The 1153433-nt window shown below is 36.3% G+C and overlaps 5 protein-coding genes and 1 pseudogene across 20 annotated transcripts; 4 read left to right on the forward strand and 2 right to left on the reverse strand.

Annotated features, from left to right (window-relative positions):
- The first annotated feature begins 140443 nt into the window (after nt 1-140443).
- On the forward strand, nt 140444-650187 carry GRIA4 (glutamate ionotropic receptor AMPA type subunit 4). The gene is made up of 17 exons (XM_060157932.1): nt 140444-140586; nt 141038-141211; nt 142399-142557; nt 309453-309692; nt 466273-466457; nt 511488-511541; nt 562840-562998; nt 567411-567578; nt 576114-576218; nt 581574-581684; nt 589505-589711; nt 593947-594317; nt 600281-600479; nt 606213-606460; nt 636630-636744; nt 645338-645472; nt 649847-650187. The coding sequence occupies exons 2-17, from the start codon at nt 141124-141126 to the stop codon at nt 650009-650011; spliced, it is 2709 nt and encodes a 902-aa protein (XP_060013915.1). The 5' UTR covers nt 140444-140586; nt 141038-141123; the 3' UTR covers nt 650012-650187.
- Nucleotides 252056-253246, forward strand: LOC132525920 (60 kDa heat shock protein, mitochondrial-like; annotated as a pseudogene).
- A 17275-nt stretch (nt 650188-667462) lies between the features above and the next one.
- Nucleotides 667463-707454, reverse strand: MSANTD4 (Myb/SANT DNA binding domain containing 4 with coiled-coils). 10 transcript variants are annotated; one of them, XM_060160308.1, is made up of 7 exons: nt 706967-707369; nt 696513-697130; nt 695228-696158; nt 693618-693672; nt 692560-692706; nt 689927-690039; nt 667463-668598 (listed from the first exon to the last, which is right to left on the reverse strand). In XM_060160308.1, exons 2-3 carry the CDS (start codon nt 696972-696974, stop codon nt 695583-695585), a joined length of 1038 nt encoding a protein of 345 aa, XP_060016291.1. In that variant the 5' UTR covers nt 696975-697130; nt 706967-707369; the 3' UTR covers nt 667463-668598; nt 689927-690039; nt 692560-692706; nt 693618-693672; nt 695228-695582. The 10 variants fall into 10 exon arrangements, 6 of the variants coding, with proteins under 6 accessions (XP_060016291.1, XP_060016290.1, XP_060016287.1 ...); XM_060160309.1 differs by lacking the exon at nt 667463-668598 and adding an exon at nt 688468-688734 and having other exon boundaries at nt 689925-690039; XM_060160307.1 differs by lacking the exons at nt 689927-690039; nt 706967-707369 and adding an exon at nt 707376-707454.
- Nucleotides 707455-784300: 76846 nt separating this feature from the next.
- Nucleotides 784301-834398, reverse strand: KBTBD3 (kelch repeat and BTB domain containing 3). 2 transcript variants are annotated; one of them, XM_060160312.1, is made up of 4 exons: nt 833789-834398; nt 793697-793841; nt 790051-790295; nt 784301-785903 (listed from the first exon to the last, which is right to left on the reverse strand). In XM_060160312.1, exons 3-4 carry the CDS (start codon nt 790281-790283, stop codon nt 784301-784303), a joined length of 1836 nt encoding a protein of 611 aa, XP_060016295.1. In that variant the 5' UTR covers nt 790284-790295; nt 793697-793841; nt 833789-834398. The 2 variants fall into 2 exon arrangements, with proteins under 2 accessions (XP_060016295.1, XP_060016294.1); XM_060160311.1 differs by lacking the exon at nt 793697-793841.
- Nucleotides 834029-868300, forward strand: AASDHPPT (aminoadipate-semialdehyde dehydrogenase-phosphopantetheinyl transferase). Of its 4 annotated transcripts, none has more exons than XM_060160316.1 (7): nt 834029-834054; nt 836346-836571; nt 848037-848158; nt 848779-848940; nt 861931-862002; nt 863840-863990; nt 868067-868300. In XM_060160316.1, the coding sequence occupies exons 2-7, from the start codon at nt 836358-836360 to the stop codon at nt 868189-868191; spliced, it is 846 nt and encodes a 281-aa protein (XP_060016299.1). In that variant the 5' UTR covers nt 834029-834054; nt 836346-836357; the 3' UTR covers nt 868192-868300. The 4 variants fall into 4 exon arrangements, with proteins under 4 accessions (XP_060016299.1, XP_060016297.1, XP_060016296.1 ...); XM_060160313.1 differs by lacking the exon at nt 834029-834054 and adding an exon at nt 834112-834363; XM_060160315.1 differs by lacking the exon at nt 834029-834054 and adding an exon at nt 834359-834489.
- Nucleotides 868301-952723: 84423 nt separating this feature from the next.
- On the forward strand, nt 952724-1146230 carry CWF19L2 (CWF19 like cell cycle control factor 2). 3 transcript variants are annotated; one of them, XM_060160317.1, is made up of 19 exons: nt 952724-952839; nt 954383-954493; nt 955235-955357; nt 982498-982608; nt 983366-983485; nt 1003989-1004082; nt 1018550-1018659; nt 1019381-1019419; nt 1024874-1025532; nt 1030168-1030264; nt 1031864-1031956; nt 1060150-1060266; nt 1062044-1062181; nt 1102274-1102486; nt 1115567-1115683; nt 1120655-1120810; nt 1122762-1122842; nt 1143225-1143326; nt 1146081-1146230. In XM_060160317.1, the coding sequence occupies exons 1-19, from the start codon at nt 952747-952749 to the stop codon at nt 1146222-1146224; spliced, it is 2718 nt and encodes a 905-aa protein (XP_060016300.1). In that variant the 5' UTR covers nt 952724-952746; the 3' UTR covers nt 1146225-1146230. The 3 variants fall into 3 exon arrangements, with proteins under 3 accessions (XP_060016300.1, XP_060016302.1, XP_060016303.1); XM_060160319.1 differs by lacking the exon at nt 1019381-1019419; XM_060160320.1 differs by lacking the exon at nt 982498-982608.
- The last annotated feature ends 7203 nt before the right edge of the window (nt 1146231-1153433 follow it).

Below are 1153433 nucleotides of genomic sequence, written 5' to 3' on the forward strand. Positions count from 1 at the left end.
ATAGTACTACCATATGAGCCAGCAATCCCACTACTGGGCATATACCCTGAGAAAACCATATTTCAAAAAGTGCCATGTACCACAATGTTCACTGCAGCTCTATTTACATTAGCCAGGACATGGAAGCAAACGAAGTGTCCACTGACAGATGAATAGATAAAGAAGATGTGGCACATATATACAATGGAATATTACTCAGCCATAAAAAGAAACGAAATTGAGTTATTTGTAGTGCAGTTGATGGACCTAGAGACTATCATACAGAGTGAAGTAAGTCAGAAAGAGAAAAACATCTACCATATGCTAACACACATACATGGAATCTTAAAAAAAAATGGTTCTGAAAACCTACGGGCAGGACAGGAATAAAGATGCAGACGTATTGAATGGACTTGAGGACATGGGAAGGGGGAAGGGTAAGCTGGGATGAAGTGAGAGAGTGGCATGTACATATATACACTACCAAATGTAAAAGATAGCTAGTGGGAAGCTGCCACATAGCACAGGGAGATCACCTCGGTGCTTTGTGACCACCTAGAGGGGTGGGATAGGCAGGGTTGGAGTGAGACGCAAGAGGTAGGAGATATGGGGATATATGTATATGTATAGCTGATTTACTTTGTTATACAGCAAAAACTAACACACCATTGTAAAGCAATTATACTCTAATAAACATGTTAAAAAAGAAAGTACTTTTTAACATTTTTAAATGATATATTTATTGCACATTATATGGTATGAAACAACTTCAGCAATATGTGTTTTTTTGGACCTGAAATTATTAAAGAGAATTACATCCAACAAAATGCAAAAGACCACATGAAAATGAAAGAAAAATATTAAGTATTATCTTCCACTTTTCAGGGAATTTGTGTGGCAAAACAGACTTTCAGGTGTTACCTCAGGATAAGAAATTTAGTCCTGGCTGTGGCCTAAGACTCTGAAATTCATTGTTATAGAGATAATGAATGAGGCTATTGCTCAATTAAGTAATTTAATAACTTTAATGGGAATGTGGAGATAGGATTGATTAGAAATGGACAGGGGGAAAGGAAAGGAGTTTCACCAAATTCTTTACAAGTGAGAGAAATTTTTAAGACTTCATGAAATGAGAATTTTCTAAAATACCCAAAAAATGGAAGAATGACCTTTTTTGCATATCATGTTAAAATTATATTTTTTAATTTATCTCTGTTCCTATAAATATGCCATTTTAGATTTAACTCTACTGTCTCAGAGAATACAGATTACTAGTATACTATAATTTGTGCCTTGTTAAATAAATGTAATTTAGCTTCTTGAGCAAAACTAAATTAATATAATCCCTTAAAGGTAAGAATCATCTGAACTATGAAGTCAGCTTGACTTTATAAATTCTAAGACAGGTTAAGAAAATATTGACTTTACAATGTTTGTCAGAATTATTCCTTTAATATAGCATAGTAAAAAAAAAGAATAATGTATTAGAATACAGTTGTCCACTTGAGAAGTATATAAAATGATTTTTTTTTTTTTGCCACACCACATGGCTTGTAGGATCTTAGCTTCCTGATGAGGGATTGAACCCTGGTCTTGGCAGTGAAATTGTGGTGTCCTAACCACTAGACCACCAAGGAATTCCCCCAAAATTCTATTATCCCCTGGAATTCATAGGCTACCCACTTGACTCTAGAGAGGGTTATTTTTTTCAGCAGCCTATCACATTGCTCATGATCTCTGGGAAACATGCTGCCTTACAATGGGCAATTATGACTGTCATTTTTCTCCCCACAAGAATAACTCTGGAATAGCCAGGGAAGACAAGAATTCAAGGAAAGAGTAGAATTCCATGAGCAGCTTGATGATTTTATTACCTATTAGTCCCCCAGGATTTAATTTTCAGCTCAGGAGAGTATTCTCAGATTTTTTCATTGAATTGTCACCTGAAGATTTTGTTTCAGGAAACAGTTCACAAAAGCAAACTAAAAATTGAGTTTCTTTTTGGATCATCTGAAAAGCACATTTCTAAATGATGAAAAGCAGTTGTGGCTTTATGATGACATCTTCCCCAAACTCATGATCTCTGTAAGATATTTCATATATATAAGTAACAAAGTATTAGAGAAAATAATAGCATGTATTTTAAATTCTGATATTTTTTCATTAGGAAGCTTTTTGATAATTCATTATATTACCCATTTCTGTTGATTTATTAACTTTTTTTCCCTCTCACTCTAAAAGTAATCTATACTTAATAAATGTGTTTTGGAAATTCAAAAAGTCACTCACACAAATAACTTGGCATTTTGGTCGATTTTTTTTAGGTTCTTTCTCTTTCTCTCTGTATAAGCACACACACAGAGACATACATTTATATCTATATCTTGGTAAATACCTATTGACATAAATAAGAGCACATATTTTTCATTGACATAACATTGGTTTACAACATTATATAAGTTTTGTGTATACACATTATATTTTGACTTCTGTATACTCTATGGCATGCTCTCATTACCAAAATTTTAGTTTCCATCTGTCACCATAAACTTGATTCCCTTTACCCACTACTCTCATAACCTCTACTGTGTTCTCTGTATCTATGTGTTTTTTTGTTTGTTTTGTTTTGCTTTTTTTGTTTGTTTTGCTTCTTTGCTTCTTTATTTATTTTTATATTCCACAAATGAGTGAAATCATACACTATTTGTTTTTCTCTGTCTGACTTATTTTACTGATCATGATACCCTCAAGTTTCATCCATGTTGTTGCAAATGGCAATATTTCATCACTTTTTTTCATGGCGGGGTAGAGTTCCATTGCGTATATATACTGCATCTTCTTTATCCATCCATCCATCAATGGGCACTTAGGTTGCTTCCATATCTTGACTACTGTAAATAATTCTGTGATGAACATAACTGCATATATCTTTGTGAATTAGTGTTTTCATATCCTTTGAATAAATAACAAGTGGAATAGATGGATCTTATGGTAGTTCTATTCTTAATTTTTAAAGTAATTTTCATACTGCTTTTCATAGTGGTTGTACCAATTTACATTCCCACTAACAGTGTATGAGGATTCTGTTTTCTCCATATTCTAACACTTGTTATTTCTTGTCTTTTTTTTTATAATAGCCATTCTAATTGGAATGTGGTGATATCTCATTGTGGCTTTGATTTTTTTTAATATATATGTCTGTTAACCATCTGTATGCCTTCTTTGGAAAAATGTCTATTCAGCTTTTCTGTCCTTATATGAATTGGGATTTTTTGTTGTTGTTGAGTTGAATGAGTTCTTTATATATTTTGGATATTAACCCTTTATCAAATATATAATTTGAAAATATTTTCTCCCATTTATTAGGCTGTCTTTTCTTTTTGTTCATGGTTTCTGTTGCTGTGCAGAAACGTTTTAGTTCAATGAAGTCCCATTTGTTTATTTTTGCTTTTGCTTCCCTTTCCTGAGGAGACATATCCAGAAAGATACTGCTAAGACCAATGTCAGAGAGTGCACTGTTTCTGTTTTCTTCTAGGAGTTTATGCTTTCAGATTGTACATTCAAGTCTTTAATCTATTTTTAGTTGATTTTTTGTATATGGTGTGAGATAGTGGTCTAGTGTCATTCTTTTGAATGTAGCTGTCTAGTTTTCCCAACACTATTGAAGAGACTATACTTTCTCCATTGTATGTTCTTTGCTCTTCTGTCATAAATTAATTGTCCATGTATGTGTTGGTTTATTTCTGCACTCTCGTTTTTGTTTCATTAATCTACATGTCTGTTTTTCTGCCTGTAGCATGAAATTTTGATTACTATAGCTTTGTAATATAGTTTCATATCAGGGACTGCAATATATCCAACTTTCTCAGGATTGTTTTGGCTATACAGTGCCTTTTGTGATTCCTTGTAAAGTTTAGGATGTTTGTTCTATATCTGTGAAAAATGTTGTGGGGATTTCAATAGGGATGGCATTGAATCTGTAGATTGCTATTTGGACATTTTAGCAATGTTAATGCTTCCAATCCATGAGCACAAAATATCTTTCCATTTCTTTGTGTCTTCAATTTCCTTCAACAGTTTTATAGTTTTCTGAGTATAGGTCTTTTACTTCCTTGGTTAGATTTATTTCTAGGTATTTTATTCTTCTTTTTTATTGCAATTTAAAATGGGATTATTTTCTTAATTTCCCTTTCTGCTATTTCATTGTTAGTGTGTAAAAACACAATGAATTTTGTATATTGATTTTGTACCTTGCAACTTTATTGCATTAGTTTATTATTTTTGATAGTTTTTGGTAGAGTCTTTACAATATTATATATATATATATATATATATATATATATATATATATACAATCATGTTAACTGCAAATAGTGACAGTTTTAATTTTCCAATTTGGATGCCTTTTATTCCTCTTTCTTGTCTAATTGCTCTTGCTAAGACTGTATTGAATAGGAATGTTGAGAGCGGGTTCCTTGTCTTGAAGACCATAACATTTTTGTACTAAATGTACAATATTATGTCCTGTACTTTCCATTTAATATTATATCAACATACCTTCTACATTATTATATACAAAGAATGAAATATCTAATATTCCTCTGAGTAGGTACATTTTAGATTTCTTAGCATTCCACCAAAAAATTGGAAAGAGATTATTTTCAGTTTTTCATGATGTTCATAATGTTCTATTCCTAATGTTTTTTTATGGACTATTACTATGAGTGAAAATCTGTGTATCAATATCTGATATTAGATTTATAATCTTATGAGCAATACATGAGAATATCTTTTTTATTTCATTTTTTGCAGCATTTACTGTCTTAAAAATATTCCTTAATTTAAATGGTGAAAAAATACATACATTAATATCTTAAATTTGTAATTCTGGTAATACAAAAGGAAATTAATATTTTTCTATAATTTTAAGTCTATTTTATTTATCCTTTTGTGAATTTTGCATTTATTCCTGTTATCCATTTATATATTGGAATTTGAGTCTGTTTGGGTTTTTTTACAATTCAAATGTTCTCTCTGTTCCTCTTTTTATAGATAATAATATTATCATTTAGTTCTTTGAAATAAACCTATAAAAAATTTTAGCAGCTAATTGTACCTTTTGCTTTTTTCATTTATTTCAGATATATTCTTACTTTGTTTTTGCTCATTACAGCACCATTTTAATCAAACATTGTAAAGAATTTCAGTTTTTTATGAGAGTGAAATATGTTTATCTCATCCTTCATAATATTCCTTTACTCCTAAACTTAGGAATCTTTCTCTTTTTCAAAGGCTTGATCACTATTCATATATATGTGTAGATATCACTTATATATTTATGGTTTGATTTTCATAGAATTTAACTTTTAAATCCATTTGAGATATATTTTAGCCTTTAGAGTAAAAAATATTTAAAAGTATTTTCCACTCAGTTTGACTAATTGTCTTAACAATATGGGAGATTCATTTAAAGTTAACAGTTATATAGAGTGCGTGTGTGTAGTGTATTTTGTTTTTAAATAAATTGCTTTAGAGAGCAGCCTCTGATGAAGAATTGAATGGGTTCCATCTCTTCCCCATCACTCTCTAGTTTGGAAATAGTTGTTTCATAAGCTCTTTTCTCAAATTTCTCATCTATGAAAAAAGGGGAGGATAATAATAGCTCCTCTGACAAATTGTTGTATAAAGGATTGAGTTAAAATTCATGTTTAACAATTACCCATGACCAGACAGTTCTTGTTATTATTTACTCTGCTTTGATGAAATGTTTTACTAGTTTTTATGGTCAGTGTAATTATAAGGATTTTTATAGTTGTATAATGTCTTTTCTAAGACATTATATTTGGTTAAAATAACTTTGAAAATATTTGTAAAATGTCTGAACTAAACCTTATCCAGCTAAATATTTTGATTGCACAGTACTAGCTATAAAACACATGCTCAAGGACGAGGGGAAGATGGTGGAAGAGTAAGACGCAGAGATCACCTTCCTCCCCACAGATACACCAGAAATACATCTACACGTGGAACAACTCCTACAGAACACCTACTGAACACTGGAAGAAGACCTCAGACCTCCCAAAAGGCAAGAAACTCCCCACGTACATGGGTAGGGCAAAAGAAAAAAGAATAAACAGAGACAAAAGAATAGGGACAGGACCTGCATCTCTGGGAGGGAGCTGTGAAGGAGGAAAAGTTTCCACACACTAGGAAACCCCTTCACTGGTGGAGATGGGGGGTGGACAGGGGAGAAGCTTTGGAGCCATGGAGTAGAGAGCAGCAACAGGGGTGCAGAGGGCAAAGCAGAGAGATTCCCAAACAGAGGATCAGTGCCAATCAGCACTCACAAGCCTGAGAGGCTTGTCTGCTCACCCGCCAGTGTAGGTAGGGGCTGGGAGCTGAGGCTCAGGCTTTGGAGGTCAGATCCCAGGGAGAGAACTGGGTTTGGCTGCATGAACACAGCCTGAAGGGGGATAGTGCACCACAGCTAGCTGACAGGGAGTTGAGGGAAAAGACTGGAACTGCCTAAGAGTCAAGAGACCATTGTTTCAGGGTGCGGGAGGAGAGGGGATTCAGAGCACCGACTAAACAAGCTCCAGAGACTGGCGTGAGCCACGGCTATCAGTGCGGATACCAGAGACGAGCATGAAATGCTAAGACTGCTGCTACAGACACCAAGAAGGCTGTGTACAAGCACAAGTCACTATCCACACCACACTTCCCAGGAGCCTCTGCAGCCTGACACTGCCAGGGTCTCGTGATCCAGGGACAACTTCCCCAGGAGAGCACATGGTGCACCTCAAGCTGTTGCAAAATCACACCAGCTCTGCCGCTGCAGGCTCACCCTGCATACAGTACCCCTCCCTCCCTACCCACCCCCGGCCTGAGTGAGCCAGAGCTGCCTAATCAGCTGCTACTTTAACCTCATCATGTCTGGTTGGGGAACAGAGGCCCTCAGGCGACCTACACGCAGAAGCAGGGTCAAATCCAAAGCTGAAGCCCAGGACCTATGTGAGCAAAGAAGAGAAAGGGAAATTTCTCCCAGCAGCCTAGGGCCAGAGGATTAAACCTCCACGATCAATTTGATGTACCCTGTATCTGTGGAACACCTGAATAGACAATGAATAATCCCAAAATTGAGGTGGTGGACTTTGGGAGCAACTGTACACTTGGGGTTTTCTTTCTGCATCTAATTTTTTCTGGTTTTGTTTATTTAGTTTAGCATTTAGAGCTTATTATCATTGGTAGATTTGTTTAATAATTTGGTTACTCTACTCCTTTTTTTAATATATATATATATATTTTTCCTTTTTCTTTTTTTGGGAGGGTGTATGTGTATGCTTCTTTGTGTGATTTTTTCTGTATAGCTTTGCTTTTACCATTTTTCCTAGGGTTCTGGGGTTTTTTTGTGTGTAGTTTTTAGCTATTGTTATCATTGGTTGATTTGGTTTTTGGTTTAGTTGCTCTCTTCTTTCTTTCTTGTTTTCTTAAGTACTGTTGTATTTTTTTAATTTTAATATATTTTTTTAATTTTTTATTTTAATAACTTCATTTTATTTGATTTATTTTTCTTTCTTTTTTTTTTTTTGACAGTTAAACATTTATTGGGTTTCTATTTTGTGCTTGGTATCATGCTGGAGGTTGACAGTATGTATTTACATTTTAGACAATTCCAAAAAATGCCTGAGAGAGATAAGAGTGGAGCTCAAGTATAACATTTCCTCACAGTATCAGTCATAGAGATCTGTACCTGTTAGAACAACTATGAATCCTGCCACAAGTGGAACAGCAAAGAACAGCATGTCCTACAGTAAGTCTGAGGGTATAATAACATACTAAATTCCATTGTTATTTATAATAACAAATGTTTTTTGTTAGTTTTACTTTTTAGTTTCTAATTTTTTTAATATCTTTATTGGAGTATAATTGCTTTACAATGGTGAGTTAGTTTCTGCTTTATAACAAAGTGAATCAGTTATACATATGATATAATGTTAGATATGAAGAGATATGTTCCCATATCTCTTCCCTCTTGCATATACCTCCCTCCCACCCTCCCTATCCCACCGCTCTAGGTGGTCACAAACCACCTACCTGATCTCCCTGTGCTATGCAGCTACTTACACCGAGCTATCTATTTTATGTTTGGTAGTATATATATGTCCATGCAATTCTCTCACTTTGTCACAGCATACCCTTCCGCCTCCCCATATCCTCAAGTCCATGCTCTAGTACGTCTGTATCTTTATTCCCACTTACCCCTAGGTAATTCATGACCATTTTATTTCTTAGATTCCATATATATGTGTTAGCATACGGTATTTGTTTTTCTCTTTCTGACTTACTTCACTCTGTATGACAGACTCTAGGTCCATCCACCTCACTACAACTAACTCAATTTCGTTTTTTTTTATGTTTCTTTTTTATATTCCATTATGTTTCTTTTTTATATTCCATTACATTTCTTTTTTATATTCCATTGTATATATGTACCACATCTTCTTATCCATTCAACTGTTGATGGAAACTTAGGTTGCTTCCATGTCCCGGCTATTGTAAATAGACTTGCAATGAACATTTTGGGACCTGACTCTTTTTGAACTATGGTTTTCTCAGTGTATATGCCCAGTAGTGGGATTGCTGGGTCGTATGCGAGTTCTATTTTTAGTTTTTTAAGGAACTTCCATATTGTTCTCCATAGTGGCTGTATCAATTTACATTCCCACCAACAGTGCAAGAGTGTTCCCTTTCTTCCACACCCTCTCCAGCATTTATTGTTTCTAGATTTTTTGATGATGGCCATTCTGACTGGTGTGAGATGATATCTCATTGTAATTTTGATTTGCATTTCTCTAATGATTAATGATGTTGAGCATTCTTTCATGTGTTTGTTGGCAGTCTGTATATCTTCTTTGGAGAAATGTCTATTTAGGGCTTCTTCCCATTTTTGGATTGGGTTGTTTGTTTTTTTGTTATTGAGCTGCATGAGCTGCTTATAAATTTTGGAGATTAATCCTTTGACAGTTGCTTCATTTGCAAATATTTTCTCCCATTCTGAGGGTTGTCTTTTGGTCTTGTTTATGGTTTCCTTTGCTGTGCAAAATCTTTTAAGTTTCATTAGGTCCCATTTGTTTATTTTGTTTTTTATTCCATTTCTCTAGAAGGTGGTCCAAAAAAAGTTCTTGCTGTGATTTATGTCATAGAGTGTTCTACCTATATTTTCCTCTAAGAGTTTGATAGTGTCTGGCCTTACATTAAGGTCTTTAATCCATTTTGAGCTTATTTTTGTGTATGGTGTTAGGGAGTGATCTAATTTCATACTTTTACATGTACATGTCCAGTTTTCCCAGAACCACTTATTGAAGAGGCTGTCTTTTCTCCACTGTGTATTCTTGATTCCTTTATCAAAGATAAGGTGACCATATGTGCGTGGGTTTACCTCTGGGCTTTCTATCCTGTTCCATTGATCTATGTTTTTGTGCCACTATCATACTGTCTTGAATACTGTAGCTTTGTAGTATAGTCTGAAGTCAGGGAGCTTGATTCCTCCAGCTCCATTTTTCATTCTCAGATTGCTTTGGCTATTTGGGATTTTTGTGTTTCCATACACATTGTGAATTTTTTTGTTCTAGTTCTGTGAAAAATGCCAGTGGTAGTTTGATAGGGATTGCATTGAATCTGTAGATTGCTTTGGGTATTAGAGTCATTTTCACAATGTTGAGTCTTCTAATGCAAAAACATGGTATATCTCTCCATCTATTTGTATCATCATTAATTTTTTTCATCAGTGTCTTATAATTTTCTGCATAGAAGTCTTTTGCTTCCTTAGGTAGGTTTATTCCTAGATACTTTATTCTTCTTGTTGCAATGGTAAATGGGAGTGTTTTTTAATTTCACTTTCAGATTTTTCTTCACTAGTCTATAAGAATGCCAGAGATTTCAGTGCATTAATTTTGTATCCTGCCACTTTACCAAATTCATTGATTAGCTCTAGTAGTTTTCTGGTAGCATCTTTAGGATTCTCTATGTATAGTATCATGTCATCTGCAAACAGTGACAGCTTTACTTCTTCTTTTCTGATTTGGATTCCTTTTATTTCTTTTTCTTCTCTGATTGCTGTGGATACAACTTCCAAAACTATGTTGAATAATAGTGGTGAGAGTGGGCAACCTTGTCTTGTTCCTGATCATAGTGGGAATGGTTTCAGTTTTCACAATTGAGGACGATGTTGGCTGTGGATTTGTCATATATGACCTATATTATATTGAGGCAAGTTTCCTCTATGCCTACATTCTGCAGGGTTTTTATCATAAATGGGTATTGAATTTTGTCAAAAGCTTTCTCTGCATCTATTGAGATGATCATATGTTTTTTCTCCTTCAATTTGTTAATATGGTGTATCACATTGATTGATTTGCATACATTGAGGAATCCTTGCATTCCTGGAATAAACCCCACTTGATCATGGTGTATGATCCTTTTAATGTGCTGTTGGATTCTGTTTGCTAGTATTTTGTTGAAGATTTTTGCATTTATGTTCATCAGTGATATTGGCCTGTAGTTTTCTTTCATTGTGACACCTTGTCTGGTTTTGGCATCAGGGTGATGGTGGCCTCATAGAATGTCTTTGGGACTGTTCCTCCCTCTGCAAAAATTTGGAAGAGTTTCAGAAGTATAGGTGTTAGCTCTTCCCTAAATGTTTGATAGAATTTGCCCGTGAAGCCACCTGGTCCTGGGTTTTTGTTTGTTGGAAGATTTTTAATCACAGTTTCAATTTCAGTGCTTGTGATTGATCTGTTCATGTTTTCTATTTCTTCCTGATTCAGTCTTGGCAGCTTGTGCGTTTCTAAGAATTTGACCATTTCTTCCAGGTTGTCCATTTTATTGGCATAGAGTTGCTTGTAGTAATCTCTCATGATCTTTTGTATTTCTGCAATTTCAGTTGTTACTTCTCCTTTTTCATTTCTAATTCTATTGATTTGAATCTTCTCCCTTTTTTTCTTTATGAGTCTGGCTAATGGTTTATCAATTTTGTTTATCTTCTCAAAGAACCAGATCTTAGTTATATTGATCTTTGCTATTGTTTCCTTCATTTCTTTTTCATTTATTTCTGTTCTGATCTTTTTAATTTCTTTCCTTCTGGTAACTTTGGGATTTTTTTGTCCTTCTTTCTCTAATTGTTTTAGGTGCAAGGTTAGGTAGTTTATTTGAGACAGTTCCTGTTTCTTAAGGTAGGATTGTATTGCTATAAATTTCCCACTTAGAACTGCTTTTGCTGCATTCCATAGGTTTTGGGTCGTCGTGTCTGCATTGTCATTTGTTTCTAGGTACTCTTTGATTTCCTCTTTGATTTCTTCAGTGATCACTTCGTTACTAAGTAGTGTATTTTTTAGCCTACATGTGTTTGTATTTTTTACAAGTCTTTTCCTGAAATTGATATCTAATCTCATAGCACTGTAGTTGGAAATCATACTTGATCTGATTTCAATTTTCTTAAATTTACCAAGGCTAGATTTGTGACCCAAGATATGATCTATCCTGGAAACTGTTCCTTGAGCACTTGAGAAAAATGTGTATTCTTTTGTTTTTGGATGGAATGTGCTATAAATATCAATTAAGTCCATCTTTTTTAACGTATCATTTAAATCTTGTGTTTCCTTTTTTTTTCATTTTGGATGATCTGTCCATTGGTGAAAGTGGGGTGTTAAAGTCCCCTACTATGAATGTGTTCCTGTCGATTTCCCCTTTAATGGCTGTTAGTATTTGCCTTATGTATTGAGGTGCTCCTATGTTGGGTACATAATTATTTACAATTGTTATATCATCTTCTTGGATCGATCCTTTGATCCTCAGGTAGTGTCCTTCTTTGTCTCTTGTAATAATCTGTATTTTAAAGTCTATTTTTTCTGATATGAGAATTGCTACTCCAGCTTTCTTCTGATTTCCATTTGCATGGACTATCTTTTTCCATCCCCTAACTTTCAGTCTGTATGTGTCCTTAGGTCTGAAGTGTGTGTCTTGTAAACAGTATATATATGGGTCTTGTTTTTGTATCCATTCAACCAGTCTGTGTCTTATGGTGGGAGCATTTAATCCATTTACTTTTAAGCTAATTATCAATTGTATGTTCCTATTCCCATTTTTAATTGTTTGGGGTTCGTTATTGTAGGTCTTTTCCTTCTCTTGTGTTTCTTGCCTAGAGAAGTTCCTTTAGTATTTGTTGTAAAGCAGGTTTGGTGGTGCTGAACTCTCTCAGCTTTTGCTTGTCTGTAAAGGTTTTAATTTCTCCATCAAATCTGAATGAGATCCTTGCTGCGTAGAGTAATCTTGGTTGTAGATTTTTCTCCTTCATGACTTTAAAATGTGCTGCCAGTCCCTTCTGGCTTGCAGAGTTTCTGCTGAAAAATCACCTGTTAATCTTATGGGATTCCCTTGTGTGTTATTTGTTGTTTTTCCCTTGCTGCTTTAATATGTTTTCTTTGCATTCAATTTTTGATAGTTTGATTAATATGTGTCTTGGCATTTTCTCCTTGGATTTATCCTGTATGGGACTCTCTGTGCTTCCTGGATTTGATTAACTATTTCCTTTCACATATTAAGGAAGTTTTCAACTATAATCTCTTCAAATTTTTCTCAGTCTCTTTCTTTTACTCTTCGTCTTCTGGGACCCATATAATTCGAATGTTGTTGCATTTAATGTTGTCCCAGAGGTCTCTGAGACTGTCCTCAGTTCTTTTCATTCTTTTTTCTTTATTCTGCTCTGCAGTACTTATTTCCCCAATTTTATCTTCCAGGTCACTTATCCATTCTTCTGCCTCAGTTATTCTGCTATTGATCCCTTCTAGAGAATTTTTAATTTCATTTCTTGTGTTGTTCATTATTTCTTGTTTCCTCTTTAGTTCTTCTAGGTCCTTGTTAAATGTTGCATTTTCTCTATTCTATTTCCAAGATTTTGGATCATCTTTACTATCATTATTCTGAATTATTTTTCAGGTAGTCTGCTTATTTCCTTATTTGTTATGTCTGTTGGGTTTGTACTTTGCTCCTTCATCTGCTGTGTGTTTTTCTGTCTTTTCATTTTGCTTAGATTACTGTGTTTGGGGTCTCCTTTTCACAGGCTGCAGGTTCATTATTCCCATTGTTTATGGTACTGTCCCCTGTGGCTAAGGTTGGTCAGTGGGTTGTGTAGGTTATCTGGTGGAGAGGGCTAGTGCCTGTGTTCTGTTGGATGAGGCTGGATCTTGTCTTTATCATGGGCAAGTCCACATCTAAGGGTGTGTTTTGGGGTGTGTGTTGCCTTATTATGATTTTAGGCAGCCTCTCTGCTAATGGATGGGGCTGTGTTCCTCTCTTGCTAGTTGTTTGGCATAGGGTGTCCAGCACTGTAGCTTGGTGGTCGTTGAGTGAAACTGTGTTTTTGTGTTGAGATGGAGATCTATGGGATATTTTTGTCATTTGATATTATGTGGAGCTGGGAGGTCTCTTGTGGACCAGTGTCCTGAAGTTGGCTCTCCTACCTCAGTGGCACAGCCCTGACGCCTGGCTGGAGCACCAAGAGACTGTCCTCCAAACGGCTCAGAATAAAGGGGAGAAAAAATACAGAGAAAGAAAGAGGAAAAAAATAAAATAAAGTAAGATAAAATAAAGTTATTACAGTAAAAAATAATTATTAAGAAAAATTCTTTTAAAGTAAAAAACAAACAAGCAAACAAAAAAACACAGACAGACAGAATCCTAGGACAAATGGTGAAAGCAAATCTATACAGACGAAATGTCACACAAAAGCATACACGTACACACTCACAAAAAGAGGAAAAGGTGAAAAAATAATCTATCTTGCTCCCAAAGTCCACCACCTCAATTTGGGATGATTTGTTGTCTATTCAGGTATTCCACAGATGTAGGGTACATTAAGTTCATTGTGGAGCTTTAATGCACTGCTTCTGAGGCTGCTGGGAGAAATTTCCCTTTCTCTTCTTTGTTCCCACAGCTACCGGAGTTCTGCTTTGGATTTGGTCCCGCCTCTGTGTGTAGGTCGCCTTAGGGCGTCTCTTCTTCTCTCAGACAGGATGGGGTTAAAGGAGCCACTGATTCAGAGGCTCTGGCTCACTCAGGCCAGGGGGAGGAAGGGGTACAGAGTGCGGGGCAAGTCTGTGGCATCAGAGGCCAGCGTAATGTTGCACCAGCCTGAGGCATGCCATGTGTTCTCCCGGGGAAGTTGTCCCTGGTTCACGGGACCCTGGCAGTGGCAGGCTGCACAGGCTCCAGGGAAGAGAGGAGGGGATAGTGAACTGTGCTCGCACACAGGCTTCTTGGTGCCTGCAGCTGCAGCCTTAGCATCTCATGCCCGTCTCTGGGGTCTACGCTGATAGTCGCAGCTCACACTCAACTCTGGAGCTCTTTTAAGCAACACTGTTAATCCCCTCTCCTCATGCTCCAGGCAGCAAGGAGCAAGAAAAAATCTCTTGTCTCTTCGGCAGCTCCAGACTTTTCCCGGACTCCCTCCCGGCTAGCCGTGGTGCACTAACCCCTTCAGGCTCTGTTCATGCCACCAATGCCAGTCTTCTCCCTGGGATCTACACTCCGAAGCCCAAGGCTCACCTCCCAGCCCCCACCCGTCCTTGTCGGTGTGCAGACAAGCCTCTCAGGCTGGTGAGTTCTGGTCGGCACTGTTTCTCTGTGCAGGAATCTCTCCACTTTGTGCTCTACACCCCTGTTACTGTGCTCTCTTCTATGGCTCTGAAGCTTCCCCCCATCCGCCACCCACAGTCTCCTCCCACGAAGGGGCTTCTACTGTGTGGAAACCTTTCATCCTTCACAGCTCTCTACCACTGGTGAAGGTCCCATCCCTATTCTTTTGTCTCTGATTTTTCTTTTGCCCTACCCATGTATGTGGGGAGTTTCTTGCCTTTTGGGAGGTCTGAGGTCTTCTGCCAGCATTACGTGTGTGTTCTATATGAGCAGTTTCACGTGTAGATGTATTTCTCATATATCTGTGGAGAAGAAGGTGATCTCCGCACCCTACTCTTCTGCCATCTTCTCCTGTCTCCTATTTTTCTTTCTTTCTTTTTCTCCCTTTTCTTCTAAGCTGTGTCGATGACAGGGACTTGTTGCTCCAGCTGGGTGTCAGGCTTGAGCCTCTGAGTTGGAGAGCTGAGTTCAAGACTTTGGTCCACCAGAGGCCTCCCAGGTCCACATAATATCCAATGGTGAAAGTTCTCCCAGAGATCTCCACCTCAACACTAAGACCCAGCTCCACTCAAACACCAGCAAGCTACACTGCTGAACACCGTATGCAAAACAACTAGCAATACAGGAACACAATGCCACCCATTAGAAGAAAGTCTGCCTAAAATCATAATAAGGTCACAGACACATCAAAACACACCACTGGACACAGTCCGGCCCACCAGAAAGACAAGACCCTGCTACATTCACCAGAAAACAGGCACCAGTACCTTCCACCAGAAAGCCTATACAACCCACTGAGCCAACCTTACCCACTGGGGGCAGACACCAAAAACAACAGGAACTATGAACATGCAGCCAGCAAAAGGAGGCCCCAAACACAGTAAATTAAGCAAAATGAGAAGACAGAAAAACACACAGCAGATGAAGGAGCAAGGTAAAAATGCACCAGATGAAACAAATGAAGAGGAAACAGGTAGTCTACTTGAAAATCAATTCATAGTAATGATAGTAAAGATGATCCAAAACCTTGGAAATAGAATGGAGAAAATACAAAAAATTTTTAACAAGGACCTAGAAGAACTAAAGAACAAGCAAACAAAGAAGAACAACACAATATTAAAAATTCTCTAGAAGGATTCAATAGCAGAATAACTCAGGCAGAAGGACGGATAAGTGACCTGGAAGATAAAATAGTGGGAATGACTACCACAGAGAAGAATAAAGAAAAAAGAATGAAAAGAATTGAGGACAGTCTCAGAGACCTCTGGGAAAACATTAAATGTGCCAACATTCAAATTATAGTGGTTACAGAAGAAAAAGAGAAAAAGAAATGGACTGAGAAAATATTTGAAGAGATTATAGTTGAAAACTCCCCTAATATGGGAAAGGAAATAGTCAGTAAAGTCCTGGAAGTCCAGAGAGTCCCATACAGGATAAATCCAAGGAGAAACATGGCAAGACACATAATAATCACACTATCAGAAATAAAAAACAAAGAAACAAATATTAAAAGCAGCAAGAGAAATATACCAAATAACATACAATGGAATCTCCAAAAGGTTAACAGCTGATCTTTCAGCATAAACTCTGCAAGCCAGATGGGAGTGGCAGGACATATTTAAAGTGATGAAAGAGAAAAACCTACAACCAAGATTACTCTACCTAACAAGGATCTCATTCAGATTCGACAGAGAACTTAAAACATTTACAAACAAGAAAAGCTAAGAGGAATCAGCACCACCAAACCAGCATTACAACAAATGCTAAAGGAATTTCTCTAGGCAGGAAACACAAGAAAAGGAAAAGACCTACAATAACAAACCCAAAACAATTAAGAAAATTGGAATAGGAACATATGTATTGACAACTATCATAAATGTAAATGGATTAAATGCTCCAACAAAAAGATGTGGACTGTGAATGGATACAAAAACAAGACCCATATATATGCTATCTACAAATGATGCACTTCAGACCTAGGGACACATACAGACAGAAAGTGAGGGGACAGAAAAAGTTATTCCATGCACATGGAAATCAAAAGAAAGCTGGATAAGCAATTCTCCTATCAGACAAAATAGACATTATAATAAAGACTATTATAATAGACAAAGAAGGACACTACATAATGATCAAGTGATCAATCCAAGAAGAGGATATAAAAATTGTAAATAGTTTTTCACACAATATAGCAGGACCTCAATACATAAGGCAAATATTAATTGCCGTAAAAGGGGAAACTGACAGTAACACAATCATAGTAAGGGACTTTAACACCCCACTTATACCAAAGGACAGATCACTCAAAATGAAAATAAATAAATAAACAGAATCTTTAAATGGCACATTAAACAATGTGGACTTAAATGATATTTATAGGACATTCCTTCCAAAAACAACAGAATACGCTTCTCAAGTGCTCATGGAATATTCTCCAAGATAGATCATATCGTGGGTCACAAATCAAGCCTTGGTAAATTTTTAAAAAATTGAAATTGTATCAAGTAGCTTTTCCGACCAGAACACTATGAGACTAGTTATAAATTACAGGAAATAAATTGCAAAAATGCAAACACTTGGAGGCTAAAAAATACACCACTAAAAAACCAAGAGATCACTGAAGAAATCAAAGAGGAAATAAAAAAATATATAGAAACAAATGACAATGAAAACACAACAAAACAAAACCTATGGGATGCAGTAAAAGCAATTCTAAGAGGGAAGTTTGTAGCAATACAATCCTACCTCAAGAAACATCTCAAATAAACAACCTAACTGTAGACCTAAAGCAATTAAAGAAAGAAGAACAAAAATAAACCTAAATTTAGGAAGGAAATAAACCATAAAGATCAAATCAGAAATAAATGAAAAATAAATGAAGGAAATGATAGCAAAGAACAATAAAGTTAAAAGCTGGTTCATTGAGAAGATAAACAAAATTAATAAACCATTAGACAGACAAGTGAAGGAAAAAAGGGAGAAGACTCAAATCAATAGAATTAGAAATGAAAAAGGAGAAGTAACAGCTGACACTGCAGGAATGAAAAGGATCATGAGAGATTACTACAAACAATTACATGCCAACAAAATGGACAACCTGGAAGAAATGGGCAAACTCTCAGAAAAGCACAACCTTCAGAGACTGAACCAGGAAGAAATAGAAAATATAAACAGCCCAATCACAAGCACTGAAATTAAAACTGTGATAAAAAAAATCTTCCAACAAGCAAAAGCCCAGGACCAGGTGGTTTCACAGGTGAATTCTATTAAACATTTAAAGAAGAGCTAACAGCTATCCTCAAAGTCTTCCAAACGACAACAGAGGGGAACACTCCCAAACACATTCTATGAGGCTACCATCACCTTGAGACCAAAACCAAACAATGATGTCACACAAAAAAAGAAAACTACAGGCCAATATGACTGATGAACATAGATGCAAAAATCCTCAACAAAATACTAACAAACAGAATCCAACAGCACATTAGACGGATCATATATCATGATCAAGTGGGGTTTATCCCAGGAATGCAAGGATTCTTCAATATATGCAAAACAATCAATGTGATAAACTATATAACAAATTGAAAGAGAACAACCATATGATCATCTCAATAGATACAGAAAAAGCTTTCGACAAAATTCAAAACCCATTTATGATAAAAACCCTCCAGAAAGAAGGCAGAGAGGGAATTTACCTCTACATAATAGAGGCCATATATGACAACTCATGGTCAACATCATTCTCAATGGTGAATAACTGAAACCGTTTCCACTAAAATCCGGAACACGACAATGTTGCCCACTTCTACCACTATTATTCAACATAGTTTTGGTAGGTTTAGACACTGGAATCAGAAAATGAAAATAAATAAAAGGAATACAAATCAGAAAAGAAGAAGTAAAGCTGTCACTGTTTGCAGATGCCATGATACTATACATAAAGAATCCTAAGGATACTACTAGAAAGCTACTAAAGCTAATCAAAGAATTTGGTAAAGTAGCAGAATACAAAATTAATGCACAGAAGTCTCTTGCATTCCTATACAATAAAGATGAAAAGTCTGAAAGGGAAATTAAGGAAACTCTCCCATTTACCACTGCAACATAAAGAATAAAATACCTAGGAATAAACCAACCTAAGGAGACAAAAGACCTGTATGCAGAAAACTATAAGACTCTGATGAAAGAAATTAAATATGAAACAAACAGATGGAGAGATATACCATGTTGTTGGATAGGAAAAATCAACATTGTGAAAATGACTTTACTACCAAAAACCATCTACATATTCAATGCAATCCCTATCAAACTACCAATGGCATTTTTCACCACACTAGAACAAAAAGTTTCACAGTTTGTATTGAAACAAAAGACCCTGAATAACCAAAGCAATCTTGAGAAAGAAAAATGGAGCTGGAGTAATCAGGATCCCTGACTTCAGACTATACTACAAAGCTTCAGTATTGAAGACAGTATGGTACTGGCACAAAAACCGAAATGTAGATCAATGGAACAGGATAGAAAGCCCAGAGGTAAACCCACGCACATATGTTCACCTTATCTTTGATAAAGTAGACAGGGATATACAATGGAGAATAGACAGCCTCTTCAATAAGTGGTGCTGGGAAAACTGCACAGCTACATGTAAAAGAATGAAATTAGAACACTCCCTAACACCATACACTAAAATAAACTCAAAATGTATTAAAGACCTAAATGTAAGGCCATACACTGTAAAACTCTTAGAGGAAAACCTAGGCAGAACACTCTATGACATAAATCACAGCAGGAATCTTTCTGACCCCCCTCATAGAGAAATGTAAATAAAAACAGAAATAAACAAATGGGAACTAATGAAACTTAAAATCTTTTTCACAGCAAAGGAAACCATAAACAAGACAAAAAGGCAACCCTCAGAATGGGAGAAAATATTTGCAAATGAAGCAACTGTCAAAGGATTAATCTCCAAACTTTACAAAGAGCTCATGCAGCTCAATGTCAATAAAAAACAAGCAACCTAGTCCAAAAATTGGCAGAAGATCTAAATAGGCATTTTTCCAAAGAAGATATACATATTGCCAACAAACACATGAAAGGATGCTCAACATCACTAATCATTAGAGAAATGCAAATCAAAACTACAACGAGGTATCACCTCACACTGGTCAGAATGGCCATCATCAAAAAATCTACAAGCAATAATTGCTGGAGAGGGTGTTGAGAAAAGGGAACCCTCTTGCACTGTTGGTGGGAATGTAATTTGATACAGTCATCTGGAGAACATTATGGATGTTCCTTAAAAAACTAAAAGTAAAAATACCATATGACTCAGCAATCCCACTACTGGACATGTACTCTGAGAAAACAATAGCTGAAAAACTGTCATGTACCACAATGTTCATTGCAGCTCTATTTATGATAGCCAGGACATGGAAATAACCTGTGTCCATCGATAGGTGAATGGATAAAGAAGATGTGGCCATATATACAATGGAATATTACTCCGATATAAAAAGAAACAAAATTCAGTTATTTGTAGTGAGGTGGATGGACCTAGAGACTGTCATAGAGTGAAGTAAGTCAGAAAGAGTAAAACATATACTGTATGCTAACACATATATAAGGAATCTAAAAAAAAAAAAAAAAAAAAAAACATGGTTTTGAAGAAGCTAGGGGCAGGACAGGAATAAAGACACAGATGTAAAGAATGCAATATAGACATGGGGAGGGGAAAGAGTAAACTGGGATGAAGTGAGAGAGTGGCATGGACATATGCACATTAGCAAATGTAAAATAGATAGCTATTAGGAAGCAGCCACATAGCACAGGGAGAACAGCTCAATGCTCTGTGTCCACCTAGCAGGGTGGGATAAGGAGGGTGAGAGAGAAACACAAGAGGGAGGGGATATGGGAAAATATGTATATATATAGCTGCTTCACTTTGTTTTAATGCAGAAACTAACACGCTATTGTAAAGCAATTATACTCCAATAAAGTTGTTAAAAGAAAAAAAAAACAGCATTCTCAAGATACAGGAAGAGTCAATATTTCAGTTCAAGTCTGAAGGCAGGAAAAAAAAAAAGCAAAAACAAAACCAATGTTCCAGCTCAAAGCAGCCAGGCAAAGTGAAATTTCCCTTTACTCACAGGAGGGTCAGCCTTTTTGTTCTATTTACACCTTTAGCTGATTGGGTGAGGCTCACCTACACTGGGAAGTGTAACCTACTTTGCTCAGTCAACCATTCCAAATGTTACTCTTATCCAGAAGCACCCCAAGACACACCTAGAAAAATAGTTGACTAAATATCTGGGCACCCATGGCCCAATCAAGTTGATACATAAAATTAACCATCACAGGTTCATTTTTCATTTATTTAGGTTTGTGTTTTTTAATCATAGTTATGCAAGCCACCTTAATAGATCAAAGTAATTTTTTCCCTCTTCAACCTTATTTTATTTGTTTCTAATTTTCTTTATCAGCTCCTCTGCTTCTGCTTGTGGTGTAAATCAGGGTTCTTCCTGGACATTCTTTCCCAGGTAAACTCATTTTTCACATGGCTTCAACTTCTGTTCACTGATGTTTTAGTCATAACAAAATACAATAGATTTGGAAGAGTTCAACAATAGAAATGCATTTTCTCACAGTCAGTCTTGGAGACTGGAAGTCTGAGATCAATGGACAAACAAGGTCAGTTCCTGGAGAGACCTCTCTTCCTGGCTTGCTGATGACTGTATTCTTGCTGTGTCCTCACTTGGCAAAGAGAGCAAGTGAGCAGCCTATTTGGTGTGTCTTCTTATATGAGCATTAATTCTTGAGGGACACATCTTGATGATCTTATCTAAACCTAATTACCTTCCAAAGGCCCCACCTCCAAATACCGTCGACTGGGAAGTAGGATTTCATTATACAAATTTTGGGTAGGATGCGTTCAACCCATAGCAATTGGTAGCATCCAAGTCTATATTTTGGCCAGAATGACTATTATGATCTGAATTGTATTCCCCCCTTTAATTTGTATTTTGAAGCACTAACTTGTATTTGGAGATAGGGCCTTTAAAGTGGTTAAGATTTTAAGCTAAATTTAAAATAAGGCTGTTAGGGTGGGTACTAATGTAATCTAAACAGAAGAATTTCTTTGAAGGAGAGGTTATTTGAACACACAAAGAAATACCAAGGGCTCATGTTCACAGAGGGACATTTATGTGAGGACACAGCAAAAAGGTGACCATTGGCAAGACAAAGAAAGAGGACTCAGAAGAAGAAAGCCTGCTGGCATCTTGATCTTGGATTTCCAACTTCCAGAACTGTGAGAAAATGAATTTATGTTGTTTCAGCCACCCAGTCTGTGGTGTTTTGTTATGGCAGTACTGGCAACATGGTACACTGGTTTTCTAAAAACTTGTACCTGTATTTTAACTGACTATGGAATGTTATTGCTTAGATATTCTACCAGCAATTTTAAGTAAACCTGTCTCAAAATGAACTCATATTACTTCTTGTCTGCATCCAACTTTCAGCACACCACCTTCCCAGTAGACAGGGTATAAGGAAGCATGCCTTGGGCCTTGTGCTTTAAAGTTCTCCTCTCTTGTTACTCTCCAGCTGAACGGTTCTACTCAGGTTAAGAGATTGGCAGGACTAATGATGTACCCGCTTGTGGCTTGATCCTTACTTCTGCACCACACTTCTTGTTCCAGGACCTCTCAATTCCCTCTCTTGAGCCTGCATGGATTTCTTCCCAGGGGTTGTTCCCTTGAAAGCAGACCTCACCTACAGGTATGCTGACCCTTGCACCTGAGGGGTGGGTGTTCAATGGATGTCTGTTTCCAAGGGATTTGGACATGCAGGCTGGGGTCTTCACATAAAGAACATAGGGTCATGGGTGGGAAGAGAGGAGAGGTGGGGACCAGCTATCTCTCTGTCACCATGTCCTAGTACAAAACTTTGGGAAGTTCAAGAGTTCTAAACCTAAAACTGGCCTTCCAGGTTATGTAGGTGAGGGAGTAGAATACCTTTACTAAAGCATTTGTTGCTTGCTTCAGAACTTTCATATATGCAGACATATGTAAGAAGGGTTTATTTACACTTTTGTACTGGGTCCCACCCATGTTAAGGACAGGACAGCTCTTCACACATGGCTACCAAATCTTTTTCCTCTTATGTTCTATTCTCAGTGAATGCGACTAGCAGACACCTGCTTTAAGCTTATCATCATTTTTTTGGTGGGGGGGTATGTGGGCCTCTCACTGTTGTGACCTCTCTCATTGTGGCGCACAGGCTCCGGACACGTAGGCTCAGCGGCCATGGCTCACGGGCCTAGCCGCTCGGCGGCACGTGGGATCTTCCCGGACCGGAGCACGAACCCGTGTCCCCTGCATCAGCAGGCGGACTCTCAACCACTGTGCCACCAGGGAAGCCCTAAGCTTATCATCTTTGATTCCTTCTTTCTCCCATTCCTTATACTACATGAATCAGCTGCCTTGTCAATTATACCTTCCAGATACCCCTTACAACTTTCCACTTCTCTTTATCTTTACAAATACCACTGTAGTCCCAACGTACTCTCTTGCCTAGATCCCTATATTCAATCTTGTATCAATCTATTCATTTTCCCGTATTGACGCTAAAGCAACATCACTAATTATTAGAGAAATGTAAATCAAAACTACAATGAGGTATTACCTCACACCGGTCAGAATGGCCATTATCAAAAAATCTAGAAACAAGAAATTCTGGAAAGGGTGTGGTGAAAAAGGAACCCTCCTGCACTATTGGTGGGAATGTAAACTGATAAAACCACTATGGAGAACAGTACAGAGGTTCCTTAAAAAACTAAAAATAGAACTACCATATGACCCAGCAATCTCACTACTTGGCATATACCCTGAGAAAACCATAATTCAAAAGGACACATGTACCACAATGTTCATTGCAGCTCTATTTACAATAGCCAGGACATGGAAGCAACATAAGTGTCCATCGACAGATGAATGGATAAAGAAGATGTAGCACATATATACAATGTAATATTACTCAGCCATAAAAGTAACAAAATTGAGTTATTTGTAGTGAGGTGGATGGGCCTAGAGTCTGTCATACAGAGTGAAGTAAGCCAGAAAGAGAAAAACAAATACCGTATGCTAACACATATATATGGAATCTAAAAAAAAAAAAAAAAAAAAAGGTACTGATGAACCTAATGGCACAGCAGGAATAAATATGTAGACATAGAAAATGGACTTGAGGACAGAGTGGTGGAGGGAGAAGCTGGGGTGAAGTGAGAGTAGCATTGACGTATATACACTACCGAATGTAAAATAGTTAGCTAGTGGGAAGGAGCAGCATGGCACAGGGAGATCAGCTTGGTGCTTTGCAATGACCTAGAGACTTGGGATGGGGAGGGTGGGAGGGATACACAAGAGGGAGGGGAAATGAGGATATATGTATGCATATGGCTGATTCACTTTGTTGTACAACAGAAACTAACAGTATTGTGAAGCAATTATATTCCAGTAAAGATCTATTAGAAAAAGAACAGAAGCTAAAGCAAACTTTAAAAACAAACAAATGAGCAAACAAATCTAATCTGATCTTGTATATGTCTATTAAAACTGTTCAATGGTTTGTTATTTTTTTCAGGCTCAAGTCTACACTGTTATCTTGTTACACAAGGACCCTCATGGTCCAAGCTTACTTTTCTGGGTTTAGCTCTGACACTCATATACTTACCCAAATTATATAGAATCATGAGTTTCTTTTAGTTCCTGGAATTTGTCTTATTCTCTCTAACTTTATAGTTTTCACAGGTTCCATTTGTCTGGCTAATTTCTATTTATTCTGCAGATCCCAACTTAAAATCACATCTCCAGAAACATTTCCCTAAACTGTCAAACTTGCATCCATTGCCTCATAGGGGCCTACATCTTATAATGTTTATTTTACACTAATTATCTATTTACCCCCAAGGCTGTTGAGGTTGTGACTGTCTTGTTCAATTTTATATCCACAGTGATTAACAGAGTGCACATAGCAGAAGCAATAGAAATAACAATTTATGAAACTGAAAACAGAATTTATATACATTTTGACATTGCTAAAGCTATGAAACATTGACATCATATAAAATTCACATGTATTCTATGTTTAAAATATACTTGAAATACTATTTTGACATTTCCGTTTTCTGTTCATACTCAGTATAAATAATGTATAGTATTGAAGTGTTTATTGAAAAAGGTGTGCTTGTTTCCTTTGTGGAAAGCAGTATTGTCCTTAAAAATCCTGGCAGGAGAGGCCCCCACCAGTGGACCTCAACCCATGGCTAGGAGTTTATAGGGTCAACAGGTGGAAGCATATGGATTCTGAATTTCCCTTTGGCACAACATTCTGGGTAATTGGAATGCTTGTTTGAATGGCCCTAAGCTCCATCTTGAATCTGTTTGGAACACTTCCTGGTTTGTCTTCCTAAGAGTAGACTGCATAACCACTGTACCCAAGCCTAAACTTACAGGAGGAGGGGACCAAGTGGTGACTCTTTAAGGAAACTGGTGGAACTGATTCATCTGTGCACACATGTGGATTTAAGACCTCTTGTAGTGAAAGATAAAGTCAGGGATAGGAAAAGAATTGAGGGGGTAGCAGAATCAGGGCCCTGGGGGCTGATTGAGCTAGTTCTCCCTGAATCAACATGTTGAAGATCATAACAAATTTATGTTTGTCAGGGCAGGAGTTTAAAGCATACTTTATATAATTATTTTTTTAAGATATTTTAGCAATTTGAAAAATTAATTTATAAATTTTAAATATTTTGACATATGGTTTGTGGACTCCATTTGTATTACTGTCACAGTCTCTGTACTCATTAGAGGTGATTCTAACAGAAAGTGACCAGACTTGTATGCATGCATATGTATGGTTTAGCATAATTTTTCTCTAATATCTGATGAGATCTCCAGGAAAGATCTCTAGAGCTAAGTTAATTTCATACCTTTACTTCATTTACCTGAATGTAACTATTTACTCTCTTCCAAAGTTATGCTATTCTTTAAAATGCATTTCACACTTCTTTGGGGCTTATGCTACTTTTACAGTTTTAGAATGTCAGAGGTATTTGTACATTTAGCCTTAGTATCATCTTAGTTATAAATTTATTTTATCATCTCAAGATCACTTTCTTTAATTAACAGAAGATAAAATGTCCCTCTCAAGAAAGAAGATTTACTCCTTTGAAATACATTTTTCTTGAGCTTGGCAAGCCAGAACTATTGCTCTATATTCTATATCTTAAATGATATCTTCAGCTATGTAAGCCTGTGTGTTGAAGAAAAAATGTAATAGATTAAACTTTCTGATAACAACAGCTAACACTAAAGCAAAATCTTGCAGTTATTCATGTCTTAGTTACACACACTAAAAAAATATCTCTCAGAAAAGTTAATATATGTAATGACTTATGTTTATAAAATATATAATAAGATCCTTCTCCATGCACAAAGCTGCCAAGAATTTACCAACATACTCTGTAGAATCAATTTTTCAAATATTTTACCTCATAATTTAAAGACAAAATATAGTAAGAATAAGAGTTCATGTAAATATATATGCTTAGGTTCAACATACATCTTTAATATTCATGAAAGCCATCTCTTTTAAATTAACCTAAACAGTAAAATATTTAAAGGAAAGAGGTATCCTGAAATGGTAAAGTCCTTTTGCAGAGCCCAAATGTAGATGAAACACAGTAATTTGAGTACTTGCTTTGTCTTTACATTTTTCACATTTTTTCAAAATGCACATGTCCTATGAAGAGCACTTCTTCTCTATTGTCACCTCAATGTAAAACTTCATTCATTTCACTACTTTACTCCGTTAATAAATATAGGAGTTTGAATAATTTTTAATAGCTTAGAAATAAAGGGATTGAAGATGAAATAATATGTTACTAAACAAGCAATGGATCACTGAAGAAGTCAAAGAGGAAATTAAAAAGTACCTAGAGGGCTTCCCTGGTGGCGCAGTGGTTGAGAATCTGCCTGCCAATGCAGGGGACACGGGTTCAAGCCCTGGTCTGGGAAGATCCCACATGCCACGGAGCAACTGGGCCCGTGAGCCACAATTACTGAGCCTGCGTGTCTGGAGCCTATGCTCCGCAACAAGAGAGGCCACGATAGTGAGAAGCCCGTGCACCGCGATGAAGAGTGGCCCCCGCTTGCCACAACTAGAGAAAGCCCTCGCACGGAAATGAAGACCCAACACAGCCATAAATAAATAAATAAAGCAAACTGTCCACAAGTAAAAAAAAAAAAAAAAAGTACCTAGAGACAAATAATAATGAAAACATGATGATCCAAAACCTGTGGGATGCAACAAAAGCAGTTCTAAGAAGGGAGTTTATACCAATACAATCTTACCACATGAAAGAAGAAAAAATTCAAATAAACAACCAAACCTTACATTTAAAGCAACTAGAAAAGAAGAACAAACAAAACCTAAAGTAAAGAAATCATAAAGATCAGGGCAGAAATAAAAGAAATAGAGACAAAGAAAACAATAGCAAAGATCAATGAAACTAAAAGCTGGTTCTTTTCAAATATAAACAAAATTGATAAAACTTTAGCCAGACACATCAAGAAAAAAAGAGAGAAGAATTAAATCAATAAAATTGGAAATGGAAAAGGAGAAGTTACAACTGACACCACAGAAATACAAAGGATCATAAGAGACTACTACAAGCAACTTATATGCCAATAAAATGGACAACCTGGAAGAAATGGACAAATTCTTAGAAATGCACAAGCTGCCGAGACTGAACCAGGAAGAAATAGAAAACAGAAGTGGAAAATATGAACAGAACAATCACAAATACTGAAATTGAAACTGTGAAAAAAAAACTTCCAACAAACAAAAGTTGAGGACTGGATGGGGAATTCTACTGGGGAATTCTACTAAATGCAAAGAATTTATACCAATCCTTCTCAAACTCTTCCAAAAGATTGAAGAGGAAGGAAAACTCACAAATGCATTCTACGAAGCCACCAACAACCTGATACCAAAACCAAAGATACCACAAAAGAAAGAAAATCACAGGCCAATATCACTGATGAATATAGACACAAAATACTCAAAAAAATGCTAGCAAACTGAAGTCCAACAACACATTAAAAGCATCACACACCATGATCAAGTGGGATTTATGCCAGGGATGAAAGGATTCTTACACACAAATCAATCAATGGGATACACCACATTATTAACCTGATGAATTAAAACCATATGATCATCTCAATAGATGCAGGAAAATTTTCTGACAAAATTCAACATCAATTTATGATAAAAACTCTCCAGAAAGTGAGCATAGAGGGAACCGACCTAGACATAATAATGGCCATATACAACAAACCCACAGCAAACATCATTCTCAATGGTGAAAACCTGAAAGCATTTTCTCTAAGATCAGGAACATGACAAGGATGTCCACTCTCACTAATTTTATTCAACATAGTTTTGGAAGTCCTAGCCACAACAATCAGAGAACAAAAAGAAATAAAATTAACCCAAATTGGAAAAGAAGTAAATCTGTCACTCTGCAGATGACATGATAATATACATAGAAAATTCTAAAGATGCTACCAGAAAACTCCTAGAGCTCATCAATGAATTTGGTAAAGTTGCAGGATACAAAATTAATATGCAGAAATCTCTTGCACTTCCTATACACTAACAATGAAACATCAGAAAGAGAAATTAAGGAACAATACCATTTACCATTTCATTGAAAAGAATAAAATATCTAGGAATAATCCTATTTAAGAGACAAAAGACCAATACTCAGAAAACTATAAAATACTAATAAAAGAAATCAAAGATGACACAAACAGATGGAGAGTTACACTGTGTTCTTGGATTGGAAGAATCAGTATTGGCAAATGACTATAATATCCAAAGTAATCTACAGGTTCAATGCAATCCCTAACTAAATACATTTTTGACTGAATTAGAAGAAAACATTTTACAATTCGTATGTGAACACAAAAGCCCCTGAATAGCCAAAGCAATTTGAGAAAGAAAAATGGAGCTGGAGGAATCAGGTTCCCTGACTTCAGACTATACTACAAAACTACAGTAACCAAAAGAGTATGGTACTGGCACAAAAACAGAAATATAGATCAATGTAACAGGATAGAAAGTCCAGAGATAAATGCAAGCACATATGGTTACCTAATCTATGACAATGGAGGCAAGAATACACAATGGAGAAAAGACAGTCTCTTCATTAAGTGGTGCTGGGAAAACTGGACAGCTACATGTAAAAGAATGAAACTAGAACACTACCTAACATGATACACAAAAATACAGTCAAAATGGATTAAATATCTAAATATAAGGCTGGATACTATTAAAGTTTTAGAGAAAACCATAAGTAGAACCCTCTATGACATAAGCAGAACCCTCTATGACATAAATTGCAGCAAGATTTTTTTGATCAACATCCTAGAGTAATGAAAATAAAAATTTAAAAATGGGGTAAACTTAAAAGATCTTGAACAGCAGAGGAAACCACAAACAAAACAAAAAACAGCCCACAGAAAGGGAGAAAATATTTGCAAATTAAGTGACTGACAAGGGATTAAGTGACTGACAAGGGATTAATCTCCAAAATATACAAACAGCACATACAGCTCAATATCAAAAAAACAAACAAACAATGCAATCAAAAAATGGGCAGAAGATCTAAATAGACATTTCTCCAAAGAACACATACAGATGAACAAAAAGCACATGAAAAGATGTTAAACATCACTAATTATTAGAGAAATACAAGCCAAAACTACAATGACTATCAACTCACAAAAGTCATAATGGCCATCATCAAAAAATCTACAAACAATAAATGCTGGAGATGGTGTGGAGAAAAGGGAACTATTCTCACAGTGTTGTGGGAATGTAAATTGGTACAGCCACTATGGAGAACAGTATGGAAGTTCCTTAAAAAATGAAAAATAATGTTGTCACATGACTGAGAAATTCTACTCCTAGACATATGTCCAGACAAAAACACGGTTCAAAAGGATACAGGCACCCCAATGTTCATTGCAGCACTGTTTACAGTAGCCAAGACATGGAAGCAATCTAAATGTTCACCAGCAGAGGAATGGATAAGGAAGATGTGGTACATATATATAATGGACTATTATTCTACCTTAAAAAGAATGAAATAATGCCATTTACAGCAACATGGATGGACCTAGAGTTTGTCATACAGAGTGAAGTTAAGTCAGACAAAGAAAGATAAATATCACATGACATCATTTATAGGTGGAATCTAAAAAAAATGGCACAGAGGGGAGACCTTCAAGATGACAGAAGAGTAAGACTTGGAGATCACCTTCCTCTCCACAAATACATCAACAACACATCGACACATGGAACAACTCTTACAGAACACCTACTGAATGCTGGCAGAAGACCTGACTTCACAAAAGGCAAGAAATTCCCCATGTGCCTGGGTAGGGCAAAAGAAAAAACAGAGACAAAAGAACAAGGATGGGACCGGCACCTCTGGGAGGGAGCTGTGAAGGAGGAAATGTTTCCACACACTAGGAAGCCCTTTACTAGCAGAGTTGGGTGGGAGGGGTGGTGGTGGAGGGGAAGCTTTGGAGCCACAGAGGAGAGCACAGCAATAGGAGTGCTGAGAGCAATGTGGAGAGACTCCCACACAGAGGATTGGTGACAACCAGCACTCACAAGCCCGAGAGGCTTGTCTGCTCACCCTCCACCTGGGACGGGTGGGGCCTTGAAGGTGAGTCTCTGGATTCACAGTACAGACCCAGGAAAAGGGATGGGGTTGGCTGCATGAACACAACCTGAAGAGGGCTAGTGTGTCACAGCTAGCCAGGAAGGAGTCCAGGAAAAAGTCTGAAACTGCCTAAGACGCAAGAGAACAATGTTTCAGGGTGTGCAAGGAGAAGGGATGCAGAGCACCACCTAAAAGAGCTACTGAGATGGGCATCAGCCATGGCTACCAGCGTGGACCACAGAGATGGGCATGAAAAGCTAAGGCTGCTGCTGCAGCCACCAAGAAGCCTATGTGCAAATACAGGTCACTATCCACATATCACCTCCTGGGAGCCAGTGCAGCCCACCACAGCCAGGGTCCCATGATCCAGGGATAATTTCTCCAGGAGAACACATGTCATGCCTCAGGCTGTTGCAACATCATGCTGGCCTCTGCCACCACAGGCATTCCATACCCCTCCCTCCCCACAGCCTGAGTGAGCCAGAGCCCCCTAATCGGCTGCTACTTTAATCCCCTTCTGTCTGAGAAAAGAAAAGACATCCTCAGGCGACCTACACACAGAGGCAGGGCCAAATCCAAAGCTGAACCACAGGAGTTGTGCAAACAAAGAAGAGAAAGGGAAATATCATCCAGCAGCCACAGGAGCAGTGGATTAAATCTCCAGAGTCAACTTGCTGTACGCTGCATCTGTGGAATACCTGAATAGACAATGAATGGAGGAGGTGGACTTTGGGAGCAATTATATATATATATATTTTTTTTTCCCTTTTTCTCTTTTTGTGAGTGTGTAGTATATGCTTCTGTGTGTGCTTTTGTCTGTATATCTTTGCTTTTACCATTTGTCCTAGGGTTCTGTCTTTCCTTTTCTTTTTTTTTTTCTTAATTATAGATTTTAGCATGTTATCATTGGTGGATTGGATTTTTGGTTTGTTTGTTCTCTTCTTTTTTCTTTCCTTTTTTTAATTTTTAAATTATTTTTTAATATTTTTTTTATTTTAATAATTTTATTTTACCTTTCTTTCTTTCTTTTCTTCTCCCTTTTATTCTGAGACATGTAGTTGACAGACTATTGGTGTTCCAACAAGGCCCCAGGGCTCTGCTTCAGAGGTGGGAGAGCCAAGTTCAGGGCACTGGTACACCACAGACCTCCCAGCTCCACATAATATCACATGGCAAAAATCTCCCAGAGATATCCATTGCAATGTCAAGACCCAGCTCCATTCAACGACCAGAAAGCTACAGTGCTGGACACCCTATGTCAAACAACTAGCAAGACAGGGAGATAACTCCACCCATTAGCAGAGAGGCTGCCTAAAATCTTAATAAGGTACAAGATGCCCCAAAACACACCACCAGATGTGGACCTGACCACCAGAAAGACAAGATCCAGTCTCAGCCACCAGAACAGAGGCAGTAATCCCCTCCACCAGGAAGCCTACACAACCCACTGAAACAACTGTAGCCAGTGGGGTCAGAAACAAAAAACAACAGGAACTACAAACCTGAAGCCTGCAAAAAGGAGACCCCAAACCCAGTAAAATAAGCAAAATGAAAAGACAGAAAAACACACAAAAGATGAAGGAACAAGGTAAAAACCCAGCAGACTTAACAAATGAAGAGGAAATAGGCAGTCTACCTGAAAAAGAATTCAGAATAATGATACTAAAGATGATAAAAAATCTTGGAAATAAAATGGAGAAAATACAAGAAACAAGGACCTAAACAATGTTTAACAAGGACCTAGAAGAACTAAAGAGCAAACAAACAAACAGTGATGAACAACACAATAAATGAATTTAAAAATTCTCTAGAAGGGATCAAGAGCAGAATAACTGAGGCAGAAGAACAGATAAGTGACCAGGAAGATAAAATAGTGGAAATAACTACTGCAGAGCAGAATAAAGTAAAAAGAATGAAAAGATTTAAAGACAGTCTCAGAGACCACTGGAACAACATTACATGCACCAACATTAGAATTATAGGGCTGCAGAAGAAGAAGAGGAAAAGAAAAGGACTGAGAGAATATTTGAAGAGATTATTGTTGAAAACTTCCCTAATATGGGAAAGGAAATAGTTAATCAATGCGAGGAAGCACAGAGAGCCCCATACAGGATTAATCCAAGGAGAAACACACAAAGGCACACGTTAATCAAACTATCAAATATTAAATACAAAGAAAAAATATTAAAAGCAGCAAGGGAAAAACAACAAACAACACACATGGGAATCTCCATAATGTTAACAGCTGATCTTTCAGCAGAAACTCTGCAAGCCAGAAGGGAGTGGCAGGACATATTTAAGGTGTTGAAGGAGAAAAGCCTACAACCAAGATTACTCTACCCAGCAAGGATCTCATTCAGATTTGATGAAGAAATTAAAACTTTTACAGACAAGGAAAAGCTAAGAGAATTCACCACCACCAAACCAGCTTTATAACACATGCTAAAGGAACTTCTCTAGGCAAGAAACACAAGAGAAGGAAAAGACCTACAAAAACAAACCCAAAACAATTAAGAAAATGGTAATAGGAACATACATATTGATAATTACCTTAAATGTACATGGATTAAATGCTCCAACCAAAAGACGTAGACTGGCTGAATGGTTACAAAAACAAGACCCATATATATGCTGTCTACAAGAGACCCACTTCAGGCCTAGGGACACATACAGACTGAAAGTAAGGGGATGGAAAAAGATATAACATGTAAATGGAAATCAAAAGAAAGCTGGAGTAGCAATTCTCATATCAGACAAAATAGACTTTAAAACAAAGACTATTACAAGAGAAACAGAAAGGCACAACATAATGATCAACAGACCAATCCAAGAAGAAGATATAACAGTTGTAAATATTTATGCACCCAACATAGGAGCACCTCAATACATAAGGCAAATACTAACAGTCAAAAAGGGAAATTGACAGTAACACATTCTTAGTAGGGGACTTTATCACCCCAATTTCATGAATGGACAGATCATCCAAAATGAAAATAAATAAGGAAACACAAGCTTTAAATGATACATTAAACAAGATGGACTTAATTGATATTTATAAAACATTCCATCCATAAACAACAGAATACACTTCTAAAATGTGCATGAACATTCTCCAAGATAGATCATATCTTGGGTCACAAATCAAGCCTTGATAAATTTAAGAAAATTGAAATCTTATCAAATATCTTTACTGAACACAATGCTATGACACTAGATATCAATTTCAGGAAAAAATCTGGAAAAATACAAACACATACAAGCTAAACAATACACTACTTAATAACCAAGAGATCACTGAATAAATCAAAGAGGAAATAAAAAAATACCTAGAAACAAATGACAATGAAAACCTATAGGATGCAGCAAAAGCTGTTCTAACAGGGAAGTTTATAGGAATACAATCCTACCTTAAGAAAGAAGAAACATCTCAAATAAACAACCTAACCTTACACCTTAAATAATTATAGAAGGAAGAACAAAAAACCCCCAAAATTAGCAAAAGGAAAGAAATCATAAAGATCAGATCAGAAATAAATGAAAAAGAAATGAAGGAAACAATAGCAAAGATCAATAAAACTAAAAGCTGGTTCTTTGAGAAGATAAACAAAATTGATAAACCATTAGCCACATTTATCAGAAAAAAAGGGACAGGACTCAAATCAATAGAATTAGAAATGAAAAAGAAGAAGTAACAATAGACACTGCAGAAGTACAAAGGATCATGAGAGATTACTCCAAGCAACTCTATGCCAATAAAAAGGACAACCTGGAAGAAATGGACAAATTCTAAGCAATGCACAACCTTCCTAGACTGAACCAGGGAGAAATAGAAAATATGAACAGACCAATCATAAGCAATGAAATTGAAACTGTGATTAAAAATCTTCCAAAAAACAGAAGCCCAGGACCAGATGGCTTCACAGGCGAATTCTATCAGACATTTAGAGAAGAGCTAACACCTATCCTTCTCAAACTCTTCCAAAATATAACAGAGGGAGGAACACTCCCAAACTCATTCTACGAGGCCACCATCACCGTGATACCAAAAGCAAAGATGTCACAAAGAAAGAAAACTACAAGCCAATATCACTGATTAATATAGATGCAAAAATCCTCAACAAAATACTAGCAAACAGAATCCAACAGCACATGAAAAGGATCATACACCATGATCAAGTGGGGTTTATCTCAGGAATGCAAGGACTCTTCAATATATGCAAATCAATCAATGTGATACACTATATTAACAAATTGAAGGAGGAAAAGCATATGATCATCTCAATAGATGCAGAGAAAGTTTTTGACAAATTTCAACATCCATTTTTGATGAAAATCCTCCAGAAAGTAGGCATAGAGGGAACTTACCTCAACATAATAAAAGCCATATATGACAAACCCACAGCTAACATAATAAAGGTCATATATGACAAACCCACAGCCAACATCATCCTCAATGGAGAAAAACATTAACCATTTCCACTAAAATCAGGAACAAGACAAGGTTGTCCACTCTCACCACTATTATTTACATAGTCTTTGAAGGTTCAGCCATAGCAATCAGAAAAGAGAAATAAATAAAAGGAATACAAATCAGAAAAGAAGAAGTAAAGCTGTCATTGTTTGCAGATGACATGATACCGTACATAGAAAATCCTAAAGATGCTACCAGAAAGCTTCTAGAGCTAATTAATGAATGTGGTAAAGTAGCAGGATACAAAATTAATGCACAGAAATCTCTTGCATTCCTATACACTAATGATGAAAAATCTGAAAGAGAAATTAAGGAAACACTCCCATTTACCATTGCAACAAAAAGAATAAAATGCCTAGGAATAAACCTACCTAAGGAGAAAAAAGACCTGTATGCAGAAAATTATCAGACACTGATGAAAGAAATTAAAGTGGATCCAAAGAGATGGAGAAATATACCATGTGGGTGGATTGGAAGAATCAACATTGTAAAAATGACTATGCTACCCAAAGTAATCTACAAATTCAATGCAATCCCTATGAAACTACCAATGGCATTTTTCTGAGAACTAGAACAAAACATTTCACAATTTGTATGGAAACACAAAAGACCCCGAATAGCCAAAGCTATGTTGAGAAAGAAAAACGGAGCTGGAGGAATCAGGCTCCCAGACTTCAGACTATACTAGAAATCTGCAGTAATCAAGATAGTATGGTACTGGCATAAAAACAGAAATATAGATCAATGGAAGAGGACAGAAAACCCAGAGATAAACCCACGCACATATGGTCACCTTATCTTTGATAAAGGAGACAAGAATATACAATGGAAAAAAGACAGCCTCTTTTATAAGTGGTGCCTGGAAAACTGGACAGCTACGTGTAAAAGAATTAAATTAGAACATTCTCTATCACCATACACAAAAATAAACTCAAATTGTATTAAAGACCTAAATGTAAGTCCAGACACTAGAAAACTCTTACAGGAAAACTTAGGCAGAACACTCTATGACATATATCACAGGAAGATCCTTTTTGACCCACCTCCTACAGAAATGGAAATAAAACCAAAAATAAACAAATGGGACCTAATGAAACTTAAAAGCTTTTGCACAGCTAAGGAAACCATAAACAAGACCAAAAGACAACCTCAGAATGGGAGAAAATATTTGCCAACGAAGCAACTGACAAAGGATTAATCTCCAAAATTTACTAGAAGCTCAATATCAAAGAAACAAACAACCCAATCCAAAAATGAGCAGAAGACCTAAATAGACATTTCTTCAAAGAAGATATACAGATTGCCAGCAAATACATGAAAGAATGCTCAACATCATTAATCATTAGAGAAATGCAAATCAAAACTACAGAGATATCTTTCAGTGGTCAGAATGGCCATCATCAAAAAATCTACAAACATTAAATTCTGGAGGGGGTGTGGAGAAAAGGGAACCCTCCTGCACTGTTGGTGGGAATGTAAATTGATACAGTCCCTATGGAGAACAGTATGGAGGTTCCTTAAAATACTAAAAATAACACTACCATATGACCCAGCAATCTCACTTCTGTACATATACACTGAGAAATCCATTATTCAAAAGGAGTCATGTACCACAGTGTTCACTGCAGCTCTATTTACAAGAGCCAGGACATGGAAGCAAGCTAAGTGTCCATCAGAGATGAATGGATAAAGAAGATGTGAGATTATATATATATATATATATACACACACACACACAATGGAATATTACTCAGCCATAAAAAGAAATGAAATTGAGTTATTTGTAGTGAGGTGGATGGACCAATTTTCTGTCATACAGAGTGAAGTAAGTCAGAAAGAGAAAAACAAATATAGTATGCTAACACATATATATGGAATCTAAAAAAAAAAAAAAAGATCATGGAGAACCTAGGGGCAAGAGGGAATAAAGTCACAGACATACTAGAGAATTGACTTGAGGATATAAGGTGGGCAAAGGGTAAGCTGTGACAAAGTGAGAGAGTGGCATGGACATATATATACACTACCAAACTTAAAATGGATAGCTAGTGGGAAGCAGCCGCATAGCACAGGGAGATCAGCTCTGTGCTTTGTGACCACCTAGAGGGGTGGGATAGGGAGAGTGGGAGCGAGGGAGATGCAAGAGGGAAGAAATATGGGGCCATATGTATAACTGATTCACTATTTTATAAAGCAGAAACTAACACACCATGGTAAAGCAATTATACTCCAATAAAGATGTTTAAAAAAAGATAAGATTTTGATCTCTTATCCAACTTTGTATGTGTCTGTTATCTAAACATTTTCATTATCTTCAAATAAACAATATTTATAACTTAATAAACCTAATATACATTAGTTCTTCTTAGCCTAATAGCAAAATCCAGATAACTCAGAAATAGAAGCTTTTTTAAGTTGTAGAATTCTATAAGCTTTACAGGTAAAGTTCTATATAACGAACAGTATGAAACGAACCACCACAGAACTTCTGAGAAATAGAAGTAATACTATTCCTTCTAAATAATTGTAAGAATTATTGTAATCTAAGAAAGTTAAATGACTTTTCCATTTCTGGGAAACAAAACTGTCAGATAATATGCAAAACATTTTTTCCAGGAAATGTGATAACACATTTAAAGGTAATTTATTAACATAATTAAAGAATCCATTTCCAAAAGATATTCTAGGCAGGGTGAGTGGCAGTAGCAAAATCACTGAAATAGAAAAGTTTGGGCTTCAGAAATACTTGATCACTATCTTAGAGAACCTGTATGAAAGTAGTGGGTTTGGGGCTGATAGAAAATTAAAAGACCTTGATCTGGGGTAATGTATTGTTATCACTCATTAGATAATGAGTACCAATGAAGTTCTCAAACAAGAGAGTTCTTGAAAAAAATAATTTGGCAAAGAACTGTTGGGAAAAATTGAAGTTAGAAAAAAAAAAAGTGCGGGAATGCCATCAAGAAATATGCTAAGTGAAATCAGCCAAACACAAAAAGAAAAAAAAAGAAACTGTATGATATATCTTATATTTTGTATCTAAAAATTTGAATACCTAGAAGCAGAGAGTAGACTGGTGGTTACCAGGGGTGGGGAGGTGGGAAAAATTCGGTGATGTTTGTCAAAGTGTGTAAAGTTGAAGTTATGTAAGACGAATAAGTCTATAGGTTCAATGTACAGCATGATAACTCTAGTTAAAAATATTGCATAGCATACTGGAAATTAGCTAATAGGGTAGATTTCATATGCTTTTATCACACATACAAAAAATGTTAACTATGTGAGGGCATGATATTTTAGCTTGAGTATGGTATTCATTTCACTAAGTATGTGCATCATCATGTTCACCTTACATATAATTTTTATTATCAAAAGGAAGTATACATCTAGTTATGTAATTTTGTTAATTAAAACTTTACACTGCCTTTCCATTGCTCTTACGTACAAAATTTATTCATCTATCCATCTGTCCATCCATCCATTTATCTATACACTCAATTATTCAACAAGTATTTTAAAAGCAGAAGAAAGATGGATAGAAAGACAATACAATAAAAAGTATGTGGTCAGAGACATAAAGAGACCAGAGATTGGGTGCAATAAAATCCTGGAGCAGAGAGAGTCTGGCTGAGGTTCTAATGAAAATTATTGCAGAGAGTTAGAGGAAATTGAGATAAAGAATGGAGCTTCCAATTTGGAGATTTTAAAGTCACATGAAGGCAGCCTTCAAATGATCACTGTTGTGAGAATGTAAGTGTAAAGTATAAAGCCAGAAAAAAAGTGAGTAAAGTATCAGTAGGTGGTAAGAAAATGGAAAAAGTGAGTATACAGTACTATTTTAAGAAATGAACTTTTAAATGGTTATAACACAGCTATGATCACTTTTATTGATCTTATACAGGTTCCTCAATGTTCTCCATCCCACTTCATAATCAATTATTGATTTATTTGCTTTAAAAATTTCCAGCTTTATTGAGGTATATTTGACATATAGATTTATATATGTTTAAGGTGTACAGCCTTATGTTTTGATTTATGTACATATTGTGAATTGATTACCACTATAATGTTAGTTAACACATCTGTTACCTCACATAGTTAACATTTGTGTGTGTGTGTGTGTATGTGAACACTTAACAACTTTCAAGTATATCATACAGTATTTTTTACTATAGTCACCATGGTGTACATTAGCTCCCCAGAATTTATTCATCTTGTAACTAGAAATGTGTACCCTCTGATCAGCATCTGCTCATTTCCTCTACTTCATAACCCTTGGCAAGCACCATTCTACACTCTGTTTTTATGAGTTAGATTTTTTTTTAAGATTCCACATATGATGAGATCATGCAGTATTTTTCTTTCTCTATCTGATTTATTTCACTTAGCATATTACCCCCAAGGTCCATTCATGTTGTTACAATAGCAGGATTTTATTTTTATGGCTAGATGGTATTCCACTGTAAATGTATACCACATTTTAAAAATGTATTCATCCTTCAGTGGATTCTTAGGCTGTTTCTACGTCTGGCTATTGTGAATATTACGGTAAACATGGGGGTGCACTATCTTTGGGATAGTTATTTTAATTCCTTCAGTTATATACATAGAAGTTGGATTACTAGACCATATGGTAGTTCTATTTCTTTATGTTTTGAGGAACCTCCATACTCTTTTCCATAGTGACTGTACCAATCACAATCAACTCTTTGAAAGAGTGGGTCTAAAACAAGACTAATGCACAAGGTTTGCATGGAAGCCTTATGATCAGAAGCATTGTTATAGATTTGTTCTGTTCCTTGAAAATGAATATGTTGAGGTACCTCCCAGTACCTCAGATTGTGGCCTTATTGGAACTAGAGTTATTGCAGTAGATTAGTTAAGATGAGGTCATACTGAAGTGGGCTAGACCCATAATCCAATAGGACTGGAGTCTTTATAAAAAGGTGAAATTTGGAAACAGATACACAGAAGAACTCCATGTAAACATGAATCACAAATTGTTACATCTACAGTTCAAGTAGTGCCAAAGACTGCTAAGAGAAAGGCATGGAACTGATTCTCTCTTACAACTTTCAGAAGGAACCAACTCTGCCAACACCTTACCTTGATCTCAAACTTCTAGCCTCCAGAAATGTGAGACAATAAATTTCTATTGTTTAAGCCACTCAATTTTGTGATACTTTGTTATGGTAGTCTTAGCAAACTGCTATAGCAATCAAGGACTAAATCTATGGAAGCTGGATTCTATTTTCAAATATGACACCAAAATTGAATCAAAGTTAGAAGATCTAGAGACCATGAAGTCAGTGAAACACATTGAGAAAAGGAGTACAGATATTAAAATTGAATATTTCATTGATTTCTGAAAAAATGGAGCTGTAGGTCACATGTGTGCCTGTGTGCCTGCTGGCTGTTTAAAGAAAGAGCTTGGCTAGACAGTTTCTTTGGGATTTCTGACTTTTCCTTTACCTATAACTATTTCCCATAGTTATTTATGAGTCATGGGCTCCTGTGCTTGACAAAATATATTAAAATAATCAAAGCAAAGATAATCTAGACCTAGAGTCAGTCACACTTGGGATTTTAGTTTGCTAAAATTTTACATCTACAGACATCTTCCTGCCTTGACCATTTCTGCCTTCTCTTGCTATATTCCTACTTTTTGTGTTTTCAGCTTTCTCCAATTTAGTCAGAACTGAAATTGTGTAAGCTTCATTTCAAGAACTTGAGGTCCAGATCTCTGGCTGTTTATGACTTGCAGAAGTCCTTAACCCTTAGCCGGTTCATCTCAGCCTGAGCTACTGCCCAGTTTGACTGCTGACCAGCTTTATTCATCTGCTCTTCAAGTCTAGAATATAAAAGTGAGATTGGATTTTTATGCTTACATCAAACAATAGAAAAGTCTCCTGCTACTTCTGAATTCAGGTGAAGAATTTTTGAAGTCATTTCTTCTTGTAGTGCACAACTTGATATGTAGCACAGCTGGAGTAGCATAGATTTTGTTTATTGTCTGATGGCTGAGTCTACAAAGGTAAGTATGTTTTATAGTCAGTAAGCAAATTTATTTTTTACATAAAGTGTATACAAAGGAGCATAAATTTTCACGATTCCTTAAAATCATATTTTGTAAGAAATGTGTAGGTGATGAGATGTTATTTTAAAGTAGGTTAAATTTTTTCTTGATATTTTAAGATTGCTCTGAGTTTTTAAATGATTTATTATCATTTGAAATCTTTGCTAATAAAATGTTACAAAGCTACAAGTTTTCTATGTCTAATGCTTTATACTATTTGAAGATACTCTGTATTAAAAATGAAGAACTACATTTATGAAATATCCCATTATAGTTAAGCATAAAAAATCCTCATTACCCTTGACCATACATTTTTTATATTCCTGGCTGTAACACCAAGACAGGTGTTTAGGGACAAGATCTTTCTCTCAGTGTTTACTCAGCATTTGTTTGCCCAGTAACCTCTCTGTGGCTCTTCATATACTTCTGCCCTCCATGACAATTCAGTTCATGTTAACATTTAATGAAACCTCTTTGCTTTCACTAAACTATAGGTGATTTTGCTTTCTTCCAATTTTGTTTTGATTGAGACATTTGTGTTGGGGATTTCCCATTCTTTCAAGTACCCTAATGTATTTCTGTACAGAGCAGATTTATTTTTGAATAGTTATTTAATAATACCATTTATATTGTAAAACTAAGAAAACATGAAATGAAAAAGATGGGAAAGAAAACTAAGAAAAGAGTAAAGGAGCAAAAAAGGAAGAATTAATCTGTAACAATATATAGCTATCTATTAGGACAGAAAACCAGTGTGGGAGACCAAAAAATAATGGTGTTGGAGAGTGATGCTTAGTTCCAACCCCTTGGCCTCTCATGAGGAAGGACTCTCTAGTGTAATCCTGACCTGTCTCCCTATGCCTTTTTGTCTCTACTCCCTGGGATAGAGGTATATTTAGGTGACTGATGAATTTGAGAAAATGAATTGTTTATTCTTGCCCATTGCCAACTGCATTTGCTTTGCGTCTACATGACATTAGTTTTAGAGGCACAGCCCTTTTGGAGAAACTCTGGAGTATTTCAGCATGGTTAATGACTAGATGGATAAACTTAATTCTGGAGTACAGCATTAAGAAGCCACTGTTGCCATAGAACTAAGCCAAGCTCTTCAAACAGTCTTACCTGTTATGAAGCTGGCATTTTGATTTCCATTTGTGTGATTCCTGCTTCTCTCTCTCCATTATTTCTATATTTGCCAAGAAAATAGGGAAGTTACTTATTGATTATAGAACTCCAAAAGTAAACAGTGGAGTGTATTATGGGGAGTTTTTGACTTCCATCTAAACTTTCTTAGTTGGATGGTAGAGCCTGTCAATGGGAACTGCCCAGTCCCACCGCTCCCCCCCCCCAACAAACACCCTGTAAGTGAACTGTTCCATTCGGCCTTGTTGGAGAGACAGTGATTCCTATGCCATGTTTTGTATCACATTGTATAACCCCTTGACAACACACAACTAGACTGGTTTGGCTTTAATCTTGAAGCCAGGTTTGGGAATCTGCCCTGACATAAGCAATAGTCAACTATGAGAGGATATCTTTAAGAAGTTCTCTACTTTATAATAAACTAATATAGAACTAAAATAAAGTTCTAAATCCCAATTTTCATATTTATTATTTGCTCATTATACAACAGGTTTTACAAAATATATAATCCTCTAGAAATTACAAAGTTTATATAGGTTAAAAACACTGGCCTTCAAGATTTATAGAAATTCTTATAAGTTATATTAACAACTAATAAATATTGTTAATATTAGGCACTCATGATGTTTTATGAAAGAAACATTGCTCTTTAAAATATTGTTTTCTTTGTTTTTTTAAAGAGATGATGTTATGAATTTATACTTTTGTCCTCTTTGATCCAATCACACCATATGCCACAGTTTCATTTTATAAGCTCCTAGAATTTTGGATGTATTTCCAATAGAAAAATGGAATTTGGGATTAACTTCTGTTGCTACTGAGCACTGCTAATCTATCTAGAGTAAAGATGTTCAATTTTCATATGTAATAAAACAGATTGAAACTGTAGGAAAAAGAATGTTAGGAGACACAATTCATAATTTTAAGAATGAAGCATTAATGTAAAAGAAAAATAGCTATTGATTGACCCATTCACCAAATATTTATAAAGCAACTTTTACATGACAGTGTTAAGCCATCTGCTAGGCATAGAGCCATGAACATGATAGAAAAGGATGCTCTTCCTATTCCACTTTAGTGGCAAGATATAAAAGATGGATAAATACCTAACAATATTTTTTTAAAAATACCATCCAATAATATATACATATGGACACTCAGGTATGGAAATTAACTTGGTGACTACAGAGTCTTAAGGATAATTAATTCAAGAGAATACTTATTTGGCCTTAAAGTTTCAACTATTTGTCTTTAAAGCTGAAACCCAATGTTTAGATAGAAACCCTGAGACAGAGTTATGTCTATTAGAAGAATCAAGTACCATCTGGCTTTCTTTTAGGAGGGCCTCATCTTCTGCTACCCCATTTACCTTTCTGGTTATTGGTTTAGTCATTCAGCCTATACTTTGCCATCTTACCCATTGGACTTTCTGTCCTTTGTGTAATATCTGCTGTTTAACTCTGGTTTTGACCCTGGACTCTGCCGTGGCCATGTCTGTATTTATTTGCTGCTGACTCAGTGCTGGTCTCCTGTGCCCTTGACTTCTGCCTTTCTGTGTTCACCTTCGAGCTTTTAAGTAATAATTACTATGGATAAGTTTTGGATATAACCACTATACCATCTTAATTTCAGCTCACTTCACCTGTGTCTTATCCCTTTAACAATAAATAAAGAAACTGTCACTTGTTTAGAACAAGACCTGAAAGCTATTAAATTGTTTAATGTTAGCTTATTGATATTGTAATTATGTGTAAATTTTAGGGAAATAATCTTTTGTGTTTGAGCTGCAATAGACTTTTGTTAACACAAAGCTCTCTTGACAACTTGAAGTTAAGAGTTTAAAGCAATGGATATTTGAGTTTGTTTGTTTGTTTTTTGAAAAATGACTTAAGTGAGATCAAAAGCCAGCTTCACTAAATACCCATAGATTATACCATATATATTTTAGAATATTTGGTTTGAGAAGTAGATATTGAAATTGAATGATTTGCTGACTTAGCCCTACCTGCACTCCCGTTTGGATCATTTAGGATTTTCAGGGGGTTTTGTTTTGTTTTTTGTTGTTAGCTTTTTCAATTAAATTCCACAGCTATTCTTTCCAAAAAGAAATGTTGTAAATGTAAGGACTAAAGGAAAAAGAATATATTTTTTTCCAAGAAGATGGTTTTTACAAAACTTGACATCCTGAAAAACAGACTTTTATGTGTTGTTTATAAGATGTTGTTCTTTGGGCCAAAAAGTCAGATGCTAATAAATGAGCCAGATTGTCCCCAGTGCCCGAGTCACTCTGAAAACTCAGCATAGCCAGCTGGGTTCAGCCAGCCTTGATGAACACAGGAGGAGTCCCCTGTGGTGAAAGGGAGCAGGGAATTGAGAACAAAGAAGTGAAAGGTTGGTTTTCAGTCTTATGAGTCAAATCTCCTTGATACACTGGTGTCACTGAAGAGAAAAAATATGAATGAATAATATAATTGCTCTTAACCAGTTATACTAATATCAGGACCACAGTAAACAAACAAAAAAGTGGATGCCTAAATTAGACAAGCAAATACAGTTTAAACAGAATTTAGAATTTGAAAGGAGGAAAAGAAAATGACAATAAAAAACTAAAACAAAGGGTAAAATGAAAGCTTTCCAACCTTCATATTTAATTCTTAAGGCAAGAGTTAACAAATCTAAATTGAACAAAGAAACATAAATATATTAACACCATGTCAAAACTAGGACTATTCTAACCTTTTATTTTTCTACAAGAATGCAAATGGGAGATAAGTTTAATCTTCCTTATTTTGGTAAACAAATCTGGGGAGAAAATAGATTAACTGAGAAAGTAAATGTTTGTGAACTTATGCATCCATTAAAGTATATATAATGGGTAATTAGCACCCCTGAAGTGTTCTAAATGCCACTTATTTAGTGACTATTCTCTGACAAGATGAAATTCACACGGAAATGCTTTCTTCCTGTTGGAAAATAAAAAATGTAATCCATGCTCTTAACGGCCAGGCTAGGAATGGGGGCAGTGCTGAGTAGCAGAACCAGATTGAAAAACCTTGGATATTTCAAAGTAAAGCTAATGAAACACAATTCTGAGCTAAGCACACCTACAGGCTTGAATTTATAGCTTTGCACAAAAAGTGAATCTTTGTGAAGAAGCTAGCAACAATAAACTTACTTGCATTTTTTTTTCTCATGTTGGTCACAAAGTGATGACTGTAGCTGTTTGTTTGACAAGACTAATTAGTGCCTTTGATTCCACAGTTTGCCTGAAGTTTTGCTCCTAGTAGCTTTCCCTTTCATTTGACCCTGCTGTGATGGTAACATAGCAACTGTTAATTTTAAATATATTGCTCTCTATCAATGGATAGCACACTACATTTTCTTAAGTCTATTTCCAGCCTGACCATCCCCCTTACCTGTACACCACAGGCCACATCAGGGAAGTTCTGCAAAATTAAATTTCATACACAGAACTACATAGATGTAGCATAAATAAAATACTTAATAGAAAATAAAGTGATCAAATATCTAACAGACAGTGTTTTTATATGTTCTTTCCTGGTTTAAATCAGCAATTTTTATTATGTATCCACTGATGTAGAGGACTTTATGGGTTAGAGATCTCTTTAGAGATGAGAACTTTGTAATAAAGTAAAAGACATTTTACACCCTCAGAGAGTTTATTTTCTAACATGGCAATAGAATAATGATATTAACAGGAACTACAGAACATTTTCTCCTTGTGGGTATTTGGTATCTAAGTCCTTTCCCAGCCAACAGATTAATTGCTCTTCTTCAAGAAGGGAAAAAATGAGAATGATTAAATGTACAAGTAAATATGAGGGGCCGCATTAATGAAATGTTTCAGAGTAACTGCAGCCGAGTTGCTAATTTTCCCTTATCTTGGAAATAATGTGACAGCAAAATGACATTGATGACTACTGAAAAAAAGTCAGCTTAATATCAATATTATAGTTGTTCCATTATTGCAACAGCAAAGTCATGAGCTTTTTTCTCTATATCTCTGAACTTATAAAAATAATACCCTGGGGCTTCCTTGGTGGTGCAGTGGTTGAGGGTCCGCCTGCCGATGCAGGGGACACGGGTTTGTGCCCTGGTCCGGGAAGATCCCACATGCCGCGGAGAGGCTGGACCCATGAGCCATGGCACTGAGCCTGCTCATCCAGAGCCTGTGCTCTGCAATGAGAGAGGCCACAACAATGAGAGGCCCACATAACACAAAAAATAAATAAATAATAATACCCTTTCAGAGGAGCTAAGATGGCAGAAGAGTAAGGCACAGAGATCACCTTCCTCCCCACAAATACATCAGAAATACATCTACATGTGGAACAACTCCTACAGAAAAACCTACTGAATGCTGGCAGAAGACCTCAGACCTCCCAAAAGGCAAGAAACTCCCCACATAGGGCAAATAATAATAATAATAAACAGAGACAAAAGAATAAGGATGGGAACTGCACCAGTGGGAGGGAGCCATGAAGCAGGAAAGGTTTCCACACACTAGGAAGCCCCTTCACGGGCAGAGACTGTGGGTGGCGGGGGGGGGGAAGCTTTGGTGCCACGGAGGAGAGCACAGCAACAGGGGTGTGGAGGGCAAAGCGGAGAGATTCCTGCACAGAGGACCAGTGCCGACCAGCACTCACCAGCCTAGAGGCTTGGCTGCTCACCTGCCTGGGCGGGCAGGGCAGGGAGCTGAGGCTCAGGCTTCAGTCAGATCGCAGGAAGAGGACTGGGGTTGGCTATGTGAACACAGCCTGAAGGGGGTTAGTGTGCCACAGCTGGCCAAGAGGGAGTCCAGGAAAGTCTGGAGCTGCTGAAGAGACAAGAGACTTTTTCTTGGCTCTTTGTTTCCTGGTGCACGAGGAGAGGGGATTCAGAGTGCCACTTAAAGGAGCTCCAGAGATGGGCGAAAGCCACAGCTATCAGCGCGGAACACAGAGATGGGCATGAGATGCTAAGGCTACTGCTGCCGCCACCAAGAAACCTGTGTGCCAGCACAGGTCACTCTCCACACATCCCACCACTGCCAGGGTCCCATGATCCAGGGACAACTACCACGGGAGAATGCACGGTGCACCTCAGGCTGGTGCAACGTCACGCTGGCCTCTGCCACCGCAGGCTAGCTCTGCATCCGTACCCCCCTTCCACCCAGCCTGAGTGAGCCAGAGCCCCCAAATCAGTTGCTCCTTTAACCCTGTCCTGTCTGAGCAATGAATAAATGCCCTCAGGCGACCTACACGCAGAGGCGGAGCCAAATGCAAAGCTGAAGCCTGGGAGCTCTGTGAACAAAGAGAAAGGGAACTTTCTCCCAGTAGCCTCAGGATCAGAGGATTAAATCATCACAATCAACTTGATATACGCTGCACCTGTGGAATACTTGAATAGACAACAAATCATCCCAAATTGTAGAAGTGGACTTTGGGAGTAACGATATATATATTTTTTTTTCCCCCTTTTTCTCTTTCTGTTAGTGTGTATGTGTATGCTTCTGTGTGTGATATTGTCTGTAAAGCTTTGCTTTTACCATTTGTCCTAGGGTTCATTTTGTCCACTTTTTTTTTTTACTAAAATATTATTTTTCTTAATAATTATTTTTTATCTTAATAACTTTATTTTATTTTATCTTCTTCTTCCTTTCTTTCTTTTTTCTCCCTTTTATTCTGAGCTGCATGGAGGACAGGCTCTTGGTGCTACAGCCAGGCATCAGGGCTGTGCCACTGAGGAGGGAGAGCCAAGCTCAGGACACTGGTCCACAAGAGGCCTCCCAGCTCCATGTAATATCAAATGGAGAAAATCTCCCAGAGAACTCTTTCTCAACGCCTAGACCCAACTCAACTCAATGACCAGCAAGCTCGAGTGCTGGACACCCTATGCCAAACAGCTAGCAAAACAGGAACACAACCCCATCCACTAGCACAGAGGCTGCCTAAAATCATAATAAGGCCACAGACACCACAAAACACACCATCAGACTTGGACTTGCCCAAAGAAAGACAAGTTCCAGGCTCATCCACCAGAACACAGGCACTAGACCCCTCCACAAGGAAGCTTACACAACCCACTGAACCAAACTTAGCCACTGGGGACAAACGCCAAAAACAATGGAACCTATGAACATGCAGCCTGAAAAAAGGAAATCAAAACACAGTAAGTTAAAAAAAATGCAAAGACAAACAAACACACAAAAGATTAAGGAGCAAGGTAAAAACCCACCAGACCTAACAAATGAAGAGGAAATAGGCAGTCTATCTGAAAAAGAATTCAGAATAATGATACTAAAGATGATAAAAAATATTGGAAATAGAATGGAGAAAATACAAGAAACAAGGACTTAAACAATGTTTAACAAGGACCTAGAAGAATTAAAGAGCAAACAAACAAACAGTGATGAACAACACAATAAATGAATTAAAAAATTCTCTAGAAGGGATCAAGAGCAGAATAACTGAGGCAGAAGAACGGATAAGTGACCTGGAAGATAAAACAGTGGAAATAACTACTGCAGAGCAGAATAAAGAGAAAAGAAAGAAAAGAATTGAGGACAGTCTCAGAGACCACTGGGACAACATTATTCACATTATAGGGGTCCCAGAAGAAGAGAAAAAGAAAGGGACTGAGAAAATATTTGAAGAGATTATAGTTGAAAACTTCCCTAATACGGGAAAGGAAATAGTTAACCAATTCCAGGCAGCACAGAGAGTCCCATACAGGATAAATCCAAGGAGAAACACACCAAGACACATATTAATCAAGCTATCAAAAATTAAATACAAATAACTAATATTAAAAGCAGCAAGGGAAAATAACACATAAGGGAATACCCATAAGATTAACAACTGATCTTTCAGCAGAAACTCTGCAAGCCAGAAGGGAGTGGCAGGACATACTTAAGGTGATGAAGGAGAAAAACCAACAACCAAGATTACTCTACTCAACAAGGATCTCATTCAGATTTGATGGAGAAATTAAAAGTTTACAGGCAAGCAAAAGCTAAGAGAATTCAGCAACACCAAACCAGCTTTACAACACATGCTAAAGGAACTTCTCTAGGTAAGAAACACAAGAGAAGGAAAAGACCTACAATAATGAACCCAAAACAATTAAGAAAATGGTAAAAGGAGCATACATATCGATAATTACCTTAAATGTAAATGAATTAAATGCTCCAACCAAAAGACATAGATTGGCTGAATGGATACAAAAACCAGACCCATATATATGCTGTCTACAAGAGACCCACTTCAGACCTAGGGACACATACAGACTGAAAGTGAAAAGATGGAAAAAGATGTCCCATGCAAATGAAAATCACAAGAAAGCTGGAGTAGCAATTCTCATATCAGACAAAATAGAGTTTAAAACAAAGACAGTTACAAGAGACAAAGAGGGACACTACATAATGATCAAGGGAAAAATCCAAGAAGAAGATATAACAATTGTAAATATTTATGCACCAAACATAGGAGGACCTCAATACATAAGGAAAATACTAACAGCCATAAAAAAGGAAATCAACAGTAACACAATCATAGTAGGGGACTTTAACACTCCACTTCCACGAATGGACAGATCATCCAAAATGAAAATAAATAAGGAAACACAAACTTTAAATGATACATTAAACATGATGGGCTTAATTGATATTTATAGGACATTCCATCCAAAACAACAGAATACACATTCTTCTCAAGTGGTCATGGAACCTTCTCCAGGATAGATCATATCTTGGGTCACAAATCAAGTCTTGATAAATTTAAGAAAATTGAAATCGTATCAAGTATCTTTTCTGACAACAATGCTATGAGACTAGACATCAATTACAGGAAAAAACCTGTAACAAATACAAACACATGGAGGCTAAACAACACATTACTTAATAACCAAGAGATCACTGAAGAAATCAAAAAGGAGTTCAAAAAATACCTAGAAACAAATGACAATGAAAACACAACAACACAAACACTATGGGATGTAACAAAAGCAGTTCTAAGAGGGAAGTACATAGCATTACAATCCTACCTTAAGAAACAAGGAACATCTCAAATAAACAACCAAACCTTACACCTTAAGCAATTAGAGAAAGAAGAACAAAAGAACCCCAAATTTAGCAAAGGAAAGAAATAATAAAGATCAGATCAGAAATAAATGAAAAAGAAATGAAGGAAACGATAGCAAAGATCAATAAAACTAAAAGCTAGTTCTTTGAGAAGATAAACAAAATTAATAAACCATTAGCCAGACTCATCAAGAATAAAAGAGAGAAGACTCAAATCAATAGAATTAGAAATGAAAAAGAAGTAACAACTGACACTGCAGAAATACAAAGGCTCATGAGAGATTACTACAAGCAACTCTATGCCAATAAAATGGACAACCTGGTAGAAATGGACAAATTCTTAGAAATGCACAACATTCTGAGACTGAACCAGGGAGAAATAGAAAATATGAAAAGATCAGTAACAAGCACTGAAATTGAAACTGTGATTAAAAATCTTCCAACAAAAAAAAGTCCAGGACCAGATGGCTTCACAGGCAAATTCTATCAAGCATTTAGGAAAGAGCTAACACCTATCCTTCTCAAACTCTTCCAAAATTAGTAGAGGGAGGAACACTCCCAAACTCATTCTACAAGGCTGCCATCACTCTGATACCAAAACCAGACAAACACACCACAAAGGAAGAAAACTACAGGCCAATATCACTGATGAACATAGAAGCATAAATCCTCAAGAAAATACTAGCAAACAGAAACCAACAGCACATTAAAAGGATCACACACTATGATCAAGTGGGGTTTATCCCAGGAATGAAAGGATTCTTCAATATACACAAATTAATCGATGTGATACACCATATTAACCAACTGAAGGAGAAAAACCTTATGATCATCTCAATAGATGCAGAGAAAGCTTTTGACAAAATTCAACACCCATTTATGATAAAAACCCTCCAGAAGGTAGGCATAGAGGGAACTTTCCTCAACATAAAAAAGGCTATATATGACAAACCCTCAGCCAACATCATCCTCAATGGTGAAAAACTGAAACTATTTCCACTAAGATCAGGAACAAGACAAGGTTGCCCACTCTCACCACTCTTATTCAACATAGTTTTGGAAGTTTTACCCACAGCAGTTAGACAAGAAAAAGAAATAAAAGTAATCCAAATAGGAAAAGGAGAAGTAAAGCTGTCACTGTTTGCAAATCAGATGATGCTATACATAGAGAATCCTAAAGATGCTACCAGAAAACTACTAGAGATAATCAATGAATCTGGTAAAGTAAGAGGACACAAAATTAATGCACAGAAATCTCTTGCATTCCTATACAGTATTGATGAAAAATCTGAAAGTGAAATTAAGGAAACACTCCCATTTACCATTGCAACAAAAACAATAAAATATCTAGGAATAAACCTACCTAAGGAGGCAAAAGACATGTATGCAGAAAATTATAAGACACTGGTGAAATAAATTAAAGATTAAACAAATAGATGGAGAGATATACCATATTATTGGATTAAAAGACTCAACATTTTGAAAATGACTATACTACCCAAAGCAATCTACAAATTCAATGCAATCCCTATGAAACTACCAATGGCAGTTTTCTAAGAACTAAAACAAAATATTTCACAATTTGTGTGGCAACACAAAAGACCCCGAATAGCCAAAGCAATCTTGAGAAAGAAAAACGGAGCTGGAGGAATCAGGCTCCATGACTTCAGACTATACTAAAAAGCTACAGTAATCAAGAGAGTATGGTACTGGCACAAAAACAGAAAGATAGATCAATTGGACAGGATAGAAAGCCCAGAGACAAACCCACACAGAGATGGTCACCTTATCTTTGATAAAGGAGGTCAGAATAAACAATGGAGAAAAGACAGTCTCTTCAATAAGTGTTGCTGGGAAAACTGGACAGCTACGTGTAAAAGAATGAAATTAGGGTCTTCCCTGGTGGCGCAGTGGTTGAGAGTCTGCCTGCTGATGCAGGGGACATGGGTTCATGCCCAGTCCGGGAAGATCCCACATGCCATGGAGTTCCTGCACCCATGAGCCATGACCGCTGAGCCTGTGTGTCTGGAGCCTGTGCTCCACAACAGGAGAGGCCACAACAGTGAGAGGCCAGCATACTGCAAAAAAAAAAAAAAAAAATGAAATTAGGATGCTCTCTAACACCATACACAAAAATAAACTCAAAATGGATTAAAGATCTAAATGTAAGGTCAGACACCATCAAACTCTTAGAGGAAAACATAGTCAGAACACTCTATGTCATAAATTCCAGCAAGTTTCTTTTTGAACCACCTCTTAGAGAAATGGAAATAAAAACAAAAATAAACAAATGATACCTAATGAAACATAAAAGTGTTTGCACATCAAAGGAACCATAAAGAAGATGAAAAGATACCCTCAGAATGGGAGAAAATATTTGCAGATGAAGCTACTGACAAAGGATTAATCTCCCAAACTACAAGCAACTCATGCAGCTCAATATCAAAAAAACAAAAACCCAATCCAAAAATGGTCAGAAAACCTAAATAGACATTTATCCAAAGAAGATATACAGATTGCCAACAAACACATGAAAGAATGCTCAACATCATTAATCATTAGAGAAATGCAAATCTAAACTACAATGAGATATCATCTCACACCGGTCAGAATGGCCATCATCAGAAAATCTGCAAACAATAAATTCTGGAGAGGGTGTGGAGAAAATGGAACCCTCTTGCACTGTTAGTGGGGATGTAGATACAGCCACTAAGGAGAACAATATGGAGGTTCCTTAAAAAACTAAAAATAGAACTACCATACGACCCAGCAATCCCACTTCTGGGCATATACCCTCAGAAAACCATAATTCAACAAGAGTCATGTACCAAAATGTTCATTGCAGCTCTATTTACAGTAGCCAGTACATGGAATCAACCTAAGTGTCCATTAACAGATGAATGGATAAAGAAGATGTGGCATATATATATATATAGTGGAATATTACCCAGCCATAAACAGGAACGAAACTGAGTTATTTGTAGTGAGGTGTATGGACCTAGAGACTGTCATACAGAGTGAAGTAAGTCAGAAGGAGAAAAACAAATACAGTATGCCAACACATATATATGGAATCTAAAAAACAGATAAAAAATGGTCAGAAAAACCTAGGGGCAAGACAGGAATAAAGATGTAGACCTACTAGAGAATGGACTTGAGGATACGGGGAGGGGGAAGGGTAACCTGGGACAAAGTGAGAGAGTGGCATGGACATATATACACGCTTAAACGTAAAATAGATAGCTGGTGGGAAGTAGTGAATAGCAGCGGAAGATCAGCTCGGTGCTTTTTGACCATGTAGAGGGGTGGGAGGGAGGGAGATGCAAGAAGGAAGAGATATGGAGACATATGTATATGTATAACTGATTCACTTTGTTATAAAGCAGAAACTCACACACCATTGTGAAGCAATTATACTCTAATAAAGATGTAAAAAATAATAATAATACCCTTTCCTTCAATTAAATTTTAAAGTATCCTTTCAATCCATGGTGATTATAAACAATGAACATGTAATATTATTTTTGAAGATAACTCTGGCACATAGTAATTACTAGAACATTTATTTTTTAAAATAGAATTCACATTTAAAATATTACACAGGTAGGGACCTTGAAGATGGCGGAAGAGTAAGATGCGGAGATCATCTAGCTCCCCACAGATACACCAGAAATACATCTACACGTGGAACAACTCCTACAGAACACCTACTGAAGGCTGGCAGAAGACCTCAGACCTCCCAAAAGGCAAGAAACTCCCCACGTACCTGGGTAGGGCAAAAGAAAAAAAAAAAGAAAAAAGAAAAAACAGAGACAAAAGAATAGGGACGGCACCTGCACCAGTGAGAGGGAGCTGTGAAGGAGGAAAAGTTTCCACACACTAGGAAGCCCCTTCACGGGCGGAGACTGCGGGAGGCGGAGGGGGGAGCTTCGAAGCTGCGGAGGAGTGCACAGCAACGGGTGCGGAGAGCAAAGCGGGGAGATTCCCGCACAGAGGATTGGTGCCGACTGGCACTCACCAGCCCAAGAGGCTTGTCTGCTCACCCGCCGGGGCGGGCGGGGCTGTGAGCTGAGGCTCTAAGGCTTGGGTTTCGGTTTCGGACGGAGTGCAGGGAGAAGCCTGGGGTTGGTGGCTTGAACATAGCCTGAAGGGGTTAGTGCACCACGGCTAGCCGGGAGGGAGTCCGGGGAGAAGTCTGCACCTGCCGAAGAGGCAAGAGACTTTTTCTTCCCTCTTTGTTTCCTAGTGCGTGAGGAGAGGGGTTTAAGAACGCTGCTTAAAGGAACTCCAGAGACGGGCACGAGCCGCGGCTAAAAGCGCGGACCCCAGAGACGGGCGGGAGACGTTAAGGCTGCTGCTGCCGCCACCAAGGGGCCTGTGGGCGAGCACAGGTGACTCTCCACACCCCTCTTCCGCGGAGCCTGTGCAGCCCGCCACTGTCAGGTTCCCGGGATCCAGGGACAACTTCCCCGGGAGAACGCACAGCGGGCCTCAGGCTGGAGCAAGGTCACGCCGGCCCCTGCCGCCGCAGGCCCGCCCCGCACGTCCCTCCCTCCCCCCACCCCCCGGCCTGAGTGCGCCAGAGCCCCCGAATCAGCGGCTCCTTTAACCCCGTCCTGTGTGAGCAAAAAACAGACGCCCTCCAGCGACCTACACGCAGAGGCAGGGCCAAATCCAAAGCTGAGCCCCTGGGAGCTGTGAGAACAAAGAAGAGAAAGGGAAATCTCTCCCAGCAGCCTCAGAAGCAGCGGATTAAAGCTCCACAATCAACTTGATATACCCTGCATCTGTGGAATACCTGAATAGACAACCAATCATCCCAACTTAAGGAAGTGGACTTTGGGAGCAAGATCTATGAATTTTTTCCCTTTTCCTCTTTTTGTGAATGTGTATATGTATGCTTCTGTGTGAGATCTTGTCTGTATAGTCTTGCTTCCACCATTTGTCCTAGGGTTCTATCCGTCCATGGTTTTCTTTTTTAAATTTTTTTCTTAATAATCAATTTTAATAACGTTATTATACTTTACCTTCGTTCGTTCTTTCTTTCTTTCCTTCTTTCCTTCCCACCTTTAGACAACGAATCATCCCAAATTGAGGAGGTGGTCTCTGACAGCAAGACTTATGATTTTTCCCCCTTTACCTCTTTTAGTGAGGGTGTATGTGTATGCTTCTGTGTAAGATTTTGTCTGTATAGCTTTGCTTCCAACATTTGTCCTAAGGTTCTATCCGTCCCTTTTTTTTTCTAAATAAAAATTTTTTAATTCAATAACTTTATTATACTTTATTTTATTTTTACTGTATCTTCTTTCTTTCTGTCTTTTTTCCTTCTTTCCCTCCTTCCTTCCTCCCTCCCTCCCTCCCTCCCTCATTTCTTTCCTTCTTGCCTTCTTTCCTTCTTTGCTTCTTTCTTTCTTTCTTTCTTCCATCCTTCCTTCCTTCCTTCCCTCCTTTCCTTCTTTCTTTCCTCATACTTCTACTAATTCCCTCTACTTTTTCTCCCTTTTATTCTGAGCCGTGTGGATGAAAGGCTCTTTGTGCTCCAGCCAGGAGTCAGGGCTCTGCCTTTGACGTAGGAGAGCCAACTTCAGGACACTGGTCCACAAGAGACCTCCTAGCTACACATAATATCAAATGGCGAAAATCTCCCAGAGACCTCCATCTTAACACCAGCACCCAGCTTCACTCAACAACCAGCAAGCCACAGTGCTGGACAACCTATGCCAAACAACTAGCAAAAAAGGAACACAACCCCACCCATTAGCAGAGAGGCTGCCTAAAATCATAATAAGGCCACAGACACCCCAAAACACACCACCAGACGTGAACCTGCCCACTAGAGAGACAAGATCCAGCCTCATCCACCACAACACAGACACTAGTCCCCTCCACCAGGAAGCCTACACAACCCACTGAACCAACCTTAGCCACTGGAGACAGACATCAAAAACAGCGGGAACTACGAACCTGCAGTCTGCAAAAAGGAGACCCCAAACACAGTAAGATAAGCAAAATGAGAAGACAGAAAAACACACAGCAGATAAAGGAGCAAGATAAAAATGCACCAGACCTAACAAATGAAGAGGAAATAAGCAGTCTACCTGAAAAAGAATTCAGAATAATGATAGTAAGGATGATCCGAAATCTTGGAAATAGAATGGACAAAATGCAAGAAACAGTTAACAAGGACCTAGAAGAAATAAAGATGAAACAAGCAACGATGAACAACACAATAAATGAAATTAAAAGTACTCTAGATGGGATCAATAGCAGAATAACTGAGACAGAAGAACGGATAAGTACCTGGAAGATAAAATAGTGGAAATAACTACTGCAGAGCAGAATAAAGAAAAAAGAATGAAAAGAACTGAGGACAGTCTCAGAGACCTCTGGGACAACATTAAACACACCAACATTCGAATTATAGGGGTTCCAGAAGAAGAAGAGAAAAAGAAAGGGACTGAGAAAATATTTGAAGAGATTATAGTTGAAAACTTCCCTAATATGGGAAAGGAAATAGTTAATCAAGTCCAGGAAGCACAGAGAGTCCCATACAGGATAAATCCAAGGAGAAATATGCCAAGACACATATTAACTAAACTGTTAATAATTAAATACAAACAAAGCTAATTAGAAAGCAGTAAGGGAAAACAAAACAAATAACACACAAGGGAATCCTCATAAGGTTAATAGCTGATCTCTCAGCAGAAACTCTACAAGCCAGAAGGGAGTGGCAGGACATACTGAAAGTGATGAAGGAGAAAAACCTGCAGCCAAGACTACTCTACCCAGCAAGGATCTCATTCAGATTTGATGGAGAAATTAAAACCTTTACAGACAAGCAAAAGCTGAAAGAGTTCAGCACCACCAAACCAGCTTTACAACAAATGCTAAAGGATCTTCTCTAGGCAAGAAACACAAGAGAAGGAAAAGACCTATAATAACAAACCCAAAGCAATTTAGAAAATGGGAATAGGAAAATACATATTGATAATCACCTAAATGTAAAAGATTAAATGCTCCCCCCAAAAGACACAGATGACCTGAATGGATACAAAAACAAGACCCTTATATATGCTGTCTACAAGAGACCCACTTCAGACCTAGAGACACATACAGACTGAAAGTAAGGGGATGGAAAAAGATATTCCATGCAAATGGAAATCAAAAGAAAGCTGGAGTAGCAATTCTCATATCAGAAAAAATAGACTTTAAAATAAGGACTATTAAAAGAGACAAAGAAGGACACTACATAATGATCAAGGGATCGAACCAAGAAGAAGATATAACAATTGTTAATATTTATGCACCCAACATAGGAGCACCTCAATACATAAGGCAAATACTAACAGCCATAAAAGGGGAAATCGACAGTAACACATTCATAGTAGGGGACTTAAACACCCCACTTTCACCCATGGACAGATCATCCAAAATGAAAATAAATAAGGAAACACAAGCTTTAAATGATACATTAAACAAGATGGACTTAATTGATATATATAGGACACTCCATCCAAAAACAACAGAATACACATTTTTCTCTAGTGCTTATGGAACCTTCTCCAAGATAGATGATATCTTGGGTCACAAATCAAGCCTTGGTCAATTTAAGAAAATTGAAATTGTATCAAGTATCTTTTCCGAACACAACGCCATGAGACTAGATATCAATTACAGGAAAAGATCTGTAAAAAATACAAACACATGGAGGCTAAACAATACACTACTTAATAATGAAGTGATCACTGAAGAAATCAAAGAGGAAATCAAAAGTACCTAGAAACAAATGATAATGGAGACACAACGACCCAAAACCTATGGGACGCAGCAAAAGCAGTTTTAAGGGGGAAGTTTATAGCAATACAAGCCCACCTTAAGAAGCAGGAAACATCTAGAATAAACAACCTAACCTTGCACCTAAAGCAATTAGAGAAAGAAGAACAAAAAAACACCAAAGCTAGCAGAAGGAAATAAATCATAAAAATCAGATCAGAAATAAATGAAAAAGAAATGAAGGAAACAATAGCAAAGATCAATAAAACTAAAAGCTGGTTCTTTGAGAAGATAAACAAAATAGATAAACCACTAGCCAGACTCATCAAGAAAAAAAGGGAGAAGACTCAAATCAATAGAATTAGAAATGAAAAAGGAGAGGTAACAACTGACACTGCAGAAATAAAAAAGATCATGAGAGATTACTACAAGCAACTCTATGCCAATAAAATGGACAACCTGGAAGAAATGGACAAATTCTTAGAAATGCACAACCTGCCAAGACTGATCAGGAAGAAATAGAAAATATGAACAGACCAATCACAAGCACTGAAATTGAAACTGTGATTAAAAATCTTCCAACAAACAAGAGCCCAGGACCGGATGGCATCAAAGGCGAATTCTATCAAACATTTAGAGAAGAGCTAACACCTATCCTTCTCAAACTCTTCCAAAATATAGCAGAGGGAGGAACACTCCCAAACTCCTTCTACGAGGCCACCATCACCTTGATACCAAAACCAGACAAGGATGTCACAAAGAAAGAAAACTACAGGCCAATATCACTGATGAACATAGATGCAAAAATCCTCAACAAAATACTAGCAAACAGAATCCAACAGCACATTAAAAGGATCATACACCATGATCAAGTAGGGTTTATTCTAGGAATGCAAGGATTCTTCAATATACGCAAATCTATCAATGTGATAAACCATATTAACAAATTGAAGGAGAAAAACCATATGATCATCTCAATAGATGCAGAGAAAGCCTTTGACAAAATTCAACACCCATTTATGATAAAAACCCTGCAGCTAGTAGGCATAGAGGGAACTTTCCTCAACATAATAAAGGCCATATATGACAAGCTCACAGCAAACATCATCCTCAATGGTGAAAAACTGAAAGCATTTCCACTACGATCAGGAACAAGACAAGGTTGCCCACTCTCACCACTCTTATTCAACATAATTTTGGAAGTTTTAGCCACAGCAATCAGAGAAGAAAAGGAAATAAAAGGAATCCAAATCGGAAAAGAAGAAGTAAAGCTGTCACCGTTTGCAGATGACATGATCCTATACATAGAGAATCCTAAAGATGCTACCAGAAAACTACTAGAGCTAATCAATGAATTTGGTAAAGTGGCAGGATACAAAATTAATGCACAGAAATCTCTGGCATTCCTATATACTAATGATGAAAAATCTGAAAGTGAAATCAAGAAAACACTCCCATTTACCATTGCAACAAAAAGAATAAAATATCTAGGAATAAACCTACCTAAGGAGACAAAAGACCTGTATGCAGAAAATTATAAGACACTGATGAAAGAAATTAAAGATGATACAAATAGATGGAGAGATATACCATGTTCTTGGATTGGAAGAATCAACATTGTGAAAATGACTCTTCTACCCAAAGCAATCTATAGATTCAATGCAATCCCTATCAAACTACCACTGGCATTTTTCACAGAACTAGAACAAAAAATTTTGCAATTTGTATGAAAACACAGAAGACCCTGATTAGCCAAAGCAATCTTGAGAACGAAAAAAGGAACTGGAGGAATCAGGCTCCCTGACTTCAGACTATACTACAAAGCTACAGTTATCAAGACGGTATGGTACTGGCACAAAAACAGAAAGATAGATCAGTGGAACAGGAGAGAAAGCCCAGAGATAAACCCACGCACATATAGACACCTTATCTTTGATAAAGGTGGCAGGAATGTACAGTGGAGAAAGGATAGCCTCTTCAATAAGTGGTGCTTGGAAAACTGGACACGTACATGTAAAATTATGAGATTGGATCACTCCCTAACACCATACACAAAAATAAGCTCAAAATGGATTAAAGACCTAAATGTAAGGCCAGAAACTATCAAATTCTTAGAGGAAAACATAGGCAGAACACTCTATGTCATAAATTCCAGCAAGTTTCTTTTTGAACCACCTCTTAGAGAAATGGAAATAAAAACAAAAATAAACAAATGATACCTAATGAAACTTCAAAGCTTTTGCACAGCAAAGGAAACCATAAACAAGACCAAAAGACAACCCTCAGAATGGGAGAAAATATTTGCAAATGAAGCAACCGACAAAGGATTAATCTCCAAAATTTACAAGCAGCTCATGCAGCTCAACAACAAAAAAACAAACAACCCAATCTAAAAATGGGCAGAAGACCTAAATAGACATTTCTCCAAAGAAGATATACAGACTGCCAACAAACACATGAAAGAATGCTCAACGTCATTAATCATTAGAGAAATGCAAATCAAAACTACAATGAGATATCATCTCACACCAGTCAGAATGGCCATCATCAAAAAATCTAGAAACAATAAATGCTGGAGAGGGTGTGGAGAAAAGGAAACAGTCTTGCACTGCTGGTGGGAATGTGAATTGGTACAGCCACTATGGAGAACAGTATGGAGGTTCCTTAAAAAACTACAAATAGAACTACCATATGACCCAGCAATCCCACCACTGGGCATATACCCTGAGAAAACCAAAATTCAAAAAGAGTTATGTATCAAAATGTTCATTGCATCTCTATTTACAATAGCCCGGAGATGGAAACAACCTAAGTGCCCATCATCGGATGAATGGATAAAGAAGATGTGGCACATATATACAATGGAATATTACTCAGCCATAAAAAGAAACGAAATTGAGCTATTTGTAATGAGGTGGATAGACCTAGAGTCTGTCATACAGAGTGAAGTAAGTCAGAAAGAAAAAGACAAATACCGTATGCTAACACATATATATGGAATTTAAGAAAAAAAATGTCATGAAGAACCTAGGGGTAAGGCAGGAATAAAGATGCAGACCTCCTAGAGAACGGACTTGAGGTTATGGGAAGGGGGAAGTGTGAGCTGTGACAGGGCGCGAGAGAGTCATGGACATATACACACTAACAAACGTAGTAAGGTAGATAGCTAGTTGGAAGCAGCCGCATGGCACAGGGATATTGGCTCGGTGCTTTGTGACAGCCTGGAGGGGTGGGATAAGGAGGGTGGGAGGGAGGGAGACACAAGAGGGAAGACATATGGGAACATATGTTTATGTATGACTGATTCACTTTGTTATAAAGCAGAAACTAACACACCATTGTAAAGCAATTATACCCCAATAAAGATGTTAAAAAAATAAATAAAAAATAAATTAAAAAAAAATAAAATATTACACAAGTACTTATTTTTTCCCAGTATTTCTAAGGTCACAGAATTAATAATTTAAGAGCTACTTTTGTTTTGAACTCCTGATACATATCAAATGTTTCACATTTAAAAAAAATTGTAACCCTCCACAGTAGTTCTTCAAGTCAATCTTATCCTTACTTTTCCCATGGATAAACTGAAGCCCCAAACTTGTTAAATAATTAGCCCAAGGTCAACAGCTATTAAGTGACAAAATAATATTTTGACTCAAGAGCTCAAATTCTTGCCACTGCAGCATATTCCTTTCAGAGTTGTAGAATATGATATGTATTTGGAATTTAATTTGAACTTAATCTAAGTGCTACAAAACTTGTATTAGACATAATTATTTCACGGAGCTGCCCCTTCCATTGACCTAGGCTTTCTTCTGTTTTAATTCTATAGTTTCTTCCTAGGCTAATTTAAGTAAAAATCCTCAATCATTTTTTTATTTTAAGTTTTCTTTTTTTTTTTTAACATCTTTATTGGGGTATAATTGCTTAACAATGGTGTGTTAGTTTCTGTTTTATAACAAAGTGAATAAGTTATACATATACATATGTTCCCATATTTCTTCCCTCTTGCGTCTCCCTCCCTCCCACCCTCTTTATCCCACACATGTAAGTGGTCACAACAGCGAGCTGATATCCCTGTGACATGCAACTGCTTCCTACTAGCTATCTGTTTTACGTTTGGTGGTGTATATATGTCCATGCCACTCTCTCACTTTGTCACAGCTTATGCTTCCCCCTACCCATATCGTCAAGTCCATTCTCTAATAGGTCTGTGTCTTTATTCATGTCTTACCCCTAGATTCTTCATGACATTTTTTCCCTTAAATTCCATACATATGTGTTAGCATATGGTATTTGTCTTTTTCTTTCTGACTTACTTCACTCTGTATGAAAGACTCTAGTTCCATCCTCCTCATTACAAATAGCTAAATTTCGTTTCCTTTTAAGGCTGAGTAATATTCCATTGTATATATGTGCCACATCTTCTTTATCCATTCATCCAATCATGGACACTTAGGTTGTATTCATCACCGGGCTATTGTAAATAGAGCTCCAATGAACATTTTGGTACATGGCTCTTTTTGAATTATGGTTTTCTCAGGGTATATGCCCAGTAGTGGGATTGCTGGGTCATACGGTAGTTCTATTTGTAGATTTTTAAGGAACCTCCATACTGTTCTCCATAGTGGCTGTACCAATTCACATTCCCACCAGCAGTGCAAGACTGTTTCCTTTTCTCCACACCCTCTCCAGCATTTATTGTTTCTAGATTTTTTGATGATGGTCATTCTGACTGGTGTGAGATGATATCTCATTGTAATTTTGATTTGCCTTTCTCTAATGATTAATGTTGTTGAACATTCTTCATGGGTTTGTTGGCAGTCTATATATCTTCTTTGGAGAAATGTCTATTTAGGTCTTCTGCCCATTTTTGGATTGGGTTGTTTGTTTTTTTGTTATTGAGCTGCATGAGCTGCTTGCAAATTCTGGAGATTAATCCTTTGTCATTTGCTTCATTTGCAAATATTTTTTCCCTTTCTGAGAGTTTTCTTTGGTCTTGTTTATGGTTTCCTTTGCTGTGCAAAAGCTTTTAAGTTTCAATAGGTCCCATTTGTTTATTTTTGTTTTTACTTCCATTTCTCTAGTAGGTGGATCAAAAAGGATATTGCTGTGATTTATGTCATAGAGTGTTCTGCCTATGTTTTTATTTTATATGTGTTTCATTAATTTCCATTTCAGATTTTTCATCATTAGTGTATAGGAATGCAAGAGATTTCAGTGTATTAATTTTTTTATTCTGCTACTTTACCAAATTCTTTGATTAGCTTTAGTAGCTCTCTGGTAGCATCCTTAGGATTCTTTATGTATAGTATCATGGCATCTGCAAACAGTGACAGCTTTACTTCTTCTTTTCCGATTTGGATTCCTTTATTTCCTTTTCTTCTCTGATTGCTGTGGCTAAGACTTCCAAAACTATGTTGAATAAGAATGGTGAGAGTAGGCAACCTTGTCTTGTTCCTGATCTTAGTGGAAATGTTTTCAGTTTTTCACCATTGAGGATCATGTTGGCTGTGGGTTTGTTATATATGGCCTTTATCATGTTGAGGAAAGTTCACTCTATGCCTACTTTCTATAGGGTTTTTATCATAAATGGGTATTGAATTCTGTTGAAAGCTGTCTCTGCATCTATTGTGAAGATCATATGTTTTTTCTCCTTTAATTGGTTAATATGGTGTATTACGTTGATTGATTTGCGTATATTGAAGAATCCTTGCATTCCTGGAATAAACCCCACTTGATCATGGCGTATGATCCTTTTAATGTGCTGTTGGATTCTGTTTGCCAGTATTCTGTTGAGCATTTTTGCATCTATGTTCATCAGTGATATTGGCCTGTAGTTTTCTTTCTTTGTGACATCCTTGTCCAGTTTGGATATCAGGGTGATGGTGGCCTCATAGAACGAGTTTGTGGGTGTTCCTCCCTCTGCTATATTTTGGAAGTGTTTGAGAAGGATAGGTGTTAACTCTTCTCTAAATGTTTGATAGAATTCGCCTGTGAGGCCACCTGGTCCTGGGCTTTTGTTTGTTGGAAGATTTTTAATCACAGTTTCAATTTCAGTGCTTGTGATTGGTCTGTTCATATTTTCTATTTCTTCCTGTTTCAGTCTTGGCAGGTTGTGCATTTCTAAGAATTTGTCCATTTCTTCCAGGTTGTCCATTTTATTGGCATAGAGTTGCTTATAGTAATCTCTCATGATCTTTTTTATTTCTGCAGTGTCAGTTGTTACCTCTCCTTTTTCATTTCTAATTCTATTGATTTGAGTCTTCTCCCTTTTTTTCTTGATGAGTCTGGCTAGTGGTTTATCTATTTTGTTTATCTTCTCAAAGAACCAGCTTTTAGTTTTATTGATCTTTGCTATTGTTTCCTTCATTTCTTTTTCATTTATTTCTGATCTGATTTTTATGATTTCTTTCCTTCTGCTAGCTTTGGTGTTTTTTTGTTCTTCTTTCTCTAATTGCTTTAGGTGCAAGGTTAGGTTGTTTATTCTAGATGTTTCCTGCTTCTTAAGGTGGGCTTGTATTGCTATATACTTCCCCCTTAAAACTGCTTTTGCTGCATCCCATAGGTTTTGGGTCGTTGTGTCTCCATTATCATTTGTTTCTAGGTACTTTTGATTTCCTCTTTGATTTCCTCAGTGATCACTTCATTATTAAGTAGTGTATTGTTTAGCCTCCATGTGTTTGTATTTTTTACAGATCTTTTCCTGTAATTGATATCTAGTCTCATGGCGTTGTGTTCGGAAAAGATACTTGATACAATTTCAATTTTCTTAAATTCACCAAGGCTTGATTTGTGACCCAAGATATGATCTATCATGAAGAATGTTCCATGAGCACTTGAGAAAGGTGTGTATTCTTTTTTTTTTTTGTATGGAATGTTCAAATATAGGACATTTGGAATGTCCTATATATATCAATTAAGTTCATCTTGTTTAATGTATCATTTAAAGCTTGTTTCCTTATTTATTTTCATTTTGGATGATCTGTCCATTGGTGAAAGTGGAGTGTTAGGTCCCCTACTATGAATGTGTTACTGTTGATTTCCCCTTTTAAAACTGTTAGTATTTGCTTTTTGTATTGAGGTGCTTCTATGTTCAGTGCATAAATATTTACAATTGTTATATCTTCTTCTTGGATCGATCCCTTGATCATTGTGTACTGTCCTTCTTGTCCATTGTAATAGTCTTTATTTTAAAGTGTATTGTGTCTGATATGAGAATTGCTACTCCAGCTTTCTTTTGATTTCCATTTGCCTGGTCTATCTTTTTCCATCCCCTCACTTTCAGTCTGTAAGTGTCCTTAGGTCTGAAGTGGGTCTCTTGTAAACAGCATATATATGGGTCTTGTTTTTGTATCCATTCAGCTCATCTGTGTCTTTTGGTGGGAGCATTTAATCTTTTACATTCAAGGTGATTATCGATATGTATATTCCTATTATCATTTTCTTAATTGTTTTGGGTTCATTATTGTAGGTCTTTTCCTTCTCTTGTTTTTCTTGCAAGAGAAGTTTCTTTAGCATTTGTTGTAAAGCTGGTTTGGTGGTGCTGAACTCTTTCAGCTTTTGCTTGTCTGTAAATGTTTTAATTTCTCCATCAAATCTGAATGAGATCTTTGCCGGGTAGTGTAATCGTGGTCGTAGGTTTTTCTCCTTCATCACTTTCAGTATATCCTGCCACTCCCTTCTGGCTTGCAGAGTTTCTGCTGAAAGGTCAGCTCTTAACCTTATGGGGATTCCCTTGTGTGTTATTTGTTGTTTTTCCCTTGCTGCTTTTAATATGTTTTCTTTGTATTTAATTTTTGACATTTTGATTAATATATGTCTTGGCATACTTCTCCTTGGATTTATCCTGTATGGGACTCTCTGTGCTTCCTGGACTTGATTAACTATTTCCTTTCCCATATTAGGGAAGTTTTCAACTATAATCTCTTCAAATATTTTCTCAGTCCCTTTCTTTTTCTCTTCTTCTTCTGGAACCCCTATAATTCGAATGTTGGTGTGTTTAACATTGTCCCAGTGGTCTTTGAAACTGTCCTCAGTTCTTTTCATTCTTTTTTCTTTATTCTGCTCTGCAGTACTTATTTCCACTATTTTATCTTCCAGGTCACTTTTCCATTCTTCTGCCTCAGTTATTCTGCTATTGATCCCATCTAGAGTATTTTTAATTTCATTTATTGTGTTGTTCATCGTTGTTTGTTTCATCTTTAGTTCTTCTAGGTCCTTGTTAAATGTTTCTTGTATTTTCTCTATTGTATTTCCAAGATTTTGGATCATCTTTACTATCATTATTCTGAATTCTTTTTCAGGTAGACTGCCTATTTCCTCTTCATTTGTTAGGTCTGTTGGGTTTTTATCTTGCTCCTTCATCTGCTGTGTGCTTTTCTGTCTTCTCATTTTGCTTATATTACTGTGTTTGGGGTCTCCTTTTTGCAGGCTGCAGGTTGGTAGTTCCCGTTTTTTTTAGTGTCTGTCCCCATTGGCTAAGGTTGGTTCAGTGTGTTGTGTAGGCTTCCTGGTGGAGGGGACTAGTGCTTGTGTTCTGGTGGATGAGGCTGCATCTTGTCTTTCTGGTGGGCAGGTGCACATCTTGTGGTGTGTTTTGAGGTGTCTGTGGACTTATTATTATTTTAGTCAGCCTCTCTGCTAATGGGTGGGGTTATGTTCATGTCTTGCTAGTTGTTTGGCATAGGTTGTCCAGCACTGTGGCTTGCTGGTCGTTGAGTGAAGCTGGGTGCTGGTGTTGAGATGGAGATCTCTGGGAAATTTTCAACATTTGATATTACATGGTGCTGGGAGGTCTCTTGTGGACCAGTGTCCTGAAGTTGACTCTCCCACCTCAGAGGCACAGCACTGACTCCTGGCTGCCGCACCAAAAGCCTTTCATCCTCACAGCTCAGAATAAAAGGTAGAAAATGTAGAAAGAAAGAAAGAAAGAAAGAAAGAAAGAAAGAAAGAAAGAAAGAAAGAAAGAAAGAAAGAACGGAGGGAGGGAGGAAGGAAGGAAGGAAGGAAGGAGGGTAGGAAGGAATGAAAGAAAGAAAGAAAGAAAGAAAGAAAGAAAGAAAGAAAGAAAGAAAGTAAGAAAGAAAGAAAAGAGAAAAGAAAGAAAGAAGATAAAATAAGTTAGATAAAATAAAGTTATTATAATAAAAAATAATTATTAAGAATTTTTTTTTAAAGAGAAAAAGAAAACAAAAAATAGACCGATAGATCCTTAGGACAAATGGTGGAAGCAAAGCTATACAGACAAAATCTCACACAGAAGCATACACATACACTCTCACAAAAAGAGGAAAAGGGGAAAAAATAATAAATCTTGCTTTCAAAGTCCATCTCCTCAATTTGGGATGATCCTTTGTCTATTCATGTATTCCACAGATGCAGGGTACATCAAGTTGATTGTGGAGCTTTAATCCACTGATTCTGAGGCTGCTAGGAGAGACTTCTCTTTCTGTTTATTTGCACAGCTCCCAGGGCTCAGCTTTGGATTTGGCCCTTCTTCTGCGTGTAGGTTGCCGTAGGGCGTCTGTTTTTCGCTCAGACTGGACGGGGTTAAAAGTTCAGCTGCTTCGGGGACACTGGCTCATTCAGGCTGGGGGGAGGGAGGGGTACGGATGCGGGGTGAGCCTGTGGCAGCAGAGGCATGTGGGACATTGCACCAGCCTGAGGTGCACCGTGCGTTCTCCCAGGGAAGTTGTCCCTGGACCCCGGGACCCTGGCCGTGGCGGCCTGCACAGGCTCCCCAGAAGAGGGGTGTGGATTGTGACCTGTGCTCGCACACAGGCTTCTTGGTGGCGGTGGCAGCAGCCTTAGCATCTCATGCATATCTCTGGGGTCTGCGCTGTTAGCTACGGCTCGCGCCCGTCTCTGGAACTCCTTTAAGCAGCACTCTTAATCCCCTCTCCTCGCGCACCAGGAAACAAAGAGGGAAGAAAAAGTCTCTTGCCTCTTCGGCAGGTCCAGACTTTTCCCCAGACTCCCTCCTGGCTAGCCGTGGTGCATTAACCCCCTGCAGGCTGTGTTCATGCTGCCAACCCCAATCCTCTCTCTGCGCTCTGATGGAAGCCCGAGCCTCAGCTCCCAGCCCCGCCCACCCCGGTGGGTGAGCAGACAAGCCTCTTGGGCTGCTTATTGCCGGTCTGCACCAATCCTCTGTGCCGGAATCTCTCTGCTTTTCCCTCCACACCCCTGTTGCTGCGCTCTCCTCCATGGCCCCAAAGCTTCACCCCTCTGCCACCCGCAGTCTCTGCCCGCGAAGGGGCTTCTAGTGTGTGGAAACTTTTCTTCCTTCACAGATCCCTCCCACTGGTGCAGGTCCCATCCCTATTCTTTTGTCTCTGTTTATTCTTTTTTCTTTTGCCCTACCCAGGTACATGGGGACTTTCTTGCCTTTTGGGTGATCTGAGGTCTTCTGCCAGCATTCAGTAGGTGTTCTATAGGAGTTGTTCCACGTGTAGATGTATTTCTGGTGTATCTGTGGGGAGGAAGGTGATCTCCGCATCTTACTCTTCTGCCATCTTCCCGATCGCCCTCAATCATTTTTTATATCTTACTTATTCCTAGATGTATATTTAAGGATGATATTTCTTCTGAATTTAAGACGTTAGATGTCTCCAGGTGACTGTAAACACCTCTTATCCAACTGGTTCAATTTCAATCTATTTCTTCCAAACCTGGTTAGTTTTTAGTTGCTTACTCAGCAAATAACACCATCATCCAACTACATTTTTAGGTCAAAATTTTAAAAGACCCTCTTGCTATCCCCCTTCTTTCACCTACTATTTCTAATGCATCACCAATTTCAGTTTACTTTACATTTTAAATATTTCTCATACTGATCCATGCTTCTAAATCTCCTCTGCCACAAGCCTACTACGAGCTATCATCTTCTCTTATCTTGATTGCTGTAGAACCTAATTTACTGCCTATTTTTCACTTGGATCCACTTCCAATCCACTCATACTACATACAGCTAGAGAGGCATTCTCAAGACCCGCATCAGGTCATGTCATGTAAGCTAAAATCCTTCAATGGCTGACCATTGTTTTTAAGTTAAATTCACTGAGTCAGCCTATGAATCCCTGCATGATTTGCCTCCCAAGCCTCATTAAATACCCACTCCCTCACCCAGGAAATGTATCCAGCTCATAGCCCAGGAGGGATTTGCGGGTGCTGTACAATCCTCTTCATCAGATATGACATCCTACTCTAACAATCAGTGGACAAAAGACAGGTGATCTGCCCTGCCCTGAAGCAGGGATGGGCTGCAAACTTCAATGAAAGTCTCATTTGGGGAAGGGAAGGATGGGAAAGTGATAGTAATGACAAAATCCTATGGGACTGACTTTGTAACAACTCTCTGTCCTGGTAATAGAGAAAGTTACTTAAGTAGACTTTCTTCTCTGGGAACAAATCTTTTGTCCACTTCTTTTTTCTGTGGTCTATGGCAACATTTGTAATGGGCATTAGGGAGTATTCCTCCTTGGAGAATTCATATTCTGTAGCCAAATCCTGCAAGTACAAGTATTTTTAGGCCAAGCTTATGGTTTATTTGGCAATAAGTTCTTGAATAAATTAACCTTATCACCTCAGTCAGTACCACATATCTGTAACTATACTCAAGTTCTCTGCTAGATGTAATTATCTAGCATGATTTATTTATTTGAGTCTTACCTCCTTGATTTTCTTTCTTTCCCTCTGAAATTAATGACATATGATTTGAACCCTGTTAATCAGTCCTCCCCATTCTTAAACCTCTGCGTACGGCTAAGTCCTTTGTTCAACTAAAATATCTTTATCGGCCTTTCCCAGTTGGGGATGTAGAAGCAGTTGACTTTTTCAATCTGCAAGTCTCAGATTTTTTATTTCTTCTGGTTTGAATTCGTTTCTGCTCTCAAACTAACCAATTCTTCCTGAGGCTCATCTCTTTTTTGTTGTAATGCTTTGCTCTAAGAATCACTTTAAAAACATACTGATACTCAGCACACATAACTGATACTCTGCTGTGTAGCCCTTTTCCTCTGCAGCGATCCAGATTTTCAAAGGAAACAATTTTACAAAATATTTATCTTTCACCATAATATGCATTGGCAACTTTCCAGTGTTTGATAACAGCTTCCTCACTGACTGCCACCTGCTAACTAAGCTAAATGAGGTATGTTAATTTTTTATTTATTTTATGATGTATAATTTCCATGTAGAGAAATGCATAGATCATCCTTAATAATTTAGTATATTTTGAAAAATACATAAACTTGTGTAACAAATACTGCAATCAAGATTTAGAACTTTTTCACCATCCCAGAAAATGTCTTCATATCCCTTTCCAGTCAATGCCCCTATAGCAAGAGGCATCAGATTTGATTTTTATTATCACAAATTTGTTTTGTCTTTTCTTGGAGTTTAAATAAATCAAATCATATGATGTATTCTTTTGTATAAAGCTTCTTTTGTTTTAGGTACTGTTTTTATTTAATCCATTTTGTTGAATATATCAGTTGCTAACTAATTTTAATTGCAGAGTAGTGTTACATTGTATAAATATACATTTTAAATTACTCATCTATTTATAGACAACTGGAATGTTTCCAGTTTTTTGGAAATATTTGGGTCTTTGAACATTCTTGTACTAATTTTTTGTGGATATATGTTTCCATTTCTCTTGTAAAAAGAAATAGGAAATGGAATTATTAAGTCATAGGAAGGTGATACTGAACTTTATAAGAAACTATCAAATGATTTTCTAACTTGGTTCCATTTCATATTTCCATTGTCAGTGAATGAAAGTTCTGACTGCCTCATATCCTCACTAATATTCATGTTTTCATTTCTTCTTTATATTTTTACTAAGTTAGTAGAGTGGTATCAAATAATTTTCTTTCTCTAATGACAGTTGGAGCACATTTTAATTTGCTTACTGTACACTTGTATATCCTCCTTTGTGAAATGTCCAAGTCTTTTGTTCACTATTTAATTGGGTTATTTGATTTTTAATATTGGGTTTAGGAGCTTTTCACATCTTCATATGTGTCTTGTTAAACATTTGTATTGTGAATATTTTAACCTATGCTATAGCTTGTCTATTTTTTAATGATGACTTTTGACGAGCAGAAATTTTTCATTTTGAAAGAGACCAGCTTATTAATTTTCAATGGTTATACACTTGTGTGTGTGTGTGTGTGTGTGTTTGTGTTTGTGTTACTGTCAAAGATACCTTAGCAAACCACAAGGTTATAAAGATATTCCTTTATATGTTCTTTAAAAAAAAAACAGCTTTATTGAGATATAATTTATATGCCAAAAGTTTACCTGTTCAGAGTGTAAAATGTATTAGTTTTTAGTATAAGTACCAATTTGTATAACCATTATCATAGAACATGTTCATCAACCCCAAAAGAACCCCACATCCATTAAGGGTCAATTCTTATTCTCCCTCTCTCCAATACCAGCTCTTGCTGATAGGAATCAAAAGCAAAAGGGGGAAATTTGAACTATAGAAGTGATAACAGAGGTTTTCTGGGAAAGTCATACTATCTAACCAATGGACAACAAAGATATGGTAATGAATTTATGTAGTTCTATACTTTTAGTAAACTAATAAGCATGATCATCACCATAAGAAAGGGAATGAAAGGGGAAGAAGGGAGTGCTAGAGTTTTAATGAGAGTAGAAGAAAGTATAAAATCATTGCCTAGAAAAGCAGATGTGACTGAATTAAGCAAATGTAGCATGATTGTTGGTTAACATGAAGGGCCCATTTGAGGTTAGTGATTGTAAATTTCAATTTTGACCAAAAACATTGTTGAAGTATTTTTCCAATGATGTTCTGGATGGCGATGTATGAAGTAGTCAGAGAACTGGAACTAAATGTGGTTGGGATTTTACCAGATGAGAATAGCAAAGCAAAAAATGATATGAAAGTTAGGGACTTTACTTACATAAGAAAGTGAAGATTATGATGGATCAAGGAATTTAAGCTGGATAAGGTGGGAACTGAGGACATGAGCAGTGAAAATATGGTAGGGTCAATGGATTATAACTACACGTGTTGTTGAATAATTGTTGCAGTGAAGGCATCAGAACATATCATAAACATTCATAAACATTTAGTCTCAATCCTGCAAGTGCCATGTTATACCAAATACAACTATTAATGGAGTCCATTATTTTCCAGTTCAACTATATCACACTCATATTGGTCTAGGTTTTAAAATTCTCTCTTTCTCCTTTTTACCATTACCAAACACACTAACTATTGAGGTAGTAGAATGTTTGAAAATAAATAGTGCTGATATTTCTAACTAGATTTCTTCCCAGTACATGGTTTTATTCCTGGTTGCAAGAACAGAAATCCACTCAATCTAACTCAAATATATTTAGAAAATGGGAATTGTAATAATAATAAAACTTAGAAATAGTATAATAAATGAAGTAAAATTTAAAATGAAGTAAAGCCAGGTATCATGAAAACAGTGTTTAGGAAGACAGGAACTAAAGTCATATCCCCCATCTTTAAGGGTTGCCTAATCTCTCTCATCTATGCCTTTCTGTGACTCTTTCTTCTCTTGCCTGGGCTATACTGAATACTCTTGCAACTCTATGACTTCTAACTCTAGAATACTATGCTTGTTGTAAAACCCCTGACCATCTGACTAGCTTATGTGCATGGTATTTAAATGTGTTTAGGCTTACCCTTTGGATTGGGTCAAGTGTGCACTACTAGTCTATTCAACTTTTTCCAGGGCAGGGAAGTGGAGATATGTGGCCATCCTTTCAGCAATTCAATTAAATTATGTCAGTTGAGCAAATAACCTCCAATTATTTGGCCATTCAACTTGCATCCATCAATATCTAAAACTGGATTAGCTAGTATTTTCTCCAAATCAGTTTCCTATAGTTTTGTTACATGTACATCATTTCTTAGTTACCCAAAATAAAACCTTCCAAGTTATCCTTGAGTGCTCCATCACCTTTGCTTCTATTATCTAATTAGTTGTTTTCCCTCATAGTTGATCCTTTATATTCTGTTTCCATTACTTCCAGCTTAATTTAGGCCCTGTAATGGTTAGTTTTATTTTTTAAACAAGTCTATACTATAGTAGCCATCTCTGCAATCAAACGCTAACCTAGGCATTACGTAGATATTTTGTAGATGGTGCTTAATATCTGCAATCAGTTGATATTTAGTAAATGAAGGATTAACCAGTCAGTTGAAAGGCCTTTAACAGCAAAACAGGTTTCAATGAGGAAAAAGAAATTCTGCTGGTAGGTGGACTGAAGCATCAGCTTCTACCCTAGAGTTCATATTCCTGCCCGCCAAATACTTTTCTGTCTTATATATCATGATGATTATACATATACTACTGGTTCTGTTTGGTGGAACTCTAACTGATACAAATCCTTATCACCTTTTGCCAGAATTTAACTGGAGTAATATTTTGTTAAATATTGCTTTAATTTCTTGTTTATATTTCTCTATGCAAGACTTTATCTATAACTAGCTTGAGTTATCTGCATAAGTGAATAGATCAAAATGTTTATTAATTGGGATCATTTCAAAATTAATAAAGTCAGATAAAGTTAACAGTAAGCACTTGACAATTAACATAAGGTTATGTGTCAAAATACCAAGCTTTATCATTAGATTTGGAAAAGAAACAAAAGAATTTTCCAAAATCCTTTAAAATAATAATAACCAAGTCTAAAATCTTAGGTTACAGAATTTCTTCTATAAGTGTAGAGAAGAAATTCTTTCTGCCAATAGTAGTTATGAAGTTTTCTATTTAAGAGTAGTAACAATATATGGTAAAGGAAGAAAGATGCTTATGCACACCTTTTCATGTTTGGACCTCAAGTTCTCTACTTGGGAAATTACCAATGTTTTATAAATATTCAGTGAGGGATGGGTAGCTCAAGAATGTATGGAACTTGTCTCATGCTTCTCTCGGGACACTAGAAAGAGTCTGTAAGTTTCTGGGGATATCCCTAAAAGCATAACATTTTAAGATGGTACAGACTCATTGATAGGAGGTATCCAAACAGGTGGTCCTAGAACAGAGGTCCTGGTTGTCCAAAGTTATTCCTGTCTGCCTTGAGAACAGAGGTATAAAGGCAGGAATATAGATTGGGATGAGAAGCTGTTGACGGTTTGGGCTTGAGGACCAGGAATAAATGATCAGGACCATGGCAGTGGGTAGTAGCCATAATATTTAATTTCCCAAAGGAGCCAGGTAGAACCATTTGCAGCTCATCAGTCACTGATTCAGTTTTCACCCAGACAAACTACTCAAATATTGTAACCTGTGTGGTTCCTGAAGAGCCCTGTGACTATGAGCATCATTTTTCCTGTAAATCCCCAAAGTTATTTCAACCCATACTTCCTCCACCATATAGTCAGTTACCATTTTATAAAGGAGCAGGAGGAGGGAGGGGAAATCTAAGAGAATATCTTTCCCAGACACGAAAATATAAATAACAACCATATAATAGTTATTTTTATAACCCCTGAATTATCCATCACAAAGTTTGACAGATAGCCATTGCTTAATTTGAATTGATGTTTAAGGGCAAAATTGGTCAGTGATACAACACAATAGCTCATCTTGGGTATGGCTCCTAATGTCAGGATTAGGGACTGTCCATGCTACGTGTAGGTGTTAAGTATCCTGGGATTGCCAGTTAAGGGCAAATTAAAATGAGATGACCCCAAGAGGGAATCAGATTTATTTTATTATGTAATGATATTGAAGCATAGGACTGGATGTTCTACAAAAATCTCTAAATTTTAATGCTGTCCTTCAAAGTCTAGCTAAAGTGCTTTGAAGCTTCACTGGACAACATATACCTTATTTTCACTATTAATTTAACAGTTGTATAATATCTAATTACACATTTTGAACCAGTATTGCATTCCAATTTAACTCATTATTATTAATTGATTTTTCATTTGATGGAGCATTTCCTTCCAACCTAAATTATAAACTCCTTGAGGACCAAAAGTTGGCATCTCTTTGTATCCCTCTAAGGTCTTCTTAAAGTAGAAATTTCAAAATATTAGTTGGTTAATAAATAGCTTAATTTATGTTCCAGTGTCAGAGATATATCTAACTTCACAATTATTCTGAAACAATGCCCTAGAAAAAAGCAGGTCTTAATTTTATTTTGAAATTTATGAAAAGAAACAACCAGGAATTGCCTGAAATTTAGCAAATTACAAGAGAAAAAAAATTTTTAATGAAAGAACACAGCACAAATGCAGTTTGATATATGAAAAACATAAAAATATTGTAATTTCAGTATTTCTGAAGAATATCGTTTTGTGATTAATCCACATATTTAGAATTTCAGTGAAGGGATGCCAACATAATACCCTATTACAGATTACAAAAAATCAATGTTAATGACATGTTCTATCTTTGAAATTTCAGCCAAATCCATCATCTTCTGACTGGAATATAGAAATAGACAGAAGCTGAGTTAATTAGGAGACTCAGTTCAGTGCCAACACAACTCATGAGTCTTGTTGTGTAGAGAGAACAGAGGAGACACACAGAGAAATTAAGACTATGATTTAGATAAAAGGGAATAAGAAAATAGAACCTTTCACCTAAATCGCCAGTTTATAATGTCACTGAGAAAATCTGAAGATCAAGGACTTGCTTTGAATTCAGCTTGAGTTCTAAACTTGACAGCATACTAATAACTTCTAAATGGCTGAGGAAACAATCACCTGATGTGATTTTTGTTGACATTTTATGGATTAGTTCAGTAATTATTGAGATGGCATGGTGAAATTACTAATTGAATATGACATTACTTATAAAATGCTATTAAAAATATTGCAGTGCCTACTGCCAGGTGAGTTGATGTGTCTTTTCTGCTATGTTAAATGATAAATTTAAAGGTAATACAAAATAACTTTGCCAATGAATTCAAAATTTTCAGGGTGGGATCATTTCACTGACAAAGAAAAATAAAAAAGGCATTATAATTTACTCATTTGGGTGTTCTCTATACTTTTAAATACAAATCAGTACTGAAAATATGCATTATAATAAAAAACTTCCTGTGAATAAATATGCCAGAAAATGTGTTTAATTTGAGAGAGAGCAAGTGTCTCCCTGTGTAAAAGGATCTCTTTATTACCTGCTAATTTGCTTAAATTGCATTATTAGAGCCATTCGTTTGGATTGGGATATGGGTTCCAGAAGATTGCAGTGAAAAGACAACTATGTTTTCTTAAACTATGTGTCCTGTGCTCTTACATAAGCATGAAAAAAAAATTTTTGTTGAAGTATAATCGATTTACCATATTATGTTAGTTTTAGATGTACAACATAGTAATTCAATATTTTTATAAATTATTCTCCATTTAAAGTTATTACAAAATAGGTGAGGGATCAAGGTGGTGGCAGAGTAGGAAACAGAGTTCAACTCCCTCCACAGAAACATTGAAAATACATCTACAAGTGGAACGATTTACACAGAACAGCTACTGAGCACTGACATAAGACCTCAGGTGTCCAAAAAGATTAAAAAACCTCCATGGGTAGGACAAAAGGAAAAGGAATCAGGATGGGGCTTATGCCCCAAAGAGGGAGCTGTGAAGGAGGAAAGGTTCCCTGCACCTTGGGAAGACTCCTCACCAGTGGAGAAATTAGACTGGACAGAGGGGAGAGTTTTGGAGCATAAAAGGGGAGAGCAGCAACCAGTTTGTGGAAGGCAAAAATGGAGAGTAACCTGCACAGCGGGTTGGAACCTTTACCCTGCTCTCCCCAACCTGAGATATTCCCCTGTTGGTGAAGGTAGGGTTTGGGTGCTGAAGCCCAGACACTGAAGCTCAGTCCCAGGGAGAGGACAAGGGTTTTGTGCAGAAGCAGCCTGAAGAGATCAGGCTGTGCCAACTGAGGGTGTACTAAGAAGAATTCTGGGACCACCAGAGAGATAAGGCACCATTATTAGGAGAGGCACCAGGAGAGGAACAGGACCACCATAAAAGCTTCTTTCCCTGTGAGCACCCCCAGGCAACAGGACTCTGCCTACAGGAGCTCAGTGGATGGACACCAAGTGCTGCTACCATCTTGGGCTCCAGAAATGGTCACTGCCTGCCCCTTCCATGCCTATGGGCAGACTCCAGACCCTGCCCCTGCTAACCTGGAAGGGTGCTGACAGCTCCTGAAATTATAAATTCCACCAGTGGGTAACAGGACCCACCCCTGCTGACCCAGAGGGGCTTAGAAGGATTCAACCACTGGGAATTCTGACAGTGGTCCCCAGGACCTGCTCTTGCTGTCCTAAAGGGTGCAGATAGCTTCTATGACTGAGAAATCTGTCAGTGGGTGCTGGAACTCACCCTTCTGTCACATTGAAAGCTCTTGCTACTGGGAAATCTGCCAGTGGGTGACAGGCTCTGCTCTGATGTTCTGGGAGGATGCAGATAACTCTCCCCACTAGGAAATCTGTCAGCAGGTGCCAGGAGCTGCCCTGGTGTCCCAGGAGGGTGCAGATACCTCCTCCCCACTAGTAAATTTACCCAGAGGAGGGGCTGAAACCACAGCTGAGCCACGGGGTCTATGTGACTAAGGAAGAAGAGCTGAAATGTTTCCTCATGGCTGCATGAACTGAGGAGTTACACCTTGGCTGACAGCTTCCTAAGTTCAGTGCCTGTGAAATATCTGAAAAGACCCAAGTGCTTTTGCAGCTGGGATGGGTCTGACTTTAGCAGCTGTGGGCTCTCCGGGCATGTACTGTAGGGGTAGGGGTGTATCACAGTTTGAGCTGCCTCCATAGCTCCCACAGCAGGTTCAGGTGCACAACTACTGCAGTCCTGGGACCTGACCTCAGTGGACCTGTACCAGTGGCCAGGTGAAAACAATACTTGAGTGTCACCAGGACCAGTTTCTGGCATACTCACAGTTAAGGTGGGACCAAGAGCAGGACCAACGACAGTATACTTTGTGAGATGGTACAAAGGTGAAAGGAAACATGACAGAGCACATTCACAGATGAACAGCTAAAGAGGAGGAATACTCAGTGGCTTCTCTCCCCATGGGAATGCTCCAATTCCACCTACCTCACACTGCAGATCAGAATCACAGCTAAGAATCAGATCTGGGAGTCTCTACTCCAACAACTAGGGAACAGAACCTCCTCCTGACAGGGCAGTGAAAACCACAGAGCAAAGGGGAAGCACCACTCAATACCTAGGGCAGGCGCAGATCACCAATTAAACCCCCTATCAAGATGATAATGGCATAAGCCTCTGGACCAACCTTACCCACCAGGGGACAGACACCAGAAGCAAGAGGATCTACAATCCTGCAGTCTGCAAAAAGGAGACCACAAACACAGTAAGTTTGACACAATGAGAAGATAAAGAAATTTGTTACAGAAGAAGGAGGAAGGTAAAATCTCACAAGAACTAAATGAAGAGGAGATAGGCAATCTACATGAAAAAGAATTCAGAGTAATGATAGTAAAGATGATCCAAGATCTCAGAAAAAGAATGGAGGCACAGATCAAGGAGATACAAGAAAAGTTTAACAAAGACCTAGAAGAACTAAAGAACAAACAGAGATGAACAAGGCAATAACTGAAAGGAAAAATACACTAGAAGGAATCAATAGCAAAAATACTGAGGCAGAAGAAAGGATAAGTGACCTGGAAGACAGAATGGTGGAAATATTTACTGCAGAATAGAATAAAGAAAAAAGAATGAAAAGAAATGAGGACAGTATCAGAGACCTCTGGAACAATGTTAGACACACCAATATTTGAATTATAGGGTTCCAGAAGAAGAAGAAAAAGAGAAAGGGCCTGAGAAAATATTTGAAGAGATCATAGTAGAAAACTTCCCTAACATGGGAAAGGAAATAGTCACCCATGTCCAGGAAGCACTGAGTCCCATTAAGAATAAACAAAGCAGGAAGATGCTGAGACACATATTAATTAAACTAACAAAAATTAAGTACAAGGAAAAAATATTAAAAGCAACAAGGGAAAAGCAACAAATGACATAAAAGGTAATCCCCATAAGGCTATCAGCTGATTTTTCAGCAGAGACTCTGAAGGCCAGAAGGGAGTGATAGGATATATTTAAAGTGATGAAAGGGAAAAACCTACAATCAAGAATACTCTACCCATCAAGGCTCTCACTGAGATTTGACAGAGAAGGAAAAGCTTAAGAGACAAGAAAAAGCTGAGAGAATTCACCACCACCAAACCAGCTTTACAACAAATGCTAAAAGAACTTATCTAGGCAAAAAAGACGACAGAAGAGAACAAAAGAGGAAGGGAAGAAAAAAGACCAACAAAAACAAACTGAAAACAATTAAGAAAATGGCAATAGAAACATACATGTAGATAACTAGCTTAAATGTAAATGGATTAAATACTCCAACCAAAAGGCAGAAACTGGCTGAACGGATACAAAACCAAAACCCATATATAATATATGCTGCCTACAAGAGACCCACTTCAAACCTAGGGACACATTCAGATTGAAAGTGAGGGAATGGAAAAAGATATTCCCTGCAAATTGAAATCAAGCTAAAGCAGGGGTAGCAATAGTCATATCAGACAAAATAGACTCTAAAACGAAGACTGTTACAAGAGACAAGGAAGGAGAATACATAATGATGAAGGGATCAATCCAAGAAGAAGATATAATGAATATAAATATATATGCACCCAACATAGGAGCACCTCAATATTTAAGAGAAATGCTAATAGCCATAAAAAGGGAAATCAAGAGTAACACATTAATACTGGAGGACTTTAACATCCCACTTACAACAGACAGAAAATTAATAAGGAAACACAAGCCTTAAATGACACATTAGACCAGAAAGATTAATTACTCTTTATACGAGAGTCCATCTGAAAGCAGCAGAATACACTTTCTTCTCAAGTGCACATGGGATATTCTCCAAGATAGATCACATCTTGGGTCACAAATCAAGCCTCAGTAAATTTAAGAAAATTTAAATCATATCAAGCTTCTTATCCAACAACAATGCTATGATATTAGAAATCAATTACAGGAAAAAATGTAAAAAAACACAAACACCTGGAGGCTAAACAATATGTTACTAAATAACCAATGGACCACTAAAGAAATCAAAGAGGAAATCAAAAAATACCTAGAAACAAATGACAACAAAAACATGACAATCCAAAACCTATGGGATGCAGCAAATGCAGTTCTAAGAGGGAAGATTATAGCAATACAATCTTAACTCAAGAAAAGGGAAAAATCTCAAATAAACAACATAACCTTACACCTAAAGCAACTAGAGAAACAAGAATAAACAAAAGCCAAAATTAGTAGAAGGAAAGAAATCATAAAGATCAGAGCAGAAATGAGTGAAATTAAGAAAAGAATAGCAAAGATTAATGAAAATAAAAGTCAGTTCTTTGAAAAGATAAACAAAATTGATAAACCTTTAACCAGACTTATCAAGAAAAAAAAGGAGAGGACTCAAATCAATAAAATTAGAAATGAAAAAGAAGTTATGGCTCACACCACAGAAATACAAAGGAGCATGAGAAACTAGTACAAGAAACTATATGCCAAAAAAATGGACAACCTGGAAGAAATGGACGAATTCTTAGAAAGGTACAATCTTCCAAGACTGAACCAGGAAGAAACAGAAAATATAAACAGACCAATCACAAGTAATGGAATTGAAACTGTGATTTATAAACTTCCAACAAACAAAAGTCAAGGACCAGATGGCTTCACCAGTGAATTCTAGCAAACATTTAGAGAAGACCTAACCCCTATCCTTCTGAAAGTCTTCCAAAAAATTGCAGAGGAAGGAACACTCCAATGCTCATTCTACAAGGCCACTATCACCCTGATACCAAAACCAGACAAAGATATCCCAAAAAAGAAACCTACAGGCCACTCTCACCTTGATACCAAAATCAGACAAAGATATCCCAAAAAAGAAAACTACAGGACAATATCACCAATGAACATAGATGCAAAAATCCTCAGGAGAATACCAGTAAACAAATCCAATAACTCATTAAAAGGATCATACACAATGATCAAGTGATATTTATCCCAGGGATGCAAGAAGTTTTCTTTATATACAAATCAATCAATGGAATACACCATATTAACAAATTGAAGTATAAAAACAATATGATCATCTCAATTGATGCAGAAAATGCTTTTGACAAAATTCAACACCCATTTATGATAAAAACTCCAGAAAGTGGGCATTGAGGAAACTTAGCTTAAGATAATAAAGGCCATGATATGACAAACCCACAGCAAACATCATTCTTAATGGTGAAAAACAAAGAATTTTCTCTAAGATCAGGGACAAAACAAGGATGTCCACTCTCACCACTACTATTCAACATAATTTTGGAAGACCTAGCCACAGCAATCTGAAAAGAAAAAGAATAAAAGGAATCCAAACTGGAAAAGAAGAATTAAAACAGTCACTGTTTGCAGATCACATGACGCTATGCGTAGAAAATCCTGTAGATGCTACCAGAAAACTACTAAGACTCCTCAATGAATTTGGTAAAGTTTCAGGATACAAAATTAATACACAGAAATCTCTTGCATTCCTATGCACCAATAATGAAAGATCAGAAAGAGAAATTAAGACAACAATCCCACTTCCCATATCAACAAAAAGAATAAAATACTTAGGAATGAACCTATTTAAGGAGGCAAAAACCTGTATTCTGAAAACTATAAGGTACTGATGAAAGAATTCAAAGATAAAAAAAACAGATGGAGAGATATATCATGTTCTTGGATTGGAAGAATCAATATTGTGAAAATGAGTATACTACTCAAAGCAACCTACAAATTCAATGCAATCCCTATCAAATTATCAATGGCATTTTTCACAGAATTAAAACAAAAATTTTACAATTTGTATGGAAACACAAAACACCCCAAATAGCCAAAGCAATCTTGAGAAAGAAAAACGGAGCTAGAGGAATCAGGAATCAGGAATCCTGACTTCAAACTATACTACAAAGCTACAGTAATGAAAACAGTATTGTACTGGGACAAAAACAAATGTGCATCAGTGGGACAGGATAGAAAGCCCAGAGATAAACCCACACAACTATGATCATCTTATCTATGACAAAAGAGGCAAGAATACACAATGAAGAAAAGACAGTCTCTTCAATAAATGGTGCTGGGTAAACTGGACAGCTACATGTAAAAAAAAAAATGAAATTAGAACACTCCCTAATATGATGCACAAAAATCAACTCAAAATGGATTAAAGACCTAAATATAACCCCAGACACTATAAAACTCTTAGAGGAAAACATAGGCAGAACACTCTTTGACATAAATCACAGCAAGATCTTTTTGATCCACCTTCTAGAGTAATGAAAATAAAAACAAAAATAAGCAAATGGAATATAATTAAACTTAAAAGTTTTTGCACAGTAAAGGAAACCATAAACAAAAGAAAAGACAACCCTCAGAATGGGAGAAAATACTTACAAACAATGAAATGGACAAGGGATTAATGTCCAAAATATACAAACAGCTCATGCAGCTCAATATCAAAAAAACAAGTAACCTAATCAAAAATAGGCAGAAGGTCTACATAGAAATTTCTCCAAAGAAAACATACAGATGGCTAAAAAGCACATGAAAAGATGCTCAACCTCACTAATTATTAGAGAAATGAAAATCAAACTACAATAAGGCATCACCTCATACTGGTCAGAATAGCCATCATCAAAGAATCTAAAATCAGTCAGTACTGGAGAAGGTGTGGAGAAAATGGAACCCTCCTACACTGTTGGTGGGAATGTAAATTGGTACAGCCACTATGGAAAACAGTGTGGATGTTCCTTAAGAAACTAAAAACAGGAATACCATGTTATCCAGCAATACTACTCCTGGGCATATATCTGGAGAAAACCATAATTTGAAAAGATACATGCACCTCAGTGTTCATTGCAGCACTATTTAAAAAAGCCAGGACATGGAAGCAACATAAATGTCCATCAATAGAGGAATGGATAAAGAAATTGTGGTATATACCTACAATGTAATATTAGCCATACAAAAGAACAAAATAATGTCACTTGCAGCAATATGGATGGTCCTACAGGTTGTAAAACTGAGTGGACTAAGTCAGACACAGAGAAATAAATATCATATGACATTTCTTACATGTAGAATCTAAAAAAAAAGGTATAAATGAACTTATTTACAAAACAGAAGTAGAGTTACGATGTAGAAAGCCAACTTATAGTTATGAAGGAATAAGGGAGAGAGGGATAAATTGGGAGATTGGGAATGACATATACACACTAGTATATATAAAATAGATAACTAATATGAATCTGCTGTATTGCACAGGTAACTCTATTCAATACTCTGTAACGGACTGTATAGGAAAAGAATCTAAAAAAAAAGAAAGAAATGAGTGGATACTTGTATATGTATAACTGAATCACTGCTGTACACCTGAAACTAATACAACATTGTAAGTCAACTATACTCCAATAACAGGTTTTTTTAAAAAGTAAATTCATTGTAATTCTGGAGTTTTATTAGGAATCTCTTTGAGGTATCATTACAGGGAGTTTCAGAAAAGTTTTAAAATTTGTGGGAAATTATCATAAACTCCCCTGATATATGGCATATTCATTTAAATCAACTCAAATTATGGTTCATAATTTATATTTAACAGCTGTGGTTTTTTTTCAAGAAAGATAAAAGGAAATTTTGTGGGAAATTACTGCATTTATTCCAAAAATGGGTAATAAAATTGAGAGAAAATTACTTTTAAAAAAAGTATGTGGCTTCCCTCATCATGCAGTGGTTATGAATCTGCCTGCCAAAGCAGGGGATATGGGTTCGAACCCTGGTCTGGGAAGATTCCACATGCCATGGAGCAACTAAGCCCATGCACCACAACTAGTGAGCCTGTGCTCTAGAGCTCACGAACCACCACCACTGAGCCTGCGTGTCACAACTACTGAAGCCTGCCCACCTAGAGCCCATGCTCTGCAGCAAGAGAAGCAACTGCAATGAGAAGCCTACACACCACAACGAAGAGGAGCCCCTGCTTGCCACAACTAGAGAAAGTCCATGCACAGCAAAGAAGACCCAACACAGCCAAAAATAAATAAATTAAATAAAATTTTAAAAATAGTCTACCATTAAGAAAAGTATGAAATACTGAATATTTCTGATCAAAATCCTGTTGTTTCTATTTTTAATTAGAATATTCTTGGACACAGTATTATAAACTCACATGACATTTCATCTCCTCTCATATTGTCCATAACATTAAAATATCCATGTTGTCTAATCAAGTAAATGAAAAAAAAATAATTATTTTGACCTACTTACCAAAAGTGTCACTTTCAGAGAGACAGAAAACCAAATTATCTTTTGAGTTTGTATTTGATCTGTATTTCTGCACATTTGATAAGATTAATATTGGCTACCCAGTCAACCTTGTATTACTTGATATTACTCATTGTTTTTTAAATTACCAGTAGGGATATGTATAGAATAACTCCATCTAGGATGATTCTCTTTCTTTCAGCTTTGAAAGTTCTGCATATTATACATGTCTACAAACATCAGCTTTATTGGCAGAGAATGCCACTGACATCACCCATCCTCTGATAAACTTTCACTTTTCTTTTAAAATTCAACTTAGAAAATCTCTCTTCTGGAAAATTCCCTTGTAATGTAATGTCCTCTCAACACATTTTATCACTTTACAGTCCTTGTATTACACATGAATCCAATGTTGTAGTCATCATATTGTGTTATATTTTATAACTTTATACATCTGTATCTTGCCTAAGAACACTGTAAGGAAAAGTACTATGTCATTTTTCCCTATGTATCTCAGGTTTAACATATATTTTAGAAGAATACTGGGCCTCACATTTTTCCACTAAGTAAGGGATCTCAGGGTAAGAAATTGTAGATCAAAAGGTTCTTTGCTGATAAAAACAGAAAAGCTGGAGTCTCCTCAAGACAGACGTTTCTGTCATCCACAATCATCCAAGCTGGTCATCCAAAATCAGGCAATTTCTTTCTGAAGAGAGTTGAATAAACTGAGAAAATTACTCTATCTGGAAGGTCGTGATTTTCAAGACTTTTAGCAGATCCCCCCTCAAATCTAACAAATTATTATCTCTAGAATATATTTACAAGTTAACTTATGCATTTGTAGAGGTTCATTTTCATGTTTCATTCTTTTTCTTTACATATAGCCATTGTATTAGTTTGAGAAATTCTGCTATCTAGATTAAACTAAGAAATACTTCAGTTTTCAGACTGAATTGCAAAATCATCTTTTTCTTAATGGAAGCTTGTTATCAAGTATAAACCTGGTATAAACTATCTGTTTATACTGTGACTTTTCCCCCTGATTGGTAGAGTAATGTTCACCTTAGGATGTTGCAAATGTCATAAAAATTTAAAGACTCAGAAAAAAATAAACACCTGTGGTCTCATCACTTGGACCAACTCTTTTGGCAATTTGACAATCTCTAATTCCTGTCTCTTTTTTCTTATGCACCTTATTTTTATTTGTGACCTATCAAATTATTCTTTTTTAAAAAATTAACATTATATCATAAACACTTTTTCATCATTAATGACTTTCATAAATATAATTTCAAAGACTTCATAATATTGACTTGAATTGATATATAATAATTTATGTATCCATTAAACATTTGGATGATTTTTTCCAATATTTTTTATCACTGATAAAACAGAAAAGCATTTCTGCACATAAGTTATATTGACTTCCAATTCTTTATCTACTATAAAAGAGAATGGGGGGCTTCCCTGGTGACGCAGTGGTTGGGAGTCCGCCTGCCGATGCAGGGGATACGGGTTCGTGCCCCGGTCCGGGAGGATCCCGCGTGCCGCGGAGCGGCTGGGTCCGTGGGCCATGGCCGCTGGGCCTGCGCGGCCAGAGCCTGTTCTCCGCAACGGGAGAGGCCGCAGCAGTCAGAGGCCTGTGTACCGCAAAAAAAAAAAAAAAAAAAAAGAGAATGGGGATCATGAAAGGATAATAAATAATTGAATAATTAAGAAACCTATACTGGTTATATTCTCTCTTGTGATATATTTTTCTCATCATAAAATCACCAGTATTGAATATTAAATTTAAAAGATGTGCCAATTTTATGAGTATGAAAGCAACTTTATCAGTTTTATTTACATTTTTATCACTAGTGAAGTGAAACACTTTTATGTATGTATTTTATATACTCTTGTATTAATTATGTATATGTGCTATTGGGGTAATATGGTTTTCTTATATATAAGTTCTCTATATATTTCAGTTTCCTGTCCTAGAGCTTACAAATAGTTACCCCAAAGAAACTAGTTCTTAAAATAATTGCTCTATACATGATTAATTGATCTCATCTATATTATGCTCCTGATGAGGAAGAGGTTGATCTTCCAAAATTCATGCAACAATATTTCCTGAACATGTTTCCAAAATGAAATACCATTGTCAGGAAATGGATTATAGTATTCTAAGAACTAATTATAATAGACTCAATAAATATTTTGATTGATTTATTGAAACATGTAAATGATTCTCTTCACAATTTAAAGAAATTATATGCCTTCATCACAATCAGACTCTAAAACTGTCTTACATATATGGCATAAAAAAGTACCAAATTACTGCAGTATAGTTTCTTACAAACAACCTAAGTTTATAAATTACATTTTCCAATAAATTGAATTAGTCTAATGCCTATAAAGTAAGACATGAATAATAGGAGCAAGGTATTAGAATGACATAAATATAGTTTAGTTTACTATTAGTTTACTATTAGTGGGTCATAATTTTATTTTTTTATTTTACTTTTTATTGAGTAGAGTTGATGTACAATATTATCTCAGTTTCAGGTACAATAGAGCGATTAAATATTTTATAGATTACACTCCATTTAAAGTTATTACAAAACAATGGCTACATTTCCCTGTTCTGTACAATATATCCTTGTAGTTTATCTATTTTATACAGGGTAGTTTGTACCTCTTAATCCCATACCTCTATTTCTTGCCCCTCCCCTATTTCCTCTCCCCACTGGTAACCACTAGTTTGTTCTCTATATCTGTGAGTCTCTTTTTGTATTGTTTTATATCTGGGCCTTCTGTTCTGTTCCATTGATTTATGTGGCTGTTTTTGTACAAGTACCATGCTGTTTTTATTACTATAGATTTGTAATATACTCTGAAGTCAGGAAGCAGAATACCTCCAGCTTGGTTATTGTTTTTTTCTCAAAATTGCTTTAGCAATTCAGATCCTTTTGAGGTTCCATATACATTTTAAGGTTGTTTGTTCTCGTTATGTGAAAAATGTCATGGTATTTTTGAGGCACTGCATTATACCTGTAGATTTCTTTGGGTAGTATGGAAGTCTTAACAATATAATTCTTCTAATCCAAGAACATGGGATATCTTTTCAATTCTTCATATCATTTTCAAATTTCTTCATCAATGTTTTATAGTTTTCAGAGTAGCATATGACAACTTTAGCACATAGCCCATGCATACAAAATGTATAGACTATGCTTTTTCTAACCCTATACATAAATAGATTTTTAAATAATCAGTTTAGAAGTATTGGAGTTTGGAGTTTGGAGTTCTTCAATTATTTGAAAGAGATTGAGGATAATTGATATTAATTCTTCTTTAAAATTTTGATAGAATTTACCTATACAATCATCTTGTCCTGGACTTTTTTGGGGGGAAGTTTTTGATTACTGATTTAATCTCCTTGCTCATTTTTGGTCTGTTTAAATTTCCTATTACTTCTTGATTCAGTCTTGGTGAGTTGTGTGTTTTTAGGAATTTATTTCTTCTAAGTTATCTAATTTGTTGGCATATAATTGATCATAACAGTCTTCCATGATCCTTGGTATTTCTGTGGCATCAGTAATGTCTCCTCACATGTTTATAATTGTATTAATTTGAGAAATCTCCCTTTTTCTTAATTTAGCTAAAAGTTTGTCAGTTTTATTTATCTTTTTAAAAAACCAACTCAGTTTTGTTGATCTTTTCTATTGTCTTTCTTTGTTTCTATTTCTCTTACTTCAGCACTAATATTTATTATTTTCTTCCTTCTGCAAAATTTAGGCTTAGTTTGTTCTTCATTTTCTAGTTTCTTGAGGTGTAAAGACAGATTGTTTGAGATCTTTCTTTTTTCTTAATAAAGGCATTTATAAATTTCCTCCTACTTAGAACTGCTTTTGCTGAGTCCCATAAGTTTTGGTATGCTGTGTTTCCATTTCTGTACAACTGAAGATTTTAAAATTTTCCTTTGTTTCCTTTTGGTGACACATTGCTTGTTCAGAAGTGTACTGTTTAATTTTCACATTATTTGTTAATTTGCCAGCTTTCTTCCCATTATCAATTTCTATTACATATCATTATGGTTGGAAAATCATATGCTTAATTTGATCATATCAATCATATGCTTGATACTATTTCAATCATCTTAAATTTGTTAATACTTGTTTTGTGATCTAGATCTATCCTGGAGAACATGCACTTGAAAAAAATGTGTATTCTGTTATTGCTGGATGGAATATTCTGTATATGTCAGTTAAACACAATTGGTCTAAAGTGTAGTTCTGGTCAATTATTTCCTATTGATTTTCTGTCTGAATGATCTATCTGTTGTTGAGAGTGGAGTATTGAAACCCCTTACTATTATTTCATTGTTGTCTATTTTTGCCTTCTGATATAGCTCATTTTACAAGACCAACATTATCCTGATAGTGAAACCAGGTAAGGATAACACAAGAAAAGAAAATTACAGGCCAATATCCCTGATGAACATATATGCAAATATCCTTAATAAAATACTAGCAAACTGAATTTAGAAGCACATTAAGGGCTTCCCTGGTGGCACAGTGGTTGAGAGTCTGCCTGCTGATGCAGGGGACACGGGTTCATGTCCCGGTCTGGGAAGATCCCACATGCCACGGAGCGGCTGGGCCCGTGAGCCATGGCTGCTGAGCCTGCACGTCCAGAGCTTGTGCTCTGCAATGGGAGAGGCCACAACAGTGAGAGGCCCGTGTACCACACACACACACACAAAAGCACATTAAAAGGATTATACACCATAGTGAAGTGGGATTTATCTCTGTGATGCAAGGATGGGTTAATATATGCAAATCAACCAATGTGATACACCACATTAACAAAATAAAGGATAAAAGTTATATGATCATCACAATAGATACAGAAAAAGCATTTGACAAAATACAGCACTGTTTCATGATTAAACACCCTCAACAAATTGGGTATAGAAAAAATGTACCTCAATATAATAAAGGTCATATATGACAAGTTCACAGCTAATATCAAACTCAGCAGTGAAAAGTTAAAAGCTTTTCCTCTAAGATCAGGAACAAGACAAGGATGTCCACCCTCACCATTTCTATTGAACATAGTACTGGAAGTCGGGGCCATAGCAGTCAGGCAAGAAAAAAAGGCATCCATCTTGGAAAGGAAGAAGTAAAATTATCTCTGTTTGCAGATTACAGATCTTATATACCGGAAATCCTAAAGAATGCACACACAAAAAAATAAAACAAAATAAACAAACAAAAAAAACTGTTGAACCTACTAAATAAATTCAGTAATGTTGTAGGTTACAAAATCAACATACAAATCTCAGTTGTTCCTATATATTAACATTGAGCTATCTGGAAGAGAAATTAAGAAGGCAACAATCAAAGTGATGAAAGACCTGTACACTGAAAACCATAAGATATTGATCAAAGAAATTAAAGAAAATACACATAGCAGAGGAGAAATGGTGGAAGAGTAAGATGCGGAGATCACCTTCCTCCCCGCAGATACATCAGAAATACATCTACACGTGGAGCAACTCCTATAGAACACCTACTGAATACTGGCAGAAGACCTCAGACCTCCCAAAAGGCAAGAAACTCCCCACGTACCTGGGTAGGGCAAAAGAAAAAAAGAAAAAACAGAGACAAAAGAATAGGGATGGCACCTGCACCAGTGGGAGGGAGCTGTGAAGGAGGAAAGGTTTCCACACACTAGAAAGCCCCTTTGCAGGCAGAGACAGTGGGAAGCGGAGGAGGGAGCTTCGGAGCCGCGGAGGAGAGCACAGCAACAGGGGTGCAGAGGGCAAAGCAGAGAGATTCCCGTACAGATGATCGGTGCCGACAGGCACTCACCAGCCCGAGAGGCTTGTCTGCTCACCCGCTGGGGCAGGAGGGGCTGTGAGCTGAGGCTCGGGCTTTGGTTGGAGCAGAGGGAGAGGACTGGGTTTGGCTTTGTGAACAAAGCCTGAAGGGATTAGTGACCACGGCTAGCTGAGAGGGAGTCCGGGGAAAAGTCTGGACCTGCGGAAGAGTCAAGAGACTTTTTCTTCCCTCTTTGTTTCCTGGTGCGCGAGGAGAGGGTTTTAAGAGCGCTGCTTAAAGGAACTCCAGAGACGGGCGTAAGCCATGGCTAAAAAAGTGGACCCCAGAGACGGGCACGAGCCACGGCTAAAAGTGCAAACCCCAGAGACGGGCAGGAGACGCTAAGGCTGCTGCTGCCGCCACCAAGGGGCTTGTGTGTCCTCTTCCGGGGAGCCTGTGCAGCCCGCCACTGCCAGGTTCCGGAGATCCAGGGACAACTTCCCTGGGAGAACGCACAGCAGGCCTCAGGCTGGTGCAATGTCACACTGGCATCTGCCGCCGCAGGCTCGCCCCACACACTGTGCCCCTCCCTCCCCCCCCCCACCCCCGGCCTGAGTGCACTAGAGCTCCCGAATCAGCGGCTCCTTTAACCCCGTCCTGTCTGAGCAAAAAACAGACGCCCTCCAGCGACCTACATGCAGAGACAGGGCCAAATCCAAAGCTGAGCCCCTGTGAGCTGTGAGAACAAAGAAGAGAAAGGGAAATCTCTCCTAGCAGTCTCAGAAGCAGCTGATTAAAGCTCCACAATCAACTTGATGTACCCTGCATCTGTGGAATACGTGAATAGACAATGAATCAGCCCAAATTGAGGAGGTGGACTTCAAGAGCAAGACCTATGATTTTTTCCCCTGTTCCTCTTTTTGTGAGTATGTGTATGCTTCTGTGTGAGATTTTGTCTGTATAGCTTTGCTTCCACCATTTGTCCCAGGGTTTTATCCATCTGCTTTTTTCTAATTTTTTCTTAATAATTAATTTTAATTTGAATAACTATTATTCTTTCTTTCTTTCTTTCTTTCTTTCTTTCTTTCTTTCTTTCTTTCTTTCTTTCTTTCTTTCTTTCTTTCTTTCTTTCCTTCTTTCTTTCTTTCTTTCCTTCCCTCCTTCCTTCCTTCCCTCCTTAAGACAACAAATCATCCCAAATTGAGGAGGTGGACTTTGAGAGCAAGATTTATGATTTTTTTCCCCTTTACCTCTTTTTGTGAGGGTGTATGTGTATGCTTCTGTGTAAGGTTTTGTCTGTATAGCTTTGCTTCCACCATTTGTCCTAACGTTCTCTCTGTCCGATTTTTTTTTTCTAAATAAATATTTTTCAATCTAATAACTTTATTATACTTTATTTTATTTTACTGTATCTTCTTTCTTTCTTTCTTTTGTCCTTCCTTCTCTCCTTCCTTCCTTCTTTTCTCCCTCCCTCCCTCCCTCCCTCCTTTCTTTCCTTCTTTTCTTCTTTCTTTCCTTCTTACTTCCTTCCTTTCTTCCTTCCCTCTTTTCTTTCTTTCTTTCTTTCTCTTTTCTTTCTTTCTTTCTTTCTTTCTTTCTTTCTTTCTTTCTTTCTTTCTTTCTTTCTTTCTTTCTTTCTTTCTTCATACTTCTACTAATTCTTTCTCTCTACTTTTTCTCATTTTTATTCTGAGCCGTGTGGATGAAAGGCTCTTGGTGCTGCAGCCAGGAGTCAGTGCTGTGCCTCTGAGGTAGGAGAGCCAACTTCAGGACACTGGTCCACAAGAGACCTCCCAGCTCCACATAATATGAAATAGCAAAAATCTCCCAGAGATCTCCATCTCAACACCAGCACCCAGCTTCACTCAATGACCAGCAAACTACAGTGCTAGACAACCTATGTCAAAAAAACTAGCAAAACAAGAACACAACCCCACCCATTAGCAGAGAGGCTGCCTAAAATAATAATAAGTCCACAGACACCCCAAAACACACCACCAGACATGGACCTGCCCACTAGAGAGACAAGATCCAGCCTCATCCACCAGAACACAAGCACTAGTCCCCTCCACCAGGAAGCCTACACAACCCATTGAATCACCTTAGCCACTGGGGACAGACATTAAAAACAACGGGAACTACCAATCTGCAGCCTGCAAAAAGGAGACCCCAAACACAGTAAGATAAGCAAAATGAGAAGACAGAAACACACAGCAGATGAAGGAGAAAGATAAAATGCACCAGACCTAACAAATGAAGAGGAAATAGGCAGTCTACCTGAAAATGAACTCAGAATAATGAAAGTAAAGAGGATCCAATATCTTGGAAATAGAATGGAAAAAATGCAAGAAACATTTAACAAGGCCCTAGAAGAACTAAAGATGAAGCAAACAAGGATGAACAACACAATAAATGAAATGAAAAAGACTCTAGATGGGACCAATAGCAGAATAACTGAGACAGAAGAACGGATAAGTGACCTGGAAGATAAAATAGTGGAAATAACTACTACAGAGCAGAATAAAGAAAAAAGAATGAAAAGAACTGAGGACAGTCTCAGAGACCTCTGGGACAACATTAAATGCACCAACATTCAAATTATAGGGGTTCCAGAAGAAAAAAAGAAAAAGAAAGGGACTAGGAAAATATTTGAAGAGATTATAGTTGAAAACTTCCCTAATATGGGAAAGGAAATAGTTAATCAAGTCCAGGAAGCACAGAGAGTCCCATACAGGATAAATCCAAGGAGAAATATGCCAAGACACATATTAACTAAACTGTCAATAATTAAATACAAACAAAGCTAATTAGAAAGCAGTAAGGGAAAACAAAACAAATAACACACAAGGGAATCCCCATAAGGTTAACAGCTGATCTCTCAGCAGAAACTCTGCAAGCCAGAAGGGAGTGGCAGGACATACTGAAACTGATGAAGAAGAAAAACCTGCAACCAAGATTACTCTACCCAGCAAGGGTCTCATTTAGATTTGATGGAGAAATTAAAACCTTTACAGACAAGCAAAAGCTGAGAGAGTTCAGCACCACCATACCAGCTTTACAACAAATCGTAAAGGAACTTCTTTAGCCAGAAACAGAAGAGAAGAAAAAGACCTATAATAATGAACCCAAAACAATTTAGAAAATGGGAATAGGAATATACATATTGATAATTACCTTAAATGAAAATGGACTAAATGCTCCCACCGAAAGACACAGATTGGCTGAGTGGATACAAAAACAAGACCCATATATATGCTGTCTACAAGAGACCCACTTCAGACCTAGAGAAACATACCGACTGAAAGTAAGGTTATGGAAAAAGATATTCCATGCAAATGGAAACCAAAAGAAAGCTGGAGCAGCAATTCTCATATCAGACAAAATAGACTTTAAAATAAAGACTATTAGAAGAGACAAAGAAGGACACTACATAATGATCAAGGGATCGATCCAAGAAGATGTAACAATTGTAAATATTTATGCACCCAACATAGGAGCACCTCAATACATAAGGTAAATACTAACAGCCATAAAAGGGGAAACTGACAGTAACACATTCATAGTAGGGGACTTTAACACCCCACTTTCACCAATGCACAGATCATCCAAAATGAAAATAAATAAGGACACACAAGCTTTAAATGATATATTAAACATGATGGGCTTAATTCATATTTATAGGGTATTCCATCCAAAACAACAGAATACACATTCTTCTCAAGTGGTCACGGAACCTCTTTAATAAGTGGTGCTTGGAAAACTGGACACGTACATATAAAAGTATGAGATTAGATCACTCCCTAACACCATACACAAAAATAAGCTCAAAATTGATTAAAGACCTAAATGTAAGGCCAGAAACTATCAAACTCTTAGAGGAAAACATAGGCAGAACACTCTATGACATAAATCACAGCAAGATCCTTTTTGACCCATCTCCTAGAGAAATGGAAGTAAAAGCAAAATAAACAAATGATACCTAATGAAACTTCAAAGCTTTTGCACAGCAAAGGAAACCATAAACAAGACCAAAAGACAACCCTCAGAATGCGAGAAAATATTTGCAAATGAAGCAACTGACAAAGGATTAATTTCCAAAATTTACAAGCAGCCCATGCAGCTCAACAAGAAAAAAACAAACAACCCAGTCCAAAAATGGGCAGAAGACCTAAATAGACATTTCTCCAAAGAAGATATACAGACTGCCAACAAACACATGAAAGAATGCACAACATCATTAATCATTAGAGAAATGCAAATCAAAATTACAATGAGATATCATCTCACACCAGTCAGAATGGCCATCATTAAAAATCTAGAAACAATAAATACTAGAGAGGGTGTGGAGAAAAGGGAACACTCTTGCACTGATGGTGGGAATGTGAATTGGTTCAGCCACTATAGAGAACAGTATGGAGGTTCCTTAAAATACTACAAATAGAACTACCCTATGACCCAGCAATCCCACTACTGGGCATATACCCTGAGAAAACCATAATTCAAAAAGAGTCATGTATCAAAATATTCATTGAAGCTCTATTTTCAATAGCCCAGAGATGGAAACAACCTAAGTGCCCATTATCGGATGAATGGATAAAGAAGACGTGGCACATATATACAATGAAATATTACTCAGCCATAAAAAGAAACGAAATTGAGCTATTTGTAATGAGGTGGATAGACCTAGAGTCTGTCATACAGAGTGAAGTAAGTCAGAAATAGAAAGGCAAATACCATATGCTAACACTTATATATGGAATTTAAGAAAAAAAATATCATGAAGAACCTAGGGGTAAGACTGGAATAAAGACACAGACCTACTGGAGAACAGACTTGAGGATATGGGGCGGGGGAATGGTGAGCTGTGACAGGGCAAGAGCCAGGTATGGACATATATACACTACCAAACGTAAGGTTGATAGCTAGTGGGAAGCAGCCTCATGGCACAGGGATATCGGCTCAGTGCTTTGTGACCGCCTGGAGGGGTGGGATAGAGAGGGTCGGAGGGAGGGAGAGGCAAGAGGGAAATGATATGGGAACATATGTATATGTATAAACAATTCACTTTGTTGTAAAGCAGAAACTAACACACCATTGTAAAGCAATTATACCCCAATAAAGATGTTAAAAATAAATAAATAAATAAACAAAAAACAAACAAACAAAAAAAGGAAATACACATAAATTGAAAGATGTCCCATTTTCTTATATTGGAAGAATTAGTATTGTGAAAATGTATATAGAACCCAAAGTGATCTACAAATTCAATGCAATCCTTATTTAAAATTCCAATGGCCTTTTTCCCAGAAATAGAAAAAAAAAACTATCCTAAAATGTGTATGGAAACACAAAAGACCCCAAATAGGCAAAGCAATCTTCAGAAAAAAATAACAAAGCTAGAGGCATCATACTTCCTGATTTTAAGATATATTACAAAGTTATAGTAATTGAAACAGTGTGTTATTGGCATAAAAATAGAAACATAGACCAGTGGAGCAGAAGAGAGCCTAGATATAAACTAATGTGTATACAGTCAATCTAATTTTGACAAGAATGCTAAGAACACACTATAGGAAAAGAATAATCTCTTCAATATATGGTGCTGGGAAAACTGGTGATTTACATAGAAAATAATAAAATTAAACCCCTATCTTACACTACTCACAAAAATTAACTTGAAGTGGATTAAGACTGAAATGTAAGAAGCCATAAAACTCCTAGAAGAGAACTTTGGGAAATAGCTCCATGACTTCGGTCTTGGCAAAGATTTCTTGGATAAGACACAAAAAGTACAGGCAACAAAAGCTAAAGTAAACAAGTGGGACTACATCAAACTAAAAAGCTTCTGTACAACAAAGGGAACAGTCAATAAATTGAAAAGGCAACCTATAGAATGGGAGAAAATATATGCAAACCATATGTCTTGATAAGGGGTTAAAATACTAAATAGATAAGGAACTTATATAAGTCAATAGCAAAAATGCAAATAATCCAATTAAAAGATGAATAAAGTACCAAAATACACATTTTCCCAAAGAAGACATGCAGTTAGCCAATAGGTATATGAAAAAGTGCTCAACATTATTAATCAGAAGGGAAATGCAAACCAAAACCACAATAAAATGTCATATCTCACCTGTTAGGATGGCTATTATCAAAAAGACAGAGATAACTAATGTTGGCAAGGACGTGGAGAAAGGGAATCCTTATACACTGTTTGTGGAATGTATATTGGTACAGCCATAAGGGAAAACAGTATAGCAGATCCTCAAAAATTTAAAAATAGAAATACCATATGACCCAGCAATCCCAATCCCGGGTACATATCTGAAGAAAATAAAATCATGATCTCAAGATATCTGCACACCCATATTCACTGCAGCATTATGCACAGTAGCCAAGATATGGACTTAATTGTCTTTCAGTGGATGAATTCATAAAGAAAATGTGTTATATTTTTCAGCCATAAAATAGAAGGATATTCTGCCACTTGTGACAACGTGGATGAACTTGAAGGGTGTTATGCCAAGTGAAATAACACAAGTAGAGAAAGAAAAATACTGCATTGTAATCATTTACATGGAAAAAAGCTGGCTTTGTAGAAACATAGTATGCTGGTTTCCAGGAGCTGGGTAAAAGGGAAAATGAGGAGATACAGGTCAAAAGGTACAAAGTTTCAATTACAAGAAAAATAAACTTAGAGGATCTAATAGACAAATACACAGCATGGAGATTATTGTTAATAACACGGTGTTGTATACTTAAGGGCTTCCCTGGTGACCCAGTGGTTGAGAGTCCGCCTGCCGATACAGGGCACACGGGTTCGTGCCCCGAACCGGGAAGATCCCACATGCTGCGGAGCGGCTGGGACCTTGAGCCATGGACGCTGAGCCTGCGCGTCCGGAGCCTGTGCTCCGCAAGGGGAAAGGCCACAACAATGAGAGACACGTGTACGGCAAATAAATAAATAAATAAATAAATAAATAAATAAATAAATAAATAACATGGTATTTTATACTTAAAAGCTGCTGAGAGTAGATCTTAAGCATTCTCACCAAAAAAAGAAAAATATAGTTAACTAAAGTGATAGATATGTTATCTTAATCTTGGTAATCATACATATTTATATATGAAAGGGAATATCTATATAATATCTATCTATTTAAATATAGATAAATGGTGAAATCATATGCATTAAAAGTATAAAATTGTATTTGTCAATTATTCCTTGATAAAGTTGGGAAAATAAAGTATACCATAAATAATAAATGCTTATATATGAACATTTAAAGTAATTATCTTAGGACTGGTTAAGTGGCTTATATTAGTGAGATAATCTCTCATGTTCATTCACTGAATCTCTTAGAACTTTAAAAGTATTAATCTTTATCATCAGCAGCTTCATTTCAGATGTCTTATTAAGCAGGGAAACATGAACTGGAGAAAATTGACATTCTAAACATTAATCTATTTCTACATCCAATTATACAAATATTTATTTCATTGAATCACTTTGTTTCAAAATGTCTGAAAATGAAATTCTAATCAAGAAGGTTGCCACTATCAACTTTTTTTTTAACATCTTTATTGGGGTATAATTGCTTTACAATGGTGTGTTAGTCACTATCAACTTTTGAGTAACTAGATTGAAAGAAAGAATTTCACATTTCATGGGGAATCTGATCCTAATCATTCTTTAAAAATTTTTGAAATAAATCTTCTTTTGAAATAGTTTAATAACCTTCATGAAATGACCTTAACATTAATGAAACTTTTCAACTTGGATCAATTCTCAGTATTTGTTTTATTTTATTTACAAATTAAAACTTCACCTCAATTTACTTGCAAATGAGTTTTTAAATGAAATATGCATATATAGATATACCTAGCACTATAATGCATCCTGTATAGGTATAAAATTTTAATTATGAATATAATAATTGTCCTCAAAAATCTTAAAATTTTAATGAGTAGATAGCTCAGAGAAAATTTCAAAGATATTAATAAAGATAAAGCCAGCATCAGGAAACCAAACTTCAAAATATGGGAACTTTCCTCCAATATTTTAATTCTACTAAATCATTCTGACAAAATAATTATCCAGCCTATTTTCAAATATCTCAAATTACTGGAAGGACAATACTTTTCAAGATAGGACATTTTTTCTTCGGATGGCTCTGCATATAGAAATGAAGATTTCTGTATTCAGTGACCTTGTCTTCCTGAAGCATCTGACACACTGATGTTTTCCTAGAACATAGTGGGGACATTCAATAAAATGTATCTTCCTCATGACAGCCCATCCAAATCATTTGCTGCTTCTCTTCAACAGTAATCACTTTTCTCAACTAAACTTCACTTAGTCTGCATCTGTTCCACTTTTGTTCCAATTTCTATCCTAATCACCATCTCAGTTGCTCTCTTATTAACACAGCAAGCTTATCTACATATTTCTTAAAGTGTGGGGTCCAAAACTGGAAACAATATTTTCTGTAACACAACCACATAAGCTTTTACAGACCTCAGGCAAAATACTTGTTATGGACTGAATGTTTATATCCCTACCCCAAATTCATATGTTGAAGCCCAACCCCCAATGTGACTCTATTTGGAGATAGGGTCTTTATGGAGGCAATTAAGGTTAAATGAGGTCATAAGGATGAGACACCAATCCACTAGGATTAGTATCCTTGTGAGACCAAACAGGAGAAAGCTCTCTCTCTTGCTCTCCTCCATGTGAGGACACAGCAAAGAAGCATATACCTGGAACCAAAATGACCTTGGCCAACACCTTGATCTTGGACTTTCCAATCTCCAGAACTGTGAAAAAAATAAATTTCTGTTGTTTAAGCCACCCTGTCTATGATGTTTTTTATAGCAGTCCGAGCAGATTAAAACAATACTCTATCTTGTATTTCACCTTAAGGTAGCCAAAGAATACACCAAATTTTTGGTAATCATATCATATAGTTATTTCTATCAAATTAACTACCACATAAAACCTTCAAGCCTGTTCCACACATACTACTACTAAACTGTGTATGCTCTATTCTAGATTGATATTTATTTATTTTCTATGGAAACATTTGTGAGTACTGACCTATCATCCTGCATTTTTCTATATTTCCTAGCTACATGTTTTCCACTGCTAAAGAGCATTCTTATGTTTCTTCATCCAAAACATTGGTAATAAACTTGAGAACAGAGCTTTCTAGAATACCAGTAAAAAGTTCCCATCAGGTAGGCATCAATTGATTAACCAACTTTTAAATTATAAGTATCAAGAAGATTTTCGTGGTCTACAGGACTTCAAAATTCTGCTTATTTTTAGCCAATTTTAATAGTGTCTTACCAGCGTACGTCATGGTAGGAAGTTGTTGTCACTGCTGCTACTATGGTAATTATTATCACTAATTTTAGAATGTCCTCCTAAAATTTCTCTATGGGTGTTAAAATATCTAAATAATAAGACCATAATCTGTTAATTTCTAAATTTCCAGTGTCCAGAAAGTCCATGGCATGTAATGTATAATCATTAACTATTTCTTAAACTAAAATATATGTTGGAATGTCCTAATGGTACTGCTATAGCAATCTAATTACAAGAGTCAGGATTTATTAGTAATAGGAATATGGTGGGGAGAGTAGTGGAAGTGTCAATCATTTGATAAGTATTTTGAATTACTACCTTTATTTTCCAGTTTAACTAACTAATATTTTAATAAGTATTCTATTTTACCTGCTACAATTTTATTGGAAATTCAATTAATTCATTAAAATTTTTAAATGTAATTTGTATCTCTTAGTTTTGCCATATATTATTTAAAAAATGATTAAGGTGGCTTACAAGAATTCAAAGAACTCAGGAAACCATAATGTATGTTTAATATAAGTTAGAATAATGCTGCAAAGAAAAAATTTGCAAAAGCAAATGGAGAAAGTAATGAGGTCAGTACAAAAAATTCATGCCTTCAAGTCTTATGCACTTTTTGGAGCTGGGCCACAATTTGCCTTTAATATTGGAGCAATCAACAGAAACAGAAAAACGTGATTCACAGTAGTTTCTAACACTGAGACTTAAATGATGCATAGGACAAAACTTGCATAGGAATTACCTATGTTACCTCTGGTGCAGTCTCCATATCCAATCCATCACTCTGTCAGTGATTTTTACCTCCTAAATAATGTTTTATGAGGTAGTACCCTCTCCTAAAAAATTACTTTTCACAAATGCAATAGCCTTACAACTGGTGTCCCCACACCCATGTTGATTCCCCAACTCTAACACATTTTTCACATTGCAACCACAGTGATTTTGTAAAATGCAAATAGGATTCTATGAAGTCTTTTCATAATGCCTTTTAGAAACCCTGTATTTCGCTGAGGATAAAGGCTCAGTATGGCATATAAAGTCTTATGTGATATGCCTTCCCAATACACAAGCCCAAATAATTTAACTACATTTTGTGTGGGTTTAGCTAAATGGGCTTTAGTTTAGTTCCACAAAGTTACCCTGATTCCTCCGAACTCAGGCCCTTTGCATTTGCTGTTCCCTCTGCTAGACTGTTTGTGTTTATTTTTTTATTGTACAAATTTTATACATTCAGTGTTGTCCAAAAACATTTCATGTAAGTAGATATCAGAACATTCCTCTGCAAATATACATTCAACTGAATATATGCTATATAACATATGTATCATATATAAAAACTTTTTAAATATATAGGATAGTTCTAATAAATATTGTATGAAAATGACTATATTGACTACATTGGTTAAATAGTGCTAACTTCTCAGGATTGTTAGATTAACTCTATACCATCAACTCAAAAATTTCTTTTTCCTTAGAGTAAACAAAATGAGTATTCTGCATTTAATATTATTTACTTAGCTCAATAAAAATGTTATGGTTATGTTTCACAAATATAAAATGTTGAACACTTAAAATAGTGTAGACTTTAAAAATACTAAGGATCAAAAAGTTGATCTGGAATATGAAGAAAACAAATCTGACATCCTATAAAAATAAAATTTATTTAACAATCAGCTTTCTACTGCTTATTCTATAGAGCTATAATTTAAATTTCCTATTTCACCTCTTCTTCTCATCTTTATGAAGTAATCATCCAAACATGCTTGTAGGGAGACAGACTACAAAATCTTTGAGCTTCCCATCAAATGATCCTATAAAACCCAGGATAAATCTATTTCTAGTCACTGTGTTGAAAAGATGTATATGATACAAGGGTATTAATAACACATTTTGTTCTGTAGATAACATTGTGTTAATAATAATCATCCTTCTAAAATTATACTCCTTAAATTACTTTATAAAAATGTCATAGGAATAAACTATAATTTTTGTTACTCTTTCAGCAATTAAATAAAATGTTATGACAATATAACATGTTAAAGGCACACTGAAAGTAAGGAGGAAATGCCAACTTTGGAAACATTTTTTTCAAGAATAGAAAGATAATGACACTTAAATAAAAATCAAGTGTTAATACAGTGATTTTTTCTGGATTTAGCGGAGTTTTATTATGATATTTTATTCAAGAAGAGACTTTTCTTGAAAATTATATCCCTGTTGGATTTATGCAGTCTAAGTAATGTTAGATTGCATAAATCCACCAGAGCTATATTAAACAATACCAATTAAATTTACACTAGAAAATTATCGAAAGCATGAATAACTGTTGGAATTTGAAAGGTATGATTGTTGTATAAAAAGAATGAAGGAAAGTAAGAGAGGGAAATTAGCTACAGCTATCAATGCTCAAAGAAAGCACTTTTATATGGTCTAAACACCACATCAAAGGCAATTACTTGATTGTGCTTATTGTGGTTATTGATACTGATGTGTGATAAATTTTCTGTATACGATCAGGAGTCACTATTGATCAAAATAAGAACACAGGCATTCATCTAATAGTAGAAATTGTATTTGCTTTTGGAAGTAATGGGTAAACATGGTAAGAACTAGAGTTATACACACACACAAACACACATGTATTCTTCCACTATCTCTACAAGCTCCTCCAAGTTTAGAGATCTCTAAAGTTACCACTTAAGATTTTTATTCATATGTTTTAATGAATCTTTATTGTATTTATTCTGTTACATTTTATTCTGTTTAGTTTCACTTCATCATCTCACTGATATTCGTTTTTTAGTATTGGTTGGAGAAAAACAATGCAAAAAAAGAGAGAAATTGCTCAGGATGGATATGTGAGTATTGATCACATACTCAATTGGAAGGAAATAGTTTCCTAAGCCATTTCATTAGACAGAAAATGGTCCCTTTCATGTAAATCAGAGTTTGAGAATAGAATTGAATAAGAAGCTCTGGCCAGGCATACAATGCTGGCTTTCTGCTCTTATTTTTTAAAAAGCAGAAGTTCTTCTCTTTAGGATTCCATTATTTTGACCATGTTCAGTATGTATAACCAATACCAACCCAAAAAGAACTCCAGTAGAAACTCAAAATAATCATAGCAGAATATTTAAAAGTGACAACCATTACAATGATTGTAGTTACACAAACATATAGAGAAAAATTGAGTAGTATTTCTACATCACGATAGTAATATATGGGTGGCTCTTTTCCATTTCCAGAACAAAATATGATTACATCACAGTTTCACCATACATAAACAAAATAACTATACTAACCCATCTTTGTTCAGGTATTTATAAGGTTTTACAGGTTTACAGTATTTAGCTTAGACATCTCTGGCATCAAGGAATCAATAAGTATTGAATACTCAGCATCAGTATTTGGTGACTTCAAAGTTTAAAAATAGGAATTAGTAGATCACATATAAAAAGATAACCAAGCTGGGATAAAATGGAGAGGTTTTTAGTGCTTGGCATTTATTAACTCCTTGTCATTTTTATCCTTGATGCTTAGTGTTCTTTATTTTATGCTTTAAATCTATCTATTTCTTAATTATTAACTGCTTCACAGGGTCTCCAGTGAATCCTTGAATAATTGAAAATATTTATCTCCCCACTGGTTGAGCTTTGGTCACTCTGGGACTGCAAGAGCTCAGTAAACTGATCATTGTGTTCATGTAAAGATATCAGATTTTAAGATGGAATGATATAGCTTCAACTCTGTGGCCTCTTTTCATTTAGTTAATTACATCAAATCATTTTTATACTGCAGTGTTTCATATTCAAGTGCTAGTTATGATAGCACGGACATTAAAGTCTAATATGGATCTGACCTGGTGTCGTAGTTATAATTCTTTCTACCTCCTCAAATATAGAAAAACCATCATTTTAACCCTTTAAATAATATTATGCAATTAAAAAGGTGGAATATTTTGAAATATATTGTTGCCAATGATATGATCATGGAACAAAATTTTAAAGGAAACAGATGAAAAAGAAATATCAGTAAACAGAATCATAAGTCTAGTGATGGCATCTATATGTTAGGATTAAACACTACAACAGGAAAAAGTAGAGACTAGAACAAGACAAAAATAACGATTCATATTTTCATGTGCCCTTCTATTCTCAAAGCTAATGTTTTTGAGACTATAACAGAACTCTAAAATATTAGTTTACCTTATTTTCTCTATAAAATAAAGATTTATAAAATCGAAATATACTGTAAAATACAGAGTTGATTTGCTAATGGTAATGTACTTAAGCTATGTGGAATTATCTTACCTGTTTTAAAACTAAGCCAGAAAATATATATCACAATGCTACAATATCACCGAATGAACAGATGAATCCAAATAGAAGGTAAGTAGAAAGATTTAATTTAAAAAAATTTTAATCATAAAATATCTATTACAATAAAACATTAGCCATATAATCTAAAAGTTAAAAATATTGTCCATGATAATCAAAGAAATCAAATTATAATCCAAAATTTAATGGTATGCACTACAAATGGATTATAGTTTATATAGCTCATTATCTTTATGTTTAAAATTATATTTTAAAATTTATAAAGGAATTTTTGTAAAGAATTTACATAATAAAAGATATAAGAAAAAAGTTTAAAATCACCTAACATTAGGCTATTACTGACATAATAATCAACACTTTGGTGAACATCCTTTCATAAACATCTTTATGAATTATACATATGAATTATATATAAACCCATACTTTTAAGTAACTATATATCATATGTACTGTTTTTATCATAGACAATTATATTTTATCCCCTTCCTCCCTCTTTCCCACATCCCCTACTTCCAACTTTCTACCCCAAGATAACAATGGTCAATAATCTGGTGTAAACCCTTCTATCTTCTCTCTAAATATGCACTCAATCATATATACATATGTGTGTATGTGCATGCACAGTATATAATATATACATACATATAAATGTATATAAGTGTACATGTCTATATATACATGTATAGCACATATACACATGTAGGCCATTTTCAGAGTTTGTAATGCATAAATAGGATAATTATCTATAAATGCCTGTGAATCTTGCTTTTCTCACTTTACAAAACAGACTAGAAACCCCTCCACACCTTTCTTTCTTTCTAGTAATTACATGAAATTCCATGGTAGGGATATATCATAATTTATGAAACCATTCATTTTCTCCCTTCCTCTCTCCCTCCCTTCCTTCCTTCCTTCTTCCTCATTTTTTCCTTCTTTCCTTCCTTTCTTCCTCCCTTTTGTTACTACTAAAACTGCCACAATTGATATCTTCCTATATATAATCTTATGTATTGATGCACTTTTTCCTATGAGGTACATCCATAGGACTTGGACCGTTGCATCAAATTATACATAAACTTTTCACCATAATAGATGTGGCCAGATTGCTGTTGAAAATGGTTGTAGCAATACTTAATTTCACAATTAATATATAAGTGCCATATTTTTGTCAGTACAGTGTTAGTACTGTTTAGCTTTTGTAGTACAAAATGTTAGTATTCTTTAACTTTTGTGTTAATTTGCAAACTTGGAAGCTTCCTGGTGAAATCAGAAAGTGATCCCTGTACACCAAGGTCAAGGAAAGACCAAAGAGGCAGACCGCTCTAGATCGGTACACGGCAGATTTAATAAACAAGGGAATGTACTTACAAGCCTTATCTTGGGTGGCTGCATCTGAATCTGAAAAGTTTATATAGAGGCCTTAACTGGGTTCAGTCACATATTTAGTCCAGGTGGTCTCTACAACACATTGCTCTCGGAAGTTTGTGTCCTTGAATATGGCTCCATCTGTGGGAACAGTGGGCAGAACTTACATTTCAAGGTCAGGGGAAGGTGTGAGAAGCCTCTAATTGCCTGGGTCCATCTCGCTTGTCAACCACCGGTCATGTCCTCTCTATTACATTCTCCAACATTTTGTCAAACTACTAAGTGTAAATGTTATACTTTAATTGTCCTTGCTCTTCATTACTTTCATTTGTATTCCCTACAGAAGTGGAGCACCACACGATATTTCTTGGGCCATTTTGTTTACTCTTCTGTGTTGTCTATTCTTATCATTTCCTTGTTGCTCCATTAGAATTATCAGTTATAAGAACTTTCAAAATATTATGGCTATTAATCCTTTAAGTAACACAATAATTTTTCTCAAACTTATATAGTTTCACTTTGTTTATAGTATTTTGCTATCATAAACATTTAATGTATGTATAAACATACCCATCTTTTAAATATTAGCTTTAGCTCCATTGAAAGTTCTTTACAAACTATAGGTGGTAAAATAGATTATCATAAACTTCATTGTAATTTATCTGAATGCACTGATTATAGATGGAGAGTGTCAGAATAGATGTTTTTATAAAACACCCAACCACATGTTGTGTTGTCTATAAGAACCCACTTTAACTATAAAGACACTGATAAGTTAAAAGTGAAGGGATGGAGAGATATACCATGCTAATGCTGATAAAAAGAAAGCAGGGGTTGATATACTAATACCTGACAAATTTGACTTCAGAACAAGGAAGGTTATTGGGGTAATGAGGGACACAAAGTAATGATAAAGTGGGCAATTCTCCAAAAGACATAAAAGTTCTATCTGTGTAGGCACTTAACAGAGCATGAAAGTACATGAGGCAAAAATTTATAGAACTGCAAGAAGAAATAGACATTCACTATTATAGTTGGAGCCTTCAATACCTCTGTCAGTAACTGATAAATCCAGCAGGAAGACAATTAGGATAAAGTTGATCATGCACTATGGATCAATTGACCTAACTAGTATTTATAAAATACCCTATCCATCACAGCAGAATGCACATTCTTCACAGAATCACATGGAACATAAACCAGGACAGACAAAAATGTACCATATTAGTGAAAGATGTTAATAGTAGAGAACTGGGTGTGGGAGTTATGGGAATTGTCTATACTATGTTTGTAATTTTCCTATTAATATAAAACTACTCTAAAGTAAAAATTATATTAAAAATATAGATATGTATTTAAAAAGTATATTTAGAGTTTTTAATATAATATTTAGATACATATGCATTGAAAAATCATAACTGCATTTAAAATTTCTAAAAAAATGTGCAAAACATTAAGTTAAAATTTTTAATTTGTTACATATTTAGGAAGAACTGTAATTAAATTTTAAGATATTAAAATTATTTTTCATATTAGCAAATTTGTATATGTTTAACTAGCAAAGCTCATGGTTTTGATTACATCATGTTGTTTACTCATATGAAATATATTTCAACATTTAATCTATTATTTATAAATGAAATAACTAATCTGAGAAAATATTTTTGTTTCATTTTTTAATTTTCTTTTGATGCTTTCCTGAACAGAAGGTTTTAAAGATTGATATCAGCATTCATTAATAGTAACAGTCAGTTTCATGAGTATCAAATGCTACTACAAAGCATTATGAAGCATTTAACATTAACTATTAAAATGTATTCAACAAGAAAAAAATCATTGCATAAAATATCACCTAACATTTCAATTTTTTTGCAAGCCATTAAGAAGCTAGTCAATAAACTATTTAATATAATGGTAATATAATTATTTCATGACAAAAGTCAGTGGTCTCCTGCTGACAACTGATAATATCATTGCAGCAAATCCTTAGAGCTACGTTCTAGGGAGTAAGGTGCACAGTCTTTCATGCAGAGAACATAAGTTAGGATTACGCTTCCATGAAAATAATTTAACACTTAATAATTTGGGACATTATTTTATCTTCTAGTACATGTATCTTCCTAGAATACTTTGAGTATGTGAGTTATTAAAGAATCTCAATCTTTGCCTGCTCTTACAATCCGCTGCAAGAATTAAGAATTCTTTCATAGATCAGACTCATCTCATATTATTGTTATTCAAGGAGTATTACCAAATTAGTGAATATAATCAAAAGTTTTCCTGAATCAGAAAGAAATACAAATTATATTTTTATTTTTCAGGCATTGCTTTACTGTCATTTATCTTTTATAAACAAAAATGTTAGATTTTTGAAAATTTGCAAATTGCTTTGATATTGCTATGTAAAAGATGAAGAAACTGCCAAGTTTTAAAGACTTATGAGCTTATTACATATTTGAAATGATTTAACTCCTGCGGATATAGAATAATCACTCTCAATCAGTGCATTCTCACAGTGTTGTGTTCTTACCCTTATTGGGTTTACTGTACTCCATTTTGTACTACAGTTACTTGAGATATGTATGTCTCCAAGCAGAGCATTCTTATATATTTTGGAATCCTTCTTCAAAACATGGCATCTTGATGTTAAAGGTGGTTAATAATGATACAAACTTTTGTACCTCTCAACTATGTTTGACAGTGGCTATCACTCTTTATTCTTTAGGTTCTATTCTCTATAGAGAAGCTCCTGAATTCTGTAATGGACAGTGTGTGTTCTTAGAGCTGACTGCTATTTCCTTTCCATCTCTTTCCTTTCATTCTATGGATAAAACATTTTGCTATATGCTGTAGAGCAGAGCTTTCCAATAGCTCAATGGTGCACTGTAGAAGGCTTATAGGTATGTCATAAGATACTGACTTCAGTCCTTGGGATGAACAGTTGGAACTTAGAGCTTCCAGACTCTTTTGCTGGTCACCTCCAAATTAAAGTGGACTTTTCCCTGGCTTTTGTGGGAGAGGTCTGGGTGAAATGGAGTCAATCCCTTCTATCTTGCAGGCATTGAGCATATTACAGATAATGAGCACTCACTGCTCCTATACCAGGTACAGAGGACAACCACAAAGGTGTTCGACCACATGAGGGTCTACCTCAGCAGCTAGCTACAGAACAGCTACTGTCTATTACAGAGGGGTGGGATTTTTGGAGGAATTCCTTTTCCCAGTGTCCATTTAGCTTTTCACTCAGCCCAAAGTACTGCCAATTGGGGCCTAGGGAACAAAAAAGTTGAACGAGGTTCCTGACAGATGACTATTCAGGTAGCCACTCCCAAATTTTGTCTTCACATATGCTGAATATTTCTGTCCCTTTGCAGCTGATGTTCATTGCACTGGCTTTACATTGGATGCCCAAGAATGTATGTGAATTCTATAAATCAAAGATAATTATTTTGAAATACTTAATATGAAAACTTTGATTATATCCATACCTATTGTTTCAAGAAAGTTCAATATAAAGTTATCAATTAAAGAAGATTTAAATTATTTAATCATTTTAACTCAGGAAAAGTGTTAAATTATTATTAAATAAAGGGTTAATATTTTTATCACCAAACTCTGAACAAAGTTTCTCATAGATGAAAACTCACAAACACATGAATAGATCACAACTAAAAAGTTATGAATTCACTTATCCATTCAAAGCATAAAACCTGATTTTAAAAGAAATTAATCTTCACAGGAAGCTCAAGTTTCTCCTTAGAAAGTGGAAAACATTACTTTGAAGTTGGATACGAATTCATAATTTAGTATTTTCCTTTTTACTTTGCAGTTAATTACTCATTATAATTATTCAATATATTGAAGAGTTAATTAGCCTTTTCACCAAGCCCCATAGAGATGCCTTCAAAAGGTGGGAGATCCTGCCTCAATGAAACAGGATCAGTCATAGATGCACCACTAGCTCTGAGGACCTTCACCTCTCACAAGTTACATGAACGTGAACTGAAATGTCTGCAATAAAGTATGACGCTAGTAGTACCTGGTGCTGTAGAAACGCAAACAATTGAGCAATTGTATTTAGCTGGAAAATCAGGAAAAGAATGAGGATTGGGGGAAAGAAATTAAGGAAAAACAAAGATACAAATGTAAAGGAAAAAGCTTGCTTTAGATAAAAAAAAAATGGTTTGCTCAAAAACACAGAAGCGGTTGTCAACTTAGTTAATTTCCACTGATGTTCTTGCTGTCATTTCCTATTTTCCCTCAACCCGCTAAAACTGGGCTCTTTCACTGACTCATAAACTGAAATTGCTTTTGGACTTCTATCATCAGTTTTTCATTTCTAATGACCAATTTTCAGATTACAGTTTGTCTGCACATTATAGCATGTGGCACAGTTATTATTCTCTCTTTTCACTTGAAATCTATGACACCATTTTTTCCTTGCAGTGTTCTTAGTATCACTTGTCTTCATCTTTCATGAAATTCTTTCCTTTGCCCACTCCATTTCTACAGGTTTCCTAGCTCCTCTTCTCTTCTCTCTATACACCATCTCCCTTAGTTTCCTTGTCACATCCAAGGTGTGACCTATCACATGTTTGATTCAGATCTCAGCTGAGCCTTGGATCCATATATTGTATTGCCAAGTAGAGGTCTCCATTATGTATCTTGAGGTAATCAACAAGCCACAAATACACTACATGTCTTACCTCAAATCTTTTCATTTTTTAATTCCTATATTGCATAACATAATCATCAACCCATTTACTCAAGCTGGAAATCAGCAACCATCTTTCTTTTTCTTGATCTCTAAATTCTATTCCCTTAGTCCAGCCTATCTTGCAGTCCTATTAATGCTCTCTTGGAAATCTGTATGTTTCTTTATGCCACTTCTCTATCTAAAAATGAGAAAAATACATTATATGAAGGGTTAATATATGGATTTACATAAGAGGGTAAGAACCCACCAGAGGGCCCAGGACCCAGCCCCACAGTCCAGTGCACAGACACTACTCCTGGGAGGCACCAGGGTTCCATAGCCAGCCATCCAGACCCAGGCCCACATAACAGCTGGCCATATCAACTCTGGGAATCCTAGGCCTTGTAACCAGAGACACCAGGATCCAACCCACCCATCAACAGGCTGGCACCAGCCCCAGGACTCCCTGGACCCTGGTCCTGCCCACCACCAAGCCAACACCAGCTCTGGGACAACTTGGAACTCTCAGCTAACTTCCCTGGGATACAACCCCACAACTAGTGTGCTGACACCAGTTCTGGGGCCAGCCAAGCCTACCAGACCACCTACAATAGTCAGCCCACCACAGCAGCTACATAGAAGGAACACTTAGAGCATATAGCTCTGGTGACCAGAGGGAAGTATGTTGCAGGGCCCCATAGGACATCTCCTATATAAAGCCACTTCTTCAAGTTTGGGGAAAGTAAGCAGCCTACCATATATAGAGAAATAAAAACAGAGAATTAGGCAAAATGAGACAACAAAGGGATCTATTCCAAATGAAGAAATGACATAAAACTCAAGAGGAAGAACTAAGTGAAGTGCAGATAAGAAATCTACTTGAAGAAGAGTTAAAGGTAATGATTGTAAAGATGATCAAGAGTTTGAGATAAGAGGAATGCAATGAGAAGTCAGACATTTCTAACAAAGAGTTAGAAAATCTAAAGAAGAATCACATAGATATGAAGAATAAAATAACTAAAAGAAAAAATACACTAGAAGGAATCAACAAAAGATTAGACGATACAGAGGAATGAATCAGCAAACTGGAAGACAGAGTAGTGAAAATCGCTGAAGCTGAATAGAAAAAAAGATTTTAAAAATGACAACAGTGCAAGAGACCTCTGAGACAACAACAAGAGTACTAACATTCACATTATAGTGGTCCCAGGAGAAAAGAGAAAGAAGCAGAGAACACAGTTGAAGACATAAGACTGAAAATTTCCCTAACCTGAGAAAGAAAACATACATTCAGGTCAAGGAAGCACAGAGAGTCCCAAACAGGATCAAGCCAAATAGAACATACCAGATACATTGTAACTGAAATGCAAAAATTAAAGATAAACAGAATGTTAAAAGCACCCTGGGAAGAACAACAAGTTACAAGGGAACTCCCAAAAGGTTATCAGCTGCTATTTCAGCAGAATCTCTGAAAGCCAGAAGCGAGTGGCATGGTATATTTAAAGTGATGAAAGAGAAAAACCTACAACAAAGAATATTCTACCTGACAAGGCTTTCATTCAAATTTGATGAAGAGATCAAAGGTTTACAGGCAAGAAAAATCTAAGAGTTCAGCATCACCAATCCATCTTTACAAGAAATGTTAAAGGAACTTCCCTAAAAGAAAAAGAAAGGGCAACAAATAGAAATATTATAATTATAAAAAGAAAAGTCTCATTGGTAAAGGCAAATATATGATAAAGGTAGTAAATCAACAATTATAAAGCTAGTATGAAGGTTAAAAGACAAAAGCAATAAATCACCTATATCCACAATAAGTAGTTAAGGGATATGCAAAACAAAAAGATATAAAACATGATGTCAAAAAGAGTAATCATTGCAGAAGTGTAGTAAAAATGCAGGGCTCTTAAAATGCATCTGAAATTAAGAGATCAGCAAATTAAAATAATTACATTTATATAGATTGCTGTATATAAATTTCATAGTAACTACAAATCAATAATCTATAATAGATACACAAACACAAAAAGACATGAATCTGACATAACACTAAAGTTAGTCATCAAATCACAAAGGAAAATAGCAAAAGAAGAAATGAACAAGTGAGATTTACCCCAGGGATGCAAGAATAGTTCAGTATTCCCAAATCAATCAACTTTATACACTACAATAACAAAACAAATATATAAAAATCATACAATCAGGAGCGGTCAAGAGGTGGAATTTACCTCTTCCCACAGGGGCATCAAGAATACATCTACAGTAGGACCTTGTTGTTTATCCATCCTATATATAATAGTTCCATAATGGAAAAGAATATTAAAAAAAGAATGTCTATATGTGTATAACTGAGTCACTTTGCTGTACAGCAGAGGTGGGCACACCATTGTAAATAAACTATACTTCAATAAGAAAAAAAGAATACATCTACAAATGGAACAATTCTCACAGAGCACCTGCTGAACACTAGCAGGGGACCTCAGACACCTAAATGGACAAGGAAAGATCCCCATGTAACAAGGTAGGATGAAAGAGAGAAAAGGAAAAAAACGAAAAGTGGAAGTTGGACAGGACCTGTGCTCCTGATGGGGAGCCAAAGGAGAGGAGAGGTTCCCACATGCAAGAAGTCCCCTCACTAGCAGGGAGATCAGCAAAGACAGAAGGGGAGATTCAGGGTCCAGAGGAGAGCGCAGCAACCAGTCTGTGGCAGGCAGGACAGAAAGAGGCCGACACAGATGGTCCATGCCACAGCCCTGCATTCCCAGCCTGAAACATGTGTCCACTGGTGCTGATGGGAACTGGATGCTAGACTGTGGGGTTTGGAGAGGAACCTGGGGAGAGGACGGCTGTTGGCTGTGTGGAGACAGACTGAGGGGACAGGAGTGAGGAGCTCCACAAATGTGAATGCTCCTGGGGGAAGTCATTGAAGCACCACTGTTGAGTGATGCATGCAGGGCAGGGCTGCCATTACAGCCTCTCTCTCCATGCATCAGCCCCCACCCCCAGAAGGCATTAGGGGCTCCTTCTGGAGTGGGTTTGCACACTTCAGTCAGTGGCTGCCTCCTTCTCCACTCCTGGCAATCACGTGCACCCTTGTCAGTCACCACCTCCACCCCATCTCACCTGGGCAAGGAGCAGGTGACTGTGGGTGGCCCACATGCAGATGTGGGGCTGAAACCCAGGGGCTGTGGAACTCAGGAAGAAGAGGTGAAAGCAGAAAGCTGAAGAAAGCAGCTCCTTGCAGCTGCACAAACCATAGATTAAACCCCATGACACGCTTGATAAACTCAGCACCTGCAGGACATCTGAATGGACAATGAGTGCTCCCACCACTGAGATGGGTCTAGCTTTAGCCACTCTGGACTTTGTGGGCAGGTACACATGGGGGTTGAACCAGGTCAGAGTCTGAGCTGCCCCCATGGTGCCCACAGTGGACACAGGTCCAGGATTACTGCAATCCTGGGACCTCACTTCAGTGGATCTACACTGGTGGCCTGGTGAAAACAATTCTTGAGAGACACCAGGGCCAATTGTCTGCATACTAACAGTTAAGGTGGGGCTGAGAGCAGTGCCAATAAGAGAGTAACTTGTGAGCTTTCACAATGGGTGAACAGTGACACAACAGAGCTCATTCACAGGCTAACAGCTCTGGAGGAGGAATACTCAGTGGTTACTCTCCCTGTGGGAATGCTCCAATCCCAGCTACCTCGCATTGCAGATCAGAAGCACAGCTACTAAACAGATATGGAGGTATCTATTCCAACAAGTAGGGAGCTGGCCCTGCCCCAGAAAGGGGCAACCACAGACAACCTCAAAGCACAGGGCAGGCTCCACTCAATATCCAGAGCAAGCTCTGGTCACTACAACAGCAGTCAAACCCCCTATCAAGGGGATAATGGACCAAGCCTCTGGACCAAACTCACCCACCTGGTGGCAGACCCCAGAAGCAAGAAGAACTACAATCCTGCAGCCTGTGGAAAGGAGACTAGAAACACTGTAAGTCAGACAAAATGAGACAACAGAGAAATTTGTTGCAAATGAAGGAGCAAGATAAAAACCTACAAGAACAATTAAATGAAGAGGAGATAAGCAATTTATCTGAAAAATAATTCAGAGTAATGATAGTAAAGATGATTCAAGATCTCAGTAAAAGAATGGAGGCATGTATCAAGAAGATACAAGAAAAGTTTAACAAAGGTCTAGAAGAACTATAGAAGAAACAGATGAATAGAGATATTATTGCCTTAATAACTGAAATGAAAAATACACTAGAAGGAATCAATAGTAGAATAACTGAAGCAGAAGAACAAATAAGTGACCTGGAAGACAGAATGGTGGAAATATCTTCTGAAAACAGAATAAAGAAAAAAGAATGAAAAGAAATGAGGACAGTCTCAGAGACCTCTAGGACAATATTACATGCACCAACATTTGAATTACAGGGGTCCCAGAAGAAGAAGATAAAAAGAATGGACCTGAGAAAATAGTTGAAGAAGTTATAGACAAAAATTTCCCTAACCTTGGAAAAGAAATATTCAACTAAGTCCAGGAAATGCAGAAAGTCCCACGCAGGATAAACCCAGGGAGGAACACACCGAGACACACAGTAATCAAATACACAAAAATTAAAGATAAACAAAAATATTAAAATCAACAAGGGAAAAATAACAAATAATGTACAAGGGAATACCCATAAGGTTATCAGCTAATTTCTCAACAGCAATTCTGAAAGCCAGAAGGGAATGGCACAATATATTTAAAGTAATGAAAGCGAAGAACCTACAACCAAAAATACTCTACCCAGGAAGGCTCTCACTCAGATTTGATGGAGAAATTTAAAGCTTTACAGACAAGCAAAAACTAAGAGACTTCAGCACCACCAAACCAGCTTTACAAGAAATGTTAAAATAAATTCTCTAGGCAGGGGGAAAAAAAGAGGCCACAACTAGAAACAAGAAAAACACAAATGGGAAAGCTCACTGGTAAAAACAAAAATACAGTAAAAGCAGGAAATCATCCACACACAAATATAATATCAAAACCAGCAGCCATGAGAAGAGGAGAGTACAAATGCAGGAAATGGGGATTGCATTTGAAATTAAGAGATCAGCAAATAACCACAAACTTGTGTGTGTATAAATATATATATATATGTATATATATATATATATTTATATAGACTGTTATATCAAAATCTCATGAGAAACACAAACAAAAAAATTACAATACATACACACACAACAAAGGAAAAGCAACCCAAATACAACACTAAAGATGGTCACTAAACCACAAGAGAAGAGTACAGAAGAAGAAGGGAAGAAAAAAGACCTACAAAAACAAACCCAAAACAATTAAGAAAATGGCAAAAGGAACATACATATTGATAATTACCTTAAATATAAATGGATTAACCAAAGACATAGACTGGTTGAATGGATACAAAAACAAGACCCGTATATATGCTATCTATAAGAGATACATGTCAGACCTAGGGACACATACAGACTGAAAGTGAGGGGATGGGTAAAGATATTTGATGCAAATGGAAATAAAAAGAAAGGTGGAGTAGCAATACTCATCAGAAAAAATAGACTTTAAAATAAAGACTGTTACAAGAGACAAGGAAGAGCACTACATAATGATCAAGGAATCAATGCATGAAGAAGAAATAACAATTGTAAATATATATGCACACAACATAGGAGCACCTCAACATACAAGGCAAATGCTAACCACCAAAAAGAGGAAATTTACAGTAACACAATAATAGTGGGGGACTTTAATATCCCACTGACACCAATGGACACATCATCCAGACAGAAAATCAATGAGAAAACACAAGCTTTAAATGACAAAATAGACCAAATAGACTTAATTGATACTTATAAGTCAAAAAATGGGCAAAAGATCTAAATAGACATTTCTCCAAAAAAGACATACAGATGGCCAAGAGGCATATGAAAAGATGCTTAACATCACGAATTATTAGAGAAATGCAAATCAAAACTACAAAGAGGTATCACCTCACACTGGTCAGAATGGCCATCATGGAAAAATCTACAAACAATAAATAAATTTTGGAGAGGATGTGAAGAAAATGGAACCCTCTTGCACTGTTGGTGGGGATGTAAATCGCCACTATGGAGAACAGGATGGAGGTTCCTTAAAAAACTAAAAATAAACTACCATATGACCAAGCAATACCACTACTGGGCATATATACAGAGAAAACTATAATTCAAGATGATGCATACACCCCAGTTGTCATTGCAGCACTATTTACAATAGCCAGGACATGGAAGCAACCTAAATGTCCATCAACAGATGAGTGGATAAAGAAGATGTGATACATACATATAATGGAATATTACTCAGCAATAAAAAAGAATGAAATAATGTCTTTTGCAGCAACATAGATGGACCTAGAGATTGTCATACTGAGTATAGTAAGTCTGACAAAGAAAAAAAATATCATATGACATTGCTTATATGTGGAAACTTTAAAAATGGTACAAATTAACTTATTTAAAAAACAGAGCTATAGAAAACAAACTTATGGTTACCAGAGGGAAAAGTGGGGGTGGGTAGGGAGGGATAAATTGGGTGATTGGGATAGACATATACACACTACTATATATAAAATAGATAACTAATAAGGACCTACTGTTTAGCACATGGAACTCTTCTCAGTACTCTGTAATGCCATACATGGGCAAAGAATTGAAAATAGAGTGGATATATGTATACGTATGCCTAATTCACTTTGCTGTACAGCAGAAACTAACTACATTCTTAATTAACTATACTCTAGTAATTTTTTTTAAAAGACAAATCTTATGATAATCTCAAACTGGTGCCAAAAACAGCTTTTGACAAAATTCAGCATCCATTTCTGATAAAAACTCAACAAAGTGAGTACAGAGGGAACATACCTCAACATAATAAAGGCCATATATGACACACACAGCTATCATATTTGACAGTGAAAAGCTGAAAACATTTCCTCTTAGATCAGGAGTAAAACAAGGATGCCTACTCTTGCCACATTTATTCAACATAGTTTTGAAAGTCCTAGCCCTAGCAATCAGAAAAGAGAAAGAAATAAAAACACTGTAAATTGGAAAGGAAGGAGTAGAACTATAACTTTTTGCACATGACATAATACTATACATAGGAAATCCCAAAGACATCACCCCAAAAGTTCCTAGGACTTATCAATGAATTTAGTAAAGCTTTAGTATTCAAAATTAATATATCTGCTGCATTTCTATACCCTAACAACACAGTAGCAGAAATAGAAATTAAGAGAAAAATCTCATTTACAATCATATCAAAAAGAATAAAATAACTGGGAATAAATCTCACTTAGAAGGTAAAAGACGTACACTCAGAAAACTTTGACATTGACAAAAGAAATTGAAAATGACAGAAACAGATGGAAAGATATACTGTGCTCCTGGATTGGAACAATCAGTATTTTAAAAAATCACCATACTTCCCAAGGTAATCTACAAATTTAATGCAGTCCATATCAAAATACCAATTACATTTTTCACAGAACTAGAACAAATAGTTCTAAAGTTTGTATGGAAACACAAAAGACCCTGAATAACCAAAACAATCTTGAGAACAAAGAACAATGTTGGAGATATCATGCTCCCTGATTTCAAACTATACTACAAAGCTGCAATAATAAAAATAATATGATACTTGCACAAAAACAGGCCCATAGATCAATGGAACAGGAGCCCAGAAATGAACCCACACTTGTGTGGGCAATTAATCTATGTCAAAGGAGGCAAGAATACACAACAGGGAAAGACAGTCTCTTCAATAAATATTTCTGGAAAAAACTGGACAACTACATGCAAAACAATCTAAGTGGAGCACTCTCTGACACTATGCACACAAGTCAATTCAAAATGGATTAAAGACTTAAATGTAAGACCTGAAAACATAAAACTTCTAGAAGAAAACATAGGCAGTACACTTCTTTATAGTGGTCTTATTAATATTTTTGGTTGTGTCTCTCCAGGCAATGGAAACAAAACAAAAATAAATAAATGGGACTACATCAATTTAAAAAGGTTTTGTACAGTGAAAAAACTGTCAACAGAAAGGAAAGGCCACCTACTGAATGGGAAAAGATATTTGCAAACAATATATCCCATGAGGGGTTAATATCCAAACTATACAAAGCACTCATACAACACAACATGGAAAAAAATCCTATTAAAAAATGGGCAGAAGACATTAACAGACATTTTTCAAAATAAGACATACAGATGGCAAAGAGGCATATGAAAAGACAGTCAACATCACTAATCATAAGGGAAATGCAAGTCAAAACCACAATGAGATATATCACCTCACACCTGGCAGAACTTCTATTATCAAAAAGACCACAAACAACTGGTGTCAGCAAGGATGTGGAGAAAATGCTACCCTAGTGCACTGTTGGTAGGAATGTATATTGGTGCAGCCACTGTGGAAAATATGGATGGAGATTATGCAAAAAGTTAAAAATAAAACTACCGTAAGATCCAGCAATTCTACTCCTTGGTATTTATCCAAAGAAAATGAAAACACTAGTTCAAAAAGATACATTAACCCTTAGGTTCATTGCAACATTATTTACAATAGCCAAGATACAGAGGCAACCTAAGTGCCCATCAATAGATGAATAGGTAAATAAGATGTTATATATATATATGATGTTATATATGTATAAGATTTTATACACACACACACACACACAAACACACACACAATGGAATACTACTTAGCCATAAAAAATAATGAAATCTTGACATTTTCAACAACATGGATGGTCCCAGAGGGTATTATGTTTAGTGAAATAATTCAGACAGAGAAAGACAAGCACTAAATGATTTCACTTATATGTGAAATCTAGAAAGCAATACTATGGAAAAAATGTAACAAAACAGACAGACTCATAGATACATAGAACAAACAGATGGTAACCAAAAGGGAGGGGAAAGGGGAGAGGAAATAAATAGATGAGGAAGTTTAAGAGGTACAAACTTTCAATTGCAAAATAGATGAGTCATGGTTATGAAATGTACAGCATGAAGAATACAGTCAATAATCATGTAATATCTTTGTATGGTGACAGTTCATTACTAGGCTTATCATAACTAGATGGCCATTTTGAAATGTATAGAAATATCAAGTCACTATATTATGTACCAGGAACTGACATAGTTTTGTAGGTCAATTATACTGCAAAAACAAACAAACAAACAAACTCATAGAATAAGATAGATTTGTGGTTACCAGGGAGGAGGGGGTTAAGGGGAGGGGGAGCTGAATGAAGGCAATAAAAAGTACAAGCGTCCAGTTTCAAGATAAATAAGTGCTAGGAATATAATGTACAACATGATAAGTATAATTAACACTGCTCTATGTTGTATGTCAAAGTTGCTAAAAGGATAAATCCTAAGAGTTCTCATCAAAAAAAAAATAATAATAATTGAATACAAGGTTTCAACACATAGAGTTTGAATGATTAGTGGGTTGGATTGAAAAATAAATATGGTGACTGGATAGCGCAATACAGTAAACCTGTTCCATTTGAACCTGTATATCTTTATGGCACATTTTCAACTTTGATAGCCATTAAAACCAGTACTAAAACAAACCAAAATTATAACCAGATCTTCAAATGTCTGTATCATAAAGAATTAAAGCAAAGCTAATGAAGCACATTTGATCACACTTCTCTCTCACAAACTATTAATAAATAAAAACATACTGTAAAACAAAGAACATGATGTTATTAGATTTTATTAACAAATTATAAAAACAATATTTTAGGGAAAAATCAAAAGATTTTCCACTTATGGGAATAAAATGAAATTGAAATATTCTTTATTTCTACCTTTTAATGTCCGTATTTTCATGGTTTACCTAAGAATGAACATAAGTCTGCCATTAGAAAACATATAATCACTCTTCAACACATTTTTATAGCCTGACTGTTACTCAAATTTCTCTACCCATTTGATATGTTCCTTCTCTGTCTTACCAGGGATTTCACTTATTTGATATGGATTCTACTCCAACCAAGATATTATACATGCTTTTATTCTTGTTCTAGAAGTATTTGGTTCATTTCATTATATACATTTTATTTCTTCCAGTTACAAAGGAAGCACAGCCACTTTTCTCTACCAATTGATTAATGTCCAAATATAAACTAATAATATATTAAATTAATGTTCAAATATATGTTAGGGTGATAATAAATGCAAATTATTTATAAATACCACTAAAGATACATTACAATTATTTATTGATAGAAGGATGCAGAAAAATTTGGATACCACTATCATCTGTACACAATATTAAAAGCCTTTCATAACATAGCTGTTGATGCCATGTGGCTCCTTTGCCTACCATCTATCTTACCTATGTTCTAGCTTTCTTTATGCATATAGAATAAACAGTCTAAGAATGGATACAAAATATACAGAAATCTGTTGCATTTCTACACAGCAAAATATCAAAAATAGAATGCAATCCCATTTATAATTACATTAAAAGAATAAAATATCTAGGAATTAATCTAAGGAGGTAGAAGAACTTTACTCAGAACACTATAGGACACTGATAAAAGAAATTGAAGATGACACAAACAGATGGAAAGATACAGCATGTTCATGGATTGGAAGAATTAATATTGTTAAAATGACCATACTACCCAAGGCAATCTACAAATCAATGCAATCCCTATCAAAATACCAATGACATTTTTCACAGAACTAGAACAAGTAAATCTAAAATTTGTATGGGAACACAAAAGACCCTGCATAACCAAAGCAATCTTTAGAAAGAACAGAGCTGTAGGTATCATGCTCTCTGACTTCAGACTATACTACAAAGCTACAGTAATCAAAACAACATGGTACTGGCAAAAAAAAAAAAAAACAGACATGTAGATCAATAACACAGAATAGAGAGTCCAGAAATAAACTCATGCACCTGCACTTGCAGTCAATTAATCTATGACAAAGGAGGCAAGAATACACAATGGGGGATAGTCTCTTCAATAAGTGCTGCTGGGAAAACTGGACAGCTACACATAAAAGAAGGGAATTAGAACATTTTCTTGTACCATATACAAAAATAAACTCACAATGGATAAAAGACCTAAATGTAAGACCAGAAACCTTAAAACTCATGGAAGTAAAGATAGGCAGGACACTCTCTGACATAAATCATAGCAATATTTTTTGGATCTGTGTCCTAAGGCAAAAGAAACAAAAGCAAAATGAAAAATGGGACCTAATTTAACTTTAAAACTTTTGCACATCAAAGGAAACCATCAAAAACACATAAAGACAAACTACTGAGTGGAAGGAAATATTTTCAAATATTATTACCGGCAAGGGGTTATAATCCAAAATATATAAACAGTTCATATAACTCAAAATCAATAAAACAAACAACCCGATTAAAAAATGGAGGGAAGATCCCAATAGATATTTTTCCAAAGAAGACATGGAGACAGCCAACAGACATATGAAAATACACTCATCATCACTATTCATAAGGGAACTGCAAATCAAAAACACAATGAGATATCACCTCACACCAGTCAGAATGGCTATTACCTAGAATACCACAAATAACAAATGTTGGCGAGTATGTGGAGAAAAGGGAATCCTGTACACTATTGGTGGGAATATTAACTGGTATAGCCACTGTGGAAAACAGTGTACAAGATTCTCAAAAAAAACTAAAAATAAAACTACTATATAATTCAGCAATTCTACTCCTGGGTATATATCCAAATAAAATGAAACTCAGTGGAAAATATACATGCACCCCAAAATCCATTAGCAGCATTATTTCTATAAGCCAAGATATGGAAGTAACTTAAGTGTCCATCAACAAGTGATGGATAAAGAAGATGTGGTGGCTAACCTGGTGGCGCAGTGGTTGAGAGTCTGCCTGCCGATGCAGGGGACACGGATTCGTGCCCCAGTCTGGGAAGATCCCACATGCCGTGGAGTGGCTAAGCCCATGAGCCAGGGTCACTGAGCCTGCGTGTCCGGAGCCTGTGCTCTGCAAAGGGAGAGGCCACAACAGTGAGAGGCCATGTACCGCAAAATAAAGAAAGAAAGAAAAGAAAAGAAGATGTGGTGTGTGTGTATATATATATATATGCAATAGACTATTACTCAGCTTTAAAAAAGAATGAAAATTTGCCATTTGAAGCAACATGGATGGACCTAGAAGGTATTAAGCTGAGTGAAATAAGTCAGACAGAGAAAGACAAATACTGTATGTTATGACTTATATGTTGAATCTAAAACATAAAATAAACAAATGAATTTAACAAAAGAGAAAAAGACTCACAGATATAGAGAAAAATCTAGTGGTTACCAGTGGGAAGTGGGAAGAGGGAAGGGTGGAGGGGGCAAGATATGGGTAGAGACTTAAGAGGTACTAACTACAAGGTATAAAATAAATAAGGAACAAGGATATATTGTACAACACTGGGAATCTAATCAATATTTTATAAAATTTTAAATGGAGTAAAATCTTCAAAAATATTGAATCACCATGTTGTATAACTGAAACTGATATAATATTGAAAATCAACTACACCTCAATAAATAAATAAAAATAAATGCAGGGCTTCCCTGGTGGCACAGTGGTTGAGAGTCCGCCTGCCAATGCAAGGGACGCGGGTTCGTGCCCCGGTCCAGGAAGATCCCACATGCTGCGGAGTGGCTGGGCCTGTGAGCCATGGCCACAGAGCTTTCGTGTCTGGAGCCTGTGCTCTGCAGCGGGAGAGGCCACAGCAGTGAGAAGCCTGCGTACTGCAAAATAATAATAATAATAATAAATAAATAAATGCAATAAAGACCAATTTAGAAAATTTTGAAAGTACGTAAAATATGTAAAAGAAAATTAAAATACATATGATCCCACATTCTCCAAATAACCACTAATAATATTTTCTTTGATGCACATCTGATTTACATGCAATATTCTATTACATATAATTATGTATAATTTATAAAAATATATTTTTGTATTCTTCTAATAAAGATATTGAAATAATCAGATTTTAAGAGTTTATCTGGGAAGGACGGAGGGGAAGATGGCAGAAGAGTAAGATGCAGAAATCACCTTCCTCCCCACAGATACAACAGAAATACATCTACACGTGGAACAACTCCTATAGAACACCTACTGAACGCTGGCAGAAGACCTCAGACCTCCCAAAAGGCAAGAAACTCCCCACGTACCTGGGTAGGGCAAAAGAAAAAAGAATAAACAGAGACAAAAGGATAGGGACGGGACCTGCGCCAGTGGGAGGGAGCTGTGAAGGAGGAAAGGTTTCCACACATTAGGAAGCTCCTTCGCAGGCAGAGACTGTGGGTGACGGAAGGGGAAAGCTTCAGAGCTGCGGAGGAGGGCGCAGCCACCACACTGAGGAGGGCAAAGCGGAGAGATTGCCACACAGAGGATCGGTGCCGACTGGCACTCAGCAGCCTGACAGGCTTGTCTGCTCACCCGCTGGGGCGGGCGGGGCTGGGAGCTGAGGCTCAGGCTTCAGTCGGAGCATAGGGAGAAGACTGGGGTTGGCAGCATGAACACAGCCTGCAGGGGGTTAGTGCACCACAGCTAGCCGGGAGGGAGTCCGGGGAAAAGCCTGGACCTGCTGAAGAAGCAAGAGACTTTTTCTTCCCTCTTTGTTTCCTGGTGTGCCAGGGGAGGGGATTAAGAGCGCTGCTTAAAGGAGCTCCAGAGACAGGCGCGAGCTGCGGCTAAAAGCGTGGACCCCAGAGACGGGCATAAGAAGCTAAGGCTGCTGCTGCCGCCACCAAGAAGCATGTATGTGAGCACAGGTCACTATCCACACACCCCTTCCGGGGAGACTGTGCAGCCTGCCACTGCCAGGGTCCCGGGATCCAGGAACAACTTCCCCAGGAGAACGCACAGCACACCTCAGGCTGGTGCAACGTCACGCCGGTCTCTGCCGCCGCAGGCTCGCCCCGCAATCCGTACCCCTCCCTCCCTGTGGCATGAGTGAGCCAGAGTCCCCGAAGCAACTGCTCCTATAACCCTGTCCTGTCTGAGTGAAGAACAGATGCTCACCAGCGACCTACACGCAGAGGCAGGGCCAAATCAAAAGCTGAGCCCCAGGAGTTGTGAGAACAAAGAAGAGAAAGGGAAATCTCTCCCAGAAGCCTCAGAAGCAGCGGATTAAAACTCCACAATCAACTTGATGTACCATTCATCTGTGGAATACATGAATAGACAACAAATCATCCCAAATTGAGGAGGTGGACTTTGAGAGCAAGATTTATGATTTTTTCCCCTTATCCTCTTTTTATGAGTGTGTATGTTTCTGTGTGAGATTTTGCCTGTATAGTTTTGATTCCACCATTTGTCCTAGGGTTCTATCCACCTGCTTTTTTTTTGTTGTTGTTTTTTTCTTAATAATTATTTTTCACTTTAATAACTTTGTTTTATTTTATCGTATTTTATTTTAGTTTACTTTATCTTCTTTCTTTCTTCCCTTCCTTCCCTCCTTTAGATAACGAATCATCGCAAATTGAGGAGGTGGACTTTGAGAGCAAGATTTCTGATTTTTTCCCTTTTTCCTCTTTTTGTGAGCGTGTATGTTTATGCTTCTGTGTGAGATTTTGTCTGTATAGCTTTGCTTCCACCATTGTCTTAGGGTTCTATCTGTCCATTTTTTAAATTTTTTTTTATATTTGTTAATAATTATTTTTTATTTTAATAACTTTATTTTATTTTACTTTATCTTATTTTTCTTTCCTTTTTCCTTTCTTCTCTCCTTCCTTCCTTCCTTCCTCCCTCCCTCCCTTGCTCTCTCACTCCCCTTTTCTTTTTTCTTTCTTTCTTTCTTTCTTTCTTTCTTTCATTCTTTCTTTCATCTTTCTTTCTTGTTTGCTTGCTTGCTTTCTACTTCTACTAATTCTTTCTTTCTACTTTTTTCTCCCTTTAATTCTGAACCGTGTGGATGAAAAGTTCTTGGTGCTGCAGCCAGGAGTAAGGGCTGTGCCTCTGAGGTGGGAGAGCCAACTTCAGGACACTGGTCCACAAGAGAACTCCAAGCTCCACGTAATATCAAATGATGAAAATCTCCACAGATCTCCATCTCAATGTCAGCATGCAGCTTCACTCAATGACCAGCAAACTACAGTGCTGGACAACGTATGCCAAACAACTAGCAAGACAGAAACACAACCACATCCATTAGCAGAGAGACTGCCTAAAATCATAATAAGTCCACAGACACCCCAAAACACACCAACAGACGTGGACCTGCCCACCAGAAAGACAAGATCCAGTCTCATCCACCAGAACACAGGCACTTGTCCCCTCCACCAGGAAGCCGACACAACCAACTGAACCAACTTTAGCCACTGGGGACAGACGTCAAAAACAACGGGAACTAGGAACCTGCAGCCTGCAAAAAGGAGACCCCAAACACAGTAAGATAAGCAAAATCAGAAGACAGAAAAACACACAACAGATGAAGGAACAAGATAAAAATGCACCAGACCTAACAAATGAAGAGGAAATAGGCAGTCTACCTGAAAAAGAATTCAGAATAATGATAGTAAAGGTGATCCAAAATTTTGGAAATAGAAGAGACAAAATGCAAGAAACATTTAACAAGGACTTAGAAGAACTAAAGATGAAACAAGCAATGATGAACAACACAATAAATGAAATTAAAAATACTCTAGAAAGGATCAATAGCAGAATAACTGAGGCAGAAGAAGAGATAAGTGTCCTGGAAGATAAAATAGTGGAAATAACTACTGAATAGCAGAATAAAGAAAAAACAATGAAAAGAATTGAGGACAGTCTCAGAGACCACTGGGACAACATTAAACGCACCAACATTCGAATTATAGGGGTTCTGGAAGAAGAAGAGAAAAAGAAAGGGACTGAGAAAATATTTGAAGAGATTATAGTTGAAAACTTCCCTAATATGGGAAAGGAAATAGTTAATCAAGTCCAGGAAGCACAGAGAGTTCCATATAGGGTAAATCCAAGGAGAAATACGCCAAGACACATATTAATCCAACTGTCAAAAATTAAATACAAAGAAAACATATTAAAAGCAGCAAGGGAAAAACAACAAATAACACACAAGGGAATCCCCATAAGGTTAACAGCTGACCTTTCAGCTAAACTCTGCAAGCCAGAAGGGACTGGCAGGACATATTTAAGGTGATGAAAGAGAAATACCTGCAACCATGATTACTCTACCTAGCAAGGATCTCATTGAGATTTGATGGAGAAATTAAAACTTTAACAGACAAGCAAAAGCTGAGAGATTTCATCATCACCAAACCAGCTTTACAACAAATGCTAAAGGAACTTCTCTAGGCAAGAAACACAAGAGAAGGAAACGACCTACAATAATGAACCCAAAACAATTAAGAAAATGGGAATAGGAATGTACATATCGATAATTAGCTTAAATGTAAATGGACTAAATGCTCCCACCAAAAGACACAGATTGGCTGAATGGATATAAAAACAAGACCCATATATATGCTGTCTACAAGAGACCCACTTCAGACCTAGAGAAACATACAGACTGAAAGTAAGTGGATGGAAAAATATTTTCCATGCAAATGGAAACCAAAAGAAAGCTGGGGTAGCAATTCTCATGTCATATCTTTAAAATAAAGACTATTACAAGGGACAAAGAAGGACACTACATAATGATCAAGGGATCAATCCAAGAAGAAGATATAACAATTGTAAATATTTATGTACCCAACATAGGAGCACCTCAATACATAAGGCAAACACTAACAACCATAAAAGGGGAAATCGACAGTAACACATTCATAGTAGGGGACTTGAACACCCCACTTTCACCAATGCACAGATCATCCAAAATGAAAATAAATAAGGATACACAAGCTTTAAATGATACATTAACAAAGATGGACTTAATTGATATTTATAGGACATTCCATCGAAAAACAGCAGAATACACATTCTTCTCAAGTGCTCATGGAACATTCTCCAGGATAGATCATATCTTGGGTCACAAATCAAGCCTTGGTACATTAAAGAAAATTGAAATTGTATCAAGTATCTTTTCCGACCACAATGCTATAAGACTGGATATCAATTACAGGAGAAGATATGTAAAAAACACAAACACAAGGAGGCTAAACAATACATTACTTAGTAACGAAGTGATCACTGAAGAAATCAAAGAGGAAATAAAAAAATACCTAGAAACAAATGACAATGGGGACACGATGACCCAAAACCTATGGGATGCAGCAAAAGCAGTTCTAAGAGGGAAGTTTATAGCAATACAATCCTACCTTAAGAAACAGGAAACATCTCGAATAAACAACCTAACCTTGCACCTCAAGCAATTAGAGAAAGAAGAACAAAAAAACCCCAAAGTTAGCAGAAGGAAAGAAATCATAAAAATCAGATCAGAAATAAATGAAAAATAAATGAAGGAAATGATAGCAAAGACCAATAAAATGATAGCAAACACTAATAAAACTAAAAGCTGGTTCTTTGAGAAGATAAACAAAATTGATAAACCTCATTGATAAATTGATAGACTCATCAAGAAAAAAAGGGAAAAGACTCAAATCAATAGAATTAGAAATGAAAAGGAGAAGTAACAACTCACACTGCAGAAATACAAAAGATCATGAAAGATTTCTACAAGCAACTCTATGTCAATAAAATGGACAAAATGGAAGAAATGGACAAATTCTTAGAAATGCACAACATGCCAAGACTGATTCAGGATGAAATAGAAAATATGAACAGACAAATCACAAGCACTGAAATTGAAACTGTGATTAAAAATCTTCCAACAAACAAAAGCCCAGGACCAGATGGCTTCACAGGCGAATTCTATCAAACATTTAGAGAAGAGCTAACACCTATCCTTCTCAACCTCTTCCAAAATATAGCAGAGGGAGGAACACTCACAAACTCATTTTATGAGGCCATGAACACCTTGATACCAAAACCAGACAAGGATGTCACAAAGAAAGAAAACTACAGACCAATATCACTGATGATCATAGATGCAAAATCCTCAACGACACATTAAAAGGATCATACACCATGATCAAGTGGGGTTTATTCCAGGAATACAAGGATTCTTCAATATACGTAAATCAATCAACGTGATACACCATATTAACAAATTGAAGGAGACAAACCATATGATCATCACAATAGATGCAGAGACAACTTTTGACAAAATTCAATACCCATTTATGATAAAAACCCTGTAGAAAGTAGGCATAGAGGGAACTTTCCTCAACATTATAAAGGCCATAAATGACAAACCCACAGCAAACATCGTCCTCAAGTGGTGAAAAACTGAAAGCTTTTCCATTAAGATCAGGAAGAAGACAAGGTTGCCCACTCTCACCACTCTTATTCAACATAGTTTTGGAAGTTTTAGCCACAGCAATCAGAGAAGAAAAGGAAATAAAAGTAATCCAAATCGGAAAAGAAGAAGTAAAGCTGTCACTGTTTGCAGATGACATGATACTATACATAGAGAATCCTAAAGATGCTACCAGAAAACTACTAGAGCTAATCAATGAATTTGGTAAAGTAGCAGGATACAAAATTAATGCACAGAAATCTCTGGCATTCCTATACACTAATGATGAAAAATGTGAAAGTGAAATCAAGAAAACACTCCCATTTACCACTGTAACCAAAATAATAAAATATCTAGGAATAAACCTACCTAAGGAGACAAAATACCTGTATGCAGAAAATTATAAGACACTGATGAAAGAAATTAAAGATCATACAAATAGATGGAGAGATATACCATGTTCTTGGATTGGAAGAATCAACATAGTGAAAATGACTCTACTACCCAAAGTAATCTACGGATTCATTGCAGTCCTTATCAAACTACCACTGGCAGTTTTCACAGCACTAGAACAAAATATTTCACAATTTTTATGGAAACACAAAAGGCCCCGAATAGCCAAAGCAATCTTGAAAATGAAAAATGGAGCTGGAGAAATCAGGCTCCCTGAAGTCAGACTATACTACAAAGCTAGAGTAATCAAGACAGTATGGTAGTGGCACAGAAACATAGATCAATGGAATAGGATAGAAAGCCCAGAGGTAAATCTACGCATATATGGTCACCTTATCTTTGAAAAAGGAGGCAGGAATGTACAGTGGAGAAAGGACAGCCTCTTTAATAAGTGGTGCTTGGAAAACTGGACATGTACATGTAAAATTATGAGATTAGATCACTCCCTAACACCATACACAAAAATAAGCTCAAAATGGATTAAAGACCTAAATGTAAGGCCAGAAACTATCAAACTCTTAGAGGAAAACATAGGCAGAACACTCTATGACATAAATCACAGCAAGATCCTTTTTGACCCACCTCCTCGAGAAATGGAAGTAAAAGCAAAAATAAACAAATGGGACCTAATGAAACTTCAAAGCTTTTGCACAGCAAAGGAAACCATAAACAAGACCAAAAGACAACCCTCAGAATGAGAGAAAATATTTGCAAATGAAGCAACTGTCAAAGGATTAATCTCCAAAATTTATAAGCAGCTCATGCAGCTCAATAACAAAAAAACAAACAACCCAATCCAAAAATGGGCAGAAGACCTAAATAGACATTTCTCCAAAGAAGATATACAGACTGCCAACAAACACATGAAAGAATGCTCAACATCATTAATCATTAGAGAAATGCAAATCAAAACTACAATGAGATATCATCTCACACCAGTCAGAATGGCCATCATCCAAAAATCTAGAAACAATAAATGCTGTGGAGAAAAAGGAACCCTCTTGCACTGCTGTGGAGAAAAAGGAACCCTCTTGCACTGCTGGTGGGAATGTGAATTGGTACAGCCACTATGGAGAACAGTATGGAGTTTCCTTAAAAAGCTACAAATAGAACTACCATATGACCCAGCAGTCCCACTACTGGGCATATACCCTGAGAAATCCATAATTCAAAAAGAATCATGTACCAAAATGTTCATTGCAGCTCTATTTACAGTAGCCTGGAGATGGAAACAACCTAAGTGTCCGTCATCGGATGAATGGATAAAAATGGTGTGGCACATATATACAATGGAATATTACTCAGCCATAAAAAGAAATGAAATTGAGGTATTTGTAATGAGGTGGATAGACCTAGAGTCTGTCATACAGAGTGCAGTAAGTCAGAAAGAGAAAGACAAATACCGTATGCTAACACATATATATGGAATTTAAGAAGAAAAATGTCATGAAGAACCTAAGGGTAAGACAGGAATAAAGACACAGACCTACTAGGGAATGGACTTAAGGATATGGGGAGGGAGAAGGTTAAGCTGTGACAAAGCGAGAGAGAGGCATGGACATATATACACTACCAAACGTAAGGTGGATAGCCAGTGGGAAGCAGCTGCATAGCACAGGGAGATCAGCTCGGTACTTTGTGACCGCCTGGAGGGGTTGGATAGGGAGGGTGGAGGGAGGGAGACACAAGAGGGAAGAGATATGGGAACATATGTATATGTATAACTGATTCACTTTCTTATAAAGTAGAAGCTAACACACCAAAAACAATAATAAATAAATAAATAAAGTTATGACAAATAAATAAATAAATAGATCAATAGATATATAAATTAATAATAAAGTTACCACCATAAAAATAAATAAATAAAAAGAGTTTATCTGGGGATAGCAGTAATTGATCACTTTCATAAATAGCTTATCCATAATCTCTCCATTGGACTAAGAAGTATGTTGGCTGACAAACATTTTGCACAAGACTGTTTTGAACATTCAGGAAACCAGACAAGTTTGTGAGTAGAATTATCTTAGAAGTGAAGTCAGTATGGCTCCATGTTATTTTTGTTAAAAATGCTATGCAAAATGTATTCAGTCACAGCCAAGGATATTTTCAAGGGAAAGAAGTTGGATATGGTGTGACTAAATACATACAACTCAAATTTTCTTAGGTGATAAAAAAAGGAGGAAAAAAATGGAATCAGAAAAATGTTTAGAACTTAAATGTAATAAACTGGGATGTATATGATTTATAATAGGGAGAGGTAACTCTATTATAGATCAACCATTTGAGTTGTTTCAAGTATCAGATGGTTATATAACTAGAGTGAGTATGCTTATTTCCCTTTCTTTAGATTTTTTCCTTCCTAACCAATCAAATATTTATATTTGTTAAACTGGAAGAAATAATTATTATTGATCTAACTTTGCTACCATGGCATTTGTGTTAAATGACTTAGTACTTATATTTCTACAATATTAGAAAGTACATAATTTTTCTTTCATTAATGATGCATAAGCTTCAGCTTAAATCAGAGCCATGACAATTGATGCAAACAAAACACTTGGCTTTTCTTATAAATATATGTGGTATTTATGGAACTGAATATTTCTTTGAATCCTGCTGTATCATTACTAGCTATGTGACATTGGGCTTGTTACTTAAACACTCTATGCTTTAATCTTCTCATCTTTAAAAACAAGCCTAGTAGTAACTAAATTGAAAGATTGTTTCAAGAACTAAAAATTACATTCTTAAATCATTGTAGTTGCCTAATAAAGAACAATTATAGTCATCGCAATTAAACTGTCCAAAGTCAAATTAAATTTTAAAATACTAAACACATAATTTGTGAATGTGTTCAGTGTGGTTGTTTAAACTGGAAAACACAATATAATATTCACTTTTTAAATCTGAAATATCATTTTGGAGGACTTTGATTATCAAAGTAATTTCATCAATGCTCCATCAACTGCCTGTATATGAATCAAGTTAAACAAACAATCCGTGACTCCATTATTAAAAGAAATACAATAGTATTTGTTAATAAACAAGGTAAAGGGGAAATGTATGTCTCAACACCCCATTTTGTAACATTTTCCAATTTGTTTACAAAATATTTATTTCATGTCTACATTTGCCAAGCTCTTCAGAATCTGGCTTTTATTAAACTCCTGAGTCCTACTGGCTACTAATCCCCATCATGATTCCCATCTCTGGGCTACTCATTGCTCCTAGTGAGCACCCACTTCTTTCTTCTGTCTGAAATGCTCCTCCATTTCTCAACAAATGATAACCTTCCAGTTTTTTATAATCATGCTCAAATACTAACTTTCCCACGATACTTTACTTAGCTATTCCTATCCTTGAATAGGTATTAAGATGAGGAGCTAGTGCTGCTGTAGGGGTAGATTCATGTTTAATACAACATAATTCCCGCCTTGAAGGAGATCAATCACATCAGGTTTCTACCACTAATGTAAGGTTTACAACATATTTTTTTGTACTCACTTGGATATGTGTGTTTATGTATATGTGTCTGTATTTGGGATCTTTTAATTTTAAGGAACAAATGCCATAAAGGCTAAAAAACTTTTTCATTCCTTCATGATACCATGATCCATAGTAAATGTTCTATAAATAAATTGTGAATGAATGAGTGAATTAGTCTTACTTGGTGACCCCTTTCAATTGCAGTGACTCCAGAGAGGAATGAGGAACATAAAACAAGGAAAGTAATTTTTTTTGGTGTAATAAGGATTCTGTGGTTTTGAAAGAGAGATAACTTATCAGCATTTAAATCATGCACAATGTCAATCAGTTTCATGGAGAGACCATGTGAGGTAGATAGATTGGAAAAAGATTAATCAAGCAACTGCTATAGGGCAAGATTAGTGTGCTGATTTCAAGCACGTTTAACAGATAGATAAAAAGGTACAGCAATGCACTCTATGAGGCACTAGGGTATTGTTCCTATTGCTGGAAAGTGATTGCATCAAACTATATGAAAATCAAAAAGTATCAGTTTAGTTGGGGAAAAATACATACATATTGAAAAATCTAGGCCCTGTCAAGAAATGATTTAGCTAATAAATACATAAATAAATTTATTTATTAAATTGTTGGTATTAGTCTGGATAATGCACCTGCCTCTTATAGGACAGAATGTCATAAACAATGTCATCCATTTATATTAATGTCTATAGAATTCAGTGTGTTCCAGGCATGCAGATAATCAACAATAGTATATATGGGTTTTCAGTAATCACCAGTGGATTAAAAAAATATGGTATAAAAATTAAATTGTTTTGTAAAACTTAAATTTAGGTTTATATCATAAGTAAATGTATCTTACTTGATTGTTGGAACCAGGTTTCTCATAGTTGGAGAGAAATTATGAGTTGCTTTCCTAACATTATATAAAGGAGATTGATGAGACTGTTGTCTTTTTAAACTCATCATTATAATGTCATAGATTTAATATTGATATGTTATAATATATGGAAGATATCATTTCTTTTGATATCTAAGCAAGATAAGGAAGAATGGAAGCTAGAACAAACTCGGCAGTGCTGCATTTGAAGTGGAGAAATCAGTATGAACTCATATTTAGCTTAATACATATATAGATGGATAGCTAGAGAAATAATTTTTGATATGTATGTATACATAGGTTAGTATACAAGCTCTATCCTACATGGAAACCTGGAAACAATGACAACCCAGTAACAATGAGCAAACCCACTGTCCAGATTTTGCTTTTTACGTATCATCTTCTAATAAGAGCAAGCAGGAGTCCTTGAAGAAATGTACTATACTAAGGCTACAACAGAAAATATACAAGATGATCCTGGATTATCTTGTAATTACAATAAGCATGGAAGTGTTCAAAAAACAAAAGGATGGGGGAATAATTGTAGCTCCAAATGTCCAAAGCTGGAGTAAGTTAAGCAACAAAAATAATTAGTAAATACTTTAACATTGGATTATAACCCAAAGTATAAAATAAATATAAATCCATACTGATATAAACAAATGATTAAATTAAAAAATGAGGGAAGAAGAGACAGATCTTCCTTACAAAATTCCAAGTAATATATGTACATATTCTCTCACCCTAGAGAGTGAGCCATACTTCTTGACTCACTTCTATGGAATAGATTATGGAATGGAAAAATTGTAACTTTACAGTGGAGAAACCTTGAAAATACACTTTTACCAGTTGATGAAGGTTATCACTAAGTGATGTCAATGGGAATATCATGGAAAGCCTGGCATGATGTGATACTCTATGGTATTCTTACCAAAAGTCCAAAACCTCAATTAGCATGAGAAAAGCATCAGACAAATCCAAACTGGGGGACTTTCTACAAAACTTCTGATTAGTACTCATCCAACTGTCAAGGTCATGAAAAACAAAGATGACAAAACTGTTGCAGAATAGAAGAGACCCAAACAGATATGACAACTAAATGCAATGAAGTATTCTGAATTGGGTTCTGGAACAGAATAAAACACTAATGGAAAAACTGATAAAATCCAAATAAAATCTGGAGTTTAGTTAACAGTAACATGCTACTGTCGGTTTCTTAATTTTGGTAAATGTGCCAGAATAATGTAAGGTAACACTAAAGAAAAATGAAACTAGGTGAGGGGTATAGGGAAACTCTCTGTAATATCTCTCCAACTATTCTGTAAATCAAATATGCCAAAATGAAAAGTTTATGTTAAAATATTTATGAGTTGGTTTCCTAACTAACATAAAGGAGATTGATGAGGCTTCTATCTCTTTTCAAAATTATCACTATGATGCTGTGGATTTAACAGTGATGTGTTATAATATGTTGCAAGCATTATTCCTTTTGATATCTTCAGTCAATGGAAAGATCTTCCAGTTGGCTGCTGAAAACTCTTGACATGAACTCAGTAATTATAATAGCTTCATATCTTTTTGTTATGACACAATGTTCCAAGTGCATTTTGTATAGTTCCTTCCATAGACCTGGAATGAGTCCTTTCCCTAGACTTGGAATGTCTTTTAGTAGGGTATAGTATTTGATACCACAAAATGAGTACAAGAAGTGTTGATTTTTAATAGGTTGGTCATTATTTCTATGCCAGTAGTGTATAGAACTAGAAAATACATATTTCATTGAAAATATAAAATAAATCATTAATCCATACTGAAACTTCCAATTCAAATTCAAAACTACCAGGTTTTTTACTTACCCTCTTTGATCTTAAACATGTATCACCTTTCTCTGATGCTTTTACCAACAACACCAGCATAATAATTCATTGGTTTATGCAACAATATATACAAAACATTCTCAGAACAGCAATATCAATACTAGCATCAACAATATGATTAGTGAAAACAGTGTAAGTTGCTTTTTGCAATTATTTTTGTCTTTAGGAGATATCCCACTACAGAAGATGCCAGAATTATCTGCTTTTAAATAAATTAAGATAATGTAACTCTGAGTATCTATGGAAGGTTTATTGCTTCTTTCTCTTTACTCTGATTTTCTGTCCCTAGAGAAAATACTCCTTCTTTTAGATAAATGCTAGTGTGCACGTACTTGTCTCTACCTTCGTTTTTCTCACATAACATTTCCTTGAGATCACTCCACAGTGGTATATAGAGGCAATTCTATTTCACTGAATAATCCCAATGTTTAGATATACAATAGCTTGTAAGGTAGTCTCCTCTCAAAGAACATATGGGTTGTTTGGGGTTTTGCTGTGGTAAATAGTACTGTTATACATAGTTTTGTACATGGAACTTTTATAATTCTGCTAGTGTATAGAAACCTAAAAGTACAACTTCAAGTAAATTCGACTGTTATTAGCTTTGTTCACACAATCATTTTACACCTAGACTATTTCTACAGCTTTCAAATTTCTCCTGCCTCCAGCCTCACTGTGTAGCATTTACTACACATTTCAAGATTTTGGATCTAAAATGAAAATCTTATCTTTTTACCCCTTTGCTGATAATGTTTTTTCTCTATGTCTATGAGATTCAGACATGAAATGTTCATATGAACTGAATGAAACAGTTCATAACCGTCCCTTGCTTTGCTTTCCAACCTTACTTCCAGCACTCCCCCTAATACAACATTAAGTCCAGTTTTACCAAACTTCTAGTAGCTTACAGAAAGGCATATGCCCACTGATGTAATGCACATAATTTTTTCTCTTTACCTAATCCAAAAAACACACCCATAAAAATTCAGTTCAAATTCTCTTTGTGAGTTCTTCCTGGGTTCCCTCAAAATCAGAATTAGACTTCCTATTTTGCTCACGTGGTACCCTGTGCCTCCCTCTATTGGAACCTTGATCACATTTTTGGCAACTCTTTATTAATAAGAACTGCCTATGATGTGCCAGAACTGTGCTGAAAATTTACATATGTTCTACCAGAATAGAAAGGTTAAGTAATGTATCCATGCTAATGTAACCAAGGCACTAGGGGTCTATAATCTGAACTCACTTATTTTACTGTAAAAACCTGAGGTCTTCGAAGACCATACTACTTTTCTAAATATTGTGGATTCTTCCAGTTTACTTTTTAATCTTCCAGACCCCTCTTTGCACCTTGAGCTCATTAACTCAGCAGGCTTTAATGAGGACAGCATGGTCTCTGAAATCAGACAGACCTGAGTTTTATCCCTAGCTCTTGGTTTTATCAGTTACTAAGAATATAAATTTATGTAAGAATTTTAACCTTTAGATGGGTTTCCTAATCAATTTAATGATATCTAAATTTTTCTGTAGATCAAATGATATATGAAAGGCCTTAGAAAAATAGTGAAGGTTCACAGATATTAGGAATCTTCCAGTAATAGCCAGAATTTTGTTTTGTTCACCACTATATCTCAAGCACTTAGACATGGTAGGTGCTCAAAATATAACTATCTGAGTGTGAATAATTTGATGAAAAGCCTATTTCCCAGCAAACTTGCCCTTTCTCCTAAATTTCTTTTCCCAATTGAAGATATCACCAACCTGCTGATTACCACAGCTTCTTTTTAGAACACTCAGGTTTCAAACTTGAGGTTACCTTTGATCCTAACTCTTAAATATATGGCACACCCATGATTCCCCACCAGGTGATGAGTGTGCCCTGTCAGTTTTATCTCAGCAATAACTTTCCTATTTCCCTTATCCTGTTGCTTTTCTATGGTTCTACTCCAGATCTTTGTCCCACCTCACATGATTTTCTGAAAGGCAGTCTATAAACTAGTCTCAGCTCCTGCCTTTCCTGGTCTACATCACCAAACCACCTCACTATCACCAATGTTCCCTTTCTCTGTATACACATACCAGATACCTCCTCACAGAATAAGGTTCAGTATCCCAAGCACTTCATTCAGTATGCTCCATTGACAGTCTAGCCTAACTTTCTGTTCTTATCATCCTCTATGACCCCAAGTTTATACCCCAAAACAGCTCGGCAGCATGTGCTTTATATCATCAGGCCCTTGGACACCATTTTTCTACTTAGAGAGCTATACCTATCTATCAATATCTATCTCTTCTCACAGAAAATTCTCCACAAAGCCTTCCCTGCCACACCATGTGAATGTTTTGTGTATGAGGCTGTGGCATTTTCATCTGTGGATTGCCCACAGCATCGGGCCTTTCCCATAGCAGAACTGCCCAAATGCTGGCTGAATTTACTTCATAGGATCAGAGATTTGGGTAACTATAAGAAAGTTTAGAAACCTTCTAGTATGATACCTTCTTTTAATATATTAGTAAGTTGAATTTCAGAAAACTGTGAAAATATTTACTTAGAATAACACAAAAGCAATAAGATCAAACATATGTATCTTTGGTTTTCTCAGCTGGTAATAATCCTTCAAATTTTTTGCAGAGATATAGCAGGATCTTACCTCTGCCTTTACAAGTGCTCCAAAGAGAGTCTCAAGTAATTGTTTTCTATATGTAAATTCATACTTAGGATAATAAGAAGTGTATCATGAGTCATATTTATACATATGACTGGAGGATCAGAAACTCAAGATTAAAAGTGCAGGTGTTAGCTGTACCATTACTAGCTACATTTTTATTCTTCACTGTTTTGTCTTCAGTGTTGTTGATTATAATTTCTATTATATATGAATGCACAACGTCTGCCACAGCCTCCACTTGCCTTCCTTCCGAGTCAACTCTAAAACTTGTTCCATTTTGGTACATCTTAAAGACAAGCATGACATGAGGATATATCTATAAGTATATCCCTGTAGATATAGATATATAGAGAGATAAATAGAGATATCCTACAGAGAAAGATAATTTAGATGCATAAAGTAAAATGGAGGTTTTAATTAACTGGAAAAATAGAAATTAAAAAAAAACAGATTACTATTTTGGAATACTATAGTTGTGTCATCTGTGGTCGTATTAGTCAAGGTGTCTTTATCGTGGTTAGATGAAAAATAAAATGACCGTACTACATGTAGAAATTTAGATGAACAAGATAAGAATTGGTTAACCTTGATTAATACTCTATATGAAAGTAATGCCATTCCATTTAAATAAAAATTAGATTCTGTTAAAAAATAAAAACATAAAACTTGTCCTGCACCTATAGTGATGGTGGCATTACATTATTTGAAACCTCAAATCTTTTGATTTTGAGAAGAACAAAAGTTAATTATTGCCTCTGTGCATTAGGGAGAGCTAGACTAGTTGCCCAACTAGGTTATGAATTTAATGATTTGGTGGGTTTTGAAATTTTAATTTCAGTTAAATTCAACTTGAATTTTATGTGGCTTATTTTATTATCTTCTTATAAGAGAAACAGAATAATATTATTACAGCTTGGTTTTTACGTTGACAGAAAAGACAAAAAGGAAAACATTTCAAATCCCACTTGACTTGTAAGACTAAAGCCTTATAAACTGAAATGACAAATGTATGATTTGTGGTATCCAATTACTCACAATTAAGATGTTTTTTGTCATAACAATCTGTTGTGAAATGTAACAGAAAAGTGGATAAATAACAGCAACAACAAAAAGATGTGACTTTAAAAGCAAAATTCAGAACTTAGAGAAGCACTCTGAAGAAAAGCACTCTGAAGATTTAACAGAGGATTAATTGAGGATTATTAAATGTCATCCTCAAATTCCAACTGTAGGCAATTAGTGATATCTAATGAAAGGAGACTTGAAGGAGTAAAGGCAGTACATATTTCAAGAAGTCTTTACCGGGTGGGCCACACTGATCAATTCTTTCTCCTCTTTTCCCAAATGTTACATCAGATAAGCATAGGCAATTACTATATTCTTTTGTAAAATGTAATGGAAGACAGTACTTTAGGTGTAGAAGACACTAATATGAAGGTATGATACCAGAAGATTTCTAAAATTTCTTACAGTTAACCTTTAAGGAGAATCCCTCCCTCTAATAATTCGTCAAAAGCTTGGCTTTAGCTGATGTGACCCAGCCTTCCAGGCTCTAAAATAATATGATTCAACCAATGGCACCCAAAGAACTGTAAAGATTTAAAACACATTTCCTCTTACATTTTAATGGAATTAGGGGATTAGATATACTGTCTAGGTCAGAAGACCTCAAACCATAAAGAGGAAATCAGAAACCTTTCATTCACTGCTACTGCAGTCACTCTCTCTGGGTGTGGTACAGACTCCATCCAATACAGCCAAGTGAAATGAAGTCTTAAAGGTGACCCTTGGAGAGGCAATGACACCATAGCTCTAAAACTTTCTAGAATAATAAATTTCTTCTACCCATTTAAAACAACTATTGACATCATCAAGGCAGTGCTTAAGTATTCTTGGAGTGACATGGAGTAGAGTGAGTATTCTGGAGCTCCAGCTAAGAAACTATGTGCATGTAAAATATCCCATCTTTCTATCAGGCACAAATACCAACTTGTGCCCACTACTCCAAGCACTGCCCTTCCCATTCTTCTTCATCAGCCCCTGAACTATGTTCTTGCTACTCCTGAAGTGTGTCTAGCACAGAGGCAGTGTCTCTTGAAAAGGTGACTGGAGAGAAAGAACTCTTTAATTACCTTTCCTACTCCTAGTTCCAAGCCTTTCAAAGAACAAGTAGACCCCCTATTCAGTTTTCACCTCTCAGTCTCTTCCCCACCCCGTTCATCACCCTATTTTGTTATTTAAATTAACTTTTTCTTCCTTCCTCTCTTTCCTAAAATGGTTTGACCTCTCTGTGTCTCTTCTCCAGCCTGAACTCCATCAATTCTTTCCTCCTTGGTTCCAGCTTCTTAAACCTGCCTGAGGCTGCCCTTTGCCCCCTTTTCTCATCCTCCTCTCTCTCTCTCTTGAGCCCCTTCATCTCGTCCATTCCCGTCTCAGGCTCTCCAGATTCCCGGGCTGTTTGCTGGTGAGAAATCTTTGCTGCAGCGAGGACCGGAGTCCCCCGCGCGCAGCCCAGTGGCAGAAGAGGGCGAGGCTGAGAGAAAGGCTGAGCTGAAGGAGAGGGAGGCAGCCGGTCCTCCCCGAGAGGCTGCAAGAATGCGGCAGGGGGCCGGGGGCATGGGGAAGTACTAACCCCCCGAGGCCCTGTTCGGGGCTTGAGGACCTGGCCCGCGGGTGAATTTCCTGCCAAGTGCAGCCGCGAAGCAGAGGCGCCTGGAAAGCAGAGAGGGACGCTGGGGGTGCCCATCCCCAGAGTAGGACCCACTGCGAACGCGGGAAGAAGAGAGGCGGGAGTCGTGAAAAGGAAAAACCTGTCTCCAGATTGGCTCTGGAGCGTCGAAGAGACTGAGGCGCTCGGGTGAGCACCCAAGGGATGAAGCCTGCCGAGTAGTGGGCGAGGGGCTTGCGGAGGGAGTGCTGCGCGCTCGCGGAGGGGGCGCGAGGCTCCGGGCTGGTGTAGGCTTTAGGTGGCTGTTGGCTGAAAGGAGCAGCAGAGCGCGTGCGGCGGCCGCGGCGCTAGTGTGTGTGTGTAGGTGAGAAAGCGAGGGCCGAGAGCTAGTGCGAGCTAGGCACAGAGAGAGCGCATGTCTCATCTCTGCGAGCAGCCAGTAGCCGCTCCACCACCATCTTTTGCATGTGTAACATTTGCAGCCGGACAGAAAACCTCTCCCAGGGCTATGGAGACTGCGGGAAAAAACTGGCAGCTCGGGATGGATTGCTAAAGGGAAATAGTCATAACCCCAAACCACCCAAACCTCTCTCCTCTGTTTTTTTTTTTTTTCTTCTTTTTTGGTTGTTTTTAATTTTAGCGCCATAGTCCTCAATGTCTCTCTGAACAGCCTTTAGGAAGAGTGCGAGAGAAAGAGAGAGCGCGCCAGGGAGAGGAGAAAAGAAGATGAGGATTATTTGCAGACAGATAGTCTTGTTATTTTCTGGATTTTGGGGACTCGCCATGGGAGCCTTTCCGAGCAGCGTGCAAATAGGTAAGCTTTGCTCCGGTGGGGTATGCGTGTGGGTGGCTGTAGCAGATATCCGAAAGTGAGTCAAATGAGTTACTGATAAGCAATTTAGGGGAACCTTCGGCGGCTCCTTTCCCCTCTGCTTCCCTCTTCCTTTCTCCCCTTTATAAAAAGACTGCCTCTTTGGTGCAGGTTCAGTTAGAACAGCACAGAGCTGCCCACCCGTCCATCCTCAGTCTATACTCCTGTTTCCACCTTTGGATCATGTCGCTTAAGTAGGATTGCAATAAGTTGGGGGAAAAAAACCTCCGTGGGGTTTGGTAGCATTTTATCCGATATTTCTTTTCATTTCTTTCTCTAAAGCATGAAGGGATGTAGAGTTTGTTTAAACAAAACAAAACAAAACACCCCCCCCTTCTTCCCGTGCTGTACGCAGCAGCTTTCTCTATTACAGAAAGACACTGTGCAAAAAAGCATTTACACCCACACCTCCTTGTCTTTGCTTGCTACCAGTTAACGGATTCCAAAGTTAGATCCCTTTCCCGGAACCTTTTCTTCTTTTGTTTTCCTCTTGAATCTTTTGCCCTTAATCCTCCCTCTCGACTCTATTTCCAGGGACCCTATTCGTCCTTCGCTTTTCTTGCTATTCTCTCCTGTCTTTTAATGGGACGCAGCAATTGAATTTCTTCCAGCTAAGCCCAGCCTCAGACTGCATCATTTCTCGTAGACAGTGCACAAAACGGTGCTAATTAGGCTGAGTCCAAGAGCTGCATAAAGACAAAGTTCATGTCTCCTTTCTGATTTCCCTCTAACCTGCACTTCACCACATCCCTTGATTTCTGTATTTTAATGCAAATTATCTTTTCTTCCCATCTGCATGCATCTTAGAAATGCCCTGGAGCTGGCTTCTGTAGCAGTGTGCTGAGAATCATGGGGAGTGCAAGAGAGAGAAAGGAAAGCACACTAAATGATCTGTCTCAGAGGTCACGGTGATCATGACAAATTGGGACAGGAAAAGGCTGAGCTGCCTTAAAGACTAAAATATTAAGCATACACCTTAGGGACAAAGGGCAGTCTCCCAAGATGTGGCAGGAATAGCTCCTTAATTGTATGTGTTGGTGAATGGCAGTGAATTTGACAGTTCTTGGGGTGGGTATAGTAACATTTACAAGAGGAGACACTGAATGTGCTTTTTCTGCTGTTTTTAATAGGTGGTCTCTTCATCCGAAACACAGATCAGGAATACACTGCTTTTCGATTAGCAATTTTTCTTCATAACACCAGCCCCAATGCGTCAGAAGCTCCCTTTAATTTGGTACCTCATGTGGACAACATTGAGACAGCCAACAGTTTCGCTGTAACAAATGCTTGTAAGTAAAACATAAGTTGTAGGTAAATGAGAAGAGAATTAAAATGGGGCAATAGAGTCCCCTTCCTCTATATTATTATTATTATTATTATTATTATTATTATTATTATTATTATTATATTTTTAAGAAAGACATTCAAGACCTCCACAGTTTGCTGGTTACAGAGCAAATCAGTTAAAAGTAAGATTTAGTCTCAGGGATATTTAGCTGGTCTTTCTTTCTCTTCCTTCCTTCCTCCCTCCCTCCCTCTTTCTTTTCCGCCTCCCTCACTCCCTTCTTCCGTCTTTCTTTTTTCTTGAAATTAATTGAAGTTACTTTCTCCTTTAACATTTCAGTATTATTTCTACAACCTGAATATCAAGTTAGTGAAAATTGTACTCAATCTAGTTTTTGATTTCTGTTCCTTGGTTTTTATTTGCTTTTCACTTGAGTAAGCATATGTCTTGCTTTTAAAGAAGACACATGCTCTCTTACACTGGTAAAGGCAATGGAAGGTTTGCTAACAGTTAGAAAGAGGGGAGCGGTGGTGTGGAGAATATATATTTGAGTCGGTTGGCTGACGCTGCAGATGATCTGGTGATGTCACTTGAGACTGCCCTGCTCTCATATTCTGGGTTGTGAATGTCTCCTGCTATCAGGTAATGCATATATCCTGTGAATATAACTCCATGAATCCTTACCTTGGTGGCAAATCATGTTAGTCTCCAATCCACTGAATTTACAAACCAACCCAGCTGGATCTGTTATTTTATGCAATAAGATTGAGATTTGGTGATCTTACCTAACACTATAATTAAACAGTTGTACAGAGCTCCCCTGCCAAAATACTGTATAACAAAGTAAAAATATAATCAACTGTGTATTAATTTAAAAATCACTAAAATATGATCAGTCAATAGAACATTTAGATTGCATTTTCACTCTTGAGAGAAACATGTTTCACATACCTCCTTATTTTTACATGCTAATTTACTACTGCTCAAAATTTACATGTTAAGATAATGGTTATAGATTATGTAAGACATATAGGAATAGTTTCTATATAAAATTTTGCACGGCAGTAATAAAATATTCAATCTGCTTTGTATGATATTTTTATTATATCAAGTTGAGTATATTTTAATTTTGAAAGTCCTCTTTCTGAGTACAAGTGTATACTGAACAAACTACTGAAATTGAAAACAAGGAGTTTTTGTGTTAGGAGGATATCTGTTTCATTAATTATTTTAATTCATATATATTTGCCATTAATTCATCTAACAAGTGACATGATTACGTTTCCTTTTTTTTGGCATCTAATTACTTTACTTTAGAACTTGATTTCATAAGGAGGTTAAAGATCTGACTTTTTTTTTAACTGCTACAATTGTATTAATTTTCAGGAATTCTCTAGCTCCTTTGGGTACTATTTAATTAAAAAAATCATTTGTTGTATTTAGTAATAAAGTCAATATTCATTATAATGATAATTATATGGGAGTTATTTTTAAGCAGAAATGAACATAAATTAGAGCTAAGTTTGTGGATAGTCATTTTTGAAAATGTCTTAAGTTATTAATTTTTGTTCCAAGTTTTGATAGAGATGTTAACATTTCAAACAGTTCTAGGTATAAAATATTCTTAGTGTGTGATTATTATCTGTTGATTTAAATATTTTTCTTGTGTCTCTCTTGAGATTCTGTCAACAAAACCATTTCTAAGTTTACAGATAATTCATGATTCAGATATATTTGAAGGTACTTTGTCTACAGTAAATTGCTATATAAGTATTCATTTTTATTATTTAGTTAATGAAAGACTGTCTTAAAAGTGGAGCTATATTAGTTTTATATTTTCTAACTAAGTGCTTCAGTATTTTAAAGTTTATGTTATGGTTTCCAGCTATATAAACTATAAAGTGATAGTTCTTTCTTCTTCCATATCATATGTTAATCTCATTCAGGAAAATTTTAATTAGTATTATATTATTTATGTAATAAAAATATTGTATAAAATAAAGTGTACTGGTAAAGAACCTGTAAACATAAGAAATTGCTAAGAATCTGTACACAGAATGAAAAAGTTTAAAAAAAGGTATAAAATATAGGTAATATGCTATTCTTTAACATGTTAGAATTGAGAAAATTAAAGCTAAGTAAACTAAGTCTGCTTATTTTGATTCCAAGTGTAAGGCAATGTTAGTGGTGTTATGTTTTTCATAATCACATATAATTGACTTTGCATACATGCTTAAAATATTTTTAAAAAACATAAATTGTAAATAAGGAAAAAACCCATTTTCTAGTGAAGAAAAGGAAAAAATTTTGACAAATGAGTATGCCAAATGTCCTTAAGGCAAATCTAAGCAGAATTTGGGAAAAATCAATGGTCAGAGAGTGTGGGTCAGGTGATTGGTGTTTGTTAAATGGACTGACCTAGAGCATGTAGATGCGTGATTTTCCAGTCTAATTAAAGGTGACACGTAAGCAATAAGTATGAGGCAAACTCATATATCAAGCTGTATGCCTTTGGGTACAAAAGGATAAAAATAGTGTTCTGTAGAATTAACATGGAACTTATTCCTCACAGGCTAGATTTAAAAATTTTTCATATTGGATTAAATATACATATATTTTTTAAATATAAAAAAATACATGTGTCTGGCTAGGTTTATCTTAAATACGATTTTCCTGCAGTGTGCCCTTGTAAAACTTCATAATCTAGTGTCTTTGTGAATAAGGGCCACTAAACAGGATATGTTTAGTTTACGGAATGTATACTTAAAGACAAAAAAGACAGATTAAAGAATAAAGAGTATTATTGGTCATCTATTGGACAGATGTAATTTAACGTTGGTTCTTCTGCCTCAAAATTAATTTAGCATTCTAAGAATACTTCAGACAATCTAAACATTCTGTGTATAGAGTTTACATACTGCATAAGTATAAATCCAATTAACTCAAATTTTTCACGTTTGGTATAAATCCCAAGTTGCTGAGAGAGGGTGGGGATAATTTTGGCTTATAGTTTCATTTTATTTTTTTTACAATATTTGTGTAAGATTAAATTAAAATATTGTTCTCATTTTAAACTATTCACATGGTTGAAAAATCACACTTTGCTAAGTATAAAACTGAAATTATAAGAAATACAGATAATATAGAATTATGACATATTTCAATAACAAAGTATAGGTGTAATAAATAGCCCAAGTAGTCAAATTTCAAAATGTAATTAAAGGTATACATTTCTTTGTTGTAATCTATTCAAAGTATGGTGTATGGCAAAATAAATTTATTTAAAAAATAAATTCAATACGGACTGTCCTTTAATAAATTAATTTAATAAAATATTAAATATTCAATATGGAATGTCCTCTAATAAAATATTATACAGTTGACCCAAAATAGCTATCCTTGCAAACAAACATGCTAGTTAAATTGAATATGTTCTTTACAAAACATTTGAGACAACCTGAAAAAGCAGGCTATGTTCTTATATTTTTCTAATAGTTAATTAATAAAGATATTTTGGTTTGGAGGATGATGTATCTTAAATTTTGCCAAAGAAGTAATAACCAAAATACTAAAATAATCTATCCCAAGCTTTCTAAAAGATAAAAAGATGAGACATTGCAATTATTAATTTAGTCCAGTTACGTTAGCTATCCTGTAAAAGAATCAGTCTTTAATAAGTAAGGCAGTCCCTTTACAATATAATCCACAGATGTTCAGTTTCTCAAATGATTCTTTTAATTTCATATGGGTAGTAGGAAAAACATAGTGAAATAGATCAAGTACTCATGTATTGTCCCTTAGGTGAAATAATAAGAGAATTTTGTGGAATATTCCCAACTTTTTAAACTTGGATAGGAAAGACCAACTGGTTAATATTTTTGTTTTATTTTTTACAAATAATGTGTTTATCTTACTCTCCTTTTCTGTCTAAAATCTGTCTATTCAGTAGTTTACAACATGATGGATAGGAAAGTTGTAAGTCAAAAATAGAATGCATATTATACCCTAGTAATGATGAGAAAGTTGTTCTTTTTAAGTTAAATATTAGTTCTATTTGTGATGGGTTTAGTTATCAACTCTAAATACCCAGTTGTGTGCCACTTGTAAAAGTAGGTTGGTATGTAAAATATACTTGTTTAGTTAATCTAAATACATTGAAAATGTGACATTATATCCAGTAGGCTCTGCAGGCAGAGCTTATATAATAGGGACTTAATTCAAACTTGTTTAAGGGTACTAAATAATACAAACTTTTGGCTTTAATTCAACAATGTTTAAGTTTTGTACATTTTCCTTCTCAAGGACATGTAGTCCTAAAAAGACATTCTAAGAGTTTATATTGGACTGATATAATAATCTTAAAAATGCTAAAAATAAGTTCTGATGGTTTGACCTGCAAAGTTGTTCGCAGAAATACATTAAATACTATTTGACTTTTGATTATTTTTAGGAAAATGAGTGACTGTCATTAGATTTCCTTATTTTGAATTGATAGCAAGATTCTATGTTGATTTGAAATAATTCTTTAGTTTTATAATATTCTTTCCCTCTTTTTCTTAATTTTCCCCATGAGATTGATGACAAAGATGAGTCACATTTCTATGGCTTGTCCCTTTCTTAAATGATGCACAATTTGCATTGATGTATTTCAGAATTGTCACAGTACTAAGCTTTCTTAAAGCCATTTGAAAAACTCTCTAAACTGTTTTTTTTCTTGTGGATTCTCCCAAGGGTTTTTTATTTCTCAAAGAGGAAAAAAATTTTACTTTCTGACATTGGGAAATATGTATATGTCTTATTTACAGAATTTTACTATAGTTCAGGAATTTAAAATGAAGAATAAATACCATACACCTTACATTTTACTACAACACATAGTTTTTAAACTGCTTTTATGTACATGATTTTATTTGACCTCAAGCTAGTCTTTGAGTGAGACTGTCTAAGAAGATAGTCATTATTTTTTAGTTAAGCCAGCTTTGACTCAAAGAAGTTACTTGACTTGCCAAAGACCATGTAGCTAATAAGTTGCAGAGCCTGAGTTTGAACTCAGGTCTTCTAATTACTATCCTAGTACTTTAACCAGGAGACTGTAGGATGTGAAAACTACATCTGTATTGAGATTACTTGAACCAAGAAAGAAAAGAATTGTCATTTTTTTTCTAATTTAATTGTAACATTTTGAAGAAAATAGGGCAAGACATTTCTGGCAACTTATTCATTAATCAGATGGCAGTGAGTGATATAACAAAGACTGAAGCCATATTGTGTAGTGAATTTGTCCATTCATTCAGTAGATTAGATAATAAACATATCCATTTATTCATGAAACATACTTATCAAGGGTAACTGTATTTAAGGCACTATACTAGAAATGAGCATACAGAAACTTATAAGAGTAGTTGTTGCCCTCAAGAAGCTAATAGTCTAGGGGGAAAGATGTACAAGCCAGTTATCACAGTACAGTAAGACAAAGTATTATGACAGAGAAACAGTGCTGTGACAGACATTAACACAGGAAGGAACATCAAACTTGGCATGGTATCCTAGGGGAAATGTTATCTGATCTGGGTGTTAAGACTCTAGTTGAGTTATTTGAAAAATAGAGAGGAAGGAAGGCACGCCTGGCCAAAGGAGCAGAACATGACAAGGCACCAAGGTGTGGCAGGGCCAGGTGTGATTAAGCCACTGGATATGGTTTAGTCTGGCTGTAGAGTATTGATTGTACTGGGAAGGAGAGGTGTGCTAAGGGGCAGGGCTTTGTAGATCCACACAGGATCTTGTAGCTCTTGTAAGGAGACTCTTCTGAATAAAAAGGGGGACCCATAAATGATTTAAAAACAACAGTGACATGATGAGATTTATGTTTTACAAAAGAACAGGATGATTTCAAGAAAGAGAATGTATTAGAAGGGGGCAAAATGGGAAGAAAAAAACAGTTGAGTCTTGAAGTAATGCAATTTAGGATGATTAAGTGTTTGAATAAAAGTAGAAACACTAAGGAGAGAGAAAAGTACATAGATCTAAGAATACAGAACTGTTGACAGAACTTAGTGATAGATTAGATGTCTGTGTGGGAGAATGGAAAGGAAGTATGGTAAGAATTAAAGATGATTTCTTCAATTTTTGGTCTGGAAAAATGATTAGATAGCAGTACCATCAACTAGGAAGGGACACACAGGAGCAGATTTGAATGGGGAAGATGAGTATGGTGTGGATGTACTGATTTTGAGGAGTTTAAGAGACATCCAAATGCAGTAGAGAGTTGGACATGTGTATCTGGGGCTCTTGGGCTCAGTTTGAACTAAAGAGAGACATTTGATAATGGCTGAAACCATGGATGTGGGCAAAATCATACAGAGAGAGCAAAAACATTGAACAGAATGTTGAGGACATAAATCCAGGAAATACAGTACTTGAGGGACAGAGAGAGAAAAAGAGACTGAAGGAAATGGGTCAGTGAGTTCAGATGAAAATGAGGCAAGAGTAATTTCACGGGAGCCAAGAAATGGGAAGAATTTCAAGTAAATAGTCATCAACCTTGTCACTGGCTGCAGAATTTTAATAATGAGTTGCATGGATAATTGATCTTTAACAAGTCTTTTCTTCTTTATTCTTTAGTGTTCTTTTGTATTTTGACCAGAAAAAACACAACCTTTATTAATCCCACATAAATTCTATTAATATATACTCTTTCATGTATGTTGGCCTAGAATAGTCTTATGTTTTATTTAGAGGTAGGGAGAGTCTTTTCTGGACTTTTGAGCCAGATAGGCTTCAATTTACAACCTGATAGTGGGTAAGTTACTTAACACTTTTGAGCCACAGTTTCTTCATTCATTAACATACAAAACACATGAATTTTATGAATATTAGAAAAGTGTTTGGAAAATATTTAGCCTATAACTCAATTAAATTTAGTCGTATTACATTCTTTGTCATATAGAACATTTATTTCAAAACCAATGCTAAAACTTCGAGTTTATTTATATTTTCTGTTTATATTTTGAAAAAGCAATTTATGTTTTGAATAAATATATTTTGTTGATATTTCATAGGAATGTTTTTGACCTCTAACTGAATTGTTAATTTTAGTTTATATACACAAATCTAAATGCATATTTTTTTAAATTATTTCTAAGTCCTATGAGAGGGTAACTTTGTCTGGGATCTATGGACCATTTGGAGAGAAAACTGGTTCATGGATGGATTAAAGAGATTGATGAATTCTCGTAATTGCATGCAAAATTATGTGTTCATGAGCACGGTGTGTGTGTGTGTGTTTACAGAGAGACAGTCTAAACTTTTGAACAGCTTCTCAATGAATTCCAGTTACAAGAAAAAGAAAAAAAAAAGCCCACAGCCCTAAAGGAGCTACACATATATTAGATAAATGCACAGTACTTCATTCTCTACCTTCTTCATTTCAAAAAAAAAAAAGAAGAAAGCCAGTTGGATTTTATCTTTGAAACTAACCTGGAATTTTCCCATAAACTCCATCTCCAGTAGCTTCTTCCTTGTCATAGAAAATAATCAGTGTGTCCTAGCTGGAAAAATGCTTGACTTGGTCCTCTGCCTCTTAAACTGTCATCATATTATTTTTATTCCTTCTCTTACTATCAAAAGTTCTACATATTCCACATCAGCTCCTTCTATTTTTATCACAATTTACCTTCTCCCTTAACCATCACCACTCCTGCAACAGTGTTCTTGAAGGTCATCAGTGACTTACAGAATAGTAAATCCCATTTTTCCTTAGTCATTGTCTTTTAATATTGTAGTTTGCAGGATTTGACATAGCTGATAACTCCCTGTTCTTTGAAACTCATTTCTCCTCGATAATAATAGCTACTGATTATGTGCCAAGTCTCTGTGTTAGTTACCTCAATTCTTACACAACTCTAGAAGCAGGCATCATTATTATTTTAATTATTTATGTGGAGAAACTGAAGATCTGTTGTTAAGAAAATTTGCCTAATGACAGGTATCCAGGGCATCAGATCTTGAAGTCAGTTTTGCCTGCCATTCACACTATAGTATCTTGGTTAGTACAGTATTCACAAGATAGCCATCACTCTGTGACAGTAGCTAGATAACTCCTAATTTAAATAGAAAGATGTTTTCTTCAAAGTTAGTTCTTTAACAATTTTCATTTACTCCAGTGAATATGTCCATTTTACACTGGACATCGAGTTTTCTATGTGATTTGTAATGCAGCACAGAAATTTGAGTATTCTAAATGATAATGCTCTCATTACTTTATATTTCCAAATTCATGTTATAAATACCACCAGGTGTAAAAATTAATAAGTGGGTCTTTATATGTTACACAAACAGTGTTGGATACTTCATTAGTTGGCCAACCTACAGAAGTTTTATAGGAATGTTATTTGATTTCAGAATAACTACAACTATTCGAATCGAAACATATTTTCCCCAGTGCTTTAAAGATTTGCTTAGCTGTCAGGGATTTCATTTCAGTTTTCCTTTACACGTTTTTGGATTCCAATAAACATAGTGAGGATTGTCTTAAAGATCATCACCCTAAGTCAAATTTTCTGCAGTCTTCATAGCATCATCACTTGTCTCCAACTTAATAAAACTACTAGTGTCATAAATAAAAAGTTCAACATTATCTCAAAAATAAAGGGTAAAAAAATTGAGATGTAGTATTTTCTTTGAATAAGCCATTGTATTTCTCCAGTTACAGCAAAAATTACACCATAAGCTGTAATCATTGTTTGCTTACTTTTGTTGCTTATCTGCTTTTTCTAAAATAGGCAGTTTCTCATCAGTAACTTTAAATATATTATACCCTGTGATCTTTCCATTTTTCATATTTTATCTTTTTAAACTGACACAAAAATTTCAAATAATTTAGAAGTCTTAAATAGGCAAAATATTTTTGCAGTCTCACCACATAGAGATAATCACAGTAAATAGGGTTTATAGATCTTTCCAGACTTCTTTTCTTATCTGTATAGACCTAGGTAGAAAGATAAAGAGTATTATAAACATAAGGTACTAATATATATCTATTGAATAAATGAAACTTTTTAATAAAAATGATATTAATTTATACCTATATTTTATTATTTTATTTCATTTATCATAAAATGTTTTCTGTCAGTTATATACTATACTTATATAGAGCTATCTTATTTTCTTTTACTGCTACATAATGTCATTGTGCAAAGTTACTATGATAAATGTACACTCTGGATCAACATTTAGGTTGTTTCCACATTTTTTATATTACAAACAGAATAACAGTAAAACTACTTGAGTACCTGTGTGAATATTCCTGTAGGATTAATTCCTGGAGATGAAATTACTATATCAAATAATGTGGATTATTGCTTTTAGTACATATTGTCAGTGTCTTCTCCTCAAAAACAAAGTATTATTTAAATTTACAGCCACCTAAATGTGAGAATAATTGTTTTTCTATGACCTGCTAACACTAGTCATTATCAGTCTCTTGAATCTTCACTTGTCCTGATGGATAAAAATGACATCTAATTGCTACTTTAATTTGCATGTTTTTGATTAATAGTGTGGCTGAGAATATTTTCCTATATTTATAAGACCATGTATATCTTTCTGTGTGAACTGTTGTTCTTTTACTTTGCCAGTGTTTTCTATTTGAGGGAGTGTTTTACATGCTAAGAAATGAACCCTTTGTCATGTATGTTGCAAATTATTTTTCTACTGTGCCTTTGGCTTCCACCTTCATTTATGATGCCTTTTACTGTACAGACATTTTAAATTTTTATGTACTCAAATCTGTGAGTCATTTTCTTTATGGCTTCTAGGTTTCATGCTTTGCTTATAAAGGTATTCCTGTCCTTAAAACTATATAATATTATTCCACATTTTTCTAGTATACTTTATGGTTTAAAATTTTATATTTATAATGCTAACTCTTTTGGAATTTATTTTCTTATGTGTGTTAGGAATTGATCTTTATTTTTTTCTGCTCTATTTATTTGAATAAGCTATTCTTTTACAACTTCTTTGAACTGATATATTTGTGCAGATCTCCGTTATCATGACTGAATTTGAGCTTGAGCAGAAGTTCTGCATATTACCTCTTCTCAAGTTCTCCTATTTGCTTTTCTTCATCTACCTTTCCTGACAGTCCCTAGTGGTCATATTTCTAGTTTTGATATTTTTCTCATCTGCTTTCTTGCTCCATCTATTACTTTCCTAGGTTTTTTCCTGTTGTCATTTAACATCTGACCAGGTCCTCTTGCTCCTATCTCCAAAGTACATTACAAGTATTTCCACCTTTCTCCATTTCTATCCCACAGTTCTAGTCCAAGTTAATGGTACTTTTCTAATAATTTCATAGTTAATCTGCTTCTACCTTACCTCTCCCATCCACTTTACATACAGGAGCCAGTGGTTCCCTTCAGAATTGAAAGAAGAGACATTTTTCATTACTTAAAACCCTCCAATGGCTTTTCAGTCTCTTAGAGTAAAATTGCAACTCTTTAACAGGCTCTGATTATAAGCATGATCTGACTCCTGCCCATCTTTTTGCCTTGTTCTCCATGCTGAAGTTTTCTCATTCTTCTTTTTGTTTCCTGAACATCCTTTAACCCTTTCATTCTTTTTTCTATACCTTTGTACTTTCCATTACCTTTTTTTGGAGAGGGGCTGTTCCTCCAATCCAGTTATTGCTTGACTAGCTTTTTCTGAATCTTCAGGACTCAGGTCAAAGTCATCACCTAAAAGAAACCTTCCTTGCCAGCCTCTCTAGAGTAAGCTTTCCCACTCCCAAACTCCAATTACTTTATATTGCATTACCAACCATATGATAATCTTTGCATTTATTACAATCTGTAATTATTATTTTCATTTGTTTACATATTTATCATCTATAATTCCCCACTAGGAAATAAACTCCCAGAACCAAGGCCTTTATCTGCCTTGTTAAACAATATATCCTCATAGCCTTGCACAATACCTGGTACAAAGCAAGGATCAGTAAATATCTTTGAATATAAGAATGAACAATATGTGATGAGTTTTCTCTCCACTCATCCTTGGGGCATCCTTAAGATAGCTAAGACTTTTCATGTGTTATCTTAGAAAAAAATGAACAGAAGTAGTGGATCCAAAATGAACAATGAGGTAGTGGATCCAAAATAAATGTTATGTGTCTTCCTTATCTTAAGCATGTTTTTTTCTCATTTGTTTTCATTAGAGTCAATTGATGGGATGGGTTAAAAAAGGAGGAAAGTAAGTCCTATAAAGAACAAAGTGGGACAGTTAATGCAAATTGACGTACATTGTGCTGGCCAGAGAGCACTTTGATAAATTTAAATCTGGTAGAAGAGAACTTCTAGGTACTTATAACATGTGGTGTCTGCTGACAAAAGAACTAGAAAATGCTGATACAATCTGCTTTCAGAATAGGAGAAAGCCCATGTGGGAAGCCCAGGTGTACCAGTAAGCATACCAGGTGTACTAGTAAGCATACTCAGGAGAACCATCTGTTCAGACATTGACTGCTTCCTTAGCACTTCTTAAAGTTCATGAAACTAGAAGATGTGAAAGAAGGCATCTGGAGTCAAACATACGATGAAAACCTGTCAATTCTTGATTATCCACATTGCATTTTCTATAGTAAATTTCACAATTTGCTTGTTTCTATAGCCCTTATCCCTCCCTCTTTTGAAATTAGTTTACCCTGTGTAAATTACTTAAATTTTAAACTATGTATATAATCTTACCTTGGCAAGTTTGAAAGATATTTCACTACTTCTCTGCTCCAAAGACTTAGAATCAAGATAAATATTTTTTTTCTGAAAAACATATGCATGCTTTCTTTTTTCTTAATGGAACACTTGTAAGTCCAAATGTTTCCCTTTTTCCTCTGATAACCACGGAGCTCAATTTCACATTTACTGAGCAATAACAACATTGATCCCATTAAAAATTAGCTTTGTTTTTATATTTGGATTTTTCTTAAATAATATATGTCAATAATATATGAGTACGATATAAACATTATGTTTATAAATATACCTTAAAAGACTATGCACATCATTTTAAGAAGGAAACACAAAGGTACAGCAGCTATAAATTAAAAGTATAAATGATATCCCTTTTAACAAAGATGTTGATCAGCTTTTGCTTGAATAGTTAACTTTCCTGTATAGTACTTTCTGTATATTGTGTATACCTTGGAAGATGATAGATAGATAGATAGATAATCTGTCAAATCCATTAGACTGCGAGTTCCTTGAGGACAAGGATGATACCTTATTAGTACCTCTATTTTGAGGGTCTTTCACTGTGCCAGGAACAATTATGTTCCATACTTAATAAATGTCTGCTGACTGATTATGAGAGGAGGAAAAGGAGGAAAGGAATCCATTTCTTGGTTGGGTATTATAACAACTAATTCTTAGCCAGAATTGAATAACATAACATAAATCAACTTCTTCTCTATATGACTCAAACACTTCACATTTTTGAAAACAGATAACACAAGTCCCCTTTGTACTTCCCCAAGCTAAATAACATTTCCTTGTATAACATAGTTTCTAAAACCGTTAACATCCTAGTTCTGGCATTCTGAATATCCCATGGATTTATCATAATTTTATTAAAATATATTGACCTGAATTAACCCAATTCTCCTGTCATGATCTGTCTAGAATTAAACCACATTTTTGACACTCATGATTATGATCTGACATGATCTGTCCAGGTGAGAATGTTAATTCCGATTATTTAGGCATTTTACATATAAAGTGTAGACCAAGATTATTTGAGTTTTAATTAGTTTGTTACATCACTCTGTTCTTGTTAAATTCATAGTCAATTAAAACTTAACACTTTGCCCTTTTTTCCACATGAATTGCTACAAATCAACTTCTCCATAGGCATTTTTTAAAATTCAAAATGAAAGATTTTACATGTACACTCTTAAATTTCAACTTGTTTGGAAACATCAAGACCATCTTGAGTCATAATTAAGTTAGCTATAAACTATTTTAAATTCCATGTGACTCTTCACTATATGATTATCCTTATTGATGATTAAAATTAAAAACAGGCTGTGATACCAGGTCATGAACCAATACTCTTTAGGTATGTGTGGTAGTTAAATGTGAATTATCCTATAATAATTGATCAAATTTTTCCATGTTGTTTATAAAGATTGTCATTTCATTGCACTTGTATTTTTTAAACATTAAAACAAACACAAAAGCCATCAAATTTAATTGAAAAAGAAAATTTCAAATTACTCAAGATGGCTGGGGCATTTAAAATTGATACAATGCTTTTGAAAATCAATTTGTCACAATGTATCAAAAACATTACAAATTGTGAATCATTTGAACTCAGGAATACAGGAAAATCTCTAGCCATGAAAATGCTCATTAAAGCATTACTTGGCAGTATTTAGTTGGAGGAATGGTTAAATTAATTAAAGTCTAGCCAGACTGTTTAAGGAAGAATGTCAGTCATGACAGTCCTCTATCTGACTTGTCCCAGCAGTTGAGTTCAGGAATTTGAGTTCAGCTTACTATCTCAACCATGTATCTTCAGACTGCAAACCAGGCCATTTATGATAATAGGCAGGTTGGAAAAGAGTTGGTATCTGTGGGAGTTGGTATCTGTTGGGATCTGTGGGAGGGAAAAAAATGAACAAACAGGCATTATTAATAATGTGTTTAAAGGCAATTAAGTCTCCTTACAGATTGGTATAGATGGTTATAGAACACAGCATATACATTCCAGATTAAATTTCAGACTATTCTCCCTTTTTTTTAGTTATCGACCTTCGTAGAAGTGTATAATTTAATTTATTTGGCACAGATGAGCATCTGTACTAAAATTGTGATTTGTCACTCAATCACATATAGAGTATTAAGAATGGGTTTTAAAAAAGTAAGCTGAGCCTGGAGGGGTGGGATAGGGAGGGTGGGAGGGAGGGAGATGCAAGAGGGAAGAGATATGGGAACATATGTATATGTATAACTGATTCACTTTGTTATAAAGCAGAAATTAACACACCATTGTGAAGCAATTATACCCCAATAAAGATGTTAAAAAAAAAGTAAGCTGAATAATTGTAAGACGAGAATAATAATTAGTACAGTTACAAATAACTTTGTAAGTAATTTTATATTGTTATGCATAGATATAAAAATATATAGCATATACATCACAATGTATTGTGTACATATATAATATATACATGCCTTTAGCATTTAATTCTTGTTATTTTCACAAAATTTGGTAATGACTGTATGTTATGAAACCATAAGTGGCTGTGAAAATAAGCCTCATTTTACAGAAGTGATAAAATCTCAGATTAGAAACCAAGTGTGAATATTTTATTGAGAAGGAAATCTTGTTAAAATTTAAAAAAAATAGCAATGTCTTTACCTCCTCTACACTTTATTTTATTTCAAAGGGTAATTTTGCATTTAGTGATAGTAATACTCTAGTGCTTTTAAATCAATAGACTGCAGCCAATGTGCCCTCTACTTGGCAGAATAGTATAACTGTTAATAATTTAGAGACACTTAATATATGGGAAATATAAAAGCTATAATGTCAGTGAAAAAATATAGACTGTCTTTTGATTCCAATTTCATAAGAACCATAATATATACAAGAGATTGAAAACTGCCATACCAAAATTTGGTAGTGACTATTTTTCTTTAATGTTACTATGCAGAATTTTTATTTACATATTTCTGAGTTTTTTATATGTTTACAAAAAAGCATACATTTATAGTTTTCTGATTAACAATATTTAAATAAAGGAAAATGTTTTGATCTTACCAGTAAGTATTGTGTTTGTCTTGCTCTGTTCAAATGGGACAGATAACCTAAGGAGCTCTTTAGACATTTAAGCCAATATAGGTCTTGTTGTCAGAATATCATGTCCACTTAGCAGTTGCCATGTTTGATCTCTTTGTTTACACACGTTCATTATTTTAAAATGAAAAGATCAGCTTGAATTAATTAAAAGTATTAAATTAAGTCATTATGTTTACTTTAAAAGAGCCAAGAGAACTGTTGGTGATTACAAGCATTTTTCATTGCCAATTGAAATATATAACTTACTGAGTCTAACTGCATATATTATTTTCACTTCTGTAGAAAGCACAGTAGCTGCATGAGTGAGTTGATGGCTCTTGGATAACTGGTCACTGTCTCTGGGTAGTCTTTTCTGATCACCCTAGGCTGGTTTAGCTCCACTTTGCTATGATCCTTGTGGCATCCTGAGCTTCCCTTTTTACACTGTATTATTATTTAGCTGTACATTCTCCCCCTGGAATGTGAACTTCTGGATGACTGGGATGCCGTTGTATTTGTGAATGAATCCCTAGTGCTTGGCTCATGGCACAATGCCTGGCACATAACACTAAATTACTACCCATTGAGATTATGGATATGAGAATGGAGAGATTTGGGAGTTGATGGTTAGATACTAGTGTTTTAAATCAATTTTTTGAGCATCCAGTTCAGAATTGTGGCAGATTCTGTGTTAGTGACTGTTGAGACTATAACAACATGAAAAACAATTCTTTATTGACATCCCCATATGAATAGATGACTGGTGAAGGATTTTAAATATTATTACAATGATTATAATTGTATAAACACATTGCCTTCAGAATTTAGAGGCAAAGAGTTCTATAATTAGAGTCTCCATGTAAGAAGGGACAGTCTTACAAGTTGCCCTCCCTCTGTGTTCCTATGTCTCATGAGGATTGTTTCACCTGAATTATTGATACTGCCAGGATGCCTGCCCATGGACAGGGATGTCTCAGCTCTCCATTTAAAATTCTGATCCAAGCATCAATGGTTCATTCTCATTTCTACCCCAGACTTTTTTACACAGCATCCATAAAAATTTAGACTCCAAAAGATTCTCACATTTCTACCTGGTTTCCAAGACAACTTCCCATTGCGGAGCACAGGCTCCAGACGTGCAGACTTAGCGGCCATGGCTCACAGGCCCAGCCGCTCCGCGGCATGTGGGATCTTCCCGGACCGGGGCACGAACCCGTGTCCCCTGCATCGGCAGGCGGACTCTCAACCACTGCGCCACCAGGGAAGCCCCCAAGACAACTTTTTGTGTGTCTAGTGTGCCAAACCATATTCCATTCTGGGGACACAGGCTCTTTGCTCCTAAGCAGCACACAATTTAGTGATGACTACTGAAAGTCTCAATGCAATGTGACAAATACTCTGATTACATTAGAAAGGAGGCAGCTAGCTCTGCCTGCCTTAGTGTTTTTATAATGTACTTTAAAAGCCATTTTCTCTTTTTTCTCCTCAAGGGGAGAAGGACAGTTTGACTGTTTCTTATAGAGCCAAGATAATAGACTCAAGAAAAGGATTCTACATTATAAACACTAATTTGATTAATGAAGTAAGATTGGATTGATTTACTTAGATGCCAGAATTTATATGGAAAGAATAAAACCAAATTCTTTGTCAGCTCCAGATTTGACTCAACACCTATGAATCTGAACCACCCTATTGTCTCAGAGACATCAAGTTGCTTATCACTTCTATATTCTATATTCCTTAAGCATCTGTATGTGTTTGCTATTATGCCCCTGTTATATTATTATGCCCCTGTTAATATGCAGCTTTTTAAGTGTTCAGTTGTCACTTTAGTTAATTGAATATTCATTTGGCAACTGTCTTGCTTCCTTCATTGTACCACACATTTTATTGAAAAGAAATACTAGATGTGATATTTTACCATAAAAGGCTTATAATCTGCTGGAAAAGTAGAAATAACTTAATGTGAAATAAGGGAATAAGAAGGTGTTAAATTAGAATACTGTTGTCTAATAATCACCAAAAAAGGAATATCAGAAGAAGCAAGACTTTATCAACATAAACCTTAATAAAGTGTAATTTAATCTTGTCATGAAAGTAACGGGAAGGGAAGGGAGACGCATAAAAGAGGGCTGAACAGAGTAAGCAAGCACGCTGACCTTGAAAAGGTGGTAGGACAGCCCAGGAAAATGTCTTGTTGGATCCAAGTAGAGGTACAGTGAAGGGAGTGAGATGGTGGAGCCCATTGTAAATTCAGGACTTTCTAAAGGTTTGGGCAGGGGACTGGCATTATGAAAAGTGGAATTCAGGGACCATTGTTCTGGCATGATATGCAGTATCAACCAGAGAGAAAAGAGGATAGATGCAAGAACATAAAATGAACCAGGGCAAAGTCTCACTCATCTCTATCACCCTTCATTGTTCTGGGTTCCCTTCAATCTATAGGTTAAACTGACTTCTTCTCTCCTCATAAGGATCTACTCTAGACACGTCTGTTTACTTGTACTTCTCAATTTCTAGCCTCTGCTCTCACTTCTACCCAGCTTCAAAGACAATAAATAGCACTGCCTTAAATGTATTTCCACTTTTGTTGCATATGTAGAAACATTTCCATCCTTCCAATCCCCGTGAAGGGAGAAAGCATAGGCTCTGGAGGCAAACATGGTTTCAGTTCCCATCTTTGTTACTCACTAGCTGTGTGACTTTTTTTTTGAAAGAATTTAATATTTCTGAAAGTATCAAAGTCGTCATCAGCACATTGATGGACTTTGCCACATGTATTTTATTTATTGATTGATTGATTTTTAAAATATTTATTTATTTGGCTGTGCCGGGTCTTTGTTGTGGCATGCAGGATCTTTGTTGCGCTGCTCATTGCAGCGCATGGGCTTCTCTCTAGTTGCAGTGTGAGGGTTTTCTCTTCTCTAGTTGTGGCACGTGAGCTCCAGAGCGCATGGGCTCTGTAGATGAGGCGCACAAGCTTAGTAGTTGTGACGCATGGGCTTGGTTGGCCTGCAACATGTGTGATCTTATTTCCCCGACCAGGGATCGAACCTGCGTCCCTTGCATTGGAAGGCAGATTCTTTACCACTGAACCACCAGGGAAACTGTGTGAATTTTTGACAGGTTAATCAACTTCTTTGAGTTTCAGGAATATAAATTATAAATTAAGGGAAATATTACTTTGTTTTTAATTGGAAACATAAAACAATGTGTATTAAAATATGTCACATGAAGTGTTAGGTATTGTCCTCTGAGGATTAGTGTACCTGCTGTAATCATTGAAATAATAATATGTATCACTCACTCAGCCTCATGTGAACAAAATAAAATGCAGACTTCAATGGCTGATGGAGGTGAAGGGGAAGGTGTCTCTAGGATCACGACTTAAAAGATAGTGGAGGGTATTGTTAAGTAGGATATGGAATGAAGTTAGAATAAAAAGGTCCTAAAGCAATTTATGCTTTCATTTTGGAGCTAATCCAATTAGGGATTTCTGTCTGCTTGAGGAGCTCTGAGGCAGTTGAGTATTCAAGTAGCTGTAGAAAGATCTGGGATGAAGATACGGGTTTTAGAATACTCTGCAGGTAGGTGACAGTTAAAACCATGAACAAGAAGCAGATTGCTGGAATATATCTAGTTAGCATTATAACAAAAAGGATCCTGGGGAAGAGCAACATCATGAGAAAGAAGATAGCAAACTGTCTTGTTTGGTTCACAAGAATTTAAAAATTTAATTTGTTGCAAACCTAAAAATCAGTGGATTGTACATAAAATTTTGGATTTCTGACTTCTCTGGAAAATTACAAAATCCTCATTACAATGTATCAGAATTTCCTAATGGCAACAATGATCTGGAGCTTAGTGAGTGGCCCCCATTTTAAAAAGGTCTGTTCTCTCTAGTTGGGTCTTAGAAACCCAGAGGGCCTACTTCCCATCTAGGCTTTATAGGCATTTGACTTTATGACCCCTGAGATAAAGAACAAATAAGCGAGAACAGTTTCTCAGAAGCCACAGAGAATTACAACCCTGGCATATGCCTTAGATAGGCATGAGAAGTAAAACTGAAATATCTGTGATTAGGAGAGACTTCTCTGCTTTAAGATCATTTAAGAAGGCAACCTCCCCAATACCTTGCAGTATTTAGAACAAATCAGAATATAAACATAGAAGCTCCTTAAAGGTAGTTACCCCATGGTGTTCTATGTTGTATTTTATATATTATCGGAAATATTAGTTCTGTAGGTGCTCAGTAATTCCTAAATGACCTTAACAAAATGTACAATTTAAATAGATGAACTTTATTCTTCCACATATGTGGATTTCTGTTTGAAAATTACCTTAAAGTCAAGGTTGATTTTTTTTTGTCAGGAGTGGTTTTCACAACTGACAATATTGCCATTTCTTAGAAGATTTTTATATATGTCTATCTAAAGTATTTATTTTTCTGGTTGTCAGATTCAAAGAAACTGATTCCAAAGTACAAATTTACAAATTATGCACAAGTTGTAAATCTGATCAGTAGAGTAAGCTCCTCAGGGACAGAGTCTCCAGCTATGTTTCTGTTTTATCCCCTGAACTTAGAACATAGCACAGTGTATAAATTGTAATAAACTCTCAGGAATTATTTTTTAATGTAAATTTGCATTATTTTTCAAGCTGTTCAAGCTGTAAGTCCACAAATCAAGTGTAATTGCACTGGAGTTTTGAAGCCAAGTTTGGAAATCTCTTGCACCACAGAAATCCAGACTATATAGGTCAAAGGGCTGTATTCCAGACCTAGTTCAATAACAAAATCAGAATCCAAGACCTGGAAGATATCTTTTGAAATCACGTAAATAACAACTACATCATTTACAAAACCTTTCATACAGCTTATGTCATTTGGTTTTCAATACAACCCCGAGAAATAACTAGAAATATTAGTCTGGAACCTGAGACTCCTAGCACTAGCCTGGTGCTTAGTGCTCTTAGGTTGCAAATGGTTTCTGCCACTTCCTAGACATCATGACCTTAAGCAGATTATTGAAACTTTTTGAGTCTCAGTTTCCTGATGTGCAGAACAGGGAAAATAGTAGTAACTATTGATGGAGTAACTATTTGAGGGAGATTTTGCTTGTAAAGTGCCTAGCACAGTGCCTGCCACATGGATCAGTCCAACTGTGACTATGACTACTTTGCTACTTGCCCAAGGTCCCTCAGCCAGTAAGTGGACTCCAAACTGAAAGCTTTTGACTCCAGATTCCAGGCTGTGTTTCCTATTCCACAAAAGGCTACACAGGCTTGAAAGTTGCCACTCTTTAATATCTCAGACTCTGGCAGTCCCTGGATTTCCTAGGTTGCCTGTGTGAACTTATTATGTAATACAGTATATAGAAAATAATCTTCTGGACTGGCTGACTGATTGTGAAAATAAAACATTGTCGGATATTCTAGGTATACGTGAATGTTGGAAAAGTTTTCATAAATTCCATTGTAAAAAGTGCGCACTCTGTAGTCCATGCACCAATATTTTTATTAAATGATTTTAGGGTGTGTACTTTTGGGCTGAGACTTGAAGAATATGAATACTTTTGTATAGCTGTGATAATAATACCTCACACATGTATAGTATTCACAGTGTTTCAAAAATAAGGTATTTAGAAATTAGAGGATATACAGAATTTCTGACAACAGTATTGTCAGTTAAAACTACAACTTGTGTCTTTTTCTTAAATATCTACAATCAAATACAGGAATCATATTTAAATATTCTCTAAAATAACACTATCAGAGACTTCAGAAATAATTTATCTCTAAGTTTCTTTGGAACACAAAATAGAACCAGGGAATTAACCTCTTTGTAGGAAATTAACTGCTGAAAGTAAAATAAAATGTCATTATTTGAATTATGGCCATACTAAGAAATATATAATTTGTGACTTAGGAGCCAAACCAGTATTTTAAGGGGAAAGACAATATAAAGAAGATTTGTGATAGTGCTGATAAATGATGGTTCCACAGTAAATGTCAAGCATAATAATATACGTTATAAATTTCTTTGGTTTTACTTTAGGAGAAGTGGCTAAGTAAAATTGAAATATGAATTGTGGAAATTATATTTTTGGCAAAGGAAAAACTTGAAGGACATTTTGTAACTTCTGTGGGACTCACAGAGGTGAGTCTTGTCCTGGATTCATGCCATTTCACAGGTCATAAGAGACATGAGAAGAGGCTGCTCTTTCTTGCCTGGCTGGGCTGTGACAGCATTCCACACAGAGCGTCCCAGCCAAACAATCTCCTCGAGTGACCTTCACCATCATTGCACTTGAAACTGTGTTAGTGGCTAACGGCCTTGAATACAGACCAATATGAACTATTTCTTACATTTTTAATGTACAATTTCAATATCACAGTAAACTCTAACCTTATTTATTTCAACTATTCACCATAAACTCAAATCCTAAAAAAAAAGCATATATACATTATTGTATATACTCAAGATGGTTTAGAAACAGGAAGGTATAGAAGATGATCTCTGTAGTCTGACATGGAATGCTACTGGAAGACCTGAGAGCTGAGTATTCCACATCAACCCAGAGACATCTCTGCCTCACATCTCTGTTACCATCCGTGTGTGTAATGCTAAACACTGACTCTTAATTATCGAGTATATTTGGAATCCGTTAAATGTGAAGCAGACAGTTTTGGAATACAAACTGAGCAGCTTCCAATACAGAGAAAGTAAAAGACAAATGCCTTCTTGCTTTCCATCATTTGTTTTTATTAGATGATTCCCCACATGGAATGTCTAACAGTATAAAATTTTCATGTTTATTAAAAGTAGATAATGTTCATGAAATATATATTTTAAGGCAATGGTGAACAAAATTTGCAGAAGTGTAAATAGTATAATTTTCTATGTTTTTTTCTAATATCCTGCTCTCTTCATTTTATCCCTCAAGAATACTTTGCCATTTTTCATTTTTAAATTTCAAAGTGACTTTTTATTCAGAATCTTATTTACTTTCCTTACCCCGCCTGACCCACTTACCAAATCAGAACATCATATATTTTCATCCTTTTCCTTTCTTTATAGGTACAATAAGTAGCCTATACATTATCAAGGCTAACATGGAAAAGAGTGCCCCCTCCATTTTCCCTAGTGTTCCCAGGTTTTGGAAGTCCATGGTCTAAAGTCTACCCTCACTTAATGCACACTATATGGTAATGCTTCCCCACTGTTGTGACAATGTCATTGTAAACATATGCTTTGGAAAAAGGATGCTTATTTAATCCATGAACTCTTTGTAAAGAAAAATCCTAAAATGATGACATGGGATGACAGTATCTCTCAACAATGAATCATTTCAAATAAATCACAGAGGCAGAGGTGCTCAGTTCTAACTGCACTTGGCTAGAATTGAATCAGTGCATTATCTGTCATGACCATCAAATCAACCAGGTCCCCTCAGTCTGATGTGTTTGAATCTTACCACATGATTGTTCAGTTTCTTGACTTTTCAGTTGGTATTAATAAAAAAATGACCTCAGCATGTACCAATACAAAACAATGGTGGGACTTTTTTTTGGCATCTAAAATATTAACTATAGAGACAGAAGAATTTGAACATTTATAAGATTAAAACTCTATGTAATGCTGTTTAACTTTGATATTTGTACTCCACGTTATTGTTGAGAATAATCAATCATTTGAAAATATTTCCCCGTGAAGTTAGATAATCTTAATGGTGTGAGGTTTGAATAGAAACTTTGTTGCCTTTAACACTAGAAATGGAAATATATAATTAAATTAATGCATTTCATGATATTAACAATAGAATTCTATGAGTTCTACGCCTGTCACATTTAAAAAATCCTTTTGCTTACAACAGCATTATATAAAATCTTATTCTAATATCATTGCCATTTTAAAAGTAATACTTTTAATTAGACTGAATATCTCTGGGGAATAGAATCTCTGGATTTTGTGCATACTATGTGATATGAATCATCTCAGATAAAACACTTACATTTGTTAAAACAAGTATTTATAAATATTTACTGAGTGTTTACCCAGTGCATCATACCCTACTAGACACTAGAGGATTCAAAGAAAAGCTTGACCTCCTGATGTTTAAAGTCTAAAAGGAGAAATAAGACATGTAAATAGATGACCATCATACAAACTAGATAGTGGTAAATACCACAGTGTACTCTGCAGGTTCTAAGGAAGGACAGAAAAATTTTTAGCCAGGAAAATATGGCATTGTGTCTTAAAGCTAGGCGTATTATGGGTAACTCATATTTTAGAGTCATTATACCATACTGTTATTTTAGAAGCTAGGTAAAATAAAATGCATTTGAACATGAAAGTTTTTAAAAGCCAACCCAAGTGAGAATGATCATGAAAGAAGAAAATGATTCACCAATGGAGTTCTAGTTCCAATTAACATGGATATTTGAGATCCTGAATTCTTATAAAGGTATATTTTTGTTACCAGTACATCATATAACATTGAACTAATTTCACTGTCACGTGATAGATGATATAGGTTGCTTTTTCTGAAAGAAGTAGAGTAGCTCTTATGCCGAGTTCTTATGCAAGAGTGGAATTGTGAAGTACTTCTCCCAAGGAAATCCTGAAGTTGAAACACTAATTGAAACACTAATGGAAGCTGTGCAATATTGATGGTGATTGTTGTGAAACCAGAGCATCAGACAGATCATGCTGATATGAACAGGGAGGGATGTGGTGGAAGAGACGGTTCAGAAACATTGTGTTAACAGAGGCTATCAAGGCCTGGGGCATCCACAAACAATACCCAATAAGCAGAGTATAAATGCAGCTGCCTTGAATCTGCTGAACACCTGTTGCTCTAAATCTTATTATTTTATTCCATAAATAATATATAAATTCATTTTTAAACAAATGCCATAAGTACAAAGTGGTGATATTATCAAATAGTTTTTCTCTTCAGGAATCTGCACCTTAGGGGGTACTTTTTTTTCTCCATACTCATATAGAGAAAAAATATGATTACTCAGTAATCATACATATGATTAATTCATATTATTTGTACCCCTTTTTAAATAGTCTTCTATTATTCAGACTTTCTTTTTAGTAAAAACTCATTTACTCTAATATTTCAAAGTCTCTTCATGGACCTTAGGTTTTCACACTTTAGCCTCCATTAGAAAACTTACTGTGAGCTACCATTTTCACTTTATCTCTCCTCCTTGAGGGAAGTGCTTTCTTTCTTTAGTCATCTTTCTTTGAATTATTTGAACTCACTTTCTCTAACTTTTTCAGGATAACATTCATTCTTCGTTTTTCTTCTCCATCATCTTTTACCTTTTTTATTAGTGAAGTTGTCCACATATCCTTTCCTAATATGTATTCTCAGTTCTCAAATTAGGGTAGTACACATAATAGATAGTTAGAAAATATTTGCATAAACACTCAATATTTCACTAACATGCCTTCATTTTCCCTTAAAACAATAAAGCAACAAAGAAAGAAAACAAATCATCATAAATAAAGCAGCAAATACACCTTATCTCACACTTACTTGGAAAGGGAATATTTACTTAATCATATTAATTTTTAAGTTCACTGATTCACTTTTTTCCTTTATTAAAGTATTATTTACCTACAACACTGTGTTAGTGCCAGATGCACAACATAGTGATTCGATATTTCTATACATTACAAAATAATCACCATAAGTCTAGTTACCATTTGTCATCACACAAGGATATTACAATATTGTTGACTATATTCCCCATGCTGCACATTTCATCCCTGTTACTCATTTATTTTGTAACTGAAAGTTTGTATCTCTTAATCTTCCTCACCTATTTCATTCACCCCTGCTCCGACCTCCCACCCCTTGCCCCTCTGGCAGCCACTTGTTTGTTCTGTGTATCTATGAGTCTTCTTCTGTTTTATGTTTGTTCCATTGTTTTATATTTGAGGTTCCACATATAAGTGAAATCTTATGGTATTTGTCTTTCTCTGTCTTACTTATTTCACTTGATATGATACCGTCTAGGTCCATCCATGTTGTCACAAATGGCAAGATTTCAAACATTTTTTATGGCTGAGTAGTATTCCATTGAATAGATATATATCCTTTGTCATAGATTAATTGACCATAAGTGTGTGGGTTTACTTCTGGGCTCTCTATTGTGTTTCATTGATCTATGTATCTTTTTGGTACCAGTACCATACTGTTTGATGACTGTAGCTTTGTACTATAGTATGATGTCAAGGCATATGATACCTCCAGCTTCTTTTTTCTCAAGATTACTTTGGCTATTTTGTGTCTTTTGTGGTTCAATATAAGTTTTCAGATTATTTGTTCTAGTTCTGTGCAAAATGTCATGGTATTTTGATAGGAATTGCATTAAATCTGTAGATTGGTCACTTTAACAATATTAATCCTTCCAACCATGAACTTGGGATATCTTTCCATTTCTTTGTATCATCTTTAAATTTCTTCATTATTATTTCACAGATTTCAGAGTATAGGTCTTTCACCTCCTTGGTTAAGTTTATTTCTATGTATTTTATTATTTCTGATGTAATTTTGAACAAGATTGTTTTCTTGCTTTCTCTTTCTGATAATTCATTATTAGTGTATAGAAAGTAACAGATTTCTGTATATTTATCTTGGATCCTGCAACTTTACCTAATTCATTTATGAGTTCTAATAGTTTTTTGGTGGAGACTTTAGGGTTTTCTACATGTAATAACATGTCATCTGCAAATAGTGGCAGTTTTACTTCTTCCCTTCCAATTTGAATGCCTTTTATTTCTTTTTATTTTCTGAATGCTGTGGCTAGGACTTCCAATACTATGTTATAAAGAAGTGGCAAGAGTGGGCATCCTTGTCTTGTCCTAATTTTAGAGGAAGAATTTTTCACTTTTCAACATTAAGTGTGATGTTAGCTGTGGGTTTTTCATAAGCCGCCTTTATTACGTTAAGATATTTTCCCTTTATAATAACTTTGATGAGAGTTTTTATAATGATCAGATGTTGAGTTTTGTCAAATGCTTTTCTGCATCAACTGAGATGATTTTTGTCCTTCTCTTTGTTAATGTGGTGTATCACATTGATTTGCAGATAGTGAACCATCATTTTATCCCTGGAATAAATCCCATTTGATCACCTTGTATGATCCTTTTTATATATTGTTGGACTCTGTTAATATTTTGCTGAGTATTTTTTGCATCTATATTTGTCAAAATATTGGCCTGTAATTTTCTTTTATTGTAGTGTCTTTGGTTTTGATATCAGGGTAATCATGGTCACATAGAATGAATTTGGGAGTGATGCTTTTCTTCAGATTTTTGGAATAGTTTGAGAAGATAAGTAATAGCTGTTCTTTATATATTTGGTAAAATTCCTCTGTGAAGCCATCTGGTCCTGGACTTTTGTTTGCTGGGAGTTTTTTGATTACTCTTTCAATTTCACTACTAGTGATAGGTCTGTTCAGATTGTATGTTTCTTCCTGAATCAGTCTTGGAAGGTTGCATGTTTCTAGAAATTTACCCATTTCTTCTAGGTTGTCCAGTTTGTTGGCATATAACTGTTCATAGTATTCTCCTATGACTTTTTGTATCTCTGTGATTGTATCTCAGTTGTAATTTTGTATCTTTTTGTATCTCAGCTTTAATACCTCCTCTTTCATTTTTTTTGATTGTGTCTTTTCTCTCTCTCTTATTTTTTTTTTTTTTGTGTTGATGAGCCAGCCTAGACACTTGTCAGTTTTGTTTATTATTTTAGAAAGATAGCTCTTGGTTTCACTGATTTTTTCTATTGATTTTGGGTCTCATTTATTTCCTTTCTGATCCTTAATATTTCCTTCTTTCTGCTGATTTGGGCTTTGTTCTTCTTTTTCTAATTCCTGGTGGTCAGGTTGTTTATTTGAGACTTTTCTTATTTCTTGAGGTAGATTTGTATTGCTATAAACTTCCCTCTTAGAACTGCTTTTCCTGCATCCCATAGATTTTGGAAAGTTTTGTTTTTATTTTCATTTTTGTCAAGGTATTTTTTAATTTCCTCTGTGATTTTTTCATTGATGCATTAGTTTTATAGTAGCTTGTTGTTTTGTCTCAATGTCTTTGTGTTTTTGGCATTTTTATTCCTGTAATTGACTTCTACTTTCATACTGTTGTGTTTGGAAAAAATGCTTGATATAATTACTATCCTTTCAAATTTGTTGAGACTTGTTTTGTGGCATAGCATGTGATCTATCTTGGAGAACATTCCATGTGCACCTGAAAAGAATGTGTATTTAGATGTTTTTGGATGGAAAGTCCTAGAGATATCTACTAGGTCCAAGTGGTCTCATGTGCCATTTAAGGTTAGTGTTTCCTTATGGATTTTCTGTCTCGATTATCAGTCCATTGATGTTAAATGGTGTGTTTAGGTCCCTTACTATTATTGTATTATTGTCAATTTTTCCCTTTATGTCTGTTAATATTTGCTTTATATATTTATGTGTCCCTATATTAGATGCATATAGGTTAAGGAATATTGTATCCTCTTCTTGTATTGATACTTTTATCATTATATAATGCCCTTCTTTGTCTTTAGTTATATAGATTTTGTTTTAAAGTCCATTTTGTCTGATATGTGAATTTCTACCCCAGCTTTCTTTTTTTTTTTTTTTTTGCAGTATACTGGCCTCTCACTGTTGTGGCCTCTCCTGTTAAGGAGTACAGGCTCCGGACACACAGGCTCAGTGACCATGGCTCATGGGCCCAGCCACTCCACGGCATGTGGGATCTTCCCGGACTGGGGCACGAACCCACATCCCCTGCATCAGCAGGCGGACTCTCAACCACTGTGCCACCAGGGAAGCCACCCCCCTCCCCAGCTTTTTTTATTCCCGTTGGTGTGGAATATCTTTTTTCATCCCCTATTTTCAGTTCATGTGTGTCTTTAGCTCTAAAATGAGTCTTTTTTAGGCAGCATATTGATGGCTTTTGTTTTTTTACCCAATTAGCCATCCTATGTCTTTTGACTGGTCCATTGACATATAAAGTGATTATTGATAGGTATATGCTTATGGCCATTTTGTTACTTATATATATATTTTTTCTGGTATTTCTTCTCCATTCTTTTCTTCTTCTTTTGCCTTCTCCCCTTGTAATTTGAGTGTTTTCTTTAGTGTTTTTCTTGTGTTCCTTTCTGTCTTGTTTTTGTGTATCTATTGCATGTTTTTGATTTGTCAGAATACCCCAGGGGAAGACATCACTCATGCTCACTTCAGATCCAGATCTGAATGTGTATGTTGACAAACAACTATATGGTGATCTATAAATATACCTACTTGTTACATTGACTTATAACTATGTGTTGGTCTATATTTACTTGTTTTAAATTGATAGTCATATAAGTTCAAACACATTCTAAAAGTTATATATTTTTTGCTCTCCTTCCCCACATTTTGTGTTTTTGACATTATATTTTACATCTTCATGTCTAACTCTTAACTATTTATTGCATTTACAGGTTATTTCACATTTTTTGTCTTTTAATCATCATAGTAGCTGACTTAAGTGGTTGATCCACAGGCTTTATGATATATTTTTCTTTACTAGTGGGATTTTTCCTTTTCTGTAAATTCTTCTTGTTATAACCTTTTCTTTTCCACTTAAAGAAGACCCTTTAATACTTCCTGTAGGGTCAGTTTAGTATTGATGAAATCTTTCAGTTTTTGCTTGTCTGATAAGTTCTTTATCTCTCCTCCAACTCTGAATGATAATCTTGGTGAGTAGAGTACTCTAGGTTACAGGTTTTTCCTCTCAGAACTTTGAATATATCATGCCACTCCCTTCTGACCTGCATAGTCTCTGTAGAAAAATCAGCTAATAGCCTTATGGGGGTCTTCTTGTATATGACTCTTTGTTTTCTCTTGCTGCCTTTAAAATTTTCCCTTTATCTTTAGATTTTGCCATTTTATTTATATGTCTTGGTATGGGTCACTTTGGGTTTGCCTTGTTTGGGACTCTCTTTGCTTCCTATACCTGGAAATTTGTTTCCTTCTGCAGCTTTGGGAAATTTCAGCCATAATTTCATAAAATACATTTTTGACCCTTTCCTCTCTTTCTTCTTGGACCCCTATAATGAGAATGTTTGTATGTTTGATGTTGTCCAAACCATCCCTAAAATATACTCATTTTTTAAAATGTATTTTTCTTTTTCTGTTCTGATTGGGTGACTTCTATTATTTTCTAGTTCTTTTATGCATTCTTTGGTATCACCTTCTCTTCTGTTAACTCCTTCTAGTGTATTTTTCATTTCAGTTATTGTATTCTTCAGCTCTGATTGATTCTTTTTTATATTTCCTAGTTCCTTGTTAAAATTCTAACTGTGTTAGCATTCTTATTACTAAGTGCTTTGAACTCTTTATCTGGTAAATTATTATCCTTTTTCATTAGGGTTTTTTTCAGGGATTTTTCTTCTTCTTTCATTTGAACTGTATTTTCTGTCTTCTCATTTTTTAACTTTCCCTGTTTATGAAATAAGGTAAAACAGTTACCTATCTTGATCTTGTAGGGATATCCTTTTGTGTGGAGGCTCCTTCTCTGTCTGCATGTGCCCAGTGGCTGCGGTGGGAGATCTGGATCTGAAGTGAGGACAGGTCACATCTTCCCCCAGAGTGTTCTGACAACTACCACTTTGTTGGGAGGCAGGGATGGAGAAGGAGGAGCTAGAGCCAGAGCAAGGTTTGAGCCAGGGCTTTTCCTATGCTCAGTAGCAATCACTGCCTTATCAGGGGAGGTGGCAGCACCCAAGTTGCTGGAGTAGAAACCCTGAAAGTCATGTCTGAGCTGGTTCTGTTTCCTCTAAATTGTGCACTCTCCTTGCTAATGGCAGCCTTCTCCTTAGTGGAGAGCTGTGCCTGAACAAGAGGGACTGGAGTGGATGCCCTATGCACACTGGGGTACAAGCTGTGATGGTCCTGGCAAGCCATTCAGAGTCCCAGGCAATTTCCAATCTACTGCCTCTATGCAAGCACTGCCAATGGCTGTGTTTGCCATATTCAGAGGCATGGTGTGGTCCAAGCCAGCTCCGTTCCTTCTAATTGTGAATTCTCCCATTGTCAATGGCAACTCTGCCCTAGTTGAGAGCAGTGCTGAAGCAAGAGGGGCTGGAGCATGTGCCTGGTGTGGGCTAAGGTTTGGGCTGGAATGGTCCTGGCAAGCTGGTCAGAGCCCAGGCAGTTTTCAATCTACTGCCTCTACATTATTCCCAGGAATGAGCAAGTATGTGCACGTGCAAGAGTATAGCCTTGGTTTCTTACAGCCCCTGGCCAGTTGTCACTTATTTTCAAACCAGTTAAGGAGAATCATTTTCCCTGTGTCAGACCCCAGGTCTGGGGTGCCCAATACGTGGTTTGAACCACTCACTCCCTGAGCACATCATATGCCCCTCCTCTTCTGTATCCCTTTCTAGGGGCATGGGTCCCAAGCTGATTGCTTCTCCTCCCTTCCAACCTGGTTTCGTGTGGCTCTTTCTTTACAGCCTTTGTTGTAGAAGAGCTTTTCTTATAGTCCCTAGGTTGTTTTCAGAGTTGCTCCACATGTAGATGTATTTTTGATGTGTTCATTGGGTGAGGTGAGCTCAGCATCCTCCTACTCCTCCATCTTGATCTCCTTTCCAATTGACAGATATTTTAAATTACAAAAGTAATGTGTCTGTTAGGCAATTTGAAAAATACAGTTATAACAACTAAACCAATTAAAATCACAGTAATTAGACTACCTAATAATAAATCTATGGATACTAGTTTTACTGTTTTAAAAACACTTATCTGTAAACTATGTTGTGCTTCTTTGAATTAACATTTTATTTTAGGCATTTTCTCAATAAATATTCAAAGATACTGTTTTAATGACCAACTAATAGTTTAGTCTATGGAAGTTAATAATGTACTTAACTAATGTTTTATTTTTAAATGTTTTTATTTTTTCCAGTATTAACGAATATAAATAACAATTTGACCATATTTCTACTTATTTCCATTGGATATATTTCTAGAAAAACTACTGGATGAAGGAGCATACACATTTATAGGCTCTTGATACATACTGTGAAATTGCTTTCCAAATAGACAAACATGACCATCAACAGTGTATGATGATACCCTTTTCATCATAATGCATATTAATTTTTATTCATTTTTTAATTAGATGGATGACTGGTCATAGCTAATTATTTTTATTTTGTTTTGCTTTGTTTGTAATGTATTTTTAATTACATTTATTTTGCTTAATTTTTCCTTTCATATAACATGTAAAAATAAATGTTTTTAAACCTCAAACAGAACATATTTTCTAGCATTGTTCTTATCCTAATTATCATTTTTATTGTAAATTACTATGTTTAAAATTATGCAACTTTGCTTTGTAAGTGCAATGAGCACTTACAAACGTTTATGTGTGTTTACTTATCCAGTATTTGTCATGATAATATTGAAGAAACTAAAAGTAAAATAAAATAGAACTTTGATTTATCATTTAAATCTAAAACTTTATTAGCATTTAATGAGTAAGTAACATAAAATAATTATTACTTCTTTTTTAATACAATTCTGAAATTAGTAACTATATTAATTTTTAATCAGAATTTAATTTTTATGGAATTTAGATCTAGTGGTCATTTAACCTAAATTGCTGTATTACATTAGGCTTTTGCTCTCTACTCACCCTAGCCGTTATTGTCTCTTCTGAATTTGTTTCCCAGTTCAATCTGGTCACTAATGTTTATTTTAGCAGTTAAATGAGCAGAAAATTGAGAGGAATTTTTCTGCTTAATGGTTTAGCTGAGACTAGTAATGAGAGCAATTAAATGGCAACACACATGGCAGGTAAGAATCTCTGATATGGGAGGTTTTTTTTTTTAATCTCCAAAGAATCCTTGAATACAACAAGAGAGAACATATATTAACAAACATATGGGCCAGCATATGACATCATTCTATGTCCACATGATTTTGATCATGTGGATCCTATGGGCCCTGTTGTGATGTCATTCACCAATTTCACTTCCAGTCCATAGAAAGTTAGCCACCTCTCTATCCTTCTGTACCTTATAGTAGGAAAAATGTTCTCCAGTGTGTGTTGTGTTACTGGTCCACAAAGCAGTGTTACCTGTATCCTATTTCTTGCAAGATACAAAATTGCCCTTTCCAACCCTTCTTTCACAGGAATCCACATTTGAGGGAGGAGGAGTGGGCAGCAGACAAGAACACACATTGCATCAAACAAAGTCATCCATCCATCCTGATGGAAACCAATTATTCATGAAACGAAATTGCACACTTTGACTGTGTTAACTATTATGGTGAAATTCTGTCCCTGCAGTTGGGTCACATCCAACAATCCTTGGAAAATTAAGGGGTGATCCTTGTTCCTAAGTAGGGCCCTCAACCTTGACAGTCATAAAAAAGCCTCAAAGGTATTAACCAGACTATATCATCAATATTCTCAATTTTTCTGCAAATACATAACTGGCAGCAGAAGTCCTTCCCACCTACTTTACCAGTTCCTAAAAAGTTCTGGAAAAGAACAGATGTGTCTAAATTGATCTAGACCACATGTCCTAGATCCTAGGTTTAGGTTATCAGACTTCTATTAATTCCAGATAAGTTTGTATTACATTGTTGAATCAGACATATCTAGCTTAAAATATTGTCTATTTTAATTCTGATGCAAAGTCACATCCTTCATATTCTATAAATATTTAGGTAATTTATTTAAATTAAAGTACAGCATTTTATATTTCTTCCTATGATTTTTGTTTTGAATACAGATCATAGTTCAATACAATATGTTTGATATATTTACCATTTTATCTGCTTCTTGCTTTCTGAAAATATTGTGATAAATATTCAAGGGAATGATAGTAATATCAATGTAGTATAGGAACATGAAAAAGATAAGATACTGTAAAATTTCTTTAAAAATTCTTCCCTTTAGGAAATGTTGATGTCTACCAATTGTCAACAGTCATTTAACCAGTTACAAAGCCCCTGTCTTTTCTATTGTGATCCCATGTTTCCTTATGATTTACTTAGAGATTTTAAAGAGATTCTACAATAAGCTCTGCTGAGGTACCAATAAACTAGGTGTACCTTGTTTCCCTGGTCTCCTTCAGTGGAACTGGTGGAGATCATCCTTACTGTAGTAACATAGGTAATACTAGTAGTTATAGAATTAGAAGTAAGACTATTTCTAATATTGTGTTGCACACAGTTATTCCTGCTGCAGTTTAACTGAGTTACAAATATGATTGATGTCAGATATAAAAGTAAGTATGAGAAGAGTTCTGCTTATAAAGATTTTCAAAGGAAATTACTGAAAACCTTATTGCTTGTGCCAAAGCTGAAGAATGACAAAATCCAGATATGCTCCTTGGCAGGGAGTCAACTGATTTGGAAAGAAAGTGGGAAGAAATAACAAATGCAGAATGCAGCTATCCATTGCCTCAGGCCCTGTTTACACCCTCTTTCAAGCAAGTGAATAACTAAAGCACCCAGTTCAAAGAATAAGGAGAAGATTCCAATAGCATCTGTTTAAACAGGGAAGGGAAATAAAAGACACTATTTGGGGGCAGTCAGCACTATTTTGGACAGTTAACAGGAATGGATGGAACTTCTCGAAGTCAGAAATAAAGTGTATGAAAACAACAAAAGCAACAAAGAATATCATGGTAACTCTAAAATTTCTGTTACATTGACAAAAGAGAATATAGCATGCAAAGGAAAAATGAGGAGTATTCAATTAAATGTATATCCTAAGAAATTAGAAGAAAATTAAAAAGCAGGTGTTTGAACGTTTAAGAAAATTTAAGAGACCATGAGATCTAAGAAAAGAATTATGAGTAAAGAAGGAATATACCTCAAGAGATGAAAGGGAGCTGGCAAAATTAAGTAAAGCATTTGATTAGAAAAGTAAAATCATCTCAAAACTTAAACCTACTTTAGCAACATCAATAAGTAGAATTAGCAATTTTAAAATAAGAAGGATACAGTGGAGAAAATATCACACACTGTAGAGCTACAGAACCAGAACCCAAGTAATGATAGATTACTAAGTAATGATAGATTAGCTATTGTAGCTATGGAAGATAATGTTGATCAAATATATAAATAATTGGAATTTTTGAAGACGGGGAAAAAAATCCAAGAAGGAGTACAAGGAAGTTCCAGATAATGCAACAACGTTCATCTGAAGTTCTGTGTAGAAAGAGCTTGTTATATCCTGTGAGATAAAGCTCACATTTTATGGTAAGACAAAAAATATTTAAACATAAAAAATTTTCTCAGGGGCTTCCCTGGTGGCGCAGTGGCTGAGGGTCTGCCTGCCGATGCAGGGGACGCAGGTTCGTGCCCCAGTCTGGGAGGATCCTACATGCCGTGGAGTGGCTGGGCCCGTGGGCCATGGCCGCTGGGCCTGCGCATCCAGAGCCTGTGCTCCACAATGGGAGAGGCCACAGCAGTGAGAGGCCCGCAAGCCACAAAAAAAAAAAAAAAATTTCTCTGCCCTTTGGCCTCCTCTCTCCCTCCTAATGTGAATTGTGTATCTTCTTATGCATTGACCAAATCTCTCCCATCAGCAGAAACACCTGCTCAACCATAAAGAGCAACATTCTCCTAGCATCAAAGGGCAACTCCTTAAAAGACAACATACATTCTTGATCTTGTAAGGGGCCACGATGATATTTAGATGTGGATCGTATCAACTGTCAATAATATTATATCCCATTTAGTATACAGCCCTCTGATATTGACAAATTGAAGGATAAAAACCATATGATAATCTCAATAGATGCAGAAAAAGATTTTGACAAAATTCAACATCGATTTATGATAAAAACCCTCCAGAAAGCAGGCATAGAGGAACTTACCTCAACATAATAAAGGCCATATATGACAAACCTACAGCCAACATAATCTTCAATGGTGAAAAACTGACACCCTTTCCACTAAGATCAGGAAAAAGACAAGGTTGCACACTCTCGCCACTATTATTCAACATAGTTTTGGAAGTTTTAGCCACAGCAATCAGAGAAGAAAAAGAAATTAAAGGAATTGAAATTGGAAAAGAAGAAGTAAAGCTGTCACTGTTTGCAGATGACATGATACTATACATAGAGAATCCAAAAGATGCTACCAGAAAACTACTAGAGCTAATCAATGAATTTGGTAAAGTAGCAAGGTACAAAATTAATGCACAGAAATCTTTTGCATTCCTATACACTAATGATGAAAAATCTGAAAGAGAAACTAAGGAAACACTCCAATTTACCATTGCAACCAAAAGAATAAAATACCTAGGAATAAACCTACCTAAGGAGACAAAAGACCTGTATGCAGAAAACTATGTGACACTGATGAAAGAAATTAAAGATGATACAAACAGATGGAGAGATACACCATGTTCTTGGACTGGAAGAATCAACATTGTGAAAGTGACTATACTACCCAAAGCAACCTACAGATTCAATGCAATCCTTATCAAACTACCAGTGGCATTTTTCACAGAACTAGAACAAAAAATTTCACAATTTGTATGGAAACACAAAACCCCGAATAACCAAAGCAATCTTGAGAAAGATAAACAGAGCTGGAGGAATCAGGCTCCCTGACTTCAGCCTATACTGCAAAGCTACAGTAATCAAGACAGCATGGTACTGGATCAAATACAGAAATATAGATCAATGGAACAGGATAGAAAGCCCAGAGATAGAGCCATACACATATGGTCCTTTGATAAAGGAGGCAAGAATATACAATGGAGAAGAGACAGCCTGTTCAATAAATGGTGCTGAAAAACTGGACAGCTACCTGTAAAAGAATGAAATTAGATCACTCCCTAACACCATACACAAAAATAAACTCAAAATTGATTAAAGACCTAAATGTAAGGCCAGACACTATCAAACTCTTAGAGGAAAACATAGGAAGAACACTCTATGACATAAATTACAGCATAATCTTTTTTGACCCACCTCCTAGAGAAATGGAAATAAAATCAAAAATAAACAAATGGGACCTGATGAAATTTAAAAGCTTTTGCACAGCAAAGGAAACCCTAAACAAGACGAAAAGACAACCCTCAGAATGGGAGAAAATATTTGCAAATGAATCAACTGACAAAGGTTTAATCTCCAAAATTTACAAGCAGCTCATGCAGCTCAATATCAAAAAACAAACGAGCCATTCTAAAAATGGGCAGAAGACCTAAATACACATTTCCCCAAAGAAGATATACAGATTACCAGCAAACACATGAAAGGATGCTCAATGTCACTAATCATTAGAGAAATGGAAATCAAAACTACAATGAGGTATCACCTCACTCCGGTCAGAATGGCCATTATCAAAAAATCTACAAATTTACAATAGCCAGGACCTGGAAGCACTCTAAGAGTGCATTGACAGATGAATGGATAAAGAAGATGTGGCACATATATACAATGGAGTATTACTTGGCCATAAAAAGAAATGAAATTGAGTTATTTGTAGTGAGGTGGATGGACCTAGATTCTGTCATACAGAGTGAAGTTAGTCAGAAAGAGAGAAACAAATACTGTATGCTAACACATATATATGGAGTCTAAAAAAAAAAAAAGGTTCTGGAGAACCTAGGGGCAGGACAAGAATAAAGATGCAGATGTAGAGAATGGACTTGAGGACAAGGGGAGGGGGGTAAACTGGGATGAAGTAAGAGAGTGGCACTGTGGCACTGACATATATACAGTACCAAATGAAAAATAGATAGCTAGTGGGAAGCAGCTGCATAACACAGGGAGATCAACTTGGTGCTTTGTGTCCAACTAGAGGGGTAGGATAGGGAGGATGGGTGAGAGGCATGAGGGAGGGGATATGGGGATATATGTATACCTATAGCTGATTCACTTTGTTATACAGCAGAAACTAACACAACATTGTAAAGCAATTATACTCCAATAAAGATGTTAAAAATATATATATACAACTCTCTGTCTCAAAAAACTTACATAATTGTGCTTTGACTTCTAACTGGTGGAACAGTTCTTGGAGCTTTCTGAGGTGCTATTCCCAGGTTATAATCCTCAATTTGGCTTGAATTAAATTTTCTGTTTCTTTCTTAGATGGATTATTTTTTTTTGTTGACAATTCTAAGGAAAATTATCAAAGATTGGCTGAGACATAGTCTGGTGTACTGTTTGAAATTAGGGTAAGGAAAGATTCCTACAAGGACTTCCCTGGTGGTTCAGTGGTTAAGAATCGTTCTTGCAATGCAGGGAACCCTGGTTCGATCCCTGATCAGGGAACTAAGATCCCACATGCCGTGGGGCAACTAAGCCCGCACACTGCAACTACAGAGCCGACAAACTCTGGAGCCCGTGTGCTCTGGAGCCCACGCTCCACAACTAGAGAGACGCCCAGGCACTGCAACTAAGAGCCCACGGGCCACAACGAAAGATCCCACATGCAGCAACTAAGATTGACGCAGCCAAACAATAAAGAAATTTAAAAACAAACAAACAAAAAACTAACACGATAAAAAAAGAAAGAAAGAAAGAAAGAAAGATTCCCACAAGCCATGAGGGGAAAAGAGGAAGATCACCTACAAGGTAAAAAAAAAAAAATCAGGCTGTTCTCAGACATCTTCTCACCATCATTAGCTGAGAGATGGCAATGTGATGTTATCTACAGGTATTGAGGGGAAAACTGTTAGTTAAGCATGTGTTACCAATTATATGGTTACTCAAATATAAAAGCAATATCAAAAATGCAATAAATCAGGACGTAAACCACCAATTTGCTCTTTCTAAAAATAATATTAGAGAATGTATTTCAATAAACAGAAAGTTTTATCAAATACTTAAACTTAGTAGGAAATTTATGGCGTTGTAGATCTGGAGGTAAGTATAATTATTTAAATAGTAATTAGTCATAAAACTCTAATAATTATTGTTGAAAACTGGAAACAGGTTTAATTCTTAAAACAAAGTATAAAAATAATGTTAAATTAAATATAATTCATTGTTACCAGAAAACGATATTTTTCAAAAGTGGACACTAGAAAGTAAATTTCAGAGTGAAGTGAGATATGATAACATACACTGTTAACAGTTAAAGTAAATACATTAGGAAATAAGCATATTATTTAGAATTATAAAGGTAACTACCAGTTACCCTCCAAAATAGATTAGGAAGAAAATATAAATACAATATTAATAATAGAGCATAATAGATCAGAGAGATAAGAAATAGAGCTATAATGGATTGAAAATATAATTAATTCTCCAATTTACCTCAGCAAAATATCTCTGAGAATGTTTCAGCATTTTTACTTATAAGGTCTTTGAATACTTCAGTATAGGACTTAAATTCATTTAGAAAATAATGTTATTAAATTATTTCATCCATTCTTGGCCTTTAATTATATCTTTAAAATGTTGTTTATTATTGTATTGCTCTGACAGTTCTATCTGACAGACAAGATTTAAGGTAGAAAAATCAAGAACTTCGGCTTTTTTTTGTTATGTATTAGCATTGGCTTGTAAATGTGACCTTTTTCCTTGTCATATAAACTAAAAATCACCTATGCAAAAACAGCATGCCAATTCATAACAAATTAGAGAAATTCAAAGAAGGATAAAAGTTAAACTGTGTGAGATTTCATACATGGGGTTTATCATATACTTCTAGTGAAAGTTTAAATTGGTTTACTTATTCTTTTTTTTAAGATTTGTTTTCTGATGTAGACCGTTTTTAAAGTCTTTATTGAATTTGTTACAATATTGCTTCTGTTTTATGTTTTGATTTTTTGGCCCCAAGTCATGTGGGATCTTAGCTCCCCCACAAGGGATAGAACCTGCTCCACCTGCACTGGAAGGTGAAGTCTTAACCACAGAACCACCAGGGAAGTCCCTGATTTACTTATTCTGAAAAGCAATTTTATTATTATTTTTATTATTTAACAAGAACTTTTAAATACTCATAACTGTTGACCTGTAAATTAATAAATATTTCAGCAACACAGAAGTAGATTTCAGCATTATATATAATATTGAAAATTCAAATACAAACTAAATGTACAAATACAAGGTAATGATTACTGAAATAATGTCACCTACACAGTCAACTCATATGAAGACATTAAAAGGATAATGCCAATAATTTTGAACTATCTGAGAAAATAGCTATGAAAGAAGATAATATAAAACGTAGAACCTCAAAGACATGTATACTATATGATCTCAACGGTCCCCACTTACAATGGTTCGACTTAAGAGTTTTCCACTTTATGATGGTTCAAAAACCATACACACTCAGTAGAAACGGTACTTCAAATTTTAAATTTTGATCTTTTCCTGAGCTAGCGATATGCTGTATGGTGCTCTCTTGTGATGCTGGGCAGAAGCAGTCAGCCACAGCTCCCAGTCAACCATGTCATCATGAGGATAAACAACCAAGATAATATAACCCTCTTGTACCCACACAACCATTCTGTTTTTTACTTTCAGCACAGTATTCAACAAATTACATGAGATATTTGATGCTTTGCTATAAAATAGGCTTTGTGGTAGATGACTTTGTCCTACTGTAGGCTAATGAAATTGTTCCAAGCATGTTTAAGGTATGCTAAGCTAAGCTATGGTGTTTGGTATGTTAGATGTATTAAATACATTTTTCTTATGATATTTTCAACTAGCGATGGGTTGGGTTTATCTGGGTGTAACCCTATTGCAAGTGGAAGAAGATCTGTGTATAAAGAGAAGACATTTAGAAAAAAAAAAAGAAAAAAGAAAAAAAAGTACCAAAATATTCACTGAGTCTTTCTGAGTGTTGGGAGAATAAATAAATGATGATTCATTAAACTGTTCTGCATTTACAAATGTTCCAAATTATAATTTGAAAATGGTGGGAATACTTCCTTTTATTTGTTTTGCAAGTCTCACCTATTTGGGGACTTTTCCATTCATCATCTTCATAAGGGAAGCCTTGGAGTGTACAAATCTCTCAAAGAGTATTTTCTCAGAAGAGAGGGACTGCCAGATAAATAAAAGTTTGTCCTGTTTCCATGTAGTGGTAATCCCTAGCATTTACACAGCCCTTCAGGCTTCCTTATACTTAAAGCAGCTTCCTGAGAATGGAAAATAGGATACCAGTTATAATTACTTATAAGATTTAAATATTTTATTGTATAACAACTAAAGAGTATGAAAGAATGTTTCCATTATTGAAAAAGACTACACCAACATGAAACTTTTAAACATCCAGACAAAGAAAAACTTTAGAATCTCTGAGTGGGGTGGAAAGGCACTTAAGAAAAAAAAAGAATTCCTAGACTTAGCCTCTCAAATTTTGATTCAGTTGATCTAGAGTAGGGCACAGGAACTAGAATTTTTTTAATAATTTTTTTGATGTAGACCATTTTTAAAATCTTTATTGAATTTGTCACAATATTGCTTCTGGTTTTTTGGGGTTTTTTTTTATGTTTTTGTTTTTTGGCCCTGAGGCATGTGGGATCTTAGCTCCCCAACCAGGGATCACACCCACACCCACTGCATTGGAAGGTGAAATCTTAACCACTGGACTGCCAGGGAAGTCCCAGGAACTAAAATTTTTTATGAGGGTTCTCAGACTATTTATTCAGAAGGTCCATGAAGCACATTCATTTTATACATTTATTTATTTATTTATTTATGTCTGTGTTGGGTCTTCGTTGCTGTGCATAGGCTTTTTCTAGCTGGGGCAAGCGGGGGCTACTCTTCGTTGTGGTGCATGGGCTTCTTATTGCAGTGGCTTCTCTTGCTGCAGAGCACGGGCTGTAGGCGCACGGGCTTCAGTAGTTGTGGCGTGCGGGCTCAGTAGTTGTGGCTTACGGGTTCTAGAGCACAGCCTCAGTAGTTGTGGTGCCCGGGCTTAGTTGTTCCACGGCATGTGGGATCTTCCTGGACCAGGGCTCGAACCCGAGTCCCCTGCATTGGCAGGCGGATTCTTAAACACTGTGCCACCAGGGAATCCCAGCACATTCATTTTAGACTTTCAAATGACAAGCTGGCTTTTCCTGTAGAAATCTCAGAAAGGAAGATTGTATATAAATATTCTCACTAAAAATTAGCAGTGTTTAAATAATATACAAATTATCTTCAATAGGTCCCTGTTATAGCAAAATCAGATCAGTCAGTAGGGTAGATCCAATCTTAAAGTAGTGGCTATTTGAGCAAACATTTTGCAGTGTAATCAGTTGAAATTGGACATTTATAAGGAAACCAAGTTTTGTAAATTCATGTTAAAAAATGAAATTTCAGGCAGATCAGTATTTCAGCATGGATTTTTCTTATGAATTTTCAAGCAATTGATTAAACAAGAAAAAATAATTCCACCTAACTTAGGTAAACATAAAAACTCACAAAATATGCATTTTCATGCCTAATTTATAGTTCATGAAAATACTATTCTGAAATGACAATCAGTATAAATATTATATTTCAAATGCTATTTTCCTCAAATAATGTTACAGTTTCATTTGGCATGCAGCGTCTTTGCAACATACAGCTACACTGAGTGAACTGAAGCAAACCTGCATCACAATTACCTGAGGTATTTATGAAAATGCACAGATATTCGTTAGACTCAAAAATTTTCCATATCACTGCAGTGTTTTCCTCTGCACACTTCCGTTTGGGGTTACATTAATTTGGCTCAATAGATAGTAACAATTATAATAGTCTGTTGTCATTTATCATTCCCACATCAGCTTTGCTGTAGTAGGAATTGCTTCAGTGCCAGAAGAATGAGTAATGCTCATCCCTGAGCTAATTAATGGAACTCTGTCACTTCACATCCAAGGTAGTAATTAAGTATTGCTGATGAAACAGGTTTAAATTTCACACACAAAGTAAGCCATTTTACATTCATTTTACATTTAACATATTTTGGAGCTTCCAGCAGTTAACTCCAGAATAAACAAATCTGTGCTAAGGAAATAATTATTGTTAACTGATGTAAGCTCAAGCTTTTCCCACCTTTTTTATGGGCAACAATCAAGCTTTTCAAAAGTTACTCATAGTATTCAAAAATATTTTACAAATATTGGAATAAATTTTTCTTTTCCTTAGTTAACAAAGGAAATAGCATGATTCTTAGATGTGTTATTCGTCTTCCATTGATTTACCCTTAGTATTATTGGTTGAGAACTGCTAACCTAATATTAAAAGTGATACCAAAATCTGAAGAATAGGTGCAGGGGCTGGTTTATAACCAGCTTAGTCATCTCTAAGCCTCTATAAGTTACTACAAAACTGTCTTTCCAGATCCCTTGGAAAATCTGCTCCAATGTGTCTCAGAGTATTCTGAATGCTGTAATACCTTTTAGGTTCAGGTTCATAATCAGCTACCTACTGATGGCATCCAGCAATGTTTCCAATTTTCATCTGCTCATGGTAGTATACTCAACTGTCAAGTTGCCTGAGACATAAACTACATGATTGTACACTGCTCATAAATTTGTCAAGTGGACACAGCAACCTGAAGTCAAATCAAAGGAACAGCACAAGGCTTTTTATTTGTAATGTAGCACTTTGAATTTAAAGGCCACTATAGTTAAAAAAAACTGAACTAAACTTAAAAAAAACAGAAGAGTGTTGTGCAAATAAATAGCAATAAATAGACTCATACTTTAAGGATGAAAACTTAAAAATGGATTCTGTTACCTAGGACATATCCAGTACATTTTCACTGTGGCTTTATTGGTATTGTCAATCAATTGACGTGACATATTTATTGTGAACTTGTAAGAGTCAACAGTCTTCACCCTTGACCTTGTCAATTTGCCTGACTAGGATGATACTTCAGAGTAAGTAGAATTGCATTCCATTGTTCCCTTCCACTTTCAAATATTGTTCATCTTCATAAGGATCTATTTGATACAACTTTGATATATTTTTGAGACTTTCTACTAAATAGTAATTCAGATTCTCAGAAAATTGGTTCATCTATTCTACTGAACAAGAGACTTAATTTTCATTGGAACAGTGGATGTTGTCACTCATGTAGCTCAATGGCTATGTGAACTGAGAACTGGAATTAAAAATGTATCTCATGTTCAGTACTGAGAAGACAGCTCTCTTCTTCAGGAAAGATAAAATTTTCCTTTGAATATATGTGCCCTTTTCAACACTCAGCAAGTTTCTTCTGGATTTATATCTGTATTTGGAGAGCAAAATATTTCCTTTATTTAGAGTTAGTAAATACTGATATCTCATCAATAGAGTTACTTTATAGTCATTCAGTTTTGTAAAATCTATGTTTAGAAGGTATGGAAAATTCTTGAAGAGTTTGCATCATAAACATAACACTTCAGTGTGTCTTGGACAGCCACAAAGTAAAGACAAGTGACAAGCAAGAAGCAGTGGATTACAGGACATAGAGAAAATGTGGACTCTATTCTTAGAAATATTAGAATCTGTTTATTATTTGCTGCTATAAAACTCTTCCTCTATATGGAAATTTCACCTTCAAAGGTTGTAACTTAAAGCAATGATTATGGGGTTAATGGTTTAAATAGTGACATGTATATTATGTGATAAGTGAACAACATATACAAAAATATACAACTGTGTATTGGACTTTCTGATTGAAGTTTGGCATGAATCTTGTATTTTATTTAGTAAGTACATTAATTTAAGAGTCTAAATCAAAGTTGTCTATTTGAAAGGAATGTGTTTTGTTGTTTATGCAAAATTAGATTAACTTAAATATGAAAAGGAAAAATAAGATTTATATATTTAAAGAAAGTACAGATGGAAGGCATTTTCTCTGTCATCAAAAATAACTTTAGATTTTTATTATATCTTTTAATTTAAATATTTGTGTTTACAATTATTTTATCATTAAATGCCTCATTTTAAATTTTATTTTAGAGAAACTATTAACTAGCATATTTCATAAATATAGGAAAATTTAAAAGCTGAAGACTATTCATATAAATGTCATACTTACAAAATGTTTGTGTGTCTGGTCTTTCTTAGTTTCCAAGTAATCAGCAGTATTACTTAAGTATGTATAGAAATTGACTATATATATATATTTCAACATTCAAGTTATGTGATGGACATTATCACCATGTACCTGAAAAGATTAAATTTATTAAACAATTTATATACTTATATACTTAAATTTTCAACTTAGTATTTACAGAGAGAAATAGTGATGAAAACATCCTTTACCTGTTTGAAGAAAATGGCAAAACTAATGTTATAAAGTACAAAGTGAGTTTCCTAATTTAAAAAGAGGTTGAACTTATTATTTATTTTTAGTGTTTACTTATGGGTATAGAAATGTTATACTTTCTGCTGTGAATGTATCTAGAAACCTGAAGCATTTATGCAGAGGTAAGATGCTGAGCTTGGACTAAATTGTCCTTTATCAAAAAGCATCATGATTTTTCATACAGGAGTACCATTAATGCAGTAGATATTATAATAAATTACAAATATTTGGGCTGAATAAATATTTAAGTGCATCTCTTTTAGGTTTAAGTTGTCTCTAGATGAATATGCTACATGCCATGAGTTTATAGGATAAAGAATGAAAGAACTGAATTTTCATTTTTTATACTGAATAGATTTCTTCTTTTAAAACCTGTAGTCTACATTGTAAAAATAAGGCTCAGAAAAATAAGTAACTGATCTTTAAACAGAGTGTTTTAAATGGCCTGGAATTCATAAAATGATCTATTGTATTACAAAGGAAAATCTGAAGTGTGTCTAGAAAAAGAAAAGAGAAAGTTCACTATTTTAGATAAAAAGATGTGGGATTAAGAGGGGTGATTTCTGTGGGAACAAACTGGTGGAGGTCTATGAATTCAATATGCGTAAATTAATGCAGAAAGAAATAAGGGTCTGAAGGGAAAATTATTGACAAATAAAACAACAGGTAGTAGAAATTATTTGGGCTGTGATATTTCATATTGTCAAGAAAAAATTTAGAAAGATATAGGATTCAAGTATGAAATGAACAACGACTTCCACAAATCTTTGTTGAATTTTTGAAGGAAGTTTCTAAGAGATGTTGTCTATGGAAAAGTAGCAGAATGTAATAAACTCATAATTTCCTCCTTAATTGTGACTTGAAAAGTAGGTTGATAATTAAAAATTTAAAAAATTTGAATTTTAAACTTTCAGGTCAATATGATAGACTGAATTCGCACATTAATCTCTTCTTCCAAAACCCTAAAAATGATATTCAAATAATTAAAAGATATAAATCCACATTGATGGAGGTAGTGGGGAAAGGCCATCAGTAGATCCCCAAATGTTCACAGAAACAAAGCCAAAAAGGAACCAATGAATTTAGCCAAACTCCAAGGAGATTCATGAAACAAAAATACCTGGAAGTTCCATAATATTAGTTCGTTCCTCACCCCCATGTGACAGCTGCTTGGGTTATTAACCCAAATGTCACCTATGTCAACCCCCACAATTTCCCTTACTGGAAGAGATGGCTGTCACCATCAAAGGTAAAAGTGCCAAATACCCACTTTTGAAGAATCCCTTATATCTTGGTCACGAGCATTTGACCCAGCCCTGATAAGTTGGATGGGAGGAAGATTTGAGAGACTTCTGGGGAAGGTTTTTCTCACTAAAGTAAAGAGTGTTAGGAGAAAACATCTTTCTTCTTTATCATATTTGTCATGTCTACCTAGGATACCTGGAATTGCCACAGCCTTTTGGGACTAAGGGCTAAGCCTATGACCTCTTCCCTAAATAGCATCAATGAACTTATGAATTAACCCTGAAATAACCTACCTTCATATTTCTAGTTGTTCCACACTGTTTAAGGCATTTTATTTAATTATTGTGTTACTTCAGGCCAAAATTCTCCCAACATACAGCCTCAAATAAAACCTGTAATTGACAAACTCCTACCATGTCCAGAGTCCCAGTCAATTTTTTATTGCTTTATTCTAAAATATGAACAAATAGGCACCAGACTTTTGAGGAAAGCCTGTAACATAATATTAAAAGAATATTAAAAAATATTATAAAATATTATATTTTATTATATTAAATATAATATATAATTTATAATTTATAATAATAAATTTATAAAAAATAAAAAAATATTAAAAAAATAAAAAATATAAAAAATAAAAAAAATTAAAAAATAAAAAATAAAAAAAATAAATAATAATAATAAATAATAAAAATAAAATAAATAATAATAATAAATAAATAAAATAATTATTTAATAATTTTTATTTAATTTAATAATTTTTATTTTAATTTAATAATTTTTATTTTATTTAATAATTATTAAATAAAATAATAATAATAAATAATAAAAATAAAAAATAAAAAAAATAAAAAAATATAAAAAAATAAATTTATAATAATAAATATTATAAAAAATAATATTAAAAAATATTTAAAAAATACCACAAGAAAAAAAGATAATTCAGTGAAAAGAACATAAATTTAAGACTAAAACCACTAATTATATCATCAGAACATTCCTTGTCCCTAGTAACTTCTGAAGTCACAAAAAAACTATATGTAATATGTAATATATGTATCCTGTTTAGATTCTGATTCAAACAGCCTTTTTAGGGAAAAAATCATTTTGAGATAAATAGGAAAATAAGAATATGGGCTGGATATTAGATGAAATCAAGGAATTAACTGTGGAGGTAAGATAAGGGCATCATATTAGATGGTGAAAATTTATGTACTTTTAAAGAAATTGATCCTTAATTCCTTGTACAGACTGATGTATAAAAATGATGAGATAACATTTTGTCTGGGCTTTGCTTTTAAATATAATCCAGCTGAGACAGGAGGAGCAAAAGAAGGGGAATATATAAGTAGTATGGTAAATTCTTGATGATTATGAAATTTGGGTGACAGGATATGGGGGTTAAGTAATATTTTTTGCAAGCATAGTTGCCCCTAGAGAAGACTTGGTTAAGGAAAGATGAGACAAGAGATTTTCTTGTCATTATAGGACTTTCTATACCACTTGATTTTTCTGAAAATCATACTCATATATTTCAATAATAAAAAAAACTTAATGAATTTATTCTAATAGAACCATTAAGGAACTGTAAATTTGAGGTGATAAGACTTTTAACTATGCAAAGTGTGTGTGCCTGTATGTGTGTGTGTGCACACCAAATGTATTTAAAAATATGAACTCAATAGTATTTGACAAGGTTAAAAGAATGTGATGTGGCAAATCAGGCAAGACTTAACAAAGCAGATGAGATTTTATTTGTCATAGAGTAATAATGGGTCATGTACATTTAAGCTACTCTATACACAATTAGAAATTTGGCAGTCCACCATATCATCTTATATAACCCTTATAAAATATCCATTTCATAGGGTGGATAGGATGGGAATTGAGAATGCTAATAGACCAAAGTGAGGAAGTTAAGTTATGAAGGAAAGGGGGATCAGTCAGATCAATAGGACTAAACCATAGTAAACAAGTCCATAGTAAAGTGAAAGTATTGAATTTTTAGAGAGAAAAATTTTACTCTATACTTATTCTGAAGTAGAATTTTGAGAAAGATGGAAAATACTACATGGCAAAGCAAATTCTACATAATAAAAAAGGGATTCATAGAAAGGTGAAAGTAAATGATGTAGGAAAAAGTTGAACATTTCAGAAAAGATAATGGTTGAAGTCAGAAAAAAAGAAGTTACAGGCTGAGGCTGAGATTTCCTCAGAGTCAGTGAAAAGAATGATGGAGGGACATATCTATGTTCTTTAAACTACAGATGGAGGTATCATTGTAGTGGCACTCACACTCTCTCTCACACTAAATCCTCTGCTGTTTACAGCTATGACACAGAAGGCAAAATACTACATAATAAAATAGTTTCTAGAAATTAGTGAACAAAAGCAATTTTGTCAAAAATGTTTACATAGCAGATAATACAAAGTGTCCTTATACCTTTATGAAGAAACATTGTTATCGAATACCAGTAATTATTATAAACATGTCTCTGAGAATGAAAAATCTTTAAAAGAATAATTGTCTTGAAAACCATAAATCCTTTATATCAAGTACATCAACTTACTCAACCAATTTTCAATATGGAGAAGTTTATATATCTTAAGTGCATAAGATTTCTGATTCAAAAGTTACTTGGCTAAGAAAATTCATTATATTATAAAGCTCTCTTCAATACATAAATTCAACAAAAAGATCTCATTTTAGTAATTGTCTAAATTCATCTATTTCTTCAACAAATATTCATTGCAAATCTATGTTCCAGGCATAAGAGTTATATAGATAAATAAGGCACAGTCATTACTCCCAAGGAACTCATAGTCACATGTGGAAAATCAACATGTAAATATGTTTTTTTAAATAAATTTATTTACTTAATTAATTTATTTATTTTGGCTGTGCTGGGTCTTCATTGCTATGCACAGGCTTTCCCTAGTTGTAGCGAGCAGGGGTTACTCTTTGTTGCAGTGCACAGGCTTCTCATTGCGGTGGCTTCTCTTTGTTGCAGAGCACGGGCTCTAGGCACATGGGCTTCAGTAGTTGTGGGACATGAGCTCAGTAGTTGTGGCTCATGGGCTCTAGACCACAGGCTCGGTAGTTGTGGTGCACGGGTTTCGTTGCTCCATGGCATGTGGGATCTTCCCGGACCAGGGCTCAAACCCCAGTCCTCTGCATTGGCAGGAGGATTCTTAACCACTGCACCACGAGGGAAGTCCCTGTAAATATGCTTTAAAGTGACAATTGCTTCAATAGACATCTGTATAATATGACATGAAAGTGGAGATGATAATAGTACTCACAGTGTTCAAGTTTTCATTCATCTTTGCTAGTAGGTTAGTGAAAAAATAAGAGTTCTGGAGCCAGACACACCAGATGGTGAATCTGGGCCCTTACTAGTTATAAATCATAATAATAATATTTACCTGGTAGGGTTGTTAGGAAGACTGAATGAAATGCTGCATGTATCACTAGCAGCACAGAGACTATCACATAGTAAGTGATTATTTCACTACTCAACAAATAATGTATTGAGTGTCTAGTGTACAGAGTGAACTAATCAAGATGTTGGGGATACCTTAGAGAAAAGGTAGCCAAGGTGTTGCTTCCATGGCTTGTAGATTCTAGTGATGGGAGTGGTTAGGAGAGGTCTCTCATTTGAAGTCCATTTTTAACAAAGATGTGAATGACTTAGAGTCAGACAAGTGAAGATTAGGAAAAAGAAAGTCCAAACTAGGGGCCCTGTGATAAAAATGAGCTTGTTGGTTTTGAAACAGAAGGAAAACCAGTGTTTCCAGCATGAAGACAGGGTGGCAAGTAAGAAAGAAAATGGAACAGATGAGATCCAAGAGCTATGAGCATGTAAGGACTTTGAAAACCAGAATAAGGAGCTTTGATTTTTATCTCAAGTTGGAGTAAAGCAGGAAAGCAACATAATCTGATGTATACATTAAAATGATAACTCTAGCTATATTATATGTATTTTGTAGCTTTGATGCACATTGCCACAAATATTATCTGGCACTTCTGTGGCAGAACCAGTCGTCTTTTCTCTCTGTAAAATAACTTGCTAAAATAACCAATTAAAACCTTATTTTGTTAAACTAGTGTGATTTCATTACCCCTCTGTACAAGGCAGCAATATTCTGGTCTGTCTTCAGAGGATAAATCTTTGTGTGACCAAGTGGTTAAATCAGATAAGATGTCAAAGGGGACTCCAATCAAGATGGTGGAATAAGAGGGCATGGAGCTCACCTCCTCCCACAAATACATCAAAAATACATCTACATGTGGAACAGTTCTCACAGAATGCCTACTGAACACTGGCAGAAGATCTCAGACAGCCAAAGTTGCAAGAAAGATCTCCACCTAACTAGGTAGGATGAAAGACAAGGAATAAAAAGAGGAATCTGGATGGGACCTGCACCCCTGGGAGAGAGCTATGAAAGATGAAAGGTTCCCACATCCAGGGAAGCCCCTTCACCAGTGGGGAGGTGAGCTGGGACAAAAACGTAACTTCAGAGACTCAGAGGAGAGTGCAGAAGCCAGTTTGCAGCAGGCAGTACCACACAGAAGGTCCCTGCTACCTCCCTGCACTCCCCAGTCCAAGACGTGCATCTGCTAGTGTGGGCAAAGGCTCAGTGCTGAAACTTGGGTTTCAGAGGACAGACCTAGGGAAAGGATTGGGATTGACTGTGTGGAGACAGCCTGAAGTGGCTGCAGTGTGATACAGGCTGCATCTAGGGGTGTACATGGAAAAAGACCAGGCCCATCAAGGAAGGGAAGCACCATTGTTAACAGGCGCATGAAGGGAAGGAAAGAGCCCCCCATAGTAGCCTTTTTCTCAGCACATTCTCAGCCAGCACAGCACCACCTATACAAGCTCTGGAATCCTGCACATGCCAGTGGGTTGCCCACATGCAGAGGCAGGGCTGAAATCTGAGCTGATTTCCAGGGACCATGTGACTTAGGAAGCAGGGATGAAATCTGAGCCCTCTCCCTGCAGGTGTGTGATCCACAGGTTTACAGCCTCTGGGGCTTTCTGCTGGACATCCCAGTGGTCTACAGGTACTCCTGTGGCTGAGGCAAGTCTAGCATTAGCAACCGTAGACTGAGTGGGCACGAATATGTGGAGGTCATGCCAGGGTCTGTGCTGCTTCCATAGCTCCCAAGCCAGGTCCAGGTGCATGACTGCTGTCGTGGTACCTGACTTCAGTGGAAATACACCTACAATCTCTGGTGGATTTGTAAACACAGCACCTGAGGGACACCAGGGCCGATTGCCTGCATTCCTATGGTTGAGGCAGGGCCAAGGGCAGTGCCAACAACAGTGCACTTTGTGAACCTGTGCAATGGGTGACAGGCAACACCACAGAATGCAGTCCTCTGTGGAGAGCAGAGGATTACTCAGTGGCTCCTCTCACAAGAGGAGTGCTCCAATCCCACCTACGTCACACTGCAGCTCAGAAATGGATCTGGGGGCTTCTACTCCAACAACTAAGGAGCAGACCCTGCCTCTGGCAGGGCTGTGACAACAACAGAGCAAAGAGGAGACTCCATTTAGTATCCAGTACAGGCTTTGGTAACAACACCACCAGTCACACCCACGATCAAGGAGATAAAGGCCAGCATACACTGAGGAAAGATGCAGCAGGCATCCATACTAAAAACAGCCCTCACACCAAAAATATTAAAGCCACTCATGCTACACAGGGATGCTTGCACATAAAAGCAGCCCTCCAAGACCACAATGGATAACTGTTTCCCCCAAACTCATAGACTCAGTGAAATATAAGTAAAATGAAGAAGCAGAGGAAACACTCCCAATTAAAATATCAAGAAAATTCCCCTGAAAGAACAAACAATGAAAGAGACCTTTTCAGTCTAATAGATACCAAGTTCAAAAAGGAGGAAATGAAAATACTGAAGGAATTAAGAAAGGCTATTGATAGAAAAGCAGATTACTATAAAAAGGAATGAGAAACTATAAAGAGGAACCAAGAAAACTTAGGCAACTCATTTGCCAAGACAAAAGCCAAGCAAGGGCAATAAATAGCAAATTGAATAATGCAGAAGAATGATAAGTGATCTGGAAGATAGAATAATGGAAATCATCCAATCAGAACAGCAGACAGAAAGACAAATGAAAGAAAAACAATACAAGAGAACTATGGGATAATATAACACTTGCCAATCTACACATAATAGGGATCCCAGAAGGAGAAGAAAGAGAAAGGGATATCAAAAATGTATTTGAAGAAATTATGACTGAAAACTTCCCAAATTGGAAGAAGAAAACAGATATCTGTGTATGGGAAGTACAGAGGGTCCTCCAAAAGATGAACCCAAACAGACCTATAACAAGACATATTGTAATTAAAATGGCAAAAGTTAAAGAGAGGATTTTAAAGGCAGCAAGAGAAAAAATAATAATTTCAAAGGAACCCCCAAAAGGCTATCAGCTGATTTCTCTACAGACACAATGCAGGCCAGAAGAGAGTGCAAGATATATTCAAAGGCCTGAAAGGGAAAAACCTGCAACCTAGGATTCTCTACCCAGCAAGATTATCACTTAGAATAGAAGGATAGAAAAAGAATTTCTCAGACAAGCAAAAACTAAAAGAATACAGAAATACTAAACTTATTCTAAAAGAAACACTAAAAGGTCTTCTCTAAATGGAAAAGAAGCAAAAATCTGTAGGAAAGAGAAAATCCCAAATGTAATGTAAATCACTTAAATAAGCCAGAACAAAGATTTTTTTAAAAAAATCAAAACATTTTTGTGAAAGAAATAACCACAATGAACAGCAAAAAAGATAAACATAAAGATGTAAAAGTGGACATCAAAAAATCATAAAATGTGGAGGGTAGATTTTTTTAAAATGTGTTTGAGCCTATATGACTATCAGTCTAAAGCAAGTAGATATAGGAAGGGTTTAACATACTTGAAAAACAGGGTAATGTGTTTTTATGTTACCCAATTCAAAAACACAATAATTTCACAAAAACACAAACATAATACAAAAGAAAACCATCAAACCACAAAATGAAAAAGAAAGGAACATAGAAAAAGAAATACAACTGGAAAACAAGGTTTAAAATGGCAATAAATATGTATCTATCAATAACTACCTTAAAAGTCAATAGACTAAATGTTCCGATCAAAAGACATAGAGTGGCAGATTGGATAATAAAATAAGAGTCTACAATATGCTGCCTACAAGAGACTCACTTTAGGATGAGGACACATATAGATTGAAAGTGAAAGAATGGAAAAAGATATTTCATGCAAGCAGAAATGTCAAAAAACTGGCGGTAGCAACACTCATATCAGACAAAACAGACTTTAAAACACAGGCCATAAAGATAAAGAAAGACACTATATAATGATAAAAGTATCAATAAAAGAGGATATTACACTCGTTAATATATATGCACCAAATATAGAAGTACCCAAATATATAAAACAAATACTAACTGACATAAAGGGAGAAATTGTTGGGAATACAATCATAGTAGGAGATTTTAACACCCAACTCATATCAATGGACAGATACTCTAGACAGAAAATCAATAGAGATAACAGGACTTGCCTTTTAAGAGGAAACAGAGACCCTAAGTGATACAATAGAACAGTTAGACTTCATTGATATTTTCAGGATATTACATCCAATAAAACCAGAGTACACATTCTTTTCAGGTGCACATGGAAGATTCTCTAGGATTGACCACATGTTAGGAAACAAAATAAGCCTCAACAAATTTAAGAAGATAGAAATTATTTCAAGCATCTTTTCTGACCACAACAGCATGAAACTAGAAATCAACCACAGAAAAAGATATGAGAAAATTAAAAAAAAGAAACAGTTACATGGAGACTAAACAATATGCTACTGAAAAACCAGTGGGTTAGCAATGCAATCAAAGAGGAAATTAAAAAATACTTTGAGACAAATGACAATGAAAACACAATGATACAAAATCTATGGGATACAGGATAAGCAGTTCTTAGTGGGAAGTTCATAGTGATGCAGGCCTTCCTCAAAAAACAAAAAATCTCCAATAAACAACCTAAGCTACCACCTAAAGGAATTAGAAAAAAAAGAACAATCAAAAACTAAAGTCATCAGAAGGAAGGAAATAATAATCAGAGAGGTAATAAATAAAATAGAGATTAAAAAACAATAGAAAAAAGTCAATAAAACCAAGAGCTGGTTCTTTGGAAGAGTAAACAAAATTAACAAAGAATATGATGAGCAATTATATGACAACAAATTGGACAACCTAGAAGAAATGGACAAGTTTCTAGAAATATACAGTTCACCAAAACTGAATCAAGAAGGAACAGATAATTTGAACAGATTGATCACTAGAAGTGAAATAGAATCTATTACATTATTACACTGTTTATTACATTATTAACACTCCCTACAAACAAAAGTCCAGGACCAGGTGGCTTCACTGGGGAATTCTACTAAATATACAAAGAAGAACTTACACCAATCCTTCTCAAACTCTTCCAAAAGATTGAAAAGGAAGGAACACTCCCAAAGTCATTCTGTGAAGCTGTCATCACCCTGATACCACAATCAGACAAAGACACTTACCAAGAAAGAAAATTACAGGCCAATATCTTTGATGAATATAGATGCAAAAATTCTCAACAAAATATTAGCAAAACAAATCCAACAACACATAAAAAAGATCATACACCATGACCAAGTTTGATTCATCCCAGGGTCAAGGATAGTTCAACATATGCATATCAATCAATGTGATAAACCACATCAAGAAAAGAAAAGGTGAAAACCACATGATCATCTCAATAGATGCAAAAAAAAAAAACGTGATAAAATTCAACATCCATTCATGATAAAAACTCTTACCAAAGTGGGTACAGAGGGACCGTATCTCAACATAATCAAAGCTGTTCATGACAAACTCACAGCCAGCATAATACTCACTGATGGAAAGCTGAAAGCCTTCTTGCTAAAATCTGGAACAAGACAAGAATGCCCACTCTCACCACTTCTATTCAACATAGAATTGGAAGTCCTAGCCACAGCAATCAGACAAATAAAAGAAGTAAAAAGTACCCAAATTGGAAGGAAAGAGGTAAAATTGTCATTATATGCAGATGACATGATATTCTATATAGAAAACCCTAAAGAATCCACACAAAAACTGCTAGAACTGAAAAATGAATTCAGAAAGGTAGCAGGATACAAGATTAACATACAGAAATCAGTTGCATTTCTTTACATTAACAATGATATATCAGAAAGGGAAAGTTAAAAAAAAATCCTTTTTAAAGTTGCATCCAAAAAAAATATTTAGGAATAAACCTGACCGAGTAGGTGAAAGACTTATATGCTGAGAACTGTAAAACATTGATACTGGAAACTGAAGATGATTCAAAGAAATGGAAATATATCCCATGCTCTCAGATTGGAAGAATTAATATTGTCAAAATGGCCCTACTACCCAAAGCAGTCTACCTATTTAATGTGATCCCTATCAAATTACCCTTGAGGTTTTTCACAGAACTAGAAAAAATAATCCTAAAATTTATATGGAAACATAAAAGACCCAGAATTGCCCAAGCAATCCTGAGGAAAAAGAACAAAGCAGGAGGCATAACCTTCCCCATCTTCAGACAATACTACAAAGCCACAGTAATCAAAACAGCATGGTATTGGCACAAAGACATATGGATCAATGGAACAGAATAGAGAGCCCATAAATAAACCCACACTCCTATGGTCAATTAATCTATGACAAAGGAGGCTATAATATACAGTGGAGAAAAGACAGTCTCTTCAGCACGTGGTGTTGGGAAAGCTGGACAGCCACATGTGAATCAGTGAAGTTAGAATACTCCCTCACACCACACACATAAATAAATTCAAAATGTCTTAAAGACTTAAATATAAGACATGACACCATAAAACTCCTAGAAGAGAACATAGGCAAAACATTCTCTGACATAAATTGTGACAATGTTTTCTTAGGTCAGTCTACCAATGCAATAGAAATAAAAGTAATAATAAACAAAGGGACCTAATCAAACTTACAAGTTTTGCATAGCAAAAGAAACTATAAACAAAACAAAAAGGCAACTCCATTTATTTGGACCTACCCATGCTGACTCTCACTTCAGGTTTTTAACCATTACTCTTTATTGTTGTAGCACTGTCCATGGAGAAAGGCATTGGCACAAGACCAGGTGGGATGCTGCAAGGAACTAGGGCATAATACAAGGTACTGGGAACTGGAAATGAAAGGAGGTCAGAAAGTAGGAAGCACAAGTGTGAAGTGATTTATCTGACTGTAGCATATAAACCAAGTTATTAATTAATTCTTGTTTTTTACAGAGCCAAAATAAAATATATAAAGCACTGCTAATTTCTCAACTCTTACTTGAATTCAAAAACTCTCCTTTGGGGAACAATTTATGTCAAAATGACTTCATAAGTATTCAGATGAAATTAGGAATATGTTAATACAGCACATCTATTTGTGAGACACTTCCTACAATGAATTTAATGCTGATAAAGTATTTTCACAGAAAAATAGTACACAAAGTTTGGTCTCCATGCCATTTTTTGAAGAACGTTTATGCTTACTTGCATGCAGGTATGTGATAGATGGATGCTTTTGGCCAAGAAGGATCCTAGTCATAGTTTTCACCTGAACATGGAATAACAACTAGGAATAATCAAGTGAAATTCAGTTATTTATCAAAACAAAGGGTCTTTCCACCTTTTTAAAAAACAATTTGCGTTATTTTAATGTTTTTCTGTTTAGAGGCAAAGTGAGGGCTGTGAATAGGTGAGACTCTGTACTTAAATACTTTAAACCACAACCTGAGAGTTCTTAAAATGCAGTTATTAATGACAGTGTGTTAATAACCATTGTTTTGCTCTCTCAAGGGACAAAAAATGAAAGAAACCATTTTATTTTATGTAAATCTCAAAGAACAACTTATTTTAATTTCTTTGTACCCTGTTTTTCACTGATCCATTCAAACAATATTTATTGAATATCTATTATGTGCTGTGTACTATGTTAGTGCTAATATATATTTCCATAAATGTTTATGATGTCCTTCCTAACTCTCTATGGAAAACTATGGGGGAAAGATGACAAGAAATAACCTATATTTTATCAAAGATTCATTCATGTAGATATTAACATGAAAGTACTCCTTCATGACTTCTGAATTAACTGGTTTAAGCAGATATTCTGGAAAACTTAATCTCTTTTTTAAAATATGAGATAATGATTATACCTAATTGAGTCAGTGTTTGGCATAGATGCTTATTGTTATTTTTGTTGGTATTATTCAAATTGTATGATTAAGTTACTGAAGAGAATCTTTAGTATCTGGTATGTGTTACTTTGATCATTTTTGAATTAGTTATTCATAAAAGAAAAGCTAAGTAGATGTTGTGGTTACCTTACCTAAATTATACTGGCTTTCTTTCTGTTTGGTTTTAACTTCTTAACCCGATCAGCATCTGCCTTATATGAAACATTATTTAATTTCTTCCTTTGTTTGCTTTTGCTTCTGAACACCCCTTTTGACTTAAAAAAAAAAAGTCATGCTTCTTTTTGGTTAAGCTTAAACTGTCAATTTCTTAAGCATCTTCCTGAATTGATTATCTACTCTCTCCACTGAGTATTGAAACACATGGTCTCAAGATTGCTCAGTCTCTTCAGTTGTTCAAGTGGAGCATGAAACAAAAGGCATTAAATACTTCCTACAAACAGGCCTCTCTAGCTATAGTGAAAATACTTTCAAAGCCACACAACGTAACTACCCATATTCAGAGCCATTTATGCACATATTGCAGGCAGGGTAATTCAACTTTCATACTTCTTTTTTTTTAATTAAGCAAAGGCCAAGTAGCTATGTACCTTGTGCTGGATTCTGTTTGCTTCCACCAAATAAAGCAGATTTGATGGCAAAGTACCTTGTATGAAAATACCCTACATTTATCTTCTCTGGATTTAATGTTTATTAGAGATTATGATATAAACTACTATGGTGATAAACATAGAGAATTGATAACTGCAAAAGGCAGTCAATGCCTAGAAATCAAAGTGGTGTAGAATGGAAATGAAAATGAGGGTGTCAAGGACTGGCATAACCCATATCATTAGACTGTTTTGAAAAATATCTCAGAAATAAATGACCTCTTGTTTTATTTGTTTGATTTTTACTATTTTTAATTGCACAAGTAATCCTTTGCCACACAGTAGAGATTATCATACTAAGTGAAGTAAGTCAAAGACAAATATCATATGATATCACTTATATGTGGAATCTAAAAAAAAAATTATACAAATGAACTTACCTACAAAACAGAAATAGACTCACAGAGATAAAAAACAAACTGATTATTACCAAAAGGGATAGTGGTAAAACAACAAGGACCTACTGTATAGCACAGGGAACTATATTAATATCTTGTAATAACCTATAATGAGAAAGAATCTGAAAAAGAATGTGTGTGTGTATATATATATATATATATATATATATGTCTGTATATATATGTATAACTGAATCACTTGCTGTACACTTGAAACTAATACAACATTGTGAATTAACTATACTTCAATTTGAAAAATCTGAAAATATTAAAGAACTAATAGTCTCCTTTGAGCTTGGTTTAAAAAGTGAATAAAGGGAATTCCCTGGTGGTCCTGTGGTTAGGACTCAGAACTTTCACTGCTGTGGCCCAGGTTCAATCCCTGGTCAGGGAACTAAAATCCCACAAGCCACACAGCATGGCCAAAAAAAAAATTAAGTGAATAAAACCTGAATTCTTAATCCCAGTATCTTTCCTGAGCTTTGTTCATCTGTTTCTAACCTTCTTCTGCTGGACATTGCCAATTAGATGCCCCTGGCACAATGTCCAAGAAAAATTTACTCCTCCATCATTTGCTGCTTTTTTTAGAGTACATATATTTCAGTCACATATGCCAGAAAACTGGGAGTCATTTTTATGTCTCCCACACTTCCTACACATTAATCACCAAACCCATGATACCCCCAGAATTTCTCTTATTCTGTCTTTTCTTCCACTTTTATAGCCTCTGTTCTACTTTTGTCTTCTCGCTGAATTATTACAATAACCTTTTTCACATGTACCACCTTTACACTAATCTCTTTGGACTTCAGTCATTTTCCATACCAGAATAAAAACATCTAATTTTATATGTATAATATATATATATATAGCCATATACATATATATGTTGTTTATTCGTTTGTTTAAAACAAAAAACAATATCTTTGCCTTATGATCACCTTCAAAATTCTTTCCTTATTACCTTCAAATTCAGTTATACAGGATGTGCAGTCACTGTGCTTTTATTCATGCTGCTCTTTCTGACTGGGAATACTTTAACCAAACCCTTATACAAACAAATAAAATCTCACAATCTCTCACACAAGCCCAGCTTCACTTTTTCACCCAGAATGTAAAATGCTATGATTTATTTTCTCACAGATCTATTTGGATCCTTTATCACAGGATAATCACAATGCATTGCACTTCATGATTAACTTGTTGGTCTCCCCAACCCTATTCCTTTATCAAACTTAGAAATCAGAGACTTTAAATATATGTGTATATTTTCCTGTATATCAGGTACCCAGCAGAGTGTCTGCTGACATTAAGGAGGTTTGTGAGTGAGTGAACATCATGTGTTTCATATCCACATGATCTTATATTGTCAGTCTTTAGTCCTTCCCAAAGAACTCCCTTAAGTCCCCCTTAAGTGGGACCAAAGATGTACATTTTCCAGAATTGTTTCTACAGGCTGCTGATCCTATATGAGTACATCTGTTTTACATATTTTAAATAGATATCTGTGTTTCTAACCCAGTGAAAGAATTGTTCAGAAAACACTTTATGGACTCCCAAGCCACCACTTCTTCGCTTTAGATTCGATGGGCATAGTAAATACGAGGCATTATAAAAATTTAAGACAACCTCCAGAAAAAATGAGTTACTAAAAGTATCATTTATTTAGTAAATTTACTTCTAGATTCTAGGAGCAACCAAGAACCTTAAGATCTATTGTGCCTATGTATTCAAGTATAGGACGCACAGAAAATCCTTCTGTTGTTTCCTTTTACATTGATTTATTTTGAGGTAATTTAATTCCCATGGATATTTTACTATAATATTTTCAAATATATTTTCAGGACATTTTAAAGTTCATCAGTTGGCTTTTTCGTAATTGCAAACAGAGACCCTAAGGATGATGGCCAGGCATTATCATATGGATTTTCCAGATAAAGAATGATGTACACAGAAAGGGGGACTGTTTGTCTAAGACAACCAGAGCTAAGAAGTGGTAAATGATCTAGATCAAATTTAAGATTATTTCTATTAATCTATTTCAGCATTTCAGCAGTTAAAAGTGTATGCAACAAAGATATTTTTGGTGATAGCCTTCAGTTCTAAATACCTTTGTGTGTTACATGCAATTGTGTATTTTGTAAACCTCTAACAACTTTAGCTAAAATTTGAAAACTAAATTGATAATAACTAGAATATCTTTTTCTCATGACAGATACCAGTCATACAGGTACTTGTATCCTAAATAAATAAACATAGCCAATGCCTTCTATATTCTATTTCTGCCAAAATAAATTACCATAAATTCAGTGGCTTAAAACAGCAATCTTTTTTTCTTATAATTCTGGAGATCAGAAGCCTGGTAGGCCTCTCACTTGGCTAAAAATAAATGTCAGGAGGGCTTCATCCTTTTCCAGCAGCCCAGGTCTGTTTTATTAGTTTCCTTGCCTTTTCCAGCTTCTAGAGGCCATCTGCATTCCTTGGCTCCTGGTCCCTTTCTTTCAGCTTAAAAAATAACAACAATGTATCTCTTTTTTCGAGGTGATTTTTTTTTAATTGAAGTATAGTTGAATTACAATTTTGTGTTAATTACTGCTGTATAGCAAAGTGACTCAGTTTTACATATATATGTATATATATATATGTGTGTATATATATATATATACATTCTTTTTAATATTCTTTTCCATTATGGTTTATCACAGGCTATTGGATATAGTTCATCACTAATTATTAGAGAAATGCAAATCAAAACTACAATGAGGTACCACTTCACACCAGTCAGAATGGCTGTGATAAAGTCTACAAATAACAAATGCTGGAGAAGGTGTGGAGAAAAGGGAACCCTCCTACACTGTTGGTGGTAATGTAAGTTGGTACAGTAACTATGGAAAACAGTATGGAGTTTCCTTAGAAAACTACAAATAGAATTACCATATGATCCAACAATCCCACTCCTGGGTATACATCCAGACAAAACTGTAATTCAAAAAGATACATACACCCCTATTTTCATAGCAGCACTATTCATAATAGCCAAGACGTGGAAACAACCTAAATGTCCATCAACAGATGAATGGAGAAAGAAGATGTGGTACATGTATACAATGGAATACTACTCAGCCATAAAAAAGAACGAAATAAAGCCATTTGCAACATGCAGATGCATCCTTATGCCTTTCTTCCATAGATACTTCTCCCTCTCTGACCACTTCTGGTAAAGCTCCTTTGCTTTCATTTGTTCATGTGATTAGATTAGGCCTACTTGGATAATACAAGATAATCTCATCTCAAAGTCTTTAACATTAATCATTTCTGCAAGGTCCCTTTAGTTCTGTAACCTGTATTCACAGGTTCCAGGGATCAAAACATGGATGTCTTTGTGGAACCATTTTTCTACCTACCATACCTTCTTTTCAAAATAGAGAATGGCTTGAGGAAGTATGAGAGGGAGTTAAAAGGACCATACAGAGGAGGTGTTTAACAGAAGTTTCATTTCTGATGTAGATAATAAATCAAATGAAGTTCAAAATAAGAATTTAAGTACTTATGGAATTAATTGTATGGTCAATATCATATTAGGGGAAGAAAAGTTAGATAATTATTATAATATCACCTACTCTTAAGGAAATATCTATTAATACTGGTAAAGTTCTATTCCATTATTACAACTGATATTTATAGATTCTGTTAAAATGTACATCACAGACTCCACCCACCACAGATACTGACTCAGGAGGCCTTTGCTGAGGTGCAGAATTTTGCTTTTTAACAAGCATATCAGGTGATTTCTGATGACTGTGTCCATTTACTACCATCTTTCAATAAATGATGCTGTAGTATTTATTTCTTTACCACTGGAGCTAGAACAGCTTAATTGCTCTAACTGGAATTTTGAACTGCTGACTCTGGAGAACATATATTATTCAAAAGTGACATTTAGTATGAAATAGAATAGCACAGTAAAGAATTTTAAGTTAATGGAAAAAGAATGATTGGGGCTTATGAAAAATACAGCTTTTTAATCAGTTACTACAATTCTTTTATCATTTAAGGATTGTGTACAATTAAAATGAGTTGAATATCAAAATAAATTCATTGATTGGCCACTCTACACATAAATCTGGGCCAACTGCTCTGTGAGGATCAAAGGAGTATTCTCTGTAGTCACAACTTTAGAAAGCATATTTGATCTTACCCATTCTGCTTTAAAGCTAAAGAGAAAATAATTTCTCTAATGGAATGTTAATGGAAAAATAGAGTTACTGTAGCTCATAAATTACCAAAGAAAATATTAGTTTTACTATAACTGTATTTAGTTTACTATAAATATAATACAAATTGAAGGACACTTTCTAATACTAAAGCCCAACTATGGAACTTTCCCAGAAAGAGAAGTACAGTGGTCCAGCAGAAATAGATTGACATTTTAACATAAAATTGAGAACGACTTTCTGATGCAGAGCTTAATATTGCTTTGTAGTGACAATGATAATGGTATCCTCAGAGCCAAATAATTGGGTATAATTTTATTTTACTGAATTACCACCTGTTATTTAACCCAGAGATGCAGTCATCTCCATGAGTTAGTTAACCTATGAGTACTATAAGAAAAAATATACGTTAATTAAAGGATTATTAGAAAAATTTATTTTTCTAATTTCTGATTATTTTTACCAATCTAAAACTTGTTTTCTACTTTTATAGTTTTGTTATCAATTTTCATACATATTACAGATATTTATTAAATACCAGCATTCATTTAACAATTTATTTTTAGATTAGGTAGGTCACATGTTTCCTTGTAGCTGAATTGAACTTTCCTAATTGAAAATCAGATTGGATAGTTCACTTAACTTTTCTAATTAACCTATTCTAATCTATTCCCTTTGCTCTTAGAATAACTCTAACCACCTGAAGGGGGCTGAAAAGGTCAACACCATCTGACTCCTACTCCCCTCTCCAGCCTAAAACTAGGTTCCTGGCTCCAAGTAGCTCACAAAATAATGGAAAAAAAAAACGAAGTCACCTTGAAAACACAGATTAAAGTGTTATATGGCAAGTGACATTAACATAGAACTATTCATATGTAAAATAGGGTGTACAAATCCAAATAAGTTTCCTGACCTTTGCACTGGAGTTGGCAAAATGTAAAAGTAGAAGGGATTGATAAATTGATACAAATAAAATAAATTGATACAAATTTATTTGTAAATTGATACAAATAAAATAAATGTTTTCTTCTATATGAAAAAGAAGCAGTTTTACTCTTTACTCCCCCTTTTGTTAGGACTTGGAAAGGGCTTTTATCCATTTGCTATGAATTTTATGAGCATGACAAGATGTCAGCTCACAATTTACCACTCTCATTTTTTCCACAATCATCGCTCATGAAATAACTCTATTGTATTTATTAGTCTTACTTAAAAATAAATATTGGACTATTAATTAACATTGGTTTAATTAAAGACAAGAAAGTACTCAAAACAGGTGCATGAGTTATTTATTATTACATTCAGAAACTTTATGACTGATAAAACTATTTCTTAAAGTTATCTACATCGAATTATGAGATCAATTGAATATAGTTTTAAAGGCAAAAATTTTAAATAGCAGGGTATATCTAATGTTTTTTAAATGTAAGTGGATTTTCATGTGTTCCTAGATTTTTTTTTAATGTAGTGAGATTCAAGGAAAGGACTATTTAGCAACCACCTGCATATGTAATCCATTTAAAGTTACCTCTATATTTGAAGTATAATCTGTTACTTACCTGAATTACATATGAAGAATGAAGAATGTGAAAATATATGTGGAAATGGAGAAATAGTACTTGAAATATCTATTTCTTCTATGTAATAGTGAAATATTCTACCAATTTCTTGCAATCATGTTTATGTATGTATTTTGATAACCTGTATGTTCCATGGTGTATTAGCATTTTACCATGCAAGTAAATCAGTTTTATAATTAATTTTAGCAATGTTGGATTAAGATGAGTTTAGCAAAGTAGACAATGTGTGTGAGTGTGTGGCAAGAGAATTGGGTAATCTTTAAATTTATTCAAAGAAGCCAAGTCCACATCTCTATAATTTGATACCTACTAGATGATTTAGAAACCCATTTGCCTAGGATGATTTTTGTTGAAAGAAAAAGGATGGAGTAGACTTCTGAAGATAGTAGTAACACTGTGGCCAAATACAGGCTACATTACAATTCAGTCATGGACAAAAATTATGAATTTCTATCTGGTGGACAACATGGCTTCAGTATGTCAGCAATTCTGAAATTGTCTGCATAAGTAGTGAACCCAGCTATTCCAGCATTTCCATTAAGATATGTATACTGCCTCTGAAGCCTATATATATATTGTATTATCGCATTTATTACTACTGGGAATTAAAAGTATGCATCAAAAGGAAAGCCTAGTTTCCAAGTTTAAAAAAGGAGTATTGAAAGAAGAAAATGGAGGGTTACTTTAGTATCCCTATCTGTAAATATGAAACAAATCTTCTATGCCATGAAAAATAAAACAAATGCTGATTCAGGTGAGAAGCTCAGTTATAAAATCAAAACCTCAGTAGCACTAGGCCATCATCTCAGATGAAAGTATTATCCTTCTCTTAATCTTCAGGGACTTGTAGAGAATTAAAGATATAAGTGCCTATGTAAAAAAGGAAATCTCTGCATGGAGAACATTTTTAAAGTACTAAATGGGCTCCTTGGGGATATGTTCTTACAGTAGCTGACAGGCAGAGAGTTATGTTCTTTTCAAGATTTTCACTATAGCTGAAACTCAGGAAAGCTAGTCAATTAATGGCACAGACTTTGAGTTGATTTCTGTTTTCAGGTAATTAGGTATGAATTGATGTCAACATATAAAAATTTCTATGGATAATTGCTTCCCCCTTGTGCTGATGCTCTCTTTGTAAATAGCTATCTGCCACTTATTTGTATGAAACTTTTTAAAAAATGCATGATATTTGTGACCCAGGGTAACTCTTAACTGAAATCTTCTGCACATTTTGAATTCCATAAGAATATAATTACTTGAGTCATCTGCTTATTGACATAATCAAAGAACAATAGTTTAATATTTAGGAGTCAAAGCACAGTCTATTGACCAGTAGATTTAATTAATGTTTAGAATTCCTCTCTTGCTTAATTTTTAATAGAAAACACTGAGGAATTTAAAGAAAGCATAACCTGACACTTAAAAACTCTATCTCAGGTGTCATACCCTTCCCCAATTGGAATTCAGTTTTAATTTTTGTTTTTGTTTTGCGGTACGCGGGCCTCTCACTGTTGTGGCCTCTCCCGTTGCAGAGCACAGGCTCCAGACGCGCAGGCTCAGCGGCCATGGTTCATGGGCCCAGCCGCTCCGTGGCATGTAGGATCTTCCCAGATCGGGGCACGAACCCGTGTCCCCTGCATCGGCAGGCGGACTCTCAACCACTGAGCCACCAGGGAAGCCCCAGTTTTAATTTTTGAACTGTTTTCTTAAGAACGAGGTCTATAAGGATCGTCAAACATTAGAGTTATTATCCAATTAATTTCAGTGTTTTTTATAATCTTGGACTCAGAAAATCTACTTCTCTGTAATATTTGATTTCCTATAATAGTGCTGTCTTATTTTCAGGATCCAAAAATCATTTTTTTAATTATGGAATCACAGGTTTTTGGCAAATGTGAGTATTTATATGTTCTGATATTTATACTATTTCAATTATCCAATTTAAAAAATATGATACGTATCTATATTCCAGATATATTTAGTCGTTTTATTAATATTTGTTCCTAGACTAACTGTAGTGATTCTAAGAATACATGAAAGACATTATCAGTATGCCTTGATCCTTTCACAGTAGTCTTCTCACATTTATAAATGTATTAATTTATTCAACAAGTATTTAATAAACACCCAATAACCAAAATATGTTAGGCACAGGGCATATGTTAATTAATAAAATAGAGAATGTTCTTTTTAAAATGTAGTATATAATAAGGATGTTAAGTATTGGAAAGAATAAGAGGAAGTAGGTGAGCACTTACACTACTGATAGATAAAAAATTGTTATAGCCACTGTGTAAGGAAATTTTGTAGTAAATAGCATTATTAAAAATAGGTGCATATTCTTTTGGAACCAGCTTTTGGTATCTGCTCTAGAAAAATACCTGCACAAGTATACAGAAGGCCATTTCATTATTTTACAGCAGAATTGTTTGCATTAGATAAACTAGAGAAACAAACCAATGTTCTTCCATCAGTAATAGCTAAATAAACTACATTGTAATACTATGCAAGAATTTGAGTGAATAGGACAAAAGTTTCTTTGGGTTTGTAGAACATATTCACTAGATATCTTATATTTTAAAATATCTATAAAAACAAATCAAGATATTTACAGGGGTATGTGTGTGTGTATAAATTCATAGTAAGAAGTCAGAAATGTATACATGAACTGATAATAGTAGCTCCTTGTGGGGAAAGAACTAGGTACGTGAGTGATGGTAAAAGTTAACTTCAGCATTATTTCTCATATCATAATATAACATTTGTAAAATTAAAAATAAATACCAAAAATAAAGTTTAGTGTGATGCATGCTGTAGAGACATGCAGGAGTGAAGAACAGTAAGTGACTAATTTTAGGTGGCTCTAGAGCAGGGAAATAGTTCACATTACTGAGTTCAACAGACATTCACTGTATGTGTTACATTCCAAAGTGCATTTTACCAATTTATATCTTAAAGATTTCATGGAGGTATGATATAGGGTTTGTGCAGCTTTTCCCATGGCAAAACTTCCTACAGTGGCATTGGATATTGTTTACCCCAAAGTCTCACACTTAGGGCAGCTACTCCTCACCCTCTCCACTGCCCACTCTGCACCCTATGCTGTTTCCTCTTTGGTGTTCTCCTTCCTGGTCCTATGAATCTCAGCAGCCCTCTCTTACCAAAATCTTCTAGATGTCACACATGACCCTCCCACCTCAGTGTACCTGTGGAATTAAAGTATCCTATTCTCTAGTCTGTTGCTTTTCTCATGAGGAAAAGCTCTCTCTGGAATTCTGGCTGCTGAAATGTTTCACCTTGTTATGAAGTGTATCTGCTAAACATTGCAGTGGGTGCTGTGCCTACCAAATGAGTTGGGTAAAATCTCATCTTCAAGAAGCTTCATTTCTAAGAGGGGAAAAAAAGACAGGTTGACCAAGAAGTGTGCTAACGTTGTGTAAATGTAGAGATAGAAGTATGTAAAGAGGACATTGATCATAAACGGTTAAATTTAAATGGAAAGGATGGAAAAAAGTTTCACAGAGAAGGTGAAAATTTAAGTGAACATTGAAAGAGCAAATGTTGCATTTTCTGGACCCTGAAGGATGAGCTTAATGATTCAGTTTAAGATAATATATTTTAATAACCACTGAAATGTTAAAATACTTTAGTATTGCTAGAGAAAAGAAGTCTTGGGGAGCAGAAATAGAGGGAGGTGAACAGTTCCCTTTGCACACCTGCTATTGAATACTTGGTAATTACATATGAATATAAGTATATTACATAGGTCACACGCTTTTAATAAGAAAAATGAGCAATTTTAAAAATTCAGTTATACTAAGTACAGAATTTGTAAAGCACAGAAGTAGCCCTATATAATGTTATTGTTAAATAAGTACATATATGTGAAAAGATCAGACTTAAAGATAAAATTATTATCTTCAGTATTTCCAGATTAGTGACAAACAAGTGATTCAATCTCTAATTTTTATTTATCTTTAGAATGAATAAATAAATAAAGATAATCATTAAGCTATAAAACCTTAAATATAAACTGCCTTTGAGCAATCATTGTAACTTTCTGGTGTGTCCTCTGGTGAAGTTAAGAGAAGGACAAAGTGATAACCACAGTTAAGCAACGCACTCTTGATGCATGTAATGTTAACTGAAGAAGAAGTTAACTGGGCAAAAATAAGTTGAGGTAGCTTTCTTCTGTTTTACTCAGCAGGAAACATTCCTAATGAACTGCATGATCAGTTAATAAAGTATCAACAAATTAAGAAGATGCCAAAAAACGGGAAATGGCCATGCAATACAGCTAGCAATTTTTTTGAAAAGGAATTTACAAATTCAAACAAAGAGTTTACCCCCCCTAAACAAAACAAAGCAAAACTTCAGTTCAGATCTTCAGAAAGTGCTGTATATTGTAACTATCTTTTTAATGTGTTTTAGACCACCACATCTCAGATTCCTTCTTGTCTTTCATACCTAGTATTCCCTAGTAGTCACTTAAAAAATAGCATAGCCGCACAACAATTTCAGTCTAGAAAGAAGATAATATTTGAGTTGAGACCTGAATGAGGGAACTAGCCAAGCAAATATCTACAAAAAGAATTGTAGGTTCAGGAAACAGCCATTGCAAAAGCCAATCTGGCTTGTGTGCATGAACAATGGAGGTATTCCTAAAAGGTGAGGTCACAGAGGCAGATAGACTAAATAAATATTTGTAAATTATGATAAGGAATCTGGATGTGTTGCACTGTAATCATCTATTTGTCTGCATCTTCCATAAGCCTGTTCAGAGACTAACTCCATCTCATCTCCCAGTGTATCACTGAGGTTCATACTGTGCCTGGCACTAAGTAGACAATATGTAGATATTTTTTGGATGAAATGATAGATGAACAACCTATTTTATTGGAATTTCATACTTCCGTATATAACTTCTATTCAAGTATGTACTTTAAAAAATATTATAATTTATGTATTTGAAAGCCTGGGAGCAAGCTATATTTAAGCCAGGATTTGGGTCACTAACAATAATAAGAAAATTCTCTATGAGTAAATGTAAAGGTCATGTGGGGTCTCAATTATGTAGATGCTTTAAGCTAAATCTAGTTCAGCATTGATTATGATGTTTCCTTTCTCACGTAGAACTCTAATGAGCTTTACCCATTATCTTGATCATTAGTGAGCAAGCATGTCAGAAGATTAAAGACAGTGGTCAGAGCTGAAAATGGTTCTCACTTGTCTTATTCACTTTAATTCTATATTTAATTGGGGAAACTAATGCTTTTCTATTTCAGTTTTCTATTCATAATTGTTGCCTCATGAATGCAGTACGGCTTTTGACATTTCATGTAAGCCACACAGAATTTGTATTCTACGTTTATTTAAGCAACTCTAATAACCTGTTGCTTCATGAATAAGCTCTATGTTTAGCATCCAAAATACACCTCTGAATTTCAGCTTTTGAAATTAATTTCTGAGTGTTTATTCACAGAAGCTTCTCACTGAAATTGCCATTCAGACTGATGTCAGTGAAGCACATCAAGATATTATGAGATGAGACTCTGAATAAGTCATTCTAGATAATTTTTAAAATATATTTAAGCTAAAAGCATATTTAAAAAGCATAGTATTTGCAGAAGTAAATAAAATGAAGTGATATTTAATCATAGAGGGTGGGATGTGAGGTTTTTTGGGGGTAAAGGGGTAAGTTAGGAGAGAACTGTAGTTAATTTTCCCACTTGAAGAGATTTCAACCTTGAATTGTCAGAATGTCTTCGAGAATATTGTTTAATGAAAAGAAAAAGACAAGATTTGGAGATTCCACCAAGGAAATTGTGGTTTAGTGAATGATTAGTCAGGGTTCTCTAGAGAAATAGAACTGATAGAATGTGTATTTATATATGGAGAGTCAGAGAGATTTATTTTAAGGAATTGGCTCACATGATAATAATGGAGGCTGGCAAATCCAAAATCTGCAGGGTGTTTTGGCAGGCTGGAGACCCAGGGAAGAGCCATGGTGCAGTTCAAGTTCAAAGGCCCTCTCCTGGCAGAATTCCTTCTTGATTCGGGAAGGTCAGTTTTTGTTCTATTAAGGCCTCAACTGATTAGATGAGGCCCACTCACACACAGCAGAGGCCATATGCTTTACTCAAAGTCTACCAATTTAAAGGTTAACCTCATTCAAAAAACACTGTCACAGAAATATCCAGAGTAATGTTTGACCCAATATCTGGGCAATTAGCTCAGCCAAGTTGACACATAAAATTAACCATTACAAACCTACCCTTTGTCACCTTGTCACCTATATGCATCTCCTAAATTATACTTAATCTCTCAATAAGGGCAATAATAAGGTCATAATTCTGCCTAATATGATACAACTAGCCTGCATACAACTGAAAATGGCTAACCCTTTTTCAAGTAAAGGATGCAAAGTCCTTGTGTGATGCTTACTCTTCTCCTTGACATCCTGTAACTTAAATATTATGATGTAAAGTTAACAATACTTGAATACTATAATACAAAGTAAATGCATCTTCTGTTACATGATAAGAGGATAAGAGAGGACAGAAAACACATTTGTTTCAAATGTGTTTTCATATGTGAAAACACATTTGTAATAAAATAAAGAAAATATTCATGACAATTATAGTTCTGATTTCTATATGGTCATGTGGTCAGAGCAAGCATGTCAGCTGGTCATGGTTCATTACTTGGTGGGGAGACCCAAACCTTCATTCCTGAGACATAGATATTTGGATGTTGTATTATACAACCATTCAGGTTTTCTAGGAGCTTCTAACTGAAGACAAATTTATTTTTGACTTTCTTAAGTACTGTTTCCAAAATATTAAAAGGGAAATACCATTAATGGTGAAACAGTAAATATACTGAACCATTTCATCCCCCAACTCTCTTCAGGTTGGAATCCCTCAGTGGCCAAAGACAAGACATTTCTTTGAAATTTGTAATTTTAGCAACAAAGTGCATACAAAACTACTATTTAACTCCATCAACTTTTATTTGCTTTACAAACTAGTGCTTTTCAATGACTTTCTATCAAGTGAAATGAGCACTTCAAGAGTCGTACACTACTCTTTTCATTGGAGACCAGTATAAGCAATGTGTTCAGAAGATATACTTAGGGTCTGTCTACTTAACAGTGGGATTTTAAACAGATAGCAAATAATGCACTTCTTGACTAGAGATGTGGTCAGACCTACTCTTACTTACAGTTCCAGCCATGGGCATTACTTAACCCTGTGTACCAAAAGCAGTCATGATCAGATTTGTGCTGTTTCACACTGTTATTTTAACCCAGCGCTGCAGTTGGCTCAGATGATTAATTAAGCAACACTACAATTTAAAGAAGAGCAGAGTTTGGAACCCCAACACTAATCTCTAGGAAATGACAGTCACTTTCACAGTAATAAATGATTGGACAGCGACTATAGTTGTCTTTAGCAAAAACTGTATGCTTGAACTGATGATGCATATTCCTGGTGTGAAGAATGACAAAACCTTCACCCATCATATAAAAATATCCCATAATCTATCCCTTATTTTTGATAGGTCAAGTCCTCCCAGAGGGGAAAAAAATCTATCCTCTAATATTAATCGTACCTTTGAAATACATAACCTATTTATAATAATGGTAGGTCTTCGAGTTTTCTAGTCTTAGAACTCTAAGGAAATAAATTGACAAACTAAGGTTAAAACACTTAAGATAGAGTGGATGTATAAGAAATTTAAAAATCTATGTTTTTTCTCTGTATATTAAACATAATATATTATTTTTTCAGGCATTTCATTCAATGATATTTAATGTTATATTTTAAGTTTGTATTGCACTTGATATTTTGCAAATGAATCATTGTATATGATGGCCCCTAAAATAATATGTCATTAACCAATATTAATTAGTTGTTTTTTATTTGCTCATACCCAGAATCAATCTGAAGCAGCAAATAACTAGTATCTTTGACACTTTTAAAAATCTACAGTTTGATTGGAAAATGTGTGATAACAGACAATATTTACTTAACTTGGAACTAAGCTTAAAACCAAGGCTTCTGAAGGCCAAAGGAATGTTTTTTTCCAGTATAAAATAATATATAACCAACTTTTTAGAAACTTCCTTAGATTTTAATTTATGACTCATTTATGCAATATTTCATCAAAGAGTATTTATATATAAAATATTTCACTTCATTTGTTACTCATGGAAATATTTGCTACTACTTTCTAACTCTTGTCTGGTATGAATAATAACATATAAAAAACCCCATCATCTTTATCAAATAATACACAATACATTGATTTGACTATTTGATCATAATATTTAGATAGTGCAGTGTTGTTCAGTATCATACAATTATGAAAAGAAGCAAGGAGGAGAAAAATGAAAGTCTTAAGAACCTAATGGAAAGAGTGAAAATGGGGAAAGCGGAAGATATAGAGGAAATGGAAATAAATGCATATTATTGGAGTGGGGGTGTGCCACACAGACTGTTTCAAGGGAACCTTAGTGTCAGTATGATAGATTTTGCGTCATCAGGATATTCTGAGCTTAAGAATTTCATGGATGACATTATACAAATAGGGAACACAGAGGTTGCATGATTTGTTCATCATTATACCATGTATCTGTTACAACTGTATGTAATCCTAATGCTCTGTGTCTCAGTCATTTGTTTGGATGAATGAGTTGCTTTTGTTTCAATAGCTAAAATAAAAATATATGAAGATTTTGTTGGCTTAGACTGACCACACTAAAACAAAAGAAAATAAAACAACCTTAGGTGATTTTCTTTTCTGAGGAAATATAGGGTAAATAATGTAACCTAAGGGGAAAAAAAATCAGTCCTGCTTAATCTTACTTCAGCAGAGAAGGAAAAGAATTTGGCTTACTTAAACTCTGTCTATTCTAAAGATGGACACTTTAGAAATAGTATTAACTTTACAAGAATTGTTAATATTGCTTAAGTTGATGCATCAGTATTTCTTAATACACTAGAAAATAGTAGACTAATGTTCTCATAAAGAAAGTATATTTTTTAAAAAATCCTTTATCTTAATTTCATTATAAAGATTACTCAGTATTTGGTGTATGCCTTGTTTCCCATAAGTCATGTAAAGATTTGGAAACTTGAATAACTATTTGCACTGATTTTTCTTGTGAATAAAAACAATATGACTAATCTCCTGGCTAAAAAAGAATATTCTTCATATGGGTTATAACATTTATTATTAGGTAACACATCTATTTATCGATTATTTGTCACCTGAATTCCTTTGAGTCTGTGGTTTTGTCACCAAAATCCTAGCTACAAAAACAGAGAGAGAGAGAGAAGGAAGGAAGGAGGGAAGGAAGGAAGGAAGGAAAGAAGGAAAGAAGGAAAAAGTGAGAGAAAGAGATAAAGAAAGAAAGGAAGGAAGGAAGGAAGGAAGGAAGGAAGAAAAGAAGGAAGGAATGAGAGAGGCCAGGAGGGACGGAGGGAAAGAGAAAGGAAGAAAGAAAGAAAGGAAGAAAGAAAAATTCTTCACACACCTATAAAACTGAAATACGCCCACTGGCTGTAGCCTATCTTCAGAAATGGATGTCACTTCATAAAAATGAGATTCTCAGCCAAAGCTCTAATTTTAAAATAAAACATGAGCTTTAAAAAATTTTGTGTTCAAACTTACTGGACTTGGCCCCTGGTTTGAAATCACTGCCAAATTGGCTCTGTGACAGCATGAAAATATAATGTTAAATCCTATGGATTTGCCATTTTAAATGTCAAAACTGACAAGTGTCAGCACTTTGATATAATTCAACCTAATAGAAGAGTAATAGTCACTACAGGGTATGAGGAGACAATATATGTTTGTCTGCTAATAGTTCTTAATTACATAAGAGAAAGAAGTCAAGTATGAAAATTATGTTTTATATATGATCAGAAAAGTTTTAAAGTGGATTAGATTGGATTGAGAATGGAAGTAGGATGGAAGACATTCTAAGAGAAAAGAGAAATACCAACAAATATATGAAGGTAGGAAAATGTAGACTGTATTGGGAGAGTTATAACATAAAAAGTAGACTTCTATTGGATGCATGTGAAAGAATAGAGAGAGCCAAGAATCTAAGGGCCAACAGTGGCCAGATTTTAAAGATCTTTGACAGTTACATGAAAAATATATGAATCTAGTATATAATAGAAAAAGTAATAAAGGCTTTTCATTCAGAAAAGTCACATGAGCTGTCCTGAACTGTTTTAAGATGGGTAAGGCAATGGTGTGTATATTGGACAAAAGGTGTGTGAGCAGACCCTCAAAGCTGAGAAATAAAATTAAAACTATTTTAGCAATAATAATCTGGCAATAACGTTAGAACAAAATTGGCAGAAGAAATGGAAAACAAAAGAGGGACTTGAGAAGCACTGTGAGGAGTTAATCTACATTCGTTACTCTCTTCTATGGACATGGTTAAATGCTATGAAATATCTAGATTGGTCTCCAAGGATCTTAGAGTGTAGTAAACAGTATAACAGATGCAATTCAGTGTCTATTATTAGTATTATTAAATTTTGTGGCCCTTCTACATGCGAGACTACTAACAGGTAGAAGGCAGAAAGTGATATTACTGGAGAGACAGTGCTAGGGAGTTCCTTCTGGGGAAGAGACAAGAAACGCATTGTGAAGAAGGGGAAATAGTATTTACATCTTCAAATATTTGTAGACTTTGGACACATCAAGATGACTTGGCAATTAATTCAACATGGGGGAGTTAGCAATTAAAAAAGAAGAATCAATGATAACTAGGTTTCCAAATCTGAATGACAGTGCTCTCTAGGGAAATAAAGATATTTTGATTGAAGGATGAGATAGTTCTCAGAGGAATGATGATGACTTCGTTTATAGCCAGGCTGAAGGTGAGAGATGCCAGTGCAAGTGCAAGGTTGTGAGTATTGAGAGAGCTGAGTTAGGCAGGAGACACTTGAAATACTAAGACCTTCTCAAAACTCCAGACACTCAATATCACTATATCATTTTCCCCTTAAAATGCAATAATGTATGGCTGATCCTTAATGTTTCTACATATGTTTATAAAATCAGTTTTTTAGTTCTCTGCATTTTTCTTCATTTTAATCATCAGCACCAACAGCTGCATTTGTTTATAAGAAATGAACTTCTTAATCACCATCAAAGAATGGTTTGATATGCAGCACTAAGCAGAGAGCAAGAAACTGGCCTTATGAAGAAATTAGGTTTACTTCCATCCAAAATCAGTCTCAGTCTGTGACTGTATGTCTCTGTCTCTGTCTCTGCCTTTCTCTCTTCTCTCCCTCTCTCTCTGTCTTTCTCAAATATCTGGTAACTGACACATTTCAGGGTCTTGGAAAATAGAAATGAGAAAAATATGATGAAAATAAGGTGGAATAGGAAACAAATCCATACTCTCAACAATATATATTAGCTACCAATATGCAACAGGATTGCATAGTGCTAGAGATACAATGTTTAATGGAATAGAGGGTCACGTTTTTATGGTACTTACAATCTATTCACCATGCCTTCAACACAGTTGCATTTCACACATCTGCTATGAGAAAGAAATTTTGGTAGCAGAGAGGTAGACAGTAATATACAGCTAATACACCATTAACAAAGATGGCTGTGCTAGAAAGAAAAAGTCTCAGATGCTATTTATATCAGGAGGATCTGACCTAGCCTAGTTGATCAGGGAAGGTATTTCCGATGAGGGGACATATAAAACAACAACTGAAGAGTGACTTATCCAGTATATTAATTGTGACAAACATATTCTAGACAGATGAATAGCAAGTGTGAGAGAGTGGTTTAGGTAAGGTAAGAGAGGATATATGTTTAGATTTTCTTTTATAAAAGAAATTAAACAAAATATAAGATTATTTGCTTTTTAAATCAATACATGTATTTTTATGATGAAGAGGTTTAATTATTCACGGCCATGGTTATTTGGAGGGGACACAAAGGAGAGGTGGTATTTGGTTAAATTGGAGACATTGTAAGTGGGCAAAAGGAATAATGTATTAGATTCGGAGACAAAACTTTTGCTATCATTTAAGAAACAATGAAGGCTTCCCTGGTGGTGCAGTGGTTGAGAGTCCGCCTGCCAATGCAGGGGACATGGGTTCGTGCCCCAGTCTGGGAAGATGCCACATGCTGCAGAGCGGCTGGGCCCGTAAGCCATTGCCGCTGAGCCTGCGCGTCTGGAGCCTGTGCTCCGCAACGGAAGAGGGCACAACAGTGAGAGGGCCACATACCACAAAAAAAAAAAAAAAAAAGGAAACAATGAAAGGCTCAATTGGCTTTCTCCAAACCCTTGCCTGCTCTTCAATGCCAAAATTTAAGGTATTGTGTTTGACTGAAAAGCACACTGTGAGTTGTATGCATCCTTCCTGATCCCTTTTATGACCCAGAACTTGTATTTCAGTTCTATTGTAAAACCAGACAACTGTGAATTAAACTGAATTTTGGGTAAATTAAACCTGGTCATATACTTCTCCTTCTGTAAACAGGCCTCTAAAATTCACAGAGTATTTAATCCATTTTGAGTTTATTTTTTGTGTGGTGTTAGAGAATGTTCTAATTTCATTCTTTTACATGTATCTGTCCTGTTTTCCCAGCACCACTTATTGAAGAGACTGTCTTTTCTACAGTGTATATTCCTGCCTCCTTTGTCATAGATTAATTGACCATAAGTGCATGGGTTTATTTCTGGGCTTTCTATCCTGTTCCACTGATCTATGAGTCTGTTTTTGTGCCAGTACCATACTGTTTTGATTACTGTAGTTTTGTAGTATAATCTGAAGTCAGGGAGTATGATTCCTTCAGCTCTATTTTTCTTTCTCAAGATTGCTTTGGCTATTTTTTTTTCTCAAGATTGCTTTTGTGTTTCCATACAAATTTAAAGATTATTTGTCCTAGTTCTGTGAAAAATTCCATTAATATTTTAATAGAGATTGCATTGAATCTGTAGATTACCTTGAGTAGTATGGTCATTTTAATAATATTGATTCTTCCAATCCAAGAACATGGTATATCTTTCCATCTGTTTGTGTCGTCTTCAATTTCTTTCATCCATGTCTTATAGTTTTCAGAGTACAGGTCTTTTGCCTCTTTAGGTAGGTTAATTCCTAGGTATTGTATTATTTTAATGTGTTGGTAAATGGGATGGTTTCCTTAGTTTCTCTTTCTGAGAGTTCATTGTTAGTGTATAGAAATACAACAGATTTCTGTATATTAATTTTGTAGCCTGCAACTTTACCAAATTCGCTGTTGAACTCTAGTAGTTTTCCAATGGCATCTTTGGGATTTTCTATGTATAGTATCATGTCATCAGCAAACAGTGACAGTTTTACTTCTTCCTTTCCAATTTGGATTCCTTTGATTAAAGACCTAAATGTAAGACTGGATATTATAAAACTCCTTGGGGAAAACAGACAGAACACTATTTGACCTAACTTGCAACAATAGTTGTTTGGATCCATCCCCTAAAGTAAAGGAAATAAAAGCAAAAATAAACAAATGGGACCTAATTTAACTTAAAAGCTTTTACACAGCAAAGAAAACCATTGACAAAATGAAAAGACAACCTACTGAATGGGAGAAAATAGTTGCAAATGATATGACCGTAAGAGATTAAAATCCAACATATATAAACAGCTCATAAAATTCAATATCAAAAACATACAAACAAACAACCCCATTAAAATATGAGCAAAAGAACTGAATAGACATCTTTCCAAAGAGGAAAGGCAGATGGCCAGCAGGCACATGAAAAGTTGCTCAGCACCACTAATCATCAGGGAAATGCAAATTGAAACCACAGTGAAATACCACCTCAAACCTCTAAGAATGGCTATCATCAAAAATAACAAGGGCGGGCTTCCCTGGTGGCGCAGTGGTTGAGAGTCTGCTTGCCAATGCAGGGGACGCGGGTTCGTGCCCCAGTCCGGGAAGATCCCACATGCCGCGGAGCGGCTGGGCCCGTGAGCCATGGCCGCTGAGCCTGCGCGTCCGGAGCCTGTGCTCCGCAACGGGAGAGGCCACAACAGTGAGAGGCCTGCGCACCGCGCAAAAAAAAAAAAAAAAAAAAAAAAAAATAACAAGGGCCTCCCTGGTGGCGCAGTGGTTGAGGGTTCGCCTGCCGATGCAGGGGACACGGGTTCGTGCCCCGGTCCGGGAGGATCCCACATGCCGTGGAGCGGCTGGGCCCATGAGCCATGGCCACTGGGCCTGTGCGTCCGGAGCCTGTGCTCCACAACGGGAGAGGCCATAACAGTGAGAGGCCCACGTACCGCAAAAAAAAAAAAAAAAAAAAAAAAAAAAAAACAAATGTTGGCAAGCATGTGGAGAAAAGCGAACAATTTTACACAGTTAGTGGGAATGTAAATCGGTGCAGCCACTGTGGAAAACAGTATGGAGGTTTCTCAAAAAACTAAAAATAGAACTACCATGTGACCCAGCAATTCCACTCCTGGGAAAAACACTAATTGGACCCCAGTGTTCACAGCAGCATTATTTACAATAGCGGAGATATGGAAACAACCTAAGTGTCCATCAACAGATGAATAGATATAGAAGATGTGATATATATATATATATATATATATATATATATATATATATATGCCTCACATATATATAATGGAATGTTACCCAGCCATAAAACAGAATGAAATTTTGCCATTTGCAGCTACATGGATGGACATGGAGGGTATTATGCTAAGTGAAATAAGGCAGGAAGAGAAAGACAAATACTCTATGATACCACTTATATATGGAGTCTAAAAATATAACAAAAAAGAAGAAGACTCACCAATATAGATAACAAACTAGTGGTTACCAGTGGAGGGAGGCAATACAGGGGTGGGGGAGTGGGAGATATAAACTATCAGGTGTAAGATAGGCTCAAAGATGTATTTTACAACATGGGGAATATAGCCAATATTTTGTAATAATTGTGAATGGAAAGTAACCTTTCAAAATTGTATTAAAATTTTTTTCAATTAAAAAAATAAAATTATCAGAGTCATAATTATTTTCTTAAGCAGATTTAAAATTGTATTGCCAAAATATTGCCCTATAATTTACAGAAGTAAATCATAATTGATACCAAAAGAGTACCACCTTCAAGAGAAGGCTTTTCAAAACTTCAAGCAGAATACTTCATTTCTAATCAGTCTAGTTCACCTTTATTACAATTTTATTCTCTCTCTTTTACTTCAGTGTCAACAAGTCATGTGATAGAATCCCTCTCATGCAGTCAGCCCAGAACTTTGTGCTTCAAATTCCAATCTCTCTAGCAACTAGCTTTTTTGAAGTAGGACCTCAGGAGGTTGCAACAGAAGCACAATTATTTCTTAACTTTGAAACTTAGTCCATCTTTGCAGAAAAGCCTTCAAGTTCCTGCCAGCAGCTTCTGGTCTAATCCTTACACCTTAGCTATCCTTAATTAGTGCTTACACCTTAGGTAACCCCCTTCCTAGAGCAGCCTTCTGCTACCCATGGCAGAAAAATCGTTTTACTTGCATTTTTCCCTGACACCTATCCTTATATTTTTTTTCTTCAAAATTAGAGAGTGGAAGTATGAGAGAGAAAAGAAATGCAGTGTTTCCATCCTTCTTGATCTAATGATTTTTCTGCCCTTTCAGAAAAGGAGTATAACTTGATTTCCATGGCAAACCCACTGCTCCGGCCTTTAGCAAGTTTATACTTAATTTTTCCTTATATTTAATAGAACTGACATTATTTTTCTTAACTGAGCTCATGTTCATTTGCTGACAGAAGCTGCTTTTTTTTAAAAGGATCTGACATTGTCATACTGAGTGAAGTAAATCAGACAGAGAAAGACATATCATGATATCATTTATATGTGGAATCTAAAAAAAAGGTACAAATGAACTTACCTACAAAACAGAAATAGAGTTACATATGTAGAAAATAAACACATGGTTACCAGGGGGTAGGGTGAGGGAGGGATAAATTGGAAGTTTGGGTTTGACATATGCACACTACTATATATAAAATAGATAACTAATAAGGACCTACGGTATAGCACAGGAAACTCTACTCAGTACTCTGTACTGGCCTATATGGGAAAAGAATCTAAGAAAGAATGGATACATGTATATGTATAACAGATTCACTTTGCTGTATACCTGAAACTTACACAACATTATAGATCAACTATACCCCAATAAAAATTTTTAAAATAAATAAATAATAAACAAATAAAAGGATCTTACAGTTTGGGGGCAACTTTAACATTTGAACATTCTGCAATACATATGTGGATAAATTTGCTCTGTGTAGGTTAATCAGTCACTTTTACCTTAGTGGACCTCAACAAATTCTGATAGGTTTACTCTTAACAGAGTTAGGGGAGAGTAGGGTCTAAATAGGGCTGTTAACATAGAAAGGACATTCTTAAAATAAGGATTCGAAATGAAAGGATTGGGAATTAACATAAAGTTTATTTCACAACTTCTGTGGTCAAGTTGTTTAAATAACAGAAATATGTATGTATTTTAAATAAAAAGATGTATGCATGCTCTATCTCAAAATTTTGAGAATATTCACCCACCCACCATGGTTAGTCATTTTCTTGCCAAGGCTGGAGATCCATCTAAGTGACCTTTTCTAGAGACTTTTTAAAAATCACATCTCAGATTCCACTCATATTTAATAAAGGCAAAGTTACTAAAGAATTACAATAATTTCAAGATTAAATATTTAAACTATGTGGATTAATTAATTTGTCCATGTCTTTTCTTTCTCTTTCTCTGTGTGTCTTTTATATTCAGTTTTTATTTCCTCATCTTTAAAATAAGAAGGTTGAACTTGTCATAAGAACCTGAGGTTTACATGGAGATTAGTTAGAACTGGGCTTTTATGATGCTCTGTGTGGTGTGTATGTGTGTGGGCTGTGTGTGTTTGTGTGTGCTTGCGTATGTGTGCACACATGTGGGGAAGGAATCCTTGTTACCATTCTCTTATATACAAATAAATGATTGTATCAGTTTTCTTTACTATTAAGGACTTTTAAAAATCTTGAAATAGAATATAGATGGGTACTTTTCTTGGGCGAAGCATGTCTTCCCCTTATGTTAGTACTTCATTTTAACAGCCAAGGGCAGAGAGTGGAAATCAAGAAGTGCGGTGATAGAACCCTGAGGTGAATAAGCAAGATCAGATGCTTCCTGAATAGTTTGTACTGACTCAGAAGAAAATAATCACGGTGCTAAGACAAAGATGAGAGGAAAAATCACCTACTCCTTGTTAAGGGTTTTTATTTTTCTTGTTACTCAGTAGGTTAGTTAATTGGCTAGTTAATGAGTTAGTTCTTTAGCTTAAGACTAGCATGCTGAAAAGTGCATGCAGGTATGATTCCTTGGTACAGATTTTTGTAAGTAAGTTACAGCAGCCAAGTTAGACAGACTGACTGATGTGTGTCTGCTGAAGATGACAAGATTGAGCAATCAAAAGGAAATGTAAGCTTCCAGATTGTGTTGTTTAAATATAGAAAATAAAAGTGAGGAAATACAAACAATACAGAATAAGAAATTTCTTAGAAAGAAATACAGTCTATTTCCTTTGTAGAATTTAGCCAGAAGGAGAAGTTAAATTTTCTTATGAAAATCAAACATGCACTCTATAAGAGTCTGAATAATACTTTGCTTAGCTTAATTAAAATTTAGTTTTAAACAACTGAGCCTCAGTTTCCACATCTATAAAATGAATATAATGATAGTAGTTACATCATAGGACTGTTTTGATGATTAAATGAATAATTTTATTGAAGAGTATTTTTAAATGCTATCACATAATATTAAATAATAGCTATAGAAATAATTGCTAGGTTCTAAAACCATACACCTAAGAGAATATCTAAAATCAACAAAAACTAAGTTACAAGTTAACCCCACGGTGCTGACCTATTTGAAAGATACGTGATCCCTAAGATGTACAGAATGCAGGGATTGTATAAATTTTATGGTATTGTGATGTTGATGATGACAAAGACGATGATGATGGTGAGAAAAAGAGTAATAATCACCATTTATTTTTTTAATAAATTTATTTATTTATTCATTTTTTGGCTGCATTGGGTCCTCGTTGCTGCGCTCGGGCTTTCTCTAGTTGCGGCGAGCGGGGGCTACTGTTTGTTTTGGTTCACTGAATTCTCGTTGCGGTGGCTTCTCTTGTGGAGCACGGGCTCTAAGCGCGCGGGCTTCAGTAGTTGTGGCTCACGGGCTCTACAGCACAGGCTCAGTCAGTAGCTGTGACACACGGGCTTAGCTTCTCTGCAGCGTGTGGGGTCTTTCCCGACCAGGGCTTGAAGCCGTGTCCCTTGCATTGGCAGGCGGATTCCTAACCAATATGCCACCAGAGAAGACCTCACCATTTATTTAAGTACCTTCCATGGGTTAGATCTGTACTGGAAACATCGTATATGTAATTACTTATTTTTTTTAAGTTGGCATTTACTGAGTGATTTTTAGGACTAAAGCACCATAATAAACATTATTGGGAACACAAAGACTCCAATGGTGCCTCTGATCTCAAAGCACCCAGTGCTATTGGAGAGATATGATATGAACTAGGACAAATTAAATATCAGTGAAATATTTGCAATTGCTCCAAACTTCCATAGCTTCATTCCTTTGATTGGAAAGTAGTACTGTATTCAGTACTACTCAAATGTAAATAACTCATAAAATCAACTAGGGAAAAAAATTCATCTTAACATGTTCCCTTGAAATCCAAATCAAAAGGATAGACTATCATACCCATTTCACTGCTAAACTCAAAAGAGCTACTTGTCTAACTATGCTTTTACATAACTTTCTGGTAAGTTATTTCAGCTTTAAGTATGGAAGATATTTGAACTATCATAGAGAGATATAGAATTCTGAATTGTAATCATCGAAAACTACAATGATCTTATCTGTAACGTATCAATTGGGTAACTTTTCCTTTGGGGTTAATGCAGATAATTTAATATAAATTACTAAACTAATTTATAGTATTCTTTATTTCAGCTAAATGATGCAGATTTGAGCATTGCAAAATATAAATGGATATGAAATATGTAAAAGCAAATTACAGCACTTTTGGCATATATTGATTGTGCTTTTTGGAAAAAAAAATATGCTAGACTCTAGAGCCATAGTATTTTGCTGTTAAGTCACTTGGTCATCATCTGCCAGAGACTTCACTGAAGGCAGGGAGTTGAAAGCTTCAGCTATACCAATACGACTTTATGTTATTAATATTAATAGATTGTATTTTTAATATTTTCAATCACCCAAGATAAAAAGTCATAACTAAATAAAATAATGAGTCAAATCAAATCAAAGTTCAGAAAAAAGGAGTGAAAATATAACTAATAATAATGTCTGCTGTTTAGTCTCTTGCAAACTGAAATATTTGTGCATGTTATGAAAATAATTGTTATATATGACTCCATTCTTGCACCTGATAAATATGCAGTTTATCAGCAAACTGGCAAATGGCAACTGGTCAAGGGAAAAGGAAAAAATTGTTGGGGTTTAGGATTTCTAAAATTAGTTATTAAAAAAATCTCAATTGGTGTTTTTGATTTTTAAAAAAATAACTTTAAAAAATATTTGATTGTAGAGCAGTCTATATTTTTTTAAACTCTAGGATTTAAAAATGAGAGGATGTAAATATTCCTAGAGACGTGCTGCACCTAATGGCCAGAGGGAGAAATTGGCATTTCTTCCTGTGTGTTCACACAGTGCAGTACTCTTTTTAGCGTGTTATTACACTCTTCTTTTTTATTATTTTTAGCTTACCTGTTTATTCATTGTAAACCCTTAAACTGTGCATAGTATTGATTTCGGACGCAGGTGGCAGTAAGCGGCAGGTGGCAGTAAGCGTCAGGTGGCAGTAAGCGGCAGCTTGCAGCAAGCAGCAGCAAGCAGTAGCTGGAAGCAAAATCTCAGTTCCCTGACGGGGAATCAAACCCAGGTTGCCTGGATAGAAACCAGGATCTTAACCACTAGACCACAGGGTCAGCAGCCAGAACCTAAATCCCCAGTGCTTTGTATACCTTGAAATGAAGAATCTGACAAGGTGTTGGAAGGTATAGAAGAAAGTAAAGTATTTATTAGAAAAGCAGAGTATATGCGAAAAGATGCACAGGCAAACTCAGCGGGAGACTCGTGAGAGTTGTGCCTTTGGGAAGTTTATATCCTTTTTAAGGGGGCAGTCTTCTGGGTCTTTGTCTTCTTCTGGGCCAATCTTATTGTTTTGACCCCATGGCGAATTTGCCTCTGGACCCTCCCCTGGGTATGCACGCACTCCTCAGTCAAGATGGATTTCATCGCAAAGGCCTCTGGGAGGGAGATAGCAGGACTTACTATGGTCTGGCATCCCCTTCCTTTTTGACCCTGTGAACGTTTTTGCCCATGCGTAGTGTCTCCCTTGCCCGAAGGATGGGAAATGTATGACCTCTTGATCTTTTAACAGGGTTTAGGTCCTCTCTGTCCCTGCCATAAAAGTGTCCAAAGTCTGGTTATCTACCCTATTCCTATTGCTGTTTCTTATATTGAGGTGCACATCTCGAAATATAGAAAGGAGTCTGGTCATAAATATGTAGTCCTGGAGCCCGTTTGTTTCTTGCCTAGGGAAATGTAAACAGGGGGCTGGTAATGAATGTCCGGCCTGGAGTCCATCTTCTTCTCACCCCAGGAGGTGTGAACAGGAGGCCAGTTGTAAATGCTTAGCCTGGAGCCCATCTATCTCCTACCTCATTATTTTATATTTATTTTCTTATTTTCTTCCTTCCTTCCCTCCTCCTTTCCCTTCCTCTCTCCAAAAGTATGTTCTTACAGTCTACCTAGTCCAAACCTCTAATCTCTTGTTTCTGTGTGCTGTGTATACTCTGTGTTGTGCCTTCACTATTGTTAACCATCCGTTCCTGTGAGACTCCCAGTTTGCCTCTAACTCTAGGCTATTTCAATGTGTGAATGTAGTATCCTACAATATAAGAATCTAACTAAAATTTTACTGCCTGTGGAAATAACTTTCTTCAAAATATATTTATTTAAGGACAACTATGTGCCAGGTATTCTTTGAGGTACTAAAGATACAGCAATGAACAAAACAGAATCCTTGTCTCCTAAAGTTTATATTTTGCATAGAGGAGTCAAACTCTGAGTGAACTCTTGTTTGTATTGCCTGTGCTGTTTATTTCTGAATTCAATTTAGAACACTTTTTAAAATTATAAAGCATTTTTAAGTTCTAGCACCCATTTACTTTGGAAACTTCTTTTATCTTTCTGTGTCATCAACTAAATTAATAAAACTGAGGAATTATATTAACCATGCCCTAAAGACACTATGTGTGTGTGTATGTTCAGTATATATATGTATATTTGTGTACGCATGTATACATTTCTCTCAGGAATTTTTTTTTTTTACTTCTAAGTAGGTAAGGTTAGGTGAATTTTTTAACCTTTACTAAGTTTTTCTTATTTTGAAAATGTAGATAATAGGGTCTATTTGACAGTGCTATTGTGATTATTAGAAATATTGTATGAAAATGGTCAATGAAGGGCCTCTTACTATGTCACAAAATCCTAAACAGATGTGGAATCTAGGGGTTAAAGTTAACAAAGTAATTTGCCCAAGGGTGTAACTTGCCCAAGTAAGTAGCAGGTCTGAACTCAAGATCTTGCCTCATTATCTTTTCTCCAACTTCATACTCAGAAAACTAGTTTATCTTTTACATGCTAAAGCATTGTCTACATGCTTGTTTAATTTGAACTAAAAATCTTTAGGAAAAATATTAACTACACGTTTCCCACTTGTGTATTAGCCTTGCAGAGCACTACATTTCTCATCTCAGGCTTTTTGGTTTTATTTTGTTTTGTTTTTGAAAAGCTCAGTCATATCTGCCATCTATTCCCAAGTGATTTTCTTCTCTGCTGTGACGGTGTCTGTCAGTCACTGTCAGTCTTTCTCAATCCATGGAATGGCTCCATAGTCAGTGTCACTGCTTCTCAGCGGCATTGCCTTCTTTCCTCTTATTTCCTCTTCTTCTTATGTTTTCATCCTGGGGAGAGGAGGAAGTGATGGGGGGAGAGGTCTTTTCTTGGTTCTCCCTTTTTTCTTACTTTAACTTGAAAAGAGTGGCCTTTCCTAAAAACACCAGTTAATCAGTGTTTCTTCCCTAACCTGTGTTTGTAGCACAGACTTAAAGTCCTTTATTCTTTATAGTCACATGTATTTGGTTTTGTCTGCTAAATAGCTATTTCTTTAACAGGAAATGAGAATTTAGTTTAGGTTTTTTTTCACTTATTTATTGACTAGGAGCCATTCCTTAATCTGAAGATTATGGAAAACAAATTCTAGAGGCCTGAAGTATTCAAACTAATTTTGCTCAGCTATTAACTTCTAAACGCTTTAAATGTTGAATAGCATTGCATTCTTGTCTCCAATTTGCATCTCCTTTTTTTCTTTTATAAGTCTTTAGTGGATCCCCATTGCCCTCTGAATAAGAGGCAAGCAAACTCTTTTAATAAAAGACAGAAACCTTTGGCATTTCAGTTCTCCTGAAAAAATCTTTAGTTCTCTGAAGGTGGCAACCTCCCTGGCAGTCTGGACTTTTTATGTTGGCTGCCCCTACTGCTGGTTCATTGATCTCACACCACCTCCTCCCCATCCCATCTCCCTTGGGAGATACTGGTCAAGACAGGAGTTACTTCCTCTTTGAAGCTTCCCCTAAGCTCCAAAGACTTGTTAGGCATTTGACCTTGGTTCTTATAGGGTCCTGGGTATGCCTTCAGAATAAGGCTTCTGCTACACTATAACCCCGAAGACAAGAGAGTGGTGTCTTATTCTCATTGTACTTCTAGTCTAGCATATACCATAGAGACCAACATAAAAGCAGGACCTCAGTAAGTATGTACTGAGTCAATTGAACTATCTTTAATGTGCAAATGAATTGCTGTTGTATACAGTCATTATATTATACTTGTGGGCTTCCTAAATGCATTCAGAATGTATTGAAATTAAGTGTTTATTAAAGGTGTTTAAAATTTAATAATAATAATTACTCAATAGTTTGTAAGATACTACTTCTTACTAAAATTTAATTAAATGTTTGTACCTGATAAGGATTTTTAAAGTGTATTTTATTCTGCATAAAATGCAGTTCCAAGAAATATAAGAATAGCATTTTCCTGATAACATATTTTATATTCTAAACTAACTATAGTTCATATTTTCTAGCATACTTATTACTTTATTACTTTCTGGAAAATATTATTTTCTGGAAACAAGCACTTAGAACCCAGTGAGAGACATTTTGTTGATGTGTAAAGTCATTTAAGGGTAGTTCTTGTATTGGAACACAACATCCTTTTGAAGACTGATAAAAGCTATAGGCTCTCTCTTTCTCTCCAGAACAATGCCCAAATGCACATATCCTCAACAATTTTGCCTACAATTTTAAGATTCTTGTGTTTCATTCAAGAAAAATAGGTTAAGAAATCCCAGACTAAAATCAACCTGAAAAGAACATGGACTCAGCCAAGAGGTGGGACAAAGGTGGAAGGACAAGAGTGTTAAAATGGTCAAGAAGTATGTGCTTCAGAAAAGACTGCACAATGGTGTATAAATCTGAAATACTTCCTAACTTGAATGCTACCTAAAAAGATGATTTCAATTGTTTGTAATCAAAAAAAACTTGTACTCATTCACGCATCCACCCATTCAATTGGCCGCTGTGCTAGGAACTGAGAGAGTGAAGGGGAAGTGCAACTGTGGAAGAATAGTTATTATTTTAAACTAGGCAATTTCTCTGTGTTTCTCACATAAACTAGCATATCATGCTAGAGATAAGGAAAATGAATCCATTTGTTTGGAAGTTTCTGCTTACTATGGCACTGATTTTATACCCAGTAGCCATTTTTCATTCCTAATTGATGTTACGTGCAAATAAATGAAAATTTTAATGAATTCTAGAATCACAAAATATGATTTAATTATATTAATATTAAATGACTAGAATGAAAAGTATTAATGTGACATATAATCAATGCAGTAATATTGTAAGGTTATCGTTTTAAGCATCATAACAGTGCCCAAAATAGGATGAATATTTTTATAGAAATTTAATGGAAAACATGGCATCTTTTGATTACCCTGAAATTATTTACATGCAAAGGGATATCTCAAATTAACATAACAGTTTTTGTGGCTTCAGTCAAATTCAGGTGGGGTTAGAGGTAATTTTAATTCTCTGTGACATTCATTGAGACTCAGGCTTGGGTCTGTTTTCCTAGTAACATGGAACTGCTTTGCAATGAGACACCAAGGGAAACTTTGATCAAATCATTGAAGTAATTGTGGCCTCAAGTAAATTGCAGTGGAACCAAAGAAAACTTTTTGTATATAATCTGTCAGAAAACCAGAGAGAATGTGGGTAAACAATCACCTTGGAAAGGAGGGCATAGCACTACGTGTATATGATATTGTTATCCACCATACTTGATGACATATTATGATCCATGTGCGGGTGTGACTGAAAGACCTATTTGTGAACAATGGGCCTTTTCATGCTGCACATGCTAGGATGATTCTCTGGTTTTGCAGCTGCAGCTGCTATTTGCAAAGCATGCTGCTGTTTAAAGGGCATCCATTTAAATGTGAAGCCAATCCCAACTCTGCACAAAAGAGCCACCCAATTCCTGAATATACCATGACAGTTTGATCTGTCTGTGCTGAGTTACCTAACTTTCTACAGCTCCATCATATTGCTTTCCCCAAATACTCCTGTACTCTTTACTAATGCTGAAACTGACAAGAATTATGTTTTCATGAATATCATTTAAACTCTGGGCATTTGTTTTCTCTTCACTCATTTATCCATTCATTCAGAAAAGATTCTTGAAGACCTATCATGTCCCTATCTCCTTCCATGTGCTCTATGTGAAGAATAGAGCAGGAAGAAGACAAATACTTTCCCTGAACACTGTTTTTGGCTGTTCCAAACCTGCTACTTGATTTTTTTTTTTTTTTTGGTACGCGGGCCTCTCACTGTTGTGGCCTCTCCCGTTGCGGAGCACAGGCTCTGGACGCGCAGGCTCAGCGGCCATGACTCACGGGCCCAGCCGCTCTGCGGCATGTGGGATCTTCCTGGACTGGGGCACGAACCCGTGTCCCCTGCATTGGCAGACGGACTGTCAACCACTGTGCCACCAGGAAAGCCCCTGCTACTTAATTTTAAAGATGGCTTACAAATAAGGTTTATAGAATTACTCAAGAAACAAGTAGCCCTCTCTGGAACAAAATCATGTCACATGACTACTGAAATTTGAACAGACCCATAACTTCAGGTATTGTTAACCTTCTGTGATGTTTGGATATGGATACAATGATACAAATGATGCAAATACATTTATGTCATTTGTTACTCCAGTTTTTAATCAGTGTTTTGTTTCCCAATCCATTCTGCCAGAAATAATACCATAACGTTTTCTTTATATTGACACCTTCTACTTTGTACTTTTTATCTTCTGCATTAAAGTATATGTTCCTTGGGGGCAAGGGCTTCTTTATCTTTGTTTCCTTTGTTAAACCTTGCATATAACCTGGCATATATATAGTTGGTGCACAATGAAACTTCTTATTGTTCCTTGACTACAGGAATATGTTCCTGCTTTGATTTTGCACAGCCTCTGCACTTACTATTCCCTCTGCCTGAAATACTCATCTCATGGATACCCACATGGTTCACTCCCTCAACCCTTCACTCTGTTTGAACATGATCTCATCAGAGAGGCTCACCATAACCAACCTACTTAAATTAGAAACTTCACAACCTCCTATTCCACCACTGCTCACACTTCCTATCCTATTCTCCTTACTCTGATTTATTGTTCTTCATAGCATTTATCACTATCTGTCACATTTGTTTATCATCTGTTTTCAACTACCAAAAGCTCTGTGAAGGTAGGAACTTTGTTCTATTCACTATTTTATTCCCAAGGCCTGGAACAATGCCTAGAACCTAATGTAATACTCAATAAACATTTGTTGAATAAATGAATGAATGAATGAATGATATAAATCCATGCATATCATATACTGCCTAACAAAGCATAGAGATATGATGGTTTATTGTATGACACTGGTAGTATGTGAAGAGTTCAGGTAGATGCTTCTGTAAAAGTTCCTCTGGGATGATGACATAACTCCCAGTAGCAAAAACCTTTTTGACAACGATTGACTTGATGTGATACAATAATTGCATAATTGCAGAAAGAGAAGAATGAGTCTGCTCATTTCTGGTATAACACTTGAACCATAGATAGGTGAATACATTTCCAGAATTCTACCATATCATCTTCCTCTTATTTAATTAGTGAAATGATTGCTTTGACAATTGCAAGCTTATGCCAGGCACATTTTGCTAAACTAGAGTAGATCATTTCTATTGGTAGTTTCAGTCCCATGTGGTCCTGTTACTTTCCCCCATATTTATGCCTCACTGTGAACAGAAGTGCTCAAATCCCATGTGATAATTAGTTAGATGCTGGCAAATTTTCAATGAATCTGTCTAATCTTGCACTGAATGTCTCTTTCCCTTTTCCGTTATTTGTCAGAAGATATCTATACACTAATGGTAGCTTACATTTACCCATATGCCCAGGCCAGAAGCTGGAGTAGCATCCTTGATCCCTCTTTCTTCTTCAGCCCCAAATCCAAGCATTAAAAATAGTAAGTCAGCTCTGTCTTGAAACTGACCTCTTTTAATTCCCACTGACATTAAATTAGTGTAAGAAAACATCACCTCTTGGGAAGACTAATGCATTACCTTCTCCCTGGGTTTCCTGCCTCTCGTCTAGTTTCTCTCCAATGCATTCTCCTAACAGAATACAAGATAGTTTTTCAAAAATGCAAATCTATATTGGCTTCTCTTAATCTTCAGAATAAAGGCAAAATCTTCAGCTTGGCATGAAAGATAATTTATGAATAGACACCTGCCTCATTTTCCAGCTTCCCAACTACTCCTAATCCCTTTGAGCTCCAGTCCTTCTGAGTTATCTGCAAAATCTCTGAAAAAGTCATGTTTTTTCTTGACTCTGGACTTTGTACACATTATTCCTTATACTTGGTAAAACTTCTCTCCCATTTTTAGTGGGGTTTATTCCCCCTTCCTGATTTCAGTTTGGAGACTATCATATTCAGAGTTTTCTTGATCCCCTGAGACTGAGTTAGGTGTCTTTTATCTGTGCTTATTTGTCACTCTGTGATCACCCCTATCAAGATTGAAAACAAATGGTGCTGAAATTGCTTATTTACTTTCTTCCTTACCCACTAGCCTACAGGTATATCTTCTGTGTTCAGCACAGTGCTTGACACACAGTAAATGTTCAGCATTATTTGTTGAATAAGTTCTTAACTGCAGTGAAAGTGTATTTATATTCATTGAGATGGTATGTTTCCATATTACGTCTACGTAGAAGTCACTTTTGGAAGTTCACAGATCCTTCAAGACAATCAGAGGCTTTAGAATATATACAAATGTGATTTTAAATTAAAGCTTTTCTTTATTTCAAAGCAGAATGTATCCATTACATGTTGATCAAAAATTCACTTCGATTATTGGAGAGAGTACGTGTGTTCATATGAATATGAAACAAGGTTTATTTAAAGTATTGGCTAACACTTTCAGCAAGTGTAAGGCAAACATAATTTTTAACCTCCTTGAATGCAATTAAACAGTGTGGAAAAATCATTGATTAAGATTACACTTTATTTAGCCTCTTCTACCTGAAAAGTGTTAATTATTGGATTTGTGACAACACCAGAAAATGAGTAAGAGTAAATTAATAAGCATAATACACATTCAAACCTGATACTATCAAACTTTTTTTTTTTTTTTTTTTTTTTTTTTTTTTCAGTACGCGGGCCTTTCACTGTTGTGGCCTCTCCCGTTGTGGAGCACAGGCTACGGACGCACAGGCTCAGCGGCCATGGCTCACGGGCCATGGCTCCACAGCATGTGGGATCTTCCCGGACCGGGGCATGAACCCACGTCCCCTGCATCGGCAGGTGGAATCTCAAGCACTGCGCCACCAGGGAAGCCCTAATACTATCAAACTTTAAAGTGACTTCCCCTAAAGTTAGGTGTGTGACTTAAAACTGTAAATTTTTTTATTTCTACTTTGTGCTGTAGAAGAAATATTTGACCACAATAATATATATTAATTTTTTCTCAAGGCACTTTTATTCTTACACACTTTTTTCTAGTCATTGAAGAAAAGTTAGCTTATAGCTATCTACAGCTTCAAAGACAAAGCACAATAAGTTCAAATTAAATAAAAATAAAATAAAACAATTGAAAACAAAATTTAATATACAGATCATTCAGAAGATTCTGAAGTAATACAGGAAAATACAAAGGTAAACTGATGAATATAATTGTAAGATATTTAACCACATACACACACACACACACACACACACACACGCGTATATATATATAAAACTAAAAAAACAAATAAAATAAAAATAATAATAATAAAGATAATAGGAAAACCAAAGAATGGGAAACATATAACTAATGGCTGATGGAAACAGGAATAGAAAGAAATTCATATAATAAAAATATTTTTTAAAGTATTAACAAATCACAGTAATGATACTAACATGTATAGTTTCTTAAAATTTTTTATTGATATATCATTAACATATAGCATTATGTAAGTTTAAGGTGTACAATGTAATTTAATATATTTATATATTACAATATGATCACCACCATAGAATTAGCTAAAACCTGTATCATGTCTCATAATTATAATTTCTTTTTTGTAGTGGGAACAACTAAGATATAGTCTCTTAGCAACTCTGAAATTTATAATACAGTATTGTCTGTAATCACTATTCTGTGCATTACAGCTCCAGAACTTAATTATCTACTAGTTGCTAGTTTGTACCCTTAAATAACATCTTCCTAATTCTACCACCCTCCATCCTTTGTAACCATCATTCTACTCTCTGTTTTTATGAATTTAGTTTCTTAGATTCCTCATATAAGTGATATCATACAGTATTGTTTTTCTTTGTCTGACATCTCACTTAATGTAATGCCCTCAAGGTCCAACCATATTGTTGTGCAACTTGCAGGATTTCTTTCTTTTTCATGGCTGAATAATATTCCTCTGTGTGTGTGTGTGTGTGTGTGTGTGTGTGTAATACTAGCATATCTCATTTTATTGCTCTTCACTTAATTGCGCTTCATTGATATTGCATTTTTTTTTACAAATTGAATGTTTGTGGCAACCTTGTATAGAACAAGTCTGTTAGCACCATTTTTTCAACATTTGCTCACTTTCTGTCTCCATGGTAAATCTCTCAATATTTCAAAATTCCGTTATATTGTATTTGTTAAGGGCATCTGTGATCATTGATCTTTGATGTTATAATTGCTTTGGGGCACCGTGAACCATGCCCATATAAGACAATGAATTTAATTGATAAACGTTGTGTGTGTTCTGACTTTTCCACTGACTGACTGGCCATTGCTCCATCTCTCTTCCTCTCCTCAGACCTCCATATTCTCTGTGACACAACAATGTTGGAATAAGTCAATTAATAACCCTACAATGGCCTCTAAGTGTTCAAGTGAAAGGAAGAGTCACATGCCTCTCACTTTAAATAAAAGGCTAAAAATGATTAAGCTTAGTGAAGAAGGCATGTTGAAAGTCTAAATAGGCAGAAAGCTAGGCCCCTTGCACCAAACAGGTAGCCAAGCCATGAATGCAAAGAAAAAGTTCTTGAAGGAAATTAAAAGTGCTACTCCAGTGAACACAGAAATGGTAAGAAAACAAAACAGCCTTATGTTTAATACAGAGAAAGTTTTACTGGTGTGTATAGACGATCAAACCAGCCACAATATTCCCTTGAGCCAAAGCCTAATCCAGAAAAAGGTCCTAACTCTCTTCAATCCTATGAAGACTGAGAGAGATGAGGAAGCTACAGAAGAAAAATTTGAAGCTTAGCAGAGGTTGGTTCTTGAGGTTTAAGGAGATAAGCCATCTCCATAACATAAAAGTACAAGGTGAAGCAGCAAGTTCTAATGTGGAAGCTGCCACAAGTTATCCAGAAAATCTAGCTAAAATAACTAATAAAGATAGCCACACTAAACAACAAATTTTCAATGTAGATGAAACAGCCTTATATTGGAAGGAGATGGCTTCTAAGACTTTCAAAGCTAGAGAAGCCTTTAAAGCTTTAAAGGACAGACTGATTCTCTTGTTAGAGGCTAACTTCAACTTTAAGTTGAAGCCAGTGCTCATTTATCATTTCCAAAATCCTAGGCCCCTTAAGAATTATGCTGAATCTACTCTGCCTATGCTCTATAAATGGAACAACAGAGCCTGGATGACAGCACATCAGTTTACAGCATGGTTTACTGAATAGTTTAAGCCCACTCTTGAGACCTACTGCCCAGGAAAATAATTCCTTTCAAAATATTACTGCTCATTGACAATGCATCTTGCCACCCAAAAGCTCTGATGGAGAGGTACAGTGAGATTCATGTTGTTTTCATGCCTGCTAACATAGCATCTGTTCTGCAGCCCATGGATCAAGGCGTAATTTTGCCTTTCAAGTATTATTATCGATAGTGATTCCTCTTATGGATCTGGGCAAAGTAAAGGAAAGGATTCACCATTTTAGATGCCATTAAGAACATTAATATTCATGGGAAGAGGTCAAAATATTAACATATATAGGAGTTTGGAAGAAGTTGATTCTAACCCTCATGGATGGCTTTGAGGGATTCAAGACTTCAGTGGAGGAAGTAACTGCATATGTGGTGGAAATAGCAAGACAGCTAGAATTAGAAGTGGAGCCTGAAGACGTGACAGAAAGAATTGCTGCAATCTCATGATAAAACTTTAACAGATGAAGAGTTGCTTTTTATGGATGAGCAAAGAAAGTGATTTATTGAGATGGAATCTACTTTTGGTGAAGACACTGTGAAGATTGTTGAAATGATAACAAAGGGTTTAGAATATTACATAAACTTAGCTGATGAAATAGCAGGAGGATTTGAGAGGATTGACTCTAATTTTGAAAGTTCTATTGTGGGTAAAATGCTAACAAACAGCATTGCATGCTACAGAGAAATTGTTTGTGAAAGGAATAGTCAATTGATACAGCAAACTTCAGTGTTGTTTTATTTTAAGGAAGTACCACAGCCACCCCAACCTTCAGCAACCACCACTGATCAGTTAGCAGCCATCAACATCAAGGCAAGATCCTCCACCAGCAAAAACATTAGCACTCGCTGGAGGCTCAGGTGATGGTTAGCACTTCTTAGCATTAAACCATTTTACATTGAGGTATGTGCATTGTTTTTTAGATATAATGCTGTTGCTCACTTAATAAACTACAGTATAGTGTAAAGATAACTTTTATCTGCACTCAGAAACCAAAAAATTTGCATGACTTTCTTTGTTGTGATATTCACTTTATTGCAGGGGTCTGGAACCGAACCAGAAATATCTCCAAGGTTTGCCTGTATATCCAGAAGTTGAATTGCTGGATCAAATGGTAGTTCTATTTTTAATTTCTTGAGGAACCTTCATACTGCTTTCCATAGTGGCTATACAAGTTACATTCCCACCAATAGTAAATATCTCCACATCCTCACCAACACTTGTTATCTCTTGTCTACTTGATGATAGCCATTTTAACAGATGTGCAGTGATACCTCATTGATTTTTTATTTGTATTCACCTGATGACTAGTGATGTCAAGTATCTTCTTATGTACATGTTGGCTATTTGGATGTCTTTTTTGGAGAATGTCGAGTTCCTCTGCTCATTTTTTAAACAGATTTTTTCATCAAATTATATGAGTTCATTATATATTTTTGGATGTTAACCCTAATCCAATATGGTTTGCAAATATTTTCTCCCATTCCACAGGTTTCTTTTTCATTTTGTTAATTGTTTCTTTTGCTGTGCAGAATCTTTTTAGTTTGATGTAGTCCCACTTGTTGATTTTTGGTTTTGTGCTTCCAGTGTCTCATCTAAAAAATCTTTGCCAAGACCAATGTCAAGGAACTGTTCCCTATGTTTTCTTCTAGGAGTTTTATCATATTAGGTCTTATGTTTAAGTCTTTAATCCACTTTGAGTAAATTTTTCAGAGTGAGGTAAGAGAGGGGTCCAATTTCTTCTTCATGTGGTTATCAAGTTTTTACACCATTTGTTGGAGACTATTCTTTCCTCATTGAGTGTTCTTGGCTCCCTTGTCAAATATTAGTTGACTGAAAATGTGGGAGTTTGTTTCTGTGCTCTTGATTCTATTCCATTGGTCTATGTGTCTATTTTTATGGCAGTACCATACTGTTCTAATTTATTACTATAGGTGTGTAATACAGTATGAAATCAGAAAATGTGATGTCTCCAGCTTTGTTTTTCTTTTTCAAGATTGCTTTGGCTATTTGGAGTCTTTTGTGAATACATACAAATTTTAGGACAGTTCTTTTTCTATTTCTGTGAAAAATGTCACTGGAATTTTGACAGGGATTGCATTGAATCTATAGATGGCTTTGGGTAGTATGTACATTTTAATAATATTAATTCTTCAGATCCATGAACCCAGCCATCTTTCCATTTATGTGTGTCTTCTTCAGTTTCTTTCATCAAAGTCTTGTAGTTTTCATTGTACAAATCTTATACATCCTTAGTCAAATTTATTCCTATTTTATTGTTTTTGATGCTACTATGAATGTGATAGTTTTCTTTATTTACTTTTCAGCTGTTTTGTTGTTTGTGTATGGTTGTTAGTGCAACTGATTTCTGTATGTTGATTTTATACATGGTACTGATACATTTATACATTTATACTGATAGCCTAATGGAGGTTTCTTTGTAGGTTACAATCAATCCCCGGCTGCTTTTAGAATTTTTCTTTATCTTTGATTTTTGACAGTTTCCTTACAATGTGTCTTGGAGAAGGTCTTTTTGCATTGAAATAATAGGGTGAGCTATCAGCTTCATGAACTTGGATGTCCAATTCTCTCCCAGGTTTGGGAAGTTCTCAGCTATTATTTCTTTAAATAAACTTTCTATCCCCTTTGCCCTCTCTTCTCCTTCTGGACTCTGATTATTCTTTGTGCTTTTTATGGAATCCCATAGATCACATAGACTTTCTGTGTTCTTTTTCATTCTTTTTTCTCTTCTAAGTGAGTTATTTCAACATCTATGTCCTCTAACTCATTTATTACGTCTTCATTTGTCCTGCTCTACTGCAGATGCTCTTTATTGTATATTTTACTTCATTCATTGATTTTTTAAGCTTCAGAATTTCTGTTTAGTTCTTTTCATAAATATCTCAATTTGATCATGTATTTTTTTCATGATTTCATTGAAATGTCTTTCTGAGTTTTCTTGTAGCTTGTTGAGTTTCTTTAAAAACAGCTATTTTTAGTTATTTATGTATTAGATCATGAACCTCCATGACCTTGAGCTCAGTATTGGAGAATTATTTTTATCTTTTGATAATAACATTCCCTTGATTTTTTTTTTTTTTTTGGTACACGGGCCTCTCACTGCTGTGGCCTCTCCCGTCGCAGAGCACAAACTCCAGACGCGCAGGCTCAGCGGTCACGGCTCACGGGCCCAGCCGCTCCGTGGCACGTGGAATCCTCCCAGACCAGGGCATGAACCCGTGTCCCCTGCATCGGGAGGCGGACTCTCAACCACTGTGCCACCAGGGAAGTCCCCATTCCCTTGATTTTTTTGATGTTCTTTGTAGTTTTACATTGCTGCTTTCATATTTGACATAGCAGACACCTTAAATCTTTGCTAGTTTCCTTCAGCTAGGTTATTCTATTCATTGCTGCTGTATCTTTTCCAATATGAGACCCCAAGAAAAAAAAAATCTGCGTTTTTCTCTGCCTTTGTATAGGTACATTCTACTCTTCTTGCTCCCTCTTGTGGCAGAATTCTTAAGCTTTGATGTCTTATCTGGTTCTTACAACTCACCAGACTGCTACTGGAAGCCTTTGTTTTGTTTTTCAAAAGGTGGCACCATAGCTGAAATTTGTGGTTTCTCCCTTGCCCACAGACCCTGGTCTGTTTTCTGAGTGTATTTCCTGTCTGCTGTAGCTCAATCTTCCCTCTGCACTTTGGAACATGCACAAGAAGCTGCCTCAGTGTGGTGGGTGGTGTGTGTTTACCACTTGTGGCATTGGGGGTGCCTACAGACCTAGTAGGGAGATACTCAGGTAAGGTACTCCCAAAAACTCACAGGTGGGCTTCCTGATGAAGTCTGCAGTGCAGTCTGCAGGAACTGCATCCCTTTAATCCCTTTGATATCGTTATCTTCCTTTTTCTTGATCAGCTCCCTCTTCCCAGTCATGGAGATCTTGCCTCAGTACTCTGGGTGCTGCTGGAGAGAAATGGGTTTACTGCTGTCCTTTTCCTTTGCAAGAAAGGAGGCCACTGCTTGATAGGTCATCCCCATGTGGTGTTGCATGGGATGAGGGGGTGGGAGTGGTGACAGCACTGTTAAAATTCTTACCATCTTCACTGCATTCTATAACTCATATACATTTTTTTCTCCAACGGTGTGCTAGAATTTCCCCTTAAGAGGCTGGACTTCTACAGTTTCTCTCTCATTTGTGGGTATCTTACCAGGTCAGCACTCTCCAGGTTCTTTTCCTGACCTTGGCAACAGGGGTTGAGACAGGTTGGCTACTTTGCCAGTTCCACAGCCTGAACAGTCTGTCTGCCTGGTTTGGATGCACAAATGGGCAAGACTTCTCCTAGGTTCCTTGTCATGTAATGTTGGATCCCACAACTCCCAGAAAATGTGCTTTTGTTCATGGAAGGGTGTCTAATTCTTGGTTGAAAAGGGGACAAAAAGTAGAAACATCTCACGTCACCATGATGCTGATATCACTCATACATAGTGTTTGAGGTATGCCAGCCATTGTTCTAAACTTTTTGCATATATTAATGCATTTAGTCCTATAAGATATGTGATATTATCGCCATTTAAAGTTAAGGAAACTGAAGAACAGATAGGATAAATGACTTGCCCGGTGTTGGCAGGGATTCTTATCCACATCTAATCATGTATTTAAAATAAGGACAATCAAATTACACATGTGAAGATGCAATAGAACAGAGAGACTTATGAATAAATATCAATTAAATAGTAATTTGTTATTGTTCTCTTGGAGAAGAATTTAATATTAAAACGAAATGATTTTATTCAACCTTCTGATTCATAATGCCATTTCTTATAATTTATTCCAAAGAAATAATTCAAAACTTAAGTAATTAAAAAGTTCTGTACAAAGACATTACAACATGTTTGCACAGGGAGCTGAGTAGGCAGGGCTATGTAGTTGCAGTAATTCCTAAAAAAAAAAAAAAACCTCAAAAATTGATAAATTGTTAAAGAGATTGGAGATGTCATTGTAATGAAACTTATATCTCCATTAAAATGATATGTTTCAGGGACTTCCCTGGAAGTCCAGTTGTAAAGGATCTGCCTTACAATGCAGGAGTTGCAGGTTTGATCCCTGGTCAGGAGCTAAGATCCCTCACGCCGCAGGGCAACTAAGCCTGCGTGCCACAACTACTGAGCCCGTGTGCCTCAACTAGAGCCTGTGTGCCACAAACTACAAAGGCCATGTGCTCTGGAGCCTGCATGCCACAACTATAGAGCCCACGCACCCTTGAGCCCATGCACCACAACTAGAGAGAAGCCTGTGCACTACAACGAAGAGCCCACGTGCCACAACGAAAGATCCCACATGCGTCAAAGAAGATCCCGCGTGCCGCAGCTAAGACCCGATTCAGAGAAAAATAAAAATAAAATAAATAAATAATAAAGACAATTTAAAAATGATAGGTTTCAAAAATATAAAGCAGTACTGAGAAGTATTTGTGAAATAACATTAAGTGAAAGGACGAAATAGAATTTTTTTTGGAGTATAGTTGATTCATAATGTTGTGTTAGTTTCAGGTGTACAGCAAAGTGAATCTGTAATACATATACATATCCATTCTTTTTTTTTTAGATTCTTTTCCCATATAGGCCATTACAGAGTGTTGAGTAGAGTTCCCTGTGCTATGCAGTAGTTCCTTATTAGTTATCTATTTTATATACAGTTATGTGTATATATCAATCCCAATATTCCAATTTATCCCTCCCCCCACCCCCCCCTTATCACCTGGTAACCATATTGTGTTGTCTACATCTGTAACTCTATTTCTGTTTCGTAGATAATTTCATTTGTACCCTTTTTCTCAGATTCCACATATAAGCAATATCATATGATATTTGGCTTTCTCTGAATGACTTACTTCACTCAGAATAACAATCTCTAGGTCCATCCATATTGCTGCAAATGACATTATTTTGTTCTTTTTTATGGATGAGTAATATTCCATTGTATATATTACCACATTTTCTTTTTTTCTTTTTTAACATCTTTACTGGAGTATAATTGCTTTACAATGGTGTGTAGGTTTCTGCTTTATAACAAAGTGAATCAGTTATACATATACATATATCCCCATATCTCTTCCCCCTTGCGTCTCCCTCCCTCCCACCCACACCCCCTATCCCACCCCTATAGGTGGTCACAAAGCACCGAGCTGATCTCCCTGTGCTATGCGGATGCTTCCCACTAGCTATCTATTTTACATTTGGTAGTGTTTATATGTCCATGCCACTCTCTCACTTTGTCCCAGCTTACCCTTCACCCTCCCCATATCCTCACGTCCATTCTTTAGTAGGTCTGTGGCTTTATTCCCGTCTTACCCAAAGGTTCTTCATGACCATTTTTTTTTAGATTCCATATATATTTGGGATTAGCATACGGTGTTTGTTTTTCTCTTTCTAATTTACTGCACTCTGTATGACAGACTCTAGGTCCATCCACCTCACTACAAATAACTCAATTTTGTTTTGTTTTATGGCTGAGTAATACCACATTTTCTTTATCCATTCCTCTGTTGATGGACATTTAGTTTGTGTCCATGTCCTGGCTATTGTAAATAGTTCTTCAGTGAACATTGGGGTGCATGTATCTTTTCGAATTATAGTTTTATTTGGATATATGCCCAGGAGTGGGATTGCTGGATCATACGGTAGCTCTATTTTTAGATCTTTAAGGAACTCCATAATGTTCTCCACAGTAGCTGTACTAGTTTACATTCCCAGCAACAGTGTAGGAGGGTTCCCTTTTCTGCACACCCTCTCCACCACTGATTGTTAGTAGATTTTTTGATGATGGCCATTCTGAAGGGGGTGAGGTGATACCTAATTGTGGTTTTGATTTGCATTTCTCTAATAATTAGTGACGTTGAGCATCTTTTCATGTACTTTTAACCATCTGTATGTCTTCTTCAGAGAAAAGTCTATTTAGATTATCTGCCTATTTTTTGACTTGCTTGTTTGTTTTTTTGATATTGAGATGCATAAGCTATTTGTATATTTTGGAGATCAATCCCTTGTTGGTCGCTTTGTTTGCAAATATTTTCTCCCATTCTGAGGGTTGTCTTTTCATTTTGTTTATGGTTTCCTTTGCTGTGCAAAAGCTTTCAAGTTTAATTAGGTCCCATTTGTTTATTTTTGTTTTTATTTTCATTACTCTAGGAGGTGGATCATAAAAAGATCTTGTTGTGATTTATGTCAGAGAGTGTTCTGTGAATGTTTTCCTCTTAAATTTTTATAGTATCCAGTCTTACATTTAGGTCTTTAATCCATTTTGAGTTTATTTTTCTTTATGGTGTTAGGGAGTATTCTAATTTCACTCTTTTATATGTAACTGTCCAGTTTTCCCAGCACCACTTATCAGAGAGACTATTTTTTCTTCATTGTATATTCTTGCCTCCTTTGTCATAGATTAGGTGACCATATGTGCGTGGGTTTATCTCTGGACTTTCCTTTTCCATTGATCTATATTTCTGTTTTTGTGCCAGTACCATATTGTCTTGATTACTGTAGCTTTGTAGTATAGTCTGAAGCTGATTCCTCCAGCTGTGTTTTTCTTTATCAATATTGTTTTGGCTATTCATGGACTTTTGTGTTTCCATACAAATTGTAAAATTTTTTTGTTCTAATTCTGTGAAAAATGCCATAGGTAATTTGATAGGGATTGCATTGAATCCGTAGACCACTTTAGGTAGTATAATCATTTACAATATTGATTCTTCCAATCCAAGAACGTGGTATATTTCTCTATCTGTTTGTGTCATCTTTTATTTCTTTCATCAGTATCTTACAGTTTTCTGAATACAGGTCTTTTGCCTCCTTAGGTAGGTTTATGCCTAGGTATTTTATTCTTTTTGTTGGGACAGTAAATGGGATTGTTTCCTTGATTCCTCTTTCTGATCTTTCATTGTTAGTGTATAGGAATACAAAAGATTTCTGTGTATTAATTTTGTGTACTGCAACTTTTCCAAATTCATTGATTAGCTCTAGTAGTGGCATCTTTAGGTTTTGCTATGTATATGTCATCTGCAAACAGTGACAGCTTTACATCTTCTTTTTCAATTTGGATTCATTTTATGTTTTTTTCTTCTCTGATTACCATGGCTAGGACTTCCAATACTATGCTGAATAACAGTGGTGAGAGTGGACCTCCTTGTCTTGTTCCTGCTGTAGAGGAAATGCTTGCAGTTTTTCACCATTGAGAATGATGTTTGCTGTGGGTTTGCCATATATGGCCTTTATTATGTTAAGGAAGATTCCCTCTATGCCTTCTCTATGGAGAGTTTTTACCATAAATGTTGAATTTGTCAAAAGCTTTTTCTGCATCTATTAAGATAATCATACGGTTTTCATTCTTCAATTTGTCGATGTAGTGTATCACACTGATTGATTTGCCAATACTGAAGAATTCTGTTATCCCTGGGATAAATCCCACTTGATCATGTTGTATGATCCTTTTAATGTGTTGTTGGAATCAGTTTGCTAGTATTTTGTTGAGGATTTTTGCATCTATGTTCATTGGTGGTATTGGCCTGTGATTTTCTTTATTGTGATATCTTTGTCTGGTTTTGGGATCAGGGTGATGGTGGCCTTGTAGAATGATCTTGGGAGTGTTCCTTCCACTGCAATTTTTTTGGAAGAGTTTCAGGAGGATAGGTGTTAACTCTTCTCTAAATGTTTGATAGAATTTGCCTGTGAAGCCATCTGGTCCTGGACTTTTGTTTGTTGAAAGATTTTTAATCACAGTTTCAATTTCAGTAATTGTGAAATTATTGTATTTACAGTGATTGTGTTCATATATTCTATTTCTTCCTGGTTCAATCTTGGAAGGTTTTACCTTTCTCAGAATTTGTCCATTTCTTCTAGGTTGTCCATTATTTTGGCATATGGTTGCTTGTAGTAATGTCTTATAATCCTTGTACATCTGTGGTGCCAGTTATAACTCCTGCTTTTTCACTTCTAATCTTTGATTTGAGTCCTCTTCCTTTTTTTCCTTGATGAGTCTTAGTAAAGTTTTATTAGTTTGGTTTATCTTCTAAAAGAACCAGCTTTTAGTTTTATTGATATTTGCTATTGTTTTTTTCTTCTCTATTTCCTTTATTTCTGCTCTGATCTTTATGATTTCTTTCCTTCTACTAACTTTGTGTTTTGTTTTTTCTTCTTTCTCTAGTTGCTTTTAGGTGTAATGATAGGTTGTTTATTAGAGATTTTTCTTTTCTTTGAGGTAAGATTGTATTCTTATAAGCTTCCCTCTTAGAACTGCTTTTACTGTGTCACATAGGTTTTGGATCACTGGGGTTTTGTTACCATTTGTCTCTAGGTATTTTTTTTTATTTCCTCTTTGATTTCTTAAGTGATCAATTGATTATTTAGTAACATATTTTTTAGCCTCCATGTGTTTGTGCTTTTAACTCTTTTTTTTCCTGTAATAGATTTATAATCTCATAGTGTTGTGGTCAGAAAAGATGCTTGATATGATTTCCATTTTCTTAAATTTACCCAGGCTTGATTTGTGATCCAAGATGTGATTATCCTGGAGGATATTCCATGTGCACTTGAGAAGAAAGTTGTATTGTGTTGCTTTCGGATGGAATGTCTTATAAATATCAATTAAGTCTATTTGGTCTAATGTGTCATTTAAGGTTTCTGTTTCCTTATTAATTTTCTGTCTGGATGATCTGTCCATTGGTGTAAGTGAGGTGTTAAAGTTCCCCACTATTTTTCTGTTACTGTTGATTTCCCCTTTTATAACTGTTAGAATTTGCCTTTGTATTGAGGTGCTCACTATGTGGAATGCATATATATTTACAATTGTTATATTTTCTTCTTGGATTGATCCCTTGATCATTATGTAGTGTCCTTCCTTGTCTCTTGTAACAGTCTTTATTTTAAAGACTATTTTATCTGATGAGTATTGCATGGAGTATCTATTTCCATCCCCTCACTTTCAGTCTGTACGTGTCCCTAGGTCAGAAGTGGGTCTCTAGTAGATAGCATATATATGGGTCTTGTTTTTGTATCCCTTCAGCCAGTCTGTGTCTTGGTTGGAGCATTTAAACCATTTACATTTAAGATAGTCATCAATATGTATGTTCCTCTTGACATTTTCTTAATTGTTTTGGGTTTGTTTCTGTAGATCTTTTTTCTTCCCTTCCTCTTTTGTTCTCTTCTCCTGTGTTTCTCACCTAAGGAAGTTCCTTTAGCACTTGTTTTAAAGCTGGTTTGGTGGTGCTGAATTCTCTTAGCTTTTGCTTGTCTCTGAAGCTTGTGATTTCTCTATCAAATCTGAATGAGAGCTTTGCTGCGTAAATTATTCTTGGTTGTAGGTTTTTCCTTTTCAATATATCCTGCCACTCCTTCTGGCCTGTAGAGTTTCTTCTTTAAAAACAGCTGATAACTTTATGGGGATTCCCTTGTATCTTATTTGTTGCTTTTCCCTTGCTGCTTTTAATATTTTTCTTTGTATTTAATTTTTGTTAGTTTGATTAATTTGTGTCTCAGCATGTTCCTTGTTGGGTTTATCCTGTATGGGACTCTCTGCACTTCCTGGATGTAGATAACTATTTCCTTTCCCATGTTAGGGAAGTTTCCTAATATAATTCCTTCAAATATTCTCTCAGTCTCTTTCTCTTTCTCTTCTTCCTCTGGGACCCCTGTAATTCTAATGTTGGTGTGTTTTTCTTGTCCCAGAGGTCTCTGAGATTGTCCTCATTTCTTTTCATTCTTTTTTCTTTATTCTATTCCATGGCAGTGATTTCCACCATTCTATCTTCCAGCTTACTTAGCCTTTCTTCTGCCTCAGTTATTCTGCTATTGATTCCTTCCAGTGTATTTTCATTTCAGTTATTGTATTGTTTATCACTGTTTGTTCTTTAGTTCTTCTAGGTCCTTGTTAAACATTTCTTGTATCTTCTGGATCCCTGCCTCCATTTTTTTTCAGAGATGTTGGATCATCTTTACTATCATTGCTCTGAATTCTTTTTCAGGTAGATTGCCTGTCTCCTCTTCATTTTCTTGGTCTTACAGGTTTTTACCTTGCTCCTTCTTCTGCAGCATATTTCTTTGTTGTCTTACTTTTTTCTGCTGTGTTTGTGGTGTCCTTTCCACAGGCTGCAGGGTTGTAGTTCCTTTTGCTTCTGGTGTCTGCCCCTGGTGGGTGAGCTTGGTCCCAGGGATTGTGTAGGCCTCCTGGTGGGAGGGACTGGGGTCTGCCTTCTGGTGGGTGGAGCTGAGTCTTGTCCCTCTGGTGATCAGGGCCATGTCAAGTGGTGTGTTTTGGTGTGTCTGTGAGCTTAGCATGACTTTAGCCAGCTTTTCTGCTGATGGGTTGGGCTATGTTCCTGTGTTTCTGGTTGTTTGGCCTGAGGTGTTCTAGCACTGGAATTTGCAGGCAGTTGGTTGCAGCTGGGTCATAGTGCCAAGATGGGGACCTCCAGGAGAGCTCATGCTAATTAATATTCCCTGAGGCCGGGAATTCCCTAGCAGTCCAGTGGCCAGGACTCGGTGCTCCCCCTTGGGAGCTCAGGTTCAGCCCCCAGCAGGGGAACCTAGACACCACAAGCTTTGTGGCACAGCCAAAACAAAACATTCAAACAGACAAACAAAAACCAAGACAAACAATAAAAACAAAAAAACAAGACAGAAACAAAGTAAACAATGAAACAAAAAAAACAGAAACCAAAACAAACAATAAAAACAAAACTAACAAAAACAAAAAACAGAAAAAACCAAACAAAAAAGCAAAGAAACAACAACAACCAAAAAACCTCCCCAAACCAAACCCCCCAAAAACAAAAAATAATATAAAAATAAAGAAATACAATATATATTAAAAAATGTAAGAAATAAAAATAATAAATGAATAAGTTAAAAACTTCCCTGAGTCCTCTGCTATCAGTGTCCTTGCCCCCACAGTGAGCCATAGCCAACCCCTGCCTCCCTTGAAGGCTCTCCAAGACCTCTTATTAGGTCTCTGGACACACTGTGGGCACTGTAGGGGCAGATCAGACTCTGACCTGACCCTACTTTCATGTACACGTGCCCACAAAGTCTACAGTTGCTAAAGCTAGACCAGTCTCAGTTGTGGAAGCACCCCATTGTCCATTCAGATGTTCTGCAGGTGCTGGGTTTACCAAGCTGATCACAGTGGTTTAATCTGCAGCATGTGCAGGTGCAGTGAGAGATTTCAGCTCTTCTTCCTTAGTCACATAGCCCCTGGGGTTCAGCTTTGGTTTTGGTCCCACCTCTGCATGTGTGTCACCCTCTGACATCTGCTCCCCACCCAGGAGAGATGAGGTGAAAGCAGGGACTGGGAGCAGGATGGCCCATTTTAGTGGGATGGGGCATGCAGCTACTGACTGGGTCACTCTTGCTTGCTTAGGTGGGGGGGCAAAAGGTGGTGACTGATTGGTGCATGAGTGCTTGCTTTGGTGGGAGTCCCTCTCATTACCCATGGAGCAGGGGCTGATGTGTGAGGAGAGAGGCCTCAATGGTGGCCCTGCCCTTCGTGTGCCACTCAGCACTGATGCCTTCCATTGCAGTCCATGCTTCCTCCAAGAGCATTCCTGGCTGTGGAGCCCCTCGTTCCCATCCCCTCAGGCTGTCTCCATGCAGCCAATAGCAGTCCTCTAGTTGGGTCTGCTCTCCAAACCCCATGTTTCAGCACCCAACCCCCGCCAGCACTGGCAGACCCCTGTCTCAGGCTGGGGTGCCCAAAACTGTGGCACAGACTGTCCGTCAAATTCTCTCTCTGTCCTACCTGCCACAGGCCCGCTGCTACAATTTCCTCCGATAGCCCCCAAAGCTTCCCTCCATCTCAGCTGATGGAGCTGCCAGTGAGGGGGCCTCTCCAGTTATGTTAACCTCTCATCTCCTTCAGCTCCTCTGCAAGAGGAGGAGCTAATCCTGTTTCCTCTTTTCTTTTTCTTTCTTTTCTCTCTTTTGTCCTACCCAGTTACGCGAGGATCTTTTCTTGTCCTTTTAGGTGTCTGAGGTCCTCTGCTAGTGCTCAGCATGTGCTCAGTGTGAATTGTTCCACTTGTAGCTGCATTCTTGATATACTTGTGGGGATAAGTGAACCCCAGGTCCTCCTATTCTGCCTTCTTGACCCAAACTCTGCATGACTCTTCCAGAGTACCATTTTTAAGTGTACTCTTCTTAGAACTATTTTAAACCTATATGTACCAAAAAATAAATATTGGTAAGCAGAGACAGTAGTTATTCCATAATGGAGACAAAATGATAGATTCCTTTTAAATATTTTACATTTCTGAAAAAATAAATTCACTTTTTGATGCACTTACAAACATAAAAGAAAATTAAGACTACGGCTTTATTTTTAATTTACCAAATTATCAAACCTATTACCTTCTGCCTTTTCTGCATTAGATTCCAAAGCCTACTGGGATGTATAAAGAATGAGCAGTTTCTTGTGAATATTTATAGGATTAATCTATTATACTTCATCTAATATTTTAGTTATAGTACATTTAAGTGCTGACAATGCTTTTCTGTAAGAAATAAAATAAAATAAAATTACTAGTACTTAATTGATTTTGCACAAATACTCAAAAAAGTAAAGAAGAGGACCAAAAACTTCACTGATATTTTATAATTATAAATATATCTTTATCTAATTTATTTCAAAAGCTTACAGATATCTCCAGGTCTGTAAATATAATAAATACTTATTCAATACAACTTAACATGTAATACTTGTTTAAAAAGACACGTTTACTTTCTTCATTCAGTGAGTGTCTATAATACACAACACTCTCTGGCAGCCACCAAAGAAATAATTCTTTCCCCGTAAGTTTTTATTAATCAATTTATAACCTAATTAACTATTTAATTACAATTGCAGGGAATGCTAATAAAAATTATAGGTTCTATGAGAGCTTGCAAAATGTTTGCTGAATTTAGGGATCAGGAAAGATATCCTCAAGATAGTAACTGATCTGAGTAATGAAAAGTGACTAAGAGGACACTAGGTGAGTGAATAGTGGTTAAGTGCAGAGGAACATTTCAGGCTGAGGGAGTAGGTGGCAAAGGCCCCACAGAAAGAAAAATGGCCAGTGTGGTCAAAGTCCACAGAGAAGTGGCTGTATAGGCCAGAAGATGGAAGACTTGTTAAGCTTAGCTAAGAACTTGGTCTTCATCTTAATGTAGAAGCTTCTGAAGGACTTTGAAAGAAAATGAACAAATTTACATTTTTAAAAGATCACCCTGAATCTGGTGTAGAGAAAGGATTGAAGGAAGATATGGATGATTGCTGGGAGTTTCTTAAGTAGTCTAAGAAAGATATGAATGGGTAGAGAAAACCCCTTTAACAACTGCCGCAAAGAAGATTAAATATTTTGGAATAAGCTTAAAAAGAAATATGTGCTACCTCTATAAGGAAAACTTTAAAACATACCTGAAAGAAGTAAAAGTATACTTGAACAAGTAAAGAGACATCCCCTCTTCCTGTATGAGACTATTCAACATTATAAAGATGTCAGTTCTCCCTTAATTAACTTATAAAATTAGCTCAATCTTAATCAAAATATTAGCAGCCTTTTTTATGGTGTAGAAAATAATAATAAAGTTCATATGGAAAAACAAACATACAAGAAGAGGCAGGAAAACACTGAAAAAGAAAATCTATGAAAGGATATTAGCCCTGCCAGATAGAAAGCTATAAAGATATACTTCAAAGTAGCTGCAATTAAAATAGTGTGGTACTGGCACATGAATAGATAAAGAGAACAGAGAAACAGAATGGAAAACCCAGAAGTAGATTCAAATACATAAGGAAGCTTATTATATGATCAAGGTAATCTGTGGGGCATCAATGAGGCAAAGGTGGACTTTTTAATTAATGGTTGTAGAACAACTGGGTGGCCATTTGGAAAAAAATAAAATTTGATAAATATCACACACCATATACCAAAATAAACTCCAAATTGATCAGGAATGCAAATATAAAAAATGAAAACAAGAACTAGAAGAACACTGGTATGAATTTCTCTTTCTCCTCACAATAAGAAAATACTTTCTATTTCACAAACTCTAGAGGAAATGAAAGAAAACATTGATAAATTTGACTACATGAAAGTGAAAGTTTAAAAAAAGAAGCTAAGACAATAACATAAGCAATATCACAGACAATTTATTAACTGGGAGAAAACATTTGCAATGTGTAACACAAGAGCCAATATCCCTAATACATAAAGAACTCTTAAAACTGAAGAAAAAGGAATCAAAAACCCAATGGCAAAATAAGAAAAAGACTTAAGCAGCCATTCACAGAGACAGAAAAAGCATATTTGTTAAAAATATTGCCAATGATACAAATGAAAAGACCATAGGCCCACCACCACTGCTGCCCTACTGATATACTCTATTACCAAAGATGGCTTAGAGAAGATTAGCAAAGGTGTTTAGCCGGTGGAAATCAGAAGAGGTGTAATGTTAGATATAGGTGCTGTAATTGCTGAACTTAGGACACAGTCTAAACTTGTACCAACCCTTTAAGAAATTGCTGATTGCTAAGATTTCTGCAAACAAAGAAATTGGCAATATAATTTCCAATGCAATGAAAAAGATTGGAATAAATGGTGTAGACATGTTAAAGGATAGAAAACCCCCGAATGATGAACTAGAAATTATAAATTATTAAGTTGAAGTTTATATTTCTTCATATTTTGTATACATCAAAAGATCAGAAATGTGTATTTCAGGATGCCTGTGTTCTATTGACTGAAAAGAAAGTATCTAGTCTATTATACTGGCCCTTGAAATTGCCAATGTTCATTGTAGCCCTTGATACTAATTGCTGAAGATGTTGATAGAGAGGCTCTAAATACACTCCTTTTGAATAGGCTAAAAGTTGGTCTTCAGATTGTAGCAGTCAAAGCTCCAGGTGTTTGTGACAATAGAAAAAAACCTGTTTAAAAACATGGCAATAGCTAGTGGTGGTTCAGTGTTCAGAGAAGAGAGATTGACCCTAAATCATGATGATGATGATTTTCAGACTCATGACTTAGGAAAAGTTGGAGAGGTCATTATGACCAAAGATGAAGTTCTGCTCTTAAAAGGAAAAAGTTATCAGTCTCAAATTGAAAAACATATTCAAGAAATCAATGAGCAGTCAGATATCATAATTAAAGAATGTGAAAAGGAAAAACTGAGTGGACTCTAGCAAAATTTTCAGTAGAATAGCTGTGCTGAAGGTTAATTAAACAAGTTATGCTGCAGTGAATGAAAAAATATTTACAGATGCCCTTGATGTTCCATGAGTTGCTGTTAAACAAAGCATTGTTCTGGGAGGGGGTTGTGTTCTGCTTTGCTACATTTCAGCCTTAGACTCACTAATTATAGCTAATGAAGATTTTTAAAAATGATACAGAAATTATTAAAAGAACACTCAAAATTCTTGTACTTATCATTGTTAAGAATGTAGATGTTGAAAGATTATTGATAATTGAGAAAATTATGCTAAATTCCTCAGAAGTTGGTTATGATGCTATGCTTGGAGCTTTTGTGAATATGGTACAGAAGGGAATTACTGATCCAACTAAGTTTGTAAGAACTTCTTTATTGGATGTTAAAGAAGAGAAAGATCCTGGAAATCAGTGGAATGGATGGTATAGGGGGTGATAAGTTCTAATTCCTAGAACAGTGCTTCACCATTACTAATGAACTATGACAGGATGCTTGAGACAATGTTTCTCACCAATAATTTCAGAGAAGTCAATTGAAGAAAATGAAGAAAAGGCTGTCTGATATTTAAGAAACTCACTATAATCCTCAATTACTAGTTTCAGTTGACAATATATAATGATTTTCATTGTCCATGCTTATAGATCATTTATTTTGTATTTTTAAATAAAAAATCATTTGTACAATCATGAAAAAAAGGATATGTGAAAGAGTACCTATAGTATGCGATCCTTTATGTAAGAAAAAAGGGCAATGAATAAAACACATTTATCCACTAATCTCTTCAAAAGAAATATCAGAAAAATAAATCAGAAAATAATGAGATTGGTTACCAATATAATGTGGGTAGGAATGGAAATGAAAGAATGTAAAAGGGATGATACTTCTTTAAGTATACTTTTCTGTGTAGCACTGTCTTATAGGATGTACCCTCAAACAAAAATATATGACAAAACCAGGATGTAGGGGGAGCCCAAAATGGAATACAAAAAATAATAATACTACAAAAATACCTAACTATGTTACAAATGAATGGCATAACCATACTTGAAGGAGATAGAGGAAAAAATAATTCACTTAGTAATTTGCAGAAACAATATTTTGATTGTATACCATACACAAATATATACTACTGCTGGCTTAAAAAATATTCACGACCTAAAAGTTGAGAGTTATGTTCTATTTGGTGGGAATTTTTAGGACTTCAATCCTGGGAGGCAGCATCTCAAGTAACCCTGAGAGAACTGCTTCAAGGAGGCAAGGAGGGAAACCAGGTTATATATTATAAAAGTTTTGCAACAAAGGGCAGGTAGTCTGGATGTCAAAAGATTACTGTTAATTAAAGAAAACTAGATATCTCAAGTTAAGTAATTTAGCACTTTCCTATGTATGGGAAGATGCAAGAGTCTGGGCTCACTGAAATCATTCCTCATGATATGTATCTCAGCTACCTGGGACCACTATCCTGTATTTTCATATCCTGAGTTTCCTCAGGGCTCACCAACTCACCGTTGGCAGTGGCTGCAATCGCTGATGACTGTGACATCCTTTGTTTACTGATATGGCAGTCAGTATTCCATTTATCAGCCACATTATTAAGCAAACATCAGTTTATTTATTTGAAGATCATAAATATCAATATAGTGAATCATTGCTAAAGCAGACAGATTATTGTCAAAGTATACACAATACACCTCTGACCTGTGTAACTCAAATTTATTCACCTAATTTAGTTCAAAACAACATTCTAAAAATAAAATTATGAAGAGAAGAAAAATTATTCCTTCATGTGTTACAGCATACTTGTGTTTTAGTCTGTCCAAACTTTTTCTCATTATATAGAACTTGATTTATATGGATTTCATCTATACATTCCCTTTGGGGAAAAAAACTGAAAATGAATAAAATAGCAGCCACTCTTTGAAAATATCAATAAAATACACTTCTTTAACTCGGAACACTATTTCTATGAGAGCGACTTTAAGAAGATATTACAGGGATGGCGATACAGGAAAGAGAGGTTATTTCATGAAATGAATATTGATTAAGCATGTTCCATACATTATAGGCAATTTTGTTGATATAATCTTTTTAAGATGAGGCATCAGTCCTTAAGGATTTGGAACTATATAGTCCTTGAGGCTTAATTCTATTCTGGCTCAGCACTTTACTAAAGCTGTACTATTGGACAAGTTTAAAACCTCTCTGAACTGCTGTTTCACCCTCGTAAAATGGGGATACCACAACACTTATTTTGAAAACTTGTGAGAATTAAATGTAAAATATTCTGAAAATAATTGGCTGGAAATAAATGTCAGTGTTTCTTTCCTTTACCCTTTATGACAGCATTTTTTGAGAAGATTCAGCTTTAAAATACATGGATGTTATAGGTTATAAATCATTATATATGTAAATAATTGTTATTATGAATAATTAGAAAAATGGCTTCAATTTACACTTATCAAGAAAGCCAGTCTCACCAAATGAATACACATATTGGTCGGTTCATCTCTGTGGCCAACATCTCATACTAGGACACTGGAAAGTATTGGTGGATTTTTTTCCCCTATAATAAAGAACTGGTGTATCTAATTCATGTTAAACTGTCCAAGAGATTTATATGTAGAATATCTAGATAGAAAAAGTAAAATCTTCAGATAACGAAGATAAACTAAAGGGAACTGTAAAGGTCTATAGGCATATTCCTATTCATGCTATGTCAACCATTTAATTCACTAAGTTTTTTTATCTTATTTGGAATGAGAAAATATCATAGAAATGGAAATGCAAACTTCCTCCCATAGACATAAAGATTTCAAAGTCAATTCATATTTGCTTCTCAATAAAAAGATTATTTCAACACTTCAAACAATCCTATTTTTGTGCATAATTTAAAAATCACATCACTTGTACCCTTTACCATACTTAGTGAATCTTTTTCATGTAGTTTTGTTGTTGTTGTTTTGTTTTTTTAAACACTGAAAAAGCTTTGAGTGAATTACCTATGAATACATCATTGCAGTCCAGATTTAAAAGTACATTTGACCTCAGGCCATTCCTCATAACTAGTGAATGCTCAAAAAATATGAAAACAGTGTTTAAAAAAGGCACTGGAGAAATGATTTCATAAACAGAAGCCATATATTAAATTTAAATACAATTTAGAGAGGTAAATATTGCTCAATATTTTTTTGTATATGATGAGATGTTTAATTTCATGATGGAGATATAAAAATAGTGTTTATCATTAGAAATCTAAGCAAAACTCTTCTACTAAGTAACAGGTTACTATTGCAACATAGTACAGAAAAACATTCTGAATACATTTAATTGTGTACCTATGGACACATACTCAAAGGAAATTTATAAAATGAAATTATTTGTTAAAATGATAGGATTATGGGAAATTTCTAATTTTTCTCTAATGCTTTAATAACTTAAACCCATGCTTAATTTACAAAAACACCATCATGAATTATATATTCCAATATCAACTGCAACTGTTTTTTCTTTCCTGAATGATCTGTGGGAACACAAGCTTTCAGTAAATTTTCAACTACCTGTTTCTCTATCTTGTATGAGAAGCTTTTAAAATTGGGTTTGTTGTTAAATTACTCAGGGAAAATAGTTCAGGAATTATTAATTAATATATGCTAATTAAGAACATAAAATATTTTAAAGATGCACAAACAGAAACCAGAATGGAAATTTAAAGTAGCTCGTGACCATTAAAGTAACAAAAGGACAATTTAACAATTATTAGCAACTGACCCAGAGGACCAGTAGTAGGTACAGCTGTCAGTAAAACAATTAACTTGTGCAGTGGCAGGCTTTGGAACTTGTATGGTACTTAGTGAGCACAGCTATGCTAAGCTAATTTTCTTTGTTATAATGATAATACAGAAACCACTAAACTTAGAAAGGCCTTTAGACAAAGTCTACATGATTTAGGTTTTACAAAATATTTTTGAGCTTCTTTTATGTGAGAATTGTAGAAATTATATCTCAACTTCCAAATTCAAATTTACAGAAACATTATTTAGAGGCTATATTTGATAAACTAAAATTAAATATTTTTTTTCTTTTTTAGGAATTCATTATCTCAATCTTATTTTTGTAATTTTTAAACTAAGAGTTACAAAAATTAGTTGTGAAATACTTTAAATTCTAAAAAACAAGAGAAACCAAATCAACATATAATTGAGACAAAGTAATTGGTGCAACTTCTATATATAAGATATTGTGCTGGAAAATATGTGTCACAAAATTAGACTGTGTTCAATTTCTTAACATTTTAATGATCTGATACCACTTCTACATAACCTTGTTGACATTTCCCTATAATAAATGATGGACAAGTCCCCATAGTAAAATAATGATATGTCACAAATTAACAATGGCCTCAATCAACAGTTGAGCCTGGCACCTAAATATTATTAGACCTAAGACTAGTATAATCTATTATAAAATAACATCAGTTGTCTTTCAAAATGTAATTGGTTCATATTTAGTAAACCCATCTTGATGGATGTATTTCCAAATAATTATTTTATTCAGATTCACCAGGAATCTGTTGCTCAAACTAGACATGCCAATGCAGATATTTATTCAACTGCAATGATAATATCTGCTTTAGAATGTAATACAGTTGCACTGCACAGAATGACTCTGTGATCTTAAGCAAGTTGGAACAGACCCAGAAATCTGTGTGTGTGTGTGTGCATGTTTGTGTATATTCTGACTGTTTCATCAGGTGTCTTTGAAAGCCTTCTATTAATAAACAGTCTAGATTAGGTTTCCTAATGTCCACAAAATGATAGCAGTCAAAGCATATGCTTTTCTGGTCTCAAATGCAATGGATTCACCATCAACCAACAACTCAGAACTTGCTGTCTTCGAGGTCAGACTTGATGACAATCACAATTGATAGCTGTTCAATTCTTTTTTTTTTAATCTGGCATACAGATATTATATCTTATGGAGAATTACTAAACAATGTGTTGTCAAATAAGTATAAGACTGATCTTTGGATTGAGGCGGGAAAACATCAATTACTTGTTTACTATGTTTCACTTTGGCACCCTGCAGGGCTGCCAACCATGACAATCAAAAGATGCTATAACTTACAATACTATTGCATCTATTCATTACATTTGTTGCAGGCATGTTGTTGAGCGCATTTTCTATTATATATCACTGTCTTCCCTATATGAAGTTCCATGTTTGAAACATATTTTAGAATTTAACACTAGAGAAATCTTTCTTTCCATCCATGATTTGGCCCCACTGGAAGTAAGAATATGGAATTTATTCTGATTCGATGGCCAAGAAACCAACAGGCAGATGTTTCGCTCTAATTAATAGTCAATAGATTAGTATAAGAAATCTGGTCAGGAAGATACGATTTACGTCAAGATAAAAGTAATAGGAAGGCTGCACAGAAGATAGTGAATTTGAGCCAGGTCTGAGAATATGGAATATAGTTGGATATTAAACAGGCATAAAGGCCTCAATATAGCTCTGTTCTGGCTAGAATATGATAGGTTGCTATAACAAAAAGACCCAAACATTTCAAGATGAAGACAAGAGAAGTCGTAACTCAATAGTGGGTTTTCAAGTTAACGGGAGAAGGGCTTTCCTCTATTTGGTGTTTGGGGACCTGGGATCCTTTCATTTTGTGGTGTTGGCATCCTATAAAGCCATCCCTGTCATCTGCCATCAGCTAGCAGGAAAAAGTACAAAGTACACATAAGAGGTGAAATGTGTCAAGCTTGAAAGTGGCTCATCATATCATTTCTACTTGATTTCCATTGGGAAAGACTTACTTGCTCAGCCACCAGTAACTGCAAGCGAGACCCAGAAATGTAGTGTAACTGAGTGCCAGGAAGAAGTGAATAGATGCTAGTGGACTCTGCCACAAATATTAAAAATAATAACTTACATTTAAAATACAAATAGTTAGGTGTAGTAACAAGCATAATTTTTTCTTAGACAATGTTTATAATTTCTCTGTAAATTTCTTATCCATTACAACTATTTCTTTTTCCATATGCAAAAATGTTAGCTATATTCTCAAAGGTTTTGGTTCTATAAGAAATCCTAGATTGATAGGACACCAGCCTATACTATAGCACATTTTATAGCTCTGATTAAATGTAGATTTCATTGAGAGCATAGAAGGAAGAACAGACTTCCATTTACATAAAGAAGTAAAATAATTTTCTTACTTCTACAGTACAATTTGATAATATATACATTTCAAATGATTTTCAGAGGTTTTATTTATCACTGGACTCTCAACTACCTTAACTTTAATAATTTTTTTAACATCTTTATTGGGGTATAATTGCTTTACAATGGTGTGTTAGTTTCTGCTCTATTACAACATGAATCAGCTATACGTATACATATATCACTATATCTCCTCCCTCTTGTGACTCCGTCCCACCCTCCCTATCCCACCCCTCCAGGTGGTCACAAAGCACCGAGCTGATCTCCCTGTGATATGTGGCTGCTTCCCACTAGCTATCTATTTTACATTTGGCAGGGTATATATGTCCATGCCACTCTTTCACTTCATCCCAGCTTACCCTTCACCCTCCCCATGTCCACAAATCCATTCTCTACGTCTGCGTCTTTATTCCTGTCCTGCCCCTAGGTTCTTCAGAAACATTTTTTTAATTCCATGTATATGTGTTAGCATGTAGTATTTGTTTTTCTCTTTCTGACTTACTTCACTCTGCATGATAGTCTCTAGATCCATCCACCGCACTACAAATAACTCAATTTCGTTTCTTTTTATGGCTGAGTAATAGTTCATTGTATACATGTGCCACATCTTATTTATCCATTCACCTGTCGATGGACACTTAGGTTGCTTCCATGTCCTGGCTATTGTAAATAGAGCTGCAATGAACATTGTGGTACATGACTCTTTTTGAAATATGGTTTCCTCAGTGTATATGCCCAGTAGTGGGATTGCTGGGTCGTATGGTAGTTCTATTTTTAGTTTTTTAAGGAACCTCCATACTGTTCTCATTAGTGGCTGTATCAATTTACATTCCCACCAACAGTGCAAGAGGGTTCCCTTTTCTCAACATGCTCTCTAACATTTATTTTTTGATGATGGCCTTTCTGGCTGGTGTGAGGTGATACCTCATTGCAGTTTAGATTTGCATTTCTCTAATGATTAGTGATGTTCAGCATCCTTTCATGTGTTTGTTGGCAATCTGTATATCTTCTTTGGAGAAATGTTTATTTAGTTCTTCTGCCCATTTATGGATTGGGTTGTTTGTTTTCTTGATATTGAGCTGCATGAGCTGCTTGTAAATTTTGGAGGCTAATCCTTTGTCAGTTGCTTCCTTTGCAAATATTTTCTCCCATTCTGAGGTTGTCTGTTCGTCTTGTGTATGGTTTCCTTTGCTGTGCAAAAGCTTTTAAGTTACATTAGTCCCATTTGTTTATTTTTGTTTTTATTTCCATTTGTGTAAGAGGTGGGTCAAAAAGATCTTGCTGTGATTTATATCATAGAGTGTTCTGCCTATGTTTTCCTCTAGGAATTTTTTAGTGTGTAGCCTTATATTTAGGTCTTTAATTGATTTTGACTTTATTTTTGTATTTGGTGTTAAGGAGTGTTCTAATTTCATTCTTTTACATGTAGCTGTCCAGTTTTCCCAGCACCAATTATTAAAGAGGCTGTCTTTCCTCCATTGTATATTCTTGCCTTCTTTATCAAAGATAAGGTGACCATACCTACATGGGTTTATCTCTTGTCTTTCTATCCTGTTCCATTAATCTATAGTTCTGTTTCTGTGCCATTACCATACTGTCTTGATTACTGTAGTTTTGTAGTGTAGTCTGAAGTCTAGGAGCATGATTCTTTCAGCTCTGTTCTTTCTCAAGATTGCTTTGGCTATTCAGGGTCTATTGTGTTTCCATACAAATTGTGAAATTTCATGTTCTAGTTCTATGAAAAATGCCATTGGTAGTTTGATAGGGATTGCACTGAATCTGTAGATTGCTTGGGTAGTATAGTCATTTTCACTATGTTGATTCCTCTGATCCAAGAACATGGTATATCTCTCCATCTGTTTGTATCAACTTTAATTTCTGTCATCAGTGTCTTATAATTTTCTGCATACAGGTCTCTTGTCTCCTTAGGTAGGTTTATTCTTATGTATTTTATTCTTTTTGTTGCAATGGTAAACGAGAGTGTCTCCTTAATTTCTATTTCAGATTTTTCATCATTAGTGTATAGGAATGCCAGATATTTCTGTGCATTAATTTTGTATCCTGCTACTTTACCAAATGCATTGATTACCTCTAGTGGTTTTCTGGTAGCATCTTTAGGATTTTCTATGTATAGTACCATGTCATCTACAAACAGTGACAGCTTTACTTCTTTTCTGATTTGGATTCCTTTTATTTCTTTATCTCCTCTAACTTCTGTGGCTAAAACTTCCAAAACTATGTTTAATAATAGTGCTGAGAGTGGACAACTTTGTCTTGTTCCTGATCTTAGAGGAAACTGTTCCTGTTTTTCACCACTGAGAATCATGTTGGCTGTGGGTTTGTCATATATGGCCTGTATAATGTTGAGGTAAGTTCCCTCTATGCATACTTTCTGGAGGGTTTTTATCATAAATGGGTGTTGAATTCTGTCAAAAGCTTTTTCTGTATCTACTGAGATGATCATATGGTTTTTCTCCTTCAATTTGTTAATATGATTTATCACATTGTTTGATTTGTGTATATTGAAGAATCCTTGCATTCCTGGGATAAATCCCACTTGATCATGGTGTATGATCCTTTTAATGTGCTGTTGGATTCTGTTTGCTAGTATTTGTTGAGGATTTTTGTTTCTATGTTCTTAAGTGATATTGGCCTGTAGTTTTCTTTCTTTGTGACTTTTTTGTCTGGTTTTGGCATCAGGGTGATGGTGGCCTCATAGAATGAGTTTGGGAGTGTTCCTCCCTCTGATATATTTTGGAAGAGTTTGAAAAGGATAGCTGTTTACTCTTCCTAAATGTTTGATAGAATTCACCTGTGAAGCCATCTGTTCCTGGGCTTTTATTTGTTGGAAGATTTTTTTTCACAGTCTCAATTTCAGTGCTTGTGATTGGTCTGTTGATATTTTTTATTTCTTCCTGGTTTAGTCTCAGAAGGTTGTGCTTTTCAAAGAATTTGTCAATTTCTCCCAGGTTGTCCAATTTATTGGCATATAGTTGCTTGTAGTAATCTCTCATGATCCTTTGTATTTATGCAGTGTCAGTTTTTACTCCTCCTTTTTCATTTCTAATTCTATTGATTTGAGTCTTCTCCCTTTTTTTCTTGATGAGTCTGGCTAATGTGCATGTGCATCTCTTAGCCAAGATGTATTCTAGCGAAGAGGCCTATGGATAGTTGACATCACTTACTATGGGGTGACACCCCTCCTTTTTCAACCTCCAAGGAATTTTTCTGCACATGTGTAATCAGGGAGGTCTCCTTGACTTTGAGAATGAGGAATATGTGGTCCTTTATCTCTTATCTGAGCAGGACCCAGCTTCCTCCATCATTCTGCTTTTATGGAGTTTCTGTCCACAGGGGACAAACTTCAGCTGTTTGGCCTGGTGCCCACATATCTCCTACCTCAAATTTCCCCTGAGAGACATAGAACACAAGAAATCTTTTTTGGGAGGATGAAGGGCAAAGGTCTGTCTTCCGTAGCTTCTTCAGGCTGGCAAGGGGCTTATTGACCTTACTTAGTTGGGTCACGGAGCTCTTGCTTGGTCTCTTTAAGGGGCCCAGGGTGACTTCTGTTGTTATTCCAGCAGGATCTGTTTCAAGGAGTGGCTGGAATCTCTGCCTAACTGTCATCTTGTCTGGGAAACTGTTGTGCCCTTAGAAAGAACAAGCTAGACAAGTAGATTAAGAAGGCATGGGTCAAAAATCAGTGAAAGAATTATTGTAAGCAGGGGCCAAGCAGGAGTAAGAACCAGGTTACATGTGATAGCAATTTTGATCTTGGTCCAGACAGAGTCAGTGCTTGGGTTACGCTGAACAAAGGAATGGAGCCATTTGGGATGGTCATATACATTTTTGATGTACTCTTCTATTAGCTCAGTATGATTGATATAGGTGTAACAGACCCAGTTAGATGTAGTTGGACAATTTGGACATTAGTAGACAAAATAGATCTTATTTCTTTTCAGGAGAATAAGGCTGAAACCCAGTCTGGGCCTGGCACTTTGGAGAGACTTGTAGCCAGGTAGCCAGTTGTCTAGTTTTATCTAAGCAGGTTTTAACTTTTAATGTGGTTATTAACACATAGATAACAAGTGCTATTGGTCATTATACATGTCCCTTCCTTTTGTTAATGTATGATCTGAAGTAATTTCATTGTGTAAAAAACGTAATAGTTCCAAGAGGAGAGCTTTAAAAAGTAAGGTTTTAGTCACCAGCCACCAACTGACATTGTTTTGAGAGTGGCTGGTGATATCCCAAGTCTGACATAGCTCAGAAAACTCAAGTTCTTAGCAATACAAGAACTTGTCTGAAATCACACCCATAGTGTCCCTAGTTATTTCCTTGGATATCTAAACCATAGCTACTCCATTTTGACTTTTAGTTGTAATTTTCTCCTTAATAGTCAAAGCAGATGTCACCATCAATGATGTTAGGGTTTCTCTAGGTATGAGAAGATGCAAGAATTGGGGCTTACAAAATCTTCTCCTGAAAGTATCTAACTATCTGAAGGCCTGTTCTGCAAGTTTTTCCCAGAGCACAGAGTGCCTCATTCCTGACCTCCACCCTGAAGTCCTTTCAGGGGGTGTTGAAAGTCAGCAGCTTCAATGGCCATGATTTAATCTTCATAGAGTTAAATAGCAAGTACCAGTTTCCAATTGGCAGGGTCCCTTCATGGTCATAAATTCGACCATGGTTTGGGGGTTTATTTCATGACCATTTAGTCCCATGGTGCTAGGAATGCTCATTTCCAAGTCTGACAAAGATTTCACTGATAGGCGACTCAATGTGCTTTTACAGGACTAGGCCTTGCAAGTAGCAAAAATTCTCTGGGCCACCTGTCTTACTAGTCTCTTATGATCCAGGAAAATATTCCCTCTCGTTGCTCCTTTTCATATCTAGAGTTACAATATTACAATCATTGATCTCATATGGGACTATATATCATCATTTTATCAGAGGCTCAGTCATACATTTGGTAATTTAAGAAACAACAATTTTCTGAAACAGGCAATATAGAAAATAATATATCTAGCAGTATTAGTAAGTTCACAATTAAGAATTTAAGTCAAAACCTTCCATTAGGTGTAGCTCAGTATATCCTCAGGTCGTCTGACTTAGTCTGTTCTGTACCAATCCTTATCATTAAGGGAAAATATATATTGGCACTGTCCATAAGGTACCCAGCTCACTTTCCTAGTGTTACTAGACTGATTAGCCTTAGAAGGATTTAATTGTTCCCAGCATAAAGGAGCCTCTAAACTTAAATTACCATACCCTGGTGTTAACTACATAAATCCATCCCATAATTGTGGGAGGTTTTATTTATTGGCTGAAATTTTGCTTGTTGCTCTGATTGAGCTTGAGTAATAGAGGAAAATTCACATTCATGACCAGGGTCAGAGCAAATATTATTAATCAGCTAGGTGAGGGGATCCCACCTAGTAATAGCAGTAGTGGCCTGAACATGACTGTAATTCTCTCTTCTAGAAAAAATTCCCTAACAGCTGGCCAATAAGAGACTTGGAGTGGAGAAAACCACCAAGGTGACCCATAAGGCCTAGAAAAAGTAATTAGCCACAAACCCAACAATTGGATTGATTTTACAACTAACATGGGATCGTGTCCATGATAGGAAAACATTTGATTCATACACAAAGGTACAAAAATTCAAGAAAACATTAAGCAACTGGGAAAAGAAGAACAAAGAAAACCCAAAGTTAGTAGAAGGAAAGAAATCATAAGATGAGAGCAGAAATAAATGAAATAGAAGTGAAGAAAACAATGGAAAAGGTCAACAAAACTAAAAGTTTGTTCTTTAAGAAGATAAACAAAATTGATAAACCTTTAGCCAGACTCATCAAGAAAAAAAGGAGAAGACTCAAATCAATAAAATAGGGGTGAAAAGGGGAGATCACAAATGATGCCACAGAAATACAAAGGATCATAGACTACTATGAGCAACTATATGCCAATAAAATGGACAACCTGAAAGAAATGTATGAATTCTTGGAAAAGTACAACTTTCCAAGACTGAACCAGGAAGAATTAAAAAATATAAACAGACAAATCACAGGTAATGAAATTGAAACTGTAATTAAAAATCTTACAACAAATAAAAGTCCAGGAACAGATGGCTTCACAGGTGAATTTTGTCAAACATTTAGAGAAGAGTTAACAACTATCCTTCTAAAACTCTTCCAAAAAATTGCAGAGGGAGGAACACTCCCAAACTCGTTCTACAAGGCCACCATCACCCTGATACCAAAACCAGACAAAGATATTATAAAAAAAGAAAATTACAGACCAATATCACTGATGAACATAGATGCAAAAATCCTCAACAAAATACTAGCAAACAGAATCCAACAACACACTAAAAAGATCATACATCATGATCAAGTGGGATTTGTCCTGGATTGCAAGGATTCTTCAGTATACTCAAAACAATCAATGTGATACACAATATTAACAAATTGAAGAATAAAAACCATATGATCATCTCAATAGATGCAGAAAAAGCTTTTGACAAAATTCAACACTCATTAATGATAAAAACTCTCCCAAAAGTGGGCATAGAGGGAACCTACCTCAACATAATAAAGGCCATATATGACAAAACCATAGCAAACATCATTCTCAATGGTGAAAAAGTGAAAGCATTTCCTTTAACATCAGGAGCAAGACAAGGATGACCAGTCTAGCCACTATTAGTCAACATAGTTTTGGAAGTCCTAGCCACAACAATCAGAGAAGAAAAAGATATAAAAGGAATCCAAATTGAAAAAAAAGAAGTAAAACTGTTACTGTTTGCCAATGACATGATACTATACATAGGAAATCCTAAAGATGCCACCAGAAAACTACTAGAACTAATCAATGAATTTGGAAAGGTTGCAGGATACAAAATTAATGCACAGAAATCTCTTGCATTCCTGTACACTAACAATGAGGATCAGAAAAAGAAATTAAGGAAACAATTCCATTCACCACTGCAACACAAAGAATAAAATACCTAGAAAGAAACCTACCTGAGGAGGCAAAAGAACTGTACACAGAAAACTATAAAACACTGATGAAAGAAATCAAAGATGACACAGATGGAGGGATATACCATGCTCCTGAATTTGAAGAATCAATATTGTAAAAATGACTATACTACCCAAAGCAATCTACAGATTCAATGCAATCCCTATCAAATTACCTATGACATTTTTCATAGAATTAGAACAAAAAAATTTTACAATTTGTATGGAAACACAAAAGCCCCGATTAGCCAAAGCAATCTTGAGAAAGGAAAATCGTGCTGGAGGAATCAGGCTCCCGGACTTCAGACTATACTGCAAAGCTGCAGTAATCAAGACAGTATGGTACTGGCACAAAAACAGAATTATAGATCAATGGTACAGGACAGAAAACCCAGGGATAAACCCACACACCTATGGTCAACTAATCTATGACAAAGGAGGCAAGGATATACAATGCAGACAATACAACCCCTTCAATAAATGTGGCTGGGAAAACGGGACAACTACATGTAAAAGAATGAAATTAGAACACTACCTAACACCATACACAAAAATAAACTCAAAATGGACTAAAGATCTAAATGTAAGACAGGACACTTTAAAACTCTTAGAGGAAAGCATAGGACCAACACTCTTTGACATAAATCACAGAAGATCTTTTATGATCCACCTCCTAGAGTAATGAAAATAAAAACAAAAATAAGTGAATGTGACCTAATGAAACTTAAAAGCTTTTGCACAACAAAGGAAACCATAGAGAAGACAAAAGGGCAACTCACAGAATGGGAGAAAATATTGGCAAATGAAACAAAAGGCAAGGGACTACTCTCCAAAATATACAAATAGCTCATGCAGCTCAATAGCAAAAAAACAAGCAAACCAATTAAAAAATGAGCAGAAGAGCTAAATAGAAATTTCACCAAAGAAGACATACAGATGGCCAAGAGGCATATGAAAATATGTTCAACAGCGCTAATTATTAGAGAAATGCAAATCAAAACTACAATGAGTTATCACCTCACACTTGTCAGAATGATCATCATCAGAAAATCTACAAACAACAAATGTTGGAGAGGGTGTGGAGAAAAGGAAACCCTCCTGCACTGATGGTGGGTATGTAAATTGATACAGCCATGTGGAGGACAGTATGGAGGTTCCTTAAAAATCTAAAAATAGAACTACCATATGAGCCAGCAATCCCACTACTGAGCATATACCCTGAGAAAACCATAATTCAAAAAGACACATGTACCCCTCTGTTCATTGCAGCACTATTTACAATAGCCAGACATGGAAACAACCTAAATGTCCATTGACAGATGAATGGATAAAGAAGATAAAGACAGATGAATTGACAGATGAATGGATAAAGAAGATATATAATGGAATATTACTCAGCCATAACAAGTAATTAAATTGGGTCACTTGTAAAGACGTGGATAGACCTAGAGTCCGTCATACAGAGTGAAGTATGTCAGAAAGAGAAAAACAAGTATTGTATATTAACGCATATATGTGGAAAATAGAAAAATGATACAGATGAACTTATTTGCAGGGCAGGAATAGAAAGGCAGATGTAGTGAACAGACATGTGGACACAGGGGTGGAAGGGGAGAGTGGGATGAATTGAGAGATTAGGTTTGACATAAATACACTACTATGTGTAAAACAGATAGCTAGTGGGAACCTGCTGTATAGCACAGGGAGCTCAGCTTGGTGCTCTGTTATGGCCTAGTTGGGTGTGATGTGGGGGAGAGGTCCAATAGGGAGGGGATGTGTGTATATGTATCGCTGATTCACTTTGCTGTGTGGCAGAAACTAACACAACATTGTAAAGCAACTATACTCCAACAACAACAAAAAAAGGAAACAAAATAAAACATTATAAATGATCGTACAAGTCAGGTCCAGGATCTTGGGCTAGCTGTCTACTTCTGGTGTCGTCTTCTTTTTGTCCTAGTGTGAGTGTAGTTTCTCCTCTGTTTGAGCTTTGTTTTAAGGTGAGTTTGAGGTCAGCAGTCCTCCCTATAGGCCAGTCCAATTCAGGGGCCCTTTGTGAGTGGAAATTAATTCAAGAGTCAGTTCCCTTTAGTTTCACTGTGCATGAGCTAGTTAAGAGTACCTGATAAGGGTCCTTCCATCTAAGCTGGAGATAGTCCTTTAAATTATGTCTTTTCCTGTATGCATAATCCACTGGTTTCAGGTTGTGGGGCATCTGACCTTCATTCAAAGGTAGATTACTGAGATAAGCTTCAGAAACAAACTTAGACTGTCCTTTAAATAATTCAATTAAACTTTACATTAACATAACATAACAGCAAGGAACTATCTGGGAGGTGTGTCTTAGTAAATACAGACCTCCATTAACAAAATTAGAATTTAATATTCACTGAAACATAATCTTTTTCTCTCTAAAGTTACCCTTGTTTTTACCAAACATAACCAAATTAAGAGTAATTTGTTTGCAAAATAGTCTGGTTTCAATAAACTTAGCCTACTATACTTGATCATACAAGTGTTTTGCTTGCTGAAACTTTTATAATGAGTCTCAGACTGGACTTTAAAAGACCTCTCAGTACTAGGAAATTCATGCCAAGGGCTTATCACAGATTTCGCCTAACAGATCTAGGTGAATTCATCCCTTTTCAAGGCTCAAAAATACCTGGAGATTTCTGTAACGGTTAGTGAGGTGTCCTTCCTAATTTATCTGATAAAGCTGCTGGGAACTTAAGAGTTTCCTTTCTCTGGAGTGAGCAGATAGAGAAAAAAGATAAATGTTTCAATTCTGCTTAAAAAAGTATAATTTACCAAATTACTGTAAGTCATAATAAGTTTGAGGGGAAGGTTTCCTTATACCTGGAAAACACAGATTCAAACTAATAATTTTTCAGATAGAAGCCATAAAAATTATAACCATATTTACCAGTTCAATCAGTTCTTTTGTTAACTTTTTATGAAGCCATCAGGTTTTTCATTAGAATTCTTCAACTTCTTACACAGTTCAGCATTATGGTCTGAGAGTCAGAAACTTGTATTAATCAAAAAGTCTTTTTTATGAGTCTTCTTGAAGAGGAAGCATTTTTGCGAAGCATTAGAGTGAAACTGTGTCTGTAATGATAAAAGCCTTAAAAAGGCACGTTTAAAATCTGATTACAATGCAATTGAAAAAGAAACTTGGTTTCTGATGTGACATACAACAGTTTAAGATAATAACTAGAATTATGACTGATAACATTTTACCAGGGCATCTCAGAATTTTAGGAATTCCATATAATTACTAGAATATCTATATTAATAACATTTACCTTACAATATAACATAAGAATATTTATTATTCATTAGACAATGCTTCCCATGTAATTTAGCATGCCAAATGAACCTAAGTAGTTTAATATCGCTCTTTGGGATGTTTCAGGGGCCCTTTGAAGCATCCCAAAGTTATCTACAGGTCAAAAGGACTTCATTAGAAATTTTTGTTTTGAATTTAATTTTATTTATTTTTTTATACAGCAGGTTATTTTTAGTTATCTATTTTATAGTTATTAGTGTATATATGTCAATGCAAATCTCTGAATTCATCCCAACACCACCAACCCACCCTGGCTTTGCCCCCTTTGTGTCCATACATTTGTTCTCTACATCTGTGTCTCTATTTCTGCCTTACAAATCGGTTCATCTGTACCATTTTTCTAGATTCCACATATATGTATTAATATATGATATTTGTTTTTCTCTTTCTGACATACTTCAGTCTGTATGACAGTCTCTAGGTCCATCCACATCTCTACAAATGACCCAATTTCATTGCTTGTTATGGCTGAGTAATATTCCATTGTATATATACAACACATCTTCTTTATCCATTTGTCTGTCGATGGGTATTTAGGTTGCTTCCATGACCTAGCTATTGTAAATAGTGCTGCAATGAACATTGGGGTGCATGTGTCTTTTTGAATTATGGTTTTCTCTGGGTATATGCTCAGTAGTGGGATTGCTGGCTCATACGGTAGTACTATTTTTAGTTTTTTAAGGAACCTCCATACTGCCCTCCATAGTGGCTGTATCAATTTACATTCCCACCAACAGTGCAGGAGGGTTTCCTTTTCTCCACACCCTCTCCAACATTTGTTGTTTGTAGATTTTCTGATGATGATCATTCTGACCTGCGTGAGGTGATACCTCATTGTATTTTTGATTTGCATTTCTCTCATAATTAGTGCTGTTGAGCATCTTTTCATGTGCTTATTGGCCATCTGTATGTCTTCTTTGGAGAATTGTCTATTTAGGTCTTCTGCCCATTTTTTAATTGGGTTGTTTTGTTTTTTTAAATATTGAGTTGCTTGAGCTGTTTATGTATTTCGGATATTAATCCTTTGTCCGTTGATTCATTTGCAAATATTTTCTCCCATTCTGAGGGTTGTCTTTTCGTCTTGTTTATGGTTTCCTTTGCTGGGCAAACTTTTAAGTTTCACTAGGTCCCATTTGTTTATTTTTGTTTTCACTTCCATTACTCTAGGAGGTGGGTCAAAAAAGATCTTGCTGTGATTTATGTCAAAGGGTGTTCTTCCTATGTTTTCCTCTAAGAGTTTTATAATGTCCAGTCTTACGTTTAGGTCTTTAATCCATTTGGAGTTTACTTTTGTGTATGGTGATAGGGAGTGTTGTAATTTCATTCCTTTACATGTAGTTGTCCAGTTTTCCTGTCACCACTTATTTAAGAGACTGTCTTTTCTCCATTGTATAACCTTGCCTCCTTTGTCATAGATTAGTTGACCATAGGTTCGTGGGTTTATCTCTGGCCTTTCTGTCCTGTCCCATTGATCTATATTTCTGTTTTTGTGCCAGTACCATATTGTTTTGATTACTGTAGCATTGTAGTATCATCTGAATTCAGGGAGTCTGATTCCTCTAGCTCTGTTTTTTTTCCTCAAGATTGCTTTGAGTATTTGGGGTCTTTCTTGTCTTCATACAAATTTTAAGATTTTTTATTCTAGTTCTGTAAAAATGCCATTGGTAATTTGATAGGGATTGCATTGAATTTGTAATCGCTTTGGGTAATATAGTCATTTTCACAATATTGATCCTTCCAATCCATAAACATGGTATATCTCTCCATGTGATGGTGTCATCCTTGATTTCTTTCATCAATTTTTTATAGTTTTCTGAGTACAGGTGTTTTACCTCCTTAGGTAGGTTTATTCCCAGGTATTTTATTCTTTTTGTTGCAATAGTGAATGGGATTGTTTCCTTAATTTCTCTTTCTGATCTTCATTGTTAGTGTATAGGACTGCAAGAGACTTCTGTGCATTAAGTTTGTATCTTGCAACTTTACCAAATTCATTGATTAGCTCTAGTAGTTTTCTGGTGGCATCTTTAGGATTTCCTATGTATAGTATCATGTCATCTGCAAACAGTAACAATTTTATTTCTTCTTTTCCAATTTGGATTCCTTTTATTTCTTTTTCTTCTCTGTTTGTTGTGGCTAGGACTTCCAAAGCTATGTTGAATAATAGTGGCAAGAGTGGACATCCTTGTCTTGTTCCTGATATTAGAGGGAATGCTTTCAGCTTTTCACCATTGAGAATGTTGTTTGCTGTGGGTTTCTTGTATATAACCTTTTTTATGTTGAGGTAGGTTCCATCTATGTCCACTTTCTGAAGAGTTTTTATCATAAATTGATGTTGAATTTTGTCAAAAGCTTTTCTGCATCTATTGAGATGATGATATGTTTTTTATTATTCAATTTGTTAATATGGTGCATCACATTGATTGATTTGCAGATATTGAAGAATCCTTGCATCCCCAGGATAAATCCCATTTCATCATGGTGTATGATCATTTTAATGTGTTGTTGGATTCTGTTTGCTAGATTTTGTTGAGGGTTTTTTCATCTATATTCATCAGTGATATTGGTCTGTAATTTTCTTTTTTTGTAGTATCTTTGTCTGGTTTTGGTATCAGGGTGATGATGGCCTTGTAGAATGAATTTGGGAGTGTTCCCCTCCCTGCAATTGTTTGGAAGTGTTTGAGAAAGATGTATGTTAACTCTTATCTAAATGTTTGATGGAATTCACCTGTGAAGCCATCTGGTCCTGGAGTTTATTTGTTGGAAGACTTTTAATCACAGTTTCAATTTCATTATTGGTCTGTTCATATTTTCTCTTTCTTTCTGCTTTAGTCTTGGAAGGTTATACCTTTGTAAGAATTTGTCCATTATTTCCAGGTTGTCCATTTTATTGTCGTAGAGTTGCTTGTATTAGTCTCTTATGATGCTTTGTATTTCTGCAGTGTCCATTGTAACTTCTCCTTTTGCATTTCTAATTTTATTGATTTGAGTCCCCTCTTTCTTTTTCTTGATGAGTCTCCCTAAAGGTTTATCAATTTTGTTATCTTCTCAAAGAACCAACTGTTAGTTTTATTGATTTTTTAAATTGTTTTCTTTGTTTCTATTTCATTTATTTCTGCTCTGATTTTTTTATTTCTTTCCTTCTACTAACTTTGGGTTTTGTTTGTTCTTCTTTCTCTAGTTCCCTTAGGTGTGAGGTTAGATTGTTTATTTGAGATTTTTTGTTTCTTGAGGTAGGATTGTACTGCTATAAACTTTTTTCTTAGAACTACTTTTGCTGCATCCCAGAGGTTTTGGATCATTGCGTTTTTGTTCTCATTTATCTCTAGGTATTTTTTCATTTCCTCTTTGATTTCTTCAGTGATCTCTTGGTTATTTAGTAACGTATTGTTTATCCTTAATGTGTTTTTGTTTTTTATGTCTTTTTACCTGTAATTTATTTCTAATCTCATAGTTTTGCAGTCGGAAAAGATGCTTGATATTATTTCAATTTTCTTAAATTTACTGAGACTTGATTGTGAACCAAGATGTGATCTATCCTGGAGAATGTTCTGTGGGCACTTGAGAAAGTGTAATCTGCTGTTTTCAGATGGAATGCCCTATAAATATCAATTAAATCTCTCTGGTCTATTGTGTCATTTAAAGCTTGCATTTCCTTATTAATTTTCTATCTTGATGATTTGTCCTTTGGTGTAATGAGGTATTAAAGTCCCCCACTATTATTGTGTTACTGTCAATTTCCTCTTTTATAGCTGTTAGCATTTGCCTTATGTATTGAGATGCTCCTATGTTGGGTGCATATATATTTAGAAGTGTTATATCTTCTTCTTGGACTGATCCCTTGATCATTATATAGTGTCCATCCTTGTCTCTTGTAACATTCTTTATTTTAAAGTTTATTTTATCTGATATGAGTACTGCCACCCAGCTTTCTTGTGATTCCCATTTTCATGGAATATGTTTTTCCATCCCCTCACATTCAGTCTGTATGTGTTCCTAGGTCAGAAGTGCATCTTCTGTAGACAGCATATATATGGGTCTTGTTTTTGTATCCATTCAGCTAGTCTATGTCTTTTGGTTGAAGTGTTTAATCTTTTCACATTTAAGGTAATTATAGATATGTATGTTCCTATTACCTTTTTCTTAATTGTTTTGGGTTTGTTTTTGTAAGTCTTTTTCTTCTCTTGTGTTTGCCACTCAGAGAAGTTCCTTTTGCATTTGTTGTAGAGCTGGTTTGGTGGTGCTGAATTCTCTTAGCTTTTCCTTGTCAGTAAAGCTTTTGATTTTTCCATTGAATCTGAACGAGATCCTTACTGGGTAGAGTAATCTTGGTTGTAGGTTCTCCCCTTTCATCACTTTAAATATACTGTGCCATTCCCTTCTGGCTTGTAGAGTTTCTGCTGAGAAATCGGCTGTTGACCTTACGGGAGTTCCCTTGTATGTTATTAATCATTTTTCCCTTGTTGCTTTTAATAATTTTTCTTTGTCTTTAATTTTTGTCAGTTTAATTACTATGTGTCTCAGCATGTTTTTCCTTGGGTTTATCTTGCTGGGGCTCTCTGCACTTCCTGCATTTCCCATGTTGGGGATAGTTTCAAGTATAATCTCTTCAAATATTTTCTCAGGCCCTTTCTCTCTCTCTCTTCTCCTTCTGTGACCCCTACAGTGTGAATGTTGTTGTGTTTAATGTTGTCCCAGAGGTCTCTTAGGCTGTCTTCATTTCTTTTCATTTCTTTTTCTTTATTGTGTTCCATGGCAGTGATTTCTGCCATTCTGCCTTCCAGGTCACTTATCCGTTCTTCTGCCTCATTTATTCTGCTATTGATTCCTTCTACTGTATTTTTCATTTCAGTTATTGTATTGTTCATCTCTGTTTGTTCTTTAATTCTTCTAGGTGTTTGTTCTTTAATTCTTCTAGGTCTTTGTTTAACATTTCTTGCATCTTCTCGATCTTTGCCTTCATTCTTTTTCTGAGGTCCTGGATCATCTTCACTATCATTTTTCTGAATTCTTTATCTGGACAGTTGCCTATCTCCACTTCATTTAGTTGTTTTTCTAAGGTTTTATCTTGTTCTTTCATCTGGTACATAGTCCTCTGCCTTTTCATTTGGTCTATCTTTCTGTGAATGTGGTTTTTGTTCCACAGGCTGCAGGAATCTAGTTTTTCTTGCTTCTGCTGTCTGTGCTCTGGTGGATGAGGCTATCTAAGAGGCTTGTGGAAGCTTCCAGATGAGAGGTACTGTGGGTGGGTAGAGCTGGGTGTTGCTCTTGTGGACAGAGCTCAGTAAAACTTTAATCCTCTTGTCTGCTAATGGGTGGGGCTGAGTTCTCTCCCTGTTGGTTGTTTGGCCTGAGGTGACCCAGCACTGGAGCCTATGTGCTCTTTTGTGGTGCGAATGGCAGACTCCAGGAGGGCTCACACCAAGTAGTACTTCCCAGAACTTCTCTTGCCAGTGTCCTTGCCCCTGTGGTGAGCCACAGCAACCCCTTGTCTCTGCATTTGACCCTCCAACACTAGCAGATAGGTTTGGTTCAGTCTACTAAGGGGTCACTACTCCTTCCCCCTGGGTCCTGATGCACACACTACTTTGTGTGTGCCCTCCAAAAGTGGTGTCTCTGTCTAGCCCAGTCCTATCGAAGTCATGCAATCAAATCCCACCAGCCTTCAATGTCTGATTATCTGGGAATTCCTCCTCTCATTGCCAGACCCCCAGGTTGGGAAGCCTGATGTGGGGCTCAGAACCTTCACTCCAGTGGGTGAACTTCTGTGGTATAATTGTTCTCCAGTTTGTGAGTTACTCACCCAGAGGTTATGGAATTTGATTTTATTGTGAATGCACCCCTCCTCCTGTCTCACTGAGGCTTCTCCTTTGTTTTTGGATGTGGGGTATTTAGTTTGGTTAGCTCCAGTGTCCTCCTGTCAATGATTGTTCAGCAGTTAGTTTTGATTCCGGTTCTCTCACAAGAGAGAGTGTGCGCACATCCTTCTACTCCACCACCTAGAACCTATCTATCTCCCTCATTAGAATTTGATTTAGGAAGTTTTGTCAAAAATATCAAAAGGGTTTAGAACAGTCAGTCAGTTAGGATCATAGATCACTGTGAAACAAAAATTATTCACTTAGCCAAAGTAAGAATAAAGGATTTCAAAGGCTAATACAGAACAGATAACATAAAAGGTAAAAAAAACTTAAAATCTGTTATCAAAGGCAGTTCAACATTTTAATAAAACTTGTCCTCTTAACAGAGAGGAAAGCCAAATTCAAATTTTGCCCCAGCTTACTTTTAAAATTCATTTACTCAATTAAATTCATTCTAAACTTAGTCAATCATGACCATGCACAAAACTCTTTTCTCAGGGTCCACTTTCCACAAATCTTTTTAACACTTTCTGTATTCATCACCATATTTTTCTATCCAAAAACAGCCACCTGTAAGTCAGACCTACTTCCTTTTCCCTTAATAAAATGCAATTTAATTCTTTATACCTTCTTTTGTGAAAACACACATCCTACTTTCTTTAAGCAACCACAAACTGTCCTTTATGTCAGCACTCTGTAGGTTGGTAAACATAAATCCAAATAATAATTCTTTGAAAAAAACGTGCTTTCTTATAGAAAATATCTCAGCGTGACACCAAACATAGTTATTAATAGTTCTAAACCTTTTGTTTCTCTGTAAAAGGAGGCCAATGTTCAGTAATTTATGTGTCAGTATTTATTTTATTCCTAAAAGTTCACTCAAAGTTTTTACCTCATTTACATTTTATTTCCTTAAAGTTTCTTCATATTGAGTTACTTTCCTTGCTGACAGATTTGTAACAAATACAACAAGATTTTGTTTAACTTATATTAGACCTATGTGTAATAAAATATTATACTTAGTGTTGATGACTCTAAAGACATGTCTATATTAATTAGATTGACAAACTTATACATTAATACCAGATATTAATTTAATACTGAATTTTTCCCAGTTCACATGAACCTGAAATTTATTTAGCTTAATTTCTTTTGTATTTAGAATTGATTGATTTGTAAGCACTTACTTTTTTTAAGCCAATTAAATAGAGCTCATTTACAAATTAACCTCAGCAATATTATTCAAACACAGAGACACATACTGAGACATACATATATCCAGACAGACACGAGAGATCTAACTTCTTTTTCTAAACATAGTCATGAATCAGATGTCACAATATAAAACTCACTAGTTTATAAATAACAGTTGGAATAAGAAAAAATTTTAAAGGCTTCTTCCACTTTTGGTGTTTTTTTCCCCTCAGTCTCAAGAATTAGAGATCGTCTAGGTAAGGTAAGTGTTTTTCAAGCCATTTTCAAGTCATTTTTCCATGCCCAACTTAAATAAAGGCCAGGCAAATGTTAGAGCAGAACCTAAGTTTTCCTTTTCTCAGCCCATCTGGCTTAAATGCACTCCTAGAAATGAAGTCCAGCATCCTGGAAACATTATTAGGAGACACCTGAAGGAGATTCAGAGTGTCCTCTGAATTTCCTTTGAATCCTGTGCTTGATGGGATTTTGAGCATACTCTACTCTCCCATGAACCCCTGATTAGACGTTTCTGATCAACCAGGCCCCTTGCACGAGGGGACCCCAATAGGGGACGTTTGGACCATTGCTAGTGCATTGCTAGGGCTGTCCTTGAGCATTGTCGTCTGCTTAAAAGTGGCCAGCCCAATAGGCTGTCCATTACAGTGTGTGGACTACCAAGGTCTGGAGTGAAGGGGGAACTCCTGGAGGAATTAGAGTTGGCCACAATGGAAAATTCCATGGGGGTCAGGACCAGAGGGCCTGAGGGGTGGGACTGGAAAAGAAAGTGAAGCAGAGAGCAAGAGAAAGCGAGAAAAAGGAAAAGTCAGAGGTCTCAAGCCACAGCTGGGCGAAGCCCACAATTTACCTTGAAGTCCCAGGTTTCAGCACCAAATATGATCTCGGGTAGCCTCGGCCTAAAGCTGCTTGAAGCAGGGTTTCAGTTTCCAGCCAGAGATTGAGGTTGGGCAGCGGCAGTGAGAGCACTGAATCAGGACAAGGCCCTGGCCCGCTAGCTGTGTAGAAATGAATTTCTACATTGAGATCAAAGTAGTGAAGCAAATAAAGTGTTTATTAGGAGGAAAAAGAGTACAGTACCTGTGGATAGACACATGGGCAGGCTCAGAGAGAGAAAGTTGCGCCCTTGTGGTAGTTTGAATCATTTATATGGGGCATGTCTTCTGGGTTTCCTTTGACCAATCATCTGGTTTTGCCTGGTTTTGAGTCTGTATTTGGTATATCTCAGGGTCCTCCCATGTGTGCGTGCACGTCTCCTAGCCAAGATGTATTCTAGGGAAAAGTCCTATGGGTAATTGACATCACTTACTATGGGGTGGCGCCCCCTCTCTTTTTGACCTCCAGGGAGTCTTTCTGTGCATGTGTAGTTGGGGAGGTCTTCTTGACTGCGAGGGTGAGGTATATGTGGTCTTTTATTTCTTATCTGGGCGGGGCCCAGCCTCCCCATTATCCTGCTTTTATGGAGAACGAACTTTGCTGTTTGGCCTGGGGCCCATCTATCTCCTACCTCATTTTTACGAGAGTCTGGAAGATCTCACAGGTTGTGATATGACAGAGTACTATTATTCATAAAGATTCATTGGTAGAATCTTCAGAGATAACATATTTGTCTCTCTGAGGGATTCTCAATTTAAAAATGTGTAGGCAACTCTCTTTATAAGAAAATTTGCATACTTTTTACTTCAGTGAGAGAGCAATTTATTAAAAGAAACTTGATAGCAGAGAGTTAAAAAGACCAGTCACCTAAAATAGAATTGATTATTTTCTTACCAAATGATATGCATATTCAAAGTCCTAAATGAGGTCTCTTTTTTGTGTTTGGTGGCAGTGATAACTTTTTTGCCTAGTAAACTAATGTCTCTTGAAAGGAGCTAAAATGGAAGCCTGAGTTTACTGTTAATGCAGGCACTGATGAAAGGAGAGGGAATGCCGTTCCATTCTATTGCTCCCTTGGCAGCTTATTCCTTTGAGCTATCAGTGTATTGAAATGGAAAAGATTTGTGCTTGCTGAAACTCCTAAAGCAGAATTCTTGTCAATTTCAATCAGTGGCCTACTTAGAAATTTGGAACCATAAACGGGACACAAGGTGAACACATGAATGAGCTTACATCACAGGTATGTCTGTTGAGCTCCATATTTGAGCCATTGACTGTGTTGCAGCCTTTATTCTTAAAAAATTTATCTCTCTTTCTCTCTCTCTCTCTTACAGTCTCTCTCTCTCTCTCTCAACCTCTTGCTCTCTCTCTGTTTTTTGATATGAAGAATTGACTTTTTGAATTATTTTTAAATTTAAAAGAAAGTCGACTGATAACAGTTTAACTGTATGGCATTTATTTCTAGAACAGACAAGCTGAACCTCTTCAGACATTAGTACCTGGTCTTGGTACCCGATTTTTTAATTTTAAGTTTAGAAAGTGCTATAAAGAGTTTTCGTTTTTGGGCTTCCCTGGTGGCGCAGTGGTTGAGAGTCCACCTGCCGATGCAGGGGACACGGGTTCGTGCCCCGGTCCGGGAAGATCCCATGTGCCGCGGAGCAGCTAGGCCCGTGAGCCATGGCCATTGAGCCTGCGAGTCCAGAGCCTGTGCTCCGCAACAGGAGCGGCCATAACAGTGAGAGGCCCACGTACCGCAAAAAAAAAAAGAGTCCGTTTTCACCCAAAGGGTAATAATGACTAACAGAATTCTCCATTTTCCCTGCCACTCATTGTGTTTGCTAGAGAGAATTGTGATTGGTATTAGGAATTATCAAAACGATTAGGTAATTACAGTATAGTTTTCCCCTGAGTCACTATGTTTTGGGAGGTTACGATTCCTGATCTGTTGTGGACATACCTCTTACCAAACCATCGGTCCTTTGTGCACATGTATGCTTTTAAGTTTTGTAAATATTAGAAATAGGTCATTGGAGAATTCTGAGCAGGTAGAAACACATGTATAATTATGAACCACTTTAGAGCAGGAACCGAGTTTATGGAGTCCTCAGGACATGGCACCGTAGGCAGCAGACACATAATAGGCACTCAAAACAGAGTTTATTTTTAAAATAAACATGTATGATCAGTTTATTCTGAAAACTAATGAGGAAGCCCTCATCCCTCATGGGGCTTTTCTTCTTGAGGGCCCTGAGTACAGGGATGTAAATATATACCACAAAGTTTTTGTTTCAATTTTTTATTTTACACATAACTCAGATGGACTTTGGCTAAGTGGGAGGGAGAAAGTCATTGATGGAGAAAAGGAGCCTGACTTGGCATGGGTAATATTCCAAGCAATGACTATTGAAACTATAAATGTGAAGGGTTTCCTGTTCTATATTGTATTTTTCACAGCAAATAACATTCTTTAAAATTGCATTGCTCACATTATTGCCAATTAGTCTTTCACTAAGCATATTTCATCCTCAGATTCCTCATAAGCAGTACTAACTATTGAAATTTATTCTTTATGTGTTCATTTCTTTATTGTGGTAAAATTTACACATAGTGAAATGCACAGATCTTAAGTGTACAATTTAATGAATTTTGATAACTGTATTGATCTCTATACCCCCTATCATTCCAGAAAATTCCTTAATGATTCCTTCCAATCAATCCTCACCCCTACAGACAGCCACTGCTCTGATTTCTTTCACATTGATTATACTTACTTATTCTTAAATTTCATGTAAATGAGTCATATGAAATATACTTTCTATTGCTCAACATAATGTTTATGAGATTCATCCATGTTGTTGAATGTACCATAGCTCATTCTTTTAAATTGCTGAATAGTATTTATACCATGACTTTATTCTGTTGATGGGCATTTGGATTGTTTCCAGTTTGGGTGATTATTAATAAACCTACTACTTTTGTACAAATCTTTCAGTAGACATGTTCTTTCATTTGTCTAGGGGCTAGAATTGCTGGAATGCAGGGTAGGTGTATTTTTAACTTCATAAGGAACAAACAATTTTCTGAAGTGGTTGTACTATTTTACACTCCCATCAGCAATATATGAACATTTCAGTTGTTCCTTTACTTAATATATATGTCAATCAGAGAGGTCCCTAATTATTTTTTTAAAATATTTTTTATTTAGGTAACATTGATTTATAACATTAAGTTTCACATATGCAACATTATATTTCTACTTCTGTGTACACTACAGTGTGCTTATCACCGACAACTTAGTTGTATTAGTCACCATACAATTGATCTCCTTTACCCATTTCACCCTCCCCCCCCTTCCCCTCAGATAACCACTACTCTGTTCTCTGTATCTATGTGTTTGTTTTTGTTTGGTTTGATTTGTTCATTTATTTTGTTTTTTGTTTGTATTTTTTTATATTTTACATACAAATGAAATCATATGTTATTTGTCTTTCTCTGTCTGACTTACCAAAATGAAAATACAACCTACTGAATGGAAGAAGATATTTGCAAATCATATATCTGATAAAGGATTAACATCCAAAATATATAAAGAGTTCACACAATGCAACAAGAAAAAAACAAACAACCCAATTAAAAAGATGGACAGAGGAGCTGAATAGACATTTTTCAAAAAATACATACAGATGGCCTACTGGCACATGAAAAGATGTTCAACATCACTAGTTATTGAATATCACTAGTTATTAGGGAAATGCAAATCAAAACCACAATGCGATAATACCTCATGGTATTCATGAACACCATGAATACCTCATGGTATATATGAGGTATATATTATGGTATGTATTATTAATGTTGCAAAGCACTGTAAAAAGTGCGGCAGATAGATCCCTGCAGAAGGTCTAGCCCTAGTGGGTTTTACAATCAAACAGAAAAGAAAAACGTAATTAAACAAGCAATTGCACAAATTATTTGTGCAATTATTAATCCTGACCTTCATAATTTTCTACCTTCTGCCTGGAGCATTTTGCCCTCAGCTATTCCCACAGCAAACTAAATATTATCCTCCCAATCATTAATATTGGACATGGAACACTAAAACAGCCCAAGATAAACTGCACTAGAAATGTTGGGGAAAGCTTTGGTCTTGAGCTCAAAGACCATTTACACTTTGAAGAAGAGCCAGTCATTATCTTCAAACATTCAAAATAAAGCTTTTTTTTTCCTAATTATAAAAGTAATGAATGTTTTGTTTGTTTGTTTGTTTTTGAAATTATTATTTTTTTTACATCTTTATTGGAGTATAATTGCTTTACAATGGTGTGTTAGTTTCTGCTTTACAACAAAAAAGTAATGAATGTTGATCATAGTAAACTTGATATGAGCTCAAAATTATAAGAGAATATATAAAAATTTCATTTACTTTTCTCTCAAAGACAACTTTTCTTGATATCTTGGCACATATTTTTCTACTCTACCAATTTGAAATCATATTGTATATTCAACTGTGAAATTTTTCAATATTGGGAAATTAGGTAGTTTACAGTTTCCCTATACTGATAAAATCATATTACAACCAAACCAATATTATAATTTACACACTTAGAATTTGTCACTTCTATAAGTCAACTTATTTAAAAATACTATTTCTTCTTTTAAATGATTTTCACTTAATTAAATATTAAAACTGTTAGAGATATAATAGCTCAGTTTTAATTACCCCACAGTTCAATTCCAGGAAGAAAACAAATGGACACTCAAATGTGTCAATGAATAAGGTTGAAGAGATAGACTTTTACTTAAAAAAGAAAGAGGGGGAGAAAACCCTCCTAATTATGCACAAATATCTCAGCAGTGAGCAATCATGAGAAAGGAAATGCTGGAAAAGTACTTGACATTTAAATGTCATTTTAATCAAATTATGCAATTTTTAAAATGTAGTTGAGTGTAATGGGCTCTTTAAATTGTTTAAACCATGGTTTTTTCTAAAATGGTCCAAGAGCATTTAGTTGCCTAAACTGTGTTTCTAAATTATATCCTTAAAGAATGACTGACTGAACTACATCATTACACTTTTAAAATAAAAATATAAATTTAAATTTTACATTTCTCAAGAATAAAATATATCAACATATCTAGTAAACAATAATGATTTGCTAGCTTTTATGATAAATTAATAAGATGATTTTCCAAAGAACAAATTAGAGAGTTAGGATATGTAAATTCTAAGAAAAAATATTCACACTATGAGGAAGAAAGGATATCAGATTCTTACTTCCTACTAATTTTATTTACCTTGTTGTTAATAGCAATTAATCTTAACCTCAACTCCCTTATCCTCCCTAATCTGGACCATTCACTGGATAGAAAATTAATAATTATGTTAGATTTCCCAATATATCAATTTTTAGCAGAACTATGAGAAATGGGTAGAAAATGATCAGAAAATATCTCAAGGAAATGTTGACTCAGTTTGGCCCCCAAACTCAATAAAATTTGAGCTCTGGATTGAACACTAATGATACAGAGATAGCTTTTTCTCTCTAGCTTGACCATCAAATGTAATTCCTATGTTGTTTGGGAAAAATAAAACTCTGTGTTTGATCACACATTGTCGTCACAAAAATCATAAAGAGGATGTCTGTAGGTGCAATTAAGAGCACTAGATTTAGAAATCAATGTCACTTTGACTGTCAACTCTACTATTTATTTCTGTGAGTTTGGACAAATCTTTCCTCTCTGAACATTAGTTTCCTCATTTGTAAAATATGAATAATCGATACTTTATTGGATTTCTACGAGGATTAAATATGATAATACATATAAAGTAATTAGAACAGTGCTTGAACAATTTAAGTACTCAATAAATATTAGCTATTTCTAACAGTGTTCTTAGTAGCAAGCAATGGAAACTAATTCTAGCTCACTTAAGTCAAAAGCTAATTCATTAAAAATTTACTAAGTACTTCCCAGAATTGCCAGGAGGACTGGTTAACTAGATCCAAGAACAAGGCATGAACATTGCACAAATTGACCACAAAATGGTCCAGTGAGGACACGTGTATCATTGCCTGGCTTCAGCCCTGCACACAACATATAGCCTCTTGCACCAGGCTTAGGACATAAACCTGACTGCCACCACAGAAGGCATCCTGTGGTTGCTACTTCAGGATGCTTTGATTAGCAAAATACAGATCATGAGCTGTGTCAGAATCTCATCATGAGTTAGAAACCACATGATTTATTTGCTAGGGGTGGGGGGTGGGGAATTAATGTAAAGAATCATTAGTAGAATGAAGTTAAGTACTAAAAGGCGTGCAAGAGGACTCCAACATGTCCAAAATTAGCAAATGCAAAAGAATAGCTACAATCCTAGGCTGAGGAAGAGTGAACAATAAGAATTAAAGACTAGGAGAAGATTCCCTGTCAAGGGAAGAAATTCAGACTTCTGTGAAGAGAGTGTACCTACCATAGGAAATTACAGCCTGCAGGAGGCAAACCTGCAGGAAGTCTCAGGCCAATCCTGGTTTCTAGAAATGGCCAGAGAAGATCTGATGAGTAGAGGGTTCGAGCTCGCAGAATCAGATCTTCAGAAGCATTTGAAACTGTTATTGTTTGGAGGGTGTGATACCTACCAGGCCTTCCCCAATCAATAGAAATTGAATAGAGACCAGGTAAGAAATTCAGACAAGGCTTTATTGGGGCCCCTGTTGCAGCAGGGGGCAAGCTTGTTTCTTATATGGTGTAAGGGTAGAGGTGTGTCCAGGGGTCGGGCCAGAGAGGTGGCTTAGGTGTTTTGCCTACCCCTTAGGTGGTGTTGACTGCAGGGGGCATGCTCAGTACCTTGCTTTTGCTCCCAATACTTTGTTTTTGCTCCTGGCTCTTCAGAAGTGGCAGCAGTTTTTTGGTCTTTTGTATCTTTTTGTCCATAATTTGCCCCAACTGCACATGCACACAGTTATTTTTAGTCCCATATAGTTTCTTTGTATTTTGTTTGTCCAGGTGGAAGCATTGCAGCACTGCAACAAAGGGTCCTAGGTCCCAGCCTGTCTCACGTGTACAGGTTTATAGAACAGCTGTGTGTTGCTAGAGTATTCTAGTGGGCTGGAGAAGCTTGGAAGTCTCTGGTGAGGAGAGTGTGGCCTGGGGATGTTGCTGGAGCTCCTCAGAGGGAGCTGCTGTATTCCTGCATGGAAAAGTAATAATGGAGGACCAAACCCTAAAGCCAATATCTGCCTGCTACTACCACCTTGTGCCCTCTGTGATGAAGCCTCACATTCCATCAGCTGGCAATAGAAAATATTCGCATGATCTAGCACCAGTGCCCCGGTCCGGGAAGATCCCACATGCCGCGGAGTGGCTGGGCCCGTGAGCCATGGCTGCTGAGCCTGCGCGTCCGGAGCCTGTGCTCCGCAACGGGAGAGGCCACACCAGTGAGAGGCCCGCGTACCGAAAAAAAAAAACAAAAAAAAAAAACCACAAATCATAGTACTTTACTGTCCTACTTCCAAATAGGAGAGTGGCTTCCCATTGCACTTAGGATAAAGTCCAAAATCCACACTGTTCTTACACTGTTCTCCAAGACCTGGCTTTGTACTTGCTCTTCAGCCTTATAGCTTACCATTTCCCCACCCTCTGTAGGAGGGGAAACAAAATAGTCTTTCTTTAGTTTCTCTATAGCTCTTTGCAGTTTTCATTTGTTGTATCTGAGAAAGTTTTTCCTCACCTTATGACTGACATACTCCTAGTTAGCACTCATTAAATATGCATCCTTTACTCCTCTCCTCTTTTAAAAGCATTTATTCCATTTGTCATCATTTGTTCAGTGTAAGAGTAGGGATCACATGTGAATTATTTATCGGGGTGTCCCCCAGCACCTAGAACATTGTGAAACTCAAAATAGATGCTTAATACTGTTGAATGAATATTCTAGCCCTGATGGAATTAAATACTGTTACATAAATGTCTAATTTTGCATATTCTCAAAATTATAGAACATATTTTACTTATTTTTATTTTCCCAGCCCCTAATAGAGGACCTGAAACATAATATGCAAATCAATCATTATATGCTGAATTAATATATAGCTACCTCATCCACAAATTATTATTCAAAATAATTCACTTTTATATTTTCTAAATATAAAAAATATAACTTCTAAACATAAAAATATTATAAAAATTTTAATATAAAACGTCCTAAGAAATTTTACCCATGACATCTGCAAGCATTCTCAGAAAAGAAAAATCAAGTTGCAAAAACAAAAATCTGCCTAGGGCTTCCCTGGTGGCGCAGTGGTTGAGAGTCCGCCTGCCGATGCAGGGGACACGGGTTCGTGCTTCGGTCCGGGAGGATCGCACGTGCCGCGGAGCGGCTGGGCCCGTGAGCCACGGCCGCTGAGCCTGCGCGTCCGGAGCCTATGCTCTGCAACGGGAGAGGCCACAACAGTGAGAGGCCCGCGTATCGCAAAAAAAAAAAAAAAATCTGCCTAAAGACTCAATATAGTGCACTATGGCTTATATGTCTGTTTGCCTGTAAGTGAATAGAAGAAATAAGCAACTCATTTTGTCTTGATCAGCAGAAGAAAAAGGAGAACAGTTTACACAAAATGAAGCACTGATTAAATATTTGAGTAATTAAAAGGTACTCAGACCCATAATGAAAATCTACAGAAGTATCTGGCAGACTCTCTGAGCTCAATGATTTCATGAAATATAGTTTAACACCATGACACAAGACAGTGTACACTTTCCTTTCTCGCAGAGCTCCCTGCCTTACCAGTAACAAATAATACACTCTATAAAATTTAAATATCTATTAATTCATGTTAGCATCTTGTTACTGTTTCTCTCATTTGGATGGACTTTTGACTTGTACTGTTTGTCTAAGCTAAGGATGTCTGCTTTGCTTTGTCAGTGTCCAGAGGCCATAGGAAAGCAACTGTGTAACAGGAATTCACTTTCCTCCTTCACAAAGGAGATAGTTCATCAGGGTAGTCTCTAAGGTCTCTTCCAGTCACCAAATTCCATAATCTAGGAAAGATATTTTCTCTTTGGCGCTGGAAATATACACACTTAAATACTTATACATACTTTTTAATACTGACAATAAACAGCTCAAATTTAAGAGCACCAGGTTAAAAAACACTGTGAAGATCATAAAATTTAGTTTGGCAATATATTGTCAAACCTAAATGAACAGAGGACAGCAATAGTCCCAGAAAACTGTCAGTTCTAGGAATTATGCTGACCACAAATAAAAGTTGTCCTGACCCAGTCTACAATAAATAATGTTTCAATTGTTGGCCAACATTTAAAAACGAGCAGATTACTCACAAATATTCATATTTAAATATTTTGTCAAAAATTCTGAATTCCCAGCCACATTGAGCCATTAATCCCTCTTGCCACAATTACATGGAGATGAGAGTGGCTAGCCCCCTTAAATGGGCAAGTCCTCTCAAGTTCATTGCTGATGTCACCACACTTCCCTGTTTCACCCATCCACATTCCCCACCTAGCACCTGCAGTGGTTGAATTTTGCAGTTGTCATTTAGAGGACATTAATGTTAGGTGAATAAACAGGTGGCTGGAGAGCCAAACTGAAAAAAACATTTATTATTGTGCACTTCTCTAAAAACATGGTTGGTTATGTTAGAAAACTATTGTGTCTGAAAAGTTCATGATTTTTCAGAAAACTGTGGATCTTAGTGTTATATAATTTCTGAAATCTCTTTTCTTTCGTAGCGTACCAAATAAGTTGTTTAGAAAAATTTTAGAATCTCCCTGTGTACTATATCTTACAGTATACATGTCTGTCAGTCTCTTCAACCCTTGACATAAATTTCTTTATATACATAATGAAATCTCATATTGCATAATTTATTTTCCTTTGGATAGAATGAATAAACTTCTCTTCATTTTATTGGCTAAGAAACAGATGTACATAAATTTCAATTTTTTTCAAAAGTCTATGTTCTAATATAAAGTCTGATTGTTTGGTCATGAGGGATTTTAACTATTCTAAGAATAGTTATTAGAAAAAATGTTATTTTAGTATAAAAGCAAGGAAATAAATACTTCAAGCTTTAATGCTTTTAAAAGTATTGTGATTGTAGTGATTACTATACTAAGGCATATTCTAATTTCTCAAAACCCAAAAGTGTTTTCTGTTTTCATTACACACACACTCAGACACACACACAAACACAGTCAAAGCAAATTATAAATAATATTCTTTGAATAATAAATCATGGTTTAATATCATAGGGAATGAAATAGCATTTTTATTAGACACCATTCTGTTCTATAATATCCTAATAGCTTAGAGCAAAGCAGTAAAGTGCTTTATAAATCAGAGTTTATTTAACTATGAAAACTTTGGAAATGGTTCTGAGAACTCAAAAAGCTTAAAAATATAACTTTGACTGAAAAAGTAACTAGAGTGGCTCATTGTTTCTATTTTGTGTTTTCCTTCTCAGTGTACAGTCCAGATGTTTGACAATTGTTCTTAAAATTTGATTATAGACAAAATAATGTATCACAACACACAATTAAACCAACCATTTTATGATATTTACTAACATCTGACTACTGGCTCTAATATTATATTCTAGAACAGGAAAAATATTTTAGTAGATGTTTTTATAGATGAACCAACTAAACCATGCAAATGTTTAGTATTTCCATCTAGTCATTGTTACTTGTAAATTCTCTTTCAGGATTTTGTGCAGGGTGTTTTAGAAATGCACAATTACAAAAAAAAATTGAAACAGTGGATACTGCAATCTTACTTGTCTGAGTTATGTATGTGTTTGTCCTTTTTAAATTGACAGCTAAAATTTGGTTTGCTTTAAGAAGTGGCTTTTTAACACAACATCAGTTTTCCATAATCCTGTAAGACCTACTTCTTTTTCCATGAAGTATAAGTACACTTATCGTGCCTCTTCCAGTAGTATAGGGGTATAATGGCCAAAATCCCTTCAGCAGAGCAGAATGGAAGAAGTGCTTCACCAGCAATTTTCTTTTCAAGCAGTAGAGTAGAATAAGCATGAACTTTGGAATCAGACTTGGGTTAAAAATTGCTCTTTCCCCACTTAGATGTAAAATTGTATACAAGTTATATAACTTTACCTAATTTCATTTTTAAAAAAGGAAAAGAAAAATGAGAATAATGCATAACTTGCAGGGTTGTAGAAAGTTTGAATGAGATAATGAATATAAAATGACTATTATTACAGAGCCTGACACACAATAGTTTAATAATTGTCAAGTTGTCTTCCCTTTCCCTTCTTCAGCTAGCTGTCTGGATGGCTCCCTCATGCTTGGAACATGACATTAGAACATTTGTACATGTATCCTTAGCCTAAAGCACAGAGCAGGCAGTCCCATTAAAAGTATGTAAGCTGCGGGACTTCCCTGCTGGTCCAGTGGTTAAGACTTTGCCTTCCCATGCAGGGGGTACGGGTTCGATCCCAAGTCAGAGAGCCACATGCCTCATGGCCAAAAAACCAAAACATAAAACAGAAGCAGTATTGTAACAAATTCAATACAGGCTTAAAAAAAAAAAAGGTTCACATCAAAAAAAAAAAAATCTTAAAAAATAGTATGTAAGCTGTGAGCTCCAAACAAGCTGTGTGTAAATTAACTTTGGTAAAATTGTGTCATCTTAAATACAATGAGGCATAATTATACTTTGTGCAAACACAATTTTACATGTTAGATTTGCTTGAAATGGCTGCTTGCTTCATTCAAAATATTAGTTAGGGCCAAATATCTTAATGAATCACAAATACCTTTCACACATAACCTCTTCTTTGTGTCCATTGATTTGGTTATTCATTCAGCAAATATTTGCTGACCACCAAGTATGTGCCAAGAACTATGTTGGCTGCTGGAGGAAAAAAGGTGCCAGGATCCTTGCTGCCACAGAATTATGTCTAGTAGTACCAACAGACATTAAACAAATGTCACAAATTCTGCATCCAAAATAAGTGATGACATTTCAGTTATTCAGGAAGCATAATATTCATGAGAACAATTTCTAAAACCCACTCAAATATCTGGCAAATATTATTCCATTCCATTTTTAATTGATGTTATCCACCACTTCCATGATGTATTTAAATGCTTTTCAGAAAGACAGCTGTGTCTCCTCTGATGAAGAAAAGCTTTCAACGTATTATTTAAGATCCTTGAAAAAGTGTTTCTCCAGCATAAGAAGAATCTACTGAAATTATGCAACCGAGTTATATGGTATAAAATACAGATGATGAATCAATTTTTTCCATTAAGGAGCCACTTAAAGGTAAAAATATACTCCAGATCCTTGAATGCTAAACAGTAAATCACTGGTTGCCCTTCCTTCTACACTTTCTTCATGATTGGAAGTTGACAAATAAAGAACCAAACATACTTGCTATGATTTAGGTGCTTTTTAGAATTGGTTTCTTCCTCTCCTTTCACCTTCTTTCCTTCTAAAGGTTCACTTGTTGGAGTCCTTCAGTTATATATTAGTAGCGTAAAAGAAAGATATGATCTTCACACCACCCAAACTATTGCCAAGGAAGCCACCTTACACTGAATGGAATCTTGTTTCTCATGCTGAATATTGCAAATAGGCTTCTGCTTATTCCTTTATAGGCCTTGAAAGAAAAATGAGCCATGTGTTTCCATTACAATGGCCTGACTGCAGAAAGAAATGTGCAAACAAGTCTGTATGATTTTACTAAGCTTTCAATTAGTTTAATTTAGAATTTAAATCTTCTTTCTAGCTGAGACACCATAAAACTGAAGGGGAGCATGTACAGGGCTGTACAAGTGCAGCCCATGATTATATTTCATTGTGATCTTTGATGGCCTTGTGCAGAGCATCTTCAGAGAAGACATTTCTGAGAAAGTGAAAGAACTTAATTGTGATATAATTAAGGTGAAATATTTTTGTGTAATTTGCATTTCAACTTGTCATTTATGGTGAAGAACTTCAGTAACTTTATGTACTGTAGCTACCCACCATTTAGACATCTAAGAAAATTAGCTTTTATATATTAATAACCTATAATAATGCCTTAAAGGCATAAATTAATGAATTCTGGGTCCAGCATGCACTACCTACCATCTGATTTAGCCTGTTCAAATCTGACTATGAGGAGCTTATCATTTTAACAGCAAATAATTGGAGAAAGAGGAAGATGCTTAATGAATACTTTCTGACTTTTTAAAGATTTCATATAAACTGTTAGTGTTTTAAGGGAAATTATTTTAAAGATCCAGATGGGTGATAATATTTCTTTTAAAAGAAAAATAAATGGCAGAATTCTAAAAATTAACGGGTAGAAATTAGATGAACTCATGGTGGAAAACAGTAGTCAGGAAAGTCTAGGACCAGGAGCTGTGCAGGATGAGGTTCAGGAGAGGTTGCAGGACCAGGAATTAATAGAATTTCACCAGCAGCTCCAGAATCTATGCTGCTGGGTGAACTCATAGCCTCATCATCTTCTAGGTAGTGAAAATTAAATGCATAAAAATGAAATTATAACATCGCTCTGATAAAAATATGAAATAAAAAAGTATGTTTTTTTCAATTGTGAAGGAGAGGATTGTCCTATTACCTGAATTTTAAATTGTTAAAAAATTAATATATAATTTTGACTACAATCGGTTTCCTTATATAGAATCATTAGATTTCTATGTCATAATAGCTGGCAGTTTTCAGAGACTAAAATTTAATTAAAAACTAAGAGTAAACTGGCACACAGTTGAAAGGGAAGAGAGAACACACACAAACATCGAAAGTAAATTGTCTAGCCTCACAGTAGAAATGAAAATTTTTAACTACTTAAGTCAACTCATCAACCTGAAAGTAGATTTTTGTGGCTTCCAATCAGTCATTCCACCCTCTCCTAGTCTGTCTTATTTCCTTATTTCTTTTACTAGAGACCATGATTTCAATCATTTAGCAAATATTAATTGAGCACTTTCCATGTGCCAGTTTTAGAACCTGAGAATACATCAGTGAACAAGGAAGTCAAATTATCTGCTCTTGTAGATCCTTTATTCTGCTGGATAAAAGAGATGCATAAGCAAGCAAATAAGATAATTTCAAATAGTGGTAAGGACTATACAAAAAATTTGAAAAGATCATGTGATAGAGAGTAACTGTAGCTGTGGGAGCCTCATTTCATAGAGGTGTCAGGGAGCTCCTCTCTGAGGAGTTGGAATCTTTGCTGAGACAAGAACAGGGAAAATTCCAGCCATAGGAAGGCCAGGAAGAGGGATCAGCTAAGGCAAAGGCCCTACCATGGGATGAAAAGGGAGTGTTTGGCTGAGTGTACTGAGAGAGGGGACAATGGTCAATGAGACTAGTGAAGGCAAGATCATTAGAAGTTTTTAAGACCACATGAATATTATTCTAAATATGATGAAAAGCCACTGAAATTTTAAGTAGGAATGAGATGCAATCTTACTTGCATTCTCTGCTGACTGTAGAGTAATTGGGAAGGAAGAAAACTGGAAGTAGGAAGTATAGTTAGTATACTTATAGACTTTTGTAGTATACTGGGCAAGATAATGGCAGCGTAATGGGGATATAGAGAACTGAAGGGACTTAGATATTATTTTAGACATATTGGAGGTAAAACCATCAAGATTTGCTCACGACTTCAATATGGGGACAAAAAGAAGATAAAAATACAGAACATTTTGATAAATGGTCATGCTTTTAACTAGGATTGGGGAAAACAGGTACCACGTTCTGGAAAAAAATGAAATTCTTCTGTTTTGTCCCAGCTGGATTTTCAGTGCTGGATAGACAATCAAAGGGAGATGTCAAGCATTGATATTTGAGTCAGAAGCTCATCAGAGATGACAAAACAGATGATATTTATCAGGGATATATTGGTACATGGATGATATTTGAAATCATAAAAATAGATGAGATTATCTAAAGAAAGAGTATAGAAGAAGGGTTATGTCATTATTTCAAGATAAGTCATAGTGTCAATTATATCTCAGTAAAGCTGGAAAAGAAAGGAAAGGAAAGAAGGAAAAAGGGAAGGAAAGAAGAAGCGAAGGAAAGAAGGAAGGAAGGAAAGAAGAAAGGAAAGGAAGGAGGTCAGACAGGGAGATACAAGCAAGGAAACTGAGAATCAGTGTTCAGATAAGAGGAGACCCAAGAAAGTGTGCTGTTAAGTAAGCCAAGACAATAATGTGTTTCAAGAAAAAAGACAGTAATAAACTCCTAAACACCAACTCCTCTTTATTATTCCCTTTGATCACCATCCTTGTGTTGAGCCTGAAGAAAATCATGAATTTCTAAGTTGCTGCCACTTCCAACTCATATTTTCTGATCTTGTCTTTTGTCAGCATTCATTTAATCATACATATTGTTTTGTCATTCATTCAATAAGGTTTTATAGGGCACTTACTAAATGCCAGGTATTGTGTTAATATGTTGTGTTGGTTACAGTTGTGGATAAAATAGGCATGGTTCTTTAGCATCATGGAATTTATAAGCCATTTTATATGTTCTTGTTTTAGTTTCCTCTCCTACCCTCTGCAACCATTTGAAATGTGTGCCACTTACAAACACCTTTATCAAACCTCAGTGATACAACATTGCCTTTTATATCAGTGCAACTAGAAAACTATCAGCCCACATACATCTTATCTAATCTTTTCATCTGTGAAATCTATGGAAAGAGGTACCCTTCACACACTTGCACATCTCATTCAAGGCCAACCTTATACCCATCACTGACCCCAAACATTCTATTTTTCTGGGGCCTTACTTAATCACTGCCCCCTTTCTTTTCTATATCTCCCTCTCTACTGGCTCCATTTCCTCAACCTATAAACATGCTCAAATTTCTCCTGTCCTCCCTCAAGGAACACCCCCCGAATATATATATATATTACTACTTGATATTCTGAGAAGTCATATTCCTTTGAAGATAAATTCATCATTAGATCATTAATGAAGACAACATTTTATTGATATCTAATCCAATTGTTACTGGAATCATGAATCTGAAATGTATTATTAGGAACTCACTATTACTAGTATTGCTAATTAACTCCAAAAGTTATGTATAGCAACTTTAACCAGGAGTTCCTGGATCAGAAGCCATGTTTCTCCTACAGTGACAAGAACCCCATCGACCAAACAGCATTCTCTGGCTTCTCCTTTGTGAACCCCAAATTCAAGAGGCTCCTGGAAAACTGAAGTTTCCAGACATACCCACCAGCCCACCCCAGTCAGGGAGCATGGGTCAGCCAGTACAACCTGCCCACTCAGCCCAGGCAGAGCAAGCTGGCTCCCCCACAATAAGCAACAGTGTGATAATTGTGATCTCTGCTGCTGCCAACGCCCCTCAACACCCAGAGAGGCCTCAGCTCTTGTCTGGTTGGGCTTTAATGGTACAGGATCTCTATAGTATGTATTTGCACAATGCAAAGATAAGAGTAACAATAATAGAATATCAATAATGATGAATGAGGTAATATATGTGAATGTTCTTTGTAAAATGTAAAGATCTATCTAAAGGAATAAGTTGTTATCTTTATTTTTTTAATCTTCTGCCGACACATTCTAACCCTTCTTGTAGCAGAAAAGGTTGGGGAAATTATTCAAGGCAATAGATTTTCACAAATGCTAACAGCATCAGCCAATTTGCCAAAGCCATCAGAGTGGGAGAATGTGTTTAATTCTTGGGTATCCACCAGTATAATAATGACCATCAGGTAAAACAGGTGAAGTAACATATAAGCACAAAACACCTATTATGTTTACACTGACTAATCCATGAGAAGGGAGAAACAACAGATTTGCAGTACCAAGCCAATATCCCCAGCATAACAATGCCTTTTATTTTACAATCCTCACCTCACCTATATCTGGCTCACAAATTCTTCCCTAGTTCTATCTGCAAAATGTAATTACTACTTCATTTGTTGTTCTAATTGCCATTTTTAACATTATTTGCATTGGTAAAATATCATCAATATAAGGAGGAAGCTTATGACCATGACTGCTAGCAATGAGACCTGTGTAGTTCAATTTATCCTGAGACTCTTGTCCCACATAGCCTTGTTCCAACACATTCTTAAGTTACCTCACTGCTGTGATCATCGGAATGGAAATATCCTGTAGCCTCCTCTGTTTTAGCTTGCCTCCTTCTCCTCAATGTTTGCTTGATTATTCCTCTTCCCCTGAACTTACTGACTCAACACATTCCATTTCTGGTAAATAAAATTAATACATTCCCTTTCTCCAATATTAATAGATGTAATTTTTATTAATATTACCCAACAATTATTTCTGTAATATGTTTATAAACATTTATGCAATATGTGTACAACATGTAATGTCTAATCTTAATTGTATATACAAACCTAGTAGATAAGAGAGAAACAAGTAATTTTATTACAATGTAATAATAGAGAGAAAGTAATAAAGTTTCTGAGAGAATAATATATCAGATTATATAAAATGATACTCTTCCTTAAAATATTATTGTACTTTATTTATTCACTTGTCCAGTCAACGCAATATCAATTGGGGTATGTAAGGTGAATAAGACTCCCAGGAATCTCATGGCTATTGCTAGGGATGGACAATATCAAAAATAACTATATCAAATACAGCTAAGGAAGGTCAGTGTTTTAAGAAATGCACAGAGTATGAGGGCAGAAAAGAGAAGGGGTCTCTAATTCAGCCTAAGGGAATCAGGGAAGGTTTACAAGAAAAGGAAATTTCTGCATAATTAGGATTGATAATTCATAGAAACAGCAAAATATTTTAGAGGCTATGCCAAACATAAGTTTGGATGAAATTTCTACCTTAGATCACAACATCTGCATATACAGTAACACATGCAGCAAAGACTTTCAGTTACAGAATTATTACTGATTCTATAACATAAACATACTTTTTAAAAACAGTTATAGGGTTTCCCTGGTGGCACAGTGGTTGAGAGTTCTCCTGCCGATGCAGGGGACATGGATTCGTGCCCCGGTCCGGGAAGATCCCACATGCCACGGAGCAGCTAGGCCCGTGAGCCATGGCCGCTAAGCCTGCGCGTCCGGAGCCTGTGCTCCGCAACGGGAGAGGCCACAGCAGTGAGAGGCCTGCATACCGCAAAAAAAAAAAAAAAAAAAAAAAAAAATTTTTTTAAATGTATGTTGAGTTTACAAGAAAATAAAAATGTATATATCCAAAGGACAGAACTGGGGAACTGAAAACAATAATAATTTAAAACCAAGAGTGGACACTGTGGCTTTCCCTTGAGGAGATTTGAACTAAATGTCTGAATGAGAACATAATCTTAAAGACATTGGACCAACAAGTAGCATGAAGTTGGAGCTAAGCCTACCATACAAACCAGGCTATAGCTTTAGTGAGAGAGTGTAATTTTAGTGGCTTGCCAGGAGCTCTGTATACAAAAATAATCATAATGATGGTCTCTCATGAGAATTTTTACACATGGTCTGCTCTCATGTAAGTTTCCTGTACAAATTTATGCACTCTGCATTTTCCAAGAGACCATAAACTGAGATTTACAGGTATGTATGCACACACACACCAGCACTGCCACCACCACCACCACCACATATACAAATACACTGGGATGCTTGGCAAATGCAAAATCACTTTTGAGAAATGTTTATCCAAGCAGGTTTCTCTAAATTCTCACAGACAGACTTTGCTAAAATGAGCTCACAGTTCAAAGCTATGAAACTAACATGTTGACAATTCACCTGGAGTAAGAACTATAATCCACACAAAGAAGTGTTAAATTACCAAGGGTTTCAGTTAATAGTAACATTGGATAGAGGCTATGATATGTTTAAAATATTTAAACACATGTGGAACTACAATATTGAATAATAATAACATGTATGACAGGAGCACAATTTCTAGGTTAAAATGCTTAAATGTCCTTGTGTTATTCAGATGGAATGTGGAGATATTTAATAAATTTAGAATTTTATGACCAAGATGGCAGTGTAGGAGACCCAGGCTTCTGTTTTCCCACAAAGAACAACAGTTAGGAAGCTATCCACAAATGAAAATAGCTCAGAGCTCAGGAGTCCACTTACAAAGCTTCAGCAACACAATAGAGCAAAAATCTGAGAACAACCACACAGAAACGATAGGAAGAAAAGTTTCATTTTGCCTGCATCCTCCCTTCCCCAAGACTGGCACTGTTTAGTGCCAAAAGGGAACTCCCAACCCAAGAGATTTCTCTTGGCCCAGAAAAGGAGAGGAGGGTGAGTGACCAGCTTCCCCAGTCTTTTAGGGAACTGCACAAAGTACCCACTGTGGTTTCACCCCATCCAGAGACCAGCAAAGCTGAGACATCTAGAGACATCTAGGAACAAGGAAGAAGGGAAGGGGCTACCAATAACAGCCATGTGCAGGAATGACCTTGGTTCCCAGTAGCCTGCTTGTCAGAGGATCCCAGTAGGCTTCACTACTAAGAATCTCAGAACCTTTAAAGATATTGCAGACTAGCACAGCTTTTATTACTGGACCCCAGCAGATTGGCCCACAAAGGACACAGGCAGATTTCTCTGCTGAAGAAACCAACAATCAAAACAACCATCACAGATCCCCTGCCTATTTCATGGCTGAAATTTTTGTCCTACAGATTTCCACATTCACAGATGCCAGTTGCCTGAATCCCTTCCTGTTCTCTTCCTTCCTCCTCCTGCCAGAACCCAAGATCAGTACTAGCAGCCAGTCCCAGCCTCTGCAGCTATGTGCATGCAAGATGCCAGCCTAGACCCCTGCAGCCAACTCCCACTGCTGTGTGCACACCCATTATTAGCCCCTGTAGCCACATCAGTGCCCACCAACAAACAAGGTCCCCACACCTGTTGTCGGCCTGGATCTGGCCCTGACCTTTTTCACTGGTCTGCCCTGCGGTTGGTTGCCTGCAGCTTGTCCTAGTAGTCAAGAACCTGCATGATGCCTGCCCTGATTCCTATCACCAGCCCCTACCACCATACATGCATTTGCAGCTAGGCCATGCTGTTCCATGACTACATGCCAACAACCAGGGCTCCAGAAGCTGCTCATGCTCCTGCAATTGGCTCTGACTCCTCTTGGTCCCAGTTCTCACCACTGTGTGTGTGTATGCAGTCAGCCAAGTGTATGCACACCACTGGTTCTGGCCACCACTGCCACCTTCCCCAGTCCCTAGCTGCTGGACCTGGAGGTGCTCTTGCTAGAACCCCACCATCAGCCTTAGTAGCCAATGTGAAACCCCCATAACTCTTGCCAAGGACCATGCAGTTTTCAATGTCACAGACCCCAGCTGCCTGAGCTGATGAGACACAATGCCCCCCCAAGACCTGGAGCACTCACACACACCCCTGCACTTGGCACTCTGTAATATTAGACTAGGCTGGAGTCACAAAATGTTCCAGCATTCCCCAACTCACAGATAAAGAAGTCAGCCCATAAAGTCTGGAAAAGGAGATGTTTTCTTAAAATGTGCAGACACCTACCCAAGGTTACAGGGATCACAAAGAATCAGAAAAACATGACACCACCAAAGGAACACAGTAAATTTCCAGTAATTGACCCTAAGGAAATGATGATCCATGAATTGCCTGACAAAGAATGCAAAACAATTGTTCTAAAGGTTCTCAGAGAGCCACAAGAGAACACAGGTAAGCAATTTAAAGAAATCAAGGAAACAATACAAAAAAATGAGAAGTTCAACAAAGAGATAGAAAATATAAAAATAACCAAACAGGAATCTTGGAGCTCAAAAATATAATGACTGGCTGAAGGATTCAATAGAAAGCTTCAACATCAGACTCAACCAAACAAGAGAAAGAATCAATGAGTGTGAAGGCACCCAATTTGAAAATATCTAAGTTAGAGTAACATTAAAAAACAAAAAAAAAGAAAAGAAAATGAAGAAAACCTACAGGACTTATGAGACACCATTAAGATAAACAATCTATGAATTATGGGAGTTATAGAAGGAGAAGAGAAGAAGATAGGGACAGAAAGTTTGCTTAAAAAAATAATGGCTGAAAATTTCCCAGATCAGGGGCAAGATTTGTATATTTGAGATTATGGGGCTCACAGGTCACCATATTAAAGTCAAAGAGTTCTTATCCAAACACATTATAATAAAAGTAGCAAGAATTAAGAAGTTTGCCACTCATAAAAGATCCTCTAAGGCTATCAGTGAATTTCTCATCAGAAATATTATAGGCCAGGCGAGAGTGGGAAGATATATTCAATGTGCTGAAAGAAAAAAAAAATTCAACCAAGAATACTTTATCTGGCAAAGTTGTCCATCAGAAATGAAGGAGAAGTAAAGGCTTTCCCAGACAAACAAAAGCTGAGGGAGTTCATCACCACTAGATCTGCCTCACAAGAAATACTGAAAAGAATTCTTCAAGCTAAAATGAAAGCATTCTAATTAATAACATGAAAATGTATGAAACTATAAGGCACACTGCTAAAAGTAACTATATAGGCAAATTCAGAAAACTCCAATGCTGTAATATGATGGTATGTTAATCACAATTCTAGTACAAAAGTTAAAGGACAGGGCTTCCCTGGTGGTGCAGTGGTTGAGAGTCCGCCTACCGATGCAGGGGACACGAGTTCGTGCCCCCGTATGGGAAGATCCCACATGCCTCGGAGCAGCTAGGCCCGTGAGCCATGGCCGCTGAGCCTGTGCATCTGGACCCTGTGCTCCACAATGGGAGAGGCCACAACAGTGAGAGGCCCGCGTACGACCAAAAAAAAAAAAAAAATTAAAGGACAAAAGTATTAAAAATAACCATAATGGATATATTATATAAAAAGATGGAAATTGTGACATCTAAAACATAAAATGGGGAGGAGTAAAAGGGTAGAGCTTTGTATGCTATTGAAGTTAAGCTGGCATTAGCTTAAAATAGACTGTTATATCTATAAGATGTTTTATGTAAGCCTTATTGTAACCATAAAGTAAAAACCCACAGTTGTTACACAAATCATAAAGAGAAGGGAATTAAAATCACTATGGAAAATGATTAATTCACAAAGACAGCAAGAGATGAAGAAAGGAGCAAAGGAATTACAAAACAGCCAGGAAACAATTCTTAAGATGGTATTAAGAAATGGATAAATTCCTAGAAATATACAATCTATCAAGACAGAATCATGAAGAAATATAAAATCTGAACAGATTGATAATAAGTAAAGATATTTAATCAGTAATCAAAAACTTCCCAACAAAGAAAAGCCCAGAACCCGTGGCTTCATGGGTGAATATTTAAAGAAGCATTAATACCAATCCTTCTCAAACTCTTCCCAAAAATTGAAGAGAAAAGAACACTCTCAAATTCATTTTACAAGGCCAGCATTACCTGACACCAAAGCTAGATAAGGACATGAAAGAAAAGAAAACTACAGGTCAATATCCCAGAAAAATATAGATGCAAAAATTCTCAACAAAATACTAGCAAACTGAATGCAACTACACATTAAAAGGTTTATACACCAGGATCAAATAGGATTTATTTCAGGGATGAAAGGATAGTTCAACATCTGCAAATCAATAAATATTATAAACCATATTAATAGAATGAAAGATAAAAATCATGATTATTTCAATAGATACAGAAAAAATATTTGACAGAATTCAACATCCTTTCATAATAAAAACTCTTAACAAAGAAAGCATAGAAAGAGTACCTTAACAAAATAAAAGTCATATATGATAAGCCCATAGCTAACATCATACTTAATGGTGAAAAGTTGAAAGATCAGGAACAAAATAAAGGTGCCCACTTTCACCGCTCCTATTGAACCAAGTATTGGAAGTCCTACCTAGAGCAATTGGCAAGAAGAAGTAGTAACAGGCACCCAAATCAGAAAGGGAAAAGTAAAAAATGTCTCTGTTTTCAGATTATATGCTTTCATATATAGAAAATCCTAAAGACTCCACCAAAAAACTATTAGAACTAATAAATGAATCAGTAAAGTTTCAGGATATAAAATCACCATACCAAAATCGGTTGAGTTTCCATATACTAACAATGAACTCTCTGAAAAATATTTTTTTAAAAATTTACAATAGCTTAAGAAACAATAAAATGCTTAATAATAAACTTAACCGAGAAAGTGAAAGACCTGTACACCAAAAACTGTAAGATATTGATGAAAGAAATAAATAGAAAAATATACCGTGCTTAGGGATTGGAAGAATTAGTATTGTTAAAATGTCCCTCCACCAAGGAAATCTACAGATTTAATGCAATTCCTAGAAAAATACCCATGATATTTTCACAGAACTAAGACAAATAATCCTAAAAATTTGTATGGAACCACAAAAGACCCCCAAACCAAAACAATCTTGAGAAAGAAAACCAAAGCTGGAGAAACCACACTTCCTGATTTCAAACTACATTACAAAGTATTGTAATTAAAACAGTATGATACTGGCATAAAAACAAATACATACAACAATGGAACAGAATCAAGAGCCCAGAAATAAACCCATATACTTAGAGTCAATTAATATTTGTCAAAGGAGCCAGAAATACTCAATGAAGAAAAATAGTCTCAATAAATGGTTTTGGAAAAACTTAATACTCACATGCAAAAGAATGAAATTGGACCCCAATCTTATGCCACTCACAAAAATTAATTCAAAATGGATAAAAGACTTAAACTGGTCATAGCATTGATATTTTTAGATATGGCACAAAAAGCACAGGCAATGAATGCAAAAATAAACATCAAACTAAAAAGTTTCTGGACAACAAAAGAAACAATCAACAATATGAAAAGACAGCCTACATAATGGGAGAAAATATTTGTAAATAATATACCTGATAAGGAGTTAATATTCAAAATATATAAGGAACTCATACAATTTAATAACAATAATAACAATCTGATTTAAAAAGGAGTAAAAGACCTGAATGACATTTCTTCAAAGAAGACCAACAGATACATGAAAAGATGCTCAACATCAGAGAAATCAATCAATCTGGGAAATGCAAATCAAAAGGACAATGAGATATCACTTCACACCTGTTAGAATGGCTATTATCAAAAAGACAAGTGATAACAAGTGTGCAAGGATGTAGAGAAAAGGGAACCTTCACAAACTGTGGGGAGAGAGGGATATAAATTGGTATAGCCACTATGAAAAACAGTATAGAGGTTCCTCAAAAAAATTAAAAAACAGGACTACCATATGATCCAGCAATGCCACTTTGGGTATATATCCAAAGGAAGTGAAATCACCACCTCAAAGAGATATCTGTATACCCATGTACATTTCAGCATCATTATACATCATTATTATATATTAATATACAGTAGCCAATGCATGGAAACAACTTAAGTGTTCACTGATGGATGAATGAATGAAGAAAAGATATAAATAAAATATATTTTTTATATAAAATTTTATGAATTTTATGAATTTATATGAAGTACAATATTTTTCAGCACCAAACTGAAAGCCAGTATCTTAGATTTGAGTTCTAAAGCTCTTTAAAATTTTTTTCAGTAAAGTAAAATAAAAATTAATTGAACTAGATTATCTACTACATAAAGATGGAAAGTGGGTCCTCAACTTGCATGAAAATCAAAGGAACAAGAAAATATGAAATAAGAAAAGCACCGAGTAACTCCAGGTTATATGCCAAATGTATAGCACTTACATAAATATCTCCAAACTTTGGTGGAACATTCATGAGGTTAAGGTCCAATTCAGCAACTTGATTTATTCGGTCCCTTAAATCATAGAACTGAATTGAGTTTAAGCCTAAGATATTCATATGTTAAATTATGATGTTTCTCATAAGTTGCAGGAAAATTATAGCCAGTCACACTGTCAGAACAAGCTTTCCAGTTTGGTCAATCTACTCAGGTAATCAAATTCCAGTTTCTGGTGAGCATAGAATTAGAATTGGATGTACTTTCTTGATAGTATTTCTTTATTAAATATTCATGAAAATAACTGGTATTTGTTATAAGAATCTTAATAGTTGGTTGTGGATCAATTGTGGTATTTTACCCTCTAATCATTTTACTCTCTTATTAAATAATAAAAATACTAAACTTTATACATGCATGTAGAAAATTTGTGTTTATAAAATCTATCACTTACTAATTGCCTCGTATAGCCTCATAGGATAGCAGTTTTAGATACATTATCTCATATAATCCTTGGCATATTATATATTCAGAGTTGAGACAAGCAATTTTAAGGAATTTAGCCAAGGTTACCTGGCTAATAAGCAAAATCACAACAATTTGAACTTACTTGCAAAGTTTGCAGTCTTTCCCCTATATCTTTTTTTTTAAACATCTTTATTGAAGTATAATTGTTTTACAATGGTGTGTTAGTTTCTGCTGTATAACAAAGTGAATCAGCTATACGTATACATATATCCCCATATCTCCTCCCTCTTGCGTCTCCCTCCCACCGTCCCTATCCCCCCGCTCTAGGTGGTCACAAAGCACCAAACTGATCTCCCTGTGTTATGCGGCTGTTTCCCACTAGCTATCTATTTTACTTTGGAGAGTGCATATATGTCCATGCCACTCTCTCACTTCGTCCCAGCTTACCCTTCCCCCTCCACATGTGCTCAAGTCCTTCTCTATGTCTACATCTTTATTCCTGTCCTGCCCCTAAGTTCTTCAGAAACTTTTTTTTTTTTTTTTTAGATTCCATACATATGTGTTAGCATACGGTATTTGTTTTTCTCTTTCTGACTTACTTCACTCTATATAACACTCTCTAGGTCCATCCACCTCACTACAAAAAACTCAATTTCATTTCTTTCTATGGCTGAGTAATATTCTATTGTATATATGTGCCACATCTTCTTTATCCACTCATCAGTCAATGGACACTTATGTTGCTTCTCTCTCCTGGCTATCATAAATAGTGCCTCAAAGAACATTGTGGTACATGACTCTTTTTGAATTATGGTTTTCTCAGGGTATATGCCCAGTAGTGGGATTGTTGGGTCATATGGTAGTTCTACTTTTAGTATTCTAAGGAACCTCCATACTGTTCTCCATAGTGGCTGTATCAATTTACATTCCCACCAACAGTGCAAGAGGTTTCCCTTTTCTCCACACCCTCTCCAGCATTTATTGTTTGTAGATTTTTTTTTTTTTTTTTTTTTTTTTTTTTGCGGAACGCGGGCCTCTCACTGTTGTAGCCTCTCCCGTTGCGGAACACAGGCTCCGGACGCGCAGGCTCAGCGGCCATGGCTCACGGGCCCAAACGCTCCGCGGCATGTGGGATCTTCCCGGACCGGGGCACGAACCCGTGTCCCCTGTATCGGCAGGTGGACTCTCAACCACTGCGCCACCAGGGAAGCCCTGTAGATTTTTTGATGATGGCCATTCTGTCTGGTGTGAGGTGATACCTCATTGTAGTTTTGATTTGCATTTCTCTAATGATTAGTGATGTTGAGCATCCTTTCATGTGTTTGTTGGCAATCTGTATATCTTCTTTGGAAAAATGTTTATTTAGGTCTTCTGCCCATTTTTGGATTGGATTGTTTGTTTTTTTGATATTGAGCTGCATGAGCTGGTTGCATATTTTGGAGATTAATCCTTTGTCAGTTGCTTCATTTGCAAATATTTTCTCCCATTATGAGGGTTTTCTTCTCATCTTGTTTATATTTTCCTTCACTGTGCAGAAGCTTTTAAGTTTCATTAGGTACCATTTGTTTATTTTTATTTCCATTTATGTAGGAGGTGGGTCAAAAAGGATCTTGCTGTAAGTTATGTCACAGAGTGTTCTGCCTATGTTTTCCTCTAAGAGTTTTATTGTGTCTGGCCTTACAATTAGATCTTTAATTCATTTGAAGTTTATTTTTGTGTATGTTGTTAGGGAGTGTTCTAATTTCATTATTTTATATGTAGCTGTCCAGTTTTCCCAACACCGCTTATTGAAGAGGCTGTCTTTTCTCCGTTGTTTATTCTTGCCCCCTTTATCAAAGATAAGGTGACTATATGTGTGCGGGTTGATCTCTGGGCTTCCTATCCTGTTCCATTGATCTATATTTCTGTTTTTGTGCCAGTAGCATACTGTCTTGATTACTGTAGCTTTGTAGTATATTTTGAAGTCAGGGAACCTGATGCCTCCAGTTCCGTTTTTCTTTCTCAAGATTTCTTTGGCTATTCAGGGTCTTCTATGTTTCCATATAAATTGTGAAATTTTTGTTCTAGTTCTGTGAAAAATGTCAGTGGTGCTTCGATAAGGATTGAATTGAATCAGTAGATTATTTTGGGTAGTGTAGTCATTTTCACAGTGTTCCTTCTTCCAATCCAAGAACATGGTATATCTCTTCATCTGTTTGTATGATCTTTAGTTTCTGTCATCAGTGTCTTATAGTTTTCTTCATACAGGTCTTTTGTCTCCTTAAGTAGGTTTATTCTTAGGTATTTTATTCTTTTTGTTGCAGTGGTAAATGGGAGTGTCTCCTTAATTTCTATTTCACATTTTTCATCATTAGTGTATAGGAATGCCAGATATTTCTGTGCATTAATTTTGTATCCTGCTACATTACCAAATTCATTGATTAGCTCTAGTAGTTTTCCAGTAGCATCTTTAGGATTCTCTATGTATAGTACCAGGTCATCTGCAAACAGTGACAGTTTTATTTCTTCCCTTCATATTTGGATTCCTTTTATTTCTTTTTCTTCTCTGATTGTTGTGACTAAAGCTTCCAAAACTATGTTGAATAATAGTGATGAGAGTGGGCAACCTTGTCTTGTTTCTGATGTTAGTGGAAATAGCTTCACTTTTTCACCATTGAGGATGATGTTGGCTGTGGGTTTGTCATATATGTCCTTTATTATGTTGAGTTAAGTTCCCTCTATACCTACTTTTCGGAGAGTTTCTTTCATAAATGGGTGTTGAATTTTGTCAAATGCTTTTTCTGCATCTACTGAGATTATCATATGGTTTTTATCCTTCAATATGTTAATATGGTATATCACTTTGATTGACTTGTGTATACTGAAGAATCCTTGCATTCCTGGGATAAATCCCACTTCATCATGGTGTATGATCCTTTTCATGTGCTGTTGGATTTGGTTTGCTAGTATTTTGTTGAGGATTTTTGCATCTATATTCATCAGTGATATTGACCTATAGTTTTCTCTTTTTGTGTTATCTTTGTCTGGTTTTGTATCAGGGTGCTGGTGGCCTCCTAGAATGAGCTTGGATGTGTTCCTCCCTCTGCTGTATTTTGGAACAGTTTGAGAAGGATAGGTGTTAACTCTTCTCTAAATGTTTCATAGAATTCACCTCTGAAGCCATCTGTTTCTGGGCTTTTATTTGTTGGAAGATTCATAATCACAGTTTCAATTTCAGTGCTTCTGATTGGTCTGTTCATATTTTCTCTTTCTTCCTGGTTCAGTCTCGGAAGGTTGTGCTTTTCTAATAATTTGTCCACTTCTTCCAGGTTGTCCATTTTTGGGCCTATCTTTGCTTGTAGTAATCTCTCATGATACTATGTATTCCTGCAGTGTCAGTTGCTACTTCTCCTTTTTCATTTCTAATTCTATTGATTTGAGTTTTTCCCTTTTTTCTTGATGAGTCTGGTTAATGGTTTATCAATTTTGTTTATCTTCTCAAAGAACCAGCTTTTAGTTTTATTGATCTTTGTTATTGTTTCCTTCATATCTTTTCATTTATTTCTAATCAGTTCTTTATGATTTCTTTCCTTCTGTTAACTTTGGGGGTTTTTTGTTCTTCTTTCTCTAATTGCTTTGATGTAAGATTAGGTTGTTCATTTGAGATGTTTTCGTTTCCTGAGTTAGGATTGTATTGCTATAAACTTCTCTCTTAAAACTGCTTTTGCTGCATCCCATAAGTTTTGGGTCGTAGTGTTTTCATTGTCATTTGTTTCCAGGTATTTTTTTTATTTCCTCTTTGATTTCTTCGGTGATTTCTTGATTATTTAGTAGTGTATTATTTAGCCTCCATGTGCTTGTACTTCTTACAGATATTTTCCTATAATTAATATCTAGCCTCATAGTGTGGTGGTCTGAAAAGATATTTGATATGGTTTCAGTTTTCTTAAATTTACCAAGGCTTGATTTGTGAACCAAGATATGATCTATCCTGGAGAATATTCCATGATCACTTGAGAAGAAAGTGTATTCTGTTGTTTTTGGTTGGAATGTCCTATAAATACCAGTTAAGTCCATCTTGTTTAATGTATCATTTAAAGCTTGTGTTTCCTTATTTATTTTCATTTTGGATGATCTGTCCATTGCTGAAAGTGGGGTGTTAATTCCCCTACTATGACTCTGTTACTGTCAATTTCCCCTTTTATTGCTGTTAGAATTTGCCTTATATATTGAGGTGCTCCTATGTTGAGTGCATTAATATTTACAATTGTTATATCTTCTTCTTGGTTTCATCCCCTGATCATTATGTAGTGTCCTTCTTTGTCTCTTATAACATTCTTTATATTAAAGTCTATTTTGTCTGATATGAGAATTGCTACTCCAGCTTTCTTTTGATTTCCTTTTGCATGAAATATCTTTTTCCATCCCCTTACTTTCAGTCTGTATGTTTCCCTAGGTATGAAATGGGTCTCTTGTAGACAGCATACATACAGGTCTTGTTTTTGTATCCATTCAGCCAGTCTATGTCTTTTGATTGGAGCGTTTAATCTATTTACATTTAAGGTAATGATCAATATGTATGTTCCTATTACCATTTTCTTAATTGTTTTGGGTTTGTTATTGCAGGTCCACTCCTTCTCTTGTGTTTCCTGCCTAGAGAAGTTCCTTTACTGTTTGCTGTAAAGCTGGTTTGGTGGTGCTGAATTCTCTTAACTTTTGCTTTTCTGTAAAGTTTTAATTTCTCCATCGAACCTGAATCAGATCCTTACTGGGTAGAGTAATCTTAATTGTAGGTTTTTCCCTTTCATCACTTTAAATATGTCCTGCCACACCCTTCTGGCTTGCAGAATTTCTTCTGAGAATTCAGCTGTTAACCATATAGGGATTCCCTCGTATGTTATTTGTTGCTTTTCCCTTGCTGCTTTTAATATTTTTTTCTTTCAATTTAATTTTTGATAGTTTAATATGTGTCTTGCCATGTTTCTCCATGGATTTATCTTGTATGGGACTCTTTGTGCTTCCTGGACTTGATTGACTATTTCCTTTCCCATATTAGGGATGTTTTCAACTATAATCTCTTCAACTATTTTCTCAGTCCCTTTCTTTTTCAATTCTTCTTCTGGGACCCCTATAATTCGAAGATTGGTGCATTAAATGTTGTCCCAAAGGTCTCTGAGACTGTTCTCAAGTCTTTTCCTTCTTTTTTCTTTATTCTGCTCTGTTGTAGTTATTTCCACTATTTTATCTTACAGGTCACTTATCCATTCTTCTGCCTCAGTTATTCTGCTATTAATTCTTTCTAGAGTACTTTTACTTTCATCTATTGTGTTGTTCATCATTTTTTGTTTGCTCTTTAGTTCTTCTAGGTCCCTGTTAAACATTTCTTGTATTTTCTTCCTTCTATATCTAAGATTTTGGATCATCTTTACTATCATTATTCTGAATTCTTTGTCAGGTAGGCTGCCTATTTCCTCCTCATTTGTTTGGTCTGGTGGTTTTTTACCTTGCTCCTTCATCTGCTGTGTATTTCTCTGTCTTCTCATTCTGCTTAAGTTACTGCATTTGGGGTCTCCTTTTCACAGGCTTCAGGTTCGTAGTTCTCATTGTTTTTGGTGTCTGCCCCCAGTGGCTAAGGTTGGTTCAGTGGGTTGTGTAGACTCCTGGTAGAGAGGACTGATGCCTGTGTTCTGGTGGATGAGGCTGGATCTTGTCTTCTGGTGGGCAGGACCATGTCTGGTGCTGTGCTTTGGGGTGTCTGTGAATTTATTATGATTTTAGGCAGCCTCTCTGCTAATGGGTGGGGTTGTGTTCCTGTCTTGCTAGTTGTTTGGCATGAGTTGTGCAGCCATGTAGCTTGTTGGTCGTTGAGTGGAGCTGGGTCTTAGTGTTGATATGGAGATCTCTGGGAGTGTTTTCACCATTTGATATTATGTGGGGCCTGGAGGTCTCTGGTGAACCAATGTTTTGAACTTGGCTTTCCCACCTAAGGGGCTCAGGCCTGACACCCGGCCGGAGCACCAAGACTCTGTCAGCCAATTGGCTGCTAGTGCTTGAGGGTCTCCTGCAGATGGGAGGTGACTGTGGCTCACTGCAGGGACAAGGACACTGGCAGCAGAAGTTCTGGGAAGTACTACTTGTCGTGAGCCCTCCCAGTGTCTGCCATTATCCCCACCAAAGAGCCGGGTAAGCTCCCCCTATATCTTAATGTCAATTCTTAGTCTTTTTTTATGAATGTAAACTCTGGTCCCTTAATTGGACTTTAGTTTTTCCAGAACATGTGTGTATCTCTTACAGCACATCATCTAAAGAAAACCAGTAGCAATTTATTTTCTGTTAATTGTTACCCTCTTCTTATTTAATTAAATTTCTTAGGCTCTCTCTCCAGTTTCAAGAGGCACAATAAAAAAGAATAAACGAAATACCTCCAGATTTTATTAATTTATCTTATTTAATTATGCTTCATAATTTCCTAAAACCCAGATATAGAATATAGATATAAATGTTATCAGGACAGTTAATTTTTTTCAAGAAAGTATAACTGCTTTAACAAAGAAAAATCTAATTTCTTTGTTTCACAAGGAACTACTCCTAAGATAAATACCTCTAGATTACCCAACACCCTAGGCTTCTTATGGTCACACTTAAAAGTCTCTAGCATAGGATTTGTCACATTATTGTGGAATGTTATATATTACTTCATTTTAGTCAAATTTTTCTTAATTCAAATTGGTCTCTTGAGAAAACCCCTTGTTATCTCATTTACTGCAGGGCTTTGAGGACAAGCTTAACATTTCACTAATTGATTATACAAATAATTGCACACTTCACTTTTACTGTTTCCTTATATTATATTCCTGACATATCAATGACTCAGAGATTTTGTTTGTTTCATAAACTATAGATGTGGAGTCAACAGTTTTAGAGTGTGCTAATAGTTTATGGGTTTTTTTGTTTGTTTTTGTTTCAGTCTGTTCCCAGTATTCTAGAGGAGTATTTGCCATTTTTGGACTCTATGATAAGAGGTCAGTACATACCTTGACCTCATTCTGCAGCGCCTTACACATCTCCCTCATCACACCAAGTTTCCCTACTGAGGGAGAGAGCCAGTTTGTGCTGCAGCTAAGGCCTTCCTTACGAGGAGCACTCTTGAGTCTGCTGGATCACTATGAATGGAACTGTTTTGTCTTCCTGTATGACACAGACAGGGGTAAGTCGCAATTCCACATCTACATAAGTAAAACTCTAATTTGCTATCTGAAATGACTTTGTATCACTTGTGTGAGCAAAATATTTTGATCCCTAATGTGGCTAAAATCAGAAAATGGTCAATGTGTATTCTCAGTGTTTTTATCTTGACTCTGGGGAAAAATTTTTAATTAAATGAACTTCAAATTCACAAGGTTACTTGAGCAAACCATGCTCTTTAGTTGAAATTAAAATAGATAATTTTTTTTAATTTCCATGATGATATTTCAGGTGCAGTCATAAAATATGTATGTCCTTTACCTCAAATGCAAATTATTTCATGATTTGGAAGATTTTTAAATAGTATCAGGTTGAGGCATAGCATTGAGTTTGAAATATAAAATGTTAAATGAGTAATTGAAGGGTCATGATAATGAGAATAAAGATTTGGTGGTAAGCCTTCTGCTTGCTGGCAACCTTTCACTTTATCTTTACCTATCAGTCTTTAAAGATTAATAAGTGGTATGATCCATGTGTTGGAGAAACAAGGTGGATAACTAACACTAAATTATTGGCAATCCATACAGTTCTGTACAATGTTGATATACTTTGACTTTCGGTTGGAGACATAACTTAAGGAATTCCAATTTTTGTTCAGTTCTGCTTTTTATTTAGTGACCAGAATATAGCAACATATTATGTTTCAAAATAAACATCAGGGAATCACCTGTGGGGTTTTGTTTTCAGTTCTTTTTCCTTAAAGTGTAAGATTTAGGAGCAGACAAGAAGTTATAGTAAAAGTTCAAACAGGCAACATTTCAAGAACATGCTTAGTAAAATTCTACCTGTGAAGTGAGTAAAACAATAAATATAAAAACAATAAACAAAATAAATCATTTGAAGATATAATTATCTTCAAAATCCAAATATTCAGAATCCTATATTGAGACAAAAACTTATTAAATGAATTCATATTTCTCATTTATATTTACATATTTAATTAGATGGAAATGTAAGTCATATAAGATTTCACACCAATGATAGTCCTTTGTTTATATTGGCATTCTTGGTAAATTTTCCATTTGGAAACAAGCTCAGAAAATTTAATATCATCAGTGTATTTTCTTCATGGTTGTAGCATACTCTAATTCTCATTTTGAAATTTGGGAGCCTATCTATATCTCATGGTATCATTTTCCAATAGCTAACAATCCAAAGCATCCTAGAGAATGTATTACAGATTAGAGAGATTATCACTCTCCTCACTTCTAACTTTTGGAAATATTCTTAAGCTAGGGGACACTGAGAATTGAATCATAATGCAAATTAAAACAACAATGAGATACTACTACATGTCTATTAGAATGGAAAAAATTTAGATCACTGACAACATCAAATGGTGGTTAGGAAGTGGAGTAACAGGAACTTTCATTCATTGTTGGGGGGAATGTAAAATGGTACAGCCACTTTGTAAGACAATTTGGCGGTTTCTTACAAAACTAGATTTTCTCTTACTATATGATCCAGCAATCATGCTCCTTGGTGTTTTCACCCAAACCACACAGAAACCTTCACACAGATGTTTATAACAGCTTTATTCATAATAGTCAAAACTTAGAAGCAACCAAGATGTCCTTCAGTAGGTGAAGGGATGATTAAACAGTGATACATTTAGACAATTCAGAACTGAAAAGAAATGAGCTATCAAGACATAAAAAGACATGGAGGAAACTTAAATGCATATAACTAAGTGAAAGAAGACATTCTGAAAAGGATACAATACTGCATTATTCCAACCATATGACATTCTGGGAAAGGACAAACTATGAGACAATAAAAAGATCAGTGGTTTCCAGGAGTGAAGGGGAAGAAGGGATCAATAGGTGGAGCACAGAGGATTTTTAGGGCAGTGAAAGAGTTCTGTGTAATATTATAATGGTGGATGCATGTCACTATACATTTTTCCAAACCCATAGAATGTATAAAACCAAGGATGAACCCTAGTGTAAACTAGGACTTTGGGTAATAACATACCAATGTAAGTTCATCAATTATATAATATGAGTGTCAAGTGAAAAAAAAATTCCACTTCAATAAAATTGATTTTAAGTGCTTAAAAAATTGAATCATAATGTCAAGAAATATATACTGGAATATGGATGAGATGGTTCTTCCTGTGGCTTGTTATGACACAGCTTAGTTTGCCACTTTGAGCAGAAGATCCTTATCTTATGGCATCTTGGTCTCATTGAAATACCAGTGGGACCTGTCTCACTTTCCTCTGCCCTTGTGCAAACCAGTCTCTGGCAAGGAGAGGATTCTAGGCATTCATGCATCAGTCTCCCCACCAAACAGGGATTAAAATTAATGATTTGCTTTTGCACCAGTTTGTACTTTTTAGGATCCTCACTCCTGCATAACAAGTCAGATGATCCAAACTTGGTCCACCTCCCATTACTTTTTACCATGGGATCTCTCTAGTATAAGCAGACAATACTTGGTTATTTAGAGATTCTTTCTCCTGGTTAAATTTCTGCCTTCAAAGGCTTAAACTCATCATGATACCAGCACTATTTCTTCTAATAAGGCATCCTGTAACTTTTAATCTACCTATTAACTTGCTGCACAAAAGCCTGCTTTCTCCTGTCATCACCCTAGAATTTAACTGGTTACTTTTAACCAGTTGATGTAAATCACTCTCTAGTATTTCTTAGTTCTCTCCAATACTTACTTTGGGATGAATAGCTAGTCCTTTGAATTGCCTTCTATTATAGTAATTCGATCCAACTTCAAAGTATACACCTTTAGGGACTTCCCTGGTGGTCCAGTGATAAAGAATCCACCTTCCAATGCAGGGGATGTGGGTTGATCCCTGGTCGGATAACTAAGATCCCACCTGCTGCGGGGCAACTAAGTCCACGTGCCACAACTACTGAGCTCTCATTCTTCAACTAGAGAGCCCACTGCAAACTACAGAGCCCATGCTCTCTGGAGCCCACATGCCACAACTAGAGAAGAGAAAACCCACATGCCACAATGAAGAGCCCACGTCACAAAAAAGATCCTGCCTGCCTCAACAAAGATCCTGTGTGCCATAGTTAAGACCCGATGCAGACAAATAAATAAATTTTTTAAAAATCACAGAGTATACACCTTTATTCCAAGTGGTAATTGCATGAATGAAAAATAACATGTCAGGAAAATGGCTGTTTCTTATGTTCAGATGGCTCACTTTGCCATGATACTACCATTTTTCTCAATATTCTGGGTCTTACATAAGTACTTGCAAAAGACGAGAATAATTTTCCCTCTTTGAAATTATTGTGCTCATTTTATGAATTTAGGATCACAAGCCCAATTTACCTCCTCTTAGATACAGTTTTTAAAATTATGTATCACTATCACCAACTGAGGTGTGAACCACAGTTATGAAAGTATGATTAACTTCTGTCATAAATATAGTTGTCTAAGAGTCATCCATATTTTCACATCATGAATAATTAAAAGAACACACATCAACATTAAAGATCAGAATATTTAAATATAATGCAAAAATGAAGTGTAAAGAAATAAGATAGTATGATACATTTTAGTACTTTTCTCTAATTCTCTACTGTGATCATGAACTGCTCATCTAAACATTTTTCCTATTCTAAGTAGCTGCCTTAATATGACCCTGAATTTCTCTATGAACTTGAGTGGAACCTGACTTTCTGATGCCTCATAAATTCTTATTTTGGAATAAATTATTTCATTGATCCACTCAATTATTTCTGAAATTGTAATCACTATAGTGATACAGTGATATCTTAAGATACAAGAGCTTCACTCTATTATAACTTTAAGTAGTGTTTTAAAATGTTGAATTGCAATCAATAAAAGGAATCATACTTTATTTCCTCTGATATAAAACCTGTGTTCTAGTCCTGGTCTGCTGTTGATGAGCTGTGTGAACCTGTCTATATTTTTGTCCACACCTGAAGAAAGGAAGGAAGGAAGGAAGAAGAAGGAAGGAAGGAAGGGAGGGAGGGAGGGTGGAAGGGAGAGAGAGAGGGAGAGAGGGAGGGAGAGACAGAGAAAGAAAGAAAGAAAGAAAGAAAGAAAGAAAGAAAGAAAGAAAGAAAGAAAGAAAGAAAGAAAGAAAGGAAGGAAGGAAGGAAGGAAGGAAGGAAGGAAGGAAGGAAGGAAGGAAGGAAGAAAGGAAGAGAAAGAAAGGAAGGAAGAAAGAAAGAGAAAGAAAGGGGACGCAGGGGCAGGAGGAAGGAAAGTTGAACTGCACTTTCTTTAAGGCTCATTCAAACTATCTTTAAGGTTTCTTGATATTTTATATTCCAAATATTCTATTCCTTCCCTGGAAATTGTGGGTGGAAAACAAAAGTAGTAGGTGGCATCAGTGATCTCTTTACCAGCAGATGACTTCCTGCTTCTGTGCGTTTGACTGACTCTCAAAGAAGAAAAAAAAGTGTTCATTTATTTATTCTTTCAATGTATCCATTTATCCATTTAACATTTAATAAAACTTTGTTCAGTTTTCATCAGGTACTTTGATAAATATTAATAATGCAATAATGAGCAAGCTACTACTGAAAATAAATTAACTCTCTTGCTATGACTTCATTAGAAAATAGTGCACAACACTCTACTTGACAACTGGAAACTTGTCTTTGATGCATAGCTTGATGTTTTTACAATTTTAATTTGGAACACAACTATTTTCCAAAAAGATCATTGCCTTTTTGGGAAAAACAATTATAAAACATCATTTAAACACAAACTTTGATAAGATTTTTGTGTTAATAAATATGATACTCTTGAATGATTTAAAATGTGACTTATGTATCTACCTGAGAAACTGAATTTTAAATTTTGCTTAACTTTAATTGATTAATTTAAATAACTACATTTGCCTAAAAACTACTGTATTGGACAACATAGCATATCTAACCACAGAGCTCATCTGCAATATTTCACTTTGAGTGAAATGTCCAAATCTCTTCTTGATTTATATTTTACTATGTAAGAAAAGAACTTAGAGAACATCCTGCACATAATCCTTTATATAGTAATTTTCATACTGCATTTTTTATACATTTACATATCTTTTCTTCCCTTAGAAATGTAAGTCCTTCTCCAGTTATTGTTGTATCTTTTTATATTTATACCTTTCATGTTTAGCATAGTAACCCCTGATAGGCATACTATCAGGGGTTACTATAAATATGAAATAAATGAATTAATCAAATGAAGTCATTGACAATAGTATCAAATAAATTTAGAGCTCTAATAACTAATCATGTAACATTTTTTATTAATGGCACCATATTTTAATGAACCAAATAGTTCATAGAGTAGTCAAAATGAAAAATTCTCCTGTAAGAATGGTACTTGAATTGAATGCAATTTTATTATGATGAAGAAATATGGAGAAGGCTGAAAAATAACATTCTTAATTTAGACATATTAAATTAAATATTTAGAAATATTTAAATAATATTTTCAGTTATATAAAATCTTGAAATTTTTTTCAAATTTAATTAATATGTCATTTTCCTTGAGTGAAAAAGAGACATTAATTTAAATATTTATAAGTATGGTTGTTTTTCAATAAATCTTTTCAAAATAACATATTTTTTACCTGCGTCTGTTGCCCAGAATTTTAAGTATTTATGATGTGTTTAAGGCCATTTCTAACACCACTGATAACAAGGTGAATTTATGATCAAGGGAAAGATGAGACATAAACCTAACATTTTTTAAAATTCTAATGATCACTGTCGATATTTTTCAAAACTGTTATGATGACCAGCAACTTTGACCTCGTGTCTAATGTAAGCAATGGCTGACACTGACCTTATTTTACTTAATCCTGGTTCTCTTTAACATTTACTGCTCAGTGTTTTACCTACATTAGTGCTTTCCAGGCTAATGATGTTTCACAGGTTGCTAAATATCTTGTGTCCATTATCTTAATAAATATTATAACATTATGTAAATTGTTTCTAGGAGAGATATATTTGGCAAAGCATAGAGGATAAAACTTTACTTTGGCTAGTTTGGCTTGTTTCCTTTGGTCATTTTTTTTCTTTTTAGCACTATTTTTTACAAAAATACGTTCTACACATTGCACAACATATTTTGAGAAGTCTAGGAAACAATGCTGTGGATGGCATAATATGTATATGCTGCTATCCCATGCTAAAGCCAGTGCAAGTGATGAGGGGATGGAAAGAGGAGTGTGTTTGCATGGGGAGGGGAGAGATCTTCCTATTTTATTTCTGCTTTTTGGGTTTCAATGCATGCATACCTTTTATTTTAAAACTGCTTTAAATCCTTTTACAAAAAAGTTGAGATCTAAGTAATAGAAAAAGGAGTAAATGAAAAGGAAGAGGCATGAGACACCTTTCGATATCTCTTTTATTTCCCCAAAATTAAACCTGTATAAATCACTCCAGAAAACTCTCCTATCTTCCTTTTGGGTTCAGTTCCAATTCTCTTCTTTATTTTTTTCTCATACTGTTTCATTTTATTGCTCTTTCCCTCTTTCTCTGCCTTCCCTCAGAACCTAGAGAGAGAAGGCAAAGTGAATGATTTCAGGCACAATGGGAACCTTAACCTTTCTCTCATCCATTACCAGTTATGGACTCCTAGGATCCCTTTAAACTCAAGTTCATAATAATATAGAGGGATGACAGAGCAGATAACTCTAAGGAACAGAGCCTAATGACTTCAATTCACACCAAAGTAAAATTACTGATATCTGTTCCTTCTTTGAAATCCCTTTCAGATAGAGGTGGGATGGGGAAAATCAGGAGTAATTATACAACCTCTCAACTGGACTTGGAGTGCTTAGTGTCTACAGTGCTAATTACAAGCACCTGTTTTTCCTCATTCCCCCCATCTCCAATTCCTAATTACCACACATACTGATACTCTGCTAGCACACATCTACCATTAATTGTGCCACTTAAAGTGCTCTGGACCATTTTTCTTATTAAAAACAAAATTACAAACACAATAGCAAAACAGAGTTAATTGACATATCAGTTCAGGAGAAGTAAGAATCTTTCAGGTTCTAACTGGGTATTATCCAAGAAAGGATGAGTAATTTATCTTTAATTCTTTACAACATTAAGCCCTATTTTCAACTTATTTTCTAATCCTGAAAAAAAAATCTTTAAGTCTAAAACCCTCACCAGGATGAAGAAAAGTTCCCTTTTTGTAAACCTACTGTGACAACTTTCAGGTAACTGTTTATAGTGAACCCATTAGGATTTAGACTATATTTTATAGCTCATCCAAATTTATTTGCTTACTGACTTTTATTACATTTATGGTCAGTCTGACAATGCCAAATATTTATTTGTTGCCAGTTGCTAAGTGTGAGGAAAATACATTCCAACAGGAGGAAAACAACACTTAACTGTATCTTTCAAGTGTATCACTGTCTTCCTGCTGGATCCAGGCCAGTGGGAGAGCAAAGGAAAATACAGGTATAAAAATAACAGTGGAGCTTCCTATAGAGATTTTAACTTGTAATTGAGGAGGAAATAGTACAGTAGTCCCCCCTTATCCATGGAGAATATGTTTCAAGACACCCAGTGGATGCCTGAAACTATGGATAGTACTGAACACTTTATATGTTATGTTTTTACAGTGATAAAGTTTAATTTATAAATTAGACACAGGAAGAAATTAATAACAATAACTAATAATAAAATAGAAAATTATAAACATGTACTGATATTTACTCTAAAAATATCTTACTGTAAAAATTTAATGCCTTTTCTATCTTAACTGAGCACTTACCACACACTGTACCCATAACTTTTGCAGTTTGAGGTGCAACAGCAAAACTAGCATAAATTTCCATTTTCTTCTTCACACTTTCATGGATAGAAGATTCATTCTAACCATGGACCTTAGTGACCTCAGCATACTATTTTTTTTCTTTTCTTAGTAAGTCGAGAACTTTCACCTTTTTACTTAAAGGAAGCACTTTATGGCTTCTCTTTGGTATATCTGGATTGCCAGAATCACTACCCTTGTGCTTTGGGGCCAAAATGAAGTAAAATAAGTGTGACTTGAACACAAGCACTGCTATACCACAAAGGTTGATCTGATAACCAAGCTGGCTACTAAGTGACTAAGGTGCAGGATGGCTGGACAAAGGGAGGATTCACATCTCAGGCAGAATGGAGCAGGAACAGTGGGAGATTCATCACGCATCTCAGAAGGGCACACAATTTAAAACATAAATTGTTTATTTCTGCACTTTTCCACTTAATATTATTGGACCATGGTTGACCAAATGTTACTGAAACCATGGAGAGTGAAGCCTTGGATAACAGGGACTACTGTAATCAGGAAGAGGTAAGGCATTCTCTGCTCCCTTCATAGCATCTCCATTGGTTGTCACTGCAATGTTTATTCCCTGCCCTTATTATCCCAGATTCTACAGGCTGTTACCACAATGGACTAGGAAGGGGAACAGTGTACTAAGGGGTGAGTGGATGGGATGAAGGACTATTGGTGGGTGTTTTTACAAAGAGGGTTTGTGTCTAATCCTTTTTCCCTGGTGAGAGAAGGAAAAGAGAGGTGCACATCTCTCTGTCACCTCCCACTTTCCCTGGTCATAGAATGAAAGATTTGAGGACAAATGCTGAAAGTTGTATGCTGAAAGAGTCGTGAAATCTAACAAGGAGAATGAATCAGAACAGGACTGCCAAACAAGGCAGAGATTAGCAAAGAACAATGACATGAAGCTAAAACAAGGGTAGTCAAAGAAGAGAGCAGAGTAAGGAGCAGCAAAATAAGCAGTGGGTTGACAGGATGGAGAAATTCTGTGATGAAATACAGAAGCCTACAGTTGCTTTTGTGGTGCCATCAGCCTCTCAAACATTCATTTGAAAGGTTAAAGAGGCCTGAGTGTGATGGCAGAGAAAATAAGTTTGCACCTTCCATGAATATTTGGGTCAATTTAGTTGCCACTTAGTAGGCACTAGACACATATTGTTGACTGACTGACAGATCACCTGTCTGGATGTTCTTCCTTTCTCACTTCTTTCCCACCATCAGTGTTCAGTCTCTAAATAAAAAAAAACTAAGAACATATCTGGGGGGAAGAGATCAAGGTGGCAGAGTAGGAGGACACAGAACTCACCTCCCCAAAGAGCACATCAAAAATACACCTACCGGGCTTCCCTGGTGGCGCAGTGGTTGAGTCCGCCTGCCGATGCAGGGGACACGGGTTCGTGCTCTGGTCCAGGAAGATCCCACGTGGCACGGAGCAGCTGGTCCCGTGGGCCATGGCCGCTGAGCCTGTGTGTCGGAGCCTGTGCTCCACAATGGGAGAGGCCACAACAGTGAGAGGCCCACGTACCACAAAAATAAAATAAAATAAAAAAATACTCCTACGTATGGAACAATTCTCACTGCACCTAACCGGAGACGGGCAGAAAGACTTCTGTACAAACAAGGTTGTAGGAAAGATCCACACAGAATCCAGTGGGAAGGGAAGAGAAGCAATCAGGTTGGGACTTGTACCCCCAAGAAGGGACACAGAAGAGGAGAGATCCTCCCTGGGGAGTGAGTGGTTCCAGCCACATATTGGACTCCCAGACCCAGGGTCTGACATGGGGAACGAGTCTGTTTGGCTTGTTGGAGGGCCAGTGGGACTAGCAGGAGGGCTGTGGGGAGCCTAGACTCCACTCCTGAGGAGCACACACACACTTGTTTATTCCTGAAGCAGGGCAGAGAGGGCAGATTGAAACTGCACCAGGTCACTGGCCATTTTCCCGTGACAACCCCTGCATGTACTTCAGCCTAAGCCGGTTGCTTAGGACACAGCTCCCCATTGGGGTGAGGGCTGCTGCCGCTGAGGGGAGAGCTCAGCTGGAAGGGACAAAGGCAGCTTAGACCCTGAGCTGCATCTGAGCAGGGCAGGGGCAGCCATGATGGTGTTTACAGAGGCAGTGTATCAGAAGCATCCTGGGGTTCCAACTATGGTGGGACCACCATAGCCCATGTGCAGACCCAAGTGGACCACCCACACCAGCCCCTCTTGCCCAAGCACTGCTCCCCTCAGGGGTGAGGGTGCAGGTGCTAGAAGGTGGTAGAACACACACTTAAATGGAATGGAGCCAGCTCAGATTTAACCCTCAGGACCTATGTCTTAGCAACTTAGGACCCACTTGCACCTCAGATAGGGTAGTGAAGGCCACTGAGCTGAAGAGAAGCCCCAACTACATGTGACTCTGGCCTAGCCACTCCATCTCAAGCTCCACCTCCTTCCAAGGTGATAGCTACCAGCACTCTCTGGGGAAGGTCATGTCTTGTGTTCACATCAGATCCAGCTCTACCAACAAAGTCATTGGGCACATGCAGACTGTATACAGACACACCCACACAAAGACGCCCTCCTTCAAGACTGCAGTAGGTAACTGTTTCACCTAATTTCATACAGAGAAAGTTAAGCAGAATGAGAAAACAGAGGAATTTGTTTCAATTGCAAGAGCAAGAAGAACCCATGAAAAATAAATAATAAAGCAGAAATAAATAATTTACCAGATGAAGAGCTCAAAGCATTAGTTATAAGGATGCTAACTGAATTAAGGAAAAGAATAGTAATAAGAATGTTAACTGAAATAGGGAAGTTTGTGAGAATTTTAACAAGAAACTAGAAAATATAAAAAAGAAGCCATCAGAACTGAGCAATGTGATAACTGAAATGAGAAACACATTAGAAGCTTTTTTCCTTTTGCACAACAAAGGAAACCATCAACAAAATAAAAAGACAAAACAAAAAGACAGCAGACTAGTTGATACAGAGAATGCACAATTGATCTGGAAGATAAACTAATGGAAATCACCCAATCAGGACAGCAAAAAGAAAAACAAATTTTTAAACTGAGAGCAATTTAAGGGACCTCTGGGACAGCATGAATTGTACCAACATTCACATTATAGGGTCCCCAGAAGGAGAAGAGAGAAAGAAGAGTCAGAAATGTATTTAGTGAAATTATGGCTGGAAACTTCTCAAACCTAAAGAAGGAACCAGATACCCAGGTACAGGAAGCACAGAGGGACCCAAACAAGATGAACTGAAATAGCTCACACCAAGACACAACATAATTAAAATGAGAAAAGTTAATGATAGAATTCTGAAAGGCAGCAAGAGAAAAATGAAGAGTCATATACAAGGCAACCTTCATAAGACTATTAGCTGATATTTTTGCTGGAACTTTTCAGGCCATAAGGCAATTACATTATATATTCAAAGTCCTGAGAGGGAAAAACCTGCAACCTAGGATACTCTACCCAGCAAGATTATCATTTAGAATAGAAGTTTTTTCCCTAAAATCAGGAACAAGACAAAAAGCCCATTCTCACTCCTTCTATTTAATTAACGTAATATTGGAAGTCCTAGCCACAATGCTCAGAAAAGAAAAAGAAATAAAAGGCATCCAAATTGGATGGTAAGAAGTAAACTCTCACTATTTGCAGATGACATGATTCTATATAGAGAAAACCCTAAAGTCTCTGTCAAAAAACCATTAGAACTAATAAATTTGCAAGATACATGATTAATATACTATAATATCCATTACTTTTCCATACACTAATAAAGAACTACCAGAAATAGAAATTAGGGGGAAAATCCTATTTACAGTCAAATCAAAATTATAAAATATCTGGGAATAAAGTTAACCAAAGAGGTGAAAGACTTATACTTTGAAAACTATAAAACATTGATGAAGGAATTTGAAAATGATTCAAAGAAATGGAAAGATATCCTGTGTTCTTAGACTGGAAGAATTAATATTGTTAAAATGTCCATACTACCCAGAGAAATCTACAGATTTAATGCAATCCCTATAAAAATATCCATAGTTTTTGCAGAATTAGAACAAATAATCCTAAAATGTATATGGAACCACAAAAGACCCTAAATTGCCAAAGCAATCTTGAGAAAAAAGAACAAAGCTGGAGGTATCATGCTCCCTGACTTCAGACTATACTACAAAGCTACAGTAATCTAAACAATATTGTACTGGCACAAAAGTAGACACATAGGTCAGTGGAACAGAATAGAGAATCCAGAAATAAACTAACATGATCAATTAATCTACAAAAAAGGAGGCAAGAATATTAGTGGGAAAAGATTGTTTCATCAATAAGTGGTGCTGGGAAAACTGGACAGCTACATGTGAAAGAATGAAATTAGAACATTTTCTCACACAACATACAAAAATAAACTCAAATTGGATTAAAGACCAGAAACCATAAAGTTCCTAGAATGCATAGGCAGAACACTTTTTTGACATAAATCTTAGCTATATTTTTTGGATCTGTCTCCTAAGGCAAAAGAAACAAAAGAAAAAATTTTAAAATGGGACCTAATTAAACTTAAAAGCTTTTGCACAGCAAAGGAAACCATCAACAAAACAAAAGGACAACCTACTGAATGGGAGAAAATATTTGCAAATGATATGACCAATACAGGGTCAATATCCAAAATATATAAACAGCTCATACAACTCAATATCAAAAAAGCAAATGATATAATTAAAAAATGGGCAGAAGACCTGAATATATATTTTTCCAAAGAAGACACACAGGTGGCCAACAGGCACATGAAAAAATGTTCCACATTGCTAATCATCAGAGAAATGCAAATCAAAACCATAAGAAGATACCACCTCACATGTGTCAGAAAGGCTTTCATCAAAAATTCCACTAATAACAAATGTTGGTGAGGATGTGGAGAAAAGGGAACCCTAGTACACTGTTAGTGGGAATATAAATTGGGGCACCATTATGGAAAACAGTATAAAGAGTCCTCAAAAAACTAAAAGTAGAGCTACCATATGATCTAACAATTCTACTGCTGCATATATGTCTGAAGAAAACAAAAATATTAATTTGAAAAATTACATGCACTCTAATGTTCACAGCAGAATTATTTACAATAACAGAAATATGGAAGCAACCTAAATATCCAACAACAGATGAATGGATAAGGAAGATCTAATGGAATATTACTCAGCCATAAAAAAGGATGGAATTCTGCCATTTGCAACAACATGGATGGACCTAGAGGGTATTATGCTTAGTGAAATAAGTCAGATGAAGACAAATACTGAATGTTATCACTTATATATGGAAAACAAAAAGTGAAACAAACCAATGCATATAACAAAACAGAAATAGACTTGAAGATATAGAGAACAAAGTTGTGGTTACCAGTGGAGAGAGAGAAAGGGTGAGGGGCGAGATAGGGATACAAGGTTAAGAGATACAAACTACTATGTACAAGATAAATAAGCAACAAGGATATATGGTACAGCACAGGGAAATATAGCTATTATTTTGTAATAATTTTAAGAGGAATATAATCTATAAAAATATTGAATCACTATGTTGTACACCTGAAAATAATATTATAAATCAGGCATACTTCAATGAAATATATAAATAAGTAATGTATTAAAAGAACAGATCTGGATGAGACCTTTGGAGGCCCTACTCACTGGAAAGGTGATTATGCCCTGCCCAATGGAAATTCAAAATTCAAACAAACAAATTACAAAATAAATGTATGGGAGTCCAAGAGAGTTCTAATTTTCCCTCATGGTGACCATTTTAATGATTTTTTTGAAATATTAAAAAATTTTTAAAGCCTTTGCTGTGTCAGAGCCCTGAACAGATGCTGAATCTGTCAATAGAGTTATTCAGCCACATCTGAGGACCAAGGGGAGGGAACACGTTCCTTGAGAATCCTTAAATTGATGGAATGTGAGTATAATGTTTTAGCAATTTTTTTTTATCCTAAAAGGTCAAACTGCATAAGCTTTCTCATGATTCCACCTTTTCAGTGACCCACAACTTTCAAAAGCAGTAAGTCTGCAAATGACTTGCAATTTCCTGACTGCTTCTTTGTTTAAAAATAATATTGCTTATTTGAAGATCTGAGGGGAAAAGCTTTCTTTTAGAGCTCTGATTGAATACAGTGCCTCAAGATAATTTACATTGTCTCAATTAATTTTCATTCTATTATAAAAATGGAACAAAGTGTGCGTGTAGTGACAATGCACAATTAAGGTTAAAATCCTTACAGCATAAAACTTATGTCAGAGGTAAGGTTTACTCAATGGTGTTTTTAGAGTTCATTCACCATGTTATAATACATATGATATCAGGACTATGGAAAGCAGTAACTTACTATTTGAAGCAATGGAAAGGAGTTCTTAGATATAACTTCCTTAGTTTAATATATGATAGCCTTGACAATCTTTTGCATGTTTAAACAGAAATAGCTCCAGCATTCTTTCAGTTCTATAGCCCAGATTTTGTCCGTGGAGGACAGTCCTAAGACCATAGTGTTAAGTGCCTGAATTCAAATCTCAGATGTATTACTTATTAGGTGTTCCTTAACATAGTTAGATCTCAGTTTTCTAGTCTGAAAAATAGTATTAATAATCAAATCTACTGGGTCACTATGAGTTATACATGACGTGCTTATCAAATTCCTGGCATATAATAAACTATATAAGTTATAGCTATTATTTTGTTGTTGCTGTTGCTACTATATTTATTAGTAGTAGCAATTAGTGGTAGTAGTATACTAATACCATAATAATTTATGCTTAAACTCCAATAAATATTTATCATTTTTTAAACAGAGTTTTTAATTGTTTTTAATAAATTTATTTATTTGTTTGTTTATTTATTTATGGCTGCATTGGGTCTTCGTTGTGCATGGGCTTTTCTCTAGTTACAGCGAGCGGGGGCTACTCTTCATTGTGGTGTGCAGGCTTCTCACTGCAGGGGTTTCTCTTGTTGTGGAGCATGGGCTCTAGGCTCATGGGCTTCAGTAGTTGTGGCACATGGGCTAAGTAGTTATGGCTTGCGGGCTCTAGAGCGCAGGCTCTGTAGTTGTGGCTGGAGCATGGGCTTAGTTGCTCCGCGGCATGTGGGATCTTCCCAGACCAGGACTTGAACCCATGTCTCCTGCACTGGCAGGCGGATTCTTAACCATTGTACCACCAGGGAAGCCCTATTTATCATTTCAGTATTATTAATCACAAATCAAAGGTGTTTGGTTAATATTTTATATAATATTTTATATTATGAGACAATTTTTTATTATAAGATAATATTTTATGAGACATAAACCTTCATAATACACAAGACATTTCTGGGTATAAATGCTAAATTGATGAAGAAACAGACTGAAGCATAAGTTTGTGATTTCTTATTTTTCATCTCCTTTGTAGACTTCCTCTAACTTCTCCTAAAATGCTGGCATTTCCCCCTGGGGTCTGTCCTCAGCAACTTTGCCTCTGTAAATTTCTTAAACACAAACCTGCATATACCCCATTCCTGATTAGAATTTATTTTATGACTTTTCATTACCCTTCTTATAATGTTCAAATTCCTTAAATGATGCTTTACAGTCCGTCTCTTGGTTGCTTCTCCCATATCATTATATAGTCCACTTCCCCTGAAACACCAAGCCCCAGTGAAAATGGCTTTTCTAAAGATTTTGAGCCCTAGGTTCTCTCTTGCCTTGACAGCTCTGCAAATGCCATTTCCTCAACCTCAAACATATATTGCATATCTCTGGAGTAATTCCTATTCATCCTTCAGGTCTGAGCATAACTTGCTTCAAGGAGTCTTTTTCTACACATTTACCCTCGAATGAGTTAACCCCCCTTCTGTGTGCTTCCATAGCATTTTGTATTATCTCTATCAACCTGATATTCCAACTCTTTAATTCTATGCGTTTGCCATTGGACTATTTAAGGTCTATAATAGCAGGAATTCTGTCCTACTCACTGAGTTTCCCTGAACAAGGACTGGACCAGTTATTTAGTCACACTCAGTAATTATGAATGAATGAATCTTATGGTCTCATACTCACTTGTATGACTCATTTACATAGTAACTATTGTGTCCCATTTGTATCTGAAAACTCAGCATTTCAAGAATAAATCTATCACCTGCCCCCTCAAACTTGTTCCTTTTCATATATTCTCTATCCTAGAAGGTAGTGCTCTGCCTTGCATGCTAGGCTTGCTCCTTTCTCTTCAAACCAATCATCAGTCCTGCCAAATGTGTGCCACATAAAAATATGCCAAATTTATCCCTTCCTCCATGTAAGTGCACAGAAGATAAATTTGAGGAGGAGAGTAGTGAAGTCTTTGCTCAGGCCCTCTTCATTCTCCTGCATCAATCAACTTCTCTCCTTGGCTCCAGTACTATCCTTCTTAAACTCATCTTCTGTTAACTTGCAAGGGTGAACTACTTGCAACACAAACCACAGATATGCCACTTTTGTGCTTTAAAATCTTCAGAAGCATTCAGAAATTGTACATTGTACTTACAAATACTTGCCAGGAAGACTCCCCTATATATTTGGAAAGAATAATTCATGAGACACTTGTGTGAAGTGTGATATTTCTAAGAAAAGTACAATGGAAAATTACTGCAAATTGTTTTCTATCTTGGTTTTGTATTAGATAGGAATAGTTTAGGCCACAAATAATAACAAATACAAAATAACAATATATGTATGCATACCCCTACGCATGCATAGATATGTATATATATATGAGGTACATATAGTATGGCACTACTATATAACTGCTATGGAAGTCCCATTATCTTCTGGCAATCAGACTTCTATTATTGTTGCTATGACATCCTCAACATGTGGCTTCACTTTAAGGTCCATGGTGGCTACTTAAGCTCCAATCATATATCTGTATTAAAGTCAACAGGAAGGAGTGGAGGGGAAATAAAACTACATCACCCCCTTTACGACACATGTCATTTTACACATGTAATTACAAATGGAATTTTGTAGCAAGGTTTATATTAGCCTTCTAGAATATGTTGCAGAATATTATGTATTTTTATCTTTTCTGGATGTGTTTGTATAATGTTAAAATTAACTTTTCCTCAAAAGTTTGATAAAACTTGTCTTAAAATATTTGGGCATGAAGTTTGAAGAACCTTTTTAAACCATGCTTCAATTTCTTTCATGAGTCGGTAGCCTCATTCAAATGTTTCATTTGTCCTTGTGTCACATTTGTTAAGATATATAAAATTCATTTGTGTGAAGTGCTTAATGAATTCTAGCAGAAAATGTGTTCTCAATAATACTAATTCTTTGAAACTTCTTAGAATTTTCTTCGTGTTCCAGTACAAGTACAATTTTAATAATATTTCATGGAGAATTTTTCTATATAATCATTACACATTTTTATTCAAATCTTCTATGTTTTTATTAAATTTCTGACTGTTTAACCTAATTGAGAAATGTACATGGAAACCTCCCACTGTGGTCATAGATTTATCAATTTCTAACTGTATTCATATAGATTTTTGCTTTATATGTGATTGATATATCTTATATAAAATACTTTAGAATTTTTAGCATCTTCCTGGTAAATTGAACCTTTTTTAATATATATTAGAGGGGTAATGAGCCCCTCTCTCCTCAATGATGCTTTTTGTCTTAAGGTCTATTTTTTCAATATTAACATAGCTACCCAAGTTTTCTTTTGGCCCATATTTGTCAAGTGTATCTTTTGCCATTGTTTTATTTTCTTTCCTGTATCCTTACATTTTAGGCATATTTTTGGGCTCCACAACTGTCATATGCACTAGGTTATTTGCTATGTATGTTATATACTTAATTCTCCCCAAACCCAAAAGATAAGTAGAATTATTATCCTGTTTTATTCCTGAGACAATTAAAACTTAGAGAGTTTAAATAATTTGCCCAAAGTCACAGAGCAGTCAATGAGAGAGCTAGGCCTCTTTAGTCGACAAACTCTTGCCTTTAACCATTATGTTATACTACGTACCAAAATAAAAGTTTACATTATGTTCATTATGCCTTACTTAATGAGGGAGAATGATCTATGCCAAGGGTCAGCAAACTTTTCCTATAAAGAGCCAGATAGCAGATACTTTAGGCTTTGCAGACAATTTGGTTTCTGTTACAGCTACTCAACTCTGATGTTGTATGAAAAAGTAGCCACTGATAATACTAATACATAATACATAAATGAATGAGAATATCTGTGCTCTAATAAAACTCTATTTATAGACACTGAAATTTGAATTTTATATAATTTTAATGTGTCACAAAAATTTATTTTTATTTTGTTTCACTCCCCTTCAAAGATTTAAATATGTAAAAACCATTAATTCCTTATAGGCCATACCAAGACAATTGGGGGCCTGGTCCATGAACTGTAGTTTGCAAAATGTGTACAGATCTCCATTTTTAAAAAATATATAATTTTTAAGCACTGTGTTGTTGTTTAATAGGGTTAACTGTATTAAATTAAAAACTCATTAATGTGTTAGAAATGGTTCTCCAATTATATAGATAAATGGAGTGTTACTACACATGTATGAGCCTGCACACCTTCCCAAGATAGCTCTTACTCATACTCCTTTGGGATGTCTTGATATTTAAACTCTATAGGACATGAACCAGATACTCTTTGATAGATTTTTGTTTAGAGTCAAACTAATAATTTTTCTGACAATTATTTTCTTTGTGTTTTTTGTCTCTAATTGGTTAATGACTAGAATAAACTTCTGATCTCCAAAATTGAAATCCAGATCTCCAACCTATATGGTATTAGCTTGTTTGGGAAATATGTATCTGCCATAAATATTTTTGTTTGCTTTGAAGATTTTTTACATCATAGTTCATCTGTATACCAACAGATTACAGAATAACAAACAAAATGGCATAAAGAACTATTTGAGATCAATGTCAAGAGCAACTGTTGAATCAAATTTAAGGACCATGTTTCAGTGTGGTATATGCATGGTCCTATGCTAAGTTGAGCAGTGGGTAGAAATACAAAATAAAAAGAGGATATGGGTAAATACCAGGTTCAAAGTAATAGGCGATTCTAATATTCTTTTGGGGAGGACAAAAAGAGTCTGAAGAAATAGGATTTTCTAGAAGAAATAGGATTTTCTAGAAGAAATAGGAGTGAGAAAAGAGAGCACTCTAGGTACAGCAGGCAGCACAAACCAAGCCATGAAAGTGAAAAACTCATGGACTTTTGCAGATGCTAAGAAGTCTGGTTTGGTTAAAGCCTTTGGCACACAGGGTTTACAGGGAGGTGCCAGTTGAGGCCAGCAAGGTGGTTGTGATGACTACGTTTCACTAAGAGTTCACTAAGATTATGCGTTGGCCCTGTGCCATTGTGCATTTACTAAAGCTACCTTTTAAAACTTCTGAGAGAGTTTGGAATGTAACTAGAATCATCAATTCATGGCAGAATAGATAAGATCTACTGGACAAACAGAATATACCAGAATATTTGGTATCTAAACACAGTAATGATTGTCATACAAAAGATTACATTCTACCTATTTTTCAAACTTTATTTTAGGGTTTTATTATGTTTTGATAGTTGCCAGATTAAGATCAATAACAAACAAGCATTCTTCCTCTACTAGAGGAAATTAGTATAAATACCCTCCTTTGTAATACTCTGCCACTTTAATTTGGAAAGTAGAGAAAAGAATTTTGTGAGGGACATTGCTCTCTGAAACTTTTACATTTTTGCTTACCATACCCTGTCAGAAAGTATTCTATGTCATAGGGTATTTTATATGAGTGCACATGTTACTCTCTTCCTCTCTCACTTCATTGAGAATCATTTAGCTCTTTTCATATGAATTTTAGAAAAGGATATCTAAAAGGTACCTTTCTATCAATTCAAATTTAGGGAAGATTTGAGCTACGACTCATTTAAAAAATTTGTGTGCTTGTATCTTAAAATACCCCCAAACACGACCTTAAAATGTCAATTCAGAAATAAACAATAAGTAGAGTATGAAATTAAAACTAACATTTGCCACTGATATATCCTGAAGAGATTATTTTTCTGTAGTTTTATATTAAACTTGATGATTTATGTTAATTCTTTTTTAAATTTTTACTTGAAATGTATGCTATTTAAAGCATTTCTGTTACTTCATTTTGTGAATTTTATATTATCTATTTACATTATCTAAGTTTTCACTCAGTTATTTAGGAAATAAATGATATATAGAATCAAAGAGTATGCATTCCTATTAAGTCTAAAAAATACCCTTCTAAATTTAATTTATATTAGAAAGAGTTTCTCCCTATCCCTACCCCAGCTCAAACCCCCTGAAAATCTGCACTGGTTTACATAGGAACTATGGATAGTGTATTAAGGAGTTAGCAGGTTTTAAATGACAAAATGTCTGTTCAGCTAGAATGGCAAGTTTGAGAGTGAGCTGTCTTCTTAAATATTAAGCATATGTTGGCTGCATATTACTGTAGTCAGGGAAAAGCAAGTTGTTTTTAAAAAGAAGAAGAGGAAAAAGAAGACTTAAAGAAAGGGAATTTTTATTTTCTTAAGAAACAGTCTTCTTAGTAGCACCTGAGCAGGAAATTATTGTTTCTTGTCAAAAACATGTAACAAGGTAGATCCTTACTAGATCCAAGAGGACTATTAAAGTCATGCAGTTGTCAGAATAAGGCCAGGGCTACCCATTGGGCCAGATGTTACTACAGCCAAGCAGATCAGCCCCCAGAATTGTGTGACCAATGGTGTTTTCAGCTCTATGGCTGTACAGATTCTAAGATATGCCCTCAGAGGGAGAGGACCATTAAAGCAGTATAACCTTGAAAAGTGGATTGAAAGAGCATCCCAAGTTAGCAAAGGCTGTGATACAGCAGAACTCAATACAGATTAACATAGGGTTCAAAATGGAACAGATCATGAAATAGCTAAGAGTTTTCTGATCTAACATAGAGAAATAATCCTATTCAGCACTGTATTTCTGTACACAGATGTTTAAATTTAAAATACAGAGTAATGTTTTTAAAACTAGCAAGAGTAGAATTGCATCAACAACAATGGCAAGAGTTAAGGTACTGAAAACTCATGTACATTAGACAAATCAGAATGAGTTTAAAGAAGCACTGGAGCTAACATATTGCTAATGAAATCACTGATGAGAAAATGAACTGCTTAGTGGAAATAAATTTGGAACGGATAATGCTGAAGAGCATAGACAGGACCAAGTCTGAAAATTGTGCCTTTGGGCATCCATAATAACTAGAATTTCCCAGTTACCACAAATCTTCATAGGTCTGAAACTTTTCACTCCTAACTTCTAGAACAGGACTGAGCAAACTACATCTGGAGGATCCATTCTGGCCAACAGCTTTTCTTTGCAAATAAAGTTGTATTGGAGCACAGCCACATACTCAGTTTTGTATAATCTGTGGCTGCTTTCTCACTACAATGGCAGAGCTGAGTAGTTGCAACAGAGACTGTATGACCTGCAAAGTCTAAAATATTTACTACCTGACCCTTTACAGAAGCTTGCTAACCCCTGACTTAGAATCTTCATTGAAAATTGATTATGTCAATAGAATCATCTTATATGAAAGAGTTTAAGTTTCTGTTTGTTCTGTGTATGCTTACATTGCTAAGTAACCAAATTTGCATAATACAAAAATATCTTTTAAAAATTATCCATAAAAGTAACTCACTAAATATTTGAGCAGCTGATTTCAGGATTTATACAAGAGTGGAGTATGAGTACTATGGAAATAGTATTTATTATAAATCTATTATACCGTGAACATAGGTGTTTACACCTGATATATTGCATTCCTGACCTAACAAAGTTTTAGTTTTCATATCTTTCACAGTTGAACTATTCCTTTCAATTACTAGATAAATAGAACTCAAGTCTTTCTATTTAAATAATGATATTTCCTATTCTTCAGGATACCCTATAATCATAAAACTGATCAAAGCCTCTAATGTGAAATATCAAAATAGGGATTATTTGTTTGTTTACCTTTATGCATGAGATTTCTCTAGGAGGGGAAAAAAACTATTTCTCGAAGACATCCAAGCATATAGAAGTTTTTACTGTTTATGTATATATGGTAGATGAAGAAAAACAACATAAAATAATGTTGTCACTAATCCCAAGTCATATTTAGCGTTTTTTTGTTTTATGCTTATGTTAAGTAATAGATATGGACTTTGGAAATTAACCTTGGAACCACTGTGATGTAGTACCAGCAATTTTAACTTTAGAATGCATTTACACATATTTCCAAAATCTTAATTGGGCCTGCATATAAGGCTTAGCTTTGTTTTATGACTTACATATTTAGTAATATTTAGTTACATATTTAGTAACTCAAATAAAAAATAGATCAAAGGCAGAGGCACCATCATATCTAAGCTGGATTGCTACCATAGCTTCTTTTTTGTTGTTGTTATCTGCTCTGCTCTTTACTATTCTGGCATTCTGTCTCTATTTTTTTGCTTTTTTAAAAAAATTTTATATTATATTGGAGCATAGTTGATTAACAATGTTGTGTTAATTTCAGGTGACTCAGTTATACATATACATGTATCAATTCTTTTACAAATTCTTTTCCCATTTAGGTTATTACAGAATATTGAGCAGCATTCCCTGTGCTATACAGTAGGTCCTTGTTGTGGATTGCTACCATAGCTTCTTAACTGATTTCTCTGCTCCCATCCTTACCCCAATCTGTGTCTTCATAATGCAATAACCAGAGTGAACCTTCTAAGATAGGCAGACCATAGCTCTCTGCCCAAAGCTATTCAATGGCTTCCTACTCACTCAGTGTAAGATCAAAGTTCTTATGATGGCATGCCAGGTACATTGAACCCTCAGGGCCTTTGTACCTGCTCTTTGCTCTGCCTGGAATACTCTTTCTACAGAAGTAAAAAGACCTCTCTGCCTCTCCTTCAAGTCTTTTCTTAATGTCACCTTCTCAGTGAGATTCTCTCTGACCACTTCCATTCTCCATCCTGGTATTCCCCATTCTCCCTTCCTGCTTTATTTTTCTCTATATCACATTTCACCACTCTGCATTCTAAACATTTACTTACTTAACATAAGCTCCATTACAACAGGATGTTGTGTTTATTTATTCAGTGCTGTACTCTCAGGGTCTAGATTTGTACCTGGCACATAGAAGATACACCATACATATGTGTCAAATGAAATTTGACAAATGAATTAAGAATTGGCAAGTATAATGATTAAAAAAACAAAGGACTGGAGCATGTATCGTCATCTAATCGTTATTTCAGGAGATGGTGGTCTGGAGTTCCTGAGGCCCAGGAATGAATGACCAGGATTGCTTGGTTTCTAAGACAGACATGGGATTCATGGAGTTTCTGATATCTTATCACTTATTAAGTTATTTATACTTGAACTAGGAAAATATTTTTCTAATTTTAACACTTAACAATTTGTGACTGTATAAATAAGAAGTGGTATAGTATGTTCTTAAAATATTCTAAAACATGTGCGAGTCCCCCCACCAATGTGTTTTTGATGACTCATGCATTTTTTGATAAAAAAGAAGCATATGCTACAAAAATGCAAATGGAAAAAGAAAATTATGAACAAGGAAAAAGGCTAATCATAGGTATTAGAGGAATATTGCTTTCAAGTGGTGTCTGAGGTTCTTCGAAAATTTATAATCTAGTAATAATAGCAAGCACTTATATAGTGCATACAGTGTATAGGCATGATTCTAAAAGCTATACATATATAAACTCATTTCTTCATCACAGTATTCTGAGGTAGGTGATATTAATATTTCCATTTTACAGATCATAAAACTGAGGCCTACAGAGGTTAAATAACTTGTCCAAGATAATACAGCAAGTCAGTTACAGATCCAGGCTTCAAATCTGGGCAGTTGGACTTCAAAATCTGTGCTCAACACACTACGTTATGATACTAATGAGGACCTCCACCTTTAATTTGAATCAGAGATAGGGAATTCCCTGGCAGTCCAGTGGTTAGGGCTTGGTGCTTTCACTGCCAGGGCCCGGGTTCGTTCCCTGGTTGGGGAACTAAGATCCCTCAAGCCTTGTGGCACGGCCAAAAAAAAAAAAAAAAGAATCAGAGATAGCCGAAGAAGATAGCAGAGTAAGCAGGTCCTGGACACTTCATATGTAACACTATGCAGCACTGGGAAATCCCAACAATTCCTGAAAGGCTCAAAAGAAGAACCAGTTACAGATCCAAATATTTCAGCTTTAGAAATTTATTTCAGCATGGACATCTGAGTCCTGCAGCTGCTGTGTATGGGCTTTTGTGTGGTCACAGGTGTTGGCTGTACTACTAGAGCACATAATGGAGAATGACAAGGCAAGCATAGTGGCGACTGCCAGCCCCAAGAGATAATGTGCCAAGTTTAATACTGAAAGTCAAAGATATGCATGTGCCAGTTTTCTTCTAAATGCATTTTTACTTAATAAAAACAAAGTTGTCTTCTAAAAGCATCATCTGTAGATGGATAAAGGATGATACTGGCATAAAAATAGTAACATTAGCAGGCTTTAAAAGTTAAAATTTTATTTAAAAACTGAAGATAACAGAGTAATGAAATCAGACAGTTACATCAAGGAATGACTACTTGAATATCAAGTGAACAATCAGAATCTACATATTTCTATTTTAGGAAGTCAAAGTATTGCTTACTTTTTCATGGAAAAAATATTTTAAAAAAAGAAAAGTGAATAAATAAACCATACCCAGACCTTTAAAAAAAAAAAAAAACCTGGTATTTTCTATAAATAGAGGCTTCAGACCATAATAAATGATGCTTTGGTGAAAATGGGCTAGAGCTTTCCTTATATGAGTTAAATCATCCAACTGAATTAAACAAATGTTTGTGGATGATTAGCCATGTGTACCATGCTACATGAATATATGCATAAACTATAGATTTTGATAGCAAAAAGAAAACAGAACACATGTCACTGTAATAGAAAGTACATTAAGAAAGTAACATAAAGGAGGGAGGGAGGGAGATGCAAGAGGGAGGGGATACGGGGATATATGTATACATATATATATATGATATACATATGTATATGATTTGCTTTGTTATACAGCAGAAACTAACACAACATTGTAAAGCAATTATACTCCAATAAAGATGTTAAAATAAATAAATACAATGGTGATCTAGCAAAAAAAAGAAAGTAACATAAGAAAGTTACAAAGAAAATGTTGGGATTCAAAGGAAGAAGACCCCCATATCAGATTTGAGACTAAGATGGGCCCTAAGTAGGAAGTAGAATTTGAATTGGTGCCTAAGAAGTTAATGCATGCTTTCAACTACAGGAAAGGGAAGGCATTCCAGGGAGAGGAAATTGAATGAATAAAGGCGTAGAGGTAGGAAGGTAAAGTTTCAACATGAATGGAGAGCTGTCCACATTTTCTGGGGCACAGGCTTAGTAACCTGGATAAGATTAGCATCTAGTAAGAGAACTGTGAGCCAAAGGAGAAGTACTAGGTCTTGTTCAGACTCCCCAGACCTGTGGCTGATATATAACAGGTGTTTGGAATGTAGGTGAAATTAGATAACACGTAGGTGAAATGTTAAGTGCAACAATTTGTGTAATGGTATTTATGCAGATAACCATTATTTAATGTAAACCATGCTCTAATTGAGGCACATACAATACAAGACTGAGCACAGGTACACAGGAGCCAGATTAATTTGCCTAGACAGTCAAGAGGAGGCTTCAGAAAGGATGACATTTGAGCTAGGTAGATCTTAAAGACTGACTAAGAAATTTCCCGATGAAGTGAGGGAAGAATGGTGTTTCTTAGAGGCAACAGTATGATATGTTATGCAAATGGTAAGTAACTCAGTATGGCTCAATAAAAAAGGGAGTGGGAGATGACTGTCAGGGAGAATGGGGCTGACCGAGGATGTCTGGAACAGATGAGAACAGATAATGTCAGATTGTATACGCCCACCTGAGAATTTGGACTCTGTGCCCTAGGTAAAGGGGTGCCAATAGTTATTTTAAAGTAGAGTGTTGACATGATAAAAGGTTATGCTTCGAAAATAAAACACTAAAGCAATATAGACAATGAACTGAAGGTGGTAAGATTCTGCAGGGAAGAAAAAGCAACTAGGAAAATTAGAATGTGACACATAAACAAGTGAAAAAGAGCATAGTAAAACCTATATACATAAATGCTAAGAAGGTGTCAAGTACATGAATCATCAGAGTAGGCTGGCTTTAGTCAAAATTTATCATTAGGGATTTGGAGCCAGATTTTATTTTTAAAAAGTTTCCTCCATTTTAACTTTTAAGTTACTTTTAAGTAACAAAAACAAGGTATTACTTTAACTCATGGGTTCTTACATCAATTCTGTATTTCAATATGTACTAAAGATGCTAGTAACATCAATATATACATTTTCTTTATGTCATAATACATCATTTATATTACTATTTTGTGTATTTACATGATATACATATAGAATGTGGATGATAAAGTGCTCTAGTTTACTACAGCCTTGTAATGCACATAACATCCTGAAGCAAGGACAGTTTGACTGTGATGACACCTGAATACTTAAAATATTAAGTATTTTAATACATGACTTAACAATATCCTCCAATTTAACACAATTTTTAAAATAAACCCAGTCATTCAGTCTTTTTCTCTTTCTAGACTGCCAAGTAGTCCTGGAGAAAGACATAAAATGGGATCACTTTGTGCCATTACAGACTGACCGAGGCCCTCACTTTGGCTGAGCAATTTCTGCTCATCCCTAGTCAAAACCTTATTACTTTCCCCAAAGCTCTTATTTCAAAGTTTTACCAATTTTCACATATATCAAACTGGACTTTTTTCTACTCCCTTAGTTCTCTGGAGATCAGGGTACTTTTATTGAGGTCATTTAACATGAGTTCCCTCAATATTCTATCCACATCAAAATGATCTGAATACTCTACGTTCTTTCTGCCTTCAAGAAATAGTCTTTGCCTTCATTCAAGGCTAACCCTCCAAATGTTTTCTCTCATATTTCCCTTCAGTTATCTACACAACCTCTTTGACCTTCAGTTTCTCTCTCTTTGTCTATATACAAGACCAAATTTCCCCAACAGTAAACAAGCACTCAACACCCTCTATAATTCGAGCTCTCCTGAACCACTATGCTAAGTCTCTCATCATCACATTCATTGAAACACAGTCTACAAAGTTCTTCCTCGTTTTCACTCTTTAGTCCTTTGCAATTTGGGTTCTACCTACCAGCTCTACAGAATTTAACCTCTTCAAAAATTAACCTTCAGCTCTCCAAATCCAAAGATGTTCCTGATATTTCATATTCTTAAGTGCTTCTTATTCTTTATCCTCTTAAATTGTTCTTTGGTATCTGACATTATTTTGCACTAACTTTTGAAACATTATGTTCCCATGATCATCTTCAGTACAGTCAGCCCTCCATATCCATAGGTTCCACATCTGAAGATTCAACAAACTGCATCAAAAATATTGGGAAAAAAATTCCAGAAAGTTCCAAAAATCAAAACTATTTACATAGTATTTACATTGTGTTAGGTATTATAAGTAATCTAGAGATGATTTAAAGTATGTGGGAGGATGTGCTTAGGTTTCATGCAAATACTACATTTTATATAAGGGATTTGAGCAACTGTGGATTTTGGTATCCACAAGAGTCCTGGAACTGATACTCTGCAGATACTAACGGACAAGCATGCTGCCTGTTCTCTGCCTTATGTTCCTGATCCTAACCATTAGTATTCTCCACATTCAGTTCTTACTGCTCAACTCTGCTCTCTCAACATTCCCTCTGGAGCCAATGCTGCTTTTACCATTGCTTAACTGTAATTTTGATCTGAATGATTCCAAAATCCCTGAAGCACTGAAATAATTAGGATTAAAGGGTCATGATGTATGCATTTTGTTTCAGAAAAAAAGTACGTATTAAAAAAAAAGTACGTATAACCTATACAAGTGTCTGTGTGCACGTGTGTGTGTATATATATATATATATATATTTGTGTGTGTAAAATGTTAACTATAGGTAAATTTTTATAAAAGGCGTATGGGTCTTTCTTGTATTTTTTTTTTTTTTTTTTTTTTTTTTTTTTTGTGGTACGCGGGCCTCTTACTGTTGTGGCCTCTCCCGTTGCGGAGCACAGGCTCCAGACACGCAGGCTCAGCGGCCATGGCTCACGGGCCCAGCCGCTCCGTGGCATGTGGGATATTCCCGGACCAGGGCACGAACCTGTGTTCCCTGCATCGGCAGGCGGACTCTCAACCACTGTGCGACCAGGGAAGCCCTCTTGTATTATTTTTATTCTTAAACTTTTCCATAAGTTAAAATTATTTCCAAATGTAAATTATAAAAATATGTGGGATGTAACTGAAGTTGTACTGAGAAGAAATTTCATATTTTTGAAGACATTTATCACAAAACAAGAAAATTGGATACAAATAAACTAAGCTTTCAACTCAAGAAGCTTAAAAAACAAAAAGACACACATTATATACCTAAGTTAAACATGCAGAAAAATAAATAATGCAGTCAAGGGCAGAAATTAATATATGTGATTAATAAAACTGAAAGAAAATTTCACCTACCTATTTATTGCTAAATAGTTCCCCATTCCCTCCCCGTAGAGATGAAACATTCTATTTAATATTCATACATCTTGCCTTACATTCTCATATTTTATTTAAATAAAATTCATATTCATCTGATTAAAATAAGTCCTTATTTATTTTATTGCATAATCATTCAGGAAAATCTTTAACGTTGTTTCAGTGGTGTCCCAAATAACACATTAATCAAATAGTGTCTTTTAAAAAATCTTTATGATTCCAAATACCATTAGGATGAAGCCTAAGTTCATGGAAATATAAAAGAAGGCCAGGAAAGTTCAGCTTCTAGAACCCATTTTACATATTAGAGTGACAGCCATTCATCTCAATAATTTTCATAGGAATAATTCAAGTACAATAACAGTCCCAAAGTACAATTTCATAGGAATAATTAAAATACAATAACAGTCCCAAAACAGTCCCAAAAGTGTTACTTCTCGCAACCCCTCACTTGAAAGTAACAGAAAGTGATGACAGTGAGTGTGCACGGGTGCTTCATTGGTCCCAAAGTCAGGAATACAAAGAGGCCTCAGTAAGGGAAAGGGACGAAGAACTGAAAAATCACCAGGCCAGGCAGGAGGATTCACTTCTGCTTCAGGTTTTCAATCATAGTTCCTATATTTCAAAAATGGGTCAAAGATAGTCACTCCACAGATACTGATTCATGAGACTAAGCCAGACTGAACTAGGTTAGGTCCTCTTAGTTTTTATTCCAAATTTCTGTTAAAGGGAATTCTTGGTCCAGATTTGGTAAAGGAATTCCGCTTGTCCAAATAACTAAAGAAAATGGTCTCCTCATATATAGTTTCCCTGATGCTTTTAAAAGCCTTCTAGTTTCTATTACTGAACATTATTTCATCATAAATTCAGGGAACCCATCTTATAGATTGTATGTTCAAAAAAGGGGATCATTTGTGCCATGTGGAAACCCCTAAATATATTTTTTGCAAAGATGCACACATCTTTTACAAATGCCTTTCTAGTTTTATTAAGTGAATGTAAATAAAATCTTTAAATCACTAAGTAAAAGGGGAGCTGTTTAAGACACAAACCAAACATAGGAAAACATTATTAAAAGTCCCATCAATGTTACAGAGTATAGATCTCAGCTCATACTCCATTTATATTATCATAGTAAATTATCCAAGTAAGAATAATATCCACATTTATATTCAATAGCTCACATTTATGGACTTTGCATTTCAATTGAATAGCAGTTGTTTGAAAGCTATGGAATGTCTGTTTTCAATGGGGCATCAGTTGACTCAAGGGGTTACTTAAGAGAATAAAAGTATTAGGATAATGGAATTACAGAGCACTGATTAGTGCTCAAAGAGATGAGTGCCTCAAGTCTACCCTGACTGCCTGCTTACAGTGGTCTCCTCATGTGTAGCTTTCCCTCAGGCTTTAAAAGTCTTCTAGGTGTTAGACTCTGACAGGGACATCTTAGTTGTGGATCTCTAGTTCTTCTCCTATCTTTGTTCACCCATACAAACTCCCGTTCTTTTTTTTTAATATTTATTTATTTTCCTTTTTTTTTTTGACTGAGTCGGGTCTTTGTTGCGGCGCACGGGCTTCTCTCTAGTTGTGGCACGCGGGCTTCAGAGAGCGTGGGCTCTGTAGTTTCTGCGGTAGGTAGGCTCTCTCGTGGAGGCGCGTGAGCTCAGTAGTTGTGATGCATGGGCTTAGTTGCCCTGCGGCATGTAAGATCTTGGTTTCCCCGACCAGGGATCGAACCCGCATCCCCTGCATTGGAATGGAGATTCTTTACCATTGGACCACCAGGGAAGTCCCATTCCTGTTCTTTTTTAATTCCACCATTCAGAGTCTAATTTTTTAAATCAAAGATGAAGTTTCTAGATATATAAATTGCATAACTAATTTTTTTTAAATTTTTGTTTCACAATTTTGGGGGTACGTTTCATTTTATATCAGTGATTATTTCATTACTCATGGAAAATAAAAATTAATGCTTCTGTATAGAATTAGATCCTACAGGAAAAAAGAACTGTTTTCTCACTGGTATTCTTTCAATTTATAGCTAGTTTAAATTCAACTCACAAGTCTTTTAAAAATCGCTTATAAACCTCATAGGAATCACCTAGTGCAATAATACACAGTGTAACTTCCGCTTACTTTTTTTTGAGGTTGAGTATTTTTTTATTTGATTATGTGAATTTTTTTCTCTGGGGAACTTTCTTTATCCTCTCTCTCTCTCTCTCTCTCTATATATATATATATATTAAAGTGTATATTGCCCATTTGTATAACTTCTTTTATTTTATTTTTTATTGAAGTACAGTTGATTTACAATGTTGTGTTAGTTTCAGGTGTACAGCAAAGTGATTCAATTATACATACATATATATTTATTTTTTTAGATTATTTTCTCTTATAGGTTATTACAAAACATTGAGTATAGTTCTCTGTGCTATAAAGTAGGTCCTTGTTAGTTATCTATTTTATACATAATAGTGTGTATATGTTAATCCCAAACTCCTAATTTATTCCCCCTCTTTCCCTTTTGGTAAACATAAGTTTGTTTTCTATGTCTGTGGGTCTATTTCTGTTTTGTATAAAAGTTCATTTGTATCACTTTTTTTTAGATTCCATATATAAGTGATATCATATTATATTTGTCTTTCTCTGTATGACTTGCTTCACTTAGTATGATAATCTCTAAGTCCATCCATATTGCTGCTAATGGCATTATTTCATTCTTTTTTTATAGATGAGTAATATTCCATTGTATGAATATACCACATCTTCTTTATCCATTCATCTGTCAGTGGACATTTAGGTTGTTTCCATGTTTTGGTTATTGTAAATAGTGCTGTAAGGAACATTGGAATGCATGTATCTTTTCAAATTATGATTTCCTCTGGATATATGCCCAGGAGTGGGATTGCAGGATCATATGATAGCTCTATTTTTAGTTTTTTACAACATACCCCACAGAAATACAAAGGACCATAAGAGACTACTACAAGCAACTATGTCAGTAAAATGGACAAGCTAGAAGAAATGCACAAATTCTTAGAAAGGTACAATCTCCAAGACTGTACCAGGAAGAAATAGACAATATGAACAGACCAATTACAAGTACTGAAATTGAATCTGTAATTTAAAAACTCCCAACAAATAAAAGTCCAGGACAATATGGCTTCACAGGTGAATTCTAACAAACATTTAGAGAAGAGTTAACACCTACCCTCCTAAATCTCTTCCAAAAAATTGCAGAGGAAGGAACACTCCCAAGATCATTCTAGGAGGCCATCATCACCTTGATACCAAAACCAGACAAAGATACTACAAAATAAGAAAATTACAGGCCAATATCATTGATGGACATAGATGCAAAAATCCTCAACAAAATACTAGCAAACCAAATCCAACAATACATTAAACGGATCATACACCATGATCAAATGGAATTTATCCCAGGGATGCAAAGATTTTTCAATATCTGCAAACCAATCAGTGTGATACACCACGTTAACAAATTAAACAATAAAAAGCCATATGATCATCTCAATACATGCAGAAAAAGCTTTTGATAAAATTCAACATCCATTTATAATAAAAACTCTCCAGAAAGTGGGCATAGAGGGAACATACTTCAACATAATAAAGGTCATATATGACAAATCCACAGCTAACATCATACTCAGTGGTGAAAAACTGAAAGCATTTCCTCTAAGATCAGGAAAAAGACAAGGATGTACACTTTTGCCACTTTTATTCAACATAGTTTTGGAAGTTCTAGCCACAGCAATCAGAGAAGAAAAAGAAATGAAGGAATCCAAATTGGGAAAGAAGAAGTAAAATTGTCACTATTTGCAGATGACTTGATTCTACACATAGAAAATCCTAAAGATGCTTACTTTTAAATTTCCAGCGCACGCAAGGGTAAATTATACCCAGGGGGCCTAGGAAAAAGTGGTTGGAAAAAGAATCTCTCCCAACCTCCAAAAAGAGAAGCATTTATTTCTTCACTGCAGATTTATTTTACAATTAACAAAAGGGTATTTGGCTCTTAAAGTAATGTTTGCTTAAAGATTCAGAGAAGACGGTAGAATTTTGTTAATTGTAAAATAAACAAATCTGAAGCAGAAGCAGAAGATGATGCCTAAGATAAACTCATTGTATTTTCTAAATCATAAATATAATCTTGGAAACTGTTCCCCTTTCCTGAATTTAAGACCAGTTATGATCAGGTCACACATGGTGTATCTGGCCTGGGGCTAAGTTCTCTATCAGTTGTAGTATCAATAACCCTTCACCTGCACAGTTTAGACTTCTTTCCCACAGGGAAACATCTAGCTTTTGCCTCATCCCCTCAGGATAGTTCTAGATATTTACTAATTAATCTCACAAATTCATCAGCACTAATTTTTTAATGAATGATTCTGAATAAATATGCATCTTACCAAAATGTGTTTGATGTTAACATAGTTTCTTAAATTTATTTATTTTTATTTATTTATTATTTTTGGCTGTGTTGGGTCTTCATTGCTGCACATGGGCTTTCTCTAGTTGTGACAAGTGGGGGCTACTATTCATTGAGGTGTGCAGGCTTCGCATTGCAGTGGCTTCTCTTCTTGGGGAGCACGAGCTCTAGGCACGTGGGCTTCAGTAGTTGTGTCACACAGGCTTCAGTAGTTGTGGCTCGTGGGCTCTAGAGTGCAGGCTCAGTAGTTGTGGTGCACGAGCTTAGTTGCTCCACAGCATGTGGGATCTTCCCAGACCAGGGCTCGAACCCATGTCCCCTGCATTGTCAGGTGGATTCTTAACCACTGCACCACCAGGGAAGCCCTAACATAGTTTCTTAGAAACAAAATTCCACATCCCAAAGTTTTCATACTAAAAAATTCTCAAGTTTTTGAGACTTTTAAAATGTATGCTTTTATTTCAATAATAATAACAAAATTAATGAAGGGTTATTGAATATCCTTTTATAACCAAGTGTGCATTATTTCAGTATTTCTATCAATGTGTGAAGTTTTACTCTCCATTACATGTCCTCAAACCATACAGCAAAGTTACAGGGTTCAGTTTTTAAGGTGGTGTTTCTCACATTAGGATTCACGGACTCCTAGAGGTCTGAAGATACTCTTTTGAGTCTGTGATTTCTCAAGTTTGAGAAGCGCTGCCTTAACTTGAAGACTGAATCAAATGGATAAGCAGCAGGATGGAGATTAAGCACTGTTGTAGGTAGATCTTTTTGTCCTTCTCAGATCATGCCAAGGAACTCCCCACTCTTCATCAACAAAAGCCCAGCTGACTTCATAAACAAGAAGAGAAATGCTAGGGTGCTATGGAAAGGTCAAGGACTTGAGGTTCAAACAGACCTGGCTCAGGTTTGGATTCTGGCTTCAGCATTTTCTGGCTGCTTATTCAACTTTCCAAACCTCCAGTGGGACTGAGGATAGAGTGAAATAATAAATGTAAAGTTATAGCAGTACTCAAATCAATACTTAGCCCATGAGTTGCTTAATAAAGGTTATTCCCACTTTACTCATAATTTTGCATAAAATTGAGATCTTCTGACACTGAATTCTATGGTTTTACCTTTATAACACTGTGCTGCCCTTGAAAAAATTCAAAATTAATATAATTCAGGGAGAAATGTCTTTTATTGTAGCTCTTTTTTTCCCCAAATATTTAACACTCTATGAAGAAAAGAAAATGTATGTATCAACTTTATCATTATAGTGGATTAAAAGGCATTTTCAACTCATCTAATATGAACAATTTAGTGTATGCAGTTCTCAAACACTTGGGAAAGTTTAAATCCAAAATTAAGGGAACACGAAGCCACACAATCTTTTCGCTTCCAGAGTCACTTTCAGTCTTAGCCCCACACAGCTGTTACACTGGGAATTATCCAATTGCACAGAGATAGATCTCTTTCCACTCATTTGCATAATTCTGAATTCCTTTCAGAGGATGCATAATGCCAGTGCAGAAGTATAAAGACTCAATAACGGTCATCCTAAGGAAGGATTCAACCAACTAGAACAGCTGCTCATCAGAAATGCTGCAAAGTTTCCTTTATTATCCATATGTTTCTTCCTGACAGTTGCAATTCCAAAATTATATTGAATACTATTTATTCAGGCATAGTATTAAAATATTTTCTCAATTGTGCTATTCAAAATATGGCAGACCTTCAAATAAGAAGAGATAAAATAGCTTCTAGTTTTGTGTGTGTGTGTGTGTGTGTGTATAAAAGAGAAAATATCTTACCAGTCTATTACATAATTGAAACAATAAAGTATAAGGTCAAGAGACAAAATTAATTTGAGAAAATGCACCAGCATTCAGCTTCATATTACTCAAATTTATGAAGTTGCATTGAAATAGATTAATCATTTACAAGCTGATTTAGATGTAGCAAAGTTATTACAGCATAATTGTCTTCAATGCAAGCCTACCTGTATTTACAAGCTGACTTTACCTCCTATATTTCTGTGAACTTTTTCACAGGTTTGCTTTTTCACAGGTTTCACAGGTTTGCTTATCTCTCTGTATCTCACCCTAACATGTCAAATGGAGACAATAATACTACCTTCCCCACACACTTGTTTTGGAAGATTGAGTGCATCTATGAAAAGTGCTTAGAACAGTGCCTGAATCATCATAAATACTATATAAGTTATAGTTTTCATTATTAGCATTATTTATTATCCCATAAATTTATCCCTATGTTGGTTTAGCAAATTAATTGCAATATAATTTGGTGAACTTGTTATCAGATTTAATTTGGAAGACATTTAATTTGGAAGACAAAAAAACATTTTCTGTAGTCTGTTAGACATCTCTACATTTCTATAATTTACATAGAGGCTAGACAAATAGCTATTAAAAATTCACTACTGTTATTAAAATATTTAATTCAATATTAATTCTAGAACTGAACATATTGTTTAAATGGCATGACTACAGGAGTCTGTCCCCCTCTTACTCATCTTTGTAATCCTGGTAATTAGCACAGTACTGGGCATGTCTGAGCACTCAGTCAGTACATGTTGAATGAATAAAAGCTATTTAGTAAATAGTGGAGATTGACTTAGGCTTCTTGAAATTTCTTATTTTTTTGTACAAATCATATTTTCTACTGTACCACAATAAACTATCAATTTTCCATTTATAAATTATGTAAACTTTAAATTTTACAAGTATTTCTTGCAGTCAAAGATTTACCCATACACATTTTGCTGGCATAAATCACATCTGTGTTGTTAAAAAGAAAGGACCTGTTAAAATATAACCTCTTTTGAAAGGAAAAAATAATTTTTAAAAAAGGATTAGCATCACTTAATTGGAAAGACTATAGCTGTGATTCTCAGTAGAGATTCTGATTTAGTGGGTATGGGGTGGATTCCAGGAATCTGAAGAAATTCACCAATACATATATATGTAAAGTATGCATATATTAATTATTGCTATAATATTGATCAATTATATCAGTCTGAAAGGCAATAAATTTTGTTTCCAATATCAAATGGGGAATAAGCAAGACATTGCAAAAAGGACAGAATGAAAAAAAAAATGTTTAACAAATAAAACATTAATTAGCAGGGCTTCCCTGGTGGCTCAGTGGTTGGGAGTCCGCCTGCCGGTGCAGGGGACACGTGTTCGTGCCCCAGTCTGGGAGGATCCCACGTGCCGTGGAGCGGCTGGGCCCGTGAGCCATGGCCGCTGGGCCTGCGCGTCCGGAGCCTGTGCTCTGCAACGGGAGAGGCCACAGTGGTGAGAGGCCCGCGTACCGCAAAAAAATATATTTACATTAATTAGCAGTGATTTAATTTACTGCTATAAAGTACCAAAGAGACACAAATTGTTTCTTGGGAAGTTATAACTAATCATCATCTTCAGACATTTCTAAAGCATGAACTAGGCATGTGTTGATATAGCTTGGACTTTTAATATTTTTTCAAATGATAGTACTTTCATAGGAAATTTACAATATAAATCAAGTTATGCTCACATCTTTAAAGTTATATAACATCAATTGTTACTTGTTTCAATTTAACATCTGATAGCTAATCTCTCCTAACTGCTGTATTCTGTTTTTAATCTAGTACTAAAAGCAAACAATTGAAACAAAAGAAAATAGTGGGGAACTCTTGCCAATGGTATCAGCTGACTGGGATAAAAGTATTCATGCCTAGAATGAAATGTCTGCTATTAATCAGCAGTTTATGACAATGTTTCATAAAATATTGCCCTTGTTACAGCCGTTAAGATCACATTGAGTTGAATCTCCTATTACAGTGGATTATCGCAATTCATGAGGGAAGTGAAGCAATAAATTGTTTCTTTTTATGATCATTCATTATAACAAATTTCAAAAATCATTTAAGCAGTGTAGATTTTACTTCTCCATATATTATTGATTTGTGAAACACCTTTATAATGCTTTAATTTCTACTTATGTGAATTTTTTAGGTGAAAGATAGCATACTAAAGAGAATCTAAGACTGGATTAATTAGTTATGTTAATTAATTCACTGGTTAATTCATTTAACCAAAAATTTTCATGTGCTGATGTGGTATCATGTAGTGTGCTAAATTCTGGTGATTAAACGATAAATAAGGTATAGTACATATTAGTCTTTCTCTTCTAATTCAGTAGAGGGAAAAATCTTGCCCCATGGCAAGGTCTTTTATTAAATGAGGTTCTTTTGCTTTTTTTGTAAGGTAAGCTTAAAAATAATGTTACCATTACTCTGCAGGAGAAGCTCCATTTAAAGATTTAATCTACAAAACAGTGGTTTTAATCGAATCACTAGCAGTTCCACTGTGAATTAGACTGTAAACATGCTGTTAAGGTGCATCTTGGACTTTGAGAAAAGAGAAATGGACTCCCTCATGCAAAGGGAGAAATCTCCTTCAGAGAGGAGGTACAGGAAAAGCTATCAGAGCTGGCACTCACCCCCATGCAGATGAAGGTATTGTTCTCTGACTCTCCCAGCTTCTCCTCAGAAAACAGAGCTGAAACATTACAATGATTTCCATTCTTGACATTCTGGTGAAAAGACCAGAGAGAATCTATTCTGGTAGTTCTAGACAAAGACAATTTCAGAATCGTTCAAAATCTATTTTTCTGTGAATAAAGGAGTCAAAAGGCATTTGACTCTACTAGATTATACTCAAAACAATTAATAAACGATTATATAACTCTTTATAATGTAAATTTGAGCAGACATAGTGAATAAGCAATGGTGATTATTTTTCCCCAATCAATTAAAAGTACATGAAGCCCCATTGTTTGTGTAGAGTTGTATTAGATCCCCCTGAAGAAAACAAAAAAAACGTGAAATGTTGTCCATGTAGTCATGGAGTTTAGACAAATCTAAGACCAAGGAAACATTTTGTAAGCAACATTATACAGTCTGTTAGAGGTGAAGAATTCTATACATTGAGCTGTTCTCAAGTTCAGAAACAGAAAAGCTGATAAAGACTGGGAGAATCTTGCAAGTATTATTGATATCATACAAGTTTAATGTTTTTAAATGTTGTTTAAATACTGTTTGTAGTAAAATATAAAAAGTGAATTGCCAGTGTCCCTAGTTTGGGATTTTGTGTTTGTTTTGTCTTTGTTTTATTAGCATTAGCACTGAAAATATAATGTTTTTATAATAGTATACTTCTATTTAATGAATAGGAGTATACTGACTGTTCATTACAAAGAAGAAAAGCACACGGATTTACTCCCCTAAATCAAAGAAAGAAAAGCACATGGAATTACTCCATGTTTGATTAATAACACTAATATCAAAAACTATTGTTGATAATAAATTAACATTCAATAAAAATAAAATTGAAATTGAATGATTATACGACAAAAATACCATTTTAGAAATTGCAATATGCTGTATGAAAATGGGATTAAAATATTCTAAACAAACCCATAAAACTCTATGTGATCATTCTAAAATTAATAGAATTAAGATGTTCTACCATATCACTGTTACTTTCAATAAGCAACTGCAAATATCCATGCAAATAAATGGTAGGGGAAAAAAGTCTTTCCATCATTAGTCAATATCTTCAGGACTGGTTGGATTGAAAACTGGAAGTCAGGTATGAAATAAGGACAATCTATTAAAGCCCTTGAAAATTCTGATAATTAAAAATTCTGATAAAATATATTCATATAAAAACTAGACAGTGACATGAAGATTATGCTTAAAAATGTTGAATGATGAAATCTGGAATTCTCGAGTCAAAGGAAATTAGGGATCATGACTAAAATATCTACAGTCAAATGTGGGAATTAGACATTTCTAGCCACACACAGGTAGATGAAAGCATTTAATGGCTTCTACCCTCATTCTAAAGGTAAAATCGAACCAAGAGGTAAATAAGCACTTTTTGGAAAAAAAAAAAGTCAAACTTTGTATAATTACAAGTATAACTGATAAAAGCCAAAAAGACATAAAAGTATGCAAGACAAATTAATATTTTAATTCCATGGTATGATGAAATATAGATCTATAAAAATAGTAATATATAGGCTTCTAGTCTGGTGAATTGCAACTATAAACGGCCATTGAGTTTAGAATCTTACCAATGGTTCAAGATCTCAAACTGCTGAGGAAGCTTCCATGACTACTAAAGCCCCCACCAATTTTTATTTTCTCTGAACTCATCTAGAACATGAAAAATCTAACACCAGTTTTAGCAGGTATGTATGCCAAGTAAAATGAATATTTAAACAAATTTCCGGAGTATTCAGAGACAAGATGTGTGTGTCCTACTGGAGCCTCCTTTGTTCTTGCAACATAATCTGCCTCAGTGCTGGACCTGAAGGGCCCTTTACTTAACTTGCCCTGTGATGCTGACAGTTCTATCTCTTTGGCCCTTGTTTTTTTCAGTTGGAAAATAATTAGATTCAATCATACCCTCAGCTGATTACAGCACCAACAATTCAAATTGTTATCTTGTGTGTACATTACTTAAAAGAAAAACACAGAAGATAATATTCTGACCTGTTGAAGTGAAATTTAAGCTTATATAAGCAGATTCTCTAAATGAATATCTTTAATTTCATTGTTGTTCAGGATGACTTTACTGACTAAAAGCAGCAGCACAAACACACAAAAATGCTGAGTGAAGTCATTGTGATATTCTTAACAGTACTAAATGTCAATTTGAAGAATAGGCTGCTTCTTCTGAAGCACTCCTCTTTAAAACATAGTGGACAGCAACACTGATGGATGATCAAGGCAGTCTGAGTCACACAAGGGGACTTTATGCCTCTGCAAATGAAGAGAAAAATACAGAATTTTTTTTCTATCACTCTCACACAGCTATGAAATGCTGTTAGCTATTCAAAATGCAAAAACGACTACCAAAATCTGAGAGAAGATAATCTTTTCTTTCCTTCCACCTGCATGGATAATAACCACAGGCTGGGTGGGAACTTCTCCAAATTTCTTTATTCTGTCTCCTTTTCTACATTCTTTTACTATAAAAACTGTTTTCTCTAGCTAACCTGTCAAAGAGACATCTGTTACCTTTATAGAAGCCAACTCACATTGGTGTATGTCAGGCTTTGGTTATTCCATGCCAACATTCTGCAACAAATCTTACTAAGCTTCATCTGGAAGCTCTGTTTAGCTGTGTCAATCACTAGCAACACATGTGTTGCCCATCTTCAATTTCAGACACTGGTAGCAGGTGATCTGTGAGCTTATTTATCTTCTCCCATGCTGCAGAAATGACATGCTACCTCTATAACTCCCTTGCCAGTTTTTAAACTAAACTGTCAAGCACAGAGAATAAAGATAAAATTGCGAAGCATCCCTAATATAACCTTAATGCCCTTGTATACCATTCTTCCATTACATTTCCCCTTTCTGTCTCAAGTCTGGGAACTAAAAGAATTAGATGTAATGCTATAAATTGAAAACTGTGACAGTCAGTGGAGGCCTTAGTAGAGGTTTGCAAGACACAGGAGTTTATTGTGTTACTCTTGGAACTTTAAATGTTTTGATTTATTTATTTTTGCCAGTTAGTTTTATTTAGTGTGTTTGTTTTATTGAAGTATAGTTGATTGATAATGTTGTGTTAGTTTCAGGTGTACAGCAAAGTGATTCAGATATATATATACATATATATATATTTTTTTCAGATTCTTTTCCCTTACAGGTTGTTACAAAATATTGAGCATAGATCTCTGTGCTACACATTAAGTCCTCGTTGATTATCTATTTTAAATATAGTAGTATGTATATGTTAACCCCAAACTCCTAATTTATCCCTCCCCACCCTTTCCCCTTTGGTAATCATAAGCTTGTTTTCTATGTCTGTGGGTCCATTTCTGTTTTGTATATAAGTTCATTTGTATCATTTTTTTAAGATTCCATATATAAGTGATATATGATATTTGTCTTTGTCTGGCTTACTTCACTTAGTATGATAATTTCTAGGTCCATTCATGTTGTAGCAAATGACATTATTTCACTCTATTTTATGGCTGAGTAATATTCCACTGTATATATACTGTTTCTTAGTGTATAAAATGGGGCTAGATAGTGCCTATTTCATAAAATTATTATCAAGATTAAATGAGTGGGCTTCCCTGGTGGCGCAGTGGTTGAGGGTCCGCCTGCCGATGCAGGGGACGCGAATTCGTGCCCCGGTCCGGGAGGATCCCACATGCCGCGGAGGGTCTGGGCCGGGGCGCCATGGCCGCTGAGCCAGCACGTCCGCAGCCTGTGCTCTGCAATGGGAGAGGCCACAGCAGTGAGAGGCCCGCGTACCGAAAAAAAAAAAAAAAAAATTAAATGAGCTATTGCACTTTAGATCCTTGGAACTGTGCCCAATCTACCAAGAACTGTGCCAACTGTGCCAAGAAACTCAGTATACAAGTGAGTTGCTACTGCTGCTTCTTTTGTAACTGTTATCACCATCTCCGTCTCCACCATCTTGGGTAGGTCAATTCTCTAAAACTCAGGGGTCAGCAAGTTATGCCCCTTTACCAATTTTTCATCAATAAAGTTTTATTAGGATGCAGCCACTCTCATTCCTTTTTATATAGATACCACACTTCTTTATCCATTCATCTGTCGATGGATATTTATGTTGCTTCCATGTCTGGGCTATTGTAAATAGTGCTGCAATGAATATTGGGGTGCATGTATCTTTTCAAATTATGTTTTTCTCTGTATATATGCCCAGGAGTGGGATTGCTGGATCATATGGCAACTCTATTTTTAGTTTTTGAAGAACCTCCATACTGTTTTCCATAGTGGCTGCATCAATTTACATTCTCTCTAACAGTATAGGAGCGTTCCTTTTCCTCCTCACCCTCTCTAGCATTTATTATTTGTAGACTTTTTGGTGATGGTCATTCTGACCGGTGTGAGCTGATACCTCATTGTGGTTTTGATTTGCATTTCTCTAACAATTAGCAATGTTGAGCATGTTTTCCTGTGCTTTTTGGCCATCTGTATGTCTTCTTTGGAGAAGTGTCTACTTAGATCTTCTGCCCATTTTTTTATTGGGTTGTTAGCTTTTTTGATATTGAGCTGTATGAACTGTTTGTATTTTTTTTAAAAAAAAGTTTTTTAGATCTGAAGAAGGTGGTGAGAAGAGCTAAGTCCTGAAGAGACAAACTAAAATGATGATTGTTGCATGTAGAATAATGTATATTTTCATTTACTTCTTATGTGACTTGATCATTTGCATGCTTTTCTGCCCAAAAGAACATTGGCTGTCCATTGAAAAACCTTTTCACATAGACAGCCTTCTACCCTATTTATCATCACCCAAAGTCTGTGTCAGCAGATCCAATGGTTTCTGTGAGTATTGCCTTCCCACTGGATGGGTGATAAGTTTGAGTGTTCCATCCCTTTAAGTGTTGAAGAATTTCACCCCACATGGCCTTCTTGCTGCTTATGCCTGAGGGTTGTTTTGTTTCCTTTTTTTCCCATCTAAGTTGGCTCATTTAATATAGGGTTTATCTGATGCAGTTTGGTCTCACCCAACAAAAAAAATAATACATTTGAATTATGAATTACAGTGCTGTTTTAAAAACTAAAGACAGTAAAGGTATTTTCCACAGTGTTAAAGAAAAAAAAAGTTGTGATATGCGCTTATGTGTATCAATAGTAACAGGTCCAAGTATACTCTATTTTGTTGCTTGGTCTCAAAAAGCAATGTGAATTTCATACACACAGTCCTTCTATAAAAGACATTGTAATTGTTTTTCTAATTCACTTTTTAAAGCTTAAAAATATTACATATTCAATATACACGTGGGGCTGCCATCTTCATTGTTAAGGGAGGGTGCCTCCATTTCATTCCTAAATTCTTAGTGGTTATTTTTCTTCACCAGTCACCAAATTCTGGCCCTGTCCTGTCTTATCAACTACATGTAACGTGTATCTACACAAAAAACTTGTTCCTAGTTATACTAGCCACTCAGTAATCCTTTCGTCTGTTCAAAAGGAATGACCTGGCCCAGCTTCTAGAGTTTATGTCATCATAGAGAGTATAGAAATATGATACACTCAGAGGTATAAAGATGCCATAGCAATATGAATTTTGCTATTAGTTGAATATCCACTTGAAATTAACGTTAGAGATTTAATTCTAAAATGAATTACACTTCGGCAATGTCATCTGTGTTCTAAAACATTAAAGCTTAGTGAAAGGATTTCTCCCCATATGATCAATAGGTGATGTAGAAGACTGAAAAGATTCTCATGGAGGGTCATGTAAGAAAGTTGGTTTACATGGAACCAAACTAATGTTAGCTGAATGAAAATAGACTGAAGAAGAACCATCACTTCCCCTTATAAGGGTAGCAGAATGCTTTTAAAATATTATTTATAAATGCCATATGTTAAAAAAATAGAAAAATATTTAGGAAGGCCATAGAGTAAAACTGCACTTGGTTCTTCTCATATGAAAAGCAGAAATAAAATACTATTTTATTGAACATCATATAACTATTAAGTCTGTAGGATGACAGTCAACGTCAGGCTGTGGAATTTAAAAAAGTAGATATAAAAGTACAAGAAACAAACCAACATCAAAAGTAAGAACATAAATTATCTTTTATATATTTTAAATATATTCAGATATAAAAAGTAATTTGCAAGGGGAGTGGCCATAGTCAAATATGCAATTTTTTTGCCTAAGTTTAGTCAAGAGAGTTCCTATAAAAGAAAAATTTTTGCTACTAGTAGTGAAAACAAAGTCTTAACACCTTACAATTAAAAGCTTTGGATATTTATATTTATATCATAATCCTTCTAAAGATTTTTTGCCAAGAATAAATTAGGTCCTTTTCATATGGAAAACCAACACAACTCTTAATCAAAACTTTGATGCTCAAACATGGTCAATCTCCCCAGTATAATTTTATATACATTAACTGTATTTTGACGATGTATGTTTTTTAAATTAAAGAACATCGGGCTTCCCTGGTGGCGCAGTGGTTGAGAGTCCACCTGCCGATGCAGGGGACATGGGTTCCTGCCCCGGTCCGGGAAGATCCCACAGGCCACGGAGCGGCTAGGCCCGTGAGCCATGGTCGCTGAGCCTGCGCATCCGGAGCCTGTGCTCCGCAACGGGAGAGGACACAACAGTGAGAGGCCCGCATACCGCAAAAAAAAAAAATAATAAAATAATAAAGAACACATATTTTTAACATACCTGAAGATATTTCCTTAGTTCTTCCAATAATTATAAGTAAGAGGGAAGACACTTAATGATTATACATATCTTTTGAGGGGGATCTTTATCTAAACTGTTCATTTAAACATGCCTTCAAGTGGTTTATAGTCTAGAACTGGATATAGACACTGATAAAGTGATATTTTACATTTTTTTCCAGTTTTATTGAGATATAATTGACATACAGCATTGTATAATTTAAGGTGCACAACAATTATTTGACTTTCATACATCATGAAATGTTTACCACTATAAGTTTAGTGAACATCCATCACCTAATATAGATACAAAATTAAAGAAATGGAAAAAATATATTTTCCTTGTGGTGAGAACTCAGGATTTGCTCTCAACAGCTTTCATGTATAACATACATCAGTGTTCATTATATTTATCATGCTGTGCATTACATCCCTAGTACAGGAAGTCCCCTACATACAAACCTTCAAGCTGTAAACATTCAAAGGTGTGAACGTGCATTCGCATGTCCAGTTACATAAGTTAGTTTATGTGTCTGGTGTACATTGTCACGTGTGCTTCCTCTATAAGTGGTTGTACTTGTGTGTACTTTACTGTACAGTACTGTATAGAGTACAGTAGTACAGTATCTATATTTCAAGCCCAGTATGTCTGGAAGCAAGCATAAAAGCAGCAGTGATGTAGCTGGTACTGTACTGTACTTTTCAAGGTACTGTTCTGTAAAATTAAAATGTTTAATTTATTTTTGGTGTTTATTTGCTTTTTATGTATTATTTGTGTGAAAAATATTATAAACCTATTACAGTACAGTACTATATAGCCGATTGTGTTAGTTGGGTACCTAGGCTAACTTTGTTGGACTACGAACAAATTAGACTTATGAACATGCTTTTGGAACAGAACTCATTTGTATATGGGGACTTAACTGTTCTCATTTATCTTATAATTGGAAGTTTGTACCTTTTGACTGCCTTCATTCAGTTGCCTCTTCCCCTGCCATCACTGCTGGTACACATAAATCTGATCTCTTTTTCTATGAGTATGTTTGCTTGTTTGCTGATTTTTGAAGTATAACTACTACAACACTCTTGTTAGTTTCTGGTACACAACATAGTGATTCAATATTTCTGTGCATTTCAAAATGATCACTACAATAACTCCAGTTACCATTTGTCACCATAAAAAGATATTACATAATTATTTATATTCCCCACACTGTACATTTTATACTCATGACACTTACTTGATTTGTACCTCTTAATCTCCCTCACTTATTTCTATCCTCTCCCTAACCCCCTCCTTCTGGCAACCATCTGTTTGTTTGTTCTTTGAATCTGTGACTCCATTTCTGTTTTGTTATGCTTATTCATTTGCTTTTTTGTTTAGATTCCACATAAGTCAAATCATATACTATTTATATACCTCGGTCTGACTTATTTCATTTAGCATAATACCCGCTATGCCAATCCATGTTGTCACAAAAGACAAGATTTCATTCGTTTTTATGGCTGAGTAATAAATCATTGTGTGTGTGTGTGTGTGTGTGTGTGTGTGTGTGTGTGTGTGTGTGTGTGTGTATATATATATACAGCATCTTCTTTATCCATTCATCCATTGATGGGCACTTAGGTTCCTTCCCTATCTTGTATATTGTAAATTATGCTGAAATGAACGTAGGGATGTGTATATCTTTTTGAATTAGTATTTTCATTTTCTTCAGATAAATACCCAGGAGTGGAATTACTGGATCATATAGTAATTCTATTTAATTTTTTGAGGAATCTCCATAATATTTTCCATAGTGGTTGCATCAATTTACATTCCCATCAAGAGTGTGCATCCCTCTTCTCCACATCATTGTCAGCACTTGTTATTTGTCATCCTTTTGCCATTCTGACAATTGTGAGGTGATATTTCATTGTGGTTTTGATTTACATTTCCCTGATTATTAGTGATGTTGAGTATCTTTTCATGTCCCTGTTGGCCATCTCTCTGTCTTCTTTGTAAAAATGTCTATTTAGATCCTCTGCCCATTTTTTCATCTGGTTATTTGTTTTTTGATGTTGAATTATAAAAGTTCTTTGTATATTTTGGAAAGTAACCCCTTATGGCATCTGTCATTTGTAAATATCTTCTCCCATTAGTAGGCAATCTTTTCATTTTGCTGATAGCTTCCTTTGTTGTGCAAAAGCTTTTTAGTTTGATGTAATCCCATTTGTTTATTTTTGCTTTTGTTTCCCTTGCCTGAGGAGATATATCCATAAAATCATTGCTAAGACCAATATCAAAGAGCATACTGCCTATTTTTATTCTAGAAGGTTTAGTTTCAGGTCTTAAATTTAAGTCTTTAATCTATTTTGAGTTTATATTTGTATATGGTGTGAGAAAGTAGTCCAGTTTGATTATTTTGCATGTAGCTGTTCTGAACAACATTTATTTAAGAGGCTGTTTTTCCTCCATTGTATATTCTTGCCTCCTATGTCATAGATTAATTGACCACATAACTGTGGGCTCATTTCTAGGCTCTCTATTCTGGTCCATTTGTCCATGTGTCTGTTTTGTGCCAGTACCACACTGTTTTGATTACTGTAGCTTTGTAGTATAGTTTGAAATCCAGTAGCATAATGTCTCCAGATTTTTTTCTTTCTCAAGATTGTTTTGGCTATTTGAGGTCTTTTATGTTTCCAACAAATTTTAGAATTATTTGTTCTAGTTCTGTGAAAAATGCCATTGGTTTTTTGATAGGGATTGCATTAAATCTGCAGATTACCTTAGATGGTATGATCATTTTAACAAAAGTAATTCTTCCAGTCCATGAGCATGTTGTATCTTATCATCTGCTTGCATGGTTTTCAATTTCTTTCTTCTGTCTTATAGCTTTCCAAATACAGATCTTTTACCTCCTTAGTTAAATTTATTACCAGGTATTTTATTTTTTTTTTGTTGCAACTGGATTGTTTTCTTAATTTCTCTTTCTGATGGTTTGTTGTTAGTGTACAGAAATGCAACAGATTTCTGCATATTAATTTTGTGTCCTGCAACTTTACCAAATTCATTTATTATTTCTAAATTTTTTTGGTGGTGTCTTTAGAATTTTCTATCTATGGTGTCATATCATCTACAAACAGTGACATTTTTATTTCTTCCTTTCCAATTTTAATGTCTTGTACTTATTTTTCTTGTCTGATTGCTATGGCTAGGACTTTCAATACTATGCTGAATAAAATATTGAGAGTGGGCATCCTTGTCTTGTTCCTGATATTACAAGGAAATGCTTTCAGCTTTTCACCATTGAGTATGATATTGACTGTAGATTTTTCATTTGGCCATTATTATATTGAGGTATGTTTCCTTGATATCCACGTTGTTCAGTGTTTTTATCATACATGGATATTGGATTTTGTCAAAAGATTTTTCTTCATCTATTGAAATGATTATATGATTTTTATTCTTCAATTTGTTAACATGGTAATCACATTGATTGATTTGGGGATATTGAACCATGCTTACATCCCTGGAATAAATCCCACTTGATCATGTTGTATCATCCTTTTAATGGATCATTGAACTGGGTTTGCTAATACTTTATTGAGAATGTTTGCATGTATGTTCATCAGGGATATTGGTCTATAATTTTCTTTTTTGTGATATATTTGGTTTGGTGTCAGGGTGATGCTGGCCTCATGGAATGAGTTTGAAAGCATTCCTTCCTCTGCAATTTTTTGCATAATTTAAGAAATATGGGTAGTAATGCTCCTCTAAATGTTTACAAGAATTCATCTGTGATGCCATCTGGTTCTGGACTTGTTGTGAATTGTTTTTTAATTAATGATTCAATTTTATTATTGGTAATTGGTTTGTTTATATTTTCTATTTCTTCCTGATTCAGTCTTGGGACATTGGACATATCTAGGAATTTGTCCATTTCTTCGAGTTTGTCAATTTTATTAGCATATAATTGTTCATAGTAATCTTTTATGATCTTTTGTATTTCTGTGGTATTAGTTGTAATGTCTCCTTTTTCACTTCTGATTTTATTAGTTTTGAAAGTCTTTTTTTTTCTTGGTGAGTCTGAATAAATGTTTATCAATTTGCTTATTTTTTAAAGAACTAACTCAGTTTCATTGATCTTTTCTATTGTTATTTTCCTCCCTATATCATTTATTTCTGCTCTGATATTTATGATTTTTTCCCTCTACTAACTGGATTTTGTTTCTTCTACTTTTTCTATTTTAATAAGATATGTAATTAGGTCCTTTATTTGAGATTTTCTTGTTTCCTGAGGTAAGCTTCTATCACAGTAAACTTCCCACTTACAGCTAATTTGTTGCATTCCATAGATTTTGGATCATTGTGTTTTCATTTTCATTTCTCTCGAGGCATGGTTTGGTTTTCTCTTTGATTTCTTCAATGAACCACTGGTTGTTTAGTAGCATATTATTTAGCCTCCCTGTGTTTGTGATCTTTTGAATTTTTTTTTCCTTGTAGTTGATTTCCAGTCTCATAGCATTATGGTCAGAAAAGATACTTTGTGTGATTTCAATATTCTTATATTTATTGAGACATATTTTGTGGTCTGGCATGTGATCTATCCTAGAGAATGTTCCATGTGCACTTGATAAGAATGTGTATACTGCTGCTTTGGATGGAATGTTCTATTATCATTTAAGTCCATCTGCTCTAATGTGTCATTTAAGGCCATTGTTTCCTTATTGACTTTCTGTCTGGATGATTTGTCCATTGATGCAAGTGAGGAGATAAAGCCCTCTACTATTATTGTGTTACTGTCAATATTTCACTTCATGTCTGTTAATATTTGCTTTATGTATTTAGGTGTTCCTATTTTGGGTGCATATATATTTAAAATGTTATATCTTTTTCTTAGATTGATCCCTTGATCATCTTATTACAGTTTTAGTTTTAATGTCTATTTTGTCTAAGTATTGGTACTCCAGCTTTATTTTCATTTCATTTGCATAGAATACCTTTTTCCATCTCACTTTCAGTCTATGTGTGTCTTTATATTTGAAGAGAAATTTTTGTAGGCAGCATCTATATGGGTTTTGTTTTTGTATCCATTCAGCCACCCTATGTCTTTTGATTGGAGCATTTAGTCCATTTACATTTAAAGTAATTATTGTTAGGTATGTACTTATTGCCATTTTGTTAATTGATTTTGGATTGTTGTTGTAGTTCTTTTTGGTCCTTTCTTCTTTTGCTATCTTCCCTTGTGATTTGATTACTGTCTTTAGTGATATATTCAGATGTCTTTCTCTTTTCTATAGGTGTATTTATATTACATATTTTTGGTTTGTGGTTGCCATGAGGTTTATATATATAGCATCCTATATATACATGATTATTTTAAGTTGCTAATCTCTTAAGTTCAAATGCATTTTAAAAACCCTGCATTTTTACAACCCACCCACATTTACTGTTATGACATCATATTTTACATCTTTTTGCTTTGTGTATCCCTTAATTACTTACTGTGGATATAGATGATATTACTACTTTTGTCTTTTAACCTTCCTACTAGCTTTATATGTGGTAAATTTACTAACTTTACTGTATATTTGCCTTTACCAATAAGATTTTTCCTTTAATCCATTTCATATTTCTAGTTGTGGCTTTTTCTTTTCTGCTTAGAGAAGGCCCTTCAACATTTCTTGTAAAGCTTGTTTCATGGTGCTGAACTCTTTGCTAGTCTGTGAAACTTTTGATCTCTCCTTCAAATCTGAATGAAAGCCTTGCCAGGTAGCCTTCTTGAATGAAAGCCTTCTTGGTTGTACATTTTTCCCTTTTGTCACTTTTAAATATATCATGCCATTCCCCTATGGCCAGCAAAGTTTCTGTTGAAAAGTGTGCTGATAGGCTTATGGGAGTTCCCTTGGGTGTAACTTGTTGCTTTTCCCTTGTTGACTTCAATAATCTCTCTTATCTTTAATATTTACCATTTTGATTACAATATGCCTTGGTGTGTTCCTCTTTTGTTTGATCCTGTTTGGGACTCTCTGTGATTCCTGGACCTGAATGTTTGTTTCCTTTCCCAGGCTAGGGAAGTCTCCAGCTATTTTGTTTTCAAATATGTTCTCTGCCTCTTCCCTCTCTCATCCCCTACTGGGACCCCTATAATGTGAATGTTAGTATGCTTTCTGTTGTTCCACATGTCTCTTAAACTGTCCTCATTATTTTATTCTTTCTTCTTTCTTCTGTTCAGCTTCAGTGACTTCCATTTTTCTTCCAGTTCATGGATCTCTTCCTCTGTATCATCTAATCTATTGTTGATTCCTTATAGTATATTTTTTATTTTGATTATTGTATTCTTCAGCTCTGTTTGGATCTTCTTTATATTTTCTAACCCCTTGTTAAAGTTCTCACTGTGTTTGTCCATTCTTATCTCAAGTACTTTTAAGCATATTTATGATCATTATCTTGAACTCTTTTTTGAGTAGATTGCTTATCTCCACTTCACTTAGTTCTTCTTCTGGGGGTTTATCTTGTTCCTTCAACTGGAATATATTCTCTGTCCCCTCATCTTGCCTAATTTGCTGTTTTTATTTTTTGTTTTTGGTGTGTTGGTTATGTTCCCTGATCATGGAGAACTGGCCTTTTCCATGGACATCCTATGCATCCCAGCAATGCAGTCCTCTGGTCACAAGATCTATGTGCTCTAGGGGAGCCCCATATGTGAGCTGCATGGACCTTTCTGTTGTGGCAGGCTGACTACTGTGGGCGGTCTTGTAAGTGTGGCTTTCCAACAGTTTCGTTGGTTGCCAGGCCCTGCCTTATGCAGCAAATGCTGGCCATTGTGGTCATGGCCAGGTCTCAAGATGGCTGGCTGTGTAGCTTCAGGCTGTTCCTGGCCCACTAGCCCACTAGTGGGTGGCGCAGAGTCCTGGAATATCTGGTTGTGGCCAGGGTATCCCAGATTTAGTGTTGGCCTGCTGGTGGTTGAGGCCGGTTCCTGACACAGCTGGCTACAGGGTCCAGAGTGTTCCAAAGGAGGTGTTGCCCTGCTGGTGGGTGGTATCAGATCCCTGGGTGGCTAGATTAGGGACCCAATGTCTCTCAGACTGGGTGCAGCCTGCTGGTGAGAAGTGTTGGGGCTCAGTGGGGTGCTAAGGCTGGTGTCGGCCTGCTCATGAGTGGGACCAGGGCTCAGTGTATCTCAGGGTTAGTGTGTACCACTGGTGGATGAAGCCATTTCCTGGACCTATTGCCAGCCTACAGGTGGGTGATGTTGGTTCCTTGGGTCTGTTGCTGCAGGGTACAGGGTTCTCAGAGCTGGTGTCAGTCCACTGTTGGGGGGGGCAGGGGCCTAGAGATACCAGGGGCTAGTGCCAGCCCACTTGGGTATGGAGCTAGGATGTGGGGTCTCTGACTGCAGGGACCAAGGGTCCCTGAGCTGGTGATAGACTGCTGGTAGGAGGAGCTGGGTTCTGGCCCCTCTGATGGGTAAGGCTGGGTCCCAGAGCATCTGGGGACTCAGGGGTACCCTGAGGCAGCCACCGTGCTGGTGCATGGGGCTATTGTCCCACCCAGCTAGCTGCTTGGCCTGAGGCATCTCAGTACTGGTGCCATCAGGCTGTTGGGAGGGTTGAGTGTGAGTGTTAATAAGAGAGGATTCCAAAATGATGCTTGCCAGTACCAGTGTACTTGTGGCAGAAGAAGCTTCTAAAAATGGCTGCCTCCAGTGTCTGTGTCCCCAGGTTGAGCTCCATTTGCCTTTTGCCTCTCCAGATCTCAGCAGGTGCATCTGACCCAGGCTCCTTTCAAATCACTGCTTCTTCCCTGGGTCCTGAGACATGTGAGATTTTGTGTGCACCCTTTTAAGAGTTCAGTCTATTTCCTGCAGCCCTCTGACTCTTCTGAAAGTAAGCCCCACTGACCTTCAAAGCCAAACATTCTGGGAGCTCATCTTCCTGGTTCATGATCCCCGGTCTGGGGAGCCTGATGTAGGACTTGGACCCATTGCTCCTTGGGGAGAACCTCTGCAATTGTAATTATCTTCCTGTTTGTGGGTCACCCATCCAGGGATATGGGTCTTGACTATACCTCATTTCTTCCCCTCCTACCCATTTCATTGTGGTTTCTTCTTTACATCTTTAGTTGTAGAAGATCTTTTCTGCTAGTCTTCAGGTCTCTCTCATCAATAGATGTTCTGTAAATAGTTGTAATTTTGTTGTGCTCATGGTGGGGGGTGAGCTCAGGGTCTTCCTCATCCACCAACTCTTAAATTGATATTTAAAGTACCAATCAGGCATCTGGTCAAGGCTATGCCATTTTATCAACTGATTGATCCAAAATACAAAGTTAGGTGGCATATCATCCCTATTGTCTACCCATAAATTAAATTATTAAGATTTTAAAATAATACAGCCAAAATCATATCAGATTCTCACAGGTTCCTTTATTCTTTTATTTAAGGAAAATTGTGCATTATCAACAGAAAAACATTTTCTTGTGCCAGCAGGCTAGAAATCTCATAATTTTGTTAAAGTCATTTTGGTTCACTTCAGGAAACATTTCTAGCTAACTACTGCCCTTGCTGAGCACTGTGCTAACTCCTGGAGATATAAATAAAATAAGAGTGGGCTACCACTCCCTGGGATTTTAGGCTAGACAAAGTAGATGTAAGTGAGGTCTGACACATCCCTTGGGAGTATACCTGAAGCCAGCGCCATTTCCTATACTTTTAAAGATATAGACAGTAATAAGGATACTACACAGTCCCTATTCTACACCTCCTCGCAGGTAAATAGAGGATGAGGTATAATGCAGGTCAGGTATTAGGATCACAATATCTAGACACAATCCCTGCTGAGTCCCTGTCCTACAGGGAGATAGCCCATAGAATCCAACAGTAAGGAGCTCAAAAAGTGCATATAATGTCATTTGGAGTTTTGAGAGCCCCAAAATACAGGCATTCTGCTACCTCTCTTAAAATTGACCTTTAAACATTCTCAATAAAGCAAGAATGAATGTTCTCAGAGTTGAAAGGTTTTCATCCCCACAGGGAATTCAGAAGCAGTGCTTCAGTAGAGAGAGCAATGTGCCTGCTTTACTGAGGGCCTTGTAGTCTAGCAGAGACAGAGGGTCACATAATTTAAGGGAAGGCAAACGAGGTTATGAATACACAGGCGGATAATTTCACTCCTGTCTGTCAGCTGTTCAAAAATTGATATGCCCAAAGTACTACTTGAACACCAAGGAAGAATTCCAAACCAGAGTGGTGAAGCTATGTGGGGAGAATTGGAAAGAAATCTCCCCAGAGTAAGTGGTATCTCAGTCTTGAAAAGTTAGTAGTTAAGCAAGAAGAGTAGGATCTCAAGGGAGAATTGCATAAGCTAGGACACGAAGATGTAGGAATTATGATTCTCTATCAAGAAACCCTAAATGAGCAGACAGTTATGAAAATGTATATTTTAAAGGGCAATAAGAATTTCTCTCCATTTTTAAATGATCTCTTTATTATCAGCCAATTAATTCAGAACTTCAATACCTGACTAGAAACTGCTATAGTAGCAGTTTGTAGGCACTTATTGATCTTAGAAGAGGTCAAAGCAAAAGAGGAACATTTGTTTCCAGAAACAATATGAGTGTCTATGATGTGCTTTCCTCTCCCACTAGAATGAAGGTTCCATAAGACAGAGTGTTTTTGTCTTATTATTCACAGCTCCATCTCCAACACCTAAAACAGAAAGTGTTATATATGTAGTTATATTATATTTACTGCTATATGGTTATATAGTAAAAAAAATGGGGATTCAATGATAGACAAGACAGATCTGGTGCCTCTCCTTACTGAGTTGACCCACGTGTAGAGAGGTTTTAACCTAGGATAGCGAGAGAGGGGTTGTAAACTAGTATGGGGAAAAAAATTGACATCTTTATATTTCCTAACCTGTAACTGAAAATTAGCATTAAAGTTAATTATTAATATAGGCCACAAATCGCAGAGGTATTAGTATACCTGTGACTCTGTCACCATTATAAATCAGAGATAACACTTTTCAGTGCTACAGATATCTGAAAGTATCATTTTTGCTCATCATAATTTTTAAGTTGTTTGCTATTGACATGCCACTAGGTTTTATTACTCAATGCAATAATTAAAAAGCAAATATATTAGTATATCAATATATCTTGAAATTGTATTTCAATATCTTGAAATACAATTTTGATATCTTGAAATTTTATTTCAATATAACTGGTTTCTTTTGTTATCCTAAGTAATCTATCTTATGCCTTTAAAAATACCTCACCAGAATACTAAATATGTTCATGATACCAAAAATTGTTAAGAACTCCAGGTCTAGGGGTATAAAATAAATTAATTTAAAAAGTAATTATTATTCAATGATATGGCAAGTATGCTGATAGGGGAAGAATATGATGCTATCATTGCACATACATAGGATAGATGGGGTGTCTTGCAAGGATTTCCAGAGAAGTCATGCCTCTGCTCCCTCTGAAGCATTAGTAGGAGAGTATACATGTTTGGGAAACTGAAGGAAGTTTACTGTGAAAGGAACCAGAGTGACTGTGTGAGTAAATGAGGTGGGTGTTTGGGGGGTAAGAGATAGAAGCTGGAGAGATACACTTAGGCTAAGTAAGATTTGCACTTTATTCTAAGGATAGTGGGAAGCTATTGATGAGTTTTAAAAACAGAGTAAAAGATTACTCTGGAGTGAATTGATTTGGGGAGGGGCAACCATTAAGCAGGGAGAGCAATTAAAATAGTTACAATAATTCAGGAAGATTGTCTGAGACCTGCATTTTCATTAGAAAAATACAGAAATAAAATCAACACAGTATTAGAACATCAATGCTTATTATGTTTTCATATTCAACTTTACTACAATTATTTTGTTATTAGTAGCATAAACCTTATTTCCCTTGCCTAATACAACCATTTACATTTCTTTTAGCGGTTAAAGGAAGTAAGGTAGGAGCTTCAGCAAGTGACAAAAGCCATTTTAGCTGTGAGTCTATGCAAGAAAGACTGCCAGCCAACTGCCTGAAGTGGAACCCATTTCTAATCATCATTCTAAGCTTCCAATCTTGACATAGTGATTTTTTGATAAGCTATATCATTTCAAAGCACATTTATATCAGTTGCTTCAATTTTAATTTTATCTTCAGCCAAATCCTCTCTTTCCTGTACTGTTAGTTCCCCAGGATGCAATTCAATATTTTCATTGATTCCATCCAACTAATCCGTTTTCCTAAAATCAAATGCAGTACATTGTTTGGCAAGGTTGTCCAAAATTTTGCTCTTTCTAGCACATTCTCATTTAGTTGGGTATTTTCTGTTGATTAAATGTTAAACATATTGTTTTCTTTCAAATCGATTGACACGTGATACAAATTTAATTTTGTTTATATATAATTATTTTATATATGATTTTTGTATATCATTTATATATGATTTTTAAAGTTATATATGTTGGACACAATGAGTGACCTCTGGAAACTATAAGATGGCCTCTTAAAGCATTTAGTTTCCAGTGTACCAAGTTTCATGAATATCAATGTTCATTGTAGTCATACATTTCCAATATTTGACAAATATTGTGTCATTACTTGATTTACCTTCAACCAATCTCGTTGTATGAGGTGATTTCCATCAGTGTTCTGGTTCCTCCATCATCCTGTGAGGTACAGGACAAGACAAATAGGTACTAGATAGTTATCTAGAGTCTAAACACATGGGAAACTAAGAAAATAAGAAAGAAAAATCATCTTTATAAAGTGACTCTGTAAATAAATAAAATAGAATTTATTTTCCTCTGAACATTTTTTAAATAGTTGTACCAAACTTACACTGAGCAATAGATTAATACTTTCATAGCTACTGATGATTTGTCTTATAAAGAGTTCATAAAAGTTTTTGTCATTTTTCTTTTCCACACACTGTAAACCTTAATATCTTATTTTGGTAATAGAAGAAAGAAGCCCAAAGTAAATCAGAGACTGTACAGAAAGCACTACATTAGGAGCAATGACATATAAGAAATACTAAAGAATTTATGTTTAGATGAGAAAAAAGACATAAATAAAGCTCACTCTAAGTAAGGTTATAGAATGAAGGCTTAAAGGGTGGTGTGCACCTTTTAGAAGATAATTATGGTACATGCGTAACAAAGAAAAATTTAACTGTTTTGGTTCTACAAATATGAATAATCAGGAAACCTGGTTATACAGTGAGATTTGGGGTCTATTATTACACTTTAATTATCAATTTAACACTGCATGCTTCTGTATTTTTCTTGGAATACCATCACCAAATTAAAATTTATTCCCCGATTTCACTCTTAAGCCATTCTAATTAGTCAGGTTTCCAACATCCTTCCAATCTAACTCATGCTTTATCCTCATTATCTGGCTAAATATCACCCATCACTTAAATCAGCTTAATAACTACACCACCTTTTTGAAACCATAATGGATTCCTTTATATCTTATTCATTTCCCCTTCTTGGGACTTGTCATCAGTACTATATCATTAGCAATTAATTATAAGCCAATTTCTGCTACTTATTGTTGGCTTCATCTGTTCTCCAGAAAGAATGCAAACTCTATATCAGCATGTCTTCTAGTATACAGCATAGAGCTCAATGTATTTGTTTAGGTGACTGCTGACTACAATTTAAATAGAAATTACATGAATTTTTTGAACAAGATAAGCCTAGTTTGAATTCTTCCTCCTATGTATTCATTTATTTAGAAAATATATGTAGAAACAACTTTTTACTAAGAACTATCCTAGATTTAGCCATATAAGCAAGACAGATGAAATCACAATATGCATACACACAAAATCACACACACACACAGAGCCAGCAATACATGCTATACTCATGGAGCTTGTGTTGAAATAGAGAAAAGGCAAACAATAAAAAGATATGTTAGATGACACGTTGACAAAGAAAAAAATAAAGCTAGGGAAAGGGATATGAATTGTTAGTAGAAGGGTGGAGTCACCTGTGGAGGTAATTTTGAGGAAGATTTGAAAGAATTGAAGGTTTAGCCCTCAGAACATCTATGGGAGAGTTTTCAGGCAGGACAAACAATTGCAAAAACCTGAGCAAGAAAGCAGATTCCTTAGAGTGCTTGACGAATAGTGATAAAATGAAGTGGCTGGAAATACAGGAAGAGAAGGAGAAGAATAGGAAGTTAGCTCAGAGAAGTGATGGATGTTATATTACATGGGACCCTGCAGGATCTAGTTTTGAATGAAAAGAGAAATGACATAATATGACTTACATTTTTAACAGGATCTCTATGGTACTGACTGAGAATGGGAGTGGGCAGAAACACGAGACCATTTAGGAGACTGTTGCAATAATCCAGGCAAGAAATGCGTAGACTAGCACTGGGGGTGGTCACAAGTGGTTAAATTCAGGATATGTTTTGAAGAGAGTCAATAGAACTTGCTATTGTGGAGTGTGAGGGAAATGGAGGAAACAACATTGACATCAAGCGTTTAGGCTCTAGCAGCTAGAAATGCAATTATCATCACTGAGATGTGGACAGACAGAAGAACATTGTTGGGGAGTGAAGGAGAACTCAGGTTTTAACATGCTAATTTTGAGGTGTTCATTGTTCAATCTCCAAGTGGAAATGTTAAGTAGACATATATGTCGGTCTAGAATTTAGAGAGGAACAGGATTAAGATATAAATTTGGGAGTTATTAGTATAAGGTGGTATTTAAAGTCATCGCCATCACAAGAGAATGTCAGCACATAGACAGTGAGGGTAGAAAAATAAGAGAAATCCAAGTAATGAACTCTGCCCTGGGCACTGTGATCTATAGACATGGATGAGATGAAAAGGAACCAACAGAGACTGAGAAATGAATGGCTAGAAAGAAGGAAAGTGAGGTGAGTGTGGTAGTTCTAGATGCCAAGTATCAAGTGGTTTCAAGGAAGAGTGATCAACTGAGTAAAATGCTATTTATAAATTGAGTATGATTAGGTCTGAGAAATTCCCATTGTATTTAACAAAATTGTGGTCATTGATGATCCTCACAAGAGCAGTTTCACCGGAGGGGGTGAAAACCTAATTTGTGTTCAAGAAAGAACAGAAGGAGAGAAATTGAAGACAGCAAAAGTAGATGACTCTTTCAAGGAGTTTTGCTGTAAAGAGAACGATAAAAATGAGGCAGTAGCTGGAGGGAAAATAAGATCAAGATATGGAAGAAATAATAGCATGTCTATACGCTGATAAATGATCTAGAGAGGAGAAAAATGGTGATGTTGGAGAGAAAGGAGATGTCCTTGAGTAAGTAAGGGCAGATGGAATCTAAGGTACACATAAAGGACTTGGTCTTAGCTAGGAACACAGATAATTCACTCATAGTAACAGAAGAGAAAGTAGAATATTTGCACACAGATTCAGATGCATGGGCAGATATAGTGGTAGGAGCTTGTGGAAGTTCTTTTCTGAAAGCTTCAGTTTTTAGACAAAACAGGAGTTAAGGTCTGCTGAAACTGAGCATGTGAAAAAGTTTCATATTTGAGGAAAGAAAAGATATAATAATCATCTAAGATAGTAGGAAAGAGAATGAATTAGGTTTCCAGACACCATTAAAGACACTAGTTGGTATGACTGTGAGTTTTTATCCAGCCACATTCAGCTATATGGATGTAGGCTCAGTCTGATTAAGAATTGGACTTAATCTGGGTTAGAATTTTGCCAAATGAATATGATAAACTGGAGAGAGGTAAAGGAGTTGAGAGTGTATACAAGTGTAACTATGATTAACCATGAATTATAAGTGGTTTAGGAGACAAGAAAACACATAAGGACAATGAGGGATAGAACAAAAGCAGTAGGATCAATGGGTTGATGATTCTAATGGGGTCAAAGAATTGTTGGAGTATGGCTCTAGAGGGAATTAGTTGGAGGCATAGGAAGTGAAATTTAAAGGTTGTCCAATTGATTATGTAGCGATTGCAGTTTTTGTCAACGTCAAGATTATATCCATGGGAATGAGTGGCTACGGTGTGATTGGGTGAAATCAAGATCACTTGAAAAAAAGAAATAACAAAACCAAAATGGCATTTGTTCATATTGGGACCACAATCTACTAACTATAACTTTTTGCGTGTTACTTACATTTTCTGAACGGTGGCTTTTTGTTTCCACTATTATTATCCATGGGCAGAAATATCTTTTAATTGAAAACTTTGTGTTGTAAATAATAATAAACACTACGATTTATTGTATTCATTGCATAAACACTATGCTCATTTTTAGGCCAACCAGGGAAAAAACTATAGTGAGCTTGAATTTGACTCAAAATAAGAAAGAACTTTCTAACAAAATTATAGTGAAAATGGAATTGAGTTCCTTAGAAGATACTGTGCTTCTGATCACTGGAGGTGTTCAAGAAAATATTTCATAATATCTAACTAAAATAGTCTCTAATGCTAAGAGTGTGATGCCTAGGTATGAGTCACAAAGGAAAGACATGACGAAGAGCAGTATTATTAGACAAGGTTGAAGAAAATTGGCATCTGGCATGCCAATTCTAGCAGAAAAAGGCAGGCAATTAGTGGATATCTAAGATAGAGAATAACTTAACAAAGACTCAGATGGACAGGCGACCTGCTTAGGTCCAGATGGGAATATGCTTCCACTTCAAGGAGATTCATCTGTTTGGTCAATGACCAAAACAAACTTACAAACACAGGACATCTGAGTTCCAGAGACTGGCAGTGGGAAAATGGAGCATAAGAACAGAAATAGCCAAATGGAGGCTGGAATTCAAGAGCAAGAATCCATCTGCTGGTAGAACATCAAAAGCAAAGCCAGAATGGCAGTGCTAGACAAGATGCTGAAATAGAGCTTCTTCTATGCATTCCTATTTAAGAGCTGAGTCAATGACTCTTAGATTTAGAACAATCTGAGATAAATAGGTACTTGCAGAATAAAGATGGGTAGGCATACATTAATATCAAATAAAATCCAAGGAGTTAGTTAACCTCATCAGTGACCCTGGCTGTCAAGATGTAGAAAGTATTAGCTAATTGAACTGTGGGCACAAAATGAGAAAAATGGTTTGTGACACAACCAAGCCTATCAGTAAATGTAATTATTTTTAATATTTCTGAGCCTATTACAATAGGTAAGATATTCCCTCTCTTCTCAGCATCAGTAAAGCTATTAAAAGTTTTCCTGGATATTGCTTATTTAATCAATCAGAAATTCTTACAAATAAAAATACTGGTAATTTCTTTAATGTTTACCAAGAATTGTTTTTCTTTTTTGTTTTATTTTTGTTTGTTTTTGAATTTTATTTTATTTTATTATACAGCAGGTTCTTATTAGTTATCTATTTTATACATATTAGTGTATATATATCAATCCCAATCTCCCAATTGATCACACCACCACCACCACCCCCCACCCCCCTCTTTCCCCCCTTGGCGTCCATACGTTTGTTCTGTACATCTGTGTCTCTATTAAGAATTGTTTTTCTTTACAAGCATATTGAATATAATTTTTCTTACAAAAGCACATTCTATAACTTAATTAATTTCAAAGCTTATGTCCTTGAAGTATCATTTCTTTTTATCTTACTTCTTTCAAAAAGATTATTTATAGCTATATTTTATTAATTTATATTATTATAATATATTAATATATCAATTTATATTAAGAATGTAAATATTATACACACTATGTACCTGTATAGACACACTGCATATATACACAGGCATAAGCACACATACTAGAACCTCTTAATAATAGTATTCACTATATACTTTAAATTTTTTGAGACAGCATAACAAAAGAGCTGGGCTTTGCAGTTCAAATAGAAAAGAGAGATGAATCCTGGCACTATATACTAGCTGTACAACTTTTGAAAAGTTTCCTACCTTCACTAAAACTAAGTTTACTTATATGTTGGAACTCCTACTTCACTGGATTGCTGTTAGGTTCAGTAGCTAATGTAGCATGTACAAAACGTGTCAATTTTAGGCTTTTTTTTTCCCCCTGAAAACCTATCTTGAGGTCTCAAGATTTGAATATATATCACCTTTCTGACCTAGGAGTCTGTCTTTTTTTTTTTTTTTCTGAATTGCTCTCTGTTTCTTATCCAAGTATATGAAAATATGTTCAAACCAGCTGTCTTCCTCTACTTCCTCTAGCTCCAGTCATTGCTGTTCTATTTTCTTTTTATCTTTTGACCCCCTTCATCCATTTTTCCCACCCCCTGCCTCTGGCAATAACCACCAATCTGTTCTCTGTATATACAAACTTGCTTTGTTTTGTTTTGTTTAGACTCCACATATAAGAAAGACCATACCATATTTGTCTTTCTCTGTGAATTATTTCACTTAGCATAATACCCTCTAAATCCATCCATGTTTTCATAAATGGCAAGATTTCATTCTTTTTTATGGCTAAGTAATATTCCATTGTGTGTGTGTGTGTGTGTGTGTGTGTGTGTGTGTGTGTGTGTGTGTGTGTGTGTATCATAACTTCTTTATTCATTTGTCCACTGCTGGATATCCATTTGTTGATCAATTCATCCATTAAGTTGCTTTCATATATTAACTATTGTATATAATGCAGCAATGAACATTGGAGTGAATATATCTTTTTCAAATCAGTGTTTTTGTTTCTTCAGGTAAATACCCAAAGGTTAAATTGCTGGATTGTATGGTAGTTCTATTTTTAAGTTTTTGAGGAATGTCCATATTGTTTTCCATAGTGGCTGCACCAATTTACATTCCCAACAACAGTGCACAATTGTTTCCTTTTCTCCACATCCTTGCCAACATTATTATTTGTTGTCTTTTTGAAGATAGCCATTCTGACAGATGTGAGATAATGTCTCATTGTTGTTTTGATTTGCATTTCACTGATGACTAGTAATATTGAGCATATTTTCATCTGCATATTGGCCATCTCTAGGTCTTTGAGAAAATTTCTATTTAAATCCTCTGCCCATCTTTTCATCAGGTTGTTTTTTGGTTTTTTTTGACATCGAATCATATGAGTTCTTTGTATATTTTGGATATTAACCCCTTACAGCATATATTTGTAATGATATAATGATATATGATATATCATTTTTGTTTTGTTTCCTACACTGTGAAAAGCTCTTTAGTTTGATGTAATCCCATTTGTTTATCTTTGTTTTTGTTTCCGTTGCCTGAGGAGACATATCCAAAAGAATATTGCTAAGACTGATGTCAAAGAGTGTATTGGGCATGTTTTCTTCCAGGGTTTTAAGATTTCAGGTCTTACATTTAACTCTTTCATCCATTTTGAGTTTATTTTTGTATATGGTGTGAGAAAGTAGTCCAGTTTGATTCTTTTGCATGTAGTTGTCCAGTTTTCCCAATACCATTTATTGAAGAGGCTGTATTTTTTCCCATTGTATATTCTTACCTCCTTTGTCATAGATTAATTGATTATATAACTGTGGGTTCATTTCTCAGCTCTCTATTCTGTTCCATTGATCTATGTATCTGTTTTTTTATCTGTACCATATTGCTATAGTAACTGTAGCTTTGCAGTATATTTTGAAATCAGGGAACATTGTTCTTCCAGCTTTGTTCTCCTTTCTCAAGATTGTTTTGGCTGTTTGGGGTCTTTTGTGTTTCCAACAAATTTTAGAATTATTTGTTCTTGTTCTGTGAAAAATGCCTTTGGTATTTTGATGGGGATTGCATTGAATCTGTAGATTTGCCTTGGGGAGTATGGTCATTTTAACAATAATAATTCTTCCAATCCATGAGTATGGTATATCTTTTCATTTGTTTTGTCATCTTCAATTTCTTTCATCAATATCTTACAGTTAGATGAGTACAATTCTTTTACTTCCTTGGTTAGATTTATTCCTAAGTATTTTATACTTTTAGATCAGTTTGTTTTCTTAATTTCTATTTCCAATAGTTTGTTGTTAATGTATAGAAATGCAACAGATTTTTACATATTAAGTTTTATACTGCAACTTTATAAATTGAATATATGAATTGAATAAATGTATTTCATTTATTGCTTCTAATAGGTTTTTCTGGTGGCATCTTTAGGATTTTCTATGCATAGTATTATATCATCTGCAAACAGCAACACTTTACTTCTTCCTTTCCAATTTGTATTCCTTTTGTTTCTTTTTCTTGTCTGACTGTTGTGACTAGGACTTACAATATTCTGTTGAATAAAAGTGGCAAGTCTGGGCATCCTTGTCTTGTTCCTGATCTCAGAGGAAATTCTTTCAGCTTTTCACTGTTGAGTATAATGTTGGCTGTAGTTTTGTTATGTTTGGCCGTTATTATGCTGAGGTATGTTCCCTCTATACCTAATTTGTTGAGAGTTTCTGTCATAATGAATGTTGAATATTGTCAAAAGAGTTTTCTGCATCTAATGAGATGACTATATGATTTTGATTCTTTATTTGTTAATGTGGTGTATCACACTGATAGGTTTACAGACTTTGAACCATCCTTACATCTGTGGAATGAATCCCACTTGATCATGGTGTATGATCCTTTTAATTAATCATTTAATTGGGTTTAATATTATTTCTATAATATAAAGAAGACCGGGGCTCTAGGATTTTGGATTATTGACACTTTGAAGTCTAGATTCTTTTTTAGAATTATACATTTATGTCTATCTATATAAATAAATACATCTTCAATATACATATAGAGATGTATACAGGCATTTATATATATATATATATGACAGTCTTATGTATGATATTATGGCATCATAAAGCATAACAAAAGTTAGGTATTCATGTTAATGTGAAAGCAAAGTTACACTGAAAAGTTAATTATTTGTGTTAACTGCTTTAAGGCATAATTGAGGTAATTAAATCCATAGATTTTTCTGAAAAATATTTCAGAGCAACATTCATGAACAGCTAAATAAATTGAGGTGTTATTTCCATCATAACTCTTAATTAGTTAAGCAATACACATTGTAAATCTTCCAGATAAAGAACACTTTATGAGCTCTTAATGAGGTTTGTTTTAGGCTTCAAAAATGTAGATATGGTGGTAGTCTCAAAGTAGGCTTACAATATATTTGGTAAGTTGAATAGATAAGTGATTCTACTTGGTGCTATACCAAAAAAAAAAATTAAATATCAAGATATTGATATCTTGAAGTTTACGATTAAGACTGGCTCTCTCTTGTATGCTTCGTATTTCCTAGATCTGAAAAAGCTAAAGTTAAATTTCAGATAAGAAGATGAGGTATTTGAGCATGGAAAATAAGCAAAGCTGTTCATTTGCTATATTTAGGAACTTTATTGTAGAATGCTTTGTTATTTACTTGTTTTTGATGTTACATTTATTTAAGTGTAAATTAGTAATCTAGTGAATCACTCTTACATTACACACATAGGACATGTTAAGTAAACATCCTAATTAATAAATTTGTATGATATTGTTACCAATCCTCAGCAGGTCAGTGACCCCTCAATGGGTCATTTTCCCTCTAGAGTCACAAATGTAAATCAAATGAAGCCAGGTTCAGTATAGCAAAGCAGAAACTTTTCCATTGACCAAGACATGAAGAAGGGAGAGCTCATGCTCTAAAAACACCTTCTTCCCAAAGGAAAGGGAGTGAGGGAAGTTTAAGAGGTAAGAAGCAGACATGTTATCAGGGCTCTAGGAAAGGGGCAGAGATTTGCCAGGGGAAGCTGGTCAGACGGGGCATGCACAGTCTTCCACATTACTTTGCAAACAGCATGAATTGTGCCTAGTAGAGTACGAATCCACCCTTGTGCGGAGATCTTAGCATGGTAATGATGCAGAGGTAACTTTTGGACACCTCCAGGTCTAATCTGTGCAGGCATGTTTCTGTGGTCAAGTCAGAGCCAGTTCATGGCTATTGACCACTGCATATCTCTTAAAGCACAGCTGTGAAATATCTCTGTTAAATTCCGGAGGCTTTTGAAACAAACACAGAGATAAATCAAGGCAATGATCCTTTAGCTTTCAGGGGCAGGTAGGGGTGACAAAATAACTTCTTAAAATAATTTCACCTACACTTTGAAAAATGTAAACCTGGGGGAGGTATAAATTGGGAGATTGAGATTGACATATACACACTACTATATATAAAATAGATAACTAATAAGGACCTACTGTACAGGATAGGGAACTCTACTCAATATTCTGTAATGACCTATATCAGAAAAGAATCTAAAAAAGAGTGGATATATGTATATGTATAACTGATTATCTTTGCTATACAGAAGAAACTAACATAACATTGTAAATCAACTATACTTTAATAAAAATTTGAAAAAAAGAAAAATATAAACCTGATTATTAGAGTCATATTATGACTTAAAGCAATCTTTAGCTTCCCCTAATAAATAACAATTTTCTGAACATCAAGTGTTCTTGCTTCCATTTAATTGAAACATGCACACAAATCACACCACACACACCATTCTCAGGAAATGATATGTGTTTTGAATTTAAAGGAAAAAACAGAATTACTTTCTAAACAGATTTTTTTAACTATGAATTGTATCAAAAAAGAGATAAAATGAATTCTGGTTGTGTACTCTTGCACAAAAAGAAAAATGACAGTAGACATGAGGAGGTTCTGATAAGGATTGTTAAAGTTGTCAAGAGGGTAACTAAGTACTGGCTAACTGTAGTTGGTTGGAATAAAGGAGAAAACTATTATAAAACTAAATAAATTTTCCATGGATGATTGCACAATTTAAAAATTCTGAGAGCATGGTAGTAGCAAGTGGTAAGTTAATGAATTTCTTTTTTTTTTTTTTTTTTTTTTTTTGTGGTACACAGGCCTCTCACTGTTGTGGCCTCTCCCGTTGCAGAGCACAGGCTCCAGACGCGCAGGCTCAGTGACCATGGCTCATGGGCCCAGCCGCTCCGCGGCATGTGGTATCTTCCTGGACCGGTGCATGCACTCGTGTCCCCTGCGTTGGCAGTCAGGCTCTCAACCAGTGCACCACCAGGGAATCCCGAATTTCAGTTTTTTTGTTTTGTTTTGTTTTTGTTTGCCGTATGCGGACCTCTCACTGTTGTGGCCTCTCCCATTGCGGAGCACAGGCTCTGGATGCACAGGCTCAGCGGCCATGGCTCACGGGCCTAGCCACTCCATGGCATGTGGGATCTTCCCAGACCAGGGCACGAACACGTGTGCCCTGCATCGGCAGGCAGACTCTCAACCACTGCGCCACCAGGGAAGCCCCGAATTTCCTTTTTTTAACCACTTTCCTTTTCTTAACGTATGAAAAGTATGCTTTGCTTGAAAACTATTCTCATGTGAAAACCACTGGGGAAATGTACCAGATATGACCATGGTAAAGCTATTTTCAATTCAATGATTGGAACACAGTAGTTTGCCTTTTTCCAAAGAGAACATTAAAATAACTCTATTTAAAAAATAATTACTTAATATGTGTGAGTACCTAGTAGAAAAATACACTTTAGAGGTTATCTTATCCTCATAAGTTAAAGGAACTGATTTCAAGGACTCTTCCCTTTCAGACATAGAATTCTTAAATTTAAAACAATTTTATATGGGATTGAGAATTTAGCTGCTAATATTTTAAATTAACACTTTGTTACATTGATTACTTTAAGCTGGTCTTTCCCATTCCATTTCTGCAATGTTGACATTGTAATATGATGTTTATTTAGGAATGAGTAAGAGGGCGAACAAAGATTCAGAGTACTGTTTAATTAATATGACTCATCTGAGAACAATTGATCATGAACATAAAGCAGAAAGAGTGAAGAGATCATCCATGATTTAGTAAGGCAGCCCACTCATCAGTAATTGATGGTTAAGAGGGGAAACAAAACAATTAACCCTAAATTGGCTCTCAAGTTAATCAAAATTTTCAAAATGTCCAAGCAGTGTAAAGCTTAACCTTTACTTAAGTGGATAGGAAGAAATTACAAAACCAAAGGAAACACCTACAAAAAGATAAACCCATATCGGAAGCCAAAAACTGGAATAATAGGAGCAAAACCACTAGCCAAAGTCAAAGCATTGTCATAAAATTCATGACTTAATTAAGGTAATACAATATAAATGCCAAAACCAAAAAATTCTAGAATGTTAAAGGTCAGTATATGTGATCAAATGCACTTCCCACTTTCTTCTCAAGTGCTCATGGAACATTCTCCAGGATAGATTATATCTTGGGTCACAAATCAAGCCTTGGTAAATTGAAGAAAACTGAAATATAACAAGTATCTTTTCTGACCACAATGCTATGAGATTACATATCAATTACAGGAAAAAATCTGTAAAAACTACAAACACATGGAGACTAAATAATACACTACTAAATAACCAAGAGATCACTGAAGAAATCAAACAGAAAACTAAAAAATACCTAGAAACAAATGACAATGAAAACACGGCAACCCAAAACCTCTGGGATGCACCAAAAGCAGTTCTAAGCAGGAAGTTTATAGCAATAAAATGCTACCTCAAAAAACAAGAAACATCACAAATAACCAACCTAAGTTTACACCTAAAGCAATTAGAGAAAGAAGAAGAAGAACAACAACAAAAAAAACCAAAGTTAGCAAAAGGAAAGAAATTATAAAGATCAGATCAGAAATAAATGAAAAAGAAAAGAAGGAAATGATAGCAAAGACCAATTAAACTAAAAGCTGGTCCTTGAGGAGGTAAATAAAATTAATAAACCATTAGCTAGACTCATCAAGAAAAAAAGGGAGAAGACTCAAATCAACAGAATAAGAAATGAAAAAGAAGAACAACTGACAATGCAGAAATACAAAGGATCATGAGAGATTATTACAAGCAACAATATGTTAATAAAATGGACAACCTAGAAGAAATGGACAAATTCTTAGAAAAGCATAAACTATAGAAAAGCATAAAATATAAACAGATGAATCACAAGCAGTGAAATTGAAACTGTGACTAAAAATCTTCCAATAAACGAAAGCCCAGGATGAGATGGCTTCACAGGCGAATTCTATCAAACATTTAAAGAAGAGCTAACACTTATCCTTCTCAAAATGTTCCAAAATATAGCAGAGGGAGGAACACTCCCAAACCCATTCTAACAGGCCACAATAACCCTGATACCAAAGGCACAAAAAGATGTCACAAAAAAAGAAAACAACAGGCTAATATCACTGATGAATATAGATGCAAAAGTCCTCAACAAAATACTGGCAACAGAATCTAACAGCACATTAAAAGGACCATGCACCATGATCAAATGGGATTTATCCCAGGAATGCAAGGATTCTTCAATAAATACAAATCAACCAGTGTGATACACCATATAAACAAAGTGAAGAATAAAAGCCATAGGATAATCTCAGTAGATGCAGAAAAAACATTTGACAAACGTCAACAGCCATTTATAAGAGAAACTCTCCAGAAAGTAGGCATAGAGGGAAATTACCTCAACATAACAAAGGCCATATATGACAAACCTACAGCCAACATCATTCTCAATGGTGAAAAACTGAAACCATTTCCAATAACATCAGGAACAAGACAAGGTTGCCCACTGTCACCACTATTATTCAACATAGTTTTGGAAGTTTTAGCTACAGCAATCAGAGAAGAAAAAGAAATAAAATGAATCCAAATCTGAAAAGAAGAAGTAAAACTGTCACTGTTTGCAGATGACATGATACAATACATAGAGAATCCTAAAGATGCTACTGGAAAACTACTAGAGCTAATCAATGAATTTGGTAAAGTAGCAGGATACAAAATTAATGCACAGAAATATATGGCATTCCTATACACTAATGATGAAAAATGTGAAATAGAAATTAAGGAGACACTCCCATTTACCACTGCAACAAAAAGAATAAAATACCAAAGAATAAACCTACCTAAGGAGACAAAAGACCTGTATGCAGATAATTATAAGACAATGATGAAAGAAATTAAAGATGATACAAACAGATGGAGAAATATACCATGTTCTTGGATTGGAAGAATCAACATTGTGAAAATGACTCTACTACCCAAAGCAGTCTACAGATTCAATGCAATCCCTATCAAACTACCAATGGCATTTTTCACAGAACTAGAAAAAAATTTCACAATTTGTATGGAAACACAAAAGTCCCTGAACAGCCAAAGGAATCTTGAGAAAGAAAAACGGAGCTGGAGGAATCAGGCTCCCAGACTTCAGAGTATACTAAAGCTACAGTAATCAAGACAGTATGGTACTGGAACAAAAACAGAAATATAGATGAATGGAACAGGATAGAAAGTCCAGAGATCAACCCACGCACCTATGGTCACCTTATTTTTGATAAAGGAGGCAAGAATATACAATGGAGAAAAGATAGCCTCTTCAATAAGTGGTGCTGGGAAAACTGGATAGCCACATGTAAAAGAATGAAATTAGAACACTCCCTAACACCATACCCAGAAATAAACTCAAAATGTATTAAAGACCTAAAGGTAAGGCCAGGCACTATAAAACTCTTAGAGGAAAACATAGGTAGAACACTCTATGACATAATCCCAGCAAGATCCTTTTGACCCACCTCCTAGAGAAATGGAGATAAAAATAAACAAATGGGACCTAATGAAACTTAAAAGCTTTTGCACAACAAAGGAAACCATAAACAAGATGAAAAGACAACCCTCAGAATGGGAGAAAATATTTGCAAATGAAGCAACTGACAAAGGATTAATCTCCAAAATTTACAAGCAACTCATGCAGCTCAATATCAAAAAAACAAACAACCAAATCCAAAAATGGGCAGAAGACCTAAATAGACATTTCTCCAAAGAAGATATACAGATTGCCAACAAACAAATGAAATCATGCTCAACATCAGTAATCATTAGAGAAATGCAAGTCAAAACTACAATGAGCTATCACCTCACACCAGTCAGAATGGCCATCATCAAAAAATGTACCAACAGTAAATGTTGGAGAGGGTGTGGAGAGAAGGGAACACTCTTGCACTGTTGGTGGGAAAGTAAAGTGATACAGCCACTATGCAGAATATTATGGAGGTTCCTTAAAAAACTAAAAATAGAACTACCATGCAACCCAGGAATCCCATTACTGGGCATATACCCTGAGAAAACCATAATTCAAAACGAGTCATGTACCACAATGTTCATTGCAGCTCTATTTACAATAGTCAGGACATGGAAGCAACGTAAGTGTCCATTGACAGATGAATGGATAAAGAAGATGTGGCACATATATACAATGGAATACTACTCAGCCATAAAAAGAAACAAAATTGAGTTATTTGTAGTGAGGTAGATGGACCTAAAGTCTGTTATACAGAGTGAAGCAAGTCAGAAAGAGAAAAACAAATACCGTATGCTAACACATATATATGGAATCTGAAAAAAAAAAAAAAGTGGCTCTGAAGAACCTAGGGGCAGGACAGGAATAAAGATGCAGACGTAGAGAATGGACTTGGGGACACAGGAAGGGGGAAGGGTAAGCTGGGATGAAGTGAGAGAGTGACATGGACATATATACAGTACCAGATGTAAAATAGATAGCTAATGGGAAGCAACCACATAGCACAGGTAGATCAGGTTAGCGCTTTTTGTCCAACTAGAGGGGTGGGATAGGGAGGTTAGGAGGGAGACACAAGAGTGAGGATATATGGGGATATATGTATATGTATACCTGATACACTTTGTTATACAGCAGAAACTAACACACCATTGTAAAGCAATTATACTCCAATAAAGGTGTTAAAAAATAAAAAAAAAAACAAAAAAAGACCAAAACATAACAAAACAAGACACACCGACTAATTAAAAGAAATCAATATTATACATATAATCAGTTTAACAAGACAACTAGTTCCAGAAGGCATGAAAAGAAAAAGATCTTTCCTTTCTAACCTCAGTTTTCATTCCTTAGAGGTAAGCACTTGTAACTCCTGACAGTTTTGGACTAGATCCTAAATATCTAAATACATAAATTCTAAATATCATACTTAAACTGCTATTTTCTTGGCCTTTTTTCAATGTTAAATATTATCTATTGGCTTCTTGCCATTAAAGATGAAGACTGAGCTATCTCCCTCCTCTTTAATACCCACCAATGTACCCTACCTCTATTCTCTTACTTCTAATAAAATTGCTATCCTTTGAAGTAAGATCAATGTACAGTGTTATTTTATTCCCAATTATTTGAATCAGTCCACTTTGTTACTCACTATGGAAGCTGTTAGAACCTATTCTTTTTTTCTCAGTGTTTTTAATTTAGAGGATGAAGAAGCCTGAGTGTTTTCCCCCCATTACTTGTGCTGAACCATCTGTGGATCTCCTCAATTTAGAAATTTTTATCCTTGAAGTATATATTTTCAGTTTTCTCCTTTAGAGATTCCTACTCTTTGGACATTGGGTGTCATGGACTGATTATCAAATTTACTTGAATTTTTCACTCCTATTTTTCCTTTCTTTGTCTTTTGGTTGCACCTCTTAAGAGATTTTGCCAATTTTATACTTCAGTGTTGTACTTTTCTGTGTTTTGGGGGGTTGTTATCTTATTTTTACTTTTCAAGAGCTTTTTGTTGTTGTTCTCTGAATAGTCCTTTTTAATAGCTTCCTGCTCTTTTTTCATGCATACATAGCATTGTCTCATGTATTAACAAAAGTGTTTTGACATATTCTTTGGCTTCCTTATTGACGTCTTTTCACTTGAAAATTATTTACTTTGTTTTGTTTGGGTGAATAATTTTCCAGTTGGGGCATTTTTCAAATTTCCCATGGGGTGACTGCTAAGATGTATAAGTAAGGCACTAAAAAACTAACTAGGAGAGGATTATGATTCAACATGCAGATTTTCATTTCACAGCCTATTTTCATCATGGCACGTCTTCCCTAAACTCAGCTTCTTGTCCTCAAGTCTAGAATACCTTTGCTTTATTCTCTTTATAAATTATTCATCTGGATTTGCATGGGTAGGAGATAGGCAAATGCAGTTAATTGACTTAGGAAAGAAGTGGGGTGTTCAAAAGTTTTTTAAAGTAGACTTTCAGCCAATGTACCTATTTCTAGCCCCAGAGGTATTCTCTTTTCAATGAAATTGGTGCCTTCATTCTTGAGCCTTTCTGCTGGGCTCTGTGCTTCTAATTGTCCCTCCTTAGGTCTTTCAGCTTCCTCCATTATGCTAAGTCAAATACTTAGAATCTCACTACTTTACAGATCCCCCAATTCATAGCTCCCCCATTCCCATTGTCTTGAATAAAGAAATAAGTTCAATTCTTATATAACTAGAAGTTTAAATGTTTTAACTTAAAATAAGAAAGGTAGATTATTTTTATTGCATTGAAAAATGATAGCTTGGACTTGTCTTTTGCAATTGCAACTTTCTTTGCTTCTGTTCTGTTTTAAGCCCTCTATAATCCTTAAATTTTCACTTTTACTTTATTTTTTCTTCTTGCGCCACAGCATGTTTTTTTTTTAATTTCTTAACATCTTTATTGGAGTATAACTTCTTTACAATGGTGTATTAGTTTCTGCTGTATAACAAAGGGAATTAGCTATACGTATACATATATCCACATATCTCCTCCCTCTTGCATCTCCCTCTCACCCTCTCTAACCCACCCCTCTAGTTGGACAGAAAGCACTAAGCTGACCTCCCTGTGCTATGTGGCTTCTTCCCACTAGCTATCTATTTTACATTTGGTAGTATATATATGTCCATGTCACTCTCTCACTTCATCCCAGCTTACCCTTCCCCCTTCCTGTGTCCCCAAGTCCATTCTCTACGTCTGCGTCTTATTCCTGTCCTGCCCCTAGGTTTTCAAAATCATTTTTTCTTTTTTTTAGATTCCATATACCTGTGTAGGCATACGGTATTTGTTTATCTCTTTCTGACTTACTTCACTCTGTATGACAGACTCTAGGTCCATCCACCTCACTACAAATAACTCAATTTTGTTTCTTTTTGTGGCTGAGTAGTATTCCATTGTATATATGTGCCACATCTTCTTTATCCATTCATCTGTCAATGGACACTTACGTTGCTTCCATGTCCTGACTATTGTAAATAGAGCTGCAATGAACATTGTGGTACATGACTCGTTTTGAATTATGGTTTTCTCAGGGTATATGCCCAGTAATGGGATTCCTGGGTTGCATGGTAGTTCTATTTTTAGTTTTTTAAGGAACCTCCATAATACTCTCCATAGTGGCTGTATCACTTTACTTTCCCACCAACAGTGCAAGAGTGTTCCCTTCTCTCCACACCCTCTCCAACATTTACTGTTGGTACATTTTTTGATGATGGCCATTCTGACTGGTGTGAGGTGATAGCTCATTGTAGTTTTGACTTGCATTTCTCTAATGATTACTGATGTTGAGCATGATTTCATTTGTTTGTTGGCAATCTGTATATCTTCTTTGGAGAAATGTCTATTTAGATCTTCTGCCCATTTTTGGATTTGGTTGTTTGTTTTATTGATATTGAGCTGCATGAGTTGCTTGTAAATTTTGGAGATTAATCCTTTGTCAGTTGCTTCATTTGCAAATATTTTCTCCCATTCTGAGGGTTGTCTTTTCATCTTGTTTATGGTTTCCGTTGCTGTGCAAAAGCTTTTAAGTTTCATTAGGTCCCATTTGTTTATTTTTATCTCCATTTCTCTAGGAGGTGGGTCAAAAGGATCTTGCTGGGATTATGTCATAGGGTGTTCTGCCTATGTTTTCCTCTAAGAGTTTTATAGTGCCTGGCCTTACATTTAAGTCTTTAATACATTTTGAGTTTATTTCTGGGTATGGTGTTAGGGAGTGTTCTAATTTCATTCTTTTACATGTGGCTATCCAGTTTTCCCAGCACCACTTATTGAAGAGGCTATCTTTTCTCCATTGTATATTCTTGCCTCCTTTATCAAAAATAAGGTGACCATAGGTGCGTGGGTTGATCTCTGGGCTTTCTATCCTGTTCCATTCATCTATATTTCTGTTTTTGTTCCAGTACCATACTGTCTTGATTACTGTAGCTTTAGTATACTCTGAAGTCTGGGAGCCTGATTCCTCCAGCTCCGTTTTTCTTTCTCAAGATTCCTTTGGCTATTCAGGGACTTTTGTGTTTCCATACAAATTGTGAAATTTTTTTCTAGTTCTGTGAAAAATGCCATTGGTAGTTTGATAGGGATTGCATTGAATCTGTAGACTGCTTTGGGTAGTAGAGTCATTTTCACAATGTTGATTCTTCCAATCCAAGAACATGGTATATTTCTCCATCTGTTTGTATCATCTTTAATTTCTTTCATCATTGTCTTATAATTATCTGCATACAGGTCTTTTGTCTCCTTAGGTAGGTTTATTCTTTGGTATTTTATTCTTTTTGTTGCAGTGGTAAATGGGAGTGTCTCCTTAATTTCTATTTCACATTTTTCATCATTAGTGTATAGGAATGCCATATATTTCTGTGCATTAATTTTGTATCCTGCTACTTTACCAAATTCATTGATTAGCTCTAGTAGTTTTCCAGTAGCATCTTTAGGATTCTCTATGTATTGTATCATGTCATCTGCAAACAGTGACAGTTTTACTTCTTCTTTTCAGATTTGGATTCATTTTATTTCTTTTTCTTCTCTGATTGCTGTAGCTAAAACTTCCAAAACTATGTTGAATAATAGTGGTGACAGTGGGCAACCTTGTCTTGTTCCTGATGTTAGTGGAAATGGTTTCAGTTTTTCACCATTGAGAATGATGTTGGCTGTGGGTTTGTCATATATGGCCTTTATTATGTTGAGGTAATTTCCCTCTATGCTTACTTTCTGGAAGGTTTTTATCATAAATAGGTGTTGAGTTTTGTCAAAAGCTTTTTCAGTATCTTTGAGATAATCATATGGATTTCTCCTTCAATTTTTTAATATGATGTACAACTTGGATTGATTTGTATATAATGAAGAATCCTTGCATTCCTGGGATAAACCCCACTTGATCATGGTGTACGACCCTCTCAGTGTGCTGCTGGTCTTTGCCTGCCAGAACCCTGCTGAGAATTTTTGCATCCATGTTCACCAGTAACACTGACCTGCAGCCTTCCTTCCTGGTGATATTTTTGTCTGGACTTGGCCCAGGGTGATCTTGGCCTTAGAGCATGAGTCTGCAAATGTTCCTCCCTCTGCCATACCCTGGAAGAGTTTGAGAAGGATAGGTGCCAGCTCCTCTCTAAATGTTTGATAGAATTCTCCTGTGAAGCCATCTGGTCCCAGGCTCTTGTTTGTTGGAAGGTTTTAATGACAGTCTCAATTTCAGTGTTGTGATTTGTCTGTCCATATTTTCCATTCCTTCCTGGTTCACCCTCAGAAGGCCATGCTCTTCTAAGAATTTGTCCATTTCTTCCAGGTTGTCCATTCCACTGACATATAGTTGCCTGTAGCAATCTCCCATAATCCTCTGTATTTCTGCAGTGTCAGCTGTCACCTCTCCTTTTTCATTTCTAATTCCATTGATTTGAGTCTTCTCCCTTTTCCTCTCAATGAGTCTGGATAATGGTTCACCAGTTTTGTTTATCTTCTCAAAGAATCAGCTTCTAGTTTTATTGATCTCTGCCGTCATTTCCTTCACTTCCCTCTCATTTATCTCTGATCTGACCTTTATGATTTCTTACATTCTGCCAACTTTGGGCTTCCTCTTCTCTTTCCTCTCCAATTGTTTTAGGTGTGAGGTTAGGTTGCCTACTTGAGATTTCTCTTGTTTCTTGAGGTAGGATTGCATCGCTATAAACTTCTCTCTTAGAACTGCCCCCACTGCATCCCGTAGGTTCAGGGCCATCGGGTCCTCACTGTCACCCATTTCTAGGTATTCTTTGATTTCATGTTTGATTTCTTCACTGATATCCAGGCTATTCATTAGTGTATTGTTTAGCCTCCATGCGTTTGCATTTCCTACATTTTTTTTCATGTAATTGATATCTAGTCTCATAGCGTTGTGGTCAGAAAAGATCCTTGATACGATTTCAATTTTCTTAAATTTACCAAGGCTTGATTTGCAACCCAAAATATGATCTATCCTGGAGAATATTTCATGAGCACTTGAGAAGAAAGTGTATTCTGTTGTTTTTGGATGGAATGTCCTATAATATCAATTAAGTCTATCTTGTTTAATGTGTTATTCAAAGCCTGTGCCTCCCTATTCACTCTAATTTTGGACAATCTGTCCACTGGTGAAAGTGGGGTGCCAAAGTCCCCCACTATTATTGTGTTACAGTTGACCTCCCTTTTATGATTGCTAGCATATGCCTTATGTATTGAGGCATTCCTATGTTGGGTGCATAAATATTTACAATTGTTATATCTTCTTCTTGGATTGATCCCTTGATCTTTATGGAGTGTCCTTCTCTGTGTCTTGCAACAGTCTATATTTTAAAATCTATTTTGCCTGATATGAAAATTGCCACTCCAGCCCCACTTTGATTTGGAATGGAATATCTTCTTGGATGGAATATCTGCATGGAATATCTTCTTCCATCCCCTCACTTTCAGTCTGTATGTGTCCCTACTTCTGAAGTGGGTCTCCTGCAGACAGCACATACATAGGTCTTGTTTCTGCATCCACTCAGCCAGTCCATGTCTCTTGCTTGGAGCATTTAATCCATTTACATTTAAGGTAATTATCAATATGTGTGTTCCTATTACCATTTTCTTAATTGTTTTAGGTCTGTTATTGCAGGTCCACTCCTTCTCTTGTGTTTCCTGCCTAGAGAAGTTCCTTTAGCATTTGTTGTAAAGCTGGTATGGTGGTGCTAAATTCTTTTAGCTTTTGCTTGTCTGTAAAGTTTTTAATTTCTCTGTGAATTCTGAATGAGATTCTTTCTGGGTAGAGTAGTCTTGGTTGTGATTCCCTTGTATATTATTTGTTGCTTTTCCCTTGCTGCTTTTAATATTTTTCTTTGTATTTAATTTTTGATAGTTTGATTAATATGTGTCTTGCCATGTTTCTCCTTGGATATATCCTGTATGGGACTCTCTGTGTTTCCTGGGCTTGATTGACTATTTCCTTTCCCATATTAGGGAAGTTTTCAACTATAATTTCTTCAAATATATTCTCAGTCCCTTTCTTTTCTCTTCTTCTTCTGGGACCCCTATAATTCGAATGTTGATGCATTTAATGTTGTCCCAGAGGTCTCTGAATCTGTCCTCAATTCTTTTCAGTCTTTTTTCTTTATTCTGCTCTGTGGTAGTGATTTCCACTATTTTATCTTCCAGGTCACTTATCCGTTCTTCTGCCTGTTATTCTGCTATTGATTCCTTCTAGAGAATATTTAATTTCATTTATTGTGTTGTTCATCATTGTTTGTTTGCTCTTTAGTTCTTCTAGGTCCTTGTTAAATGTTTCTTGTATTTTTCTCTCTTATATTTCCATGATTTTGGATCATCTTTACTATCATTACTCTGAATTCTTTTTCAGGTAGACTGTCTATTTCCTCTTCATTTGCTTGGTCTGGTGAGTCTTTACTTTGCTCCTTCATCTGCTGTGTATGTCTCTGCCTTCTCATTTTCCTTAACTTACTGTGTTTGAGATCCCCTTTGCATGGGCTTCAGGTTTGTAGTTCCCATTGTTTTTGGTGTCTGCCCCCAGTGGGTAATGTTGGTTCAGTGTGTTGTGTGGGCTTCACTGGTAGAGGGGACTGGTGGCTGTGTTCTGGTGGTTAAGTCTGGATCTTGTCTTTTTGGTGGGCAGGACCTTGTCTGGTGGCGTGTTTTGGTGTGTCTGTGAACTTACTATGATTTTAGGTATCCTCTCCACTAATGGGTGTGATTGATTTCCTGTCTTGCTAGTTGTTTGGCATGGGGTGTCCAGCAGTGTAGCTTGCTAGTTGTTGAGTGGTACTGGGTCTTAGCATTGAGACAGAGATCTCTGGGAGAGTCCTCTCCAGTTGATATTACTTGTGGCTCTGAGGTCTCTGGTGGACCAATGTCCTGAACTCAGCTCTCCCACCTCAGAGGCCAGGCCTGACACCTGGCTGGAACACCAAGACCCTGTCAGCCACATAGCTCAGAAGAAAAGAGAGAAAAGAAAGAAAGAAGAAAGAAAGAAAGAAAGAAAGAAGAAAGAGAAAGAAAAGAAAGTCATTAAAATAAAAAAATTTTATTAAAATTTTTTAAGTAATTAAAAAAAAAAAGAGAGTAACCAAACCAAAAAACAAATCCACCAATGATAATAAAGTCTAAACACAAAACTAAGTCAAACACAAAACCAGAAACAAATTAGATGCAGAAAGCAAACCCCCAAGTCCACAGTTGCTCCCAAAGTCCATGCCCTCAGTCCTGGGATGATTCACTCTCCACTCAGGTATTCCACAGATGCAGCACACATCAAGTTCACTGTGGAGATTCAATCTACTGGTCCCGAGGCCACCCAGAGAGACCTCCCCTTCTCCTCTCTGCTTGCACAGCTGCCAGGGCTCAGCTCTGGACCTGGCCCTGCCTCTGGATGCAGGTCACCTGAGAGCATCCATTCTTCACCCAGACAGGAGGGGTTTAAAGGAATGGCTGATTAGGGGGCTCTGACTCACTCAGGCTGGGGGGAGGGAGAGGTAAGTAATGGGAGGGGGAGGCAAGCCTGCGGCAGCAGAGACCAGCATGACACTGCAACAACCTGAGGCATGCCATGTGTTCTGCCAGGGATTCTGGATCATGGGACCCTGGCAGTGGAGGGCTGCAAAGGCTCCTGGGAGGGTAGGTGTGGATAGTGACCTGTGCTTGCATACAGGTTTCTTGGTGGCTACAGCAGCCGCATTAGTGTTTCATGCCCGTCTCTCGTGTCTGTGCTGACAGCCACGGAATCCCCTCCCCTCGCACACCCCGAAACAATGGTCTTTTGACTCCTAGGCAATTCCAAACTTCTTCCCAGACTCTGCCCCAGCTAGCTGCAGCACACCAGCCCACCCCCGGCTGTGCCCACACAGCCAACCCCAGTCTTATCCCCGGGATCCAAACTCCAAAGCCCGAGCCTTAGCTCCCAGTCCTGACCCACCACGGTGGGTGAGCAGACAAGCCTCTCAGGCTGGTGAGTGCTTGTTGGCACCTATCCTCTGTGCGGAATTTCTCTGCTTTGCCCTCTGCAGTAGTGTGTGTGTTTTGATATTAATTACTACTTATTTGCTTTTTGTAGAGTTCAGTGAGATCCATAATATCTGATTTAAGTATCTTTCTCTGGTTCTGAAAAGTTGAAGGGTTTTTTTTTTTGTCCTACTCTATCACTGATTATATCTGTCCTTTATTTTCAGAGACTTTAGTTATTCATATAATAGCTCTCCATATCTCCTACTCTGATTATCTTTGCTCATATTTTTCTGGATTTTTTACTTGCCTCTTTCTTTTTCTGGATATTTCTCACAATTATCGTCTGTGTAACTTCAGATAATCTCTATTGCCTGTTACTTTTTATTGTTTACAATATTAATTTTATTTGGTCTATTTCAGTTTTCATATCATGGTCCATTCTTTTGATCCTGTCTTGTTCTATTTAATAAAAATAGCTATTTCTAGCATTCATTTCTTTGAAATCTATTAAATCTAATTAAGGAGATATATCCTTTTCTACATTTTCACAGTGTTGTCCATTTTTTAATGTATGTGCTAAGAATGTTTTCCATGGATTTAATTACTATTTTCTATTTATTTATTCCTTGAGTTCAATTTGTTGATCTTTATTGTGGGCTCAATCAATCTTGAAGGGCTACTTAATATCTTACCCTCAGAGTCATGGTTGAAATAGAAAATCTTACCCAGGACTGGAGGGGAAAAATAATAAAGGGGAGGAAGCTTTTAATTATTTTTCTCATAAGGCTCAGGAGCTCAGAATTCCTTCTCTCTGGATCCAAGATTAGAAGACAAACTGGGAAAAGATGAAAATAAAGATCCATTTCCACTGGAAAAACTTATGATAGTAAACCCTCTCAGGGTTTGTAACAGTCCCTGTCCTTTTCCATTGTTGTTGCTTGATCAAAAAAAAAAACGGTTTTGGGTTTTTTTTGCTATTTGATTTTTAAAATTTTTTATTGGAGTATAGTTGATTTACAGTGTTGTGTTAGTTTCAGGTGTACAGAAAAGTGAGTCAGTTATACATATACATATATCCACTCTTTATTTAGATTCTTTTCCCATAAAGGCCATTACAGATTATTGAGTAGAGGTCCCTGTGCTATGCAGTAGATTCTTATTAGTTATCTATTTTATATATAGTAGTGTGTATATATGAATCTCAATCTCCCAATTTATCCCTCCCTACCCCTTATCCCCTGGTAACCATAAGTTCTTTTTCCACATCTGTGACTCTACTTCTATTTCATAAATAAGTTCATTTGTACCCTTTTTCTAGATTCCACATATTAGCAATATCATATGATATTTGTCTTTCTGTGTATGACTTACTGCACTCAGTATGATAATCTTAGGTCCATCCATGTTGCTGCAAATGGCATTATTTTGTTCTTTTTTATGGCTGAATAATATCCCATTGTATATATGTACCACATCTTCTTTATCTATTCCTCTGTTGATGGACATTTAGGTTTCTTCCATGCCCTGGCTATTGTAAAGAGTGCTGCAATGAACATTGTGGTACATGACTCATTTTGAATTATGGTTTTCTCAGGGTATATGCCCAGTAGTGGGATTTCTGGGTCATGTGATAGTTCTATTTTTAGTTTTTTAAGTAACCTCCATACTGTTCTCCATAGTGGCTGTAAAAATATTTTAATTATGATAAAGAAATTCAGGAATGGCAAGATCTTTGCTCTTGCTTGTAATTCACTCCTGTCCCCAGAGATGATAAAACAAGATCACTGGCAGATCAACAGACAAACTTAAACTTAGCTGACAGAGACTTTTGATCAAAAATATAGTTAGGTACATCTTTTCCCTAAATATGAATAAATGCCAGTATCTAGCCTGTCTCACAAGTAGTAAAATACAGATTCAATCTATATCCCCTGAAATTTAAAGTGACTAAGTTAAAAGTCTGTTAACTAATAAAAGCTAAAATATGAATAACAAATGGGGAACAAAAAAATCTGCAGCTAATTCATAATGTAACAGCAAATGTAGAATTGAATGAATTCCAAAGAAAAACAAATAGCTCTATAAATTTATGGAATAAATGCATATATTTAATTTTTTATTCAGATAATAATCAAATAAAGGCAATGCTAAGCATCATTTTTAATAGTTTTTAAAGAGTTTTCAAAAACTTAAACTTGCTATCTGTTACAAGAAAGTGCAACTCATTGATTTCTGCTTTTTCTCAGTCTCTTCCAACGATCCATCACTGTTGACCTCTAAGGATAGGGATAGCTTTCATTTTGCTTTGCCTCACAGCTTTCATCTGTGGAGACTGGAGTTTAGTTTGAGGCTTCCATGTTAGAACATTTCGTCTTCTTTGAATCAAAACAAATAATATTTATTTTCTACCTGAAACAGTAACAATGATAACCATGAATGTTCTAGGATGGGGATAAAATTCCTAAAAAAAGGTACATAATTAATATGAAGCACTATATGATTGTCACTAATACACTTTAAAAAAATATTAAACATAAAGACAGTTTAAGAGATACACTTTTATACAAAGGAACATATTCTATTTGTTACTACACTGTTGGCTAATGAATTAACTAACAGTCATATTATAGCAGCCTTGTTGTGGGGTGGCAGTTGCAGTCATATAACTTGGTTTTAGCTCTGGAAGACAGCTTGCCAATTGTTAACCTCTTTCTTTCCTCTGAGAGGAAGGGCAAGAGTGAGGGAGCTAGACCTCCACCTGACTGAAAGCCAGGATCTGCTGCTCTCACTAGCCATCTGGACACCTATTGAAGGTGATTTAAAGGACCCCAGGCAATGACACTTGCCAAGCAACTCAGTTTAGTGAACCTGTCACAGTAAAAGCCTATCTTTAAAAAGTTTATTCCATTAGGTCCTAGAGGAATCAGTCCTCAAGGGGGCTAAAATGGGTCACAACCCCTGTAAATCTTAATATAACCAAGTAGCATTTCTTGAGTATGGGTGGCCAAGGTGAGAAGGAAAAGCAATTCCTCAAGGAACTTTTCCAAAATATACCTGTCTCCAAACTTCTCCCCGAGGCCTAGCTGACTCTCTAAAGAAGAGGTTATATGTAAATGCTAAAGCTTGCCTGGATATTTGGGTAAACTTCCCTTACTATCTCCCTAGCATCTTTCAGAATTTCACCTGACACCTGAAAACAAGAGTAAGCAGACATTTTTGTGTAAGCTACAATATAAGAAAAGGCAAATGTTTGTTGGCCTCCTTCTTCAGAATTACTTTTATAAGAAAGTGCAATATTTGCAACTGTGTTTAAGCATTTTTAAAATGTTGATTACTGTTTGCTTTTTTTTTAAGCCTGCTATTTCTGAAGCTGTCTAGCATGCACTGCAATACTGATTGCAATGCTACAACTTTTAGCAAATTATATGCAAGATGAGATTTTGTATATTTGAGAAGAGAGGGGAGAGGGATGAGTTATTTGGAAGTGATGACTTGCATTTTTATTAGAGTGCAATCACCCCTTCTCCCAATTATAAAATTATCCATGCAGGAAGTCTTAAGTGGTAAGAGGAGAAAGGAAGCTGCCAGTATGACCCATGGTTGAGAGAACTGCAGGCACTGCAGAGAGTGAATGGCGAGGGAATTATATTAAAAACAAGTTGTGACTTTCAGATTTACCTCAACAGTCTTAGACTATAAAATGCAAATTCTTATGGCAACATATCTGGGAACCAGAGGCAGGGAGACCTTTAACCTGTCTCTTCAGTTCCTTTTTCTCTCACCCTATCTCCCACTTTCTTTTAGTGTGTCAAGTCCCAAACGTCAAGTCCCCAAAGGCAGCTTCTGGTGTCAGCGACTTCCAAGCCTCAGCCTGGCAGTAAACAAAGGGTTGACTGGAATTGTTCAGTCTCAGGAGGAATTTTTTTAATGCCCACTTATGAATGAAACAGTGATATTATCTGTATGCTTTAGTGTCTTTAAAAAATGAAAGACTGGGCTGCCTGATGAAATACAGGATACCAAGTTAAATTTGAATTTCAGATAAACAATGAATTTTTTTTTGAAAATTATATTCTATACGCTGCATGGAAAATACTAAAAAATTAGTTGATGTTTATCTGAAATTCAAATTTAACTGAGCATCATGTATTTTTACTTACTATATCTGGCAATCTTAGATCACATCACAAAGCTAGGCCATGACAAAGCAAGCAAGGACATTTATACTTTGTACTCACTCTCCTTAGTAAGTGCTTCTGCTGGGCTAGAATTCACAAAGATCAGCATCCTTGCAGTACTCATTAGTTCCCTTCTATCCCTACCATCCTTTGCTTTACCTTTCCCTCTCTTGCTTTTCAGAAAGGAAACCTGTGGACTCTGATTTCAGAGTAAGATGGTTCCATTAATGTACCCAGAACTGACACCTGGACAGGTGGGAAAATATTGAGGAGGAGAAAGGAAAGCACCTGAAGTAAACCTTGAATATCTCATTATTTTGTCAAGGATTATCTCTGTTATTTTATAATTTATTCATTTATTCACAAACGCTTTTGAGTTTCTACTGTGAACTGTCATTCCTTTGTTCTCTCCAGATTATTGCCCACTTGCTTTCTCTGCCCTTTCCTAAGTAGCATACAGGGATTCTTTCAGATTTATTTGATAAGCATTTATGGATAAACCAGGCTTCATGTAAATGTTGTGAATAATTGGCATGAAGAATTACGTTAAGTTTGATTTATTGGAACTTTTGGAGACCCTTTTCCAGCCATCTCATTCTCCAGATTAGAACACTGAGACCCAGGCAAGTTCTGACTTGACCTTTCCACTACCTGGTGCCATCTTCTAGTGTGATGTGAAGGATCACACCATACCCAGACTTTTGACTCAGTCACACCACAGTTTGAATCCCATCTCTGTCACCTACTATCACCTTTGTCCTTTTAGGAAATTTGTATAACCTTTACAAACCTATTTTCTCCTCTTTGAAACAGTGATAATAATAACCTAATTGGTGTTTGGAATAAATTAAATAAGAATATGAATATCAAGTAACTAATACAAAGTGAGAACTCAGTGTTCCTTTCTTTCCTCTCCTCTCCCTTATAGGATCTTGTCACAAATACATAATGTTATAACCCAAATTACAACTTCAGGCTTCTGATTCTTACCTTCTCTCCAAATCATTCTGCTCATAGACAGAGGTATGACAGGAAGATTAGGGAAAAGTGTTTTCGTTCTTATTTAAAGGATGATTACAAGGAAATTAGGAATGACTAGCTGTTCTCTTCATCTAAGTTAAGAAGTAAGTACCAAAGTTACCCTGAAGAGTGAAACATGCCATTTTTTATAAGGGTAAGTTGGAAGGGAAGAAGGAGAAGGAATCATAAAACCACAGCTTATCTATTCATATTCAGATAATAGATTAATTGGAGAATTGGAGATCCTCAATAAGGAGGAATTCATCTATTATGTAATTTGTTTCACATTTAGCAATGTTATGTAGAGCTTGAAATATTTTCAGGAATTGAACAGCTGTAATAAAATTCATAGTGTGATCCTGAGTCACTAAAGTGCCAAGAATAGTTCTCCAAAATGAAGAAAAATTCTAGAAGGAGTTGAAGGCAGAAACATTCCTGCCTTATACTTTATAAATGACTGGGGAAAAATGGTATGGAGACACTGTTACTTAGTTCCAACTTTAATTAGGATCTAGGAAAACCCCAAACAAATAAGGACAGTAAGTGTACAGGCTCTGGAGTCAGGTAATAAGGCTGAATGTGGACTCTGACACTTAGTAGCTATGCAACATTTGGACACGACCTAATCCCACCTAACAACTCATTTCCTTATTAGTATAAACTAGGATTCTGATAGTGTCCTGTTCATAGGAGACTGTGAAAACAACCTTCTCTTCTAAAAGTGCTGAGTGCCTAGTATGTGTCTGCCTGTGCTCAAAGTACTCAGGAAACATGAACAATACAAGATAGACATTTACAGGTTATAAAAGGAAGGAAACAAATAAGAGGATTGCAAGAGAGTAAGGGGTGGGGGTGAGGGGTTCCTTTAGATAAGTGGTCCTGGAAAGCCTCTTTTTCAGGTTGCATTTCAGCTGAGACCTGAAGGATAAGAGAGAATCAGCCCTGCAGAAAACAACAAAAAAAGGGCAAAAACTTTCCATAAGATGTAATAGCAAGTGCAAATGTGCTGAACTAAAAAAGAACTCAGTGTGTTGCAAAATTAGCAAGAGGACAAGGGGTATGATTTGAGGTTAGTGAGAGAAGCAGGGTCTTTTAACCCTTGTTAAGAAGTTTGGGTTTCCTTGTAAGAGCAAAATGAATCAATGAAGATTTTTAAACAGGTGATAGGGGATCTGATTTATTCGACTTATAGTTTAAAGAAATCATGTGGCTGCTACACAGAAAGTGAATTTTAGTGTCTGATACATACTTAATGTCCAATAAATGTTATCAATTAATATTTTATTATTACTTTATAAATAATACCTCTGCTAATCATTATTGTTGATATTACTCTAAATGTACAAGCAGAGTATTAGTGACAGTGTCATGTGCATGATGACCATTTACAGAAATTAAAACGATATGGTGTTAAGTAGGATAGATTATTTTGTACATATGTTGGTTTCTGTGTAGTCTTGAGCGAATTAATCTCGCTGGAAATTCAGTGTTTTGATTTGTAAAATGGTAACAATGGTAAGGCTGTTCGGATTCAAATGAAAAAACACAAAATGCCTAACAGAGAGGCAAATAGTAGGCAAATAACAAATGCTGCTCATTATTGTTATTTTAAGTGTATACACAAAGGGGAAAACAAAACTGGATACATTTTCTGTCTCATATCTTTAAGAACACATGCAATATATACAGAAATAAATGCATAGCAATTCATGTGAACATCTATTGTCATATATTCCTGGCAGCTCTTCCTGTTATTCCTTTCACTATGGGATATCTCTACTAATTCATGGAGAACCCCTTCCAAGGATGGGGTAGATCTTACTTGCCATTAACCCCATTAACACATAACTCATGGTTGCCCAAATTATAATATCCTACCCCCAGCCAGAGTGATTGGTTCAAAGATGGGCATGTGATCCAAGCTTTGCCAATCAGGGACTTTTCTGCCACAGCAATAAGAAAAATTTTTGTTGGAGTGAATAGGTAGATAAGTTGAGTCTGGGGCTACCAAGAGTCCTTTTTGCTCATTGAGAAATAAACTCCTGATGATAGTGTGTAAGTCTCTATATCAAGCAATACAAAGCCAGCCTTTCCACTGGACATCTCCAGTTACATGAGTCAATAAACCCCTCTTTTTGCTTAAACCAGTGTCATGAATCAAAGATTCCTATCTAATAGACCAATGCAATTTAAGGTCACTTCTGGAAGTATATTCATCCATTTTGAACACAAAGCAAATCCTTTACTTGGTTTCAAAAAAGGGATTTAGAAATAGAGTCAGCTAAGACAAGAAATGTTGCTAAGATTCTTTCGCCTCACAGAGAAGTAAATGAGAATGTCCTTCCTTTTCCAGAGCCTTGCTGTTACTCCCACTATTCATCTGTACTCTTACCTGACTCCTGACCTCCCTCACCTGCCAGGTCACCCTCAATTCTGAGATCTCTCTGTGTCCTTTCTGTTACCTAGCCCATCTGTTATTGATGTTGCTCCAGCTACTACCGCTGAAGGCTGAGTAAGAAACTTTTAGATACACTGACAGTTACATATTTGAGTTTATATAATCAAAAAATGACAAAACAAAACAAAACTTGTACGAATGAGTCCTAACAGGATATCTTCTTTCTTACTTCCAAAGCATTAGCAGAGTTGATAGAGTTTGGAAATAATTTCTGCTACATCTAAATTTTAATAAATATTTTAGGAAGTCAGATAGCTTCAGGGAGTGTATAATTTTAATAGGAAAAGGTCATAATTTCTTATGAAATTTCTCAGTCACTTTAAGGTTGATTGAATTTACTAATGTTCCAAGATATTCATTCATTTTTCTAAATTTCCAGGAATTAATTAATTAAGATGCAACTCCTCCTTGTTGTCCAGTAGCCCACCTGATGTCATATATACCACTCTGGGTGTGTGTGATACAACATGATGTAGCATAGCATAATGGAGAAAGCATAGGCTTTAGATTTCCTATGCCTGGGGTCTCTGCTCACTCATCCTAGGTCTATAACAAGCCACTTCTCTGAGCTTTAGTTTCCCTTTCAGTAAAATAATACCTACTTTATAAGGTATTTTATGTTTTGAAATAGTACATGTATGATTTCTAATAGGGTCTTACATAATATAAGTGATAGACACTTGTAAATATTATGTGATTATTTTACTTTCTGCCCCATTCCAGTTTTCTTGCAAACAAAACAAATGCCCGTCAACTAATGAATGGATAAACAAAATATGGTCTGTTTATATAATGGAGTATTATTCAGAAATAAAAAGAAATGAAGTACTGATACATGCTACAACATGGATGAACCTTGAAAACATTATGTTAAGTGAAAGAAGCCAGAGACGAAAGGCCACATGCTGTATGACTCTATTTATAGTAAATGTTCAGAATAGGCAAATCTATAGAGACAAAAAGTAGATTAGTGGTTGGCAGGAGCTGTGAAGAAGAAGGAATTGGAGATGACCACTAAAGTGTATAAGGTTTCTTTATGGAGTGATGAAAATCTTCTGGAACTAGATAGTGGTAATAATTGTACAACATTGTGAATATACTAAAAACTACTAAGTTGTACACTTTAAAAGAGTAAATGTTATGGTATATGAATTACATTTTGATTCTTTTTTTATAAAGACAGCATATTCAAGAATAACACAACTCCAATGCTTGGATAACCAAAATCTTGTTGAATAGCTATAGATTTTACTTTAAAAACATTTATCACATTCAAATCATATTTAAATATGGTGAAATAAAGTTAGCTACCTTACCTCTTGGATTTTTCCACAATAACAAATAAGAAAATTTAGAAACAATCATAAAGTCAATCATTGGTGAAACTAGAAACCTTAAAACAAACTAGAAACAGAAACCTTAAAACAAAACAAAACAATTATTTATTTAACTATAAAAAATTTACCCAAAGCACTATCAAGCAGGGTTGTGGTAGAAGGGCAACTTAGAAAAGACATCGAAGCCACAGATTTCAGAACTGGAAAATTATGTGTCTTAAAGTGAGAGGCACTACCTGAGATATAAAGCCTCAATTTCATATCTGTGACAGCGACAGATCATAGTGCCAGGAGCTTCCTTGGACTGTTTTGTTCCAAGAAGTAGAGGAGATATTGCTAAGTAAGAACTAACACAGACAATCTGTATTTGCAAGGAGATGAATCCCCATAGCTGGTAGAGGGAGTCTGGGGAGAAGAAAGGGTTTACATTGCCAGCAATCTAGCATCTGTCTTTCTCCACTGGATGGGGAGAAGTAAAAGTGAAGCAGACCCATTGGCAAAACCCTGGCTCTGAAAGAAAATTTGTCTCCTTAGAAAAGAGCTCCACCCATCCCTCCCCAATATATATTGTCTACAAATAGATACTTAAGGAAGAAAATGACCTCCTTCAAAGGTTAATAATCAAAAAGTATGTGGCGGAGGGGGGGGCAGGGAGGTGGGAAGGATGGAAATAAATGGAAAAAACAAACAACTAAAGAATATACACCAACAAATTGAATCCAGCAAAACTTGTAAACAAGTTTTTGGAACATTTATTTTTTAATTTATTTTCTTTTATTCTAATTGTATTGAGAGATAACTCACATAAAGCACTGTATAAGTTTAAGGTATGCAACATAATGATTTGACTTACATACATCATGAAATGATTATCACAATAAGTTTAATTAACATCCATCATCCCATATAGATACAAAATAAAAGAAAAAGAAACAAATGTCTGTGAGGAGAACCCATAGGATTTTTTATCTTAACAACTTTCATGTATAACATACAGCAGTGTTAACTCTATGTATCATCGTTTACATTATATCTCTAGTACTTATTTATCTTAAAACTGGAAATTTGTAGTACATTTTGGCTGCCTTCATTCAATATCCCCTGTCCCCACACTGCCTCTGGTAACCACAAATCTAGTCTCTTTTACTATGAGTTTGTTTGTTTGCCAAACATTTCAATTTAATGATGCAAGCACTTAAATGAAGAAAGAACACAAAGCAGAGATAAAGATGCTCAGGAAAGTAAAGGAAAAAAAAAAGAAAGAAAGGTGAAATTAGAAGGACAGGAGAGAATTAACATTGCTAAAAGTACAGTATGAGTCATCAAAAGTGAGCCAAATAAAGTGGTTTGCTAAAGACTTTTAAGAGATTAGATAGCAAATTGCAGTTATGGAAGACAGGCCCAGTAAATCTACTCAATGCATAATTATAGTCCCAAGAGTTTGTTAGGAAAAGGTGATGTTTGGTTTGGCGTCTAATGAGTTAGAAGTGCCCGTGCCACCCTCATATGGAGATGTCCCATAGAGAGTTGGAAGTACAGGTCTGTTACTCAGGAGAGAGGTGGATGCAAATTCACAACATTTTTTTTCACATTAACAGAGTGGCCTGGGTAACCTATTGCACAGCAATAACTTGCATATATGGCTGTTGATAGTTCTACCCATTATTAATCACTGACGCTAATCTCCATCTTCCTTGCTTGTTATGCTATTTTTCTCCAAATATTTAGTTAATAATTTATTACACATAATAACAGTGACAGAGGTAGTTCAGATGGATGACATTCTTAGAATGGTCACAATCTTCCTCCAAGTGAAACTTCAGTCACCTTACAGCACAAAATGCCTGCTAAGAGCAATTTTGTGACAAATGCAACATTTAAAGGCTGACCTCTTCCCTTCACGTGCATAGAAGAGAGCATAATGGGAACCAAATGGCCAAAGGGCAACAGCAGGACAGAAAATGCAGCCAAGAAGGGCTTCTGCTTAATAGCCATACATAAGTCACCTTTATTCCTTGATGCTGACATGCCTCTGAAAATTGCTACAAGTTTGATATGGGATTTTAGAAGTCATATGTTTTAAACCTAAACACTTCCTCTGTCTTTAATCAAATTTTTATGATTGTATAAGAAAATCAAAGTATGTGAATTGTTAGATTTCATGACCATCCATTTTAGACAAGGAAATCAGGACAATGGAAGAAAATTTTTCCTTCATCTTTCTAAGGCACATGGATTAAGGACCTAAAAAAGCAGGCTTTCAAGTTTGGACACTGTCAGTTTATTTTAGTATATAATTTTTTCCCTTGAGGCATGTTTTTTTTATGAAACCATTTTATGGTTTCAGTAAGAACTAGGGCATCAAGGGTAGAAAAGTGGAAATGGATCTTTACTTATTTGTCTGCATGCTATTGCTGAGAGACATATGGAGCACAGTTCGAGAACCTGTGGTCTAATCATCATATCTGGTTTTGGATCCTGGCTCTTCCTCTTACAATTTTATGTGACCTTCTGCAAGGCAGTTAACATCTCTGTACCTTACTTTTCCCATCTGTTAAAGTGAGAATGGTCATGAATTTATTTGGGTGACAATTATTTCATATAATTTCAGTGCTCAGCACATAATCTGCTCTCAAGTAATTTTGTATTTTATAACATGCATACATTATCATACACTATCATAGGTAAGCCTCTCAACAATACAATGAAATATGTAGACATTACAATGCCTCCAACTGATTGAATTGTGTCACCTTAAAAAAGACACATTGAAATCCCAACATCCAATACCTCAGAACATGACCTTATTTGGATATAGGCTCATTGCAGATGTATTTAAGATAAGGTCATACTGGAGTGGGGTGCTCTTAATCAAGTATTATTAGGGAATCCTGATAAGAAGACAACATGTGAAGCCAGAGACACAAAGGGAAAATGCCGTGTGACAACTAAAGCAGAGATTGAAGATATGCAGCTCCAAACCAAGGACAGCAAAAATTGTAAGCAAACCATCAGAAGCTAGGAAAAGGAAAAAGAAAGATTTCCCTACAGGCTTCAGAAGGAGTAGAGCCCTGTCCACACCTGGATTTTGGATTTCTAGCCTGCAGAAGTGTGAGACACTGAACTTCTGTTGTTTTAAGCTACCACATTTGTGGTATTTTGTTACAACAGCTCTAGGAAGCTAATACAATCCCAATTTCACAAATAAGGAAATTCAGGCCCAGAGAGTAAAAGATTTATCCAAGATCACATAATTAGTAGGTAAAGGAATCCACATGTTTTGGATTTAAGACCCAACTCCTTGTATCTTTCCATCATTCCTTTTTACACCTTCCACTCCAGCCATGCTCCTCAACTAATCCTTCCCCACTGCCAGGCATGCACTTTCTGTGTACTTGGTCAAAGGGAGGAAAATGTAATTATTGCCTGGTTCCTCCATGCCAGGCATCACACTGGGCAATTTTCATATGCAATGTTCTCTCAACCTGAAATGTTTCCCTCCATTTTCCCTTCATGAAAATCCTTACCCTTCAAATTCTAAGTCAAACGCCCCCAAATCCATGTTTTTCATCTACCTAGTCAGAATTACTCCTTTTTTTCCTGTTTATATCCACATCCTATCGTTATTCATTATTTCATTTAGCTCTCATTTCATTCAGTTGTGCTTGCAGGTGATTAGTAACCTGTAGTAGGCTGTCAACCTCATGAATTTTAAGTTCCTTATACTCAGGATCCGTAAACTAAGGCACTCACAACTTTTAAATGTAGGTTTTGCTGTGTATACTTATGCCATATGTAATCTCTGTCCAATTCTCCAATCCAGAAATTGATCAACAGGCAGTTAGGGACAGAGGGAAGACTTCCATGACAATTATGAAGCCTGGGCTTCCAGTAGTTTGTTGCTGATACTGTTGTGTATTAACTGGCTCTCCATTTACACCACTATTGACCCCTTTGCCTCTATTGTGTGCCTTCTGTTAAATTTTAAATTTCACTGAATCTTTAGAAGACCCTGAACTAAGAGCTCACTTTACCTCAATACTCAAGAATATGGTGAGATGAGAACTTAGACTCAAAAGTTGCATTTTAGAAATTGTTTTCAGAAAATAATATGTTAAAAAAAGGGAAAACTCAAAATCTGAATGATTTAATTAAAATTGTATTGAAGTAATTTAATTTTGTCAATACCACTCCTTCTGAAGAAATTTTCAAAGGATCTTACTAATTTGAATTCTGTAGTTTCTATTTCTTGTCCATAATTTCCCAAAAAATTATGTTAAAAAAACTCTACACACATACACACAGACACCACATTAGGCCAAAGGCTGACACAAACCATGACTTATCATATTAAGCATATTAGGCTGATTTCACTGCTGCTCTTAAGTACCACATAATGCAGCAGAACTATTACAACTGCAGATGAGCTAGTCTAAGCCTTCCTAGCCATAAAGGGTTCCCAGAACTGGGAAAATCCTTGTGCTGTAGAACAATTTGCATTACAAAGAGACAGTAATACCAAAAGCTTAAGTGGAACTGAAAATGCTTAGCTTGAAGCCAAGCCATTCCTTTGGGTATATAATGTTATTTTAACTCCTGTAGCACATTTCATACTTCAAGGTAATAAGGCACTTGACAAATATATGGTTTCATGACTAGTATGCAATAATAACCAAGAAAAAGTTTAAATGCCAGCCAGAAGACTTTGCTAGGAGTGCTGCCTGAAGCCTACCCCAAAGGAAAGCAGAAATTTTTTGAGAAAAAGAACCTGAGGTTTATTGACATTTCTGCTTTCTTTTGGTTGATTTTAGAGAATGATTTGTAAGTTTGGGAAAGTTAGATACCTACTATAAGTGTTTATGCAGGTTGATGTCACCAAGCAGATTTTAAACTCTTAGGAAAGAAACATGTTTTAAACACTTTTGCATGTATATAACATTTAGCATAATGTTGGCAAACAGTAGGGTGTTCAGGAAATGCATTGATTTTTTTCTACCCTGATTTTACTTTTACCATATTTGCTCACATTCTTATTCTATGTCCTTGTAAGCTTACTTAAATTTTGTTGTGTTTTGGTAATAGAGTAATTAATTAAAGTGTGATGAACTGGGATTTAATTAGCCTTGTCGACTGAAAAAAAATGCACAACCTAAAAGTTGAGAATTATGATTTGTTTGGTAGACATTCTTAGGACTGCAAGCCTGGGAGACAGCATCTCAAATAACACTGAGAGACTGCTCTGAGGAGGCAAGGGGGGAGCCAGGATATAGAGGAGTTTTTGCAACAAAGGGTAGGTGGTCGGAACATCAAAAGATTATTGTTAATTAAAGAAAACCAGATATCTCAAGTTAAGGAATTTAGGGCTTTTCTATATATGGGGCATGTGGTAGCTTGGTGGCTGCAACACCCTTTGTTTACCTATATGGCTGGCAGCATTCTTAGTTCACAGCCTTATGATATGTCTTAATTATATATCTTCTTAACATAATAATAGTATAATGGCAGGAAAAAGAGCAAAAGTATCTGAAAAATAAGGTGCAGTTAATATGTCACAAAATTATATAACAAAAATGGATTTTTTTTTTATGGGAGTGTATAATATTTGAGCATTACTTTGCAAGGTCTGGATACAATATATTTTGTTGGCCAATTCCTTTCTGCTACCTTTAGTACAATTGATGCTTTTGAACACCCCTAGTTTCATAATGTGCTAAATACTCAGTTCTTTTCAGTATTTATAGGCTATTCCCAACGTTTTCTGTTCTTTTAGAATGACAGTGGTACTAAGCAATATATTAACTCTCTCTCAGTTCAATCTCATTTCATGTTTCGTCATTAATTTTGTTTAGCATTTCTGTCAAGATATTCTCAAATGCATTGTGATAAAGCAGGATTCTTATCACTGTTTACAAAAATTCATTTGGAATCACAATGTTTGTTGGCAGATGTCTCCCGAAGGATTTGCCAGAGTTGGTTTTGACTTATTATAGAATAGAGTTTGAATTACAGAACTAATTACAAACGATAGAGGTGAATTTCTTTTTCTTCTCGTCTTATCCAATTTCATCTAAGAATAGGCAAGAATTCTGTGGTTAGGTTCTTGTGGAGAAAAATAAGGTACTAAGCTAAAAAAGAGAAGAGGTCAAAAAATGGGGGAAAGAGGACAAAATAAACAAATTTGAAAAAACATAGATAAGTAGCTTGAAGAACTGCTTGTGTGAGCTCAAGAAAGCAGGTGATGGAAAGGGTATTTTGCAAGATTGAGTGGAAACAACTGACAAAATAGTAAGGGTGGCATTCTCCCAAGATATTGTGGTTACTGCTATCTTACTTGAAACATGATAAATGGATCTAAAATTAAATGTTACTTTTCAAGTCCTGACATATTTTACAAAGTATATTAATACCTATGGATATTGCTGTTAGAGCTAACAATGAAGTTCGAAACTCCAGATAACTATCAAGTGCTACATGGTTTAAATCTGAAGGATGTTTCTGAGATAGAATTTTTTTCAATTATTTTAATTAATGCATAAGTTATGGGCTGAAATTGCATTGCCCCCAAATTCATATATTAAAGCCCTACCCCCCAGAACCTCAATGTAACTATATTTGGAGCTAAGGCCTTTAAAGAAGTGATTAAATTAAAAGGAGAACTCTAGGATGGGCCCTAATCCATCTGAGTGGTGTCCTTATAAGAAGAGGAAATTTGGACACAGAGAGAGACACCAAGGATGCACAAGGAAAAGACCATATGAGGACACAGAGACAGGCAGCCATCTGCTAGCCAAGGAAGGAGTCCTCTGTTGACTAAAACATATTCACAACCTAAAATTGAGAGTTATGTTTTATTCGGTGGAAATTTTTAGGACTTCAAGCCCAGGAGGCAACATCTCAAGTAACCCTGAGAGAACTGCTCCGAGGAGGCAAGGGGGAGGGGAAGCCAGGTTATACAAGAGTTTTGCAACAAAGGGCAGGTTGTCTGAATGTCAAAAGATTATTGTTAATTGAAGAAAACCAGATATCTCAAGTTAAGGAATTTAACGCTTTTCTATGTATGGGAAGATGCAAGAGTCTGGGCTCACTGAAATTATTCCTTTGATATGTACCTCAGCTATCCGGGACCAGTATTCTGTGTTTCCATATCCTGAGTTTTCTCAGAGGTCACCATAGGGAGTGGCTGAAGTCTGATGGCTGCTAGATGGCAGGTATTCCTTCCTTCCTGAGTTCCCTCAGGGCTCATGGTGGCTGCAATTGCTGATGGCTGTGACATCCTTTGTTTACTGATATGGCAGACAACATTCCATTTCTCACCTCAGAAAGAATCAAGCCCATCAGCATCTTGATCTTGGACTTCCAGCCTCCAGAAATATGAGAAATAAATTTCTGTTGTTTAAGCCCCCCAGTACAGTATTTTGTTATGGCAGCCCTAGCAAACTAATACAGCATGCATATGGTTTTAAGAGTCAAACAGTTTAGTTAAGCTTAAAAACACCCTGTAGTTTCCTGCTCCACCCCCTGCTCATTCCAATTCCCACATTCCACTTCCCACTCCACAAAGTCAATTGGTACCAGGTCTTTTAGTTTTTCTTCCTGGTGTTATATACCTACATATTTTTAAATAGCACTTTACATTATTTCTTAGATTTTTCATTAAACAATATCTAATGACTCCCTACTAAGAAAGATGGGGATTTAGCTCTTCAGTGGCTTATTCTGCTGAAGAAACACAAAAACACATCTACATACACATTTCACTTCCCCCATCTTTACAATATAGATTCATCATAATATTTGATGTTTTCATTTCTGTGCTTATTGAAATATTATTCATAGTTGAGCCATGTAGAGCACCATGATTATAACTGGAATATATTTTGTTTTCCCTGGAGTTAATAATTACCTCACAGATTGTGCACAAATAACAACTCATTTAGCTCTCCAAGAAGATCTCCCAATAAACCAAGGGTGGCCTCATTTTGAAGAGATTGCCAGAGTCATCTGAAGGCTGCAAGATCTACTGCAGACATTTCCTTAAACACTTGGGGCCATTTATTTTATTCCCAGTCTGTTATGATGGATGTGTTGTCATTGCTAGCACAATGATGCATCCAGGAAGAAATGGTGGCAGTCTGAGTGGTGCAGGCTCAATCAGCCCTTGATTCCAGTCTTATCAGAGAATGGACCCATTCCCATTAGTCACTGAGGCAAGTGAATGACTCAGTATAATCAGCAGTCACAATTTTTTCCCACAGTTTGTGGTCTCAAAGAGGAGATCACTAATCTGCCAATTTATAATTTTCCAAGTGTCAGGCCAAAAAGCTAAGGCCAGTGGCAATCACCCATGAGTCAGTAAAAATATAATGAGGTTTATGAAGGGAAGCATTAGCCAGAGCTATGAGAATGGACTTGAGTTCTGCCCACTAAACAAAGCAACCACATCCATTTTCAATTCTGTGTGTTTGGTAAAAGCTGCAGTATTTCAGTGGATATCACTAGACTTCAGCCTAGCTGAATCATCAGTAACCATCAGTAAACTAGGCCCAGGCATTTAGAGAAATTGCTGTGAACTGGAGATAGCATTGAGCCAGAGATTTGGTTTAGGCAGTGCAATTTTTTACCTAATATTGATATGCTGCTGTGTCTAGGTCAGCTACATTCTTTAATACATCACAGCTGTCTAACACTTGAGGCTTGCTGGGCCCTTTTACCTTATTAGGCATTGAGTGAAAGTTGACTTACCCCAAAATGGGAATGTCAGGTCAAAGAGTCAAAAAACTTCTATGCTTCAGACATTTGATTTCAGCAAGAACCTAGAAGCAAATTAATAGCTGCTTTATAAAAGGATGTACCTGGCAGCTGTGCTAAGGACACAAAGAGTCCCAAACCCCAAGGGTGTCTCTGGATAGATATTGCCTCCTTTTGCCAGAGGTTTCAATTGGCAAAATCATCAGTCACAGAGACATTTATCTCAAAGGGTCTTTAGGGTTGTGGGCAGATACTATCACCTCTCCAACTATAGCTCTTTTCATATGGGAACACCCCCTCTGGCATTTATGAACATTCATAGTACAGGCATGCATGCAATACCAATTATATATTCTACAGAGGAAGCCACAAAAATAATACATCAAATTAGCACAAAAAGCCTGACTCACAAGGTCATTTCAGCTCCGGTCCCCACTGTGAACTCTGTTCAAATCCTATCAGTTAAATGTGGGTGTCTTCTCTCCTGAGCAGGACAGACTGGGATAATGGGCACCTATATCCAACAGTGCTGTAAAAGTTTGAGTCCCTTCCCTCCCTGACATACTTAGACATGTGTATATAACCTTCAGTTCCCCTTGAGGAGATCTGATCCCACCATTAAACATCTTTCTCCTTAAAGCAGCTGATGTTGGGGTAGTTGGGAGGGAGGAGATGTGGAGACAGGAGGGGACTTGGAGGAAGAAAGCAGCTCTGTAGAAGCTGGGTGTTGCTTTTGCTTTCCATCTCAAGCTGTGTTACTGCTAGACTTTTAGACTTCTCTGGGTCAGTTTCTCATTCTGCAGTGTGTCAACTGCATCAGTGTTACAACCAGATCCAGGGCACTAAAAGCCCCCAAACTAGTCAATGTCTCATCTGTAGTTTCTGATTAGAGTTTATCTTTGGGGGAAATCTACCCCAAAGGGCCAAAGCTCCGTTTCAAAAACCAACACCCACTACAAAAACAAAAAACAACTCTTAGATATTTTGTTATTGTGTCTGAATGGATCAGAGTTTGTCAGCATAGACTGCAAGGGGGGTTAAGCCTAACGATGGCCTTGCTGTTGACATTATTCCTTAACAAGCATTATGTACCCCACCCCCATTTTCTAAGCAAACCAGACAAAATTGTAACAAATTTCTCTCCTTTCTCCCTCAGTGAGAGTGCACACCTCTGAAAGTATTATGTGAAAGGTGGGAAAACCTTCTTCCCACACAGAATGAGCAGTAGTAATGCTCATTACAATAGGGCAGACCTGAGACTGAATACCACACTGGCAAGGAAATTCCCTATCTGGAATAGAGTTAACAATAAATAGGGCACTATTTGGGCAGCTGTCTTTGAACCTACTTTCTGTTACTCAGTCAGCAACCACATCTTCAGTTCCTTCTCATTAACAGGCTATAAAGTGGAGGATAATTTACTGCCTTGTTTGACGATATAGTTTAGTCAACATTTTTGCTACTGATTCCTATGGATTTCCTTTAAAGCCTGTCAATCAGCCTGTGAGACACATACCCCTCTGCTCTCAGAAAGCCATTATCTCTCCACATCTCATCCTCATTGCCAAAACTGTCAAGAGTTGTAATGGGTCTGAAATTTTACCCTATCTGTAGGCTTAGTTATCCTGATACTGTTTTATGAATGCTGGAAGAAGACAAAAGTCTCCTGGATCAAAGATGAAGGACAGTTTATTACTCATAGCAATGATAGTAGCTAGAGTATCAATCATTTTTGTGTTCATTCCCCAAGCTCCAACTTTCAGAAGATGAAACAAAAAGGGACAGGTGACATCTGCATACACAGTACATTGCATCTCAGGAAAGGAACCCTGAGCTGAGGAATCTTTTTCATGGGCAGTAAGGATGCCTAACCCTATGCTCCAGAGGAGACACTATCTTCATCTTCCAGAGCTGTAAACAAACCTACTATTTGCCCCAGAAGTAAATGCTATCTCTATTTTCCAAGGTTGTTTGCTATACAAATATCTATGAAAAGATAATCTGTAACAAAGGCAGTTCTCACAAGACATGCATAAATGTGAGAGGTCGTGAAGAATTGTCTCCCAATGTAGGTGTGAGACAAACATTTGTTCTTGAATTAATTGCTCTGAGTAATTGTTTCCAAATTCTTGCCCTTCGCTTCTGGGAAACTTTCTTATTGTTTCTTTGGTAATTTCTTCTTCTCTGTGTTCTCTGTTTCCCTTTCTAAAACTCCTATTATTTAACTATAAGATTTTCTGGACTTATCTTCTAATTTTTTTATGTTTTCTCTCTTTTTTTGTTCTACTTTATGAGAGATTTTTCTTAACTTTTTCTTCCAACTCAGTTACTAAATTTTTCATTTCTGCTGTCATTTTTTTAGTTTCCAAATTTAAGTTTTAAATTCCTTCTTTTAAGTTTCTGAATGTTTCTTTTCAAAAGCTTACACTTTTTTGTTTCATGGGTACAGTACTTTCTCTTAGTTCTTTGAGCATACTGATTATAATGTTTTTGTTTTGTTTTGTTTTGTTTTCTGAGTCTTCTTCTGCTCCCTTAATTGATGTGTTCCCTTTAAGTTCTTTTTTGTTTTGATCTCTATCTTTAATCTTACAACTTTTTTTGAATGTGTGATGTTCCTTGCCTATTTACCCTTATTTAAGATTGAGAGAACCAAAAAAGCTGACTAGAAGCTCTGTAGCAATGGCTGGAGTTTGTCAAGTTATTGGCCTCATTATAGGATGACTGGGGAAGAACCTAGCCATTTCAACTCCCTAGGTCTTTCTTCTTGGACTAGTCAATATCCCCAGGAAGAATCATCAATCTCTTGCTTATTGTATGTAACCTTAGCAGCCACAATTCTTGGAAATGAGCTGGAGAAAGGGACTGAGATTCTTCACCTTTTAACATATAGACTTTCACATTATCCCCTCTGCTCAATACAGTACTCTTACCCTCATCTCTGCTGGTGTCCTCTCCAGGCAGTAAACTACTTGTTTCCTGCTAGGATTAAAGAGAGAATCTGGAAGACTAACCCACTCTATTTCTGTTATTTAGCCTTACTGATTTTCTAACCTTCAGAAGTAACTGACACCTCCAAATCCTGAGACATTGGTGTTTTGCAGCATTATTTGTCTTGATTCTTGCTTCCCTCACTGCAAACAAGTACCTTTCATCTGCCTCTGCTTGTCTAAATGTCACCACTTGTCCATCTGCTTTTCAGCTTCCAATATTTTGTTGACATCTCAAGTGTGTTCTTTCATATCTTCTCCAATTTTCTGTGTTTCTGTGGGTTTTTACCTTAGTTTTATCCCTTCGCAATGTCATTTTAGTTGGATTTAAGGAGGAAGAAAAAATATTCATTTGCATTCAGTCTGCCATATTTAACCAGAACAATGATAGATTTTTAAGGAAGGGAAGGCCTATGGAGATACAAAGAAGCAAAATAGGAAAAGACTCTCACTTCCTATAGATGAAATGGAGCTTCTTCATATGTTAATTGAGCATCATTGTTTGCAAAGCTGCAAAGATGCCAAAATAGAAGTTTTTAAGCTCAGCAATTGCTTTCAAATGACCTAGCAGAATATCTAGGCTCCCACTTGAAAACATGAGATAAAAATAGTTTTCAAGCTTGTGTAATTCTAGTGTCTACTTGAAATCTGAACAGATTCCAAAAATATACATTTAAATCAAAAATTCATAAAATATTGCCATAGCAAAATAATATTTTGTTATATACAACTGTTAAGATGATTAAAGAAGACAATTTGCAAGCAAACTTTATTTAACACTTCCTAAAGCAGTCAGTCTCTCTTCCCAAGGTCCAGAGAACTGCAAAATGAGGCAGAAGGCAGGAAGCTTTTATAAGATAAAGAATAAGAAATAAGAAAGAGAAAAATAGAAAATGAATAAAGAACAAGGAAATATGTATAGAGCCGATAGTTGGCTTGGTGTTTGAAGACTGGCTGACTGGATATACTAAGTTTCTGGTTAAATAGAGCATTTACAGGGACACAGAAGTGTCAACGGAAAAAAGAATGCACAACCTAAAAGTTGAGAATTATGTTTTATTAAGCACAATTGCTAAGGACTTAAGCCTGGGATGCAGCCTCTCAGATAGCTCTGAGAGACTGCTCCAAAGAGGTAAGGGAGGAGCCCAGGGTATATAGGAGTTTTTGCAAAAAAAGCCGGTAGTTGGAACATCAAAAAATTACTGTTAATTAAAGAAAACCAGACATCTCAAGTTAATGAATTTAGGATTTTTCTATGTATGGGAAGATGCAAGAGTCTGAGCTTATTGAAATCATTCCTTTGATATGCATCTTAATGGTCTAGAGCCAGTACCCTCTTTTTCTCCATCCCTAATCCCTTCAGGGTACACAATCAGGGGCAGCTGCAGTGGCTGATGGGTTGATGGCTGCAACATCCTTTGTTTACTAATATAGCAGGCGACATTTTTTCATTCACAAAAGTTATCTAAGTTTCAGTCTGCTGACATGGCCCCCCTGGCAGGACTGGCTCCATCTTGGGCCTAGTAATTTAATTCAGTACAAGATACCAATGTCAGTGACATTGTATTTGCTAAATTACATTGTTAATTGATTACTATTGTCAACTTAAAAAAATGCACAACTTGAGAGTTGCGGGTTAAGTTTTATTTGGGGCAAAATGAGGACGACAGCCCAGGAGACAGCATTTCAGATAGCTCTGAGAAACTGCTGCAAAGAGGTAGGGGGGAAGGTCAGTATATATGTGATTTTGGTGAAGGGGGAGTACATGCAATCAAGCACATATTTTTTGTAGAAGGTTTCTGCTAGTCTCATGAAGGTTATTGCTAGTCATTAGGAGCAGACATCATCATGAAGGATTTTAGTGTTTTTCTAGGTACGAGGAGATACAAGAATTGGCCTCATAAAATTGGCTCCTGAAAATACCTAACTATCTGAAGACCTGTTCTGCACAGAGTTCCTCATTTCTGCTCTCCACCCTGAACTCTTTTCAGGGGGTGTTGAAAATCAGCATCTGCAGCAGCACATGATTTAATCTTTGTAGAGGTAGATAGCAAGTGCCAATGGCGAGTGCCAACTAAAGTTGACACTATGAAGCAAAATATAAAATATTTAGAAAAGAAACAGTAAACTGGAAAAATAACCTAAAGTTAAATTTCTATTTCAGAAAAATTTTTCACGTTAAAGCAACTTATCTTAAAATCAATCCCTTTCATCTCATGGGTTTACTAAAATATTGTATAATTTTATTTTATAGTTAGGGGATGAGAAGAGGATGGCATAGCTGTCCTGGTAACACTTTCAAAATGTCTTCAGGGCTTCCCTGGTGGCGTAGTGGTTGAGAGTCCGCCTGCCAATGCGGAGGGGACACAGGTTCGTGCCCTGGTCTGGGAAGATTCCACATGTCGCGGAGCGGCTGGGCCCATGAGCCATGGCTGCTGTGCCTGCGTGTCTGGAGCCCGTGCTCCACAACGGAAGAGGCCACAACAGTAAGAGGCCTGCTTACCGCAAAAAAAAAAAAAAAAAAAAAGTCTTCAAAAAGTAAAAGATAATGAGAGCTAAAAATTTGTTGAAATTCTCTTCCAATCATCAGTGCTATAGAGCTAGAGAGGAAATAGAGCTATATGATATTACTGCTGATTATTTTATAATTTTCATCATCAAAAGAACAGAGGAGAAACTAATGGGGATACCAAAGGGAAAAATATGCATTTATTAAGTCTCCTTACATTTTTTTACACTGCATAAATATTTTAAAATCAATTTGCTTTCTTATATAAACAAGGATTAAACAATGTATCACAGGTTCTGCCAAACAACTTGGTATGTTTCTGGTATACAGAACTTTAGGGCTTCACTGGTGGCGCAGTGGTTGAGAGTCTGCCTGCCGATGCAGGGGACAAGGGTTCGTGCCCCCGTCCAGGAAAATCCCACAAAGCGGCTGGGCCCGTGAGCCATGGCCTGCGTACTGAAAAAAAAAAAAAAGAATTTTAGTACACATAAGAAAAGACCATTCAGCAAACACTTCCAATATGTTGTGCTTTCTTAAGATACCATCAGTGAAACAGGACTGCTTTTTTAGTTGGAATTTTTATTGCAACACTATTTTTAGCCATTAAAAATAGGTCCACAAGATTTTATTTCTACTTGACAATTGACATCACAAATGTAAATTAAATAAGGTTAGTCATTTTAAAATATAAGTAAAGGGGAACAGCTATGGATATTTCAAACATACTATTGTTTCTCCTCCACAAAATTTAATTTATTTCTTAACTGAACAAGGGATTCTGGGCATTGTTGAGGGAAAGTAAAATCTCCCAAGCTGTTTTGCTCTATTTAAGAGCCACTGTATTCATGCTGAGTCTAGATACATTTTTAAAGTTGGACAAATGACATAGCCAGGCACGCATTTCTTACGCATGAGAAACTGGTTGACACAGTAGCCACCACTGACCTTGTATGTGGTATGTACCCAGATTATTCCATATGTTGGAAATGCAGCTAAGCACTGTTGCCAGTGCCTACCTGAGGTGGCCAATACAGGGTACGGAGGCTACTAAAATAGATGAAAATCATATTTAAGAAAGCTTGTACCTCCTGATCACAATTCAAAATAAGGAGAGATTTAAACATGACATTTTGCCGGTCAGCAGACTTCCTAGAGAATGAAAGACAGGTGAGACAAATCTCAGTGTTTTCATAAAAAGAGTGTAAGGCTTTCAGATTTTCAGTTTTTGTGTACCCCATGATCTGACTTTTTATACATGGTGTAACAAAATTTTCCAAGGGCCATAGCACAATTCTTGAGAAATGGTTTATCTGAAAACATATCTTTGGGGATTACCTCTTGTTCCATGCAGTGTCACAGATGTGATTTCTGACATGAGATTGCTTATATTCAGCTACTTAAAGTATTCCAAATGTATAGAGACAATTTTCAGATTTACCTCAGAGAATAGCTTGCTGACATTACAAATGAGAAACTGCTCCTCAGTGGGGAGGAAGACATAGAGTTCCCAGTATTCCCAGACAGACCTGCAATAGGGAAAAGAGTCATAGAATCACCTAATAATAATAGCTCTATTTACTGTGTGCTATGTCAGTAATGTTCACACATACACACACATGTACGCACAGACTGATAATTTCTAATTCTCAGAAGATACCATTATAACCCTTTTACAGACAAGAATATTGAAACTATTTAGTAACTTATGGAAAACCATCCAGCTTGCACGGAAGAGAGAGATTTGAACTGTGGACATGTCTAAATGAGGAATTGAAACATCAAGACCCTTCTAAGCTGAAGTCCAAATTTCTGGCAATGCAAGAGCAATAACTAACTCTTTAGCAGGAGCTACATGGAGTCAAGAAATATGTCCTAATATTTAATTTTCTTACTCAGTGAATCTGCTACAAACTGAGAAGACTTCAGAGGATGCCTATAGAATCATTTTAATTTACCAGTCTCATCTGCCAGTGACAAAAGTAGCAATGACTGCTGGCTTCTGGGAACAACCCCTGCAGTTGTCTTTGTGGAGAGTGAAGGGACTGTGCTAGGCAGTTTAAATTGAAACATGATCAACTACCCACAGAGAGTTAATCCTCATGCAAGAGAAACCACTTAAAATGTCCTAGTTATAAGATATATTCCCTACTTCATGTCAACATATACTAACAGAGGTGCTGATATTTGTTTGGGGAGGTGTTCAAAGGAAAGGGAAATATTTATCTGATCTATTGGGACTAGTTCCATTTTCTTTAGATGACAGAAATTGAAGGGAGAAAAGCAGAAAGCTTTTGTATCTATATGTAAATATAAACTTAAAGTTGTAGACTCAAACAGAGATAAGTATAGGGAGGTCTGAGTTAGGGAAACGTGTGACTAGGAGTGTGAATTGGAGCATGAGACATGTGCAGATTAAAATGGAAAAAAGGATAAAAAAGAGACCCACAAAAAAATAGTTGCTATGAACTAAAACTAACAGGCTTCTTAAAATCAAGAGGAATTAATGAATCTGATATTGAAAGACATTTTCAAAATACTGCTTTGATTATTTTACTCCTGCCTGAAAAATCATTATACCTATTCCCTATTGAATAAAACCCAAGATCTCCCATCCCTGTTTTTCTTAACAATTACTCCATTCTGTGTGTTGAGAAATTCGATGTCACATTTCTAACTGGGCAGTAAAGTGACAGATTTGTGTTTTAAAAGATCACTGACAGCAGAATGGAGTATTAATGGAAGGAAATAGAAACTATAGGGTAATGATTTAGGAAACTAATGTAGTGGTTTAGTCTCAAAGATGAAAAGGCTATAAACTAAAATAGTGAAAGTGGAAATGGGAATTGCATTGGACTTGAATTTCAGAATGCTAAGACTTATCTAAGTTTTCTCAAAAGCAGAATGTTTTGTCTCAAGCCTGTTTAGACAAAATCTGGAGGATCTACATTAGATAAGGACTGGGAAGAGAGAAGCAAGCTCCTCCCTGCTGGTTCCTAGCTCCCATAGAGTTGATGATGGTACTAGTCCCATAGATGACAAGCTACATCTCAGCAGGTTTTCTGGTCTTATAGACAAGTCACCAGATGGTAGTGTCTCTATGTATGGAATTTAAAGGTGGAAGACATGTTTGAAACTCCTCAATCTTCACTTGCTTCACTTTTATTCATTTGCTTGAAGTTTTATCAACTCAGTTAGGCATAGATATGACATACAAAAGGATAACCAGAAGCTTAGATTATGAGACTCATTGTCTACATTCTCCACCCAGGATCAGGCCCTGTTCTCCTCATCACTGGGGCATTCTCTTCCTTTCTATTATTTATCCCATGGCCTTAACTGGTGGTTTTACTGAATATTGGAGAGAACTGTTTTGGAAACTGTTCCCACCAAAAGTATACATACCACTTTTAGCTAATGGCCTTTTGTGCCTTTACCTTAGGCTCCTTAAAGAGATGAATTAAATACACACTCATGTGTACACACACATACATATACTATCTTTCTTATCTATCCCTGGGTAACAAACCACCCCAAACTTAGTGACTTAAAAGGAGCATTTATTATTCCTAATGACTTTTTGTGGTGACTTGCTCAGCTGGGCAATCCTGTGACAATGGATAGGGCTATAGTCATTTGGGGACTTGAGTGAGCGAGAACGTCCAAGATGGCTAATTGACATGACTGTCAAGTTGATACTATCTGTCAGTTGGGATCTCAGCTGGGTCTATTAACCAACATGTCTCTTTGTATATTTCTCAAACATGGTAGCTTGGTTCTAAAAAGTAGTGTTTCAGAAGGACAAGGACAAGGTTCACACACTCTGTTCAAGACTTGGCAAGTCTTCAGTTGCATCTCTTCTGTAATATTCCATAGACCAAGGATAGTCACAAGATCAACACAGATTCAAGGGAAGGGGAAATAAGCTCCACCTCTTGATGTGAGGAGCAGCATGTGCATACAGGGAGGGGGGATTTTTGAGGGTTATCTTTGTATACTCTCTACTAAACACATATACACACACATACACACCACATTCATCTGTATGCGGTATTAAAATATATATGTTTAAATTAATACAAAAACGTTCCTGCATTATCATTTTCACCTATAACAGTCCATACTGAGAATACTGTCTCTGACTTATTAACTAAAGATAAACTGTGATAAAGTGTCATGAATGTTTAAGTGGGGTCCTCCGATAAATTGAGAATTGTCCACAGACTTCTCTCTATTGTAGAAAATCAAGAAATAAATGACAATTGAGATAACGGAACAAGTGGGGGAGCTGTTGGGAGGACTGCCATGTTCAGTTGTGCAGGTTGTACACTGCACAACATTGGCTGCATTCACAGAGACTACTGTATGAATGGCATCCCTTAGAGTTATGCAGTGCAAAACTATCTACCACATCCTTGGTTCTATAATTTCAAAATTGAGAAACTGGGTAAACAGCAATGTAACCAACTGAGATAGAAAGCCCAGCAGAAGAGGTAAGTGTAGTAAGGAAGACAATGAATTCCATTTTGGACATTCTGGGTTTGAAGTGCCTATTCAACATCTATGTCTATGTGTATGATAGGAAGTGTTCATTTGGAGCAGAGTAAGGCAGGGGAATAGATGAGATCACCAAAGAACAAGAGGTTCGGATAGAAGAGGAAGAGTCTGGAATGTAAGAGACAGAATGATGGGAGCAGTGAAGCATTCTGAGAAAGAGCAGACATGACGTGACATGTATCGGCTAGTTGAGATAGATCAGTAAAAGCCATTTTCTTAAAACAAATGTAAAGATCTCTGCTTAAAACAGGGACAATTAACTTTCTATCACTGTCTTTACACTCACTCTCTGAGACAAGGTATTAATTCACGGTAAAGCTGCTTTTTCTTTCTGACTTTCTTCCTGCTGCAGAGTATCAAAAATAACCTTAAATAATGATAAGTTTGACTTGGGTAGTGCTTTACAGTTTACCAAGCATGTCACTTCCTTTATCTAATTTGTGATCTACCATCACCCTCAGAAGTACTCAAGGCAAGTATTAGTACCTTCATTTTACAGAGGAGCAAACTGAAGCAGAGAGAAGTGATTATTCCAAAGTGGAGCTCGGTCCTCTGACACCTAATTCAATTCTGTTCCCACTGAGCTGCTCTGTTACATTAAGGATCAAATCTTTGCTTTTCATTCATCTACGCAGGTGCCTGTATTATCCAAACTGAGAATTTCCTGCCTTAGAGTTAACAGCTCTGACAGGAAAGGTGTGGCAGCAGCTGGGCTTCTAGGGTGGCTGGTACATGTCCTTCCATGTTTTTGTGGCTGTGCATTCCACTCTTTCTCTTTCTGTGGTGTGAATTTCAGAGTATATGTTACTTCTTCCACATGATGAAGAAAGTTAATTGGTTGTCACTGCCTTTACAAATGCACTTGAACAAAGCTCACAACTAGGAAATCAAGCATGCCTTTTTTTTTTTTTTTTTTTTTCAGTACGCGTACCTCTCACTGTGTGGCCTCTCCCGTTGCGGAGCACAGGCTCCGGACACACAGGCTCAGCGGTCACGGCTCACGGGCCCAGCCACTCCGTGGCATGTGGGATCATCCCGGACCGGGGCACGAACACGTGTCCCCTGCATCGACAGGCGGACTCTCAACCACTGCGCCACCAGGGAAGCCCCAAGCATGCCTTTTTACTGATAGAAACATCTCTCATTATCTTTTCAGCCCCCAAATTCATAATTATATGAATTACATAATTATATGTAATTATAAAACATATTCATAATTACATAATTATATGTAATTATAAAGCATATTCTTAAGAGTTTAACAGTACTATTTCTTTCAAATTCCTACATCTTTCACCACCCCCCTTTTTAGCACTCCCCTGTCAGAAGTTAATTATGAGGGTGTCCACTGCTTTACTTTGTATTTCTAAGCAGAGTTTCCTTTCTCATAGCTCATGCAACAAATATTTATTGAACACTTACTAGATGTTAGACATTGTATAAGATTCTTGAGTCAGAACAGAGTTATTACCCAAAAATAACAGGTGTCAATATTTGATGAACATTATTTCAACTATTTCTAGGTAGATAGATAGACAGGTATATCTCCATAACCCTACTTCATATTTCAATCCTTCCATCTCTGTGTAATATCTAATTTAATTAAGATAATAATTATTGACCTTGTAAATTAACCTGTGATAATATAATGGAAGATATACAAATATATGTAAAAGGTAGGATGGAAATAGTTTCACATAATTGACTTTGAGCAATAATGTAATTTTTATATATATAATAAATAATTATTCTACTTGAATTCATTAGAAGACAAGGAAAAAGCAATTGATAAACTTTAAATAAATTCCTTTATGACAAAAGATATTACTTCCCAAGAGATTATTTTAATTTTGAGAAAAAGACTGAAAAATATTAAGAGGCTGGAGTCATCATGGTCATTTTTGTTGTCTTAGAGACATGTGTTTATATTTTAAAAGTTTTTTATTGAAGTATAGTTGATTTAAATATTGTGTATTTCAGAGGTACAGCATAGTGATTCAGTTATTTTTTTCTGATTATATTCCATTATAAGTTATTACAAGATATTGAATATAATTCCCTGTGCTATATAATTCCCTGTGCAGTAAATACTTGTTGCTTATCTATTTTATATATAGTAGTTTGTATCTGTTAATCCTATACTCCTAATTTGTCCCTCCCTCCCTCTCTCTCCCCTTCGGTAACTGAAAGTTTGTTTTCTACGTCTCTGAGTCTGTTTCTGTTTTATATATAGATTTATTTATATTATTTTTTTAATTCCACATATAAGTGATATATAGTATTTGTCATTCTCTGTATGACTTACTTCACTAAGTATAATATTCTCTAGGTCCATACATGTTGCTGCAAATGGCAACATTTCATTCTTTTTTATGACTGAGTAATAATTCATTCCTCTTAAGCTGGTCTCCTGTTGATGGGCACTTGGGTTGTTTCCATATCTTGGCTATTGTAAGTAGTGTTGCTATGAACATTGTGGTGCATGTAACTTTTCTAATTAGAGTTTTCATGTTTTCTGAATATATGCCCAGGAGTGGGACTGCTGGATCATATGGTAGCTCAAGTTTTAGTTTTTTAAAGAACTTCTAGACTGTTTTTCATAGTGGCTGCACCAATTTACATTCCCACCAACAGTGTAGGAGGGTTCCCTTTTCTCCACACCCTCTCCAGCATTTGTTATTTGTGTTATTTTTGATGATAGCCACTCTCACCAGTGTGAAGTGATACCTCATTGTGGTTTTGATTTGCATTTCTCTAATAATTAGCAATGTTGAGAATGTTTTCCTGTGCCTGTTGGCCATCTGCATGTCTTCTTTCGAAAAATGTCCATTTAGGTTTTTTGCCCATTTTTCAATTGGGTTGTTTGTTTCTGTGATATTGAGTTATATGAGCTGTTTGTATATTTGGATATTAACCCCTTGTCAGTTGCATCATTTCCAAATATTATCTACTATTCCATAGGTTGTCTTTTCATTTTGTTGATGGTTTTCTTTGCTGTGCAAAAACTTTTAAGTTTAATTAGGTCCCATAGGTTTATTTTCACTTTTATTTCTTTTGGATTGGGATACTGATCTACAAAAATATTGCTGTGACTTAAGTCACAGAATGTTTTGCCTATGTTCTCTTCCAGGAGTTTTATGATGTCATGTCTTGTATTTGAACCATTTGGGTCTTATTTTTGTATATGGTGTGAGGAAGTGTTCTAGTGTTCTAGTTTCATTGATTTGCATGTAGCTGTCCAGCTTTCCCAACACTACTTGTTGAAGAGGCTGTCTTTTCTCCATTGTGTATTCTTGTCTCCTTTGTTGTAGACTAATTGACTATAAGTGCGTGGGTTTATTTCTGGGCTCTCTATTCTGTTCCATTGATCTATGTCTGTTTTTTCTGCCATACCACAAACTTTTGATTACTGTAGCTTTGTAGTATAGCCTGAAGGCAAGAAGTGTTATACCTCCAGCTTTGATCTTTTTTTTTTTTTTTTTTTGCGGTACGCGGGCCTCTCACTGCTGTGGCCTCCTGCTGTTGTGGCCTCTCGCGTTGCGGAGCACAGGCTCCGGACGTGCAGGCTCAGCGGCCATGGCCCACGGGCCCACGGGCCGAGCCGCTCCGCGGCATGTGGGATCTTCCTGGACCGGGGCACGAACCTGTGTCCCCTGCATCGGCAGGCGGACTCTCAATCACTGCACCACCAGGGAAGCCCAGCTTTGATCTTTTTCCTCAGGATTGCTTTGGCAAGTCTGGGTCTTTTGTTATCCCATATAAATTTTAGGATTATTTGTTCTAGCTCTGTGAAAAATGTGATAGATATTTTGATAAAGTTGTATTAATCTGTAGATTGCTTCTGGCCATTTTAACGATACAAATTCTTTTGATCCAAGAGCACAAGCTATCTTTCCATTTCTTTGAATCATTTTCAAATTCCTTTATCAATGTTTTATAGTTTTCATCGTATAGGTCTTTCACCTCCTTGGCTAACTTTATTCCTAGGTGTGTTTTTTTTGATGTGATTTTAAATGGGATTTTTTTCTTTTTTTACTTTCTCTTTCTGATATTCCATTATTAGTGTAAAGGAATGCAACAGATCTCTGTATATTATTCTTATATCCTGTTAACTTGGTGAATTCATTTATTAATTCTAATAGTTTTTGTGTGGAGACTTTACAGTTTTCTATATAGAGTATCATGTCACTGCAAACAGTGACAGTTTTATCTCTTCCCTTCTAATTTGGATACATTTTATTATTTTTCTTGTCTGGTAGCTGTGTCTAAGACTTCCATACTATGTTGAATAGAAGTGGTGAGAGTGGGTATTTTGGTCTTGTCCCCAAATTTAGTGGGAAGGCTTTCAGCTTTTCACCATTGAATATTATGTTGGCTGCAGATTTGTCATAAATGGCCTTTATTATATTGAGGTATGTTCCCTCTATAGCCACTTTGGTGAGAGTTTTTATCATGAACAGATGTTAAATTTTGTCAAATATTAATACTTTTTCTGTGTTTGTTGTGATGATCATGTAGTTTTGTCATCCTTTTTGTTTATGTGGTGTATCACATTGATTGATTTGTATATGTTGAATCATCCTTGCAACTCTGAAATGAATCCAAGTTGATCACGTGTATGATCCTTCTTATATATTGCTGGAATCAGTTTGCTAACATTTTGTTGAAGATTTTTGCATCTATATTCATCAAAGATATTGGCCTATAATTTTCTCTTTTTATACTGTCTTTGTCTGATTTTGGTATCAGGGTGATAGTGGCCTTATAGAATGAATTTGGGGGTGTTCCCTCCTCTTCAATTTCTTGGAATAGTTTGAGAAGGATAGGTATAAGTTCTTATCTGTATATTTGGTAGAATTCCCCAGTGAAGCCATCTCCTGGAGTTTTGCTTGCAAGGATTTTTTTTTTTTTTTTATAGATTCTATTTCACTTCTAGTGATTTCTTTTCAAATTATCTGTTTCTTCTTGAGTCACTTTGGCAGGCTGCATGTTTCTAGAATCTTGTGCATTTCTTCTAGGTTGCCCAATTTGTTGGCATATAACTGTTTATTGTATTCTCTTATGATTTTTTTTTATATTTCTGTTGTATTGTTACTATTTCTTCCTCTTTCATTATTTATTTTGCTTATTTGGGTCCTCTCACTTTTCTTCTTGGTGAGCCTTGCTAGTGGTTTGTCGATTTTGTTTATCTTTTCATAAAATCAGATCATGGTTTTATTGATCCTTTTTATTATTTTTTTAGCTCTATTGTATTTGATTCCTCTCTGATCCTAATTATTTCCTTTTGCTGACTTTAGATTTTGTTTGTTTTTCTTTTTCTAATTCTTTTAGCTGTTAGGTTAGGTTGTTTATTTCAGATTTTTCTTGTTTCTGAGGAAGGCCTGTATCACTACAAACCTCCCTGTTAGAACTGCTTTTGCTGCATTTCATAGATTTTATAAATTTATGTTTTCATATTTGTTTTTCTCAAGGTATTTTCTGATTTCTTCTTTAATTTCATTGTTGACCCATTGGATTTTTAGTAGCATGTTGTTTAGTCTCGATGTGTTCATTCTTTTCTCATTTTTCTTTCTGTGGCTGATTTCTAGTTTCATACTGTTGTAATCAGAAAAGATGCTTAAAATAATTTCCATCCTCTTAAATTTGTTGAGGCTTGTTTTGTGACCTAGTATGTGGTCTATCCTAGATAACATTCCATTTGTGCTTGAAAAGAATGTGTATTCTGTTTTGGTGGGATATAGTGTCCTGTAGATGTCAATTAAGTCCAACTGGTCTATTGTGTCATTTATAACTTCTGTTGCCTTGTTGATTTTCTATCTGGATCATCTGGCCATTGAAGTCAGTGGAGTGTTAAATTCTACTATCAGTGTATTATTGTCAATTTCTCCCTTTATGTCTGTTAGTATTTGTTTTATATATTTAGGTGCTCCTAGATTGGGTATGTATATGTTAATGAGTGTAATATCCTCTTCTTATATTGATTCTTTTATCATTATATGCCCTTCTTTGCCTTTCTTTATAATTTTTTGTTTTAAAGTCTATTTTGTCTGATATGAGTATAGCTACCTCCATATCTTGTCATTTTCCATTTGCATGAAATATCTTTTTCAAGCCCCTCACTTTCAGTTTGTGTGTGCCTTTTGCACTGAAGTGAGTCTCTTGTAGGCAGCATATTTCATGCTCTTGTTTTATTTTTTAACCAAGCTGCCACTCTATGTGTTTTGATTGACACATTTAGTGCATTGACATTTAAAGCAATTATTGATAGGTATGTATTTATTGTCATTTTAATCCTTCTTTTCCAGTTGTTTTTGTAGTTCTTTGTTCATTTTTTCTTCTTTGTTTTTCCTTTGTGGTTTGATAATTTTCTTTTGTAGTGTGCTTGAGTTCCTTTCTTTTTGGTTTTTGTGTATCTGTTGTATGTTTTTGATTTGTGGTCACCATGGAGTTCAGGTATGTTGATCCATACTTGCTTTAAATGGATAGTCATTCAATTTCAAACATATTCTAAAAGATCTACATTTTTATACTCCCCCAATATTGTGATTTTGATGTCCTATTTTATATCTTCATGCTTATCCTGTTACTGTTTATCATAGTTGTAATCACTTTTACAAATTTTTAAATGTTTTTTTAATCTATGTACTGATGTATTTAAGTGATCTTCAATCTTTTCATATATTTGCCTTTCCCACTGTAATTTTCCCATTCCTACAGATTCTTGCTTCTTTTCCATTTAGAGAAGAGCCGTCAGCATTACTTTTAGGGTAGGAATAGTATGACTGAATTCTTTTAATTTTTGCTTTTCTGAGAAATTCTTTCTCTTTTCTTCTATTCTAAATGATAATCTTCCTGGGTTGAATATTCTATGTTGCAGACTTTTCCTTTTCATGACTTTGAAAATATCATGCCACTCCCTCCTGTCCTGCAGGGTTTCTGTGGAGAAATCAGCTGATAGCCTTATGGGAGTTCCCTTGTAACTGAGTTTTTGGTTTTCTCTTGCTGCCTTTAGAATCTTCTTTATCTTTAAATTTTGCCATTTTAATTATGGTATGTCTTGGTGTGGGTCTGTTTGGGTTTATCTTTTTGAGACCCTCTGTGCTTCCTATACCTGGATATCTGCTTTCTTCTTTAGATTTTGGAACTTTTCAGCCATAATTTCTTCAAATAGCTTTTGGATCCCCTCTTCTCCTAGGGGAACCTCTATTATCCATATGTTGGCATCTTTATATTATCCCATATATTTTATATGTTGCTTTTATTTTTTTCATTTGTCTTTCTGTCTGCTGCTCTGATTGGGTGATTTCCATTATTCCATCTTTCAGATCACTTATTCTTTCTTCTGTTTTATTTAATCAGCTATTCATTGCTTCTAGATTGGTTTTTATCTTGGCAACAGAATTATTTATTTTTGATTGGTTCATCTTTATAGTTTCTTGTTCCTTGTTACAGTGATCTGCATTTCTATAGATAATATTTCTTAATTCAGTTAGGATTTTATTACCATCTCTTTGAACTTGGGGTCTGGTAGATTGGTGAGTTCTGTTTCATTATCTGTTCTTTCAGGGGATTTCTCTTGTTCTTTTCATTGAGAGTAGTTCCTCTGTCTTCTCATTTTACTTAACTTTCTCTGTCTCTGTGCATTTTGGAGAAACAGTTGTCTACTATAGTCTTGAAGGGGTGTTTTTCTGTGGGAGCATTCCTGTCTAGACTGTGTGTGTCTAATGTCTTTGTTGTGAGTGCTGGTTTTACTATGGATGCCAGACGCATCTTTCTTCAGTGTGTGCTGGCTATTATCCCTTTGACAGAGTATGTGGTTGGTGGTGGGGAATTTAAAGCTTGTTCAGGATGTGAGGTGAGACTTCCTCTCTGCTCCATGGCTGTTGCTGCACTGTCAGAGAAGGGGTCTGCTGAAACAAGTAAGGCACATGCAGTCACAGAGGACCTATGCACTGCCTGTGGATGTGTCCTGGTTCTACTCAGAAGTAGTGCAAAATCTCGTCCCTTTCTCTGTTGTATTTATCCCAGACCTAGTGCAAGTCTGTGGTGGGGAGTGAGTGGGGCCAGTGTGTTTACCCCATTCAGATTGGGGGTTGTGGTGTGGTGGCAGCCACCAGTGCAAGACTCTCTCTGCCCTGATTGTTGGCAAAGCAGCTTGCAGGCACTCCTCACAAATACAGTTTCGGCTTCCCTAGACCTTTCCTCCATCCCAGTGGTTCTCCCAGCAGGCAAAGTTCTCATCTCCTCCATGCAGGACCCCAGGACTGTGATGCCCAGGTTGTGGCTTGACCTGCTCACTCCCCGGGGCTCAGATCTGTCCATACATACTACTTCTTCATTACAGATCCCTCCCAGGGGCACAGGTCCCAATCTAATGCCTTTTTTTTCCCATCCTACCTTGTTTTGTGGAAATATTTCTTGCAGCTTTAGTTGTATAGGATTTCTTCTATACAGTTTTAGTTTTCAGTTTGTTTTCTGTGAGAATTGTTCTATATGTAGATGCATTTTTGATGTGTTTGTGGGGGAAGGTGAGTTCCATATCCTCCTACTCCACCTTTTTGGTCCCCTTATATGTTTTATTTAAAAGGTGCTGATTGGCTTTGTGCTATATAAGCCATGGTACATAGTACCCTTACATTTTCTCCTACCTATCTCCAACCATCTTCAATTTTTTTTGTTATGTTACTATTTTTACATGATTAATATTTATTACATTCATTTTGTGTTTCTATAAACATAATTCCTGGCTGTTAAGTCTCCATTTATAAAATACTTTATTTTAATTCATATGTTGATTAATTGACTAGTTCAATATAGTCAATGTAAAGAATAGTTATAATAAAGTATTGTAATTGTCCTGACTTGGGAAATACAGGATATTATGATGTGCCAGTAGGAATATCTGAGCATATCATAGTCAGAAAAAATTAGAGGAGGAACAGAAGAGCTGACACTGTTCCAGAGGTTGCTGTCTTTATGTTCATACACACACACACACACACACACACACACACACACTCCATCTTCCATATCTCAATTTTTCAATCTTTTCATAATATCTAAATTATCCAAGATAATAACTATTAACATGGTAAATTAATCTGTGCAAATGTAATGGAAGATCAATGGGAAAGTATTTAAGGACAGATGAGGGCTCAGAGCCCAAATTATCCCACATATGCTGTTTATACACATGGCCCTATCCATTACAAAGCTCTGACCATTCCATGTTAAAATCAGCACAGGCTTGAGTACAGAGTCTCTAAATAGAGAATGACATGGTAGCATGCTGTCCCCACTAATGAAATGTGTTTGGGGAAAGCAATGCTAATATTCTCTGTGGGAAGCATGCTAGCATTTTAAGGATAAGAAGATAGAAAAGATCTTAAGTGAATCAAAGAGTTATGGAAAATATGGTTTTCACCTAGAAATATGCAGTGAAATCTAAAGAGTTATTTAAATAAATTTGCAGATGTAAGTATTATAGTCCTGCTACATAAAGACCTTTTTTAGCTACCATGCTGTGTGACCTTAAGGGATAAGTTCAGTTTCCTGGGGGTTCAGGCAGACATGCAGTCCTTGAATATACCTGCATCAAGTTGATGTTCTAACAAACAGAAAACCTATTCAGGCTGATTGTTTAAATTTCAACTTGCTGCAAATAGTCTTCAATAAGTTTTAACATCATCCTAATAAATACATTAGTGTAGTGCATTTGATTCAAGAATTTCTGATCAATATATGTATGAAATTGGGGGATATTTAAGATTTCTAATTATTTATCTTTTATCATAAAATACAAAGTAATTCTTACTTTCTATTTCTAGAAATGTTAATATTAAACTGAAAATCCAAAGAGCTGAAATATGTTATTGTCTACTCCATGTATTTTATAATATATTTAAATTTTTTAAAAATATTTTTAACTTTATTATTAAACATTGTACTTAAAAATTTAAAAATTTGAGCAAAACAAATCAAAAAGATTTATTATGTTGACAAATTTTAAGTGGAGAATGTTCTTCATAAATTAAAATATCCCACAATCAGATTATAAAATTTGATTTACACATGAGGGATGCATTCATTACATGATATGGCTTTTACTAATACATTAGTAAATATTTGATTTGTAAATATTTACAAATTTATATATAATATACAAATAATACAAAAACTATTGTAAATTGTACAAAGTCTATTAAACACAGATGTATGTGATGTGATTTTTATTTAAATTATACTATACTATGATTTTGCATTCTCATCCTCCATTTTAATGAGTTAGAAATAAAGCTATGAATGCAACAGTGGGCAGAATCAAATGGTGATGAAATGTAACCAATTATGTCCAAATAATGATTGACAAATCCATGGGCTTTTATTAAATATCACACTAATACTTGTGATCAATTAACAGTTTGGCCAATGGATTCCCAGATGATACATATTAAACTGCATAATTCTTTTATAGCTTTTAATCAACATGAAGAAGAGTGAAAGTCATTTGATTTAGAAAAGCAGAGACCATTGTTGTTTGAGAGTGGTGCCTTTAAAGTGGGGGGGGTAGAAATAAAGTGGGTTGCAAGAAAATGAATTCAGCAGGTAAACACTAGGCATTTGAGAAGATTGGTAATGAAAGAAAGAAGAAAAATAATGCAGTAATTAATTAAGGTAAGAGGGGGGAAAGATAAACAGTTTATCAAGATGGAAGGGTCTCAGTATGTTTGAGGATAGAAGGTTAGAGCTGTTAAAAGGAGATTTTGAGTATCAGGGAGAAGAAGGGGATAAAAGTGATAACAAAAATATATTGTGAATTAATAGAATTTCAGCTCAATAATATTCTCTTAGCTTTTCTCAATAATAAAAAGTTAAGCTCCTAGGCTGGTAGAAAGGGAAAGTAATTAGTCATCGCAACATGGGACTCTTGAAGCAGCAATTTTTTTATATTCCTCTCCCCTCCTCCTTTTCACCAGACCCAGAGCATAAAAGAGAAAGGAGAAAGTACTGGATGCTGACTTGCTCTATTTGACTTACTTATCTTCTGAGCGGTGGGGGGGGGGGCTAATATTGGGACCACCTCACTTAATTTCAGTGAGAAGACTGTCCAAAGAGATGGAGTGGTGACTCAAAACTTTTAGCCATTGAACTGAAAGTAATCGTGAGGTTGTACAGTGATATCAAGAGCATGGACTAGATGATTGGTGGAGTTCCTATCCTCCCCATGAGGCCATTGCCCTATGTTTACTCTGGGTTCCTTGCTTTGGTAAATATTCCTTCATATTATGGACACTTTTCTTCACCTTAGGTTTCAACTTCAGAGCACTCATAGCTAATATTACCTTTGCCATCATATTAAGTCAATGACTCTCAAACTTTATTTTCCATAATAATCACATGGGGAGCTTATGAGTCCCACACCCCGAGGGTCTGATTCAGTAGGTCTGGTGTAGAGCCCAAGTATACTCTTTTTAACAAGCACACTGGGTAATATTGATGTAGATGATCTGAAAATAACATTTTGAGAAATAGTCTTAAGTGATATACAAGGATGAATTTATTATGTGTGTGCATTACTTTTAATACTGATAACTTTGATTTTATATTTTATATATGTGATAATCCATACTCCAAAAATATTTGCATAGTATTCTTGAACTAGCAGCAGGATGACTCAGATGACATAGTTAAAATTAGTGATTCCCACTAGCGAGGATGTTCCCAGAGACACCTTAGGACCATTTTGGATCTTCACATGCTATATCCAAGACCACAGCTGGAGTCATTGACATTAGAGAGAAGAAGGTGCACCTTCCAGTAGTCCCTCCATTGTTGAGGAAAGGGCAAGGAGCACAGTCTAGATTCACAGGCTAGGGAGTGCTTAAAGGACATCCTTCCAGATGTCTTTCATATTCTCAGTCAGGTAGAACAGTAAGTCCAACTGCTGAAGGTGAGATTAATACAGGACAGAAAGAGACTAGATCTACAAATCAAAAGGGAAAAGAGAAGCATTCTGTGGAACTCAATCCAGAATCAATAAGTGCATTCCATACTGCCATGGAGTAGGTTCTCATGGTATGAAGAAATGTTTTCCATCAGGAATTCCTGAATTTTGCCTGATTTTTAAGGTCTAGTATGACATTTATTGTTACTATCTTTTAATTAAGTCAAAAATATTACAAATTAGAGTGTTAGCATATTATGATTTCCAAATAAGAACTACATATCATTGTGAATTGCAGTGCTGAGTGAGAAAACAAGACAGAGTAATTCACTCTGTTTCTATTACAATCACTTATCTTCCCAGTACACTGAAAACAATTTATTTAGATTGTTTTCAAAATGATTGACCAATTTCTGGCAATTTTCAAAATCACACTAGGTTTTGATCATTAAAATAAATTAAACTTTGATTAAAATGCTCGCTAAAAGGTAAAGGTAAAAAAAAATGAGTATTATTTTCTAATAAAGATAAAAATCACCTAACTAAATAATTACGGTTCTCTTTTTGTGAGTTAAAATGTTTTAAGTTTTAAATTAAAACCTGGAATTTCCATTTCTACAAATTAAGCAATAATATGAACCTTTTCTACATGATGATGTGGCATGTGTTAATAGGCACAGGCCTATTTCATTCTGTGTAAAATAATGCATTTTTTTCTGTTGTGGAGCTCACAGGCCCAGCCTACTACTTTATAGATACATACCTTATACTCCCCAGGTTCCCAGGTAAATGCCTCCCTGTGGAGTTCTGGTTCTGGCTATGCAGAATGATCTAAGGAGTATTGATTAAAAAGATACAGAAGAGTTGACCCTCATCTGACCCCTGAAACAGTCTCAAATCTACCTGAAGCAGAAGCACTGCTTCCCGTGTCAACTCAAAGAACTACTGCATTGAAGAAAATATTGCCTCTCTCCTGGGGACAGGATAGCGACTAATGACAGACCCCTGAAACATGACCATTCCATGAAATTGACATTCAGGCTCCTACTAGCACAGCTTTCTTCTTCGGGAACTTTTCTAGTTCTTGCTACTCAACTGTATTTCATATGCTTCTTCAGTGTCTCCCATGTCCCCATACCCATTTTGAGAGACAAGGCCCTCATCCTACCCCATACATATACAGGCTTCCTCCAGCCTGCCATCTACTGCTATAGCTTAGTTTCCTTCCTTTCTGATGCTATAAAGATATACATATGGAAGATTCTACTCACTCTAGAAAAAGAAGTTATTGTTACTGAAATTTTACAGTAGTGTATCTAGAGCTCTCAAATTATATCTACTAATTTCAGCCTTGTAGGAAAGTTATTTATATACATGTCATCTTTCCTACTATAGAGGAGGATTCCTGCCCCTCCTGATACAGTGTGAACTGTTCATGGGCATGGGCCAGTTTTATTTCTCTTTATTTCTCAAGTCTAAATCACTATATCTAAATATAGAAAGGTGTTCAATAAATATTTATTGAAAGAATGGATACCGAAGAAACAAGATTCTCTCAATTCTTGTTTCTATTCTGATAATGGTTTCCCTTTTTATCTTTTTTCAAGTCATTTAATCTCTATCTCATTTTATTTGGCTATAAAACAGGAAAGATATCATTCTTCCTTGAAAATGTATCACATGTTTGTATGGGATACTGTGTCAAAATCTTATATAAGCACAGTCAATAATTTATAAGAATTAATGGATGAAAGATTGAAAATAAGGATCCCAAATTACACACTTAGCTTTATCTCTAGTTTGTTAATAATGGTTGATACATAATTCTTATAATCAACTTCTCTATTTGTGAAATGGGAATAATCATAACTCCCTCCATCCCCCGTATTCAAAGGTGTAATGATAAATGGGTGGGTATAAGTTAATATATTATTAGTTTCTTTTTTAAAATCTATCTTAAAAATATCAAGTATTGAAAGTCTAGTAAAAATAATGGAGGTAGACTTTTTTCTAATACATTCAAACTTCAATAATGTGAAATAATCATAAATCAGTGTTACAGAACATTTTAACAAAAATAAAATTTTATGTGAATCAAGCATATTCAATACCATGCTGTTGACCAACCGCTGTGAGCAAATACAACTCCTCAGAGGTTTTCTATAATATACATAACCATTATTTATAATGATCATAACTATTGTCTTATACAGAAATGTTTATCTAATATAATTTTAATCAGAATATTATAATTTCCATAATCATCTTATAAAGAAATTTGTCTAAAATATATTTTTAACTATAATCAGCTTTAATTTATTATTTTATTTTAATAATATTATTTTCTTACAAAATTTCATTAATAGTTAAGGGAAATATAAACCTGGGCCTACCTTATCTGAACTTTTTACAAGTGCTAAATTAGCTAATGCTATATAAGTCTTTTTAGATTGTTTTCTTATTACTGTCAAAACAAAAGTTCTATGTTTTAAAACAATTTAACTAATATTTCACAAGTTATTATAGATAGATAACATTATGACACTTCAAATAATTCTTATTTACTTTGAATAGTAGATTAAAAACCCTGAAGACTTTTATTCATTTTTTCCTTTTTTTTTTTTTTTTTTACTGAAGTATAGTTGATTTACAATATTAGGTTAGTTTTGGGTATACAGCAGAGAGGTTCAGTTATACATATATTTTTCAGATTATTTTCTATTATAGGCTATTATAAGATATTGAATATAGCTCTCTATGCCATATAGTAAATCCTATTTTATGTATAATAGTTTGTATCTGTTAATCCCATATTCCTAATTTATCCCTCTCTCCTTCCCTTTCCCCTTTGGTAACCATAAGTTTCTCTGTTTCTGTTTTGTATATAGATAAATTTGTATTACTTTTTAGATTCCACATATAAGTGATAACATATAATATTTTTCTCTGTCTGACATACTCCACTTAGTATGATATTCTCTAGGTCCACCCACATTGCTGCAAATGGCAATATTTCATTTTTTTTTATGGTTGAGAGGTATTCCATGATAGATGGATAGATAGATAGATAGATTGATAGATAGATAGATTATAGATATAGATAGATATAGGTATAGATAGATATCACATCTCCTTAAACCAATCATCTGTTGATGGGGACTAAGGTTGTTTACATGTTTTGGATATTATAAATAATGTTGCTGCGAATATTGGGGTGCATGTATTTCTTTGAATTACACAAGTCAAAATGGCTATCATTAAAAAGTCTACAAATAATAAATATTGGAGAGGGCATGGAGAAAAGAGAACCCTCCTACACTATTGGTGGGAATATACATTGGTGCAGACCATATAGAAAACAATACCTACGTTTCTTAAAAACTTAAAAATAGAGCTACCATGTGATCCAGTAATCCCGACTCCTGGGGATATATCTGGAAAAGATGAAAACTCTAATTCATTTTAAGTCAATAGATTTTTCTTTTCATAAATTAAACTAATGTTCTTTTTCCATTATAAACTCTTGAACACAAGCTTTTTGTTGCTGAAGCTGTTTAAAATATTTAATAACCAAATTATTACCCACAACAAAGTGCATCACCCTGTTATTGACACTAAAACATATGTATTCTTCCACAATGTATAAGCCACTAATAAATGGTCCATAAGTACATTATTATGTTTCAAGTTCCAGTACTGTCCCTCAAAATTGACAACATAACTCATGGGGGAACTTAATAAGCATAATATGATAGGTGAACATGAAATAATTTGTTTTGATAGAAATTTCCAAATATACCTGCAGCATATACCCACAGCATTTAGAATGCCTTATTAATACAGCATAATGGATCCTGATATGTTGTAGAATACTAGTGGTGATGTGCTGCGTTCACATGTACGTAGAAGGTTTGAACGATGCAGTTTCTTTACAATATTATAATATACCCCAAAATTGTTTCAAGGAAGCTCTCAACTTCAGTATATCATCTGTAAGTTTAACTTGTGACATCAAAAAGTACAAACATCTCACAGACTCAAAATATGGTGAAAACTGTGTATTAGTTAGAAAGCCAGTCTTATAAAGAAATTGAAATCTGAACTGCTCCTCCATTTTAATGTGTCTGTGGTTTCATACATTGTTCATTATCAATTATTAACCAAGAGGTTTGACCTTTTCTTACCTTTTAGACCTTTTCATAATTAAGCATCCTAAATCCTCAAAACATATACTGTTGCCCTCTATGTCTTATGGAAAGCTTTAAAAGCAAGCAAAGGAGTCAACCTGTGTAGAAATTACTGTTTATTTATTAAGAAGCCTTAAAAATTTGAATTTTGTTTTGGGCTTCTTAAGCTTCCAATCTGCTCCAAAGCAAAATTCAGATGATTAACATTCCTCCTATATGTTTTAATGGTTTCTCTTTAACTCTCATACTACACTGTCTGACATACTGTCTGACAGCAACATTATTTATAATATCCAAAACATGTAAACAACCTTAGTCCCCATCAACAGATGATTGGTTTAAGGAGATGTGATATCTATCTATACCTATATCTATCTATATCTATAATCTATCTATCTATCTATTGATCTATCTATCTATCTATCCATCTATCATGGAATACCTCTCAACCATAAAAAAAATGAAATATTGCCATTTGCAGCAATGTGGGTGGACCTAGAGAATATCATACTAAGTGGAGTATGTCAGACAGTGGAGTATGAGAATTTCCCAAATTCTACCAGAATTCTACCAATTCTCTTTGGTAAAGTCAAATAAGTCAACATTCAGATACTTGAACTGCAAAAGGAATGCGGAATGGGCATTCCCAAGAAAAGTTTTCAAGTCTTAAAATTTTCACTCTTGTTCCTACATACAAAGAATGAGTATTCCCAAGAAAAGTCCTTAAGTCTTAAAATTTTCACTCTTGTTTTTATATACAACATCTTAACCCCAAAACCTTTTCTTAAACCCTTAGCTTTGTCTTTTAATAAAGTGAAGACACAGGCATTGTTCTGTCTTGCAGCCTTGTGGGCAGAGGGAGCCTGCTCTGTCTGTGGATGGTTGGGACTCATTCACAGCAGGATTGCAAGTCTGGAGTCCAAAGTTCATGTCTCTTATGGATCCACCTACCATAGTGAGCACAGGAGACAAAATCAAGAGATTGTAGAGAGTTTCTGTGAAGCTAATTTTTTTAATTTGAAGAAACGTTCCTTATTCTAAAACTGTATCTTTCCTACTCTTTTAGAATTAAAATGTTTTCTCATATAAAATTGTGCAGATATAGATGGTAGTTATAAGGTTTTTGTGTATTTTTTATCATCCTGATTTGTTAAAATAAAAACAAATTCAAGTGGGTACCTGCATTTTCATTGTTGCTGTTGTTCCAAAGATTATAGTCTTGATTCCGAAGTCACATGGAGATTTCACTCCAGTTCTGGATTTGAAACCGTCAAATCTACACATGTCATTTTATGCTCCCCAAGAGAAGCTAGAGACAAGAAGAGATGCTTAGTGCTGATAGTTGTGAATGTCACAGCTAATGGGGCACAAGTGATTGTCCTTCATTCACTGAATTAATATTTACGGAATGCCTACCACATACTAACCACTGGGGATATAGGTTTTACTTTTTAAACATTTTTTAAATTTAATTTTTAAATGGGATGCTCAGGGAAGGTCTCACTGAGAAGGTATTATTTGAGTGAAACTTGAAAGAGATGAGGAAGCTGTGTGGCTTTCTGAGGGAAAAACATGGAAGGTAGAGGGAACGGCATGTGCAAAGCCTTGAAGAGAGAGTATGCCTTGTATAATTAAGGAATATAAATGAAGTCAGTTAACTAAAACAGAGTGAGCAAATTGTTGAGGAAAGGTAAAGAAGTCCAAGAGTGGGAGGAAAGTGCCATTGTAAAAACTTTATTTTTTAAAATTTCTACTTATTTTATGTATGTATGTATTTTATGTATGTACTCCCCGAGTGATATGGAAAGCTATCGGAGGACTTTGAGCAGAGATGTAGGATCACAACAGGATCAATCTGACCACTGTGATGAGAATAGACTGGAAGGAGACCGGGACCAAAACAGTAAAAGCTGTTAGGAGGTTATTGCAATAACTTAGATGAGAGATTATGGTGATTTGGACCAGAGCAACAGTAGTGAATATGTTGAGAAGTGTCCACCTTAATTTTGAAGGCAGAACCGAGAGAATGCAGAGAGTACAGGATCTAGCAATATTAGATCATACTTTCCTGGAAGGTATGGATAAATGACTTCCTAGAGCATTCTACCAGCAAATACTTTAACTGTAAGTTTGCTTAAGTAGGCCATGAGACAATCACATGATAATTTTCAACCCATACTCTCTTGATCTCTTTCAAAGATGTGGCAGCCACTCCTCTTAAAGGAGAAATGAAAGAGTGAAAGCAATGAGATACAATGGAAAGTGGAGTTTCATGTCCACAGAGTCTGGAACCAACCACTCATTGAATGATTCAAGAATTCTTGATACAAATCTATTTCTAGAAAGATATGAAGCTGAGGAAAAAGAAAACTAAACCTTTGATAATCCTTAAGAGCCTTCTTAAAATATTTATTTTCATAGGAACTCAATAGGCACGTTATTTTGCTCTTTTTCCTCTTTTGCTTTATTCCGCCCAAAGCTAATGGAAGTCCAAATCCTTTTGAGGGCTGCTGAGTTCTTTTTAGCTTTGCCTCATCCAGATTTCCCCAAGGACAAGGACAATGTTCTCAGAGACACGAGAAGGTTTTTTTTTTTTAGATCCTTCTCTGCCACCAATCAGCTTCCCATAACTTGCCCTTTGCCTTGGGCAAGTCATATAAGCACACTGGCTCAGCCTTTGTGTTCACATCAGAAGTTTGATTAAATTGCACTCTAATTCCTCCCAGCTGTAAAATGCTTTGATTCAACATAGATTAGAATTGGAAGTGAAATTTGCTTGCCTGATAAAGTCACTTGATCTTCAAATTTACTAGTCTATGTTGTTTTGTTTAGAAAGGTACTATTATGTTTATTTGTTAACATCTTTAAATTGGTTTCAAAAGTATAAAATATAATATGCAATAAACAAAGCTTCAATAAATAATGTATTAGGCCTATTTTTGAATTTTCTTATATGTGTAAAAGTTAATTTGGCTTTTCAGAAATAGAATCCATTGACTCCATTCTATTAACCCAAGTGCATCACCCTTTTAATATCTTTCCAAACTGAGAAAGCTTGAATTGCTTTCCATTGGGCCCAGAACTCTCTGATCTCAAACACTGGATCCTTATTCCAGATCCCCAGCTCTAGACACCTCACAGAATTTCTATTATCCTAAGTTTACGAGATTTGAAAAAAAAAAAAATAGTGTTGATAAGTTCACATGTAAGTCCTCAGAGACATGGATTAATTAAACTTTAGCCAAGTAAGAACAAGAAAAACAATAAAGGAGACTCAGAGATTGCCTGGACAACTAAGACCACTTCACAGATAATACCTCTGGACTTTCACATGACCTCTCCCATTGATCATTTTTTTCTGTCAATGGTTTTGATCAGTTCTCAATTACAACATAAGAGAAATTCAAAAATTATGAGCTGCTTGCAATGCCTTATTTACCTCTGTTGTCCCCAGAACATAGGCTTACAGCTGACCCCTATATTTTGGTTTGACTGCAAAGTTCTGGTTTATACCTGACACCCTGGTGTAATATTAACAGTGCCCCCTTTTACTCTTGAAAATATCTCAGTTTGCATGATAAATTGTATAATCATTCTACCTATAAGCAAGGTTAAATATTGTTGGGCTAAGAAATGACCAATCCAGTCTGAATGAATTTGAGATGCAGATCCCTGTCAGCCATGCTTGAAAAAATTTCAGATTTTTCAACGGATGAATAGTCTATTACTAGTGATCAAGATGGCAAAGTAAGAAGATCCTGAGCTTAATCTCCTCCAAAGGACAAATCAAAACTACAACTACATATAAAATAATGATCTCTGAAAACAACCTGAAGACTAGCAGAGCAGCTCTTCTACAATTAAGGATGTAAAGAAAAAACCTCACCAGGATGGCTAAGAGAAGAAGAAAATTGATCTAATCAGGATCCACAACCCCCAGCAGGCAACCCAAAAGAGAAAGGGGCTATCACAAACTCAGAGGTCCTCCCTAAGAATCAAGGGGCTCAAGCCCCACATTGGGCACCCCAACACCAGGGGCCATCACCGGAAAGATGAGCCCCATTAACTGGTTTTGAAAACCAGTTTACCACAGAGAGAGACAGAGGGCTGTAGGAAACCAGACTTTGCTCTTGAAGGGCACAAACACAAATTTACTCTCTCCAAGTCCCAACACAGAGGCAGCAGACTGAAAAGCACCTGGTACTCTAGCCAGCCTGCCAAGTCCACCCTAGCACACCCCCAGCCCATATTTGGCTCCAACACCCCCTGCCAAAGCTGCAACTCCCAGTGCACCCCAGGAGAGGGCCTATCCCATGCCAGGCTTCAGCTCTAGCTGCTCCAGCTCCAGCACCCCTACCAAGGCAGCAATCCTGGTGAGTCCCAGAAAAAGCCTCAGCCCACACTTATTTCAGCTATAGGCCTCCCACAAAAGCCACTGAGTATATGTGAGAATTAAGTAAGCACTCATGAACTATGGTTCATGCAGTTTCTTCTTAGAGGGAATGCTTTCATTTGTCAAAGAAAAGAAGAAAAATAATTGATCATTAACTAGTCATGATGTGTTTGTCTGTAAAATAAATGATAAGAATAAGTTCCTGATGACAATATTTAAATACTTTGGGAATCTACATATACATACTTCTTTTGTATATATAATGGTTCTTTGTTAATAATTCTAAAAATTAGGAAACTTGTATTTGGAATTTGGAAAACAAACCCCATTTTTAAATTACTGATTTTTCTAATGTCCATTGCATGTAAATTGTTTTGACATCTGCAGTTAGTTTTGAAGAAGAGAAGAAGAAATTATTTTTACATGTATTCATATGAAATTTCAGAAAGTATTTTCATATCTATTCATAACTTGATTCTTAACAAAATGGAACTGAGATGGTTTTAAAACATAATGAAAATGTATATACATAATATACTATGGAATTCACATATATGCAATTACATATTTACGTAATTATACATATATGTATATATGCATTACATATATATCTGAATATCACACACACATACATGTATATTATTTTAAAAGAAATAAAAGACAAAGGCATGAAAAAGAAGGAAAGAACAACTATGGAAACACAAGGGCTAATACAGTTATAATAATTGAATATAGCATTTGTCCTGAACTGCTTGGTAATCAGTGGGGACAAAAGGAAAAGTATTGATTGTGTAATCCCTGTTACCATAAAATATTGAGTTTACAAGTTCTCCAAGAAGGATCATCCTGATGATGAAGTCATAAAAATAGGTTAAATGTGAGACTTATTTGGAGGACATTGGGTAAAAAATATTTTCTTTAGAGATAGTTTACAACAAATGCAGAAATGGTCTAAATAGTGTTTCTCAATAAAAGTTGAGTATATAATATTATAGGATATTTGTTAACCCAATTCTGTAGGTGGGGCTAAGCAGGTGCCATCCAGTAACCTATTTTGACACAGGCTATACTGTAAAATGTGTAAGCAACTAAAGGGTAAAACTAATCAACCTGTTTTTCTCTATCTGTACTTAATGAAAGGATAGCAGATTATTCAAGTATATTTAATGAGCTCCTAAAACACTGTTTTTTGTTTCTTATTACTGACTGAGACAGCATCCATATGTTTTGAGAATCAGATGATCAGGTGGCAGGATAAGATATTTTATTTTGAATGCCGAAAAATTACAGAAAAGTTATCCCTATCTCCCTGCAGAAAATAATTTGTAGACAAGGCTGGAATGTTTCCCACAAAGCATCTTTGTACCTGTCAAGTCAAACATTTGTATACTTGCTTGACTGTAACCCCAAAGTTCCAAATCATAAGGGAGAAATATTTAGATTTGGAAAACTTTAATAACAAGTATTAAAACTGATCCACTTGAGTCACTGAAAATCCCCTATTGAGGTCCCTATAGACTATCTGGCTATGAAGCACTTAACCATCTGGTGTGCCTGCCAGCCTGGGTGAACTAGAAAATATACTCAATGTAATTTAAAACTTGCTGGATGAAGTTTTGTAGAATTAAACAATTTAATTTTGGATAATGTCTAACAAATATAATTTTAATTTTGACAGATTTTTTTGGTCAAGTAAGCCAATCTTTGTGGCAGCAATTGGATAACAAAAACCTTTGTCTTTTCAAATCATATCTGTTTCATAAAAATGATATATTACTAACATAATGGAGAAGGTTTGCTTATTATTTATTATAAAATAGCCTTTGTCGAAAATGTAAAAGGAATACAAGATCATTAAGGTACAACCCAAAAATAAGGAGGGCCAGAATACAGCTCTTTTTTGTACTCTTTGAAATTATAAACTGTTGCAATAGATCTTCTTAATTTTTGAAGCAATATTAAAATGTAGCATATTTGGAAGTAGTGATATCTTGGATAAAGGCTTAGCTCACAGGCTTTTCTGACCACAGAAAGAAATAATCACACAGCTAAAGTAACGAACTGTCTTATGAAATTTTTGGAATTTATATTAAGGTGAGAAATGTAACAGGATAGGTAAAATAATCATACCTATAAATACCTTCTACGAAACTTGTATTTCTTTGGACTCAAACTACTTCAGTTAGTTGTGATCCTGGGAGGAAACAAACAGTGCACTGTAACTGGCTAATTGCTATGGTCTGAATGTTTGTGTTCCACCCCTTTCCAAAATTCATATGTTGTAATCTTTGGGGTTTTTTTTTGTTTTGTTTTTGTGTTTTACATCTTTATTGGAGTATGACTGCTTTACAATGGTATGCTAGTTTCTGCTTCATAACATAGTGACTCACTCACACACACACATATGTCCCCATATCCCTTCCCCCTCCTATCTCCCTCCCTCCCACCCTCCCTATCCCACCCCTCTAGGTGGTCAAAAAGCACAAAGCTGATCTCCCCATGCTATGCGGCTGCTTCCCAGTAGCTATCTATTTTACGTTTGGTAGTGTATATATGTCCATGCCACTCTCTCACTTTGTCACAGCTTACCCTTCCCCCTCCCCATATCCTCAAGTCCATTCTCTAGTAGGTCTGTGTCTTTATTCCTGTCTTACCCCTGGGTTCTTCATGACATTTTTTTTTCTCTTAGATTCCATATATATATGTTAGCATACGGTATTTGTCTTTCTCTTTCTGACTTACTTCACTCTGTATGACAGACTCTAGGTCCATCCACCTCACTACAAATAACTTAATTTCGTTTCCTTTTATGGCTGAGTAATATTCCATTGTATATATGTGCCACATCTTCTTTATCCATTTATCCGATGATGGAGACTTAGGTTGTTTCCATCTTCTGGCTATTGTAAATAGAGCTGCAATGAACATTTTGGTACATGACTCTTTGAATTTTGGTTTTCTCAGGGTATATGCCCAGTAGTGGGATTGCTGGGTCATATGGTAGTTCTATTTGTAGCTTTTTAAGGAACCTCCATACTGTTCTCCATAGTGGCTGTACAAATTCACATTCCCACCAGCAGTGCAAGAGTGTTCCCTTTTCTCCACACCCTCTCCAGCATTTATTGTTTCTAGATTTTTTGATGATGGCCATTCTGACTGGTGTGAGATGATATCTCATTGTAGTTTTGATTTGCATTTCTCTAATGATTAATGATGTTGAGCATTCTTTCATGTGTTTGTTGGCAGTCTGTATATCTTCTTTGGAGAAATGTCTATTTAGGTCTTCTGCCCATTTTTGGATTGGGTTGTTTGTTTTTTTTGTTATTGAGCTGCATGAGCTGCTTGTAAAGTTTGGAGATTAATTCTGTGTCAGTTGTTTCATTTGCAAATATTTCTCCCATTCTGAAGGTTGTCTTTTGGTCTTGTTTATGGTTTCCTTTGCTGTGCAAAAGCTTTTGAGTTTCATTAGGTCCCATTTGTTTCTTTGTTTTTTTTGTTTCCAGTTCTCTAGGAGGTGGATCAAAAAGGATCTTGCTGTGATTTACGTCATAGAGTGTTCTAACTATGTTTTCCTCTAAGAGTTTGATAGTTTCTAGCATTACATTTAGGTCTTTAATCCATTTTGAGCTTATTTTTGTGTATGCTGTTAGGGAGTGATCTAATCTCATACTTTTACATGTACCTGTCCAGTTTTCCCAGCACCACTTATTGAAGAGGCTGTCCTTTCTCCACTGTATATTCCTGCCTCATTTATCAAAGATAAGGTGACCATATGTGCATGGGTTTATCTCTGGGTTTTCTATCCTGATCAATTGATCTATCTTTCTATTTGTGTGCCAGTACCATACTGTCTTGATTACTGTAGATTTGTAGTATAGTCTGAAGTCAGGGAGCCTGATTCCTCGAGCTCCGTTTTTCATTCTCAAGATTGCTTTCGCTATTCAGGGTCTTTTGTGTTTCCATACAAACTGTGAATTTTTTTGTTCTAGTTCTGTGAAAAATGTCAGTGGTAGTTTGATAGGGATTGCATTGAATCTGTAGATTGCTTTGGGTGGTAGAGTATTTTCACAGTGTTGATTCTTCCAATCCAAGAACATGGTATATCTCTCCATCTATTTCTATCATCTTTAATTAATTTAATCAGTGTCTTATAATTTTCTGTATACAGGTCTTTTGTCTCCTTAGGTAGGTTTATTCCTAGATATCTTATTCTTTTTGTTTCAATGGTAAATGGCAGTGTTTTCTTGATTTCACTTTCAGATTTTTCATCATTAGTGTATAGGAATGCCAGAGATTTCTGTACATGAATTTTGTATCCTGCTACGTTACCAAATTCATTGATTAGCTCTACTAGTTTTCTGGTAGCATCTTAGGATTCTCTATGCATCGTATCAGGTCATCTGCAAACAGTGACAGCTTTACTTCATCTTTTCCAATTTGGATTCCTTTTATTTCCTTATCTTCTCTGATTGTGTGGTTTTAACGTCCAAAACTATGTTGAATAAGAGTGGTGAGAGTGGGCAACCTTGCCTTGTTCCTGATCTTAGTGGAAATGCTTTCAGTTTTTCACCATTGAGGATGATGTTGGCTGTGGTTTTGTCATATATGGCCTTTATTATGTTGAGGAAAGTTCCCTCTATGCCTACTTTCTGCAGGGTTTTTATCATAAATGGGTGTTGAATTTTGTCAAAAGCTTTCTCTGCATCTATTGAGATGACCCTATGGTTTTTCTCCTTCAGTTTTTTAATATGGTGTATCACATTGATTGACTTGCATATATTGAAGAATCGTTGCATTCCTGGAATAAACCCCACTTGATCATGGTGTTTGATCCTTTTAATGTGCTGTTGGATTCTGTTTGCTAGTATTTTGTTGAGGATTTTTGCATCTATGTTCATCAGTGATATTAGTCTGTAATTTTCTTTCTTTGTGTTATCCTTGTCTGGTTTTGGTATCAGGGTGATGGTGGCATTGTAGAATGAGTTTGGGAGTATTCCTCCCTCTGCTATATTTTGGAAGAGTTTGAGAAGGATAGGTGTTAACTCTTCTCTAAATGTTTGATAGAATTCACCTGTGAAGCCATCTGGTCCTGGGCTTTTGTTTGTTGGAAGAATTTTATTCACAGTTTCAATTACAGTGCTTGTGATTGGTCTATTCATATTTTCTATTTCTTCCTGATTCAGTCTTGGCATGTTGTGCACTTCTAAGAATTTTTCCATTTCTTCCAGTTTGTCCATTTTATTGCCGTAGAGTTGCTTGTAGTAGTCTCTCATGATCTTTTGTATTTCTGCACTGTCAGTTGTTACTTCTTTTACTTCTTTTTCATTTCTAATTCTATTGATTTGAGTCTTCTCCCTTTTTTTCTTGATGAGTCTGGATAATGCTTTATCAATTTTGTTTATCTTCTCAAAGAACCAGCTTTTAGTTTTATTGATCTTTGCTATTGTTTCCTTCATTTCTTTTTCATTTATTTCTGATCTGATCTATATGTTTTATTTCCTTGTGCTAACTTTGGGTTTTTTTCTTCTTTCTCTAATTGCTTTAGGTGCAAGGTTAGGTTGTTTATTCGAGATGTTTCTTGCTTCTTAAGGTAGGATTGTATTGCTATAAAGTTCCCTCTTAGAACTGCTTTTGCTGCCTCCCATAGGTTTTGGGTCATCGTGTCTCCATTGTCATTTGTTTCTAGGTATTTTTTTATTTCCTTTTTGATTTCTTCAGTGATCACTTCATTATTAAGTATTGTATTGTTTAGCCTCCATGTGTTTGTATTTTTTACAGATCTTTCCCTGTAATTGATATCTAGTCTCACAGCATTGTGGTCAGAAAACATACTTGATACAATTTCAATTTTCTTAAATTTACCAAGGCTTGATTTGTGACCCAAGATATGATCTGTCCTGGAGACTGTTCCATGAGCACTTGAGAAAAATGTGTATTCTGTTGTTTTTGGATGGAATGTCCTATAAATATCAATTAAATCCATCTTGTTGAATGTATCATTTATAGCTTGTTTTTCCTTATATTTTCATTTTGGATGATCTGTCCATGGGTGAAAGTGGAGTATTTAAGTCCCCTACTATGAATGTGTTACTGTCGATTTCCCCTTTTATGGCTGTTAGTATTTGCCTTATGTATTGAGGTGCTCCTATGTGGGGTGCATAAATATTTACAATTGTTATATGTGCTTCTAGGATCGATCCCTTGATCATTTTTTGGTGTCCTTCTTTGTCTCTTCTCATAGTCTTTATTTTAAAGTCTATTTTGTCTGATATGAGAATTGCTACCTCAGCTTTCTCTTGGTTTCCGTATGCATGGAATATCTTTTTCACCCCCTAATTTTCAGTCTGTATGTGTCTCTAGGTCTGAAGTGGGTCTCTTGTAGACAGCATATATATAGGTCTTGCTTTAGTATCCATTCCGCCAGTCTGTATCTTTTGGTGGGAGCATTTAATCCATTTACATTTAAGGTAATTATCTATATGTATGTTCCTATTCCCATTTTCTAAATTGTTCTGGGTTTGTTATTGTAGGTCTTTTCCTTCTCTTGTGTTTCTTGCCTAGAGAAGTTCCTTAAGCATTTGTTGTAAATCTGGTTTTGTGGTGCTGAACTCTCTCAGCTTTTGCTTGTCTGTAAAGATTTTAATTTCTCCATCAAATCTGAATGAGATCCTTGCTGGGTAGAGTAGTCTTGGTTGTAGGTTTTTCTCCTTCACCACTTTAAATACGTCCTGCCAGTCCCTTCTGGCTTGCAGAGTTTCTGCTGAAAGATCAGCTGTTAACCTTATGGGGATTCCCTTGTGTGTTATTTGTTGTTTTTCCCTTGCTGCTTTTAATATGTTTCTTTTGTACTTAATTTTTGACAGTTTGATTAATATGTGTCTTGGCGTGTTTCTCCTTGGATTTATTCGGTATGGGGCTCTCTGTGCTTCCTGGAGTTGATTAACTATTTCCTTTCCCATATTAGGGAAGTTTTCAACTATAATCTCTTCAAATATTTTCTCAGTCCCTTTCTTTTTCTCTTCTTCTTCTGGAACCCCTATAATTCGAATGTTGGTGCGTTTAATGTTGTCCCAGAGGTCTCTGATACTGTCCTCAGTTCTTTTCATTCTTTTTTCTTTATTCTGCTCTGCAATAGTTATTTCCACTATTTTATCTTCCAGGTCACTTATCCATTCTTCTGCCTCAGTTATTCTGCTATTGATCCCATCTAGAGTATTTTTAATTTCATTTATTGTGTTGTTCATCGTTGCTTGTTTCATCTTTAGTTCTTCTAGGTCCTTGTTAAATGTTTCTTGCATTTATTCTATTTCCAAGGTTTTGGACCATCTTTACTATCATTATTCTGAATTCTTTTTCAGGTAGACTGACTATTTCCTCTTCATTTGTTAGGTCTCATGGGTTTTTATCTTGCTCCTTCATCTGCTGTGTGTTTTTCTGTCTTCTCATTTTGCTTATCTTACTCTGTTTGGGGTCTCCTTTTCACAGGCTGCAGGTTCCTAGTTCCCATTGTTTTTGGTGTCTTCCTCAGTGGCTGAATTTGGTTCAGTGGGTTGTGTAGGCTTCCTGGTGCAGGGGACTAGTGCCTGTGTTCTGGTGGATGAGGCTGGATCTTGTCTTTCTGGTGAGCAGGTCCACATTTGGTGGTGTGTTTTGGGGTGTCTGTGGACTTATTATGCTTTTAGGCAGCCTCTCTGCTAATGGGTGGGCTTGTGTTCCTGTCTTGCTAGTTGTTTGGCATAGAGTGTCCAGCACTGTAGCTTGCTGGTCTTTGAGTGAAGCTGGGTGTTGGTGGTGAGATGGAGATCTCTGGGAGATTTTCACTGTTTGATATTACATGGAGCTGGGAGGTCTCTTGTGGACCAGTGTCTTGAAGTTGGCTCTCCTACCTCAGAGGCACAGCACTGACTCCTGGCTGCAGCACTGAGAGCCTTTCATCCACACAGCTCAGAATAAAAGGGAGAAAATAGAGAGAAAGAAAGAAAGAAAGAAAGAAAGAAAGAAAGAAAGAAACAGGATAAAAGAAAATAATATAAAGTAAGATAAAATAAAATAAATTTATTAAAATAAAAAATAATTATTAAGAAAAAAGATTTTTTTAAGTAAAAACAAAAAAAAAAGTAGGATAGAACCCTAGGACAAATGGTGAAAGCAAAGCTATACAGACAAAATCTCACACAGAAGCATACACATACACAGTAACAAAAAGAGGAAAAGGGGATAAAATCATAAATCTTGCTCTCAAAGTCCACCTCCTCAATTTGGGATGATTCTTTGTCTATTCAGGTATTCCACAGATGCAGGGTACATCAAGTTGATTGTGGAGCTTTAATCCGCTGCTTCTGAGCCTGCTAGGAGAGATTTCCCTTTCTCTTCTTTGTTTGCACTGCTAACGAGCTTCTGCTTTGGATTTGGCCCTGGCTCTGCATGTAGGTCACCGGAGGGCGTCTGTTCTTCGCTCAGACAGGACAGGGTTAAAGGAGCCACTGATTTGGGGGCTCTGGCTCACTGAGGCCGGGGGGAGGGAGGGGTACGGATTGTGGGGCGAGCCTGTGGTGGCAGAGGCCGGCGTGACGTTGCACCAACCTGAGGCGCGCCGTACGTTCTCTCAGGGATGTTGTCCCTGGATCCCGGGAGCCTGGCAGTGACGGGCTGCACAGACTCCCCAGAAGGCAGGTGTGGATAGTGACCTGTGCTCTCACACAGCCTTCTTGGTGGCGGCAGCAGCAGCCTTTGCCTCTCATGCTTGTCTCTGGGGTCCGCACTTTTGGCCGTGGCTCGCGCTTGTCTCTGGAGCTGCTTTAAGCAGCACTCTTAATCCCCTCTCCTTGCGCACCAGGAAACAAAGAGAGAAGAAAAAGTCTCTTGCCTCTTCGGCAGGTCCAGACTTTTCCCAGGACTCCCTCCTGGCTAGTCGTGTTGCACTAACCCCCTGCAGGCTGTGTACACGCCGTCAACCCCAGTCCTCTTCCTGCGCTCTGAGGGAAGCCCGAGCCTCAGCTCCCAGCACTGCCCACCCTGGCGGGTGAGCAGAAAAGCCTCTCGGGCTGGAGAGTGCCTGTCGGCACCCATCCTCTGTGCGGGAATCTCTCCGCTTTGCCCTCCACACCCCTTTGTTGTGCTCTCCTCCACAGGTCCGAAGCTTCCCCCCTCTGCCACATGCAGTCTCTGCCCGCGAAGGGGCTTCCTAGTGTGTGGAAAGCTTTCCTCCTTCACAGCTCCCTCCCACTGGTGCAGGTCCCATCCCTATTCTTTTGTCTCTGTTTATTCTTTTTTCTTTTGCCCTATCCAGGTACGTGGGGAGTTTCTTGCCTTTTGGGAGGTCTGAGGTCTTCTGCCAGAGTTCAGTAGGTGTTCTGTAGGAGTTGTTCCACATGTAGATGTATTTCTGATGTATCTGTGGGGAGGAAGGTGATCTCCATGTCTTACTCTTTTGCCATCTTCCCCCTCTCCCATATGTTGAAACCTTAACTCCCAGTGTGAAGGTATTAAGAAGTGGAGCCTTTGGAAAGTGATTAGGTCATGAGGGTGGAGCCCTCATGATTGGGATTAGTGCCTTTAAAAGAGATCCCAGAGAGCTAGCTTACTCTCCTTCTCCTCCTGCCATGTGAAGTTACAGTGAGGAAAGAGCTGTCAATGAGTAAGCTGGCCCACACTGTGGGCCATGATCTAATATGTCCCAATGCCATGGTCTTAAACTTCCCAGACTCCAGAACTGTGAGAAATAAATGTTTGTTGTTTAAAAGCCACTCAGTTTATGTTATTTTTGTTATAGCAGCCAGAGCAGACTGAAACAGTAATCAAGAACTGCTTGAAAAATTGTTGGCAGGGTTTAGGGACACCAACAAGAGAAAGGATTGTGCTATATCCTCAAGCTAGCAACAGCATGGAGACTTTACATCCATAAGTGTGACTGCACAAGTAAGTGGATGATATGTTTGTATGGAGAGTGTAGCTGTATGGAGAATGCTGAATGGCAGGTTATTTAATGGATGCGGTCACCTCACATTGACCTGGCAGGAAAGGAATCATGGAAAGAATAGCCTAACCTCACTCTTCTCCAGCTCTTTGGTATTCTTGCAACTGACTTCCTTTAATCAACTCAACTGGAAGTCAAATATCATAAATTCAGACCACATTGGTCAGGCTTCTCTTCCATCAACCCAAGGCAAGATGGGGAAAAATGAAAAGTGTATCTACTAACCCCAAACTCCCAATCCATCCCTCCCCCACTCCCCCTCCCCCTTGGAAACCACAAGTCTGTTCTCTATGTCTGTGAGTCTGTTTCCGTTTTGTAGATAGGTTCATTTGTGTCATATTTTAGATTCCATGTATAAGTGATATCATATGGTTAGCAGATAAAAACTATTATATATAAAATGGAAAAACAACAAGGTCCTATTTTATAGCACAGGGAACAATATTCAATATGCTGTGATAAACTATAATGGAAAAGAATATTAAAAAGAATGTATACATATGTATAACTGAATCACTTTGCTGTATAACAGAAACTAACATAACATTATAAGTAAACTATACTTCAATTTTTTAAAAAGTGTATCTGGATGGACAATCCAGCACAATTCCCAAAGAAACACTTAGCATAAAATCTGAGTACAGATAACTAACAAGATAATAAGTCTATAGTTTTGAATTTACAAGCTTGCCTTTTTAAAAATGAATAGCTAATTGAGTATTGGAGTGGTTAATTTGGCAATGATGCTGAACTACCTGTTTAAACAAATCAGCAGCAGCAACACAGCCAAAGTAGTTTTAGTGTGAAGTGATGGATCAAATGATGTAGGACCAGTGTACATGCCTCAGATAAGGAGAGTCTAAGCTATATAAACTTGGAAGCAGTTGTTCTAGGACTAGTAATCTAAGATAAATAGAACCTCAAACAACAGTAGCGATCCCTTCCTTTCTGCAACCTCGACTACTAAAGATATGTTATGGATATAAATACCTCAAGATTTACATTCATAATTAGCCTTAAAAACAAACCCTAGGATTTCCTACTGGAATTTATCATTCTCAAAAAAATTTTAACAAAGTTTCTAAAAGGATTTGTACCTAATAAATCAGTGTATTTTCTGTGTTCTATATGTCTTATTGCCTTACTAAACTTTCCAGTTTTAGAGAGATGATAATGAATGTTTTCCCAAATAGAAAGCAAATAAAATGGTTTAACATTATGAATATCTATTGACACATAATACAGAACTACCTCTATGGAGTTGAAACAGTTGAAATGGAGCATTAGAAGCCATATATTGATTACAATATTGTTTACAAGAACAAAAAAGAGAACAATCTTAATAAGGATACAAATGAGCTTTAGAAAACCATCATGAAATAATATTAAGCAGCCTTTAAAATAGTGCTTGTTAGGTTTTTAATAGCAGAGATAAATAATTATTTTAGGAAACAAAAATATGCATACAACATTAGCATTCATGTTGGTGAGAATATAAATAAGAAGAACTAGAAGAAATTCAATAAATATTAAAAGATAGTTTGGATTGTGGATATATGGTTGACTTTTTAAAATTTTTATTGGAGTATAGTTGATTTATAATGTTCTGTTAGTTTTATGCAAAAGCACATTTATTTTATATGATTAAATCTCTCAAATGGCACATTTGGTTTATTTTCAAGTTTAAGATATTCTTTGTTCATTTACATTTACATTATTTAGGAGCCTTTAAAGTTTTTAGACTGATGCTTGAATGTAAAGACCTAAGTAAATGTGTGCATGTGGACACATACACAAGCACACAGCCACATGCAAAGAAAAGAGAAATCAGTTTGATTTTATGTGCAGTTTTAAATGTACATGGAAGGATTTTTGCCAGAAAGAGAATACTCCAATACTATTTGGTTTCTGTTTATAAAAGCCAAAAAGCTATATTGCAATTTAGTAATTACACATTTATTGAAAACAAAAATGATTTGTAACATTTTAGCCTGTTTTTTATTGCTCACCAATTTATTAATTAACATTGATTTGATCTGAGTTACATTTTAAAATGAAAAATTATGTTGTTGTTTATAATAAGAAAAAAAGTTGAAATAACCTAAATGTTAAATAAAATTTGACACACCATGCAATGGCATACTCTGTTACCATTAATAATCATGATATAGTTCTATGTTTTTGACCTGAAAAGATACAAATGATCTATTATTAAAGAAAAATGAGGGTTACAAAAAAAACATGTGCATAGAAATTATATTCTTCCCTCCAGGACCATGCTGCACCAGTGATCATTTTGAATGACCAGTATTACATGATTTGTTAAATATTTTGGATATCATGTCTATATGTACAGTAAATCATTTTGTAAAGTGAAATGTAATTAGTGTAAATAATCTTAAGTGTAGTAAGATGAAATGATTACTGAAGAAGGGAAGGAGGGTTAGATGGATGGGGAGAAACAGAAAGAAATAGAGGAGAAAGAGAATGAGAAGAATGGGAGAGAGAAAGAGAGACTTCTGGATCCTCATTATATGTGTAATATTTCATAGTCTCTAGTCTTCAGCTACTGGTTTTGCCATTGACTTCTTAAGAGGTGTCTAGCATCTCCTCTACCTAAGACTCAGTTCCCTTATTTATAAAATGAGAGTTTTCTTCTCTCTTTAAAATTTTATGATTGCTAAATATGAAAATAGCGCTCAGCCGCATTCAGTAACTACTCAGCCATATTCAATAATTTTAAATTATTTTCCTACAGGCCTCCAACATTTACAAACACACCTTCCCATTCCCTACCTGGGCCACTTGTGATCATTAGCTTACATTTGGTAGCATAATAATAGTTGCTTTGCATTTAGTGCAATAATATTTGAAACATGGCATCATAATACAGTAGAAGTATACTCAGAGAAAGATATACCATGATTTTAGCGTTCAGTCTTATCTTTCTTGGATCCAAAGCAAAACAGGAGACATGTTTAGCTAAATTTTTATTCATACTGTTTTACAAAAGGATCTAGATTAGGAAGATCTAGATTCGGATCTTGATTTAGAGAGGCAAACTCTTTCTTCATTTGCATTATAAAAGGAATTTATCAAGGTTCTTTCTTCTACAAGGGTCATTAAGTATGCTTTATTACCTGCAAAATATCTGATGCTGAGGTCCAAATAAATAAGTAGAATATAAAGATTCATATCTGATAATTAGATCGTTAGTGAATAGCATATTCTTTAGATCACTTTCTTCAAATAGTAACTGCTAGCTGGAATTTTGTAACAGGAATATGAGACAGTGATATGCAGGAAAGTATACTAATTTAGAAGTCAGGAGACCTCTGTTTTAGTGTCTACCATACCTAGCACTTACATCTTGGTAAGTCCTTTTTTTGGGGGGTGGGGGCCTTCATTCCCTCAAGTTCAAGAATTTGGACTACATTATCCCTAAAGTCTCTTTGGGTTGCAAATAGTCAATGAGATCTTAGATTTGCTAGGGGAGCAGAATTGTATTCCCAATTGCAGAGAGAGTCTATATACTTCATGTAAAATATATACAGATGGCAAAAATCAACATTCTGTTACAAAATTCAGAAATCCAACTTATACTCTCTTCTGGACCCAAGACCACCCCACATCTACAAAGAGGTGAGTCCCAGGAAAAAAATAAGTCTTTTTTGAACTCTAGAGTTTTTCAATTTGATTAAAAAAAAAAAATTTTTCCCCAGATTGTACTGAAATAGTGCAATCTACAAACATTGCTAGAATTATCAAGGGGATATCATAAAATGCAACCCATGTTTAAAGAAGTCAGCATTATTTGAGGAAATATTGCATATAGACTCATTTAATTCTAAGTATCTATCTGCAAATGGGCATAATTTCAGAAATGGACTATAATATATTTTCACAAATCCCAGCACTAAAAGCTTTTTAGAACAAAGACAATAGTTGAGTTCAAGTATTATCTTTCTTTTTTTTCTTTTTTTTTTTTTTTTGGCTGTGTTAGGTCTTCTTTGCTGTGTGCAGGGATTCTCTAGTTGTGGCAAGCAGGGGCTACTCTTTGTTGCAGTGTGCAGGCTTCTCGTTGTGGTGGCTTCTCTTGCTGTGGAGCACAGGCTCTAGGTACACGGTCTTCAGTAGTTGAAGCATGCCACTCAGTAGTTGCAGCATGTGGGCCCCTAGAGTGCACGCGTTTCAGTAGTTGTGGCACTCAGACTCAGTAGTTGTGGCAAACGGGCTTAGTTGCTTTGTGGCATGTGGGTTCTTCCTGGACCAAGGATCGAACCTGTGTCCCCTGCATTGGCAGGCAGATTCTTAGCCACTGTGCCACCAGGGAAGTCCAAGTATTATAATTACATTCATAACATTATGAGCCTTGAGGGAAACTTGGTGTTTAAAATAGTCAGTATATAATATAATTCAAATTTTACATTTTAAAAACACATAATGAAGAAATTTGTACCAACTTTATGAATTAATTCATCAGATGCTTTATAATAACTAAACTAATAAAAATCAAATTCACTAACACAACTAATTTGATAGTGACTTATTAGTTTCATCAGAATGAACCTTGAAAACCTTGAGTTTCAGTCAAGATGTCAGTGGTACATAGACAATCTATAGATTGTTGATTCAGAAACCAAAGCAGACACTGATTTACTGACTTACTGCCATATTGATTGAAAAAAATGAATAGCTTGATCTGACTTTTCATCCTGACTATATAAACTTGGCTCAAATTTCTTACAATAATAAAAATGTATACAATTGTTTCTAAATCCATTACAATTTTCAGGCAACCGTATTCTAATTAAAAATACTAGTACTTTTTGGTTTTACTATCTTAATACCTATTCAAATAAGTCGCCGACATTAATCCCTCCATCAGCAAAAGGCATCCCATACTGTGATTCAAGTATAACTTATGAAATATTGCTGTAGGGTTTTGTGACTCCTTCTAGAAGGGAAGAACTTGGGCAAGCATATAGATTGATCTAAATAGTAATTCAAAAGCTTTTCCACCAGCGTTTACCTAATTCTATGATTTAATGTTTGATATCCTTACAGAGAGAAAGCAGTTGATGGTATGTCCTGAGCAGTGCCAGGGATGACATCATTAACCAAACTTGACCACAGGACAGCATTCACAGGCTACTGTCAAAGAAGAAACTTTGTGTTATTGTGATCTTTTCAGTGGTTGTAACATTTGGATCAGATCTGCCAGAAATTGTTGGGGAGTCGGTACTGAAGGGAAGGTACTTCACTTCTCTGTGAACCTGGAATTAAAGCAGCAAGCATATCCCCAGCATGAATAGAGGACACAGCACTCCTTGGAAATATCCATGGTACCTAAGAGTGCTTCACATTCAGGGATATTTCTGTGGCAGAAATTAATTCTTAATAAGGGGATAAAATTAACCCAAACAGAATAGAGTTGTTTCTTGTATTACAGACCATATCATAGAGGAGAATAAAAGGCAGACTTTAATATCAGACAGAATGAGGCTCTACCAATCAATAGCTAAGTAGTTTGGGCCAAGAATTTAACTTCTCTATCATCAGTTTTCTTTATACAAATTGAAGACAATAAAACTATCACCATGCTCATAAAACAATTACTACAGTCTATTATGGATTATGTAGACAGTCAATAATTGTTAGTTATTTTTATTATTATCTTTATTATTATTATGCTTGATCAAATGAGGGAGGGGTTATATAAAAAGGCAGGATTTTTACCCTGCCATTCAATTCAATATAACTCATACTGACCATATTCTTTCCTTTGTGTGAAAAAAAAAAAAAAAAAACTAGAGAAACAAAAATGAATAAGAACTCATCTCATACTTAATGAGAGCTAGACAGGTAAACTAGAAATTGCAATTATTGTAATTCAAACCCTTGAGATAAATAACTGTGACTTACTGTATACTTAGTACTTTCAAAAGTAGCATATAGTGCTTACTTGATAAAAAATTTAATTAATTCAGTGAGACATGAGGTATAATTATTGTACAGATAGCTAGGGAAATATAAAGAAAAAAGACAACAACTCAATATAGGAAGGTCAGAGAAGTCTAAAATGGCCTAAAGCTAAAGCTAGACTTAAAGTAGGATTAGAAGTTGCAAATGAGGATAAAGAATACAGACTCTCTTAGCACAAGGAACTGCCATTGCAACGCATTAAGGCAAGAGAGAACCTGGTTTATTCAGCAAACTACCAATCTTTAGTATTACTTGAGTGATGCATACTTAAGAAAGATTGGTTTGGAAAGATAAGCACCCTTCCCACTGTCATCTCCAGTCATTTCTGTCCTGTTCTTCCTTCATTTTTCTTCAAAGTATTTACCATCTCTTGTCATTATACTATAAATGTATCTGTATATTTGTTTGTCTGGCTCAGCCACTGGAGTGTAAACTTCATGAAGGTAGGCATCTTTTACTGTTTTTATTATTTCAATACCTGCAGCCTCTAGAGCAATGGCCTGACATATAGTAGACCCTCAGTAAATATTCATTGAATGAAAAATGAAAGAATAAGTAGGGATTTGCTTATTAAAGACCTTAAATATAATATTTAGGAAGAAATATCAGGATTGACTTGGTATAAGGGTAGAGAAGAGTGCCAAGTCTGAGAGTATCTCCTGGGTTTCTGACTAAAGTGACTGAGTAAATGGCTAATAACCAAATATGGATTCAAGAGTAAGAGTTAAGTTTTTGTTTTCATTTTTGTGATGGTGTCGGATGTTGAGTCATACATTATGATTCTCCCAGAGTTGTAGTGAGGAATTCCCTCACCTATCAAGAATTCACAAAGTATTTCCCTCAAAGGTACAATAGCAGTCTACATTCATTCTACCATAAGGAATGAAGCTGATTTTTATTAACAGCTACAGAGCAAACTATTATAACTAATAAAACCCTACATTATCATCTTCATTGCACGGAAGTCAAAAGTGGACAATTGAGAAATTCAAATAACCTGCCTCAGAACCATATAGTTGAAATGAGAAAAACAAATTTTTGCAGTTGAACATAACTGAGTCTTCCACTGAACCCATCATTTGTCACCTGGCATGCTGTTGAAGAAGTTTCTCTTTATTTAGATGATGAACTCAGTATCGTTTCCCTACTAAACAAATTTAATAGTGAGTAATTAAATGTATTCATGCTCATGGTCCCTGCCATGAGTTTACAATTACTTCTTGGAACTGAGCTAGCCTCAGTGGGATATAAAAATTAGGTTAATCATATGGTGAATACTTACTTCATCCTGTGCTTGTCCCTACTAGAAACAGAAATTGTCTCACTAATTGTATGCAAATTCTTTCACCAGAATCATCACAGAAAATTATGCATTGCTACTCCTTTTCTAAAGAGAAGACAAAAGTAACATTTTAAAATATCACTTTCAAATCAACACAAATGAATTGTTTTGGCTTTGTGTGTAAAAGCCAGATCCAAATTAATATTATTTATAGTACACAATTTGGAATTTAAATCTAATAAACTGATATTTAATATGTTGTGAAACACTTCTGTATGTTTTGTTGCTAGTGATGTTTTCATGATTAATTAAGGAGATATATTGGCCTCAAACTTCAACATAGTGTATTGATGAATAAGTTAATTGCTGTTTTAAGAACCAGAATTCTATGTATAGCATTGGCTCTCCTGCATCCTTAACCAATGAACCAACTTTTCAGGGTTAGCTGAGGATCTGTTTTTATGAACCAAAAGTATGCCTGTTTTTATCATTCAGAATATAGTCCTTTCTAAAATGGATTTCACAATTTCTTTAATTCTACGTTTTTTGAGACTTATTTTAGCCTTTATTAATGACTCAAGAAGGTTGCTATGAAGACTGATCATGAAAACTTTAGAGCAATTTCCAGGGATAACCTAAGGACTTGCTGAGGTGTGCAGGGCTCTTGGCTCATACCACTCATGACCTCCCTCCGCCCCAGTTTGGGAGTTTTTGCATTTACTTGTCACATTCTTTTAGGGTCTAACTATATAAACTAAGTCATTTTCATATCACTTTAATTCCACTGAATATTATTTATTATAGATTCAGAAATTAGATTGAACCATAAGACATTTGCCGAAATTTGAATATTTTAGACTAACAGGAATGACAACTTCTTATAGTTCCACCTGATATAATGAAAAATCTCCTGACTCTTACATAGATAAATACAGAATGAGGGAAAATGTATAGAATTTAGAGAAAAGCAAGCAACTGACATTCTCCTTTCTCTGTATTTTTTTTCAGAACCTATCTAGATTAGAGGAGTTATTCCATTACACCTTTATTAATTTTAGTAGCGTCCTATTTGGACTATCTTTCTCTCTTCTCTTTCTACTGTATCCTTCATTTCCTCTAATACTATAAATTCTAATATACTGAAAGCAATTTTTTTTTTTTTTGAGGTACTCGGGCCTCTCACTGCTGTGGCCTCTCACGTTGCGGAGCACAGGCTCCGGACGCGCAGGCTCAGCAGCCACGGCTCACGGGCCCAGCCGCTCAGCGGCATATGGGATCTTCCCAGACCGGGGCATGAACCCGTGTCGCCTGCATCGGCAGGCGGACTCTCAACCACTGCGCCACCAGGGAAGCCCCTGAAAGCAATTTTATAAATTTGTCTCCTCTCTGCTCCAAAATCTCCAGAGTTTCCCTGTTGACAATGGAGTAAAATTTAACTTTTAGTAGTTTATTATTCAGAAGTTTCACTGAGTGCTTTTTAGTTGCCAGGCACTCTTCTAGCACTGTGAACAAAACAAAATCTACCTTCATGAGCTTATATTCTAGTGCGGGAAATAGACAATAAACAAGGCTAACTGAAAAAAATATATAGTATGTTAGATGGTGATGTTAGGGAAAAATAAAGCAAAAAAGGGCAATAGGAAATCTCAGGACAAAAGTTCGGAGAAAGTAGCCTAGGATGGGCCCACTGAAGAGGAAGCATTTGGGTAAAGACCTAGAGGAAATGAAAGAATAATCCTTGCAGACCCACATTGGAGAGAGCACACGAGGGCAAAAGCCTGAGTTAGAGTATCACCTGTCCGGTTATTGCAACTGCAAAAAGGCAAGTTTGCTACTGACTTCTGAGAACGAGAGTAAATGAGGTCAGAGATGTGGGGCTATGCAGGCTACTGTAAAGAATCAGTGAGAAGCTTTGGGCTGTGAGTGATATGATCTGACTTGCTTGCTGTGACTAGTCTGAAGGAGGCAAAGGCCGAGCAAGGAGACTTGTAAGGAGATAATTGTAATAATCCAGACAAGAGGCAATGTGACTTGGACCTAGATGCTGGCAGTGGCTATAGGGAGAAATGGTCAGATTCTTGATATATTTTAAAGATAGCACTGACAGAATATGCTGAAATATGAGATGTGTTTGTGAACAAGAAGAGTTGATGATGACTGTTATTTAAAGGCCTTCACAACACAGCCTCAACCTTCCTGCCTAGTTTTATCTCCTGCTTTCCCTGTTCACTAAAGTGTGGTGGAAAAGTCCCTAAAATTAAAAATGGAAGGCCTGAGTTCAAACTGTGGCTCTGCCACTTATTAGGGTAATGATTTGACATAAATCACATAATCTATCTTTATGTCTATATCTCCACTTATATGGCGGGGATAATAATACCTACTTCACAAGGCTCTTAGGTGATTCAACTGTATTGTAAAATGATAATAAAGCATAATATAGTTTATGAATCTACTACTCTAGAAAACTAGTCTATTAACTATTAATAATTTATTAAGTATTCTTTTTTTGTTTGTTTTGTTTTGTTTTTTGCGGTACGCGGGTCTCTCACTGTTGTGGCCTCTCTCATTGCGGAGCACAGGCTCCGGATGCGCAGGTTCAGCAGCCATGGCTCACAGGCCTAGCCGCTCCACAGCATGTGGAATCTTCTCAGACTGGGGCACGAAACTGTGTCCCCTACATCGGCAGGTGGACTCTCAACCACTGCGCCACCAGGGAAGCCCCTATTAAGTATTCTTTAAGCTTCCACCGCTCTGTCTTTGCCTTATGCTGCAGTAACTCCTTCCTCTTCACCATCTCCACCGATTAAACCCTCCCTGTCCTCTAAGGACAAAATCATAGTACAGGTCATTCTCTCTGCAGTGAAGTTCTCTCTGAGGGGCGCTATTCCTCCTCTCAATTCAACACTTTGCTTTCCCAAAGTGTTGGTATATAACTTTAATATGAAAATTAGGTCTTAATGTAAGGCCAGAAACTATCAAACTCCTAGAGGAAAACATAGGCAGAACACTCTATGACATAAATCACAGCAAGATCCTTTCTGACCCACCTCCTAGAGTAACGGAAATAAAAACAAAAATAATGGGACCTAATGAAACTTCAAAGCTTTTGCACAGCAAAGGAAACCATAAACAAGACCAAAAGACAACCCTCAGAATGGGAGAAAATATTTGCAAATGAAGCAACTGACAAAGGATTAATTTCCAAAATTTACAAGCAGCTCATGCAGCTCAATAACAAAAAAACAAACAACCCAATCCAAAAATGGGCAGAAGACCTAAATAGACATTTCTCCAAAGAAGATATAGAGACTGCCAACAAACACATGAAAGAATGCTCAACATCATTAATCATTAGAGAAATGCAAATCAAAACTACAATGAGATATCATCTCACACCAGTCAGAATGGCCATCATCAAAAAATCTAGAAACAATAAATGCTGGAGAGGCTGTGGAGAAAAGGGAACACTCTTGCACTGCTGTTGGGAATGTGAATTGGTTCAGCCGCTATGGAGAACAGTATGGAGGTTCCTTAAAAAACTACAAATAGAACTACCATATGACCCAGCAATCCCACTACTGGGCACATACCCTGAGAAAACCGAAATTCAAAAAGAGTCATGTACCAAAATGTTCATTGCAGCTCTATTTACAATAGCCCAGAGATGGAAACAACCTAAGTGCCCATCATCGGATGAATGGATAAAGAAGATGTGGCACATATATACAATGGAATATTACTCAGCCATAAAAAGAAACGAAATTGAGCTATTTGTAATGAGGTGGATAGACCTAGAGTCTGTCATACAGAGTGAAGTAAGTCAGAAAGAGAGAGACAAATACCGTATGCTAACACATATATATGGAATTTAAGAAAAAAAATGTCATGAAAAACCTAGGGGTAAAGCAGGAATAAAGACGCAGACCTCTTAGAGAACGGACTTGAGGTTATGGGGAGGGGGAAGGGTGAGCTGTGACAGGGCAAGAGAGAGTCATGGGCATATACACACTAACAAACGCAGTAAGGTAGATAGCTAGTGGGAAGCAGCCGCATGGCACAGGGATATTGGCTCGGTGCTTTGTGACAGCCTGGAGGGGTGGGATGGGGAGGGTGGGAGGGAGGGAGACGCAACAGGGAAGACATATGGGAACATATGTTTATGTATGACTGATTCACTTTGTTATAAAGCAGAAACTAACACACCATTGTAAAGCGATTATACCCCAATAAAGATGTAAAAAAAAAAAAAAAAAGAATCAACTCTAAGGAAAAAAAAAAAAAAAAAGAAGATGTGGCACATATATATAATGGAATATTACTCAGCCATAAAAAGAAATGAAATTGAGCTATTTGTAATGAGGTGGATAGACCTAGAGTCTGTCATACAGAGTGAAGTAAGTCAGAAAGAGAGAGACAAATACCGTATGCTAACACATATATATGGAATTTAAGAAAAAAAATGTCATGAAGAACCTAGGGATAAGACAGGAATAAAGACGCAGACCTACCGGAGAACGGACTTGAGGTTATGGGGAGGGGGAAGGGTGAGCTGTGACAGGGCGAGAGAGAGTCATGGACATATACACACTACCAAACGTAAGGTAGATAGCTAATGGGAAGCAGCCGCATGGCACAGGGATATTGTCTCGGTGCTTTGTGACAGCCTGGAGGGGTGGGATAGGGAGGGTGGGAGGGAGGGAGATGCAAGAGGGAAGACATATGGGAACATACGTATATGTATAGCTGATTCACTTTGTTATAAAGCAGAAACTAACACACCATTGTAAAGCAATTATACCCCAATAAAGATGTTAAAAAAAAAAAGAAAATTAGGTCTTAAGTACTTTAAGTGTTTAATATGAAACAAACATTATTTGAGTGACTGTTAATTCATAAATCTATATTTTAATCTCCTTATGAAGATATAATGGTTGTATTTTATGCAAGTTTGAATTGTGAACTTTATATATTGTGATATTAAAAAAATAGGTAAAATCAGAATTGTGAATTTTATGTAGTGTACTATAAAAAGTAGATAAAATCTCAATTGATGAGCAAAATAGTAACTATATAAATTATGCTAGATATCTATTTCTTTAGGAAATTGGTCTTCAGTCATTTGGCTTTAAAATTACACAAATTTTTCAAGAATGCTTTTCTTGCATAAAAAGAGATTCCCTTATATTATAAAAAGATATTGATAAATATCCATAGTGCTGAGGAGATAAAAAATGCTACAAACAAGCTTGAAAAAATATCCAATTATTCTTAGGGAATATTCAAAATCTACAGAGATGGGCTCTTGAAAAATTGATGTTTATAGCAAGAGAGAAAAGTGGGTTTCTCAAACCTGTCTCAGAATTTAGCATACTGCTTTGGGTGATGAGGGAGGTGACTGCAAAGACCATATCATTAGAAGTTACTTGACATCTGAAATCCAAATAGAAAAATATTCGTTTCTTCAGGAGATCAAAAAGACCTAAGAGTTTCTTCTGAAAACAAGTAAAATGAACACCAGAAGAACAGATTGTCATTATGCTCAAATCTTCCTTCTCCTTGTTCCTTATGTTTCAACAATAACCAAGTTGATTTATTCTGCCACTTTAATCTAGAAATTACTCTCCTTCCTTATTATCTCTCACCTGGATTACTTCAATATGGCCTCCCAACTGGTTTTCCTGTTTTTTGTGTTACCTTCATCCATTGTATCCTTCACACCTTAGCTAAACAATCCCTCTAAAACACATGCAGTTCTGTCAGTCTCTTCTTAAAGTTCCTGAGGAGTAAAGGCCAAATTTTATAATATGGTAGAGAAGGCCCTTATGAGGTGTCCCTTTCTTGTTACCTCTCCAGCCTTTGAAGCTCTTCCCACAGTCCACACCAATTTTCCACACGCTCCTTGTTCTTCCAAACACACAACATAATCTGAAGCATTTGAAGTTCCTGAATGTGACCTGCCATGCTTCTTCTGATCCTCTTGACATCCTGATTCCTCTCTATGAAATTCCCATTAATTTATTTCTGTGTTCAGACAACTTTGCTGAGCATCTACTGAGAACCACTAGACTAAATACTGAGCACAGAAATACTCACTACTTTCATGGAGCCTACAGTATGGGAGTGGGGGGAGGAGAGGGAAGACACTAATCAGATCATCATTCAAAATATATGGTTAGAAACTGGTAAAAAAAAATCTCTGAAAGAAATGTACAGAAAGCTACAAGAGATTATATGAGGAGTAAGTGATCTAGTTAGAAGGTAAGTGATGTCTAAGGTGAGGTCTGAAAAATGAATAGAAGGCAAAAATGGAAGGAAATAGTCTTTTAAAGGGAACACTAGCATGTGTAAAGGCAATGAGGTGGAGATGCATGCTACCTTTTAAAATATCTGAGAAGGACAATGCTGCTAGAGGTTAGAAAGCAAGAAGAATAATGGTACAAAATGAGACTAGAAAGAGAAGGAGGAGACAAGTATGACCAGATTTTGGTATGTAACATAAAAGAATAGGAAAACATTGAAAGCTTCATTCAAGGAAGTACCATAGACTTTCCAGACAGAAACAAACTAGACAAAGATTAGTCTAGTTGCCATGTAAACAAGTGAAATAAAATTCTCCAGTGGTCTAGTTCTAGAAAAGCCCAAGAGAAATAAGAAAATAACGCATGCCTGGGAGGAGGAGTTTAGTGCCTTGAACCTGTGGCAAATAGTTGAAAATATTTGCTATATGCCTGTATAAATAAAGATTAGGTTCAGTTGCAACTGACAGAAAACTTTAAAGTTTTAAAGTATCAAATTCCCCTGTATGATATCTCTGAATTAAATATGGACACTACAATGTAGTGGTCAAGAGACAATAAATGTTATTGTCAGAAAATACAAGAGGACTTAGGGAAAATCTAAGACCCAAAATAACCATCTTTGAAGAAGGATTTTCTATTTTTACTCTTGATTTTTTGTAGAAAAGGGAAAACTCAAGACATTCCATCTTACCTCAGGTTTATATGTATGGCTTCAAACTGTGTAAGTTGGCAGATCTTTGCTTATTTTCACTATGCCCTTCTTGAACTATGGCATAAATAAATGCTATAGTCACAGCTGCCGATAATTTTAACCAAGCTACAATGTTGGTTACTCCTTCTGTGTTCTGAGATCTTAGAGTTCAGACTGTAGCCTTTGAACATGTTATTTCAGTACCTAGGCTGCTTTGGAAAGAGTCCAAACCAAATGGTTACTAAATCGGCTCTGTAGTGCCATTATGATGGCGTTAAATGCCGTGAGGTTTACAGAATCGTATTCCTCTCATGACTGAGATTAAAATACAGTATAAAGTAGACTTTCAGATATACACACCTTTCTCTTGGAATATACTAGCTTTGGATGCCAGTAATTATGCCAGATCAGAGAAATTGGGTAGTAGTGGGTACCTGCATAGCAATCTATAAAATTAATGAAAGAGGCTTTAATTTGAGTAAGTACAAACTGCTGCTATATCCCTTTGTCACTTCTTTTTAAGCTCAACGATGCCACATGGGACAGACCCAGTCCTCTCCTTCCCAAATGAGTTCCCATGGCCTCAATGTTTCTCTATCTCATACTTATAGAGGCATATCCTTCATCTCATTAAATTAATTATTCTGATGATATTCCTCCCTAATTTCTACATTTTCACTTCTCATTTTCTCCTCAATTTCTTACTTCTCTGAAATATGACTCCTATATTCAGCATTCCATTGATGCTACTCCTGTTGTGTGCACCAGTGACCTTCTAATTAAAAAGCACTTTTCTATCCTTATCAAAGAGAAGGGTTTTTAATAGCATACAGATAACTCTCTCCTTTTTGAAATTATATCCACTCTGACATAGATATTTCCTGACTCTCCTCCTGCCCCTCCATGTGCAGATAGTTGAATCAAATAACTCTTTCAAAAGAGAACATCAGATAAACAAGCCCAGTTTGTGTTGCTAGCAGCTGAATATCTGGATGGTACTACTCACCCAAAATAGGTCATTATTCATGGGTGATATAAAAAGTGTTGATGTGTAAGGATACAGTAGCTCAAGACTGCTTAAATCACTATGATTCTATTTAACATAATTAGTAATATCATTATATAATATAACATTTTAAAATATTTGTATGTGTAACTGATAGTGTTCTTTAATAACCATGAAAAAGCCTTTAATCATTTATTTTAATCCAACAATGTGATCTTCTCCATCATACATTTTCACTACTATTCTAATAAAATTATTTTGGGTCTTTTGAAGTTACTTACACAATACAGTGTAATTTGTATAATAGTTACTTAAATATCAGTTTTGCTAGATCCTGGTCAAGACAAGAATCATAACTTTGTTTATCCTGGCATATCTTAAAGAATCTCGGATGTCTTAGTTTTCAATAAATTATATTAGATTAAAATGTTAGACAGCTTTTAAATAAAAGCAAGACTTAAAAATTCTTTACAGTAGTGAACTCCTCATTACTCTTGTGATATTCACCTAAAACTGTAGTATTCATTTTCTGACCAACAATATTGCACTACAGATTTTCTAAGAACTAGGAGATACAAATCGTAGGCAGTTGTAGAATTAATATGACTTGACTTGTGATTTTCTAGTTTATATAACAGGTAAGTTACACAATCATAGATTCAACAGCAGTATTTTCTCTGAATTACAATGTATTCCCAACTATCTTGGCAAATAAATAAGACCGGTACGTCTGAGTTGCAATGAATAAGATAGGATATTAAAATCAAACACAGCTTGTAAAAGAACTCAAATTTTCACCTGGGCTCTGAAACTATAACTGTGTGTCCTTTGCATTAAAAAGATGCCATTTATTTCTGACTATGATTAATGGTTCTTTTTAGGCAGCCAACTTTCTTTGCCATTTAACAAAGATTGTGTCCTAGGGTTTTGTTTTATTTCAATTCTAGTGTCACTTCTAAATCTGAAAACTCAGATAACAAAATGTTGAATTTGAATTATAATTTTGTTTTATTAGTGTGAATCTTTCAATATCTGTTATGCAACTGGGAACGTATATAAATTTCATCAGAAGATGTGTGGCTCTATATTCTGTGAAATTCCTGTAGGTAGGAAAATAACAGCCTAGCACTGACATATCCACATGACGTGATGATAACAAACAAAGGCAGTATCTAAAGAACTGTGCCAAGCTGTGAATTGGTCACAGGGATGATGTGTGTGGACATAGTTATTATTTTTACAACATGCAAGAAAATCAAACAGAAAGTTTTTTTTAATTATTTTGGTACTACAGTAAATAAAAGGAGAAAATGGAAAATAAGATGTCAATTGGTATTTTTAAAAAGAGCATGTTCATAGGTGTCAAAAATGAATGAAAGAACATTAATTCACTATCAGAGAGCAAATCCCAGTAACAGGATAAATGAGGCATGAACGTGTACAGTGTACATTAATGTTGTTTAACCCAAGTTTGTGTGCTAGATGCATAGTGAAGCCAAACAAACAAAAACGTCAGAGTTTGGATCAGAGAAAGGTTTACTGATCTAGAGGGTGCTGCTCTCCAGAGAAGATGGGAGATGTAGGTTTGTCTCAGATCCATCTTGCTGGTTGGCCAGGGTGCAAGGGTTTTAAAAGCAAAAAGGGTAAAAGGGGAGGGGGCCTTGTAATTTCAGCTTCCCATAGATCTCAGTTGCAGACTTCCTGCCACCGTCTTATGATTTGATGTGTCATTGGTGATTTTGATTGATTGTTCCTACAAAGCAAATTAGTAAATCATGGTCTTATGATCCTTTAACTTCTTTCTAGGAGAGAGCAAAAACAATAGTTGAGACATTTTATTATTTACTTAGAGCATTATGTGATGGTCAAGAATTTCATTTCCCAGTTGGCCCCTGATGTTTTTTTCTGTTAAGACCTTTTGGGCTTTGTGTTTTCTCCAAGACCATTTGAGTTTGCTTCACCTTTGTTTGTGTGTTCCCTCACTTCCCTAATTAGTAACTGATGCTCTTTGGAACTCAAGGAAGGCCTAGAAGACTAAAGCCTTTCTCTAAAAACAAGAAACGGGGGACACTGAGGGACTTTTGAACCCAGGAGGACCCTCAGAGTCCTGCTTGATTTCATTAAGATAGGATGCAGACCATCATGTTATGTATGCATATAATAGGAAACAAGGGAAAGAGTACTGAATTTGGGGCAGGGATAGGGGGGATCTAGGTAAGATTTGAAGAGATAATTACAGGCATACATTACAAAAGGAAAGACTAAACAAAGCAATAGATATACTAGAATAATTATATAGTAATTAACATGCCCTCTTTCTTCCTCTTTAGGGAATTGTTTTCATTTTGATAAAAATTAATCCTGACTGCCACAGTATTTCATTTGGCAGGATATCAGGTAATTTATATTTCAAATATGACCTCATCATCAGTTCCATCTGTTGATATTAAATGAACATCCGTAATGTTTGAAACTCTGACTTGTAGAAAACATACCTAAAAATAAAAATCCTTGAACCTGAGAGACTCACATACCAAACAGAAAACTGAGTAAAGGGTGCTCTTATCTAGCAAATGCTTTGCATTCATTTTAAGTCTTCAGGTTTAATCCACCCAGCTCTCCACTCTAAGTCCAGGGACCAAGGGAGGGAGAAACTATAGGCAACTGCTGCCATAGAATGAGCTCAAATAAGTGTTAGACCTTCTTAAAGAGGACTAGCATATTTTTTTTATGCTAAGCCACAAGGGGAAAAAATAACAGGCTCTGATCCAAAACAACCTTCGTTTAAATGTTATACATAGATTCAAAGAATCTTTTTTCCTTTTTTTCACATTCCAACTCAAAACTGAGAGCTCAAAAATTCAAGATTTCAAGACAATGTTGTCATGAAGAAATATTCTAAGTGCTGGGTTCATGAGTTTGCCCCTTCATCTTTAACCCAGACATTAAGACCCATGACTTCCCTTCCACATGCAGAGAGATCTGAATGAAGAACAGTGTAAAGACCATTCCATTCCCTCTGGAAGTCTGTTTCCCGCTAATAAATGCTCCTTTTTCAGCAATCTTAAAGGCACCTTTTAAACCTTCAAGACCCAGTTCAAGTTGTTTCTCCTCATGGCTGTTTTCCTGGTCCCATTAAGGCAGATTTTACCAAACTTTCCCTTGGGCCAACACTTTCCCTTGAGTACGGCTATCATTACACAGTTTTAAACTAAGTTTCATTTGTTTATTTGAATGTCTGTTTCCTCTACTAGATTATGAGTTTGAGTGCCCATTGCATCACCTAGTTTTCATTCAGTTCACCCCCAATCCACATCACTCCCCTACCAAGACAGGAAGAGTTAAATAATGACTTCTCCATTTACAATAATGGGTCCTCAATAAATAGTGTTGCAATGTTTATTTTATGACACAGTTGAACCCAAAAATGTTGTTACTACTTTGCTCAAGGGGAAAATCAATACAGCTGTTCAAAATTAATTCTGTCTAGTGAGTAAAATTAGCAAAAAGTTTATGAAATTGTTCTTGACTACGGGTGGTACTAGATTTTGTTTTTGGTTTATCTCATCAAAAATATATCCAAAGCAATGTAATAGTCTTTGGTAGAGGGATTTTGAGAGCTTACTCAAGGTATGATGTTGCTACTTCATTCAAGCAATATTTTTAAGGAATGTTTTTGCCCTAAGTAAAGAAAGTAAAATTAAATGATTCAGAAATAACCACTCATGTTTTTAAATTTCTAATAATTCATTGTATGTTTTGGAATATAAAAATATTGATGTAGACTCAGTGCCTGCATGTTATTTAAGGGCATGTTTTTAGTAACCCCTCTGGATTTTTTTCCCCACTAGGATACTCGATACTTCAAGCTATCATGGAAAAAGCAGGACAAAATGGTTGGCATGTCAGCGCTATATGTGTGGAAAATTTTAATGATGTCAGCTATAGGCAACTTCTAGAAGAGCTTGATAGAAGACAAGAAAAGAAATTTGTAATAGACTGTGAGATAGAGAGGCTTCAAAACATATTAGAACAGGTAAGTACTGGACTTTATGTTATTATTAACCTAGACCTTCTACAAAAATATTTGACTTTTTTTGGCCCATCAATATCTTCTTCCAACAGTTTAGCCTGAAGTGTGGAGTTTGGGAGTTTTCATTCCATGATTTATTTATCTCCAAGACTAAATCATAATCTTTTATCACCAAAGGTCATTGTGGTTCTCAATCAAGTTAGAAGTACTTTTCCTCACACATTTTAAAGACATACAATAATAGAAAGGACTTTTTGTGACTCAAGAGCTCTTGACCTCCTATTTTCATAAGCATTAAGATTGAAGATTAATTCCATCTAAAATATTAGAACATGTGACTCTGTACTTTTTATAACCTTTAGAGAAATAGCTCTGTGAGAAATATCAACATGAATTAATAAAGCAATGAAATAAAAGAAAATTAAGTGGTACAGTGCATATAGCATATTTTCTTCTAGATGTTGTAAGTAAATACATTACCACCACAGTGAAGATGGCTTTCAAATCTCCTCACAAGAAAGAATCATTTAATAAAGCTTTCAGTAAGTATCTGTTGATTTGATTTGAAGCATACAGGAAAAGATAAAATTGAGCTTTGTCAGCTTTGTTATATGAAAGAAAAATATCATCAAATAATGGATAACACTTGCCTTGCCCCTAATCCTGCATATCATGATAAAGCTTTAAAGGCTGTATTTGGCCAAAATTGCAGTGAATGAATGCCATCTAGTGGTTTTATAAATGTTTGCTCCTATTTATCTACAATATGTTAGGTTAGCTAGACAATAATGTAGCATGTTTTATTGGTTAGTTTGCTACATACAGTTTATTTGCATAACAATATGATTTGATTCACTTACCAATTTGGAGGTTTATTTATGAGAACAAGTTAAGTACTCAACTATACATATCAAAGCCAAGATATGTTTCAGAGATTTCTCCTTAATATCCAGGGACGCTGAACTAGATGCCATAAGTTTCCTTCTTCAACTATAATTAGCATTTGTAAATGTTAAAAGTAAAAAAGCATGAAGTGGGCTTCCCTGGTGGCGCAGTGGTTGAGAATCTGCCTGCCAATGGAGGGGACACGGGTTTGAGCCCTGGTCCGGGAAGATCCCACATGCCACGGAGCAACTGGGCCCGTGAGCCACAGTTACTGAGCCTGCGCGTCTGGAGCCTGTGCTCCGCAGCAAGACAGACTGCGATAGTGAGAGGCCTGCGCACCGCAATGAAGAGCGGCCCCCACTTGCCGCAACTAGAGAAAGCCCTCGCACAGAAACGAAGACCCAACACAGCCATAAATAAATAAAATTTAAAAAAAAAGAAATAAACAAGGAGAGAATAAATAAGATTATTAAAAAAAAAAAAAGCATGTAGTATTTCTTTTAAAGTTCTCATGAAGCCAGACTATACGGTAAGGAAAAATGAAAGAGTACTCTCCTCCTGTTACACTTTTATAAAAGAAGAAAAAAAAACATTTGATTGATGAATTGTGTTATTATTCTATTAGAAAATGTTAATTTTAATCTGTACATCACTCAGGTTTATTCCTCAGGGAGTCCAAGAAATCATTAAGGTTGTGATTATACGAGGTATATGAAACTTTTAGTGTGCATTTATGGAATCCAAGAAAAAACTCTCCTACTTTCTTAAGTAAGACCTGGTCACTTCAGCTCAAACTCCCATTCTCCCTCCCTCACACTCTACCCCTATGTTGAGAGTTTGAGTTGTTTGACATGAACAACTGAAGCTTTGTAAATAACTCTTCATGAATCCCACAGAACAGTCAATTCTAACATCTTCCTGTCAGTGGGTAAGGCTCAGAAAGACCCTCTAGTTGCTAAAAGACTTGTGCTTAAAAGACCACAGCTGGAGAAGGCAATTGAGTGCCTAAAGCATATTGACCCATTTCAGAGGCTTAGCAGGTTTCTAAGAAGAAAATCAGTACACCCAGGTGCTATGGATAAACTTGTTGAATAAATAAACCTTAAATAAGCTCTCACTAAGGGAACCAAGCATCTAACTTTTGTTATGATTTCAAAGAAATTATTTTTTTTATTTTTTCCAGCTTTATTGAGATATGATTAATATGTAACATGTTGTAAGTTTAAGGAATACAACATTATAATTTGATACACAAATATATTGTGAAATGATTACCACAGTAGGGCTAGCTAACACCTCCATCACGTCACATAATTACCATTTCTTCTTAGGGGTGGGAACATTTAAGGTCTACTCTCTTAGCAAGTTCTAAGTGTACAATACAGTACTGTTAAATATAGTCACCATGCTGTACATTAGATCCCCAGAGCTTAGAAAACTTGAGTGTTTACCATTACCATTTCTATTATAATTTCTTCAGAATGCTAAAAGTTTTTTTTATCATGACTGCATAGTAATAATGAGACTATTAATAGATTTTTGTCTATTTAAAATGCGGCTCAAATATAAATATCATAAATTGTAACAAAGTCTACTCTACTGTAAGAATATATTGTGTTCTTAATTGTCCTATAAAATTTCTCCCCAAGAAAAACTGTTTCCTATTCTGAACATTTTTTAACTGTCTATATTTTAATTCCTGTAGCTCTAAGCAAAATCACTTTTAATGTTTCTTGACTCATCTAAAAACAAGAGCTAGTCCAAACTTTGTCAGGAACTTGTACATTTACTTCAATAACTCTGTGTTTCAATATCCTCCTTAATAAAATGAAATAACAATAGAAAACAATTTCAGAGACTCAAACAAAGCATTTTTTAAAAAGTAAAATGCTAAGTAATCTTGATCAGAAAAATGTCTCTAATTTTTTTTCTATTAAAGTATAGATGATTTTCAGGTGTACAACATAGTGAATCAATATTTTCATAGATTATCTTCCATTTAGAGTTGTTATAAAGTATTGGCAATATTCCCTGTACTGTACAACATGTCATTGAATCTTATTTATTCTATACATAGTATATTGTACCTCTTAATCCCCTACTCCTGTCTTGTCCCTCCCCCGTTGCCTCTTCCTGCTGGTAACCACTAGTTAGTGCTCTATATCTGTGAGACTGTTTCTGTTTTCTTATGTTAATTACTTATTTATTCTTTAAATTCCACGTATAAGTGATAACAAACAGTATTTGTCTTTCTCTGCCTGACTTATTTCACTAAGCATAATACTCTCCAGGTCCATCCATGTTGTTACAAATGGCAAAATTTTATTTCTTTATGGCTGAGTAATATTTCATGCTATATATATACACATGTGTGTGTGTGTGTGTGTGTGTGTGTGTGTGTATATATATCACAACTTCTTTATCCATTCATCTGTCAATGGACACTTTACTTCCATGTTTTAACTATTGTAAATAATGTGGCTGTGAACATTGGGGTGCATGTATCTTTCTGAATTAGTGTTTTTATTTTCTTCAGATATATATCCAGGAGTGGAATTCCTAAATCATATGGTAGTTCTATTGTTTAATTTTTTTAAAAACATCCATACTATTTTGCATAGTGGCTGCACCAGTTTACATTCCCACCAAAAGTGTACTAGGGTTCCCTTTTCTCCATATTCTTGCCAGCATTTGTTATTTGTGGGCTTTTGACGATGATAACCATTCTGACAAGTGTGAAGTGCTACCTTATTGTGGTTTTGATTTGCATTTCTCTAACAAATAGAGATGTTGACCATCTTTTCTTGTGCCTTTTGACCATCTCTGTCTTTTTTGGGAAAATATCTGTTCAGGTCTTCTGCCCATTTTTTAATCAGGTTGTTTGTTTTTTTGATCTTGTGTGGACTGTTTATATATTTTGGATATTAATCAGTCATATCATTTGTAAGTAATTTTTTATATATTACTTATAACTATAATTATAGTTTATAATTATAAGTTATTACTTATAACTATATTATAGTTTATATATATTACTTATAACTATAATTATAGTTTATAATTATAAGTTATTACTTATAACTATAATTATAGTTTATATATTTTGGATATTTATCAGTCATATCATTTGTAAGTAATTTTTCTCATTAACTAAGTTGTCTTTCTATTTGTCAGTGGTTTCCTTTGCTGTGCAGAAGTTTAATTAAGTCCCATTTGTTTACCTTTGCTTTTGTTTCCTTTGCTTGAAGAGAATGATCCAAAATATATTGCTATGACTTATGTCAAATAATGTGTTCTGCAGATGTTTTCTTCTAGGAGTTTTATGGTTTCCAGTCTTACATTTAGGTCTTTCATCCATTTTGAGTGTTTTCTTTGTATATGGTCTGACAAAATGTTCTAATTTCATTCTTTTACGTGTAACTGTCCAGTTTTCCCAGAACCACTTATTGAAGGACTGTCTTTTCTCCATTGTATATTCTTGCCTCTTTATTGTAGATTAATTGACCATAGGTTCATGGGTTTATTTCTAGGCTCTCTATTCTGTTCCACTGATATATGTGTCTTTTTGGTGCCAGTACCATACTGTTTTGATGACTGTAGCTTTTTAGTATAGTCTGTTGTCAGGGAGTGTAATACCTCCAGCTTTATTCTTTTTTTCTCAATCTTGCTTTGGCTATTCAGGGTCTTTTGTGGTTCCATATAAATTTTTGGATTATTTATTCTAGTTCTGTGAAAAATGTCCTTGTATTTTGATAGGGATTGCATTAAATCTGTACATTGCTTTGGGTAGTACGGACATTTTTAAAATGTTAATTCTTACAGTTCATAAACATGGGATACCTTTCAAGTCTTTGGGTCAGCTTCAAATTCCCTTCATCAATGTCTTATATTTTTCAAAGTATAGGTCTTTAACCTCCTTGATGCAATTGTAAATGGGATTGTTTTCTTGCTTTCTCTTTCCCATAGTTCATTATTAGTGTATAGAATAGCAACAGATTTCTGTATATAAATCTTGTATCCTGCAACTTTATTAAATTGTTTTATTAGTTCTAATGGTTTTTTAGTGGAAATTTTAGGGTTTTCTATATATACTAATATGTCATCTGCAAGTAGTGACAGTTTTACTTCTTCCCTTCCAATGTGGATGCCTTTTATTACTTTTTCTCATCTTATTTCTGTGGGTAGGACTTCCAATACTATGAAAATAGAAGTGACAAGGTTGGGCATCCTTGTCCTGTTCCTGATTTTAGAGGTAAAGCTTTCAGCTTTTCACTGTTGAATATGATGTGACCCGTGAGTTTGTTATAATACTAAACCGACTCTACAAGACGTGTTAAAATGGAAAAGAAAAGGTTACAAGAAGTGAGAATTTATAAGAAAGGAAAAATCTCAGTAGTAAAGATCAAGCGGGATCAGAGCAGACACCTGGAGCAGGCTCAGGCACACACTGTGACAGCCCTGGCCTGCCAGATAGAGCCCCAGGCCAATCCCAAACTGCCTCCTCTGCACTCAGTACACCCTGTTCAGGTGCAGGTCTAGGTCCCAGCCAGCACCATCATCTGCCTTCACCCTAGTGGAGAGTTGCAGCAGAGCAAGAGGGGCTGGAGCAGGCTGCCAGTGTGGGCTGAGGTGTGCTCTGGGGCGGCTACAGGAAACTGGTCAGAACCCCAGGGAGTTTTCAATCTGCTTCCCGCACCTTTTCCCAAAAGCAAGTGTGTGTGCACATTCTTCAAAAGTAAAGTGTCAATTTCTTACAGCCTCGTGTTAAGTCCAACTGGTTTACAAACCAGCTAAGAGGACTTGTCTTAGTGCAAGACCCCAGGTATGGGGTGCACAATATGTGGTTTGAACCCCTCACGGTCGAGGGAGAATGTCCAACCCCATGATATCCTCCTCCTTTTCTGTGTCCCCTGCTAGGGATGGAGGTTCTGACCTGATTTCTTCTCTTCCCTCTCTACCCATCCCTGTGTGGATCTTTCTTACAGTCTTGTTAGTGGAAGAGCTTTTCTGCCAGTTTCAGTTGTTTACAGCTAAAGTTGCTCCACATATAGATATATTTTTGATGTGTTTGTGGGGGGAAGTGAGCTTGATGTCCTCCTTCTCTGCCATCTTTATCTCCCGTCAAAAAATGCCTTTGACAAAAGGTAGCCCTTTCTCAGAAGATAGTGAAATTAGTACAATGAGGATAAGGGGATGTGTTAGTAAATTTCTAGAAGGATGGGCACACTTCATATTGTGGTGACATGCTGTCAATAATTACTTCATTGACACTTCAATTTGTATCAATTTTCAAAAACTTAATGGAAATAGCTCACAATTTTCTCTCAAAATATGTTAATGAACAACTGCTTCAAAAAGCACTTTATCTTCTGTACATGTTTTCCAAATTATTTTTATGCTATGAATTAATTAGTTCTTATAAATGTATTGCTAGTTAAAATAGCAGTTAACCACATATTCATTCAAACATCTCAAAACATGAATTTCAAAACAAGTATTTGAAAATGTGTTTTAAAGTTATATTGACTTTTCCACCCTAAATTACACCACAGAAAAAAATGAAAGAATTTATGTAAATATCACTCACAGAGCTATTTAAGGCAATAGAAATATAGCAAAACCACCAAGTTAGATTTATTATATTGTTTGTTTCATGCTGCAATAAAACAAATCACATTTTGTCTCTCTAAATCCAATGGGCAATTTGGTTCAATCATCTGCAGGAAAAAACTATGAAAAGAAACTTAAAACTAAAGATACTTTTTGAGTATTTGTTGAATTTGTGATCAATTATTGATAGAAAGAGTTTCAATTTTTACTTAAAGTAATATACCATTTTGGACACTAACATTATTCATCTTACCTAGTTTTCTTCATCAATTATTTTATAGAGTAGCTCAAAATAGCTTAATATAGCTGGAAACAAATGAGTTGTTTTTATATCAAAATAAGTGCCCACTATAAAGTGGGAACCTTTTCATATATTATTTATTTTCACACATATACTTTGATTTTAAATTTTGATTGCTTGCAAAAAGTCCCTAATGATTTTATCTTATGCCTTATCAGTTGGACATTTAAGTGTCAGACTTTGATTCATGTGTATAACCCAGTATACCAAAAAGCAGCAACAAACTTGATCTTAACTGTCTTTCAGGCATTAAAGATTATTTGACCAAAATAGCACTTAAGGCTAATGGTTGCTCGCATATTTTAATACACCATGAAAAATACTCAAGAGTCATGCAGCTAGATTTCTGTGTTCTATAGTCAGTGAAACCCTCCTTTTCTGGAATACAGTCTGGGCAGTGGGATGGCATGTACTTTCTTCTACCTCTTCCTTTGGTCAATTGACATATTCCCAAAATAATGATGTTTCCAAAAATGATTAATGTTTTTAGCTTTTGAGAGATGGGTAAGAAATCTTCAATTGTTAATTTTGAAAAAGTAAGTGGAGTAACTTAATGCCTATGACTCTTATTCTCCTTACTTTAAATAAGCATTGGGCTGAGATGATCTTGTAAAACCCTTCTCACTCTAAAAGTCAATAATGTTATTTCCAATGAAGACTTCCTGATAATTGCATTTGATCCTGAAGCAATAAATAATTTTACACATAGGCTATATGTTGAAAAGAAGCATGAAGTAAAACCCCACTCAAGTGGCCATTTCTGTACATTCATTCATTCTACAAATATTTATTGAGTGTCCACTTTATTTAGGTCGGACATTATGCTTTGCTGAAGATAAATTTATGAGCAATTTCTGTTCTAGTTAGTAACTCTTATCTGGTTAACTAAGGCTCAAACCAAAAGCATTTCCTAAAATCCTACTAAAATATATTCTTTCTTTTAGAAATATAGTACATATAAAATGATCAAGCATCTCAGGAATTTTGCTATGAGTGCCAGTTCTTATTCAATACATGATGATATGAAAGGCATTAGATAGAGAACTGGAACTATATTGGCCCTAGGACAATTTATTTATTTGGCCGTAGGATGTATTTAAGGAGTCTAACCAAGTATTTATCAGGAGAAGATGGTATGGGTCAACCTTACAGTATGAAATAGATGTTTAACAAAAGAATGGGGAAAAATGGCTCTACAGGTGGCTCACAGTTATCTCAAACTACCTCTAATACATACTCAAATCGGTGCCCCTTTCAACAGTATTCTTGCTTTCACTATATGACAGGGAAACTCAGTGTCCCACTAGACACTCAGATAATTGGCAAACCCAGTGACCTTGTCATACTGTTTGAAAATTAATCAAAAAAGCCTAAAAGCCATGACTGACCTCTCAGAGGTTTGTTACATCACCAAAGGAAGCCAATAATTCTATCTCAGGGCATGATCAATTAGAAAAAGGAAAATTCCTTACAAACAGAAATATGGCTGTTTGCACATAAGTGGTGAAATGTGGACATAGCCCCCAGCTAACTTATTCTAAATCCAAGGACACCTCCTTACCTAGTACTACTTAAATGAGATGTCAGATCCCAGACAGGATTTTTGGCAAGTTGTCAAATGCATGGCAACAGATAAGACTCTTTATTTAGAGCCTGCATTTACAAATTTTCAGAATTCTCTAACATAAAAAAATTGCATTAAATCTAGAACTCTACCCAATCCACCTCCACTTCCAAAAACATCTCTAGCTCTGAATAAAGTATCAAAAACAACCAAAGCCTTCAGTAGCCTGCCTCTTATGCCATAACTGGTTGTATCATTATCTAGAAGGAAATACACGTTTTATTTAGTTACTGGCTAATGACCATAAAGTCATTTTTTCACACTAAAATTTTTAAAGAAAACACAAAAACAAGAGTAAGGGATAGACGAGACAAAAGAAGCACAAAGAAAAGAGTAAAGCTACCTTCAGTTATAAGGAGTAGTCACTGAAGAAGAAATCTGATAATTGGAGATAATAGCTTTGATTATTTGAATCATCTATAGGATTAAACAGCACACATTCTAACAGTAGGAATGAGTCAACAGTAGTAGACTAGACAATTCTGCCCTTGATTCCTAATGTATTAATTCAACATCTATGTGCCAGACATCATTCCAGGCATTGCAGGGCTGTACAAAGACGAGCAAAACATGTTCCCTATACTGAGAATGCTTACACTCAAGCTGGGATATCAGAAACATGAATAAATAATTACAAAACAATTTGATTGGTTCAGAAACAGAAGTATTACAAAATATATCAGGAACCCAGAAGATGTGGTGACTGAATATAATCAAGACAGTCAGAAATGCTTCACAGAGAAAACAGACATTTAAATTGAAAATGCATTGTATTTTTCCAGGAACAGAAAAAAGTAAGGATATTCCAGACAGAAACAATTGTGAAAACAAGGAGGTCTGTAAAAGCTCAGAAGGCAGATACTGTTGTGGGAAAACCCAAACAAACTTCTTGACCAACCCATAGTTCTAGCTGATAAAAATCAGGCGGGAGCAAATGTAGAATTAGAGTGGCACAGTAATTTAAGATGAAGTGGTAAAGACCTGTAGTAGCAAGAAAATGAATTCTTTGTGTTGTATTAGTTTAGCTATCTGTCTTTGCTGTTGACATATCTCCATCAGAGCAGGGTCTATTCTAATTATTTACCAATATATTCCCAGTGATATGAAAGAGGATCAAAAAATTATTGTTAAATAAATGAAAGTCTGAATGAGCTTCACTTGAAGACACAGGCAAGAGATATTTCTTTTATGTGTTCAAGGGAAGAGCACCCAATAGCACCCGGAGTTTCTGAAGGTAAGCTCTCAGTTACCTGAGAAGCTTTCTTGTCCAGAATATATCACCCACCAAAGATGATAGGAAATTTGGGTTTTCTAGAGTTTGCTGTATAAGCTGAAAAAAGCATAAGAGTTTCATTTCCATATATTAAAGTAACAATGCATAAGGTGCAATGGGAACAAATCAGGCGCTCAAATTACTACAGCAAAGAAATTATATCAGCAATTTCCTACACTACAGTACTGGCAGAGCTTGCTGCTTTTGCTTCATTATAAAGCTGCATTTGCAAATAGAGCTTTGCTCAGTCAGGAGCTGCAACAAAATAAGAGGAACTTAAAAGACATGAAGTTATGTCCAAAAAAAGGAAAATTTTACTTCTTTCATTTTATTTTTTGCCAAATTGATTTGAATGTACAAGCCCCATTACAATTTATGGGGTTTGTTGTTTTCATAGAAAATGAAAATACATTTACATATCTCAGTCAGACTAGTATAAATTTGTGGGAATTAGAAAGGGGTCTCTAATTGTCTCTTAGCTACTGTTGCCATGGATGGAGCTATTCCTAATTTTGTTCTAAAATTTTTTAAAAAGATAAATTGAAAAGTAAAGCAAGCAAAGAATATAAGTTTTTTTGAAAAAGAAAAATATAGTTTTTGTCTTAAAAGAATTGTGAATTCTAGGATTAAATTGTGTTCAACTAATTTGTTTTAGTTGATGCTGCAAGAACACTTATTAGAATAGTTTCCATTATTATTGTTGTCAGAAACATTCAAAATCTCAGCTTTAAAAAAAAAGATAAAGAAAAATATTCTTGATAATTTTAGAAATATAAAATAAATTAGTTTTACTAGCCTTAAATAGAAAGCAGCTGCATAGAAGTATCTACTATGGTTTAGGGAAAGACAAGCACTATTTCTCTCTCTTTTTTTTTTTCCCCGGTACGCGGGCCTCTCACTGCTGTGGCCTCCCCCGTTGCGGAGCACAGGCTCCGGACGCTCAGGCTAAACGGCCATGGCTCACGGGCCCAGCCGCTCCGCGGCATGTGGGATCTTCCCGGACCGGGGCACGAACCCGCGTCCCCTGCATCGGCAGGTGGACTCTCAACCACTGCGCCACCAGGGAAGCCCCTATTTCTCTTTAAATAGAAAAGAGAACTTCATAATTTATTTCAGTAGAATTTTGCATCTACTCTTCAAATGTTTAAAAGACTGAAATTAACAAAAAAGAAGTAAAACATTCAACAATACCTTTGAGGACACTTTTTCTGAATCTTGTAAACACTATAAATATATTTACTCTTTATAAATCCTAGAGTATATTAAATAGTTCAGTGATAAAGTATACTATCTGCCAGTAGATGAAGTGATTAATCTTTTTGATCACTTTGATTCAGTCAGAAAGGTAAAGGAACAAATTCACTCCTAATTCTCCCTTTAAGATCAACCATATAATCATTCAATACTCCCCTACTGATTTTCTGTGTTTTCTCTGAGCTCATATACAACCAACGCCAAGTTTAAAATCAGATTGTGGCAGAAAATTAAAGTGGTCTTGTTCTTACAAAAAGGAAAAAAGGAGGAAAGAAAGAAAAAGAGAAAGAGAGGGAGGGAAGAAGGGAGGAAGGAAGGAAGAAAATAAAGGTTCACATAATCACTGGCAAATGGAAGAAAGATCAAGATTAGATATAGGGAATTTATTTTCTATTTTTTAAGGTTTTTTTCAAGGTCACAAACCAAATGTTTGTTACATTTTTCCAAAGTCCAGGCTTAAATTGTATCTGTACTTGCCCTATGTCTTTCCCTTTAAAACCATAGAAACTATACTAGAAATATATATATTTGAATTCTATTTTTATAATTAACTTGTGTCTATTTCTGCTGATTGCTATCATAATGCAAACTTAAAAGTCAAATATTCTGTGTAAGATAATAATATATTACAAATATCTTGCAGCTAACAGAAGAGAAACAATTTTTCTTGTCTCTGCCCACCCCACACTATAATTTTGCTTTCTTAACATGTATACAACACTCATCTATTTTCTCATTTATTAAGCAAACACTTATCCAATACCTACTAATTTCCAAGCATTGTATACAAAGTTAATCAATTTCAATCCAGGGACCAGGACAAGGTGACAGAGTAGGAAGATCCTCGACTCACTTCCTCCCACGAACACACCAAAATTACAACTATATGTAGAGAAACTATATCTGAGACCAACCTGAAGACTAATAGAAAGACTTCCACAACTAAATATAAAAAGAAAAAGCCACATTGAGATGGATAGGAGGGGCAGAGACATGCTCTAGCCAGAACCCACACTCCGTCACTGCAACTCATTGCTGGAAGGAATATCATAGGCTCAGAGGTCGTCCCTGAGGAATGAGGGCTCCAAACCCCACGTTGGGTTCCTTAGCCTGGGGAACCTGCATTGGGAATATGAGCCCCCATAATGTCTGACTTTGAAAAACAGCAGGGTTTATTTCCAGGAGAGCCAGAGGGCTATAGGAAACTGAGAATCCACTATTATAGGGTTCACACTTAAAAACTTACCCTCTCCCAATTCCCAGCACAGAGACAGTAGTTTGAAAAGCACCTCAGTCATACATGAAGGAGATTAATCAACTAATTTTAGAGCATATGCCTGAGGGGCAGGGATCTGTTGGAACTTTCTCTGGGAATGGAGGAAGTGGTGGATGCCAATTTGGGGGTGTGGGGGGTGGAGGTTGTGGCTCACTGTCCACCTTGCTGGCCCAGCACTATCAGGTGTCATTTCTGGTTCTCCCTATCTAATCAACACCACTCACTTTGCCTTGCATTCGACTTGCTTTGGACCAGATCCAACCAGCAATCCCCCAAAGCAGACCTGGCAGTCTCCCTCAGTAGGCACTGGAGCCCCTCCAAAGTGGCTCCCCACACCACCAGTACTGTCAGGCACCCATGGATTTCACTGATGCCCCCCAAAGTGGCTCCACAGAAGGGCCCAGCCCTGCACATAAAAGCTTTTGTAACAGTTGCAGCTGGGCCTTAGAGTCAGACTCACCAAAGGCCAGCCCCACATAGCAGCTCTCCCACAGTAAGCCACAACAAGAGGGCACACACACCCAACACAGAGGGTACTCCTGGAGGACCTGACTCTGATGACCAGGGAGACCATGCTGCTGAACCCCAAAGGATACCTTCTACACAAGGCCACTCTTTCAAGACAGGGAGATATAGTTGATCTACCTAATACATAGAAACAAACACAGAGAGTTAGGCAAAATGAAGAGATAAAGGAATATGTTCCAAATGAAAGAACAAGACAAAACCTAAAAAAAAGAGCTAAGCAAAATGGAGATAAGCAACCTTCCAGATAAGAATTCAAAGTAATGGTCATAAAGATGCTCATTGAACTTACAGGAAGAATGAAGAAACACAGTGAGAAATTTTTTTACAAAGATAACTATTTATGAAGCAATTATTGATGAGAAGGACCTGAAGACTAGCAGAAAAGATCTTTTACGACTAAAGATATAAAGAAGGAACCACAACAAGACTTATAGGAGGGGTGGAGACACAATATAGTCAAGTCCCATACCCCCAGTGGTTGAGCCACAAACAGGAGGATAATTACAATTGTGGCAGCAGTTTTGGGAAGCTCCTTCTACCACATGGACACTGGTGCTAGCAAATGCTATTTTGGAATCCTCCTTCCAGCTTATAGTGCCAGGACCTGGACTTGCCCACCAGCCTGTTGGCACCAATACTGGGATGCCTCAGGCCAAGCAGCTAACAAGGCAGGGACACAGCCCAATCCATCAGCAGGCTGACTGCCATAGCTTCCCCTGAGCCCCCAGCCACCCTAGGACCTGGACCTGCCCACCAGAAAGCCCAGGACCAAGACCCACCCACCAGTGTGCTGGCACTAGTCCCAGTATCCCTGGAGCCCTGCAGCCAGAGACCCCAGGACCTGACTCCACCCACCAGTGGGCTGACACTAGCCCTGGGACCAGCCTAACCCATCGCTGGGCAGGCCCCAGTCCCAAGGCCCCTGGGCCCTGGCTCTACCACCAGCCAGCTGAAACCAACTCCAGGACATCCAAGGCCCTGCATCCAGAGACCCTGGGACTCCACAGGACTCTGCTCTGCCAGCAATCACCTCTAGCCCCAGGCACCCCACTTCAAGGGGCCAACACCAACTCTGAGATCCCTGGAGTCCTGAGCCAGAGACCCCAGGACCCACCCACCAGCAGGTCAATACCAGCTTTGGGACATCATGCATGCCATAGCCAGTTGTGTCAGGAACTGGCCTTGCCCATCAGTGGACAGACACCAGCTCCAGGATCTCCAGGGTACTGTAGCCAGAGACTCTGGAACCAGACTCCATCCACCAGCAGGCCAGCACTAGCCCTAACGACCTCTGGGCCCCAGCCCTGGCAATCAGCAGGACAACACCAGCTTTGTGACACCTTGGGCTCCTCAACCACACACACTGGGACCCAGCCCCACTCACCCATAGGCCAGTGCCAACTTTGGGACATCCCAGATCCCACAGCCACCCATTTCAGGAGCTGACCTTTCCCACCAGGAGGCCAAAACTAGATCCAGGACACTTGGTCCCAAAACCACCCACCCAAGGACTTGAATCCACCCATGTGCACTAGCCCTGAGACACCCCCCAACCAGGGCTCTACAGTCAGCCAACCCATGACCAGACCCCACCCACAAGCAGCTGGCAGCCTGTAAACAAGGGCAGAGCCTGACAACCAATTGGACCAGGTGCCAGCCATGCTAACCAGATCACCCATAGTAGTTAACCCACCACAACAGAAGAGCCCATGCAGCCCACAGAGGGGGAACCTCTAAATATATAGCTCTTGTGGCCAGAGGGGAGTGTGCTGCTGGGATGCATAGGACATCTCCTAAAAAAGATCACTTCTCCAAGATTGGGAAATGTAATCAACCTACCAAATACATAGAATTAAAAACAGATAATTAGGCAAAATGAGGTTACAAAGGAATGCATTCCTAAAGAAGGAACAAGATAAAACCAGGGAAGAAGAACCTAGTGAAGTGGAGATAAGCAATCTACCCAATAAAGCGTCTTAGGTAATAATCATAAGGATGCTCAAAGAACTCGGGACAAGAATGGATGAACACAGTAAGAATTTTAAAAAAGAGTTAGAAAATATAAAAAGGAACTAACCAGAGTAAAGAATACAATAACTGAAATAAAAATACACTAAAAGGAGTCAACAATTAATTAGATGATGCAGAAGAATGGACCAGAAATACAGAGTAGCAGCTATCACTGAAACTGAACATAATTTTTTTTTTAAATGAGCACAGTTTAAGAGACCTCTAAGACAACATCAGATATACCAACATTCACATTATAGGAGTCCTAGAAGAAGAAGAGAGAAAAGGACATGGAACATATTTAAAGACAGAATAGCTGGAAATTTCCCTAACCTGGGAAAGGAAACAGACCTCCAGGTCCAGAAAGCACAGAGGTCCCAAATATGATCAACAAAAAGAGGACCACACTGAGACACACTGAAATTAAAGTGGCAAAACTTAAAAATAGAAAATATTAAAAGCAGCAAGAGAAAAGTAACAAATTATGAACAAGAGAACTCCCATAAGGCTATCAGCTGCTTTTCAGCAGAAACTCTGCAGGTCAGAAGAGAGTGGCACAATATATTTAAAGTGATGAAAGAATAAAACATGCAACCAAGAATACTCTACTGAGCAAGGCTTTCATTCAGATTTGAAGGAGAGATCAACAGTTTTAGATCACAAAATAGTCCACAAAATAAGTCTCAGTAAATTTCAGAAGATTGAAATTACATCAAACATTTTCTAAAATGATGCTATGAGACTAGAAGACAAGCAAAATCTAAAAGCGTTCAGCACCACAAAACCAGCTTTACAAAAAATGTTAAGAGACATCTCTAAGCTGAAAAGGTCACAACTAGAAATATGAAAATTGTGAAAGGAAAATCTCATTAGTAAAGGTAAATACATAGTAAAGATAGAAAACCAACCATGTATAAAGCTAGTAGGAAGGTTAAATGAAAAAAGTGATAATATCATATATATCCACAGTAAACAATTAAGGAATACACAAAACAAAAAGATGTAAAATATGATTTCAAAAGCACTAAACATGGACAGGAGAGTAAAAATGCAGGGTTGTTAAAATGCATTTGTACTTAAGAGATTAGCAACTTAAAATAATCATATGTATCTATATGAATTGCTATATACAAACCTCCTGGTAACCACAAACTAAAGATATATAATAGATATACACATTAAAAAGAAAACAGAAAAGAGTTAAAGCATTACACTAAAGATAGTCATCGATCACAGTGCAAGAGAACAAAAGAAGAAGAAAGAAACCAAAAAAAAAAAAAAAAGAACTACACAAACAACACAAAGGCTGCTCCTTCTACAGTGTAGATTAGCCACTTAGTAGCTGCTTCTATACTCTTCCAAGTAACTAGGCTATTAACTTCCTTACTATTTGTAATAGTATATCCCCAACTTTCTGATCTAGCACTTAACCTAAACTCCTTAACTCTTCCTTGACCTGAGGAATACCATGCTAATCAGTTGTGTTACTTTGCATGTACCTGTGCTTAATAGCTAGAACAGTGAACCAGTACATGGGAGGGAGGAGGAAGAGTGCCTTAGTCACTCTGGGGGCAGTTTAGGTGCTGTGGAATTAAACCTGTTCTAAGTGTACTTGTATGCATTAATTGTATTGTAATATTATTTGTTGAATATAGTAATTGCATATATATGAATTTATTGCTGTAATTTCTGACAACATCCAAAAAATAAAATCTTCCCAAATCATAAAAATACCCAAAGTCAATTAACAAAATGGTAATAGGTACATAGCTATCAATAATTACTTTAAATGTAAATGTACTAAATACTTCAATCTAAAGACATAAAGTGGCTGAATGGATACAAAAACAAGACCCATATATATGCTACCTATAAGAGACTCACTTCAGATCTAAAGGCACAGCCACACACAGACTGAAAGTGAAGGGATGAAAAAAGATATTTCATGCAAATGGAAATGAAAAGAAAGCCAGAGTAGCAGTACTTATTTCAGACAAAATAGACATTAAAACAAAAATTGTAACAAGAGAAAAAGAAGAACATTACATAGTGATCAAGGGATCAATCCCTTGAGAAGGTATAACAGTTGTAAATATATATGCATCCAACATAGGAACACCTAAATACATAAAGCAAATATTAACAGACATAAAAGGAGAAGTTGACAGTAATACAATAATGGTAAGGGACTTTAACACCTCACTAACATCAATGGACAGATAATTCAGAAAGAACAGAGAGAAAATTAATAAGAAAACAGTGACCTTAAATGACACATTAAACTAGCTGGACTTAATAGATATGTATAGAACATTCCATTCAAAAGCAGTATTCTATCCATTTTTTTCAAGGACACATAGAACATTCTCCAGGTTAGATAACATGCTAGGCCACAAAATAAATTTAAAATGTATTTTAAAGTAAATAAATTTAAGAAGTAAATTTAAGAAGATTGAAATTATATCAAACATATTTTCTAACACAATGCTATGAGACTAGAAGTCAATTACAAGAAAAAAACTGCAAAAAACACAGAGAGTTAGAGGCTAAACAATATGCTACTAAACAAGAAATGTATCACTGAGTCAATCAAAGAAGAAATAAAAACATATCTGAAGCCAAAGAAAAATGAAAACACAATGATCCAAAACCTAAGGGACAAAGTAAAAGAGGTTCTAGGAGGGAAGTTTATAGTGGTAAAAGCCTACCACAAGAAACAAGAAAAACCTCAAATAAACTACCTAATCTTACACCTAAAGGAACTAGAAAAAGAAGAACAACAAAACCCTAAGTTAGTAGAAGGGAATAAATCATAAAGCTCCGAGTAGAAATAAATGAAATAGAAACAAACAAAAAAACCACACAACACAATAGGAAAGATCAATGAAATGAGAAGCTGGTTCTTTGAAAACATAAACAAAATTGATAAAACTTTAGTGAGATTCATCAAGAAAAAAGAGTGGGTCAAAATCAATAAAATCAGAAATGAAAAAGGAGTACTTATATTCAACACCACAGAAATACAAAGGATCATAAGAGCTTACCACAAACAATTATACACCAATAAAATGAACAACCTAGCAGAAATGCACAAATTCCTAGAAATGTACAATCTCCCAAGACTGAACCAGGAAGAAATAGAAAATATGAGCAGATCAATTACCAGTAATGAAATTAAATCAGTAATTTAAAAAAACTACCAACAATCAGACGTCCAGGAGCAGATGACTCCACCAAACATTTGGAGAAGAGTTAATACCTCTACTTCTCAAGCTTTTCCAAAAAAATTGTAGAGGAAAGAATGTTTCTGAACTTATTCTACAAAGCCAACATCACCCTGACACTATCCAGACAAAGATATCACAAAACAAAGAAAATTACAGGTCAATACTCCCAATAAATATAGGTGCAAAAATCCTCAATGACAAATAATTCCATGATACATTAAAAGTATTATACATCACGAAGTGGGATTTATCCCAGGGATTCAAAGATGGCTAAATATCCCCAAATCAATCAATTTAATACATGACAATAACAAAACAAAGGATAAAAATCGTATGATTAGCTCAATAGATGCAGAAAAAGCTTTTGAAAAAATTCAACATCCATTTATGATTAAAAAAAAACTCTCAATAAAGTTGTTATAGAGGGAATATACCTCAACTTAATAAGGCCATATATGTCAAGCCATCAGCTAACTTCATACTCAAGGGTGAAAAGCTGAAATCTTTTCCTCTAAGATCAGGAACAAGTCAAGGATGCCCACTCTCACCATTTTTATTTAACATAGTATAGGAAGGCCTAGCCACACTAATCAGACAAGAAAAGTAAATAAAAGGAATCCAAGTGGGAAAGGAAGAGTAAAACTGACACTGTTTGCCGGTGACATGACTATACATAGAAAATCCAAAAGACACCACCAAAAAATCCTAGAACTCATCAATGAATTGAGTAGAGTTGCAGGATTCAAAATTAATATACAGAAATCTGTTGCATTTCTATGCACTAACAATGAACTATCAGAAAGAGAAATTAAGAAAACAATCCAATTTACATCAGAAATAATAAAATACCTAGGAATAAATCTAATAAGGAAATAAAAGACCCATACTCTGACAACTTTAAAACATTGATGAAAGAAATTGAAGACAGTACAAATAAATGGAAAGATATATGGTGCTCATGGATTGAAAGATTTAATATTGTTAAAATGTCCATACTACCCAAAGTAATCTATATATTTAATGCAATCCTTATCAAAATACTCATGGCATTTTTCACAGAACTAGAACAAATAATCCTAAAAGTATGAAACCACAAAAGACCCTGAATAGGCAAAACAATCTTTAGAAAAAAAAGAACAAAGCTGGAGGTATCATGCTCCCATACTTCAAACTATACTACACAGCTATAGCAATCAAACTGTATGGCAGCAGTCCCCAAACTTCTTGGCACCACAGACTGGTTTCATGGAAGACAATTTTTCCATGGACCAGAGGGGAGAGGATGGTTTCAGGATGATTCAAGCACATTACATTTATTGTGCACTTTATTTCTATTATAATATATAATGAAATAATTATACAACTCACCATAATGCAGAATCAATGGTAGCCCTGAGCTTGTTTTCCTGCAACTAGATGGTCCTATCTGGGGGTGATGGGAGACAGTGACACACGAAATGTGTTGTTTATGTCCAGTCTACTCCATAATCTCTTTTTGGTTGCTGTCACTGCTGAAAACCCTGCTTCAAAATGATAGGATGTAGGAAATGAAAGCAGGCTTTTCAGTGCTTTTGTGGCACTCTCAAGATATTCCACCTTGAATTTAATCCAGAACGTATGGAGATTTGAAGTTGTCTCAAACATACTTTTAAGGCCACCATCATTTGCAATCTCAAGCAGTTGATCCTCTTTTAGCAAGACAAAGTTGATTCACCTGGCTTATTCACAAATGGTCTTGGATCCATTCCTTCCCAGTTTGGGGGTCTTTTGTGGTTGGGAAGTAATGCTCAAACTCTGGAAACCTGAGATAGGTGATCATGCACCAGCTAGAAGAAAGAAGGCCCTGGCTCAGTCTCTTTCAAAATCTCTGCTAATGTTTGAAACATGTCAAAAATCCCAAAGTTCACTCATCGCCCCCGTAATTCTAGTTTGGCTTTGAATGCAGCCACTTGATCTGCCGACTGGAACACAGTTGTCTTTCTCCCCTGAAGTGACAGATTGAGTTCGTTGCACAGGTTGAATACGTCACACGAGTAAGCAAGTTTTGCAACCCATTCTATGTCACTGAAATGTATTGCCAGTGGTGACTGTTTTCCTGAAAGAAATCTCTGAGGTAGCCTTGTAACTCAAAAACTCTGGCTAGTGATCTACCTTTAGAATGCCATCTTACTTCTTTGTGTAAGAGAAGACATGTGTGCTCTGAGTCCATCTCCTCACAGAGCTGTGCAAACAGAAGTGAGTTAAGGACATGTACTTTTATGTGGTTGATAATTTTAATCACATCCTACAAAACGTTGTTAAGTTTAGGTGACATTTTTTGGCTAACCAGCATTTCTCTATGGATGACACAGTGCATAGAATCACATTCAGAAGCAATCTCTTTGACCCAAGTAGTGAAAGCAGAAAGTTGACCAGTCATGGCAGCTGCTCTGTCTGTGCATACACTGACAACAAAATGACCAATTCAATTTTCCTGATATGTAATCATTCAAAGACTTGAATAATTCTGCAGCTGTGCTGTTGGTTAAGTGCACATAACATATCCTCATGCACATCCTCCTAAAAAATATATCACACAAAAAGAAGCATTGTTGCCTTGTTGTCAACATCAGTAGACTCGTCAACCTGGATTGTGTGCCACGGTGACTCATTAATCTTCTCTAACAATTGTACATCAATATCTCTGCTATTTCATCAGTTCATCCAGTTATGGTGCTAGCTGAAAGAGGAACACTCTTTTGAACTGAACCTTTTGAACTGCAGCCTCTCCTAAAAGCTCACAACAAATGTCCTTAGCAGCAGGCAGGATCAACTCTTCATGAATAGTAAAGGGCTTCTTAGCTTTAGCAATGTGGTTAGCCACTAAGAATGATGCTCTCAGGGCAGACACATTTGATGAAGTGGTGGCCTTCAATAATTGCTTCTGCTCTTAGTATTCATGCTTTTTTCTTTTGAAAAACTCCAAAGCCTTGTCTTTGAATGCAGGGTGCTTGGAGAATGTGAATCACCTGTTGCAATGAACCCATAATTTAAGTAGGACTCTTGCTATTTTCTTTTAAATGCAGCTTTCTTTTTGTTGGCAGTCTTAGAGTCTTCTGCTCTCTCATCATTGAGTCTTTCCCCCTTTTCAAAGAACTTCTCCAGCGACATTTGTTTTTAACTCATTTTGGCTAGGGTTAGCTTGTGGGCTTACCAAAACTGTGACTGAGACAAGTGTGCAGTGAGGGAAAGAGGTGCAGACAGAAGTGGTAAATAAAATAATGGATGGGCCATACACAGACTAAAATAAGTGTTGGATTCTGACTTAAAGCCTGCCACCAGATGCAACTGTACAATTGAAGTACATCAACTCACTTGCCACTATAAAGTCTTCCACCAGATGCAGCTTGTCACTTGCCACTCACTGTTAGGGTTTTTATTTTGGCTGCATTGGATCTTCATTGCTGCACATGGGCTTTCTGTAGCTGTGGAGAGCGGGGGCTACTCTTCACTGTGGTGCACAGGCTTCTCATTGTGGTGGCTTCTCTTTTTGTGGAGCATGGGCTCTAGGCATGAGGGCCTCAGTAGTGGTGGCACACAGGCTTAGTAGTTGTGGCTCGGGGGGTCTAGAATGCAGACTCGGTAGCTGTGGAGCATGGGCTTAGTTGCTCCATGGCATGTGGGATCTTCCCAGACCGGGGATCAAACCCTCGTCCCCTGCATTGGCAGGTGGATTGTTAACCACTGCACCACCAGATAAGTCCCTACTGATAGGGTTTTGATATGAGTCTACAAGCAATTGATTTGTTATGGTCTCTGTTCAGTCAAACCTCTCTACTAATGATAATCTGTATTTGCAGCTGCTCCCCAGTGCTAACATCACCACCTCAGCTCCACCTCAGATCATCAGGCATTAGATTCTCATAAGGAGTGTACAACCTAGATCCCTCACATGTGCAGTTCACAGTAGGGTTTGCGCTCCTATGAGAATCTAATACTACCACTGATCTGACAGGAGATGGAGCTCAGGCAGTAATGCGAGTGATGGGGAGCAGCTCTAAATACAGATGAAGTTTCATTTGTTCACCTACCACTCACCTCCTGCTGCACAGCCCAGTTCCTAACAGGCCACAGACCAGTATCTATGGCCCAGAGGTTGGGGACCCCTGCTGTATGGTACTGAACAAACAGACAAAGAGATTGATGGAACAGAATAGAGAGCCTAGAAATAAACCCACTCCATATGGTCAGTTAATCTATGACAAAGGAGCAAGAATACACAATGGGAAAGACAGTTGCTTCATTAAATTGTGTTGGTAAAACTGGACAGCTATATTCAAAAGAGTGAAACTAGATAATTTTCTCACACCATATACAAAGTAAACTCAAAATGGATTGTAGACTTAAATGTAAGACCCAAAGCCATAAAACTTCTAGAAGAAAAATGGAACTAGGAACACCTTGCATGTATGTTCTTATTCAATTAAGCAATATGTTCATATAGATTATTTGAAGAAAAGGAACTGTGTCTTTGTTTCATCATGAGAAAGATGTTTTTTTCTCATAAACAAATTTTACATTCATCAAATATCTAATATGATTTAAAATGTCACTCACAAATATCTGTTTTATTCATTTTTCTCTTGCACAAGATAAATTAATATTGGCCAAAAATATATCATTTTTCTGAATTGCTTGGCCTAAGGAAGGCAACAGGGTGTAGTGAAAAATGTATGAAAATTCTAGTCAAAAGACCCAGGCTGGAGTCCTACCTACATCACTTAATAACTGTATTTATTCTGTGTTTCTATTTATGAAAGCAAAGAATTGCCTCCTCCACCTACATCTCATTAAAATTATTTTTTATATAGTTTCTTAAAAAAAGGCTGTTAATTAAAAGAGCATGCTCCTCACTGGTTCTTTCAATCTATAACGTGTATTTCAAATTCATAACCACAAATTCCACAGAATATTTTTTGCCTCTTTGCAAATATTTTAAATCACTAAATTAAAATGCAGTTAAAATGGATGTCTGCTAAGAGATGTTCATAGTTAACATGAATGAGAATCATTTTAGCCAAGCTTTGTGGGTATAGAATTTTAAAACCACCATAATAAACAGAGAGAAGGATATACTCTACAATGTGCATTTCTGAAGCTATTGGCAGTTACCATAGTGAGATGGAGTGTCATGGAGTGGAAATGAAACACCCACATATCAGCACTTGCTTTTCACTCATAGTTCTATGACCCTACTCAAATTATATTGCTTATAGGGCCCTGAATGAGAGAGACGTGTATATAAAGTGATCTGTGATCTGAAAGGATGAAAGTGAAGAAATTTTTTAACATTTGCAATAAAGTCAAGGAAAGAAACAAAAACAAACCAGTACTAAGAATGGGTGTCCTTAAGGTATATAAGACAATATGAAGGAGGGAATCATGAGTCAGGAATATAAAGGTACTGGTTCATTCCTATTTCCCTATATAAGAGAATAAAGCTTTTTCACAAACTTTAGATATCTAAATAAAAGTATTTTATGAAACTTGAATCCTTGATTATACATACAGACTAGGGACACAGAGTATAATGTAGATGTGCTACACTACAGAGATGAAAAGTTTGGGACAATTTGCCAACAAAAAGTAAGTGTTTTTTACATTATTGATTTCACTACCACACTGGTAAGTTTTTTATTGGGAGACTGTCTTAGTTTGGTTTCCCCTAGAAACAGATCTTAAGACAAGGATGTATGTGTAATCAGTTGGTTTAGGAGGGGAAGAACACACTAAGAGCGGACTGGAGAAATGCAGTCAATAAAAGATGCCTTTATCTAGGAGATTATCATGTGAGTGACAGTGGCTTAATCTCATTTGAAATTAGCGTAAACTAATTAATGGAAGCTAGTGTAGAACATACATGTCAGAATCTTCTCACTTGTGAGGCAAGGAGTTGAGAGTATTTATGCACCAGCTTCTGTCAATCGTTGTATGAGGGCTGCTGAGAAGGAATGTATTAATTCCCTGGCACTTCTAACCTGGTCTCCCCACCACCAAGGGCAAAGTGGGCTCTAGAGATCAGAGAAGACCCTGAGTCAAGGAAATTCAGGGGCTGGCAGTTAGAAGGTGAGCAATTATGCATTGAAATAGTAAGAGGAAAAACGTAGGTGGAGCATCAGTAGTGTTTATTACATTGACTAACAATACAGACATAAGAATTTAAGTTTGTACAGGATTCTAGAGCTCAAAGAAGGGTACTCAAAATCTTTTACTTGTAGTCAGTCAGTATCTGCTAGGAACTTCCAGTGAGAGAGAGATCACTACTTTAAGAGGCAGCCATCTTATTATGGACAACTCTCTTCCCCTCCCTTTCCCCTAAAAAGAGTTTGTCCTAATTAGAAACTTTTATAATTTTTAACATTTCCAAGTATAGAAGAAAATAAAATATTTATCTTTAAATATATGAAGAGAGTTCTCATTCCCTATTTTCTCCCTGAATCTCTTCTCACACTAAACAGCCTTAGTCCTTTTTGGTCAGGGATTCCTTCTTTTCCTCTCCCCATCTGTGCATCATACTGAGGGCCTGCTGTTATCTTACAAGTTGTAGTTTAAGTTTGCAGGTTGTTTGCAAAAGTCCTTTGCCTTATGTCTTACTTTGATGGAACTGAAGTGAACTAAACAAACTAAAGCTTTTGTTTTTATCAATAATAATATATTTTGAAACACCTTAAAAATCAACATTCAGGGGACATTTTGGACTTTGGAATGTCTATTAAAAAAAAAGTATTAGTGACAGTGACTGTCTTCATGATAATATTTTGAACATTTACCAGGCATCATGTCCCTATCACCACCAAATATGTTGTACTCTTTTCTCCTTGTCACTGAATTCTCTGGAACATAATAACAATTAACAATTCCTGGGAGAGGAATTTCCAGCTAACTTATGAAATTAAAAGGGAAACCAAAATCATTCATACTCAAGTGTGCCATTGCAAATCTTTAGCTTAAAAATAGTGCTCAATATAATGGTCATAGCTTTATAATAATAATTTGAGGTAATATAAGCTCTTATCTAGAAAGACATCTGAGTGCTTTATAAGTCATTGAAATATAAAGAATTAACACAAAATCAGATTGTGGACTGAAGGCTGAACTATCATTCATTTGGGAGTCTTGAGTTCATCTTAATAAACTAGTGTTTGTGACATTTATATCCTCATTAACTTCTTTATATTTTAATCAATATTTATTATCGGTTCTCTCTTTAAAACTACCTATTCTCCTAACCAAGTGATACCACTTCTCCTTAAAACCCACAACACTCCCTTTACTCTGCTCTGCATTTCAGTCATTTCTATTTAAATATTATACCCTTACGAGAAAGTAAACACCCTTATAACAGCAGCACTGACTTACTTTATAGTCCTTGAATCCCCTTACCCTAAACTTGTACATAGGTAACAGCTATTGAATTAAATTTATCTAAGGGTGAGATCAAGATGGAACTGTCCTGGATCCATTTTCCCTAATTTTAATAAATTAATAAATATTTAGAAGTCACATTCATAAATATCAATTATGTCATAATTTGTTAATAAAACAATTGTTGGGATCTCATCTGGGGTTTACCATGGTAATATACCTAGGCTTAATTTTAGAACTGACTCATTTGACCAGCACCAAAGATACTTCTAAACAGCTGTTTGTTTCCTAAAAAACAAACAAGAAAAAGTAATTAAAGGAATCAATTAGTCACTTTCTGTAAGTATTTTATTCTTGTAAAGATGGACTCCTTTGAAAGAGAATGATCAATGTAACTTGTATAATCTTTCCTAACCTATTAGTTAGAATTCTAAACAGACACTTGATCATTATTCTTTGTCTAGTTGCATCCTCTGTGTCTTTCAAGAAGGTAAAAAGAATGGAGATGCAGATTTTCTACTCCTACATTTTTCTGTCTCTATGAAAGGCCTTAATTAATTATTGCAACCAAGTCCTCACCCTAGGCATTGTTTTCTCTTAATGACTTGGCCAAACACACTGTATGAAGGTAATGCTATTTTTCTTTTTCTTTCTTTCTTCTTTGTTTTTGCTACTGTATTTTCTTAATGGTTTATTTTATTTATTTATTTTAACATCTTTATTGGAGTATAATTGCTTTACAATGGTGTATTAGTTTCTGCTTTATAACAAAGTGAATCAGCTATACATATCTTTCACCTCAAGCTGTTTATTTTCCCTCTTTATAAAAGAATAACATCAGAAATACAGAGACACAATGTTTGATCTGCATGCAAAATTAAGTCACTCAGATTTGGTTGTTTTACGGAACAGTCTTCACTTTGGTTGTGATGATGAAAGTTATGAAAAACCATACTCACGACATTGTCAGTTTTACACAGACATAAAAAAAAAACCTTAGACAAATGACCTTCTAGGTGTAGGACACTTTACTACAGAGTATAAATTAGGGTTTTTTTCACAAAGAAATTTCCATCTAGTGGTGGATGCTTGGCAGAGGGACCAAAATCTGACCTTACACCATGGCCACACTAGGTTAGGGTGGTGAGTGTTTAAAAGCAATGAGACCTTTGCAACAGTTTGTCTAGCACATTTGTTTTTTCCCAGCCAGGATCTGGCTCAGCAAAAATGGTATTCTGTCTAGCATAACCAGCCAGGTAAATAAATCTTCAGACCTCTGGCCTTTGAGTTCTCAGTTTCCAGAATATTGATACATATCAAGCTGTGCAAGGCCTTTTCTGCCAGGATTTACATCACTTTCAGTTCTTTGTGGTTTTGTTAAATCCTCACCTCTTGAAAATGTATTACATAAGCTCTAGTTTATTATAGTTCTTTCTAGCAATCTAGAACCAAGAGTAGTTTCTTCATGGAGACACCTAGTGCAGAATTTCCATTGGTTCCATATCTTTTTAACATTTACAAGTGTTTATACTTTAAAATGAATTTAAAAGAAATCAGAGGTGATTGACTACAGACACACAGAAAATGCAAGCTGAGAAAGAAGAGGCAGGAGAAGTAAGGGGGTTAAAGAGAGTGCATAAAAGGCTTAAATAGCCACACCAGAGAAAAGTTATAGTGAATCAGCAAGAGATAAATAATGGATTGCCAAGTGGCAACAATCCTTGCTGAGATCAAATAGCAGGAATCTCTAGTAAGATTCAACAATAGAGTATGCAGTTTCCCAAATATGTACCAACCATCTTTGATAATTATCTTTGCAAAAGCTGTAACTGAGCTACCCAGAGAATAAGAGGGCTCCAGCCTGCTCAGCCCATGCTAAACCACTCAGGTTTGCATTACCCAATAACATGAGTAATTAAACTGCTTATTTACCAAACTTTCTTTATACTGCAATCTATTTATTGCTTGTCCTCATCTTTATGGTAAGATTGTCAAGGGGATTTCAGTTTTAGATAAATTATGGACTACATAAATCTGGCAATATAAAACATGTAGAATACTATGTAGAACATTACAAATGTATAGCTGAACATCAAAGAAAGTAAAGAAAATCTTCAGGGGTCAAGAATGCAAGATGACTGTGCTGAAGGAAGTTGTCAGATTGGGTAGCCTGACTGGGGATTTAATGCTCACTCAAGAACAAGAACTTTGTGTTCAGTCAAGGCAATAAGTTAGATCTTGGATCCCACATAAAGCCAAACTATTGAAAGGAAACATCTCAATAAAGAGGAAGAGTAGAAAAAATCTACTTTTAAGTGTTTTCTGTCTTGGCCTGGGCTTAGTGTAGGGAGGGAGATATCTTCGGTGAGAATTTGTCATCACAGCCTTTGTTAGGCATATTGTAGTTTGAATTTATACCATACCCTGTGATCTGGGAATCTGGAAACTGGAAAATTATCATAAAGGTGGCCCTGTGATACCAACATTGTAGTATCTGTTAGAAGCAAATAGAAAATATCTTTGAATGGATATGTTATGGGATATTGGCTGAGAATTGCCCAGAATTGTTGAAGTACAATCCTTATAGTCAGGAAGCACAAAAATGCTGAACAAAGTAAACAAAAATTAAAAAGTAAAAATCCAAACTCATTGTAATGAAACTGAAGAATCTTTAATACAAAGAAAATGTCTTAGATGTAATTGAAAAGAAAAGATTAGATGAACAGAAACTCCATTTCACCAAAAGCTATGTATGCAAAACTCTGTTTTCCAACACAATTCATATGTTCTGGGTTTAAAATAAAAGGGTTGAGAAGTCAAGATGTCAGAGGAGTAGCAGGATGTAGAGTTCAACTTTCTCCACAAATGCATAAAGAATACATCTACAAGTGGAACAATTCTCACAGAGAACCTGCTGCACACTAGCAGAGGACCTTGGACACCTAAAAAGACAAGAAAAATCCCTGCATAACCAGGTAAGATGAAAGAAAGAAGAAGGGGAAAAGGAGAGGAGAGGAAGCGGGACAGGACCCACACCTCTGGTGGGAAGCTGAAGGAGAGAACATGTTCCTGCATCTGGGGAAGCCCCCTCACCAGCAGGGAGATCAGCTGGGACAGAAGGGGAGCTTTGGGAGCTCAGAGGAGAGTGCAGCAACCAGTCTGTAGCAGGCAGGACAGAGTGAGATCTACACAGAGGGTCCAAGTCACAGCTCTGCATACCCCAGCTTGAGACATGTGTCTGCCAGTGCAGACAGGACCTGGGTGCTGGAACTTGGGGTTTGGAGAGCAGACCTGGGGAGAGGACTGCTGTTGGATGTGAGGAGACAGCCTGAGGGGATGGGAAAGAGGAGCTCTACAGCCAGGAATGCTCCTGGAGGAAGCCCAGACCTCCATAGAAGTGAAGTGTCATTGTTGAGTGATGCACAAAGGGCAGGGCTGCCATTGCAGCCTCTCTCCCCATGCTCCAGCCCCTGCCTCCCCAGCACACTAGGAAGGGATCCTGCTGGGACTGGCTGTCTCGCACTTGCAGCCCCTGGCCACACCTCATGCCCCATCCCTGCTGTGGCCAGCTCTCTTACGCCCTTGGCATCCTGCTCCCCCACGCAGAGGCGGAGCTGAAACCAGGGGCACTGCAACTAAGAAAGAAGAACTAAAATCTCTCCTCACAGATGCACAAACCACAGAATTACACCCCCATGACTGGCTTTGTAAACTCAGTGACTGCAGAATATCTGAGTGGTCAATGAGTGCTCCTGCAGCCAAGACAGGTCTAGCTTTAGCAGCTGCAGACTTTGTGAGCACATACACAGGTGATGGGCCAGGCCAGAGTCTGAGCTGCCCCCATAGAGCCCACAGTAGGTCCAGATCTATAATTACTGCAATCCTGGGAGCTGACTTCAGTGGATCTATGTTGGTGGACTGTTGAAAACAATGCCTGAGAGACACCGGGGCCAATTGCCAGCATACCCACAGTTAAGGTGGGGCCGAGAGCAGTGCCAACAACAAGAATAACTTGTAAGCTCACACAACGGGTGAAAGGTGATACAATGCAGCATGCTCACAGGTGAACTGCTCCAGAGGAGGAAGACTCAGTGGCTTCTTTCCCAGTGGGAGTGCTCCAATCTCACCTACCTCGCTCCGTAGATCAGAAACAGCTATGAGACAAATCTGGGGGCCTCCATTCAAACAACTGGGAAGCAGACCCTGCCCTTGACAGGCATTGACAACCACAGAGTAAAGGGAGACCCTGCTTACTATCCAGGGCAGGCCTGGTCACCACAAAACCACTCAAACACCCTATCAAGGGGATAATGACCAGCATACACTGAGGAAAGAGGTGGCAGACATTGATACTAAAAACAGCCCTCACACACACACACACACAAATTAAACCTATGGAGGTTATATAGGGATGTTCCCATATAAAAATAAACCTCCAAGACAGTCTGAGCATCTGGCATCAGGAGGAAGAACCCCAAGAGCATTTAACCTTGAAGGTCAGCAGGGCTTGAGGACAGGAGTTCCACAGGGCTGGGGGAAACAGATACTTCACTCTTGGAAGGTGCACACAGGGTCTCACATGCACTGGGACTGAGCACAAAGCAGTACCTCCATAGGAACCTGGGTTATACCTACCTAGGGGTCTTGGAGGGTCTCCTGGGAGGGCGGGGGTTGGCTGTAGTTCACCATGGGGCAAGGACACTAGTATCAGAGGTTCCAGGGAATATTAATCTGTGTGAGATCTCCAAGAGGTCCTTATTTGACACCAAGACCTGACCTCACCCAAAAGCCTGCAGGCTCCAGTGCTGGAATGCCTCAGGCCAAACAACCAACAAGACCGGGAAACAGCCCCACCCATCAGCAGACAGACTGGCTAAAGTCATACTAAGCTGACAGACACCGCAAAATACACCACTTGACATGACCCTATCCACCAAAGGGACAAGAACCAACTCCACCCACCAGAGGGAAGGCATCAGTCCCCCCCCTATCAGGAAGCCTGAACAAGCCCCAGGGCCAAATTCACAAACCAGGGGGCAGACACCAGAAGCAAGAGGAACTAACACCCTGTGGCCTGAAGAAAGGAGACCACAAACACAATAAGGCAGACAAAATGAAATGACAGATAAATATGTTGCAGAGGAAGGGGCAAGATAAAAACCTACAAGAAAAACTAAATGAAGAGGAGATAGACAATCTACCAGAAAAATAATTCAGAGTAATGATGGTAAAGATGACCCAAGATCTTGGAAAAAGAATGGAAGCACAGATTGAGAAGATACAAGAAATGATTAACAACAACAACAACAACAACAAAAATAGAAGATTTAACAAACAGACAAACAGAAATGAACAACACAACAACCTAAAGGAAAAATACACTAAAGGAATCAATAGCAGAATAACTGAGGCAGAAAATGAGTAAATGAGCTGGAAGACAGAGTGGTGGAAATCACTGCTGTGGAACAGAATAAAGAAAAAAGAATAAAAAGAAATGAGGACAGTCTCAGAGACCACTGGGACAACATTAAGCACACAAACATTTGCATTTTATGGTTCCCAGAAAAAGGAGAGAAAGAGAAAGGGCCTGAAAAAAATATTTGAAGAGATTATAGTCCAAAACTTCCCTAACATGGAAAAGGAAATATTCACCCAACTCAAGGAAGCACAGAGAGTCCCATACAGGATAAACTCAAGGAGAGACATGCCAAGACATATATTAATCAAACTAACAAAAATTAAATACAAAGAAAAAATATTAAAAGCAACAAGGGAAAAGCAACAAATAACATACAAGGGAATTCCCATAATATTATCAGCTGATTTTTCAGCAGAAACTCTGCAGGCCAGAAGGGAGTAACATGATATATTTAAAGTGATGAAAGGGAAAAACCAACAACCAAGAATACTCTACCCAGCAAGATGCTTATTCAGATATGACATAAAAATCAACAACTTTACAGATAAGCAAAAGCTAAGAGAATTCAGCAGCACCAGAACAGCTTTACAACAAATCCTAAAGGAACCTCTCTGTTCAGGGATAAAAAAGAGGCCACAATGAGAAACAAGAAAATTACAAATGGGAAAGCTCACTGGTAAAGGAAGTCATCCATACACAAATAGGATATTAAAACAAGCAACCATAAGAAGAGGAGGGTACAAATGCAGGAAATTGGAATGCATTTGAAATTAAGAGACCAGCAACCTAAAACAACTTTGTGTGTGTGTGTGTGTGTGTATATATATATATATATATATATATATATATATATATATATATATATATATATATATATATATATATATATATATATATATACTACTTTATCAAAACCAAACCGGAAATGGAAACCAAAAAAGTACAATAGGTACACATAAAAAAAGGAAAAAGCAACCCAAACACAGAACTTATGATGGTGATCAAACCGCAAGAGAAGAGAACAAAAGAGGCATGGAAGGGACAAAAAAAAATACCCAAACAATGAAGAAAATGGCAATTGGAACTTACATATTGATACATATATATTGATAATTACCCTAAATATTAATGTATTAAGTGCTTCAACCAAAAGACATAGATTGGCTGAATGCATACAAAAACAAGACCCATAGGAAACTGCTGTATGGCACAGGGAGCTCAGCTTGGTGATGACCTACATAGGTGGGATGGTGGGTGGGAAGGAGGTCCAAGAGTGAGGGAATATATGTATACATATAGCTGATTCACAATGTTGTACAGCAGAAACTAACACAACATTGTAAAGCAATTATACTCCAATAAAAAAAAACACAAGACCCATACATATGCTGTCTACAAGAGACCCACTTCAGACCTAGGATGCATACAGACTGAAAATGAGGGGTTGGAAAAAGGTATTCCATGCACATGGAAATCAAAAGAAAGCTAGAGTAGCAATACTCATATCAGATAAAATAGACTTAAAGACTGTTACAAGAGACAAGGAAGGACACTACATAATGATCAAGTGATCAATACAAGAAGAAGATATAACATTTGTAAATATATATGCACCCAACATAGAAGCACCTTTATATAAAAGGCAAATGCTAACAGCCATAAAAGGAGAAATTGACAGAAACACAATAATAGTGGGAAACTTTAATACACCACTTTCGTCAATGAACAGATCATCCAGACAGAAAATCAGTAAGGAAACAAAAGCCTTAAATGACACATTAGAACAGGCAGACTATGATATTTATAGAACACTTCATCAGAAAGCAGCAGAATACGCTTTCTTCTCAACTGTGCATGGAACATTCTCATGGATAGATCACATCTTGGGTCTCAAATCAAGCCTTGGTAAGTTTAAGAAAATTGAAATAATATCAAGCATATTTTCTGACAACCCTATGAGATTAGAAATTAATTACAGAAAAAAAATGTAAAAAACCAAACACATAGAAGCTAAATAATATGTTAATAAACAACCAGTGGATCACTGAAGAAATCAAAGATGAAAAAAAAAAAAAAGACCTAGGGACACAGCAATCCAAAACCTATGTGATGCAGCAAAAGCAGTTCTAAGATGGAAGGTTATACCACTAGAATCTTGCCTCAGAAGAATCTCAAATAAACATCCTAACTTTACACCTAAAGCAACTAGAGCAAGAAGAACAAACAAAATTCAGAATCAGTAGAAAGAAAGAAATCGTAAAGATCAGAACAGAAATAAATGAAATAGAAATGAAGAAAACAAAAGCAAAGATCAATGAAACTAAAAGCTGGTTCTTTGAGAAGATAAACAAAATCGATAAACCTTTAGCCAGACTCATCAGGAAAAAAAGGGAAAGGGCTCAAATCAAGAAAACTAAAAATGAAAAAGGAGAAGTTACAACTGACACTGCAGAAATACAAAGGATCATAAGAGACTACTATAAGCAACTCTATGCCAATAAAATAGACAACCTGGAAGAAATGGACAAATTCTTAGAAAGATACAACCTTCTAAGACTGAACCAGGAAGAATAGAAAATATGAACAAATCACAAATAATGAAATTGAAACTGTGATTAAAAATCTTCCAACAACAAAAATCCAGGACCAGATGGCTTCAAAGGTGAATTATACCAAGGATTTAGAGAAGAGTTAACACCTATCCTTCTCAAACTCTTCCCAAAAATTGCGGAGAGAGGAACAGTCCCAAGCTCATTCTACAAGGCCACAAACACCCTGATCCCAAAACCAGACAAAGATATCACAAAAAAAGAAAGTTGCAGGCCAATATCACTGATTAACATAGACACAAAACTCCTCAATAAAATACTATCAAACATAAACCACAACACATTAAAAGGATCATACACTGTGATCAAGTGGGATTTATCCCAGGGAGATAAGGGTTCTTCAGTACATGCAAATCAATCAATGTGATAAACCATATTAACAAATTGAAGAATAAAAACCATATGATCATCTCAATAGATGCAGCAAAAGCTTTTGACAAAATTCAACACCCATTTATGATAAAATCTTCCCAGAATGTGGGCACAGAGGGAGCTTACCTAACATAATAAAGGCTATATACAACAAACCCACAGCCAACATCATTCTCAATGGTGAAAAACTGAAAGCATTTCCTCTAAGATCAGGAACAATACAAGGGTGCCCACTCTCACCACTATTATTCAACATAGTTTTGGAAGTTTTAGCCATGGCAACCAGAGAAGAAAAAGAAAAGTAAAAGAAAACAGTAAAGTCACTGTTTGCAGATGACCTGATACTGTACATAGAAAACCCTAAACATGCCACCAGAAGGCTACTGGAACTCATCAATGAATTTGGTAAAGTTGCAGGATATAAAATTAATATGCAGAAATCTCTTACATTCCTATACACTAACAATGAAAGATCAGAAACAGAAATTAAGGAAACAATCCTATTTATCCTTGCATCAAAATGAATAAAATACTTAGGCATAAACCCACCTAAGGAGATACTCAGAAAACAATAAGATAATGATGAATGAAATCAAAGATGACACAAGCAGATCAGATGGAGAGATATACCATGTTCTTGGATTGGAAGAATTGTTATTATCAAAGTGACTATACTACCCAAAGCAATCTACAGATTCAATGCAATCCCTATCAAATTACCAATGGCATTTTTCACAGAACTAGAACAAAGAATTTTACAATTTGTATGGAAACACAAAAGACCCTGAATAGTCAAAGCTATATTGAGAAAGAAAAACACAGCTGGAAGAATCAGACTCCCAGACTTCAGACTATACTACAAAGTTACAGTAATCAAGACAGTATGGTATTGGTCCAAAAACAGAAATATAGATCAATGGAACAGGATAGAAAGTCCAGAGATAAACCCACACACTTATGATCAACTAATCTATGACAAAGGAAGCAAGAATATACAATGGAGAAAAGACAGTCTCTTCAATAACTGGTACTAGGAAAACTGGACAGCCACATGTAAAAGAATGAAATTAGAACACTCCCTAACACCATACCAAAAAAATCAAATCAAAACAGATTAAAGGTCTAATTATAAGGTTGGATACTATAAAACTCTTGCAGGAAAACATAGACAGAACACTCTCTGACATAAATCACAGCAAGATCTTTTCAATCCACCTCCTACCGTAATAAAAATAAAAACAAAAATAAACAAATGGGACCTAATTAAACTTAAACCTTTTGCACAACAAAAGAAACCATAAACAAAATGAAAAGTCAACCGACAAAATGGGAGAAAATATTTGCAAATGAAGCAATTGACAAGGGATTAAACTCCAAAATATACAAACAGCTCATGCAGCTCAATATCAAAAAAACGAACAACCCAATCAAAAAACAAACTTGAGGGGAAAAAGGGGAGAGAGACAAATTGGGAGATTGGGAATGACATATACACACTACTATATATAAAATAGATAACTAGTATGGGCTTACTGTATAGCACAGGGAATTCTTCTCAGTACTCTGTAATGACCTATATGGGAAAAGAATGTAAAAATGAGTGGATACATGTATATGTATAACTGATTCCCTTTGCTGTACAGCAGAAATTAACACAACATTTTAAATCAACTATACTCCAATAAAAATTTTAAAAAACAAAAACTGGATTGGACCCCTTGGGAAAAATAGATTGGTAGAGGGGAAGAGCAGGTGAGCATATAAAACGGAGGAGTTAACATGAGGCCAACTTGGCTCTGGTTAAAAACTAACCAAGGAGTGGAGTAGAATGTAAAGAGTGACAGTTAGTGCATCTGTTGGCCTCCAGCTGTTTTCCTTTTCAGCTATAAATAAGATAGGTTGTTTCTGGTGCTGGGCAGCTTGCAAGGTGACAATATTGCACAAATTAACTCCAATCTCTCAGGAATAAAATTTGCACCTGCATGAAAGTGTGGTTATGGGACATGAATAAGAATGGAAATGAGAACCCTATTGTAGCTCCCTAGTTCACAAATATTGTTTGGAATAAGCTGGTACTTACTAGCAGTAATTCTCACCGTGAATGTCTCTGACTGAAGTTCTGTTGAAACATTTCTGGGATTATCTAAACATTTCATTAAATTGAATTGTTTTATTAATTAAACATGTAATACTCATACGGCAACTTTTAAAATACTAGATATCACCAATGCTTTATTTGTGCAAAGCTATGCAAGCTTCAGAATAAAGCTGCTTCTGCTATCTTGAAAAAAATAATAATAAACTAAAATGGTTTTCCTGTGTTTCATACACAAGTCACTAATTTACAAAGAATTATTTTAGAAGATATTAAAATACCAAAAATAACTCAATTTTTTCTTTAATGAAAAAAGTATATGTAGGGCTTCCCTGATGGCGCAGTGGTTGAGACCGCCTGCCGATACAGGGGACACAGGTTCATGCCCCGGTCTGGGAAGATCCCACATGCCGTGGAGCGGCTGGGCCCGTGATCCATGGCCACTGAACCTGCGTGTCCGGAGCCTGTGCTCCGCAACAGGAGAGGCCACAACAGTGAGAGACCTGCGTACCGCAAAAAAATAATAATAAAAGTATATGTAAATCTTATATTGTGTTGTTACCTTTGAGGACACCAATGAGGCTACAAAGCTGCTCATTAGTAACTGTCATTAGAGTTTCTCTAATTAAAGAAATTTTCAGTTTCACAAAATAAGAATTTTAATTTCTAGTACGGAAATAAAGTTGCACTTTTTAAAATATCTGATTACTTTTTTCTAAACTTTCTTAGTTTCTAATTTTCTAAACATTTCTAAAAAACATTCATAGAAAAGATTAATGTAGCAGAAGGAAAAGTCTCTTGATGTTGTTTTGTCCTTATTCTTTTTTTTTTTAACATCTTTATTGGGGTATAATTGCTTTACAATGGTGTGTTAGTTTCTGCTTTATAACAAAGTGAATCAGTTATACATATACATATGTTCCCATATCTCTTCCCTCTTGCGTCTCCCTCCCTCCCATCCTCCCTATCCCACCCCTCCAGGCTGTCACAAAGCACCAAGCCAATATCCCTGTGCCATGCGGCTGCTTCCAACTAGCTATCTACCTTACTACGTTTGTTAGTGTGTATATGTCCATGACTCTCTCTCGCCCTGTCACAGCTCACCCTTCCCCCTCCCCATAACCTCAAGTCCGTTCTCTAGGAGGTCTGCGTCTTTATTCCTGCCTTACCCCTAGGTTCTTCATGACATTTTTTTTTCTTAAATTCCATATATATGTGTTAGCATACGGTATTTGTCTTTTCTTTCTGACTTACTTCACTCTGTATGACAGACTCTAGGTCTATCCACCTCATTACAAATAGCTCCATTTCATTTCTTTTTATGGCTGAGTAATATTCCATTGTATATATGTGCCACATCTTCTTTATCCATTCATCCGATGATGGGCACTTAGGTTGTTTCCATCTCCGGGCTATTGTAAATAGAGCTGCAATGAACATTTTGGTACATGACTCTTTTTGAATTTCGGTTTTCTCAGGGTATATGCCCAGTAGTGGGATTGCTGGGTCATATGGTAGTTCTATTTGTAGCTTTTTAAGGAACCTCCATACTGTTCTCCATAGTGGCTGAACCAATTCACATTCCCACCAGCAGTGCAAGAGTGTTCCCTTTTCTCCACACCCTCTCCAGCATTTATTGTTTCTAGATTTTTTGATGATGGCCATTCTGACTGGTGTGAGATGATATCTCATTGTAGTTTTGATTTGCATTTCTCTAATGATTAATGATGTTGAGCATTCTTTCATGTGTTTGTTGGCAGTCTCTATATCTTCTTTGGAGAAATGTCTATTTAGGTCTTCTGCCCATTTTTGGATTGGGTTGTTTGTTTTTTTGTTATTGAGCTGCATGAAGTCTTGTAAATTTTGGAGATTAATCCTTTGCCGGTTACTTCATTTGCAAATATTTTCTCCCATTCTGAGGGTTGTCTTTTGGTCTTGTTTATGGTTTCCTTTGTTGTGCAAAAGCTTTGAAGTTTCATTAGGTCCCATTTGTTTATTTTTGTTTTTATTTCCATTACTCTAGGAGGTGGGTCAGAAAGGATCTTGCTGTGATTTATGTCATAGAGTGTTCTGCCTATGTTTTCCTCTAAGAGTTTGATAGTTTCTGGCCTTACATTTAGGTCTTTAATCCATTTTGAGCTTATTTTTGTGTATGGTGTTAGGGAGTGATCTAATCTCATACTTTTACATGTACCTGTCCAGTTTTCCCAGCACCACTTATTGAAGAGGCTGTCCTTTCTCCACTGTACATTCCTGCCACCTTTATCAAAGATAAGGTGTCCATATGTGCATGGGTTTATCTCTGGGCTTTCTATCCTGTTCCATTGATCTATCTTTCTGTTTTTGTGCCAGTACCATACCGTCTTGATAACTGTAGCTTTGTAGTATAGTCTGAAGTCAGGGAGCCTGATTCCTCCAGTTCCTTTTTTCGTTCTCAAGATTGCTTTGGCTATTCGGGGTCTTTTGTGTTTCCATACAAATTGCAAAATTTTTTGTTCTAGGTCTGTGAAAAATACCAGTGGTAGTTTGATAGGGATTGCATTGAATCTATAGATTGCTTTAGGTAGTAGAGTCATTTTCACAATGTTGATTCTTCCAATCCAAGAACATGGTATATATCTCCATCTATTTGTATCATCTTTAATTTCTTTCATCAGTGTCTTATAATTTTCTGCATACAGGTCTTTTGTCTCCTTAGGTAGGTTTATTCCTAGATATTTTATTATTTTTGTTGCAATGGTAAATGGGAGTGTTTTCTTGATTTCACTTTCAGATTTTTCATCATTAGTATATAGGAATGCCAGAGATTTCTGTGCATTAATTTTGTATCCTGCCACTTTACCAAATTCATTGATTAGCTCTAGTAGTTTTCTGGTAGCATCTTTAGGATTCTGTATGTATAGTATCATGTCATCTGCAAACAGTGACAGTTTTACTTCTTGTTTTCCGATTTGGATTCCTTTTATTTCCTTTTCTTCTCTGATTGCTGTGGCTAAAACTTCCAAAACTATGTTGAATAAGAGACGTGAGAGTGGGCAACCTTGTCTTGTCCTGATCTTAGTGGAAATGCTTTCCGTTTTTCACCATTGAGGATGATGTTTGCTATGGGCTTGTCATATATGGCCTTTATTATGTTGAGGAAAGTTCCCTCTATGCCTACTTTCTGCAGGGTTTTTATCATAAATGGGTGTTGAATTTTGTCAAAAGCTTTCTCTGCATCTATTGAGATGATCATGTGGTTTTTCTCCTTCAATTTGTTAATATGGTTTATCACATTGATAGATTTGCCTATATTGAAGAATCGTTGCATTCCTGGAATAAACCCCACTTGATCATGGTGTATGATCCTTTTAATGTGCTGTTGGATTCTGTTTGCTAGTATTTTGTTGAGGATTTTTGCATCTATGATCATCAGTGATATTGGCCTGTAGTTTTCTTTCTTTGTGACATCCTTGTCTGGTTTTGGTATCAAGGTGATGGTGGCCTCGTAGAAGGAGTTTGGGAGTGTTCCTCCCTCTGCTATATTTTGGAAGAGTTTGAGAAGGATAGGTGTTAGCTCTTCTCTAAATGTTTGATAGAATTCGCCTGTGAAGCCATCTGGTCCTGGGCTTTTCTTTGTTGGAAGATTTTTAATCACAGTTTCAATTTCAGTGCTTGTGATTGGTCTGTTCATATTTTCTATTTTTTCCTGATTCAGTCTTGGCAGGTTGTGCATTTCTAAGAATTTGTCCATTTCTTCCAGATTGTCCGTTTTATTGGCATAGAGTTGCTTGTAGTAATCTCTCATGATCTCTTTTATTTCTGCAGTGTCAGTTGTTACCTCTCCTTTTTCATTTCTAATTCTATTGATTTGAGTCTTCTCCCTTTTTTTCTTGATGAGTCTGGCTAGTGGTTTATCTATTTTGTTTATCTTCTCAGAGAACCAGCTTTTAGTTTTATTGATCTTTGCTATTGTTTCCTTCATTTCTTTTTCATTTATTTCTGATCTGATTTTTATGATTTCTTTCCTTCTGCTAGCTTTGGGGTTTTTTTGTTCTTCTTTCTCTAATTGCTTGAGGTGCAAGGTTAGGTTGTTTATTCTAGATGTTTCCTGCTTCTTAAGGTGGGCTTGTATTGCTATAAACTTCCCCCTTAGAACTGCTTTTGCTGCATCCCACAAGTTTTGGGTCGTTTTGTCTCCATTGTCATTTGTTTCTAGGTATTTTTTTATTTCCTCTTTGATTTCTTCAGTGGTCACTTCATTATCAAGTAGTGTATTGTTTAGCCTCCATGTGTTTGTATTTTTTACAGATCTTTTCCTGTAATTGATATCTAGTCTCATGGCATTGTGGTCAGAAAAGATACTTGATACAATTTCAATTTTCTTAAATTTACCAAGGCTTGATTTGTGACCCAAGATATGATCTATCCTGGAGAATGTTCCATGAGCACTTGAGAAAAATGTGTATTCTGTTGTTTTTGGATGGAGTGTCCTATAAATATCAATTAAGTCCATCTCGTTTAATGTATCATTTAAAGCTTGTGTTTCCTTCTTTATTTTCATTTTGGATGATCTGTCCATAGGTGAAAGTGGAGTGTTCAAGTCCCCTACTATGAATGTGTTACTGTCGATTTCCCCTATTATGGCTGTTAGTATTTGCCTTATGTATTGAGGTGCTCCTATTTTGGGTGCATAAATATTTTGGGTGCATAAATATTTACATAAATATTGCAGAAATATTGTAAATATCTTCTTCTTGGATCGATCCCTTGATCATTATGTAGTGTCCTTCTTTGTCTCTTCTCATAGTTTTTATTTTAAAGTCTATTTTGTCTGATATGAGAATTGCTACTCCAGCTTTCTTTTGGTTTCCATTTGCATGGAATATCTTTTTCCATCCCCTTACTTTCAGTCTGTATGTGTCTCTAGGTCTGAAGTGGGTCTCTTGTAGACAGCATATATATGGGTCTTGTTTTTGTATCCATTCAGCTAATCTGTGTCTTTTGGTGGGAGCATTTAGTCCATTTACATTTAAGGTAATTATTGATATGTATGTTCCTATTCCCATTTTCTAAATTGTTTTGGGTTCGTTATTATAGGTCTTTTCCTTCTCTTGTGTTTCTTGCCTAGAGAAGATCCTTTAGCATTTGTTGTAAAGCTGGTTTGGTGGTGCTGATCTCTCTCAGCTTTTGCTTGTCTGTAAAGGTTTTAATTTCTCCATCAAATCTGAATGAGATCCTTGCTGGGTAGAGTAGTCTTGGCTGCAGGTTTTTCTCCTTCATCACTTTCAGTATGTCCTGCCACTCCCTTCTGGCTTGTAGGGTTTCTGCTGAGAGATCAGCTGTTAACCTTATGGGGATTCCCTTATGTGTCATTTGTTGTTTTTCCCTTGCTGCTTTTAATATGCTTTCTTTGTATTTAAGTTTTGACAGTTTGATTAATATGTGTCTTGGTGTATTTCTCCTTGGATTTATCCTGTATGGGACTCTCTGTGCTTCCTGGACTTGATTAACTATTTCCTTTCCCATATTAGGGAAGTTTTCAACTATAATCTCTTCAAATATCTTCTCAGTCCCTTTCTTTTTCTCTTCTTCTTCTAGAACCCCTATAATTCAAATGCTGGTGCATTTAATGTTGTCCCAGAGGTCTCTGAGACTGTCCTCAGTTCTTTTCATTCTTTTTTCTTTATTCTGCTCTGCAGTAGTTATTTCCACTATTTTATCTTCCAGGTCACTATCCGTTCTTCTGCCTCAGTTATTCTGCTATTGATCCCATCTAGAGTACTTTTAATTTCATTTATTGTGTTCTTCATCGTTGCTTGTTTCATCTTTAGTTCTTCTAGGTCCTTGTTAACTGATTCTTGCATTTTGTCCATTCTATTGTCCATTCTATCTCCAAGATTTCAGATCATCCTTACTATCATTATTCTGAATTCTTTTTCAGGTAGACTGCCTATTTCCTCTTCATTTGTTAGGTCTGGTGCATTTTTATCTTGCTCCTTTATCTGCTGTGTGTTTTTCTGTCTTCTCATTTTGCTTATCTTACTGTGTTTGGGGTCTCCTTTTTGCAGGCTGCAGGTTCGTAGTTCCTGCTGTTTTTGATGTCTTTCCCCAGTGGCTAATGTTGGTTCAGTGGGTTGTGTAGGTTTCCTGGTGGAGGGGACTAGTGCCTGTGTTGTGGTGGATGAGGCTGGATCTTGTCTCTCTAGTGGGCAGGTTCACGTCTGGTGGTGTGTTTGGGGTGTCTGTGGCCTTATTATTATTTTAGGCAGCCTCTCTGCTAATGGGTGGGGTTGTGTTCCTGTCTTGCTAGTTGTTTGGCATAGGTTGTCCAGCACTGTAGCTTGCTGGTCGTTGAGTGAAGCTGGGTGCTGGTGTTAAGATGGAGGTCTCTGGGAGATTTTCGCCGTTTGATATTATGTGGAGCTGGGAGGTCTCTTGTTGACCAGTGTCCTGAAGTTGGCTCTCCTACCTCAGAGGCAGAGCCCTGACTCCTGGCTGGAGCACCAAGAGCTTTTCATCCACACGGCTCAGAATAAAAGGGAGAAAAAGTAGAGGGAATTAGTAGAAGTATGAGGAAAGAAAGAAGGAAAGGAGGGAAGGAAGGAAGGAAGAAAGAAAGAAAGAAGCAAAGAAGGCAAGAAGGAAAGAAAGGAGGGAGGGAGGGAGGGAGGAAGGAAGGAAGGAGGGAAAGAAGGAAAAAAGACAGAAAGAAAGAAGATACAGTAAAAATAAAATAAAGTATAATAAAATTATTGAATTAAAAAATTCTTATTTAGAAAAAAAAAAGGGACAGATAGAACCTTAGGACAAATGTTGGAAGCAAAGCTATACAGACAAAATCTTACACAGAAGCATACACATACACCCTCACTAAAAGAGGTAAATGGGGAAAAATCATAAATCTTGCTGTCAGAGACCACCTCCTCAATTTGGGATGATTCATTGTCTAAAGGAGGGAAGGAAGGAAGGAAGGAAAGAAAGAAAGAAAGAAAGAAAGAAAGAAAGAAAGAAAGAAAGAAAGAAAGAAAGAAAGAAAGAAAGAAAGAAAGAAAGAAAGAAAGAAGGTAAAGTATAATAACATTATTAAAATTAAAATTGATTATTAAGAAAAAACATTTTTAAAAAAAACCATGGACGGATAGAACCCTAGGACAAATGGTGGAAGCAAGACTATACAGACAAGATCTCACACAGAAGTATACACATATACATTCACAAAAAGAGGAAAAGGGAAAAAAATCATAGATCTTGCTCCTAAAGTCTACTTCCTTAATTTGGGATGATTGGTTGTCTATTCAGGTATTCCACAGATGCAGGGTATATCAAGTTGATTGTGGAGCTTTAATCCGCTGCTTCTGAGGCTGCTGGGAGAGATTTCCCTTTCTCTTCTTTGTTCTCACAGCTTCCAGGGGCTCAGCTTTGGATTTGGCCCTGCCACTGCGTGTAGGTCGCTGGAGTGCGTCTGTTTTTTGCTCAGACAGGGCGGGGTTAAAAGAGCCGCTGATTCGGGGGCTCTGGCGCACTCAGGCCGGCGGGGCGGGAGGGGCACGGCGTGCGGGGCGGGCCTGCGGCGGCAAAGGCCAGCGTGACTTTGCACCAGCCTGAGGCCTGCTGTGCGTTCTCCCGGGGAAGTTGTCCCTGGATCCCGGGAACCTGGCAGTGGCGGGCTGCACAGGCTCCGCGGAAGAGGGGTGTGGAGAGTGACCTGTGCTCGCACACAGGCCCCTCGGTGGCGGCAGCAGCAGCCTTATCGTCTCCCGCCCGTCTCTGGGGTCCGCGCTTTCAGCCGCGGCTCGCGCCCGTCTCTGGGGTCCGCGCTTTCAGCCGCGGCTCGCGCCCGTCTCTGGGGTCCGCGCTTTTAGCCGCGGCTCGCGCCCGTCTCTGGAGCTCCTTTAAGCAGCGTTCTTAAACCCCTCTCCTCACGCACCAGGAAACAAAGAGGGAAGAAAAAGTCTCTTGCCTCTTCAGCAGGTGCAGACTTTTCCCCGGACTCCCTCCCAGCTAGCCGTGGTGCACTAACCCCTTCAGGCTATGTTCAAGCCGCCAACCCCAGTCCTCTCCCTGTGCTCCAGCCTCAGCTCGCAGCCCTGCCCGCCCCGGCGGGTGAGCAGACAAGCCTTTCGGGCTGGTGAGTGCCGGTCGGCACCGATCCTCTGTGCGGGAATCTCTCCGCTTTGCCCTCCGCACCCATTGCTGTGCACTCCTCCGCGGCTCCGAAGCTCCCCCCTCCGCCCCCCGCAGTCTCCGCCCGCGAAGGGGCTTCCTAGTGTGTGGAAACTTTTCCTCCTTCACAGCTCCCTCCCACTGGTGCAGGTGCTGTCCCTATTCTTTTGTCTCTGTTTTTTCTTTTTTTTTCTTTTGCCCTACCCAGGTACGTGGGGAGTTTCTTGCCTTTTGGGAGGTCTGAGGTCTTCTGCCAGCGTTCAGTAGGTGTTCTGTAGGAGTTGTTCCACGTGTAGATGTATTTCTGGTGTATCTGTGGGGAGGAAGGTGATCTCCGTGTCTTACTCTTCCGCCATCTTCAAGGTCCCCTGTCCTTATTCTTTTTATCATAATAAAATATTGCTATATCCATAGGAAAGTGAGAATTACCTAGGTATTCTGTGGTATCAGAGGTATCTAAAAACAGAGATTTTGCCTAGAAAAATCTTACCTGCTTTTCAGGACAACGATCCAATCTACTCATAGAAAATGATTCTCACCAGTTGAGGCACCTAACAGTCTATCATGAATTCTTATAAATCATCAATAAATTAAGTACATCTAAATTCTTTGAACCAAAATAATTTTCTTTCTTATGTTAAAGTATTCTTTTTTAGAAATATATGTAAACTATTGGTTTGTCTCATAACATTGTCATTCTCTTTGAGGGGATTATAGCATAGTAGTTTTCTGAACAAGATATAATGAAATGATTGGTCATTTATACAGTGGGATTTAAATTACAGGGTTTTTGTTTTTTTTTTACTTCAACCACTTAATTTTTAGTGTGGCTTATGAATTTCTTATAATTAGGATAAACCACTTTCATAAGAGAAACGATATCATTTTCTCAACATGTTTCCACATGGCATTATGCTAGAATAGTTAAAATTCTGTTTTTAAAAATATGATCATTCAGTAAAGTTAAATTGGTTTTCTCATATTTCCTTATATCTTCACAGATTGTGAGTGTTGGAAAGCATGTTAAAGGCTACCATTATATCATTGCAAACTTGGTAAGAACTCTTTATTTTCTATTTTTCATAAGAATTGCTCAAACATTCAAGATTATGTTAACTGTGCCTTGAAATAGTGCTCTATTATTAAACTATATTACTTACTAAGCTTTTTATAACACATAGGATAGTACTCTTATGTGTCCACAAAAAAATTAATGGTCAATCTAAGAAAGAAATGGAAAATTTTATTTAGGCCTACCTGAGGATTATAACCTGCTAGTTAGTCTTTCAGAAAGCTCTGAGGACTGTTCTGCCCATTAGAGGTCAAAGCAACGAGATTTTCTGCACAACTTAGAGGTCAAAACATAATTTTTTGAGATAAAGGATTATGAATCAAAGTAACATATTGACAGTTTACATAGTCCAACAAGGCAATAGTGGGTCATTGTGACCCCTTACAGGATTGAGAGAGGAATGTTATCTCCTAATCTCCTAAGTAGTTAGCTTGCTGGTGCCAGTAGGAAATTGCTTCTTTTTCTTTCTTTCTTTCTTTCTTTTTTTTTGTGAGTAGGCATTCCTGGGTCTTCTAAGAGAATCTAGGTAATATATTAATGTATAATGGAGATGCACACTGCACACTAAAGGGGAGGAGGTGGTAGCTCAAATGGTGGAAAAATTTTGTTAAATTTTTCTTGTCTTTCCTTAAAAACAATTGTATTTCATTAATCACAGTGATCATATTTCTAATTCAATATATTTTGGTGCAGATAAGCTTGATATCTGCCATAGTGACCTTTAAAGCTAATTATAATATTTGTTTTACTATGATATTACTTGGCAAATTAGATAATGGCCTTTTGTCTGTGTGAATGATAAATGTGCTACTCTATGGATGAAGATTGTCAATACTTAGATGTATTACAAGAATGATTAAAATTGATGACCCATGTTTTTTAATTTTATGAAAAACAAGTTTGAAATGGCTATTTAAGAAAGTCTTTTGTTGGGAGTAATCCAAATTATTTTAATACTGTCAACTTTTCACATATATATAGATGTTTATTGTTTGTACAACATACAGGCATTAGTATAAAATTCTTAAAGGTGTAAGTCAAGTCCTTTTAGATTTCTTGGCAAGGCTCAAGTATTTCTTGTTAACTTTGCAAGTGCGGGGGAAAACTGACCATGCAGAGGGCCATTCTCCTTGATTTATCAGAGTACCCTGATAAAAAGGGCAGTATCATATCTTCCCTAAGGGCTTGATCTCAAAAGTGGTTTATCCTAGAGAAGTTAAGAATGTGTTCTCCTTTTCCTCTTTTCCCACCACATATTTCTTTGGTGAGGATCTTGCACTCAAAGCATGGAAAGAACAAAATGCTGCAAAACAGATTCATATTCATCCACTCTTTTCATGTGGCAAGTGGGCCATCATACTTTGAGACAGGAATTTTAAGTCTTTAGTGAACTAGGTTTCACTATGGAGTTGAGATATTAAAATACATCAGTAAACTCTAAAGTTTTATTGTATTGTGTTTCTTGAATAAAGTATAATTTTGTTACTTAATATTATCATGAAAATACTGAGAAATTTTTACTTGTTTTTTCCATTGCTTTTAGTAGGCCTGTAGTCTGGATGTTTCAAAATATTTTATAAAACTATAAATCTTAAAGCAAATATATCCTGATATTAATCACCATAAGAGAAAAAGAGAGACATTTATTGATGTGACTTATAATGTCACAATGACATTATACAAGGAGACTCTAGCAAATAGAAGGTTTTAATACCATCTATTCTTTCCAAACAATGGAATTCAGAAGGAAAAAAAAAGACAATATGTTACAGATTATCATGCCAGAACGGAATTGCTGACATTGACAAACCAATACAAAATTAAAAGAATTAATAGTTATAATATCCTAATGGGTATAACAGCCTGTATTAAACAGCCCTAGTAGATGGCATCACATTCAAGTCATCTATATAACGACTAAGTAACAATATATGAAGTAGAAAAGACTGATTTAGTTGGAGGGATTATGATGGAGACAAGGGAAGCTCCTAAACTCCCTTCCTTCCACAGACACACATACAGAGCAATTCCTCTGAGAAAAATCCAGAAACTAGCTGAATGACTCCTACACATCAGGCAGCTGAGCGAACACCCACACAGAAATGGGTTGGAAAGGGTGAGGCACACTCTTTCCATAAACACTACTCCCAGCATAGTGCCATACAATTGGAAGGGAATCCCCAACCCTCAGCTTCTACATGAAGAGCAAAGGACTTGGACCACATGTTTAACACTCTGAGAAATTCCTCTGAGAAAAATCCAGAAACTAGCTGAATGACTCCTACACATCAGGCAGCTGAGCAAACACCCACACAGAAATGGGTTGGAAAGGGTGAGGCACACTCTTTCCATAAACACTACTCCCAGCATAGTGCCATACAATTGGAAGGGAATCCCCAACCCTCAGCTTCTACATGAAGAGCAAAGGACTTGGACCACATGTTTAACACCTCAGTTTTTAAGGCTGCCACTCAAGAGAGAGCCCCTCAAAAACACCTAGGTCCAAAAGCCAATGGGACATGCATCCACATGACCACAGTGGTGTGAAACTAGAAATTAATTACAAGAAAAAAACTGGAGAATCTACAAATATGTGGAGACTAGCCAAAGGCTCCTGACAACCATTGGGTCAAAAGAAATCAAGAGTGAAATAAAAAAGTACCTTGAGACAAATGCAATTGGAAATGGAAACATACCATGCCAGAACATATGGAATACACCTAAAGCAGTTCTAAAAGGGAAGTTTATAGAAATAGACGCCAACATTAAATAAAAACAGAGAAATCAAATAAAGAACTTTATACCTCAAGGAACTAGAAAAATGAGAAAAAACTAAGCTCAAATTTAGGTGAGGGAAGGAAATAACAAAGATCAAAGTGGAGATAAATGAAATAGAGACTAAAAAGACAATAGAAAATATCGATGAAGGTAGTTTTAAAAGATAAACAAAATTGACAAATCTTTAACTAGACAAAGGAAAAAGAAAACTTTTAAAAATCATAAAGGTAAGAAGATCAATTGCAGCTAATACCACAGAAATACTAAAGATCATAAGAAACTACTATGAACAATAATACTGACAAATTAAATACCCTAGAAGAAATGAATAAATACCTAGAAGCATAAAACATATCAAGCATGAATTATAATTAAAAGGAAAATCTGAACTAACCAATAACAAGAGAGTAGTTTGAATCAGTAACCAAATCACTCCTCCACAAAAAAGTCAAGGACCATATGGCTTCATGGATAATTTCTACCAAACCTTTAAACAAGAATAATTACCAAAACTTTTAAAATTATTCCAATAAATAGAAGCAGAGAGAACACTTCCAAATTTACTTTCAAGGCCAACATTACACTGATACCAAAGCCAGACAATGACACTACAAAAAAAGTAAATTTCAGACTGATTGTTGAACATAGATGCAAAATCCTCTACAAAATATTAACAAACCAAATTAAACAGTACATTAAAAGGATGGAACGAAGATCATATCAAGATCAAGAGGGATTTGCCCAGAGATGCAAGGATGGTTTGATATCAGCGAATTGACCAATGTGATAGCACCACATTACAAAAAGAATAAAAATCATATGATCATCTCAATAGAGGCAGAAAAAGCTTTTGACATAATTCACATCATTTCATGATAAAAAAATCTCAAGAACCTGAGTATAGAAGGAACATACTGCACTATAAAAAAGGCCATGTATGACAAGCCCACATCTAACATCATATCTAATGTTGAAAAGCTGAAAGCTTTTCATTTAACATGAGGATGTCTTCTCTCACCACTATTTTTCTTTTTTTATTTTTATATTTATTTAGTTATTTATTTATTTTTGAATTTTATTTTATTTTTTTATATAGCAGGTTCTTATTAGTTATCCATTTCATACATATTAGTGTATATATGTCAATCCCAATCTCCCAATTCATCACACTACAACCACCACCCACCCCCGCCACGTCCCCCCTTGATGTCTATACAGTTGTTCTCTACATCTGTGTCTCAATTTCTGCCCTGCAAACTGGTTGATCTGTACCATTTTTCTAGGTTCCACATATATGTGTTAATATACAATATTTGTTTTTCTCTTTCTGACACTTCACTCTGTATGACAGTCACTAGATCCATCCACATCTCTACAAATGACTCAATTTCGTTCCTTTTTCTGGATGAGTGATATTCCATTGTATATATGTACCATATCTTCTTTATCCATTCATCTGTCAATGTGCATTTAGGTTGCTTCCATGTCCTGGCTATTGTAAATACTGCTGCAATGAACATTGGAGTATGTGTGTCTTTTTGAATTATGGTTTTCTCTGGGTATATGCCCAGTAGTGGGATTGCTGGGTCATATAGTAATTCTACTTTTAGTTATATTAAGGAACCTCCATAGAGTTCTCCATAGAGGCTGTATCAATTTACATTCCAACCAACAATACAAGGGGGTTCCCTTTTCTCCACACCCTCTCCAGAATTTAATGTTTGTAGATTTTCTAATGATGCCCATTCTAATTGGTGTGAGGTGATACCTCAGTGTAGTTTTGATTTGCATTACTATAATAATTAGTGATTTTGAGCAGCTTTTCATGTGCATCTTGGCCAACTATGTGTCTTCTTTGGAGAAATGTCTATTTAGGTCTTCTGCCCATTTTTCGATTGGGTTGTTTGTTTTATTAATATTGAGCTGCATGAGGTGTTTATATATTTTAGAGATTAATCCTTTGTCCATTGATTCATTTGCAAATATTTATCCCATTCTGAGGGCTGTCTTTTCATCTTGTTTGTACTTTCCTTTGCTGTGCAAAAGCCTTTAAGTTTCTATAGCTCCCATTTGTTCATTTTTCTTTTCATTTACATTACTCTAGGATATGGATCAAAAAAGATCTTCCTGTGATTTATGTCAGAGTGTTCTTCCTAAGTTTTCCTCTAAGAGTTTAAGTGTCTGGTCTTACATTTAGGTCTCTAATGCATTTTGAGTTTATTTTTGTGTATGGTGTTAGGGAGTATTCTTTTTTTTTTTTTTACATCTTTATTGGAGTATAATCGCTTTACAATGGTGTCTTAGTTTCTGCTTCATAACAAAGTGAATCAGTTATACATATACATATGTACCCATATCTCCTCCCTCTTGCATCTCCCTCCCTCCCAACTTCCCTATCCCACCCATCCAGGTGTTCAGAATGCACCGAGCTGATCTCCCTGTGCTATGTGTCTGCTTCCCACTAGCTATTTATTTTACGTTTGGTAGTGTATATATGTCCATGTCACTCTCTCACCTTGTCACAGCTTACCCTTTCTCCTCCCCATATCCTCAACTCCATTCTCTAGTAGGTCTGTGTCTTTATTCCCATCTTACCCCTAGATTCTTCATTATAATTTTTTTTCTTAGATTCCATATATATGTGTTAGCATATGGTATTTGTCTTTCTCTTTCTGATTTACTTCACTCTGTATGACAGACTCTAGGTCCATCCACCTCACTACAAATAAATCAATTTCACTTCTTTTTATGGCTGAGTAATGTTCCATTGTATATACATGCCACATCTTCTTTATCCATTCATCCAATGATGGACACTTAGGTTGTTTCCATCTCCTGGCTGCTGTAAACAGAGCTGCAATGAACATTTTGGCACATGACTCTTTTTGAATTATGGTTTCCCCAGGGTATATGCCCAGTAGTGGGATTGCTGGGTCATATGGTAGTTCTATTTGTAGTTTTTTAAGGAACTTCCATACTGTTCTCCATAGAGACTGTACCAATTCACATTCCCATCAGCAGTGCAAGAGTGTTCCCTTTTCTCCACACCCTCTCCAGCATTTATTGTTTCTAGATTTTTTGATGATGGCCATTCTGACTAGTGTGACATAATATCTCATTGTAGTTTTGATTTGCATTTCTCTAATGATTAATGATGTTGAGCATTCTTTCATGTGTTTGTTGGCAATCTCTATATCTTCTCTCAGGAAATGTCTGTTTAGGTCTTCTGCCCATTTTTGGATTGGGTTTTTTGTTTTTTGTTATTGAGCTGCATGAAGTCTTGTAAATTTTGGAGATTAATCTTTTGTCAGTTGCTTCATTTGAAAATATTTTCTCCCATTCTGAGGGTTGTCTTTTGGTCTTGTTTATGTTGCCTTTGCTGTGCAACAGCTTTGAAGTTTCATTAGGTCCCATTTGTTTATTTTTGTTTTTATTTCCATTTCTCTAGGAGGTGGATCAAAAAGGATCTTGCTGTGATTTATGTCATAGAGTGTTCTGCCTGTTTTCCTCTAAGAGTTTGAGAGTATCTGGCCTTATTTTAGGTCTTTAATCCATTTTGAGCTTATTTTTGTGTATGGTGTTAAGGAGTGTTATAATCTCATACTTTTACATGTACCTGTCCAGTTTTCCCAACATCACTTATTGAAGAGGCTATCCTTTCTCCACTGTATATTCCTGCCACCTTTATCAAAGATAAGGTGACCATATGTGCGTGGGTTGATCTCTGGGCTTTCTATCCTGTTCCATTGATCTATATTTTTGTTTTTGTTCCAGTACCATACTGTCTTGATTACTGTAGCTTTGTAGAATAGTCTGAAGACTGGGGGCCTGATTCTTCCAGCTCCGTTTTTCATTCTCAAGATTGCTTTGGTTATCAGGGTCTATTGTGTTTCCATACAAATTGTGAAATTTTTTGTTCGATAGGTATTGCATTGAATATGTAGATTGCTTTGGGTAGTAGAGTCATTTACACAATGTTGATTCTTCCAAGAATCCAAGAACATGGTATACCTCTCCATCTATTTGTATCATCTTTAATTTCTTTCATCAGTGTCTTATAATTTTCTGCATACAGGTCTTTTGTCTCCTTAGGTAGGTTTATTCCTAGATATTTTATTATTTTTGCTGCAGTGGTAAATGGGAGTGGTTTCTTGATTTCACTTTCAGATTTTTCATTATTAGTGTATAGAAATGCCAGAGATTTCTGTGCATTAATTTTTTATCCTGCTACTTTACCAAATCCATTGATAAGCTTTAGTAGTTTTCCGGTAACATCTTTAGGATTCTGTATGTATAGTATCATGTCATCTGCAAACAGTGACAGTTTTACTTCTTGTTTTCCAATTTGGATTCCTTTTACTTCCTTTTCTTCTCTGAGTGCTGTGGCTAAAACTTCCAAAACTCTGTTGAATAAGAGTGGTGAGAGTGGGCAACCTTGTCTTGTTCCTGATCTTAGTGGAAATGCTTTCAGTTTTTCACCATTGAGGATGATGTTTGCTATGGGCTTGTCATATATGGCCTTTATTATGTTGAGGAAAGTTCCCTCTATGCCTACTTTCTGCAGGGTTTTTATCATAAATAGGTGTTGAATTTTGTCAAAAGCTTTCTCTGCATCTATTGAGATGATCATATGTTTTTTCTCCTTCAATTTGTTAATATGGTTTATCACATTGATAGATTTGCGTATATTGAAGAATCCTTGCATTCCTGGAATAAACCCCACTTGATCATGGTGTGTGATCCTTTTAATGTGCTGTTGGATTCTGTTTGCTAGTATTTTGTTGAGGATTTTTGCATCTATGATCATCAGTGATATTGGCCTGTAGTTTTCTTTCTTTGTGACATCCTTGTCTGGTTTTGGTATCAAGGTGATGGTGGCCTCGTAGAAGGAGTTTGGGAGTGTTCCTCCCTCTGCTATATTTTGGAAGAGTTTGAGAAGTATAGGTGTTAGCTCTTCTCTAAATGTTTGATAGAATTCGCCTGTGAAGCCATCTGGTCCTGGGCTTTTCTTTGTTGGAAGATTTTTAATCACAGTTTCAATTTCAGTGCTTGTGATTGGTATGTTCATATTTTCTATTTCTTCCTGATTCAGTCTTGGCAGGTTGTGCATTTCTAAGAATTTGTCCATTTCTTCCAGATTGTCCGTTTTATTGGCATAGAGTTGCTTGTAGTAATCTCTCATGATCTCTTTTATTTCTGCAGTGTCAGTTGTTACCTCTCCTTTTTCATTTCTAATTCTATTGATTTGAGTCTTCTCCCTTTTTTTCTTGATGAGTCTGGCTAGTGGTTTATCTATTTTGTTTATCTTCTCAGAGAACCAGCTTTTAGTTTTATTGATCTTTGCTATTGTTTCCTTCATTTCTTTTTCATTTATTTCTGATCTGATTTTTATGATTCTTTCCTTCTGGTAGCTTTGGGGTTTTTTTGTTCTTCTTTCTCTAATTGCTTGAGGTGCAAGGTTAGGTTGTTTATTCTAGATGTTTCCTGCTTCTTAAGATGGGCTTGTATTGCTATAAACTTCCCCCTTAAAACTGCTTTTGCTGCATCCCATAGGTTTTGGGTCGTTGTGTCTCCATTGTCATTTGTTTCTAGGTATTTTTTTATTTCCTCTTTGATTTCTTCAGTGGTCACTTCATTATCAAGTAGTGTATTGTTTAGCCTCCATGTGTTTGTATTTTTTACAGATCTTTTCCTGTAATTGATATCTAGTCTCATGGCATTGTGGTCAGAAAAGATACTTGATACAATTTCAATTTTCTTAAATTTACCAAGGCTTGATTTGTGACCCAAGATATGATCTATCCTGGAGAATATTCCATGAGCGCTTGAGAAAAATGTGTATTCTGTTGTTTTTGGATGGAGTGTCCTATAAATATCAATTAAGTCCATCTTGTTGAATGTATCAGTTAAAGCTTGTGTTTCTTTATTTATTTTCATTTTGGATGATCTGTCCATGGGTGAAAGTGGGGTGTTAAAGTCCCCTACTATGTATGTGTTACTGTCAATTTCCCCTTTTATGGCTGTTAGTTTTTGCCTTATGTATTGAGGTGCTCCTATTTTGGGTGTTTAAATATTTACAATTGTTATATCTTCTTCTTGGATCAATCCCTTGATCATTATTTGGTGTCCTTCTTTGTCTCTTCTCATAGGCTTTATTTTAAAGTCTATTTTGTCTGATATGAGATTTGCTCCTCCAGCTTTCCTTTGTTTTCCATGTGCATGGAATATCTTTTTCCATCCCCTTACTTTCAGTCTGTATGTATTTCTAGGTCTGAAGTGGGTCTCTTGTAGACAGCATATATATTGGTCTTGTTTTTGATCCATTCAGCCACTCTGTGTCTTTTGGTGGGAGCATTTAATCCATTTACATTTAAGGCAATTATCGATATGTATGTTCCTATTCCCATTTTCTTAATTGTTTTGGTTTGTCATTGTAGATCTTTTCCTTGTCTTGTGTTTCTTGCCTAGAGAAGACCCTTTAACATTTGTTGTAAAGCTGTTTTTGTGGTGCTGAACTCTCTCAGCTTTTGCTTGTCTGTAAAGATTTTAATTTCTCCATCAAATCTGAATGAGATCCTTGATGGGTAGAGTAATCTTGGTTGTAGATTTTTTCCTTCATCACTTTAAATATGTCCTGCCAGTCCCTTCTGGCTTGCAGAGTTTCTGCTGAAAGATCAACTGTTAACCTTATGGGGATTCCCTTGTGAGTTATTTGTTGTTTTTCCCTTGCTGCTTTTAATATATTTTCTTTGTATTTAATTTTTGACAGTTTGATTAATATGTGTCTTGGCGTGTTTCTCCTTGGATTTATCCTGTATGGGACTCTCTGTGCTTCCTGGACTTGATTAACTATTTCCTTTCCCATATTAGGGAAGTTTTCAACTATAATCTCTTCAAATATCTTCTCAGTCCCTTTCTTTTTCTCTTCTTCTTCTGGAACCCCTATAATTCGAATATTGGTGCATTTAATATTGTCCCACAGTTCTCTGAGACTGTCCTCAATTATTTTCATTCTTTTTTCTTTATTCTGCTCTGCAGTAGTTATTTCTACTATTTTATCTTCCAGGTCACTTATCTGTTTTTCTGCCTCAGTTATTCTGCTATTGATCCCTTCTAGAGCATTTTAAATTTCATTTATTGTCTTGTTCATCATTGCTTGTTTCATCTTTAGTTCTTTAGGTCCTTGTTAAATGTTTCTTACATTTTCTCTATTCTATTTCCAAGATTTTGGATCATCTTTACTATCATTATTCTGAATTCTTTTTCAAGTAGACTGCCTATTTCCTCTTCTTTTGTTAGGTCTGGTGGGTTTTTATCTTTCTCCTTCATCTGCTATGTGTTTTTCTGTCTTCTCATTTGCTCATCTTACTGTGTTTGGGGTCTCCTTTTTACAGGCTGCAGGTTCGTAGTTTCTGTTGTTTTTGATGTCTTTCCTCAGTGGCTAAAGTTTGTTCAGTGTGTTGTGTAGGCTTCCGGTGGAGGGGACTAGTGCCTGTGTTCTGGTGGATGAGGCTGGATCTTGTCTTTCTGGTGGGCAGGTCCACATCTGGTGGTGTGTTTCGGGGTGTCTGTGGATTTATTATGTTTTTAGGCAGCCTCTCTGCTAATGGGTGGGCTTGTGTTCCTGTCTTGCTAGTTGTTTGGCATAGAGTGTCCAGCACTGTAGCTTGCTGGTCATTGAGTGAAGCTGGGTGTCAGTGTTGAGATGGAGATCTCTGGGAGATTTTCACCGTTTGATATTACGTGGAGCTGGGAGTTGTCTTGTGGACCAGTGTCCTGAATTTGGCTCTCCCACCTCAGAGGCACAGCACAGACTCCTGGTTGCAACAACATGAGCCTTTCATCCACACGGCTCAGAATAAAAGGGAGAAAAAGTAGAAAGAAAGAAAAAAAGAAAGAGCATAAAAGAAAAGAAAATAAAGTAAGATAAAATAAAATAAAGTTATTAAAATAAAAAATAATTATTAAAAAAAATTTTTTTAAAAAAACGGTAGGATAGAACCCTAGGGCAAATGGTGAAAGCAAAGTTTTACAGACAAAATCTCACACAGAAGCATACACACTCACAAATAGAGGAAAAGGGGTAAAAATAATAAATCTTGCTCTCAAAGTCCACCTCCTCATTTTGGGATGATTCATTGTCTATTCATGTATTCCACAGATGCAGGGTACATCAAGTTGATTGTGGAGATTTAATCCACCGCTCCTGAGACTGCTGGGAGAGATCTCCCTTTCTCTTCTTTGTTCACACAGCTCCCCGGGCTCAGCTTTGGATTTGGCCCCGCCTGTGTATGTAGGTCACCAGAGGGTGTCTGTTCTTTGCTCAGACAGGACAGGGTTAAAGGAGCAGCTGACTCGAGAGCTCTGGCTCACTCAAGTTGGGGGAAGGGAGGGGTTGTGGATGCAGGGCGATCCTGCTGCAACAGAGGCCAGCAGGACTTTGCACCAGCCTGAGGTGCGCCATGCGTTCTCCCAGGGAAGGTGTCCCTGGATCCTGGGACCCTGGCAGTGGCGAGCTGCACAGGCTCCCCTGAAGGGAGGTGTGGATAGTGACCTGTGCTCACACACAGGCTTCTTGGTGGTGGCAGCAGCAGCCTTAGCATCTCATGCCCGTCTCTGGGGTCAATGCTGTTAGCCGCGGCTCACGCCCATCTCTGGAGCTCCTTTAAGCAGTGCTCTTAATCCCCTCTCCTCACACACCAGGAAACCAAGAAAGAAGAAAATGTCTCTTGCCTCTTCGGCAGGTCCAGACGTTTCCCCGGACTCCCTCCCGGCTAGCCGTGGTGCACTAACCCCCTGCAGGCTGTGTTCATGCTGCCAACCCCAGTCCTCTCCCTGTGCTCTGAGGGAAGCTTGAGCCTCAGCTCCCAGCCCCGCCTGCCCCAGTGGGTGAGCAGACAAGCCTCTTGGGCTGGTGAGTGCCGGTCGACACCGATCCTCTGTGCAGGAATCTCTCCACTTTGCCCTCCACACCCCTGTTGCTGTGCTCTCCTCCATAGCTCTGAAGCTTCCCCCTCTGCCACCTGCAGTCTCCACCCATGAAGGGGCTTCCTAGTATGTGGAAAGCTTTCCTCCTTCACAGCTCCCTCCCACTGGTGCAGGTCCCGTCCCTATTCTTTTGTCTCTGTTTATTGTTTTTTTAATTTTTCCCTACCCAGCTGTATGGGAAATTTCTTCCCTTTTGGGAGGTCTGAGGCCTTCTGCCAGCGTTCAGTACATGTCCTGTAGGAGTTGTTCCACGTGTAGATGTATTTCTGGTGTATCTGTGGGTAGGATGGTGATCTCCGCATCTTACTCTTCCACCATCTTCCCAGAAGTCCCTGTAGGGACTATTCTAACTTCATTCTTTTATATGTAGCTGTCCAGTTTTCCCAGCACCACTTATTGAAGACACTGTCTTTTCTCTATATCCTTACCTCTTTTGTCATAGATTAGTTGACCATAGGTTTGTGGGTTTACCTCTGGGCTTTCTATCCTGTTCCATTCATCTATATTTCTGTTTTTTGTGCCAGTACCATACTGTCTTAATTACTGTAGCTTTGTAATATAGTCTGAAGTCAGGGAGTCTGATTCCTCCAGCTCCGTTTTTTTTCATCAAGACCACTTTGGCTATTCAGGGTCTTTTGTGTCTCCATACAAATGTTAAGATTTTTTTGTTCTAGTTCTGTAAAAAATGCCATTGGTAATTTGATAAGGATTGCACTGAATCTGTAGATTGCTTTGGGTAGTATAGTCATTTGCACAGTGTTGATTATTCCAATCCAAGAACATGATATATCTCTCCATCTGTTTGTATCATCTTTAATTTCTTTCATCCATGTCTTATAGTTTTCTGCATACTGGTCTTTTGTCTCCCTCGGTAGGTTTATTCCTAGGTATTTTATTCTTTTTGTTGCCGTGGTAAATGGGAGGGTTTCCTTAATTTTCCTTTAGATATTTCATCATTAGTGTATAGGAATGCAAGAGATTTCTGTGCATTAATTTTGTATCCTGCAACATTACCAAATTCATTGATTAGCTCTAGTAACTTTCTGGTGCCATCTTTAGGATTCTTTATGTATAGTATCATGTAATCTGAAAAAAGTGACAGTTCTAATTCTTCTTTTCCAATTTGTATTCCTTTTAATCTTTTTCTTCTCTGATTGCCATGACTAGGACTTCCAGAACTATGTTGAATAATAGTGGTGAGAGTGGACATCCTTGTCTTTTTCCTGATCCTAGAGGAAATGCTTTCAGTTTTTCACCATTGAGAATGATGTTTGCTGTGAGTTTGTTCTGTATGACCTTTATTAGATTGAGGTAGGTTCCCCCTAATCCCACTTTCTGGAGAGTTTTTATCATAAATGGGTGTTAAATTTTGTCAAAAGCTTTCTCTGCATCTATTGAGATGATCATATATTTTTTCTTCAATTTGTTAATATGCTGCATCACATTGATTGATTTGCATATATTGAAGAATCCTTGCACTCTTTGGTTAAATCTCACTTGATCATGGTGTATGATCCTTTTAATTTGTTGTTGGATTCTGTTTGCTAGCATTTGTTGAGGATGTTTGCATCTATATTCATCAGTGATATTGGTCTATAATTTTCTTTTTTTATAGTATCTTTGTCTGGTTTTGGTATCATGGTGATGGTGACCTCATAGAATGAGTTTGGGAGTGTTCCTTCCTCTGAAATTTTTTGGGAGACTTTGAGAAGGATGAGTGTTAGCTCGTCTCTAAATGTTTGATAGAATTCACCTGTGAAGCCATTTGGTCCTGGACTTTTGTTTGTTGGAAGATATTTAATCACAGTTTCAATTTTGTTACTTGCGATTGCTCTGTTCCTCCCTGGTTCAGTCTTGGAAGCTTATTCCTTTCTAAGAATGTGTCCATTTCTTCCAGGTTGTCCATTTTATTGGCATTCAGTTGCTTGTAGTAGTCTCTGAGGATGCTTTGTATTTCTGCAGTGTCTGTTGTAACTTCTCCTTTTCCTTTCTAATCTTATTGTTTTGAGTCCTCTTCCTCTTTTTCTTGATGAGTCTGGCTAATGATTTATCAATTTTGTTTTTCTTCTCAAAATACCAGCTTTTAGTTGGGTTTTTTTTCAGCTTTTAGTTTTATTGATCTTTGCTATTGTTTTCTTTGTTTCTATTTCATTTATTTCTGCTCTGATTTTATGATTTCTTTCCTTCTACTAACTTTGGGTTTTGTTTGTTCTTCTTTCTCTAGTTCTTTTCAGTGTAAGGTTAGATTGTTTATTTGAGTAGTTTGTTGTTTCTTGAAGTAGGATTGTATTGCTATAAACTTCCCTCTGAGAACTGCTTTTGCTGCACTCAATATGTTGTGGATTGTCTTGTTTTCCTTGTCATTTGTCTCTAGGTATGTTTTGGTTTCTTCTTTGATTTCCTCAGTGATCTCTTGGTTATTTATTAATGTATTCTTTAGCCTCCATGTGTTTGTGTTTTTTACTTGTTTTTCCCTGGAAGTGATTTCTAACTTCACAGCATTATGGTCAGAAAAGATGCTTGATATGATTTCCATTTTCTTAAATTTACTGAGGCTTGATTTGTGACCCAAGATGTGATCTATCCTGAAGAATATTCCATGCGCATTTGAGAAGAAAGTGTAATCTGCTGTTTTGGGATGGAATGTCCTATAAATATTAATTAAATCTCTGGCCTATTGTGTCATTTAAAGCTTGTGTTTCCTTATTAATTTTCTGTTTGGATGATCTGCCCATTGGTGTAAGTGAGGTGTTAAAGTTCCCCACTATTATTGTGTCACTGTCAATTTCCTCTTTTATAGCTGTCAACATTTGCCTTATGTATTGAGGTGCTCTTATGGGGGGTGGAGATATGTTTATAACTATTATATCTTCTTGTTGGATTGATCCCTTGATCATTATGTGGTGTCCTTCCTTGTTTCTTGTAACATTCTTTATTTTCAAGTCTATTTATCTGATATGAGTATTACTACTCCAGCTTTCTTTTGATTTCCATTTGCATGGAATATCTTTTTCCATCCCCACACTTTCAGTCTGTATGTGTCCCTAGGTCTGAAGTGGGTTGCTTGTAGACAGCATATATATGGGTCTTGTTTTTGTATCCATTCAGTGAGCCTGTGTCTTTTGGTTGGAGCTTTTAATCCATTCACGTTTAAGGTAATTATTGATATGTACATTCTTATTACCATTTTCTTATTTATTTTCAGTTGTTTTTGTAGGTTCTTTTCTTCTCTTCTGTTTGCACTTAGAGAAGTGCCTTTAGCATTCGTTTTAGAACTGGTTTGGTGGTGCTGAATTCTGTTAGCTTTTGTTTGTCTGTAAAGCTTTTGATTTCTCCATCAAATCTGAATGAGATCCTTGCTGGGTAGAGTAATCTTGGTTGTAGGTCCTTCCTTTTCCTCACTTTAAATATGTCATGCTACTCCCTCCTGGTTTGTAGAGTTTCTGCTGATAAATCAGTTGTTAGCTCTATGGGAGTTCTTCTTTATGGTATTTGTCATTTTTCCCTTGCTGCATTTAATAATATTTCTTTGTCTTTAATTTTTTTCAATTTGATTACTATGTGTCTCGGTTTATTTCTTCTTGGGTTTATCCTGTATGGGACTCTGTGCTTCCTGGACTTGGGTTGCTATTTCCTTTCCCAAGTTAGGGGATTTTTCAACTATAATCTATTCAAATATTTTCTCGGGTCCTTTCTCTCTCTCTTCTCCTTCTGGGACCCCTATAATACAAATGTTGTTGCATTTAGTGTTGTCCCAGAGGTCTCTTAGGCTGTCTTCATTTCTTTTCATTCTTTTTTCTTTATTCTGTTCCACAGCAGTGAATTCCACCATTCTATCTTCCAGGTCACTTATCCATTCTTCTGCCTCAGTTATTCTCCTACTGATTCCTTCTAGTGTATTTTTCATTTCAGTTATTGTATTGTTCATCTCTGTTTGTTTGTTCTTTAATTCTCTAGGTGTTTGTTAGACATTTCTTGCATCTTCTCAACCTTTGCCTCTATTCTTTTTCTGAGGTCCTGGATCATCTTCACTATCATTATTCTGAATTCTTTTTCTGGTAGGTTGCCTATCTCAACTTCATTTAGTTGTTTTTCTGGGGTTTTATTTTGTTCCTTCATCTGGTACATAGCCCTCTGCCTTTTCTTCTTGTCTATCTTTCTGTGAATGTAGTTTTTGTTCCACAGGCTGCAGGATTGTAGTTCTTGTTTCTGCTGTCTGCCCTCTGGTGGATGAGGCTATCTAAGAGGCTTGTGCAAGTTTCCTGATGGGAGGGACTGGTGGTGGGTAGAGCTGGCTGTTTCTCTGGTGGGCAGAGCTCGGTAAAACCTTAATCTGCTTGTCTGCTGATGGGTGGGTCTGGGTTCCCTCCCTGTTGGTTGTTTGGCCTGAGGTGACCCAACAATGGAGCCTACCCAGGCTCTTTGGTGGGGCTAATGGTGGATGCCGGGAGGGCTCATGCCAAGGAGTACTTCCAGAACTTCTGCTACCAGTGTCTCTCTCCTCACAGTAAGACACAGCCACCCCTTGCCTCTGCAGGAGACCTCCCAAAACTAGCAGGCAGGTCCGGTTCAGTCTCCTATGGGGTCACTTCTCCTTCCCCTGGTCCCGATGTGCACAACACCCTGTGTTTGTCCTCCAAGAGTGGCATCTCTGTTTCTCCCAGCCTTGTCAAAGTCCTGCAATCAAATCCTGCCAGCTTTCAAAATCTGACTGTCTAGGAATTCCTCCTCCCATTGCCAGACCCCCAAGCTGGGAAGCCTGACATGGGGCTCAGCACCTTCACTCCAGTGGGTAACTTCTGTGGTTTAAATGTTCTCCAGTTTGTGAGTCACCCACCCGGCAGTTACAGGATTTGATTTTATTGTGATTGTGCCCCTTCTACCATCTCACTGTGGCCTCCCCTTTGTCTTTGGATGTGGGGTATCTTTTATGGTGAGTTCCAGTGTCCTCCTGTCAATGACTGCTCAGCAGTTAGTTGTGATTCTGGTGCTCTTGCAAGAGGGAGTGAGCACACGTCCTTCTAGTCTGTCATCTTGATTCAATCTCTCACCACAATTTTTCAATATAGTACTGAAGTCCTAGCCAGAGCAATGAGCCAAAAAATAAATAAATAAAAGGATTCAGTTTAGAAAGGAAGAAGTAAAATCGTCTGTATATAGATGACATTATAGTATTGATAGAAAAAATCACCAAAAAAGATTCCAAAAAAAATTTTTAGAATAAATGACTTCAGTAAATTTGCAGGATACAGAATTAATATAGAACTCAGTTGTGTTTCTATACAATAACAGCAAACTCTCAGAAAGAAAAATTAAGAACAGCTGGAGGCATTACATTTCCTGATTTCAAACTCTATTACAAAGCTATAGTAATCAAATCAATATTGTATTGGAATAAAAACAGACACATAGATAAATGGAACAGAATATAGAGTTCAGGAATAAACCCCAGCATATATGGTCACTTAACTTTCAACAAAGGAGTGAAGAATATACAATAAGGAAAGATTAGTCTCTTCAGTAAATAATGTTGGGAAAACTGAATATGCACATTCAAAAGAATGAAAATGGACCTTTTTACTATATAAAATGGATTATTGAAAATAAGATCTGAAACTGTAAAACTCCTAGAAGAAAAGCTAGGGGATAATCCCCTTGACTTTGGTCCTGGCAATGAGTTTTTGGATCTGATACCTAAAGCACAAGCAAAAAAAAAAAAACCAAATAAGTGAGACTACATCAAATGAAAAAGCTTCTACACAGCAAAGGAAACCATCAACAAAATAAATAGACAATCTACTGAATGGGAGAAAATATTTGCAAACCACATATCAAATAAAGGGTTAATATTGAAAATATACTAGGAATTCCTACAACTGAATAGCAAAACTCAAGTAATTTAAAAATGGACAAATGACCTAAGACATTTTTCCAAACAAGACAAATTATCAACAGATATGAAAAGATGCTCAACATAATTACTCATCACAGAAATGCAAATCAAAACCCCAATGAGATACCACCTCAAACCTCAAATTCGTTAGGGTGGCTATTATCTAAATGGATAAATATATATTATATATATATATAAAAACATGGTATAACATGGTCATTATAGTTATTAATACTATATTATTGAAATTTGCTAAGAGAGTAGAAATTTTGTTCTCATCAAAAAAAGAAATGTGAAGTGTTGGGTGTGTTAATTAAATCAATGGTGGGTATCTTTCACAGTGTGTACACATATCAAATCATCAATTGTACAGTTTGAATATATCGCAATTTTATTTGTCATGTATCCCTCAATACAGTTGAAAAAATACTGATTTAATGAGAATAGTAAGAACTGATTCCTAAAATAAAAATTCTTACTGGTTAGTGAAGGCTACAAATATTCTAGAAAGTTTCAAATATTCTGTAGTCATAAAGTTGAAAATCAAAACAGAAAGTATGAACTCCAATTCATATTTAACAAAAAGAGAAGAATGAAACAAGGCAAACATCAATATGGGATATTTAAAATTATATCATGAATTTACAAGCATATTATTTTTATAATTGAAGTATAGTTCATTTACAATATTGTGTTAATTTTAGGTGTACAGCATAGTGATTTAGGTGTGGGGTTTTTGCAGATTATATTCCATTATAGGTTATTATGAATTATTGAATGTAATTCCCTGTGGTATACAGTAAATTCTTATTCCTTATCTATTTTATATATAGTAGATTTGTATCCATTAATCCCATACTCCTAATTTGTTTCTTCTCCTTCCCTCTACACTTTGGTAAACATAAGTTTCTTTTCTATGTCTGTGAGTCCATTTCTGTTTTCTATATAGATTCATTTGTATTCTTTTTTAGATTCCTCATATAAGTGATATCATATAGTATATGTCTTTTTGCTGTCTGACTTACTTCACTAAGCATAATATTCTCTAGGTCCATCCATGTTGCTGCAAATGGCGTTATATCATTCTTTTTATGGTTTCGTAATATTCCATTGTGTGTATATATATATATATATATATATATATATATATATATCCCATATATTTTAAGCCAGTTGTCTGTTGATGGACACAAGGGTTGTTTCCATGTCTTGACTGTTGGAAATAGTGCTACTATGAACATTGGGCTGCATGTATCTTCTTGGATATGTGCCCAGGAGAGGGATTTCTATATCTTATGGTAGTTCTATTTTTAGTTTTTCAAGGAATATTTATTCTGTTTTCCATAGTGGCTGCACCAATTTACATTCCTACAAACAGTGTGCAAACTCTTTCTAGCAATTATTATTTGTAGATTTTTTTTTTTTTTTTTTTTTGCTGTACTTGGGCCTCTCACTGTTATGGCCTCTCCCATCATGGAGCACAGTCTCCGGATGCGCAGGCTCAGCAGCCATGGCTCACGGGCCCAGCCACTCCGTGGCATGTGGGATCCTCCCAGACTGGGGCATTTGCAGGCCGACTCTCAACCACTGAGCCACCAGGGAAGCCCTATTTGTAGATTTTTTGATGATAGCCTGTTGTGAGATGATACCTCAATGAGATTTTGATTTGCATCTTTCTAATAATTAGTGATGTTGAGCATCTTTTCATGTGCCTATTGGTCATCTGTATGTCTTCTTTGGAAGAAATATCTATTTAGGTCTCTGTCCATTTTTTGATTGGGTTGTTTATTTTTCAGATATTAAGCTATATGAACTGTGGGTATATTCTGCATATTAACCTCTTGTCAGTTGCATCATTTGAAAATATTTTCTCCCATTCCATAGGTTGTCTTTTCATTTTGCTTATGGTTTCCTTTGCTTCACAAAAGCTTTTAAGTTTGATTAGGTCCAATTTGTTTATCTTTGCTTTTATACATTTTGCCTTTGGGAGACAGATCAAGGAAAATATTACTACGATTTATGTCAAAGACTGTTTTGCCTGTGTTCTCTTCTAGGAGCTTGTAGTGTCCTGTCTTACATTTAGGTCTTTAAACCGTTTTGAGATTATTTTTGTATATGGTATGAGAGAGTGTTCTAATTTCATTGAATTACATATAGCTATTCAGTTTTCCCAACAGCACTTGATGAAGAGACTGTCTTTTCTCCATAGTATATTCTTCACTTCTTTGTCATAGATTAATTTATAGTAGATGCATAGGTTTATTTCTAGGCTCTATATTCTGTTCCATTGCTTTATATGTCTGTTTTTGTGCCAATACCACACTGTATTGTTTACTGGAACTTTGCACTATAGTCTAAAGTGTGGAAGGGTTTTACTTCCAGCTTTAATCATTTTCCTCAGGATTGCTTTGTCAATTCTGGGTCTTTTGTGGTTCCATATAAACATCTTTATTGGAGTATAATTGCTTTACAATGTTGTGGTAATTTCTGCTGCATAACAAAGTTAATCAGCTATACGTGTACATATATCACCATATACCCTCTCTCGTACCTCCCTCCCACCCTTCCTATCCCATCCCTCTAGGTGGTCACAAAGCAGTGAGCTGATCTCCCTGTGCTATGCAGCTGCTTCCCACTAGCAATTTTACATTTGGTAGTGTATATATATCAATGTTACCCTTTCACTTTGTCCCAGCTTACCCTTCCCCCTCCCTGTGTCCTCAAGTCCATTCTCTACATCTGTGTCTTTATTCCTGTCCTGCCCCTAGGTTCTTCAGAGCATTTTTTTTTATTATTCCATATATATGTGTTACCATACGGTATTTGTTTTTCTCTTTCTGACTTACTTCACTCTGTATGACACACTAGGTCCATCCACCTCACTACAAATAACTCAATTTCATTTCTTTTTATGGCTGAGTTATACTCCATTGTATATATATGCCACATCTCTTTATCCATTTATCTGTTGATGGACACTTCGGTTAGTTCCATGTCCTGACTACTGTAAATAGTGCTGCAATGAACATTGGGGTGCATGTCTCATTTTGAATTATGGTTTTCTCAGGGTATATGCCCAGTAGTGGGAATGCTGGGTCATACTGTAGTTCTATTTTTAGTTTTTTAAGGAAAATCCATACTGTTCTCTATAGTGGCTGTATCAATTTACATTCCCACCAACAGTAAAATATGGTTCCTTTTTCTCCACGTCCACTCGAGCATTTATCATTTGTAGTTTTTTTGATGATGGCCATTCTGACTGGTGTGACATGAAACCTCATTGTGGCTTTGATTTGCACTTCTCTAATGACTAGTGATGTTGAGCATCCTTTCATATGTTTGTTGGAAATCTGTATATCTTCTTTGGAAATATCTATTTAGGTCTTCCCCCTAGTTTTGGATTGGGTTTTTTGTTTTCTTGATATTGAGCTGCATGAACTGCTGTGTATTTTGGAGATTACTACTTAGTCAGTTGCTTCATTTTCAAATATTTTCTCCCATTCTGAAGGTTCTCTTTTCATCTTCTTTATGATTTCCATTGCTGTGCAAAGCTTTTAAGTTTCATTAGGTCCCATTTGTTTATTTTTGTTTCTATTTCCTTTTCTCTAGGAGGTGGGTCAAAAAGGATCTTGCTGTGATTCATGGCAGAAAGTGTTCTGTCTATGTTTTCCTCTCAGAGTTTTATAGTGTCTAGCCTTACCTTTAGGTCTTTAATCCGTTTTGAGTTTATTTTTGTGTATGGTGTTAGGGAGTGTTATAATTTCATACTTTTACATGTACCTGTCCAGTTTTCCCAGCACCACTTATTGAAGAGGCTGTCTTTTCTCCAATGTATATTCTTGCTTCCTTTATCAAAGATAAGGTGACTATATGTACATGGGTCTATCTCTGGGCTTTCTATCCTCTTCCATTGATCTATATTTCTGTTTTTGTGCTAGTACCATACTGCTTTGATTACTGTAGCTTTGTAGTATAGTCTGAAGTCAGGGAGCCTGATTCCTCCAGCTCCGTTTTTCTTTTTCAAGATTGCTTTGGCTATTTGGGGTCTATTGTGTTTCCATACAAATTGTGAAATTTTTTGTTCTAGTTCTGTGAAAAATGCCATTGGTAGTTTGATAGGGATTGCATTGAATCTGTAGATTGGGTAGTATATTCATTTCCACAATTTTGATTTTTCCCATCCAAGAACATGGTATATGTCTCCATCTGTTTGGATCATCTTTAATTTTTTTCGTCCGTGTCTTAACAGTTTTCTGCATACAGGTCATTTTTCTCCTTAGGTAGGTTTATTCCTCAGTATTTTATTCTTAATGTTGCAGTGGTAAATGGGAGTATTTCCTTAACCTCTCTATCATTTTTTTCATCATTAGTGTATAGGAATATAAGAGATTTCTGTGCATTAATTTTGTATCCTGCTACTTTATGAAATTATTGATTAGCTCTAGTAGTTTTCTGGTAACATTTTTAGGATACTCTATACATAGTATCATGTCATCTGCAAACAGTGAGAGTTTTATTTCTTCTTTTCCAATTAGGATTCCTTTTATTTCTGTATTATCTAATTTCTGTGGCTAAAACTTCCACAACTATGTTGAATAATAGTGGTGCGACTGGGCGACCTTGTCTTTTTCCTGATCTTAGTGGAAATGTTTTCAGTTTTTCACCTTTGAGAATGATGTGGGCTGTGGGTTTGTCATATATGGCCTTTATTATGTTGAGGTAATTTCTCTCTATGCCTACTTTCTGAATGGCTTTTATCATAAATGGGTGTTGAATTTTGTTGAAAGCTTTTTCTGCATTATTGGGATTATCATGTGGATTTTATCTTTAATTTGTTAATATGGTTTATCACATTGATTGATTTATGTATATTGAAGAATGCTTGCATTCCTGGGATAAACCACACTTGATCATGGTGTATGATCATTTTCATGTGCTGTCGGATTCTGTTTGCTAGTATTTTGTGGAGGATTATTGCATCTATGTTCATTAGTAATATTGGCTTGTAGTTTTCGTTTTTTGTGACATCTTTGTCTGGTTTTGGTATCAGGGTGATGTTGGCCTCATAGAATGCATTTGGGAGAGATCCTTCCTCTGCAATATTTTGGAGGAGTTTGAGAGGGATAGGTATTAGCTTTTCCCTAAATGTTTAATAGAATTCACCTATGAAGCCATCTGGTCCTGGGCTTTTGTTTGTTGGAAGATATTTAGTCACAGTTTCAATTTCAGTGCTGTGATTGGTCTGTTTTATTTTCGATTTCTTCCTGGTTGTCCAACTTATTGGCATATAGTTGCTTGTAGTAATCTCTCATGATCCTTTGTATTTCTGCAGTGTCAGTTGTTACTTCTATTTCATTTCTATTTCTGTTGATTTGAGTCTTCTCCCTTTTTTTATTGATGTGTCTGCCTAATGGTTTATCAGTTTTGTTTATCTTCTCAAAGAACCAGTTTTTAGTTTTATTGATCTTTGCTATCATTTCCTTCATTTCTTTTTCATTTATTTCCTATCTGATCTTTATGATTTCTTTCATTCTGCTAACTTTGGGGGTTTTGGGTCCTCTTTCTCTAATTGCTTTAGGCGTAAAATTAGGATTTTTATTTGAGATTTTTCTTGTTTCCTGAGGTAGCATTTTATTGCTCTAAAGTTCTCCCTTAGAACTGCTTTTGCTACATCCCATACATTTTGGGCTGTCGTGTTTTCATTGTCGTTTGTTTCTAGGTAGTTTTTGATTTCCTCTTTGATTTCTTTAGTGATCTCCTGGTTATTAAGTAGCACATTGTTTATCTTCCATGTGTTTTCATATTTTACAGTTTTTTCCTGTAATTGATATCTTATCTCATAGCATGTGGTTGGAAAAGATACTTGCTATGATTTCAATATTCTTAAATTTACCAAGGCTTGATTTGTGACCCAAAATATGATCTATCCTAGATAATGTTCCATGGGCACTTGAGAAGAAACTGTATGCTGTTGTTTTAGGATGGAATGTCCTATAAATATCAATTAAGTCCACCTTGTTTAATGTGTCGTTGAAAGCTTGTGTTTCCTTATTTATTTTCATTGTGGATTATCTTCCATTGGTGAAAGTGGGGTGTTAATGTCCCCTACTATGATTGTGTTACTGTCGATTCCCCCTTTTATGACTGTTAATATTTGCCTTATGTATTGAGGTGCTCCTATGTTAGGTGCACAAATATTTACGATTGTTATATCTTCTTCTTACATTGATCCCTTGATCATTATGGAATGCCATTCATTGTCTCTTGTAATAGTCAATTTTGTCTGATATGAGAATTGCTACTCCAGCTTTCTTTTGATTTCCATTTGCATGGAACATCTGTTTCCATCCCATCACTTTCAGTATGTACGTGTCCCTAGATATTAAGTGGGTCTCTTGTAGACAGCATATATATGGGTATTTTTCTGTATCCATTCAGCCAGTCTATGTCTTTCAGGTGGAACATTTAATCCATTTACACTAAAGGTAGTTATCAATATGTATGTTCCTATTACCATATTGTTAATTGCTTTGGGTTTGTTATTGGAGGTCTTTTCCTCTCTTGTGTTTCCTGCCTAGAGAAGTTTCTTTAGCATTTGTTGTAAAGCTGGTTTGGTGGTGCTGAATTCAACTTGCTTTTGCTTGTCTGTAAAGGTTTTAATTTCTCTGTTAAATCTGAATGAGATCCTTGCTGGGTAGAGTGATCTTAGTTGTATGTTTTTCCCTTTCATCACTTTAAATATGTCCTGCCACTCCCTTCTGGCTTGCAGAGTTTCTGATGAAAGATCAGCTGTTAACCTTATGGGGATTCCCTTGCTGCTTTTAATATTTTTTCTTTGTATTTAATTTTTGATAGTTTGATTAATATGTGTCTTGGCATGTTTCTCCTTGGATATATCCTGTATGGGACTCTCTGTGCTTCCTGGACTTGATTGACTATTTCCTTTCCCATATTAGGGAAGTTTTCAACTATATTCACTTCAAATATTTTCTCAGTACCTTTCTTTTTCTCTTCTTCTGGGAACCCCTATAATTCGAATGTTGGTGCTTTTAATGTTGTCCCAGAGGTCCCTGAAACCATCCTCAATTCTTTTTCCTTTATTCTGCTCTGTGGTAGTTATTTCCACTATTTTATCTTCCAAGTCACTTATCTGTTCTTCTATCTCAGTTATTCTACTATTGATTCCTTTTAGAGAATCTTTAATTTCATTTATTGTGCTGTTCATCATTGTTTGTTTGCTCTTTAATTCTTCTAGGTCCTTGTTAAACTTTCTTGTATTTTCTCCTTTCTATTTCCAAGATTTTGGATTGTCTTTACTATCATTATTCTGAATTCTTTTTCATGTAGACTGCCTATTTCCTCTTCATTTGTTTGGTCTGTTGGGTTTTTATCTTGTTCCTTCATCTGCTGCATATTTCTCTGTCTTATCATTTTGCTTAACTTATTGTGTTGGGGTCTCCTTTTCACAGGCTGCAGTTTCGTTTTTCCTGTTGTTTTTTGTGTCTGCTCACAGTTGGTAAGGTTGGTTCAGTGGGTTGTGTAGGCTTCCTGGTGGAGGAGACTGGTGCCTGTGTTCTGATGGATGAGGTGGGATCTTGTCTTCCTGTTGGGCAGAACCACATCCAGTGATGTGTTTTGGGGTGTCTGTTAACTAATTATAATTTTAGGCAGCATCTCTTCTAATGGGTGGCATTGTGTTCCTGTCTTGCTAATTGTTTGTCATGGGATGTCCAGCATTGGAGCTTGCTGGTTGTTGAGTTGAGCTAGGTCTTAGTGTTGAGACAGAGATCTCTGGGGGAGCTTTCACCAGTTGATATTACATGCGGCCAGGAGGTTTCTCATGGTCCAATGTCCTGAACTCAGCTCTCCCACCTCAGAGGCTCAGACCTGTCACCTAGTTGGAGCACCTGGACCCTGTCAGCCACACTGCACTATTTAAGTCTTCAGTTGTTCTTAGTCCAGGTGCTATGTCTGGATGCAGGGGTACTTTCTCCTCCTAGGCACATCGAAGGGTACTGCTTGCAGTTCCAAATCAAACTCCATGTGTCTCAAGGTTGCAGAACTTTGTCCGCTCTATTGGCCAGACCTCCTGTAACTAGGGTCATTTGGAGATTCAGAGACCAGGCTGGGAAACACAGCAGAAAGGAGGTGATGGGGTCTCTCTTGCCACTGTCTGGGGTCGAGACACAGCAGAGACTCAGCAGCGGGAGGCTGTTGGGGATGGGGTGGGCACAGGCGGCAGGCACATGTATGTTTTTGTAGTGCTTTTATTTATTTATTTATTTTTGTATATATACCCAGGAGTGGAATTGCTGGATAATATTGTATTTCTATTTTAGATTTTTGAGGAAATTCCATACTGTTTTCCATAGTGGCTATACCAATTTACATTCCTACCAACAGTGTATTAGGTTTCCCTTATCTCCATATCCTTGCCAACATTTGTCATTTGTGGTCTTTTTTACAACAGTCTTTCTGAGAGGTGTGAGGTAATATCTCATTGTGGTTTTGATTTTCATTTCTCTGATGATTAATGATGTTGAGCATGTTTACATGTGCCTGTTGACCATGTTTACATCTTGTTTTAAAACAATGTCTATTCAGGTCTTCTACCCATTTTTTTTTTTTTTTCGGTATGCGGGCCTCTCACTGTTGTGGCCTCTCCCGTTGTGGAGCACAGGCTCCGGACATGCAGGCTCAGCGGCCATGGCTCACAGGCCCAGCCGCTCCACGTCATGTGGGATCTTCCCAGACCAGGACACGAACCCGTGTCCCCTGCATCGTCAGATGGACTCTCAACCACTGCACCGCCAGGGAAGCCCTTCTACCCATTTTTTAAGTGGTTTGTTTGTTTTTTTAGTGTTGAGTTGTATCAGCTATCTGTATATTTTGAATATTAGCCATTTCTGGTCATAGCATTTGTAAGTATTTTCTCTCATTCAGAAGGTTGTCTTTTTGTTTTATTGATGGTTTCCTTTGCTGTCAGAAGCTTTTAAGTTCAATTAGTCTGTATTTGTTTATTTTTGCTTTTGCTTACTTTGTCTTAGGAGATGGACCCCCCCCAAAATATTGTTGTGATTTATGTCATAGAGTGGTCTGCCTGTATTTTCTTTCAGGAGTTGAATTCGTTTGCTAATATTTTGTTGAGGAATTTTGCATCTATATTCATCAAAGATATTGGCTGTAATTTTCTTTTTTTGTAGTAACTTTGTCTGGTTTGAGTATCAGTGTAATGGTGGCCTTGTAGAATGAATTTGGATGTACTTCCTACTCTTCAATTTTTTGGTTTTCAGTCTTTATGTCTTTAATCCATTTTGAGTTTATTTTCATATACAATGTGAGAAAATGTTCTAGTTTCATTATTTTATACATGTAACTGTGCAGTTTTCCCCAGCACCATTATTGAAGTGACTGTCTTTTTCCCATTTTATACTCTTGCTTCCTTTGTTGTACATTAATTGACCATAAGTTTGTGGAATTATTTCTGGGCCCTATTCTTATCCATTGATCTATGTGTCTATTTCTGTGCCAGTACCATACTGTTTTGATTACTTCATCTTTGTATTTTAGTCTGAAGTCAGGTAGTGTGATACTTTCAGGTTTCTTCTTTTTTCTCAAGGTGGCTTTGGTTATTCAGAGTCTTTCGTGGTTCCATATTAATTTAAGGATTATTTATTGTAGTTCTGTGAAAAATGTCATTATATTTTGATAGGGATTGCATTAAATTTGTTGATTGCATTGGGTAGTGTGTTCATTTTAACAATGGTAATTTTTCCAAGTCATGAATTTGAAATATCTTTTCATTTCTTTATATCACCTTCCATTTCCTTCATTAGCATCTTACAGTTTTCTGAGTATAGGTCTTTCACTTCCTGGTTAAGTTTATTCCTAGGTATTCTATTATTTTTGTTGCAATTTTAAATGGGATTATTTGCTTGTTTGTTTTCTGAAATTTAATTATTAGTGTAAAGAAATGGAACAGATTTCTGTATATTAATCTTGTATTCTACAACTTCCATGAATTCATTTATTAGTTCTAATAGTTTTTTAGTGGGAACTTTAGGGTTTTGTATATATAGTTTCATAGCATCTACATATAGTGACAATTTTACTTCTTCCCTTCCAATGTGGGTGCCTTTTATTGATTGCTGTGGCTAGGACGTCCAACACTTTTAAATAGGAGTTGAGAGTAAGTATCTTTGTCCTATTCCAGATATTAGAGGAAAAGCTTTTACTTTTTCACCACTGAATATGATATTAGCTCTTGTATGATCATATATGGCCTTCATTATTTTCAGATAAATTACCTCCATAGCAAATTAATCATTAATGGATACCGAATTTCTCAAAAAAAATGTTCTGAGTCTATTGGGATGATCATGTGATTTTTATCCTTCCTTGTGTTAATATGGTAAATCGTATCTATTGACCTGTGAATATTGAGCCATCCTTGCATCTCTGAAATAAATTCCACTTGATCATGTTATATGATCCTTTTTATATATTGTTGAATTCGGTTTGCTAATATTTTGTTGAGGAATTTTGTATCTATATTCATCAAAGATATTGGCTGTAATTTTCTTTTTTTGTAGTAACTTTGATTTGGGTATCAGTGTAATGTTGGCCTTGTAGAATGAGTTTGGATGTATTTCCTACTCTTCAATTTTTTGGAATAATTTGAGAAGGAAAGGTATTAGCTCTTCTTTTCATGTTTGGTAGAATTCCCCTGTGATGCAGTTTTGTCCTGGACTTTTTTGTTTCCTGGGAGTGTTTTGATTACTATTCAATTTCACTACTAGTGATTGGTCGGTTCATATTGTCTGTTTCCTCCTGATTCACTCTTGGATTATATGTATTTAGAAATTTATCCATATCTTCTAGGTTGTCCAATGTTGACATATAAATGTTCATAGTATTCTTTTATGATTCTTTTATCTCTATGATATTAGTTGTAATTTCTCCTCATTTCTTTTTTGTTTATTTAGGTCCTGTCTTTTATTTTTTCTTGATAAGTCTGTCTAAATGCTTATCAATTTTGATTTTTTTTTCCAAAAAATATCTTTTCATTTTATTAATCTTTTTTATTGTTTCTTGGGTGTTTATTTTATTTGTTTTCTCTCTAATCTTTATTATTAGCACCCTCAGCTGACTTTGGGCTCTCTTTGTTCTTTTTCTAATTACTTTAGATAGTAGGTTAGGTTGTTAATTTGAGAGTTTTCTTGAAGTAAGCCTGTATTGTTATAAGCTTCCCTCTTAGAGTCATTAAACAAGGATTTATGGAGAGAGGTCAAGATGGCATGTTAGGAGGACCTGGGTTTCACCTCTCCCAACAAGTACATCAAGAATACATCTACAAGTGGAACAATTCTCACAGGACACCTGCTGAACACTAGCAGAGGACCTCAGATACCTAAAAGGGCAAGAAAAATTCCTCACATAACTGGGTAGGCTGAAGGAGAGAAAGGGAAGATAAAGAAAAGAGGAAACGGATAGGGCCCTCATCCCTGGGGGAGAGCTGAAGGAGAGGAGAGGTTACTGCACCCAGGGAGGCCCCCTTACCAGCAGCAAGATCAGCTGAAATGGTGAGGAGGTCTTCAGAGGTTATTGGATGAAAGTGCAGCAGCCAGTCTGCGAGAGGCAGGACAGAGCAAGACTTGCACGGACAGTCTGTGCCACAGCCCTGCAATCCCCAGCCTGAGGCAGGGTCTGAGTGCTGAAGTGTCAGATTAGGAGAGCGGACCTGTGGAGAGGACTGCTGTTGGCTGCATGGAGTCAGCCCAAAGGGACAAGAGTGAGGAGCTCTGCTGCGTGGAGACAGCCTGAGGGGACAGGAGTGAGGAGCTCCACAACTGGGAATGCTCCTGGAGGAAGCATGGACTACCATTGAAGCAAGGCACCATTGTTGAGTGGTGTGCAAGGGGGTGGGGCTGCCATCACGGCCTCTCTGCTCACATGCCAGCTCCTCCCTCCATAGGCACTGAGAGGGTCTTCCACCAGAGTGAACATTAATGCCTCAGTCATTGCTACCTTGCCTCCCTCATGCCTGAGTTAGCATGTGTGCCCCACTCTGTCACCACCTCCTGCCAACCCCTGTGTCCACAGGCACTAGAGGGGGATCCCAGCAGAGTGAGCACACAATCCCTAGTCATTGCCACCTTATCCCTCACCCCCCTAAGCAAGCATGCTTGCCCCCATCAGTCACTGCCTCTTGCCCCTTCCTCCTAAGCAACCAAGAGTACCTCAGTCAGCTGTTTCCTTCGCCCCCTTTTGCCTGGGTGGGGAGCAGACACCTGAGGGTGGTCCACATGCAAAGGAGGGGCCAAAACCAAAGCTGAGCCCCAGGGCCTATGTGACTAAGGAAGAGGAACTGAAATCTCTCCATGCAGCTGCACAAGCTGCAGATTAAATACCTGTGATCAGCTTGGTAAACCCTGCATCTGTGGAATATCTGAATGGAAAACAAGTGCTCCCACAACTGAGACCAGTCTTGTTTTAGCAGCTGTGGACTTTGGGGGCATGTACACGTGGGAGCTGGAGCAAGTCAGAGTCTGAGCTGCCCCCACAGTACCCACAGCAGATCCAGAGATTTACCAAGAGGTCCTCATGGGGCGGTAGAGGTTGGCTGTGGCTCACAGTGGGGCAAATGACACTGATAGTGGAGACACTAGGGAATTTGTTTTGTTTTGTTGTTTTATTTCTTTTTATTATTTTTTATTTTTAAAGAATTTTTAGTAAATTTTTTATTTTTCTATTTTTATTTTATTTTTTGTTTTGATTTTTGTTTGATGTTGCTTTGGTTTTTTGTTTCTTTATTGTTTCTATTTTTTTCTATTTTCCTTTGTTGTCTTTTTGTGTGTCTGGTTTTTGTTTTCTTTACTTTTTTGTTTCTTTTTTGTTTGGTTTTGTTTTTATTGTTTGTCTTATTTTCTGTTTGCTTGCTTTCTTTTCTTTTTTTTGCCATGTTGGATGGCTTGTGGGGTCTTGGTTCCCCAACAAGGGGTCGAACCTGAGCCCTGTGGTGGGGGTGCCAAGTCCTGGCTGCTGGATGCCCAGAGAATTCCTGGCCCCAGAGAATATTAATATGTGTGAGCTCTCCCAGCATTCCTCACCTTGGCACCAAGACCCACCTCCATGCAATAGCCTGCAAGTTACAGTGCTGGATCCCTCAGACCAAACAACCAGCAAGACAGGACAGAAACCCACCAATCAGCAGACAGACTGCCTAAAGTTATACTAAGCTCATAGACACGCCAAAACACACCCCTTGACACAGCCCTGCCAACCAGAGGGACAAGACCCATCTCCACCCACCAGAGCGCAGGCACCAGTCCCTCCCAAAAGGAAGCCTACACAAGGCTCTGGACCAAACTCACCCACCAGGGGACAGAAACAAGAGGAACTACAACCCTGCAAAGGAAACCACAAACACAGTAAGTTAAACAAAAAGAGACAACAAAGAAATATGTTGCAGACGAAGGAGCAATCCAAAAACTTACAAGAGCAACTAAATGAAGAGGAGACAGGCAATAAACATGAAAAAGAATTCAGAGTAATAATAGGAAAGATGACCCAAGATCTCAGAAAAAGAATGGAGGCATGGATCCAGAAGATACAAAAATGTTTAAGAAGGACATAGAAGAACTAAAGAACAAACAAACAGTGATGAACAATACAATAACTGAAATGAAAAATACATTAGAAGGAAGCAATGGCAGAATAACTGAGGCAGCAGAAAGAATAAGGAAGCTGGAAGACAGAATAGTGGAGAATAGTGGAAATCACTGACACAGAAGACAGTAAAGAAAAAGAATGAAAAGAAATGAGGACAGTATTAGAGACCTCTGGCACAACATCAAATACACAAACATTCAAATTATAAACATCCCAGAAGAAGAAGAGAAAGTGTCTGAAAAAAACATTTGAAGAGATTATATTCAAAAACTTCCCTAACATGGGAAAGGAAATAGTCACCCAAGTCGAGGAAGTGCAGAGAATCCCATCTATGATAAGCCAAAGGAGAAACACACTGAGATACATATTAATCAAACTAACAAAAATTAAATACAAAGGAAAAAATCAAAAGCAGCAATGGAAAAGCAACAAATAACATACAAGGGAATCCCCATAAGGTTGACAGCTGATTATCCAGCAGAAACTCTGCAGGCCAGAAGGAGTGGCATGATATATTTAAAGTGATAAAAGAGAAAAACCTACAACCAAGAATACTCTAACTAGTAAGGCTCTCATTCAGATTCAATGGAGAAATAAAAAACTTTACAGACAAACGAAACTAATGAATTCAGCACTGCAAAACCAGCTTTACAACAAATGCTAAAGGAATTTCTCTAGGCAGAAAACACAAGAGAAGGAAATGACCAGCAAAAACAAACCTAAAACAATTAAGAAAATGGCAATAAGAACATACATAATGATAATTACCTTAAATGTAAATGGATTAAATGCTCCAACCAAAAGATGCACACTGGCTGAATGGATACAAAAACAAACCTGTATATATGCTGTCTACAAGAGACCCACTTCAGACCTAGGGACAAATACAGACTGAAAGTGAGAAGATGGAAAAAGACATTTCATGCAAATCAAAAGAAAACTGGAGTAGCAATAGTCATATCAGACAAAATAGACTTTAAAATAAAGACTGTTACAAGAGACAAGGAAAGACATCACGTCAAGGGAGTAATCCAAGAAGAAGACAACAATTGTAAATATATATGTACCCAACATAGGACCACCTCAATATAAAGGCAAATGCTAACAGTCATAAAAGGGAAAATCAACAGTAACACAATAATCGTAAGGGACTTCAACACCCCACTTACACCCATGGATAGATCATTCAGACAGAAAATTAATAAACGGGGAGACATTCAAGATGGCAGAGGAGTAAGATGTGGAGATCATCTCCCTCTGCATAAATATATAAGAAATAGATCTACATCTGGAACAACTCCTATAGAACACCTACTGAATGCTGGCAGAAGACCTCTGACTTCCCAAAAGGCAAGAAACTTGCCATGTACCTGGGTAGGGCAAAAGGAGAAAGAAATAAACAGAGCCAAAAGAATAAGGATGGGAACTGCACTTCTGGGAGAAAGCTGTGAAGGAGGAAAAGTTTCCACACACTAGGAAGCCCCTTCACTGGCAGAGACAGGGGGTGGGCAGGGGCAAAGCTTCAGAGCCATGGAGGAGAATGCAGCAACAGGGGTGCACAGGACAAAGTGGAGAGATTCCCACACAGAGGATCAGTGCTGACCAGCACTCACCAGCCTGAGAGGCTTGTCTGCTCACCCACCAGGGCGGGTGGGGGCTGGGAGCTGAGGCTTGGGTGTTGGAGGTCAGATCCCGGGGAGAGTACTGGCGTTGGCTGCATGAACACAGCCTGAGAGGAGCTAGTGCACCACAGCTAGCTGGAAGGGAGCCTGTGAAAATGTCTGGAACTGCCTAAGAGGCAAGAAACCATTGTTTTGGGGTGCACTAGGAGAGGGGATTCAGATGACCACCTAAACGAGCTCCAGAGATGTGCACGAGCCATGGCTATCAGCGCAGACACCAGACACAGGCATGAAATGTTAACTCTGTTGCCGCAGCCACCAGGAAGCCTGTGTGCAAGTACAGGTCATTATCCACAGCTCCCCTCCTGGGAGCCTCTGCAGCCCGCCACTGCCAGGGTCCCATGATCCAGGGACAACTTCCTCAGGAGAACACATAGCGCACCTCAGGCTGTTGCAACATCACACCGGCCTCTGCCACCTCAAGTTCACCTCGCATTCCATACCCCTCCCTCCCCCTGGCCTGATTAAGCCAGAGCCCCCTAATCAGCTGCTACCTTAATCCCATCCTGTCTAAGTGAAGAAGAGTCACCCTTAGGTGACCTCCATGGAGAGGTGGGGCCAAATCCAAAGCTGAACCCCAGGAGCTGTGCAAACAAAGACGAGAAAGGGAAATTTCTCCCAGCAGCCTAAGGGACAGCAGATTAAATCTCCACAATCAACTTGATGTACACTGCATCACTGGATACCTGAATAGACAATGAATCATCCCAAAATTGAGGTGGTGGACTTTGGGAGCAGCTGTAGATTTGGGGTTTGCATTCTGCATCTAATTTGTTTCTGGTTTTATGTTTATCGTAGTTTAGTATTTAGAGTTTATTATCATTGGTAGATTTGTTTATTGATTTGGTTGCTCTCTTCCTTTTTTTTTATATATAGATTTTTTTTCCTTTTCCTCTTTTTGTGAATGTGAATTTGTATGCTTCTCTGTGTGATTTTGTCTGTATAGCTTTGCTTTTACCATTTGTCCTAAGGTTCTGTCTGTCGGTTTCCTTTTTTGTTTTTTAGTATAATTTTTAGGGTTTGTTATCATTGGTGGATCTGTTTATTTGGTTAGTTGCTCTCTTCTTTCTTCTTTTTTATGCTTTTTTAACTTTTTAAATTAAAAAAATTATTTTAATAAATTTATTTTGTTTTATTTTTTTCCTTCTTTCTTTTTTCCTCCCTTTTCTTCTGAGCTGCATGGTTGACAGGGTCTTGGTGCTCCAGCTGGGTGTCAGGTCTGTGCCACTGATGTGGGAGAGCTGCATTTAGGACATTCATCCACTGGAGACCTCCCAGCTCCAAGTAATAGAAAATGGAGAAAGCTCTCCCAGAGATCTCCATCTCAAGGCTAGAGCCAGCTCCACTCAAGGAACAGCAAGCTACAGTGCTGGAGACCCCATGCCACACAACTAGCAAGAGAGGAACACAACCCCACCCATTAGCAAAGAGGCTGCCAAAAATCATAATAATGTCACAGACACGCCAAAACACACCACCAGACGTGGTCCTGCCCACCAGAAAGACAAGATCCAGTCTCATCCACCAGAACACAGGCACCAGTCCCCTCTAGCAGGAAACCACTGAAACAACCTTAGCCACTGGAGGCAGACACAAAAAACAATGGGAATTACAAACCTGCAGCCTGTGGAAAGGAGACCCCAAAGACAGTAAGTTAACCAAAATGAGAAGACAGAGAAACACACAACAGATGAAGGAGTAAGGAAAATCCCACCAGACCATACAAATGAAGAGGAAATAGGCAGTCTACCTGAAAAAGAATTCAGAGTAATGATAGTAAAGATGATACAAAATCTTGGAAATAGAATGGAGAACATACAAGAAATGTTTAACAAGGACCAAGAAGAATTAAAGAGCAAACAAACAATGATGAATGACACAATAAATGAAATTAAAAATTCTCTAGAAGGAATCAATAGCAGAATAACTGAGACAGAAGAACAGATAAGTGACTGGGAAGATAAAATAGTGGAAATAACTACCACAGAGCAGAATAAAGGAAAAAGAATTGAGGACAGTTTCAGAGACCTCTGGGACAACATTGAAAGCACCAACATTAAAATTATAGGGGTCTCAAAGAAGAGAAAAAGAAAGGGACTGAGAGAATATTTGAAGAGATTATACATGAAAACTTCCCTAATATGGGAAAGGAAACAGTTAATCAAGTCCAAAAAGCACAGAGAGCCCCAAACAGGATAAATCCAAGGAGAAACACATCAAGACACATATTAATCAAACTATCAAAAATTAAATACAGAGAAAAAATGTTAAAAGCAGCAAGGGGGCTTCCCTGGTGGCGCAGTAGTTGAGAGTCCACCTGCCAATGCAGGGGATGCATGTTTGTTCCCCCTTCTGGGAGGATCCCGCATGCCACGGAGCGGCTGGGCCTGTGAGCCATGGTCGCTGAGCCTGCATGTCCGGAGCCTGTGCCCTGCAATGGGAGAAGCCACAACAGTGAGAGGCCCACGTAATGCAAAAAAAAAAAAAAAAAAAAAAAAAGGAAATAAAACAAATAACATACAAGGGAATCCCCATAAAGTTAATAGCTGATCTTTCAGCACAAACTCTGCAAGCCAGAAGGAAGTGGCAGGACATACTTAAAGTGATGAAAGGGAAAAACCTACAACCAAGATCACTCTACCCAGCAAGGATCTCATTCAGATTCGATGGAGAAGTTTAAAACTTTACATACAAGCAAAAGCGATGAGAATTCAGCACCACCAAACCAGCTTTACAACAAATGCTAAAGGAACTTCACTAGGCAGGAAACACAAAAGAAGGAAAAGACCTACAATAACAGACCCAAAACAATTAAGAAAATGGGAATAGGAACATACATATCAATAACTACCTTAAATGTAAAAGGATTAAATGGTCCAATGAAAAGACATAGACTGGCTGAATGGATACAAAAACAAGACCCTTATATATGCTGTCTACAACAGACCCACTTCATACCTAGGGACCCATACAGCCTGAAAGTGAGGGGATGGAAAAAGATATTCCATGCAAATGGAAATTAAAAGAAAGCTGGAGTAGCAATTCTCATATCAGACAAAATAGACTTTAAAATAAAGACTATTGGGCTTCCCTGGTGGCGCAGTGGTTGAGAGTCTGCCTGCCAATGCAGGGGACACAGGTTCGTGCCCTGGTCCGGGAAGATCCCACATGCCGCGGAGCTGCTAGACCTGTGAGCCATGGCCGCTGAGCCTGCGCATCCGGAGCCTGTGCTCTGCAACGGGAGAGGCCACAACAGTGAGTGGCCCGCATACCGCAAAAAATAAAAATAAAAAAATAATATAATAAAATAAAATAAAGATTATTACAAGAGACAATGAAGGACATTACATAATGATCAAGGAATCAATCCAAGAAGAAGATAAAACAATTGTAAATATTTATGCACCCAATATAGGAGCACCTCAATACATAAGGCAAATGCTAAGACCCATAAAAGGGGAAATCGACAGTAACACAATCAGAGTAGAGGACGTTAACACCCCACTTCCACAACTGGACCAATCATCCAAACTGAAAATAAATAAGGAAACACACGCTTTACATGACACATTAAACAAGATGGACTTAATTGATATTTATAAGACATTTCATCCACATAAAACAGAATACACATTTTTCTCAAGTGCTGATGGAACATTCTCCAGGATAGATCATATCTTGGGTCACAAATCAAGCCTTGGGAAATTTAAGAAAATTGAAATCATACAAAGTATCTTTCCTGATACAATGTTATGAGACTAGATACCAATTACAGGAAAAAATCTGTAAAAAATACAAACACAAGGAGACTAAACAATACACTACTAAGTAACCAAGAGATCACTGAAGAAATCAAAGAGGAAATCAAAAATACCTAGAAACAAATGAAAATGAAAACATGATGACACAAAACCTATAGGATGCAGCAAAAGCAGTTCTAAGAAGGAAGTTTATAGCAATACAATCCTACCTCAGGAAACAAGAAACATCTCAAATAAACAACCTAACCTTACACATAAATCAATTGGAGAAAGAAGAACAACAACAAAAAAAGCAGCCCAAAGTTCACAGAAGGAAAGAAATCATAAAGATCAGATCAGAAATAAATGAAAAAGAAATGAAGGAAACAATAGCAAAGATCAGTAAAACTAAAAGGTGGTTGTTTGAGAAGATAAACAAAATTGATAAACCATTAGCCAGACTAATCAAGGAAAAAGGAGAAGACTCAAATCAATAGAATCAGAAATGAAAAAAAAAGAAGTAACAACTGACACAGCAGAAATACAAAGGATCGTGAGAGATTACTACAAGCAACTAAATGCCAATAAAATGGACAACCTGGAAGAAATGGACAAATTCTTAGAAAAGCACTACCTTCCAAGACTGAACCAGGAAGAAATAGAAAATATAACCAGGTCAATCACAAGCACTGAAATTGAAACTGTGATTAAAAATCTTCCAACAAGTCTTCCCTGGTGGCGCATTGGTTGAGAGTCCGCCTGCCAATGCAGGGGACACGGGTTCGTGCCCCGGTCCAGGAAGATCCCAAATGCCATGGAGTGGCTGGGCCCGTGAGCCATGGCCACTGAGCCTGCGCGTCCAGAGCCTGCGTTCCGCAATGGGAGAGGGCACAACAGTGAGAGGCCCATGTACCGCAAAAAAAAAAAAAAAAAAAAATCTTCCAACAAGCAAAAGCCCAGGATGAATACTATCAAATATTTAGAGAGGAGATATCACCTATCTTCAAACTCTTCCAAAATATTGTAGAGGGAGGAACACTTCCAAACTCATTCTGATACCATCACCCTGATACCAAAATGAGACAAAGAGGTCACAAAGAAAGAATACTACAGGCGAATATCACTGATGAACATAGATACAAAAATCCTCAACAAAATGCTAGCAAACAGAATCCATCAACACATCAAAAAGATCATACACCATGATCAAGTGGGATTTAAATCAGGGATACAAGGATTTTTCAATATTCACATATCAATCCATGTGAAACACCACATCAACAAATTGAAGAATAAAAACCATATGATCAACTCAACAGATACAGAAAAAGCTTTCAACAAAATTCAAAACCCATTTATGATAAACATTCTCCAAAAAGTGGGCAGAGATGACCATATATGACAAACCCACAGCAAACATCATTCTCAATGGTGAAACACTGAAAGCATTTCCTCTAAGATCAGGAACAAGACAAGGATTTCCACTCTCACCACTTTTATTCAGTATATTTTTGGAAGTCCTAGCCATAGCAATCAGAGAAGAAAAAGAAATAAAAGGCATTCAAATTGGAAAAGAAATAGTAAAACTGTTATTGTTTGCAGAAAACATGATACTATTAATAGAAAAACTTAAAGATGCAACCAGGAATCTGCTAGGGCTCATCAATGAATTTGGTAAAGTTGCAGGATACAAAATTAATGCACAGATATCTCTTGTATCCCTATATACTAGCAACAAAAGTTCAGAAATAGAAAGTAAGGAAACAACCCCATTTACCATCACATAAAAAAGAAAATACCTAGGAATAAACCTACCTAAGGAGGCAAAAGACCTGTACTCAGAAAACTATAAGATACTGATGAAAGAAATAAGAGATGGCACAAACAGATTGAGAGATATACCCTGTTCTTGAATGGAAGAATCAATATTTTCAAAATGACTATACTACCCAAAGCAATCTACAGATTCAATGCAATCCCTATCAAATTACCAATGGCATTTTTCACAGAACTAGAACAAAAAAATTTACAATCTGTATGGAAACACGAAAGACCTGGAATAGCCAAAGCAATCTTGAGAAAGAAAAACAGAGCTGAAGGAATCTGGCTCCCTGACTTCAGACTGTACTACAAACCAAAGTGATCAAGACAGTATGGTACTGGCACAAAAAAAGAAATATAGATCAATGGAACAGGATAAAAAGTCCAGAGATAAAAGCACACACTTATGGTCACCTAATCTATGACAAAAGAGGCAAGAATATACAGTGAAGAAAAGACAGCCTCTTCAATAAGTGGTGCTGGGAAAACTGGACAGCCATAAAAGAATGAAATTAGAACACACCCTAACACCATACAAAAAAAAAACAACTCAAAATGGATTAAAGGCATATATGTTATGTAAGATACTATAGAACTCTTAGAGGAAAACATAGGCAGAACACTCTTTGACATAAATTGCAGGAAGTTTTTTTTTTGATCCACCTCCTATAGTAATGAAAACAAAAACAAAATAAACAAATGGGACCTAATAAAACTTAAACGTTTTGCACAGCAAAGAAACCATAAACAAAATGAAAAGACAACCCTCAGAATTGGAGAAAATATTTGTAAATGAAGCACCCAACAAGGGATTAATCTCCAAAATATACAAACAGCTCATATAGCTCAATATCAAAAAGACCAACAACCCAATCAAAAAATGATTGGAAGATCTAAATAGACATTTAGAAATGTCTCTTTCTAAATAGACATTTTCCCCCAAAGAAGACATACAGATGGTTAAAAAGCACATGAAAAGATGCTCAATATCATTAATTATTAGAGAAGGACAAATCAAAATCACAGTGAGGTATCACCTCACATCAGTCAGAATGGCCATCGTCAAAAAGTCTACAAACAATAAATTTGGAGAGGGTGTGGAGAAAAGGGAACCCTCCTACGCCATTGGTGGAAATGTAAACTGGTACAGCCACTATGGAAACAGTATGGAGGTTCCTTAAAAAACTAAAAATAGAGCTACCATATGATCCAGCAATCTCACTCCTTGGCCTATATCTGAAGAAAACCATAATTCAAAAAGTTAAATGCACCCCAGTGTTCATTGCAGTGCTATTTACAATAGCCAAGACATAGAAGCAACCTAAATGTCCACTAACAGAGGAATGGATTAAGATGATGTGGTACATATATACAGTGGAATATTACTCAGCTATATAAAAAGAACAAAATAATGCCATTTGCAGCATGTGGATGGACCTAGAGATTATCATTTTGAGTGAAGTAAGTCAGGCAGAGAAAGACAAATATCATATGATATCGTTTATATGTGGAATCTTAAAAAAAGGCTCTAAATGAACTTACCTACAAAACAGAAATAGAGTTACAGATATAGAAAATAAACTGATTTTTACCAGGGGGTAAAGGGGGGGCAGGATAAATTGGAAGATTGGGATTGACATATACACACTACTATATATAAAATAGATGACTAATAAGGACCTACTGTACAGCACAGGGAACTCTACCCAATACTGTGTAATAGCCTATATGGGAAAAGATTCTACAACAGAGTGGATATGTGTATGTTATAACAGATTTACTTTACTGTACACCTGAAACTAACACAAGATTGTAAATCAACTATACCCCAGTAAAATTTTTAAAAAATAAAAATAATTTTAAATTAAAATTTAAAAAAATAAAAATTTTTGAAAAATAAAAAACATTAACAATTAAAAGAAACTTTCCTCTTAGAATTGCTTTCACTGCATCCCATTGTTTTTGGAAATTTGTATTTTTATTTTCATTTGTCTCAAGGTATTTTCTGGTTTCCTCTTTGAATTCTTCATTGACATATTTGTTTTTAGTAACATATTATTTATTCAACATTTGTTTGTGTCTTTTCCATTTTTCTTCCTGTAATTGATAACTAGTTTCATACTGCTATGGTCAGAAAAAATGCTTGATATAATTTCTATTCTTTTAAATTTGTTGAGGCTTGTTTTGTGGCCTAGCATGTCATCTATTCTGTAGAACATTCTGTGTACACTTGAGAAGAATGTGTATTCTTCTGCTTTGGTATGGAATGTCCTGTTGATATCTATTAAGTCCAACTTGTCTATCATTTATTTTACAATCTCTGTTGCACTAGTGATTTTCTGTCTGGATGACCTGTCTATTGATGTAAGTTGGGTGATAAAGTTCCCTACTGTTTTTGTACTATTGTTGATTTCTTCCTTTATGCCTATTAGTAGTTGCTTTATATATTTAGGTGCTCCTATTTTAGGTGTGTGTATGTTAATGATTGCTATATCCTCTTCTTGTATCAATCCCTGTATCATTATATCATATCCTTCTTTGTCTTTTGGTATAGACTTTTTTGGAAACTCTGATTTGTCTGACATGAATATTGCTACTCCAGCTTTATTTGTCATTTCATGAATATATTTTCCATCCCCTCACTTTCAGTCTGTGTGTCTTTAGATCTGAAGTGTGTCTCTTATAGGCAGCATATAGATGGGTCTTGTTCTTTTATCAGCCATCCGAAGTCTTTTGATTGTAGTATTTTGTCCATTGACATTCAAAGTGAGTATTGATAGGTATGTACTTATTGCCATTTTGTTACTTGTTTTCTGCTTGTTTTGTAGTTCTCTGTTCTTTTCTTTTAGTTTCTTCCCTTGTGGTTTGATGATTTTCTTTTGTGGTATGCTAGTGTTTGGTTCTCTCTAGCTTTTGTGTATCTGTTGTAGATTTTTGATTTTTGGTTACCATCAAGTTCATAAATGCTGACCTCTAACTATATCTATTTGTTTTGAACTGATAGTCACTTATGTTCAAACATGTTATAAACCATCTACTTTTTACTCCCCTCCCCCACATTTTGTGTTTTAGATGTCATATTTTACATCTTCATATCTATTTCTTCACTATTTGTTGTAGTTACAGTTGATTTTCCTTTTTTTTTTGTCTTTTAACCATTATACTAGCTTATTTAAGTGGTTAATCCACAGCGTTTACTATATATTTTTCTTTACTAGTGGGATTTTTTTTCCTATAAGTTCTTCTTGTTGTAGCCTTTTCTTTTCCACTTAGATATGCCCCTTTAACACTTCCTGTAAGGTTGATTTGGTATTGATGAACTCTTTTAGTTCTTGCTTGTCTGATAACTTCTTTAGCTCTCTTTTAATTCTGAATGATAATCTTGCCAGTTCGAGTATCATAGGCTGTAGGTTTTTCCCTATTTAGCACTTTAAATATATCATGATTCTGCCTTCCTGACTGCAAAGTTTCTGCAGAAAAATCAGCTGATAACCTTTTGGAGGTTCCCTTTTATGTGACTCTTTGTTTTTCTCTTGATGCCTTTAAAGTTCTCTCTTTAGATTTTGCCATTTTAATTATAATATGTCCTTGTATGGTTCATCTTGTTTATGACGCTCTGTGCTTCCTGTACCTGGATATCTGTTTCCTTCTTCAGATTCGGGAAGTTTTCAGCCACAATATTATAAAATATATTTGCAATCATTTTCTCTCTCTCTTCTCCTTCTGGTTCCTTCTATTTTTCATTTCAGTTATTGTATTCTTCAGCTCTGAATCGTTCTTTTTTATATTTTTTAGTTCTTTGTTTAAATTCTCATTGTGTTCATCTATTCTTTTCCCATGTTCCATTACCATTTTTATCACTAATGCTTTGAACTCTTCATCTGGTAAATTATCTCTGTTCTATTAGTTGTTTTTTCAGGGTTTTTTCTTATTGTTCCATTTGGAACAAATTCCTCTTCCTTCTCATCTTGCTTAATTTTCTCTTTCTCTATAAAATTGGGTGACACAGCAACCCATCCTGATTTTCAAGGGGTGTCCTTGTGTGGGAACATCTCAATGCAGTCTGTATGTGCCCGGTGGCTTTTGTGGGAGGTCTGGATCTGAAGTGATCATGTTTCATGTTTTCCCCATGCCAGAATGTACTGGCAGCTATCACTTTGACGGGAGATGGTGCTGATGATGGAGAGACTTCATCCAGAGCCAAGTGTGATCTGGGGCTTCTCCGATGCTTAGTGGCTATCACTGCCCTATCATGGGTGGTGTTGGGTCCCAAGTTGCTGGAGCAGATGCCCCAAGGTTCGGGTCAGAGCTGGTTCCATTTCCTCTAAGTGTGTGCCCTCCTCACTCCAGATAATGGCACTTTTGCCCCAGAGGGGAGCAGTGCTGGAGAAGAGGGACCAGAATAGGTACCAGGTGGGGGCTGGCACATGTGTTGGGACAGCCTTGGCACACCAGTCAGAGTTCCATATTGCTCCTGATCTGCCACCTTCACAAACACCAGTAATGGCCACATTTACCCCTTTCAGATGCCATGCCAACTCCATCCCCACCAATTGTGCACTCTCCTCAGCTATGGTAGTCTTTGCCCTAGTTGTGAGCAGCTGGAGCAAGAGAGGCTGGAGGAGGTGTTCACTGTAGACCAGGGCACATGCTGGGGCAGTCATGGGTAACTGGCCAGAGTTCCAGGCTGTTTCAATTTGCTTCTTCTTCCTTGTTCCCACAGGTAAGCAAGTGTGTTTGTGTTCTTCATGAGCAGTCTATGTTTCTTACAGGCCTACTGTTAGTGCCACTGGTTTCCAAATCAGCTAAGGGGATTCATCTTCCCAGTGTTGGACCCCAGGGCTAGGGTGCCCAAAATATGTGGGTATATGTATGTTTTATTTACACATCTAGAGGTACTGGTGAAAGCATATTGTATCTCAATCAATTAAGCTCTGTTCTAGAAATTTCAAAGAAAATTAGATACAGGAAAACTGTCTATCTGGTGGTTCAATGTAGTCTGTTTTTCAGATTTAAATAAGAAAATTACTTTGCCTACTTTGCCCTTGCACTTTCTCTTTTCCAGTTTGTTCACTTTGCTCCCTGTTATTTTTCAAAGACATGTATGATTATTTCATTCCCCTGCTTAAATTATTTTCATTGGCTCCAGGCTGTAAATTCAGTAAAAGAATTCATGCTTTTCATAAAAGGGAAAGACCCCTTGGTCTTTCCAACTCTACCTGCTTCCATCTCATCCTGCCACTGACTTCTTGCATTTCTCTCAAAATGACATACTGCAATTGCACCCATTGTTACCATCTCCTATCAGAGTAAGCATTCTAAATCTAAGTACCACACTACTAAAATCCTTTAGGATAAAGTATTACACTACTTACCTTAATGTACAAAGCTCTTTAAGATTTATCCCTGCTTAACCCAAGAGCCTCTCTCCCACTCCACCCTATATGTGTCCCTTCCTAAAACCAAATTAATTCCCAGACCTAATGTTGCTTTTATGTTTGCAGCTTTAGCTTATGCTGTTTTCTACACCAGGAAGCACTTACCCCACCCAGTCTTAATTAACAGTTACTTCTTTTAGAAAGCTGTCCTTATATACCTAATCAGATATCCACTCTTCTGGGTTCACAAATCACCCTGTACACTAATAGTACAGAATGCATCCATTGTTTTCCTTTATGAAATCATTTTTTATACTTCCTCTGTGCCAGGTATTGTCCAACTTCCTGTAGCCTAGCGGCAAATGAAACATTAGCACCTCACAAGATCATTAAGGGCAGGAACAATGTCTTTTTTGACCTTGTAAAAAGGGCCATTATCCTTACTCTTTATGTGTTGAATGGCTTTTTATCCTCCAGAACCCAGCTTATGTCACTGCATTTATTTTGTTACTATAATTTTTCAAATTAATCCTCAAAATAGATAAACATAGATCAGAAAATGGGGTTCAGTATAATTTACCCAAGATCACACACATCTAAGTCTCAAAATCAAGAAAGCTCTGTGCTGTCTAGTTGCAAAGAATAAATAAATTCAAATAAATAAATAAACTCAAGATTAGTAAATAAGTTATATAGCCACAAAGTGACCATTAATTTAAGCATTTCCTATACCACCCTTAAGGGGAAATTTGACCTTACAAACATTCTCTGTATTTATATTCAGAGCATTCTTCATCTCTCCTCCAGCAGTCAGATGATTTAAATATGGCCAACAGTAGCAATAAGGAACTGTTGATGTTTGTTCCAAGGCAATTTCCTTCAAGGCACATTCTTAAAATCTATCATTTAAAATTTACTATCACATCTAGGAAAACACCTGGCTCTGTCATAAAGTAGTATAAAATTATAGAATGTTCAGAATATATCATTAAAAATTAACAGAATCTATTCCTTACCTATTCCACACCACCACACACAGACACACACATGCACACACCATTCATGCCTCATTTAGAATGTAAGGAAATTACTATACAGAGAGGAAAGTGATGTCCACATTTAGGTGTCTGGTTAGTAAGAATGGAGACTAAAACTCAATTTTTGAAATTTGGAGTCTAGCAAGTTTTTACTCAAGTGCAATGACCCCAGTTAAAGATTCCATTAATTTGGAGACATTATTTTACTTTTTGCTTCGTGCTTCCTATATTTTTCAACTTTTCTGCATTGAGCATGTCTGACTCCACCATCTATCTACATGATCATCAAAACCGCATCCTTTAAGTCAATTTTTAACCTAATTTTTGTTTTTTTGTTTTTTTGCGGTATGTGGGCCTCTCACTGTTGTGGTCTCTCCCATTGCGGAGCAACAGGCTCCGGACGCTCAGGCTCAGCAGCCATGGCTCACGGGCGCAGCCGCTCCGCGGCGTGAGGGATCTTCCCGGACTGCGACACGAACCCGTGTCCCCTGAATCGGCAGGCGGACTCTCAACCACTGCGCCACCAGGGAAGCCCTAACCTAATTTTTTTTTTTTATAGACTTTTTTTTTTTTTTCTCCTTTTCCCTTTTTCCTTTCTGCGGCACGCGGGCCCCTCACTGCTGCGGCCTCTCGCGTTGCGGAGCACAGGCTCCGGACGCGCAGGCTCAGCGGCCATGGCCCACGGGCCCAGCCGCTCCGCGGCACGTGGGATCCTCCCGGACCGGGGCACGAACCCGCGTCCCCTGCATCGGCAGGCGGACTCTCAACCACTGCGCCACCAGGGAAGCCCCCCTAACCTAATTTTTAAAAGGTGTTAAGACAGAATCTTTCCCATTCTATTTAAGGTTCCTTCTTTTTAACTGCACCCGAGCTGTCTCAGTATGATTTAGTCAACCTGTGAACCTGAAATTCAAAACAGCAGAAATGTTATCTTAATTAGAAAAAACATAAAATAAGTATTTATAAAATACCTATGATGTGATGGATGTATATAGATTTACATCAGTAATCATCAAGATATCTGAAGTTCTATAATTTATTAATTTCACTTTCCCCCTTATTCCCAGAGGATGTATGAACTCTAAGTGAAAATTAAAAGGAAAACCAAGTTGGAAATTAATATTTTATTAGGATGTCACTGACCATTGTGAAATGCAAGCATTGTTGAATAGCCCATTTCAACAAGCCGAAGGCCTCTACCCTGGTTTCCCCTCTGCCTGTGGGACATTATTTACTTAGTTACTTAGCCACTGACCACCTCCCCTCACTGCCCCAGGACTGTAGAGTTACAATTTTATTACAGTGTTTCTCAGAACTTTCAGTTCCACAATATTCTCTGGGTAAAAACTGAAATCTAAACAGTCACCAAAGTAACCGTTTCCAAGAAAACTGCTTCACAATCTAGATCCTCTCAATTTGCTGTATAAAATTATTTTAAAATATATGAAGGAAAAAATATTGCCTGTACTCAGACATAGCTAAAATTAACTGAGCCACCCACCATTCTTTCAGATCATAACTAAAAGGAGCTTGTAATCAGATGTGGTAATATTTTCACCTTTACCTTCAGCATAGCAGCAGAATGGAATCAGAGAGATGTGAACTGTTATTTATCAGTTAGACTTTACATCAGATGACTTTTCTGAAGGCTGCAGTTTTTTGCCTGTGTGTATTGCAGCTGTGGGATAACTCTATCAAAGAAAACTTGGCAGGCCTTTTATTTCAGCCACTGCTAAAATAAAATAAAATGTCATCAATTAGCAGCTAATGCAATAGTTGAATCACTGTGTCTTTTAGAAAATTGAAATTATTTTCCTGCCTCTGTCTGCCTTATCTTCTCATAGAAACAAACAAATGTTCAACTGACATTTTACTAGCTAGAAATTGACAAACAGTGTTTTTCCAATTTCAAAAACATGGATTTAATTTCTGGTGTCTAGTTTCTTTCCCAGTGAAATGAGAATATTACTGATGAACTGTCAAATTAGCTAGGATATAATAAGCATGCAATAAATATTTGTTGAATGAATTAATTAATAATATCTATTATTTACTGAATTTAAACCAGATGCTAGCTGCTTTAGCATTATCATTCTTATTTTGCATGTGGGAAACCTAAGGTTAGAAAGTTACAGAAGTGGGATTCAAAGCCTGGGTTGTTTTCTACACTTTCTCCCTGCCTCTCCTATGGATATGATAAATACCAAAATTTAAAACTCATATTTGTGTAAGAATACACAAGACCATGGGGTTAAAAACACAAACTTAAGAGTCTTTTGGTTCTAATATGTATTTGCTGGGAGATCTTGAATAGATCTCCACTGATTCTCAGTTTCCTTTTTTGTAAGATAAGGCTAATAATAAGATCTATCTCATAAGTTTGTTATGAGAACTAAACTAGATTGATAATCTGTGAAATGTGCTTAGCACAGTGCCTGGTACCTAATAAGCCCAGCAGCAATATTAACTATGAATACACACTCCTGGGTCTTTCTATAGCAACCTTCCTTAGTTGCCAATAGACTGGTCTGTTTCTTTTTAGATAGCCAGAAAGTAACGTGCATATATTGGCTAGTAAGACAGTCTCCTTTGTTATTAAAATAAAACACAGAGAAGTTTCCAAAATCATGGCTGAGACATATGCAAGAGGATAGGTCTTCCTCTTCTCCCTGAATCTTACTATACTGTAGGGTCACTGCTGCATATTTTACTTTGACCAATAAATAAATAAATAAATAGATAGGTAGGTAGGTAGGTAGATAGATAGATAGATAGATAGACAAAACACTTTCCCTTAGTTTTCTCAACATGACTGAATCAAATTCACATTTTCAAAAGAAAGTTTCCTAAATACTAAGAGGGAACAGAAAAGAAAGAAAGCACAGATCCTTCAAACTCGTGTGTGTGTGTGTGTGTGTGTGTGTGTGTGTGTGTGGTTTACTTTTCTCAGAGCTAATATATTTGGTTTTATGAATTCACTTCTGTAATACACTTTTTGCCTTCTTCCTGTAATTATTTGTTTACAAAATTGGGTGTGTATTTTTGTAATGTACCTTAAGTTCTTAATGGAAAAGAGAGGGCCTGTTCTAAAATAAACTATATGGAAGATAGATGATAGTGAGATAGATAGATAGATGATAGAAAGATACAGTTAGAAAATAAATAACTTTCCAGAATTTTTTAAACTCAGATAACTACTTCTGGGCCAAGTGAGATGACACCCTTTCCTGCCACCTTCCTCACTCCACCTGGTGGGCCCCATATTTTTCCCTATCACACATGAATGGCCTATTTGCTCTCTTCTTGTCCACTGCCATTTCCCAGGACTACGAGGGTTGTAGTGACTGATGTAATCAAAGCTTTCACCCTCTCTAGTTCAAGTCGCCATCTCTGTCTGCTTTAAAACCACTTTGTAATTAAACTGAACCGCCCTAAAAAGTGTTACCCATTACAGACTCAGGGTACCATTATACCTTGATATAAGATGCATTTTCACATGAGACACATATCTGCTTATCTATATCAGAGGGCAATTATATTATCAACAGAAGACTTTTTGATGCTTTCATTCATCTCCTATATCCTCCTCCATGCTTCATAAAAGGCACTCAGAGCCATTTCAGAAATACTTGTTAAATTGAGTTGAACTGAACTAGAAATACTTATATCCTTTTCTCAGGTATTAGATTTTTTATTGAAATATAGTTGATTTGTAATATGTTAGTTTCATGTATAGAGCAAAGTGATTCAGTTATATACACACACACATATGTGTGTATATTTTTTTTTCAGATTTTTTCCATTATAGATTATTACAAAATATTGAATAGAGTTCCCTGTGCTATATGGTAGGCTCTTGTTGTTTATCTATTTTATATGTAATAGTGTGTTTCTGTTAATCCCAAACTCTTAATCTATCCCTCACACCCCTTCCCCTTTGGTAACCATAAGTTTGTTTTCTATGTCTGTTGAGTCTGTTTTGTAGATAAATTCATTTGTAGCATTTTTTCAGATTCCACATATAACTGATATAATATGATATTTGTCCTTCTCCATCTGACTTACTTCACTTAGTATGATAATCTCTGGGTCTATCCATGTTGCTGCATGCATTCATTCTTTTTATGGTTAAGTAATATTCCATAGTGTATATTTACCACATCTTCTTTATCCATTCATCTGTCGATGGACACTTAGGTTGCTTCCAGTCTTGGCTACTGTAAATAGAGCTATTATGAACACTGGGGTGCAAATGTCTTCAAATTAGAGTTTTCTCTAGATATATGTCCCAGAGTAGAATTGCTGGATCATACAGTAACTCTATTTTTAGTTTTTAAGGAACCTCCATACTGTTCTCCATAGTGGCTACACCAATTTACATTCCCACCAACAGTGTAAGAGGGTTCCTTTTTCTCCACACCCTTTCCAGCATTTATTATTTGTACTTTTTGAAGATGGCCATTCTGATTTGTGTGAGGTGATACCTCATTGTGATTTTGATTTGCATTTCTCTAATAATTAAAAATGTTGAGCATTTTTTCATGTGCCTTTTGGCCATCTGTATATCTTCTTTGGAAACATGTCTATTATGTTTGTTTAGGTCTTCTGCCCATTTTTTGATTGGGTTGTTTGTGGTTTTTTTGCTATTAAGCTGTATGAGCTGTTTGTATATTTTGGAAATTAAGTCCTTGTTGGTTGCATCATTTGCAAATATTTTCTCCCATTCTGTAGGTTGTCTTTTCATCTTATTTATGATTTCCTTTACTGCGCAAAAGCTTTTAAGTTTGATTAGGTCCAATTTGTTTATTTTTGGTTTTATTTACTTTGCCTTGGGAGACCTATGAAACATTGTTCAATTTATGTCAGAGATTGTTTTGCTTATGTTCTCTTCTAGGAGTTTTATGGGATCATTTCTTATATTTAAGTCTTTAAGCCATTCTGAATTTATTTTTGTGTATGGTGTGTGGGGATATACTAACTTCATTGATTTATATGCAGCTGTCCAGCTTTTTCAAAACTACTTGCTGAAGAGACTGTCTTTTCTCCATTGTATATTCTTGCCTCCTTTGTCAAAGATTAACTGACTGTAGGTGTGTGGGTTTTTTTCTGGGCTCTCTATTATGTTCCATTGATCCATATGTCTGTTTTTGTGCCAAGACCATGCTGTTTTGGTTACTGTAGCTTTGTAGTACTGTCTGAAATCTGTGACGGTTATGCCTCCACCATTGTTCTTTTTCTTCAAGATTGCTTTTCAATTATGGGTCCTTTGTGGTTCCATATAAATTTTAGGATTATTCATTCTAGTTCTATGAAAAATGGCATGGCTAATTTGATAAGCATCACATTAAATCTGTATGTACTTTAGATAGTATGGTCATTTTAACAATGTTAATTCTTCCAATCCAAGAGCATGGGATATCCTTCCATTTCTTTGAATCATCTTCAATTTCCTTTATCATTGTTTTATAGTTCTTAGGATATAAGTCTTTCACCTCTGAGGTCAAGTTTATGCCTAGGTATTTTAAATTTTTTTGATGTGATTTTGAAAGTTTATTTTTTACACTTTTGCTTTCAGATATCTATTGTTAGTGTAAAGAAAGGCAACAGATTTCTGTATGTTAATCTTGCATCCTTCTACCTTGCTGAATCCTTTATCATATCTAGTAGTTTTTATGTGGAGTTTTTAGGATTTTTCTGTATATAGTATCATGTCATCTGCATATAATGACAATTTTACCTCTTCCCTACCAATTTGGATACACTTTATTTCTTTTTCTTCTCTGATTGCTGTGGCTAGGACTTCCAATACTATGTTAAATAGAAGTGGTGAGAGTGGGCATCCTTGTCTTGCTCCAGATTTTAGCAAGAAGGCTTTCAGCTTTTCACCATTAAGTATTATGTTGGCTGTGGGTTTGTCATAAATAGCTTTTATTATGTTGATATATGTATCCTCTATACCCACTTTGGTGAGAATTTTTATCATGAGTGGATGGTGAATTTTGTCAAATGCTTTCTCTGTATCTATTGAGATGATCATGTGACCTTTGTCTTTTCTTTTGTTGATGTGGTGTCATGTATTAAACTTTGAATGACAGAATTTAACAGCTAAATTGGATCTTCCATCTGTTTCTAGCCATCACTTTATTAGAAATCATATTGATTACCAATTTATGTTACCATTGAAGAGCCAAAATGTATAATAATAAATGTATATATAATAATAATGTATATAATAATAAATGTATATAATAAATAAATAAATAATAAACAAACTGTCATATTGATTTTTATAGGGATTCAAGGATATTTCTCTTGAGAGGTTTATACATGGTGGAGCCAATGTTACAGGATTCCAGTTAGTAGATTTTAATACACCTATGGTAACCAAATTAATGGATCGCTGGAAGAAACTAGATCAGAGAGAATATCCAGGATCCGAGACACCTCCAAAGGTATTTGTTTGTTTTTATCTTATCTATTTTTAGAATTTTTAGTATTTTTTAAAATTTAAGGTAGAAAGCTCATTATGCAGTTTTCCTAGTAATATTTTGCCAGACACAATGTGGCATAGGGCAGAAATATTTTTTCACTATTTGTCACACAGCCCTTAATAACTTCTAAATTTCTATATTTAAGAGAGGAGTTGTTAGACATTAGTTCAAGTAGTTTACTATATTATATTATATATATTATATTATGTTTTTATATTATTTTATGATTACTTTGTGTATGAATTTCCATGAAGAAATTGTATGCTTTTTAAAAAAATTTTGTTAACTAAATATTTCAAATGTGAACAACCACTGGTAGCTATTCCACCCAGATAAAAATATATTTGCAAAGTGATTTACAATGAGTAGGGAAATTGGGAAATTGGTAGAAATGTAAAATGTATAAGCTTCTGCAAAATTTCTCTTTCAAGTTAACAGTAAAATGTCAGATTTTTAAATTTTATGTGACAGACATTACAGAAGTATGTTATTGGTATCTACAAAGGAAGCTGGTAAATTTCTGATCATAAGCACATTTTTTTCTCTCCTGAAGAGATAGATGACTTCCTTAGATATCATGTAAATAATGGCATAATGTTTCTTAAACTCCAACTCCTACATGGTTTTGAATTCCTACATAAAAAGGAATCATCATTTCAACAACTTTTACTAATCTCTCACTGTGTATTCTAGTAAAAAGTTTTCAAATATAATTTGGAAATTCTAGCCTAGAAAACTATGATCTAGGGGTAGAGCAAGTCGGTTCTTCCATTTCCTAATTATAAAACTTTCTCTACTATCCATGTCAATTTCTTCTCTGTAATATAGGAATTTGGCTAGTCATAACATTTTCACTACTCTATAGAAGCATGGAATTTCAAAAGAAAGCATTTATTGAGTATCCACTATGCTCAAACACTGTAGTCCAACCCTCTGATTTTACAGATTAATAAATACAAGATATTAAATGATATGTTAATTGGCTGTCCCTGAGTCAAGGACCAGGTTTGTGGAATGCCCAGGACCAAGTCATGGGTTCCCTGAGTCTTAGACAAGTGCATTGTCCACTATATTACACCACTTCTCATGCTTAGATAATACATATGAAAGCATATTAAAAAGCCAAAAAATTTTCAAGATGTAAACCACCTTCAGGATTAAAAGAAACTTGAGAAGTCTTTTAGTCTCTTTGCCTTCAAGCTGGTTCAGAGAAAAATCATCCCAAAAGCTCAATTATATCAAGTATTAATACACAAGGAGAAAAGTGTAAAGCTTCCTTCTAAACTCATTGGGACAGTTTGCTTTACAGATATTCCCCTCATTCTGTCATCAATGTATGTAGAGACTCCCTTGCCCTTCTCTTCTCTATTTGTATTTCTTCCTTCCTCACATTTTTTTCTCAGCCATATTTTATCTCAGCATTTTTTCTGTAAACCATCTCTTCAAGTTCTTTTTACCCTTACAGTTTTAGTATGTAGAATGGGCTTCAAACTTCTTGGCAGTGTTTTGCAGCACCTTGTGACTTTTTTCATTTCAGTGATAATATGTAATAATATGTGTCCACTGTGGTCCTCCTGTCTGGACACACTGATGTCGTTTGTCCTTCCCTATCTTGCCTTTAGCCTATCACAATGTTTACTATTTGATCATCTCCAACCAGACTTATCTATGTCAAAGCTTTGGGCACTTTGTTTTATATATAAATACATATAATTTTCTCATCTTTCAGAGTTTTCTTAGCGTAATAGTAGGCACCCAGTGGCCATTTAATAAATAGATATAGCCAGTTCTTATTGTTCATGGTAGTCCCATTCTATAAAGTTGCCATGAACACTGAATGAGTGAATACTGAACACTTACTCCTAGGGGAAATTACAAGGTTAGGTCACTACATTTTTGTCAAACAATCAACACTTAACACTTTGTTTTATCTGTGTTTCTGTTTAAAGATATCTTATTTAAAACATTGTCAATAAATTAACATTGAATTCATGGCCAATAGCAGTATAACTCAAGCCTGAACAAAGCTTATCTAACATGTATTTTTTTCCATAAGACACATCACAGCTTTCTTGTACTGAGGAGCACTAGACAGCCATCTTTTGGGCCATCTTTGTAGTCTTCACCATTCCTAGCCAGTATCTAGCTCTCAGATATGCTATGAAATTCAATCCTCACAAGTACCACAGAAGATAGTCATTATTTTATTTGATTTTGTTCTGCTTCATAGCTGAAAAATGTACAACATATTCCCATAAAACTATGAGTAGCAGAATTAGAATTCACCTAGTTCTCAAAACCTAAATTCTTGCCACTGTGCTGTGATTCTGCCAAACTCTATATTTTTATATACAAATGTTGATAAACAGAATTCATCCCACCATTCTAATCACTGGTTAAAGCAGTGAATAGCTCTAGGTCAAGACTTAGTTTTACTCTCCTCCAAAATGAAGAGTATGTTTAATAAGAATTTCTAGATACCATCTAGAAATGCGTGCCCATAAATATGGTTTCTTGGACTTCAACACAATAAGACACATGGAAAAGAATGAAATCCTTTAAAATGGTAAAACCAGTTTAAACTACTGCTTCTTTCCATCTATCAGCTCTATGACCCGTCAAAAGCTTTTGCCACTCTGGCTGAATGTCTGCTTTTCTCTGCTCCACTCTATACGATATCTGTTCTCTTTTCTAGTTCACTTGTTTCATAAAAATGAATGGACTTTTTAAAACACAGCAAGTGCTTTTGCTTTTTTGGAGTCATATCTCTCAGCTTCTTTCTTCCTATTAGAAAAGCAACAATAGTTTTCTTTTCTTCTCCTTGATCCTAAAATGCTAGCATTGCATATTTTCTCTTGCCCTTTATATCTTTGATAAGTTCTACTTTATTACTTGTTTTTATTTTCTTGCCATCCAGAAAGATGATTTGATGGCTTTCTCTACTCAAAGTTATGTTGCTCCAGGCAGTGGAGGAGGTATGTCCATTTTTGGCTGAGTACCTTGGTTAAGTACCTTAATTTCCTTCGACCATCCCATTCCAAATATGAAGGTGTATGCTTATCATTAAACCTATTTTGTCATGTCCTTGAAGAATATATAGCAAGGCTTATAATTTATAAGTCACACATAAATCTTTCTGATGAAGCTTTAATTAGATTCTCTGACATTGAAAGGTTCTTTGTTAGAATTTATATTCTTTATCTTATCCATGTTTTAGTCCTTCTCTTCCCAGGATCGCTGACTGCTATGCTTAGCAGGTATATTGCCTAAGTTTACTTTCTATGATTTAAATTTCAAACGATTTTTATTAATTTATAAGCAGCAATTCAGGATCATTTTCCACATTCCATAGCACAAATGTACCTCTCGTATAGGCTTAGAATGTGTTAATCATATAGAATTGACCATATGGAATTCCTGAAAGAGATAATGTATTTTTTTCTTATGACTAGCAGTTGATGCTCTGCCACACAAGAGAATTGTTCCATATGTTTCATATGTTTAGGAATTTTCTAATCAAACTTTACAAATGTTCCCTGTTCTTTTTATTTTCAGCTTAAACAAATCACATTTTCTTCTCAGATTTTCCTCATTTCCTCTCCTAACCTTAATAATCTTTTCCTGAGAGTTTTGTCTTTTCTCAAAGAGAAGCATGGGACAATCATCAGAAAGCAGATGATCTATACTTCATTTCTCCACTGTATCCTAAGTTATGATAAAAACTTAGAGAAATGACTTAACCTTCCTGAGCACACTCAACAGGCATGGACATAACAATACTTGTGCTTATTTAACCATGTGTATACACACTTGTTAAATAAATAGATGTTATTTCTGGCATTCTATATCTGAGTAACAGTAAACATTCCCACTCATTCTTCTGAGAAACTGGACAGAGTTATATACTCCAAGTCAATAAGCATATATTAAATCTCAGGGACTCCTGATGGGCATTTGGAGGAGGAAAGAGTGAGACATTCCAGGCCTCCAGGGGTTCAAACACAGCAAGAGATTACGGCATTTAGTCTTTTTTTTTTTATACTTTAGCTGTTTCACTTGGACACAACAAAAAGACCACACCTAGAGGCCTTGCTTCTCCCAACTGATGGAAAATTGTGCATTAGAATTTCTATTTTTCAGAGTGTGTTTTCTCCTTTTAAAACCACAGTGTTAAGAATTGATATACAGTCTTTGTAATAATGTAATAATAGAAATTTCTGAAGCTAGAGGCAATTAATTATCAGTAATCTAACTGCCCTTCTGGCAGCATGGTACTTTATGTCATAAACAAACAGAGTCCCCAGACTAGTCCCCAATTCCGGTGATTGATAAGAATTTAACATTTACCATTATAATTACTTTCATTTTGTTAGTATACATCTGCTCTGACTTATGATGGAGTCCTTGTGATGGCTGAAACATTCCGAAGTCTTAGGAGACAGAAAATTGATATTTCCAGGAGAGGAAATGCTGGAGATTGTCTGGCAAATCCTGCTGCTCCATGGGGCCAGGGGATTGACATGGAGAGGACGCTAAAACAGGTAACTCACAATTTTATTTACATTCAATTTATTTCACAGTCATTTTTTAATGGTGTATTCAAGAAAACAGAATAATCTATCTGTGAATAAATATATATTACAATTGTCATTTTATTATATTGAACCATTTTCATTTCTGAGACTTTTCTAAATAGGATACTGGATAGAATACTGATGTTTATATGATATGTAGATGCTTAGCCAGGATAAGTTGGTTATGCCACAGTAATAAACAACCCCAAGTCTCAGTGGCTTAAAACATCAAAAGAGTATTTCTCACTCACAATCACCAGATTAGTAGGGGCACTTTGTTTATTATAATCACTCAGGGATCCAAGCTGACATAGCAGCTACCATCTTGAATGCTACAAAGGGCAAAGAGTTGTGGGCAGTTTTCTAATTGGCAATTAAATGCTCTGGCACTCATCACATCTGTTTACAACTCATTTGTCAGAAAGAGTCACATAGACCTAGCTAACCAAAAAGGGTGCAAGAAGTACAAGCCTACATTGGGCCAAGAATGAGGAAGAACCTCAAACATTGGCAAACACTATTAATCTACTAATCTACTGACTACCTCAGTAGATCTTTATTTACTTTTTTTAACATCTTTATTGGGGTATAATTGCTTTCCAATAGTGTGATAGTTTCTGCTTTATAACAAAGTGAATCAGCTATACATATACATATATCCCCATATCTCCTCCCTCTTGCATCTCCCTCCCATCCTCCCTATCCCACTGCTTCATGTGGTCACAAAGCACCAAGCTGATCTCCCTGTGCTATGCAGCTGTTTCCCACTAGCTATGTATTTTACATTTGATAGTGTATATATGTCCATGCCACTCTCTCACTTTGTCCCAGCTTACCCTTCCCCCTCCCTGTGTCCTCAAGTCCATTCTCTACGTCTACATCTTTATTCCTGTCCTACCCCTAGGTTCTTCAGAACCATTTGTTTTTTAGATTCCATATATATGCGTTAGCATATGGTACTTGTTATTCTCTTTCTGACTTACTTCACTCTGTATGACAGAATCTAGGTCCATCTACCTCACCACAAATAACTCAAATTCATTTCTTTTTATGGTTGAGTAATATTCCATTGTATATATGTGCCACATCTTCTTTATCCATTCATCTGTCGATGGACACTTAGGTTGCTTCCATGTCCTGGCTATTGTAAATAGTACTGCAATAAACATTGTGGTACATCACTCTTTTTGAATTATGGTTTTCTCAGGGTATATGCCCAGTAGTGGGATTGCTGGGTAGTATGGTAGTTCTATTTTTAGTTTTTTGAGGAAATTCCATACTGTTCTCCATAGTGGCTGTGTCAATTTACTGTCCCACCAACAGTGCAGGAGGGTTCCCTTTTCACCACACCTTCTTCACCATTTATTGTTTGTAGGTTTTTTGATGATGGCCATTCTGATCGGTGTGACATGATACCTCATTGTAGTTTTGATTTGCATTACTCTAATGATAAGTGATGTTGAGCATCCTTTCATATGTTTGTTGGCAATCTGTATATCTTCTTTGGAGAAATGTCTATTTATGTCTTCTGCCCATTTTTGGATTGAGTTCTTTGTTTTTTTCATATTGAGCTGCATGAGCTGCTTGTAAATTTTGGAGATTAATCCTTTGTCAGTTGCTTCGTTTGCAAATATTTTCTCCCATTCTGAGAGTTGTCTTTTCATCTTGTTTGTGGTTTCCTTTGCTGTGCAAAAGTTTTTAAGTTTCATTAGGCCCCATTTGTTTATTTTTATTTCCCTTTCTCTAGGAGGTGGGTCAAAACGGATCTTTCTGTGATTTATGTCATAGAGTGTTCTGCCTATGTTTTCCTCTAAGAGTTTTATACTGTCTGGCCTTACATTTAGGTCTTTAATCCATTTTGAGTTTATTTTTGTGTATGATGTTAAGAAGTGTTCTAATTTCATTCTTTTACATGTAGCTGTCCAGTTTTCCCAGAACCACTTATTGAAGAGACTGTCTTTTCTCCATTATATATTCTTGCCTCCTTTATTGAAGATAAGGTGACCATATGTGCGTGGGTTTACCTCTGGGCTTCTATCCTGTTCCATTGATCTATATTTCTGTTTCTGTGCCATTACCATACTGTCTTGATTACTATAGCTTTGTAGTATAGTCTGAAGACCAGGAACATGATTCTTCCAGCTCTGTTCTTCTTTCTCAAGATTGCTTGGGCTATTCAGGGTCTTTTGTATTTCCATACAAATTGTGAAATTTTATGTTCTAGTTCTGTGACAAATGTCATTGGTACTTTGATAGGGATTACATTGAATCTGTAGATTACTTTGGGTAGTATAGCCACTTTCACAATGTTGATTCTTCCAGTCCAATAACAAGGTCTATCTCTCAATCTGTTTGCATCATTTTTAATTTCTTTCATCAGTGTCACATAGTTTTCTGCATACAGGTCTTTTGTCTCCCTAGGTAGGTTTATTCCTAGGTATTTTATTCTTTTTGTTGCAGTGGTAAATGACAGTATTTCCTTAATCTCTCTTTCAGACTTTTCATCATTAGTGTATAGGAATACAAGAGATTTCTGTGCATTAATTATTATTAATTAATTATTATTACTAGTAGTTTTCTGGTAGCATCTTTAGGATTCTCTATGTATAGTATCATGTTTTCTGCAAACTGTGACAGCTTTATTTCTTCTTTTCCGATTTGGATTCCTTTTATTTCTTTATCTTCTCTGATTGCTGTGGCTAAAACTTCCAAAACTATGTTGAATAATAGAGGTGAGAGTGGACAACCTTGTCTTGTTCCTGATCTTAGAGGAAATGGTTTCAGTTTTTCACCATTGAGAACGATGTTGGCTGTGGGTTTGTCACATATGGCCTCTATTATGTTGAGGTAAGTTCCCTCTATGCCTACCTCCTGGAGAGTTTTTATCATAAATGGGTGTTGAATTTTGTCAAAAGCTTTTTCTGCATCTATTGAGATGATAATACGGTTTTTCTACTTCAATTTGTTAATATGGTATATCACATTGATTTATTTGTATATATTGAAGAATCCTTGCATTCCTAGACAAACCCCACTTGATCATGGTGTATGATCCTTTTCATGTGCTGTTGGATTCTGTTTGCTAGTATTTTGTTGAGGATTTTTGCATCTATGTTCATCAGTGATATTGGCCTGTAATTTTCTTTCTTTGTGATATCCTTGTCTGGTTTTGGTATCAGGGTGATGGTGGCCTCATAGAATGAGTTTGGGAGTATTCCTCCCTCTGCTATATTTTGGAAGAGTTTGAGAAGGATAGGTGTTAACTCTTCTCTAAATGTTTGATAGAATTCACCTGCGAAGCCATCTGGTCCTGGGCTTCTGTTTGTTGAAAGATTTTTAATCACAGTCTCAATTTCAGTGCTTGTGATAGGTCTGTTTATATTTTCTATTTCTTCCCAGTTCAATCTCGGAAGGTTGTGCTTTTCTAAGATTTGTTCATTTCTTCCAAGTTGTCCATTTTATTGGCATATAGTTGCTTCTAGTAATATCTCATGATTCTTTGTTTTCCTGTAGTGTCAGTTGTTACTTCTCCTTTTTCAATTCTAATTCTATGAATTTGTGTCTTCTCTCTTTTTTTCATGATGAGTCTGGCTAATGGTTTATCAATTTTGTTTATCTTTTCAAACAACCAGCTTTTAGTTTTATTGATCTTTGCTATCGTTTCCTTCATTTCTTTTCCATTTATTTCTGATCTGTTCTTTATGATTTCTTTCCCTCTGCTAACTTTGTGGTTTGCTTTGTTCTTTTTTCTCTAATTGCTTTAGGTGTAAGTTTAGGTTGTTTATTTGAAATGTTTCTTGTTTCTTGAGGTAGGATTATATTTGTGTAAACTTCCCTCTTAGAACTGCTTTTGCTGCATCCCATAGGTTTTGGGTCATTGTGTTTTCACTGTCATTTGTTTCTAGGTATTTTTTGATTCCCTCTTTGTTTTCTTCAGTTATCACTTGGTTGTTTAGTAGTGTATTGTTTAACCTCCATGTATTTTTATTTTTTACAGATTTTTTCCTGTAATTGATATCTAGTCTCATAGTGTTGTTTCGGGAAAGATACTTGGTATGATTTCAATTTTCTTAAATTTACCAAGGCTTGATTTGTGACTTAAGATATGATCTACCCTGGAGAATGTTCCATGAGCACTTGAAGAGAAAATGTAATCTGCTGTTTTCAAATGGAGTGACCTATAAATATTAATTAAATCTAACTGGTCTATTTTGTCACTTAAAGCTTGTATTTCCTTATTAATTTTCTGTGTGGGTGATCTGTCCATTGGTGTAAATGAGGTGTTAAAGTCCCCTACTATTATTGTGTTACTGTCGATTTTCTGTTTTGTAGCTGTTAGCATTTGCCTTATGTATTGAGGTACTCCTATGGTGGGTGCATATATATTTATAATTGTTATATATTCTTGGATTAATCTCTTGCTCATTTTGTAGTGTCCTTCCTTGTCTCTTGTAACATTCTTTATTTTAAAGTCTATTTTATCTGATATGAGTATTGCTACTCCAGCTTTCTTTTGATTTCCATTTGCATGGAATATCTTTTTCCATCCCCTCACTTTCAGTCTGTATGTGTCCCTAGGTCTGAAGTGGGTCTCTTGTAGACAGCATATATATGGGTCTTGTTTTTGTATCCATTCAGCCAGCCTATGTCTTTTGGTTGGAGCTTTTAATCCATTTACATTTAAGGTAGTTATCCATATATATGTTCCTATTACCATTTTCTCAATTGTTTTGAGTTTGTTATTGTCGGTCTTTTCCTTCTTTTGTGTTTCCTGCCTAGAGAAGTTCCTTTAGCATTTGTTGCAGAGCTGATTTGGTGGTGCTAAATTTTCTTAGCTTTTACTGGTCTGTAAAGATTTTAATTTCTCCATCAAACCTGAATGAGATCTTTGCTAGATAGAGTGAACTTGGTTGTAGGTTTTTCCCTTTCATCACTTTAAATATGTCTTGCCACTCTCTCTGGCTTGAAGAGTTTCTGCTGAAAGATCAGCTGTTACCTTTATGGGGATTCCTTTGTATGTTATTTGTCATTTTTCACTTGCTGCTTGTAATATTTTTTCTTTGTATTTAATTTTTTATAGTTTGATTAATATGTGTCTTGGCTTTTTCTCCTTGGATTTATCCTGTATGGGACTCTCTCTGCTTCCTGGACTTGATTGACTATTTCCTTTCCCATATTAGGGATGTTTTCAACTATAATCTCTTCAACTATTTTCTCAGTCCCTTTCTTTTTCAATTCTTCTTCTGGGACCCCTATAATTCGAAGGTTGGTGCATTAAATGTTGTCCCAAAGGTCTCTGAGACAATTGTTGTCCTCATTTCTTTTCATTCTTTTTTCTTTATTCTGCTCTGCAATAGTTATTTCCACTATTTTATCTTCCAGGTCACTTATCTGTTCTTCAGCCTCAGTTATTCTGCTATTGTTTGCTTCTAGAGAATTTTTAATTTCATTTATTGTTTTGTTCATCATTGTTTGTTTGCTTTTTAGTTCTTCTAGGTCCTTGTTAAACGTTTCTTGTGTTTTCTCTCTTCTATTTCCAAGATTTTGGATCATCTTTACTATCATTATTCTGAATTCTTTTTCAGGTAGACTGCCTATTTCCTCTTCATTAGTTAGATCTGGTTGGTTTTTGCCTTGCTCCTTCATCTGCTGTGCTGTTTTCTGTCTTCTCATTTTGCTTAACTTACTGTGTTTGGGTTCTCCTTTTCACAGGCTGCAGGTTCATAGTTCCCATAGTTTTTGGTGTCCTTTCCCAGTGGGTGAGGTTTGATTCAGTGGGCTGTGTAGGCTTCCTGGTAGAGTGGACTGCTGCTTGTGTTCTGGTAGATGAGGTTGGATCTTGTCTTTCAGGTGGGCAAGTCTGCTTCCGGTTGTTTGTTGTAGGGTGTCTGTGACCTTATTATGATTTTAGGCAGCCTCTCTGCTAATAGGTGGTGTGGTGTTCCTGTCTCACTACTTGTTTGGCATAGGGTGTCCAGCACTGTAGCTTGCTGGTCGGTGAGTGGAGCTGTGTCTTAGCATTGAGATGGAGATCTCTGGGAGAAATTTTGCTGTTTGATATTACATGGAGCTGGGAGGTCTCTGGTGGACCAATGTCCTGAATTCGGCTCTCCCATCTCAGAGCCACAGGCCTGACGCCCAGCCAGAGCACAAATATCCTGTCAGCTATATGGCTCAGAAGAAAAGGGAGAAAAAAAGAAAGAAAGAAGGAAAAATATAAAATAATGTTATTAAAATAAAATTTAAAAAATTATTAAAAATTCAAAAGTAATAATAAAGAAAGAGAGAGCAACCAAACCAAAAAACAAATCCACTAATTATAACAAATGCTAAAAACTGTACAAAAAGAAAAAAAGGACAGACAGAACCCTAGGACAAATGGTAAAATCAAAGCTCTACAGACAAAATCACACACAGAACCATACTCATACACACTCACAAAAAGAGACTGTGTGGAGGGTCTCTTATATATATATATATAAAAGAGGAAGAGAGCAACCATTAAAAAATAAGAGGAAGAGATCAACCAAATCAATAAACAAATCTACCAATGATAATAAACTCTAAATACTAAACTAAGATAAACAGAAGACCAGAAACAAATTAGATGCAGAAAGCAAACCCCAAGTCTGCAGTTGCTCCCAAAGTCCACCACCTCAATTTTGGGAATACTTGTTGTCTATTCAGGTATTCCAGAGATGCAGGGTACATCAAATTGATTATGGAGATATAATCCGCTGCTCCTGAGGCTGTTGGGTGAAATTTCCTTTTCTCTTCTTTGTTTGCACAGCTCCTGGGGTTCAGCTTTGGATTTGGCCCTGCCTCTGCGTGTAGGTCACCAGAGGGAGTCTGTTCTTTGCTCAGACAGGATGGGGTTAAAGAAGCAGCTGACTGGGGGCTCTGGCTCACTCAGGCTGGGTGGAGGGAGGGGTACGGAATGCGGGGCCAGCCTGCAGTGGCAGAGGCCAGCATGACAGTCTGAGGTGTGCCATGTGTTCTCCTGGGGAAGTTGTCCCTGGATCATGGGACCCCGGAATTGGTGAGCTGAACAGGCTCCAGGAGGGAAGATGTGGATAGTGACCTGTGCTTGCACACAGGCTTCTTGTTGGAAGCTGCAGAAGCCTTAGCATTTCATGCCCATCTCTGGTGTCTGCTCTGATAGCTGTGGCTCGCGCCCATCTCTGGAGCTTGTTTAGGCAGTGTTCTGAATCCCCTCTCCTTGTGCACCCTGAAACAATGTTCTCTTGCCTCTTAGGCAGTTCCAGACATTTTCCCAGACTCCCTCCCAGCTAGCTGTGGTGCACTAGCCCCCTTCAGGCTGTGTTCACACAACCAACCCCAGTCCTCTCCCTGGGATCTGGCCTCCAAAGCCAGATCCTCAGCTCCCAGACCCCACCCGCCCTGGTAGGTGAGCAGACAGGCCTCTCAGGTTGGAGAGTGCTGGTCGGCACTGATACTCTGTGTGGGAATCTCTCTGCTTTGCCCTCTGCACTCCTGTTGCTGTGCTCTCCTCCATGGCTCCGAAGTTTCCACCCGACCACCCACCATCTCCGACAGTGAAGGGGCTTCCTGGTGTGTGGAAAGTTTTCCTCCTTCACGGCTCCCTCCCAGAGGTGCAGGTCCTGTCCCTATTCTTTTGTCTCTGTTTTTTCCTTTTTCTTTTGTCCTACCCAGTTACATGGGGGAGTTTCTTGCCTTTGGGAAGTCTGAGGTCTTCTGCCAGCATTCAGCAGGTGTTCTGTAGGAGTTATTCCACATGTAGATGTATTTCTAATGTATTTGTGGGGAGAAAGTTGATCTCCACGTCTTACTCCTCCACCATCTTGAAGGTCTCTTCTCAGTAGATCTTTAAATTGCCTGTAACCTTGGATTGTTTGTTTACTTTAGTCTTTTATAGTTAATACTAACACCATTTTTCAAGTGATTAATGTGATATGTCTGTATTTTTAGTATTACATCTTAAATGTTCTGAAATGCCATGGATTCAGAACGTAAGTTAAGTATAAATGAATTAAAGGAAATTTGGAATAAAGTACACTTGAATATTTTCAAAAATATGTTTATTTTTCTGGATTTCTTATATCTTAATTTTAATATTAATGAGGAGAAATATGATCCGATGTGGTTATCAGGGCTATTTAATCTGTTATGTGTATATGCAGATAAAACAGAAAAGTAACTATAAAACAAACCATATTTCCATTCCTATAAACAATATTGAGGGAGTATTCTGTTAGTTACAATGGGAACTTCATAATAAAAAATAAATAAATAAAACATGTTCATCTCCCAAACACATAACAGAATTGCTTATATATTACTTTGATATTCCTCTTTCAGATTCTATCCCAGTAGCTCAAATATCCCATGGTTTTTTAGTGAGTTGCTTATAATTTATAGTTCCATACCCATGTGTAGTCATAAGCCTAGCAGATGAAGTCAAGATTTCTGTAATTAAAATGGCAAGTGATTACATGTGTGGATTTTCTTTTTCATTCATAGGTTCAAATTCAAGGGCTGACAGGAAATGTTCAGTTTGACCACTATGGACGTAGGGTCAATTACACAATGGATGTGTTTGAGCTAAAGAGCACAGGACCTAGAAAGGTGAGCCACACTTCAACTGTTTTCTTAGTTTTCATTTGACATTTTTAAAGCCTTATAGGTGAAAGGTAGCTGGATAGTCTACATTTTTTAAAAATTGTGAATATGGTTGACGCTTGAACAAAGTGGGAGCTAGGGGCTCTGACCCTCCACACAGTCAAAAATCCAGGTCTAAATTTTAGTGGGCCCTCCATATATGTGGTTCCTCCATAGCTGCAGTTCCACATCCGAGGATTCAACCAACCACAGATTGTATAGTACTGTAGTATTTACTATGAAACGAATCCGTGTAAAAGTGGACCTGAGCAGTTCAAACCTGTGTTGATTAAGGGTCAACTACACTTACAAATAATACTTTCTTGATAATTCATGCTGAAATAAATTCTTGTGTCCTATGACTGATATTTAGCGGTGTACCAAAGCTGAAATGAACTAATTTACATGTTGTTTACATCCTTTATCCAAAATAGAAGCAATATTTTTAAAGGCTTAGCAAAAAAATCCCACAGAACCCATAATGTACTCTTCAGGAAAGCACACAATGTAGGTAAGAGACTTACTCACTTCCATGTAGTCATTTATGAAACTATTAGAGAGAGAACAAAGAAGACTACTTCTAAAGGGCATATTTAGAACAAGCTAAATGTTCCTGAAATAAGCAAGTAAACATTCAAATGAGCAAAGAAAAGAGGAGATGGAAGATAATATTGTTAAGATTATTGTTAGGTTGAAGAGGGAGAGAAACACCTAAGAACATCAACTGAGGAGCCAGGGAGGTTGTTTAGGAAGCTGATGATGAAAGACTTTTGGATTTCAGAAAGTAACTCTGCAAGTCTTCTTATGATGTGACTAAGCATAGTTTTCCCAATGTCCAAAAAGTACTTTATATAATGGAACAATATAATTCCACCACAGCAATTGGCTATAAACATTTTATACTTAACACATATAATTTTTTAACATTCTTTTCTCTAGCATTAGCTAGGATGCTCAAGGAAAGACATGCTCAACTTACATTATCTAAAAACTATTTGTTTCAACACTTGGCTGTTTAAAAAAACTTTCCCAAATATACTTTCCTTTGTTAGTATAATAATGATAGTTACAATTTATGAAATGCCTGCTATGTCCCAACCACTGGACTTGGTATAATTTAATCCTCACAATAAGCCTGTAACAGAGTACAATTATCTCCTTTTTTCTAGTGAGAAAGTTACAGTGCAATAGGCTATGGTTACTTGTCTAAGGCCTACAAGTGAGAAAACAAAGATTTTTAATTCAGATATGTCTGACTCCAGAACCCTTCTACCTAGTACCTGCCTGAGTAGACTCTGCTGTAAAGGAGTTTATTTTCTAGTAGCATAGAATATAGTAAGTTCCATACGACAGTTAAAGAGAAAGCATGTGGAAAGTCTAAAGAGGAAGAGATCACTTCCAGCTGGAGGAAAACAAATCAAAGAAGGCTGCATGGTGGAGATTTAAAGTTAGTCATGAAGTTAGTTTGGATAGGTAGAAATGGTAGAGGCAAGAACCTGAGGATAGGCTGGATGCAGGATAATTAAAGTCATACATGGAAGATGGCAAAGACTTTCCAAGCTGTGTTTTGCTCCAGTCTGTCATAGCATGTGCTTCTGCATATGTGTGAGGAGAGATTTGGAGCTGCCATGCAAACCATCTCTAGCTTTTCAGCCTTTTAGTGGCATCTCCTTTAGTGCAGGCTGCCAGCTAATATAGGGTAAGCAGGAGCCTATCTGATCCAGATCAAGTAAGGGCAAGAGATGGAATGACAGCTTGAAAGCCAAGCTGTATGATGGGCTCTTTTAAGGGTACTACCCGAAGAAAGGGACTGACATGCTCCCAAGAAGAAAGTTAGGAGGTTCCATGTAAACACCAATTTCACCCACTCTGTCAGCACGCAACCAGCAACAAGAAACAAAGAAGCCCATTTTAAGCAAAGTCCCTCTGCTAGCTGTGGAGCAGACAGAATATTCCATAAGTCCTTAAAATCATTGGCTAACTGGTGACCAGCCTGCCACAAACCAGACTCTGCAAAATTAGCCATTTAAGTAGAACCTTTCTAAAATGCAAAAGACAATTCCATATTTCACAAAACAGTAAGTACAAAAAGTAAAATGGTCTCTTTATAAAAGAAAGAATAATGGAAAAAGGAAGCTGGTGGTAACTAGTGGTAACATCAAGTGGGCTACTTACGGCACTGAATCTTTTCATGGCCTATTGAAACATGATGGTAACAAAAATTAAGGTTTTTAGAGGAGAAAGTTAAAGAATAAGTTGGAAAAGTGAGGAACGGTACATCTTCACACTCAGCTGACATTTGTCTAAGACTCTTAAAAGAAATATGAAATGTGAAATGGTGTAGACTCATCCATCTTTGTTTTTCTTGGGCACTCTGTCAGGAATATTAAACTTAAAAATGAACTACCATGAGAAACACTCTGCTGGTGAGACTTGGCATTATGTCTGAAAAGCGAGCAACCATTCTTTTAAATTGAACACTTGCCAGTAAGAGAGCTATCTTTGAAAATAGATCAGAGAGTTAACCCATCAGTTTGTCTGACTTCCGTAACAGGGAAAGTGAGTGAGAGTCTCATTAAGCAGAAGCCACAAAGCTCTTTCTGAAGTCTCAGCTCCTAAGTATGGTGGAATCTTCTTGCCATTCCAGTGATCTCTCAAGAATGCTCTAAAACCAGGCTTGCGTGGTTTCAGGAATTCTTAATCATAAAAATTGTATTTACTGAGAGCAGGTTATACACCAGACACAGTAAAGGGAAACTGATGTGCATTTTAATATTTAATCCTTACAGCAACCTGAAAGTAACATGTATTTTTCTCATTTTATAGAAGAGAAAAGTAAGGCTCAGAGAAACTAAGTAACCTGCTCAGGGATGTTAAACTAGAAAGAGATGGAGCTGGGGTGGAGACTAAGGCTCATCTAGCTTCAAAGCTATTCTCGTAACTGTTACAAAATATCATCAGTCCCAGGGCCCATAACTTTTCCCTTGAGGGTTGGTATGAGAACTAAGCCATATCTTTCAGGACAGGTCTGGTCAAACCAGCTCTCCCAGGAACCAACTTTGAGTAGAACAGAGGCTTCTCATAGCCCCTCCATCTCTACATAATCCCTACATTGCAGGCAAAGTCCACCATAAATATGGAGATATTTACTCATATATTATATTATGGTTATATTTGTGCACAATTCACCTTTAGGAATCCAAAGAAGACAAATACTTCTCTGACATTTCCTGCCAGTTAGCAATTTAAATGCTTCCATGTTTTTGCTTTAACATTACAAAATTATTTTTCACCGAATTTCTGTCTCTAGGAAAAAAGTGCCTCTTTCCCTGTCTAATTAAATGAGATCAGGCATGGGAAGTGTCCCTAGTAAATTGTAAAATGTTGTGAAAAATTGGAGAGAAAAACTCTATCTCATATGAAGTTCTAGGTATAAACTTTAATATTCCTTTCTTTAAGAAGTGACCCTTATATCACTGTTCACCCCATACTGTCCTACTTCCCAAAAAGTCCATGACCCACATGAGATCTATGCACAAACCATGACTCCATACACAAACCATGGTTTTCTTTTTCACCAGAATTTCAAGCAGATATAAGGCAAATAGATACAGTTGGGTAAAATTTTGCCTATTATTTTAATTTGCCAGTACTTCTAAATCATTTATCTTTGGGTGGGGGGAGATAGTCCTGAACACACAGGTTGTTCTTAACTGCAAAATGTCAAGGTCTTGTCAACATCCGAAGACTCTCCAGAATGTGTCCCAGATCTGTAGTTTTTCTGTTGTGGGAACTCATTAATAAAGAAAAAATGCTTTCCCAGAAAATGGGCTGCTGAGATCTGGAAGGTGGCTGCATCGTAACGGAGTACTAAACTGTGAAACCTATTTTTATGTTGTATAACTGTCATGTGGAAAGGAAAACTAACAGGGAGCAACTATGTTTTTTAAGTTATTTTTTAAGTACATGTAGGATTTGAAGAGACGATAGGTCTCAAAGTCATACTTGTTTTGTTTTAATTAAATTTTTCACTGACTCATTAAATAAATATTAGCTATAAATAAATTCAAATGGGCAATTGAAAATAATTGCTGAATTGATTTATACTCATAATTTTGGATCAAACTAAGCAATATAGCAAACCATATTAATGAAAATTCTTTTTTATGTCTATTCTGTTATTGAATATTTGTGAATAATATAGTGTCTCTTTCTGATATGCTAATGCTTACTTTATTTTAAAATGTTCACAAATACTAACATGAAAGTTAAGAACTTGGAGGAAGCAAGAGAGACTTTCAAAACATATTGGGACAAATAGTGATTACAGACCAGTGAGCAATTACATACATTTTATTGGAAATATGAGTTTTATCAACTGCAGCCAGAAATTCAAGAAAGAAGTTTGGCAAGCATTAAACGAACACCCATTTTGGGAGTTTATGTAGCATAATAGCAAAGTATATGGACTGGTAATTGCACCTACCTTTACATTTGCTATGTGTATAAACTTTAAGATGCATATATTTTTTAAACAGTATTCATTACAGTGTCTGCCAGAGAGCAAGCAGGCAAGAAGTGGTAGCCATTAGTATTACTTAGTGGTCTGCATGATAAAAAGAACCTTAAATTTCCTTTAGGACCCCATTTATTTACTTTGTAAAGTGTTTAACTAATTACTTCATATATTTTATGGAAAGGAGTTTGTTCCACATCTAAATGAGAAGTAATATAAGGATTTAAAGTGAAAAAATTAAAAAATTTCAAAAGTGAAAATGTTAAGTAATCATTAATATTAACATCTGATGTATTTAGCATTTAAAAATGGTGAGACTAGTGGCTAGGTTATGTGAAACCAAAAACTATTTCCATATTGCTTTAAAAATACACAAGTCTTTTTTCTTGAAAACATCTTGTATGTGTACCCTATGTAAATCTGACTCTTCCCTTTACCATAAAACCTGTAACATTATTGATAAAATCATGTAAATTAGTTACAGAAGGTGCCAATCAATCTCACTACAAGAGGATCAACACAAATGGTATTCCATCTGTATCCACCTTCTTTTTTGAACTCATCCATTCTCAATGTCTTGGCTACTCCATGATTGTAAATTGCAAATTTGCCAAATGTATAACTAGGCAGTATCATTAGCATCAGGAAAACTGGCTCATTATCAATTAAGAAAACTTCCAAACACATTACTGTGTGCTTTATAAATTTGTTTTGTTTGCTTACTTATTAATACCTCTCATTGCTCTGATAAGAACTAAAGAAAACTCTTCTAAAATGTGTTTTCAATAATTTTCTGTATTTGGCAGGTTGGGTACTGGAATGATATGGATAAATTAGTCTTAATTCAAGATATGCCCACTCTTGGCAATGACACAGCAGCTATTGAGAACAGAACAGTGGTTGTAACCACTATTATGGTAAGTTTTGGTCTGTGCTTTATGATGTTCCATTTTGTCCACAGGCAATTTTAATTCCCCAGCTACAGTGAACAGGGAGGATGAAAGCTGCATCTTAGTGATGGTGGCATGGGTGTTCTGATCCACAAAAGTCTATCGAGGCTTTGAATGTTTGTCTTGAACTTTGAGTACATTTAGTACTTTTATTTGTATTATCTTTTGTTGCATTACTGTTCTTGGAAAAATGCTCAGGTGTTAAAAATTGAAGCTCTCTAGTTGGAAATGTATGAAATGCTAAGATTTCAAAGGACAAAAGAATAAACATGAAAAAGATCAACAACTAATCACATAAAAATATCCAGTAGTAAACATCATATCATTGTTGTTATTATGTTTTTAAAACACCAATGTAATAATCGTTAATAGTGTTTAAAATTATAATTTTCAGGTACTTTATCCATTTAATAATGATTTGCATTGTCTGTTTATAATAGTGGAGGTATGAATGTGAAGATTTTAATGAGTATGCTTTACACAACTATGCTTTAGAAATAAATTTATTTTATATTTAATTTTAATGCATAAAGGGGTTTTTATACCGATTATTTTTCTCATTGACCTGTGACAAATACACAATAAAATGTACTGGAATTCTCCTAGGAATTAAGAAAAATGATATTCATTCAGTCACATCATAAAATGAAAAATACTCTAAATTTTAAGGCTGCTTTTTCAAAGAGATTCTCATGAACTTATCTTTTAAATAATATGATGCCTCATATTTTTCTCTTCTAAATTCAAACATGCTTTTTAGAGTCAATGCTAGTCAAAGGAGATCAACAATCGGTAACCTTTTCTATCTAATTTAAAGTTGTATATCCTCAGCTCACTGTCTCGTTAGGCAGAACACATTTTTAACTACTTTTGAAGCCCTTACTCTAAATAAAGTGGAAGTATTTTATGTAATTTAGTTTTTAGCTTGTGTAATTTTAATTTTATGCTTTTAGTAATGTCAAGTTATTTCCAAAGTTTTGACATGGAGGTCAAAGCATGAAAATGCCAGAGAAAAGCTTTCATAATGTTGCAGTTAATTTTATCAGTGTTGCATCACCAGCTAGAAACTTAATGTTAATCTGCCAAGACTTAGTTGGAAGTTTATAATTTTAGAATGCAAACCAAACAACAGCAGTTTTTGTGTAAGGATGCAAAATATATATCTTCTAACTTAATTGTGTAATATTTGCATGGGACTTAAATATATATATGTATGTATATATATAATATACATATATATATACATTCCTAAAAAAGACAGTAATGGAAAGTCATACTTCAGTTCAGTCCTCCTCTTTTCAGCCTCTGATGAAGAATCCTATTTTAAGGAATTGATCAAGAAAGAAATGAGCTCCACGCTGTTCGACCATTCCTAACTAAAGCTCAAGTCTTTTTCTCCTGTGTAGTAAATTTAAGCTAATTTTTCATGTGGGATTCTTCTTGGATGACCAACTCTGGACAACCAGAAAAAAAAGTTTTTAAGTTCTGTGACTTTCCTGAGATACTAAAACAAAAGAAGAATTAATCCTCATCTTTTTCAAGAAAATAGATGTTGAAAAAGAGTCGCTTAATTCTGATGTATCCATTCCCATATCTGGAAATGAGGTCATTGTATGTAAATGATGGAATTATCATACTTCTAATTCCAAGCGTAGATTTTCTAAAAGTAAATATCTGTGAATTTGCGTCCTTCTTTTCTGAATACACGTAGTTGTTTTCTTTAAAGATTTTTTGAAATTTTGCCTGTTATATGTGAAATAAAGTGTTTTAATGTGCATTATAAATATAATGTAGAGAATCTCCTTTTTTTCTGTTATTAAAGGAGCTGGAGATATAATTCTTAAAACCAAAATATTGAATTAGTTTTGCAAGCATGGCTGTTTTTCAGGAAGCATGCTGTCAAAAAATAAGTACAAATTACTGAAGAATCCAATTGTTTCCTAAATACATAACAACTATTCTGTAAAGTTATCTGTTCTTTGACAGTGATATCACCAATATTTTTGCAATCAAAATAGTGCAATACTAGTATCTGTCTTTTGTATAAAAATGTAGTCTCCATATAAATAATGCCTCTGACCTTTGCAACTTCAATAATTCAAAAAAAAAAAAACTAGAATCCTTCCTTATATTTGCTTTTGTTGAAAATGATATTCCAGGACCTATGACATCTCCATCATCTCATTCATTTTGAAAGAAATATTCTTCCTTATAAATGAATGAGATATTGGCACCAGTGTATAATAACCCCTCAAATTCAGTTGAAAACTTCCAACAGCAATGGAATTGGTTAGATATTAAACTATGTGCAAGACAGATATCTAGACACAAAAGAAGGCTGAGAGTGTTGTGGCACTGGAACTCACTCATTTTGATCGAAATTGATATGGCCTTGCTGTTCTCCCATTTGTTTTTCCTTTGTGTGTATTGTTATTTACATGTTGATACACTGTAATAGTATATGATACTGTTAAATAAAGTTGATTGAGAAATTCATTTATTCATTCATAAATATTTATTAAGCGTCTGCTATTTGCTAGGCACAGTTATAAGCCCGGGGATATGTTAGCCAACAAAACAGACAAAAATCCTGCACTCTCAATTGAACTTTCATTCTAGTGAGAGAAAGCAGACAAGAAACATGATAAATAAGTATAGTAGATATCATTCTTAAATAAAAAGTGTCTTTAGCTTTTTGAATTTCTGAAATCTATTTGTTTTATATCTACATGTGATCTTCATTTTAATGACTAATGTATTCTTCCTGAATATAGTCATACTGAATATAACTTAACTAAATCTAAATAAAAGTAAAATTGACAATATCATCACATGAGAATCATGACTACAAAGTTGAAGGGTCTAAAGTTCTAGATTCAGATGCTCATCATTTTTTCTAAGTCTTAGTGACTAAAAATTTGCAAAATTTATGAGACTGTAACCATACAGTGGTTTAACATTTTACATTCAAAATAAACAACCTAAGGAAGCCAAATCTGTGCCATGTGGTTTGGGTAAGTGCAGCAATTGAGGAAAAGGCAGTTTGCAGTAGACGTCGTAGTGGTGATTTCGTCTGTAATCTCACTACTTTGGCTGAACTCTCTGGAAAAAGAAAGATAATGCAGTTATATTTCAGCCAAGCCCATTTTTCCCCAAATCTTTACCACTGAAGGTAAAGAGGTTGATGATGCATTACTAAAGTAAGAATGTACTTCTTGCCATCATAGGAACATAACAATCCTTTTGGAAATTTTTGCATAAAATCCAAATTTATTCACCGTAGACTCAGAATTACATTATAAACCTTAAAGCAATTTTACTTATACCACTTAGTCCTTCCAGGAATATTTTTTATACTTTTTATGTGTTGTTTGATATTTTATCTCTTCTATGTAGAATTTTGTAAATGCACTATACATAGATGCATGTGTGTATACAATATACACATGCATATTTATGTACACATATATGTATATACTGATACAGAAAATACAGATATTTTTATTTTCTTCCTTGTACCAGAGGAATATTTTTTATACATTTTATGAGTTGTTTGATATTTTATCTCTTCTATGTAGAATTTTGTAAATGCAGTATACATAGATGCATGTGTGTATACAATATACACATGCATATTTATATACACATATATGTATATACCGATACAGAAAATAGATACTTTTATTTTCTTCCTGTACCAGATATCAATCTTCCCCATACATACACCTGTCTCCAAAGAGCTTATAACTCAATGTTTTTAAATGTTATTTTTAATAAGTTTAAAACTGTGCCACCATTAAATTTACTCATTTTTTATGTATTGAATAATAACATTTTAATATTCACTTTTAAGAATTTTACACATGGGATAAATTATCTACATTGAGATCTTTGGAGAAAAACAAATATCCACATAGCAAATAACCTTTGTTGATGCTACTGATTTTATTATTTTAACTGTTTTCAAGTAGCAATTTTAATGATTATATTTGTGATGTTTAGAAAATCTTAAAGCTTTTCTAATAAATATATATATTTCAATAGTTTTACTTTTGCTAAATACAAACAAGAATTTCCTCAATAGGAAAATGATACTTTACTGATTGAAAATCATCTTAATTCATTTACACAAACATTTTCATAAGCAAACCCTAATGTAGTAGTTTTAAACGGAGATTGATTTCTTTCCTGAAATTGCAGAGCAGATGTAGAACACTATGCATTATGGAAATTGTGGTAATAAACTCATAGTCACTAAGAAGTAGTGCATTTCAAATAACTTCTAAGGAATTATTGTCCCACAGAACAAAGTAGTTGATAGCAAAGATGGTAGGTTATATTCCATTTTTATTCACAGTTGAACACTTGGGGCTCCATAAGGTTGCGTAACAAAAACGGCCCACAAATACCCCTTAATGATTGGCTATAACTCGTTTTTTATTATATTGAAAAGATTTGGTATTTTCTTCACCTGTAGTAGCCCCCAAACTTTGTATTGAATCTCCTCAAGTATGCAGTGTTTGAAGGGCTACTTGGGGATAAATTATCAGATTCAAGATGGGGCAAATGAAGAGGTTGGGAAAGTGTTGAGGATTTGCTGCTAATTTGGATTTGATGTGGAAGAAAAGGAAAATGAGACACACTCAAAGAAATTGGGAAGAACTGAGCAACTGTGAGAGGTTTCCTGCAAGAAATGCCTAGCAATTCTCTCCCTTTGTTCTTCCATCTTCCTGAGTGTGATCATCTTATTTCTCTTAATTTCCATGCACCAATATCTGAATATCAACAATTATGCATGCCCTTGTTTGTGCAAAAAGCCTAGCTAAATTTCTAATCAACATCTTCGGTAAGCTGAAGGTTTCTCTAGCCTTTATTGGTTCGTTTGTCAGGAAAACAAAGACCTGATGTGCCCCTGCTATCCAAAAAGGAAACTGAAAAAGATGAAAACACTAAATAAATTTGTATTTATATATACATGTACCTGTTTCAGAAGAGGTGACCTGGAACTTGTCAATATTTACTTTCCTTTTGAAGATCTGAATAAGAAGTTCCAATACAATTACTTTTCCATGATATTCTTACTTAGGAAGCACTGATAGACAAGGAGATCTTTATATTTATTGAATGCCTTATATTTATTGAGTACCAGACACAATGAGGAAATATGGAACAATTTTATCTACATTGTTTACTCAAGATTTCATATAGAGAATTTCATTCACTAAAAATATAGAAATTCATTTATCTAATCTTGTCACCTTGCTTGTTAAATCATATGAAATCTCAAATGGTTGCATATATTTTGACAGATGCAACAATAGCTTCAAAAATGTCCAGATATTTCAAAATATAGGTTCAACTCTCACTCCTGCTAGTTCTGTGAAATTGAGCAATTTGTTGAAACTAAGCTTAAATTTTCCATCTGCAAAATGGGAAATGGCTACCTCAAAATGGCAGTGTGAAAAGTAAATAAAAGAGCACAATTGAAGAACAATTAAGAACTTAGAACTCTGTAACTGACACAGAGTAAGCACTAAATAAGTGAGGGCTAATATTATTTTTTACTACTATATTTTATTATTGTCCCCTACCACTCTCACTCCTTTACCTTTATTAAAAAGAATTTAACCTTAATCACAAGAGGACGAAGGGGATATTTTATTTATTTGTGTACCCCTAGTTCCCAGAAAGCTGCCTGGCACACAGTGGGTGTTTAACAAATACTTAAGTAAATACTAAAAATGCAGCTTTCAATGATGCAAATTGTTCACTATATAATGTACAGGGGATTTTGCAAATTAGGTGATAATGCTAGCTAGAGAAACTTCTGTACACAAGCTAATGTGGTAGTATACATATCTGAGGGCTAAAATTCATGTGTTCAAATATTTCAGACACTTTAGAATTTATCAACCTTAGTACCAAATGTGAACCTTAGCAATATTCCTTTTGAAAACCTCTCGTTTGTTATACTAACAGCCATTTCAATTAGAATGTTAAGCATTTTGCAAATGTGTGATTCTTGCTTTTTTATACATATTCTTCCATATTTTAACTAGCTATTTCAAGAAATAATGAAAGGATTAGTTCATTTTAACTACTAATATTCCACAGCATAGCTTAGAAGTTAACAATGTATTGCAACAACTCACCGATTTTCATAACCACATTCATAATTTGAAAAATGCTTCATATTTGGAGAATGTTTTCTGTAAGTTAACAAATAATTTTCATCTATCTAAAGAGACAATTAGTGGCCTTTATTTTGTTGGTGGAGAAACTTTCTTTACCCAAGTCCAGTGTTAGAATATTCATCAAATTCAAGGAAGAAGTGAGAGACTTCTGGGTCACTTGGCTGTGTCTACCTAAGGCAGGATTTAAGAAAACAATACAAGGAGCAATGCTATACAATTTCCCACAATAGAGTTATTTAGGCATCTCTATGAGCGAATCATATATCATGTAATGTACAGTTTTATTAAGTTTTTAGAAATAGTTTCTACATTTACAAAGTACTTAAAAACAAAATCAGAATTAGTGTAGACTGCCATGTAATACAAAGTAAATTACCTTCTAATCCAGAGTTTTAAGAGCAAGTTCAACTTTCCCAACTACAGATTTCTGGGAGAAAAGAAAAGATTTGTATTAAAATTACTAAATGTCTCAGTACAATTTTATAAAATATGAATCATTACTTCAATGACACTGTGGTCAAAAGTGGTCACTCCTTGTCTGCAAATGATTAAAAAATCTGAAGTGTGACCAGGAGTTCTGTAGGTACTGCGTGTTCGCCAGGCCTATCTTTGAGTTGGTGGCATTAGGTTTTATTTATAAAATCAAGTGCTTTTTTGCTAACATGTCTCTTTAGTTTCACAGACTTTAAATGGTTTGGTTTAGAGATGTGTGTGTGTGTGTGTGTGTGTGTGTGTATGTGTACTGAAAACTGTTCAGTTATTATTAGTTAACAGTAATCTTTTTCATTTTATAAGGATTTTCACAATAATTCTTCATGCTATTTTGTCTTACTTGCTTCAGAAACTAAATGGGAATATTACTTGAAGTGTGTGATTGTCACAACTGGGGAAAAATTATTAGTTTCCATTGGAAACATATTTTATAATAGAATAAAAATTCATGGAACACAGCCCTAATTAAAGCCAAAATATAGGACAATTTTAGGAAAGCCAATTTAATGTAAATTAGTATATAAAATTTTAAAAACTACTAATTCATTTCTTCTTTGAACTTGCTAATAATGCCTGCTCTGAGAAAGACATATTGCTAAATGCTAAAGAGCAAAGAAGAATGATAGAGCTCTTTTCCTAAAGAAAGTCTCAGTTGAATGTGGCTAAATAAGATGCAGAATACGGAGAACTGTGACTTTGAATGAGTCTTTTATTACACGAAGCTGACTCCTAAATAGTCTTCAGGTCATGAGATACTTTGGAAATAGTAATTTCATTGCCATAAATGATAATTTATGCTTCTCTAGTCTATTATTAATGTATATTTTTCCTATCACAGTCACAGTGCTAGGTATGTAATAATCACTCAAGAGAAAATTATTTTAAAGATTTAATTTTTAGTATCCAATGTAAAGCAACTTAATATACTTCTAAGCACATTTATACATTCATCTGTTTTACTATCAATTTCTTGCCACACAAAATCAGTGTGTGTACTAATACTAAATATAATATTTTGTTAAATTCTGAAACTGAAAAGTTGCATGAAGTTTTTGAATGTTTTATAATTTCTCCCTTACAGTTCTACTTCTCTCATTATAGGAATCCCCATATGTTATGTACAAGAAAAATCATGAAATGTTTGAAGGAAATGACAAGTATGAAGGATACTGTGTAGATTTGGCATCTGAAATTGCAAAACATATTGGTATCAAGTATAAAATTGCCATTGTCCCTGATGGAAAATATGGAGCAAGGGATGCAGACACAAAAATCTGGAATGGGATGGTAGGGGAACTTGTTTATGGGGTAAGCAAATCAATCTATTGAAAATTTACTTACATAAACCTGAAGTTTTTTTTCATGTGGGCACATACCAATTTTTAAATGTCTACTGTTGTCTTTTAAATTTGTAGTTACATTCAAAGAAGCATATATGATGTCAAATGTTTCTCTATTTCATTAATAATGCAATTTCCAAACAATGGGAGAAACCAATACTTGATAATTTCAAAAAGATAAAAATTCAGAATACAATGTCCTATTTTATAAAAAATAACACTGACTTCAGTATCTGCCATGATTATTCTGTTAAGCCTGATGCTGTTATACAATAGACATGTTGTTTTGAGAACTATTTTGAGAGTTACTTATATCCCTGTTGGTTGTATTTACTGGTAAATATATTTTAAGTTATTGGTGAAGCAATCAGTAAACTATTTTAACATATATTAAAGTATTCACCAATAATGTGAAGTTCTTACAACTCTGCTGAACACAGTAAATTTAAACTTAATGCAACAACATCATTTTTTCCTACACAACAAAACACAAAAGCTAGAATTTATTCCATAATGGGCTTCACATGAAATCATGTCATGCCCTTCCCTTTGAGTTCACAAGATATTGAGTGTATATATCGAAAGCCAAGGGCAAATTCAATGTAGACATTCCTGCCTGAACCAGAACAAGATTGGTCTCTTCAGGTTCCACTGCAAAGTGTTAAAATCAAGCCAACAGTTATCAAATGCTAGTGAAGGTATGATATTTCCAAAGTCCAGAAAACAAACCTAGAGCTCACAGTAAGCTCTATTCATCAAGTAACCAATAAGTCACATACACTTGAAATGTATTCTGAAACTTTCTATAAGCTAATTCATATTTCACAAATTTCACCTTCAAAACACATTGTCTGATTAATTGTCACAAGACCCTTTAAAAATAAAGAATTACACAAGAGTCATCCTTCACCAGGAAAGAATAAAGGTAGAACAAGTTAGAGCATAACTGAAATATATAGAGGGGTTCACTTTCCAAGCCAGAACTGCAATTCAATAGTTTTGTGATTCTGCATCCTGCTTTTCAGACCGTGAAGCAATGAACATTCTCCACACAGTCCAGTATGGTAGCTATAACCTCAGCAGCAAGAGGAAATTGTTTGACATTAAAGAGCAATTAGTTAGTTTTATATTCATTTGAAAGAACTGCCGACTAGTTAGGTGCCCTAAGTGAGGAAAACTAAATTCGCACTTTTAAAAAATCAAAAAGTACTTTATCACAGGGCTCATCAACAGTTTGATATTGAGTTTTAAGTCCCAAAGAAAAAGGGTTCCTAAAGCATGTGTCCATTGGTAATATTTTAAACTTTTAGACTTTAAATGTGAACATTAACCTAAATGTTAGAACTACACTAATTCATATCCTTCAGAAGACACTATTGAGTATTTGATCTCAAAAACTCATTCTTGGATTACCAATTAATTATGGACCAGATAACTAACCAGAGTTACTTTCTAAGACATTTGTTACATATCTCTCCTCTGGAGTCCTTACCAATTTGGCAGCCCAGGCTCACCCCTTGGCAAGGGTTCTGACCACATTTTATTGGGAGAATATTGTTTAAATAATGAAAACAGGTGATATGAAGAGAGTAACGTAATTAACACCAAAAATTTGTATCAGTAGTACTCGTGTCACAGGCACAGAAAGTCCCAGGCAGTTCTCAGAGAGAGAAGATAACATAATGGTTATTAATGCTTATTCATTCATCAGCCAGCCTGCTAGGGTTTAAATAATCTGATCTTTGCCACTTGAGTTGTCCAGTTTTTTCCCAAAAGGAATTTTTTCCATGTCTCATACACTTTCCACAGATTTGTTATTTTCCATTCTGGTGTCTGCAAAGTCTTTACTTGTTTCTCAACTACTTTTTTTTTCTTTTTACTGCTAATACTTACATGAAATCCCAGTTTGCAGGGCCCTAAATAAAACTCCATCTATATTCTTATACTCAACAAAGCCAGCAAAATGATTAACTTTGAATCCATTTTTTTTTACTTTACTCTTTGCAAACTTTGTTACTGTAATTTTTAGGGATAGATTATCTGTGAGACAGGCATATGTAATCTCAGCACACCACCAGATGGTTACCCCAAAGCTCAAAACCTCCATGACACTCTCAGGTCCATTCTGCCTGTCACACCTGCACACTGCAGCAAGTTCATTATATGATCTTCTGTGGTACACTGCTCCAGCGCCTTCTTCTGGGCCCCGCTGTACTTGTGTGTGTATAAACAACCCAAGGGATTGTTTTCTCAAAGCAAGTTCCATGGCCTGCCAACACCAGAATTACCTGTGGTGTGTGTTAAAATGCTGGTTCATGAGCCTTACTCCAGAGGTCTTTGAGAATCCAAATATTATCAGGTTCTTACAGGAGATATTTCTCACAATTTTGGAAGTCACTGAGAGGTAATGGAACAAGGCAAACACAGCATCTCCAATGTTAGCAGAGAAAACTCAGATGTATCCTCTGTTCACTGGCCTCTTTCAAATCACAAATTTCAGAACTTTAAATGTGTCCTCATTAAACATTGCTGTCACACTATCATCTAATGCTTGCTTTCCATTGCATCTAGTTTTATGTGTTGGAGACTCCCTTATTTTTATTTCATAAAACAATGTCTAGTAGGGCATATATAAAGAAAATAATAAGAGTAGGTGAAGGAAATGAAAATAAATTTTCCTAAATTTCTGGTTCTGTTTTTATATACTAATTTTTCTATATCTACTTCATATATCACTGTATAATGAAAATTATACAGATAATAATAACTATGGGGAAATAACCTCTCAGCAATGATTCTCTGGCTTTTGTATTATATGTGGGCATTTGTGATGTGAACTAAGTTTATTCCCACTTGAAAGTGTATGCAGTTAATCCTTAGTCACCCAGTGGAAAACGTGACAGCCAGAGTACATTCCCCATGCTAACCCTCCAGTTGCATTTGTATCAAGCTGCTGGCCATTGTATCAATCCAGGGCCTGAGGAGATATAGAGTGAATGTAAGAGTGGCAGCCACTATGTAAAAGCATATATGTCTGTGTTTCAGATTCCATTTCAATGCCAAATATTTTCCATTTAAAATAAATAATCAAAAAACCTTTTTTCATTTGTAGATCATGTAACAATTTACAGTTTTTTCACCACACTTTATTTCATTTGATCTTAGAGATGGCATGATTTAATAGAAGAAGTACAGTCTCAAATTGCAGAGCTGCTATGATGTGTAAAACTCATTTGTCTCAGTTTCATCATCTATAAAACAATGATAAACATAAGATTGTTTATCTCTTTAAGAAGGTTAAGTGAAAAGCCATTCCAAATATTTAAATCAGCATAGATACATAATCCCTCATTAAATGCTCACTATTGTTTTATTAAGGCTTATTTAACAGATAATTGCAATAACACAATGAGGTAAACAGGAAAGAAAATGTCTTCATTTTAGAGATATGGAAAAAGGCTCAGAAAAATTACTCAGAATCACAAAATGAAAATGGAAGCTGGTGTCTTATTAATAATAATATATGAGAATTGAATCCACTGTTTTCCAAAATCGTTTTTAGAAATTGAAAGTAGAAATCAAAGTATGTGAATAGGAAGAAATAAATGTCAGTTTCCAGATTTGTGTGTGTGTGCTGAGTCAAAAAATGTTGTCAAACAATAGGTTTCTTTTATCTCACAAACGCAGACTTTATGATAGGTTTACTCATAACTGGAAAGGAATAAAAAAGAAAAGGATGTTTGAAATTCATAATATTAAGGAATGGCCAAGTAATGAATCAGTGACAACATTCCAAATGAAACAGAAAACACTGCAAAATAACAGCAATTCTGGCTAAGAAATTCAGAAATTCAGCCATATGGAAAAGCTATCGAATATCCTCCTCTGCGCCATCTCAGACCCTTAAAGACTAAGGCAGTTATTTGAATTCAAGTTATTTTTGCTTATGTCTACTCGTTTTCTCTTCCTCTCATCTAATTACTAGCACCAATAAAAATATTCTGTGCAATTAAAGTGACATAATATTTTATGAAAACAAATCTGTTCATCTCTGTATTTATTACTGGCCTTATTTATTGTTGGTATTCCCCAAAAAATGTAGAATAAATACATAACTGGTTAACTTTGAATGGATCAATCCAGTACTACTTGCTTCATGAAATCTATTAACCTACATGTTTTCATGTGTCTTTTCTTTTATAGAAAGCAGAGATTGCTATTGCCCCTCTGACAATCACTTTGGTCCGAGAGGAGGTCATTGACTTCTCTAAGCCCTTCATGAGTTTGGGCATATCTATTATGATCAAAAAGCCTCAGAAATCTAAACCAGGAGTGTTTTCCTTCTTGGATCCTCTGGCCTATGAGATTTGGATGTGCATAGTCTTTGCCTACATTGGTGTGAGCGTGGTCTTGTTCCTAGTTAGTAGGTTTAGTCCATATGAGTGGCACACAGAAGAGCCAGAAGATGGAAAGGAAGGACCCAGTGACCAGCCTCCCAATGAGTTTGGCATCTTTAACAGCCTCTGGTTTTCCTTGGGTGCTTTTATGCAGCAAGGATGTGACATTTCACCCAGGTTAGTTTCAAAACCCTTAAGTTCGTCACCAATTCCACAGTAATTCTAAATATTGTGCATAACATCTCTCTATATGTTCTTTTCCTGGAGGCAGAGCATTGCTTGAAACACAGAAAAACTTTGCAATCCCAAATTAATCTAAATATACTCATAACCGATTTTTCCAAATTAGCACAAAGTATGGATACATAATAAAGATTAATTTCCCAATGGAAAAGTAACATATGGAACCCATCAGAATGCTCAAAAATAACTTTGTATTAATATTTCTTTCAGTGATTACAGATGGAAACTAAATCTAAATTCTTAAGAATAGGAATTTATTTTTATGTTGTCTCCTTTTCAAAATCAAATGTTTTTATTGTTTTGTTCACTTTTGAAAATTAATTTTGAATTCGATTTACATCCCATGTAGCTTAATGGAGATTTCTACCATGGAGTTACCTAAAACCTGAGTTAATATAGTAGGTTCCAGATATACATTGTTCTATCTAATAATCATAAACAAGCTAAGCAGTTGGCGAAGAGTCAGCAACGTAAATACTATACTTGTTTTCCTTATCGGTGGAGTAACGGCTCATATCCATAAGGATGTGTTTCAGTTATGTTTGTCAAAAATGCAGCCAACCTCCTGTTGCAAGAAAAATACCAAATTTCTCTCAGAAAAATAGCTGAAGGCATGAGAAGCTAAGAATTGAATTTAAAGTGACTTATATTAGCATCAGAAATATATGTATTTTTAAAGAAATGCTTTCTCAAAAAGAGACATTTTAGTTACAATGCAGTTTGCATTCCTTAAGAACCAGGAACACTATAAATGTGCTTAAATTCCAATAACATAGAAAGTTGAATCAATAATCCTCAAATAATGAAATGAAAAGAAATTAAAGCAAATCAAGTAATAGTTTTATGGGTTTTTAAAAATTTATTTATTTGTTTTTTATACAGCAGGTTCTTATTAGTTATCTATTTTATACATATTAGTGTACATATGTACACTAATCCAATCTCCCAATTCATCCTACCACCACCACCACACTACACACGCTTTCCCCCCTTGGTGTCCATATGTTTGTTCTCTACATCTGTGTCTCTATTTCTGCCTTGCAAACTGGTTCATCTGTACCATTCTTCTAGATTCCATATATATGTGTTAGCATACAGTATTTGTTTTTCTCGTTCTGACTTATTTTACTCTGTATGACAAACTCTAGGTCCATCCACCTCATTACAAATAACTCAATTTCGTTCCTTTTTATGGCTGAGTAATATTCCATTGTGTATATGTACCGCATCTTCTTTATCCATTCATCTGTCTATGGGCATTTAGGTTGCTTCCATGACCTGGCTATTGTAAATAGTGCTGCAATGAACATTGGGGTGCATGTGTCTTTTTGAATTATGGTTTTTTTCTGGGCATATGCCCAGTAGTGGGATTGCTGAGTCATATGGTAATTCTACTTTGACTTTTTTAAGGAATCTCCATACTGTTCTCCATAGTGGCTATATCAATTTACATTCCCACCAACAGTGCAAGAGGGTTCCCTTTTCTCCACACCCTCGCCAGCCTTTGTTGTTTGTAGATTTTCTGATGAGGCCCATTCTAATCAGTGTGAGGTGATACCTCACTGTAGTTTTGATTTTCATTTCTTTAATAATTAATGATGTTGAGCAGCTTTTCATGTGCCTCTTGGCCATCTGTATATCTTATTTGGAGAAATGTCTATTTAGGTCTTCTGCCCATTTTTTGATTGGATTCTTTGTTTTTTTAATACTGAGCCGCTTGAGCTGTTTATATATTTTGGAGATTAATCCTTTGTCCATTGATTCCTTTGCAAATATTTTCTCCCATCCTGAGGGTTGCATTTTCGTCTTGTTTATGGTTTCCTTTGCTGTGCAAAAGCTTTGAAGTTTCATTAGGTCCCATTTGTTTATTTTTGTTGTTATTTCCATTACTCTAGGAGGTGGGTCAAAAAGGATCTTGCTGTGGTTTATCAAAAACCTTTTGATTTCTTCAGTGATCTCTTGGTTATTTAGTAATGTATTGTTTAGCCTCCATGTGTTTGTGTTTTTATGGGGGTTTTTCCTGTAATTTATTTCTACCCTCATAGTGTTGTGGTTAGAAAAGATGCTTGATATGATTTCAATTTTCTTAAATTTACCAGGGATTGATTTGTGACCCAAGATGTGATCTATCCTGGAGAATGTTCCATATGCACTTGAGAAGAAAGTGTAATCTGCTGTTTTCGGACGGAATGTCCTATAATATCAATTAAATCTATCTGGTCAATTGTGTCATTTAAAACTTGTTTCCTTATTAATTTTCTGTCTGGATGATCTGTCCATTGGTGTAAGTGAGGTGTTAAAGTCCCCCACTATTATTGTGTCACTGTCAATTTCCTCTTTTATAGCTGTAAACATTTGCCTTATGTTTTGAGGTGCTCCTATGGTGGGGGCATATATGTTTATAACTATTATATCTTCTTCTTGGATTGATCCCTTGATCATTATGTAGTGTCCTTCCTTGTCTCTTGTAACATTCTTTATTTTAAAGTTTATTTTATCTGATATGAGTATTGCTACTCCAGCTTTCTTTTGATTTCTGTTTGCATGGAATATCTTTCTCCATCCCCTCACTTTCAGTCTGTATGTGTCCCTAGGTCTGAAATGGGTCTCTTCTAGACAGCATATATATGAGTCTTGTTTTTGTATCCATTCAGCAAGACTATGTCTTGTGGTTGGAGCATTTAATCCATTCACGTTTAGGTAATTATCAATATGTATGTTCCTATGACCATTTTCTTAATTGTTTTGGGTTTGTTTCTGTAGGTCCTTTTCTTGTGTTTCCCGCTTAGAGAAGTTCCTTTAGCATTTGTTGTAGAGCTGGTTTGTTGGTGCTGAATTCTTTTAACTTTTGCTTGGCTGTAAAGCTTTTTTGTGTGTGTGGTATGCGGGCCTCTCACTGCTGTGGCCTCTCCCATTGCGGGGCACAGGCTCCAGATGCGCAGGCTCAGCGGCCATGGCTCACAGGCCCAGCCACTCCACAGCATGTGGGATCTTCCTGGACCGGGGCATGAACCTGTTTCTCCTGCATCGGCAGGCGGACTCTCAACCACTGCACCACCAGGGAAGCCCACTGTAAAGCTTTTGATTTCTCCATCGAATCTGAGTGAGATCCTGCTGGGTAGAGTAATCTTGGTTGTAGGTTCTTCCCTTTTATCACTTTAAATATATTGTGTCACTCCCTTCTGGCTTGTAGAGTTTTTGCTGAGAAATCACCTGTTAACCTTATGGGAGTTCCCTTCCATGTTATTTGTCATTTTCCCCTTGTTGCTTTTAAAATTTTTTCTTTGTCTTTAATTCTTGTCAGTCTGGTTACTATGTGTCTTGGCATGTTTCTCCTTGGATTTATCCTGCCTGGGACTCTCTGTGCTTCCTGGACTTGGTTGGCTATTTCTTTTACCATGTTAGGGAAGTTTTCAAATAATCTCTTCAGATATTTTCTTGGGTCTTTTCTCTATCTCTTCCCCTTCTGGGACCCCTACAATGCAAATGTTGGTGTGTTTAACGTTGTCCCAGAGGTCTCTTAGGCTGTTTTCATTTCTTTTCATTCTTTTTTCTTTATTCTGTTCTGTGGCAGTGATTTCCACCTTTCTGTCTTCCAAGTCACTTATCCATTCTTCTGCCTCAGTTATTCTGCTATTGATTCATTCTAGTGTATTTTTCTTTTCAGTTATTGTATTGTTCATCTCTGTTTGTCCTTTAATTCTTCTGGGTGTTTGTTCCTTAATTCTTCTAGGTCTTTGTTAAACATTTCTTGCCTCTTATCAGTCTTTGCCCCCATTCTTTTTCCAGGGTCTGGATCATCTTCAATATCATTATTCTGAATTCTTTTTCTGGAAGGTTGCCTATCTCCACTTAATTTAGTTGCTTTTCTGGGGATTTATCTTGTTCCTTCATCTGGTACATAGCCCTCTGCCTTTTCATTTTATCTCTCTGTGAATGTGGTTTTCATTCTACAGGCTGCAGGATTGTAGTTCTTCTTTCTTCTGCTGTCTGTCCTCTATTGGATGAGGCTATCTAAGAGGCTTGTGCAAGGTTTCTGATGGGAGGGACTGGTGGTGGGTAGAGCTGGCTGTTGCTCTGGTGGGCAGAGCTCAGTAAAACCTTAATCTGCTTGTCTGCTGATGGGTGGGTCTGGGTTCCCTCCCTGTTGGTTGTTTGGCCTGAGGTGACCCAACAATGGAGCCTACAGTCTCTTTGGTGTGGCTAATGGTGGACTCTGGGAGAGCTCAAGGAGTACTTCCCAGAACTTCTGCTGCCAGTACCCTTGTCCCCGCTGTAAGCCACAGCCATTCCCCACCTCTGTAGGAGACCCTCCAACACTAGCAGGTAGGTCTGGTTCAGTCCCTTATGGGGTCACTGCTCTTTCATCCTGGGTCCTGACGCACACACTACTATGTGTGTGCCCTCCAAGAGTGGAGTCTCTGTTTCCCCCAGTCCTGTTGAAGTACTGCAATCAAATCTCGCTAGCCTTCAAAGTCTGATTCTCTGGGAATTCCTCCTCCCGTTGCCAGATTCCCTGGTTGGGAAGCCTGATGTGGGGCTCAGAACCTTCACTCCAGTGTGTGGACTTCTGTGGAATAATTGTTCTCCCATTTGTGAGTCACCCACCTTGTGGGTGTTTGATTTTATTATGATTGCGCCCCTCCTACTGTCTCATTGCAGCTTCTCCTTTGTCTTTGGATGTGGGGTAATTTTTTGGTGAGTTCCAGTGTCTCCTGTCAATGATTGTTCAGCAGTTAGTTGTGATTCCAGTGTTCTCACAAGAGGGAGTGAGCGCACATCCTTCTACTCCACAATCTTGAACAAATCCCCAGTTTTATGGTTTTAAAACCAGGATTAAGCAAATGTTAAGTTAAAACCAACAGGTGTCACTTATATAATAATGGTTAAGAAGGGAGCATTTTAAGCTAGAAATGCCATTGAAAATATGAAATCTTTCCTCATATTAAGAAAATGTTTAAAAATAATTTGTCACAGGAATTTAAAATAGTCTGATGGTCCTGTTGAATGAGATCAATTATGATTATACTCTGAATTTTTATTCATTTCATTCTCACTTTTCTTCTGTTCACCCACACATCCCTGATAACCAGAGAAATGGTGAAGAGAAAATGTTCTTCTGAGCTCTAGCCTCAGTTTTCAGTGCCGTTACACTGCATATTAACAAGTCACATGCTTTGGTCTCAGGTTGGAAGTGGCAGAGAGAACATTTTTATACCAGTGTGTAAAGAACTTTAAGACATAGTTCATCCTCCATTCAGATAAGAAATGGAATATCAATCCAACCAACAAACAAACAAAACATTCTTAACTATGGTTACTTTGAGACCAATCCTAGATCTTCATGTGGTCCAGCCCCACCTTGGCATATGTCCCATCCATCTTGGCATAGCTCTGACTGAAGGTAAAAACAAGTTCTCTCAGAAGAGCATCTGCCATCTTGTATCAAATCTAAGAGCTCACCAATTGTTAAGATGTATTCCTATTTTATGTGCCACAGAGAGAGAAACAGTGCTGCCAATCAAACTATGGTACTGTGTTTTATCTCATCAAACATAGGTTGCATCTTAATTTCAGAGATGTTAAAGTGCAAAAGGGATCAATGAATTTAAGTAAGCATTCCTCTTCTGGACCTGAAGGAAAGGCTTTTGGTTCTACATTTCTGCCAAGTAAGCAATAAAAAGGAAAAGTATTCTAAATGTGGCATTTATACATTCAATATAGCAAAAAGGATGTCAGGTGATACAGAAATACTAGAACCATTCTGAGTAGACTATTCAGAACATAAAATGATACTTGTAATTATTATTAAACATACACGGTGAACTGATGGTATTTCTTTTCTTTCTCTATGTTGATTATAGAAAGGAAAATGTTATTATCTTATCCATGTTTAGATCCCTCTCAGGTCGAATTGTTGGAGGTGTTTGGTGGTTCTTTACACTCATCATTATATCATCTTATACTGCTAACCTCGCTGCTTTCCTGACTGTCGAGAGAATGGTCTCCCCCATAGAAAGTGCGGAAGACCTGGCCAAACAAACAGAAATTGCCTATGGAACATTGGATTCAGGGTCAACAAAAGAATTTTTCAGAGTAAGTGGAGGGGAAAACTAAAAAGGAAATGTTCATAACTTTCAAATTCAGGCAATTTTGCCAATTTTTATATTATGGGCTCTAGCTATTATAAGTTTTGCAAACATAATGGTAACTGCTATGTTTAAACATAGCAATGCTATATACTTCTACTTGGATTTTATAATCACTTTAATATGAAAAAGCTAATTGATTTATTCACATTGCAAGAGGGACCCTTACTAAGGAAAAGTAACAATAAAAAGGTAAATAAAGCAACTTTATAACATAATTTATCCCAAAGATTCCAATATTCATAATGCTATGAAGATACTTCATCTGGCAAGATTTGGATTTATCTATGCTTTGGAATTTAGAGCATAAAAATGAAAGCATGGCTTTTTTTTTTTCAAAGAATACATTTACCTTGCTGCATTTGAATCCCAAAACCTTAATTTCATGTTATAGTACCTATATGATGTTTATTATTCTATAATCTATTCTGTAACAATGGATTTCAAAGCAATATATTTGCTTTCTCACATGATAATGGGAACAAGAACTACTAAGTTCTAGCACCTTTGTAAAACATTGTATGATATTGCATTTTTGCTGATTTCTCTGCTTTTGCAGATAAAATTGTTCAAACTGATATAATTGCGTTTCACATATGGATATAATTCCTTTGGCTTGCCATCATGATGGCAGGTATTTTGGAGGTTTTGGGGTTTTTAGCTGTTTGTACCACTATAAGGATGAATTTTTTGATCTGTGAATCTCTTTCACTCTGCTTTTACTTAAATCCAGAAATTTCACAATGTGTGATCAGAGATAAGGGTTAATTTTGTGACTTTAGAACCAAAAAACTAAAAAGTGGTCAGGGTGAAATTTTCACAAATATTTCATTAGGTAATTGTGGCATCTTATATTTAACATCAATTGCTTAGAGACTAAATATTTAGTAATTTAGAAGACAAGATATGTTTCACTATTTCCTAAACTATTGTGTAAAATTAATGATAGCCCTTTAAAGTAAATTCACACTTACAGTACTTGGGAGATCACATTTTCATTTTAAATGTGTATATTTATTGTTTTCTCACTCAGCTTGGAAATTAAAAACAACAAAAGATACTACTCCTTAAGCCAGCCTTAACTTTCATGCACTTGAATTTCAATAATATTTCTTTTAAAAAAAATTCAATTATAGTATTCTTAGATATGACAGATGTTTATGTAACACTAAATCAGGAACAAATAACTCAAAAATTGTGCCAAACCCATCATTGCACATTGTTTTCAAAAAAACAGGCAGTGAACACCTTTGTCAACAATTTGGAGCATTACTAATAGATATAAAATTTGTAAATTATAAACTATTTGTAGATTTTTCTAAAACTGTGAATAATAGTCATGACAATATATTTTATTAACAATATTCTATGGATAAACTTAATTAGCCAAATTTTTTAACTTACTGAGTGCATTCCAGTCTCTAAAGCTTAATATAGTAACACATAATTCAGTACTTTTACACATAATTCAGCATAATTTCAGTACTTTTCTGGAAATCTGTGTTTCCACCCAAAAGAAACTAGGTAAAATTTAGTGACTTTGACTAAAAACCATTATGTATATGCATCAAAATAGAATACAAATTTGTGCTATCATTTACATTTTACTGAAAAATGATGACTGATTTTCATGTAAATAAAGCAGGTATTTGTAGGTTCATCATTTTGCCTTGAGTGAGAAAGGGGAAAAGAAATATCATATTGATTCCCTGAAAATGTTTCAAAAATAACTCACTGTAGAGCTCTTTGGCATCAAATACATTGAGAATGTTATTTCTAATCTTTAGAGAGTTTTTAAAAACTGCTCAAGTTTGAAAAACTAATGAAGTAGGTAAGAGAATATATTGATTAGAAATATAGGAATAAGGAAAGCTGCTTCCTAGATACAGAGCCTCCCATATAAGTAGTGCAGTCACCATGCCCTGTTTCCTTTCTGTCCCACCCAATTATAGTTTTAAAATTGAAAGAGTGTTATATGTATAGGTATTTATGTTGCAGAATAGTTTGAACCCTAATAGGACAAGAAAATAATTTTCCCTGGAAGCATACTTCCAGGAATACATAAATTTGAGTTCTCTGATAAAAATCTCCTTCATTTCCTACCCTATGTTCTCCCTCCTCTCTCATACATGATCACCTGGTTTAAATAAATCATTTGTCTGATGGGTTGTTGAGGAAACAGAACGTGAAAGGTATTTTTGCCCTTGTCAAAAATGTTTTCTTATAGGAACACAGTAATGGTACATATATCAGCTTCACTAAACTGCCTCAGGAAATGAATACTCAGCATTTCAAAAAATGTTGCAGTTGTTCTGGAAAAAGAATTAGGCCATGGGAGAAAATTACATCAGAATTCAACTTGTTGCCTTGGTTTTGTACCATTATGAAACTTGATATGTTTCATGTTCTGTGCCACTTGTTAAGCATACACATAGAGGCATTTAAAGGAATTTTGTACTTGTCACTTAATGACAGGCTTTTTTAAGGTACTTTTACATTATTATAAACCTGATTTAAACACACTGATTTTCATTTCAGTGCAGATTTTATCCTGTACCTGTTTCAGTCATCAGTGAAATCATGAATGCATAAATGAGATGGATTAGTATTTCAGGGCTTATAATATTATCAAATAGTACATTGATAAGCTCTTACTGGAACATCAGTCTTGCTGCATAAGCTACTAAAAGCAGGAAATAATTTACCTGATAACAATGTAAATATCAACTATAGTGCATGACATTTTTACATATTTTCTATTAAAAGCAGAAATGGCAAAATACTTAATTTTGAAAAATTAAAAGGATGGCACATTTTTAAATCTCCAAGAATTATTATAAGTAATGAAATAATGCTTTAAATAGTTTCCCATGCATTGTGTTTCACAATAAAGATGAAACAAGTAAATCTGAGATCAATTTTATAATTTAAAAAAAATGACATATTATCTTTGCTTATTACCTTGAGCATATTCACTCCCCAAACCTGATCTTTAAGTAGATATCACAATTGAAGATAAAGATGTAAAAGTCCCACTATCACTACATTTATGAGCTTACTGGGTCTGCAAAAATCTCATTTTAGTCTGTCTCATCAAATTTATAAAAATTACCTTATCCTCATTCCTTAGCAAACACCCTTACAGTCACAAGTAAGGCACAGCAATATTTCCAGTCCTTTACCTCCTGAATTTCCCAACCTCACCCTCTCCGCCATGTGGACTTGATTTTATCTAAACCATGCCCCTTTAAATCAGAATCAGAATTTCTAAACATTAACATAGTGACACACCATATAAATTTTTTTTCCAAAAAAGTTTCTTTCATAATTCCTCTATTTTCCACTGAGAGTGTGTATTTTATAATTTCTATTATACATAAGAAACTAAGCATAATTACACTACAGATTCCTCTTTCTTCTGGACTTCAAAGGAATTAATTTAACTTCTTTTGCACTTAAGGTATATGTAATTCAATATATTTAAACAAAAGCAGTAGTAATTTTCCTCACATTAATATTATGGGAATGGACATCTATAAAATATCAATGACCTAAAGGTATTTTATTCCTTTAAAAAAATCATTTGCTTTAATATTATGTTGCATTCTATATAGTTAAATTATCTTCATAATTACCAAGCCCTAAAAACACTTTTTCCATTTTGCTGCCTTAGTTTTGTTTAGCTGTTCTCTTTTCCTTTAATAAGATATAAAAAATAAGTAGAAAATTGCCAAGTAACTAGCATGATTCTCATATTCTTAAAATTTTTCAAAAGAAATTTAATTAAAATAATACTCAGATTTTATTTCCTCTGGTTTCAATGTAGTATACATAGTGAAACAAAATATATAGAGAGAACTCTGTACCTTTTGGGGTGTAACTCTGAAGTGAAGTTATCAATACATTAAAAAAAGTGATTATATGCCTAAATGATGTTGTTTAGCAACACATCTAAATTGAAATCATCAGGATAGATGTTTAAACACAATCAGTATCAAGTGATCCAGAGAGTTGATAATTTTCAGAAATTGGAACTCATTATAAAATGGAGTAGTTCATACTCTAGAAGAGAACTTCATTATCAGAGATGGAGTGAATGAGGCCTGGCAACATGGCCTCCCTAGTGGATCTCATGGTTAAGGGCTCTGAATCCAGATACTCTTCTGTCCTGGTACAATATAGAATCTTTGCAACTGAATTATATTTGGCATAGAATTTTCCTAATGTGAGGATTTCTGTAGCCAGAAGTAACCTGTCATTACCTAAACACGCATACACAAACATATCAGAATCTCTGAATCATGAGATATTTTCAAGTGTTAATAACATAAAAACATTTCAGAGGATACAGGATATCTATTTCCTATCTGATATTTATCACCATTTGAATATACATTAACATAAAATATCTGGGGTTTTTTGGTGTTTAGGTATGCAAATCTCTTATTGTGTGACTTATTATATAGATTTATTGATTACTAAATTTCCACCTTATGAAGCCAAAATTTTGAATACCACTTTTATCAGTTTCTTTGTTCACCTGAGTAATTTGCTTTTGCCCAAAACATGTATTCTTAAATTTGCTATTTGGGTACCTTGTTGATTATTGAAGATTTGCTTCTTGTTGGATTCTATCTTCTGGTAAACAAAACAAGGTTGGTGTAAATAAGTATACATGCTACTCAGGATTTGGCCTCATGCTTAGATTTAGGTTTGACTGAAGTCTCCATTACTTTTAATTTGGATCCAGATGCAAAATTTCCACATCTTGCTATTGAACAAAATTAATTGCACCAGATAAAAGTCTGTGTGTATCATTGTATTGTCAAACACCAAACAGGATTTGGGCTTTTCTATTTTATTAAATATATCCTTTGGGGACATTTGAGTTCATTTGGGTATATTTTCGTGTGAAAAAATGTGTGGATGAAAAAATCTAATATGAATGCAGATACCAACAAAATGAATTGGATAAATTAAGTCCTGCAAATAATGTAGATACAGCCCAAATAAACAAAAATATAAGTAAGTTTCTTGGCTGAAGTCAAGGGATTAGAAAAACTAACTCTCCAAAATATAAAGTGGGAAAACAAGAATTAGTTCTCTTTAAAGTTTAATATATGTTCTATTTGGAGATTTTGTTAAAAAAGGTCTAAAAATGTTTTGGTGAACCTAGTTTGATTCTTGTTTTATGGATATTTGGTTTGTAAACTAGGGCAGATTTCTCCTCCTCCTTTGGTGTTCAAATACTGACTTGATAGGGACTGCACATTTTGTATACATTTTTTTAGAATGGTTTACATTAAAACTTTGAGGCATGAAAAAATATGAAAATAAAACAATATAACAACTCTCCTTGTTTGTTATAATTCAGTACAACTCTCTCTATGGCTGTCTACATTTTATAATAATAATAATAAGTTCTTTAAGCAGTTGAGTAAGGTAGTTATTATGACATGAGGTACCTTTTTCTCCAAATATCACTTTTAAATGTCTTTCATTTCAGTGATTTTCTTAAACAGTTGTAAAAGGCAGTTTTCTAATTGTAAAAGAATAATGTTATTATGGCAAATTGCAATTAGAGGGTAACGTAGACGGTTTTATCCTTATCTCGGTTCAGTCAATATTAACATCTTGTTCCCTTCTTTCCTGTATTTAATTTTATTTTAATGTCCTCCAGAGATCAAAAATAGCAGTGTATGAAAAGATGTGGACCTACATGCGATCAGCAGAGCCATCAGTGTTCACTAGGACTACAGCTGAGGGAGTAGCTCGTGTCCGAAAATCCAAGGGCAAATTTGCCTTTCTCCTGGAGTCCACTATGAATGAATACATTGAGCAGCGAAAGCCATGTGACACAATGAAAGTGGGAGGAAATCTGGATTCGAAAGGCTATGGAGTAGCAACACCCAAGGGTTCTTCATTAAGGTGGGTGGAATAGTATAACAATATAACATGTGTTGTTATAGTATTCCACCTTCCCTGATGTCCCTGAGAGAATTATTTTGTTTTGTGTGTGAACATGGTATGTTTGTTTGTTTTTCTGTTTCTCCATTTCATATTTTTTGCTCAACAATCAGGTATTTTTTTTAAATTTTAGAATAATTAATCTTAATTGACATATATCTTTTAAGGCCATATAAAAACCAAACTGGTTGAACACTAGCTGCTTCCAGTGGGCCTAAAACATGGGTAGCATATGCTTCTATATCTCATCAACTTTTTTTGGTCACTGAAATCTACATTCTCATTGTGTCAGTAATAATTCTACATTTTTTCATTATTTTTAAAATTATGCCTGCCTGCTAGTTTCTAAGAAGAAATCAATATCTTCTAGAAAAACACTTTTTTTCCATTTCAATGTTTCATTTATTATGACATCATTATATTTTAGAAAATCCTGAGTTGTATCAATGCTAACTTTGTAAATCACATTTATTTATAAATGCAATTATGATCAGAGGGAAAACTGGGCTCTGATTTTATTGTGCTTACTCAAGTCACACTCTCTACTGTTGCAAAGGGAGTATGGGGTAAGTAAGATCTGTAAAATTAGACCCAGTAACAATTCAAAATTGTTCACACATAGACCCCTAAAATGTGACTTATGACCAAAGCATCACACATGTGGTTGGTAGTCCACATGTGTTAAAAGTGAGACTTCGTTTCTTAAGGAAATGTTGGTAAAATCTGCCCTTTTCACCCTTTTGGTCCTGGACATAGAAAATTCACATGTTTATGTCCAGGAGGCAGAGTTTCCTATTTTCCTTAAGTAACAAAGGCTGCTGTTGAATTGCTGGGGTTAGAGCAAAGCTAGGGTCAAAAGTGACGACTGATAAATTACTCTGGTCTCAGTGCTGCTTAGGAGAGATTCATACAAAGCACAGATTCAAGAAGAAATCAGAATCTTTGCCAAAGGAATTAACCAAGAACCTGGTCTTGAAAAATGATGCTTCTGGTAAGCCTTTGAAAAATGAAGGTAATGAGACCTGTACTGTTGCCTAGTAGGAGTGAAAACAATATAAAATTATATGATTGGTTTCAAAAAGGGAACTGCAATGTACTTTAGGTATATGTGCTGGGTGGGGGAGAAGTTGAGACAGATATAAGAAACAAATACTAGTACTGAAAAGTTTATGTTAAAACAGTATTTTGTGTTTGCAAACAACACTGTAATAATTCAAGAGGGGTTCCATGGTATGTTCAAAAGGGACAATTTTTAAAGGAGATAGAACAAAATTAGCCAGCAAAGACATATTTGGGTGTAGACTTTGGCAATACTGAAGTCAGGTTTATTTGAACACACTTCGCATATGAAACTGGAGAAATGTGCACGGAGAAAGCCAAACAAATAAATTATCTATGATAAAATTCTACCCAAAAAGATTTCAGCCATTCAGAAACTAAAAGTGACATTAGAATATTTGGTCTTTAAGGGAATATTTTGTTTGATGCAACATGAGAAATATGTAATTTCAATGAGGCCATGTGGCAAATAAATCTCTATCGAAATAGTAGTAAATAGAAAGGGAGACAGCAACAGAGGGTGATATGTAGATTACTGTTCACACTATTGATTACATTCACTGGATGTAGCATTTGCTCTTAATTAATTCTCTGTGGATGTGTCCTCTGTCCTCTGTCTTGTGTCTACTGATAAAGTCAAGTTCCAGGGACTGAATTTGGCCCTCAGATAAGGGTGCGCCTGACTCCCATTGATAGCAAGAGTGTTCCCTCTTAAATGTACCACTTTGTCAAATCCACACTACAGGGATTGTTTAGGGAGAAGCTGAAGGGCTTCATCTGTCTAGAACTGTATAATAATCAGCTATTGGCCTCCCCCTCTTTTCCTGTCTTTCCCTGGATCTTGTTAATGAGGCAATTGTTAAACTCAGCTTCCTGGGTTAAGAGTTTGTTTATGTGCTTTGCTTTATACATGCCACAATTTCCTGAGCAAGCTGGCCCCTGCATGCCAAAACCACAGTCATTTTGTCCTGTCTTTGAGAATACTGGAAGTGCACTGAAGGCTAACCACCATTCACCTTACCCACACCTCCTTACTCCCCCACACCCAGCCCAACTAAGCAGGAGGCTCATTAAGCTTAAATTCTCATTCTTATTCAACTAGTAACCTTCTGCTTCAAAAGAGGCAAACTAATATAGAGATGGACCAATAGGCACCTTCTGTATAAATGACGAAATTCAAAATAATTAGTCATCAGAGAAAGATCCAGAGGGCATACCTTCATCAAGAGTATCTTTGAAAACTTTCTGCCTCATTTGTTCAGTTGAGACTAAGTCTGTTTTCCCACAAGATCTATTTTTTTAACCAAGTTTTTAGGTTAATAGTTCTGGACACATTGAGATTGGTCTGTTTCACTGTCATTAATTATGGCTTTCTTCCAAACGCTGCTGTTTTGATTCATTGGGTAATATGAGACTTTATGAAAAGGAAAACAATCTTCCTTCTATATAAGTATAACCAGAGAATGCAGACAAATGACTAGCAATCTTCTGTTGATCTAGGGAGTTATTTTATTTCCAGATCTTGCTGTTTGGTCAAAATGCTTCAAAATAAATGTCACAGAAAAGAGTAAGAGTAGGATATATAATCAGGATGGAAAATCAAGACTTGGGTCTTTAATGTAGGCTTTAAAACACAGGCAATCAGGATCATCACAGAGCATATATCTGTGACTAGGGTAACAAATATTAAACCAGTTATGACTGGCACCCATCTTTATGGCAGAGAATGATATTCAAAGCTCCCTATTGTTCAGAGAGACTTTATTTCAGGCTAGCGTTTGCTGGGCATACACATACGTAGCATTTCACAATGTTAAAACCATCAAGCTATCACTAACGGCTCTCAGTAACAGAAGGCCAGTAAGTATGCTCAGAAATTATCAGTATATTATGATTTGACATAGATTCTCCAATTTGTAGGTGATAGAATGATGCCAGGTATATTGATGTTGTTAAACTTAGAATCTATAAATTTTAAAATTGAAAAGGAAAGCAATTATAGGTAAGTGTACCTACAAGCTATAAATATCAGTGAGTCAAAAAACTTAAATCTTACTGGCATTACTATTTGTTTTTCTAAGTTACCTTCCAAAGAAAACTTTCAGGTCTTATTGTGAGATAAAAGGGTAAAATCTCTTATGTTTCACTATCTCCCTACTTTGATATTTCTCCTGAATCTTCTTTCCACATACACAATGCCATTTATTCTACATGAACTTCCTTCTCATCCCTTCTCCAGTACCCTTGGCAATCCAAAACTCTTGTAAAAGCCTTCACTGGTTGAGAAATTTTTAAAGGTTGTTTTAAAATAGACACTCTAGATGGCATAGCAATGTGATGTAAAGTTTAGATGAAAGAGGAAGTGTATTTTGACTATACTATCAACTTTACTATGCAACTTTAGTATAGATACATACTATACTATAGTATTTATTATCTAGGAAAGTTGTATACTTTACTATCAAAAAGTAGTTTCTTTAGTGTATTATCTATATTACACTAGTTTCTAGACTCTCAACTTTACCATGCAATAAGTAAACTGATAAAGATTGTTTAGAGTAAATCATAATTTATTTAATACAGATTTACTGACTATTAAATAGTTGTTAAATGAGAAATACCCCTTTTAAAAATATTCATGGTATCTAGTATCTTCAAGTACTTCCAGGAAACAAAGAAGTGGATCATATCTTCAGAATTTTCCTGGCCTTTGTAAAGATTTTTATGCTTGACCCTAATGTTTGAAGCCACATTAAAAAAACTAGTGTCCTGGGGATTCCATGGCAGTCCAGTGTTTAGGGCTCAGCACTTTCTCTGCTATGGTCCCGGGTTTGATTCCTGGTCGGGGAACTAAGTTCCCACAAGCCGTGGCACAGCCAAAAATTTAAAAATAAAACTAAAAAAGAAAAAAGCTAGTCTCCTATACTTTTATTATTCAATAGGGATAATTCCCATTCAAATTTTGCCTTCTCTAAAGATATTTGTGGAACTGTGCCTAATATAAGACAAATGATCTGTCGTTAAAAAAAAAAAAGGTCTTTCAAGAGAAAGCAGTTCCAAAAGAACTTGATCAGTGGTTGAAATCTGGGGAAAAGTGAGGCCCATTTGGACTTGCTGATGCCCAGTTACAGGAACCTGTGGCAACAGGAGCTGCTCCTTTGAAACCAGGCACATCATGCTTAGTTTACAACAGGCAACTCAGAGCCCCCACAGCAATATCATGGCAGAGGAGAGGAAGTACTAAGAATGGGAATTAGAATAGCACATCTTCATTGGACTTTTTATTTCGGTATTTAACACAATCACTGACCTCATAAGACACTTGTCTCAAGTCTAAATCTGTATCAGGGTAAGTAGAGTTCTCTGTAGGCCAAATTATGTTTCTTCAACTTGGGAGTATTTTTTTAGGGCAGATGTATTAAATTTAATATTCAAATTCATGTGTGAAAAATATATTATCTTGAAGGAACCACTTTCCTACATAAAATTTCTGAGATATATTTAGTCATAAGTTCAGGTATACTTGGAAAGTTTAGAAAGAAGGAATTTGCTGGATGCTGTGTGTGACACTAAAGTTGTAGTCTGTTTTTGGTATTAGTAACAAGTCAATTGTTAGCACTTAATGTAGACACTAGTAAAACTTAAAAGTACAGAAATTTAAAGTGAGTACTTAATATTACTTAGCAGCACTTGGCCTCAAGTAAATATACTTTTAACTTATTTTCTGGAAACGAGTTGCAGCAGATTAGTACACAAGTATGGGTTTATTTTTAACTATTATGGAAAGGGAGAGATATGTTTTCATTTATGAATATCCCTCATTTTATTAGGTGCCATATTAAAAGATGCTACAGATAACTTAGTTTTTGAACTTAGTTTTTGTGATCCCATTATGTTTTGGAACATAGTCTGTTGGCCTAGGGATTAGAAAACACACTCATACAAAAATCATTTGCACCTCTCAGCATAAACGCACACAAACACATGCAAATCCCCCTGGTTGTGATATGCTTAAACACTTACTCAGTTTGCTATTAGAGATGTGGGTACCAAGTATTTTACATTCACAAACTGAGATGTCACATGGTAAAGGTATCAATGCTAAATGTGTCCCAGGGGAAAATAATCCCCTTTAGAATTCATGCATCCCATCTTTCTCTTGCTAGATACTGAGTACAGTAGGAAACATAACACTTTCTATTGCCATTTGAAATTTTAGATTTTTCATTTAGCTCTTTCCTGCAGTCAAAAGATGATTAAATTTACAGCTCCCCATGAAAAGGAAAAAAATCCTGCATTTTTCTGCATTTCTTTAAGATCACCAAGTATTATACATTTTCCATTCTCCCTGCTTGTAAAAAGAAAAAAATGCCAATATGATTTGCCTTCATTCATTTGCCAATTTATTCAACAGATGGTTGCTGGGTTCCACCTGAGAATTTACCAGAGAGTTTTCAAGTTGTTCATTCTGGGGATGTTTTGTGGCTGCCGTAGGTAACACCATCTGAAAGTTTAAATTCAGTGTTTACCTGTATATGCCTCCTCTCCATTACACTTAGAAGCTATATTTTAGTAACTTGCCTGAGAAACGTGGATAATTTGTGGCTGTTTTAGTTTATACCACTTCAAAGAGGATTACATTTAATAAGATAAAACTGCTACAAAAGAAGTTTAACAGTTTAAGCCTTCACAACCTGATTTGACAAGAGATCTAAGTTTAGATCTCAATTTTGACAGTTCTGTGAAAAGCCAGAATTCCAAGCTGTTGTTCTTTAGTCCCACACAATTGTCTTATAAACAAATATATTAAGTGTAAAGAATCCCCCAAAAGAATATCTATATCCTATAAAATTCAAGTTAATTCAGTTGCAACACACAACTAATGTGAGTGTAGAACCTATAGCCAACCAAGTCAAGCAGCCTTGACCTACCCATGCCACGTGTATTTAGGAAACATATAGTTGTATCTAAGGATAAAGTTCATAATCTGATATGTAATAAACGTGCTGTAGATGAACTTATCCCTATATTAGTAGTGTATTTAAGTGTTTCCTCTTGATATATGTCTAATAGTTTGACAGGTTCCATATTATGTCACTCATCTTTACACATCATCTCACTACAAGGATTGGTTTCCAGAAGCAATTGCAGTGCTAGCGCTCAGGTTATAAAGGGGACACAAAGGAACAACAAAGCAAGTGAAAAGGGGTCTGTTTGGCCAAGACAATATCAGCCAAGATGGGGCTGGTTTATTATTCATATTTAAGAGAAGGAAGATAGAATAGTTTGGCAGTCATTTGGAATGAACTGGGAAATAGTAAAGACCCTAGTTTAGAATTATATTCTGCTTTAATTTAAGTAGGGATAAGAAACTGTAGGTCATTTATTTAAATATTTATTTCTCCCCAAAAATCAGTCCTATAATTCTTGTTTTCAGAATGAAATAACATACATTTGAAATAGCTTTGCCACAAACATAGTCATACACACCTGGCAACACCTGAATAGAAAAGTCACCATTCGAGTTTTTAAAATACCTAGCCTGGCCACAAGCCTTCTCAGAAATGGGCATTATATTGATTATGAGAACATTTTAAAAATAATAATCATAAAAACAGAAGTTAGAAATACTGTGAATATATTGTTTATCCTCCTTAATACCAGGAATAGCTTTTTCATGATTAAAAGTAGTTTATTTTAAATGGACAGATTCCAAACTTTCTGAAAACCTAAAATTCATTGTTAGGACTCATTCACAGAATGAAATACACTTTCAGAAACTTCGTAAAGCCATTTCAATATGTTTCTTTACTGTCACACAACTCAACAATGAAAGAATCATTAAAGGCATAAAAATTTTCTTAGCATTAATTCTGCCTTTCAAAGTATACAATACCAAAATATGGAAGAAATCTATCACTGTAAATACTATTGACCAAACAAAGTCATGACATCATATTGAAATAATCTAGATTTTATTTATCTTAACTTTTTCTCTAGGGTACTCAATGAAGAAATTAATACACAAATATTTTTTACAGAAATGTTAAAAATTCAATCTGTTTTCTCTAAGTGTTAACTATTTGGGAGTTTGCCAAAATAAAAATCAAATTGGAGTCAATCAAACAAATGTGACACAAGCAACTCACTTTCAAAGACAACATAAGAGTATATGGACCCTCTCCATTGTTGCTTCACTACACAAAAGATTATATAAAAACTGTCAAGAACTACCTGCAAGGCCTCTGCTATTATAGAAGCCTAGTTGTTTCATATTTGGAGCTGACAGATTTGCAACTTCTGAACATCCTTTTAGATATAGTAACAGGCCAGAATCCTGTTAGTAACTAAGAGAAGACATCATCAGACACCCGGTCCCTAGTTTCCCCTCTTTTCAGGAATTTGCAACTAGGATCACAAAAAAAGTATTATCAATAAGTACAGCTGCTCTAAGTTGCTAACATCTTTAGCATGAAAAGTAAATTTAAAAGATAAAAAGAATGTGAAATAAAAAACTTAAAATTAAACCAAGTATCCAGAACCCTAAATCAATGCCCTAACTTTTGGCTTATATTTGAGGCTAGGCTAATCAGAGGTAAATAGAAGTAAATGGGATCCAAGAAAAACTGACCTGATTGTCTTCCAGAGTAAAAATGAAGGTCATAGACTAAAAAAAAGAATTATTTACTATGAAATGATATAGCAATGATAATATCATATAATGCAAAGAATCAGTTAATCTATTATTTAATTAATGTGCTTTTTAATTTGTTCACTTTTAAGACATAATGTTTAAATTTAGCTTAACATAGAGCTCTAAAAATTGCTGAGCAATGTATTTCTAAAGTGAAACAATAATAGTAGCAGTACAGCATTATAGCTTTCAAACCACTTCCACATATATATATTTTTTACTTGCTCCTTTTAACCCTTTTATGATGTCATTTTGTTACAGAGGAAGACATTATAAATTAGAGACGTTACGTGACTTGCCCACAGTCTCACACAGCTGAGATTGGAACGGAGATCTTCTGACTCTCTCCAGTGCTCTTATAGGAAAAGAACAAAAAAAGAAAAAAAACTTATTAATATAAATATAGTTTACTTTGAAAACTTACTGAACAGGTTCTATGATTATTCCATGCTGCAGTTTCAGCAACACTGATAATTTCAAGGCATATTGCAAATAGCCATATAAGAGCTCAAGAAACTATAAAGTCTAATTAATATTAAAAACTAAATAAACTCTTGATAAGTTAAGGAAATTACACAGAGGTAGATTTTGGGTCAACACAAAGAAAGATTTTACAACAATTAAAACTGGTCCAAAAAATGGGGAGAAATTGGCTATGATTCTCGACATCAGAGTTGTTCAAACAGAAATAGAAGGGATTCTCACATCTCTTAGAGAGTACTGTGACAGTGACATCAAAATTCCCTTCTCAATTTGAGAGTCTGAGATTCTGAGTCATGCCCTGAACTGTCTTTAGCAAAACAACCAAAGAATTCTCTTATACCTCTTTGAAGTTGTGGACACCTAATAACACTGGGGGAAAATTCATCCCCAGAACATCAATAGAAACTCATCAGGTTTTGGAATTAAGTAAGTCACTAATTAAGTAAATAGCTGCTTTTATCATAGTCTGTCTACATTGTGAAATGGAAAAGTATTTAAGGAAAGAACTTCTCTGAGAGAACCACAGAGCTAGAGATAGACACAATTCTTTTATATTTATATAGAGAGAGATTTAAAATTATATACTGACATCAAATTTTTGGCAACGTACAAATCTGACAAAATTCTTTGGATTATATTAAAGTGGGAATAAAACAGCTAAGGTGATACACATACATGTAGAAGGACTTACTTTGTTTTTTTAAGAATAAAACATATATATCCATATCTAGATATGATAAAAATTGATCTATGAAATGTGGTATCCCGTGGTGGTTCAATATGTAATACTTGAGAGGGTTGATTTTTAAGAGCACCATAATAGCTCCAACAACTTTAGTACTACTTAATTTCTTTTTTATTTTTCCCTTCATTATAAATAGCAATCAGTTTATGCCCTGAAGCATGAAGACTGTATAGCCACTGTAATTGCAACCAAGCCTGGCAGTGTACCTACAGTTGTTCTTATTCATAGATTCTCAGATCATTTCAGAATATAAAGATAATTCCATCAAAAACTCTATCAGATAAGTGGGTTCCATGGATGAAGTAGGTGTTTCATAAAATATAATTTACTCTTTTTTTCTATTTATAGCACAGCTTTATGATTTTTGAATATATCTGTTTCAGAAAAAAAGGAAAGTCTCTATTTCTGTATATATTCTTTAGAATTTATAGAGTATAGTGGATAAAGGCTTGTTTGTCAAAATAGCCATTCTTAGAATATTCATTAAATATATGAAGTTAAAGTTTCCAAGGAAGAACATGAGAAAAAACATGTATATTTGTAGTTGGAGGAGTTTTATTGTGCCATATTTATATCATGTAACGTTAAAGTGATTAAAGTTCATAGGATGAATCCAACATTAAATAAATGGTAACAGTAATAGATGTATAATATAGAATCTGCCATACAGTGTTTTTTCCCTGCACATTTTCATAATAGCCATTTGAGTAATGACTACAGCATCCTTCATTTTGACGTCTCTGGGATATACTGTGACAACCTGACGTTCCAAAAGTACATCCATTTTCTCACTTGATGTCATTTTACTTGATAAAGAATTTTAATAAGTTACCCAAAGTTAAATAACAATAGCACATGATCTTGTATGGGTTCAGGCTCATTCTTGGTCTCCACTTTCCTCCATGTCTCACAGAATTCAATCAATTGTCTGGTATTTGATTTTTTTTTTTTTTATGGGAGCTGGTCACTATCTCTGAAATTACGCCAAGGGGTATATAGGAATTGATGCTAAGGTCAGTTAATTAGACATTGGTCTCTAAAGAGATAAAGTCATTCAAGTAAGAAAAGACCATATCATGTATAACAAACTTACTTTGCTGTACTGCAGAAACTAACACAACATTGTAAATCAACTATATTCCATATCAGAGACCATATAAATAAAAAGGAAATAAAATTTAATAACTACTGTACTACATACCAAGCACATGTATATGAATATATTTTCCCCCACAACCCCTTGACATTGGTTCTACTATCTTCATGTGGACAGATGATGTTGCTGAAATTCAAGTCAAAGAGCTGAGAAATGACAGAACTGGAATAGGAGCCCATTATTATATAATTCCAAAATCCATGCTTGTTTCACTATGCCGCCGTGTTTCTCTCCAAAGACACTGAGAGTACTAGTTAGAGACACATTGAGAAAAAAAAAAATCCCCTCTTTATCTAACCTATGATTCCCTGTTTTGAAAAAACTAAAGCACATAGTTTCTGATCATATCCATGTCTCAGACTTTTTCCAAATGTTTCCATCTAATGAGCTATTAGGGTTTTTTTTCACTTTCACAATAATTCTTGTTCATACTAGATTTAGTACTGCTTCAAACATGGTGTTGCTTGTAGCACTATCATTTTACCCTCAAAAGACATGAAGAACATCAGGGAAATGCATTGAAACATCACAGCATGCCTCTCTCTACTTGGGGAACTTTAGGTACTCCCCATGGTACACCCTTCATGATTCACTCCAGCTGATGAAAATTACCCAATCAATGCCCTTCCATAAATTACTCTGCTCTAAGTCAGTCTTCAGCTTATTGAAGCTCTAATAAAATAGACTGACTAAAGAGCAGACAGTTTTGTCTCCCTTACACAGCTAATGTTCATTCCCCTTTGGCTTAATCTTTAAATGTATTTTAAGTTCAATTCAATGAATGCCCCAGTATATCAGATAGTTGGTAGTGTCTTGTGAGACCTGAGGAAGGGATCAACCAGAACTGAACTTGACTTTAATACAAGACCATGTTCTATTATTGTTTAACTTTGGGTATTTCTCCCCTAGGAGGAGGACAGAGGAGAACTAACCAGCTCCAGGACCAAGGTAAGAGGGGAGTTTTCTTTCAAAAGAATGGGTTCCATTTATTTGAAGGAAACCCCTCCCCCACCTATTTTTAATCCCTTTTTCTTTATACATTTATATTTTTTAACCCAACAGGATTAGGAAAGCAGCTTGCCACCTATGCATAATAGTTATTTGAATATCCACTTACAAATGAAATAGGAAAAAAATAAAAACCTTCACACAAGTCTTATCAGTTATATGTAAAGGTTTTCCATCATCATTAAATATCAGTGCCAGTTTTCCATTAAGGATTAGATTTTTACATAGGCCTTAGGAAATTGTCATCAGTTGTTAATTTCACTACATGTAAAATATGGATAGTAACTGACAATCAAACCATAATGGATAATGAGGTTACAAAAATATTAAAAGTAAAATCCAAAGTGTTTCTATAGAAAATATATCATTAAGAAAAAATTTTATTAAAATAAGCAGCTGATATAATTTAAATGATACATAATTTGAAATATGGTCAGTTAGACTTTTGATGTGAAGTAGTATAGGATTAATGAAATTTTTAAGATACCCTATGAAAACTGTGGTTAGAAAAATAAGATGAAAGGGAGGTAATATTGTCTTGAGCAGTACTTCTCCATGCTTATAGAAGCACTTCCCAGGCCTTTTACATTTTCTTTAATGGTTTCCAGTGTTACCTCTCACGTTTTACGTTGTTGTCAATGAACATCATCAGTATTCCCTGCCTTTGGTACTCTATTTCAAATTGGTCCTTCCATAGGGGAGAAATCCAAAGTGGAAACAAGTGAGAGAATTTACAAAGCATCCAGAATTTGAGATATTTGAAGAAATCATATGGATTATGGAGGGATCAGCTTCCAGATTCTATCCAGCAATAGCTTTTTGTTATTGTTGCTCTCCAAGGAGGCTACATCTTAATGTGACTCAAACGGATTTTAGGAAAGCTTTAGGATCATGTAACTGAGACAGTTGGGGATCAAGAAGAAGGAAATTTTAGGAAGGAGAAGAAATGTGCCAAAAGAATGAGAATTCAGGCAATGAGTTGTCAGTAAATAATCATCATCTTACAGAAACACAGTTTTTGCTTTGTTACAAATGTGTTTAGAATCTTGGCGTTATCTTAAAATTGGATTGTTGGGGTTTTTAATGAAAGAAATTCATTTCAGCAGGATATATTTTTGTTAGAGATTGCTATCTTCTGAGTAAGAGCCATGGTAGTCATGTGATTAGGAACATACATGAGAGCACACATACGAACTAGAAATTTGATTTTAATGCCAACGTATACTATTTATGTAGATAATGATATTGCAATGGTCACCAAATCCAGAAACCTAATAGAAACTAACTTCGAGTTTCTCAATGACTGACTCCTTTAGTGAAAGGTATAGGCTATATTGGAGGCACATTATTCATTCCTAAGCAAAGAAAAAAAAAGTCATAATATTTTTAGTGGGCTATTTATATGTTAAAATTGGACACCCACACAGATATTAGTTATGTCAGGCAGATCTGTTGTGTACTTTGAATTCTTCTGAAATATATCATGGTAATCTAATTCCAAGAAAGAATTGTTTGGTGGTTCTGCAGTGACTTCAAGTTCTTTTGGATAACCTGAAATTGAGATAAAACATCATTTTTTCTTGTTTAGTCACTCAGTAAAGTGAAAAGTATTGATCTCATATTAACTGCATTCCATTTATTAAATATATTAAAAATAATTAATGAAAGTGCCCAAACTGGTAGTTTAAAAAGTATCCAACCTGATGAGGAGCTAATAGCTAAAAGACTGTGTGATATGTTCTAGTATTAACCCCAATAGGAACAACTGTAGGCGAGACTTAATAATTTAAACTTTTTGTCGTTTTTTCCTATTTAAATTTTAATAAAAATAAATGAGAGAATATGTTTCTGTTTGAAATATGATTATGAGCCCTGTTGCTGTCAAAGATAAGAGCTTTATGTTTCACTTAGAATGGCATAAACTTAAAATATTTATAGACAAATATTTAGAATTCTTAGTCTTCAGCTATTGTCAGAGAATAACAGAAAAGTCACATGCTCTCCTAGTTTGTATGGCAAGTTCAGATAGCTTCCTTTCAAGATCCCATTAGCTTATAATCTCTATTTCTCTAAGACCTATTTTTATCAATCAATTTCCTTTTTCTGTTTGTGCCATTCTCCCACCTAACCAAAATCCAACCCAAAAGTTAAGGTAGATGAAACAAGATCAATTAAAAGACATTTTAAGTTATGTATTTTGAGTTATATTTAAAGACTATTCTATTACTAATGAACCTGCAACCTTAAATGAAAGAGAAAAATTAAAACTTTAATATTTTCTCTCAAGAACTTGATAGGAAATTTAAAGTATTTGTATATAAAGGTTAAGTAGATGTATTTAGTGAATTAAGTACATTATTTATATATACAATAAAATAAATCTTAAGTTAAAACAAATACAGTTGACATTTAAAATCTGTTTATGATAAATGAAATTTTTAATTTCTAAAATGTGCTGAATTATATTGTCCTAAGCAGTAAAAAAATTTCTAAAGGTAGTATGTTTTATTTGCTACACTAAAATAGACTAAAACTGATCTATAAAATTGCCAGTATCTGTGATTTTTGTCTTTGGGTTTAGTTGGAAGTATCAGATTTCCCTTGATATTCACAAACAAACTTGTATATGATTTTATCTTTTAGTATTCTTTGGCTACACAAACTGAGCTGGTGATCTCTTTAACTATCTATAATATGGAATACCTTCTTAGATTATTTTGTTTATACAATGGACAGAATTGCTTGCCCTTATTCATTAAGACGGCTAGTGTCAGTAATTTTTTATGTCCTCCTTGCCAATATTTAAAAGACAGTTTTGAAGTCTTTTGCTTTATTTTGTTTTATTTTATTTTTTTGTGTGTTTTAAAACACTCTTCATACCAGGTCTTCCCAAAATTCATTAGGTTCCATGGTTGATTCTCTTTTGTTGTCTAACACACTATACTCTCATTTTAGTAGGTTGCTTGAAAAGTAGCACCTTAAGTTAACTCACTGAGATATCAATTCTGCATTTAGTTATTGAATGCCTACTATATTTCTTGCCCTGCATTAGGACTGAGAATGGTATAAAGTACCATAAGACACAGCTGCTGTCCTCCAAGAAGGAGAAAAAATGGTACAGCTAACATTGTAAAGGAATGTATGACTCAGAGCAAATGTGAGTGCTCCTGAAAATAAATAGATAATTTAAAGAAGCAAGAGATAATTAGAATCTAGAATATTTGGGAAAGACCTGATAAAATAGGTTCGGATGTAATAGTTGATAAATATTAATTGAATGAATAAGTCAATGAGTGATTACTGGAAAATGATAAGAATTTAGAAAAGCTAAGAGAAAAAAAAAAGGAATTCCTGGTAAACTTTCTATCGTGAGACTGGAATTGATTCTGCATAAAACATATTTGGGACTATAAGGAAACAAGACTGGCTGGAGGCAGAGAAGTTCTGTTTGGGAAACTAGGGGTGTTAAGAGGCTGGGCTACTGTGTTAGACAGACCCAGGTTTTATTTCCATCTTTGCCATTTACTAACCATGTGGATTCAATGAGGATTCAGTGAGAATACAGAGAACTTGACAGAGTCTAGCTCAACAAAATATAATGAAATTATATTTTAAAGATATATATAAACTGAATTGTTGGGAAGCCTTGAATACCAGAAAAACTAGAATAGAATAGTATCTTGGAGGCAATCGGGAATCACTGAAGGTTTTTGACAAAGCACTACAAACAAGCAGAGAAACAAGGTTATTCTGACTCTGAGGATCTGAGAATGGATCGAGAGTCAGTGGATCTTGTCTCAGGTGATAAAGACTTTGATAAGGCGATGCCAGTGTAATAGAAATGAAAATACAAATTTAAGAGACACTTTTCAGAAAAACAGTTCTTAATGGATAATTGGCTATAGGAAAGGAGGGGAAATGAGAATTCAAAGATGAGATTGAGTTTCTGTGACCTTCTAATTCACTATACTGAAGCTTTATTATGATACTGTTCTTGGAGATCCAAGATTAGGTATCCTAAACGATTATCACTTAAATCATTAAGAACCTTGTATGTATCAAAATAAACCTATCTTATTTTAACCATGAGAGAAAATAAATGTTACCATCTAATGAAATCAAGTCATCATTTAGGCTTTTAGTACTGTTTTTTAAAGGAAGTCATCTACTATACTTCCTTCTTGGATATTTGGGAAGGATCAATTCAGTTGACAAGATCACTTACCTTTGAAGATTTATCTCAGCTCAAGGAGTATTTAGCCAGAGAGAACAGGAGGTACCACCTTCCTAGTGCAGGGAATATGAGTCAAAGCTTAATCAAGGGGTAACCCCTACCAACCCTGAAAAACTTTTCAGGAAAAAGAAAAGTTTCCTTAGATAGCCATAGGAGGAATGAGCAAATAGTTTAACTACACAAGAAAGGAAGACAGGAACAAAGATATCATAGTACTGTAGAAAAGAGCACTGGACTAGAAGGCAGAAGACCTGTGTCCCAGCTGGGCTTTGTTGAGCAAGTCACCTAACTTTCATTAGACCTCAGTGACCACATCTGTAAAATGAGAACGTTGGAGACAACCTCTAAACCACATTTTGACTCAAATATTGTAGGATTCTAGTTCTTTAAAGCAATCGATGGACATTTTTAAGACTCAGCAAAGGATGGAAAAAGGAAACATGGTCATGGTTCATGGAATGGTTTAGAATTCTGGAAATTGTATAAAAAGAATAAGGAGAATGGTCTAGGAGATGAAAGAATCTAAAGTCAGGGATGGGGCAGAGTGCACACAGCAAATGACAGTCCAGACAAAGCATCTTTGTGAAAGGCCTAGTATTTTTTAAATTTTATTTTAGAATGATGATAATCACAACTTAAATAGTGAATGATATCTAGAGATAACTTGAAGCACTTCACAATCTTGGTAGTTGTGACTTCACCTTGAAATAAAGCCCTTTTGTACAATTTGATAACAGATAATGATAATGGGGTGGCTTAGGGCAGGGACTTTATCCCATATAATCTCAAATAGCACACTCAAAGGCCACCACAAATAAAATAAAATTTAAATTATTTAATATGATTAATTTATATTTTCTAAATACTATGTAAGGGTAAATAATATCTTTTGACAGTTTTTTTTTAATTTTTATTGATTTAACAGACAGTCCTTTAAAAAAACCCATATATGATGTGCTTGCAGAATGATCACAAATTGAGTTAATACCTTGGAAATTCTTTCTTGCCAAATCACAGTCTTAAAACCTCTTCTCTTGGGTTTCCCTGGTGATGCAGTGGTTGAGAGTCCGCCTGCTGATGCAGGGGACGCGGGTTCGTGCCCCAGTCCGGGCAGATCCCACATGCCATGGAGTGGCTGGGCCCACGAGCCATGGCTGCTGAGCCTGTGCATCCAGAGCCTGTGCTCCGCAACGGGAGAGGCCACAACAGTGAGAGGCCCACGTACCGCAAAAAAAAAAACAAAACTAAAAACCTCTTCTCTATTAAAATTCTGGAGCCACCATGGGTCATAGAAATATTTTTACTTCTCTTACCTTTAATAGGCATACATGAAAATCGTCATTAATTAATTTAAAAATAGATTTATTAGAATTGTCAGAGAGGGTTAGATACCCTTCCTCTACCCTGGCTGGTCTAAGAATTAAATTGATATGAGACAAATTAACAGGAGAAAAATCAAACAAAAGATTAATAACATGTATACATGGGAGAGACCCAGGAAAACTGACTAACTTGCCAAAATGGCCCAAGCCCTCACCTTAAAAACAATCTTCAGCTAAAGACAAAAGAGGATGTTGGAGGTAGTCGTTTGGGACCTCAAAGGGGGAGGAAGACAATTCACATAGAGATGGAAAAGCAAATATTTAGCAAACAAATGCTTGGGTCATGTGGAGACAGTGGTACACTGAGTGGCCTCTGATCTCTAAGGATACCCCCACCACACCTGGTCCATATTCTTTGCAGATTTCTCTGGTGATAGCTCTATTCCTATAACAGGCCCTCTATCTAAATTCTTAAGGCAGTTAGCAAGAAGGTCAAAGTTTCTTCCTGAGTCTTTTGGGCCTTGATTGTTTTCAGCTTGAAATAATTCACATGCCAGATATATTTTGGGGTGGCAGATTTTGTTCCCCTACAGTCTCACCTTTGAAACTTCGAGAAGTTTCACAGTCCAGAAGTTGAATAGATATATTGCTTTATATCTTATCCAATCAGTCTCATAGTCCTGACGATAAGTCAGTTCATTTCAGGAGGCTGTGATGCAGGTAGGCTCTCAAAGTTAGGCCTATAGGGTGCAAGCAATCAGATATTTAATAAGAGGTATTTGTGGGGAGACAAAAGAAAAACAAAGGTTAATTATTGGAGCAAATTCTAAACCCAGTGTCTGAGTCCTGAGAGCTACCAATCAAGATTTCTAGATATCAGGGTCAAAGCATCTTTTACAGTTTGAAATGTCTTCAGTGATGTCATTGGGTGTTCAGGCAAACTTTCCAAGAAGCTTACACAGCAACAGTCAAGAGGTTTGTCTAAATATAGGCAATTATGGTGATCTCTCTAAAGTTTATAACAAGTTGTTCAGCTTCAGTGTGCAGGGCTTCAGGAAAAGGGCAGCTTTAGTTCTCAATGATTCCAAATGAAAAGGAGCAGCAGGAGAAAAATTGGAAACATTAGTTTGAAGAGCTGTAGCCAAATATTTGAGGAAACTATACGAATTCAGGATCAAGTCCAGTTTGCAGGACTGGATCTATATATATAGATTATAGTTTCTGCTGAAACACACATTTTTTTCTCTAAAAATTACCCTCACTTCTATCAAAGGAAACCAAATTAAGACTACTTTGTTCGCAAAATAAGTTTAGTGTCATTAAACTTGGCCTGATTATTTACCTAAGTCCAGCAAAAATAGTAATTGACCATATAATCTCTTTTAACTCTGCTTTGCTGGAATTATTCAAAGGAATCTCCAGATTGAACTTTTAAATGCCTCTCATACCATGAAGCCATGCCAAGGACTTGACATCAAATTTACCTGTAATATATATAGATTTGGTTGAATTCTTCTCTTCTTGATGTCCCGAAAATATCCTGAGGTTCTTGTGCCTTCCAGGCAATGACCTTCCTTACTCACCTGGTAAGGCTGCTGGGAACCCTGTAAGAAAGGTACCAGGCTGTTTTTCCAAAGGGGTTATGGCTCCATAAAGTCAATCTTAGTTCCTTAAAGCTGTCTGGTCATATCTGATTCTATGCATATTCTCAAAGATGACATTCCAGTCAAAGCTTTGGTAATATAACCAATGTTTCCAATTGTGTTCTAATACAAGGAGAATAGATTCTTAGTGAACATGTGTAAATAAATATATTGTCATGAAAATAAGAATACTCACTAAGAGTTTCCAAATTCTGGAGGGATAAGGTAGGAAGAAAAAGTTATTTCAATTCTATTTACAAAGGTATAATTTACAGAATTGCTATAAGCTATAGTTAATATAAGAGGAAATATTTCTTTTTATCTGGAAAGCAAAGATTAAAAAGCCAGTATAATTTCAGACAAAAAGTCATAAAAATTATAACTCACATTCATCAGTTCATTCAGTCCCATATAATTATTCTTATTGACCTTGATCTTTTATTAGCAGTTTTATGAAGCCATTAGGTTTTTCATTAGAATTCTATAATTTCTTACTAGTTTAGTGGTATGATCTACAAGTTATCAGAAACTTATATTTGTCCAAAAATCCTTTCTATGAATCATCTTGAAGATCTTCATTTTGTAAAAGCATTTTAGTAAGACAATAACTGTCTATAAATGACAAAAGACAAATTAAAAATCTGATTGCAATGCGATTGACAAGGAAATTTGGCTATTTCTGTGACATACAACATTTTAAGATAATAACTAGAAAAATGGTAACATACCAGGACATATATGAATTTTAGGAATTTCATATAACTTCTAGAACATTTATATTAATAAAATTTACCCATACAATATAACCTAAGAAGGTTTATCATTTCTCATTTGACAATGCTTCCCATGTAATTTGACATACCATGTTTGTTAGTTTAATATCTCTCTTCGAGCTTTTTCAGGGGCCCTCTGAAACATCCCAAAGTTAGCTAGAGGTCAAAAGGACTTTATTTAGAATTTTGATTTAGGAAAGTTTGTCAAAGATATCAAAAGGTTTTAAAACACTTGGTCAAATAGGATTATAGGTCACTGTGATCACTGTGTCACTTAATCAAAGTGACAATAAAAGATTTCAAAAGTAAATACAGAAAGTTACAACAGGTTACTTGAAAGGTAAGAAATTTTACAATCTGCTATCAAAGTAGATGAATATTCCAAGAAAACTTTGTCTTCCTAACAAGAGAGAAAACCAAATTCTAATTTTGCACCAGCTTACTTTTAACATTAAAATTAATTCACTCAATTAAATTTATTTTAATCTTAACCAGTCCTGACCAAGCACAAAACTCTTCGCAGGGCTCCTTTTCCACAAATCTTCTATAACTTCCTTTTTCACCTTCAGATTTCGTCCTGTGATTTCTCTTTTACTCTTTCCCTCTTTTTTTAACCCCTCTTTAGGACAAAATTACTTTTTTTCCTTAACAAAAAGCATTTCCACTCATACCTTTTTCTCCTTACATATGAAGATGTTTTCCTTATTAGTTTTAGTAGTTTTACTTATATAGATTAATTAGAATTTGTAACCCTTAGAAACCTTAATTTCTACTGAAAACTAAGCAACTGTAAACTGTTATACCAGTATTTTTTTTATTGGAAAACTTATAAATACATTTTATAATATCCAAAAACATACATTTCCTTATGGCATAATTTTTTTTCAATGTGATGCATGACATGTTTCTAATAAACCCAATATCTTTAGTTTTTCTGTAATAAGAAGACAAAAGTAGACTTAGAGTTGTTTAACAATTAATATTTCAGTATTTTATCTTCTCTAGAAATGATCTAGACAGTCAATGAATTCCCATCATTTAACTTAGCAAAACTCTAAAGCTTCAAGTTACCAATAAAATTTAAGGAAATTACTTTTAAGTAGATATGCCATAAAACATAATTATTCTTAAAGAGTTCATCTAAAAACTCTTGTTTTATTTAAATTTATTTAATTACTTATGAAAATTTTATCATACAAAATTTATCCTTTTTGGTGACAAATTTTGTAACAGAGATAACTGAATATATTTAACTTGTGGTAAACCTGGTAGAATGTGTTTAATTTACATTTAATGCTGATAACTCTCAAGATAAGCCTGTTTAATTAAACCAACAAACTTAAACTTGCTTTTATTTATTAAAGATTAATCCTAGATCAGGTACACTTGAAAACTATTTGGATTCATTTCTGCTACGTTTAGAAATGTTTAATTTGTAAGTGCTTACTTTAAGTCAATTAAAAAGAGTTCTTTACAAATTAATTTTGGTTAATACCATTCAGAGATACAAAAATACCATATCTATAATGTACACACATAGACATAGACACAACCACAGATGTCATAGCTTTCATTGTAAAAGTTTAGTCATGAATTAGGTACAACACAAAACTCACTGGTTTATAAACAACAATTGGAATAAGTTTGTATCTGCTCAGATTGCTAAGGCTTTTTACTATGTGGAAAAGACTTTTAAGACTTGTATTTGTCCTTGATAAATCTTTAAGGAGGCTGTGGATTAGATTTTGTGTGAGGGAGCATTTCCAGCAGATTGTACTTTTTAAAAGATCTCTTTTTTTTCTTTGGTGTTTCAGGTTCTATCTGATTGAGTCAGCCAGGCTCAGTCTCAGGCCATTGTGAGCTGTATTTACATTTCTGATTTTGTAGAGATTTGCAAGACAAAGATGGTTGCTTTCCATTTCCCCTAAGAACTGGGCTGCTGCCGAAATAATATCAAAAGGCTGATCTGTTCATCCAACTACATTTTCTTTAATTTGCTTCTTTATATCACAGAGAAGATTTCCAACTAAAATGGAAACCAAAAGATTTCTATGTTCTAGAACTTTAGGATTCAAGGCATCGTGCCTTCAAAAAGTCTGCACAAAGCATTCAATAAATTCCCTCTTTCTGAGTGCACAAGGCCACCCCATATCAATTCACTCTAGGGGCAAAATCTTCCACTAGTGGTTCTTTTATCCCCTAAATATCAACCCCCAATTTCCTTCTCATATTATGCGGGATCAGGCAACCCTATTGGCTTCCTTTAGCATATTCAATTAACACTGCCTAAAGGGTGGATTTACCTGCCCTGTCTTACAATACCAGGCAAGGGAAGACAAAATGTCCATCCCCACAATGCAATCAGGCAAAAGAGATGCAACCATCTTACATAAAGCCCATTCAAATACACCAATTTCCTTATAAACTTTCATCTTAGTTCTATCAGTTCTTATACTTTTAACCTTAGTTTCCATTAGGACCAACAAGTCTGTCTTACAAGGAGTCCCAGAAACTTTTCCTTTTTTTCCCCCAGCCATTTTATTCATTCCTGTATAAAAGGCTTTGAGGACCCCAGTAAGGGGTTGAGCCAAGGGACCCAAGCCTTTTTGTCAATCTTTGATTTGATTAATTGGCCTAAATCTTGCCCCAAGCAATTGCTGGTCAGGTTTCTCAGTGTAATTTTTTCCTACCAGCTTTTAAAATTTATCCAAACTGGGGTAATTAGAGCAGATTTGTTTGGTGGCCTTGTCGGGGAGCACCAATAGGGGGTCACTTTGGCTCACACAGTCCTAGGTAGTGCTGTATTAAAAACCTTTGTTTTGATCCCATCAATGTTCATTTTATTTATCCCAACTCTTAATAACCATCTAAAGATTTCCATCTTGCTGTGATGAGTTCCATGACTCTTCCCTTTCTGATTCCTCTTTATTCTACCACTTTCAATATTTGCTTTATTTATTTTATTTTTTAACAACCCTTTAAAAATTTCCATCTTGTTGGGAAGAGCCTCTTTCTCCTCAATTCTCTTATTAATTAATCTAATGTTTTTATTAGCATCTGTAAGACCCATTGAGGGGAAGCGGAGACCACAAATTTAATAAGGCTTCCTGAACAGGTTTTTTGTTTTTATTTTTAAAACTAAGAGAGTTCTTAAGGTTAGCTGTTATATATCATTATATCCACCTTTTAATTTGGTCTTTCCATAGGTACCAGTAAAATAGCTGTTTATGATGAGAGTTTTCTAAAAATTGACCAATTTATAAGTTTTTCCAATTCAAAGGATCCATCATCTGGCCATTGATGAGTAGGATCTTAATAGTGATTCAAACCAATAAGCCAATTTACGGAAAGACCCTGAGGTAACTTTCCAGACCATGGTACCACGGACACAAGAGGCGTCCCGAAGTGAGGGCATGGATGATGTAGTTCCCATCTTCCAAAGGCTCACTCCTAAAAATATTCTAAGAAAGTTTGAGAAGATAAAGGCCCCTTAAGGACTGGACCCCTAATGACAAAACTCCTCTGAAAGCTGGCACAGCTGGACAAAGAGACTGCTCAGAATCCCAGTCTATTTAACTGGCTGCCAAATGCACACTGGTATGTGGACCTTTTGGATGGCAGAAACCAGAGAGATTTTTCTCATTAGTATATAAACTAAACTCTCAAGGCATAGAAGACAAAAAGAAAACTTGATCAGACCAATGGTTTTCTCCTTATAACAAATGACACAAAAGACAGAGACAAAGAAAAACAGTGACCATCCTTGGGAGAAAAAAGATCAACAAACCAAAAGTAGTACTCTACCAAATTTTAAACCAAGAGTCACGAAGTCCAGAGATATTTTGGGGTGGCAGATTTTGTTCCCCAGCAATTCCCTGAAATTGTATATCAATCTGGATTTTGTACATTTGTGCATTTTTCCTGAGAAAGTATCCATGCTTTCATTGACTTCTAAAAGAAGTCCATGACCAAAGGAGGATAGAAAATTCTACTCTGTGACCTAAAATTGACAAAAGTCAAGAAACTAGACTGCATGAAATATTTGTAAATATAACATTTAAAAAAAACTCAACAGTAAAAATACAATTAAATGTTTTATTTATCACAATCTCTAGCTAGTGTGCTGACTAAATTTACTGGCAGATATCCTCACAAATATCATAGTGATCCTTCTAAACATCACATTCTTCAGACCTAGGTCTCAAATAGGAATTAGTCATGCAAATTCCAAAGAACACAATTTAGAGACAGTTCTTGGAATCTAGCCTGGTATTAACTCAATTTGTTCAGTTCTTTTTGTTTCAATTGAAGTATGAAATACAAACATTTCTATAGACTAACTTAACTGCATATATGTCAGCCAAAATCCAAAATAAAGACAATAAATCCCTCATTATCAAAGTGGTTTTCAAATGCTCATTATAAATCCTGCTGGGTCTGAATTGTCTTTCCCCTTAAAAAAAAAATTTCCCTCTGAATTTTGATATTAAATTATTGATCAATAGTGCCATTTTATGCAAATCTTACCTGTCATTGCATAAGCAAACTGGAATGAAAACTTAATAACTTTTCTAAAAATGTTTGCATGTATATATATATGGAGAGCAACTCAGCCTAAATTCTGCCTTTGGAAAAAAGTGCACAAATCCAATGAAGCAAAAAGAGCCTTGTGCTTGTTTACCGGAAGGAATAATTTGGGGAAAAAATTAATAGCATAGCTACAAGTTAAATTGAAAACAGTGGAGCATTGATAAATGCTGAGAATTAGTCTTCCAGGCCTAAACAGCTGATAAACGGTAGAACTGTGAAAGCAAATACCTTTCCTTAAATCAGATATATTTAGTTAATCTCTTATTATTTGACAGCCTATTGATTTTTATTCACTTTTTATATTTCCTTGAGTGATAAAATAGTTCTTTTTCTCAGCTAGTTATTAACTGACTATATACAAAGTTCCGGGATTTGTTGAAAATTCTGTTTTCCTGCTAATTTACTTTAGCTGCCTTTATGTGGGGATGGGAAGGGGATGGAGGGGGACATCATTAAACCACAAAAGTAAAATCCCATGTGATATTTGCTCATGTCTACCTATCTCATCTTGTATATGGGATGGACTTCCATGTATGCAACACTTGTTACAATACTGACAATATGGCCATCATTTAAATATCAGAATGAATAATCTATACAGAGTTAGTTATTATTTATTTTTCATGAAATTACTATTTTCTTATTAGAGTAGCCCTAGAAAAACTTCTGCATATATTTACCTGCTACATAACAAAATTTAAATCAAATGAGTTTTCCAGTCTGGAATTTTAGTTTGATTTCAAAAAAAAGATAGAGTGAATATGTTATATGATGGAAGATTTGTTTTAATTGCCTTTTTAAAAATTACTGCAAAACATTGAAAAAGACTTTTTTCTTAGAGTGTCTAATACTTGTTTGGAAAAGAACAAAGCTGCCAGCCATGGAATCTCTTTTTCTAAAAACAGAGCTATATTTATATTTTTTTAATCACCCACGTAGCAGGACTCAAGTTTATTCACAATCACATTCATTTAATCCGGCCTAAGGGAAAAAACTCTCCTTGTCTATGTAAGTTCATGTGAAACAGCAAGGCTTCTCTCTAGGCCACTGAGAGTTTCATTAACCTCCTGCCGATACTATCTGATGGGTAGACGCATACCTCTCTTCCTGACCTGTTCCCCTCAAATAAGGTAGAACATTTATAGAAGCCAAATGCATCACATTTTCTCCATTCAGCCTGTGACTAGACACACAAAACAAAGTGAACCAAAGCAAACCACATTATCAGAACAATGAATGTTTTTTCTGAGATCCTTAAGAATAACTTCTAAATTCTAATTCTTCCTCAATTTTTCTTGATCCAAAATAGAATATATATTTTGATTTTCATGAAATAATTCTATTAGGCATTATATTATAAAATAATTAAGAGAGTGTTTTTGTTTGTTCTTTACTGATTATTAAAGTGTCACTTTTCATTGCAGAAAATTTGGGGTGAGTGCGGAAGCATAAAGAACAATATGCAGTCCAAATCAATCATAATCCCACTACCTACAGATAGCTATTTGTTGTATTTCTTACCAGTTTTTTTACATTAACATTTTAATATATATATATATACATACAAACATTATATGTTTTTCTCAAATTAAGATCACAATGAATATACAAATTTTTTTCTTTTTTTTCACGCAACATTAAGCATTTCCCTGGTCATTAAAGTCACGTAATGATTGTTAAACATTCAGTCATATGGATTATTGGTGCTTACCAATACTAACACCTCAAGAACTTTGCGAAAATGTAGATACACTGCCCTAATTCTGATACAGCAGAAGATTCTGATACAGCAAGTTTAGCCCTGAGCGTCTGTATTTGTAATAAGTGGTTCTGACACTCAGATCAAGCTTGAAAACCACTGCTGTACACGAAAGTCTACTTACTTCTCCCTTTCTGTTGGGCATATAAATTGCTTTCAGCGTTTTGCTATATAAATATACTATAACATTTATTATGTTACTCTGTCAACATCACTGATTAATTTCTTAGGATTGATTCCTCATAGAGGAATTATTATCAATAATTTTCAATATTGTCAATAATTTTCAAGGGTAAGAATTGTTTTTAAGTTTTTGTTGTACAAAACCATATTATTTTCTTTCCTGGTTTAAATTCTATTTTCAGTGTATTAGGACATTAAATCCTTGACTGTATTGAATATTATCCTTACTTTTATCTTTGCCAATATGAATAGCAAAAAAATGAATTTGCATTTCTTTAATTCACATTAGTTTAATTCCAAGTAAGGTTGAATTATTTTTATATGATTTTGTACTTCTTCCTGCATAAATTATCTACCAATATCCTTTGCAGGTTTTAAAGGATTTTCTTATGTGTTTTACACAATTGCATGTTGATTCACATAATTTTTCAGTTTTTAAAAAATATATTAAAATGTATTAGGACTACAAAAAAACTTTCTAGCATCATTCAGGTAAATATTCTGGACATTTTAACACCTGATCTTTAAATTTTATAGAGAGTTTAGTATGAAGAGAACACTCAAGTTAAAAGAGTACAGGCCTAAAACTAAAGAGACTTTCTCATGTGTATATAATTAATGGATCCTTTTTTATAAGGATAATAAAGCATTAGCAAAATTACACAGTAGTTTAGACAAATAAAATCCATTAGGTCCATATATTATTGATATCAGGGACAATAATGAAGTGTTCAACCTACTAAGTGAAATGTAATTGAATTTGTTTTAACCAGACTAAATATAATATTGGAAACTATTTATTCTACAAATTATATATACCCTGAATATCTTGTGTGCAAACAATGACTAAGTCTAAGGCTTGTATATCAGTCCTTTACAATAATATTCTCAAATCCAGGAAATCATAAGAATACTTTACTAAACAAACTTTTAAAAATTTCTCTGTTTATATAGGTAAACATTTCATCAGATGTAAACTTTAATATCTCACCAACAGAAAAAATTATACTATAAGAATTATGGTCTAGAAGTAAATACAATGAGTGAGGCATAAAGTAAACATAAAAGCATATCTAAATCTATAGAATTTAATGATAAATTATTTACGGAAATATAGAGAGTAAGAGATAAATATCTTAGCTTAAATTAAGCATGGTTTCAACAAGAAAATCTTAATTTGCACTAATTTACCCAAAATTAATAAATGGAAAAAGTTTAGGTCTGTTAATTTCCATTCTAAAGCTTTTGTTTAGTTAACAAAAATGGGTCCCAGATGCTAGGGCAAGGAGAGATGGATTTTCATAGTCTCAAACTCAACTGAATGATTGCAGGAGTAAAAACTCCTGGAATTTTTCCAGAGGTCCTGGAATTTGTCCAGGTGAGCATTTTTGTTCCAGGCCTGAATTAAGTTCTCCATCACCTCACCACTATGAAAAAAGTTATTTGGAGTGGGGTTTTTCTTACCTAGGATTCCCCTAAGTTATAAAAGGAAAAGGCAAATAAGTATGTTACCTGGGTCCTATTGCAGTCTATAAAAGGTCACTGTCAACATACCTGGGCTCTCAAATGTGGTTTATTTACACTTCCAGCAAAAATATGATCACTTATTGTTGTTTCTTCCTCTCTTTCCATTTTTAAATGAAAGCAATCCATTTCGATTGAGTTTATTCTGTAAAAGCTGCATTTAATAGAATGAAAGGAATAATTAATGTAAAAAATAGCCCACAGTATTTTTCTTCTTTCTTTTATCTGCTTGGCAGATTACTATTATGGCTTCTCTGATGCTTAATCAGGACAAGAATATCCTTATCATCAATATGAGTTTCTGACATAGATTTCAAAATCTATGTCTGAAATGTATGAAGGGAATTCCAAAGTAATAGTAAAATGTGCTGCAGCAAGGATCTGCTGTCTATGTGCCTTATTTACCTGACTCCTTATGACTTCCTTAGGCTTGCTTGTAATTATTCCTTCAGGGTTCCTTTTTCTTTTTGCCTGGATAAAAAATACTTTTTAAACTAGTCTAGAAAACTGAGTAAAGTAACTTTATGTATATTTTAAAAGTCAGTTGATGATTCTTATTAATAACATGTAAAAGTGATGCATTCTATAAAATAGAACAGATGTTCAAATAGTCCTTACAGATGTGGTTTATGCTGCATTTTAAATAGCAATCTAAGGATGCCTTTAGACTTAAACTGATTACATAGAGAAATTACATCTTTAGTCAGACAATTGTAGAAAATAGCAGGCACTTTTAATAGGCAAAGAAATTTTGAAATCCTAAAGACTGTCTCTAAATATTAATTACAAAGTGCCTTCATTAAAGTAAAATTTTACTTCATTAAGTAAAAGTAAATTTTACATGTGATAGTATTATGTGAATTCTATTGAAGGACCACAGGAAAATGTGGATTGTGAACTGGGCGGTGACTTACCTACGGGTCAAGTATATTATATTAACCAAATATAGATACATACACACACATATATAAGGATAGCAGTGTGAAACGGAACTGTTTTTACATGGCCTATTAGATGTTGTTAGAAAGACAATGTCTTAGAATAACTTTGTAGAAAGCTTTATTCCAAACAGTTTTCTCAACATAAAGCTTTTTTTCCTTATCCATTTTTTAATTTTGCTTTTTTGTTTTCTATTGTGCTGTGAAACTGTCTTTAGATATGTTTATCTTTAGAAACTGTCTTTAGATATACTAGATGGCTAGTAACCATGTTAAATAACCCTCTCATGAAATGATTTTAGTTTTATCAAAGGAATGGTCTAAACCAACATATAAAATAATTGGGATACCACTTTATTGGAAAAAAATCTAATAGAAATGTTTAAGACTAAAGTGGATTATAAAACTAATTTTCTCCAAAATAGAAAACTTTAGTTGTTAGCTTCACTTCATTGAAAGACAAATATATTTAGCTTCTTATGGACGTAAAATAAATTAAAACAACCCTTTTCTCCCAACAGCATTTTAAAAAAATAGATGACTCTAGCTTCACTGAATATTCGTTCATCCCTAGATTTCAGTCTGGTCCTTTTGGTGATTAAACTGACAACTTGGTATTGTTCACTTCAGGAAGTATATTAATTATTTTACACCACTAACATGGGACTTACTTGGAAATGTGGGGACAGCTAATTATTTACTTAGCATTTAATAAATGGTAGTCTAACTTTTAAAAAGTGTTAATCCTGCGCTTCCCTGGTGGCGCAGTGGTTGAGAGTCCGCCTGCTGATGCAGGGGACACGGATTCGTTTCCCGGTCCGGGAAGATCCCACATGCCGCGGAGCGGCTGGGCCCGTGAGCCGTGGCCGCTGAGCCTGAGCGTCCGGAGCCTGTGCTCCGGAACGGGAGAGGCCGCAACAGTGAGAGGCCCGCGTACCGCAAAAAAAAAAAAAAAAAAAAAAAAAAAAGTGTTAATCCTCTCAAAGTGTGTGGTTTACTCATGGGAAATGTTTACTCTCCAAGTGGATCAGACCATTACAACACTGGAAAATGCACATCATTTACCTGAAATATTACAAAAACATTTTAAAAGAATAAATACATTAATAGGCTGATTTGTGGTGAAATGTGACATTTTATTAATCAACTAAATGATATTTCACTTGCAAATCAATGTTCAAATGCTACTCATTAACATGAGGTTGCTTTGTTTTATGGGAGGCAAAACCCATGACACATTTTTTTAATCCTTTTAGAGAATAATTAGAATGTGCTACCCTTATTCCCCTAAAGAGATAAACATGGAGGAAATCTAATCTAGTGTTTGTTTGCGAAGTCCATATCAAATGCAGCATGACTTCCTGTGGTTTAATTACATAGTTTAAACAGTCAAATTGGATATATGATCCTGGTTTCTAAATAGCATCTAGTGACTTTAAGAATCAACACGAAATTCAAATATAAGCTCCCTGAGAGCTGCTACTACATTTCTCTTGACTATTCTATGACTTCCAGCCCAGGAAACTGAACCAACACAAATAATAAAAGGAATAATAATTAAGCCATACTCTTTGTTGTCAGAAAATCTGTACACAAAAATTAGTGGCTGATTTGTTTACACAATTATGTTTTTCCTTCTGGGAATGAATTTTCATTTGTCTCTTACGGGCGGTTGACATTCTTAGAGGCAAAGGAATTCAAGACGCAATTCTTTGTCAATTACTAGTAAATTCAAGTTTATTACTGTTTTGCAAAAAAAAAAAAAATCCATGTAATTGGTTGATGTTGATGTCAGTTACTTGACAAGAAATGAACTGTGAAAGTGAACAACACCAAATGCTACAGGTTTAATACACTTTGAAGGAAACTACAATTGCCTGGTGGAAGGGGCTGCAGGATGACAAAATGAGAGGTTTATTTAGCGTCTGGGAGAAGCTTATAAAAGAGCTTAAATCCTCATTCCTTCTAACATCTTAACAGCTGTGCAGTTTCTTACAAAATATGTTTTATCGTTTCAAGAAATGCTGTTAACCTCGCAGTTTTAAAACTGAATGAACAAGGCCTCTTGGACAAATTGAAAAACAAATGGTGGTACGACAAAGGAGAATGTGGCAGCGGGGGAGGTGACTCCAAGGTTAGCCTCAATGTCACCAAAAGCGGGTAAACAGTATGTAAAGTAATAGGTGCATCTGCTGGGAGACATAATTTAGACCTACTAATACCACTGAAGTTGCTAGTCAAGTCCCTTCACAAACTTAAGTATGCAATTACTGTCAAAGCAAAAATATTTGCAAACAATATCAATTTGGGGACACACTAACAAACCTAACTAAAATAGTCACTGAAAATCTCTGGCTCTGAAGAAGTTATGGATCAGACATAGTCCTAGGAACCTCCGTTTTGGAAAGCAGGCTTTTGAAAGAGCAATTAGCGAAGAGGAGAGAGCACAGAGAAGTTCAGTCTGTCTTGTTTTCCTCACGAAAAGAGCTGCCACGAAATGTTTTTAAGTAATAACAATAATCTGACTCCAATAAATCAGGTACCTACCAGAAAGACATTTCTCCACTTAAAACTCTCAGGCTTCCATTAAATAGCAAGTTATATAACAAATCAAAGGTAATCATATGAACTAGACAGTTTTTGCCTTCCATAATGGGTCAAACTAAAGAAATATCCGGCTACAAAAATAAGACCAACTCAGTTTTATCTTTACTGCATCCCTGTCTTATTTCCAGCTTCATAAAATAATGTTTTGCTTTTATTTCTAAGCAGAAGTTATTAACTAGTGTTCCAGAACTCTTCTTCACTGTGGATAGACATAAAGAAAACCAATCCAGTGATGGGAATATTCTGACTGAATTTTCTTTCCTTACATATCTTCAACTGGTATGTAAGAACATTGAAAAATTTTAAATATACACTCTTTATTTAAAATTCTAGAGAATTGCCCAAAACAAGTAGTCCTGCTCATCTTCAGGTTCTTGGTTGGGCTACAAATTCTCTCACTTGCCTGGCCACCAAACCCAGAGAATTATGCTCTGTTTAAAAAGGGTATATCTGTCAAGGAGGCTGCAAACCTCAACCTCTTCCAATGCTGGTAACTTCCCCCTCGATCCTGATCTGAAAAGCCTTTCAAATTCAGCTTACTTGTATATTTCCATCTTATAGACAGCCCTGTTGCAGGAGAAGAAAAAATAAACTTTGCAAAATGAATATTCTGGCCGCAGAAGGAGGCATGAAAAAGGAGGAGACACAGAATTGTGTGGACCCAATTCTGATCATCCATCTCCTATCCTGAGGGAGAATCTGAGTCCCTGGAGAAAAAAAGCAGAGAAAAGCTAGAGAGAGTCATCAGGGATTCTTCTGAGATGGTTCCCCTTTAAGACACCTCCATTCAAGACAGCAACCGTATGTTTTCTTCAGAAGTATTAACTCTTTTATATTTTGGAGCCCCAACTTACCTAGAATGTTCTGATCATTTCCATAAAAATATGAATACGTAAATAATATACACACATAAATAGAAAATTGCTCATTTACACTAATAATCTACTCCTCTATGCAAATTAGAAATGTAAGAAAATGTACTCTAATAAGACCAGAGAAAACAAAACTGAAGATATTCTATTCAATTAGAAAAACTTTGTTTGCAAATTTTTATTTTTATCACAAATATAAACAAAGTATAATATTGCTTAACAGATAAAATTTTCCACAAAAAATGAATAATGAATTCCTGTTTTAGTGTATATTAAAGACTCTTAGACTCTTTCCAGAGAAAAATAAGCAAGCAGAAGCAGAAATGTACACATAATGGAAAAATCTATGTAACAAAAGTCATTTTACTTTACTTAAATAAGGGATTGGACAACTCAATTGAATTTTAATCTGTTTGCATCCAACATTGGTACATAATGGACACCAAATAAATATATGAAGCTAACCTTGTAGTTTTCAAAAATCAAACTGCTTATTCCTGTACTTTCACCTGTTACTTTCACCAAACATGAACTATAAGATGACATTCTAAAATGTTATTTCATATTTTGAGTCATTTTCTAAAATGTTATAAAAATTAACATAAAATGTATGTTAATTACATATATAATTACAGTATGTTCTATTTTCCCTCAGGAATTTTGTTTTCACACTAGAAAAATATTTCTAGTCGGTTGTATATTGATATAATATTTATCACCAATAGAATAGGTAATAATAATAATACCCTACTCTGCATTTATTTTAAAAGGTGGTATTTTAAATGGCCTGACCTAACTTAGAATCAAAGTAAATTACCAGGAGATAGTTGCTGCTTTTAAATTTTTGTTCTGTAGCTCCTTTGGGTGACTGATTTTCTTTTTAAACTTACCCCTTCCATTTGGCCTGATCTTTATCGAAAGAGGTGAAAGGAGGAAAAGCGCTGAATTGGAGGAAGAGGCTGGCTCTTAAGCCTTTGCTAAGTATAAAGCCAAAGCAGAAGAGAAAATTAAATACTGCCAGTTTATCTACAAGGCACATTGTGTGAAATGCACACTCAGTGATCTCAGCACAAGTATACAAATCATCTGGTGTGATCTTGACATAAAGAATCTTAGTAGGAAAAAATTAACTTTCCTAACAGTGATTCATCTGGCAAAGGGGGGAAAGCATGGAAAGCTGTACCACACATGAATATGTTCCAATGAGGGGCTAATTGACCCACCTGTCATTTACAGGATTATAACAAGGAAAGACATCTCCAGCCTTCCATACAGCAGCACATTATTAAAGTTCTGCTTTACCTGGGCTATGCACCAATATCTATGGGTAAAAGAAGAAATACCCACTGTTGATTGATTGATTTAATATAATCAACAACTGAATTATTTGGAGTCACAGTGGCAGCTTCCAGTTCACAAAATAATTAGCCTCCCCACTCAACTGATAGCCATTCCCAGAGCATGACCAAGGCAGCCCTAGGCCAGAGGCTCCACAGAAGAAATAAGGGAAAAGGTCTGGTATGTTAAATGAAATAAAGTGGAAAGGCATGATTTGAGAGGGGATGAATTTGTTTGAAAAATTACTCCTTTGAATGTTATTGTGCTGTGGCCTTTTTTATGGTCATAAGAAATTCATACTCATTCTTGTGAATAAGAGAAATTTACTAATTGGCAATGAACCAATTTAAAAGTTTCATTGCAAAGTCTAAAACTCATATCCCCTTTGATTAATCTGATATGATTTAGTCTGAGCACAAATGATACACAGAATTTTATGCCAATTTTTATGTGAGTTGTTTAATCCAGGTTCTAGTTGGAAATTTTGGCAATACTTGTAATCATCAATGACCCATAATGCTAATAATATCTACAAAATTATTGATTTTTTTCTGTTTGTTTTATACTTTATTCTCCTCCTATATATATAAAAATAGGCATACTCATGGATGTGGATATTCATATTTAAGTCATTTTGTAAATGTTGTTACCAAATAATGAGTTCTTTAGGAATTATAGTAAATCTCACAATACCCAGTTTTTAATTTGGCATTTTGAAGAATACAGTCCATTCCTGACTTTAAAATATGTTATACTTGCAAATGGCCTTCTCCCCAGCCATGGAAACCAATGCAATAATAAAGGGATTATTATGGAACATATGCATTCATAAGCAGGAAAAAATGTTGTAAACAAAGACCAGTAAGGGAAGCTAACCCTTGGAGAAGGACTCTCCTAGTAATGAATTTCTTGCTCAGTGCCTGACATTCCACCAGTTGACCATTAAGCTTGGTTGTTAATAAATATCTATTATTCAAAATTCCAATCTAATCTTATCCTCTAAAACCAGACTACTGGAGTGAATAGCAGAATGGACAAAGAGGCAAGGGGAAAATGAAGCAGGTAGGAGAAATGGTCCTTAAGAAGGAAGAGAGATAAGTCAAAGGCAGTCTTCATTTAATCCAGGGGTCCCCAACCCTGTCTGCAACCTCTTAGGAACCAGGCCACACAGCAGGAGGTGAGCATTGGGCGAGTGATAAGCTGCATCTGCCACTCCCCAGCATTACCACCTGAACCATCCCTCCCCCGACCCCTTGGAAAAATTGTCTTCCATGAAACTGTTCCCTGGTGCCAAAATGGTTGGGGACCGCTGATTTAATCCATATTTTTGGATTCAAAATAGCTGTCCCATCTATAAGAAACTTTAAGGAAACTGCTTTCATTTTCCTTCTCTTTTCAGCATTAAGTCCTCCTCCTCCCCGCACAACCCATGCAAGAAGTACAATATAGACTAATATAAGGTACTTTACACGTGCGTTAAAAAAGGCTTTGGTGAGCTAGCCTGGGGACCTAAAAACCCTTAGTATCAGTTAAACAAAAATGCTTGTTCTGGATTCAGAATAATTTAAATGTAATAATTTTACAGAGCCCCTACCCTGAGTCAGATATCCTTGTAAATATTTTACAAAGATGAATGAGATGTGGCTTCTATTCTCAAGGAGTTCACAGTTCACCAACCAACCCTCAGGTGTAGTTTTGTAACAATCATTTCATAAATGGAAGTGGGGGATGTAATGTGGGGGTGGGGAGGTTATAGACAGTAAAATCTAGATTAACTGGGGCTAACCAAGGACCCCAATTAACCATAATCCTCACCCCACACCCAAACTCAGGTTTTTAGTACAAAGCATTAAATCATGCTGACATTAGATTTTAATCCAAAAAACAATATAATATTTTATGAATGTGGCAAGTGCATATGCTTAAATTGAACAATAAACCTTGTAAGATCTTTTGACATTGATACAAAAATTTAATTGAATTCAGAAACCAGATAAACAAAAACTTATATTTTAGAAACTTTTTTCAGAAAAACAGTACCAAAAAAAATGGATTTTAGTTTAACTGTTAATCAGAAAACTCAATTAACCAGAAACCCCTATTTCCTAAGTCTTCTGTTGTTAATATTTTCAATTACACAGACCATTACAAACCCTGATTCAGGTACTTCCTAGCTGACTAGATGGGTTAACCTCTCTGTGCTTTGGTTTCCTCATTTGTAAAATACAGGTGATAATAGTAACTAAACATGTAAAATATTTTTAATAGTCCCTGGTACATAGTGAGTGCTCAGTAAATGTTAGGAATCATCATCACCATAATTATTAATGCATTACCTAGTTGTGTAGATAGGTTCATAGAATTAATCCCTTGGTAACCAAATAAATGTATGCTGTGTTTCTCCAAATGCACTCAATATTTCCTAGAAGAAGTGAAGCATTAGGAGATACAGCCAGACAAAATGATTGTGGCAGCCTTAAAAATGTCAAGAGGAATGCAAGGAGTCTCTCTCCGAATGTAAAAGCAAAAAGAAACGAAAACCAAACAACCACAAAAACAGTAACAACAGAAGATCCTAGGCATTACTGCTTCCCATCCATCTTTTTAGGCTTTATTCTACACACACAGAGGTTAACATGGGAATGAAAGCCAGAAGAATTCTTAGGTTCCTCAGAACACTGACACTGACTGACAAGTGAAACTTTCCTCTCTGAGACTCCTTGTATAATATTTAGTATTGAAGGACTCAAAGACAGTAGAAAAGAAAAATGGAATTTTATAGTATGAGGAGTTTGTCTGTTTATAAAAATCTTGGTTACCCCTAACCTATCATGTATTTGTTCTAAGAATTTATAGACTATATTATAATTACTGCACTTTATACTTAGAATATATTCATATGGTAGACTCAAGATAGATGAAAATTATTTCTGGTGATATTATTTAAGTTAAATACTGCAATTCAGAAGGAAAATATCAGCATGGGCTTATACTTTAAACTAATGATTTACATATTTGTCTTATAAGGACTTTCCTCTGCATGAGGTGGCCCTTTGTCAGTAACACCTGACTCACCTTCCTCTTTCAATTAGGTCTTGGATGAGAGTGGCAAAGGAGTCAATTTAATGATGGATACTGTAGCCATACATTTAAGGCATAGAGTAAAATTCCACTAGCTGAATCATAATGCCGGCAAGAAATGAAACCAGTCCTACCTAGCTTCTATTTTAAGCCTGTCAACCTATAGCCACTTCCATTAATTTTGAAAGAAAAAAAGGAGCTTCTGGACTTTGAATGACTCCACGTTTATGGTGGGAAAACTGAAAATGCTCAAGAAACCCAATCCAGGCTAATAGTTTTGGATTCACAGTAATTGCATACATTTTATTTAAAAATCGTCCCTAGCAGTATGTGCCTGTTACCTAAAGCGATGGAGCAGGCCCCAGTTTTATGTCTGATTTGAAACCTGGGCCTACAGTACAAGACATAACACCTACTGTGGCCTCTGCTCTGTCACTTTGCCATGCGATTCTAATGTAGTTTTACTTGAATAACATAAAATAACATATATAATGTTATTTATGTTATTTTCCACGTGAAGAACTCCTGTAAACCTTGCCGTTTTGAAACTCAGTGAGGCAGGCGTCTTAGACAAGCTGAAAAACAAATGGTGGTACGATAAAGGTGAATGTGGACCCAAGGACTCTGGAAGCAAGGTCAGTCGCTGCAGTTCGGGGCCTCCTCTTGTGCTCACAAAGCAGTAAATGGGAGCAATTGTCAAGAGTATATGGAAACAGTAAAAACTAAATGTTTCTCTATACACTGCCTAAACTAGAAGCTAATGTCATAGATTTAAGCCAAAGGGAGTAGCTTCTCAGAAAATTGCAAACTGCTCCCCAATATTAAGGCTTTTAAATAAACAAATTAACTGTAAAAATATATAAAATAATAAAATTCCTATATTATTCTCAAATATACGTACCACTAATAAAAATAGTGCTTTTGGATTTGGTTTTTGTTTGTTTTGGAGGCAAAGACCATGAAATGTATTATTTCAAGAACTGATATATTCTCAGAACAGGAAATGGGGAATTGATCAGCAGTCATCTACAGAAAGAATATTTTAAATATTAAATATATTTTATTCAGGAGTTCAGTCTTTTGTCACCATTTTGCCAAGCATTCCACTTTAGTTTGAAGATGACCTATTATATTTTTGTTCTGATAAACAGAGTAAACCTTCCAATTCTGTTCTAGCAAAATTATTTTAATAAATCAATGTTTATGAATAATATCTTCAGCTTCTAAGATCTCATTCATGAATTTTTTTTTAGAACAATGCAGGAACCTATAGGCCTGATCATGTTGAGTACAAATGAAAATAGTGTTACAAACAGTTATATTTTCATTTAAAGAAAAAAATGTAACAATTTATCAGTGAATCTAAACACCTGCACAAATTAATAGGACATAATGCCTGAAAGGCATTGTTGAGGATTCTTGAAATCTTCATTTATTTTTTCCTGTATCTTCTTTTAGAAAGAAAAAAATTATTGGTTATTCTACGACATTAAATAAGTGACTTACATATATAAGAGAACCTCAGTTAATTTAAGAAAGAGACAAAGTAATGTTAACTGATCTCTATTCAGGCTTCTCCCCGTGTTTTAATCACTTTTGTCTGCCTTTGAACCAGAGTGGAATGAGAAAAGCTTGGCCAAATAATGAAATAGCTATTTCAAGCCCTTATGTAAAGTTAGAGAAGCAAAAGTACTTAATGAGTGATTATTTTTAAAATGAAGTTACCCTAAATTTTTGGTCCAATCAGTTGATGTTATGGCTAAGAGAACAGTGTACATAGTAATTTTTAAAATTAAACCTTCTCCTAATAAAACTATTTAAGCTTGCACAAAACACACTGCTGACCATGGGGCATCCTTCAGGTAGTCTACCCAAAATACTTATTCAAATAATGTTATATAACATATATTTACAATTTATGAAAAATTATGAATTCTTGTTACAATTTTAATTGCAATTATATGCTTCCATATTTCAGACTATTTCTGAATTTATTATGAAATAATGTGTATTCTAAATCTCTGGAGAATAATATGTCTAAAATATTAACTGATCAAGCATTTTTAAGCGAAATGGAATCATATTTTAAAGTCAATAAAAATAGTTATAAATCTGTCCATAAATAATTTAGTTCTCAACTGACCGTGGAAACATTTGTATATTTTTAAAGTACCTTTTTAAAAAGTTTCCAATGTGTTGCATATATAGTTATTCCTAAATAGTATATAATATGTTAAAGTGACACTTTCCAGGAGATTTCTTAAACAGATGTGACTAAAAGAACAAATAACATATACCCTAGCACACTATTTGCATGTATTTGGTAAAGTCATGATGAACAAAATGTGAAACTGCTAGCTTAAAGTCCCTTAGTTCTTTAAGTAGGAAGCATGCAGTTAAATTTATTCAAAAGAAATATCAAACATTAAAAATGTTTTAATGGAGGGAAAGCCAAAAGAGGTTTCCTTCACATGTAATTGGGTTTTTAAAATGTCATTTTCAAACTTAACAATAATAAGCCCACTTCTGCCTATGCTTATATATGGCTAAGTATAGTGGTTTTCATTGTATATTTAGCAATGATAAATGTTATAGATTTTATTGAATGTAATTACACACAATTTATTGGTAATCATCATAACTTCACTTCTGCCAAGACCTATAAGCTTTATGTTTAAATCCATAAAGCTACACCAGTGACTTATACATGTTAAATAATTTCAGGTTAAATTAAGCATTTACTTTAATTAGCTGTTTGGATTTCATGTGTTCTTTCATCTTCTGGATGTGACTTTGCACAGTTAACTCAAGTGTCTTTATCCCCCCCAGGACAAGACGAGTGCCTTGAGCCTGAGCAACGTAGCAGGCGTCTTCTACATTCTGGTTGGCGGCTTGGGCTTGGCAATGCTGGTGGCTTTGATAGAGTTCTGTTACAAGTCCAGGGCAGAAGCGAAGAGAATGAAGGTGGCAAAGAGTGCACAGACTTTTAACCCAACTTCCTCGCAGAATACCCAGAATTTAGCAACCTATAGAGAAGGTTACAACGTATATGGAACCGAAAGTATTAAAATTTAGGGGTAGGACTTAGGGCCTACTACAGTGAGTGGGTGATGCATTCTGTAAATGCAGTGTTGTGACCTGTCTGTGGTGGTATTGCTTGCTTCTAATTTACAGCTTTACATTTTTGAAAACTTCAGTGCACTGTTCAGTTTTCTCTGGCTGCAGATGTACTGTTCGAAACTTTATGTTGCCAATAGATATCTGCATTGAAAGTGTTCAAAAGACTAAAACAAACTTCCAGAATTGCTCTGTAAAATGTTTTAAACAGTATATTCTACCTGAAAATTGGGAGAAATTTGAAATTAGATCTGGGTTTCCTTGTACACAGAACAGGCTAATCTTCTCTGGAACAAACTAGTTTTAAGGTAAATGCTAACAAAGTAAGCATAAAACCTGTTTCAAATGATCAAAGCCTAGACAGTTGCCTATTTTTAATAAGGTTGTGTTGTTTTCTGAGAAAATATATGTAAAATCTCCAAGGCACATAGTAAGCACTCAGTGAATTTTAGCTCCTATTCTAATTTGTTTTATATACATTAGCCATCTTTCTATATTTTTAAAGAGTGAAACCCTGCTATTTGTTCATCTGGCAGTAGTCCTTGAGTCAGACCTTTAGGCAGGAGTGATCATCAGAATATTGACTACAATCCACATTTATTAGATGAAATTCAACTTTTATTTTCACAGCATCACTAAGGTGAACAGGCATTTTAGGCAATTTCTCCATCAAAGATGTCAGCAATATATGTTCATTAGGAGAGACACAGTAAAAATAAAAATTGCAGTGAGTATTTATTGACTTTTGTTTTCATTTCAATTGCTTTTAAGTAAGCCAGATCAGTCCCACTTACACCCTTTCATCATGTGACAATAAAAAATTATAAGCATTCAGTAAAATATAGGATGGAGGTCATTTTTTTTAAGACTAAATGTCTAGTACTTTTTCCCTCTGATAATAGAAAATCGTTTTAAAATAAGATCTGGAAGCATTTGTTGTTGCTTTTCTTAAAGTCGGGTATCTAAATTCCATTTTCTGAAATTATATATAATGGCCATTCTATTAACAATGATAAATGAAACTTTGAACTCCCAAGAGACACTTAGTGCTTGAGGCACCCTAGAGTCAAACCCAATATAATTTTTATAAGAATAAGATGTATACCTGAGGTTATGCCAGGTAAACATGCTTGATTTTGATATTTATTTGTAAAAAAAACTATTGAGGGAGTTCCCTGGTGGCCTAGTGGTTAGGATTACGGGCTTTCACAGCTGTGGCCCAGGTTCAGTCCCTGGTCAGGAAACTGAGATCTCACAAGCCTGGTGGCATGGCCAAAAAAAAAAGCTATTGAAATACTTGTTAGTCTCTTAAAGCAAAGAGCAAAAGCCATCCCTCTTTAACCAAGATCTAATTGCTTTTATCCATAATCTAGAAATCAGTGACTGAGTACAACTGTACATAGATAAGCCCAAAGTGGTTCTTTCCAAATTTTGTGAAAAAGAATTGAGAACAAAATCCTCAATTCACTCAGATAAGAATGTTTAGAGTATGTCTTCTAATAGCAGAACAACAAATTATGATGATGTCAAGCTTTCTTAGCCATTATAGTAATGCTTTCAACTTAATATTTATAGAATTGTGGAGAGATTTTTCCCGAACTGCAAAAAACAATATCTGAGAAGTTTTCAGAGACAATTATTTGGACTTCATTCTGTGAAGAATTTCATAAGATATCGTTTAAAAGTTTTCTTTAGCATAGCAAATGCATTCTAGAAAAATTCTAGAAATACTCATGGATGCTAGTTCAATACAAAGTTCTGGGAAATTGCTAGAAAGAGATATGAATTCCCAGGTTATGTACATAAAATTCACATGTAATAAATGTTTTTGGAGTCAGAACCTAGTACTGCAGTTCATCACATGAATTGCCTTTAGAGCTGAACTTTTAAGACAATAAATTTCAAATAAAAATAAAGCATTCAGGCTCCCCTGGTGGTGCAGTGGTTGAGAGTCTGCCTGCCGATGCAGAGGACACGGGTTCGTGCCCCAGTCCGGGAAGATCCCACATGCGGTGGAGTGGCTGGGCCCGTGAGCCATGGCCGCTGAGCCTGCGTGTCCGGAGCCTGTGCTCCACAGCCGGAGAGGCCACAACAGTGAGAGGCCCGCGTACCGCATAAATAAATAAATAAATAAATAAATAAAGCATTCATATCCATATGACTTTTTAAAAGACTTAATGGCATTCAGAGCAAATGAAATGATCTGATTCTGTAGAGAAGACTTGAGAGCAAGCATTTTCCATTGTACTCCCAATTTAAATGGATTTTTCCTTTCAAAAATTCTATTGACCATAATTATGAAAATGACTGATAATTTAGATAATATTGTATCAGAATTTCAAAAACAAAACCTGAATGTCTACTTTAAAAGTGATCATCCCTCAAGGGAACACCTAATTAAGGTCACAGCCATTGGCCATAACATCCAACCAGAACCAGAACCAGACTATATGGTAAATTTATAAGAAAGTTTTCCAGTTTGAGTAGTCTCAGCAGGGTCACACAAAGATTAATAGAAACGACATTTTATGTAAGAAGCAGAAGATATAAGTATAGGAAATAAGAATGCAGAGAACTAAGAATACTAAGATTTAAAGAGAGAATAAGAAGTTGTCAAAGACTTATTAACACTCAGTTGCATTAATCCATAGAGAAGGAGAGATTACTTGAGAGTACATGGAATACTTCCTGTTTTGATATTTTCTTTTCCTCATAAAGGCAATCAAGAAAATAAAGGGAAAAAAATAGATTTTATGGCAAAAGCTTTCTGAAAAAATCACAATGCTCTTATTAATTATATTTTAATATTTCCTCTTCAAAAAACTTTAATAGATTTTTTAAAATAATTATTTTACTTAATATTAAATGTTGAAAGGGAATCTGAAGAAACAAAGTCAGACTGTCATCTTGGTTTGTTTTAATTTAGGGATGAGTAATTTCTATAGAGATTGTCTCCTGACTCCTGATTATAAAGATAAGTAAAATTTAATTTTTGAGACTGTTTACTAAAGGTGAACTATAATAATGACCTCAGTGTTTATCATACATACATCAGTAGCAATTTGACTTCAACTTTCTGAAGTTATCAGGGTAACTGATCTCAAAACCTTCTCATTATAACAGTTTCTAATCCAATTTTTATTTCATATTTAATACATCATTATTCTAATATTTAAGTTACAAGGCAGAATAAATACAGGGATGGAATTTCCTAAAGAATTAGGTAAACTTAAATTCACAACAGGGAATTAAGACACAATATGAGTTATGAGAAAGTTATGATAAGCCACAACAAACTTAGGGAATATCTCCTTTACCTTATTTCTTCTTGAGTTAACATTAAATTTCAGCTACTAGAAAGATTTTAACATTAAATTTCAGCTACTAGAAAGAATTTAAAGGCAATGAATGAACAGCAAGTAGATTTTCATAATAACACTGCCTGTTTCTCCTCAGTGTAGTATTGTTACCTTCTACCTAATATGACAGAACAAGAATATAATGAGACCTGACCCCATAACATCAATCCGGGAACTTCCCCAGTGATGACCGTTCAATGAGGCATTGAAACATGCCCCCTTTCAGTGCACTTCCCTTTAACCACTTAAAGCTTCTTAAAATATGAACTTTAACTTCCACAGTAGGCATAGAATGAACTTTATGTCACTAATTGTCCTATTCTGGGTCATATCTATAGCTGCTGTGAATGAATGAAAGTATCTGTGGATAGATCTGTGTTCTGAAGACAGGAATATCTGTCATAAATAGTCTATATATATATAGTTTGGTTAGACAATTCATCACAATTTTAAAAGTACAATCATTTAACTGTTAAGACATTTTATAACAAGAAAAAAAGATCCAAATAAAGAATGTTGTCAAACCTAAAGAAGCTTTTAAGTTGGACTAGAAATACCAGGGTGTAGAGTGCAGCAAGTTGAAAGATGTGTCCTGCCCAGATTTGCCAAACAAAATCTTGTTTTATGATTTTAGAATTAGTTCTTAAACAGATAGGACCACAAACTCTAGAGTGATTTATTCTTCCAGGTAGTTGAGCTTTTCTTTCCTGTGATAAGCAGTTTTCATATGACCAGAAGAATATGGAAAAAATGCAGATGTCTAATTATTGATATTTTGGTGTTTGTTGTGTCATATTTTGTTGAAAAGACAGAAATATTGTAACACTCCACATTCTTTCTGTTTCCTTTCCATGCAACCCAGCTGACCTTTTCTGAAGCCATAAGAAACAAAGCCAGATTATCCATCACTGGGAGTGTAGGTGAAAATGGCCGCGTCTTGACACCCGACTGCCCAAAGGCTGTACACACTGGAACTGCAATTAGACAAAGTTCAGGATTGGCTGTCATTGCATCAGACCTACCATAAAAACCAAAAAAATAATTGAGTGCCTTAATTAAACTGTGTTGGTGACTGATGGAAACGCAGCCCTGAGGGACATGCTAAGTGCAGGTCTTCGCAAACCAATCCTTTGGCTGAGAGCGGGAAGTACATCCTAAGGCGCTGAACATCAGCAGCAGCAACATGTGCATGAGCTCAGCTCGGAAACCCAAACTCAGATTTTATATCAGGAAAACTCAAAATTTAGAATTTTTTGGGGGGAGTGGGTGGGGGGAGCTGGGATGGGTGTATCAACAGCAACAGATTTCACTTGAGTGAACTTAAAAACTAATCAGACATGCGAGTTAGCACATTAAACTGTGAAGTTCTTGCTCAGAAAGGCCTCAGTCTTCACTCCAAGGGATAAAATAGTTACAGAAGTCAATGAATATGCTAACCTGTGTCTCCAGAACACCCATATATTCAATGGAAGACTATCCAGCCAAGAAAACAAAATCACTAAACTCTGATAAGAAAATAATAAACAAACATGTAAATCCTGTGAAAAAATTTAAAGGAAGTATTTACACTTACTTTGGAGAAAACAAATACTGAAACATGCTTGCTTTTTAACTGACGTAAATTCGGTAGAGGACAACACAATTCTTTTTTCTAACCATCTTAGGGAACAATACATTGCAATAATTGAAATAAATGCCACCACTGTAAGAAACTTTAGAGACTTTTTTAAAATAAAAGTTGTTGGTCATCTTCTTGTTTGCTGTAACCTTCACTCTGTCACATGAATCAGTGTCCACAGATTACATTTGTCTCACTACCAGGAACAAAAACAAAATGAAGACAACTTTAAAGTAAAATCATCAGTCCACAATGTAGACTCAGAAGAGACTACGGGTCACTCATATTATCTATATTATTTATAATCTTGTTCTGTGTACAATATTGTGGTTTTTGTACCCACCAAAAAGAATAAACAACAGACATTCTTAAAATATTTACAGAGCTTAAAGTTTTTTCTTATCATTATAAAAGTTATTTGAGAAATTGTAAGACTATAGGTGGGATTGTAGAAGTAAATTGTGGGCCATATTTAAAAATGTAGCAAGCCCTTATTATTTTTGCATAGTAAGCTACTCTTTTTAACAGATCTTTGCTTCATTAGCAGTTAAATTGTCAAAGATGGAGTATTTAAATTGGGGAATGAATCATTGTCATAACAGCAACATACCTGGTAATTATGTACTGAAATTTTACTTGGCTGTATTTTGCTGCATAAAATAATGTGTCTCTTGGGCTTCTCTCCCCATTCCCATTGTTCCATTTAAATAATTTGAAGGCACTAATAATATTTTGTGGTAGACAACGTATGAAGAATTAGTCTTTGTTGAAAATTATACATGTTTATTTACAAAAATCACCTTAGTTATGTAGGGATTAAATTAACTTGGTTCAAAAGGAGGTTTAGATCATTTGAAATAATAAGTACCATAACACAGATAAACATCACAATACTTAGAGATCTTGGCAGAAAGCACAAGATAGGATGATTTTGGAAGTCTGGCCTTGAAGGATGAGTTGAGTTTTCATAGGTGGAGTTTTTACAGGTGTTAAAAACCTTATAGGTGAGCAGTGACCCAAAGTTTGGCTTGTCAATGGATTGTTTAAGGAGTATATGAGCTGAAGAGAAATGGGTGTGATATCATGGAAGGTAAAATTGGAAAAGTTGAAAGACTGATCACCTTGCTTCAACTCTCAAGATTCTCGTCCCCCATTCAATTTCTGTGCTGCAGTAAGAGCAATCTTAAAAAGTGCAAATCTGATAGCTTACACACGCACACACACACACACACACACACACACACATAGAGTTCCCTCAGGAAAAATTGCAAGCTCTTGAGCAAAGCAAATGAATTGCTTTATAATCTGGCCCTTACTTATTTCTTCCATGAATTCTCTCCCCTCTACCCAACTTCTGCTGCCCATAAATGAACCTCAAAAGCAGGGACACTGCATTTTCTATTTCCTCAAACTATAACACTTCCCTATTTCCTCTTTACCTGATTCACTGGTACACATTCTTCAGTACTCAAATCATATTTTACCTGCCCCAGGAAGATTTCCATGACTATCTACCAGCCCCTGCCCATGAGACTGAGTTAGGTGTCCTTTTGATGTTTTGTCCCCATCACAGCACTTACCATACTGCATTGTAATTGCCTGTGTACTTGTCTGTTTAACTACTAGACTGTAAGCTCTTTGAGGGCAGGGACTGTCTATCTTGTTCACAGTTGTATCCCCAGCACCCAGCACAGTGCCTGGCATATTGTAGGTGCTTAATAAACATTTGTTGAATGAATGAATGAATTGAATTGAATTAATTTAATAGAAGCAAAAAAAGACAACATCTTTCATCATTAACAGTCTTTTCCTCATTAACAGTGTGTGTTAAGTATATAGTGAGTCAAAGTGAAGAGTGAAGGTTGGCTGATTTCATGGCATTGTCTACCTCATTGTCTACAGCACTAAAAAAATATATATGATCTGATTAATTTTCTGATCAGATAAGAAGGTATTCCATGTAATTGTATCTAGCTATGAAGTAATTTGTTTAGCTAGAGAAACTATCATAAGGTGATTAAGGTTTTAGCCATGCTTCTAAAAATAGCTTTCATTTAAGTCACAGAGTGGATTAGTGATATAAATTTAAGAAGTTATATTTCTTATAGTTTTATTTCTATATTAGTAATACTATTATATGTTTAAATTTCTGTGTTCCTTATAGAATAATTTTGCCAAAAACAAAATTTTAAATTTGACTTTAGTAAAAAGTGATATCTATCTAATCTGAGGAAATGCTATAAAGCTAGGAAATGTGATTTTAAAACATGTATGTCTAAGTTAAAAACATTTAAGCTAAAAACCTTAGTTCCATAAAGTAAAGAACTCAATTATCAAGCAAGCATGATCACCATCTAGGGCAGAATTTCCTGAACATTTTAGGAAAAGCCAATTTTGAAACTATATCAGCTAGTACATGATGACCACATATGAAAGATATAAAGAGCCCTCAGGAGAACCACTTTGCTACACTCAATTCAATAGCTACTAATTGAAAATGCCACACTGTTACTACACTTGTTTCAGGCTTGCTTCAGGTTGCTCCCTGGTCTCCCACTTATCAACTGTCAACTCATTCCATTTCCCTAAGGCATAGCACATAGTGGGTGTTCAATATATTTGTCAGTGCATAAACACAACTTTATATAGTCAGTATCAGTGAAAAAAATGGTCTAATAGCTTTCCCAGAAAATAGACTATCCCAATTTTCAAAATCAATAAAGTGTTAGTAAGAACTAAATGAAAAGTAACATCTAGGAGAGTTTCTGAAAAGACAAATTGAAATTGCACAGATTCATTTGCCTTATATTTATCAATATGATGCTGCATGAAAAGTGTGCTTTTTCATGCACATTCATAAACAGTTTTTAATTTCACATAGTCCAGCAGGCTAGAGTACTTAGCATTTGTAAAACCAAATGCAAATGTAATCAGTAGTATGTTTATATATTTTCTAAACAGCTAGTACCAGTAATATTTTCAAAAGAGAGCTGCTCTTTAAGAAAAGATTTTGATAAATTATGAAGAGCAAGAGATGAGATTTGGAAATTGTATCTCAAAAAACAAGAGAGAGATAAATTATTTTCCATGAAATAAGAATAACCCATTTATTTATCTTGCTTTAATTTCATTTTCTTTGGGTGAAGAAGTGGACTGAAGAATGAGGAAAAATAAAAGATTAGGGAAAAAAGAGACATTAAGGGAGCAGAAATTGGGTAAAAGGCCGATAGGATTGGGTGGCCAAAAGAGCTTACAGGAACAGGAATGTTTGGCATATGATTTTTCCATTGTAGGTATGCAATGTTTGATGTATTCCTTTTCCCATGACCTGCAGATTAAAATTTCCTACATGCCACAGACTGGTATTTGTGGTTGGATTAAAGGAGGGAGTCAAGGAGAAAATTCTAAATCCCATGTTTGGGTTGATGCCAGAAATAGCCCTAATAATATGTCTGCTTCCCACAAAAATGTGCAGAAATCTAGATTGAAACTTGTCCTTCCACATGGCAAAGAATGAAGGTTCATTTTACTTTTTTCTGGATTTGAAGAAGATGGCAGGTTAGGAAGACCTCCAGAATACATAAACTGTTTTTTAGCCACTTGTGCTGACTGCAAAGTGTCATGAACAACAAAATAAATCATAAAGCATAGATCATTATTTAATTATATAATAAGATCATTAAGTAAATAATCTGTTAAATTATAATGTCTAATTCATGGCTTGAATGAAGTTATTTATGAGATTTGTAATCCTGTAATCCCAAACACAACGAGAATCTGCTTAAGTAGAAGATTATTATAACTTCCCCCTCAGAGTTCATACACTTGGCGAACACTTCTAAAGTTCCTAAACATTTAGTAATGGCTGAAAACTGTGTCATTGGCAATCAGTATTTCAATATATGATTGAATGAGCTGATTGACTAAATGAATAAAGGAACTCATGAGTGAAAACCAACTAAAGACGTTCGTGATCATTGCCTGTATAGAAATTTCTGTCAGCTCCCTGAGCTAATTTTCTGCATAAATGTGAATGCTTTTAACATTTTCTAACAAAGAAGGTATCTGAAACAATTTAGGCCATATCTGTATACATCTAGAGAATGACCTTAGTCACTGAAAACTGGTGCAATTCCAAACTTCTAAAATGTGGGGGTTGATGAATTCTACCTGCCTGAGACTTTCTCAGAGCCATACTTTACAACAATATTTTGTTTATAACTCTAAACACAATCAAAGTCTATTAGCATCATGAATCTTCTAAGACCACCATCAGAGCAGGTCAGAGCTTCCAGATCTTTGGGCCTCAGACCTGTACAGGAAATTCTGATACTTTGACTTGAGTTTCACTTGAAACTTTCAACCCATTAGGCCTACCTCCATGTCATCTTTGGTCACAGCCACACTTCGAAATTATCCCAATAATCTCTCTCTCTCATCCCACATTCTCCTCCCAACATTCTTCTGCACTTCTCATCTTTCTCCCCATTCACCTTCTCACTGCTTCCCTCTCTCCCTGACTTTGCCACCATTCTTCCTAGTGTCTTCATTATAAAGTTAGGAAACTCCTGATAGCCTCAGTCTCTCCCCAGAGCACTGTCCAATCTCCTAACAATATCACTCCACATACAGTAGTGGAATTTAGAAGGAAAAGGAATGGCAATCCTTACAATTATACATCTTCTTCCATGCATTAAAAAACCTCTCCTCTTTGAAGTGTATGTCACGTAAGCACACTGTCAAAATGGACTGCCTACTTGTCCATTTTATCTGCTGACTTCTCTGTCATTGCCTCACATTCATCAAGGACTATGGCATTTGGCTTATTCATTCTTTCCAAGTTCTCTTATCGTATTGAACAACTTCAAGGTCAATGTAGGTGCTTCATGTAAGCCCTAGCCCTGCAGTTCTTTTACCCTATGTTATTTAAGTCACCCATACCAATAGACATGTAGCAGACCTTATGATTATTTACCTTCTTATCTTTCTCCAGATGATAACTCAATTCTCACCTTCCTTTCATACCCTAGTCACTAAAAAGAGTGGCCTTTTATCCCTTGTTTAATCCCTCTATTTGGCTCCATCACTTTACCAAAATGTCCATCCCAAGGTCACAAGTAAACATCCTATAGCTGTATTAACTAAAAATTTTTAATGTGGATCTAAACCAATTAATCTCTTTACTTTTCAGTTTTCCCCCTAATCTCCTGTTTATTCCTTCTCAGTCTATTTTATGTTCATTATTTCCTCCAACCAAACCTTACATGTTGATATACCCAGGGTTGTATCCTCTTCCCCTTTCTCTTCTCAGGACATAAACCACCTGGTTGATCTCACCATCATTAAGATGTCTACAATCATCTATACATTATTAGCTCAGAAATCTTTATCTTCCATTCTAGTCTCACATATCCGGTTTTCTAGTGGTTATCTCTTTTTGACTTAATTGCAACTTGTCAAACTTTCACTATACATTCCTACCTCCTTTTATATTCCCTCAGTGAGTGGCACTAACATTTACCTAATCTCCCAAATTAGAAACATGAGAATCATTCCAGAACCACTTTTCTTCATCATTCTCACATATAATTAATCAACATCTTAAATTTCTTTTTTTTTTGCGGTACGCAGGCCTCTCACTGTTGTGGCATTTCCCGTTGCGGAGCACAGGCTCCATACGCGCAGGCTAAGCGGCCATGGCTCACGTGCCCAGCCACTCCGCGGCATGTGGGATCTTCCCGGACCGGGGCACGAACCCATGTCCCCTGCATCGGCAGGCGGACTCTCAACCACTGCGCCACCAGCAAAGCCCCTTAAATTTCTTGTATGTCCTGAATATCTCCTTATTCTGTCCCATGCTCTTCATCCATACAATGACTGACTTAATCAAGGACTCAATCTCTCACTGTAAGTACTACAGTTGTATCCTAATAGGTTTCCTTGCTTCTTTTCTCACTTATATCCCCCTCTAGTCCATTTCTACATGGCTGCCAGAGAGATTTTTCTAAAACACAAATATGATCCTGTCACCTTCCTGATTAAAATAATTCAACATCCATTATATGAGGCCTATCAACATCTCTAGTATGTTCCCTCACCCACTTTTCATTCCATTAATGCCAAATTACTATCACAGCTCTAGTTTTCAGAATGCTTCATGTTCTTTCCCTTCTAAGTATTGCCAAATATTACCTCTACCTGAAATGTGTCTGTTTCAAAAATTATTCCTAACTATAACCAACAGAACTACTTTAGTCCAGTTAAGCAAAAAGTGAATTTATTAATGAATACTAGAGAATTCACAGAATCTCTGGAAAACACAGAGAGTCAGACATGAAGCCAAAGCAGCCAAGAACAATGCCTAAGTTATATCACTGATCTGCCCCTAACTATCAGTGGACACATATATCAGAGCAAGGACACTGAACAAGGGACACTGCTGTTAGGACTTCTGTTTCTACTGCCTCTGAAGGTGAGGTGCCTCCCAGCATACTCTGTCACCTTCTCAGGAAATGGGCTCCATGCATGGCCTCTTTCCAATCAAAACTGCAGGCATGAATTCTAACTGGTGGTTTTAGATGATAACTCAGTTCTCTCCTTCCTTTTGCACAAGGGAGACAGGGAAACCAAATACTGGCTTCCACTTTAGGGAAGCATACTGTGGAAAATATATGTAAGAAGATATTCAAAAGAAGCTGAGTGGGCACAAAGTGTGGCATATATCATCTGTCCCTTTGTGCCTAATTCCTACTCATCCAACAAGAAGCATTCTGGAAATCATATCTTTGGGTAGACATTCCTGATTCTCTCAGTTTGGAGATCCCTCTTTTTTGTTTCCCTAAGTACTGTGTGTGCCTCTATAACAGCATTTATACCACTGTTACATGGTTAGTTTTATAAACTTCTTCAGTTTATCTTTCTAGACTCTTTGGTTCCAGAGGCAACAATGAGTACCAGAATTAGCTTTAGAGTCAGACAGAACTAAGTATAAATCCTTTTTGGGGGCATTTACCCTCTAACCTCTGGAAAAAAGCCGGTTGTTTCATCTGTAAGATAGAAACAAGAATACCTAGCATTTGATGTTGCTGTGGAGAATGAATGTTCATAAATTGCTTATCACAGCATCTGGTAACAGGAGCTCAATAAAAAAAACTATATTTATTTTATCTCTATATCCTTCGACTTCTGCTTCTACCTAGGATAGAAAGCTGCAAAAATGTCACTTTCACCCTAACAAGAAAAAGCCAAATAATCAAAAAAATAAAATCATAACTTTTTTTGTGCAAGTCAGGGAACTTCTCATGGCATCCAAGTAAACTGAATTTGGAAAAAGGACAAATCCCTTCAGGGAGTGATGGGATACAGAAACAGTTTCACACACTTAGTACAGCAGAGAGGAGGTGACACTGTTCTTACCAACACAAGTGGGTAAGAAGAATTCAGCTTAAATGTCAAGACATTCTTAAAGGCCAAGTATTGGCTAGTAGGTCAGTTTGAAATAGCTGAGGACCCTGAACCACGAGAATTCAAACTTACTTGCGATCTCTTTCTCATGACCCTTCACTGAGTGCTCAGAAGAAAGATTGAGGCCAGGGTGGAAGACTCCTTTGGTGAAGCAGGTATGCATGAGGTGAATAGCACCTACTGCGGGACACTTAACATGTCCCGCATGACTTCCCAGACCCTTTTGTTCTACAAATCAAAAGTCTCAAGCTACTGGAGGAGGATTAGCAAATCCTTTTCTCTCCATCAAACAAAGAATTATTGCTTTTGGAGAAATAATTGAATAACTGAACTAACTGAAGCCCCCCTGAGGAGGCATAGGAAACTGTCATGGGCCCAAGATTCTACACCAACACTCTGCAGACATCTACTGCTACTGGCAAGAGGCAGGAATTTCTCACCCAAAATAGACTACAGCTTTGATTCTAAGAGATGGAAGGATAGGAATACTGAGAAAGTCTCACTCTCAATGCCAAAGTAATGCCTGCCTATGACTGATGCTAGACAAGCATAACAGAAAATCCTAGTTTGCTCCCATGACAAGCCTAGTACTGATTAACAAGCAACAGCTGTCTGCTACTGAGCAGAGGGATAAGAGTGTGGAGAGAGGTCTCTACAGTGGTAAAAGTGTGAAGGAATGGCTGAAAGCTTATGGGAGGAACAGGAACACTGAGAAAAACTCTCTTGCACCTCAGTCTCCACATTAAGCACAGGGTAACAGCAGCCCATAACTAGACGACTTCGAAACCTATGGTATACTGAAGGTAATGCTAACGACAACAAAATCCAGCACAACTCCTAATTAGATTTACTCAACACCCCCAAAACAAAGTCCTGACCAAAAAAAAAGAAGTGCCATTTACACATGTAAATATTACTTACTTCAGTCTCTCCTGTTCTTCTGCCTACAACTTCCAGTATTTAATCAAAAATTACAAGGCACACACACAAATAAAGCCCATCATCAAGAAATAAACTAATAAACAGAACATACCCAGCTGCTGGAACTATAACACAGGGTCTTTAAATAAATGCATTAGGCAAAATTCTAAGATGGCCCCTAATGAGGCAAGCTCTTGTATAATCACAAGTGCAGGTCTTTGAATATGATACATTATATGGGAAAATGGATTTTTTTCAGATGTCATTAAGGTCCCTAACCAGTTGATTTCATCAAAAGGGAGTTTATTATGGGTGGGCCTGACCTAATAAAGTGAGTTCTTAAAAGGAGGCCTAGAGGTAAAAAAAGAAGAGAGATGCACTGCTGCTGGCCTGAAAGAATGCCATTTGTGAATAGCCATGTGGCAAGGAAATGAAGGGGCTTAAAATACATGAAAATGTAAAATTAATAACAATAATGACAAAGGAAGGGAGGGCAAAATTGAAAGTACACTATGTGAAGTTTCTTACACTGCACATGAAATACTATAATAGTATTTGAATGTAGATTTGATAAATTGAAGGCATATATTGTAAATCCTAGGTGAAACACTATGAAAAAAATTTACTTTTTAAAAAAATGTATAACTAATAAGCCATTACTGGAGCTGAAATTGAATTATAAAATATAATACAACAGAAGGCAGGAAAGGAAAATAAAAAGGAACAAAGAACCAATCAACAAATAGAAAACAGCTAGCAAGATGATAAATTTAAATATGACCATGCTAATATTTATAGCCAATGTGAATGGTCTAAATATATCCATTAAAGATAGAGAGAGATTGAGGATCAGAGGAAAAAGCAATACTCAGCATTATACTATCTATACACAGCCATATACAAGAAAACCACTTAAAATATAACCATAACCACAAATATAATAATTGACACATTAAAAATGCTGATTCAAATTACTGAGTGAATGAATGGAATTTATAATTGCCAGAAAAATATAGCGTATGAAAAATAAAATGGTGAGTGAGTACAGAATCAGATCAACATCATGGACATGTACATATCTAAAAAAAGTTTGCCTAAAATTTAAGGTGGTTCACAAACACCCCTTGAAATCTATCTACATAAGCCCCTAGCTCTCCATGGATTTACAAGCTCAACAGTAATTTCAAAGTCTACTTCTTAGTTACAATAAATGAGATAAAGAACAAAGGCTCTCAATTCATTCATATAGTTTATTCTCTGTACTTGTGCTATGGATCAAAAATTCTAAAATTCTGTTATACAATAAATAGTAGAAAAATTATTTAAGCCTAATTTTTTATTTTTTAAGTTTTTTTAAAAATTGAGGTATAGTTAATGCACAATATTGCATAAGTTTCAAATGTACAACAAAGTGATTCACAATTTTTAAAAATTGTATTCCATAGTTCATATAAACTGTTGGCTATATTCCTGTGATATACAATATATCCTTCTGTTCTTTTTGATTACAGCCATTCTAACAGATATGAGGTGATATCTTATCATGGTTTTTATTTGCATTTCTCTGATGATTGATGATGTTGAGGATCTTTTCATGTGTCTTTTGGCCATCTGTGTGTCTTCTTTGGAAAAATGTCTACTCAGGTCTTCTACCCATCCTGTAATCAGGTTGTTTGGGTTTTTTTTTGATGTGGAGTTTAAAGCCTTTTATATATTTTGGATATTAACCTCTTATTGGTCATTTCATTTGCAAATATTTTCTCCCATTCAGTATGTCTTTTTGTTTTCTCAATGGTTTCCTTTGCTGTGCAACAGCTTTTAAGTTTCATTAGGTCCCATTTGTTTATTTTTGCTTTTATTTCGTTGCTTTAGGGGACAGATCCAAAAATAATATTGCTACAATTTATGTCAAAGACAGTTCTGCCTGTGATTTCTTCTAGGAATTTTATGTTTTCTGATCTTACATTTAGGTCATTAATCCATTTTCAGTTTATTTTTGTGTATGGTGCTAGAGAATGTTCTAATTTCATTATGTTACACGTAGCTGTCCAGTTTTCCCAGCACCACTTATTGAAGAGACTGTCTCTCCATTGTATATTCTTGCCTCCATTGTCATAGATTAATTGACCATAACTGTGTGGGTTTATTTCTGGGCTTTCTATCCTGTTCCATTGATCTTTGTGTCTTTCTTTGTGCCAGTACCATACTATCTTGATTACTGTAGCTTTGTAGTTTAATCTGAAGTTAGGAGCATGATTCCTTCATCTCTGTTGTTCTTTCTCAAGATTGTTTTGGCTATCTGGGGTCTTTTGTGTTTCCACACAAATTTCAAAATTATTTGTTCTAGTTCTGTGAAAAATGCCCTTGGTAACTTGATTGGGATTGCATTGAATCTGTAGATTGCGTTGGGTAGTATGGCTATTTTAACAATATTTATTCTTTCAACCCATGAACATATCTCCAATTTCTTCCATCAGTGTCTTATAGTTTTCAGAATACAGGTCTTCTACCTCCTGAGGCAAGTTTATTTCTAGGAATTTTCTTCTGTTTGATGTGATTGTAAATGGGATTGTTTCCTTAATTTCTCTTTCTGAGAGTTTGTTATTAGCATATAGAAATGCAACAGATTTCTGTATATTAATTTTGTGTCCTGCAACTTTACTGAATTCATTGATGAGCTCTAATAGTTTTCTGATGGTGTCTTCAGGATTTTCTATGTATAGAATCATGTCATCTGCAAAGAGTGACAGTTTTACATCTTTCTTTTTAATTTGTATATTTTTATATCTTTTTCTTGTCTGATTGCTATGGCTGAGACTCCCAAATCTATATTCAGTAAAAGTGTCAAGAGTGAGCATCTTTGTCTTGTTCCTGATCTTAGAGGAAATGCTTTCAGGTTTTCCCCATTGAGTATATTAGTTGTGAGCTTGTCATATATGACCTTTATTATGTTGAGGTATGTTCCCTCTATGCCCACTTTCTGGAGAGTTTTTATAAATGGATGTTGAATTTTGTCAAAAGCTTTTTCTGAATCTCTTGATATGATCATATGGTTTTTATTCTTCAATTTCTTAATGTGGTGTGTCACATTGATTTGCAGATATTAAGTCATTCTTGCATCTCTAGGTTAAATCTCCCTTAAGCATGGTGTATGATCCTTTAAATGTATTGTTGGATTCTGTTTGCTATATTTTGTTGAGGATTTTTGCATCTATGTTCATCAGTAAATTAGTCTGAAATTTTCTTTTTGTGTGTGTGATATCTTTGGTTTTGGTATCAAGGTGATGCTGGCCTCAGAATGAGTTGGGAAGCATTTTGAGGTAACAGTTTGAGAAGAATATGTGTTATCACTTCTCTAAATGTTTGGTAGAATTCACCTCTGAAGTTATCTGGTCCTGGACTTTTGTTCGTTAGGAGTGTTTTTTTTTTTTTTTTTTTTTTTTTTTTTTTTATTGCTGACTGAATTTCATTACTAGTAATTGGTCTTTGGAGTTTGTACATTTCTAGGAATTTTTCCATTTCTTCTAGCATTATTCATCTTATTGATATATAGTTGTTCATTGTAATCTCTTATGCTCTGTTGTATTTCTTTGGTATCTGCTGTAACTACACCTTTCTCATTTCTAATTTTATTGATTTGGGCCCTCTCTCTTTTTTCTTGATGAGTCTGGCTTAAGGTTTATCAATTTTGTTTATCTTTTCAAAGAACCAATTCTTAGTTTCATTGATCTTTTCTTTTTTTTTTTAGTCTCTATTTCATTTACTATTGCTCTGATCTTTTTTTTTTTTTTTTTTTTGTGGTACGCAGGCCTCTCACTGTTGTGGCCTCTCCCGTTGCAGAGCACAGGCTCCAGATGCGCAGGCTCAGCGGCCATGACTCACGGGTCTGGCATGTGGGATCCTCCCGAACCGGGGCACGAACCCGTGTCCCCTGAATCGGCAGGCAGACTCTCAACCACTGCGCCACCAGGGAAGCCCTCTGATCTTTATGATTCCTTTCCTTTTACCAACTTTGGGCCTTATTTTTTTCTAGTTCCTTTAGGTGTAAGGTTAAGTTGTTTATTTGAGTTTTTCTTGTTTCCTGGGGTAAGCTTATATCTCTATAAATTTCCCTCTTAGAACTGCTTTTGCTGCATCCCATGGATTTTGGATCATGTTTTTGTTTTCATTTATATCTAGTTTTTTAAAATTTCCTCTTTGATGTCTTCAGTGATCTGTTGGTTGTTTTGTAGAATATTATTTAGCTTCCAAGAGTTTTGTGGGGTTTTTTTGCAGTATTTTTCTTGTAGTTGATTTCTAGTTTGATATGATTTCAATTTTCTTAAATTTACCAAGGCTTGTTTTGTGATCTAGCATGTGATCTATACTGGAGAATGTTCCATATGCACTTGAGAAGAACATGTATTCTGCTCCTTTTGGATGGAATGTTCTATATGTATCTACTAAGTCCATTTGTCTAATGTGTCATTTAAAGCCAGTGTTTCCTTATTGATTTTCTCTCTGAATGATTCGTCCATTAATGTAAGTGGGGTGTTAAAGTCCCCTATAATTATTGTGTTACTGTCAATTTCTCACTTTATGTCCATTAATATTTGCTTTATGTATTGAAGTGCTCATATGTTCGGTCCATATATATTTACAATTGTTATATCTTCTTCTTGTATCGATCCCATGATCATTATGTAATGTTCTTCTTTGTCTCTTATAACAGTCTTATTTTAACATCTATTTTGTCTGAGACAAGTACTGCTACTCCAGCATTCTTTTGATTTCCATTTGCATGGAATATCCTTTTCCACTTCCTTACTTTCAGTCTGTGTGTGTCTTTAGATCTGAAGTGAGTCTCTTGTAGGCAACACAGATATGAGTCTTGTTTTTATATCCATTCAATCACTCTGTCTTTTGATTGTAGCATTAAGTCCATTTACATTTAAAGTAATTATTGATATGTATGTTCTTATTGCCATTTTTTAAATTGTTTTGGGGGTTTTATAGGTCCTTTTTGTTTCTTCTTGTATTATCTTCTCTTGTGATTTCATGACTATCTTTAGTGTTATGTCTGGATTCCTTTTTCTTTTCTGTGTAGTATCTATTATAGATTTTTGGTTTGTGGTTACCATGAGGTTATATATAACTATATATATAACTATATAACTATATAACTATATATATATATATGATTGTTTTAAGTTGCTTATCTCTTAATTTCAAAAGCATTTTTAACAACCCTCTCTTTGTACTCTTCTCCCCTAACATTTACTGTTTTTGATAGTGTGATTTACATCTAATTGTTTTGTATATCACTTAACTGCTTATTGTGAATACAGATGATTTTACTACTTTTAACCTTCCCACTAGATTTGTGCATGGATGTTTTCTTACCTTTACTGTATATTTGCTTTTACTGATGTGATTTTTCCTTTCATAATTTTCACGTTTCTAGTTGTGGTCTTTTCTTTTTCACTTAGACAAGTTCCTTTAACTTTTCTTGTAAAGTGGTTGTAGTGCTGAACTCTTTTAGCTTTTGCTTGTCTATAAAGCTTTTGATTTCTCCATGAAATCTGAAGGAGAGCCTTGCTGGGTAGAGTATTCTTGATTATACGTTTTTCCCTTTCATCACTTTAAATATTTCATGCCATTCTCTTCAGGCCTGCAGTTTCTGCTGAAAAATCAGCTGATAGCCTTATGGGAGTTCCCTTGTATGCTATTTGTTTCTTTTCCCTTGCTGCTTTTAATATTCTGTTTATCTTTAATTTTTGTCATTTTGATTACAATGTGTCTTGGTGTAGTTCTCTTTTGGTTAATCCTATATGGAACTCTCTGTGCTTCCTGGACTTGTATGACTGTTTCCTTTCCCTTACAATGTGTCTTGGTGTAGTTCTCTTTTGGTTAATCCTATATGGAACTCTCTGTGCTTCCTGGACTTGTATGACTGTTTCCTTTCCCAGTTTAGGGAAGTTTTCAGCTATTAAATATGTTCTCAGCCACTTTCTCTCTCTTCTCCTACTGGGACCCCTATAATTCAAATATTAGTGTGTTTGATGTTGTCCTAGAGGTGTCTTAAACTGTCCTCATTTCTTTTCATTCTTTTTTATTGTTTCTGTCTAGCATCAGTGGTTTCCACTACTCTGTCTTCTGTCTTGCTGATCTGCTCCTCTGTACCATTTAGTCTACTGTCCTTTTAGTGTATTTTAGTGTATTTTTCATTTCAGTTATTGTATTCTTCATCTCTGTTTTATTGTTATTTATATTTTCTCTTTGTTAAAAACTTCCAAATTCTCACTCTGTGCATCCATTCTCCTCCCAAGTTATCTGATCATCTTTTATAATCACTACTCTGAACTCTTTCTTTGGTAGATTGCTTATCTCCATTTCACTTAGTTCTTCTGGGGTTTTATCTTTTTCCTTTATTTGGAACATGTTCCTCTGTCACCTCATTTTGCCTAAGTTGCTGTTTTTCTTTTTATGTATCTGGTAGGTTGTTTACATTTCCCAACCTTGGAAAAGTGACTTTTTGTAGGAGACGTCCTATGCATCCTTATGCATCCGTCCACTCTCATCACTTGAGCTATATGCTCTAGGGATTCCTCCTATGAGAGCTGCATGTATCCTTCTGCTGGTTGTGGTGGGGAGCAGGTCCACAGACTGTGGAGCTGTTGTTTTCTTATGACTGGTATCTTCCCCCTGGTAGTTGAGGCTTGTCTAGAAGCTAGAGACTCTAGGGCTGTTGCTCACCCACTAATGGGAAAGCCATTTCCTGGGGCTAGTGCTGGCCTAGTGGCAGGCAGAGCTGGGTCCTGGAGTCTGATTGCAGCACCCAGGGATCCCTGAGTTGATGTTAGATCACTGGTGAGTAGGGCATGTTTCTGACACAGTTGGGTGTGGGTTCTGGCGTGTCCTGAAGCTTGTGGTGGCCTGCTAGTGTGTAGGGCCAGGGCCCAACCCATCTCAGTACAGGATCTAGCCTGCTGGTTGAAGGGAGGACAGGTCCAGAGACTGTGGAGCTGTTGTTTTCTCACAACTGGTGTCTGCCCCCTGGTAGGTGAGGCTTGTCTAGAAGCTAGTGCAGGCTCTCTGGAGGGCAGGGCTATGTATATAAGCCTGATTTTTACATAATGGTATGATATTGTGGTTTATAATAAATATATATTTTGTCATCATCCCCATTTCTGGCATGGGGCTCCTGAAGCCCTTGTAATTTGCTGAGTGATAGGGGTGGCTTTTATTTTAATGAGGAGACTCTGTGTGGGCTCCTGGATGGCCATTCACCAGAAAGACCAAACCATTATTTGAAGCTTAGAATTTTCAGCCCCACCCCTTATTCTCTTGAGAAGGGAGAAGAGCTGAAAATGGAGTTAATAGTCCATCGTGTCTGTGTGATAACTCCTCCATAAAAATCCCAAAAGTATGGTGTTTGGAAAGCTTCCAGTTCTGTGAACATCCATTTACTGAGAGGGTGATGCACCTTCCACAAGGGCAGAAGCTTTTGTACTCAGGACCCTCCCAGACCTTGTCCTTTGTATCTCTTTATCTGGTTGTTCATCTGTATTCTTTATCATATCCTTTAATAAGCTGGTTGAGTGTTTCCCTGAGGTCTGTGAGCTGCTCAGCAAATTATTAAATCCAATGAGGAGCAGGTAATGGGAAGCTCTCATTTGTAGCCAAGTCTGACAGAAGTTGTGGGTAACTTGGGACTTCCCTGGTGACACAGTAGTTAAGAATCCACCTGCCAATGCAGGGGACATGGGTTCGAGCCCTGGTCTGGGAAGATCTCACATGCCACAGAGTAACTAAGCCCATGCACCACAACTACTGAGCTTACGCTCTAGAGCCTGTGAGCCACAACTACTGAGCCCATGTGGCACAACTACTGAAGCCTGCATACCTAGAGCCCATGCTCTGCAACAAGAGAAGCCACCCCAATGAGAAACCTGTACACTGCAACAAAGAGTAGCCCCCACTCACTGCAACTAGAGAAAGCCCACGTGCAGCAATGAAGACCCAATGGAGCCAAAAAAAAAAGAAGTTGTGAATAACTTGGGAACCTACTATTTGCCACTGGCATCTGAAGTGGGGTGGGAACAGTCTTACGGGACAGAGACATTAAATTACAATTTTGAATTAAATTATAGGACACCAGCTGGTGTTGTGTAGGATTGCTTGGTGTTGGGGAAAAAAATCCCCACATAGTTGGCGACCAGAAGTGTCAGAAGTGAAGTGTTCTGTGTGAGGAGTAAGAGGGACACATAGAAGGAAGACTGCTAAGTTTTTCTAACGCAATGGTTGTAAGCTTCAGTTAAGTATTACCAGTTTAAGTTCACTCATCAGAAAGCAATTTGTAGTGGGTATAAACAGTAAGAATATGTTACGTCTTTAAATGAATCTAACTCCTTTTCCAAGGCCAATATTAGAGTGAGACCAGTGAGACAACTGCTTTAAGAGCAAAAATTAAGGGGAAATCAAATAACTCAGTAATCAAGTTAAATAATATTTTATTGCAATATTCTTTTAAAAATCAAAATTGCTACAAAACATTTTGATAAAACATCAAAATTTTAAACAAAGATAATATTCAGAGAGCTCCATGTCAAGCCATATGAGACTGTGAAGTAAAAGAAAAAATGTCCCTATGTAAGTTTTTTGTTTGTAATGGTTAGCTTTTATTATAGAATATTAAGGTAGTTGAAAAAATATTGAAAATTTAAAAAATAGATGTATTAAACCAACAATATTATTTTAGGTTTAAATATTTTATTTATATCAAAACAAAATGTATTACCTTTTTTTTTTTTTTTTTTTGCTGTACGTGGGCCTCTAACTGTTGTGGCCTCTCCTGTTGTGAAGCACAGGCTCCGGATGCGCAGGCTCAGCAGCCTTGGCTCACGGGCCCAGCCGCTCCGCGGCATGCGGGATCTTCCCAGACCAGGGCACAAACCTGTGTCCCCTGCATCAGCAGGCGGACTCCCAACCACTGCGCCACCAGGGAAGCCCCTGTATCACGTTTTTACTTTCTTGGCTTTAATCAAACAAACTCATAGTACTTTCAAAATTAACTTCTTTATCTTCTTTTCAATTGAGAGAATTGACATTTTTGACACTTTTTTAAAATAAGTAAACATCTTCAATAATTTTTAATTAACTTCAGCTTACTGAAACTTCTTTTGCAAGGTAGCAAGGTACCATTTGTTTTACTATGTCAATTTTTAAGTTTTCAAAATTTCATATTTTGTTTATCAAGAGTTTTGCATGAATTTTTAAAAATTATTTTTAAAATTAATTTATTTTATTTTTGGCTGTGTTGGGTCTTCATCGCTGTGCGCAGGCTTTCTCTAGTTGTGGTGAGCGGGGGCTACTCTTCGTTGCGATGCGTGGGCTTCTCATTGTGGTAGCTTCTCTTGTTGTGGAGCACAGGTTCTAGGCACACAGGCTTCAGTAGTTGCAGCACACGGGCTCAGTAGTTGTGGCTCTCAGGTTCTAGAGCACAGGCTCAGTAGTTGGGGCACATGGGCTTAGTTGCTTCACGGCATGTGGGATCTTCCCGGACCAGAGCTCAAACCTGTGTCCCCTGCATTGGCAGGCGGATTCTTAACCACTGTGCCACCAGGGAAGCCCTGCATGAATTAAAAAAAAAAAATACTGCATTAAAATAAATTTATTACTTAGTTTTTTGGTGTGCCATTAAATTTTGCACCATACCAAGTGCCACATCCCGTGCTCCAGCCATAGAAAATCACTTGTCCACACCTAAGCATGACAAGAGTTAATCTTCTGAGTCTTTGTCCATGCAGTACCCTCTGACTGAAAGCTCTACTCTGCTCTGTTTTTGCCTTTGGTAACAAAATCTACCTAGTACCCACTCCTTTTAGGAAACTTCCTGAATACCACTCTTAAGAAAAACTGATCACTCCCTTCCTCAGGCCCCACTAAATCTTGTACATGCTTCTATCAGATTACTTATCATCTGTCTACTCCAAATGTATTCATTGCTACACATTCAAGGGTAGGAACTGTCTCATACAATTTTGTAACATTTGTGCCAGCACAGGTGCTCAGGAACACTTCATAAATATTGAATGGAGGGAAAGAAAAAGGGGGAGGAAATGAGGGAGAGAAGGGTGTAAGAGAAGAAAGTTGTCTAATAAATATGGGGATATATGTATACATACAGCTGATTCACTTTGTTGTACAGTAGAAACTAACACAACATTGTAAAGCATTTATACTCCAATAAATATGTGAAAAAAAATATTGCATACTTGGTCCTGGGTTGATTTAAGGCTGAGGAAATATTGGTTTGTTATAGTTTGATAAAGGGAGTGGCTGGGGCATATAGACTCAAGATTGGTTGGTTTGCATATGAAATGCATGCTGCAGGCTATCTCTAAGAATTGGCTAGTCCTGAGAGGAGCAGTCTCTACCTAGTCAGAGAGGCCACAAATTGACCCTGCGATGAATGTATGCCATATAGACAAATGCAGAATCTAGGAAAGCACAGAACAGGGAGAAATTTGCTGATTCATAAAATTGAAAATTCAGAATTAGCCTCAATATCAGGAGAGGTTTGATTCAACAGTTCAAGTGATCTCATCAAGGGCTCAACTTTACCGTCTCATTTATATCTTCCCTGATAAGCTCTATACAGAGACTTGCCAACTGTGCCACTCAATATAGCAAAATGGTTTTATACATTTCCAGATATCTCATCTCCATGGGAAGCTAAGATGTCAAGGGGAAGAGTGAACGTTTCTTTCTTAGAAGTTTCAACAAATACCTTCTTCTGTTTCATTGGCTCTGAATGAGTTATCTGCCTGTCTCTGAACCAACCTTGTAGCAAGAGAATGGAATATAGGGATAGGCTTGCACACATCATACCCCACTCCTAGAGCTTGTGGTCAAGTCAACCTTCCTTGGACTGTGAAGATGGGAAACGTAGTGATTTCTAGAAGAAAATCTATAAACCCAGGAAGAGGACATGAATTCTGACATACAAAACAAAAATGCCTGTTAGTCAGAATTTTTCATATTTCTGGTACCAGTACATATATCACAGTAGCAAAAGATGCCAGATTCCTCTTTCTTTCAGGACAGAAAAGCATGACTTTACCTGGTAGTAACTCAAACTATCTGGGAATGTTTAGAAAACACACACACAATTTATTAATGTGTATTTTAACAAGTAGAGAAGACAGATATTACCAATACCATTTTGGTTAAACTGAAGCATTACTCTTACTAAAGCAGTCTTTCACATCTTGGCCCACATCAAAAGTGCTAAAATTTTATCGAATTATGGTTTTCTCCAGACATATGCCCAGGAATGGGATTGCAGGAACATATGGTAGCTCTATTCTTTTTTTTTAAGGGACCTCCATACTGCTCTCCGTAATAGCTGTACCAACAATGGGAATGTTTCCTTTTTCTCCACACCCTCTCCAGCATTTATTTGTAGACTTTCTGATGATGGCCATTCTGACCAGTGTGAGGTGATACCTCACTGTAGTTTCGATTTGTATTTCTCTAATAATTAGTGATGCTGAACATGTTTTCATGTGCTTTTTGGCCATCTGTATGTCTTCTCTGAATAAATGTCTATTTAGATCTTCTGCCCATTTTTTGATTGAGTTGTTTTTTCAATACTGAGCTGTATAAGATGTTTGTATATTTTGGAGATTAATCCCTTGTCGGTCACATTGTTTTAAATATTTTCTCCCATTCTGTAGCTTGTCTTTTCATTTTGTTTATGGTTACCTTTGCTGTGCAAAAGCTTTTAAGTTTAATTAGGTCCCATTTGTTTATTTTTGTTTTTATTTCCATTACTCTAGGAAACAAATCCAAAAGAATATTGCTGTGATTTATGTCAAAGAGTATTCCGCCTACATTTTCCTCTAGGAGCTTTATAGTATCTGGCTTTACATTCAGGTCGTTAATCCATTTTGAGTTAAGTTTTGTTCATGATGCTAGAAAATGTTCTAATTTTATTCTTTTACATGTAGCTGTCCAGTTTTCCCAACACTACTTATTGAAGAGACTGTCTTTTCTCCATTGTATATTCTTGCCTCCTTTGTCATAGATTAGTTGACCATAGGTGTGTAGGTTTATTTCTGGGCTTTCTACCCTGTTGCGTTTTTGTGCACCCAATGTTCATAGCAGCACTATTTACAATAGCCAAGACATGGAAGCAACATAAGTGTCTATCAACAGATGAATGGATAAAGAAGATGTTGTATATATACAATGGAATATTACTCAGCCATAAAAAAGTGAAATAATGCTATATGCATTGACATGGATGGACTAAGAAATTATCATACTAAGTAAGCCAAAGATAAATATCATATTATATTGTTTATATGTGGAATCTAAAAAATATGATACAAATGAACTTATTTACAAAACAGAAATAGACTCACAGATATAGAAAACAAACTGATAGTTACCAAAGGGGAAAGGGAGGGAAGGATAAATTAGGAGTCTGTGATTAAAATATAAACACTACTATATATAAAATAGATAACCAACAAGGACCAATTGTATACACAGGGAACTATACTTAGTATCTTATAATAACTTATAATGAAAGGAACTACAAAAAGGGAATATATATATATATATATATATGTATAATTGAATCACTTTGCTGTACACCTGAAACTAACACAACATTGTAAATCAATGATACTTCAATAAAAATTTTTTTAAGCACTAACATTTTAGCAGCCCACTTGGAGTAAACTGGAAGCTATTTAGAGGCATTTATGTGGGACTTGGTGAAAAACCTTAACTCTATTTTTTTCTATATTACATAATTGATAAGAAATAAGAATACAAAGCATTAGTGAATAAATCTGTCCATGCTTTCAAATCAGATATTTTCCAAATAAATTTACTGTGAAACATGAGCTTAGTTCTGTAGCCATACCTTTTGTTTTAAATCAGGTTGTATACTTAAATGCCTACCCACAATTCTCAACAAAGGAGAGACAACCTCTTTAAATCCTTAATGGTTGACATCAACCAGAAACGCTATTTGTACTAGTGATTTTTTTAAAAAGTTTAAACCATTTTTACAACCATTCAAAAATTTACAACAAATAAAATTATATTTAAAGGATACAACAAATCTTCCCTTTCTTTTGTCAACAAATATAATGTTGAAAGTTCTTGATAAATGTGAATAGATTTGAATCCAATAAAACTTTTTGTATGAATTATTTTAAAATGATGAAATTTTGATGAATGCACATGCTTTATTGGAGCAGTCACCCTGAAGCTCACTTGGATGCCATTAAAGAGTATATGTGACACAAAGGGATGGAAGAATCTGCCAAATATATATAAGGACAGAGATTCTTTGCTGCTACAGCCAAGAGCTCTGCTTTGTAAAGTCTCTCTCCCTTCTCCACTTCCCACCCATAGATACCACGGCAAAACCTTGGGTGAGGTACAGTGACCCTTGAGCATGCCTCCTGCAGATTTAGGTGTCCCTTGTTCATAATGGGCAGTGGCACATTCTTCAGTTGGCTACTAAAATGGATATCCAGAGGACAATCCTTGGCCCCTTGGCCCTGCACTAGGGGCAGAGCAACAGGTACCAGGTAAATCAGAGGGAACTATGGGACTTGCTCTCAGAAGTGTCCCTGACAAGACAACCCCTAGTTTGAGGCCATTCACCACCATCCTCAGGGCTGAGGTACACCTGGAATCCATTCATGAATACCTATTAGGGACCTTTGCCCTAAAAGTACAATTACAATGCCAAATGCTAAGAACAACCTACATTATATCTTCCTAAATCCTGCTAACAAATAAAATAGTAACACTGGGGGAGATGGTACTTACAGCAAAGATTGCTGTTCTTCCACATCATCTATTTTCTCCTTCAAAAATAACTGAACCTGAATCCTTGATTTTTATCTGGGCACAAAACTCATTTTCCAACTTCCCTCTGAGGCTATGATTTTGTCCCTTAACTTTCACTTAAAAAACTGGATGCCTCCTAAGGACATAGTTTCCTCTGAAGCCCTCTCAAAAGAAGTCTCTTTCTTTTCTCCTACTGGATCTGAAGGTGATACATGCTATCCTTGCTCCTTATTGCTGCTGCCAGATCATTATTCCTCTCTTCTTTCTAAAAATCCAGCTCCGTTGAAGGACTTGCCTTACATCTATTATTTCCATTTATTGCAGTCATCTACCATATTCCTGGTCATTTCTCATTCATTAGAGATTTTAGTCCCTGACTTTCTGCCCATCTCTTTACCTACATTCGTATCACTATTTTTGGTGATTTCAGTATGCACATAGAGAATTAATCTAAACCTTGGCCTCACTGGTCCTTGCACACATTGCCTCCATGGTCCTGTTTCCAACACATGAGGCAGCCACTAACAGTCATGCAGTCTGTGAAATACACATTAGTGAGGCTACAATAAACACTACATCCTACAATGAGACTACAGTAGTCCCCCGAGAGACAGACAGAAGTTGGTCCTTCATAATGCTGATGAACTGCCAAACTAAACAGCTCTGGAATCATCTAACCTTGGACTTTGTTTTGTGAAATCATAAATTCCCTTATAGTTTGAGCCATTTAGAGTTGGTCTTTTCTTTAACTGTACCCAAAGGTATCCTAAATAGTACAAGCACAGGTGTAACAGATGTATATCACCTATTATTAAGTAATGTCCAGATCTGCATCAAAACAAATCAAAACATCTACAAGGAGAATGAATGATTGGAAGGAGTAGTGCATTAATCCAAGTGAAACAGTGATGGGTTTGGGATAGTATGGTGACAGCAGAAATGGAAAGAAGGGAACAGAATGAAAAATTATTTAGAGGTAAAATCTGTAAGACAACTGTGATTGATTGGACTTCTGTGTGAAAAACAGGGTTTACTCAAAGAAAAATGCCAAGTTTCTAGCTTGAACTCCTAGGAGGAGGGTGTTATTATTTGTTGACCTCTTGAATAGTTGAGGAAGACCAGGTTTGCAGTAGATCAAGAGTTCAATTTTAGATGCACTGAATTTGAGGTGTCTGTGAAACATCTGAACAGAACAGAGGAGAAATCTGGGCAAGAGATTGAACTTTGAGAGTCAGTATATATGCAATAGATAGTAATAGATAGTAATAGATAGTAAAATGTCAATAGATAGTAAATGTCAATAGATAGTAATAGATAGTAAAATGTCAATAGATAGTAAAAATGTCTGAGCATCTGGGTAGAAAATATAGACCTGTAGCTTCCAAACTTTACTGCACATGAGAATCACCTGAAGAACTTATTTAAAACACAGATTGCTGGACCCCACCCCAGAGGTCCTGATTCAGTGGGTGTGATGATTAGTTTTATATGTCAACTTGGCTAGGCTCTAGTACCTGTTATTTAATCAAACACTAATGTGGGGGTTTCTGTGAAGGTATTTTCTGGATGTTGTCAACATCTATAATCAGTTGACTTTAAGTAAGGGAAATAACCCTCAATAAAATGAGTGGGCCTCGTCCAATCAGTTGAAAGGCCTTAAGGGCAAAAACTGAGATTCCCCAGAGAAGAAATTCTATCTCAAGACTGACGCATCAATTCCTGCCTGAGTTTCTCACCTGCCCCTGCACTAGAAATTCTGGACTTGCCAGTCTCCACAATTGCATGAGCGAATTCTTTAAAAAAATACATACCCTGTTGGTCTTGGTTTTCTGGAGAACCCTGGTAAGTATAGTAGGTCTGAGTGCAGGGCCCCGGAATTTGTAAATATTTCTAACAGTTTCACAAGTAATATTGATGCTGCTGGCTCAGGGGCTACACTTTGAGAACCACTGATGTAGAATAAAAAGATCATAGTGCTGAGTCTTAAAAAATTTGACATTTAAAAGATGGGAAAAGATGCCAGGAACTGGCAAAAGACAGAGAAAAGCAATGGTCAGATATAGAACAGTGAATCAAGAGTGTGACCAGAGAAGCCAAATGAAGAATGGAAGAAAGGGGACTTCCCTGGTGGCACAGTGGTTAAGCATCTGCCTGCCAATGCAGGGGACGTGGGTTCTATCTCTGGTCTGGGAAGATCCCACATGCCACAGAGCAACTAAGCCCATGCTCCACAACTACTGAGCCTGTTCTCTAGAGCCCACGAGCCACAACTACTGAGGTGCATGTGCTTAGAGGCCATGCTCCACAACAAGAGAAGCCACCACAATGACAAGCCCATGCACTGCAACTAGAGAAAGCCTGCGCACAGCAACAAAGACCAAGTGCAGCCAAAAATAAATAAGTAAATATATAAGTTTATATTAAAAAAAAAGAATGTAAGAAAGGAGTGGTCACCTGGTTTGGATAATATTGAAAGCTCAAGTGAGATAAAGAATGGGGAGTTGAGTCAGGCAGAGTCAGAAAGGAAAAAGTCAGAAAGCTTTGGCTGTGAAAGGCATTGAGGGGAGATGGACATCTAGAAATTATTCATTTATTCAGTCACTTTTATGTATTAATTGTATTTATTTATTTATTTATTTATTGTGGTACACGGGCCTCTCACTGTCGTGGCCTCTCACTGTTGTGGCCTCTCGCATTGCGGAGCACAGGCTCCGGACGCGCAGGCTCAGCGGCCATGGCTCACGGGCCCAGCCGCTCCATGGCATGTGGGATCTTCCTGAATCGGGGCACGAACCCGCGTCCCCTGCATCAGCAAGCAGACTCTCAACCTCTGCGCCACCAGGGAAGCCCATGTATTAATTTTAAATGGTAGAGAGTAGAGCACATTTATGTAATGATGCAAAGTAGCATATATAAAGACTGAGGTTGAAAATACAGGAAAAGAGATAGCTTGTGTGTGTCTGAAAAAGCGGAAGGAATGAGATCAACACCAAGAGGATACAAGAAAATATTCTCTTTTAATAAAAGTTCAGACTACCTCTGGACTGTTTATTGAAATGATATGCTGAACTATACAGAATTGCCAATATTTAAGCACTTTTTACTTATAAGTATAACAATTTCATAGGTTCAAGTAATAATTAAATATAGTAACTGGCCTTTACTGAGTACTATATGACAGTTAATTCTGATATTTAGGATTTAATCTTTACAACAACCCTGTGAAGTATTAACCATTCTACATAAAAAGAATATGAGTCACTGAGAAATTAGATATTTTATCCAAAATTATAGAGTCGGCAATTGGAGAATCTAAATTTAAAATCAAATATTCTTATTACAGACCCTGGACCCTTAATCACTGCTTGATATATGATCATACTGTCCTTGTTCTAAAAGGAAGAAAATTAGGAAAAGAATAAGTGTAGATATGTAACTCTGGTGTCCAGAAGTTCAATAAGTTACTGTCTGGTGGCTTCTAATTCCTTAAAGTTAAGGTTATCCACTGAACATAAAGGGAGAGGCAAAGGAAGGTCCGAGCTTTCCTGTGGGAAACCTCTTGAAATCATGTGTATTAGTTTTCTAGGGCTGCTTTAACAAGTAATCACAAGCTGGTGACTTCATACAACAAAAATTTATTCTCTCACAATTCAGGAATCCAGAAGTCTGACATCAGGGTGTCAACAGGGCTACTTCTTTCTGGAGGTTGAAAGAGAATCTGTTCCATGCCTTTCTCCTAGCTTCTGATAGTTACCAACAAGGGTGTTCCTTGGTTTATAGCTGCATCACTCCACTCTCTGCCTCCATCGTCACATGTCTTTCCCTATGTGTATTCTCATCTCCAAATCTTGCACTCTCATAAAGACACCAGTCATTGGATTTAGGGTCCATCTTAATCCAATATAACCTCATCTTAACTTGATTACATCTGCAAACACTCTACTTCCCAAAAATGTTACATTTGCAAGTACCTGTCAGGACTTCAACATATCTTTTTGAGAGACACAGTTCAACCCACAGCACATGGTTTTGAAGAATGGAAGAGCGTGCATTCTAAAGAACCAAAGCAATATTGTCAAGTGCTGTTGAGAGCCAAGATGGGGCTGTGAATTTAAAGTAACACCAATCTGCCTGGGAACAAGAATGAAATGGTGGTCATAGAATATGAGCTGGGAAAGAACAGATGACAGAGGAGAAATTGGAAAGGGCACTGGACTACAAGTCCTGAGAATGAAAAAGAACTTGCAGCAAGCTGGGAGGTTTTGGAATTGTACTCACTGAGCTGGTGTTTGAATTCATTATCATGGAGGAACAGGGTGGCTTAGCCCAGAAGAATATTGTGGGACAGAATGGGTGTTTGAGGTGAAGTGGAAGAGGTGGAACTGGTTATGAGGACACAGAACTCAGTGGTCAAAGCTTTCAGGGATTCTCCACCTAGACACCAAAGTTACCTGGAAAGTTCCTAGAACAATCAAGTGTAGAGAGAAAATGAGTCAGTGAATGTGACAGAGAAGAGTAATGAAAAGAGAACGACACTGGGTTTTGGTCAGTGGATTAGTTTCAAAGATGCATTTTTTTTTTTAATAAAAGAATGAAGAAGCAACGATCTGGAAAAAGCATGGGGAGCAAAGAGGACTCTAAACGAAACAACTGATCCCAAATCCCATAGGAGGGCACCAGAATACATAGCAAATATGTATGAATTGAAACATTTGTCATTCTGTCATTTGCAGAATCATTAAAAGAAACATTAGATCTGGGATCCTCCCTAGGTAGGATGAACCTCCTTGGCTGGTTTGAAAACCAAATCATCTTTAATGGGAAAGAGAATCATCCAAATGGTATGGTTACCTCAGCGAATGCAAGGCCAAGCCAAGTCCACTCCTACTGCAGTGTGTATTGTGCAGCCAAAGGAAAAGAATCACAGAACACACACTTGGCTACCAGGGCCCACACCTATGGTTTGGAAACAGTGCTCAAATTAGTGGGGAATGAATTATAAGCTGGGCAGATTGATGTTCATTTTATATTAACATTTTTATTCAAAAGGTACCCAGGAAGACTTTGGAAGACATAAAGATACTGATTTTCAATATCAATCAAGATGGCAGAGTAGGAAGACCCTGAGCTCACCTTCCTCTACAAACTCATCTAAGTTACAATTACATATAGAGTAATTCTCTTTGAGAACGACCAGAGGACTAGCAGAATGGCTCTTCTACAACCAATGTTATAAAGAAAGAACCACACAGAGTATGGAAGGAAGGGAGGAGAAGAAATCTAGTCAGGACCCACACTCATGTTTGGTGACCCAGAAGAAGAGGGGGATATAATGGGCTCAGGGATCCTCCCTAGGTAGGATGAACCTCCTTGGCTGGTTTGAAAACCAGTGGGGCTTACCAGATGGTTGTAGGAAACCAAGACTCTGCTCTTGAAGAACATGCATACAGACTTGCTTGCTCTGAGTCCCAGCACAAAGGCAGCAGATTGGTGCTCTAGCCAGCCTGCCACGACCACCCCAGCATGCCCCCAGCCCACACCAACCTACTACAGGCTGTCCTGCTGTGGCACTGCTTCCTGCCAAGGTGTAGACCACCATCACCCTGAGGAGAAGTGGAACTAGATCAGAACTATGGCTCCAGCCTCTTGGGCCCTGGCCTGCCCCCAGCCAAGTCAGAGACCACCACTGACCCTGAGAGAAGCCCCTGTTTGCACCAGACTTGAGCTCTAGCCCCTCAAACTCCAGACCTACCCTCCACCAAACCACTGGTTGCCAGTACACCCTGGGAAAGACAATCCATGCTTCAGATCCAAGTCTCTAACCAAAACCACTGGGCAGCTACAAATCACATGAGGATGCTCTCACACAAGGACATACCTTCTGGACCAGGATAGGTAACTGTTTTGCCTAATTTCATGGATAAAAATAGAGAAAGTCAAACAAAATGAGAGACAGGAATATGTTCCAAAGGAAAGAACAAGATAAAACCCTGGGGGTGGGAGGGAACATAATGAAATGGAGATAGGTAATTTACCTGATAAAGACTTCATAGCAGTAGTAACAAAAATGCTTACTGAATTTGGGAAAACAATAGAAGAACACAGTGAGAACTTCATCAAAGAACTAGAAAATATAAAAAAGAACCAATCATAACTGAAAAATACAAAAACTGAAAGTAAAAGTACACTAGAAGGAATTAACAGATTAGGTGAAACAGAAGAACACGTAAGAAACCTGGGAGACAGAATAGTGGAAATCACCCAATCAGAATGGCATAGAGAAGACAAATTAATTAGGATAGTTTAAGGAACCTCTAGGACAGAATCAAGTTACAAATATTTGCATTATAGGGTACGCAGAAGGAGAAGAGAGAGAGAAAGGGGCAGAAAAGGTATTTGATGACATTATGGCTAAAAACTTTTCTAACCTGAAGAAGAAAACAAATATCCAAGGCCACGAAGCACAGAGAGTCCCAAACAACATGAATTCAAAGAGATCCACAAAAAGACATATCATAATTAAAAAGGCAAAAGTTAAAAATAAAGACAGAATTTAATGGCAGCAAGAGAAAAACAAAGAGTCACATACAAGGGAATTCCCATAAGGGTATCAGTTGATTTTTCAGCAGAAACTTTGCAGGCCAGGAGGGAGAGGCATGACATATTTAAAGTGCTGAAAGGAAAAAAACCTACAACCAAGGATACTCTACCAGGCAAGGTTATCATTCAGAATTGAAGGAGAGAGAAAGAGTTCCCAGAAAAGCAAAAAAAAAAAAAAAAAAAAAGAGTTTATTATTACTAAGTCAGCCCTACAAGAATGTTAAAGGGTCTTCTTTAAGTGAAAAAGAAAAGGCTATGAAACAAAAAAATAAGAAAATATATGAAGAAAAATCTCACTGATAAATGTCAATATATATGAAATTCAATGGATAAACCAGTTAAGTTAGTATCAAGGTTAAAAGACAAAAATTGTAAAATCAACTATAACTGCAATCAGCAGCTAAAGGATACACATAAAATGTAAAATATTACACCAAAACCTAAAACATGGAGGGGTAAATAAAAAATATAGAGCTTTTAGAATGTGTTTGAACTTAAATGACTATCTATTTAAAACAAGTAGTTATATTTATAGGTCAAAATATATGAACCCATGGTAACCACAAATCAAAAACCTACAATAGATACACAAAAACAAAGAGAAAGGAATCCAAACATACAACAAAAAAAAAATCATCAAACCACAGGGAAAACACTAAAAGAAGAAGAAAAGAGAACTACAAAAACAACAAGAACACAAGTAACAAAATAGCAATAAGTACATACCTATCAATAATCACTTTAAATGTCAATGGACTAAATGCTCAATTCAAAAGACACAGGGTGACTGAATGGATAAAAAAACAAGACCCATCTATATGCTGGCTACAAGAGAGTCACTTCAAACTAAAGACACATACAGACTGAAAGCGAAAGGACAGAAAAAAAATGTTTCATGCAAAAGGAAATGAAAAGAAATCTGGGTAGTAATACTCATATTGGACAAAACAGACTTTTTTAAGTCTTAAAACAAAAGACAAAGAAGGGCATTATATAATGATAAAGGGGTCAATTCAAGAAGAGGATATAACATTCATAAACATATATGCACCTAATTTAGGAGCACCGAAATATAAAGAAAATATTAACAGACATAAATGGAGAAACTGACAGTAATACAAATATCCACCTACATCAATGGATAGATCATCCAAACAAAATCAATATGGAAAGAGTGGCTTTAAATGATATTTTAGACTAGATGGACTTAATACATATCCATTGAACATTCCATCTGAAAACAGCAGAATACACATTCTTCTCAAACGCACATGGAACTTTCTCCAGAATAGATAATATGCTAGGCTACAAAGCAGTTGTCAATAAATTTAAGATGACTGAAATTTATACCAAGCCTTTTTTCCAACTACAATAATGAGAAACTAAAAATCAATAACAGGAAAAACCTGGGGAAAAGACACAAACACATGGAGACTAAGCAACATGCTACTAAAAGACCAATGGGGCAACAAAAAAAAAAACAAAATAAAACTTAAAAAAAATACCTTGAGAAAAATGAAAATAGAAACAAAACTTTACAAAATCTATGGGATACAGCAGAAGCAGTTCTAAGAGGGAAGTTTATACAAATACAGGCTCACTTCAACAAACAAGAAATATCTCAAATCCTTTCCATCTAATGGAATTAGAAAAGGAAGAAAGAAAGCCCAAAGTCAGCAGAAGAAAGGAAATATTAATAATAAGATAAGAATAAACAAATGAGACCTAATGAAATTTAAAAGCTTTTTGCACAGCAAAGGAAACCATAAACAAGATGAAAAGACAACCCTTAGAATGGGAGAAAATATTTGCAAATGAAGCAACTGACAAAGGATTAATTTCCAAAATATATAAGCAGCTCATGCAGCTCAATAATCAAAAAAGCAAACAACACAATCAAAAGTCCAAGTCTCTGGACTAACAGAGAACTTCAGGTCCCAGGGAATATTAATCAGTATGCAGACTCCCAAAAGTCCTCATCTCAATACCAAGACCCAGCTCCACCCAACTGCCTGCAAACTCCAATGCTGGATGCCTCAGGCCAAACATCCTGCAAGACAGGAACACATCCCCACTCATCAAAAAAAAAAAAATGAGACCAAAGAAAAACATGTTACAGACAAAGCAGCAAAGTACAAACCTACATACAAAATAAATGAAGAGGAAATAGGCAACATACATGAAAAAGAATTCAGAGTAATGATACTAAAGATGATCCAGGATATGGGAAATAGAATGGAGGCACAGATTGAGAAAATACAAGAAATGTTTAACAAGGATGTAGAAAAACTAAAGAACAAACAGTGAGGAACAACACAATAAATGAAATGAAAAATACACTAGAAGAAATCAATAAAGGAATAACTGAGACAGAAAAACAAATAATGAGCCAGCAGACAGAATGATGGAAATAACTGTAAAAAGCAGAATAATGAAAAAAGAATGAAAAGATATGAGGACAGTCTTGGAGACCTCTGTGACAACATTAAATACAGCAACATTTGAATTATAGGGGTCCGAGAAGAAGAGGAGAAAGAGAAAGGGTCTGAGAAAATATCTGAAGAGTTTATAACTGAAATCTTCCCTAACATGGGAAAGGAAATAGTCACCCAAGTCCAGGAAGTGCAGAGAGTCCCATACAGGATAAACCCAAGGAGAAAAACACGAAGACACATACTTATCAAACTAACAAAAATTAAATTCAAAGAAAAAACCTTAAAAGCAGCAAGGGAAAACCAAAAAATAACATACAAGGGAATCCCAATAAGTTATCAGCTATTTTTTCAGCAGAAAGTCTTCAAGCCAGAAGGGAGGGGCAGGATATATTTAAAGTAATAAAAGGGAAGAACCTACAACAAAGATTACTCTACCCATCAAGGATCTCATTTGGATTTGATGGAGAAATCAAAAGCTTTACAGACAAGCAAAAGCTAAGAGAATTCAGCACCACCAAATCAGCTTTACAACAAATGCTAAAAGAACTTCTCTAGGCAGGAAACACAAGACAAGAAGAAGAAAAGGACCTACAAAACAGACCCCAAACAATAAAGAAAATGGCAATAGGAACATACATATTGATAATTAACTTAAATATAAATGGATTAAATGCTCCAACCAAAACACACAGACTGGATGAATGGATACAAAAAAAGACCCGGGGCTTCCCTGGTGGCGCAGTGGTTGAGAGTCCGCCTGCCGATGCAGAGGACATGGGTTTGTGCCCCGGTCCGGGAAGATGCCACATGCCGTGAAGCGGCTGGGCCCGTGAGCCAAGCCTGCTGAGCCTGCGCGTCCGGAGCCTGTGCTCCACAACGGGAGAGGCCCCAACAGTGAGAGGCCCACCTTCAGACCCAGAGAAACATACAAACTGAAAGTGAGGAGATGGAAAAAGATATTCCATGCAAATGGCAATCAAAAGAAAGCTGGAGTAGCAGTATTCGTATCAGATAAACTAGACTTTAAAATAAAGACTATTACAAGAGATAAGGAAGGACACTATATAATAATCAAGGCATCAATCCAAGAAGACATAATAATTATAAATATTTATGCACCCAGCATACAAGCACTTCAATACATAAGGCAAATGTTAACAGCCATAAAAGGGGAAATTGACAGTAATGCAAAAATAGTGGGGGACTTTAACACCCCAATTACACCAATGGACAGATCATCTAGACAGAAAATAAGTAAGGAAACACAAGCTTTAAATGAAATAGACCAGATAGACTTAATAGATATTTATAGGACATTCCATCAGAAAGCAGCAGAATACACTTTCTTCTTAAGTACACACAGATCATTCTCCAGGATAGATCACATCTTGGGTAACAATTCAAGCCTCAGTAAATTTAAGAAAATTGAAATCGTATCAAGCATCTTTTCCAACCAAAACACTGAGATTAGAAATCAATTATAGGAAAAAAAAAAAACTGTGAAAAACACAAACACATGGAGGCTAAACAATACGCTACTAAATAAACAAGAGGTCACTGAAGAAATCAAAGAGGAAATGAAAAAGTTCATAGAAACAAATGACAATGAAAACATGACAACCCAAAATCTATGGGATGCAGCAAAAGCAGTCCTAAGAGGGAAGTTTATAGCAATTAAATCCTACCTGAAGAAATAAGAAAAATCTCAAATAAACAAACTAACCTTACACCTAAAGCAACTAGAGAAAGAAGAACAAACAAAACCCAAAGTTAGTAGAAGAAAAGAAATCATAAATATCAGAGCAGAAATAAATGAAACAGAGACAAAGAAAACAATAGCAAACATCAATGAAACTAAAAGCTGGTTCTTTGGGAAAATAAACATAATTGATAAACCTTTAGTCAGACTCATCAAGAAAAAAAGGGAGAGCACTCAAATCAATAAAATTAGAAATGAAAAAGAAGTTACAACTGACACTACAGAAATACAAAAGGTGATAAGAGACTACTACAAGCAACTATATGCCAATAAAATTGACAACCTGGAAGAAATGGACAAATTCTTAGAAAAGTACAACCTTCCAAGACTGAACCAGGAAGAAATAGAAAATATAAATAGACCAATCACAAGTAATGAAATTGAAACTACAATTAAAAATCTTCCAACAAACAAAAGTCCTGGACCAGATGGCTTCACAGGTGAATTCTATCAAACATTTAGAGAAGAGCTAACACCTATCCTCCTCATACCCTTCCAAAACACTGCTGAGGAAAATGAGCTTGGGAGTGTTCCTTCCTCTGCAATTCCTCAACAAAAAATTCCTCAACAAAATACTAGGAAACAGAATCCAATAACACATTAAAAGGATCCTACACCATGATCAAGTGGGATTTATCCCAGGGATGCAAGCATTCTTCAATATATACAAATCAATCAATGTGATATACCATATTAACAAATTAAAGAATAAAAACTGTATGATCATTTCGATAGATGCAGAAAAAGCTTTTGACAAAAGTCAACACCCATTTATGATAAAAAGAACTCTCCAGAAAATAGGCATAGAGGGAACCTACCTCAACATAATAAAGGCCATATATGACAAACCCACAGCAAACATCATTCTCAGTGTTGAAAAACTGAAAGCATTTCCTCTAAAATCAGGAATAAGACAAGGATGTCCACTCTTGCAACTATTATTCAACATAATTTTGGAAGTCCTGCTACGGCAAACAAAGAAGAAAAAGAAAAGGAATCCAAAGAAGATCCAAAGAAGTAAAACTTCTTTTCTTTGCAGATGACATGGTACATACATAGAGAATTCTAAAGATGCCATCGAAAACTACAAGAGCTAATCAATGAGTTTGGTAAAGTTGAAGGATACAAAATTAACGCAAAGAAGTCGATTGCATTCCTATACACTTACAGTGAAATATCAGAAAGAGAAATTAAGGAAACAATTCCATTTCCATTGCAACATAAAGAATAAAATACCTAGGAGTAAACCCACCTAAGGAAGTAAAAGATCTGTACTCAGAAAACTATAAGACACTGATGAAAGAAATCAAAGATGACAGAAACAGATGGAGAGATATACCATGTTCTTGGACTGGAAGAATCAATATTGTGAAAATGACTATATTACCCAAAGCAGTCTGCAGATTCAATGCAATCCTTATCAAATTACTAATGACATTTTTCACAGAAGTAGAACAAAAAATTCTACAACATGTATGGAAACACAAAAGACCCTGAATAGCCAAAGCAATCTTGAGAAAGAAAAACAGAGCTGGAGGAATCAGGTTCCCTGACTTCAGACTATACTACAAAGCTACAGTAATCAAGAGTATGGTACTGACACAAAAACAGAAATATAAATCAATGGAACAGGATAGAAAGCCCAGAGATAAACCCATGCACCGATGGTCACCTAATCTATGACAAAGGAGGCAAGGATATACAATGAAGAAAAGTCAGTCTCTTTAATAAGCGGTGCTGGGAAGACTGGACGCTACATGTAAAAGAATGAAATTAGAACATTCCCTAACATCATACACAAAAATAAACTCAAAATGGATTAAAGACCTAAATGTAAGACTGGACACTATAAAACTCTCAGAGGAAAATATAGGAAGAACACTCTTTGACATAAATCACAGCAAGTTCTTTTTTGACCCACCACCTAGAGTAATGAAAATAAAAACAAAAATAAACAAATGGGATCTATTAAACTTAAAAGCTTTTGCACAGCAAAGAAAAGCATAAATGAAATAAAAAGACAACCCTCAGAATGGGAGAAAATATTTGTAAACGAAGCAAGTGACAAAGGATTAATCTCCAAAATATACAAACAGCTCATGAAGCTCAATAATCAAAAAAGCAAACACAATAAAAAAGTGGGTGGAAGACCTAAACAGACATTTCTCCAATGAAGACACACAGATGGCCAAAGGTACATGAAAAGATGATGAACATCACTAATTATTAGAGAAATGCAGATCAAAACTACAATGAGGTATCACTTCACACCAGTCAGAATGGCCATCATCAAAAAATCTACAAACAATAAGCGCTGGAGAGGGTGTGGAGAAAAGGGAACCCTCTTGCACTGTTGGTGGGAATGTAAATTTATACAGTCATTATGGAGAACAGTATGGAGTTTCCTTAAAAAACTAAAAATAGAACTTCCATATGACCCAGCAATCCCACTACTGGGCATATACCCTGAGAAAACCATAATTCAAAAAGAGACATGTACCACAACGTTCACTGCTGCAATGTTTACAATAGCCAGGACATGGAACCAACTTAAATGTCCATCGACAGATGTATGGATAAAGAAGATGTGGCCCATATATACAATGGAATATTAGCCATAAAAAGGATCAAAACTGAGTTATTTGTAATGAGGTGGATGGACCTAGAGTCTGTCATACAGAATGAAGTAAGTCAGGAAGAAAAAAACAAATGTCATATTTTAACGCATGTATGTGGAATCTAGAAAAATGGTACAGATGAACCTATTTGCAGGGCAGATATAGGGAATGGATGTGTGGACATGGGGGGAGGGGAGGATGAATTGGGAGATTGGGATTGACGTATGTGCACTGCCATGTATAAAACATATAGCTAGTGGGGACCTGCTGTATAGCGCAGGGAGCTCAGCTCGGTGCCCTGTGGTGACCTAGATGGATGGGATGGGGTGGGGTTGGGAGAGAGTTCCCAGGAGGGTGGGGATATACGTATACGTATAGCTGCTTCACTTCGTTGTACAACAGAAACTAACACAACATTGTAAAGCAACTATACCCCAATTAAAAAGAGAAAAAAATAAAACAAATAAACAGAAACAGACTCACAGATATAGAAAACGAACAGTGGTTACCAGAGGGGAGAGGGATGGGTGGAGGGGCAAAATAGGTGACGGGCTTTAAGAGGTGCAAACTACTAGGTATAAAATAAATAAGTTACAAGGATGTAATATACAGAGCAAGGAATATAGTCAATATGTTATAATAACCCTGTATGGAGTATAGCCTATAAAAACATCAAATTACTATTATATACTATTACTATGTTGTATACCCAAAACTAAGATAATACTGTAAGTCAACTATACATCAACTTGTTAAAATGATACCAAATTTATATGATAAAATATTTCAATTTTATGCAGGGAAATTCATTTTTATATTTTTAATTATGGTAGAGAATGGTAGAAATGACTAAGTCCCCATATAGGAAAAAGCTTTTCTCTTCTGATTGTCACTCTAGGATAAAAACTGAAAAGTTCAAGTGTAAAAGCAACATGATCAAAGGAAAAGGGAAGAAAACTTCATGGAGTATTTGGAAAGAACATTGACAAACCTATTTATGTTGGTATGAGACAATCTTAGGGTAGGCAAAGAACATCTGAGGATATTACACTTGATTCAGAAGGAATCCTTGTTACAAGGAAGAAAAATGTGTAATGTCTTTAAGCTGATTTCTAAATTCTAACTGCATTCTCATATATTAATTTTATTAATATAAACACAGTGAGAGTTAGGGCATGATATTCAATGTAATAGAGATGAAGAACCATGACTAAGAAACACCAACTGCCCCACATCACTCAGCTGATAAAGTGGAGCTGAGACTGGACCTATGGTCTTTCCAGAGCTCTGCTCTTCTTCCACTAGTTCACATCCTGTTAATTCTCAGGGCATAATGAACACAGTACTTTATGAAATCTATTCTGGAAGTATCATACAGGGAGGATTAAATAGAAGCAAACTGAGAATCAGGAGACTCCTGAGATACAGACTGCAAATGCCACGATGCCAAAGACTACATGTGAGATTGAAGGAGGTTGGAATGAGCCATCAAAAGAAGAAAATACAGGACTTAACAACATGAGCAGATTGAAAAAGGCAAAGGATTAGAAGACACCACTAAAATTTCCAACCAAACAATCTGGTACAAATAATACCAACTGCATAGGGAAGATAATTTACAGATATGAGAGAAGGGAGTTAATGAATTTGATTCTGGCATATACCATGTATTTCAGAAAACAGCAAACTATACATGGTGAAATGCCATATAACAATTGAAAATACAGGTTTATAGTTCAATTCAAATGTTGGAACTGGAAATTTAGATTTGAAAGGAATTGACACCAGAGTAGATGGATTTTATATTTCAACTTATTAAAATTTTTTAAAGATGAATGGGTCACATCAGAAAATAAATGGTAAATAATAAAGGGTTTTCCCCTGATAAAATTCATATCAAGAAAGTTCTTCTCAGAATATATTTATCAAAATTCAAATTTTATAATCATTGTCAATTTCTCATTTCTTCTGGTCTCAGTTCAATTCAGCATGGTCTCAATGCTTCTATCTACAGTGGTAAATTAATCTCCTGAGATTTAATCAACAACTCTTTTTTTTCCCCCAAGAAGATATGTTCTTTGGTTTTCTTCCCACTATGTTTAAGCTAAATCCTTTTTGATATGCATTGGGGAGAAATTTCAAAGTGATACCTTTGACAATTCTCATCTGGGTTTTAATTAAGGCACTGCACAAAATGCCACCTGATATGTATGTTCTAAAGGCTCAGCATGTGTCAAAAAGAAGTTAGAGGTCAAAAAATGAAACAGGTGTTTAATATTCTGGGAGCTTTAGAAGTACAACTTCAGGTCTAAGGATAGCAACTAGAAAGCCTTGACAAAAGTTATATACAGTTGAACCTTCGAACTGCATAGGTTTGAGCTGTCCACTTATGTGCAAATTTTTTCAATAAATATACTGGAAAACTTTTTGGAGATTTGTGACAATTTGAAAAAACTCACAGATGAACTGCATAGCCTAGAAATATCAAAAACATAAGAAAAAGATATGTCATGAATGCATAAAATATACGTAGGTACTAGTCTATTTCATTATTTACTATCAAAATATATAAAAATCTATTATAAAAAATTACAATTTATCAAAACTTACACACACATAGACTACATATGGCACCATTCATAGTCCAAAGAAATGTAAACAAATGTAAAAATCCAGTATTAAATAACTGCATAAATTAACTGTAGTGTTTACTGTAACACTATAATAATTTCATAGCCACCTTTTGTTGCTATTGTGGTGAGCTCGTGTTGTATCAGCTTAAAATGCCATGTGATGCTAATCATCTCTGTATGAGCAGTTTACCTCTCCAGTAAATTGCATACCACAGTTAAAAGTGATCTCTCACAGTTCCTGTGTATTTTTTATCGTGTTTAGTGCAATACCATCAACTTTGAATAACACCATGGAACCCATACAAAATGCCACTAGTGATGCTGGAAATGCTCCCAAGAAGCAGAGAAAAGTCATAACTTTATAAGGAAAAGTTGAATTGCTTGATGTGAAGAGTAGATTAAGGTCTGCAGCTGCGATTGCCCACCATTTCAAGATAAATGAATTCCGCATAAGGACCATTGTAAAAAAGGAAAAGGAAATTCATGAAGCTGTCACTGCAGCTCCAGCAGCAGGTGTGAAAACCTTGCACTTTTGCAAAATACCTTTTTATCTCATATTGAAAATGCAGCTTTTATATGGGTTCAGGGTGGCTATAAGAAAGGCTCTATAGGCTCTAATTTGATTCAAGAAAAAGCAAAGTCATTATATGATAATTTAAAACAAAAGGAAGGTGAAAGATCTAAAGCTGGAGAATTTAATGCCAGCACAGTTTGATAATTTTAGAAAGAGGTTTGGCTTTTTAAAAATGCCAATATAATAGGAGAAGCAGCTTCTGCTGACCAAGAGGCAGCAGACAAGTTCCCAGACACCATTAAGAAAATCATTGAGGAGAATGGATATCTGCCTGAACAGGTTTTTTATGAAGACAAAAGTGCCCTATTCTGGAAAAAAATTCCATGCAGGACATTTATTAGTAAGGAAGAGAAGTGAGCACCAGGATTTAAGGCAGGGAGGGACAGGCTAACTCTACTTTTTATGCAAATACAATTGGGTTTATAATCAGGACTGCTCTTATCTATAAAGCTGCTAACACCTGAGCCTTGAAAAGGAAAGATGAACACCAGCTGCCAGGCTTTTAGTTGTACAACAAGAAGGTCTGAACGATGAGAACCCTTTTTCTGGACTGGTTCCATAGATGCTTTGTCCCTGAAGTTAGAAAATATCTTGTCAGGAAGGGACTGTCTTTTAAAGTTATTTTGCTATTGGACAATGCCCCTGGCCACCCAGAACCCCATAAGTTCAACATCAAAGGCATCAAAGTGATCTACTTCCCCCAAAACACAACATCTCTAATTCAGCCTCTAGATCAGGGGGTCATAAGGACCTTTAAGGCTCATTACACATGGTACTCTATGGAAAGGACTATCAACACAATGGAAGAGAACCCTGACAGAACATCATGAAAGTTTGGAAGGATTACACCATTGAAGATGTCATGGTTATTTTAGAAAAAGCCGTGAAAGCCATTAGGCCTGGAACTGTAAATTCTTGTTGGAGAAAATTGTGTCCAGTTGTGTTACATGACATCACAGGACTTATGATAGAGCCAATCAAGGAAATCATAAAAGAGATTGTGGACATGACCAAAAAAGGTGGGGGGTGAGGGAAGGGTTTCAAGATATGGATCTTGGAGAGACTCAAGAGCTGATAGACACCACAACCAGAGGAATTAACAGAAGACCACTTGATGAAGATGAGTGCTTTCAAACCAGATGATGAGGAAGAGATATAACAGAAGCAGTGCCAGAAAACAAATTGACATTAGATAATCTGGTAGAAGTGTTCCAATTATGCAAGACTGCATTTGACTTCTTTTACAACATGGACCATTCTGATACGGGCACCAAAACTAAAGCAGATAGTGGAAGGTTTGGTACCATGTTAAAACATTTCTAGAGAAATGAAAAAGCAAAAAAGACAGAAATTACAATGTATTTCCATAAAGTTACACTGAGTGTGCCTGCCTCTCCTGTCTCTCCTTCTACCTCCTCCACCTCTTCTGCCTCTGCCACCACAAGATCAACTCCTTCTCTTCCTCCTCCTCCTCAGCCTACTCGAGGTGAAGACTATGAGGATGAAGGTCTTTATGATGATCCACTTCCACTTAATGAATAGTAAATAATCACTATGCTGTACTGTTAATAAACTTATCTGTTGTGTTTGTGTGTCTGCATGTGAAAATATAATAACTGTACAGCAAGAACTGTATGAGACGTTTTTGTGTCACAGTCATTATCACCTAAGTATTCACTGTGTAGAACATCATGTGCAAGACTTGTATATAAGTGGAAAGCCTATCCTTATATAGGAATAAGGTGAGTGATATTTAATATAAGATTAGTAATGTGTTAGTTTTCTTGCTATTTTATAACTTGTTTTCAAAGTATTACATTACTGTACAGTATGTCTCTCTCATAATTGGAGAAACAGTATCAGCCTATCATCACAATGATTTTTTTAAATGTAACAATGTTTCCAATACTCTATAATGAATATGACTGTATACTATATTTCATAAAAATTTTATAACGACTCATTCATTAGTGTATAGGCTAGGCTACCATAAATTAATTATATTGATTACACTAGGCTACCATAAAGCAATCATACTGCTGCTCCTTTATTATCAATGCATGAAGCATCATACCTGTAAATAAATGAATTTTTCATATTTTATTCATTTTTGATGTCTGGTGTAATACATATAACATCTACTGTGTTTTGTATCATATAACACAATATTGATGTAGATACTGCCAAGACAGACAATTCATCTTGTAAACAGACACTGTTTATGGCACTGTAAATGTGTTTTCTCTTTCTCATGATTTTCTTAATAACATTTTCTTTTCTCTAGCTTACTCCGTTGTAAGAATACAGAATGTAATACATATGCAAAATATGTGTTAACTAACTGTTTTATGTTATCAGTAAGGCTTCCAGTCAAGAATAGGTTATTAGTAGTTAAGTTTTCAGGGAGTCAAAAGTTACATGCAGATTTTCAACTGCATAGGGGGGTCAGTGCCCCTAACCCCCACATTGTTCAATGGGTCACCTGTATTTAAAAAATTAATTTATTTGGGGGGAAGTATAATGTTAAAACAAATGTAGAGCAACCCAGTGAAAACAATTTTGATTTCAAAACAAAAAAAAAGTTAAGGAGAGGTAGGAAAGGTAGCTACCAATTTAAAACAAAATATTCTGGAAGCACTATGATCTGTTTTTATTTTCAGGATATAAGTGACAAAGCATGAAGAGGTAGAAAAATGAAAAGAGGAAGCAAAGTAATAAAAAATGGACAAATTAGGTAGAAAAAAGAAGTTAAGCAAAAATTCTCTTCAATCACAAAGACTATAGTGTTTATAAACAAATTTATGGCCCCTTTCTTCTTCTAAATCAGCATCCTTACAAAAGGGATGAAGGTGTTCCTCATGATCAGGATGACAATATAATTTAATGCCCATATTGGGGTATTTCTACCTAGGACAAATGCTAAACCAGATAAGCTACCAATACCACTGGTATAATCAGGAGTATCCCAGGCAAACCAAAATGACTGTGTAGTAGATTATGAGAATGAACACAATTCCTCACCCCTCTCTGTATCCCCATTTTTTGCAAAGACTTTACAGCTCCTCATATCAAGAGGTGGACTCGATTCCCCACCTGTCAACTCTGGTCTGACCCGATGATTTGTTTTTGGCCAGTATCGTGCAGCAGAAGTGAAGTGCCAGTCCTGAGCCTTGACCTCAAGACACTTTGAGAATCACTTCTTTCGCTCTTGAACTCCTGCCATCGCCATTAAAACAAATCCTGTTAAAGGATTAAACACCATCAGGAGAGCTAAGACAACCCTCCACCCCAAACCAATATCCAGTTAACACCCCCAGAAGCTGAACAGCCTAGCTAACCTGCAGCTGACCATGAGAACCCAGCCAAGATCAGAACCACCCAACTGAGCTCAGCCTAATTGCCTCTAAAATCATAAGCAACATGAGCCACTGTTTTGGAGTGGTTTGTTACACAGAAATAACCAAAATGACTCACTCCCAGTGTGCCTACCACTTCAGAAATGCAGCAATGAAGTTTCCTACTATAGCGACCCAACCCAATCCATCTATACCTGGGGCAGGGTTAAGAAACCCAAGGCTCCTCAACCAAAGCCCTGGAAGATATTAAGCTGATGCTTTTTTTTTTAAGTCTCTTACTTATAGTAACCAAGAATGCTCCATCCATAAATAATATTGGCTATCTTCAATGCTACTTCGAGGAAATTAACATCTTAAATGTAACACTAATATCAACTTGCCTTTAAAATAGCCTCTTTTAAAATAGCCTATAGTTTCAATACCATTTTATTAACAAAAAAAGAACTATGAAGCATAGGCAGAGCAGATATCATTACGCTCATTTTACACATGAGGAAATCAAATCACAGAGTAAATTAAATGACTTTCACAAGTAGCAAGTGACCAAGCTACAATACTTATAATTACACCTACAAACTTTCAATACTCCTTCTCCTTAGAGCTCTTATGCTAAAATCTTGGGTCAGTATTGGCATATCATTTTTCAAGTATTCTGAGGCACTATTTCCTTTCTTATAAAAGTAGGGCTAACATGACTTAGCTCAGGATTGTTTTGAGAAACAAATAAAATAATGTATAAAAAAGCACATAGCACAATGTCTAACACAAATGTTTAGGCCCCTTTCCCCCACTCACCATGATAAAGCTCTTTTCCAGGCTTCACAACCTCAACCCTCATCACTGAGCATCACTTGAAATGATAAACGTTCACATAGTTAGTATAGGCAAATTTTATTTTTATGGTAGAAGCATTTATTTCAGTTATAGAAAAATAACACTATTTCAAAGTCTAGGTAACTAAGAAGAAGTATATTTTTTCCTTATATACCCATACTCAAATGTCACATATGGTTTCAAGACATTCTTAAATTAACAAGGACCAAATGCAGAATCAAGGTAGTACCTGTCAATAGAAGAGATATACTAAGGCTACATATCAGCTCTGGAAATGGGAAAATACAAAGTGATCTCGTGCAGTGATTCTCAACTTTAGTGTGCATTAGAATCACCTGGATTGTGGAAGAAGTACCTTCAGGGGACTGAAGGCAAATCACCAAATTAAGCAAGCCCTTGGTCTCAGAATAAATACCAAAGGGACTAAAGATACATACTTTGTTGCACAGGGAGGAGCAAAGACAAAATACATCATGATATATGAAATTAGCCATTTACACACTGTATGACTTCTAAGCCTCAGATTCAGGAATAATAATAGATACTACTCTCAGTTTTCTACAGATTAGGTCAGGTAGTGTGCAGTGATTCCCTAATTCAAAACACACAGCTACTATCATTATTTCATCACCATCATCATTACTATTGGATACAAGGACATTCTCCCCCCACCCCCACTCCCAGTTCCAAATAGCTATTATCTATTTTAAAAATCAAATTACCACTTACCGAGTTCAAGCTCAGTGACTACGGGTACCATTTTTAAATTGGTAACATTTTTACTAGCTTCAACCACTTACATTAGATTTCAGTACATGTCTGAAATGAAAATTTTTGTCTAAACTAAGACAATGAAGTCAAAGAAGAAAGGGTAACTAACTAAAGCTTAAAAAGTGTGCGTGGTATCTAAAGCATCAATAGCTAGACGAATGAACTGCTTTTCAAAGTGACCCACTTTAGACAATCTCTGATGTTCCCTACATTGTTTTCTGACTCACGTTATTTACAGATGGAAACATATGAATAAAATACCTATAATCTTCATTACTTTCTATATTCAATATACTACACAGTAAAGTTTCATAGTTAAAAGTTCTGGGCCATTTAAGTAACTCCCACATAAATATCTGAGGTTTTAATATTCTGAAACTGAAACAAAGCTGAAGAGGTGCTCAGTCAGGCTAGGACAGGGTTTCTCAACCTCAGCAATGTTGACATTTTGGGTTGGATCATTCTTTTTTGTGGGGGGCTGTCCTGTGCATTGCAGGATGTAGGCATCCCTGGTCTCTCCTTATTACATGCCAGTAGCAACATGCCCCACTGCCCAGTTTTGACAACCAAAAATGTCTCCAGACACTGCCAAGTATCTTTTGGGAGCCAAAGTCACCCCCAGTTGAGAACTATTGAGCTAGAATTTTACAGACATAATTGTAAACTCTGAGTGCACAGATTAGACAAGACCATGTAATTTTACTAATTTAAAGAGTATAGCACAATAGTTTTTGCTATACTGTTTATGCAAGGGCACATAGTTTTTATACAATATACTACTTAAGCATATAATTACCCACAAATAACTATCTTTTTCCTATTGAAAACACCAATTTTTTTTTTTTTTTTTGCGGTACGCAGGCCTCTCACTGTTGTGGCCTCTCCCATTGTGGAGCACAAGCTCCGGACGCGCAGGATCAGCGGCCATGGCTCACGGGCCCAGCCGCTCTGCGGCATGTGGGATCTTCCCGGACCGGGGCACAAACCCGTGTCCCCTGCATCGGCAGGTGGACTCTCAACCACTGCGCCACCAGGGAAGCCCTGAAAATACTAATACTAAACAGGAAAAAAAAAAATACAGCTAATCCTGCTACCGTTTTTATATTATCTAAGCCTATGGTTTACAAACGATTGATAAATGGAGATCTAGATAGATCACTGCAAGTGTCCTTCCTTCTGCATTCGTAGTCTCTCTTTCTCTACTTGTAAGCGCTCCTTTTCAATCTGCAGCTTCTCTGATTCAAATTTTAAAAACTGCAGCCTATCTTTTTCTAGTTGCAAGCGTTCTCTCTCAAGTTTTAACTTCTCTGTTTCTATATCCTGTGGTTGGTATACGGACTTTTCTCCTTGACCAAGTTCATTTTCCAAAGATGGTTTCTCTGAGGTGACTATCTGTAACCTCAACCTCTCTCTTTCAATCTGCAGCCGCTCCTTCTCCAGCTGAAGCCGCTCATGCTCCATGTCTAACTGTCGCAGCCTCTCTTTCTCAATCTGTAGGCGTTCCTTCTCTACCTGCAGTCTTTCAGCCTCAATATCAAGCCGTCGTTTTTCCAATTCTAGTTTCTGTTTCTCTATGTTTACAAGCAAATGGGGCTCATCATATGCAGACCTAGATGGTGTTGAATTCAGAGTAAAAAACTCATCAATGTGGGGGAAATCAGGAAGTTCACTTTCCCTCCTGGAATCTGGTATGACTGATGACAACATTTCTTCTTCCTCTTCAATCTCAAACTAAAAGAGAAAAGGAGTTCTCAGTATTTATTTATACTTCATGGTTGTTAATTTGTCTAAGAATTTCTTAAAAGCTTTCTGTATTGTTTGAGCACACAAAACCATTTACTTTGAATTTTGAAAAATATTTACTATTACCTGACATCATTAATATATATAATTAAGAGAAGTATATTTAGGTGAAAAGAAAGAGATTGATGATATTAAGATGGAAAAAAATGGAATGACTTTGTTATGTACTATTTTTAAGTTAGCTTGAAAATCTGGGAATTTCTTAACTGTTCCTGGTCTATAATAAACTTTCATATCAGAAATGGAGAAATAAAAAGAGGGTTCACACAGGCTAATACTTACTTCAGGACTCTGTGGATCTCTTTCTTCCTCTTCCACTTTGACCTCAGTTAAGGATCCACCTGCATCCCTGAAATCTGCCACATTTTGCCAATCAAAATTTGTATCATTTCGGAATCCAATCTTTTCATCTATCTCTTCAGTGAGAGAATCATCTAAATCGGATGTGGGAAGGGGAAACCCCGAACCAACTAGCTTAATGTTCGCCTTCATCCTCTTTCTCTTCATAAGTGCTCGCCAGTCAAGGTACCTCCTTTTCACTTCTGTCCCTGTTCTCTGTTCTCCTTCTCCTACAGCATTCACACACTGTGCAATCTCCTCCCAAGCCATTCGCTTCATCACATTAATTGTTGTATTGAGCTGCTTGGAAAAAATGACTTCTTTCCTTTTTGTAATTTCTTTCAAAAGGGTCTGAGTTTCTTGTACACTGAAATTGCTTTTCCTTTTCCTTTTCAATTGCTTCATTTTCTAACTTAAATGCAGTTTTTACAGTAAGAAAAGATGTAAAAAGAATTCTGAGGAATGCTACGAAGTACAGAAATCAAGGACAATTCCTTGTTAGTACTTTGTTTAAATCAGAGTTTTCCATTCATCCAATAGCACAGGCAGGATGGATGATTCCTAAAGAGAAAAAAGTAAAAATCAATCAACCTGCAACTTCTGCAATGTACTTCAACCCAATAAGCTATATAATTAAAAAAACAAAAGACCTCTAAATATGGCTCAAAACTGACTATATTTGTGTCTCTGCCAGCATTACCACAGTCCAAGATACCGTTTTCTCTCACCTAGGCTGCTGTAATGGTTCCGAACTAATTGACAGTATTCACTCTTGACTTGCTCCCTACTTCTACTCTACTCTCCCAAATTCATCCTTTCTACTCTAACTACAAAGGCCTCTTTCAGTCACCCATTCTTGTCAGTCCCTTTCCCAGTTTAGGGCTTCTGCACACGCTGTTCCCTCTGCCTAGGAAATGGATTGTTCCCTGCCTAGCCTACTTAATTCCTCCTCATCCTTCAACTTGCAGATTAGACATCTGCTCCTCAGTGATGCCTTTGCTGACAAGTCAAATTACTCCTTGTCTTCATCTAAATGTTACACTTGTGCTAACATACAACTAAGAATGTCTCTCCTATTTCAACAGAAGTTTCATGAGGACAGCAACATTTCTACTCACCATCACGTCCCCAGAGTCTAGCAGAGATCCTGGCATATGGCAGGCATACTTTTTGAATGAATAAATGAGTCAACCTGCCAAAATGACCATTAGTTTGGGATGTCAAAAAGCAAAAAAATTTAGACTCTGAAAGAGGGTGTACCTGAAACTTGCTAGAAAGGTAAACTTTTCAGGCCCCACCCCAGACCATTTGAATAAGGAACTCTGGGGGCAAGATCCAGCAATGTGTGTTTCAATAAGTCTTCCAGATGATTCTAATACATGCTAAAGTTTGAAAACCATGGGGCTGACTCACACCAGTGAAACAAATGCTTCACACACCTGATTCTCTTACAGACTCTGATTTCGAGTCTTATAAATAGTGCATCTGTTTGGTGGAATCTAAAGCACATCCAAATCCTCAATACAATAGCTGAGAAATGTAGTTTTTCTGCTATCTAGCCTTTGCATTATGGGAAGGCACACTAGCAAACTGGAAAAGATGTTGAATGGGTCTTTTTCTTGGAAAAGAGATTTTTAAAAGTATGTAATGGGGACAAGGGCTCAGAAAGAGTAAGGGATATATAAACAAACCATGGTTTATGACTTCTAATTCACATACTGATCACTGCTACAGAGCCGATTTTTTTCCCTTGCTTACAAAATGAGAGGGTTGGGATGAGGCTGTTAAGGTCCACATTTCCTGCCAATACAAAGAAAAAAATACCAAATATCCATTAAGTTCCATGTCCTGTCATTTAATCCCCACCACAGCACTGAATGCGAGATACCATCATTTGCATTTGTATTTATACGACAAGATTCAGGCAAATTGAATAATTTGCACATTACATGGCTAGTTAAATGACCGAACTTGGATATAAATTCAGGCTCCCTTAGGCCACATCTCCTTCCACTTTATTAGCAGCTTGTGATAGCTAAATCTTAGAAATGTGTTGCTAAGTTTTGAGATGCCTTTTAGTAGAAAATTTTCAAAAAGAACAGATCCTTATCTATGTGGAAGGTTTGGATAAAGTTCTGTATATAGGCAGAAAAACCCTCCGAAGTTTCAACCAGTTATGTTTCACTCTACCATGGTTTCTTCTCTTAAAAACTTTAATATCTGCCAGTTTAAAATTTTTATTAGAGTGAAAAATTTTTCCCTTGTAATTAAAAATATAAGTAGTATTTTCTACTGAAGCAAAAATACAGCAACTGAGTAAGGCTAACTAAATTTAATCAGAAAATGCACTAATCTTTTCTATCACTGTTTGAGCCTCTTCTCTCTAGGACTTAAAAGTGGATGCAAATCCCTTATTTCTAAACTCTAATAAAAAGGTAATTTTTATTAAGATTTCACTAAACTTCTATGCATTTTTTCCTTTTCAAGTTTCCAGTAATCTTTTTCAACTGTGTATCTAATAACATCACCAAAAACATACCCACCACTATGTCATTTTGTTTCTAACCTCTGATGTAGAATAACCATCTCCTGAACTGCCACTTGCTGCTGAAATGGAGACTAGGGAGAACTAAAAGTTCAAAAGAGTAGAAAATAAACTCTCAAGAAATCATTGTCAATTTCATACATCCACAAAAAGGGCAAAGCATGCAAAAACAAAAAAAGATTGCAGCAAACTATGCCTAAAGCAGACTTCCAAAATTTCTTGAGACATTTAATAATAAAATTGAAATCCACTAAATAAGAATGTATAATCAGTGGCAGCACTTTTGATCTTGCCCTAGGCAAATCCTGCCTTTATAGTCAAATATAAGCCTCTTGTCACTAGAATATAAGCAAACATATTCATACAAAAACCATAATTCAAAAAGAGACATGTACCACAATGTTCACTGCAGCACTATTTACAATAACCAGGACATGCAAGCAACGTAAGTGTCCATCAACAGATAAATGGATAAAGAAGATGTGGCACATATATACAATAGAATATTACTCAGCCATAAAAAGAAACAAAATTGAGTTATTTGTAGTGAGGTGGATGGACCTAGAGTCCGTCATACAGAGTGAAGTAAGTCAGAAAGAGAAAAACAAATACCGTATGCTAACACATATCTGTGGAATCTAAAAAAAAAAAAAAAAAAAAAAAAAAAAAAATAGTACTGATGAACCTAGTGGCAGGGCGGGAATAAAGACACAGACATAGAGAATGGACTTGAGGACATGGGGCAGGAAGGGGAAGCTGGGGTGAAGTGAGAGTAGCATCGACATATATACACTACCGAATGTAAAATAGTTAGCTAGTGGGAAGCAGCAGCATAGCACAGGGAGATCAGCTCAGTGCTTTGCAATGACCTAGAGGGGTGGGTGGGATAGGGAGGATGGGAGGGAGGCTCAAGAGGGAGGGGATATGGGGACATATGTACACATATGGCTGATTCACTTTGTTGTACAACAGAAACTAACACAGTATTGTGAAGCAATTATACTCCAATAAAGATCTATTAAAAAAATATATCATCAAAAGAGGTAGTGTAGTGTAATGGTTATGAGCACACGTTCTGCAGTCAGACTGCCTGGGTTAGAATCCTGACTCTGCCACTTCCTAGCTGTGTGGCCTAATTTAAATTCCCTATGTGCAATTCCACTTGTAAAATAATATTATTACTTCATAGAGATACTGTAAAGGATTAAAGGTTTTAGTAAAATATGGAATAGTTCCTGGAACACAGTTAACAAATTAGGTTTACTACTATTGCACGAAAGGCAAATCTTTAAATAATTTTGACATAGGAAACAGAAAGGCCACAATAATATTGGTATTGTTCTAGTTCGTAGGTCAAGTGGTAGGTCTGTGGGTCTTTATCATTATGCTTTATAACATTAGTGGTATATTGGAGCCTGCTGATGTGAGCTGGCAAAGGTCATTGTGCACATCTCTTCCCAACTCCACATTCAGTAATGTCATATTTGGAAATAGAAACTGGCCAAGATGGCAGTATTTATAACATAGAACTGGATAAATGTTACAAACTAGAACATTTTTCTTTTGAGTGGTCAGGGAGTTAGTTTACTAGCACACTTAAAGCTACATGATTTTTGCATATTTCAAATATTACCTAATAAAAATTAAGAAAATGCAATGTTTTAACATCTGATCCCACAACAGTTTAGTGAACGTTCTAGAAGACTTGTAATTTTAGAGGATCACATTTAATTAGCACTGACCTAACATTCCTTATGTAATTCAAGTTATCAATTGGGCTGGGCAAGTATTCTGCTTTTCTCTAGAGGCAACTGAAGAATACTCATGAAATACTATATTTATAAGCAACACAAAAAAGGAACTGAACCTAACTGATTTACACATTATTAAACCAGCCCAAATATACTTCTCTTTAGTACCTATGTTGTGGTTGTGGCATATTTCAAGGAATTACTGCAGTCAAACTTGACTTTCTCCTTCCTCTACCATTTGCTCCACGCCTATGAGGAGCTGGAAGATGGTAGCCCACCTGCTCCAAAGGCAGTATCCTGAACACATAACACTGTGCCTAACAAACAGAAGGAGGTAAAAATACAACTTAAAATAAGGCAGTGATTGAGGGATGGGAAAGAGAGCAGAAAATGAAATGGAAAATAACTCAAGTAAGGTCAGCTAGCAAAACTGAAACTGCTATGGGCAAAGCGTTATGTTTAAAAGGAAAAGGCAGCTCAAGTCAATATAGGCAAGAAGCAGTTTATGAGATTAAGTGAAGACTTTAGATAAACTACCTACCCTATAACTATGCCAAAGAATATAACAGTTAACAAGTTATACAAAATTCTGAAAGGAAATTTTAAATAAATAGGCTATGTTACTACTTAGGCAGTATGAACCAATGATGAGCAGGTTATCAAAGACATATTTAAAAAATGAAATCAGCAGGTTAGATGTCCTTAAAAATAGAACAGATTGCTAAAGTTACATCAAATTCCATATCAAATTACTTACAATGGATTAAGGAAGACTTTTTGTTTCCAAAAGATACAGAATGTTTCAGACCATTTAAATAGCTTCTTGAACCATTTAAAAAGCACTGTCATATTTAAAAGGTAGAAGCATGGTAAAAATATAAATATTCATCAATAAGGGATTAGATGAATAAGCTATACTACAGCTACATAATGGAATATGATGCCCAATTAAAGTATGAATATGGCTTAGCACAACATTTTACTATGTTAATGCAAACCAACAAAACCAGAAAAGGAATGTGTACATATGTCTATGTGTGTGTACATACTCACAGAAGCTCAGTTTTCAACTTAGGAACATTTATAGACAGAACATGCTATGCTCTACAACAGGTTCACTCACTCTGTCCACCACCAACCACCAGTTCTAGGTATCATGTATACAGTCGTTTGTCTCAATCACAGAGCTGTTTGTTTGCCTAGAGCACATCTGTTTCATTTTACTTTGAGGTGATTAACATTATATTAAAAATATATTTATGAGGAATTTTTATTACAGAAAAATACACTTTTTAAAGTTCCATAAACCCAATACCCACAAATCTCTGTTGACTTAAAAAAAAAAAACAGTAAAATACATAGGTATGGTTAGAGAACCTAAATAAAGCAACAAAATTAAGCGAAAATCTCTCTCCACCACCAGTGTAATTGATATGAATAATTTCTTGAGATGTTTTCCAGAAAATCATATGAATATAAAAGTACAGATGTATTTATGAAACATTATATATTACACATATTATATGAATGCATATTAATTCCATTCATTAATTTAAAAAGCAGTGACTGGGCTTCCCTGGTGGCGCAGTGGTTGAGAGTCCGCCTGCCGATGCAGGGGACACGGGTTCATGCCCCGGTCCAGGAAAATCCCACATGCCGCAGAGCGGCTGGGCCCATGAGCCATGGCCACTGAGCCTGAGCATCTGGAGCCCGTGCTCCGCCACGCGAGAGGCCACAACAGTGAGAGGCCTGCGTACCACCAAAAAAAAAAAAAAAAGCAGTGACTGTTGAAAACAGAAAAATGAGATGTATATGAATGATTCTAAAGGACAAATGAAGAGACAAAGAGGAAATCATGAATGTAAAAACTTACCACCCTCTACAATGAAAAATAATCAACAAAAAATGAAGAAAAATTATGAAATTGAAAAAATTCTGAAGATGTTGTCTCTCAAACCTTACGTATTTGAATCATCTGGAGCGCTTATTAAAATGAGATTCTGATTCAGTAGGTCTGGAGTGGGACCAGTGATTCTACATTTCTGACAGATTCCCAAATGATGCCGATGTTGCTGGTCCTTGGACTACACCAACAGAAATAGGGATCCACACATGTAATTTAAAATCTTCTAGTGGCCTCAGAAAAGCAAAAATGAAACAAAACCAAAAAAATTGTAGAATTAATTTTAACATATTTAACCCCGTAAGTTCAATATATTATCTTTCCAATATATGGTCGATGTAAAAATGATTAATGAGGGAGTTTCCATTCTTGTTTTGCTACTAAGTCTTTGAATCCAGTGTATATTTTACAATTAGAGCACATCTCATTTTGTACTAAACACATTCTAAGAACTCAATAGCATATATTAGTACAGATCTACAGCACATCAAAATCACCTAGGGAGCTTTTAAAAAATACTTATAACCAGTCCCTATCTCTGAGCAATTAAAACAATCTTAAAATACTGCTAGGCATTGGGAGTTTAAAAAGTGCTCTAGCAGATATTAAGCATTCTCAACACATACACACACACAGAGTTAACTATGTGAGATGATGGATGTGTTAATTATCCCTATCTTGGTAATCATTCCATAATGTATTATGTATACCGATCATCATGCTGTATATTTTAAACATATACAATTATATTTACCAATTATTCAATAAAGTTAAAAAATCTTCTCCAGGTGATTCTCATTTGCAGCCAGGATTGAGAAGCACCCCGCTAGAGAATCAGTGTTAGAAGTCGACTTGCTCAAATGTGTACTGAGAGGCAAGATGGAGTGCAAATGTTGTAGCTGCTAAGAAATTTCCCTTCAGAGATCATTAAGGCTTCATCTGCCACAAGACTTGCAACAACAGACAAAGCTGGACTCTTTTTGGAAAAATATGCCCAGGAGAAAGTCATGTTAGGTGGAAGAGGAATATGTCTAATTGTAAGAACCAATTCACACTCCTATGTGTTGGGAATACATCAAAGGAATACAAGCTAAGTCAATTTAGACTTAAGTAGAAATGGACTGCTCTCTTTAGAGAACCAAACTTTCTTTTAAGTCTTTAGACAGCTACCCATATCTTTATTAGAATTAGCATTGAACTAGGAGTATACATTGGAAACATCCATTAAGACTGAGTGATTAAGACAGAATGCTTCATTCAACAAATATGTATTGAGTGCTTAAAACCTTTCAAAGGCTTTGTACACATTTCGGAGGTAAATTTACTCTCCCTAGTCTTTCTCTCTCTCTCCCTATTACAAACCCTGAGTCCTACCTATATATATTCGTATCTACCTTTGCCAATTTTATCACCTCCAATACTAACCCCAAACATACTTTCCCAACCCACTCTCTCCAATACATGTCAGTATGGGCACACACAGTATGTCATTCTGAAATTCCTCTAAATTCTAGACCAGTGCTGTCCCATACAAATATGACAGTCACATATATAATTTTAAATCCTCTAGTAGCCACATTAAAAAAAGTAAAGAAAAACAGGTAAAAATTAATTACGATATATTTTATTTAAACTAATATACCAAAATATTATTACTTCAATATTTAAACAATATAAAAACAATCGAGACATTTTACATTCTTTTTTTCTACTAAGTCTTCAAAATCCAGTGAGTATTTTGGACTAGCCATACTTCAAGTGCTCAATAGCAATATATGCCTATTGGCTACTGTATTGGACAGCCCAGTTCTAGCTTTCATGACCCCTACCTTAGGACTATCATACATGTATTCCTTTGGCACATGCTCCCAATTCCCATGGTCTTTGCTCTTTTATCTGGCCAGTGACTATTCATCCTCAGCACCTTCATTGTTCCATTAATCTAAATCTAATGTCCCTGCTACATGCTTCCACTATCAGGCTATATTATAATCACTTACTTTACATTAGGCGCAATAAGGGATCAAAGATGAATATATTATTTCTATCAAATAATTTATAATTTAGTAAAACATATACACATAAAATTTACATGAAAAATTTTAATGGAGACTGTAAATGTCAGGTTTGAATACGGACTACCTAGGCTTATATATTAATTCCACCACTTAGAAGCTCTGTGATCTTAAGCAAATTACTTAACCTTTTAAACTTATTTCCTAAGTTATAAATGGGAAAAATAGAATAATACTCACGATGTTTTGAGGATTAAATGAGATAATCCAGTCAAGAAGCTTATAATACGTAGGATATAATAAGCCCTTAACAAATACCAGCTATTATCCATTTCCTAGTATAGTCTAGACATAGTAAGTGAATATTTCTTTACTCAATGAATAATGTGAATGTAAGAAAAGTGCAACAAGAGAAGTTATTAACAAAATACCCTGGGTGTTCAGAAGGAGAAATCTTTGGTGGGATCAAGGGAGGTTGTGAAAAGGAATTAGCACTTGATTTGGGTCTTAAAAAACAAATATAATAATGAGGGGCAGTAATAAATGGCAGAAGTATCAGGAATCAAAGTTGGATAGCTAGGCTGGGGCCAAATGTCAGCAAATCTTTAATGTTGGCTTGTAAGAACTTATTCTTTGCTAAAAAACTTACTATAAGAGGCAAATATATCAGTGAAAATTCACATATTTTTGAAATTCAAGCAACATACCTTTTATATGGAGGCAATGTTACTGTAATAATATACAAACTATAACATGCAAAATACAAGTGCATAATAATAAACAATGACTGCAGTTGTCAAGAGAATCCTAATTTAGGCAGAAACCCATAATCAGATTTTGCTGCTCTTAGAGTCTGAGATCAATTTTGTAATGATAAAAATAACAATCCTTCTAAAACTATGCTTGAGTCAATACACTCTTAAAATTTTGGCAGCAGTTGCTTTTATGTGCATATCCTGTTTCCACCCCCCAACAATTTGTAACTCCATATCTCTATCCTACAAAAGTGGTATCCCTTTGTCCCTGACTGTTCTATGCTAAACTGATGAACTATTTCATTGACAAAGTGCACTTTATTTTTTATTTTTTTTAAATGTTTGGCCGGGAGGCACGGCTTGCGGAGTTCCCTGACCAGGGAATCTTGGGTCACAGCAGTAAAAGCGCGGAACCCTAACCACTAGACTATCAGGGAACTCAACAAAATGCACTTTAACACACATTTTTTAGCTCACTGAAATTGACAACAATATGTATCTTAGATTTCCAGTCAGTCATGGCTTAAGTGTGTGAAAATCTTTGACATCTGATTAGTGTTAAGACAGTACCCAAATCAAAGCAAACGAGTTGAAATTTGGTAGCTATGCTTGCATGAAAAGAAATTAAGCTATGTTTCCAGGAATTTCTTTTTTCTCTCTTCTCCTTTACATTTTGGTACTCATGTAACAGCTTAGATTTTCATCATCCATTACCCAATAATTTACTCAAATATTTATCAAACTCCTACTATGTACCAGGCACATATTCTTGGTGCTGGTGCTAAACACCTCACAAAATATGAAAAGATGCCATTTTAGATGTCAAACACTATCCCTTTCATATTGGTTTTCTTCCCTATCTTTACAAAAGGGAATTTAGTAGTTGCAACCTCTAAAAATTCTTAGTTCTTCCATGCCCAATCACAGAGAACAGCCATTTTCCTGAAATCCCATTTCACAATAATTCTTTCCTGGTTGGAAATAGGTATAAGTAGTTCACTTAGGTAATCCTTGTGAAGATGGTGTACCACCAATGGCATATTATACCTGGGCAATTTTTTTCAAGGACTAATACTTAAGAATAAAGTTCCTAAATATTGCATGATAAGACAGAAGTAAGAGGTCTGAGTTAAATCAGGCAGTAAATTCTGGGTCCAAAATTTTTTTTTGGTAAACTCATTAGGCTGTTCAAGAAGAAAAACATCACAAAATCTACAAACTTCCCCCAACCCCCACCCCAATCCTCTTGGAAGTGTGCTCCCCACCTCCCACCAACCCCGCACCCCACAGTCGCCACCATATTCTTAGAGAAAATTAACCTTCCTGCCGAATAGGACGCTCTTCTCTATAAGCTGTGATAGGTAAATGATTAAAGTTTACTTAAGTGTCGCCGGTTATCATATTAATAAAATACCTCTCACTCCCCACCTCTTCCTTTGGAGCAGCTCCCCTTGGGAGAATCCAGGAAGGCTGAATTCCTGGGAGGTCAGTCAGTAGTAGGGGGCGCGCCCATGACTCTGCCACAGAGCAATGGCTGCACCTGGTAGTATGTGGGGCAAACTGGAAGAGTCCCCGCTCCGCATATTAAATTAGAGTCGCGACTGGGCGGCCGAAAAACCTTCGCAGCCTTGTTTCAGCGGCTTGGGCCCTCCCTACCCTCCCAGGTCAGGCGGCAGCTGCGACTGGTATTTCTCCTGAACGTCGTAGTCTGCTACGCCGCAGGGCCAGGTCCAGAGCCGGCAGCGGGGGGGCAGCTACCTGACGCTGCCACGCTAGCAACCACCGGCCGCGGAGCCTCCACTTCCCTAGCAACCTCCTCCACAACGCAACAGCTCACCTACGACGCTGGCGGAACCTCCCCACGCTCGTCTCTGGGGTGTGTGGGGGTGGGGTGGCAAAAAGACGCTACATTAATTCCCCGCCCACTGACTTCGCCCGCCTCCTGCCGCTAAGCCATTGGCTGGCGCGGCTGCCGCTCGTTTAAAGAGGTTCGTCCATTGGCCCGGAGGATACTGCCATTCTGGCAGAGGGCCCGCCCTAGGTGTTCCTCACAAAGGAACGCGAGTCCCAAACCGTTCCGGGTTAGTGCCCTGGAATTCCGCCCCCTTGTGAGTCATGGCCTCCCGTTCAAGCTCAGTCTTTGGCGCACGGCTCTGTCAATCAAGAGCTCTAGGAAAGGATTGGCCCCTAGCAATCAGCCCGCAGCCTGTTCAGCAAGATTGGGACACAGGTTGCTCCGTCCCCAAACTCTACTCCTATCCTGACCCTTATCTGTTAAAAGGGCAAAGAGGAAGTGGGATCCTTGCGTTGCCCCAGCTGGTTCCTAGTCCAGCATCACCTTCAGCTCAGACAACTGTGACCTAGTTTGGCCTCAAAATCATTCCTCTGAGACTGCCCCTGGCAAAGCTCACTGTTGATTGTCTTACGGCTAAATCTAGGCATCACATCTCTGTCCTTATCTTACCTCCTCAAAAAATATTTGATTTGTTGACCTTTCTTCATTTGATTTACATAATGCTTCTCCTGGTTTTCCTAACTCTCAGTCCTCTTCTCTATCCCCTTTGCAGTTGCCTCTTTCGCTGCCATCTCAGGTTACGGTGTTACTAATGGGTCCGTCTTTCCATTGCCTTTGTTCAGGCCTCTATTGAAATCCTGAATTACATCAGTAGCATTCTTACTGGTCTGTCAGTTATCCTGCCAGTACGACTGTAGTCCATTGTTCACACTGTAGCCAAGACAGGCTGCTTAAAGTTCTTTAGTGGAAACGCACTCATCTTATGATAAAGTATAAACTCTTTAAAAGAGTTTCTTCTGTTTTTCTCTCAGGCATATCTTTCATCAACATTCCTCCTCTTTCGTTTTCCTTCTTCCTTACTCCAATTACTTCCCTTTTGTCAGTTCCTAGATTTGACAGTGGCCTTGGGACTTAGTTTGCATTGCATTGTTTCCACCTGGAATGATTTCTCCCTGCCTATTCCCTGCTATGCCCAGAATTTGTTTTTAAAGTTGCTTTCTGAAGGAAGCCTTCCTTTCTCTCCATTCACACTACCTCCACTTCCAAGTTGTCCCTCTAATGTAGGTTTGCCAGATAAAAGACAGGATACTCAACTAAGTTTGAAGTTCAGATAAATAACAAATAATTTTTAGTATAACTATGTCCCATTTAATATCTGACATCCTGTATTTTCATTTGCTAAATCTGGCAACCTACTCCAGCATGCTCCTATCATAGTACCTTTCCTCTGACAGCTCTTACCACACATTCTGTGCGGGCAGGTGTTTCTTGTTCACTGCTGAAATTTCTTTGCCTAGCGCAGTGCCTAAAATATAATAGTCGCTCAAAAAAGATTTGGTAAATAAATAATGGAATATTCTAGGTGAATCGTGAATACTTGCTCAATATTCCTGGAGGAACTCTCTTCCATAAAATAGAAGTACTTATGAAATAATCCTCTTTGAAATGTAACAATTAGTTTAGTCTTTCATATTTTTACCTATGACTTTGTGAAAGAAGCATGTCTATAACTTTGCCTAAGTAGAACAAAAAAAATTTTTTGCTTTTGGAAAAATATAAGAACTTGTATTTTATGTTTTGGGGTTTCGTTTATAGTGGATGTTTTTTGGGTGAGTGTAGTGAGAAGGCAAGAGAACTATCCATCCTTATTATGACCAGACTCTTTCTCTCTGACCCTTTCAGAATCTGTCTACTACTTGAATCTATTTATTTACTTCAGTAACAGGGTTAAGGCCTAGTAAGTCAGTAAGTATTAGGAACGTTCTGCTTTTATATCATGAACTCTTAAGCTTCCTCCAATTAACCTCATTCTCCTTGTTGATTGCAAGATCTTTTCCAGATACCCTCACTATTTTTTCTCATCTGTTTTTTGTCTGGGTAGACATGGACCAACAAGGGAGAGGTGAAAGGTAATCCAAAATGCCTAATATTAGTACCTCATTACCAACCTGATAGTCTGCTTACTGATTTGATTTTTGTAATAGTAATTTCAGACTAGAGATTTGACCTAACATTTATTCTAGAACTGGGTTGTTCAACTGCAGTAGCCACTTGAACAAGCCTGATGAGCCCTTGAAATGTGGCTACAACAACTGAATAACTGAATTTTAGTTGTGTTTAATTTTAAATTTAAAAACTGATATTCAATTCAGTTACTACATAATGTCTATATATGTTTGGGAAACTTGAGCTTTGTGAATCTACTTTTTCAACTATAAATTTTTTGAAATCTAAGTACAGATTGAATATTTCTGATAAAATTAACATGTGAATTGAGATGTGCTGTAAGTGTAAAGTATATACAGGATTTCAAAGATTTAATATAAAAATGTAAAATGCCTCATTGATCATTTTCATATTGATTATATTGATAAGTTGAAATTATAATATTTTGCATAATTGGATCAAGGAAAATATATTATTAAAATTAATTTTACCTGTGAATTTTTTACTTTTTAAAATGAGACTAATAGGAAATTTAAACATATATGTGGTTGGCATTATATTTCTATTAGACAATGCTGTTCTAGACTGTGCCTGGCCACAATAAGAATATAATTGTTAACAAAAATCTTTCTATTTCATTGCTTATTATTTAACCAAAGGGAAAGAAAAAAATCACTTTTTCTTTCTTCCAGACACAGTTTAGTTAAGAAAAAAATAATCCAGTGAACACGTTATAACCTTTATTATATACCAACAGTTGCACTTAACTGTATCAATGCTGTTTTCAGTCTCCATTTTTGCCTTTGAACATGCTGTTTCTTCTTCCTTTGCACAGGTACTGCTCCCTCCTTGTCCTTACGACACACTCTTATTCCCCTTTAAAACCAACTCTTCCTTGACAATGTTAGAACAGATCTTTTCCTTTTTCGTATGAGTTTTACACCTATACATGTTCTATTTAGATATCATTCAGTATTGCTATTACCTTTTACCTTTTTATCTTCAGCACGTAGCACATTACCTGGCACTTAGTCTGACAAAATTATATTTGATGAATTGGCCTGAAAACTGACAAAAGAAAACTCACTCTGTTTTTTCCTCTGTGATAATATTGCTTGCAATTTTCATCATCCATCAGGTAAGTTATAATGGTTTGTAAAATAACACTGAAAACTTTTCACCAGCAAATTTCATGTTTCTAAAAAATTTACATTGAATGGAAAGCCCATTTGTTTCCTGTAGAATTGTTTCAATTAATTTCCTTTAGATTTTGATTTTGTTATAACTGGGAAAAATAGGAAGTGTTAGAACACAAGCTATTTTTAAATGGTAATCATTATAGCAAGAGGTAGGGATGGAAAATTTTAGTTTCAAAGATCAGTTTGGTCAAATCTTGAGAAGTCAAATGGTTTCTGGCATTCCAACCAGCATCAGCTGTGGTTAGGTTGCCATTTTTATTTATGGTGGGAGGTTTGGTTTCTACTAGAATAGCCTATGAAATACTATAGGTCAATGGTTATTAGAAGAATCATTAAAAAATATATTTTTTAAAATATCATTCTGGGGCTTCCCTGGTGGCTCAGTGGTTAAGAATCCACCTGCCAATGCAGGGGACACAGATTCGAGCCCTGGTCCGGGAAGCTCCCACATGCCGCGGAGCAACTAAGCCCGTGCACCACAACTACTGAGCCTGCACTCTAGAGCCCGCGAGCCACAACTACTGAAGCCCGTGTGCCTAGAGCCCATGCTGCACAACAAGAGAAGCCACTGCAATGAGAGGCCTACGCACCGCAATGAAGAGTAGCCCCTGCTCTCTGCAACTAGAGAAAAGCCCGCATGCAGCAACGAAGACCCAACAAAGCCAAAAATAAAATAAATAATAAAATAAATAAATTTTAAAAAAAGAAAAGGAAGAAAGTGTAGAATTTAAAACATACACACACACACATATATGTATATATCTCATTCTGTTCTTCATTCCAGTACACCTATACATGGAGTTGCCCATGAAAGAATCAGATCAGCAAATCTATTCTTATAATTTGGAATATGTGCCCTGGTGACTATCTATTTGGAGCTCATTTTTAAAAATCACTTTTGGTTTATCTCTCCTGTTTAACAGTCAGAGGCTTCTTGTTGAATAACAATTTTAGCACTTTTGTAGGATGACCACCTGTTTCTTTGAGTCCCCTGCAGGATGAGTTTTATTTATGCCAAATAGCCTATATTTTAACTACCCATCCCAAATACACCCTTAATATTTAGTGAAAATTGATCTAGCCTTTTTTACATCATGTATCAACAGAAAAACATACGCATAAATTTCATTTTAATAGTAAAGATTGATCATACTGTTTTCTCAGTTTGAGAAATTATTGTGACTTTTTATAACCTCTTGGTTGTGCTTATGTATGTGCATTCTTTATTTCCTTTTATAAGAATTTCAGAGATTTTTGTAGTTGGGAGCTCCAAACTCCAAGAATCACTGGCCAGTTCTCTTTCCTCAACTCATTTAAAAAATAAGTTTTGAAGACTGTTCTGTGCTAAGCACTGATCTAAGGGCTTCATTTACATTAATCTATTGGACTATTATGATAACCCTAAGTAGGAAGTCTACTGGTATTCCTCACATTTTTTAGATGAGGAAACTGAGGCAAAATGATGTTAAATATCTTTCCAAGTTTGCAGAATTAGTAAGTGGCAGAGCTGGAATTTAAACCCAGTTAGCTTACATTTAAACCCCATGCTATAACATCACTCAAAATGGATGTGTATTCTTGAGTTCCTTTTATAAGAATCTCACAGATTTTTGGAGTTGGGAGCTCCAAACTCCAAAAATCACTGGCCAGTTCTCTTTCCTCAACTCATTTAAAAAATGTCTCCTTGCACTACTTGCAAGGAGATTGTTTTAAAGATGCCAAAACGTTTGAAAAGATTTTAGTGAAGTAGAGGGATAACAAAAGTGTCCCCACAAAACACTGTCTTTCTTCTAACATTTGTTGGGCTCTATTGTAAGCTCCTCAACGGCAGGGATCATGTCTTTCTTTTGCCCCCAGCACCTAGCAAAGACCTTGAATTCACAGTTTATTCCCAAACAAATTTAGATTTCAGGTTGTAGGATGGACAATGGTCATATAATTCCTCTGAACAGTAGCCTTAGTCAATGAATCTATCATTGGTTAGCAGCTGTCTGAAAGGTTTTTTAAAACTTTTTATTGGCGCATAGTTGATATACAATGTTGTATTAGTTTCAGGTGTACAGCAAAGTGAGTCAGTTATACATATACATACATCCACTCTTTTCTAGATTCTTTTCCCATATAGGCCATTACAGAGTACTAGGTAGAGTTCGCTGTGCTACACAGTGGGTCCTTATTAGTTATCTATTTTATATAAGCTTTTCTATACTACATTTCCCATTGCTTTTACTTCACTTCTTCACCAGTTTCCATGGAATGCCTTCTGCTAAACACCACAGCCTGTATTGTCTGTGAGAAAAGTTTGTTCTCGGTTCTTTTTCCTATTCACATTGTTTATTGGGAGTAATAGTGGCTGTGATCAATATGCAGTAACAATAATACAAATGTAAATAGGAACCTAAGTTGGAACTTGCCTTTGGTTACTCAACTTATTTAAATTTTTAAAGACAAGAGTAGTGGTTCCTGACAAGACTTTTTGGGGAAAATGCATTTCACAAGATCCAGAAATAAGCAGTGCCTCAAATTTTAACTTATCCCGCATTCACAAGCATACAACACTGTCTTTATACTATTTAACACATTACACCATACATATATATGCAAGTACAAGATATGAAAATACATATTTAAACCATAGTTAATAAGGTAGATGGGGGATCCTAGTGATAAATCATTTTTCAAAATAACTTTTAACTTCATGAAAAGATCAATTAAAAGACTATTTTATTATCATGTTTTTATTTATAGTGTGTATCCTTTTATTTCTGTTCTCAAGATGTTATCTTTTAATCTCCATTTTCCAAAAGAGAAAGCATGTCCAGAGTTATTTGTGGCTTATCTAATAACTAATTAGTAGCTAATCTGAGACCACATCAGAAGTCTGCCAGCTCCTCCTCTAGGTTATTTCCACTATATTGTGTTCTACTTCAGAGTCATGTTCTGCCTGTTCAAATAGCATGTTCTTCTATATCAAATTATTTGGTTTCTCGAAACTTCATGATTTGAGAATCAAAGACAAAAAACATAAAACAAAATAGACCCATGTTATGTCCTTTCTGAATTCCTTCCATTTCCATAATTCCCAGCTATAAAATGTAACAACTACTACAATTGCTGGACACTAACTAAATACTAGACACTATTAAGTACTTCACATGTATTATCTCTTTAAAGGGGTTTATAGTTAGGGAAAATGAGTCATAGAGTCTAGTTTAGTTTATATTGAGCTGTGTAGCTCTTTGTATATTTTGGAAATTAATGCCTTTTTGGTCACATCATTTGCAAATAGTTTCTCCCATTCTGTAGGTTGTCTTTTCATTTTGTTTATGGTTTCCTTTGCTGGGCAAAAGATTTTACATTTAATTAGGTCCCATTTGTTTATATTTGTTTTTATTTCCATCACTCTAGGAGACAGATACAAAAAGGTATTGCTGCAATTTGTATCAAACACTGTTCTGCCTATGTTTTCCTATAGAAGTTTTATAGTATCCGGTCTTTCTTAGCTTTTGAATCCATTTTGAGTTTATTTTTTTATATGGTATTAGAGAATATTTCAATTTCATTCTTTTACTCATAGCTGTCCAGTTTTCCCAGCTCATTTATTGAAGACACTGTCTTTTCTCCATTGTATATACTTGCCTCCTTTGTCATAGATTAATAGAACATAGGTGTGTGGGTTTATTTCTGGGATTTCTATCCTGTTCCATTGATCTATGTGCCTGTTTTTCTGCCAGTAACATAATGCCTTGATTACTGTAGCTTTGTTGTATAGTCTGAAGTCAGGAAACGTGATTCCTCCAGCTCCATTCTTCTTTCTCAAAATTGTTTTGGCTATTCAGGGTCTTTTGTGTCTCCATACAGATTAAAAATTTTTTTGTTCTAGTTCTGTGAGAAACGCCATTGGTAATTTGATAGGGATTGCATTGAATCTGTACATTGCCTTTGGGTAGTATATTTAACAATATTGATTCTTTCAATCCAAGAACATGGTATATCTTTCCATTTGTTTGTGTCATCCTCAATTTCGTTCATCAGCATCTTATAGTTTTCAGAATACAGAAACTTCTGCCTCATTAGGTAGGTTTATTCCTAGGTATTTTATATTTTTGATGCAATGGTAAATGGAATTCTTTCCTTAATTTCTCTTTCTGATAGTTTGTTTTTAGCATATAGAAATGCACAGATTTCTGTATATTAATTTTGTATCCTGCAACTTCACCAAATTCATTGATGAGCTCTAATAGCAATAGTTTTCTGGTGGCATCTTCAGAATTTTCTATGCATAGTATCATGTCATCTACAAACAGTGACACTTTTTTTCTTCATATCTTTAAAGTTTTTTTTTTAAAAGAAATAAATACATTTAAATTTTCTTCACAGTTCTGCTTACAGTATCACTTCACAACCAATTATTCCCCTTCCCCTCCCTGAATCCTCAATTTGCTCACATTCACAATGCCTTCCGAAAATACTAAACATTTAGCATAAAGCTTGGAGGAGACATGAAATGGAATGAACAATGAAGGCTGGGGGAACGGGGAATTAAGGATTATCTACACACCTACCTACTAATTTGCCTGTCTCCCCACCCTCCTTTGTTTTTTTTGAATTTTTATTGGAGTATAGTTGATTTACAATGTTGTGTTAGTTTCAGGTGTACAGCAAAGTAAATCTGTTATATATATACATATATCCACTCAATTTTAGGTTCTTTTCCCATATAGGCCATTATAGAGTATTAAGTAGAGTTCCCTATGCTATACAGTAGGTCCTTATTAGTTATCTATTCAATATTTCATATATAGTAGTGTGTATATATCAATCCCAATCTCCCAATTTATCCCTCCCCTTCTTTCCCCCACTGGTAACCATAAGTTTGTTCTCTACATCTGTGACTCTGTTTCTAATTTGTAAATAGTTCATTTGTACCATTGTGATATCATATGATATTTGCCCTTCACTGTCTGAATTACTTCACTCAGTATGACAATCTCTAGGTCCACCCATGTTGCTGCAAATGGCATTATTTCGTTCTTTTTCATGGCTGAGTAATAGTCCATTGTATATATGTACCACATCTTCTTTATCACATTATTTGTGATAAAGAATGGACATTTAGGTTGCTTCCACATCGTCGATGTCGATGGACATTTAGGTTGCTTCCACATCGTGGCTATTGTAAATAGTGCTGCAATGAAACTGGGGTGCATGTACGTTTTCGAATTATGGTTTTCTCCAGATATATGCCCAGGAGTGGGATTGCTGGATGATATGGTACCTCTGTTTTCAGTTTTTAAAAGAACCTCCATACTGTCCTCCATAGTGTCTGTACCAGTTTACATTCCAAACAACAGTTTAGGAGGGTTCCCTTTTCTCCACACCCTCGTCAGCATTTATCATTTGTAGACATTTTTTTGGGGGGGAGGCGGGTATGCGAGCCTCACTGTTGTGGCCTCTCCCGTTGCGGAGCACAGGCTCCGGACGTGCAGGCTCAGCAGCCATGGCTCACGGGCCCAGCCGCTTCACGGCATGTGGGATCTTACCAGACCGGGGCATGAACCCGTGTCCCCTGCATTGGCAGGCGGACTCTCAACCACTGCGCCACCAGGGAAGCCCCATTTGTAGACATTTTGATGATAGCTGTTTTAAACAGTGTGAGGTGATACTGCATTGTAGTTTTTATTTGCATTTCTCTAGTAATTAGCGATATTGAGTAACTTATCATGTGCTTTTTAAGCCATCTGTTTGTCTTCTTTGGAAAAATGTCTATTTAGATCTTCCACCCATTTTTTGATTGGGTTGTTGTTTTTTTTGATATTGAGCTGCATGAGCTGTTTGCATATTTTGAAAATTAATCCATTGTCAGTTGCTTCATTTGCAAATATTTTCTCCCATTCTGTGGGCTGTGTTTTTCTTTTGTTTGTGGTTTCCTTTGCTGTATAAAGGCTTTTAGGTTTAATTAGGTCTCCTTTGTTTATTTATGTTTTGATTTTTATTTCCCCAGGGGGCGGATCATGAAAGATCTTGCTGCGATTTATGTCAAAGAGTGTTCTGCCTATGTTTTCCTTTAAGAGTTTTATAGTACCCAGGCTTACAGTTAGGTTTTTAATCCATTTTGAGTTTGTTTTTGTATATGGTATTAGAGAATGTTCTAATTTCATTCTTTTACATTTAGCTGTCCAGTTTTCCCAGTACTGCTTATTGAAGAGACTGTCTTTTCTCCATTGTATATTCTTGCCTCCTTCGTCATTGATTAGGTGTCCATTGGTGCATGGATTTATCTCTAGGATTTCTATCCTGTTCCACTGATCTATATTCCTGGTTTTGTGCCAGTACCATACTGTTTTGATTACTGTACCTTTGTATTATAGTCTGAAGTCAGGGAGCCTGATTCCTCCATGTCTGTTTTCCTTTCTCAAGATCGCTTTGGCTATTTGTGGTCTTCTGTGTTTCCATGCAAACTGTAAAGTTTTTTGCTCTAACCATGATAGTTTTACTTCTTCCTTTCCAATATGAATTCCTTTTATTTGTTCTTCCTCTCCGATTACTGTAGCTAGGACTTCCAGATCTATGTTGAACAAAAGTGACGAGGGTGGACATCTTTGTCTTGTTCCTTATCTTAGAGGGAATGCTTTCAGCTTTTCATCCCTGAGTATGATGTTAGCTGTGGGTTTGTCATATATGACCTTTATTACGTTGAGGTATGTTCCCTCTATGCCCATTTTCTGGAGTTCATATCATAAATGGATGTTGAATTTTATCAAAACCTTTTTCTGCATCTATCTAGATGATCAAATTGTTTTTATCTTTCAATTTGTTAATGTGGTGTATTAATTTTCAGATATTGAAAAATCCTTGCACCCCTGGGATAAATCCCACTGGATCATGGTGTATGATTCTTTTAATGTATTGTTGGATTTGATTTGCTAGTAATTTGTTGAGGATTTTTGTATCAGTTGGCCTGGAATTTTCTATTTTGTGTTTTATCTTTGTCTAGTTTTGGTATCGAGGTGATGGGGGCCTCATGGAATGAGTTCACATGTGTTCCTTCATGTGTATTTTTTTTTTTTGGAATATTTTCAGAAGGATAGGTTTTAACTCTTCTCTAAATGTTTGGTAGAATTCACCTGTGAAGCCATCTGGTCCTGGACTTTTGTTTGTTGGGAGTTTCTAAATTACTGATTCAATTTCAGTACTTGCAATTGGTCTGTTCATATTTTCTATCTTCCTGTTTCAGCCTTAAGAGATTGTACCTTTCTAAGAATTTGTCCATTTCTTCTTGGTTGTCCTTTTTACTGGTGTATAGTTGCTCATAGTAGTCTTACGATCCCTTGTATTTCCATGGTGTCGGTTGTCCCTTCTCCTTTTTCATTTCTGATTTTATTCATCTGGACCCTCTCCCTTTTTTTCTTGATGTGTCTGCCCTATGGTTTATCAATTTTGTTTATCTTTTTAAGGAGCCAGGTTTTAGTTTCATTGATCTTTTCTATTGTTGTCTTAGTCTCTATTTCATTTATTGTATCTCTGATCTTTATGATTTCTTTTCTTCTACTAACTATGGGTTTTGTTTGTTTTTTCTCTAGTTGCTTTAGGTGTAAGTTTAGGTTGTTTATTTGAGATTTTTCTAGTTTCCTGAGGTAAGCTTGTATCTCTATAAACTTCCCTCTCAGAACTGCTTTTGCTGCATCCCATAGGTTTTGGATTGTCTTGTTTTTGTTTCATTTGTCTCTAGGTATTTTTTGAGTTCTTCTTTGATTTCTTCAGTGATCCATTGGTTGTTTAGTAGCATACTGTTTAGCCTCCACGTGTTTGTGTTTTTTGCAGTTTTTTTTCTTGTAGTTGGTTTCTAGCCTCATAGTGTTAAGGTTGGAAAAGATGTTTGATATGACTTCAATTTTCTTAAATTTCCTGAGGCTTGCTTAGTGGTCCAGCATGTGGTCTATCTGTGAGAATGTTCCATGTGCACTTGAAAAGGATGTGTATTCTGCTGCTTCCAGATGGAATGCTCTATAAATATCAATTAAGTCCATCTGGTTTAAAGTTTGAATTCAGGCCTGTGTTTCCTTATTGATTTTCTGTCTGGATGACCTGTCCATTGATGTAAGTGGAGTGATGAAATACCCAACTATTATTGTGTTACTGTCGATTTCTCCTTTATGTCTGTTAACATTTGCCTTATATATGGGGGTGCTCCTATGTTGCATGCATATTTACAATTGTTATATTTTTTTCTTGGGTTGATCCTTTACTCATTATGTAGTGTCCTTCTTTGTGTCTTGTAACAGTCTGTATTTTAAAGTCTATTTTGTTTGATATAAATATTGCTACTCTGGCCTTCTTTTGATTTCCATTTGCACGAATAACTTTTTCCAACCCCTCACTTTCATTCTGTGTGTGTCTCTAGATCTGAAGTCAGTCTCTTGTAGGCAACATATATACAGGTCTTGTTCTTGTATCCAGTCAACCTGTGTATGTCTTTTGGTTGAAGCATTTAGTCCATTTACATTTAACTATTGATATGTGTGTTCTTATCACCATTTTGTTAATTGTTTTGGATTTGTTTTTGTAGGTCTTTTGTTCATCTTTCTACTTTTGTTCTCTTTTCTTCTGATTTGATGACTATCTTTAGTGTTATATCTGGATTCCTTTTTCTTTTTTGGGTGTATATCTACCATAGATATTTGTCTTGTGGTTACCATGAGGTTTCAGTATAAGAGTCTCTCTCTCTCTCTCTATATATATATATATACACATATATATATATATGCACATATATATGTATACACACATACGTGATTGTGTTAAGTTGCTGATATCTTAATTTCAAATGCATTTAAAATATACTCCGTTTGTACTCTCCTCCACTCATGATTACTGTTTTTGATATCATATTTACATCTAATTATTTTGTATACTATATCTAATTATATCCCTTAGCTACCTATTGTGTATACAGATGAGTTTACTACTTTTGTCTTTTAAGCTCCCTGCTAATTTGTGTGTGGATGATTCCCTACCTTTACTGTATGTTTGCCTTTACTGGTGAGCTTTTTCATTCCATAATTTTCTTGTTTCTAGTTGTGACCTTTTCTTTTTCACCTTGAAAATGTCCTTTAATATTTTTTATAAAGGTGGTTTAGTGGTGCTGAAATCGTTTAGCTTTTGCTTGTCTGTAAAGCTTTTGATTTCTCCATCAAATTTGAAGGAGAGCCTTGCTGGATAGAGTATTCTTGGTTGTAGGTTTTCCCTTTCTTCTCTTTAAATATACTATGCCATTCTCTTCTGGCCTGCAGAGTTTCCGCTGAAAAGTCAGCTGATAGCCTTATGGAGTTCCCTTGTATATTATTTGTTGCTTTTCCCTTGTTGCATTTAATAGTCTCTCTTTATCTTTAATTTTCATCATTTTGATTATAAGGTGACTTGGGATGTCTTTGAATTAATCCTGTATGGGATTCTCTGCACTTCCCAGACTTGGGTGACTGTTTCCTTTCCCATGTTAGGGACATTTTCAGCTATTATCTATTCAAATATTTTCCCAGGCCCTTTCTCTCTATCTTCTCTTTCTGGGACCCCTATAATGCAAATATTAGTGTGCTTGATGTTGTCCCAGAGGTCTCTTAAACTGTCCTCATTTCTTTCATTCATTTTTCTTTTCTCTGTTCTGCAGTAGTGATTTCCACTACTCTGTCTTCCAGCTCAATGATCCATTCTTCTGCATCATTTAGTCTATTACTGATTCCTTCTTGTGTATTTTTCATTCCAGTTGTTGTATTCTTCAACTCTGTTTGGTTGCTCCTTATATTTTCTAGCTCATTGTTAAAAACCTCTAACTTCTCGCTCTGTGCATCCTTCCTCCCGATTGTTTTGATTATGTTTGTGATCATTATGCTTTCTTGGGTAGACAGTTCACTTAGTTATTCTTCTGGGGTTTTATCTTGCTCTTTCATCTGAAACATAGTCCTCTGCCACCTCATGTTATCCAAGTTGCTGTTTGTATTTTTATGTATGTGGTAGGTTAGTTACATTTCTCAACCTTGGAGAAGTTGTTCTTTGTAGGAGATCCTATGTGTCCCAGCAGTACACTCCCTTGTTTTCACACATGGGCCAGGGACGAGCTCTTTCCAGGGTAGGTTCTGGCCTGCTTTGTGTTCTGCAGGCTGTGGGATTGTACTTTTATTACTTCTGGTGTCTGCCCCCTGGTGGGCAGGGCTGTTCTAGATGCTTGTGCATGCTTCCTGGTTAGAGGGGGTCAGTGCCTGCCCACTGGTGGATGGAGTTTGGCCTTGGCCCTCTGGTGGGCAGGGCTGTGTCTAAGGTCATGTCCTGAGGTGGCTGTTGTCTCAGAATGTCTTTAGGCAGCCTGTCTGCTGATGGGTGTAGTTGTGTCCCCACCCAGATAGTTGTTTTGCCTGAGGCATCCCAGCACTGGAGACTACAGGCTGTTGGATGTGGCTCGGTTTTGGTACTAATGACCCAGTATGTCAGCCACCAGGAGGTTTCACACAGATAAATACTCCCTAATATGTCCCTCACCAGTGTCTATGTCCCCAGGGTGAGCCACAGACTCCCCAGGAGACCCTCCAACGGTAGCAGGTAGCTCTGATCCAGGCTCCCACCAAATTACTGCTTTTGCTCTTGGTTCCTGTGTAGGTGAGATTTCGTGGGCATTCTTTAAGAATGAAGTCTCTATTTCCCTCAGTCCCTTGGAGTGCCTCCAATTATGCCCCACTGGCCTTCAAAGCCATATGGGGTCTCCTCTTCCTGGTGCTGGACTCTCAAGATGGGGAGCCTGATATGGGCCTAAGAACTCTTATTCCTATGGGAGAACGTCTGCAATATAACTGTTCTCCAATCTGTGGGTTGCCTACCTGGGGTTTATGGGATTTGATCATATCACAAGTCCACACCTCCTACCTGTTTCATTGTTCTTTCTTTATGTCTTTAGTTGTAGATCTTTACTGGTAAGTTTCAGTCTCTTTCATTGATGGTTGTTCTGCACCTTTTTGTGATCTTGGTATACTCGTGGGAGGAGGCGAGCTCAGGGTCTTTCTACTCCACCTTCTTTGCTGCTCACTCCTCAGACCAAATGTTTTGTTGACATCTTCAACTTTTCTTGTTCACACCCTATGTCCCATCCATCAGGAGTTCTTGTAGGCTCTCCCTTCAGAAAATAACCAGAATTACCACTTCTTCTGCTTCTACCTCGGCCACAATCATATCCAACATGGATTATTGTAATAGCCTCTTGATTATTCTCTCTGCTTCTACTCTTCCACCCCTGCAATCTGTTCCCAATACAACATCTAGAGTGACATCATTAAGATAAATATAGATCAGATCATCTCATTTTCCTGCTCAAAACCTTCCAATGGCTCCAAATTTCTCTAAGAAAACCAAAGCCCATACAGTGGACCTGTTCCCTCTTATCTTTCTGACCTCCTCTCTTACTATTCTCCCCTTCACTCACTCACCAAAGGTAGTTCCTCCTGAGGGCTTTTACACTGGCTGTTTCCTTTGGTTGGAATATTCTTCCCCAAGCTTTCTGTATGGCTATATCCCTCTCCACCTTCAAAGCTAAGTTCAAATGTCACCTTCTCAATAACACTTATTCTAATACTCTGTTTAAACCTACAACCATCCCACTTCCCCTAAAGCCTCCAACCCCTCACACTCTGCTCTTCCTTTACCCATGGCACTGCTCAACTTCTAACATACTATATAGTTACATTTTATATCTCCCTCTAATATGCTTTAATTTCTGTTAAGGCCAGGGTTCTTTGTCTATTGTTTCACTGATATATCTCAAGTACTTAATACCTGGTACATCATGGGTGCCTAATAGATATTTTTTGAATAACTAAATGAAGTTTTAGAAACTGCATATTTTACCTGTATCGGTGTCAGAACCAATGCCAAAATAAATTTAAATACATTATAGAACAGTTTGATAATCAACATTAACTGTTCCAGGTGACAAATTAATTTTCTGAAGGTAAATCATATCTTAACACCAGTTCCAGGTCAAATTGTCAAGAAAGATTAATTACCCTTTCTCCCTCTACTAGTCTTCCCTCCTTATCTTATTTTTCTTACCTATATCCCATTTTGAAAGAAATCTGCTACATAAACTAACTCCTTCTAGCATATTAGTCCATAAAGGCTTGAAGTAGGTACTTCATCAGGAAAATGCCTATAATTTCTTTATTTTCAAAACTCATAGTTTTCTTAAACAGATGTTTTTTGTCTTATACATTTAGTTGTCTTGTGTTTGTGAATATTTGAGAGATTTAAACATCAATTTTGCAATGTGGAATTATTTTTATTTGAACAAGTCATTCCTCTTTCACTCTTAATTCCCTTCACTAGGAATTTGGTTTAGGGAGCCAGAGGGCTCAATCACTAAGCTATTTAGCATCTTAGTGGCTCAGTTTCTTCCTCTGAAAGATACAAATATTAGTAGTGTCATCATCACAGGATCATTGTGAGAATTCAGTGTGTTAACATATATAGAACCCATTGAATAGTGCTAGGCCTATAATAGCACCATATGAGGGTTAGTTTTTATTATTGATACCCCAATTTTGAAATTTAAGTTGTATATTTATTTATAAATATAATTCTGTGGATTTTTAGCTTAGGGTATGGATTTAAAGTTAAAGAGAACAGGATGACATAACACAATTTTAAAATGGTAGCTTTGCTCAGTGATCTAACAAGTAAATTACTTAATATTACATAAATCAATATATACTATACTTAATGCTTACCTGCTTCTTTCCTTATTTCATCCTAAAGTTTCTGAGGGCTAGAATGGGAGAAAATATTTGCAAATGAAGTAATTGACAAAAGATTAATCTCCAAAATATACAAGCAGCTCATGCAGGTCAATATCAAAAAAACAAACAGCCCAGTCAAAAAATGGGTGGAAGACCTAAATAGACATTTCTCCAAAGAAGACATACAGATGGCCAGCAAACAATGAAAGGATGCTCAACATCATTAATTATTAGAGAAATGAAAATCAAAACTACAATAAGGTATCACCTCACACTGTTCAGAATGGCCATCATCAAAAAATCTAGAAAGAATAAATTCTGGAGAGGGTGTGGAGAAAAGGGAACCCTCTTACACTGTTGGTGGGAATGTAAATTGATATAGCCACTATGGAGAACAGTATGGACATTCCTTAAAAAAACCTAAAAATAGAACTACCATATGACCCAGCAATCCCACTCCTGGACATATACCCAGAGAAAATCATAATTCAGAAAGATACATGCACCCTAATGTGCATTGCAACACTATTTACAATCACCAGGACATGGAAGCCACATAAATGTCCATTGACAAAGGAATGGATAAAGAAGATGTGGTACATATATACAATGGAATATTACTCAGCCATTAAAAGGAATGAAATTGTGCCATTTGCAGAGACACGGATGGACCTCATAAAGAGTGAAGTAAGTCAGAAAGAGAAAAACATATATATGTATATATATGTATAATATTGCTTATAATATATATGTTTATATGTTTATAATATTGCTTATAATATATATTGCTTATAATATATGTGTATAATATTGCTTATATGTAGAATCTAGAAAAATGATACAGATGAACTTATTTGCAAGGCAGAAATAGAGACACAGACGTAGAGAACAAACATGGATTCCAAGGGCGGGGAAGAAGGGGGATGAACTGGGAGATTGGGATTGACATATATACACTATTATATATAAAATAGATAATTAATGAGAACCTGCTGTATGGCACAGAGAACTCTACTCAGTACTCTGTGGTCACCTAAATGGGAAGGAAATCCAAAAAAATATAGGGGATATATATATATATATATAGCTAATTCACTTTGCCATACAGCAGAAACTAACACAACATTGTAAAGCAACTATACTCCAATAAAAATTAATTAAAAAATAAAGTTTCTGAGGACAAGAACTGCTCTAATTAAAATTACAGGGGTCCCAAAGTACCTAACAGAATACAGTCCATCCTGTGGGTGCTTATTAAACATTTAATGATAATACTTCAGGATTCTCAAAAACACTATTTAATGTTTTGTTCTGATATTTTGGTAAAGTAACTTGCACTTTTGACCATCATGTCTTTCTAGTAGTAGAGACTGCATATACAAATGGTATTTGCAAGGTTAAATCTATTTAAAACCAAGGACTCACTTCATCTTTCCTCTGAATATTTTATCCCTTAACAACTAAATGCAAAGACAACATAGATGTGTAGCTCTGCTGTTTCAAAGCTTAGTGGATTTTTGTTTGATTACTATATTGATCTAATTTTTTAATGAAAATTTGTGTGGCCTGCTTGCTGAAATATTTTTCATAAATGGAATAAACTCAGTGCACTGTTTTCTTTCTTTCCCTTTTTATTCTCGTTCCTTTTAAACCATGTTAGAAAGGCAAATCAAAGAAGAAACTTCTTATTCAGTCCCTTAGGCTGTATAAGGCCTTAAGCACAGCCATATAATACTCTCAAGGCAAGCCCAGTTCTATAACTTGATATAGTAGATGATTCTCTAGTTGGAGTAGCAAGTGCTAAAAGAGGAATTGCCATACAGAAAACCATCTACAGGCAATCAGAAACCTTTAAATGTGATGTCCCTAAGGCTTTAGGAGAAAGATTGTATCTACTGGAAATTTCAGAATGAAGAGGGGTAAGTCATGGGGAGTCCTTTTCCCTGCACCTATAGACTGTGGGACTGTCAAATAGACACTAAAATTAAAAGTCTCAAAGAAATATGTTGTGTGTTTGTGGGGTGGAGTAGAGGGAAACAACAACGGCTGCCCTAACCTCTGGGAGCTCTTCTGGCACTGTGACTGACTGTGGGCAGGATTCAAGTTTCCACTAACCAAGCTCAAGGGAAACTTATATAGAAAAAAAGGACTATAAGAAAAGTTAAAATATGAGGTTATCCTTTTCAGGACCCTCTGGTAAAGAGAGGGTCTGCCTCTGACCCATCATGAGCAATAACAAGTAGTGGGAGTAAAGGGTGATAGCAGTAGTTATAGAAGTGACAAGGCTGATATTAGTGATATAGGCAGCAAAATGCCCAGTCCTCCCTCCAAGATAGATATCAAACAGCAGATTCCAATGAAAACTTCTAGACATAAAGAATAATAATAGGTACTCTATATACATTTCTTATTCATCACACTCTAATCATATAGATATCATAATCTTCATTTTATGAGTTAAAAGGTGAGTAAACTGAGGTGTAGACAGTTGTATACTTTGTCTGAAGACACACAACTAGTAAGATGAGCAGCTCAGGATAGGACCTAGAACTATTTTTTTGAAAACACACTGCCTCTCTATAAAAGTTTTTATTAATCAGATTATTAAATTGACTAGAACACTTAATTCCAAGACACCATAGTTGGAAGTAGCATAGTTGTGAAACTTTATTTGATCAATGTTTCTACTTTATTACTAGAAAAAATTTAATCTTTTTTCAACATTATAAGGTTATTATCCATCTGAATTATTGAAAAGTGAGCCCTTCTGTCATTAACTAAAGTGTCTCAAAGTTTGAGAATGATTGAAATACACTATTGACCAACTCTACAGAATGAGTCACTCAGCTGACTATAAATTAGAAATATGCTTGCTCTATAGAAAGAAAAACAGCCAATACAATTTTATTGCTACTTTGATTTCTCATTTGCTTTTCTATTATTCAGAGAAGCACAATTGATTTTTATTTCCTCTTTCAAATTAACTTAGTCAAGAAACAATGAACCATAGAATTCCTTTAAGGCTTTGTGACTTGGTCAAACAATTAGAAAATTATTTTGATAACTTAAAAATGTAGTATGCTTTCTAATCATATAGAACAAAAATGTATATTTGGAATGAAAAATGCTAATATTGCTTAAAAGATTGTTATTAAAATAACATAGGATAATTTCTATGTTTAATAAAAGATATTCCACCTAAATTGAAAGCTACCACAAAGGGAATACAGTGACCAAATCTCAAATATCTCAGCTTATAATTGGAAAGAACAATCATGAGGTAATGAAAACATATATACATGGGCAAACACAAACTAGTAATATAGACACATAGACATTGTTCATGGAACAATAATAATATCTTGCCTCCTCAACACTTTCACCTATTTATCTTCTTTTAACATCAAGGCAAGTATATGAGGTAGATAGACAAGGATTGGTATTCCCATCTTCTAGAGGTGGACCTCTTCATTCACTGGATTACTAAAAGACAAATGGAATAAGACCCTATTTTGTTTATCCATTGCTATGTAACAAAACATCCCCAAATTTACCGGTTTAGAACCACCATTGCATCTGCCACTCCCCTCCCATTTTGTGGATGAGGAATTTCAGACGTGTTTGGCTTGTGGTTTGTTTCTAATCTGTGAAGCATCAGCTGGGCCAGCAGGTGAGGGTTCAACTTCCAAAATGGTTTCTTCATATACATGTCTGCCACCTCAGTGCTTCATGGTGTCTTTCCATCTCCACATCACATTTTATCCTCCAGGACCTCTCTAGGTATAGACTTCTCACACACTTAGTAGTATCAGGGTGGTCACACTTCTTATATAGTGGCTGCCTTGCAAGAGGCAGAAGTGGAAGCTGCCATGCCAGTTAAGGGTTATGGCTAGAACTGGCATGATAACACTGCTTCTGCTGGTTTTCTTATTGTTGTGGTTGGAGATTTTTGTTTGTTTTGGTTTTGGTCAAGGTAGTCACAGGACCTGCCCAGATTCAAGGAGGAGGACAAATAGACTCCCTCTCTTAATGGGTAGTGGTAAAGTCACATTGTAGAAGAATGTGGAGGGTGGGAGATATTGTTGTGGTCATCTCTGGAACATATAATCTTCCATAAACTCAGATTCTCTTAATCTCTATCCAGTGATGTCTCCACCACATCAAACTGCTCCATAGGAAAACAACAAAACAGATTCAATAAATGTATATGGTTTTAAACTTGCATTATAATGACTTTTAAATATATCCATCTAGTAAATTTCTAATACCACCATGGATTGTACAGTATTTTGCACCAAGCTGATTTAATTATTCTTAGAGAAATGGCTCAAGACTACTTTTAACCTCTTACAGCCTCTACTGTAAATCCTTGTGTTGCTGTGATACTGACACCTACCAGCCACCAGAGCTCCAACTCTGCCTGCTGTTCTTTCCCCATTTCTCACTTAAACCCCTCCTCTGTATTGTCACTGAAGACTTTTTTCTTGTCAGGCATACTTTACTGTCCTGTCTAATCTTCTCACCAACTTTCAATGCTTGTCCAAGATACTGTCGATGAAAACTTAAATAATAGTCAACCTAAAAAAGAAATAAAGAATTTTATTGTAGTCAACCTGAGGATTATAATTCAGCAGACAGTCTTTCAGAAAGCTCTTAGGACTGTTCTATCCACTAGAGTTCAAAGCAACAGTTACATATATTTTGAGAAAAGGATTATACATCAAAGTAACATACTGACAGTTTACATAGTCCAGATCTACACATACAAGGCGAGTAGTGGGGTCATTGTGACCCTTTACAGGATTGAGAAAGGTATGTTATCTCCTAAGGAGCTACCTTGCTGGTGCCAGGAGAAAAATTGCTCTTTTCAGTAGAGCAGGCATTCCTGTGTCTTCTAAGGTCTGGTTAATGAATAATGCGCATGTACAGTGCTCACTAAAGAGGAGGGACGAGGCCCAAATGGGCTGAGAGAAAATTTTATGTTTAAATTTTTCTTGTCTTGCCATAAAATATGAATTTTGTTTTATTAATACTATTACCTACCTTCCTACTAAAAAGACAGGAATCCACATATTCATTAGAATGTAGCACAGCCTAAAAACACATAGACTCCTCACCTTCCCTCACCCCCTTTTCCTCCCCTAGGCAAACAATACAAAGAGACAAAAATTCCCACATGTATAAAATCCCAGATAAGAGAGAGAGGCAGGGTAAAGAGCTTGTTAGTGATAAGAAAACAAAATAAAAATTACCTTGTAAAAACTCAGAAGTTATAAATGAGATGTTGGTATAAAAAAGAACAATAGGGAGCAGGATGAGGGGTAGAGATTTTTTTGCGGTACACGGGCCTCTCACTGCTGTGGCCTCTCCCGTTGCGGAGCACAGGCTCCGGACGCGCAGGCTCAGCGGCCATGGCTCACGGGCCTAGCCGCTCCGCGGCACATGGGATCTTCCCGGACCAGGGCACAAACCCGCGTCGCCCGCATCGGCAGGCTGACTCCCAACCACTGCGCCACCAGGGAAGCCCAGGAGGGTAGAGATTTTTTGAGGAAGAGAGTAGCAAGATGGGATCTATGCTTCAAGATAAGAATCTTGATAGCAGTGAACAAGATGGATTGGTGCAGGGGGATTATTAAGGAGACCATATTTTCTATAGGCAAAAGATGTTGAGAACCACAACACAGAGGAGATAGAATGAAACAGTTTTGAAAAAAACACTGAAGAAAGAAAATCAAAAAGACTTATTAGTTTTGCTGGTGAAGGAGAAATACAGCCAGTCATGTTAGAATGTTCCCTTCCTTTGTTAGCTGTGAGAAACTCCTGGTGGATTAGTGTATGTTGAATCAAATGACCTTAGGGAGTCTTGCTTTCCAGCAAAAGTAGTGACTCATATTTTCGAAAAGTGCCTTGAAATAAGTTATTACTTTAGTCAGTGATGCTTCAAAATCATTTTGTTTTCTGCATGAAACAAAAAGCATGTTCAGCTTTCTTTATGGCATAATTAAAAATAATGTTTAAAGTCCACATGCATGAATGAAAACAAGTGTAATCCAATAGCCAACATAGAGAATACTGGGTGATGTGCTTCTTAATAATTGCCCTCAGTAGTGTTCTGCTGTTCATTTTCGCAATTAACTACAAAGTAATGCTTAGCTTCCTGTATTTATGCATAATTTCTTTTTCTTTTCATCATTCTCAAAGTGCTGAGGTTGTATCTTTTGTTTTTTTGTTGTTGCTTAGTTTTCTAAGATACTTCACTATTCTGCTTTTTCTCACTTGAGATTATAATTTTCAAGAAGGAAAGGAAATAGTAAATAATTTTGAGTTAAATGATAAGTGTAAAAAGTGAATAAAAATATTTTCATTTAAAGATCTGTTTATTGTGAAAGAATGGCAACTCTTACACATGGTAAGCTATGAAAACTTGAAGAAAATTTTCTGAACAGAGCAGAAGCAAACATCTCATGGACAAGCAGTGGCTTAAAAGTGGTGTGAAGCTGGCAGGAACCTGGATGGATAGATTTAAAATAAATTCAAAATGAATTTAGGACTTATACATTTATAACGTCATATAGTGTAAACTCAATGAGAGCAGGGATTTTTTTATTGTTTTGTTCACATAGTAGATTCCCAATACATTTTTGTTGAATGAATAAATATGGCAATCAAAATAAACAGCAGGTCAATGTAATATTAGCCTTCATTAATAAGGAAAATTATGGTTTGATCTGCTATGGGGAGATCCCATTTTATATCTAGAATATTGCATATCACATTTAAAAAAAGAATACTAGAAGTATTCTAAAGGACCAAGGTGTGACGAGGCTTGAAATCCTGTTTTGAAAATTACTTAAAGGAATTGGGATTGTTTTGGTAGAAAGTTCTTAGTGGTGCTGGGTAGATGAGATTCAAACATTTATTAAATTATTTGAAGCTGGTCACCTGTAGAGACCCTTTCACTCTTGTGATTCAGTGGCTCCCATCTTAATATCTGGAACATCTGCTATCAGTTTTCTATGGAGATTTTTGAAAATATAGCAACCAAATTATTTTTGTCTGGTAGGGTAACTCTAATACCTGGATTAAACTGTAACAATTGTTAATTGTTAAACCTAGATTAAGTTGTGATAACATCATATCCCTTATATTCTAGATATACATTATGAAACATGAATAGATGAATGAAAAATAAAAGTTTAAACCAAAGTGTTCCAAGAAAAAGAATCAATTTATAATGACTTACATAATGAATGGGATCATCTCTCAAAATTTGAAATTATTTTCTTTCACCTTCTTTCAACCCCTCTTCACAGTTCCTTATCTTATGCACACAATAAGTATTTCCTCTCTAATATGTTATACAAAAGTTGCAGGAAGAATTGTCAAAGTTTGATCTCCTACTCTTTGTCTTAGAATGTTCCAAATCAAGGGCTGGTTTTTCGTTCTTAAGGGTCCATTTCAAAAGCCCTATTCATATGGATAAGGACTAATTTTCATAAGGATAAGGGCTAATTCCAAGTAGGCTACCTAGTATGTTATTAAGGGTTAATAAAATTTGATGCTCATAAACTAAAACTACCACATAATGAGTTCAGTGAGAGTCTGACTTCACATAGTTCTTGACAGCATTGCAAACTTCCTCTTTGGGTATGGGCACATGCAGATCATTGGAATGCCCAAAGTTTTCTGGAAGGAAAATTGTTATTGAATTATCTGTGTTGGTTTAATCTGGTTGTGGATTTTGACTGCTGTTAATATATTCATAAAATTTTTACTTTTGCTGATTTTTTGTCTTTTAATGATTGCTATTTCTCATTTTTATTGTTACTTTGTACATTTTCAGTATGATTAGAGTTCTTTTGCTCACTGGAAAGTACGGATAGCTGTAGTGGGTGAAGGAAAAGTTTTTAAATGGAATTTAAGTGGGCCAAATCAAAAGCATTTCAAAACCACTGCTCTCTGAGAGCTCATTTCCTTTATGTAGATGTGGAAGTTGCACTAATTTCCTGTTGCTGCTTTAATAAGAACACAAACTTGGTGGCTTAAAACAACATAAATTTATTCTCTTATAGTTCTGGATGTCAGAATTCCAAATAGGAGTCACTGGGTTAAATTCATTTCCTTGCCTTTTCCATCTTCTAGAGGCTGCCCACATTCCTTGGTTCATGATTCCTTACTCCCTCTTCAAAGCCAGCAATGTCTTGTTAAGTCTTCTCACACTGCATCACTATGATACTCTCATCCTCCCTTTTACTTATCAGTACACTTTGTGATTAAATTGGGCCCACCAAGATAATATAGAATAATTTCCCCATCTCAAGATCCTTAATCACATGTGGAAAATCCATTCTGCCATGTGACATATTTATATGTTCTGGGAGTTAGGATGTGGACATCTTTCATGGGAAATTACCCTGCCTACTACAGAAGTATAGTTAGTCAGCACATTACTGATACCTAAGAATGTTTTCTGTTGCCAGAACTACCATTATTTGCTGGTGGAGACAAGCTCCTGAAATGACAATGAAAGTTAATTTTGAACAATTGAAACAATTTTACAAATGGGTTAGAAATTATGGAAGTGGGACTATTATTTTTATAGCTCAGGCACATTTGGCATTACATGTATTTTTGCTGGTCAATGCAGAAACTTAACTACCATTTCACACATTGCTTCTGTAGAATAAATGCATCTTGATTTCCCAACAACCACCTCCAAAATTAACCTTTAAATACCAGTCATTTCTAAAGTAGACTTTGAGAAAGTGACCTATTGGGCCATTACTGTCTATTTACATGTAACTTTGGATTTGGTGTTTCAGTCACCTAGTAGATATTAGAAAACTAAAAAAAGGATATCATTTGATGGAAGCTCATTCATTCAATTCATATTTATTGTGCCCTACTATGAGTCAGGCATTATACTAGGAATTGCATTTTCTAAAACAAATATCTATTTATTTATTTTACTGGTTACTTTTTGTTTGTTTGTTTTTAACCATTTTTAAAGGTTATACTCCATTTACAGTTTTATAAAATATTGGCTATATTCCCTGTGTTGTACAATATACCCTTGTAGCTTATTTTATACCTAATAGTTTGTACCTCTTATTCCCTTACCCCTATCTTGTCACTTCCCTCTTCCTTCTCTCCACTAGTAACCACTAGTTTGTTCTCTATATCTGTGAGTCTTCTTCTTTTTTGTTGTTATATTCAGTAATTTGTTATTTTTTCAGATTCCACATATAAGTGCTAACATAGAGTATTTGTCTTTCTCTGTCTGACTTACTTCACTTAACATAATGCCCTCCAAGTCCATCCACGTTGCTGCAAATGGCAAAATTTCATTCTTTTTTTTATGGCTGAATATTGTATACATATACATTTAACTGTTGATGGACACTTAGGTTGCTTCCATATCTTGGCAATTGTAAATAAAGATTCTATGAACATTGGGGTACATGTATCTTTTTGAATTAGTGTTTTTGGCTTTTTTGAGGGGGTATATACGCAGGAGTGGAATTGTTGGGTCATATGGGAGTTCTATTTTTAGTTTTTGGAGAAACCTGCATAGTGTTTCCCACAGTGGCTGTACCAATTTACATTCCTACCAACAGTGTACAAGGGTTCCCTTTTCTCTACATCCTTGCCAGTATTTGTTATTTGTGTTCTTCATGATGATAGCCATTCTGACATGTGTGGAGTGATATCTCAAAGTAGTTTTGATTTGCATTTCTCTAATAATTAGTGATGTTGAGCATCTTTTCATGTGTCTCTGGCCATCTGTATTTCCTCTTTGGAAAAATGTCTATTCAGATCTGTTTCCTAAAACAAAGGAAATAAAAGCAAAAATAAACAAATGGGACCTAATTAAACTTAAAAGCGTTTGCACAGCAAAGGAAATCATTGACAAAATGAAAAGACAACCTACTGAATGAGAGAAAATATTTGCAAATTATATGACCAATTTGGGGTTAAAATCCAGCATGTATAAACAGCTCATACAACTCAACATCAAAAATACAAACAACCCGGGCTTCCCTGGTGGCGCAGTGGTTGAGAGTCCGCCTGCCGATGCAGGGGACGTGGGTTCATGCCCCAGTCCGGGAGGATCCCGCATGCTGCGGAGCGTCTGGGCCCGTAAGCCATGGCCACTGAGCCTGCGCGTCTAGAGCCTGTGCTGCGCAACGGGAGAGGCCACAGCAGTGAGAGGCCCGCGTACCGCAAAAACAAATAAACAAACAAAAAACAACCTGATTTTAAAAAAGGAACTGCATTTTCAATGGTAAGAGTGAGCACTGCCCTCCCTAGCTTTAGTCTAGTGGAAATAATTATGGGAAGAGGTAGAGAAAGGTACAAATTGGGGTCACTAGGAAGCTGTGGGATGGGGAGGGCCTTGATGAGTTCCTATAATGAGAATGTTTTGTCAGCAAGGGGAGGAGGCTGCTGAAAGGGAAAGGAAAAGATAGTCAAAGGGGCTAAAATAAATTGTTGCTTGCTTTAATGATTTTGCCTCAGGTTCAGCTGTCTGGCATGCATGTGCTGTCCTCAGGTGCTACTGCTTAAAAACTCCTCCATTTCAAGGTGGCAGAATTCCCTATTTTCATGAGCTCAGAAAAAAATCATTTGAAATAGCATGAAATGACAATACAGACATGCCTTAGACTCCATGCTTCAATTTCTCTGACTGCAAATAGAAAAGATACTTATTTGAACAGAAATGGTTATTTCTATTTCCCCTGTAGGCTTTTTGTGGACTCTGGCTTCTTATTAAATAATGCATAGTGAAACAAATTGCTTTCATCTCTTGAAGAGCTTCTCTCTGTCTTTCATCATTTTGACTTTTTCTCCCCTTTTGGAGCATTCATATAGATAAGCATATTTTAAAAATGGAACCAGAACATAGCAGTAAACATACTTGGTAAGGCAACTGATTGTCACTATGGCAACAGTGAATCTGTTTGACACTTAGTCTTTCCATTACTCTCTGTTGCTATAGTAATGTAATCTTGGATTCTGACACCATTTCCAAATTCTATTAAAATAAAGCCCCTTTCACCCCTCAAGAAGAAGGAAAGGCCAGTACTATTAATGCACAAGAAGTATGAGGATGTTTTCTAGCACTAGGACATGGACAACATGAGACACACTTTGCTACATTTTTTTTTTTGGTTGTTGTTGAAATTCAAATAAATATTTCTTTAACATAGAGATTTTATTTCTTATTTTTGAATTTTATTTTATTTTTTACACAGCAGGTTCTTATTAGTTGTCTATTTTATACATATTAGTGTATATATGTCAATCCCAGTCTCCCAATTCATCCCACGACCTCTCCACCCACCCCACCTTCCCTGCTTGGTGTCCATATGTTTGTTCTCTACATCTGTGTCTCTATTTCTACCTTGAAAACCGGTTTACCACTACCATTTTTCTAGATTCCACATATATGCATTAATATACGGTATTTGTTTTTCTTTCTGACTTACTTCACTCTGTATGACAATCTCTATGTCCATCCACATCTCTACAAATGACCCAATTTCATTCCTTTTTATGGCTGAGTAATATTCCATTGTATATATGTACCACATCTTCTTTATCTATTCATCTGTCGATGGGCATTTAGGTTGTTTCCATGACCTGGCTATTGTAAAATAGTGCTGCAATGAATATTGGGGTGCATGTTTTTTTTGAATTATGGTTTGCTCTGGGTGTATGCCCAGTAGTGGGATTGCTGGGTTGTATGGTAACTCTACTTTTAGTTCTTTTAAGGAACCTCCATACTGTTCTCCATAGTGGCTGTATCAATTTACATTCCCAACAGTGCAAGAGGGTTCCTTTGTTCACCACATCCTCTCCATCATTTGTTTTTTGAAGATTTTCTGATGATGCCCATTCTAACTGGTGTGAGGTGATACATAATTGTAGTTTTGATTTGCATTTCTCTAATAATTAGTGATGTTCAGCAGCTTTTCATGTGCTTCTTGGCCATCTGTATGTCTTCTTTGGAGAGATGTCTGTTTAGGTCTTCCACCCATGTTTTGATTGGGTTGTTTGTTTTTTTAAATATTGAGGTGCATGAGCTGTTTATATATTTTGGAGATTAATCCTTTGTCCATTGACTGGTTTGCAAATATTTTCTCCCATTCTGAGGGTTGTCTTTTAGTCTTGTTTATAGTTTCCTTTGCCGTGCAAAAGCTTTTAAGTTTCATTATGTCCCATTTGTTTATTTTTGCTTTTATTTCCATTACTCTGGAAAGTGGGTCAAAAAAAATCTCGCTGTGATTTATGTCAAGTGTTCTTCCTATGTTTTTCTCTAAAAGTTTTATAGTATCTGGTCTTACATTTAGGTCTCTAATCCATTTGGAGCTTATTTATTGTGTATGGCGTTAGGGAGTGTTCTAATTTCATTATTTTACATGTAGCTGTCCAGTTTTCCCAGCACCACTTGTTGAAAGACTGTCTTTTCTCCACTGTATACCCTTGCCTCCTTTGTCATAGATTAGTTGACCATAGGTGTGTAGGTTTATCTCTGGGCTTTCTATCCTGTTCCATTGATTTATATTTCTGTTTTCTGCACCAGTACCATATTCTCTTGATTAAGTAACTTCGTAGTATAGTCTAAAGTCAGGGAATCTGATCCCTCCAGCTCCATTCCTTTCCCTCAAGATTGTTTTGGCTACTCAGGGTCTTTTGAGTCTCCATACAAATTTTAAGATTTTTTGTTCTAGTTCTGTAAAACGTGCCAATGGTAATATGATAGGGATTGCGCTGAATCTGTAGATTGCTTTGGGTAATACAGTCATTTTCATAATATTGATTCTTCCAAACCAAGGACATGGTATATCTCTCCATCTGTTTGTGTAATCTTTGATTTCTTTCATCAGTGTCTTATAGTTTTCTGAGTACAGGTCTTTTACCTCCTTAGGTAGGTTTATTCCTCGGCATGTTTTTTCTTTTGTTTCAGTGGTGAATGGGACTGTTCCATTAATTTCTCTTTCTGATCTTTTGTTGTAAGTGTATAGGAATGCAAGAGATTTCTGTGCATTAATTTTGTATCCTGCTACTTTACCAAATTCATTGATTAGCTCTAGTAGTTTTCTGATGGCATCTTTAGGATTATCTATGTATAGTATCATGTCATCTGCAAACAGTGACAGTTTTAATTCTTTTCCACTCTGGATTACTTTTATTTCTTTTACTTCTCTGATTGCCATGTCTAGAGCCTCCATACTATGTTGAATAATAGTGTTGAGAGTGGACATCCTTGTCTTGGTCCTGATCGTAGAGGAAATGCTTTCAGTTTTTCACCATTGAGAATGATGTTTGCTATGGGTTTGTCGTATATGGCCTTTATTATGTTGAGGTAGTTTCCCTCTCTGCCCACTTTCTAGAGAGTTTTTATCATAAATGGGTGTTGAATTTTGTCAAAAGCTTTTTCTGCATCAATTGAGATTATCATATGGTTTTTTATTCTCCAATTTGTTAATATGGTATATCACATTGATTGATTTACATATATTGAAGAATGCTTGCATCCTTGGGATTAATCTCACTCGATCATGGTATATGATCCTTTTAATGTGTTGTTGGATTCTGTTTGCTAGTATGTTGTTGAGGATTTTTGCGTGTATATTCATCAGTGATATTGGTCTGTAATTTTCTTGTTTTGTAGTACCGTTGTCTGGTTTTGGTGTCAGAGTGACGGGGGCTTCATAGAATGAGTTTGGGAGTGTTCCTTCCTTTGAAATTTTCTGGAAGAGTTTGAGAAGAATGGCTGTTAGCTTTTCTCTAAATGTTTAATAGAATTCACCTGTGAAGCCATTTGGTCCTGGAGATTTTTTTGTTGGAAGATTTTTAATCAGTTTCATTTCATTACTTGTGATTTGTCTGTCCATATTTTCTATTTTTTCCTGGTTCAGTCTTGAAAGGTTATACTTTTCTAAGAATTTGTTCATTTCTTCCAGGTTATCCATTTTATTGGCATAGAGTTGCTTGTAATAGTTTCTTATGATGCTTTGTATTTCTTCAATGTCTGTTGTAACTTCTCATTTTTCATTTCTAATTTTATTAATTTGAGTTCTCTCCCTCTTTTTCTTGATGAGTCTAGCTAAATATTTATCAATCTTTTTATCTTCTCAAAGAACCAGTTTTTAGTTTTATTGATTTTTGCTATTATTTTCTTTGTTTCTATTTCATTTATTTCTTCTCTGATCTTTATGATTTCTTTCCCTCTACTAACTTTCGGTTTTGTTTGTTATTCTTTCTCTAGTTTCTTTAGGTGTAAGGTTAGACTGTTTACTTGAGATATTGCATGTTTCTTGAGGTATTGCTATAAACATCCCTCTTAGAACTGCTTTTGCTGCATCCCATAGGTTTTGGATTGTCGCATTTCTGTTCTCATTTGTCTTTAGGTATTTTTTGATTTCCTCTTTGAGTTCTTCGTTGATCTCTCGGTTATTTAATAATGTATTGTTTAGCCTCCATGTGTTTTATTTTTAGGTTTTTTTCCCTGTAATTTATTTCTAATCTCATAGCATTGTGTTCTGAAAAGATGCTTGATATTATTTCAATTTTCTTAAATTTCTCAAGGCTTAGTTTGGTGACCAAAGATGTTATCTATCCTGCAGACTGTTCTGTGTGCACTTGAGAAGAAAGTGTAATCTGCTGTTTTCGTGTGGAATGTCCTATAAATATCAATTAAATCTATCTGGTCTATTGTGTCATTTAATGCTTGTGTTTCCTTTTTAATTTTCTGTCTGGATGTGTAAGTGAGGTGTTAAAATCCCCCACTATTATTTCCTCTTTTATAGCTGTTAGCCTTTGCCTTATGTATTGCTGTGCTCCTATGTTGGGTGCATATATATTTATAATTGTTACATCTTCTTCTTGGATCGATCCCTTGATCACTATGTAGTGTCTTTCCTTGTCTCTTGCAACATTTTTTATTTTAAAATCTATTTTATCTGATATGAGTTTGCTACTCCTACTGTCCTGCGATTTCCATTTGCATGGAATATCTTTTTCCATCCCCTGACTTTCAGTCTGTATGTGTCCCTAGATCTGAAATGGGTCTCTTGTAGACAGCATATATATGGGTCTTGTTTTTGTATCCATTCAACAAGCCTGTGTCTTTTGGTTGGAGCATTTAATCCATTCACATTTAAGGTAATTATTGATATGTTTGTTCCAATTACCATTTTCTTAATTGTTTTGGGTTTGTGTTTGTAGGTCCTTTTCTTCTCTTGTGTTTCCCACTTAGAGACATTCCTTTAGAATTTGTTGTAGAGCTGGTTTTGTGGTGCTGAATTCTCTTGGCTTGTGCTTGCCTGTAAATCTTTTGATTTCTCCATCAAACCGGAATGCGATCCTTGCTGAGTAGAGTAATCTTGGTTGTGGGTTCTTCCCTTTCATCACTTTAAATATATCCTGCCACTCCGTCTGGCTTGTAGAGTTTCTGCTGAAAGATCAGCTATTAACTTTATGGGGATTCACTTGTATGTATTTGTCTTTTATCCTTTGTTGCTTTTAATAATTTTTCTTTGTCTTTAATCCTTGTCAACTTGATTACTATTTGATTGCATGTCTTGGCATGTTTCTCCTTGGGTTTACCCTGCCCTGGTGCTCTCTGCACTTCCTGGAATTGGGTGTCTATTTCCTTTCCCATGTTAAGGAAGTTTTCAACTATAATCTCTTCAAATATTTTCTCGGGTCCTTTCTCTCTCTCCTCCTTCTGGAACCCCTATAATGTGAATTTTGGTGCTTTTAATGTTGTCCCAGAGGTTTCTTAGGCTGTCTTCATTTCTTTTCATTCTTTTGTCATTATTCTGTTCTGCAGCAGTGAATTCCACCATTCTTTCTTCCAGGTCACTTATCGATTCTTCTGCCTCAGTTATTCTGCTATTGATTCCTTCTAGTGTACGTTTTATTTCAGTTATTGTATTGTTCATCTCTGTTTGTTTGTTCTTTAATTAATTCTTCTGGGGGTTTGTTCTTTAATTCCTCTAGGTCTTTTGTTAAGCATTTCTTGCATCTTCTCAATCTTTGCCTCCATTCTTTTTCTGAGGTCCTGGATCATCTTCATTATCATTATTCTGTATTCTTTTTCTGGAAGGTTACCTATCTCCACTTCATTTAGTTGTTTCTCTGAGGTTTTATCTTGTTCCTTCATCTGGTACATAGCCCTCTGCCTTTTCATTTTGTCTATCTTTCTGTGAATGTGGTTTTCATTCCACAGGCTGCAGGATTGTAGTACTTCTTGCTTCTGCCGTCTGTCCTCTGGTGGATGAGGCTATCTAAGTTCTTGTGCAAGCTTCCTGGTGGGAGAGACTGGTGGTGGGTAGAGCTGGGTGTTGCTCTGGTGGGCAGAGCTCAGTAAAACTTTAATCCCTTTGTCTGCTAATGGGTGGGGCTGAGTTCCCTCCCTGTTGGTTGTTTGGCCTGAGGCAACCCAGCACTGGAGGCTACAGGCTCTCTGGTGGGGCTAATGGTGGACTCTGGGATGGCTTATGCCAAGGAGTACTTCCCAGAACTTCTGCTGCCAGTGTCCTTGTCCCCACAGTGAGCCACAGCCACCCCTGCCTCTGCAGGAAACCCTCCCACTCAAGCAAGTAGGTCTGATTCAGTCTCCTATGGGGTTACTGCTCCTTCCACCTGGGTCCTGATGTGCACACTACTTTGTGTATTCCCTCCAAGAGTGGAGTCTCTGTTTCCCCCAGTCCTGTCAAACTCCTGCAATCAAATCTTGCTAGCCTTCAAAGTCTGATTCTCTGGGAATTCCTCCTCTTGTTGCCAGACTCCGAGGTTGGGAAGCCTGGCATTGGGCTCAGAACCTTCACTCCAGTGGGTGGACTTATGTTGTGTGATTGTTCTCCAGTTTGTGAATCATCCACCTAGCTGTTATGGGATTTGATTTTATTGTGATTGAACCCCTCCTACCATCTCATTGTGGCTTCTCCTTTGTCTTTGGCTGTGGGGTATCTTTTTTGGTGAGTTCCAGTGTCTTCCTGTCGATGACTGTTCAGCAGTTGTGATTCCAGTGCTCTCACAAGAGGAAGTGAGAGCACGTCCTTCTACTCTGCCATCTTGAACCAATCTCCTGCTACATGTTAATCAAACTTAAAAACATGCTTAAATATAGAAAAATATCTAGCAGGAAACTACGAGAGTAGAACAATAGTAAAGCAATCTTTTTGTTATTAAGAATAAGCCTTTTACATTAAACCTGTACAAAAACAGCTTTAATTTATGAAATGTTACATTTAAATCAAATATTAATAGGTAAAGGAGAATATTTTTGCCTGTTTTTCAGTGAAATAAGTAGGAGATTAATGGCAATTAAGGGCCACAAAAGTTAGTAAGGAAATTCCCTGCGGTTTTGAGGGGCTTTTTGTGTTAAAATATATATATATATAAAATTATATGGAGAGTGGCCAAGATGGCAGAGTAGAAAGACCCTGAGCTCACAGCCTCTCACAAGCACACCAAAATCACAACTAACCACATAACAACCACTGATGGAAAAAATTGTTACCTACCAGAAAAGATCTTCTACAGCAAAAGACATAAAAAGAAACCTCAGTGAGATGGGGAAGAAGGGCAGATTCAGAATATAATCAAAACCCATACCCTCCAGTAGGGTAACCAACAAGTGGAGAATAATTATATTGCTGTGGTTCTCCCATAGGACTGAGAATTCTGAGCCCCACATCAGACTCTGCAGCTTGGGCAGCTGGAACTGGGAAGACAGGCCTCCAGAGCATTTGGATGTGAAGGCAAGTGGGGAATAATTGCAGGAGCCCCACAGAACTGGGGGAAATAGAGACTTCACTCTTGAAGGATGCAAACAAAATCTCACACACACTGGAACCCAGGGCAAAATACATAATTTGATAGGAGCCTAGGCCAGACGTACCAGCTGGTCTTGGAGAGTTTCCTGCAGAGGCAGGGAGGGGGGAGTGTGGCTTATCCTGGGGACACAGACACTGGTGTCAGACATATTGTGGAACATTCAGTGCCATGAACACTGCTGCTGTAAGCAGCTGCCATTTTCATTCATATTTGCCAAAGCTAGCACCACCCAACAGCTTGGAGATGCCAGTGCTGGGAACCCTCAGGCCAAACAACTAACTGGGTTGGGGACACAGCCCCACCCATAAGTAGACTGGTTGACTAACAACTAAAGAGCCCACAACTGCCTCTGGACACACCACTAGACAAGGTCCAGCCAGCCCACCAGAGGTATAAGACCCAGCACCACCCACCACTGGACAGGCACTGGCCCTTCCCACCAGGAAGCCTGAACAAGCCTCTAGACCAGCCTCACCTACCAGGAGGCAACCAGAAGCAAGAAAATCACAATTCCACAATACAGGGCAGTCTCTACCCTGGGACCAGCTGGGCCCTGGTCTTGCCCACTAGCAGACCAATGCCACCTCCAGGACACCCTGCACCCCATACTTAACTGTGTCAGGAATTAGCACCCCCTCCAACAATGATCTGAAACAAGGTCTGCGATCCCAGGACTCTGCATCCAAATTCCAGGAACTAGTTCTGTCGGCCAGCAGTCTTACAATAACCCCCAAATCTGGCTTTACCTGGCAGTGGGTCGGCAACAGCTCCAGAGCCTTTGAGACCCTGACTCCACCCAGCAGTGAGCCAACACTATCCCTGAGGACACCACGGATTCTGCAACCAGCCAACGTGTGACCAGGCAGCCTAAAGCATAGGCAAAAGTCAGGGGCTCAACAAAGCCTACTAGACCACCCACAATGTCAGCCTGCAACAATAGAAGGACCCATGAAGCCCTCTTAGAGGGAACCTCTTGAGCATATAGCTTGGATGATGAGAGGGGAGTGCACTGTTGTGACATATAGGATGACTCCAACAGAGGGCCACTGCTCCAAGGTTGAGAAATGTAACTAAGCTACCACATACATAAAAATACAAGCAGCAACTTAGACAATATGAGGTGGCAAGGACTATGTTCCAGATGAAAGAGCAAGATAAAACCCCAGAAGAATAACTAAGTGAACTGTCTACCCAAGAAAGCATAATGATCACAAACATAATCAAAACAATCGGGAGGAAGGATGCACAGAGCGAGAAGTTAGAGGTTTTTAACAATGAGCTAGAAAATATAAGGAGCAACCAAACAGAGTTGAAGAATACAATAACTGGAATGAAAAATACACTAGAAGGAATCAGTAATAGACTAAAAGATGCAGAAGAACAGATCATGGAACTGGAAGACAGAGTAGTGGAAATCACTACTGCAGAGCAGAAAAAAGAAAAACAAATGAAAGAAATGAGGACAGTTTAAGAGACCTCTGGGACAACATCAAGCACACTAATATTTGCATTATAGGGGTCCCAGAAAGAGAAGAGAGAGAGAAAGGGCCTGGGAAAATATTTAAAGAGATAATAGCTGAAAACCTCCCTAATATGGGAAATGAAATAGTCACCCAAGTCTGGGAAGTGCAGAGAATTCCATACAAGGTTAATTCAAAGAGGGACATCCCAAGGCACCTTATAACCAAAATGATGAAAATTAAAGATAAAGAGAGACTATTAAACGCAACAAGGGAAAAGCAACAAATAACATACAAGGGAACTCCATAAGGCTATCAGCTGACTTTTCAGCAGAAATTCTGCAGGCCAGAAGAGAATGGCATAGTATATTTAAAGAGAGGAAAGGGAAGACCTACAACAAAGAATACTCTACCCAGCAAGGCTCTCCTTCAGATTTGATGGAGAAATCAAAAGCTTTACAGACAAGCAAAAGCTAAACGATTTCAGCACCACTAAACCACCTTTATAAAAAATATTAAAGGACATTTTCAAGGTGAAAAAGAAAAGGGCACAACTAGAAAGAAGAAAATTACGAAATGAAAAAGCTCACCAGTAAAGGCAAACATAGAGTAAAAGTAGGGAATCATCCACACACAAACTAGTAGGGAGCTTAAAAGAAAAAAGTAGCAAACTCATCTGTATCCACAATAAGTAGTTAAGGGATACACAAAATAATTAGATGTAAATATGATATCAAAAACAGTATTTGTGAGTGGAAGAGAGTACAAAGGGTGTATATTTAAAATGCATTTGAAATTAGGAGATCAGCAACTTAACACAATCATGTATGTGTGTGCATATATGTGTACATATATATATATAGAGAGAGAGAGAGACTCATACTGAAACCTCATGGCAATTGCAAGCCAAATAACTATGGTAGATATACACAGAAAAAAGGAAAAGGAATCCAGACATAACACTAAAGATAGTCACCAAATCACAAGAAAAGAGAACAAAAGTAGAAAGGGGAACAAAAGACCTACAAAAACAAATCCAAAATAATTAACAAAATGGCAATAAAAACACACATATCAATAATTAAATGTAAATGGACAAAATGCTTCAACCAAAAGACATACACAGGTTGACTGGATACAAAAACAAGACCTGTATATATGTTGCCTACAAGAGACTGACTTCAGATCTAGAGACACATACAGAATGAAAGTGAGGGGTTGGAAAAAGTTATTCCATGCAAATGGACATCAAAAGAAGGCCAGATTAGCAATAATTATATGAAACAAAATAGACTTTAAAATACAGACTGTTACAAGACACAAAGAAGAACACTACATAATGAGCAAAGGATCAATCCAAGAAGAAGATATAACAGTTGTAAATATACATGTGTGCAACATAGGAGCACCCTCATATATAAGGCAAATGTTAACAGACAAAAGGAGAAATTGACTGTAACACAATAATAGTGGGGTATTTTAACACTCCATTTACATCAATGGACAGGTCATCCACACAGAAAATCAATAAGGAAACACAGGTCTTAAATGACACTTTAGACTAGATGGACTTAATTGATATTTATAGAACATTCTATCTCAAAGCAGCAGAACACACATCCTTTTCAAGTGCACATAGAACATTCTCCTGGATACATCATGTGTGGGGCCACAGAGCAAGCCTTGGTAAATTTAAGAAAATTGAAGTCATATCAAGCATCCTTTCCAACAACAATGCTATGAGGCTAGAAACCAACTACAAGAAAAAACTGCAAAAAATACAAACACGTGGAGGCTAAACAATACGTTACTAAACAACCAACGGATCACTGTAGAAATCAAAGAAGAACTCAGAACATGCCTAAAGACAAATGAAAACAAAAATAAGACAATCCAAAACCTATGGGATGCAGCAAAAGCAGTTCTGAGAGGGAAATTTATAGAGATACAAGTTTACCTCAGGAAACTAGAAAAATCTCAAATAAACAACCTAAACTTACACCTAAAGCAACTAGAGAAAAAACAAACAAAACCCATAGTTAGTAGAAGAAAAGAAATCATAAAGATCAGAGATATAATAAATGAAATAGAGACTAAGACAACAATAGAAAAGATCAATGAAACTAAAACCTGGCTCCTTAAAAAGATAAACAAAATTGATAAACCATAGGGCAGACACATCAAGAAAAAAAGGGAGAGGTTCCAGATGAATAAAATCAGAAATGAAAAAGGAGAAGGGACAACCGACACCATGGAAATACAAGGGATCGTAAGACTACTATGAGCAACTATACACCAGTAAAAAGGACAACCAAGAAGAAATGGACAAATTCTTAGAAAGGTACAATCTCTTAAGGCTGAAACAGGAAGAAATAGAAAATATGAACAGACCAATTGCAAGTACTGAAATTGAATCAGTAATTTAGAGACTCCCAACAAACAAAAGTCCAGGACCAGAGGCTTCACAGGTGAATTCTACCAAACATTTAGAGAAGAGTTAAAACCTATCCTTCTGACAATATTCCCAAAAAAAGTACACATGAAGGAACACATGTGAACTCATTCCATGAGGCCCCCATCACCTCGATACCAAAACTAGACAAAGATAAAACACAAAATAGAAAATTCCAGGCCAACTGATACAAAAATCCTCAACAAAATACTAGCAAATCAAACCCAACAATACATTAAAAGAATCATACACCATGATCCAGTGGGATTTATCCCAGGGGTGCAAGGATTTTTCAATATCTGAAAATTAATACACCACATTAACAAATTGAAGGATAAAAATAATTTGATCATCTAGATAGATGCAGAAAAAGGTTTTGATAAAATTCAACATCCACTTATGATAAGAACTCCAGAAAATGGGCATAGAGGGAACATACCTCAACGTAATAAAGGTCATCTATGACAAACCCACAGCTAACATCATACTCAGGGATGAAAAGCTGAAAGCATTCCCTCTAAGATCAGGAACAAGACAAAGATGCCCACCCTCGCCACTTTTATTCAACATAGATTCAGAAGTCCTAGCCACAGTGATCAGAGAAGAAGAACAAATAAAAGGAATCCATATTGGAAAGGAAGAAGTAAAACTATCACTGTTAGAACAAAAAATTTTACAACTTGCATGGAAACACAGAAGACCACACATAGCCAGAGAAATCCTGAGAAACGAAAACAGACCTGGAGGAATCAAGCTCTCTGACTGTAGTACAAACCTACAGCAATCAAAATGGTATAGTACTGGCACGAAAACAGAAATATGGATCAATGGAACTGGATAGAAAGCCCAGAGATAAACGCACGCACTGTTGGTCACCTAATCTATGAAAAAGGAGGCAGGGAATTACAATGGTGAAAAGAGCTACATGTAAAAGAATGAAATTAGAACATTCTCTAATACCATATACAAAAACAAACTCAAAGTGGATTAAAAATCTGAATGTAAGGCTGGGTGCTATAAAACTCTTAGAGGAAAACATAGGCAGAACACTCTTTGACATAAATCGCAGTAAGATCATTCATGATCCACCTCCTGGGGAAATGAAAATAAAAACAAAAATAAACAAATGGGATCTATTATACTTAAAAGCTTTTGCACAGCAAAGAAAAGCATAAATGAAATAAAAAGACAACCTGTACAATGGGAGAAAATATTTGCAAATGAAGCAACTGACAAGGGATTAATCTCCAAAATATACAAACACCTTATGTGGCTCAATATCAAGAAAACAAACAACCCAATCCAAAAATGGGTGGAGGATCTAATAGACATTTTTCCAAAGAAGACATACAGATGGCTAAAAGCACATGAAAAGCTGCTCAATATCACTAATTATTAGAGAAATGCAAATCAAAACTACCATCAGTTTTCACCTCACACCAGTCAGAATGGCCATCGTCAAAAAGTCTACAAATAATAAATGTGTGGAGGAAAGGGAGCCACCATACACTGTTGGTGGGAATGTAAACCACTAAGGAGAAGAGTATGGTGTAGCCTCTAAGGAGAACAGTACAGAGGGTCCTTAAAAAACTAAAAATAGAGTTACCACATGATCCAGAAATCCTGCTCCTGGCATATCTGTAGAAAACTCTAATTCAAAAAATACATGCAGCTTAGGGAACCTTCAAGATGGCAGAGGAGTAAGACGTGGAGATCACCTTCCTCCCCACTAATACGTCAAAAATACATCTATATGTGGAACAACTCCTCCAGAACACCTACTGAATGCTGGCAGAATACCTCAGACTTCCCAACTGGCAAGAAAATCCCCACATACCCACGTAAGGCAAAAGAAAAAAGAAAAAACAGAGACAAAAGAATAGGGATGGGACCCGTACCTCTGGGAGGGAGCTATGAAGGAGGAAAAGTTTCTGCACACTAGGAGGACCCTTCACTGGCGCAGATGGGGGGTGGGAGGGGGGAAGCTTCAGAGCCATGGAGGAGAGTGCAGCAACAGGGGTGCAGAGGGCAAAACAGAGAGATTCACGCACAGAGGATTGGTGCTGACCAGAACTCACCAGTCTCAGAGACTTGTCTGCTCACCTGCTGGTGTGCGTTGGGGCTGGGAGCTGAGGTTCAGGCTTTGGAGGTCAGATCCCAGGGAGAGGACTGGGGTTAGCTGCGTGAACACAGCCTGAAGGGGGCTAGTGTGCCACAGCTAGATGGGAGGGAGTCCGGAAGAAAGTCTGGACCTGCCTAAGAGGCAAGAGGCCATTGTTTTGGGGTGCATGAGGAGAGGGGATTCCTTCTCTGTCTGCGCATGGAAGGCAGAGCAAACGCCTAAACGAGCTCCAGAGATGGACACAAGCCAGAGCTATCAGCTTGGACCCCAGAGACAATGTGAAATGCTAACGTTGCTTCTGCTGCCACCAAGAGTCCTGTGTGCAAGCACAAGTCACTATCCACACCCCCCGTGGGAGCAGCCTGTGCAGCACACCACAGCAAGAGTCCCATGATCCAGAGACAAGTACCCCAGGAGAACAAATGGTGCACCTCAGGCATTTGCAATGTCAGGCGGCCTCTGCCACTGCAGACTCACCCTGCATTACAAATATAACTACCATACCCCTCCCTCCCCCAGCCTGAATGAGCAAGAGCCCCTAATCAGCTGCTGCTTTAACCCCATCCTCTCTGGGAAGAACAGATTCTTGAGGGCGACCTATAGGCAGAGATGGGTCCAAAACCAAATGTGAACCCAAGGAGCTGTGTGAACAAAGAACAGAAAGGGAAATTTCTACATGCAGCCTCAGGAGAATTGGATTACAACTCCACAGTCAACTTGATGTACCCTGCATCTAGGGAATACCTGAACAGACAATGAATCATCACAAAATTGAGGCAGTGGACTGTGGGAGCAACTGTAGACTTGGGGTTTGCTGTCTGTGACTGATTTGTTTCTGATTTTATGTTTATCTTAGATTAGTTTTTAGCACTTGTAATAATTGGTGGATTTGTGTATTGTTTGGTTGCTCTCTTTTTTATTATTATTACTGTTTTCTTATTTTAATAAAATTTTAATTTATTATTATTTTCTTTTTTCTCCCTTTTGTTCTGAGCCTTGTGGCTGACAGGGTCTTGATGCTCCTGCCTGGTGTCAGGTCTGAGTTTCTGATGTGGGAGAGCCAAGTTCAGGACATTGGACCACCAGAGACCTCCCAGCCCTAAGGCATCTGAATCAGGGAGAGCTCTCCCAGAGCTCTCCATTGCAACACTAAGACCCAGGTCCATGCAACGGCCAGAAGCTCCAGTGCTGAACGCCCCATGCCAAACAACTAGCAAGACAGGAACACAACACAACCCATTAGCAGAGAGGCTGCCTAAAATCATAATAAGTTCACAGACACCCCAAAACACACCACCAGACATGGTTCTGCCCACCAGAAAGACAAGATGCAGCCTCATCCACCAGAACACAGGCACCAGTTCCCTCCACCAGGAAGTCTACACAACCCACTGAATCATCCTTACCCACTGGGGGCAGACACCAAAAACAACGTGAAATACGAACCTGCATCCTGCAAAAAGAGACCCCAAACACAGTAAGTTAAGCAAAATGAGAAGATAGACAAATACGCAGCAGATGAAGGAGCAAAGTAAAAACCCACCAGACCAAACAAATGAAGAGGAAATAGGCAGTCTACCAGAAAAAGAATTCAGAGTAATATACTAAAGATGATCCAAAATCTTGGAAATAGAATGGAGAAAATACAAGAAACATTTAACAAGGACCTAGAAGAACTAAGGAGCAAACACACAATGATGAACAACACAATAAATGAAATTAAAATTTTTCTAGAAGAAATCAACAGCAGAATAACTGAGGCAGAGAAACGGATAAGTGACCTGGAAGATAAAATAGTGTAAATAACCACTACAGATCAGAATAAAGAAAAAAGAATGAAAAGAATTGAGGGCAGCCTCAGAGACATCTGGGACAACATTAAATGCACCAACATTAGAATTATAGTGGTTCCAGAGAAGAAGAGAAAAAGAAAGGGACTGAGAAAATATTTGAAGAGATTAGGGTTGAAAACTACCCTAATATGGGAAAGGAAATAGTCAAGTCCAGCAAACACAGAGAGTCCCATTCATGATAAATCCAAGGAGAAACATGCCAAGACACATATTAATCAAACTATCAAAAAATAAATACAAATAAAAAATATTAAAGGTAGCAAGGGAAAAGCACACATAACATACAAGGGAATCCCCAAAAGGTTTACAGCTGATCTTTCAGCAGAAACACTACAAGCCAGAAGGGGGTGGCAGGACATATTTAAAGTGATGAAATGGAAAAACCTACAACAAAGATTACTCTACCTGCAGGATCTCATTCAGATTCAACAGAAAAATTAAAACTTTTACAGACAAGCACAAGCTAAGAGAATTCAGCACCACCAAACGAGCTTTAAAACAAATGCTAAAGGAAATTCTCTAGGCAGGAAACAGAAGAGAATGAAAAGACCTAAAAAAGCAAACCCAAAACAATTAAGAAAATGGTAATAGGAACATACATATCGATAATTACCTTAAATGTAAATGGATTAAATGCTCCAACCAAAAGATATAGACTAGCTGAATGGATACAAAACAACACCTGTATATATGCTATCTACAAGAGTCCACTTCAGACTTAGGGATGCATACAGACTGAAAGTGAAGGGATGGGAAAAGTTATTCCATGCAAATGGAAATCAAAAGAAAGCTGGAGTAGCAATTCCCATATCAGACAAAATAGACTTTAAAATAAAGACTATTACAAGACAGAAAGAAGGACACTACATAATGATCACGGGATCAATCCAAGAAGGAGATATAAAAATAGTAAATATCTATGCACTAACATAGAAGTAACTTAATACATAAGGCAAATGCTAACTGCCATAACAGGTCAAATCGACAGGAACACAATAATAGTAGGGGACTTTAACACCTCACTTTCACCAATGTAAAGACCATCCAAAATGAAGATAAATAAGAGCACATAAGCTTTAAATGATACATTAAACAAGATGGACTTAATTGATATTTACAGGACATTCCATCCAAAAACAACAGAATACACTTTCTACTCAAGTGCTCACGGAACATTCTCCAGGATAGATCATATCTTGGTTCACAAATCAAACCTTGGTAAATTTAAGAAAATTGAAATCATATCAAGTATCTTTTCTGACCACAAATCTATGAGACTAGATATCAATTACAGGAAAAAACCCAAGAAATGCAAACACATGGAGGCTGTACAATACACTACTAAATAACCAAGAGATCACTGAAGAAATCAAAGAGGAAATAAAAAAATACCTACATACAAATGACAATGAAAACACGATGACATAAAATCTATGGGATGCAGCAAAAACAGTTCCAAGTGGGAAGTTTATAGCAATACAATCCAACCTCAGGAAACAAGAATAATCTTAAAAAACACAACCTAAACTTACACCTAAAGCAATTAGAGAAAAGAAGAACAACAAAAAAACGCCAAAGTTAGCAGAAGGAAGGAAATCATAAAGATCAAATCAGAAAAAAATGAAAAAGACATGAAGAAAACAATAACAAAGATCAATAAAACTAAAAGATTTTTCTTTGAGAAGATAAACAAAATTGATAAAACCATTAGCCAGATTCATCAAGAAAAAAAGGGAGAAGGCTCAAATTAACAGAATTAGAAATGATAAAGAAGTAACACCTGACACGGCACAAATACAAAGGATCATGAGAGATTATGACAAGCAACTATATGCCAATAAAATGGACAGTCTGGAAGAAATGGACAAATTCTTAAAAATGCACAACCTTCTGAGACTAAACCAGAAAAAAATAGAAAATATAAACAGACGAATCACAGGCACTGAAATTGAAACTGTTATTTAAAAGCTTCCAACAAACAAAAGCCCAGGACCAGATGGCTTCACAGCGAATTCTATCAAACATTTAGAGAAGAGCTAACACCTATCCTTCTCAAACTCTTCCAAAATATAGCAGAGGAAGGAACTCCCCCAAACTCATTTCACGAGGCCACTATCACCCTGATACCAAAACCAGACAAAGGTGTTACAAAAAAGGAAAACTACAGGCCAATATCACTGACTAATATAGATACAAAAATCCTCAATAAAATACTAACAAACAAAATCCAGCGGCACATTAAAAGGATCATACACCATGATCAAGTGGGGTGTATCACAGGAATGCAAGGATTCTTCAATATACACAAATCAATCAATGTGATACATCAGGTTGACAAATTGAAGGATAAAAATCATATGATATTCTCAATAAATGCAGAAAAAGCTTTTGACAATATTCAACACCCATTTATGATAAAAACTCTGCAGAAAGTAGGCAGAGGGAAACTACCTCAACATTATAAATGACACACCCACAGCCAACATTGTTCTCAATGGTGAAAAGCTGAAACCATTTCCTCTAAGATCAGGAACAAAACAAGGTTGTCCACTCTCACCACAATTATTCAACATCGTTTTGGAAGTTTTAGCCACAGCAATCAGAGAAGAAAAAGAAATAAAAGGTATCCAAATCAGAAAAGAATAAAATTGTTACTGTTTGCAGATGACATGATACTATACATAGAGGTCCCTAAAGATGCTACCAGAAAACTACTAGAACTAATCAATGAATTTGGCAGGATACAAAATTACTGCACAGAAATCTCTTGCATTCTTATACATTAATGATTAAAAATCTGAAAGGGAAATTAAAGAATAACTCCCACTTACCACTGCAACAAAAAGAATAAGATACCTAGGAATAAACCTACCTAAGGAGACAAAAGACCTGTATGCAGAAAACTATAAGACACTGATGAAAGAAATTAAAGACTATACAAGCAGTTGGAGGGATATACCATGTTCTTGGATTGGAAGAATCAACATTGTTAAAATTATTATACTACCCAAAGCAATCTACAGATTCAGTGCAATCCCTATCAAACTACCAATGACACTTTTCAGAGAACTAGAGCAAAAACTTTCACAATTTTTATGGAAACACAAAAGACCCCGAATAGCCAAAGCAATTTCAAGAAAGAAAAATGGAGCTGGAGGAATCAGGCTCCCTGACTTCGGACTATACTACAAAGCTACAGTAATCAAGGCAGTATGGTACAAGCACAAAAAAAGAAATATAGATAATTAGAACAGGATAGAAAGCCCAGAGATCAACCCACGCACATATGGTCACCTTATTTTTGATAACGGAGGCAAGAATATACAATGGAGAAAAGACAGCCTCTTCAATAAGTGGTTCTGGGAAAACTGGACAGCTACATGTAACACAATGAAATTAGAACACTCCATAACACTGTGTACAAAAATAAACTCAAAATGGATTAAAGACCTAAATGTAAGGCCAGACACTGTAAAACTCTTAGAGGAAAAGATAGGCAGAACACTATGACATACATCACAGCAAGATCCTTTTTGACTCACTTCCTAGAGAAATGGAAATAAAAATAAACAAATGGGTCCTAATGAAACTTAAAGGCTTTTTTCACAACAAAGGAAACCATAAAGAAGATGAAAAGACAACCCTCAGAATGGGGGAAAATATTTGCAAATGAAGCAACTGACAAAGGATTAATCTCCAAAATATACAAACAGCTCAATATCAAAAAAACAAAAAACCCAATCCAAAAATGGGAAGAAGACCTAAATAGACATTTCTCCAAAAGAAGATATAGAGATTGCCAACAAACACATGAAAGGATGCTCAACATCACTAATTATTAGAGAAATGCAAATCAAAACTACAATATCGTATCACCTCACACCAGTCAGAGTGGTCATCATCAAAAAATCTACAAACAATAAATGCAGGAGATGGTGTGGAGAAAAGGGAACCCTCTTGCAGTGTTGGTGGGAATGTAAATTGATACGGCCACTATGGAGAACAGTATGGAGGTTCCTCAAAAAACTAAAAATATAACTACCATATGACCCAGCAATGCCACTACTGGCCATAAACCCTATGAAAACCATAAATCAAAAACAGCCATGTACCACAATATTCATTGCAACACTATTTACAATAGCCCAGACATGGATGCAACCTAAGTGTCCATCACAGGATGAATGGATAAAGAAGATGTGGCACATATATACAATGGAATATTACTCAGCCATAAAAAGAAATGAAATTGAGTTATTTGTAGTGAGGTGGATGGACCAAGAGTCTGTCATACAGAGTGAAGTAAGTCAGAAAGAGAAAAACCAATGTCATCTGCTAACACATATATATGGAATCTAAAAAAAGAAAAAAAAATGGTTCTGACGAACCTAGGGGCAGGACAGGAATAAAGACGGAGATATAGAGAATGGACTTGAGGACATGGGGATGGGGAAGGGTAAGCTGGGACGAAGTGAGAGAGTGGCATGGACATATATACACTATCAAATGTAAAATAGATAGCTAGTGGGAAGCAGCTGCATAGCACAGGGAGATCAGCTTTGTGCTTTGTGACCACCTAGAGGGGTGGAGTACGGTGTTTGGGAGGGAGATGAAAGGGGGAGTGATATGCTGATATATGTACACATAGCTGATTCACTTTGTTATATAGCAGAAACTAACACAACACTGTAAAGCATTTATACTCCAATCAAGATGTCAAAAAAAAAAGGATGCATACAGAAAGAACATAAAGATTTGGAATCAGAATATGGAGGTGTGGGAAGATGCAGAGTTCACTTCTCCCCACAATTAGTGTGCCTGCCAGATGTTGGTGGGTGACCTTGATGCCCAAGGACATGGGAGGAACCCCCAAGTGAACTGGTAGGACGTGAGGGGATTCAGGAGTGATGAGAAGTAGAAGCCAGACAGGGCCAGTGTCCCTGAGGGTTCTCTGGCAGGGGTAAGTGGTGCCCACGCCTGGAGGGACCCTTGGGAGCTTGGATCATGGGGGAGTGCACCAAGCGTTTCCCCTGACCAACTGGCTTGGGAAGACTGCCCGGCTTTTGGGCCAGGTCGTACAACCTGAGAGACCCCCTCCAGACTATGTTGGTCCTGGGGGCATAGGAGGGAGGCTGGGGAAGAAAAGGAGAGGCAGGTGGGAGGGGCCTTGCAGGACCATAGGAGAGGAGAAGAGTGGAGGACATTTGCCCCGCCCACTCAGCAGGGAAACCTGCTGGGCTCCCAGGTTGGAGCCTCCCTCCAAAGCCTCCTACAGGCCACATGGTTCTGGGGGTGTAAGAGGGAGGTTGGGGGAGAACAAGAGAGGCAGGTGGGAGGGGTTCCCCAGGACCAGAGGAGTGGGAGAGGAGTGGAGCACATTTGCCCTGCCCACTCGGGCCTAGGAAGCCAGCTGGGATCCCAGGTCACGTCCCCAGCCCTCTGAGACCAGAGGCACAACTGGGTCCCTTGTGTTCTGTTGAGCCTAAGCCTCCCCCACACACTCCCCCACCCAGGGCCTTTTACAGCCCTGTGGGTCCTACGCATAGGCCCCGCCCATGGCATAAACCCACCCCTGCCTAAGCCCCGCCCCCCACAGCCAAGGCCTTTTCCGCACTTTTTTTCTTCTCCTCTTTTTTACTCTTATGGTTCTGTTTTAACTTCCAGTTGTTGTTTCATCTATATTTTTATTTTTATATTCTTTCTAACATATCTGTTAGTTTCCTAGTCTAATTTTGTTTTTTACACTTTGTTATTGTTCTCCTTTTTTTTTTTTTTTGCACCCCATCTGGCTTGCAGGATCTTGGTTCATGAGCCAGGTGTCGGGCCAAAGCTCCTGTCATGAGAGCTCCAAGTCTGAACCACTGGACTAACAGAGAACTTCAGACCTCATGGAATATTCATCAAAGGGAGATCTCCCAAACGTCCTTATCTTGGCACCAAGACCCACTCTACCCAACAGCCTACAAACTCCAGTGTTGGAAGCCTCACTCCAAACAACCAGTAAGACAGGAAAAAAATCCCAGCCATAAAAAAAAAAAAGAGAGACGGCAAAAAAGTAAGTCACAGATGAAGTAGGAAGGTAAAAACCCAGAAGACCAAATAAATGAAGAGGATATAGCAATGTACCTGTAAAAGAATTCAGAGTAGTGATAGTAAAGATGATTCAGAATCTGGGAAATAGAATGCAGGCACAGATTGAGAAAATAAAAGAAATGTTGTATAAAGATCTAGAAGAACTAAAGAACAAAAAAACACAGATGAACAATACAATAGCTGAAATGAAAAATACACTAGAAGGAATAGATAACAGAATAACTGAGGCAGAACGAATAAGTGAGCTGGAAGACAGAATAATAGATATAATTGCCAAGGAGCAGAAAAAAGAATGAAAAGAATTGAAGACAATCTCAGAGACTTCTGGGACAACAGTAAACACACCAATATTTGAATTATAAGGGTCCCAGAAGCAGAAGAGAAAAAGCAAGAGTCTGAGAAAATATTTGTAGAGAAATAACTGAGGACATGGAAGGAGACGTGACCCATGAGCTCTCCCCCCAGCAAGCTGGGTGCGTGAGAAAAAGCCAGAACTGCAAACAGTCCTGGCCACTTTGGGCACTGATCCATGAAATGTCCTCAGTATAATCAGAATAATGGGAACACAAGGAAATGTCCTTGTGCCGCTTTTGCATTCAAGGACGAAACACAGCATGTTCTTAAGAAAGCCCATTGTATTGTATAATCAGTAAAAGCATATCTGGCTGCTTTGGTATTTCTGGAATGTTAAGTAAACAAGTCTTAAGATGTAAACTTAGATAATGCTTAAATAAAAGTCACCACAGCAGGATGAGACGGGGCTGTTATTGCCTGAGAGAGCAGCAGCCCTCTACTGTCGTGTTTCTGCACAATTCATCTTGTGTGATGAGCTTACTCTCAGCCCTGACATAAGAAACTGCAACAATATTTGAAGAGATTATAGTGGAAAACTGCCCTAACATGGGAAAAGAAATAGTGACCCAAGTCCAGGAAGTGCAGAGAGTTCCATACAGGATAAACCCTAGGAGAAACACACCAAGGCATATTAATCAAACTAACAAAAATTAAATACAAAGGAAATATATTAAAAGCAGCAAGGGAAAAGCAAAAAATAACATACAAAGGAATCCCCATAAGGTTATCAGCTGATTTTTCAGCAGAAACTCTGCAGGCCATAAGGGAGTAGCAGGATATATTTAAGTGAAGAAAGAGAAAAAGCTACAACCAAGATTACTCTATCCAGCAAAGGTCTCATTTAGATTCGATGGAGAAATCAAAGGCTTTTAAGAGAAGCAAAAGCTAAGAGAATTCAGCACCACCAAACCAGCTTTAAAACAAATGCTAAAGAAACTTCTGTAGGTGGGAAACACAAGAGAAGAAAAAGACCCCCCAAAACAAGCCAAAAACAAAAACAATTAAGAGAATGGTAATAGGAACACACATATTGATAATAACCTTGTATGTAAGTGGATTAAATGCCCCAATCAAAGACACAGACTGGCTGAATGGATACAAAAACAAGACCCATATACATGCTGTCTACAAGAGACACACTTCAGACCTAGGGACACATAAAGACTGAAAGTGAGGGGATGGAAAAAGATTTTCCATGCAAATGGGAATCTAAAGAAAGCTGGAGTAGCAATTCTCATATAAGACAAAATAGACTTTAAAATAAAGAATTTTATAAGAGACAAAGATGGACACTACACAATGATCAAGGGAGCAGTTCAAGAAGAAGATATAACAATTATAAATGTTTATGTACCCAGCATAGGAGTACCTCAATACAAAAGGCAAATGCTAACAACCAAAAAAGGGAAAACCGACAGTAACACAATCATAGTAGGGGATTTTAACATCCCATTTACACCAATGGAGAGATCATCCAAACAGAAAATAAATAGGGAAACACAAGCTTTAAATGACACAATAGAACAGATGGATTTAAGTGATATTTATAGAACATTCCACGTGAAACTGTCAGAATACATTTCCTTCTCAAGTGCATGCAGAACATTCTCCAGGATAGATCACATCTTGGGTCACAAATCAACGCTCAGAAAATTTAAGAAAATTGAAATTGTATCAAGCATCTTTTCCGACCACAATGCTATGAGATTGGAAATCAATTACAGGAAAAACAACTGTAAGAAAACACAAATACATGGAGGCTAAACACTGCACTGCCAAATAACCAGGAGATCAGTGAAGAAATCAAAGAAGAAATCAAAAACTACATAGAAACAAATGGCAATGACAACACAATGACTCAAAACCTATGGGATGCAGCAAAAGCAGTTCTACGAGGGAAGTTTATAGCAATTCAATCTCACCTCAAGAAACAAGAAAAATCTCAAATAAACAGTCTAACCCTATACCTAAAGCAATGAGAGAAAAAGAAAAAAAAACTCAGTCAGTAGAAGGAAAGAAATCATAAAGATCAGCGCAGAAATAAATGAAATAGAAATGAAGGAAACAATAGCAAAGGTCAATAAAATTAAAAGTTGGTTTTTTGAGAAGATAAACAAAATTGATAAACCCTTAGCTAGACCCATCAAGAAAAAAAGGGAGAGGACACAGATTAATAAAATTAGAAATGAAAAAGGAGAAATCACAACTGACACCACAGAAATACAAAGGATTATAAGAGACTACTACAAACAACTATATGCCAATAAAATGGACAACCACAAAGAAATGGCCAAATTCTTGGAAAAGTACAATTTTCCCAGACTGAACCAGGAAGAATTAGAAAATATAAAGAGATATCACAAGCAATGAAATTGAAACTGTAATTAAAATTTTTCCAACAAACAAAAGTCCAGGACCAGATGGCTTCACAGGCAAATTCTAACAAACATTTAGAGAAGAGCTAACACTGATCCTTCTCAAACTTTTCCAAAAAATTGCAGAGGGAGGAACACTCCCAAATTCATTCGATGAAGCCACCATCACCCTGATACCAAAACCAGACAAAGATATAACACAAAAATTAAAATTACAGACCAATATTATTGATGAGCATAGATGCAAAAATCCTGAACAAAATACTAGCAAACAGAATCTAACAATGTAATAAAAGGATCATTGACCATGATCAAGTGAGATTTATCCCAGGAATGCAAGGATTCTTCAATATATGCAAATCAATTAATGTGATACACCATATTAACAAATTAAGGAATAAAAACCATATGATCATCTCAATAGATGCAGAAAAAGATTTTGACAAAATTCAACTCCCATTTATGATAAAAGCTCTCCAGAAAGTGGGAATAGAGGGAACCTACCTCAACATAATAAAGGCCATATATGACAAACCCATAGCAAATATCATACTCAATGGTGAAAAACTGAAAGCATTTCCACTAAGATCAAGAGCAAGACAAGGTTGCCTACTCTCATCACTCTTACTCAACATAGTTTTGGAAATCCTAGCCATGGCAATCAGAGAAGATAAAGAAATAAAAGGAATACAAATTGGAAACGAAGTAAAACTGTCACTGTTTGCAGATAACATGAATGATACTATACATAGAATATCCTAAAGATGCCACCAGAAAACTACTAGAACTAATCAATGAATTTGGTAAAGTAGCAGGATACAAAATTAATGCACATAAATCTCTGGCATTCCTATACACTAACAAAAAAAATCAGAAAGAGAAATTAGGGAAACAATCCCACTTACCATTGCAACAAAAATAATAAAATACCTAGGAATAAACCTATCTAAGGAGGTGAAAACTTGCACTCAGAAAACTATAAAACACTGAAGAAAGAAATCAAAGATGACATAAACAGATGGAGAAATATACCATGTTCTTGGATTGGAAGAATCAATATTGTGAAAATGATGATACTACCCAAAGCAATCTATAGATTCAATGCAATCCCTATCAAACTACCAATGTTATTCCTCACAGAATTAGAAGAACAATTTTACAATTTGTATGGAAACACAAAAGACCCCGAATAGCCAAAGCAATCTTGAGAAAGAAAAATGGAGCCGGAGGAATCAGGCTCCCTGACTTCAAACTACACTACAAAGCTACAGTAATCAAGACAGAATGGTACTGGCACAAAAAAAGAAACATAGATCAATGGTACAGGATAGAAAGCCCAGAGATAAACCCTCACACATATGGTCACCTAATTTACCACAAAGGTGACAAGAACATACAATGGAGAAAAGACAGCCTCTTCAATAAGTGGTGCTGGGAAAACTGAACAGCTACATGTAAAAGAATGAAATTAGAGCACCACCTAACACCATATACAAAAATAAACACCAAACACAAAAATAAACACCAAATGGATTAAAGACCTAAATGTAACACTGGACACTACAGAGGAAAACATAGGAAAACCACTCTTTGACATAAACCACAGCAAGATCTTTTCTGACCCACTTCTCAGAGTAATGAAAATAAACAAATGAGACCTAATTAAAATTAAAAGCTTTTGCACAGCAAAAGAAACCATAAACAAGACGAAAAGACAGCCCTCAGAATGGGAGAAAATATTTGCAAATGAAACAACAAAGGATTAATCTCCAAAATATACAAACAGCTCATGGAGCTTAATATCAAAAAAGCAAACAACCCCATTAAAATATGGGCAGAAGACCTAAATAGACATTTCACCAAAGAAGACATAGAGATGGCCAAGGGGCACATGAAAAGATGCTCAACATCACTAATTAGTAGAGAAATGCAAATCAAAACTACAGTGAGGTACCACCTCACACTGGTCAGAATGGCCATTATCAAAAAATCTAGAAACAGTTAATGTTGGAGAGGGTGTGGTGAAAAGGGAAACTTCCCGTACTCTTGGTGGCAATGTAAATTGATACAACAACTATGAAGAACAGTATGGAGGTTCCTTAAAAAATAAAAATTGAACTACCATGTGAACCAGCAATCCCACTACTGGGCATATACCCTGAGAAGACCATAATTCAAAAAGAGACATGTACCACAATGTTCACTGCTGCACTATTTACAATGACAGGTGAATGGATAAAGAAGATGTGGCATGTATATACAATGGAATATTACTCAGCCATAAAAAAGAATGAAACTGAGTCATTTGTAGAGATGTGGATGGACTTAGAGACTGTCATACAGAGTGAATTAAGTCAGGAAGAGAAAAACAAATATCCTATATTAATGCATATATGTGGAATCTAGAAAAATGGTACAGATGAACCTATTTGCAGGGCAGGAATAAGGATGCAGACATAGAGAATGGACTTGAGGACATGGGTGGTGGGTGGGAAGCTGGGATGATGTGAGAGTAGCATCGACATATATACCCTACCAAATGTAAAAGAGATAGCTGGTGAGAAGCAGCAGCATAGCACAGGGCAATCAGCTTGGTGCTTTGCGACTACCTAGAGGGGTGGGATAGGGAGGGTGAGCAGGAGGCTCAAGAGAGAGGGAATATGGGGATATATTTATGCATATGGCTGATTCACTTTGTTGTACAACAGAAACTAACACAGCATTGCAAAGCAATTACGTTCCAATAAAGATTTTTTTTAAAAAATTGGATACATGCACCCGAGTGTTCATTTTAGCACTATTTACAATAGCCAAGACATGGAAGCAACCTAAATGTCCTTCAACAAAGGAATGGATAAAGAAGATGTGGTATATATACATATATATAGATATAGATACAGATATATACACACACACACATATATGTGTGTATATATATATATAGAGAGAGAGAGAGAATGGAATATTACTCAGCCATAAAAAGGAATGAAACAATGCCATTTGCAGCAACATGGATCGACCTAGAGATTATCATACTAAGTGAAGTAAGTCAGACACAGAGAGACAAATATCATATGATATCACTTATATGAGGAATCCAAAAAATTGATACAAATGAACATTTTTACAAAACAGAAATAGACTCACAAACACAGAAAACGATGGTTACCAAAGGGGAACGCAGGTGAGGGATATATTAGGTAGTTAGGATGAACAGATACACACTACTATATATAAAATACATAAACATCAAGGACCTACTCAGGGAACTATGTTCAATATCATATAATAAGCTATAATTGAAGAGAATATGAAAAAGAATATATATATTCTTTCATATATATATATATATATATTTATTTATTTATTTATTTATCTCCTCTCACCTTCTGAGATGGCCTACACTCTGTGGAGTGTGTTTCTCTCTAAATAAATCCACTTTTTACCTACACTTTATCTCTCACTTAATTTTTTCTGTGATTAGACATAAATAACCTGAGCTTCATTAAGTCCTGAGACAGTGTGTGATCTCAATTAAAAGAGAGTGGGTTCTGGCTGGGTTCTAGTCCCTGCACGTGGGTTAAAGTCCAATCTGAGGTGCACGGTTTCAGCTGACATGTTAGAATGGACACTGAGCCAGCTGTACCAGGGAGGCTGCTCTGCCAATGTTTGCCTATGTTTGTCAGGCTGGTCAACCCCAAATGTTTTGGGACTCTGATCGGGAACCTAGGTCCAGACCAGGGGAATGATGGCAACTGGCATGGTTTGCTATAGAAAGATGGTGTGGAATGGCTATGCTTATGCACATACAACAGCAGGACCAGGACAGAATTGTTGTTGCAGGATTTGATAATCTATACTCATCCTGACTCTGAGGTTTTTCTCCTACATTCTATATTCATGTCTGTACCATTTCTTTCTTTCTTTCTTTCTTTTCTAAACCCCAGAAGCCCTGTGTGGCTGCCAAGATGTACTTTTTATTGATAAGTGCTGACCTTTTATTTCCCACTTATAGCTAGACCAACTCCTACTCATTGTCAATCCTGTTGGGGCCACCTTCTATGCATTTGTTTGCATCAACTTTTGGGGCACTATCACCTGGTTGGGAGACTACTTTGGAAGGGATAGCATCTAAAATCCTAAGTGCCAATCTTGACCAAATTTCCTGGTGGGTTTTGTCATGAAAGTGGAATTTTGGATAGCATGGGATTTAGAGACATCACCTCAGGCTTGGGTCTGAAATGGATCATGTTGCATCATTCCCAACCAATACCCCCCTGGGCCACACATTCCAAGATTGAGAAAAATTCTGACAACAGGAATTAAAAAGGAAAAAACTTACTAGGTTATGTAATCAGGTTTGGCCACAATCTGAGTTAGGAAATTTAAATGGAGTGAGGTACCATATGTTCAAATTTTCATGGCCTTGTATTTAGGCAATGGACCCCCCTAAAAACTAAGTCATGTGTAGCTCAGAGGAATAACTCTAGGAAAGACACAGAGGACATTTTAACAGACCCACCCTATGGGGCCATGCAGTACACCAGGTGGGGAACAACACTGTCCCAAGTTGAACTCACAATGGAATTACCAGGTGAATTCTATTGATAGGTATAGACAGGACCATATGATCACCTGTTTAATAGAGCTTATGAAGAAACTTACAGTAAAACATGTTAATTATGAAAAAGCAAAAGAGGTCCAACAGGGACAGGATGAAAATCCTGCAGTCTTCCAAGGGAGACTAATGGAGGCCTTTAGGAAGTATACAAATGTGGATCCTTCCTCCCCAGAGGGACAGGCCCTTTTGGCTATGCATTTCATAGCCCAGTGTACCCCAGACATCAGGCACAAAATTCAGAAAGCAACTACTGCTCTTCAGACTCTGATGAATAATTTGCTCCAATTGGCTTATTTGGTTTTCAATAATAGGAATATGACCAAAAAGACTGAACGCACCCAGAGAAATATGCAAAAGGCCCAAATGATTGCTGTGACTTTGTCCTCTCAGAGACCACCAGTGGCGGGGGTGGGGGTCAGCTTTTCTGGGCCAATCTGGCCCTGGTGGACCACTAGACCCATGGGTACCCAGACAGGACCAGTGTACCCTGTGTGGACAAAAGGGGCAATGGAGGAAGGATTGTGATCAATGCACCCTTTGCAAACAGCTAGGGCATTAAAAGAGGGAATGCCCCAGATGCCAGAGAGCAATGGGGGTCCCTTGGCCATTGATGGTTTTACAATCAGAAGACTGAAGTGGCCAGAGCCCAAAAATGACTCTGTCTAGAAATACTATCTACATAACTAATGTCGAGCTTTGGGTGGTCATTGATGTGGTGGTCCACTTGATAAAATTTTTTATATATGCTATTGCAACCTTTCCAGTCTTAATCAAAAAGACTGGAAACCTTAGCAATCATAAGGAGTATATAATGGGGGTGTCAGGGAAGAGGCAGGGGCACACTTTCCTGGAACCCCTTTTGTGCAACATCAATGGCCAGTTGTTTTTACATTCCTTTCTGTTTGTGCCTGATTGTCCCATCCCTTTAATGGGAAGAGATTTGTTACCTAAGCTAGGGGCCACTCTGTTTCTCTAGGGGCGAGGTAACCACCTTCATCACCAAATGATTCTAACAGAAAGTGGAAAGGAACAGATTGAATCTGGAGCTGAAATAGAAGCCTTAGTAGACCCTGGAGTGTGGAATATCGAGGTTCTGGGCTTGGCCAAAGATATCCAGTTGGTGGTTATTAAGTTAAAAAGGGTTATAGAGTGTCTACATATAAGGCACAAATTTCTTTAACCAGGAAGATCCTTGAAAGGGTTTGTAAATAGATTACTAAAATGGGAGGCCACTGGTCTAACTAAACTAACCATAGATGATATTCAGAGCCTGATAGGAATTTTGAGGGAAAGTAAAACCTTACAACATCGGTGAAATGGGTGTGTCAGTCTTTTGATATCATTGAGGTGGCTACCCAATTCTTTGAGAAAGAAGAAAAAGAAGAAAAAATATTTTTCTGGCCTCAAGGGAACAAAGTCATCCTAGGAGGAATTTGCCTGTGCCTTTGAGATGCAAATGTTCTACCTGGTCATCTCTAGTAACCCTTACGTCCACCATCTTTTTAAAATGCAAAATTTGAAAAAATGGGTAAAGTAATTTAGTATTTGGATAAATAGAAATCCTAAGTGTCTTTTTATAAACATTAGTAAAAAGTGTTTAGCCATCTAGACATGTAACCTTGATTTGCTCCATTTGCCAGAAGACCAATTTGAATCCAACCCCTTGTAACTGATGGATTTTATGTTGTTGTGCCTGATTCATGGCTGAAATTCTGAAATGCGAACTATGAGGTTTCTGTTTGCTTGTGTGTTTTTATGTATCTGTATGTGTGTTGCAGATGTATGATATTGCCAAAATTAATTCATAAAAGAGCTCTATTTGGGCTTCCCTGGTGGCGCAGTGGTTGAGAGTCTGCCTGCCGATGCAGGGGCCGCGGGTTCGTGAAGATCCCACATGCCGCGGAGCAGCTGGGCCCATGAGCCATGGCCGCTGAGCCTGCGCGTCCGGAGCCTGTGCTCCGCAATGGGAGAGGCCACAACAGTGAGAGGCCCGCGTACCGCAAAAAAAAAAAAAAAAAAAAAAAAGAGCTCTATTTAATTGGCTTAAAGGAACTTAAGTGCTCATACAAATATCATAAATATGAAGATCACCAGCCAAAATGAATTTTGGGTTCAAGTGATCTAGGAAATATTCAACATTAAATTAATATCTGCTATTAAAGCTGGCTTAAGCTTGTTGGTTTGATTAATACAGACATATCTTTAGAGTTATCAGTGTTAAATATAATACTTCTGTAGTACCTAGGTTTACTGAAGTTCAAGTTTATGTTATTCCTGTTACAGAGTTTATCAGCAGGAAGAAAAATACTAAATTAACTAGGATTATTTGGTATGTTAATGTAGTCATTTGTAATTTTGGTTATTGTAACCAAGTTCATCAATTACACTATAACCAGATGTTTAACAGTGCCTTTTAAGTCTTTTGTCATTTATAGATAGTTATCTTTTACTCTGATGCTGTTACAAAAAGTGCTTCATCATCAAGAAGATTCATAGGAAGGCCAAGGAAACAATTACAACAGTTCCACATCAAGATGATGGCTATGAGAGGGCTCCAGCCCATACCAACTTAAAACAAATCGCTCTCCTGCCCCTGGGACACCTAGGTCAGGCATCCAGAGATTTTTACTCCCTGACAGGCAGGGTCAACACCCCTACTCAGCTGTTACAGAAGATGGACCTTTGCCCCTCTGCTTCCCATAAGATTATGGGAGTAAAATCTCTGAGGGAAGGATGAAACAGGAGGAAAGGAGGCAGGGCACAACCTTTAAAAGAATGACATAGCCATAGGACATTACAGAAACTGGTTAGAACGAACTAGGTCGAAGATGGTGAAAGATTTGACTTCCAGTAGACCTTGAGCCTCATTATATGTTCATTGTAATACATTAACATGCTAAATGACACACCCACAGGTGCCATGACAGTTCAGAGGCTAACCATAAAAGGCCAAAAAGTGGGCGGTGGCCCAATTCCTGGAAATCCATGCCCTTCCCCCAAATTATTGAAATAGTCCTCCTACTCATTAGCCTATGAAATTACACAACTCATAAAAACTAACCATATGCTGTCTACAAGAGACCCACTTCAGACCTAGAGACACATACAGACTGAAAGTAAGGGGATGGAAAAAGATATTCCATGCAAATGGAAACCAAAAGAAAGCTGGAGTAGCAATTCTCATATCAGACAAAATAGACTTTAAAATAAAAACTATGAGAAGAGACAAAGAAGGACACTACATAATGATCAAGGGATCGATCCAAGAAAAAGATATAACAATTGTAAATATTTATGCACCCAACATAGGAGCACCTCAATACATAAGGCAAATACTAACAGCCATAAAAGGGGAAATCGACAGTAACACATTCATAGTAGGGGACTTAAACACCCCACTTTCACCAATGGACAGATCATCCAAAATGAAAATAAATAAGGAAACACAAGCTTTAAATGATACATTAAACAAGATGGACTTAATTGATATTTATAGGACACTCCATCCAAAAACAACAGAATACACATTTTTCTCAAGTGCTCATGGAACATTCTCCAGGATAGATCATATCTTGGGTCACAAATCAAGCCTTGGTAAATTTAAGAAAATTGAAATTATATCAAGTATCTTTTCCAACCACAACGCCATGAGACTAGATATCAATTACAGGAAAAGATCTGTAAAAACTACAAACACATGGAGACTAAACAATACACTACTTAATAACGAAGTGATCACTGAAGAAATCAAAGAGGAAATTAAAAAATACCTAGAAACAAATGACAATGGAGACACGATGACCCAAAACCTATAGGATGCAGCAAAAGCAGTTCTAAGGGGGAAGTTTATAGCAATACAAGCCCACCTTAAGAAGCAGGAAACATCTAGAATAAACAACCTAACCTTGCACCTCAAGCAATTAGAGAAAGAAGAACAAAAAAACCCCAAAGCTAGCAGAAGGAAAGAAATCATAAAAATCAGATCAGAAATAAATGAAAAAGAAATGAAGGAAACAATAGCAAAGATCAATAAAACTAAAAGCTGGTTCTTTGAGAAGATAAACAAAATAGATAAACCACTAGCCAGACTCATCAAGAAAAAAAGGGAGAAGACTCAAATCAATAGAATTAGAAATGAAAAAGGAGAGGTAACAACTGACACTGCAGAAATACAAAAGATCATGAGAGATTACTACAAGCAACTCTATGCCAATAAAATGGACAATCTGGAAGAAATGGACAAATTCTTAGAAATGCACAACCTGCCAAGACTGAATCAGGAAGAAACAGAAAATATGAACAGACCAATCACAAGCACTGAAATTGAAACTGTGATTAAAAATCTTCCAACAAACAAAAGCCCAGAACCAGATGGCTTCACAGGCGAATTCTATCAAACATTTAGAGAAGAGCTAACACCTATACTTCTCAAACTCTTCCAAAATATGGCAGAGGGAGGAACACTCCCAAATCCCTTCTACGAGGCCACCATCACCTTGATACCAAAACCAGACAAGGATGTCACAAAGAAAGAAAACTACAGGCCAATATCACTGATGATCATAGATGCAAAAATTCCTCAACAAAATACTAGCAAACAGAATCCAACAGCACATTAAAAGGATCATACACCATGATCAAGTGGGGTTTATTCCAGGAATGCAAGGATTCTTCAACATACGCAAATCTATCAATGTGATAAACCTTATTAACAAATTGAAGGAGAAAAACCATATGATCATCTCAATAGATGCAGAGAAAGCTTTTGACAAAATTCAACACCCATTTATGATAAAAACCCTGCAGAAAGTAGGCATAGAGGGAACTTTCCTCAACATAATAAAGGCCATATTTGACAAGCCCACAGCAAACATCATCCTCAATGGTGAAAAACTGAAAGCATTTCTATTAAGATCAGGAACAAGACAAGGTTGCCCACTCTCACCACTCTTATTCAACATAGTTTTGGAAGTTTTAGCCACAGCAATCAGAGAAGAAAAGGAAATAAAAGGAATCCAAATCGGAAAAGAAGAAGTAAATCTGTCACTGTTTGCAGATGACATGATCCTATACATAGAGAATCCTAAAGATGCTACCAGAAAACTACTAGAGCTAATCAATGAATTTGGTAAAGTGGCAGGATACAAAATTAATGCACAGAAATCTCTGGCATTCCTATATACTAATGATGAAAAATCTGAAAGTGAAATCAAGAAAACACTCCCATTTACCATTGCAACAAAAAGAATAAAATATCTAGGAATAAACCTACCTAAGGAGAAAAAAGACCTGTATGCAGAAAATTATAAGACACTGATGAAAGAAATTAAAGATGATACAAATAGATGGAGAGACATACCATGTTCTTGGATTGGAAGAATCAACATTGTGAAAGTGACTCTACTACTCAAAGCAATCTATAGATTCAATGCAATCCCTATCAAACTACCAATGGCATTTTACACAGAACTAGAACAAAAAATTTTGCAATTTGTATGGAAACACAAAAGACCCCGAATAGCCAAAGCAATCTTGAGAACGAAAAAAGGAGTGGAGGAATCAGGCTCCCTGACTTCAGACTATACTACAAAGCTACAGTTATCAAGATGGTATGGTACTGGCACAAAAACAGAAAGATAGATCAATGGAACAGGATAGAAAGCCCAGAGATAAACCCACGCACATATGGACACCTTATCTTTGATAAAGGTGGCAGGAATGTACAGTGGAGAAAGGACAGCCTCTTCAATAAGTGGTGCTGGGAAAACTGGACAGGTACATGTAAAAGTATGAGATTAGATCACTCCCTAACACCATACACAAAAATAAGCTCAAAATGGATTAAAGACCTAAATGTAAGGCCAGAAACTATCAAACTCTTAGAGGAAAACATAGGCAGAACACTCTATGACATAAATCACAGCAAGATCCTTTCTGACCCACATCCTAGAGTAATGGAAATAAAAACAAAAATAAACAAATGGGACCTAATGCAACTTCAAAGCTTTTGCACAGCAAAAGAAACCATAAACAAGACCAAAAGACAACCCTCAGAATGGGAGAAAATATTTGCAAATGAAGCAACCGACAAAGGATTAATCTCCAAAATTTACAAGCAGCTCATGCAGCTCAATAACAAAAAAACAAACAACCCAATCCAAAAATGGGCAGAAGACCTAAATAGACATTTTTCCAAAGAAGATATACAGACTGCCAACAAACACATGAAAGAATGCTCAACATCATTAATCATTAGAGAAATGCAGATCAAAACTACAATGAGATATCATCTCACAGTAGTCAGAATAACTATCATCAAAAAATCTAGAAACAATAAATGCTGGAGAGAGTGTGGAGAAAAGGGAACACTCTTGCACTGCTGTTGGGAATGTGAATTGGTTCAGCCACTGTGGAGAACAGTATGGAGGTTCCTTAAAAAACTACAAATAGAACTACCATATGACCCAGCAATCCCACTACTGGGCATATACCCTGAGAAAACCAAAATTCAAAAAGAGTAATGTACCAAAATGTTCATTGCAGTTCTATTTACAATAGCCCAGAGATGGAAACAACCTAAGTGCCCATCATCGGATGAATGGATAAAGAAGATGTGGCACATATATACAATAGAATATTACTCAGCCATAAAAAGAAACAAAATGGAGCTATTTGTAATGAGGTGGATAGACCTAGAGTCTGTCATACAGAGCGAAGTAAGTCAGAAAGAAAAAGACAAATACCGTATGCTAACACATATATATGGAATTTAAGGGAAAAAAAATGTCATAAAGAACCTAGGGGTAAGGCAGGAATAAAGACGCAGACCTACTAGAGAACGGACTTGAGGTTATGGGGAGGGGGAAGGGTGAGCTGTGACAGGGCGAGAGAGAGTCATGGACATATACACACTAACAAACGTAGTAAGGTAGATAGCTAGTGGGAAGCAGCCGCATGGCACAGGGATATTGGCTCGGTGCTTTGTGACAGCCTGGAGGGGTGGGATAGGGAGGGTGGGAGGGAGGGAAACGCAAGAGGGAAGACATATGGGAACATATGTATATGTATAACTGATTCACTTTGTTATAAAGCAGAAACTAACACACCATTGTAAAGCAATTATACCCCAATAAAGATGTTAAACAAAACAAAACAAAACAAACAAACAAACAAAAAACTAACCATGCCTCTCACCTTCTGAGATGGTTCACACTGTCTGTGGAGTGTGTTTCTAAATAAATCCAATTCTTACCTAAACACAACAAACAAACAAAAACAACAAACAAGCAAAAAATATTTGTAACTGAATCACTTTTTTGTACACCTGAAACTAACACAATCAAGTATACTTGAAGTAAAAAAGGAAAAAAGAAATTAAAGAAAAAACAACAAAAAACTTTGTCCTGAGGAAATAGGGTAGAGATGCCATTACAGAGCTGTAAGAGAGTATAGTAGTTTAGTTTTGGAAACCTTAAGGTTTTGGTGAATATTGTATATTTTGCTGATATATACAAAATATATTGTATATTTTGCTGATAGTTTGCTCAGCCATAAAAAAGAACGAAATTGGGTCATTTGTTGAGACGTGGATGTATCTAGAGACTGTCATACAGAGTGAAGTAAGTCAGAAAGAGAAAAAACAAATATCGTATATTAACACATGTATGTATAATAACACATATTAACCTAGAAAAATGGTACAGATGAACCGGTTTGCAGGGCAGAAGTTGAGACACAGATGTAGAGAACAAACGTATGGGCAACAAGGGGGGAAAGCTGCGGGGCGGTGGGGATGGTGGTGTGCTGAATTGGGCAATTGGGATTGACATGTATACACTGATGTGTATAAAATTGATGACTAATATGAACCTGCTGTATAAAAAAATAAATAAAATAAAATTTTTTAAAAAAGAGATAGTTTGTAGGAATTTTGAGATACATGTCGATTAGAACTATACATTTGGAAGTCATCAACAAATGTGTAACCAAGCAGGAACCTTTGGGCCCTTTCTGGTACAGACCTCCCCTGCCCCCATGTCCTCTTCCTGCCTCCCATTTGTAGAAAACCTTTAGTCTCCCAGGTCTCCCCTGAATCACAAAAGGCTGGTTCAAGAATTTCTGATTGAAAGATTGTGAATATGTAATAACAAAAAATGGCAGTTGGGCCAGGAGAACTGGTAACAACTTAAACAATAGATCAGCCATATAACTGAGTCACAGAATCTTTATTTTCTCCCTGAAGGACATAGATAACAGAGTATGATGCACATTCCCAAGTTGTTTTCCAGATAATGAACCCCCTACCAGATGAATAAAAGCTAACTGCATGATCTCCACCAGCATATAGCCTCCAGACCAGCTGAACCTGAGGATTAATGATGTTAACCCCTATGACAGAACACTGTGACTTCACCATCAACCAGTTAAAGAACTGTGCATGAGCTGATCATGTACCCTGCGACTCTCTCCCTCACCTTGTCTTTAAAAACGCTTCCCTGGGGCTTCCCTGGTGGCGCAGTGGTTGAGAGTCTGCCTGCCTCATGCAGGGGATATGGGTTCGTGCCCCGGTCCAGAAAGATCCCACGTGCCACGGAGCGGCTAGGCCTGTGAGCCATGGACACTGAGCCTGCGCGTCCGGAGCCTGTTGCTCTGCAACGGGAGAGGCCACAACAGTGAGAGGCCCGCGTACCACAAAAAACAAAAAACAAAACAAAAAAAACGCTTCCCTGAAATCCATTGGGGTGTTCAGATCTTTTGAGTATGAGCATCCCATACTCCTTGCTTGGTCCTTGCAATATACCTTTCTGCTCCAAACATTTCAGTTTGTTTGGCATCACTGTGTGTTGTGCATAGGAACTTGGATTTGACAACAAAATGGATAGAATTTAAGTCCTTGCTATTGGATAGGATTGCCCAGGGAGTTAGTGTAGATGGAAAAGAAAAGAAGTCTTAAGAGCTGATCTCTGGGGCACTCTAACATTAGGAGATGTGGGAGAAGAGAAGGAAGAAGCATAGGAGACTGAGGTGGAGTTAGGCAAAAAGAAAGCCAGAACAGGGTGGAATTCTGGAAGCCCCATGAGCAAAGTATATCGAGGAGGAGGGAGTGATGAACTGGATAAAACGCTGCTGATAATTCAGGTATCAAGAAGTATCATGCGGCCACTGATGGCCTTAACAAAAGCAGCTTTGGTGAAATGATTGGCAAAATCCTCAGAGAAGAAAGATGAAAAAATGGATGCAGTTGAAATGGGGCAGTTGCTGGAAGGTATATGGAATCAACATGTTTGTATGCTGGTGGAAATGATGCATGAAAATGGGGATGCTGAAGGAGAAAGGGGGAAGAATTGTTGAAGTGAGAGGGGATTTGATCTACTCACAAGCAGGGAGTGTCCACAAGGACAGTTCATCTATTGTAAAGAGGGGGAATACTGAGTATATGAACAAAGATGCCAGGAGGTGGGTAGATGTGGTTGGTGGTGGGAATTTATAGAAGTTCTCATCAGATCACTTCAGTTTTGATTTTGTGCAGTAAGTATGACAAAGCAAGAGAGGGGCAAAGGATTTGAGCATGCCGTGTAAGCATGGCAGTGATCATAAACTTTGACAATGGAATTTAAGCAATTTTTACCGTATGATGTAATTTTATCTTGCAATGGTAAGGGAGAAAGAGAGGATATAGAAGCAGAGGTCTGAGAGAATACGGCTGCCAAAAATAGTGCAGAGAATGTGAGTAAAGAGAGAAGAGGCTCAAAAGAGTCCAGATTCTGACCTGTGAGTACTTCCTAGAGAGAACTCAGAATTGGATTTGATATGTTGGTAGATTGTTAGAAATGACACGCAATAAATCATACCTCTTTGTTTCTGTACCCTTTACAATATGTCTTTGCTATGTGCTATGGAGTCTATTTCCCACCTCTTAAATCTGTGTTGTTTTGTGAATTGCCCTGACCAATAGAATATAGAAGTGGTGTCTGGGACGTCTGAGCCCATGTCTTGAGGCTCTGTAGCTATGCTGTCATAGCTAGGTTAGAGAGAAGCCAGGTACCACAGAAAGAAGTTCAGGCTATCCTGCTGGAGCCACATGGAGAGAAAGGCCCTAGAGCAGTGCTTTCTAACAGAAATTTCTGCTATGATGGAAATACTCTATATTGTCCCATGTGGCATCCACTAGCCACACATAACTACTGAGTACTTGAAGTGTGACTTGTAATTCAGAAACTACATTTTTAATTTTAAAACATTTTGATTAATATAATTTTTGATGTAAATAGCCACATGTGGATAGTGCTTACCATATTAGACAGTGCAGCCCTAGAGGAAAGAGACTACACAAAGAGAGAAGCCCCAGGGAAGAGAACTGAGCTGTCCCATTGACTGCTAGCACAAAGGTACCAGATGTGTGAGGCCTCCATCCCTATGTGAATTTATCCAGCCCATGTAGAACAAAGATAAGATGCCCCTTCTGAGCCCTGTCCAAATTCCTGACCTATAGAATCATTGAGCAATAGGATTGTTTAAGCCATTAGATTTGAGGTAGTTTGTTATGTAGCAATAGGTAACTGATATAGACATGGTGGCAAAAAAGTCCTGCCATCCTATGAGGACCTGTCTGGGGTAGCCAGCTGGCCTTTTTTTTTTTTTTTTTTTTTTTTTTTTGCGGTACGCGGGCCTCTCACTGCTGTGGCCTCTCCCATTGCAGAGCACAGGATCCGGACGCGCAGGCTCAGCGGCCACGGCTCACAGGCCCAGCCACTCCGCGGCATGTGGGATCTTCCCGGACCGGGGCACAAACCCGTGTCCCCTGCATCGGCAGGCGGACTCTCAACCACTGCGCCACCAGGGAAGCCCCAGCTGGCCTTTTTTATGTGACACCTTAATGCCATGTGCTTTTCCATTCAAACTATGACACTGTTTATTCTGCAGAAGTGTGGACTGCACCTAGGCCCAGCTAAATAAATTGAGGCACTCAAAGTAGAAAGAACCATTTTCATTTATTAAGCATTAGGGTCTTCATGTGCAAGCTTCTCACCCCTGTTCAGAGAGATCTCTATGATACAACGGAAGTTTATAACAAGGAAATCTGGGCCCCAGCCACTGGATTTGAGTGTCTATTCTTTGGACTCAACAAAACTTGTAAGTCCAGACCCCTCTTACTTCCCATAATATATCCTTCTGCCTTTTTTCCCCCACTCAAAGACATAGATTGTCATAATTCCTGGCCATATGTAAGTGTAGCCCACTTAAGGCTAGAGATGTTGGCTGAGCAGAACAGGGTTGAGGAATGACAACTTACAGCAGCTGCTGATCGAACTCTTCTTATACAATCACTAGTTTCTATCCTTCAGCCCTCCCCTTACTACTGAGGTCCTGACTGCATTTTATCATCAGTATTCCTGGTCACATGGAATTTATACTACTTGCCTCTGCTTTCGTTTACTCCCCTGATGCTGCATTAATTACATTTGCAAGATCGAGGTGGACTCAAATTATTAATGAGAGGGATCATTATACATAAGTGCAATTTTTCATGACTGACCATCCTCATTTTGTATTTCTAAATATCAATAAGCTGACCTCTGCACATTTTCTTAAGTCTGTGTTATTTCGGTGAGGGGGAAACTGAATGCTTGGGGAACTGGTGAGAAATGGTAATCTTAATTTACCAGGTGAAAAAATATTAAAATAGTACTCTGCATGATATATGAGAGTCTGTCAACATGACATGTTACATAGGGCTGAATACATATACCAGGGTGGGAAACGAATGAGAAAAAACTTTTTGAATTGTGTTCAAAGATTTATACATTCTTCTACATTTCAGTTTGTGAAAATAAAACATTCAATAGATTTGAAATTCCTTGTAGACTTCTAAGAGCTCTCACCCATTTTATGACTGCTTTAGGTTCTGTAATCTGGTTGTCTGACCCTCTGCTCATGTGTATACAGGAGATCTGGGCTTCATTCTCCATCTGGCATCAGCCACAGGAGCCACTGTTGAACTTGAGAGATGTGGGCCAAGGAGAAAAAGGGAATTCTCATCCGGGCAGAGCAGATGTGGAAGCCAAAGAACTTACTAAGGCACAAGGCCCTGAAAGAGAGAGTGCAAAACAAAAATGGGGCCAAACTGAAAGTGTTTATCAATAGAGATCAGGCAAAACAAATCTGGAGGGACTTGCCGAAGCAGCAGAATACTTAGTGAGTCCAAGGAGAATAGGGAACACATCTGATTTTCTTGCTATTGTACCCTCAAGCCTAGTATACTGATGACACACATTAGGAACTCAAGAAATGGTTGTTAAATGAATAAATTAATAAATGAGATACCCATGGTTGAGCCTAAGAGGGAATGGTTAGGGCCAAGTCAAAGCTAAACTGTGTATTAGGCAAAGTTTTACTTTGTCCCATCAATTCCCTCTGCCAAGGTAGATTTGGGTACTTTTCAGATTTAAAATTTTATCTCTAATTGTAGAATGTAAGCCTGTGGTAGCATGTTGGAGAGTTAGGGGAAGATGGCTTCTGCTGAAATCAAACATGAAAAAAGAGAGGAGACAAAAGACATTTATCGAACATCTCCTATTGCCAAGCATGTCACCTGCATTATTTGATCTAATTTTCACAACAACATTTTGTGGGAGGTACAACTATTATCTCAATTTTGCCAATAAAAAACCTGGGGGCACAGAATGTTTAAGTAACTTGCTCAAGCTTATACAGCTTTTAAACCACTCTGTGGTGGATCTGAGATATAAACCCAGACCTGCCTGACTTGAGAGCTGGGCTCTCAATCTCTACCCCAGTATGTTTCCAAGCCTGCTTACTGATAAGAATATTTTGCAGTGCTTGTTAAAAATATTAGTTCCTAGGACCCGAATCTATTAGACTTACTAACTGAAAATCCCTACGAGTAAGGTCCTGGATTCAGTATTTTTAACAGACTCCCAGATATGTTTTTCGAAGCAAGTTTAAGCAATACTGCCTGACACATATATTCCTGGGTAGACATCCCATAAAAATAATTATTGGTTAGAGCTTCAATACTTCATTTATCAAGGGAAGAAATTTAGATGCTTTGAACTACCGAATAATTCTCTTTGTGAAAATTCCTAGAAACAAGAGTGCTCATTAATTTGTGCTTGTAAGAGAAGTGTGAATTGTATTTAAATGGAAGAATATTGTGGTATATTTTATTCCTTCAGGAATAGATACAAGGTGAATACTATTTGTAAAAGAAAAAATTTACTGATTTGTTGAAAGTTTGTTTAAAAAAGAGCTATAGCTTGAATTCCAATTAATGTTTCATAGCATAAAAGTGTGGTTAATCTCTAAAAGGAAAAAATTAAGCTAATTGGATTTTTAAATCTGAAAAGGCCCCAGAGAAAGGCTTTTCTTGATTGAAAATTTTAAACTAATTTTGCACCATATGTTTTGGTCAAGCTTAGGTAAGGGTAAATAACTTCCCATGGAAGATTCACTAATGACTACTAGAGCAAAATCAGTTTAAACAAGCCCTGAACTTGGAAGAAATGCAAAAATATTTATCAGGTCCAGTGATATCTAACACTGTAAATACTAGGATGATCTGTTCAATATTTATGCTTAAATTCTATTTTAAGATAGGTCCCACAAATTTCTTAAGTTTTTCATGAATTTTAAGTTTGCTATCTTGGGATTAGTTTCATTAAGCTTTATAGAAGTCTTCAGAATTGCAAAATTTAATAAGTGCAAAAAAACTTTATCCTGGAAACATGGGTTTTATAAACATAAATAAAAATAATTAAAATAACCTGAAGTTTGATTAATTAATGTTCATTAGGTAGATTGGTTTAGTGCCACATTGCCTAAAAATTCGATATTTTGTAGTTTCAAAAACCTCAAAACACTTTATAAACATTATTTTGAAACTCCATATTCATAGTGAAAAGAATAATTACTTTTTAGGATTATTATTTTCTTTGAAAAATACACATATAAATCTATTAAAATCTGTATATTGGCTAAATTGCTACAAATAGTTTGTGGCCTCTTCCGTTGTGGAGCACAGCCTCCGGACGCACAGGCTCAGTGGCCATGGCTCACGGGCCTAGCCGTTCCGTGGCATGTGGGATCTTCCCGGACCGGGGCACGAACCTATGTCCCCTGCATCGGTAGGCAGACTCTCAACCACTGCGCCACCAGGGAAGCCCTACAAATAGTTTTTGACAAAACATATTTGTAACATACTGTAACTGCATAAGAGCCTGTAGCACAATATCAACTCTTAGTTACTTAGTGGTTGGAAAGGGGACAAACTGCTAGTTTAAATGGGTTTTGCAACTTATTTTCTGTGAATATGGAGATTAAATTTTGTCATTAAGGGGCTTTTCTCCTGTAGTGGAGAGAAAGGGACAAATTCAGGCAGTTCAGAATTTAGGGAAAGAACTTCAAATGCCAATGCATCAGACCGAGATTATTAACATTTCTGTTTAATTGACTTGAGAGGAAAGCTAGCAAGTGTTAAAATGTTCACCAAGAGAGGAGACTTCTCCTTTGAGGGGAGCATCCCCAACAACCTGGTAACAGGTAAATTCCCTACAATATCCTTACATTTTAAATTAACTTTGTTAAAGGCTTCTGTCTAGGGGGATTAAAGAGAAGGTGATGAGTCAATATTTGATGGCAAAGTAAACTACAGAAATCTGAAGCACATGGAGAATTGGAGGTAATAAAGGTTAAGTCTGGAGCAATAAGGTGGGACCAAGGATTTGCTAAGAGAGCCTAAGAAATTCAGAGAAAGTAACTAGGTTTATGCAAGCATGTGGGATAGGGACAGTTGATTTTTTTAAGGGTTGGGTTTTCAAAGATGAACTCTGTTTCAACCTGAGCAGTAGTCCAGAAGAGGGCTTGGGCTCCAAGGTTGTTTAGTAAATCACAACTCATTGCATGGGAAAACCAGAAACATGATAGCAAGTGGGCCTGTCCAGAAAGAGGAAAAATTATACGAACTGGAATTAAGAGAGCAAATGTCCAACGTAAACATTTTAAAAGTCTTTTTATGGTACGGCTTAGTCTCTCAGACTCTGGACCCCTTCACTAGCTTCCCCCGAGCATTTGGACACATGAGGTAGGAACAAGGCTTATACCCTGGCAGCTGGCTGATTCTTGTGAGGCTGATGTCCAGTGAAGCAGGGTTGGACAGTGCCTGACCCTGTACCTTCAGCTAGCTTCTACTGCTTTCATTTGTGGCTCATGGACATTTAGTCTGTTCTTTGTTAGTTCAGTCAGAACCTCGAGGTCTCTCCCCACCTATGACTCATTTGAGATCTAGCTGTATTCTATTTGTTCAGACCAGGATGTCCACCTTGAAGTCTATGTTGCTGGATATGTCATCATAGCTACAGAGCCCCTTCTGACAGTAACCCGCCACCACCACTACTCTCTCAGGAATTCTGAGACTCATTAGAGCTACTCAGAGCATCTGGGGAAGGGGGTGGCAAGAAAATGAAAGCTTTAGCATCCACCTTTTTCTACCTTTTTTATTTCTAATAACAATAAATACAAACAGAATATATATATTCTTTTCTGAGATACACTTTAATACATTAATAATTATTTTATATAATTGAAATGTTTTACTACATGTTAATATGGTTAACATGGACCTGCAAAAATGCTGATTTTATGTCTCACAGCATATGGCAAAAGCCCATATTCTACTAACAGGAAATGAAGTAAATCACTTAAGTATGCAATGTAAGTAGCTTTGAACAGTCTCCCCAAGTGGGAAAAAAGTCACTAAGAGCTATTATGCTCTTGTAGGAGAAATGGGTGTTGCATGTTTACTAATGAAACTTTCAGTCATTGTCTTATCTATTATTGCATTTGGAAGGAAACACAGAATTAAATATTATAATTAAAATTCAGAGAATAATCTCAAGCACTAAAAAATTAAGGAAATAAATTATTTTAAAGTATAATTTCACTTTCAAGAACCAAATATACATATACTATACGACAATACAACCAACTATACATGTTCTCCAAATGAGGGCAATGTGCTGTGTAATGCAATTTCATTCTCAAATAAAAAATACTTCATTATTAACTTTTCCATATACTAACAAAAATTAATATACAACATATACTAACAAAAAGTTGTATAAATTACCTAGCCCAGACTTTGAACATGAGCAAGATATCAAATACTACAAAAAGAATTAACACATACATTAGTAGATAACTAAAGTACAATGTGAAGAATTCTTAAATGTAAAATCCTAATGTAAATTAATTTCTTTTGTACATGAAAATAAATTGCAAAATATACATTTATATCGAATCCATTCAATAACAATATAACTATAATAAATTTTGCTTCATATATTGGCTTAATAGAATGTTAGTTTATTAAATGCCTTATTATATGCAAGCACTGTGCTAATTGCTAGGTCCAGAAATGATAAATATATGTCCCTATTCCTAAGAGTTTCCAATTAAGTAAGGAAGTCAGACATGTAAAGAAATATTTACACCACAATGTGATACTCAGAGAATGTACTCGGAGTTATTCCAGCAACCTTGTTACCCTTGGAACCAATAGCATAATTTGTTGAGCTAGTTAGATATGACTGAGAGTGTTGTCAAAGTTAATGAGATGAATAAAGCTAACTGACCTATAGAGTTATTTAATAATGGCATTGTTTTATGGAATTATCATGCTCTATCCAACTGAACAATCAGCACAGATGAATCTCCAAACTTAGATTGTTATCATAATGTTTTTTTCATTTGTGAGCAAATTGTTTTTATTCATTTGTGAGCAAATTGTCCCTTCATTAACTACGAAGGATGTGACTGCTTTGGTTTCTATTTTTTGTATACTTTTTAGGGTCTCTTTCAGAAACGCTTTTAAAATTCTGAAAACCATATCCAATGACAAATGATCAAAAGACACTAAAATTTGGCTTTAGAATTCCTCTCTCAGAAAGTATATGTTTGCGATTATGTTGACAGGGGGTAGAAGGAGAGAGATACAGCAAGGCTCTAGCCGATATTGGATTTATAAGAGCTAGAGAACTGGTTAAGGGAATGAGATGATTGCATTATCAAGAGATTCTGCAATGCTGGTTATGCTCAACACACCAAAAAAGCAATAGAGCTAGGATAGATTCTCTGAGGCAACTGTACAAGGTGAAGGCATGTAATCCTGGCCATTGTGGCAAGTTTTAAAGTGTTAAGCATTTGAACAAGAAGGAAAGTGAGGACTTGATTTTAGAGGAATGGAAGACATGCTGTTTCCAATACTTGGAGACAGCAACCTAGGACCAGGGATTGAAAGTTATTACAGGTAGACAGAGTTGCTTTCAATGGTAGGAAGAACTTTCTAACAGAACTGTTCAAAAATGGAGGTAGTGAGCTCTTTACCCTGAAAGAACTGAATTAGATTTTGAAAAAAAAATCATCTGTCAAGGGTATTTTAGAATTTAGAGGGGCTTTCTATACAAGGTTGGAAACTGTATTAGATTCTAAGGTTATTTTCAAGTTTGAATATGAATCTATGATTTAGAAAAGTTATCTTTTGATTAGTGTGTAATATCATACTGTGATTAAATTCCCTATTTATAGATTAAATTTGATTAAGCATCATAGTGCCATCAAATATAATTTATAAACATATATAGATTTTTAAGATGTAAAGATATTCTTTCAAATCACATAATCTTTAATTAGAATCATTACATTTAGCTATATAGCTCCATTTGCAGTGAAATAAGAACAATTCAGGAGAAATTTAGGTACTGGTCTTTCAGCTTCTATTCACTATAAAACAAATGTGCACTTACAGTAGACAGAAGGAAAAATCCCTATTAGCAGCTCACTATAAATGTCAGCACCCTTTACAGACTTCTTCCTGAGTGATTAAAAAAAAAGAACAAGTTTCCTTCAACAAGAATGCTCCTAAAATGATGTAATTTTAAGATTCATGTCTTATTGAAATCTTGAGTATGCAGAATCATTGAAATCAAGTTACTCAGAATGCCTAAACGCTAAATAAACTGAAGGAGGAAGAAATTAGTCAAGAGTCAGAAAACTATTAAGATCAAAATGTGTAAATAGAATGTAGAAATCTTTGGTTGTATACTCCTGTGTAGGAATTTATTTGGGCTAATCATCTATCTGCCATATGCCACAGTCTTTGATAACTAGTCTTATTATAAATATGGCTTTATAAAGTGGAGTAAAATTGTTTCTTATGTTGAACAGAAATCTCCTTCCTTATAAATTTCAGCTTTTGTTTTTAGGTTGCTCTCAAGAGCTGCCCATTGGAAGACATTTTTGAGTCTTAACACATTTAATTCTAGACATACGAGTTTCCAAACATTGGATCCAATTAAACTGAGAATGATGATCTAAAAGTAATATCATGTATTCAACAATATGTTTAATCATTACATTTATTGCTTCCAAATCTCAAAAGGTAAACAGATGTCTCCCTCTATACTTGACTCTGATTTTCAAATCATATGCCTTGAGCTAGGTACCCTGTACATGTATTCAATTGCTCTTCTTGGTATCTGGGAAAAATTGAATCATGTTACAGGATGTGGTTGCTCTCAAATAATATTCTAGCTTTCAAGGGTAACATATAATGAATACTGCTGTGATAAAGACCTCTTTCCCTCCCCACACCAGAGTTGAGTGTTATGGGAATGCAGTAAATTTTGATTAGGCAAATATTCTTCATACTGCTTAGTCTCACAGGCAATAGATGAACAAAAGGTGCTCCACATTGTAAATCAAGTTTGAAGATTGCTCTAAAAATGTTCATTAACTTTGATCTCGTATAAATGTTGAATTTAACCTTTTTTATATTTAATAGTGACACATACCTACTTTCAATTTTAGAAGACATTACAATATTGGAAATTTTTTGCATGCATAAGCCAAATGTAGTGGACCCAGACAAATGATAAAGGATTTAGAAATGTTAATTAGAATTTTTCCACAAGAATGAAAGCAATCTGGATAATGAGCATAATTATTTTGTATCTTACACTGCAGCACTGGCTGAAGGATGATAATGAAAGGGAAGCAGACTTTAAAGAAAAAAAAAAAAAGACTAAGGGAAGAAGTCATAAAGGGATATTATTTCCTAACCTTACAGACAGGAAAGACGGCTCCTTCTGGGTACTGAGAATAGACTTGAGAGAGCACTGAGATTTGCATGTCAGAAATCCAGAATGGAGGGTAAGGCCAGAATAATATATATGGTTCTTAGTGAAGCTGCAGTGATTGGCAAGATCGGAAAGATATCAATAATACCAGTTCAGTCACTGACAATGTGTGTATGTGATTCGGTTCCTTGAGGATTTTGAACACCCAGAACCATTTTCAACAACCATTTGATAGATCAAATGAAACTGTTACCTTTACCAGATGATGCAAAATTAGAGAGAACAAGATCAATTATTAACAGAGCCAAGCCCAGCACAGATTGCTATGGTGCCAAGGAAAAAGAACAGTAAGTAAAGGAAGAGTTTGGGGTTTTATGACTAGACAGACTACTTTTCTTGCAGTTATAACTGATGAAGAGCACTCAGGTACAGATGTAAAGGGATGGCAATAAGTGAAAGTGATTAACAAGTAACCTGCAGCAATTGTAGAAACTAAAGCAGAAAGCCTTGTGCATTAGAAAGTGTATTAAATCAAATACAGAGGGAGTCACCTAGGCCTTGATAACAAGGATATTTCTAGTAACATCAGAAATCAATGGCCAATGACAAGAATGGTAGAAATCAAGATAAAATTAATGAAACAAGATCAGGAATGGATTCTATTTTGCTTTAGTTCTCCCTTTCTGGAAATATTTGTTTATATATGCTTAAGTTAACAATTTAGTCCCCACTGTGTTATGGTCTTTCTCAAATAACTTGTTTCCAGAATGCCACGTAACACGTAAAAGAAAGCCTCCATTGAATTTTCTTTTTTTCTTACACACACAATACACACACAGAGGAAAGGGCAGAGCCAACTAAGGTAGGAAACCACCAATTCTACAGAATACTTTTTATGCAACTGTCATCTGATTACAGACAATCCCTGATTTTGGACTTGCACGATAATTCAGTCTAATATTCTGTTCTATTTTAAAAAATATATTTGAAACTTATGATTGCAAAAATTTATATAGTAAACTAAAAGGACCTTCATTTAAGTATATTTCCACTTCTAAAGAATATGTACATTTACAACAGATTAACATTTACTACAGTGTGTGGGAAACTACATTTGATTCCACAGAAATACAACCTGCACATTACCTGAGATATAAGTCAGGTATCTTAAAACCTAAAATACCTATATCTGTAAAACTGATAAAGAAACATATCCTCTTAGAAGGCAGAATCATCTTAGCTGAAAACAAGGATGAGTAACACTCTTTCATTGTTTGGGTCAAAGATGATTAAACATCTAACAAGACGCAAGTTTCAAATACTACTATCAATACCAAAAGCCTAGTCATATTTTTAAATTTAGAAAATAATTCACTGTGAATAATTTACTGAAGTAGTAAACATACACAGCACTTTACAGCTGGTATATATCATCACAGAAAACTGATATGGTACTAATTTAAACGCTGAAATTTCTTATTGTAACTCAAATTTGTACATGTAAAAGTTTAAGAAATGCCAACAATAGTGGTCCACTTATCTAGAGGTCAGATTTTCTACAGCCTCACTTACATTGGAAACTGGCAATGATACAGAAAAAGTATTTTAGGACTACGATCCCAGAAACCAAGAACTTCACTAAATGGGTTATATGTCAAGATAAACTCAGGTCAGGTATAACTTAGAACTGATTATTTAAATCAAAAATGTTAATTTACTGAGCTTGAGCCAGAAAATAAGGTATAATACTACTAAAAACTGAAACCAACTAACACTGAAAACTAATAGAATCAGCAAATTTTAAGACATTTCAGTAACTGCCAATGGCATTAGGGCAATACAGCACAGTACATTATACTCTTAACGAAGAGTCGAATCATGAAAAGAGTTAAACCATGTTTAGTGTACAGTTTAGAAGGCTGGGGAAATACACTGCATTTCAGAAAATGTTCTGACTAAAAAATAGTGAAAGAAAAGAAAGGGCTTAAAAGCAGCTAACCAGTGATCAGAAAAAATAGGAATTCGACAACTCTTATACCTGTAGTAACAAGATAGGATTCTCGACTCTAATTTATTTTTCACTTCATATAATACAGTGTAAATAAATAATTTTTACCTAGAGAGATTTCTCCCATCTAAACTGTACAATTCTGTGAAGTTTGATTTGTTTTTAACTAGTGTTTCATGGATAAAGTACTTTAAAAATCAAAACATCAAAGCCTGAATTTTATTTACATATGAAAATAGTAATATTCTAGACTCTCCAAGATTAAATTAAATACAATATAATTTTTGGTAAAATTTATTTTGTATTTTAAGTTTCTGGGAACTGCTAATTCATATATGGTATACATTCATAGTAATTCTCTCATAGAAGGTGCATTTTATGTTATTAAGCTGTAAAGACGGTTTTACCAATAATTAAGGTTAATAAATTTACTGCAGGTTTCTAAAACTGCAATAGTTTTAGAATATCTAATCACACACTACTTTTAGAAATGATTAGAAAACCATGGGTCCCTGTATTTATTAAACTGAATCACCTGGCAGTAAAATTCAGTTAAGGCTCTTGGCATTGGTGAAACTTCTTCCCACTCAGACCTGCTGCTGTGGTAGACCTGCACTTCATCTGTGATTTCATCTGGTGCATAATCACCACCTAATATATAAATTTTATCTTCAATTCCAACTGCACCTGCGTTGAAGCCTGCACATTCAAAAGACCCTTCACCCTTCCAAACACAAGTATCTGGACAAAAACTATAAACCTTATAAGTGGAAAGGTCACATATATACAGTGTGCAGTTTACTGGGACAGCTTTAATTAGTGTTGCATGAAAAAACTGCCCAAACTCTGCTACTAGTTCAGACCACTGATCAGTTGTAGCATTGTATTTAAAAAAGCAATCAAGTGATGGGTTAAAAGCATCTGTAATCTCTACCTCTGATCCAAGAACATAAATTACATTTTGGCATGCACTTGCTTCAGGATAGTATATGCCCCTGGGTAATGGGCTAACAGATATCCATTCTTTGGAAAGAGGGTTGTAAGATTCAACATCTAAGAGACTTCTAATGTCCTGGGATCCTCTAGTCTTTCCACCTATGACAAATAATCTGTTGAGAGCCATAACTGATGTATGCATGGTTCTTGGTGTTTTCATAGTTGATACCAGGAAAAAATCATTTTTGACCGGACAGTAGCACCAGGTTTGATCAGTGGCATCATGATATGACTCTGCAATATGAAGCCGAACTGTTCTACAACACGGCCCTTTGCAACCGCCTGTCAAGAATATTTTCTCCCCATAACTAGACAGACTAGATCCTGGCAAATCAATCAGGTGTGATTGTGGCAGTATCTTCCATGAATCACTTTTAATATTATAGCAAAATGTATATTGATCTTCTCCATTTTCCTCAGTTTTGTGAACAAATATGTATTTTTCAGTTGTGGATGGTCGAGCATCAGGGAAAAGTCCACCAGAACCTTGCACACACTTAATTGCATCTATGATTATGTCAAAACAGTTTGTGCTTTTGAGTAAACACTCTTCATTGAGTAAACAATCTTGAAGTGTCTCCTCAGATAACTGATATAATCTTACTTTTTTAATCAAATAAGGCAGATGCTTTTGCCTTGATTCTAAGTTATGTTTAGTCCAACTAAGGACAACTTTCAGTACAGTTTCTTCTTCAGGAACATTTAATTCATCTGATTCCAGACATTTTTGCAGTACTCCAAAATTCATCTCTAAGAAATCACTGGATTTAAATAATAAAGAAAAGTGATGTTGTACAAAGTATAAAGCATGATCAAACAAACGGGCAGAACCATAGCTATCTGATATAGATAATAACTGTAAACAATTCACAAGATTAATACTTTTTATTAAAAAGTCACTGCAAGCTTTGGACAAGAAGGAAACTTGAAGAAATGATGACAACTGGAAGAACATTTCCACATTATCATCTGTTATCTTTGTTTTTCCAGTATAGGCATAATCAAGAAATGCTTTTACTGCTTTGGAGGACAAATTAGTAATGGTAACACTTCCACCATCTCTTTCTTTCATGTTTACTTCAAACATAGCCCTGCAAAAATGAAGAACACAGGAGAACAAATAAACAGGAATATTTTATTCCACGATAATTTTCAATATTACCTTAAAGAGGTTTCCTTTACTCTTAGGTTGATGTAAAATACATTTACAAAATATATTTTTAAAGCATCCTAATAAATTAATTTAATATCTATAATAGTTAGAGACCATATGATTTATCTGTAAAATATACGTATTACATAACTCCCATATTGCAAAATATACACATTATAGCTGACCCACAGCAATGGATCCAAAGGCTACAAAAAGATTCAAATTTTGCATCTGATTCGATGTTCTTATATATTATTCATAAAATTAGGGTAAAATCTCTCTAATGGCTGAATTTATTTACTTATGGGTTAATTTAGTATCAACTCTGCAGGTGATAACTAAAATTACTTAAAATATATAAAAGCTTCTGGGTTTAGGATTTAAAAGTCTTTTTCAAAATAATTTTCAATTTGGCAGCAGTGAAATATGTAAAAGATGGAATACAGTGAGATATCAGATGTTTCCAATGACTCTGTCTGTGTGGGGAAATCCACCAAATAAGATAAACTTGAATACATGTCTAAAAACACATTTCATACAGCACTTTAGGAAAAAGGGAATATGATTTTATGAAACTAAACAACAGTGTACCACACCAAACTAAAAAGGCTAAAAATAAGTTTTTTGTAGAAATAGCCACTGAGAGATGGAGACGGGTCTCCAGATCTGAATAATTAGACCAGCTTGAAAGTTCTTCATAATAAGTTCTAATTTATCCCCATCTGGTAAAGCTGACAGACTCTAAGGAAACAGGAAATTTTTTGGCTCAGTTTTAAAGCAAAAATATAAATTATTCGGAAATATTTAGGCAGGAGACTAAGATATATTTTACATTTGGCTTTGGTAAGATCAATATTGCTGTCCATCCTTATATTAATTTCATATCCAGAGTTATTCATTTTTACACTTTAAACAAACCCATTATGATGGTTTTCAGTAGAACTGCAAATAAAGATAAAGAGGAAAGAGCTACAACAAAGAACTAAAGACTGCCAGTTGAACATTCATTAAGACTAAAGATCATCTGATTTTGGTCCTGGTTTAATACTGGTTTGTATTTGTTCCAGTACTGTCCAGGACACCTTTGTGAGTAGTGCTCAGGCGCCCAAGTACTCTGGGGGAAAACCAAACTTCATTATTAAAGTCTACTATAGAGAGTAGCTAAAGTTACTACAGCACAAGTGTCCAACTGAAAAATATGAGGAGCCTTCCAAATACAGAATACTCCTTAGGAAAAGGATGCTAACGCCCCTTTCTACTAGGAGTATTCAATACTTTTTAACACAATAACGAATAAATAGAGTTACAAAAATTTATACATGTTACACATTATGCAGGATATTTCAATAATGTATATCAACTTAGAAACATTAACCTGTGGTTATAATTAGATTATTAAGATATCTATAGTCAGTTTAGGGTAATAATAAGAGCATGGCCTCTAGAACAGGACTGCCTGGGTGGGTATCTAGCCTATACCACTTATTAACTGTGTGACCTTGGGGAGGTTAACAACTTGATTGTGCTTCAAATTCTTCATCTGAAAATGGGGATACTAGTAGTATCTATTTCACTGAGCTGTGAGAGAAATAACTAAGTTAATTGATGCAAACTATTATTAATATCATTTTAAGAAAAAAAGTTTTCTAAAATTGTATGTATTTCTAATTTACCACCAACTTCCACATTTTCTTTGAGAAAACACAAGTAATATATTTCTATATTTCATCCTACTCATCTTTAAAGTATCCAGTTAACTTCTATCTCAAATTTACCATGTTATCATAAAGTGTTTACACAATACGTGTGATTCCTTTTGAATCTTGTCTCCAGTGACTTTACACTCAATCATAATTTTAATTTTCCAAAAATATTTTAAAGGGCATTTACCATGCACTATGTAATTTTCTATTTTAATTTTATATACCCCAATATTTCTGTGAGTTTATATCCCAATACTCCAGTGAGTTTGATCATAACAAAAAATTATGAATTAGTGGCCTTATCATACAAGAGTGTAAATAATGTAGACTTTCTATCTACATTTGTACATATTTTTATGTGAACTATATACTCATGTAGTAAAATACTATATATAATAAAGGATCTAGGTCATTATAAAACTTTCATTTGTTTTACTTCAAAACAGATGCGAATTTTGAAAAACATGTTGTTTTAACAATCATTTTTAAAAATTGAAAGTAGATCCCTAAAAAGCTAGGAGTAGGCTGAACAAAGTACTATGGACAAATATATGTGCAAATACATTTAATTAATAAATAACTTCAACATAAAGAGTAGAGGACTGCCAGTTCAAATGCTTATACGAATTTCTTACTTTGTTAACATGAAAACATTATGGAGAAATAAGACTGTGTGTTCATACCAAATTATTTCCATTTTTTGGCTAGGTTTGGAAATAATAATAATTGCAGCTAACATTAATTGAATGTAGTGGGCACTGACATAATCATTAATATACATTATTTTGGGCTTCCCTGGTGGCGCAGTGGTTGAGAGTCCGCCTGCCGATGCAGGGGACACGGGTTCGTGCCCCGCTCCGGGAGGATCCCACATGCCGCGGAGCGGTTAGGCCCGCGGGCCGTGGCCACTGGGCCTGCGCATCCGGAGCCTGTGCTCCGCAGCGGGAGAGGTCACAACAATGAGAAGCCCGCATACCGCAAAAAATATATATATACACAATATTTCATTCAACACTCATTATGAGTTAGGTCCTATTTTTATTATCTTAAATTTTTACAAATAAGGAAACTGAAGCCTGAAGAGGTTGTGTAACTTACCTAAGGTCACAAGCCTAGTAAGTGGTGGAGCTGGGATTTAGATTTAGGGCATGTGCATTAAGAGGCCAAGTACTTAACCATTATACTGTACAGCTTCCTCTGATGAAGAGGTGATATGAAAGATGAGGGAGCAAGAAAGTTACTTGGAAGAAAAAGTGGATTAGAAGAGAGGTGGGAAGAAACTAGCGGAACCTGAGAGTGGGAGAACATAAGAACAGTTAGGGCCCCAGTAGAGTCTGAAGAAGAATAACTTAGGATACATGAGAGAAGAAATGAAAAGAATACATGAAGACATATAGTCTAGTTAGGCAACAGGCTAGTAAAAGTTGTAGCCCCCCTTGTCCCCAGTAAACTGTGATGCAGCACTGAGCCACTGCTCCCAAATTCAAAGCAGGAAACCCTACAGAAACAGGTGTTTTGTTAAGAGATTTAACCCCTGCTTACTTAGAATAAAAATTATTTCTAAAACTGAACATAATGCAAAATACTGCAATTAGGATTTGAGTTTATTGCAGTATGACTAGGAGGGCTGAAGGTCAAGATGTCAGCAAGAGAGGTTTGTCTGTCTGATGAATAGGCCTCACAGGTATTACCTTGATACAGTTACCACAGTACTAAGGTCATGACCCTTAATCACTGTTAAGAATCAGAAACCCACTGTCATCACAGTGGATTCTTACAGTGTCATGACTAGGATATTCCTTGTAGGACGATCTACATGGGGAACCAAATTATATTCAGAATTAGAATCAGAAAAAGTTGGGTGCTCTCCAGAAATGGTTCTGGAAGTACTTTTCCCTACTGTAGGACTATCTTGGCTAAAGTGAAGAGGAATTCTCTGCATTAGAGTCCCTCTCTCCTGGACAATCCATGGGATATAATACATGACTGAAATGTATTTTCTTCTCAGACTCCTCATTTTCTTTGAACTTGGCTTCCATTTTTGCTCAATCTGTCCTTTCCTCTTTTCCCAAATTATACAGTGCAGGGATCCCTCAAACAAAACTGACCCCAGATCAAAACAATATTTTTCCAGAACAATTCAAGGGACTAATGTTCCACAGAACTTCCCAATCCTAGCCTGGGAAGACTTGAACTTTAAAAAAGGTACTCTTATATTTTCATATTCAAAAATCATTAGTTAATCTAGGTTCTAATTATTTTTTTTTAAGTATTAAAGATTACTGTTTCATGTTCTGTGGGGGGAAATTGAGTACAGCCGTAAAAAATAACTTAATTAGTGGTATCATAAAATCTGAGGGATAAACAGACAAGGTAAAGTACCTGAAAAAGTCACTGCATGCTGCTAACACACAACGATGACATGGGATTATTTCATCTTTCACGATTATTTTGAAATCATAAAAGACATTTTGTTCTCGAAAATTCTGTAGTATACTTAAGATTTTCTGTCCATGATCTTCTGACACGAGGAAGTTGTTTTTCTTCTCAGATGGAATTCCATTACATGAGCCTTGTTGATTTAAATCATATGAATTATCCATAGCCACTTCCATCTGTTCTTAGAACTGGAATGAAAAAAACAAATCACTGATGTAACAGAGTCCTAATGAAATTTTCAGATCCAAAATTTGCCCTCTTACTGTCAATCACAAAAAAATGCTCACTAAGAACAATCATAATAGTAAATCGTGTCCTAAACACTTGTTTTCCTGACATTTAGCAATAAATTCCTTTTAAATTTTTATAAATATTGAGCTCACTGGAATAAAAAGTACATTATTAAGGGATAAAGTTCAAGGCTATATAACTGTGTTAAATAGCACAATTTATAAGTTGTATAAATAACTTATATAGGATCTGAGTATATGACTAGTCTGTTATATGTAAGAGGTATTGCTTATATAGCAGGTATCATTTGAATATTTACCCAACACATCCCTCTCCCTCCCATCCATTTTCTTCTGGTAGCAAAGTAGAGATTAAAATGCTAATATTGAAGTATAGGTATATGTCTTCTGGGATTAGACTTTTAAAAGACAATTGATCGGGGCTTCCCTGGTGGCGCAGTGGTTGACAGTCTGCCTGCAGATGCAGGGGACGCGGGCTCGTGTCCCGGTCTGGGAAGATCCCACATGCCGTGGAGCGGCTAGGGCCGTGAGCCATGGCCGCTGAGCCTGCGCGTCCGGAGCCTGTGCTCTGCAACGGGAGAGGCCACAACAGTGAGAAGCCCGCATACCGCAAAAAAAAAAAAAAAAAAAAGAAGACAACTGATTGAAAAAGATCAGGGTATTAGATTGTATTAACTGGTTATGGCCTTTACTAAGGAAGTAAAAGGCAAACATTGGTCCAACTTGGCCTATCTGAAAGCAGGAAAGCCTTTTAAATATGAGGTCAAAAAGCCAAGATACTTGAAGGCCAGATAACTGTGACTTTCCCAAACTGCTAATTTAGTTCTAAGCATAAAAGTTTATACCACAAAAAGCAAGAAAGTAGAAAACAGAAAGAAAAGAAGATTGGGATCTAGGGGAGCCAGAAAAATAGGAAGCCTTGATTCCTTAGCATACTTCTGTTCTGGTTATTTATTGCCTTGCAAATCACCCCAAAACTGAGTGGCTTAAGACAACAATTTATTATCTCTCATGGTTCTGCAGGTTTAGATGGAACTTCTTGCTTGTGAGTTTTCATATGGTTAGAGTCAGGTGGCAGCTCTGGCTGAAGTCACCTGAAGGCCTGATTGGGTTAGAGGTCCAATACAGTTTCTTCATTCACATTTCCTTCAAATGGGATGGATGGCTAGAACAGATAGGGCTTTCTCTCCCTCTCTTGATATACTCTCTCCATGTGACTAGCTTAATACTTCCTCATAGCATGGCAGTCTCAGGGTAGCTGGACTTTTTACATGGTGGCTGTGTTCTCCCAGAGGAGGTGTTTCAAGCCCAGGTGGAAGCCAGATACTGGAGAAGTAGTCTGAATGGTCCTGCAGCATCAGTCAAAGCTTCATTCTAGGACTGAGACAATCTACCACTGTGTTGTCCAAAATAGTAACTGCGAATGAGATATCATCTCACACCAGTCAGAATGGCCATCATCAAAAAATCTAGAAACAATAAATGCTGGAGAGGGTGTGGAGAAAAGGGAACCCTCTTACACTGTTGGTGGGAATGTAAATTGATACAGCCACTGTGGAGAACAGTATGGAGGTTCCTTAAAAAACTACAAATAGAACTACCATATGACCCAGCAATCCCACTACTGGGCATATACCCTGAGAAAACCATAATTCAAAAAGAGTCATGTACCAAAATGTTCATTGCAGCTCTTTTTACAATAGCCCAGAGATGGAAACAACCTAAGTGTCCATCATCGGATGAATGGATAAAGAAGATGTGGCACATATATACAATGGAATATTACTCAGCCATAAAAAGAAACGAAATTGAGCTATTTGTAATGAGGTGGATAGACCTAGAGTCTGTCATACAGAGTGAAGTAAGTCAGAAAGAGAGAGAAAAATACCGTATGCTAACACATATATATGGAATTTAAGGAAAAAAATGTCATGAAAAACCTAGGGGTGAAACAGGAATAAAGACACAGACTTACTAGAGAATGGACTTGAGGCTATGGGGAGGGGGAAGGGTAAATGGTGACAAAGCGAGAGAGAGGCATGGACATATATACACTACCAAACGTAAGGTAGATAGCTAGTGGGAAGCAGCCGCATAGCACAGGGATATTGGCTCGGTGCTTTGTGACAGCCTGGAGGGGTGGGATAGGGAGGGTGGGAGGGAGGGAGACGCAAGCGGGAAGAGATATGGGAACATATATAAAAAAACAAAACAAAACAAAACAAAAAAACAAAATAGTAACTGTGAGCCATGTATACCTATTTACATTTAAATTACTTAAAATTAAATAAAAATTAGAAATTTAGTTCCTTGGTTGGTCTAGCCATATTTTAAGCGGTCAGTAGCCATATGTAATATGATGGTTACTTTTATGTGTCAACTTGCTGGGCCACAGGGTACCCAGACACTTGGCTAAACATTATTTCTAGGTGTGTCTGTGATGGTTTTTTTGGATGAGCTTAACATTTGAATCAGTAGACTGAGGAAAGCAGATTGTTTTCCTTAATGTGAGTGGGACTCATTGAATCCACTGAAGGCCTGAATAGAACAAAAGGCCCAGTAAGATAGAATTCTTTCTCTCTGCCACTGTCTTTGAGATGGAATATCAGACTTCTGCCTTTGGACTAAAATTTGGATTGCAACTTTATTATTGGCTTTCCTGGACCAGTTTTCCGACTGCGGATCTTAGGACTGCTTAGCTTCCATAATAACATAAGCCAACTCCACACAGTAAATCAATCTCCCTATCTATCTATCTATCTATCTATCTATCTATCTATCTATCTATCTCTCCTTCCAACTGGCTCTGTTTCTCTGGAGAATGCTAATACATGTGGCTAATGGCTATTATATTGTATACCACAAACATAGAATATTTTCATTATCACAGAAAGTTACTGACTAGCTGATGTACTATATGAAGAATAATGTGCCTGTATAAGAGTGTGTGCATGCACACGCAGGGGCCATTAATAGGATGTAATTCACAGTAGTATTGGAAAAATAAGTTACCTGCAGTAATTTTGTGAGCAGTGTTCTGAGTAACTGTAAGTAAACAGACATATTAAGAATGAGAGTGGGTGTCGTGGAGGGAAAAAAGGTAATGAGAGGCTTGCGAGCATTTGTGAAGAAAAGTAAGGCAGAAAACAGTTGTATTAGAGTTCTTTAGAGAAACAGAACCAATGAACCAGTAGGCTATATATTTGGCTATAAGCCTATTTGTTATATATATAACTACTGGTATATGTGTGATGTGTGTGTGGTGTGTGTGTATGTATGTATATGTGTGCATATATAAATATATTATATATGTATATACATATAAATAATTGGCTCACAAAATTATGGAGGTCCCAAGATACGTGGCTGGCAAGTCAAAGACTCAGAACAACCAACGATGTAGTTTCAGTCTGAATCCAAAGGCCTGAGAACCAGGACAGCTGATGGTATAAGTTCTAGTCTGAAAGCTGGCAGGCTGGAGACCTAGGAAGAGATGATTTTTCAGTTCAAGTCCAAAGGCAGGAAATGATAATGTTCCAGCTCCAGCAGTCAGGTAGGTGAAGTTTCTTCTTACTCAGCCTTTTTGTTCTCTTCATGTCTTCAATTGATTGGATAAGACCCACCCACATTAGAGTGGGCAATAATTTACTCAGTCTATCTACTCAAATGTTAATCTCATCCAGAAACAGCCTCACAGACACACCCAGAAAAATGTTTGACCAAATGTCTGGGCACCCTGTGGCCTAGTCATCACAACAGTGCAAATCTTACGTAAGAATGTTAATAACATCTGATCTAGGATGAAAAGAATATTCTAAGTTAGAGTGGGGTACAAAGATAATCATCATAACAGTGCAAATCTTTACTTAAGAATGTTGAGGGAATTCCCTGGTGCTCCAGTGGTTAGGACTCTGTACTTTCACTGCTGGGGCCTGGGTTTGATTCCTGGTAGGGGAACTAAGATCCTGCAAGATGTGTGGCACGGCCAAACAAAACAACAACAACAACAACAAAAGAATGTTGATAACATCTGACCTAGGATGAAAAGGAATATCCCAGTAATTCCTCACCTCACAAGGCATACTTCTTAAGTCACCTGTAAAACTGTTTATAAAATTACATGTTTTTCCTCCTTTTCTAATAACTATAAAATCATATATCTTCCCAGGGGTATGATGTAATATGAAACAGAAGAAGGAGTAGGGCTTTAGAAGAGGATAAGACTTGAGTTCCAATGCTGGCTCAGCAATATACTTGTGATACATTTGAGGCAAGTAACTTCTGATCTTTGATTCTCATTTTCTTCATTTGTAAAATAAGGATAAACTTTACCTATCTAGTTGTGTTATTGAGAAGATTAAAAATAATAAATAGTTTAGCATTTACTATGTGCTAAATAAATGAAAGTTAGTACTTATTTTCTATTAGAAAGTTAACATAAAAGCCAAAGAAATCATTTAAATGACATTAATCAAAATGTTTACATTTAAAAGGTGGTAGGGGGAGGGACAGCAGAAACAGTTCTCTAATAATTCCTAGGGCTTAAGAGGAAAGCTGAACATAAGAGCTATCATTGCAAAGTAGTTTTATATGGAGTATCAGGATCAATGAAAAGAAGAGACAACTGGTGGAGACTTGAGCCAGCCTCCTCTTTCTGACTCCATAATGATAGAAAGGAATACTTAAAGGGACTAGCCAGGGAGTATTTATACTACACAAGGGGTAGTATAACAGAGCAGGTAACCAGCGTGATATACACTAGATAAACATGAGTTAGTGCTGTGAAAAGGATCAAAGCATCTTCTCAACAACACAATGAGGCCAGGGTGTTACTCCTGGTCTATTTCTCAAGTCTAGCAATGGGCTACAGCATCAATAATCTGTAACAGCAATATAGGGTCTCTCCATGGCCTGCCTCAAAGAATCACAGAATTGGTTGAAAGACTCAGTCCTTATCACCTACACACCCATTGGAACTGCTCCGAATTCTCATCCATTTAAAGATACGTATTTAAATCCTTCTTTATTAGAGGAAGTTAGATACTGAAGATGGAAAAATAAATTTATCTCCTATAAGCTTAGATTCGTCTGGGTTTTTAAAAGTTCCCTCAAAGTTTAGGATTATAGGTGTTGACAAGGATTTTTGATCCACAGGGGACAATCTACAGCAGAAATTACTACCCTGACTTCCAAGCCGTCTAATCAGGGAGAGATGAAGGAAACGATTTGGGTAGATACTGAATACTTGTTTCATAATACTTTCATTCTGTATGTGATTGATTACGTATGTGTGTGTATACATAAAATTTTTTTCTACAACTTAATTTTAAAATACATTCTTATTGGACATTTAAGGGTACCTCTACTTTCCAATTCTTTAATGTGGTCATAATTACCACTGGAAACTACCAAAATTTAAGTAATATCATGTTGGTTTTCCCCCGCCATAACTCTATTATTTTTCTATTTCTCATCTAGATGAACGGCCACTACACTTCCCAAGCTAGACACTTGGAAGCCGTCTTTCACCAACCATATACATCCATTTTAAAACCACTTCTCTTCATCCCTACTGCTATTCTTTTAGTTTAAGCTCTCATCATTCTCACTTGAATTGCCCCAACAGCCTTAACACTGATCTTTCTTATTCTATAAACTTTTATTTAAAATCTTCTGGGTTTCAAACCTGTGCATACATTTGGGTATATAAAGATAAATGAGGCACAGAATCCCTGCTCTTACAGGTTTATAGGCTAGTGGGGAAAGAAATAAGTAAACTGTGTAAGGGTCATAATAGAGATATGAGCAGTGTTATGGAAGCATAGAGGAAGGACAACATTCAGACTTGCTTTCAGGGGTGGAAAGGACAAAATAGAGAGGGGAAGAGGAGGATTGAGGAAGCCATCCTGATGAGTACAGTACTTGAGCTGTTAAAAAAAAAAAAGAAAAAAAAGGAAAATGGTTACCAAAGGTGAGAAAGACATTTCCAAGAGAAAAAATTAATTTATAAATGCAAAGGCATGGATAAGAGTTATTACGGCCCCTTTGGAGAAATACAAAGTTGAGGACAGGGGATAGGGTAAAAAAAGCTTAAGTAGTAAATAGGGAATGGCTCATGCAAAGTCTTACATACCATGCAAGGGGGCTTGGGTTTCATTCTATAGGTAATGAGGAATATTTAGAAAACTTTTAAGGAGTGGCATTATACCACTGGATTTACATTTTAGAAATATCATTCTGCTAAGAATATAGCAGTGAGTAACAAAGATGTGGCTCCTATCCTCATGGAGCTTACTATCTAATGGGACAGATATGCATGTTCACTGGCACTGGTAATGAGAATATCAACTTTAAAAAATCCAAACACTTTTTCTTAATGAAAAACAAATTTAATTTTGTTAAGCCACTGAGATGTAGCTATTACAACAAATAGGATTATCTTAATTGATGAATATTAATTTTAATCCCAGCAACTCAATAAACACATTTATTAATCTAAATATTTATCTGTTGATTCTCTCGTGTTTTCTGCATAAAAATTACATATTTGTAAATACTAAGGTTGCTTTTCTTTCCTATTTTTTACCAATTTTATTTCTTTTTTTGTACTACAGTAGTAGCTAAGACCTCCTGTACAACGTTGAATAAAAGCAACATGGTTTGCAATACGTTTAAATATCACTGTATGTGTATATATAATTTATACCTAATTATTTATACCAAGTTATAATACATACATAAATAATTTGGACCTTGGATTAAGTCAGTTACTGAGGCTCATAGTTCACAGATAAGAAGTGAAACCAACGATAAATGTACATTGTAATTTTTATTTCTATAACTAGTAATGTAAGTAAAATGGCTTTATTTGAAATTTTCAAGTATCAACTAATACATCAGCATTACACACAGGTATTCACTTTTGTAAAGTGGTTAAAAGTTAAAGCCCTCCATGTTTACTCTATGTAGAATGGTCAAGCAGAGAAGCTGAAATGTCCTATTTTGTCAATTTGGCTTGAGTGAATTTCTACATGGAGACTTTACTTAATCAACGATTATAAGCACAATCAAAGAGAAAGGGCGTGTTAGTTTCTGCTTTATAACAAAGTGAATCAGTTGGAACAGTTCTCAGACCTTTCTGAGATGCTCTTCCCAGGTTATAATCCTCAAATTTGGCTCAAATAAAATTTTGCATTTCTTTCTTAAAAAAAAAAAAAAGAGAAAGGGCACTGGAAAATATATGAAAGGGGAAGAGGGATCTGATCCACAAGATAACTAAAGCCATTGAAATTAATAAAAATCAATCAAGGAAAGTAAGTAGAATTAGCAGAGAAGAGGGCCAAGGATGGAACACCAAGGATAACTAATCTTAAGGGATAGACAATTTAAGTTGAAGAATTATTTATGCAGCATCTGCTACATACCAGGTGATGGTCTACACAAACTGAAAATATAATGGAAAATACAATCTGTAGTAGATACAGGTGAAAAAGTTCTACAGCTGAGAAAAAACTCACAAAGAACAGGAAGAGAAATGCAAGAAAATTAGGAAAGATGGTGGAAGCCAAAGGAAGAGAATTTCAAGAATGAAGCAGTTCCCATATTATCAAAAGCTGAGAGAGATTAGGTAAGGTAAGGACTGAAGTCACCGATGATTTGAGGGTGGGGTGGGGAGAGACCAGATTACAGTGGTTTTAAGAGGGAATAATGAACAAATTTGTATAAATTTTTCTTTTAAGTTCAGTGAGGTTGGGACTAGAGGTGCAATTCTAAGAAATATTGTTTTGCTTTAGATGGGAGAAATTTGAGCATGTTAATACACTGACAAAAAAGGGGAGATATGGAGGGAAATTTTTGATAATGATTACAACAATCTAAATTAAGCACTTACATCCCTATCAAAGCGAATCATTTTGGACCTTTAAAGCAACAAATCAGAGAACAATACTATATGGCAAAACTTTCATTTCTGTTAACAGGTAAACACTGATAAGCAAATGAATGGTTAGAGACTCAATTTTCATAGTTTATCTGTGATATAACAAACCTGAAAATATTAGAATTTATAAGTAATTTATACAGCTATTTCATTTAATGCTCATAATCCTTCAAGATTAGTATTAATAATGACTTTTTCAAAATGGGAAATTGAGGCTGAGATTAAACAATAAGGTGTAAGACACAAAACTAACAGAAACATGCTTGTTAGTTTTTGTTATTACTAAACTAGTTTTTGAGCATGACTCAAAGTCTATGCTCTTTTCAATACTATTCTGACCCTGGATTTTAATATCAAATGAAAGCTCAGAAAGTAATTTTAGTGCTCAAAAGATCCAACCATAAATGTACTGGTCAAAACTTACCATGACAATTTAAGATCATTCTGAATAAGAAAGACATATATGACAAAAATAAGAGCTAACATTTATAGAGCCAGTACCATGTGTTAGGTACTGGGCCATGGGTCTCACACAGCATTTAATTTAATTCTTATAAATATTACTCCTATAAAAAATGAGACCTCTGCTTTAGTAAAGTAGAGTAGACATACTTTTCCCTGTATCTCCTGCTAAGCACAACTAAAAACCCTGGACATATATAAAAATATATCTCACAAACATACAGAGCCTGTGAGAAGTAGAGAGAAACAGGCAGGCTGGCTAGTGAACTTCAGACCCAAGGAACAAGACAGTGGTGAGTTCCTTGGGTTTTATTTTTGCCTAATATATCATAGATAGTGAAGAAGCTGACAACACTGAACACCAATGGGCACACACATAAAGAGATCCAAGAAAAACATGATCTCTTTAGGCAAAGGACCAGGAAAAAGAGCAACCTAGCAAGACAAAAGTTTTGACAAACACCACAAAAAAACTGGGGCTCTATACCACCAATGTCAGCAAAAGTGGAATGGAGAGCCAAGAATTCCACCCTTGCCAGACTGTAATGAGGTGCCTCAGCTCTCCTCCTCCCATTCCCCCAAAGGAATGCTGTTGGTGAAGGCTGAGTGGGGAGTCAGGACATTAATCATTTCTGGGTGGTAACAAGTGGCCACCAACAACCCCCCCAATCAGTGGCAATCATGTGGCATGTGGGGAGCCTGACCTTCTACCCCCACCTGGCAGTAACATGGCATTCCACCCCCTCCTGGCTGGAGTAGAGTCAGAGGCCAAGTAAGGAATCAGGACTTCCACTACCGATTAGCAGCAACAAGGCCATCCCCAATGATGTCACTGGAGACCACGTGAGGAGCAATAACAAGGTGCATCTTGTTATCAGCGGATAATCTGAGGCTGAGATTGGTATCAGAGGATGCAGAGAGGGGAGCCTAAACTTCTAATTCTGTCCAGCAGTAGAAAGGAGCCCTTCCTCTCCTAGGTATCAACAGAGGTATAGTGGAAAGTCTGGACTTCCTTCTCAACCTGGCAGCAATGTGGTGGTAACCTAAACCGAAAAGAGCAGTGTTAAAAAAAAACCCCACTAAAATACAAGATTTAAATAAGATCTAGAGTCTTATATAATACTCAATAGAGCTAAGAACCAGGAATATATCAAATTAAATAAGAAAAAACAATCAACAGACATCAACAGTGAGATGACACTGATGTCAGAATTATGTGCCAAGAATTTTAAGCAGCCATCACAGAAAAACCTCAGTGAGCAATTACAAAGTATATATTATATACATGCACATATATATATTATATACAGTTGTCCCTTGGTAACTACAGGGGATCGGTTCCAGGACACTCCTCCCCATCCAATACCAAACCCCTCAGATGCTTAACTCCCTTATATTAAATGGCTGGCATAGTACGCTCAGTCCTCTGAATGTGCAGATGTGGAACCTACAGATACGGAGGACTGAATGTATACATGTACATATGTAAGTGATGTAATCCTAGAACAATCTCTAAAGCATCTATACAAAGAGATACACCCAGAATCATTATAACAGAATGAAAACAGAAAATGGAATCCTAAAAAAGGTTCAAGTAACCCAAAGGAGGCAGAAAAAAGAAAAAAGAGAAATTAAAAACAGAATAAACAGGGCTTCCCTGGTGTCGCAGTGGTTGAGAGTCCACCTGCCAATGCAGGGGACACGGGTTCGTGCCCCGGTCTGGGAAGATCCCACATGCCACGGAGCGGCTGGGCCCATGAGCCATGGCTGCTGAGCCTGCCCGTCCGGAGCCTGTGCTCTGCAACAGGAGAGGCCACAGCAGTGAGAGGCCCGCATACCGCAAAAAAACCCCCAAAAAACAAAAAACCAGAATAAACAGAAAACAAACAACCAAAAAGCAAACTTCAGTACTAACATATTCAATAACTGTACTAAATGTAAATGGTACACACACACACACACACACACACACACACACACACACACACACATACATACACATGTACCAATTAAAAGACAGAGATCAGCAGAATAGATTTAAAAAAAAATAACCCCAACTTTATACTTCTTAAAAGTAACTCACTTCAAACAGAATGATATAAGTAGGTTGGAAGTCAAAAGATAGAGAAAGATATACTATATAAGCATGAATTAAAAGAAAACAGGTGTGGCTATATTAATATCAGGTAAAGTAGACATCAACAAAGAAAAGTATCAGGGACAAAGAGATATATCACATAATGTCAATCCAGCAAGAAGACATAGCAAACCTAAATGTGTACATATCAAACAAAAGAGGTGCAGTAATGGGAAGCAAAAACTGATAGACCTGAAAAGAAAAACAGACAAATGCATTTATTATAGCTATAATGCTAGAGACCTGAATGTCCTCTCTAAAATTAATAGAACAAGAACACAATAAATCAGCAATGATACACAAGAACTCAATAACACCAGCAACCAACAGAATCTAATCAACAGAATACACATGATTTTCAAGTGCCTATGAAACATATAGCAAAAGTGACCATATCCTGACCTACCCTTAAATGATTTAAAAGAATTGAAGGCACACAGATTATGTTATGTGGCCACAATGAAATGAGACTAGAAATCAATTAAGAGAAAGGTTAACACTAAAATCTGAGGGGGCAGAGTCAAGATAGCAAAATAGGAGGACACAGAGTTCACATCTCCTTACAACTAGGGCACCTACCAGGCACTTGTGAGGGGCCATGGACACCGAAGGGGATGGGAAGAACCCCCAAGTAACCAGGTAGGACGTGGCGTGGGGGAGAAGAAATGGAGGCAGGATGGGATGGATGCCCCTGTGGGGCGGCTGGGGGAGGGGTTCCCACACCTAGAGTGGCCCACCCACAGTGAGGAGAGCAACGGGGATGCAGAGAGACCCTTGGGTGATTGGAGGATCAGAAAGGAACAAAGCCAGTGTTTCCCCCGCCCACCTGGGCCATACGGAGCCGGCTGAGGTCTTGGGCCTGATCCTCTGCACTCCAAGGCCACCACTGGCTGTGCAGAGCCCAAACCCTGCCCCTGCACTCTAATCCACGCTCTGAGGCCCCCTCCAGCCATGTTGTCCTTTCCGGCTGTGCAGGTCCTGAGCCTAGGGGCCCGCCCCCACCTTAAACCCCCACCACCACCTAAGGTCCTTGACCCAAGCCAAGGCTTTTTCCAGCCCCTTTTTCTTTTCTTCATTTTTTTCTTTTTTTTTTTTTAAACGTTGTGGTTCTGTTTACCTTGTGGTGGTATCATTTATATTTTTATTTTTTCTATTAAGTCTTTCATTTTTCTAATTTTATTTTATCTTTTACTCTTTGTGATTGTTCTGCTCCTTTTGGTTTCTTCCCTGCCTCTTTTTTTTTTTTTCCTGTTTTGGTTCTGTTTTACCTTGTTGTTGTTGTTTCACTTATATTTCTAGTTTTTCCAATATATTTTTTATTTTTCACTTTATTTTTTATTCTTCGATATCATACTTTTTTTTTTCTTCTTTTTTTTGCCACGCCACACGGCTTGCAGAATCTTGTTTCCCAGGCTGAGGGTCGGGCCTGAGCTGCTGAGGTGGGGATAACAAGTCCAAACCGCTGGACTAACAGAGAACCTCAGACACCAGGAAATATTAATCAGAGTGAGATCTCCCGGAGATCCTCACTTCGGCACCAAGACCTCACTCTACCCAACTGCCTGCAAACTCCAGTGCTGGACACCTCAGGCCAAACAACCAGTAAGACAGGAACAAAGCCCGACACATTAAAAAAAATGAGTTGACAAAAAAATGTGTTACAGATGAAGGACCAAAGTAAAAACCTACAACACCAAATAAATGAAGAGAAAATAGGCAACCTACCTGAAAAGAAATTCAGAGTAATGATACTAATAAAGATGATACAAAATCTCAGAAATAGAATGAAGGCATGGATTGAGAAAATACAAGAAATGTTTAAAAAAGACCTAGAAGAACTAAAGAACATAAAACTGTGATGAACAACACAATAACTGAAGCAAAAAAAATACACTAGAAGGAATCAACAGCAGAATGAGAAAGAAGAACAAATAATGAGCTGGAAGATAGAATGGTGGAAATAACTGCTGAGGAGCAGAATAAAGAAAAAAGAATGAAAAGAATTGAGGACAGTGTCAGAGACCTCTGGGACAACATTAAACACACAACATTCGAATTATAGGGGTTCCAGAAGAAAAAGAGAAAGAATCTGAGAAAATATGTGAAGAGATTATAGTTGAAAACTTCCCTAACATGGGAAAGGAAATAGCCACCAAAGTGCAGAAACTGCAGAGAGTCCCATACAAGATAAACCCTAGGAGAAACCACCAAGACACATATTAATCAAACTAACAAAAATTAAACACAAAGAAAAAATATTAAAAGTAGCAAGGGAAAAGCAACAAATTACGTAAAAGGGAATCCCCATAAAGTTATCAGCTGTTTTTTCAGCAGAAACTCTGCAGGCCAGAAGGGAGGGTCAGGATATTTTTAAAGTAATAAAAGAGAAAAACCTACAACAAAGATTACTCTAACCATCAAGGATCTCATTTGGATTTGATGGAGAAATCGAAAGCTTTAGGGATAAGCAAAAGCTAAGAGAATTGAGCACCACCAAATCAGCTTTACAACAAATGCTAAAAGAACTTCTCTAGGTAGGAAACACAAGAGAAAAAGAAGAAAAGGACCTACAAAAACAAACCCAAAACAATAAAGAGAAAGGTAATAGGAACATATATATCTATAATTACCTTGAATGAAAATGGATTAAATGCTCCAACCAAAAGACATAGACTGGCTGAATGGATACAAAAATAAGACTTGTATATATGCTGTCTATAAGAGATCCACTTCAGACCTAGGGACACATACAGATGGAAAGTGAGGGGATGGAAAAAAGGTATTCCATGCAAATGGAAACCAAAAGAAAGCTAAAGGAGCAATACTCATATAGACAAAATAGGCTTAAAAGTAAAGAATGTTCCAAGAGAAAAGAAAGGACACTATGTAATGATCAAGGGATCAATCCAAGAAGAAGACGGAATAATTATAAATGTTTATGCACGCAACATAGGAGCACCTCAATACCTAAGGCAAATACTAACAGCCAAAAAAGGGGAAAATGACAGTAACGCAATAACAGTGGGAGACCTCAACACTCCACTTACACCAATGGACAGATCATCCAGACAGAAAATAAGGAAACACAAGCTTTAAATGACACAATAGACCAGATAGATTTAATTGATACTTATAGGACATTCCAGGTGAAAGCAACAGAATACACTTTCTTCTGAAGTGCACACAGAACATTTTCCAGGATAGATCACATCCTGGGTCACAAATCAAGCTTTGGAAAATTTAAGAAAATTGAAATCGTATCAAGCATCTTTTCTGACACCAATACTATGAGATTAGAAATCAATTATAGGAAAACAACTGTAAAAAACACAAACTCATGGAGGCTAAACACTGCACTGATAAATAACCAAGAGATCACTGAAGAAATCAAAGAAGAAATAAAAGAATACCTAGAAACAAATGATAATGAAAGCACAATGAACCAAAACCTATGCGATGCAGCAAAAGCAGTTCTAAGAGGGAAGTTTATAGCAATTCAATCTCACCTCAAGAAACAAGAAAAATCTCAAATAAACAATCTAACCTTACACGTAAAGCAACTAGAGAAAGAAGAAGAAAGAAAACTCAAAGTTAGCAGAAGGAAAGAAATCATAAAGATGAGAGTAGAAATAAAAGAAATAGAAGTGAAAAAAATAACAGCAAAGATCAATAAAACTAAAAGTTGGTGCATTGAGAAGGTAAACAAAATTGATAAACCGTTAACCAGACTCATCAAGAAAAAAAGAGAGAGGACTCAAATCAATAAAATTGCAAAAGGAGAAGTTACAACTGACACCACAGAAATACAAAGGATGATACGAGACTACTATAAGCAACTATATGCCAATAAAATGGACAACCTGGAAGAAATGGACAAATTCTTGGAAAAGTACAACTTTCCAAGACTGAACCAGGAAGAAATAGAAAATATGACCAGACCAATCACAACTAACGAAACTGAAACTGTGATTAAAAGTCTTCTAACAAACAAAAGTCCAGGACCAGATGGCTTCACAGGCGAATTCTACCAAATATTTAGAGAACAGCTAACACCAATCCTTCTCAAACTCTTCCAAAAGACTGCAGAGTGAGGAACACTCTCAAACTCGTTCTACAAGGCCATCATCACCCTAATACCAAAACCAAAGATATCACACACACAGAAAAATTACAGGCCAATATCACTGATAAACATAGATGCAAAAATCCTGAACAAATAAATACTAGCAAACAGAATTCAACAGCACATTAAAAGGATCATACACCAGGATCAAGTGGGATTTATCCCAGGGATGCAAGGATTCTTCAATATACACATATCAATCAATGTGATACACCATATTAACAAACTGAAGAATAAAAACCATATGATCATTTCGATAGATGCAGAAAAAGCTTTTGACAAAATTCTACACCCATTTATGATAAAAAAATTTCCAGAAAGTGGGCATAGAGGGAACCTACCTCAACATAATAAACGCCAAATATGACAAACCCACAGTCAACATCATTCTCAATGGTGAAAAACTGAAAGCATTTCTTCTAAGATCAGGAACAAGACAAGGTTGCCCACTTTTGCCACACTTATTCAACATAGTTTTGGAAGTCCTAGCCATGGCAATCGGAGAAAAAAAAGAAATAAAAGAAAGCAAAATTGGGAAAGAAGTAAAACTGTCACTGTTTGCAGATGACATGATACTATACATAGGAAATCCTAAAGATGCCACCAGAAAACTACTAGAACTCATAAATGAATTTGGTAAAGTTGCAAGATACAAAATTAATGTACAAAAACCTCTTGCATTTCCTATATACTAACAACAAAAGATCAGAAAGAGAAATTAAAGAAACAATCCCATTTACCACTGCAACAAAAATAATAAAATACCTAGGAATAAACCTACCTAGAGAGACAAAAGACCTGCACTCAAAAAACTATAAAACACTGATGAAAGCAATCAAAGATGACAAAAACAGATGGAGAGATATACCATGTTCTTGGATTGGAAGAATCAATATTGTGAAAATGACTATACTACCCAAAGCAATCTACAGATTCAATGCAATCCCTATCAATTACCAATGGTATTTTTCACAGAATTAGAGCAAAAAATTTTACAATTTGTATGGAAACACAAATGACTCTGAACAGCCAAAGCAATCTCGAGAAAGAAAAGTGGAGCTGGAGGACTTCAGACTATATTAAAAGCTACAGTAATCAAGACAGTATGGCACTGGCACAAAAACAGAAATATGCATCAAAGGTATAGGATAGAAATCCCAGAGATGAACCCACGCACCTATGGTCACCTAATCTATGACAAAGGAGGCAAGAATATACAATGGAGAAAGACAATCTGTTCAATAAGTGGTGCTGGGGAAACTGTACAGCTACATGTAAAAGAATGAAATTAGAACACTCCCTAACACCATACACAAAAATAAACTCAAAATGTATTAAAGACTTAAAGGTAAGACCAGACACTATAAAACTCTTAGAGGAAAACATAGGAAAAACACTCTTTGACACAAATCACAGCAAGATCTTTTCTGACCCACCTCCTGGAGTAATGAAAATAATAACAAAAATAAACAAATGGGACCTAATGGAACTTAAAAGCTTTCGCACAGTAAAGGAAGCCATCAACAAAATGAAAAGACAACCCTCAGAATGTCAGAAAATATTTGAAAAGGAAGCAACGGACAAAGGATCAATCTCCAAAATATACAAACAGCTCAATAACAGAATAACAAACAACCCAATCAATAAATGAGAGGAAGACCTAAATAGACATTTTTCCAAAGAAGACATACAGATGGCCAACAAACACCTGAAAAGTTGCTCCACATCACTAATTATTAGAGAAATGCAGAACAAAACTACAATGAAGTATCACCTCAGACCAGTCAGAATGGCCATCATCAAAAAATCTACAAACAATAAATGTTGGAGAGGATATGGAGAAAAGGGAACCCTTTTGCACTGCTGGTGGGAATGAAAATTGATACAGTCACTGTGGAGAACAGTATGGAGGTTCCTCAGAAAACTAAAACTAGAACTACCATATGACCCAGCAATCCCACTACTGGGCATATAACCTGAGAAAACCATAATTCAAAAAGATACAAGTACCCCAATGGTCACTGCAGCTGTATTTACAATAGCCAGTATGTGGAAACAACCTAAATGTTAATCGACAGATGAATGGATAAAGAAGATGTGGTACATATATATGTAATGGAATATTACTCAGCCATAAAAAGGAACGAAATTGGGCCATTTGTAGAGACGTGGATGGACCCAGAGTCTGTCATACAGAGTGAAGTAAGTCAGAGTAAAACAAATATCGTATATTAACGCATATATATATGGAATCTAGAAAAATGGTACACACGAACCTATTTGTAAGGCAGGAATAGAGATGCAGACGTAGAGAATGGAAATGTGGACGGGGGAGAAGGGGAGGGTGGGATGAACTGGGAGATTAGGTGTGACATAAAAACATTACAATGTGAAAAATAGATAGCTGGTGGGAACCTGCTGCATAGTACAGGGAGCTCACCCTAGTGCTCTGTGATGACCTAGACAGGTGGGACTGGGGAATGGGGAGGGGGTCCAAGAGGAAGGGGATATATTTATACACACAGCTGATTTACTTTATTGTACAGCAGAAATTAACACAACATTGTAAAGCAATTATACTCCAGCCAAAAAAAATTTAAATAAATAAAAATTAAAATCTCCACGCACCTGGAAATGAAGTAACACATTTGTTAACAATTCATGAGGCAAAGAGAAAGTCTCAAGGGAAATTTTTTAAAAATACATTGAATTGAATGAAAACGAAAACACAACATACTTAAATGTGTGGGATGTAGCTAAAACAATGCTGAGAGAAAACTTTATCTCAGGAAATGATTACATTATGCAAGTATAAAGGTCTCAAATCAATCACCTAAGCTCCTGCCTCAAGAAAACTAGAAAAAGAAGAGCAAAATAAACTCAATGTAGTCAAGAGAGAGAAAATGATACATAGCAAATTATCTATGAAATTAAAATTTTTAAAATGCAGAGAAAATCAATGAAACAGAGCTTATTCTTTGAAAAGTTCAATAAAGTAGACAAACCTCTAGCAAGACTGACAAAGAAAGAATAAAAGAGAGAAAACACAAATTATTAATATCAGGAGTGAAACAAGAGAATTACTACAGACCTTGAAAACATCAAAAGGATAAAGGAATACTATAAACAACTCTATACATAACAATTTGATAGTTCAGATGAAATAGACTAATTCCACAAAAAACACATTACCACAACTCACTCAAGATAAAATATAAAATTTGAATAGTCATGTTACTATTAAATAAATTAAATTTACCAAATGTTTAAAGTATGAATATCAATCTATACAATTTCATCCACAATATAAAACAGGAGGGAATACTTCCCAACTAATTTTATTAAGTGAGTTTTACTGTAGCACCCCAAAGACACTACTACAAAAATAAAAAAGACAAATATGATGTAAAAATTATTTCAAAAATTATCAAAAATAGTTCAGCAATAAATAAAAGAAATTATATACTACAACCATATCCAGGGATGTAAGAGTAGTTCAATATTCAAATATCAATATAAACCACCATGAAGGATGCTATGAAAGAAAAAATCATATGATCACATAAACACAGAAAAAGCATTTAAAAATCCAACACGTATTAACAAGAAAAACTCTCAGCCAACAATGAATAGAGAAGAGCTTCCTCAACTTGATAAGGAACATCTACAATAAAACCTATTGCTAACACTACACTAAATGGTAAGAGACTGAATACCTTCACTCTAAGATGAGAAAAATGACAAGGATATCCACTCTTACCACTGTTTTTCATCACAGTACTGGAAGCTCTAGCCAGCACACCAAGGCAAGAAAATCCTGTACAAAGCATACATATTGGAAAGAAAGAAAGAAACTGTCTCTATTTATAGGCTATAAAATTGTCTATGAAAAATCCCAGATAATCCATAAATATATATATATATAGTAAGTTCAACAATGCCACAGGATATAATATTAACATACAAAAATCAATTGTTTTTCTATAAAATAGCCTTGAACACATGGAAACCACAATTTAAACAATAATACCACTTACAATAGCAAGGGAGGGAGAGAGAGAAAGAGAGACAGAAAAATTCACAGGTATAAATCTGACAAAAATGTACAGGACTCGTACACTGCAAACTACAAAATGCTGATATAAGAAATCAAAGAAACCTAAATACATGGAGAGATATGCTACATTCATGAATTAGAAAAATCAACATAGTAAGTATGTCAATTCTCCCCATATTGATTATAGTAGTTTAATACAATTCCTATGAAAATTCCATAAAAAATTGTTTTGAGATAGAGATGTTTACTCTAAAACATATATGGGATGATAAGGAAAACAGAATAGCTGATGCAATTTTGAAAAATAATAATAATGTGAGAAGAATCAGTCTACCTGACTTAAAGGTTTACATAGCTACAGTAATCAAGACTGCCTGATACTGGTGAAAAGACTAATACATAGATCTGTGGAACAGAGAATATAACTAAGAAGTAGCCCCACTCAAGTAAAGTCAACTGATTTTTGACCAAAGTTCAAAGCAATTCAATGAATAGTACTAAAGCAAATGATATTGAAGCAAATGGACATCCACAGGCAAAAAAAATGAAAAAAGAACCTTGATCTAATGATCACACTTCATAAAAAAATTAACTCAAAATACATCATAAATTTAAATATAAAATGTAAAACTATAAAACTTTTAGAAGGAAGAAATTATAGGAGAAAATCTTTGTGACTAGGAGTCAGTCAATGAGTTCTTAGATATGACAGGAAAAGTATAATCCATGAAATAGAGAAAAAAATTGGTAGGTTGAATTTTACCAAAACTAAAAACTTTTCCTTTGTGAAAGACCATGTTAAGATAATGAAAAGACAAGATATGGGCTGGGAGAAAATATCTGTAAATGAAATCTGATAAAAGATTCATATCTAGAATATATAAAGAACTCTCAAAACTCAACAGTACAAAAACCCAAACAATCAATTAAGAAATAGGAAAAGGGCATGAAGAAATATTTCACCAATGAGAACATACAGATGGCAAATAAGCACATTAAGAGATGTTCAATATCATTAGTCATTAAAGGCATACTTCATTTTATTGCACCTCACAGATATTGTACTTTTGATGATTTGTGGCAACCCTGTGATGTCAGATGGCTGTTAGTATTTTTTAGAAATAAAGTATTTTAAAATTAAGGTATGTACATTGCTTTTTTAGACATAGTGCTATTGCATATTTAATAGACAATAATACAGTATAAACATAACTTTTATATGCACTGGAAAAACAAAAACTCCATATAACTTGCTGTACTGCAATATTTGCTTCATTGCAGAGGTCTGGACCAAACCCCCTATATCTCCGAGGATTCCACTATGAAAATGTAAAATTAAGTCCACAGGGAACTATTACTATTAGAATTGCTAATATAATATTAAAAATAATCACACCAAAAGCTTGAAAGGATTCAAAGACACTGGACCATTCATACATTGCTAGTGGAAATTATTTGGCAGTTTCTTAAAAAGCTGTTTAGTTTGTGTTTTCAAGACAGTGATCTCATTTGGCCAGGGAACTCAATGTGCAATTCTGCCTGATGTGAGGCCCAAACCATAAGCCTTGCTGGCTTTTTTTTTTAATATCTTTATTGGAGTACAATTGTTTTACAAGGTTGTGCTAGTTTCTGTTGTACAACAAAGTGAATCAGCTATAAGTATACATATATTCCCATAACCCCTCCCTCTGGGGCTCCCTCCCATCCTCCCCGTCCTACCTCTCTAGGTCATCACAAAGCATCAAGCTGATCTCCCTGTGCTATAAAGCAGCTTCCCACTAGCCTTCCATTCTACATTTGGTAGTGTATATATGTCAAAGCTACTATCTCACTTTGTCCCAGCTTCCCCTTCACCCCTCTGTGTCCTCAAGTCCGTTCTCTACGTCTGCGTCTTTATTCCTGCCATGTCACTAGGTTCATCAGTACCATATTTTTAGGTTCCACATATGTGCGTTAGCATATGGTATTTGCTTCTCTCTTTATGACTTACTTCACTCTGTATGACAGTCTCTAGGTCCATCCACCTCATTACAAATAACTCAATATCCTTCTTTTTCATGGCTGAGTAATATCCCATTGTATACATGTGCCACATCTTCTTTATCCATTCATCTGTTGATGGACATTTAGGCTGCTTCCATGTCCTGGCTACTGTAAATAGTGCTACAATGAACATTCTGGTACATGTATCTTTCTGAATTAAGGTTTTCTCAGGGTATATGCCCAGTAGTGGGATTGCTGGGTCATGTGGTAGTTCTATTTTTTTAGCTTTCTAAGGAAGCCTCACACTCTTCTCCACAGTGGCTGTATCAATTTACATTCCCACCAACAGTGCAAGATGGTTCCCTTTTCTCCACACCCTGTCCAGCATTTATTGTTTGTAGATTTTCTGATGATGCCCATTCTAACCGGTGTGAGGTGATACCTCTATTGTAGTTTTGATTTGCATTTCTCTAATAATTAGTGATGTTGAGCAGCTTTCATGAGTTTGTTGGCCATCTGTATGTCTTCTTTGGAGAAATGGCTATTTAGGTCTTCTGCCCATTTTTGGATTGGGTTGTTTGTTTTCTTGATATTGAGCTGCATGAGCTGCTTGTATATTTTGGACATTAATCCTTTGTCAGTTGCTGTGTTTGCAAATATTTTCTCCCATTCTGAGGGCTGTCTTTTCATTTTGTTTATAGCTTCCTTTGCTGTGAAAAAGCTTTTAAGTTTCATTAAGTCCCATTTGTTTTTTTTATTTTTTATTTTCAATACTGTAGGAAGTGGGTCAAAATAGATCTTGCTGTGATTTATGTCAAAGAGTGTTCTGCCTATGCTTTCCTCTAAGAGTTTTATAGTGTCTGGCCTTACATTTAGATCTTTAACCCATTTTGAGTTTATTTTTGTGTATAGTGATAAGAAGTGTTCTAATTTCATTCTTTTACATGTAGCTTTCCAGTTTTCCAGCTCCACTTACTGAAGAGGCTGTCTTTTCTCCATTGTCTGTTCTTGCCTCCTTTGTCAAAGATAAGGTGACCATATGTGTGTGAGTTTATTGCTGGGCTTTCTATCCTGTTCCATTGATCTATATTTGTTTTTGTGCCAGTACCATACTGTCTTGATTACTGTAGCTTTCTAGTATGGTCTGAAGTCAGGGATCCTGAGTCCTCCAGCTCCATTTTTCTTTCTCAAGATTGTTTTGGCTATTCAGTGTCTTTTGTGTTTCCATACAAATTGTACAGTTTTTTGTTCTGGTTTTGTGAAAAATGCCATTGGTAATTTCATAGGGATTGCATTGAATCTGTAGATTGCTTTGGGTAGTATAGTCATTTTCACAATGTTGATTCTGCCAATCTAGGAACATGGTATATCATTTTTGATTTCTTTGATCAGTGTTTTATAGTTTTCTGCATATAGGTCTTTTGCCTCCTTAGGTAGGTTTATTCCTAGGTATACTATTCTTTTTGTTGCAGTGGTAAATGGGAGTGTTTCCTTGACTTCTCTTTCTGAATTTTTGTTGTTAGTGTATAGGAATGCAAGAAATTTCTGTGCGTGAATTTTGTATCCTGCTACTTTACCAAATTCATTGATTAGCTCTAGTAGTTTTCTGGTAGCATCTTTAGGATTTCCTACGTATAATATCATGTCATCTGCAAACAGTGACAGTTTTACTTCTTCTTTTCCAATTTGGATTCCTTTTATTTCTTTTTCTTCTCTGATTGCCATGGCTAAAACTTCCAAAACTATGTTGAATAATAGTGGTGAGAGTGGGCACCCTTGTCTTGTTCCTGATCTTAGTGGAAATGCTTTCAGTTTTTCACCATTGAGAATGATCTTGGTTGTGAGTTTTGTCATATATGGCTTTTATTATGTTGAGGTAGGTTCCCTCTATGCCCACTTTCTGGAGAGTTTTAATCATAAATGGGTGTTGAATTTTGTCAGAAGCTTTTTCTGCATCTATTGAGAGTATCATATGGTTTTTATCCTTTAGTTCGTTAATATGGTGTATCACATTGATTGATTTGCATATACTGAAGAATCCTTCCATTCCTGGGGTAAACCTCACTTGATCATGGTGTATGATCCTTTTAATATGCTGTTGGATTCTGTTTGCTAGTATTTTGTTGAGGATTTTTGCATCTATGTTCATTAGTGATATTGGTCTGTAATTTTCTTTTTTTCTGAACATCTTTGTCTGGTTTTGGTATCAAGGTGAGGGTGGCCTCATAGAATGAGTTTGGGAGTGTTCCTCCCTCTGTTGTATTTTGGAAGAGTTTGAGAAGGATGGGTGTTAGCTCTTCTCTAAATGTCTGATAGAATTCACCTGTGAAGCCTCTGCCCCTGGGCGTTTTTGTTGTTGGTAGATTTTTAATCACAGTTTCAATTTCAGTGCTTGTGATTGGTCTGTTCATGTTTTCTATTTCTTCCTTGTTCAGTCTTGGAAGGTTGTACCTGTCAAAGAATTTGTCCATTTCTTCCAGGTTGTCCACTTTATTGCCATATAGTTGCTTGTAGTAGTATCTCATGATCCTCTGTATTTCTGTGGTGTCAGTTGTTACTTCTCCTTTTTCATTTCTAATTCTGTTGATATGTCTTCTCCCTTTTTTCCTGATGAGTCTGGCTAAAGGTTTATCAATTTTGTTTATCTTCTCAAAGAACCAGCTTTTAGTTTTATGGATCTTTGCTATTGTTTCCTTCCTTTTTCATTTATTTCTTACCTGATCTTTACGATTCCTTTCCTCTGCTAACTTTGGGTTTTTCTTATTCTTCTTTCTCTAATTGCTGTAGGTTTAAGGTTAGGTTGTTTATTTGAGATTTTTCTGGTTTCTTGAGGTAGGATTGTATTGCTATAAACTTCCCTCTTAGAACTGCTTTTGCTGCACCATATAGGTTTTGGGTTGTTGTGTTTTCATTGTCATTTGTTCCTAGGTATTTTTTGATTTCCTCTTTGATTTCTTCAGTGATCTCTTGGTTGTTTAGTAGCATATTGTTTAGCCTCCATGTGTCTGTACTTTTTACATTATTTTCCTTTAATCGATATCTAGTCTCATAGCAATGTGGTCGGAAACGATGCTTGATACAATTTCAGTTTTCTCAATGCTTGATACGATTTCAATTTTCTCAAATTTACCAAGGTTTGATTTGTGACCCACGATGTGATCTATCCTAGAGAATGTTCTGTGTGCACTTGAGAAGAAAGTGTATTCTGTTGTTTTTGGATGGAATGTCTTATAAATATCATTTAAGTCCATCTGGTCTAATGTATCTTTTAAAGCTTGTGTTTCCTTATTTATTTTCTGTTTGGATGATCTGTCCATTGGTGTAAGTGGGGTGGTTAAAGTCCCCTACTATTATTGTGTTACTGTCAATTTCCCCTTTTATGACCGTTAGCATTTGTCTTATGTATTGAGGTGCACCTATGTTAGGTACATAAATGTTTATAATTGTTACATCTTCTTCTTGGATTGATCCCTTGATCATTACATAATGTCCTTCCTTGTCTCTTGTAACAGTATTTTAAAGTCTGTTTGTCTGACATGGGTGTTTTTACTTCAGCTTTCTGTTGATTTCCATTTGCATGGAATATCTTTTTCCATCCCCTTACTTTCAGTCTGTATGTGTCCCTAGGTCTGAAGTGGGTCTCTTGTAGAAAGCATATATACAGGTCTTGTTTTTGTATTGATTCAGCCAGTCTGTGTCTTTTGGTTGCAGCATTTAATCCATTTACATTCAGGGTAATTATAAATATGTATGTTCCTATTAACATTTTAATTCTTTTGGGTTTGTTTTTGTAAGTCCTTTCCTTCTCTTTGTTTCCCACCTAGAGAAGTTCCTTTATCAATTGTTGTAAAGCTGGTTTGATGGTGCTGAATTCTCTTAAGTTTTGCTTGTCTGTAAAGCTTTTGATTTCTCCATCGAATCTGAATGAGATCCTTGATGGGTAGGGTAATCTTGGTTGTAGGTTTTTCCCTTTCATCACTTTATATCTTGCCACTCCCTTCTGACCTGCAGTTTCCGCTGAAAGATCAGCTGTTAACCTTATGGGGATTCCATTGTATGTTATTTGATGGTTTTCCCTTGCTGCTTTTAATACTTTTTCTTTGTGTTTTTGTTAGTTTGATTAATATGTGTCTTGGCATGTTCCTCCTCGGGTTTATCTTGTATGGGACTCTCTGCACTTCCTGGACTTTACTATTTCCTTTCTCATGTTGGGGAAGTTTTCAACTATAATCTCTTCAAATATTTTCTCAGACCCTTTCGTTTTTTCATTTTCTTTTGGGACGCCTATAATTCGAATGCTGGTGCACTTAATGTTGTCCCAGACGTCTCTGAGACTGTCCTCCATTCTCTTCATTCTTTTTTCTTTATTCTGCTCTGTGGCAGTTATTTCCACCATTCTATCTTCCAGCTGTCTTATCCACTCTTCTGCCTCATTATGCTATTGATTCCTTCTAGAGTATTTTTCATTTCAGTTATTGAGTTCTTCTAGGTCCTTGTTGAACATTTCTTGTATTTTCTCTATTCTATTTCCAAGTTTTCAGATATCTTCACTATCATTACTCTGATTTCTTTTTCAGGTAATCTGCCTATTTCCTCTTCATTTATTTCGTCTTGTGGGTTTTTACCTTGCTCTTTTGCCTATATTTCTGTCTTCTCATTTTGTTTAATTTACAGTATTTGAAGTCTCCTTTCCCTAGGCTGCAGGGTCATAATTCCTCTTGCTTCTGTTCTCTGCACCCATGGTAGGGTTGGTCCACTTTCTTGTGTAGGGTTTCTGATGGGAGGGACTGATGCCTGCATTCTGGTGGGTGGAGCTGAGTCTTTTCCCTCTGATGAGTAGGGCCATGTTGGTGTGTTTTGGGGTGTCTGTGAACTTAGTATGACTTTGGGTCATCTGTGTGCTGATGGGTGGGTTTGTGTTCCTGTCTTGTTTGTTGTTTGGTATGAGGCATCCAGGACTGGGAGCTGCTGGCAGTTGGGTGGAGCTGGGTCTTGGATTCAGATAGAGGCCTTTGTGAGAGCTCTCGGTGTTGAATCTTCCCTGGGGCTGGGAATTCTCTAGTGGTCCAGCATCCTGGAGTTGGTGCTCCCACTCCAGAGCCTCAGGTCCGACTTCTGGTCAAGGGATCAAGACTCTGCAAGTGGCTCATCCCAGCAATAAACTGGATTAAAAAAAAAAAAGAACAAAACCCCAGACAAATGGTAGAAAATAAAAGAAGCAGAAACAGAAACAAGGAAACACACACACACAGAAAAGAAACAAAAACAGAACCAAATGAATCAAATAGCAAGAGAACAACCAGACAAACAAAAGAACCCAAGAACGAAATCAAACAATTAAGAAGAAAGCTGACAAAAACCCAAATCCAAAAATCAAAACCAAAACAGAGTGCCAACTGAAGAATGAAGCAGAAAACAATACAAACTGACCAAAACAGTATTTAAAAAAAAGAGAAAGACGACAGAACAACAAAAAAGCAATGTAGAAACAGAAATATATTTAAAAAATAGAAAATATATTAAAGAAAAAAAAAGACACAGAAAACCCCAAAGAAATGGTAAAAACAGAAACAAGGAAAAAAACACGTAAAAGAAACAAAAACAGAGCCAAATCAAACAAAAAGCAAGAGAACAATGAAACAAATAGAAGAAATCAAAAATGGAATCAAACAATTAGGACTGAAACTAACAAAACCACATAACCGAAAAACAAAACCAAAGCAGTGTGCCAAGTGAAGAATAAAGCAAGGAAACAGAACTGATAAATATGATTTAAAATAATAATAATAAAATAAAATTTTAAAAAAGGGAAACAACCCAAGACAACAGAAAGACAAAGTATAAATGGAAATGTTAAAAATATATATTAAAGAAAAAGAGAAAGAGAAAATAAAGGAAAAGAACACAGAAGAGAAAAGTAAAAACAAAAATGTATAAAAAATATATAAAGATATGTTATAGAACACAGAGATCCCAAAAGACTAAAAAAACTAAAACAAAAAAAAGAAAAGGAAACCAAAAAAAAAAGCTAAAACCAACAACAGAATGAATCAAGACATAATAAAGTTAATAGTAATAATTATGTTTCCCTGGGATCTCCAGTGTAAGTGTCCTTGCACACACCGTGAGCCACAGCCCACCTCTGCCTCCCCAAGAGGCTCCCCCTGCTTCTGGGCTGGTCTCTGGACCTGCTGAAGGCCCTGTGGGGACCACTCAGACTCTGATCTGGCCCAATTCCTGCGTGTGCTTGCCCCCAGAATCCACAGCTGCCAGAGCTAGACCGTTTTCATTTGTGGGAATACTCATTGTCTACTTAGATATTCCATAGATGCAAGGTCTACATAGTTGATCCTAGGGATTTAATCTGTAGCTTATACAGCCAATAGAAAGATTTTCGATATTCTTCCTTAGTCACCCCGTCCCTGGGGTTCAGCTTTGGTTTTATCCCCACCTCAACATGTGGTCCACCCACAGGAGTCTGGTCCTGAGGCTGCCTTGGAACTCTTGGGTCTGCCCCTGTGAGGACCAGGTGTAGAGGTGGTATGACTGCTTGGATTGCAGGAGCCCCAGCGGGACCAAATGCACAGGGAAGCTGGCGGCCAAGGGTGCAAGAGATATGGCCCTACTGAGGGTCTTTTCTGGCACCTGGCGTAAGGCACATGGGGGCCAGCCCTGGCCAGGGTTTTTCTGGCACCTGGCAGCAGGCGTGCGATGGCCAGCCCTGAGAGGGCTTTTTATTATTGTCCTGCAGCTGGCGCCTGAGGGCCAGCTCTAAGGGGTTTTTTTTTATTGCTTGGCAGCTGGCAAACAAGAGGCAGCTTTAAACATGCTTCTTTTATTGTCCGTTGGCAGGCATCAGCATGTGGGGAGAGAGAGGTTAAAATAGTGGCTCCTTCCCCTGCGTATGACTCAGCAATAGCGCCCTGCTTCCATGGCAGTTCAGTCTTCTTCCACAGGCATTCCCTGCTGCAGATTTCCCCTCTCTCATTCCCTCAGTCCATCTCCCCACAGACAACAGCAGTTCTCGCTCTGGGCCTGTTATCCAATCCCCATGCAGCAGCTCCCAGCCCCCTTGCACACCTGTGAACACATGTTCCAGTCCGGGGCATGTAGGGCTGAGGTTCGGACCACCTGTGTATTTCTCACTCTGTCCCGTCTGCCACAGACTGGCTGCTTCACCCTCTTCCAACAGCCTCAAATGCTTCCCTTCCGTCCCAATCAACTTCTCCGTTGGAGAGAGGGTTTCCCCAAATTCAGGACTCTCTCCTCTGCTTCAGCTCCCCCACCCCAGGGTTCAGGTCCCGTCTGCTTCCTCTCCTCCTCCTTCTCTCTACTTTTTTTCCATCCTACCCAGTTATGCAGGAATCTTTATAGTCATTTCTGGTGTCCAAGGTCTTCTGCTAGTTTTCAGCCAGTGTTCTGAGAATTGTTGCACCTATAGATGTATTCCTGAAGCATCCTGTGGAGAGAGATGAACTCCAGGTCCACCTACTCCTCTGCCACCTTAAATCTCCACCTTGCTGGCTTTGATGCCCGCTTTGCTGCTGCTGCTGGCCCAAGCAGGGAAGCTAATTCCTAGCTCTACCTATTACTGAGCACAATCCCAGCCCCACTTACTTGGAAACCTGGCCAGAGCATCCAGGAAACAGAGCAGTTCAGCAGCACTTGCAGAGCACCAAGCCAGTGACTCTGTTCATCTGCAGAGCCCAGCTAGTGAACCTGTCTGACCAAGGAACTTTGTGCACAGTTTTGCCTGATTCAGGTCCTTGGCCAGCAAGCCATACCAGCTGTGAATTCTGTTACACAGCCCCCAAGTTGGGAAGCAAACTGAAAGCCTGGCCTAGGGCTGAATACAGCTTCCATGCCTGCCCAACCAGAAAAACTAATCAGAACTCTCAGGGCACTGCACAGCCCAACCTACTGCCTTGCTTACAACAGCAATGGAGCAGAGAGCTGAGCCAACATGGCACCATCAAAGGAAAGTAATAAAGCTCCAATAACTGACCCTAAAGTAATGGAGATCTCTGAATTGTGTGCAAAGATTTCAGAATAATCCCTTCAAAGAAGTTTAGTGAGCTTTACAGACAATTAAACAAAATGAGAAAAATAGTGCATGAGCAAAATAAGAAGTTCAACCAAAACATAAATGCTATTAAAGAAAACCCAGAAATCCTAGAGTTGAAGAACACAATGACTGATCTGAAGAATTCAATGGAGAGCCTTAATATCAGACTTGGTCAAGAAGAAGAAGGAATCAATGAACTAGAAAATAAGGCATTTAAAATTATCTAGTCGGAGGAGAAAAAAATGCAAAAGAGTGAAAAAAGCTTATGAGAGCCACAGGACACCATCAAAAGAATAATATTTGCATTATGAGAATCCTAGAAGAAAAGAGAAAAGGACAGAAAATATTTTTAAAGCAAGAATGGCTGAAAACTGTACAAACCTGGGGAGAGAAATGGACATCCACAGTTACGAGACCGAAAGGAGACCAAACAGATTGTACCCCAAAAGAGCTACAGAGACACATTGTAATTACATTGTCAAAAGTCAGACAAGAAAGAATTTAAACAGGAGCAGAAGAGCAACACATCATATACAAAGGACCACCCCCATAGACTACAGGCAGATTTCTCAACAGAAACTTTGTAGCCCTGGAGAGAATGGGGTGATGTATTCAAAATATTGAAAGAAAAAAAGCCTGTCAATTAAGAATACTGTAACTGGCAAAGCAGTCTTTCAGAAATGAATGAGATAAAGACTTTCCCCAACAAAAACTGAGGGAGTTCATCACCACTAGATCTGCCTTAAATGAAATACTAAACAGAGTTCTTCAAGCATAAATGAAAGGATGCTAATTCACATCATAAAAAAACACGAATGTAAGTGTAAAGCTAACTAGCAATGGTAAATATACAGTGACATTCTCTAATACTGTAATGGTGGTACATAATTCACTTATAACTCTAAAAGTTAAAAAATAGGGCTTCCCTAGCGTCTCAGTGGTTGAGAGTCCACCTGCCAATGCAGGGGACACGGGTTTGTGCCCTGGTCCAGGAAGATCCCATATGCCGCGGATCGGCTAGGCCCGTGAGCCATGGCCACTAAGCCTGTGCGTCCGGAGCCTATGCTCTGCAATGGGAGAGATCGCAACAGTGAGAGGCCTGCGTACCGCAAAAAAAAAAAAAAAAGTTAAAACATAAAGAAGTAATAACTACAATAATGTATTTGATGCACAATATAAAATATATTAACTAAAACATCAATAACTTAAAATGGAAAAGGGGGAGAAGTAAAAATGTAAAGTTTATGTATGCTATCAAAATGATGTTATCAGATTAAAATAGGATGTTAAAAACATGAGAAATTTTATGTAAGCCTCATGGCAACCAGAAAGAAAAAAAACTATAGCAGTTATACAAACAATTATGATAAAGGAGTCAAAGAATACCACTACAAAAAGTCATCAAGTCACAAAGAAGACAGAAAGGTAAAAAACGAAGTCAGAACACATTTTGTTAATACTGTTAATGTGATGTGTGTTAATACTGTTAATAAAGGCCATATATGACAAGCCCACAGCTAACAGTATTAACAGAAAGGTAAAAAACAAAGTCAGAACACATTTTGTTAATCAAAATGCCAATAAAAGTCTTTACTATTAGTAATTACTTTAAATGTGAATGGATTAAATTCATCAATCAAAAGACACAGAATGAATGAATGGATTTAAAAAACAAAAATCCAACCGTAAGCTGACTACAAAAGATTCACTTTAGTTTTAAAGACACACATAAACTGAGAGTGAAGGAACGGGTAAAGCTATTTTAAGCAAGTGGTAATCAAAAGAAAGCAGGGGTAGCTATATTTGTATCAGACAAAAGAGATGTTCAGCTAAAAATGGTCAAAAGAGACAAAGGGCATTATATAATGAAATTGGGGTCAATCCATCAAGAAGATATAACAGTTGTAAATATTTATGCAACCAACATCAGAGTATCTAAATATATATTTAAAAAAATACTAACAGAACTAACAGGAGAAATAAATAGGAATACAGTAATAGTTGGGGACTTTAACACCCACACTCAACAATGGACACATCACCCAGAAAATCAATAAGGAAACAGCATATTTGAACAACATTATAGACCAAATGAACCTAATAGACATATACAAACACTCCATCCAGCAACAGCAGAATACTCATTCTTACCAAGTTCACACAGAACATCTTCTAGGCTAGAATATATTTTAGACCACAAAATAAGTCTCAGCAAATTTAAGAAGACTGAAATCACACCAACTATGTTTCCTGGCTACAATCATATGAAACTATAAATCAGTATCAGGAGAAAACCTTGATAATATATGGAATATTAAACAACACAAATATATGGAAATATATATGGAATTTATATATATGGATATATTATATATATTATATATATAATATATATGGAAAAATATATGGAAATTAAACAACACACTTCTGAACAACCAATGTATCAGAAAAAAAATCAAAAAGAAAATTTAAAAAGTATCTTGAGACAAGTGAAAATGGAAATACAACATACCAAACCTTATGGGGTGGAGCAAAAACAGTTCTAAGAGGGAAGTTTACAGCAATATATACATATATCAAGAAAAAAGAAAGACTTCAAATAAACAACCTAATTTTATATTTCAAGGAACTAGAAAAATAAAATAAGCCCAAAGTTAGCAGAAGTAAGGAAATAATAAAGATAACAGAAATGAATAAATAGAAAACAGGATGACAAAACTAAGAGTTGGTTCTTTGAAAAAAAAATACAAAATTGCCAAGACTTTACCTTGACTAATCCAGGGGGAGGGGAGAGACAGAGGGAGAGACTGAGACAGAAAGAGACAAAGAGATTGAGAACCTAAATAAATAAAAGTATAAGTAAAAGAGGAGACATTACAACTGATACCACAGAAATACAAAGGATCATAAGAAATTACCATTAATAATTATATGCCAACTAACTGGACAACCCAGAAGAAATGGATAAATTCCTGGAAACATTCACCTACCAAGTCTGAATCATGAAAAAACAGAAAATCTGAATAGTCCAATTTCTCTAAGAATAAATCAGTAATCAAAAGAAAATCCTCAATGAAGAAAAGTCCAGAACCAGATGGATTCACTGGTGAAAGTTACCAAACACTTGAAGAAGAATTAAAGCCAATTCTTCTCAAACTCTTCCAAAAAAAGTGAACAGGAGGGAATACTCCTGAACACATTTTACGAGACCAAGATGACTGTGGTAACAAAGCCAAATAAGACCACTACAAAAAAAACCCAAAAAACTATAGACCAACATCCCTGATGAATACAGATGCAAAAATTCTCAACAAAATACTAGCAAACCAAATTCAACAGCACAATAAAAAGATCATATCCCATGATTCATCCCTGGGATGCAAGAACGGTTCAACATATGCAAATCTATAAATGTGATTCATCACATTAACAGTCAGATAAAAATCATATGATCATCTCAGCAGATACAGAAAACGCATTTGAAAAATTAACACCCATTCACGATAAATATTCTCAATGAACTGGGCATAGAAGAAAAGTACCTCAACATAATAAAGGCCATAAATGACAAGCCCACAGCTAACAGTATACTCAGTGGTGAAAGGCTGAAAAGCTTTTCCTCTAATGTCACTACCAGGATAAGGATACCCACTCTCACATAGTACTGGAAGTTCTAGCCAGAGTAATCAGGCAAGAAAAACAAATAAAAGGCATCAGATTCAGAAAGGAAGAAGTAAAATTGTCTTTGTTTGCAGATGACATGATTTTATATATAGAAAATTCTAAAGACTCCACCAAGAAATGTTAGCACTAATTAATTCAGTAAAGTTACAGGACACAACATCAACATACAAAAATCAGATTTCTACATGCTAACAACAAATTAACTAAGAAGTAAATAAAGAAAACAACCCATTTACAATAGCATCAATAACAATAAAATACTTTGGAGTCAATTTAACCAAGTAGGTGAAAAACTTACACACTAAAAACTACGAGACACTAATGAAAGAAATTGAAGACACAAATAAATAGAAAGACATCCCACGTTTGTGGATTGGAAGAATTAATATTATTAAAATGTCTGTTCTACACAAAGCCATCTATAGATTCAATACAATCCCTATCAAGATTCCCAAGGCATTTCTCACAAAAATAGAAAAAAAAATCCTACAATTCATATGGAACTACCATAGATGCCAAATAGTCAAAACAATCCTGTGAAAGAGCAAAGCTTCCTGATTTTAAACTCTATTACAAAGCTATAGTAATCAAAACAGTTTTGTACTGGTACAAAAACAGACACATAGACTAGTGGGAAAGAAACAAGAGCCCAAAAGTAGACTCACACACATATATGTTCAACTAATGTTTGACAAGGAAGCCACAAACTCAATGGTAAAAAGACAATTTCTTCAATAAATGGTGTTTGCAAAAATGTATATTCACGTGCAAAAGAATGAAACTAGATCCCTATTTCACAATATCCACAAAAATTAACTCAAAATTGATTAAAGACTTAAATGTAAAACCTGATACCATAAAACTCCCAAAAGAAAAATAGAGAATAAGCTCCTTGACATTGGTAATAGCAATGATTGTTTTGGATATGACACCTAAAACATAAGCAACAAAAACAAAAATAAGTGGGATTACAGCAAACTAATAAGCTTCTGTACAGTAAATGAAACAATCAACAAAATGAAAAGGCAACCTATAGAATGGGAGAAAATACTCTGAAACCACTCATCTGATAAAGTACCAATTTCCAAAATGTATAACAAACTCATACAACTCAATAGCAAAAAAACTCCAAATAACACAATTAAAAGTGGGCAAAGGACTCAAACAGACATATTTTCAAAAGAAATATTCATATTTTCAAAAGAAATATTCAAACAGACATATTTTCAAAAGAAATATTCAAATGGCCAACAGGTACATGAAAAAGTACTCAACACCACTAATCAACAGGGAAATGCTAATCAAAACCCCAATATATCACCTCACAATTGTCAGCATGGCTACTATCAAAAAGACAAGCAATAACAAGTGCTGTTGGGGATGTGGAGAAAAGAAACCTTTGTATACATTTGTTGTGAATGTAAACTGGTATAGACAATATAGAAAATAGTACGCAGGTTCCTCAAAAACTTAAAGGTAGAAGTACCATATGATCCAGCAATTCAACTTCTTGGTATACATCCAACAGAAATCAAATCACTGTCCTGAACAGATATCTGTACCCCCATTTCACTGCAGCATTACTTACAATAGCCAAGACATGGAAACAACTTAAACGTCCATGGGTAAATGAATGGATAAAGAAAATATGATACACACAACACACACACACAGAGGAAAATTATTTAGTCATAAAAAATAAGGAATCTTGCCAGTTGTGACAACATGTATTGACCTTGAGGGCATTATGTTAAGTCAGACAGAAAGACAAATACTATAAGATGTTAACTTATATGTGGGATCTAAAAACCCAAAGTCATAGAAACATAGAACAAATTGGTGTTAGCCAGAGGTGGGGGTGTGTGTGTGGAGGGAGAACTGGGTAAATGGGGTCAAAATGTACAAATTTCCAGTTATAAGATAAATAAGTTCTGTAAATGTAACATTCAGCATGATGACTATAGTTAACAATATTGTATTGAATATTTGAAAGCTGCTAAGAGAGTAGACCTTACAAGTTCAAATCAGAAAAAACTGTAACTGTAGGTGATGGATGTTAACTAAACTTATTGTGGTAATCATTCAGCAATACATACATATATCAAGTCATGTACACCAAAAATACAATGTTATATATCAATTATATCTCAAAAAAACTGGAGGGTGGGGAGCTAAACATATAACATACTACCCAATAATCATAGACCTGGGTATTTATCCTAGAGAAACAAAAACTTATGTGGGCTTAAAAACCTGTACATAACTTTTCATAGTAGCTTTATTTATATAGTCAAAAACTGGAAACAGCCAAAATGTTGCTCAATAAATGAATGAGTATACAGACTGTGGAACATTCTTACCATGAAGTATAACTCACCATTAAAAAGGAACAAACTACTATATACACAACAGCTTGGATGGATTACAAGGACATTATCATGAGTGAAAAAACTCAATCTCAAAAGGTCACATATTGTTTGATTCCATTTCTATAATATTCTTGAAATGACAAAATTATAGGCATGAAAAAGCAAGTAGTGGTTTCCAGGGATTAAGGACGTTGTTGTGGGGGGTTGGGGGAGGTGGATATGCACAAAGGAGACTTGACTATGGCAACAGTTACAGTACTCTACACAGGTGATAAAATGACATGGAACTATACACACACTGTATCAATGTTAAATTCCTGGTTTTGAATTTGGACAATAATTATGTAAGATATAACCACTGGGGACATTGGGTGAAGGATACATGTGATCTCTCTGTACTATTTTTGTAACTTCCTGTATATCTGTAATTATTTCAAAATAAAAATTAAAAGAAAAAGACAATGATATATAAATTCAAATCAGAAACTACTTTGACATTACAGTTTTGTTCTTGTTCAAAACACTTAGAACATTCAAAGAAAATTTCCTTTTATTTTTGGTGGTTCCTCAGTTTTTAAAAATAAGTTGAATGTAAAACAAAACAGCTAAAAGGTATCCAAACCTGAGACTTTCAAAAGGATAAAAACTATATTTCTTCATAGTGGCATAGGTCTTGAGAACATCAACTTAAAAAACTCAACCACAAATTTTTTATATTAAGTTCATTGTCATTAAAAATATGAATGTAATTTGGATCTGTGTTGAATTAAGTCAATTATTCAGTCTCACTGTTCATGAATAAGAATTAAACACAATGATATAAGTATAAAGAAATTCTTACTTCTACAAAGATAGTCACAAAAAGCAAACTTTACTAGAAATTTTCAAGTATTCTCAAATATATTAGGATCATACACAGCTATTCACTTTTATAAATGTTGTTAAAAGATAAAGCCTGCCATGTATACTCTACACAGAATGACAAATCCAAGAAGCTGAAGCTTTCATTTCTTAAATTAGGTTTGAGTAAGTCTGTACTTATATATTTTGCAAATGGCAAAGAACCTGGGATTGAGAGCTGAAGGAACAGGGTCTTACATGATCCATCACTTAGTAGTGACCCCTATTGAGGCTCTTTAAGGCTTTGGCTTCCTCATCTGCAAAGTGGACACGCCAATTACATTGTACTGTTGTGATGCTTAAATGATACTGATGTTAAACTAACGTTGTCAAATGGTATATAAAATATTAATGTTTAAAATCAGTAATAACATATACTTTGACAATAACATTATTAATTGTTAAACAATTCTTAAATCTTGGTAAAATATCTGTAAGGCAATTTTTTTCCTCCAAAATATTCTGTAAATTCAACATTATATTTCACTAATTTTAAGACATTCTTTCACACTTAACATATCTGAAATTGACAGATAGGTATCTTATAATCACTTTAGTTAAATAACACTCATATTTGTCATTACATATGTATGTGCATCAAAATATGAAGGATGTGTATCAGTGTCTTTGAAGAAAACCCTAAAGATAAAAATGGACACTCATTTAAGAAATGATACATCATTAATGCTCCTGATAACAGAGAACAACATTATGTAGAAAAACATGGACACTGAGATGCTGAGGCAAAGGTGAATTAGAAGAGTTAGATTCTGAATGTGAGCATCTCAGCTAATTGATTTTGCTTACTTTTTTTTAATGTGTGTACAAGGTTGATATGATTTTTTTTAAAAGGGCTTTCCATAAGTACGAAAAATTCCAAGTCATGGAAAGCTGTGTCATAGTTTAAATGGCACTTTTCTTCTTTCTTAGTAGCACAAAAAACAGTCTTGTATTTTATAAGAATGCATCTCAGCTTCAACGAAATACCTTCCTGCCGAAAACATTGAATCAATTTTCAAAACTATTCTCTTGTTTTTACTTTTAATGTGTTCCATTAAAATTTGATTTAAAAAATTATTCAATAAAAGTACAAGAATCAAGTCTAAGAACCAAGCCTTTGATATTAAGTAACGACAGAAGAGCATATGCAGGGCTTCCCTAGTGGCGCAGTGGTTGAGAGTCTACCTGCCAATGCAGGGGACACGGGTTTGTGCCCCGGTCCGGGAAGATCCCACATGCTGCGGAGCGGCTGGGCCCGTGAGCCATGGCCACTGAGCCTGCGCGTCCAGAGCCTGTGCTCCGCAACGGGAGAGGCCACAACAGTGAGAGGCCCGCGTACCGCAAAAACAAAAAAAAAAAAGAAGAAAAAGAGCATATGCAACTTGATAGAAGTGGAATATTAAACTAAAGTTGTGCTGTGACTGATGTGGGCTTTGATTTCATTGGGTCTTCCACTGATATTAGTTTGGTCACTGATGTTTCAATATAGAGCATTTTGCTGGCCTATTCTATTCAATACTTATTACAGAGTGCTAACTATATACCAGGTACTGTATTAGGCACTAGAGAGAGCATGGAGAATAAAGACAGACATGATCCCTCCTTTCCTGATGTTTAGTATCTAGAAAAGAAGACTGTCAAATTATAAACTGCAATAAATACTGTGAAGAAACAACTGGGAAATAGATATAAAAATGAACAGCGGGTGGTATTCAACTTCAGATAATGACAATGTTAACAGTGAACACTTACATAGTGCTTACTCTGTGCCAGGCTCTGTACCACATGCTTTACACACTCTTTAATTTTCAAAACAACTACTATAAAATAGATAATACTATTGTCCCTATTTTATATACAGGGAAAATGAGGCTTAAGATATCTGAAATTGATACCTTACAATCACTTTTGACAGGCAGCAATCATGACATATTTGTCATTACATGTGTATGTGAATTAAAATGTGAAGAATGGGTTTTCAGTATCTTGGAACAAAACCCTAAAGATAATAATAGATAGCAAGTAAGCAAGGAGATGGGATGTAAACCCAGGCACTCTGGCTCCAGAGCCCATGCTCTCATCCACTACAATATTAGGAAGAGCCTTTCTGAGAAGGTGTCATTTAAGCTGACACCCGAATAATGACAAGGTAAGGGGTTGGTGAGAGAAATCATGTATAAAGCCCTAGAATGGGAAAGGGTCCTTCAGCTTTAGGATATGAACGAAGGCCAGCATTGCTGGAGTATAGTTAATGAGAGCAAGAATGTTGGAGAGATAGGGTTACAGAAGGCTGGTGCTACCTCATGCAGGATCCTATAGGCCACAAGGAACTGGAATTTTGTTCTAAGTGCAGCTGGAATTATGGAAGACTGAACTAGACAGCGACATGATTTGATTTATTTTTTTCTGGCTGATGTGTGAATGATGAATTGAGAGAAGGTAAGATAAATAGAGTCCAAGTCATTCATTTATTCAACAAATAATAGAAAATTTATGAAGTAACTATTATTGTAGTAAGCACTATTCCAGATATTGGGCATACAGTCAAAAACAATAGAGACAAGGTCCTCCACTCTGGAGTACACTTTAGAGTGGTGAACACACAAACTCCTATATCCACAATTTCTATCACTCTATTGAACATTTTTGATCAATGTACAAATTTTAGTATCTCCCATCTTTAAACAAATATCAAACAAAAATCTATCCTTTGATCTTTTACCCTCCTCTAGCTACCATCCTATTTCTTTACTCCCAGAAAAACTTCTTTAAAGAACTGTCTGCAGTAACTTTGCCACCAGTTATCATCGCAACCCACTACAATCAAGTTCCTCTTTTTCACTCTATTCAAGTTGCTCATATCACTGGAACAAAATTTTTTTTAATTTGCATGGAATACAAAAGACCCCAAATAGCCAAAACAATCTTGAGAAAGAAGAACAGGGCTGGAGGAATCACGCTCCCTGACTTCAGACTCTATTACAAAGCTACAGTAATCAAAACAGTATTGTACTGGCACAAAAACAGACACATAGATAAATGAGACAGGTTAGAAAGCCCAGAAATAAACCCATACACTTACAGTCAATCAATCTACGATGAAGGAGGCAAGAATACACAGTGGAGAAAAGACAGTCTCTTCAATAAGTGGTGATAAGAAAACTGTACAGCTACATGTAAAAGAATAAAATTAGAATATTCTCTAACACGATATGCAAAAATAAACTCAAAATGGATTAAAGACCTAAATGTAAAACCAGATACCTAAATGTAAAACTCCTAGAGGAAAACATAGGCAGAACACTCTTTGACATAATTCACAGAAATATTTTTTTGGATCTCTCCCATAGAGTAATGGAAACAGAAGCAAAAATAAACAAATGGGATCTAATTAAACTTAAAAGCTTTTGCACAGCAAAAGAAACCATTAAAAAAAACCAAAAAGACAACCTACAGAATGGGAGAAAATATTTGTAAATGATGCAAACAAACAAGGGCTTAATTTCCAAAATATACAAACAGCTTATACAACACAATATCAAAAAAAAAACAAACATAAGATGGGCAGAAAACCTAAATAGACATTTCCCCAAGGAAGACATATAGATAGCCAATAGGCACATGAAAAGATGTTCAACATTGCTAGTTATTAGAGAAATGCAAATCAAAACACCTGTCAGAATGGCCATCATCAAAAAATCTACAAATAATAAATGCTAGAGAGGGTGTGGAGAAAAGGGAATCCTTCTATACTGTTGGTGGCAACCTAAACTGGTGCAGCCACTACGGAGAACAGTGTGAAGGTTCCTTAAAACACTAAAAATAGAATCACCATATGATCCCACTCCTGGGCATATATCCAGGAAAGACAAAAACTCTAATTAGAAGAGATACAGGGGTTTCCCTGGTGGCTCAGTGGTTGAGAGTCCACCTGCCGATGCAGGGTACACGGGTTCATGCCCTGGTCTGGGAGGATCCCACATGCTGCAGAGCGGCTAGGCCCGCAAGCCATGGCTGCTGAGCCTGCGCGTCCGGAGCCTGTGCTCTGCAATGGGAGAGGCCACAGCAGTGAGAGGCCTGTGTACCGCAAAAAAAAAAAAAAAAAAAGAAGAGATACATGCACCCTTATGTTCACAGCAGCACTATTTACAATAGCCAAGACATGGAAGCAACCTAACTGTCCATTGGCAGATGAATGGATAAAGAAGATGTAGTGTGTGCGTGTGTGTGTGTGTGTGTGTATGTATATATAATGGAATATTACTCAGCCATAAAAAAGAATGAAATAATGCCATTTGCAGCAACATGGATGGACCTAGAGATTATCATCTAAGTGAACTAAGTCAGACACAGAAAGATAAATATCATATGATATCACTTATATGTGGAATCTAAAAAATGATACAAATGAACTTATTTAAAAAACAGAAATAGGCTCACAGACATGGAAAACAAACTGATGGTTACCAAAAGGGAAAGGGGGGAGAGATAAATTGATAATTTGGGATTAAAATATACATACTGCTATATATACAATAAACAACAAGGACTTACCATATAGCACAGGGAGTTGTATTCAATGTCTTGTTTGGAAAAGAATATATATATATTTTATATATATATAATATATATTATATAAAATTTATATATATTTATTTGTATATTTATATAAATATATTATTTATTATATATATATATTTATTATATTCATATATATTATATATACAATTTATATATAATTTATGTACATTTATATAATTTATATATTATATATACACATATATTTATATATATTTACATAACATATATAGTATATATATTTATATTTTATATATATTATATATATTATATTATATATATAATATATATAAAACTGAATCACTTTGCTGTACACCTGAAACTTTATAAATCAACTATACTTCAATAAAATAAATGAATAAAATAATTAATCAAAGAAAAATGAAAATAAAATAAATAAAATTGCTCATATCAATGTCACCACACTACCATCTTGTAGTCAAATGCTAACTTCACTCCCCTCATCTTATTAACCTCTCAGAAGTATTCACACTGTTAACTAGTTCCCCATTCTTTTCTGTGCCACAACACTTTTCAAGTTTCTTATCTCCTTCTCAGTCTAATTAAGGAGGCCTATAGCACTGTGATTAAGAGCATGGACTTCTAGACTTAGCTCTGAAGACAGGTTGTTTCAGGAGTGCTTATGGCATGGAGGACAGACATAGCAAGAGAATGTTTCCCTTTCTTGAGCAAGATAGAAAACTAATCAGTATTTCAGGTGAGAAATATGGTGGTTTAGACTAGAGACTGGAGATGGAGGGAAATAGATTTTAGCTCTATTTTAGTAGTAGAACCAATAAAACTTTGCGATAGAACAGATACAGGAATTAAAGGAAAAGGGGAAATCAAGGTTTTGCAATAGAATAAAAAGCTAATGAACATTACCTAAAAAAAATCACCAAATCTTAGAGATGATCTCATTTGATGCTTTTCCATTGAAACTGATACCTGGGAGAGGTTATGTGATTTACTCAAAGTCACATAGATAATTGGTGATAGAACTGAAACTGGAACACAAGTCTCTCAGAATCCTAAGAAGTCACAGATCAGGATCTGGTAAGATGACTACTACAAGCTTGCTGAGCTATCACTTTAGTCCTTTTTCCCCCTAACCAATGCAATAAAAAATACTATAATACATTTTTGGGTTTACTGAATATAGTTAGGCAAGCTATTAACTGCACACTTTATACTGCCTTAAGAAAAAAGGGAAGGAAGTAGACAGAATATAAATATCAGTATTAGCTCATGAAGAGTAAAATCTATTCTAAAAGTTCATCAAAAACATTTGCTGAAGTATACTATTTGTAAAAGGCAAGGTACACATGAACTTCCCCTCGGGCAGTTACATTCTAATTTGCAAGATAACACACATATAAATAATTCAGGCCAATAAGGCAGTACTAGATTAATTGCCAAATTAATTATATAGACAATATATATATTTTTTTAAGTACTCTGTAGTAGTCCTTTAGGAAAAGTAAGGCTTGAGCTAAGCCCTGATGGACAAGTAAGAATTTAAAAAGTAGATAGGGAAGGGGATTAAACAAACCTATAAAGAGTGTCCACTAGGGTACTAGGCTCAGGGCTGGGGGATAGGGAGTGGGAAGAGTGCGCTTTTTATACGTGTCTGTGGAGACATTCTCTTTCGTATGACATTTGAGCTGAGTCCTGAATGACAAAGAGGAACAAGGAATGTGCTGATGGGAGGAGAAGAGAACATTCTGAGAAAACAAGTACAAAAACCCACTACATTACCTACCTTTATTAGGCTCTATAGATTGAATACACAAAGCTTAGCTGAAAGGTAAAAGAGTGGACCATACGTTCCTAAACCTGAGTTTAAATAATTCCACAAATTCTCTTTCTCATCTGTTTCTCCAACGGTAAAAATTACTGCATAGACGAGCATGGGATATAATGGACATAGAAGTGTTTTTAGAAATAGAAAAGTAAATATACCAAAATTGTAATAGTTCAAAAAGACAAGAATGGAAAAGTGTTAATATGGTGCTTAGATACATAAAGTTAAAAGTGGACAAATGACTTAAAATCATTACTGGTATGGGTAACAGTACTTTATACTTTACATATCTTTACATTTTCTCTTACTGTAGCTTTTTGTACATGTCTTATCTTCTTTGCCAGATTGTAAGCAGATATAGCACCTGACACATAGTATTAGCTAAACTGATGTATGAAGCCAGTACTTCATTTTACAGCCCTTTGAGGATTTGTGTTTGTGTATGTTCAAGATCTCATTTACTTGCAAATGATTGGAGGGGAATGATGATATCACGAAAAGTTAACAGAAACAAATATAGATGAAAACAGAATAAAACCTATCTTAAAGAGGATGGAAATAAGCCGCAAGTAACTGTTAATTACTACTGCTGGCTTTTAGTTGACATTCCCTGGCAGCCAAAGGAAGAAGGGAGTCGGCTGAATCCCAGTGTCGCATTTAATCTACCACAAAGTTAGGCATTTAAATTCATCTACACAGATCAACTTTTCCCTGGACCAAAACCGCAAGGATCTTTGATCACAAGCAAATAACTGAGCAAAGGCACAGAGTTAATTATGAAGGGCTCCTGAAATTATGCAACTTGGTTCTGTTGCTTTCAGAGCAAAGACCTCTGATAACAATGGGACCACCCACCGGTGCCTCAACAACAGAATCCTCAGTTTTCTCCCTAGGGCTCTGGCCCAGGCTTGGCAGCCACAAAAACCGCACCTGGGTCACTTTATGGCCTCAACACAGTTAGCTGCTTGGTAGCAGCCTTGGATTCAGGCAGGGTCCGCGCCCTACACTGGAGGCAATGCAGAGTCTTTGCCCCAGCCTTAGAAGGCAGGTTTCAGGGAGGGCTGCTAGGGTTGGAGTGTCTAGATGAGTTTCGGCCTAAGGGGACAGGGGAGGAAGGCAACTCAGGGCCGCGGGAAACACAACTCTTGGGGGCACCATGCAGTCCCCTTCCTGCCACAGAAACCTCTCCCGCCCTGGAACACGAAGGAGCGGCACTGGTAGCCTAAGCCAAGAAAATTCTCTTCTCTGTGGATAATAGGGGCCGATCCTGGTCCCCAGGAATAAGACGCTACCATCCCACTCCTCTCTCACAGCTCAGAAATCACCCACCTGGAACTGCAGTCTCCGAAGTCTCCACCCCAGTCTCTGCCTCCACAGGCCTGATTGCGATTGGCTTGCACCTCTGTCCCGTTATCTCCTCTCCAAGTGTGAGTGGCGTTCTATACGCTCTTGGCCTTTGTCCCTCCCTTCGCTCGCCTCCGAAGCCCCGCCCCACGTGACGGTCACGCGTTGCCGCAAAGCGCAGAGGAGGGTCTCCACTTCCGCTCCCGGGGGAGGAGGTGGCAGAGTAGGTGGCGTGGAAGTGAGGGCTCTCGGTGAGCAACGTGCAGTTGACGTAGCGCGACGCTCCGCCCCCTCCGCCCGAGCGCCGGGAGGAAGTGGGTGGGGCACTTTTAGCGTCCGCGCCATCAAGCCCGAGGTGGCGGTGAGGTTTTCAGTGTATGGTTTTCCCCGCTAAGCGATTCTGCTTGGTGCCAGCAATGGAGGGCGTGCGCTGGGCCTTTTCCTGTGGCGCTTGGCTGCCGAGCCGAGCCGAATGGCTGCTCGCGGTGCGATCGATCCAGCCCGAGGAGAAGGAGCGCATTGGCCAGTTCGTCTTTGCACGCGACGCTAAGGCAGCTTTGGTACTACAGGTCTTTCGTATTGAGGGCCGAGGAAGCAGATGTTGGGGATGGTGGGCCGGGCTGTAGAGACTCCCCCCTCCCACGCTAGCGTCGGCGCCAGTTTGTGGCCGCCCCAGGGCGAGAGTGGTAGGTGCTGCTGACTCTACCGTGTGTGCGCGCGGCCTGGTCTCCACCGTCTTTGTAGTCTCCTCGGAGGCCTCGTCCGCTGTAAATATTAGTCCCTCCCCCGTTGTAATTGAAAATAGAGATCGTGCTAAACCCTAAAATAGGTGTTGAGAAGGCCTACAAAGTAGTTCTTTTTACCCACAATGTTTTTTTTTCTTATTTTTAAGTTATCAAAATTTATTTTTCCTTGCTTGGGCCCATAGCACATTCTTAGCCTGTTAAGTATCCTACCATTCTCCTGCACGTGATAGGCCCTAAGAAATATTGACAGTTATGACTTACTTTAGCCTTGCACGCCGTGGAACTGGAAGAGTCCAGCCTCCTTTTACCAGGGAAACTTAAGTCAAGGAAGGATGCAGTCCTAGGCATACCTTTCTGACTAAATAGCTTGGGAAACAGTACTTTAGATATAATTGTTTATTTTACTTACGTATTTTTAGCAACAAATGGAAACGGGTTTCAAAACAACTTCTGTGTATATAGCGCAGTTTGAAACAGCTTCTAATTACCATCAAAGACTGTTACCTTGAAAATGTTCCTCTGTCAAAGCACTTTTTCTTTTGAAATGTGGGCTGATTGATTTTTGAAGGCATATTGGTGAATATTTTTATACTTTCTGTAATTTGTAAGAAATTGTCAAATTCAAACTCGTGCAGTATTTAAAAGTCATTGTTTAGAACTGAAGGGAAAAAAACTTGGAAGATTTTTCAAAATATTATATGCCTTGTTATACCCTTAGGTATTTTTGTGTGATTTTAGTCATTTCTTTTTTAAAATATACATATATTTTTAAAATTTATTTAATTTATTTCTTTTTGGCCGCGTTGGGTCTTCGTTGCTGCACACGGGCTTTTTCTAGTTGCGGCGGGGGGTGGGGTGGGGGGGCTACTCTTCATTGCCGTGTGCGGGCTTCTCATTGCAGTGGCTTCTGTTGGTGCAGAGCACAGGCTCTAGGTGCGCGGGCTTCAGTAGTTGTGGCACGTGGGTTCAGTAGTAGTGGCTCGTGGGCTCTAGAGCGCTGGCTCAGTATTTGTGGCACACAGGCTTAGTTACTCTGTGGCATGTGGGATCTTCCCAGACCAGGGCTCGAACCCGTGTCCTCTGCGTTGGCAGGTAGATTCTCAACCACTGTGCCACCAGGGAAGCCCCATTTCTTTCTTGATAATTAATGGAGGGAGAGAGTGGATGGGGTATATGTGAAAAAAGATAGGTCATGCATTGCTAATTGTTGAGCCCAGTGATAAGTATATATGATCTAGAAATACATGCACATATGCACAGAGATGTAAGTACAACAAGGTTGCTCAATGGGGAATTTTTTTTATAATAGTAAAACTAGAGCCAGCCTAAAATATCCAACAATAGGGGATAGTCAAGTTGTGGTACCTTGATAGTATGAAATGCACAGGCCAGATGGTTATATACAAACGTAAAATAATCCCCAACACTTAGAAATTTAAAAGATTATACATGGTAGAATAGTACATATAGTAGGATTTCATATAAATGGATAGATAGTAAAAGCAAATGAACATATTTTGGGTACTTAGAGAAAAGACTGAAGGGATGAATACTTGATAACATTGGTTGGTTACTTGTTAAGGGGAGGGAGGGAATTGCTAAAGAGGGACTTTAAGTTGTCTGTCTTCATAAGCATTTCTTAAATCTTAAAGCAGGTATTTAATACTTAGGTACTTTTTAAAAACTTTAAGAAATGAATATTTTAGAAACCACAAAAATAGACTTTGTATGTTATAGGCAGTGTTACCTAAATCTTTAGTACAGACATCAATACTTAACAAATGTTTTATTAACAGGCTGGTCGTCTGATGATGAGGAAATTAGTTGCAGAGAAATTGAATATACCTTGGAATAATATTCGTTTGCAAAGAACTGCAAAAGGAAAACCAATCCTTGCGAAAGACTCATTGAATCCTTACCCCAATTTCAACTTTAACATCTCTCATCAAGGAGACTATGCTGTACTTGCTGCGGAGTCTGAGCTACAAGTTGGAATTGATATAATGAAGACTAGTTTTCCAGGTAATGTTGCATTTTTGTAGTACAAGAGTTATTAAGTGTCTTCTCTTAGTTCTTACCTGTTGAATAATATCAGACAAGGAGATGTAGATATTTAAGTTTAGGAAAAATGTGCTCATACTCAAGGGTAGTATATCTGAGAGAGCAGGGTATTGTCGACTGAAAAAAATGCACAACCCAAAACTTGAGAATTATTCTGCAGACTTTCTGAGGACTCAAGTCCGGGAAGCAGCCTCTCAAATAGCTCTGAGAGACTGCTCCAAAGAGATAAGGGAGGAACCAGGATATATAGGAGTTTTTTGCAACAAAAACCCGGTAGTCAGAACATAAAAAGATTACTGTTAATTAAAGAAAACCAGACATTTCATTAATGAATTTAGCACTTTTCTATGTATGGGAAGATGCAAGAGTTTGTTTGGGCTTACTGAAATTATTCCTTTGATATGCACCTTAACTGTCTAGGGCCAGTATCCTGCTTTTCTCCATCCTGAATCCCCTCAGGGTGCACAGTTGGGGGTGGCTGTTGGCTTGAGGGCCCCAACATCCTTTGTTTGCTATATATTTTCTTGAATGTTAACAGACTTCTACATAAAAGATAGATTCTTCGTTACTGGGGATTCGTATAATACTTTGCCTAGAGGCAAAGTGAAAACAAAGGTTTTCTTTTTGAATTATACCTCAGCTTGTTAAGTAAGACTAAATTTGAAACTATTCTCAAAGACTGTTAAATTTTCTAAAGAACAGTTTTTCCATAGCTCAATATTTTTTATTTAAGTAGTAGATGTTCAATCAAATTGAACTCAACAGGGAGTCAATTTTGAGTATCATTCTATTAAAAAAATAGTAATTATATGTATTGTAAGAACTTGGTTTCATTTAAGTCTTTCCCAGAATTAACCAATTAGTTGTTGGTTTGTTTAAAAAATAATAATCTCAGTGGTAAAGTATATTGTAGTCCTTAAGTAGAGATAACATGTATTTGTACTGTATCTAAATATAGCTCTTTGTAGCACATTTATATAAATGGAAATGAAGAGCAAGCAATTATTAAAATATTTTAAGTTGTTTATATTTTGCCTTAGAAATTTGTAATTGGTGGCTGTAGGAACTGCTAACATTTATTGTGGTGTTGACTATACCTAGGTAATTTTACTAGAACACAAGTTCTCTCAACTACTCTATAACTTTCATCATCACTAACATTAGTGTGCACTTACTGTGTGCCATGGCATTTTCCTAAGTGCCTTACGTATATTATGGGGTGGGTGGGACACAGCATACTATCATTTTTATCAGAAGATAAGTAACAGGATAAGAAGAAAGCTGTTAAAATAAGAGAACCAACATTTTCCTAATTTCATAGTGCAGTTCCCTAATCTCCACACCGTGTCTACCACAGGATCTTTGCTTATGTTTCCCTTGGACTGGAATATTTGTAATAACTTTACCCCCACCCCCATTTCTGCATAGGTAACTTATTTACTGGTTAGCTTTCACTTTAGTCTTACTTTAGGGAAGCCTTTGTGGACCTTCAATCTAAGCCAGGTTCTTTTGTTCTAGGCTCTCATAAAGTATATTTCCTTCATTCCAATTATATATTTCATTTTATAATTATTTTTCAGGATGTTGATTTTCTTCCCACTGGTCCTTACAAGCTGTATGAGAGCAGGAACTATGTTAGCTACTTCTGATAGTAGCTATATCTGCTATCACGTCTGGCACCCTACCTAGTTCAAAATAATGTACAATAAATATTTGTCAAATGAATGAATAAGCACTTTGTGCTGCAGTAGTTAGGCCTCAGGGTATTGCTGTGAATCTCCTCTCTCATCTTTATTGTCAGTGTCTTTGCTTTGAATTTTCCCACCAACAGCTTTTTCTCTGACCTGCTCATAAATCTATTAAACCTCTATTCTTAACTTTGTTCAGAAGGAGGCTATACTAATGATAGCAGGGGTTCTTGACCCTGGATAAGCATCAAGTCATTTTTTTTTTAACCTCCTGAAATTGTTTGCTACATTTTGTATGCACAGGTACATTTTTCTGAGAGAGGATCTGGTTTTTTGCAGGGTCATAGAAGGCTTATTGTGAACCTTATCAACGAACCACTGTTACAGAGGATTCAGAGTGAGCATGCAAATGAGCCCATAAACTTCATAGCTTTCTGTGATCCTTATGTGACCTTTCCCTAAAAATCAGAAATTATTGGAGAGACCATTGCTCCTTAGAATGCAGTCAGTAAAATTACACAGTAATGGTTGGCTCATCAGGTTGATATCTGCTTAGAAATTATGCCTGTGAGACACAGATTTAATTACAGTTGGCTTAATGGGCAATGTTGGCTTATGGTCAATACCAGATAAACAAGTAAGTACTAACTGAAACTTAATAAATGATAGGAAGGTAATTGAGCAAAAAGTGAAGATTCTGTTAATTATATTTTATTAGACTTTTTTTATCCACCATCTTTTTTCATTGCTCTTGTTTGACTAATCACAGTATCCAGGCCTTTTCCTATTTGGCTCTTTCATTGCCAAAAAGCTATTGATATATCCAGTAATGCATTGGGGAAGAGCTGTTTTCCAGTTGCCATTAGTATTGTTACTGTGTCACTAGTGTCTGAAAGATTAATGGACACAGCATCATTTCTCAGGAAAGTAGACACTGGTTTACTTCACTGGCGATTCATTTGAAATGCTCTGCTTATCAGAGTAAGTGAGGAAATTGAGCAGGGAAAGTTTCCAAGAGTTGCTAAATGGTGGAGGGTAAAACAGTATAGGAGCAAGGGAAGTATTGTACTTTGTTTCGGGCATTGTTATTAGATTATCAACTCTCAAGATGGAGTTAGACTTTGGGGGCATCGTGAGTATATTGTAAGACTCAGTTCTATTACTCCCATTTTGTCTGCAGGTCAACATCATGTAGGAACTTGTGGAGTCTTTCCTTATCACATTAGACATTTCTGCTAGGTGCAGATCATTTCCCGCCATCTCCCAGTTCTCCCATTGCTGCTATGGCAGGGCAGGAGAGAATATATTGATGGATGTAAGAAGTTTTGGGTTTCTCCCTTCTAGCCAGATGCTAGAAGGACCCTATTGTAACCACCACGTTATTCTCTACTTAATGGAGAGAGGAAACTTATACAGAAGTAACTGGTGCATACTTGGCACTCAGTAAATAATTGTTTAATGGATATCCAGAGAAGAGGGATTATAAGATATTGGGGGCCCTAGTATAGATAAATTGCCAGTGCAATACAATCCCAACCCTGTGGTCAGGAGTGGGGTGAGGTGTTTTGTGGGTCATCTTTATAATTTGCTGTACCCAATTGAGAAATATTGGTTGTTTTTCCTTCATTTTCTAATTTTTATCTACCACTAAAGGCTTTTGCAGTTAGAAGTATACAAGTAAGGATTGTATAAAGTATAAAAGTATGAATTGTTCAGTTTGGTTCCCATGTTTACAAGGCAAGATAAGAGATACAGTATAAAAATTATTAAAATTTGGGAAAAGACTGAAAATATTTTTCCCCACAGGTATATACTTTCAAGTTCACATTTTTGTTATAAACTTTGCTGGATATTAATTGGCAGGACAAAATGACTCAATATTTTGAGATTTAATACTAATTTAATAACTTTGAAATGACTGTATCATAGAACTCCTCTTGAACAGTTGTTATGTAAATTACGTACAGTAAGTATAAAGTAAGTGGTGATATTATATGGTAGCTATGGTAGAGCCTATTTGTTGTCTCTTTCCACCATACTATTTATAGCACTATTTTAATAGCTTCCTGTTTGGTTCCCCCTCTTCACTTCTGTTCTCTCTCAGTACATTCTTGGTACAGAGTTAGAGTGGTCTTTAAAAATTTCCTTAAAGCAATTTTCTTAAAACTTTTAGGTTGGTTCATAATAAAATTCAGTCCCTTTAACATGATTTTATCGTCTTATTCTCATTTATCTCTCCATTTGCATTTTTAGCTGCTCTCTGCTCACTATTTTCTGTCCATACTCAACTTTTATTACCTTGAATGTAGTAGACTTTTTCCTGTTCAGGTCATTTCAGAAAAGCTGATCGCTCTGCCTGTTCTTCTCCCCACTCTTTCATGAGTACCTTAGACATGAAGGATGAGAAGTAGCCAGTACCAGTACCTCCTCAGAAAGGACTTTCCTGACCACCTGATCTTGTTTTCCTTCATGGCCTTTCTCATTTGTAATTATAACTTAGCTATTTGATTATTATTTGTTCTCCTTCATTAAATAAGTTCAGGAGCTATGCTTGTTTTGTTTTTGCCACAGTATACCTAGTACTTAGCAGGGTGTCTAGCACATAGCAGGTGCTCAGTAAATATTTATTGAATGTACAAATAATAGGAGTTCTCAGTTTCACACAAAATATTCCTAAAATTTGTTGAAAAATTAAAAAGTGGTTATGCAACTACAGTGAAAAATGATATTCATATCAGATTCTAGTTGGAATATAAACTGTTCTCATCAGTGAGTTGTGATTTAAAATAGTTCTTCCTTCGAGTCTTCTTCCTCACCCTGCATTTATCTCCCTAGCTTCTTCTCTCCTGCATTTGCATCCATCAGATTCGGTTTCCAACTTTGTTGCTGCTACAGTCTATAGTGTCCAACTTAAAATTTTTCAACTTTATGATGGTTTAAAAGCAATTCAGTAGAAGCCATACTTTGAATTTTGACATTTTCCTGTGCTAGCCATATGCCATTCCATACTCATAATGCTGGGCAGCAGCAGTGAGCCATAGCTCCCAGTCAGCCACACAATCACGAGGGTAAAACAACTAGTACAACCATTCTGTTTTTCACTTTCAGTACAGTATTCAGTACATTTCATGAGGTATTCAACACTTTATTATAAAATAGTCTTTGTGTTAGATGATTTTGCCCACCTGTAGGCTAATGTAAGTGCTCTGAGCACATTTAAAGTAAGCTAGCCTAAGCTGTGATGTTCCATAGGTTAGGGGTATTAAATGCATTTTTGACCTAAACTATTTTCAACTTAGTAATGCGTTTATCGGGACGTAACCTTATCGTAAGTCAAGGAAGATCTGTATTCCACTATTGTTTGTGATCTACATTCTAAGCTGATCTACATTCTTTTTGGATCTGCATTTTGCAGGATGTGCAAAATGTTGTTTTTTGTTTTTTGTTTTTTTTTTAACTTGGAGATTTACAGCCAGCAAGCAGCTTAAATAAGTCACACTTCTCTTTGTGCTCTGAACTTGCTGGAAAACCAGGTCTTTACTGGCAGGTAGTTTTCCCCCTTTCCAAGTTACAGGATGGGTCTTTTCCACTGTGCAGAGGATTTGAGTGGGATCACAACATAGAACTAGTATTTATTGAGCAACTTCTCTGTGTTAAATGCCTTCTATGCATTATCTTATTTCACCCTCTTAAGCCTAAGTTATAAGTTATTGTTATTTTATGGAGTAGGTTAAGACATTTGCCCAAGGCAACCAAGCTGAAAAGTAGCATATCATGGATTTGAACCCATACCTCAAAGCCTATATTTGTAGACACTGCATTCTATAATATATGACCTCTCAATACTAGATTTTATTGATACCTGTTTAAGGATTTGCAAGTACAAAATCTGAAAAATTCCATGGAACTGGGTTAAATGAATTTAAAGTTTTTGTGAAGGAACTGATATCTAAGAGTATACAAAGTTTAGTGAGAGGGAACTTGCCTTAACAATTTTTTATATTAGGCATTGTAAACAAAAGAGTGTGGTGTTAGCAAAAGAATAGACAGCTAGGAGGGTTAAAGGTTAGTGCCCAGTATTTATACATAATATTTCAATTCAGCGGTTAAAGATTATTTATTAAATGGTGCATTACACTAATCACTAGGGTAGCTTGTTAGCTACTTGAATTTGCTCTTCTGTGAACTACTTATTAATCTTTTCTAATCCATGTATAAAAGCTCTTTATGTATTATGGATATTGACACTTCATTGACCAAATCTGTTACAACTATTTTCCCACTCTATTATTTGTTTATCTTTTGAATTTGGTTGTATTTTTTGCCATATGAATTTTGTCTTTTATTTAATTAATATATCTAACTTTTCCTTGATAAATTCTGAACTCTGTCTCATTTAAAAAAAAAATAAGTTGGTAAAAGATTTACTCCAACTGTAGGTTATAGAGTCTCCTAGATTTTGTTCTAAAATTGCACTTTTTTTTTTTTAACATTTAAATCTTTAATTCCCCTAAAACTTGTGTGTATATGTTTTACATACTGATGGCTCAACAGTCATACCACCACTAGCATTGGCTAGATTGGGAATAAACATGTAAAGTGCCTGGAATTATTAAGTACTTAATAAGTAAATGTTAGCTTTAAGGTGGTTGTGATAGTTATTACTGTTATATGTATAGAATGGTGTTTCTGAAATGGTGGCCAGGATATTAAAATCAGCCAGGATGCCTGTTAAAAATGCAGGTTCCTTGAAAAAAATGCAGGTTCATTGAAACCCTCCCAGACCTCTTCAACTAGAATTTCTTAGATACAACCAAGGATTCTATATTCAGACAATTTCTCAGGTGATTGTTAGACCTATTAGCGTTTGGGAAACACTATATTAGATGTAATTTATAGAGCCAACAAAAAGAAAGATTGTAACCCATCAACTTTTTTTTTCATGAGTAAAATTGTCTGAAAGCCATTAAATCCTTGTTACACAGTGTACAACAGAATTAATTAGAATTAAATTTTAATAACAATTACTAGAACACAATAGAATTGTATATTTGGCCAGATTTCTGAAAGAAAGATGCCTTTTAAACTTACAAAGATAAGAAGAACGGGCAAAGTTAGCATATGTAATTGATTTTATATTAAATCTCTTCTCGCAAACTGGGGCAAATAAGACAGACAGAGGTTAATATTGTTAATATTTAAAATACTTGTAAGTATTGATAGAAAAGTCACTTAAGACTTACCTAATGGGCACAGTGGTTAAAAATCCGCCTGCCAATGCAGGGGACATGGGTTCGAGCCCTGGTCCAGGAAGATCCCACATGCCACGGAGCAACTAAGCCCGTGCGCCACAACTACCGAGCCTGTGCTCTAGAGCCCACATGCCACAACTACTGAAGCCCGTGCTCCGCAACAAGAGAAGCCACTGCAATGAGAAGCCCGCGCACATCAACTAGAGAAAGCCGGCACGTAGCAACGAAGACCCAACACAGCCAAAAATAAATAATAAATTAATTTTTAAAAAATACATTAGGGCTTCCCTGGTGGCGCAGTGGTTGAGAGTCCGCCTGCCGATGCAGGGGACACGGGTTCGTGCCCCGGTCCGGGAAGATCCCACATGCCGCGGAGTGGCTGGGCCCGTGAGCCAAGGCTGCCGAGCCTGCGCGTCCGGAGCCTGTGCTCCGCAACGGGAGAAGCCACAACAGTGAGAGGCCCACGTACCGCAAAAAAAAAAAAAAAAAAAAATACATTAAAAAAAGAAAGACTTACGTAATGAATGGACAAAGACTTGATAAAACATTTCACAAAAGAGGATATATATATAAAACAACTACCACAATAGCCTTAGAGCTAACATTTATTTGGTACTTAATAGCTCCAGGCCCTTTATATGTTTATTTCTTAAACTATCCAGCTCTTTTTCCCTATTTTATAGCTTAAGAAACAGCCATAGTGAAGTTAAATAAATAATAGTAAAGAAGTGTTAGAGCCAGGATTTGAACATTTGACTCCAGGGGTATAACACTAAAGCTAAGAGTATATGAGTATGTCTGTATAAATGAATTAAATTGTGTGCATGAATGTATTAGTTTCCTAGGGCTCCTAACAAAGCACCAAAAACTTGGTGTCTTAAAAAAACAGAAATTTATTCTCTGACAGTTCTGAAGGCCAGAAGTCAAAGTGTTGACAGGGCCATGTTACCTCTGTAGATTCCAGGAAAGAATTCTTCTTTGCTTCTTCCTAGTGTCCTGGCAATCTTTGGCATTCCTTGAGTTGTAGCTATATCAGTTTACTTTCTACCTTCATTGTTATGTTGCCTTTTTCCCTGTGTTCTCTCTTCGTGTCTAAATGTTTCTCCTTATAAGGACACCAGTCATTGGATATAGGACCCACCTTAATCCATCCTAATTTGATTGCACCTGCAAAGACTGTATTTCCAAATAAGGTCACATTTTTAGTTTCTGTGTGGGCATGAGTTTTGGAAGACATGGACCCTCACAGTTCAAACCCGCCTTGTTCAAGGCTCAACTCTATAAATTATTTTGTTGTAGGTTACTACTCTGTTTAATAAACTTTCTAGTTGCTCTGTGACCTTGGTTAGTTGATCATTGCAGAACACTTAGTTAATATCTAGTGCTGCTTTCCCTAAAGATTAAGCTATAAGATGAGGGATCTGGCTTTTCTAAACCTGGTTAGTGGTTCTATGTAAGTTTCTCAGTTATTTTATCTTTATCTTTTTTTAACTTAAGTTCTTATATGTCTATTAAATCAAATATTGTAATAGACATGAATATGTGTTGGTATTATTAGGAGGCTTTGCCAACTTATGTGTCTAATAATTGTGCTGTCTCAGCTAGTTTGAGGGGCAAACGTACTATTCTGGTATTTCCTACTGATTTTTTTTTAATTCCAATTTCCTAGATAAACTAAGTCCTTAACAGAGTACTCATTCACTGTGTATTTTCACCATAATGCCACAATGTGGCGCTGTTGTCTTTGGCTGAATATTTACAAAGTCATCTTTTTCTGTTGCTGTCAATCTCTTATTTTGTGGGATATGATGCTCTCAAAAGTATATGAAAACACACTCATATCGGATATTTTTTTTTTTTTTCTGCACGCGGGCCCCCCACTGCTGCGGCCTCTCCCGCCGCGGAGCACAGGCTGCGGACGCGCAGGCTCAGCGGCCACGGCTCACGGGCCCAGCCGCTCCGCGGCATGTGGGATCTTCCCGGACCGGGGCATGAACCTGCGTCCCCTGCACCGGCAGGCGGACTCCCAACCACTGCGCCACCAGGGAAGCCCCATATCGGATATTTTTAAGCTGTACATGATCAGTTATGATTCTTTTCCAGTGGTTGTGCTAGATTGCTTTTTATGTTAAATGAGTTTTTTTTATTAGTGTGAATATTTAAATTTTTTCTTCGATTGCCCCATCATATTTATGTAAAAATCAGGGGTTTCTTGAAGGTTATGGAATTATAACTTGAAGAAACCAACAAACATAATGACACTATAGATGACAACAGGCATATCTTTTTAAATTTTAGGCTTTTTGGATAGTATTCTGTTAAAACTACAATTCCACTCAAAATATATAATGCTGTCTTCCAAAATCCAAGGTAGCTGTTCTTCTCATTGTTCTTATTTACACTATTTGTACCCGAATCTATTCAAGAGGAAACAGTTTACAATTTATGTAGGTATAGTGCTCCCAGTGTTTAAAATCTCCAGATTTACTTTTATAACTTTTGCAAGCTTGCTTTCTTTACTTTCTTTAGTGTTTTATCTGTCAAGCCAGTATGTACTAGTGATGCATTGCATTTTAATAAGACAGTCTTTATTTAAGGGGCTTGAGGAATAAGCACCAGACTATCAAAGGGGGTTCATAGACCCAAAAGGGTAAGAATCTCCTGCCCTGCCCTGGAACTCCTAAGGTCCCAGTTTAATATTTCAGTGCTGTTGCGTGAAATGACTTTATAGCTTTGCAGGGCTTTTAGGAAATAATAGCCTTTTAACATTAATATGAACAGATACAAACAATAAACATTAGTTGATTAATAAAAATGGATTGTAAAGTTATCTTTCTTACGAATAGTAGAGGACTAAAGAGTAGACAGATTAATTAAATGAGTCTGTTGAACTTGAAAACAAACAAGGAAGTGAAGAAGTGAAGTGAAGAACCACATATCACTGGAATGTCATTAGAAATATTTCCTAGGCAAACAAGAGGAGACTGTTTTGACCATTTTGAAGTAGGGATGGTGGGGGAATTGTAGACGATTTTGTGGGAGAGCTCGTTTTTAATATTTTCTACCCTTGAGGTAACTATGGAAAAGGTACTTGGTTACTGTAGGAGAAACTTTAAACTCTCTATGAACATAAGGACCCATGTCTGTTTTGATTATCATGATATTCCTGGCATCGAGCACTTGGGTATTTTTAGAGTGAATGATATAGTTGTCGTTCTAAATGTTGAATTCTCATGGGGTTAGTTAGTTGTTAAATGCCAGTAAAGCATTAAGTAGGGGAATTGACATATTTCTTCTTTCCAGACATGCTATGGTTGCAGCCAGTTGGGAATGTCAGATTTTGGAGTTGAGTATTTTAGAAATGGGAGTTGCGGAGTAGACAAGCTATGTTAACAGAATCTGCAGAGGGACTACTTTCAAGAGGCTGACTGGAAGTAATGCAATCATGAACTAAGGATACAGGGCAATAGAGCATTTAGGAGTAGTTTACCACATAATAGTTAATGTACATTTATTCATATAGTAAACATTTGTGATTCACCTACCTTGTTGCCAGACTTTCTGATTGACCAATTAGGCTGTAATTGTGTGAGGCTAAGAACCATGACTGATTTGTTTTTAACCATTAGGTCAATTCATATTGGTATAGTATTTGTACACATTCTACATACTTGTACAATAAGTAAATGAATGATGATAGAAGGTTTCTGTTTAGTAGTAAAGATAGACAAACACATAATTATAATATTTTGAAAAAATATAATATGAAAGACATACCATATATTTTAATTTGTGTCTTAGTTCTGGGAGTCAGATCCTTTGAGTTCTATTCATTTTTAGGATGCTATGTAAAATTTTATTGTCTATGGAACAGTGGAGCTAAGGATATACTTGAGATTTTTTAAAAAATGAGCCAATAGAACAGAAATTAAAATCTGTTTTTGTTTGGAAAAGTCATATTAGAAAACATGTTTAAAAACAGTTATTGTGAAGGAAGTAAGTGTATATTAACTTTCCAGTCATGTTAATAACTTAGGATAAAAGAACACTCCTTAGCTTTCTACCAGTTCCCCCAAAATTATAGTAAAGAAATTGTTCCCTGATTTTCCTGTGAAATGGCAAAGCAAAATTTTAAACCCCAGCATACTATTGCTCTATTTTAAGAGTACTTGTTTTGGATTTCTGATATTCTCTCATATATAGGAAATTTCCCCTAGTTATTTAAGATTTATAATAGCTTGGCTGCTAAATTTTATCAAATTTTTGGTGAGCATCTATATAGAACCATATGTTTTTTTCTCCTTAATTATTTAATAATTCACAGAATTTCACTGTTCTATTAAGCTACCCTTCTCTCAGCTTATTTTGATTTGCTGATATTTTGTTTAGGGTTATTGTGACTGTATTCAAAAGTAAAGTTGGACTATAGTTTTCTTTTATGCACTGTCTAATAATTTTGGTAATTCTCTGTTTCCTCAATTGACAGGTCGTGGTTCAATTCCAGAATTTTTTCATATTATGAAAAGAAAGTTTACCAACAAAGAATGGGAAACAATCAGAAGCTTTAAGGATGAATGGACTCAGCTGGATATGTTTTATAGGAATTGGGTATAATTTCTTTCTAGTTTTGAGAGTAAGCCCCTGTGTTGATTCCATTATCTTTGCTAAAAACAGGAGCAAAAGTCCTGTGGTAAACCTGTAGTTCATACAGTGTTTGAAGTAAATAAGTCATTACTTGGGAACTTCATGATTTTTATGTACACATTATTATATTCTAATGACATTTAAGAAAATTTAACATATATTTAATGCTCAACTAGAAGATACTCTTAAAGCTAAAAACAAGACAGTTTATCAGTATTTATAAATAAGGTTTTCTGTCTTAAAGGATCTCGTACACATGAGACCTTATTTAACATATAATATTTATTATGTGCCAGAAAACATTATTGTAAGCCCTTCATAAGTTAGTTAATTATCATAACAACCCCACTAGTAAGGTACTACTATTATTACATGTTATACATGAGGGAATGGAGGCAAAGGGAGCTTAAATGATTTGTCTTAAGTTCTCACAACTGGTTTGTTTCCATGCTACTATAAGGGTAAAAATAAATAGCTTATAGCTGTAAAGTAGTAAAGAATTAAAAATCCATATGTTTTGGGGACAGTAGATTTTATGAACAATTTACTAAAGCTCTAAGAGAAAATGTCTGTCTGTATCTTAGGCACTGAAAGAAAGCTTCATAAAAGCAATAGGTGTTGGATTAGGATTTGAATTGCAGCGGCTTGAATTTGATATATCCCCATTAAACCTGGATATAGGCCAAGTTTATAAAGAAACACGTTTGTTTCTGGATGGGGAAGAAGAAAAAGAATGGGCATTTGAGGTAAGAGATTTATCAGAATTGCTATAACTATAAGCATTTTCTTATTTTGTGCATGTGAGCATACGCTTAACTTGGGGAGGCTAGTCATTGAAACTAGACACATTTGGCATCCAGTCTGTGTGCTCTGAAGGTAAAGTCAGGGATACTCTGAGCATAATAACATTTAAGCTGATACTTGAAAGATAAGTCATATTACATTAAGTAAAAGAGAAGGGAAAAGAGGCCCTGGAATAAAACAGCTTTGTGTGTATGAAAACTAAAGGATGCCATTTTGCCGGTGTACTGTGTTGAGGGGATTTGAGAGAGATGCTATGTTAGGCTGATGATATCATGTAGGGCATTATGGGTTGGTTAATATTTTGGTCTCTTTCTTTATTTGGTTTTTGTCACTAGGAATTCTTGGTTGCTAGTGAGAAAAACCTAACACAAATTCATTTTAGCCAAAAAGACATTATTGTAGGTTACTAGAGTAATTCATATAACCAGGTTTCAGAATTGGCTAGAATTAGGGACTGGAAAACTCAGAACTCATTTTATCTTTTACTTTTGCCTTCCTGGCTTTAGTTTTCTCCCACCCACATTTCTCATTCTGTACACCAGCTTTCTTAACTTTATCTGGTCTGTGTGGCAGGAAACATGACTGCCTACCACTCTTATGTGTAACAGTTTGTAGTTTAAAAACCCTAAGAGATTGGTGAACTCCCTTTCTGTTCAAGCCCTATAAGCCCTGGAGAAAGGCTTAGGTTGGGTGTTAGGTGCTTATCTCTTGACCAATCATTGTAGCCAAGGAAGTGTGTTACAACTTGTATCAAGTGTCCAGAGCCCAGCAAATGGATTGTATTATAATGTGGTTGTTCCCATAGTCATCAGAATTGTGTACAGAGAAAGTCAGTATCCAGAATAAAGAATTCATGATGAATGGATAAAATAGAAGGTGTTTACTAATTTTCTCAAGGGAATTTAACAAGGTTTAAATAGAGAGTGGTAAGATCAGAATTGTATTTTAAAACCATGTTCCGTCTATGATGGTATATGGAGGTTAAGGAAGTGAGGTGATAAAGCTGTTATGATCAATTCTGTGACTTATATGACCATCTGTTGAGATACTGAATACTAGAGAACAAGTGGGATTTAAGTTTGAGATACCATAAAGACATCTAAGTGAAGTTGTCAAGCAGGCAAATAGAATGAAAGGCTGGGCTAAAGGGAAAAAATCATAATCATTAACACGTGGATGGTAGTTGAAGCCATGGGATTTACAGTTGCGGCAATGAGATTACCTAAGGTAGAATTGAGAAAGACCAAGGACAGAGTCCTGAGAATACTTTTTAAAGGTGGAGTGGGGAGGAGAATAAGAAAGAATGACCAAAATGGTAAGAAGTAAAATACGAAAGTACTGTTAGGAGGATCCAAGGGCAGAAAGTATCTTGAGAAAGAGAGTTGTGTCAAAACTGCTAACATACCATGTAAGGTAGGGATTCTATGAATTAAAAAGTAAATTATATTATATTAGGATACTGTATTTTTTTTTTTTTTTTTTTTTTTTTTTTGCGGTATGCGGGCCTCTCACTGTTGTGGCCTCTCCCGTTGCGGAGCACAGGCTCCGGACGCGCAGGCTCAGCGGCCATGGCTCACGGGCCCAGCCGCTCCGCGGCATGTGGGATCCTCCCGGACCGGGGCACGAACCCACGTCCCCTGCATCGGCAGGCGGACTCTCAACCACGGCGCCACCAGGGGAGCCCAGGATACTGTATTTTTTAATACATTTGTTTAAAAAAATAATTCATACTGAAAGGGGCAAACGTCAGCCATTTCATTCATGGGGAAATCCTTTGTGGTGCCAGATGGAGTAGGCCTAGTAGCAGGGTGAGGAGGGAAGAGTCAGTGATTGGGCCAGCTGTGCTTAAACGTTTTGGGTGACAAAGATGTCTGAGTTCCTGTGGACCAAAATAGATGCTGTGGAAAATGGGCCTGAAGTGTCTTGAAAGGACCCTACCCAAGAGGAATTCCAAAAAGAGGCATTGTGCATTCTACTGTGTATTAATTGATGAGGGTAAGAATTACAAGAAGTCAGCCGTTAAATGCACTGCTAGTTCCGGGCAGTGGTACGGGACAAAGGAACTGGAAGTAGTTCTCTGAAAATTCCTCAGATGCTCACTAAGCCAGCATTTGGATACTTGATATGACCCAGAGTTCTAAAAACTAGATTACAACAGCATTGATCATTACTTTGCCTGTTTCCTCCATCCCTTTCCTCTCTGCCACCTTACCTTAAGGAAACCAGAGCAGAAGAGCAAGGTGAGGCCAAGGAGAAGAATGTGTTCTAAGAATTGAAATGGGATTTTTTTTTTAAGCTGAAAGTGACTGAAGAGCTGTGGGGTTTGTCTAAGGGCTTGTTCAGAAGGTGGGAAGGGAGATCCAGCAGGGCATATTTGAAGACATCTATGGAAGAAAAATTAAATTCTTTACTGAATGTACCTGGGTGTTTTACCCATTCAGTGTACCAGTTAGAAAAATATAAAAATAATATATGTTAGATGCATATATTTAAGTGTGGATTATTTTTATACTATAAACAGGCCTGGAAGGGGAGAGTGAACTTAACAGAATGAATCTGGTGGTATGGATAGCCAGAAGCCAGGGTTTGAGGGGAGAATGATGAACGTAGAGCCAGGGGAGGCATACCTAGAGTCAAGAAACAGACGGGAGGTTCCTGTCTGGGCATCTCCAAGTACCCCCACAAGATAACCAGTCTTTAGGTATGCAGCTGAGGAAGGGCTATGATTTCAGTGTACAACCGTGGCGTGAATGATCTTCACTGTCCTTTCCTCCCTTTTATTCAGTCTTTTCCTTTCTCACTCATACACACTAAATTCACCCACACTAGAAGAACTAGAGGTGGCAGCATAGTGAATGAGGGAGCATCTGCAGTTAGGAAGAGAGGAAATCACTTCCTTTCCCTATTGGAGACTTCCAACCCTGAATTAGGTTTGAGCTAGGATAGTGGGAGGAAGAATTTCTTATGAAATTAGAATAAAATTTAATTTGGGTCAAACATTTTTCAGAGAAAATTCGATACTGAGAATGACCAGAAATGTCATTTATGAGATCTGATCAAGATTTCATCCAGGGAAAGAGAAAAATGAATTGTCAGAACTTGTTTAAAGGGAAATGGTGAGAGAGAATAAGTTGCCTTCTGTTCCTACTCTGTAGAGTCCAGCTGCTTTAGTAAACTGAAAACAAGGTAGGAAGAAGTTTCAACCCTTCCCTACTTTTCATGGGTAACTCCAAATGAAACCTCTGCACAGGACAACTTTGTAGCCATCTTGCTCTTCTCTCCTTTCTGTACTGTGTAGACACAACTTCTTGAAACAGAGTCATAGCCAAACATGATTAGCCCCATGGCTTGGTTTTTTCTCCATAAGTATTTGATGACTAAATGTAAGCACACAGGGTATTTTAGAAAGTACCTTTAAAGGTATTTTAGAAAGTACTGTTACCTGGGTTGGAGGTGGGACAAATACCTAGAAATAGTACATGTCAGAGACTGTAGTTTTCATTAATTAATGCATATAGCCAGTGAATAACTGAACTACTTCAGACTCATAGATTCTCTTCCTAGTGTGAGAATTGATAAGCTAAGTGGAAAAAATAGCCCTGTTCCTGCAGGCAGCATTAAAAGAATGCCTGCAGGATACCAGAAATAGGGTCTAGACTGCACGTGTGGATATGTGGTATCTATTGGCACACAAATGAATGATGCAGAAGGCTAAGGATATTATCCTCATTTAAGCAGAACTAAAGGACAGTGCCATCATAGGACATATGGTAAAATTCTGCATCCTGGGAGAAAAAGGAGTGTTTATTTACTTGGAGACTCAAAAGAAGAATATGAAATGAAAATTATAAAGCAAATGAGTATTTTTAAAAAAATCTGCTTAGTGTTTTGAATAACATTCAAGATGAGAGTTTAGCTATGAAATAGAAGCTGAGAGCTTTAAGGAAAGAATAGGCTTGTCATTAAACGAGAGCTGTTAGTGGAAGGTAGTCTGTGAAACCATCTAGAAGTATATAGAAAAGAAGACAACAGACTGAACCCTAAAACTCTTATATTTAAGAAGTACATTTCATTGCTACCTTCTAATTATAGACATTTTCCCAGGCATCTACTGTTTTCATGAATCCACTCTCACAATTAGCAGTTTCAAGCACACTACCTTTCTGCGTATGACTACCAAACCTTTAACTCAGTTTCTTTCACTCTTCAGACTCCTATTTCTCACTGCTATGTACTTCTCCTTGAACACTACACAGACACCACAAATTCTGCAGATAAGTCAAAATAATAATTGCCCTTCAAGTTATTTTCTTTTTCTAACTTTACTTTTTTTGATGGTACCACCATCCAGTCATCCAGGATTAAGAAAGCCCAGACCCATTTTAAGTTCCCCTCCTCCTCCCCTTGTTATACCAAACCCTCTAATTAACAGTGACATGCTCCCCTCTGAAAACGCTTAGTGTGGGCACTGTTTACATCCAACTTAGACTAATGCAGTAGCCTCCTAACTGGGTTCCTCTTCCATTATTTTGCTTCATCCTTCTTCATTTTTGGCCGTCGTTTCCCTATATACACTCCACATTGCAGCCAAATCACAACCTGCTATCTGATATTCTTTAAATATCTCCAACCCTCTTGTATTTATATTTGTTTCAATTCCTCTGTGTCCTCACCACCACCCACCCATCCACCCTGCCGCAATCTTCACCTTGCCTTCTCCTTGAACAATTTAAATCCATTTCAGGAGCCTTTTCTTTATTTCATTTAAGACCAAGCTTTTTTTTTCTTTCTTACAACATACCACATTTTGCCTCATAATCTTTGTACTTCTCTACTTGCTTTACTTTCCCAGGGCTCCCTGAAGGCAGGGGCAGTATCTTACTTAGCATTGTATCTCTTGTAGACCTAAAATGCTAGCGTGGACATCATCAAGAATCCATTATTTATTACAACAAATCCTCCAAAGGATTTTCCACTTACCTGAGTATTGTATCTCACACCTGGAAAATTAATACTCTAGAAGAAATATGAATTCTTATGCCAAGAGGAATCTCATGATTTCATAGGCTCTCAATTTTCGTAACTGGTTTCTCTTAGGAAAGTTAAATTTACCACCAAAAAGTTTCAAATGATGAAATTAGATGAAACAGAAATTCTTTGCTTTTGAAAGGAAGTGCTTTAAAAAGTAGAAATATTGAATGTTGTCCTAGTGTCTTCATACCAGGAGGCCAGGGATTGCAGGAAAAGGGTCTTTTTTGTCTTCATTCACTTTCCTCCCTCAGTTTCTGAAATGATTCTGCAGAATTTCTTCTCATAAAAAAGCCGTGTGGATGAAAGGCTCTCGGTGCTGCAGCCAGGAGTCAGTGCTGTGCCTCTGAGGTGGAAGAGCCAACTTCAGGACACTGGTCCACAAGAGATCTCCCAGCTCCACGTAATATCAAACGGCGAAAATCTCCCAGGGATCTCCATCTCAACACCAACACCCAGCTTCACTCAATGACCAGCAAGCTACAGTGCTGGAAACCCTATGCCAGACAACTAGCAGGACAGGAACACAGCCCCACCCATTAGCAGAGAGGCTGACTAAAATCATAATAAGTCCACAAACACCCCAAAACATGCTGCCAGCCGTGGACCTGCCCACCAGAAAGACAAGATCCAGCCTCATCCCCCAGAACACAGGCACAAGTCCCCTCCACCAGGAAGCCTACACAACCCACTGAACCAACCTTAGCCACTGGGGACAGACACCAAAAACAATGGGAACTACGAACCTGCAGCCTGCAAAAAGGAGACCCCAAACACAGTAAGATAAGCAAAATGAGAAAACAGAAAAACACACGGCAGATGAAGGAGCAAGATAAAAACCCACCAGACCTAACAAATGAAGAGGAAATAGCCAGTCTACCTGACAAATAATTCAGAATAATGATAGTAAAGATGATCCAAAATCTTGGAAATAGAATAGAGAAAATGCAAGAAACATTTAACAAGGACATAGAAGAATTAAAGATGAAACAAGCAACGATGACCAACACAATAAATGAAATTAAAAATACTCTAGAAGGGATCAATAGCAGAATAACTGAGGCAGAAGAACGGATAAGTGACCTGGAAGATAAAATAGTGGAAATAACTACTGCAGAGCAGAATAAAGATAAAGAATGAAAAGAACTGAGGACAGTCTCAGAGACCTCTGGGACAACATTAAACGCACCAACGTTCGAATTATAGGGGTTCCAGAAGAAGAAGAGAAAAAGAAAGGGACTGAAAAAATATTTGAAGAGATTATAGTTGAAAACTTCCCTAATATGGAAAGGAAATAGTTAAGTCCAGGAAGCACAGAGAGTCCCATACAGGGTAAATCCAAGGAGAAACACACCAAGACACATGTTAATCAAACTGTCAAAAATTAAATACAAAGAAGACATATTAAAAGCAGCAAGGGAAAAACAACAAATAACACACAAGGGAATCCACATAAGGTTAACAGCTGATCTTTCAGCAGAAACTCTGCAAGCCAGAAGGGACTGGCAGGACATATTTAAAGTGATGAAGGAGAAAAACCTACAACCAAGATTACTCTACCCAGCAAGGATCTCATTCAGATATGATGGAGAAATTAACACCTTTACAGACAAGCAAAAGCTGAGAGAGTTCAGCACCACCAAACCACCTTTACAACAAATGCTAAAGGATCTTCTCTAGGCAAGAAACACAAGAAAAGGAAAAGATCTACAATAACAAACCCAAAACAATTAAGAAAATGGGAATAGGAACATACATATCGATAATTACCTTAAATGTAAATGGATTAAATGCTCCCACCAAAAGACACAGACTGGCTGAATGGATACAAAAACAAGACCCATATATATGCTGTCTACAAGAGACCCACTTCAGACCTAGAGATACATACAGACTGAAAGTGAGGGGATGGAAAAAGATATTCCATGCAAATGGAAATCAAAAGAAAGCTGGAGTAGCAATACTCATATCAGACAAAATAGACTTTAACATAAAGACTAATAGAAGACGCAAAGAAGGACACTACATAATGATCAAGGGATCGATCCAAGAAGAAGATATAACAATTGTAAATATTTATGCACCCAACATAGGAGCACCACAATACCTAAGGCAAATACTAACAGCCATAAAAGGGGAAATTGACAGTAACACATTCATAGTAGGGGATTTTAACACCCCACTTTCACCAATGGACAGATCATCCAAAATGAAAATAAATAAGGAAACCACAAGCTTTAAATGATACATTAAACAAGATGGACTTAATTGATACTTATAGGACATTCCATCCAAAAACAACAGAATACACATTTTTCTCAAGTGCTCATGGAACATTCTCCAGGATAGATTCATATCTTGAGTCACAAATCAAACGTTGGTAAATTTAAGAAAATTGAAATTGTATCAAGTATCTTTTCCGACCACAGTGCTCTGAGACTAGATATAAATTACAGGAAAAGAGCTGTAAAAAATACAAACACATGGAGGCTACACAAAACACTACTTAATAACGAAGTGATCACTGAAATCAAAGAGGAAATAAAAAAAATACCTAGAAACAAATGACAATGGAGACACAACTACCCAAAACCTACGGGATGCAGCAAAAGCATTTCTGAGAGGGAAGTTTATAGCAATACAATCCTACCTTAAGAAACAGGAAACATCTCGAATAAACAACCTAACCTTGCACCTAAAGCAATTAGAGAAAGAAGAACAAAAAAATCCCAATGTTAGCAGAAGGAAAGAAATCACAAAGATCAGATCAGATATAAATGAAAAAGAAATGAAGGAAACGATAGCAAAGATCAATAAAACTAAAAGCTGGTTCTTTGAGAAGATAAACAAAATTGATAAACCATTAGCCAGACTCATCAAGAAAAAAAGGGAGAAGACCCAAATCAATAGAATTAGAAATGAAAAGGAGAAGTAACAACTGACACTGCAGAAATACAAAAGATCATGAAGGATTACCACAAGCAACTCTATGCCAATAAAATGGACAACCTGGAAGAAATGGACATTCTTAGAAATGCACAACCTGCCAACACTGAATCAGGAAGAAATAGAAAATATGAACAGACCAATCACAAGCACTGAAATTGAAACTGTGATTAAAAATCTTCCAACAAACAAAAGCCCAGGACCAGATGGCTTCACAGGCGAATTCTATCAAACATTTAGAGAAGAGCTAACACCTATCCTTCTCAAACTCTTCCAAAATATAACAGAGGGAGGAACACTCCCAAACTCATTCTATGAGGCCACCATCACCCTGATACCTAAACCAGACAAGGATGTCACAAAGAAAGAAAACTACAGGCCAATATCACTGATGATCATAGATGCAAAAATCCTCAACAAAATACCAGCAAACAGATTCCAACAGCACATTAAAAGTATCATACAACATGATCAAGTGCGGTTTATTCCAGGAATGCAAGGATTCTTCAATATATGCAAATCAATCAATGTGATAAACCATATTAACAAACGGAAGGAGAAAAACCATATGGTGATCTCAATAGATGCAGAGAAAGCTTTCGACAAAATTCAGCACCCATTGATGATAAAAACCCTGCAGAAAGTAGGCATAGAGTGAACTTGCCTCAACATAATAAAGGCCATATATGACAAACCCACAGCCAACATGATCCTCAATGGTGAAAAACTGAAAGCATTTCTTCTAAGATCAGGAACAAGACAAGGTTGCCCACTCTCACCACTCTTATTCAACATAGTTTTGGAAACTTTAGCCAGAGCAATCAGAGAAGAAAAGGAAATAAAAGGAATCCAAATTGGAAAAGAAGATGTAAAGCTGTGACTGTTTGCAGATAACATGATCCTATACATAGAGAATCCTAAAGATGCTACCAGAAAACTACTAGAGCTGATCAATGAATTTGGTAAAGTAGCAGGATACAAAATTAATGCACAGAAATCTCTTGCATTCCTATACACTAATGATGAAAAATATGAAAGTGAAATCAAGAAAACACTCCCATTTACCATTGCAACAAAAAGAATAAAATATCTAGGAATAAACCTACCTAAGGAGACGAAAGACCTGTATGCAGAAAATTATAAGACACTGATGAAAGAAGTTAAAGATGATACAAATAGATGGAGAGATATACCATGTTCTTGGATTGGAAGAATCAACATTGTGAAAGTGACTCTACTACCCAAAGCAATCTACAGATTCGATGCAATCCCTATCAAACTACCACTGGCATTTTTCACAGAACTAGAAGCAAAAATTTCACAATTTGTATGGAAACACAAAAGACCCCGAATAGCCAAAGCAATCTTGAGAACGAAAAACGGAGCTGGAGGAATCAGGCTCCCTGACTTCAGACTATACTGAAAGCTACAGTAATCAAGACAGTATGGTACTGGCACAAAAACAAAAATATAGATCAATGGAACAGGATAGAAAGCCCAGAGATAAACCCATATGCATATGGTCACCTTTATTTGATAAAGGAGGCAGGAATATACAGTGGAGAAAGGACAGCCTCTTCAATAAGTGGTGCTGGGAAAACTGGACAGGTACATGTGAAAGTATGAGATTAGAACACTCTCTAACACCATGCACAGAAATAAGCTCAAAATGGATTAAAGACCTAAATGTAAGGTCAGAAACTATCAAACTCTTAGAGGAAAACATAGGCAGAACACTCTGACATAAATCACAGCAAGATCCTTTTTGACCCACCTTCTAGAGAAATGGAAATAAAAATAAACAAATGGGACCTAATGAAACTTCAAAGCTTTTGCACAGCAAAGGAAACCATAAACAAGACCAAAAGACAGCCCTCAGAATGGGAGAAAATATTTGTAAATGAAGCAACCGACAAAGGATTAATCTCCAGAATTTACAAGCAGCTCATACAGCTCAATAACAAAAAAACAAACAACCCAATCCAAAAATGGGCAGAAGACCTAAATAGACATTTCTCCAAAGAAGATATACAGACTGCCAACAAACACATGAAAGAATGCTCAACATCATTAATCATTAGAGAAATGCAGATCAAAACTGCAATGAGATATCATCTCACGGTAGTCAGAATAACTATCATCAAAAAATCTAGAAACAATAAATGCTGGAGAGGGTGTGGAGAAAAGGGAACACTCTTGCACTGCTGGTGGGAATGTGAATTGGTACAGCCACTATGGAGAACAGTATGGAGGTTCCTTAAAAAGCTACAAATAGAACTACCATATGACCCAGCAATCCCACTACTGGGCATATACCCTGAGAAAACCAAAATTCAAAAAGAGTCATGTTCCAAAATGTTCATTGCCGCTCTATTTACAATATCCAGAAGATGGAAACAACTTAAGTGTCCATCATTGGATGAATGGATAAAGAATATGTGGCACATATATACAATGGAATATTACTCAGCCATAAATATAAATGAAATTGAGTTATTTTTTTAGTGAGGTGGATGGACCTAGAGTCTGTCATACAGAGTGAAGTAAGTCAAAAAGAGAAAGACGAATACCATATTCTAACAGATATATATGGAATTTAAGAAAAAAAATGTCATGAAGAACCTAGGGGTAAGACAGGAATAAGGACACAGACCTACTAGAGAATGGACTTGAGGATGTGGGGAGGGGGAAGGGTAAGCTGTGACAAAGTGCGAGAGTATCATGGGCATGTATACACTACGAATCGTAAAATAGATAGCTAGTGGGAAGCAGCCGCATAGCACAGGGAGATCAACTCGGTGCTTTGTGGCCACCTAGAGGGGTGGGATAGGGAGGGTGGGAGGGAGGGAGACGAAAGAGGGAAGAGATTTGGGGACATACGTCTATGTATAACTGATTCACTTTGTTATTAAGCAGAAACTAACACACCATTGTAAAGCAATTATACTCCAATAAAGATGTAAAAAAAAAGATATATTAACATTTATGAGATTTTCTTTAGTACTTTACCATTGGGAAAACATTGTAAAAATTGAATGATTTAAGTTATACCTTAAACTGTTATTTTACTTTGTTTATAAGGTGAAAATACATACTAAGAAAATGACATAAAATTTGACTAAAGCAGGTTAATCTTTGTAATCTAATGCTAAACTATCTCCTGAAAAAGTAAAATATTCTTGCTCCCTTTGGGTTTGTTGGAGATTTTAAGGAAATTTTGTTATTCACAATAGTTTTATGGATAAAAAAACTATAAGCTTAGGAAACTTTTGAAAATTTATAAACTCTTAAAATTAAGTCAAGTTCAGTAGCATTGAATGTACTAGCTTAACTAGCTAGCTAGCTTGCTGGGTTCATTTCTTTTTTCAACTAATATTTATTATAGATGTACTAGGCAGAAAGGATTTAGGGAAAGGTGATCACCTCATAGAACTTTTATTCTAGTGAGACATCGAATATTAATGTTTGATAAACTGGAGTCATTGTAAAATAACTTCCCTAGTTTTGCTGTTTTCAAATTTCATATTTATGTGATGTTGATGAGGTCCGAGTAGATATGGTGAATATTTTGAAATCAGTCTCATTGAATTTTAGCTTATAATGAGGTAAGTAAACAAATTGAGCATTTAAGTGGCATTTTAGTGGACAGGCTGGATGAAAACTAGTTATTGCCCACGGTTACCTCTTAATATTCCGCCTTACAGACACTACAAAAACTGCTGATCTAAGTTGTTTTCCAAAAATAATTATAGCCAAAACATCTCTGTATGTTAGTGTTTATATTATTGATACATTCAGTGTAAAGAATGGGAGAACCATGTTCAAAAAGAATAGTTTTGTTTACGGTAACAAACTTTGACCTATTAAATGTTTTCTCATACTTAGCTAGTTATTTTTTCTTCTCTTGAAGTGTTTTCCTAAATTTATCTCTTTTGAATTTCTTTTATTTATTTATTTATTTATTGCTAATTTGGATATCTTAACATATGAAGATATGAGGAAGAGGATGAAGGATGAAAAGTCCCTAAGTAATACTATTTCTGATTGTAGTTTCCTATTTCAACTCATGTCTTATGGAAGACTGCCTTAGTAAAGTGGCTTTTTGGTGAAATTTTGTTTAGTTTTTAACAGTTGTTCATACTTTTCTCTGGTAACTGCCTCAATGTCTATTATATTTTAAAGCCCCCTCCCCCTTTGTCTCATACATAGGGGAAAATAGGAAATTACATATTTTTTAAGTCTTACCTATGAATTTCCACCATGATTTTCCATCGGCTGTAGTATGTAGTTAACTAAATGCTTATAAACCAGTGCTGCAATCTAATTTTTTTAAATGTACACTTTAAGCATATACAAAACTAACATCACCAGTGAGGGCAGATGGCTATCTAGATGTGCCTCTAGATAGGATACTTTATCTATGTAGTATTCTTACTAAGAATGTATAATATAAGTGTAATCATTAAGAACCATCAGACTGAAAATAGCCAACGTTTATTAGTAAAAAGTGGGGGATGGGGCTTGTATTTTAAAATACTAACATCATAAAAGACAAAAGAAAAGCTAGGAAGACAGTGACAACTGAATGTAATACTTGACCCTAGACTGCCTCCTGTACTGGAGGTGGGGAAATGATATAAAAGGACATTACTGGATTAATTCACAAAAGTTGGAGTACAGATAGTAGATTTAAGTATTATTTTAATGTTAAATTTACCAAAGTTATTAACTACAGTGGTTATGTGAGAGAATGTCCCTATTAGGAAATATATATTGAAATATTACAGAGTAAAGGGCCAAAATATATGTGACTATTCCTTCAAGTCAGGGGGAGTGGAGATATATATGTATGTATGTGTGTATATGGTTGGGGGGAGTGAAATTTTTTAAATGTAAATAGAAATATATCTATGTTTCTATATTTAGTATTCTCTATTTACTTATGTTTTATTTTTCAGGAAAGCAAAATAGATGAGCACCATTTTGTTGCAGTAGCTCTTAGGAAACCCAATGGATCTAGACATCAGGATGTAAGATTTTAAGATTTCTCTGATTTTTTTCTAAAAAGCATGTATTAAAGTTGAATTTGTTATTTATTGATGGAAATAATCATTTGGTTTATATCAGGTTAGAGGTTTGGGCATTTTTTTTTTTTAATTATAGACTTTAGAAGTGTTCATTATCTAATCCTTAAGATCATCTGGGATTTCACAGAAATGTTTTAAAAGTATGTTACTTGCTTCTTCACATTCAAATACACTTAAATATGACAAAAAATTTTGGTGGTACTGTCCTAGTATTCATATATTCAGTAGATATTCAAGATAATCACTGTCTTGGTCATCTTAACAGTGGTTTATTTCCTGGTGAATTGGGGCTGTCTTTGAATATTAAGGGTACCAAGTTGAGGGATAGTGAGTAATGGAATTATCTGTCAAATTGAACTCCTTCCCCTTTTTATAATACTCTCCTAAATTATTTCCAAAGTGTCAAAAATGTGAGAGATCTTGTGATATATTCTAGCATAACATCAATTCTTCCAATCAAAATCGATTTTTACTTTCTTCTGCTATTTAATTGGTAAGTTGAGAAATTTTTTAAAAAAGAGACCTTAGGGTCTTGACTCTCAGCCTACATATAGTTGTGATTCTGTGGAAGTATTTATTTAAGGAATACTGATAATGTCACAATAATTGAAACTATATGCTTATTACTATTTTTAGGGAATCTGCATGAGAGAATGTAGTGTGATCAATATGTATGCATCATTACTTTTAGAAAAAAAGCTCAGTCTACAGATCATGCCTTTGACAGATTAAAAAGATTAAAATTCTTCATAGATTATTTTCTTTTAAAAGAATGACATGTTAAAATTGACCCCTGTAATCTGAAGATGTTCCAACCCAGGTTACCTGTCCTTGTGTGCTGGTCTCAGCATTACCCTTTCTGCTAATACCTTATGATTCCATAGAGCTTTATATTTTTTGTAATGTCTGCACATGGCAGTACTTTCTTTTTATTTCCCTGGAGACAGCCTATTTAGGCAGCACTGGCATAGTGAGAAAAGGGTGAGGGTACTATTCAGAAGACCTGGCTGAGTTTCAGGCTCAGGTCTACCATTTAACCTGTGTTGTAAGCTTGTATAAATTGATTGATCTTACTGAGCCTCAATTTCCCCATCTATAGAGTTGAGGTAACAACCATACCAGCATAGTTATGAGAATTACATCATATAAAATAGATATTAACCTTGTAAAAGCACTGTAGAAGACCCAAGTACTATCTTTAGTAGAATGTATAGAATGTTAAAGACAGTCCACACTGGGCTGAGTTGTGAACAAGGGCTTTATCACGGAGTATAAGATATAGTTTAAATTTAGTGTTGAATGAGTCATTTCCTAATGAAGTGTTGCATCTCTGTGTGGTTATGGGTATTTTATCAGACGCACCCTCTAGAGTATTTCTCAAAAGTTTGCCTGGTGGTCCCTCTCTATCAGAATAACCCACCTGCTTGTTAAAGTTATATATTTTGGGATCCTTTTTGACTCATCTACTGAATCAGAATTTTTGGATGTGTGGCTCAGTAAATCTACATTTTAAACAAATACCACAGGTTATTTTTATCTACAAAAAGTTTGAGAATCAGGTTATTTCATATTTTTCTTGATTTGTTATATTGGCAACACTAATATAAGGAGTAGAAGCAATTATCTAGAAATGCTACTGTGTTGTAATTTAATGTTATTGAAGTATAATTTAATATTGCTGAAATGTGATTACTGATTTCTTATTTTCCTAATTACAAAATTGACCATAAGATTAATATGCAGTATAACATTGAGGTAATCTAATTTTTTACCCTTTTAGGTTTCATTTCAAGGTGATTCTAAACCAACCCAGAGGCAGTTTACTATTCTCACCTTTAATGATTTAATATCATCTGCTGTTCCTATGACCCCTGAAGATCCTTCATTTTGGGACTGTTTTTGCTTCACAGAAGAAATTTCAATACGAAATGGTACAAAGTCATGATATGATTTTCTAAGTAAAAAGGGAAATGAAAACTGTAATCTTCTGTATTCACTAAAAAATAAATGCCTGAGAGTATCAAATTTTATTTCACAAAACAGTTTAAAAAAGAAGAAACAACTTTTCCTATTAAAAAGGCAGACTCCCAGTTCAGGATAGCTCACTAGAATGCATGTTTACCTCTTCTTCCTCCCCAAAATCGCATTGGATTTACTGAAGAAATAGAAACTGGTGGGAGAATCTTAAAGTGATATATGTTCATTTTAGAAAGCAACAGAAAATGTGAATTCACAAGAAGGGAACATTCGAATTCCTATCTTTCAGAGATAACTATTTCAGAGGTAACTATCCCTAAAACCTGGAGTATCTTCCCAGACCTTTTTCTTGGCAAACGATTCCATATTAACATAGTTACTCTTTTTTTAAATGGGAACATACTATTTTTAATTTTTTTTTCTCTGAACTGTACATCTACTGTTCATAAATATACTGCTGTAGCGTAACTTTTAGTGACTCTAAAGTATTGTGTTGTACGGTTTCTATCAGGATGCTATTGACCAGAGGTAATAATGTTCAAATATAATCGACTTAAATAACCAAGGACATTTATTGTCTCACATAAACAGTTCAGAGGTGTCATTAAGGACGCTTTTTTTTGCCTAGCCTCGGCTTATTGGTTTTGCCTTAGGCTTGTTTCCCTCGTGGTTGTAAGAGCTGCTGCTGTAACTTCCAGCTTCACATCTTCGTAAAAATTGTATCTAAAAGGCAGGAAAGGCTGTTTTTCCTCTCACATCTCAGTTTTGTCAGTGAGGAAGATTTTTTTCCTCTTTAAGAGCCCCCAGAAAATTTCCACAAAGTTTCTGTTGACTCAGATCAGGTCACTGAGAAAGTTGACCTCTGACACTTTTGGGTTGGGTAAGGAAGAAGCTAAGGCAAAGTCTGGGGGAATGACATCTAGGGGAAGCCCAGTGTCTGCCATAATGGAGGTGTGCCACAATTTACTCATTCTTTCTTCTGTGTTAGACATTTTGAATGTCTGCAGTTTTTACTATAAGCAGTGATTTGTTGAATATCCTTGTAACCACATTTTGAGGTACATGTTTAATTATGTCCTTAAGAAAGTAAATTTCTAGAAATGGAATGATTGGTTCAAAGGAATTAAACATTTTTAGAGCTTCTATAAGTATTGCCAAATCGTTCTCTAAAAAGGCTGTACAACTTATACTTCTAGTTATTGTTATATGTGTGACCACTCTCTCACCCCCCACCTACATACTCTCTGGTCATCTGTAGATAGGATCTTTTTTTAAAAAATTAATCTATGCCAAAATAGGTGAAAAATGGTACCTTATTTTTTAAATTTGTGTTTCTTTCATTACAAATGAGGTTGGTATGTCAGTGTTGTTATTTGCTGTTCGTATTCTTTTTTTATAAACTTCCTGTTCATTATCTTAGCCTGTTTCTATTTTGGTAAATAAGACTTAATTTAAAGTGGAAACATTATATATAAGATGCCAAGACCATCATATTGATGACAGAATCTATTTTGTGGTTGTAGTGCATGTCTTGGGGAGTTAAAGTCTTATAATTGTTGAATGTCAAGAAGTGAAATAGTTTCATTGGTTAAAAGTTGTGTGTAAATTGTATAAAATTAGATACTTTGCTTAAGTAAAAAAAAAAATTTGGAATGTTTTATAATTTTTTATTTCATTAAGCATGCCCATATATTCCAAGCATAGTAAATAACATGTTTTAAAAAGATCAAATAGCATTTATAGTAGAGGAAGCATTGTTATCCCTAGCATGAGTGTAATGGTGATGTGAAAAATTGTCATCTTTCTTGTCATTATAATAATAAAATAATTAACATTATTGAATTTTTATGAGTCAGGTACCATGCTAGATTTCTGGGGGTGTGGGGGTGGGGGGTTCTGTTATTTCTTAAAGTTTCACATAGAGTCAAATGGATTCACATAGTTTAGAATCAAATAGATCTATAAAAAATTCTTTCTCTAAATGAAAAATACCACTTCCTCTCCTATTTCCTGTCTCCAGAGCAAGCTGTTTCACTGGTTTTATTTTGTTGTTATTTATTACCATATCTTCAGGTAACATGCTTATATTGCTTTTACTTGTTTTCAGTTTGAGGTATTTCTTTAATTCCTGATATAAAGCTTTGTTCTTCTGCTTCCCAACCATTGCACTTACCCTTCCTGCTCCCCTTTTCCCAGCATATGTAATTCAGTGTTTACATTATTGACTGTGATTAAGAATGTTTACATCATTAAGATTACTGTAACACTGTACAGCTAAGTGATGTGTTATTCTTACCCTGTACTGCATTTTTATTTCCTTGACTTAATAATTTATTTTGTTTACATAGGTTTCTATATACTTATTGCTAATTAAATCCAAAACTCTATGTTCAGACATACCAGTTGTTTTATCAGTTTCATCCATCTTGAAGAAATTGCTTCTGGAGCAATAATCTGTTTTGTCCAGTCTGGACTTTTTACCTTCTGTGACTGGTGCACAGCTGTCATCTTGGAATCTCTTTTCACCATCATCCTAGGAATTGCTTGTGTCTCCCCTATATTGGATTCCCTGATTTCCCATTTCCTATATCTCATGTCTGTCTTAGATTTACTCCTTCATTTGTGTGGATCATATCCTCAAGTAGCTTCCTGAGAACAAATGGGGCACAGGAGATACATTTTTTTGCAGAGTGGTATAGGAGATCTAACTACAGATGGCATTCACCATATCAACACTACCCTTTGCTGCCGTCCACACTCGCACTATTCCTGAGCTCATTTTGGACAGTTTTAGTTTCTTTGTACAGTAAACATAATTCAGCTCTGGCAAAAAAAATGGTTTCTGTTAATAGTTTCCTGCATAGGAACTCTGATGGATCTATGTGTGTACGTATGCACATACACATATTCACATACCCCTTGCTATTCAAACTCAGGAACTGAATAGATTTGGATATATTTTTCAATTAAAGTATTCACCATCCTTACTACTAAGTATCTGAACCTCAGAAACTAATTAGATTTGGGTAACTAAATAGCCTCGCTGGCTGAAGGACTGCCAACTGAACTTGAACAACTAAACAGATTTATACATACATGTATATACATACATCTTTGATCAAAACTATGCCTGAAAACAGTTCCATCTCCTAGTACTAGATCATATTAAAAGGGATGTGAAGAGAGCTAATAATTATTTCATTTTATGGGGAAAATATGCCATCAGTGTTTGTGAATTTGGGATTGGCAGAAGTCTTTGGACATATCTCCAATTAATATTCTTTGTCTGAGAGTGTTTATAGTAGAATACCTGTCTTCCTTTGTAAGTGCTTCACATGTATCAAGCTCTTCAATCCTTATAACCTTATAGGGTAAGTCCTATTATCCTCAGTATACTGGTGGGAAAAATAAGGTACTGAGATGTTAAGCAACTTACTAAATAAAGATCATACCACCATTATACAGTGGACTCCATATTTGAACCAGATAGCCTAGATCCAGAGTCTGAACTGTGCTCTACTAAATTCAGTGATTTGCTGTAAATGAATGTAAGCATTCCTGGGGCAGGAATGCTTGGGCCTGGGAGCCTTTATTTGTAGTTTTTGCTGATTTCATGAAATAATGCCAGGTGTGTCACCAACAACTAGTTTAACACTATTTTGCCATATCTGCGTCAAATTTTTTATCCCAAAGATACTGCTAAATAGCTCTCACCCCTGAAACCAAGCAGGACTCTGTGGGGCTCTTGGGCATGGAAGCCTTTCTGTGTTCCCTCTTTCTTGTTTGTAGGGAATAGGCAATAGGCTTGTCTCCATGACCTTCCCTGAGTTGCAAAGGGCAGATTGAAACAGCTGCTAATCAGGTGAGGGAGGGGATGCAGAGACAAGGGAGGAGCAGTCAAACCAATAGTGCAGGGTCCTAGTTCTGCCTCAAGGGATACACATAACAATATCTTTGAGCTCTTCTGCAGAACTAAAACCCCCAACAAATGGAAGTTATTAACTACTTGATGAAGCATTCTTTATTCCAGAGAGAAGGTCACAGTTGGATAACATCCAGGACCACAAGAAGCTCATCAGGAGAACACCTGAGGCCATATTAAAGGAATGCAGGCCCTGTACACACCCTGATCTTTATCAGCAACCTCACCCTTGAACCATTGTTGTAAAACTCACCAAATCCTTCCAGGTTGGGACACAGTTTTGAGGGCATTAGCCCACTGTGTCCCCCTTTGCCCGGCAAAGCAATAAAGTTCTTTTCTACTTCACACAAAACTCTGTCTCCAAGATTCAATTCAGCGCCAGTGCACAGAGGCTAAGTTTCGGCATCACCCCCAGTCCTATTCCTTTTTCCCTCTCCAGAGGTAACTTGTATCACTTGTAGTTTTATGCACTTAACTACTTGTGTATGCATCCATAGTCTGTGCATAGTGTTATGTACTTATATCCTGTATTTTCCTATTAGAATGGAAACATCAGGATTGGATGTCTTAAAAGTGACAACAGTGTAAGAATAATCAGATCACTTAAGCAGAAATTTAAAGGACATTATACATACCCTTAGGGGTTAGCTGTCACCCTTAGGAGTTACAATAGGACACCTGGAGGCATTCATTTTAATCTAAATTTTCAGAAAGAATATGATGAAAGCAATACAGATAATAGTAAAATAGAATGCAAACTTGCCCAAGTTTTAAGACAAGTTGCAGGGGACTGCAAAGGAATTTTCCTGCCTAGGAATATGCAGTCACTGTTCTTTTAGGATCATTCTTCAGTGGAAAAGTTAGAAAGGAACCAACATTAGGGAACCAACATTAGGGGGATGAAAAGTGCAATTTGTTGAATACTTAATCAGAAGTAGAGCCTAACGCTTGGCATAGTGCACACCTTTGCAGGTCACCTCTGAGAAAGCACCCATGTGCTAGGTGTAAGGCCACTCTTCTACTGGCCTAGACCTTAAGCAGTAGGCTAGTAGAAGCCCAGAAGTTTGGTGGTCCTAACAGTACCATGTTATTTCTGTTGATACTTAGCACTCTTTCTGTGCTCTTCCTAGTACTGCCTTAGCAGGAAGCCTGCTAAACTGGCTCTCCCCCCTCTAAATCTACTCTACCCTTCACCCTGCTCAGTACCCTGGGAAGTTGACTTCTATGCACAATATTAACCAGAATCCCTTTTCCTTGGTTGAGTGTTGCAAATGGGAGAAACCATTAGGAGAAGACTGGGTGGGAAGGGAAAGAGGTCAGGGAGTGTATTTTCTTGCCTTCCTCCCATGCAGTGGTTTGGAAATAGCTGTATTCCTCTACATCACAGCTCCTGACATAGCCCAGAAGTAGATCTCATAGGTTCAGCAACCAGTTTTCCTTGCCTTTTCTTCTTTTGAGTAGAAACATCTTGCTCTTGCTTAGCCCAGGCTGCTTCACCATCTCTTGTAATTTCCTTTATCCTTGCCTACACTCTTTGCTCACTCAATTTGGGTGTGCCATCTGTTTCCTGCTGCAGACCTGTATAATATAGTAATTTGTACCATGAGTAGCTCCTAGAAACACAGCCTCAAAGTAGGATTCTGGAATTGCATGCATTTGGTGGATATACAAATACCTTCCTTGTCAGGGGAAATGGATACTTGTGGCAAGAGGTGATTTCACATTTACTCACATTATCACTAGTGGTGGTGTGAGGTGTTCGAAGACAGTGAGGAAAATCAAGTGGATGTGGCATTTTGTCACTATGGCCATGATGGGGATTACAGAGGCTGTTGTGAGGGCTAGTAGTTCTGTTTTGTTTCTTTTGTTTCTTTTTTGATTTTTGGCCACACGACACAGCATGTGGGATCTTAGTTCCCCAACCAGGGATCGAACCCATGCCCCCAGAGTGCCAAGGAAGTCACGGGCTAGTCATTTTGGATGTCCAGGATGTACACACAGGAAAAAGGATAAATTGAAAGCAAGCGTGAAACATCAGAAAACTTATTATGGCAGCTTTAGGGGAATATCTTGTCTTTTGTAGCTGACAGAAGCAACCCCTTCTGTCTGAGGGAAACAGTCTTACCCCAACTGCCATACACCCAAGAAAAAAAGCTTTCAGTGACTTCACCTAAGAAAATTCTTTCATAAGGGGATATCAGGATCCACACCTACTATCCATCTTTACACTCCGGAAAATAATCAATTAGATGCCAGCATATCCCAGACGAGTACAAGATTAGGCCCAAGAGAAGGCACCTGTACAGGATATTATCACATTGCACTGGTAGGAGTCTGGGGAACAAGTATGGGAGTAGATTCTAAGGGTATTAAACCAAAAAGGATGACATAAGATAGGCCAGGCATATTGATATTGGTGTATTCACACAGGAAACGTGATTTAACGTATTGGCTTGAGAATCTGGAAATGATGGTAACATTGACACAATAGCTGCCTACAGTCAACTAGTTGGAAATGTCAGAACTTTCCCAGAGTACTATGAAGGGAAGAGTCCAGAGTCTTAGGGAGAGGGGAATGTGGATCTATTCTGTGTGAACTTGCTCATTACCACAAACATGGTTGCTTCCAAGAATGGAAATGTATTCTCTCACAGTTCTGGAGGCTAGAAGTCTAAAATTAGTTTCACTGGGCTGAGATTAAGGTGTCAGCAGGGCCATACTCCCTCTGGAGGCTCTAGAGCTCCAGGGGAGAATCTATTCCTTGCCTGTTAGCTTCTGGTGGCTGCCAACATCCCTAGGTTTGTGTTCATGTCACTCAATTCTTTGTCTCCATGAACATATGGCCTCCTCTTCAGCATGTGTCAAATCTCCCTCTGTCTCTCTCTTTTAAGGATGGTTGTGATTGAATTTAGGGCCACTCAGATAATCCAGGATTCAAGTTTCCTAACCAAATCACATTTATTTCCCATATAAATAATATTTGCAGGTTCCTGGGATTAGGACTTGACATTTTTGGGGACCATTATCCAGTCTACTATTATGTAGTAAATTGTTAAATTACGGTAGATCTATACCATGGGATACTAACTCAGCAATAAAAGGGAATGAACTATTGAAACACTTTACAACCTGGATGAGTGGCCAAAGAATTATGCTGAGTGGAAAAAATAGCCAATTATGAAAGCATACATAGTGTATGATTCTATTTATACAACATTCTTTAAATGACAAAATTATAGAAATGGAGAGCTGATTAGTGACTGCCAGGGTTTAAAGAGGTGGTGGGGGCAGGAAGGAGGTAGGTATGGCTGTAGTAGGACATGAGGGATCCTTGTTGAGATGTTAATGTTATGTATTTTGATTGTCAATATCAAAATGCTGATTGTAATATTGTTCTACAGTTTTACGTGCAAAGAGTACACAGGATATCTCTAGTATTTTACAGCTACATGTAAATTTACAATTATGTCAAAATAAAATGCTTAATTTAAAAAGTGCTACTCAACAAGAAAAAAAACAACCCAATCAAAACATGGGCAGAAAACCTAAAAAAAAGGGTACAGGGGCTTCCCTGGTGGTGCAGTGGTTAAGAATCGGCCTGCCAAAATGCAGGGGACACGGATTCGAGCCCTGGTCCAGGAAGATCCCACATGCCCCGGAGCAACTAAGCCCGTGCACCACAGCTACTGAGCCTGTGCTCTAGAGCCCACGAGCCACAACTACTGAGCCCATGCACCTAGAGTCCATGCTCCACAGCAAGAGAAACCACCGCAATGAGAAGCCCACGCACTGCGATGAAGACCCAACGCAGCCAAAAATAAAATTAATTAATTTTTTAAAAAATTTGTAAAAGGGTACCAATGAACTTAATAACTTTTGTTATTTACAAAACAGAAATAGAGTCACAGATGTCGAAAACAATCTTATGGTTACCAGGGGTGGGGGGTAGCGGGGAGGGATAAATTGGGAGATTGGGATTGACATATACACTACTATATAAAAAATAGATTAATAAGGACCTATTGTATAGCACAGGGAACTTTACTCAACACTCTGTAATGTCCTATATGGGAAAAGAATCTTAAAAAGGGTGGATATATGTATATGTATAACTGATTCACTTCACTGACAGCAGAAAGTAACATAACATGTAAATCAACTATACTCCAATAAATTTAAAAAAAAAAAAACTTTGGGAAAGCAAAATAAATAAATAAGAGGGGAGGGGAAGGCAGCCATGTCAATGGCAAAGAGAGAGGCAGTAGTTACTAAAAAACCTAGCCTAGGATCCCTGGCAGCAATGAAAAAGAAAGATTTTTGGTACTTTGAGATAAAGCTCTCTCATCTAGCATTTATATAGAGAACACTGAATGCTAACAGCACTTTCTATGTTTTAACTCATTTAGGAGTACTCTGTAAATTATAAAACACTATAAGAAGATAAAATGATAATAAACTATTCTGTATATATTCTAGACATGCAAATAAATCTACAATCCTCCCACCAAAAAATAACCATGTATAATTTCTGCATAATCATCAGCTGTATATAGAGTATATAGAGTTTGAGCTTCCTCTCTTACCCTGATATTTCTAGTCTCTCATTAAAAGTGTCAAGTGTCATTAAGCCAATAAACTCAAACTTTATAGCTAGTTAATTTATACTTGCTCTTCCATTTCAGGTCATTTAATCATTAGTCAAATATTTGGGTGAAGTTTTGTATTTGATAATATTTTAGGGAGCACTGCCACCTGCCAAAGAGTTGCTAATCATGCCCATGATGTCTTTGGATTATCAAATAAATACTTTATTCAATAAGAGTTTTGTCTATTACTCTTACCACCATAAAACCAGAACTGTACTTAACTTCTCAAATCCTTTCCTCCTCAGCCATGGAAGGTACTCAAGGCTCAGCCCAAGGCGCGTGCTCAGAGTTATCTTCTTTGCACAGGACTTAATCTGAGAGCCATCACTTGGACTTCTCAGGCTTATTTTTATATCCTCCTGTTTTGCATTTTATATAAGAATTTCATTTTGAAGCTACATTTTGTTAAGTAGTTTAAGCTATGCTTGGCATTATGAGCAAAGAATCCAGCATAGGAGAAATGCCTTTTGAATTGTTTCTCATAGAATTTCTGTATATGGAGACAATGAACACTAGACAAAGAAAACACTCTCAAACTCATTTTACTAGCTTTTAAAACAATGTTGTATAAAAATAAACCAAAGAAATGAGTATAATACAAATCAGATGAAACATCAATACACTTGGTTGTATCTAATTTTACAGGATCTTAATAGTTTATATTGGGTTTTTCAATGCTCAAGACAAAATAAATAAATAAAAAGTCCTGCAGTTTGAGCACTAATGTATAACCAGTGCTTTTCTACATTCTTTGCTGTTATGAGTAGAGAATGCATAAAGCTGAGCTGGATTCATTGTTTGGATTAAAATTAATCTTTGGGCAGCCAGATGGTTTTTATTTTCACACATTTTATTTAAATTTTTCTCATCTCTGAAGTCAGTCTCAAGATTTGTGAGTTTTGTAAATACTTATAAAGGTTTCTGTTTGTTTGTTTTAATTGAGCCACAGAGGTGCCCTATGGGACATTCAATCCCAGGTTTGGGGAAAACAGTAAACAGGTAACTTGGTCATTTCCATATAACCTGACAAAGAGAGGGTTGCTTTATCAATGAATAAATTCATCTTCTTTTTTAGACATCAGCTATTTTTTTAGTTCACCGATCTGTGTATGACAAGTCCATCAGAAGGATTAAGCATCTGGTTTAACTTTTCCATTAAACGTCCCTTTTTGACTTTTAGTAGATTTAGGCAAAGCTTGCGGGAAGACTTTTAAGTAACAATACTGCTCTTAAAGAGTTAAGAATTACCATCAAAGTAATTTACTGCTTAAAATCCTTCCAATGGCTTCCAATAATCTATAGAATAAAATTCAAATCCATTAGCCTGTTACATTATTGATGACCACCACCCTCCCTACCACTCACATCTAATTGTAGCCCTCCTTGCAGCCAACTTGTGAACCTTAGAAGCTAATTATTATTCCACCTAATTCACCCCTACCCAACACTGACAGTCAATGTTCCAAGCTGTTTTCTATCTCTCTACATTTGCTGCTACTTCACACTGCCTTCCCCACCTATTAGCTGAACAAATAATTCTTTTAAGAATCAGACCAATTGGACAATCTAGAAAAAATGAATAAATTCCTGGAAAAATACAACCTATCAATCATGAAGAAATAGAAAATATGAACAAAACAGTGAGTAAGGAAATTGAAGTGGTAGTCAAAAACTTCCCAAAAAAGAAAATCCTGGGACCGATGTCTTCACTGGTAAATTCTACCAAACATTTAAAGAAGAACTAATACCAATTCTTCCAAAAAAAGTTGAAGAGAAGAAAACACTCTCAAACTCATTTTACAAGGCCAGGATTACTCTCATACCAAAGCCAGACAAGGTCACTACAAGAAAAGAAAATTACAGGCCAAATGTCCTTGATGAACATAGAGGCAAAAATTCTGATTAAAATACTAGCAAACTGAATTGAACAGCACATTAGAAGAAACACACACCATGATCAAGTGGAGATTTATCCCTAGGATGCAAGGATGTATTAACATACACAAATCAAGGGGAAGAGGAGGGGAAAAATAAGTGAAGAGAATTAAGAGGAACAAACTACCAGTTATAAAATAAATAACAGGGATGTAATGTATAGCACAGGGAATATAGTCAGTATTTTGTAAAAACTTTGTAATCTATAAAAATAGAGTCCCTATGTTATACACCTGAAACAAATACAATATTGTAAGTCAACTATTCTTTAATTTAAAAAAAAAATCTGAACCTCAACCCCTTTGCCTCAAGTTAGGACAACATTGAAAGATGATCCTAGCTCCAGAGCTCCCGCCTAAGGTCATCTGAGGCCTTTATGGAAACCACATCACAGTTCAACTCCTCCCTCTGCCCAGTTCCCACTTCCTGGACTTTCCTATATGTGTTGATTTTGACACTCCTCAATAAACTTTCTGCATGAAAAAAAAAAACCAAGAAAAACAAAAAATTACACAAATCAATAAATGAAATAAACCATGTTAACAAAATGAAGGATAAAATATCACATGGTCATCTTAATAGATGCAAAAAAATTTTAACAAAATTCAACATCTTTAAATGAAAAAAATCCCTCAGCAAATTGGATATAGAAGGAATGTAACTCATAATAAAGGCCCTATGACAAGCCCACAGCTAACATCATACTCTATAGTAAAAGCTAAAAGCTTTTGCTGTAAGATCAGTGGCAAAACACCATTTCTATTCAACATAGTACTGGATGTCCTGCCAGAGCAATCAGGCAAGAAAAAGAAATAAAAGGCTTCCAAATCAGAAGGGAAGAAGTGAAAGTATCTGTTTGCAGATGACATGATATTTTATATTGGAAACCTAGAAGATTCCCACCTAAACACTGATAGAACTAATCAATGACTTCAGTAAAGTTGCAGGATACAAAATCAAAATACACAAATAAGCTGCATTTCTATATGCTAACAATGAACTACCAAAAAAAGAAATAAAGAAATCAATCCCACTCACAATAGCATTAAAAACAAGAAAATACTTAGGAATAAGTTTTGTTGGTCTGTAAACTGGCCCCCATACACTGAGGGTAAAGGGAAGACCAAAGAAAGAGGCAGACTAGATTGGTGGATGGCAGGTTTAATAAACAAGGGAACTTTCATTAAAGGCTTGTCTTGGATGGCCACAAGATGAGATTTCTGCACCCACACTCCAGAATCTTAAAAGTTTATATAGAGGCATTTACTGGGTTCAGTCACATAAACCATCCAGATGGTCTCTACAACAACTTTATTCTGTCAAGTTTACATCCTTGAAACAGCTCCTAGTGTGGGTGGGTGGAATGTATACTCCAAGGACAGGGGAGGGGCTCAGGATCTTCTGATTGTCTGGGTCCAGCTCACAGGTCAACCAACTGTTGCATCTTCTCTATGACCTCCTCCCACATTCTACACTCATGATTGGCTCTTAGAGTCTTACATGCCCCCCCCTTTTCCACAATGTGCCCTGAGTGGTCAGCAAAGGGTTTTACTAGCATGGAGGTGGCTCATTTTATAGCTATCTGGCTGCTCTGGAAGCAAATACCACAGCAACAACATAGGCACATGCAAGAGAAAATGCAGGTTAAGATAATGATTCCCAAAATAAGTAATTTTTTTTCCACCAAGAGCCCACGACCCAAACCAATGATTTATTAAGGCCAACAGAATCACTCAGGGCTTCCCTGGTGGCTCAGTGGTTAAGAATCCGCCTGCCAATGAAGGGGACACGAGTAAAAGCCCTCGTCCGGGAAGATCCCACATGCCGTGGAGCAGCTAAGCCCATGCGCCACAATTACTGAGCCTGTGCTCTAGAGCCCATGAGCAACAACAACTGAGCCTGCGTGCCACAACTACTGAAGCCCGTGCACCTAGAGCCCGGGATCTACAACAAGAGAAGCCACTACAATGAGAAGCCCACGCACTGCAACGAAGACCCAACACAGCCAAAAATAAATTAAAAAAAAAAAAAGAATCACTCAGAACTTTCTCTTGTTTCCTCATGTGATTTAATAAAGATGATACATTAGCAGATCATCAGGTATGAACACAAAACATTCTGTTTGGATAATAGCACAAGTACCCCCTTGCAAGGCAGTAATAATATCCAAAGCCATCCTATTTTGAAGCACAGGTTTTCTCATTAGAGGCTTTTTAGCGTTCAGTAAAGACAGGCTTTATTGACTATCATTTAAAGTTTGCTAGGTGAATTTAGTAAGGGCTTCTGTGTGTGCCATAACCTCCTCCAAGGCAATTGAGGGAAAAAAGATAGCAGCCAAATTATCATCTGTTCTCTCAGTGGAGAACAGAATGTACCCACCTGGCCTTGAGGAGAGAGAAGTTGTCAGCTTAAGGAACTTGACCTGGTTGTGCATACTACACACGTTGACCAGGGCTGGGGGTGGGCAGAACTGTCAGGTGTGAGGAGATGAATGGGGGCAGGACACTCCAGACCAGAACCCCCGCCTTCTCTCCTCTTTCAGTGAGGCATGTTCCATTCCAGTATAGTGTGTTTCAATAGATCTGGCTTGCAGCAGGACAATGGGATCCCAGTGGTGACTGAGTAGTTTCCCCTCGCACAAGGGTTTGAAGTAACTCACTCATCCCAGTGGGATGCCCCACTGTAAACTGCAGTAGATAATGCCTTTCCCAGGCATGATAGGACTCGGTGTCCTCAGTGGAATAGCACATTGATCCACGGCGAGAGTAGGGGCAATGGCCATCATCCAAGAATTCCATACCTTTACAATGTTGGGTATCTCATCAGGGGACCCCAGTCTGGAAAACAGGGCAACAGGCCCTATTTTTTGATCTTTCAAATGTATTAAAGCCTATGAAAGTACTTTGACCTACCAGCTAGGGTGGTTTTATCTGTTCATAATTTTATCTGTCACTTTAATACTCCATTTTTCCTTTCTACCAACCTTGCTGCTAGTAGGTTATAGAGGAGATGGAACCTCTATTTGATATTGTATTCTTTTGCATAGTCTTTCTCCTTTGAAATGTGATCCTTGATCTGTCTATTCATCAAGGGTATTTGTACTTTGTACTCAGCTTCTCTAATGTCCCAACGGTGGCAGGCTGGTTTATGCACCAAGAGGGGAAAGTTTAGGTTAGGCCAGATGTAGGGTCCACAAAAATCACGGCATATTTAGAACCCTTACTCAGAGGGAGGGGGCCAATATAATCAATTTGCCAATTCCTCACTGGTTGGGAACTTCAGAAGATGGCCCCAGACTCCTTGGCCAGTTGCCTTGGACATTGTTGAGAATACACAGAACATGCTGTTCTTAACCAGAACTTAAACAAATCACTGTATCTCAAGGGCAATCCAACAGCCTTAGCAATGTGCCATCCCACCTGGGTGCTACAGGGGCCACTCTTCCTATGCACTCAATCTCTCATATCTGCTGAGGGATCAGTTGCTAGTGTTCATACCCAGGTTAGGACATCAGTTTCCTGATTGCCAGGGGATGTCAATGCCTTATGAACTGGCATATGGAAAACAGTGAGGACTACCTCAGGCTCTTTCAGGCAAACCCAAATGTCTTTCCACATATTTTGCCCCCCACAATTGCTTATTTATGATCATCCCATTGATCACAATTGGCTTCCCATTGTCCAAGCTATAGAATTAATCCCTTTAGAACAGTCCAGCTGTCAGTACAAAGAATCAATGGCCAGGGCTCATGAGTGATTGGACAAACTGCTCTGAATTCATCAAACTGGCTGCTGTCATTTGTTCCTGTTTGCATCCAGGTGATGTCAGTGTTGGGCTGAATAGTGACTGCAGTCTATTTGGGCAGATTGCCCTGACTAGACCTATCTGTATACAAGGCGTCAGCAGGAATTTCCCCAATTCCCTCTCTAAAGGGCACAAAAGAGAGGGGCAAAGAAATAGGGACAGGGGCAATTGGAGAATCTACATATTCTACAGGGCCTAGTAGCACCCATATTTCTAGAGACAGCAGGCTGTACACTGAAAATTACAAAACTTTGATGAAAGAAATTGAAGAAGAAAAAAACAAGTGAAAAGATATTCTTTGTTCATGGATCAGAAGAATTAATATTGTTAAAAGTGTCCATATTACCCAAAGCCATCTATAGATCAATGCAATCTCAAGATTCCAAAGGCATTTTCACAGAAATAGAGAAAAACAGTCCTAAAGTTTGTGTGGAACCATAAAAGACCTGGAATAGCCAAAGTTATCTTGAGAAAGAAGAACAAAGCTGAAGGCGTCACATGTCTTGATTTTGAACTATATTACAAAGCTATAAAAAGACAGTATGGTATGGGCATAAAAACAGACAGACCAATGGGACAGAATAGAAAGCCCAGAAATAAACCCATGCATATACAGTGAACTAAAGTTTGACAGGGGAGCCAAGGATACTCAATGGGGAAAAAAATAGTCTTTTCAATAAATGGTGCTGGGAAAACTGGATAACCACATTGTAGAGGAATAAAATTGGACTTCTATCACAACATTCACAAAAGCTAGTACAACTCAGTGGCCAAAAAAATCACAAATAATCCAATTTTAAAATGAGCAAAAGACCTGAAAAAACATTTTTTTCCAAAGGTTTTTCCCAAAGAAGATATACAAATGACCTACAGGTGCATGAAAAAGTGTTCAACATCCCTGATCATGAGGGAAATTCAAATCAAAACCACAATGAGATATCACCTCATACCTGTTAGGATGCCTATTATCAAAAAGGCAAGCAATAACAAATGTTGGCAAAGATGTAGAGCAAAAGGAACTTTTGTATGCTGTTGGTAGGAATGTAAATTAGTATAGCCATTATGGAAAACAATATGGAGGTTCCTCAAATAAGATAGCAGCTTATCACAGCTGTAAAGATTCTCTGAGGGTGGAAGAACCCACTCCCCAGCATGATGCTTAGAGAAGAGGCCAGGGCCCTGAGGATCAATGCTTTTTAATTCCCTCACCTATGCATATTCATAAGACATAAGGCAGCCCCAGAGTGGCAAGGTCAAGTCAGTTTGCAGACTGCCAGTCACCTTAGGAGCTAGTGACTATGGAGTTCCAGCTGTGAGGTGAAGCTTTTCAGAAATAATAGCAAGAACTGAAGAGAGGACTGTAGGGGACAGCACTTCTGCAAGGGAAACTCTCCAGAGGCTTTTTGAGGGAGTTATAGGTTCAGTTGAGATGACATCCTCCCTCATGTATCCCAAGTTTTTGAGGCTTTCCTGAGCCCGTTTTTGGTTCACCTGCCCAGTTGCTTCCTAAAGAACAAGTTGGCTGAGTCAGGATCACTTCCACGGTTTGCTGCATCATGGAAGCAGAACCACTCTCCTTGCTCCTCGCCACAACTCAAAGCCATTTCTAGTTCAGTCTCTATGACAATAAAAACAGTCAACTTTTTCTATCATCCCAGTCCACCAGAATATCAAATTGTAACTCAGTTACTTCCCCACCACCACCGGAATGCCCACATACTCCTCTATGCAAATGTATCCAATCCTTTTCAAGAACACTCTGTCTCCAACACTAAGAGGGGTTGGTTTCCATATGTCAAATGAAAGTATCTATTGATATTTATCTTTTCTGCAGACTTACTTAACAGTGAACTTCTATCTCTAAGCTGCAAAACACTGTGCTTGAAAGTACAGACTTTAAAGCCATATTCCCTGAGTTTGAAATATCCCTGCTCCACCACTTACTACCTGTGTAATTTTAAACTTTGTTAACTCATCAGTAAAATAGATGTTACAATAGCTCAGCCATCATAGGGTTTTTATTCTACCTGTAATTAATACAGGTAAAGCGTTTAGATCAGAGTAAGCACAACATAGGTGTTAGTGATTATTATTATTTTTATAAAAAACAACTAGAAGCTGCTTTCATAAGAGAGAAAAATCTCCCTGGTAGAATGCTGTACTACAGATGGAAGATAACAATTTGCTAAACAAACAACATTCAAGACATCTCAGAAAAAAGATTAATAAAGCCTCATGAAGAGTTAATAAAACTATGAAGGTATTCAATCTTTCAACAAATACATATTGAACCTCTGATCAAATCAACAGGGATATAGCCATTAACAGAACAGACTACAATCTCTGCCCTCATGGAGTTAATATTTAATGGGGATGTAGACAGAAAAAAAAAAGCACCACCCAAAAGTTGAGAGTTATGTTTTATTAGGTGGACAAAATTGACTTAAGCCCAGGACACAGCATCTCAGATAGCTCTGAGAGACTGCTCCAAAGAGGTAAGGGAGCAGCCAGGGTATAGAGGAGTTTTTGCAACAAAGACCAGGTAGTCAGGACATCAAAAGATTACTGTTAATTAAAGAAAACCAGATATCTCAAGTTAAGGAATTTAGCGCTTTTCTGTGTATGGGGAGATGCAAGAGTCTGGGCTCACTGAAATGACTCCTTTGATACGCATCTCAGATATTTGGGGCCAGTATCCTGTGCTTCCCACCCTGAGTTTCCTCGGGGTGCTCTGTTGGGAGTTGGTGTGGTGGCCACAGTGTCTGATGATTTGATGATGGGCATTATGCTTCTTTCCTGAGTTCCCTCAGGGCTCACTGTCAGGGTGGTTGTAATGTGATGGCTTGAAGGCTGCAACATCCTTTGTTTACTGATATGGCAGGCAATATTTTTCATTCACTGGGGATAAGGAGACAAATAATATACCAGAAACCTGAGCAAAATGATATATAGATTATAATGAGTAAAATGAAAAAATAAATGGGTATGGAAAATTAGGAAAGAAGGCGTAATTTTAGTTAGGGGGTGAGAGAAGGCTTTCTTGACAATATTTTCATAAGAGCCAAAGGGAGGTAAGGGGGTAATCCATGTTTATAGCTGGGGAAATTTTTTCCAAGTTTCTTGAAAAGTTTCTGAGGTGGAAGCTTGCTTGGTGTATTTGAAGAACAGCAAGGAGGTCAATATAGGTGGAGCAGAGCAAGAGAGGGAGAGAATATAGAAGATAAGGTCAAAGAAGTAGTAAGGGTAGAGGCAGTTAATATAAAGTCTCATCAGCCATGATAATAACTTTGGTCTTTAGTCTGAGAAAGTTGGAAGACCATGTGGAGTTTTGAGCGAAAGAGGCATATAATCATACTTAAGTTTTAAAAGGACCATTTTGGCTTCTTGTTAAAAAGTAAAATCTTGAGTAAAATAAGCAAAAAACAAGAATACAACAAGGGTGGTAATTTTGGAGATAATGAATAGTGGCCTGATTTACATATATTTTAAAGGTATGGCCAACAGTACTTGCTGAAAGACTGGAAATATATGTGGGGTATAAGAGAAAGTGAGAAGTTAACGGAACTCCAAGATTTTTAACCCAAACATTTTAAAAAGTAGAATTTATATCTACTATGGAGAGATAACTGTGGAATGAGAAAACTTTTAAAGAGATAAAGATTTTAGTTTTGAACATAATGTGTTTTTGTGTTAGACATACAAGCGAGGATGTCAAGTTGAGAAATATAAGCTGGGAGTTCAGGGGAGAGGTCTGGCCTAGAGATTTAGGTTTGGAAATCATCAGTGTATTTAAAGAGAGTGGTAATAGAAAGAGAAGAGGTGAGATCCGAGGACCTGGGAGCCTCTAAAACTTAGGGTTTGGGGAGATGAAAAGAATCAGCAAAGGAGTCTAAGAAAAATTGACTGATTAGAAGGAGGGGGAAAACTTGATTGACATTATCTCCTGGAAGCCAAGAGAAGAAACTGTATCAAAGAGAGAGTGCCTTAGTTCTGGCTACTATTGACAGAATACATAGACAAGGTGGCTTATAAACAACACATTTCTCACAGTTCTGGAGTCTGGAAGTCTCACTCTAGGATGCAGGCATGGACAAAGTTTGGTGAGAGCCCTCTTCTGGATTGCAGATTTCTCATTGTATCCTAATATGACAGAAGCAGAGAAAGGAAGCAAGCTCTCTCATGATTTTTATAAGGACATTGATCCCATCCATAAGGACATCACCCTCATGAGCTCACCTAATTCTAATCGCTAATCGCCTAATTCCAAATGCCCCACTTCCTAATACCATCATATTGGAAGGCATAGTTTCAACATATGGGGGTGGGGCACACAAAAATCCAGCCCTTAACACAGAGCATTTGCATTGAGTTAAATATTCCTGATAGGTCAAGTAAGATGAGCACTGAGAATGAAGACTGAACACTACTACTGCCCAAGGACTTAGCAATATGATGGTCTTTGGTGACCTTGAAACAAAAAACAAAACAAAACAAACAAACAAAAACCTTTAGTGGTAGAGTAGAGCAAAAGCCTCATTTGAGTGAGTTCTAGAGATAATGGATGAGAAAAATTGGAGATAATGAAAGTATCTCAAGTTTTTGCAGAAAAGGGGAACAGAAACATGGGACAGTATCTAAGGGTAAGGGATGGGATCAAGAGAGGATTGTGTGTGTGTGTGTGTGTGTGTGTGTGTGTGTGTTTGTAGTGGGAAAAGCAATGACATGTTTCTATGTTTTGGTGAATGATGCAGTCAAGATGGGGAAATGTGTGTGCCAAAGAGGTGGCAATTGCTCAAGTAACATCTTAAATAAGAGAGAAGGAATTGAATCTAATGTACAGACAAAGGGACTAAACTTAGGCAGGAACATAGACACTTTCTCTCTAGTAGCAGGAGGGAAGGCAGAGTGAAGGGGACAGATGCATCCAGGTGGGTGGATGTGATAAAGGGAGCTTCTGAATGATTCTGCTGTTTTCAGTGGTATAGGGAACAAGGTAATCAGATGAGAATAAGGATGGAGAATAATGCATTAGAGGTTGGAGGAGAGAAGGAAAGGTATGGAATAGTCACCTGGGTGAGTGAATCAGAAAAATGCAGTAGGATTGCAACCAATTTAATATTAGTGCTCATGAATTTAAATCAGCTGGAAAAGGCAGGGACAGAAAAAGCAGAGAATGAATGGTCTGAGGGTTTGGAGAGCAATGAGGAGCAGTTGTAACTAAAGGGTAATGTGGCAGAATAAGTATAGAAATGAAAATCTGGAGGATTTTGTGATAGAGGGTTGTAAGCTATATTAAGGATATTATACTTGCCCCTACAAGATAAAAAGGAATCCTGCTTTTCAATCAGGGCAATGCATATATAATTTGGTTTTCCAGAGAGACAATTCTGGTAGGCATGAACATGATGGGCTGAAAATTTATTAGTTAATATATGGATGTGAAGTATCTAAAACTCCTTCTTATAACCAAAAAGTATAGTTTATGAAACTAAACTGGTCAGTAAAAGATTTCCAAACAGAATGCTGTTGGAAAATATGAACCCATTATGACACCTCGCTGAGTTTTTTATCTTAGTGCCTTTCTTAATTTTTCCAGATACCTCATATTATTTTTTTATTGAAGTATACTTGATTTACAATGTTGTGTTAATTTCTGCTGTACAGCAAAATGATTCAGTTGAACATATATATGCATTCTTTTTTAATATTCTTTTCCATTATGGTTTATCACAGGATATTGAATATAGTGCCCTGTGCTATACAGTCTGTTAGTCTGTTTCTGTTTCATAGATAAGTTCATTTTTGTCATATTTTAGATTCCACATATATCTGATATCATATGGTATTTTTCTTTCTCTTTCTGACTTACTTCACTTAGTATGATCATCTCTAGTTCCATCCATGTTGTGGCCAATGACATTATTTCATTCTTTTTTATGGCTGAGTAGTATTCCAATGTATATATGTACCACATCTTCTTTATCCTGAAAAATACTATTTTTAATGATAATTCTAAATATAAATATGATTAAGCTTCAGGAAGAGCTAAACATTTTTCTCTAGTAAATAATCATGCCCAAAGTTGAAAGAATGTCAGTTTTGCAGAAGGTAGTTTCAACAGACAATGTATTTGATATTTGAACCATGATTTCTGTGAAAGATCAGTAAGGCTGTGTCTTTAACCCAAAATCACATGCCATTTTTTGGTAACCCCAGAAACCCTCTTCCACATGATGATTGTTATCCAAGAACTGTACTTCTTTTTACTGATGAAAAAGAATGTTCCAACCACCTTTATCAAGACTCTAGGATCTGGTTTTTCTTGTCTAGCTCAGTTCTAAAATGGTTTTAATTAATTTGCTTCCCGGTTACTTAGCTTAATCCTGAATATCCAAATTAAAAAGATAGACCTCAAAATAATTCTTTGATTATTAAAGAAAATAGGTTTCCAACAATGATACAAACCAAACTTTATTAGACAGTATGCTTATCTCTTCCAAGTTACTAAAACATTAATATTTTCATTTAACTTAATTGTTAACTGTACTCGTTTACATATCTGAGGTTCCCACAGAAACAACAGAAATTTGCGCTTGCAGATTCAGGATATTTCCTCATTTTAATTCCCATTCATTGTAAGTATTTTAGTCTGCCAGTTTATTTTAGACATATTTAAGTCCCTAAAATAATAGCAGATTTTAAATACATTGATTATTATCTAATCATTCACAGTATATATTTGCTTTAAACAAAATTAAGTTTGTTTGGATGAAATGGTCTAGTCTTTTATTTTTAGGAGCTACACATACACAGAAAGAGAAAATTAATGAACAGCTTCCTCATACACAGCTCAAGAGCACCCTGATGCCAATTTAAAAGTGACCATCAAGTGGCCACTTGATCAATATCAATAAACTCAAAGCAGTGGCTTAAAGATGCAAAATGTGGGCTTCCCTGGTGGCGCAGTGGTTGAGAGTCCACTCTGCCAATGCAGGGGACACGGGTTCGTGTCCTGGTCCGGGAAGATCCCACGGAGCGGCTGGGCCCGTGAGCTATGGCCGCTGAGCCTGCGCGTCCGGAGCCTGTACTCCGCAACGGGAGAGGCCACAACAGTGAGAGGCCCACGTACTGCAAAAAATAATAATAATTAATTAATTAATTAAATTTTAAAAAGAAAAATGCAAAATGAAAATGAGTTAAACAAGTATAAGTAGTCACACTATGATCTATAGTATTTATGTCTACATAACAAAATTAAAAGTATTGACAGCTATTTTCCTGTCAATTTCATGATTGCACAACTCATATCCAGTGAAATTAAAATTTTCAATGCACACATGTAGTATTTGTTTAAAGCAAAGCTCATTCTAAAATATAAAATACATTAATAAAAATATTAATTTCTATTTTAAACAATCAGCTACACCCAAAGGGAGAATGAAATTCTCCTAAATATAAATAACTGGCTTTCAAAGCCTACAGTAGTTTTTCACCAATAGAACTCTGGTGTGTCATCAAGAACATATGTTAAGCTCATAAGAAAAGCAATGACCTTTTCCTCTGTATTTTAGACTAAAATAACAGCTATTGCCTTGACATTATGAATTCATTGTGCACTTCTGACACTTTAATAAGGAAACAAACTTTCTTAATACTCTTAGTTGCTAAATATTATAATGGGAAGAATAAATTTAGATGATCATTAAAGACAACAGAAACTGCAGCAGTAAAAAAATATAGATATGAGATTCAAATTCAAACTGTGGATATAATTATTCAGATTCTAAACTTAATTTCATTTCCTGAAATGTGACACCTGCTTCAAAGATGGTTTTGCTTACAAAAAAGGGAGAAGTATGGATTTCACCATTCATCTTGATGACAGTTGTGGTAGAAGAAAGAAAATGGGCTTTTGAGTCCATCAGAACTAAATTAAAATCAGAACAACACTGTTTACTAGTACTGGGACTTTAGAAACACTACCTAGGGCTTCCCTGGTGGCGCAGTGGTTGAGAGTCCGTCTGCCGATGCTAGGGGACATGGGTTCGTGCCCTGGTCTGGGAAGATGGAGCGGTTGGGCCTGTGAACCATGGCCACCGAGCCTGCGTCCGGAGCCTGTGCTCCGCAACGGGAGAGGCCACAACAGTGAGAGGCGCGTGTACCACAAAAAAAAAAAAAAAAAAGAAAGAAACACTACCTAATCTCCTTTGAGTCTCAGATTGTACATATTTTAAAAAACTTTTTCTTGGAGTATAGTTGATTTACAATGTTGTATTAGTTTCAGGTGTACAGCAAACTGAATCAGTTATACATATACATATATCCACTCTTTTTGTATTCCTTCCCCATATAGGACATCACAGAGTATTGAGTACAGTTTCCTGTGCTGTAGACTAGGTCCTTATTACTTATCTGTTTTATATATAGTAGTGTGTATACGTTAATTCCAACCTCCCAATTTATCCCTACCCTTCTTTCCCCCACCCACTCCCCATAACCATAAGTTTGTTTTCTACATCCGTGACTCTATTTCTGTTTTGTAAATAACTTCATTTGTACCATTATTTTTAGATTCCATATATAAGCAATATCATATGATATTTGCCCTTCTTTGTCTGACTTACTTTACTCAGTATGACAATCTCTAGGTCAATCCATGTTGTTGCAAATGGAATTATTTTATTCTTTTTTATGGTTGAGTATTAGTTCATTGTATATATGTACCACATCTTCTTCATTCATTCCTCTGTCTGTGGACATTTAGGTTGCTACCATGTCCTGGTTATTGTAAATAGTGCTGCAATGAACATTGGGGTGCATGTATCCTTTTGAATTATTTTCTCTTGGTATAGCCCAAGAGTGGGATTGCGGGGTCATATGGTAGTTCTATTTTTAGTTTTTTGAGGAACCTCCATACTGCTTTCCATAGTAGCTGCACCAATTTACATTCTCACCAACAGTGTAGGAGGGTTCCCTTTTCTCCACACCCTCTCCAGCATTTATTGTTTCTAGATTTTTTGATGATGGTCATTCTGACTGGTGTGAAGTGATACCTCATTGTAGTTTTGATTTGCATTTCTCTGAAAATTAGCTCTCCTGAGCATCTTTTCACGTGCTTTTTGGCCATCCGTATGCCTTCTTTGGAGAAATGTCTATTTAAATCTTTTGCCCATTTTTAGATTGGGTTGTTTGTTTTTTTAATATTGAGGTGCATATGCTGTTTGTATCTTTTGGAGATTATCTCTTGTCAGTTGCTTCATTTACAAATATTTTCTCCCATTCTGAGGGTTGTCTTTTCATTTTGTTTATGGTTTCCTTTGCTGTGCAAAAGCTTTTAAGTTTAGCTAGGTCCCATTTGCTTATTTTTGTTTTTATTTTCATCACTCTAGGAGGTGGGTCAAAAAAGATCTTGCTGTGATTTATGTCAAAGAGTGTTTTTCCTATGTTTTCCTCTAAGAGTTTTATAGTGTGCGATCTTACGTTTAGGTCTTTGATCCATTTTGAGTTTATTTTTTGTGTATGGTGTTAAGAAGTGTTCTAATTTCATTCTTTTACATGTAACTGTCCAGTTTTCCCAGCACCACTTATTGAAGAGGGTGTCTTTTCTCCATGGTATATTCTTGCCTCCTTCGTCATAATTAGGTGACCATCAGTGTGTGGGTTTATCTCTCTGCACTTTCTATCCTGTTCCATTGATCTATATTTTTGTTTTGTACCAGGACCATACTGCCTTGATTACTGTAGCTTTGTAGTATAGTTTGAAGTCAGGGAGACTGATTCCTCCAGATTTGTTTTTCTTTCTCAAGATTGCTTTGGCTATTCGGAGTTTTTTGTGTTACCATACAAATTGTAAAATTTTTCGTTCTAACTCTGTGAAAAATGCCATTGGTAATTTGATAGGGATTGCACTGAATCTATATAGTCATTTTCACAATACTGATTTTTGCAATCCAAGAACATAATATATCTCTCCAACTGTTTTTGTCATCTTTGATTTCTTTCATCAGTATCTTACAGTTTTCTGAGTACAGGTCTTATGCCTCCTTAGGTAGGTTTATTGCTAGGTATTTTATTCTTCTTGATGCAAGGGTAAATGGGATTGTTTCCTTAATTTCTCTTTCTGATCTTTCATTGTTAGTGCATAGGAATGCAAGAGATTTCTGTGCATTAATTTTGTATCCTGCTATTTTACTGAAGTAATTGATGAGCTCTAGAAGTTTTCTGGTAGCATCCTTAGGATTTTCTATGTATAGTATCATGTCATCTGCAAACAGTGATGGTTTTACTTCTTCTTTTCCAATTTGGATTCCTTTCATTTCTTTTTCTTCTCTGTTTGCTGTGGCTAGGACTTCCAAAAGTATGTTGAATAAAACTGGTGATAGTGGACGTCTGTGTCTTGTTCCTGATCTTAGAGCAAATGCTCTCAGTTTTTCACTGTTGAGAATCATGTTTACTATGGGTTTGTCATATATGACCTTTATTACTTTGAGGCAGGTTTCCTCTATGCCCACTTTCTGGAGAGTTATTATCATAAATCAGTGTTGAATTTTGTCAGAAGCTTTTTCTGCATATGTTGAGATGATCATATGGTTTTTATTCTTCAGTTTTTAATGTGGTGTATAACACTGATTGATTTGCGGATATTGAAGAATGTTTGCATCCCTGGGATAAATCCCAATTGATCGTGGTGCATGATCCTTTTAATGTGTTGTTCGATTCTGTTTACTAGTATTTTGTTGAGGATTTTTGTATCTATGTTCATCAATAATATTGGCCTGTAATTTTCTTTTTTTTGTGATATCTTTGGTTTTGCTATCAGGGTGATAGTGGCCTTATAGAATGAGCTTGGGGATGTTCCTGCCTCAACAATTTTCTGGAAGAAATTCAGAAGGATAGGTGTTAAGTCTTCTCTAAATGTTTGATAGGATTCGCCTATGAAGTCATCTGGTACTGGACTTTTGTTTGTTGGGAGTTCTTTAATCACAGTTTCAATTTCAGTACTTGTGATTGGTCTGTTCATATTTTCTATTTCTTCCTGGTTCAGTCTTGGAAGGTTGTACCTTTCTAAGAATTTGTCCCTTTCTTCTAGGTTGTCCATTTTATTGGCATATAGTTGCTTATAGTACTCTCTTAGGATCCCTTGTATTTCTGTCATGTCAGTTGTAACTTCTTTTTCATTTCTAATTTTATTTATTTGAGACGTCTCCTTTTTCTTGATTAGTATGGCTATGTTTTTGAGTGTTTGCTTAGAAAATATAATTGAGTAATATATATTTGTTCAGCTTTCTATCTTTGTTCCATTAAACAAAACGTTTTGCATATATTTATAAGTGACAAGTTTTGCATGAAAATTTGCTTTGTTGGTATTCAGAGACTCTCCTGTGCCTCCCTAATAGCCAGCCACCAAAGGTGAAGTCAACCAGTTGGCAGATACATTAAGATTTTTTCAGTATTAAGTGTCAGAAACGTAACTCTATCTAGTTTATGCAAAGAGGGGAAAATTGCCTCATATATCTGGAAGATGTGGGAAAAATCAGTGCATATATCTGGGAAGATGATTTGTTTTGTACCAACTGTGTGTCAAGCAAGAGCCTCTCTAAAATCAGATGGCCTGGGTACAGGTTCAGGATTGTGACTTCCTAGCTTTATGACTTTGGTTAAGTTCCTGTCACTTTATGTCTCAGTTTTCTTATTTATGAAAGGAAGATAATCATAGTACATACCTCATAATGTTGTTGCAAGGATTAGTGAAGTAATAAGTGTAAAGTGCTTAGAACAATGTTATAATTTCATCATCTTGACAACACTCCAATGAGGAAGGTATCATTTTACAAAGGAATGAATGGGGGAGAGGGGGCAGATGGTGGAAGAGTAAGACGGGGAGATCACCTTCCTCCCCACAGATAAATCAGAAATACATCTACACGTGGAACAGCTCCTACAGAACACCAACTGAATGCTGGCAGAAGACCTCAGATCTCCCAAAAGGCAAGAAACTCCCCATGTACCTGGGTAGGGCAAGAGAAAGAAGAATAGACAGAGACAAAAGAATAGGGACAGGACCTGCACCAGTGGGAGGGAGCTGTGAAGGAGGAAAGGTTTCCACAAACTAGGAAGCCCCTTCATGGGCAGAGACTGCAGGTGGTGGAGGGGGGAAGCTTCGGAGCCATGGAGGAGAGCACAGCAACAGGGGTGTGGAGGGCAAAGCGGAGAGATTCCCGCACAGAGGATTGGTGCTGACCAGCACTCACCAGCCCTAGTGGCTTGTCTGCTCACCTGCCGGGGTGGGTGGGGCTGAGAGCTGAGGCTTGGGTTTCGGTAGGAGCGCAGGAAGAGGACTGGGGTTGGCGGCATGAACACAGCCTGCAGGGGGTTAGTGCACCACGGCTACCCGGGAGGGAGTCCGGGGAAAAGTCTGGACCTGGCGAAGAGACAAGAGAATTTTTCTTCTCTCTTTGTTTCCTGGTGCGCGAGGAGAGGGGATTAAGAGCGCTGCTTAAAGGAGCTCCAGAGACGGGAGCGAGCCACAGCTAACAGCGTGGACCACAGAGAAGGGCATGAGACGCAAAGACTGCTGCTGCCACCTACAAGGGTCCTATGTGCGAGCACAGGTCACTATCCACACCTCCCTTCTGGGGAGCCTCTGCAGCCCGCCACTGCCAGGGTCCCGGGATCCAGGGACAACTTCCCCAGGAGAACGCACAGCGCGCCTCAGGCTGGTGCAATGTCCCGCTGGCCTCTGCCACTGCAGGCTCGCCCCGCATCGTGCCCCTCCCTTTCCCCGATCTGAGTGAGCCAGAGCCCCGAATCAGCTGCTCCTTTAACATCGTCCCATCTGAGCGAAGAACAGACGCCCTCCGGCGACCTACACGCAGAGGCAGGGCCAAATCTAAAGCTGAGCCCCGGGAGCTGTGCGAACAAAGAAGAGAAAAGGAAATCTCTCCCAGCAGCCTCAGGAACAGCAGATTAAATCTCCACAATCAACTTGATGTACACTGCATTTGTGGAATAACTGAATAGACAACGAATCATCCAAAATTGAGGAGGTGGACTTTGAGAGCAAGATTTAAGATTTTTTCCCCTTTTCCTCTTTTTGTGAGTGTGTATGTGTATGCTTCTGTGTGAGATTTTCTCTGTATAGCTTTGCTATCACCATTTGTTGAAGGGGTCTGTACATTCATTTTTTGTTTGTTTTTTATTTATTTTTTTAAAAAAATTTTTCTTAATAATTTTTTATTTTAATAACTTTATTTTATCTTACTTTATTTTATTTTATCCTCTTTCTTTATAACTTTCTATTTTTCTCCCTTTTATTCTGAGCCATGTGGATGAAAGGCTGTTGGTGCTAGACCAAGGAGTCAGTGCTGTGCCTCTGAGGTGAGAGAGCCAACCTCAGGACACTGGTCCACAAGAGACCTTCCAGCTCCACGTAATAACAAATGGTGAAAGTCTCCCAGAAATTTCCATCTCAACACCAACACCCAGCTTCACTCAATGACCAGCAAGCTACAGTGATGGAAACCCTATACCAAACAACTAGCAAGACAGGAACACAGCACCACCCATTAGCACAGAGACTGCCTAAAATCATAATAAGGGCACAGACACCCCAAAACATACCACCAGAACTGGACCTGCCCACCAGAAAGACAAGATCCAGCCTCATCCCCCAGAACACAGGCACTAGTCCCCTACACCAGGAAGCCTACACAACCCACTGAACCAACCTTAGCCACTGGGGACAGACACCAAAAACAACGGGAACTATGAACCAGCAACCTGCAAAAAGGAGACCCCAAACACAGTAAGATAAGCAAAATGAGAAGACAGAAAAACACACAGCAGATGAAGGAGCAAGATAAAAACCCACCAGACCTAACAAATGAAGAGGAAATAGCCAGTCTACCTGACAAATAATTCAGAATAATGATAGTAAAGATGATCCAAAATCTTGGAAATAGAATAGAGAAAATGCAAGAAACATTTAACAAGGACATAGAAGAACTAAAGATGAAACAAGCAATGATGAACAACACAATAAATGGAATTTAAAATACTCTAGATGGGATCAATAGCAGAATAACTGAGGCAGAAGAATGGATAAGTGACCTGGAAGATAAAATAGTGGAAATAACTACTGCAGAGCAGAATAAAGAAAAAGAATGAAAAGAACTGAGGACAGTCTCAGAGACCTCTGGGACAACATTAAACGCACCAACATTCGAATTATAGGGGTTCCAGAAGAAGAAGAGAAAAAGAAAGGGACTGAAAAAATATTTGAAGAGATTATAGTTGAAAACTTCCCTAATATGGGAAAGGAAATAGTTAATCAAGTCCAGGAAGTACAGAGAGTCCCATACAGGAAAAATCCAAGGAGAAATATGCCAAGACACATATTAATCAAACTGTCAAAAACTAAATACAAAGAAAACATATTAAAAGCAGCAAGGGAAAAACAACAAATAACACACAAGGGAATCCACATAAGGTTAACAGCTGATCTCTCAGCAGAAACTCTGCAAGCCAGAAGGGACTGACAGGACATATTTAAAGTGATGAAAGAGAAAAACATACAACCAAGATTACTCTACCCAGCAAGGATCTCATTCAGATATGATGGAGAAATTAAAACCTTTACAGACAAGCAAAAGTTCAGAGAGTTCGGCACCACAAAACCAGCTTTACAAAAAATGTTAAAGGATCTTCTCTAGACAAGAAACACAAGACAGGAAAAGACCTACAATAACAAACCCAAAACAATTGAGAAAATGGGAATAGGAACATACATATCAATAATTACCTTAAATGTGAATGGACTAAATGCTCCCATCAAAAGACACAGACTGGCTGAATGGATACAAAAACAAGACCCATATATATACTGTCTACAAGAGACCCACTTCAGACCTAGAGACACATACAGACTGAAAGTGAGGGGATGGAAAAACATATTCCAAGCAAATGGAAACCAAAAGAAAGCTGGAGTAGCAATTCTCATATCAGACAAAATAGACTTTAAAATAAAAACTATGAGAAGAGACAAAGAAGGACACTACATAATGATCAAGGGATCAATCCAAGAATAAGATATAAAAATTGTAAATATTTATGCACCCAACATAAGAGCACCTCAATACATAAGACAAATACTAACAGCCATAAAAGAGGAAATCAACAGTAACGCATTCATAGTAGGGGATTTTAACACCCCACTTTCACCAATGGACAGATCATCCAAAATGAAAATAAATAAGGAAATACAGCTTTAAATGATATATTCAACAAGATGGACTTAATTGATGTTTATAGGACATTCCATCCAAAAACAACAGAATACACATTCTTCTCAAGTGTTCATGGAACATTCTCCAGGATAGATCATATCTTGGGTCACAAATCAAGCCTTGGTAAATTTAAGAAAATTGAAATTGTATCAAGTTTCTATTCCAACTACAATGCTAGGAGACTAGATATCAATTACAGGAAAAGATCTGTAAAATATAGAAATACATGGAGGCTAAACAATACACTATTTAATAACGAAATGATCACTGAAGACATCAAAGAGGAAATCAAAAACTACCTAGAAACAAATGACAGTGGAGACAGGATGACCCAAAACCTATAGGATGCAGCAAAAGCAGTTCTAAGAGGGAAGTTTATAGCAATACAATCCTACCTTAAGAAAACGGAAACATCTAGAATAAAAAACCTAAGCTTGCACCTAAAGCAATTAGAAAAGAAGAACAAAACCCCCCAAAGTTAGCAGAAGGAAAGAAATCATAAAGATCAAATCAGAAATAAATGAAAAAGAAATGAAGGAAACAATAGCAAAGATCAATAAAACTAAAAGCTGGTTCTTTGAAAAAAGAAACACAATTGATAAACCATTAGCCAGACTCATCAAGAAAAAAAAGAAGAAGACCCAAATCATTAGAATTAGAAATGAAAAAGGAGAAGTAACAACTGACACTGCAGAAATACAAAAGATCATGAGAGATTACTACAAGCAACACTATGCCAATAAAATGGACAACCTGGAAGAAATGGACAAATTCTTAGGAATGCACAACCTGCCAAGACTGAATCAGGAAGAAATAGAAAATATGAACAGACCAATCACAAGCACTGAAATTGAAACTGTGATTAAAAATCTTCCAACAAAGAAAAGCCCAGGACCAGATGGCTTCACAGGCGAATTCTATCAAACATTTAGAGAAGAGCTAACACCTATCCTTCTCAAACACTTACAAAATATAGCAGAGGGAAGGACACTCTCAAACCCATTCTATGAGGTCACCATCACCCTGATACCAAAACCAGACAAGGATGTCACAAAGAAAGAAAACTACAGGCCAATACCACTGATGATCATAGATGCAAAAATCCTCAACAAAATACCAGCAAACAGATTCCAACAGCACATTAAAAGTATCATACAACATGATCAAGTGCGGTTTATTCCAGGAATGCAAGGATTCTTCAATATATGCAAATCAATCAATGTGATAAACCATATTAACAAACGGAAGGAGAAAAACCATATGGTGATCTCAATAGATGCAGAGAAAGCTTTCGACAAAATTCAGCACCCATTGATGATAAAAACCCTGCAGAAAGTAGGCATAGAGGGAACTTTCCTCAACATAATAAAGGCCATATATGACAAACCCACAGCCAACATCATCCTCAATGGTGAAAAACTGAAAGCATTTCCACTAAGATCAGGAACAAGACAAGGTTGCCCACTCTCACCACTCTTATTCAACATAATTTTGGAAGTTTTAGCCACAGCAATCAGAGAAGAAAAGGAAATAAAAGGATCCAAATTGGAAAGAAGATGTAAAGCTGTGACTGTCTGCAGATAACATGATACTGTACATAGAGAATCCTGAAGATGCTACCAGAAGACTACGAGAGCTAATCAAAGAATTTGGTAAAGTGGCAGGATACAAAATTAATGCACAGAAATCTCTTGCATTCCTATACACTAATGATGAAAAATATGAAAGTGAAATCAAGAAAACACTCCCATTTACCATTGCAACAAAAAGAATAAAATATCTAGGAATAAACCTACCTAAGGAGACGAAAGACCTGTATGCAGAAAATTATAAGACACTGATGAAAGAAGTTAAAGATGATACAAATAGATGGAGAGATATACCATGTTCTTGGATTGGAAGAATCAACATTGTGAAAATGACTCTACTACCCAAAGCAATCTACAGATTCAATGCAATCCCTATCAAACTACCACTGGCATTTTTCACAGAACTAGAAGCAAAAATTTCACAATTTGTATGGAAACACAAAAGACTCCGAATAGCCAAAGCAATCTTGAGAACGAAAAACGGAGCTGGACGAATCAGGCTCCCTGACCTCAGAGTATGCTACAAAGCTACAGTAATCAAGACAGTATGGTACTGGCACAAAAACAGAAAGATAGATCAATGGAACAGGATAGAAAGCCCAGATATAAACCCACGCACATATTGTCACCTTTATTTGATAAAGGAGGCAGGAATGTACATTGGAGAAAGGACGGCCTCTTCAGTAAGTGGTGCTGGGAAAACTGGACAGGTACATGTAAAAGTATGAGATTAGATCACTCCCTAATACCATACACAAAAATAAGCTCAAAATGGATTAAAGACCTAAATGTAAGGCCAGAAACTATCAAACTCTTAGAGGAAAACATAGGCAGAACACTCTATGACATAAATCACAGCAAGATCCTTTTTGACCCACCTCCTAGAGAAATGGAAATAAAAATAAACAAATGGGACCTAATGAAACTTCAGAGCTTTTGCACAGCAAAGGAAACCATAAACAAGACCAAAATACACCTCAGAATGGGAGAAAATATTTGCAAATGAAGCAACTGACAAAGGATTATTTTCCAAAATTTACAAGCAGCTCATGCAGCTCAATAACAAAAAAACAAACAACCCAATCCAAAAATGGGCAGAAGACCTAAATAGACATTTCTCCAAAGAAGATATACAGAATACCAACAAACACATGAAAGAATACTCAACATGATTAATCATTAGAGAAATGCAAATCAAAACTACAATGAGATATCATCTCACACCAGTCAGAATGGCCATCATCAAAAAATCTAAAAACAATAAATGCTGGAGAGGGTGTAGAGAAAAGGGAACACTCTTGCACTGCTGGAGGGAATGTGAGTTGGTACAGCCACTATGGAGAACAGTATGGAGGTTCCTTAGAAAACTACAAATAGAACTACCATATGACCCAAAAACCCCACTATTGGGCATATACCCTGAGAAAACCATAATTCAAAAGAGTCATGTACCAAAATGTTCATTGCAGCTCTATTTACAACAGCCTGGAGATGGAAACAACCTAAGTGCCCATCATCGGATGAATAGATAAAGAAGATGTGGCACATATATACAATGGAATATTACTCAGCCACAAAAAGAAATGAAATTGAGCTATTTGTAATGAAGTGGATAGAGCTTGAGTCTGTCATACAGAGTGAAGTAAGTCATAAATAGAAAGACAAATACCGTATGCTAACACATATATATGGAATTTAAGAAAAAAAAATGTCATGAAGAACCTAGGGGTAAGACAGGAATAAAGACACAGACCTAGTAGAGAACGGACTTGAGGATATGGGGAGGGGGAAGGGTGAGCTGTGACAAAGTGAGAGAGAGACCTGGACATTTATACACTCCCAAACATAAGGTAGATAGCTAGTGGGAAGCAGCCACATAGCACAGGGAGATCAGCTCGGTGCTTTGTGACAGCCTGGACGGGTGGGATAGGGAGGGTGGGAGAGATGGAGACGCAAGAGGGAAGAGATATGGGAACATATGTATATGTATAACTGATTCACTTTGTTATAAAGCAGAAACTAACACACCATTGTAAAGCAATTAGACCCCAATAAAGTTGTTTAAAAAAAAAAGGAACAAACAATACCCAATGTTAATAGAAGGAAAGAAATCATAATGATCAGAGCAGAAATAAATGAAATACAGATGAAGAAAATAACAATGATCAATGAAACCAAAAGCTGGTTCTTTGCAAAGATAAGCAAAATTGATAAATCTTTAGGCAGATTTAATAAGAAAAAAAAGGGAGAGGATGCAAGTAAACAAAATTAGAAATGAAAAAGAATTTACAATGGACACCACAGAATACGAAGAATCATAACAGAATACTACAGGCAACTATATGCTAATAAAATGGACAAACTAGAAAAAATGAACAAATTCTTAGAAAGATACAACCTTCCAAGACTGAACCAGGAAGAAATAGAAAATATAAACAGACCAATCACAAGTACTGAAATTGAAACTGTGATTTAAAAACTCCCAACAAGGAGTGAAGGACCAGATGGCTTCACAGGTGAATTCTATCAAATATTTAGAGAAGAGTTAACACCTTCACTCTGAAACTCTTCAAAAAAATTAGAGGAAGGAATACTCCCAAAGACATTCTATGAGGCCACCATCACCCTGACACCAAAACCAGACAAAGATATCACAAAAAAAGAAAACTACAGGTCAATAATACTGATGAACATAGATGCAAAATTCCTCAGCAAAATACTAGCAAACAGAATCCAACAACACATTAAAAGGATCATACACCATGATCAAGTGGGATTTATCCCAGGGATGCAAGGATTCTTCAATATATGCAAATCAATCAATGTGATACACCATATTAACAAATTGAAGAATAAAAACCCTATGATCATCTCAATAGATGCAGAAAAATCTTTTGACAAAATTCAACACCCATTTATGATAAACACTCTCCAGAAAGTGGGCTTAGAGGGAATCTACCTAAACATAATAAAGGCCATACACAACAAACCTACAGCTAACATCATACTCAAAGGTGAAAAGCTGAAGCATTTCCTCTAAGATCAGGAACAGGATGTCCACTCATGCAACTTTTATTCAGCAGAGTTTTGGAAGTCCTAGCCACGGCTATTAGAGAAGAAAAAGAAATAAAAAGAATCCAAATTGGAAAAGAAGAAGTAAAACTGTCACTGTTTGCAGATGACATGAAAATCCTAAAGATGATACCAGAAAACTAATAGAGCTCCTCAATGAATTTGCAGGATACAAAGTTAATACTCAGAAATCTCTTGCATTCCTAAACACTGACAATGAAATATCAGAAAGGGAGATTAAGGAAACAATCCCATTGACCATGGCACCAAAAAGAATAAAATACCTAGGAATAAATCTACCTAAGGAGGCAAAAGACCTGTACTTTGAAAACTATAAGACACTGATGAAAGAAATCGAAGATGACACAAACAGTTGGAAAAATATACCATGTTCTTGGATTGGAAGAATCAATATTGTGAAAATGGCTATACTACCCAAAGCCATCTACAGATTTAATGCAATCCCTCTTAAATTACCAACGGCATTTTTCACAGAATTAGAACAAAAAAATTTACACTTTGTATGAAATCAGAAAAGACCCAAAATAACCAAAGCAATCTTGAGAAAGAAAAACAGAACTGGAGGATTCAGGCCCCTTGACTTCCGACTATACTACAAAGCTACAGTCATCAACACATTATGGTACTGGCACAAATACAGAAATATAGGTCAATGGAACAGGATGGAAAGTCCAGAGATAAACCCATGCACCTATAGTCACCTAATCTATGACAAAGGAGGCAGGAATATACAATGGGGAAAAGACAGTCTCTTCAATAAGTGGTGCTGGAAAAACTGGAGAGCTACATGTAAAAGAATGAAATTAGAACACTACTTAACACCATACACAAAAATAAACTCAAAATGGATTAAAGACCTAAATGTATGGCCAGGCACTATCAAACTCTTAGAGGAAAACATAGGCAGAACACTCTCTGACATAAATCACAACAAGATCTTTTTTGACCTATCTCCTAGAGTAATGGAAAAAAAAACAAAAATAAATAACTGGGACCTAATGAAACTTAAAACTTTTGCACAGCAAAGGAAACCATAAACAAAATGAAAAGTCAACCCTCAGAATGGGAGAAAATATTTGGAAACAAAGCAACTGACAAGGAATTAATCTCCAAAATATACAAACTGCTCATGCAGCTCAATATCAAAAAAACAAACAACTCAATCAAAAAATGGGCAGAAGATCTAAATAGATATTTCTCCAAAGAAGACATACAGATGGTTAAAAAGCACATGAAGAGATGCTCAACATTACTAATTATTAGAGAAATGCAAATCAAATCTACAATGAGGTATTACCTCACACTAGCCAGAATGGCCATCATCAAAAAATCTACAAACAATAAATGCTGCAGAGGGTGTGGAGAAAAGGGAACATTCCTACAGTGTTTGTGGGAATGTAAATTGATACAGCCATTATGGAGAACAGTATGGAGGTTCCTTAAAAAACTAACAATGGAGCTGCCATATGACCCAGCAATTCTCTCCTAGGCATATATCTGGAGAAAACCAGAATTTGAAAGGATGCATGCACCCTGATGTTCATTGCAGCACTATTTTCAATAGCCAGAACATGGAAGGAACCTAATTGTCCATTGACAGAGGAATGGATAAAGAAGATGTGTTACATACATACAATGGAATATTACTCAGCCATAAAAAGGAACGAAATAGTGTCATTTACAGAGAGGTGGATGGACCTTGAGATTGTCATGCAGAGCGAAGTAAGTCAGAAAGAGAAAAACAAATATCATATAATATCGCTTATACGTGGAATCTAGAAAAATGGTACAGATGAACTTATTTGCAAAGCAGAAATAGTCACAGATGTAGGGAACTAACATAGTTACCAAGGGGGGAAGTGTGGGTGGGATAAATTGGGAGCTTATGATTGGCATATAAACAGTACTATGTATTTATAAAATAGATAACTATTAAGAACCTACTGTATAGCACAGGGAACTCTACTCAGTGTTCTGTGGTGACCTAAATGGGAAGGAAATCTAAAAAAGAGTGGATATATGTATACATACAACTGATTCACTTTGCTGCACAGCAGAAACTAACACAACATTGTAAAGCAACTATACTCCAATAAAAATTAAAACAACAACATAAAGAAACACAAATGCTAGATTTAAGAGTTTATGGGGGAAAAAGCATATATTACACACAAAATATGACTTCCCTTGAGAAAAAGCACAGTCACACACAAAAATTTTTTGCTATTCTTTTGGTAAAAAAGAAAGTCTTCTGGCAACTATGGGAGACTCTGCTTTGTATGCATGTTGAAGAGGCCTTTACTTATATTCTCAGTTTGGTTCCTGTTTTTATTTATAAAGGACTCAAGGTAGCCTACAGAAACATAGGTGTTACGTGTCTTTGAAATGAAGCACTACCTGCATCTGCCACCTGGATTAAGTTCCATCCACTGAAAGAACACTGTGCATAAAAGTTCTTTGTTTCATCCAGTTTGTGAGAAACACATAATTTAATGAATGGGAACCAAGCCTTTCTATGGAATCTGTATGGTCTCAACTAAATGTTAGAAATGGTATGTTTGCAGGTTTCTTAAGCATTTCACTTTCTATTCCAAATCCTTGGTATATATTCTGTACACTGAAAGAAAAATCTGTATAAATCTTTCACCTTGCTTGTTAGAAACACATACTCTTTTAATATGGGAAACAGGCCTTTTCCTGCAGTATTAAAATCTTTCACTCCTATTTACCTTTAGAACACAGTTTAGCACATCTTATTATATTTACCTCTAGTGGGAACAGTATTATGGACCTGTTGAACAATATACTACATGCATTACACTTCAAATATATTTTACTCAATGAATTAATATAGTGCATATTTTTTCTTGTGGCAAGAAGCAATTTAAATATGTTGTCTGAAAGGCTTACCTTCCAATTGCATGAGCACATTTAGTTCATCTCAATATCACATAAGTATTACAAAAGCTTGCTTTACAAGTTTATGGAACAAATTTCTACTTGTATCACAAACAATTTTATTACTTCCCTTCATTGAAAGAACACTGAGAAAAACGGTGTGTTGGTAACTTGGTAAAATGGCCTTCTGGTTACTATGCGAAACTCTTCATTGTATGCAGGTTAATAAGGCCTTTGCATATATTATCAATTTGTTGCCTGTTTTGAGAAAAGAGTCAAAGTAGTCTTTAGAAACACTAGTTTTGCAAGTCTATAAAATAAGGCACTAACTGCTTCAGCCACTTGTGTTAAATTCCACACACTGAAAGAACACTGCATAAAATTCTTTCACCTTGTTTTGGATACACACATCTATTTACTAAATTGGAAAAAAAGACTTTATGTGTAGTCTGAAAGGCTTTTTCTCTTATTTAGTCTTTGAACTCAGAACATCACACAGCTTTAATGAAATGATAAATTGTAGGTTTGCAGGTCTCTCAAACATTTCACTAGCTACTCTAAATCCTGGTTTCAAGTTCCATACTCTGCGAGAACAATCTTTATAAAACTTTATACTTCTAGATTGTAAGAAACACATTCGTCTTCTATACGGAAACAAGTCTTTTCCTGCGGTGTAAAAGACCTTCACTCCCATTTGTTTTCAGAACACAGAGCTTTGTGCAGCTTTGTAGAGTACCTATAGGAAAAGCAGTATTACAGATCTCTGAAAAAATATACTACATGCATCACACTACAAATATATCTTCCATTCAGTGAAAGAACACAGTTTATCGTAGTTGGTTTTTTATGGTAGTAAACAATTATCTACATTCCTAATATGGTAAATACATTTAACTATGCCATGTGAAAGTCTTTTCCTTCCAATCGCATTGAGCATAGTCAGTTTAACTCAACATCACATAAGAATTACAAATGGTCAATTTATATGTTTATGGAACAACTAACTACATATATCACCCTCAAGGTGTAACTTTCTTTTACTGATAAAACACTATTAGAAAAACCTTGTGCTGGTTGTTTGGTATTTAAAATGGTCTTCTGTTTACTATAGAATCTCTTTATTGTATCTGTATTGGAAAGACCTTTCTTATGTTCTTATTTAAGTACTTGTTTGATGAAAGATATATTTCACATATAATGAAAGGAGAGGATTTTTTCTTGCTATGCTCTGCATTCTGTCATTGAAAGGAAGATATACTTGAAGTGTGACACATGTAGTTTGTTCTCTCAGAGATCTGTAAAAGTGCCATTTCTACAGATCTTTTAAAATTGTGCCAAGCTATCTGTTTTAAAGTCTAATAGGATGAAGAAAGCCTATTAGACTGCATGGAAACACTTGTTTCCAATACAGTCAAGTACGTGTTTTTGCCAGTTTAGATGAATGTAACTTAATACTCAGTGTTATGTCAATGCATGGAACTTGTACTCCAAATTTGGAGTATGTAAGGAAACTCTTGAGAGTCCTGTAGACCTTCACTTTCTAAAGTTTCTTTTACAGCTAGGCTAAGCTCTGTGTTCTAAAGGCAAATAGGAGTTAAAGCCTTTCATACTACATGAGAAGGCTGGTTTCTTATAGAGGAAATATATGTGTCTTTTATTCAACTAGTCGAAGGAAAGTTTATGCACAGTGTTCTTTCAGTATATGGAACTTAACCCAAGTAGCTAAATCAGAGTGTATTATTCCACAGACTTGGAATGCTAGTGTTTCTAGAGGCTACTTTCAGTCTTGCCTCAATACAGGTACCTAACTGAGAAGATAAGTAAAGGTCTTTTCAGCCCACATAAAATGAAGAGTTTCCCATAGTCCCTACAAGACCTTTTTCAGACTACCTGAAAGAAGTTTTTCTGACAGTGTTCTTGCACCGAAGGGTAGCTATACTTAGGCTGTGATACAAGTAAGCGATTTGTTTCAAAAACTTGTAAAGCTAATCAAAGTATGCTCAAGGTGAAAGGAAAGTAAAGCTTTTTAGATGACATCGTTTAACATGTGTCTCATATAATGAGTGGAGGGGATGCTTTTTTGCTATGGGAAAGAAATACTATGCACTGTGTTCTCTCATTGAGTGGAAGATATTTTTGAATTGTGATGCATGTAGTGCATTTTTTCAGAGACATGTAAAACTGCTATTTTGGCAGGTCTTTTATTTTTTATTTTAAGATTTTTTCTTGATGTGGACAGTTTTTAAAGTCTTTATTGAATTTGTTGCCACATTGCTTCCATTTTATGTTTTGATTTTTTGGCTGCGAGGCATGTGGGATCTTAGCCCCCTGACCAGCTATCGAGCCTATACCCCCTGCATTGGAAGGAGAAGTCTTAACCACTGGACCACCAGGGAAGTCCCCAGGTCTTTTCTTTTTATCATTTTATTTTGAGATTTTATTATTTTATTTTAATTTTTTATTTTTTTAAACTTTTAATTTTATATTGGAGTATAGTTGACTAACAATGTTATGATAGTTTGAGATGTACAGCAAAGTCATTCAGTTATACATGTATCTATTCTTTTTCAAAATCTGTTCCCATTTATGTTGTTTTATAATATTGAGCAGAGTTCCCTATGTCATACAGTAGGTCCTTGTTGGTTATCCATTTTAAATATAGCCATGTGTACATGTCAATTTTAACTGTCCCTTCCCCCTCCCTTCCCCCCTGGTAACCATAAGTTCATTCTCTAAGTCTGTGAGTCTGTTTCTGTTTTGTAAATAAGACCATTTGTATCATTTCTTTTTAGATTCCAGCATATAAGCAATATCATACAATATATTTCTCTTTCTCTGTCTGACTTACTTCACTCAGTATGGCAATCTCTAGGTCCATCCATGTTGTTGCAAATGACATTATGTCATTCTTTTTAATGGCTGAGTAATATTCCACTGTGACAGGTCTTTTATAATTGGACTTATCTCTCTCTTTGATTGGTCAATAGGAGTGAAGAAAGCCTTTCAGGCTGTATGGAAAGACTTGTTTCCCATACAAAGTATGTGTTTTTTACATGTTAGAGTAAATAAATTTTTATACACAGTGTTATTTCAATACACAGAATGTGTACTTTGAATTTTGAGAATGTACGGAAACTTTTGAGATTCTCAAAAAGCCTAAATTTTCTAAAGTTTATTTTAAAGCCATGCTAATCTCTGTGTTCTAAGGGCAAATAGGAGTGAAATCTTTCAGACTGCCATGAAGAGCTGCTTTCCCAAATGGGAAATGTATGTATCTTTCATAATGTAGATGAAAGATGTTTTATGCACAGTGTTTTTTCAGTATATGGAAATTAACCCACATGGCTATAGCAGGTAGTGTATTATTTCACTGACTTGTAACACTAGTGTTTCTATAGGTACCTAACTGAAAATATAAGACCTCCTCAACTATCCTAAAGTGAAGTTTCCCATAGTCAGGTGAAGATCATTTTACCCAGATACCTCTAAGAAGTTTTCATATAGTGTCCTTTCAGTGAAGGGAAATTATTTTGAGTGTGATATATGTAGTGATTTGTTTCAAAAACTTGTAAATCTAGCCTTTCTAAATTCTTGTATGATGTTGATGTAAGCTACCTGTGCTCACGGCAAATGGAAGATAAAGTATTTCAGATGGCATGTTTAAAAATGTTTCATATAAAGAATGTAGAAGGTTGTACTTACTATGCAAAAGAAATACACTGTATTCTGTCTTTAAGTAAAAATGAATGCATATAGTGTATTTTTTAAAGAGATCTTTAATAGTGCTATTTCTACTGGTCTTTCAAATCTGCACTAAAGTTCTCTTATAAAGTCAAATAGGAATGAAAATCTTTCAGATAGCATGGAATGTCTTGTTTCCTATATAATGTGTTTTTACAATGTATGTGTTTTTTACAAGCTAGGCATTAGAAATTTTATTCATGGTGATCTTTCATTATAGGGTGTTGCACCCAATATTTGGGGTATGTAGTGAAAGTTTGAGAAATCTGTAATTCTACAGTTTTTACAGGTTAATTGAAAGCTTGCTGATCTTTTTGTTCTAGAGGCATATTGGAGTGAAATCCTTTCTGACTGCATGCAATAGTGATAGTATCTGTTTTTCACAAACTTGATGAAAGAAATTTTATACACAATTTTTTGAAATTATAGACATTGTATTTTATTTTTCAAAAAAATTTTTAAATTTTATATAAATTTTAAATGTTACTTTCCTTTTATAGTTATTACAAAATATTGGCAATATTTGTGTGTTATAGAACACATCCTTCAGCTTATCTTACACTCAATATTTTGTGCCTCTCACTACCCCACTTCAAAGTCCCCCCCTCCCAACTGGTAACCACTAGTTTGTTCTTTTTATCTGTGAGTCTGCTTATTTTTGTTATATTCACTAGTTTGTTGATTTTTTTTAGACTTGACATATAAGTGATATCATACAGTATTTGTCTTTATCTGTATATATCATGTCATTTAGCATGATGCCCTCCAAGTCCATACATGTTATTGCAAATCACAAAATTTTGTTCTTTTTTATGGCTGAGTAGTATTCCATTGTATAAATATGTAGCACATCTTCATCCATTCATGTCTTGATTGACACTTAGGTGGTTTCCATATCTTGGCAATTGTAAATAATTATTCTATGAACATTGGGATGCATGTATCTTTTTGAATTACTATTTTTTAAATTTGGATATATACTTAGGACTGGAATTGCTGGGTCATATGGTACTTCTATTTTGAGTTTTTGAGAAACCTCTACACTGTTTTCCACAGCAGCTATACCACTTTACATTCCCACCAACAGTGTAAGAGCGTTTCCTTTTCTCCACAACCTTGCCAACATTTGTTATTTTTGTTTTTTAGTGATAGCCATTCTGATAAGTGTGAGGTAATATCTCATTGTTGTCTCTTGCATTTCCCTGATGATTACCAATGTTGAGCATCTTTTGATGTGCCTGTTGACCTTTTGCATTTCCTCTTTGGAAAAACATCAGTTCTGTCCATTTTTAAATTGGGTTTTTGATTTTTTGATGTTGAGTTGTATGAGCTGTATATGTATATTGGATATTAATCCCTTATCAATCATATATTTTGCAAATATATTCTTCCATTCAGCCAGTTATATTTTTGTTTTGTAGATGGTTTCCTTTCCTGTGCAAAGGCTTTTAAGTTTAATTAGGTCCCATTTGTTTATTTTTGCTTTTATTTCCTTTACTTTTGGAGATAGATCCAAATAAATATGGCTGTGATTTATGTTAAAGTGTGTTCTGCCTGTTTTCCTCCAGGAGTTTTATAGTATCTGGTCTTACATTTAGGTCTTTAATCCATTTTTTAGTTTATTTTTGTATATGGTGTTAGAGAATGGTCTAATTTCATTCTTTTGGACATGTAGCTGTCCAATTTTCCCAGCATCACTTATTGAAAACTGTAATTTCTCCATTGTATATTCTTGCCTCATTTGTTGGAGATTAAGTGCATGGGTTTATTTCTGAGTTCTCTATCCTGTTCCATTGATCTATGTGTCTGTTTCTGTGCCAGCACCATACAGTTTTGATTACTGTAGCTTTGTAGTATAATCTGAAAGCAGAGACCATGATTTGTCTTACCTACTTTGTTTTTCTTTCTCAATATTGTTTTGGTTATTCAGGTTTTTCTGTGTTTCCATACAAATTAAAAAAATTTTTGTTCTAGTTTTGTGAAAAACACCATTGGTAATCTGATAGGGGTTGCATTGAATGTATAGATTACCTTGGGTAATATGGTCATTTTAACAAAATTGATTCTTCCAATCCAAGAGTACAGTATATCTTTCCATCTGTTTGTGTCATCTTCAGTTTTTTTCATCAGTGTCATAGTTTTCAGAGTACAAGTCTTTTACTTCCTTGAGTAGTCTTTCCCCGAAGTATTTTTATTTGATGCAATGGTAACTGAGATTGTTTCCTTACTTTCTCTCTCTGATAGTTTGTTGTTAGCATATAGAAATGCAATAGATTTCTGTATATTTATTTTGTATCCTGCATGTTTCTGATTTTATTGATGAGCTCCAGTAGTTTTCTGGTGGCATCTTTAGGATTTTCTATGTAGAATATTATGCCACCTACAAACAGTGACAGCTTATTTCTTCCTTTCCAATTTGGACTCCTTTTTTACTTTTTCTTCTCTAATTGCTGTGGTTAGGACTTCCAAAACTATATTGAATAAAATGGCAAGAGTAGGTATCCTTGTCTTTTTCCTGATCTTAGAGGAAATGCTTTCAGCTTTTCACCATTGAGTATAATATTAGCTGTGGGTTTGTCATATGTGGCCTTTATTATGTCGAGGTATACTCCCTCTATGCCCACTTTAAGGATAGGTTTTAATCATAAATGGATTTTGAATTTTATCAAAAACCTTCTCTGTGTCTATTGAGATGATCATATTATTTTTATTCTTCAATTTGTTAATGTGGTGTATCACATTGATTGATTTGGGTATCCTGAAAATCCTTGCATCCCTGGGATAAATCCCACTTGGTTATGGTGTATGATCCTCATAATGTATCGTTGGATTTGGTTTGCTTGTATTTTGCTGAGGATTTTTGCAACTATGATCACTAGTGTATCAGGCTTGTAATTTTCTCTTTTTGTGATATCTTTGCCTGGTTTTGGTATCAGGGTGACGCTGGCCTCATAGAATAAGTTTAAAAGTGTTCCTTCCTCTGCAACTTTTTAAAAAAATAGTTTCAGAAGCATAGGTGTTAACTCTTCTCTAAATGTTTGATATAATTCACCTGTGAAGACATCTGGAATTTGTTTACTGGGTGTTTCTAGATTACTGGTTCAATTTCATTACTAGTAATTGGTCTTGTTCATATTTTCAATTTCTTCCTGGTTCAATCTTTGGAAACTGTACATTTCTAAGAATTTGTCCATTTCTTCTTGGTTGTCCATTTTTATTGGCATATAGTTGTTTGTAGTAATCTCATGATTCTTTGTATTTCTGTGGTGTCAGTTGTAACTTCTCCTTTTTCATTTTTGATTTTATTGATTTGGGCCTTCTCCATTTTTTTCTTGATGAGTTTGGTTAAAGATTATTAATTTTCATTATCTTCTCAAAGAACCAGCTTTTAGTTTCATTGATCTTTGCTATTGTTTTCTTTGTTTCTATTTCATTTGTTTCTGCTCTGATCTTTATGATTTCTTTCCTTCTACTAACTTTGGGTGTTGTTTGTTCTTCTTTCTCTAGTTGCTTTAGGTATAAGATTAGGTTGTTTATTTGAGATTTTTCTTGTTTCCTGAGGTAAGATTTTATTTCTATAAACTTCCTTCTTAGAATGCTTTTCTTCATCCCATAGGTTTTGGATCATTGTGCTTTCATTTTCATTTTTCTCTGGGTATTTTTTAATTTCCTCTTTAATTTCTTCAGTTAGCATTTGTTGTTTAGTAGCATATTGTTTAACCTCCACGTGTTTGTGGTTTTTTTGTTTTGCTTTGTTTTTGCAGTTGATTTCTAGTCTCATAGCATTGTGTTTTGAAAAGATGCTTGGTATAATTTCAATTATCTTAAATTTACCAAGGCTTATTTTGTGGCCAAGCATGTGATCTATCCTGGAGAATATTCTACGTACACTTGAAAAGAATGTGTATTCTGCTGTTTTCAGATGGAATGCTGTATATACATCAATTATGTCTATTTGGTCTAATGTGTTATTTAAGGCCTTTGTTTCCTGATTTTCTGTCTGGATGATCTGTCCACTGATGTGAGTGGGGTGCTAAAGTCCCCTAAAATAATTATGTTACTGTCGATCTCTCCTTTTATGTTGGTTAATATTTGCCTTACATATTGAGGTGCTCCTATGTTGGGTGCATAAATATTTACAATTGCTATATCTTCTTCTTGGATTGATCCCTTGATCATTATGTAGTGTCCTTCTTTGTCTCTTGTAATAGTCTTTATTTGAAAGTCTATTTTGTCTGATACAAGTATTGCTACTCCAGCTTTCTTTTGATTTCCATTTGCATGGAGTAGCTTTTTCCATCCCCTCACTTTCAGTCTGTATGTGTCTCTAGATATGAAGTGGGTCTCTTGTAGTTAGTCTTGTTTTTGTATCTGTTCAGCCACTCTATGTTTTTTGGTTGGAGTCTTTAGTCCATTTAACATTTAAGGTAATTATCAATATGTATCTTCTTATTGCCATTTTGTTAATTGTTTTGGATTTGTTTTGGTAGGTCTTTTTTCCCCCTTTCTTTTTTGTTCCCATCTCTTTTGATGACTATCTTTAGTTTATGTTTGGATTCCTTTTTCTTTCATTGTGTAAATCTATTATAGCTTTTTGGTTTACAGTTACCATGAGGTATAACATCTATAAGTGATTGTTTTAAGTTGCATATTTCTTAATTTCAAATGTATTTTTAAAAACCCTTATATTTGTACTCTTCTCCCTTCATGATTACTGTTTTGTATATCATATTTTATATTTAATTGTTTCATGTATCCCTTAACTGCTTATTGTGGATATAGATGATTTTATTACTCTTGTATTTTAACCTCCATACTAGCTTTGCATGTGAATGATTTCCTACATTTACTGTATGTTTTGCCTTTACCAGTGAGTTTTCTCATTTTGTAATTTTCTTATTTCCAGTTCTGACTTTATTTTTCACCTTCTGTTAACTCACTACTAGCATGAAATTTTGGTTTATGTTCACTTCTGGAAAAGAACTCTGTTCCAGGTAATATGAAACTAGGTAACAAGGCTCCAATTTCAGAATGAAATATTTCACTTATATGCATCTCTAGAACTGTGTGACGAATGCCTCTTCATAGCAGCTTTGAGAAGAATTATCATTTCAGGACTGGTAAAGAGTTCAATACAAGCATTACATACTGGGAATATAATCCATTCATTCAAACAATACTGTCTAGAAACTGTCTTGTAGGTAGATTGTTAAAAAACATTGAAATTGATAATATTGGAAATGCATCACTTTATGAGAGTAGAAATGCTGCCCCTTATATTTACTGATAGAAGCCTGAGAGCATACAGATTCCAAGTAAGTAGAAGAATCACAGGTTTAATAGCCTGTCAAACAAATTATTACAAGCATGATAGTCTCAGTATAAGTTCAATTAGGAATACTGTGTCAAGTAATATTCTCATAAACCCTCTTAAAAACATCTATATTATTTATATGGAAAATAAGTCTTCATGTTCATATGAAAACATTTCACTTATATGCACTGCTAGAACTATGTGATGATGCATCATCATAGTTGCTTTTAGAAATGTGTTACAGGACAGTTAAACAATGCTATACAAGAGGGTCAAACTGGGAATAAGTTCCATTCATTGAAATAAAACTGTACCTAAACCATCCTATATGTAGCTTGATATGAACATTGACATTGATAATGTTTTTAAAAAGTTACTACAAGCATCAAATTCAGAGTTTAAGTTCCATTCAGGAAGAGACCACTGTGCCAATTACATCTATCATATAGCGTCTTACAAACATTTATATTGCGAATATAAAAAAAAGTCTCCACATGAAGAAATAAAAGTTTCACTTAATATGCACTGGAAGAACACAGGAAAAATTCATTGACATAGTAGCTTGTAGAAACACTCATATTAAAGGACTGTTAAACAAATGAATATAAGCATGACATATTCAGAACATGTTGCATTCATGGAAATAATACTGTCCTGAAAATGTTTTGTAATTAGCTTGTTGTAAACATTGATATTGATAGAATGAGAAATGCTTCACTGTAACTGGATTGAAAAAGCTATCCCTTACATTCACTGATTGAAGTCAGAGCTGAGTGCAGCTTACAAATTGCTAGTAGAATAACTACTTTAACAGGCCTGTTAGACAATGCACTGCAAGCATGAATTTCTGGGTATAAGTTTAACTCAGGGAAAAAACCCATTGTGCCTATTAATATTATTAAAGAAGAAGCTTCTTGCAAACAAATATATTGCTAATGTAGGAAACGACTCTCCACATGCATACTTAAAGGTTTCACTTAATATGCACTGCAAGAAAACTGTGATGAATATATGCTCACAGTAGTTTTTAGAAAGAATAGATTTACATTACTGATAAACAATGCAGCACAAGCATAACGTACGGGGAATCTGTTCCATTCACTAATATAACAGTGTCCCAAACAGTCTGGTAATTAACTTGTTAAAAACATTGATATTGATAGCATGGAAAATGTTTCACTGTATGCGGGTCGGGTTCCCTTATAATCAATGATAGAAGATTTTTTTTTAACACCTTTATTGGGGTATACTTGCTTTACAATGGTGTGTTAGTTTCTGCTTTATAACAAAGTGAATCAGTTATACATATACATATGTTCCCATATCTCTTCCTCTTGCATCTCCCTCCCTCCCACCCTCCCTATCCCACCCCTCCAGGCTGTCACAAATCACCGGGCAGATATCCCTGTGCTATGCGGCTGCTTCCCACTAGATATCTACCTTACGTATGGTAGTGTATATATGTCTATGCCTCTCTCTCGCTTTGTCACAGCTCACCCCTCCCCCCCCATATTCTCAAGTCCATACTCCAGTAGGTCTGTGTCTTTATTCCTGTCTTACCCCTAGGTTCTTCATGACATTTTTTTCTTAAATTCCATATATATGTGTTAGCATACAGTATTTGTCTTTCTCTTTCTGACTTACATCACTCTGTATGACAGACTCAAGGTCTATCCACCTCATTACAAATAGCTCATTTTGTTTCTTTTTATGGCTGAGTAATATTCCATTGTATATATGTGCCACATCTTCTTTATCTATTCATCTGATGATGGGCACTTAGGTTGTTTCCATCTCCAGGCTGTTGTAAATAGAGCTGCAGTGAACACTTTGGTACATGACTCTTTTGAATTATGGTTTTCTCAGGGTATATGCCCAGTAGTGCGATTGCTGGGTCATATGGTAGTTCTATTTGTAGTTTTCTAAGGAACCTCCATACTGTTCTCCACAGTGGCTGTACCAATTCACATTCCCACCAGCAGTGCAAGAGTGTTCCCTTTTCATCACACCCTTTCCAGCATTTATTGTTTCTAGATTTTTTGATGATGGCCATTCTGACTGGTGTGAGATGATATCTCATTGTAGTTTTGACTTGCATTTCTGTAATGATTAATGATGTTGAGCATTCTTTCACGTGTTTGTTGGCAATCTGTATATCTTCTTTGGAGAAATGTCTATTTAGGTCTTCTGCACATTTTTGGATTGGGTTGTTTGTTTTTTTGTTATTGAGCTGCATGAGCTGCTTGTAAATTTTGGAAAATAATCCTTTGTCAGTTGCTTCATTTGCAAATATTTTCTCCCATTCTGAGGTGTATTTTTGTCTTGTTTATGGTTTCCTTTGCTGTGCAAAAGCTTTGAAGTTTCACTAGGTCCCATTTGTTTATTATTATTTTTATTTCCATTTCTCTAGGAGGTGGGTCAAAAAGGATCTTGCTGTGATTTATGTCATAGAGTGTTCTGCCTATGTTGTCCTCTAAGAGTTTGATAGTGTCTGGCCTTACATTTGGGTCTTTAATCCATTTTGAGCTTATTTTTGTGTATGGTGTTAGGGAGTGATCTAATCTCATACTTTTACATGTACCTGTCCAGTTTTCACACCACGACTTACTGAAAAGGCTGTCCTTTCTCCACTGTACATTCTTCCCTCCTTTATCAAAGATAAGGTGATCATATGTGTGTGGGTTTATCTCAGACTTTCTATCCTGTTCCACTGATCTATATTTCCGTTTTTCTGCCAGTACCATACTGTCTTGATTACTGTAGCTTTGTAGTATAGTCTGAAGTAAGGGAGCCTGATTCCTCCAGCTCTGTTTTTCGTTCTCAAGGTTGCTTTGGCTATTCGGGGTCTTTTGTGTTTCCATACAAATTGTGAAATTTTTGGTTCTAGTTCTGTGAAAAATGCCAGTGGTAGTTTGACAGGGATTGCATCGAATCTGTAGATTGCTTTGGGTAGTAGAGTCATTTTCACAATGTTGACTCTTCCAATCCAAGAACATGGTATACCTCTCCATCTATTTGTATCATCTTTAATTTCTTTCATCAGTGTCTTATAATTTTCTGCATACAGTTCTTTTTTCTCCTTAGGTAGGTTTATTCCTAGATACTTTATTCTTTTTGTTGCAATGATAAATGGGAGTGTTTTCTTGATTTCACTTTCAGATTTTTCATCATTAGCGTACAGGAATGCAAGAGATTTCTGTGCATAAATTTTGTATCCTGCTACTTTACCAAATTCATTGATTAGCTCTAGTAGTTTTCTGGTAGCATCTTTAGGATTCTCTATGAATAGTATCGTGTCATCTGCAAAGAGTGACAGCTTTACTTCTTCTTTTCTGATTTGGATTCTGTTTATTTCCTTTTCTTCTCTGATTGCTGTGGCTAAAACTTCCAAAACTATATTGAATAAGAGTGGTGAGAGTGGGCAGCCTTGGCTTGTTCCTGATCTTAGTGGAAATATTTTCAGTTTTTCACCATTGAGGATGATGTTGGCTGTGGGTTTGTCATATATGGCCTTTATTATGTTGAGGAAAGTTCCCTCTATGCCTACTTTCTGCAGGGTTTTTATCATAAATGGGTGTTGAATTTTGTCGAAAGCTTTCTCTGCATCTATTGAGATGACCATATGGTTTTTCTCCTTCAATTTATTAATATGGTTTATCACATTCATTGATTTGCGTATATTGAAGAATCCTTGCATTCCTGGAATAAACCCCACTTGATCATGGTGTATGATCCTTTTAATGTGCTGTTGGATTGTGTTTACTAGTGTTTTGTTGAGGATTTTTGCATCTATGATCATCAGTGATATTGGCCTGTAGTTTTCTTTCTTTGTGACATCCTTGTCTGGTTTTGGTATCAAGGTGATGGTGGCCTCGTAGAAGAAGTTTGGGAGTGTTCCTCCCTCTGCTATATTTTGGAAGAGTTTGAGAAGGATAGGTGTTAGCTCTTCTCTAAATGTTTGATAGAATTCGTCTGTGAAGCCATCTGGTCCTGGACTTTTGTTTGTTGGAAGATTTTTAATCACAGTTTCAATTTCAGTGCTTGTGATTGGTCTGTTCATATTTTCTATTTCTTCCTGATTCAGTCTTGGCAGGTTGTGCCTTCCTAAGAATTTGTCCATTTCTTCCAGGTTGTCCATTTTATTGGCATAGTGTTGCTTGTAGTAATCTCTCATGATCTTTTGTATTTCTGCAGTGTCAGTTGTTACTTCTCCTTTTTAATTTCTAATTCTATTGATTTGAGTCTTCTCCCATTTTTTCTTGATGACTTGGCTAATGGTTTATCTATTTTGTTTGTCTTCTCAAAGAACCAGCTTTTAGTTTTATTAATCTTTGCTATTGTTTCCTTCATTTCTTTTTCATTTATTTCTGATCTGATTTTTATGATTTCTTTCCTTCTGCTAGTTTTGGGGTTTTTTTGTTCTTCTTTCTCTAATTGCTTGAGGTGCAAGATTAGGTTTCTTATTCTAGATGTTTCCTGTTTCTTAAGGTAGGATTGTATTGATATAAACTTCCCCCTTAGAACTGCTTTTGCTGCATCCCACAAGTTTTGGATCGTTGTGTCTCCATTGTCATTTGTTTCTAGGTATTTTTTGATTTCCTCTTTGATTTCTTCAGTGATCACTTCATTATCAAGTAGTGTATTGTTTAGTCTCCATGTGTTTGTATTTTTTACAGATCTTTTCCTGTAATTGATATCTAGTCTCATGGCATTGTGGTTGGAAAATATACTTGATATAATTTCAATTTTCTTAAATTTACCAAGGCTTGATTTGTGACCCAAGATATGATCTATCCTGGAGAATGTTCCATGAGTACTTGAGAAAAATATGTATTCTGTTGTTTTTGGATGGAGTGTCCTATAAATATCAATTAAGTCCATCTTGTTTAATGTGTCATTTAAAGATTGTGTTTCCTTATTTAATTTCATTTTGGATGATCTGTCCATGGGTGAAAGTGGGGTGTTAAAGTCCCCTACTATGAATGTGTTACTGTCGATTTCCCCTTTTATGGCTGTTAGTATTTGCCTTATGTATTGAGGTGCTCCTATGTTGGGTGCATAAATATTTACAATTGTTGTATCTTCTTGGATCAATCCCTTGATCATTATGTAGTGTCCTTCTTTGTCTCTTCTAATAGTCTTTATTTTAAAGTCTATTTTGTCTGATATGAGAATTGCTACTCCAGCTTTCTTTGATTTCCATTTGCATGGAAAATCTTTTTCCATCCCCTCACTTTCAGTCTGTATGTATCTCTAGGTCTGAAGTGGGTCTCTTGTAGATCGCATATATATGGGTCTTGTTTTTGTATCCATTCAGCCAGTCTGTGTCTTTTGGTGGGAGCATTTGATCCATTTACATTTAGGTAATTATCGATATGTATGTTCCTATTCCCATTTTCTTAATTGTTTTGGGTTCGTTATTGTAGGTCTTTTCCTTCTCTTGTGTTTCTTGCCTAGAGAAGTTCCTTTAGCATTTGTTGTAAAGCTGGTTAGGTGGTGCTGAACCCTCTGTTTTTGCTTGTCTGTAAAGGTTTTAATTTCTCCATCGTATTTGAATGAGATCCTTGCTGGGTAGAGTAATCTTGGCTGCAGGTTTTTCTCCTTCATCACTTTCAGTATGTCCTGCCACTTCCTTCTGGCTTGCAGAGTTCCTGCTGAGAGATCAGCTGTTAACCTTATGTGGATTCCCTTGTGTGTTATTTGTTGTTTTTCCCTTGCTGCTTTTAATATGCTTTCTTTGTATTTAATTTTTGACAGTTTGATTAATATGTGTCTTGGCATATTTCTCCTTGGATTTATCCTGTATGGGACTCTCTGTGCTTCCTGAACTTGATTAACTATTTCCTTTCTAATATTAGGGAAGTTTTCAACTATAATCTCTTCAAATATTTTCTCAGTCCCTTTCTTTTTCTCTTCTTCTTCTGGAACCCCTATAATTCGAATGTTGGTGTGTTTAATGTTGTCCCAGAGGTCTCTGAGACTGTCCTCAGTTCTTTTCATTCTTTTTCTTTATTCTGCTCTGAACTAGTTATTTCCACTATTTTATCTTCCAGGTCACTTATCCATCCTTCTGCCTCAGTTATTCTGCTATTGATCCCTTCTAGAGTATTTTTAATTTCATTTATTGTGTTTTTCATCATGTGATTTTCACCTTTAGTTCTTCTACGTCCTTGTTAAATGTTTCTTGCATTTTCCCTATTCTATTTCCAAGATTTTGGATCATCTTTCCTATCATTATTCTGAATTATTTTTCAGGTAGACTGCCTATTTCCTCTTCATTTGTTAGGTCTGGTGCATTTTTATCTTGCTCCTTCATCTGCTGTGTGTTTTTCTGTTTTCTCATTTTGCTTATCTTACTGTGTTTGGGGTCTCCTTTTTGCAGGCTTCAGGTTTGTAGTTCCCGTTGTTTTTGATGTCTGTCCCCAGTGGCTAAGGTTTGTTCAGTGGGTTGTGTAGGCTTCCTGGTGGAGGGGACCAGTGCCTGTGTTCTGGTGTTAGAGGCTGGATCTTGTCTCTCTGGTGGCAGGTCCATGTCTGGTGGTGTGTTTTGGGGTGTCTGTGGACTTATTATGATTTTAGGCAGCCTCTCTGCTAATGGGTGGGATTGTGTTCCTGTTTTGTTAGTTGTTTGCCATAGGGTGTCCAGCACTGTAGCTTTCTGGTTGTTGAGTAAGCTGGGTGTTGGTGTTGAGATGGAGATCTCTGGGAGATTTTCGCCATTTGATATTATGTGGAGCTGGGACGTCTCTTGTTGACCAGTGTCCTGAAGTTGGCTCTTCCACCTCAGAGGCACAGCACTGACTCCTGGCTGCAGCACCAAAAGCGTTTCATCCACACGGCTCAGAATAAAAGGGAGAAAAAGTAGACAGAAAGAATTAGTAGAAGCATGAAGAAAGAAAGAAAGAAAGATAGAAGAAAGAAAGAAGGAAGGAAGGAAGGAAAGAAGCAAGGAAGGAAGGAAGAAGGAAAGAAAGAAAGAAAGGAGGGAGGGAGGGAGGGATGGAGGGATGGAGGGATAGTGGTTGGAAAGAAGGAAGGAAGGAAGGAGGGAAGGAAGGAAAAAAGGAAGAAAGAAAGAAGATAAAGTAAAATATAATAAAGTTATTAAATTCAAAAACAATTATTAAGAAAAAATAATTAAAAACAAACAAACAAAAAACTGACGGATAGAACCTTAGGACAAATGGTGGAAGCAAAGCTATACAGACAAAATCTCACACAGAAGCATACACATACACACTCACAAAATGAGGAAAAGGGGAAAAAATCATAAATCTTGCTCTCAAAGACCACCTCCTCAATTTGGGATGATCCATTGTCTAAAGGAGGGAAGGAAAGAAAGAAAGAAAGAAAGAGAGAAAGAAAGAAAGAAAGACAGGAAGAAGGAAAGAAAGAAAGAAGGAAAGAAAGGAAGGAAGGAAGAAAGAAAGAAAGAAAGGAAGGAAGGAAGGAAGGAAGAAAGAAAGAAAGAAAATAAAGTAAAGTAAAATAAAGTTATTTAATTATTAAGAAAAAAAATTTTTTTAATTTGAAAAAAACAAAACAAAAAAATGGACGGATAGAACCCTAGGACAAATGGTGGAAGCAAAGCTATACAGACAAAATCTCACACAGAAGCATACACATACACACTCACAAAAAGAGGAAAAGGGGAAAAGAATCATAAATGTTGATGTCAAAGTCCACCTCCTCAATTTGGGATGATTTGTTGTCTATTCATGTATTCCACAGATGCAGGGTACATCAAGTTGATTGTGGAGCTTTAATCCGCTGCTTCTGAGGCTGCTGGGAGAGACTTCCCTTTCTCTTTTTATTTTCACAGCTCCCAGGGGCTCAGCTTTGGATTTGGCCCCACGTCTGCATGTAGGTCGCTGGAGGGCGTCTGTTTTTTGCTCAGACAGGACGGGGTTAAAAGAGCCGCTGATTCGGGGGCTCTGGCTTACTCAGGCCGGGGGGTGGGAGGGGCGCGGAGTGTGGGGCGAGCCTGCGGCGGCAGAAGCCAGCGTGACGTTGCACCAGCCTGAGGCCCGCCGTGCGTTCTCCCTGAGAAGTTGTCCCTGGATCCTGGGAACCTGGCAGTGGCGGGCTGCCCAGGCTCCCCGGAAGCGGGGTGTGGATAGTGACCTGTGCTCGCACACAGGCCCCTTGGTGGTGGCAGCAGCAGCCTTAGCGTCTCCCGCCAGTCTCTAGGGTCCGCGCTTTTAGCTGCGGCTCGTGCCCGTCTCTGGAGTTCCTTCAAGCAGCCCTCTTAATCCTCTCTCCTCGCGCACCAGGAAACAAAGAGGGAAGGAAAAGTCTGTTGCCTCTTCGGCAGGTGCAGACTTTTCCCCCGGACTCCCTCCCGGCTAGCCGTGGTGCACTAACCCCTTCAGGCTGTGTTCACGCAGCCAACCCCAGTCCTCTCCCTGCGCTCCGACCAAAGCCCAAGCCTCAGCTCGCAGCCCCGCCCGCCCTGGCGGGTGAGCAGACAAGCCTCTCGGGCTGGCGAGTGCCGGTTGGCACTCATACTCTGTGCAGGAATCTCCCCACTTTGCCCTCCGTACCCCTGTTGCTGTGCTCTCCTCCGTGGCACTGAAGCTCCCCCCTCCGCACCCGCAGTCTCCGCCCGTGAAGGTGTTTCCTAGTGTGTGGAAACATTTCCTCCTTCACAGCTCCCTCCCACTGGTGCAGGTCCCGTCCCTATTCTTTTGTCTGTGTTTTTTCTTTTGCCCTACCCAGGTACGTGGGGAGTTTCTTGCCTTTTGGGAGGCCTGAGGTCTTCTGCCAGCATTCAGTAGGTGTTCTGTAGGAGTTGTTCCATGTGTAGATGTATTTTTGGTGTATATATGGGGAGGAAGGTGATCTCCGCCTCTTACTCTTCCGCCATCTTCCCCTCCGGCCAATCACTGATAGAAGTTTAGTTTAGCTAAGCACAGCTTGCTAATAGATAGAGAATCACAGGTTTAACAAGCCAATTAAATAACTCACTACAATTATGAAATAATGAGTATAAGTTAAATTCAAAAAAAGAACACTGTGCCAAGTAATACTATCAAACAGCATCTTACAAACATATATTATTAGTATTAAAAAAGTCTTTGCATGTAGGCACAAAGGTTTCTCTTGTATACACTGCTATAATACTGTGATAAATCATCATCATAATAGTTTTTAGGAGCAACTCACTACAAGCATAAATTTATGGGTACAAAGTCAATTCAGGTAAAGAACACAATGCCAAGCAATAGGACCATGAGCTCCTTACAAGCATCTATATTGCTAATAAAGGAAGAAATCTCCACAAGCAGATACAAAGTGTTCTCTTATATGCACTACTGTAACACTGTTAGGTGTGCATCGCCCTTATATCTTGTGCGATCTTATTTTGGCCAAACTGCTAATAGCACAATAGAGGCATGAATTACTGAGAACATATTCCTTTCATTGAGAGAACACTGTCTGAAATCATCTTATATGTAGCAGTTAAACACATTGAGGTTGATAGTATGGGTATTGCTTCACTGTATGTGGGTCAAGAAAGCTTTCCCTCACATTCATTGACAAAAGTCTGAGCTGAGGGCAACTTCAAAGGCCAGTTTAGAAAAATAAATAAAAATATGAAATCCTGGGTAGAAGTTCAATTCAGGAAGAAGACACATGCCATACAGAGCTATGATGTGGCTTTTTTAAATTGTTTTTTATTATGATTTTTAAACTTTTTATTTTATATTGGAGTAGAGTTGATTAACAATGTTGTGTTAGTTTCAGATGTACAGCAAAGTGATTCAATTATACGTATGCATTTATCCACTCTTTTTCAAATTCTATTCCCATTTAGGTTGTTACATAATATTGAGCAGAATTCCCTGTGCTATACAGTAGGTATACAGTAGGTCCTTGTTGGTTATCCATTTTAAATATAGCAGTGTGTACATCTCAATCTCAAACTCCTAACTATCCTTTCTCTCCACTCTTCCCCCATGGTAAACATAAGTTCATTCTCTAAGTCTGTGAGTCTGTTTCTGTTTTGTAAAAAAGTTCATTTGGATCTTTCTTTCTAGATTCTGCATATAACTGATATCATACGATATTTCTCTTAGTCTGACTTACTTCACTCATTATGATAATCTCTAGGTCCATCCATGTTGCTGCAAATGGTATTATTTCACTTTTTTAAATGGCTGAGTAATATTCCATTGTGTACATGTACCACATCTTCTTTATCCATTCCTCTGTTGATGGACATTTAGGTTGCTTCCATGTCTTTGCTATTGTAAATAGTGCTGCAATGAACACTGGGGTGCATTTATCCTTTCGGACCATGTTTTTATCCAGATATATGCCCAGTAGTGGGACTACAGGAACTTATGGTAGCTCTATTTTTAGTTTTTTAAGGAAACTCCATATTATTCTCCTTAGTGGCTGTACCAATTTACAGTCCCACCAAGAGTGTAGGAGGGTTTGCTTCTCTCCACACTCTCTCCAGCATTTATTGTTTGTGGACTTTTTGATGATAGCCATTTTGACTAGTATAAGGTGATATCTCACCATAGTTTTGATTTGCATTTCTCTAATAGTTAGTGATGTTGAACATCTTTTCATGTGTTTGTTGGCCATCTGTATGTCTTCTTTGGAGAAATGTCTATTTAGGTTTTTTGCCCATCTTTTAATTAGGTTTTTTGTTTTGATGATATAAAGTCACATGAGCTGTTTGTAAATTTTGTAAACTAATCCCTGTCAGTCACATCATTTGCAAATATTTTCTCCCATTGTGTGGGTTGTTTTTTCATTTTGGTTATGGTTTGTTTGCTGTGCAAAAGCTTTTGAGTTTAATTAGGTCCCATTTGTTTATTTTTGTTTTAATTTCCATTAGTCTGGCATACAGATAAAAAAAGATATTGCTGTGATTTATGTCAGAGAGTGTTTTTCCTATGTTTTCCTCTAAGAGTTTTATAGTGTCCAGTCTCACATTTAGGTCTTTCATCCATTTTGAGCTTACTTTTGTGTATGGTCTTAAAGAGTGTTCTAATTATTCTTTTTACATGTAGCTGTCCAGTTTTCCCAGCACCATTTATTTAGTCTTGCCTCCTTTGTCATAGATTAATTGACTATAGGTGCACGGGTTTATTTCTGGGCTTTCTATCCTGTTCCATTGATTCATATTTCTATTTTTGTGCCAGGATCATACTGTTTTGATTAATATAGCTTTGTAGTATAGTCTGAGTCAGGGAGCTTGGCTCTTCCAGTTCCATTTTTCTTTCGCAAGATTTCTTTGGCTATTCGGAGTCTTTTGTGTCTCCATACAAATTTTAAGTATTTTGCTCTAGTTCTGTGAAAAATGCCACTGGTAATTTGATAGGGATTGCATTAAATCTGTAGATTGCCCTGGGTAGTATGGTTATTTTGACAATACTGATTCTTCCAATCCAAGAACATGGTATATCTTTCCATCTGTTTGTGTCATCTTCGAGTTCTTTCATCAGTGTCTTATAGCTTTTGGAGTGCAGGTCTTTTGTCTACTTAGGTAAGTTTATTCCTAGGTATTTTATTCTTTTTGATGCGATGGTAAATGGGATAGTTTCTTGAATTTCTCTTTCAGATCTTTCATTGTCAGTGTATAGATTTCTGTGTATCAATTTTGTACCCTGCAACTTTACCAAATTCATTGATGAGCTCTAGTAGTTTTCTGGTAGCATCTTTAGGATTTTCTATGTATAGTATCATGTCATGTGCAAACACTGACCGTTTTACTTCCTATTTTCTAATTTGGATTTCTTTTCCTTCTCTGATTGCCATAGCTAAGACTTCCAAAAGTATGTTGAATAAAAGTGGATAGAGTGGACATACATGTCTTTTTCCTCATCTTAAAGGAAATGCTTTCAGCTTTTCACCATGGACTCTCACGTTTGTTGTATATGGTCTTTATTATATTGAGGAAGGTTCCCTCTCTGCCCACTTTTTGGAAGGTTTTTTTTTATTATTATTATCATAAATCAGTGTTGAATTTTGTCAGCTTTTTCTGCATCTATTGAGATGATCATATGGTTTTTATTCTCCAGTTTGTTAATGTGGTGTCTCATACTGATTGATTTGCAGAATTCCTACTCCAGCTTTATTTTGATCTCCATTTGCATGGAATAACTTCTTCCATCCCCTCACCTTCTGTCTGTATGTGTCCCTAGGTCTGAAGTGGGTCTCCTGTAGACAGCATACATACAGGTCTTATTTTTGTATCCATTCAGCCAGTCTATGTATTTCAGTTGGATCATTTAATCCATTTACACTTAAGGTAATTATCAATATGCATGTTCCTATTTCCATTTTCTTAATTGATTTGGATTTGTTTTTGTAGGTCTTTTTTCTTCCCTTCCTCTTTTGTTCTCTCCTCTTGTGGTTTGAAGACCATTTTTAGTGGTGTGTTTGGGTTTTTTTTTTCTTTTTTTTGTGTGTATCCATTGTAGTTTTTGGGTTTGCTGTTCTCATGAGGTTTAGGTATGGCAGTCTATATGCGTACAAAGTTGTTTTGAGTTGCTGGTCTCTTTCCCGCCTAGAGAAGTTTCTTTAGCATTTGTTGCAATGCTGATCTGGTGGTGCTGAATTCTTTTAGCTTTTGCTTGTCTGTAAAGCTTCTGATTTCTCCATCAAACCTGAATGACACCTTGCTGGATAGAGCATTCTTGGTTGTAGGTTCTTCCCTTTCATCACTTTAAATATATTGTGCCAATCCCTTCTGGCTGCAGTTTCTGCTAGAAATCAGCTGATAACCTTATGGGAGTTCCCTTGTATGCTATTTGTTATTTTCCCCTTGTTGCTTTTAATATTTTTTCTTTGTCTTTAATTCTTGTCAATTTGATTACCATTTGTCTTGGCATGTTCCTTTTTGGGTTTATCTTGCCTGGGATTCTGCACTTCCTGGACTTGGGTGATTGTTTTCTTTCCCATGTTAGGGAAGTTTTCCACCATTATCTCTTCATATGTTTTCTCAGGTCCTTTCTCTCCCTCTTCTCCTTCTGAGACTCCTATAATGTGAATGTTGGTGCATTTAATGTTGTCCCAGAGTTATCTTAGACCATCTTCATTTCTTTTCATTCTTTTTTCTTTATTCTATTCCATGGCAGTGATTTCCACCATTCTGCCTCTAGGCCACTTATCCATTCTTCTGCCTCAGTTATTCTGCTATTGATTTCTTCTACTGTATTTTTCATTTCAGTTACTGTATTGTTTATCTGTATTTATTTGTTCTTTAGTTCTTCTAGGTCTTTGTTAAACATTTCTTGCATCTTCTTGAACTTTGCCTCCACTCTTTTTCTGAGATCCTGGATCATCTTCACTATCATTTTTCTGAATTATTTTTCTAGAAGGTCTCCTATCTCCACTTCACTTAGTTGTTTTTCTGGGGTTTTATCTTGTTCCCTCATCTGGGACATAATCCTCTGCCATTTCATTTTATCTAACTTTCTGTGATTGTGGTTTCTGTTCTTCAAGCTGCAGGATTGTAGTTTTTCTTGCTTCTGCTGTCTGACCTCTGGTGGATGAGTCTATCTAAGAGTCCCCTTGTGCAAGGGACCAGTGATGGGTAGAGGTGGGTCTTGTCCCTCTAGTGGGCAGGGCTTTGCTCAGTAAAACTATAATCCACTTCTCTTCTGATGGGTGAGGCTGTGTTCCTTTCCTGTTGGTTGTTTGGCCTGAGGCAATCCAGCTCTGGAGCCTACAGGTTGTTTGGTGGTGCTGGTGGTGGCCTCCTCGAGGGCTCACACCAATGAGTACTTCCCAGAACTGCTGCTGCCCGTATCTTTGTCCCTGCAGTGAGCCACAGCTACCCCTCCCCACCTCTGCAGGACACCCTCCAATACTAGCAGGTAAGGCTGGCCCTGTCTCTTAAGGGGCCACTGCTTTTTTCCCCTGGGTCCTGATGTGCAAAAGAATCTGTGTGTGCCCTCCAATAGTGGAGTTTCTGTTTCCCCCAGTCATTTGGAAGTACTGCCAGATTCTCTGGGGACTCCTCCTCTTGTTGCTAGAGCCCCAGGCTGGGAAGCCTGAGGTGGGGTTCAGAACTTTCCCTCCAGTGAGAGAACTTCTATGGTATAATTGTTTTCCAGTTTGTGGATTGCCCATCCGATGGCTATGGGGTTTGACTTTGTCACACTTGTGCCCCTCCTACCATCTCATTGTGGCTTCTTCTTTGTCTTTGGATGTAGGGTATCTTTTTTGGTAGGTTCCAGCATTTTTTTGTCAATGGTTTTTCAACAGTTAGTTGTGATTCCAGTGTTCTTATAAGAAGGGGTGAGTGCATGTCCTTCTACCCCACCATCTTGAGCTCATCTCTATGTTGTAACTTTTTCCATACATCTTTATTGCTGATATGGGAAACAATTCTCCATATGCAGATGCAAATATTTCCCTTATATGCACTAGAGTACACTGATGAGTGCATAATCTTTGCAGTTTTTAGAAACATTAATTTGAAGAGACCAGTCAAGGTGGTGGAGTAGAAAGACCCTGAGCTTACCTCCTCTCATAAGCACACCAAAATCATAACTACCTACAGAACAACCATCAATGAAAAAGATTGGAGCCTACAAGAAAATATCTACTACAACTGAAGACATAAAGAAGAAACCACAATGAGATGAGTAAGAGAGTTGTATTTATATTATAATCAAATCCCTTACCCCCCAGTAGGTGACCCACGAACTGGAGAATAATTATATTGCAGAGGTTCTCCCAAAGGAGTGAGAATTCTGAGCCCCATGTTGGGTTCTCCAACCCAGAGGTCCTGCACTGAGAAGATGAATCCCCAGAGCATTTAGCTTTGAAGGACAGCAGGGCTTAATTTGGGGATCCCCTGGGGGAAATAGAAAATTCACTCTTAAAGGGCATGGACAAAATCTCATGTGCACTGAGACCCAGGGCAAAAGCAGTAACTTGATTAGCCTGAGCATGCCTACCTCCTGGTCTTGGAGAGTCTATTGAAGAGTTGGGGGGGTGGGCAGTGGCTCACCCTGGAGGCGTAAACACTGGCGGCTGCCATATTTGGGAACATTCTACCTTGTGAACACTGCTGCTAGTGGCTGCCATCTTGGCTCATTAATTCCAAGACCTGGCCCCACCAAACAGCCTGTAGGCACCAGTGCTGGGACTCCTCAGGCCAAACAACTAACTTGGTGGGAACACAGCCACAGACATGCTGCCTAAAGTCTTCCTGAGCCGACAACCACATCTAGACATGCCCTTTGACATGGCCCTGCCCACCAGTCAAGACCCAGTTCCACCTAGCAGTGGGCAGACACCCACCCTTCCCTTCAGGAAACCTGCACTAACCTTTAGACCAGCCTCACCTACCAGGGAGCAGACAACAGATGCAAGAAAACAATCCCTCAGCTTGTAGACCCATCCTGCCCACAGCTGGGTTGTGTCCCTGTCCACTTGCTTATCAGAAACACGTCCATTTGCTAAATGGCAAACAAGGCTTTCTATGAAGTCTTAAAGGATTTCTCTCTTATTTGCCCTTTGAACACAGAACTTCATGCAGCTTTCAATGAAATATCTGGAGTCTTAGATGTTCTTGTAAGAATTGAAAGTAAATCAGTTTGTTTTGTGTAAGTTTTTCTTCCAGTCAGAAATGTTTGCTCTTATCCTTTCTGTTTTTTAACACCTATCCCATCTTTAAGACCAAACTCAAGTTTTATCTTTTCGTGAGGCCATCCTAGGACACAATCTACTGAGATTTAATTTTTCTGATTTGTATTTGCAAAGTAAACTTAATATATGATTATGTCATATTTTTTACTTAAAAGTAGTAATTTATTTTAAAAATTGAGGTATTGTTGATTTATAATATTATATTTGTCTCATGTGTATAACATATTGATTCAATATTTTTTATGTTGTACTTCATTTATAGTTATACCTGCTTCAGGCACTTGGGTAAAATTCCACATGCTGAAGGAACTCTGTGCATAAAGCTTCTTTCACTGAAGTATGAGAAGAAAACCTTTCCAAGAAAGAGTTTAGTGCAGCTTTAAAAGACGTGTAGAAATAGCAGTGTTACAGATCTCTTAAAAAATACACTACATTCATCACATGTCAGGTGTATCTTCTGCTCGGTGAGAGAACACAGTGCATACCATTCCTTTTCCATAGCAAAAACACATCATCTCCATTCATGATATGAGACACTTGTTAAACCATGCCCTCTGAAAAACTTTACCTTGTTTTGCTTAAGCACACTTTGCTTAGCTCAATGGAATTTAGAAAGGCTAGATTTTCCGGTGTTTAAAACAAATCTCTTCATGTATCACAGTGTAGGTACATCTTACTTTCAGTTAAAGAACACTGTCAGGAAAACTTCTTGGGGGTTGCTTGGTAAATATGTCCTGTGGAGACGATGGGAAACCCTTTATTGAATGTGGGTTCAAAAGGTTTTTGCTTCTAATCTAAGTTAGGAATCTTTATTGAGGTAAGAGTCAAAGTAACCTATAGAAACACTAGTATTACAAGTTTTTGGAGTAATACCAAACTTGCTTCAGCCACAAGAGTTAAGTTCCATATACTCAAAGACCATAATGGAAGCAAGCATTTCCATGCAGTCTGAGAGTCTTTCACTTTTTTCTTCCTTTCCAAGAGGGAGCTTAGCCCAGTTTTAGAAGACACATAGAAATAGCAGTTTTACAAGTCTCTTAAACAATACATTACATGCATCACACCTCAAGTATATTTTCCATTCAATGAGTGAACCCCGTGCATACTATTTCTTTCCCATATCAGTAACCATCCACTAAATTCATTATATGAGACATGTTGGTATAACTTCTCTTCACTGAAAGTACACTGTCAAGAAAACTTCTTGTATGCGGCTGTTTAAAATACCTGTATGGGAAACTCTTCCTTGTATCTGGGTTTAAAAGGTCTTTGCTTATATTCTAAGTTAGATACATTTATTGAGGAAAGTCTCAAAGTAGACTGTGGAAGCACTAGTGTTACAAGTCTGTGAAATAAAACACTGCCTGATTCAGCCACTTGGGTTAAGTTCCATTTACTGAAAGAATGCTGTGCTAAAAAACTTCTTTCATCTATGTTATAAAATACACATACATTTCTTATATGGGAAACCAGCACTTGAATGCAGTCTGAAAGTCTTTCATTCCTACTCACCCTTAGAACACAAAGCCTAGTATAGCTTTAAAATAAACTTTAGAAACTCTATGTGCCCAGGTCTTTCAAACTTTTTACTACATACTCCAAATTCGGGGTACAAGTTCCATATACTGAAAGAACACTGTGCATAAAATTTTTTTCATCTAGCTTGCAAAAAACACATATGCTGATTATACAGGAAGAAAGCCTTTTCATGTAGTCTGAAAGACTTTCACTTCTATCCGCCTTTCCAAGAGAGATGTTAGTGCACCTATAAAAGACCTGTAGAATTAGCAGTATTACAGGTTTAAACTAAATACTACATACGTCACACTGCAAGTATATCTCCTCACAATGAGAGAACAGGGTATAGTATTTCTTCACCATAGAGAGAAACCATCCACTACATTCAGTATATGAGAGATGTTGAAGCATGCTATCTGAAAGTCTTTAACTTCACTTTGCTTTGCTCAACAACCTGCACAAATTAAGCAAGGCTAGATTTACAAGTTTTTGAAACAAATCACTACATGTATCACAGCCTAGGTATAATTTCCCTTCACTGAAAGAGCACTGTGAGGCAAACTTCTTGGGAGTGGCTTGATAACAAGGTCCGGTTGAGGCTATGGGAAACTCTTCATTCTATGCAGGTTGAAAAGGACTTTGCTTATATCTCAGTTAAGAACCTGTATTGAGGAAAGTCTCACAGCAGCCTATAGAAATACTAGTGTTACAAGTCTTTGAGATAATACCCTTTCTGAGTCAGCCACTTTCTTTAAATTCCAAATAATGAAAGAACACTGTGCATAAAACTTTCATCTAGCTCTAAAATATAAATACATTTTCTATATGGGAATCCAGGTTTTTCATGCTGTCTGTGTGGCTTTCATGCCTATTGGACTTTCCAAGGGAGAGCTTAGTGCACCTTTAAAAGATCTGTAGAAATAGCAGTTTTACAGATCTGAAACAATACAAGACATCCATCACGCTTCAAAATATCTTTCACTCAATGAGAGAAGCCAGTGCGTAGTATTTCTTTCCCATAGCAAGAAACCATATCATCCCATTAATTTTTTCAGACTCGTGTTATACAGTTTCACCTCAAAGATTTTTCCTTCCTTTCACCTTGAGCACTTTGCTTAGCTCAACGTACAGGAATTTAGAAACGCTAGATATTCAAGTTTTGTAACGAATCAGGACACCTATCCCACAGTGAGTATAACTTTTTTTCATTGAAAAAACAGTCATAAAACTTTTTGCTTATAGTTTGGTAAATGGTTTTTTGTGTCTATAAGAAACTCTTCATTGTATCTGTGTTGAAAAAGCTTTTGCTTTTATTCTCAGTTATGTTCCTGTATTGAGGAAAGACTCAAAGTAGCCTATAGCAACACTAGTGTTACAAGTCTGTGAAATAAAACGTTACCTGGTTCAGCCACTTCGGTTAAGTGCCATTTACTGAAAGAACACTGCATAAAAACTTCTTTCACTAACTTATAAAGTACACATATGTTTCCTTATATAGCAAACCATCACTTGCATGTGATCTGAAAGTCTATCACTCTTATATGCCTTTAGAACACAGAGCTTAGCATAGCTTTCTAATAAGCTCTGGATAGTATAGGTTTGCTGGTCTCTCAAAACGTTTCACTACTTCCTCCAAATTTTGGGTACAAGTTCCAAATACTGAAAGAACATGGTGAATAAAATTTCTTTAATGTAGCTGGTGAAAAACACATACATTAACTATACGCAGGTTTTTCCATGCAGTCTGAAAGGCTTTCACTCCTATTGAGCGTTCCAAGAAAGCTGTTAGTGCAGATTTAAAAGACCTGTAAAAATAGCAGTATTACAGGAATCTTAAACTATACACTAAATGCATCAAACTTCAAGTTTATCTTCATCTCAATAAGTAAATATAGTGTAGCATTACTTTCCCACAGCAAGAAATCATCCACTATATTCATTATTGAGATATCTGTTAAATAATGTGGTCTGTAAAATCTTTACCTTCTTTCGACATCAGCACACTTTGCTTATCTCAACAATTTACAGGAATTTGGAAACAAATCACTATGTGCATCACAGGCTAGGTATAACTTCCATTCACTGAAAGAATATAGGCAAACTTCTTGTAGGTAGCTTGGTAAAAAAATCTTGAAGTGACTATGGGAAAGTGTTCATTGTATTCAGGTTATAAAGGGCTTTGCTTTTTTTTTTAACGTCTTTTTTTTGTGTGTGTGTGATACGCGGGCCTCTCACTGCTTTGGCGTCTCCCATTGCGGAGCACAGGCTCTGGACGCGCAGGCTCAGCGGCCATGGCACACGGGCCCAGCCGCTCCATGGCATGTGAGATCCTCCCGGACCGGGGCACGAACCTGTGTACCCGGCATCGGCAGGCAGACTCTCAACCACTGCGCCACCAGGGAAGCCCTAACATCTTTATTGTAGTATAATTGCTTTACAATGGTGTGTTAGTTTCTGCTTTATAACAAAGTGAATCAGTTATACATTTACATATGTTCCCATATCTCTACCCGCTTGCATCTCCTTCCCTCCCACCCTCCCTATCCCACCCCTCTAGGTGGTCACAAAGCACGGAGCTGATCTCCCTGTGGTATGCGGCTGCTTACCACTAGCTATCTGTTTTACGTTTGGTAGTGTATATATGTCCATGCCACTCTCTCACTTTGTCACAGCTTACCCTTCCCCCTCCCCATATCCTCAAGCCCATTCTCTAGTAGGTCTGTGTCCTAATACCCGTCTTGCCCCTAGGTTCTTAATTACCTTTTTTCTTTTTCTTAGCATACGGTATTTGTTTTTCTCTTTCTGACTTATTTCACTCTGTATGAGAGACTCTAGATCCATCCACCTCACTACAAATAACTCAATTTCGTTTCTCTTTATGGCTGAGTAATATTCCATTGTATATATGTGCCACATCTCCTTTATGCATTCATCCAATGATGGGCACATAGGTTGCTTCCATGTCCTGGCTATTGTAAATAGAGCTACAGTGAACATTTTGGTACATGACTCTTTTTGAATTATGATTTTCTCAGGGTATATGCCCAGTAGTGGGATTGCTGTGTTGTATGGTAGTTCTATTTGTAGTTTTTTAAGGAACCTCCATACTGTTCTCCATAGCGGCTGTATCAACTTATATTCCCACCAACAGTGCGAGAGGATTCCCTTTTCTCCACACCCTCTCCAGCATTTATTGTTTCTAAATTTTTTGATGATGGCCATTCTGACCAGTGTGAGATGATATCTCACTGTAGTTTTGATTTGCATTTCTCTAATTATTAATGATGTTGAGCATTCTTCCATGTGTTTGTTGGCAATCTGTATATCTTCTTTGGAGAAATGTCTGTTTAGGTCTTCTGCCCATTTTTGGATTGGGTTGTTTGTTTTTTGATATTAAGCTGCATGAACTGCTTGTAAATGTTGAGGATTAACCCTTTGTCAGTTGCTTCATTTGCAAATATTTTCTCCCAGTCTGAGCGTTGTCTTTTGGTCTTGTTTATGGTTTCCTTTGCTGTGCAAAACCTATTAGGTTTCATTAGGTCCCATTTGTTTATTTTTGTTTTTATTTCCATTTCTGTAGGAGGTGGGTCAAAAAGGATCTTGCTGTGATTTATGTCATAGAGTGTTCTGCCTATGTTTTCCTCTAAGAGTTTAATAGTGTCTGGCCTTACATTTAGGTCTTTAATCTATTTTGAGTTTATTTTTGTGTATGATGTTAGGGAGTGTTCTAATTTCATAATTTTACATGTAGCTGTCCAGTTTTCCCAGCACCACTTATTGAAGAGTCTGTCTTTTCTCCGCTGTATATTCTTGCCTTCTTTATCAAAGATAAGGTGGCCATATGTGAGTGGGTTTATCTCTGGGCTTTCTATCCTATTCCATTGATCTATATTTCTGTTTTTGTGCCAGTACCATATTGTCTTGATTAATGTAGCTGTGTAGTATAGTCTGAAATCATGGAACCTGATTCCACCACTCCGTTTTTCTTTCTCAAGATTGCTTTTGCTATTCAGGGTCCTTTGTGCTTCCATACAAATTGTGAAATTTTTTGTTCTAGTTCTGTGAAAAATGCCAGTGGTAGTTTGATAGGGATTGCATTGAATATGTAGATTGCTTTGGGTTGTAGAGTCATTTTCACAATGTTGATTCTTCCAGTCCAAGAACATGGTATATCTCTCCATCTATTTGTATCATCTTTAATTTATTTCATCAGTGTCTTAAAATTTTCTGCATACAGGTCTTTTGTCTCTTTAGGTAGGTTTATTCCTAGATGTTTTATTTTTTTTGTTGTAGTGGTAAATAGGAGTGTTTTCTTAATTTCACTTTCAGATTTTCATCATTAGTGTATAGGAATGCTAGAGATTTCTGTGCATTAATTTTGTATCCTGCTACCTTACCAAATTCATTGATTAGCTGTAGTAGTTTTTGTAAGGTCGGATCTTAACAAACGGCACCGCGAAACAGAGGAAAGCTTCAAGTGAGCTTTATTAGGGAGTGCTCCCGGGCGAGGTTCACTGGTCCGAGAGAAAGGGGCCAGAGAAGTCGCACCTGGGCGAGGGTTGGGCAAGATTTTATAGGGGAAGAAAGGAAAGGGGTGTGGTGAATCTGGGAGGGCACAGGGTATTCCTTATTTGGTGGTCTTTTCGGGTATCCTGGGGGACCGTTAGTCCCGCCCCTCGAAAGGTGGGAAGGCTGGGCCGGGTGCAAATTCCCCAGGTCAGTTCCTGGAACTGGGTGGGTCGGAATGCCTCCAGGGCAGTTTCTGGAACTGGGTGGTCCGGAGAATTTCGGTCTGATGCAACCTGTGAATCTGATTGTGCTCCCCTGCCTCGGGCTAGTTGGCCTTACAGTTTTCTGGTAGCATCTTTAGGATTCTCTATGTATAGTATCATGTCTTCTGCAAACAGTGACAGCTTTACTTCTCCTTTTCCAATTTGGATTCCTTTTATTTCTTTTTCTTCTCTGATTGATGCGGATAAAACTTCCAAAACTATGTTGAATAAGACTGGTGAGAATGGGCAACCTTGTCTTGTTCCTGATCTTAGTGGAAATGGTTTCAGTTTTCACCATTGAGGATGATGTTAGCTGTGGGCTTGTCATATATGGCCTTTATTATGTTGAGGAAAGTTCCCTCTATGCCTACTTTCTGCAGGGTTTTTATCATAAATGGGTTTTGAATTTTGTCAAAAGCTTTCTCTGCATCAATTGAGATGATCATATGGTTTTTCTCCTTCAGTTGGTTAATATGGTGTATCACATTGATTGATTTGCATATATTGAAGAATCCTTGTATTCCTGTGATAAACCCCACTTGATCATGGTGTACAATCCTTTTACTGTGTTGTTGGATTCTGTTTGCTAGTATTTTGTTGAGGATTTTTGCATGTATGTTCATCAGTGATATTGGCCTGTAGTTTTCTTTATTTGTGACATCTTTGTCTGGTTTTGGTATCAGGGTGATGGTGGACTCGTAGAATGAGTTTAGCAGTGTTCCTCCCTCTGCTATATTTTGGTAGATTTTGAGAAGGATAGGTGTAGCTCTTCTCTAAATGTTTGATAGAATTCATCTGTGAAGCATCTGGTCCTGGGCTTTCGTTTGTTGGAAGATTTCTAATCACAGTTTCAATTTCAGTGCTTGTGATTGGTCTGTTCATATTTTCTATTTCTTCCTGGTTCAGTCTCGGAAGGTTGTGCTTTTCTAATAATTTGTCCACTTCTTCCAGGTTGTCAATTTTATTGGCATAGAGAAAAATCCCAGTGGTAGTTTGATAGGGATTGCATTGAATCTGTTGATTGCTTTGGGTAGTAGAGTCATTTTCACAATGTTGATTCTTCCAATCCAAGAACATGGTATAGCTCTCCATCTGCTTGTAACATCTTTATTTCATCAGTGTCTTATAGTTTTTTGCATACAGGTCTTTTGTCTCCTTAGGTAGGTTTATTCCTAGGTATTTTATTCTTTTTGTTTCAGTGGTAAATGGGAGTGTTTCCTTAATTTCTCTTTCAGATTTTTCATCATTAGTGTATAGGAAGGTGAGAGATTTCTGTGCATTAATTTTGTATACTGCTACTTTACCAAATTCATTGATTAGCTCTAGTAGTTTTCTGGTAGCATCTTTAGGATTCTCCATCTATGATATCATGTCATCTGCAAACAGTGACAGTTTTACTTCTTTTCTGATCTGGATTCCTTTTATTTCTTTTTCATCTCTGATTGCTGTGGCTAAAACTTCCAAAGCTATGTTGAATTATAGTGGTGAGAGTGGGTAACCTTGTCTTGTTCCTGATCTTAGTGGAAATGCTTTCAGTTTTTCACCATTGAGAACGATGTTGGCTGTGTGTTTTTCATATATGGCCTTTATCATGTTGAGGTAAGTTCCCTCTATGCCTACTTTCTGCAGGGTTTTTGTCATAAATGGGTGTTGAATTTTGTCGAAAGCTTTTTTTTTTTGCATCTATTGAAATGATCATATGGCTTCTCCCCTTCAATTTTAATATGGTTTATCACATTGATTGATTTGCGTATATTGAAGAATCCTTGCATTCCTGGGATAATCCCTGCTTGATCATGATGTGTGATCCTTTTAATGTGCTGTTGGATTCTGTTTGCTAGTATTTGTTGAGGATTTTTGCATCTATGTTTATCAATGATATTGGCCTGCAGTTTTCTTTTTTTGTGGCATCTTTGACCGGTTTTGGTATCAGGGTGATGGTGGTCTCATAGAATGAGTTTGGGAGTGTTCCTCCCTCTGCTATATTTTGGAAGAGTTTGAGAAGGCTACGTGTTAGATCTTCTGTGATACAATTCACCCGTGAAGGCTTCTGGTCCTGGGTTTTTGTTTCTTGGAAGACTTTTTCTTTTTTTTTGCAGTATGCGGGCCTCTCACTGTTTTGGCCTCTCCCGTTGCGTAGCACAGGCTCTGGACGTGCAGGCTCAGCAGCCATGGCTCACTGGCTCAGCCGCTCCGTGGCATGTGGGATCCTCCCAGACCAGGGCACAAACCCATGTCCCCTGCATCAGCAGGCAGACTCTCAACCACTCTGCCACCAGGGAAGCCCTGGAAGACTTTTATAACAGTTTCAATTTCAGTACTTTTGATGGGTCTGTTTATATTTTCTATTTCTTTCTGGTTCAGTCTCAGAAGTTTGTGCTTTTCTAAGAATTTGTCTATTTCTTCCAGGTTGTCCATTTTATTGGCATACAGTTGCTTGTAGCAATCTCTCATGATCCTTTGTATTTCTGCAGTGTAAGTTGTTACTTCTTTTTCATCTCTCATTCTATAGATTTGAGTCTTCTCCCCTTTTTTCTTGATGAGTCCAGCTAATGGTTTACCAATTTTGTTTATCTCTCAAAGAACCAGCTTTTATTTTTGTTGATCTTTGCTATCATTTCCTCATTTTTTTTCATTTATTTCTGAACAGATCTTTATGATTTCTTTCCTTCTGCTGACTTTGGGGTTTTTGTTTTTGTTCTTCTTTCTCTAATTTCTTTAGATGTCAGGTTAGGTTGTTTATTTGAGATGTTTTTTGTTTCTTGAGGTAGGATTGTATTGCTATAAACTTCCCTCTTAGAACTGCTTTGGCTGCATCCCATAGGTTTTGGATCGTCTTGTTTTCATTGTCATATTTTTCTAGGTATTTTTTGATTTCCTCTTTGATTTCTTCAATGATCTCTTGGTTATTTAGTAGTGTATTGTTCAGCCTCCATGTGTTTGTATTTTTTACAGATCTTTTCATGTAATTGATATCTAGCCTCATAGTGTTGTTGTCAGAAAAGATACTTGATACGATTTCAATTTTCTTAAATTTACCAAGTCTTGATTTGTGACCCAAGGTATGATCTATCCTGGAGAATGTTCCATGAGCACTTGAGAAGAGTCTTATCTCCTGTTTTTGTATGGAATGTCCTATAAGTATCAATTAATTCCATCTTGTTTAATGTATCATTTAAAGCTTGTGTTTCCTTATTTATTTTCAATTTGAATGATCTGTCCATTGATGAAAGTTGGGTGTTAAAGTCCCCTATTATTACTGTGTTACTGTAAATTTCCCCTTTTATAGCTGTTAGGATGTGCCTCATGTATAGAGGTGCTCCTATGTTGGGTGCATTAGTATTTTCAATTGTCATAACTTCTTCTTGGATTGATTCCTTGATCATTATGTAGTGTCCTTCTTTGTCTCTTATAACATTCTTTATTTTAAAGTCTATTTTGTCTTATATGAGAATTGCTACTCCAGCCTTCTTTAGATTCCCATTTGCATGGGATATTTTCTTCCATTCCCTCACTTTCACTCTGTATGTGTCCCTTGGTCTGAAGTGTGTCTGTTGTAGACAGCATATGTATGGTCTTGTTTTTGTATCCATTCAGCCAGTCTATATCTTTTGGTTGGAGCATTTAAACCATTGACATTTAAGGTAGTTATTGTTATGTATGTTCCTTTTACTATTTTCTTAATTGATTTGGGATTTTATTGTAAGTCTTTTCCTTCTCTTGTGTTTCCTGACTAGAGAAGTTTCTTTAGCATTTGTTGTAGAGCTCATTTGGTGGTGCTGAATTCTCTTAGTTTTGCTTATCTGTAAAGTTTTAATTTCTCTTTCGAATGTGAATGAGATTGTAGTGGGTACAGTAATTTTGGTTGTAGGTTTTTCTCCTTCATCACTTTAAGTATGTCCTGCCACTCCCTTCTGGCTTGCAGAGATTCTGTTGAAAGGTCAGCTGTTAACTTTATGGGGATTCTTTTGTATGCTATTTGTTGTTTTCCCTTGCTGCTTTTTTTTTTTTTTTGCAGTGTTTGGGCCTCTCACTGCTGTGGCCTCTCCCGTTGCAGAGCACAGGCTCTGGAGCACAGGCTCAGCAGCCATGGCTCACGGGCCCAGCCACTCCACAATGTGTTGGATCTTCCTGGACAGGGGCATGAACCCATGTCCCCTGCATTGGCAGGCGGACTCTCAACCACTGCGCCACCAGGGAAGCCCCTCCCTTGCTGCTTTTAATATTTTTTCTTTGTATTTAATTTTTGATAGTTTGATTAATATATTTCTCAGTGTGTTTCTCCTTGGATTTATCCTCTATGGGACTCTCTGAACTTCCTGTACTTGACTATTTCCTTTCCCATATTAGGGAAGTTTTCAACTATAATCTCTTCAAATATTTTCTCAGTCCCTTTTTTTTCTCTTCTTCTTCTGGGACCCCTGTAATTTGAATGTTGGTGTGTTTAATGTTGTCCTAGAAATCTCTGAGACTGTCCTCAATTCTTTTCATTCTTTTTTTTTTCTGCTCTGTGGTAGTTATCTACTGTTTTATCTTCCAGGCCACTTATCCGTTCTTCTGCCTCAGTTATTCTGCTATTGATTCCTCCATAGAATTTTTTTTTTTTTGCGGTACGTGGGCCTCTCACTGCTGTGGCCTCTCCCATTGCAGAGCTCAGGGTCCGGATGCGCAGGCTCAGTGGCCATGGCTCATGGGCCCAGCCATTCCACAGCATGTGGGATCTTCCCGGACCGGGGCACGAACCCATGTTCCCTGCATCAGCAGGCGGACTCTCAACCACTGCTCCACCAGGGAAGCCCCCATAGAATTTTTAATTTCATTTATTGTTTTGTTCATCATTGTTTGTTTGCTCTTTAGTTCTTCTAGATCCTTGTTGAAGGTTTCTTGTATTTTCTCCATTCTATTTCCAAGATTTTGGATCATCTTTACTGTCATTACTCTGAATTCTTTTTCAGGTAGACTGCCTGTTTTGTTTTCAGTTGTTTGATCTGGTGGGGTTTTACCTTGCTCTTTCATCTACTGTGTATTTCTCTGTCTTCTCGTTTTGCTTAACTTACTATGTTTGGTGTGTCCATTTTGCCGGCTGCAGGTTCGTAACTCCTGTTGTTTTGGGTGTCTGCTCCCAGTGGTTAAGGTTAGTTCAGTGGTTGTGTGGGTTTCCTGGTGGAGGGGACTGGTGCCTGTGTTCTGCTGGATGAGACTGGATTTTGTCTTTCTGGTAGGCAGGACCGAATCCGGTGGTGTGTTTGGGAGTGTCTGTGAACTTATGATTTTAGGCAGCCTCTCCGTTAATGGGTGGGTTTGTGTTCCTGTCTTGCTAGTTGTTTGGCATAGGGTGTCCAGCACTGTAGCTTGCTGGTCGTTGAGTGGAGCTGGGTCTTAGGGTTGAGATGGAGGTCTCTGGGAGAGCTTTCACCATTTGCTATTATGTGGGGCTGGCAGGTCTGGTGGACCAATGTCATGAACTTGGCTCTCCCACCTCAGAGGCTCAGGCCTGACAGCCGACCAGAGCATCAAGACCATTTTGGGAAGTCTGAGGTCTTCTGTTAGCGTTCAATAGGTGTTCCATAGGAGTTACTCCATATATAGATGTAGTCTTCATGTATTTGTTGGGAGGAGAGTGATCTCCACGTCTTACTCCTCCAGTATCTTAAAGGTGCCCCTCTCCCATATGTTTTGAATTGTTGTGTTTTTATTCATCTTCAGTTATTTTATATCTCCTTTTTGATTTCTTCAGTGACCTGTTTGTTGTTTAGTAGCATATTGTTTAACCTCCACATGTCTGTGTTTTTTGCATTTTTTTTCTCTTGGTTGATTTCTAGGCTCATAGAGTTGTTGTCAGAAAAGATACTTTATATGATTCCAGTCTTCCTAAATTTACCAAGGCTTGTTTTGTGGCCTAGCATGTGATCTATCCTGGAGAATGTTCCATGTCCACTTGAAAAAATGTTTATTCTGCAGCTTTTGAACAGAATATATATATGTGTGCGTGTGTGTGTGTGTGTGTGTGTGTGTGTGTATGTATATGTATATATGAAGTCCATTTGGTTTAATGTGTCATTTAAGGCAGTGTATCCTCATTGATTGATTTTATGTCTGGATGATCTGTCTATTAATGTAAGTGGCAAGTGAGAATCCCCTACAATTATTGCCTTATCATCAATTTCTCCCATTATGTCTGTTAAGATATGCTTTATGTATTTAGGTGCTCTTATGTTGGTTGCATACATATTTACAATAGTTATACCTTCTTCTTGGACTGATCCCTTGATCATTATGTAACGACATTCTTTCTTTCTTTTTACAAAGTTCTTTGTTAGAAAATGTATTTTTTTCTGTTATAAGAATTGCTACCCTGGCTTTCTTTTGATTTCCATTTGCATGGAATACTTTTCTCCATCCCCTTGCTTTCAGTCTGTGTGTGTCTTTAGATCTTCAGTGAGTTTCTTGTAGGAATTATATATATATGGGTCTTGTTTTGTATTTATTCAGCTGCTCTATGTCTTTTGATTTGAGCATGTAGTCCATTTACATTTGAAGTAATTATTGAAAGGTACGTATTTATTGCCATTTTGTTCATTGTATCTGGGTTGTTTTTGTGGTTTTTTTTTTTCTTTTTTTGTTTCTCTTCCCATGTCATTTGATGACTATCTTTAGTGTTATGTTTGTATTCTTTTCTCTTTTTTGTGTGTATCTAGTATAGATTTTTGGTTTGTGGCTACCATGAGGTTTATATATAGCAATCTATATCTAAACATGATTACTTTAATTTACTTATCTTAATTTCACATGCATTTTATAAATTTATTTATTTATTTACTTATTTATTTATCTTTTTAAAAAATTTGGCTGCATTGGGTGTTCATTGCTGTGCTTGGGCTTTCTCTAGTTGCAGCTAGCAGGGGCTACTCTTTGTTGCAGTGCATGAGCAACTCATTGTGGTGGCTTCTCTAGTTGCACAGCATGGGCTCTAGGTGCATGGGCTTCAGTAATTGTGACATGCAGACTCAGTAATTGTGGCTCCTGGGCTCTAGGGCACAGACTCAGTAGTTGTAGTGCATGGGCTTAGTTGCAAGCAGGAGCTACTCATTGTTGCGGTGCATAGGCTTCTCACCGCGATTGCTTCTCTTGTTGTGGAGCATAGGCTCTAGGTGCTCAGGCTTCAGTAGTTGTAGCACGCAGGCCCAGTAGTTGTGGCTCACATGCTAAGAGTGTAGGCTCAGTAGTTGTGGCACATGGGCTTAGTTGCTCCGTGGCATGTGGGATCTTCCCAGACCAGGGCTTGAACCCATGTCTCCTGCATTGGCAGTGGATTCTTAACAACTGCGCCACCAGGGAAGTCCAATTTCACATGCATTTTAAAACCTCTGCATTTCTACTCCCTTCCTCTTCCAATTATTGTTTTTGACATTATGTTTTATATGTGTTTGTTTTGTGTATCCCTTAAATACTGTGGATATAGATGGTTTTACTCCTTTTGTCTTTTAACCTTCCTACTAGGGTTACATGTGGTTGATTTGCTACCTTTATTGTATGTCTGCCTTTATCTATGAGATTTTTCCTTTCATAATTTTCATGTTTCTAGTTGTGGCCCTTTCTTTTTCACTTAGAGAAGTCCCTTTAACATTTCTTGCAAAGCTTGTTTTGTGGTGTTGAACTCTTTTAGCTTTTGCTTGTCTGTAAAGCTTTTGATCTTTCAGTCAAATGTGAAAGCCTTGCCAGGTAGAGAATCTTGGCTGTAGGTTTTTCCCTTTCATCACTTTACATATATAGTGCAACTTCCTTCTGGCTTTTATGATTTTTGCTGAAAAGCCTTATGGGAATTCCCTTCTATGTAACTTGTTGCTTTTCCTTTGTTGTTTTTAATATTCTATTTTTATCTTTAATTTTTCCCATTTAATTACAATGTGTCTTGGTGTGATCATGTCTGTGATTCTCTGTGATTCCTGGACCTGGATATTTGTTTTCTTTCCCAGGTTAAGGAATTTTTCAGCTCTTATGTCTTCAAACATGTTCTCCGCCACTTCTCTCTTTCTTCTCATTCTGGGATCCATGTAATGCAAATGTTAGTACACTTGATGTTGTCTCAGAAGTCTCTTAGATCACCCTCATTTCTTTTTATTCTTTTTCCTTTTTCTATTTATCTTCACTGATTTCCACTACTCTGTCTTCTAGCTTGCTGATCTGTTCCTCTGATCACTTAATCTATTGTTGAGTCTTTCTAGTATATTTTTCATTTCAGTTATTGTATTATTCATCTGTTTACTTTTTCTTTGTATTTTCTAAATCTTTTTGAAAAACTTACAACTTTTCACTCTGTTCACCTAATCTACTCCTTAGTTCTTTGAACATCTTTATGATCAATCCCTTGAATTCTTTATTGGGTAGATTTCTTATCTTCACTTCACTTAGTTATTCTTCTGGGATTTTATCTTGTTTCTTCATTTGGAACATAATTTTCTGTCACCTTATTTTTCCTAATTTGTTGTTTTCATTTTTATGTATTTGATGATGGTTTTATTTCCCAACATTACAGAATTGACCTTTTGTAGGAGACAGCCTATACATCACAGCAGCACACTCCTTTCTGGTCACTAAAGCTATATACTTTAGGGGTGCCTCCTATGTGGGCTGTATAGGTTCTTCAGTTGTGGTGGGATGACTACTGTGGGTGGTCTTGTAGATGTGACTGGCCCTCATTCAGTTGGTTGTTAGGCCCTGCCTTGTGTGGAGGCTTCCAGATGCTCATGGGTGGGGCTGGGTCATGAGGTTGATGGCTGCAGAGTGCAGGGGGCTCCTGGTGCTACTGCTGGCCCACTGTTGGGCAGAACCTAGTTCTGGGTGGGAGGTTCATGGGCTTGGGTTCTGAATCTATTGTCTACCTGCTGATCGGCTGGACTGGTTCCCTACACAGCTGGTTGGGGTCTTAGGATGTCCCAAATCTGGCTTCAACATTCTGGTGAGTGTAGCTGGGGCCCAGAGAACATAGAGGCTGGTGCTGGCCTACTTGTTGGTGAGCTGGATCCTGGCACTGCAGGCTGCAGGGTTGTGTTTGTCTTGGGAATGGTGTCACCCAGTGGTGAGTGAGGCTGGGCCCTGAGGCTAGTGCCAGTCCACAGGTGGGTGGTACTGGGTCTTAGAGTTTCTATCTGCAGGACCTGGTGGTCTGTAGCTGGTATTGGTATGTTGGTGAGTGAGACTATGGCCCTGGGTGTTCAGTCACTTGTGCTGGCCTGCTGGTTGGTGAGATGTGTCTTGATATGGCAGGTAGTGGGGCTACTGTGGTACTTGGGTTGGTGTCTGCCCAATGGTGAATGAGGCTGGGTCCTGGCGTGTTTGTCTCCAGGGCCTGGTAGTCCTGGAGCTGGTGTCATCTTGTTTGTAGGTGGGGCTAGAGCCTGTGGGGTCCTGGTGATGATGCCTGCTTACTGGTGTGTTATGCTGGTCCTGGGGTTAGTGCTGGCTCACTGTTGGGTGGAACCAAGTATCACAGTCTCTGGCTGTGGATCTTGGGGGTTCCTGGAGCTGGTGTTGACCTTCTGGTGGGCCAAGCTGGTCTGGCGGTCTCTGGATGCAGTGCTCTGAGGGTCCCAGGTTTATTGTCTGGGCATTGGTGAGCAGGGTTGGGTCCTGGGCACTCTGGTGGACAGAGATATGTCCCAGGGCAGCTATGATGTGTGTGTGTTTTAAGACAGTTGGCCTGGTGATGGGTGGGGTTATTTCCCTGCCCAGCTAGCTGCTTGGCTTGACTTGAGGCATCCCAGTACTGGTGCCAACAGGCTGGTGGGCAGGGCTGTGTACTGACACTAATAAGCTAGAAGAAAGTTTCCAAAATGGCACCTGCAAGCACCAGTGTCCACGTGGTAGAACGAGCTTCCCAAAATGGTTGCCACCAGTGTCTTTGTCCCCAGGGTGAACTCCAGTTGCCTACTGTCTCTCTGGAAGGCTCTCTGAGATCAGCAGGTGGCTCTGTCCTAGGCTCCTTTCAAATTACTCCTTCTGTCCTGGGTCCTGGAGCATGTGAGATTTTGTGTGCACCCTTTAAGAGTAGAGTCTCTATTTCCCCCACCCCTCAACTTCTCTGGAAAGGAAGCCCCACTGGCCTTCAAATGTTCTGGGAGCTCATCTTCCTGGTGCAGTATCCACAGCTGGGTAGTCCAGTGTGGGACTCAGAGCCCTCATTCTTTGGGGAAAATCTCTGCAATTGTATTTATCCTTCCATTAATATGCCAGCCATCCATGGATATGAGTCTTGACTATACTGCATTTCAGCCCTCCTACCCATCTCCTTGTTGTTCCTTCTTTGTATCTTAAGTAGTAGAAGATAGTTTTTGCTAGATTTGGTCTTTCTCATAAATAGTTGCTCTGTAAATAATTGTAACTCCGTTTTGCCTGTGGGAGGACATAAGCTCAACGTCTTCCTACTCTGCCATCTTGGCCATGAGGGAAATTTCTTTATAAAAGAACTTCATCTACTGATTGTACAGGAATAATAATATTTGACATCACCATTTTATGAGCACTAGTAAAATAATAAGTCTTGACAATGATCATCAGCAGATACTACAACTAGTAAATAGATGGGGACCCTGGTAATGGATGAATTCATGGTGACAACACTTGAGTCCACTTATCAATCTTACCTCTATGAAAAGTGAAACAACTATAATGTTCTTCAAGATGTGATACTATAGGAAGTAGAGACAAGTATTTTTGTAAAAAAACAAACTTGATCTTGAATCTAATCAAATCTCTAAATCTAACCACTAGTTTATTAAAAATAAAAGATAAGGAATCATGTTAAAATAAATTTTAAAATAATATGCAATAAGCTAAACACAGAATGTGGGGTATTTTAAAATAAAAAGGGCCCATGTCATAGGATCTTGTTTCTCCCTGTGCTCACAGGTAACAGGGCACCACCTACATGAGCTCCAGGGGCAGGCAAAAGCCACGGCTGCCATCTTGGACTCCAGAGGCGGGTGTGGACCTCTGCAGCTGCTGTCACCATTGAGGATCCTGTGGGTGCATGTCATTGCCCCTGCCTTCCCGGGATCCTGTGCAGCCCACCACTGCTTAGGGTCCCATGATCAGGGGCTAACATCCCCAGGAACGTGCATGGACCACTGCTGCTACCAAGGGCCCTACAACCCAGTGCCAACCACTGCCCCATCTCCTCTGGGGCGCAAAACTGGCTACCACTTCTGCTGCCACCTAGGGTTCTATGATCTGGGGCCAACTTCCCCGGGGAGACGTGACCTGCTGCTGCTGCTGTGGAGGGACCTGTGACCTGGAGCTAACCTCTGTCCCTGGCTGCCTAGGACACTGCATAAGTCATGCACCTGTGCACCTGCACAGCCCCTATCAAGGGGACAAGAGCCAGCACACACTGGGGAAAGAGACAGCAAACATACAAACCAAAAACAGCCCTTACACCAAAAAAATATTAAACCCACACAAGCTACACAGGGATGCTCCCACTTATAAATGGCTCTCCAAGACTATAGTAGATAACTGTTTCTCCTAAACACCAGACTAAGGGAAATATAAGCAAAACAAAGAAGCAGAGGAACCACACTCAGTTCAAAGATCAAGAAAATTCCCCTGAAGGAACAAAAAAATGAAACAGACCTCTTCAGTCTAACAGACATTGAGTTCAAAAAGGAGGTAATGAAAATACTGAAGGAATTAAGAAAATCTGTCAACAGAAATGCAGATTACTGTAAAAAGGAACTAGAAACTATAAGGAGGAGCCAAGAAAAATTAGAAAATTCATTCATCAAGACAAAAGCTGAGTTAAAGGCAATGAATAGCAGAATGAAAAATGAAGGAGAAAGAATAAGTAATCTGGAAGGTAGAATAATGGAAATTACCCAATCAGGACAGCAAACAGAAAGCAAAATTAAGAAATGAAAGCAACATAAGAGACCTATGGGATAATATAAAATGAGCCAATCTACTCATAATAGGGTTTGCTGAAGGAGAAGAAAGAGAAAAGGGGATTGAAAATGTATTTGAAGAAATTATGGCTGAAAATTTCCCTAAATTAAATTTCCCTAAAACTAAAGAAGGAAACAGATATTCAGATACAGGAAGCACAGAGAGTCCCAAACAAGATGAACCCAAACAGAATATACACCAAGACATATTATAATAAAAGTGGCAAAGTTGATAAAGAGAGGGTTCTAAAGGCAGCAAGAGAAAAACAAAGAGTTCTTTACAAGGGAACCCCCATAAGGCTATCAGCTAATTTCTCTACCAAAACACTGCAGGCCAGAAGGGAGTGGCAAAATGTATTCAAAGTCTTGAAAGAGAAAAATCTGCAACCTAGAATACTCTACCCAGCAAGATTATCATTTAGAATAGGAGGAGAAATAAAGAATTTCTCAGACAAGAAAAACTAAAAGAATACAGCAATATTACATCTATCCTAAAAGAAATATTGAAATGTCATTTCTAAATAGAAAAGAAGCAAGAAAAAATAGGAAGGAGGAAATCACAATTGGAAAGCAAATCACTTAAATTAGCCAGTATACAGATCAAAAATGAAAAAAAAATCTATTTGTGAAAGCAATGATAAACACAAGCAATAGCAAAAGGATAAATATGAAGATGTAAAAAGGGACATCAAAATCATAAAATGTGGGGGAGGAGAGTAAGAAAATGCATATTCTTTCTCTTTTTTTTAAGAATATATTTGAGACTATATGACTATCAGTCTAAAGCAAGCAGATATAGGAAGAGGTTATCATACTTGAAAAACAGGGCAACCACAAATCAAAAGCATACAATAGATTTACAAAAACCTAAAAGAAGAGAACATTCTTCTTTTTAAAAGGAAATCATTAAACCACAAAAAGAAAAACAGAAAGAAAAAGAAAGGAACAAAGAAGAAAAAAGAATCAACTGGGAAACACAGTTTGAAATGGAAATAAATACATATGTGTCAATAATTACCTTAAATGTCAATGGACTGATGCTCCAATCAAGAGACATAGAGTGGCAGACTGGATAAAAAAAACAAGAGCCTACAATATGCTGCCTACAAGAGACCCACCTTAAGGCAAAGGACACACATAGATTGAAAGTGAGGGGATGGAAAAAGATATTTCATGCAAACAGAAATGACAATAAAGTGGGAGTTGTAATACCCACATCAGACAAAATAGACTTTAAAGCAAAGGCTATAAAGAAAGATAAAGAAGGACACTATATAATGATAAAAGGATCAATACAAGAAGAGGATTTTACACTCATCAACACATATGCACCTAATATAGGAGCACCCAAATACATAGAAACAAATACTAACAGACAAAAGGGAGAAGTCAATAGGAATACAAGAATAGTAGGAGACTTTAACACCCCAGTCACATGAATGGACAGATCTTCCAGACAGAGAATCAATAAGGCAACAGAGGTTCTAAATGATACAATAGAATGGTTAGATTTAATTGATACTTTCAGGACACTACATCCAAAAAATCCCCCCATAATATACATTCTTTTCAAATGTACATGGAACATTCTCTAGGACTGACCACATCCTAGGGCACAAAACTAACCTCAACAAATTTAAGAGTATAGAAATTATTTCAGGCATCTTCTCTGACCACAATGGCATGAAACTAGAAATAAACCACAGGAAAAGAAATGAGAAAAAAACTATTACATGGAGACTAAATAACATGCTACAGAAAAACAAATGGGTCAATGTGGAAATCAAAATGGAAATTTAAAAATACCTTGAAACGAATGACAATGAAAACAAAACCATACAAAATCTATGGGACACGACAAAAGCAGTTCTTAGAGGGAAGTTCATAGCAATACAGGCCTTCATCAAAAAACAAGAAAAATGTCAAGTAAACAACCTAACCTACCACCTAAACAATTAGAAAAATAACAAACAAAACCTTAAGTCAGCAGAAGGAAGGACATAATACAGATCAGAGAGGAAATAAATAAAATATAAATTTAAAAAACAATAGAAAGAAATCAACAAAGCCAAGAGCTGGTTCTTTGAAAGGGTAAACAAAATTGATAAACCTCTGTCCAGGCTCACCAAGAAGAAAAAAGAGAGAATCCAAATAAACAAAATAAGAAATGAAAAAGGAGAACTCTCAACTGATATTGCAGAAATACAAAAAACCATAGGAGAATACTATGAACAATTATATGCCAAAAATTTGACAACCTAGAAGAGGTGGACAACTCTCTAGAAACATACAGCCCACCAAAATTGAATCAAGAAGAAATAGGTAATTTGAACAGACTGATCACTAGAAGTGAAATAGAATCTATTAAACAAACAAACAAACAAACAAACAAATTTCCTCCAAACAAAAGTCCATGACCAGATGGCTTCACAGGAGAATTCTACCAAACATACAAAGAAGAACTTATAGCGATTCTTCTCAAACTCTTCCAAAAGACTGAAGAGGAGGGAACATTCCCAAAGTCATTCTATGAAGCCACCTTCACCCTGATATCAAAACCAGACAAAGACACTAACAAAAAAGAAAATTACAGGCCAATATATTTGATGAATATAGATGCAAAAATTCTCAACAAAATACTAGCAAACTGAATCCAACGACACATAACAAAGATCATACACCATGACCAAGTAGGATTCAACCCAGTTTCACAAGGATGGTTCAACATACAAAACTCAATCAATGTAATATACCACATTAACAAAAGAAAAGACAAAAACAACACGATCATCTCAATAAATGCAGAAAAAACATTTGACAAAATTCAACATCCAGTCACAGTAAAACTCTTACCAAAGTGGGAATGGAGGGAACATATCTCAACATAAAAGAAGCCATTTATGACAAACTCACAGCCAGTGTAATACTCAATGGTGAAAATCTGAAAGACTTTCCGCTAAAATTTGGAACAAGACAAGAATGCCCACTCTCATCCCTTCTCTTCAACATAGTATTGGAAGTCCTACCTACATCAGCCAGACAAGAAAAAGAAATAAAAGTTATCCAAATTGGAAGGGAAGAGGTAAAATTATCACTATATGCAGGTGACATGATACTATATATAGAAAACCCTAAGGACTCCACACAAAAACTACTAGATCTAATAAATGAATTCAGCAAAGTAGCAGGATACAAGATTAACGTTCAGAAATTGGTTGCATTCATTTACACTAACAATAAAATATCAGAACAGAAATGTAAAAAAACAATACCTTTTAAGATTGCACCAAAAAAAAAAAAGAAAACCTAGGAATAAACCTGACCAAGGAGGTGAAAGACTTATACACTGAGAATTATAAAACATTAGTAAAGGAAATAAAAGAGGACTCAAAGAAATAGAAAGATATCCCATGCTCTTGGATTGGAAGAATTAATATTGTTAAAATGGCAATACTACCCAAAGCAATCTACAGATTTAATGTGATTCTTATTAAACTAAAATATACAAGGGATTCTTGGAGAATGGGCTGATTTCAAGGCGTAGGCAGAGAAATGACATCATGAGCCTAGGTCATCTTCTTATACTAGAAAGTAAGGAAGCACTCAAAGAAAATGGAGGTATGTGGAAATGTCACAAAAACCAGCTTGGGGCTCTCACTGGCCAAACTGGGGCATCAAAATAAATTCTGATAATAATGTATTATTATCCCACTGAATAAAATTATGAATCTACTGAATAGAGATAGAAATCATGAGTCTATACTAATAAAAATGCATAATTTGGAAGTTTGATAATAAATTAGCATAGTTTCTATTGGGCTGCCCCCTGCAGGCCTGCAAGCCCTGTAATTACCCAGCCTCAAGACCAAGGAAAGAGCCCGAAGTCAGTGACAAAGACATCAATGGTTTAATGGATAGAGGATCTTACAAAAGCAAAAGTGTCTTGGAGGGACACCCCACCATGGAAGGCAGATGGCAGACAGTATATGGGAGCAAACTTTGCTACCTGGGGAAGAAGGTGTTATCAGTTATAGGGGGAATTGACCTCAGCTTGGCTCATTGATTACCAGGGAAACCAGCAGAGGAGCACACCTCTCACCACCCCTTTGATAAACTATCATAGTGGAAATAGTTCTGATCTAAAGATTAGAATAATCACTAGCTAGGGTGGGGGTAAGTATGTAGGCATTTAATGATTAGGATCTAAGATTAATTGGGAAGTAGGGTGAGTAGGGTGTAGGTGAGGCAGGGACTGGTTGAACTGGGGATGTACAGAGAGCAAGAGAACAGCCATTTGGGGTGACCTGATCATGTAGTTTCAAAGAACTGTCTGAAAAATACTTATTAATTACAAAGGGAAAAGGAGTAACTTTATAGTAGAGAAGTTTGGCAGAAGCCACTTTATTTAAATGATCAGGGTTAACATCACTAGTAATAGAACAAATGGAAATTCTGTGTTACCTGATAGGATACAATGAGAACACAGTCATACTTCTGTGATAGTTCTCTCCAAGATGCTTAACCTAAGTCTAACCACAAAGAAACCTCAGACAAATCTAAGCTGAGTGTCATTCTATAACAAAACTGTTCTGGAATCTTCATGACTCTTCCACGGTTAGTTGTGGTCATGTAACCTACTTCTGGTTCATTAAGATTTAAACAGAAGAAAATGGACAGGCTTTAGGAAAGTCATAATTTTTCTAATAAAAATGGGGTAGGCTTAGGTGTCATACACTTCTTGCCCTTTATTCTTCCCCCTTATTCCTATTTTTAATAGATGCAATGTACAGATGTGAAAGAATGGAACACACTCCTTGTGACTATAAAGACTTAAGTTACATACTAAGTGTTACAAAGCAGAAAAGGAGAAACAACATGGTTCCTGGACCAGCTACCTTTAGGCTCCTTATTACATTACGCTTTGTTTGATTAAACCATGGATTTCTATTGATGTGGCCAAATGCAAACTGGTAACAACAACTTGCTTTACCTTACTTTTCTATATCAACCTGTCTAGTTCCCCTCCCTGATGCCAGCATTTTTTGTTCGTAATTTTATTGGTTATTGTATTCACAAAGTAATTTATAGACAATTGATTTCTTTATGATGTTGAGCCTTCTTCAAGCACATGGTATGCCTCTTCATTTGTTCTAGTCTCTTCTGTGCCTTAAATAGGATTTAAAAGTTTCTGTTATATAATTTTGCATTTTTCTGCTATTATCACCAATTTTTTGACCCCACAATTGATGCAAGGGGTAAACAGATGCTTTTCTGAATCCCAAGAGAATCTGAAAGAGTGGAGTGACATTTGGGTTAATTATGACAAAAATCTGTCAAGTTGTTACCAACGAGGGTTCTTGGCCTTCCTTAATCAATAGATATTGATGAGGCTAGACAAGAAATTCAGACAAGGATTTTTGGGGGCTCCTGCTGCAGCATAAGGGGGCAAAAACAAGTAACAGTTTCTCTTGCTTGCTCACTGAGGAGGGAGGCAAGCTGGTTCCTTATGTGGGGTGAGGGTAGGGGTGGGTCCAGGGGTTGGGCTGGAGAGGTGGCTTGGGTGCTTTGCCCACCCCTTTGTTTATTCGGTTGCTCAAGGAGGTATTTGTCCAGCTGCAAGCACTGCAGCAAAGTGTCCCAGGTCCCAGGTCCCAGCCTGTCTCATTTCCAAGAGGAGTGATGCTGTAGCGCCTGACGTCCACTCTCTTGGATGGATAGGACAGAGAAGTAGAAGAGGACAGAGAAAGGAGAAGTAGAGAGATATCAGGAGAGGGAAAGGGACAAAAGGGAGAGGGAAAGCATTGCCTGAATGAAGGTACTGAAGTCCTCAGGGGCCAGGAAGGCAGACTTACCAAACTTGGTGACACCCAAACAAGAGGTTCAGGTGGCCGCTTGACACCCATGGGAAAGCTGCATTCAGTGGTCCCAGAGATGCCCAGATTCTCTCCCAGGAAGGGGACAAATGCCCCACACTGGGTGCCACAAAGTCTGTTATTTACCAGGGTTCTTAGACTTCTTTAATTAATAGAAATTGATAAAAGGCCAGACAAATTCAGGCAAGGCTTTATTGGGGCTCCTGCAGCAGGAGGGGGCAAAAAGAAGTAGCAGATTCCCATGTTTGCTTGCTGAGTCTGGGGCGAGCTGTCTCCATCTATGGGGTGAGGGTAGGGGTGGGTCCAGGGGTTGGGCCAGAGGGGTGGTTTAGGTGGTTTGCCCACCCCTTTGCGGGTATGGTGTACAGGGGTCATGCTCATTACCCTGCTTTTGCTACTGGTACCCTACTTTTGCCTCCTGTTTTTGTTCCTGGCTCTTCAGAAGTGGCAGTTGGGTTTTAGTCTTTTTGTATCTTGTTGTCCATAATTTGCCCCAACTGTGCATGCACACAGTTATTTTTAGTCCCGTGTAGTTTCTTTGTGTTTTGTTGCTGGAGGAGACGTTTGTCCAGGTGCAAACACTGCAGCAAAGTGTCCCAGGTCCCAGCCTGTCTCAAAGTCACAGTGGATTAAATATTTCAAGGTTAATTCATAAATTAAAATTCATTTTTCTATAACAAAACTGCAATGAATACATCTATTTTGAATATCAAACAAGTAAACACTATATGTTTGAAGTTAAGATTTTCAGATAGGTGAAATAGAAACTCCTGGGAAAGCTTCTTGGAAACACAAATTCAGTTTTATGAAAACTTAAAATGAAGCATACTTACCTGATAAATGGAATATTGCCTGCCATATCAGTAAACAAAGGATGTCACAGTCATCAGTGATTACAGCCACAGCCTATGGTGAGCTGCTGAATCCTGAGGGAACTCAGGAAGGAAAAGAATACCTGCCATCTAGCAGCCATCAGACTATAGCCACTCCCCGCGGAGAGCCCTGAGGAAACAGCATATGAAAACACAAGATATGGGCCCCAGATAGCTGAGGTGCATATCAAAGCAACGATTTCAGTGAGCCCAAACTCTTGCATCTCCCCATATATAGAAAAGCATTAAATTACTTAACTTGACATATGTGGTTTTCTTTAATTAATAATCTTTTGACTTTCAGACTACCTGCCCCTTGTTGCAAAACTCCTATATATCCTGGCTCCCTGCTTCGCCTCCTCGGAGCAGTTCTCTCAGGGTTACTTGAGATGCTGCCTCCCAGGCTTGAAGTCCTAAAATTCCCACCAAATAAAACATAACTCTCAACTTTTAGGCTGTGAATAATTTTTTAGTCGATATACTTCAATCTGTTTTATGTTAACTATTTTTAATGTTTTTAAAGTATCTAGTTTGTTATTATTCTCCAACCTTCTTCTTTATCTTTGTGATTATATATAAGCTCGGTGTTTTATAGTCTCAAAGCACTTGATTAATACTTTAGAATGTCTTATTCTTCATGGAACTTAAAGTTCTATGTTTGGGAGATGTTGCCAAAAAACCTTGGCTCTCTGTGCACGGATGCTGAACAGAATACAGAGACAGAGACTTTGGAGGATAGAGAGATGGCTTTATTCCTCTGCCAGGCAGAAGGGAAGACATGGCAGGTTAGCACCTCAAGAACTGTGCCCCCCTGGCATTCTTTTTCTCCTTGCATTTTTTCAAAACAGTCATAGCTGGCATTAGGCAGCCTGGTAATTGGGTCCTTTTGTCTCTGGTTTATAGGCCAGCGACCTTCTTTGTGAAGCCAAAAGCTACAGGGGGTGATTTGTTACAAGGGAGCATAGTAAATGTAAACACCAGGAGGAGGATGTAATTTACACAAAGTTAGGGAGTGATAGGTTAGCTTTGTGAAGTACAAATCCAGTTACAGACACTACAGATTAGTAACAGTTAAAATAAAATAAGGGGTGATTAGCTCTTTCAGGCCAGGTTATGTTTCTTCTCTAGCCTGTTCACTGTTCCCTTTATTTTCCTTGTTCTCAGGAGAGGGAAGAAAACCCCTCACTTCTATTTTTATTGTAGCATAAAACAGGAACACACAAATAGGTAATTGCACACTGTAATGAAAAATGCTTGAGTGAATAAGTATGAACAAATAATATGTCAGAAAAAATGTTACACTTTAAATAAGCTCGTAGAAATTATGAAGTGCAATGCAAAATTCACATGACGTTTTCATATACTGTACTTTACAAAAGTCCACCAAAGCAAAACATTGACTCTTCAAAGCAATTTTGCCCTCCTGCTACCTTGCATTGCCTTTCTGGCCAACCTTCCTTCGTTCCATTCCTCCTGCACAGGGAAACCTCTTTGGCGGGAAGGGCGCTTTGGTGGAAATCTTTGAAAGGTGCGGATTTAACCTCCCTGAGTGTCTAACTTACTGCGGAGATTTTAAGAGGACATAGCTGATAGCTGAAAATGCCGTCAGAACCTTGCAAAACGCGTAACAAATGTACACCTACACCAGTCCTGCTCAGCGCAATCTCGATATACGAAGGTGGGCAATTCCCCGGCTAAATCTTCCTGCTTCCTCTAAAACCACGGGTTAGACAATTCACCCGAATAGTAAGCAACAATCAGATCTGCGCATGCTCTGCTGGTGGACAGCGCCCCTCCTCCTCCTAGTCGGAAGTCCCGGTTTGTTTAGTAAATTACGACAGTCGTAAACTGAGATTTTGTGACGGCTTCCCAACTTTACGACAATCACTATGGCGGCTGCCGGTGGTGGGTTTGAAAATGCGAGGGTCGTCGACGAGCGTAAAGAACAGACTTGGATTTCCAGGACCGAGGTGTTGGGACAGGTACCTCTGTTTGGGGGCTTCGTGAACCATTTAGAATTGAGAGAGTGGAGGCTTTCTGGGAGCCAGGCCTCTGGTTCTCCTGCCTCCCCGCAGCCTTGGTATCTCACCTTACCTGGTTGTGTGGGGGTAGATGTCTCCCTTTGGAATGCCCGCAAATTCTTGGGTATTTTCTGCCTCCTAGATGCTCTGGCAGGCTCCAGTTGCTCATACTCTTTTCAGTAAGACTTGTTTATTTCCTCTGAATTTCCATATCTTTTAAATCATCCATTCTTGACATTTCTATCACCTGATCACCTGAGCTGCGCACTTTCGAAGAACTCCGCCACTTACAACGACTCTCTCTGCGTTTTATATAGTCTCAATCCTCGCTCTTGCTATATCTGAAATGAAATTTTCCGTTTCCAGGAACACATGTAAGCCTTGTCAGAGTAGACCGTTTCATTCTCCTTTTAAACTATTTATATCAGTTATTGGCTTATTGTAAATACTTACTGATGCAAACAAGGATTGAGACAAGAGACCCAGAGAAATCAGCACTTCGAAAAAGGTTGAGAAGCATTCTATTTCTCATTAAGATTGAGATGGGGTAGAGGTAACATAAAGAATGCAGGAAGTAAACTGTACTATTGAATTATCTGACAAGATGTAAGAAGTGTGGCAATGAAGGGGAAAAGTTGTAGTTGGAGAGCAATGTAAGGTGAAACAAGTGATGGATTTTGTTTTAAGCTGGAACAGTTTAAAACGAGTTTAAATGCAGACGAGAAGGAGCCGGTATACAGACAGGAAGGAGAAGGTGTAGCGACTACAGCCAGATTTACAGAGGAAGAGAGGGCAATAAGTCTTAGGTGAAAGGTTGGTGTTGTTCCCTGATTTCAGCATATGTAATATACGTGTATAATAAATATGCTTCATCCTTGTCTCTGATATTTCAGGCAGTTTTTGGAGAGAGTAGGGTTTGTGATAAATTGTATAGTAGAGCTACGTACAGAGGTTTGAGAAGGACCAACCCCAGCTTTGAAATTTGGGGGAAGAATGAAAAGGCAGGAACAACTTCCTAGAAAGATCTTACTTTATTTGACTGTTGTTGAAAGATGAATAAAAATTAGCAATATAATCATTTGTTTTTAGAAAGGTGATTCTTCCTGAAGCATTTTGGGGGTGTTGGTAGAGGAGTTTGGGCACTGCAGACTGAAGGTGTGGAGGTCAGTCCCCAAATAGTTACGAAAGTGTCAGGCAGTATCAGTGCGATAGTGAAGAGAAAAGAGATTCAAGTCATATTTGAGGTAGGGAGCTTAGGGAGAGGGAAGGGTCTACAGTAGGTCCCCGGATTCTGTCTTTGATTGGTGGCTCATTTCACTAGAGACTGGTAATTGGTAATGCAATTGGTAATGTGGAAGGAGAGTTTTTTGTTTAAATCTTTCTTATACTTTGGTAGAAGCAAATTCCTGGTAAGCCTTATATGAAAGAGGGAGAAGTTTTTGTTTTGCTTTTTTGTGAAAGGCAAGTGGATCAATTTTTAATTTTTCTTTTTTCACTGTTTTAGGCTAAAGCCAATTTTGAAAAGGAAGAAAGGCGTAAAGAACTTAAACGACTTTGGGGTAAGGAAACATGGATGCTACCTGATGTGAATAAGCGACTTGAACAAATCTCACAGGTGAATACTAACAGGCTTACTTGATGTAAGCTTATCTGTCTTTTTTTTTCTTTTTGTACTTATTCAAGTTAATATTGGAGGAGTAACTTTATAGACTATTTTTGCAAGTTACAGAATGAATATCACATAGTTGGCATTACTGAATATTTTCTCTCTCTGGCCAAATAATATTTTGGACATAATGACATTGGAAAGATTTTGTTAGTTGAGTTGGCTGGTAGAAAACTTAGCTTCAAATTTCTAGCCCACTTGTGGCAAGTTTATGGATCTAAAAAGTTATGCGTTTTAAGCTTAATGTCATGCTTTTATTTCTTTTTCTTTTTTTTTTTAGGGGGATTGTCTCAATCCTTGTTTTCTCTTCCCACAGTTTATGCTATCTTGTTATATTTTATGTGGCTAGTAATCTTCTATAAATTCTTTTGGGCCTATTGAAGGAGATACACACACACGTATGTCTGTGCATATATGTGTTTATTTGATTATATCTGTCAATGTATCTACAAATAAAACTTCCCTCATATTTTTCTAAGAAATTTTAGCTATATGATTTATTAGTAGTGGCATATATTATAGAAGTATGGTAAAGTTTCTTAGAAGAAATTATTTATTTAGTCATATTCCTTGTTTCCTTTCATGAAAGATTTAAAGTTTTTTGGAATATAGAGGTTTCTTTTCCTCAAAATACTTCCTTTTAAAGTAAGCTAAACTAAATTCTTACCTTTTAAACATGATTATTTATAGGAACACTCTGTGAAGAAAAAGAAGAAAAAAGACAAACATTCAAGAAAAGTAAAAAAAGAGAAGAAAAAAAAGAACAAGAAACAAAAGTGTGAAAAAAACAATGAGTCAACTGACAGTTCATCAGTAAGTATGTACTAAAACTAACCAAAGCAGCTACTTGAGAAAATTGTATTTAGAGGAACAACATATGGGAACCTAAAATATATATGAGAACTTAGATAATATTATTAGTTAGGATATGAAAATGCCTGGGAGACATCTACTTGGAGGTGTCCAGGAAATGGTAGAAATATGGATCTTAGGTTATAGATAAAGGTAAGAGGGTGGAGATACATTGTGAGAATCATTGCTCATTGAAGCCATTAGAATGGATGAATTGCCTAGGGTAATTGAAAAGAAAGAAGAATACCAATACTGAGGAGCCAGACAGAAAATAAAGGATATTAAGTAGAAGTAGTTGGAAAATTAGGAGAAGCAGGAAAGAGTAGTACTGTAAAATAAGGGAAAAGAGTGCCAAGATATTTCAGAGTCTGTTACTTCTGTTTGCTTTTCATAGAAATTAACATTTAAGTCTTTAAAATAGGTTGTATTTATATATTTATCTTTGGGACAAAAAGGAAGAGAATGCTGGGTCTGCTTTGTCTCTAGCCAGGTCTGGGGTGAGAGGACTCACAGAGGATAGGAATGCAGGCCAAACCCTCATGCTTATTTTCAGGAAGAGAAAGGTATGTTGTGCTTAGTGAGTGATGAGCTAGAGATGTTTAGGGATAATTGGACTCATAGGTACAATCTTCAGAGGATTATACTCTCAGTTGAATCATCATGTTTGACAATCTGGCCTTCTTGTAGTTTCAGAAATTAAATTTTTGGCAGTGTACCCTGAGATGATAATTGGCTCATGAAAGCCTATCTTATTTGAGAACGCAGTATCTTAATTCATAGTGAGAAATACACCTGGATAGTTTTATTGACTATCCAGCATATTTTGTAATGGTAGGAATATTATATAGAAAAAAAATTTTTTTGGAATATAACTCAGCACAGAGGGAGTTAGAAAATCTTAATGAGAAAAGAAGATAGAGGTACTTTTTCCACAATTGTGGGATTGAGTTGCTGACCCCATTGAGAATCTGATAAAAGTGATCTTTTCTTCAAAAAGAAATTTATATACAAAGTTGTTTATTTCAGGGGAGTTTGTAAAACTCCCAGGAGTTTACACAAGGATCACAGGTTAAGAATCCTCATTCCATGGGGATATATCTGCCAGGGCAACTAAACATTTATGTCAATTGATTAAGGGCACTTGCTTCCCTTTATTAGAGACACACTGTCCTGTTCTTTGTTGTTCTTGTTGCTATTGCTGTTCTTCTCTGCAACATACATAAGTCTTTTTGTTGCAATATATAGCATGTACATTTATACATACCTATTAAGTTGTATAACATATACCTTAGAGAGAGTAGTTTGAATGAATGCTCAGTGCCCACATCACACTGAAGTTGACTGAAGAAGAACAGAGAAACTTATACTGACAGTGAAGGGTAGGAAAGACAGAATGATAGCTAGGGGAATCAGGTTGGTTGGGAGGTCTTTTTGAGAAAATGTTTTTAGGAAGAGAGGGATAAATATTGCTGAGGAGAATGCTAAGTTTGGGTGAGCAAGCTTCCAGGGGAAGGGGTAAGCTTAGACGGGAAGTAGGATCACCTTCTCTTCTGAGCTAGAGGGAAGTAGTAAAGATGTATACAAATACAGATAAATAAGGAGGAGGTAGCAGATAAATAAGAAGGGGAGCAGATTATTGATGGTGTTTCTGCTTGATGTTCTCTGTTTCCTTTGTGAAGTAGAAGGTAAAATCATCATCTGAGATGACAACTTGGGAGTAGAAGTAGGATGGAGGGACTGAGGAAATAGTATAGATTTGAAACAACTTTGCTTAGGTGATAAAAGAAGCAAATGAATTGCTGGGAACCATTGAGGATCCATGTGAGGCTGGAAAGCATATCTTGACTGTCAGGGTTTCTATTTTTTTTTCTTTTAACTTTTAAAATGAGCTTTACTGAGGTATAATTTATATATAATAAAATAATCCTATATTAATTGTACTATTTAGTAAATATACCTTTTTAACTGTCAGTTAAGATAGCATTTCCATTCCCCATAAAGTTCTTCATGGCTCTTTGCAATCAGTTCCTCCTCACCCTCTCTCCTCCTCCACTCTGGGATTGGGCAGGCATAGATCTGCTTTAGCACACTATAGATTAGTTTTCGCTGTTCTAGAATTTCATATGAATATTCATATATGATTGACTCTTGAACAACACGGGTTTGGACTGCACAGGTTCATTTGTACGTGGATCCTTTTCGAGGAATATGTACTATAGTACTGCACGATCTACAGTTGGTTAGTTGAATCTGCGGATGTGGAACCATAGATATGGATGGCCAACTGTAAAGTTACACGTGGATTTTCCACTGCACGGAGGATCAGCACCCCTAACCCCCACATTGTTCAAGGGTCAACTGTAATATGATCCTTTTTGTGTCGGGCTTCTTTGGCTTTACATAATGTTTTTGCAACTCACGTAATTGCATGTATCAGTATTTCCTTTCTCTTTATTGCTACATTCCAGTGTATGAATATACCATAATTTGCTTATCTGTCTTATCTGTTCAAAGTCATTTGGGTGGTTTTTTAGTTTGCGCTAGTATGAATAAAGCTACTGTGAATGTTTGTGTACAAGTCATTTGGTGGACATGTTTTTCTCTTGGAAGAATGCCATAGTTTTCCAAAGTGTTTGGACCATTTTACACTCCTACCAGCAATATATGAGAATTCCAGTTATTCTACACCTTTGCAAGCACTTGGAATTTTCAGCCTTTGTACTTTTTTGACCATCCTACTATGTGTAGTAATATTTCATGTGATATTTCCCTGAACACCAGTGATGTAGAGCATTACTTTAAGTCTTTATTGGCCATTCTGTTTTCTTTTATGAAGTCCAATTTATTAATTATTTTCTTTTATCATTAATTTTTCGTAGTTACTGCTTTTGGTGTCCTAATTTTTGCACATCTCAAGGTTGTGAAGATTTTCTCCTATGTTTTTTTCAAGAAGTTTTGTAGCTTTGGCTTTTTCGTTTATCAGCGATTCATTTTGAGTTAATTTTTGCTTATGGTATGTAGTAAGTGTCAAATTTCAGTTTTTCCACGTGGATTTCCACTTGTTCCAGCATCATTTGTTGAGAAGGCTAACCTTTCTTTGTTGAATTACTTAGGCTCCTTTGTTTTAAATACAATTGAGCATATATATTTGTGGGTTAATTTCTAGACTCTGTTCTGTTCCCTTGGCTTGTATGTCTCTCCTTGGCCAGTAAATAAACTGTTGTAATTACTGCAAGTTTAGGGTAAGTCTTGGAATAAGGTAGTGTAAGTTCTATGATTTTGTTCTTTTTGAAAATTGTTTGCTACTCTAAGTTCTTTGCATTTTTAAAATAAATTTTAGAATCAGCCTATCACTTTCAACAAAAGTATGTACTGATATTTTGATTGGAATTGTTTTGCATCAATAGATCAATTTTGGGAGAATTAATATCTTAAAATAGAGAGTCTTCCAACCCATCATGCATGTGGTATATCTCTCCATCTCTTTAAGTCTTCTTTAATTTCTCTCACAGTGTTCTGGAATTTTCAGTGTAGAGGTCTTACTATCATCTTTTGTTATATTTTTTATATTTTATTTTCTTGGGGTGCTGTTGGAAATGGAATGAAAAAAATAAATCTTATTTTTTGTGTATTTGCAGCTAGCATGTACGTTTACAGTGGATTTTTGTATATTTACCTTGTATCTTGTCACCTTGCTAAATTCACAAGTACTAGTGTTCGGTTTTTTTGGTTGATTCTTAGTACATGATTATATTATGTGTGAATAAAGACACTTTTTTTCCTTTCCGATCTCTAGGTGTTTTATCCCATTTGTTAATTTTTTGTTATTTTATTTCACTCGCTAGGCCTTCAATATAGTGTTGAATAGAAGTGGTGAGAGTGGACATCCTTACCTGTTCTTTATCTTAAGTGGAAAGCATTTATCTTTCACCTTTAAGCATGATGTTAGCTGTGGGCTTTTCATGTATGCCCTTTTAGACTGAGTAAATTCTCCTCTATTTTTATTTTTTTCTAAGAGTTGGTGTCTTGAATAGCATTGGATTTTGTCAAATACTTTTTCTGCATCTATTTATATAATCATATGATTTTTCTCCTTTATTCTGTTAGTATGGAGAATTACATTGGTTGATTTTTGAATGTTACAGCAACCTGAATTTCTGGGATATACTCTTATTTGGTTATTTTTGTTTATTTAATTATAAAATATTTTATTTATATATACTTACAAGCACATTTTATTTTATATATATTTTTTCTGATATGATTTGCTCACAATTAGTTGAGAATATTTGCATCTGTGTTTATGAGGGGTATTGGGTTTTGTTGTAAGGGTAATGCTGGCCTCACGTATGAATTAGGAAATGTTCCCTGTTCTTCCATTTGTAGAAGAGTTTGTGCAGGATTGGTGTGATTTCTTCCTTAAAGGATTGTTAAAACTCACTAGTCAAACTGTTTGGGCCTGGAGTTTTCTTTGTGGGATGCTTAAAGCACACATTTAATTTCTTTAATATCTGTATTAAATGTTTTCTCTTTATTCTTGAGTTAGTTTTGGAATTAAGGTTTGCAAGGAATTTATTTCATTTAAATTTTTGAATTTATTGTCATAATATTGTAATATTCCTTTATTGTCCTTTTAATGTCTGTTGAGTCTGTAGTTATGTCCCCTCTTTCATTCCTGATTTTGGCTATTTCTATTTTCTCATTGTTTCCTTTAGAATAGTTTTAGGTTTATCAATTTTATTAATCTTTTCAAAGAATTGCCTTTTAGTTTCATTAATTTTCTAGTTGTGTATTTTCTATTTTATTGATTTCCACTCTCTTTTTACTGTTTCTTTCCTATTACCTATTTTGTATTTAATTTGCTCTTCTTTTTCTAGCTTCCTGAAGTGGGTTGTGTAGGTCTTTGATTCTAAATCTTTCTTATTTTCGAATGAGTATTTAATCTACAATTTTTTCTCCTAACACTGTTGTATCTCCATCTAACTAATTTTGATGTGTTATGTTTTCATTGTCATCTTTTCAAAATATTTTCTAATTGATTTTGTTACTTTTTTTAAACTTACAGACTATATATGAGTTTAAAATTTTCCAGGTATTTGTGGATTTAACCAGTTTTGTTTTTGACTTCAAATTTAATTCTATTGTTGTCACAAAACATACTCTGTATAATTTAGTTTTAAAAAAAAACATAGAGACTAATTTTATGGCCTAGCCTATGCTCTATCTTGGTGAAAATTCCTTATGTAATTGAAATGAATGTATATTCAGCTGTTGTTAGTTGTAGTGTTCTGTGAATGTCAACATGGGAAAGTTTATTCATAGTGTTAAGTCATCTGTATTCTTACTGATTTTCTGTTTTCCTCTTCTGTCAGTTACTGAGAGAGCAGCAGTAAAATCTGTGTTGTGGATTTGTCTTTTTCTTCTTTCAGTTTTGTCAGTTTTTGCCTTATGTATTTTGAAGTCTTGTTAGATACATACACATTTAAGATTGTTGTATCTCCTTGATGAATTGATGATTATATTATGAAATGTTCCTCTTTATTTCTGGTAATATTCTTCTTTAAGGTCTACTTTTGTCTCATAGTAATAAAGCCTTTTCAGTTTTCTGACTTTTTGTTTTCATGGTGTATTTATTTTTATTCTTTTAGTTTTAATGTATCTGTTTATTTTATATTGAAAGTATTTCTTGTGGACAGTCTGTGTTTGGGGCTTGCTTTTTTATCTAGCTTATCAGTTTCTTCCTTTTAAATTAGAGGATTTTCTCCACTATATAATATGACAGCCATATTGACTAACATTTCTGGTAAAAATTTACTGAAGTTATATCAGGTTGAAAGTTCATTTCTTCAGGGTCACTAGCCAGATTTTTTAAGTGTTTGTAGACACACATGGCTAGGTTAGTGGCTACCATATTGGGCGGTGTAGGTATAGAAAGATCCTATTAGATAGTGCTGGTTTAGATTATTAATGTTTAATGTAATTACAGGTATGTTTGAGTTTGTCTGCCATCTTGCTTTCCCTTTTCTATTTGTCCCATTTATTTTTTCTCTTCCTAGCTTCATTTGGGTTAGTTGGTTTTATTTTAGTGTTCTTATTTGTTTATTCATTCATTGATTCATTCTATGTTTTTTTAGTTGAATGAAAGATTTTTAAAATTTTGTAGTGCCTTATACTTTTCAAAAGTTTCACAGACATGATTTAATATAATCCCATAATAACCCTTAATTTTAATCCCCTGTGCCTATATTGCCCCTTTCCCCTTCTCTCTCCCCACTGTTAACTACTAGTTTACCCTCTATATCTGTGAGTCTGCTTTCTTTTTGTTTTATTCACTAGTTTGTTTTATTTTTAGATACCACATATAAGTGATATTTTGTAGTATTTGTCTTTCTTTGTCTCACTTACTACTTCACTTAGCATAATGCCCTCCAGGTCTGTCCATGTTGCTGCAAATGGCAAAACTTCATTCTTTTTTATGGCTGAGTAGTATTCTGTTCTATTATATATATATATGCCATATCTTTATCCATTCATCTGTTGGTGGACATTTCAGTTGCTTCCATACCTTGGTGATTGTAAATAATGCTGCTCTGAACATTAGGGTTCATGTATCTTTTTGAATTAGTGTCTTTGTTTTTTGGGGGTATATACTTGGGAGTGGAATTGCTAGATCATATGGTAGTTGTATTTTTAGTTTTTTGAGAAACCTCCATACTGTTTTCCACAGTGGCTGCACCAGTTTACATTTCACCAACAGTGTAGCATGGTTCCCTTTTCTTCACATCCTTGTCATTTGTCATTTGCGTTCTTTTTGATGATAGCCATTCTGACAGGTGTGAGGTGATATCTCATTGTGGTTTTGATTTGCATTTCCCTGATAATTAACGATGTTGAGTATCTTTTTGCCCATCAGCCATCTTCATTTCCTCTTTGGAAAAATGTCTGTTCAGTTCTTCTGCCCATTTTTTAAATGGGTTATTTGTTTTTTTGATTACGAGTTGTATGAGTTGTTTATATATGTGGGGTATTAACCCCTTTCAGTCATATCATTTGCAAATATTTTCTCCCATTCAGTAGGTTGTCTTTTCGTTTTGTCAGTTGTTTCCTTTGCTGTGCCAAAGATTTTAAGTTTAATTAGGTCCCATTTATTTACTTTTGATTCTGTTTCCTTTGCTTTAAGAGACGGATCCAAAAATATATTGCTGTGATATATGTCAGAGTGTTCTGCTTATGTTTTCTTTTAGGAGTTTTATAGTATAGGTCTTATATTTAGGTCTTTAATACATTTTGAGTTTATATTTGTATACGGTGTTAGAGAATGTTCTAATTTCATTCTTTTATGTATAGCTGTCCAGTTTTCCCAGCACCACTTATTGAAGGGACTGTCTTTTCTCCATTGTATATTTTTGCCTCCTTTGTCATAGATTAATTGACCATAGGTGTGTGGGTTTATTTCTGGGCTCTCTATCCTGTTGCATTGATCTATGTGTCTCTTTTTTTTTGGTGCCAGTGCCGTACTGTTTTTATTACTGTAGCTTTGTAGTATAATCTGAAGTCTGGAAGCATGATTCCTCCATCTCTGTTCTTCTTTCTCAAGATAGCTTTAGCTATTCAGTGCCTTTTGTGTTTCCATACAAGTTTTAAAATTATTTGTTCTAGTTCTGTGAAAAATGCCATTGGTAATTTGATAGGGATTGCAGTGAATCTGTAGATTGCCTTGGGTAGTATGGTCATTTTAACAATGTTAATTCTTTCGATCCAAGAACACAGGTATATCTTTCTATTTGTGTCTTCTTCAGTTTCTTTCATCAGTGTCTTATATTTTTCCGAGTACAGGTCTTTTACCTCGCTAGGTAGGCTTATTCCTAGATATTTTATTCTTTTTGATGTGGTGGTAAATGGGGTTGTTTCTTACATTCTCTTTCTGATAGTTCACTGTTGGTGTATAGAGATGCAACAGATTTCTGTATATTAGTATTGTATCCTGCAACTTTACTGAATTCATAGATAAGCTCTAGTAGTTTTCTGGTAGTGCTTTTAGGATTTTCTATGTATAGTGTCATGTCACTTCTAGATAATGACAGTTTTACTTCTTCTGTTCCAATTTGGACTCCTTTTATTTCTTTTTCTTGTCCGATTGTGGCTAGGACTTCTAAAACTATGTTGAATAAAAGTGGCAAGAGTGGGCATCCTTGTTTTGTTCCTGATCTTAGAGGAAATTGAGCATGACGTTAGCTGTGGATTTGTCATATATGGCCTTTATTATGCCCACTTTCTGGAGAGTTTTTATCATAAATGTTGAACTTTAATGTAAGGTTTTTCTGCATCTATTGAGATGGTCATATGGTTTTAATTCTTCAATTTGTTAATGTGGTGTATCACATTGATTGACTTGTAAGTATTGAAAAATCCTTGCATCCCTGGGGTAAATCCTACTTGACAAAGGTGAATGATCCTTTTAATGTATTGTTGGATTGAATTTGCTTATCTCCTGTTGAGGAGTTTTGCATCTATCTTCAGCAGTGATATTGGCCGGTAATTTTTTTTTCTCAATATGTTTGTCTGGTTTTGGTATTAGGGTGATTCTGGCCTCAGAGAATGAGTTTGGAAATGTTCCTTCCTCTGCAATTTTTTTGGAATAGTTTGAGAAGGATAGCTGTTAACTCTTCTCTAAATGTTTGGTAGAATTCACGTGTGAAGCCATCTGGTCCTGAACTTTTGTCTGTTTGGAGTTTGTTTTTTTTTTTAAATTACTGATTCAGTTTCATTACTGATAATTGATGTATTCATACTTTTCTATTTCTTCTTGGTTCACTCTTGGGAGATTGTACCTTTCCAAGAATTTGTCTGTTTCTTCTAGGTTTTTCATTTTATTGGCATATAGTTGTTCTCAGTAGACTCTTTTGACCTTTTGTATTTCTGTGGTGTTGTAACTTATACTTTTTCATTTCTGATTGGACCATTTCTCTTTTTCTCTGATGAATCTGGCTAAAGGTTTATTGGTTTTGTTTATCTTTTCAGAGAGCAAGCTTTTAGTTTCATTGATCTTTTCTGTTGTTTTTTTAAGTCTCTGTTTCATTTATTTCTGCTCTGATCTTTATGGTTTCTTTCCTTCTACTAACTTTGAGTTTTGTTTCTTCTTTTGCTTGTTTCTTCAGGGGTAAGTTAGGTTCTTTATTTGAGTTTTTTCTTGCTTCCTGACATAAGCTTGTATCACTGTAAAGTTCCCTCTTAGAACTGCTTTTTCTCGTCCCGTATGTTTTGGATCATCATCTTTTCAGTGTTATTTGTCTCTAGGTATTATTTCCTCTTTGATTTCTTCAGTGATCCATTGGGTTTTTAGTAGCAAATTCTTTAGCCTCCACGTGTTTGTGTTTTTGTTTTTAACATCTTTATTGGGGTATAATTGCTTTACAGTGGTGTGTTAGTTTCTGCTTTATAACAAAGTGAATCAGTTATACATATACATATGTTCCCATATTTCTTCCCTCTTGTGTCTCCCTCCCTCCCACCCTCCCTATCCCACCCCTCCAGGCTGTCACAAAGCACCGAGCCAATATCCCTGTGCCATGCGGCTGCTTCCCACTAGCTATCTACCTTACTACGTTTGTTAGTGTGTATATGTCCATGACTCTCTCTCGCCCTGTCACAGCTCACCCTTCCCCCTCCCCATAACCTCAAGTCCGTTCTCTAGTAGGTCTGCGTCTTTATTCCTGCCTTACCCCTAGGTTCTTCATGACTTTTTTTTTCTTAAATTCCATATATATGTGTTAGCATACGGTATTTGTCTTTTTCTTTCTGACTTACTTCGCTCTGTATGACAGACTCTAGGTCCATCCACCTCATTACAAATAGCTCAATTTCATTTCTTTTTATGGCCGAGTAATATTCCATTGTATATATGTGCCACATCTTCTTTATCTATTCATCGGATGATGGGCACTTAGGTTGTTTCCATCTCTGGGCTATTGTAAATAGAGCTGCAATGAACATTTTGGTACATGACTCTTTTGAATTATGGTTTTCTCAGGGTATATGCCCAGTAGTGGGATTGCTGGGTCATATGGTAGTTCTATTTGTAGCTTTTTAAGGAACCTCCATACTGTTCTCCATAGTGGCTGAACCAATTCACATTCCCACCAGCAGTGCAAGAGTGTTCCCTTTTCTCCACACCCTCTCCAGCATTTATTGTTTCTAGATTTTTTGATGATGGCCATTCTGACTGGTGTGAGATGATATCTCATTGTAGTTTTGATTTGCATTTCTCTAATGATTAATGATGTTGAGCATTCTTTCATGTGTTTGTTGGCAGTCTGTATATCTTCTTTGGAGAAATGTCTGTTTAGGTCTTCTGCCCATTTTTGGATTGGGTTGTTTTTTTTTTTGTTATTGAGCTGCATGAGCTGCTTGTAAATTCTGGAGATTAATCCTTTGTCGGTTGCTTCATTTGCAAATATTTTCTCCCATTCTGAGGGTTGTCTTTTGGTCTTGTTTATGGTTTCCTTTGCTGTGCAAAAGCTTTTAAGTTTCATTAGGTCCCATTTGTTTATTTTTGTTTTTATTTCCATTACTCTAGGAGGTGGGTCAGAAAGGATCTTGCTGTGATTTATGTCATAGAGTGTTCTGCCTATGTTTTCCTCTAAGAGTTTGATAGTTTCTGGCCTTACATTTAGGTCTTTAATCCATCCTGAGCTTATTTTTGTGTATGGTGTTAGGGAGTGATCTAATCTCATACTTTTATATGTACCTGTCCAGTTTTCCCAGCACCACTTATTGAAGAGGCTGTCCTTTCTCCACTGTACATTCCTGCCACTTTATCAAAGATAAGGTGTCCATATGTGCGTGGGTTTATCTCTGGGCTTTCTATCCTGTTCCATTGATCTATCTTTCTGTTTTTGTGCCAGTACCATACCGTCTTGATAACTGTAGCTTTGTAGTATAGTCTGAAGTCAGGGAGCCTGATTCCTCCAGTTCTTTTTTTCGTTCTCAAAATTGCTTTGGCTATTCGGGGTCTTTTGTGTTTCCATACAAATTGCAAAATTTTTTGTTCTAGTTCTGTGAAAAATGCCAGTGGTAGTTTGATAGGGATTGCATTGAATCTGTAGATTGCTTTGGGTAGTAGAGTCATTTTCACAATGTTGATTCTTCCAATCCAAGAACATGGTATATCTCTCCATCTATTTGTATCATCTTTAATTTCTTTCATCAGTGTCTTATAATTTTCTGCATACAGGTCTTTTTTCTCCTTAGGTAGGTTTATTCCTAGATATTTTATTCTTTTTGTTGCAATGGTAAATGGGAGTGTTTTCTTGATTTCACTTTCAGATTTTTCATCATTAGTATATAGGAATGCCAGAGATTTCTGTGCATTAATTTTGTATACTGCCACTTTACCAAATTCATTGATTGGCTCTGGTAGTTTTCTGGTAGCATCTTTAGGATTCTCTATGTATAGGATCATGTCATCTGCAAACAGTGACAGCTTTACTTCTTCTTCTCCGATTTGGATTCCTTTTATTTCCTTTTCTTCTCTTGATTGCTGTGGCTAAAACTTCCAAAACTATGTTGAATAAGAGTGGTGAGAGTGGGCAACCTTGTCTTGTTCCTGATCTTAGTGGAAATGCTTTCAATTTTTCACCATTGAGGATGATGTTGGCTGTGGGCTTGTCATATATGGCCTTTATTATGTTGAGGAAAGTTCCCTCTATGCCTACTTTCTGCAGGGTTTTTATCATAAATGGGTGTTGAATTTTGTCAAAAGCTTTCTCTGCATCAATTGAGATGATCATATGGTTTTTCTCCTTCAATTTGTTAATATGATTTATCACATTGATAGATTTGCGTATATTGAAGAATCCTTGCATTCCTGAAATAAACCCCACTTGATCATGGTGTATGATCCTTTTAATGTGCTGTTAGATTCTGTTTGCTAGTATTTTGTTGAGGATTTTTGCATCTATGTTCATCAGTGATATTGTCCTGTAGTTTTCTTTCTTTGTGACATCCTTGTCTGGTTTTGGTATCAAGGTGATGGTGGCCTCGTAGAAGGAATTTGGGAGTGTTCCTCCCTCTGCTATATTTTGGAAGAGTTTGAGAAGGATAGGTGTTAGCTCTTCTCTAAATGTTTGATAGAATTCACCTGTGAAGCCATCTGGTCCTGGGCTTTTCTTTGTTGGAAGATTTTTAATCACACTTTCAATTTCAGTGCTTGTGATTGGTCTGTTCATATTTTCTGTTTCTTCCTGATTCAGTCTTGGCAGGTTGTGCATTTCTAAGAATTTGTCCATTTCTTCCAGATTGTCCATTTTATTGGCATAGAGTTGCTTGTAGTAATCTCTCATGATCTCTTTTATTTCTGCAGTGTCAGTTGTTACCTCTCCTTTTTCATTTCTAATTCTATTGATTTGAGTCTTCTCCCTTTTTTTCTTGATGAGTCTGGCTAGTGGTTTATCTATTTTGTTTATCTTCTCAAAGAACCAGCTTTTAGTTTTATTGATCTTTGCTATTGTTTCCTTCATTTCTTTTTCATTTATTTCTGATCTGATTTTTATGATTTCTTTCCTTCTGCTAGCTTTGGGGTTTTTTTGTTCTTCTTTCTCTAATTGCTTGAGGTGCAAGGTTAGGTTGTTTATTCTAGATGTTTCCTGCTTCTTAAGGTGGGCTTGTATTGCTATAAACTTCCCCCTTAGAACTGCTTTTGCTGCATCCCACAAGTTTTGGGTCGTTGTGTCTCCATTGTCATTTGTTTCTAGGTATTTTTTGATTTCCTCTTTGATTTCTTCAGTGATCATTTCATTATTAAGTAGTGTATTGTTTAGCCTCCATGTGTTTGTATTTTTTACAGATCTTTTTCTGTAATTGATATCTAGTCTCATGGCGTTGTGGTCAGAAAGTATACTTGATACAATTTCAATTTTCTTAAATTTACCAAGGCTTGATTTGTGACCCAAGATATGATCTATCCTGGAGAATGTTCCATGAGCACTTGAGAAAAATGTGTATTCTGTTGTTTTTGGATGGAGTGTCCTATAAATATCAATTAAGTCCATCTTGTTTAATGTATCATTTAAAGCTTGTGTTTCCTTATTTATTTTCATTTTGGATGATCTGTCCATGGGTGAAAGTCGAGTGTTTAAGTCCCCTACTATGAATGTGTTACTGTCGATTTCCCCTTTTATGGCTGTTAGTATTTGCCTTATGTATTGAGGTGCTCCTATGTTGGGTGCATAAATATTTACAATTGTTATATCTTCTTCTTGGATCGATCCCTTGATCATTATGTAGTGTCCTTCTTTGTCTCTTCTCATAGTTTTTATTTTAAAGTCTATTTTGTCTGATATGAGAATTGCTACTCCAGCTTTCTTTTGGTTTCCATTTGCATGGAATATCTTTTTCCATCCCCTTACTTTCAGTCTGTATGTGTCTCTAGGTCTGAAGTGGGTCTCTTGTAGACAGCATATATAAGGGTCTTGTTTTTGTATCCATTCAGCTAATCTGTGTCTTTTGGTGGGAGCATTTAGTCCATTTACATTTAAAGTAATTATCGATATGTATGTTCCTATTCCCATTTTCTAAATTGTTTTGGGTTTGTTATTATAGGTCTTTTCCTTCTCTTGTGTTTCTTGCCTAGAGAAGATCCTTTAGCATTTGTTGTAAAGCTGGTTTGGTGGTGCTGAACTCTCTCAGCTTTTGCTTGTCTGTAAAGGTTTTAATTTCTCCATCAAATCTGAATGAGATCCTTGCTGGGTAGAGTAGTCTTGGCTGCAGGTTTTTCTCCTTCATCACTTTCAGTATGTCCTGCCACTCCCTTCTGGCTTGTAGGGTTTCTGCTGAGAGATCAGCTGTTAACCTTATGTGGATTCCCTTATGTGTTATTTGTTGTTTTTCCCTTGCTGCTTTTAATATGCTTTCTTTGTATTTAATTTTTGACAGTTTGATTAATATGTGTCTTGGCGTATTTCTTCTTGGATTTATCCTGTATGGGACTCTCTCTGCTTCCTGGACTTGATTAACTATTTCCTTTCCCATATTAGGGAAGTTTTCAACTATAATCTCTTCAAATATTTTCTCAGTCCCTTTCTTTTTCTCTTCTTCTTCTGGAACCCCTATAATTCGAATGTTGGTGCGTTTAATGTTGTCCCAGAGGTCTCTGAGACTGTCCTCAGTTCTTTTCATTCTTTTTCTTTATTCTGCTCTGCAGTAGTTATTTCCACTATTTTATCTTCCAGGTCACTTATCCGTTCTTCTGCCTCAGTTATTCTGCTATTGATCCCATCTAGAGTACTTTTAATTTCATTTATTGTGTTGTTCATCGTTGCTTGTTTCATCTTTAGTTCTTCTAGGTCCTTGTTAACTGAGTCTTGCATTTTGTCCATTCTATCTCCAAGATTTCGGATCATCCTTACTATCATTATTCTGAATTCTTTTTCAGGTAGACTGCCTATTTCCTCTTCATTTGTTAGGTCTGGTGCATTTTTATCTTGCTCCTTTATCTGCTGTGTGTTTTTCTGTCTTCTCCTTTTGCTTATCTTACTGTGTTTGGGGTCTCCTTTTTGCAGGCTGCAGGTTCGTAGTTCCTGCTGTTTTTGATGTCTGTCTGCAGTGGCTAAGGTTGGTTAAGTGGGTTGTGTAGGCTTCCTGGTGGAGGGGACTAGTGCCTGTGTTGTGGTGGATGAGGCTGCATCTTGTCTCTCTAGTGGGCAGGTTCACGTCTGGTGGTGTGTTTTGGGGTGTCTGTGGCCTTATTATGATTTTAGGCAGCCTCTCTGCTAATGGGTGGGGTTGTGTTCCTGTTTTGCTAGTTGTTTGGCATAGGTTGTCCAGCACTGTGGCTTGCTGGTCGTTGAGTGAAGGTGGGTGCTGGTGTTAAGATGGAGGTCTCTGGGAGATTTTCGCCATTTGATATTATGTGGAGCTGGGAGGTCTCTTGTTGACCAGTGTCCTGAAGTTGGCTCTCCTACCTCAGAGGCAGAGCCCTGACTCCTGGCTGGAGCACCAAGAGCTTTTCATCCACACGGCTCAGAATAAAAGGGAGAAAAAGTAGAGGGAATTAGTAGAGGTATGAGGAAAGAAAGAAGGAAAGAAGGAAGGAAGGAAGAAAGAAAGAAAAGCAAAGAAGGAAAGAAGGCAAGAAGGAAAGAAAGGAGGGAGGGAGGGAGGGAGGAAGGAAGGAAGGAGGGAAAGAAGGAAAAAAGACAGAAAGAAGATACAGTAAAAATAAAATAAAGTATAATAAAGTTATTGAATTAAAAAATTCGTATTTAGAAAAAAAAAAGGGACGGATAGAACCTTAGGACAAATGTTGGAAGCAAAGCTATACAGACAAAATCTTACACAGAAGCATACATATACACCCTCGCTAAAAGAGGTAAATGGGGAAAAATCATAAATCTTGCTGTCAGAGACCACCTCCTCAATTTGGGATGATTCGTTGTCTAAAGGAGGGAAGGAAGGAAGGAAAGAAAGAAAGAAAGAAAGAAAGAAAGAACGAAGGTAAAGTATAATAACGTTATTAAAGTTAAAATTGATTATTAAGAAAAAAAATTTAAAAAAAAACCATGGACGGATAGAACCCTAGGACAAATGGTGGAAGCAAGACTATACAGACAGGATCTCACACAGAAGCATACACATATACATTCACAAAAAGAGGAAAAGGGGAAAAAAATCATAGATCTTGCTCCTAAAGTCCACTTCCTTAATTTGGGATGATTGGTTGTCTATTCAGGTATTCCACAGATGCAGGGTACATCAAGTTGATTGTGGAGCTTTAATCCGCTGCTTCTGAGGCTGCTGGGAGAGATTTCCCTTTCTCTTCTTCTGTTCTCACAGCTCCCAGGGGCTCAGCTTTGGATTTGGCCTTGCCACTGCGTGTAGGTCGCTGGAGGCCGTCTGTTTTTTGCTCAGACAGGGCGGGGTTAAAAGAGCCGCTGATTCGGGGGCTCTGGCGCACTCAGGCCGGGGAGGAGGGAGGGGCACGGAGTGCGGGGCGGGCCTGCGGCGGCAAAGGCCGGCGTGACTTTGCACCAGCCTGAGGCGTGCTGTGCGCTCTCCCGGGGAAGTTGTCCCTGGATCCCGGGAACCTGGCAGTGGCGGGCTGCACAGGCTCCGCGGAAGAGGGGTGTGGAGAGTGACCTGTGCTCACACACAGGCCCCTTGGTGGCGGCAGCAGCAGCCTTATCGTCTCCCGCCCGTCTCTGGGGTCCGGGCTTTTAGCCGCGGCTCGCGCCCGTCTCTGGGGTTCGCGCTTTTAGCCGCGGCTCGCACCCGTCTCCGGAGTTCCCTCAAGCAGCATTCTTAAACCCCTCTCCTCTCGCACCAGGAAACAAAGAGGGAAGAAAAAGTCTCTTGCCTCTTCGGCAGGTGCAGACTTTTCATCGGACTCCCTTCCGGCTAGCCGTGGTGCACTAACTCCTTCAGGCTATGTTCAAGCCGCCAACCCCAGTCCTCTCCCTGGGCTCCGTCCGAAACCGAAACCCGAGCGTCAGAGCCTCAGCTCGCAGCCCCGCCCGCCCCTGCGGGTGAGCAGACAAGCCTCTCGGGCTGGTGAGTGCCGGTCGGCACCGATCCTCTGTGCGGGAATCTCCCCGCTTTGCCTTCCGCACCCGTTGCTGTGCACTCCTCCGCGGCTCCGAAGCTCCCCTCTCCGCCCCCACGCAGTCTCTGCCCGCGAAGGGGCTTCCTAGTGTGTGGAAACTTTTCCTCCTTCACAGCTCCCTCCCACTGGTGCAGGTGCCGTCCCTATTCTTTTGTCTGTTTTTTCTTTTTTTTCTTTTGCCCTACCCAGGTACGTGGGGAGTTTCTTGCCTTTTGGGAGGTCTGAGGTCTTCTGCCAGCCTTCAGTAGGTGTTCTGTAGGAGTTGTTCCACGTGTAGATGTATTTCTGGTGTATCTGTGGGGAGGAAGGTGATCTCCGCGTCTTACTCTTCCGCCATCTTCATCCCCCCCGTTTGTGTTTTTTTGCAGTTTTTTTCTTTACTTGGTTTCTAGTCTCACAGCATTGGCAAAGATGCTTGATATGGTTGCAGTTTTCTTAATTTTACTGGGGCTTATTTTGTGACATTTCTCTAAGTTACTGTTTGTCTGAAAATTTGTTTTGTTTAGTCTTCATTTTTAAAGTTTTTTTCCTAGACAGATAATTTTAAGTTTATAGTTCTTTTCCTGTACTTTAAGATGTCATTTCATTGTCTTTTGCCTACATTGTTCCTAATGAGAGACATTTGCAATCATGTTTATCCCTTTCTCTCTGTATATATTTCTTTCTGCTCTGAATGCTTTTAAAATTTTTTCTTTATCATTTTTTTTAGCAAATCAATTATGATATGTTTGATACTGTTTTCTTTGTCTTTAACCTGCCTTGGGTTCATTGTGCTTTTTTGATTTATGAGTTCATAGTTTCCATCAAATTTGAAACTTTCTGGCTATTATTTTCGTGAAATGTTTTTTGTGTCCCCTCTTATTCTGCTAGTCTCCTTAATTCTGTCCCATAAGTCACTGAACCTTTATTTATTTTCGTTCTAGCCTTTTCTGTTCTTCAGTTTGGATAGATATTACTGTTGCATTTTAGGTTCAAGTTCACTAGGCTTTTCTTTTGTAGCATCTAGTTGGCTGTTATCCCCAGTCATTAAAGTTTTCATTTCAGTTATTGTATTTTTCATCATTAGACATTTCATTTGGGTCTTTTTTATATCTTCATTTTGACTCCTATTTGTTCATGCTTTCCTTTCCTTGGGCATATTTATAACAGCAGTGTCAAAATCCTAGTTTGCTATGTCATTATCTCTTTATTTCTTGTTCTGTTTTGATTAACTGATTTGTTTTCTTGTCTTTGGGTCACATTTTCGTGCTTTGAATGTCTAATAATTTCTAATTAGATGCTGAACCTTGTGAAAGTTATATTGTGACTACTGGATTTGTTGTCTTCCTGTAAAGGGTCTTGAGTTTTCTTTTGGTGGGGAGTAGGTTACTTGTGTATTAGCTTAATACTTTTCAAAGGCTGGTGTTTAAGTTATGTTTGTGTGCGTCTAGAGTAGCCATTACTTCTAAGACATGCTAAGGCGTGCCCTTTGTGGTTTCTCTGCTGATTGCCCTCGGTATTCAAGGAGATTTCTCTATTCTGGTTGGTGGGAACTAGAATGTCTTCTAGCCCTTTGTGAGCTCTGGGGATTTCTCTGCTCATAGCACTCTAATAATTGTTCCTTCCATGGTAATTATTCTTTGTCTGTCCTTGTGGACTTGCATCCTAAGAATGTTCAGTTTGATATTCAGTTAAAGACTACAGGGGTCTCTTATATAGTTTTCTGGAGTTCTTTCTCTGTGTAGCTCCCTTTTCATGGATACTCTATCTCAGCCATCACAAAGTAAAAATTCTGTTTTCTTATCTCAGTGAGATTGTCATATTGGGCTTGAGTTACCCTGCCTTGTGCCATGGTCTAGAAAGTGCCACTAGGCAAAAAGCAGTAGAGTGTAATTGTAGCACTCACCTCATTTGTTTGCCTTTTCTCAGGGATCATAGTCCTGCACAACTGAGATTCAATGTCTAAAAACACTTGTTTCTTATATTTTTAATTTTATTTCCATTTCTGTATATTTTTCTAGTCTGATGTAGCATTTATTTTTTCACGGCTAGTGCAGAAGTCTTCAAGTATCTTTGAGAAATATATGTATTTATGTAGGTACTTTATATTTTAAATATAAAATGTATGCATTTTATGTGTATTATGTAAATATAAGTAAATGTATTTTATATATATATGTAATACTTCATATATATAATATATATATATATATATATATATATAATATGTACATTTACATATGTTTTTATTGGTGACACTTTTCTGTCTTGGTCCTGTATTTAGGTTTTGACTGTTAGATGGGATTAGGAGTGTGGTTAATTATGATGGCTACACATGAGAAGAAGAGTCCTGGGAGCTATCTTAGGTCAAGAGGCACGTTGATGGTTTATGAGTTCTTCAAGGTAGGGTCGAGGATTGAAACAGCAGGAGAACTTAGGTCATAGCATGGGGAGAGGGGAACATAAGTCATGCTGAAGTGGTGAGGTGAGTGAATAATAGTGAAAATTAGCAACAAAATTAATAGGGAATGGAGGCAGGAGAGTTGTACAGAATGGTCCAGTTGTCGTTGTGTAAATGAAAAATGAGTACTAGCTGTATCACATACGCTTCTTTCATTCAGTACCTAGTATTTAATGCAGGCTGCTGCTTAAAGTTTCTGACTTGGGCTTTTGCAAGGGTGGATTGAGTTAATTTTAATGCACATTTATTGAATGCCAGCTCTTTGCCAGACATTTTTATATACATGGGGAATACAAATATATAGAGTTCAAAGTTTTGGGGAACTCATTTTATAATTAAACAGACACATACTTCCAGTATGTAATCTCATGATGCCAAGGCATGTCAAGGTATTAAGGGAAGGAGGATTTCATATGCAGGTTTTGAGGAAATGATGCTTGAGTTCAGACTTAAAGGATGAGTAAGAATCACCCTGGCATATAGAGGTGTGTGTGCACAAGGAATTGTGAGAGCAAGGCGTGGAAGTAGGAGATAACATGATATAAAAGTGTCTGTGTGTGCATGTGTGTGTTTATGTATGTACATAGGTAAATACAACTATAAGTAACTTAACAATATTAGATTATAAAACAAGAGGAGAGTGAATGGAGATGAAATTGTAAGAGTTGATAGGACTTTGTAAACCAAGAAGTTTGAATTCTTCAGTAGGGAGTATATCATCAAATTAGGTTCATTTGTGTTATTAGAGAACCCCAGAATAGCCATTGGTTAATATAAAATATATAGAATCTAAAAATAGTTAACTTTTCTTTTTCTGAATTTTATTTTTTTATACAGCAGGTTCTTATTAGTTATCTATTTTATACATATTAGTGTATATATGTCAATCCCAAGCTCCGAATTTATCCCCCGCACCCCCCCCCCGCCCCATTTGGTGTCCATACGTTTGTTCTCCACATCTGTGTCTTTATTTCTGCCTTGGAAACCTGTTCATCTGTACCATTTCTCTAGGTTCTAAATATATGCATAAATATAGGATATTTGTTTTTCTCTTTCTGACTTACTTCACTCTGTATGACAGTCTCTAGGTCCATCCATGTCTCTACAGCTGACCGAGTTTCGTTCCTTTTTGTGGCTGAGTAATATTCCATCCCATTGTAGATATGTACCACATCTTCTCTATCTGTTCGTCTGTTGATGGGCATTAGGTTGCTTCCATGACCTGGCTATTGTAAATAGTGCTGCAGTGAACGTTGGGGTGCAAGTGTCTTTTTGAATTTTGGTTTTCTCTGGGTATATGCCCAGTAGTGGAATTCCTGGGTCATATGGTAATTCTATTTTTAGTTTTTTAAGGAACCTCCATAGTGTTCTTCATAGTGGCTGTATCATTTTACCTTCCCATCAACAGTGCAAGAGCATTCCCTTTTCTCCACACCCTCTCCAGCATTGGTTGTTTGTAGATTTTCTGATGATGCCTATTCTAACTGGTGTGAGATGATACCTCATAGTTTTAATTTGCATTTCTCTAATAATTAGTGATGTTGAGCAGATTTTCATGTGCCTTTTGGCCATCTGTATGTCTTTGGAAAAATGTCTATTTAGGTCTTCTGCACATTTTTTGATTGGCTTGTTTTTTTAATATTGAGCTGCATGAGCTGTTTTCATATTTTGGAGATTAATCCTTTGTCAGTTGCTTCATTTGCAAATATTTTCTCCCATTCTGACTGTTGCCTTTTCCTCTGGTTTATGGTTTCCTTAGCTGTGCAAAAGATTTTAAGTTTAATTATGTCCCATTTGTTTTTGTTTTTATTTTCATTATTCTAGGAGGTGGGTTAGAAAAGATCTTGCTGTGATTTATGTCAAAGAGTGTTCTTATGTTTTCCTCTAAGAGTTTTACAGTATCCAGTCTTACATTTAGGTCTTTAATCCATTTTGAGTTTATTTTTGTGTATGGTGTTAGGGAGTGTTCTAATTTCATTCTTTTACATGTAGCTGTCCAGTTTTCCCAGCACCACTTATTGAAGAGACTGTCTTTTCTCCATTGTATATCCTTGCCTCCTTTGTCATAGGTTAGTTGACCATAGGTACATGGATTCATCTGTGGGCTTTCTATCCTGTTCCATTGATGTAAATTTCTGTTTTTGTGCCAGTACCATATTGTCTTGATTACTGTAGCTTTGTAGTGTAGTGTGAAGTCAGGAAGTCTGATTCCTCCAGCTCCATTTTTTTACCTCAAGATTGCTTTTGCTATTTGGGGTGTTTTGTGTCTTTATACAAATTTTAAGATTTTTTTGTTCTAGTTCTGTAGAAAATGCCATTGGTAATTTGATAGGGATTGCATGGAATCTGTAGATTGCTTTGGGTAGTATAGTCATTTTCACAGTATTGATTCTTCCAGTCCAAGAACATGGTATATCTCTCTGTCATCTTTGATTTCTTTCATCATTGTCTTATAGTTTCCTGAGTACAGGTCTTTGACCTCCTTAGGTAGGTTTATTCCTAGGTATTTTATTCTTTTTGTTGCAGTGGTGAATGGGATTGTTTCCTCAGTTTCTCTTTCTGATCTTTCATTGTTAGTGTATAGGAATGCAAGAGATTTCTGTGCATTAATTTTGTATCCTGCAACTTTACCAAATTCGTCGATGAGTTCTAATTGTTTACTGGTGGCATCTTTAGGATTTTATATGTATAGTATCATGTCATCTGTAAACGGTGACAGTTTTACTTCTTCTTTCCCAATTTGTATTCCTTTTATTTCTTTTTCTTCTCTGAATGCTGTGGCCAGGACTTCCTAAACTATGTTGAATAAGTGTGGCGAGAGTGGACATCCTTGTCTTGGTCCTGATCTTAGAGGAAATGCTTTCAGTTTTTCACTGTTGAGAATGATGTTTGCTGTGGGTTTGTCATATATGGCCTTTATTATGTTGAGGTAGTTTTCCTCTATGCCCACTTTTTGGAGAGTTTTTATCATAAATGGGTGTTGAGTTTTGTCGGAAGCTTTTTCTGCATCTATTGAGGTGATCATAGGGTTTTTATTCTTCAATTTGTTAGTATGGTGTATCACATTGATTGATTTGCATTTATTGAAGAATCCTTGCATCCCTGGGATAAATCCCACTTAATGATGGTGTATGATCCTTTTAATGTGTTGTTGGATTCCATTTGCTAGCATTTTTTTAAGGGTTTTTCCATTTGCATCAGTGATATCGGTCTGTAATTTTCTTTTTTTATAGTATCTTTAGTTTTGGTATTAGGGTGATGGTGGTCTCATAGAATGAGTTTGGGAGTGTTCCTTTTTCTGCAATTTTTTGGAAGACTTTGAGAAGGATGGGTGTTAGCTCTTCTGTAAATGTTTGATAGAATTCACCTGTGAAACCCTCTGGTCCTGGACTTTTGTTTGTTGGGAGATTTTTAATCACAGTTTCAGTTTCATTACTTGTGACTGGTCTGTTTATATTTTCTATTTCTTCCTGGTTCAGTTTTGGAAGGTTATACCTTTCTAAGAATTCATCCATTTCTTCTAGGTTGTCCTTTTTATTGGCATAGAGTTGCTTTAGTAGTGTCTTAGGATGCTTTATATTTCTGCGGTGTCTGTTGTAACTTCTCCTTTTTCATTTTTAATTTTATTGATTAGAGTTCTCTCCCTCTTTTTCTTGATGAATCTGGCTAAAGGTTTATCAATTTTGTTTATCTTCTCAAGGAACCAGCTTTTAGTTTTATTGATCTTTGCTATTGTTTTCTTGTTTCTGTTTCATTTGTTTCCACTCTGATCTTTATGATTTGTTCTACTAACTTTGGATTTTGTTTGTTCTTCTTTCTCTAGTTCCTTTAGATGTAAGGTTAGATTGTTTATTTGAGATTTTTCTTGTTTCTTGAGTTAGGCTTATATAGCTATAAACTTCCATCTTAGAACTGCTTTTGCTGCATCCCATGGGTTTAGGATCATCATGTTTTCATTGTGTTTGTGTCTAGGTATTTTTTGATTTCCTCTTTGATTTCTTCAGTGATCTCTTTGTTATTTAGTAATGTATTGCTTAGCCTCCATGTGTTTGTGTTTTTTACGTTTTTTTCCCTGTAATCTATTTCTAATCTCAGCATTGTGGTTGGAAAAGATGCTTGATATGATTTCTATTTTCTTAAATTTACTGAGGCTTGATTTGTGACCTGAGATGTGATCTATCCTGGAGAATGTTCCGTGTGTACTTGAGAAGAAAGTGTAATCTTTTTTTCGGATGGAATGTCCTATAAATATCAATTAAATTGAACTGGTCTGTTTTGTTGTTTAAAGCTTTTATTTCCTTATTAATATTCTGTCTGAGTGATCTGTCCATTGGTGTAAGTGAGATGTTATAATCTCCCACTATTATTGTGTTACTGTCAATTTCCTCTTTTATAGCTGTTAGCATTTGCGTTATGTATTGAGGTACTCCTATGGTGGGTGCATATATATTTATAATTGTTATATCTTCTTCTTGGATTGATCCCTTGATCATTTTGTAGTGTCCTTTCTTGTCTCTTGTAACATTCTTTATTTTAAAGTCTAGTTTATCTGATTGGAGTATTGCTACTCCAGTTTTCTTTTGATTTTCATTTGCATGGAATATCTTTTTCCATCCCCTCACTTTCAGTCTGTATGTGTCCCTAGTTCTGAAATGGGTTTCTTGTAGACAGCATATATATGGGTCTTGTTTTTGTATCCATTCAGTGAACCTGTGTCTTTTGGTTGGAGCATTTAATCCGTTCACGTTTAAGGTAATTATCGAAATGTGTGTTCCTATTACCATTTGCTTAATTGTTTTTTGTTTGTTTTTGTAGGTCCTCTTCTTCTATTTTGTTTCCCCCTTAGAGAAATTCCTTTAGCATTTCTTGTAGAGCTAGTTTGGTGTTGCTGAATTTTCTTAGCTTTTGCTTGTCTGTAAAGCTTTTGATTTCTCTGTCGAATATGAATGAGATTGTTCCTGGGGAATATTGCTTGTAGGTTCTTCCCTTTCATCACTTTAAATTTATCGTGGCACTCCCCTCTGTCTTGTAGAGTTTCTGTTGAGAAATCAGCTGTTAACCTTATGGGAGTTCCGTTGTATGTGGATTGTCATTTTTCTCTTCTTGCTTTTAATAAGTTTTCTTTGTATTTAATTTTTGTCAGTTTGACTACTATGTGTCTCGGCAAGTTTCTCCTTGGGTTTCTCCTGCCTAGGACTCTCTGCGCTTCCTGGACTTGGGTGGCTATTTTCTTTCCTGTGTTAGGGAAGTTTTGTACTATAATCTCTTCAGATATTTTCTCGGGTCCTTTCTCTCTCTCGTGTCCTTCTGGGACCCCTATAATGCGAATGTGGGTTTGTTTAATGTTGTCCCAGAGGTCTTTTAAGCTGTCTTCATTTCTTTTAATTCTTTTTTCTTTATTCTGTTCTGTGGCAGTGAGTTCCACCATTCTGTCTTCCCAGTCACTTATTTGTTTTTCTGCCTCGGTTATTCTGCTGTTGATTCCTTCTAGTGTAGTTTTCATTTTAGTCATTGTATTGTTCGTCTCTGTTTGTTTTTTCATTCTTCTAGGTGTTTGTTCTTTAATTCTTCTAGGTCTTTGTTAAACATTTTTTGCATCTTCTCGGTATTTGCCTCCATTCTTTTTCCTGCGTCCTGAATCATCTTCACTATCCTTATTCTGAATTCTTTTTCTGGAAGGTTGCCTATCTCCACTTCTTTAGTTGTTCTTCTGGGGTGTTATCTTGTTCCTTCATTTGGTACATAATCCTCTGCCTTTTTATCTTGTCCATCTTTCTGTGAATGTGGTTTTTGTTCCACAGGATCCAGGATTGTGGTTCTTCTTCTGCGGTCTGCCCTCTGGTGAGTGAGTGTATCTACGAAGCTTGTGCATTTCCTAATGGGAGGGACTGGTGGTGGGTAGATCTGGGTGTTGCTCTGGTAGGCAAAGCTCAGTAAAACTTTAATCCTCTTTTCTGCTAATGGGTGAGTTCCTTCCCTGTTGGTTATTTGGCCTGAGGCGACCCAACACTGGAGTGTAAAGGCTCTTTGGTGGGGCTAATGGTGGAATCTGGGAGGGCTTACACCAAGGAGTACTTCCTGGAACTTCTGCTGCCAGTGTCCTTGTTCCTGCAGTGAGCCACAGCTGCCCTCCGCCTCTGCAGGAAACCCTCCAACACTAGCAGGTAGGTCTAGTTCAGTCTAGACCCATGCTCCTTCCCCATGGGTCATGGTGCACACAGTACTTTGTGTGTGCCCTCCAAGAGTGGAGTCTCTATTTCCCCCAGTCCTGTTGAAGTCCTGAAGTCAAATCCCACTAGCCTTCAAAGTCTGATTCTCTGAGAATTCCTCCTGTTGCCATACCCCGTGTTGGGAAGCCTGACATGGGGCTCAGGACCTTCACTCCAGTCGGTGGACTTCTGTGGTATAATTGTTCTCCAGTTTTGAGTCACCCACCTAGTGGTTATGGGGTTTGATTTTATTGTGATCGTGCCCCTCCTACCATCTCATTGCACCTTCTTCTTTGTCTTTGGATGTGGGGTATCTTTTTTGGTGAGTTCCAGTGTTCTCCTGTCAATGATTGTTAAGCTGTTAGTTGTGATTCCAGTGCTCTCGCAAGAGGGAGTGAGCGCACGTCCTTCTACTCTGCCATCTTGAACCAATCTCTAACTTTTCTTTCATATAGAAGAAATCAAGTAGGCAATTTAGTGTGGTCTTCTGGGACCAAGTCTTCTAGTTTTGTTCCTCCATTGTCTTTAAAATGTACCTCTTAGTGTAGATAACAGGAACGAGGATGCCCTCTTTTTTGTAACTTCCAGAAAGTCCTAAATAGTACTTTCATTTCCACCTTATTGGAGACTTGATTAAGGTTTCACTCTCCAGCAAGGGAGGCACATTACATCTCCAAATGAAATTGGGTTCTATTGGTAGGAAAGAAAAGGCGTAACAGTCGTCTTTATGACAGGGAGTCAAAGAAGAGGAGTACTGTGGTCAGACACGCCTTTTATGATACTTAAAGGTATTTAGGGTGGGGGTTGGAGAATGAAAGGGAGCAGGAAAGACTGGGATTTTGGAGACTAACTTGGTTTTTCCAGTTGTCTAAGTGAGAGATAAGCAGATCTGATCTAGGGCTGCTGCTTTAAGAATGGGGAGGAAGGAGTATATATTAGTTGGGACTCTTGGTTGTAGGTAGCAGAGACCAAACTTAAATTGGTTTAACCACCCCCCCCCCAAAAAAAGAGGGAGGGATTTATTATTAGAACACAAACGTCTCATAGGACATATAGGAATGCACCTGGGTTTTAGGAATAGCTCAAACTAGAGTCATGAATGCTTTTATGAATCTTCTTACCATCTTCCTTTTTTCCCCTCTAAGTTCTATTTTTGCTTTTCTTGATATAGGTAAATTTTTCCTGAATTCTGTGCCTCATGACAGGAATGGTCTCTGCCAATGGCTTTCGAGTTCTCCTTTGTTATAGAGTAAACCATTTAGCCTTGGTTTCAAATTCCTGGAGAGTGGCTATGATTGAAATTAATTGGTTCAGGTCCCTACCTCTGAAACAGTCAGTTGTGGCCAGGGATGGAGGTGAAGTCCCATGATAATCATTTGGTGTTCACTGTAGTTGAGAAATCTTTTGGAAATGACAGTCATAGGTTTAGATGGGAGGAGTAAGATGATCCTGAGATTTCTGACTCGGGTAAGTGGGTGGTTGGTGATGTCAGGTAGCTTAATTCAGATATATAGAAGAAGGATCAAGTATTGTGGAAGTAGGTGCTGGGTTCACTTTTTGTTCTTACTGCATTCAGCATGACGTTTAAATATTGTAGGCAGTTGTTTAAATCACAGAAACTTTGGGTGGATAAATTAGAAAGATATCAGTATAGTTGTGGTAGTTTAAGTCATGAAAGTGGATTTAATGTCCCAAGGGGAATGTCTAGAGATTAAAAAGTATAATTGGCAAAGACTGGAAACACAGACAAAGTTGATATTTAAGGGTTGAGAAAAGGAGGAAGAGTGGAACCACACAGTTTTTATGCGGAAGTATGTAAATTTGAGAATTCTACTTATATGTTAAATATTCTTAGAGCTCTGAAGATGAGTGGGTTGAGGCTGTTTCCTCCCACACTTCTGGCAAGGAAAAGGCCTGGAAGGTGAAAGATGAAAAGTCAGAAAAAGAAGACAACGAAGTTATTCAGGTAAGCCGCCTGATTTTAAACAAAGAAAGCGTCAACTTACAAGAGTAGATGAATGTTAAAATGAAAGATGATTGTAATTTAGTCAGAAGAAAAACTAGACTTTGTAAACAGTATACTTTTATGAGTAATTTTAGCAATAATGCTGTTTGCTGATCCTTTTCACTCCCCTTCTTCTCTTTTGGGAAAGTTAGCATTTGTCCCTATTCTAGTCCCTCAGAGGGTTTCCTACCTCTGGTTGTTGATAAGGAAGTGGCACTTTTCCCCTTATGTACTTGAGGTCTTGTATTTTTACATCTATCTGACTTTTCTACAGCGAGTAGAGTTCAGTCACAGTTTTTCTTTCCCTTCACTTCATGCCATAATTTTCTTAGCAACGCTTATAGTTGAATAGTTCACAAATTTGGGGTTATAGTTCATACGCCTGAGGAAGAATGCTATATTTACACTGTTAGCAACAATGAAGAAAGAAAGGTGAAAAGAACTATGTTTGAGAGCCTGTTGTATATCCGGCATTGGGCTAGATGCCTTAAGTCAGTTTTCTTGTTAACTCCTTAAAACATTCCTGAAAGGTAGGTATTTTAACCCGTTTTTACAGGGGAGAGAAGAAGGCTTAGAGAGACTAAGAAACTTGCTTTAAGTTATACAGCCATGTGGGATTTAATCCAGGTTTCAGTGCCTCCAGAATCTCTAATTTATTGTTAAGTGTTTAGTGTTGTTCTAATCAATTTAGATTGAAGTGACTTCTTTTTCTTAACAGAGGGATGAATGGATGACTGTTGATTTTATGTCTGTTAAAACTGTGTCATCATTATCACTCAAAGCTGAAAAGGAAACTATAAGGAAAATAGAGCAAGAGAAAACCCAAGCACTTGAACAGGTAAGAGAACATTTAAAATGCTTTACTTTTCTGATTTGCCTTTAACTGATACACATTTATGTAAATGCAGTTTTCCTTGTAAGATATTATTTTTGGTGGTATTTAATAAATCAGTGGGAACAACTATGAAATGTGATATGTTCTTTTAAATTTTTTTTGTAGGAAATGAGTTTAAATGTATATTATATTTATAAATCTAGGGCATATATGGTTGAGTACAGAATTTGGTTTACAGCTGAAAATCTTCAAGGTGAGAATTTAAAGCATTCTTGAGTTGGTAGTGCCTTGAAATGATTGGCAGAAATAACTACCAGTCCTTTCTAAAGGATGACACTGTCAATTTAGGTCTCCCAGGTCTCCCAGAAGCAAGTTCTATGGCATTTAAGGTCATAATCTAAAATCATACTATACATGAAAATGTAACGATAGTCCACGAATGAGAGTCATCCGAAACAATAAACAACCAAATCAGACTCATAAAACCTTTATCTTTTGGAATATTTAATAGCTTTATATAGTAATAGTAGGTATAGAAAATATGAATAAGGGTTAAAAGTTTAATAAGAAGGTGGATTTGAGAAAGAGCCAATATTATAAATGAAAAATATTAGAGTTGAAATTAGAAACTTGTAAAATGGTGAAGCAACAAACTGAATACAGCTGAAGACAGAATTAGTGAACAAGAAGATAGTCTTTAAGAATTTAGTCTATCAAGTTCAAGAATTTGAATGCAACATAGAGGCACAAATAAATGAAAAATATGAAAGAGTGATTATGAAGTCCTGTGATCAATGTTTTGTGTTTTTGTTTCTTCCCCAGTTTGATTTTAATTCTGAAAATGTTGGTGTGGTAAACTGTATTGACTTTATAATTAAGTAGCTGCCCATTTGGAACTTTGGGGCCAGAGGTTTTTGGAATATCTTTACTAAGTTCTGTTTTGTCTCTGAGTTAGACCTGAGGAAGTTAGGGGGAAAGTACCAAAGGGGGGTAACCAGTGGGTAGTAGAGCAAGAAAGAGGAGCTGCATGAAGTCAGGAAGTTGATTTTACCCATTGTGATTACATGCTTTCTTCTGAAATCATGCTCTGCTGTTTGTGGGCATGAATGGTCTGGTATGTTCAGGTATCCCTGGCTTATGATCTTCGGTTTTGCATATATTCGTCTGTTCTCTATATCAAACAACGGAATGTAGTAAACTCTTGAGTATCTTTAATACATTGAAATAGTGATTAGTTTTTCTTAGAAATACTGTTACAGAAAACTACCTTTCCTTTCCTAAGAAGCTATAGTACTTTGTCATGCTTATCTTACCAACTTTCCAGCATTGAATTACAGCTTTTCTAATTAATATAATCTTTTCTTACAAATTCTTATATAAACTTCTCTGATTCAAGTAAGTCAGTGTCTGTTGACTTGCTCATTTGCTTATGTAATTTTTGTCTTTTTTTTTGCATCTAAATCATCTTTTCCATTCCTGCTGCTACTTCTAGTTTAAATGCCATTTGTTAGTTGTATGTCTTCACCTCTTTGTCTCATTTATATCATCTTTACTGGAGCTGAGTTAATATATGAAGTGAACTGAAGACAGCCCCTGGAACTAAGAACCGGTTAACGTTAAATATTATTATGGTTCAGGCCCTAATTTATTCTTGCCTGGGCAGTTACAATAACGTTTTTGTTTTTCAGCATCCTACAACTGATGTCAGACTAACTTTTTCAAACTACAGCTTTTGTCATGGTATTATTCTGTTTAGAAATCTTCAGTGATTGAAGTTAAGGGGAATGTGTCTTTGCTGTTTGTAGTATTTCCTTTTCCGTGGATGATGCTCTGCTAGTGGTGTTTCATGCCACCCTCCTTTCTCATTCTGTCTTTGAGGATATGAAGTACATTTTCTATTAGAAAATTTGCAAAGAATAAACTGGGTGTACTTGGCTTAGCCCTGCCTTTCCTGCTTATGGAACAGACTGCTTGAAGAGATTGTGTGGGGAATAATATGAAGTGCGGGGTTGGTTCAGTGCATTCTACACCTGGGAAAATCTGCCTCATTGTGGGGTTAACAGATGCATTTGTTGTTCACTGAAAGAAAAATTCCAATTTAGCTTTCATTAGCAATAAAGGTAATTTTTGTCTTTTATTTCTTATGCTTTTTTTATGTTTCTTAACTTGCTCAGAGCCTAGATTGAAAAGAAAGGTGCTATATTTATTATTCTCTTTTAAAGACCACAAAATGCTGCCTGCAAATAGAGTCCAAACACATTAGATTGGACTCTTTCCTTTGGGTGATCTGCATCTCAACCAAAATAGTTTAATTAATTTCTGTTGTATTTCTCTGCAAATTCCTGTCTCTGAATTTTTGTTCATCTGGATTTTTCTAAGTTCATGCCCTCTATCCCTGTATGACTGCATCCTGTTTATCCTTCAAGGCCTAACTTGATATATATGATGAAATTTTTATTATTTTGCTTGATTGAAATATATCTCTGCTTCCTTTATGTTCCCATAGCACTTTATTTGTTCCTTTAGTATATAGTACTTGTAGTTTTCTATAAAGCACTGTAGTTTAATAGTCTTATCCTGTTTCCCTTATGAGATTATAAACTTTTTGGGAAACTGTAGGTGCTTCTTTTTTTTTTTAATGTATTTGAAATTGTACAGTATTATTCTTTTACCCATGAATTTATTTTGCTGCTCTGTAAATGCCTGGATTTAGTCCTGATGTATGATAACCTGTAGTAATTTTTGACTTTTGCTTAGGTACGAATTCAGATTATTGTGTACAGAAGTAAATCATCTAGACTAATGAGTGAGACAAGCCAGTTTTCAAACATCCATATATTTTCTTTCTTCAAATGATGGTTACAGTTTTTATAATAAGTCTTTAAAAGTTTTATTGTATTTTTAATTTAATCTAATTTTTAATTGAAGTATGGTTGATATACAGTATTAGTTTCAGGTGTACACCTTAGTGATTCAATATTTTTATAGATTATATTCCATTTAAAGTTATTATAAAACAATGGCTATAATTCCCTGTGCTGTACAATATATCCTTGTAGTTTATTTACTTTATACATAGTAGTTTGTACATCTTAATCCCCCACCTCTGTTGAGCCCCTTGACCTTACCTTTCCTCACTGGTGACCACTAGTTCTATCTGTGAGTCTGTTTTGTTATATATTCATTTTATTCCACATATAAGTAATAACTACAGTATTTGGCTTATTTCACTAAGCATAAAATCCTGTAGGTCCATCCATATTGTTGCAAATGGCAGAACTTCATTTATTTTTATGGTTGAGAAATATTCCTCTGTGTGTGTGTGTGTGTGTGTGTGTGTGTATGTATCACAACTTCTTTATTCATTCATCTATTGATGGATACTTAGGTTGCTTCCATATCTTGGCTGTTGTGAATAATTCTGCTATGAACATTGTGTGCATATATCTTTTTGAATTAGTCTTTTCATTTTCTTTGAATATGTACCTCAGGAGTGGAATTTTTGGATCATATGGTAGTTCTTTTTTTAGTTTTTTGAGGAAAGTTCTTATTGTTTTCCATAGTGGCTGTACCAATTTACATTCCTACTAGAAATGTACTAGGATTCTCTTTTCTCCACGTCACCAACATGTTATTTGTGATCTTTTTGATGATGGCCATTCTGACAGGTGTGAGGTGGTACCTCATTGTGGTTTTGATTTGCAATTCCTTGATGATTAGTGATGTTGAGAATCTTTTCATGTGCCTGTTGGCCATATGTATGTTTTCTTTGGAAAAATGTCAATTCAGGTCTCTGCCCATTTTTTTAATTGGGTTGTTTTTTTTGATAGTGAGTTGTATGAGCTGTTTATATATTTTGAATATTAACCCCTTATCAGAAATATCATTTGCAAATATTTTCTCCCATTCAGTAGGTTGTCTTTCCTTTTGTTGATGGTTTCCTTTGCAGTGTCAAAGCTTTTAAGTTTAATTAGGTTCCATTTGTTTATTCTGTGTTTTTTTCCTTTACCTGAGGTGACAGATCCAGAAAAATACTGCTACAATTTATTGGAAAGAGTGTTTAGCCTATGTTTTCTTCGAGATTTCTGGTTTCTGTTCTTACATTTAGGTCTTCAATCCATTTTGAGTGTATTCTTTGTATATGGTGTTAGAGAATGTTCTAATTTCATTCTTTTACATATAGTTGTCCATTGTTGTAGCACCACTGACTGCAGAGACTGTTTTTCTCCATTGTATATTCTTGTCTCCTTTGTCATAGATCAATTGAACCACTGGTGTGTGCGTTCATTTCTTAGCTGCCTATTCTGTTCTATTGATCTATGTGTGTGTTTTTGTGCCAGTACCATACTGTTTGGATTACTGTAACTTTGTAGTAATGTCTAAAGTGAGCAAGCATGATACCTCCAGCTTTGTTCTTTTTTCTCAAGATTGTCTTGGCTATTTGGGGTCTTTTGTTGTTCCATGTAAATTTTAAGATTATTAATCCTAAATCTTTGAAAAATGTCTTGGGTATTTTGATAGGGATTGCTTTGGGTAGTATGGACATTATAATAGCATTCTAACAATTTGTGAACATGGTATATCTTTCTGTTTCTTTTATCATCTTTAATTTCCTTCATTGTTGTCCTATAGTTTTCAGAGTATAGGTCCTTTACCTCCTTAGTTAAGTTTATTCCCAGGTATTTTATTCTTTTTTGATTCAATTGTAAATGGGATTTTTTTTCTTGAATTCTCTTTCTGATAATTCATCACTAGTATTTAGAAAAGCAACAGATTTCAGTATGCTAATCTGTATTTTGAACTTTTATAAAATTTATTTCTTAGTTTTAATAGTTTTCTGGTGAAGACTTTAGGGTTTTCAATATATAGTATCATGTCATGGGCAAATAGTGTCAGTTTTACTTCTTGCTTTCCAATTTTGATGCCTTTTATTTCTTTCTCTTGTCTGATTGATGTCGTTACATCTTCCAATACTGTGTTGAATGAAAGTGGAGACACTGGGCAACATTGTCTTGTTCCTGATTTTATTTTTTTATACTTGATTTAATGAAAAATTTTTTTATTGCAGTATAATTGCTTTACAATGTTGTGTTAGTTTCTGCTGCAGAACAAAGTGAATCAGCTATATGTATACATATATTTCCTCCCTCTTGAGCCTCCCTCCAACCCCCACCCCATCCCACCCATCTAGGTCATTACAGAGCACCGAGCTGAGCTCCCTGTGCTATACAGCAGCTTCCCACTAGCTATTTATTTTACACATGGTAGTGTATATAGGTCAATGCCACTCTCTCAATTCGTCCCACTCTCCCCTTCCCCCACATGTCCAGAAGTCCTTTCTCTACATCTACATTTCTTTTCCTGCCCTGGAAATAGGTTCTTCAGTACCATTTTTCTAGATTCCATATATATGCCTTAATGTACAGTATTTGTTTTTCTCTTTCTGACTTACTTCACTCTGTATGACAGACTCTAGGATCATCCTCATCAATAAAAATGACCCAATTTTCTTACTTTTTATGGCTGAGTAATATTCCATTGTATATATGCAACACATCTTCTTTATCCATTCATCTGTCGATGAACATATAGGTTGCTTCCATGTCCTGGCTATTGTAAATAGTGCTGCAGTGAACATTGTGGTACATGTATCTTTTGAATTATGGTTTTCTCAGGGTATATGTCCAGTAGTTGGATTGCCGGGCCATATGGTAGTTTTATTTTTAGTTTTTTAAGGAACCTCCATTCTGTTCTCCAAAGTGGCTGTATCAATTTATGTTCTCACCAACAGTGCAAGAGGGTTCCCTTTTCTCCACACCCTCTCCAGCATTTATTGTTTGTAGATTTTTTGATGGTGGCCATTATGACCGGTGTGAGGTGATACCTCATATTAGTTTTGATTTGCATCTTTCTAATAATTAGTGATGTTGAGCATCTTTGCATGTATTTGTTGGCCAACTGTATGTCTTCTTTGGAGAAATGTCTATTTAGGTCTTTGACCCATTTTTGGATTGGGTTGTTTTGATATTTAGCCGTATGAACTGTGTGTATATTTTGGAGATTAGTCCTTTGTCACTTACTTCGTTTGCAAATATTTTCTCCATTCTGAGGGTTGTCTTTTTGTCTTGTTCATGGCTTCACTTGCTGTGCAAAAGCTTTTAAGTTTCATTAGGTCCCATTTATTTATTTTTGTTTTTAGTTTCATTACTCTAGGAGGTGAGTCAAAAAGGATCTTGTGATTTATGTCAAAGAGTGTTCTTCCTATGTTTTCTTCTAAGAGTTTTATAGTGTCTAGCCTTAAATTTAGGTCTTTAATCCATTTTGAGTTTATTTATGTGTATGGTGTTAGGGAGTGTTCTAATTTCATTCTTTTACATGTTGCTGTCCAGTTTCCCCTGCACCATTTATTGAAGAGACTGTCTTCATTATCTTATCTTCATTATCTTATCATTATCAATATCTTTTCATTGTATATTCTTGTCTCCTTTGTCAAAGATCAGGTGGCCGTAAGTGTGTGGGTTTATCTCTGAGCTTTCTTTTCTGTTCCATTGATCTATATTTCTGTTTTTGTGTCAGTACCATACTGTCTTGATTACTGTAGCTTTGTAGTATAGTCTGAAGTGAGAGATCCTGATTCCTCCAGCTCCATTTTCTTTCTGAAGATTGTTTTGGCTATTTGGGGTCTTTTGTGTTTCCATACAATTTGAAAATTTTTCCTCTAATTCTGTTCAAAATGCCATTGGTAATTTGATAGGGATTGCATTGAATCTGTAGATTGCTTTGGGTAGTATAGTCATTTTCACAGTGTTGATTCTTCCAGTCCAAGAACATGGATCTCTCCATTTGTTTGTGTCATTTCTTATTTTTTTCATCAGTGTCCTATAGTTTTCTGCATACAGGTCTTTTGCCGCCTCAGGCAGGTTTATTCCTAGGTATTTTATTCTTTTTGTTGCAGTGGTAAATGGGAGTTTTTCCTTAATTTCTCTTTCTGATTTTTCAGTGTTAGTATATAGTAATGCAAGAGATTTCTGTATTAATTTTGTGTTCTTTGCCTTTACTAAATTCATTGATTAGCTCTAGTAGTTTTCTGGTGGCATCTTTAGGATTTTCCAAGTATAGTATCATGTCATCTGCAAACAATGACAGTTGCACTTCTTCATTTCCAGTTTGTATTCCAGTTTTTATTCCTTTATTTCTTTTTCTTCTCTGATTGCTGTGGCTAGGAATTCCAAAGCTATGTTGAATAATAGTGGTGAGAGTGGGCATGCTTGTTACTGATGTTAGAGGAAATGCTTTCAGTTTTTCACCATTGAGAATAATGTTTGCTGTGGGTTTGTCGTATATGGCCTTCATTATGTTGAGGTAGGTTCTCTCTAAGCCCACTTTCTGGAGAGTTTTTTTAATCATAAATGGGTGTTGAATTTTGTCTAAAGCTTTTTCTGCATCTGTTGAGATTATCATATGGTTTTTATCCTTCAGTTTGTTAACATGGTGTATCACATTGTGTGATTTGCGTATATTGAAGAATCCTTGCATCCTTGGGATAAATCTCACTTCATCATGGTGTATCATCCTTTTAATGTTTTGCTGGATTCTGTTTGCTAGTAGTTTGTTGAGGATTTTTATATCTATGTTCATCGGTGGTATTGACCTGTAATCTTCTTTTTTGTGTGATATCTTTGTCTGGTTTTGGTATCAGGGTGATGGTGGCCTTGTAGAATGAGTTTGGGAGTGTTCCTCCCTCTGCAATTTTTTGGAAGAGTTTCAAAAGGATAGATGTTAGCTCTTTTCTAAATCTTTGTTAGAATTCGCCTGTGAAGCCATTTGGCCCTGATCTTTTGTTTGTTGGGAGTTTTTAAATCACAGTTTCAATTTCAGTACTTGTGATTGGTCTGTTTATATTTTCTGTTTCTTCCTGGTTCAGTTTTGGAAGGGTGTACCTTTCTAAGAATTTGTCTGTTATTTCTAGGTTGTCCATTTTTTGGCATATGGTTGCTTGTAGTAGTCTCTTAACAATATTTTGTATTTCTGTGGTGATAGTTGTAACTTCTTTTTTATTTCTAATTTTACTGATTTGAGTCCTCTCTCTTTTTTTCTTGATAAGTTTGGCTAATGGTTTACCAATTTTGTTTATCTTCTCAGAGAACCAGCTTTTAGTTTCATTGATTTTTGCTATTGTTTTCATTGTTCTATTTCATTTATTTCTGCTTTGATTTTTATGATTTCTTTCCTTCTATTAACCTAGGGCTTTGTTTGTTCTTCTTTTTCTAGTTGATTTATGTTTAAGATTAGTTTGTTTATTTGAGATTTTTCTTGTTTCTTGAGGTAGGATTGTATTGGTATAAACTTCCCTCTTAGAACTGCTTTTGCTGCTTCCCATAGATTTTATGTCCTTGTGCTTTCAATGTCATTTGATTCTAGGTATTTTTTGATTTCCTCTTTGATTTTTTTCAGTGATCTCTTGGTTATTTAGTAGCACATTTGTGTGTTGTGTTATTTACAGTTTTTTTCCCTGTAATTGATAGCTAATCTCACATTGTTGTCCAAAAAGATGCTTGATATGATTTCTATTTTCTAAAATTTATTGAGGCTTGATTTGTGACCCAAGATGTGATATATCCTGGAGAATGTTCTGTGTGCACTTAAGAACAAAGTTTTTCTGCTTTTGGATCGAATGTCCTGCAGATATCAGTTAAGTCCATCTGGTCTAATGTGCCATTTAAGGCTTGTGTGTCCTTGTTAATTTTTTTTTCTGGATGATTTGTCCATTGGTGTAAGTGTAAAGTCTCCCACTACTATTGTGTTACTGTTGATTTCCCCTTTTATGGCTGTTAGCATTTGCCTTATGTATTGAGTTGCTTCTATGTTGGATGCACAAATAGTTAGAATTGTTATGTCTTCCTCTTGGATTGATCACTGAATCACTATGTAGTGTCCTTCTTTGCCTCTTGTAATAGTTTTATTTTAAAGTCTATTTTATTTGATATGAGTATTGGTACTCCAGCTTTCTTTTGATTTCCATTCGCGTGGAATATCTTTTTCTATCCCCTCACTTTCAGTCTGCATGTGTCCTTATGTCTGAAATGGGTCTCTTGTAGACAACATGTATAAGGGTCTTATTTTTGTATCCATTCAGAAAGTCAGTGTCTTTTGGTTGGAGGATTTAATCCGTTTACATTTAAAGTAACATGTATGTTCTTATTACCATATTTTTTATTGTTTTGGCTTTGTTTTTGTAGGTTATTTTCCTTCTCTTGTTTTTCTTGCCTATAACAGTTCCTTTAGCATTTGTCATAAAGCTTGTTTGGTGGTGCTGAATTCTCTTAACTTTTGCTTGTCTGTTAGGCTTTTGATTTCTCTGTTGCATCTGAATGAGATCCTTGCTGGATAGAGTAATATTGGTTGTATGTTTTTCCCTTTCATCAATTTAAATATATCTTGCCTCTCCCTTCTGGCCTGCAGAGTTTATGCTGAAAGATCAGCTGTTAACCTTATGGGAATTCCCTTTTATATTTTTTGTTCCTTTTTCCTTGCTGCTTTTAATATTTTTTCGTTGTGTTAAGTTTTGTTAGTTTGATTAATATGTGACTTGGCATGTTTCTCCTTGGGTTTATCTTGTATGGGACTCTGCGTTTCCTGGACTTGACTGACTGTTTCCTTTCCCATGTTAGGTTTTTGTCTATAATCTCTTCAAATACTTTCTCAGACCATTTCACTTTCTCTTCTAATTCTGGGACCCCTATAATTCAAATGCTGGTGTGCTAAATGTTGTCCCAGTGGTCTCTGAGACTGTCCTCAATTCTTTTCATTGTTCTTTCTTTATTCTGCTTTGTGGCAGTTATTTCCACCATTCTTTTTTTGTTTTTACCATGTTTACTGGAGTATAATTGCTTTGCAATGGTGTGTTAGTTTTTGCTATATTTTCACCATTCTGTCTTTCAGCTCACTTATCCATTCTTCTGTCTCAGTTATTCTGCTATTGATTCCTTCTAGTGTATTTTTAATTTCAGTTATTGTGTTGTTCATCACTGATTGTTTTTTAGTTTTTCTAGGTCCTTGTTAAACATTTCTTTCATCTTCTCGATCCTTTCTATTTCCGAGATTTTGGATCATCTTTACTATCATTACTCTGAATTCTTTTCAGATAGATTGCCTATTTCCCTTCTTGTATTTGGTCTTGTGCCTTTTTACCTTGCTCCTTCATCTGCAAGGTATTTCTCTGTTTTCTTATTTTGCTTAACTTACTGTGTTTGAGGTCTCCTTTCCACAGGCTGCAGGGTCGGAGTTCCTCTTTCTTCTGGTCTCTGCCCCCAGTGGGTGAGGTTTGGCCAGTGGCTTTTGTAGGCTTCTTGGTGGGAGGGCTGGTGCCTGTGTTCTGGTGTGTGGAGTTGAGTCCTTTACATCTGTTGGAAAGGGCCATGTCATGTGGTGTGTTTAGGGTGTCTGTGAGCTTAGTACGACTTTAGGCAGCCTGTCTGCTGATGGGTGAGTATGTGTTCCTGTTTTGCTTGTTGTTTGGTGTGAGGCAACTAGTGCTGGGGGCTGCAGGCATTGGGTGGAGCTGGTTCTTGAATTCGGATAGAGACCTCTGTGAGAGCTTTTGCTGATTAATATTTTCTGGGACTGGGAATTCTCAGGAAGTCCAGTATCCTGGACTCTATCCTCCTCCCCCAGAGGCTCAGGCCCATCTTTTGGTCGGGGAGCCAAGACCCCACAAGCAGCTTGTCATGGATTAAAGAAAAAAAAAGAGACAAAACTCCAAATGGTAAAAGCAAAATCAAATGAGCAAAAACAAAGAAACACACACACACACACACACACACACACACACACACAGAGAAGAAACAAAAACAGAACCAAAGAAAACAGAAAACAAGAGAACAGCCAAAGACTCCCAAGGCAAAATTAAACAATTAAAAACAAAACTAACAAAAACAAAATACCAAAATCAAAGCAGAGTGCCAACTGAAGAATAAAGCAAAGAAAACAAAACAGACAAAAATGATTCAAAAAAAAAGAAATGAGGGGCTTCCCTGGTGGCTCAGTGGTTGGGAGTCTGCCTGCCGATGCAGGGGACACGGGTTCGTGCCCCGGTCTGGGAAAATCTCACATGCCGTGGAGCGGCTAGGCCCGTGAGCCGTGGCTGCTGGGCCTGTGCGTCTGGAGCCTGTGCTCCGCAATGGGAGAGGCCATAGCAGTGAGAGGCCCGCGTACTGCAAAAAAAAGAAAAGAAAAAAAAATAGTAATGGGTATAAAACCCACAGAACAGAAGAGCAAAGGGAAAATGGAAATATAAAAAAATTTTTTAAATATATTAAAAAACGATGAAAAAGCACAGAACAACAGAAAAACAAAGTAAAAGTAGAAATATAAGAAGATCAAAAGTATGTTAAAAAAAACATTGAGACTCAATAAAAGTAAAAAAAAAAAACAAACCCCAAACCAATAGCAACAACAACAAAGAAAAAGAAAAAAACAAAACAACAGACTTAACAACAGAATGAATCAAAACTGAGTAAAATTAATAGTAATAATAATGTTTTCCTGGGGTCTCAGCTGTTATTGTCCTTGCCATGAGCTACAGCCCACCCCTGCCTCCTCAGGAGACCCTCCAGTGCCTCTGTGCTGGTCTCTGGACCTGCTGTGGGCCCTGTGGGGACAGCTGAGACTCTGATCTGGCCCCACTCATGTGTGTGCTTGCCCCCAAAGTCCACAGCTGTCAGTGCTAGACCATTTTCATTTGTGGGAGTACTCATTGTCCTTTCAGATATTCCATAGGCACAGTATCTACTTAGCTGATTACGGGGATTTAGTTTGCCAGTTATGTAACTGATGGAAAGATTTTTGTTTCTCTTTTTTAGTTGCCCCACCCCTGGGGCTCAGCTGTGGTTTTATCCCCATCTATGTGTGTGGGCCACCCACAGGAGTCTGCTCCCAAGGCTTCCCTGGAGCAGTTGGGTCTGTCCTGGTGAGGACAGGGCATGGAGGTGGCATGGCTACTTGGATAGTGGGAGCCCCGGCAGCGCCAGGTGCGTGGGGGAGCTGGCGGCCATGGGCGCAAGAGATATGGCCCTAGTGGGAACCTTTTCTAGTGCCCAGTGGCATGCGTGCGAGGGCCAGCCCTGGTCAGTCTGTTTTTAGTGCCTGGCAGCAGGTGTGCAAGGGCTAGCCCTGTCTGGTTTTTTTGTAGTGCCCAGCGACAGGCTCATGAGGGCCAGCCCTGGCAGGGCCTTTTGTATTGACTGGTGCTAGGCGCTGGCATGTGGGGAGAGACTGGCTACAATGGTGGCTCCACCCCCTGCATGTGACTCAGCAGTAGTGCCCTGCTTCCATGGCATTCCGGTTTTCCTCCATAGGCATTCTCTGTTGCTATTTCCTCCCTCCTGTTCCCTCACACCATCTCCCCACAGCCAACAGCAGTTCTTGCCCCGGGTTTACTCTCCATTCCCCATGCTCCAGTTCCCAGCCCCCACGTGCACTGTTGGACACACATCCCACTCCGGGGCACTTAGGGCCATGGTACAGACCGTCTGTGTAGTTTTCACTCTGTCCCATCTGCCACAGGTCGGTCGCTTCACCCTCCATCAACAGCCTGAAATGCTTCCCTTCTCTCCCAACTGATTTCCTCATTGGTGAGGGGGCTTCCCCGGATGAGGGAATTTCTCTCCTGCTTCAGCTCCCACCACTGGCATGCAGGTCCTGTCCCGCTTCCTCTCCTCCTCCTTCTCCCTTCTTTCTTCCTACCCAGTTATGCAGGGATCTTTATAGTCCTTTCCGGTGTATAAGGTCTTCTGCTAGTGTATAGCTGGTGTTCTGTGAGAATTGTTGCATCTATAAATGTATTCCTGATGCATCCATGGAGAGAGAGGAACTCCACATCCTCCTACTCCTCCGCTGTCTTGGAACCCCTTTGTTCCTGATTTTAGAGGAAAAGTTTTCAGCTTTTCATCATCAAGTATGAGGTTAGCTGTGGATTTGTCACAAATGGTCTTTATTATGTTGAGATATTTTCCCTCTATACCAACTTTGATGAGAGTTTTTGTCACCAAAGGATGTTGAATTTTGTCAAATGCTTTTTGTGGGTCTGTTGAGATGATCATGTGATTTTTTTTCCTCCTTTTGTTAATGTGGTGTATCATATTGATTGGTTTGCAAATATTGAACCATCCCTGGAATAAATCTCACTTGACCATTATGTATAATCTGTTTTATATACTGTTGAATTTGGTTTGCTGATATTTTCTTGAGGATATTTGGATCTTCATTCATTGGAGATATTCACCTGTCATTTTTTTTTTTGGTAGTGTCTTTATTTTATTTTAGTATCAGGGTAATTAGCGATGGCCTCATAGAATTAATTTGGGAATGTTCCCTCTTCTTCAATTTTTTGGAGGAGTTTGAGAAGGTATAGATATTAGTTCTTTTATATATGTTTGGTAGACTTCTCCCAGGAATGGATTTGTTCCTGAACTTTTGTTTGCTGAGAGTTTTTTAAAGTACAAATTCAATTTTACTACTAGTGATCTTTCTGTTCATATGGTCTATTTTGTCCTGATTCAGTCTTGTAAGTTTTTATGTTTATAGAAGTTTGTTTATTACTTCTAGGTTGTCCAATTTGTTGGCATATTAATTGTTCATAGTATTCTGTTTTGATATTTTTGTATCTCTGTGATAGCAGTTGTTATTTTTCCTCTTTCATTTCTTATTTTATTTGGGTCCTCTCTCTATTTTCTTGATGAATCTGCCTAAAGGCTTATCAGTTTTGTTTATCTTTTCAAAACATCAACTCTTGGTTTCATTGGTCATTTCTATTTTTTTTTCTTTTTTGTTCTTTGTTTTATTTATTTCCTCTCTGATGTGAATTGCTTTCTTTCTGCTTTTGTTTGTTCTTCTTTTTCTAATTCCATTAGATGGTAGGTTAGGTTGTTAATGAGATTTTTCTTGTTTCTTGAGGTTGGCCTTTTACTGCTATAAACTTACCTTTAGAACTACTTTTGCTGTGTAGCACAGATTTTGGAAAGTTGTGTTATTTTCATTTGTCTAGAGGTTTTGTTTGATTTCCTCTTTGATTTCTTTATTGACCCATTGGTTTTTCTTTTAGTAGCATATTGTTGAGTCTCCACATTTTGTGTTTTTTCCATTTTTCTTCCCGTTAATTGATTTCTAGTTTCATGCCTTGTGGTTGGAAAAACTGCTTGATATAATTTCTATCTTCTTAAATTAGTTGAGACTTGTTGTTTGGCCTCCTATGTGATCTATTCTGGAAAATGTTCCATATGCACTTGAAAAGAATGTTTATTCTACTGTTTTTGGATGGAATGTCCTGTAGATATCTACTAAGCCCATCTGGTCCAAAGTATCATTTAAGATTACTGTTTGGGCTTCCCTGGTGGCGCAGTGGTTGAGAGTCTGCCTGCCGATGCAGGGGACATGGGTTCGTGCCCCGGTCCGGGAAGATCCCACATGCCGCAGAGTGGCTGGGCCCATGAGCCATGGCTGCTGAGCCTGCGTGTCCGGAGCCTGTGCTCCAAAACAGGAGAGGCCACAACAGTGAGAGGCCCACGTACCGCAAAAAAAAAAAAAAAAAAAAAAGATTACTGTAAGTGCGGTGTTAAAATCCTCTTCTATTATTTGTTATTGTCAATTTCTCCCTTTATGTCTGTTAATATTTGCTATATATATATATTTAGGTGCTCCTATATTAGGTGCATATATGTTAATGAGTATTATCTCCTCTTCTTGCATTGAAATCCTTTTTGTTAATAATGCCCTTCTTTATCTTTTTTTATTGACTTTATTTTAAAATTTGTCTGAAGTGAGTACTTCTACCCCTGCTTTCTTGTCATTTCCATTTGCATGAATTATTTTTTTCTATCCTGTCACTTCCAGTTTATGTGTTTGTCTTTATGTTTGAAGTGAGTCTCTTACAAGAAGCATTTAGATGGGTCTTGTTTTTTTTTTAATCCAATCAGCTGCTCTGTGTCTTTTGATTGGATCATTTAGTCCATTTACATTTGCAGTGATTATTGATAGGTGTGTCCTTATTCCCATTTTGTTACTTGTTTACTGGTTGGTTTTTCAGTTCTTCTTTGTTCTTTTCTTCTTTTAGTTCCTTCCCTTGGGGTTTGATGATTTTCTTTAGTGGTATGCCTGTGTTCCTTTTTCTTTAGATTTTTTGTATGTAGTACAGGTTTTTGATTTGCAGTTACCATATGGTTCATATATGTTGACCTATAACTATATTTACATGTTTTAAACTGGTAGTCATTTAAGTTCAAACACATTCTAAACGATTTACATTTTTCTAAACCCCTTCACCACATTTTGTGTTTTTAATGATGTATTTTACATATTCATGTTTTCCCTTAACTGTTCATTGTAGATATAGTTGATTTCACAGTTTTTTGTCTTAATCTTAGTAAGAGCCTATTTAAGTGATTGAGTCATAGGCTTTACTATATATTTGCCTTTACTAGTGGGATTTTCCCTTTCCTATAGATTCTTACTTGTTGTAGCTTTTACTTTTCCACTTAGAGAAAATGCTTTAACATTTTTTTAGGGTTGGGTTAGTACCCTCTGTGCTTCCTGTACTTGGATTTCTGTTTCCTTCTTCAGGTTCTGGCAGTCCATAATTTCATCAAACACGTTTTTGCCCTGCCTCTCTCTCTCTTCTCCTACTAGGACCCCTAGAGTGTGAATGTTGGTATGCTGGATGTTATCTTAGAGATCCCTTAACTGTTCTCATTTTTTTTAAACCTTGTTTCTCTTTTTCTGTTCAGATTGAGTTAATTTTTATTTCATCTTCTTCCGTATCACTTTGTCTGCTGTTGGTTCCTTCTAATGTGTTTTGCATTTCAGTTAGCATGTTCTTCAGTTCTGTCTTTTAAAAATGTTTTCTAGTTCCTTTTTAAAATTCTCTGTTCATCTATTCTTTCCTCTAATTTAGTCAGTATTCCTATTATTAATGCTTTGAACTCTTTGTATGTTAAGTTGTTCACTGCTGTTTCATTAGTTGGTTTCTTTAGGGTTTTTCTCTTGTTCTTTCAGTTGAAACAGTTTTCTGTCTTCTCATTTTGCTTAACTTTCTCTGTGTCTGTGATATTAGGTGAAACATTTACCTACTCTGATCTTGAAGGAGTGTCCTTGTGTGGGAGCATTTCTATGCAGTCTCCATGTGCCCAGTGGCTTTGATGGGAGAACTGGATCTGACCTGAGCATGAGTCACATCTTTCCACAGGGTGTGCTGGCAGCTGTCACCTTTGTAGGAGGTGAGACTGGAAGATGGAGGGACTAGAGTCAGAGCCAGGTGTGAGCCTGGGGTTCTTCTCTGCTCAGTGACCAACACCACCTTATTGGAGGTGGTGTAGGGCCCCAAGTTCCTGGAGCAGAAGCCCTGTTATTTGGGAGTGAGCTGGCTCCATTCCCTTTAAGTGTGTACTCTTTTCGTTCCTAGCACCAGTACTTTGCCCCAGAGGGGACCAGTATTGGAGCAAGAGGGGCCAGAGTGGGTGCTCGGCAAAGGTCAGGTGTGGGCTGTGGTGTTCTGGACCCCAGTCTGAGTTTCGGACCTCACCCAATGAACTGCTTCCCTAAACAGCTGCAGCGACTGCCACCTTCCCCCACCCCCGTCAGATGCCATTCTGGGTCAGGTTAGCTCTGTCCCTCAAAACAGCATACTCCCCTCAGTCCTGTAGCCCTTGCCCCAGTTTGGAGCTGCATGGCATAGCAAGAGAGGCTGGAATGGGCACTTGGCTTCGGTCAGGGAGTGGGCTGTGGTGGTCCCAGACCAGTCAGAGTTAGACTGCTCCTGATGTGCTGCCTCGCCAAGCACCTTTAGTGGTTGCCGTCACTCCATTCAGATGCTGTTCCAGATCTGAGCAGGGTTCATTTCTCACAACTATGTACTCTTCTTGGGTGCAGCATCCCTTGCGCCAGTATGGAACTGTGCCATGGAGCAAGTGGTGCTGTAGTGGGCACTCGGCTTAGGCTGGAGCATGGGCTGGGGGTGTTGTAGGAAACTGGCCAGAGTCCTGGGGCAGTTTAAGTCTACTTCTGCTGCCTTGTTTTGAGAGTAATCAAATTTGTATGTGCTCTTCATGAGCAGAGTCTAGGTTTCTTACAGTCCCCCTGTTAGTCCCACTGGTTTTCCAATCAGCTAAGGGGACTTGTCTTCTTGGCATTGGACCCTAGGACTAGGGAACCCAATATGTGGCTTGAATTGCTCACCCCCCAGGGAGGATCTCTGAGTCCATGTAATCTCCTTCCTTTTCTGTGTCCCCTCCCAGGGTCACAATTCCTGACTTGATTGCTTCTCTTCTCTTTCTACTTGAATCTGTGTGGATTTTTCTTACAGCCTTTGTTGTATAAGAGTCTTTCTACCAGTCTCCTGTTGGTTTTCAGTGAGAATTGTTCCACATGTAGATGTATTTTTGCTGTGTTCTTGGAAGGAAGTGAGCTCCACATCCTCCTACTCCACCATCTTGATCTCTCCTTCCTACATCATCATATTCTTAACACATGATAAATGTTTGGTTTATTTTGAGGAAAATATGGCCCTTGCCTTAGAATCAAATGATAATTCCTATAATGGGAGTGAAAATAAATGAAGATCGTAGGAAGAAGACTAAAATGATGGTCCTTAACTGAAGCTTCAGTGTGAAGCATGTTGATTTCATATGTCTTCTTTATATTGAGGATATCATTTCTTTTGTGCTTTATGCTAATGTTTTTCATATTGTGAGTCAGAAATTTATTGCTGTCATCATTTAAAAATATAAAATATCAGCATGTATTACATGTAACAAATATACGTTTTGTTTCCTAAAACCTTTGTTTTGGATACACATACACACAGAAAATCTCTCTATGGGTCAAGGTCACAGAAAAGCTTGAAAGCCAATGCTCAAGTCTTTGTGTCTTCTTGGCTTCTTTCTCACATTGTGCTGTAAGCTTCAGATCTATGGCACATATCTATAAAACCAGTCTATAGCACATAGAGATGCATACCAATTTTTCAACCTTTTTTCATAAGCAGGGCATCTCCCCACTCCAGTCCTTGGCTTTGTTTCCATTCCCCTGTATATGCTGGAGCACCTTTAGTATTTATTATGTTTTAGAAATTGAACTAAGGACTAACGTTTTCTGCTTGCACATAGAGCCCAGTAGTCATGTGGCTTCAGTTATGCTTACTGCTTTGCATTTCTCTTCTGTTTTTGGTCCACAGAGATGGGTTTATCTTGTTTTGAACTTAGCAGTGTTTTATATTTTGTATATCTTTTCGGTTTGTCCTGAGCAGAGACAAACATGGCAACATGAACTGAACTTTAATAAATCTCTTGACTAGAAGGTCTGAGCATGTTTTAGAGATTGATTCATGTTGATATATTTTATTTCTATTTCATTCCTTTCAATCACTGTATAGTCTTTCATAATCTAACTCTGCCATTCTGTAAATATCCATTCCTCTTGGAATGGATATTTTGTTTTTCACTCTTACAAACTATTACAAGCAGTGCTAAATTTCTCCATAGTGCATATTTAGAAGTGGAATTGCTAAGTTATTAAGTACGCACCTATTTTCTTTCACAAACACTTGCAAAGAGATTATATCAATTTATTGTGCCCCAACAATGTATGTTTCTTAACCATACTTAGTATCTGTATTGTCAAACTTTAAAATTATGTCATGCTGAATAATGTGTGAGAAATGGTATTTCATGTATTAATATGCATTCCTCTGATTACTAGGAGAGATCTCTTTTTTTGTCATTTAGATTTCTTATAGTATGAACTGCTTGTTTATGTTTTTTATCTTTTTCTTACTGATGGTAGTTCTTTATATATTCAGTCTTGTGTCTTTTGTGTACTTTCAGATAGTATCTCATAATTCGTCTTACCAGTTGTCAATTGTCCTCCTCAGTTTGTAATTTTAGTCTTTGTTATCCTGTTGAATATCTGATATGTATCTCTCTGAGTGTCCAAATAAGACCACTGGAAGAAATTGTAGATACTGTGAGATTTTACAGTAGGCTAAAAAGGGAGGTGGCAGAATCTTTTTGTGTGTACATTATAAGAAGTCAAATCCTTACTAGTTTGCTTATCCCTCTAAGTTAACCTTTAACATAAAAATTTTTTTGTTTGTTTTTTTCTATTTTTTTGCCGCACCATGTGATGTGGGATCTTAGTTCCCAGACCAGGGATCGGACCCGCGCCCCCTGCGGTGGAAGCACGGCATCTTAACCACTGGACCGCCAGGAAATTCCTAACTTAAATTTTGTTCTTTGGAGATTCTGTACTTTTTTGTCAGCTCATGAATACATTTTAAATGCTTTTTAAAAATTTTTTATCCAACATTTTTGTTTTCAAAGGTTGGTTCTGGAAGCTGACTAACATTTAACTCTTTCCATTCTTCTCTATCTAATTGCCATTATTATTTCTAATAATTGCCATTATTAGTTCTAAGAAGCATTTTCTGACCCCTTAAGTCAAATTGGATACCCCTAGTATATGTTTCTATAGCAGTCTTTACTTTCATAGCACTCTTCTATATTAATATTGCTTGTCTTTCTCCTTTCTCAAGGCCATAATTTCTTTGACGGTAAGGACTATGCCTGGCTTATTAATTATAGCCCCAGTACCTGGCATAGTGCTTGGAACACAGTAGACACTTGCACTGTGACTAGGCTACTGTCATCTTTTTCCTGATTACTGCCACAATCTTCTTACTGGTTTCCTACCTATAATGTTGCTTTTCTCCAGTCTTTTCTCCACTCTGAAACCAGTTTGCTCTTTGTGTAACACAAAGCTGATCATGTTTATGACTTACCATTGCCCCAGCAGAAAGCTCCAATAGCAGTTTAAAGTGGTTCCTGTGGCCTAGTCCCTGATTATTCTATAACCTAATCTCTTATTGATGTTCATTCATGCTTCTCAAGTTTTAGCCAGTCTGAATTACTTTGTTCCCTAAAGGTGCAGTGCTTCTTCTTTCCTCTTGGGCTTTATGAACATGCTTTTATTCCTACACTTGGAACCTCTTAATTCTCTTTTCCCACAGAAGAAACTGGCTAATTCTTGCTCATCCTTAGGTCTAATAGTACTCATATTACTTCCTTTAGGAAGTCTTTGATTTGTCAGCATGAGAGGAGTTTGAATTGTGTATGGCTTTAACACTCTGTACTTCTGTCTTCAAAGCACTTGACAGTTACTTGTATATTGTCTGTATTCCTCACTATCTCATAAGCTAGCAAAGGCTGTGTTAGGCATATTGACTATTACATTTTCTGCATCTAGCACAATTCTGATTCATGGTAGGTATTCAAGAAAAGCATTGAATGAATATTAATTTAGACATTATTTCCTGCAAGTTGGAAAAGAGTGTGTCTTAAGAGTTTTTAAAGTATTTCCCTAAGGTTACAATTGTTAACTGAGTCTCAGGTTTTTAATTTATTAATATATTTTATGGTGGGGTTATTTTAAAATTGTGACCTCTGAAAATGTTTTGTTCCAGTTCAGACTGCTGGAAAGAGAATTGAACCCATACTGGAAGGATGGTGGGACAGGTCTTCCACCAGAAGACTGTCATGTGTCATCAGTTACTAAAGGTATCTTCATATTTTGATTGTAGCCACACAGGCATTTCTTATAACTTGGTATTCCTAAGGGAATCAACTGAGTCTGCTAGTAGATTGGCAAGATGTATTATGAATTCCAAAAATGAATAATAATCTAAATCAGATTTTGAGATGTATTAAATCTAAATTTTATCACTAGTTATTATTTAAATATTTCTGCTTGATGCTGTAATTTTGATCTAGTCTGCAGATATCTGTGTCTGTTTATGTATTTGTAGAACAATGATGTATATTGATTATCTGATGTGAAATTTGTATGGTTTTATATTATGAGCATCTATGGATTATTACTAAAGGTTCAGTTTACATATAGGAAAGCAATGATAAAACATGCAGTCTTTTAAGGCCTCATTTAAATTATTAGTACTTGGGAAGATTATTTTAACTATAATATGTTAGCAAATTTATTAAATATTTTTATACTCGATAATGTTTTTATATTTGAGTTTATATTTTGAATGGATTAATGAAAAGTATGGTTCTGTAAGGATGTAATCCTTTGGTTTGTTACATTCTATAACAAAATGTAAAAAGTATTAAAGCTCTGAAGTTTCATGAAAATGATGTATAAATATTAAAGATGTGATTTTATATCTTCAGAAATTCTTACTTTGCCAGCATTTACAGATTTTATTGATGTTAGGATAGTGCTGTTACTTTCCAGCAGATGGAGACAAAATACTTGTGTCATGTATTCATACCTTTCACCATAATTTAAAAAAATACTTATATGCCAATTAAGTGTTACATTGACAACTCAATGAAAAGTTTGATTAATTACAATTAACCCAGTATACACATAGTAGTATTATAAATTATCTTTTCATCTTAGTCATTTCTCAGCAGAATACTTTCCTGCTTTTTATACATAGTTTATTTTTATTTTGGCCATTTGTTATATTCTTTTGTGTTTTATGAGAGATGTCCCTGGAGCCACGTTATAGGTTCCTTTTTAATTTATATTTATTAGTTTTACTGAAGTTATTAGTAATTAATAACCTTTTCTTTATTGCCTTTCAACTTGGGCAATCAAGAAATGTCTCTGCTGGGCTATATAATAATAACTGTAGTCATATAAGATTCTCTTTGAAATACTGATGTTTAGAAATTTAAGAGTTTGGGAATCATAAGTTTTCTCACTGAACCATTATTATGTAGGGCTGATCCAAGCTTTTACCATCCTTGTTGTCAGAGGACAGTCAGTAAGTTCATCTATGGGGAAGACTTAGAATTGGCAAATCCTGTCTGAGTATATGTAGTCAGCAGGTTCTTAACTTCACTGATTGGAGAAGACCCAAAGTTCTACCTTAGGTAGTATCTTTCAGCTTGCTGAACCAGTAGAATCAAAGACACTAAGAGAAAAATGACCTTACATAAAGGTATTAGAGAGCCTTTCTCCCTTCCCTTTCATATAATGCTTTCACCATTTCCCTTTCTCGTATTTAATTAGAAGGAGAAAGAATGACAGAAAGCTCTGAATGTCTGTCAGAGGTTCAGATCCCAGAGTTGAAATTAAGCTTTAAAAAATGATTTGTAGGTTTTTCTGCATATGCAGATAGTGTAGTCATTCTCTTTAGACTAGTGGTAGAGTTGAAACTGTGAGGCACGTAAAAGTGTTATAAAAGTAGTATTAAGAGGTATGTAGAGGTGCTATAGTGTTTATATTTAAGGACTTAGACTTTGGAGTTGGACTTCTTGGGATTAGAATTTTGGCGTTTCCACTCGTTAGTTCTGTGATTTGGGGAATGTTTCCTGACTTCTCTGAGCCCAGTTTAAACATTGTAGTAGGGAATAATGGTATTACCTGTCTTATATGGTTATTATGAGGATTTATCACAGAATCTGGAATATAGTAAATACTTAATAATGATGTTGTCAAATATTTGTCCTTATGATGAAATGTTTTGGGAAGATTTTATCAACAGGTTTTTTGGTAATGATTGAGGTGCCATATACACAATAACTAATTTGTTACTCTTGATATTTTTTTCCTTAGAGAAAATTAAGTAGAAAAATAAATAAATTTTCACTGTCCATACAAAATTATCTTAAATCATATTTTAGTAATGGGAATATTTGTACAATTTTTAAGTTTACAAAATAACACGTTTTTGTATCAGTTTATTTTCAATAGCAGCCATGTGAGGGTAGCAAAGTAGATGTCCCAATTGTATAGGAAGCTAATACCTAATGTTCAGGAAACTAAGGCTGAAATTGGTCGTTATTTGCCTATAGTCATATGAGTAGTACTAGAACCCAGGTCTTCTGATTTTAGTCTAGGGTTAGTTACTCTAGGTTTTCATTAGAAGACTCTGTTACCATGTAGTTAGTAGATATTCTTGCTTAAAAACTCTGTATTTTTGTTCATCCATGTAGATTATTTTCCCTCTTTATTTTTTGGCTTTCTCTTACAGAATCTTTTGAGAAGTTGTTTCAAAGTTGATTTAAATCAACTGCCTTATTTTGCACACAAAGAAGCAAAATTTAAAGGAGTTAATGACTTGCTTGAGGTCTTACAACTATTTAATAAAAACAGCAAGACTAAAATCTAGGTCTCCTGATATTCAGTTTATTGCTATTTTTATATTATCCTGTCTTCTGAGAAAAATGAGGATGTAGCCCAGATTCACTTGGTTGTATTTTGTCTATAATAATATAACTTTTAATTATGGAAGCATATACTCAGTCTCTGAATTTTTGACTTATAAACAACAGATTTCACATACAGGTATATATTAAGTGCTCCATACCAATGAATTTACTGTAATTATTTGATATATCTTTATCTCAGATAGGACAGGGACCATGCCTTATTCATGATTTTTTTTGTTTTTTTAAAAAGTTACTTTTTAGTGAGTAGATACCCCATTCACCAATGTTTTACCCCTTTATTATTATTATTATTTTTTTTTTTTGCGGTACGCGGGCCTTTCACTGTTGTGGCCTCTCCCGTTGTGGAGCACAGGCTCCGGACGTGCAGGCTCAGCGGCCATGGCTCACAGGCCCAGCCACTCCGCGGCATGTGAGATCTTCCCAGACTGGGGCACGAACCCGTGTCCCCTGCATTGGCAGGCGGACTCTCAACCACTGCGCCACCAGGGAAGCCCCCCCTTATTATGTTTTGATTTCCTTCTGTGTTTAATAGATTTTCATATTCATAGTAAGTGTTCACAAAATATTTGTTGGATTGAATTTCTTGATAGATGGTTCTGTAGTTGGTATTTTTGTTTGCTTTTGAAATATTCAATTTGGTGAATTCTCTTGTTATAAATATTTTATTATTGCTATTGTTGGGGCCCAGGGTACGTTGCCCCAAAGTGTGCCTCAATGGCATATTGATTATTTTGAATTAAAGTTACTTAAGAAATAGCTGATGCAAGAGGGACACTTTGAACCTCCTCTCTGTCTTCCTGAAAGTAGGGAATAAATTGCATATGAAAAATGAAGGTAGAAGGAAATTCTTATCAACAGAGATAGGGAATTTGAGGTCAAAAAGCCTATACAAACAGACCTTGTTACTTCTTTAATTTATTACCCCAAGCCCAAACTCAGTTTAGATTCTTCACTAATTAAGCACCCAAAGCCTAAGTTATTTTGTCCTATAAATTTCTTATAAATTTAGTGTTTCTCTGTCTAAAAAGTATAAAAACTGGTTTCTTTGGTCCCTTCTTAGGTCCCATTTCTATGAGAACTCCATGAGCATGCATTAAAATTTTCACTGTGTCCATCAGTTTGTCAGTAGATAACTCCTTGGAATAAAAATTTTAATTATATAGCTAGAACATTAACATGGGTGTTATTTACAGTGGTTGTCTCTTATCACAGTGTAAATTGCAGATTTAGACTAACTTCCTTGAGTAGCTGCATTGTTAATTTTGAACTCATAGAATGTATACATTAAAAAAAAGAGAAAGACCAAAATAAACTTAAATGAAAAGTGAATCATTGAGTTAACTAGAGACCTGGATTTGAAGTACACAATATTTTAGGCATATAAAGTAAGACCCGTTATCTTAGAAGAGATAGCTTAGTGAAGATAAACTTTTGAGATTTGTCTGAGGGACAGAATTAATTTCAGAATTGAAAAATCTGGTTTTTTTAAAGTAAACTTTTTATTTACGTTCAACACGTATATAGAAAAGTACACAAATCTTTAGTATACAGACTGATTACAGTTGACCGTTGAACAACATGGGGGTTAGGGGCACCTACCCTCTGTGCAGTTGAAAATCTGCATATGACTTTTAGTTGGCCCTCCGTATTTGTGGATTCAACCAACCATGGATCCAGCCAACTGCAGGTTGTGTATATTGTAGTATTTGCTATTGAAAAAATCCAAGTGTAAGTAAACCCACATACTTCAAACATGTTGCTGTTCAAGGGTCAACTGTATTTTTACAAAGTGAAAACATCTGTGCAATCAGTGTACAGTTTAAGAAACAGAACATTATTATCATCCCAAAGATTCGCTTTGTGGCTCTTCGAGTCACTGTGCTCTTGCCAGAGGGTTCTGGAACCAAAATTCTGCTTTGCCTGGAATCATATACTATGCCCTCTTTTGTTTCCTGCTACTTTTGTGCCCATTTTCAGATTCACTTGTGTTGTTGGGTATATAGTCATTTATTCTCATTGCTATGTAGTAGTCTATTTTAGGAATATATATATCATAATCTATAATGTATGTATATTCATTTTACTGAAGATGGACATTTGGGTTGATTCTAGGCTGGGATTACTACAGGTTTCTTGCTATGAAGATTCTTATACATGTCTTTTGGGGTCTCTGTATTTTGTGGGTTATAGAGCTGGGGTGATCTAAACTAGTTCTGTTTTTGAACAAGGAAAATCAGGAACAGTTTTGATTTATTTATTAGATTTCCTATATGCAAATGAAAAGTGTGATGTATATAAAAGGAAATATAAGCAGCCTAATAAAGTTTGTTGGAGGCATTCAGATTTCCATAGTTGGTAATCACAGCTAGAATAATTTGTTTCATTGTTATAGTTCTGCGTTAATATCTGCATTATTATCTATGATAATACAGATAGTTCTGTATTATCTGTAATTTCCTTATTTGTTCTTTTTTAAAACTATTAATATATTTTATTTCATTTATTTATTTTGAAAAAATTTTTATTGGGGTATAATTGATTTACAATGTTGTGTTAGTTTCAGGTGTACAGCACAGTGAATCTGTTACACAAATACATATATCTGCTCTTTTTAAGATTGTTTTCCCATAGAGGCTATTACACAGTATTGAGTAGAGGAGGTCCTTATTAGTTACCTATTTTATATATAGTAGTGTGTATGTGTCAATCCCAATCTTCCAATTTATCCCTCCCCCACCCTCACCCACCGGTAACCATAAGTTTATTTTCTACCTCTGTATCTCTATTTTGGTTTTGTAGATAAGTTCATTTGTAGCCTTTTCTTAGATTTGACATGTAAATGATATCATATGATATTTGTCTTTCTTTGTCTGACTTAAGTCACTAAGTATGAGAATCTCGAGGTCCATCCATGTTGCTGCAAATGGCATTATTTTGTTCTTTTTTATGGGTGTGTAATATTTAGTTGTATATATATGCACCACATCTTCTTTATGCATTCCTCTGTTGATGCACATTTAAGGTGCTTCCATGTCCTGGCTATTGTAAATAGTGCTGCAGTGATCATCGGGGTGCATGCATCCTTTTGAATTCTGGTTTTCTCCGTATATATGCCCAGGAGTGAGACTGCTGGATTATATGGTAGCGCTATTTTTACTTTTTTGAGGAACCTCCATACTGTTCTCCATAGTGGCTGTACCAGTTTGCATTCCCACCAACAGTGTAGGAGGATTCCCTTTTCTCCACACCCTCTCCAGCACTTATTGTTTGTAGACCTTATTGATGATGGCCATTCTGACTTGCGTGAGGTGATACCTTATTGTAGTTTTGACTTGCATTTCTCTAATAATTAGTGATGTTGAGCATCTTATCATGTGCTTTTTGGCCATCTGTATGTCTTCTTTGGAGAAATGTCTATTTAGATCTTCTGCCCACTTTTTGATTGGTTTGCTTTTTTGATATTGAGCTGCAGGTAAACTTTGGAGATTAATCCCTTGTCAGTTGCTTCATTTGCAAATATTTTCTTCCATTCTGAGGGTTGTCTTTTCATCTTCTTTATGGTTTCCTTTGCTGTGCAAAAGCTTTGAAGTTTAATTAATAAATTAACTAGGTCCCATTTGTTTATTTTTGTTTTTATTTTCATTATTCTAGGAGGTGGATGGAAAAAGATCTTGCTGTAGTTTATGTCACAGAGTGTTCTCCCTATGTTTTCCTCTAACAGTTTTATAGTATCTGGCCTTACATTTAAGTTTTTAATCCATTTTGAGTTTATTATTGTGTATGGTGTGCTCTAATTTCTAATTTCATTAGAAATTAGAAATTTCTAATGTGCTCTAATTTCATTCTTTAGCATGTAGCTGGCCAGTTTTCCCAGCACCACTTATTGAAGAGACTGTCTTTTCTCCATTGTATATTCTTGCCTCCTTTGTCAAAGATAAGGTGACTGAGGTGTGTGGGTTTATCTCTGGGCTTTCTATGCTGTTCCATTGATGTATATTTCTGTTTTTGTACCAGTACCGTACTGTACCATAGTGTCTTGATGACCGTAGGTTTGTAGTATAGTCTGAAGTCAGGGAGCCTGATTCCTCCAGCTCTGTTGAGTATAATTGCTTTACAATGGTGTGTTAGTTTCTGCTTTATAACAAAGTGATTCAGCTATACATATACATATATCCCCACATCTCATCACTCTTGCGTCTCCCTCCCAACCTCCCTATCCCACCCCTCTAGAAGCTGCTTATACTTCATTGCAGCTTACCCTTCTGCCTCCCTGTGTCCTCAAGTCCATTCTCTATGTCTGCATCTTTATTCCTGTCCTGGCCCTAGGTTCTTCAGAACCATTTGTTTTTAGATTCCATATATATGTGTTAGCATACGGTATTTGTTTTTCTTTTTCTGACTTAACTTCACTCTGTATGACAGACTCTAGGTTCATCCACTTCACTACAAATAGCTCAATTTCGTTTCTTTTTATGGCTGAGTAATATTCCATTGTATATATGTGCCAATTCTTCTTTGTCCATTCATCTGTTGATGGACATTTAGGTTGCTTCCATGTCCTGGCTATTGTAAATAGAGCTGCAGTGAACATTGTGGTACGCGTCTCTTTTTGAATTATGGTTTTCTCAGGGTATATGCCCAGTAGTGGGATTGCTGGGTCATATGGTAGTTCTATTTTAAGTTTTTAAGGAACCTCCTACTGTTCTCCATAGTGGCTGTATCGATTTACATTCCCACCAACAGTGCAAGAGGGTCCCTTTTCTCCACACCCTCTCCAGCATTTATTGTTTGTAGATTTTTTGCTGATGGCCATTCTTGACTGGTTTGAGGTGATACCTAATTGTAGTTTTGATCTGCATTTCTCTAATTATTAGTAATGTTGAGCATCCTTTAATGTGTTTGTTGGTAATCTGTCCTTCTTTGGAGAAATGTCTATTTAGGTCTTCTGCCCATTTTTGGATTGGGTTGTTTGTTTTTTAGATATTGAGCTGCATGAGCTCCTTGTAAATTTTGGAGATTAATCCTTTGTCAGTTGCTTCATTTGAAAATATTTTCCCCCATTCTGAGGGTTGTCTTTTCATCTTGTTTATGGTTTCCTTTGCTGTACAAAAAGTTTTAAGTTTCATTAGGTCCCATTTGTTTAGTTTTTTAAAATTTCCATTTCTCTAGGAGGGGAGTCAAAAAGGATCTTGCTGTGATTTATGTCACAGAGTGTTCTGCCTATGTTTTTGTCTAAGAGTTTTATAATGTCTGGCCTTACATTTAGGTCTTTAATTCATTTTGAGTAGTTTATTTTTGTGTATGGTGTTAGGGATGATCTAATTTCATTCTTTTACATGTAGCTGTCCAGTGTTCCCAACACCACTTATTGAAGAGGCTGGTTTTTCTGCATTGTATACTCTTGCCTCCTTTATCAAAAATAAGGTGACCATATTTGCATGGGTTTATCTCTGGCTTTCTCTCCTGTTCCATTGATCTATATTTCTGTTTTTGTGCCAGTACCATACTGTCTTGATTACTGTAGCTTTGTAGTATAGTCTGAAGTCCAGAAGCCTGATTCCACCAAATCCGTTTTTCTTTCTCAAGATTGCTTTGGCTATGCAGGGTCTTTTGTTTCCATACAAATTGTGAAATTTTTTGTTCTATTTCTGTGAAAAATGCCAGTGGTAGTTTGATAGTGATTGCATTGAATGTGTAGATTGCTTTGAGTAGTATAGTCATTTTCACAGTGTTGATTCTTCCGGTCCAAGAACATATCTCTCCATCTGTTTGTGTCATCTTTTACTTTTGTCATCAGTATTTTATAGTTGTATGCGTAGCAGTCTTTTGTTTCCTTAGGTAGGTGTGTTCCTAGGTATTTTATTCAGTTTGATGCAGTGGTAAATGGGGTTGTTTCCTTAAGTTCTCTTTCTGATTTTTTGTTGTTAGTGTGTAAGAATGCAAGAGATTTCTATGTATTAATTTTGTATACAGCAACTGTACCAGGTTCATTTATGAGTGCTAGTAGTTTTCTCATAGCATCTTTAGGATTTTCTATGCATAGTGTCATGTCATCTGCAAACAGTGACAGTTTTACTTCTTCTTTTCCAATTTGGAGTCCTTTTATTTATTTTTCTTCTCTGATTGCTGTGTCTAGGACTTCCAAAACTATGTTGAGTTGTATTAGCAGGAGTGGTCATCCTTGCTTTGTTCCTGATCTTAGAGGAAATGCTTTCAGCTTTTCACCATTGATTAATTGTTAGCTGTAGCTTTTGTTGTATATGGTCTCTTTTATGTTGAGGTAAGTTCCCTCTAAGCCCACTTTCTGGAGTTTTTTCTTTTTTTTTTGTCATAAATGGGTGTTGATCTTTGTTATAGTTTTTTCTGCATCTATTGAGTTGATCATATGGATTTTATTCTTTAGTTTGTTAATGTGGTGTATCACGTTGTTTGATTTGTGTATATTGAAGAATCCTTGCAACCCTAGGATAAATCCCACTTGATCAGAGTGTATTATCCTTTTAATGTGCTGTTGGATTCAATTTGCTAGTATTTTGTTGAGGATTTTTGTGTCTATGTTCATTAGTGATATTGACCTATAAATTTTCTTTTTTTGTGGTATCTTTGTCTGGTTTTGGTATCAGGGTGATGGTAGCCTCATAGAATGAGTTTGGGAGTGCTCCTTTCTCTGCAATTTTTGGGAAGAGTTTCAGAATGGTAGGTGTTATCTCTTCTCTAAATGTTGGATAGAATTTGCCTGTGAAACCATCTGGTCCTGGACTTTTGTTGGAAGATTTGTAATCACAGTTTCAATTTCAGTGTTTGTGATTGGTTTGTTCATATTTTCTATTTCTTCATGGTTCAGTCTTGTAAGCTTCTGTCTTTCTACAAATTTGTCCATTTCTTCTGCGTTGTCCATTTTATTGATGTAGAGTTGCCTGTACTAATTTCTTATGATCCTTTCTATTTCTGTGGTGTCCATTGTAACTTCTGTTTCTTTTATTTATAATTTTATTGATTTGAATCCTCTCCCTTTTTTTCTTGATGAGCCTGGCTGAAGGTTTATCAATTTTGTTTATCTTCTCAAAGAACCAGCTTTTAGTTTTATTGATCTTTACTATTGTTTTCTTTGTGTCTATTTCATTTATTCTTCTCTGATCTTTATGATTTCTGTCCTTCTACTAACTTTGGGTTTTGTTTGTTTTTCTTTCTGTAGTTGCTTTAGATGTAAGGATAGGTTGTTTACTTGAGATTTTTCTTGTTTTTCGAGGTAAGCTTGTATTGCTATAAACTTCCCTTTTAGAACTGCTTTTGCTGTGTCCCATACATTTTGCAGTGTCGTGTATTTGGTGTCCTTTGTCTCTAGGTATTTTTTGATTTCCTCTTTGATTTCTTCAGTGATCCATTGATTATTTAATAACATATTGTTTAGCTTCCATGTGTTTGTGTTTTTTACAGTTTTTTTTTTCCTGTAATTGATTTCTAATCTCATAGCGTTGTGGTCAGAAAAGACGCTTGATATGATTTCAGTTTTCTTAAAATTTTCAAGGCTTGATTTGTGACCCAAGATGTGACCTATTGTGAAGAATGTTCCATGTGCACTTGAGAAGAAAATGTTTTCTGCTGCTTTTGGATATAATGTCCTATAAATATCAATTAAGTGTGTCTGGTCTAATGTGTCATTCAAGGCTTGTGTTTTCCTTAACTTTCTGTCTGGATGATGTATCCATTGGTTTCAGCGGGATCTTGATATCCTCCACTATTATTGTGTTACTGTCAATTTCCCCTTTTATGTCTGTTAGCATTTGCCTTATGTTGAGGTGCTCCTATATAGGGTGCATATATTTACAATTGTTATGTCTTCTTCATGGACTGATCCTTTGATCGTTATCCAGTGTTCTTCCTTGTCTCTTGTAACAGTCTGTATTTTAAAGTTTATTTTGTGTGAGATGAGAATTGCTACTCTCTCCTTCTCTTCATTTCCATTTGCATGGAATATATTTTTTCCATTCCCTCACTTTCAGTCTGTATGTGTCCCTAGAGCTGAAGTGGGTCTCTTGTAGACAGTATATATCCATGTCTTGTTTTTGTATCCATTCAGCCAGTCTGTACCTTTGGCTGGAGGATTTGATGTATTTGCATTTAAGGTAATTATTGATATGTATGTTGCTATTGTTATTTTCTTAATTGTTTTCAGTTTGTTTTTGTAAGTCTTTTTCTTCTCTGTGTTTCTTGCCTAGAGAAGTTCATTTAGCATTTGTTGTAAAGCTATTTTGGTGGTGCTGAATTTCCTCTTAGCTTTTGTTTGTCTGTAATGCTTTTGATTTCTCAGCTGATTCTGAATGGGAGCCTTGCTGGGTAGATTAATCTTGGTTGTAGGTTTTTCCCTTTTATTACTTTAAATTTATCCTGCCACTCCGTTCTGGCTTGCAGAGTTTCTGCTGAGATATCAGCTGATAACCTTATGCGGATTCCCTTGTATGTTATTTGTTGCTTTTCCCTTGTTGCTTTTAATATTTTTTCTTTGTATTTAATTTTTGTTAGTTTGATTCATATGTGTCTCAACATGTTTCTCCTTGGGTTTATCCTGTATGGGACTCTCTGTGTTTCCTAGACTTGGGCAACTATTTCCTTTCCCATGTTAGGGAACTTTTCAACTACAATCCCTTCAAATATTTTCTGACTCTTTCTCTTTCTCTTCTTTTTCTGGGACCCCTATAATTCGAATATTGGTTCCTTTAATGTTGTCCCAGAGGTCTCTGAGACTGTCCTAATTTCTTGTTTTATTCTGTTCCACTGCAGTGATTTCCCCCATTCTGTCTTACAGCTCACTTACCTGTTCTTCTACTTCAATTATTCTGCTACTGATTCCTTCTAGGGTAGTTTCATTTCATTATTGTTCATCACTGTTTGTTCTTAGGTTCCTCTAGTTTTTTGTTAATCATTTCTTGTATATTTTCGATCCGTGCCTCTATTCTGTTTCTGATATCTTGCATCATCTTTACTATCATTACTCTGAATTATTTTTGGGTAGATTGCCTAGTTCCTTTTCATTTATTTGATCTTGTATGTTTCTATCTTGCACCTTTGTCTGCAGCATATTCCTCTGTTCTTTCATTTTGTGTAACTTACTATGTTCATTGTCACCTTTCCGCAGGCTGCAGGGTTGTAGTTCCTCTTGCTTCTGGTGTCTGCCCCCTTGTGAGTGATGTTGGTCCAGGGGCTTGTGTAGGCTTCCTGGTTGGAGGGACTGATGCCTGTGCTCTGGTGGTTGGAGCTGGGTGGGCAGGGCTGTGGCAAGAGCTGTATTTTGGGTGTCTCGAGCATAGGATGACTTTTGGCAACCTGTCTGCTGATGGTTGGGGTTGTGTTCCTGTCTTGCTGGTAGTTTGGCCTGAGACATCCAGCACTGAAGCTTGCAGGCTGTTGTGGGGAGCCAGGTCTTGCTGCTGAGATGAGAACCTCTGGGAGAGCTCACACTGATTAATATTCTCTGGGGCCAGGAATTCTCTGGAGGTCCAGTGGCCAGGACTTCATGCTTCCACCACAGGGCTCAGTTTCAACCCCTGGCTGGGGAACCAAGGAAGAACTTGCAAGCCACGTGGTGTGGCCAAAAACAAACAAACAAAAAACAACAAAAAAACCCAGAAAAGAGACAAAAACCAAGAGAAACAGAAAACTAAAAAGAAGCAAACAAAACCAAAAAGATCCCAAAAAACCCCACAAATAATAAAGTAGACAACCACCAACCAAACAAAAATACCTCAAAATGAAAACAAACAATAGAAACATAACTAACAAAAACAAAAGAAAAACAACACAAAAAGCAAAGACTACAAAAAATAAACACACAAAAATGACAAGAAAACAAAGTGAAACAAACAGAAAAAGAAAAAAAGCTCCAAAACAGAAAAGAAAAAAAGAAGACAAAAAGAAACAAAAATGACAAAACAAACAAAAAAACCCAATAGACCAATAAAAAATACGTTTAAAATTTTAAATGAATTAATTAAAACAGCAAAACAAAACAGAACAAAATAATCCCTGGGGGCTCTGCTATCAGTGTCTTTGCCCCCATGGTGAGCCATTTCCAACCTCCACCTCCCCAGGAGGCCCTCAAAGACCTTTCAGGTAAGTTTCTGGACCTGCTGTGGGCAGTGTGGTTGCAACACAGATTCTGACCTGCCCCAACTCCCATGTGCACATGTTCCCAAAGTCCACAGCTGCCAAAGCTAGACCCATCTCAGTTCTGGAAGCACTCATCTCTTCAGTTGTTCTGCAGGTGTTGGATATACCAGGCTGATCATGGGGGTTAAATCTGTGGCTTGTGCAGCTGCACGGAGAGATTTTAATTCCTCTTCCTTAGTCGTACAGCCATGGGGGCTCAGTTTTGGTTTCTGTCCCATCTCGGTGTGTGGGCTAACCTCAAGCATCTGCTCTCCACCCAGGCGAGTGGGGGCAAAGGCAGCAACTGAGTGGGAGACTCTTACTCGCTTAGGTGGGATTGGCCACAGGTGGTGATCGATTGGGGCATGCATGCTTACTCAGGCAGGAGGGAATAAGGTGCCTATGACTGGGGCATGTGCACTTGCTCAGGTGTGAGGGGGACAAGGTTGCAATGACTGGGGCGTGGGCACTCTGTTGGGAATCCCTCCCAGTGGCCATGGAGGCCAGGGCTGGCATGTGGGGAGAGAGGCTGCGATGGGGGCCCCGCCCCTTGTGTGCCACTCAACAATGGCGCCTTGCTTCTAAGGCAGTCCTACTTCTTCCAGGAGCATTCCCAGCTGCAGAGCTCCTCACTCCCGTCCCTTCAGGCCGTATCCACACAGCCAACAGCAGTCCTCTCCCTGGGTCTGCTCTCCTAACATCTCGCGTCAGCACCCAGCCCCTGCCCACGTTGGCAGACACCCATCTCAGGCTGAGGTGTGCAGGGCTGTGGTACAGACTGTCCATGGAAGTCTTGTTTTCTTCTGACTGCCACAGATCAGCCACTGCCCTTTCTTACAATAGCCCCTGAATCGACCCCTTTCAGCATATTTTGCCACTGGTAAAGGGGCCTCCCTGGGTTTGGTAATCTCTCCTCTCCTTCAGCTCCTCCCCAGGAGTGTGGATTCCATCCCGTTTCCTCTTTTCCTTTTCTTCCCTTTCTGTCCTTCATCCTACCTGGTTACACAGGGATCTTCTCTTGTCCTTTTAGGTGTCCAGGATCCTGTGCTAGTGTTCAGCAGGTGCCCTATGCAAATTGTTCCACTTGTAGATATATTCTCGATGTACTTGTGGGGAGAAGTGAACCCCAGGTCCTCCTATTCCACCCTCTTGACTGCTCTCAGCTCCTTATTTGTTCTTTGTGTTGTATCTGAAACAGCTTTTCTACCCCATGTGTGTACCTTTATTCCTTATTTATTTCTAGGAATGCCCTTCCTACTCTTATCTTTTATTATAGAAATCCAACTCATTTTTTCAGCCTGGTTTGTGAAATTTTCCCTGACCTCACATTTAGAGGCAATCGTTCCTTTTTTTTCATTTTTATATAACTTTTTAGCTGTTTATAATATTTATCAAATATTATCTTTGTTATAATTATTTATGTCTTTTTATCCTCATTCTCTTAGATGGCAGTGTTTTTGAGGGTAGTTTTATTTTTTCCTTTCTTATAATTGTAGAACTGCACCTTGCATATATAGGCACTCAAGTATATGTTGAATTTTAAATGTATTTATGATTTTTATATATTCAAGGAATAATATGTAATTTTATAGTTAGAAATCATTGTAGTAGCAATAAGTATTCTGTCATAACCATGTGAAAAGTATAACTGACATTTAATATTGGAATTTAATTTCAGTAGTAGAAGATGGTGGTTTAAGCTGGCTAAGGAAGTCTTACCAAAGAATGAAGGAACAAGCTGAGAAACAAAATAGAAATTTAGAAGACATTGTAGCTGAAAGATATGGGGTAAGTATTAAGGAGATACATATTATTTTCAGAGTTATATGAGAAATTAACTTTGTCAGTGTTTTGTGCCAGGAAACACTTTTGAATTGACTTGATACTAAATTTCAAATGTGTATATTGCTATAGCCATTTTTTCCTTTTCATTTTTATGTAAACCTATGTAGCATATTTGAATATAAAACTAAATGAATATAAAACTTAAGTATGTAAAATTTAAGTATGCATGTGTTTAATGTAAAAGCAACGTTTTCTTCTTGTGAGGAAATTTAAATAATATAGGAAAGCCTCCATAGTATACCTCTGGACATAACCACTGTTAAAAATTTTGTATATATCAGAGATTTTATTTTATTTCAGAGTTTTTGTTGTATTCCGGAGTTTCAGATTGTAACAGTTTTTTTGTTGTTGTTTAGAGAGTGTGCTTTTAAAAAGTGATATTTATTTTTTCTTCCAGTTTTATGAAATATACTTGACATACTTGACATATACTTGACATAACAACACTATATAAGCTTAAGATATGCAGCATAATGATTTCACTTACATACATCATGACATGATTACCGTGTGTGTGTGTGTGTGTGTGTGTGTGTATGTGTATGTACAAAACAATGGAATCATGCAGCAGTATATTTTAGAACCAGCTCCCCCATTTACCATGGGTGAATAATCTTTCTGTTTCAGTAGCTATTGATATCCTGTTTTTCTTTTTTAATTTCAGAAGAAAGAAGGCTTAGGAAGGAGTAGGCAAACAAAGAAAGTGAGAGAGAAAAATTATCCTTTGTTTTAAGAGAATCTTTGTTAATATTTTGATTTTTTTTTAGATTTTTTTTCTGGTTATTATATACTTTTAAAATAAACAGTTTTATAAAAGTAGGCTCGGGCTTCCCTGGTGGCGCAGTGGTTGAGAGTCCACCTGCCAATGCAGGGGACACGGGTTCGTGTCCCGGTCTGGGAGGATCCCACATGCCGCGGAGCGGCTGGGCTCGTGAGCCATGGCCGCTGGGCCTGCGCGTCCGGAGCTTGTGCTCCGCAACAGGAGAGGCCACAACAGTGAGAGGCCCGCGTACCGCAAAAAAAAACAAAAAAAAACCAGTAGGCTCATAGAATACATCCTGATTCTTTCACTTACACAAACAGACATAGTTGGTTGCCAGTAAATGTATATATTTTAATGACCTCTTAATATTTACATATATATATTTATATGATTTTACCATTATTTATTTAATTGTCAGTGGAGGGACATTTATATATTTTTATTTTCTCTGCTGTTAAACAACACTGTGCTGATCATCTTTTCCAATGCATTTTTCATACTTACCTGGATATTTTCTTACATGAATTGCTAAAAGGGAAATTGTCAATTTAGAGGATATAGACACTTAAAGTGAGATATGTATTGCAAAATTTCTGTACAGAAATATTGAAGAAATTATACTGTCAGTAAAATGACTTTTGTTACATGGTTTTCAATAGTAGTACTATCATTCTTTATACTCTGTGCTACTGTGATTGGTAAGCAGACTTTTTCTTTGCTTTTATTTTTATACATTTGTTTACTAGCAAAGTGGGATATTTTTTCATATATTTTTGGCCATTTGATTGATTATTGATGGTATTTACCCATTTTGGGATATTAATTTAAGACCTTTTAATAAGTCTGTTCAAATTTCTTCCTGTTAGTTTCATGTTCATTTTTTACTTTGTTTATATTTGCTATGAATATATTTTAAATATTTTTACGAACAAAACCTATCAGGTTTTTCTTTTATGACTTAATGTTATTGGTATAATTCATTGACAGGCCTTCTCCACCCCCAAGATCATAAAAATGCACACCTATATGTCCTTTGAGAACTTGTTCAGTTTTATTTTTATGGATAGCTTTAATATTTTTGAAATACATATTTGTGTATAGTTTAAAGTAAGCATTTAACTTTCCTTAAGTCTTTAGATAGTCATTTATAATATATTGAATGAATTATTTTTTCCCACTAATTAGAAATGATACATTTATTATATATTACATCATTTTTTATAAAATCAGTCTATTTCTTTACTCTCAAATCTATTTTATTGATTTTTTTGTTGTTTCCTGGAATTAGTGTCATACTATTTTAATTACTGTAGTTTTCAGTAACTCATGCAGATAGCAAATAATTAGTGAACACCTACTATGTGACAGGGTAAGTCTCCTTTTATTAGTCACTAAAAAGTAACTTTACATTCTTATGTGTGCTTTTTTTTGTTGTTAAATTTAGAATCAATTTTGTCAAGTTCAAGCTCAAAAGAAACAGTTTTCCAAAATACATTATAAATTTACAACTCATTTTGGAATTTTGATTTAAATTTAATTAAATGTATAGATAAATCAAAGACAATTAATATCTTTGTAATGTTGAGTAATCTCATCCTAAAATACTGATTATTTCTCAATTCAAAATTTTTTAAAATTTTTATTGGAGTAGGGTTGTTTTACAGTGTTGCATTAGATTCTACTATACAGCAAAGTGTATCAGCTATACCTATACATATATCCCCTCTTTTTCGGATTTCTTTCCCATTTAGGTCACCACAGTCAATTCAGATTTCTATTTATGCTCTTCAGTACATTTCTCCATTCAGTTGTTAATGCATGTATCCTAAGATATTTTTATTTTTTTCAATTGTATGCTGAATCTTTGTTCTCTTATGTTTTCTGACTTGCCTGGTGCTAGTCTGCCCATTTTTTTTTAACTCTTGTCATTAAATCTATAGGGTTTTTTTTTAATTGGGTTATATGGGAATATAGTTTATATGCAAATGGTGATTACTTTTGCTTTTGCTACTCGGTATTACAATATTTCAACTTTCTTGTATTCTTGAAGTAGAATTTCAGAACTTTGATTAATAACACTTTTCTTTCTGTGTTTAAGTGATAACTTCTCGCATTTAAGATGAAGATTGTCATCTTTAGAAAGTATCTTTGCATTCAAAGTTTATTCAAAAGTGTTTTTTTGTTAATTTGCTTTTGCTTTTAAATTAGGAATGGGTATCTAAATTTTATGAAATAACTTTTTTGGTATCCTTTGATATAACTGTGATTTTTTTTTTTCTTTTGTTAATGAGATGAATTGCCTGAATACATTTCCTAACATTGGACCATTCTTGCATTCTTTGAATCCTATTTGATTATGGCATTTCCTTTAATATACCACTACATTAAATTTGTTAATATTTTATTTTGAATTTATATCTTTATTTATACATAACATGGCCTTTAGTTTCCTTCTTATGTTTTTATAGGGGTTATTATGAGTTTATGTTTTGAATTGTGAACTTCTATATAAGTTCTTTTTTTTTAAACCTTCGTTTTTTAGATTTTTTTTTGATGTGGACCATTTTTAAAGTCTTTATTGAATTTGTTACAGTATTACTTCTGTTTTATGTTTTGGTTTTTTGGCCGTGAGGCATGTGGGATCCTAGCTCCCCAACCAGGGATTGAACCCTCACCCCTTGCATTGGAAGGTGAAGTCTTAACCACTGGACCACCAGGGAAGTCCCTTATGTAATTTCTTAATGCTCTAGAACAGTTAGGAATCACAGAGTGAGGCATTTTGACATAGTAGTTAAAAACATTGGCTTTGTAGTCAGATAGTCCTGAATTTCAATACAGTGTTTGTTACTCTTGCTATGTGACCTTAGCTTCATTTTTATTTTTCATTTTAAAAACACAGCTATTAGTATCAATATCATAGAATTGTTGTGAACATTAATAATAATTTGAATGCTTTTTATCTGCCAGGTACTGTTAAAATACTTCATGTATAATTAAACTTATTTAATACCCATAATTGTACTATTTTCTTGTTTGGTAAATGAGGAAACTGAAGCAGACAGAGTTTAAATAACCAAGATTACGTAGCTCATGAGTAAATTTGAACCTAGGCATTGTTTGTAGAGCCCACTTAAATGATACAAAAGATGTAGTAAAATAAGCATTGGATAAATTGTGGTAACTGCTGTTTTGGTTTTTATTATTACCATATTTTATTTAATCTAAGAAGCCACTAATTGTAGATACATCATTAATTTATGTATCACCAAGAAAAAAAGAAGTTGCCTATGAGGCAATGCTTAAATTATGAAAATATTCCCCCCCACTGCCATCAGTTTCACTCTGTTGATGTTGTCATTAAATTTAAGAAACATGTTAAACCTGAATTTTTAAAATAATTTGAAAAAATGAAATATAATGGATTATCTCTGCCTAGACTAAGATGACAACTTTCCATCTCAACTCACATATTTTATTGAAATAATTTGAAATTTTAATTACAGTTTACTATAAATTTAAAAAATATGCATGTGATTCTTGACAGTTATATTCTTCACAACTACAAGAACAATTATTTAGACTATTGCTATTTGGTTTATAGCATGCATTCCTTTTTTCAGAGATCTTTGCCCTAATTCATTTATGGTTTGGCTTAATGATCCTGAGTAATTTTCCCCCCAGAATTAGTAAGTGATTTACTTTTTGATTCCTTTCATTTTGGAAAATGACTTTCTTTTGTCCATGTCAAGGAAGGATAATTTGACTGAATTGAATTCTGTATATAGAATTACTATTGCCTTATAATTTTTTATCAAAATTTGATCTTTATTCCATTATCTTCTAGCATTTAGTATTGTAAGCAAATAGTTGATAGCAGTCTGACTTTCTTTCCTTTGTAGGCAATGTGTTATTTACCTAACTCACGTTTGTTTACATGTTCACACTCCCTTCTCCCCTGATCCAATCTTTGTGAAGAATTTTTTTTCTGAATGAATTTTGAGACTCAGGAATTAGGATTTTTTATGTATGAGTCTTTGTATGCTTCACTTTCTCTCCTCCCCTAAGGCTGTTGGGTGAGCCCTTTGGATCTAGAAAGTTAGCTGAGGAAATTTTCTCTCTTTTTTTTGTTAATGCTCCTATTATCTTTGCTTTTTTCTTTCTGAAAGTACTAGCATATGCATATTAGATTCTGTAGAATTAATTGTTCATGTGTCTTCTCCCTGTAACTTAAATCAATTTACCATTTTTTCCTAAGTATAGCAAATTCCCAGGCTAGTGTTGAATTCACAAATTTGGATTCAACACTTTCTATTCTTCTACTCACTACATGCATAGTTTTGAACATAGTTTAATTATAAGTCTTTATTATTCTTGAACTGCTCTTTTTTATGAGAATCTATTTTGTTTTAGTATTTTAGTAACATCTTGACTGTCACTGACTGTAGGAATTATTATTATTATTATTTTTTGCGGTACACGGGCCTCTCACTGTTGTGGCCTCTCCCGTTGCGGAGCATAGGCTCCGGACGCGCATGCTCAGCGGCCATGGCTCACGGGCCCAGCCACTCCGCGGCATGTGGGATCTTCCTGGACCGGGGCACAAACCCGTGTCCCCTGCATCGACAGGCAGACTCTCAACCACTGCGCCATCAGGGAAGCCCCGTAGGAATTATTATTATTTTTTAATTATGTTTTTATTGTTTTCTGAATTACATTTTGTTTTAGTGCTGGTCATTTGGTCAAAGGGCTCCTTTTGAGCTCCCAGGATTTTTTCATTATTTGGTAATTTTTCATTGGTTATTCATATTTTTTTAAGTATTCATTTTATGGTAGTGTGTTTCCTTGCTAGGGCTGCCAAAACACAGCTCCACAGGCTGGGTGGCTTAAACAACAGAAATTTTTCTTACAGCTCAGGAGAATGGAAGTCCAAGATCAAGATGTTAGAGGGTTTGGTTTCATCTGAGGCTTCTCTTCTTGATTCATAAATGACTGCCTTCTTGCTCTGTCCTCACATGAACTTTTCTCTGTGTGTGCACATTCCTCATGTCTCTTTGTGTGTCCAAATTTCTTCTTCTTACAAGGACATCAGTCATACTGGATTAGGGCCTAACCCAATGACCTCATTGTAACTTAATCACTGCTTTAAAGATCCTGTCTACAAATGTGGTCATATTCTGAGGTACTAGGGATTAGGGGTTCAACATATAAATTTGGCGGGGACATATTTCAGGCCATGTCAGGTAGGATGACTGTATGGGTCTTTTATTACCCTTTGTTGAGTTTTTCTTTCGTTGTGCTACATGACAGTGTATCGTGACACAGTGGCATGTGGGGTACAAGTCATTGAGCCATTTTTAATTTTAAATATCTTGTTTAATTTTTCCTCCTTTCTAGTCAATGGAAATCTTCCAGTTGAAATTAAAAGAAGCTGAGAAAACTGCGTTTATGAAAGAAGACTGTAGACGAGAACGGTGGAGGAAACCAGCATACTCAGAGAGAGCACAAAGTAGTCAGGAAAGTAGAAAATCAGACTTGGTAAAATATAATAAAAGTTCAAGAGATAGATATAATACAACAGATATTGCAAAGAATATCAATAAAGATAAGTTTAGTGGTGATGAAAAAGATAGTAGATCTGGGTCTTTAGAAGCATGTAGAAGAGAATTGAGTCCAAAACAAAATCAAGAGTTTTCTTCTCATATAAATTTGAGACCTAAATTCTTAAGACCCTCTGATGCAGAACTGTCATTTCATAGCAAGGACAGAAATTTTGAACCATCTAGTTCATCTTCAGCACTGGTCTCTCAGGATTCTGTACATTGTGGTTTTCAAAAATCCACAGAGAACAGTGAGGAAAGTTTATCATGGTGGAGTCGATCTGATGAGAGAGAAGGAGACAGGAAACATTCAAATCGAAAACCATTAGAAACCAGTCACAGTGTTGACCGTGGACAAGTTTCAGAAGACGTGAGAGAAAAATCACAGGGTGAAAGCTTGAGAGAGGACTCTCTGAAAAAAGAACACCTACAGGATACAAAGTCTTCGCTTGCTGGGTATTTTTTCATTTATTTTTTAAACTGATAAATGAATATTAAGGTCCAGAGGATTCAGGGAACTGAACTGTATTTTTAGAGCATCAGTTACTAATTAGATATGAGTTATGATTTTCTATTTCTTAAATTCAATGGAAGAGATAGGATATGTACTTTTAACAATTCAGTAGTTCCGTTTTGTGAATTGTATTTCATTTCACAGTATATTTAACAAAAAGAGCTGGAAGATGAATTCAGTAGCTATATAGTCCCTCAAAATTTATTGCTTTTTTGCAATCTAAAAAACTAAATGAGTTTAGTAATTCTTTTAAATGGATATGCCACAAGAAATATTTTGGTAGATTTTGTTAGTACTGCCATATTACTTCCAAAGGAAATTGCTGCATTTTAAAGTATAATCATAATTGTAAATATTGCATGCCTACTGGAGGTCTGGGAGACTGAAGGAAAATATGCTGCCATAGCCCAAATATAAAGTGGAAAAGATATGTGAAATATCCTGCAGAGGGAAGCATGAATTTTGGTGGTGGTTTTGCAGAGAAAGAAATCCACTTTGATAGTTGTCAGGTTTTAAAGCTAATGTTAGAGGTTTTTTTTTAATACACATATCTTTAAAAAAAATTATTTATTTAGGCTGCGCTGGGTCTTAGTTGTGACATGTGGGATCTTTAGTTGCGGCATAAGGACTCCTTAGTTGAGGCATGCATGCAGGATCTAGTTCCCTGACCAGGGATCGAACCCAGATCCCCTGCAGTGGGAGCACAGAGTCTTACCCACTGGACCATCAGGGAAGTCCCCTAATGTTAGAGTTCTGAAAGCAAAATATAGATAGGATAGTGGTTGTACCCATAATGATTAGGAAAATAGGCAGCACTTATTGGTTTTATTATTCTTGTACCTGTAGCACTTACATATAGGGCTGAGTCAGTCGATCAGGAAACCCAGGTTGAATGGGATCAAACCTAGGAAAACTTGCTTTAGCCATAGGGCTGGCACTATTTGAAATAGCCATAAATAGAAAATGAGTATCCAAAGGATAATAACTAACTTATACTTGAATGATCATTAAAATATGTTTTAAAATACCACCAAATGAATGGGACACTGAAGGAAGAGGTTTTAGGAAATAATAGAATTCATTGGTGGCAGTAGTAGGTATAAGCATTGTGGTTTGGGGTCATGAGTCTGGTAAATCACTTTTGTTAGTGACTCCATCTGAAGCTGTGGATTATAGAGCACAGTGTGTAGCTTTCAGTAGGAGGGAGGCAGGGAAGCTGGCAAAATCTGGACTGAATGATGGGAGGCCCAGTCACATGGGCTCTGGTTCACGTCAGGGCTTTGTTCCCAGGAAGCGAAAGGAGAAATCCAGTTGTATTGACCGGATAAACATGGTAGGGATTAGAGAATGTCTAAGGCTGTATACATATATAATTGTCCAGGCTTCACTCCAGGTAGTCTGGAAGGTAGACTGTTTCCAGTCACCAGTTGCTAGTGGGATGAGGCTCTTATTTCCTGATATCATTAGGGTTGGCTTAACATTTGGGTGATCTGTAGGTTTTTACTTCTGTGACTGCAGCTAAGCAGAATATGTAAGCAATCTTACATTGTTAATATTCCTTCTGGTTCTATAATTGCTTCATGTTTATATGTTGTAAGCTTCTGATAGATATACTGTAATACAGGAACTCATTGAAAGCTTTATGTTTTGGTCTGAAGACAGTATTCTTTGTTAGCTGTGTTAATTTTGATGTTACAGATGTTTTGAGGCTTTCCATGAATTCCATGATTGGCTGGAGAGGGAAAGGACAGTCTAGGAATATTCCACATATATGTAAACAAAAAAGAATTCCTGAGCATGTAGAGTGGTATAAAGTGAGAAACCAAGTGTGGGACCTTGAAGAATGCCTGTTTTCAGGGAGTGGAAAGATTCAGTGAAGGATTATTAGAAGCTGTTAATTTGTCTGAACATTATCCTGGGTATATGTTGAATTCTTTATAAAATGCCAGAATTTTAGGGAGCTTTAGAACCAATGAATTTTAGAACTAGGAAAAAATCATAGAACTGATTTTATAACTATGAGAAATTATAGACTGACCTGGGCATTTTCCAGATGCAGAGACTGAGGCAACTGAGATTGTGACTTGCACAGTGCTATGTAACTGGGGTTGCCAGATTTAGCAAATAAAAATGTTTGGACATACTTAAACTAAAAAAATATATATTTTTTTTACCTGAAATTCAAATTTAACTGAGTGTCATGTGTTTTATTTGGCAACTGTACGTAGCACTTGGCCATTTCTTGGGTCTGTGACCTTTTAAATATTTAAGTATTAAATATTTACCCTTGTAGTCATCATTTCTGTTGCTCTTCCTTCCTTTGGGTTTATCCATGTTTCAGTCTGGTATAATTTTTTTTCTGCCTGAAGGCTTTTCTTTAATATTCTTTCAGCTTTGTATGTCTGAAAAACTCTTCATTTCACTTTTCTTTTAAAGATATTTTCACTTGATATAGAATTCTAGGTTGGCATTTTAAAGTACTTTAAAGATATTGCTACTCTTTTCTTGCTTACATTTTTTCTGATGAGCAATCTGCTGTCATACTTTCCTTTGTTTCTATGTGCATTACTGTCTTTTTTTTCCTCCTGTGGCTGCTCTGAAATGTTCTCTTTATCACTAGTTTTGAGCAATTTGATTATGAAGTGCCTTGCTGTGGTTTCTTTTCAGGTAGTTTTTTTGTTTGTCTTGTTTTTTTTTTTTTTGGTTTGTTTGTTTTTGCGGTATGCGGGCCTCTCACTGTTGTGGCCTCTCTCATTGCGGAGCACAGGCTCCAGACACACAGGCTCAGTGGCCATGGTTCACGGGCCCAGCCACTCCGCGGCATGTGGGATCTTCCCGGACCAGGGCACGAACCCGTGTCCCCTGCATCGGCAGGCGGACTCTCAACCACTGCGCCACCAGGGAAGCCCTGTCTTGTTTTTGTACTTGGGATTCTGTGAGCTTCTTGGATATGAAAGTTTTTTAGTTTTCAACATATTTGGTAAAATTTGGCCTTTGTTTCTTCTGTCTCTCATTTCTTTCAGGGACTCCAATAGCATGAATAGTAGGGTATTTAAGGTTGTTCCATAGCTCTCGGTTGTTCTTTTCCATTTTTAAAATTCTTTTTCTCTGTGTGTTTCATTTTGCATAGTTTCTAATGCTTCAAGTTAACTGATTTTTTCTTTTGCAGTCTAATCTTACAGTAATCCTTTTCAGTGTATTTTTTTTATCTCAGACATTGTAATTTTCACTTGTAGAAACTAAATTCTTACCTATTTTATATCTTAGTTGTCTCTAACTTTTTGAACATATGGAATAAATTTATAATAATAACTTTTAATGCCCTTGTATGCTGTTTCTTATATCTGTGTCAGTTCTTGGTTTGATTGATAGCTTTTTCTCCTAATTATGTGTTTTACTTTTCTACATCTTTGCATGTCTGATAATCTTTAATTGGATACTAGATATTATGAATTTTACTTTGTGAGTGCTGGATATTTTTGCATTGCTGTAAGTATTCTTGAGCTTTATTTTGGGACCCAGTTAACTTAATTGGAGACTGTTTGGTCCTTTTGACTCCTGCTTTTAATATTTGTTAGGTGGGCTGAGAGCAACATTTAGTCTAGGACTTATTTCCCACTAATGAAACAAGACCCTTAATATTCTACCCAGTGCTTTCAGAATTATGAATTTTCCTAGTTTGACTTGTAGGACCAGGCATGCTGAATATCTCTTCCTTTAACCCTTTGGGATAGTTCTTTCCCTGACTCCAGGTAGTGTCTTGCTGAATACTCAACGGGAACTCTCTGCACTTCTCTGGGATCCTTTCACTGTGTAGCTCTCCCCTCTCTAGCTGCCTTGGACTCTTAGCTATGTCTCTCCCATTAAGGAGTCCTTCATGCTCTCCCTGGGTTCACCCTCCCTGCACTGTAGTCTCAAATCTTTCTTAAGGCAGTAAGTTGGGACAACTTCGTATATGCCAGGAATCTGACCTTGGCTGGAAATTTCTCTTTTCTTTTGTGAGGCTTCCATAGTATAGGTTTCACACGTGATATTAGTTGTAAATTAGTTTATGTTGTCTAATTCTGGGTTGACTTTGCAAGAGCACATGATCACTGTTTTTATTCTTTAAATGCAGTTAAATGTAATTTCCTGATTATAGTTTCTTAGATTATCAGTAATTTATCACATTGAATGAGAAGAGTTTCCCTAGCTGTGTAGAGTTATGGCCTGATTCTAGAGTTTTAATTTTTTGTTTGTTTCTTTCTTTTTTAGAATGAGTATGGGAATATTAAGTAATGAAGAATAGCTGACATATTATTTTTCTCATTGCTACTGGATCTTTGGTCAGATATTATAACTGCCATAGGCCATCATGACATTGTAACATAGAATCTTTAAGTACTGATTTATGGTGGAGCACTGAGGGTTATTTATTTATTTATTTAATATACTAGAATATGATCTATTTGTGCTGAATGCTTTGTTAAGGTCAATTAAAGTAACATTTGAATATTGGTGATGTTACTTGCAACAACTTACTTCTTGTTAATATGTACCTGTATTTCATGTGCTCTTAATCTGTCCTGTTCAAACAGGAGTAGTCCAGTGGATGACTCTATCCACATCTTGAGTGTTGATGAGAAGAACAAGTTGGGAGCCAAGATTATCAAGGCAGAGATGATGGGAAATATGGTAAGACTTATATGTTGTTCTTTTGGAGAATATTTGCTAAATATTTAACTTCTTACAAGTAATTTTGGAAGTTCCTTAGCTATGTGGATGTAGCACTCTTTGAAAATAACTGCTGCTTATTGATTCTTTGAAGAAATTCTTGAACACTTCTAAGAACAGTGCTGTCTACTTCTAAGTAAGTTATGTAATTTGTCAAATTTCTGAAATTTAAGATTCTAGGGAACTAAATGCTTTTTAATTTTCTTTTTAACTTGGATATTTGCTTTATTATTGTATTTATAACTTATTGAGCGTATTTGAGGGAGATAAAGATGTCACTATCTTCTTTCCCTTTTTTAGTCATATTTTGTTAAGAATGTGTATTACTTTCTTAAATTCCCTTACTTAGGAACTTCAAAAATGAGCTAATAAAAAGGATGGTTAACTCATTTTTTCAAATCTTAAGGCAACATATTTGTGCCTGACAATGTGTTAAATGCTCTGTGTAGATTAGCTCACTTTATTCCCATAATAATGTTGTGATTTGAAACTTACTTAACTCACAATTGAATAGAAATCAGAATTATTTGGTAAGAGTGGCACCTATCTATTTATTATATTGTCACATTTATATTATACAAATACTGTTACATTGGACATGGCAGAATAACAAAGTCAGGCAGCTTTCCATGTCTTGACAAAATTGATTCCCTCGTGGTCATATGTATGTACGCATCTCAAATCCAAATATAAGTGATCTTAAGTAGTGTTCTGTTTTGGTGTACCATCCGTATGACACTCTTTAGTAGAACAAAAAGTAGCCAAACATGATAACTTCTGTTTTTATTAGTTTATATCTGTAATAAAAGTCATATTTGCTGCAATCTGGTAACACTGAACTTAAGCTCAACCCAGAAATTAGTAAGCAAGACAGACCACCACCAACAACAGCAAGAAAATAACATATGAGTTTTGAAAGCACAATGAAATTAGTTAAAATAGTGAAAGAGAGATCACCAAGTTAAGAGGTTAACATGTTAAAAGAAGTGTTCTGTGTTCATGGAACTACTGCAGTGGAGAATGCTGTCTTTGCTTGTCATATAATTCTGTTTATTTATTTCATTGTGATTTATTGCTTTATATGTCAGTTTTGTAATATAAATTTTTATAGATTTCCTAGGGTTAAAATGAAATACATTCAGAATTTTAATCTAAATTCCTTAACAATAAAGAAGGTAATATTTTAAATCTTGCGATGGCTTTCTTTTTACAAATAACTGAAATTCTGAGTATTGGAAGTTTATAATATCTAAGGAATTATAAAAATGCCATTCTTAAGGTTATGTATTTCTTTCATTTCCCTATCTTCCCTAAAATATATGTCCTTGTAATTATTTACCTTCAAAGCATAAACAATTTCTACAGGTATTTGAGAATTTTGTTACCCAGAAGAGTTCATTAAAAAGTAACATACTAGGCTGTGAGTTGGTAACTAGATTTAGGTGAGAGCTACTTGGATGTTTGCTATGCTGTTTTCCCTGTTGTTAAGTGAATTTGAAATATTCTACAAATGAAGAAACTATGTTATCACACCTGTTTTTCTTGTCTTTCTATTTGAAGGAATTAGCTGAACAACTTAAAGCCCAACTTGACAAGGCAAATAAATTTGAAGACAGCATAACACAGATATCATCAAAAAAATCTGGGGTAGAGGTAAGTAATAAAAGTTTGTTTATAGGTAGCCAGTTACCTTATATAATACTTCTACTTGGCAGTGGTAATATTTTAATGTTAAATGTGTCTATATCTGTGTCGGTGTGCTTGTATGTTTTTATGCTTGTTTGCTTGTTTTTAAAATTTATTTGCGTATGTATTCTCTCATGTTCCACCATTGTATCCTGGTGGAAAAAAGCCTAGGCCTACACCTAGGCCTAGGGCCAAGGAGACCTGGTTTTTTTTTGGGCTCTGCCATTTACTGACTGACCTTGCACAAGTCAAGGTCATTATCTCCTCCTCCAGAATGAGAGACTTGAATTTGGTATCCATTTCATGTAAAATATTTTGTTCTAGGATTCATTCACCTATCTGTTGGTCAGTAAAACAGATAAAAACACCTGTCTGCATGGAATTCTATTTGGGTACTAAGAGAGAGGTAATAAATTGTAAAAATAAAAAAAAAGTTATATATCTTAGGCAGGGTGGTAGGGATCTTGAGTGCCAGGTATGCTGTATGTTTATGTGTATGTGTACGTCTTGGGATGCACAGGCTAATTCTCATTGAAAAAGTGACATTGATACAAGGACTTGAAGGAAGTTAAACAGTGATCTTTGTGGATCTGAGTGAAGAGCACTGTGGACATAAGGAACAGAGAATTTAAAGTTCCAAAGACTGGACATGTGTCCAATGTGTAGGAAGAACAGCAAGGAGACCAGTGTTGTTGGAGTGGAATGAATGAAAGAGAGGAAAGTAGAAGATCCAGATTAGAGAGATTGTGGGAGGCCAGATCATGTTATGCTTAAAAGTCATAGTAAGGAAGTATTGAGTTGGCCAGGAAGTTTGCTTGGGTTTTCATACCATCTTATGGAAAAATCCTAATGAACTTTTTGACAAACCCAATAAGTTTTTATTCTGGGTGAGAGGTAAAGCTATTTAAGATTTTTGAGCAGAAAATGTATTTTGACAGGACCATCCTGGCTTCTTTGTTAAGAGTAGATTGGGGGAGAATAAGGTCAGACATAGGGTCTAGTTAAGCTTTTGCCATGATACATACAAGAAACGATAGTAGACTTGACCAAGATAGTAGCTGAAGAGATGATTAGAAGTGATTAAAGTTTTTATATGCATAAATGTTTTCTGTGTATATTTTGAAGGAGAGCGGACAGGATTTTTATGATGGTTTAGATGGGAGGGGAATATGAATTAAAGAGAAGAGGAAAAGTAGACTCCAGAGATTTTTGCCTGAGCAGCTGGAAGACTAGAATGGCCATTATTTGAGATGTGGGAGAAAGAGTAGGTTTGGAGCAAAGATTGGAAGTTCTGTTTTGGGTATACTGAGCTTGGATGTCTTTTAGATGTGAAACAGGTAGAGCTATCAAGTAGGCAGATGGATATAGTTGGGAGTTGAGAGAAACCTGAACTGGAAATAGAAATTGGGGCATTATTAACATATAAATGGTGTTTAAATTCACAATACTGCATGAAATTACCACAGGAGTAAATGTAGATAGAAAAAGGCAAAGGATTGGTTTGGTTGCATTACAGTGTTGAGAGGTTTATAGAGTGGTTTATAACTGATTTTAAAGGACTATTCTCAAAGATTAATTTATGTAATTTAATGGTAGTGTGAGAAGAGGTGAGAATCTATGAAATCAGGTTTCATAGAATTTTTTCAAGCTTCACTTATTAATGACTTAGATAATAGTACAGAGAATATGTCTATGAAATAGGCTGTTTTTACTAAGTTGTGCTAGTCATGTTTTTAAAAAGTGGATAATTTGGAGTTTCTTGTACAGATTAAGGAATTGAGAATGGGAAACTATAAGTAGGATTAAAAAGTAGGGACTAAAAGAGTATAGCTAAAACTACTTATACTGTGTACACTTTTGCCAGATTTATTTTTTCAAGTGTCTTTGTGGTCATAATACTTTTGTACTCTGAAACTTTTATGTGGTTTCTTAGTGCTAACTATATAAAGTACTAGATCTTCCTGCAGTATATCCTTCCAAAGTATAACCCATTTTCCAGCCTTACCTCCAAAGCTTTTTTATACGTAACCTACATGTTTCTTTGACATTTACATATGCTATTAATTATCTGTGCCGGATATCACCCTCTTGAGGCTATCCACTTTTCATTTTGTCTTTAGTCCATTTTGAAGTCTTTTTTCTCATCCTTTTGAACAGTTGTAACCTTTTTCTCTTTTGAAACTTAAAGCCTTTTAAAATATTCTCTACGGAATTTGTCTTTTCAAATTATGTATATTTGTATTCTTGTTATACCTATCTCTTTTTTGATACTTGTCACTTTATATGAGAGGGTTCTAAAACTGTGGCTGAATTTCAGGGGATTCTTGAAATTGAAAGCAGTTCATCTGAAAAAATTGAAGCAGATCTTCTATTAAATAACATTTCTTCTGCTGTTCTAAGGATATTGTAGAGTACTGACAGACTGTATCTCATCCCTTGAGCATATATCTCTATACCATTACTGATTTCTTTATGTTTTTCAGCTCCTCCTAGCTTTTGAGCATTGTATCTCATAACTCAGGGAAGTAGAACTCAAAGTTGTATTCAAAGTAGAATTTCTATTTGTAAGTCTCTTTTGGAAACTGTATAGCCCTTTGAAGCTTCAAATAGAAAGGTTTTTATTCTATGGATTCTTTTTTTTTTAAACATTTTTTCCTAGTTTTATTGAGAAATAATTGACATACATCACTGCTTACAGTGTAGAGCATGATGATTTGATTTACATATGTTGTGAAATGATTATCACAGCAGGTTTAGTTAACATCCATCATCTCATATAGATATAATAAAAAGAAAAGAAAAAATCATTGTGATGAGAACTCTTAGGATCTACTTTCTTAACAGTTTTCCCGTATATCATACAGCATGTTAACTATAGCATCATGTTGTGCATTACATGTCTAGTACTTATTTGTCTTGTAACTGGAAGTTTGTACATTTTGACCACCTTCCTCCAATTCCCCCACCCCTAGGATGTGCACAGTTTAACTGTGAAAAAGCACCTATTAAATTCATACAAACGAATGGAGTGATAATTATAGGAATTTCAGGTATCAACAGTGTTTTTCTTTTGGGGATGGTGGTGTGTGGATGTAACGTGGGAGAGACAGCTATACAGGGTGGCCAGGGAAGGGGATCTTTCTGCAATTTCTGAAACTATACCTGTAGGTTGTCACTTTTTATTTATTTATTTGGTTACAAGTATTATTTATTTATTTATTTATTTATTTGGAGTATAGTTGATTTACAGTGTTGTGTTAGTTTCAGGTATACAGCAGTGTGAATCAGTTATACATATACATATAACCACTCTTTTTTTTTAGATTCTTTTCCCATATAGGCCATTACAGAATGCTGAGTAGAGTTCCCTGTGCTATACAGCAGGTTCTTATTTCCTAAGGATTCTTTGACCAGAAAAGAAAATTTCATTCTTCTCTGCAGAGATAGGGCACTTGCACATTTAGTTAAAGCTTTACTAGGCATATATGTAAAAAAAACCTTTGCCAACAATTCTGAAAGAATTCTCTTTCAGAGAATTCAAAGAATGCCATTAAAGTCATTTATTCTATCAGGGTCAGTGCCTTGGTTTATCTACCTTTCAAAGTAGTTTGTTAAAAAATGAAAGTACAAAGTTGTTTACTACAACAAAGAAATGTGCTGATATTTTAGAGGAAAATCCTGAAATACTTCTGATAGAAATTTTGCCTTTTCAGAGAAAAGAAAATCCCACTCATAGAACATTGAACATTGTTCTTTCGTTACTTAGCTTATTTGTTAGAAATGTTAGGTTGTACGAATAGGGTAAATCTCCTGAATCAGTGATCTATGAACATCTTTTTGGCTTTAGTGAAAATCCATCAGCACTTCTAATTGTTGGTTTGCTTATTTCTCTTACCCTTTAGAAGTTGAACTTTTTAGTGATTAGGACAAGGGCTATTTCAGTTTATATATATAGTGTCTATGGTAATGCTTGGCATATTGTAAGCAATCAGAAAATAATTGAAATATTTGTTTTATGAATGTCCTTGATTTATTTTGTTCCCCATTTTTTCTTTCTTTTTCTTTTTCATATTATTTTCCATTATGGTTTATTATAGGATATTGAATATAGGTCCCTGTGCTGTACAGTAGGACCTTGTTGTTTATCCATTCTATATATAATAGTTTGGATCTGCTAATCCCAAATTCCCCATCTATCCCTCCCCAATACCCCCTCCCCCTTTGCAATGACAAATCTGTTCTCCATGTCTATGAGTCTCTTTCTGTTTCATAAATAAGTTCATTTGTGTCATATTTTAGATTCCACATATAAGTGATATCATATGGTGTTTGTCATTCTCATTTTGACTTGCTTCACTTAGTATGATAATTTCTGGGTGTATCCATGTTGCTGCAAATGGCTTTATTTCATTCTTTTATGGCTAAGTAGTATTCTACTGTTTAAATATACTACATCTTCTTTATCCATTCATCTGTCAATGGACAGTTAGGTTGCTTCCGTGTCTTCGCTATTGTAAATAGTGCTGCTATGAACATAGGGGTGCATGTATCATTTCAAATTACAGTTTTGTCCAGATACATGCTGAGGACTGGGATTGCTGGATCATATGGCAACTCTATTTTCAGTTTTGTGAGGAACCTCCATACTGTTTTCTGTAGTGGCTGCACCAATTTACATTCTCATTAACAGTGTAGGAGGGTTCCCATTTCTCCACACCCTGTCCAGCATTTTTTATTTGTAGATTTTTCAATGTTGGCCATTCTGAGTGGTGTGAGGTAGTACTTCATTGTACTCTTGATTTGCATTTCTGTAATAATTAGCAACATTGAGTATCTTTTCCTGTGCCTATTGGCCATCTGTATGTCTTCTTTTTTTTTTTTTCTTATTTCTGAGATACACATTTTAAAGTAATAACTAGAATTATGACTTATAACATTATACCAGAGCATATAAGATTTTTAGAAATTTCATGTAATGTCTGGAACATTTATGTTAACATATTTCCATACAAATAACCCAAAGAAAGTTTAGTATTAGTTGTTTTTCTTGTTTGTTTTTTTATACTGCAGTTTCTTATTAGTGATCAGTTTTATACACATCAGTGTATACATGTCAATCCCAATCACCCAATTCAGCACAACACCATCCCCACCCCACCACGGTTTTCCCCCCTTGGTGTCCATACATTTGTTCTCTACATCTGTGTCTCAACTTCGGCCCTGCAAACCGGTTCCTCTGTACCATTTTTCTAGGTTCCACATACATGCGTTAATATATGATATTTGTTTTTCTCTTTCTGACTTACTTCACTCTGTATGACAGTCTCTAGATCCATCCACGTCTCAACAAATGACTCAATTTTGTTCCTTTTTATGGCTGAGTAATATTCCATAGTATATATGTACCACAACTTCTTTATCCATTCGTCTGTCGTTGGGCATTTAGGTTGCTTCCATGACCTGGCTATTGTAAATAGTGATGCAATGAACATTGGGGTGCATGTGTCTTTTTGAATTATGCTTTTATCTGGGTATATGTCCAGTAGTGGGATTGCTAGATCATATGGTAATTCTATTTATAGTTTTTTAAGGAACCTCCATACTGTTCTCCATAGTGGCTGTATCCATTTACATTCCCACCAACAGTGCAAGAGGGTTCCCTTTCCTCCACACCCTCTCCAGCATCTGTTGTTTGTAGATTTTCTGATGATGCCCATTCTAACTGGTGTGAGGTGATACCTCATTGTAGTTTTGATTGGCATTTCTCTAATAATTAGTGATGTTGAGCAGCTTTTCATGTGCTTCTTGGCCATCTGTATCTCTTCTTTGGAGAAATGTCTATTTAGGTCTTCTGCCCATTTTTGAATTGGGTTGTTTGTTTCTTTAATATTGAGTTGCATGAGCTGTTTATACATTTTGGAGATTAATCCTTTGTCTGTTGCTTCATTTGCAAATATTTTCCCCCCTTCTGAGGGTTGTATTTTCGTATTGTTTATGGTTTCCTTTGCTATGCAAAAGCTTTGAAATTTCATTAGGTCCCATTTGTTTATTTTTGTTTTTATTTCCATTGCTCTAGGAGTTGGATCAAAAAAGATCTTGCTGTGATTTATGTCAAAGAGTATTCTTCCTATGTTTTCCTCTAAGAGTTTTATAGTGTCTGGTCTTACATTTAGGTCTCGAATCCATTTTGAGTTTATTTTTGTGTATGGTGTTAGGGAGTGTTCTAATTTCATTCTTTTACATGTAGCTGTCTAGTTTTCCCAACACCACTTATTGAAGAGACTGTCTTTTCTCCGTTGTATATCCTTGCCTCCTTTGTTGTAGATTAGTTGACCATAGGTGTGTGGGTTTATCTCTGGGCTTTCTATCTTGTTCCATTGATCTATGTTTCTGTTTTTGTGCCACTACCATATTGTCTTGATTACTGTAGCTTTGTAGTATAATCTGAAGTCAGGGAGTCTGATTCCTCCAGCTCCGTTTTTTTCCCTTAAGACGGTATTAGCTATTCGATGTCTCTTGTGTCTCCATACAAATTTTAAGATGATTTGTTCTAGTTCCATAAAAAATGCCATTGGTAATTTGATAAGGATTGCATTGAATCTGTAGATTGCTTTGGATAGTAGAGTCATTTTCACAATATTGATTCTTCCAATCCAAGAACATGGTATAGCTCTCCATCTGTTGGTATCATCTTTAATTTCTTTCATCAGTGTCTTATAGTTTTCTGCATACAGGGCTTTTGTCTCCCTAGGTAGGGTTATTCCTAGGTATTTTATTCTTTTTCTTGCAGTGGTAAATGGGAGTATTTCCATAATTTCTCTTTCAGATTTTTCATCATTAGTGTATAGGAATGCAAGAGATTTCTGTGCATTAATTTTGTATCCTGCAACTTTACCGAATTCATTGATTAGCTCTAGTAGTTTTCTGGTGGCATCTTTAGGATTCTCTATGTATAGTATCATGTCATCTGCAGACAGTGACAGTTTTACTTCTTCTCTTCCAATTTGTATTCCTTTTATTTCTTTTTCTTGTCTGATTGCCCTGCCTAGGACTTCCAAGACTATGTTGAATAATAGTGGTGAGAGTGGACTTCCTTGTCTCATTCCTGATCTTAGAGGAAATGCTTTCAGTTTTTCTCCATTGAGAATGATGTTTGCTGTGAGTTTGTCGTATATGGCCTTTATTATGTTGAGGTAGGTTCCCTCTATGCCCACTTTCTGGAGAGTGTTTGTCATAAATCGGTGCTGAATTTTGTCAAGAGCTTTTTCTGCATCTATTGAGATGATCATATGGTTTTTATTCTTCAGTTTGGTAGTATGGTGCATCACATTGATTGATTTGCACATGTGGAAGAATCCTTGCATTCCTGGGATAAATCCCACTTGATCGTGGTGTATGGTCCTTTTAATGTGTTGTTGGATTCTGATTGCTAGTATTTTGTTGAGCATTTTTGCATCTATATTCATCAGTGATATTGGTCTGTAATTTTCTTTTTTTTGTAATATCTTTGTCTGGTTTTGGTATCAGGGTGATGGTGGCCTCGTAGAATGAGATTGGGAGTGTTCCTTCCTCTGCAATTTTTTGGAAGAGTTTAAGAAGGATAGGTGTTAGCTCTTCTCTAACTGTTTGGTAGAATTCACCTGTGAAGCCATCTGGTCCTGGACTTTTGTTTGTTGGAAGACTTTTAATCACAGTTTCAATTTCATTACTTGTGATAGGTCTGTTCATATTTTCTGTTTCTTCCTGGTTCAGTCTTGGAAGGTTATACCTTTCTAAGAATTCGTCCATTTCTTCCTGGTTGTCCATTTATTGGCAGAGAGTTGCTTGTAGTAGTCTCTTATGATGCTTTCTATTTCGGCGGTGTCTGTTGTAACTTCTCCTTTTTCATTTCTAATTTTATTGATTTGAGTCCTCTCCCTCTTGATGAGTCTGGCTAAAGGTTTATCAATTTTGTTTATCTTCTCAAGGAACCAGCTTTTAGTTTTATTGATCTTTGCTAGTGTTTTCTTTGTTTCTATTTCATTTATTTTTGCTCTGATCTTTATGATTTCTTTCCTTCTGGTATCCTTGGGTTTTTTGTTTGTTCTTCTTTCTCTAGTTCCTTTAGGTGTAAGGTTAGATTGTTTACTTGAGATTTTTCTTGTTTCTTGAGGTAGGCTTGTATAGCTATAAACTTCCCTCTTAGAACTGCTTTTGCTGCATCCCATAGGTGTTGGATCGTCATGTTTTCTTTGTCAGTTTTCTCTAGGTGTTTTTTGATTTCCTCTTTGATTTCTTCAGTGATCTCTTGGTTATTTTAGTAACGTATTGTTTAGCCCCCATGTGTTTGTGTTTTTTATGTTTTCTTCCCTGTAATTCATTTCTAATCTCATAGCATTGTGGTAAGAAAACATGCTTGATATGATTTCAATTTTCTTAAATTTACTGAGGCTTGATTTGTGACCCAAGTTGTGATCTATCCTGGAGAATGTTCCATGCGCACTTGAGAAGAGAGTGTAATCTGCTGTTTTTGGATGGAATGTCCTATAAATATCAATTAAATCTGTCTGGTCTATTGTGTCTTTTAAAGCTTCTGTTTCCTTATTTATTTTCATTTTGGATGATCTGTCCATTGCTGTAAGTGAGGTGTTAAAGTCCCCGACTATTATTGTGTTACTGTTGATTTCCTCTTTTATAGCTGTTAGCAGTTGCCTTATGTATTGAGGTGCTCCTATGTTGGGTACATATGTATTTATAATTGTTATATCTTCTTCTTGGATCGATCCCTTGATCATTATGCAGTGTCCTTCCTTGTCTCTTGTAACATTCTTTATTTTAAAGTCTATTTTTTTTGATAGGAGTATAGCTACTCCAGCTTTCTTTTGATTTCCATTTGCATGGAATATCTTTTTCCATCCCTTCACTTTCAGTCTTTACGTGTCCCTATTTCTGAAGTGGGTCTCTTGTAGACAGCATATATATGGGTGTTGTTTTTGTATCCATTCAGCAAGCCTGTGTCTTTTGGTTGGAGCATTTAATCCATTCACGTTTAAGGTAATTATCGATATGTATGTTCCTATGACCATTTTCTTAATTGTTTTGGGTTTTTTTTGTAGGTCCTTTTCTTCTGTTGTGTTTCCCACTTAGAGAAGTTCCTTCAGCATTTGTTGTAGAGCTGGTTTGGTGGTGCAGAATTCTCTTAGCTTTTGCTTGTCTGTAAAGCTTTTGATTTCTCCATCGAATCTAAATGAGATCCTTGCCAGGTAGAGTAATCTTGGTTGTAGGTTCTTCCCTTTCGTCACTTTAAGTATATCATGCCACTCCCTTCTGGCTTGTGGAGTTTCTGCTGAGAAATGAGCTGTTAACCTTATGGGAGTTCCCTTGTATGTTATTTGTCATTTTTCCCTTGACGCTTTCAATAATTTTTCTTTGTCTTTAATTTTTGCCAGTTTGATTACTGTGTGTCTTGGCATGTTTCTCCTTGGGTTTATCCTGTATGGGACTCACAGTGCTTCCTGGACTTGGGTGGCTATTTCCTTTCCCATGTTAGGGAAGTTTTCAACTATAATCACTTCAGATATTTTCTCTGGTCCTTTCTCTCTCTCTTCTCCTTCTGGGACCCCTATAATGTGAATGTTGTTGTGTTTAATGTTGTCCCAGAGGTCTCTTAGGCTGTCTTCATTTCTTTTCATTCTTTTTTCTTTAGTCTGTTCCATAGCAGTGAATTCCACCATTCTGTCTTCCAGGTCACTTATCCATTCTTCTGCGTCAGTTATTCTGCTATTGATTCCTTCTAGTGTAGTTTTCATTTCAGTTATTGTATTGTTCATCTCTGTTTGTTCTTTAATTTTTTCTAGGTCTTTGTTAAACATTTCTTGCATCTTCTCGATCTTTGCCTCCATTGTTTTTCCGAGGTCCTGGATTATCTTCACTATCATTATTCTGAATTCTTTTTCTTGCCTATCTCCACTTCATTTAGTTGTTTTTCTGGGGTTTTATCTTGTTCCTTCATGTGGTATATGGCCCTTTGCCTTTTCATCTTGTCTATCTTTCTGTGAATGTGGTTTTTGTTCCACAGGCTGCAGGATTGTAGTTCTTCTTGCTTCTGCTGTCTGCCCTCTGGTGGATGAGGCTATCTACGAGGCTTGATGAGGTGTATGTTTTCTTTGGAGAAATTTCTATTTAGGTCTTCTGTCCACTTTTTGATTGGGTTGTTTGTTTTTTTTGTTATTGAGTTGTATGAGCTATTTGTGTATTTTGGAAATGAAGTCCTCGTCTGTTGCATCGTTTGCAAATATTTTCTCCCATTCCGTAGGTTATCTTTTCATTTTGTTTATGGTTTCCTTTGCTGCGCAAAAGCTTGTAAGTATGATTAGATCCCATTTGTTTATTTTTGCTTTTATTTTTATTTCCTTGGGTGACCTAAGAAAACATTCGTATGATATATGTCAGAGAATGTTTTGCCTATGTTTTCTTCTAGGAGTTTTATGCTGTCATGTCATATATTTAAGTCTTTGAGCCATTTTGAGTTTATTTTTGTATATGGTGTGAAGGTTGTTGATTTACATGCAGCTGTCCAGCTTTCCCAATGCCACTTGTTGAAGAGACTGTCTTTTCTCCACTGTATATTCTTGCCTCCATTGTTGAATATTAATTGGCCGTAGGTGTATGGGTTTGTTTCTGGGCTGTCTATTCTGGTCCATTGATCCATATGTCTGTTTTTGTTCCCAAAACAATGCTGTTTTGATTACTGTAGGTTTGTAGTATTTTCTGAAGTCTGGGAGGGTTATGCGTCTTGTTTTGTTCTTTCTCCTCAAGAATACTGTGACAGTTCTGGGGCTTTTATGGTTCCATATTAATTTTAGGATTATTTGTTCTCGTTCTCTGAAAACTTTCATGGGTAATTTGATAGGGATCACATTAAATATGTAGATTGCTTTGGGTAGTGTGGCCATTATACTAGTATTAATTCTTCCAATCCAAGAGTATGGGATATCTTTCCACTTCTTTGAATCAACTTCAATTTCCTTTAGTAATTTTTTAAAGTTCTTAGCATATAAATCTTTTCACATCCTTGATCAGGTTTATTACTAAGTCTTTTTTTTTGTTTTGTATTGATGTGATTTTAAGAGGAATTTTTTTTTTTACTTTCCCTTTATTTTATTGTTAGTGTAATGAAATAAAACAGATCTGCATATTAATTTTGTATCCTGCTACCTAGTTGAATTCATTTATCAGTTCTAGCAGTTTTTGTGTGAAGTCTTTTGAGTTTTCTGTATGCAGTACCGTCTTCATATAATGACAGTTTTATCTCTTCCCTTCCAATTTGGATGCCTTTCATTTCTTTTTCTTGTCTGATAGCTGTGGCTAGGACTTCCAATACTGTGTTGTATAGAAGCGGTGAGAGTTGGCATCCTTTTCTTGTTCCAAATTTTAGTGGCAGCGCTTTCAGCTTTTCACCTTTGAGTGTTATCGGCGGTGAGTTTTTCATAAATAGCTTTTATTATGTTGAGTTATGTTCCCTCTATACCCACTTTGATAAGAGTTTTTGTCATGAATGGATATTGAATTTTATCAGATGCTTCTTTTGCATCTATTAAGATGTGGTTTTTGTCTTTTTTTTGTGGTGGTGTGTCACATTGATTGATTTGTGTATGTTGAACCATTCTTGTTACCCTGGGGTGAATCCAGCTTGGTTGTGGTATATGATCTTTTTTATATGATGTTGGATTTGGTTTGCTAGTATTTTGTTGAGAATTTTTGCATCTGTATTCATCAAAGATATCGGCCTGTAATTTTCTTTTTTGGTAGTATCTTTGTCTGGTTTTGGTTATTAGGGTGATCGTGGCTTCATAGAATGACTTTGGGAGTGTTTCTTCCCTTCAGTCTTTTGGAAGAATTTGAGAAAAATCAGTATATAAATTCTTATTTGTATACCTGGTAGAATTCCATCAGTCTGTTCAAATTATCTATTTCTTCTTGATTCAGTTTTGTTGGGCCCCTTGTTTCTAGAAACTTGTCCATTTCTTCTAGGTTGTCCAATTTGTTGGCATATAATTGTTCATAGTATTTCCTTATTTTTTTTGTATTTCTGCAATATCAGTTGTTATTTCTCCTCTTTTATTTATTTTTTTGCTTTTTTGTGTCCTCTCTCTTTTCTTAAAGATCATGGCCAGAGATTTGTTGATTTTTGTATATCCTTTCAAAGAACCAGCTCTTGGTTTTATTGATTTTTTTTCTACTTTTTAAAAAATCTCTATTTTTTTAATTTCCTCTCTGACCTTTATTATTTCCTTCTTTCTGCTGACTTTAGGTATTGTTTTTTGTCTAATTCTTCTATGTGATAAGTTAGGCTGTTTATTTGAGATTTTTCTTGTTTTTTGAGGAAGGCCTTTATTGCTGTGAACGTCTCTCTAAGAAATGCTTTTGCTGCATCCCACTGATTTTCTATGGTTGTGTTTTTATTGTCATTTATCTCAAGGTGTTTTTTAATTTCCTCTTGATTTCGTCATTGACCCATTGGTTTTTAAGTAGTATGTTGTTTAGTCTCCATGTAATTCTTTTTTTCCCATTTCTCATTGTGTGTTTGATTTCTAGTTTCATGCCATTGTGGTCAGAAAAGGTGCTTGAAATAATTTCTGTCCTCTTAAATTTGTAGAGGCTTATTTTGTGACCTAGTTGATGGTCAATTCTAGAAAATGGTCCTTGCACACTTGAATTATTTTGGTTTTTTGGATATAACGTCCTGAAAATATAAATTAGGTTTAGCTGTTCTGTTGTATCATTTAGGATCTCTGTTGCCTTATTGAATTTCTATGTGGAAGATCTGTCCAGTGATTTGAGTTGTGTATTAAATTCTAATGCTATTTTTGTATTCCTGTCTGTTTCTCCCTTTATGTCTGTTAGTATTTATGTCTTTGGGTGCTCTTGTATTGGGTGCATATATATTAACGAGTGTAATGTCCTCTTCTTGTACTGATCCTTTTATCATTACGCAGTGTCCTACTTTATGTCTCTTTATGGCCATTGTTTTAAAGTTGATTTTGTCTGATAAGAATATTGCTACCTCCACTTTCCTGCCATTATGTTTGCATGAAATATCTGTCTCCATCCCATCACATTCAGTCTATGTGTGTCCTTTGCCCTAAAGTTGGTTTCTTTTTACAGTAACCTGCATTTCTATTGACAGCTTTTCTTAATTCCTTCAGTATTTTTATTACCTCCTTTTTGAACTCAGAGTCTATTATATTTAAGTGGTATGTTCCATTGTTTGTTCTTTCAGGGGAATTCTCTTATCTTTTAATTGGGATTGGTTCTCCTGCTTCTTCATTTTACTTATATTTCTCTTACTCTATGAGTTTAGGAAAAACAGTTATGTAGTGTGGTCTTCGAGGACTATTTTTATGTGGTAGCATTCCTCTGTAGGCTGTGTGAGTTTAATATTTTTGGTGCAAGGTCTGTTATTAGTATGGATGCTTGTCACTTATTTCCTCAGTGTGTGCTGGCCATTAGCCCCTTGTTAGGGGGTGTGGCTGCTGTTGTGGTGATCAGAGAGAGCCTGCAGTAGATATTTTCGGGGCCTCCTCTTTTCTCTGTGGTTGTCACAGCCCTGTCAGGAGCAGGGTCTTTGCTCTCCAGATGTTGGAGTAGGAGCCCCCAGGTCCATTTCTCAACTGCACTGTGAGGTAGGGGGGACTGGAACATTCCTTCTGGGAAAGTAGCCACTGAGTATTCCTTCGTCAGAGCTGTCCACTCAGGAGTGGGCTCTGTGGTGTCACCTGTCACCCATTGTGCAGGCTCACAAAGCACACTGTTGTTGGCACTGCCCTTGTCCCTGCCTCAGCTGTAGGAATGCATGCAATCAGCCCTGGTGTCCCTCAGGTGCTGTGTTCACAAAGCCAACAGTGCAGATCCATAGGCACAGATCTACTGAAGTCAGGTACTAGAACTGCAGTAGCGGTGCACCTGGACCTGCTGTGGGAGCTATGGAAGCAGCCCAGACCCCAGTCCTGCCTCCTTGTGCATTCACCTGTAAAACCCACGGCTGCTAACACCAGACATGCACACCCATAGTCCACTCGGATGTCTGGCAGGCACTGAGTTCACAGAGGGCCTGGTGGCTACATTGTAAATCTGCAGATCACACAGCAGTGAGGAGAGGGCTCAGATTTCAACCCTGTTTCCTAAATCGTGTGGCCCCTGGGTATGGGCTCTGATTTCAGCCCTGCCTCTGCATGTAGGCAACTTGCTGGAACTTGTGCATTCTCAGAGCTTCTAGAGGAGGTGCCAGGCCTGCTTTGAGTATGCCAAGAAAGAGGCTTCTATGGTGGGCCCTGCCCCTCTCTTCACAAATCCATTAACAGTGGCACTTCACTTCTATAGTGGGCCCAGGCTTCTTCCACATATAACCCCCCAGTTGAAGCCCATACCACTCTTCAGTCCCTTTAGGCTGTCTTTGCTCAGCTACCCCTAGTCCTCTCCCCTGGTGTGTCCTCTGAAGCCCGAGTTTTAGCACCCTGCCCCTATGTGCACTAGCAAAGGCATGTCTCAGACTGGGCAATGCAGTGAGGTGGCATGGACCATCTGTGCTGGTTCATCTCTCTCTGTCTGCCTTCCACATACCAGCTGCTTCACTCTCCTCTGAGCCTCTGAAGCTCCCTTTCTGTCCTGGCTGATCACCCTACCTGTGAGGGGGCTTTCCAGGGTGCAGAAACCTTTCCTGTTTCATAGCTCCCTCCTGGGGCACAGGTCCCGTCCAGATTCCTTTTCTTATTTCTTTCATCCTACTCAGTTATGTGATAATCTTTCTTGCAATTTTGGATGTCTGGGATCTTCTGCCAGCTTTCAGCAGGTACACTGCATGAATTGTTCCACATGTGGATGTAGTTTTGATGTATTAGTGAGAGTAGATGAGCTCCATGTCCTTTATTCCCCCATCTTGATTGGAGCCCTCCCCATAGTTTTCTATTGTAAATCTTAAAAATGGCCCATGAACTTTGAAATCCTCTAGACTGGCCTTTCCAGTACTGTAGATTCCTTATTTAAACAACTCAGCTATATAGTATTTCCATCTAACTTGTGCATGGACTATGAGTGATGAGAGCCATTGAGTTTTGGAAGATTGCAGTTCTATATCAGGACAAATCTAGTCCTAATTCTTTAATGTATTAGATTCTGATCTGCCCTTCTATAATTTCTACCTTGTTAATAATCCTTCAATGGAGTTACATCATGGGTCATTAAACCTAATGGAATTCAGCCCTATACTTTTTTTCTTTTTAATAGTACAGGAAATTCAGCTCATTTGCAGTAAACAATTAAATAGCCGCTCTATAATGATGCAGTATCTTTTAAGTTTTGTTTGCATTGCTGGCAAAGAAGGGAAGTACATTATTATACTCCCTTGAGTGGGGAGGGTTGAGTGGGGCACTTGAGTGGGGAGGGTTACATAGTCATTCTCTGGAAAGAAATTGAGGAATTAACTGAGGGCCTTAAAAGGCCATAGAAAAACATTAACTAATAGTTAATTAGTTAATGGCATTTTGTACATAAAGCTAGGTACTTGACTGGTGATTTAAAGTATTTCAAATAGCATTTTCACTATTATTGATTATTGACTTTTAACACTGTCAATCTGATTCTTATTGTGAGCTTACTATTACATAATGCGGTAATTTTCAGACTATGTGTATGCCAGACTGTTGTTTTTTCTTTTAATTTTTATTGGAGTATAGTTGATTTACAATGTTGTGTTAGTTTCAGGTGTACAGCAAAGTGATTCAGTTATACATACACATATCCACTTTTTTTTTTTAGATTCCTTTCCTCTATTGGCCATTACACAGTATTGAATAGACTTCCCTGTGCTATACAGCAGGTTCTTACGAGTTATCTATCTTATATATAATACTGTGTATATGTTAATTCCAACCTGCTAATTTATTCCTCCCTCCCCACCTTTCCCCTCAGTAATCATAGGTTTCTTTTCTACATACGTGATTCTACTTATGTTTTGTAAATAAGTTCATTTGTAACTTTTTTTTTTTTTTAGATTTCACAAATAAGTGATATCGTATGGTTCTGTCTGACTTCACTCAGTGTGACAATCTCTAGGTCCATCCATTTTGCTGTAAATGGCATTATTTTGTTCTTTTTTATTGCTGAGTAGTACTCCATTGTATATATGTACCACATGTTCTTTATCCATTCCTCTGTTGATGGACATTTAGGTTGCTTTCATGTCTTGGCAACTGTAAATACTGCTTCAGTGAACATTGGGGTGCATGTATCTTTTTGAATTATGGTTTTCATTGGGTATATGCCCAGGAGTGGGATTGCTGGGTCATATGGTAGTTCTATTTTTAGTTTTATAAGGAACCTCCATACTGTTTTCCATAGTGGCTGCACCAGTTTACATTCTCACCAACAGTGTAGGAGGATTCCCTTTTCTCCACAGCCTCTGCAGCATTTATTGTTTGTAGATTTTTTGATGATGGCCATCTGACCAGTGTGAGGTGATAACTCATTGGAGTTTTGATTTGCATTTCTCGAATAATAATGATGCTGAGCATCTTTTTATGTGCTTTTTGGCCATCTGTATGTCTTCTTTGGGGAAATGTCTATTTAGATATTCTGCCCATTTTTTGATTGGGTTATTTGTTTTTCTGATATTGAGCTGCATGAGCTATTTGTATATTTTGGAGATTAATCGTTGTTTGCAAATATTTTGTCCCATTCTGAGGTTTATCTTTTCATCTTGTTTATGGTTTCTTCTGCTTTTCAAAGGCTTTCAAGTTTAATTAGATCCCATTTGTTTAATTTAGTTTTTATTGCATTAGTCTAGGAGGTGGGTCAAAAAAATATTGCTGTGATTTATGTCAAAGAGTGTTTTCCCTGTTTTCCTCAAAGAGTTATATAGTGTCTGACCTTACATTTATGTCTTTAATCCATTTTGAGTTTATTCTTGTGTATGATGGTAGAGAATGTTGTAATTTCCTTCTTTTACATGTAGTTGTCCAGTTTTCCTAGCACCACTTATTGAAGAGACTGTCTTTTTTCCATTATGTATTGTTGCCTCCTTTTTCATAGTTTAGGTGTCCATAGGTATGGGTTTATCTCTGGGCTTTCTATCCTGTTGCACTGAATGGTATTTCTCTTTTTGTGCCAGTGCTATACTGTCTTGATTAATGTGCCTTTGTATGATAGTCTGAAGTCAGGGAACCTGATTCCTCCAGCTCCATTTTTCTTTGTCAAGATTGCTTTGGCTATTTAGGGCCTTTTGTGTTTCCATACAAATTGTAAAATTTTTTGTTCTAATTCTGTGAAAAATGCTATTGGTAATTTGATAGGGATTGCATTGAATGTGTAGATTACTTTGGGCTGTACAGTCATTTTGGCAATATTGATTCTTCCAATCCAAGAACATGGTATATCTCTCCATCTGTTTGTGTCATCTTTGATTTCTTTCATCAGTGTCTTATAGTTTTATGAGTACAGGTCTTTGCCTTCTTAGGTAGGTTTATTTCTAGGTATTTTATTCATTTTAATGCAGTGGGATATGGAATTGTTTCTTTAATTTCTCTTTCTGATCTTTCGTTGTGTGTATAGGAATGCAAGAGATTTCTGTGTATTATTTTGTATTCTGCAACTTTACCAGATTCATTGATGAGCTCCAGTAGTTTTCTGGTAGCATCTTTAGGATTTTGTATATAGAAGTACCATGTCATCTGCAAACAGTGACAGTTTTACTTCTTTTTTTCCGATTTGGATTCCTTTTATTTCTTTAATTTCTCTGATTGCCATGGCTAGTACTTCCAAAACTATGTTGAATAAAAGTGGCAAGAGTTGACATCCTTGTCTTTTTCCTAATCTTAGAGGAAATGCTTTTAGTTTTTCATCATTGAGAATGATGTTTGCTGTGGGTTTGTTGTATATGGCCTTTATTATTTTGAGGGAGGTTCCTTCTATGCCCACTTTCTGGATAGTTTTTATAAATGGATGTTGAATTTTGTCAAAAGCTATTCCTGCATCTATTGAGATAATAACATGGCTTTTATTCTTCAATTTGTTAATATGGTGTATCACATTAATTGACTTGCATATACTGAAGAATCCTTGCATCCTTGGGACAAATCCTACTCGATTTGTGTATGATCCTTTTAATGTGTTGTTGGATTCTGTTTGGTAGTATTTTGTTGAGTATTTTTGTGTCTATATTCATCAGTGATATTGGTCTTTAATTTGCTTATTTTGTGATATCTTTGTTTGATTTTGGTATCAGGGTGATGGTAGCCTCTTAGAATGAGTTTTGGAGTGTTCCTTCCTCTGCAGTTTTTTGGAAGAGTTTGAGAAGGATAGGTGTCAGCTCTTCTCCAAATATTTGGTAGAATTTGCCTGTGAAGCCATTTGGTCCTGGACCTCTGTTGGAAGATTTTTAATCACAGTTTCAATTCCATCACTTGTCATTGGTCTGTTTATATTTTCTATTTCTTCCTGGTTTAGTCTGTAAGGTTGTGCTTTCTAAGAATTTGTCTATTTATTCCAGGTTGTCCATTTTATTTTATTGGTGTTGTAGTAGTTGCTTGTTGTAGTGTCTTACCATACTTTGTATTTCTGTGGTGTCAGTGTTACTTCTCCTTTTTCATTTCTAATTTTATTGATTTGAGTCTTGTCCTGTTCTTTATTGAAGAGACTGCTTAAAGGTTTATCAATTTTTTTATCTTCTCAAAGAACCAGCTTTTAGTTTTATTGATCTTTGGTGTTGTTTTCTTCATTTCTATTGCATTTATTTCTGTTCTGATTTTATAGCTTCTTTCCTTCTACTAACTTCGTGTTTTGTTTTTCTTTCTCTATTTGCTTTAGATATAAGGTTCAGTTGTATATTTGAGATTTTCCTTGTTTCTTGAGGTAAGATTGTATTGCTATAAGCTTCCCTGTTAACACTGCTATTGCTGTATCCCACAGGTTTTGGGGCATTGTTTTCATTGTCACATGTTTCTAGGTATTTTTTGATTTCCTCTTTGAATTCTTCAGTGATTCATTGGTTATTTAGTAGCATACTGTTTAGCCTCCATGTGTTTGTGCTTTTTACAGTTTTTTCATGTAATTGATTTCTTATCTCATAGTGTTATGGGAGGAAAACGTGCTTGATATGATTCCTTTTCTTAAATTTACCATGGCTTGATTTGTGACCCAAGATGTGATTTATCCTGGATTATGTTCCATGTGCACTGGAGAAGAAAGTGTATTCTGCTGCTTTCGAATGGAATGTCCTATAAGTATCAATTAAGTTTATCTGGTCTAATGTGTTATTTAAGGGTGTGTTTCCTTATTAGTTTTCTGTCTGGATGATCTGTCCATTGGTGTCAGTGGAGCATTAGAGGACCCCCACTATTATTGTTAGTGCTGATTTTCCCTTTTATGGCCATTAACATTTTGCTTATGTATTGAGGTGCTCCTATGTTGGGTTCATAAAAGTTTACAATTGTTATATATTCTTGGATTTATCCCTTAATCATTATGTAGTTTCCTTCCTTGTCTCTTGTAACAGTCTTTATTTTGTAGTCTGTTTTGTCTGATATGAGTATTGCTACTCCAGCTTTCTTTTGATTTCCATTTGCATGGAATATCTTTTTTCATCCCCTCACTTTCATTCTGAATGTGTCTCTAGGGCTGGAGTGGGTCTCTTGTAGACAGCATATATAAGGGTCATGTTTTTGTATCCATTCAACCAGTCTGTGTCTTTTAGTTGGAGCATTTAATATGTTTACATTTAAGATAATTATCAATATTTATGTTATTATTACCATTTTGTTAATTGTTTTGGGTTTGTTTTTGTAGATCTTTTTTTCCCTTCCTCTTTTGTTCTCTTCCCTTTTGTTTCTTGCCTAGAATAGCATTTGTTGTTCCTTTAACATGTGTTGTAAAGCTGGTTTGGTGGTGCTGAATTCTCTTAGTTTTTGCTTGTCTGTAAAGCTTTTGATTTCTCCATCAAATCTGAATGAGAGCCTTGCTGTGTAGAATAGTCTTTGTTGTTCCCTTTCATCATTTTCAATATATCCTGCTACTCCCTTGTGTCCTGCAGAGTTTCTGCTGAAAAATCAGCTGATAACCTTAAATTCCCCTGTGTGTTATTTGTTGCTTTTTCATTGCAGCTTTTAATATTTTTTCTTTGTATTTAATTTTTGTTAGTTTGGTTAGTATGTGTCTCAGCCTGTTCCTCCTTTGGTTTATCCTGTATGGGATTCTGCATTTCCTGGACTTGGATGAGTAAGTATTTCCTTTCCCATGGAGGGAAGTTTTTGACTATGATCTCTTCAAATATTTTCTCAGGCCCTTTCTGTTTTTCTTCTTCTTTTGGAATCCTTATAATTCGAATGTTGTTTCATTTAATGTTGTCGCAGAAGTCTCTGAGACTGATCTCATTTCATTTGTTTTTTTTCATTCTCTTCTAAGGCAGTGATTTCCACCATTTTGTCTTCCAGGTCCCTTATCCTTTCTTTTGCCTCAGTTACTTGGCTTTTGATTCCTTCAAATGTATTTTTCATTTCAGTTATTGTCTTTTTCATCTGTTTGTTCTTTATTTCTTGTGGGTTTTTGTTAGACTTGTATCTTCTCAACCCATGTCTCTATTCTTTTTCTGAGATTTTTGGGTCATCTTTAGTATCATTACTCAGAAATCTGTTTCAGGTAGATTGCTTACCTCCTTTTAATTTAGTTGTTCTTGTAGGTTTTTATCTTGCTCCTTCATCTGCAATATAAGAGAGTAAGTAGATACCCTTTAAAATATGGCTTTATTAATTAATGCTAATTGATTAATTGAAAAAAAAGTACTGATAATAATCACTTCGTATTGTGTGTGAATGTAAGATCAGTAATTTGTATGCACTTTTTTATTTCATTTCAACAGAGGAACTAAACCTCTATTAAATGGAATTGAAATGCATTTTAAATAATTAATTCTGATTGGAGAAGTAACCTGAAATGTGAATAATTTGCTTGGTCTTGTTTCAGATCAGTTTTTAATGAAGTAGTTATCTAATATTCTTTATGCGATTCTTTATTAAAATGCTTTCAATAAAATTCTGTTTTCATTATAGAATACAGTTTTCTTTATTCTATATGGTACCAGTTGTCTATTTGACTAAAGGTTCATAGGAAGAAGATTATGTATTGAAAGTAAGTGGGATATAACTTCTTCTTAAGAGTCAGAGAAGTGAAAAATATTTGAGGGCTCTTAATGGAACAAATAGAAGTTGTGTGGAATATCATTGTAGTAGCTAACTTAGCAAGTTCATTTTGTCATCTAATTGCTTTCAAGTTTAGTAGGATATTTATTTTTTTTATACTTTAACCATATATAATTTTATATATCAGTATAAATCACTAAAGGTATGAAGGGGACAGAATGTGGAATCTCAGCCCCTTCCTGCTAAGTCAGAATTTGCATTCTTTATTTTTTTTTATTTTTAATTTTTATTGCAGCATAGTTAATTTAAAATGTTGTGTTAGTTTCATGTGTACAGCAAAGTGATTCAGTTATACATATACATGTATCTCTTCTTTTTCAAATTCATTTCCCTATTAGGTTATTACATTATATTTAGAAGAGTTCCATACGCTATATAGTAGGTTCTTCGTGGTTATCTGTTTTAAATATAGTAGTGTGTACATGTTAATATAGTAGTGTGTACATGTCAATCACAAACTCGCAATCTGTCCCCACCCATCCCCTCTGGTAAGCATAAGTTTGTTCTCTAAGTCTGTGAGTCTGTTGATGTTTTGTAAGTAAGTTCATTTGTATCATTTTTTATTATAGATTCCACATATAAATGATATCATATGATATTTGTCTTTCTCTGTCTCAGTTACTTAGGTATCATAGTCTCCAGGTCCATCCATGTTGCTGCAATTGGCATTATTTCATTCTTTTTAATGGTTGAGTAATATTCCAATATATATATGTACCACATCTTCTTTATCCATTCCTCTGTCGATGGACATTTAGGTTGCTTCTATGTGTTGGCTACCATAAATAGTGCTTCAGTGAACATTGGGGTGCATGTATCTTTTTGAATTATGGTTTTCATTGGGTATATGTCCAGGAGTGGGATTGCTGGGTCATATGGTAGTTCTAATTTTAGTTATTTCAGGAACCTGCACACTGTTTTCCGTAGTGGCTGCACCAATTTACATTCCCACCAACAGTGTAGGAGGGTTCCCTTTTCTTCGCATCCTCTCCAGCATTTCTTATTTGTAGATTTTTTGATGATCGCCATTCTGACTGGTATGAGGTTATTTCTCTTTGTTTTGATTTGCATTTCTCTAATAATTAGTGATGTTGATCATCTTTTCATGTGTCTCTCAGCCCTCTGTATGTCTTTTTTTGAGGAATGTCTATTTAGGTCTCCTGTTCATTTTTTGATTGGATTGTTTGTTTTTTTGATATTGAACTGCATGGCTGTTTGTCAGTTTTGGAGACTATTCCTTTGTTGGTCTCACTGATTGCAAATATTTTCTCCCATTCTGTGGGTTGTCTTTTCGTTTTGTTCATGGTTTCCTTTGCTGCTGTTTAAAAGCTTTTAAGTTTAATTTGATCTCATTTGTTTATTTTTGTTTGTATTTCCATTACTCTAGGAAACAGCCTCGGAAAGATAGTACCTTGATTTATGTCAAAGAATGTTCTGCCTGTGTTTTCCTCTAAGAGTTTTATATTATCTGGTTTTATATGTATGTCTTTAAAGCATTTTGATTTTTTTTCAATAGTAGCTGTCCAGTTTTTTCAGCAATATTTATTGAAGAGATTGTCTTTCCTCCATTGTATAGTAGTGCCTCCTTTGTTAGATTAATTGACCATAGGTATGTGGGTTTATTCTGGGCTTTCTATCCTCTTCCATTGATCTATATTTCTGTTTTTTATGGTAATACCATATTGTTTTGATGACTATAGCTTTGTAGTGTAGTCTGAAGTCAGGGAGCTTGATTCTGCCAGCTCTGTTTTTCCTTCTTAAGATTGCTTTGGCTATTCAGGGTCATTTTTGTCTCTATCCAAATTGAAGAGTTTTTGTTTTAGTTCTAAAAAAAAGCCATTGGTAATTTGATAGGAATTGCATTGAATCTGTAGATGGCCTTGGGTAGTATTGTCATTTTGACAATATTGATTCTTACAATCCAGGAATATGGTATGTCTTTCCATCTGTTTGTGTCATCTTTGATTTTCTTTTATCATCGTCTTATAGTTTTCAAAGTACTGGTGTTTTTTCTCATTAGGTAGGTTTATTTTTAGATATTTTATTCTTTTTGATATGATGGTAAAAAGCATTGATTCTTTACTTTGTTTTTCTGATCTTTCATTGTTAGTGTATAGAGGTACAAAAATTTCTGTGTATTCTTTTTTTATCCAGCAACTTTACTGAATTCATTGATGAGCTCTAGTAGTTTTCTGTTATTTATCTGTTGGATATTCTATCTGTAGTATCATGTCATCTGCAAACAGTGACAGTTTTACTTCATCTTTTCCAATTTATATTCTCTTTATTTCTTTTGCTTCTCAGAATGCCATGGCTAGGATTTCCAAAGCTATGTTGAATAAAAGGGGTGAAAGTGGACATCCTTGTCTTGTTCCTGATCTTAGAGGAAATGCTTTCAGCTTTTCACTCTTCAGTATGATGTTGGCTGTAGGTTTGTCATAAATTGCTTTTATTATGTTGAGGTATGTTACCTCTGTAACCACTTTCTGGAGAATTGTTATCATAAATAGGTGTTGAATTTTGCCAAAACCTTTTCCTGCATCTATTGAGAAGATCATACATTTTTTATTCTTTAATTTGCCAATGTGAGGTATCACACTGTTTGATTTGTAAATATTGAAAAATTCTTACAACACTGATCATGGTATATGATCCTTTTACTGCATTATTGGATTCGGTTTGCTAGTATTTTGTTTGAGGATTTTTGTGCCTTTGTTCATGAGCCATATTGGCCTGAAATTTTCTTATTTGTGGTATCTTAGTGTTGTTTGGTATCAGGGTTATGGTGGCCTCATAGAATTAGTTTGGGACTATTTCTTGTGCAGTTTTTTGGAATAGTTTGAGAAGGATAGATGTTAACTCTTCTCTAAATATTTGATAGAATTCTCCTGTGAAGTGGTCCTGGACTTTTTTGGAAGATTTTTTCATCATAATTTAAATTTCAGTACTTGTGATTGGTCTGTTCATATTTCCTGTTTCTTCCTGGTTCAGACTTGGGAGATTGTAACTTTCTAAGAATTTGTCTATTTCTTCTAGGTTGTCCATTTTATTGGCAGATAGTTGCTTGTATAATCAATTATGATCATTTGTAAAAGAGGTCATTTATAAAAGATCATTTGATCTCTTTTGATACTTTGTATTTCTGTGTTCTGTTGTAACTTCTCCTTTTTCATTTCTAATTTTATTGATTTGAGCCCTCTTCCTTTTTTTCTTGATGAGTCCGACTAAAGGTTTATCAATTTTGTTTATCCTTTCAAAGAACCAGCTTTTAGTTTCATTGATATTTTCTATTGTTTTCTTCATTTGTATTTCATTTATTTCTGCTCTGATCTTTACAGTTTCTTTTTTTCTACTAACTGTGTTTTGTTTGTTCTTCTTTCTCTAGTTGCTTTAGGTATAAGGTTAGGTTGTTTATTTGTGAGTTTTCTTGTTTCCTGAGGTAACATTGTATTGCTATAAACCTCCCTGTTAGAACTGGTTTTGCTGAATCCCATAGATTTTGGATCGTTGTGCTTTCATTTTCATTTATCTCTAGGTATTTTTTGGTTTCCTCTTTGACTTCTTCAGTGATCCATTGATTGTTTAATAGCATATTGTTTAGCCTCCATGTGTTTGTGCTTTTTACAGTTTTTCTTGTAATTGATTTCTAATCTCATAGCATTGTAGTCAGAAAAGATGCTTGATATGATTTCAGGTTTCATAAATTTACCAAGGCTCACTTTGTGATCTAGCATATTGTCAATCCTGGAGAATGCTTCATGTGCTCTTGAGAAAAAAGTGTATTCTGCTGCCTTTGGATGGAATGCTCTTTAAATATCAATTAAGTGTATCTAGTCTAATGTGTCATGTAAGGCTTGTGTTTCTTTATTGATCTGCTGTCTGGATGATCTGTTCATTGATGTAAGTGGGGTGATAAAGTCTCCCACTGTTGTTGAGTTAATGTCAGTTTTTCCTTTTATGGTTGCAAGTATTTGCCTTATATATTGGGGTGCTCCTGTGTTAGATGCATATATACTTACAGTTGTTATATCTTCCTGGAATGATCCCTTGATCATTATGTAGTGTTTTTTGTCTCCTTTAACAATCTTTATTTTAGTCTATTTTGTCTGATATGAGTATTGCTACTCCAACTTTATTTTGATTTCCATTTTCATGGAATACCTTTTTCCATCCTCTTAGTTTCAATCTGTATATGTCCCTAGATCTGAAGTGGGTCTCTTGTAGGCAGCATACATATGGGTCTTGTTTTTGTATCCGTTCAGCCAGTCTGTGTTTCTTGACTGGAGCATTTAATCCATTAACATTTAAGGTAATCATTGATATATGTGTTCCTATTGCCATTTTCTTAATTGATTCGGATTTGTTTTTGTAGGTCTTTTTTTTTTTTAACCATTCCTCTTTTGTTTTCTTCTCTTGTCATTTACTGAGTAACTTTATTGTTGTTTTTGGATTCCTTTTTCTTTTTTGTGAGTATATCTATTGTAGATTTTCATTTTGCAGTTACCTTGAGGATCTGATATAGCAGTCTGTATATAACAAGATTGTTTTATGTTGCTGGTCTTTTAATTTCAAATGCATTTCCAGTATCCGGCATTTGTGCTGTCCTCTTCTCACAATTGCTGGTTTTGATATCATATTTGTGTGCAGATGATTTCCTACCTTTACTTTATGTTTGCCTTTACTGGTGAGCTTTTTCATTCATAATTTTCTTGTTTCTATTAGTGGCCTTTTCTGCTTAGAGAATTTCCTTTAGCATTTGTTCAAAGGTATTCTGGTGTTGCTGAATTCTCTTAGCTTTTGCTTGTCTGTAATGCTTTTGATTTTTTTGCTGAAGCTGAAAGAGAGCCTTGCTGGATAGCGTATTTTTGTTTGTAGGTTCTTCTCTTTCATCGCTTTAAATATATAGTGCCAGTCCCCTCTGGCCTGCAGAGTTTCTGCTGAGAAACCAGCTGATAACCTTTTGGGCATTCCTTTGTATGTTAATTATTGCTTTTCCCTTGTTGCTTTTAACATTTTGTTCTTTGTATTTAATTTTTGTTAGTGTGATTATTGTGTGTCTCAGCATGCTCCTACTTGGCTTTATCTTGTCTGGGACTCTCTCCATCTCCTGGACTTGGGTTACTGTTTCCTTTCTCATGTTAGGGAAGTTTTCATGTATCATATCTTCAAATATTTTCTCAGGTCCTATCTCCCTGTCTTCTCCTTCTGGGACCCCTATAATAAGAATATTGCTGCATCTAATGTTACCCTAGAGGTCTCTCAGACTGTCGTCATTTCGTTTAATTTTTTTTTTTATTCTGTTCCCTGGCAGTGATTTCCACCATTCTGTCTTCCAGTTCACTTGTTTTTCTGCCTCATTTATTCTGCTGTTGATTCCTTCTAGTGTATTTTTCATTTCAGTTATTATATTATTCACCTCTGTTTGCTTTTTAGTTTTTCCAGGTCTTTAAAAAAAATTTCTTGTATTTTCTCACTCTGTGCCTTCATTGGTTTTCTGAGATCTTGGAGCATCTTCAGTATCATTTCTCTGAATTCTTTTTCCAGTAGATTGCCTGTCTCCCTTCACTTAGTTTTTCTTCTGGGGTTTTATCTTATTCCTTCATCTGTGACATATTCTTCTGTTGTCTCATCTTGTCTAACTTTCTGTGTTCGTGGTTCCCATCTACAGGCTGTAGCACTGTAATTCTTCTTGCTTCTGCTGTCTGACCTCTGCTAGATGAGTTTATCTTAGAGGCTTGTATACACCTCCTACTAGGAGTGACTTTTTCCTACCTGATGGTGGGTAGAGCTGGGTCTTGTCCATCTGCTGTGCTGGGTCATGCTCAGGAAGACTTTAAGCAGCCTGTCTTCTGATGGGTGGGGCTGTGTTTCTGCCCAGCTGGTTGTTTGGCCTGAGGTGTCCCAGCACTGGATCATACAGGCATTTGGATGGGGTTATGTCTGCGGGGGTGGGGGGGATGACATGGCAGCCTCCATGGGGGCTCACACTAATGAGTACTGGCCAGAGCTGCCCCTGCCGGCGTCTCTGTCCCCTCAGTGTGCCACAGCCATCCCCTGCCTTCACAGGAGACCCTTTAATACTAACAGGTAAGTCTGACCCAGTCTCTATGAGCTCGCTGTTTTGTTACCTGGGTCCCATTGCACATGAGACCCTGTCTGTGCCCTTTAAGAGTGGAGTTTCTGTTTTCCCCAGTACTGTGGAATTCCTCTGATCAAACCCCTCTGGCCTTCAAAGCCAGATTCTCTGGGGGCTCCTCCTCCTGTTGCCAGATCTGCAGGCTGGGAACCCTGACATGCGGCTAAGGACTTTCACTCCTGTGGGAGAACTTTGGTGGTATAATTATTTTCCAGCTTGTGGGTTGCCCACCCGGCAGTTATGGGATTTGATTTTATCACAGTTACACACCTCCTACCATCTCTTTGTGGCATCTTTTTTGTCTTTTTTGGTAGGTTTCAGCAGTGTTTTTGTCGATGGTTGTTCAGTTACTTGTGATTTTGGTGTTTCTATAACAAGGGTTGAGCCTATGTCCTTCTACTCTGCCATCTTGCAGGCAAGCCAGGATCTTTAAATTGAAGAAACATTCATTAAATATGACATCTGCTCCATACGTGATGGGCATTCTCATACAATGCCTGTTTGAATATTGGTGCTTTGTCATCTTTTAATATTGTTTAGAGGAAAACTATATTTGAAGTTTCCTTTTGTAATTATTTTAAAAAAGTAAATAAGCTTTAGATATTTTTCTTCAACTTTTCCATGAAAAGATTATGGTCACTTTACATTATAGTGGATAATGAAAGTCCATGAGGCTTAAGATAATCCGTAATATTATGTGAAAACTAGAATCATTTTTATGCTCTTTTGGCTATTAAACAAAAGGTTTCAAGACTCTTCTCAATAATTACAATTGTTATCTCTAAATCTTTCCACAGAATGAAGATCAGGAAGAAGTGATCCTTGTCAGAACAGATCATTCTGGAAGAGTCTGGCCTGTGAACACACCACGAAAACATCTGGAATCTAAAGGAGGAAGAAGGAAGAGACTGATTGTATGTTTAACATATGTCTTTTGTTTATTAATTCCTAATTCACTTTTTCCCTTTGTATCAGACTACAGTTGACCCTTTAACAACATGGGTTTGAACTGCAAAGGTCTACTTATACACAGAATGTTTTCAATAAATTACATACTATAGTACTGCACAGTCTGTGGTGGTTTGAATCTGTGAATATGGAACTATAGATATCGAGGGCCGACTCTAAAGTTATAGTCAGATTTTCAACACCATGGGGGTCACTGCCCCTAACCTTCGCATTGTTCAAGGGTCAACTTTATTTCAAAATATTTTCTGAAATGTTGCTTAATAATGCAAACATTAGAAGGTAGTAAATCATGTTCTTACTTTTATTTTAGTTATGATCCTCTGCCTTTTACAAAATGAATTCTAATTCAACAACAGTTTTCAAATAATTGTGAACATTGAATTTTTAAGGCAGTTTTAACTTTAGTGTATATTTCTTTGACATTGTTTCTAGCTTCTTTTTACATACTTATCATAACTCTTAGGGAAAACCTTGGTGCTATAGACCTGTGTTAGATCCTTTGTAAACCTTAATTTTCTTTTCCATCTTCTAGCTGCAGCAGTTAATTTTTAGCACTACCTTGAGGCTCTTAAAATGGAAAAAACAACATATTCAGTTTTCCCAAGTTAGATTTTTTGTTTTAAATTTGAAAGATCTTATAAGTGGTAATTGGGTCCACAGAAGATTTGTTCATTTAGAATTCTTCTATCAAATGTTTATTATCTGCCTGTTGAGTGCCTGTGCTGCTAGAGCTAGTAATTGATTTGTTCAGCAAATAGAAATGGGATGGATACCTCTCCTAAAGAAATGGGACGTATTAGGGGTTTGAAAGGGAGATGTGGGAGAAGAATAGTAAAGGTTTGAACTGTATGAAATGACAGAACTGGCTAGGGATTCATAGATGCATTGCCAGATGGCATTGAATACTCTTTTGAATTGCTTACTACTGAGTAGTCTAGGTATAGGAGTAAAGAGGATAGACACATTCATTCAGGATTGAGGTTTGTTTTCTGAGTGTAGTGAAAGGATAAGAGGAACAGAAAGGGGTTTGGATCCAGAGAGTGATTGAAGTCTTGGAATGTGAGATTTAAGCTTGTGAAGACAGGAGTAGTAATGTGGGGAAAAAATATTGGGAATGTGGTTCTAAGGAAGTTGAAGACCGGGTTTTATTTGGATAAGGGAATGTGAGAACAGTGTTGAAGAGATTTGATTTGGTTGGTAGACAGTACATAGCACTTTTCTTTTCCACGTGTAGGTATGGAATCAACTGACAGGAAAACCCAGAATTGATTTAGATGAGAATCAGAATATCAGCTTTTTTTCTGATAGAGCTGTTTAAAGTAGGTTTGCTAATACTTCACTTTTGTTCTTGATATGCTTACTTGATCTCTGGGTAACTAATGACTTCCCTTCACAGTGGTAGGGAATTTTTACTACAAGGAGGGGAAGAGCATAGAGGAGAGAAGAAGGCATAAAACAATTCTGTCCTTTCCTTAAAACTCAGAAATCAGATACTGTCATGCTTCCATCCTTGGGGAAGAGGAAAAAGTAAAGGCACAGAAGAGGTAGAGAGTGTTATTCTAATGGAAATTTTCCCACGTGGAGTCAGACAGAATAGGGATATACTGGAAAGAAAGATTATGATACAAAGAGGGATTTTTAGTATCAGATTTATAGATAATTCATTAAAATACTTCAGAGACTTATGTTTTCACTAAACTAATAATGTTCATTTTGTCGTAGGTTTCAACCTATGAGGAAAAAGAAAGGGTCAGATACTTTCATGATGATGATACTCTAAGCCTAAGTGACTTAGTCAAGAACGAAAAGATGGGAACAGCAGAAAATCAAAACAAACATTTTATGAAAATGACATCTAAGGTAAGATATATTCCTAGGATACCTTTGAATTTTGGTAAGCTGGTTACTCAGTCTACAATGATTTACTTTTCAGACACAGCTAGTTCTTTATAATCATGATTTGTTTTATTAAATTAAATCCTTTGTAAGACATATTGGAAATGTGCATTTTAGAATTGATTTGATTGGGGAGTATACTTTTGGTATTCAGGTTTTTTTTAAATAAGAATTCTGGGTTAACTTTTTAATGTATTCCATGAAAATGTTAACTACATATTTGATCTACCATTTAAGGGAATGTTTGGGGCCAGACTTTAATGTCGACAGTGTGCTGCTAGTTAGGTGACCAGTCTGTTTTATCTTGATGTTACACTAGTTCTTCATAATTATGCCACAAGGTATATATAATTTGGAGTAATATATATCATAAAGAAGGCATCTTGGAAAAATCTTAAGTCTGTTTATATGAAAATTTTGTATGTTTTTAAATGTATATCAATGTTTCATGGGTAGTAGGATGAATTTTTTTATTTCAAAATAGCATTCTTTGTTGCAAACCCTTCCATTGCAGTCCCTTCAAACATTACCATTAACACTTATAATGAAAGAGACATATGTAAAGTTAGGGTTTGATCCCACTGGAAAGATTCAGCTCACTGCCTATATTTACAAATAAAGTTTTATTGAAATACAACTATGCACCTTTGTTTACCTGTAGTCTAAGGCTGTTTTTGCTTTATAACAACTGAGCTGAATAGCTGAGACAGAGACTGTACAGCCCACAGAACTGAAAATATTTACTGTCTGGCACTTGACAGAACAAATTACCCTTCCTTGCTTACGATGGGAATTTGAACCGAGGGATCTGAAGGACAGGAGGGAGCCTTTTTACTGTATACCTTATTAGACTTTTTCTTTTAACTATGTGAATATATTACCTGGTGAAAAAATTAACTTAATGAAAACTAGAATACAGGTAACCAAGGTATCAAGTGTGTGTATGTGTATATCACAGAGAGTAAAACAAACTTGGGTTAAACAGAAATGATTAAAAAATTGTATGGGATCTTAACTTTAGCCCATTAGGATAATTTTACTTTTTATTTGGGGGGAATACTAGAAATATTCTAGGGTCTGGAAATTCACTGCAGAAAGAAGAACATATTTTTATGAAAATTTCCTTCTCAGAAATGGGGCAGTGGGACCTAATGAAACTTAAAAGCTTTTGCACAGCAAAGGAAACCATAAACAAGACCAAAAGACAACCCTCAGAATGGGAGAAAATATTTGCAAATGAAGCAGCTGACAAAGGATTAATCTCCAAAATTTACAAGCAGCTCACGCAGCTCAATATCAAAAAAACAAACAACCCAGTGCAAAACTGGGCAGAATACCTAAATAGACATTTCTCCAAAGAATACATACAGATTGCCAACAAACACACGAAAGGATGCTCAACATCACTAATCATTAGAGAAATGCAAATCAAAACTACAATGAGGTATCACGTCACACCGGTTAGAATGGCCATCATCAAAAAATCTACAAACAATAAATGCAGGAGAAGGTGTGGAGAAAAGGAAACCCTCTTGCACTGTTGGTGGGAATGTAAATTGATACAGCCACTATGAAGAACAGTATGGAGGTTCCTTAAAAAACTAAAAATAGACCTACTGTATAACCCAGCAATCCCACTACTGGGCATATACCCTGAGAAAAGCATAATTCAAAAAGAGTCACGTACCACAATGTTCACTGCAGCTCTATTTACAATCGGCAGGACATGGAAGCAACCTAAGTGTACATCAACAGATGAATGGATAAAGATGATGTGGCACATACATACAATGGAAATGAAATTGAGTTATTTGTAGTGAGGTGGATGGATCTAGAGACTGTCTTACAGAGTGAAGTAAGTCAGAAAGAGAAAAACAAATACCGTATGCTAATACATATATATGGAATCTAAAAAAAATATATATTTCTGAAGAAAAACAGGGACAGGATAGGAATAAAGATGCAGATGTAGAGAATGGACTTGAGGACACGTGGAGGAGGAAGTGTAAGCTGTGACAAAGTGAGAGAGTGGCATGGACATATATACACTACCAAACGTAAAATAGATAGCTAATGGGAAGCAGCCGCATAGAACAGGGAGATCAGCTCGGTGGTTTGTGACCACCTAGAGGGGTGGGATAGGGAGGGTGGAAGGGAGACGCAAGAGGGAGGGGATATGGGGATATATGTATACGTATAGCTGACTCACTTTGTTATACAGCAGAAACTAACACACCATGTAAAGCAATTATACTCCAATAAAGATATTGAAAAAAAAAATGAAACGGGAAAGATCATTTTATTTGGAAGTCTGAATTAAATATAGTTTTAATAATTTTATCATAATCCATTCATGTTTATCCATAAGATTTAAAAACCTCATTAAAAACTTATTTTTTAAATTAATATAAAAATAAATAATTTATCAATTAAAAAGTTGTTTATTGGGCACCTAATTTATGCTGGATACCATTTAAGGTGCTGGGTGTAGCAAAGTAGTAAAGTTCGCCCTCTTGAGGAGCTTATATTTCTAGTGGATGAGACAGAAAGTGAACAAATACATGATATAAAAATTACATAACACTAATATATCACAAAATAGAAAATATTTTTGTAGGGAGTAAAACAAACTAGAAGAAGATAAGATGTTATTTTCAATAGAATGCTGAAGGAGGGCCTTTCTCTGGAGATGATGTTTCAGCAACCTTCTGAACAAAGTGAGGGAGTGATCTGTGAATATCTGGGAGAAGACTATTCATGCAGAAGAAACAACAAATGCAGAGGATCTGAAGAAGAGACAAACTTGACAAGCATTAAAAGACAGCAAGATCACACGTGACTGTGAATAGAGGGAGAAATGGAAAGACATGTAGAAGATGAAATGGTCAGATCATGTTGGATCTTTCACGCCATGGTGTAGAGCTTTTATTTTTGTTTTAAATGATGAGAAACCATTTGAAAGTTTTTAGTAGGACAGTGTCATGACCTCATTTGTGTTTGGTAGTTGTCTCATAGCTCTTGTATATTCTCTTCTGTTTGTTGTTTTTTTATTTGTTTGTTTTTTGGTCTTTGTTCTCTTTGCTTTTCAGTTGTGGAAGTTTCTGTTGTCATATCCTCAAGCTCAGAGATTTTTTCCTCAGCCTTGTCCAGTCACTAATGAATCTATCAAAGGCATTTGTCATTTGTGTTATAGTGATTTTGATCTCTAGCATTTCGTTTTGGTTATTTCTTAGAATTTTCATCTCTCTGCTTACATTATCCATCTGTTCTTTGTGACCCTATGCCCCTGGACTGTGAATTTCACCAGGACTTCTCAGTTTTTTTTCCACTTAGTTGGGATAGAATGGCTAGTAGGGGATGGAGTTGGATGTTTCCCTTCCTTCAGGTAGGTTAGGCTCTGACAAAACCCCAGCAGGTAGAACTCTGGCACAATAGTTTCTATGAAGGGGCAGGCCTTGTTAAGTAAAACAGAATGCCCTGGTATATTTCAAAATGTTTCCTTTTACCCTCCCCCTGTTGAAAGTCATAGGGGATTTTTTTCCTGATCTGTAGTCTGAGTACCTGGTAGAGCTCCAAGAGGTAAAATTCACAAAAGTTTGAGGGCCCCCCCCATGACTGGATTCCCCTAGGAATTTTAACTCTTAAATTTGTCCACACTGAGCCTCCTGCAACTTATCAATTACAGTTTAGGTTTTCCTACCCTGGCACTGGTTCTCACAGAACCACTGGTTTCTGCGCATATAAATTATGATTCTTTGTATCCACCCAACTGTCTCTCCATTTTTGGGGGCAGTCACTTTCATGATGGATCTAAAAAGAGCTGTCAATTTTTCAGTTTGTTCAGCTTTGTACTTGTTGGTGTGATAGGGTGGTGACTTCTCAGCTTCTGAAATGCCAGTCTGGAAACTGCTGGTTTATGTTTTAAAAGACTTTTCTGGTGGCTCTTTTGAGAAGGTAATGTAGATAGGCAAGAGTGGAAGCAGGGAGAATATTTAGGAGGGTATTTAATTAATTCAGATAGTGCCTTGGGTTAGGGTGGTAAACTGGTGAGAAATATTAAGATTTGGGGCAATGCTGGTGCCATTTATTGAAGTAGAAAAACTTTGCAGTGGGACAATTTTTCAGGAGGTGGGAGATGAAGAATGCTGTTTATGGACATGTGAAGTATGCCCATTAGCCATTCACGTGGTAGTGTGGAGTGACTGCCCATGGATCTCTGGGTATATGTTGGTTCTCCCATATAGACTTAGATGCTGTTAACATTTAAATGTACTTAAAGCCATGGGAGTTAAGAAGTGATTAATGAGGAGAGTCTGAAGACTGAACTGAGCACTGTCTGAAAGAAGACAAAATAGATTCAACAAATGAGACTGAGAAAGTACAGCCAGCGAGGAAAAGCCAGAAGGAAACCTAGGGTGTAGTGTTTCAGAAACCAGAGAAGACAAGAAGGAGGTTGTGAATAACTGTGTCAGCTGTTTCTGAGAGATAGAGTAAGATCTTCAAAGATGGAAAAGTGACCATTGATTTGGCATTGGGGAGGTTTCTGGTGACTTTTTTTTTTTTTTTGGCCGTGCCATGCAGCTTGTGGGATCTGTTCCCCAACCAGGGATTGAACCTGGTCCCCAGCAGTGAAAGCCCCAAGTCCTAACCACTGGACCGCCAAAGGAATTCCCCTGGTGACTTTCATAAGTGTGATTTCCTTGGTCTTCTAAGGAGAAAAGCCTGATTATAATGTGTTCAAGAGTGAATGTGAGAATAGTTAGTGGAGAGATATCTTTAGAAAGGAGCTGGTTACTGTCCATCAGTAGGAGAGGCACAGATACAGGTAGGTCTGTAAATGTGGTAGTAGAAAAATGACCTAGTTTTCCTCTTATTGCCTCTGTTAGTTTAGTGAAAGGACTCAGGTATCAGCTTAGATTGATGATGAAGAAGGGGTATTAGAGGTTTGAGAAGAAAGTGTGAAATGGTTTTTGAGAAAACCAGTGAATGAAATAAAGTAGGAATCTCAGGCAGTGCTGAAGGTCCATCTAAGGTTTATGGTTATAAATTTAAAATAAAACATGTCAGGGCATTTGTGTATTTTCCTTATAACATGTTTCAAGAGGCTTAGTTTTATTGAATTATGAGACAATAATCATGACTTGTTCTGTGTTTTGCATATTTCACCACTATTGGTTATTGCTTTAAGAATACAAATTTACAATATTTTTTCTTTTGTTTCATTTGTATATTAGAGGTCTTTTAGTATTTGTATTGTAAAGGATTGTTTTTACTTATTAATTGATTTGGCAGTAATTGTGATTGAAGATATTTGATCGGTTTCTGGGAACATTTTGAGTCTTTAACTTTTTAAAATTTAAGTTTACTAAGCTAGAACATTATAAAAGATACAGTGGGATGTCACCAAAATGGCTGAGTAAGAGACCCCACCCTCTGTCATCCCTGAAAGATCAATGGTTAGGTAGCTATCTGTGAGTGAAAACAGATCTGGGAGAGCTCCTGAAAGATCAATGGTTAGGTAGCTATCCGTGAGTGGAAACAGATCTGGGAGAGCTCTAGAGTCTACTTAAGAAACTTCAGCAACGTAGTGGAACAAAAAACTTGAGAATGACTGCACAGAAAGGGAAGGAAGACTGCTTCTCTTTGCCTGGATCATCCTGTCACCCAAGCTGGTATTGCTCAATGCCAAGAGAGATTTCCCCAGGTGAAAAGAGTTCCCCTTGCAGGGAAAAGAAGAGTGGGTGAGTGACCAGCTTTCCCCAGTGTTTTGTGGCACCACATGAAGGTACCACTCAGTTTCACCCTGCCTAGAGATCAGAAAAGCTGAGATATATAGAGAAGCTAGGAACAAGGAAGAAAATCAGAGCATACTAGGCAGGAGTGATCATGTTTCCCAGTGATTTACTCTGTAGACAGTCAAAACATTTGCTACTGAAGAAACTAATGGCCAACACAGCTGCTGTGAAACACTTGCAGATTTCACCAGCTTTCACCACCTAGGTATTTTCATTTGCTGATGCCAGCTGACCGAGTCCCTTCCTGTTCCCTACCCACCTCCTGGAGCCTGAGAACTGCCCTTGCAGCCAGCCTAGGCCTCTGCAGCTGCAGGAGTACAACATGACAGCCTAGACCGCTATGGCTGACCCCCACCACCATGTGTGTGCTCAGGGCTAGCCCTTCCAGATGTGTACTTGCGCACGGCCAACCTGACACCTTTTCCCAGCCTCCACTGCCATGTGCATGCCCTGGGGGAGACTGTGTAGCTACAGAAGAGCATGCCAACACCTAGGGTCCCTGCAGGTACTTCTGGGCCTGGATCAGTCTCTCTTTTCTGTCACTGGCCTATATCACTGTGCTCACCTGCAGCTAGCCCACTAGCTGTGCACAGGCACACCTCCACTTCCATGTGCCTGTGGCAAGACCCAATAGCCATGGTAGTGAATGCTGATGGTTGAGACTCCCACAGCTGTCAGTGCACCCATAGTATACTCTGGCCTTTGCTGCCTACCCTGGCCCCCACCACTATATGTGTGATTGCAACCAGCCTCTGCCATTCACTATACAAGCACCTGCAGCTGGCTCCTGCATCTGAGTGTCTTTACACCTCTGGCTCCAGCCACTACTGCTACTTGCCCTGGTCCCTAGCTGCTGAAGACCCCAACAGCTCTTACAGCATTTGTGGACCCCCTGCAGTACCTACCAAGGACCACACAGTTTTTGATGCTGCAGACCGCAGTGACTTGAGCTGACAAGGCACTGTACTCCCCTGAACCCAGTGCCACCACATGCCCTTGCCCCACCCACAAGTGAACATTTTCCCTTAGTAAAGTCATTCCATAAAGTCTGGAAGAGGTACCTGCTTCTTCAGTTGCTCAGATATCTGTGCAAGGCTACAGTGATCATGAAGAATCAGTGAAAGAGACTCCACCAAAGGAATATAGTAAATCTCCAGTAAGTGGCTTCCCCAAAAAGGAGATACAGGAAATATCTGGCAAAGAATTCAAAATAATTTCTCTAAAGATGCTCAGAGAGCTGTAAGAGAACTGGATAAGCAATTTAACAATATCAGGAAAACAATATAAGAACAAAATAGAAAGTTCAACTAAGAAATAGAAAACAAAAAAGAACCCAGCAAATTTTGGAGCTGAAGAATACAGTGACTGAACCAAATAATTCAGTAGAGATCTTCAACAACCGACTAGACCAAGCAGAAGAGCTTGAAGACAGATCATTTAAAATTATCCAGTCAGAGAAGCAAAAAGGAAAAGAATGAAAAGGAATGAAGAAAGCCAGTGGGTCTTACAGTACACCACTAACAAAAACAATCTATGCATCATTGGAGTCCCAAAGGAGAAGAGAGAGAGAAAGAGGTAGAAAGCTTAATTAAAGAAATAATAGCTGAGAACTTCCCTAACTTAGGGAGAGAGTTAAACATCCAAGTTCATGAAGATAATAGGTTACCCCAAAATTTCAACCTGAACCAGTCGTCTCCAAGATAACAATATAATAAAACTCTAAAGTCAAAGAAAAAGAATTCTTCTGTGTTGCTGTTGGGTGAAATGTTCTGTACATATCTGTAAGGTCCATCTGGCCTAAAGTTTAGTTCTAGCCCAGTGTTTCTTTATTGCCTTTCTATTTAGATGATCTGACCATTGATGAAAGCGGGATATTGAAGTCTTCTAGTATTACTGTGTTACTATCTATCACTCTCTCCAGATCTGTATTTGGTTAATATATTGGGTTGGCCAAAAAGTTTGTTCAGGTTTTCCTGTAAGCTTGTACAGAAAACCCAAACAAACTTTTTGGCCAACCCAATATTTAGGTGCTAGGAAGTTGGGTGCATATATGTTAACAATTAGCATTTCCTCTTGATGAGTTGAGTCCTTTATTATTATATAAGGACATTTCTTCTCAAGTTCACATGGAACATTCTCCAGGATAGATTATATGTTAGGTCACAAAATAAGGCTTAATTAAATAACACACTCCTGAACAAACAATAGGCCAAAGATGAAATCAAAAGGGAAATAAAAAATATATTAAAAAATGAAAATCGAAATACAACATACCAAAACTTATGGAATGCAACAAAGCAGTGCTAAGACGCTAAGTTTATAATGCTAAACACCTACATTTAGAAGAAAAGAAGGTAACAAATAAAGAACCTAACTTTATACCTTAAGGAGCTAAAAAAAAAAAAAAAAGAATAAGCTAAGCCTAAAGTTAGCAGAAGGAAGAAGATAAACAAAGATTAGAACAGAAATAAATGAACTAGGAAATATAAGCACAACAGAAAAGATCAACAAAACTAAGAGTTGGGTTTTTGAAAAGATAAAATTGACAAGCCTTTAGCTAGACTTACAAAGAAAAAAAGAGAGGACTGAACTAAAATTATAAATGAAAGAGGAGATATTACAACTGATACCACAGAAGTGCAAAGATCATAAGAGACTACTATGAACAATTATATGCTAACAAATTGGACAACTTAGGTGTTATGGATGAATTCCTAGAAAGATACAACCTACCATGTCTGAATCATGAAGAAAAAGAAAATCTGAACAGATCAGTAATAAGTAAGGAAATTTGTTTTCAATAATCAGAAACTTCCCACCAAAGAAAAGCCAAGGACCAAAAAGGAAAGGGAGGTAAGACTGTCTCTATTTGCAAGTGACGTGATATTATATATAGAAAACTGGTTTTTTTTATTCCATCAAAAAACTGTTAGAACTAATCAACGAATTCAGTAAAGTTTCAGGATACAAAATCAATATACAAAAATTAGTTGCATTTCTGTACACTAATAACAAGCTATCAGAAAAAAAGGTTTTAAAAATTCAACATCCTTTCATGATAAAAACTTTCAAGAAATTGAATACAGATGGAACATACCTCAACACAATAAAGATCATATATGTGAAATCCACAGCTAACATAATACTTAACAGTGAAAAGTTGGAAGCATTCACTCTAAGATTACAAATGAGACAAGGGTATCTGCTTTCACCACTCCTATTCAGGATAGTAGTGGATGTGCTAGCCAGAACAGTTAGGCAAGAAAAAGAAATAAAAGGAATCCACACTGAGAAGGAAGAAGTAAAATTTTCTTTGCTGATATGATTTTCTATATAGAAAATCTTAAAGAATCTACCAAAAACTGTTAGAACTAATAAATGATTCAGTAAAATCTCAGGATACAAACTCAACACACCAAAGTCAATTACATTTGTATACACTAGGAATGACCTATCTGAAAAAGAAATAAAACAATCCCATTACAGTAGCATGAAGAACAATAAAATACTTAGGAATAAATTTAATCATGGAGGTGAAAGATCTGTATACTGAAAGCTATAATACATTGGGGAAAGAAATTGAAGACAGAAATAAATGAAAAGCTATCCTGTGTACATGGACAGAAGAGTTAATACTATAAAAATTTCCATACTAACCAAAACCATCTATACATTCAGTTCAGTCTCTATCAAAATTCCATTGTCATTTTTTACAGAAAAAGTAAAAATTCTAAAGTTTGTATGGAACTGCAAAAGATTCCAAATAGCCAAAGAAATCTTGAGAGAGAAGAAAGCTTAGAGGCATTACACTTCCTGATTTCAAACTATATTACAAAGCTGTAGTAATCAAAACAGTATGGTACTGGCATAAAAACAGACACATAGACCATTGGGACAGAATTGAGCACCTAGAAATAAACCTCTGCATGTATGTATGGTCAACTAGTATTTGACAATGGAGCCAAGAATACTTAATGGGGAAAGGATAATCTTTTCAATAAAGGATGTTTGGAAAACTGGATATTCACATGCAAAATAATGAAATTGAACATCTTTCTTAACACTTCTCACAAAAATTAACTTAAAATAGATTAAAGACTTAAATGTAAGACCTAAAACTAAAATTCTTAGGAGAAAACGTAGGGCGGAAAATGCCATGACATTGGTCTGGGCAATGATTTTTTTTTGGATATGACACCAAAAACACAAGGAAGAAAACCAAAAATTGACAAGTGGGACTACATCAAACTAAAAAGCGTATGAAAAGGCAACCTACAGAATGGGATAAAATATTTGCAAACCATTTCTCTGATAAGGGGTTAATGTCCAAAATAATAGCAAAAAAATCCCTCAATATAACTCATATATAACTAAATAGCAAAAAAAAAAAAATCTGATTTCAAATGGACAGAAGACTTTAATAGGCAAAGTTTTCTAAAGAGGACATGCAGATGTCCAACAAATACATGTAAAGATGCTCAGTGTCACTAATCTTCAGTGAAATGCAAATCAAAAACCACAATGAGATATCTTACACTTGTTTGAATCATGTTATCAAAAAGTGAAGAAACAACAAATGCTGATGAGGATGTGGAGAAAAAAGAAGGAACCCTGGTGCATTGTTAGTGTGAATGTAAATTGTTGGTACAGCCATTGTGGAAAAATAGTATGGATGGTCCTCAAAAAATTAAAAATAGAACTACCATATGATTCAGCAATTCCACTTCTGGGTATATAGCCAAAGAAGATGAAGTCACTATCTTAAAGATACTTGCACCCCGATGTTCATTGCAGCATTATTCACCAAAACCGTGACTTGGAAACATGCTAAGTGTCCATTGATGGATGAATGGATAAAGAAAATGTGAGATACACACACACACACACATACACAAGAATATTAGACATTAAAAAAAGAAAAAAAGAAGAGAAGATCCTGCCATTTGCACCAGTGTGGGTGAACCTTGAAGGCATTATGCTAACTGAAATAAGTCAGACAGAGAAAGACAATTTGTATGATCTCACATGCGTGTGGAATCTAAAAACATCAAACTCCTAGAAATAAAAAGTAGAATGGTGGTTGCCAAGTGATGAGGGGTGGAGGAAAATGTTGGTCAAAGGTAAAATCTTTCAGTTATAAGATGAATAAGGTCCAGGAATCTAATGTACAGCATGGTATCTTTGGTTAACAATACTGTATTGTATTCTTTTTTTTTTATAAATTTATTTATTTTATTTATTTATTATTTTTGGCTGCTTTGGGTCTTCATTGCTGCGCGTGGGCCTTCTCCAGTTGCAGCGAGCTGGGGCCACTCTTCCTTACAGTGCGGGGGCTTCTCTTGTTGTGCAGCACGGGCTCCAGGCACACAGGCTTCAGTAGTTGTGGCTTGTGGGCTTTGGTAGTTGTGGCTCATGGGCTCCAGAGCGCAGGCCCAGCACTTGTGGCTCACGGGCCCAGTTGCTCCGCGGCATGTGGGATCCTCCCAGACCAGGGCTCGAACCCATGTCCCCTGCATTGGCAGGAGGATTCCCAACCACTGCGCCACCAGGGAAACCCTGTATTGTATTCTTGAAAGTTGCTATGAGAGTAGAGCTTTAATGTTCTCACTTTAACAACAACAATAACAAAACAGGAATTATGTTAAGGTGACGGATGTGTTAAACTCACTTTATTGTGGTAAATACATTTTGCAATTTGTAAGTATCAAATCACCACATTGTACACCTTAAATTTACACAGTGTTAAATGTCAATTATCATCTCAATAAAGCTAGAGAACACTTATTAGTGATATTTGACCCTTAAAAGTTCTGTTCCAAGTTTATATTATTTACAACAGAAAATTTTGGCATACAAAATAGTATCCCAGTTTTATAAAATGACATGTTTTGGATTAAATAGTCACATGAAATCATTATTAAATGGATTCATAAGAAGTATTCCTAGCATAGACAGTAGGCACTCAATAAATGTTCTTTTTCCCTACCTTCTGTACATTTTTCACACTATTTATAAATAAATGCTTACTGTTTTAAAAATATGATTTAGATATTACCTAATAATTTTTAGCAGAAATCAGCCAGATCTCATAGCAGTAAGTAAATCTACAAACTGGGCACACTTCTGAGTGTGCAACTGATACACACACATAAAATCCAGATTTTGAAAAAAAAATTGACCTAATTTATGTACTGTTGAATTTGCAGTAGTTAAAATTTTTACAAGGGTGTAGTTTTTATTCAAACAAATTGTTTTCTTTTTATTATTTAATGAAGCTGTTAATTTGGTTGTAGCAGCTAAAGAAGTACAATAAGTACCATCCCATTTGTTTTATCAATTTTTTTAAGTTTTTCATGTCTTTTTTTTTTTTTTTTTGGCTGAAGATTGATTTGTATATGATAGCAGAAGGAAGAAAGTTGACTTGAATCATATTAGGTAATTTCTCACAGAAAAAGGTAAACTTTTTTTAAAGTATGTAGAGTAATGCCAGTCCCTACCTATATGCAGTAGAGCTAATGGACTCACAAGTTACTATAGAAATGCTGATTTGACATTGTGAGCTTTTGTTCTTCATGGCTAATAATTAACCATAGCATAGCAGCAATTTGTTTTGTAAATCATCTCAACAAAAATTTGAAGTAATACTAAAAGCTTATAAAAGCAAAGTATTGGGAGTATTGACCATTTCTATTAATATTGTGCTTAATCCCTTCATTCTTAAAAGTTTATGAATTAACATACCTGTTATTGCATTTTTAGAGATGGTAGTATCATTGGTGTAGAGTTCAAAAGTGTTAAATATTTTCATGAAGAGATCACAAAAGCTCATTACCCTGTGTTTCTTTCATTAGTTGAAAGGCATTGGTCTAGAATAGAGGTTGGCAAACTTTTTCTGTAAAGGGCGAGATAGTAAATATTTTCAGTTTTCTCTTGCAACTACCAGCTCTGCTATTGTGCCAAAAGAGCAGTTGTAGGCAGTATGTAAATGAATGGGTATGGCTATATTCCAACAGCACTTTACTTACAAAAATAGATGGCTGTCCTGATTTGGCCTGTGGCTCATGGTTTGTCAATCCGTGGTCTAGGATATCTAAATGATATATATTTTCATGGCAGTTGTCTTTGAATTTGGGTGCTTTCCTTAATTAGGAAAGTGGATCTTATAAGGCCCTGGTAGAGGTAAACAGTCAGGAATAGTTGATATAGATCAAGATCCTGTTTATTTGTTTATTCAGTCAACACATATTAAATAATCACATTCAATGTGTGAGGTGTTCTTGGGGTACATTGGCACATAAAGAAGACATGATCCTTGCATTTAAGGAGTTTGTAGGCTAGTGAGGAGAATGCATTCAATAAATAATTATGAAAAATAAATTTAGTAATTACGGATGTGCAAATTACTGTGAAAGACAAGTGGAAAGTCTTTTGAGATCAGCACCAGGTGTCCTAACCTAAACTAGGAAGTCAGAAATTATTTTAGGTTGGACAGCAACTCTGATACTACTGGTCAGTACTCAGTTCTACCCTGCTGTATTATTTTTATTGTTGTATTATTTATTATGTCCATCCTTCTTTGTAATTCTGAAATTCAGGTATGCTCATTTTCTTTCCAGTTGTATTTTACCATTAAATCTTTAATAGCATCTCTTTCTTATAACTAGGTGAAGAAAGGTATGCCAAGTATAACCTTGATTATATTTTTGTATTTGGATAGGGGAATTATGGCTGTTGGTTTTAATCCTTTCTGTATTTAAAATTTTTTTCTGAATATTTACTACATAATTATTGATAAAAGGAAACAATAAAATATATCCTGACAAAGAAAAGTTTGTACATCTATTATCATACTGTATATATGTATGTGTGTGTGTATGTATATATATATATATATATATACACACACACATACATATATATATCTTAGAGTATAGATGATGGTGTACTATGATTTCTTAGAAACTAGTAAGTATACAGTTAACTTCTTTCTGGAAATTTCTTCCTTTGAAATCATAGAACTAAAGAATATTCAACTATAGGAAGGAATTTTACTAATCTTGCTTAACCGTCCACATTTTACTGATGAGGAAACTAAGACTCTAAGAGAACTAAATGGCTTATACAACGCTAAGCATCTTTTCTGAGTTTCCATATTAATCAAATCATGGTACAAAAACCAACTAGTAACCTCAACTTTTAACTCCTAGTCCAGCTTTTTTCATTAAACAGCACTGCCCTTCAAATGACTCAAGTTAATGGATAGTTCTTGATTATTGCCTAAATTTAATTGTCCTCATATAATTTGCATGTATCACTTATTGGTATTTGGGGGTAAGTGGTGTGTTCTTTACTTTTTCTTAAAATGCATTCTGTTAACTCCAGCATTCTTTAAATATAAACTCTTACATTTAAACTCCAAGACGTCAGTGTTTCCTTGGCAATGTAAAGTTAGGCACATCTTCATGAGATCTGTGTACATCTTTCCTCAATTTTATTGGAACCATGGGCAGTAATTTTTTCCTTTTTGTACTGATAGTGCATCAAAAATGGACTGGAGGGGAGAAAATGGAAGGTACTAGAGAAGAATAGGAAGAGTGAGAAAGACTCAAAGTAATTAGGGTCTTACCTTAAATTGTAAGAAAACAAGATGATTTTATTGTCTAATAAAATATGCCTGTGTTTCTATTGATAGTTTTATCTTTTCTGAATTTATGACATTTAAAACTTGCTATGTTTCCTGTTGGAAGTAATTTTTAAAATACAAAACACGTAGTTCCTTAATACACACTAGAACCTAAATCCATTTTATTTTCAGTAAACTGTAATATTAATAATCTTGAGAGATTAAATGTCATATATTTTTTAAAGGCATAACTAGAAGTAGGTAAGGAATATTGAAATTGTAACTCATTGCAGCTTCCTTTGGTTGTTTCAGTTCTCATGGTAGCCATTTCCATTTCATAGACTCTTCATTGATATGAGGTGAAATTGGCGTTGGATTGAAAGGCTAATCCAAGAGTGTGAAATCATGTATATTTTTCTGTGACTTTCTCTAAAGAAGATTTGAAATTTGGGTGTCATAAAATGATAGAAATGATATTTTGCTTTTACATGGAACTGAATAAAATGAATTTTGGTTTAGTTTGGTGATTTTCTAAAAGATGTAGGCTTGAATCCAGTCCAAGATGCTATCATAACAGTTTTTGTTTATCTAAACATCACTTCTGGGTGGAAACACCAGGAAAGTAATTTATTTGACATTCTTTAGTTCAGATCCCATTTATTTTTTATATGGTAAAATATGCATGACATTAAATTTAATAGTGTAACCATTTTTAAATGTATGATTCAGTGATATTAAGTACATTCACAGTATTGTGCAACCATCACCACTATTCATTTTCGGAACTTTTTCATCATTCCAAACAGAAGCACTGTAACTATAAAACAGTAACTCCCCTTTCCACTTCTGTATCTTGTATTCTATTTTTATCTATTCTATTCTATCTATCTATTCTATTTATCTATTCTATTCTATTTTTATCTCCACGAATTTGCCTTTTCTAGGTACCTCATATAAGTGGAATCGTACAAGGTTTGTCTTTTTGTGTCTGAATTATTTCACTTAGCATAATGTTTTCAGGGTTTGTCCATGTTGTAGCATGTATCAGAATTTCATTCCTTGTTAAAGCCAAATAGCATTCCATTGTATGTATATATCACTTAAAAAAAGTCCTTCATCTGTTGATGGAAATTTGGATTGTTTTCACCTTTTGACTATTAAGAATTAATTTTTGTGTGTGCTGTGAGAAAGTAGTCCAGTTTGATTCTTTTGCATTTAGCTGTCCAGCTTTTCTAATGCCAATTATTGAAGAGGATGTCTTTTCCCCATTTATATTCTTACCTACCTTGTCATAGGTTAATTCCCCATATGAGTATGGGTTCATTTCCGGGTTCTCTGTTCTGTTCCTTTGATCTATGTTTATGTTTTTGTGCCAGTCCTACACTGTTTTGGTGACTGTAGCTTTGTAGTATAGTTTGAAACCAAGGAGCATGATACCTTCAACTTTGTTCTTCTTTCTCAAGATTGTTTTGCCATATAGGATCTTTAGTGTTTCCCTACAGATTTTAGAATTCTTTGTTTTAGTTTTATGAAAAATGCCATTGGTATCTTTCTAGGGATTGCACTAAATCTGCAAATTGCCTTGGGTAGTACAGTCATTTTAACAATACTACTTCTTCCAGTCCATGAGCATGGTATATATATATCTCTCCATCTGTTTGTGTTGTCTTCAGTTTCATTTGTCATTGTTTTACAGTTTTCTGAGTACAGGTTTTTACCTCCTTGGTTAGATTTATTCCTAGGTATTATATTAATTTTGATGTGAATGTAAATGGGATTGTTTTCTTAATTTCTCTTTCTGATAGTTTGTATTTAGTGTATATCAGCGCCACTGATTTTTGTATCCTGCAACTTTACTGAATTCATTGATGAGCTCTCATAGTTTTCTGGTAGCATCTTTAAGATTTCCTATGTATAGTATCATGTCATCTGCAAACAATGACAATTTTACTTCTGTTCCAATTAGAATTCCTTTTATTTGTTTTTCTTGTCTGATTGCTGTGGCTAGGACTGCCAATACTATATTGAAAAAAGTGGCAACAGTGGGCATCCTCGTCTTGTTTCTGATTTTAGAGGAAATGCTTTCAGCTTTCACCGTTGAGTATGATGTTAGCTGTGGGCTTGTCATATATGACCTTTATTACGTTGAGATATGTTCCCTCTATACCCACTTTCTAGAGAGTTTTTATCATAAATCAGTGTTGAATATTGTCAAAAGCTTTCTCTGCATCTATTGAGATGATCATATGGTTTTTATTCTTCAGTTTGTTAATGTGGTGTATCACATTGATTGATTTGCAGATATTGAAAAATCCTTGCATCCCTGGGTTAAATCTCACTTGATCATGGTGTATGATCCTTTTGATATACTGTTGGATTTGGTTTTCTAATGTTTTGTTGAGGACTTTTGCATCTATTATCATCAATGATATTGTTCTGTAACTTTCTTTTTCTGTGATATCTTTGTCTAGTTTTGGTATCAGGATGATTCTGACCATTTAGGATGAGTTTGGAAATGTTCCTTCCTCTGTGATTTTTGGGAATAGTTTTGAGAAAAACAGATAGTAATTCTTCTGTAAATGTTTGGTAGAATTCACCTGTGAATCCATATAGTGTAGCTTTTGTTTGTTGGGAGCTTTTGTTTTTTATTTTTAAATTACTGATTCAGTTTCATTACTGGTAATTGGTCTGTTCATATTTTCTGTTTCTTTCTGGTTCAGTCCTAAGAGATTGTACATTTCTAGGAATTTGTCCATTTCTTCTAATTTTCTATTTTATTGGCATGTAGTTGTTCATAGTAGTCTCATGATCTTTTTTTATTTCTGTTGTGTCAATTGTACCTTCTCCATTTTCATTTCTGGTTTTATTAATTTGGGCCCTCTCTATTTTTTTCCTGGTGAGTCTGGCTGAAGGTTTATCAGTTTTGTTTATCTTTTCAAAGAACGAGTTCTTAGTTTCATTGATCTTTTCTGTTGTTTCTTAGTGTCTATTTCATTAATTTCTGCTCTGATCTGTATGATTTTTCTTTCCTCCTAAATCTGAGTTTTGTTTGCTCTTGTTTTTCTAGTTCTTTTAGTCATAAGGTTAGGTTGTGTACTTAAGAGTTTTCTTGTTTCCTGAAGTAAGCTTGTATTGCTATAAACTTCCCTCTTAGAATTGCTTTCGTTGTGTCCCATAGATTTTGGATTGTTGTATTTTCGTTTTCATTTGTCTCCAGGTATTTTTTGAATTCACTTTGATTTCCTCAGTGACCCATTTGTAGTTTAACAGCATATTGTTTAGCTTTCATGTGTTTGTGTTTTGCAGGTTTTTTCCATGTATTTGATATCTAGTGTCATAGCATTGTGGTCAGAAAAGATACTTGATATGATTTCAGTCGTCTTAAATTTACTGAGACTTGTTTTCTGGCCTAGCATGGGATCTATCCTGGAGAATGTTCCATGTGCACTTGAAAAGAATGTGTATTTTGCTGCTTTTGAATGGAATGTTCTGTATATATCTGTGGAGTTCATCAAGTCTAATGTGTTGTTTAAAGCCAGTGTTTCCTCATTTATTCTCTGTCTGGATGATCTGTCTATTGGTGTAAGTGGGGGTTAAAATCCCCTGCTATTATTGAATTATAGTCAGTTTCTACTTTTATGTCTGTTAATATTTGTTTTATGTATTTAGGTTCCCTCTATGTTAGGTGCACCCATATTTATAATTATATATCTTCTACCTGGATTGATCCCTTTATCATTATGTAATGTTCTTTGTCTCTTGTAGCAACCTTATTTTAAAATGTATTTTGTCTGATACAGGTATTGCTACCCTGTTTTTCTTTATATTTCCATTTGCATAGAATACCTTTTTCCACACACTCACTTTCAGTCTGTGTGTCTTCACATCTGAAATGAGTCTTTTGTAGGCAGCATATATGTGGGTCTTGTTTTTGTATCCATTCATCCACTCTGTGTTTTTTGATTGGATCATTTATCCATTTAGTGATAGGTGTATACTTATAGCCATTTTGGTAATTCTTTTGGGGTTGTTTTTCACATGTTTTTGGTTTCTTTCTTCTTCTTTTGCTCTCTTTCCTTGTGATTTGATGACTATCTTTAGTGTTTTCATTGGATTCCCTTTTCTTTTTTGTGTATCTGTGATAGATTTTTGGTTTTTGGTTTATAGAGTTTATATAGAGTTTATATAGTTTATGTATAGTTTATATAGAAGTTTATATAGAGCAGTCTATATATATTCATGATTATTTTAAGTTGCTGATCTCTTATGTTTGAAGGCATTTTAACACTCTTGCATTTTACTGCCTCCCCCTCATTTACTGTTTTTGACATCATATTTTACATCTTTTTTGTGTGTATTCCTTAACTATTCATTGTGGATATTCATGATTGTACTTTTTTGTCTTTTAAACTTCCTACTAGCTTTATATGTTGTTAATTTACTATCTTTACTGTACATTGCCTTTACCAATGAGCCTTTTCCATATGTAATTTTCATGTTTCTAGTGTGACCTTTTCTTTTCCGCTTAGAGAATTCTCTTTAACGTTTCTTATAAAGCTGGCTTTGTTGTGCTGTACTCTTTAGCTTTTCCTTGTCTCTAACACTTTTGATCTTTCCTTCAAATCTGAATGGTAGCCTTGCTAGGTAGAGTATTCTTGTTGTACGTTTTCCCTTTCATGTCTTTAAATATATTGTGCCACTCCCTTCTGCCCTGCAGAGTTTCTGCTGAAAAGTCAGCTCATACCCTTATGCGAGTTCCCTTGTAAGTAACTTGTTCCTGTTCCTTTGCTGCTTTTAATATTTTCTTGTTATCTTTAATTTTTGCCATTTTAATTCTAATTTGTCTTAATTTCATCCTCTTTGGGATTCTCTGTGCTTCTTGGACCTTGAGTTCTGTTTCCTTTCCCAGGTTAGGGAAGTTTTCAGCTCTTATCTTTTCACATATGTTCTCTGCCCCTTTCTCTCTGTCTTCTTTCTCTGGTACCCCTGTAATGCAAATGTTAGTATGCTTGATGTTGTCTCAGTGTCTCTTAGACTGTCCTTTGCTTTTTAAAAAATTCTTTTCTCTGTTCAGCTATGTGATTTCTGCTACTCTGTCTTCCAGCTCACTTATTTGTTTCTCTGTATCATCTAATCTACTCTTAATTCCTTCTAGAATATTTTAAAATTTCAGTTATTGTATTTGTAATCTCTTTTTGGTTTTTCTTTATATTTTCTAACTCTTTGTTAAAATTTTCTAACTTTGTTATAATCTTCTTTATCATGTGTATTACTTATCTCCACTTCACCTAGTTCTTCTGGGATTTTTATCTGCTCCTCTGTTTTGGAACATTTTTCTCTGTTGCCTTGTTTTGCCTAATTTGCTGTTTTTACTTTTATATGCATTTGATAAGTTGGTTACGTTTCCCAATCTTGGAGAAGTGGTCTTTTGTAGATGTCCTATATGTCTGAGCAGCACACTCGCCTCTGGTTACCAGAGCTATATGCTCTAGGAGTGCCCCCTATGTGGGCTGTGTTGGTCCTTCTCTTGTGGTGGGCTGACTACTGTGTGTGCAGTTTGGTAGCTGTGGCTGGCCCCCAGTCCAGTTGGTTGCCAGTTGAGTCGGACCAGGTCATGAGGTGGCTGGCCACACAGCCCAGGGACCTACCAGGGCTAGTGCTGACCAACTGGTGGGCAGAACCTGGTCTGTGGTGGCTGGTTGCGGTGCTGGTGGTCCCACATCTAGTGTCGGCCTGCTGGTGAGCATGGCTGGTTCAAGGTGTCCTAAAGCTGCTGTTTGCTCACTTGTGACTGTGGCTGGATTCCAAAGTGGCTAGCTGAGAGGTCCAAGGTGTCTTGGTGTTCATGTCAGCCTGCTTTGGGGGAGGCTATAGCTTAGGGGGTCTGTGGGTTGGTGCTGGCCTACTGTATATTGAGCTGGGTCCTGGCACAGTAGGCTATGTTGCTGTGGTGGTCTTGGGGCTAGTGTATGCCCACTGGTGGGTGAGACTGGGTCCTGGGGCTAGTGCCAGCCCACTTGTGGTTGGAGCTTTGTCCTGGTGTTTCTTGCTGCAGAGCCTGGAATTCCCAGAGCTGGTGTTGGCCCTCTGGTGACTGGGGCTGGGGGACCAGGTGTCCTGGCAGTGCTGCCTGCCCACTGGTGTGTGAGGGTGGTTCTGGGGATAATGCTGGTCCACGCTTGCGTGGATTCTGCGTCTTGGGATCTCTGGCTGCAAACCTGGTGGTCCTGGAGCTGCTTGGCACACTGGTAGGAAGGGTTGAGGTTCAGGGCATTCCAGGGCTAGTGCTGGCTCTCTGATAGGTGCTAATGGTCCTGTGGTCTCTTGATGCAGGGCCCTGAGTGTACTGGAGCTAGTGCCTATGCATTGATTTGTGGGGTTGGTCCTGAGCCTGTATTGGACAGGTCTGTCTTGGGGCAGCTGTGGGCTTTGGGAGCCTTAAGTCAGCCACCCTGCTTGTGGGTGGGGCTTTGGCAGGGCCAAGTTCTGGTACTAATTAGCTTGAGGGAGGATTCCAGAATGGCACCTGCTAGCACCAGTGTCCATGTGGTACAGCGAGCTTCCCAAAATGGCTGCCACCAGCGTCTGTGTCCCTAGGTTGAGCTCCAGTTTCCTCCTGCCTCTCCAGGAGGCTCTCCAATATGAACAGGTGCATCTGATCCAGGCTTCTTTCAAATTACTGCTTCTGCCCTGGGTCCCTGAGCATGAGTTTTTCTGTGGACCCTTTAAGAGTATATAGTCTCTCATTTCCTACAGCTCTATGGCTCTCCCACAAGTAAGCCCCACCTGCCTTCAAACTGAAATGTCCTGGGGGCTTATCTTACCAGTGCAGTACCCCCAGGTTGGGAAGCCTGATGTGGGGTTCAGACTCCTTGCTCCTTTGGAAGAACCACTGAAGGTGTAATTATCATTCCATTTTTAGGTCACCCATCTCATGGTGTGGATCTGTACCAAGTCTCTGACCCTCCTATCCATTTTGTTGGTGTTCCTTCTTTATATCTTAAGTTTTAGAAGATCTTTTCTGCTAGTCTTCAGATCTTTCTCATCAGTAGTTGCTGTGTAAATAATTGTAATTTTGGTGTGCTGTGAGAGGAGGTGAGCTCAAGGTTTTCCTGTGTTGCCATCTTGGCCACCCTCTACGGTTCTTTTTTATTAACTCTATGTTATTAAGTAAAATTATACATTCAGCATATCTGTTTAGCTACTGACTTTCTAACGTTGCGGTAGTACATGATTTAATAGGAGAACAGTTTTTGTAAGTAGAGTTTGTCAGCTGATTTGTTATAGTAGGATGGATTTTATTTGAGATTTTTCTCTCAACTGAAATTTAAATTTGATGTTTATTTAATCATCGTTAGGTAGTGCATCAAAAGACTTGACTTTGTTGTATACTTATTTCATAGTTATATGAATAAGTGAAACATGAGTTACATTTCTAGTCATTTCATAAAGCTAATACTTGAAAATTAGTGTTTTTTCATTTAATTAGGTGATAATGGTACTGGTTCTTTATGAACTACCAGGGTTCTAATTATCTGTAAAAGAGCCAGGTAATGGTACTTCACAAAGTATGAATGTATAAGGTGAAGACCAAAACCACAGTTTAGTTATGTTGTCATAATACATTATTTGCTCTTCTTTGTCTTTGCCAATTGATTTTAGTTTCACTTTGAAAAATAGTTCCTTGTTAGTCTTTTGGCTTTAAATAATCTTAAACTCATTTTGAAAAAGTATAGAATCAGTTTCCTTATTTTCTTCCTGTAACAAATTATTGTGAATACTTTAGCATGATAATAATGCAACATACAAATGATAGTAGTAGAAGAAACAGAATTCAAAAAGTTGCTTCTACCTATGAAGTCATTGTAGACCAGAGAAAAGATAAGCATATAAATCCTTTCTCCATGATTTGTCATCATTTTATTTTACTTATTTTTTTTGTTTTATACAACAGATGTGTATAGTTGATTTACTCTCATCATATTTTTATTTTTTAACATTTTTATTGGAGTGTAATTGCTTTACATTGTTGTGTTACTTTCTGCTGCATAACAAAGTGAATTGGCTACATGAATACGTATATCTCCATATCCCCTCCCTCCCACCCTCCCTATCCCACCCCTCTAGGAGGTCACAAAGCACAGAGCTGACCTCCCTGTGCTACACAGCTGCTTCCCACTAGCTAGTGTATATATGTCAATGCCATTCTCTCACTTCATCTCAGCTACACTTCTCCATCCCCATGTCCTCAAGTCCATTCTGTATGTCTGCGTCTTTATTCCGGTCCTGCCTGTAGGTTTGTCAGAATTTTTTTTTTTTTTAGATTCCATATATATGTGTTAGCATACGGTATTTATCTCTTTCTGACTTACTTCACTCTATATGACAGCCTCTGGGTCCATCCACCTCACTACAAATGACTCAGTTTTCTTTCTCTTTATGGCTAATATTCCACTGTATATATATATATGTGCCACATCTTCTTTATCCATTCATCTATTGATGGACACTTAGGTTGCTTCCATGTCCTGGCTATTGTAAAGAGTGCTGCAGTGAACATTGAGGTACATGACTCTTTTTGAATTATGATTTTCTCAGGGTATATGCCCAGTAGTGGGATTGCTGGGTCATATGGTAGTTCTATTTTTAATATTTTAAGGAACCTCCATACTGTTCTCCATAGTGGCTGAATCAATTTACATTCCCACCAACAGTGCCAGAAGGTTCCCTTTTCTCCATACCATCTCCAGCATTTATTGTTTGTAGATTTTTTGATGGTGGCCATTATGACCGGTGTGAGGTGATACCTTATTGAAGTTTTGATTTGCATTTCTCTAATGATTAATGATGTTGAGCATTCTTTCATGTGTTTGTTGGCAATCTGTATATCTTCTTTGGAGAACTGTCCATTAAGGTCTTCTGCCCATTTTTGGATTGGGTTGTTTGCTTTTTTGATATTGAGCTGCATGAGCTGCTTGTAAATTTTGGAGATTAATCCTGTGTCAGTTGCTTCATTTGCAAATATTTTCACCCATTCTGAGAGCTGTCTTTTCGTCTTGTTTATGGTTTCCTTTGCTGTGCAAAAGCTTTTAAGTTTCATTAGGTCCCATTTGTTTGTTTTTATTTCCATTTCCCTAGGAGGGGCGTGAAAAAGGATCTTTCTGTGATTCATGTCATAGAGTGTTCTGCTTATGTTTTCCTCTAAGAGTTTTATAGTATCTGGCCTTACATTTAGGTCTTTAATCCATTTTGAGTTTATTTTTGTGTATGGTGTTAGGAAGTGTTCTAATTTCATTCTTTTACATGTAGCTGTCCAGTTTTCCCAGCACCACTTATTGAAGAGGCTGTCTTTTCTCCATTGTATATTCTTGCCTTCTTTATCAAAGATAAGGTGACCATATGTGCGTGGGTTTATCTCTGGGCTTTCTATCCTGTTCCATTGATGTATATTTCTGTTTTTGAGCCAGTACCATGCTGTCTTGATTACTGTAGCTTTGTACTATAGTCTGAAGTCAGGGAGCCTGATTCCTCCAGCTCTGTTTTTCATTCTCAAGATTGCTTTGGCTATTCGGGGTCTTTTGTGTTTCCATACAAATTGTGAAATTTTTTGTTCTAGCTCTGGAAAAATGCCATTGGTAGTGTGATAGGGATTCCATTGAATCTGTAGATTGCTTTGGGTGGTACAGTCATTTTCACAGTATTGATTCTTGCAATGCAAGAACATGGTATATCTCTCCATCTGTTTGTATCATCTTTAATCTCTTTCCTCAGTATCGTATAGTTTTCTTCATACAGGTCTTTTGTCTCCTTAGGTAGGTTTATTCCTGAGTGTTTTATTCTTTTTGTTGCAGTGGTAAATGGGAATGTTTCCTTAACTTCTCTTTCAGACTTTTCATCATTAGTGTATAGGAATGCAAGAGATTGCTGTGCATTAACTTTGTATCCTGCTACTTTACCAAATTCTTTGATTAGCTCTCATAGTCTTCTGGTAGCATCTTCGGGATTCTCTACGTATAGTATCATGTCATCTGCAAACAGTGACTTTTACTACTTCTTTTCTGATTTGGATTCCTTTTATTTCTTTCTCTCCTCTGATTGCCGTGGCTAAAATGTCCAAAACTATGTTAAATTATAGTGGTGAGAGTGGGCAACCTTGTCTTGTTACTTATCTTAGTGGAAATGCTTTCACTTTTTCAACATTGAGAACGATGTTGGCTGTGGGTTTGTTATATACGGGCTTTATTATGTTGAGGTAAGTTCCCTCTATACCTACTTTCTGGAGTGTTTTTATTATAAATGGGTGTTGAATATTGTCGAAAGGTTTTTCTGCATCTATTGAGATGATTATATGGTTTTTCTCCTTCAGTTTGTTAATATGGTTTATTACACTGATTGATTTGCGTATATTGAAGAATCCTTGCATTCCCGGGATAAACCCCACTTGATCATGGTGTGTGATCCTTTTAATGTGCTGTTGGATTCTGTTTGCTAGTATTTTGTTGAGGATTTTTGCATCTATGTTCATCAGTGATATTGGCCTGTAGTTTTCTTTCTTAGTGACATCTTTGTCTGGTTTTGCTTTCAGGGTGTTGGTGGCCTCATAGAATGAGTTGGGACTATTCCTCCCTCTGCTATATTTTGGAAGATTTTGAGAAGGATAGGTGTTAGCTTTTCTGTAAATGTTTAATAGAATTCACCTGTGAAGTCGTCTGACCCTGGGCTTTTGTTTGTTGGAAGATTTTTAATCACAGTTTCAATTTTAGTGCTTGTGATTGGCTTGTGTATGTTTTCTATTTCTTTCTAGTTCAGTCTCAGAAGGTTGTGCTTTTCTAAGAATTTGTCCATTTCTTCCAGGGTGTCCATTTCATTGGCATATAGTTGCTTGTAGTAATCTCTCATGATCCTTTGTATTTCTACAGTGTCAATTGTTACTTCTCCTTTTTCATTTCTAATTGTATTGATTTGAGTCTTCTCCCTTTTTTTCTTGATGAGTCTGGATAATGGTTTATCAATTTTGTTTATCTTCTCAAAGAACCAGCTTTTATTTCTATTGATCTCTGCTATCATTACCTTCATTTCTTTTTCATTTATTTCTGATCTGATCTTCTTGATTTCTTTCTTTCTGCAAACTTTGAGGGTTTTTTGGTTCTTCTTTCTTTAATTCCTTTAGGTGTATGTTTAGGTTGTTTATTTGAGATTTTTCTTGTTTCTTGAGGTAGGATTGCATTGCTATAAACTTCCCTCTTAGATTTCTTATTGCTGCATCCCATAGGTTTTGAGTTGTCATGTTTTCATTGTCATTTGTTTCTAGCTATTTTTTGATTTTTTTCTTTGATTTCTTCAGTGTTATCTTGGTTATTTAGCAACGTATTGTTTAGCCTCCATGTGTTTGTATTTTTTGCTGTTTTTTGCCTGTAATTGATATCTCTTCTCATAGCATTGTGGTCAGAAAAGATACTTGATACGATTTCAATTTTCTTAAATTGCCAAGGCTTTATTTGTGACCCAAGGTATATCCTGGAATATGTGCCATGAACACTTGAGAATTAAGTGTGTTCTGTTGTTTTTGGATGGAATTTCCTCTATATATCAATTAAGTCAGTGTTGTTTAAAGTGTCTTTTAAAGCTTGTGTTTCCGTATTAGTTTTCATTTTGCTTGCTCTGTCCATGGTGAAAGTGGGGTGTTAAAGTCCCCTACTATGATTGTGTTACTGTCTATTTCCCCTTTTATGGCTGCTAGCATTTGCCTTATGTACTGAGGTGCTTGTATATTGGATGCATAAATATTTAGAATTGTTATATCTTCTTCTTGGATTGGTCCCTTGATGATTATGTAGTGTCTTTCTTTATCTCTTGTAATACTCTTTATTTTAAAGTCTGTTTTGTCTAATATGAAAATTGCTACCCCAACTATCTTTTGATTTCCATTTGCATGGAATATGTTTTTATATCCCCTCGGGTTCAGTATGTATGTGTCCCTAGGTCTGAAGTGGGTCTTCTGTAGACATCATAGACATCTTGTTTTTGTCTCCATTCAGCCAGTCTGTGTCTTTTGGTTGGACAATTTAATCTGTTTACATTTAAGGTATTATTGGTAAGTATGTTCCTGTTGCCATTTTCTTAACTGTTTTGGGTTTGTTATTGTAGGTCTTTTCCTTCTCTTGTGTTTCCTATGTAGAGAAGTTTCTTCAGCATTTGTTGTAAAGCTGGTTTGGTGGTGCTGAATTCTCTTAGCTTTTGCTTGTCTGTAAAGGTTTTAATTTCTGCATCAAATTTCAGTCAGACCCTTGCTTGGTAGAGTAATCTTGATTGTAGGTTTTTACCTTTCATCACTTTAATTATGTCCTGCCACTCCCTTCTGGCTTGCAGAGTTTCTGCTGAAAGATCAGCTGTTAACCTTATGGGGATTCCCTTATATGTTATTTGTTGCTTTTCCCTTGATGCTTTTAATATTTTTTCTTTGTATTTAATTTTTGAGAGTTTGATTGATATGTGTCTTGGCATGTTTCTCCTTGGATCTATCATGTATTGGACACTGTGCTTCCTGGACTTGGGTGGCTATTTCCTTTCCCATAATAGGGAAATTTTCAACTATAATCTCTTCACATATTTTCTCAATCCATTTCTGTTTCTCTTCTTCTTCTGGGACCCCTATAATTTGAATGTGGGTACGTTCATTGTTGACCCAGCGGTCTCTGAGACTGTTCTGAATTTTTTTCATTCTGTTTTCTTTATTCTGCTCTGTGGTAGTTATTTCCACTCTTTTATATTCCAGGTCACTTATCCGTTCTTCTTTCTCAGGTATTCTGCTATTGATTCCTTCTAGAGAATTTTTAATTTCATTTTTTGTGTTGTTCATCATTGTTTGTTTGCCCTTTAGTTCTTCTAGGTCCTTGCTAAACGTTTCTTGTATTTTCTTCATTCTATTTCCAAGAGTTTGGATCATCTTTACTATCATTACTCTGAATTCTTTTCCAGGTAGACTGCCTATTTCCTCTTCATTTGTTAGGTCTGGTGGGTTTTTACCTTGCTCCTTCATCTGCCGCACATTTCTATGTCTTCTCATTTTGCTTAACTTACTGTGTCTTCTCATTTTGCTTAAGTTACTGTGTTTGGGGTCTCCTTTTCGCAGGCTGCAGGTTAGTAGTTCCTGTTGTTTTCGGTGTCTGCCCCCAGTGGGTAAGGTTGGTTCAGTGGCTTGTATAAACCTCCTGGTGGTGGGGACTGGTGCCTGTTGTCTGGTGGATGAGGCTGGGTCTTGTCTTTCTGGTGGTGTGTTTTGGGGTGTCTATGAAGTTATGATTTTAGGCAGCCTCTCTGCTAATGGATGGAGTTGTGTTCCTGTCTTGCTAGTTGTTTGGCATGGGTGTCCAGCACTGGAGCTTGCTGGTCTTTGAGTCGAGCTGCGTCTTAGCATTGAGATGGAGATCTCTGGGAGAACTCTTGCTGATTGATATTGCATGGGGCCCGGCAGTGTCTGGTGGACCAATGTTGGTTCTCCCACCTCAGAGGCTCAGGCCTGATACCCGGCCTGAGAACCAAGACCCTGTCAGCCATATGGCTCAGAAGAAGAGAGAGAAAAAAAAAGAAAGAAATATAAAATAAAATAAAGTTATTAAAATAAAGAATCTAAAGAATATTATTAAAGTAAAAACTTTTTAAAAAGTAATAAAGAAAAGAAGAGAACCAAGCCAATAAACAAATCCACCAATGATAGTAAGCACTAAAAACTAAACTAAGATAAACATCAAAATCAGCAACTAGTCAGCTGCATACAACAAACCCCAAGTCTACAGTTGTTTTCAACGTCCACTGCCTCAATTTTGGGATGATTCATTGTCTGTTCTGGTATTTCACAGATGCAGGGTACATCAGGTTGACTGCTGCTCCTGAGGCTGCACAGAGAAATTTCCCTTTCTTTTCTTTGTTCTCAAAGCTCCTGGGGTTCAGCTTTGGTTTTGGCCCCACCTCTGCATGTAGGTCGCCCTCTGGTATCTTTTTTTCACCCAGACAGGAGGGGGTTAAAGAGTGGCTGATTATGGGGCTCTGGTTCACTCAGGCTGGGGGTTGGGTGGGTTACGGAATGCAGGGCGAGCCTGTGGCGGCAGAGGCTGGTGTGACGTTGCAACAGCCTGAGGCGTGCCATGTATTCTCCTGGGGCAGTTGTCTCTGGATCACAGGACCCTGGCAGTGGTGGGCTGCACAGGCTCCCAGGAGGGGAGGTGTGGATAGTGACCTGTGCTTACACACAGGATTCTTGGTGGCTGCAGCAGCAATGTTAGAGTTTCATGCCTGTCTCTGGTGTCTGTGCTGATAGGCAGAGCTCGTGCCTGTCTCTGAAGCTCGTTTTGGTGGTGCTCTGAATCTCCTCCCCTTGCACACCCCGAAACAATGGTCTCTTTAGTCTTAGGCAGTTCCAGACTTTTTCCTGGACTCTCTCCCGGTTAGCTGTGGCACACTAGACCCCTTCAGGCTGTGTGTTCACGCAGCCAACCCCAGTCCTCTCCTTGGGATCTGACCCCTGAAGCCCCAGCCTCAGCTCCCAGCACCCACCCGCCCCGCTGGGTGAGGAGACAAGCCTCTCAGGCTGGTGAGTGCTGGTCATCACTGATCCTCTCTGTGCGGGAATCTCTCCACTTTGCCCTCTGCACACTTGTTGCTTCACTCTCCTCCGTGGCTCTGAAGCTTCCCCCTGACTTCCCACTGGCCACCCCAGTCTCTGCCAGTGAAGGGGCTTCCTAGTGTGAGGAAACTTTTCCTCTTTCCCAGCTCCTTCCCACTGGTGCAGGTCCCATCCCTACTCTTTTGTCTCTGTTTTTTCGTTTTTCTTTTGCCCTACTCAGGTACATGGGGATTTCCTTGCCTTTTGGGAAGTCTGAGGTCTTCTGCCAGCATTCAGTAGGTGTTCTGTAGGAGTTGTTCCACATGTAGATGTATTTCTGATGTATCTGTGGGGAGGAAGGTGATCTCTATGTGTTACTCCTCTGCCATCTTGAAGGTCCTTCTATTGTCATCATTTTAAGAAGATTTTTTTTTAAGTCTTTTCTCTTGATGCCAATCTAGTATTTATAGACTATAGGGTAGCTTTTTTGTCTTTCCTCTAAATTTATCAACTATTTACTGATTACCTGGAGAAGGTGGCCTCTAAGCCGTACTTTTATATATAATTCTAATATACTTGGCTATTCAACTTTAGACCAGAAATATAATAAAAGTAGCAAATTAGAAGTGGGGACACGAGTACCACAAGAAGAAGTGCTTATAACAATGAGAACCAACAGCTGACTTAATATAGAGCAAAGAATGAGATGGAAAAATTCAGGTAAAGAATTGAAAAGTCATAAACATCTTGGTTGACATAGCTAGCATAGAAGCCACTAGCCCTTGAGAGGGCCATTTGTGAATTATGGCACATTTTAATAATTGTTCCATTAATTACCCTATTACCAGGATAAGACTAAATTCCAGTAATTATGTTTTAAAAGGTAGGACAGTTTATAACTCTGGGAACATTTGTATTCAAAATGACTATAATAAGTAATGTTTCTTTGCTTAAATGGTAAACCCTTAACTGTTTGGAAATTTGGCTGTTCAGGAAGACTTATTCAACTGGTTTACATTAATGGTTGTATTCTAAACATCAGTCATATTTTGACATCTCCCCCAGTTATCACTGTTTAATAAAATCCTGACTTCTTTCTTCTCTTCCCTTGACAATTCATTCAAGAGGTTTAACTTTTACTGTGATAAAAGGTGGTGTGTATTCCAAAGGAACTGTTTAAAATAGAAGAATGTTTGGCATGCTTAAATACTTAAATTCTAGTTAGGAAGAGTTGTTGGCAAGGGAAAAAAGGCCCATGATAAAGGAGAAGAAGTTATGAGTGGCACAACTGAGCAGACTGCAGAGAGTCAGTCCTATCCAGAGTATGTGAAGAGGGGTTAGGTAGGGTCTACTGCATGGATGACAGAATTTAAACAGGAGCACATATACCCTTCCATTATCTCAGGAGAAAAGAAGTATAAGCTGTGTGTTTGTGGATGGTTTTAGGTTTGGTGGTAGGAGGATCAGGAAATTCTTGTCTGATTTTAATTTTTCTTTGAGGTCATCTACTGAAAGTGAGAGAGGAGTTGATGGAGTGTCCAGGGTTTGATGGTGATCATCTAAAATTGCCACTGTGGAAAATGGGAGGTTTTCTTATTATGTTGAAGTGGCAGTTAGCTTATGAGCTTATAATGGAACCATTTATAAAATATAATAACTTTTCTATAGTAACATGCAAGCATTGCAGAGGGCCAGAAAAGGGAGATGATTGACTACATTCAGATTAGACTATGCTCAAATAGTATAATTGGATTTGTTTGTTTGTTTTTTTGCGGTGCGCGGGCCTCTCACCGTCGTGGCCTCTCCCGTCGCAGAGCACAGGCTCCAGACGCGCAGGCCCAGCGGCCATGGCTCACGGGCCCAGCAGATCCACGGCATGTGGGATCCTCCCGGACCGGCGCACGAACCCGCATCCCCTACATCAGCAGGTGGACTCTCAACCACTGCGCCACCAGGGAAGCCCTGGATTTGGTTTTTAAGGAAAGTGGACTGAAGCAGAAAAGGAGTGGTTTTATTTTATTATTATATTAATTTTCTCCCATTATATTATACAGTTGGCATTTGAAATGTCTGAATTTCACTTACATTATGATTAATGATATTTAGAATAATATTATTCTTGGAATAATATTGAAAAAATGTTATACAAGCAGAGCCTCTGAACAGAAGCAGTTTGTTATTGCTGTTTATAGAGGGTTATATGTTTATCAGTCACTTATTGATCAGAGAAACAGAACTATTAAAAGACATATAGACATAGGTTTCTTTACAGGGATTTGACCTTATGCCATTGTAGAAGCTGGTTAAGCAATCTTTTTAAGGCTATTGTGGTTGCATCTGAATTTGGAGCTTTAAGTCCAGAGAACAGGCTCTTGGGAAGGAAAAATGAATATAAAGCGGGGGAGACTAAGAACAAGAACAAGCTAGAACCCACAGGCATGAGCTGGAATTCTCGAGGATGGACAAATATACATGTCAGTTTATGTTGCCTCTGACCTTGGTGGTGTGGGTATTCTGTAGATTAGGCTAGGAGCTAAATACACACATCTGGCCTAGAAGTCAGAGAAGCTGAAGGAGGATGGTGGGAAAGGTGGGGCAGCTGCAGACTCAGATGCTGCCTTATATAAGGAGGTGAACCAGCAGTTAAGTGACAATGTATGCAAGCTATAAAATGGCTGCTGCTTTATTTCTACTCTTCAGGTCTTCTATAAAAATCTCTTGTTACCCATCATAACCAGAAATACACTGAAAAGGGAATTCTGGTAAGTGTATGTCAGACTAGTCAAATTGACCCAGTGACCACAACCATGTTACCTTGGCTCCTCTCTTTAAACTATATTTAATCTCCAAATAAAGAAAACAAAATCGTGCTTCTGTGCAACATGATAGAACTGTCCTACATACAACCAAAAACAGGCTGTGTCCCCAGAATAGAGTACAAAGCTACTATTATGTTAGATGGTAAGGGGATGAGAAAGGGGAAGAAAAGAAAGAAGTTTTGTTAATATTTAGGTGTATATTCACACATATAAATTCATATCAAAATATTGAAAGGATACCATAATATTACAATATTAATTTCTGAAACTGGTTATGGAGTTTCATCTAGTATTTATACCTGCTTTCCTCTACTACCCATTCTGTATTCCTTTTGTCCTCAGCAACATCTTAGCTGGTCATGGCCCCTTGCCTTGTGGGGTGATCCAGTCCTTCATTCAGAAGGTCTGGGCCATTTATTAGCTGTCCTGCCTTAACTGAGTTGTATTTTATCATTGACTTTAATCATAGGCCATGAGAATTCCAAGAGGTGCCCTAAAAGGTAACCTATATTCAAGATATACTTCCTCTTACCTCCATTATGTAGTACCAGCCCAATTTTCCCTTTATAGTCAGAATCAATCACTCTAGAAAGTACAGTAACTCCCCTCTTTGCCTTTTGATTCAGTGGAATGAGGAGCCAGAGTGGCCAGGTGGCTGTCGGAACTTCAAGTTCAATTAATCATTGTGTCCCTTGATAGATGTATTCCTCTCTTTAGAACTAAGACCTCTAGACTAGTAGAGCCTAAGATCACAGAGTTGGGAAGCAGAAATTTTGCTAGTGTATCAAAAGGGGCAGTAGTGAGATAGGTCACTCCTGTTTTATCCCCCCTAGATTCCCATACCTGTGAATTCTGGCTGTGGGAAAGATAGCATCATAGTTTGGGTGCTGATTTAGAGCACTTACTTCATTCTGGGAGACATACCCTTAGTTTACAAGACATCACCTATCCAGCACTTGTAATTAAATCTTAAAAAGGCCAGTTCACTGTTCTATCCAGCCAGCTACTTCAGATGGTGGGGAACATGGTGAATTAGTGAGCAGTGCTGCTTGGTAGTCATCATTGTTACATGGTGACTGCAATGGGCATAGACACATTTCATCTGCTGTGAAATTGTTTCCTTGGTCAGAAGCATATGTGTGATACCACAATGATACAAGTCCAGAGATGGTAGTTTTGGCAGAATCACTGTATGCATTGAAGGCAAGTCAATATCCAGAGTAAGTGTCTATTCCAGTAAGAACAAAGTGCTACTCCTTCCATGATGACAGCAGTCCAATGTACCCAACTTGCCACCAGTTAGCTGCCTGATCCCCCAAAGGAGTGGTACTCGTATCAGACGCTCAGTGTTGATCTCCCAAAGGAGTGGTGCTCATATCAGAGGCTCAGTGTTGATCTCTGTTGGCAGATTGGATATTCAGCAGTGGCTATAGCCAGATCAGCTTTGATGTTGCTGAACCCTTGAATAGTTTCCATACCTGCATGGCCACTTTGTTCACAAGCTCATTGGAACAATGGTAGGAGTGGCTAGTGACATAAATATCACTAGTGACATAAATATCTGTATCTATTTGGAGAGGTCTGTCCATATACCTCTTCCCCAGACTTCCTTGTTGGTAATCTCTACTTGTGTTCTATCCAGGTTCCTGGCCATCCAGCCAAACCATTTGCCATAGTACATGAATCAGTGTAGACCTGTATCTATGGCCATCTCTCTTTCCAGGCAAAGTGAACTCACTGCGCAAAGTTCTTCTTACTGAGATAATTTCCCTTTATGGCCATTCCAGAGTGGGACTGTAGTGCTGTAGCTGTCCACTTTGGGTGGTGCCTGTGTATCATGCAAAACCATGTATTTATTTTTTTAAATGTTGATATAGATGAACCTATATTTAAATTTTTATAGCTTTTTTTTTTTGAGATTCAGGATCTGATCAGTGTTCGTGCATTGTGTTTATTATATCTCCCCAATGTCCCTAAGACCATCCTCACTTCTGACATCAGCTTCAAGTTCAGGGATCCCCAAGCCCACCTTCAGCTTTGATACTTTACTACAAGGACTCACAGAATTCCCTAAAAGCTGTTAAATATACAGTTAAGGTTTATTACAGTGAAAGAATACAGATGGAAAATTAGTCAAGGGAAGCGGCTCATGGAGCTGAATCCAGCAGAATTTCAAGCATGAATCTTCCATTTGTCCCCTTTCCCAGTGAATCATGGACAGCACTAACTTCTTCCAGCAATAATGTGTGAAATACACAGGGTATTGCCAACTAGGGAAGCTCCCCCAAGCATTGGTGTGCAGTTTTTGTTAGGATTTGGTCACATAGACATGGTTGATTGCCTGTGAAGATGGCAGTTTCCAGCCCCTCCTGAGGTGGAGCTGATACTGTGTGGCCCAAATTTCCCAGCATAAACCACATTGTTAACATAGATGGCTCGTGTGGCCCAAGACCCTCAGATAAACAAAACCACTGTTTTAGGCAGGACATTGCAAGTCCTTAAAGATTACCTTCCAGTGACAGAAGCCAAAGGCCAGACCTCTATTTGGGTACAGTTGATTTTTTAAAACACAGGTTTATTGAGATATGATTCACGTGCCATACAAATTCACCCTTTTAAAGTGTAAAATTCAATGGTTTTTAGTATCTTCATGAATATATGTAACTATCACTACAGTCAATTTTACAACATTTTTATCACCTCAAGAATAAACCCTGTAACCTTTAGCTGTCACCCCCTAACCCTCTTAGTCCTCCTCCATCTCCAGCCTTAAGCAGCCTTGAGTTTGTTTTCTGTCTGTATAGATTTTGCTGATCTGGACATTTCATGTATATGATAGTGATTTTTTGTGACTGACTTCTTTCACTTAGCATGTTTTCAGAGTGTTGTAGGGGGTATCAGTACTTCATTTGTTTTTTATAGCCAAATATACTCACTCTGTTGTACATATTTTATATGTTTTGTTGATCTGTTCATCAATTGATGGGCATTTAGATTGTGTACAAGTTTTGACTTCTATGAATAATGCTGCTGTAAAGATTCATATACAAGTTTTTGTTAGGCATATGTTTTCATTTCTCCTGGGTATATACCTGGAAGTGGAATTGTTAGGTCATATGGTAGCCCATATGTTTAATTATTTATTAATTAATCTATATTGAATTGTTTGAGGAACTACCAGACTGTTTTCCAAAGCAGCACCATGACTTTGCACTCCCACCAGCGGTGTTTGAGGGTATCAATTTCTCCACATCCTTGACAACACTTGTTATTATCTGACTATTTGATTCTAGTGAGCATGAAGTCGTAACTTCATTGTAGTTTTCATTTACATTTCCCTGTATTTATTGGCCATTTGTATATCTTCCTTGGAGAAATGTCTGTTTAGATCCTTTGCCCATTTTAAAATCAGGTTGCTTGTTTTTTGATGTTGTTGAATTGTAGGAGTTCTTTATGTATTCTGGTTGTAAGTCCCTTATCAAATAAGTGATTTACAAATATTTTCTCCCATTCTGTGGGCTGCCTTATCACTCTGTTGAGAGTGTCCTTTGATGCACAAAAGTTTTAAGTTTGATGAAATCCAACTTACCTATTTTTTCTTTATTGCTTGTGCTTTTGTTGCCATAGCCAAGCAATCATTGCCAAATTCAATGTCATGAAGCTTTTCCCCTATGATTTCTTCTAAGAGTTTTAAAGTTTTAGCTTTTAAGTTAGGTCTGTGATGCATTTTGAGTTAATTTTTTTATATGGTATGAGGTGAGGGTCCAACTTCATCTTTTTTTGCATGTGAATATCCAGTTTTCCCAACACCGTTTGTTTAAAAGACTGTCGTTTCCCTATTCAGTGGTCTTGGCACCCTTACTGAAAATCATTTGACCATATATGAGTTTGTTTATTTCTGGGATCTCCATTCTATTCCATTGGTCTATATATCTTTCTTTATGCCAGTATCACATTATTTTGATTATTGTAGCTTTGTAGTACGTTTTAAAATCAGGACGTGTGAGACCTCCAACTTTGTTCTTTTTAAAGATTGTTTATTTGTAGTCCCTTGAGATTCCATATGAATTTTAAGATGGCTTTTTCTATTTCTGCAAAAAACGTCATTGAGATTTTGATAGATGTTGCATACATTGTAGATCACTTTGGGTAGTATTGACATCTACTCCCCTTTCTTTTATCTTATTCATTTTAATGTTATAACTATTTTATCACATTTTCTTATTTATTTAGAAAAGAGATTCTCAAAGTTCTAAAATTTATGATATACTATCTTGATCTTGTACCATCTCATCAGTTTTCTTTAGGACTCTATCTAAATGAAAAAGAGGCATATTTTCATGCCCCTCTTGTTTTCTTCACCTCCTTTCCTCCAGCAAATATTTTCACTTTTCCCCTTCTTGGTCTTATATTCTCCACTATCTCTGTTCATTAAAAATTTTTGGTTGGGGGTAAGGTCATAGATGTGTACGTGACAGATAAAGGTAAAAACATTTTGTGTCAAACCCCAAAGAGAAGATAATGGGAAAATGCAAATAATTAGAGGATGTAGGAGGAGGGAATTATTGTTCTGGGATAGATGAGTATCATATTTCAGTTGTGTTGAAGAATCATTCAGACTTAATTTGGAAGACTGTCCCCTATTTAAGTCAAAAACTGTGAATAGATCAGAGACGTTCAGCAGCATTCATGGAACATAGATTTAAAAACTAGAAATACTGTCTTCTGTTTTCAATTGATTTTATTTGAATTGAATATATTCCCTGACAAGTTATGAACTGATTTTTAATAACAATATTTTAACAATATATCATATGAAAGTAAAGTTACATGTAGAAGTACATATTCTGCTCACTAATGTATTTTAGAAAAGATAAATACCCATGAGATATCTGTATTCTCTTTTAATATGTACCTTAACTTGATTGGGTATGTTTATTCTGGATGAAATTTAAGGTTTCTTCTAATTCTTTATTCTGCTTCATAGACTATATTCACAGTATTCCCTTTCTATGTTTTAAAGATAGGTTTCTTAAGTGAGAGAGGCTCACTATATGCCAGGCACTCTCAGTTTTACAATCAAACTTGATTCCTGGCTCTGTCTCTTAATAATTATGTGATTTTGATTAAGTTATTTAGTCTCTCTTAGCCTCAGTTTTTTAATATGAAGGGAGAATGACAATTCCTATGTTGTAGAGGTATTTGGCTGAGAGGGTACTTAAAGTTTCTATTAATATCTAGCATATAGTTAGTCACTATTTTCATGAAAATTTTAGTGACCAGTTTGGACATTTTTCAAAATTTGATATATTATGGTTGAGATAAAGGTCTGAAGTTAAAATAATAATTTGTAAGTCAGGAGACTACATATAAATAGACAAACCTGAAGAATAGAGAGATAATCAAAGATTAATAAAGAGAAAAAGTAGAAGATAAAAATTAATTCCTGAAGCTAATGTGCTCTGAGAAATACCTTACTGATAATAATCTTTTTACCTGATTCTATCAATAATGACATTTTAGAAATTTTCTTCTGTTTACATTTAGTTTTACTTCTCTTCTTTTTCTAGTTTTTTAAGTTGGAAGATGACATCATTGATTTAAGGCCTCTCTTGTTTTCTAATATAAGTGGTTAGTTCTGTAATTGTCCTTCTAGGTACTGCTTTCACAGTACACCACAAATTCTCACATGTCCTGTTTTTGTTTTATTATAGTTCAAAAAACTTTCTAATTTTATTTTTTTGATGATCCGTGGGTTATTTGGAAGTACACTATTTAATTTTTGCATACTTGACTATTTTCCATATATCTTTCTGTTGGGATTTCTAGTCTAATTCCATTGTTTTCAGTGCACATACTCTATGTTACTTGAATTCTTTTAAATTTATTGAGAGTTTGTTTTAAGTCTGAGAATGCCGTCTGTCTTGGTAAATGTTCTCTGTGCACTTGAGAAGAATGTTTATTCTGCTGATACAATTTCTGTTGGATACAATTTCTGTCATTGTTGGTTATGTCAGATTGGTTGATAGTTTGTTCAAGTCTTCTATTGCCTATTGATTTTCTATTTGTTTTATCAATTGTAGAGAGAGTGGCATTTGAATTTCTGACTACAGTTGTGGGTTTGTCTATTTCTCCTACAGTTCTGTCAAGTTTTTGCTTCATATATTTTGAAACTATTATTAGGTGCATAAACTTTAGGATTGTTTTGTCCTCCTGCTGTAAGTCTTTTATTATTATGAAATGACCTTCTTTATCCTTCATAATATTCTTTGCTTTGAAATCTACTTTCTCTGACAGGAGTACAGGCACTCTGGCTTTCTTCATATCTATTTAAGTATCTGGTAAGATGAAAACAGTCATTTTCTTTTTGGTATTTAGTAGACTAAGTAGAACTTAGTCTAATGGAAGAAAAACATAAGTTAATGAGCTGTTTTGATACAGTGTGGTCCTCATGAAACTAATGTGAGTATAGTACTGAAGGAGCTTGGACGATCTAGAAAAGTTCTTTCATGCAGGTGACAACTAAATCTAAACCTCAGATTAAAAAATGAGTAGGGGTAGGAATGGCAAAATTGAGGGCAGAACTGCTCAGAGAGCAATATGTGCAAAGCCTGAAGGTAACAGTACTTTTGGGGACTAAAGTAGGGTGGCAAAGTGTAGAGTTTGAGTAGGGATGTGATCACATGTGACCGAGGTGACTCACATTTATGAGTCCTTATTGTGTGCCAGGCATGTGTTGTAAGGATGAAGAAAGATAACCCTATTAGATGGATAATATTGTTATAGCCATTGTAAAATGAGGAAATAAAACAGAGAGAGAGCTCAGAGAGATTAAATAACTGCCCAAGATTATACAGACAGGAGATAGAATTTTACCATGGTCATTCTGACTATAGAGCCCAAGCTCTTAACCATTATACCGTTCTGTGTCTATGGCTTAGGCCAAACAACAGTTTGAACTTGATCCTGTTCACAATGTAGAGCTCTTTGAGGATTTTAAGTAGGGACATAAATAAAATAAGTAAATAAAATTTTTGTTTTAAAAACATCACCCTGGCTACAGTTTATGTTGGGGGAGGTATAGAGAAGGTGCCTTGAGATACAGTTGAAAAATGTTTTATGTTCTATGTGGAGCGTATACTAATTTTATTTTTTTTATTTTTATTTTTTCATAGATGAGGTTCTGGGATTTATTTTTTTAATAAAAATAAACTTTTAATTCCTAATTTAAATAAATTAGGAGTTTGGGTTTAACAGATACACACTACTATATACAAAACAGACAAACAAGGACCTACTGATAAGCACAGGGAACTACACTCAGCATCCTGCAATAACCTATAATGGAAAAGAATCTGAAAAAAAACACACACATATACATACACATACATATACATATACATATTTATTTACACATATATATAACTGAATCACCCTGCTGCACACCCAAAACCAACACAACATTGAAACCAACCACACCTCAATAAGATAAATAAATAAACTTTTAACAGAAGTTTTTAGCATTATCACAACACCATTATCACACACACACAAATTAACAGTATTTCTTGATACTGTCAGTGGCTGTTAGTCAAAGACCACCAGGGGCACACAGAGTTAAACAAGTTGGGTTTATTACTTATTGCAGCAAGGCAGAACGCACACCATGTTGAATTGCTCAGTATTTCAGTAAAAGGGTGTTAGAAAAGACTTATTAAAGAATTTGGTTTTGTACACATGAAACTTATATAGTTTTATAAATCATTGTTACCTCAATAAAAACAAATGAAAAAGAAAATTATTTTTAAAAGAGAAAGGGGAACGTGGCTCTCAATGCTCTCAATATACATATTAGCAAATTGGCTTGTAAGTTTAATAGAGTGTATGCTAATTTTAAAGTGAAGGTTGTTCTTAACCTCTCTGTCGTTCAAGTTCCTCATCTATTAAATAGAAATGGTAATGGTTCCCTCATCATAGGAGTATAAAACAATCAAATTGCATAGAACTGCACATAGTAAATACTCAGTAAACTTTAGCTATGATGATGATAATAACTTGGTCCTTGCAGGTCAAGCTTAAATTTTAATCATGTTTTCTTTTTTCTTTTAATGTAAGAGTTTTATCACAGGACTTACAGATATGACTTCAGTATGCCACAGTACAATAAACTGAATTAACTACTACCTTCTCCCCACTACTATTATTTTGTTTTTTCAGTTTATGGGAAAAACAGATGGAGACTATTACACTCTGGATGACATGTTTGTCTCCAGAGCAGCTGAGAGAGAATGTTTTGGTGAAGAGGAAGAGAATCAGAGGAAAAAAGCTATTGCTGAGCACCAGAGACTTGCTGCACTAATGGAAAACTGTCTGTATTGTTTTGACAGCTCTCAATTTCCCAAGCACCTTATTGTTGCAATAGGTGTTAAGGTAAGAAATATAACGTTTATTGCCCTAAGGAAACGATTCAGTGGTATATGTAAATTTGCCTATTTCTTCATAAGATTCTAAGAAATCTGTCTTGTCTCATTCTGTTTCAAATATTTTCTTTTCTAAGTTCCCATGATTCTTAGAATCTTTTTAGAGCAAGTATAAATATCTAAATGATATGAAGCTCCCATTTTGTGTAATTCTTCTCTGTAGAGAGGCAGCATTGAGTAGTGCTCAGGCCCTAGACTTTGGAACCAGACCACCTGGATTCAAATTCTTGCTCTGCCATTTACCATCTATGTGGTCTTATTTTCATGATTGGCACTTGATTCTCAGTATTAAAATCACTTCAGAGCTACTTAGTCTAACTTCTGCTTCTTCCTTTACTTTCTCATAGAACCTTTTGTACCTTTATAGAATATCTCATAATTTGAAGAAGTTTATTGTACAGTTGTTGCTTGGTTTCCACGGGAGATTGGTTCCAGCAGTCTCTCTATACCAAAATCCACAGATGCTCAAGTCCCATAGTCACCCATCTATCTGCAATTCCACATCTGTGGATTCAGCCAACCCTGGATCATATAGTACCATAGTATTTATTGAAAAAGGTCCATGTAGAATTGGACCCACGCAGTTCAAACCCATGTTGTTCAAGGGTCAACTGTAGTTTGTTTTACTTGTTGAGTGTCTCCTTCAGTAGTCTGTAAGTGCTCTGACGGCATAGATAACTTTCACTCATCATTGTATACCACACATGTATCCCATTATATACCAAGCATGTATGTTTATAGTCACTTCTTTCGATAAATGTTAATACTCACTTATTTAATAGTCACTAATAATAGTCACTTATTTCAGTATTTGGCAGTTTAATTCTTTTTTTAACATCTTTATTGGAGTATACTTGCTTTACAGTGGTGTGTTAGCTTCTGCTTTATAACAAAGTGAATCAGTTATACATATACATATGTTCCCATATCTCTTCCCTCTTGCGTCTCCCTCCCTCCCACCCTCCCTATCCCACCCCTCTAGGTGGTCAAAAACCACCTAGCTGATCTCCCTGTGCTATGTGGCTGCTTCCCACTAGCTATCTATTTTACGTTTTGTACTGCATATATGTCCATGCCACTCTCTCACTTTGTCACAGTTTACCCGTCCCCCTCCAAATATCCTCAACTCCATGCTCTAGTAGGTCTGTGTCTTTATTCCTGCCTTACCCTTAAGTTCTTCATGACCTTTTTTTTTTTTCTCTTAGATTCCACATATATGTGTTAGCATACAGTTTTTGTTTTTCTCTTTCTGACTTACTTCACTTTGTATGACAGACTCTAGGTCCATCCCCCTCACTACAAATAACTCAATTTTGTTTCTTTTTATGGCTGAGTAATATTCCATTGTATATATGTGCCTCATCTTCTTTACCATTCATCTGTTGATGGACACTTAGGTTGCTTCCATGTCCTGGCTATTGTAAATAGAGCTGCAATGAACATTTTGGTACATGACTCTTTTTGAATTATGGTTTTCTCAGGGTATATGCCCAGTAGTGGGATTGCTGGGTCGTATGGTGGTTCTATTTGTAGTTTTTAAGGAATTATTTTTTACGGAATTATAAAGCAATTATACTGTTCTCCATAGTGGCTGTCTCAATTTATATTCCCACCAACAGTGCAAGAGTGTTCCCTTTTCTCCACACCCTCTCCAGCATTTATTCTTTCTAAATTTTTTGATGATGGCCATTCTGACCAGTGTGAGATGATATCTCACTGTAGTTTTGATTTGCATTTCTCTAATTATTAATGATGTTGAGCATTCTTCCATGTGTTTGTTGTCAATCTGTATATCTTCTTTGGAGAAATGTCTATTTAGGTCTTCTGCCCATTTTTGGATTGGGTTGTTTGTTTTTTTGTTATTGAGCTGCATGAGCTGCTTGTAAATTTTGGAGATTAATCCTTTATCAGTTGCTTCATTTGCAAATAATTTCTCCCATTCTGAGGGTTGTCTTTTGGTCTTGTTTATGGTTTCCTTTGCTGTGCAAGAGCTTTTAAGTTTCATTTGGTTCCATTTGTTTATTTTTGTTTTTATTTCCATTTCTCTAGGAGGTGGGTCAAAAAGGACCTTGCTGTGATTTATGTCATAGAGTGTTCTGCCTATGTTTTCCTCTAAGAGTTTATCTGATAGTCTCTGGCCTTACATTTAGGTCTTTAATCCATTTTGAGTTTATTTTTGTGTATGGTGTTAGGGAGTGTTCTAATTTCATACTTTTACATGTAGCTGTCCAGTTTTCCCAGCACCACTTATTGAAGAGGCTGTCTTTTCTCCACTGTATATTCTTGCCTCCTTTATCAAAAATAAGGTGACCATATTTGCGTGGGTTTATCTCTGGCTTTCTCTCCTGTTCCATTGATCTATATTTCTGTTTTTGCGCCAGTACCATACTGTCTTGATTACTGTAGCTTTGTAGTATAGTCTGAAGTCAGGGAGCCTGATTCCTCCAGCTCCATTTTTCATTCTCAAGATTGCTTTGGCTATTTGGGGTCTTTTGTGTTTCCATACAAATTGTGCCACTCTTATTCAACATAGTTTTGGAAGTTCTAGCCACAGCAATCAGAGAAGAAAAAGAAATAACAGGAATCCAAGTCAGAAAAGAAGTAAAGCTGTCACTGTTTGCAGATGACATGATACTATACATAGAGAATCCTAAAGATGCTACCAGAAAACTCCTAGAGCTAATCAATGTATTTAGTAAAGTAGCAGGATACAAAATTTATGCACAGAAATCCCTTGCATTCCTATACACTAATGATGAAAAATCTGAAATTGAAATCAAGAAAACACTCCCATTTACCATTGCAACAAAAAGAATAAAATATCTAGGAATAAACCTACCTAAGGAGACAAAAGACCTGTATGCAGAAAATTATAAGACACTGATGAAAGAAATTAAAGATGATACAAATACATGGAGAGATATACCATGTTCTTGGATTGGAAGAATCAACATTGTGAAAATGACTCTACTACCCAAAGCAATCTACATTTTCAATGCAATCCCTAATTCTTATATTAAGTAAATAATTATTGTGTACCTGATGTATGCCAGAACCTCAGTAGTCACTGGGGAAAAGTAGAAAATCAGATATACGTGTGGAGCTTGTATTCTAGTGAAATAGAGCAGAGAATAAAAAACGTAATGATTGCCCTGATTTAAAAGAAAGTGTTGTTATGAAGCAGATATAGAGAGCAAATGTGATAAAATAATGGGAGAGTATTTTTTGAGAAGGTGGTGTAGAAGGCTTCTCTGAGGAGGTATTTTAGTAAAGGTATGAAAGATGAGAAGAAGCAAGCAACATGAAGCTATGAATGAATAATGTTTCAGAAAGATATCAGTGAGTGAAAAGCCTTGAGGAGGAAGTAAGGCAGGCATTTATGGGACAGAAAAAAGATCAGTATAGCTGGAGTGGAGTGAGTGAGAAAAAGTGGTAGGAGAGGAAGTTCAATTAATGCTAGTTTCAAGAACTAATAGTTTGGGGAATATACATATACATATTAATTAATTTGTTTGTTGTATATACATACTTACACACACACACAAGCACCTGTGTAGCCAAAGAACTGGCATTGACTTTTCCATTCCAATTCTAGACTTTAATATCTTTAGGTCATTAAGACAGTCAATTTATCAATTTGGATTTTGGTTTCTTTGTTTCCTTACCCTTCCTTTTCTTTTTCTTTCTTTTCCTCTAGACTTTATCAAAAAGTAAAAGTAAAAATTCCATTCAAAATTTAATCAATCAAAAACCCCACCTTAATCACTTACATTAATTTTTCTATGTTCTTTTCTAGATTGTTACATAAACATTCGCATTTTCATAATTATGACATTATATATAAATATTTCATTCCCTTTTCATCTAGTCCCTACCTTTAAAAAATGTATGAATAAATTAAACATAAAGTAACACAAAGTTTTCAGTAATTCTTTACAAGAAGTTTGGGTTTTTTCCAATGACTTCATTTTCTCTAATGCACTGAAGACAGGCCAGGTCCAGGGGAGGCCCAGAGGTGTGAAGTGTATAAACCTTTTTTTAGCCTCCTACCTTATAGTCGGTGTCCCAAAGTAGGCATTTCTCAATTAACTAGTGATGAAAGGAAACTGTTGGCCAGTAAAGAGACATTTTCTATTTCTTCAACTCATATATTATTTCATACATTCCTTTTCCTAGTCTCAGTTTTCCTCTTCTGCTGTGAGGTAATCCACATTTTCCATTAGAGATTTGTAAAGGTATTAAATCTTCTTTTGCCTTTAACTTACTGAGCATTGGCTGATGTTTCTTCCCTCTCAGACTAGTCGTTTCATTCTGATTTCATTTTAATACCATTTGAATCTCTTTTCTTGGTCTATGCTTTATTATGCTATCTTAGCTTTAATAACTGCTATCTAGCTTCAGCCTTTCATCCGTGAATATTTTAATATAGAAATGTTTGAAATATTGGTTCGAAGGAATTTCATCTATTTACTACAATATCTGACTGCTTATCCCATCTATTGTAGCTAATAGGTTATTTTATTAATCTGAATAAACAGTAAGAAATTATTCCTTTTAGTTGTTACCTCAGTAATTATATATGATTATGAGTTTCTAAGGAATTACTTTGCGTTAGGTAGTAATAATTTAACAGTATTCTAAAGCAGTTCAGCAATTCTCACTCAGCTTGAATTTCTAATACTTAAAGTTAATGTCGTAAATCCAAATGTATTAATGAAGCTATGTGAGTACTCATTAGAGTCAGACAGTTATGTAAGTTTCTGATCATAAATTGTCCCTGCCTTCTCCCTCTTTTTTAAAAATAAAAGTTATCTCTCCCCTTCTTGTCTTAACACTATCCTTTACTTAAAAGAAAAAAAAAGTACTTTGATTTTAGAGCAGTTTTAGATTTACAGAAAAATTGTAAGGCAGTATAGAGTTCCATATACCCTGTGCCCAGTTTCATCTATTATTTCCATCTTAACATTAGTATAGTAAAATTGTTACATCTAATGAATCAGTACTGTTTTTTGTTTGTTTTACTTAATATAGTTGATATACAATATTATGTTAATTTCAGGTGTACTACGTAATGATTTGACATTTGCATACATTATGAAATGATCACCATGAAAAGTCTAGTAACCATCAGTCCCCATACAAAGTTATTACAATATTACTGACCATATTCCTTATGCTGTATATTACACCCTCATGACTTACTTATTTTGTAACTGGAGTTTTAATACTTTTTCATCCCCTTCACCTATTTCACACCTCCATCCCCAAACACTTCCCTCTGCCAGCCACCATTTGTTCTCTGTATCTGTGAGTCTGTTTTTGTTTCATTATGTTTGTTCATTTGTTTTGTTTTTCTGATTTCACGTATATGTGAGATGATATGGTATTTATCTTTCTCTGTCTAACTTATTTCACTTAGCATTTCAATCTGTAGTGTTGCAAATGCCAAGATTTCATTTTCATTATGGCTGAGTTATACTTCATTGTATATATGGTACATATATATATACACACACACACACACACACACACACACACACACACACACACACACACACACACACACATATATACACACACAGATATATACCATATCTCCTTTATCCATTCGTCTATTGAAGAACACTTAGGTTTCTTCTGTATCTTGGCTATTGTAAATAATGCTGCAATGAACGTTGATATGCATATATCTTTTTGAATTAGTGTTGTTTTTTTTAGGTAAATACTCAGAAGTGAAATTGCTGGATCATATGGCAGTTTTATTTTTAATTTTTTGAGGAAGCTCCACACTGTGTTCCATAGTGCCTTCACCAATTTATATTCCCACCAACAGTGTAGCAGGGTCACCTCTTGTCCACATCCTCACCAACACTTGTTATTTGTTTTTTTGATGATAGCCATTCTGCCAGGTATGAGGTGGCATCTCATTGTGGTTTTGATTTGCACTTCCCTCATTGTTAGTGATATTGAGCATCTTTTCATGTGTCTGTTGGCCATCTGTATATCTTCTTTGGAAAAATTTCTGTTTGGTCCTCTGCCCATTTTTTAATCAGTTGTTTTTTTGGTCTTGAGTTATATGACTTCTTTTGTATATTTTGGATATTAACCCCTTATCTATCATTTGCAAGTATTTTCTCCCATTCAGTAGGCTGCCTTTTCATTTTGTTGATGATTTCTTTCACTATGTAAAAGCTTTTTAGTTTGACGTAATCCCATTTATTTATTTTTGCTTCTGTTTCCCTTACTCGAGGAGACATATGCAAAAAAATGTTGCTAAGATCAATTTCAAAGAGTGTACTACCTATAGTTTTCTCTAGAAGTTTTCTGGTTTCAGGTCTTACATTTAAATCTTTAATCCATTTTGAATTTTTTTAATATGGTGTGAGAAAGTAGTCTAGATTGATTCTTTTGCATGTACCTATCCAGTTTTCCCAACACCATTTATTGAAGAGGCTATCTTTTCTCTTTTGTATATTCTTGCTTCTTTTGTTGTAGATTAACTGAACATGTAAGCATGGGTTTATTTCTGGGCTCTCTATTCTGTTTCATTGATCTATGTGTCTGTTTTTAATGCCAGTACCATTCTGTTTTGATTACTATAGCTTTGTAGTATAATTTGAAATCAGGAAGTGTGATACCTCCAACTTTGTTCATCTTTCTCAAGATTGTTTTGGCTGTTCAGGGTATTTTGTATTTTTATACAAACTTTAGAATTATTTGTTCTAGTTCTGTGAAATATGCTAATGGTATTTTGATAGGGATTGCATTGAATCCCCAGGTTGCCTTGGGTAGTATGGTCATTTTAAACGATATTACTTCTTCCAGTCTATGAACACAGAATTTCTTTCCATTTATTTTTGTCATCTTCATTTTCTTTCATCAATGTCTTATACTTTTCAGAGTACAATTTGTTTACCTTCTTGGTAAGATTTATTTGTAGGTATTTTGTTCTTTTTGATGCAACTGTAAATGAGACTGTTTTCTTAATTTTTTCTTTCTGATTGTTTGTTATTAGTGTATAAAAATGCCACAGACTTCTGTGTATTAATTTTGTATCCTGCAACTTTACTGAATTCACTTATTAGTTCTAATAGTATTTTTGGTAGCATCTTGAGGACTTTCTATATATAGTATCATGTCATCTGCAGTGAGTTTTACTTCTTCCTTTCCAGTTTAGATTCCTTTTATTTCTTTTACTTGTCTGATTGCTGTGGCTAAATACAAGTGGCAAGAGTGGCTTCCTTTTCTTTTTCTTTTATTTATTTTTTATTTTTTAATTGAAATATAGTTGATTTACAATATTATGTTAGTTCCAGGTTTATAACATAGTGATTCAGTATTTATATGGATTATACTCCATTTAAAGTTATTACAAAATAATAGCTATATGTCCCTGTGCTGTACAATATAGCCTTGTTGCTTATTTATTTTATACATAGAAGTTTGTATCTCTTAAACCCCTATCCTTATTTTCCCCTCCCCCACCCCTCTCTCCACTGGTAACCACTAGCTTGTTCTCTGTATTTGTTTTATTTTATTCATTTGCTTATTTTATTTTTTTTGATTCCACATATAAGTGATAACATACAGTGTTTGTATTTCTTTGTCTGACTTACTTCACTAAGCATTATACCTCTTAGATCCATCCACATTGTTACAATTGGCAGAATTCATTCTTTTACTATGGCTGAGTAATATTCCATTGTGTGTGTGTGTGTGTGTGTGTGTGTGTGTGTGTGTGTGTATTACATCTTCTTTATCTATTCATCTGTTGATGGACACTTAGGTTGCTTCCATATCATGGCTATTGTAAATAATACTGCTGTGAACATTGGGGTGATGTGTCTTTTCAATTATTGTTTTCATTTTCTTCAGATGTATACCTGGGAGGGGAACTGCTGGATCGTATGATAGTTCTATATTTAGTTTTTTGAGGAACCTCCATACTGTCTTCTGTAGTGACTTCCAATTTACATTCCCAGCAACAGTGTACAGGGTTTCCTTTTCTCCACATCCTTGTCAACATTTGTTATTTATAGACTTTTTGATGATAGCCATTCTCACAGATGTGAGGTAATATCTTTGGCTTTGATTTGCATTTCTCTGATGGTTAGAAATGTTGAGCAACTTTTCATGTGCCTATTAGCCATCTGTATATCTTCCTTGGAAAAATATCTATTCTAGTTTCTGCCCATTTTTCAATTGGGTTATTTGGTTTTTTGATATTGAATTTTATGAGCTGTTTATATATTTTGGATGTTAACCCCTTATTGGTCATATGATTTGCAAATATTTTCTCCCATTCAGTAGGTTGTCTTTTCATTTTGTGGATGGTGTCTTTTGCTGTGCAAAAGCTTTTAAGTTTAATTAGGTCCCATTTGTTTATTTTTTATTTTGTTTCTTTCGCCTTAGGAGACTGATATGAAAACATAACACCATGATTTTTGTCACAGAGTGTTCTGCCTATAGTGTTCTTCTAGGAGTTTTATGAGTTAATTTTTGCATATGGTGTGAGAAACTGTTCTAATTTTATTCTTTTACATGTAGCTGGTCAGTTTTCCCAGCACCCCTTATTGAGGAGACTGTCTTTTCCTTTGTATATTCTTGCCTCCTTTGCCATAGATTAATTGACCATAGGTTCATGAGTTTATTCCTGGGCTTTCTGTTCTACTTAATTGATCTCTGTGTCTGTTTTTGTGCCAGTACCATACTGTTGTGATTTTACTGTAGCTTTGTAGTATCAGCTGAACTCAGGGAGTGTGATACCTACAGTTTGTTCTTTTTTTCTTAAGATTGCTTTAGCTATTCAGGATCTTTTATTCTGTGAAAAATATCATGGTTATTTTAATATGGGTTGCATTAAACTTGTAGGTTGCTTTGAGTAATATGGACATTTTAACCGTATTTCTTCCAATCCATGAACACAGGATATCTCTCCATTTCTTTGTATCATCAGTTCCCTTCATTAGTGTCTTATAGTTTTCAGAGTATAGGTCTTTCACATGATTAGTTAAGTTTATTTCTAGGTGTTTTCTTCTTTTTGATGCAATTTTATATGGGATTTGATTTCTTGCCTTTTCTGATAATTTATTATTAATATATAGAAAAACAATAGATTTCTGTATATTAATCTTTTATCCTGCAACTTTACTGAATTCATTTATTTGTTATAGTAGTTTTTTGTAGCATCTTTAGGATTTGATATGTATAGTATCATGTCATCTGCAAACAGTGACAGTTTTACTTCTTTTTAATTTGCAGTCTTTTTTTTGTCTTTTTCTTCTCTGCTGTCGCTAAACACAGATGGTGAGAGTGGGCATCCTTTTTATTCCTGATCTTAGAGGAAATGCTTTCAGCTTTTCACTGTTGAGTATAATGTTGGCTGTGAGTTTTTCATGTATGGCTGTATTATATTGGTGTATGTTCTCTGTATACCCACTTTGTTGAGTTTTTGTTATAAATGGGTCTTGAATTTTGTCTAAAGCTTTTTCTGCATTTATGGAGATGATCATATGATTTATACTCTTCAGTTTTTTTATGTGGTGTATCGTGTTGCATCAAATACAATTTTTTGTTTCCTCACTTTCAGTATGTATGTCTTTAGATCTGAAGTGAATCTCTTGGAATCAGCATATGTATTATTCTTGGTTTTTTTTACCAAATTAGTTGCTCTGTGTCTTTGTTGCTATTTTGTTAATTGTATTCCTGTTGTTTTTATAGTTCTTCTTCATTCCTTTCTTCTCCTTTTGCTCTCTTTCCTTGTGATTTGATGACTGTCTTTAGTGTTACATTTGGATTTCTTTTTCTTTTTTGTGTATCTATTACTGGTTTTTGATTTTTTTAGTTACCATGATGTTCATATGTAGCAACATACATATTTGCATATATATATATATATATAATCTTTATTTTAAATTAATGATCTGTTAAGTTTATACTCATTCTAACCACACTACATTTTACTGCCCTCCCCCCAACATTTAATGTTTTTGTTGTCATATTTTACATCTTTCTGTTTTGTGTATCCCTTAACTACTTATTGCAGGTATGGATAATTTTTTTACTTTTATCTCTTAACCTTCCTATTTGTAAGTGGTTGATCTACTACCTTTAATGTATGTTTCCCTTTCCCAGTGAGTCTTTTCTTTCCATAATTTTCTTACTTCTAGTATGGCCTTTTCTTTTCTCCTTAGAGAAGTCTTTTTATCATTTCTTGTAAAGCCAGTTTAGTGCTGAACTCTTTCAGCTTTTGCTTATCTTTAAAATGCTTTAACTCTCCTTCAGACCTGAATGATGACATCGCCAAGTAGAGTATTGTTGGTTGTAGGTTTTTTCTTTTCATCACTTTAAAGATATCATGCCCTTCCCTTCTGGCCTGCAATTTCTGCTGAAAAGTCAGCTGATAGCCTTATGGGAGTTACCTTATATGTAACTAGTTGCTTTTCTCTTGCTGCTCTTAAGATTCTCTCTTCGTCTTTAATTTTTGCAATTTTAATTATAATGTGTCATGGTGTAGACACATTGGGTTCATCTTGTTTGGAAGTCTCCATAGCTTCCTATACCTATATCTGTTTCCTTCTTAAGGTTAGGGAAATTTTCAGCCATAATTTCATTGAATACATTTTCTACCCCTTTTTCTTTCTCTGCTCCTTTTGGGACCCCTATAATGTGAATATTAGTATGCTTGATGTTGTCTCAGAGGTCTTTCTCAATTTGTCCTCATTTTTAAAACCCTTTTTGTTGTTATTGTTCAGCTTGAGTGATTTCCACTACTGTCTTCCAGATCTTCCAGATCTCTGATCAGTTCCTCTGTATCAGTTCCTCTGAATCAATCTACTGTTGTTTTGTTCTAGTATATATTTTTCTTTTAGTTCTTGTATTCTTTAGTTCTCTTTGGTTCTTCTTTGTATTTTCTAACTCTTTTTTGAAATTGTCAATGTGTTCATCCCTTTTTCTCCCAAGTTCAGTTAACATATTTATGATCATTATCTTGAATTCTTTATTGGGTCAATTGCTTATCTTTGTTTAGTTGCTTTTCTTTTTTTTTTTCCTGAGGTTATGTCTTGTTCCTTCACTTGGAACATTTCCTTCATCTCCTCATTTTACCCAATTCTGTGTTTTTTCACTAGGTGTTAAGTATGTCAGTTACTTCTCCCCATCTTCAGAAGTAGCCTTATATAAGAGACATCCTTTGGAGCCTGGCAGCATGCACCCCTTTGGTCACCAGAGCCCTATTCCTAGGGGTGCCCCCTATATGGACTGCATGTACCCTTCTGTTGCAGTAGGGTCAACTTCCATTGGGCAGCTGGTATGTGGGGCTGAACCCCAGCTTAGTTGGCTGTGGTGCCTCTTGGCACAACTTGCAGGCCTGCTGGAGTGCAGGGTGGGCTTTTCTCGTGGTTGTCTGTTTCAACCTATGGGATGTGGGGCTGCTGCCGTCTGCTGGTCGGTGGGGTAGGCTTCTCAAGTGGTTCATTGCATGCCTAGCAGGGCTCAGGGCTGATGCCAGCTTGCTGGAGGACAGGCCTGGTCCTTGGCACTAATAAGCTAGAGGGAGGATTCTGAAATGGTGCTTGCCAGTGCTGGTGTTATTGAGGTAGAATGAGCTGCCAAAAATGGCTGCTGCCAGCTTTTCTGTCCCCAGGGGGAGTCCCAGTTGCTTCCTGCCTGTCTCGGAGGCTCTCCAAGAGCAGCAAGTGGGTCTGAAACAGGCTCCTTTCAAACTAGTGCCTCTGTGCTAGCACTCAGAGCATGTGAGATTTTGCAGACAACCTTTAAGAATGGAGTCCCTATTTCCTATTGCCCTTGGGATCTCTCCCATATGCAAACCTTGCAGGCCTTCAAAGCCAGACATTCTGGGAGCTCATCTTCATGGTGCAGGTCCCCTGCCTGGGAGCCCAGTGTGGGGTTCACACTCCTTGCTTCTTGTGGAGGACCTCTATAATTGTAATATTCCTCTGGTTTGTGGGTTACTGACCTGGGGGTGTAGGTCCTGACTAAAGTGCATCTCCAGCGCTGTTGCCTGTCTCATTGTGGTTCCTTCTTTATGTCTTTAGTTGTGGAGTATCTTTTCTGCTGGTCTTCAGGTTGTTCTTACAGGTAGTTGCTCTGTAATTAGTTGTAATTTTGTTGTGCCTGTGGGAGGAGGTGAGCTCAGGGTCTTCCTAGTCCAACGTCTTGGCCACCTCTTCAGTGCTTATTCCTGATATTGTTTTTAATTGTGAATATTTTGGGGATTTAACTGTAAATTTAAGTAGATAGCCATATCCACACACACTCCTAGTTTCTCCTCTTACAGTGAAGTTTTAAAAATTTGCATAATTTTGTAAAGCAATTAATAAATAAATTTATTAATTCATTAATTCTCTTACATAAAATTTTTCTAGCTAAAACCTAGCGAAAAATTATAGAAAATAGGATCAAGCCTCGTTGAAGAATATTTATGGTTCTTATAAACACCTTTTCCTCTCTACATATATACTAATTGACCTTTTTTGTTTTTAGACAGTTTGTGTAAAATGAAAAAATAGTACCAGCTTGTAGGTAATACATGTATGTAAATAAATAGAACTTAACCAGTGCTGTAAAGCCATACAGAGGTTATTTCTCTTTTCCCAGCCAATGAGGGAAGGAAGACCTGATTAACAGGCATCAGTTTAACTTTCGTATCACTACCAGGTCATGTATTTCTTTTATTCTTGCAAAATTTGTGCTGTTTCAAGGGCTTTGAAGGCATATAGCTTTCTCAGGTGAAGGATAAAGTGTCATTCATTCTACCCTTTGGTAAGCTTAATCTTTGAGGTATAGCAGTCAAAATTGAGACTTATGCAATAAGTTTCTGATTATTGAAAGATATCTTCATGGATTTTAACTTTTTAAATAGTGAATGTCTTTAAAATATTAAACTATAATATATTACTTATGAGCAGGTTTATTTTATTAACTGTTAGCCATGTTAACCTATGAGGGGCTCATCTTTCAGAACTGAGAATAGCAATAACATTTCGCCTTTGCATCTTTTTTCCCATAGGTTTATTTATGTTTACCCAACTTACGATCTCTTACTGAAGGGCACTGCTTGATAGTCCCTTTGCAGCACTATAGAGCAGCTACCTTATTGGATGAAGACATCTGGGAGGAAATTCAGGTCAGCATGATAATGCTCATGATCATTGTAATGATCAAGAGCAGTTTTTACACACTATTGTGATAAATTCTAACAAGTTTTATGCCTTCATTCAATGATTTTACTTTCTGAATTTAAACAAGTATACATTTCCATAGTTGTGTATAACTGTGGGTCATGATGTTTTCACCACTCACTACCTTTTTACTTTATTGAAAGCTTTAAATAAAAATTTTTATTGAGGTATAATTGTCATATAATATATTAGTTCCAGGTATACAACTGAAAGCTTTTGTCTACTAAATAAACTATGATCAAGTAATAATTATTTTTACTTTAAAAGAAATCAATGTAAGATTTCTAATATTTGCTTTCGTGGAACATGAAATAATCATTCTTACCACAGTAAGCTAATAAATTACAGCCAAAGGAAAGATGTTTTCAGATAATAAAAAATAATTTTTGGAACTTAGTGGTTTACATTTAGCAATTGTCATATTTTCCTATAATGGCATTGACCTTTTCTGCTGCTATGTTTTGTCATGATTTTGTTACCAGCTTTAATTTCCATACTTTTCCCTTATAGCCTTTTGGATTCAGGGATTGTGTGTGTGTGTGTGTGTGTGTGTGTGTGTGTGTGTGTGTGTGTGTGTGTGTGAATGAATGTCTGTGTCTGTGTCTGATTCTTCAAGAAATTGAAAGGCACAACGTGGGTGAAATTGCTGCTGAATTGCAAGACCTTATAATGACCAAAATAGAGAGAGAGAGAGAGAAAGGGAGGGACGGAGGGAGGAAGGAAGGAAGGAAGGGAGAAAAAGAGAGAGAGAGAGAGAGAGAGAAGGAAGGAAGGAAGGGAGGCAGGTCCTGTTTTTCTAATGACTGACAAGTGAATAGGGTGAATAGGGGTTATAGGAACCCCTAGTTAGAAAACACGAACATTTTAAGACTTCTAAAGAGACTAATACTAGTCTTTGTATCATGCTGATAAAGATACCAAGAGAGGAGATATTTTGACTGTATTTCATGAAATTCCATCTTTTAACTCCCTGAAATCTTTTAGTTTATGCTGTGAAAGTTAAAGGGCAAACTGTTTTAATGCATCTGTGGCCCAGCAAGGGTAAAAGTGTGGATAAGTGTATTTGATGTGAAAAAAATTTTTCTTTTTCTAATAGTGGATTCCAGTGCAGTAAATAATTTAAAGTGGAAAGTGTGGCAGATTTGGTTTTGAGAATTATTTGGGGACTTTTCTGGAATGCTTTCTAAAAATGTATACATGCAAAACTGATTTAACTTAGAGCAAAAATAAAGTGCCAAAAAGATTTTAAGTTATACAGGAATCTAGTATGTATGTTATATGTTTTTGTAAGAAATTAAGTTACTTGGGCTTCCCTGGTGGCGCAGTGGTTGGGAGTCCGCCTGCCGATGCGGGGGGCGCGGGTTCGTGTCCCGGTCCGGGAGGATCCCACGTGCCGTGCGGCAGCTGGGCCCGTGAGCCATGGCCGCTGGGCCTGCGCGTCCGGAGCCTGTGCTCCGCGGCGGGAGAGGCCACGGCAGTGAGAGGCCCGCGTACCGCCAAAAAAAAAAAGAAGAAATTAAGTTACTTGATGAAAAACACCGAGTTGGATAAAGAAGAAATTTATTCAGTTCAGTAGATACTGAGTGCATGAATGTATGATAATGCAGGTGTTGTGAGAAATGCAGAGATAAAATCACTCATTAATTCTGCTCAAAGGTGTGGTATATACTAGTATAGGTTACATTATGGTTTAGCAGATTTTGTAAGCCAGATGCATTATAGAAAATTGAGTGAGGGAGAAGCCAAATTGTTTTATGTAAATAATGGCATTATAGCTCTCTTTTGTGATAGAAAGAAGTTGTTAGAAGGTGTAAATTACTCTATGATAGTGAATGAAGAAAATATCTGAATTCTAGCTTATTTAAAGAAATGTACTTTTTTTGATTTTTGTTTTTACTTTCAAATATGTACAAAAACTCAAATTAATTATGCCCTGGTTAATACCCTTATGGTCATTCACCTCTTTTAGAGAATATATGTTAAAAATGACTTGACTTAGCAAAAAATTATGTTTGCAAATTCAGGGACCACTTCCTTCAAGTAATTTTTATCACCATCCTCTAGTAACATTTAAATTTAATTTTAGACCTTGTATTTAGTAGAATATACAAAGATATTCAGCAGAGCATGTGGGAATAATCACAGATTTCTAATGATAATATCTAAATTTTTAGTTTTACTAAATATATAGTGAAACTTGTTCCCCTTTAAGTTTATTCTTATCAGTTTGACAAATGAACTTGAACATACGTTATAGTCAGATACTGTAGGTCCATTTTTTAAATATCTCAAATTAGCGGTATGGTGGTGGGGTCGTTGATGCTTATCTACAGTGGGCTTCACTGTGGGGCCATTTCAGTGGAAAACTTCCAGTGTTAGTACCATTGGGTCTTTTTCTTGGGGCTAGTCAGACTCTCCAGAAAACACTCTTTCAGTCTCTTGCCTAGAGCATCTATGTCTGCTTTCCAGTGTTCTGGGAGCTGAGTTGGGAAAGAAGGCTGGTGTGGCAGAATGTCAAACATTTAAGAACACTAAGTAACATTTTTTATGATGCCCCTGTTTTCAGACTGTATACTCTCAACTGTGTCTGGTTTTCCTAGCCCAGCAACTTTGTTGTTTGCCTTCTCCAGAAGTTTATCCTATAGTGTTCTGCTGGTGTGGAGGAGGGGATCCGGTGTGTTAGTTATTTTTTTTCAAAAGACTTTCATCTGTGCCATCTGTTTTTCATTACAACTTCACCTCTAGTTCCATAATTCCTTGGTGCTGCCAATTCCTGAGCCTTTTGAGGATTCTGCAGTGTAGCATGGGTTTCTTCTTTACCATCCCTGCTAAACTGCCTCCTCCTATATCACCCAACTGTGAACCAGCTTTCTAGTGTTTAAGTCAGATAATATGGGGTGATCTGATTTTTAGCATATTTTCTTTGTTCTAATAGCTTTATGCTGTTTTGAAAATTATCTTAATGTCATTTTTGAGGGGTCACTTCATGAAGGGTGTAGAATTAAATGTGTATGTTCTGTACTATCGCATAACATTTATCTTAGGATAATCCTATCTTTAGACATGTTCTATTTAGAAAATTTGAATAAATTATAGTATTAATGTTATATCATCAGCCCTAAATAGCTTTGGTATGTTTAATGAAAATACTTTAATATTTATTTTAAATTCCTTTACGTGTGTTTATCTGAGTTTTTTGTAATGTGGTTTGTAATGTGTAAGAATCGTAACACTCTAGTATAGATTACTTAAATATATTGTAAGGAATATAAGTCCAGATGTGTTAACTAAATGAGGAATTGCAATTAGGTGAGTAATCATAGTTTAGAAACGTGGAAAATAGTGATTACCTGAAGGATGAAGTGTTTTCTACTAGTAATACGGGAATTTTATTTCGCCCCTGTAACATGAGATCTCTACATCTCTGTGAAGCATAAAATAGTTTTGGTATCTTATGATAATGAACTAAAACACTTTCTTCATTGTTTAGTTTTCATATAAATTTTAAAGAATGCATATTATTTAACTATGTATATTGTATTTGTTGTATTGAACTTGGGGAAATCCTGCTTTAATGGAGTTGATAACCTCAAATTATACCATTAAACTCATATTTTTAAATTAAAGTATTTTATATATATATATATATATATATGAAGTACTTAAAAGTGTGTATGTGTCCTCGAGGCTATTAGTATGATGTTTATATATTTTATAATATTGAACTATTCTTGTATCACTAATTTAGTACTTTTGAGTTTTCATTTATAATCCATGACATCTTAAGTCTGTCTTCTTCGCTATTATCCAGATAGACTCTAGAACAGTCATCCAACAGTTAAACCTAAATTTTACCACCTAAATGTGATTTTATCTCTTCCTTTTCTTATTTTAGTTTACTGGAACTGTTTCCAATATATACATAATACTGAGCAGAGTGAGTTTCAGTTAAAAAAAATATGTTGCTTAACTATGTGAAATTATGTGGTAGATTTAGAAAGTAAAGTAACTATAAGGTAACATTGTAGAGTTTAAACATTGTTTACTATTTTTTTATTTTAAAAAATGCTGAGCTTATATATATAGCTGTGGTTAGAAATGTAGAGCGAATCCTGTATCTGTTGCTTACTAGGTACCTTTTTACTTTACCTCAAATTATAATTATTCGATTTTTTTTTCCTACTTGTTCTTATTTTATAAAATGAGTGGAAAATAGAATAGTGATGAGTGATCAATAATAAGTGATCAGAGGAGACCTGGTCAGAACCCAGAACTCCCAACCCCTACCCAGCAGTAATTTGTAGGCTTTCTTATTTTTGGGTGTCAACAGAGGCTTGAATGGAAAACCTGAACTTCTATCTCCACATGGCAGTAACTAGGCAGGGTCTCAACAACAACCTGGTTGAATCTCTAGGGAATTATGCTGAGTGAAAATTTGCAAGTGAAGGATCAGAAGACATATGAAGGGAACCAGCAAATGAAGTTACTTTGAGGATAGAAAAACAATTGGAAGTGAATTCTGCATGTCTGTTACTGAATTTAAGGATGCCTACCTGCTCAGAGTACCTTTTTTGGTTTTTGGATGTTTTCCTATGATTTTACTGTCAGTTCTATATATTTTACCACCTAAATTTGATTTTTATCTCTTCCTTTTCTTATTTTAGTTTACTGGCACTGTTTCCAATATATACATAATACTGAGCAGAGTGCGTTTCAGTTATAAAAAACACATTGCTTAACTATGTGAAATTATGTGGTAGATTTAGAAAGTAAAGTAACTATAAGGTAACATTGTAGAGTTCAAACATTGTTTACTATTTTTTTTAATTTTAAAAGAATTTATTATACTTTTTATTGTTCTCATATTTTGAATCTCCTCTCAGTGTGTTATTTACCTAGCCATTTCCTCTCTTCAGATGTTTAGAAAATCATTGGTAAAGATGTTTGAAGATAAAGGATTGGACTGTATCTTTTTAGAAACGAATATGAGCATGAAGAAACAGTATCATATGGTTTATGAATGCATTCCTCTCCCAAAGGAAGTGGGTGATATGGCTCCCATCTATTTTAAGGTATTTATGGATAGTCTTTACAGGCATACTTATTTTTTGCTGTATTATGGTTTTATGAATAGTTATCTTTATTCTGATATTTTTTCTCCTATGTACTTATGAAATTTTATATCATATAAAGAAATGAAGTAAAGCACAAAAATTCTGCTATATAAATTTCTGTAGAAGAAATTTGGGATTTTGACCTTTAAAAAGCATGCTTACTTATCAGTATGAATATACTATCAAATGGTAATTTATAATTTTAATTTTTCATTTCTCAAATGAAAAATCAAGTTCTACCTTGAAATACTTTCAAGTCAAAATTGTAGTCATGACTCTAGAAATTTATAATTTAAATTCCTTAGGGCCAAACATAGTTACATGCAAACAGTACAAATTACAATTGCTAAAAAAAAAAAAAATTACAATTGCAGAGACAAGTTATTGCTGCAAGTTTTAGTATTTAATACCTCATCATGCTCTTTGAAAAAGAAACTAAAATCTAACCTTGACATACATCTTTGGACATTGTAATAAATGATTAGAGTTCTTAAGCAATTGTGTCATTATAATGTTCAAGCAGGTTTAACTAAATAGCGTTTGTTTGATACTGGCCTGAGTGCAGTGTAATTTATAAATTTATAATTTATAAATTTGTAAATGTAGAACCATATATGAAATAGTAACGTGTACAATTAAAGAAGAAGATAATGTTTTATGAGGTGGTATAGAAACTTGCAAATGCAACATTTAGACAATATAGGATGGTAAATTTTAATTAATATGGACTGTAAATCCCAATAAAAAGAATTATTTTAAAAAAGGATTATTAAACCTGTTAAGGTTGATGAGGTGGTGAAAATCAACTTTTCCTATAGAAATTTTTAAAAACCATCTGATTATTTGCTTTGAAGTCATGCTAGTAAAGTATAGTAAAACAATCCAGATAATTCCCAAACCCATGTCAGTCCTGTATTAAACAGAATCAATTGAGAAAGAGATTATTATGCTTTTCTTCAATTTTTTTTTTTCCTCTTGTACTTCCTCAGTGAGCCCTAGGAGATTGTGACTATAGGTATTGAAGTACATAGGGCACAACATAGAGCAGCTACTGTTGCTTATGGTGGGTGACAGAAATGTCATCTCTTAGCAGAATGGTATGCTACTTTTCTTTTATATTGTATCTTTTATATGATCATTAAAGATGTACTTATTTGATTTAGCTTCAATTTTATATTGAATGTGCTACATTATAATGTCAACACAAGCAATCCATGTCTTTTAAATAGGGAGCAGCAGTATACCTGATGTATTTAAACTATGCTTATTTGAATGTTAATTTCACCTTTAAAATTTACTTCATTAGTAATGATGTATAAAAATGAGATTATTTTATAATTATCACCATGGCTTTTCTTTCTATTAAATATTTCTTTACCATAAATACTAGTCATATTGCTTAGCTTAGAAAGTCTTATAATTCCATGTCTATGTATTTTTTCCCATGCATTTTTACTCCTTTTTTCTATGGCCAGAAATAGGTCAAGTATTTGGTTGCCAGAAAGCACATAAATTACTGTTCTTATATATGGAAGAAGAACAATAAAACAAAATGAATTTATTTGAGTAGATGTCTATGAATGGAGTAAGGAATTTGTGAACTTTATGTTCACAAATTCCGTTCAATATTAAGTTGCTTGGTCTTACTAAGGATTGTTTTTGTCATGTAAAGGTGAGCTAAAGTTAGTACAAGAGTTAAGAATGAGTAAAATAGTATTATTTTGGCTAAAGATAAGACTTGTATGAAATCAAGAAATTCCAATTTTAAATAACAGAAATTAAAGTCATTCAAACTAATAACCTAACATGTATATTAAACCTTATAATTAATTCACCATATTACTTTACTTTTAAACTCTTTGTATTTACTTGTGCATTATTTTTTAATTGACAAATGGCTGTTTCTTAGAAAGCCATAATGGAAACTGATGAAGAATGGTCTATGAACAAGAAATTAATTGATCTCTCTTCAAAAGATATCAGAAAGTCTGTAAGTATTATTTTTTTTAATATAAGAAATAACCCTACTATTTAGGATCTTTGTAATTTCCATATCTTATTTGAGAAAGAGACCATTTGGCTGAGTGATCAAAGGTGAAGGAAATATAATTCCATAAATAAAGAAGAAATTATTTTCATCCTACCTGGTCTAGCAAATCCTTATTTCTTTAATTACTTATTTGAATGTTTATTCCTGATCTTTTGGTGCTCTGCCACTGTAGTCCCTATGATTGTTTATGATAACCATAAGACTCTGCCATGAAAGTTGCTCTTAATGGGATTCTCAGGCTCTGGGACAAGTGAGGAGAGATGCCTTCTTGTTACTGAAATCATAATGAGGAAAACATTTTCCTAAAGGCTCTATTTTGAACATGGAACTCTCTCTCTCTTTTTTTTTTTTTTTTTTTTACTTATACAAAGGTTTACTGTTATGGTCCTTTAAAACAGTAGTTAAGTTAGATGATGGGTACATTATTCTTTTAGAGACTTTACTAACCATGCTTCATAGTTTAATCTTGATTTGCAGATCAGATTTTAGATACAAGTTACCCTTAGGTTGAGTACTTCTTTAATGACCTCCCTCTTTTCTAGAAATACACATTAAATGGAATAGATATATAATAGAACTGGGGATTCCTTTTTCTTTTCAAAGAGTATTATATGAATGTTTATTGAGTGCCTGCTATTTACCAGGCACTGTTCTACATGCTTTTTATACATAATGGAACAAAACAAAGGCTTTATGTAGCTAATATTCTAGTGCAGGAGTTGGGAACTGCACTCTGTGTGCTAAATCCAGCCTGCTGCCTGTTTGTGTAAATGAAGTTTTATAGTAATACAGCTAAATCCCTTTTTTTTTTCTTAACATCTTTATTGGAGTATAATTGCTTTACAATAGTGTGTTAGTTTCTGCTTTATAACAAAGTGAATCAGCTATACATATACATATATCCCCATATCTCTTCCCTCTGTGTCTCCCTCCCAGCCTCCCTATCCCACCCATCTAGGTGGTCACAAACCACTGAGCTGATCTCCCTGTGCTATGTGGCTGCTTCCCACTAGCTATCTATTTTACATTTGGTAGTATATATAAGTCCATGCCACTCTCTCACTTCTTCCCAGCTTACCCTCCCCCACCCCGCCCCCGTGTCCTCAAGTCCATTCTCTACGTCTATATTCCTGTCCTGCTGCTAGGTTCTTCATAACCTTTTTTTTTTTTTTTTTTTTAGATTCCATACATATGTGTTAGCATATGGTATTTGTTTTTCTCTTTCTGACTTATTTCACTCTGTAGGACAGACTCTAGGTCCATCCACCTCACTACAAATAACTCAATTTCGTTTCTTTTTGTGGCTGAGTAATATTCCATTGTATATATGTGCCACATCTTCTTTATCCATTCATCGGTCGATGGACACTTAGGTTGCTTCCATGTCCTGACTATTGTAAATAGAGCTGCAATGAACATTGTGGTACATGACTCTTTTTGAATTGTGGCTCTCTCAGGGTATATGCCCAGTAGTGGGATTGCTGGGTCGTATGGTAGTTCTATTTGTAGTTTTTTAAGGAAGCACCATACTCTTCTCCATAGTGGCTGTATCAATTTACATTCCCACCAACAGTGCAAGAGGGTTCCCTTTTCTCCACACCCTCTCCAGCGTTTATTGTTTGTAGATTTTTTGATGATGACCTTTCTGACTGGTGTGAGATGATACCTCATTTTAGTTTTGATTTGCATTTCTCTAATGATTAGTGATGTTGAGCATTCTTTCATGTGTTTGTTGGCAATCTGTATATCTTCTTTGGAGAAATGTCTAGGTCTTTTGCCCATTTTTGGATTGGGTTTTTTGTTTTTTTGATATTGAGCTGCATGAGTTGCTTATAAATTTTGGGATTAATCCTTTGTGAATTGCTTCATTTGCAAATATTTTCTTGCATTCTGAGGGTCGTCTTTTCATCTTGTTTATGGTTTCCTTTGCTGCCAAAGGTTTTAAGTTTCAGAGGTACTGTTTTTGGCTGCTTTCATGCTACAAGGATAGAGTTGAGAGTTGCAATAGAAATTTTATGATCTGCAAAGCCCAAATTATTTTATTTAAATTACAATTTTATTATAGGTTTTTAAAATTGTTTTTTAAGTTTTTAAAATTTTGCTGACCCCTCCTCTAGCAGATGTCACTAGAATATTTCTCTCCCATTTTTTGTTTTGGAAAGCCAGACCTGATACATGTGACTGATAGAATTCACTATTTTATTTATTATATCCCAGGCCAAAGGTTGAAATCTCATTGTATTATTGGAGGTAGTTTTAATTCAAAAGTAAAACCATTGTCTATTGTCTTTTTTAAAAATTAAAAAAAAAGTAATACAATTTTTAAAGGTTACTTTCCATTTACAGTTATTACAAAATATTGGCTATATTCCCCGTGTTGTACAAAACATCCTTCAGCCTATCTTACACTCAGTAGTTTGTACCTCCAACTTCCCCGCCCCTGTATTGCCCCCCACCATTGGTACTGGTAACCACTAGTTTGTTCTCTGTATCTGTGTGTCTGCTTCTTTTTTCTTCTATTCACTAGTTTGTTGTATTCTTTAGATTCCACATATAAGTGATATCATATAGTCTTTCTCTTTCTCTGTCTGACTTATTTCACTTAGCATAATGCCTTCCAAGTCCATCTATGTTGCTGCAAATGGCAAAAATTGTTCTTTTTTATGACTGAGTAGTATTCCATATATACATATATACACCACATCTTCTTTATCCATTCATCTGTTAATGGACACTTAGGTTGCTTCCATATCTTGGCTATTGTAAATAATGCTGCTATGAACATTGGGGTGCATATATCTTTTCAAATGAGTGTTTTGGGGTTTTTTCTGATATATATACTCAAGAGAGGAATTGCTGGGTCATATGGTAGTTCTATTTGTAGTTTTCTGAGAAACCTCCATACTGTTTTCCTCAGTGGCTGCACCATTTTACTTTCCCACCAACAGTGTAGGAGGGTTCCCTTTTCTTCACATCCTTGCCAGCATTTGTTATTTGTTTTCTTTTTAATGATAGCTGCTCTGAAGGTGTGAGGTGACATTTCATTGTGGTTTAGGTTTTGATTTGCATTTCCCTGATGATTAGCGATGTTGAGCATCTTTTCATATGCCTGTTGGCCATCTTCATTTCCTCTTTGGAAAAATATCTATTCAGTTCTTCTGTCTTTTTTTTAATTGGGTTTTTTGGTTTCTTGATACTGAGTTGTATGAGCTGTTTATATATGTTGGATATTAATCCCTTATTGGTCATATCATTTGCAAAAATTTTCTCTCATTTAGGAGTTTGTCTTTTCATTTTGTTGATGATTTTCTTTGCTGTTCAAAAGCTGTTAAATTTACTTAGGTCCTATTTGTTTATTTTTGCTTTTATTTCATTTACTGTAGGAGACTGATCCAAAAAAATATTCCTGTGATTCATGTCAGTCAGTGTTCTGCATGTATTTTCCTGTAGGAGTTTTATAGTATCCAGTCTTAAATTTAGGTTTTAATCCATTTTGAGTTTTATTTTTGTATGGTATTAGAGAATGTTCTAATTTCATTCTTTTACATGTAGCTATCCAGTTTTTCCAGCACTACTTATTGAAAAGACTGTCTTTTCTTCATTGTATATTCTTGCCCCCTTTGTCATAGATTAATTTACCATTAAGTATGTGGGTTTATTTCTGGGCTGTCTATTCTGTTCCTTTGATCTATATGTCTGTTTTTATGCCAGTATCATACTGTTTTAATGACTGTAGCTTTGTAGTATAATCTGAAGTCAGGGAGCATGATTCCTCCAGGTTTGTTTTTCTTTCTCAAGATTGTTTTGGCTATTCAGAGTGTTTCAAAGGTACAATCTCCCAAGACTGAACTAAGAAAAAATAGAAAAGATGAACAGACCAATTACCAGTAATGAAATTGAGTCAGTAATTTAAAAATTCCCAACAAACAAAAGTCTAGAACCAGATGGCTTCACAGGTGAATTCTACCATTTATCCTTCTGAAACTATTCCAAAAAATTACAGAGGAAGGAATGCTTCCAAACTGATTCTATGAAGCCAACATCACCCTGATACCAAAACCAAAGATATCACAAAAAAGAAACTTACAGGTCATTATCACTGATGAACATAGATGCAAAAATTCTCAACAAATACTATCAAAATGAATCCAACAATACATTAAAAAGATCATTCACCATGATCACGTGAGATTTAACCCAGGGATGCAAGGATTTTTCAGTATTCACAAATCACTGTGACATACCACATTAACAAATGAAGAATAAAAACCATATGATGCAGAAAAAGCTTTTGATAAAATCCAACATCCATTTATGATAAAAACTCTCCAGAAAGTTGGCATACAGGGAACATACCTCAACATAATAATGGCTGTATATGGCAAACCCACAGCTGACATCATACTCAATGGGGAAAAGCTGAAAGCATTTCCTCTAAGGTCAGGAATAAGACAAGAATGTCCAAAGTCACCACTTTTATTCAACATAGTTTTGGAAATCCAAGCCATAACAGTCAGAGAAGAAAAAGAAATTAAAAGAATTCAAATTGGAAAGGAAGAAGTAAAACTGTCACTGTTTGTAGATGAAATGATACTATACATAGAAAAATCCTAAACACACCACCAGAAAACTACTAGCTCTCATCAATGAACTCAGCAAAGTTGCAGAATACAAAATTAATGTACAGAAATCTGTTGCATCTCTATAAACTAACGATGAACTATCAGAAAGAGAAATTATGGAAACAATCCCATTTACCATCACATCAAAAAGAATAAAATACCTAGGAATAAATCTAACTAAGATGGCAAAAGAGCTGTACTCTGAAAGCTATAAGGCACTGATGCAAGAAATTGAAGATAAAACAAAAAGATGGAAAGATATACCGTGTTCTTGGACTGGGAGAATCAATTTTGTTAAAATGACCCTACCACCCAAGGCAATCTATAGATTCAGTGCAATCCCTATCAAAATACCAATGGCATTTTTCACAGAACTAGACAAATAATTTTACAATTTGCCTGTGGTCTTTTTCTTTTCCCTTGCTGGTGAATTGGGACAGACAATATATTAAAAAACAAAACAACGCCCCCACAAATGTCTAATTCATGATCTTATAGAAAAAGGTATCTAATGTACATACATCTTTTGTGCCTAAGTTTTTCACTTCTCATATCATAATTTCCAATGCCATTGATTCTTTTAGAGCATGATTTTAATGGCAGTTGAAAATATTTTAGGGGAGGGGTGGAATCAAAATGGTGGAGTAGCATGTTGCTGAACCCACCTCCCCTCACAAACACATCAAGACTACAACTACATATAAAGCAAGTCTCACTAAAGGTGACCTAAAGACTAGCAGAACAGCTCTTCTGAAACCTAGACTGTAAAGAAAGAACCACACAGAGTTTGATAGGAGGGGAGGAGAAGCGATCTAATTGGGACTGACACCCCTAGAGAGTGACCTAGAGAGGAGAGAAAATCACATGTTCAGGATCTTCCTTGGGGAGTGGAGCATTCAATCCACACATTAGGCATTCCATCCCTGTGGTCCAGCAAGAGGAAGATGAGCCTGTCTGGGTTAGAAAACCAGTGGGGCTTACCTGAGTGCTGTAATAAATGGAAACTCTGCTCTTGAGGAGCTTGCACACAGACTTGCTCACAGTCCTAGGGTGGAGGCAGCAGATTGAAATCTTCATGGTGCTCTGGCTGGCTTGCCAAGACCACCCCAGTGTGCCCCCAGGTTTGCACTGGACTCCTACTCTAGCCCCTACTGCTCTGCTGTTGCTCCCTGCTAAGGTCAAGGCTGCAATTGCCAACAAGAGTGCACACACTTGGAGGGAACAGGGCTTGGTTGAACCCTGGCCCTGCCTCTGATTAGGATGGGAGCAACATACTTGGGAGGGAGAGGAATCAGCCCCAGGGTGGAGACTGCCATTTCTTGTGTGCATGTCGGTGCACACACTTGGGAAAGAGTGGAACCAGCTCAGTTGTGTGGCTCCAACTCCTCCAGCCCTGATCTAGCCTCTTACCAAAGTACATGCATCAAGAAAAAAGTGGAATCACTTCAAAGTGCAGCCCCAAGCCCTCAGTCCCTGACCATGCTCACAATTAAGGTAGAGACTGCCATCACACCTGGGAGAAGTGCAGGTCCCTCAGGGCTCCTGCTTCAGCTCTTGAGCCTGGATCCCACCCCCAGTAGGGCAGTGACTGCCATTGAGCATAGGAGAAGCCCCAGCTCAAACATGGCTCTGGCTCTACCTCCCACCAAGGCAGTGGCTGTCAGGGCACCCTGGGCTTACTTCAGATTGAGCTCCCACTGGAACCACTGTGCACACACACACTGCATTGGGATGCTCCCACACAAGGACATATCTTCAAGACCGGCATAGGTAACTCTTTCACCTACTGTCATGCAGACAAAGGAATATGTTTCAAATGAAAAAACAAGAAAAGAAAAATGAATAAAACCCTACTGAAACAGAGATAAATAATTTACCTGATAAGGAGTTCAGAGCAATAGTAATAAGAATGCTAACTCAAGTTGGGGAAAAAAATAAATGAACAGAGTGGGAATTTGAACAAAGAACTAGAAAATATAAAAAAGTACCAATCAGAGCTGAAGAATGTAATAACTGAAATGAAAAATACACTAGAAGGAATTAGCCACAGATTAGGTGATATAGAAGAATGCATAAGCAACCTGGAATATAGTGAAAATCACCCAATCAGAACAGGGAAAATAAAAAAATTTTTTAAATGAGCCTAGCTTAAGGGACCTCTGGGACAACATCAGGCATTCTAAATTTGCATTGTAGGGATCACAGAAAGAGAAGAGAGAGAGAAAGGGATAGAAAATGTATTTGATGAAATTTTGGCTGAAAACTTCCTGAACCTGAAGAAGGAAATAGATATCCAGGTATAGGAAGCACAGAGAGTCCCAAAGAAGATGAACCCAAAGAGAACCACACCGAGACATATAACTAAAATGGGAAAAAATAAAGGTAAAGAGAGAATTTTAAAGTCAACAACAAAAAACAGTTACGACAAGGGAATTTCCATAAGGCTATCTGCTGGTTTTTCAGCAGAAACTTTGCAGGCCAAAAGGGAGTGGCATGATATATTTAAATTGCTAAAAGGAAAAAACTAAAGAGTTCATCAGTACTAAAGTGACCTTACAAAAAATGTTAAGGGGTCTTCTTCAAGTGAAAAAGAAAGGACCAGAACAAGAAATAAGGAAATACAGGAAGGGAAAAACCTCACTGTTAAAGGCAAGTAAAGGCAGTGGATCAATGAACAGGTAAGGGATAGGCATAAAGATGTAAAATATGACATCAAAAATAGAAAGCATGAAGGGGAAATTAAAAAATATAGATCTTTTAGAATGTGTTTGAACTTAAATGACTATCAGTTTAAAACGATAGATATAGATATACATCAACATATGTGAACTCCATGATAACCACTATATATGCAGTATTTTTGCTGGTAAGCCATCTAGTACCTATTGTAAGGTTGTTTTTTAAAACCTGGATATATACCTAAAATAAGTACCTGGAGGATTTTAATATTTTAAAATAACCAATAGAGACAGTAAGAAACATACAAATTCTTGGAATGGTTGTTGTATATTCAACTTTGAAGTGTTTTCTTTTCTAAATCACCACATAGCGTTAAATCTGAGACTATTTGAGAGTAGCTGGGGAATGAATCAGATGACCTCTTGAGGTCACTCTTAGCTTAGGATTTGATAATTATGTGGATGGAGTTGTGAAGAGAACTTGAGTATAAGAATAATTTCAAAGCAGGTCACTTTTTACAAGGTTAACAAACTTTCCAGTGTCTTTTTAAAATGATAATTATGTTTCTGAGCATGAAGTGAACAATCTTGATTTATTTTAACATTATTTTTATTCTGAAGAAACCTCATTATCCTTCTTTTAAAAAACTCTATGTCCTTAGTAGGTACATAAAGTATATTATGTGTGTGTTGGGGATGTGCTGATTTTTTCTTCCATAGTGGATTCTTGGTTGTTAGTAGAGATTGACATATTTGTAATTCATTCTGATTCTCTGTTGATTTATGTTTTTATTTCTGTGAGTATAAGCTTCTCTTTTTATGTCTATTTTGTTTACTTTCTCTGGGTCTTTTGATTTCCTTGCAGTGTAGTGTGAAGTTCATGGATATATACAAAAAAAAACAGATCTGAATGTTCATTGCAGAGGAGTTGCATAATATTCAGTAACTTGTCAAGAAAGTGGTCTTTTTTCACAAGACAATTTTATTGAGATTTCACATGAATTCTTCCTCAACTTTTTCTTTTTTTTACCACTTTATTGGAGTATAATTGCTTTACAATGATGTGTTAGTTTCTGCTTTATAATGAAGTGAATCAGTTATACATATACATATGTTCCCATATCTCCTCCCTCTTCTGTCTCCCTCCCTCCCACCCTCCCTAGTTCACCCATCCAGGTGGTCACAAAGCACCGGGCTGATCTAACTATGCTATGCGGCTGCTTCCCACTAGCTATCTTTTTTTTTTTTTTTAACATCTTTATTGGAGTATAATTGCTTTACAATGGTGTGTTAGTTTCTGCTTTATAACAAAGTGAATCAGTTATGTATATACATATGTTCCCATATCTCTTCCCTCTTGCATCTCCCTCCCTCCCACGCTCCCTATCCCACCCATCTAGGTGATCACAAAGCACCGAGCTGATCTCCCTGTGCTATGCAGCTGCTTCCCACTAGCTATCTACCTTACGTTTGGTAGTGTATATATGTCCATGCCACTCTCTCACTTTGTCCCAGCTTACCCTTCCCCCACCCCATGTCCTCAAGTCCATTCACAAGTAGGTCTGTGTCTTTATTCCTGTCTTACCCCTAGGTTCTTCATGACATTTTTTTTTCTTAAATTCCATATATATATGTGAGCATACAGTATTTGTCTTTCTCTTTCTGACTTACTTCACTCTGTATGACAGACTCTAGGTCCATCCACCTCATTACAAATAGCTCAATTTCATTTCTTTTTATGGCTGAGTAATATTCCATTGTATATATGTGCCACATCTTCTTTATCCATTCATCCGATGACGGACACTTAGGTTGTTTCCATCTCCGGGCTATTGTAAATAGAGCTGCAGTGAACATTTTGGTACATGACTCTTTTTGAATTATGGTTTTCTCAGGGTATATGCCCAGTAGTGGGATTGCTGGGTCGTATGGTAGTTCTATTTGTAGTTTTTTAAGGAACCTCCATACTGTTATCCATACTGGCTGTACCAATTCACATTCCCACCAGCAGTGCAAGAGTGTTTCCTTTTCTCCACACCCTCTCCAGCATTTATTCTTTCTAGATTTTTTATTCTTTCTAGATGATGGCCATTCTGACTGGTGTGAGATGATATCTCATTGTAGTTTTGATTTGCACTTCTCTAATGATTAACGATGATGAGCATTCTTTCATCTGTTTGTTGGCAGTCTGTATATCTTCTTTGGAGAAATGTCTACTTAGGTCGTCTGCCCATTTTTGGATTGTGTTGTTTGTTTTTTTGTTATTGAGCTGCATGAGCTGCTTGTAAATTTTGGAGATTAATCCTGTGTCAGTTGCTTCATTTGCAAATATTTTCTCGCATTCTGACGGTTGTCTTTTGGTCTTGTTTATGGTTTCCTTTGCTGTGCAAAAGCTTGAAGTTTCATTAGGTCCTGTTTGTTTATTTTTGTTTTTATTTCCATTTCTCTAGGAGGTGGGTCAAAAAGGATCTTGCTGTGATTTATGTCATAGAGTGTTCTGCCTATGTTTTCCTCTAATAGTTTGATAGTTTCTGGCCTTACATTTAGGTCTTTAATCCACTTTGAGCTTATTTTTGTGTATGGTGTTATGGAGTGGTCTAATCTCATACTTTTACATGTCCCAGTCCAGTTTTCCCAGCACCACTTACTGAAGAGGCTGTCCTTTCTCCACTGTACATTCTTGCCTCCTTTATCAAAGATAAGGTAAACATATGTGTGTGGGTTTATCTCTGGGCTTTCTATCCGGTTCCATTGATCTATATTTTTGTTTTTGTTCCAGTACCATACTGTCTTAATTACTGTAGCTTTGTAGTATAGTCTGAAGTTAGGGAGCCTTATTCCTCCAGCTCCATTTTTCGTTCTCAGCATTGCCTTGGCTATTCAGGGTCTTTTGTGTTTCCATACAAATTGTGAACATTTTGTTCTAGTTCTGTGAAAAATGCCAGTGGTAGTTTGATAGGGATTGTATTGAATCTGTAAATTGCTTTGGGTAGTAGAGTCACTTTCACAATGTTGATTCTTCCAATCCAAGAACATGGTATATCTCTCCATCTATTTGTATCATCTTTAATTTCTTTCATCAGTGTCTTATAATTATCTGCATACAGGTCTTTTGTCTCCTTAGGTAGGTTTATTCCTAGATATTTTATTCTTTTTGTTGCAGTGGTAAATGCGAATGTTTTCTTGATTTCACTTTCAGATTTTTCATCATTAGTGTATAGGAATGCAAGAGATTTCTGTGCATTAATTTTGTATCCTGCTACTTTACCAAATTCATTGATTAGCTCTAGTAGTTTTCTGGTAGCATCTTTAGGATTCTCTATGTATAGTATCATGTCATCTGCAAACAGTGACAGCTTTACTTCTGCTTTTCCGATTTGGATTCCTTTTATTTCCTTTTCTTCTCCGATTCCTGTGCCTAAAACTTCCAAAGCTATGTTGAATAAGAGTGTTGAGAGTGGACAACCTTGTCTTGTTCCTGATCTTAGTGGAAATGCTTTCAGTTTTTCACCATTGAGGATGATGTTGACTGTGGGTTTGTCTAATATGGCCTTTATTACGTTGAGGTAAGTTCCCTCTATGCCTACTTTCTGCAGGATTTTTATCATAAATGGGTGTTGAATTTTGTCAAAAGCTTTCTCTGCATCTGTTTAGATGATGATATGGTTTTTCTCCTTCAGTTTGTTAATATGGTGTATCATGTTGATTGATTTGTGTATATTGAAGAATCCTTGCATTCGTGGAATAAACTCCACTTGATCATGGTGTATGATCCTTTTAATGTGCTGTTGGATTGTTTGCTAGTATTTTGTTGAGGATTTTTGCATCTATGTTCATCAGTGATATTGGCCTGTAGTTTTCTTTCTTTGTGACATCCTTGTCTGGTTTTGGTATCAGGGTGGTGGTGCCTTGTAGAATGAGTTTGGGAGTGTTCCTCCCTCTGCTATATTTTGCAAGAGTTTGAGAAGGGTAGGTGTTAGCTCTTCTCTAAATGTTTGATAGAATTCGCCTGCGAAGCCATCTGGTCCTGGGATTTTGTTTGTTGGAAGGTTTTTAATCACAGTTTCAATTTCAGTGCTTGTGATTAGTCTGTTCATATTTTCTATTTCTTCCTGATTCAGTCTTGGCAGGTTGTGCATTTCTAAGAATTTGTCCATTTCTTCCAGGTTGTCCATTTTATTAGCATAGTGTTGCTTGTAGTAATCTCTCATGATCTTTTGTATTTCTGTAGTGTCAGATGTTCTCCTTTTTCTTTTCTAATTCTATTGATTGCTGTCTTCTCCTTTTTTTCCTTGATGAGTCTGGCTAATAGTTTGTCAATTTTGTTTATCTTCTAAAAGATCCAGCTTTTAGTTTTATTGATCTTTGCTGTCGTTTCCTTCATTTCTCTTTCATTTATTTCTGATTTGATCTTTATGATTTCTTTCCTTCTGCTAATTTTGGGGGTTTTTTGTTCTTCTTTCTCTAACTGCTTTACGTGCAAGGTTAGGTTGTTTATTCAAGATGTTTCTTGTTTCTTGAGGTAGGATTGTATTGCTATAAACTTCCCTCTTAGAACTGCTTTTGCTGCATCCCGTAGGTTTTGGGTCGTCGTGTCTCCATTGTCATTTATTTCTAGGTATTTTTTGATTTCCTCTTTGATTTCTTCAGTGATCACTTGGTTATGAAGTAGTGTATTGTTTAGCCTCCACGTGTTTGTATTTTTTACAGATTTTTCCTGTAATTGATATCTAGCCTCATAGCATTGCGGTCGGAAAAGATACTTGAAACAATTTCAATTTTCTTAAATTTACCAAGGCTTGACTTGTGACCCAAGATATGATCTATCCTGGAGAATGTTCCACTTGAGAAAAATGTGTTTTCTGTTGTTTTTGGATGGAATGTCCTATAAATATCAATTAAGTCCATCTTGTTTAATGTATCATTTAAAGCTTGTGTTTCCTTATTCATTTTCATTTTGGATGATCTGTCCATTGGTGAAAGTGGGGTGTTAAAGTCCCCTACTATGAATGTGTTACTGTCAATTTCCCCTTTTATGGCTGTTAGTATTTGCCTTATGTATTGAGGTGCTCTTATGTTGGGTGTATAAATATTTACAATTGTTACATCTTCTTCTTGGATCGATCCCTTTATCATTATGTAGTGACCTTCTTTGTCTCTTGTAGTAGTCTTTATTTTAACGTCTATTTTGTCTGATATGAGAATTGCTACTCCAGGTTACTTTTGGTTTCCATTTGCCTGGAATATCTTTTTCCATCCCCTCACTTTCAGTCTGTATGTGTCTCTAGGTCTGAAGTGGGTCTCTTGTAGACAGCATATATATGGGTCTTGTTTTGGTATCCATTCAGCCAATCTGTGTTTTTTGGTGGGAGCATTTAATCTATTTACACTTAAGGTAATTATGGATATGCCTGTTCCTATTCCCATTTTCTTAATTGTTTTGGGTTTGTTATTGTAAGTCTTTTCTTCTCTTGTGTTTCTTCCCTAGAGAAGATCCTTTAACATTTGTTGTAAAGCTGGTTTGATGGTGCTGAACTCTCTCAGCTTTTGCTTGTCTGTAAAGGTTTTAATTTCTCCATCATATCTGAATGAGATCCTTGCTGGGTAGAGTAGTCTTGGTTGCAGGTTTTTCTCCTTCATCACTTTAAATATGTCCTGCCAGTCCCTTCTGGCTTTCAGAGTTTCTGCTGAAAAATCAGCTGTTAACCTTATGTGGATTCCCTTGTGTGTTATTTGTTGTTTTTCCCTTGCTGCTTTTAATATGTTTTCTTTGTATCTAATTTTTGACAGTTTGATTAATATGTGTCTTGGCGTGTTTTTCCTTGGATTTATCCTGTATGGGACTCTCTGTGCTTCCTGGACTTGACTAAATATTTCCTTTCCCATATTAGAGAAGTTTTCAACTATAATCTCTTCAAATATTTTCTCAGTCCCTTTCTTTTTCTCTTCTTCTTCTGGAACCCCTATAATTCGAATGTTGGTGCATTTAATGTTGTCCCAGAAGTCTCTGAGATAGTCCTCAGTTCTTTTCATGCTTTTTTCTTTATTCTGCTCTGCAGTAGTTATTTCCACTATTTTACCTTCCCGGTCACTTATCCGTTCTTCTGCCTCAGTTATGCTGCTATTGATCCCATCTAGAGTATTTTTAATTTCATTTATTGTGTTGTTCATCGTTGTTTGTTTCATCTTTAGTTCTTCTAGGTCCTTGTTAACTTATTCTTGCATTTTGTCCATTCTATTTCCAAGATTTTGGATCATCCTTACTATCATTATTCTGAATTCTTTTTCAGGTAGACTAGCTATTTCCTCTTCATTTGTTAGGTCTGGTGGGTTTTTACCTTGCTCCTTCATCTGCTGTGTGTTTTTCTGTCTTCTCCTTTTGCTTATCTTACTGTGTTTGGGGTCTCCTTTTTGCAGGCTGCAGGTTCGTAGTTCCTGTTGTTTTTGGTGTCTGTCCCCATTGGCTAAAGTTGGTTCAGTGGGTTGTGTAGGCTTCCTGGTGGAGGGGCCTAGTGTCTGTGTTCTGGTGGATAAGGCTGGATCTTGTCTTTCTGGTGGGCAGGTCCACGTCTGGTGGTGTGTTTTGGGGTGTCTGTGGACTTATTATGATTTTAGGCAGCCTCTCTGCTAATGGGTGGGCTTGTGTTCCTGTCTTGCTAGTTGTTTGGCATAGGGTGTCCAGCACTGTAGCTTGCTGGTCATTGAGTGAAGCTGGGTGTTGGTGTTGAGATGGAGATCTCTGGGAGATTTTCGCCGTTTGATATTATTTGGAGCTGGGAGGTCACTTGTGGACCAGTGTTCTGAAGTTGGCTCTCCCACCTCAGAGGTGCAGCACTGACTCCTGGTTGCAGCACCAAGAGCCTTTCATGCACACGGCTCTGAATAAAAAAACGGATGGATAGAAACCTAGGACAAATGGTGAAAGCAAAGCTATACAGACAAAATCTCACACAGAAGCATACACATACACACAAAAAGAGGTAAAGGGGAAAAAATAATAAATCTTGCTATCAAAGTCCACCTCCTCAATTTGGGATGATTAGTTGTCTATTCAGGTATTCCACAGATGCAGTGTACATCAAGTTGATTGTGGAGCTTTAATCCGCTGCTTCTGAGGCTGCTGGGAGAGACTTCCCTTTCTCTTCTTTGTTCGCACAGCTCCCGGGGCTCAGCTTTGGATTTGGCCCTGCCTCTGTGTGTAGGTCGCCGGAGGGCATCTGTTCTTCGCTCAGACAGGACGGGGTTGAAGGAGCAGCTGCTTCAGGGACTCAGGTTCTCTCAGGCGGGGGGGGGAGGGAGGGGTGCAAATGCGGGGCGAGCCTGCGGCGGCAAAGACCAGCAGAACGTTGCACCAGCCTGAGGCTTGCCATGCGTTCTCCTCGGGAAGTTTTCCCTGGATCCCAGGACCCTGGCAGTGGCGGGCTGCACAGGCTCCCATGAAGGGAGGTGTGGATAGTGACCTGTGCTCGCACACAGGCTTCTTGTTGGTGGCAGCAGCCGCCTTAGCGTCTCATGCCCGTCTCTGTGGTCCGCCCTGTTAGCCGCGGCTCGCGCCCGTCTCTAGAGCTCCTTTAAGCAGCACTCTTAATCCCCTCTCCTCGTGCACCAGGAAATAAAGAGGCAAGAAAAAGTCTCTTGCCTCTTCGGCAGGTCCACAGTTTTCCCCGGACTCCCTCCCGGCTAGCCGTGGTGCAGTGACGCCCTGCAGGCTGTGTTCATGCCGCCAACCCCAGTCCTCTCCCTGCACTCCTACCGAAGCCCGAGCATCAGCTGCCAGCCGTGCCCGCCCCAGCGGGTGAGCAGACAAACCTCTCGGGCTGGTGAGTGCTGGTCGGCACCAATCCTCTGTGCGGGAATCTCTCCGCTTTGCCCTCCGCACCCCTGTTGATGTGCTCTCTTCCGGAGTTTCCGCCCCGAAGCTTTCCCCCTCCGCCACCCGCAGTCTCTGCCCGCGAAGGGGCTTCCTAGTGTGTGGAAACTGTTCTTCCTTCACAGCTCCCTCCTACTGGTGCAGGTCCCGTCCCTATCCTTTTGTCTCTGTTTATTCTTTTTTGTTTTGCCCTACCCAGGTACGTGGAGAGTTTCTTGTCTTTTGGGAAGTCTGAGGTCTTCTGCCAGCATTCAGTAGGTGTTCTGTAGGAGTTGTTCCTCGTGTAGATGTATTTCTGGTGTATCTGTGGGGAGGAAGGTGATCTCCGTGTCTTACTCTTCCACCATCTTCCCGATCCCCCCCGCCATCTTCCCAATTCTCCCCCTCTACTTTTTAATATGATTTTTAACTGTAATTTTGTGTTAACTGTAGCAGTTGAAAAACATCTAAGACGTCTTGGGTTTGAGCTTCAAAACTAAGCAAAGTCCACCTCAAGGAAAATTTGGGTTTACCCTAAGACCATCAAATATGAGGACAATTATACAAAGTCAGGATTAAAATCTGGAATATTAAAAGGGGAAAGCTCAAATACTACTGTTTTCCTATCATCAGTAAAATTTTCTGCTGTAATTCTGTCAGTACTCTTCATGGGTGGTGCCAGTGTTCCAACTTCTATCCCTCTGGCTGGTCAAGGCAGGAAAAGGAAGTGCTAAATGTACATATACTTTTATACTGAATCCTTTGCAATGCCTACCGACTCACAACTCTTCAGGCAAGACATTAGGTTGTACCTTTTCTGCCTGCAGTGAGAGAAGAGTTCTTGTGGCACGCAATTGTTCTTTGTTTAGAAATAATGTGTTCATTTTGCCATCTTGGCAATTATGCCATATGTTGTTGAGCTTTGGTATGTATTGATATATACAAATTACCACAAACTTAGTGCTTTAAAAACAGCACATTTGTTATCTCATAGTTCTGGAAGTCACAAATATGAACTCGGTTTTACTGGGCTAAGTCAAGGTGTTAGCAGGCCTACTTTTTTTTTTTTTTTTTCCTTTGGAGGCTCTCAGGGAGAATCCATTCCCTTGCCGTTTTCGTTTCTAGAAACCACCTGCATTCCATGGCTTGTGGTTCTTTCCTTTGTGTTCAAAGTCAACCAGTATAGCATTTTCCAGTCTTTCTCTGACTCTGATCCTCCTATCATATGCTATATAACCCAGGATAATCTCCCCATTTCAAGACCCCTAACTTAATTGTATCTGCAAAGTCCTTTTTGCCATACAACGTAACATGGAAGCCATTTTTTCTGCCAAACACAGTGTAATACAAACAAAAAGCATGGGCACTGTCATCATAAATTGCTTTCTGAAGTTATCTCTTCCTCAAAGTACTGCTTTTTAATTGATGGTAGTCTACAACATGATTTTAGCCATTCAAATTCATGTCTCACACGTTGATCTACTTCAGGTAGCAAAAATATTTTAATGATAATAAAGGCCATATATGACAAACCCACAGCCAACATCGTCCTCAGTGGTGAAAAACTGAAACCATTTCCACTAAGATCAGGAACAAGACAAGATTGCCCACTCTCACCACTATTATATAACATTGTTTTGGAAGTTTTAGCCACAGCAATCAGAAAAGAAAAAGAAATCCAAATCAGAAAAGAAGAAGTAAAGCTGTCACTGTTTGCAGATGACATGATACTATACATAGAGAATCCTAAAGATGCTACCAGAGAACTACTAGAGCTAATCAATGAATTTGGCAAAGTAGCAGGATACAAAATTAATGCACAGAAATCCCTTGCATTCCTATACACTAATGATGAAAAATCTGAAAGAGAAATTAAGGAAACACTCCCATTTACCACTGCAACAAAAAGAATAAAATACCTAGGAATAAACCTACCTAAGGAGACAAAAGACCTGTATGCAAAAAACTATGAAACTGATGAAAGAAATTAAAGGTGATACAAACAGATGGAGAGATATACCATGTTCTTGGATTGGAAAATCAACATTGTGAAAATGACTCTAGTACCCAAAGCAGTCTGCAGATTCAATGCAATCTCTATCAAACTACCAAAGGCATTTTTCACAGAACTAGAACAAAAAATTTCACAATTTGTATGGAAATACAAAAGACCCCAAATAGCCAAAGCAATCTTGAGAAAGAAAAACGGAGCTGGAGGAATCAGACTCCCTGACTTCAGACTATACTACAAAGCTACAGTAATCAAGACAATATGGTACTGGAACAAAAACAGAAATATAGATCAATGGAACAGGATAGAAAGCCGAGATAAACCCATGCACCTATGGTCACCTTATTTTTGATAAAGGAGGCAAGAATATACAATGGAGAAAAGACAGCCTCTTCAATAAGTGGTGCGGGGAAAACTGGACAGCTACATGTAAAAGTATGAAATTAGAACACTCCCTAACACCATTCACAAAAATAAACTCAAAATGGATTAAAGACCTAAATGTAAGGCCAGACACTATAAAACTCTTAGAGGGAAACATAGGCAGAACACTCTATGACATAAGTCACAGCAAGATCCTTTTTGACCCATCTCCTAAAGAAATGCAAATAAAAACAAAAATTAAAAAATGGGACCTAATGAAACTCAAAACTTTTGCACAGCAAAGGAAACCATAAACAAGACCAAAAGACAGCTCTCAGAATGGGAGAAAATGTTTGCAAATGAAGCAACTGACAAAGGATTAATCTCCAAAATTTACAAGCAGCTCATGCAGCTCAATATCAAATAAACAAACAACCCAATCCAAACATGGGCAGAAGACCTAAATAGACATTTCTCCAAAGAAGATATACAGATTGCCAACAAACACATGAAAGAATGCTCAACATCATTAATCATTAGAGTAATGCAAATCAAAACTAAAATGAGGTATCACCTCACACCTGTCAGAATGGCCATCATCAAAAAATCTACAAACAGTAAATGCTGGAGAGGGTGTGGAGAAAAGGGAACCCTCTTGCACTATTGGTGGGAATGTAAATTGATACAGCCACTATGGAGAAGAGTATGGTGCTTCCTTAAAAAACTAAAAGTAGAAATACCATACCACCCAGCAATCCCACTTCTTGGCATATACCCTGAGAAAACCATAATTCAAAAAGTGTCATGTACCACAATGTTCATTGCAACTCTATTTACAGTAACCAGGACATGGAAGCAACCTAAGTGTCCATCAACAGATGAATGGATAAAGAAGAAGAATTGGCACATATATACAATGGAATATTACTCAGCCATAAAAAGAAACGAAATTGAGTTATTTGTAGTGAGGTGGATGGACCTTGAGTCTGTCATACAGAGTGAAGAAAGTCAGAAAAAGAAAGACAAATACCGTATGCTAACACATATGTATGGAATATTAAAAAAAAATGATCATGAAGAACCTAGGTGCAGCATTGGGAATAAAGACACAGACCTACTAGAGAATGGACTTGAGGACACAGGGAGAGGGAAGGGTAAACTGGGACAAAGTGTGAGAGTGGCATGAACACATATACACTACCAAATGTAAAACTGATAGCTCGTGGGAAGCAGCTGCATAGCACAGGGAGAACAGCTCTGTGCTTTGTGACCACCTAGAGGGGTGGGGTAAGGAGGGTGGGAGGGAGGGAGACGCAAGAGGGAAGAGATATGGGGATATATGTATATGTATAGCTGATTCATTTTGTTATAAAGCAGAAACTAACACACCATTGTAAAGCAATTATACTCCAATAAAGATGTTAAAAATATATACATACATATATATATATATATATTTTAACGGAGCCTTCCATTTCTTTTTCTTTGACTATCAGATTTGCACAAAGTGCTATTAATAGATGGAAATGAAAGTCATATTTGAATAATATTCTCTGTGCCAAGCATTTATATACATTTTTCTATTTGATCTTCACAGCAGACTTCTGAGCTCTTCATATTTCTCATGAGACTCACAGATGTTAAATAACTTGCCTGAAGTTACGTAGTTATAAGTATCAGAGCTGTGATTAGAGCCTTGTCTTTCTCTTTATTTTTTTCCTAATTGTCTGTGTCATACATGTTTTCACATTTTATTTTAAAATGTGAAAATATTTTTAAAAAGCACAAAGTAGTAACCCATTTCTCTGCATTTTACGTATTGTACTATTTTGTAAACTGATTATTTTTTAATTATGCTTTTCCTATAACCTGAACAAGTCTTTATAATCCCCAATTTTAATTGCTTTATACTATTTCAAGATGACCACTCTTCTTCCACCATACCATACTATCTCTTTCCAAGTCATGCCTTCCTGAGGACACAATACAAAATATATATAGTTAAGTAGAAATATGTAATTCACTGCCAAAATTAGTAAATGCTGACTGTATAAGGGTATTAGAGGAGAGAGATATTACTTTAAATTGACAGTTTGAATACTTTCTAGTGACAGAATAAGGGCTTGAAGGAAAAACTTGCAAGGACACAAGATCTACTTAACTTTTAAAGCTAGAAATTATGGCCTTTTCCAATCAAGATAGTGTTTAAAATACTTCATGCATGCACACGTGTGTGTGTGTTTGTGTGTCTGTGCGTGAGTGTGTATAGAAAGAGGGAGGGATAAAAGACAGGGAAAGATAATAGCTAATCATGGAAATATTTTGAAACAAGGTTGGTAAACTAAAAATTTCTATACCCACCTCACCAGTTAATAAAAAACTATGATTGTTCATGTTTAATTTATCTTTGATCAATAAATAGCAGTATAATCTCAGGAATGTTATACCTCTGCATTGTGAGGAAAATATAAGAAAGTATATCCTTAATCTCTATTTGCATAGTTTAAGGAAAATTACTCGGTTGTTATATATTTTAAAAATGCCTTTTCTTTCCTGTTTCCCCATAAGACAAAAATAATTGGTTCTGATTATAATTGCTGGATATTATAAAGCACTATCTAGCTGAAAGGCTACCAAATGAAATGTTTTATTTAAGAAGTTAGGTTATTGTTTAAATACCTATAGAACTGGAAATTCAGTGTATACGTTTGTCTTGAGGGATGCTTAATTAGGAAGAGGGATTAAGCATAACTTTCTGATTTCATGCTGTATTCATGTGTGATTTATCTGTTTATTTAGGTACCCAGAGGCTTACCTTACTTCTCTGTGAATTTTGGCCTCCAGGGAGGGTTTGCCCATGTCATTGAAGATCAACACAAATTCCCTCATTACTTTGGAAAGGTATGCTCACAAATTTAGTAAAGTACCAGAGTTTAGCAATTTTGTAACACTTTTCTTTTGAAGGGAAATCAAAACTTTGGGCACAATATATAGTGAAGTTGGTTATTACTGTTCCACCCAAGTTTTAGAGGGAGTACCCAGAAACTGTTAATAAATATATCCCAGAATATTTATAACAGGAATATTACTTTGTAACCAAGCATTTGTTGACAGTGTCAATGGTGACTATAATGTTTTTCCTGTGGAGTCAGCCAGGCTTGTGCTGAGAGTGATTGATGATAATTGATAATGATGATAACGCACTCATTGAGGGTTTACAATGAGCCTGTTACTGTTCTGAGCACTCATTTAATGCTCACAATAACTCTATTATATAGATATTTTTATACTTTCATTTTATAGATGATGAAACTGAGCTACAGAGAGGCTATATAACTTCCCCATGGTCATGTGCTAATAAATGACAGAAACAAGGGGTGCATAAGCTCATGGTTGAACTAGAGAACAAATGATCTCACATCTTCATTTATAATTAAGAACGATATAGTCCAAGAATGTGTCACTCATTTCACACAGATAGTTTCTGGACAGATACTAGAGTGTAGATCTTTCATTTTTTGCTAGTGGATTTTTTCTGTTACTACAGATTGCCTTCTAGGGTTATAGTCCTTAAATTTAAGGTCTACTGAGTATCTGGGAAGTATGTAAGTTAGTATCAGGGACTAGAATGAAATTAGTGTAGCTATTGAAGCAATCAAAAGAAGTCTGGGCAATACCAGCTCTAGAAGTGACCTTTCAATCTAGTATAACTCAGGCCTTTCCCTCTAAATTAGAGGAGCCTAGATGAACTCTGTCCATTGTTCCCTGTTCTTCCACCCCACTTTCATCTCCTTTGTAAGATCATTTTCTGCAAAGAATAGTGACATGTAAGAGGTTTGGACTCAAAAATGTTTATGCTGTTATCCTTAAAGGTTAGCTAGAGGCCTAAAATCACATTCATCTATGAACTGTTGAGATATGTTACAGAAACTTGTCTGAGAATTTTTCAGAATATCTTTTCTCAGAGTTAATTAGAAAGACATTTGTTTTCATTGCTCTGAAAAATTCTGTTGTTATTCAATAGAGCTTTATAACTCAAAGCTTTATGACTCTGCATTTATTTCTTTCAAAATAAGAAAACTTAATTCTAGTGAAAATGAAATAAAATATCAATTTTTTAACTTGCATAAATTTAATTGGGAGATCGCCCCCCCCAATATTATGCATGTGCTATGATTTTTATGATACTGTTTTAATGTTAAAAGGAAAGCTTCTTTAGTTAGCATTACATCATTGATCCGTTTTCTCCAAAATCTTCTTTCCAAGAAACAGCCTATGAGACCAAAACTCCCTTCAGCCTGCAGTTGTTTAGAGAGCAAGAAGGGTTGGTCTCTTTCCATTAACATCTGCTTCAGTAACAGAACAAGAATCAGTCCTTATATGGTACCCATGAGACAAAACTTGATGCTTTATAGACAGTTTTAGATCAATTTATAAGCTAGGCTTTCTTAAACTACATTGCTAGTGATTGGCTGGTGCCAAGAAACTCTTGCATTAAATCTAAATGTGCCCTCTTTTTAAACTATGTCTCTCTTAACCCCTTTATTTCCCTTTCCCACTGAAAAGAGATTTCCTTTTCCATGAAGCTTTTCCTGATTTATCCAACAATTAGAATCTTCTTTCTTTTTGAGTTTCCATGTAGTCTGCTTTGACATTTGCCTTATTCTGCTTTATAACTCCCACCACAGCTCCACATTCTGTTATGAGCTTTCTGAAGACAGAGAAATGTATTTTAGTTATCTCTGTATCCCCTACAATATTTGGCACTTGCTTGTACATAGTATGTCCCTTTAGTATATTTGTTAAGATGAAGAACCTATGTCTTAGAGTGATTATGTCCAAGGTCTTACCACACAATCCTGCAGACCTAGACTGAATATGCAGAACTCAACCCTTAGCCCAAGATTTTCCTGTATTACCGTACTTCCCTTCCTCGAAGCATTATAAATCTCCCCCATATCTTTCTGTACATGGATACTCACTATCATAAATTTGATTAATTTCTGTAGCTGATAGCACAGGAAGAGGATCATGAAGGAAATGATCTAGAGTAATAAGCAGACAGTCAGAAATCCATTCCTTTCAGGGCTTGGGAATGTGACTTTTTAAATGAAGGTGATTTATAATTTCTAATTCTTGGTTTGCTTAGATTAGTACTAAAATATGATTTTGTTTCCTGAAGAAATATCTACAGCTAATAGTAGAAGAAACTGGCTTTTAACTATACTGGGTAGTAGGGAGAACATTAGCCGGAGATTCAACTGTAGTTGAACAACCAAGTTAATAATTGCTACATGTTGATCAACTTTTTCTTCAAACTTTTACCAGAGCAGCTAATAAGGACCAAATTAGTTAAATTCCATTTTCTCTTCCTCCCCTTTGCTGCTGTCTGATAGATGTGTTAACAAGCAACAAAATAGACAAATTGTTTGACAGGAGACACAGCTAAGACCCCTAGAATCACAGGGTTTGCATAGTTAGAACTAAATGAAAAGAATGTTTATTTTTAACTTGAAACTAATACCTATGTAAAATTTGATCCTCACGGAGAACTACTTAATGTTATATTTAGTAACAGAATAAATTGAAATAGTTTCATTCCTGTTTTTAGTATTTATACATGCACGTGTTTGTATTTTTCTCATTCTTTGAAAGGAAATCATTGGTGGGATGCTGGATGTAGAACCAAGACTTTGGAGGAAAGGGATCCGAGAAAGCTTTGAGGATCAGAGGAAGAAAGTACTGCAGTTTGCTCAGTGGTGGAAACCATTTGACTTCACCAAAAATAAAAAATGTTGAGACATACCTTTCATTTTTTATTTCCTCTTCATATTTCTTTCAGTTTTATTTCCATTGCATCTAACTAAACAACTGATCATCAGGTAATAGGAAGAGAATCATGATCTGGGTTTAATGACAACTGCATCATTGGATTGTGTCGGTTTCCTTCCCCACCTGCTCCTGTGGACTTCATTGTAGTAACTGTGGAGCAAGACCAGTTATGTCATGTGACCTGTTCATGTCCTGTTCTGTACCTCTGTCTTGGTATTCTGAACTATTTATATTAACATATAGAAAGACTTTTCTGAAGGATTATCTAGGAAGTATAGCAAATCATTGCTTCAGAGGGAAGCAGGTCTGCTTCAAGTTTGAGTCTGCTGACTAGCTTCTTTTGCATTTTTTAAACTAAGAGTTGGCATATTTAGTAATAATTGAAATTTCTTTTCACAGCATTTTATAGAAGCTCTTAATTTTCTACCAATAGCATATATATTACTACTATTCTTTTTATTAAAGGAATAAAGAATGTCCCAAAAGTAATTAAGAATTAAATAAGGTATATAACATGTTCATGATTTGTTTTTATTTCTGTATTTTTAAATAGTGTCTTTGAATTTTGGTGATTTTAAAAGTAATTGTTCCAAAAATTACAGTTTACAGTTGTTTGGGGTTTGTATGAAAGTTAAAAATTTTAGCCAGATCATCATTTTGGGGTTGTATTGATTATTACAAAATCTTAAGTAATGTGAGTATTTTTAGTGTCAGGAACACATTCTGTTGTCCCATATGATCTAAGGTTCTTCATTTTCCTGTATTCTTACACTTGGTGTGAAGAGAAAAACCCTATACATATAAAATATGGCCATGGTCTCTAAGAGTGTTCCTACTTTATTTTTTATATGGAAGATATTTTTGTAGTAACCCTTTTTCAAAGATGTTGATTTTTTTGGAGCGGAACCTTGACGTTTTGTCATGAAATGTTGAATATTTAGAATCAATGTGACATGTACTCTAGAGTAACTCCTAACTCGACGTAGTTATTTTTAATATTGACATCTCATTTCTTTAGTATCTTGAAAAAAGAGAAATGTTTATGTTCTATCTGAAGTTTTAAAATTTTAATAAAAGTTGGAAGTTTAATGGTTTCAGATTCTCAATATTTACAAATTGGATTTAAGTTATTATCACATACTTGATACTTGATAGTATTTTATTTTTCGCTGTTTTCAGACTCTTTTGGCCTTGCTGCAAAGTCTCAGAGGAATCTTTAACATTCATTTATTCAATCAGTGAGTTAACAAACATTTGTTTGCAGGGCATTTTGTTGCATACTGGTAGTACAAAAATAAAAAAATACTTCCTATACCTTAAATTATTTCATAGTTTAGTGGTGCAAGAGATATGTTCAAAAATAATTACATAAAGAAGATGTGGCACATATATACAATGGAATATTACTCAGCCATAAAAATAAACGAAATGGAGCTATTTGTAATGAGGTGGATAGACCTAGAGTCTGTCATACAGAGTGAAGTAAGTCAGAAAGAAAAAGACAAATACCGTATGCTAACACATATATATGGAATTTAAGAAAAAAATGTCATGAAGAACCTAGGGGTAAAGCAGGAATAAAGACGCAGACCTCCTAGAGAACGGACTTGAGGTTATGGGGAGGGGGAAGGGTGAGCTGTGACAGGGCAAGAGAGAGTCATGGGCATATACACACTAACAAACGTAGTAAGGTAGATAGCTAGTGGGAAGCAGCCGCATGGCACAGGGATATTGGCTTGGTGCTTTGTGACAGCCTGGAGGGGTGGGATAGGGAAGGTGGGAGGGAGGGAGACGCAAGAGGGAAGACATATGGGAACATATGTTTATGTATGACTGATTCACTTTGTTATAAAGCAGAAACTAACGCACCATTGTAAAGCAATTATACCCCAATAAAGATGTTAAAAAAAAATAATAATTACAGCACAATATAAGTTCTAATGCAAGATATGTGCCAAGTGTGTTCAAATCCAGTGCTAAAGGACTATTTACACCTCCTCTGTCTTCATTCTTAGCTGATGAATCTTGCTTCCTGTTTTACTGAGAAAATAGAACTAAATAGAAGGAGTTTCTACCACATCTAATTAATATACCTGCATCTGTACCCAGGCACTCTGCTTCTCCTCTTGATAACTGTAGGTAAATTATTTTGTTGTCCTTACCTAGAGCTAGTCAACTCATTTATGTACTACTAGATTTCATCCTTTTTCACCTACTCAAATGCCTCTACCCTCTGAATTATTAGATTTTTTCCTCTCTGTAAGATTATTTCAATTAGCATACAAAACCTTTTATAATATATCAACAACAAGCCCTGGCATCATACTGCCACCCCTAGCCATTTCTCTTCTCCAGTTGAGCAAAATTCATTAAAAAAAAAATCTGTTTCCTTTCCTTCCATCTTCTTCCTGTTCTCAGTAGTCAGACTTCATCCTCACCATTCTACTAGTTTTAGTTTTGTTTATGGTAAGGTCCTCAGTTCCTTCCACATTGCCAAATCAAATAATCTATTCTCAGTGCTCATCTTACTCTATCAGCTTCATTGGCATACTTGATCACTTCCCCTTCTTGAAACACTATTTTTACTTTGCTTCTAGAACACTGTCTCTTATTTATCCTCTTTCCTTACTGGCTGCATCCTCTCAATCTCCTTTGCTGGTTTCTCCTCTTGTCAACTTCTAAGTGTTGAAATGCCTATTCTCAAACCATAACTACTGTATTCACTCTCTCCCAAGGTAATTTTCTCAATAAAATGGTCTTAAATACTATTTTTAAGTTCGTTCATTTACTCAGCAAATGTTTGAGTGTCTTCTATATGTCAGTCACTGGTCTGTGTGCAGGGGTTACATTAGTGAAGAAAACAAAAATCCCTGTATTTGAGGAGTTTACATTGTATCAGAGAAGACAGATAGTACACATTAGACAATAAATAAATTGTCTAGGAAATGTCAGAGGTGATAAGTACTATGGAAAAATGAAAATAGAACAGAACAAGGAGGTTGTTTTCCAAATTTTTATTCACTTTGGACATCTTCACTGAATTCCAGAATCACATATCCAAATACCAACTTGACATTTGTTCTGTAACTGTATCGGTAGTAAGCATATATAAACTGAACTCCTGATTTTCCTCCTGTTCTAGTTATTTATAATAACCATTTCATTATATCTCATGGTTTTATAGGTGAGACGTTTGGTCAGGGCTCAGCTGGATGATTTGCCTCTGCTTCAAGATGTCCGGGGCCTCAGCTGGGATGGCTCAAATGTCTGGAGATGACTGGGGTCATATGTCTGGATACTCTGTTCTTCATACAGTGTATGTTGAAGCTGGAATAGTGGGAATGGTTCCTTTACTCACATGTGTGGTGCCTATAGTGGAATGAATGGAACAGCTGGGGATGGGCTTATAATACTCTTTTCTCCTATGGCAATTTCAGGGTAGTTGGACCTGCTATATGGCTTCTGGATTCCTCCAGAGCAAGCATTCCGAAAGACAGTTCCAAGAGATAAGAGGTGGAAGGTGCCAATCTTCTCGAGTCTGGTACAGCTTAACTTTTGCTGTGTTCTTTTTATGATAAAGTTGTCACAGAGCCCACCTACATTCAAGAAGAGGGGTCATAACCCTATCTCTCAGTGGGAGTAGTGTCAAATAATTTGTGTCAAATAATTAATAATCTTTAATCTACCACAGTCCACCCTCTGGCCACAAACTTATACTCCTCCTATGTGAAAAGCATATTCAAATCCACCCAGGAAAGTCCCATTCCAGTAGGGCATTAGGCTTAGGCTCAAAATTCAGGATCCCATCTAAATCAGGCCCAGATGGAGATGAGGTTACTCAGGTGCTTCAATCTGAAGACCTGTGAACTTAGACAAATTATCTGTACCCCTTACACACACACACACACACACACACACACACACATACACATACACATACACACTATCAAACATACAGTAGTAAGAGAAGTATATAGTTACTGCAGTAGAAACATTCATTGGAAAAGAAGGAAAACTTGATGCACATTTTAGTCACTGTTCACTAGTAATTCTAAAATTAAGTCAAGCATATGTTACCAGTTGCTTGATTAGGGCCCCAGTCCTGCTTTTTTTTTTCCCCCCAGTCCTGCTTCTTGAGAATGACTCCATTGGGCTCTTTGCTCTGCCCTTTGCACTCTTGGTTCAACCCTCAGTCAGCCTTTGTTTTTCATAAGAAATAACTCAAGACTTACACTTCCAGCTAAGACAAAGTAGCCACATTATCTTCCTGTCCAGAACAACTGAAAAATAGACAACATATATGAAAGGATGGTTTTTAAGACATGGGATATCAGGCAAGAAGGTATAATGAGCCCTAAGAGATGGGGGGAAAGTGAGATAAACCCTGTATTACCCTATCTTATTGCTGTGTACCACCTTGTGGTACAAGTTGGGAGAATCCAGGCAGAGCCAGTTGAACTGAGTTGAGGAAGTAGAGCTATGAGTCTGGGGAGACTAAGACAACAGGACTGGTTACTAGAGAAGAGATTGCTACACAGAGAATTCTAGAGATCTTCAGAGGGTCCCCTTCTAGTATCTGTACAGTGACTAATTGTATGCATGTGAGGAAACTACCCAAGGCCAGGAAAAGATTGATCTACCCGAGATGATTAGAGGGAACCTTTCTTGATAGCTAGAATGGAAAATTTCAAGATTGACTAGGAATTGGGTAGAGTACACAGATGGTAATTGCAGTGTAGAATAATTATTCCAACACTTAGCACTGATCTAGTCTTGACAGACATCTTAAAAGCAAGAGGCAAAAGGCTCAAACTGTTTCCAAGTAACTGCATCTCGGAACAGAGCTTAAAAGTATGTATAGGAATAAAAATATATCCAGTAGTCACAATAAAAAATTCAAAGTGTCTGGCATGCAGTCAAAAATTACAAGGCATGCAAAGAAAGCAGTTACATGGATAAATATATAAGATTTTTTTCTTATTCTCTAGATTTATTTAAAAGATATTTTACTTCTATAAACAAAACCAGCATGAGGTTTATAACATGTAAAAGCAAAATAAATGACAATAATAGCACAAGGGTGGGAAGGGGAGAAGTGAAAGTACAGGATATTGTACTATATTTGAAGCAGTATAACATAACTTGAATGTAGGCTGTGATAAAGATATGTAATTAACTCTAAAGCAGATCCTAAGATAAAATAACGAGCAAATAGAGCTTCCCTGGTGTCACAGTGGTTGAGAGTCCGCCTGCCGATGCAGGGGACACGGGTTCATGCCCTGGTCTGGAAAGGTCCCACGTGCCGCGGAGCGGCTGGGCCCGTGAGCCATGGCCGCAGAGTCTGCGCATCCGGAGCCTGTGCTCCACAACGGGAGAGGCCGCAACAGTGAGAGGCCCGCATACCACAAAAAAAAAAAAAACAAGCAAATAAAGATTTATAGCAAAAACCCAACAAAGAGGGTAAAATGAAACATAAAATAATCTAAATGAAGGCAGAAAAAGAAGAACAGGGAAACAAAGTATAGATGGGTTAAAGAGAAAGCAAATAACAAGATGATAGATTTAAACCTAAACATTATATCAATAATATCCATTTTTTATTGCCATATAGCAAATTACCACAACTTTAGCAGCTTAAAGCAACAAATCTTTAATATCTCAGCTTCTGTGGGTCAGGAGTTCGGGCACAGCTTGACTGGGTCCTCTCTGCTTAGGATCTCACCAGGCCAAGGTGTCACCTAGGACAGAGTTTTCACCTGGAGACTGAACCCAGAAAAGATTCACTTCCATACTCACATGGTTCTTTGCAGCATTCAGTTCCTTGCAGCTAGAACTGAAAACTTCAGTTGTTTAATGGCTGTTGGCCAGAAGGTGCTCTCTGCTCTTCTAGGCATCAGCAATTTCTTACCACATGTGGTTCTCTAACATGGCCTATTGCTTCCTCACAACCAGCAACAGAGAGGGAGATTCCACAAGGATGGCAGCTGAACTCTTACATAATACACAAAATCACATCTGTTGCCATATACTATTGGTAGAGGCATGTCACAGGTCCTGGATCCCCACACTCAAGGGGATGCAATCACAAGGTTGTGAACACCAGGACTGGAACATAATGGAGGCCACCCTAAGAGTTTGTCCACCAAAAATATGCCATTTCACATTTTAAGAACCTTAAAACTTTCTTCTTTCATTTTTCCCACCTTGCCCTTTGTTTTTCTACATTTTATTTCTATGTCTATTAGAATCTACAGAATACATTGTTATTTTTGCTTTAAACACCTGACTCTATTTTAAAGCAACTTTTTAATGAGGAAAAAAATTCTCTTATATATACACAAGTATTGCAATTTCCAGTACTCTGCATTCCTTTTAGTTGATCCAATTCATATTTGGTGTCACCTTAGTAAATGGAAATAAAGTCAGTTTGATTTTTTTAGCCTTGTCTGTCCTGTGTACCTGTTGTTCCTAATTTATTTATTGATTCTGTAGCAATGTTTTTTTTTTGGTTTCTCATTTTTTATAGCTAAGCAGTCTTCCTAATTCTATTTTTTAAATCATCTTGTTTTTGAGCTTTTGTCTATTGCATTTAGATTTTCATCAAATTGCTCAAGAAGCACTTTACGGAAATTTCTTTTGTGTGAGTTTTCTTCTAATCGTGCTCTTTGTAGTTTGCATGCATTGTTTCAATTCATTTATACATTTATTCTTTACTCCTTTTTTCTTTTTTTTTGCTATGGTGTGTTTACAGAGTTGCCAGAATGTTTCTTTTCATCTTGTTCATGCTTGGAGATCTGTGTTGTACATTCTATCAGCAATAAAATTGCTTGGCTTTCTTCATACTTTTTAACTTGAACCAATTTGTTTTCCAGTCAGCACTGTAGTTTGAGACCTGGATAGTTCCTATTCTATCTACTTTTTCGTAGCCTGAGGAGATTGTGGGGAAGGGTGGAGAGTGGGGGTGTGATTGAGATGTTTTGTTAGAATTGCTGAGCTCTGTAAGTCTCTCTGTGAGATAGTAAATATTGTGTATCATAGTTCATATTGCCTAGTAGAAATCTTTCCATTCCCACTGGGAAAGATATGTGGGTTTTAAATTATTTCCCAACTCAGTGTTTAGTACTGGAGCATTCACTTCAAAAAGTCATCTCCATTGTCCACGTTTTCATAAGTTAG

The sequence above is a fragment of the Lagenorhynchus albirostris genome, chromosome 9, assembly GCF_949774975.1.
Source record: "Lagenorhynchus albirostris chromosome 9, mLagAlb1.1, whole genome shotgun sequence".
In the NCBI taxonomy this organism is placed as follows: domain Eukaryota; kingdom Metazoa; phylum Chordata; class Mammalia; order Artiodactyla; family Delphinidae; genus Lagenorhynchus; species Lagenorhynchus albirostris.

What these genes read in the sequence shown, in the direction of transcription:
- KBTBD3 (XM_060160311.1), bottom strand. Translation starts at nt 790,283, where the DNA reads ATGGAAGTGGCTATGGATAATTCATATGATTTAAATCAACAAGGCTCA. An exon ending in GCATGCAGTGACTTTTTCAG is followed by an intron (nt 785,904 to 790,050) that starts GTACTTTACCTT and finishes TCATTTTTGCAG; the next exon opens with GGCTATGTTTGAAGTAAACA.
- AASDHPPT (XM_060160313.1), top strand. Translation starts at nt 834,181, where the DNA reads ATGGTTTTCCCCGCTAAGCGATTCTGCTTGGTGCCAGCAATGGAGGGC. An exon ending in GCGACGCTAAGGCAGCTTTG is followed by an intron (nt 834,364 to 836,345) that starts GTACTACAGGTC and finishes TTTTATTAACAG; the next exon opens with GCTGGTCGTCTGATGATGAG. An exon ending in AGAAATTTCAATACGAAATG is followed by an intron (nt 863,991 to 868,066) that starts GTACAAAGTCAT and finishes TCTTTATTCCAG; the next exon opens with AGAGAAGGTCACAGTTGGAT.
- MSANTD4 (XM_060160307.1), bottom strand. Translation starts at nt 696,974, where the DNA reads ATGAAGCAATTGAAAAGGAAAAGGAAAAGCAATTTCAGTGTACAAGAA. An exon ending in GAGATCCACAGAGTCCTGAA is followed by an intron (nt 696,159 to 696,512) that starts GTAAGTATTAGC and finishes TTTCTCTTTTAG; the next exon opens with TTTGAGATTGAAGAGGAAGA.
- CWF19L2 (XM_060160317.1), top strand. Translation starts at nt 952,747, where the DNA reads ATGGCGGCTGCCGGTGGTGGGTTTGAAAATGCGAGGGTCGTCGACGAG. An exon ending in AAGACAACGAAGTTATTCAG is followed by an intron (nt 982,609 to 983,365) that starts GTAAGCCGCCTG and finishes TTTTCTTAACAG; the next exon opens with AGGGATGAATGGATGACTGT. An exon ending in TTGTTGCAATAGGTGTTAAG is followed by an intron (nt 1,102,487 to 1,115,566) that starts GTAAGAAATATA and finishes TTTTTCCCATAG; the next exon opens with GTTTATTTATGTTTACCCAA.
- GRIA4 (XM_060157932.1), top strand. Translation starts at nt 141,124, where the DNA reads ATGAGGATTATTTGCAGACAGATAGTCTTGTTATTTTCTGGATTTTGG. An exon ending in AGAGCACAGGACCTAGAAAG is followed by an intron (nt 576,219 to 581,573) that starts GTGAGCCACACT and finishes TGTATTTGGCAG; the next exon opens with GTTGGGTACTGGAATGATAT. An exon ending in GGATGTGACATTTCACCCAG is followed by an intron (nt 594,318 to 600,280) that starts GTTAGTTTCAAA and finishes ATCCATGTTTAG; the next exon opens with ATCCCTCTCAGGTCGAATTG.